Here is a 946,337-nt window from a genome sequence, read left to right on the forward strand (position 1 = left end):
TCACTTAGGTAGCTCCTCTTAACTTTCTGCATGGCCAGTGGCAAGGCCTCCAAGACCTCGAGAATTTCCACAGCCGCCACCCCTGCTTCACACACCCCTTGAGTGTTTTTGCCTGGCTGGTATGTGTCATTTAACTCGAATGTTGCCACTTGCTTGCCAGGATGGAGAAGGGTGAGACTGTGCAGAAACTAGCCTCCTAAACAAAGGTAAAATTTACATTTGTTGCTTTGCCCAGTTTTGCCTCTAGCCCTGTCCATCACTGACATGTGGCTCCTGGAAGATTGCCCCAAAGGGAATAAGGCCCTCGGGATGAAAAATGTTCCTCAACCTGTGTTCTATAGCTGAATGTTGATAGCATATTGTTGTAAATAAAAATATGCCCTTTTCCCTTATGGGGTATCCAAGAGCCCATATAGAGTCCTTACATAGGTTCCCTATTGGTAGGAGAAAATAACAGAGGCCAACCAGAGAATATTGAGAAGCAAAGCAGCTAGTAAGCTTGATCTTTATTGATCTGTTGCAACAGGGTGCTCCCCTCACACGCAGGAGAGGAAGAGGACCCCCAAAATTGCTGTGCAAGGGCTTATAAAGACTTGAAATTCCCATCCTCTAGATCAAGACCACCCGCAGAAACATTATGCATACATCACAGAAGGGGTGTAACCTAAGACCACCCCTCAGATACATCCCACCTACATCACAGAAATTTAAATGTTGTTTTTCTCCTGTCACAGTTTATCTCCTGTCTGGCAAGTTACTTGATTGGATTGCCTGGAGAGCCTGGCCATTCTTTTGTAGTGGTAAAATACTTATTTCCTGGGCCAGGTCACAGGCTCACACCTTATTCAAACAGACATATCCTTGAGACAAGATTTGTGAGGAAAGAGACAATGGGGAGGCTTTTCCAGTTTAACCTTGCAGAGAAAGGATTTGGTCAGTTTAAGAATCAAAATGGTTCCAGGTTGGTCTTCCTGTGTTGATCTATGTATGTGCAGTTATGAACATTAGCATATATCTAATACCATAAAAGTCCTATCACAATATAAAATACATACACCCAGGGGCATAGGCAGAGTGGGGCAGCTGCCCCCCCCCCATCAATAAAATTTAATAAAAATACATAGCAAACAGGTTCTTCCCTCCAAAAAAACAAAAGGCCTGCCCGGCACCTAACAAAAATCCTGGCTATGTCCATGCATACACCTACAACAGGAGCAGTGCTGGAACTGTTGTAAAAGTTAGTTTACTTAGTATGGAAGTAGAAATACACCTGGACATTAATGCAGCCCTTTATTTACAACGTTTTTGTACTACCTTTTACCATATCAGATTTCGGAGGGGGGGGGGTTACAATACAGTGTTGTAAACAAAAATATGCCCTTTTCCCTTATGGGGTATCCAAGAGCCCATATAGAGTCCTTACATAGGTTCCCTATTGGTAGGAGAAAATAACAGAGGCCAACCAGAGAATATTGAGAAGCAAAGCAGCTGGTAAGCTTGATCTTTATTGATCTGTTGCAACAGGGTGCTCCCCTCACTCGCAGGAAAGGAGGAGGACCCACAAAAATGGCATGCAAGGCCTTATAAAGACTTTTAATATTCCCATCCTGTAGATCAAGACCACCCCCCAGAAACATCTACATACATCACAGAAGGGGTGTAACCTAAGACCACCCCTCAGATACATCCCACCTACATCACAGAAATTTTAAAATTTTTTTTCCTGTTGTTGTTTATCTCCTGTCTAGCAGGTTACTTGATTGGATTTCCTGAGGAGCCTGGCCAGTCTTTTGTAATGATAAGGCTCACACCCTTATTCAAACACAGACATACCCTTAAGACAGGATTTGTGAAGGAAAAGATAATGGGGAGGCTTTTTCCATTTTGACCTTGCAGAGAAAACAATTGGTTAGTTTAGGAATCAAAATGGTTCCAGGTTGGCCTTCCTGTGCTGATCTATGTATGTGCGGTTATGAACATTACCATATATCTAAGACCATAAAATTCCTATCACAACAGCACAAAACAAATGACATAAAAACATGAAAAAGGGAGTTAGAGCCACAAAACTTGCTGGATTAAATGGGGGGGGGGGGAGTAGCAATGGTAACTGTCTTGTCACCAATGCTACTCAATGCCCTACCAATTTGTTTTGATTCTGAAGAAAACTGAAACGATGGCACTGTAATACTAAAAAGGAAACTACTTCTGTTCCACCACAGAGATAAATATTGGTTCCAGCCTTAAGGTCTAGTTACATGTACACCATGATATTGGGACGCGGGTGGCGCTGTGGGTTAAACCACAGAGCCTAGGGCTTGCCGATCAGAAGGTCGGTGGTTCGAATTCCCGCGACGGGGTGAGCTCCCGTTGCTCGGTCCCTGCTCCTGCCAACCTAGCAGTTTGAAAGCACGGAGTGCAAGTGGATAAATAGGTACCGCTTCGGCGGGAAGGTAAACGGCGTTTCCGTGCGCTGCTCTGGTTTGCCAGAAGCGGCTTAGTCATGCTGGCCACATGACCCGGAAGCTGTATGCCGGCTCCCTCAGCCAATAAAGCGAGATGAGTGCTGCAACCCCAGAGTCGGCCACGACTGGACCTAATGGTCAGGGGTCCCTTTACCTTTACACTGGTCTTAGATCTAACAGTAGGTTTGCAGGTACTGTGGCAGAATGTTTTCACAACACCTACCTGATCCTTTAAAAAAAACCACATATGGAGTGAACCTGGGACTTTCTGCATGCAAAGCATCTACTACCACTGACAAATTATCCATCCCCATAGAAAGGATAATGGAGGTAACCCCTCCCCCAACTGCCTTTTCTCCACTCCAACACTTCCTCCTTTTGTTGTTGGCATACAAAGGAATATAAAGGGAATCTTAAAAGGAGGGTTAGGACAGACCCAGAAAAAGTTTAAGTGAGGCCTGAGCAATATTGAATTCAGATCAGATGGCTGTGGGTAAAGTTTAGCACACAATGGTTACACAAGGAACCCAACTGTGTACACATACTTTTAAAGAACATTTTATCCTGCCCAGAATTCTGGGTATTGGTGTTTTTTTTAAGTTTGACAATAGGTAACTGAGTTCCCAGAATCCTTTGAGGGGAAAACACCCTTTAAATGTGTATAGTGAATACTCAACCCCTGTGACTCCATCTTCCCCCTTTGAAGGAAAAAGTCATCCTTCTCCTTGACTCCATCCACTGGGCTCAGAGTGGGAAAAGGGAGCCACATAAGACAGCCTGGTGCCATTGCAGGTTTCAGAGGCTTCCTACCCAGGGTGCTGCTATCATTAAGCCAACTAGGCAGTTGCCTAGGGTGCAGACCTCAAAGGGACTCAGGACTGGCCTTTGAGGGGCGCAGTTTTATACAATTAGTTGTGCACTAAAACATTTTATTTTGCATTTGAGAAAGGCAATAATAGATAGTTGTATCACTTACGCTTCCAATTTAAAATAAAACGAGCAGTTTCAAGTTTTGTATTTTTATTTTTATTTTATTGCAAGATAATCGCTTTTTAACAGCAGCAGCAACAACAACAGAATATTAAAAACACGATAAAAGATAAAACATTTTTAAAAATCCCTAAACAGGGCTGCTTTATAAAACCGAAGTGAGCAATTTCTATTTCAGGGTGCAAGTAATTAGACTTGCCAAGGGCGCAAAATAGCCTGACGCCAGCACTGTTCCGGCCGAAGATTCGCTTTCTCATGCCCCCACATCCTGCTCTTTCCTTTTAGCACCACCTACTACACCCTGGCCGCCCGCCGCCGCTTGCTTTCCCGAACCTCGAACTCCGGGCAGCAGGCGGCGGCGAAGAGAAGCGGAGGGGCGGAGTTTGCGAGCTGTATGCAGATGAGGCGCCGCCGCGGAGCATTGTGGGGGAGAGCGAACCGGGGCGTGAGGCGGGCAAGGAGAGATCGGGGCTCCGTCAGGCTGTGCCGACAGATGATGACCGATTGCGAGCGAGGGAAGGAAAGCGGGGACGGGGCACTCGGCCGGGCCTTGGTGTGCTCGCTGTGCTTTGAAGGGGTGCGGGAGGAAGGCGGCCCGGGTCCGGTCTGATGAGAAAGCATACTTACCTGGCAGGGGAGACACCTTGATCATGAAGGAGGTTTTCCCAGGGTGAGGCTCATCCATTGCACTGCGGGTGTGCTGACCCCTGCGATTTCCCCAAATGCGGGAAACTCGACTGCATAATTTGTGGTAGTGGGGGACTGCGTTCGCGCTTTCCCCTGATGACTGGTGTACAAAAAACAGAATAAATGTTTGCTGCCTAATAAAATTATTTTCGCCTACTAGGATTTTGATTTCTGTTTTGCTCAGCTTTTCAGTTGCCTGTTTGTCGGTGTTTGTGTGGAGAGCATTCAGAAAAGTGGCGTTTAGTCAGCAGGAAGAACTTGTGTAAGGAATGCCAGTTGCTGGGAATCACAAGCGGAAAAAGGGCTTCCCACAAGAGAGGCATCTGGTTGGCTGCCGTGAGAAGAGCGTTTCCGCTAGTGGGTCTTGGGTCTCAACCCGAAGGGCTTTTTACCTTACATTCTAATATTAACATAACATAAATGCTTATAACATAAATATGGTCTGAAGCTCAACATCAAAAAAACGAAGATCATGGCCACTGGTCCCGTCACCTCCTGGCAAATAGAAGGGGAAGAAATGGAGGCAGTGAGAGGTTTTACTTTCTTGGGCTCCATGATCACTGCAGATGGTGACAGCAGCCATGAAATTAAGAGGCGCCTGCTTCTTGGGAGAAAGGCGATGGCAAACCTAGACAACATCTTAAAAAGGAGACATCACCTTGCCAACAAAGGTCCGTATAGTAAAAGCCATGGTTTTGCCGATAGTGATGTATGGAAGTGAGAGCTGGACCATAAAGAAGGCTGATCGCCGAAGAATGGATGCTTTTGAATTATGGTGCTGGAGGAGACTCTTGAGAGTCCCATGGACTGCAAGTAGATCAAACCTCTCCATGCTTAAGGAAATCAGCCCTGAGTGCTCACTGGAAGGACAGATCCTGAAGCTGAGGCTCCAATACTTTGGCCACCTCATGAGAAGAGAAGACTCCCTGGAAAAGACCCTGATGTTGGGAAAGATGGAGGGCACAAGGAGAAGGGGACGACAGAGGACGAGATGGTTAGACAGTGTTCTCGAAGCTACAAACATGAGCCTGACCAAACTGCGGGAGGCAGTGGAAGACAGGAGTGCCTGGCGTGCTCTGGTCCATGGGGTCACAGAGTCGGACACGACTAAACGACTAAACAACAACAATATTAACATGTATGTTTTCCACAGGCCGCTGTACAAAGTTGTTCAGCCTTCATATATATGAATTTATAATTTATATATAAAAAAAATTATATGGTGCTTAGGGAACAACTTGCACCTTAATATCAGCAAGGCAAAGGAGATGGTGTTGGACTTTCAGAGGAAGAGAGGAGAACTAGCCCGGCTGTACATGGGGAGGGCTGTGTGGAGAGAGTCTCTTCCTTTAAATTCCTAGGAGTTTATCTCAGTGAAGACCTTACTTGGAAAATAAATACAACCCAGGTGGTTAAAAAAGTCCAACAGAGACTCCATCTCCTCAGAGTATTGTGAAAGAACGATGTCAATCAACATTTGATGATCTCCTTCTACCGGTCAACAATAGAAAGTGTCCTTTCATACTGCATCACGGTGTGGTACTCTGGTTTGACATCAACTGAGAGGAAGTGCCTACAGAGGGTGGTGAATACAGCACAAGATATTATGGGCTGTCCCGTGAATCCGCTGGATGAAATAGCGGAAGAACGTTGCCTCAGGAGAGTGAAGAAAATTCTCAGGGATGATTCACACCCTGGCCGGCACTTTCTTGATCTCCTGCCCTCAGGCAGAAGCATGATTAGTCGCACCAACAGGGTCAAGAACAGCTTCTATCCATGGGCTGTTAGGCTGCTGAATGAAAAGAGAACTGACTTTCGGGTTTGGTGGGGGGGGGGATTAAGACTAAGAGAGCTGACTGGGGGGTGCGCGTGTAATCTCACTGTATACAAGTTGTACAAGCGACAATAAATTATTTCAAATATGTGCTTCTCCGGAGACAACGGCTTTCCAGCAGCGCCATCCTACGGCGTCCATGGAACGAGCAAGAGTGCAGAGGAACTACTGTAGACGTTCAGTATTGTTCAGCTAAAAGAGGTTTCTTTTCCAGGTTGCTGTCACTTTCAGATTATTTATTCTTAGTGGGTTTTCACCGTTTCCCCACGACCCGGGCGTTTCTTATTAATCCTGAGGCAACCGGTCATGCTCGTGTGGATTGTCTTCTCTGCCACTCTGTTTTGTCCAGTAGCTTCTCCTTCTGAGAGTAGCTCTAATTGCTTTCTCTGTGGTATTTTGTTAACTATACTGTCACAAGTTTTCGGTTTTTAAAGTTTGTCCTGAGTAAAACTCAGTAGCTGAGGGAGGGCATGGGAGGAGCAGAGCAAAAGAGGCGGGAAAAATGGGCTGGGAATGTGAGCGAATACTGAAATCTATTTCTCCCGCCCTGTCTCCTGGGCTGTGGAGCCAAAGCGTGCCTGGTCATCGCCCTTGCAAGCCGGGTGCTCGGCAGCGCGAGGACGACAAGGCGAACGAACAAACTCTGCCTTAAACCAACTTCTCTTCTTCCTCCGGCGGTGCCCTAGAGAAGCGGCCGCTGGGACTGAGAGTCAGCAGCTCCGCCCCCTCTTTGGCCTGAACGCGGCTTGGCAGGGAAGGGCGTGAGGAGGCGGAGAGACTCCCGCATGCAGATGAGGCGCCGCCGCGGAGCATTGTGGGGAGGCGCGAACGGGGCGCGAGGCGGGCATGGAAAGGTCGGAGCTCCGTCAGGCTGGTCGGTAGATGATGCCCGGTTGCGGGCGAGTGAAGGGAAGCGAGGACGGGGCCCTCGGCCGGGCCTTGGTATGCTCGCTGTGCCTTGTTAGAGTGCGGAAGGAAGGCGGCCCGGGTCCGGTCTGATGAGAAAGCATACTTACCTGGCAGGGGAGACACCTTGATCATGAAGGAGGTTTTCCCAGGGTGAGGCTCATCCATTGCACTGCGGGTGTGCTGACCCCTGCGATTTCCCCAAATGCGGGAAACTCGACTGCATAATTTGTGGTAGTGGGGGACTGCGTTCGCGCTTTCCCCTGACAATTCATGTGCTAAAAACAGAAGAGAAAATGCTGGTTGTCGTGTACTTTTCGTTAATCTCGGACTGCTTCCCGAAGCTTTCACCGCTTTTACTTGTTCTAATTATTTTATCCCTTTTGTATGGTAATATAATTTTTTTAATCTGTTTTAGCGCTGTGCGATCTTTCAATATATTGGCCAAAATCGGTTTTGCGGGGAAACGATTCTAACCTTGCAATACGCAGCATTCTATCGCTCCTCATGGGAGAGAACAAGGCAGCCAATTTCAATACACATCCTCACGCCTGATCCCAAATTTCATTCAGACATCGTGATATATCGGAATATTGTAATGTTTAACTGCTGTTATATCACGACGTTGAAAATCAGGTATCGCTCAGCCCTAGTCTGTTTTTTAGTATACCTAAAATCCTTTGTTTATTAGGGCGGACTGGACTTAATGGTCAGGGGTCCCTTTGCCTTTAACCCACATTGTGTTAAAAAAAAATTTTTGCAGAAGAAACTACCATAGAGTGCAAATTCTTTGCAGAGGTAACTACCATAGAGTTATCAAAATTTTCAAAAGTAGGGGGGCCGTGGCTTGGCTTTTGAAAAATAGCGAGTCCTCATTAATTAGCAATTGGGAACACTGCTTAAAGCTTTTGACAAAATCCCCTGTGATATTATTGTGGAGAAGCTAGTAAAATGTGGACTGGACTCATAACTGTTAGATGGCGTTGTAGCCGATTGAGCAAAACCCAAAGAGTGCTTACTAACTGCTCCGCATAAACCTAATAAGGAACAAATCAAAAGACCCCATGACAGCTCTTGCATCTGTTCGCTGCGGTGGTGCCCTAACAGAGAAATATTACTTTCCCACTTTCACATTTCCCAGTTACACACTTCCTGCGTTAAAGTAAAAACTAACTAGCAGAAAGCAACCCAGCCTTAACCTAACACCAAGCATTTTCTCTTCTGTTTTTTGCACCTGAATTGTCAGGGGAAAGCGCGAACGCAGTCCCCCACTACCACAAATTATGCAGTCGAGTTTCCCGCATTTGGGGAAATCGCAGGGGTCAGCACACCCGCAGTGCAATGGATGAGCCTCACCCTGGGAAAACCTCCTTCATGATCAAGGTGTCTCCCCTGCCAGGTAAGTATGCTTTCTCGTCAGACCGGACCCGGGCCGCCTTCCTCCCGCACCCCTTCAAAGCACAGCGAGCATACCAAGACCCGCCCGAGTGCCCCGTCCCCGCTTTCTTTCGCTCAGCCGCAGCCGGGCATCATCTATCGGCCCAGCCTGACGGAGCACCGACCTCTCCATGCCCGCCTCGCGCCCCGGTTCGCGTCTCCCCACAATGCTCTGCGGCGGCGCCTCATCTGCATACAGCTCGCAAACTCCGCCTCTCTTCGCCGCCGCCTGCTGCCCAGAGTTCGAAGAGGGCTCCGTAGCGCCGCGCCCGCCGCTCATAGCCAAGGAAAGTTCGAGGGAAACAAGCGGTGCTAAAAGTGGAAGGCGGGTGTTGCGCTGTTTCCCTCCACCTGTGCTTACGTTGTGTATTTGTAAATAAACTCAAATATTAACAAAATGCCCTAAGCCTCCAGTGGTCTCTTTTTCCAAAGGAAACCAATCCTGGGTTATGTGCTGTCCCTCTCTATCGCCTTCTACACAGAGAAGTGGGAAGGAAGTAACAATATGTTGTCTATGCAGAGGGAACAGAGTAGCCATTTTTGCCTTACTGTATAAATTTCCCTCAAAAAGTAGCAGAAAACTCCCCTTTTTACTTTACACGTTTGTAAAGTCTTTCAGACATAGCTAACCAACTGGAGGAAACAGTGAATAGAGCTTCGTTGAGCACATCTCAGTCTGTTTCCACTTGACCGGGTTATCCATATAACTGGGGATTAAGGGAAACAAATTGCTAAAAGTGTCTATATTAATAATTTTATTTTTTATATGTGACCCGTTTTAGTGGATTGCCTCAGCCTCTCTGGACGGAAGCCAGAAGAATATACAGTGGTACCTCAGGTTAAGTACTTAATTCGTTCCACAGGTCCGTACTTAACCTGAAACTGTTCTTAACCTGAAGCACCACTTTAGCTAATGGGGCCTCCTGCTGCTGCCACGCCACCGGAGCACGATTTCTGTTCTCATCCTGAAGCAAAGTTCTTAACCTGAAGCAATATTTCTGGGTTAACGGAGTCTGTAACCTGAAGCATATGTAACCCGAGGTACCACTGTATAAACACATGTCTGGCTAGAACATGGGAGAAAGAAGAACTCCAGCAGGCCACAATGTGTTGGCTAAACTTTGCCAACTGTTTTAATGATAGAAGGACCTATCACTGGAATGTGGAATGCTTAAGCATCGGATTTAATAACTGAGTGCAAAGTTAGTGCATTTTGTGCATTTTATTTTTTTGTATTCCTTTTTATTTGTCCCTAAGTTCACAACATCTCAGACAACCTCTTGCTTCATAATAACATCCCACTCATCCTGTTTATTTTATGATAAACTGGGCACCAAAGCTATACAATTTAGGAATGATAAACTGAAACTACAGTATATAATGTCAGCAAAACCTAAGGGATAGAACCGGATACTTCTAATGGGCTTAAAGTATGTTTACTGCAACTTCCAGAGAAACTGAGGAAGAGTGCTCAAAATTATTCTGCCTGACAACACCAAGGGGCACATTAGAAATACACAGACAAGACTAATAACAAGCTACATTTGAATATAAGAAAAGCAGTGCTAAGTTACTTAAGGGTTGCAGTCCTATCTATACTTAATCAGAGCAAAGCTCCATTGAATACAATGGAACTTACCTCTGAGTAAACATGCATAAGGCTGTGGGCTGCTCACAGGCAAAATTGAAGTTCTTGTGAAGGTTTACAGAAGCTTTTACGAAAGTTTATTTACAGGCACACAGTTTTGGGTTTGGAGCTTTAGCAAAATGGGGGGTTGAGACTAGTCAAATAGCAAACATAAGAGGATACAGTTGGGCTTGTGGAAAGCTTAGCTTTTCCTGTAGGGGGCTTGGCAAGGTTTACATCAAAGGTTTACATAACCTGTGACATCCAGACATTGCTTGGCTACAGCTCCCAGCATCCCTTCTTACTGACCATGCTGGCTGGAGCCAGTAGAGGTTGGGTCCCTTGGCAGAACAGTCATGTATAAGTATGATAAATAAAAACCTGGAGGGCTCCAGGTTAGCGAACCCTGGATCAAATTGTAGGTCACCCTTCATCAGCCTAGTGTGGTCCAGATGTTTCTATCAGCCCCAGTGAACATGGACATAATGAGAGTAACACAGCATGTAGAACTGACAATGGACATGGCGGCCATTTAGGAATACCAACAGATGGAAAGGAGGAGGTTCCCCACCCCAGAATAGTGCCTTTCATATACTTTACTCCATAAAGTAATCAGCCTATTGATGGCACTATGTGCTCTTTACAAAGTCCAATCTCAATCATTACATTGGTATGTAGTGGAGATTTGATGTTGACATTGGCCGGCCTCATCCTCAAGCGATAGCTTTGTTTTATAGTCACATGTACCAGTTGCCATGATAACTGTGCATTAACCTTGGTTCAGCTCTTTGGGGCAAGTGGAGGATTTAAATGCATCTGGTATTTCACTATCTAGTTTGGAAATTATTTTGTAAATCGGCTTTTTCCAGGACGGGTCCGAGTCCTTCCCTGCCCTGACAGCACTAAAGAACTCCTGAAGGGTCAGACTAGCAACATCCAGGAAACCATCAGGAACCTACAGACAGAGAAGAAGAAAGTTAGGACTATCAAGCAGCCACTGGTCAGTTTGACATCTGCATAGGGTGGACTGATCTTCATCAAAGTGAATGTCCTGAATGCAGTGGCGTAGCGTGAGGGGTGCAGGGGGGGCCGGCCGCACCGGGCGCAACATCTGGGGGTTAGGGTTAGGGGGCGCAAATTCACGAGTTAGGGGGCGCAAATCCACGAGTTAGGGGGCGCAAATTACTTGCCTTGCCCCGGGTGCTGACAACCCACGCTACGCCACTGCCTGAATGTCCTGCAAAAAAAGTTTGTTTGCTTGCTTAATTATATTAAAACACTAATTGAGGAGAGGGGAATAAAGAACATTGCTGTGCACTAGTTTGGAAAAAAACATGTTGATCTGTGTGTAGAGACAGATGTACATGCTGCCGCTTTAGATGACATGATTGTACGAAGGCGTGTACAGTTACCACCTGCAATGTACAAAAGCATATTGTGGGGGGAAACCAACACCAGTGTGCTTAAAAGACTACATTTCTGCACAGCCTAAAGTGTTCTGTTTCACTGTTTATGTCCTTATGTTTTAGGGAGTTATCTAGTTCTGGTAAAAAGGGCATTTTCTCAGAAAAATGCCACAACAGGCAAAATAAAACTATGTAGCAAGCGTAACCTCACCTCAAAATCATTCCCTTTGTTGTAGTGCACATTGAGGATCCGGAAGAGCTCAGAGTCCCTGGTCACAATGAGGTCACTGGGATCTGTGAGGTCCTCCAAGACGGCTTGCCTGGCAAACTTTTCCATCTGGATGTAATAAAATTCACGGAAGTTGCTAAACCACTTGATGAGCTGGGAGGTGATGCAGCGGGTGAACTATGGAAAGAACATGTAACATGGTATTCTTGGATATGTACATCCTAACAAGCACCTCCTACCTGTGTGGATGGGAAATATTGAGACAGATTTTGGAGGCATAACATTGAAAACACCCATGGTAAAGGAGCATGAACACATGAGCAGAAACAGTGAGTCATAGGCATATGACTCCCCTGATGCAGACAGCTTGTCTTCTTAATTAGCAGGTTCCACCTTGCCCTTTTATTTTGGAGCAGAAGTCATTTTCAATAGGGCGAGGGGGCAACAGACAGATTGTGTGGCTGATGTGATCCTCTAGAGTTTTCTACACTACATCTCCCACCATCCCTGACATGCTGGCTGAGGTTGGAGTTCAACAATACCTGGAGAGGCCTATGTTAACCACCGCTGAACTAAAAGAATAATTCCAGGGAAAAATATGTCCTTTGCTAATCAAGCCATACTTTCAAGCAAACCTATTAGTAGGTCTTGCCCACAAAGATAAGCACTGCCAGGTTTTTACTGGGAATATATGCATTATATCAAAAACCAGGTCAAACCTCTATTTTAATTCCTTCTTCAACTTCTTGTGGAAAACAATGCCTCTATAAGTCTATAGCACCAATGGGCCATCCATTCCTCCCCTCCCCCCGCCATCCATTGTGAATAAGCATAATAATGTTGCTGCTCTGTAAACTGTCACTAGGGACCACCAACACTCCACCACTGATCTCCAAAGAGGCCTTGCGCTTCACTCATGAGAAAAGGCAGGGAAATTCTGAACTGTTCTGTGGTATGCTCTGATTCCAACCTGACACCCACAACCTTACGGAGGATGTACTGATCCAATCCAATGAATTATTTTAATTATTGACTTTCCACCTTTCTCCATCAAAATCAAACCTAATATAGCTCACCAATAAACAAACAAACCCCAGAATGAAACATTTTGTCCAAATGAGAGGCTGGGGACTAGGCAGAGAGGCAGGAGTGGTACAGTCTAAAATTATTATTTATTTTGTAAGTATTAAATTTGTATACAGCCCTTCATCCGTAGATCTCGGGCTGCTTCACAACATAAAACTACAATATAAAAACACAAATACATAATATAACAACAAACAAACAAACAAACAACCCCTCACCCACCCCTCAATTACAATTATTTTGTACATACTGGTATGCACATTTGCTAGCTGGTACTTATTTCTTGCAATACCTTTCTTCCTCTTTCAGTTTCTTGGAACAAAACCTGGTCAACATCTGCACATTTTTACATTAACTTTGGAATACAATAAGCCGAATACTTTTACCTGGACGTCTAGGAAGTAGGTTTTCAGCAGAGAAGATGTGGGGTAGCGAGAGAAGAAGAACATCAGCTTAGCCTTTTTCAGATGACCAGGGGTTAAAGCTTCCTGGATGTAATTCGGAGTCAAGGAAAAAGTTGCTTGCTGTTCCCAGTCCCCCAAGCTAACATTAGTTGGGGCTGTGTAACACTCTACCTTGCGGAACAATTGCTGAACAATGTTTAAGGGCTGCCAACTCCTGATGCAGAGCTATTGATGGCAAATGCTGTTCCTTGTTGTCATTATATAGCAGTGATTCCATGTCTATCAATTGTAGCCTGCAGGAATCAACTTGTCACAGCAAGAGGAAGGGGAGGAAGCTGAGCAGTCAAGTTACTGAGTGCAGGTTCTATCGTCCCTGTTAGTTTTCTCAATGATCAAAGCTATTACAATGCAGGATCTCACCCTAGGTCAGGAGTTATTCATCAGGAGTAGTATCTGACCTAGGGTGAGATCCTGCATTGTACCAGTCACTTGTTTGACTTGCATTTATTTTTCTGGAAATCTCTCTTGTTCCATAGGCACATGTAGTGCAGTTAAGCTTCCCAGATCCAGATCCTAAAAGAACCAATCCTAAAAGGAAGGCAGAATTTGTTTAGGTGTGTCTTTACTTGCAGTGGTGAGGGAAGCTTCACCTGAGATAATTTTTCCTTCTGCACAGCTCTTAAAGGTGTGATAGCTCTCTAAATGTTTGGGCATCATGAGGGCCCTTAACACAGTGTTGAATCTTGAATAGTTCAGATGCTGAGGTCAGGCTTTTATGGGCTAATCTGACAGAGAATGTTTAAGAGAGACAGTGCCTTTACTAAGGAGAACTAGGCAGAGCTAGATGAGCTGCAAAGCCTGTATTTTAGCCTAGCCTATTGTTACATCGCTGTTGCTAAGAGATTAAAAAACCAAGTTGAAATATATGGTACTTACATATAAACTAAGGACATTAACAAACCAAGATACAATTAAGTTAACAAAATCTCTTTATGGGTCTTTGCAGCAGAAAAGATAAATCTAGTAACTATTTTTGCTATTATTTTGTTTGTGTCAGCCAATAACTAGATCCTTCCTGGGTATTTTAGCAGGGTGGGAGTAAATAATTTATTCTGGTCACCTCTATAAAAGTTACATACAAAAACCCTCATGTGTTAATGTTTCTGTTGCTCCATTCCTGCAAGGGCAGAGCCATTTGATGAATGAGATAAACTTTTACTTACTTCTTATTAAGTTCTATAAATTTATCCAGAACATAAAGTAGTGGAGTTGTCCTGTTTCTTCATGTAATGAGGGAAACCTGTAAGATTCTGGTTACAGAATGTCAAAATATGTTATTTGCTGTTCAAATATGCTAGCTCAATGTGATGTGAAATGCTACAATCAAGTGTGTGCAAAACAAAAATCCCATTGGGGTCACTTGGTTAGAAACTGTTTTTGGAGGATGTATTTTGGAGTGGGGCGATGAGTGCATAACCCATTCCCACCCCCACCCCCGCAGCAATGCCCCTGATACTGAAGTAAAATACTTTTGACTGGATGTCTGAATCTCAGTAAGGATGGTGCCAGTATTAGTGGGGGGAAACAAAAAAAAGTGCATTATAGTTAGACGTAATATGCACTGGAAGGCTGGTGAATTTTCCTGAGGATAATAAAAAAAACACCAATGGAAACTGAAAAAATAGTTAGAAACTGGGAGAAGCTGTAATGAACAGATTTGCCTACTACTAACAGCCACTCATGGGACGCGGGTGGCGCTGTGGGTAAAACCTCAGCGCCTAGGACTTGCCGATCGAAAGGTCGGCGGTTCAAATCCCCGCGGCGGGGTGCGCTCCCATCGTTCGGTCCCAGCGCCTGCCAACCTAGCAGTTCGAAAGCACCTCCGGGTGCAAGTAGATAAATAGGGACCGCTTACCAGCGGGAAGGTAAACGGCGTTCCGTGTGCTGCGCTGGCTCGCCAGATGCAGCTTGTCACACTGGCCACGTGACCCGGAAGTGTCTGCGGACAGCGCTGGCTCCTGGCCTATAGAATGAGATGAGCGCACAACCCTAGAGTCTGGCAAGACTGGCCCGTATGGGCAGGGGTACCTTTACCTTTTTAACAGCCACTCACAGCTGATGCAAGATGCTGATGACGCAGGAAGGATATATGTGTTGAAGGGAAGTACATTCCATCCATCAAAGCTTGCATTTCAGCCAACTCTGAATTTGAAGCTGGAAGAGAGGCCAAACTTTCAATTTCAGCAGATTTATAGGGTGTTGGACATCGCTGGTGTCTCATGACAGATGACTTCAGTTTGATTGGTCGCCATGGCCTATCTAAGCATTCTGGAGAAGGGACCATTTTGGGAGACAGGCTGCCCCAAGGGCTATTCTGGCCACATAGCAGCATTTGGCTAAAAATACTGTTTCCTTGAACTTCAGAGGTCATAACCAAGGGATAATTCACGGGTGGTACTTGGCAGGGTTTTCTCTCCATTTTTGAGCGGATGAGATAGGAAGGGAAAGCAGGAGGTTTTTCTGTGGCTACTGAAATGGTGCTTTTATGGGAAGAAATCTTAGGAAGCCATTTGCTGGATGCACTTGCTGCAGCACCTGTAAATTCTCTCCCAGTAGAGGAGGCTGTTACTGTGGGACTACTTGGCAGATGGGGCTGAGGGCCTGGGGATTCAGGCAAGACTTGCTTCAAGACAGAATCCACAGCCTGTGTCACCACCTGTATTAACTCACGTTTCAATATCTCTGAAAGAGCTCTGTCTTCTGAAGTCAGACTATGCGAATCTGATGTTCTAGTTCCTTTCTCTGACCATTCAGATCCTCTCGTCTTGGGGATGTTTCTACAAAAACGATCTCTGCGATGGCCACTTGAAACACATTGACTACCGCTATCCAAGCTTTGTCCAAACTTCTCCTTCAGCAAACCCAAAGTCTTCTCCATACTTCCTTGGCTTGGACTGGAATCATTCAGCTCATGAGGCTGAGCGAACCTCTCTTGTAGTTGCTTCAGCTGCTGCTGCAAAATGTGGAGCTGTTTTTTCAGCTGGAGGCATTCTTCCACTTGAATACCACTTTGGCCAGCTCTTGCCAGAGAAATATCGTGCAGACTTTGCTGCTGAGGAACTCTCTGCTTTCTCTTGTTCTCTCTATAGCTCCCCTTTACTTTCTCTAAATGGTTTTGATCTCCTTCCACTTGGATACCAGGCACTATAGGGTTTGGTGTCAGGCTCATTCCCCGGATAATATTTTCCACCCTGGCCCTCTTAGCTTGCAGGTGTTCATTATGGAACTGACTAGAGTTAATCAAGCCACAGTCAGGACTCGGGGAGGAGGCTTCCCTGGACCAGGTGCCATTCCCAGCACTTTGGAACAGCAGTTCAGTTTTCTGTGAGGAAGGGAGAAGAAAGCTAGTATCTAGCTCACCGTTAGGTTCTGGCTGGCTGAGGAGATGCGATATTATGGATGCATAGTAAGAAGCAGGGGAAAAGAAACAGTCTCTTTCAACACAAGTGTCTCCTTTTTGTCCACCAGCATGTCCAGAAGTAGGTCTGTAATCACAATGATCAGCAATAGGATTCCCATTCATATCTATTTCTCCTTTGAGATGCAGGGTTAGTATCCAACAAAATAGTAGGAGTTATTTGGGTAAGGAGATTGTAATACAGGCACAACTTATGAATGCGACACAATAGGTGATGACTTTTCTTTTTTAAAAAAGGCCAGAAATCTGGAGCGGCAAAAGAAAGGAAGAGAATATATACTATCTAGTATTTTATAAAAATAATAAGCCTTCCATATGTACGGAAATGATTCTTTCCTTTATTCATCTTCTATCTCTGTTCAAATACTCCAGTCTGTCTAGAGAAAACAAACAATAGAGCTGGAAGAGTTGGAAAATTCTACACCCAGCCCAAAGTAGTATATCATATGTTCTAAGAAGCATCCCCCAAGAGATCCTACAACATTCCCATTATCCTATAACACTGCTAAACTGTTCTTATAATGAGTAAGAATTTCTGAACATTTAACTGAAATCTACCCTGTTGGGATAATTTGCTCTCAACATACCCTCCTATCTAATCACGGCATTCTTTCTGGCGCTCTTTTGTACCTTCTGTGCCTATTTTGGCTGCAGTGAATATGCCAATGTTGACTGAATTACAGGAGTCAGGTGTTCATCAGGGTAGGTCTTTTATGGATTGAAGCCCCACATTTGTGCCAATGCAAGCATGCTCACCAGTCATGACCATGTTACAACTAGGGCTACTATCTGCATCCTTATAGTCTCCTCCAGAAATCTCTAAAGAAAGAATGTAAAAACACAGCTACAGTACTGTGAGAAACTATTTCCATCAGCTGCCAAAGGTACTTTACCAAACAGCCAAACCTCTCACTGCATACAGAAGACATTGAACAGTAAGACATTATCTCAAGATATTGAAAGAATCTGATGCCCTTTCCAAAACAACCTTTCTCAAAAAGTTTTCTCAAGAGGAATCCTGACAAATTCATAATGACTCAGTCCTGAATTCAGACCCAAATTTCTCTGAGACACGCACCAAATGTCTGGGTACTTCATCAAACTTTCTTAAGATCTCTGTAAATAGTTATTGACACTTCTTAAATCCTTCTCAGCAATCAGACACTACCCAAATAATAAAAGTTGCTTTTTCATACCCTCAAACTGCAATTGGAAAGAATTTTAAAGGAGATTCTAAAAGAAAAAGCATGATAAAAAGGTATTGTCAGAGATATTTTAAAAACAAGTTGCTTCTACACTCTTTCTAACTAAAATCTGCAAAGTTAAACCTCCACACAGAGATTGTGTAGCATTGACCACTTACCTTGGCTGGCAAAGGTATATGGAATGCTACTCTGTACTTTTACAGCATCTGCAGACCCGTTTACTGAGAAAGAGGGCACTGAATCACTGGTGCTGTCATTAATGATCCCTCTAACTGCAGCACCAGTCACAGGGCTGTGAAGAAGGCCAACAGCAGCCAACCAGCTTGAAGAAGCCTATGAATATGTAAAACAGAAATGCAACCATCAGGTGCAGTTCACATGTGGGATTTAACATTTACACTGTGGTTGCTCCCGGACAACCTGTTTCTTCAGTATTTATTTTGATTTGTTTGCAGGGAGATTAGATGGCAGCTATTTATTGAGCATTCATTCTGATTTGTTTGTGTGGAGGTTAGTTCAAGCAAGAGTTATTATCCTACACTTTATTGCAAAAAGCCAAATTTAGGGGACATGGGTTTGTTGTGGAAGAGCTCCAATAGCACAACCTACATTTGATGGTATGTGAATGAATTCCACCTCAAAGCGTCATTTGAACAATAATGGCTCTTTCAAACAAAAAATGGAAGTTACTCTCAAGTATTGTCAGCCAAATGAGGACTTGACTGGCCAATTGATCAGTGCTGAGTCTCAGTAATTTCTGAAACCACCTTCTTAGCTTTAAATATAATAAAAAGATATAAAAAGATTTTTAAAAATCCTTAATTCACAGTAAGGTGGCAGATGAGGCAGAGGATTCACTTCATTGAGTCTCAAACAGCTCTGCTGCCCTCTACCAATGGAGTTCCCTTTTCTGCCCACCAAATGTATGGGTGGGTGTGGAAAATCCCGAAAGGTTTTTGTTTGCCCCCCACTTTCTGCCCTAGGTAGCATGGGTGAGTGATGGAGCTGCGGATACAGCGGTGCCTACACTGCTCTTCTTCAAACCTCACCACTTCCCAACAGGGGTTTGTATTGCTCTACCTTGCAGGGGGCCCCAAAAACTTTGCCACTTTGGCTAGGTGAGTTGCACTGCTGGCCTGCCACTAGGCAGAGGTGGGGCAATCACTTCAGGTGGCAAGTGTTAGGCGGCAGCACCCGGCCATTCCGCCTGAGCTTCCAGAAATGTGGATGCCACAAAACCTGTCCTGAGCTCCCTGAACAAGCCTCTTTTCTCAGGTGAAATGAAAGGTTCTGCCCTGTCTTCAATGCCATTCCAGTAAGGTTCTGCGTGTGAAGCAAGGCACCAACTTGTCCTTCATCTCAGGCTGCAAAACGTATTGAGCCAGCCTTGGCGGAAAGACAGCACTATCCTGTCTCGCTTATGAGCTCGCAGGCATTGGGCTGCCCACCGTTGGAAACTGGAGGCTGGACTAGGTTAATCCTGGATCTTACATCCAGCAAAGTAACTGTTGCGTTTACAGCGTGCTTGTGCATTAAATCATGCTGCAAAGAAAGGGCAATGACTTAGATCCAAAAATAAGGAAGGTCGTGGCAGGAAACTTGTCTCCCTTTCCTTCCTTTCTGCAGCCGCCCACGCAAACCGCGAAGCAGATGGGCGTGCGGGGCACAGCTGTCAACTTTCCCCTTTTCTTGCGAGGAATCCTATTCGGAATAAAAAAAGGAAAACGTTGACAGCTATGGTCCAGTGTGGTTAACTTAGGGAAGTTCTCAGAAGGAAAGTTTCCTGTCCAGTTCTGCCCCCTGCAGCCCCACTTCCCAGAGCACACCCCTCCTTGTTCGAGGGCTCGCCTCTGCAAATGCTTTTGAGGGAAACGCACACGACTGCAGGACTGGAAGATGCAGGGCAAGATCTGGAGCCCACAGAGATAGAAAAAATTAGAGTGACAACTTGCTTAATGGAGAGGGATTCTCCTGGAGCTATATATACATATATTCTACAGTTAGAAAGATCGTTTTCGGGTGTGTGTTTTGCTTGAGGGAGGAACAGCATGGTGCACAAGCACAGCCACTACTGCTGCTCATTTGCGCTCCTGCAGAGGCTAAAAGCGGCCTTTGCAATCGACTCTGAAGCTGGACGCCGCGTGCTCCTCTTCACTCTTGTAGGGTCTACGCCGGCTGCCGCTCTCCTCGCCCTCAGGGCCGTTCTGCTCCCCGACTTCTCCTCGCCCCGCCCTCCCTTTGTGCTTCGGGGAGCCGCGATTGGTACAGCCCGTCGCGCCCTGCCCCTTTCTCGAGCCGCGGTTGGTCGATCCCAGGCTGCATCCGGCCTCCGCCGGGCCTGCTTCCGGTGTGCGCCCTGGGGCTCTTCCTGCCGCCGCCGCCGCCGCCGCCTCTTCCTCCGCGATGCTGCTTCTTTCTCTGGCCCGGGCTCGCTGCCTCAACCGGGCGCTCGGGCGCTCGTTCTGCGCCGCTCGGCAGGTACCACCTCCCGCAGGGGAAGACGGAGGGGCAGGTCGCGGGCTGGGGCCGCCACGAAGGTGCTGACGGGCACCAAGGGCAACGGGGGGACGCGGGGCGGCGAGGCGGGGGAGGCCGCAGTCGTGCCCGGGGGAAGGCTGCCCTGCCTCGCCTCGCCCCGCTGCCTCTTGCCCGTGGCTAACGGAAGGCCCCGAACGGGCTGCTGAAGGCGAGCGGGGAGCGGCTCTTATCTTGGGGCGCCTCCCGTTGCCTCCGGGCCCTGCCCGTTTTCAGGGCGAGGCGAGGTCAGGCATGGAACTGAACGGCAGCCGTCGGGCACCTCGGAGCCCAAGGCCGGCAGGGGATCCTGCCGGGCGTGAAGGTGGCTCTGAAGGTTGAAGCGCAGCGCGACAGCTTGGCGACGCCTAATATCACGCGTGGCTCTTGTGCCTCTGTATCGGCGGGTGTCGTCCCCCTACAGCAGCCTGCGCGGTAACCGCGAAGGTTTGTTGAGCAGGTGTGACCCCGGTTGACCTCGCACCGCGGATGTCTGCGAACGATGCCCCTCTCCGCCCGGCCCGGAAGCAGGGGTCCCCTGCTTCAATGCCGCACAGCGCATTTGTCTTGTCTAGTCGGAATGTTTATGCATGACGGGATCCTCGTTAATGATCGTTGCAAATAATTGCCTTGTCCCCCCCCCCCCAGTTGTATGGTAACGGGCGCCAAGATAAAATGCCACTGTCTCATCACCAGTTGGCATGGTACAATATACCTGTTTTGCAGCAATTATCTGGTGACATCCTAATTAACTGTAATTAACATTCAGCCATCTCAGTTTCCCCTTTTCTTGTTTATTACTTCTGTTTGGGATGGATAGATTTGAGCAATTTTTTGAGCAACAACAAAAAGTAAAATACCTGTTGGGGCATTGTAAGTAGGAGCAATCCTAACCAGGCAGGCACACTGGCATATTTCCAGTGTAAATGAAGCTGCATCATAATTGCTGTTGGCTGGATCATTTTCTGCCCTTCCATTGACTCGTATGGGGTGGATTTTAGTCACACCTGCAATTTTGTTGGTGTAGGTACACTGAACCCTATACAGGATCAGTGATTGGAGGGAATTAGGATGCAATGTTTGCTCCTCTTCCTGACCTTGACATACCCTTTTTTGGCCTCAACAGTGGTGTAACTTCTGCCAACTTAACTAACACTTTCAGCTAATGTAAGTAGATATGCCAGAGTAAGTCCTTCATGTCAGCTCATTTGGACAGCAGGGAGGGAGGGTTGGGAAATATGCCACATCGTAACCTCCTCTATCCAGTATATCTGTGAGTTAGGATTGCACAGTCAGTCTGACTGAAAGCATTTGACTTTGAAACACAGTTAACTAAAAGGCCAGTGGGAGAACTTGAGTAAAAGATGGAGATAGGTGCTCCAGAAGGTGCTCCAGAAGGACCTTCTGAAGGTGCTCCAGAAGGTCATAACCACAGCCCAAAGGATTATTGGTCATCCTCTCCCATCTTTGGAAGAACTGTACGGTTCCCGTTGTCTTAGGAAAGCAAACAACATCCTGCAGGATTCATCTCACCCGGGACACAGTCTGTTTGCACTACTGCCTTCTGGCAGGAGATATAGAAACATCAAGTCAAGGACAAATAGACTGAAAAACAGTTTCTATCCAAGAGCTGTGGCCTTTTTGAATGCTGTAACTCGATAGTGTGACCTGGGAGTTTGATGGGTGTTGGTGTGGGTGTGGCTGGAATGTGGTTTGTTTGGTTGTTGTTGTTGTTTTGCTTTTGTTGTTTTTAAGGGATGGCATCCAATTTCGTTGCACTTGTGCAATGTTGCACTTGTGTAATGACAATAAAGAATCTATTATCTATTATCTATTATATGGATCAAGGAAGGCTGTTGTAGTTACAGTATGTCAAATAAGGAAGAACAAATGCACTTGAAAGGTCAGGTGTGAGTGTTGGGGTTAAAGGAAAGAAGAACTGAAGCAATGGACAAATCTAGCATTGTTGTAAAAATGAAAGGCAGGAATATAAGATGAACTCAAAGTTATTGATTTGAATGATGGGAAGTTTGGATTCAGTATGTTGTTGTTTAGTCGTGTCCGACTCTTCGTGACCCCATGGACCAGAGCACGCCAGGCACTTCTGCCTTCCACTGTCTCCCGCAGTTTGGTCAGAATCATGTTTGTAGCTTCGAGAACACTGTCCAACCATCTCATCCTCTGTCGTCCCCTTCTTCTTGTGCCCTCCATCTTTCCCAACATCAGGGTCTTTTCCAGGGAGTCTTCTCTTCTCATGAGGTGGCCAAAGTATTGGAGCCTCAGCTTCACGATCTGTCCTTCCAGTGAGCACTCAGGGCTGATTTCCTTAAGAATGGATCTTCTTGCAGTCCATGGGACTCTCAAGAGTCTCCTCCAGCACCATAATTCAAAAGCGTCAATTCTTCGGCGATCAGCCTTCTTTATGGTCCAGCTCTCACTTCCATACATCACTACTGGGAAAACCATGGCTTTAACTATACGGACCTTTGTTGGCAAGGTGATGTCTCTGCTTTTTAAGATGCCATCGCCTTTCTCCCAAGGAGCAGGCGTCTTTTAATTTCGTGACTGCTGTCACCATCTGCAGTGATCATGGAGCCTGAAAAAGTAAAATCTCTCACTGCCTCCATTTCTTCCCCTTCTATTTGCCAGGAGGTGATGGGACCAGTGGCCATGATCTTCGTTTTTTTGATGTTGAGCTTCAGACCATATTTTGCACTCTCCTTTCTCACCCTCATTAAAAGGTTATTTAATTCCTCCTCACTTTCTGCCATCAAGGTTGTGTCATCTGCATATCTGAGGTTGTTGATATTTCTTCCGGCAGTCTTAATTCCGGCTTGGAATTCATCCAGCCCAGCCTTTCGCATGATGAATTCTGCATATAAGTTAAATAAGCAGGGAGACAATATACAGCCTTGCCGTACTCCTTTCCCAATTTTGAACCAATCAGTTGTTCCATATCCAGTTCTAACTGTAGCTTCTTGTCCCACATAGAGATTTATCAGGAGACAGATAAGGATTCAGTATATGGCCGGTTGAAAAGAAATGTATGGGAAACGTTTTTGCAAGATGAGTACTTCATTCCAGAGAAGAACTGTGAGGTTGCTGAATTAGTGACTACTTCACTATTGAATCTTTTGGGGAGAGGAGCAGCAAAAATGTATCAGCGAGCTGCCTACACCTAGAAGGAACAGCTGAAAGGAGTAGCTGAACATGGAAGGTCTTAAAAATTTGTGGACAAAACATTCTTAGAAAGAGAGAGTGTACAAAGCTTTCAAGGTAGCAGAATAAATGGGGAACTTTCTGTGCAGTAAATTGGGGAGGAGGTAGCTGAGAAGGAAAAGACACAAGGTTTTAATTCACAATAGTCAGGTTATCATAGCATAAGAACATAACAGTCCTGCTGGATCAAAACAGGGTCCCATCTAGTCCATCATCCTGTTTTCACATTGGCCATCCTGATTCCTATGGGAAGTCTGTAATCAGCCATAAGTGCAACAGTACTCACAAAGAATTGTAAAATATGCTGACAACCAATGTCATTGAACTATTTCAGCAGAGTTCAGCTTTCTCCTACTGAGGTTTTTAGGGCATCTCCGCTTTCACTGTCACTATCCAGAGAGAAGTGTCCCACACTAGTTCTCTATATCCCACCACGTTTCCATTGTGCCCACCATATCTATGTTCTCCCTCCCTGGGAACGGGTCCCTTTTAAGGAATAGTGTTTCTCTTTACCAGAGTAATTCTCTGAACTATTCTCTGTGATAGCAGAATAGCTGTGTATACAACACCGTCACCCTGCCCTTGAAGGCCTTGCCGACCAACATCACTTCCTTCCCTACGTTAGCTACTTTGGCCTTGAACAAACATATTCCCTGAGACCCAGGAGCTCATCAAAATATTTAGTTCAGTTCCTGGGAATGAGAATTTCTGTCATGAATGGACAATGTGGGGGTTAAGTGGGGATTGAGGTGAGGATAGGAGTAGATTTAAAAAAAGAACTGAACCACAAACTCAACATTTAGATTGGAGTGAAGATGAATAGGGTTAGAGGACAAGCTCAGTGTTCCATTAAAATGCACCTGTTGCCCCCATTTTAAGGACCCCTGTAAGATCAGCTGGCTAGAACATGATACCACCGTATTTTTCGCTCTATAGGACGCATAGGACGCACCGGAGCATAGGAGGGGGAGAACAGGGGAAAATATTTTTTTTCTTGTTCTCTCCCTCTAAAACAAGGTGTGTTCAAGGTGCATTCACCTGACTTGTGGGGCTGGCGGTGGGGGGAAGCGCTGCTTTCCCCCACCGCCAGCCTCAAAGATCCCTGAAGCCTTTGGAGCGCAGCGCCCCGTTGCCTTGCAGATGCTTTGCACGCAGCCGTCCCCAAGCTAGAACAGTGAGACAGAGCCCTCCGTCTCACTGTTCTGGCTTGGGAACAGCCTTGCTAGCCTCTGCAGGACAGCGGGGTGAAGGCACCCTGCTGCCCTGGAGAGGCTTTGCGCGCAGCCGTCCCCAAGCTAGAACAGCGAGATGGAGCGCTCCGCAGCGCTCCGTCTCCCTGTTCTGCCTTTGGGCTTAGTGGCGCAGCCTGCATTCGCTCTATAGGACGCACACACATTTCCCCTTAATTTTTGGAGGGGGAAAAGTGCGTCCTATGGAGCGAAAAATACGGTACTTTACTGCCCATGAACCAGGCATCTTTACTTTTACAATATCTATAGAAAAAAACACATATGACATCTGAACAACAAACAGAGCAGTGACCTGTGTTGTATTTTCCTCATGTATACCACATTCTAATCTGTCTCCTTGCTAATCACGTATGCAACTTACTCACTACTTTCTAGACTTTGCTTCATCTAGGGCCAGAAAACTTTTCCCCTCTTAAAACGATATTTCAAGTGAGAAATAAAAAAACCTCATATATGTCGTATTTTTTGCCCTTTAGGGCGCACTGGCCCATAGGGCGCACTTATTTTTTTTTTGGGGGGGGGGGAATAAAGAAGAAAAAAAATTCCCGCCCCAAAGAGCAAAGAAGCCATGACGGCGAGTGGGATGGATCCCGCTAGCTGTCCTGGCTTTGTTTTTAGCCTCGGGGCTGGGGGTCCGGGAGTGAAGGCGAGGTTGCGCAACCTCGCCATCGCTCCCGGAGCTTGCGGGGCTGGAGGCGGGGGAAGCCTGAGCTTCCCCAGCCCCCAGAACAGGCTGCTATCCGCAAGCCTTGGGAGCCTGGCGGGAACTCCCTCCGGGCTCCCAAGGCTTGCAGAGAGCTGCCTGAAGCCCGGGGTGCGCCCCACTGCGCTCCCCGGGTTTTGGGCTGCAGGCTGCTGTCCGCAAGCCTTGGGAGCCCGGCGGGAACTCCCGCCGGGCTCCCAAGGTTTGTGGATAGCTTCCTGCATTCGCCCCATAGGACGCATAGCCTGCATTTGCCCCATAGGACGCACACACATTTCCTCTTCATTTTTGGAGGGGAAAAAGTACGTCCTATAGGGCGAAAAATACGGTATACACACATTGCTATGGAATTCGTGTATTCTAAGGGTGGGTGGATGCGTCTGTCATGTTGCATAGGGTAATCATAGCCTTTGATTCAGAATGCTATGTAATCTTGAAAGTTTGGTGTTTGGAATAAAGATTACATGGATAACAACAGGGTCTAAGATTGATCAGAACTTCGCCATTTAGATTTGCGTCACCATATCCACCTCCTCAAACAAACATTTAAGAAATGTTTTAATGTGTGAGTATCAGTGTAGTCATGTTCATTTTGTTTCTTCTATGATTTGTTGGGATGATATGATGTGATATTAAATGATCTGTTTGTTACTCCTGGTGTGAGTAGAGTTCTTTGGTAGAATATAATATATATCACAAGTTTTTGTAACGACCAAGTGCATTACTTCATGAATGCAGGGCTGGTTTCTTCCAATCTCATTTTTGTTACATTTTATAAATTTATAACGAGACCGGGAAGCCATAGAACATGAAGGTTCAGTTCCATCAAGGAGTTCTGTTGGGTATACTGAGAAGGATAGAGTAGTAGCCACTACTATTCAGTCTCCTTGTGCTGTGCACCGCTTGTTCCACATTTCATGTTGTAAAATATATCTGGGCTGTGACTTTTCTGAACCTAGGAATCTGGGCTGTGCAATCAGGATAATACTGAAAAAATGAACTCAGTGTAATAGCCAGAAGCTGAAATCATTAGCTGAAAATGAGTTTACAACTTATGTAGCTCATCAGAATAGGAATTTCTGCCTCATTACAGTTAATCATGCTACTGTGCTCAGGGTAGTCAGTATATGTCCTCGCAGCAATCTTTTGAAGTAAGCTATGATGATTTCCATTTTACTGACATGGGATTGATGCTGTTCATGGATAAGCAAGGATTTGAACGCATGCTTTCCACTGCATCACACTCACTGGGTGATATCCAGCCATGTCATGCACAGAGTAGACCCATTTAAATCAATTGACAAGATTTCAGTGGATCTACTTGTATGACTAGCATTGGCTGTCATCCATTTTTCCCCCATTACATCCCATTGTTTGTACAGGCTTACCTGATGAAATCAAAAGATGAAATCAAAAGCCAGAGGCAGTGCTCATCTTAATTAAACCATTAGGCTTCATAGTAATTCAAATGGGAAAACTATGCATATTAACTGCCTGTAATCACGAGTTTGATCCTGTTACCCCATTTTGCAATATGTAGCTGTCATACCTCAATATTTAGCCATCATATTATATAAGAGAGAGACATACAAGGTTTCGAGAACCTTTCCCTCTTGCTTATTAAAGTTGCAACCCTGTGCACATTTACATGGGAATAAGTCCCATTGAACTTGGTGGGGCATATTCTAAGTAGGTGTGTAGGATGCCATTGAAGGCTGTGCATTTTTGAACATAAAGGAGAACAGCAAACAAGCAAAAAAATTGATCCCCTGTATTAAACTTTATGGATGCCTTTTTCCTGTGAATGAAAAATATTTGAAAGCCTAAGGCATTCGTTGAGATTCCTGCATTGCAGAGGGTTGGACGAGATGAACCCCATGGTGACTTTCAGCTCTACAGTTCTGCTATTAACTTGGGGCTACTTTCTCTGATGGGACGCGGGTGGCGCTGTGGGTAAAAGCCTCAGCGCCTAGGGTTTTCTGATGAGAAGGTCGGCGGTTCGAATCCCCGCGGCGGGGTGCGCTCCCGCTGTTCGGTCCCAGCGCCTGCCAACCTAGCAGTTCGAAAGCACCCCTGGGTGCAAGTAGATAAATAGGGACCGCTTACAAGCGGGAAGGTAAACGGCGTTTCCGTGTGCTGCGCTGGCTCGCCAGATGCAGCTTGTCACGCTGGCCACGTGACCCGGAAGTGTCTCCGGACAGCGCTGGCCCCCGGCCTCTTAAGTGAGATGGGCGCACAACCCTAGAGTCTGTCAAGACTGGCCCGTACGGGCAGGGGTACCTTTACCTTTTTACTTTCTCTGACAAACTAGGGTAGTCACACCTTGCTGATGAGAAGAGGTGTCATTATAGCCTCCTGAATCTGAATACAGTATATTTATTCTCTACTTTGGAATGTAGAATAGTGTGGAAAGGTGACTCTGCCTTGAGTTACTCAGGACTTATTTTTTTGTATTGGTGATTGTATAATCTTTCTCTTCAGCAGGGGAGCTGTCCACAGGGGAAACATTCACTCTCTGGTGAGTTGATTATTATTATTATTATTATTATTATTATTATTATTATTATTATTATGTGTCTGTCTTTCTTATTATTATTATTAGGTGTCTTGTCTGTTTCATAATCACCGTGACAAGGGAAATCTAATGAAAACCTGGTTACAAACTATAGTACATTCATACTTTTTTCTTTAAAGCCACAAGTGGTTTTAAAAGTAGTTAAAGATTAAAGAAAGTGAGAAATGAATTCCATGTTTACCTATGATATGTTAAAACAAGCTATGTAGCATAAATGACCAGCTCACTCAACCAACAGATTTGTGTACAGATTAGAATATTTGAAAATGACCATAATGCAGAGTCAGCATAACCACCAATGAACTCCATTTTTAACCTTCCTTGGCAGTTCCCACATTAAAGGATAGATAAATGATTCCTGTTTTCTGCCCAGATACTCAGGATATGTAGGTGGATGAACACAGTATTTTTAACCTACACCAGTTTGATAAGTTTGAAAAAGTAGAGATGCTCTGATGCATTTCCCATTCACTTAAGTAGGTTTGGGCAGAAGGAGTTCTGTATGAGTTATGTTCAAAATACATAATTTAGAACATAATTTAGGGAATGGTAGGTTGACTTGCAAGAGATCTTAGAGTTGATTTTGATGTAACTTTTTGGCTCAGATAATGAGATGATCCCAAGCGCCCAAACATGTTGAAACTCACATCAGAATAAGTTAGCCCACATGACTTTACAGATAGAATTTCTAAGATGTATCCAGTAAGTATTTGGAGTCTTGTTCATGAGGATTGTTCTGGGAAAAAGACTCATGGGACCACCCATTCTGGCATAATTTGACACTGTATAAATTATTTCAGGAACACTGTGCAATTAATTGGAATTAATTGAGCACTTCCAAAAAAATGGCCCCTTTTAGAAACGATGTGTTGTAAATGTTTTTGTTCTTTATCGAAAAAGGGAAGGAGCACAGGGTATGCAATTTTTTCTAAACATTTCTCCCCAGATGCAGATGAATTGAATGATTCTGGATGTTGTGGTGGTGGAGGAAATGCTACAAAATAAATTAAATGAATGCAGAGATATTGTGTTAGTGTCTTTTCCATTTCTTGATAGATATTAATCTTGCCCACCTCGCTGGCCAACACTTAGATTTTGGATACTGGGGCTGCTATTAATCTTTTATAAAAAAAACAGATTGAGGACTAGGATGATGGTGTGGAGACTTTTACATGTCAATAATAATTGTCAGCTGCTATTTTTACCTTTATAACATTTATTAAACTAATTTGTCTTAGTACACGTTACTGTAATAAGCGATATAATGTAAACAGATTTCTAATTGAAGTGCTTTCTGTTTCCAGGTGTCTCTCGATGCCAAGGGTTAGCTTATGCCAACAGCAGGAAGCATTTGTAAGTATTCAACTGTAAATAGTCAATATGTTTTGACTATTTGCATGGATGGAGAGTAGCTGCTACAACAACCCAGTAGTTACAGTATTGTCAGAGAGGGGTAGCTGCATTCTCTGTGTCCAAATTATCCCAGACCAGAGTAATCCACATTCTGCACCAAGAGTAGAAGAATTCTTGAACTGTATAAATTACCTGATTTGAATCAATTTATATATTTGCATATTTTGCACAATTTGTTCTGGAGGGGGGAACAAGCTAGGTAGCACCCCAGAAATATGATCTTCCTTGATTGTCGAATGCCTTGAAATAGACTCCCTTAGGTGCTGTGCAGAATGTCATCTGCCCCGATGAGCGTGTTAATTGTCAGGGCTGCTGATTGACAACCCAGTCAAGTCAGGCCAACAGATGCAAAATCTGTACTGCTTCTTGCTGGCCTTTAGTTGATCTCTTGTTTCTTGCTCTCCAGGGTAAATGGCTCCCGTGTGTTCACTGTCCGTTATTTCAGAACTACCACAGTGTGCAGTAAGTACCTGAGATGACTGCAGCTGGGGGGAGGGCTTCTCTGCCTGCACATTCCCTTCCAAGCTTGTTCCCCAACTGATTCTTAGTCTAAACTAAGGAGTACAAAATGCAGGAATACAAAGTAATAGACTGGAATTGTGTTTTTTCTTTGTTTGTCATACTACAGGTGGTTGTGATGCAGTGTAGGTTGGACTCTGGTATATTATGTCCCTTACTGGTCGCTCCCCCCATCCCTCAAGTGTCTCAGATTAAGCATGATTATTAGCATGTCACCTGTGTAAAAGATGCTCTGCAAAATAATATAAACTAAAAAAAGCCTGTTCCCTGTCCTGAGAAGCTTATGATTTGTTTCAACAGTTTGGGAAATAATGGAGAGGCAAGAGTAAGTATATAAATATGTCCTGAATCTACTGCAAAATGACCCCAATGTTCTACTTTTATGGAAGAGGGAGAACAGTCTACCTGAGGAGGCAAATTTTAAGGAGAAAAGAGAGATGACACTGTTCTGGTTCCCCCATAACGCTAAACCACGACTCATTAAACTATAACTTAGCCTTAGGTGTGAGCCCAGCCCAGCAGCTTCTGTGGTTTACTGCCAACAAACAATAGTCTAAAGCCGTTGTTTGTCATTGGCTTACAAACCTTGGTTTCTTTCAGTTAAGTTTAGTGTGCTGTGTGAACCCAGCTCCCTTCCTTAACCATGGTTTGCTTGACCACCCCACCCCAAATGCTCATCAAAGACACAAGGCAAGCGCAGCTGGGAAACAAATCAAACTTCAGAGAAGAAAACTATGGTTTGTTTGATCATCTGTGGGACAACAAACATTGGCTTTCGTGTAAATAGGTTGGTGTAGATGTTCTCGGAGGTATTGCTAGATATAAGAGGTTTCTAATAATGCTGTTTGTCCATAAGCATTCCAGAATCTAAAATGACTGAATGTGAAGGCTTTTACTACATGCAGATATACATTTCTTCTACAGGGGAAGAAGTTGTTACAGTGAACACACCAGCATTTGCAGAATCAGTCACAGAGGGAGATGTCAGGTGGGAGAAAGGTAAGAGGCAGCTTTTTGTCTTCTATGGTTTTCTTGGTCTGTTGTGGGAATACACTAAAGTCATAATTGGTGAAAGGAACGCTGGACACACTTATTCGATAGGTGAAAATTCACCAAACTAATTAAAGTTTGAAAGGTCAGTGTAAGTCCTCTATGAGGTATGTAATGTCCAGATCCTTATTATGCAAGTCCTCCGGCATACATGTAAGAATTGAGACTCTCTGCGAGGCATTGATGTGAGCTTTAAGAAAATGAGCTTTAAGAGTTTCCTTACTTAGGGTGGTTCTTTTCATTTTTAGCTGTGGGTGACACAGTAGGAGAAGATGAAGTGGTATGTGAGATTGAAACAGACAAGGTAAACGTCCTATTTTTCTTGTATAATTAGAAACGCCAGATGATGTATTCAGTTATGCGTGGTTTGCGGAAAATAGAGAAAATGCCTATTGTGGGAAACAGGATGCCAGACTAGATAGGCCTTTTGTTCTGATTCTTCAATGTTGCTCTTATGGGGTAGTTTCTTGATGCTCACCAGAGTGGAGGTGGGTAGGCTAAAGACAACAGAAGACCACAAAACCTAGGCAAGGGGCACTCTTCTAGCTTTTGACTCGAAAAACTTTCTTGTTTTCAGCTATGCCTTCTGGGATCTTGCATGTCCTCCATCATTCTCAGATTGAGAGTGAATCAGTTTTTATACTGGAGAGGGAGAGGCTTATTAGCAAATGCCATACTACTGGCTTCCTCTAGGGGCTCTGGATTTAACAAGCAGTACAGTTGATACAAATAAATAACTGTACTGTTCCTTCTTGTGATGAAACGCAGAGTTGATTTCCAGTGAAATATGTATACCCCCAAGATGTAATATCTCCATCATGCTGTTTCTTTGCATGATTTCTGTAGAAAGGCCAATCCCATTCATATGTCATTCATTCCTCTTCATGGGATAGTCCCATTTGCTTAACATATTTCCTTTTGATGATTGGGGGAGAGCTCATTTGTGTTTTATCTACAGACATCTGTGCAGGTTCCAGCTCCGGTAGCTGGCGTAATTGAAGCACTTCTAGTTCCTGATGGGGGGAAAGTGGAAGGAGGTACACCTTTGTTTAAACTCAGGAAAACCGGAGGTAAGTTGGGACCAGCCATGTCTGTTTCTTACACTGTCACAGTTGCAACAATGATGGGATTTGCTGCAAAAATAAAGAATCCGTATCTGAATGCTGTAACTGGACTGAATTGTCCAAATTCAACTTGACTTGCATACTTTGGCAGGGGGAAAAATCACAGTAATTCCCTGCAAAATTTTATAGGCAATGTGTAAAAATATGAGGGTTTGTGATTTATTGAAAGATAAATAGAAAGAAGCAGGTTCTTTGAGGAGGGGTGGAATGTGGGAACAGGTGACTCATGCAGTTACTACATTTGTTCCCATGGAAGCACCACATTGGGTAACCCTGCTCTAGACTCTTGCCAGTCAGACCTTAGTAAATGTTAGACCTGGGAACAGGGCCTCAGTTGCTAATCTCAAAGCCTCGAGCAAATGAGTGTGGGTATACACGATGCCAGATACAACAGGTAGCAAACCATTTTAAGGCTTTAAAGGTCGCCACCAGCACTTTGGTTTAGTTTCCAAACTCAGCTTTTAAAAGAACCTAATATATGGAACTTGCCCACTGCCTCTGTGCATAGCTATACCATTTCGCAAGTTTATTTTCTGGGTGCTAGCAGCCAATGAGACAAGTGAACACTGTCTTATTATATTAATATGGGCTCCTGATTCAAAAGGGTAATTTTCTCAAAGATACTGAAAGAGCCTGCTTGGGTGGAAAAAATGCACCTCTTGGGTTCTGTCTGCCTGTGCAACTGCCTTTCTCAATTCTTCTGTTTAGCTGCACCTGCCAAGGCCAAACCAGCAGCAGCCCCTGCACCAGAACCGGCAGCGCCTCCTCCTCCTCCTCCTGCAGCAGCAGCACCTGCCCCTGCAGCACAAATTCCCACTACGATGCCTCCAGTGCCCCCTGTGTCATCACTCCCTGTGGATTCTAAACCAGGTGAGACCAAGACCATCTCTAATCCCCCTTAACCAACCTCCTTCCACCTGCATCAGCAGGGAGTTATTCCGAACTGGAGACTGCAGAACTGTCCCCAGGAGAGTGTTCAAGAATGTCCACCTTGCTACCTAGCATGCATTAGGTATCATCTCCCAAATGAGTATTTCATCTCTACTTCAGATAGCCTTCGTGTTCATCCATTGCTTGCCAGGACATAAATCTTCTTCTCTCAGTCCCTTGACACATTTCTCCCCCGCCCCCCCAATTTTCTTTCAGTTTCTGCAGTAAAGCCAGTTGCAGCTGCTCCTGTGGCGGAACCTGGGGTCAGCAAAGGAGCCAGAGTGGAGCAAAGGGTAATTGGAAACTTCTTGCGCTTATGGGGCAGTGCATGAGGGCGATTGAGGCCGAGTGGGGACCATTCTTTTGCCTGAAAAACCTCCAGTCTAAGCCTCATGAGATGCAGTGGTCAAGTTGTGTTGTACAGTGGTACCTCGGGTTACATATGCTTCAGGTTACATACGCTTCAGTTTACAGACTCTGCTAATCCAGAAATAGTACCTCAGGTTAAGAACTTTGCTTCAGGATGAGAACAGAAATTGTGCTCCGGCGGCACAGTGGCAGCAGGAGGCCCCATTAGCTAAAGTGGTGCTTCAGGTTAAGAACAGTTTCAGGTTAAGAACAGACCTCCAGAACGAATTAAGTTCTTAACCCGAGGTACCACTGTACTATTCTGTGAGCAGTGGCTGAATACAGCAAAGTTTTTAGCTCATGAGCACTGCCTTTCCTACTTGTGTTATTCCTGGTAGTGATAGTCAGCAGTGTGAATTCTTGTCAATGTCAGTTTGCAAAACTACCTTTCTCCCATTACAGTCAAACCTCGGTTGTTGAACGTAATCCGTTCCAGAAACCCGTTCGGCTTCCGAAATGTTTGACAACTGAGGCGTGGCTTCTGATTGGTTGCAGGAGCTTCCTGCACCGAAGCGGAAGCCATGTCAGACATTTGGGTTCCGAAAAACATTCGGAAATAGGAGCATTTACTTCTGGTTTTTTGGCGTTTGGGAGCCAAAACGTTCCAAAACTGAGGCGTTCAGGATCTGAGGTTTGACTATATCTCTTTTTGTTCCACTTCAGGTGAAAATGAACAGGATGCGCCAACGCATTGCTCAGCGCCTGAAAGAGGCTCAAAATACATGTGCCATGCTGACCACCTTCAATGAAATTGATATGAGGTAAGGACCATATCTTCAGTATGTGCAGGTAAGCCAAGATCTTTCTGTGTTGCACTAGGAACAGGAACTTTGGCTCACTGGTGTGCATTGATCTTGTGTGTTTTGTCCTGGGATGAAGTGGTTTTAGCCAGCTTCTTGGTTGTATAGAGTGGAGGCTATTTCTAAGCAAGGACGCGGCTATGCAGCCGGCCGAAAGGCAGGTCCTGGAGCTCTCGCCCGGCCTTAGCATCTCTCCTTGGCAGTTGGAGAACCAACTGTGTTCCATGAAGTGCGTTTGTGGGCTGAGCACTAATGGATTTGGGGAGGGGGAAGCTTATGTTTCAGCACATTAAGGAAAATGGTGCCCAAATCAAATTGCTCTATGAAATCCTATCCTGCTTCTTAAGACAAAACACGTAAATATTTGGTGCTTGGAATAATAAGGTTGGCAAAATAATCGTGATTGGAGAGGAAATGCTGCAACTTACCTCATTTTAGAGGCTAATGGAGGTGTCGCTTTACTCTGGCCTTGGGCTCTTGTTGCAGTCAGTAATCTGCTTTGGATTGATTGCCCCGCGACTTGCAAGGGCTTAGGCCAAGGCCTTTTGCCTCCCCACTGGGTGTCAGTGTCTGCTGTAAAGGCTTCTCATGATGGCTTCCTCCCCTCAAACCCTTGTATCTTGGGAGGCGGTAATGTCTTTGGACGGTAATCCTAGCTCTAAACAAGATTAGGCAAAGGAAAACAAACAGTCTAAACCCAAAGGGGCACTTGTACTTGCTAAAAACTGCCTCTCTAAAGCCATATTGTCTGGGAGGGGGAAGATGAAGGCTACAATGCCTGCCTAGAATTGTCAAGACAAAGCTATTCTGTTCAATTTGGGTGGCTGGCTTCTGCTCCAGTAAGTGAATGATGGTAACTGCTACTTTCTGTACTCTGGTTGAGGGCATTTTAGAGTCATTGCATCAGAGGTCCTCCAAAGTACATAGCCCCAAACTCATGTGCTTGTTAAGTGTGGCCAGAGGAACTGGAGACATGGTTTACTTTTTAGATAGTCATAAACAAAGTGACGGTCAAATTCTGTCAGGATGGATGGAGCCTGTTGGAGGCACAAGGTCCCCCCTCATTTCCCATTATGCTTATTCTGAAGTTTGCTTTCACTGTGTCAATATTGAACCCAAGAGACCTATAACCTGTCTACTCTGGTTTTGTGGAGCTCTCCAAGGTCTTGGGAAGAGGTCTTCTGTACTCTCATTGGCCAAACATGTGCCTATTGGAAGCCTTCAGACAAGATATGAGCATTCTGCCCCTTTATGATCACTAGGAACTGGTATTAAGAGGCATTCTGCTTTCTGTTACTGGAAGCAGTAGATAGCTGTCATGGTTAGCAGCCACCAGTAGCTTTATCTTCCATGTCTCATCCTCTTTTCAAGCCATCAGGGTTAGTGGTCCTCACTGACATCTCGCGAGTGTGAAGTCCATAGTTTTGCTACGTGCACTGTGAAGAAGTTCCTCCTTCTAAATCTCCCAACATTTTAGTTTCATTGTATGACCCTGTAGCTCTAGCGCAGCAGTGAAGAACCTATAACCAGCAGGCAAATCTAACATTTTATTCCTCCTTTGACCAGATGTGTGGTGGTCGTCCCCATAATTTAAATATCTATAGGAATTTTAAAGTGAAAGTTCATCATCACATGGGGATACTTTGAACAGCCATATGCATTTCAGCATAGTATGCAGTAGCTTGTTTTGGTGACACCCTGAGGGTAACATTAGTAATGGTTGTAAAGTAATTGGCTGTTGTAAACTTTGGGGAGGGAGAGAAAATATTAGTAATTTTTCCACTCCTGATACACTTCTCAGAGATCAGCCAGTCTATACTGCAGTGAAACTCTTTGTTGAAACTCTGATAACATTTCTTTTAAAAAATAATTAATAAATTGCAAGCCACTTTTGAAATAAGGGTTGAGCCACAAAGTAACTCTAGTCAGGAATGTGCTGCAGATCTGGTGCTTAAGTAGATACTACTACTTTTCCTAGTAGTAAATGTTCTTCTGATGGCTTTTTCAGTAACATCCAGGAAATGAGAGCCCGGCACAGGGACAACTTCCTGAAGAAGCACAATATGAAACTTGGCTTTATGTCTGCCTTCGTGAAAGCTGCAGCCTTTGCGTTGCAAGAGCAGCCTGTTGTAAATGGAGGTGAGAACAATGGGGCAGAGTTTCTGAGATGCCTGAGTGTCATGAGCAAGCCTCTGTGGAAGGTAGTACTATCAGACCTCATGATGAAGTCACGTGCGGCAGCTGAGAGTCTCTGCACTTGTGCAAAGAAAAGCAACTGTGTTATGACAAACCCTTTCTTAGCAAAAGGATATTCACTTGGGCAGAAGTTGGTCTATGGAAAGAAATTGCATGCCCAACTCCTGCTGTTTCTTACCTTTTCCATGCATGAGACAAGACTGCCTGTTTCTCCAAACACACAGGACTTGAAGGAAAAAGAAAAGGTCAAGGCACTTGCTCCTTGCAAGGTGGTGACTGGCGGAAACCTCGTCTTTCCTTTACACTAGGCAGATCAGCTTCCCTCCATTACTAATTTTTAGTGAATGGAAGGAAGAGATGGACTAAATCAATAAAGCTTGATTTTTGCTCCTGATTAGAGCTTTGACTCTTGATGCTTCTGTATGTAATGGCCTGCTTTTCTTTCTCCATCTAGTGATAGACGATACTACCAAAGAGATTGTGTACAGGGAATATGTGGATATCAGTGTTGCAGTGGCGACTCCTAGGGTATGTATTGTGGGAACATGCATCTGGCTGATGCATGGGACATCATTTGGTTTGGTGTTCAGCTGTAAGAAATGAAAATTCAGAGACAAGCTTCTTGGCTTTGTCTAATCCTACAGCAAGGGAGGGTGTTCTTGTCCAAACTTCCAGGGTGGCATGGGGGATCAGTCATAGGCCTAGTGAGATACAGAGGGCATCAAATTTGACTGGGGAGGGGGTAGAGGAAGTAAGTCCCCCAATCCTGTTTTAGATACACCCATAGGCGCCAGCTCCTAGGGGCCAAGGGAGTTCCACCCCCTCAATGTTCAGAGGGTGTTTGGCTCCACCCCCTGGCTCCTCAAGATGTTGGGCTGCCTCAATCAGTTAGAGAAAATGGTACCTCTGGATACACACCTCTGTCCAGTGATGGCTTGCTCTATATTTGGCTCTTGTTGTCATGTTATATATGTTGTGTTTGACTCAGAGATCTTTGTTTCTTTCAGGGTCTTGTGGTCCCTGTAATCAGAAATGTAGAAACAATGAACTTTGCTGACATTGAGCGAGCAATCAATGAGCTGGGGGAAAAGGTAATGTTTTGAGTATAAAGGGTTCTCAAGGGTGAAAACCAGACACGCATCTTTCTTAAGGGGTATCAGAAGGGGGAAAGGGGAGTGTGACTAAGACAGTGGGCAGGATGAAGGTTCTGGTTCAGTAATTTGACAAAAAGCTAAAGCCAACTGCAGAGTCTCCACTTCAAGAAGCCTTAAAATTCCAGGCCCAGATATATATATCTAGCATTTGGTGCTCTGTGATACATCACCTGAAAACACTTGGCCATTCTGACTAATAGATGTTGATCGACATGTTTTCTGGAAGACAAATCTAACTTTTAAAAAAGTGATGTAAACTAGTAGCCATGTCCGTATCTGGTTGCAGTTCAAGAAAAAAACATATTCTTTATGCTAAATTTGCAAATAACATGAAACAGGCTGGATTCAAGTTTGTCAACAGTAATGGGGAGGGTGTTCTCAAGGAAGCATATTCTGGGGGGAGACGGAAACTCATTCTGCTGTGCCTTAAAGACATAGCACTTTATATGGTGGCACAGTGATGATAGTCCCTTCCATTGTATTGGAACCAAGTGTACCTGTATTCCTTTTATTTTTTTACACCCATAAATAATATGTTGGACAGTGCTGTGGCAAAATAGAAACGACTCAATTTATTCTTATCCTTCTTAGAATTGCCATGTGTTGAAAAAGGTACATTCTGTTGCAGTCTTAAGCTACCCCAGCAAAAATCTAGCTATTGCTCTCTGTCTTGTGCTTTGATCATTCTGAATTTGATAGCACCCTCAACCTTGAAGATATTTATATGAACTTCAAAGGACTCCCCCTGTAACCTCAATATTTTCACTAGTCGTTGGGGATTCTCAGATAACTTCTTGCCTTTGCTTAGTGTGGGGAACTTTCACATGCTAGTGATACTGAGTATTTCTCCCCCCCCCCCTCATTTCAGGCCCGCAAGAATGAGCTTGCCATTGAGGATATGGATGGCGGTACATTCACCATCAGTAACGGCGGTGTATTTGGATCCCTGTTTGGGACACCCATCATCAACCCCCCTCAGTCTGCTATCTTGGGCATGCATGGCATCTTTGACAGGCCTGTTGCTGTTGGAGGCAAAGTATGTACTGTATGGAAAGTTAAGGGGCTTAATGGGGCTTTTAAACGTTACCTTAGCCGCTGGCAAGCCACTTTTCTGTGACTGGCTCCTGCACAGTTGAAATGACATGTAAATGACCAGGCTAGGTAGATAAGCCAATTTATTGTTGTTGTTGCTGCTGTTGTTATGCCTCCCATCTGACTGGGTTGTCCCAGCCGTTCTGGGGGCTTCCAGAAAAATATAAAAGCCAAACAAAACATCAAATATTAAAAACTTCCCTATACAGGCCTGCCTTCAGTGTCATAGAGTTGCTTCTGTCCCTTGACATTGATGGCTGGGTGTTCCACAGGGCGGGCGCCACTACCAAGAAGGCCCTCTGCTTGCTTCTGCGTAACTTAAATGTTACACAATGAGGGAAATGCCAGAAGAGCCTTGAAGCAGGACCTCATTGTCTAGGCTGAATGATGGGGTGGAGATGCTGCTTCAGGTATAAAGCCTACCCATGCTGAAGCTGCTCATAGCAAAGCATCTTCCAGATGGCTAGAGTAATGTTTAAAGGGGGCCTTCAGTCTAGTAAAATAGAACCATAGAATTGTAGAGTTGCAAGGGACCCTGGGGGACATCTAGTCCACCCCCCTGCATTGCAGGAATATGCTGCTGCCCCATACAGGGATTGAACTTGCAGCCTTGGCATTATCAACACCACACTCTAACCAACTGTCCAGTCTGATGATGGAGGAGAAAGAAGTGGATCAGACTGAACTAGGAGCCCTGACAAGTCCAGTAGAAAAGGACCAACTGGAAGTTTTGACCACTGTAAAATTATTCTGAGAAGATAGGGGAGTATTCTGGGTTTGAATTAGAGGGTGAATGTGTGGGGGAAAGGTTTGAAGAGTTTGTGTCAAATTATTAAGACATAAGAAAACTCCAGCTTGGGGTTTCACTTTCTTGGTTATGCAGGGCAAATGTTACAAAGCTTAAAATGTAACTTGCTTAGGCTTTGAGGTACATCACCAAGTTGATTACAAAAGAAAATGTTCAGCTTAACCATCTCTTTTTTCTTCCTTAGGTTGAGGTGCGCCCAATGATGTATGTGGCTCTGACGTACGACCACCGGTTGATTGATGGCAGAGAGGCGGTGACTTTCCTGCGCAAGATCAAGGCTGTGGTGGAAGATCCTCGTGTGCTGCTGCTTGACCTGTAGAGAACAGCAGCCCCCACCTGCCCCATCCAGTAGAGCAAGGACGCAGCAGCAGCAGCAGCAGCAGATGGAACAGAGGACATTCAGGAATCAGCAGGGCTTCATTCCAGTCATCTCCTCCCCCTAGTGGCAGGAGGTGCTTTGAAAGGAACCCCCGAGGGTAGTGTGCCACCCACCTTTCCTGCCTCTTCCAAAGATGGTTCGTTTTCTTCCCAGGGCAGACAAGCAGGTGTCATTACCTGTTCAGATGTAACCTACCATTTCCCCTCTTCTTGCTCCAAACAGACATAGCCTCATCTCTCTCTCTCGATCTTATGGGAACAGAAGCTGCCTGCTGTTTAGCTAGAGCTTCCCTCCCGAGCAGCTCTTGCACAGAAACTCAGCTTTAATTCAGTATCATCGCGGCAGCTGTCGGAGGGGAAAGGCTGGTCTCTGCTCCACTTGAAGGCTCTAGGTCTTTGGAACAGCGAAGCTAGCCTGAGGCTCTCTAGGGCGATTCAATTGCTGTGCCTGATCTTACATGCCTCCAGTAACGGAGAGTAAATCTGCACTCCAGCCACCTTGTGGGTTTTTTGACCTTAACGGGATGAGGCACTCCCAGGGGATACTGCCTCCCCAGCCATTATCTAGATCCTCTCCTAGTAGTGAGGGGCAGTTCTAAGGATTGTTTTCAGGGACCTTCCTCTGCCTCATCCCTTCACAAGCAAGGAAGTGGCAGTAGCAGCTCTCTCCCTCTCCCACTTGGAAGTTGTTTCTTTCGTTCTAAGCCTCTGGTAGGGCAGAATGGGTGTCCCATCTCACTGTCAGGTCCAGTTCAAGTTGACTGGCTGCTGGGGATTAGGGGGAGATGGCAACCTTCGGTGGCTGTCCTACGTTCCATCTAATCCTCATTGAATGGTTTTATCAACTTCGTGACTGCAATGGTATGGTAATGTAGGTTGGGACTAGGTTGTCTTGTGTGGCATGTATCCTAGCCTAAGGCTTGCTGGTTCATGGGGACATATCCTTAGTACAATAGCGTGCACATATATTGTTGAGTGAGAGGGTTGCTAGTGCCTGCAGGGTTTATTACTCTTGTTCGCCGCACAGAACTTGTAATTAAAGTATTTAACATGACAGATTTTAAACAAAATAAAACAAGGAAATTATGTGTGTGTGTATGAATGGGAGGAATGAAATACAGTGGGATGACACTTAGGGTAAGACGTTGTGTTTATAAGCAATTGAGGAACACCTTCAAAGGAACAGAACCTGAGCTGATTTTGCCCAAGTTTTTCTGAGTTTAGTAAAAGGTAAAGGTAAAGGTACCCCTGCCCGTACGGGCCAGTCATGTCCGACTCTAGGGTTGTGTGCTCATCTCACTTAAGAGGCCGGGAGCCAGCGCTGTCCGAAGACACTTCCGGGTCACGTGGCCAGCGTGACAAAGCTGCTCTGGCGAGCCAGCACCAGCACAGCACACGGAAACGCTGTTTACCTTCCCGCTATAAAGCGATACCTATTTATCTACTTGCACTTAGGGGTGCTTTCAAACTGCTAGGTGGGCAGGAGCTGGGACCGAAAGACGGGAGCTCACCCCGCCGCGGGGATTCGAACCGCTGACCATACGATCGGCAAGTCCTAGGCACTGAGGTTTTACCCACAGCGCCACCCGCGTCCCTGAGTTTAGTATAGATGGCGTAAATTAGGTAACTCACTTCTGGGTAACAGAACTGTGAGTGTATGTCATCTGCCTCATTCTAGATCAGTTCAGATGTAATGCCAAGTCACGGGGGCTATGTGAACAAGCTCTGTCTTACATTACACCCCCCCCACCGCCCCAGACCATTCACTCTTAAATAAAAAGCCATAGCTTGACATTACAGCCAGGGCAAGAAAACTATAGTTTGCCCACAACCCTAGTTCAGACTGATTTGTCATCATGGTTTGCAAGCAAACCATAGTTTGCCTGGTTTAGATGTGACAGTAAATTATGACGTCAGGCTCTGCATCTGTTGGGAAGATTTTGGAGTGTGCCTACATAAGATGTTTTAAACGTGATGCTGTGCCCTTAAGGGATTTTGGTAGCCAAAAACAGAAAAGAGATTGGGATCTTTGAAGGCAACAGTCACAATAGTCTGCCATAGTTATATTTTATGTAGCAGGGAAAGACTACTTGTTCCCCACCCCTTCAAGGCAAAATGGCTTCATACAACTTGAAACACACAGTATTGTTTTTTAGTCAATTCCCCCAAACGAAAACAGTTCTTTTTTTTTTAAATATGGGAGAGGTAAAGGAAGATGTCTGAGGGTGCTATGGTACCCACAAGTGTCATGTTCCTAAACAAAAAGCAGTGTAGGTGTGTCCTTCTCAGCTCCTCTCCCCACAGTTTGAGTGCTCTCCAGATTGGCTTGAGGTGCTGCAGTTGGCAATATGTTCACAGGGTGCCAATGCAGATTTTTCTACTCTTGAAACATTGGATTGAAGCACAGATGCAGTGGTATATAGGTACCTAAAAAGCTCGATTTAAACCAAAGCAAAAGTTAGCTCTGTGACTCGTATTGTGTTGGCTGATGTTTGGTGTATTTTCTGCCGTGCCTCTGCACCTGCTCTCAAGTTTTAATGGGACAGAACTAGAAAAAACTTCATTAGTCAAAAGCACCTCATAGGAGGAAGAGAGCAAACTCTTTAGTCTGAAGAGGTACCTGGAGGTCTTGAGCATCCCAAGGAAATTAAATAATCTAGGTTCTCATGTATGTCCTCCTATCAATCTGGGTACCCTTTCTAGCCTGCAACAGGTGAATAACACTGGTAGCAACAGGGGAAGTAGTTTTACAATCAGCTTCTCTGTATGAAGGACTGTGAATCAGGCCTACTTTCTTTACCAGAACTAATCACCATCCATAGCAGACATACTAATCTCAAGCAGTTGTCTTGCGAGAAGTATATACAATGTTGTTGTTGTTTAGTCGTTCAGTTGTGTCCGACTCTTCGTGACTCCATGGACCAGAGCACGCCAGGCACTCCTGTCTTCTATACAATGTTAAGTGCTGCTATAAAGCATCAGTATTGAAACACCTATTTATTATTATTAAGATCATTGGTTCTGGTCTGTTTGTTCTATGTGAGCTATACACTTTCTCACTGTACAGCTATGATGTGAGTAAGAGGCCTGAAATGTTTTCAGATGAGAAGTCAGCTGCTGAATTTGTCCTGTGTCCATCCTATACAGTGGTACCTCGGGTTGCAGACGCTTCAGGTTACAGACCCCGCTAACCCAGAAATAGTACCTTGGGTTAAGAACTTTGCTTCAGGATGAGAACAGAAATTGCGACGGCAGTGGGAGGCCCCATTAGCTAAAGTGGTACCTCAGGTTAAGAACGGACCTCCGGAACGGATTAAGTACTTAACCCGAGGTACTACTGTATATGCTCATTGGGGATTGATTTGCAATTTCTACTTGGGCTAAAGATGCAAACAGTTTCTCAATTTAAGTTTAGAAATGTGTGTTGGAGGAGTTGGGCTACTGCTGAGAACAGCTACTGCAGCTGCCTAGAAATCTATTTATACATACTATACAAAGAAAAATTGTATTGAATGGTTGCAATGTTTAGCCATTGGAACCTAGAATAAGTTGACTAGGACCTAAACAGCTCAGTGTGTATGACTCACATAGGAAGTACAGTGGCTGCTTCTAGGACGGCTTATCTGTTCCTGAACGAAAAATGGGCTACATATTATTGCCATCAAGTATTTTAGAATAAGGCTGAAGGGTGTTAACTCCACTGTTCCAAAGCAATTCTCATGATGTGTGAAAGAATTCCTGGTACCTCTTAAAAAAGGGTAGACAGGTCCACATTTTTTTAGTTGACATACACAGCCTACAACAACAGTATTTCCCATCCTTACACTTAACAACCACACACAATGCACCCATCACCTTTGAACCAGTTCTGAAGATAGTGTCGTGTGCATATTTTGTGCCAGAAACCAGTCATATTTTACACACCTTGGCTTGCATGTTTTTCCAGCATACCTTGCATAGGAAAGTACCTCATCTACCTGTAATGGTGAGCTGCCTCAGCTGGTGGAAGCCAAGCTACACCTTTGCATGGGCATTGCAATAGAACCAGCTAGCAATGTTGCTAAAGATCGCACGCAAGTGCTTGGTTGTGCTGAGAGTCTTTTATTTTAAAACGTTCATTGGCAAGAACATGGAAGATCCACTGAGAGCAATCACAAGAAGAGCCTTTTGCTCACTTCCCCTCTGCATAAGAGCTCGTCTCCATTCTGCAGAAGAAGCCAAGTGCAACATGCAAGCTGTGAACTATACAGAGTGTAATCCAAGACTTCCGCCTAGGGTACTTAAGCAGAAAAGCACGGGTAAGCTGGGGACGGGGTCAAGCAGGTATAGGAAGAAGAGGCTTCGAGGTTAAATTAGGGAGGAGACACAGCTGATACGTGATAGAGTAGATACTGCTGTGGCACGAGGAACATTGCTGGAAAGCTCAACTGAATTGACGGTTGGGGAACAAGCACGTAGAACGTATGGGGGGAAGCTAGCTTTGGCCATGTCTGATTTGGGGAAACTGATCATGTAGAGCAGGCATGTCCAGCTCCCGAGAGACTGTGATCTACTCCCACTATAGAAAACTGCAGTGATCTACCCATTGGATTGACCAACGTTGTTGAGCTTCTTGGGGGAGCCTTCACCAATCGACCAGGGACGCCCAGAGATCAACCAGTAGATCGCGATCAACCAGTTGGACATGCCTGATGTAGAGTAAGCTATGTTGAGAGCGTCGATAAAGGGCTTGATGTTTTGGTTCTGCAAACAAACCATACCTAGACAGTTCTGTTGGTAGAGCATGAGGCTCTTAATCTTAGGGTTATGGGTTCCAGCCCCAAGTTGGGCAAAAGTTCCCTGCTTTGCAGGGGGTTGGAACCCTTGTGCCTTCCACCTCTACAATTCTGTGAATCTATTGCAGGGGTAGCCCACATGATGCCTTCCAACTGCTCAGAATTGCCATCTGGCATCATCCTTGACTCTGGTCATGCTGACTGAGGATGGTGGGAGCTGGAGTCCAGCAACATGTGGAAGGGAGGATGTTGGCTACGTCAGCCTTACAAGATGCTCATAATCTTTGTTCATGCTTTGAAGGTTAACTCCAGCAGGCTAAATCTTCCAAAGCTGAATTTGATCCCTTTAGCTGCTATTGGCATATAGCTAGAAAGAAGAATAGGAGCAACTCAAAGCTGAAAAAATCTACAGCCAAGCTCTGTGGATTTCCCCCTGAGCAACAGCGCTATTGGCACCACCCAGGTCCACAAGACCCGGGCTATTTATTTATTTATTTATTCAGGAGGCAAGTGTTTCTAGAAGGATTTGGGTTTTCCATCTGGCAGGGACACAATCCAGCAGTTAAAACAGCCGGGTGCTGCACTCTGGAAGCACAGCTCCACACCATCCCCCAAATCTCTTTGGTTCTTATTATGCAACTAACTTGTTCCATTGGATGGTGCTGAAGAAAGGGTGTGCCTTGATCCTGTTCACTCCCTCTTCGCCAGAGCCTAAACGTTGCTTGGGATCATATTGCAGCAGCTGGGAAGGGAATGAGAGATGGTAGTTCAGGACTCCAAATGCATACTATCACAGCCATCCTCCAATTCTAATGCTAACTGGCCAGCATCCTCACCTCGGAGACTAGGGATGAAGCAGACTGGCTGAGCTTTTCTGGAAGATGAACCTTGGTGTGAGGATGAATCCCTGAGGGGTGATTCTGGGCTAAAGACTAAGAGATAAACAGAGCTATTAAAACCAGGCTATCCTGCAGCAAAGGCTGCTAATGCTAAGGATAACTGTTCTGAAAATAACCCAGTTTGCCCATGCCAACTAAGTAAGCAGTAGGCTCCATGGTGCAAGCGATCCACGTCAACAAAATTTACACTTTGCAGCAAAGAAGGGGGAGAGAACAAGGTTCAAATGCAGTTTGTCGTGCTCCTAGTCAACATCACTTTGTGTAGCACCACTATCACCATTAGAATGCTTTCTGTTTTCCTAATACTGGCTTGCCAATCTAGATATGACAGGTTTAAGTTACTCACAGTTCCACTCAGTAACTCGTAGAGCAGCGCCCCAAAGCTCCACCAGTCGCAAGCTTCGGTCAGCTTAGAAATTCCACCCACCTCTGCAGAGAAAAAAGCGTGAATTACAGCAACAGAAAGTCCATGCCAGAAGCCCTTGTCTCCTGTAACCATCTGGGCAAGAGGCTTTAAAAGGACTGTAGTCACAAAGAGAGGTGTCTCAGGTCAGGCCAGCTTGCCTGTTTTATTGCATTTAAGAGCATTTATAAACCACTTAATATATCTAAACATTTCCAAGTGGGGTATAATATAAAAGCAGTATTATGAAAACAAAAATACAAACCAAAACCAATATAACAGCATAAAATGACTTAAAAGCAAATAAAAGAAATAAATGATATTTCTTTCCTCTTGCCCCCATCTGCCAAGGGAAGAGCAAATGTCTTCATTACCTGGAGCACAGTATAAGTCTTCCAGTGCCTCACTGCAACACTGTGGTTCCACCTCGGTCCACTGGCCAAAGTATGTGAGATGGATGTGACCTATGAAGCCACAGAAATGGCAAGAGCAGTTATGCAAAGCCAAGAAAAACAGGAGGCATCAGAAGCCCCTAGTCACCTTTCTGAACACTGACAAATCCCCATTTGAGTTGCGAATCTCAAAAACTGCCCTCGGGTTTAAGTCTTGGGCACCTGTTTTATTAAATGGCAATATGTGCTGTCTATTCACAGCTCCCCTGTAAGCCAAAGGAAATAAACAGGAAATCTAAACAAACATGGTTCAAGTGATGTTATTTAGCAGAACCAAAATGCTGATTATGGGACTGAACTGAGATATAGACCTGGGGACAGGGAAGCTTTTCTCGCAATACAGAAAAATGACATGCTCAGTTGGTAAAGCACAAGACATAATCTCAGGGCCATGGGTTTGAGCCCATTGGACAAAGTTTCCTGCATTGCAGGGGTTGGACTACATGACCATCGTGGTCCCTTCTAACTTGGATTCTAAGTTCATTCTCTCTTCATCTCTTGCCCCACAGGTGTATGTGAGAGTGTGTTTTGGTCTCAACCACTTTCCTCTGAGGGAATTTGGCCCTGGGAGTGAGCTCTCCCTGCCCCTCACAATAGAGGTGGTTATTTGTTTTTCTGTAATTTCACAAAACATAAGGGAGAGGGAGCTGGAATGTTTTCCCAATGAAACCAAATGCTCCAGCTACCAAATACGACAGACTAGAGTTTTCATTCAGCCCCTTCTTGGGAGAAAACTTACCAGTATCATCCAGCAGTAGGTTTCGTGGGTTGAGGTCCTGGCATAGGATCCCCTGCTGGTGGAGACCCTCCAAAGCCAAAACCAGTTCAGCTGCCCAAAGTTGGATCTGGTCCTCACTTACATCCCAGGCCCCAAGGCTGTCCCTGTCTGCAGCCTGGTGCGCGGCAGACCCATATTGCCTTGATGTCAGCTGGTTTATGTGCTGTTTATGCTCAGTAGTCAACTCTTTCTGCAAAAGGCTCTCTTCTTTCATTTGTGTCACATTCTGTTGGTTCTCCTGACCACACGGGTTCTGCTGAAGAATTCCAGGATGCACCTGTCTTTGGCCAGCTGGAGAATGCGCAAGCTGTGCTATTCGGTGACATGGAGCTTCTGTTGTTGACATGCATCCTCTTCCTGTCTCTGAGACACGTTGGCTAGATCTCTCACCTGCATGTGGTTTTGGCTCCTGCTGTGTGGTAGCTCTCTCAGATATGCTGCTGATGCTATCAGTTCTGATAAGTGAGTCACACGACCTGAAAGTCCTCTGGTTGACCAAGCAGTGATGCCCCCAGTGCGCTGGTTTTAAATTAGATTGTGTAGACAAAGTGTGTGTTGCACTTAAATGCTTCCCTCCAATAATGCCCCACGGTCCAACTGCAGGTCCAACATGCCACTTCTCATTCGTCGATGTTCTCACATGCATATGGTCAAGGGACTTCTTCCGAGGCAACGAGTGGTCACCACTTCTGAACAGATGACGATTTACAGCAGTTGGGATCTGGCTAGCATTGTTTTCAGGGTAGAAATTGCAGCTCTGCTGGGACACAGAATCGGCTTCTTGAGGGTTTCCTGTGACCCCTTCTTCACTGGTGTGACTCAAGACCAAGCTGAGCTTTGCCTTCAATGTATTGGAGGTGCTGGAGGATTTATGATGGAAACAATTCTGTGAGCGAAGATGGGACCAGAGGGTCCCCCCTGTGGGAACAAGGAAGAAGGGCTTCTCAGAAACATGCCAACTCCAGTTCCCCAACAGCTGTGCCTCCTCTTCCATTATCCCTTCTACTACAGTTGCCTGCTAGCCTGATGCCAGGCCGCAGAGAATAAGAGGGTTGAGAGGACAGAGAGAAGGCTAAATGGTTCGGTTGATCTCTTACTGAACCAGCTCTATTGGTAGGATCAGGCAGCAAGCTTTCAAACCACACAGAGAAGCTCCCCCCCCCCCAGCAGGATTAACAAACGCTTAAGTGTTCCCAATTTTATTCCTGCCTGAAGAAAAATGATGTGCAATTCAAAAGGCTGCTAACCTACTATATCTCTGCAGTCAGGCCAGCAGAGGTATTAGCTAAATTTGGAATGCATAGGATAACTATTCTTCAACCAACTCTCAGAGGAAGAAGCAATCAAAAGTTTCTGGCAAGATAATTTCTCAGACGCCACATGCCCAAAAGCTTCCCACCCATCTCAGGCTAAGAAGGATAGAGTGGATGACCTGCAACCATAAACATGTGTAACAAGCTGCTATAGGGTGACTACAAACCACAAAGCCAGCTGGGATTTAATGGAGAATGGAAAAAGAAGTGACACAAAAAACACAAACTGGATGGTTCCAATGTTACATTTCTGTAACTTGCAGAAATGCTGTGGGGGAAACCTAAAAATCCTGTTCCTCAGACTGGTGCCTGATAGCGTTGACCTATTAAAAGACTTGCATAATGGGTCACTTTCATCCAGATCTGTTCTAGCAACAATAAATTTGGACTACAACAACGTAACATCTGACCTGATCTGCAGGAAGTGAAATACCATATTTTTCCATGTATAAGACTATATTTTGTCCTAAATTTTTGAAGTTTAAAATAAAGGGTTGTCTTATACACGGATAGTGTACAGTGTATTTTCTTAATTTGGGGATAAAAAAAATAGAGGGCATCTTATACATGGGGGAGTCTTACACATGAAAAAATACGGTATTTTGTACAGGATGGCTGGTACTCCAATTTCCTGCAATCATAAAACCAATCTGCTCTATGTGCAAGTGCACACAATTCCCAGTTCCCTGAAGGAGAAATTAGTTTACAGTTGAGTTATCCTCTACAATGAATTTTTCCATCTTCCTGTACTGGATGCTACACTCAAGGTATCTCAGAGGGTTATTTGGTTCACGGACAGAAATAATTCCACTCTTTCCCCTTGCTTGCACACTGATAAATCTTAGTCCGACTTAGTCTTAGTACTTTGCATGATCTCCAATTTGCCCAAAGGTCTCATTTTGTATTAAAAAGCAAATGAAGCCATGTTAGCCCATGATAAGAAAAACAACCCAAAACAGTTGGGCAAGACTTTCATTAGGACCAAGTAAATTTAGCAACAAACACAAAACTCAAGCACTCAAAAGATTTACTCCAGGTGAGGCTGAGAAATACGATCGGGGAAATGGCAAATCCTTTAACACTCACCTTTCACGTGCTCCAGGTGGAGGAAGACAGAGTCCTCACTTACAGAGTAGCACAGCAATTCAACCATAAAGGGGATTCCATGTGGGATGATTGTCTGCCTTTCACGGGTCTCCACATGCGATTTGGGGAGGCTCTGGAAGGGAACACAGAACCAAGAGATGTGGGTTGGCTGTCTGAATGCTGTTTGGCCAGAAGAGCCCAGCAGCCTCTTCCAGTGTGGGAAAGGCCCCCTTACCACCCACTGTATTATAGAACACAGTTGGAAACTAATCTGTAAAAGTCCAAAGCGTGCAGAATGTACAGGAGCCCTGCATGTTTTACATTTAAGTACTCTGGAGCAGTAAATGATTATCTGAGAAATATTTTCCTATAGACTCTGCCTTTCCAGCATTGGCCCTGTACCTGAATTAGGCAATTTGTTATTGCTGAAGAATTTCATTGTGGCCCCAAAATACCTCTGGTTTTATTTGCAAGTGATTCCATACTGGAAAACTTTGAATTGAAAAGGCAGGGCATGCTTTAAATACATTAAAAGTGCTTATTTATTTCAGGTATTAATAAATTACTTAATGTTCAAAATTCCTAAGTGGGTTTAAAACAACAACACATATACAAGAATAATAAGAATTAAAACTGATCCTGGAAATAGAAAAACTGCCTGCTGAAATAGGAAAGCCATTGTCAAGCACCAAAGTTCAGCATGGGACGCCCTTTTACTGCAGCCAAGGCTCTCCCCTTCTTTCTTAGCATTCCTTTGGTGCAAGTGCTTCTGCAGCTCAGGAAGAGCAAGGGGACCAGTAGAGGCATTGGCCAAGCAACTTCTCAACAGTAAACAGAAGGGGGTGGCAGATACCTAGATTCTGTGGAGAAAAAGCTCTGCTATCTTGCCCTCGGTTTAGCCTGAGTGAGGCAAGCACATATTCCAGCTGAGCTGAGTCCTCAAGCTCAGAATAGGTTTGGCCTGGCAGGTAGAAGGAGAAATCCCAGTAATTTCCACGAGTGATAACCATCTTCACCTGCTCACATCAGGTGCTTACATCTCCTCAGCTCCCACAAAGGGGTTACACTAGTTACCTGATTGGCTGAAAGAGTGCCAGGTGTCACTCAGCCCAACACGGGGTGGAAGCCCTTAAAAAAAGGGACTAGTAAAATAGTCCCTTTGTCCCTCACATTCCATCATGAGTTCCCTCACCTCCTCAGGTTTCATCGTCCATTTTGATAACCCTGTAACCGAGCACCTTTGCTTTGTTACTTGTGAGGAGTCCAGAAATCTGCTTGTAAGTAACTAGGTCAGCATAGATAGATTTGAGCTAAAGGGTTCCTATTATTTTCCAGTCTGCTTTGTCCTCCTGTCTTCATTTTTATTCCTAATAAAACTTGGCTGCTGGAGTCTGAAGTGTGTTAACACTAAACCCAAAGATTCTCACCAGTTTGTGATTTTACGCACAAGTCTTTGATTCATAAATAGGGTGCCAATTCTTTCATTTAGATATTAATATAATTTAAAGCAGCACTTTAAAATAGCTTGTATTTGAACATGTGAGAGAAGAATAAGCTTTGTTCTTCTAAAAGGAGAAGAGGGCTAGCAATGGATTTGTAAAAGGAATTCCTCAATAGAAAAGGACATGAGCAAAGCTTCACAAATTGGACAGTATAGAGAGATCTGGGCTAGCTATAACCTCACGGATACTAAAGAGAACAAGGTTGAGCCCAGGAGGGCTTTTTCAAGGCTAGGTTGGTTTTCCAGTAACACCATGTCTAGGATTGCCAAAAGGAAGGGAAATAGAGGAAACGAAGGGAGTCAGAGGAAGGCGGATGCACATACCTTCAGTATAAAGGTTCCCCCAGTAGCAGGGTCCTGCACTATCTGTACCTACAAGCAACAAAACCTCAAGTTAACCACAACAGTGCAATGGTCTGCCTGGTACCCATATGAACCTCAAGGTTTTAGGGTTGGGGAGAATCTTTCTTTATTCTCTCAGGCATTTTAAATCGGTGTTGTTTTTAATTTCCTGCAGCTTTTTAGAGCTTCAGTTGTGTGTGTGTGTGTGTGTGTGTGTGTGTGTGGCGCTGCTGTTGTTTCACAGTACTGCTCCTTTTCGTTTTGCTTCTTGTTGTTTTACATGATGAAAACTTGCCTGATGAGATGCATTAAAATTTGATTGACAAACCAGCAGAATCCTGAAGCAGCTAAAGCCTGGATTTCATAGGCTGGAGCCAACTCAGTTTGCTGCATGAAGTCATGAGGGTGCTCTAACACAAGGATAAGGAACTTTTGGCCCTCCAGATGCTGTTGGACCGCAGCTGCCCTCAGCCCCAACCAACATGGCCAGTGGTCATGCACTGCAGCAACATCGGGGGCGGGGGGGGGGGAGATTAATCTTTAAGGTGCCCGGGCTTCTTCAGGCTTTTGCTACAATTGCCTGACATGGTTACTCTTCCAGAACACCATCTCAGGTGCAACTAGTTACCTTGTCAATTATTCCTACAACCTTACAGTGCCTCAGGTTCTCCACTGGCGCGCTGAGTGTCCTAATTGGCCGAAAGCGAAGGCTGCTGTAACCCTGTCAATCAATGAAAAATTGAGAAACGTCTTAGTTTGAGAAACTAGGTGGAGTAGAACAAAGGAGACAGTAACAGTACTGGGTGGTTTTTTGTTGTTTTTTTTAAACTGCTGGGAATCCAGCTGCATGTCCCCTATTCCCCCCCCCCCCAAATCTCACCGTTTCAGTGGAGCTTCCATTTCCCAGAGTTCGTTGCAGATGGCAGTTGAAGATCTCTTCAGCACGTTTCAAGTACTGGGTGATCTTCCTCTTCACAGCTTCACGGCGCTCCTTATTAGGATCCACTGCATGAGAGTCATGGGCATTACTCATTCTTAGCTCTCATTTTATGTAGTTCTTTTTAGATCCTCGGCTCTTCCTCACATCACAACATGCCTGGCCCAATAGCCAAGGCTGTGTGTTCCCCACACTTTTATAAAGCTATAATTCTGCACCTACAAGCAGTCTAAATTCTGTGCCACAAAAAATGAATTCTGTGACATTTATAAATTCACAATAAGAAATTACTCAAACTTAAGGCTTAAAAAAAGAATGGGATTGCTTTAAAAATTATTTGTGTAAACATGGCTCCCAAATCAAAACTTGGATGTGCCTGGAATAAATTTCACAAAATAAAAGACAATTAGAGGAGATATTCTATATAAATAGAATGTTGAAAGTATATTAGAACACAGTACAAAAGAAAATGAAATAAAGAGAGATGATGAAGCTGTTAAGAGGTAGAGAGAAGTCAATTATGTAGAAGATATGAACATGTATAGAAGAATAAATAGACTACGTTTATGTAAAGATGACGTTTATCTGTAAATTTTAAATTGCTCTCTCTCTATATATATATATTCACATAATTTGTATGATTTCACAGATATTTTGCAATATTTTTTCCTCATCTAGTCAGCTGGGTGGGCAAGAGCCTATAAAGAGCATTCGTAAGTTAGCCATGCACCTTTCATGCTTCTATGCTCCATCTATCCCAGGTCCAGTGGTGGACCTTACAGTCTCAAATTCCAGCAGCACACTGTGTGGTGTCTAATCTTGCCCCATAACCACCACCTCTGGCCTTCCATTCTACATCATACTTGCGGCGCCCAATGCAGCATCCTTGAGGCTCCACACCCAGTACAAATGAACTGGTTGCCCTCCCCTAAATCCACTTCTGCCAGGATCCCTACATCTTTCACAACCACCCACTCCACTTCCCCACCGTACCCTGAACCCCGTTGAGCAGAACATCCACGCCATTCTTGTAATGGTTGAAAGCTTCTTCGTAGTCCTCGCTCACATCCCGCTCCAAAGCCAGGCGGATCTGCTTAGCCGCATCCACCAGGTAGTCACGCTTCCCAGCTCCATGCGAGTCAACGCCCCCTGGCGCAACCCGGCTTCGGATTTGCTCAAGATATACTCGGGCCTGGGAGAAGGCTCGAGTACAGGATTCGGAATCCATGCCCAAACCGTTGCTCAGGGAGTCACTCCGATTAAAAACTGGCCATTCTCAATGAATCCTCACCAGCCTACTTCCTGTAATGCTTGAGACAAAGGCAGAATTAGAGGTAGAGAAAAAGAAGGGTGAATTAGCAGGTTAGGGAGAAGATTGGGGGTGGGGTGGGGGCGGGTACAAAGGGCTACGAATAGGAGCTAGAAAGTGCCAGCACTCAAAAGAGTGGAAAGAGTTTGCAAGTGATACAGTCTCTGCAGGAGGGCTGTCACCTAATGAGAGTTGCCTAAGTATGAGAGTTTTAAGTATTTTGGCAAGGATTAAACACTTGCTTAATCCTTTTTAAGAGGGATGCGGGTGGCGCTGTGGGTTAAACCAGAGAACCTAGGACTTGCCGATCGAAAGGTCGGCAGTTCGAATCCCTGCAACAGGGTGAGCTCCCATTCCTCGGTCCCTGCTCCTGCCAACCTAGCAGTTCGAAAGCACGTCAAAGTGTAAGTAGATAAATAGGTACCGCTTCGGTGGGAAGGTAAACGGCATTTCCGTGCACTGCTCTGGTTCGCCAGAAGCGGCTTAGTCCTGCTGGCCACATGACCCGGAAGCTGTACGCCGGCTCCCTCGGCCAAGAAAGCGAGATGAGCGCCCCAACCCCCGAGTCGGTCACGACTGGACCTAATGGTCAGGGGTCCGTTTACCTTTACCTAATCCTTTTTAAACATGCCTTTGGTTGACCTGATCAACATCCTATACACTTTTAAAATGTGGCTCTTTTTTTGGGGTGGGGGTATTATTGGGTTATTGTTTTTATTTTGATTTAATATATTGTGATCTTTTTTTGTGAACCGCCCTGAGACCTCCGGGTATAGGGTGGTATATAAATTCAGTAAATAATAATTGCAAATAAAACCATGGAATTGAATAAAAGGCACATGCTCATGTTGCAGCAAGCACCCTCTTAGAAGAGGCTTTCCCCTCCTCCTGTAACAGGAGAAAGCCTCTTCTGAAATTGTGCCAACCACCTGTTGTTTCCGTAAGTACATAGCACTAAAAACAATTAACTTTTTTTTTTTTTTTTTAAAGGGAATCTAACAGTTTTAATCGATTATTCAGACCACATCAACCAACCCAAGGCTGCAACCCTGCTTTTGCCCAGGCCAGGGAATAGATAGATAGGTGGGATTAAGGTTCACAATAGGTTTCTGCCTCCACCGTTTTTCTGCAAGCAAAACCCAAGAGGCTGTTTGTTACTAAGCTCTTGCTCCTCTCGAAGGCAAGCAGACCGGAAACAAAACGGCGGGTGCTAACGGTATGCCACCGGCTGCATGGTTAGCTTCGGGGCCTTTGGACGCTTAGGCCAGGCGGAGCCACAGGCCCCGCAGGAGCTGCACAGACTCGGACGAATGGACGCTCCTCATTCTCCCTCCGGCGCTAATAAAACTACCAGTGCTGGCACAGCCTCAACTTGGAGATGGGCAGGAGAAGGGTCGGTGCAGGAATCCGAGAAGCCTTGAAGCAAGGTGCTGTGTTGCCAAGAGAGGGCCATTCTGTGCGGGCATCCGCTGCCGGCCTTAGAAGGGGGGGGGGGGGAGGCCTCACTAGGTTGATGGTTGACGCGCCATGGTTGTAGCCAGGATTTTTATGGGGGGGGGCAGGACTTTTGTTAGAGGGGGCCAGAACCGACGTGATTGGACAGTTAAGTATTTCTATTGTTTTACTCGATCTGGGGGGGGGGTGCAGCTGCCCCCCCCTGACGCTTAAGGAAGCAGGTGGTGCAAAAGATAAGCTGGAGGGGGGGCGAACCTGGCCTAACCCCCCCCCCGGCTCCCCCTTATCGGCTAAGAACGCGCTGCAACAACCTGCCCGCATCTTTCCCCGGGGTATGTGTGTGTGTGTGACGTGGGCAGGGCACAGGTGCCTGCGGGGAAGGGGCATCCCGTACCTAAAGGAGTCGTGGTGCCTGAGATGCTGGTCGGAGCGGAGGGCGAGGCACGGAATCCCCGGCGGCGGCGGCGGCGGCGGCTCCTCCTCCTCCTTCCATCTCGGCTCGGGGATCCGGCTCGCCGGTGGAAGAGCCAGGTGTCGGAGGATGCAACTTGCGGGGGCTGTGTGGGTGGTCCGCGCTTGCGACGATTGGCTGCGGATGAGCTCACTAGCCGGCCTTTAGAATAAAGCACCAATCGCCGGGCAGCTGGCTCGAGAGCTGCCTCTTAAAGAGCCCGCGTCGAGGTCTGCAGAGCCAGGCTGCGGAGTCCAAAGCGAGGGGCGGGGGAAGAGTCTGTCTCCGGGGGTGGGGTGGGGAAATGAAATTAAAACTGCTGGAAATGAAATTAGAAATATTCCTTGGGCTGCCATTTCCCCTAAAGAAGTACGTGATTGTATACATGTATTCACTTTCGATCTCATTTCACTTTGTCCTCCTGGTTTTCGATAGGGTGGAAGGACTATGTCAATAAATTCCGTCCTGTTTTCAGAGTCGGTGTTATGGCTTTACTCCGTGGTAACTACCTCGGTTCTCGTAAGCTTGCCATGCTATCCAAATGACTGCTGGGAAAGGACTAGTGTATTTGTGGGGTGGTGGCAGAAGCCATGTTTCTGCTAAACCTCTCCGTGTGGAACTGAGCTACTAGAAAGGCAATGCACCTAGTCAAAAGCGTTTATTGTTTTATAATTATTTCACATGACCCATGTTTTTGTCTGTGCTTTGAAGAGCACAAGAAGGTGCCTGCTGGGCCCTGGGCAATACCAGGGGTCAGCAACCTTTTTCACCCGTGGGGCAGTCCACCATCCCTCAGACCATGTAGTGGACTGACTATATTTTTTTGTGGGGGGGGGGGGAGGGAATGAATTCCTATGCCCCACAAATAACCCAAAGATGCATTTTAAATAAAAGGACACATTCTACTCATGTAAAAACACAGATTCCCTGTCCGTCCGTGGGTCGGATTGAGAGGGCTATTGGGCCGGATCCTGCCTTAGGTTGCCTAAAAAGTAAAGGTAAAGGTACCCCTGCCCGTACGGGCCAGTCTTGACAGACTCTAGGGTTGTGCGCCCATCTCACTCAAAGAGGCCAAGGGCCAGCGCTGTCCGAAGACACTTCCGGGTCACGTGGCCAGCGTGACATCGCTGCTCTGGCGAGCCAGAGTCGCACACAGAAACGCCGTTTACCTTCCCACTAGTAAGCGGTCCCTATTTATCTACTTGCACCCAGGGGTGCTTTCGAACTGCTAGGTTGGCAGGCGCTGGGACCGAACAGCGGGAGCGCACCCCACCGCGGGGATTCGAACCGCCGACCTTTCGATCAGCAAGTCCTAGGTGCTGAGGCTTTAACCCACAGCGCCACCCGCGTCCCTTTAGGTTGCCTACCCCTGGTCAATTCATTCCAGCATTCTGTTCTCATAATGGCCAGCCAGAGGTGTGTAGGAAACCCACCAGCGCAGGAGTCTCTCCCCACTTTTTTATTAGGGTTTTTGGGGGTGGGGTATGTGTGTGATGTGGAGAAAGTGGACAGACAGGTGTGTTTCTCCTGCTTTCAAAGTACTAGAGCCCAAGAAAGCTGAAAAATGTAAGATTCGGGGCAGGCAAAAGTACATCATACAACACATGGTTAAAATGTGGAATTCACATGAAAGCTGGATGGCTTTCAAAGGGGTTTAGACAAGCTCATGGAAGTGACCTTGCTGATATTATCTGGCTGCACTAATGTGGGGCACTGAAATATTATCCAGAGCTGCAATTGTTAAGCAGAGGAAAGTTCAGTATCTCTGAGTAAATGGTTTAAAACAAGAACAACACTCATCCAGATGGGGAAAAGATGCCAACTGGCTAAAAAAAGAGGACATTGTCATAGATCCTTGGTTGCCATAATCCTAATCATTATATCCTCTATAAAGCCCAGCATAGACGAAGGGGCTGCTTTCAAGCTTGGAGCCATCTAGTGAGCACTTGCAAAAATATGTTTGGGTGTACTGCATTCCAGTTAAATACTGCTTGTGGTAACCAGTCTGCAGTCTCGGAAGAAAAAGATACTAAAGGAAAGCAGACAAGAACTGTGTTTAAACAGAGTCTTTCAGCAACCATATCAGTATAATTATCTGGTTCCTCATGCCACAATAGGCTAACATTCCAACAGTTGTAATTTTCACGTCTTTTCTGTTGTATAGAAAGCCTAGTAGCCAATTATATCCATTTTGCAGATGAGAAACAATTACTTGCCCCAAAAGAAATGTGACAGAGCAAAGCACTTCATTCTTCCAAACTCTCATTTGACAGCCCAGCGTGTTGGCTCACGCTTTCCCACCCAATGGTAAGGGATTCAGCAATAATGAAGAATCGCAATGGAAGTTAATGCCTCACACATCCTCAGAAGGCAGACAGTGTTTCTTGGGAGAGTGTTTTCCCCCCCAGAAGAGATAATGGAATGAGCTGACAAAAATATTTTCAGAATCTGGAGCTGTGTTTTAACCATAACAGTATTATATTTAGAATTCATTTGGAATGTTGCTTCATTGCACTGAACAGAAAGCAGGAATCTTAAGTCCCACCACAACCCATAAAAAATAGGCTCTACCACAGGATAAAGATCAAGACCATATTGCAATCAGGTTATCATATACAAGAAACAGCAAATCCATTGTATCATATAAATGGTCCTTCTAGTCCTGTATCCAGCAGAAGCCTGTATTGGATATTGTGAGAATTTACAAATGCTGAGAACGTTGGGGAATATTTCATTTCTTGTTTTCCCTATGAACCTCTAGCAATTGCAGATTCTTGCACAATCACTGCATGAGGGTGCATGTCCTATCCTGATTAACAGCTACTGGTATTTCGCACAGTTTTGTCTAGATCACTTTGAACATCTATATGTCACGTCCCATGGCATTCTGGAGAACAGATGTGCTGCATGTCGAAATGCATCGTTATCCATATTTGAAACGACAAGTGGTCAATTCATATTCTACTTCTTCTGCAAAAGGATAAATAAGGCACTCTCTTATGTGGTTCTTCAAACTAATTTGTCATGCACCACCTCATTGCTTAGCCATCACTTTTACAATCTAATACTGATCTGTAACATACTCAGCCGTACTGTAGCATGTAACTGGTTTATAGATGGGCAACATTATGCACCCTAAAACGACACGACACCGATATTTCTTCAAACAGTGAGAGCTAATTTAGAATGCCTATTGCTTCACAATTATTCATTCAGAGTTTGGCTATTGTTATGCAGCCAAGCTACAGTTGCTTACATTTTGCAACCCTTTCCAATAGGACTGACTGCAAACTGACTTTGTGCAATGAGATACAATAGTGCTAATAAACCGGCAACAGCCCCCATTCCCAAAGGTGCCATTGGCATTGAGATGACATAGCCAGCTGTTAGATGTGACACAATTTAGCAGAGAGAGGGTGGGTAGCAGGATAGAGATGGAGTGGCACCATCCACTCCCATACCCCTTGTGGCTGTCTTTTCCAACCACCACAAAACCAGCTATATCAACAAAACGCTGCGTAGTTAATTATGTTACAATACAGATGCAAATGATACACAGCAGCACAAGACAGATTTGCCAAGCACAGGATTCTGCTACAATTTTGTTGGGAAAAGTGACTATGTGCACTTTACACATACATGAACCTTTAGATTTGGGGGATACTCTCTCTATTGTGTATTTTCCAGCACTAGTTTTTCGATAAACCAATTACTTATGCAGTAAAATATGATATTTGCGCACTAAACCCACAGCAACTTGAGCTCTGCATAGGCTGTCTCTCCAATCTCGTGATTCCCTTGGCTCCTCGCCTTTGTGAGTAACGTGCTGGAGGTTTCTTCAGAATAGGATCTGCTGCCTCAGAACACAATTATTCTTCCCACAGCTTCCAAGATGCTACCTGACAAAGTACTCTTCCAGCTTTAGTTCATCAAGGAAGAAGGTATTTTAGATGTATCGGGCTGACAAAGCATAGTTTCTTCTGATACTCGAATCCTTGGCAAGATAAAGAGAGCGTTTTCAATGCAACGGAATTGGTGGAAAGCAAAAAGACTTAGCCAAGGGCTGATGACACTGCTCAAACCACTTGTTTCGTTTTGCCACCTCACTGCTCAGCCAGACTGTAGCATCCAGACAATTCAGCAGGAAACACCTGCTTCTGTTTGTGGCCAGTTTGTTCTAAGTTCACGCTGCATAATACTGTACCTGCCAGTTAGGCCAACTGCTCTTTTCTTGTACTTCCATTCTGATTCCAATTCTGTGGGTGTCAGTGTGAAATATTAGCTATATACGAAGGCAGGGAAAGAACCTAGACAAACGTGTGGCTTCTTCTCTTCACCTGGCCCCCAGTCAACCTCCTTGTATGCAGTTAGCATCTCCTGTTCATGTTGGCTTGATCTGCTCCCGCTGTGATGTTTCCTTGGTTCTTCCTGGTTTGCTCAGGATGGTTTGAAAGTGGTTGAACTGCTACGGGCCCCTCCAGAATTCATCAGTCAGAAATGCGATGGGCTTGTGTGTAGGGGAGTGTTGAAGAGGACAGAGTAATAAATACAGGCACTGTGGCGCTGCCATCTGCTAACAAAGCAGCCACCTTCATCAGAAGTCCCACCTGGGAAGAGAGCAAGGGACAGGATGAACACCAAGAAGGTGGCTGGGTCTTGTGTTAACAGGCATGGAAAGTGGATGCAGTAATTTTCAGCAAATTAGGAATCTAACAAGGCCATGCTGTCAAATGTATTTAACGACCTTAAAATCTAAATATCCCATAAAAAGAACATTTATACATCTATGACAAAGGACTTTTGGATAATCAGCTTGGTTTTTTTTCTAGGATGTGACACACTTTTCACTGAATGCATTGCAGCCCAGCCCATCTATGTTTATTCAGAAGAAAGAACCATATTATTCAAGTAAGTATGCATCCAACTGTGGCTTTAGTTCAACTGTCTCTCTGACAATTCATAAACATTACAAATCCACTACTGCTGCCACACCTAAAAAGCATTGCATAGTAAAACTTATCATGTCTAACAATAGCTGCTTAGTTTACAGTGCTGTGAAAAAGGCTTAAGGCTAGCCATGGACCACCAAATAGAGGAATTGCTCAGTTTTGAGTTGTTTGGTTTTAAATAGCTTCTCTCTCAAGGTGACCACTCTGCTGAATAACCACAAGACTTCAGATTGGCTGCAAGGCTGCTTTGGAGTTAGTTTGTCAACAGCTCAGTGTTTTGAGAAAAGCAATCACTTTGTGGGGCTCCAATCTGCTGCTTCATCCTCTGCTTCAGGGTCATATTAACTGCACTGTACAGGGGGCACCGATGTATCAGGTCCCATGCAAGCAGTGCTCCCAGACTCTTAGCTTCTAGAAAATAAGTCAATCAGACATTTCTGAAGAAAGTTAGAGCACAAAACTTGGAGGCAGCTCTAATGCTTTGGCACTTGGCAGTTGCTAAAGGTGCTTGATCAATTGATCACTGTTGCTAAGCAATCAGAGGAAGAACTGTTGACCACTCCCATCTGGGACTCAGGAGGGACCCCTCCCAGAGCAGCAGATAAAGCAGGAGAAGCTGAATACATATGAATGACCTGCTGGATTAGGCCAATGACCCAACTAGACCAGCATATTGTTCTCACAATGGGCAACCAGATGCCTGTGGGAAACCAGGGATAACATGAGCACAAGAGCTCATGAATGGTGCAGAACACTGGGATATGTTTGCTTAAGTACCTTCCTTGCAGGCACATTATTTCATTTACTCCCCAGGCATGTGCTGCCTTTTCAAAGTAAAACACAACTGACTGGGCTTGGTGTGTTTGGCTTGCAAGTAACTCCTCTGAATTGCCATGTCCCCCATGCAGCCCCTGTTGTCATCACTGGGCTGTTATTTAGTAATAAACAGCAACTATAAAACAAAAATAAGAAATAAAAAATGAATCTGCAAATGCAACTATGAAATAACTGCTGCAAGATAATATTCCTATTTACCATACTTTGACATAATAATATTTTATCAAGGTTGGCAAAATGTGTTTTGCTGAGACTTGTGACACTGACATATTTGTTCCTTGTTGTATATCTATATCTTGCTTTTCCTTCCAGAAGTTCAAGGATTAACAATCAATCCCTCTTCCCAGGCAACTCTGAGAATTGTAGGTCTGTGAGGGGGAAAGGGGCCCCCTAACAGCTCTTAGCACCCTTAACTACAACTCCCAGGATTCTTTGGGGAAATCCAGGGCTGTTTAAAGTGCTTTAAATGTACAGGTATGGCCTGAGGGTGCATTCTGGCCTGTGATGTCTGCGTCCCAAAGGGATCTGCACATAGGTTGAAAGCCACTTTGATGAGGCCTATGTAAGTCATTGTCTAATATGTCACAATATTCTCTGCCATCTGCTGTGGTCTTATCAAACTCTTAGAAGGAAAACTGTGTGTTCTTTAAACCGCTCTCTGTTTTGATGGTTATAATATCCCCACAGAAGACGATGATCACATTGGGCTTGGCAACACCAACAGCCTCCCGGGTGGCTAAGCCCACACCCAAGTTCTTTCATGTAATAATCACATTTCGCACTAGAATCCAGCTTCCAAGTTCCCAGAACAGGCCACACATTACGTGGGATTAAGCATGTCTCCTGAGGAACCTCTTAAAAATCTGACTAGATGCCACAAAGAGAATGCCAACTGTTTTAGTTGTCCTAGTCTTGGCTGCTCGGGGGCCTTCAGCTTGTGTTTCTTGAGTAACAGCCCCACATGACAACCTTCTCTGGAAATGGAAATCTTTGGAAAATCTCTCTGTGTAAGAGTATGCATGTCAGAGAAAAGAGATTTTGTTTTTGAAAAAATGTGCAGGATTAAGGCATAAGGGTCACGTACAATGAGATTTTTAAACTTCTAACACAGACTCCCATGCTTTATTTTAAAAACAGTTTAGAATGATGCAGATAAAACAGAATTTTAATTAATAGCAATTATTAATGGATTAATCTCCTTCCTCACACGCCTCAAGGCGATGTAGAAATTGGAATAAAAACAGTTTAGGACAACACAGAAAATAGCAGCAGATAAAAAACAAAGCTAAGTAAACTCACATGCCAGAAGCCGAGGTTGTATCCACACTAAACAGTTAAAGCACATTTATACTGCTTTAACAGTCCTGGCTCTCCTACCACCCCAAATCCTGGGAGCTGTAGGTTATACCCCACAGAGCTACAATTCCTAGAACCCTTAAAAACTACAGTTTATATATATAGGGGGGAGCCATGACCTTTATATGTGCTTTAAAGACATAGTGTAGATGCGACCTTCACCTGGGTAACAAATAAGGTGGTGCAGAAGTGAATTCTTACCACAATCCAGTTGGGAAGGAAGGTGAGGCATAGACATGTGCTACTTTTTAAATTAAATAATCTCATTGTACTTGCTTAAGTCCTAGAGCCAGGGGAGAAACTAGGCTTTCTTTCACCCCAAAGACTTGGTTCGGCACCTCCCCCCAAGGTCCGTTTGCGTACACATGCACACCCCACTTTCATATTCAACTCCTGAGGGTTTCTTTGACGTGCCTGTTATAGCAGGGGGAGCTTCCAGAAGCTTCACTTGAACTCATTATGGCTTATCCTTGGCCTCAGTGATTCTTACTTCTGAGCAGAGCATGCCTAGGCATTGTACTAGTCCCCAGGGCTTACTTCTGAATTCAGTGATCCTTACTTATGAGTAAAGGTAAAGGGACACCTGACCATTAGGTTCTGTCGTAGCCGGCTCTGGGGTTGCGGCGCTCAACTCACTTTATTGGCTGAGGGAGCCGGCGTACAGCTTCCGGGTCCTGTGGCCAGCATGACTAAGCCGCTTCTGACGAACCAGAGCAGCACACGGAAACACTGTTTATCTTCCCGCCAGAGTGGTGCCTATTTATCTACTTGCACTTTGATGTGCTTTCAAACTGCTAGGTTGGCAGGAGCAGGGACTGAGCAACGGGAGCTCACCCCATCGCAGGGATTCGAACCGCCGACCTTCTAATCAGCAAGTCCTAGGCTCTGTGGTTTAACCCACAGCACCACCCGTGTCCCTTACTTATGAGTAAATATGCATAAATGTTATCACTGCAAATACTTCCCCAGTAATATAAGGAATTATCTCACTTCCCTTTCCACAGCACAAGGTTATTTATTTCTCTGTCTGGTTTCAGTTCTCAGTGTCTAATTTCCCTCTTCCCCACCCCACTGCCCAGAGCACATCTAAAGTTGATCTTTGGTTCCTTGCCCTTATGCAAACAAAAATATTGCCACCAAATATACCTTAGTTTCTCCATCCAGACTAAGGGTTGTATCCTGCTAAGTCAAATTAAGAGTAAACCTACTGAAACTAATGGATGTGACTAATTTTAGTCCACTGATTTCAATGGGTGTACTCTTGAGAATGGCTTAGTTAGAGGAACCCTCAGGCATTTAACTGTTAAGTGCTGTTTTTATTAAGCATTAGTTTTCTGTAAAGCATTTATTTTTCTTTTTAGGCAAGAAAGATGGGAGGAGTCTAAAAGGATACAGATTTTTAGAAATAGGAGTTTCAAAGCTGGAAAAGGCAAAGTTGCACCCTCAGCTACAACCCACAGAAACACTATGTTTCTACAAGGCACAATGGAAAACTAGCCCCACTCATCTCCTCAAATCCTCCCTTTCCCTGGAGATAAGGGCTCCAATCTTGCTCAAATAAACAATAGTTTCACTTTTTCCTCCTGAAAGGTTAAAGTTTACTTTCTGGATAACAAAAGGCAAACCAGCTATTCAAGGCCTTGGTATTTGCTATTTTTGATCTCAAGTCCTTAAATGGGAAGGTTTTTATGGTGAGCTTTAAAAAGAAACACAGCAAGTTAAATGCATTTTAATTAGGGGTGCAACCTTTGATGGATGATTGAATGCAATCTGTCAGCGAAAGTTTTAATCGTGAATTAAAATTTTTCTTCTGGCCTGACCAATTGGTGAGGTTGGCAAGGAGGAAAATCTTTGGGTCAGGGGAATCTTGAGGGGCCTATCACTGCAAAGCCCATAGTAATGCATCCTCAACCCCCCTCATTGCTCCAAATTAGGTTGAAGGTGGTGGGTTGGAGGCTACCCAAGTCCTATTGAAATCAAGGGGGCAAATTAAACTTCATTGATTTCAATGGGATTTAAGGGCAATTTATCTTTAGCCACATCAAGTACTTTTCCTTTTGGGTTATGGGGTGTTTCAAGATGGCGGTTTACCACAGACTCAGTGCTGCTCATGCATATAAGGTTTTTGCAGTGTCCACCCTTAAAAATGCTGTCCCACCCCCCCCACCCCCTTTTAATCTGGATTTATGCATTCTGAAAGAGGTTTTTTTTTAAAAAAATTATCAGATTTTCTGCAGAAACTGCAAATCCATATGAAATGGGAAAATAATACAGGACAGCATTCTGAAGAGGACAACATTGTGTGGACACTGTGCAAAACCTGTGTGCATCTGCAGCTTCAAGTTCTAATAACTTGTCATGTGAAATTGCCCAGATTACTGTTTGGTTCCAACAGTATGCTCACACATGCAAAGTCTGCTTCCAACAATGAGTAAAATAGCTCCATCCATCAGTTTGCCTGTAAAGAAAAAGAGAGCCAGTGTGGTGTTAAGGGTTAAGAGTGTTGGAACTATGACCTGGAAGACCAAATTCCCACTGAGCACTGAAGCTCACTGGGGGGCCTTGGGCCAGTCACTGTCTCTCAGCCTAACCTGCCTCACAGGGTTGTTGTGAAGGTGAAATTGGGAGCCGGAGAACCATGTGCAGCTCCTTGAAGGAAAAGGTGGTATATGAAATGAAACAAATGCACCTCAGAAACATTTATGATAGTAGGAACAATAGAGGTTGTGATTCTGTGGCCCTAGAACCTGAGAGTTCCATCACCAAAAACAACCCACAGCCAGGGAGATTATTATACTGGCAAACATGCAGTGAAAACTATATATATATTGATCTGTACAGATATTTAGAATACTGGTATGTTTTCAGTTTATTGATGGTGTCTATTTATTATTTTAATGTTTTGATTGTGTTTACTAATAATCTAACTTTGCATTATCCATGCCAGTAAACAGGAGCCAAAAGCAGGTACTTCTGGTAGCAAACATCTGCAGCTAAACCATAACTTGAAGAATTATTCTTCCCCCCATTCCCTGGTATTGACACTCACCTAGAGGATCAATCTTTGGGTCTCTGCTTTGCCCTCTTCCTCTTGCTGCGCCCCTTGGGTCTCCTCCTCCTTCAGGAGGGAAGAAGGAAGGAAACAGAAGAGATGGTGGGAAATGAGACACCAATAATAATAACTTTATTATTTATACCCCGCCCATCTGGGTCGCCCCAACCCCTCTCCACTATGGAGAGTAACCAACGTCCAGAAACCTTGCTAATTCTACTTACCTCCCTGACTTCACAGCATCTCGCCGAGGCCTAAGGAGAAGAGAGTTAGACTGTCACGTTCAGAGTATGGGGCTGCAACGTTCATAGATATTAAGAGATCCAATGTGATGGGAATAGCAAAAAAACTCACAGATGGGCTTGCCCCCTAAATGTGATGATTTCCTCTTTATAAGGAACAGAGTCATTCAGAGCTTCTAGACTCCTGTTCTGCTACCTGGAATGGTTCATAGTGGCCAAGGATCCCAACCCCACCTCACACACACACCCCACTGTCTATCACTGAACCAGGGCCCATGCTTTTGCTCGCACAAGGCCCAGTCTCCCTTCTTAGACCACCAAACGCAGGTGAGATCCCGTTAACAGTCTCATAAGCAACATTATTCAGTTGCACCCACTGAAAAGGTCTGTTGGGACAGAATTTCAAATACAGTGGTGCCTTGCAAGACGAAAAGAATCCGTTCTGTGAGTCTCTTCGTCTAGCGGTTTTTCGTCTTGCGAAGCAAGCCCATTAGCAGATTAGCGGATTAGCGCTATTAGCGGTTTAGCGGCTATTAAAGGCTTAAGGGATTAGCGGATTAGCTGCTAAAAGGCTATTAGCAGCTTAGTGCCTTAGAAAAAGGGGGTGGGGAGCGAAAAAAAACCCCCAGGAATCGCAAGACATTTTCGTCTTGCGAAGAAAGCCCATAGCAAATTCGTCCTGCGAAGCACCTCCAAAACGGAAAACCCTTTCGTCTAGCGGGTTTTCCGTCTTGCGAGGCATTCGTCTTGCGGGGCACCACTGTATGTTATTGGATGTTGAGGGGGAGAATGGTAGGTAGAAATAAAGGAGAGCATCAAGTGGCTTTCAGTCTCTCTACAGAGAGCCCTTCAGGAAGCAGGCACTGCAGGCAAAAATGCACCCTCCCTTACAGCACATGTTGTACACCAACAGGATTAGCCGAGGCTAAGAGGAGTTAGGAATGTTCTCAGCATCACTGCACATCAGCCCCCCCCACGTTGCCAGTCTGAGACCACCTATTTTGGGCATTTCAGAGGCCTGTGTATTCAGAGGCAATACACTGAATAAGCTAGGGAATAATTATCTTGGAAAGGTAGTTCTTGTTTTGTCTCTGCTTGTGAGAGCAAGGACACTAGCTGGAAGTGAAGGGTTGTATGATGCTGTGTGTATTTGTGCTGCAAGCAACAGGGGCTGATTCTTTGTTCCTTTTGGTAAAATGAGGTTCCTATAAAGGCCCTAAAGGCCACAAATGGACAGCTGAGTTGGAACAGCTGCTACTTCTGTCACATTTTGTCACTTGGTTGGGTTGCTGGCTCATTAAGCATCAGGCATGTAGGGTACCCCCAGGGCTGTGTATGTGTTGCAATTCCACTGGTGTCTAGGAAGGATGTAGACTATGACACTGAATGTTGAACTTGGCTTCATAAGAATTTTAGTTTCCTTTCTGTATTTTTTAAAAAGTTTCCAGTCCTGTGAAGATACGGTTGAAATAATATGACCAATATCTTCTGAATTCTTCATGATTGGGGGTGACCTCGACTGTTCCTGCTCCTCCCAGTGACAAGGAAAACCATAATTAAATTGTGCAAAATGCAAACATTTGTGAAAAAAAGTATGAGCAATGATATACAATGGCATTGACCACAGGATCCAGCTTTTTCTGATGCAGACTGTAAATTGTTGGGAACAACATTTCATTACTATGCTTTTTAACACAGATAACATACAGATTGTCAGGATTCCCCCCCCCCCAAATTGTGTGCTGGCTAGGACAGCCATGCCTTTAGTCTGGTCAGCTTAAGGCATGGCAGACTTGAGGAGGAGATTCCATTACTCCAGCAGCCTTGCCTTTATGTAGCCAACAAATCCAAAAAAATTCTAGTCAATCAGAGTGAGAATTGTGCGTAGAGTTCCTGGAGCACAGCAAATGGTGGAAGAACAACTGTTTCCTGCTGAGGAGGGCTTGGTGTCAACAATCTAACCCCTGGGGGAAAGCTGGAATTTGATCTAAATGTGCAGAAGGAACGCTCCAAGCCTGAGGTGTCAAGGGACATGCTGAAAGCGACTGTCCTGCTTTTCCATTTTGGGGCTGGGAGGAGGTGTAGTGGATTTAACTGTAAATAACACAGTTCCCTCGCACTGCCCCCACCGGCCCAAATACATCCCATTGTGGCTCACCGTGACAAGAAATGAGAACACCTGCCCCAGTTAGGCTTAGGTTACATTAACAGGCTGCCTGAGGCACAACCAGTCCAAGCCCCCTCACCTTTTAAAAAATATTTCTGCTGGCTCCCTTGGCCACTGTTTTTTGAAGGCTAAAATTAGAGGGAGTCAAATAGAGGGGCTTGTGGATTTCATTAAAGGGTCTCCCTACCCCACATCATTCCCTCTCCTTCCAGGGATTACTTGACTCCTGTGAGGCACTGGATACCCAGGACAGCCAGAGTGCTGGACCAGGGAGACCAGGGTTGAAATCCCCGCTCAGCCAAGAAGCTCATGGGGTGACCTTGGGCCAGTCACCATCTCTTAGCCTAGCCTACCTCACAGGGCTGTTGTGAAGGTGAAATGGGGAGGAGGAGAACCATGTACACCACTTTGAGCTCCTTAAAAGAAAAGGTGGTATATAAATGTAATTTTTTAAAACAGAAAAATGCCGTCATGAAGACACATACCTGCATACACACTTCCTATGCTCCACAAAGGACAGCTCCACGTAGGGCGCTTGTTCTTCTGAATTCACCTTCAGGAGCTGTAAGGGTGAAACCTATGTAACTCTCAGAGCATTTGGGACTTAAGAGAATGGGCAAGTAAGAGGCAGCATGATAGAAATTTATATAATTATGCCCAGCATGGAGAAAGTGCATAGAGAAAGGATGTCCACTGGAAGATGTGGACACCCAACAAAGAGAAATGTTGGAAGATTCAGGGCAGACCAAAGAAAGTACTTCTTCACACAGCATATAGTTAAACTATGGAACTCACTGCCACAGGAAGCAGTGATGGGCCGCCATCTTGGATGGCTTTAAAAGAGAATTGGACAAATCCATGGAGGAGAGGGGCTATTGATGACTACCAACTATGATGGCTATGTTCTACCTTCACTGTCAGAGGCATCGTGTCTCCGAATACCAGTTGCTAGGAATCACAGGAATCCATTGAGCTTCAGTTTCCCAGCTTTCACAGAAGATGTAAAGCAAAGAAGTGCTGAACACTACGGGGAAGGGCTGTAGCTCAGCGGTAAAAGCACCAGCTTTTAATGCAGAAGGTCCCAGGTTCAATCCCCAGCATGTCCAGGTAGAAATGGGACAGCGCCCTGTCTGAAATCCTGGGGAGCTGCTGCCAGTCAAAGTAGGCCAGTGTTTCGCAAACTTGGGTCTCTAGCTGTTTTGGGGCTACAATTCCCACCATCGCTGACCACTGGTCCTGCTAGCTAGGGATGATGGGAGATGGAGTCCAAAAACAGCTGAAGAACCAAGTTTGGGAAACATTGTTATAGACCAGGGTAGTCAACCTTTTTATACCTACCACCCACTAACGCATCTTTCTTGCATTACCGCCACCAGTGGAGGATTCAGCTTGTGCTGTAGAACCCCCTACCACCCACCTAGAATCCTGAAACGTCCACTAGTGGGAGGTAGGGACCAGGTTGACAACCCCTGGTGTAGACAATAATGAGGTAGATGGGCCAATGGCCTGACTTGGTATAAGGCCGTTTTCTATATTCCTAACAATTGCATGGAGAGACAGCTGGGAACCAAGCAGCACAAAGCCCAACCTCTTCACCTGCATGGTGACGTTGGCTACCTCCGTCGGGACGCACTGGAGCCTCTCGTCTCCGCAGCATCCGCTGCAGCGCTGCAAGAAGACGCAGGAAGGGCTGAACACATGCTCTACTTCACTGGGGTACTCGGATACCACATCAACGAGCTTCTCCAAGGGCTGGCAGGAGCTGCGGTTCCAAACGTCATGAAAGGAGACAACTGAAGAAGATACAAAAGATTTGGGGTGACAGGTTCAGAGTATGGACAACGGGAGACACGGCTGCCTGAGGTAACTGATGGGCAGGACAGTTGTAGGAAGCTGCCTTGTATCAGATTCATCTGCCTTTGCCAACCTGGTTCTCTCCAGTTGTTTTGGACTGGGATCAGCCCCAGTCGCCATTGGCTGTGCTATCTGGGGCTGACAGGCAACATAGTCCACAACATCTGCACTAACCATTAAAAACAGTATTGTGCTGCTTTAAATAGCTAGGGCTTCCCCCAAAGAATCCTGGGAACTGTGGCTTGTTAAGAATGTGGAAGGTTGTTAGGAGAAGGAGAGCCCCATTCCCCTCACAGGCAGATAATTCCCAGAATCCCCTGGGAAGAGGGTTTGCCAGTTAAGCTACTCTGGGAATGGTAGCTGTGTGAGGGGAACAGGGGTCTCCTAACTGCTCCTTTACCACTATTTCCAGAGTAAGGCAGGCTGCAGGGCAAGGACATCCCATGTTGTCCAAACCATCTGTAACTTAAAGCAGTGTTTCCCAACCTTGGGTCTCCAGCTGTTTTTCAGACTACATTTCCCATCATCCCTAACCACTGGCCTTGATAGCTAGGGATGATGGGAGTTGTAGTCCAAAAACAGCTGGAGACCCAAGGTTGGGAAATACTGACTTAAAGGCCGGTGCAAGCCTTTAGAAAAGCATCTTTCCTAAGAGTGTTATTAATCCCACTGGCAGAAACTTCTAGATTCAGCGGTTTTGCAGAAAGCATCTCAGTTTCTCAGCCAGAACTTTGACATCTCCTTGCCAGGAAAATGGTGTGTTTGGAAGTCACAGGGAAGTCTGATTTATCCAGCAGAGTCTCCGACTTAAGTAAGTGCTGATTATAACACCATTTCATGAGCTTGGCGGAAGCTTCCAGCCTCCCATCCTTTCTTTCAAAAAGCGAGACTGGAAATGTTTGGCTTTAGATCAGAAGGAAGTCAGAACATCACAGGTCTTTAATTTCAACTATAATATGGTCACATGGGGAAAGGACATAAATCCAGAACCGCAATCTTACCCATCTCCTTCACAATGTATCACAGATGTTGAAAACTCTGTGAAACTGTTGTAAGATTGGGAGAGGGTAAATGCAACCCAAAAAGTCTCCACATGTTCTTTAATGGCGTGTGGAAAAGTTACAAGGCACATCTTCTGTTAGGAAAACTGTAAGTAAGTGGCTCAGGAAGGCGAGGAGATGGTTGAATAATACTTGCCGCCGCCACCATCCCTGTCCAGACAAAGGGCAGGGGGAGCTAGTTGCCTCTGTCTGACTGCAATATTTGAGTGAGACAGAGACAAAGAGGGAGACAGCTGAAATCTCGGCTCTACAAGCTGCTCAGATCTGACTGGGGACGGAGCAGTGAGAGCAGATGTTTTCGTGCTGTATGCCTTCACCTAGGCTCAAACTGTATATTTGCAAAGCACCATAAGCCTCCAGTGACTACCTTCCAATGAAAACCAAACCTAGACAAGCACGACACCTCTGGAATTTCTCTGTGCTCAGAGAGGTGGGGAGAGTGTTAGATTACCACCACCACCACCGCTGCTGATGCTACTAATACTACTGTATTTACTTATATAGCCTCAGCGGTATGCACAAGGAGCACAAAAGGTCAAGGTCCCTGCCCCAGGGGGCTCACAATCTAAAATTTGACACAAGTGAAAAGATAGAGGAAGGGAAGACAGGGGGAATCAGGGAAAGAATGTGTAATTATTCAATTTGCATATGCTTAGGCTCCATTATAGGCCAAATTAGATGTGCCATTAAATGTGTCTTTGCTTTTAATGCATAGGCTTAAAAAATGCTAAAAATTATCATGATGGAGGGGATTTAACCCTTTCATCTCCTATTGCAGTCCTGAGGAAAATCTCTTTTTCTCCTCTGAAAGTTGTAGTCGCATTGGGCGGAAATCCTGCACTGAGCCCAACAGAGGATTTCCTGCCAGTGCAAATGCCAGCTTCAGAGGGTGGAGTTTCCTAAGCAGAGGAAAGGGTTAATCTCCCACCCAGCTCACCTGCTGTGATCTCAGTAATTAGCAGCTCTCCCCCATCCCCCAGCAGCTTCTATTTGCATTTTTTTTTAAAAATAAATCTGCACATTAAATACAACGGCACATTTAATATCATGGCTAATTTAGCTATTTGAAGTCTCACTGACAGCATGCAGAAAATTCGTTTCATCTCTGAACCAATGAACAACTGCCTGGTTTGCCAGAACAAAGACAATGACATAATAGAGCCTTGAAGTCTCTTCCATTCACATGTGTCTTCCTGGAGGCCCTTTCGACATCATAAAAGAGGGACAAGCTTCACACTCACCTGCTGCTTCAGTGGTGCTGTTCTGAAGAAGCACATCTTGCCTCTAGGGAGAGAAAGGGGAGGGGAAAGTAATTTTTCCCAGGCATTCCCAACACCCTGCAATGAAATCTCTAGCAATTCAGCGTGGATCCTTTCTGTAAAGCACAGAAGACAGTGGGATGATTCTCATGTGCTGAAACTTGTTTAAAGGCCGCATTTTATTTTCTAAAATAAGATCAATTGATTAAGATGTTGCAAGGGAGGTTTTTGGTCAAAAGGCACATTGTCCCCATGCTGCAGTCCAGGGCTCAAGAGTACAGAAAATTCCTTCCTTCCTCCTTTGGTAACTGTGCAATCCTGTACATATTGATAAGCAAGCAGTGCACGGTAGCCTTGGTTAATGTATGTGTCACCTGTTATATTTATTATGATTTCTACAGCACTGGGTATTACAAAGTAACAGGAAGTCAGGTCCCTGCCCTGAGGAATTTACAATCCAGAGTTTGACACAGCAGGGGCAACAGAGTGATGGGAAGAAGAAGCCCCCGCCACTGTGACGGGTTCAACTCAGAAGCTCCCAATCGCTTATCAGCTGGGATCAGTTCTATATGCTTGAATCCAGGGTATACCAGAGCCCAAAACATTTATTCAGCAAATTACTTGATTTAAATAACACCTTTCTTCCTATCATGGCTATGAAGATGGTTCACAATACAAATATATTATCGCTTCAGTGTTAAAATCAGCTGCACAGTTTTTACTTTGCCTCCCTCACCAATGTATTGTAAAATCAGACCCAGACATGGAAGATGTAAAATAATCAAGAAGGGAATAAATATATTGCTGTTTTTTTCATCCTTGTATTTTTTTAAGCTGATTTGATTTGCCTGTATTTTAATCATTCTTTATATTTTCTTTTTATCCTGAGAATTTCTTTACAGAGGTAGTGTAGAAATTTTAGTAAAGAACTATTTCTGCTAAGTTGGCCAGTGAAATGGATGGGTCTTGAATTATTTCATGAATAACTTGTTCAACTAACTTTGCCTGGATCCAACCCAATAACAATATGCCTCTAAGCATGCACAAAGTGCTTTTCCTACACCAATCAACTTGCATATATATGAGATTAGAGAGGGACGCTGCAAGTGAGAGACTGTGACTTCAAGCCAAGCATTAGTCAGCTCCTCTCATTTCAAAATGAAGTCCTTTTCCAATCTGTTATGATTAATCTACTGATGATGTCATGTCTCTTGCAAGCCCCTTGGGTTACTGAGTTACAGAAGTGCTCACCTTATTCAGTGGGTCTACTCTGAGTTTGGCTACCACTGGATATCACCCAGAAACCGCAATTCTATTTCAGGCCAGTAGATATCAGTCTAGCAGTGCACAACTTCCCTCTCCAGAAAATTTAACGTTTTTACTCGAAAGGGTGAGGCAAGTAAATATTTGAGGTGGCCAGATAAATGGAATCGTAGAATCGTAGACTTGGAAGGGACCTCAAGGCTCATCTAGTCCAATGGTTTGCACTAAAGAAGAGTCTTGGGTCAGAAATTATTGACAGCTTGCTCCTCCCAGAGTCTCGTGCCCACCTGGGCATGCTCAAGGTCAGCATGCTGGGGGAAGTGGGCAGATTCTTTCCAGGTCTTCTGCTCTTGATAGCAATCCATCTTAATCAAGGGGCTTTTCTGCTTGTTTGTGCCAGAATATAGGGACTGCTTGGCACTGGGGCAATCCAGTGGTCCAGGAGGCAAGTAGGAAGCCTACTCAACCTGCATTCCATTCCAGTTAAGAACTTCAGAAAGCCCTTAAGGTGCTTTCAGCCTGGGTGCCCTTGACTTCCATGAGCGTATCTGCACGGCTTGGTGCCAGTCTTCTGAAATGTCTATCTGGGTGTAGCAACTTGACACAGGAGAGATAAGCAATATACCGTGGTGGATGCAGTATCCTTGCAAGGACATGCAGATCCTCAGAAATGGCTTTGACAATGCTTCACAAGACATGCACACTTTAATGCTCTGTGCTAATCTGGTTCTAGACTCATCCACTCACTGACAGGACTCTGGGGACACTTTGAGGAAGGAGAATCTGGGGGATTGTTGCTGTTTTCAGGTGGGATTCAAACACATACCAGCAAATTCAGGTTGTGCAATTAATAGTTGTTTGGGAGCCTTGCACAAGAAATCCACTTCCCCAAATGATTGGGGAAATGAACTAGAAAGTGTGCAATAATCTAACCTCCCCACAAACAAATCAGAAGTAATGTTCATTAAATAGCCAACGTAATCTAGTCTCCCTGCAAACAAATCAAGACAAATGCTCAATAAACAGGCTGACTGAAAACACCTTCAGTTTCACACACACAAAAAGGGTAGGAAAGGATGAGAAAGAGTATCTTGGCTGCAAGAACAGGATAATTAATTTTTTTTTTTAAACAAAACTAAAAAACAACACATACCGGTAGTATTTTCCCCTAACTGCAGCCACACACTTAGGCAATTTACCAGGTCAATCAATCATTCCTGAATCTGGGCTATGCATTCTGCCCCACCAGATCAAGGATTCCTCTGAGACTTGTAAACTCCCCCCCCACCTCAGTGCCAAGGTGCTTCCTGGGACTCCAGGAGACGGTAGCAGTGCCTATGAGCATGTACAGAGTGCCCTCTTTCCCCACACTACTAAATAATTATAACACACCTAAGAGTTGGAGATTTAAAAAACTTCCAGATCATAAGAGATCTTTCCTCCGTAGAGTACTTCCAGTTTTAAAATAAAGCCCTAAACACCGTGAAGTGTAAATTTCAAGAGTGTAAACTTGTCAAGCCTGGGTTCACGTCTTTTCCCCCCGGCGCTCAAGCTCTGCACCTCGTGGGGCGCGCCGAGTTCAGCCACTGAACAACCAGTCGTTTTCCACGTACCTGGGATCGGGGCAAGGCTTCCGGAACAGAGGGCGTTGCAACCCGGTTCCTCGCATTTTAGATCACGGGACGGCACGAACAGTAATCGGCTGCCGCCCCAAACCCACTCTGACACCTCTCTGCCAGCTCCTCTGGGGATGAGGAGGGAAGGGGCGGCCCCACCCCAGCCTCACCTGCCAGGGGCCAGGACAGAGGGGCTTCTGCGGAGCTCACCTGCGCGCCCACCACCCGCAGGGCGAGAGCCACCAGGAAGCCCCCGAAGAGCTGCATCGCAGGCGCCGGCTCCCTCCGCTTCTCTCGCGCGCCGGTCTCAAGTCCCGATTCGGAGCGGGAAGCGATGCCTCCTCGATTCCTACTGCACATTGGTCAGCATAGCCGGCGGTGGGGCGGCGAGCCGCCGCGTCGCGCCTGCAGGATCCCTGGCTGGCTTGGCGCGTGTGGTTCCTTCCCAGAGGAGCCTGGCGGGCGCCAGCAGGGGAAGCGCTTCTGCGGGGAAAGCAGGCGCTCTTCTTCCCGGGTGCCAAGTGGAGCTGGAGGGGGAGCGAAGAGCAGAGGGACCGGCTCCCGGGCGACTCCGCTCCGCCGCGGGCTGCTCTGCGGAGCGAGACTCTCTCGGCAGTACCTCCTGCTGCCCCGGGGCCACGTGAAGCGGGCGGCTGGCCGGCTCCTCCCCGCCCCCTCGGGCGCCCGCCCCCACTCCCTGCATCCCCGCGGACCCCGGGAGGGCGCTTCCGGGCGCAGGCTTTGCGGGCAGGGCTGCCGGGTGGGCCAGCGTGGAGCGGGAAGGCCCTGCGTGACCTCCGACGGGAAGGCCCTTCCGAACCTCCCAGCGCGCAGGGTCGTCGAGGGCACCTCGAGGAGCGAGCGCGGGCCCCTGGCGGCGACAAGCGGTGCCCATCCGCCGCCCGAGCGACGGGCGGGTCTCTGGGCGCAGCTAGGCACGTCTGCTGCTCTTGCCTGACCTTTTCGCCTTACAGCCCCGACGTCGTGCAAAAGTGACAGGCGGGGAAGGAGGTCGTGGAGTTGCTGGGGGGGGGTTTCACACGTTATCTCGGATCGTTTATGTTTATGGGGCAGGAAGATGCTGCCAGGCATGGAGTACATGCACCCAGCTTTGGGTATGGGTGCAGTGCCCAGGCTATCTTGTGCCATGGGCAAAGCTAATTACTTGCAGCCAGTCCCAGCCCCCCCCCCCAACCGCTAACTTCAGTTTTCATAAACAGACAAAATTCTTCAAAATATTAAAGGTATCAGAAATGTATAAGATATGTATAACAAAAACTAATCTGTATAAAATTGGACACACATCCCAAGGTGCTGTTGAGGGTCACTTTACACCTTGGGAAGCTGCCTGACCTCATTATAAATGGAAATCTCACAATTGTGGTCACATGCTAGGAAGCTGCAGCTATCTGGGGCTTCCACGGTGTGGACAAGCAGCTAAAACCTCCATAAACGTTTTTATAGAGCTCTCACCCAAACCAACAAGACTGTCTGGTGTCAGGAGTTAGATCCATTAGCCGCCATAAGAGGGTGTTCAAACAAATGCACTCAGATTGCAGTCACACATAATATTACATCCACTTTGGCCATGAGTTCAGTAATATGTCTTAGACCAGTGAGAGATGTTCAGTGAACACAAATAATCCTTTGCCCTGGGTCTTTTGTGGTGAGCCCTGGATCTCTTGCCCTCCCTCCCTTTTAAACTTTGTTTTAAACTTTTTGAAACTTTTGCAACTTTGAACTTTATTTAAAATTTCCTGGGCATCTATACCTATAAATCAGCATGTACACATTTTATGCCATTCTATGTAAAGAACTGTGCTCCAGTCCTTTAAGTACCTGGCAACTACAGACTTGTAGGGGTGGGGGGGACCGGGGGCGGGGGCAGGCCAACAGCCCATCTAGTCCAGCATCCTGTTCTCACAGCAACTGACCAGGAAGCCTACACAGGGGCAGACTTTGGTCTTTCAAATTTCAGCAGTGCCCTGTGAGAGGCCAAAATTCTGTACCCCCCACCTTCCGTTCTGCTCAAATCACTATGTCATCGTTATGACACCCTGCAGCACTCCCTAGGCTCCCTAGGTCCAGCAGTGGGGTAGCATGAGGGGACCACAGGGGTGGTTGCCCCAGGCCCAAAATTGCTAATGGGTGCAAAATTTCAACTCCCAGTGCTGCTCTTCTGTTGCTGGGCTCAGCTGGAAACAGCTTCTCCATTTAAACCAGGAAGTGAGCTCTCCAGACAATAGAACGATGATTCTTCCGGTGCGGTGGAACTGGTTGCACTACCGTAAATCCGCCTCCAGCCTGCAAGCTGGACTTGAGCGCAGCAGCACTCTGCCCACCTGTGATTCCCGCCAATTGGTATTCAGAGGCACAAGGCCTCTGCCAGTGCAGGTAGAGCATAGCCATTGTGGCAGGTAGCCGCTGATAGCCTTGTCCTTCATGAAGTTGGCGGCCCTCATTGCCTCCAATGGGAGTGTATGCGCCACATGAGGACGTGCTTTTCTTTTACACATGTCTCCCTACCCTCCATTCAGTCAAGCAAGAGCCCAAGGACACATTGCAACCAGGCAGAAACACTCAGGGGGCTGTGGTGGGAAGGGGTGTGGCCTGGGGGTATTCCTGTGGACCAGATATGGCCACATTTGGGCCCTGGGGTTGAGGTTCCCAACCCCTGCCTTAGTATGTACTCTGCTACCATACGCGGTAGAAGCACTGTCATTCAGAAAGCTTCACACCCTCCAGAGTTTAAGATATACCATATTGGAAAACAGATTGTAGAAAGGAACCTGTCTCAGTGCCTGATGATTGACTGAATATAACCATATAAGTGGGTTCAGTCTATAATTTTTACAATTCTCTACAATGTCCATTTAATCTCTGTTACTTTTCTCTCTCTCACTCCGTGGCGCCTCTCTCTTTTTCTTTTGCTACACACCATTAAGATTAAGAAATCAAACTCTCAGAAGTCAGCATGAACCTCAAGTTTGCTGCCCTTGGATGTATGCCTTGAAACGGAATTCGTTTTGAACATATTCATCACGGCTAGTTATAATCTCTATTACAGAAGTTGTACAAGGGCCAAATCAGGATTAGGGTTTTATTGTTGCTGTCTGCTGTGCAAACACAGATGTAGGTGTTGTCTTGGCTCAAAGGTATTTTTCTTTTCCTTCAAAAAACACTGTTTGCTACTTATCACAGTATATAATTCAGTTGTGGCTTGGAATTTCACAATCCTGTGGTCGTAGCATTAAATTCCACAAATTTCATGTGTGTATGTGAGTTGTGTGTTTAAAACATTTAAGTTTCCGCCTGAGGGTGAGTAAGTTGGATGCTAACAGTCTTGTTCCCTCCTCAAGAGCAGCTAGAAGAAACCTTGGCTTGTAAAGGAGATTCAGCTAGTTCAAACATGCTGCTTCTGATGTGATAAATTCCTTGGTGGTCTGCACCGCATTTAGGGGCACATAGGGCATTTGCCCTAGTCTTCCCTGTAATGTATTAGCTTTCCAAATGCAGGGAAATGTTGACATGATGGCTTCATCAAGCAAGCGAAGCCTCATGTGCATGCTGAAGTAATTATAGACTGCTGAGAGCAGTGCCAGGTTTATGCACAACCAGCTAAATAAACTACAGCTTAGGTTATCAGATTATTTATTTGTTCAGTTTATATCCTGCCCTTACTCCTTAAGGAGCGCCGGCTGGCCAACAACAAGTGTTAAAAACATCTTTAAAACAATTCTAGTTCAGATGCAGAGTGGGAAAGATTTTAACTTAAAAGGCTGGTTGGAAGGGGAATGTGGTCTGTAGGCCTCAAAAGGCAACAAAATGGTGCCTGCCTAATATTTGATGGGTGGGAATTCCACAGGGTAGGGGCCACAACACTGAAGGCCTGGTTTCTATATTGTAACAGACTGGACCTCCTGATAAACTAGAATCTTCAGGAGGCTCTCAACTGAAGAGTGTACTGATAGATTGGGCATATAACGGGTGAGGTGATCTTTCAGATTATGAGGGGCCTTGAAATAAATAAATAAAATGACTAAATGTCACGTCATGAGCAGAACACACAGACTCCTCTATTTGGTAAGTGCTGAACTGTATGTTACTGATCTTGTATACATTAGATGTTTTCATATATGCTAAGTCAGAAATTGTAAGATATTTTTGTTTAAATGTATTTCAAATGCAGATAGGCTTATTGCAAGATACATGCTTTTGTTGGGTGGCTAGTTTTAATTTCCATCCTTACCTATGTACCAGTGATGTATGCAAATATGTCTATTATATCCATTAGCATTGCCTTTAAGGTTAGAACAATACACATTGTTTTGGTTATACTGCGTGAGGGAGGACTATCCCATATGTCATAAAGGAGCCTTTGAATCAAATCTGAACTAAACTATGGGTTGTTGCAGAGGCCAAAGGTGTGGCTTCTGGCATTTATGTGGCACAAGCAAAGCTTACATATCTGAGATGGTATGTCATGCACAACATTTATTTATTAAACTTATACCCTACCTTTCCTCCCAAAGACGTCCAGGGTGGCAAACAACAAGTGATTAAAACATCTTAAAAACAATTCCAATTCTGATGCAGACCGAGAAAAATCTCACTATATCCCACTTTACAGCCCTTTTAGATGTGACAGTAAAGGCAAGGATTTGGGATCCAATGAAGGCAGGTGGCTAAGTTTAGGACGTGGCTCAATGAGAACTTTAGAAAAGGGTTTGAAATAGTCAGAAAGATAAGAAGACGATGTCCTGATTTATAAGGGGGCTAAGTGTCATATTTGATTGATTGATTGATTGATTGATTGATTGGTTTCATTCTGCTCTCATCCAAGGTCCCTGAAGCAGCCATCATCCCTGGCAAGCCCCCACAAAGGCATGGAGGGAGAGAAATATGAATCAAGAGTAAAAACGCAAAAATACGAACAATATTTCAGCTGCTGAGTGGTTCTTGCGTACATGTCACAGAAAGCAAGCCCACTAGACTTCGGAATGTTATCAGTAAGCCTGTTGATTTATGCATATATGCAAGGATGCAGTTCTCTTCCTTTTTTGCTGGGTATCACACCAACCTTTGGTGGTGAAACTGAGCACTTTAATCTCCTCTGCATACCTCCCATTCCATTAACATTCTTCAGAAGCAGGAGGAAATTTGGAGGGAGAAACAAAATAAGCAGAGACTCAATAGAAGGTGCAGCAGAAAGCAATGCATACTCTTGGGAGACAGGAAGGCAGAGGTGTTTGTTTCAGGTCCCTTTTGGGTCCTCCTGACACAGTGGGTGTATCCAGGTGGGTGTTTATTGTGGGATAGGTGCTTCTCATGCATGTCAGTATTTTGCAATCCCACATGACATTGTTGGCATGAAAATGCCAGCCTGTCTTTCCCCCTACACCCATTAAATCCATTAAACTCTTTCTGGAGAAAAGTCATCATTATTATAGTTATTCTTATTTTTAAAACCGTTGCCCATTTGCACCTTGAAAGCAGGTACATATGGCATGTCCCCTCAACCCCCTTCCCCAAATTCCAACAGTTCATTGCAAAAAGTAGGAAAAATGTGCAACCTGCACATATTATAAGATGTCAGTAATTATTATTGCCACCCATGTCGTGTGGAAAAGCAGGAGATTAGCAAGAGCCGAAACACCTTGCAAGACAATATGTAGTGTGGATTTGATCCTCTGAAACTGTGCACCCAGTACTCCAATGTAAGAACAATATAGAAAGACTGAGAGCCTTCTGAGTGGAACTGCACCATTATAAGGCATGTTATATAGCTGTTTGGTAAGCATAAAGCTCCTTGTAGTTCCAGGAGTTGGTAAAAGACTGAGACAGAACTGCTCCTTTGGGAATACAAAACAGAAAAGATTTATTTGGCATGAAAATGCGCCAAGAAGAATATTTGCAAGTTTGCAGTCTGCTGTTTCCTGTAGCATAAGCACTTAGGCCAGGTGTGCCAAAATTCCATGGTCCTTAAAAAAAACAACCACTCATGTTTTTTAATAACTCAATTTTGATCCTGTTTGACAGCAATGAATCTGGGTAGCAACTCAGCTGCTATCACGGAACCATATTCCCGAAGTCATTCCACTTGAGGCGTTATGCATTAGTCTTTATTCGTCCTTGTGTTTTTTCAGTTTCACAGTTATATCCATGTGCTCCCAAATGGGGACCTCATATCACAAGTGGCTCTTTCGGTCAGATTTTTCTGCACGTCCAATTTGCACGTTAGCTTCCACACATTCCCATTTCTTTGCCAAATGGATATTCACTGTTATATTCAACTATAACTCCTTTCAGAATGCTTTTAAATGTAACTGCTTTCACATGTTCCTAATGGCAATTGTTTTTAGATTGTTTTAACAGTTTTCACCTCGTGTTGCTGTTTGCCACCCTAGGCTCTTCGGGGAGGAAGGGCGAGGTATAACTTCAGTAAGTAATAAATAAATATTATTCTGTTGCTTGCAATTCCCATCAGTCGGTGGAGCTTGATGAAATATATTCAGCCTGTGTTCTTTCCCCCCATCTCTTCATCACTCCTCCCTTGCCCTCCATTACCTTTTTGCATTCTGAACATGTGTATAGGTATTTCGGTGTCTGTGTGTGCACACATTGAAAAAGAAATCCCAGGAAGTGTGCAAGAGCACACATTACCATGTTTCACAATGGGGGAAATGAAGCATTGTGCTTTGGGGGAGGGGTATTATTTACATTAGGTATTTCATTTTTTGAAATATATAATAATAGTTAATATTGAAGTCTTTTGTAAGACCTGTATTAATTATTATTAATATTATTATTATTGCCTGATATATGTCCTTCAATTGCAGTTTCCCAGGTAATACCCCACATTTACTATATGGAGAATTTCATAGACCCTCTCCTCCAAACTGGCATGTGGCAATAAGTGAAAATAGGTTTCTTTCCATTGGTATTGGGGGCCGCCAGGTGGGGAGCAAACAGAAGTGGGGGTGTAGCAATAGAGGCAACCTCTCGAAATGTCACCACATGTGTGCCAAACTGCCCACTAAAACCAGATAAATGCATGCATGCATGCATGCATGGATAGATAGATAGATAGATAGATAGATAAATTCATAATGAGTTATTATTACTTACCTGGTTTTCCTTGGTAATGGGAAATCCAGACTAAATGTATGAAAGATGTGGACTGGTGATGATGCTGTATAGATGCTGCAAAAAACATGTGTGCCTGGGTATCACTGATTCCACAATAAACTCCCATCTGGAAGCACCCTGCATTTAGCCTGGGAGAGTATAAGAGCCTGTTCTGTAAGCTAGAAGCCCCTAGTTCAAACCTCTGCTCAAAGTTACTGCAAAAGCCAGTGATTCTGAGCTTCAGTAGCGCTGCAATATGAAAATAACAACACTGGCATATGGTCACATCCACATCATACATTTAAAGTAAATTTAACGAGATGGTCCCCCACCCCAGAATTTTGGGAACTGTACTTAACCCTTCACAAAGCTACGATTCAAAGCACTTTTGACAAACTACAGTTCTCTGGATTATTGGGGAAAGTAATGTGCTTTAAGTGCATAGTATGGATGTGATTGAGAAAATGCAGCATTCACTAAGATAATGTTTGCAAAGTGTTTTCAGCATTTTGGAATAACTAGGGCTGTAATCCCCAAGTACTGTTACTTGGGAATAAGTACACTGACCTCGGGGTAACTCCTGAATAACGATCTATAGGATTGGGCTGTAAGCATTTTTATATTTGGTATGCAGCCCACATTCCACTGTAAGCAGGGACAAAACCTCAATTGATTCCAAAGGATCTGTATTATATCCCTATTTTTATTATCTTTAAAGTAGGTGGTCTTGATGCATGTGGCCTTGATTGGTTAAGATGGTCTTTTCTTCTGGCTGGCTGAACTCATTGCTGTTTATTGATCAAAATGTCTAATACTATCAGTTCTAAGAAAGGAAGAAAAACAAAGCAGGCAACCCAAGTATTTCACAAGAGGGTCTGGATTTTGATAATGCCGTTGCATTCATTAGTTGCCAGGACATAGCCTAAACATATGGAAGCATTTAAATCTCTAGTAAGCAAATGCAAATCAGCTTTAAGGACGAAGCGGGATTTTATATTTAATCACCCACCACTACGTACCTTTGTACTCCTCTGAAGCAGATGGACACACCCATAGCTTTTCTTCATTCATTTATTTTACTTTAAACGTTTTTACATTTCTGCCTTTTTTATTACCCACCGAGGGCTTGCAAAAAGATAAAAACAAATTTAAAATTTGGTGTTGGACTTTCAGTGCAAGCGGGTGCATGTCCACCTCCATTCCATTTATTTCCCAAGGAAAAGAGCTCCCAGAGGGTTTGTTTATTGAGGATTCCTCCTAGGATTTGTTTGTAGGGAGATGAGACGATGTTGCATCAAAGCCAGGGTTATCCCCCCCTTTCAAACCACAAATGAAAGTTTCCCTTCATATGTTTATAGCTAAGCGCTGCCAGCCAAATGAGGGCACGACTGCACATTTTAATTGGCAGCATCTTACCTGAAACATGTTCAAAACTTCTCAGTGAGCCTTGCTGCAATACAAGACTTCTATTTTGGGCTGAGTGGAGCCCTGAAAAGAAGCTGGGGATAAATAGCAACATTTTATTGCTGGTCCCCACTTTAGTTATCTATCCTGCAGGTTCCAAATGAAAAAAGCATCTCTCTGTCCCTTCGTTTGCATTAGCCAGGATTGAAATGCATTGTGCTTAAAACCCTTTGCCTGTCCACACCTGCTCTGATCCAAATTCCCCTAGCCTCAGCTGCTATTCCCATTGCGAATTTATTTATTTTTATTTATTATTAGTATTATTTATTTATTTTTAATACCATGCTGCATCTTGAGTATTTCAAGGCAGCTTACAATATAAAAATGCACAAAAAAAATATTTGCACCCCATGCGTGCAAACTCACAAACAGGTTTGGAATCTCTCTGTAAACATTTGAAACCCCAGAAAGGGAAAAGTGGCTGGGGGAGGGGGCATTTAGAACAGATAAGAAGATTAAAGCAGATTAAACACTCTCCTAACCACTTCTTTGCCACAAATTAAACCCACCCCACCCATCCTGCAAAAATAAATAAATCTGCTTTTCCATCAGGACTGGGTCAGCTGTGCTGCCAACAAGTGAACGCAAAGGTGAGAGAGACAATAGCCTTCCGCCTACACACAGTTGAAAGTGGTTTGGAAGAAGAAGTGTTACATGTAGCATTGTGGCAGGTATTGTCATCCCACTTTTTTCTCTGGTAAACAGGTTTGCAGGTATTTCTTCCAAAATCTATTTGGACAAGTTGGGCCAAAAGAAATAGGTATCTACCCCTTGGGATAGTAAGCACTGCTCAAAAAAATCTTCAGTTGTTGTTGTTGTTGTTTTTTAATCCACTATTGTCTGTTCCCAGCTCAAGGTGCATTAACAACACTGGAGTGGTTTAAAACTCCAGAACAGATCAAAAGATGAAACCACTGGCAGGAAGTTGAAAAAGGCAGGGATTGAAAATCACAGCTGGAATAATAATTGATTTTCCAAATCAGGGCCAGGGTGCAATGAAATAAGAGTCCCTGCAGGCTTTGGCTTATGGCAGACTATATTTCTAAGAGTGGTTCAGGTGGGATTCATCACATACCAGCAAAATCAAACTGCACAATCCAAGTTGATTAACGCTCTTGTGCAACAATCCTGTTCTCCACTACCATCAGACTTCTTGCAATGAGGAAAGTGATAAGAAAATGCACTGTTCACTCAATATCTTTTAACCTCCTTGCAAACCAATCAGGATGCATGCTCAATAAATAGCTGAGGTTATCTAATCTCCCCACAAACTAATCAGGATGAAGGCTTAATAAACAGGTTATACAAGCAACGGAATGAAGTTGAAAATGTGTTTGAGAGCAGCATCACTCCCCAAGGTGTACCACCTGTTTGTTTATTTTTTGTCCCACTGTCACTTGGTGTGAAGAGATCCTTCAGGTTTTGGAAGGAATACAGAAGCCTGCCAGATCTGTTTATCAGTGGCAAAATAAGTGTATTGTTGCAAAGGGTGGGGGGTGTCACTCTGGATGGAACCCTGGGTCCCCTGCCAAACCTTCAATTCCATACAAGTGAGAGTAGAATGTATAAGAGGAAGCTTGAAAACTAGTTCCTTTGTCAAGGTAATGGCTTTGGCTGGTTAATTAAGTACCACTATTCAGTATCACCAAATAAGTTGCTTTGTGCCATAGAACAAATGGGTGGCGCTTTCCCCCAACCCCTCACCTGGCTGCTATGTAGGACAATAGCCAGAGTTGTGCGTTAACTGAGCTGGAAGCAGGCTGGAGCCTGGAGACACATGTTAGCTCTGTGCTAAGCTTTGGGGCTCCCCTGGAAACCAATGGATAAGCAATATCTGTTGGGGTGTTAATGCTGTGATGCCCTCCACCCTAATTGGTTAGAGTGTGATGCTGACAACAGCAAGGTTGCAGGTTCGACACCCGTAAGGGACAGCTGCATATTCATGAATCTGCAGGGGGTTGGACTAGATGATTATGTGGTTGTATATATGTGTAAATAAAACCATATATCCTAAAGACACCACAGTTTGTATATATGTGTAAACAAAACCATATATCCTAAAGACACCACAGTTTCTGCTGACCTTTCCAAATGAAACAGCCTGAGGAACACCTGGAGTCTCTCACCGCTCAGAAATTGGGGGGGGGGGGGGTGATGTGTAACAGTGCACGTCACGAGCAATTCCACAGTCAAACCACCTCCAACCTCCTGGAGGAAAATCATTCATGTTTGGCCTTCTTTCCTGTGTTTGTTTGTTTGATTTAGAGTGTGTTTAATTACATGAAAGTAGCAACTCACCCACTATTGTCAGAATGTTCAGAACACTACAGCAGAATATTCTTGTGCCATTCACTGAAAATTCCTATTGCATGTAAGTTTCATCCAAGCCAGGTGTCTTAGGGCTCTGCTTTGCTCAGGAGCCTGACAATTGAGGGAAGTGTTCTGTGTTGATCCTCTCCATTGCCATGTGCCATTGTTGTTTGTTTCTGTCAGCAACAGCAGGAAGCTGCAGGCAATTACTCACCTCCAGCTGCACATGGCTGGAACAACACTGTTTATTTTTACTGCCTTAGGGCACATTTGTCTGGCACCTGAGAGCAATGTCAGCCTTGCCTCTGGACAGATTCAAAATGAAAAGGATAATACCAGGCATCTTTGTCTTGGTTTGATGCCCAGTGGCAGCAAGTTCTTGGTTCTGATTACTGTGTCTAATCTATACACCCTCCCGACTTCACATTCACACAAAACACACTGTAAGGGTTTTGTTTTGGTGAGGTGAGGTCAGAGGTGAAGAAATGATGGGCAGTCTTTCCCCATTCTACATTTTAGGAACATGTTAAAGGTACAGGAATATCTATGGTGTGCTTTGGTATGCCATCCAATTAAAATGTGCATTTTTTGTGTGCATTTTTGTTGTTGTTGCCAAAAATGATTGTGCATTTTTTTGGGAAGTTTTGCTAAAATATATTATCGGTGGAATTTGCCAATATTTAATTAATCCTGCCTTCAGTTTAAAATTATGCATCAGAGGGAAATGACTTTTTTAAGATGGCAAAAAGCAACAGCAAGTAAACAGTTATTAAATGATATATTGTACTGCATGATTATTCATCTAATAATTTTGGTTATGGCCCACTCTACCTCAGGGTTGTTGTTGTCGTTTAGTCGTGTCCGACTCTTCGTGACCCCATGGACCAGAGCACGCCAGGCACTCCTGTCTTCCACTGCCTCCCGCAGTTTGGTCAAACTCATGCTGGTAGCTTCCAGGTAGCGTGGGAAACCAGATTCAATGGCTGCATTATGTATTTAATGTTTTTTATTTTGTAATTTTATGTTATGAACCACACTGAGATTTATGGGTATAGGGTGGTATAAAAATTAAGCAAACAAACAAAATATGACACACACCCCAAAAAACCATGGGAACTGTAGTTTTGCCCCACAGAACTACAATTCCCAGCAACCTTAACAAACTACAGTTCCCAGGATTTGGGGTGTGTTTGTCTGTGCTTTAGCTGTATGGCGTATACACAATCTTAATCCTACTCCTCTCAAATGCATTCCTGAGAAGACACATGTGAACTCCTTCTATTGACACAAAGAACTGCAGGATTGCTCATAATTTTAAAGTATGACATTCCTTGCTAGTTTTTAGTCCTGGAAGTCCAGGACTTCTGACCACTTTTGTTTTTGGCCGCCTTGCAGGGATCCCCTTGTAACATCCCCAAGGCCCAGATAGTATTCCCAGATCCCAGTCCAAAGAGACAGAAGGGGGAAAGCCCACCCGATGCAGGAAGTTGCTCCCATCACAGCTAAGCTACGAAAAGCTGCACCTGGTGAAATGCTGCCTTCCTTGAAGCAGTTAAAGGCCAAACGTTTATCTCAGGATCTGTGCCTGACAAGAAGTCTTGGGAAATGGAAACAGCGAGGGAGTCTCCTGTTGCAGGAATGAGAACTATAGAGTGGCCAACATCTCAGCTGGTCTCTGTTGTTTTGACTTTGGTTTGTTATGCAGAAATTAGCTTTGGCCAGGGCACAGCCTGACTCCCTCCCTCGGCAATCTTCGTGGAGCTCTGGCCCAATGGTTGCCAGTGGCTTGAATTAATTAATTTTATAATGAATGATTTTAGAGTGTTGTTTGTGCTGTACTTTTGTACTGTTTTATTGTTGTTAGCCGCCCTGAGCCCGGCTTCGGCTGGGGAGGGCGGGATATAAATAAAATTTATTATTATTATTATTATTCCCATATTGTGAAAAACTTCACTTGTTGACTTTGGCTGTGTACACGCCGTACATTGAAAGCACATAACTTCCCCCAAAGCATTCTGGGAATGGTAATTTACCCCTGACAGAGCTACATTGGCAGCATCCTTACCAAACTGCAGTTCCCAGGGCTCTTGGGGAGAAGTCATGTGCTTTAATGTACACTGCAGATAAAGCTGTTATCAGAGGCTGCTAACAGTAGGCCAGGCCTGGTTTCAGTAGGGTTTCCTCCTTCCTCTCTCATTTGGTCAATTAGCCATCCTAGATCTCTATCTTACACCCTGGGCTCATCCCATGACAGGGTTTTCCAGGGCTGGGAGGTCTCGGAAATGGGGGAAATGTCACAAGGAGGGTTAACACGAGTCTTCCTGCTGTCTCTGACCTACCTATTCTCGGAACCACGGCAGACAAAAGGTCTCGCCATTATTGTGGACCCCGTGAATGGAGCTTGGCAGGCCGAGAGGCTCTCGTTCCCATGGCGATCCTGCTTAATCGGCTGCAGTGTTCTGAGCCCGGACAAAAACAAACAGCAGGCTCCAGCTGCCAGAGAGCCGAGCAGGGCTGTTACCATAGCGAGAACAGGCCGAGGAGGATGTCTGGCAGGATTGTGTTTGTGCTGCCATCAAGCACTGTTTACACTGCATGCACTTGCATGCACACACATCCTGTAGCATGTGCAGGAGAGCAGATGTCATAATGACGCACAGTGGGGGCAATCGAAAAAGCAGCCAGGCGGTGCAAGGGGTAGAGGGGTTCCGCTCCACGCAGAAACAAAGAGGCATCACTTCTCTCCAAAATGCAGACGACTCAGGGCTGTGTACACTAAATGCACCCCCACACACAACCCCAAAATGCTGCCCCAGGTAATCTGAATACTATGCCAAAGTAAGCTAAATTTGTGCATATTGACTGATTTTTTATGTTCTCATAATTATTTCTACAAGCATTGGCCATGTACTTTTGGGCACATCTGGGCAGCCAAAAGGACTAGAAACTTGTTCCCTGCTAAATGAATGGGTGTGTGCCTTGCAAAAAAAGGGGGGTCCACTGAGGGCACCTTGCCCAAGAGCCCCCCCCCCAAACCGAGAACTGCCTGTCTGTAATACAAGCTAAGACTCCTATTATAACTAACACCTTGTTTATTTCATTGCTCACAATTTAATTATCCATATGTTCTGATGAATAAACCTAATTTTTTACCTAGTGTGTTCAGATCTGGGTGGATTTTGAACCAACTGAACCACACGAATGCCTTCATCTTTTCAGTCCAGCTATTGCACTAGGGTGCATAAGCAGGCTTTCCCAACCTCCCTTTATATATTGGACCACAACTTCCACTCTCCTTGACCACCGGCTGTGCTAGCTCTGGCTGATGGGAGATGGGAGACCAGCAAAAGGTACCAAACTGAGGAAAAGCTTCTATAGGTACTTGGGTGGGCAGAATTCGAGAGGTGGCAGAATAGTGACTTGACAACACCTGTCAGATCTACACCATCACCACCCATACAAAAAGAGTCCTACTGTTCTGTAAACTTGTTACAGTGGTACCTTGGGTTACAGACGCTTCAGGTTACAGACTCCGCTAACCCAGAAAGAGTACCTCAGGTTAAGAACTTTGCTTCAGGATGAGAACAGAAATCGCGCAGCAGCGGCACAGCGGCACAGCAGCAGCGGGAGGCCCCCATTAGCTAAAGTGGTACCTCAGGTTAAGAACAGTTTCAGGTTAAGAACGGACCTCCAGAACGAATTAAGTTATTCACTCAAGGTACCACTGTATTTTTGTGGCAGCTGACTATTAACTGGGATCTTTTAGGGTAGACCTAATGCCAGGGATAAAGCTAGGGCACCCAGGCATCTATTTAATTTGGTTTACCCAATGACTAGTTTAAGGAGAACAATCCAAAATTATACTAAGCTTCTGCAAGTGACTAGCAGCTGAGAAAGGTTCTGCAGAAGCATATCTGGAGTAGTCACTCCTCCTTTTGACACACTTCCCTATTCTGGGACACACGTGTGCTGGACAAGAGCCAGCAGAGCACCTGCCCCAACAACATGGCCATTGTACTCTTCAAGCCTACACTGAGGAAGGGGAGGTAAGCCAGGGCTTCACCAAGAGCTGGAATGAATGGTTAGGTATTACACAGTGCTCTTTCCTTTCCTTTCTATTGCTGCACCCATTTTTCCAGGCAGAAAAGGTCACAGGAGTTCTGGAAAAATGTATTTAGAGAAATATCTTTTGATTACAAGGCAGACTGTCTCCATGACTCCAGGGCTGGCTCAACGTAACTTGTATAGATGTGATATGTTGCAATTTACAAAGAAGAAACTCATAAAACATATATTAACTGCTGCAAGAACAACTATTGCCAGGACATGGAAATCCTTACAATTATTAACTGTGGACCAATAGTATAATGCAATCTGGCAAACAGCATTACTGGAAAAAATGACACAAAAATTAAAAGGAGCAAGAGTCCAAAAGAAACATGATAATTTTTATGTAGTCTGGTGTGTCTTTATTGATTACTCAAACAATGACGCATATGGTAGAACAAGACCCACAGTCTGGCAGGCATGAAGTATATACAGTGGTACCTCGGGTTACAGATGCTTCAGGTTACAGACGCTTCAGGTTACAGACTCCGCTAACCAAGAAATAGTACCTTGGGTTAAGAACTTTGCTTCAGGATGAGAACAGAAAACGCATGGCGGCAGCGCAGCAGCAGCAGCAGCAGCGGGAGGCCCCATTAGCTAAAGTAGTGCTTCAGGTTAAGAACAGTTTCAGGTTAAGAATGGACCTCCGGAACAAATTAAGTACTTAACCCGAGGTGCCACTGTATTTTAATTCTTTCCCTCTCCCCCTCCTATGAATTCCTATAGGTTCTCATTGTTGATACAAAATACCTGTTACTTATGGTCACCAATTTAAGCAATACATGCTACAGCACATAATTTCATATCTGTAATACCTATACTAATTTTGGTATATACTCTTCAACACAGCTTTGTTAATATATTCAGAAGCGTTTCAGAGTTTACTGTTGTTTTATTTTTAATTTTACATAATTGCTGCATGTCATATGCTCTAATATAAACTCAGATATATCTCAATGCAACCATATTAAACAGCTTAAAAATGAAAAAGAATAAATACATTACAAAAAGAGGTCACAGGAAGATAGCAAACTGCTTTATATTGTTGTGAGTTTGGGGGGAATCAGTCAGGATGACACTTAGGATCCCTTCCAATTACTGGGATATGTATATATGAGGGTAGGATGCACCAGAGGAAGTTTCCCATACAAGTTCTTTTCTCAAGGTGATGGTTTTGGCTGACTAGTTAAGTACCATGATTTAACATATCCAAAGAAGCTGCTCTGTGTCAGAGAACACCCCCCTGGCTGGTACATAGCAGAACAACAGGTAGAGTTGTGTGTGTCAAGCTGGAAGTTAAGAGACATAGGCAGTTCTTGCTCCTTGCTGGGTCTAAAACTGGACTTGGGGCTCCCCTAGAAACCTAAAGGGAAAGCAAATTCTACAAGAGTGTTAATGCTGTGAGACCCTCCACCCTTTGTTCAGGTTGTATATATGTAAATTAAAACACATATCCCAAAGATACCACCATCCCCACTGATCTTTGTTCCAAGGATACCGAACCTGATAAGCGCTAGACTGCTTGGAGTTTCTTGCTGCCTGGAGATTGAGGTGGGGCCACAGAGTGTAGGGGATGGCCTACATTGACTGACAGCAGCTATCCAGACAGGGATCTTGGACTTTTTTTGCATACAAAAGCATGGGCTCTACCACTGAGCTTTGGTCTAATACATGTCCTTGGTTTCTAGCCCACAATTCAGAAGCTCAAAAAGTCTATGCTCCCAGCTCATCGTGTCTATTTATCATATGGATACAGCTGGCTTTAGCCGTCATAATAATATTGACCCAGACTAAGATAACAGGGAATATGTGTGATAGGTGAGGGATGCAGAAGAGCGAGCGGCTTTGGAGTGAAAGCAGGAGTCAGTACGGTAAAGAAGACAGTGGATTGGTTTTGGGCATGGAAGAGCAGTGAAGAAACTCACTGGGTGGCCTCAGGCAAGATCTTCTCTGCCTTTGCTTGCTTCACAAAATTGCTGTGAGCATAAAGTGAGATAAGAACTGTACTGCAGGTTGTAAACTGAAAAGAGTCACAGAAATGATTCATCTATAGCCTATTAATCCCCAACTCAGGCTTCTCGTGCAGAGGTATGATACTGGGGTATTAGTATTTACCAGAACACTAAACAGATATGGATGAGGGCTGAAACAAAAGAGTGAAAGAGTACACATTTTGAACATAAATGAACAAATGAACAAAATGCACTGTGGGATAAGGGCAGTGCACACTGCAGCTGACATGCCTCTGAAGGCCCAGGAAGGAATTCTGGAGGAAACCATTAATGTGGTCGCCAATGTACATTGTGCTGCTGATTTTGGAGGGTGAAGTAGGGGCTGCCTTCCACCAAGTTCAATAGATGGTTGCATCATCTTCAGCAGTGGTGGCAGCAGCAGTGGGAAGTAGCACCTGAAATCAGTCTGCACACCACTGCCCTTGCAGAAGAAGATGGGGGCGGGGGGAGCACACTGCCCCCGGCAGCGCAATCCTGGTGGGGTGCCATCATGGCTGACCCCCCGCCCGTGCAGGCAGCACACCACGCCCCCAGGATGCACGCCATGCCCCGGGGACGTGCACCATGCCCCCGCCTGCTCTCCGCCCCCCCCCCGGTGCCAGAGCATGGAGCTCCGCCACTGCACCACTGACCTCTTTTACACCATCAGCCTTTAGTGCTGCTGAAGCGTTACTTTTCCAAATCAGCTGGAAGCAGATTTATCACTGTCGTTCCACATGGTACTTAACATAGGACTACGTAGCACTACATTTCCCATAATGTTCATTCCTTCAGCAAATGCAAAAGTGCACATTGTTGCACCAGCCCTAGCAACCCCCCCAGACCGTTAACATTTGCTTTTTAAAAATTTGCGTATTTGTGCTGTGGGGCAAAAACATTTTTTAAAAGAAAAGAAAAATATGAAAATATGAGCTGTTGAAAAGCAATGGAGGAAGGAGTTTTGTTGCACACAGAAAGACGGTGTTGCAAAGTAATGAGAAAGAGACTGCATTACACGGCATATCATGACGGGGTGCAAAAGAGCAGCGATAGGGGATAAATTATTTGGATTGCATTTTTAAGCAGACCTTACTAACTTTCCTTTTCTGAACTAACACATGGTGATCATGCAAAATTTGCAGTTTTCTGAATTTTGAGTTGCAGTATTCTAACCAAGAAATGTGTGTCCCCTATGTGTGCACAAAAATGAATTACATATGGGGAAATTGCTTTGCACAAATATTAGGGGAATTGCACACAAAAATTAGTATGATTTTTTTGTGCAGAACTGGGTGGTTTTTTTGCAAACTGGTACACAAATGGGGCAAATGGAACTTAAAATCAGAAAAACAAAAAACTGAAAGAAACCAGAATTGAGAGATTTGCCCGGGCCTACAAATGAGGTTTTTATTTTATAATTCACACACTTTGTATTTAAAAAAAACCACACACCTCAAAATGAAATTAAAATAAAGCAAAAGGCAGTGAGGAAATACATTGCAAAAATGTGGAGTTTTGCCAGCCCCATCACCACCTGCATCAACAAACATACAGAGGTGATCCAGTTGACACTGTGTACTTTCAAAAAGCCTTTGACAAAGAACCTCACCAAAAACTGACTGAAGTTTAGCAGTCATCAAAAAAGAGGAGAGGTTCTCTTGTGGATCAGTAGCTGGTTAAGAAACAGGAAACAGAAGGAAGGAATAAATGGGCAGTTGTTTCAATAGAGGGATGAAGAAAGTGGAATCACCTAAGGATCAGACTTTTTAACTTGTTCATAAAAGATTTGGGAGTTAGGGGTAAGAAGTGAGGTAGAAGTGAAGATACAAAATTGTTTAAGGTGGTTAAAACAAACAGAGATTTTGAAGATCTCCAAGAGGACCTCTCCAAACTGTGTGCATGGGTAGTAAAATGGGAAATGCAATTCAATTTAAACAAGTGTAAATTGATACACACTGGGGCAACCTCCCCTTATGTTCACATACACAGTAGTACCTCAGGTTACATACACTTCAGGTAACAGACTCCGCTAACCCAGAAACAGTACCTTGGGTTAAGAACTTTGCTTCAGGATGAGAACAGAAATTGTGCTCCAGCGGCACGGCGGCAGCAGCGGCAGCAGGAGGCCCCATTAGCTAAAGTGGTGCTTCAGGTTAAGAACGGTTTCAGGTTAAGAACGGACCTCTGGAATGAATTAAGTACTTAACTCAAGGTACCACTGTACACTCATGGGTTCTGTCCTGGCAGTGACTGAGCTACTAGAAAACCGTGGGGTTGTAGTGAATAGCTCAATGAATGTGTTGACTCAGTGTGCAGCAGCTGTGAAACTGGTCAACTCCATGCTAGGGAACATTAGAGAAGGAATTGAAAATAAAGCTGCCAATATTAAAATGCCATATTGCCACACACGGTTCAACCACATCTGAAATACTGTGTCCATTTCTGGTCACCTCACTTATTGTAGAGCTGGTAAAGGCAGCCCTGTTTAGGGAAGTTTTTAATGTTTGATGTTTTATTCTGTTTTTAATCTGTTGGGAGCAGCCCAGTGTGGCTGGGGAAACCCAGCTGGATGGGCGGCGTATAAATAATGATGATGATGCTGATGTTCAGAAAAGGGTAGCCAAAATGGTCAAGGGGATGGAGCAGTGCCCCTTTTATTTATTTTATTTACTGAAAACCAAGAGTGTATACGAAATACTCCAATAAATTCAGCCTGATACAATCTCACACATCATACAGTTTGCTTTTTAGGAGTTAAGAAGAGAAGGGGGGGGGGGATGAAAGAAAAATAGCATAATTAAATTAAAGAAAGTGGGAAAAGCCTAACAAATAAGGCTATTAGCATACTAACTAGGTTCAAGTTCAGATTTCAAATCATCGTAAATGTCTATCCACATCCATTTCCCATTTTGCTTCTTGTACAGTCATACCTCAGGTTGAATACACTTCGAGTTGAACGCGTTCGAGTTGCGCTCCACGGCAACCCGGAAGTAACGGAGCATGTCACTTCCAGGTTTCGCCACTTGCGCATGCGCAGACGCTCAAAATAACATCACACGCATGCGCAGAAGCGGCGAAAAGTGATGCGTGTGTGTGCGCGCAGACATGCCGTCACTAGTTACGTTTACCTCTAGGTGTGAACGGGGCTCCGGAACAGATCCCATTTGTATCTAGAGGTACCACTGTATTTGTTATAAATAATAATAGGATATAAAACCCACATAGCTCTGTAATCTTGTAAGCTTTAAAAATGCTTTTATTTGTGTGCATTAAGGTGGACTACTAGTTAAAAACAAAGCAATTAGTTTGCTGGTTTTGAAAACTTACATTATTTGTTTTTTAAACCCATATAGCTGAGCTTGCCTTTTTTTGTATCTTAACCTATCTCTGGTTCTTTCCCCTCGCTAACAACCTTCCCGGAATCTCTATTCTTGGACCACATATTATCTATCTACGCCAGCCATAGTTGAACAGATGCCAATGGTGAGGCTCTGGTGACTGGTTGATTTGCATGAACAATAATATCACACCAAAGTGGGCTAAAAGTGTGGTCTTTTGGTTAGCTGCAAATTCAAGCTTCTCTGGCAATTTTTCCAGCATGGCCATGTGCCAGATCTGGTGGTGCCATATCGCATTATGCTCTTACAGAGCATTCCTCCAAGCCAGCTGACAAGTCTATAACACCTGTCCATACAAGAAAGGTTGACACTGCAAATATGTCACTGTAAACCAAGTATTAAATAACTATGGCAGGATAATGGAGAATAAAGATTTTAGCCACAAAATCCCCTGATGTTTCCTCAGGATATGAAGTTTTTGCTGCAAATTTGTCTGGATTCTCCCTGGGATAGAAAGTTTGAGTAGCAACATGACTAAATTAGGTGCATCAATTTCAATGGGTCTATTCTGATTAAAGCCTAGCTAGATACCACCCGCTTATCAAGATTCTCGGAGTATCATAGAATCATGGAATTGTAGAGTTGGAAGGGACCCTGAGGGTCCTCTAGTCCAACCCCCTAGCAATGCAGGAATCACAGCAAAAGCATCCCTGACAGGTAGCCATCCAACTTCTGCTTCAAAAAGGAAGGGGAGTCCACCACCTCTCGTTGGAGTGTTCCACTGTCAAACAGCTCTGAATGGCGTTAATTCCAGAGAAAAGGGCTAGTGTGGAAGCGCCCCATTTCTCCCCAAATATCAATATGATGATCATGTCGTTGCTATTCAGCCCTGTTACAGGGATGATCCGCTGTTAGGACTTCATTGTGAGCTGCAGAAGAACCAGCGTCATGCTAAATATTTTTTGCTTTAATTACAGCTATGGGGCTTCCAATTCTGACTGGGACTGCAACATGCTGGGAGTAGATGATTTACAGATCAGTACCCTGATCAAACTAAGTGTGAGTTGTGTTATATATAGCCTGCATTATCACAGCACTAATAACGTGTTTACAAAGCTTCACAGGTTCTGGCTTCCTTATACACTATTTGCTGTCTTAAGTGTGTACATTTGACACCATTTTGAGATTTACTGTGTTGGTGCCTTTCCAGAAGTTGGAAAGAAGTGAAAGAAAGAAAGAAAGAAAGAAAGAAAGAAAGAAAGAAAGAAGCTGAAGTTCCATTTCTGAATATCTCATTGTCACATAATTTGTGGGGTAGGGGTAGTTTTGCTACCAGATAGTTAGCTTTGCTGGTGAGCTATGTTGAGGGAGAAATGGCATCTTTGCTTGTCTGTATCTAAGAACCAAAAATACGAACTCTCAGGTAAGTTGCTCCATGCCAGCCGAGTGTTGGGACAGGTCCCACGCACCACAAATGCCCATTCTCCCCAAATGCATTTCACTTCACTAGCACATATCAGATTAACAAGATGCATATTACAAAGCTAAGGCAAAGCTGGGGAAAACATTGTACAACTGAAAAGGGGAAAGGAAAACGTAGTTGCTACATCAAGACTATCAAGTTCACATAATTCATGGGAATCAGTCTTGACAAGAGGAAAGGAGAAGACCACTGAGTCAATGACTCAGCCTTGCAGTGGAAATACAATGAAGTAAGGCACATCTGTCCAGAAAATCAGCCATAAGGCAAAAAGAAAATGAATCAGTGTTGTCTAAATAAAATCCCCGTTTCCTGTATTGGTTGTAGGACTTGAATATAAATCTAACAGGACTTTAAACATGTTCTTTCTTTCTTTCTTCTTCCTTCCTTCCTTCCTTCCTTCCTTCTTCCTTTCTTTTACATTTCTTTTTCCCCCATAAATTTTTATTATTTTCCATTAAACAACATTTCCAACCATATAATAACCAACACAAAAACCTTTTTGCTCTGCCGATCTTACGACTTCCCTCCCTCCCTTCAACAGGTATCCCATATCAAATCCAATCTCGCAATTTGTCTCTTTACTCTACGTCTACATTGTAGGATTTATTTCAATCCTGCTACTTTCTTCAAATTCTTTCAATTATCATTCAAATATGCAATCTTTCTTTTACATTTCTAGACCACCATCGTAAAGACTCGGGAAGCATCAGAACAAATTGGAGAATCCTTTCCTGTTTCCAGAGCCCTACAATCTGCTCTCAGTGGCAGAGGTGAGAGCAGAGGAGAGGCTGGTACTTCATTCAGCCCCACCACTGATGGTATGCTGGGCTGGGCTGATTGGTAATATTGTGAGCACTGGGGTGGGCAGAGCACTTTAAACTATCTGTCCAACTCAGTGATGGGAAAGAAAACCACACCCCTGATTTTTCTAACTGTTGTAGAGCTGGACTGGATGGATAGGTTTAAACGTTTCTGCCCAGCCCAGCAGAACTGTGATAAGGAGGCAATACCCCCTGGTCCTTTGCTGGCATGGGTCAGCTGAGGAATGGGGGTGCAGTGTCTGTTTGCCAGTCTGTGCGGTGGTCACACCCACCTTATGGGCTACAGCTATTGCTAGCCTGAGGATCCTGGAGGGATTGCAAGGTAGGAGAGAGGTTAGCCATATATAATGTGTATATAATGCAGGAGATCCAGGGCTGGCCACTGCCATTGAGAAGGCTCTGCCTTGGGTCACCATAAACAACCGCATGTCTTGTGGTGGGATGTGAGACAAGGTCTCCGCTGATGACCTCAATTGGTGGGCTGGCCATTATGGGAGGTGGTGGTCCTTAAAATACGCTGCACCCAAGCCATTTAGGGCTTCAAACATAATAGCACCTTGAGCTGTGGTCAGAAACTAACTGGGAGCCAATGCAAATTAAACAGCAGTGGAGAAACACGGACCCTGCAATGGCTACCTGAAAGCAGTCTAGCCATAGCACCCTGTATCAGCTTGCAGTTTCTAAACACAAAGACACCCTCTCTATTTTGCACTTCCCTATAATGTATCATGTGCCCTTCTCCCTTCATACCATCTTCAATCTCTGATTCTGACCCAACATCCAACCTCCTTGTCAATCACTTTCTGGGCACATTATGCTTTGGAAGTGGTTTCTTCCACTACCAGCAACTAGATGCTACTTGTTGTGGCTGGAATTATCATCCCCACTGTGTAACTTGATAGTTGTGACCAGTTCCCTTGTCAGCTGCTGGAATGCAAGCCACAGTTATGTGGAAGCGGAAAGCTCCGAAAATATCCTTTCAGGCACTCTCTGGGGATAAAATGGGCATGGCAAATTGACACCCAAGGCTTCATGAAGCCTTGCAGAGCGTCAAGTGCGCTTCATTGACCAGAAAGGGGTTTAGAAGATGCTTAATAATGATAAAGGACAATCCAGCACCCAAGAGGCAAGCTTGGCCTTTGAAGAATTGAGCGTACATAAGCTGAAGCCGACTAGAGATTGGAAGATGGCTTTTCCAGAAGTTTTCAGCAGGGTGTTTAAAAATAAAACTTATAAAACCACTTGTCCATGTAAAGCTTCAGTTCCCATTGTCTCCCAAGTAGGGATCAGGGAGAAATTTGAGTCAGTTTGCATTTAAATGCCAACCTGCCTATTTTGCCCTTTCTGAAACAATACACAATCTGAAAAAAACAGCTATCCTTTGAAATGTGCACTTCTCTAAATTTTGCAATGCCATTCTCCAGGCAAATGTGTACAGAGTTGCATACACAATGATAAACAGGGCATAAAAATGCATTATATATGGGGAAATTGTTTGGCAAAAAAAAGGTATATTAGGCAAAATCAGGAAAATTCTGAACCAAAATGCTGATGAATTTTCATGAGGAACTTTCCGCCCCTCTCTTTAATTGCAAACTGGTGTGGAAATGTGGAAGAAAAACTGAGTTGAAGATAGGAAAAATGAGAAACTGAGAGAAACCGAAACTGGCAGATTTGCATCATGGCATTCATGCAATTGCATTATAATGGAATGTTCTATGTGGACAAAGAACTGCCCCAATAACAAAATAGAGAGGCTTTGGGTGTTAGGAAAATGCAACACAAATGAAACTTTGAGGGAAGATGCTGTGTTTCTGTGCTTTAAACTGGTACTCTGGAATCAGTCTAGCATCGCTCTGTATCTCACCCATTTGTCCTGTGGCCTCACTGTTTATTTGAGGGGAAAGTAAACAAAGCAGACAGGTCTGGGATCCCCTGCCAATCAACTGCATTATTTATTTTGCTCCTTTTTCACAGGTATAAATGTGTCTGGCAGGAATATTGACTCATGCCATAAGTAGCGGCCAGCCGTGGCAGAAATATTTTAGAGGGGATCAGTTGCAGGAAGGGTATCATCTAGGCACTAGATCATAAAAAAAAAGGGGGGGGGGGAGCCTGAGACAGAAACATGCACAGAAGCAGGCAAACCCTGCCAAGCGCATGCCATTGGCCAGCACAGCAGCAACGTGATATTTTTTTTCTGGGAGATGAGCTGTGCCAGCACAACCGACTATGCAGCCTGGGAAAAGAGTGGGACCCCACTTAGAAATTGACCTTTATGACTTTATAGCTGGCTACAAGAAGGCCCCAGGGACAGAGGCTTTCAACTGTGGGAAGGCAAATCCTTTGGTAATGGATAACAAGGGCTGCCTAAGCGCATCTACCCGCCCCCTCCAATTTATTAAGGGTGCTTGGAATTGTAGCTCTGTGAGAGGTAAACTATACCTCCCAGGATTATTTATTTTTGGGGGGGTGCTTTAAATGTATGGTGCACACACAGAGGAGGATGGACAGTATGATTTCTGTGGTGGGAAAAGATTTGGGAGTTCAAACGCCCCCTCTCCCGAAAACATTAGCTTACCTGCAACAATTATTCAGGCTGCATATGCACCATACATTCAAAGCAACTCCAAATAATCCAGGGAACTGTAGTTTACCCCTCACAGCTACAATCCCCAGCAGCACCCTTAACAAACTACAGTTCCCAGGATTCTCTGGGGGAAGCTATATGCATTAAATATACTGTGTACTGTATACAAAGCCAAATGCATTTCTTCTTCTTCCGAAGATGGCCAGTCTCATTTCTTACCTGCATAAATTCAGACAAATATTAGGATTAAGCCCGGAGTTCCAGCCAAAGTAAGTTTGATCTGGTCCCCAGGGAGATTAAGGAAAGTGGAGGGGATGAATAAGAGAGGCTCCCCGGGGTGAGAACAGTTTCTGCTGCCTAAGCAACAATTTCTACCTTCCAGAAATTACAGAGAAAGGAGCTGCTTTTGGCTTTACCGACCCTGTCCTTCAGGCTGCCAGGAACAGCTACTTTCCCATCCCATTTACTTTGGCTCAGAGTCTCTCAAATATTGCACTATCCAAAATAAATCTAGCAGTTCCCCATAGAGACTCCTTCCTGATGCTTAACATAGACTCTGCATCACTCCCTGAAGCCTCCATGTTTTCATCAGATATAGACTCCTTTTTCTTCTTGATATGGACCCCGTTTCCTTCCGATTCTGCAACCTGGCACAGGCTCCATGTTGCCATTAGAAACTCGTTGGACAGCGATGGCTGGCTATTTTAAGGCATATGGCTGATGGCCTGTCTCGTTCAGCATCCCTCTAGCCCAGGAACCTATGGGAATCCAGCAAACAGGACCTGAGTGCAACAGCACTCTCCCCACTTGTGGTTCACAGCAACTGACATACATACATCCTCTTGACAGTGGAGGCAGACCGTAACCATCATGGCCAGTAGCCTTTGACAGCCCTATCCTCAGTAAACAGGTCTAATCTTCATAGGAACTGAAATATACTCAGAGTCGAGAGTGGATTTCATGCTCTTTATTCAGCTCATAGTGGTGGGGAGGAATGAAAGTCCCCCCAAAATATCTGCTTTATATACATTATATACATTATATATATATTATGTATATATATAATGTATATTTATATACATTATATTATTATGTATATTTATATACATTATATACATTATATATACAATTATATACAATGGGCTGCACGTGATTGGCTAATTCCGGGATTTTCCTGTAGGCCAATCAGGTTGTGGATTCACTTCCACCTGGAGCTGGATTGGGTGGCTCCTGCGGACTAATCATACTGCTGCATTGTTCTAGGACCAATCAGACTGCTGCATTCTGGACCCTTTTGTTCTAAGACCAATCAGACTGCTGCATTTTGGATCCTGTTCAACGCAGTACATAACAGGAACACAGGAAGCAGCTCTATCAGTATAAAACAGGGGACGTTCTCAGCCCTATCTGAAGATGCTGAGAATTGAACTTTGGATCATCTAAATACAAAGCAGATGCTGAGCTATGGCCCTTCTCTCTTTTAAAGTGGCCATCACTACATCTTGTGGGAGTGAATTCCAGTTTCACTATGTGGAAGTTCTTTCTTTTGCCTGTCCTGAGTCTTCCAACATTCAGCTTCATTGGGTGGCCTTGGGTTTCCTCTCCAACACCATGCAGAATGCACCACTAATGTATCCCGCCCTTACCCAGCTGCCCCCTGCCCCAAATTAATCAATATTTAAAATTCAGCCCTCTGCACCTCCTGACTCTTGGTTCTTACGCAAAACCATCCTCCCATCTTTCTACTCCCTCCTTGGCTCTAATTAACACTGGCAATAAAAAGGGCTGCAAGCAAACTTCATGGTATGCATAAAGTGATCTGGGAGTCGCATGAGCGGTTGAGAAACAAAACGAATGTAAGTCCCATGAGACCAAGCAGTGAAATGAGAACCAAAGGGAGAGAATCTCTTGAACCAATTGTCCTTATCCCCAGCCAAAACAAAACCTTAGTACTGTACATAAAAGTTGCCTTTCCCTTTCTATCCCCGGCCTCCCTCTTCCCTCCTATCTTCTGTTGCCCCCCCTGCCTATTGAAATTTAGACTCTATACTCCTTGGAATGGGTGGGGACCACTTTCTCCTTTGCTTGTACTTCTCTATGAAGTTCTAAGTACATTGTTGGAACTGTCCAACAACCACCCAGTTCTGGAGGGGAGGTTTCAAACAGTCCCTTTTGTCCCCGTGAATCTGGAGAGACAGAACTGATAACTCATGTCCTAATGTATTGCTCCTTCTATATAGTTTTTATTGAATCCCTTTTATGGAAATCCCCAGGCAATTGGGTGCATGTTATGCTTTTTTCCTTCCTTCAGACCAGAAGGCATCCACCTCTTCCAGGGTGGCTAAATATTGTGCTGCTGCCTGTAAAACTCGCCAGGGAGTAATTTTAGCAAACTCATAATTTTGTTCTTTATGCCTAGCATTCTATATTATGATACCTCTACTATTAAGTTTATTGCTATGGTTCTCTGTTTCGTTTGGTACTATTATATATATTTGGACAAAGTTTCTTTTTGGGATAATTGTCAATGACTGTAAAAATGAGATTATATACATACATACACACTCAAAATTCCATTCATAATATAAAGTGATTTCTGCTATTCCTGGAAGATTGATAGCAAAAGGGAGAGGGGTGGGGAACTGGTGTCTGGACCAAAATAATGTACGTCTTCTCCCGGCCACATCACCTCTCTCCCCTCTGCTTCTTGAGGGTACTTGGTGCCAAGGTTACAATAACCTTCCTGGGAAGAAGCCAGATGGGCTTTCTCAGAGTTTAAAATGGATCCGCCTCCCACAGCTGAAATAACATCAGCCTTAACCCAAAACTTTGATATTGGGGCCAATAGGAAAGATGCTAGACGCAGAGCAAATGATACAGGGGCCAGTGGCGACAACTCAAAAGTAGCATCCTACTGTAAGGCCAAGGGAAACTGACAAACCAGGCTGGGTTGGAATAAACCCAGCCAATTAGAAGCAGGTTGCTGATACTCAAAATCGGAACAGGAAGCTCTCTGCAGACATGTATAGGAAAGAGCATGACCTCAGAAATGTCTTGTTCAAACGAGAAATCGTGGGATTGTTACTATTTGGATCAGGGAACACCAAAGGGAGTTATGGGTAAAGAAAACAAAGTTCCTGAGAATTGCCAAGATGAACCTGTGGGTGGGAGACACAACTCAAGTCTCATGGCGTTCTTTTCTAAATTGACCTCACCAGAACCCAAGTTATTGAATATCAGACTGCAAGCTGATGAGCTGGCATGATGAAAGCAAAATGTGATGGGCTTCTTCCAGTACGCCTCAGACATCTGGGAGCACGTTCTGGGTAATAAAACATTCTCCAGAATAATGATTCAGTTACCAGCACAAGCACATATCATGACATATTAATACAGAAATGTGGAAATGTAATGTGATTATTTCCTAACTGTGATATGATCAGATTAGAGAAAAAGGAAGTGTTATTTTTATTGTTTTTGTGTGACTTGAAAAATACTGAATTTAGCTGTACAACAGTTGGAGAACTTATACCACCCAAAGATGAGACTTCATTCTCTGAGCATTCCTTCTCTCTGCTTGGTAAATCTGCTCAGTTTGGCTCAGTGCATCTGAAGGTTGGTGGTTCCAGCCCATCAAGGACGGCTGTGGGCAGGATTCCTACATGGCTGGGGTTGGACTAGATCAGGCATAGAATCATTTCCACAGAATTCAAGTCATCTGCTCTTAATTTTATCACTCTTAGCAAATGTAGATGTTGTTGAATTAATTATGTACTGCTTAATGCGAAAATAGGCTTCCAAGCTAGGGGTTCTCAAATTTTCTAGTCCCAGGGGCCTCTTGAGATGGCTGAAAATTACTGAGGCTCACAAAATTGTGGCACAGAGACACAACTGCTAAATGGTAGAAAATGGAGGGAGAGTTTGGCATATCAGCTGGCAGTTACTAACATCATTTTCTACTGATATCCAATCCATTTTTGGAAATTGTTAAATTCTTTGTCATGGCATTTTCCTTGTGGCAATAAGTTCCATTGCTCAATTTTTCTGAGGTCCTGTACAACCTCCCAATTATTACGCAGAATTTGCTGATACAGATACACATGGTCCCCATCTATACTACACATTTAAAGCAACATCATGCCAACAGTCATTCTAGGACCGTTAGCTTGTTAGGTTTGCTGAGAGTTGTTAGGAGACCCCTATGCACAGAGCTACAATTCCCAGAGTTCCCTGGGATGAGAGACTGACAGTTAAACTACTCTGAGAATTGAAATCCCTACCCTTTTCCTGATCCTTAAATATTTTTGCTCTTGTCTGTGCAAACCTTCTTTTTAAAAAGTCCCAGGAGGTGTGCAATATACTCCGCAACTATCTCTCTCTTCTATTCTCAAATAAATCTCCTTCCACTACCAACCAGTATCCCTTTATCCTTTGCCTCCAAAGTCCTGGAGCATTAAAACCCTCCATGGCTTTGTCCCACCTTATCTCTCACATGATCATGAGCATAGCCAGGATTTATGTGGGTGTCCTGCCCACCCCACCCCATAAATCCTGGCTATGCCCATGACCACAATATAAGATGGGAGAGATCTGTCTAGCAGTTTGGAATGAAATGTCTCAACAGTTTTGTTTTTTTAAAATCTTTTTATCCCAAGCGCTCAGAAAAATCTATCAAAAGCTTTCTACAATTTCTATGTTTAGTTAAGTGTTTTTATTCATTTACTTGATTGGGGGGATGCAGCACTCCCTGCTGCCTTTGCCCGTGATCGTGATGCACCCCTTCCCATGATAACCTTTGCTCACCTGTGCCAACACTCACAGCCAGCCAAGGGTGTTCTGCTCTGTCAAAAGACTCTTTTCCTTCCCCAGCAAATTATGACAATTAACAGTGGTTCAGAATTGGGGGGGGGGGGGTGCAGGCAGGGCCGGATTTAGGTTTGATGAGGCCCTATGCTACTGAAGGTAATGGGGCCCTATATATGTCCAGCTGCCCTTTGTCAACAACAAATTGTTGCTTTTTTGTGTGTTGAATATATGCTATATGGTAATTTATGGACCTAATAGGTATCTAAAGCCATTTGCACATGTTGCCACGCAACCAGTCCATGCAGAATGTAGGCACCCTATATATAAAGTTAAAGAGATCCCTGACCATTAGGTCCAGTCGTGGCCGACTCTGGGGTTGTGGCGCTCATCTCGCTTTATTGGCTGAGGCAGCCGGTGTACAGCTTCTGGGTCATGTGGCCAGCATGACTAAGCCGCTTCTGGCGAACCAGAGCAGCGCACGGAAATGCCGTTTACCTTCCCACCGGAGTGGTACTTATTTATCTACTTGCACTTTGCCGTGCTTTCAAACTGCTAGGTTGGCAGGAGCTGGGACCAAGCAACGGGAGCTCACCCCGTCGCAGGGATTCGAACCGTCGACCTTCTGATCGGCAAGTCCTAGGCTCAGTGGTTTAACCCCCAGCACCACCCGAGTCCCTACCCTATATACAGAAATGAGCAAACCAGTGATATTTTAGGGAGCAGGCTAGCAGGCGGGCCCCATTACTTACATCATAGGAGCCTACACAACACAAAACACTGTTGCTGTATGTAGGTTTTGTTTTACTGTATTTGTTTTTTATCTTATATTTTGGAAATGTACATCCAGGTTTTTTTCCCCTTAATTTTTTTGAGGGGCCCTAAGCTATAGTTTGTTTAGCTTATACGTAAATCCGGCACTGGGGAGGATGCGGGGTACAGCTTCTCCATCCTAGGCAGCACAGCTACCTGACATGCTACACCTGCCAGCATCCCTTTTGCAGCTGCGCAATAAACAGGGACAAAGGAAGCTGGATTAGGCCACTGGCCACCGTAAACACAGAATGCTGGACGAGATAAACCTTTCTGGTCTGGTCCTGCAGCGCCCTTTCCGTTCTCAAAACAGGTGCCGCTTCCTTTGGTCTCCCCGTCCGGAAAACAGCGCCTTCCTCCTCCGGCTTCTTCCGCTTCGATGACGAAAGGAGTCGGAGCGGCCACAACGACGCCGCGTCCCCCCCGGGAATGCACAACCGGACCGCGAGGCAAGCCCCGCCCCCTCTGGAGATCGGGCCTATCAGATCTCAACGGGCGGCGAGGCAGGTTCTTTGGTCGTCCAATGGCAACGGGCCTACCCGGAAAAAAGCGCGTGTGCGTCGGTCCGGCTGGCTACAAACTCATGTTGCTTTTCGTTCCCCCGGTCGGATTAGTTCCCCTGCCCCGCCAACCCTTTCCATCAACCTTCGCTTCGAATCGCCGGGATGTCGGCCGCGGCTGCGAAAAGGGAATCCGATCTCTCCGGGCAGATCGAGGACTTTGTGGCGCTGCTCAAGCGGGGCGGGAAGAGGCCTCGCTCGGAGGATGTTGCCCGGCAGACGGTGGGCCTGCTGCGGAGGATCGTGGCGAACGGGCGCTGGGACAATGCGGGTGAGAGAGGAGCAGGAGCGGCGGAGGCGGCGAAGGAGCCCTCGCCGCATGCACGGGCTCCTGTCGCCGGGCTTAAACCCTTTCTTCCCAGTCGTGCCCTCCACCCGTTTCTTCCCTAAACCGAGAAACAAAACCGCGATTTTACTTCGGTTGGCTCCTTTCTCCACAAGTAGCTGCGACGATGGCAGGACTTGCCTAGCTCACCATGCATAATTTGCCTTTCCACCTTGAGCGGCCGCAGGTGCAATGGAAGTTTATGACTCCTGCATCTTTTAAGCAGAGATAGGAGACCTATGGCCCTGTAGGTGTTGTTGCCCCTCCAGATCCCATCATCCCTGACAATTGATCGTGATGGTTGGGGCTGATGGGAGCGGGAACACCTGGAGGGCCACTTGTATTTTAAAGGGTTGTATTGGAAAGCTGATTATGGAAGGTGCTTCTTTTCCCCCCACCCCTATGTAGCTGCCAACATTTTCTTATACTCAATTCTTAGGGGGTCCCTAGATTGGTGTGCAAACCGTCTTCCATGTGATAATGGTGCATTAGTAGTGGTTTTCTATTGGACCTCCCATACATTATTACATATTATTGGTGGTTCTGCAATGCATCCTCAATGTTATCACAGTATTGCTGTCTAGAGGGTCACTCTTGTGCTGGCAAAAATAAGGCAAAACAATAACTCCAGAGCGTCTGTGATACGAGAAGTTACAACATTTCAGTTAAAAGCTATGGGAGATGCCCTGAATTGAAATGAAGCAGTATGTTTGCCGCAAAACATTTGCAGAAGTAAACAGTATTGAGAGTGGGATTGCATATAACCACTCCAATACAGTCATGAACACAAATAATATTGAATGCCCAATAAAAAGGATGTCTGGGGCTCTTAAAAGGTACATAAGTCAAACGCCTGCAAGTGGTTATCCTGTCCTTGCCTCTGTTGATCTGTGTAATGTAGGCACTTTTTACTGGATGTATCATCCTGATCTGGGTAGGCTTATTTTAATCACCAAAAAAAGGGGGGTGGAAAGTAATGCAATGTGTCACACAGGCCCCCCCCCCCCGGTTCCTGCCAACCGGATGCAGGCAGAATGAGTAGTTTGAAGTATCATTTGAGTGTCTGCTGTGAGGAGTAGACACCCTGTACTATGTAATTAACTTTGAAAGTTCCTTACATTTCAGGAGAGCTGATAAGCATAATTCGTCAGGAGGGTAAGAAAATGACTGCTGCCCAGCCCTCTGAGACCACTGTAGGCAATATGGTGAGACGAGTGCTGAAGATAATTCGAGAGGAGTATGGCAGGTAATGGTTGCTTTTGTTTGATCAGAACCTAGCCAATTTCTCTAATGTAGAAACCACCTGACCTTACCACACCTGAAACTTCTGTTTCAAATTTATATATAACCATTGGAAATTGTTTGTAGAAAGGCTTTCAGAACAGTTGATTTTGGAGTGTTGAACCTTTATTCAGCTATTTTTAGGACCCAAATTATTTATGTGATTATAAGCTGTTTTATTTATTAAATTTCTATACTACCCTTCATCCGAGGAACACAGGCTGGTTTACAAGCAAAAAATAGAAAAATTCATAACACAGTAACAAAACAATACCCGCCTGCCCCATTTAAAAGGCCAAAGTTTGTTTAATTAGTAAACATCTAAGAGAGGAGGAATGTTTTTGCCTGGCTCCTAAAGATATGTAGGTGAGCCTCCCTGAGAAAAGTATTCCATGTCTATGACAGGGGACTGATATCAAAATTCCCCACTATCAGACCACCCTCTTCCTGCCCAGTTGAAGGTCCAGAGTGTGACCTGCCACATGGGCTGCTGATATGTTGAGACAGCCCCATGGTCGTCATGGTAGCCATGAAGCCCTGAGCCACCCCAGAGCACTTTACCATGGCTGCTGAAGGCCCCTAAAACCAGCTGTCCAGGAGCCCTCAACACCATTCTGAGACCCGCTCTTTCAGCTCAGAATCATAGAATCATAGAGTTGGAAGAGACCACAAGGGCCATCGAGTCCAACCCCCTGCCAAGCAGGAAACACCATCAGAGCACTCCTGACATATGGTTGTCAAGCCTCTGCTTAAAGACCTCCAAAGAAGGAGACTCCACCACACTCCTTGGCAGCAAATTCCACTGTCGAACAGCTCTTACTGTCAGGAAGTTCTTCCTCATGTTTAGGTGGAATCTTCTTTCTTGTAGTTTGGATCCATTCCTCCGTGTCCGCTTCTCTGGAGCAGCTCAGGTTGGGAGACTGTGGGCAGTGAGGCAGGCAGTAAACCAGCAGAATCCCTAATCTGTCCCAATTGCTTAATGCCAGGAACAAATACTTAGATCCCCCACAGCAGCCCTGCTTTTATTTCACCAGCCCAGCTAGATGATGTAATTCAGCTGGGGGTAGAGTGACAGGTGTTGGTGAGAGTGGCTGAGTGCAGGCCTCAGGGCTTTGGTCCTGCAAAGAGGCATCCAAGCTTAGGAGTCTTCAGCTGTTCCTGGGGTCCTCCCTCGCTTACACAGGAGTGGTGTTTTAATCTGTTTTTAATATTGTGTTTTAATTGTAACCCGCCCTTAGGATGAAGGGTGGGTAAGAAATTATAATTAATAATGTGTTGCTACTGTATGTACCATTCCCTGGCAAAGTAATTACCTTGAATTAAACCACAATTGCACATGCTATTCTTTTTCTTTTCCGGCCAAACACACTCGAGCTGTGTAAGCAATATTGACCCAGGATATTTGGCTTTTAGAAGGACTAACATAAATATAATCAGATGTTCTTAATTCCTTCTTTGATGGGAAGCCACAGTGCCTGGTCCAGCGTGTAACTTACTCTTCCAGCAGGATTGTTTTTCCGTTTTGAAAAGGTCCCTTTTGTTTTGTAGGCTTCGAGGATACAGTGAGGAGAGTGACCAGCAGGAATCACTACACAAACTTCTGACCTCGGAAAGTAGTGACGACACTGAGAGTTTCAATATCTACTATCCTCCACTCAGGGCCAATATCATTGAAATTATTAGTGAACTGTTGATTGAACTAGGTAAGAGAGAGCAGTATAGTAACAGAAATAACTGTGGGAACTACATGATTGCTAGTAAAATGAGAAAGTTCCAATAATGAGTATTGCTGAAGTGTTCCACCCTTAACTGCTGCATAAAGCTTCCTTCCTATTAGGAAGATCAGAAATGGGAAGAAACAGGTAGAGCTTTTTCCATCATTTTCAGCTGGAGTAGTGTAAGAAGATTTTAGCACTCATGATATAGTAAGTGGTACAAATATAGCCCACCTAGGTTCAAGATACGCATGTAACCACAGGAAGCTACTTCTTGCATGGAATGAAAGCTAAACAGTTTGTGTCTGTAATCTGGACTGTTAAAAGTTTATATAATGCACACAATGCCCTTTCATCCTATTGCAATTGCAAACCATGGATACTGTCTCAGCAAACAGTATGTGTCATTTTTTTCTTTTTAATGCCATAAGCCCTTGGCAATATACGATTCAGGTATGGTAGGAAATAATGAGATTCCACCTTGTTTGGATTAGTGCCCTATTTCCTAGCTAATTTGCAGTGGAGGAGGTGTTGGGCCTGTCTTTTCTCTTATGGCAGGATTTCTTTCTTCTTTTCTTTTATTTGCAGAGGGCACCACTGACAACATTGCCATGCAGGCCCTGGAGCATATCCACTCTAATGAGGTGATCATGACCATTGGCTATTCACGCACAGTTGAGGCCTTCCTGAAGGAGGCAGCACGCAAGAGGAAATTCCATGTAATTGTGGCTGAATGTGCACCCTTTTGTCAGGTGAGGCCTGTTATCTGGGCTATCCTTGTCCCCTGCTCACTGTTGACTATGGAACACTTCTAATTGTATTTTTGTTTTGTTTTATTTATTTAACAAATTTAACAAAAATAGAAACTGTATATTTTAATCATAAATGATTTTTTTTTTTTCATTTATGGGAATGTATAGGCTTTGTGAACAGGCAGTAGTTAAGGGAAACTTCTTACCTTTCCCAGTAGGAGGATGGTAGTGTTTCTGATGATAATGGCTTTTATGGACAGTGTGAAAACCTTGCATGCATGAACAGCACCCATTTCACAATAAATTCTGATAGCTGGCAGTTTTGAGATATAAGAAAGCATTTCTTCCTATAATGCATAGTCAACACACCATTGATATTATTCCCACACTGTATCAACCAACACTTCTTGTTGTTCCAAAGTCTGCTGTTGCAGGCAAAGCTCTAATACGGGATCAGACTTTCTCTGTGATGGAATTCCCTGTCTGGAATTCTTCTGCTGGAAGTGGCAGGATAATAGTGTCAGCTTTAAACATATCTGTTCTCTTAGGTGTTTGGTGACTGACATATAGGCTATTCAGCTTTGTGTTTACTGATAAATCTATTTGTTGTTTCTTTGTTTAATACATAGTTTTATAGTGTTTTGGAAACTGTCCTATGGTTCTTTTGTAATGAAGAACAGTCTAAAGGTTCTGTCAATAATTGTTATAAATAAATAACATAGTGATTTAATTGCCACAAGTCTTTGTGGTGAATGATGAGCATTACTGTTTGTTTTTAAAGAATTAAGACTTGAGGGCAAAATAGTAGAAAAAATAAACCATAGGTGTGAATCTCCATTTTCAGACTTCTGACTGACAGATTCTGGGATTAAGAGGTGACGGATATTGTCAAGGAATCTGTCTCGTTACTGTTGACAGAAATAATGCTTGGATTAGTGGGACCATTGGTGTGACCTGGCATGAGATGAACTGTGTGCTCATAAAGCTTCAGAAACTCTAGCTTACAAGCATTACTTGTCTGGCCCTTCCAATGCACATTGTCACTTTCCCCTTTTTCTTTTTCAGGGTCATGAAATGGCTGTCCGTTTGTCTAAGGAGAACATAGAAACTACCGTCATGAGTGATGCCGCCATCTTTGCTGTCATGTCTCGTGTCAACAAGGTAGGCAGGTTGGGATTGTTTGGTTTGTTTCTGCTGCTATGTGGACCATACTGGGAAGCTTGTAGATTCAGAGTGGCGAAACTCTTTTAGGCCAAGGGCTGCATTGAACTATTGTAAACCAGCCACGGGACAAAGTGTAAAAAATGGATATGGCTTTTGAAAAAAGACAAAAGACAAAATTCTGTGGGCCACAGAAAAAACACCCCCAAAACTTTTGACATAACAGCATCACGGTGTAATACCTATGGAAGTAGTCATTGAAAGAACTAAAATTTAATTATTATTTTTTAAAGTTTTAAATAGAAGAAATGGAGGATGGGCTGATGGCCCCACAAAAATCTTTTAGCATCATGGCATCAGAGCCAGAGTCCAATAGCAGTCAAAATTCCTGTTCTGAAAAACTGGAGCTGGGGGGGGGGCATAAAAAAAGCTACATGTTATCTGGGGATTCCCATAGGAGAAAAATTGTGTTGGGTCAAGATCAGCCTTTTTGACAAGCAAGAGGGCCAGACTCAACTACAGTTTTGCTAGTGGAAGCCAGTGCAAGAATCCCTGCTAGTGCAACGGGCTCCCCCCTCCCCCCTTGCTTCCCCCAATACTCTCTGGAGGGCTGAGAGTCACCCCCAGAACAATGTGCAGGGGGAGGAGAGATCAATTCATTGGGAAAAACAGAAATGCTTGTGCTGCCAGAATGATCTCCTTAGTGCTATGATGAATTGTACCCAAAATTTGCTCCCCACTCGAGTTACTGGTTCTGTCGTACGTTAGGAATGCTTATCACCATGATGTGTCATGATCTAAGATAAATAACTTCCACCGCATTGCAGTTCATTATGATACTCTAGTTCCTGAATATTTCTGTATTGCAGGTAATAATTGGAACAAAGACTATCTTGGCCAATGGTGCCCTGATAGCTGTCAGTGGCACCCATACCTTGGCACTGGCAGCCAAGCACCACTCCACCCCTCTTATTGTCTGTGCACCCATGTTCAAGCTCACACCACAGGTAGGTGCAGTAACCTCTGAATAGTATCTCTATGGTCAAGAGCAACACAAATGCTCAGAGAGAGCCAGTGCTGCTGCACATGGATGAATCCAAATGCATGCATGAATATGGACCTTTGCTAGTGTAAGCAAGTTGCAAAATGTCCATGTGTCTTGTAGAGAAGACCATAAAGCAACCGTGTCAATGCACTCAAATCCTCTCCTGCACTGCTGGGTACCATTTGGATCGTATCTCTTCTGAAATCTAACAAGGCATATGGAATGGACCAAGGCTATGGGAACATGCAAGCGCTGAAAATGATATTGGATACAGAATTCAGAGGCTTGATAATAATAAGAAATGATAAGTTTTAAATAGTGATGGTGCCTTTGCTGTTCTCTCTTCCAGTTCCTTAATGAAGATGACTCGTTCCATAAATTCGTCTCTCCACAGGAAGTGTTGCCTTTCACAGAAGGTAGAATTTCTAAAAATTATTTTGAGAGGAAGCTACTTTGTAAACCACTTTTAGTGACTCTGGACCTTTGAAAGCCCAATCTATACATGTTTTCTTAGAAAGAAATCCCATTGTGTTCAATGGGGCTTACTCCCAAGTAAGTGTGCATAGGATTGCAGCCTGAGTTATTAAGCTTCAATCTTAAATTCACTGACCAAAAAGCAAGTCTCATTGAACTTCATGGGACATACTTCTGAGTAAACATGCAAAAGGTTGCACTGTTAGTACTAGGGAGATATTCACTGTGCTTACATCCTGATCTGCTTTAAGCAGTAACTGTTCTGTAACTGTTTCTTCAGCTAATATATTTTGTACATGCCTTCCTCCAACTCATATTGTACACCAAAGGCAAAATATGGTGTGATATCAGCAGTGATAAGCTATTAAGATAATTTTGGCTAAGCAAGCATGGGCAATGGTCCCCAGCTGCGTCTTTAACGCTGCTGTTCTGAGGGATTCTCAGTGCAGTTTTCTTTTGAACAAGCATGCTTATGATTACACTGTTGTGTACTCAGGCTTTGAATAATAGAGCACATGAGGCAAGATAGGTTTTTATTTCACCTCCTTTTGCTGCATTGTCTCAGTTTTTTCACTGATTCTTATGCGCCATACACTAAGTGCAAGGCTAATTTTTTTCTTTTTCACTTCTGTTCATTTTTCATTCAAATTGCATATTTTTCTTTCAGGAGATATTCTGTCTAAGGTCAACATTTATTGTCCGGTCTTTGACTACGTTCCTCCAGAACTTATCACACTCTTCATTTCAAATATTGGAGGCAACGCTCCTTCCTACATCTATCGTCTAATGAGTGAACTCTATCACCCGGCGGATCGTGAACTTTGAGCTGTGGACACCATTTATATCATGGAGTAGATGTGTACTTTCGCCTGAAGAAGCACTGCCAAAATAAAACGTCAAACTGCAGGAAATGGACATACTGTCTTCAAAAGATACTTTATTTGACCTTTGCTTTCTCTGTCAGAAAAAGCACTGCTCCAGTCCTGGGTTCTGTCAGCTTTATTGAAAGACATAGTATAAATCTTGGCTGAGAAAGTTTTAGGATAGCATAGAGGCCATAGTTCAGTGGTGGCCTAAACATCGAAGGGAATTTACTTGCAGCAGCTAAGCTACCTTCAGTCTGTCATCACAAATTCTCCTGTAACAGGTCCAGCTCCTTGATTCTTCTACTTTGCTTCTTGAAATAGGACACAGAAATAAAGTTTAGCTATTCAGATGGTTTCTGGTGGAAAGTAGCCTGCTCTCATTCTTGTTTCAATTAAATGCTGATACTTGTATTCAGGGCAAGCTAAAGTAACCAATTCTACAAAATAGCATCTGAATGCTTTAATTATTTAGTGAATTATTATTTATTGAATACCGCCCTATACCCAGAGATCTCAGGGTGGTTCAAAGAATAAGAAGAATTTTATTTTGGTGGTGATTCAGTTTGAAAATCTAGCCTGCATCGGTTGGATAATGCAAATCTGCATTTAAAAGTAACTCGAAATACCAAATGAGAAAAATACTAAGGTAAGCAGTATAATAATTTGGTTGAAGAAACAGTTCTGATCAAATGTTGAACCTGTGTAGGACCATAAAGGTATGATCATAAAGCAATGAGGCAAGGGTGTGATTCTATTATTATTTTACTATTATTATTATTTTACAAAACAAGCTTTCAAAAGCATTTAATTATACAGTGCTAGTGCAATGCAAGTCACTCCACATTTTTCAGGAGCACAGATGTGAATATTCTGCCTCATATATTTTTTTAAGTATTAGACAATCCTGGTCCTTGCTGAATGAATTCAGGATGCTGAAGTTCCTTCTTTTCTTGTGCTTTCAGAGTTGATCCTGGTTCCACAGTAATTTGTGTTCCATAACAGGAACATCTATTGGTGTTTGCCTCAAGCACTACCTGTTGAGAGGCATCAGCATTCAATGAAATTTAAGATCTGGTCAGCGCTTTCAGGTACAACAGTCTTTCTCTTTCCCAAAGCGTTGCCAGCGCTTCACCATTTTCTTTAGTTTAGCCAGATTAGGTTTAGGCTGAAGTGGAAAAAAGAACATTAATGACTTGGTCACACATACCTTAACTCAAAGAAAACAATCCAATAATATTGCTTATAAAATTCTGTACAAATTGATATTTAAACGGGGAATACCCTCTGAGTTTACTTTTTGTTTTTCTGCAAAATCAATTAAAACTTGTTGTCATACAATTATCATGAACAGTGCTTGTTTCTACTTGCCTGAGAGTAAGCCCCACTGAACTCAATATGACTTAACATCTGAGTAGATATTGTATAGGATTGCACTGGAAAAGATCTGCAAGAAATGTATTAGATTCTTGCCTGGTCCTGTTCAGAAATCCACATGGACATGGATGTTCAGTTCTGATTCCTCATGTGTTCCTTTACAGGTATTATTCAAAAAGGTAAATCTTATTTTGAAAAGGCCTTTATAGTAGTAGTTCACATAGGACTTCAACTGAACTAATTCTCAGATGAGATGCTGGATAGTTTTTGCACATTATTAAAGCTCTCTATCCAAACTTGAAGTAAACCACATACAGAAGAAGAAAACTGAAGTAGTGTGTTCTACCCAGGCAAACTTGATATTTCTGTTAGGATAAGCACACTCAGTCACTACATCCTGTGTATTTTTTCTGCTGAATGTAATACCTGGCTTTCCTCCTGCAAGTGATCTACATCAGCAAGAGGCAGCATCGAAGGTCTCCCATGAGCACATTGAAAAGGTAACTGACAACATGACAAAGCTTCCATAAGATGGCAGCTCTCCTCCAAAGTCAAGCTGTGATTGAACTTAATAGCACCTGAAAAAAGAAGAGGCTGGATGGAGTCAGTGGCGTAGCGTGGGTTGTCAGCACCTGGGGCAAGGCAAGTAATTTGCGCCCCCCCCCCCCGCTGCACTGTCCCTCCCCCAGATAGTCCCTCGCTCTCTCTCCGCACCGCACCGCACGCCTGGCACCCTCCCCTCCACAGTGGGCGGCGACCCGGCGGCTCGGATCGAATTTGCACAGCCAGCACTGCAGTGAGTGAGCCAGGTAGGGGCAGAGAGCTGCGAGTGCGAGCGCCCCCCCCCCAGATGTTGCGCCCGGTGCGGCCGCCCCCCCCCTGCACCCCCCACGCTACGCCACTGGATGGAGTAACTCTACAAGAAGGGCAGCTCCTTCCTAGCCATGAAATTGCATAAAAGGAGAGGGACACCCTCCCCCAAGCTCCATAACTGTGTTAATATCTGTTTCACTAAGGCAACCAACAGCACACAACTTACAACTCATACCTGTAGTAAAACCCGTTTTTTGCCCGTGAGGGTGAGGAAGAAACAATAGTTGTGAAAATGAAAGGCAGATTTCTCTCCACATTTCTGCTTGTGTATGCAAGTTTTTCACAGAATACACATGACATCATCCACACATCATCATCCTCATCAAAATGCCATTTCATTCCCCACTCCCCCATTACTGTTCATGGGGAGTTCACTTCGGATCCTCCATGAAAATGGTAAATCTGGATTAAATGGGAAAACAACATGGGATGGCATTTTGATAAGGATGATGCTTTTTAAATGCAGCACAAAACTTGTATGCATGAGCAGCACTGAGTTCACAGTAAACTGATATAATGAAGCACAGTTTCAGTATGAAACATAGATCCCTGCTGTTCTGCTTTTAATGAAAACTACACCTGTCCTCTCTGAAAGTGTGAGGAAGGTTTCTGTAGAAGAAAGGTGGCCCAGGATAAACAATGCTTTCCTCACCATGGCAAGCCTGGGAAGCCAGCACCTTCAGAATTGTTAGAGGCAGGGTCCCTCGTGCCCCTCCTGTGGATTGCAGAAGCTGAAAAACAGCAATTGTTTCTAAAGACAACTAAGAATGAAAAGTCACAGCAACTAGAGATAGTGAGGTCCCAGGTGGTCCATATAACCTTGCCATTCTCATGCCATGCTCTGCACCAGCAGTCAACTAAGGACATATCCGCACTTCCTGTTGCCCTGCTGCTTTCACTAGGTGAAACCCCTCTTTAGCACTCAATCAGAGCAAACAGCAATTCAGCTTCCCCCCTGGATTCACATTTGCTCCAATTTAGCACTAAAGAGCAGTTTTTCCCTGGGAAAGGAGCAGGGCAAGGGAAAAACTGCTCAGAAACAGCACAAGTGGAAATGGGGACGAGCTCTAAATTTGAAACAATTCACTGTTGCATCCAAGCATTGGGCCCCTTCCTCAGCAAGGAGGTGGGGAGTGATCAGCAGAGAGTTCCCTTCAAGTATTTTGCTCACAATCCCCTTCATAATCCTGGGGGTGGTTTGGTCCAGAGTTACTAATTGTTTTCCTTCTCCTAGTAAAAAAGCTCATTCAAGTGTAAGTTGTGAACAGCCCTCGGGCTGTTACAGACTGTTAGTTCCTTTAACAAAGGAATATGAATTCTCCTCTAGTTATTTTAGAACCCTACACAATAAAAGAACAATTTCTGTGGAGCACTGTATATTTTCCCTCCTTTTCCATGTAACAACAGCTTGTACCACAGATTCTCGAGTGAAAGGCCATTTGTGGTTAAACATACATGGTTATTTATTTACTGATGTATCTGCTCCCTTCTAGACACTGTTTTGTTACTGTGGGAGCTTCACTATTACTGGGCTGTGTTGTTTTAGAATCTCAAAGAAGGGGGTGAATTGCCATCGACCAATGGCAAGAGTGAAGAATGTACATTTGCTTTGAAACAGTTAGATGTCACAGGTCCAAAGGCAACATGATGTGGCTGCTCCCTTTCTTCCAACTCCTCCCCAAGCACATAGGGAGGGTTGGCTTTTCTTATCCTCCTGTTCTGGCCACTGGTGGGAAGGAGTCTGCCCCAACCTCAGGATTCCAAAACATGCAGATGGAAATTCAATATGCTTTCCGACTTTAGGAGGGTAATGTGCGAGTCATGTCTAATTCATACAGCTCTTCTTTATAAACCACACCCACCCACCCACACCATACCTCAATTTCCTCTCGAATGAACTCCTAAAAAAAATACAAAAGATACAGATCAGCCAAATGAGGTTATGTTCTTTTCTCACTCTCACAAACAAAATCTCTGTCCTTCAAAAAGGGATTATCAAAACCATGGTAACAAAATAATAATAATAATAATAATAAAAATAAGAATGCAAAGGATCTATACATGCCCATTTCAGCACAGCAGATGTCTCAGAGGAAAGTATGTGGATGGAACTAAGAAGCCTGCTATGTAGTAAACTTGCAGATACAATGTTAAATTTATTGTGTTTTACTTAGTTATTATAAGCGGCCCTGGAAATTTTGAATTGAAAGATGATACAGAAATGTTTCAAAATAAATTAATGGGTAGTAGTCAACTAAGTTTACTTGGAATACACCCACTGGGTGTAATTTCCGAAAAGTCATACAAGTTCTGAACTGATCTCTAGCCTGGTTCTTAAATTAAAAAGTCACAAATATGAGACTGTAGAGGGTGGCATGGTAGTGGTGCTCACCTGACCTCCCAACAGCTGAGTTGCAGCTGTTTGCCCAGAAGGTGAGGGAGAGGGGCAAGGTGGCACAAAGGTTGGTGCAGTGCGGAGCTCATCTGCCACACCAGCTGGTGCATTTGCACCACACCAACCTCTGCAGCTGGCAAGCAGCAGTGACTCCACTGTCAGGAGGTCAGTCCCACCACGCGGTCTGTTACTGGTGCAGGGTGCCACATAAGAGTTCTCCCACACTTCATGGTATCTTTCTGTTTTCAGGACTTCTTAGACTCCTAGTTATGCAGGGCAGGGAACAAGAGTAATTATAATGCAGACAGGACTTCCAAGCAACTTGCTGCCGAACGTTATTATAGAGCAGACATAGTAAATTATTCACATCCACATATCACCTGCACAATGCTCTTCATCACTGTCTGCCTGCCACGGCGCAATTCATTGGCCTCTTTCTCCACAAAACACAGTGGCACTTTCCCAATAAGAATCTGAGAGCGATTGTTCTCTGGAAAGGATAATTCAAGGCCTAAGTCCTCCAGACTTTTTTGGCAGCACCTAGAAATTAAAATGGAAGCACAAGACTCTGAACTGGAAGATCAGCCTTGGATATTCCTTTCCACCCAAACTACAAATTCCCAAACTACAATTACTGCACTTTCTTTAAAAGAAACACAGTATACTGTAATCAAGGATCACCACAATCATTTGCAGATATGCTTTCTTTACAAAGAAAAAGTGAGAAATAGTTCTATGGAGGAGCAGAGTTTCTATTATAGAGCACTACTCATTGTCATAGCTGTCAACTTTTCCCTTTTCTTGCGAGGAATCCTATTCAGAATAAGGGAATTTCCCTTAAAAAAGGGAAACGTTGACAGCTATGTTCATTGTTCAGTTCAGGGGGAAAAGTTTATGATTAGATTTAACAGCAAATGAACTTGTATTTGAACCTATCTTTTTAGATTGTAAATTTTATTATGATTTATGGTCAAAACATACTCTCTTACACCACAACCAAATAAATGTTTATTCAGAAGTAAGTTGCTTATTTCCAGGTCAGTGGATATAGTACGGTTTCTTTAAAGTTTGAATATTATTTATTTGTATAGCTGAAAACATTGCAAAAGATTAAAAATGTAAAACAGAATAAAAGCAGAACAGAATACATTACACAGTTAAAATAAATATTAAAACCAAACTTTCTGTCAGATAGGAGTTTTCTCCATTGAAGAATTTAGGTTATCATCCCCACAAACCTTTCTCCTTAAAGGCAAAACAAGCCACTTTTTCAGAAGTGTTGTGGGGCCTGTACCCTAATAAAGTTTAATCTAATAGCCAATTGATCTCCAACTGGGAGATTTAAATACTTGAACAAGACTGCTCTTCAGTCCTTGGAGATTGAGCAAATAAATCTTTTTCACTTCCAACCAACGTAACTTGGAACTTCATAATCCGTCTACCACAGAAGAGGAACAACTCAGAGAAGGAGATACTCATTCAGCTTCAATATCACCTTTACAATACCAGCTACATTGGCTGCCGGTGTGTGTCCAGGCCTAATTTAAGGTGCTGGTCTGTCTTATCCTTGTGAATCTGTGTTATTCTTGGTTTTAGAAATAATTGTTTTTTGATAACTTGTAGTTTTTATTGTTGTAAGCTGCTTTGGATGGACTTAAACCAGAAAAAGTTGTGTGTATTTTAAAAGAGAAATAAAAAGCACAGCCAATTCACAGTCTGGCTAATACCAACCATAAGAGTCTCCTCTGCTCCTCTGTAATCTCAGTCTCCAATGGGGGGCAAACAGTGGAGGCCAGCAATTTCTTCTTGCCCAATTTTTCTGGTTGCTTCTCATAGGAATCTGATAACAACAAATGCACTGTTATCTATCTTATATATAATAAATGTGCCTTACTGCCTCATCCTACAGCCCTATGTTTTAGAATGCAACATGCATGCAGTTTGAAGTAACATAGTACAGTATTTTCTTCAGCAGTGGACGCGAGACCTATAATATTAAGAACTGAATATTCTCTATTTTCAACTACAAGCTTGTTCATGAGACATGAGGATTCCCAGCCAGTATCAACCATGGCCATCCGAATAGGTAACAATTATAATTTCCTTTAACGCATGACCCACCCAAAAACTAGCCAAGCAAGCTGTTACAAGTATAGTGACTCCATTTAAATCCTTTAGCAAACACTTTTTGCAGTCCCAAGGGCTTTTCACATTCTTGAGCAATTTTCGCTGCCAGGCTACAACCAGAAAAGTTTCTCTTGGACTCTTCCCTGTAGAAAATTCATAACTCTTGTTGACAAGGAGGTCAATGAACTGTTATAGGCACAATGGACTGCTGCTGTGTTCTACTGAGTTGTGGCCAGAATCTCATGAGGCTTGAAAAATACACATCCCTTGTTGGACAGAGGAGATTATTCACAATCAGCTAAAAATATGGGATGTAAAGAAAAATCAAAAGACGCCAACGTTGGGGATGCTAGTTCTCACAATGAAACTGATGCTATATTTTCATTCCCTACAATTAACTGACATACATACATACATACATCACAACAAATCTAATACAGATTTGCATCAGAAAAGGAAGAAAGCTGATTTTTTTTTAACCACCTGAAACTATACCTGTAATAAGTTGCTCTAGGCGGATTCGCTCATGGGCTGCATGCTGGTCCACCAGCACTAAGAGATTTCCACCTAGATCAAAAGCATCATAATTCAGCAAATAAACTTGTGCTACAATTTCCTTTTGATCTCATCTCATCCAATAGAATAATTACAAGTTTTCTGAGCATATGCTGGAAATGTTAAAAAAAGAAAGAGGGGATATTATCTTATATGTCATGCAGCAAAAAAGTATCGGGGAAGAAGATAAAATGCATAATAGTTTCTGTTATTGTTTAACAGATTCTTTTAAATCTCATGTTTGAAAAACTGAATTATGTCAAAGGCTTGGTATGGGGAAAACCCCCCACCAAGGAAGTAACTTCTTACATACAAGCTGTGGCAATAATATTGTGTGTCAAGGATTGGAGATAACAAAGAATACTGAAAGTAAAAGAATAGCTAAAAAATGCTGAGATTGGGCATTAATGGAAAACCTGTCATATTACTTTCAAGCACTAGAAAAAAGAAAATCGCAGTATTTTTGCATGTTACTTTCCCAGTCAAAGAGCGAACTTTAGAGGTTTTAAGGGGTTAATATTGTATAGTCTACTCTGGATGCAAGGTTAAATAGGTTCTCTTTTGATATGTTCTACAGATGAATTCAATAAAAGTCTATTCTACACACTAATTTATGAATTAGCAATCATTATTTGAATCTACATCATATCATTAAGATATTTTGCAGATTTGTCCTATTGACCAGGGGTTGGGAACCTCCAGCATTCAGACCAATCCTGGCCCACAAGGGGGATCCAATTTGGCCCACAAGACCATCTTCCTCAGGTCACCCAGATTGGGCCATCAGCTGACAACATTAGTGACATCAACTGAGAGGCTGGATGATGGAGTTTAGTCTTGCACTGCCTGTGTGCCCCATTCCCAACACGGAACAGGATTGTGCAGCCAAGGGAACAGCATTTAATCTCTGCTCTTCAGCTGAGGAGTAGAGATTAAAGTCTTCTCAAAAGCAACATGGACCAGGATGGCAGCTTAGAAATGCCATTACCGGCTCAATATGTAAAGAGTTTTGTCATTGTCCCGGGTAAAGCCAATTTCTACAAAAGCTGCAAAACCCCATTACTTAGAGGAAGTAGTATTCTTACCTGTGTCTTCATTCTCATCTGCCGTAGTATTTATTAAACAAGCAATAAATTTATTGTCCACTTGATTAAGAACCTGTAACACATTCAGTTGACTATTCATTAAAACTTACAAATAAATCTATAATAACTGTATAATAATTCAACAAAAATATTTCACTAGTTCATCAATTTGTTGACATACGCCAATAAAACATTATTTGCTAACAACAGCTATTAACTACTGCACTGTCTGTATCTTTCCAACTCAAAATAAATGTTTTATGCAAATTGTTAGCATATTTACCTGCACTGAATCAATCATCTTCTTGGTGAACCTATATGGGTACAGGATGTTATGGATTTTCACAGCAAGATTATCAGCTTGCTCACTGCTCACATTAATAGCAACCTATAAAACATATAATCAAAATTAACTTATTAGGATGTCCGCTGGAGCAACAAATATCAGAACTCAAAATCATATGAACAATTGTTTTTAAACAATGTTTTTCGTAACAGAACTCGAAGTCCCATTCAAACAGTAGACATGGGTGTTTCCCACACCATCTTCAAACCTCTGTGGGACGCTAAATAAAGTTGTTACATCAGCAGTGTGCTGTCCTTCTGATCAAGATAGGTGGTTTTTTGCAGCAATCTTAACCAAAACATTTAAATTGGTCCCACTGATATTTGAGAAGCGATGTGGTCACCCACTCTAGAATCAGCATTTTGTTGTATTTGGAGTGGATGCAACGAGCTAGTAAAACTATCACCCACTATTGTTGTCACCTTACACAGATGCTTAATGTCTACATCAGTTTGCGATGATAATGATAATGATGGAAACTTGAAGCTGATGTTATTTTTTAAAAGGCAACAGCAGGAGGTTTGCTACTTTAACTTGACTATTGCCAAGTTAAAATATGAATATAACTTAATGGGCACAGTGTATACTTTCCATCACTGACCAACTCCTTCTATATATTTACTTGAAAGCAGTTTCCTTGAAGCTCAGTTGGACTCAGTTTCAAATAAATATGTTTATTCTAAAGAAAGCCATATCCCTCATGAGTAAAGAAACTTAATTTAAATGAGCAGTAAATGCAATGGATAATACTATAGCTTCCCTATCACATTATAGAATCCAGTTAGTCCTACAAGAATAATCACACTGCACTATTTACATTGCCAGAGATAACTGAAAACTGTGCTATAAACCATTTAGCTTATAACTAGGGGACAGTGCTTTATCCTCAAGTCAAGATTGTTGTTTTGGTAATCTAAGCAGGGCCTATAAAAGCAATTTAGCTTCCAAATGAAACAGGATAAGCTTTTGGAAAAGTTTGAACAAAAATACCACCAATTTCCAAATTGCATGAAGGACTTGTAGACTCAATAAGCATAAGAGGCGTGAGTGGTAAGTTTTTGGACAGTTCCATAAATCTATACAACAATTATTATCTCAGTCCAAAAATCACAATGCAACATAAAACAGAAGCAAATCCCAATAATTAATGGTGACGCAATTCCACCCACCTCTGGAAAGTGAGCAAACACAGGATTGTTCCATTCAGAAAACAAGGGCTGGAGAGATTCTCCTTGCGTATCTAGAAGAGAATATATGCAAAGTATTGAAACTATGGGGGATGGTTCATATTTTTTTCATCTACAAGTTAAGATAATATCCAAGTAGAAAAAGCACACTACCCATTATGATGTTTGAGATTTTATTTTATCACATCTGCATAAGATTAGAAAACCACTTCACTGCACTATTTATACAGAAGGATACAAAGCAAAGTTTGTATCCCCAAACCGCTGCTTAAGTAGCTCTGTCACCTTTAGGTGAGATTGTTAAAGCGTCAGGATCTTCCTCCAGTGTGTGTTTTAGTACAACAATCTGCCCTGCCTTGAAATGTTAAAGAGGGCTTGAAGTAAGTTGCTCATTCCTACTAGAGAAAACACATACCAGAACAATGATTCACCTTTCCTTGATTCATAAAGATCTCAAAAATTAAATATGGTGTCATTTCCAGACGAGAACTAGGACAATCAGAAGAAAGGGATTAATTTTCCTCTTCAAATCACTGTTGTTTACATAGAAGTAGGCACTGCATGCTGTCCACATTTTAATTGACTTTGACGCTTAAAGAATTATTTCCAATTCCACACATCAAGTGATTCATACAAGTCCCATTGTTAACAGACCTTGAATCACTCCAAGTTCCTGTTGGGACAGCTGGCAGAATTCTTTGGTTTGTTATTATTTAACATAGTACTCTATGTCCTGGCCTACCTCTGAAATCTTGGCTTGCTAAACTCCTCTCTTGCCGAGGTCTTGGAAGGAAGGGCACAATAAGCTCACTTCTAAATGGGTGGCATCTGCACTGAAACCCTAAATACCCAACAAAAGAATGACTTCTATAGATGTGCTTACAAGTGCTAGTCTACAAAAATGTCCACTTGCTGTTTTTATTATAAAAGGATCAATAGGTGATTAGCATAATACAAAACATTAAAAAATCACATCAGTGCAACACTGTAATGATGGAGAAATAAGATTTAGTCAACATTTTATGAATTACAAAAGACACATCAGCAAGGAGACCTGCGTATAAACTGTTCAGAAATAAAAGAACAGTGGTTTTCAGAAGGGAGTGGGGGGGGCTGGGGGGGGGGAAGAAACTCCCAAGTGCTTGAAGGAAAAATCATTCCAGGCCCAACATGTTTCAGGGGCATGTTTTGAACAGTTCTCATCAAGTGCATAAAAACACTGGTGACAATTCTTGTTCAGAGAATGCATTCCCTCTCCCTTGGAAGGACTGTTCCAAAAGGTGTTGAGACTGAAATAAATATTTTTTTCAAACACCTGGACTTTCTTCCTCCCTCTCCCCCCACTGCCTACCCCGCTACAGGTGGTTACATGGTTTTGTGCTTATAGAATCACAGAACTGAAGGGGGTCTTCTCGTCTAACCTCCTGCAATGCAGGAATCACAACTAAATAATCCCTGACAATAAGTAAACCTGAAAAAACACTGTGAACTTACCACTCTCCATGACGACGTTTACAGCCACTGTGCTTATATCTTTAGTACATACAGCCTGAGGTTCCTCGCTGGGAGCAGTATAGGTGCTCAGTCCAGTCAGTTTGTTGATGTATACCATCCTACCCAACGAAGCATCAAACTGCTGAAACCATTCGGAATGATACAACTGTGGCTCTTCCTCCTCGGCTGCACTTGAGTCATCTGCAGCGTCCTCCATATTGCCAGTCAAGTTCACATTTTGCAGTTCAGAGGCTTTTCCAGCTTGCTTTATAAATCCATCCACAACGCCTGTATTTTCACAGGAGCCTTCAGAATCAGCCCCTTTATTGGACAAAGCTAAACTTCTGTTTGGGGAAACTGCATATTCCCCATCAGTGTCAATGAAACAATGGTTGACATTATCTTCCGCGTTCCCAGGTCTTGTGCTAGAGATTCCTACAGGATCACCCTGCTCATCAGAGGCTGAAGCAAAAGAAAAACCCTCCGCTCCTGTTTTTCTTGGGGAAATTTGAGGTATTTGGCAAGCACTGTGCAAAAGATTATTTTGAGATAGGTGGTCATGTCTGACTTCATCTTTTTGGCTTGAATGTGCTTGGGATTGTTCTGAAGTATGCCCTAAAGGTTCTGTAGTTAAAGTTTCTATAAGGCAGTCCTTCATTCTAGATACTTTAGAGGCAAGTGTTCCTGTGAAGTTAGCGTCAGAAAGAGGTTTATTTTTTATCTGAGAGTATTCTGTCAGTGTCAGAGGACTCTCCCTTATATGAACAGCTTCTCCATGTAATAGACTTTCTTCTATGGAATGCTGAGATCTTTCTAAAGAAAAAAGGCAATCATGACCACTGTTATTAGACACAAAATGTTCCTGAGTTGGAATTTCACAAGTATTAGAGTTCTGAAAATTTGTATTCTCATTAGTGGGATACCTGCCACAGGCTGGCCTTTTAACCTCACTCTTTTCCGCATCAGTTGTTGGCGTATTCTTTAAGTTCCCATAATGTCTTCTGAATCTATCTAATGATCCCAGCTTTGGATGCAAGCTTAGTTTTGTAAAGCCACAGGGTCTAGGCCTAACTGAAGGCTCAATCATTTCCCTAGTCCGCGTTGCACTGTCTAGATGATGAACAGGACCTGAAGGTGCCTTGTAAATAAATTCTTTGACATGTGATGTTACAAAGTCAACACTACCATGTGGAGGAAAAGAAACTACCTCAGTCTTTTGACCCGACATGTTCTTCTTCCTCATACATTTGTTTCCAATGGCAGCACAGGTCCTCAAATTTTCTTCAGCACTTGGAGTTTTCTCTGAAAACTCTAGCTTTTTCCCAAATATATCCTTGGCACTTATTGGACCCAGTTGTGTCTGTCTGTCTAATGAACTGTTAATTTCTGTTGTTTTGTGAGGCGGCAGGTTTTGCATCAGATGTGTTATAAGGCCTGTGGAACACAACTTAATTTTTTTCCTTCCCATTACCACTTCTCCATTGACATTTGATCCTGCAGAAGATTCCCTACCTGTCACTGGCTTATATTTTCCTATCAATCCGTGTCCAAGAAGAGATTCACCTTCAAACTCATTAACATCTTCCATAGATTCAATACGTCTCAGAGTGACAGTGCTGGGGTTACTTTCCTGAAGGGCTCTGTCTTGTTGCCTATTTGCACAGTTATCATGTTTCTCAGTACAAAGTGAAGTAGAAGCATACGTGTCTATTTCTAAAGCAACTGTCCTGTCCTGTTCGCTGATTTCTTCTGAACACTTGGAATTAATTGGCTCAACAGGGAGATTATCAGAAATGTTTGATTCTTGGTGTAGGTTACCCAACTTTGGCAAGCTGGGAATTGTGCCATTTTTGTCAGGCAGACGATTCTTCACATTACTGCTACTCAGATCATGAACAGGTCCAGCACTAGTCAAATCTGAGCCAGCATCTATTTCCTCCAAATTGTTAGTTGGTGCTGTGTGGTCTGATGTCTTATTTTCATGAATTAATTTCCTTTTGACAGACTTTGACTGCAGATTAAACATTTCATAAGAATCCACAATATTATCAGAAGCTCTCTTGAAACTCTCCTGCAAGTCCTTCTCCTCAAGGAGAGATGGGTGTGAATCTACAGTTTTAACTAAACAAAAGTCATTGTTTTCATTAAATTCTTTAACGTCTTCACCACACAGCTCAATAAATAAATGTTCTCGCTTTAAAAAATATTTTACTCCTTCCTCAATGCAATCTAGGAGAGCATTCCAGTTGTGAAACTCTATTAGAGTTTTTGCAGGTTCCAAACACACATCATACGCATCATATGGACATTTCACATTGATGATAAAGACTCCATAGAGCTCTGGGCCAGAGCGCTGACGAGCAGGACTTGAAGTAGAAGACCCACTTTTTGTCTTACATATAATGCTTTGTTTTCTTAATAAAAAGTCAATAAGTTTATGCAATCTTGTTTTTAATACCAATCTATTATTCACATATAGAAACTGAATATTCTTATTGTAATGCCCTTCAGAACTGATAAAACCACTTATCTCGAATCCTGCAGATTTATAATTTATTTCTCGTAATTTCTGGGATCTACCTAGATCATAAATCTGAGAAAACCGAGATCGTGTATCTTTTGTCTTTGGTAACTGAAGCACCATTGAACAGGAAGCATCATTCCTTAAAGAAAATGAGATGGAGGGATGAATAAGTGAAAGAGCCTCTACTTTATGCCTCACTCTCTCAAATTCCAATCTGGAATCCATGCACTTTCTTCTCACAGGTAATTGGTGGAATAAATTGTATGCAGTCACCGTTGTTCCAGCACTTGGTCTATTCAATTCTGTTTCAGAGACTTCCAGTCCTTTTCCATTGTGAAACAGTTTCAGGAAGGTTTTTGCTACCTTATTTGTCTTGGATGATATTTCCAATATACTGGCCATGTTTGCTATGCTTGCCAAAGCTTCTCCACGGAAGCCATAAAACTTTAGATTTTCTAGGTCTTCCACTGAGTAGCATTTACTGGTAAAATACCTATTTCCCACTTTGTTGAGGTCATCTCTTCCCATCCCACTGCCATTATCCACCACCTGGACTTTAAAAGTTTCCATATCCAATCGGACAGCCACACATGTTGCTTTAGCATCTATGCTGTTAAGGACAAGCTCCTCAACACATTGGCCTAGTGAGTTGATGGCCACTCCAGACCGCAAGCTGGTTTGCACTTCTTCAGCCAAGCATTTGATCATCACAAAAGTGGAAGGATGAAAACCTCAGGAGACTGGATATGTACTGCCACTTTCTTTGAATCCCCTATAAGAAAACAGAGTGAAAACAACCAAAAGCTTAATAGATATATTTAGCCAGACTCCTCATAAATTCCTTAACATTTCCCTAGTTTGTTTCCATGGTCATTCTTGTTGCCTTACAGCACAATCCTATATTTGCCTCCTCATAAGTAAGCCTCATAGAGGCAAATGGTGCTTAGTCCCAGTTTGCAGCATTTGTCAACAAAATTCAGTTCTCAGTTTAGATAAGTTCAGCAATTGCAGAATAGCTCCATTTGTTTCTCAGTTGATTCAACACTTCTTTATGTTCTGTCCAAACCATATGAACATGCACATATACACAAAATCCAAAGTCATCAATGCCAAAGCTAAATTATGACAAATAACTGATTTTTGGTGAATTCAAACATGTGGTTTCACAAATTAAAAACAACACACATATACATGCAGGATTGTGTCAACTTAATATGGGTGAAATTAAGCATAACTGCTGAACACTAATGCATAGTGCCATAATTTAGCTGGCACCCGAATGGTAATAAGTATACACAAACATTGTGCTTATTACAAATGTTCTAGATGGGGGCTTTATATTGTAAATGGGGCATTAGCAACATTTTTAACCTACTGGATTTTCCACAGAAAGGGTAAATCTAAGGAAAAATTATTCTCTGGTATTTTCATGCGAAAAACATTACATGGATGCTGCAAAAAATAAAAATAAAAAAGAGAACTGATTCCACAATAAACACTTATCTGGAAGCCTCCAAAAACTGTACAGTCCATTCAGACTAGTTACACACAGTGTGTAGCTAGTGTGGTGTTGGCTTTGAGAGGATGCATAAAGTTAAAAAATGAAAAAGGAAGCACCAGCTAGCCACTGCTTCCTTTGCTTCTTGGTTACTGCAATGCCAACTCCCATTGCTTAGGCCAGTATTTGCAGAGCAGGTATAGAGTCATTGTTAAAATACTGGCTGAAGCACAAGTTCAAAACTATCCTCAGTTTTGACACTCACTTAGGAGATCTTGGGCCAGTCACCCACTCTCAGTCTATCCCACCTCATGGGACTGCTGTTGTGCCAACCAGGGTTTGAGAAATAGAATAAAGAAGTACCTAGAAGGATTTGAATAAAGCCAATGCACTTTTAAAAATACAATTAAGACCCCTTGTGAAGCGATTCCAGCTGATGAGGGGAAGGGGGGGTATATACCCGCCTCTTTGCCTCGACTAAAGCAAGACTTTGGGGTGACCAAAGCTGGAGAGAAAAGCAGGTGCTCCAGACTTTATAAAGACAAAGTAGATAGCGGTTGGGCTGCCCCGGGTAAACCACTGGCCGGACTCTGTCTCCTCCCTCCTTGCATCCCAGGCGTGGTCGCAACAGACCCGCTTCTCCTCCTCGCTCCGCCTCCCGCAACCGGACAAGGCACCAATCCACATCCGTGGCAGCCAAATCGACTTGCATCTCCCGCCGCCTCAGCTGGTGAAATTAACTGTCAGGCACCACCTGAAAACTCGACGGCGGCAGCGCTGAGGAGGGAGGCCTGTCGTTGTTGTTCTTGCTACTGCTGCTGCTCAACAGCCACCGGCGAAAGTATCGGGACACCGATTCCCCGCGTACAGAAACACGTTGCAATGCACCCTGGGTATTGTAGTCTTTTCGAAACTCTCATTCTCCAGCCCCGCTGGTAGGATCCTTTGCGTTTGCCGCACATAGTCTGTGTTGGACGGAAGGGCCGATAAGTCAGCCCTGCAAAAGCGGCGTGGAATAAGTAGCAGCAAAAGAAAACTGTAGGCAAGGGAGCAAAGGAACTCAGAAAATTTGTTTCTAGCGCTGTGCATTCTTTCCATCCGATGAACTGGGCTCTAAGCCATGAAAGCTGATAACATAATAAAATTTATTAGCCTTTAAGATGCAATGATAGTGTTTTAGCTGAACAGACTAATGCAGCTGCCTCTGTGAAAATTATTCAGAGGCCAAGGCAAATCAGGGGATGAATGTTGGGTTTGAAATGGAGCCTTTTTTGTGCTCTTTAAATTCATCAGATCTGAGCATTAGCTATATAGCCTTCTCAATGCAGTACAGACTGCATACACATGAAGTGTTTGTATACCAGCTTTATATGGATAGGCTCCACTTTTAAGAATGTAAGAGCCTTGCTAGATCAGGCCAAAGGCCTGTCTAGTCAAGTAACCAGTGTGGCCAAGCACATACCAATGGGAAGCCTACAAGTGAGAAGTGAATGCAACAGCACTCTTCCCACATGTGATTCCCAGCAACAGGCATTCAGAGACATATAGCCTCCAATAGTGGAGATAGAACATAGACTTCATGGTTAGTAAGTAGTCTTTGATTATCCTTTCCTCCAGGGATGATTCATTCCACCAGTTTTGCCAAAGGCCCAACTCCATCATGCATCTCCTACCCCTGAACTATGCAAGCTTGTCATTATAAAAACAACTGTTTTAAAAACTAGTGCCTGAGTTTGATGTGTTTTCCCTTCTTCCCTCCTTGCCCCTTTTCCCTTATGTGTTGTGGCTTTTTAGATTGTAGGCAGAGGCGAATTTTGGGCAGTGCAATGGGTTCCACCGCACTGGAGGCCGCTGCAGGGCTTTGCAACTATAACATAGGGAATTGAGCAGAACCAAAGGTGAGAGGCCAAGGTGGTGCCAGATTTTGGCCTTGCACAGGGTGCCACTGACATTTTAAAGACCAAAGTCTGCCATTGTTGTAAGCCTGTAGACAGGGGCTGTCTTGTTTTAATTGATTGTATGTAAAGCCACTCTGGGAGCCTTGTTGATTTAAGAGCAGGGTATAAATGCTCTAAACTTTTTTTGGCATCTGACTGTCTCAAGAGACAATGGAGTGCACCTCCAGGGGGTGATGTTAAATAAATAAATTAATAAACAAACCTAAGCATACACTTTATTAACAACTCTTAACACATCAAGTTCTTAGAACATTCAGTGTAACCAATGTAATCACAATGTAAATAAATAATTTAAATATATAGTTAAAAGTGAATAAATCTGCACATAAACAATTAATATAAAAACTAAAGGGAGCACTTTCTTCCCAATGGGCTTATTGCTCTTACTATAAATATAGTGCTTTTCCCTCTGGGACACTATTATTTGACAATACAAAAGTCACTATGCTCTAAACGAGCAATCTTCTTCTCATTGCGGAATTCAGCTCTGTCGATGCGGGACTTGGGGCTTCCTGTCTTCTGAAGCCATTCTTGAAGTTGTCGCACCTTGACAGTAGGACCTTGGATTTGGCCTTGCACAGTGCCATAGTCAGTATTCTGCACCCAGCCAACGACACCCAACTTCTTTCCTTCCGTCTAAAAATATATATAAAGATGCAATTTATATGCTGGAAAAAGAAATAATAATACGCTGCCTTGTGGGACATAGTTGAGAGAAGGAAAGGCTAAGGAGTAAACACTATACAAATCCAGAGTGGAGTCCCTAAGACAGTCGGATGGCGCCTTGTACGCTCCTTCCGGCAGCTCCTGCAGCCATGTTGGTGCGAAACATATTGCTTTCCTTTCCTTTAGACCACATCAACAAGGCCAAAAGGAGTGTCTTTTTGTCTAGGCAGCCCAGGACCTCCATATACACTGCCAGGCTTGCGCCCCAGGGAGGTCACTTCAGTGCTACTAACACAGCAAAAACAACACAGGAGGCAGCAGTTAAGAGTTACAGGTCTCTGCTGCCACAGCAGGCACTGTAATTCTGCAGCAGTTTGGCTTCACCTCCGGAACAGCATTCCGTTGTCAACATATATATGCAGACAAACACACACACACACACTGTAATTAGTCTGAATAGAAAGGAAACTACAGAATATATTTGCATAGCAACCAATACCAATGAAGAAAGAAATAGCCACTGTTTAAAATCCAGGCCTTTTGACAATACAAACTGAGGATCAGCGTGGTTTACTCTTAAATAAATGGACTGGAGATAGGGCTGTAGCCCAAGGCTGTGTCCACATAGCCAGTTTAGAACACAGCTAGGGATAGATACAGTTGTGGCCAAGTAGTGTATGTATCATGGTGCTGGATGAGACTCTTGAGAGTCCCATGGACTGCAAGAAGATCAAACCTATCCATTCTTAAGGAAATCAGCCCTGAGTGCTCACTGGAAGGACAGATCCTGAAGCTGAGGCTCCAATACTTTGGCCACCTCATGAGAAGAGAAGACTCCCTGGAAAAGACCCTGATGTTGGGAAAGATGGAGGGCACAAGGAGAAGGGGACGACAGAGGAAACTGCTGGAGGCAGTGGAAGACAGGAGTGTCTGGCGTGCTCTGGTCCATGGGGTCACGAAGAGTCGGACACAACTAAACGACTAAACAACAAAGTGTATGTATCTCAAAGAGGCAGTAGGAACGCACTGGATGCGGGAGTGTATACACAACATAATCTGCTCAGCTACCCAAGCAAAGCTTCTAAAGCGCTCATAATGCTCACGCTTTCCCCCCAATGCCTGTGTGGGAGCGCTGGGGAGGCGACCGGAAAAGTCACACACCACCTTCCCTTTGCCTACCCCAGGGGAACCTCAGACTAAGCACACCCACCTGTGTGTTTTTGCGGAAAAACACCCCTTGGACTTTCCCGAACACTTCGTAGTCCACTGAAATGAGGCCGTCTCCCTCCGCCATGGCCGCTGGCGCCTGGACCAAAAGCAGAAACGCGGTTAGGCAGAAAAGGAGACGCCGAGGGTCAGGGTCCCATATTGCCCACCCCTGCAAATGCTGGGAGAAGACGACGATAATCTCCGCAGCCTCCAACGAAGGCGCCATGGTTGTGGCGGCGACAGCGCCTCCTTGGCCCAGCGACTCTCCCAGGGAGAGAGGACCGCCTCCCACTCCGCGTGCTGCCCCATATTAGGGAGGGCAGAGGGCGAAGGGGCGCGGCGGGGTCAGGGCAGCCCCAACAGGCGCCGCCCGTCATTTGCATCCCCTTGGCTACAGAAGAGGGAAGGAGAGACCTGCCGATTCAGGAGCCTCTCGGCGTGTTATATCTAACAGCGCGAAGCTCCCGCCAGGCTCGTCGCCAAGGAGCGGAGCCGGTCTCCGAGCTCCCAGTCAGGAGCCAGGGGCACCTGGGCCGCACCAACCGCCACTAACGGCAAGCCTTACCATGGAGCTGCCCTCGGCCCAGGTGACTAGAAGGGCCTCGGAACATGGAGCGGAAGTGGAGACGGTCGTCAAGGAACGAGACCCGACGTCTCTTTCTCTAACCTTCCCCTCCCCCCGCCGCCTCACCGCCCCTTTTCATGCTGGAACGGCAAATAAGCTCGAACCATAGAGAGGGGACGACCATTTCCCTTAAAAATAAATAAAAATAAGTCAACGCACAGAGATATACAGACCCCAAAGATGCAGACAGGAAGCGGCGAGGACATAGCCGGATGTAGCACGCGGGCGCTCGTTGCTAAGCAACGGTGGTAAACAGCTGCCCTGAGGATCGGAGGCTACGGTAAGAAGAGGCAGGTGAGAATAGGCTTGGCTTGTGGGGCTGGGGACGAGTGTCTGGAGCAGCCAGACATGCTCTGCGAGGGCGGGCGAGCAGGCAGGCCTTGAGGAGCGCGGGGGTCCAAGTTACCCTGGAGACTGAACAGGTGGGTGTGGGTGTCCCCTAACCCACTTCATCCCATTTCTCGGTGGAAGATGTTTGCTTGGCTCCTGTTGCCCCGCGTAGAACTGACCAGGCAGTCGCTTGGGGCGAGCGGTAACAGGACGCTGGGTTGAAATCTTTTAATTCTGCAGCTAACTGGCAGTCTTGTTGAAGAATAAGGGGGTGGGGTGGGGACCGTGTGGCCAGTCACAAATTGTTGGTCTCCAACACCTGTCAGCCCTAGCCAGGATAGGCAAGGGGATAGTCAGGGATGATGGAGGCTGGAGTGCAACATCTGGAGGGCCGCTGGTTCCCCGCCCTTGACTTGAGGATGCAACCTCTATTAGTTTCACATAGGAATAGCTACCATGATTTAAAAGCATTATTTTGGCAGGTATCTTGCATCAGCTTTCTGAAATTGAGGCCCATCACTTGCCAACATCTGATGAAGCTTCTACTGTAGTCTAAACAACTGTTCAGTTACATTAAGGTTAGTGTACCTGTAATGAGCTATCAAACACCTGTCAGGCCACCTTCCCATTATTAGGAATTTTGCTGATTCCATTAGGGTCAGTAGCTTCACTGACCCTAAACACTGACTTAGGTGTACACTATGTTACTGTCTTCTATTACATGAGAACTGTCATAGTGAATGAGAGCAATAGTATATCTAGTTAAATATCCTGTATTCTAGATGCTATACGTATAGTGTCAGCTGGATGCTATATATAGAACTTTATCCATTTTATTTAGTCTGCTGCCTTTGGTAGTCAAAACTTTTCATAAGCTTAGGTTGGTGCACCAGTTGAACAGATAGCTTGATCACAGTTGTCCATACCCTGATATAATCTAGGGTTGACGGATGTGAGATACTTTTGAGTATTGGTAATTTCAGTTGGTTCAGCATACTTTCTGATCATTTTGAACATATTTCAAGTGTATTTAAAAACTTCACTGGCTGCTCATCAATTTCTGAGTGCTGGTGCTTATCTTTAAATGGCTTGATACCCAGGTACCTGAAGTAAAACTTGCTCCCATGTCAGCGTTCCTGTGCTTATCCTCTTTGGAGGCTCTCTTCTAGATACCCCCACCATTTGAAGTAGGGAGGATGGAGAACAGAGAGGGGCTTCTTGGTTGTCTATGAAATTCCCTCTCCAGAGAATTTTGTCTGACACCATTATTACTATCCTTTAGCAGTAGGTAAAGGCTACATTCAAATAGCTTGTTTGTTAAAAGCTTATTAAATAATTGGGTAGCAGAAGCAATATTAGAGAAGTGTTGTGGATCAAAGCTGTAGACAGAAGACCAAGCGTGAACAGGTTTCCTTGCGCTAACCTTGAATCTGGGGTGGGATAGTGGATTGCATCAAGTTATGAATCTCCCCACCACCATTTATTAAAGTCTTTGTAAAAGGCTTTCTGTGCAGATATAATGGTTTGATCCCTCCCTCTGCCAGTCCATTTTAAGAGAGGAAAGGAAAGGACTGGAAAACTTGATACACTGTTGACTTCTTGTCCCCTTTTCTACACCATTCCTCCTCCCTTAGGCCCTGATGTCAACACAGAAATTTCTAATGGCATAGGGTCCCCAAGTTTGCCTGGTGCACTTACAACATTTGCACAGATTTAAGGATTCTGGATATTGTGCTGATACAATGTCAGGCCCATATGCAATATTCTGTCATCTTCCCCATATGCCAGTGCTGTTTCCATCACTGAAAAGCAAGGGCCCCTGTAAAGGCCCCCTAGAGCTGCTTTCCCCTATTATAGTAGGGGAAAGGGATTCTAGCATGAGGGCCCCAATCATAGCATGTATGTAACTTGTTGCATTCCCCCAGGCTTTACTGGAAATGCTGAATGGCTCATTTGCAGCTGGCCGTGTGTTCACATATGGATCCAATGGCAGCCAATTCCAGCCTTCCTGCAACAAGCCAGGAAAGATGCCACCCTGAGACTCTTAAAGAGCAGGTCCAGCTAGAACACTTGAGGAGTAATATCCAGCAGCAATTCCTGTGCAACAAAGATAAGAAGCTGGCAGATCTTCATATCCAAAAAGGGCGGAGCTCTTCTTGTTCTCAGCCTGCAGAAACTAGTCAACTGATCTTGGAGAAGGCAGGTTTCTATTCTGCTGGCCCACGCAATTGGTACTTCAAGGGCCAGGCCAACAGTCTGCCCTCCCACTGGAGAACCAAACGGAGAGAAGGTGTGGACAGGTCATACCCTCTAAAACCAGTCTTTCCCCATACAGCTGGGAATGTTCACCTGCCCAGTTCTTGGCAAGTTGGGAGCCCACCAACTAGAAAGACTCCTCCCATTAGCCCTAGCTCAGAGAAAAAAGGAAGGTCACATGCAGTCAAGACTCATCACGTTAGAGGGCCTTCTCCTTTTTCTGTAGAGCAATCCAAGAGAGCAGCTTCTCATTCACGTAGGGCAGAGTCGGGCTACATTCAAAAACTGGAGGCTGCTGGGCGGAGCTTAGAGGAGGAGATCCAGCGCAAGGAGGCCCTGCTCAGGGAGAAGCTGAGGAGAACAGAAGAAGAGCTTCGAAGAATCCAGTGGGAGAGGCAGCAGACAGAAGCAGAAGGAAGACGGCAGCGGGGAGGACTATGTATGCCTGAGAGGAAAGCAGCAGGTATTACTCAGGGCCATGTTTCCAGATCTGTAGCTCAAACGCGTGACTGTCAAAAGGTACATATTCCAGACAGCCCTGCTGTCTCAGTGGGGACTGCCCTGCCTCCCCAGGCACTCCACATGGAAAAGCTAAAAAAGCAAAGATTGGTGGCCAGCAACAGTAAAATTCGAGAGAACGTATCCCAGATTTCAGCCACTTCTAGCCCAGAACTGGCTTCCATGCGTGACCAGGCTCCTTCTGCAGCAGCCTCATTGGGACAGGTTGACTGTGTGGCAGCAGAACCCTCATATACAGAGGCTCCAAGCAGTGTAGAGGATTGGGGAGAGTGCAATTTCTGTGGGCGAAAGCTTTATTGCTCCAGGTTGGAGAAGCACATAAGCATCTGCAGGAAGAATCATGGCTCCAAGAGAAAAGTGTTTGATTCAAGCAAGGCTAGAGCAAAAGGCACCGAATTAGAGACCTATTATCTATTGAAGGGTACAGACACCTCTCAGGTAATACATTTACTTACTTGTTATGCATACGCTGCCATTCCTTTGGGTCTATTTGGAACTTTTAGACAGTCACTGATCAGCCTGGGTTCTTTTTAGCTTTAATGACGTACCAACATCATTTGCCATCATTCTCTGGTTTCCACTTTGGTCTGGGATTATGTTCATTCTTTAACTCTTGGAGTTCCTTTCAAAGCATGTGGAATTCCTAATAAATCTTGATGATCCCTAATATACCTCTAATTTCCATTTATTTACTTCAATTCAGCCATGGGTAGGGTGACTGCTAGAAATTATACCAGACAAGAGCCCAATAAGTAATTTGAAGTCCTGGAAAATGTTTAGTTAAATACACCAAGACTTATCAGGGAGAATGCTAACTATTTTACCTTCTTTCATCATACAAAAACGAGGTGTTGAGGATGTGAAAACAGATCTTCAAAATTATCAAATTAATTTTATGGAACAAGTCAAGTCACTCATAACTAACCTGCAAATGTCACAGCTGCATGGTAAAATTAAGATCAGGCTTAGAACGATCCTCTGAAATTAAGAATGAAGAAAGTACTCATATTTAAAAGTATGGAACAGTCCAGTGGCATTAAAGTCCTTCTATTTTAGAGGATCTGTTCAATTTCACTATCAGATTAACTCTGGTAATTTTACCCCAGTTTAAGAGATTTCATCTGCATTCCAGTTACAATGTTCAGATGATCTGAGTAGTGGCAATGATTTTGGTAGAAAACCTAGTGATATCATTCTGCAGTGGACCTGTGAGTTAGTGATATGACTTTTTAAAAGCAGCACATGTTCTGTCCACCTAGCAGAACTTGGGTCTTCACATATGCTATGTAGTTCCATTTGCCTTATAGGGACCAAGAACTTGTTACATTAGCAATGTCCTGCTATCTGGTATATGATAAATAAACTGTGTCCAGAACAAAAACAGTGGCAGGAAATATCAGAGTGTGAGCTAACAGGTTGTACTAACAGTTTCTCCCTTTCCCCCTACAGAAAAAGAATTCCAGACAAAATTTTGAGGCTTCCAAGCAAAACAGTGAAATATCTAAGCAAAGCAACTGGAGACAGAAGCATGAATCGTTCATCAAGACATTGCGTAGGGCTCGTGAGCTGCAACGAGTAATCTCCAAAGGAGGGAAGGCATCAGACCTCCCCCCAGCCCCTGCTATGGAGAACCCAGACTACAAGTTATGCCCTTATTGCACCCGTCAGTTTGCACCTAAGGTGGCTGAGAGACACATTCCCAAGTGCAAGAACATTAAGAACAGACCCCCACCGCCACAGCAAAAGAAGCGCTGATAGTAGTGGGCCAAAGTGAGATCTGCAACTGGCATCATCACATTGAGGCTCCCTGCCATTTCCTTGTTTGATAGCACAGAGTAGCAGACAGCATTCCCAGTGCTGCAGTTTCATTTTATATATAAAATACAAAGGTGTGAAATCAGTGAGAAGCCCACAAACCATGAACAGATTATTAAACCCCATGTATTGCATATTAAGGTCCACTGCTTCGTAAAATAGTTAGACCTAAGGTAGTGCTCTCACATCTGTGTTGCTGCTGTTGGCTGGTCCTCATTCCCTTCCCCGTGCAGTTCTTCACAGAACCCATGCACATTTGTTAGGAACATTAGGATTTCTGTCTGCCTCCTAGGACATGGGATTATGTGCTAGAAAGAACCTACTGAGAATTATCAGAAGGAACTCTTACCTGTCTTGAGGTAATCTTCAACTTTGTGAGGCATCTGCTAAGTGGACTACCATTCTTGGTTTACATGTTCATACAAGAACAGAGAATTCTTAGCTCCCATAACTGAAATGAAGGTCTTAAACTACCCAGATGCTCAGCATTACGTAAAACTCAAACTATAGAACTGTATTACTAATATAACTGCTGGGAAGGGGCGATACCTACTTGGATATATTGCATGCTATCCATCTCATCTGGCCATTAAGTTTTCTTGCCCACCTACAAATACTGGCAAACAGAAACCTGGTCTGTCCAAATTTCTCTAAAGCTAAAAAAGAATGGCTATGAGGAATATGAGAATGGCGATTGTAAAATGGATTGATTACTTTAGCATAATTTTGCCACTGAATCCTACCTCTTTATGCAGTCATAAGCTCGGGGAGCGGGGAAGGAAAACTAGTTATTCAGGAGGTGAGCAATTGGACTAACCATATCTTTGATGTCAGGTTAGTGGCTGAGACATTTTGGGGGCTCACCAACTAGAGAGAGTGTTTGGCAAGCAAGGGGAACAAGTGCATTAAAAGCAGGGTGCTGTATGCATTCATTGTCTCCCAGTGACGAACTCAAGTCTGTAATAAAATATGTGGAATGTGGCAACTTGGAAAACATGGGGGGAAATGTAATCATTGAACGTGGGAATGTATTGCTTCCATCACAGCTTCTTCACAGATACCAGCTTTATGCAATGCAATACTTCAACAGATTATGTGGTTCATAAGCATTGCTACGGATGTCCGAAAGCTTCAAAATGCAAGGGTCGGTTCACTTGTGAGAAATACTGATACAGCTTTAGAGACTGTAAGGACAAAACCAGTGGTGTGCATAAACCCCTTTCATATCGCTGGTCATAAAAAAGAGCAGCAAAGAGTAGTGATGTGTTTAACTTTGTAAAAAAGGAGGACATGGAATTCAGGAGAGTATCCCCACTGTAGGAGATACTATAACGGGAATATGAAACAATTATCAAAACTCACTCCACATTTCTGTTACTAACAAAGTAAAAAAAATTGTTGAGGACAGACTGGTTTTCTCCATTGCACACATGGCTCCCCTTGTTTGCTTTCTGCATGCTTTCAAGGGTGATGTTATCAAAGCAGAGGGGCTGGTTTTCAGTGGTTCTCCTGTACCAGCTAAAGGAAATTTTAAAATCCCTTCAAGAGGAATTAAAGAACCCATTTTCCTTGGGTCACAACCATTTAGAGAATATCTCTTCAACAAAATAGTTTGCACTGTATGCAGAACAGCAAGAAATATGCACTTGGAAAGATTGATTGTTTCAAAGGAGTTAAAAACAAGCAGACATCCCCCACCCAAAAAACCTTGCAGTGTACTCTTATTATGCATGTGTGGCTAAGGAAGATGCCAAAACTATAGAAGAGAGAGATGGCTCTACTCTTATTTGGGTCTTACTTCATATGCAATATATATATAGTTTTTGAACATTTAAAAAAATGCATTGAGTCCATATGCAAATCAGTTGTGTATAAAGTTTCTGAATACACTTGAGCCTTGATTTGGCACCAGAGGTCTGAGGAGGCAATTTAAGTAGATTGATTTTTGCTACCATCTGTGAGGTATGCAGTTTTTTGACTGGGAATCCACACCAACATCAGCACCACCTCCTCTGATGTGCAATATTAATAGGGGGACTGTATTGCAGAGCTTCTGTAAGTAACACTCTCTCAGCACAGCCCTTCAACCTGCTATGTGGGTTTAACAGTGAGGGAGTTCTATGCTGATGGGCTGCTTAATTTTTAATCATTTCTAAATAACAGACCATTGTCCCCAAGAATGACAGTCAGCATATGGGAACACTTCACAGCACTGCAAATTCTAGGAGGGCACATCTCCAGTAACAAATATCTGCTATACCTGCTCTCCTTATTACCTTAAAAAAACCCCAGAGATATGGGTCCTCTGCTTTTCCCAGATACAGTACTCTTGAGAAAACGGGGAATCCTCATCTCTATTAGTTGTTCCAGACTCAAAGATACATATCCACCTCTCAACAGCAAGTTATTTATCACATTTCTAACCAGTGTGTGCTACCCCTGTCTTCTTAGTGCACTGGTTACTGATGGCAAATAAAGCTGATATTGCTAACGAAATTTACATGACGAAAAATATGAGTGATGATAGCTAATTCTGTAGAGCCAAAGTTGTAGAGATTTTAAGATGTGCCTTGCGGGAGGGGGGCGCCTCAAAAAAACTAGAGGCAAACTCTGTCACTGAAAGCGCAAGACATCCATCCTAACATTTCTGATGACTGCAAGTGTACAACCAAGTAATGGGAAAAAAGAGTTTGTTCCATTTAAGTAAGATAAGAAGTCCAGAGTGGATGCTGAAATCATGGATCTGTACTCGAGCTACAAGTAAGCATACATTATCTCATTTCTATTAGAAAAATTCAGAACACACGAGGCAAATGAGTGTCAACATTTATTTAAACAGAAAACGTCAAACCATTCCACCATTGAACCTTTCAAAAAATAGATAATGACAAACTAGTTTTCAACTAGAGTGTCAGTGCAGGCATGTTTCACATTCCATTATAACAAATTAACAGCAATGCTAGCAAGAGACTGACATCTACAGAGCTAGCACTGCTGAAAGAAATGGGTCTGAAACTGCTCAAAGGCACACCTGGCCCATTTGCCCTCTAGCCTAGGGCAAGATATGTGTTTAAACTGCTTCTTTGGTTGCATAGCAGGGTTGGTGCATATATTATGGTCTGTAACAGGCACAGCTTGAACAGCGTGAATCCTAAGGCACATACATATATTGCTGTGGAGCACAGATCATCCTCATTATAGTATCTAGTACTCCACAAGATCCAAGGGGGAAATTGTCTGTGCATTTCACTTACCAAACGTGTAACACGGAGCAACTCCCATTTGCTCAGCAATTCTTTGCTGAACAATATCCAAGAGTGCTAGTTCATTCTCTCTTAGTTCCTACTTTATAACAGGACGGTCTCTACAGCCACAACAGCATTCTCATATAAAAATAATAAAACTGCTCCAATACTTTTGGAGACAAGATTATCGATCAAATAACACAATAACCTACTGTTCATTTGGTATTTTATATTCAAGCTCTTCTCCTTCCTCCACCAACAGTAAGGAAAGGCAAACCAACACTATTCTTGGGGCTGAACAGAAGAAAAAAATGGTATCTAAGTCAGTTCCAAGACAGTATTTGGAGAAGAACCAGATAACTCCTCAAAAATGGAACTATTAGGGTAGGATACTCTAGCACCTGTTTCCAGCCAGAAAATGTTTATCAGTCTGATAATAGTTCTACAAGAGAAAAGTGCATAAGGGGATATTAGAGACAAGTGAATGGGAGATTGTAAACTCCATCTATGACTAGCAAATAAAAGATAAGGGACACAAAATAGATACAGTAACTGTTCACAAAAGTTAGATTAGGGTATTATTTTCTTAAATAAGGAACAGTGGGAATCCCACTCCAGGGTGGGGAGTATGCAGAAGTGGCTCCCAGGAATCACAATTATGCCAATTACACCATTTAGCAAAAGTATCAATTTCATCTTTAAGGTGAAAAGCAGAAACTCTATCGTCAGAGTTCCTTTATATACAGTTTAGAACTGATTAAACTAGAAAGCTTTGAATTGGTATATGATAGACTATTACAAACCAAGATAGCTCAGTTGGTAGAGCATGAGACTTAATCTCAAGGTTGTGGGTTGGACAAGATGACCCTCATGGTCCCTTCCAACTCGACCAAGTCTATGGTTCTAAGTAATTTATTTGGATAAATTATGAAAGCTGACACTGCTTTCTTCCAGCTTCATCAAGCATTAGACAGGAAATGAAAATACTGATTTGCAGAAGGGGCGCAAAGCCAAGAGGCTTTCAACAACTCACTCCAGTACTCAAACTAAGATGAAAAGAAGAAGCAAATAAGTTGTGTGTCCAATTTCAATTTCACGTAGTCCTTGGCTGGCTTGAAAAATAATTGTTGTGAACTCTAGAACTACAGACTCCTTAGATAACTGGAAAATACAGCCATTAAAAAAAAAAATGTATCAGAACCGTACCTAGAAGTGCTAAGAAAAGGGTGACAGAGATCCTCTCCCTAACATCCCTTCAGTTAAAAGTTAAAAACACCTTCTGTACAGATTGGAGGAAATATAACCAGAAATGCATCTGCAGTGAAAGGCAGATTTTCTCTGCTTCCACCTTCAGAGTAGTATTTTTCCAATGCTTCCCCTCCTACAAAGCTGATGCCCTGCCCTTTGACTTTAGGTTGAAAGCAACCTGGAGCATTACAGCTTGACTGTTATTGTTGGTATTCATTTTCTTTCCTTTTTCAGTCGCCAGAAGATGATGTGTCAGGGCTCAATGCTGCTTTTGCAAAGTTGGGGGGGCGGGATTAAGGACATGCTATTGGAGCCATTCCTGCGGTGTGGCTACCTGACCTCAAGGGCAGACTGAGATAATCTATTTATAGAGAGGGCAGGCTGCTGATGTCTGAACAGACCCTGGCTTGAACTTGGGGCTCTGCCTTTCTCTAAATGTCCTCCTAGGTTCATAGCTTAGGGAGGAGCTTCCCCTCTTGCATACATGGACGCTGTGGAGACCCTGACCTTCTTGTTCACAAAGGACCTGAAGCCACGAAACCTGCTCTCTTCGTTCAAGTTAGTGTGCTGTGAAATTGGATAGATTCCAGTGAACTTAAAAGACTACAGGCTGAAGCGGCATGAGTCAGTTCCCAGGAGACACCAGGAGTCAGAATCCAAGTCAGGCTTTGGATCTGCTTCCATCTCTTCCTTGGATGTTTGTGTGGCTTTGGAATGAGCCTCAAGCTGCCCAGACAAACAAACAAAAATTACTCCTGATATAATAAAGAAACACATTATATATTGCACATGAACTCTGTCACTTGGCTGTTTACTTAAACCATGTCTGCTGTATTCGGTTATTGCACACATGTACAAAGAATAGAATAGTGAGGTTTAGAGTCGAACAACCATCTGCTCAGACTGCCAAGGAAGTGTTATTAAAAAATCTGCTGCTTCCCAGAGACATGCTAATCTGGAACATATTTACAGGGGGCAGTCTGCCTCTACTATTAGCTAACAGAGCTCAAGTTACACTCCAGACATGGGATGACCAACTGAAAGGAAAAACAAGTGTGTTTTAATAATCAACTTTCCCCCCATTATCAGCCTCCAGGGGTCTTCAGGCAGGGGAAGAGAAATAAAAGTGGAGTGATGTAAGAGAGACCCCATTTGTTTCTAGGTTAAGCCAACACTAGCATCCCCAAATGCTGCTGGTAAATGTAGAGTCAGGCATCCTCCAGCCTTCCAACAAAACAGTCATCACTATATTACAGTCAACTCTTCCTAGCCACAAATCCAACAAGCCCAAGGTTATCTGAAGCTACTGCAGTATAAGCCACACGTTCTGTGTCTCTGTTAGCTTGCATCCAACTTTATCAACTGGCTGCTACAACCTAACTTCTCTTAATCTAGATCTCAGCACAAATTTCAAGGAACTAGAGGAACATTTGGAATTACTCCAGCATTTAGTATGCCATCCTTCTCACAGTGGGAACCTTACCTGCTGTGACCCTTCTGTCCTCCTGGAGAGACTCTGGAGCTGGGCACTGAGACGGTTGGTTTGTTGCTGCAGCATCTGCTGGTCAGCCAAACACTTTGATATTAAGCCATGCAGACGTTCCACTTCAGTCTGCAGCAAACTGCATTTGCATGCAGCTGGTACCCCAAATGTCTTCTGCCCACTACAGGGCTCTGCTGAATCCAAGGGTTGCCGCTGCACAAGAAAGACAGGAGATTCGGGAATGAGCTTGCTTGTATATACATATACAGGGTGAGTCTTTTAAAAGAGGTCCTGTGGAACATGTGTACTCTGTATCCACGGGCCCTCTTTTAAAGGACTCACCCTGTATATCTATGTACAATGTGGAAAATTTTCCAAGCCTATACTTGCCCAGGTAATGGCAGCAAGCCATGGGTAGAAGATGAGAGCAAAAGTACTGAGAATTTAATACTAAATAATGGAAGCAGAATTCTTGAATAAGTGATGTACTGAAATATTAGCTCATAGAGAAATCGTTGTCAAATCTGTAGCTGCAAATGTCATATGCATTCTATTTTGAGACTGGGTAGGTTAAGACTACATCCTTTCCCACAGCTGTACCTGTTTCTTGAGATGTTTTCTTTCTTTAATTCTCCTCCTCAAACATAATCTGATTTCTTGAAATGAAGGGTAAAAAAGTGCCTTACCAAAGGTGCTCCTTAGGGCGAGGTAAATTAAATTATGAAGCCCGTAAACAGCATCAGTATCAGATAATTCTCAGAAATCTGTCTCCTTGCTCAATCAATTGCTGCTGGGATTAATTTCTCACTGTTATCCACTATTCAGAAATGAAAAGACTACATCCTCTCCTATGTACTATCTCTCTTTCCCATGTAAAGTCTGTATCTATACCAGCCTGAATTATTATCCTTGCATCCTGTTTCTACCATCAGCCCCAAACTGTCTTGAAGAGTTCCATGTTTAGCAATTTACATTACCCAAGATCCTGCTTCAGACTTGTTATCAGCATGTGTGGGTGAAGCCAAGTGCAGCCCCTTAAGCTCATTGTAGGGAAGAGTTTCTTTGTCAGATTCTGAAGAGGCTAGGCTCACAAGAGAGGGGTTTTCAGGCATGGGGATGAACTCTGCATTCTCCAGCTCCTGGTTACACACACACACACACACACACACAGAGAGAGAGAGAGAGAGAGAGAGAGAGAGAAAATGAACAATGTCAGATTTTCTTCACTTTCTTATCTTATCTACCTTTGCTGCAATATGAGGAATATAAAAAAGGAACACAGGTGGCATTCTCTTTCTGTTTAGAAAATAGCCACAGTGTGATGCACACTGCAGATAATGGCTCTAAGAGTCAAACGTGGAGGTTTATTAAGATTTACTGACGCACAGTTCACGTATTTCCAAACTTTGTTAAGAGTGTAACAATTTTTTGATTTATATCTTTAGATTTTCTGAATTTATGTATTTTTAATTTTTACAAGCTTTTGTGTTTTTATGATGCAATAACAATGTCCTTTATTCTTATATTTATCTTTGCTTATGGCTTCTAACAAAGGAGTTTTTTCTCTGGAACACACTGAGCTAAATAAACATCTTATTCCAGTAAAGACTGGAGCCTGTCTCCTTTCTGTTCTACTTGTCTTCGTGCTATTCCCCCAAAATATAGCATGGGTCATTGAATGTAACAGAGAGAAATTATGTGTTCTTGCAATATGTATCCTTCTATTCTTAGTGACAGACTGAATTCAATAGAACTGGCAGAACTGATGAGTTGTCTTTGAGGCATAATCTTGATAGTTTGGGTTTCTGCCCCAATAATATTTTTTGGGGGACGATTCAGTGGATAAGCTTTGTTCAGTGTCAGGGTGCAAATGACTGCCAGATTTCATAATGTTTGTTTCATTGGCACTTACAATAGACTGCTGTCCAGCAATGGCAAACCATGCTCTGCTATGTGTGGATTTATCTGTGAAAGAAAGACTTTGGTATTGCGGCAATGATGGGCTGATATTAAATTTTAGGTTCTGCCAGTTTTACTTGCATTTCACTTACTTATCCTGCTGTTCAGTTTTACAAGGGAGGTCAACAAAAGGTATCCTACACATTATGAACTAATCTGTGCAGTCCTACAAAACTAATTTCTTGTTTCTATATTGCTTTTTAGGGTTTTGGTACTTATCTATAAACTAAGGAGAATTATATGGAATGGTTATGTTTTAAACTGATTCAGAACCTTTTTTAGCATTATAGTCGAACCTCGGAAGTCAAACAGAATCCGTTTTGGAAGTCCGTTCGACTTCCAAAACGTTCGGGAACCAAGGCGTGGCTTTCAATTGGCTCCATGAATGGCGGACGTTTGGGTTCCAAAGAACCCGGAACAATTGGTTTGCGGTGTTTGGGAGCCAAAACGTTCATCTTGCAAGGTGTTCAACTTCTAAGGCACGACTGTACAGTGGTACCTCTACTTACGAATGTGACCCGTTTCAGGGTGCCGTTCACACCCCGACAAGTCCGTAAGTAGAGCACCGCTACTGCGTGTGCGCAAAGCGCAATAGAGCATTTCTGCGCATGCGCAAAGCATGCAGGTTGCTTCTGCGCATGCGCGCATGGCGAACCCCGAAGTAAACACTTCCGGGTTTGCTGCGTTCGTAACCTGAAAAGCTGCAATGTAAAGTAAACATAACATGAGGTATGACTTTATAAAAGAACAGGCACTCAATAAAAAGAGATCTCATCGATACAAAAGGCTAGATGGGATATATTGTCGCTTTAACTTGCTTCTGCTCCGTTATTTTTACTAGAAGCTAATCAGAATGGGAAAAAGGAATTTTATATCAACTTTCAACATCAGCTTTCAGGGCATTTACAATCAAAATGATAAAAAAGCACATCACAAAAAGAAAAATATAAACAAAATGCCAAAGACAGTTTAAAATGGTTTCTACTTTAATCTCAATCTCTCAAACTTTGAATCTGGATTTCTGAGCCCATTTCTTTTTTATTTGTTTTAATTAGAAATATTTATTCACTGCTAAATCACAAAACACTCCAAGTGGTATACATCGTAAAATTATGGGTTTGGAATTCAAAACCGATCATCCTTCTAATCAAGGTTTCTCTTCTTTCTTCTGAAGTGAGTCTGTTACCTGAAAAGCCCCACCCACAAAGCTATTCAAACCACGCCCTTAGACGCGATTCCGGAATAGAGGCAAAATTTACCATGGTGTTTTTATGATTTGCCAAGAAAAGAACATTCGGAAGAACTTTCTGACAGTAAGAGCTATTTGAAAAAGGAGCAGACGACTTCAGAATGTGGGAGACTTTCCTTCACTGGAGATTTTTAAACAGAGGTTGGATGGGCCCCTATCAGGGATTCTTTAGTTGCGATTCCTACACCACAGGGGCTTGAACTAGATTATCCTTAGGGTCCCTTCCAACTCTACAATTCTATGATTCTAAAGTTCTATGATTCTAAGATTCAACTAAACGTCAAGGAGAAACCTCTCACCCACAAATTCTCCACCTTTATTGGAGAAATGCTATTCAGTTTTCCTGTACCCACTTTGCTTTAGGTGAGACAGAAATTGTTACCTTGCGTAACCAGCTAGGGCAGGAGCTACTGGCAGCACTGCTGTCTGCAACTGCTTCTGTTGCACTAATCCGATCCCCCATCCCATGGTCTGCTTCCATGGTTCCTCGGAAACCTCTGCTGGGGTCAGGGGTCTCAGAGTCCCGCTCGCTTTCCTCCTCTTCTCCTCCTTCAGCTGTAGAGCTTTGGGCCACTAGCAGAAATGGGTAGAGTATTAAAATCCTTAAATATTTCCCTTGTTCGCTCAGGAGCATTTTCAGCCTTGGGAATGCAGGTCTTGTCAGACCTCAGAATGGTGATGCAAAAAGAAGATAATCCAACAGTAAACAACATATGAGACTCAGGTACATCAGCTCACATAGGATCCTGGGCATTTTCAGAACATACACTCCCCCCCAAAGGTTTGGAATTATTTTTTACTAGACACACAATTTTGGGCAATTGTAATAAATTATACTAATGTCCATACACTGGTTGTGGGGGGCGTGGAGGGGGAAAGAAACTAATTCACTGGGGACTTACAGTAGCTTACGCTGAGCCAAAAGTTACCACTTTATGGAAATGCAGACCCCTTAGATTTTTGTGATAGATAAACCTACTATATATTATCAGACATTTGTCTACAAACCATTATTATTTCAAATGTAATAGGAAGAGACTTATTTTATCAACCCTGTGCCTCTTCCCCAACTTTAACTTTCACCATCTTTTTCTTTTCTGGCAATACCACTTATCCATCTTCTTAGACTAGTTCTCCCATCTACTGATTCAACCAGGTGGGCCGAACCAGGTTAGTCAAAGAAAAGAACCTTTGTGCTCTCCGATGTATGAAATGGGGGGAAAGAATAAGCTACAAAAATAGAATAATCTACCAGAGGAGTTTTAAAAAAGAAACGGATGGGCTAGGTCAAGATGAGGTTTTCAGATAGGAATGAAGGTACACTGAGTCAGCCCATTTGGTCCATCAAGCAGCAGGCAAGATGGCCTGAGAGCTACATGCAGCCATTGAGGCCTCTTTGGTGGCTCTTGGCAACATCACACACACACACACACACACACACACACACACACACAGACACAGACACTGCCCAGCCCGCATGCTGCCTTCCCAAAGCCGAGTAAGCAAGGCACTGGGCTTGGAAGGAGGCATGAGGGCTCTGACAGGGTCCTACAGTCCTCCCACCTCCTTCCTAAAGCCTAGTTGGTGTTTTCCCAGCTTTGGCCTATTATTAAAAGCCTGATTACTTACCAGTCCCAATTGAGAGGCCACTGCTACTGGAGCGGAGGATGGTTTTAGAATTTATAACTTTTTCTGGAGAGAAAGTAGGAAAATTTTCTCAGATGAAGATTCCAAAAACATGCTGATCTATTTCCTTAGAAAGGTTATCGCCTACTCTTCCAGTGAACTTGTTAACATTTTACATTTCCCTTATGATTAGAGAAGACAAGTATTCCTGAGTAGGCTCCTGTTTCCCAACTTTTTAATACTCACCAACAATTATGATGGTGTGCCAGCCGCGGCAAGATAAATCTGGGACGTAATGCAGGGAACCAAAAATGGGCCGAGGCCATGATGTACAAATATCAGAACTATGAGCCCTTTCTGTTGGTGTCATTGCTAAACGGCCATTTCCACCATTACCCCAGGCAAAGATATGGTTATCTGGGGAAGAGAAAAGTGTTATTAGTCTCAAGTCAAACACTCCAAACTGCCTTTCAAGGATTCCTATACAGCTGCATTTCATTCCACTCAAATGGCTCACCTTTAGTTGAAATTTTAATAATGCAGTCTAGAAGAACACCATAAGACAGTGGTTGAGAACCTATTTTCCGCGAGGGGCCAGACTGGCACTTGCCCAGTATTCTGGGAGTGTCATTCCAATGGTGGGTGGGTGGAAGAACTCCTCAGAAAAGACAAATGCATGTACCTCTAATCCCCCACTGAAACACATACACCAGACACCTCTCAACTTCTCACATACATGTACATACATGCAGTAATATACTCATACAGGCACTCTCACACCAGGTACGCATGCATGCACATACACTCAGCATTTCTAACTATCTCCACTCCAGTTCTTGGAAGGGGTGGCTGTAAGATCCCTCTGCCTTAATTTACCAGAAGATCATGGATTTTATCACCCTTTGTTAGTGCTAAGAACCACAGCACTAAGGCTGTAGATAGGCTCTCTACTTGTTCTTTAGAGAAAGAGCAGACAGATGGTTTATCTCCAATCTTGGATATATGTTGTTTTGCACAAAGATATGAAGATAAAGATCAGGCAGAGCTATTTCTTAACAGTAAAAGACAGAAGGCAGCATTTCTACCCTCACCCCAGCATTACAGCGGCAGAAAAGGGAAAGACTGCCTTTTATTGTCAATGAGTAGCCAGAGGGCTTATCTCCAATCTTAGTGCTGTAGTGCTTAGAATGAAGATTAGATATCACTTTTACTGCCTCACACCTGACATCACAGGTCATCGGATGTTTGACAGGTGCGCGTGGCTTGCACAAAACAGCTTGGCAAACCAAAGGGAGAGGTCTGGCAGGTCTACTTAGGCCAGAGGTTCCCAACCACCAGCATACGGCACTCCTGCAGGAACATTATGTTTTGTGTTGCTTTACTACCATTATTGCTAGACAGCAAAGTTCCTCTCCTCTAATGCAAATCAGTCGGGATGTTATTCTCCTCCAGTATTGCAGGTAGCCACCCTTGGCCCTCTGCAGATGCTGCTTACAAAAAATCATGGCCAACTCACCAGCACCAACACTCACCATCAGTAGCGGCTATAGTGAACTCATCGCCACAGGAAACCCTGATGACCTGCTTCCCCCCAAGAGGTCCTCCTAGCAGATTAATACCCAGACGTTTCTTATAGTCTCCAACACCCAGCTGCCCACACTTGTTGGAGCCAAAGGTAAGCAAACGGCCCCGTTCTGAAAGAAAGGAAGAACAAGGCTCATTGTGGATACCACATCAGTGGCTAAGCTCTACTGGAGAACCAGACAGGCTTCCTCTTTATCTGATAGTTGGGTTTGCTACATCACTGGTAATTTTCAGGTTTCAGATTTTTTTACTAATGTGGAAGAAAGAAACTAATTTCAAAGTCAGCATTGGTCCTGTTCAATAAACCTCGAATACTTTGTAAAGCTTAAATTTTGAAACAGCAGATTTAAAATACAGTGCTAAATGCAAGGGTGCACTAATTTTAACAAGTATGTACTTTATTAATTTACAATGTTTTCCGGTTGCAAACGGATCTATGTTCGCGAGGGATGTGATGAACAGATTCTGATGTTGAAACATACTTTAATTCCACTCTTCAACACTCAATCCATTACCCTGGTTATTTGTTTGGGCCATTAAGCACCCCCCACCCCAAGTATTTTACAGATTTTATTTTGTAAGAATACAATACAGTTAGAATGGGATTAGATCTCACCATCTATGGCAGCTGTGTGTGTCTTTCCTGGGGCAATGGTGCGAACTTTGTAGAAGGAGAGTTTCTTGGCCAAAGTGAAGCAGGTGGTGTATGGAATTTCTTGGTAAGCCTAAGGGAAGAGAGCAGAAAGTCCAACAAATCTATCCATGTGGTGCTTCACTAAGCCATAGTATCATACAAGACCTTCCAAAGCAAACCATTTTTGCCTAGATCAAATTCTATTTTCTTGTACAGACTGCTCAAATACACCCAACCTGTAGCTGAATGTACCACACAAAACCGAAAGCAGCCTACTGCCAAGCGTGGTATATCACATTAGTTTTTCTTTTCCTTCTAAGGCTCCAACCTAGTACTCAATAAATATGTTATGTTTCATTTATTAATGATTATTGAAAATAAATTCGTTTTTATTAATAGATACGTGTTTGCTACTTTCAGAGCTTTATTTCCGACACAATTTGAAAACTACTACTCACATCGTGATTAATGATCCCTGAAGTGCATTGGTTCAGGCCCAGTTTGTTGAACTCATTCAGACCGCAAGCCAAAACCTTGCCTGCCTGTGTGAGTAGGAAGGTTCCATCACTGCCACACTGGACTGAAACAATATTGGAAGTCTTCTGAATTTCTACCTATAGAGGAGAAGCATGATACATCCTTGCAACAGAGTACTGCAGAGTCACCAAGTAAGAGAAATTTTAGTTCAATAGCAGAGTAGATGCTTTGAATGTACGAAGTCCCAATGCAATCCTTAGGACCTCCACTTTAAAAAAAGGATGAAGTAGCAGGTGACATGAAAGACCTCTGCTTAAAACCTTGGAGACCTGCTGATAGCAAGAGTAAATAATTGGACAAATACTCCGACCTGGTTTGATAAGGCTCCTATGTTCCTAAGTGAAGACCAAATATAATAATATCTGGACTAGGTAAAAAGGAGATCCAGCACCAAGGGGCTTCTGGTGGTTCCCTTGCTGCAAGAAGTGAAGCAACAGGGAACCAGGCAGGGTGCCTCCTCAGCAGTGGTGCCAGAGTTAGAAACTGAGGTATGAAAGTTGGAGCTAAATGGAACCATAAACCTACACAACAGCAGAATGTCTAGGGGCTTTTATAACAAGAATACAAAGATGTAAATGAATGAACTGAAACTAAAATATTATGCTCATTTTTCACATGGTCTAGTCCAGGGGTTGGCAAGGCTTACTTCGCCTGGGCCAGTTCACTCCCACTGAGATCGCTCCGGGGACCGGATTGCGTCTGCGGAGATGCAATTTCTGGCATCTGCACATGTGCAGACATGATTTCTGGCGCCGTGGAAGCGAGTCCTTGCTCCATGCTGCGCAGGTTTAGCACAGCATGCGGGGACTCACCGAGCGGGCGGCTCGTGGGCCGTTTAAACAACCCCCGTGGGCCGCTTGTGGCCCGTGGGCCGCAGGTTGCCGACCCCTGGTCTAGTCCTTCCCCTTCCCACCTCCCTAATATTCTTAAGAGGGTCTCTTCTCCAGTCTTCAGAGAGTAGCTGGAAGTGGGGAGGCAGAAAAGGTCCTCCTTTTCTTCCACTCTGCAGTTTTAGTCTGAAATCTTTAATCTGAAATCTGAAATAAGAAGCGATCTTAGAATTATTTTCTTCCACCAGCTTATCCCTATTAATTATTGAACTGTACTAAATTTGTGGTCTTAAAATTGTTATAGCTTTAGAAAACTGTCTTAAGAGAGGACATACCCCACAACAGAGCCACAGTGGACCTGTGTGAAGCCCATAAAGTATGGCAAAAGTCTAGTCCGTTTTACCTTCTGTGGGAGGCAGTGATCCTCTTCTGAATCCAAACCTAAGCGACCTGCATTTGAGTAGAGACAATAATGAGAAATTCCCTAGTGCTGAAGGTAGTGCCATAGCTGGTGGGGGGGGGGGGAGGAATTGAGGGGTTTGCCCCAAGTGAAGCATCCAGAGGGGCGCCATTGAGGCTCCAAGCCTGTGTACACAATGCAGGGGTGTGTGTGTGCCAAACTGGATCTTTGACCTGGGTGAAGTAAAGCCTAGTTTCGCCCCTGGCTGAAGGACACTATTACAGATAATGACTTTCAGATTTAAAGCAGGAAACAGGGCTGCCTCATTTCTCATGCTCACAGATCCAACATCATAGATATGACCATCCATCTTTCCAGAATGAAGGATCCCAATTTAATCTGATGTCTTTCATAACAGTAAAAGTTAGATCTGTCACTGGTCAGTTACCAAAACAATTGCCTGTGATTATACTGTAGTTACATTTTTGTTTCACACAAAAATTATACCGTTTGATTTTAAGAAAACCTCTAAGTGGTTCACAACCATATAAAATGAAACTTAAGAAGGAGCATGCATGTTTTTCCTTCGAATGACTCTTATTGTGTGCATTTTGCCTCAGTCTCTACTGCCAATATTAGAGACTGCAGATAGAAAGCCACATACCGTATTCTCCACAGCCCCATGTGTAGACCTCTCGGTTTCGGGTCAGCACAGCCACATGGTTATCTCCACAAGAAACCTGCTCCACCGGGTTGCTGAGGAACACAGTCAGCTGCCTGGGCTCCAAAACCTCAGAACCAAATGCCTTGGAAACACCTATACAGCCATAGTAGTCTGAGCCGAAGGCAAAGGCTTGACCCTCATCTACATGAAAGGAAGGGACAAATGAGTAAGATAGAGATTCTGACTCCTTCAAACACAGGGAAACCAGACTACTATGTTATCTAATTATCTAGATCAAGCTGGGTCAATTACATGCTTGGACTAATGTGCCCTGCATCCACTAAATGTTATCTACACTGTGTATGCATATCACAGAGGGCACCATGCAGAATCTTTTTTGACTGTGAAACATATTTTCTTCCCCATCTTTTTGTGGTTTGTTGTATTGGTTTTATGCTGTGATATACAAATGTTTAAAACAACATAAAATAAATATTGATCTTGGGAAGCTGCACTAATTCCAGAGCAGCAGTACAGCAATTCCCTGTATTTACCTATGCCATAATATTTCATGCTCTCTTGCCAGAAAAAGGTCATTTTCTCTTTCAGCCAATACATATGTTATTTGCTTATTTATCCATTAAATTTATGCATCACCCTTCATCCAAGGACCACAGGGTGGTTTACAACATATTTAACAAAAACAAGATAGCATTTGAGTTCTTCCACACCATTTATCTGCTGGTACATTTTACCTGTCTCTTACCTGTAATGCAGATAGTAAAGTCATCTCCACAAGACACTTGGCGAATGGCTTTGCCCTGCAGTTTTTCCACATGCTTAGGCTGCCGATAGGAGGCTTTGTCTCCATGTCCCAGTTGGCCATGCAACTTGGTGCCCCCTTGCATGTTCTGTAATATGCAGAAGCATGGTAAAGGATGCATCCTGGGAACTCCAAGGAGCATTATTAGCAAGTCTGATGTGAAGGAACCAAGTAACAAACTATATATGCTTCAACTGGGATCCTGAGAGACCCATGTACACCTTCATGCACACACTGGGGAGAGTGCCCTATTTTTCTTTCAGCAACAGCCTCTCACATGTTATAGGGTGTTGCTGCACTTGTCTGAACCTTTGGGGCATTTTCTTGGAGGTGAAATAACTGCTGCCATATACAGAAAGCAAAACAAACAAACAAACAAAAACCCTGTGCATGTTTTAGACCTTGAACTTAAACAGCATAAACTCTTGAATGGGGAGTGTTGGGATACTGCCAGGGAGGCATCAGCCATCAAGGCCCCATGTCGATTCCGGATGATCCACCGATCTCCCGTAGACACGCAGTATCATTCAATTAGCGACACGAGCTCCAGAAATAGCTTGCCACATTCCAGAGCTGGTGCACGCTCTATCAGCAGAATTCGCACAGCGAAAGATGCACTCAGGAGAGCATTATTTACAAGTTTATTCAGCGTTGGTCAGAACAATGAAAACATGACTGCCTGCGTTGATGTCTCAGGCACAGAGGGAGAAACGAAAGCATAGACAAAACATAAACTTCCTGTGAACAGGAAATACGCAGACTCTGTGACTCACAAAGCCTGCTCCCTTTTAAGGTGGAACGGAAATATCCTAACAGGGAGTAACACCTCTTACAACTTTTCGCAACTTATTAACTAGGAATATCCAACTATACTGACAATCAGTAATGATGCAACACCTTAAATATGACTCATGCAAGATCCATTCTGCACTGCCTTCATACATTATCCAAGTTTCCAAAGTACTTTTCATACAATTCACTTACCACCCAAGTATAGAGCTCCTTTTCCACTGTAACCACTGCAAAATGGGTGTTTCCTGCACAGACCTGTCGTGCACTGCAGCCACTTTTAATGGCATCCAGCTTCTGAGGGGATGACTTCCCACCCCCCCAGACATATACTTCACTCGTGCGTGATGTCACCACAGCAATAGGAGCCTCGTTCATGGTGCTTGTTCTGTAAAACATGAGGTCAATAGGGGAGTTATGAAGAGTCATTGGTGTTAGCATGAGTTGCTTTAGAAGCCCTGAAATAGAAGACAAGCTGGAAGAAAATTAAATTCCTAGGTTCCAGGCAGAAACATTTTATATAAGCCTTAGTGGTACTTGTGTTGTTCAGAAGCCACATAAACAGCATTAGGAATTTAAAGGTAGGGAACCTAGGGATAGATAAACAAAGGTTGAAGAAGATTACTCCAATCTGCATACAAATAAAGATCAGAATCCAATTTGATGACTCGAGCAAGGCTTTTGAATTTCCAGAAACAGTGGCATGAGCAAGCTTCAGTTAAAAATTGGAAAAAAAATATACAAACTCTTCAGCAACTTTGTTTAGAACATCAACATTTTGTTACACACAAATTTACAGCATTCCATGAAGGATAATCTTCCATGGCAAATGGCTTTTATCTTAAGAAGAAAAAAACGTAGTAATATCAGCAATGCAGTATTTTTAAGTGCAGTTTGGTGTCAAGTCAATAGGTGGCATACAACTAAACAGTTCTGCTAGCTGCGCACAAGGACTTTTAGCTGCACAATGGAATTTCCCCACCTTCTCCTTATGCACCCCCTGAACAGATTTAAGTGTCACAACAGGAAGAGTTGTGGGCAGGTAAGTTCCACTGTGCAGCTAGCTCCTTGCATTAGCAGAACTGCTTAGTTGGATGCTGCCCAATTCAAATCTGTAGGGAAGAATGGGCACAGTTTACAACAAGAGTGGAAGCTGCCTTCTTCCCTTTTGGAACTCAAGGCAGTGTACACATTGTACCCAGGTAGTCTCCCATCTAGGTGCAGACCAGACTCAGACCCGCTTAGCTTCAGCAAGGTGGTAGCCTCATGCATTAGCTAGAAGAAAACACTGAAAGTGTGAAGCAATCAAGTAAGGGTGAGTACATCTAGGGACCTATTTCCTTTAATTCCGCTGTACAACACACACTCCATTACCTTGGTCGTTTGTTTGGGCCATTAAGCAGCACAACTTTCTCTTCCATCTCCCTGCCATGAAGAAAAAAAAAGCAATAAGAAGAATAGCAACCATCTGTTATTACAGCACTTCTAACAGGGGATTCCAACAGGCTTAACAGACACTAAATGCCATGCAGAAGAATCCTACCTAATCCTACTAGATGGCCCTCAGGGTCCCTTCCAATGCTATGATTCTAAGATGTGCCTCATCAGTCAATGGCCAAAGTGAATGAATGTGGGAAGCATTGACATGGCTAGTAGGCTGTACAAGATTCTGTAGCTCTCTCCCAAACAACATGGCCTGTTCATGTCCAAGGAATGTACAACTCTTTACCTCCTGTGCTTGCTGATAAGGGGACTCTCAAGCAGCTCATCAGCAGTCGGCCTCTTCTCAGGATCCTGAAAGAGGTGAGTGACAGGTCACTCCCTAAGGAAAGGGATCATTTTTCAACAATTAAGTCTCAGGGCAGATTAACTAACCACATTCTTATGGTCTTTACCCATTTCCCCAATACACAGAGAATCAAAGGAATATTAAAGTTAGCAGAAAGTGTCAAGTTAAAGGCCACTGTAGATTCTTCAATTCAAATACAAAGGTATTTTAACAGTTTCTAAGCTGCTGCAGATCTTGGGCAGCCAAGAACACACATTCTGCAGAGCCCATACACAAGGATGCCCAGAAACTTACATATCCAGTCTTGTAATTAATACAAGGCATTTACCCCACTTTCCTCTGAAGTTGTGTCACTGAGGCAGCAAAGTTGAAAGAAAATTGTATCTCACCAACCTGATCAAGGCAGGAGTGGACCATGTGGATTAGGTCCAGAGAATAAACACTGGAATCTACCTCCATTGCTCGGTTCCCTTGCACAATCTTCAGACAGAGGTTCAAGGGATTCTAGAAAGGAAATAGTGTGATCATTCAAGTGCATGTGGAGAACCTGTTTAAGAAGATGTCCTGTGGATCTGCATTATATTCCCTCTCTCTTTGATTGTTTCAGATGTTACGTACTATTGGAACATAGCTCAGTGGCAGAACATTTGCTTTTCATGCAAAAAGTTCTAGATTCAATTCGAGCATCTCCAGGTAAGGCTGGAAGAGACTCCTACCTGAAACCCTAGACAACCACTTTCAGGCAGTGTAGAAATACCAAGCCACATATAGCAACTTTATGATTCAGTAGAAGACAGCTTCCTATGCACATTCTAGATAGACTCAGAACATCAGCAAGGGACAATTTACTGGGTGATATCCAAGTAAGTCATATTCAGAACCACTTAAATCAATGGACTTGTTATTTGGGTCCATCAATTTCAGGGGGTCTAATTCAAGCATGATAATCATCCCTGAAAAGGAGATACCCAACTGACCTACAGCTCTCACTGTAACACATTCTTCACAACTGGGGGTTCCCTCTCGCTCTCTCAAGCACACACAGAACATTAAAAATGACTAAAGGAAATTATGTAGCGTTAGTGACCAGCATAGGTGTGACTTACTGTTGCATCAAAAGTTCTTTTCAGTGTGAGGAGCTCAAAGGCAACACAACCAACTGCCCAGATATCAGATTTGAAGTTGTATTTTACTCCCTGGCAGAGCTCTGGAGACATGTAGTACGGGGTTCCTACCAACTACACAAAAGAGCAAAAATGTTAGAGATAGTCTGCCCAACTCCTTGATACCAGTGGATCAGACACGGTTCACTGTTTTCCCTGCAAGTGCTAATTTCTAGCCATTTTATATAAGAACACCCATCTCCCAAACATGCTTATATTGTGTTTCAGCATGCAAAGTAAAAATTTAACTACTGGATTATAAGACATCTTCTATTCTGTTCTGGGCTGGCCCAAGACTGTTTTGCCACTAAAGGCAGAACAGAAAATGCCACTCCAACCCTCCCACTGCCTCTGCTGCACACCCTCCGCCTGCATGCCCACGCCACCTGCTTCTGGGTGACAAACAGGTGCACCAGCAACAGCAAGACTGCATGGCTGTGGGCATGCAGAGGAGAAAGAGGCAGTAGTGGTAACTTACAAGCATGCTCCACGGAGGCTGGATCTGCTGCCCTTCCCAACTGAAGGGTTGCAAATCTGAATGAATACATATTTGCTGATGGCAGGTTACAAAGTAACAGGACATATTTCTAACAAGACAATTCAGAAGTGGAGTAGGAAAAGAAGCAAACAGCATTAAGTGGCATCAAAGGACCCCAAGCTCCTGATTTGCGCACAAAATCCCAGACATTAGTCTATCAAAACATTAAAGTTTCAGACACTCACTGTTTCAGCCATCGAATATTCAGAGTTCAGCTTTTTCGCCAAACCATAGTCACCCAGTTTTATAAGATTTGCTTTAGTGAGGAAGATATTCAGTGTCTTTATATCTCTAGAAAAAGGAAGCATTAAAGTGATGTAGTTCTTCCAGTCACCAGGTATAGGACTCAGTATGCTGCTATTCCTCCTCTATTAATGTTACTGTGAAAGGATTTAACTCATTCATCTCCACACCTGATGTCACAGATTTTCGTAGCCCTACAACAACTGGTGGTACCAAGGTTGAGGAAGACTGCACTAGGGTATTAAGTTATCTGTAGTATAGGAAATCCAATTTCTGTGCTAAGAAGAGTGAAGCAAATCAGATTGCTTCCCTTTACTCTACTTTTAGGATGATGTCCAATGCACTTGTTCCATTAGCACAAGGATTTCCATTTGCGTAACAGAACTCCCTGCCCCACACATGCACCCAGTGCCCTCCCCAATCTGCTCCAGTGGGTTGGAGGAACCCACAGATTTAGGGAGCATGTGGGAGGCTCACAGGGACAGCTGGGGAAGTTTCACTGATAGAACAAGCATATTTAATACCGCCCACAATTTGTTATGATAAATATTTATTCCCTGTCATCATATCAAATGCCCTTGGAATAAAATACCAAGTAAAATAAAATGCTGTTAGTAAAATATTTAAAAATAACAACAATTTAAAAAGGAACCACTGTAGATGCTCAAAAAATGCAGCAAGGGAAAAACTAAAATGATATTTGCAGCAGCAGGCTATCAATACTCTCAAGCATGTTTTATATTCAGGCACTAGGCCACAAGTTAGCCCAAGCTTCATTAATCACATCTACCTGTGAAGGATTCCTTCCCTGTGGATGCAGCTCACTGCTGATGCAATCTGAAATAGGTACCACACTACCATCTGCAAAGAAAGAGAGTTCACACGGGAAACACTTCAGGAAGTTTATTTTAGAAAGATAATTTTATTATTCCAATATGAACAACTCAGTGTTGAGGTCTTTTTCAAGGTGTAATCTTTCCAGGATAACATGGTCTCCATGGTGTAAGATGACAAGTACTTGTCACTTCATGATATAGTTTATGCCAGCAATTGAAAATGTTTAATTGTAAAGGCTATTGCCAGAATCTGTCAGTTACAGACACTTGTTATATGCTTTTGAGTTTAGTTTCAGCTTTTTAAATTGTTTTAATATGATGGTTTTTAAAATGCTTTAAATCATTTTGAGCACTAATTCCAGATGCACTTACTTAGCCCAACTGAATACTCACTACTGGGACTTACTACTGAATAAACATGCAAAGTATTGCACTGTCAACTGTTGTAAAGATGACTAACAAATTTATAAATAAAAAAAATAAAAAATCAGTAATTGCATGTATTATTCTACTTACCAAATTTAACAATTAGATTAAAGATATTGAAGAATATAAATACCTTTGTTCCTTTTAAAAAATATAGATTCTAAGCATACTGGCAGGAATAACCAGTTTCTACATTAGAGTTGCTATCCTATGATTTGCTGTGTAATTGTAGTCATGCAGATTCTTAAATCTCTTAATAATAAGCCAAGGGCAACTTACAGAAAACTAGTAATAGTAGCTAACTAGTAATAATAGCTAACCACAGTTATATCTAAGGCTGCAATCCTATACAGTAGTACCTCTGGATGCAAACGGGATCTATTCCGGAGCCCCGTTCGCATCCTGAGTAGAACGTAACACGCGACTGCGCGTCTGCGCATGCGAGGATCGCGTTTCACTGCTTCCGCACATGCACGTGATGTCATTTTGAGACTGCGCTTGCGCAAGCAACGAAACCCAGAAGTAACGCAGAGTGTAACCTGAAAACGCTCAACCTGAAGCATATTTAACCCGAGGTATGACTGTATATACTTACCTGGCAGTAAGTGCCACCGAACACAGTAGGTTTTAATGCTGAGTAAACATGCACAGGGATTGCTCTGCATGAGACTCCTACAGATAGACACTTACTGCACTACTTACAAGCCATATTTAGAAATATGGGCTGAACATCAGGCCAAAATAAAAAACTAAAAAGAGATAAAGACTGTGAAATCACAGAACTAATTACCATGGCATGGCAACCCCTCTGCCTCCTCCCACGTGTACTTTCCCATTCCACAAGGTCCTTAAGCACAACCCTGTTCTTCATGCCCTGATTTACTAAGACGAGTACCATTAGAGAAAGGAGTAAAATTTTTACAAAGGTTGTGTTTACACCCTGGAGCTCCCCTCCCAAGTAAGGCTTGCTCCCTAACTGTACTCTTGTCATACAATGAAGAACAGTTCTGCTACTAAAGAACTTTTTTCACTGCATTTCTGCTGCTCACTTTTCTATGCTATTTTTAATTGTTCTCAAAATTACACTAAGTGTTTAAGTCTTTTTTAAAAATAAAATAGTTAATTCATCTTTTTCTTTATTTACAAATAAAATGTAATGTTCTACAAGATTATCTGTAAATTAATGAACAATCCCAGAAGAATATCATTCCATGGGAACATGGAACAAAAGACCTGGACAACACTGAAACCCAAGTACAGTGGTACCTCGGGATACATACGCTTCAGGTTACATACGCTTCAGGTTACAGACTCCGCTAGCCCAGAATAATACCTCGGGTTAAGAACTTTGCTTCAGGATGAGAACAGAAATCGTGCTCCGGCTAAAGTGGTGCTTCAGGTTAAGAACAGTTTCAGGTTAAGTACGGACCTCCAGAACAAATTAACTACTTAACCCGAGGTACCACTGTAACATCTTTATTCTTGCTACGTGATCAACAACGAAGGATCAAAGTGTTCTGTTCAAGACTGGAACACCAGGAAAAGGCTAACTGTTTCCTGGCACAAGTGATGCAATTTGCTAATACTATAGCAATAAGCATGAAATAAATACTGGGGAAATGTGGCACATCAAACAGTACTAAACTCTGTTCTGCTACTTCTCAGTTTGTTCAAGTTACCTCTTCCTCAAACAACTTGTCTTTCTGCCGCAGGATCTTATCATAGAGATTTCCCCCTGCAATTAAAAGAGAGAAATGCTTACCTATCGATTGTAAATGTTCTATTAGCATTTACCAGAAATCCTCCAGGAATTTGCCAGTTTCCCAAGCTTTTTCATTATTATAACTATCACCTGCTCTTTTCCCTAAGCATCCCAAGGCAGGTTACAACAATCCAAAATGCAGTTTAAAAGTATTTAAGAACTTATAATTAAAAAATACAATCATCATCTTTTGTGGTTTTTTTTAAGGGTGGGTTCTGAAAATGCACATCTCAGGTGTCAAAGGCCAAGGCAAAGAGGTGTGTATTTCTTATTTGCTGAAAGCTGTATAATGAAGTTGCTAGATGCACCTCTGTGGGGAGGGAGTTTCATAACTTAGGGGCTGCCACAAAGAATGCCCTCTTCCAGGCTTCCCCTGCAAGACTCTGCAGATTTGTATCTGATTTATTGAGCATTTAGTGCCTCATCTTTCCTTTAGCTATTTCTGCTTCCCAAGTTTCTTCTTCCCACAAATACATTTTAGAATATGTATCTGCAAAACGTAAGTGGCAGTTCTCCAAGATGACTCTGGTTTGTGTTAGAACTGTCACTAAAGCCTGCCATCTATAAACAAGACAAAGTGATTCTGCATTTCATCTTCCCCCACAGAACCTAAAATGGAAGAGATGCCTGCTGTTTACAAGACAAGAGTTCTCACCATTACAGTATTCCAGTTCAATCAGAAGTGTAGTGTTATCCATGAAGTGATTGTAATAGGCAATGATGTTGTCATGTTGCAAAAGTGCAAGGATAACAATCTCATTCAAAGCATCACGGCGTTCTTTTTCTGACAGTCTTGTAAGATCCACTTCCTTCCACACTACAAGTGAGTCATCCTGGAATACAAAAAATCTAGTTAGCTAAATGCACGTTTAATTTCTTACAAGGTATCAATCTTTTTTGCATTCACTTTCAGATTTAGTCTGAAAAATTCTCTATGGGCATTTCCTTATCTCTGATGCCAAAAATCGCTATCTACAACTAACACTCTCTTCCTTTTGAATAATTATCAAATAGCATAAACTTTTCAGAAGAAAGGTTATTGTTATTTCACACACAACTCCACACAAACACTGTCTAAATTCGCTAACAGGAATTGATTAGTTCATAGGACTTGTCAGATATTCCAGCAACAACATTATACTATTAAAAATGATATAAAAACTTGGGAGTAATTAGTATTATATCCTTGAAGCAGATTCCTGATCATTCTATGGTTTTATCTAGCCAGTCTATTAACTCCCTGAAGCTATAGCAGAATCTGTGATCAGGGGCCTTCAGGTTCTCTGTAATGCCATATTAAAAATATATCACTGACTGAACTGTGCCATCAAGTTTCCTTTTCTGCACAGGAAATGCTAGTGAACTGCCCTGAGATATTTGAAGGGCGGTATATAAATTAAGTCAATCAATAAAGAAATAATAACCTACCACTGTTAATGATGCTAAACAATTAATAAAATGGAAATGTATTAAGGGAAGAGTTTGGCTGATATTCTGGAAAGTGACAGAAGTGGGCATTTCTACCTCAACCTCCAAAAACCACAACTACACATCTTTGGGTCCTTTAAATTAACTGGGCCCTGTTAGCCTTTTTGCTGAGGAAGCCAATGATAGATGTATCCTTTCACAATCTATATAGCACTAACTAGGGTTGCCATATTTTGAAGAGCAAAAAAGAGGATGCTATGATGGCTATTCAAAGCAAATAAATGCATTTTGTCTCAAATCTCACCCCTGAAAAAGAGGACATGTCCTGGAAAAAAAGAACACATGGCAACTCTACCACTGACTCACCAGCTCTGCAAAGGTTAGTGTCCATATGGGTGCGACACTTATAACTTTGTGTAAGACACTTTCCTGAAAAGTTGTGCTTGTTTTTTCTGTCTATGACTATCCTTTGTTATCAGCCTCTGTGCACTGTAAATGATATGCCTGACATATCCTTGCAGAAATATGATGCAGCTCTACAGCTGCCTTCTCCCTCTTCCATCCTGTCATTCTTTTTATCCCTGTACAGGAAGCTGTTTGAGAGGAAATATCACCACTACATCCTTGTGCCACATTTCATTTTCAGCTACCCAAATTCCATCAGCTTCCAAGTGCCGAATTAGAACTGGGAATTAACAACTGGTATCAATGGAAGCATCTCTCCCATGCCAAACAACAGCTTCAATTTTAGATGAGATCATGGGCCAGGAGAAAAGCGTTTACCCCTTTCCTTATGAATATCCAGATTAACCAGATGACATTTTCAGTTAAAAAATCAATCACACAACTCCAATGAGGCATTTAGCAACAAGTGTCCTTTAGCCCTAATTGCACCCAGTTCAAATTAATGCAACAGAAGCTCCTGGGTTCTGCTTAAGCACCCTCCTGATTTGATCAACCCCTATCAGAGAGGCATATGTCTTCTGAGGGGCTCTCACACTTTCCAGAATCAAGAACTGCTTTGTCATTTACCCTTCTGTGATAGCTCAGTTGGTACTGCATGAGATTCTTTATCTCCATATTGTGGGTTCAAGCCCCTCCTTGGGGAAAAGAGTCCCTGCATTGCAAGGGGTTGGACTAGATGACACCCCCCCCCCATGATCCCTTCCAACTTCGTGATTTCCGAAGTGTTAACTCGTGTCTTCCTTCGCGAACAACTCCCCTGAAGAACTGTTCACACTTTAGCCTAAGTATTCGCGCAGACGCTACTTGGATGCATGGCCAAAGTTTGCTTGCTTGCTTGCTTTCCTGGCTGGGTCTCTGGCGTCTTTGAACATCTGCAGGATATGTCAGTGACAAGGAAGGGAGGGAACCCCGAGGGGGTGGCTATCTAAGGAGCATTTCGTGCCCAATAATGCTGCCCTCCTTTGCGGGGTTAGAGCTGGGATTCAAACAACCGGGGAGGAGGGGAGCCTCTTCAGCCCGCAGACGGGAGGAGGAGGAGGAGGGAAAGAATGGCGGGGCGCGGCGGAGGCGGGCGCAGATTTACCTCGGTCCGGCGGTACAAGGTGGCCTCTCCGAAGGCGCCCCGGCCCAGGACGCGGATGGGGGCATAATGCAGCTCCTCTTGCTCGCCGCCTAGGACAGGGCCAGGCCGGGGGCCGCTCCTGCCGGAGGACTCGTTGTCGAAGTCGGAGTTGATGGAGTCGCAGTGCCGCTCGTACTCGCCCAGAGACATGGCCGCTGCCTGCCCTGGGGCTGAGGAAAGGGGCGCCGAGGCTTCCCTGCCGCAGGGCTCGAGCGCCAGCCGCGGCCCCGCTGCTGCGAGGGAGACGGTGGGCAGCAGCAGCAGCAGCAGCTTCCTGCTGTGGCCTCAGACGCTGCCGCGGATTCCACGGGGCTCCGGCAGTGCGCACGCGCGCGCCCCTCTCGCGGCCTCAGAAGCAGGCGAGCAGCAGGGTCCCGTCCACCCCTCGGGCTGCCCCTTGCCTTCCTTCACCGGCTTCCCGGAGGCCCCGCGGGCCCCCTACGCTCCATGTTGGCGGCTTCTCCCGACCCGGAACCACTTCAAGCTCAGGCGCGGCCTCGCGGCAGGGAGGTTCGCGACAGGCCGTTGGCGAACCAGGCGCGAGGCCGAGGGGAGAGCCACGCGGGGAGCTGGCGGGAGCAGCGCCTCTGAGGGGTTGTCGTGTGCGCGCCTCGCTTGCATTTCAGAAGACGCCGTCCGCGTCCCTGCCGAGCCCCAAAAGGCAGCTCGCTATTGTCCCTGCTCTAAATAAAATGATGGGGCGGCTGTTGCTTCGCGGGGATTTGAGCCGGATCCTCCCATGCCGCTTGGGCTGTCCCCTTTTTGCAACAAGCGATAGTCTCCCCCTCGAGGTGCTTGCTTGCATCCCGGGCCAAGGGAAAGCGCGGCCACCGGCTGCTCTCCGGCGTTTTAAGCCGGGGTTGTTGTTTTTTTTACTAGCGTCGCTTCACCTAGTTTTGGCATTTCCCGTGACTAGAAATAAAAAGGACATTTGGCCGGTGACTTCGTTCGAAAGATTCCCGGTGTGAAGTAAACCCATTTACTACAAAAGGCTGAGCAGCACGAATCATCCACAATGAGCTTCGTGCTGTCGCGGTTTCCCCAGCTGTTGGCAGAATATGTTCCACGAGTTTTTAGCCCTGAAGATGCTTCCGGACTCTGCATATTAGGACAGTTGTTCACGTAGGTTTTTTTAGTAGTCTGCATGCACACTTAAAATATACAGACACAAAAAGCCCACAAAAACACAGTATCTCTGTGGAACCCTCCCTTCAGATGTCAAGGAGAAAAATAACTACGGTACCTAACTTTTAGAAGGCAGCCCTATATCGGGAAGTTTTTAATGTTTGATGTTTTATTATGTTTCGATATATGCTGTAAGCCACCCAGAGTGGCTGGAGAAATCCAGCCAGATGGGCAGGGTATAAATAATAAAATTGTTGTTGTTATCTACACGTTGGTTATTCTTGGAAACTCCTGTGTAGGTATTTGTATATGAAACAGATAATTATTAGTAAAGTATCACCAAGGCATGCATTCTTTTTCTCTTACATGGATGGTGAGCAATGGACTGAATATTCACTTAAACATGAAAGAATTGAGTGCTCCATTATTATCCCTCACCACTGCACACCATTCTTTGTTAACATATACTACTGGGCACTATTGAAGACAGGGTATTCAAGGTTATTAAAAACATGTTTTATTATACTATTCATATAAAAATAAGGACACACAAAGTACCTTTCATCACCATAAAAACAGAATGCAATGATTACCTATTTCCACCAAGTTATATACCAGGAATGGGGAACCTGTAGGCCTTAAAATGTTGGCTGGCCTTCAGTCACAACAAGCCGAGGTGGATTTAGGGGAGCACAGCCAGTTTGGTCGCACTGGGCACAGAGCCTTGGGACACTGCAACTATGATATAGAATGGCAGGCAAGAGGCGTGTGTGTATGTATTTTGGCATCACACAGGGCACCGCTGAAATTTGAGACCAAGGTCCACCATTGCATGTCAATTCTAAGAGCAACGCAAGAAAAAAGCTGAGATACTGACTGTAGGAGTGAATCAGACACAAAGTTCTCAAAATCTTTTATTACTGCCCAACACATTCTGAAAACAATAAATTTATTCGGGGGGGGGGGCTTAGTTTTGAGCTATAAAGTCTTAAATGGCTCAGAACCACAATACCTCAAGAAGCATCTCTCCCCTTATGAACTGACCCATACCCTACAATCATAATCTGAGGCCCTTCATGTGCCGCCTCAGCGAGGTCTGGAGGGTGGCAACACTGAGAATTGGCCTCTTCTGTGGTGGCCCCCACTTGTTAAATGCCCTCTCCAGGGAGACTCCCCTGGTGTCTTCGTTACGTATCTTTAGGCACCAGGCAAAAAAAAATTCCTGTTCTGCCAGGCCTTCCTTCAGCTAATTAAACAATCTGTGACTTTTTAAACTGTAGTGGCAGGGGATTGAGGGTTTTTTGTCATTATGGTATGTATTTTTGTGTTTTTAATATTGTAAACTGCCCTGTGATCTTTGGGTGAAGGGCAGTATAGAAATTAAATTAAAATTTATTATTTTTCTCTGATTTATTCCAGCTGTAATCCAACAGCATCTGGAGTACCACAGGCTCCCCACTCCTGTTCTAAGTGGTCAGGATTCACACCCATTACCAGAACTAAAAGTGAACTTTAATTACATGAGTCACTCAAAATTCAGTTTTTCATCAACACAACTTGCAATAATAAAACATCCTGTATTTTAGACATTTGCTCACAGGACAGCTTGCTAAAAAAGATCTGATCTGATACAGCAGGGTTAACAATATAAAGCAGTATCTTTAAAGGAAAGTTTGCCCCCGCACAGGGTTAAATGGAACAAAAACTGAATTGAAGCATTTTCAATGTAGCAATTTACTCCCATATCAACCAGCAGTAAAGTACTTCACCTTAATTAGCTAGCCCCACTACTTCAGTGGAGAGTAAAATTATTGTACTCTCTTTTGTTCACAACCTGACAGTAAGAGCAGAGGTTCCTGCTCATTGCAAAACAGCAGACCATAAAATTTAATAGCTGAGGAACTACTACCTTTTTGTTTTCCAGAGTTAGAATAAAAGCAATATACAGAAATCACATTCTCTGGAACTTTGTTGAGGGGGGGATGACTGACTCAGCACTATTTCTGTCCAAAGCCTGCAGTGCATTTGGATACACTCACTCCAAATTACTCAGTGCAGTTTCTGTATCCAGCCCTGGGAAGAAAGATGGTTGGTGAAACATCTTATCCCTACAAGGCTGGTTGGATGTTTTCAGTCCTGGGTCACTGGTGCCTCTGAAGTCGCACAAAGTGCCTTTCTTAAACCACTACCAAATCCAGCATACCTTATCTTTGGAACTTGAGTCATACTCCTGTTTCAGAATATTAACTGTTAGAAAACAGCTTTGCAGCACTTACTTGAAGCAAGGGCAAGTGGACAGAGTGTGCTAACTTGAAGATGCTGGGAATTTCCCCTTCTTAAAGATCTCACATTGTACTTTCAAACTAGACTTCTTCACATCTGACTGAACAAGCCCTCGGAGGTATTTGACTCGGCACTATTCAAATACGGTAGTCTAGAGAAGGCAGCTCTAAAGCGGGCTAGTTGTAACCTGCAATGCAAGTTCTTTGTGCAATGAGACTAAACTTGATACACACAGAAGGATGGATTTCACCAACTTCCCAGTTATCAGGTTGCAAACTCCTTTGAAAACAACCTGCACTCAGATTTGTAATCTTTCACTTCAGTCAACTGTGATTGGGAGTCAGTTGAGTGCTGCGAGGGGGAAACACTTTATTACCATCCTCAACTGCCATTCCCAGTCAACATCCCCATGCAGTGCACCTTGGAATGTAAGTAACACTACTTCCAGCAACAGGGTTGAATTTCTTCAAATGTAACTGGTTTTTACCCCAAAGCAAGTGCTCTAAGATAGCGTTAGAAGTGCCATGCAAGCTCTGTTTTAAGGTTGCTGTTGTTAACAGCTGGAACTAGGCAGCCTGGAAACCTGGTAAACATACACCATATGCACATGGTATGGGGGGGATGCATAATTGTGCTGAATTTCACACAATCCATACAGAATCAACTTCTGTTCCAAAGCAACAAGGATACAAATCAGTCCCCACTCCCTCATAAGGCTAGCTGCTAGCACAAGCACCCCAGACATCAAGCTGCTAGCATTCCTTCAGCTAATTTTATTAACTGACAAATCAGATGTGCTAATTGTGTGCAATGGCTCCATCCACCAAGGCAAAGAGCAATCAGTCACTGACTTAACACACACAGACATGCTGCTCTTCCTTCAGGAAACTCAAAAGTAGTTTAATAAGAGAGAACATGCAGAAAGTGTTTGTTTTAGGGAGGGACTAGGCTGAGATCTAGCAAACATGAAGAGTTTTCTGCGTTCTAATACGATAATCCAGAGAAGTCTCTTTTAGTTTTAATTAACCCTTTCAGAGATAACTGATTTATTGCCAAAGAGGTTACCACGATTTGCTCTACAACTTGAAAACCATTTAATGTTAAGAACTAGGGATGGTTGAGCTTGCTATTTGGGTCAGTATGATATTTTGGGTAAAGCTTTGGGTTTCGTTGTAGGGTTCTAGGTTCAAGTTCCTACTTAACTGTGAGCCTCTCTTGGTGGGGATGATAAATGAGGTACGTTATTATACCTGTACACTGAAGCAAAGTACAGAAATGATTCTGGTGTCTTGTAAAGATAAGACTTTCACCCAGGCCTTTTTAATCCTGACCTATAATGCTTTATCCTGTTTTTACTAGATTTCTCTTTTATTGTTTTATGCTTGCAATTTTGTACACCGCTTCGAATTAACAGTTTAGAAATGCTTTTTTCAATCAATCAAACAAACAAACAAACAAACAATCTACTTAAGTAACAGATGCTAGAAGGAAATAACTGATTAAGTAAATTAATGCATAAGCTTTTGAAAGATTTACAGAGACACCGGACTGGAGAGCATGTCCCCCCCACAAAACTTTTATTGAGAAAAATTGACAAATCCCCAACTCGCTTGTTACAGGTAAGTCTGTACAGGTTTCCACTGCCCGTTCTACTCAGCTTCAGTTACACCACGAGTTAGAAGTGAAGCCATGTCAAGCTACACCACCAATGGTTCTCAAGACGTCACATAACCCATCAAAAAAGGTCATTTCTCATTGGCAAAGTAGTGGCAAATTAAAATGAAAGGCCAACAGGGTACCAAAAAGATGCTTTTGCTTTGAACTGTAGAAAATTTGCTATGGGAGTCTAAAAAGAGGAGCCCAAAAGTACTCACTACACCTGTAGCACAATCTTCCAGCACAGTTTCTATTTATTAACTGTTTCCAAAGGAAAAAAAGATAAGCAGGAAAGGTCTTATGCTCTGAATTTAAAAGCAGCACTGGACACATGAAGGCAAAACTCACAACAGTAATTTTGGGTTGTGGGAGAAGAGACATTTTACAAGTTCCAGCGTTTCTGATCGGTGTAGTTAGCTCTCAACATTTAGGCTTAAGGAAATTTGCAGAAGGACATTTTCCCTCTGCCTTCTCCATTTGCCACTATCAGTACCCCCTGGTTTTTCAGTGTGGGATGGGGAGTGGGAGGGTGGCTGAGGGAGGGGAGACAAGGATGGGAAACTTCCCCTTCACAAACATCCTTAGGATTCAAAATGGATTTGGGGTGATTTCCCCACTTCCCCTGTTCCCCTTGTGTATCATCCTGTGTTGTTCAAGAGGGGGCCCCAACCCTGCCAAGGGGCTTTTTAGGGGACATAAGTGCCTGCAAGGGAAAGGAGGGGACATTAAGATTTATTTGTGAATTTAAGTTGGGACCCAAGACTTTTTTTTTGTGATACACTGATCTCAAACTTGATATGTTTTGAGTCAGGGATGATGTATTTGTTGCTGCTATAAGCCCTGAAACTTGTAGAGCCCAGAAAAGGCACAAATGTCTTAAAAACTGAAATGACACTACAGCTCATCTACAGTTGCTCCCACTGACTCACCTGCCTGCCATTTTGCATCAAAATAACTTCCGGTTTCTTGTTGTGGGAAACGGCTGCCTCCCACACGAATGGTCCCCAGCCGTGCCAGTAATTCAGGGTTGATATGGGGGTAATTAACCCTGGCAGACTCCCCAGGGTTATATGGTGGGTTATAAGCATCTGGATATAACTTACAAGTTCATTAAAATGCAGGTCTAAGATTGCCCCAACTTCTATCTTTGGTAGAAGACAGGGTTTTATATCACCCATGGGGGTGAGGGAGAAGAGACCTATTCCCCTCCCCTAAGGATTAACCCAACTGTGTATTCAAGTATGCATCAAGCTGGTGCCTCTTACCATTAAAAATGGCTTTTCACAGTATCCAAGGTGCTTTCAAGAACTGCTTCATTTTAGAACAAGGGAAGCAATGACTTCAGAGAATGGGATAGGATGAAAACAAGAGCATTTGTAGATAAAGCCTTTCTTCTGTAATTTAAACAAGACAGCTCTGTTATTTTCCAACTGTTCTTCCTGCTTCTACACATAAAAGTATCAAATATTCTGACAGACAAATGCCACTGGCAGTTCCTTCTCCACTCCAAAAGTGTAGCTACTGATCAATTGGCAACAAGATCTGCTTCTGGGATGGTTGACTCCGAGTGGCTCCCTCTCAAAACTCTGTGGTAAGAGATAGAATTCTGAAAGTTTAACAAATTGCATGTATTCAAGTGGCTTAGAGGATCAATCTGGTGACATACAGGAAGAGATCACCTGACCTCATTTGTAAGGGAGAGAAAAAGACAGCGTAAGAGCCAACCACAGCTGTCATGACAGTTTTATTTCATCCCTGTCCAAGAGTCCCCAAAATCACAACTCCCACCATCTTCCATGTCTATCCAATAATAGTTCAGAAGCATCTTGACAGTGTTCTATACCAGTATTTCCCTCCCTCCCCCTGGGGAGCCATTGCAGAAAAAGCTCTGTTTGGCAGGTCAACCCTGAGGTGGCTCTAAACAGCCATAGTTGGGTCTCTGTTGTTCTGTTGGGGTTTAAAAGAGGGGAAACTGCCCCTATTCAATCAGCTTCTTGGCCTTGAAGAAACGACGCAAATAGAAGACCTGCCAGGTAGCCAGTCCAATGAGGCAGAACATCGAAAAAATGCTGAAGTATAGTACCCGAATGTTGGTAGATTCTGAAACGGAAAAACAAAAAGCTTGTTACTCAGAACAAATGGCAATAATCCCTAAGCCAGCCCTCCAATGCCTTCAACCCCACAAACCACCTAGTATCTTTTCATCTGAAGCATTCATATAAAACTAAGTACCAGAAAGATAAGCTCTTTGAACTGTGGGCCAAGTGGATCCACAAAAGGCTCAGCTTTCATTCAGTAAAAAAAAAAAGGAGCAACTCAAGATCCTCTCTCATGGCTACTTAAATCTGAAAATTGTGCAGGCAGAAATTATTACCATTTCTATGACTATTATTATACAGGGGTTTTTGCGAAAGGCTTTGGTGTTCACAGATGGAGCCACACAAGAATATTGGTTCCTTCACCATAGAATTTTTATCCCTCTGCTGCCAACCTCTTGCCTATACCTCTATTTCTGTTTCACACTTCCCACTGGAAGAGGGGAAAGTCAAAATTCTACAAAAGCTAATAAGAGTAAAATACACACTGGAGTTGTACAAATAAGTACAAAATAAAATTTTGCCCATTACATGCTACACACAGAAACTGAATTTTCTTGGGGCCAAATAAGAAGAGTCCTGGCTGCAGATAATAACAAGAAAATAACAGAATCCCAAGTGAGTGTAAAGAGAAGGGAGTGCCATGACTCTAGTAGATTTGGTGGAAAGGGGCTCATGGGCATAGCAGCATAACAGTTATGGTGGTGAAACATTCCAGTGATCCTAACAGTATGTTTATAAGTTGATAGATGATGCATCAGACAGCCTTGTCTACACTATAAAGCAGGTATCAAATAAGCATCATGGTAACATTATCCCCAACCATATCCATTAGTGAGAGAAACTTAACAACAATACTACTTCCTGAGTTGGAGTACGTACCATTGGTGTCCCGCATCTCCTCTTCCCGCTTCTTCATGTAGGCAAAGTCATTGACAATAGACTCTGAAAGATCCTCCAGGCGTCGCAGCTCCAGCTCCAGTGGCTTCAGCTTCTCTACTTTAGCAATCTGTGAAAAAGAGAGACAGAGACTGAAAATCACAGCCAGAGTAAGATTGTGTTCCCATCACTTGAAAAAAGAGTCCTGATGCAAACAGTCCTGTCTGTGGCATAGCCTCTAGCGACAAAATCAAAACCAAACTAACTAACCACTTGCACCACAGAGAATGCAAATGAAAGAATGGGGAGGGTGGAGGGAGAGCCTTGAATAGACATCCACATCTGCTGTTCGTAACCAGGGAGGATGTCTTCTTGTTCAATTGCCTCCTTTTCAGGGCCTTGGCATGCATCTCCCCTCCTGGGTAACCTAAAATAATAATCTGGAAACCTTCACAGTAGATGTTTGAGGTCAAGAAAGCCATTGTTTTTCAGCCAACAGATTCTCCAATATCCTTAATTTCCTAGAGATGTTAGGAACTTTTCCAGTGCCTAAACCAGTGACAAAGCCACTTTGATAGTTTCTTATTTTAAAACAATCAAGCAGTATATAAATGTAAATAAATATTGAACACACACATCAAATCTATAATAAGACACCCATATTTGCATTTCCCAGGAGGGGAGATACATGCCAAAAGCTGTGCAAAGGCAACCTTTTAACAAGATGGTAGCCTCTCCATATAGCACATATGGATGTCTAACCAAGTGTTTTCAGTTTTTTCATTTGCATTCTCTATGGTGCAACTGTCAAATCGGTTTTCATTTTACACTACACTTCAAATTTCAAGAGGAGGGAGTACAAAATGTTTGGTGAGAGGATTTTCATTTTGTGGCTCCAGATGAACAGCACAAGAAACATTTAATAAATTTTGTAGATTAATTAAGAACAGAAATGCATGCCTTGCTGATGAGGAGTACACCTCTTACTTATCAAACTACAAAAGCCTGGGCAAATAAAGATGTTTTCAATCAGCATTTGAAACCTCACAATGTGGGACAGTTGCATTGCTAAGGGCCATTATTCCAGAGTAGGGGACCTACTACAGAGAAGGCCCATCTATACATCCTTTTAATCTAAAACCTGGCAGGGGGCAGTGAACAAGCCCTACCCTACCAATCTTAAGGACTGAATTGGCTTGCATTGAATGAGGAGCTCCTGCAGGTATCTGGACCCCAAGCTTTGTAAACCACCACCAGCACTTTGAATTGAGCCCAGGAGCATATAGGGAGCCACTGCAGTGCTTTACTCCCAGCTAAATGGGTACAGGACTGCAGCCTAAGAGTAATCTGGTATCAACAGGCCCATGCAGAGCTTGTCTTAGGCCCGGGTCGGTCTTGGCATGACAGCGGCCCATTAGGGCCCCCTGGCCCTCTTAGGCCTCCCCCAGGGCAAGTGTACCTGGCTGCCACATGGGCCTGGGTATAACCCCAAATTAAAAATCCACATTTTTGTTGCTACAACAGAAGTAGGAAACACATTGGCCTAGCCTCCTTTGCCACGACAACACTGTGAAAGAAGAAAAATGGACATACATGGTAAAAAAAAAATAGAGAGCATTCTGTGTTACAGATGTGGATTAATGATGGTGCCTGGCTTTGAGAATGTTGAAGGCCACTGTTCTGTATTTTTTATTTTATGTTCTTGTTTTTCAAAATGTACCTTAAACACATTTGCCCAAGTAACCTCCACTGCACACAGTTGGACTTACTTTTGAATAAGCATGGGAGGGACATCTCTTTTAACTTTTTTGCTTACATATTTCTCCAAGTTGCACCATACATCCCTGTTCAGGAAATATGCTACCAAAGGTTTAGTAAACCCGATCCCACCCTCTGATATCTGGCCAATGAGAGTAAAGGCACTAGGATGATTCACAAGCAAGGGAAGCAGTGATTTCCTGTTTCATTTCCTTCCATTGCCTATAATAACCATTTAAGGAGAAGGGCAATGTATCCATACTTCCCTCCTTTGTCAATTATTTAAAAAATAATTTGTTCTACGTTGTCCTGATTTTTCTGACTTGTGAACAATAGCAGCGGGTGCACTGTATCCTTTTTTCTAGTTCAGCTTGGTGGCCTCTAGGCACTTTTAAATTAACATTTAAATAATCTTTTTAAAAATTAAATTAATAAGCATATCCGTCTGTAGCACAGAAAACAAGTCTCATGTGGCCAGAAAAGCTATTTGGGAAGAGCAGCATAGCTGGAGGAACTATATCCAAATACAGTAATGGGTTTAACATTTCCGCAAGTTCAAACTGCAAGGGGTTTAATGTAGCTGCAGTGGAGCTGGGCAGTGACAATTCATCACAGCAGGGCACAGGAGCAGTGGGTGGAGGTGAGGAGAGGGGCAGAGCCTGAGAGGGCAGTGGGCCAGGTAGAGAAATGACATCGAGGCCACTCACCCCTGTAACAGGACAAACAACAGGACAGTAGATTTACTACAATGGTGGCTGTTCATTGCAAGGCCACAAGGGGGCAATCAAACCTTGGGAGACAGCAAACAGCAGCTTTTCATAATTTAACTAGATTACTGGATTAAGTAATCCTCTCAATTATGTTTTAGTTCTGAATGATAAAATCAAGGCTTAGGAAGCTACATGGCCATAGCTCTACCTAGCAGAATCTGACAGTTTCAGGAGAACTTTACAAGTTCTGTCAATTTTTTGTTTGGGTTTGGTTTTCATAAGCAAGGATGAATAAAGGGGGGGGGGGCAAACCAATGCTCTGTTTAGCAAGAGAAAAATACTGAAAAGCTGGGAACGGTTTTTGCAGAAATCTCAATATCCTGAAAAGTACCTCAGTTCATGAGGTCAGCTATCAGCTACTAGCCTCTGCCCTCTCGCCCATATACCTTGTCGCAGGTGCCTACTGGACTCTAATCGTCTGTTAAATCAACATCTTCTCTCATTAAGGATATGTTTTTAGGATTACGTGGCTGTGAAAAGAATCTGCACTCCTGACATATGCAATCCACGCATAAGGACTGCACCGATTCTCCTGCTGTTTTCTGCTAGTCCAAATGGACCCCCAAATCAGCACAGTACCAGACCTCTGCGCTCATAATTTATTTTATTAAGTGCCCCCTCATTCCCATTTAAGCATACCAATACAAGGGAAAACAGCATTCAGAAGCACCTTTAGTCTCCAACAACAAAAACGAAATAGGTTTCTGTTTTGACTCTCTTAACAAAGCATACCAAGAAGGCATGAGAGCAATGGCCCTCCCCTGCCGCTGTCTATTCCAGCATACTACCTCGGAAGATGGGAAACTTTATTTAGTGACCATATGTTATTAGCCATTGATAGACCTATCCATGAATGCACCCAATCAGCTGTAAAAGCTATATATGAAACAATAAACTTCTCCCTGCAATGAGACAATCTCTTTCTACATTGGGGGAAATTGTGAATAAAGAAACCATGAAATGTTTGTCTTAGACTGGTATCATGCTCCTATCCCAGTCTCTGCAGGAAAGGAACTGAAATTTAAGAAAAGGGTCCGTGGCCATCAAAAAGCAGTATAAAAGGGGAAAGATCATACCTTAGTACAGTACTCTGAACATGAGAGTTACTTTCGTCTGGATTGCATCAAATGAAACTGTCTTATCCAGTCAGATAGTACTGATCCATATAGTCCTGCATCAGGTCTCAAAGATCTCAGGCAGGAGGCTTTCCTAGCACTGCCTGCCAGAGATCCTTTTAACTGGAGATACCAATTCAAGACCCTCTGCATGCAAAGAAAATGCACTACTGCTGAATTATGCATTACCCTTTGCATGCACAAGACTGAAGTTTCAATCCCTAGCATCCCTAGAAAGACCTTTTCTGAGCTTTTAAGAGAGCCATAAATACTTGGCTAGATGGATCCGTAGTCCAACAAAGTACAAGGTAGCTTCATGCAATGTCAGCAGTGTTAGGGGCAGTATTTTTCTGAATGCTAGTTGTTTGAAACTGCAAGCTGAGGGAGTTCTGTTCAACTTGGGTCCTGCTTGCAGGCCTGCCGTAGACATCTGGCTGGCCACTCTGAGCGAAAAAATGCTAGATATCCTGTTTTCCGAATAAATTCAGCTTTGTAGCTGATAAATTCCTTGCCAAGCAGCAGATTCTTCCCTAAAATGTGTTTAGCAACTTCAAAAAAACTGTTCTAGATGAGTGCTTCACTCAGGGAAGCCCTAGGAATCAAGGAGACTGGGAAAACAGCATTGAACTGTGAGCCTCAAGGCCACATACAGTTGTCACGTGAGTGTCAGGAAGAGAATCAAGAGGCACAGGCAGCAAAAGCAGAGATGTACCTCCTCGTAGTTCTTTGCTTCTACTCCATGCTTCATGTTCAAGGTCACGAACTGGTCTGGCATCCGCCCTGTTCCTGGAACTGCAATGAAAGGATTCATTGTATGAAGTGCTCAGGCTGCCAGGAAATTCCCAGCCACCCGCCCCCCAATACACAGCAGGGAGGGATTTGCGGCTCTCCTCCTGTACAAGCCTCGGAACAGCTAAAGAGGCAGTCCAACTATGCCCAAAATCACAGAAAAATCTACAGATAGCATTGGCTAAGGTAGGAACTCTGAGAAGTAATGAGAACAAGCTGCAATGAAGCATGTGGAGCGTGCAAAACACCAGGCACTCTGATTTCCTGGTCTTCGTTCCACTCTCTAGCAATAAGGAAACATGGGATCAGTTTAGAGCTAGACAAGCTGGTAAGAACTAAGTGCTAATTCTAGCCAAATAGAAAAGCGAATATAAACCTGAAGTGGTGTATTAGACTGAACAGATGAAAAATAATATAATTAACATATTTTTATAAAGTTAAAGTTCACCTAGCCAAATATAAAACCACTGTGGAATGGAAAATCAGAAACAACCCTTGTGGCACTGCTATAATACCTGATTGACCCCTGCCCTTCTTCTTACCTCCCTTCTCCTTATTCAAATTATTCCTCCCCAACCCCAAACTTTATAACTGCCACAAACCTGGTTATCTAGTGAGTATAAATAGTTCCCAAGCAACCAGGTCTGGTCTAGAGGGTCTTCCCTCTGCAATTTACCCCTTGATAATCCAGTTCAACCCCTGCCAATACAGGAAATCCACTACTACAACAACCTCAACAGTTTCCAACTAAGGAAAGCCCACCTTCCTCTCAAGCAGTTTGTTCCACTGCTGAAAGCTCTCCCCAGTGAGGTCCACTTGATGCCTCTACCGACATAGTTTTGGTACCAGGTAATAAAATACATTTTTTTCTCAGACATTTGATAGATTATGAGGATGATGCTGTGTCTGTTGTTTGTGTGCTGCCAAAGCTTCTGGCAGCTGTTATTGGGTGTGTGTTGTTGTGTATATTTTTCATGAAATGCATGTTTCTTTCTGAATGTGTTAACATTACAATGTATTTATGTTTATGTTTTTAAGTATGTTTCAATTTGTTTGGAAACCTCTGTGTATTAAGCAACTTACAAGTCTACTATATTATGATGATAATGATAGCAGTTTATACTGTTTGGAAGTTCTTCCTAATGTTTAGACAGAATACTTTATATTGTCGTTTTAGCTACCTGCTTTGGAGTCTGATCTCTAGGACAATACCAAATAGATTTGCTCCATCATCTATGTCAGTGGTTCTCAAAGGGTGTAGTGTGCTACACTGGTGTGGAAGGAGAGGATGGCAATTACAAAATAGTTGTGTCCTGTGTTATAAATCAAGCACTGCTAGGAGTTGTTTCTTTTTGTTTTCCGATGTATTTCTTATCAATAAAAAAATTCAGTGTGGTGTGAGCAAATTTATATTTAGAAAACGTGGCCCAGAGAAGCAAGTTTGAGAAACACTTAATAATGTGATAGCCATCCTCGAGTATCTGAATGGCACAATCCTTCTTAATTATCTCTTCTCAAGGCTAAACATACCCTAGTCCTTCAACCTTCCCACAGAGGACTTTATCTCCAGGCCCCTCTTCATCTTTGCCATCCTCCTCTGGATACATTCCAGTTTGCTGATATCCTTCTTAAACTGCAGTGCCCCAAAGTACAACTATTTATCTCTTAAGAAAAAAAGGGAGGTAGAACTGCATGCATTTTCCCCCTCAGGCTCCCAGTTCCTAGATAATTATGTTCTCATCACTGATAATAGGTTCTGGACCTAGCAAGGTGGACCAGATTGAAGGAGGGGGGAAAGAATATGACCATTTACCTTAAGCTCAGAGCTATGTTGTGAACAACCCCTTTGCATGTTTACTTCAAAATAAGTCACCCCAGTTTACTCACATTCCTATAAACACTTACCTGGGAGTAAGACCCACTAATAATACTGGTTCTTGCTTCCTGAATATGCATGCGTAAGAAAGCTGCATTTGTCAGCTTGGTCCGAAAAGAGAAATGTTTTGAATACACTTTTTTAATCTGGCTATTTTGGACGAAGGAGGATAATTGCTTCTTACTATTTCTACTTTGAAGTAATTCTCTTTCTTTGTTAATCTGCCAATCCCAGATCAGCTGTTTTTTGACCCATTACTTTTAAGGGCATGGGATTAAGGGATTTTAAGTGGGGTTACGAAACTGTAGTTATGCCAAATGGAAGAAGTATGGCACAGTATCAATTGGGTCATGTTATGTCAGACACAGCATTACTTAAGGTAACAGATATCTTAAAACAAGCTCAGGACATAATAAAGAGCCCATGATCTAGCCAATCAGTTTGTCATTCTGGTGTTTGCATTCAGCATGACAGGCAACAAAAACACTGTGGAGAAAATAGTATGAGGCTGTTCTCCCCCCCCCCCCCCCCGATTTTTAAAAAATTAAGGAACTATCCCGTTTTGCAACATATGCAAACAGCCTGCCTTCCCTAGACTTTTTTTTTTCAAAAAAAGCTAGCTAACCAAACTCCCTATCCACCAAAGAGCCCCTAGCTAGTACATGCACCTCTACTACCATGTTAGAAATTAGCCAGACACCAGGCCCATTTTGCGACGGGTGCAGGTTAATTTTGACTACATGGACATCTCTGGATGTCAGGTTGGCAACTGACATCTCCATCTGGCTTTCCCTTCCAACTTTCTTAAGCGGGTAAGCAGAAAAGCTTATTTATTGCATTTATATCCCAACCCAAGGAGTTCATGGTTCATCTCTCTCCTCAGTTAATCCCTACAACAACCCTGTGAGGTGGGTTAAGAGGCTGTGACTGGCTCAAGGTCACCTGGGGAGCTTCATGATTGGGTGGGGATTTGAACCCTGATCTCCCAGATCCTAGTCCAACACCCTAACCACTACACCAGATATATTCGGAACACTGCAGCCGAGATCAGGGTCTGGGCAGAAATTGGCGAAATGTCTGGGGAAATCAGCAGTGTCCTTTTTGCAGATTTCCCTCAGAAATAACTCAAAAACATCCAATTTCTTTGCGATTTTGCTCAACAACTTTTCTGTCCGGATTTTCACTTTTTGAAATATGGCAACCCTAACTTCTGCTATAGGAAAACTATATAAACTAAGCAGGTAAATAAATATGGGGAAAGCAAAATGCCACTTAGAGATAGATCTGAAATATTTTCCTTGAAGCTTGAATTTGTTTTATTCAGGATTGTTTTATTTGATGTTTTGATGTGTTGTAAACCGCTTTGCTTTGAGATTCTTCCCCCCTTTAAAATATGAAGTGGTATAGAAATGAAATAATAAGACGAAATCCTACTGGGGGGAAATGGTGTCTAGACATTCTGCTTTGGCAACTGTAACCTAGGTTTAAGCTGCCATTTGGAGTTAGCTTATACACCTGAGTTTCTAACACTGTTCTACTACTGGGATCAGATACAGTAGGCTGTGGTCCCACGTCCTCCATGAAACTGGGAAGGCACCAGGTGTTAGCATTGTTGCAGTACCTTTAAGGAATGGTCACCATTCCTTTCTGGAGCCTTTCTGCCAACTTCATGCAGCCAGTGAGCTACTGTTGGTTGCCACAGGAGGAGAGAGTACTTTGGGGCTTAAATCCTGCTTGCAGGTTTGCCACAGGCACCTGGTTGGCCAGAGTGAGAGCAGGAGGCTGGGCTAGATGGACTACTGGCCTAATCCAGCAGGCATTTCTTATATTCTTATATACCCACCCTTCTATGATTCTGCCAATGAAGATAGATTTATTTCAGTGTCCCAATTCACAGGTAGGTGGCAGCACAGCACAGTATATGAAATGCAATGTGGGGGTAGGGAAGAGAACTGCTCTTCTTCACTGGATAGAAACAGGAGTACTTTCCATGGTGCTGCTCCTGACAGCTTCCAAGATGCCATAAATATATGTAGTTTTCATAATGGTAAATGAGCAAGGCAGTCCCCTGCTACACATGCCACAAGAATCATTGTTTCCAGTTTTTATGCAAGATTTGAATTTCTGCTATAGCCATGGAAACTTATTTACACAGTGAATTTGAAAAATACTAATTTCAGTGACATACCGTATTTTTCGCTATATAAGACGCACCAGACCATAAGACGCGGCTAGTTTTTGGAGGAGGAAAAGAAGAAGAAAAATATTCTGAATCCCAGAAGCCAGAACAGCAAGAGGGATCTGGCTTCTGGGATAGCCTCTTGCTGTTCTGGCTTCTGGGATAGCCATGTGAAGCCTCTTCCGGGCAGCGGGAGGAAGGCTCCCCCAAGAGCCACGCTCCCTTTAAAGAGCGCGCGGAGTGTGTGTGCAGCTCTTGGGGGCTTTTCCCCGAGGAGGGAGAAGGGCAGCCAATCTAGTCCAATCTCCTGAAATGCACGAATCACTGCTAATGCAGGCTTTATATGAAAAATAGTTTGCACAACATTCTAGCCAAACGCTGCCCATATTAGTCTGGAATTGATGAACATATAAAAATCAATATGGGGTAACTATTTACACTACAACAAGGCAACCTACAGATCATGCACTTTTAGTTGCAAAGTTGTTCCTCAGATCAGAACCAAGAATCCAGCAACATCTAGTCTCAGTACGGTATCTGCTTAGAGAATTGGACTAAATCCAAGCTCATAATAAAATTAAGACTGTTTTGGTTACACAATGTTATGAAGTATATATGACTCTCATTCAAAAAAGTCACTTAAGGTTTGATGGTTAGAAAACAATTTCTGGCTATGGGTCACTGTGGGAAGGACCTTTTTAACAAAGTCTTCCACTTTTAACAGCAAAATAAATAGATAAATAAATAAAGGGTGAACAAGAGAATGAAAGGAATGTTCCAGGTTAGACTTTCAACACGTGCTTGTTGTAAAAAAACAATAGTAATACTTATGCAGAATTAATTTTTACATAGTAGATCATTAAAAGTCATTCTGGTGTGGAGGATACAAAATAGCAATAAGGCAAGTGAGTAACACATGCAATATATTCCAAGCTTCCACATACAATACAAGAAGCAGAGTGGCTGGGGCAACCCAGTCAGATATGAGGCATATAAATATTGTAACAATAAAATAAAATTATTATTTTATTGTTACAAGCATAGAATTACACAAGCACAACTGTGCTGCCCCCAAAGCAGAATGTGTGACGCAAGGGAAGAGCTCTGGGATAACAATTTAGCACTCACAATGGGGATCTCCCTAAGTCTTGCAAGGCAGCTCTTCCCTCTACTGGGGTCCCTGCGCAAAAAGCTGTGCCTTTCGCTTCCTCTTCCTCATTTTTGTGGCCAAGTGCTTGAGAAATCACAGTTGCTCAGGCCTCACCTGGCCCAACCGCCCAAATGTTGCAGCTCTGCCTTCTCAAGGCAGCTAAAACCCTACAGCCACTGACCGCCACAGCATCCTCAGCTACTCTGCAGAAAACATGTCTAAACTTCTTAATGCCAATAATCTAATAATACAAAGAACTGTAGAGATTATTTGTTTAGGGGCACTCTGCTACAGTGCATTGTGCTGGTAATAGGAACTACCAAGGTTTGAGATGAACAGGATGCTGCCGTTAGTTATCTTGGGACACAGAAAATTCAACATCCTTCAAAAGGCAAAAACAGTCTGTAACAACCTCTTCCCCTTTTTCTGCACAATAAACTATTAAGGCATACCGTATTTTTCGCACCATAGGGCGCACTTTTTCCCTCCTAAAAAGCAAGGGAAAATGTGTGTGTGTCCTATGGAGCGAATGCAGGGGGGAGGCAGGCAGGAAAAGCCCCCAAGAGCCGCACACAAGCTCCGTGCGCTCTTGCGGGCTTTTCCACAGGAGGGAGAAGGGACTGACTGGCCGCATCAGTCCCTTCTCCCACCTCCCAGAAAAGCCAGGAGAAGCCGCAATCTCTTTAAAGGGGTTGCACGACTTCTGCGGGCTTTTGGGAGAGGTGAGGGGATCCCCCCACCTCCCAGTAAAGCCAGGAAAGCCCTGTGCAGCGTCTCCCGGCAAGGAGAGGCTGCACGGGGCTAAAGGGGAAGCCAAAACAGCGAGCGGGATCCATCCCGCTGGCTGCCTTGGCTTGTTCCATAGCTGCGCGCAACCCCTCTGGCAGGGAGAGGTTGTGCGCAGCCTGTACGCTGCTCTTTGGGGCTGGGGGTGGGGGGAAAGATTTTTTTTCTTGAATTCCCCCCCTAAAAACTGGGTGCGCCCTATGGTCTGGTGCGCCCTATGGTGCGAAAAATACGGTAACCCCCAAAGCTAGCAATCACATAACTAAAGTTTTGCATGTTTCCACACAGTGTGTCTGGGAGGGAGGGAAGAGAAATATCTCCTCAAATTTACACCTCTTAAAACCTTCCTTGGTAGGCTAAACAACACCATTCATGCATACAGGGAGAATCTGACAAACCTGACTAAATTTTTGTATTCTCGGGGCCCCTCAACAGAACTCATAGCTGCTTTGTCCCCATCTGCCTTTGATGGACACTACTCAGAATAGTGTCCTTAGGAGCCTTCCTTGTCAATACAGGGTATTTTGCTAATCTGTTATTTTTAATGCAACCTACCATCTCTGATTGTCTTTACTCTTGAATCATTTAATAAATATATTAAATTTAAAACCTAGAGTTTAGTCATGAGGCTCCACTTTAGGAGCCTTACACACTATTTTGCTGATGCTACTGAATAGCACTAAAGAGCCTACTTAGGTCTATCTCCCATTTATGATGCTGTTACATTTACGTCACCCATGTAATCAGATTAACGTATTTTAAAAGTATTCTAATAAAATCCCACACCTATATTCTTCTGTTCTCAGAAAGCACACAACTTTAACCAAGGAATATACTCTTCCGCTAAAAACAGTAGTGAATTTCACTCCAACATAGTTTTTCTAGTATAGACCTCTGTTGGTAGACTAGAGGTATTTTTACATTTAGGCCATAACACATATGCTCACTGGTAAGTATGTTGTTAGCTGGTTTTAACAAGTCTTTTGATTCACCTGTTTGTTTTTATGTGTTTTTAAAAAACTTTTATTGCTGTTTGATTATATTTTTAATATTTTGTTGCCCTTGTGTTACTGTTAACTTGTGGAAAGGAAGAGCACAAAATTAACAAATAAATAAATAAATCTCTGAGATTTAGAACATTGAGACTGTCCCACCTAAGTACATCATGGGCTCATAGCACAGAAGACATATATATGACCTTGAAGTTCCAACAGTGACAGTGGAAGCAGGAAGATACCTTGAACCTCAACAAGATGACCACTGTCCATTTATGTTGAGAAACAGCATTAAATGTGCCTGGAGGTGTTGTGGACTATTTGCCCTAAACTTCAACCCAAATCTTCATGAGGAAGAGGGGCAAATGCGTCACTCCCAAAGGAAATGTCAGCTCTAAGACTTGTTAAGCAATTGCCCTCAAGATCTGGGTACATAATCAACGTCCTGCACACTTCCTCTTGTGATAGAATATACCAATGCAACGGGCCCTCGGTCATTATAACTAAGTGCCACGTCTCTACAAGAAAAGGGTTTCTGGCTGGTTTAGAGATGCTAGCAACTGATTAATGAAGAGACTGAGTTCCATCTCCAAGAAGTGGAAAGTGAACAAGCAGGGGTGCGTGGACCAATAGAGTAGGGAACAATAAGACTTAACATTGGCTTTGAGGAACCACACAGCACAGAAAGAGTATTGGCTAAGTGAGGCAATGATAAAAGACCAAATTTAGTATTCCCTTGCCTCTTGTACAGAAAATTCAGTGTACTGATGGTGGAATCCCTCTTGGATATCTCATATGAATAGGGAACAATGGTGTTAATTTCCACCTGAAGCAGAAAGGAGAATCAACTGCAGTGTCTGTGTTTCTTCCTTTCCCCTCTCTGTTTACTGGCTGGGAACAGTTGGTTGTGCCCGTGCCCTCTCAATGTCAGGTGTGTATAGGCTACAGTGTGGAGAATTTGGGCCCTCTCCTAAATAAAATTCCAGTAACTGCACATCTCTATCTGCTGTGGAAGACAGCAAAGCACTTCTTTCATGAAGAGACTCTTAAGACTTCTGTAATAGCCAACCAGTCCTCTTCTATGACCCTGTTTTTCTTGTGTCTCATTCTGGATTATAAAATTTCCTTTGGGTGGGCAATTGTGATTTCAGCACTGCTCAAATGCAAACACTTCTGGGAAGGAATGCAACAACTGGCATTCATTAGTAATTTTAGGAACTGACTCCCTTGGGATTAAATGTTCTCTCTCAGTCCAGAAGACCTCAAAACACTTGGCAAAGCAGATACCCCTGGCCCTTGCTCAACATTACCCTTTTAAATGGATCCTACAGGAGATGGATGAGAAAGTAGAGAAGAGGCATACCAGGAGCACCAAACAGGGACGATCACACTTACCCACAGGGAGCTTGCTCTCAAAGCAGGCTTCAAACATGTCATAATCCTCCGTGGTGAAAGCAAATTTGCCCTTAGTTGCATCCTCCTTGACATAGAGAATATGTCCAGCTGAGTCAGTAATCTGTAGGAAATATGAAAAATAAGAGAGGCAAAGTAGTTAACATTCAAGTTCTATGTTAAATTTTATGGGAGGGGGAGGAAGAGAAGACAAAGATCTTCCTAGAACACTTGGGCAACTGACTTCTGTGCTTTCCTTGTCCCCACCTTAGGTGAAGAGATTTTTGCTAAAATGTTAATTTCAAATTCATTTATACTGCCTCCATTATTAGCCTCTGGCATGTTAAGTTGAAGACATTCCCATAAAAGCATCCACTAAAAACAAAAGTCAGAAGATGATGTGGGAATGGGGGGGGGATGAACTCATTCACTTTACAAAACATACATTATCAGCAGCTCTGAGTAGGGCAAGTTTTGGGTTTACAGTGACCAGACAATAATTGCATAATTTATAATTGCATAACTAATAGCTCTGGGAGACAGCACATTTGTATGCTCCCCCACTGCCAAAGGAGCAAACATAAAATAAAGCAAGCTTTAAAGGTCCCATGAGAGCATGTTAAAAGCCATGTGAGGCCTTGTTTACTGCAGTAATAGCTTCTCCTTAAACATGGTTCTTCTATAAAGAAGTGACTGATGCATGCACACACAAGCTAGTTCCTTTCCACCATTAGATGGGCCACGTCCAAAAATATATTATGCCAGCTCTACTTTCTCTTCATCTGGCATAACAAGATAGTTGCCTACATACTGCCAGGCACGTTGCCCTAAGTATACCTAGTATGGGCAAACTGCTTAAAAGTCAGCCTACACAATTGTGGGGGAGCAACCATTCAGGGAGGGGGGAATGTTCCACCACAATACTCTGGCATTATGCACAGTAACATCATCATCCTTCACAAACACAGCTTTTCTCCCCATACTGCCGGCCTGAACAATAAGCACCCACACGAGACTGAGATCAAGTAGGATGAGAGCCATTAACGAACCTCCACTACGTAACCAACTAGCACATTGGGTACATTCTTCCAGAACGGAAAGCCTAACTGTTAATTATGGGATGTCATGATCAGAGAGCAAGCACCACAGTGATGAGCCATTAAAGCACGTGAAAATGGCATGACAAAGAATCACTGTTAACTGCAAATGATAAATCCCAGTCAACAGCTGATCTGAGACTAAGGTCTTCAAGCAGAATTTTGTCTCTGGAAAATAAACTCATGTGTGATCATTAATAACTAGTCTACCCTGACAAGTTAAGGTGCTAATGTGAGCAGCCGGTCAAAAAACCCCAGACTTTAAAACTTTTTATTCTGGATGAGCAGAGCAGGCCCATGCAGACGTGGGGGCAGCCAGGCACACTTGCCCCAGGGCCTTGGAGAGGTAAGCAAGCTGGGGGTCCCCACCAGAGACCAACTGCTTTTTTCCTTGAATTTATAACTTTATTCTAACAAGACCCCCACCCCAGGCCCCAGAGAAGATCTTTACATGCCTGGAGCAGAGGATATTTGTTCTGTAGTTATTTCATCAATTGCCAAAGTCAGGACCCAACAAAGGCTGCTGGCATATAACACCCTATTACATCAGTGTGGCCTTCTGGGGGAAGGAATGCTTAATGTACAATCTCAAACTAAGTTAAGACTTCATTGACCAGCATGCTAGACCACTCCTGGATAATGAGTATTTGGGTGGGGGTGAAACACAGGCATCATTAACAGCAGTTTTAGGTAATTAATGCTAAGAGATGGTTTGTTTAGTCAAATTGTGGTTTGCTTTGATGTCTGAACCCAGTCCAATGTATTAATGGTGGTTTGTTTGCTAGCCATAAACTATGTGAAGCCATGGTTTGTCGCTGGCTTATGAAACATGGCGTGTTTCAACTCCTTTGGCACAATGGGGGGGGGGGTGTCTGGCTGTTAACCAGAAGGATTGTGGTTCGAGCCTACCCAGGGCAGAATTTCTGCACTGCACGGCGTTGATGGCCCTTGGGGTCCTTTCCAACTCTACAATTCTATGATTCTAACTATATCTTGGTCTATATTATGTCTAAACCCAGCAGCTTTGCTTAACCATTAATTGTTTGCCAACCCCACTCCAAGCTACAGAGCCACAAGGCAAGAATAGTTGGAAAACAAACCAAGCTTTGGAGAAACAAGTCATGGCTGATTTGCTAATTTACAGGACAATTCATGCTTTGTAGCATTTATGGGTGAAAGCAGCCATTGTGTAGTAGCATCCAACACCCACCCACCCAACCCACAAGTACATGTGTAGTGCTGCACTTCTGAAAAATGTACTTTCATAAGCAGGCTGTTTAATTTTTATATGTTTACAATTTTTTGTTTCCAAGCCTCACGAAGGAAAGCATACACACAGAGAGAGGAACGGGGGCAAATGGACATCAGACAACATGGTGTAAAAAGTACTTGTATCAAACTAACATCAGAACTGGGGAAGGGGGGCAGAATCCACCCACATATGAAGCAAGTGCCTTTTTACAAGAGATACAACTATTTTTAAAAATACATTTTAATTCCCAGAATCTTTCTGACAGCTTAAGAACTTCCACAGCAGGAAGCATTTGTCCAAAAGAGGATGGTGAGGAACCTGGAAAGCAAGTCTTATGATGAACAGTTGAAAAACTAGGGGGTGTTTAGCCTAGAGAAGATGGAAGGGGAGGGAGGAGGAATGTGATGATGGTCTTCAAATATATTGAAGGGCTGTCATGAAAAGATGAAGAATACTTTTCTTCTCTGTTGCTTCCCAGGGCAGGATTAAAAGGAATAGGTGAAAATTCCATGGAAGCAAATTTCAGCTAACTTCCACACACTAAGAGCTTTAAAAGAGTACTGTATTAGACAAATTCATGGAAAACAAGGATAACAACAACTACAAGCCATGATTGGCCATGTTTTACCTCTACTGTCAGAGGCATTATGCCTCTGAATATCAGTTGCTGGGAATCATGGGTGAGTAGAGTGCTGTTTGTGTCCAGCTTGCAGGTTTCTCACAGGCATCTGGTCAGTCGTGAGATAAGGATGCTGGACTAGCTGGGCCACTGGTTGACCCATCAGACTCATCTTATGTTATTTGTTGTTATAAAAGCGAACAGACTACCTCATAGGGGCTCTCTTTCACTGGGATATTTAAACAGAGGGATGCTATAGTTACACCTTATGTAACAGAACCTGCACTGAACATGGGCTGGGTGAGATCACCTTCAGGGTGCCTTCCAACACGTATTTATTTATTACATTTATATACCACCTTTATCTTCCAAGCTCAAGGTGGTATACATGGTTCTCTTCCCCATTTCATCCTCACAACAACCCTGTGAGGTAGGTTAGGCTAAGAGATGGTGATTGGCTCAAGGTTATCCACTGAGCTTCATGTCTGAATGGGGATTCGAACCCTGGTCTCCCAGGTCATAGTCTAACCATTACGCCAACCCGTCCCTAATTTCCTCTAAATTAGACTACTATGATGAAGGAAGGGAATATTAGAAACCAATAATGGTTTTTTGTGTGACAGGAAAGCTGTGGAACGAAAACAAATTCCAGGGTTACATCCTCTTCATTTATTTCAAAAGTACATTGCCTTTTTAGCCACTATTTTGCACCTGGCTTTGGTTGGTGGCTGTTAGTATTCTAGTAATAAAGCAAAGGAGATCCTGCCAGCATGAAATCTACCCACCACTAATATACAGAAACCTGGGCCACAGGCCTTTCTGCTTGGTTTTATGCATGCTGACTCAGACATAAATAAGTCCCACAACTTCAATGTGATTTATTCCAGAGGAAGGGTGATTAGGAATGCAGTCTCTGTTGCATGTAACAGACTGTGTATCCCAAAACTGACACGTCACTCTAGTAGTTGCAAGTATTCTTCCCCAGACTGGTCATACTGCGTGGTATCCAAGACCAAAGCAAAATCCTTTTCTTGGTCAATGAGGACAGATCAACACAAGAAAGAACCTGGGGTTGCTGCTGAAAACCAACAGCCATATTTCAAGGGCCCTACATTATTGGCTACTATCTAACCCTATGGGAACACACTACATACCAATAATTTAACATGGACCAAGTTTAACTAAATTAGTACCAGGATGATTGCTCAAAATGGGGCTTCTCCATATGCTTTGTAACAAATTGTTCTGCTCTTATATTTAAAAGCAGCTGCAAAAACTAATATCAGAATGTCACAGCAGTGTTAGAAACTCAGATATAGAAGCTAGGCCACCACAACAGAATGTCTATTTGCCAGCAGGTTGGACTAGATAACCCTCAAGGTCCCTTTGAATGGTACAATTCTATGATCTCAATTACACTGTTTGACTATAGCTTACTCTTACCACAATTTACTTGTCCCAGTATGTGAGGAGAAACATACACAGTGGAAATGGTATTAACTATGTATTAAGGCAGAGGTTTTTTTAATTGTGGTGAGTTCCATTTGTGTGGCCTGTGGAAAAGCTGCGGGACAGTCAGCTATATCTGTACTCAGCCCTGCACTTACTTTCCTAGATGTGACAATGGGGGACTAAGATGCCCAGCAAGGGGTCCATGATTCACACAGCAGTGCAGAAGCACAAGACATGTATTTTGCTGCGCCTGAATCAGCAGGCTCGATGGAGATGCCAGTTGCCAACCTGGCAAGAAATCTCCACCATATTGTTGCAACTGAACTCGCCCCAATAGCAAAATGGACCTGGCGCCTGGGTAATTTCGAACACCGTGTCACAGAGCCCTGACTTTTCACAGCTTGGGGATACACCTGTCTTGGTAGCATCACTGCTGTCGTGAAAGCTACAAACCGCTGCACCATTTCATCACTGGAATTCATCTTTCCATCACCTGGCAGCCTAACAACCACTCTCTTTGTTTTCTGTTTCATGGTGGGGGGTGGAGGTGGGAATGCTTTCATCCTCTTGGGATGGAGTTCTTCAGTCCACTTCTTATTCTGAGGATGCAACAGCCCCCTCCGACTATGGGCTGCATGCTCAAAAGCAAAGGACAACTGTACTAAGGAGGAACAAAATAAAATAAATAAAATAAAAAATTTCATTCCAGTAGCACCTTAGAGACTACTGGAAGGATTTTTAAAATTTTATTTTATTTCGACTATGGCAGACCAACACGGCTACCTACCTGTAACTTCTACTAAGGAGGGCAAAACTCAGCGAGGGCGGGGGTGGGGAAGAGATGGGAAGTTAAAAGAGCTGTCGTGGGTACGAGGCACGGAAGAGGGTTTCCTCAAGAGAGCAGAGGAGGGCCCGGAGCTGAGGCCTAGTTCCGCCTTCCGCCTTTCGGCCTTATCAGGAGAGCCGCGCAAAGCTGACGTGTCCTTACAAGGGAAGGGCCTGGAAGGCAGCAGAGCCGCCGGTAGCGCCCCGAGGCCTACGCAACGCCTCCGCCCGCGGCTCCCCGCCCTCTCACGGCGCGCTGTGAATAACACGGGCGGGGGGTGGGCACGGGCGAGGGGTGGGGGCGCTGCCTGCCTGCGCCTGTTCTGGGTCAGCCTCCCGGTGTCCCCCCCGCGCGAAGCCCCCGCTTCCCCTCTGCACCTTGAGGTTGGCGGACGGGCCGCTCGACGAGCCCGGCGGGGCGACGACCTCGTACTCGCCGGTGACGAGCATGTCTCGGTGGATCTCCTCGCGCAGACATTTGCGGGCCTTGCCCGGCAGCTGGAAGGAGATGGGCCGCGCGGGGCCCGGCAGCAGGACGAGCAGGAGGAGGGCGACGAGGGGCGGGAGCGAGGCCGGCCTCGGCGGGGAACGGCCGCCGGGGAGCGGCAGCGGCAACGGCAGCAGCATGGCGCGAGCACGTCCGAGCGACACAAGGCCGGGATTTCTGCCTCCGCCCCCCCCTCGCGCCGCTGCCGGCTCCAGGCACGTGACCCGCTGCCGCTTACGTGACGGGAGGGAAGTGGAGGAGGAGGCCGCTGCGCGCCCAGCCAGGCAGTTGGGAGAAGCCTTAGCGGGCATGGCCTGGAGAAGGAGGGAGCTATTGGCTCCGAGATACTGGGGCTTAAATTGAACCCCAGGAGCACCGTTTTCAGCGTCATTTCAGGGCTGGGGCGCGAAGAGTCACCCTGAGGAGGGGAGCTGCCTTGCAGTATACGCAGTGTACCTTATTGTTGTTGTTGTTTAGTCATTTAGTCGTGTCCGGCTCTTTGTGACCCCACGGACCAGAGCACGCCAAGCACTCCTGTCTTCCACTGCCTCCCGCAGTTTGGTCAGAGTCATGTTTGTAGCTTCGAGAACACTGTCCAACCATCTCGTCCTCTGTCCTCCCCTTCTCCTTGTGCCCTCAATCTTTCCCAACATCAGAGTCTTTTCCAGGGAGTCTTCTCTTCTCATGAGGTGGCCAAAGTATTGGAGCCTCAGCTTCACGATCTGTCCTTCCAGTGAGCACTCAGGGCTAATTTCCTTCAGAGTGGATAGGTTTGATCTTCTTGCAGTCCATGGGACTCTCAAGAGTCTCCTCCAACACCATATTTCAAAAGCATCAATTCTTCGGCAGTCAGCCTTCTTTATGGTCCAGCTCTCACTTCCATACATCACTTCTGGGAAAACCATGGCGTTAACTATACAGACCTTTCTTGGCAAGGTGATGTCTCTGCTTTTTAAGATGTTGTCTAGGTTTGCCATCGCCTTTCTCCCAAGGAGCAGGCGTCTTTTAATTTCGTGACTGCTGTCGCCATCTGCAGTGATCAGGGAGCCCAAGAAAGTAAAATCTCTCACTGCCTCTATTTCTTCCCCTTCTATTTGCCAGGAGGTGATGGGCCCAGTGGCCATGATCTTCGTTTTTTTGATGTTGAGCTTCAGACCATATTTTGCGCTCTCCTCTTTCACCCTCATTAAAAGGTTCTTTAATTCCTCCTCACTTTCTGCCATCAAGGTTGTGTCATCTGCATATAAGTGTACCTTATATGTGGCCTTTTCTTGCTACAGGATTAAGCCGAGGTTGGATAGCCATCTGCCATGGATGATTTAGCTGAGATTATTTCCAGGGTTGGACAAGATAACACACGGGACCCCTTCCCAACTCTATGATGCTATCTATGAACGTTGCCTCTGTATTTGGAGTATATGCAGCTAGATCAAATCGGGTGGGTGGGTGGCCGAATCTGCCTGTGTCGGTGCTGTAAGATGGTGCTCCTTACTCACCTGAAATGAAGTCTTACTTAAAGCAACAGGATTACTTTTTACTGGATGGGTTTAGGATCAGCATGGCTAGTTCGTCTCTGCATACCAGCTGCTGGCAAATCAAATGTGGGCCCAGTGTTGTTATTGCTTCTTCTTTCTTCTTCTTTGGCGATCACTCGTAGCCGAGTAAGATTGTCTTCCATAAACACGGTTTTAACAATGAGTCCATAAGTGATTACGGAGGCCAATTCTGGATCCACACATCCTTCCACAATGGGGACATTGGTTTCCAGGCGGGAGTTGATCACAGTGTGAATTTGCCAAGCATGCCTTCATCTTGGCACATTTCTCCCTTGCGTCCTGAGTTCAAGTGTCTTTTAGTACTTCTGTTAAATGGAACATTAACTAAAATACTAAGTAGCCTGGAAGCTGCATAGGCACACACTATAGTTTGTGCTACCATTGGAAAGGAAATGGCATCAGTTGAAGTCAAGGGATTGCCAGTTTGTGATCTAGAAAAAGCTGCCCGTTTAACAACACCTGCCTAGTGTTGCAGACCACTAACATACACAAACCTAGCTTTGAAGAGGAGCTGCAGTCCTGCCTGCCATTAGCAGGCAGAAGGCTGTGTGAGAAGAGGTCTCCATAACACCAAGACTGAAGTCAATATGCTTGATTAGCATCTTCCTTAGCAGTCTTTCTGTGAAGAGCTTGTTCCATAAAGTCGGTGCCACACACTACTGATTCTTATCCCCATCTTATGTTTTTAATGTGACATAGCATATCAGTATACTTCTTTTGCATCTAGTAGCCTCTGATTTTGCATAAGCAGTACCCACTCCTTGCACGTATGTCTTTTTTTAAAGCTAAGTTAAGCCAACGTTCAGAAGAAGAAAACTATTAAAATAGTGTTGGCAAACGTATGTCTCTGTATAGCTTTTATCAATAAAGTGTGAAATTCTGCATTGACCCTGGGATGATTAATGCACAACCTAAGTGTGCGGATTATATATATGTAATAGAAGAACCAATTTCAGGCTTGTGCATGGCCTTTAACCATGCATAGAACTTTTAATGTAAACAGAGAACTGGGATCTGTGTGCCTAAATACAAGTGCAGGCCCTGCTCATAAAACCCTGGCACACGTTTTCGTGGTATATGAATATTGTGCAAGCCCAAATTTATGTGCCCCACCATGTGTATAACCAGACACCAGGACTGCGTGTGAACTGCACTTTGCACTGGTTTAAAGGTCCATGTATGGAAGCATGCTTTCAGTTAATGTACTGTATATCTCTCTTAGTGAGTTTATTTGTTGTTCTAGGCTTGGCACAAGGAGTTTAAAAAAAGTCATAGTTGTCCAATCATACAAAGTGTATGTGCATATGACAGGAGATATGTATATGTGCAGCCAGAAATCAACTTTGAAGTTTCTGTTCATGGCCAAACTGGCAAGTTGGTATTCAGCTTAAAATAAGCTTGCTTATTCAGCCGTGTTAACTTCAAAGACACCACCAGCTGCATATGCACATGGCTTTGTAGGATGTTGGCCAAAATCAGCTAAAAGCAAACATGAAAATAATTTCTGTATTGAAGCAAACTACCATCACTCCATTTCCTGCACCTGGTGCAAGGTTAAATTGGTTTTGATAGGGAAATGAACATGGCAGAATCTGGTCTGAAAGATACATATTAGGTCAAAAAGAGAAGTGTAGAACTCAACACAACTGAGGATCGAACAATTCTTCTGATTAGGTTTCATGTTACACATTTTGCAGCCTGTCTCTACTGAAGATGCTACAAATGACTGAATAAGTAGTCATTCATGCTTTTGCTGCTCTTGAGCTAACAAAGGTCATGGTTTCATTTTTATAATAATTTGTGCTTTCAGAACTTGGGACAATCTTAATACGGCACATGAAGAGAGATAACGTGTTCCAGCTATCATGCTCCCATCTGTCAGTCTCCTCATTCAAGGCTTCTGAAAAGGAACACCACAGTTCAGATGGGCTAGCTGCAGTAGTAGTCAATATGGGAGACTAAATTATTTCACTCTCAGGAACTGAGAATAAATAATAAAATTGTCTCCCTAAGAAGGAAGGATCAGAATACAGGCGATTTATGACTTCATTACAAAACAAAAAACAAGCCACAAAAAACTCTCAAAACCTTTATAAAGAAAATTTGCAGATTGAAAGAAAAGCAGGACCAAAAATTAACAACTCCAATACACGGGTCTGTTGTTCCCTCAGGCCTGTTTCCAGAATCTTAACACAAAAGATCCCAAACTCACTTATTTTAGCATTAACCTATAACTAGATTACTTCTAAGGGGTATGTAAAGGACTGGTCCTCAACTGGTGGGTGGGGATTTATGCCTGAGAATAAGCTCAATGTGAACTCGTGTTGCTTGGCTATTACAGTGGTACCTTGGTTCTAAAACTTAATCTGTTCCTGAAGTCTGTTCCAAAACCAAGGCGCACTTTCCTATGGAAAGTAATGCAAAATGGATTAATCTGTTCCAGACTTCTAAAAACAAGCCCTAAAACAGCAATTTAACATGAATTTTACTATCTAACGAGACCATTGATCCATAAAATGAAAACAATAAACAATGTACTGCAGTCACCAAATCAATCAATCAGTAGCTGAACTGGGTTCCACACAGTCACAAAAACAAAAAAAAAGAGCCGCAAAAACACAAACACAAAATAAATAGCAAAAACAAACAGACCTCAGTGTGACACTCAAAATGGAAGTGTGGCACTCAAAATGGAAGCATAACAAAATGGAAATGTGGCACTCAAAACGGAAGTGTGGCGCTCAAAACGAAGCACGTTCGGCTTCCAAAAAAAGTTCACAAACTGGAACACTTCCGGGTTTACAGAGTTTGGGTTCAAAGTTGTTTGAATACCAAGGCATTTGAGAACCAATGTACCACTGTACAATAAATGGAACCTCATCTCTTGGATGTTTACTTGGCAGCTTGGCTGATCCATTAGGGCAAATGGAACACTGCCAAACCAGTCTTGATTCCTACAAGGCCACACGCCTGCCTCCTTGCTTACAAGTGGTAGGAGAAAATGTTTGGGAACCACTGGCCTAGACAATGGAGCAAATACAATACTTCAAAATCAGGACATCTTAATGCCTTAAGATTCCCTAGCGCTATATGTCTGTTGTGGGGCAGGGGGTTGAAGGAAGGGGGAAGTTGGCTTGATAAAGACTGAGTCAGCATGAGGCCAGTGTGCAAAAAGGTAGGAATGGGAAGCACTGAATGAGCACAGGAAGTCCCCTTTCCTCCCAGCACAAGAGGAAGGCACTTGTCCTGGTCCCCCACCCCACCAAAAAAAGCAGACTGGCACATGGAGTGAGGCTGTATTAATATCTTTTCTAAAGTAAGACTTCTGCAGGATTTGGTGCCTCATCCAGACCACAATAAGTGTGACTTAGACCAGATGTGGGTACTTCTGCATTCTGAAGTTCCGTAAGAAGGGCTAGACTCACCAGCTTGGTTGGCTTGAGGTTCAAAATGCCCTCAAGGACATGGAAAAAAAGGAACTTGCTGTTAATATGGCACCATGGATTAAAGCCATCAAAAACATTTTGCAAAGGAGGCATGTTAGGCAGTAAGGTGGTTTGACACAGGAAAATGGCCAGCATCCTTCGTTGACTTAGCATAGCCAGTCTTTTGATCTGTGGTGCTTTCCTGAAGAAGAGCATCTGCTGATTTGGGAAAATTTACATAGGTAAGTTGTTCCTCTAATGCCTGTGAAGGGTCCCTGTGTTTTAGGCAGTTAATAAGCACTGGCAGGACTATCGACTGTCTAAACCCAGAAGACAAGTGTGATAAATGCAGCAGGCTGGACTCCACAGGCAGCCTAGATGTGTGTGTGCAGTGCACACATTATTTTTATTCATGAACTAACCACCTGCTAACACAGCAAAATAAAACTACAGATATAACTACAAAAGCTAGAAACAAAGGAAAGTCGAATAAAAAGGCCTGCTGTAACATTAAATGTGTTCATTACTGTTGGGATGCCATCAATTTAGGGATCAAGGCTTGTCCACCATTCCGCTTGTCTTGTGCCTAGAAACATGGGCCAGAGCAGTTTTCCAATTGACCCACACTTTCTTTTTTTATATATATATTTTATTAAGGTTTTCGAATAGAAAAAAGAAAAAAAATACAAAATACAAAAATACGAAATACAAAAAATAAAAACATATAAAAACAATTCAATTTCCATTATATTTCTTACATTTGCTTGTTTCCTGGACTTCCCCACACCTCCCTCTCTGTATTCCAATTCCAATTATTTTAGTCAGCAAATCCCTTCCCTCTACCTTGTCCTTATCTTTATCTTAGTGTGATATACCTTTAGTTTTTCATCTTTTAACCATCCATCTTTCCATATTTCTTCACCACATTATTACTAATAACCCTTTAACCTCAATCCAACATCATTCTAACATTCATTAATTTTATAGTGTTTTTGTAAATAGTCTTTAAATTTCTTCCAATCTTTCTCCACCAGCTCTTCTCCCTGGTCTCGAATTCTGCCAGTCATTTCCACCAATTCCATGTAGTCCATCACCTTCATCTGCCATTCTTCCAGGGTGGATAGATCTTGTGTCTTCCAATACTTTGCGATAAGTATTCTTGCTGCTGTTGTGGCATACATAAAGAAAGTTCTATCCTTCTTTGGCATCAATTGGCCAACCATGCCCAGGAGAAAGGCCTCTGGTTTCTTCGGGAAGGTATATTTAAACACCTTTTTCATTTCATTATATATCATTTCCCAGAAGGTCTTAATCTTTGGGCACGTCCACCAAAGGTGAAAGAATGTGCCTTCAGTTTCTTTACATTTCCAGCATTTATTATCAGGCAAATGATAGATTTCAATTGACCCACACTTTCTAGGCATGAGTCTGAGCAGTTTCCCCTTGTCCCACTCCTTTCCTGGGGAAAGCCCTCTCTTTAGTACTCAATCAGAGCAAATGTCAATCTGGAGAAAGCCCAAATTGCCATCTGCTCCAAGAAGGAAAGCAGCGGAACAAGAGGAAGTGTGGATAAAGCTATTAGTGCTGGTGTGGTCTTTCCCATACACTTCCTAGGGTTGCCAGTAGCAGCTAACCAGAAATTGCTCTTTGAGAAATCCAGGAGCCAGAAATGGAGGATAGAAATACCAGTATATATTTCTGTGATCATTCATACCTGTGTAGAGCTCCACACTTTTGGTGTATGTGCAAAAGCAGCTACCGTATTTATTTGAAGGTAATGCACACCATCTTTGGCCAAATTATGTCACAAAAATTAGGGTGCACATTAGATTCAATGCAGCGTTAGATTCACATAAATATGGTATATGCAAGCTTCTGGACAACAGCTCATTTTCCATGCTGGAGGAAGACAACACCAGCCAGTCCATGGAACTTGAGCCTAAAAGCCCATAACCTTATGTTAAGTTGGCTCTGGACTGAAGTATACAACAGGGGAGCTAGGACTGGGCAGTGCGTCTCTGAAAAAGATCTATATTTAAGAACTGCAGAGAGAAGAAAATTCCACCAGCTGCTGAATTCTTAACACTGCAGCCCTGTAATGGGATGAAGCACACCTCTTGCCGCATGCAACTTTCAGGGCAAGCGTCTATTAAGAGGACTTGTGTAATTTTAAGAGAGTCAGCACCCAGCAACCTTATGCACTGGTATTCCTCCTCCTTGGGTCATGGAACATTCTCTAGAGGTCACCACTACAGAGACACAAACCACAAATGGGCAGAGGGAAACAAAACTTAGGGGTGCAAAAAAACCCTGAGTGTTGAAAATCCTCCCCCCCCCCTTAAAAACACACACAATAGCACTTAAATGAAAGAGTGTTATAGCACTGATTAAACATTTTTACTATCCCAGCCTGTACTGGTATTGGATTTGAAATTGTTTTTATATGAGTTTTTATTGCTAAATTACTTTGGGAAGCAATCAATCAATCAATCAAGGGGCAGGGGAATCCAAAGAAGAGCTTTGTGCCACACTGGACGGGGTGACAGCAGATTGGGCTGAGGTGTTCCTCTGCCCAGCTAAAGCAGCCTCCCATTGGCTGCCACTGGAGTGATGCAAGAGTCCCTCCACCAAGGTTATCCTCTCATGGCACTGGACACCAGTCAATCCCTCCCTTCCCCTTTATGTTGGAAGAAATGTGGAAAGCTTGGTTCATTTATTCCTGTTTGGTGGGAATGCCCCCATGTTCATTTTTTTTGGAATGGAGTATTCTCCATTATATCCTCAGTTAGAGGCCAACCCCCTTCTCCAAATCCTTCCTTCCAAGAAATGTGGTTCCTCTTCTTTAACTATGTTAATGACCAAAATCAAGACCTTGTTATTCCAACAGCTCAATATTCTCAGTGGAGAGGTTACGTTAAGGTGGAACACTGAATGTGTAAGTGTATGTCTAGAGACAATGGATAAAAGAAACACCAGTACAGTGGTACCTTGGGTTAAGAACTTAATTTGTTCTGGAGGTCTGTTCTTAACCTGAAACTGTTTTTAACCTGAGGTACCACTTTAGCTAATGGGGCCTCCCGCTGCCACTGCCGCACAATTTCTGTTCTCATCCTGAGGTACTATTTCTGGATTACCAGAGTCTGTTACCTGAAGCGTCTGTAATCCGAGGTACCACTGTAGATGAACATCTATCTTAGATGTAGACAAGTGTTTAATGGTTATTTTATTTGTTTAAAAACCAATAAATGTTGTTTTTCTGACTTTTTTAAAAAAAGATTCACTCCACCAGTGTGAAATGTCTCCTTCCACCCTGCAAAAGTGTGGGCAGGGCATTCCAGAGGCGGCAAGGTTTTTGAGGCTGAGGGGACAGTATTTCTTAGGATTGTGGCAGGAGAGTAAATGGTTAAACCTCACCTTCCCCAAGCACTGTGTTCCAAAAACCCACACACAATGCAGCAGGCCATACAGTTAATGTCATGTGCAGTTAAAGCCCTCAGTGACCATAACACTGCAAGGTTAACACTGCCTTTGGTCTGAATGGGGGAGACCTGGAAACCTCTCAAGTTACCATTGATACAGAAGATATGAAGAAGAGCTTGTGCCCTGATGCAGGTAGCATACAGACATCCTGATGGCTGTTTTTTTCTTCAAATCTGAGTCAGCCAGACAGACCACTGAAGCTGTGGGGATTTCCAGGGCCATTATCAACATTGAATTCCCCTTGGATGCCAACATAGACAGGGTGCTGTTCATCCATATAATGGGCTTCTGCTTCCCCTTTGTGCAGGAAGGAGCAGATGCCACAGAGAGTTTATTTTGGGGTTTAGGGATCAAATTTGCTAAGAAGTTATGTGCAGAAGGCAATAGGAGTGAAGCATTCATATTCTCCAGTTCCTCTTTATAATATTGAAGGACCAAAGCTTATGCCACCGTCTAGTGAAAATAAACCAAAGTAAAATAAATGAGAATCTCTAAAAATTCTGCTTCTGTTCCAGGGCTTTGTTGTTGCTGGTGTGTTGTTTTTATGCTCTTAATATTTTATACTCTTGGCTACTTTTTATAGTGTGTGTGTGTTGTATTGTATTTTACGGCATCTCATGCTATCTATAAGCTGCCTTGCATGTCGACAGAACCATGCAGCGGAATATAGGTTTTATAAATAAGTAAAACAGGAACACCATCCTCACAGCAAAACAAACATGATATTCACACTTTCTCAAGCAGGAATAGCAGTTTCCCAGCAACTGCATTTAGTAGAGTGAGTGCTGGGAAGCAGCAATTCCTCCACAATGGAATAACTTGCTAGGTGACATTGTCTGGGCGAATTAGTGATGGTCGTGAGGTCTGTTTTCTCCCCTTCCTCCGGGAAAAGTGTAGTGCCTGGAAAGACCCTTGGCTAAATTAGGCTGTACTGTATGAATAATTCTATTGCTGCTTTTTTCCACCAGCAAATGTAACTGAACACTTGAAATCACAGGACCCAGTTGGTTGCAATTTTTTGGTTTTTTTTTAGCACTCTGACTGATACAGGCTGGGAGACAGAGAATAGTTTTGTCAATACCGCCCCTGCCAAAAATTTATGTTTGTTTGAAAGGAAAAAAAGTCATTGCATGTGGGACTGACACTTATCTTACTTTCACCTGAAGTAAACAGATGTTGCAGGTATTACAGTGGTACCTCAGGTTAAGTACTTAATTCGTTCCGGAGGTCCGTACTTAACCTGAAACTGTTCTTAACCTGAAGCACCACTTTAGCTAATGGGGCCTCCTGCTGCTGCCACGCCGCCAGAGCCTGATTTCTGTTCTCATCCTGAAGCAAAGTTCTTAACCTGAAGCACTATTTCTGGGTTAGCAGAGTCTGTAACCTGAAGCATATGTAACCTGAAGCGTATGTAACCTGAGGTACCACTGTATTATTTCAATCCCCACCCCCTAAAAAAAACCACCTCTGTTTGACCAGAGATAAGAGACAGCTGCACAAAGAAATGTGCATATTCAACATAATCTCTTTTATTTGCTCATCAAACAATTGCTGAAAAATGCCAAAAATCAATGGAATGTCCAACGATGTATTTGCCGTAGTGAGTATTCTTGATCTTATTAACAATTCAGTCTCTACCTTAAGATCTTCACAGTCTCCCCTTAAGAATTTAACAGCATTGTCTCTTAATAATAATAATAATAATAATTTTATTATTTATACCCCACCCATCTGGTTGGATTGCCCTAGCCACTGTTATCAAACCACATTCCTTTCCCACAGAGGAAATGTGATGTAGAAAAATTACTTTCAGTTTAAAGGCAACACTTTTGTTGGGAAAATGGAATTAAAAATAAAATAAAAATAAAAATAATTAGGATTCATAACTCCCTTGATAATTTTCAACTTTCTTGGTTAAAAAAATCAGAATATGCTCTTTGTTCTGAGGCCTTCAGTCTTTTAATGATCAACTCTTCTTAAATCCAGAAAGTAGCTCACACACCAGATGTAAATTTCAACCAGCAGACAGAGAAACCTCTCAGTTGTAAATTGTACCCATCTCAAAAATAATTAGAGAAAGGGAGGCTTTTGCCGACCTTATGCTCTTCAGGACACTTATTTGGGCACGATATTGATTCCTCCACTCTAAGTCACTCGCCCTGTCCAGATTCCATGGAGTTGACAGCTTCTCAGTCTCCTCATGTAGTAAACAACTTTTTCAGAGCATCTGAAGTTAATCTCCTGTTCATTCTTATCTCTAGAGTGAATTTGTTAGCCAAGATTTATGCCTTGGCTATCATCAGTCACCATGTAATTATCTCCATTGGCCAGCTACCAACGGAAGATGTTCAGTCTGCCATGTTCCTTCCCCAGAAATCCCTATCCTATACCTTTTACTGACAGTGATGTAGGAGCCACACGGCATCAATAGTCATGCTGCTGCGGGTAAAATATGGTTTGAGTGTGACAGCTAAGAAATAAAACCTCTTATGATTTCAGGTGCTGCATGACTTTGCTAGGTGCTGGAACTATACAACTGGGAATGGCTATCTCTGGCATACTTGGCTTGTGAGTTTCTGAAGGGGCATTTAGTTGGCCACTTATGAAGATAGATCTTTTAGTCCAATTCAGTGAGACAATTATTAGGTTCTTATGACACTTCAGTAGTAGACCCATACTGCCGAGAGGGCCCAGCCTCCCCACCTCCAGACTGAATTCCAAATATCCCAGAGGCTGGCCCAGTCCAGGCAAGTATGGCTGCAGTAACCTCAGTCACCCATAAAAACTTCATATATACTTAATGTTCAGAGAGAAAGCACTGATTTCAATGGATGGAAAACAACTAACAAAAATAAGTAAGGGACACCCAATATTAGAGGGAAGGAGGACTAAGAATGTGGAAGGAACAGATGTAGACTGGTTGTACTGGTATTTGTTGGGTGTGTCTGATTCCTCTCTATATTTGGCTTCTAGATAATGCACAGCGTGTCTATCTATGATTTTGCACTAAGTCATTCTGATCTTTTTCTGAAATAACACCTCTAATTAGAATCTGGGCCATAGGCTATTGAAAAGAAGCTAAAGTCAAAGTGTTCAGAGTACAAGCCTGACGTTAGATACACAGCCATTTATAGGCCCTTAAATCAGCTTTGACCTGGTTTTCCAAAGCCTGATCATTGCTCCTTTGAAGGCATTGAGAATCGTGGCCAGCATCTCTGAAAATCAGCTTCAAGCATATTTACAAGCTTTAATATGGATCCGAATATCTAATACCATCTGTAACCTAAGCATTTTCACCTCATTTTCTTGTGTAGTTATTCTGAGTTTTCAGCAACATGTAATTTACAGCCTTACCCCTTCAGCAAAAGGCCTTTATCCATTCCAAAGAGGTGATATCTCAATTGCAGATAATCAGGGGACAACAATGATTAAAACTAGCCACTTCACCACTGTCATTGCCTCGGATTCCAGTAGCTTTGAAACCTATTTTTATATGGGTAGACTTAAACAAGCTGTGTATTTAATAAAATTCTGATGTAGATACAGGAAAATTCATATTAATTTGGAAATATTCTGTGTGCGTGAATCTGCAGTAGTCATTTTTCCCATTTGCTTTTTATACAACTCGAGTTTATCTCCGGTGTTTCTTAATCAGAAATGGCTATGCACCATTTAGTTACCCTCCCCATCTCCTGGGTTCATGCACAATTGCCCTAGTGACAGATTGTGCTCGAATGCTCTGGCAGCCTGTGCTACTGATGGCAATGCCCTGAGCCTGGCTTTCTCTGTCTCCCTGGAGTCCCTATGCAGACGTAGGCGAACGTCACTGCCTGCTCTAAATTTATCCACGCTTGATGGAGGAGACTAGCTGAGCAGCAGGGAGGCAGCTATTTTGGTTTTCTCTGTGGTTCTGGGTTATATAAAGCATCTAGCCATGACCCACATTGCTTCGGAGCTGCCTTGTTTCCTCTCTGGTTCTAATGCAGCTAATCAGCACCATATATTTCCACACAATTTTTCTCACAGATGCTGAGTACTCTGTGCGTGTGTGGCACTTGAGTGCTATATGCGTATGACTTGGCTGATGCCACTCTTTTATGAAAAGCAAGGAAGCTTTATTTTTAAAACAAAAAACCCCCACACAGATGGAATCCTTGTCCCAGCTATTTATTGGGCACAATTGGTGTGGTGAATTACCAGCTGCTCATCCTGTGCTTTGGAAAAGGTAAGCTAACACATGCAATAAAATACCAGTTAACAGTAATCGAAAGAGAGAGTATTTTAGCCATTTAATTCTCAGTTAATGTTTAAAAACACCACACAAAGATAGGTGTCACAAGATCAGACTCTCCAAAGTCTCAGTCTCCTTGGTTAGGCTCAAAGGTACATTGCCACTATCAAATTCTTTCAGCTAGCTGATTATGGAAATAAGGAAGGTATATCGGGAAATGGGTTTACCTGAGCCAATGTGTAACTATCAGGAGATTTAATACACGGCTAATTACTACAACTAGTTCCCTGCTTGGACTGCTGTATTTTTTACTCACTTTGGGAAACCAGGGCCCTCTCCTTAGCATGGAGTTGCTATAGAGAGCATCAAAAGAACACATGAATTGTAGGATCAGACCAAATGTGTCCATGCAAAATCTCTAGGCTTTTCCAAGGAGGCAGGGCAACAAATTTAACAGCAGACACAGTAAAACAGTCCTCACTTCCAAGTGAAATCCCAGATAACATTTTAAATACAGAGAATGCACACATAGCTTTTTCACATCAGCTCAAATGGAAAGATCTTACTACAGTTGCTTCCAATGAAACTCAGATTTTAGCTTTTGTGTCTATCTGGAAGAAGGGGAACACCAGTTACAAGCCATCATAAAACAAATATATCACATTCACCAAAATGATTTCCAGGGCTTAAAAATAGCCTTTGCTTAAGGAAAAAAATACCCCCATTAACCAATAGTTACAGTATGTTTTTGTTATAAAAATAGAAATGAATGAGACATATGCTTTACATGTGAATTGCAAATGTTATGTGTATTTATGAGCTTTGCTCCTGTCACATAACTCCCTGGGCCTAGGGGCTTCTTGGATTTCATCTCTGGCAAAGATCAGTCTTGTCCCAATTACAGTTCCAGTAATTTCCCTGGCAGAGCCTATATTCCCTCATGAGATATTTAAGAGTACATATGATAATTCAATACCATTTGGGTGTTTTTAAAGGGGCAGCTACCGGAATATCACTTTCTCTGTTCATACTATGGTAAATTGGTAGAAGGGCAATTTGTTATTGTCAAGCTCCTAGAATAAACAGAAAACCCTCATATCTACTTATATGCTCACAAAATAAAACAATTGTATCCCAATATGCCAGCAGTTGGTGGGAAATGACCAGAGAATCAAGCTGTTTTCAGGTTAAGAAAGCTGGACCATTACCTTAAGTAGCAAAATAGTGAGTTGCGCTGTAAAAAATAAAAATCATTTCTGGACAGAACCCAAAACTGCACAGGAAAATGTGCAGAATTTTTAAAAATGCCTTCTGCGTATAAACAAATACGAAACTAGATATGCAATAAAAAAGAAAAACAAGGACAAGGATTAAAGATTAGGCAAAAATAATCACTGATTATAATCAATGGGAACAGAATGTGAAGAAAGACAAGGCTATGTCCCAGACTGCCAGTACCAGAGGCTATTTATCAAGGTCTTAACATGGTCCTACATATTCAGTAAACTGCCTGGCCAGGCATCCTCTCTATTTTATGTTTGTGCAATGCGTGGTTCTTTAATGGGTGTGACTTTTCCAATTGTCAGTGGGTTTTTGTTTTGTTTTTTACCAGAGAATAATTCTTTATTTCATCACCCCCAACACACATGCGCAGAGACTGCTGATCCCTAGCACTGGTCTTCTGCCTTGGTGCCATAGACCTCCACCTCCAATTGTCAGTGTTGAATTTAATTTTCTTAGCGCCATAGTACTCCAGTTTGATGAAATCATTTTTCTTTCATTTATTCCAATATTGAAAATGTCTGTAGTTCTTCTCCAATTTAGATCACCTTCTAATCTGACATGTATACTAGGCATTGCAACCTTTCGTTTAATGATGGACATATCACAGGTTGAACACCACCACATACTTGTCAATCTACATTTATGATGTTTCTCCACTGTGGTATCAATCTGCTAATAATCAAGTAAAGGACTGAATGTGTATAGCCGGGCTATTGTTCTTCTTATTATTATCAGCATAGCATAATATGGCTCCTTATGCCATGCCACAACATACCATTCATTTCTTACATCCCCAAGATAGTTGTCTGCAGTGGGAGAAGGGGTGCACAGTGATTGACCATCAATCTGACACAATTAAATTAAATTAAATTTGTACTGAGTACAATTTTTAAAACCTTCTAGAAGAAACAGCTATATAGATCACTTTCATCAAGGCTTCTTTTACAATGTGGAACAAAAGTCATATTCATAAATGTTCTTTTTCTGGTTAACCTCTGTAAAATTCTGAAATGCTATTTGCCAGAGCATCAAAACATGCCACTTACTAAACTTCCACATGATAAAAATGGGAGTGCATGAATGGAAAGTGGTCGATACCTAAACTGGATGTACCGTATTTTTCGTCCTATAAGACGCACTTTTTCCCCTCCAAAAATGAAGGGGAAATGTGTGTGCGTCCTATGGGGCGAATGCAGGCTTTCGCTGAAGCCTGGAGAGCGAGAGGGGTCGGTGCGCACCGACCCCTCTCGCTCTCCAGGCTTCAGGAAGCTATCCGCAAGTCTTGCAAACCCGGCGGGAGGTCCCGCGGGCTGCCAAGGCTTGCGGGCAGCAGCCTGCAGCCCAAAAGCTCGGGGGACAGCGGGGAGGCGCAGCGCCGCCACCCCGCTATTCCCCGACCTGGTCTGGAGGCTGGCGGGGGGGGGGGGAGAAGCAGGCTTGCTTTCCCCCCCCCTGACAGCCCCACAACCTCGGGGGACAGCGGGGAGGCGCAGGGCCGCCACCCCGCTATTCCCCCACCTGATCTGGAGGCTGGCGGGGGGGAGAAGCAGGCTTGCTTTTCCCCCCTGCCAGCCCCACAACCTGGGGGATAGCGGGGAGGCGGAGAACCGCCACCCCGCTATTCCCCGACCTGATCTGGAGGCTGGGGGGGGGGAAGAAGCAGGCTTGCTTTCCCCCCCTGCCAGCCCCACAACCTCGGAGGATAGCAGGGAGGCGGAGCACCGCCACCCCGCTATTCTCCGACATGATCTGGAGGCTGGTGGGGGGGAGAAGCAGGCTTGCTTTTCCCCCCTGCCACCCCCACAACCTCGGGGGATAGCGGGGAGGCGGAGAACCGCCACCCCGCTATTCCCCGACCTGATCTGGAGGCTGGGGGGGGGGAGAAGCAGGCTTGCTTTTCCCCACTGACAGCCCCACAACCTCGGAGGATAGCGGGGAGGCGGAGCACCGCCACCCCGCTATTCCCCGACCTGATCTGGAGGCTGGCAGGGGGAAAAGCAGGCTTGCTTTTCCCCACTGACAGCCCCACAACCTTGGGGGATAGCGGGGAGGCGGAGCACCGCCACCCCGCTATTCCCCCACCTGATCTGGAGGCTGGGGGGGGGGGGGGAGAGAGAAGCAAGCTTGCTTCTTCCCATCACCAGCCCCACAAGCTCAGAGGACAGCGGGGCAAGCCGCTGCCCCACGGAGGCTAGAGAGGCTGTCCCTGAAGGCAGAAGAGGGAGACGGTGCGCTCCGTCTCCCTCTTCTAGCTTGGGTATGGCTGCGCAAACCTGGGGGGGAAATAAAATTTTTTTTCTTGATTTCCCCCCCCAAAAACTAGGTGCGTCCTATGGGCCGGTGCGTCCTATAGGGCGAAAAATACGGTAATTATTTCACAAAAGGGAGCTTGCTCCCAAGGGCCATCATATAATGCTACTGAATAATGTGATTATTAAACGCTGACTGCTACCCTCAAACCATCTAATTAAGGTATGTTTTACTAAAGTATGTGGTGCTTCTGAGGAAGAGATAGTCTGCAAGTGGCAGCCACCATATGTATAAATAATAAAAAAGGGAATGCGTATTTTTAAAACCACAAGGTAATACAGAATGCATTTTACAGGGTATCAGAGCCATATGATAATATTCATCTAGAAAACCAATTATCTCAAGAGAGCAAAAGAAATGAAGAATCACAACAGTGAACAAAAAATAAAACCTATAAAATCTACATACAGGTGGGAAAGAAGGAAACACAACACAGCACATCAACACAGCAGTTATCTCTAAAGTAAACATGCAAAACGAACGGTGGCTTCTTAGTTCAATCTATGGTTATACCTTATTTCTTACACTCATCACTGACTGGGGAAAAATCAATTGCAGATGTGACTTAAAGAGAAAAATCAATGGATTAAAATACATTTTTTTTAAATTGTCAGGACCAACCCAAGACGTTTTGCTGCCTGAAGCAAAGGAAAAGATGGTGCCTCCTCCCTTCCCCCTCCACATACAGAAGCCAATGGAGACCAGCAGTTCAATCATACTTCAGCATTAGCAATAGGACAGCATCCTCCACAGCACCAAAGGACAACAGGTTACGTTAAAGGGAAATGGAGAGCCTATCTTCCATTGCTGCTCCCTGCCCTTGAACACCTTCTGCCTAAGACAGCCTCCTCACTTTGTCTAATGGTAGGGCCAGCATGGCTACCTTTGATTTTTCCAAGTCCACATACCATCTCTGAAAGCCTAGGACTTAGGTACATCATGAGTTCATTGCTGTAAGATCAATTGTATCATACACCAAATGAGAAATATTTATTTTACCACCATTGGTTGTTTCTACCTGACTGAACCAGCAAAACGCCAGATATTTAGCAAGTCTGGGAAAAGATTAGGAATTACGCAAGGAGATAATAGTGATGTCATATGAGTAATTCACTGTCTGCTCCAGTACACGCTTAAATCCACTGATGAACAAGATTAACAAACTAGATGACTGGGGATGTTGGACAATATACAGCATACTGCATAAATAAGTGACTGTCACATATTTGCCTTATGGGAACCCTCTGTGAGAAGAGATTTAAAGTCTGAAAACAAACACATGAAACTCTAGGAGCTTGGAATTTCATATGGAGCTAGGGTTAGCTAATAAACACTATAGCTAATAATCTGTAATCTAGAACAAAAACAAAAACACGCAAGAGAAGACATTTGACTGGAAACAAATCGGCCTGGCCTACTTTCATGACTTTAGCAGAAATTTACAGACATTGGCTGGTAAAGTTTTTAACAGCATTGACCTAAGTGTTACCACCTGTTAATATCTGCAGATTAAAAGCACAACAGCAGGGAGCAGTAATAAAAAGAAAAGTGACACCACAGTAGGGAGAGATGAATGGGTTCTACCCAGTGAGAAACGATGAGTGGAAGATGGTGGGATAGTATATGATATCATACTACATTAGGATAAGAGACGAGATTTTACCCAGCTGTCTGTATTCTGCTAATGGCTTTTGTTTTTAAGTATTGCTACCTCCCTCAAAACTTTAGGATAGGGCAAGCTGCGGGTCCAAAGAAATAAACTGGCCATAATGTGTTTAGGTGCAAATCTAATATTTTGGAACATTTAAATGGCAATTCCTTTTTCTAAGGCTGGATACTTCTCTAATTCTGCTCAGTCCCTAAAATATTTCTGGCAACCTACTTCAAAAAGGATGGAAGTGATAGCTGAGAGAAATATTTATTTATTAAGGAGCATTTGCATTGCCAATGGAGGAAAGAGAAGTACAGAGTAAGATAACAAGCCCAGACTTGTCCCGAATAAGATAGGACAAAGGTGATCAATCAGTAATTTCTACCCTTTGCATAAGATAGGGACTAATGTCAGATGTTCAGACCTGCATTCGATTAAAAGTGCAGCCTGATCCTACCCATGTTTGCTTAGAAGTACGTACAATGGAGTTCAGCAGAGTTCACACACACCCCAAGCTAGTGTTTAAGATTGTATTTCCCTATGTCAACAATCACTTCCTCTTTTTTACAGCAACTTATCACTATTTCAGAATTGCTGCCTAACCTTCTACGTCACTCTCCTGAGGACATGCATCTTACAGACTATAGTTTTGTAACATATTCATTATGATGAAAGGGAGTTCATAGATTGCCGTGAGAAATTGCTGTTAATTCCCACCCCACCCCAGGTTCAGGGTGAGGGAATCCCCATATGCAAGTACTATACTACTTATTAGCAGATAGGTGTGGTGAAAGAACAAGTCTGAACTGACCCTGAAGTCTTTTAGCAGGCAGAGGATATAGAGATAAAGAAAAACTTAAAGCAACAATTACAACTGCAATCTGAGAGAATGCAGTGGCATTTGACAGTTCAAGCAGGCATATGGTGCAGAGAATTACCAAAAATGGGCCAGTGCCCAGATGTCTGTACTTCAAAACCGATACGTTATCTCCCTTCCCAACAGACAGTATTCAGTCACTAGTTTATCAATTGTCATAAATGTCTATTTACAACAGCATTTGGAAACGCCATCCTAGTATTCCTGGGAATTACTTGTAGGTGGGTCTTCCGTAATCAGACTAGTAAATTTAACTCTAATTCAAATATCATGAGTCAGCCCTTCAAAGTCCAATATTCTGAGTTAAAAAGGAATACTGTATTGTAGAAATAATGAATATACACTCATATTATTTGCCACCTGCTATATAATCTTTTTTCCAGGGTCTAGTTCTGAAGCATTTCTCCACACTTATGAGGGCTAGAAGCTTATTTGAAGCGAACCTCGGATTTCAAGATTATCATAACTGTAAGGACTGGAGTGCTGAAGCTAACACAATTATTGTGGAGTTTACAGATATAATCACAGCAAATAAAAATGTTCACTGGGATTTTAACTACTGTGCTCTGCAATGTTGATTAGACAAAGGCCATTATAAAACCAAAACATTATACATACCAAGTGGGTGACGTGATCATTTTTCATAGGTCCAGCTTTGACTGTTTGGTATTTCTTAAACAGGCAGGCAGCAGAACTGATGGGTAGATATATCTCAGCTATATAAAGAGCGCTTTGTTACAAATAATAATTTAATACTGCTTTTTAATTGTGCTGAATATGTCAATAGGCACACCATACTGGCTGCTGCCATTGAAACATGCTCAGAAATTGGCTGCTTTAACCTCTTACTTTCTATTGCTGAATTGCTGATTGCTGAAACTGAGTTTGTAATTTATAGAATAATACATTGACTCTGAACCATTGATTTAACCAGGAATTTTCAACAGGGTGTGTGTAAAACAGGTATGTATGCTCCAAGGCCATATAGTGAGTAAATTTTAAAGCAAACAAAACTACCTTGGATCATGGATTTGCCATACCACAATTCTAAAGCAGCCGTGTGAGAATACAGAATATAAAACATTTGGACGGTGTCTCTCCCCCATACCCAGACCCAGTATTCTTTGATAACACTTTAAACTGCTGGTTCAGTTCAGAACTAAGCTGAGAGGAACTGACCGATGGCTATGTATTCAAGCAAAGCAATGTAGATGTTAACATTTGTATACACCCTCTTCATACACATAGACAAAATATATTAAATGGAATATAACAGAAATATCAGATAAGCTGCCATTGCAGTGAGATATTGTTGGACTCCAGCTCCCATCTCACCTGACCGGTGGATATCCACCAACATCTGAAACTAAACATTTAAAAAATAATAATAATCAACATGACTACTAATTATTTTGTCAGTGGGGGCACATGCTCAAGCCGGCTTTATTTCTCTCTTATTTTTATAGATGCGATTTGCTTTATCTTTTTATTAAAGGCACGAGGACAACGCTGAATTATTAATTTTTTGGGGGGGGGATGCAGGGATCACGCCTTGCGTTACGTAAGAAAGAGAAGAAAAGACTTGAGTCGAGTGCCGCGGGGGTTGTTGTTGATCAGTGCGTCAGACTTGGGTTTCCCTTTTGGTGCGTGTGCGGCAGACAGCGCGAGTGCGCTTCCTCACGTTTCGCCGCTTGAGGCAGACACGACAGGATCCACCCCCTGTCCGTCCCCACAACGAATGTTTGCCGGGATCGACCTCTGGTCCAGATCTCCGAATATTGTGAGGCGGACACACGCCGTATTGTTTTTAACACTCGATTGGGAGCCGCCCAGAGTGGCTGGGGAAACTCAGCTAGATGAGCGGGGTACAAATAATAAATTATTATTAATTATTATAAGAGGGAATCCCGATTTCAAACCGCCCCACCCCCACCAGTCGCTCCCGGAGCGTCACTTCCAGACACCAAAGCCCCCGGGATCTCAGAAATCAAAACAAACCAGCTTCCCTCTCGGTCTCTTGCTGTGGGGCAGCCGGCACCTCGCCGCCCTCAGCCCTCGCTTTCTAATTACAGCTCCACCCCAAAACAAAACAGACCTTCCCGCTGCCATGGCAACCGAGCCCTACCTTCCCTGCTGCTTTGGCAACGGAGCCCCACCTCCCTGAGCTGCTATGACAACCGGGAGCCTCCTCCTCCCCTCAGCGGGTGACGCCGCCGCCTGCGTGGCTAACGATTTCTGAAGGGGAAGGGAGAAAGAGCGATGACGTTGCGGGGCTCGTTTCCGTGGTTACTACGCGCTGACGTCGGTGTGTTTTGTGAGCGCCCAACGTTCTTGCCGTCGCCAGAGCAACGTCAGTTAGCCAGCCAAAGCTCAGCAACAGGGACGGGATTGGTCGATGCGCAGGAGAGGAGCTCTGGGATTGGCGGGCGCTTTGCTCAGGCCTGAACAGGTGGGCCTACCTGGCCCTGAACCTGCAACGGGGGTCAGACGGGGACGGGAGGAGAAGGATGGAAGCGTTCGCACGGAGTCTCTGGACTGTTGGGGGAAAGCTGTTTACATACGGGGAAAAGCAGACCTCATTTGCTTCTTGAGGTTGTGTGTATCGTTCTGGTACCATGGACACGTGTTTATGCACTATCAAGTATTGAATACCGTTAGGATTCCTCAAACTTCTACGACTTCTCTATTGGATATCAATTTTATCCCCCCCAAAAAAAAAGCAGTTTTGGTCATTAATTTTTATCAGTGCCATAAAATATGGAACACATGTATAACTGCCTCTTGTACAACACCTGTTTGTTGAGGCATTATGGATCCTTAAGAATTAGCACCAAACCTGCAACTAAATTGTCATGTCTGATGATTTTTGTATGATAGATTATTGCTACATCAATTGTTGTTTCGAACCGTATGTGTGTATACTGTGAACAAGGAAGTGGGTAACATCCTCAGATGTAGCAAGCTACATGTGGGTTTCATGCTAATTGTCTGTGGGGGAATGGTGCATTTAATATGGTAACATCTATACATTACGTTTAACATATTTTGTTTATGTGTCTGAAGAGAGAGTATACACGTGAACATCTGCATCACTTATTTGTGTACATGTTTATGGCTGGCTACATGCTTGAAAGTCTTGCATGACATTCTGTGTGTATCTGTATTTATTCCTCAACACATATGCGGACCTATGCAGTTTAAAATATTGCTTGAGTAGCCATTCATTTTAAATATTGTTCTGTATTGGTTTTGAATGTTTTTATGTTATTGTACACCACCTTGAGGTTTTGCAAGAGGGCTGTATATAAATACTTTTGTAAATCAATAATAAACAAACATGTGCATTAATGTGTATTCATTACCCCAAGGAAGAGATCATTTTGTACTCTTAGCTTGACCATATATTTTTCATGCTGAACCCTTGCTGTGTTTCTCCTCACTCGTTCCCACCCACCTGTGCTGCCCAGTGCTTCCCTGCACTTTTAAGGAGCAGCTGTACATTGTTATTTCCTCTGTCCAATAACACTAATAATTTTGAACTATGACAGGTACTATATGTAAACAGTACTTTATCCCAGTAGCACAAATGCCGCTTTCAAAGGGTAGGTCAGTTTTATTGCATGTCTGGTTCCTTGCTGCTGTGCGGGTGGAGCACTATTCGTGGGTAGCATATCTGCTTCCTGCTTGGCCCAGGGATGGGCACTTACCTGTATTTGATTGACGATCTTTTCAGATAAATAAATATTACTCAGGTGTTGTGCAAGATCGAGACAGGTTTTCTTCAAGTAGCACTTCCGTTGCTGGCTCATTACTCTCCATTTGTGAATTTAGCACACGTGCAGATGCTATGCAGAAATTAGCTATGCTTTTGGCTTGTGTATCTTGTAATATGTCTTTGATAGTGTGATCTATGAAAGTGCAATACCATATCCAACTTTAATAAATATTATTATGTTTCTGAGGATACAAACATGGCACCATTCTGCCTCTTTTTTTGATTCCCCCATTGCTCATACTTCCAAAACCTGACCTCTAGAGAGGGACATCAGACATGGTACTACTTAGAAATAATCCTACAGTTCACTTGTTCTTCTAAAGACACAGGATTTATAGGCATATAACAAGCTGTAGCCACAAGTTATACATCATCATTATGATAGCACATTTTCAAAGCTTAGCAGGGTCTGCTATGGTTTCAAGTTGGAAGGGAGACCACATGTTGAGATTCCTGCATTGCAGGGGGTTGGACTAGCTGTCCCTCAGAGTCCCTTCCAACTCTATAATGCTGTGATTTTATAAGAAGACATTTAAATGTGTTGTTAGAGACGTTATGCCTCTGAATACCAATTGGTGGGAATTGCAGGTGGACAGAATGCTGTTGTGCTCATTTCCAGCATGTAGGCTTTCTCCAGGCATCTGATCAGATGCAAACTGGACAGGCCACTGGCCTGATCCAGCAAGTTCATCCTACATTCTTACAGCAAAGTATATACAGATCCACACCATAGGTTGAACTCAGCTGCAGGCTGCATTTGGGGAAATGAGATTTCATAATGAGGGATAACACTGCTTCCTAGTGAAACAAAACCAGTTTCTATAAGGTTAGCCATGTTAATCTGTTACGGCAAAACCAACATACCATCTTTGGGCACCTTAAAGACTAACTAGTTTTTTTACGGCACATATTTTCATAGACTGGAGTCGATGAAAGATTATGCAACAAAAAAACTGGCTAGTCTTTAAGGTGCCAGAATACTCTTCTTCATTTTGTTTTTTGTTTTTTTAGCAGAATGGCTTACAGCGGTATTTCTGTGCTTGAACACCCATCTCATGACGTTAGAAAAGAAAAATGATGAAACACTGAGGACACACCCTTATGTACAGAGAGAAGAACCCTTTTGTAATATTATTATGCTGGTGGGGAAGGCTATCAAGTTTCTGACACACATTTGTCTTTCCCAACTTGTGAGGGTCACTGTACTGGACCTGTTTGGAAAGGCACTCACAGTGAAGAAAACCTGCTCAAGGAGCCTGAAAAGCTGTTGGCAGAAAACAGGCATGTGACAGGCAATTGTGATTCTTTGTCTTGCTGCAGCAAAGGAAATAAGAAGTGGACAAGTGGCTGGGGAGAAAAGATAACTGTAAACTTTTCAATACCCGTTTCTGCTAAAAATTGCTCCTCTTCCCACCACCTTTTATTTCCACTGGGAAAGGATACAGTATTCCCATACAAAAAACAAAACAAAACAAAACAGGTAAGACTGCAAGTAGTACAGTAGACTGGTGTTGCCATCACTGGGTTAGATGCCAGTCTAGGAGGTTAAGTGGTACAGCAGGTTTAACTTGTCTCATTACACACCTGGAAGTTTTTGAAGATCTGTGCAAGCTTTCCCTGAAAGTTAATCTCCGGGAACACCCAGCACATGAAATAGGTACCCCCTTCTCAAAAGGCGTGCATTGTCAGTAAACCTGTGGACAAACGCCGGATCCCTCGGCCTGAAGCAAGATGAGCAACGCAACCCCATTGTCGCCTTTGACTGGACTTAACCGTCCAGGGGTCTTTTACCTTTTTTTTACCTTTACCTACACATTAAATAGCTCTAAAGTTTCCTTAAGACAGGAGTAGCCATCACTTCAAATGTGAATGCTGAAGCCACAACAAGCAGAAATAAACAAATGTTGTTTTGCTTCTGAACTGACAGAATTCCCTCTATCTTACTCACTGCAGTAACGTTGCTAATGTGTCTGTTTCAAGTAACTGCAGAACGTCAAGGTCCATACATTAGGTGGTTTTAGTGAGTAGACAAGAATGTGGGTCTTTGTTCCTAGAGCCTTTGCAAAGGCAAGTGGGGGCAGTTCAAGATGTCTGACTGACAAATTTCATTTTGCCCCTTAGAAGGCAGATCCTCTATAGTAGATGCAGCTAGGTAATTACATCATGCTGCTTTTTGCTTGGTAGCCCAGGCAAATAAAAGTATTTTCAAATGGCATCTGAAACCCAACAATGCAGGAAGCAGACACACCTTTGAGGGGACAACCATGGAGATGAACCTTCTATGCATCCTCTCACCCTGAATCCTGTGGGGAGGGGGAGGCAGGAGGAACTATGAACATGTTGGTATTGGAATTGATTGTGGTGGTGGGGTGAATTTGCTGTTCTGTCTCAGACAACAAGATGTCTTGACCAGGCTCTGTTGCTTATAATAACCCAAATAACCCCAAGTATAATGATAACTTGTCAAATATGAGACTTCTGGTGCTTTGAAAATACATTGACTAACTCACTAATTTAGCTATCCCATGCAAGGCTACTGTATTGAATGGGGCTTCTTCTCAGTGTGGTAGATGGAAACAGTCTTCAGAGCTTCCAGTGTCCCATAGGACAGCTGAATGGAACAATGTATCTATGACTTCCTTTCTGGGCAAACGGATGTTCCTGGAAGTACAGTACAGTATGTTGTGCATGAACTCATGTCTGGCACTCAAACATTAGCTCTCTTACAGTGAAGCAAAGTGGATGGTATTTCATCTTTCCAAAACTGTAGAGCAGGGACTGGGAATCCATGGCCCTCCAGATGTTTTTAGACTACAACTCCCACCACCTCAGACAATTGTCCATGCTTACTGGGGCTGATGGGAGTTGGAGCCCAACAATGTCTGGTCTGGAGGGCCACAGTTCTCCCAAACTCTACTGAAGAGGGCTGAAGACAGTTTGCATCTAGTTGTTTTAAGTTGTGTTCTGTGTCAGCAAACAGCTCTTCCAATTCTGAAGCAGAATAATTATTTCTGGATGTGGCAAAATAAAAGAACCATTTCTGAAACAGAAGAAACAGAGACATCTGAATTGAGGACTATGACCTATATTTTGCCGGAAATACAGGCACCAAAGAACTAAGAGACTGTGCTTGATAGCATGTCATAATGCATTTTTATCGTTAAATATTAGCTTTAGATAAATAACAGCAGCCCTCAGCATCAAATCTACAGGAAATGTTAACAGCAGCTAATCCTTATCTTAACAGTCACAATTTTTAAGTTGGCTATTTATGGCAGGAAGGAATAAAGCAAGCAATAGCTCAGCAAACGTATCAAAGCTGCACAGGTAGTTTAAACTGGTTATTGGTAATCTTAATTTTTGAACTGCTAAATATTTTCATAAGTCAATTCAGTGCTGTGATTAAAATAACCTGGGAATAAGAGGTCTTATGTAAAGTAAGATAAATTTCGTTCTTGGATAGCTGTGACCAAGCTGACATCGGATTTGGATGCGACTTCTTTGATATTAGACTGGATCCACTTAGAACCGTCTTCTAAGTCTGATATAATATTAGTACCATTACATCTAACTTCTTGATTGGAAGGTGAGGAATGACACATGGATTTGCAAATAGTGGAGCCCTCGAATGACCTTTGTCCATTAAAAATAAATGGACTGTAAGTACCGGTACATTAGGAACATGCAGTCTCATCATACAGCCCTAGTGCTGTAAATTACACTGAATACCTGTGTGTGTAATAATGGGCTGGGGTTTACAGTTTGATCCTATGGTATTGGTTCCAAGTTCCTACTGTGGTTCTAGAAAGTACAGTACTCCTGCTGTTTCCTGTATTTGGAACAGGAAACTATTATCTTACAAGCATCAATCAATTCCTGTAACATGGGTAGCATTTTATTAATGGGAAGATTACAAATATGCTCAGTGCCCTTGAGTTCCATGGGATTTGCACCTGAGCAAAGGTACATAGGTTTGCATCTTTAATGTATTTGAAAATCCCACCGATTCTTGCTTCCTGGTCATTTGTTTCACTTGCCATTTGGGAGGACCACAGACAGAAATAGTGGAAACATACCTAGGGCACTGGCTTGAGAAACACGATGGTCAGTTGCCAAGAAAAAAGTATGAAAAGCTACTGTACTGGAGGCAGGAAGGATAGTTTCCTGAGATCTCCCCTGGGGGCTGGAGGGCATGTGATATGTTGCAGGGCAGAGCCATGTTATGCTTTGGGCACACTATCATTTTATGAAATCTTTAAAGACTGATTTCTGCGTCATAAATATGCTGCTTGTGATAGCCTCTTTGCGATAACTTTATGCTACAGCCACTTTAACATGAAGAGTTGGTCCTAATGTTGTAATTCTGCATCATGATATTCCACAGCAGTGCACACATTCCTGATGGTGACTGCTGTCAAATGTCTTCACATGCTGTGGAAATATAGTGTGGTGTCTGTAATACGACAATGAAGAGGACAAGTCATTACAGACAGAGAGGCTGTTTCAAGTGGTTTTATCTGACAATCATAGCGTACAGAATAGGCCTTGCTGGTCACAAATATGGACTTGGCGCAAAACAGCAGCAGTTACCCACACACGCGCGCGCACACACACACACATTTCCATTTCTTTCTCATCTGTTATGAAAAGGAAGCCTTTTTATATGTAATTGGACTGCCCACGTCCTGCTTTCCTACTGTGGATTAGCAACACACGTAAATGACACAATATTGTACCATTATTCCTATCAGAGAAACATGTATGTCAGTCCTTGGCTAGAAGATTTTAAAGACACTGCTTCTAATATTTATTTATTTTGGCAATTCACAGGAAGAGGGGGCACAACACATTTTGTCTGGAGTATCAAAATAAATGGTAAATAATGTGTGACTCCTTTTAATTCCTTAGGCTATGAAAGTACTGGAAGATGTCACTGGAACATGGCACAATCCATTTGCTTTAATAATGGCTATTCCAAGCTGAAGCATCATTTAGTTTCAGGACACTACAGGAAGGAACTGAGAACTGAGAAAATAATAAGGCAACAGACCAAGTAACTTAAAATCCATGTTGTCTTCTTCCTGTGCCAAGTGGCAGAGATTTTGGACTGGGGGAAGTCTCGGGCATAGCACTACCAATGGTCTCCCTTAATCTAGAAAAGGCAAAGTGGGTAAAATTCTTGCATAATGCTCTGCTCATTTCATAGTGAGAATGGCAGTGAGGTTGTGCTGGTCTTACCAAATCTCTAACTGCCACCCTCCACAGCTACCTCTGCCAAGTATAGTTTTGCTATAGTAAGAGGCCTACCTCCTTAATGAATGCTCCAGCTTCAGAATTAAGCTAGCTGGCAAAGTGTAGGCAGGGATGGGCAGACAACTTTAAATGTTTTAATTGCCTGGTGAGTGACGTTAGTACACATCAGCAGGCATTCGTAAAGTCTGTGTGCAAAGGTTTACCTCCCTAGAGAGCATCAGCCACTCACTCCACCTTCACTTTTGCTTTTACTTGTTATTTTTGCCACATCATAACAGGTCTCCTTTGCTCTCTGCTAAAACAAAATGGGCAAGCTTCCAGCCAAGGCTACAAATGATGTAACCTGTAGCCCTTTGAGAACTTTTTAAGGGGAAGAAGAATACTTGTGGGCCAGGGTGGGGGACTTTGGATACTTAAGGTGCTTTTTGGTCAATTTGTATGTCTCACATACAAATTTGTATGTCTAACAGTAAACTTTGATCAAGTTAACTAGACCACAGAGCAGCATTTGAGTGAATGCAATGATAGTGATCATAATACCACCTGCACAGAGAATTTATTGTGATATAGTAGAAAAATGTCATAGAGCAGGACATCTCTGGAGAGACTAATGATGGATTTATTGTTCTGCCTCTGAAGTTTTATGCAGCTCAGGGGTCTTGCTTTAGGCTCATATATACAAACACCAGTCAGATTTGGATAGTATGCATACAGCCATATTCAAACACTCTCCTGTCTCCCCTAAAAGCTTTGCAGAAGGGTGGAAGAGACTACAAAGGGGACTGTCTTTTTGAGCTTCGCCTGCATCTGGGCAGAGGAGGCTGGAAACAAAAAGGTGTGTAGCTTCTCCATATTTCCTGAAGTCTGAGCAGGACACAGCGCAGTTGGAGAGTCAAGAACGGTGAAGGTGCTGTGGGAGACACAGGAAGGGCATGGCGGGGGAGAGAGAAATATGTCTTGTTAGGCAGTGGTAAACATATTTCTATCCTTGTTTTCATTGTCAACATATATCACGGAGGGGATTTTTCTTCTTCCTGCTCCATCGCCTGTGCTTTCTCTGTCATCTGAGGTCACGCAACTGCAGCTGATGCTCACAATGTATGCAATGCTGTGAGGAAACCACAAACTCATAATACTGTACATCAAGTATTCCTGATATTAGAAATATATTCTGGATAGGTGTAATCCTTTTGACTTTTCCTCTTTATAGAATCATTCAATGGTAGAGCTGGAAAGGATCATCTGGTCCATCAAAACTATACAAGCACAATTTAGTAACCTCTTCTAGTGGAACTGTTTCTTTCCTCCTGCACTATTTTAACCAAATTACCTCCAAGCAAGCAAACCAAAACAAAATCTTCTCTCAGTTCTGAAGCTCACTGGGTGACTAGGGGTCAGTCACTTATCTCTTAGCCTAGCCTTGCTCACAGGATTGTTGTGATAACAAGAGGGGCAAGGGAAGAAGTACGCATGCTGTCCTGAGCCTTCTTGGAGGAAAGGAGGGGCATAAATGTAATCAATAAACAATAAAATTAAGTAGAATAGGGCTTTATTTTGACTACTATGCACTTTGGGTTGGTCTAGTTTGCGGGCAGCAATAAAACACACGGAGCTGATGAACTGAGTTAAGAAGTCCTTTAATGGCTTGTACAAATATTTATTTACAAATTAGTTTTGTCCTCAGACCATTGCCTTCTGTGCCCAAACTGAAGGCTGCTTCTGTTAAGTTATTCCCAGCAATGAGCACATTTGGCAAAAGTCTGAAAAATCAAGACAGCTGTGGGACCTGGAATGTGGTCCTTTTACTATGTGAATTATTCTCCTTCACAGTCCAACTGGGTGAGCAACTCCTTAAACACTCGAGGCTTGGATCTAACCTTATCATGCTCACTGTCCATTGCTGCCCTGATTCTGATTTAGTATACTGAAGCTATTTATGTTCACACACTGCTTTGAAATAGTTTTGTAGTGTAGGGGTTACTGCAGAGTTGTCTGTTGGTGCTTACATGATTGGAATTACCATATGTTTCTTATTTTAGAAGACGCTGTATTTTGCAGAAAATGTAACTGGCAATATAAAATTGTCTTAAGTGTTATTGCTCATCTGCTCAGCCCCATACTCAGGTCTGTTTCTTGGTCACAGGAGACTGGCACTGTAGTATGATGGAACTTTGAGAACTGGCTTTTATAAACCAAAACATATATTATATTATATTATATTATATTATATTATATTATAATCCAGTGAGCATCTCTTTCACAACTCAGCAAAGCTTGATATAATATTTCAGCCATGTACCTTATTTTTGATATGTTGATAGTAAAGGGAGATGGGAAAGGTTTCTCTCAATATTTTATTCTGTTGCTCTCAAATATTATCTACACATAGTAAATTCCTGCACTCTGCTAGGATGGTCAAAACAGCCCAAAAATGCAGTTATTTGCAAAGTCTAAATCAGACAGGTCAGGAGGCCGTTTCCTGTCTAACCAGCTATCTGAAACTGCTGATGTTAGTTACAGGTCAGAAGGTCGTTTCCTGCCTAGCCAAAAACTGCTGTCAACTAAAAACCACTAGCAAGATGTTTCCTGCTTTGCTTCTGCTTTAAGTAATGCAAGAATAAGAAGAGATACGAAGGGAGTGCTTGGCTTAGCAGAAAGACAGGAATGTTTAGCAAGCAATAAAATGTGTTAAGCAAGCAATATTTGCTAGCCGATTGGGGAAGTCTGGGGGTATAAGAAAGTCTGCTGAAGTGTCTTGCTTTACAGCCAGTGTATTTCTAGGAACTAACCAGCAGGCTGTCTCTGAGTACAGACCTTGACTCTGTGCTCAGATCTCAATAAACTCTTTTTCTCCAAAGAAGATTTTGCTTTCCTGGTACTTTTGTTCCCTCCGAGGTCCAGGGGATGGCGTGGCTAATGGATCCCTAGGTAAATAAGGCTTCATTTCTTTGGGGGCTCGTCCGGGATCAGCCCCCTCCCCAAATACGGACCGGAGGGCCAGGCTCAACCAAGGTGAACAGCTCCAATCGGCGTTCGCATTTCCGGTGCACACCCTGCCAGTTTGTAGGGGGAGATTGCCACACCGTCCTGGAGCGGAGACATCTAGTTGAGGGAGAACAAGAGGACAGAACGGCGCCGAGGGGACAGGTCCGCAGCGGAGAAAGGTAAGCCCGAGGGAAAGGGCTAGGGGCCCGAGGGAAAGGGCCAGAGGCCTGATCAGCCTCACCTGGTAGTTGGCAGTAGAGTGCCCGGCAGTAAGAATGCCACCAGGAAAGGAATTGGTAAAGGTTTGGGAAAGGGAATGGGGCAGAGGGAATTGAGTGTTTTGTTGACATGTTGTGTGTCAGATACTCCAGTGGATGAATTGTTGAATGAGGGCCAAGGCTTAGTGCCCCCTTGGCCGAGCGATTGTAGGGTTGTGCATTTTCTGACAAACTGTAGCATGTGAAGTGTGAGAGAATTTTGAAAACCCAGTTAGGAGGGGAGTATCTGAAAAAAAAAAAAAAAAAAAAAAAAAAAAAAAATAGGGTCTGGAGCAAGCCAATGTATTCCTCTGGAATGCTTTTTTAATAACTGGAAAACAGCCACGAAGAGTGATGATTCACATTGAAAAAACAGAGACTCAAAACTTTATGTGAGGTGGACTTGCCAACCCAGAGAACTGCGTGGCTTTGATTTGCAATTAATCAACCCCCTGTGGCAAATCAACCCCCTGTGGCAAAATATATTAAATGTCCACCCAGACCAGATCCCCTATATCTCTACATGGAAGACCAATGTAAAGAAAAGAATCTACCATGGCTAAAGTCTTGCTGTGACAGCAACACACAGAACAGGATTTGTACAGTGAAGCCTCTGGTGTTAGAAGACCCAGAAGATGAGGAGGGGGAGTGATTAAGCCACCACCTTACACTCCACCAACAGCCCCTCCAAACCCCCCCCCCCCAGGCCAAGATCAAGAAGCACAGGGAGGTGCTGGTGTAGGGGGAGGAGGACCTGCGAAGGAGGATAGTGAGACGGAAGAAGAGGAAGATGAGGAAGATAACGAAGAGTTTAGGAAGACACTAGATGATATGAATCAAGGAAAGAAAATGTGGACAGAAAGACAGAAAAAGAGACTAAAGGAGTTTGTAAAGCCATTTGAGGAAGAAGTTGGATGTAAGCCCCTTGTTAGTTGAGGCAGCAGAATGCTGCACCCCTGAAAAGAGGAAGAGATGGCAACGTAAGTGGGGACAGGCGGCGAAGAGAGTTATGTCTCACAGATAGTATGAGAAAACCAGGAAGGATCAGGCAACTGGAGAAATGCCCCTTCAGAGGGTTTATGATCCACCAGCCCCTGTCCCAGCTGAACAAGCGAAGGCACCACAGACCTACACGGTCCAGCATATACCCTTTTCAAGTGCAGATGTTTGTAATTGGAGAAATCAGAACCCCTCTTTTGAGGAGAATCCAGCAAAGATCGTAAAATTGTTTGAAGGGATTTTTTTTTAAACCTATAATCCCACTTATGATGATGAACAATATCTCCTGGACTCACTACTAATTACAGAAGCATTGCTTGGCCCCTGCATGAGTCAACTAGGGAATAGAGAAGGATCCTTTTATATGGGGCAGGGAACAGCAGCAGGCTTTTCAGGATCTCAAAGTGACAACAAGCCCCAGTGCTTGGCATCCAAACCCCAAGAAGCCTTTTACGCTGTTCATAGATGAAGACCAGGGGGTAGCCAAGGGAGTCTTATGCCAGAAACTGAAAAATTGGCAGCAACCCGTCGCATACTTGTCAGAGAAGCTAACCCCAACAGAACAGAGATTGCCCCCCCCCTGTATGAAAGCGATTGTGGCAGTGGCCACCCTACTCACGAAGGCAGATAAAATTCACGTTTGGACAGGACACCACCTGTGTGACTCCACATGCAGTCCCAGCCTTACTTGACATGAAAGGCACCTATTTCCTATCACAAGCGAAAATGAGGAAGTGCCAGATGCTGTTATTACATTCACGCCTGAAGTTTCAGGTTACCACAGCCCTTAACCTAGCTACCTTATTACAGGTAGGAGAAGGTGAACAAGGGAGCTGCCCACTCAGTCTTACCTGTGCCTGTAACAAAACCCACAAACCAAGTGGTTAATATAATTGGGGCCACAGGTAAATCACAAAAGGCCCCGTTTTTTTGCAGTCTGTTACCTGCTGCCTAGGTGGCCAAGTAGTCCAGCACAATTTTTTTGTATATACCAGAGTGTCCCATTCCTTTATTGGGCCAAGACTTGTTAACAAAATTACAAGCCCAGATTTCCTTCCAACCAATGGGGGAAGTAATGATGACAACTGGACCAGCAGGAGAGTTTTCTTTAGAAATGCCCCTGAGAGACCATTGGTGCTTGATGATGGTAAAAGAAGAGGAGGGAATCCTCCCTGTTAGCCTGCCTCATGATGTTGACCCTGGACTATGGGCGAAAGATAAAAACCAATACCCCATCCCACGACAGGCAGCTGAAGGAGTGTGGGTGCATTTGAAGCGATTGCTTCAACATGGAATCTTGAAACAATGCCAATCACAGTGAAACACCCCACTGTTGCCAGTGAAGAAGGAAGATGGTGGGTACCGCATATAGGCCCCAAAGTTCTGGAAAAGAGGAAAGGATGAACAGGACTTTGAAAAAAAACCATTGACCCAAGAAACAGGGTCTAATTGGGTGTCCATGTTGCCCTTGGCTTTGCTTAGAGTCTGTAGCCTCCCATTGAAACGTATTCACTTGTCACCCTTTTGAAGTGATGTTTGGGAGACCGGTTCCTTATGTGTGCATGCTTTCACCTATCCCTGCTCAAGATGTGGAATTGAACAATTATGTACAGTCTCTCTCTCGAGATTTTCTCTCTCAACCCAGGCCCGAACTTCTTGCATGACCAGTTTGAGCCAGGTGACGAGGTGTGGATGAGACTGGTCCCAGGCACCACTGCCGCCGTGCTGGAAGGGCCCATCTGCTCTCCACACCCACAGCTGTGAAGGTCGCTGGCACCACCCCTTGGGTCCACCACATAAGAAAGCTGCTTCAGATTGGACTGTGTCTCAGCATCCTGAAGATCCCCTCCAGTGACGACCGCCTTGCTGATATCTCTACGCACGGTGAAGAATTGGATGGGAGGGGCGCCCGCAGGCAGCGCCCCCAACGTAGACATTTGTTCTCCAGCCAATTTAGAGGCACCACCGGGACTTTTGATATTGGTACCAGAACTCACTCCAGACGATGTGGAACCACGTTACACCCTTGATGAACAGCAGTGGACCAGCCAAGAAGGAGCAACGCTCCAGGAAGGACCGGACAGCCGTGTTTTTGTGCCCCAACATCTGGCCAGCACAATTGTAAAGAATTACCACGAGTCCACCCATTTGGGAGGCCCAGCTGCTAAGGCGCACCTTGGGAGAATATTCTACCTCAACTAACTGCTGCTATAACTAACTGCTGCTATATCCCAAAATGTGCCCTGTGCGCCAACCAAGAGACTGAGAACTATCACCCTTTGAACTTCTATATGGCAGGCCAACCCCTTTCGTCCGAGGCATCCCCGCCGGTTTGGGCAGATGGGAGATCACATCACCCAAGAACAAGTGCAATCCCTGTGTTTGTTGTGTGTGTTTGCTTTCTTTCCAGGTATTCCCTCAAGCGTACACCTGCAGTCCCGTGGCAGTCTCGCTGAGCCGGTTCACCAGTCCCTCTGAGTGACAGCGTCTGGCGACCCCCTCATCCCTAACTGCAGTGAAAGTAGTCGAGGTGATCCCCTGGGTACATCACACGCATCTGAAGAAGGGTGTCTGGACTTGCAAAAGAAATCCCGCTGACCCTCTGAAGTTGATCATCACCTTGTGTCTGACGCTACCAGGAAAAAGCGTTAGGCCACGGGCAACGAGATCCTGCGACTAATCATCACAAGGACAGTTACAAAGACTTTCTCTTTTCTCTCTTATTTTCTTTATTGACTTGCTCTATGTCTTATTGCCCTGACCCTACCGAACCATACCAACCCTATTGGCCTGCTGGCCTCTGCTACGACTGGTTCGTCTTGCCGGTGGTAAGAGATGGCGTGCTCCTTGGCTATTGGAAACTGGGGTTTGATGAGATTACCGTATTGAGACACCCCACTGCCCCGTTGTGGCTCCTCTCCCACACCACTGACCAGCATGCGTGGACAGTGCTCTTACGGGAAGCTGTAGAGACGATCGAAATCTATCTAGTTCTGTACCGCTCTTGCTGTTGTGGGAGGGTAGTCAACTGTTATCTGGAAGGTAGAGCACTGTACCAACCTCATTTGATAGACCAGGTCCTACTCTTAACCCAGGTGATAGATGGGAGCCTGAGCCAGGTGTGCATTGAAATTACTAAACAAGTGCCAGTAAGAATTGCCACCCCAGGATTTCAGCTTCCATATGCTCTGGTCACTAGGGAGGCAGCACGAGAGTTCAATCCACCCAACAGGGCTAATAGAAAAATTGACCCACATAGTGGGAGCATCAGCTCACCGGTGGGCTCTCATCCTTGAGGCTCAACAGGTAGTCGGGCACAAATATCAGTGGGCTCTTCAACAATGAGCACACCCCCTGAATATTGGTGGGAGGAACCATGGAGATATTGGGTTTGGTGGGTAGGAGTGATATGTACCGCCCTTGTCATATGGATGCTCTCGTATTTCTGTTGGCATGAACGGTATCGTATTTGTGAGGAGAATAGGCCCAATAATGCTTCTATTGCTTTTCTGCTTCTGTATACCCTGCTTAATGCAATGCCTGCAACATATGATGAAAAAGATGATGTCTCGCATGATGGGACCTCGCGTGATTGCTGTAATGAGAGAATATAGACCCCTACCCCAGAACGAATCTAAGTAATAGATTGTTCAAAAGAAGAGGACGGAGTAAAGGGAGATGGGAAAGGTTTCTCTCAATATTTTATTCTGTTGCTCTCAAATATTATCTACACATAGTAAATTCCTGCACTCTGCTAGGATGGTCAAAACAGCCCAAAAATGCAGTTATTTGCAAAGTCTAAATCAGACAGGTCAGGAGGCCGTTTCCTGTCTAACCAGCTATCTGAAACTGCTGATGTTAGTTACAGGTCAGAAGGTCGTTTCCTGCCTAGCCAAAAACTGCTGTCAACTAAAAACCACTAGCAAGATGTTTCCTGCTTTGCTTCTGCTTTAAGTAATGCAAGAATAAGAAGAGATACGAAGGGAGTGCTTGGCTTAGCAGAAAGACAGGAATGTTTAGCAAGCAATAAAATGTGTTAAGCAAGCAATATTTGCTAGCCGATTGGGGAAGTCTGGGGGTATAAGAAAGTCTGCTGAAGTGTCTTGCTTTACAGCCAGTGTATTTCTAGGAACTAACCAGCAGGCTGTCTCTGAGTACAGACCTTGACTCTGTGCTCAGATCTCAATAAACTCTTTTTCTCCAAAGAAGATTTTGCTTTCCTGGTACTTTTGTTCCCTCCGAGGTCCAGGGGATGGCGTGGCTAATGGATCCCTAGGTAAATAAGGCTTCAATAGGATGACCTACTTTAAAGGCTGCTTTCAACATGGCTTTTTTGCAGTCTTAAAATACATCACAATGCAACTTTAGACTGGAGGTTATATGAGTGCCTATTTTATTGCTGACCAGAGTTCAACTGACTGGCTGACTGGATTCTTCCAGACTTGTTCGTCTCTGTACATCCCTGTACAGCTTGATGCCAGAGATACTTTGACGTAACATAAATTGTGGTTCTAAATGTGGAGTATGCTGATTGGTGTGGGGTATACATTTCTGAGAATTGCTCTACCTAGCGCTTGGGACTTAAGAAAAAGTTATAGAACTGAAATCTGTGTGACGACTTGTTCGTCATGTTGGGCTTTCTCTTGGCCTCAGTTGCCCGTTTGTATAATGGCAATAATAAGGTCTGACCTTCCAAGTCTGGAGCAAAGGCCATGTGACAAACCATTTATGATTTCAAAGAAAACAACTAACAATGTGAGGTCAAAGATTAACCGATAAGCGATTTTAACAACAAAATCATATACTGTATTTGCTTTACAAAATGATCCTTTGTCCTTAGGCTAGAACGACCTGGGAAGGGAGCTTGTCGTATTTTGCTCTTGATGGGTGAGCTGGCAACAAACAGCAGCAGGCCTTAAGCAATTTCTAGCTGGTGCAAGAGGAGGGCCGCGTTTCGTCCTGAGTTTGGGTTTCTATCTCTCGGGGGCCTGAGCCGATTTATGTAATCCGGGGAGCCAGAAAATCGCCCCCACGGACCTGTCTCGCCCCACCCAGGAGAAGAATCGCTCCACTCCCCGGGGCGAGGCGCCTAAACTGCCTGTCCCTGGCGCTGACGGGGACACCTCGAAATAGCAGCTGGCCCGATTTCCCCGCCTCGCCTCCAGGGCCCAGATCCCTCCCCGCATGGCTGCCTTTCTAGCCTATGAGCTCAATCGGCAGGCTCGGGCTGGGCGAAGCTCCTCCCTTGCCTAGAAACTGCGCCGGGGAGAGAGCGAGCTTCTGTTTGTTGTGACCAACGCGCCACCCGGCTCGCCTTGCTGCGGCGGCGGCGGCCACGCCAGCTCCTCCCCGGCGGGCGAGTGCGGTCTGGCTGGCTGCCTTGCCGCCTCGCTCCCTCCCTCCCTCCTCGCCGGCTCTCCGGGCTTCCCTGCAGAGGACAAGCGCGGATCATAACAAATCCCAGCTCCGGGAAAGGAGAGAGCCCTCCTCTACCTGTTACCGCAGCTCCCTGGCAGCCTCCCAAGAGCCCCTACCGGCCGCCAGGGGCGGGCTGGGCGCATCCCAGCAGTCCCGGCCGGGTCCCTCCTCCCTCCTGGCAAAGCACTCTGTTTCTGGGACATTCCAGTAATGGGGAATAGCCGGAACCCCGCGCGCAATTTTCACCCTTCTCCTGGAGAGAGACTTTTGCATCAGCCAGTCCCTTCTCCTAGTGAGAGCCCCCGGGGGATTAAGTCAGTGTCTCGTGATCGCGGCACTAGAGAACGTGCAGAATATTCCATAGCTCCTTGCTCTCTCTTTTCAGGAAGGACGTTAGGTTATATTTTCCATACATACGGCGCACGTGCGGTATTCCTTCCCATTCCAAGACTGCACGCAGAAACCATTCGGGTCCTCGGAGACAGGAATTTTATTTGCAGGAGCAGTAAATATAGGTTCCCATGGTAATAGCTGCGCGGTTTAGGTTGCATACCATAAACCTCAGTTTATTTGCTTCGTTTTTGCTGCATAGAAGCGGCTAAAAGAAATGTAGAGTGAAAATGAGGCCCCACGATGGGAAGAAAAACGTCGTGCGGGGATTGCTTTGAGATGTAGCCTCCAGTCTGAAGGAGTGTTCTGTGTGACTTAAAATCTTGCTATATTATCAACACAACTGTTTCAGTAAAAAAAAAAAAGGGGGGGGCTTCTGAACCACTTAGTGGTTAATCTGGTGATATTTCCAGGTTAAACTGGAAATCTGGGTATCCTGCTGTGATAAATCGAGTGCCTGCAAGGGGAGCCTGAGTCTATTATCTCTTGCTTTAGTCTGTTTTATCAGTTAAAGTATATAGTAGTTGAGAGGATGGGTAATGAACTGCATGCAGATTATTAGTTCAAATCTTAGCACTGCTATGAATTTGGTGGACTGCCTTAGATCACCGGCTATGTTTGATCCTCTGCACTATCTATATTATTACTGTAATTCATTCATTAAAGTATTTTAAGCCACTTTCTACAACTACTTTCTCTCAAAGTAATAAGCAAAGGAGTGAGACAATTTACAATATAACAATATAGTCAAACATGGGTGTAGCCAAAGGGGTGGGGCAGCAGCTGCCCCCCCCATCAATAAAAATCAGTACAAATACCATACTTAACTAACTGAGGTTCGCCCCCCAACAAAAGCCTGCCCTTGCCACAAAAATCCTGGTTATGCCCATGTAGTCAAACAAATGAGAAGCTGCTCTGGAGACCCAAGCTGTTTATCATATAAGTTGAAGGCAATTGTAAAGAGGAAGGTCTTTGGGAACAGAAGTTGAATGGTTTGGGGATCACCACTGAGAAGGCCCACTCTTGCATACAGCAACCTAACCAATCTTGACTGTGGTAGATTTTAGCATACTGATAGGATTATATCAGTGAATGTGATATTTCAGACAATCTGTACCCAAGAGCCATTTAGGGCTTTAAATTGTAATATTATTATGTGGATAATAATTTTCAGCTGTGTTTACAGTGATATGCAAGAATCTCTGTGATAATCTATGTGAAGAGCTTTGAGCACAAGGAAAAGTGTGAAATTCTTATTGCTGAAATTCAGCAGCAAGACATTTGCTTCATAAGTCCCATTAGAATATATTCTGGTGGTTCCAAGCAAGTCACAGGAGGTGTCCACCTGGAATGGACCTTCCTCTCATAAGCCCCTAGTACCTAACCTACAGATGATGACCTCAGTAATGACCTAAAACCATTCTAGAAACCCCTGAGCAATCAGTTTCTCCAGTACTGTGTTGAGTAAATGGTACATGAACTGCAGTGTTGGTTTCTTCACATGCATTTTTGCATGTAATTACTAGAAGGTAAAATGCTGACACAACTGAAATGAATGGAAGTTTTGTAACTCTTTGTAGTGGAGGCAAGGATCGTCCCTTGCATGAACTAGAATAACCTTTGTGAACTGGAATGGGAAACCCTTTAATTAGGGCTACCTATCATTCCAAAGAAAATGAACAAGCGATAACGATTATGGAAGGCTAAGACAGATTATATAATACATGGGTTTGCAGTCCACATGATAATATTTTCTAAAATTTCACAATGAAAAGTTATCTTAAAATGTCCTTAATGTGTGTAACAGTCTGAGCCTATGCATGTTTACTTGGAAGTAAGTTCCAGTAAATTCAGTGAGACACTTGTGGGTAAGTATACATAGGATTGCAGCTTGAAATACTGAATTCAGGGGAATATCATTTTCTATAACAATGGTTCTAAAGATTAATAAGAGTTTGAAAGCACATCCAAGTGCAAGTAGATAAATAGGTACTGCTCTGGTGGGAAGGTAAATGGCGTTTCCATGTGCTGCTCTGGTTCACCAGAAGCGGCTTAGTCATGTTGGCCACATGACCCGGAAGCTGTCTGTGGACAAATGCTGGCTCCCTCGGCCAGTAAAGCAAGATGAGTGCCACAACCCCAGAGTCAGGTGTTCCTTTACCTTAAAGCAATATTGAATTCACCTGATCCTAATAAGAAGTGAAAGGGCGATAATGAACAGTTATGTGCACTTACACTTAGAAGTAAATCCTATTAAGTTCTGTGGGGTTTACTCCCTGATAAGTGGGTATAGGATTTCAGTCTCACTAAATTTCATTCCTGTAGTGTGATGAGTAATATTGATATTAGAAAAGTTTTGTTTGGTTGTAAATGTAACATTCTTAAATGTGAATAAACATAAAATAGAGATTTGATAGTAGTGCCAATATTAACATTTTAAATCCTTATAAGAAGAATTCACCAGGCCCAGAGATGTGGGTAGGTTCACTTACAGCCACAGGAAGGCTCAGGGCGTTATGGGCAAGACTGCTCATCTCATTTCTGAGACAGTAATGTGGGAATAATCACCACTGAGGCCTGCTGCATGTGTGAATATGAGGAGGACTGCATTGTCTATATCCAGAAGAACAAACCTTGTCCAGAATAAATAATTATTATTCTCATATGATCACTGCACTCTTTGGACATAACACCAAACAGCAGAAAGGAAATTATGTAGTTCAATGCAATTGAAAAACTAACCTGTGAGTAAAAATCTGTTCTGTATCCCCCATTTAATCACCTTGGGTTTATGCTGCATATCATCACCCCTATTTTGGAGTGGGCAGAGGACATTCCTGTGAATGCCATATCATCTAAAATTTAGAAATTCCAGAGGTGCTGATCTTATGAGATCATAGAATCAGTGAATTCTGTGAAGGTTTATATGACTCTCTTTGCGGAGATGATGGGCAAAATTGCACCTCTGTCTCTTTAAGCTGTCACTTCAGTGTCTGGTCAGCAGTAAATGGGCAGAATCTGCATGCAGAAGCCTTTGCTGCGGCTCTTGCTGCTTTTACTCTCCACTCCCCCTGCCGTTGCTACCACAGGCACGCACCATCCCTTGGCCTCAGCCCTGAAGCGTTCCCGTCAGTTACGCCCCCTTTGCACAGGATGTATGCCATATAAGGATATTTACGTCAGGGGTTCCCGAGCTTAGAGCGAACCATTTTGGGAGAGGGAACCGAGCCCCTTTCCCTGACTTTTAAAGGCTGAGACCCACCGCCAAACTTCCTGATAATCTCCGCGACGCTTTGGAGACGACCTTCAGCTTGTTTTCAGAGCGATTCTGCTAGCGCCAGGCACTTCGGGCCGTCTCAGAGGTCGTTCGTGACCGCCGCTGCTCCCCTCCCGTGAGGATTGGTTTCGCCCGTGACGTCGTCTCATTCACAAGTCCTGGCCGTAGCGAATAAAAGGCGGAGGTGCCGCTCTTTACTCCAGCAGCAGTGTGGCTGAGCAGCAGGCAGAAGCATAGAAGCGGCTGGGGTTTCTCAGTAACCCATTCGCCTAGCCGAGGACTCGCTCAATTCGGATACTCATCTGGGAAAGATATACCACCCTGAAGGGCTTTTACACCCCCAGATTAGCCGACATGATGTATCAGAGCTTCACCGCTGACTACGACGCGTCTTCCTCCCGCTGCAGCAGCGCTTCTCCGGCTGGGGACAGCCTCACATACTATCCCTCACCAGCGGACTCTTTCTCCAGCATGGGCTCGCCTGTCAACTCACAGGTGAGGAATCGGGGGGCTCTTATGGCTCACGGGGTGTCGGGTTGGGAGAATAGCTGCCTATGTCTGCTTCTCTGTTGCTATAGGGTTCAATGACAGGACCCGAGCAGCTCCTAATGTTGATAGAGCTTGGGAGAGCTCCCCTGGCCTCTATATGATGCACGCTTTTCTCTTTACTTTTCGATATATGCTACATTGTATGGTGTGTTTCCAGCACCTCTGCCCAGGGAAGGCAGTATTGGCCATATAGAAAAAGAGAAATGGGGGTGGTGGATGAATCTAGCTCTTGTCTGGTGCTATAAATGATGAAGGGGTTGGGGGGCGGAATGGATCTTCGCCCGGGAGGTGTTCTGCAGCGGGTGCGTAAAGCGGTTTCATTGATAAATCGCGGCTTCATTCAGGAGACTCCGGAGCGGCGCTTGCGTCAGCGCAGACGTCAGAGATATTTATAACAAGCCCCTGTTCATGTGTAGTCTGATGATGGCAGCAGCAGCGTCCGAACCAATCTGGCCCCAGGGACTGCAGGCCCAGCTCAAAATAGCGCACCGGCCTCTGGGGCTTAGAGCTGTCATAGCGCGCGTCGCATTTCTCTGACCCCTTCCCCCCCAACTTGGTAACTAACAGGGTCTCCTTTTGTGATTTTCCAGGACTTCTGCACGGACCTAGCCGCCTCCAGTGCCAACTTCGTTCCCACCGTGACTGCTATTTCCACAAGTCCAGACTTGCAGTGGATGGTGCAACCGACTCTGATCTCCTCAGTGGCCCCTTCCCAGAACCGAAGCCACCCCTACGGGCTCCCTGCTCACCAGACCGGTGCCTACTCTAGGGCTGGGATTGTCAAGACGACAGGAAGCAGAGGCCAAAGCATCGGCAGGAGGGGCAAAGTTGAGCAGGTGTGTGTTCAGCTTTTGGCTGCAATGAAGCCTCTAGAAACCAGGAGAAGAGGGAGAACACGAGAGAGGGCTGTAGTTTAATTTACCAACAATACATTATTATAGCTCAAAGCCTATTTCTGGCTAAGCGGGGTGGACATTTGGGACAGCAGATAGCTGTTCCCTTTAAAGGACAAAGGGCATAAAGGCAGCTTTGCAAGCGGGTGGAGACCCCCCCCCCTTTTCAGATCCGTAGCGGTATCTGGGTCGTTTGCTCCATGCAAGCGCAAGAGTTGTTCCTGTGATCCGAAGTTAGGGAGCGCACTTTCTGGTCTCAAGCACTGGATACTGACGTCCACGCTTGTTCTCTCTCCGTAGCTGACACCAGAAGAGGAGGAAAAAAGGAGGATCCGTCGGGAAAGGAACAAGATGGCAGCTGCTAAATGCCGCAACCGGAGGAGGGAGCTGACGGATACCCTACAAGCGGTGAGTATCTGCTGCCTGGCCGGCGATCCTGCCCTGCCCTGCCCGGCGCTGTCCTTTTGCTTTCTCTCCCGCCCGGAGGAGACTTGAGCTGACTCGCCCCTCCCCTTGCTTGTGTCCCCAGGAGACCGACCAGTTGGAGGAGGAGAAATCCGAGCTGCAGACCGAGATCGCCAACCTGCTGAAAGAGAAAGAGAAGCTGGAGTTCATCCTGGCCGCCCACCGCCCCGCTTGCAAGATCCCGGAAGAGCTGCAGTTCTCCGAGGAGCTGGCCGCCTCCACGCTGGATCTGCTGGCCGAAGCCCCCGTGGCCAGCTCGCCCGAGTCCGAGGAGGAGGCCTTCGCCCTCCCCATGCTGCACGAGCCCAGCCGCGCCGCGCCGGTCAAGGAGAGCAGCGGCCTGGAGCTGAAGGCCGAGCCTTTCGACGACTTCTTCGCGCGCTCCACCCGCGAGACTCCCCGCTCCGTGCCGGACATGGACCTGTCCGGCTCCTCTTCCTTCTACGCGGCGGACTGGGAGCCCCTGGGGGCCGCGGGCCACGTGGATCTGGAGCCGCTTTGCACCCCGGTGGTGACCTGCACGCCGTGCCCCAGCACCTACACCTCGTCCTTCGTCTTCACGTACCCCGAGACCGAGGCCTTCCCCAGCTGCGCCGCCGCGCACCGGAAGGGCAGCAGCAGCAACGAGCCGTCGTCCGACTCGCTCAGCTCGCCCACCCTGCTGGCCTTGTGAAGAAGGGACGCCAGATCCCCGAGCCGTCGCTGCGGGCCTAGGGGCATCACCACGGCGGAGACCGAGCCCACCCGCCCTTGCTGCTGCTGCATGGGGCTTTAGGCCGCAAAGGAGCCGCTCTCTCCTTCCTGTGGAGCTCCGAGATCCCACCCGAGGCCTAGGAAAAGACGAAGCCCTCCAGTCCGGAGGTTTGGTATGGGCAGCCCACTTGGAGGGAAATGACTTTGCTGGAGGGGCTGCCTCGCAGCCAGACGCCAGGCCTGATACCTCTTCCAGAGATGTAGCAAAACCGCATGGAATCTGTCTTGTCCCCCATCAATGAGAACTAGTAGTTTCGTAGCATGTTCAACATGGCTGGGTTGGTGACTCCCTTCCCTCCTCTTTACTATTCACTAGCATTAACTAATTAATCTGTTGGTTTAATGATTGGAATTCTTAATATGGTGCTGGGTATCTTCAACTCGTATCTAGTGCAGCTGACTAACAATAACTACTGTGTTCCTGGCAATATCGTGTTTTGATGACTTAGCAATGACCCAACTTAACTGCGAAAAGATACCCTTTTATTTTCTAGTAGATTAATAAATAGCTATGTTGTCCATGTACTAAAGTTCTCCTTGTACATCAATGTTCATTGTAACTTTAACTGATCATACATTGTTGAAGTGGTCTGAATGGTTTGACATAAGTTTTCCATGAAAACGTTTTTATTGTGTTTTTAATTTATTTATGGATATATTTAATTTTTTATTTTAATTTTTTCTACCTTGAGGTAATTGACATGTGGAAGGTGCATTTGGATGACATTTAAGCATTGTTTGCTTACTGTTCAAGACACTGTCAATAAAAGCATTTAAGTTGAATGCTATAAAGACTCTGGAGTCTCTTTACTGTAAAACCTCTCAAGTAGCAAGGCTTCAATTTAGCACAATCTGTGTCCAAATCTGCTGTGGTTTGCTGGAAGGGGTTAGATGCTGGTAAATGGGACTAGCATAATCCTTTGTTTAAACACACATTGTTGTTCAGCACACTAGTATAGGCATACACAAAATTTTAACACCCACATTTACTAGGAAGTAAATCCTCTTTGTTGAATTGGACTTGCTCCTAGGTAAATGTGCATAGGCTTGCCACCTCATACAAAGTTTCTATACATTTCAGGTGCACTCTTGAAAAGGAACATGGGTTCAATTATCGGGAATTGGAGGCAGTGAAATATCTCAATCATACGGTGGAGAAATTACACTTCCTTTAGGCTTGTGATTATTTCTATTCTGATAATTGCTCTTTCATCACATCAGACTTCCTGTTTCCTTCTCCCTGAGTATATCTGACTTTGTTCTTTTATCTTCATTGTTTCCTACATCTCTGCAATGTTTCATTTTCCTCTGCCTCATGTTCTTCATCACACACAAACACATGAGAAAAGCTTTCTTCTGTTGCTTGTTGCGGAAAGGTGAAATTATGTATTATTGAGTTTTGTTCAGGTGCCTACCACAAAAGGGATAGTTGAGTGCTGTTTTGGACAGAACAGTTGCATCAGCCCAATAATCAGTTTAAAGTTAACATGCCACCTAAAACTTCACTACTTGTATCTCAACCCCACCGTGTTCAGTCCCTCAAACAAGGGATGCTGGTGGTGAATACCAAAATAAATGGAACCATTGAGAAACAAGAGGGGAGTCAGTTGCTTGAAACAGCAGCAGAAGAGTGCTCTAGCCTATGGGAAGCCTGAAAACAGGACCCCAATGCATCTAGTTGGCTGCTGTGAGAACAGGATGTTAGGCCATTGGCCTGATAGAGCAGGGCTTCTATTAAGAAGTAGCAGCATGCTTGGGGGGAAAGCCACAAGCTTTGCAGAAATACACTTTGTTCTAAATAACCTTTGTAAGGTGCCCTTCCAAGCAACCCAGTAGAATGTCTATAGAAGGTGACTGGAAAAGAAAATGGGGCATGAGAGGGCAGCATGGAATGGAATATCCTGGGGAAGGGCATTGCTGGCTGTCTCTTGTTCTGAACAGGAATGCTATACTGAGTAGGTCTTCCTTGCATATTTGTGGCAAAAGCTCTTTTGTGGCCAACATTGCTTTCAGACACATGATCCCTGTGGATGTGAGGCATGCTCACTGAATTTACCCCAGGCCCAACAAAGGACTGGGCTCATAGCTTCCTGTTTAAAGAGGCTGATATGGCAGACAGCACAATCGACACCTGCAACTGTAATGCTAACCCACTGTGTCAGCTGGTACTTCCTAGCCTGATACCGTGACTACAACTCTGCTTTTGGCATGGAGAGAAACTGCTGTACACACAGTCGTCACAATTACTACTCACATACGTATGTACTGCATTACATAATAGGTGTACATAGAGTTTGCTGTGTGTTGTATCACAAGTAAGATAAATTGGGTCTCACATGATGTGAAGATGAGCAAGTTTCATCCCACATCTAAAAGAGTTCAAAGTTGACAGCTGATGGTACACATTAAGGCTCTAGAAAAGGTGTTTTTAGTGATACAGTGCATATTCTCTAGAACAGATACTTGAAAAAGATTAAGGAAACATGACAGACCCAGTAACGTGTATGTAGAGCTAGATCTAACAGCATGCTAATAGTTGACAAATCATATGCAAAATGAAATCTGGTACCCTAACCACAAAAATACTAAATGAAAGTCACATATTTATAATTTGCTTTGATATTACCATTATGGGGGGAAACCATATAGCTCAGTGGACAGAGCACATACTATGTGAAGAAAGTCAATGTGATACATGTACTCTACTATCAAACAATTCCATGGCATCTGCAGCTTGAAATATTTGGTTGCAAGTGATGTGACAAAGTCTCTCCCTAATACTGCTGCTAGTCAGAGAAGTTGGATCAGACAGCAGCTCTCCAGAGCCTTAGACAGAGACTCTGTCACATCACTTGGGATTTGGGGGTGCCAGGGAATGAACTCGGTAACAACTGGGATGGATGAACATCTAGTCTCTTGATAAATAGTCTCTGGCCTAAGAGAGCTTCCTGTGTAGTACAGGAACTCTGATGTTTTCCTATTATTTCCAGAGGGATATATGCTTAGAGCTGTCCCTGAAAATGAATAGGGAAAATAATTTTGTGTACACATCAAAGATTCTGGAAGCTTGCACCCGTATACTGGGCCAGGTTAAAAGTTATACAGATTTTCAAGGCCCTTAACAACTTGTGTCCAGGATATCTTAAGGACTGCTTGATGCCTTATCTCCCAATCGCTAAGGTTTTGGAGGGAGTCAGTTATTTCCCATGACTCAAGACACTTGACATAACCACCAGGAACTACGCCTTCAGGATTGTGGCTCCAGTTCTGTGGAACTACCTCCCAGCTGATATCCGACAGGTTCAGTTTTCTGAGGAACTTCCAGTGCTCCGTGAAGATTTTAATAATAATAATCGGAAGGCATTTCAAGCAAGCTTTTTAAAAATGATACTTCATCTTCATTGATTTTATGCTGTATCCCTTTTCTACACCGCTTAGAAGCTGTGGTACTAAATGGTATCTCAAGATAAAATAAATAAATTAAAACAATTAGGGTGGGGAACCTTTTTGAGCCTGAGGGCTGCACTCCTTCCTGGGCAGCCTGCTCTGGGATCCGCATGCCAATGGAGGGTGGAGGCAGTGGCAAAAGTGAATGGAGCAACAGTGGGTGGACTCTTATTCTTGTACAGCAGGCTGCACTCCAGCTATGCAAAAGTCAGAGACATATACACCCACATCTCTCCATCCACGCAAGCGTGATGCATTATCACAGTTCAGAAAATACATTCCCGTCAGGCAAAAGCACTTGAGGAGGGTGAGGGCAAAGCCAATGGCAGGTGTAAACTGGTGAGAGCGGTGGGCAGGGCACAATCCTGAAGGCTGGACCCAGTGGCCCAGAGAGATGCATCTGCCCCCCCAAGCTTAAGGTTCCTCATGGTAACCCCTTGCCCAAAGAAGTAATATTTGAGTGCAGATAAAACTGCTGTTTCCGTTCTGGTAGGCGACGGTTTCTCCAACAGCAAAAAAGAAAACCGCTTTCTAAGAACACTCAGAAAATTACCTCTTTGCCTGTGGAAATTGGTGGTGCTGCAAAACTCTTTTAAAGGTCTGACTACATGCTTAGTTTGTACAAAGAGCTGAGTACCAATAATATATTTTAGAGCAAAGTGCTAAAAAATAGTATGATGGAAATATTGATATTGTAGACTGATATTAATATTTGTAGCACCAGCAAAATACCAATGAATACCAGTGAAAAGTACCAATGATTACATTTAAGTAACACGACAAAACCATTGTTAATTTTGCTTCCAAACTGGCAGGGAGTGAGAAATTATAGATGCATACAGAAGAAATGACAAGAGATGTTATCTGGATAACTACATTTGGGTAGAACTGAGAACAAGTCTTTTCCTGGCCTGGGGAGAGAAAGTTGGAAAAATGCTCTCCTCAGAGCAGATGCATCTAATAAACTATGATCATTGCAACAGAGGTTGTGGGCTGAGTGAGAATAGTATGTATTTTACAATAATCATATAGAATAATAATTTAATAATCACATGCCCCTTGTACTCTAAGCATTTGAACCTGCTTATTTCTTTGCAACTTCTCCATAACACAAGTGCAACACTGGGAAATATTCTGTCCAGACTATCAAGGATAACTGCATATCTTGGTATTTTTATACTGAGAATAGAAATACTCTTTCAAGTGAACCTGTAAAAGTAGCTATGTATTTTGCATAGGACAAAAGATATGGTTATTGGATCAAAGAAAGGCATGTTTCATTGATGTTCCTGCTTGCAATCCTTGTGACTCTGCTATGTTTCCCTAAAACATAGTAGTCACAAGGATTGCAAGCAGGAAAATCAATGAAATATATCTAGCTTTGATCCAACAACCATACCCTTTGTCCCATCAAGGTACTACGGTAGCATTCATGTTTATTCTACTTCTGAGAGTATAACTACACAGTCCAAACATTGGTTAATAAAATGATCACTTATCTAAATCACACAGAAAAGCTGAATAGAGCTGGAAGCAATTTTCCTGTCATGGAATTTTATCTTGGACCTTGAAAAGCTAATTTTCTAGATTATATTTTTCAATATCTTTTAGTGGCACAAAATGTAAGAAAATAGTGTAACCACATATAATTTAACAATGAGAAATGAGGGCATAATAGAGTTCCCATTCAAATAAATGTATTAAAATGAAACATGACCTTATGAAAATCCCATGAAGAATATCCTTATAAATTATATAAAAATATTTTTAAAAAGACAGTTTCTACATTCTTTGGCATATCAGCCTTATAGTGCATTATCCAAATAATCCATGTGCAGCTTCATTTAGAAAGCATTGCTGATATTCCCCCAATACAGTATTATACTGTGTCTAATATCTCTCACATCTCAATATTTCAGAAGAAATATTACTATTATGAGTAATACTCAGTTATACTGCTTTCTAAATATAACTGCAAATGTATCTGTGCATGATAGACTGAATTGTTTCCAGTTTTATAATTATATTCTTTTGGTGCAGAGACCTTACAGATTTCATAGGATGCCTTACATTGTGATCTGTCTTCCCAGGGTTATAATCCCATTCACATTCACTTAGGAGCATGCTTAATTGAACCCTGTCAAATTAACTGTCGCACCTTCTACTTTACATATCAGGCTATAATCCTAAACACTCTTACTAGGAAGTAAATGCTATTTAACACAGGAGGATGAATGAACATGCTTAGAGTTGCACCATAGGATATGCAGCATACATGCAATAAAAAGGTAGTGTGGGGAAGAAAAGGGAAAAAATATTCTATGTAATGAGGCTTTGGTATAGAAAGCTTATGGGTGCGAACTCTTGTTGGAGATGCAGGGCCAGTCAAGCATCATTGACATATGTATTATGGAACTATCATGTGGTTTTGCTTTTCTGACAGCAACCTTTCCATTCCTCGAATGTGCTAAATGTGTATTTTGCTTGAAAGAATGGCTTTTGAAGTATTTCAAACAATTTAGGAACTTGACATGGAACAATAATTGCAGCTGGGTTAGACCTATCTATTTCTAAATGACCAATTAAAACATTGGAAGCTGAAGGTATCTCCAAAATGCCCAGGACAGGTTAATGGATCTTTGTCTATTGTGAAGGATAAGAGAAAACTGCATCTGCTAAGCAAAGAAAATTACTAGATTTGCCCATCTTTCTTGGGACTGTTTTTGTGTATAATGGCTCTTCCTCCTCCACCTAGTGGATTTCCTCTTAAGCTTAAACATACTAAGCAATGAAAAAGAAGGAACCCATGAGGTTTTTAAAAAGCCATTATTTGTTTATTTTATCTCACACATTTCACGCTGTGTTTTAAGTGTTTCCAGGACAGTCCCAGCTCTTCAAAATATATACATATGAAATTATCTAAAACATTTAAATAAAATAATTCAGAAACAAGAGGAACAAGACAAGCAACCTGATCAATAAAAATGGTGCATTATTTATTAGTTAGGTTTTAAAATATAATTACATAATACATATAATAAAATATTAATTTAAAAGTATGCTCATATTTTATGAGCATTGTTTTCTGGAAGGCATGTATTAGTAAATAATTCTTTTTGACAAGTTTAGCATAAATCTACAGGCATATTTGTTGGTATAGCCACTTTAGGTGGCTAAAAAGGGATATAATTTTTCTCATGGGAGAGAAACTGTACTATGGGTACAAATCCAGATGCAGTTGCATTAAAATCAGGTTTCACTTGCACATGATGCTGAATAATGAGAGAAGACAGCTTTCTACAGTCTGGTTCCTGACAGGGAGTATTAGCTTGCAGAATTCTGTCCAAGGCAAAGAGGAACAATGGTTTGTGGTATACAAGTGGGATTGCATCGTTGCTTATTGCACAGTATCCAGATGGCGTGGATCCTGAAAGCATCAGGGGTTGGTAACCACCTATCACACTCACAAAATAGCCTTATTTATAAGAAGTTTCACTGCTGTCATATGACTGCCTCCAACGTATCTGAGATACCTTGATTTTTATGGCGGGGGCATATGGGGCATTTTGAAGGCTTCTCTTTTTCTTTATAAGCTGGGGAGGGAGGCCTGAAAAGCATTTTCTAATGAGTGGTTTGTAGCAACATGAATCGCACAAAGAACAGATAGCAATGATCACCTGAAAGCAAAAATAGCTACAGATAGTTACAAATACAGTAGTTGGTTCCAGGTAATCCTCACTGTTCTATTTGTATTTCATTTTCCTCTGAACTCACTCCTCTATCTACACCCCCCACCCTGTATGTATGCTTGCCAATTCAGGATTACAGTTCATACAGTTCATACGAAGCGGACTGTGGTCCATGAAAACTTGCGCCATAATAAATATGTTAATCTTTAAGCCGGTGCCACAAGATTCTTCGTTGCTCATGCTTCGCCGGACCAGCAAAGCAGCCTTTCGGCGGAAGACGGAACATGGGAAGAGCAGTGGTCCAGGATGTTTCTCGGGCCTGCCCTGCTCTTACAGCTGGGAAGCGATTGCAAGCAAAACCCAGACGCTGAAATTGTGACAGGAAGGTGGCCGGGAGATCCCTTGCCCCTTTGATCCAGAGCCGGGGGTGGGGAGGGCCCTCGCGAAGCCATTTCCCGAGCTCCCCGCAAGTTCCAAGAACGGAAGAGACAAAGCAAAGCAAAACAAAACAAAAGGGAATTCCAAGCCGGGCTTAAAAAAGAACAGCGATTGATAGGCACTCCGCTTGACCCCGGCCTCGCGCGCCCCGCCTCCGCCCTCCGCAGCCGCAGCGGGTTTCTCCGACTCCCACTCCAGCCCTCTGCCCCAGTTCCTAAGGCGCCCCGCTCTTGTTTACTGTTTGGTTTCTAGGGCGCTTCGCGAAGCACGTCAGCGCCGTGACGTCGGGGAGCCCGCAGAGACGCTGCGAGCCGACGGCGTGACGGAGTGTCTTCCGGCCGCGACCATATATGGAAGTGGAGGCACGTTCCTCTGCCTGTCCTCCTCCTCCCTCCCGCTGCTCTACGAGGGCGCGAGTTGCTCGCTCCTGTTTCGGGAAGGTTCCAGAATGGAACGCGTTGTTGCGCTGGTAACGGAGGAGCGGCGGCGCGCCAGAGCTAGGCGAGCTCTGCCGGCCTCCCCCGATTAAGAGAGTCCCCGTTATAGCCTTGCAGGCAAAGCCTCGCGTTTGCTAGAACCAGCGCAGTGGAGATTCAGACATAAGCAGAAGTGCTTTATTGAGTCCAGGAAAGGGGAGGGTTTGCTCGGCTTTGACGCAGGGATTAGGGTTTTGGATGTGTTAAAAGCAAATAGGTAAAGCCTTCCAACAAAAGGGTGTCTCCCTCCCTGATCAGTGTGCTAACTCGCCGACATACGAAACAACTCGTAGGGGCTGAGGTCCCTTCGCGCCCGCCCCATAAAATATATATTTTTTACTTTTATTGGAAATTTTATTTACAACATAACACAAACCCCCCATCCCCAACACAGAAATCCACCCCCATCAGACACAAACATAACGAGCAACAAGCATAATATACAACAATACAAACAACCAAATAAAAGACTTCCTTTATCCTGTTTCTGGCATCCTTATTTACTTCTTATAAGCTGTTTATGAATAAAATATTTGATGTGGCTCCCCCACCCTAATTGATGGGCAATGCCATTCAAGTAGTTCAGGTGCCCTGCATCTTGCGATCAATTACGTGGGTTGGGGGCTTACCTGCTCCCTCACTTCATTTTAAGTTGGCAGCCATGTGCCACCAGTGCTCTTCTTTCTTTCTTGTTTAGAAAAAAAGGTGCTGGCACTCACCATGAAGTTGTTACCTTAAGTGCCACACTTTTAACATCTGAAGAAGGTGTCGGTACTGCATACTGAGTACCCCCAGAAATAAAAAGCACTGTGCACCACTGAGGTCTTTGGGAGCAAGCAGTATTCTTCAACAACAGGCCCACATTTTGGAGCTGCGGTGCTATGAAATGCAGGTGGTTTCCAAGGGCTGTGAGGTGGACTGAGGCAGCTGTCTAGGTTGGCAGAATCCAAAGGGTGCCGTCGCGGGAGCCCCCTGCCACCAGATGAATGACTTCCAGAGAGATCTTTAAATAGGTCTCCATATATGTATGTATGTAATATAAATAATAAAAATAAACCTAGAAACTGTAAATATGGCTGCACCAGGGGCAGCACTTTCCTATTTTGCCTCAGGTGGCATAATGGGACAGGCTGCTTCTGGCAAGTTCTCTACTTAATGTAGTAAATGCAGTTCTTCAGTGCCCATAACTTGAAATTATATTTCTTAGAGTGTGTGTTACTTTTTTAAAAAGGGCTCTTGTCCAAGTTCCATCATGCTTGGGCAGCATTTATAAATCGACTTGAATAGTCAAGATATTGAGAGGTTGTTTAAATGTTACCAAGGAGGGTCTTGTTTCTCCTTAAAGATGAACAGTACAACCCTAAATGCCCACTCAGAAGAAAGTTCTTCTGAATTTCCCACTAATCTGGGAGTGTAAATTTATAAAAGATTCATTGTGGCATAAGCACTTGTGGACTACAACCGGCTTCGTCAGATAGGTGTATCCACTCAGGGGTAGGTACGTACTTATGGGTGATGCATAAAAATATAAACAATGGCCAGAACGCCTTTGAATGCCAGAGGTTCACTCTTACATTTTTATGCAAGATGCACAATACATAAAACATAAGTACAGCAAGCGTTCACAGCTGCAGTAACAGGCAATAAAATGCAGTGTCCTTAAGCTTTGCTATACGTATCAATATAACACCCTGCGAGGGAAAGAAACCTGGTCTCTACTCTGAATCCTTAATGAACACAATAAAGCATGGCTACATTCTTGTTATTTATTTTTATTTACAAACTTTTTGTGTGGGTTCTTAATGTTTAAAAACATGCTTGAGAGAGGCTCAGAAACCTTGCCAGTTGCTACATATTGAACTCATGATTGCATCCATGAGCACATGGATATTTCAGAAGTTTTAAACTGATTTTCAGAGGTTGTTTTTTAACTAATTTTTGGAAGGTTGTTTTGAATCATGGGTAGGCAAACTAAGGCCTGGGGGCCGGATCTGGCCCAATCACCTTCTAAATCTGGCCTGCAGATGGTCCAGGAATCAGTGTGTTTTTACATGAGTAGAATGTATCCTTTTACGGCATTTAAAATGCATCTCTGGTTTATTTGTAAGGCCTGCCTGGTGTTTTTACATGACTAGAATGTATGCTTTTATTTAAAATGCATCTCTGGGTTATTTATGGGGCATAGGAATTTGTTCATTCCCCCCAAAAAATATAGTCTGCCCTCCCACAAGGTCTGAGGGACAGTGGATCAGCCCCCTGCTGAAAAAGTTTGCTGACCCCTGTATTTTAAATTATTTTTAGAAGTGCTAGCCGTATTAGTGTTGACACATTTTCCGCTCTGGGCACCTTTGGAGGAAGGTGTGGGATATAAAACTATTAAATAAATAAATAAATAAATAAATAAATAAATAAATGCCTCTGTCATCAATTTGTGGGTTGCAGTTGCCTACAGCACCCACCCACGCTTCCTTTGCATTTCTACTCCGGTTACATATCTACTTGCTAGTTAAAGGTAAACTCCCTTGTTAATGTAGTCTGGTGACAATATCCCTAAGACGAGAACTTAAGTGAGGGAGATTGTTTCTGTGCACGTTGGCATGGGTTACATAACCTAATAACACATAATTAATTCCCTGTTAGCCATACAGGTGTGAGACGGGAAGTGGTATATTCCTCTTGGATGCACACCTAATGGTTAATTACTTTGTGGAAGCCAACACCTCTGTCTCTGGGCACGAGACTTTCAGCATTAGGAGACCTTGAAAACTTCTGTCATCTAGAAGGAATTGAAATCATTTACATTTCTCAGTATGAAGTACCTAACATAGAAGTAAGTCCCACTGATATCAATTTATCTGTATCCCATCTTTTCTCCAAGGAGCTTAGGGCAGAATACATGGGCTTTCCCCATTTGATCTGTGAGGTGGGTTAAGCTAAGTGATACTGAATGGCCCAAGGTTATTCAGAAATTTGAACATTGGTCTCTGTTAATGGCATAGGAGCCAACTCCTAGGGACCGAGGGGTCTTCACCACACCAGTACAGTAGTATATTTGAGAGGGCAAGGGCCCCCCAAAGTTGATGGGCATTGCCACTCAAATAATGCGTATGCATTGTATAATGTGATCGATTATGGGGGGTGGGGTTTACCCGAGCCCCCCCCCCCCAATATTTTATTAAGTTGGCACCCCCTGGTTAATGACAAGAAATGTGTTATGGATCAGGGTATAATAAAATAGTTCTCCATATTTTCTCCTGGAATGATTTTGTCTGTGTAGCTATTCCCTATTTACCGTTTATTTCAGTTGAAGCTGTTCATTTTTCATGCTCAGTTAGGACTTCTGCGAAACACACTCAAAAAGTGTATTATACATACAAGGCTGTATGCATAATCAATATAATTTTTTTTATTAAATATGATATGTATCCGTTACAAGCACTGAAAATTACTCAACCCTAACTCTAAAATGAAGTTGTAATATGTCGGAAAGCTCAAATGAGCTTTAATTCTTTTTCACACAGTATATACTTTGTAATTTCCAGATAGCTTATTATAGCTATAGGGAAGCCTATAGCTGTGCCCCCCTCCCAAAAGAAGAGCCACAGTCCAACAAAGAGTTAAACACACTTAAGACTATTGATCTCATCTCTAGGACAGTGAACTCCGTTGGATTGTGGCCAAGGTAGTTTCTCCCTTGAGATCATGGTGTTCACGTGGCTCAGAAATACTGTGTGCTGAGCAGTTCACACACTATTTTTAGCATTGATGCTGACAGCAATTATAGGTACAAAATAGGAGGGAGAGTGTCCTGAGAATGACAGAGAACATGTATCTCATGACAAAGCATGTGTGTGTTGTGATTGTTCAATTAGAAGAAATGTAATCCCCTGGGAATGTTGGAGCCTACAAAAAGAGGAAATGAGGTAATTGAATGGGGCAAGGAGAGAGACAGAGAAACGAAGGTTGCTATACAGCAAGTGTGAGGAATCTTAACAGCTTCCATCAGCCAATGGCCAGGGATGATGTTTCATAGGTGCCAACTTCTAGGGACCAATGCACTTTCAGCCCCCTGAATATATATATATTTTTTAGGGGGCTGGGCCCCCTCAATATTCAAAGGATTTCATTTGCACAACATCAGGACATCGTATGACATTGTGTGGGGGCACCACAATCTTCTGGAGAGGCTGGCGCCTCTGTTCTGTTTTATGTGCTTTCCTTCAAGTGAGCTTCCATCTAATTAGGAAATGGAAGACATAGTTGAGTTGAGATGTATACATTTCATCCAGCTGTTGTGCATGCATGGATGACTAGTGAATTGGAGTTTAGTGCAGGGAAACAGACTAGTTGATGAGTATCTGGTGAAAACATCCTTTCCCTCTCTGTGGTGTGAAAAGCAACATAAAGAAACAACTTTAAATGAAATTGGGGGGATGATTTTGCTGTGTTTCAAGGTGCTAATGTGCACATAGCCTGAGTCCCTGTCAAAGCCCTTTCCCAAACTACTTTCCACATACAGCCAGCTTAACACAAGTACTTTTGTCTGTATTTGCCTCATAATTTATTGTTTCTGGGATGCTTGTTGCCTCATGCAGTAGCCACTTTTTAATATTAATTTAGTCCCGTGCATTCTCAATTGTGCCATAAGTGTAGTTTAATTAAGGGTTGCTTTGATAGCTGTTATGCCCTTAAGGCAATTTCACACATTCTGAGAAACGTGATAATGACTAGCTTTGAGAACTAAGCCCAAGTCTTGTTTAATGTTTTAAAAATTAAGTGAGACACAGCTATAAACATGTGAATTTGTAATAAATACTTTGCCTCTGATTAGCACTTTCTATCAGAGTGCCTTGGAGGGTTTGTGGGCATTAATGAACAGCATAACATTCTCTGATCCTTCACAGAGGTGAAAAAGTTTTAAGGCACATGCCATAAGTAATTAAAATTGTTCTGTTGCTTTCGCCTCCAACTGGGGCAGTGCCATGACTCTTGGCATGCTCTCTGCATATTTGCTTTCTCCCCACCCTATGGCAGCTTGTATAACTTCAAATATGTAAATATTTTAAAAATGGAAGAAGTACATGCACTCAAAATGACATGTACACATACACACTTATTTGCTCAAATGCTCTCCATGCCTCATTGCTGGTTTGGATGAGCACACAGCAACTTAAAAAATATTAATTATTATTATTATTTGTTGTTGATGATGATTTTCTTGTACATAGGGAAAGGAACATGGGAGTAGTGCGAGACTTCTTTCTGATGACAAAATCCTACAAGTGCACTGCTCTGTCTTGTTGGAGAAATGTGCACTGCCGTGCAGAATGAAATATAGAAGAACAATATTTGTGTGCTAAATCTTGAAATCCATGTTGCTTTTCCACCCCTGGTGGTGGTGGCAGGGGAGAATCACCATCTAGATATGTTTTTTGACTGTGATCCTGAATGCAGTTAAATGTATATCAGTTAGCACTTTGTTTGTGAAGAGGGCAAGGTGCATTTGCACACATTCAGCATTACTGTTGGATATTAACCCGACCAGAAGAGCAAGCCACAGTCCAGAGACAAGGAATTTTGCATGGGCGAGAAATGAATAAAGAGGTACAGAGGGTCACTGAGTGAAAAGTCCAGAAAAACCAAGCAAAATGAAAATGTGAAGAAGTGCACCCGAGGGTTGCCTGCACGACATACCTTAACATTAGGAAGAACTTCCTGACAGTAAGAGCTGTTTGACAGTGGAATTTGCTGCCAAGGAGTGTGGTGGAGTCTCCTTCTTTGGAGGTCACCGGGAAGGCCAAAGCTTCTCCACACCTGGCATAGATGATGCCTATTAACGGATGTCAGATGTATACTGCCTGCTTATGCATATGTCCAACCTACTAGTAGCCACAACTAGTGCCCTAAAGCATTTTTTTAAGCAGTATTACTTTACTGTTGTTACCAAAGAGAGAGAGAAAAAAAACGTGGGGGGGGGGGGCCTCAACAACTTTTGTGTCCGGATTTTCACTTTTTGAAATATAGCAACCCTACCATAAGCTATTGTAAAGGTAAAGGTAAAGGGACCCCTGACCATTAGGTCCAGTCGTGGCTGCCTCTGAGGTTGCTGCGCTCATCTCGCTTTATTGGCCGAGGGAGCCGGTGTACAGCTTCCGGGTCGTGGTCAGCATGACTAAGCCGCTTCTGGCGAACCAGAGCAGCGCATGGAAATGCCGTTACCTTCCCGCCAGAGCGGTACTTATTTATCTACTTGCACTTTGATGTGCTTTCAAACTGCTAGGTTGGCAGGAACAGGGACTGAGCAACCGGAGAGCTCACCCCGTCGCTGCGGGGATTCGAACTGCCGACCTTCTGATCGGCAAGTCCCTTATACGCTACTGTAACCTTCAGTGTTTAAGATGGCTGTGGCCTCCTGCTACTCTTATAAAACTCACTTAGATGAAATTTATTGACAGTACTAAAGCTCTAATTGAGGCTGGTCCAACTATTAGGCAGAGTAAGCCTGTTATTGCAGGCAGCTGATTTTGGGTGTCATGAAATTGGAGTGAATGGTTAATTATTTAATTGATTACTGTTGCACTGTGGGGGGTTTTCTATTTCAAAATAAATTAGCTGGCCTTCGGTAGTGTGAGAGAGCCGTTTCCTGTTCCACATCATGCAGCGATACAGTCTTGGTCCAGTCTTGGCTCTAATAGATGCCTTCCCAGTGAAAAGTCCATTGCCTTGGCTTCTATACTTCCGAGGCAAAAGGCCATACTTTCAGACCCACCAAGTGTCCCTATTTTCCAGGGACGTCCCTGATTTAGAGAAGCCATCCCTGTTTCTGATTTGATCCCAGAATGTCTGCTTTCCTTAGGATGTCCCTATTTTCGTTGGAGAAATGTTGGAGGGTATGGAGTTATCCAATCCCTGAGCCCTGTATAGGGATTTAAAAAAAATTGTTTAGTGTTTAATGTTTTATTATTATATATGTTGGAAGTTGCCCAGAGGACTGGGGCAACCCAGTAAGATGTGTGGGGTATAAATAGTAAAATTATCATTATGGAATGGGATGTCCCTATTTTCATCGGAGAAATGTTGGAGGGCATGTGCTTCCCGTCGTCTTTGGGTCAGGACCAGTGTGGTGAAATGAAGACAGGGCTGGCTCAAAATGTTTTGCTGCTTGAGGTGAAGGATAAGGCGGGGGAGGGGAAGCTCTATTCCATGTACAGAAGTTACCTGAACTGAATCTTACTTCAACGCTGGTGACAGGAAACTGTGGTCTACCACACCCAAAGAAGATGAAGGGCAGGTTGTGTGGCACATGTGTGTGAACACACACACACATCCAGTAATGGGGAACAGTCAAGGGGCTGGGAAAGGACAGCAGGTGATCTCTGCCCCCGCCCCCCCCAGCATCTGCTGCTTAAGGTGGTTGTCTCACTTGGCCTAATGAAGGCTAACCTTGAATGAAGAATGCACTGGGTTTGGCTGTGCAACCCCTCTGTTCAGTTCTTTGCACAACCTTGATGCTTTCTCTGTGGCAGCAAGGATAAAAACCTGATTCTAGAACAACGTCTGAAAACAGATGACGATACCAGTGCAGGAAGTCTGGGAGCCACAAAGGCAATGTTAAGTTGAACAGAATAGGCCTACTTGGTGTTATACATAATAAGTATTTTAAATTCATTATGCCCCCTTTATGTTGGTCACAGATAGTACCATGTCGGAAGGTATCTTTCAGAGTCCTAATACTTTAGTCAGATAAACATGGGGATGGGTGAGAAGAGAGGATGATAGGCTAAAGGGGGAAGGAGAGATAAACTAGGGAGAAGGGGCATGACCTCCAGTCATTATAGTACAGTCCAAAAGGACTGAAAGCTGCACTCTGACCACCTCCAAGATAGAACGAACTCTCTGTTCCTTGGCATGAGTCATGCTTTCCACCATTTGTCTTCTTGGAATCTCACCCTTTTCTATTGGAAGCCCTGATTTCTGTCCCCGATAGCTGAGGGCAGAGTTTCCTACCTGTGCTGTTCTTTATATGATTAATGCTACACACATGCCAAAGTGGAGGACTTTATTCTAGGGTCTTTTTCTAATTTTAACTATGCTGTTGCTTTTGCATCCGATCCCTTAATATGCTATTATTGTCTCAGCAAGTCTGTTTCCTGCTGACACCAACATTTCTGTTTTCTCTTTTGGGCTCCTTTACTTGAGGATTCTGATGAGTTACAGCAAAATCTCAGCTCCAACAGAAAGCAAAGGGAAGTAGAAAACCCCTACTGTGTATCCCATATATGGGCAGTCAGTGTTCTGAAGTGCTTTGCAGGCATATTCATTCACATCTGCTCTGTCCTTGATGCCAGATTTGATGCAACTGTCCAGAGCACCATGCTTTCATAAGAAAGGGTAGGTATTCATTAGAAAGACGAAATAGAATAGGATGCACAGAAGTTCCATATAACACCAGTCCTAAAGGATCTCACTGGTTCTAGTACGTTTCCAAGCACAATTCGAAGTGTTGGTACTGACCTTTAAAGCCCTAAACGGCCTTGGCCCAGTATACCTGAAGGAGCATCTCCACCCTCATCATTCAGCCCAGACACTGAGGTCCAGCGCCTTCTGGCAGTTCCCTCACTGCAAGAAGTGAAGTTACAGGGAACCAGGCAGAGGGACTTCTCAGTGGTGGAACCCTCCCTGTGGAACACCCTCCCATCTGATGTCAAGGAGATAAAGAACTACACAACTTTTAGAAGACATCTGAAGGCAACCCATTATCGGGAAGTTTTTAATGTTTGATGTTTTATTATGTTTTTATATTTTGCTGGACGCTGCCCAGAGTGGCTGGGGAAACCCAGTCAGATGTTAGTGTTGCTGATGATTCCATTCATTCTCATAGGGGCAAACCTAGAAGCTGTTGCTGGAAGACTCCTGTTCAACACCTTGGTCATTGGTCTGTGGAGTCCCTCTGGGTTCTGTTCTCTCCTCCATGCTATTTAGCATTTACATGAAACTGCTGGGAGAGGTTGTCCAGAATTTCAGGGTTTGGTGTCACCAGTATGATGATGACACCCAGCTCTATTTCTCCTTTCCACCTAAATCCAAGGAAGCTTTCTAGGTTAAAAGCCAATGTCTGTCATCAGTAAAGGACTGGATGAGGGCGAATAAGCTGAAACTTAATCCAGATAAGACAGAAGTGCTCTTGGTGAAGTAGGATGGCAGAACAGGAAATAGGGATTCAGCCTGTGCTGGATGGGATAACGCTCCCCCTGGAGCATTTTGGGAATGCTCCTGGACTCAGCCCTGAGCATGGATGCCCAGGCCTATGCAGTGGCCAGGTGTGCATTTGCTAGTGTGCCAGCTGTGACCATTCCTTGAGATGTCTGATTTGACCACAGTTGCATCTTATTTGGAGTGGTGTAATGCACCTGTGCTGGGTTTCAGGGGTCCAGAATCCGTAGGTTCCACACGAGGCAGGAAACCAGGCAAGGACAGGTACAGGATCTCAGGCAGGGTCTGGCATACAGCAATGTTGCTCCCGCAACCTGCGGCGGGGTGTGACAGCCTTTTATCTTTGTCCGGCCTGTCCTGATCCCCTGGCGACTCACCTCTGTGTTTCACCCAAAGGCGAGCACTCCTTCTGCGAGTACTCAGGTCTCTCCTTCTCTCAGACCTCAGTCTCTGCAGCTCGGGAGACATCAGTGGGTTACTAGACCCAGGGGCCGCCTCAGTCTCCCCTGACCAAACCGGTAGTGGAGCAGCTGTAAGTGATTGCCCAGCTGAAGGCAACAAGGTAATCCCCGCATCCGGAGCCAGGGCAGGCTCAGGCCCCTGACTCGGCCCAGCTGGGGTTTGTTGCAGGGGAACCTGTGCAGACTGGGACTCTTCAGGATCAGGCCCCAGACTTGGTTCAGATGATGCCTGAGGCAAAGGATTTGGTGCAGACTGAGACTCCTCTGGTTCCGAGTCCGAGCCCGAGTCCCAGGCTATCACAGCACTCTACGTGGAGCTCCCTTTGAAAAGTGCTCAGAAACGTTGACTGGTTCAAAGAGCTGCAGCCAGATTGCTAACTAGGAATAGTTACAGGGAGCATATGACTCACTTGCTCTAACTGCTCTGCTAGCTACTAGTCTGTTTCCAGGCACAATTCAAAGTTCTATATGGCTTAGCTCCAAGCTATCTGATAGACTGATTTCCCTCTCATGAACGTGCCCAGATTTTGAGATCTTCGGGGGTTAATAGCGGCAGTCATAATGGGAGGAGACAATCTGTACCCCAAAGGGCTTATCATGTTGGTTTAAGGCAAGATTAAACAAGCGTAGGAAAGAAAAAGCATGTATTGTTTAGGTGAAAGCAAAAGGAGGATGTTTTGAATGGTAATCCATAGTTACTTGGCAATTTAGCAGACACTCTGGGATGAAAGATCTTTAAGAAGGAACTGTTAGAAAGGGTTTTAAAAAGGATAATGTGGCAGCTTTATGAATTTCCTGGGAGAGATTTTCCCACACATACTGCACGTTCAGGAAAAGGAGGAAAGCTTGTTGGCTTACACGAGCAGGGAGGGATAAGGAACTTGTGGCCCTGCAGATGTTGCTGGACTACCCAAATCCCATTATCCTTGCTCCTTGGCCATGGTGCTTGGGGCTGACCAGTGTCAGGAGTCCAACATCTGGAGGGCCCCAGGTTTCTCACTTCTGCGAGGAAAGCTAGGCCAAGAGGCAGTGAGTGGCCTAAGGTCACCCAGTGAGCTTCATGGGGTTTTGAATTTCATGAGTGTGGATTTGAACCCTGGTCTCCCAGGTCCTAGTCCAGCATTCTAACCAGTACACCAAGCTGACTTTAGCATTATGATTTTGATCTTGAGTTATCAAAGCACCACCTACCCACAGTCCAACACTACAGGTTGTGTGAGAATAAATCAAATCAGTAACATAAAACAATACAATTATTGCTACCTTAGACCAGGGAGGCTCAGAGTACTTTGGCATTGCAATGTGGGAAAGGCAGTCCGTAGTTCGTAATCAAAGCTTTGTACCCAACTTCCAGGCAAAAAGAACATCAGTTCCCTTTATCTAGAAAGGTCACTATGTGCACATTAGCACCTTAAAAACAATGAGATTGTTCCCCCACCCCAAACCAGAGGTGTAGTGTGGGGCTGTGGTCCCAGGCACACAATTTTGAGGGGGCATGAACCAAGCGCCCCCACATAGGTGCTGGCTTCCGTGAAGATCCCTCTCTTGATGGGCTTCGTCCCCAGCTTCCCATCCTTCCCTGCCTGCCACCAGAGGTATCAGGGCCCCGGAGCGTGGCCTTGCCTTGCCTTGCTGTCGTGCCCCCAGCTCCCTTGCTGAATGACCACCCAGCCAGCGCTCACTCACTCCTTGCTTGATGCACTCACCAGATGGTCAGCAAGTGTGGAGGGAGGTGGGCAAGGGGTGACCCCAGCGCAGCGCAGCCCAGCATTCCTCTTCACAGGCCTATTCCAGGTCTGTCACCGCCAGGTCAGACCCCACAAGTATATATATGACATTAGGATTTCTTTTGCCCCATCGTGCATCATTTTACATTAATGAACAAACTATTTATTGATTCGTTTGGTTTATATACCATACAATAAGCAAAGTATCCAGGGGGGTGAACTTAATACATTCATAAAACAATATAAACATACTTAACATCTGGACAATGCTAGACAATAATTGATGGTCGAGCTATATGTAAGAGAAGACTCTTAAGGTGCTTAAAATTAATAGTGAAGGAGTTCCAGAATCTAGGTAAAGACACACTAAACACCCTATTTATTGTGGAAGGAAGGTGAACACTGTGTAGCACCCTTAAAACGTATCTCTGATGAAACATAAAGATTGGGGCAATATCGTTCCACTTGTTTATGTTGCATCACATTTGACATTTTAATACCCATTCCCAATTTTGAGAGGTCCCTTCGGAACTTCTTGCAATCCCTTAAGAGGGTTCAGGCTTTAGTGATTTCAGACCTTAGAGATTTCATGCTGTGGAGACCAAGGGGGTCTAGGACTGCTAAACCCCTGTGTCCCTAGCAGAGAGAATGATAGGTTCTGAAGTATCTTCCACCGTTAGGGCAAAACCTTTTCATTAGCATTTAATGTGTTCATTTCCCTTCTCCTGCGTTGTGGATGAGATATGCTTGGATATTTGGTTGCTTTGGGGCACAACCCCACATGTTGGTATTTGCAAAAGGAGTGATTTTACAGAAGCCACAAATGCTATGATGTCTGGCGTCAGGCAGTACATAGGTGTGGTATTCCTTGTCACACAGAATGTGCTGACTCCAGACCAACTTGGCATTTTTATTGGTTTAGTGCTCTTAGAAAACGATTGTGGCCGAGTGCTGGAATGTGGCAGGGGCTTGTTACGTGAAGGATGAAGCAACTTCTCTGATCCAGTGGTTGCCTCCAGCCAGCCCGATTAGTGGTCTGGATAACTTGTGTTTGAGAGAGAAGTGTGTGCAAATAGCGCATGAACAAGTTGTCTCTCCATTCTTTCATTTATCACGCCTTTCCTGAGTATTGCATCCACTGCTGTGAAGCTTCTCAAATTGACCCCTCACAGCAACTCTACTGCTGTAGCCCTTTAGAAGGTAAAGGACCCCTGACAGTTAAGTCCAGTCACGAACGACTCTGGGGTTGCGGCGCTCATCTTGCTTTACTGGCTGAGGGAGCCGACATTTGTCCGCAGACAGTTTTTTCGCATCATGTGGCCAGCATGACTAAGCCACCTCTGGCGAAACCAGAGCAGCACACGGAAACGCTGTTTACCTTCCCACCGGAGCGGTACCTATTTATCTACTTGCACTTATTGGCGTGCTTTCGGACTGCTAGGTTGGCAGGAGCTGGGACCGAGCAACGGGAGCTCACTCCACCGTGGGCATTCGAACTGCCGACCTTCTAATTGGAAAGCCCTAGGCTCAGTGGTTTAGACCACAGTGCCACCTGCGTCCTTTACATGTAGCCATAATCTCAGTCCAGCCCAAAGTGTCAATTCTGTACAAATTCAGATCTTGCAAATTATGAGGATTGGTTTAACCAACTTGACATTATAATGAGATTGGGTGTGTACGTGAACTTGATAACCTCACATTCTCTTCCAGCCCTGTGACTGTAACAGTGTAGTAGTCTGCCAAACTGGTTGAACTAGTAGGACAGCCAGGTATTATCTTTAATGGCTCTGAATCCTCATTGGCCTATCATTAAGGACCAAAGAATAGAAAGTCCACCAAGAATATAAGAAAATCTTGCTGAATGAGGCCAATGGCCCATATAGTCTGACGCCCTGTTCTCACGGTGGCCAAGCAGATAGATGCCTGTGAGAAATCCGCAAGCAGGGCCCAAGCACAAGAGCACTTTTTCTTCCTGTGGCTTCCAGCAATTGGTATTCAGAATCATTGCTGCCTCTGCCCATGGAGGCTAAAGGACTTCCAGAAGTTTTCGACACATTTCAAGTCACCTGAACCATATAAAAGTTAGATCCTGTTATTAGTCACCATAACTCAAATCTCCACAAGTAGGTAAACAAAGCAGCCCTTTTGAAACTAGCAGCTTAGCTGCTTCTTGGCAGACTGACAAGTGAGCCCACGTACGTGGTATCTTTTCTGGCCTCAATCAAAAATGAACTCCCAGTTTATCTCCCCACATAGTTAATCCTTTACAAAACAAAATGTGCTTACAACAGAATAATGTGGTTGTACTCACCTTTCCCCTTACATTGCAACCATTTCTGAAAGAACTAAACTTGATTAAATTGTCAGCAATGTCAAGCCCTCCAAGTGTGCCGATTTTCCAGGGACAATCCTGGAATTACGAAAGCCATCTTGGCTTCTGATTGGATCCTGGATTGACCCTATATCTCCTCCCCCAGTGCCCCCACTGCTGAGCTCGGGCAGGAGGATGAGCCAAAGCTTGTCCTGAATGATGGCGGCTGTGAGAGAGCATCCCGTGGCCTCTCCATGACTGCTGCTGCCAGCCTCCTCCCTTGGGCAGTTCGTAGTGGCTGCTGGAGAGCAGGTGAGGAGGAGGAGGAGAGACTCAACCCTGTGTGATGTGCTGGCTTTGAGGGGCAGGCAGAGGGTAGGGCCCCCCTGAGTGAGAAGAAAGGAGGAGCAGAGTGCAAGGAATCTTGGTTTTTATTTTATTTTTTAATCCTTTGTGTGTCTCTGCCCCTTTCTAAAATTTATTTATTGGTGTGTGCTTTTCTTTTTGTAAATCTGCTAAGGAATAAAATAAAATCGGGATTAGGGGGTTTTCTCAGGATGGTGGAGGGTGTTTGTGTGCTGTGTCCCGTTGCTGTAGTGGCAGTGGTGGCACTTTCCCTTCCTCTGATAGGAAATGCTCTGCGGGGGGGGGGGGGACACACCAAAAATGGTGAGTTGAGTAGGGTCAGTTGTTGGGGAATGAGAAATGTCCCTATTTTCACCTGAGGAATGTTGGAGGGTGTGCAGTGTTAAAGAATAGAGATAACCAAGAATAATTAGCGTATTTTTTGCTCTATAAGACACACCAGACCACAGGACGCACCTAGTTTTTGGAGGAGGAAAACAAGAAAAATAATATTCTGAATCTCGAAAGCCAGAACAGCAAGAGGGATCGCTGCGCAGTGAAAGCAGCAATCCTTCTTGCTGTTCTGGCTTCTGGGATAGCTGTGCAGCCTGCATTCACTCCATAAGACGCACACACATTTCCCCTCACTTTTTAGGATTGAAAAAGTGAGTCTTATAGAGCAAAAAATACGGTACTTCTTCTCTGGCGATCACCCATAGCCGAGTAAGATTGTCTTCCATAAACACGGTTTTAACAACGAGTCCGTAAGTGACTGTGGAGGCCAATTCTGGATCCACATGTCCTTCCACTGTGGAGACATTGGTTTCCGGGTGGGAGTTGGTCATGGTGTGGATTTGCCAAGTGTGCCTTCCTCTTACCACTTTTCTCCCTTGCGTAAACAGAGTCAGTTAACAGCCTATATAAAAAGAGAATTGGATATGTCAGGTCTTGATGTGGACTATTTGTGTTAAAAACTAAATTAAATAGGTAAAGAGGGCAGGGATAGAGAACGTGTGCCCCCTCAGATGTTATTGGACTACAGTTCCCATTGTCCATGACTATTGATCGTGTTGACTGGGGCAGATGGGAGTTGGAGTTCAACCATATCTGGAGGGCTGCAGGTTCCCCATCCCTGCCCTCGAAGCATCAGATACAGGCAAAACAGCAGCTTTCCTGGACGATCTCTGGGATTGCATCATCTCTCCTCCAGCTTTTAGACATGTACTTGACCTGCTTCAAAAGCAAACACAGCCTTGCTCAGAATAAACAGATTTGGGTATTGGCAGAGAACAGGCCAGGTCTATGCTTGATGGTGTCATTCCGGGCAACAGCCAACAAGTCACCATAGGAACAGCTGGATTATTTTACAATTCCGTTGTAAAGCCAATTCTCTGAAGGGAGGAGAGAGAAGGGAGGGGAAGGGAGCACGGTTGCAGAAACCATAAGGAGGAAACAGTGTGTGAGAAAGAGGTCAAAATCACTCCTTATCTGCTGAATAATGCTTACAAAACGCAGCCCTGTCACTTCCAAGAAAGAAATTGGGCATGGAACTCCTTGCTTCAATGGAAGGATTAGTTCCCATTAAAGCCCACACATATCGTCTGAGCAGAAGGCTGCTTTCTGTCAGACATTCACATACCTTCCAACATTTCTCCGATGAAAATAGGGACGTCCCATTCCAGAATGATAATTTTACGATTTATACCCCATACATCTTACTGGGTTGCCCCAGCACTCTGAGCAACTTCCAACATATATAAAAACATAATAAAACATTAAAACATTAGAAAAACTTCCCTATACAGGATTGCCTTTAGGTGGCTCATGGGTCGGATAACTCCATACCCTCCAAAATTTCTCCAATGAAAATAGGAACGTCCTAAGGAAAAGTGGGACATTCCGGGATCAAATCTAAGCCTTATGAGGAGTGCTTGAAGGAACTGGGTCAGTTTAGCCTGGAAAAGAGGTGACTGAGAGGAGATATGATAGCCATCTTGAAATATCTTGAGGGCTGTCACGTGGAGGAGGGAGCAGGCTTGTTTTTGCCTGCTCTGGAGGGTAGGATTTGAACAAATGGCTTCAAGTTGCAAGAAAGAAGATTCCGACTAAACATTTGGAAAAACCTTCTGACAGTAAGAGCTGTTCATCAGTGGAACAGACTCCCACAAAAGGTGGTGGACTCTTCATCCTTGGAGGTTTTTAAACAGAGATTGGATGGCAATCTGTCATGGATGCTTTAGCTGAGATTCCTGCATTGCAGGGGGTTGGACTAGATGACCCTTGGGTCCCTCCCAACTTTATGATTCTATGAATTCAGAAACAGGGATGGCTTCTCTAAATCAGGGACGTCCCTGGAAAATAATGCTTTAGAGGGTCTGCATTCGCGAGCACGTTTTTAAAGGGTGCCTCCCAATGAAATCTTGCCTTTAGGAGCTGCTGGTAAGCCGTTGTCCCTGAATTAATACTCTTCAGCCGACATTAAACTTTTTTTTTTTTCATAGTCTCCAGCCATCTTCTGACCTAATTAAAATGCTTGGGGTTATCTGGAGAATGCTTTTAGCGCAACAGCTGGAGTTACTGCTTCACATTGACAACAGAGTCTGATGAGGGCAAGTTACCCCTCTGGAAAGATTGCTTCACATTGATTGGAAATGGAACATGACACCAGAAGTTATGCTACTGCAAGTGTTTCCCCACCCACAACTTACTCTGGTCATAGTGACTTGAATCTTCCCAAGTTGAGAGCGGGAAATTGTCTGGGACTCCGCAAATTTACTAGCACGAAGCAATCTGTTCGAATTTCCTCTTTACAGCTAATTTCAGTTCACATTAATCCCTTTCCCAAAAAGTTCACATGCAGTTCGCAGTTCAATTCAAGTTCATCCAGATGATCCTTTTTCCTTTCAGCTTTTAGAATGTTGCAAAATGCTGTGCTAAAGTGTAAAATATAATTATGAAGGCTAGGAAAACATCAAAACATGTACACAGCGGAATGCAAATGGTTTAATTTACTTCCCCCAACCATTACATTTTGTAACCTTAAAAGCCCAAAGAGTCTAAGGAGAAACAAGAGAATGAACATGAAAATGAACTAGAAATGATTCAGCATTCTATCCCAGAATGGACTTGATTCATGTACACTTTACTCAGCAATTATGGAACCACTTTCAGGTATGGCTCAGAGATTTTTTAAATAATTCAGGGGACTTCGTTAAGGTGAACAAGTTCATTCCATGTACTGATTATTACTGCAGTCTTACTCTAGGGGGGGGTGCTGGTGGGATTTTCTGCCTTAGGTGTCAAAACAATGCAGCCAGCCATAGTATGCATCCTTATTTGTTGGCGGTGTGTGTGTACTGTTCCATCTCGGTCAGGAAACGTCTTGAGCCAGTTCAAATGTAGTGAGCGATGCAAGCATTCTCCCCATTTCTGCTTTGGGCAGGCTGAGGCAAGCCTTGGATGTTCTCGCAAAGATGTAAGGAAAATCACAAACAATGGGCGGAATCCAATGCTTTCGTTTTACAGGGATTTTTGCTTGTGCAGTGTGGCCTATCCTTCTCATGTGCCTCCGAGCCCTCCACAAATCTGCTCTGAAGGATTTGGGGGAACCCTCAGAACATATTGGGGGGGGGTGCAGTGGGAGGAGAAGGGGAAGTTCCATTGTGTAAGGGTAAATCCTTGTGCTAACAGAAGAAGAGACGTGATTCTACTGTGGATACAACACACAGGATATTTGGAATTCCTCCAGAGGGCTGCAAATAGGCTGGGCAGGACTTGTGATTGGCTGGTGGGTCTTCTGTCCTGCAAGCTTTCTTTAGATATATACTGACAGGTGTCAAATGAAAATGTGCAGGGAAAGAGTTCTGCTTGTAGTCCTTTTTACACACCGAACCAGTTCTGCGTTATGCTGATTAGAATTTTTGCTATCAATTCCCATTATATGCTGGTGTACTTTCTTGAATCCTGCATCGAAGGGGGTCAGACTAGAAGACCCTTGAGGTCCCTTCCAATTCTTATTATTCTCAGACCCTCCGATTCTTCGAATACCGACTTCCAAGTAAAGGAGTACAGTAGTCTGCAAAAGCATGCAGTGGTTAACATTGGCCAGTAGATGGTGCAGTGGGTTGAAGATAAACTTTTGACAGCAGGGATCCCTGCCAAGTTCGTGTATAAAAGCTGAGAAACATTTGCTAAATGTAGCCTGTGGAGGGTGGTACTGGAAATTCGATGCGCCTACAGATAGCCTGGGGTCTTGCATATCTTAGCTGCTGTTTTCCCTTGTATCACCTCTACCAACCCTGCCCCCGTACCTGTGGTTTACACTAGCAAGCAAGGAGTAGATTAACATGGAGATTGGCATAACGCTTGAATCAGCATGCATGATTCAGAATTGGCTGCCAAGCAAATGATCTGATGTATTTATTAGATCACGTAGCCATCTGGCAACAGCTGGTTCCAAGATCCAGGGATCATCATGGCAGAGGGTCCAATGCACGGCAAAGGATGAGGACACTCGCCATTCAAGGTTGCCAACCCCACACCCCCTCAAAGTGCTCTGGAGAGTATTTATGAAGTCCAATTGAGAGCCAGTGTGGTGTACTGGTTAAGAGTGGTAGTCACGTAATCTGGGGAACCGGGTTCGCGTCTCCGCTCCTCCACCTGCAGCTGCTGGGTGACCTTGGGCCAGTCACACTTCTCTGAAGTCTCTCAGCCCCACTCACCTCACAGAGTGTTTGTTGTGGGGGAGGAAGGGAAAGGAGAATGTTAGCCGCTTTGAGACTCCTTAAAGGGAGTGAAATGCGGGATATCAAATCCAAACTCTTCTTCTTCTTCAATTTTACCATCCGTGCTGGGAAGCCAGGATGGTTGGAGACAGCTTCTGAAGCACCAACTTTCCCTTAAGAAACAGCAAGAAATTCCACAGCAACTTTAGGAAGTTTCTTCCACTGCGGAGCTGTTGTTATAGTTATCTCATCTTATTTCTTGCCTTATCTTCAGTTCTGCCTCCTTTTAAAAAATAAAATGGTTTTTTTGTAATACACAAAGAAAAAGGAAAAACGGTCATTACACCTATACCATACAAAAAACAAACAGACTTAATACAAACTGACTCAAAGACACAAATGACTTCCCGTCTACTCCTTAATTCAGGTATACAAGCTTGTTGCCGATACAAACTGTTATAATTTGACTGCATCTTAATTTATCTTAAGTCTCACATCATTCTTAAAGCTACTACTGAAGTTAATCAAATCAAATCAAATCAGTTCTGCTTCCTCATATATCTTTAAATGTTTGAAAATCTACCTCCTTGATCATATTTTCTTTAGGGCCTAGGCTAAACATATTCCCAACGCCTCAAAGGACTTTGCCCTCAGGAAGAAAATGGATGTACGGTAAATCTTTCTTGTTTACGGACTGTCTTCATGAAATATGGCCTGCAAGCTGAACATGAATGAGACCCTTACGTTGAAAATAATGGATACAAGGTTTTTGTTCATACAGCCTAAAGTGGTTGTGGGTTTGGGGTTTGCTTTTTGTATAATAGCACCACCATATTTTTGGCTCATATTCAGTTTGATCTCCAGTCTTTCTGCCTTATCAGCCTACATTTTAGGTCATGGCTATGAGGGTCTGGGGCTGTCCAACTCCCATCAGCCCTGGCAGCATAGCCAAGGGTACAGGATGTGTGGAGTTGGAGCTGAACAGCATCCGGACGACTAGAGGGTCCCCCATCCCTATTTTAGATGTCCTACCATACTAGCAAATTTAACTTTTTGCAACAATAGTGTGGAATGTTTTCTACATCATCCTTGTAGCAGGCAAAGCAGGGTTGTTTCGGGGAAGGCAAGGGAAAAGGGGAGTGAAGGACATTCGTAGTTCTTACTAGGATGATTGTGCTATCCGCAAGTACTGCTGTTCTAAATAAGGAGAGCCAGTGTGGTGTAGTGGTTAAGAGCGGTAGTCTCGTAATCTGGGGAACCGGGTTCGCGTCTCCGCTCCTCCACATGCAGCTGCTGGGTGACCTTGGGCCAGTCACACTTCTCTGAAGTCTCTTAGCCCCATGCACCTCACAGGGTGTCTGTTGTGGGTAAGGAAGGGAAAGGAGAATGTTAGCCACTTTGAGACTCCTTCGGGTAGTGATAAAGCGGGATATCAAATCCAATCCAAGCTCTTCTAAATAACCACTTTGCTGATCCTGAATAAAGTTAAGCTTTATATAGAATTATTGCAAGCAATCTCTCCTGCATTTCATGACCATTTGGGATCACTGGTTGTTATTACTATGTATTTAACAAAAAATTATATGCTGCTTACTAAAGCAAAAGACCTCTACACAGTTTAAATAATAAAGCCATCAAAAATACCAATAAAAACAAACATTAAAAACAAATTGCATTTAAAATGTAAAATAAAACCAGTAATTATAAGACACTTTCACTCATTTAAATCATGCATCAAGGCAACATGATAAAGTTACATGCCAGGGTAGGATTGCCGAAATAAAGAAGCTTTTTTTTTAAGCAGGGGCAGAAAATAATACAGTGAAGGTGCCTGCCTAATATCAATGGGCAGGGAGTACCAAAGTATAGATGCTGCCACAACTAAAGGACCGATTTCTTGCAAATGCAGAATGGACATTCATATGTGGCACCTGTAAACATGCCAGTTCTGCAGATGTAAGTGGTCAGGTGGGCATATATGGGGCAAGGTGATCCTTCAGGTAAACTGGCCCCAAGCTGTTGAGGGCTTTATATACTAATAGGAGCACTTTGAATCTGACCTGCTAATAAATCATCAACCAGTGCAGATCTCTGAGCTTGGGTGTTATATGCTGACAGGGTCTGCACTGACTGCAGTCTCCAAACCAAGCAGAAGGGAAGCACCACATAGAGAACATTCCATTAGTCCCGACTGTAAAGTTTCCCTTTATATCCACCACGTATATATGATTGCTACCAGAAATTAATGTAACACTTCGTTGTGTGTCTGGTGTAGTCTATGAAAGCTTATGCCACAATACATCTGATAAGCCTCAAGCCTCTTTTTTGTTTTTTCAAAGACAAAATCCAACATGAAATCGCTAAACCAGAAATGTGTTTGTTTCTGTTTCTCCATGGCTGAAACAAAACAATGGTTTCCTCTCCCACTGCAGGTGTTTAAAATAGCACAACAAAGTTCGGAAGAGGGTTAGTCATTAAGGTGCCACAAGGTTGTATTTTGTTCTTATGAGGGGCCTATATGGCAGCGTAGTTCCCACAACTGAGCCTTCTCCTCAGAAAGTCCATCGGTTCTCCATGCATTCCTCCTGCCCATTGAATTAGAAAGTTACCTGCATAAAGTGACTGCAGTGACATTTCTCCTAGCCTCCTGGGAAAAAAGGTGGCTGTGTTTGAGCTCCCAGGGAATTTGAGCCCATGTCTGCAGAGAGCTCTGGAGATTGTGGCAATTGTTGATTCTCTCCTATCTGCTGTGTCATAGTAGTCTACCCTGGCCGGGGGGAAAGTGCCGTGGTCTTTTTTTCTGGCAAGGACCCCCAAGGCAGCATATTAAAACTTAATGTCTTCTCCAATAAAGAAAACAATGCCCGACCTGAAGAATTCCGAGCAAATCATTCAGCAGAGGAAACACAGCCCAGAATAACTAAGGAGATAGTACAAGAATACTTGGCTAGTTTAGATGTATTCAAGTCTCCAGGGCCAGATGAACTGCATCCAAGAGTATTAAAAGAACTAGCAGATGTGATCTCAGAACCACTGGCAGTTATCTTTGAGAACTCCTGGAGAACAGGCGAAGTCCCGGCAGACTGGAGGAGAGCAAATGTCCCTATTTTCAAAAAGGGGAAAAGAGAGGACCCAAATAAATACCGCCAAGTCAGTCTGACATCAATACCAGGGAAGATTCTGGAGCAGATCATTAAGCAAACAGTCTGTGAGCACCTAGAAAGGAATGCTGTGATCACCAATAGTCAGCATGGATTTCTGAAAAATAAGTCATGTCAGACTAACCTGATCTCGTTTTTTGACAGAATTACAAGCCTGGTAGATGAAGGGAACGCAGTGGATGTAGCCTACCTTGATTTCAGCAAGGCATTTGACAAGGTGCCCCCTGATATTCTTGTAAAGAAGCTGGTAAAATGCGGTCTTGACTATGCTACCACTCAGTGGATTTGTAACTGGCTGACTGACCGAACCCAAAGGGTGCTCATCAATGGTTCCTCTTCATCCTGGAGAAGAGTGACTAGTGGGGTGCCACAGGGTTCTGTCTTGGGCCCGGTCTTATTCAACATCTTTATCAACTTGGATGATGGACTCAAGAGCATCCTGATCAAATTTGCAGATGACACCAAACTGGAAGGGGTGGCTAACACCCCAGAGGACAGGATCACACTTCAAAACGACCTTGACAGATTAGAGAACTGGGCAAAAACAAACAAGATGAATTTTAACAGGGAGAAATGTAAAGTATTGCACTTGGGCAAAAAAAATGAGAGGCACAAATACAAGATGGGTGACACCTGGCTTGAGAGCAGTACATGTGAAAAGGATCTAGGAGTCTTGGTTGACCACAAACTTGGCATGAGCCAACAGTGTGACGCGGCAGCTAAAAAAGCCAATGCAATTCTGGGCTGCATCAATAGGAGTATAGCATCTAGATCAAGGGAAATAATAGTGCCACTGTATTCTGCTCTGGTCAGACCTCACCTGGAGTACTGTGTCCAGTTCTGGGCACCACAGTTCAAGAAGGACACTGACAAACTGGAACGTGTCCAGAGGAGGGCAACCCAAATGGTCAAAGGCCTGGAAACGATTCCTTATGAGGAACGGCTAAGGGAGCTGGGCATGTTTAGCCTGGAGAAGAGGAGGTTAAGGGGGGATATGATAGCCATGTTCAAATATATAAAAGGATGTCACATAGAGGAGGGAGAAAGGTTGTTTTCTGCTGCTGCAGAGAAGCGGACACAGAGCAATGGATCCAAACTACAAGAAAGAAGATTCCACCTAAACATTAGGAAGAACTTCCTGACAGTAAGAGCTGTTCGACAGTGGAATTTGCTGCCAAGGAGTGTGGGGGAGTCTCCTTCTTTGGAGGTCTTTAAGCAGAGGCTTGACAACCATATGTCAGGAGTGCTCTGATGGTGTTTCCTGCTTGGCAGGGGGTTGGACTCGATGGCCCTTGTGGTCTCTTCCAACTCTATGATTCTATGATTCTATAATGTAAACAATACATGTTACATTACATTTGACCATTGCTAATTCTCAGTTGGTGCCTTGTATGCATGGGTAATAATATCAAGTTAGCCCAGACTCCATATTGGAGCCATACGGTCAATCTCCCAAAACATGAAATTGAGGAAGTGTCACAAGAAATATGGCTCTGTTGCTACTTCCTCTGCTCTTCTTGGTAATACCTAGTATAACACAACATGTTATCTTATCACAGAACCCATGGTGTGTACATGCAATTCCCAGGTAGTTAGCAATCCATGCATTAGCCAGACCCAAACCAGCTTATTTCAACAAGATGGCGGCCTCATGAGCTTTCAAAGCATAATCTAGGATTTTATTGTATTGTGCTTTTAAAGGGTGATATTAACAGTCCAGGTGGTTGGACTAAGACCTGGGTGACCAGGGTTCAAATTTCCACTCTGCCCATGGGCAGGGGAAGCAGCATCCCCTCCCAATCAAGTAAATAAATAAAAAGACTTAACTGACCAATTGCATTGCAGATAACTCCATTCTGCCCCTCCTAACATAAACTCTACCCCCTCCCCCAATAAATCCTGGCTACGCCTATGACTCTGCCATTTGACTACCTGGGAATTGCATGTACACCACCATGGGTTCTGTGATGATAAAAAGCTGGAACATCAATGTAAGAAAACAAATTTTGAAAAATAAACCAAGATAAAAGCAGGTTTATAAAACAGCACTTGGATAAAATAAAACAAGCCAGTTAAAATAGCTCAGGAAGAGTTAGGAACCTAGGAAAATCATTCTTATTCTTTAAAGCAGGGATGGGGAACTTCTGGCCCTCCAGATGTCTGGACTCCAATTCCCATCAGCCACAGCCAGCATGACCAGTGGTCAGGCCTGATGGGAACCGTAGTCCTCCTGGATGGGCATGGGAGGAATGGATGAAGAGTTGGAAGAAGATCAGAGAAGTGGCTAGCTCCATCCAGATTCTATGCTACTTTATTTATTTCATAAGATTTATATACAGCTTGATTGTAAGCAACCTCAAAGCTGTTTACAAAAAGATAAAACCATAAAATTACCAATAAGAAGAATTAGCAAAGGCTAAGATAACAATGCCTGGTGTGCTCTGGTCCATGGGGTCACAAAGAGTCGGACACGACTAAACGACTAAACAACAACAACAAGATAACAATGAACTAACAATGAACTAAAATCAGATTAAAACATGCTCCAGCTTCCTAAATATCTGGGTAGGCTTGTCTAAAGAAATAAGTTTTTAGCAGGCACACACAAAAAAGTACAGTGAAGGTGCCTGTCTGATATCAAAAGGCAGGGAGTTCCGAAGGGTAGGTGCTGCCACACTTCAAGATCTTGTTCTTACAAATGCAGTATGGATATTATGGGGCACATTTGACAGTGCTAGTTCCTCTGATCAAAGCAGTCAAGTGGGTGTATATGGAGTAAGCCAAAGTACTAAAATAGTTCCATCTCCCCAACCACTGCAGTACAGTATTATGCCAGCAACATAGCTATCAAAACTTAACAGACACCCCCTTCACTGCACTGGAGTAAATGGAAACTTCCAGGAACTTTGATCTTGCAGTGCTCATCAATATATCTTCTTCTGCATTGCAAAACGCTTGTTCCCATTGCACAGACACCAATGCAAATGTATTGTGTCCAGTTGTATGAACCCCATTGTGTGGGAAGGTGTGAAATGGTTTCTGCCATCACTACCTGCTGATTGGTGTCTTCCGTGCATGACTAATGTGGGGGTGACATCAGTCACCATCAGCATGATTGGCAGGTGACAAGATAGTTTCCAAGGGCTCTGTGCAAGTGGATGTTGTTGCTGTTGCTCTCAGCTCCCTCCTCCATCACTATTATTGTGCTTTTGACTTAATTGCCCATAAATCTTCGACCATGTAGGCCCCAGGGTTGTGGCAGCCATATTAGGTGAACCATAGGGCTTGGTCGGGTTTGCCTAATTAACATTAATTTTTATTAGGTTTTAAATTATTAGCCAAGGACACCAGCAGTTCTCTGACTATGTCCAAGTTATACAAGAATACTACTTAACAAACCTTAATGAACATCTATTATAGGAGTTTTATTTATATCATTTCCAGTACTTTTATTAATCACTTTTGGATACATGTATCTAGGGGGAAAGTATCAGCCCAACATTCCCTATGTATCATTGGCATTTGTTGCATATATAGAAGCACTGGATACATATTTCGGTGTTTAATCTTTTCCGGAGATTGCACACGTGTAATTGAAGTGGAATGAACTAGGCATGGAAGCCACAATCTGCACCCACAAGGCATCATGCTCAATACATCATCATGTTGCTGCTGTAATACAAGAACCAGGACACAGCTAGCTCCCTGTGTGAAAATGAGGTGGTCAAGTCACCTCCCACTTCAGTATAAAAGTGTAAATCAAGCTTCAGTTTAAATGTGGGCTGCAGATGGCTGTATCTGCTCAAAAACTAGCAAAACAGAATAACACCCCCAACCCACATCATTTCAAATGTCAAACTATTTAAAGTCACTGCACCCCTATTAATACATTCATTGGAAACAAAATTCTGGGCTGGGTTAATCCAGACACCTTGACATAACAAGCAAACTCTGTAACATTGTGCCAATGTGTCAGGTCCAGAAAAGACTCCAAAAAGTATAAACAAAAAGGAGATTAATTAGTCTATGAGTATCCCAAGTGAATGAAGTTGAGAAAGGAAATAAACAATAGGAAGGGAAAGCTAATTGGGGATAAGCAAGATCTTTTAGCTTTTGACATGTGGAATGCTGCTGTTACAAAACAAGAGCACTTACTTCTAAATATCTAATTTTATCCTGACCCTTTAACTTGAACCCTACACAGCCATTTCACATGACCTGGGCCTAATTTTTCAAAAGAACAAAAGCTGTGAGTCATGGCATAGAGTCTGTATGTTGATTTTGAGCGACCGTCTTGGAAACTCTTATATCTTGGTAGGAAAGGATGTTGCTAGCAGAAATCATCCAGCTTGGGACTCTTGCCACTTGAAAATGAGACTGGTGCGATTCAAGTTTTTAGAAGTATTGTGAATCCCCATTAGCTTTGGGGCTGTCATTTCTGGAAAGATCTGGTGAAGAACACTGAGCATTTCATACACTCTATACTTTGGCAACACTGTGAAGAGAATTCAAGATAAGTCTGTCCTGCCAATTGCTGAATCCCTAGATTGTTCATTGTTGCTTACATTTGATCTTCCACCAGCAATGGTGCAAACAGCTAAAATATCTTCAGCTCTGTAACCAAGATTGTTGCAAGACGATCAAACACACACACACACGTGTGCTAAATCATTCACCATTTCTTTGTAGACAATCAGCTGCCTGAAGCACAACCTTGATAAATACTGGGGGAGATTTCCGGATGGTACTGGATGGTATACCTTCCCCTCCATAATGTGGGGGCAGAATATTGTGCTGCTGGTGCAGGTTGTGTTGAGTAGGGTAGCCACAGCAAACACAATTGCCGTGTAAGGGGTGTGAGATGGCTGTCAGCTCACTCAAACACCAGTAGCCCTTACTGGATTGCTTTAGGAGCATGTGGATCCTCTTGGAGAGACATTATTATTATTATTATTATTATTATTATTATTATTATTATTATTATTTCATCTATGAATTGTTTCCTATGGGACATTTCAAAGTGATTTACAGTATAATAAAAACATATATGAAACTGTTCCATATACAGGTAACTCACAACTTGCACACGTTTAAATCTTGCACATTCGGGTGGCAGAAAGAGGGTGGGCATCCAGGAAAAAGAACTTTGGCAATCCCACCCACCATTGAACCCAATGCGTTTCAGCTATTTTGGCTTTAGGCACTATTCCCAGAACTTAATCCCAGTATAAGTTGAGAGTCGCCTGTATAGCTAAAATAACTTCATGTGTAAATAAACAGCAACACCATACTAATAATAATAAAAAAAGTTTACAACAAGAGGCACAAACATAGGTAAAGGACTCCAGGACGGTTAAGTCCAGTCAAAGGCGACTGTGGGGTTGCGGCGCTCATCTCACTTCATATCCACAGACAGCTTTCTGACTCATGTGGCCAGCGTGACTAAACTGCTTCTGGCACAATGGAAACAGCACAAACATAAAATCTGTTCAACACAGATACCAACTGGGATCATTACTTCCATTGATAAGGCTTGTCGAAAGAAGAACATCTTTAGCAGGTGCTGAAGTTACCATATCTGTATGACTCCTGTCTCCAGTGTCCTTGTAGCATCCATGATGTGTGTGATTGTGGCAGGCCTTTTTATGTCTCTGCAGTTGCGCAAATCAGAAGTTGAATAAATTGAGGGGGCACTGAAAATGCTCCTTGCTTCCTCCAAGGTCAGGGTCCACGTTCTTTTCCTTAAAATACCTTCCATCTCTTAGTTAGGTAACAAGTTGTTATTCGATGGAGTTTGATTTTCAGACTTGCATTGGTGAGCATTGCAGAACAATGCCGAACACCAAAGTGCCCACGTAGTAAATGCCAAACATCTATTTTTCTGCTTTAGTATTTTTACAGAAACCAAGTGTTTCTTTTGACTTTTGGTCACTTAATGACTTGACTACCTGAGCCTTTTGTCTCAGGAAACAAAAAGAGAGAAGAATGGACCTTCAGGCAGAGCTCAGCCCTAGAAACTGTTTTGAGTGACGAGACTCCATGAGGGCTGTGTAATAACCCCTTTTAAAGCTTGTTGCTTTGACTTTGCATAGAGAAACACACACGCTCCTCCAGCATAATGGGAAGAGACTTCAAAGGACATGGTTTCTATGTAGGCGAGGACCCTGGTACTTCTCTTTTTAGAAACTAACCACCAGAAGAGAGGGAGAAATGGCGTTAAACCATCAGAGAAGTCCAATACTATTTTAAGAGAACTATTTTTGAAGGCAGCTCTGCTGGTGTGGGTACTCCATCCAGGGCTGAGGTCATGATGGGTTCATGGTTTCTTAGACATTCAATGGTGGTTTCGTGAGTCCGACTGTGGGAGTTTCTTTACACCACTTGAGTGTTTCGGGGAGGAGGACTAGAGAGCACAGGATGTCGCTGCTGCTATCTGCAGCAGCCAAAACCTGGTGCTGTAATGTCTGAGCCTGGGCTTGGAAAAGACCCCGATGATATCACCCTACAGAATTGCTAAGAGACAGAAAATGGGAAAGGAAATATTCAAAAGTTCTTTCCAAGTTCTGCAAAGCAAGAAGATTAGCATGGCTTTCCTCCATCTCATGATTCAAACTGAAGAACTGTTTCAAGGCACAGCAACCAGAAGGGCAATTCTTCACTCTCTTTTCTTTGTTCTGCCTCTCTGCTCTCAAGGTGATCACCTGCCTATTATTTTATGGTCATATGGACAAGAAAGAATGGACTGAATCACCATAGTCAGTGCTGTAATGTGAGTTGAGCCAGCCCACATTCCAAAGGATTGTGAGAACCAGCCCCAAATAAAGTGTATTTTCATAGACCAGGTTAATTAACAACAGTGGTTCGAAACAAAATGGGTGGAATTCAACGCTGCACTTTTCCAATAATTCTGGCCCTGAAAGTAATGCAGCTTGTCAGGTAGAATTATGTTCACTGCTCATCTCAGTTGTATGGGGTCTACTGTGGTTGCTTATTGGTGAAAGAGAGCTTGTTTGCATCTTTTCAAAGCTACTCTCTTACTGTTACCATCGTCATTTATTGCCTCCTATGAATTCTGGCGTTGCATCTGGGCAGAGCCCTGGCTCAAATTTAAGCCTTCCTCCATCTCTAAAACCAGAACCTGTTTGTGCATCTAGATCAGAATCATGGATCAAGCAGCATGTGAACCATACAAAAATAAGTCAGTTCCAAATATAAGTCAATTAATCACCTGAGCAAACTGTGTGATGTTCTTTATTTTTTCCTTAGGTGTAAGCAGTCTTAAAGCTCCACTGAATTTCACACCTGAAGCAAAAATTCACGAATGTGGATTCTTGAGCAATCCTAGTCCCCCGTTTGTGCTGTTGGGGGAAGATTAGGACGCAGAAGGTGTTTACCTCCATGTAGCCCAGCCAAACTCCAGCCACCAATGGCACAAACTGTTGACAGGCTACCTGTGGTGGTGTTCCTAAACCAGGGCCCAATCCAGGCTTTTCTGCTGCACTAGCTTGGAGCTGGCCCTGCACAAATCAAGACAAAATTATGCCACCCAATTTCTTCCCTGGTCAGCAGTGCTTGGATGCAGCAATGGCTCCCCATTCTGTTTGCCCAGTTGCTCCCCAGGTGGAAGTCAGGATTGCTCCCCGAGACTTTGCTTGCTAGAGCATTTTGAAATCTCAGGCCTTTGACTTTAATTTACAGTACCGGTAATACGGTCTTAGGAGGAAAGACTTTGGACTGGTTAATTAACAGCTAAGCAGGCAACAAATTTCAGTGGCATCATTAAAATGATGCCTTCTACTGAGGACTAAATTTTAGATCACAAGTACCCCAAAATAAATTACCCTTGGCCCCCCAAAAAGATATTAAACATGACATTAAAAGTTATGATAATTTTTATTACAATTTGAGAACAGATATATACGCTTGAAGGGGGGAAATATTGAGCTAAAAATGTGCTTACCACTGAACTTTAAAAAAAAAAAATTAAAAAGTGATTTCCCCTTATTTCCATCTAACGGAACTGCTTATCATGGGCCCTGATACTTACTCATTTGCTTGGCCTCAGTCATCCCATCTCAGTCAACCACTGTTCAGTAACTAAAGATAGACCTTTTAGGTGGTCTGCAATTCCATACTCACAAGTGCATCAGAGCAGGACAATGTAATCATGTTCCACTGCTTCACAATAAGCCTTTAAGGAAATGGGAAGTGAGGATAGTCAGCCTGCTAACCCCCTCCCCCCATTGCCATTTTGGAATGGTTTGTCACAGGATCGGAGGGGAGGGGAGGGAGGCAGACTAACTGTCTCATCTTGTGAACACATTCATTTAGAATAAAGGTAAAAAAGCCATATAGCCTTGGATCCCGAGTTTCCTTTCTGCAAATAGACTACTGGCAACACGAGAACGGGCCTTCTCTGCAGTGGCCCCCGTCTGTGGAATGCTCTCCCTAGGGAAGTTCACCTGGTGCCTTCATTATACACCTTTAGGCGCCAGGCAAAAATGTTCCTTTTTAACCAGGCCTTTGATTGATCTGATTTACATCCTATACCCTTTTAAAATGTGGCTCTTTTTTGAGGGGTTGTTGTTTTTATGTTGATTATATATATTGTGTTTATGTTGATCTTTTCTGCAAACTGCTCTGAGACCTCTGGGTATAGGGAGGTATATAAATTCAATCAATCAATCAATAATAATAATAATAATAATAGTGGTGGTGGTTTTTACTGAAGGGAGTTGTGGGAGTCCAACAACATGCAAGAGGTCACAATTCAGACTGCAATGGCTACTGTGTAAAAAAGAATAAAGCGTGATTAAGAAAACTAAATGGGTAGATATGCTTCACCTCAATGGAACATTTAAAGAAACAGTTCTTCTAGATATAGAACAATGGCAGAATTTGTGAGGCATGGTTTGGGGGATGAGTGGGGACCATGGCGAAATCCTTCCCTTTTCATGGCTGGAAAATGAGCTCTGGAATAGAAAAAAGTGTGTGTCACACTGATACAGTAGACTAGGAAGTGAAACCTAAAAACCACCTTCCTTCCCTCTCCCCAAAGAGACGGCTGAAGAATGAATTCACGTATTGCTCACAGCTGAAACAGGAACTTGGTGCTTATGGACAAGTGCGGGGCCTTGTCCTTCTGTCTGAGGTTTAAAATTATGTTTGTGGCTACTTATTCCTATTCAAAGGCAGCTTAAAAGAGTTTTGCTGTCTCTGTCTTCAGCTTCTTAAAGTATCTAAGTACTTCAGCCTTGAGCCATTTCCCTGGGCAAGGCTGCCTGAGAGGAATTCTGCATGCTGACCTGGCCCGCCAGACCCTTTTAACTCAAAGCCTTGCCAACCACCATCTTCTGGCTCAGGAGATAAAGGTCTAGGTAGCTGCCCTGCACTATGCTTGCTGTATAGTAGTGGAAAGGATCTCCAATGAGCAGGGGTCCCCAGGCTCCTTGGACTGACAGAGCCACCTCCCACAATTCCTGCAACACCCACTATTATTTTTGCACACGTTCAAGATGCCCTTGAATGCTTTTACCCCTTTGTAGCATTGACAGTCTTGACACTGTGGCTTCCCTGGGTGCTTCTACATTTCTCTTTATGTATGAAGGGCACTGTACTTGAAATGCGTGCTTTAGTAAAGTATTTTTCCAGTGAAGCATTGTGTCTGTTATTCTTTTTCTGTAGCTGCAAGCAGAAGTATATTTGACTAATGCTGCACTCTGGAGGTCACTGGGACATTGATGGTGATGGGTTTCCTCCACCCGCCTCCCATTCATCTAATGGGAAGTTACAAAAGGGAAAAAAAACCATGAATGAGGGGATGATTTGAATGAACTGAGTGTTTCTGCTCAGTTCAGTGCTTGCCTGACTAAGGAGAGCGAGCTGGTGACTCAAAGCCTGTGGAGAGCAATGTAGACAGGACAGCTTCATTTGCAAAGCTTGGCAGCACAATGGATAACCAGACATTTGGGTGGCTTCCAGCACAGATAAAAACATAATAAAATGTCAAACTTTAAAAACTTCCCGATTCAGGACTGCCTTCAAATGTCTTCTAAAAGTTGTGAAGTTCTTTTTCTCCTTGACATCTAATGGAAGGGCGTTCCACAGAGCAGGCACCACTGCCCAGAAGGCCCTCTGCCTGGTTCCCTGTAACTTCACTTCTCACAGTGAAGCTGGACCTCAGTGTCCAGGCTGAAGAGAGTGGAGATACTCCTCCAGATGAACACTTCTGCAGATACTGTCCCGGGGTCCTTTACCTTTTTTTACCGCTGTGCAGTGGCACAGAACTGTAGAGCCACCTTCCTGACATCACAGCAGCTTACCTGAATGGGGCTGGGGCAGGAAGGTGGAATAGCCGGGGTTATGCGGGTGCCCCAGCAGAGCCAATGTAGCTCTCTTGCTGGGCCCACAAAACCCTGGGGTTGCATCCTCTCTGCTGAACCCCAGCGCCGTCTGGGTAAGCTGCAGTGATGCCAATTTTGGGAGAGCTGCTCCACCCCGTGCTGCCTCAGGCCACAGCTGTACTTCTCTAATGTCAATCGAAGTTTAAAGACTGTCTCAAGGCAAATCTTTAAAAATGTAGTATAAACACTGACAACTGGGAGACACTGGCCTGCGAGCATTCCAGTTGGAGAACAGCCTTTACCAAAGGTGTCATGGGCTTTGAAGACACCTGAACTCAGGAGGAAGGCATGCTTGGCAAATCCACACTGTGATCAACTCCTGCCCGGAAACCAATGTCCCCACTGTGGAAGGATTTGTGGATCCAGAATTGGCCTCCACAGTCACCTACGGACTCATTGCTAAAACCGTGTTTATGGAAGACAATCTTACTTGGCTATGAATGATCACCAAAGAAGACATCCCTAGATGCTGATATCTTACAGGTTCCAGATTTTCCTCTGACTTTTCTACCCTCTCATTCCAAGTTGCTTCTACCATTTCTCTCTCACACGCCGATCTCACAAATGTCATCCTTAGTGGGCTGTGGAACACGCCTGCCTCTGAGTCCCTTCAGACCTTTCAAGGAAGATGCAGCCATTTCTGGGCTATTGGGACTGATTATCCAGCAAGCACTCTAGCAAAAGGTGCATCTGGCCCGCTTAGCCTCTGACCATTAATCAAGTTTAACAACCACCAACAAGCATTAATACAGCAGTCCTCCTGGTCCCATAAACGCTCCTCCTGTCCAAAAGTCCCAATGTAGGGACCAATTAGAAGAGACATGTCTTTTGCTAAGCACAGAATGGGAAAGTGGGAGCCTGAACAGCAGTCACCGGTGGCTATGAAAGTGGTCAGGCCTGTTCGACACTGAGTGAGAAATTCAGCCTGATAATCCTGCCAATCCCAGGTCAAATGCTAATGTCCCTTCTCCAAACTTCCCGGCAACCAGTCCAATAACAGTCTTCAAAATGTGCAGGTTCTGGGCTCTTGGTACCAGATTAGCTCTTCTGCTTCCTTTAATTTAGAAAGGTCCTGCAGAGCTGGACAGCTGCCAGTCAGTCTGTCAAGACGGGAACTATTTTGGGAATTTTTATGATGGAATAATATTTTTTTGGTAAACAAACGGAAAGCTGTTATACAGGGACCTTCACCTCTCAGCTCCCGGTTCACCTCCCTCACTGCTTCAAAGCCACAGTGGTTGCACTGTCCATCATGGAGAACTCCCCTCATAGCTCTCGTGGGGACAAAATAAACAGCAGCTTTTTGCTCTCTTTTCATTAACTCTTCAACACAAAAATGTGAGTAAGGGGGGGGGGAGCCTTTCTGGTTGAATGGGCAGAATTAAGCATTTGCCCACTGGATTTAATCTTTCAAAGTACCTCAAGACATACTGGCATAGTGCCAGCAATGGGAACTCTGCAAATACACATGCAGCATGCTCTGTTTGCCATTTTAAAAATCACCACAACTCTTCTTTCCCACTTTGCCATTCAGCACTTTAGCTTTCAGTAGTGAAGCCTAGCCAAGAACAGACAGAACAAACAGGATAGAGAAGGGGAGTGTTCTGCTCTGCTGGCCCTGGTCGTGATTAGCCAAACGGAATAATCTGACAATTGGTTTGGGGGGGGGGGAGCGGGTGGACTAAACTGTCCATACCATGATTTTAAGTCCTAACAATCTGATTCCATTCTGGTTCAAGTGGAAGCCATCCCTTTAGTACAGGTCTGGCTTGTCCCAAGATGTGTATATTTCATTTCCCCTTAAATTATACATATTGGTAAAGGGCAAATGCAAATTATTTTGGCGGGAGGGGGGAGTCCATGGCAGAACCACCACTTCCTAAATCCTGATGGATTCTTGCTGATAAGCCCATTTCTTTCTTTCTTTCTTTCTTTCTTTCTTTCTTTCTTTCTTTCTTTCTTTCTTCCTTCTTCTTCTTCTTCTTCTTCTTCTTCTTCTTCTTCTTCTTCTTCTTCTTCTTCTTCTGTACTTCAGTTTTTAAAAAGCATTTTTATTTATTTTAAAATATTTATATACCATTACATATCAGAGAGGTTTACAACAATTATACTTGAAACCATACAATGATTGAAAATCACATAAAAAGTGACTCAGAAATCAGCTATTATGGAAAGATGCATTCTTAATTGTCTGCTTAATTCCCTCCCACTGGGAACTGATTGCCTTCTTAATTCCCTCTCACTGTTTTCTATGGAAATGAAAACAACTACATTGGCTACACAGGGCCAACATAGTTTTTCTCCCTTTGGGGGGGGTGGGGCTGTTATAGGAGGAGAAAGCTTTGGATCTTGTGCACCGAAGACCTCTCTTGATCCACTCGCTGGCTCTCAAAGTGAACCATTCACAGTGGGATCAGGTGTTAAACAGGGTTATGTTATTTCCCCAACTATTAATTATTTTCATTGCCATGATCCTACACTTTGTCGAAGGGAACTCCCCACCAGAGTAGAAATCATATATCGAACAGATGGAAAGCTCTTCAATCTGAGCAGGCTGAAAGCAAAGAGTAAGGTTACAGTAACTTCCGTCATAGAGCTTCGGTACGCTGATGACAACCTCCAAACCATCCTAAATATCTTTGCAGAAGCTTACGAAAAACTTGGCCTATCACTCAACATTCAAAAAACCAAAGTGCTGCATCAACAAGTACAAAATAACCCCTCTGCAGCACCACAAATCCAACTCAATGGTGTAACGTTGGAAAATGTTGATCACTTTTCCTACCTAGGCAGTTATCTCTCCCCAAGGGCCATCATTGATGCTGAAATCCAGCATCGCCTGAGCTCTGCAAGTGCGGCTTTCTCCCGATTGAAGGGCAGAGTGTTTGAGGACCGGGACATTCGCAGGGAAGCCAAAATGCTGGTTTGCAAAGCTATTGTACTACCAACCTTACTATATGCTTGTGAAACATGGACCACTTATAAATGCCATCTCCAACTCCTCGAAAGATTCCATCAACGGTGTCTCTAAAAATTTTACACATCACTTGGGAAGACAGGCGAACTAATATCAGTGTACTGGAAGAAGCAAAGATCACCAGTGCTGAAGCAATGATTCTTCAACATCAACTTCATTGGACTGATCATGTTGTGCGGATGCCTGATGATCGTCTTCCAAAGCAACTACTCTATTCCGAACTTAAAAATGGAAAGCGTAATGCTGGTGGTCAACAAGAGAGGTTTAAAGACCGTCTCAAGGCAAATCTAAAAAAATTTAGTACAAACACTGACAACTGGGAAACACTGGCCTGCGAGCGCTCCAGTTGGAGAACAGCCTTTACCAAAGGTGTCATGGACTTTGAAGACACTCGAACTCAGGACGCAAGGGAGAAACATGCTAAGAGGAGGGCATGCTTGGCAAATCCATACCGTGATCAACTCCTGCCCAGAAACCAATGTCCCCACTGTGGAAGGATGTGTGGATCCAGAATTGGCCTCCACAGTCACCTACGGACTCATTGTTAAAACCGTGTTTATGGAAGACAATCTTACTCGGCTACGAGTGATCGCCAAAGAAGAATAAGGAGTATCCTGCCCCTTCAGTCCTCTTCCCAGTCCTACAACCACCAGAGCATTCATGGCACAGCAAGGTCAATCAAATGTGGAATCTGAAGGTATCCATTATACAGCTATAAAAAGACAATATTTTATACAACTGTTTGCACACACAGGTGTCCACAGGGGAGGGCAAGAGAATCATCCCCTCCCATCTGGTGAACTGTAATTTTCAAATCCCCTGCTTTCATGTCTTAAAAAGTGTAGAACCTGGTTAATGAAGGAAAATGTGCATGCTTATCTTGTTTATTGTTTTGAAATTTGAAAGCCATCCTGGGTATTTGACTGAAGGGCATTTGAATGTACAAGCACACAGTACAGTTTTGTTGAGTACTTGTTGACAACCTTTGATTTTGGATTTATCTCCTCTACCTGCCCTTCCCTTCCTGTGTATTTTCTCACACAGATTTCTCCACACCACAGGTAATTGACAGCACTTCTTCTTTGAAGAAGAGAGGGAATATTATTCCCACTTCTGTTTTATACAGAAGGCTTCAAAGTATAGTCAATATCTTAGCCAAGGTCTCAGACTATAACTTATGTGCAAAAACCTGCTGAATGCCTGCCCATCACCTTCCACAAGTGATAACTCACCAGGGAACTTCATTTTCGGGGACTGCACAAAATTCCAGTCATTTCAGGCTTAGGATACCTCTTCCTGCTTTTGTCCTCATTTTCCATCTCACTTCCCTCTCACCTCCTTGGCTTCTGTCCTCTTCATTTTAATTTGCAAGAGAGAAAATTCCAACCCCACCCAATTTTTTCTGTCTCACCTGAGCTAGTCACATGCTCCCCTAATTATCTTCTCATAGATTCCCGTAAGACACATATCACAAGACCGATATTCTTTTTCACTTTGCATGCCTCTGTACAATTCTTACATTTAGGGTTTCTCACAGGGACATGGAATGTGGGACCTTCTGGATCAGTTTCCAAACGTGGCTTTCCAAATGTTTTTGGACTACAAGTCCCATCATGGGCGTAGCCAACGAGGGCAGCTGCCCCCTTCAGATCAAGAAAAACTAACTGGCCAATCACATTGGTTCTGCCCCTCCCTAACAAAAGTCTTGCCCCCCCCCAAAAAAAATCCTGGCTATGCCCAGGATTCCCATCATACCTGACCACTAGTCTTGGTAGCTAGGGATGATGGGAGTTGTAGTCCAATAACAGCTGAAGACCCAAGTTTGGGAGGCACTGCTCTGGATGTTGCTGAAGCACATGAACCTTCAACCCTGACAAACAGGCATTGTTGGCTGGGGCAGATGTTGTTGGAATCAAACAACATCTGGAGGGCCCCCAAGTTCCCCATCCCTAGTGTAACGTGTGACAACTTTATGTTGTGTGTCAAATCTACATCTTATATGATCATCATGCTGCAACCCACATTCAGGGATCACACAGCTTGTAACTTGCAAAGGGCTATGAGTTTCGTAACACGTGAAGCAGCCCTAGGGGTATCAAATTCAGTGTGTTCATATAGCTAAATAACTAGATTTCTTAATCATGTCTTGTGCCTGCAAAAAAACAGAGCGAAGCCATGACATGTACTGCACCTTTAAAAAGTTATAATCCTGTGTTTTCTAGAAGATAAAAGCTGTGTGAAACCAACTTATGATCCCTTTCCCTTTTGCTGTGATAGTTAGCTGCAGAGAGAAGTTTCCCCCCCTCACAGGCTTCGGCCTGCAATGACCCATTAGTCCTGTGTTATTTATGACTTTATAAGCTGTTCCCTTGGAAATAATGGGTGTAGTATCCCAAATGTGGTCTATGATTTCATTGCAGGATCAGGACGGAGGAACAGATGGTTTCTTCCTCCCTCCGAGCTCCACCACCAAATCTATTCTTTCATATCGGCAGAGTTGTGGGCAGGTGGCCTAGAGTACCTTAGGACCATGTGGCTCAAACGTGTAGTAAGGGACAGGAAGTTTTACAATCAAGAAAACTGTCTTGTATTTTATTTTATTTTGTAGGGTGGGGGGCAGCATTGTAGGTGAACACTTGTGCAGCGCTGGTTACCCTCCCTCACACTGATCCCTTCCCCCACATATACGCTGAAGTTAGTATTTTTCCAATGAATCGCTTTGAATAACATATTGTCCTGGAGGCCTGGGACTTTACACGAGCGTACTTCTTAAAAGATACCAGGGGACCCTGACATCAGGCCGCAGGGAGTTAAGTAAGCTTGATGGGAGTTTGCTTACAAGCACAGAAGCCTGCGCTAACAGCCCTGCTTTGTGTCATTCGGAAGCACAGGCTCCAGCCCTTTCCGATTTCTCACCTGTCCAGACTGGTTGAGAGAAAATGTCTCTTTATTGAGGGCTGAGAAGAAAACCGCACCTATTGCCGCTTATTCCCCTGTGCAGTGTTAACCCTTCACTTCCAGGGAGTCTCAACGGGATATCCCTGGACCATAAACACTGTGTGTATTCATCCAAGGATCTCTCTGGTGTTGTTTTATTATTATTTTTAAAAAACTGAGGTATAGTTAACCCTTCACTCACTAGCACAGAGCTTCCTTGGGGAGCTTTTCCTCAGGGGTATTATTCTTAACCCTCGGTTGAATACCACCCAAGTTCAAGTGGGTCCAACAGTCAAGAAGGCGGTTTCTGCAGCTGGTGTAGAAGGAAGTGAGGAGCAGATGGAGCTTGTCAACCTGGAAAGGTAGCCCATCTAGGAGAAGGAAAACTCTTGATCCTAAACCTTGTGGGATATCTTCAGAAGAAGATAAGTCTAAGAAGTAAACCCTATACAAATCTGGAACAGAGTCCCTAAGATGGTCAGATAGGGCCTTGTACGCCTCCTTTCGGCAATTCCTGCAGCCAAGCTGGTGCCAAACGTATCACTGTGTTTTCCTTTGGACTACATCAGCGGAGCTGAGAGGGGCGTCTTGTTATCTGGGCAGCCCAGGGCCTCCATACACGCTGCCCAGGCACGTGCCCCGGGGACGTCACTTCAGTGCTGCTAATGCAGCAAAAACAACATGGGAGGCAGTAGTTTTGATTAAGGCTGGCATATAAATATATTTTAAATAAAATAAAATCACCCTGCTCACTCACTCCCCCCATCTCTCCCTGGGTTTCCAGTAGCCATTTGCCCTGCCTTAAAATAGCTTTCTTTGAGAGTTCCTTAATGGCAGAAAACAAACCAGTATACTCTTCTACAACCCAGCAATTATGTAGCCAATATGGAAATGTAAAACCGAAAATTCAAAGTATGTTGCTGATATCTTGTATTGGGCCTACGGAGGCTACAGTAGACATATGTCAACTTTTGGCTTCCACTGAGCTCTGCACTGAACTCCCTGATGAAGACTTGAGTGAAATAGAAAAAGTTCCACAACTTAAGGAGACGTTTCAGCTTCCAGAGTAGCCTGTTGCTGTAAATAAACAAGAGTCCTGTGGCACCTTCAAAACAAACTGATTAAGGGGTAACTTTGTGTGTAATAAGAGTTCACCTGAGGCATCTCTTTATGGATGTTGGTCTTGGAAGATGCCAAAACATTGTTATTTTAGAGTGTTCATTTGGAGCTGATTCAGCGCATGCCCTGTGCGCCAGTATAGTGTGGTGTAGTGGTAAGAGCATCGGACAAAAACAAAGGAGACCAGAGTGCTAGTTCCCACTCAGCCACGAAATCTCCCTGGGTAGCCCTGGGCCAGTCACTGCCTCTCAGCCTCACCTACCTCACAGGGTTGTCGTGAGGATAAAATGGGAAGAGGGAGAATCATATGCATATCTGAAAAAATCATATCTGAAAAATGAATCCCTAAGCAGCAAGCAAGGTTCAGCACACTCTCTTTCAGTCCAAAACTGTGGCTGTTGTCTAGGAATTTCTCCCTCGCCTTTTTCAGTGTTTCAATAGAAAACCAACCGGCCGGTGCCAGCTGCGCAGGAGGTCTCAGTTCCGATAAACGAGCACTGTCTTTTCTTTACCTGCTTTGTATCCTGCCCTGAGAGAGATCAACACGGCAAGCACCGCCTCGTGAACCCTTCCTTCTCCAAGAACTCGGCGGCTTCCTCCGCCCCAGCTTATGCAACCTTGCGGGCTGCCACCTTTCGTCACCCAAACAAAAGGTGCTGCGCCTTGACTTGAGCAGCGCCTCCGCCACGTGGGAAAAGCCTGCACCCATCATGGGGTCGCTGCCAGGCAGCTGCACCTTTTGTTGCCAAGAAGACAGCTTCCCCGTCCTAAATCCCCGAATAACTAGGGTTCCCACCCCACCCCATATCTGGAAGGGCGGAGGAGATATTATTATGGCCGCCGCTTCCTCCACCCCCCCCCCTCGAGGGGTTTCGAGGCCCCCGCTCGGCTTCCGCGCTCCATTTCCCAGCCAGCTACAATTATAGAATTCTAAAGATGGAAGGGACCCCGAGGGTCATCCAGCCCGACCCCCTACAATGCAGGACTCGAACTCACGACCCAGGGATTAAGAGCCTCATGCTCTAGCTCTACCAAGCGCGCTAGCCAGCCAGCCAGCCGGCCCTCTTCCCCGCTTCCCGGCCTGCTCCCTCCCTGCCTGCTTTTCCTCTGATTTCTCGGAAGAATTCCCGCCTGCTGGCCTCCTTCGCCGCCGCTGCCCGAGTGTTGTGATGTTGTTTTCCCTTCGTCGCTATGGGCGGGGAGTTCCGTCCGGGAGCGAAAAAGGGCGGGAGAGGGAAGGGGGCGTGATTCCGGCGGCCCCGACGGGGTGGTGGAAGGGGAGCACCGGGGGGACGGGCAGGCTGCTTCCTTCCGCGGGAACAGGCTCTGTGGGGTGAAGGGGCTTCTTACTCCCCCCCCCCCAAAAAAACCTTGTTTTTAACCCTTTATTGTTTATGGAACTTCACGTTGTTTGCAGTAGCAGCTGGACTGGGGGAATTAGGAATAACCTTGTCCAGACCTTTGTCTGCAACACCCTATAGTGTGTAGAGACCACCTGGCACGGATCTTGTATATAAGACATCTCTGATATACACTGGGGTTGTTCTTTAGATTACTCTGGCACTACCTATGGGTTTGTGCGTTTTTCACTGTGGGGTGAAGGGGAGGGTGATCTTGTGCACAGGCCCTGCTTGTGGGTTTAGCCACTGTGAGAACATTTGGGGTGATCTATAGTCCTGGTACACTGACTGGCTTTCAACAGAAAGCCTCTTAATTCATTGGACTATTTGTTGTTGTTATTGTTGTTGTTGTTAATCTATTTTCTTTTAAGCCCACTTTTCCTCCAAGGAGGTCAAAGTGGCTTAGATTATTTTCTCTCCCTATCCCCATTTTAACACATTCAACTGAGGCAGCATTCCCCTTGTAGTGAGGGTGAAAATGTGTTTCTCCTGGGATTGCTGTTAAAAGCACAGCTGTTAAAGGCAAGGACAATGGAAACAAATAGATTTGGCTGGTTTTAAATGATAGGGCAACAGACAGCAAATTATGGGCATGCATGCACATTTTTATTATAGAATCAATGGAGACTGAATACTTGCTTTTTTTCTATGTAGTCACTCCTGGAGACACTGGCTTCTTTCTGAAAGTAAAAACTCATTGCAGATTGATTCTGCATTGCCCGCAGTGTGTCCATTTAAAGACAGATGAAAACAGATGTAGGAAGTCCTGGCAAGCAGAGGTATATGTGCACCTGCTCAAGGATGTTCTAGGTGGATGCATACCAAGATTGCATACCTTCTTCATTCACCTGAGGCATGTGCCAGGAGGAAAAGGCATGGATAACCTAATCAAAGGGAGAGACTTCAAAGTCATATTAAGTAACCACACCCACTTTTGTGGACAGCACATTAGAGTTGTAAAATTTCTGGAAATTTTGAAGCCATGGGAAAGGAACATCCCCACCCTCGTGGGTTTTCTGGGGGTGGGGGGAAATTTTGGGGGAAATTATATATTTGATGGATTGACACAGTTGAATGGATAGAAAGACGGAAGATCACCTGAAGTCTGGCTTGGAAGCACTGCAAGTGGACTGTTCTGCAAATGATTTGGAAGCCTAATGTTCCTCCAATATACACTGCTTAGAGATGTTTCAAATATTAAACGACATCTAAATGCTTTTAAATAAATAAATAAAAATGAAAGGCACATGAAGATAAATTATCGTGCAATACACATGAAATAATCTTCTTTTGTAAACCACCTTCAGATGACTTTGTCCGGAAAGGATGCATATTAAATGATTTAAAGAAAGAAGTTGTATTTATTACATATTTACAATAAACTGATAAAGGAGGTAAGGCTGCTAGCATTTTAAGTCTTCATTAGCCATCATCACTATCTATGAATGAAGCAGACTCAATCACATGTGATGCTCATCCTAATTCCCATCTGACTTGCTGTCATAATTTTTCCAGTGGTGGTGGAAATCTTTCTTGGTCAGAATGCTAACATTGTCTAGACATTGTTTATAGTGCAATTGGATTCCAGGGGTTTTAGAACACTAATCGCCATTTGGAATCCTGCGTTTATCGTGGTTGGAATGGGTGGAGCTGAATCGTAATAACCGCAGTACCACTGGGGAAACAAAACTGGGTGGGAGGACAATGCTGCCATAGGTAGGTACATCATTCAGTCAAAGGATTTGCAATCTAACTGAAAGCAATGACATAACAAGTAATATAACCAATACCTGGAGAGGAGCAGAATGAGCGGAACAAAGGCTTAAGAATATACACACATTATTTAGTCGTCATGATATATAACCTAGCATTTCAGTTACAAAACCTATGTGTGCATCTGTCAAATACACTGGAAATACTCTGCTATGTCTCTTGGTGATTTATGGTCCAATTCTATGCATGTGTTCTTGGAGGGAAATTTGTGTTCAATGGAATTTACTACAATTCAAATGTGTATGAATGAATTATTCCTAGCGCTTACTGCCTATTTTAATATTCTCCCTCGTCTCCCATAAGCACTTTCCCCAATAACAAATAGGATCTTCATACATTCTTTATATCTTTTTATTTCTTCAGGATGTTTCATCTCACTCCACCACCACCACTTAAGCTTTTTGTCATCCAGACAAAACAAAAATGCATTTAATAATAACAACACTGGAGAAGAAAAAGTCGATAAAATTTTGCTTTTGGTGATATTTTATGGAAGAGAGCTTTTGTCCCACTCCCAGCCTGTTGTTCACGCATTGAAACTCCTGACTATTCCCAATTGGTTTGACCTTGGGCAAATGGTAATTTTTCTTTGTCAGTCGGTATAAATGCAGCCACTGCAATCACGGACTTTTCTTTCCAAAGGAATAGTTTGTTTGCCCTCCAATTTCCCACCCTTTCATTGATGTTGCCTTTCAGTAAAGTTTCGCCTGCTGGTGAAATGTTGGGTAATTGATGGATTCTTACTACTCTTTTAAACCAAACAGAACGATGCCCATAAAATTGCTGTGTTTCTTTCATGTTTGCATAAACCAAAACCTGAACTGGGAAGGAGAGCTTCCTGTCCCAGAAGAGAATGAGCTAAAGATGTGGGAGCTAAAAACAACACTCAGTAAGGCAGGAAAAGGGAACCCCTGGCCCTCCAGATGTTGTTGGATCACAACTCCCATCATCCCTGACCATTGGTCTGGAGCTGATGGGAGTTGACGTCCAACATCTGGAGAGCCCCATCCCTTCAGAAATGGATGCCAAAGATACTCTCAACCACTCCCCTTATCACTTAGAATGATACTGAAAATGAGGGGAATACAGTCAAGTATATATTTTTATTTTTTTAATAGTACTTCCTTGTTGAACTTTGGAGTAGTCTGGCCCCATTACTGTACTATTGTAGGTGCCCATTGGGGCTGGTATGATGGGAGATAGCTCCACATTACATGGAACCAGAGCCAATGACAGACAGAGCCAACTCTAGTTTTCTCCCCATCTTCTTAGAGACAGAGGAGGCTAGCAGCCAGGGCCACCCCATGGATTGGTTTTAAGTTAAAAGGCAGGGAGGTGGGGCTGAGGGCAGAGGTTGGTGGGGCAGTAGCCCATTAGCTCCAATGGCCCAGCCGCCAATGATTGCTGGCAAGGGCAAGATGGCAGTGGAGGTGGGTTCGAAGGGGACTGATATGACCCCATTCCACAATTTGTAACATTCAGCCACAAGATATCCCCCCCAAAAGCAGTATCTGTTAAGCATCTGCTCAAGTTCTGATCTTAACAAGTATTTGCATGATTTTCTGATCCTGGCCCTAAATGAGTGCCTATCTCTTTCAATTTCCCATTGCCTAACTGGCCTTTTCCTCTCACGCTGCAGCCTTATTCTGCTCCTAGGATAGGGAGCATGCTCTTTGACCATCGTGCAAACAAACGAAGGCTGCAGATCACACACCCGTAGAAATACAGAATATTTATGCAATTTTCAGCAAGATGGCTTATGGAATATGCATATGACTGGGGTGCGTCTTGCTTCATTTGAAAGGCGATTTGGGAAAGGGGATTATATTCAGGCTAAAAGCTACAGAACGAAGGGATTAACTAACCTATATGTGCATTTGTTTCCCATTCTGTATAAATAGATTCCTGATTTCCACTGTCTTTTTTCGTTAAGTCTCTCTATGTCATTTTAAAAATGTATATATGTTTTATATTTTTGAAATGTTAAGGTGCAATCCAATGCACAATTTATTAGGAAGAGGATTGGCCCTCAAATGTTCTGAAATGGTTATTTATGTGTTTTGTCTAATTTTTTTTCTCAAATAAGAAATTCATTTTAACAAATAATTTTTGCTGAGGCTGCATTTTTAATCATGATACCTATATCCTGACCCTGAATAAAAATGTAAACACTGGGCCTGCAGTGTCTGTTGATGAAGCCTAGCTGCACACTTCCCTGGTGAATGGAGATAAATGGATCTCAAATATAATCTGTCCTTTGCATATTTACACCCACACAGAAAGTGCTCTTCTAAAATAAAGCAAAATTCCCCATGCTTGTCTAGGCCTAGCTACTGAAAACTGGCCCAAACAATAGATGTTTAAAATGTGCCCTGAGGAGGCACCAGAGAGATACAGAGTTTGCTTTTTTGTTGAGGGTTTCAAGCCTCAAGTACACAAACCAATCAAGTTTATGACATAGGAACAGCTGCCTATGTTAACGTCCTGAACTCTTCTCACTAGAAGGTCCAAAGATGGGTTGTGCACATGGAATATTTCTGTCATGTTTGCCAGGGGACCATTAGTGACATTCAGTGCGGTATATATACAGTGGTACCTCGGGTTACAAATGCTTCAGGTTACAGACTTCGCTAACCCAGAAGTAGTACCACGGGTTAAGAACTTTACTTCAGGATGAGAACAGAAATCACGCAGCGGCAGCAGGAGGCCCCATTAGCTAAAGTGGTACCTCAGGTTAAGAACAGTTTCAGGTTAACAACGGACCTCCAGAACGAATTAAGTTCTTAACCTGAGGTACCACGGTACTTGGAAATAGAGTGAAGGGGGGAAATCACTTAAACTAGACAGGAATGAGGCAAGATAGGTGAGTACTTGAGGACTGGAAAGTGGCCAATATAACACCAATTTTTAAAAAGGAATCCAGGGGGAGTCCGGGAAATTACAGGCCAGTTATCTTAATAACTGTTCTGGGTAAACTAGTGGAAAGAATTGTTAAAGGATTACCAAACATGCAGAAGAATAAGTCTTGCTGAAGCAGAACCAGCGTGGTTTCTGCAAGGGTAAGTTTTGTCTCACTAATCTTTTTGAGGGGGTTTTTAGCCTTAGAGGGTTGTTTGGTTTTTTTAGAGTGTTAACAAACATATAGAGGTGATCCAGTTGACCATGTGTACTTAGGTTTCCTCTAGGATGCTAGCATTTTGGGGGAGGGATTCAAGTGCATACCAGAAATTTAAATGTGTGCAATCCACTTTTTAAAAAATTGCCTTTTACAACTAGGAAAGTGACAAGGAAATGCATTGAAAGCTGTGGGGTGGATGAATGATTAATGGGAAGATGCACAAACACCACACAAGCAAATTAGGATGAATGTTGGTTATTGTGTAACTGGCCCACAAACAAATCAGAACAAATGCTCCATAAAGACTCACCATAGTCTAATCTTTGTGTAAGCTTTGTGCAAGCAAGTCAATATGAATGCTCAGTAGGCAGGCTGTCTGGGGAAGCCCATAGGCATTCAAAATGCTTCTGCTAAAGTACCTCCAGCATCCTGTTCTCTTGAGTACTACTGAATATACTGAATAAGTTTAAGAAGAAGAAGAGTTTGGATTTGATATCCGGCTTTATCACTACCCGAAGGAGTCTCAAAACAGCTAACAATCTCCTTTCCCTTCCTCCCCCACAGCAAACACTCTGTGAGGTGAGTGAGGCTGAGAGACTTCAGAGAAGTGTGACTAGCCCAAGGTCACCCAGCAGCTGCATGTGGAGGAGCGGGAAAGCGAACCCGGTTCACCAGATTATGAGTTTATCACTCTTAACCACTACACCACACTGGCTCTCAACAAATAAATTGACTGTTCTCCTAATGGCTGGCAGAAAGTAGAGTCTCCCATTATTGGATCCATGCTTCTTAACTTGTTCATTAATGATCTAGAGTTAAGGGTGAGCAGTGAGGCAGCCAAGTTTACTGATGATACCAAGTTCTTCAAGGTGGTTAAAACTACAAGGGATTGTGAGGAGCTCCACAGCATTTGGTTGGCCACTGTGAGAACAGGCCAAGATGGGCCTTTGCCCTGATTCAGCAGGCTTGCTCTTGAGATAAGTCACCGTAAATTTAAACGCATTGCAAGTCCCCTAATGCATGCAGACTGTTCAATATTAAAAGTGTGTTGAAAGGTCCAGGGACCTACCACTAGCCTAGACATGGAACCAGAACTGCAGATTCCTATATTCAACTTTTACATGGTTGTTCACATACATGTTAGTTATTTGTTTAAAACTCAACAAAAACTTTTTTTTTTTAAAAAAACCTGCAGATTCCTGATTTATTTGCTATCAAGCACACCGTGAGGCTAACCTCTGGATAATCTATAACAGGGTACGGAACCTCTGGCTGTTCAGACATTGGACTACAATTCCCATCATCCCTGACCATTGACCTACTGGCAGGGGCTGATGGCAGTTGCCATCCAACAATAGATGGACGACGACAGGTTCCCTATCCCTGATCTTGCTTCGGACATGCCCTGTAGGACATATATCTTTTTCCTATCCCTTGGCTGCGCGTGTCTCCTGGCATCACACTGGCGCTCAACATTGCGTGTTGTGCTTTCTGGTTGGATGGCGAACCACCACCGTGCTGTCATCCATACCATGAAGACCAAGACTTGCGCTGCATCATCACCATGAGCCACTGGTGAAGCTCCCCGGCCGCCCCTTCCCCAGCCCCGCGCTTCCTTTCTAAAAAAAAAAAGGGAAGGAGATCCTGGGGTTGAAGCCCGCCTGGAAGTCACGCCCTCTGACCTGGAAGCCCTCTCGCCGCCTTTCCCCAGCTATGTTACGCAACGAAAAGTTGCAGGCAGGCATTCTGCACATGCTCAGAGTCGCCCACTCGCATGATGTATGCCTTGGCTTGCGTCTGCGCCGCTGATCCCCGGCTCTGAAAAGGGGTTCCGGGGCTGAGATCCATTCCGGCCTCTTGTCTTCTGCAAGGAGGAAAGTCGGAGGCGGCGGGAACAGGCGAGCGATCCTCCGCGCGTTGCCCGTGCAAGTGGTCCCGCCCCCCCGGCCTGCGCTCTCCTCCTCTGCGGTCCCCTCTTCTCCTCCCACCTTGACGTCTGGAGCTGGCAGCCCGGCCGGTTCCGCATTCCCGACCCCTCCCCGCAGCCCAGGGGCCGCTATATAACTGGGGCTGATGCAACCCACCCAGCCGTCCGACAGAGCCTGCGGGAGGGACGGCGAGGGAGAGAGTCGACTGGCAGTGACGGCGGCGGGGGCTGCAGCCGCCCAGGCGTCCCCGGGGCCGCGGAGACACCTCCCGGGACCGGACTGCGCTCGGCACGACGGGCCTGCAGAGACAGGCCGACAGCCGCTCCCGGAGCTGGGCGGCTGCAGGGGAGCTGAGCGCGCAACCCGCCTCCCGCTGCAGCCGGGCCCCGGGGGCACCTTTGCCGTCAGCTCGGTGGGTACGGAGATGGGGCGGGCGGGCGCGGGGGGTCGGGACCGCGGGAGCTCTCTCTCGGAGGCGGTGCTCCGGGCTGGCCGCACGCGAGGGCTGCGATCATCCTCGGACCTGACTTGGGGCTGATCCGGCTGGGCCTGCCTCTGCTCCGGAACGCAGCGCGCGCGTGGAGCGCAAGCTTCTCCCGGGGATCGCAGCCCTTTACGCATCGGCCGGGGTCCTTTCGTTACCGGATTGCGCGAGCCTTACCGCTGCCTTTGGCCGTTCTGCCCTGATAGTCCGGGTGACTAAAGAGCGGGATTTCCTTGCAGCTCCAGGGCATTCTGTGGGGCAATTGGGGAATTATTGTAACATGATCTGATGGCTTTCGGGATTGAAGGCAGAACCGCGGGGCTGTAGTTACTCTGGATTAATTGATGCGGAGTTATTACAGCATGGATGTTTGCGTAGGAACCGCAAGGATCCGTCGGAAGTTTTCTCCCTTGCTGGCTTCTCCTTTGGGTGCTCTCCTAGCACCTCATTGTGACCCAGAATTTTGGGCTGGAAAAGGGCCTGAAGGTAGACTAATAAAACTTGATGCACCAAGGCCTATGTAGGAAGATCTTAATTAGTAGGTAGATTGGAGCAGGTTTTCCCAACCCAGAGCCCTCCAGATGATGGGAGTTGTGCTCCAAAATGTATGGAGGGTACCAGGTTGGGAAAGGCTGGACTGGAGCATGGCTAGGGAAACTGGCCCTCCACACGTTGTATTGAATTGTAGAGTTGGAAGGGACCACGAGGGTCATCTAGTCCAACCCTCTGCAGTGCAGGAATCTTTGCCCAATATGGGGCTCGAACCCATAACCCAGAGATTAAGAATCACATGTTGTTTGACTCCAAGTCTTATCAGCCCCAGCCAGTGTGGTCCGTGCCCAGGGATGAAGGGTGCTGTAGCCCAGTCTGTGGAGGATCAAATCTCCTCATCCCTGGATTAGAGTATGTTGCAAGAAGGGGGCATGGGGTGTGTGGGTGTGCATGCTTGATCATGTGCACGTGCATGCATAAGGTGCCCCAGGTCAGAGGTGACTGGTGGGTGCAACCTGGATTACTTCAAGAGCTGCTTGATGTTAACTAAGTGAAGACAGCCACACTGTAGAAAAACATATTTTTGTTTTATTTTTAACATATTTGCTGTTAATCCCTTTTTGTCTCCCCTGTCTCTTTTGCACCCTTAATGTGGGGAACCCTCTCTTATTCTGCACAACCAGAGTTTATTTGTTGTCACCTTTTGCTGCCCCTCCTCTTTCCCCGCCCCTCTGCATCCCCACATCTCTCACCTCTCCCCTTCCTTTCCATTTTTTGCTCTGTTTTGTGTTCCCTGTCCCCAGCCACACACTTTACTGAGATGCCAGAGAAGCCCACAAGGCCCTCACTCCCCCAGCAGTTTCCCCAGGAGCCTTCGATAAAGGTGGGCTCTGTAGGCTGGCTACAACAGGCAGGGAAAACAGACATGAGTGCGGACAGTTTTGATGGGCTTTTTGAAGGCTTTTCGGTTCCCACAACAGTATGGGAAAGACTTCAAACAATGAGCATGTTGAATTTGCCCAGGGGGCTGCAGATAGGGAAGGGTAAGTCATGTACACTGACCATATAATAAGGAACAAAGTAGAAGTGCCTGCTCTCCTGTACAGTTCTGTTGTCGCTGTTGTTGTGTGTTCCTATTACCGGCTCCTGCCATCCCCCTCTATTTGCCTATCTGTGTGAAGCTGAATGGATAGTGCGAGTAGATGTTTCGCCTCTGGGACTGGGCCATCCTTGGATGCCCCGCTGTTACTTAATCTGAGGCAGTAGGATTAGGCGCTGCCTAGAGGAGCTACAAAAGCAATTTCTCAAGCTTGCAAGTTTCACTGCTTTGGGCACGTCTGTTACTTTAGCCACGCCTTCTCTGGCATGTTAAGGAGGGCATATAGGTTATGGTTTTGCAGACTTGCATGAGGCACATCTTCTTGGGACAGCCAATTTTTTGTGTCAGTGTTTCACTGGCTGCTACAGAAAAACTGAATGAACTAGATGGGCCTTTTGATATGACCCAGGAAATTGTTTCTTACGCTTTAAAGGAGATTCTGAGTCAGCAAGGTTTTTATGCACATAGAGCAGTCTTGCTGATGATTATGGAGATGAATGCATTGAGATGAATATATGGCCCAGATCCACAAATGGCAAATAATAATAACAAGTGCATAATTTTGGCTTAGGACAACCTTCCCCAGCCTGGTGACTTGGACTTCCAGCTCCCATCCGTCTCAGACCAGCATGGCCAATAGTCAGAGGATGGGAGTGCAATCGTTCCATCTGGAGGGCACCAGGTCTCTTAAGTACTGCAGTATGTTTTTTTGTTGATGACTGGGACCAAGGGATTTTCATTCTGTTTTGCAGCATGGTTCTCTTCTGCAGACAGCTTGTTTTCCTCTTCACTTCATTGGTCTGCGCAATGTGATAATGCAAAAGGAACTGATCTCCGCTCCGTCTGAGCTCTTGTAGTTTTGCTACCCAGGTGTTGCAAATGTGCTTAGTCAATGGATGTTCCTTCTTCCTCCAGTTCTCTTAAACCTGCAAAGGAAAGGAGTCTCTTGAGTCTTAAGCGAGCAGAGGCAGTCTTCAGCTAGCTTTAGCAGTCGGGCATAAAGTGGGAATTCAAGCCACAATCCTCTGCTCCACTCTATACAGCAGCAATCTCTTTTCTCCACTCTCTGCCTCTGGTTGTAGAGAAATAGGTTGGAGATCAAATTGAGAGGAAGGAGAAATACCAAGAGAGAGAGAGAGAGAAAGAAAAGAGCAAGCAAGAGCCACATTATGTTTCCATTTTCCATTTAATGAAGGCCCTGTGGAGGTGTATTTGAAAACACAGGGTCTCCTATGCCCTCAAGGTGGGTGAGAACACTCTCTTGGCTGGTTCCAGGGCCATATGCAACGTATGGTGGCCAATGAAATGGGGCCTGGCTCATTCTGTTGCTTGTCTTGGCAGCTTGCTTCATGGCTTGTATTACCAGCCCTGGAACACAACCACTGCCAAACTCTCTCAGTGTGTGCGTGTGTGTGTTGGGGCTTGGAGAGCTTAGCAGAGACAAATGCTTCACTGAGTCAGGCTAGGAATTTTTCAACTTGTTTCTTGAAGCCTGCATGAAAATTATCTGCAGGCTTTTGCCAGAGATCTCCACTGGGACTCTGCGAGCCTGTGGGGGCGTCTGGGATACCAGTTGTTAGGATGTCAGATTCTTTGTGTAGTTCCTGACAGTTTAAAATGCCCATTTGCGTGGGTGGGGGAGACAGGACATAGGGCTTGCAGTCCAAATCCGCCCTTTTATTTTTTTGCGAGGGGCAACAGTTGGCTGTCTGGGGATTACTTGGCGTGCACTGGAGGGTTTAACGAAATTCCTGGAGAAATGAAATGCAAATTGGCTGCCTTTTGCCCTGTAACCTCTGACATTTTATGCTGCTGTTGCCTGCAGGGAATATCTCATCCCTTTCACAAATGCTTGCAACTTCTTCATTGCAGTATGGTCTGCATCACAATGGTCTTAGCCCAAGTAGGATGGCACTGCCTGCAGAAGACACCTGGTGCTCCCCCAACCCCACCCCTAGGATTTTGTCCTCCTCCCTCCTTTGCTGGCATCTTAGGCTGAGCTCGTATATTTGCTGGTGTTGAAATAATGATGCTGAACGTTGGGAGTTTCAAGGCAGATGCGAGAAAGTACTTCTTTACACAGCACGTGGTTAAACTATGGAACTCGCTTCTGCAGGAGCCAGTCATGGCCACCAACTTAGACGGCTTTAAAAGAGGATTAGACAGAAGAAGGTGATTGATGGCAACTAGCTATGATGGCTGGGCTGGGCAATAATGCAGTAATGCTTCTGAATACCAGTTGCTGGAAAGCACAGGAGGGGAGAGGGCTCTTGTACTCAGGTCTTACTTCCCCCAGGCATCTGGTTGGCCACTGTGAGAACAGGATGTTGGATTAGATGGGCCATTGGCCTAATAATAATAATAATAATAATAATAATAATAATAATAAATTTTATTTATACCCCGCCCACCACGGCCAGAGCCGGGCTAAGGGCGGCTAACACCAATAAAATCACAGTAAAACATAATGGGGGGAGGGGGAAGAAGAAGAAGAAAGAAACCAATTTAAAATACAGGTTGAAATGCAATTTAAAATGCAGCCTCATTTTAAAAGTAGCCGATAGAGCAAGACCATAAGGGGAGGGCAACCTAAGAGTCAGACTGAGTCCAAACCAAAGGCCAGGTGGAACAGCTCTGTCTTGCAGGCCCTGTCGAAAGATGTCAAGTCCTGCAGGGCCCTAGTCTCTTGTGACACAGCATTCCACCAAGTCGGGGCCAGTATTGAAAAGGCCCTGGCCCTAGTTGAGACCAATCTAACCACCCTGTGACCTGGGACCTCCAAAATGTTGTGTTCTTCTGCTAATGTGTTCAACTTCATCAGTCAAGTAAGCCTAGAAGTAACTTGTTTCCAACTATTTAACTAAAAGGCCTTGAAGAAACGTCTTCTACATTACTTTTGGCTCCAGGGTTCGGATGGCTCTTAGGGAAATGTCCCCAGATGCTTCCTTCTTGCCAGTATCACCGCTGCCCACTTGCTCTCCAACTGGGCCCTTCCAGAGGCTGGGAAAGTAGACAAGAGGAGAATGTCGTTGTCCCAGTTGCCTCACTCATGTCACTGCTTTCATTCTTGGAGATGCCAGATGAACAGGCAACCACAGCAGGGAAGACTAGGAGGCTCCAGGTGTTGGCAGTGAGACCTTGCGAGGGTTTAGGGAGCCTGGGAAGGTGTCTGATAAGGACATCGTGCAATGCTGGCTGTGCTCTAGATACAAGGAACAGCCTTGGAGAACTCCTGTAGGCAAGAAGACTGCATTAAGGTCTTGTATGTCATGGCAGCAATGGTGGTAGGATCTGAAACCTGATGGCTTTCTGTACCTATGAGCACATTTCCTTATGTTGCAGTTGGGCCTGAGGCCTGTAAACCTTGGAGTGAATATTGGCTCCAGCTCCTAATCTGCTATAAGTATCCACCCCTGCCTTAGCAATGAACAGAAAACCTCTGAGCCAGCCCCAAATTTATTTGGCATGAAGCTTGGTAGGCAAGGGCCTCCTCCTTTGGATGCAGATGAGGTAGAAAGCAGTTGATAAACACTGAAAAGTAAACTAAGGTCTATCAATATTTCTCAAACTTGGGTCAGCAGCGGTTGTTGGACTACAACTCCCATCATCCCTGACCACTGGTCCAGGTAGCTAGGGATGATGGGGGTTGTAGTCCAACAACAGCTGAGGAACCCAATTTGAAGAACACTCACTTACCTCTTTGCAGGCAGGCAGGCCAATGTGGAGGGCTGGTTCTGGTGGCTTCAGACATTTGTGCAACCATTCTCTCTTCCAATAGAGAAGAGGCGTGAGGGAGATCGTGCATGAGCTCCAATAGTGGGAATGTGTGAATGTGTGAAAATGTGTGAAAATCTTCTACAGAAGGCATGGGGGAGCCTGTGGCCATCCAGATGATTTTGGACTCCCAACTTTCATCTAGAGGGCAACAGGTTCTTCAGCCCAGGTAAGTATGAATTAGGCCTGAGTTGGCAAGGTGAGCAACAAAATCTGTTCTGAAACTTAGGCGACTTGGAGGTTCCATCTGCCCTGAGCTCAACTATGAGAAAGGGTGGCATAAAAATACCATTAATAATTCCACAATAATAGAGGCCATTAAAATATATATATATGAGAGTATTTAAATTAAAATTTCCTCCTCGCACACTGGAAAAGTTACCATTCACTTCCAGAATAAATTCTAACCTGGAAAGGGGATACTCGTATTTTTCTGCCTCCAGATGATTCTGTTTGTGGGCAATACTCTATTAAAAGACTTGTTGCCTCCAAAATGGGCTTTTCTATCAGAGGTGTGTGTGTTGATCCTCTTGGGGCCAAAATAGACATGACAGCCACAGGTCCATGTGTCAGAAAGGAATCTGCTGCCAGATTGCTGCCAGATTGGTGGAGAGGGACACAACTGAAAGGAAGGCATGAGGTGAACCCGCTTCCGTATTTCCATTCAAAACCACTTTTTAAAATGGCATTTCCACAGCAGGAATGCATTCTGGAATCCAGGGCCTCATGAAGAGGTTTTAAAAGGCAGTTTTGGTAAGAAAAGCACAGGCAGGCTTCAGATGTGCTTTAAATCAGCTGCCATCCCATAGGGATTGCGTAGAAAGCTGCCCTTATACCGAGTCCATCTAGTTCCATATTGTCAACACTGACTGGCAGTCGTTCTCCAAGTTTTCAGACAGGAATCTTTCCCAATCCTACCTGGAGCTGCTGGGGATTGAACTTTTGAGACCTTTTGCTTGCAAAGAAGGTGCTTTGTCACTGAATATGTGGTAGAACACATGCCTTGCTGTTAGGAGAAACCAGCTGCAATCCTGGGCATCACCTTTAAAAGGATCGGCTGGCAGCAGAGCTGACCCACCCATGAGGCAAGGTGAGGGAACCACCTCAGGCGGCAGAATCCATAGGGACAGCAGATCCTGATGACGATTTTTATTCCCTCCTTCCCGATGTAGCTTTTCACTTACTGCTTCTTCCCTGGCAGGGAGAGGGGTGCCATTTTGTGATTTGCCTCAGGTGACAAAATGTATTGAGCCCTAACTAGCAGGTGACGTGAAAGACCTTCCTTTCCTTCAGATCCTAGAGAGCTGTTGTCCGTCACAAGCAGGGAAGATGGACAACTAGTCTGCCTGATATATGACACACTCCTACTGTCCTTAGCAGGCTTCATGCTATACAAACCAAGATGTAAGTGGGCTAATCTTAATAACTGCCTACCATATGGCAGAAGCAACGGACTGTGAATTAACTCTGGACCCCCTTTATGGCCAGATTTTCTTTTCTCCACACATTTTAATTTCTTTTTAGTTATTTAAAATTGCCAATATGGCGGGTTGTGAGATTCTCTCACTCTATCTCTCTATCTCTCTGTGTGTGTTGCTCTTGCCATCCTAGCGAAAGTGAACAGACATCTGGGGCAAATCAAGATTCTCAGTTTCCCTCTACAGGAAGCAGGCCCTGCATTTCAGCTGGCAGGAAAGAGTCACACATGCATTCCAGCCCCCTTCCGTGTTTTACCACATAATTAATTAAGGGTTTGATGTTTCTAGGCAGATTACAAAAATGCCCTGAAACCTGGAGTGGGTCTACACACAGGAAAAGCCCGCTATAAATAAGTCAGAAATTAAATTGTTATAACAAAAGAAAAAAACACCCTATGGAAAACCACTTTTTTTTTTTGCTCTCCAGCACCATCTGGTGTTGCATGTTTATAACTCATTCAAAACACTGTTTTTGACTAATGTAGCTGAGACCCTGGTCATATTCATCCCCCCCCCCCACTCCCTAATTTGTGCAAGTTTCTCTGTAAGGAACGTGAGACGTTAATAATGTGTCTAAAGAGTCTTGAACAGGCCCAGAATTCAAGTACAGCGTTTTCTCACCTCGCCTTACTTTCCAGTGGAAAGGTTAGCTTACTGCAAATCATATCTCCTCCTGATTTTGCTAACGTGCCATCTCATTTTCCCCAGGCATTTCGTAGAATTCTAAGCGTAAAACAGTACAGTTCTGTCCTGAGGGAGCATAAAGGAAGACTCCTTAATGGAGACAGGCCTATTGGGCAAGCGGGGCACTGCCCCACTAAGCTCTGCCAACCCCCGTCCACCTTGCCTCCTTGGCCTCCATGTTGCTTTTGTAGAACTCGGCTGAGAGGAGGGTTGGGGCAAAACAAGTCAAACAAGGGCCCATCCAGACTTCCCTTTGTTTTTAAGCACAGGCCTGCACTTTAAAGCTCTGTATTCGATTTTCGGCTTGATGCCTTCCCTGGGAAAAGCAGCGTTTCACCGCTAAATCAAAGCAAACAGCAATACGGTTTCCCATGGATTGCCGTTTGCTCTGATTCAGCGGTAAAACGTGGATTTTCCAAGGGAAAGCTTTAGGAAACGACAACAAAAGAACCACACACTTGGACACACAGCTTTAGAGTGTGTACCTGTGCCTGGAAAACACAGCGCAAAAGGAAATCTGAATGAGCCCTTTTGAACCAGAATTAGTTGACTTTGCCTGTCTTTGTGTTTAGGTCTGCTTGCCATTGGTTCCGGCTCCACCTGCTGTCAACATACCTGCCTTCTGCCCTCTCCTACCCACAGCCACTGTTCTGGGGTTTTCCAGCCCACCTACCTCGCTCCGCCAATTTAGCAGGGGGCAGGAGGAGGAGAATTTGGGGGAAAGCCCTGGTGCAAGATCCTTGTGTGGGCTTTTGCTTGCAGGACCCACTAGCTGTATCCAGCCCATTACATCTGTGCCCTATATGTGTGCTTAGCCGCCACAGAAGCACACATCTCTTTTTGTTGTTGTTGAATGTATATATCTTTATTGTTTTAAAATAGATACATTTATGCCAGGAAAGCAAACAGGCAAACAAACATATAATCAAATAAACAAACAAACAAACAAACAAACAAACTATAAATTGACAATCAGACAGTAGCAATATGTGAAACAACACAATTCTTATAGCTAACATCCTTTGTACTCCCAATGATGTGAACGATTGTAAAACTTGTAAAAGAAGAAATTAAAAATGACTTCCAATTAGTCTCGCTGTACTTTATGTGTTGGTTATCTTATACCACAGTTACATCTTTCTTATATAGTTTCTGTTAACTTCCCTACAAACTTATATTTATACAATGCAAGGTTCAGTCTAATTCTGCCAAGAAGTTTCCTTTTATACCGTAATTTTTAAAGTATTCTTTAAAAATTCTCCAATCCTTATAGACTATTTGTTTTGTTTGGCCTCTAATCCTTCCTCTCATCTTTGCTAGCTGCAGGTATTCTATCATTAGGATTTACCAATCCGCTGTGTTAGGTATTGCTGTATTTTTCCAATTTCTTGCTACTAAGATTCTGGCCACTGTTATCCCATACAAGAAGCACACATCTCGTATATAGAGCTGAGAGAGAAATGACAGTGTTTGTAAACTGTGCATGTACAGTGGTACCTCAGGTTAAGTATTTAATTCATTCTGGAGGTATGTTCTTAACCTGAAACTGTTCTTAACCTGAAGCACTACTTTAGCTAATGGGGCCTCCTGCTGCCGCCGTGCTGCCGGAGCACAATTTCTGTTCTTATTCTGAAGCAAAGTTCTTAACCTGAAGCACTATTTCTGGGTTAGCGGAGTCTGTAACCTGAAGCGTATGTAACCTGAGGTACCACTGTAGTAGCACACAGTGGAGGAAGGAGATCACCTGCACGATTCTGGATAAAGACAAGTTTGATTGCTATCAGAGAGGTAGCAGGTTTCCCCAAGTTAAAAAAGTTTTTTATTTCTTTTTAAAAGGCTACAAGAACACAAATGCGGGGAAGTGGGCGACCCCTCTCCCCCCAAAAAACCCTTCAAAAATTGCTAGGCTTTGTGTTCTGGGGAATACAAAGATTATTCCAAAATGTGAAAGGCGGCAATATGACACCCACGGTGGTGTCTCTAGAATTAGTAATTGCCTGATTTCTAGAGGGCAAAAGTGTATTTATCACAGTGGCGTAGCGTGGGTTGTCAGCACCCGGGGCAAGGCAAGTAATTTGTGCCCCCTAACCCGGGGCAAGGCAAGTAATTTGCCCCCCCCCCGCTGCACTGTCCCTCCCCCAGATAGTCCCTCGCTCTCTCTCCGCACCGCACCGCATGCCTGGCACCCCCCCCCCCACAGTGGGCGGCGACCCGGCGGCTTGGATCGGATTCGCACAGCCAGCACTGCAGTGAGAGAGAGTGAGTGAGCCAGGTAGGGGCAGAGAGCTGCGAGTGCGAGCACTCCCCCAGATGTTGCGCCCGGTGCGGCCAGCCCCCCCTGCACCCCCCACGCTACGCCACTGATTTATCATGAACACAGTTGATAAAAAGAAGCCGAGGCTATAATCCTAAACTCAGGGCCAGCTCACCCATGAGGCGAGCAGAGGCAGCCTCCTCAGATGGCAGAATCCCACAGAACAGCGCACCCATGGGTGCCCTTGCTGTGGCTGCTGGAGAAGCGAGGTGAAACAGTGGTAGCAGCTTCTGGTGAGATCCTGCAAGATCTCCACAAAATCTCATGAGATCTCATAGGAAGTCTGCCGCTGTTGCACGACCCTGGAAAGTGAGGCTTTGGCAGCAAAACGGGCCGGGACACCCCTGTATGTACTTGGGAGGAAGCTGTATTTGAACACCCTGGAACGTGAATGCAGAGAATTGCGCTGAGACAGCTGCGTTAGATCTAGTGACTGATAACAGCTTTTTAGTCAATAAAGTATTGATTTTAAATTATCTATGAATTAATCAACTTATTATTTATTTGCACACCCTCCATCCTAAAGCAGCAGGGCACGTTACAACAATGAAAATGCAATGTTAAAAACAATGTTTAAAACACCTTACAAGCATAGAAAGAAAGTGAGTCTCAAAAATTTACAATTTATGTGACGCTGGAAATAGTTTACTGACACTTCAGTTAATTATTTATTTAAAAAATGACAAAGACCCGCCCCCCTGGTGGCTACCATCTTGAGCCTTATCTAAGAGTAAGAAATCCCCCGCTCAAACAGAATTGTGCAATTGCTTTGTTTTATTTTGAATTTAATTAATAGGGTTAATGAAGATTAGAATCATAGAATCATAGAGTTGGAAGAGACCACAAGGGTCATCGAGTCCAACCCCCTGCCAAGCAGGAAACACCATCAGAGCACTCCTGACATATGGTTGTCAAGCCTCTGCTTAAAGACCTCCAAAGAAGGAGACTCCACCACACTCCTTGGCAGCAAATTCCACTGTCGAACAGCTCTTACTGTCAGGAAGTTCTTCCTAATGTTTAGGTGGAATCTTCTTTCTTGTAGTTTGTATCCATTGCTCCGTGTCCGCTTCTCTGGAGCAGCAGAAAACAACCTTTCTCCCTCCTCTGTGTGACATCCTTTTATATATTTGAACATGGATATATTTGAACATGGATATATTTGAACATATTTGAACATATTTGATTGAATGGGGGTAATTAACTGAAGGGGAATTGATTGAATTTTGGAGTTGGATCTGTGTCAGTGATTAATTAGGGTTGGACCCCAACCCCCTGATTGGACCTTGGCTTATTTAACTTTGATTAGCATCCTGTGAAACTTTTTGAATCTCCATTTTGGCATAAAAGCCATTTTTAGACTAGCGTGTTTGTGAAGAGGCTTTGATTACTTCTATCATCCCCCCTGTATTTTTCTCAAACCTGTTCGTAATCATTGTAAATTGTAATTGAAAAGGAGCTACTGATTTGGGGTGGAGGGTTGAAAATTCATTGATAAAAAATACTTGATTTGAGGTTAATTGGATGGACAGGTCTGGTTTGCCTTCTGTGAGAATTTCAATTCCAGTAATCATTTCTAAATGGGCATATGCAATTTTGTACTTTATGGGCCTGTGCCCCAAATCTTTTAAGTACCTAGTTGCCCATTATTTCCAGTAAACAGGATTATGTTGTTTGTGTACTTAACTCTGGAGGTATGTTGACCTGAGCTGTATTGAAACTAATGACATATCAGTGTGCTTTGTGCTTAATTTTTTGCTGGATTCTGCCTGGTGTTCTGAGGTTCTATGAAATACTATTTATATGTAGTGCCCAGTGGCAACCCTTAAAATTTGACTTTTCTTACCTCTTCTATGTTCTTTAGAAAGTGTTGCATGTATTCTCAGTCATATCAAATAGTATTAATGGCAATTAATTTTTATCAAGTAGATCCTGCGATGCTTTCGGCCAGTCAGCAGGCCTCTATCTTAATTTCAGACTAATTTTCTTCTTTCTAAAGAAGAAAACACGTCACTCTGTGTTTCTTAACTTTCACTCCATGTGGGAAGTTAGTTAGTTGTTTGTTCCTTTTCATTTTCTCATATGGAGATTGTGATCACAGGTGAAGTCTTTGTGGCTTTTTTCAGTCGCCACGTAGAATCACTATTCCTGGCCATGAAGTTAATTTTTATTTTACTTCCTGTTTTCATTGTAGGTTTTTAGCCTAAGTTATCTAAGGTGGCATTTTGTGAGAAATTATCAGTAATCTTCCTTTGGCAGGCTGCTCTCAGCAACATAACCAAATAGGATATGGGAAGGATGTTTGTTTGTTTCTGTGGTGACGCCCTTATATTTACCATTTGCATTCAGGTTGATCATTTGTCTTACAGGTTTTATCTAGAGGCACTACTTCCTAGTCTTAAGCAATCTGTGTAACTAACTGGCTAACTTCTTTCTTGCCATTCTGCCTTCCTCCTTAAGCTCATAATTATTGCTGAGTCCTGCATTAGATAATCATTGCCTCCTGTCTGTTAAAGCGTTAACTCCATAAAGCTTCTTTTATTGCCCTTTGGCACAGGAGTCAATAATTACCTCTTTTTCTGTCCACTGACCTTCTTCACCCTTTACTTAGCAGTGATAAAGGCTTCTCGCCTTACGTAAACATATGCAAATATCTAATTATCATGACTTTGCATGTTAGATTATCTGGGTCAACCTGGCTCCTTGGTAGAATGTTCTCTTTTTGTAGCTATTTTCCTGTGAAGCAGGTAGGAATTCTTCATGTTCCTCTAGATCAGGGGTGGGGAATCTTTGGTCCTTCAAAAAGTTGCTGAGCTACAACTCCCATCAGCTCCAACAAACATGGCCAATGGCTAGGGAGGATGGGAGTTGTAGTTCATCAACACTTGGAATGCCAAAGGTTCTCTATCCTTGATTTTCCTCCAAAGTCTCTGGGTGACATTCTAGGAAGATGTCTTTGCCACATTGTGCTCAAGGATTCCAATGTGGTATAGTTTGGATTTCCTGAGACGAGATATTTAAGCAGAGACAGACAAATCATGCTGTTCCTCATCTACACTCTCTTTCCTTAAGATTTCAGAATGATTTGTTTTGCCTTTTTGGATTATCATTGCTCAGATTCCCATAGTGATGTGTGGTTTTCTCTTTCTCTTCTCCAGGCTGTGGGATTGCATAGCCTGCTATGATGCCCGGGCAGATTCCAGATCCATCCCTCACAGCTGGCGCTCTGCCTGGCCTTGGCCCCTTGACAGGGCTGCCTGGTACCACCTTGACAGCGGAAGAGCTGAAGTATGCTGACATTCGCAACATCGGGGCCATGATTTCGCCACTACATTTCTTGGAGGTTAAACTGGGCAAGAGGCCCCAGCCAGTGAAAAGTGAGGTGAGTTTCAAAAAGGGCCTGTCAGGTGCCATCTGTTTCTGTATGCTAATTCCTTTGTGCTGTCCATAAGGAATGGTGTTCACAGGCCTTTCCATACCCACCCACCAAAATGAGAATTGAACAAGACAGCTACCATGAACTGTAACTCTAGCACCTAGTACAACTTTGAAAACAAACATAGCTGCTGATTTGTGGCATGTGTGTGTGCTGCACAACTCTAGTTTTGTTGAACCTTTCTTTTTTTCCTTGCTGTTGTTGTTGTTGTTGTTGAGGTATCGGCCATTGGAAACTGGGGCACTACTGATTGCTGTTTTTATACTGACTGTTCTTTTTATATAAGAAGCTATGAATTTTATGGTGTTTACTTTTTAAATTCTACTCATCTCAATCTCAAACCTTTATTGGCATATAGACAAAATTCCTAAAGGTTCAGTGCAATAAAATCACTTGGCAAAATCGGCATCTAACATTTAAAATACTCTTGTATAACATTCACGGATCCTCATTGCGTGCTGCAGAAACCTGGCTACAGTTTCCGTCTTATCCCCATCCTGGATAAACATTAGAAAGGCTACCTTACATTCATCTGACTACCACTCCCTGCTAACAACCAACTGATGAATGAACTTGTTGGTTTAACAATCAATCCCTCTTCCCAGAGAGCTCTGCGAATTGTAGCTCTGGGAGGAGAATAGGGGTCTCCTCTCAGTACCCTTAGCAAACTACAGCTCCCAGAATTCTTTGAGGGAATCCATGACTGTTTAAAGTGTCATAGTGCTTTAAATGTGTGGTATGAACGTGGCCTTAATTTTGTATGAAAAGCCACAGGGAACGTGGGGGGGAAGGGGCTTGTCCCAAAGGTACTTGTGAACCTATTAAAATACAATCTTGCACTTTATGTTCAGTGTATTTGGGTCCGTACATTGGCTGCGTTCAGAAGCCAGAAGTTGTGGTTAAGCAAATTAGTGTGTGCCCAGGCTGCAGGCTTGTGCATTCAGTTCACACTTCACTTCTCCCTAAGTCGAGTGGGGAAACAAACCATCGATCAAGCAGGGAAACAAGCCCTGGATTGGCTGGCTTGGTGCCGCGTCTTAATTGGTCCTTGTCCTTTGTTTCTTCCAGCAAAGCACCACCATGGAGCCAAGAACAAACCTTGGTTTCAGACTGTGGTTAGCCAGGCATGGTTTCTTTCTCTTCTGGAGAAAGGGAAGAGTAAGCAGAAGAGCTTGAGCTGCATGCAGAACCTAATTTGCTTAACCGTGATTTATGGTTTAATGTTGCATCCAAACATAGCCAGCCTCTTTCTCAAGAAATTGCAAAACTGCTTTAAGGAAATACTGGTCCATCCTACCAGCTTTCTGCAATTAATTGTCAGATTGGTCAACAAATGCTTAATCACTAAAGAGCTAATGTCACAGCCAAGAGTATGAGCTGTGAGCCTGGAAGTCCCAATTCAAATCTCATCACCTCAGACAGCAAGCTAGTAGTACCGGAATAGCTCTAGAGGGAACCAGCATGGCAGAGTGATTAGTGGCTTGAACTTGAGCAACTGAGACCCATGTTCTTTAGATGTGCTTCAGGCCTATCTATTCCTCTCAGCTATTAAGTTCACTTGGTGAGCCTCAGCCAGTCATGTATATCTCAGCCTAACCTACCCCACAGGGTTGTTTTGAGGACAAAAGAGGGGAGAGGGAGGACCATACATGTTGCCATAAGCTTCTTGGAGGAAGAGTAGGATGTGTATATAGTGGTACCTCGGGTTACAGACGCTTCAAGTTACAGATGCTTCAGGTTACAGACTCCGCTAATTCAGAAATACTACCTCGGGTTAAGAACTTTGCTTCAGGATGAGAATAGAAATCGTGCGGCGGCAGCACGATGGCAGCTGGAGGCCCCATTAGCTAAAGTGGTGCTTCAGGTTAAGAACAGTTTCAGGTTAAGAACGGACATCCGGAACGAATTAAGTACTTAACCTGAGGTACCACTGTAATAAAATGGCCCTGTAGATAATCTTATATATGTAATTCCTACGGCATTCAGTGGAACTTACTCACAAGTAAGTGCGCATAGGCTTGCATTATTAGTCAAGCTTAACCATTAATTAGTCAAGCTAGTGGTCTTTTTAGTTTCAGCCCCACCCCCAATCTCCCTCCTAACACCTGTAAGTTATTATAAAAAGATGAGGGTTGGTATTTCTTTCAAGTAATTAGTGATGACTTTTATTTATGCAGCTATAAGTTTTCTCACCCTCAAGAGAGCTTTCATTTCTTCTGTTATCCTCAAAATGGCACACGCATTGAGGATTTGGGTAATGGTGTAGTTTGTATTTAATCTATCTTCTAAGCCAATTAAATTTAATCACTTAATCTTTTGATAGCCTTGGATACTTTCTGTTGTTCCTAAAGGCTCCATGCTCTAGTCTGGAGAGAGCATCCCTCCCTAAGCCTACAAGAAGCCCAGATGATGCCACTCTTCACTGATGCCATTCAGGAAGCTCGGACTAGCCTGCTGGAGATGCAAAGAGTTTAAAATAAACAATATGAATATTATTTATTTTACAGTTAGTGTAATTTATGATTATTTTGATTAGCAGAGGGGAAAAGGTAGATTAATTTGCTCTTTCCTCAAGAGTTTGGATACCAAATAGATGTTTTGTTCAGGAGCGGAGGTTAAGACTTCTTTACGAATTAGCAAGTGCTATAAGTACTGTCAGGGAACTGCCATCAGCTCAGAGGCGAGAGGCGGAAGGGCAGCTGGGTTACAGGGAGCCTCCAAAGATCGTGAGAAGCAGCACTTCCACCACGGAGGAGGGAAGCTCTGCCTCTAGTGGGGAAGGGATGCAGGGCTCGGAGGATGCAAGAGAGAGCCAAGACATCGTGCATGAGCAAAGCGGGGGGGAGGCAGGTCCCCCTTTAGCCACGCCCTCTCCGCGCAGTAGGTTTACGCACAGAGAGGGGAGGCGTCGAATGGGGGTCAAGAGACTACTCTGCTGGGGAAAGTTTAAGGACCGCTCACTCTCAGATTCTGCTAGTGACTGAGCAAGACATGGAATTGAGACGTTCTGCACTGTAAATGTTTTTGGACCAATAATAAAGCCTTTGAAAAGGGGATCTTGCCTGTTCGCTCTCGAGCAACCATGCTGATAGGCATAACGAGTACCAATGTTGGAACTGAAATGAAAACGAATTGCAAATATATGGGCTTTCTCACCCAGGGATGGGGAATCTGTGGTCCTCCATCCCTGATCATGGGTCGTGGTAGCTGAAGCAGATGGGAAGTGGACGCCCACAGGTTTCCCATCCCTTCCCTAATATTCAAAATTATTCAACATCTAAAAAAATATTTTGTGCTCCGTAGGTCAGTGTTCTGTGCTTGCCTCCATGTGAAACCACGCTTGGAAAGAGGAATCCAACACTGTTCTGTTTATTCTGTCAGCTTGCCCAACAGAACGATGAAATGGGATTCTTGAGACACTCCAGAGCCAATTTTTGGGGGGCACACTCAGGGAAGAGGGGTACAAATCCCACTGCACTAGTGGGACATGTTATGCTGGCTCCTGCCAGTGTACCTCCTAGGGCCAGAGTCAACTATAAGCTGCAATCTTGGCAAAGCGCCTCAAGGCTACCATTCTATTCACATGCACCTGGAAACTCCATTTTGCATGGGCATGAATGGGATTGCACCACAAGTCAGGGTGGTCATTGGCAGAAAAATGCAGTAAGACAGAAAGTGATAAAGGATTTTGACTGCGTTGGCCAGCAGAGGAGCGAAGGCAGCTTGAAAGGCGCCAGAGGGCAAATAGTAATGGAGGTTACCGCCTACACACTTCACCTGTGCTTTCTGCTTGTGTGGTGGCACCTTGAGAAGACCTCTTCTTACTGTTTATAGCAGAGAATTCCCCCGGAGGCAGACGGCAAGAGCAGTCGCCATAGTCAAAGTCCTCAGTCAAGAGCGTCTTTATTTCTTGACTGGCCACGCAAGCATTTGTATTTCAAATATATACAAACATGCCTTCTATATCTCTCCAGCTCAGTAAACTCAGGGTGTGTGTGTGTGTGTGCTTTCCTTGTCCTGGAATTGCAGCTTGCAGCTTCCTCCCTTTATTTGCACCTCCAGCTGACACCGGTGAAGCCAAGAGTGCTACTCCCACACACTAAAGAAAACTCTGGAACCTTCTTTAAAGCTTCCAGGAACTTTTATCTGTTTCTTGAAGAATGTTTTCCTAACAGATAATCCTGAGAAGACTACGGTGACCTGGTATCAAAAGAGGACCCTGCGGGAGAACAACCTTGTGGTTTTATAGCTAGGGTTCTGCAGGCCTTGACTGGGACTTAACCAAAGAGCTGGATGCAAGAGGCGTGTACCGAGGTTTTGTCCTGAGCTTCTTTCGAGGAGGCTGTTGCATTGCCTTTTCTGCTTCTTTTGTCTGGTTGTAATGGTGTGCCTGTGCCTTTCCCTTTAGCTAGATGAAGAAGAAGAAAGGAGGAAAAGGCGGCGAGAGAAGAACAAGGTAGCGGCTGCTCGGTGTCGGAACAAGAAGAAGGAGAGGACAGAGTTTCTGCAGCGGGTGAGTTCATTCCTCCTCTCCCCCCTCTCTTTCTCACTGCCAGCACGGGGACTTCTGCCACTCCACAGCTTCATTTTCTTGCCCAGAGCATGCTTTTAAGATGGGTAAAAATATCTTGAGGAAATCCCATTTCTTTTTTTTAAAAAATACATTTTTATTAATTTTAACATACAGATTATAAAACATACCACACAAATTACCGTATTTTTCGTCCCATAGGACACACCTAGTTTTTTGGGGGGGAAATAAAGGAAATTTCCCCCCCCTTTATTTCCCCCCCAAAACCAGGTCGGGGAAACCGAACCAGGTCGAGGAACAGTGGGATGGCGGCGCTGCGCCTCCCTGCTGTCCCCCGAGCTTGTGGGGCTGGCCGATGTCTGCCCGAAGCGCGGGGCGCTCTGCTTCAGGCTGCCCCGCGCGCTGGGCGGCAGGTTGCTATCCGCAGCGTGGGGAGCCCTGCAGGGAACTCCTGCAGGGCTCCCCACGCTGCGGATGTCTGCCCGGCGCGAGGGACACTCTGCTTCAGGGTGCCCTTCGTGCCGGGCGGCAGGCTGCTATCCGCAGCCTAGACAGCCCTGCGGGAACTCCTGCAGGGTTGCCTAGGCTGTGGATGCGTTCCCGAAGCCTGGAGAGCGAGAGGGGTCGGTGCGCACCGACCGCTCTCGCTCTCCAAGCTTCAGCGAAAGCCTGTGTTTGCCTCATAGGACGCACCAAGATTTCCCCTTCATTTTTGGAGGGGAAAAAGTGCGTCCTATAGGGCGAAAAATACGGTATTACAAAAACAATCTTATTGGACTTCCATCAGCACCTCTGATGATCTTCCGTCTTACCCACTTTTTATGCTTTACTTAATTTTATATTGTCTTTACCTCTCTTAACATATCATCTCCCCTTTTCCATTTTTTACAATATTTCTAACAATACTCCTCACAGAACTTCTTGCAAACCTACAAATGTAATCTGATCATCACAAATACTTTTCATATAATTCGTAAATTTACTCCAGTCTTCGGTAAATTTCTGGTCCCGCCAGTTTCGGATCCTTCCTATTAGTTTGTCTAATTCTGCATAGTCCATTAGCTTCATCCTCCATTCTTCAATTGTCGGCAATTCTTCTTGCTTCCCTTTTTGGGCCAAAAGTATTCTAGCTGCTGTTACTGCATATGAAAAAAGCTTACATTCTTTTCTATTTATTTCACTTCCCACTATCCCCAATAAGAATGCTTCTGGTTTCTTTGTAAATGTATATTTCAACATTTTTTTCAACTCATTATATATCATCTCCCAGAAGCATTTCACCTTTTTGCATTCCCACCACATATGATAGAATGTTCCCTCTTTTTCTTTACATTTCCAACATTTGTTACTAGTTTTGTACATTTTTGCTAATTTAACAGGAGTGATATACCATCTGTACATCATTTTCATCATATTTTCTTTTAAAGAGGAAATCCCATTTCGTTGGAAGCTCTTGTTTTACTCCTCTGCGTGAGGTGTGAACAATGAACAACTAGGGTACGAATCCAGTAAGGCAGAGGTGGAGAACCTGTGGCCCTGCAGTCGTCATTTATATATATATAGTTTTTATTAATTTTTTTGTTCTACAATTTAAAATACTCATTTTACATCCTTAAGATATCAATGGCTTCCCTTCTTCTCTTTCCATGGTTCATTTTACATATCACAAATCCCTGCATATTTTACAAGAACTATACCAATCAGTATTCCATTACTGCATCCATCAAAACATATTTACACTGTTGAATTTATCTTGATGCTGCCAGCGTTTTTCGCTGTACACAATTATTTCCCATATATTCAATGAACGTTTTCCAATCTTCTTTAAACGTATGTTGTTCTTGTTCTCTTATTCTATGTTAGATCTGCAAGTTGTGCATATTCTGCCAACTTAAGTTGCCATTCTTCTTTGGTTGGGACCTCGCTCGTTTTCCATTTTTGGGCTAACGAAACACGGGCCGCAGTTGTAGCATACATAAATAGCCTTTTTTAACACCTGGGAATTTCAGTCTGAATTATCCCCAACTGAAAGGACTCTGGGCTTTTTTTTGGGGGGGGGGGGAAAGTACTTTTAAACATTTCCTCCCAATTCGTTATGGATCATTTCCCAACACCCTTTTACAAGTCCAGTCCTGCAGTCATTGTTGGACTACAACTCCCTTCACCCGTGATCATTGGTCATGAAGGCTGGTGCTGATGGGAACTGCAGTCCAGCAATGTTGGCATGGCTACCGGCTCCCCGTTGCTGCAGAAAGAAGCTGGAGAGGACCCCTGCATGTGACAGTTGTGTGTGTGTGTGTGTCAGGTGATGCTGGGGCTTCTGAACGCATTGGTCAAGCAACTTAAAAAAAAAAAAATTACCCCCCCTTGTCTCTCTGGTTCCTGCTTAGGAATCTGAACGCCTGGAGCTCATGAATGCCGAGCTGAAGGCCCAGATCGAGGAGCTGAAACAAGAGAGGCAGCAGCTGATCCTGATGCTGAACCGCCACCGCCCCACCTGCATTGTGCGGACAGACAGTGTCAAAACCCCAGAGAACGAGGCCAATCCGCTGCTTGAGCAGCTGGAGAAGAAGTGAGAGGGGCCTGGTGGGCCAAAAGAACGTAGGCGGCAAAAAAAGACAAAAACCGGGGACCTTGGAGCGCCTCTCTTCCATGTACTGTACGAAGGACTGCGCACCAGAGACGGGTGCAACCAGAACACAGTGAGCTTCCTTGGGGATTGCACACTCCAACCAAATAGAGGGGATGGAGGAGAACGACCACAACAGAAACGCTCAGAGGGGGAGCTGCGGCTGCAGTTGTAAGGCTCAACACAAGGGGGCGTGGCAGCTGCAGAGGAGGAGGATTTTCCAGCGCCCCACCCATTGCAGAGCATCTCAGATCTGGAATGTGTTGCGCGTAGGGATGCTGGGAGGTAGCGCTGTGGCTTCCCCGCTAGCCCTCCCCCTACAGCTCCTGGTTGGCAATCAGCATGGACACAAGGTTGGAACACTAGTAAGAACTAGGGTAGGAGGAAGCTGGCAGTAGGCTGAGCTGCGCAAGCCTCTGCTCCTTTGGGACCCGGCCTCTGCCCTCTGTGCTCTCCCCAGAAAGAAACCAAGAACGGCAAACACTTGACACAAGTCCTGCCTCATCGCTGGGCCTGCCTGTGGCACCGTGGCGCAGGCGCCCCCACAAGCACACCCTCAGTATAATGTTTACAGCCCAGCTGTCCAGGCCATGCTTTTAAAAAATGCACATTTTTACACTTTTTTATATTTTTATAAAGTTTTGTTTTTATACAGCAGTCTCTATATGGATTTATATAATCACTAGATGTGATCCCATAGAAATGTATGTTATTCTGGTCTCTTTGTTACAAAATACATATGCCACAGTTATCTCCATTGTGTTACTTGTTCGGCAACGGGCCACCTTTTCCCTCGGCATGCTGGGAAATGGGCCTGTGCCCTTCCCATGGGCTCCACTGCCATGTGCATCCATGTATGTCCTCCTTCATAATACTCAGTCCTGTATCTCTCAGTAAATGTTAACTTTTACTTATCCACCTTTCATGCCTTCTGCTTTGTTCAGTATCTTGCCCCATTAGTTTTATCGTGCGCGGGGTTTTGTGTACAATTTGTGAAGTCGGTCGATGGTGGCTGAATGGCCAGACCCTAAACAGGTGGCGCTCATTTGCAGCAGTGGCGACACTAAGAACTAGAGGCTTACAAAGAGAGCAGGGTCATTCACTTGAGGGATAAGGAACGCTGAGCTGAAAAGTGAGCCGGCACTCTCTGAGCCATCCTTTTGTCTCAAGTGCTCCTTTCAGATCCCTCACCCTCTGATATAAAGTAAAGGTAAAGATACCCCTGCCCGTACGGGCCAGTCGTGTCCGACTAGGGTTGTGCGCCCATCTCACTTAAGAGGCACTTCCGGGTCATGTGGCCAGCGTGACGAAGCTGCTTTGGCGAGCCAGCACCAGCTCAGCACACGGAAACGCCGTTTACCTTCCCGCTATAAAGCGGTACCTATTTATCTACTTGCACTTAAGGGTGCTTTCGGACTGCTGGGTGGGCAGGAGCTGGGACCGAAAGACGGGAGCTCACCCCGCCGCGGGGATTCGAACCGCCGACCATGCGATCGGCAAGCCCTAGGCACTGAGGTTTTACCCACAATTTTGGCCACAGTCACACCAGCTACTAAGGGAAAAGCAGCGGCAGCCTCAGTTGTTTACATATCTCAGGGGTGCTGTTGCATCCTTAAGCACATCTTAGCCAGGGTCGTGCCCATCCAATCCCACCAGCCCCAATGGACAGGGATGATGGGAGTTACACATTGGCTATACCTATGCCTACATTTATACCTGCATAAATAAAAGGTAAAGGTACCCCTGCCTGTACGGGCCAGTCTTGACAGACTCTAGGGTTGTGCGCCCATCTCACTCAAGAGGCCGGGGGCCAGCGCTGTCCGGAGACACTTCTGGGTCACGTGGCCAGCGTGACATCGCTGCTCTGGCAAGCCAGAGCCACACACGGAAACGCCGTTTACCTTCCCGCTAGTAAGCGGTCCCTATTTATCTACTTGCACCCGGGAATGCTTTCAAACTGCTAGGTTGGCAGGCGCTGGGACCGAACAGCGGGAGCGCACCCCGCTGCGGGGATTCGAACCGCCGACCTTTCGATCGGCAAGCCCTAGGCACTGAGGCTTTAACCCACAGCGCCACCCGCGTCCATAAATAAATGTATTTAAATCCAGGGAAAGCTGAAAGTGACTGTGTATGGGAGTGGGGACTGCTTGACTCACTTCAGCAGGAGGCAGACAGGAGGGCAGCTCACATGTCATACTTTCTTCCTAGGTCAGAAGGAAAGTGTACACCTGTCATGTGTGTGAAAAGCACACTGGCACCCATTTACTACAATTAAACAAGTTTGGAGGCTGCAGCGTGGAAGTGGCTTCTAGAATGTTAATTGTGGCAAAAGAAACGGTTCCTTAATTTCATTTTTCACACAGGATGGTGCATGTGGCTCTTTCTCCCCCTCCTCCTCCGGTGTAAATCTGCTTTATAGTGTGCGAAGCAAAGCTGATGCTTCTTTATTTAAAAAACTTCTAGCCAGCTTTCCCAGTACTCATGGGAACTGGCAGCAAAACCATTCATATAACCCATACCAAATGCAAGTTAAATTCCAGAAGGACACAAGCAACACAGTGTCTCTCGCCTTCTGCATTGTCAAGTGTTCCATTGTTCATAATAGTCAAAAAGGGAATCTTGTAGCCCTCTGGAAACTTGCACATTTACTATGGAACAAGGCTTGCTTTTGCTTCTGTGTCATCAGCTTGGTAGCAATTTTGAGTTAGTAGGTATATAAAAGGGGAAAGATAGCTTTAACCTGGTTCCAGATTTGTGTTTTGTATTTCACTTCCATCTGCCCTCACTGTCCAATGTTTTCTTACTCCCAGGTATGAAGAACCAGTGGCCCTCCAGCTTTTGTGGGACTCCCAACTCCCATCAGCCCCAGACTCTACAGTAGATGGTCGGGTTGATGGGAGATGCGATTCAGCAACACCTAGAAGGCCATAGGTTCCCCATCCTTATGCCATAATAATTTTGTCTGTCTTTGAAGCTGCTGGAGACTCATACATTATTCCAGCAAGAAACTCAAAACAGAGCAATTCCTCTGGAATTAATAAACCAGAGAGCCTATTGACCCCTTTGTAAGGTCTTCATAAACACGTTGCTGGGCACTACCCTGGCTACCCCCTGGCTAACATGCTTAACAAGTGCGGGAGGTCACGCCACAGTCCTGGGGCACCTGCGGAGAAGGCCCAAGCCTTTTGCAGTAGCTGCTTAAACTTCCTGGAATGAGGGTAGTTGGAATAAAGCTCTGGAAGGTGGAAGTAAAGGTAAAGGACCCCTGGACGGTTAAATCCAGTCAAAGGCAACTATGGGTTTGCGGCATTCATCTCGCTTTCAGGCCAAGGGAGCCAGTGTTTGTCCACAGACAGCTTTCTGGGTCATGTGGCCAGCATGACTAAACCACTTCTGGTGCAATGGGACCCTGTGATGAATGCCAGAGCACACAGAAATGCCGTTTACCTTCTTGCTGCAGCGGTACCTATTTATCTACTTGAACTGGTGTGGTTTCAAACTGCTAGGTTGGCAGAAGCTGGGACAAAGCAACGGGAGCTCACTCCATTGTGCAGATTCGAACCGCTGACCTTCCAATTGGCAAGAGGCTCAGTGGTTTAGACCACAGAGCCACCTGTGTCCCTCAGGAAGGTGAAATGGGACACACGGCTATAAAGAGGCTTCAGCACCTCCATTGCCAGTCAAAGCAAGCCCTGTTCTGCCAAGCTGCCGGCAATTTTGCTGCTGTCGGAACAGGAACGAAAACATTAAAGCCAGTTGTTGTGTCCGTCTATACTTTTAAAAAAAAACCTTGTTGTACAATAGCTGCTCTTGCCCTCCTAATTCCCGCTAAAGCGCTGTGTGCGTGAGGCGTCTGTCCTTCCCAATTAGCAGCCCCTGCTGAGAGGGCAGGGCCTGGCATGTTCCTGAGCAGAGCTAGACATATCACAGGGCAAAGAACAGCTGCACTGGGCCCCTGCCAGTGCTGCCACTTTTGCTCTCCTGCCTGGGCCAGTTGCTACAGTGCCAGGTGTTATGAGTGGGCAAACCACTAAGTTAGATGCTCCTTGCTGCCCTCAGCACCAGCTTGGCTCCCAACATTCCTTTTCTGGCAGCTCTGAAGCAGAGAGAACAAGGGCGAGGTCTCGGGATCAGTCTTTGCCACTGGAATTAAATCAGACAGAACTAGCACCGTCTCTGGGTGACTGTGTTCCCCCAACGACTAGCACAGAGGAGAACAAATGCAAGAGGGTCTGCTCCGCCTACCGGCTGTCTGCGAAATGTTTTCGACTACAACTCCCATCAGCCTCAGCTAAAACATTCGATGCAGTTCCCTTTATTTATTTTCTCCGATATCCTAGCCAGATCACACACCCAGTTCAAATTTCCCTGAATGAATTACCCAGCTAGAAAAAGACTGGGGGACTACCCCCCATGGTCCACACTTGGCAATGCTCCCTGAATTCAGAAGGTGGAGGTAAAGGCTGTTGCATTTCTGCTTGTTGTAAAAGAGCCTTTCCAGGAAAAAAGCTGGCAACCCTACTTTTGGTTAGTTAGTGTGACTGACTATAGCTGCGAGTCCAGGCACTGTAGTATTACAGATGGTACAGCATGGTCGGGCATCAAGGGATGGCGGCGGCAACACTTCACCCCTGCTATGTTCGATCCCTGGCCAAAGTCACCAACTTCAGAAAGCCACTCCCTCTTATTCTGCTTAATAAGCATATAGATCTAGCCTTCACTGGAGTCACATGCCCTGGTCCACAAGAGCTCTTGTTTTTGCAGTTGTGAAGTCACCCCAGAACCACAAAGCAGAGTCCTCATGCCTTTAAGTACTGTGTGGCAGGCGCAAACCCATCAGGTGTAGTGCTTTGTATAATTGGGTCCGAGAGACTGAGCATGGGCCATTGCCAGGGGTCATGAAGCAATCAAAGGCATAGAGGGGGTTTGCTGGGCCTGCTTTCATATAGCCACATGAATAAGGACAAGGAAGCTCAAAAGGGCTTTCAGTGTCATGTGTGGAAAAACCTTAAAAGGTGTGTGATATAATACTTTGTCTTAGCTTTCATGTCTCTTAGTATAATAATAATAAATAATAATAATAATAATAATAATAATAATTTTATTTATATCCCATCCTCCCCAGCCAAAGCCGGGCTCAGAGAGGCTAAAAACAATAAAAGCAACACAATTCACATAAAATCCAAATCAATAAACTGAAATACATTCTAAAATCAACTCATTCTAAAATCAATTCAAAATCAAATTAATGGCAACCATTGGGCTAGAGTTCTGTGAGGGTTACTGAAGGAAGGGGTCAGGCTGTGCCTTGGCCAAAGGCCAGGCATAACATCTCTGTCTGGCAGGCCCTGCGAAAAGATGTCAAGTCCCGCAGGGCCCTAGTCTCTTGTGACAGAGTGTTCCACCAGATCAGAGCCACAGCTGAAAAAGCCCTGGCTCTAGTTGAGGCCAGCCTAACCTCCCTCCAAGATGTTTTTATTTGAAGACCGTAAGGTCCTCTGCGGGACATACCAGGAGAGGTGGTCCTGTAGGTACGAGGGTCCTAGGCTGTATAGGGCCTTAAAGGTTAAAACCAGCACCTTGAGCCTGATCCTGTACTCCACCAGGAGCCAGTGCAGCTGGTATAGCACCGGGTGAATGTGATCCTGTGGCGAGGACCCCGTAAGGAGTCTTGCCGCGGCCTTCTGCACCCGCTGGAGTTTCTGGGTCAGTCTCAAGGGCAGCCCCACGTAGAGCGAGTTACAATAATCAAGTATGGGACTGACCCACCCTGCTGACTCTTTTGAAACTGATTCCGACTAGAAATCAGGAAGAACATTCTGACAGTAAGAGCTGTTCGACAGTGGAGCAGACTCTCTTGGACTCTCCTTCCTTGGAGGTTTTTAAGCAGAGGCTGGATGGCCATCTGCCATGGATGCTTTAGCTGAGATTCCTGCATTGCAGGGGGTTGGACTAGATGACCCCTGGGATGCCTCCCAACTCTACAACTGTTCTATGATTCTATGATCAATAGCCGACCTCAGTACAAGGCAGTTTCCTATGTTCATCCTGTGATTGGCCATTGCTCTCAAGAGTCTCAGGCACAGGAATTTCCCATTGCTTGTTGCCTGACCATTTAGCTGGAGGTGCCAGGATTGAATCAGAGGCCATCTATACACAAATCATGCGCTCTACCGTTGAGCCATGTGCTAGTCCTGTGCTTAATCAGTTTGGGGGCCTTTTTGTCAGCAGCGTGTACTGTTATACAGTATATGTATTCATCAGTATACAGTGGTGCCTCGGGTTAAGTACTTAATTCGTTCCGGAGGTCTGTTCTTAACCTGAAACTGTTCTTAACCTGAAGTACCACGTTAGCTAATGGGGCCTCCTGCTGCCGCCGTGCCGCCGGAGCACGATTTCTGTTCTCATCCTGAAGCAAAGTTCTTAACCCGAGGTAATATTTCTGGGTTAGCGGAGTCTGTAACTTGAAGCATATGTAACCTGAGGTACTACTGTAATTATTTAGGTGGTGCACAATACAAATTTAAAATGCATTTAAAAATGCATCAAACCAGTTGTACAATCTAAAACACAAATAATGAGCACTAGACCCGCAAATCAAAACAATGCAAAGGTTATAAGCCAACCAGCCACCATTCATAGCAGAAAGACTCATAATGTCAGAGGTTGCTAATTTTTCTTTCTTTCCTGGCATGCTCCTGTGCCTTTAATACCAACCCAGAATGCAGGTGTTATTGTGGAGAATCTTTTCCCCATCTCTTCACACCCAGGCCAAAGAAGGTATCGCATGCTCAATTTTGGCATGTCATAAGGCTCTTAAAAGTGCAGGATCAGAACCAGTAAAACTGCTGGAAGCCTTATTTCTGAACCATAAGTATTAGCAGTTTTTGCCACATTGGTTCCAGAAAACAACAGATATCATCTTACCTTTTTTGTATCTCAGTCTAAGTAGATGACTCTAATAATTTCCGTATAAATGTCAGGATTATGACTCCTAGAATATAAAATGTATCAAGTAAACATTTAAGAGATTATGAATTGCCTAACTTGACTGGCAGGGCACATATTCCAGGAAATCCTTATCCTTCCCTATTGAATTGCTTGGTTACCAGAAAGCAAGCCTGACATACTGTACTTAAATTCTCAAGCATAGCCAGTGATAGCTGCGGTTTCAAATGTTCCTACTGCCCTCTAGTGGTGTACATCCGGAAAGACAGCCAATGACCGTCGATTTGCTAAGCCGGATTTGCTTCCTGGTTCACCCAAGGGCAATGGTTGCATAAATTGAGTGATCCTCGGGAGAGGACGGTGACAGAGCTCAAGTACTCTTTGAAGCACCAGACTCAAGGCATTCCCTCTCTTCTAATTTCACCCCACTATAAAAGAAGTAAAAGTAAGATGCCATTCTGGTATATCCTGTGGCAAAACTCAGACTAGACATTAATGAACATGACTTAAGTTAGCGCCATCAATTTCAGTGTATTTACTCGGAGTAAAACTGAATGCCATCCAATGGACCTTTACTCCAGTAACGAACTAGTGGAGGATTGCTTCTCCGGCTCAACTTAGCAGACCCATAACAGGACAAATTCTTCTTAGATCAAAGGAATGAGAAAACAAGTTTCCAAGCTTTGATTTAGGAGGATCATTTACATCAGTGGCAGGGAATCTGTGGTCCTCAGGAGGTTGTTGAACTCCCAAATCCCATCATGGCAAACAGAGAGGATGGGACTTTCAGTTCCACAAGATCTGAAGTGCCACAGACTCCTCATCCCTGATCTATGTAATATATGATGATCTGCAGCTGATTATAAATATTTTGACCTTGGATAGAACGGAAATTGCAGCAAGGTGGAAAATCAGCAATGTTGCAAATGTGAAATGGTTATGGTGGAATATAGCTGATATAATGAACCTGACACTTATCCAGGAGAGTTATATCCATTTTAACATTTATATTTATTAATTTATTATTATTATTATTATTATTATTATTATTATTATTATTATTATTATTATTATACCACCCTTTACCTGGAGGTCTCAGGGTGGTATTAGTGTTTTCTTAATCATAGAATAGAATCATAGAGTTGGAAGAGACCACAAGGGCCATCGAGTCCAACCCCCTGCCAAGCAGGAAACACCATCAGAGCACTCCTGACATATGGTTGTCAAGCCTCTGCTTAAAGACCTCCAAAGAAGAAGACTCCACCACACTCCTCGGCAGCAAATTCCACTGTCAAACATCTCTTACTGTCAGGAAGTTCTTCCTAATGTTTAGGTGGAATCTTCTTTCTTGTAGTTTGGATCCATTGCTTGTAGTTTGGATCCATAAATGTACTTGCTTTTTAAAAGGGAGACAAGCACAAAGGTGAAGACATCAAGTGAACCATTATAGAGAATCAGCAGCCTACGAGGGTAGCAATAACTAGAGGAAACTCTGCCGAAAGATTAAAAGAGCCCAGCTATGTTGAGGAAACTGAAGTGAAGCATTTTAAGCACTGTGTGAACCACTGGAAACAAATGAGGGAATCTGTTCACAGGCCAGCAGCAACTCTTTTAGAAAAAGTCAGATGATCATGTGAAAGATAAAGGAATATATGTAAACACAAAATTTTGCAGGTGGGCGATCTTTCTCCTGAGGTCAGCATATCACCTGCTTTTGAATAATGTTGACCTTCACTAGGCATAAAACGGTACCCATGCCAAGATCTAACCTTGCTTTCAGGAAAAGGGTTTGTGATGCTGACCTGAGCACCAACCCTCCCAAGCAGAAAAACAGATGTGACAATCTCATTGATTTAATATTGACTGCATTTCTAGCCCACCTTTTCCTCCAAAGGAGCTCAGGGCTGTGTGCATGGTTCTCCCCCTCCTCATTCAATCCCCACCACAACCCTGTGAGGTAGGCTAGCCTAAGAGGTCATCCATTGAGCCTCATGGCCATGCCGGGATTCGAATCCTGGTCTCCCAAGTCCTTGTCTGACAACTGCTTCTTCCAGTTTAAGAGACATTGGGGCAGCATACTGGGGCAACATGGCCCTGATCATTTAGGCTGAGGGATAGCTCAGCTGGTAGAGCATGAGGCTCTTAATCTTGAAGTCATGGGTTCGAGTCCCTACATTGCAGTGGTTGGGATATATGGCCGTGGTGTGAGAAAATATGCTGGGGAAACTGCATTATCTGGAAAAACTGGAATGCACAGGTTTGAAGTGATCCTAAACTGTTCTGCCGACTGCATGGATCAGTAGTTCTCTTCTGCCATCTACTGGCCGCTTTGAAATATTATGTGGCATTTCCACAGAGCATCTAGGGAGGTAGGTGTTTGCTAGCCTGATATTTTCCTTTGATTTGCTTAAAGACAAAAGGCTGTTTACTTTGGCTTGATACTGGTGACAGGAACGCACACACAGCACCCCAGAACACACAGGTAAAGGTCAGTTTTGCTCTATTTGCTTATTTTGCAGGGCTGCATTGCGGAGACAGCTCATAACAAGAGGATATGCTTGCTTGGCATGATAAACGTCTCAGGTTAAGTGCTTGGTGTCTCCAGTCAAAGTATCTCAGGTATTCAGGCTGATAAAGGCCTATTTCTGAGACCCTAGAGAGTTATTGCCTGTCAGTCAGAACAGACAACAATGGACCAATGACCAGGCGTAGCTTAAAGCAGCTTCAGATGGCGAGTGAGTTTCTTGCTGTTAGTTCTAAAATGGACATGGCTGCTGAAGCTGTGTTTCTTCTTGGTGTTTTACTGGATTGCCTAACTTTACAGGAGGGGAATCAAACTCCAATGGCAACAGGATGGGGGCCAGAGATGATCAGGAGAGATTAATGGCCAACAAGCACAGTATCTGAATGGGATCCCTCTCCCTAGTGCTAAAGAATGATGCAAACCAGGTGTCTGTGTGGAAAAGTCTGCAGTTCTAGCATGAGACTGAAAAAGGCACGCAGAGAACAGAGCTGGGCCCTGCAAGAATCTTAAGGCAATAAACTTGGGGGCATCCAGCAGAGTCTTTAATACTGTGCCTCAGTAATGTTATATCCTTCGTTGGCACAGGGGTGGCAAAAGTCCTGTAAAGGTAAGGGTACCCCTGACAGTTAGGTCCAGTCGTGACCGACTCTGGGGTTGCGACGCTCATCTCACTCTGTTGGCCGAGGGAGCCGGCATACAGCTTCCGGGTCATGTGGCCAGCATGACTAAGCCTCTTCTGGCGAACCAGAGCAGCGCACGGAAACGCCGTTTACCTTCCCGCCGGAGTGGTACCTATTTATCTACTTGCACTGGTGTGCTTTGGAACTGCTAGGTTGGCAGGAGCAGGGACTGAGCAACGGGAGCTCACCCCGTTGCGGGGATTCAAACTGCCGACCTTCTGATCGGCAAGCCCTAGGCTCAGTGGTTTAGACCACAGTGCCACCCACCTGGGACCTCTCCAAACCTTGCCTCCATCATCTTGCTCCATACTCATCCCAATGAAAAACAGCTCTACAGCTGCTGCTGAGAGAACCCCACTACCTCTGCCACACAGGCCCCTCACAAGCTCTGGAGTTCCTTGGAAGCTTCTTAGGAGATTGTCAACAAGGCAAAGGAATGGCAAATGAGCTTCCCTAGATAGTAGTTTGCTCACTGCCACAGAAGAGTCTCCTGTGATATCTTCATGGGTATGTTAGGTGTGCTCTTTACTACTCGCTCGCTCGGTTAATGTGAAGCCACTGCAAAATTCCCCATGCACCTGGTGCCCTGAATGAACTGTGTTTTCTATAATATGCTCCAGCATCGTTCGCAACGTGCTGGAGGAGCTCAGCGGCAGATGAGTCAATGTAGGAAAGAGTCGCCTGAAAGGCAGAAGCTGTGAAAAGCTGCTGGGCTTGGAGACTAATGACGGGAAGCTTCGTACCACTTTAACCAAGGTACAGGTTCTGACCATGAAACTCAGGGGCGAACCAAACATGGTGCAGATTACGTGCAGGTAATACACAGGCGTGGTTTTTGTTCTTTAAATAGAAAGCTGCTGTGGGCACCCTCCCACCCCAAGAAGAACCAGAGATGGTTGTACATGAGGAAGGGCTAACCTTGTCCTCATTGTCATATTCCAGACAAAAATTCCCTCTCTGAAGTTCCCATTGGCTCCACAATGAAGGAATCCCTCATAAGAATTTAAGAAGAGCCTGCGGGATCTGGCCCATCTAGTCCAGCATCCTGTTCTTACAGTGGCGAGAAAGAAGCCTAGAAAATGAGGAGATTTCACCCCTCCCATACCCAAGAATCTCCTGAGCAGTCTGCTGATTCTGCAGAGAGGAGGAGGCATGTTCTTATATCTACTTATTCTGCTCCAGCACCTCATCAGAGAGAGAGAGAGTCGGTCAGTGAGTGAGTCAGTCAGGGAGAGAAAAAGACTGAGTGTTATCTCTGTGTAGATAAGGTCGCTGCAGAAAGCAGCTGTAAGACTCAGTGCAGTCCAGCATCTCCATTTGTATATAGTTTGTATAGTACAGTAGCTGTTAGTGAATAAAAGAAGATATTCTTCAGCGCTGTCATCCGAGTGTACAACGACTGTCTTCTTGTTGGAGTGATTTGCGGTGCTCACAGCTCTGAGTTGTGAGTCCACGGCACTTGGACCTGTTCCTGTGAGGAAGGTGGTCTCTGGAAGTGCCATCCAGCTCGCCTAGTTCAGTCGGGGCTGAGGTGGATGAGTCCAGTTGGTGACACTGGCTCAAGGGCGATGCTGACAGAAAAACTCCTTTCCTGTCAGGAGAAGGAGTCCAGAAGTTTCCTCAGGACCACAGCGAGGGGAGGGTGTTAAAAAAAAAGCAGGGGTGCACTGCAATCACAGTTCTGCATGGACAGTCCTGTGGCAGCTGTTTATATATATATATATATGTGTGTGTGTGTGTGTGTGTGTATGTATATTAAAAAAAGGGATAGGAGACAAATTCATTTTCACACTTCCTGAAACAATATGTGTACTGAACCCAAGCTTCTCTGAATTTGCGATGCAGTCTAACCCCCCAAAATGCATGCAGAAACGTGTATGTGAGGGGAAAGTGTACATAAAAACTCATATGAGTGAAAACGACATACAAAAACGCACTATATTAGGGAGAAATGCCTTCAAAAATGTGTATATTACACAAAGGTGTGTTTTTAAAAATGTGTACATAAAGAGAAATGTGAACTTAAACACCAGACAGTTTTTGTGAGGACTTTAAAAAACACAACCTGAACGTGGAAATGTAGCAAACTGATTTTAAATTTGGGGAAAGGAAAACCTGAGATTTAAAAGGAGCATGTATAGAAATGTAAGAAGGAACAAATCACGAAGGAAGCCAACAGTTGCGGGGAGAAGGTGAGGGAGGCTAAAGCTGAGAATGAGCTCAGGCTTGCAAATGAGATTAAAAATAAGAAAAATGGTGGGGTGTGCTTTTTTTTTGCTATGTTCAAAGCAACAGGAAGAACAAGCAAATAGTAAGTCTGCTGTGTGGAAAGTGTGGGGAAATGCTATTGGGTGACAGCGAAAAGGTGGAACTGCTCAACACCTACTTTGCCCAAAAGGAAAACAGTCTCCAGCCTGGTGATAATAGAAAAAATGATGAAAGAATTCAAATTCAAATCTCCATGGCCTGATGAGTTGCACCCAAGGGTACTAAGGGAGCTTGCAGATGTGATCTCTGAGCCTCTGACTATAATCTTTGAGAATTCTTGGCAAACAGCTGAGCTCCCTGCAGATTGGAGTCGGGCAAATGCTGTCCCCTTCGAAAAGGAGAAAACGAGGGCTCAGGCCACTCCTGACTGGTCCGTTTGACAATGATACCAGGAAACATTGTAGAACAGATTATTAAACAGTCTGTCTGCGAGCACTTAGAAAAGGATGCTGAAATCATTAAGAGCCAGCATGGGTTTTTCAAGACCAAGTCATACCAAACTAATGACCAAGTCATACCAAACTAATGATTTCTTTTTCTGATAGGGTTGCAAGCTTAGTGAATCAGGGGTTTGCTGTGGATGTAATGTATCTTGATTTCAGTATGGCTTTCAACAAAGTTCCCCATGATATTCTTGTGGAGAATCTGGTAAAATGTGGTTTAGATGATATTGTTGTTGTTTAGTCGTTTAGTTGTGTCCTTTTAGTTGAATCCCTAGCCGGAATTAGGATTGCTGGAAGAAATATCAACAACCTCAGATATGCAGATGACACAACCTTGATGGCAGAAAGTGAGGAGGAATTAAAAAACCTTTTATTGAGGGTGAAAGAGGAGAGCGCAAAATATGGTCTGAAGCTCAACATCAAAAAAACGAAGATCATGGCCACTGGTCCCATCACCTCCTGGCAAATAGAAGGGGAGGAAATGGAGGCAGTGAGAGATTTTACTTTCTTGGGCTCCATGATCACTGCAGATGGTGACAGCAGCCACGAAATTAAGAGACGCCTGCTTCTTGGGAGGAAAGCAATGACAAACCTAGACAGCATTTTAAAAAGTAGAGACATCACCCTGCCAACAAAGGTCCGTATAGTAAAAGCTATGGTTTTCCCAGTAGTGATGTATGGAAGTGAGAGCTGGACCATAAAGAAGGCTGATCGCCGAAGAATTGACGCTTTTGAATTATGGTGCTGGAGGAGACTCTTGAGAGTCCCATGGACTGCAAGAAGATCAAACGCATCCATTCTTAAGGAAATTAGCCCCGAGTGCTCACTGGAAGGACAGATCGTGAAGCTGAGGCTCCAATACTTTGGCCACCTCATGAGAAGAGAAGACTCACTGGAAAAGACCCTGATGTTGGGAAAGATGGAGGGCACCAGGAGAAGGGGACGACAGAGGATGAGATGGTTAGACAGTGTTCTCGAAGCTACAAACATGAACCTGACCAAACTGCGGGTGGCAGTGGAAGACAGGAGTGCCTGGCGTGCTCTGGTCCATGGGGTCACGAAGAGTCGGACACGACTGAACAACTAAACAACAACAAGTTGTGTCCGACTCTTCATGACCCCATGGACCAGAGCATGCCAGGCACTCCTGACTTCCACTACCTCCTGCAGTGAATAAGTTAACTCCTGAATGAATAAGTTAAATAAGCAGGGAGACAATATACAGCCTTGCTGTACTCCTTTCCCAATTTTGAACCAATCAGTTGTTCCATATCCGGTTCTAACTGTAGCTTCTTGTCCCCACAGAGATTTCTCAGGAGACAGATGAGGTGATCAGGCACTCCCATTTCTTTGAGAACTTGCCATAGTTTGCTGTGGTCGACACAGTCAAAGGCTTTTGCATAGTCAATGAAGCAGAAGTAGATGTCTTTCTGGAATGCTCTAGCTTTCTCCATAATCCAGCGCATGTTTGCAATTTGGTCTCTGGTTCCTCTGCCTCTTCTAAATCCATCTTGCACTTCTGGGAGTTCTTGGTCCACATACTGCTTGAGCCTTCCTTGTAGAATTTTAAGCATAACCTTGCTAGCGTGTGAAACGAGTGCAATTGTGCGGTAGTTGGAGCATTCTTTGGCACTGCCCTTCTTTGGAATTGGGATGTAGACTGATCTTCTCCAATCCTCTGGCCACTGCTGAGTTTTCCAAATTTGTTGGCATATTGAGTGTAGCACCTTAACAGCATCATCTTTTAAAATTTTAAGTAGTTCAGCTGGAATATCATCACTTAGATGATATTACCGTTTGGTAAATTTGTAGCTGGTTGACTGACCAAACTCAAAGAGCTTTGTGGCTGAGTGGGGATTTTAACCCTGGCCTCTCAGGTCCTAGTCCAATGCTCTAACTGCTGTGCCACACTGGCTGCTTACAGGTGTGGGTAGATGAGGTGTTTGATGCAGAAGAGCATTCAAAGTTGCTATTCCCCATCTGAAGTGATATAGTTGTGAGGATGCGGGTGGCACTCTTTGTCTAAACCACTGAGCTTCTTGGACTAGTCAATCAGACGGTCAGCGGTTCAAATCCCCACGACGGGGTGAGCTCCCTTTGCTCTGTCCCAGCTCTTGCCAACCTAGCAGTTCAAAAGCACACCAGTGCAAGTAGATAATTAGGTACCACTGCAGCAGGAAGGTAAACAGCGTTTCCATGCGCTCTGCTTTCTGTCACGGTGTCCCATTGCGCCAGAAGCAGTTTAGTCATGCTGGCCACGACCCGGAAAGCTTTCTGTGGACAAACGCCGGCTCCCTTGGCCTGAAAGCAAGATGAGCGCCACAATCCCATAGTCACCTTTGACTGGACTTCCAGGGGTCCATTACCTTTTTACCTAGTCATGAGGAGAGACTATAGCTCCTCATTCCAACTTCACTGTATTACAGGCCTCAGTCCTTATCTTTTCAGCAGGGAAGGAATATACAGCACTGTATTTATAACTTGGCTGCTCTGATGGCAGCTCTCAGCTGTCCAGGAAGTCATCTTGTGAATGTCTCAGAAACAGGGTTCAAACCCAGCCAGGACAGCCTGTTCCCTTTTGTAGAGAAACAGTTGGGCATGAATGAGGGAAAAAGTAACCTTTGGCTCTCAGAGGTTTCACTGTGGTTTGTTGTCTCAGATGAAGCTTTGGGGACAAACTCTTTTGCCAGTAACACTCACCTTGCGCTGATCTTATCACTGTTCCACAGAATGAACTTGTTGAGCTGTTGCTTGTGGTTCCTCTGGGGAAACACTCAAAGCTCCTTGACAGATCAGACTTTGCCTGTTGTTTGAACATCATGCATAATCCCAGAAGAGAAGAGAAAGAGAGCAGGTGGCTGAATTTACTGGAGATAAATTCAGCTGGAAATACGTCACTGAATTTGGTAACTGCTTTCCCATTAAATATATAACCATTTCAGCGTTGCTCCTGTCAGGAGTGAAAACTACAAACCTGCTGCTTCACGGAAGGATCCCTTGCCCAACAGAGACCACTCCTTGGTGGCCAAGGAGTTTGCAGGGGCATGGCCAAGACCACTCTGGTTTTCTCCCCCAGTCTTCCTCCTTTTCCAGTTAGACCAATCTTCATGATGTTTGGAGGCTCCTGAACCCCTCAGGAAAAGGATCAAACCTCAATTTCACATGCATGTGTCAAAATGACTTTTCCCTTTGACCGCTTCATAATTAGTGCCATGTTTCCTGGACCTATTAGCAACCTGCATTATTGGCCCTGTTGTTAGCTCAGATCACACGTCATTACTTTCGTCTCTGGCCTTTGTCCTTCATCTGGTTAGATCCTTCAGGGGCACCTGAGTCCCTCTTTGGCCAGCCCCCCCCCCCCATTTCTAAAATCTAATTTTAAAAGTTGGAGAGGAAGAAGTCAAGCATATGGTGTGGTTAGAGCGCCAGAGCAAAACTTCAGAAATCAAACAGAAGTGTAACTCTTTCCCACCGAAATGTGGATTAAGAAGTGCTTAGCTTTTTTGCTCAGTTGCGCTGCTTGATTTTTCTTCACTTGAGGGATTTGCATGAAGCAGCCCAGGGCTCAGCGACCAGAGAAGCAGAAGCCTCTCTCGACTATTCAAGATTGACATGCCAGTGGCGTTATGGTAAGGTAATCTTTAGACAAACAGAGAATGTGAATCACCGAGCCTGTTAATTTGTCACTTGTCATGGAAGACTCGGCCCACACAATTTTCATTAACTGTTGTTTATGTTTCTATGCAAATCATTTGCCGTCACGCAGCCTAAACTACCTCATCAGCTCATTTGCATTAAATGTCAGGCATGAAAAGCTTCACACACACACACACAGAGAGAGAGAGAGAGAGAGAGAGAGAGAGTGTCTGACTGCTATGGATTAAAGAATTAGTCTGGGTTTATAATGCATTTTTAAAACCAGAATTTTGTCAGATGCTAGTGAAGGTGGTTAGACATATTGGGGTGGCTGGAGGTTTTTTTGGGGGGGAGAAGATGTAAGGTTGTACTTATGCTCTTTGTAATAACATTAATAGTAATAATTTTATTATTTATACATCTGGCTGGGTTTCCCCAGCCACTCTGGGCAGCCTCAAGCAAAATATTAAAAATAATAAAATGTCAAACATAAAAAACTTCCCAATACAGGGCTGCCTTCAGGTGTCTTCTAAAAGTTGTGTAACTTTGAACTCACAAAGTTTCTGTAACATTTACAGGGAGAAAGGTCTGGGTGCAAGCTGTAGACTGACTGACCTTCCAAAATACAAAGTTGGACATGCGAGGAGAGGAGAGAGAGAGAGAGAGAGAGAGCGCGCGCGCAAGAAGAGAAGCCACATATTAATAATATGTTTAGAAGGAGATGGGAAATAAGACTTCTTGGATTCCTCCAAATGGTCTCCTAACTAGGATAACTGTGCATCACAGTGTTTATAACACGAAATCTTCTTTCCATTCTCCCATTATTCTGCAATATACTGAGCAGAGAAGCAAGTACTTGAACAATAATGCACAGCTGCTATGGCCTCCCTTAGAAAATCCTTGCTTCTTGCCACTTGTACAGAGGTTGAAACCTAGGCTGTAGTTTTAATCTCTGTTATCCTAACACAGATAACAGCTTCACAGTTGCTGTGATTAAGATCATGAAACCCAGAAAGCCCCATGCGGAGAAACTGAATCCCACACCTGGGTCCTTCAAGCAACCTTGTGCCAAGCAGGAGCAGACATTGTGGGGTGGGACCTGTGGTGATATGCCTCCTGTGTTCAAGGAATCGCTGAAGAGCATCATACCTCTAGCAAGTACCGAGAGCATTTAAAAATGTCCGAGTTCTGCATGTTATTAGTCAATGCAGGGCCAGTGGTCTGGGGTCATAGGCCCCTTACTATTTCTGCAGCAGGGTGTCTACGCATCTTCAGCATCGTAAGTCGGCCAAATCATCACGAAAGGTGTCATGGGAAAATTGGCTCCCTGCCACACATTCCCAGGTGGGAAACTGACGTGAAATAAATGGACAGAGACCAGGCTAAAAGCAAAAACTCTTCCACAAAGGAGATCTTTTGCTGACTGCTAGCAGGACAAATGCCTGTTGTCTTTGTCCATGGAGTTTTCTTGGCAGGGATACTGGAGTGGCTTGCCGGTTCCTGCTCCAGGTGGATCACGTTTGGTCAAAACTCTCCACTATGACCTGTCCATCTTGGGTGCCCTGCACGGCATAGCTCATAGCTTCTCTGAGTTCTTCAAGCCCCTTCGCCATGGCAAGGCAGTGATCCATGAAGGGGATCCATGAATGGAAGACAGGTGTGCCTGGCGTGCTCTGGTCCATGGGGTCACGAAGAGTCGGACACGACTAAGCGACTAAACAACAACAACAGCAACAACAACAAGAAGAAGGACGAATCTTACAGGCAAAGAAAGGTAGCTGCATGTTACAGCCACACACCTTTTATACCTTTTACAGCCAGGGAGTCGCCCCTGCCTCTTAAAATCTTAAAACTGGGCTGCCACTGGCAACACTGGCCTCTGTCCCTCTTTCCTACCCCTGATGATCACTCCCTTCCTCCTCTGATGCCCACTGGGTCATAGTGGTTCCCTAAGAACATAAGAAGAGTCTGCTGGTTCAGGCCAATGGCCCATCTAGTCCAACATCCTGTTTTCACAAGGACCACCCAGATGCCTGTGAGAAAGGCACCAAGCAGGATCCAACCAAATCAGCACTCTCTTCTCCTTTGGTTTCCAGCAACTGGTACTCAGAAGCACTGCTGCTCCCAACCACTATTCCACTCTTACTCATGGGGGCATTTCCAGAGAGTAGCATTGGCTGATTGCTTTTCGACTGCAGGGTTCCATATCAGTGGCGTAGCGTGGGTTGTCAGCACCCGGGGCAAGGCAAGTAATTTGCACCCCCTAACCTGTGGATTTGCGCCCCCTAACCCTAACCCCCAGATGTTGCGCCCGGTGTGGCCGGCCCCCCCTGCACCCCTCACGCTACGCCACTGTTCCATATTATTCCCAACACTATTTAAAATCTGTATGAAACCATTGGGGGATTTGGGGCATGATGTCACCTGTACATTGAAGACTCACTTCTCTGTTTTTCTGTGACATCTGAATCAGCTTTGGCTGTGTGAGTCCCTGGAGTCAGTGGTGGGTGGGATGAGAGTGAATAAACAGAAACTGGATCCTTCTTAAGCCAGAAGCTCTGTTTATGGGTGGTTTCCAGGTCCAGTAGCTTGCTCAGAAACCTATTTGTGATGGGACCACACTCCCAATGAAGGAGAAGGTTCATAGCCTGGGAGTGCTACTAGATTCATCATGGTTGCTGGAGGCCCAGGTGTCTGCAGTGATGAGGAGCGCTTTCTACTGCCTCTAGCTGGTGCAGCCTTTCCTGGACAAGTTGGTCACAGTGGTGTGCGCACTGGTAACTTCAAGACTGGATAATTTCAAGGGGCTTGTGTTGGGCTACCTTCAAGGCTGGTCTGGAAGCTGCAGCTGGTGCAAAAGGCAGCAGCTAGATGACTTTGTGGAGCAGCCCATCCTCAGCATATGTCACCAGTGCTGTTAGAACTGCACTGGCTGATGAAGTGCTGCTGGGTCAAGGTCTTGCTTTCAGTTTAGAAGACCCAGAACAAGCCAGGACCAGGACCACTTTGCTCCCCGTGACCTCTGCTCTCAGCTGCTGGGGCCTTGTGGCATATGGAATGCTGGGGCTGACTCGCCTGTGCCATTTTTTCAGCTGTCCTACTTTTCTTCTGGCCTGCTCTTAGCTTTCAGTCCTCATCCAATTAGCAATGCATATGCAGTGTCAGTGGGATTTTTTTTCTTTTTCAAATACGGACTGTCCCACATGATAGGTATGCAAATAAGCAGTCTACTTTTAGATTGAATTTAATAAAAACACACAACAACTTAACTTGAAAAAAACCCAGTAAGTGTGATAACAGGTTGCCCAGGCGTTGCATTTTAGAACAGCCTTTCAATTATTCTTCAAATGGGACTTCTTAGAATCAGAGTGTGCTTGGCTTAGCTTCTTTAAAAAGCGCTCAGAAGTTTCAACTGATGCAAAATTTTGCAGGAAGGGTTCTAGGAATAGTCCATGTAGGGAGCCTATTGTTGTACAGTGGTACCTCGGGTTACATATGCTTCAGGTTACATACGCTTCAGGTTACAGACTCCGCTAACCCAGAAATAGTACCTTGGGTTAAGAACTTTGCTTCAGGATGAGAACAGAAATCGTGCTCTGGTGACGCGGCAGCAGCGGGAGGCCCTATTATCTAAAGTGGTACCTCAGGTTAAGAACAGTTTCAGGTTAAGAACGGACCTCCGGAATGAATTAAGTACGTAACCAGAGGTACCACTGTACCTTCACCACCATAGCTGTCAACGTTTTCCTTTTTTTAAGGGAAATTCCCTTATTCCACATAGGATTCCTCGCAAGAAAAGGGAAAAGTTGACAGCTTTGTTCACCACTTGGCCAATCAGTCAACATTCTATGGGCTTCCCCTTCTTCTGGTTTCCTCTCGAGAGAGAGCATGGGAGAGCCCTGGTGTTCCTGCAGTGTTTATTTCATTTACAAATAGGCTTGTTAAACAGCAGGAAGCACTGTGTGCACTCCTGGCGTGACACAGATCCACTGTCTCCTATCAGATCCCGTAGGAACACAGGATGCCTATCTTCAGTGGAGGTTCCTGTGTGCCGCAAAGTGTTGTACGGTCCTCCCAGGTTTCTGAGCCCCTCCCCAAACCTTCCAAGCCGTAGTCCAGACTTTATCCTGATATCCAGTGTCATTGTTTAATGATGTGGGTGGTGCTGTGGTCTAAACCACTGAGTCTCCTGGGCTTGCTGATCAGAAGGTCAGCGGTTTGAATCTGAACAATGGACTGAGCTCCTGTTGCTCTGTCCCTGCCTCTGCCAACCCAGCTGTTTGAAACCACGCCAGTACAAGTAGATTAATAGGTACCACTGCGGCAGGAAGGTAAACAGTGTTTCCGTGTGCTCTGGTTTCCATCGCGGTGTTCAGTTGTGCTGGAAGTGGTTTAGTCATGCTGGCCACATGATCCAGAAAGCTGTCTGTGGACAAACGCCAGCTCCCTCAGCCTGAAAGCGAGATGAGCGCCGCAACCCCATAGTCACCTTTGACTGGACTTAACCCTCTAGGGGTCCTTTAGCTTTTAGTGCTGTGCTGTTTTTACCATCTGCATTTTTATAGAGTTGTTTTTACATCATTTCAAATTCTAACTATTGTCTTTTATATGTTTAGCTATCTGTGGTTGGGTTTTTTTGTGAGCCACCCAGGGGAAAAGGTGGGAGATATATATATAATTTCCCACTAACTGAGACACTCCTTACATGTTTCTGCCCATGTCCTCTGCTTAGCCAATCAAACTAATCACTGACAGCAGGTTGTATCTCTGCCTCTAGCAACTTTTTCTTATAGAAATTGCTTGGTTCAGGTAGTGAGTTTTATTGCCCTTTACCTCCACAGATGAGAAAAAATAAGATAGAGGGTTATAACGGGAGTGGGTCTCTGGTAGCCCGCCCTGTCAATCTAGTTTATTTTTTTGTTTATGAAAAAGTGGGATCGGCTACAGTAGAAACATTTGGAATATCCCACTGCATATTTTCCACCTATGTGAGATTGTCTATTTACTCTTATCTCCGGCTTCCTGTTACCTAACTGGTTGCTAATCGATAAGAGGCCCCTTCCTGTTATGTGATTGCTAAATTTACCTAGGAAGGCCCTTTGTTGAGTGACTTTGTCAGCAGCTTTCTGGAAGTCCATATACATAATGTCTACTGCATCACCACTAAGTACAAGCCTGTTGAATTGCAAAGAAATCCAAAAGATTGGTGAGGAGGACTTTCCATTGCAGAAAACCACTAGTTCTTCCCCTGAAGGGCTAGGTCTTCTGTGGTTGATAATTCCTATCTTTACAAATGCTTCCCACTAATTTATTTAGAACTGATGCCATTTGGTTTGTAATTTCCTGGCTCCTCCTTGTTGTATTGGCTGTTTTCCAACCTTTGAGTAAGGAGATCAGTTTTAGTGACACGTTCCAAATGTTAGTTAGTACATCATTTTCACTAAGGAGTTTTTGAGATCTCTCAGGCTCTTAACAATCTAAAGATAGATATATAAATATGAAAATATCTTAACTACTTGCTTCCAGGCAAAGACAAGAAATGGAATTTCTGTTTCCCAATAATGTGAGAATTCTAATACCAAAGGTTGTCTCCTTTGCTTGCTTACGTGCAAATGTACAGCTTTTTAAAATTATTATTTTTTTAAAAAAAATCACAATGGTTTGTTTTTTTCACCAGTACTGAACATTGCATTTTTATTTTATTTCTATAAATATTTATATAGTGCTGAATCATAAAGATACATCACAGCCATTTACAATTGTGATGGCCTCTACAAAATATATTTGGACTGAACTGTTCCCCCCCCCCCATCATACGGCTCCTTCACAATTCATCTTTATATAGATTTCCCATACGTCAGGAAAATTCCCGACATGTCCTGGTTTTGGGGTGTAAAAATGGCATCGGGGGCAATTTGGCCAAATTGGCAAAATGTCAGGGAAAACCTGGATGAATGGCAACGTGATAGAAAAAGTAGTGGAAACAGCAGGGGCGTAGCTAGCTGCACCAGGAGCGGCAGGGGTGGGGTGAGCCACTCATGGGGGCGCCGCAGCGATCTGCGCATGGCGGCACCGCACAGGGGTGCTGTGGTGATCCGCCCGGGGGGCGGCAATCTGGCCACAGAGTCCATCTGGCGGATGCAAGGCCCATGCTGCTGTCTTGGCCAGCGTGGGGTTCCGTGCCACTAAGTCACTCCCAGGAGAGATGCGTAGCTCAGGTGTGCTGCAGGCCAGTGCCCCCCCCCCCCGCGGTGTGACATTTTGTCACCCCACTCAAGGATGACACCTGGGACGCACCACACACCTCGCACACCCCCCCCACGCCCCTTAGAAACAGCTCCAAAAGCTTAAAATCACTACAGTGGTACCTCAGCTTAAGTACTTAATTCGTTCCAGAGGTCTGTTCTTAACCTGAAACTGTTCTTAACCTGAAGCACCACTTTTGCTAATGGGGCCTCCTGCTGCCGCCGCGCTGCCGGAGCCCAATTTCTGTTCTCATCCTGAAGCAAAGTTCTTAACCCGAGGTAATATTTCTGGACTAGCCGAGTCTGTAACCTGAAGCGTAGGTAACCTGAGGTACCACTGTATTTTGTGTTGAGGTCTCCCCCCAAAAGCTCAACAATTTGGGTTTGTTCCCCAAAAAGATTCTCAACGATTTTGGTGGTTTCCTAAAAAAAAAACAACAACCAAAAAACCGCAGTTTGGGGGTCTGCCAAGTAAAAAGCCACTTTGTGGGTGTCAGGAATTTTACTTTTTGAAATATGGCAACCCGATCTTTATACTTAACAGACTTGGTTGTTTCTCCTCCTCTTCTGAGGTTTGCAATGTAGCCGAAACCGCTCTTTCTCTTCTTCTAACTGCCTTAAGTTGTGCGGGTTTTTTTTATCTTTTCAGACCATTTTGATTTTCCCAAAGGTTTTTTGTCTCTCTCTCTCTCATTACTTTTGATCTTCGGAGTTTCCTCCCACGTGACTTTCAGTTGAGTCCCTTGCAGCTTCCGAGAAACCACAGCAGCTAAGCTCTAAAGAGAGGGAACTATCAGAGTGAGCTGCAGACTCTAAAAGGACAGGAATGTAGACGCTGGGAGAGTGTCAAAGAAAGCGACCAAGAAGTCAGAAGGAGAGGGAAAGGAGGAAAGAGGAAAAATCAACAGAAAAGTAGTGGAGGAATCACCAAAGACCACCAGGAAGCAAGAAAGGAAAGACCACAGGCAGGGGGAGCTGTAAGCCATGCCCCATAGCTCTGACAGCAGCGACTCCAGCAGCTACAGCCAGTCCTCTTCATCCAGCAAACAGGTACAGTTTGGGCAATTCCTTTTGAGTTAATTTTATGGCCGTCTCTCCTTTTTTCTAGCAGGGCTCCTGTGCCTTGAGCACAAAACACAGAAATTCAACAGATGCGGCATCTCCTAGCATGGGGAAAACTTTGCCTATAGGATTTCTGCCTGTTTATGCTTAAAGGCACCAGAATAACTCCAGAAATGAAATATGAACTCCGATGGATACCGTCTTGCCACTTTGCCAAACACTTCTCGTTCATCTCGTGTGCTGAAACAGAGAGGAATAGAATGAATGAGAAACGTTCAGCGCTGTCGGGATTTTCGTAGGACTTTGAAGGAACTGATGTAGGGACAAACCCAGGAAAATGCTATTCAGAAAAGCTAAACCAAAGATAAGAAGCTAGGCAATAGGGTAATACGAAACAGTTAAAATCAAAGCAATGCAGGGACCGAATGAGAAGCTTGGTGATACTCTTGCAGAAAAAGCATCACAAGTGTCATTGATGGCTATCGTAGCAGAATAACTGTTTACAGATAGGTGGCATAAAATGTCCTCATCTGCTTGGCACTGCTCAAGCCTCTGCTGGATTGTGCCATTCTCCCTGGGGTGAAGTCACGGTCCCAAAAAAGAAGAAACTTTGGAGGTCATAGAATCATAGAATTATAGAGATGGAAGGGCCCCATGGGTCATCTAGACCAACCCCCTGCGATGCAGCAATCCTGCCCATAGCCATCCCTGGGTGGGCTTGAACTACCAACCTTCTGGTTAGCAGCCAGGTGTGCTGATCCATTGTGGTCCTCTCAAGAAAACATTGAAGGAGTTAAGATGCCTCCAGCACCACAACCACCCAAGATGGGATAAGTTTTAAAATCCTAAGATGGAAACCAGATATTTACTTTGCTTAGGAACAGGTCCTTAAAACTTGAACAAATCTGTGCAAAGAGTTCATAGACTCATATACTAAAGGAAGTAGGAACCCTACAAGAATTGTTAAACACAACTCAGTAAGCGATTATCCAAGGAAGGCATGAAATTACATCATTGGACATGATGTAATTTTTTTAAAAGTGAGGCAAAGACATGGGTGAATCGATTTTTTTATCTTAACATTTATATCCCTCCCTGCTTCTTTCATGAAACCCAAGGCAGCATACGTACGATTCTCAGGTAGTCCATCACCTATTGAGAGATACTAAGCAGGCCTAAACTGGCGTAGCTTTGTAAGCTGGTAGTCTCATGTGCCTTCACGCTACATCCTAGCACCATAGCTAGGTTGGGATTGGTAGGTTGGGGGACTGTTACATAAAACCCAATACAGTAGTTCAGGAAAGGGGAATTTGTGGCTCTTCAGATACTGTTGGACTACGGCTGCCATCAGCCCCAGCCAGTGGTAAGGAATGATGGGATTTGTAGTCCAGCAACATCTGGAGGTCATCCTTCCCTGCTCTAGTTAACTGAATGTAAGATGAACACCCCAACTGTTTTGTATTGAGAGTTCCAAAAGGGTTGTTGCTCAACTCTGATGTCTCATGTAATTAACCTGCTGGTTCTCCTGATCCTTAGACGCACTTACTTATCCTGCATTAGGAATTGGGGCAAATTTAGGGGAGGGGAGGGTCCTCCATCAAGCTAATACTGAACCTGCCATGGAGACAATGGAGGAGGAGAGAGAATTGCTGAGAAAAACGCTTCCTTCTGCTTTCTATCCCAACATTGCCATTCTATGCAAGATTCTTACATGTACAGATGTTAAGACGGTGTTCCTGTTGTCATACCTTGTATTGCGTGATTCCCCTCACCCAGGAATCTTCGGATGATATGAGAAAAGTACAAAGAAGAGAAAAGAATCGTATTGCAGCCCAGAAGAGCCGACAGAAACAGACGCAGAAAGCAGATACCCTGCACATGGTAAGAACGTCCATCCCCTACCCACCAGGATTTCTCTGGTATTAGCCCTGTTTCATGCAGGTGTGGTGATAAAATTGCTCCTGGACTGTACCGCCACAGACTGCAGGTGGGCAATTGTGTGGCTGGGTGTGCCTTTTTGTAAAAGCTCCTTTCATATAATTCAATATTCATTTTTGTTGTTGTTGCTTTAGCAATCTGCCATATAGGGCCCTCACAGGAAAAGAAAGGCTCTCTCTTCTTAATTTATGGGAGTCTAGCAGGCAAATCAGCAGAAGCTTTCTCCCTTAGTATAGTTCCCCCGCTTGTTCCTATATCAGCAATGATGTCAACTCATTTCAATACTTTTATGCACTTAATAACACAGATACCACAAATTATCCAGAGCATACACCCTGAATCCCAATGGTATACTGTATATGCATTGAGGTGAGCATATGTATTCCTATACCTTCCACAGTACTGCAATGCTAGTACAGTGGTACCTCAGGTTACATACGCTTCAGGTTACATACGCTTCAGGTTACAGATTCCTCTAACCCAGAAATAGTGCTTCAGGTTAAGAGCTTTGCTTCAGGATGAGGACAGAAATCGTGTTCTGGCGGCGCGGCAGCAGCAGGAGGCCCCATAAGCTAAAGTGGTGCTTCAGGTTAAGAACAGTTTCAGGTTAAGAACGGACCTCCGGAACGAATTAAGTACTTAGCCCAAGGTACCAGTGTACTGAGCACTGGGTAAAAGTAAGCAGCAATCACACATATCGAACGCTATATCTGCATGTAGATACCAAGATACAGTATAATGGAGACAAATTCTCACCTAGTCTTCTCTCTGATATGCTAGTTTTATGTGGGCAAGTCGTTTTTCTTTTTCACCAGAAAGCATCCAAGCATGCAATTCCCCACCTGGTACATTCCAAGTACAGATCTAGTCCGCTTGTTGCTCTTCTTTTCTGTCTGAACAAGGCCCGTGACTCAGCTCTGCACCAAATCGCTCACATTTATGGCCAATGTCTTTTGTTTGTGGCTCCAGAACTGCTGAAACTGGCCGCAGTTGCAAACACAACTGCTTCTGCTGTGGGAAAAGCAGTATTTGCACAAGAGCAGTGCCTTTGTCTGAAGATAAAAGAGCAGGTGGGGAAGGGCAATAGCTCAGTAGCAGAGCACACAATTTACACCCAAAAGGTCCCAGGCATCTTTAAGGAGGGCTGAAAAAGACCCTTGCCTGAACCCTAGAAATCTGCTGCCAGCCAAGTGTCGACAATAGCCTTCAGTAAGATAATGCAGAATCCAATGAGGCTGCCTTTGGAAAGATATTTTCAGCAGTACAGTGGTAGCTTGGGTTAAGTACTTAATTCGTTCCAGAGGTCTGTTCTTAACCTGAAACTGTTCTTAACCTGAAGCACCACTTTAGCTAATGGGGCCTCCTGCTGCCGCCGCACCACTGGAGCCCGATTTCTGTTCTCATCCTGAAGCAAAGTTCTTAACCTGAAGCACCACTTTAGCTAATGGGGCCTCCTGCTGCCGCCGCACCGCTGGAGCCCGATTTCTGTTCTCATCCTGAAGCAAAGTTCTTAACCTGAAGCACTATTGCTGGGTTAGCGGAGTCTGTAACCTGAAGCGTATGTAACCTGAAGCGTATGTAACCTGAGGTACCACTGTACTAGCATTGCAGTACTGTGGAAGGTATAGGAATCGCCGCCAATCTTAATTGCAAACCGGACTTTAAAAGAGAGCAACCTTGTTCTCTGTACGAAACGTTTCCCCGTGTTTTTGCACCTACAAAGAGAGGGAAGCTCCCCTCCCCTTTATCTTCTGGTGAATTTCCCCATTGCGTTGCCGCTTTCCCCAGCTGCTGAAATAAACAAGTGAGACTTTCCTTCTAGGCCAGTAGCAGGTTTCCTGTGGCAGGTGGTTTTTCTACTTCTAGATGGCAGTTGTTGACCTCCCCACCCCCACTCCGTCTCCTTGAGGCCTAAGCCGCACGCTCTCTTGGGTCAGGATGTCTGTGGCCGAGGAAATACGCCTGTATGAAAAGGGCTTGGTGACAGGCAGTGGGAACCTACAGGCGGCGGAGGATACACTGCTGTCATTTCTCATAAGTCGCCGGCTGGGGAGAAAGTGCGGCCGAGGACTGAAATGTCATCCGCTATCAGCACAGGGCTGGGTTCTCTGCTTGGGTTTGCCCAGAACATGAGTTTACAGGAAGAAAACGTCAGTCAATCAGCCTGGAAACTCTAGAGTAGCTAGCGAAAAAAGGCTATGAACCCCACCCACACAGACCCTTTCCCACTACCACTTCTTAGATACAGTACTGCAGTCAAAAACAGAGGCCTGCTCATTTTTATTTATTTTTTAAATCCTGCTCCAGCTGCTCTGGGTGGCTTCCAACAAAATATAAAGGAACATGGCAAAACATGAAACATTAAAAGCTTCCTGAAACAAGGCTGCCTTCACTTGTCTACAAAAAGTCAAACAATTGCTTATCTCTTTGTTTATCTGATGGGAGGGCATTCCACAGGATGGGGCGCCACTACCGAGAAGGCCTTGTTCCCTGTAACTTCCCTTTTTGCATTGAGAGGGAATTGCCACAAGGCCCTCAGAGCTGGACCTCAGTGTCCAGGCTTAACAATGGGGGTAGAGATGCTCCTTCAGGTATACTGGGCCGAGGCTGTTTAGGGCTTTAAAGGTCAGCACCAACACTTTGAATTGTGCTTGGAAAGCGCACTCCGCCCCCCGCCACTTTTGGGGCCTAGCAGACGGGAGAGGTTTCTAACTGAAAACTATATCTTTAAAGCAATATATATATATATATATATATATATATATATATATATATATGATGCTTCTTGCTATGGATCTCTTTCTTTCTACAAATGTACCTAAGGCCTATTTTGCATGTTATAAAAGGGCTCCAGGCAATGTACCTTGTAGAAAGCCATACTTTCTAATTTTCTAGAATGTAATATTATATTTATATCCTGCCTTTTGTATAAGTAGCTCAAGGGGGCAACACTCGGTTCTCCTCCCCATTTTTATCCTCACAACAACTTAATGAGGCTTAAGTTAGGCTGAGAGACAGGGAGTGGTGCATGGTCTCCCAGTGAGTTTCATGGCTGACTGGGAATCACCAGGTCTCCCAGGTCCTAGATGGACGCTCTAACCCAGTGATGGCCAAACTAGGCCCACCAGTGGTTTTGGGACTACAGTTCCCATCATCCCTGACCACTGGTCCTGTTAGCTAGGGATGATGTGAGTTGTAGTCCCAAAACATCTGGAGGGCCAAGTTTGGCCATCACTGCTCTAGAACCAGAGCTTCCTATCCTGTGGTGCTCCCTTTAGTGCCTCTCCTGAAGCAGAAGTCTCCTTTCCCCCTCAACAGCCTGGATGTTCTCAACATGAGTGGTTGTTGAGAGGCACCAAATAAGCAAGGCTATTGCAATTGGTACAGCAGGCACAAAAAATAATAATTAAGTGGCCTGCAAAGGCCCTCAGCAATTTTCAAGTGTCTACAGAAAACAAGGGACGCGGGTGGCGCTGTGGGTTAAACCACAGAGCCTAGGACTTGCCGATCAGAAGGTCGGTGGTTTGAATCCCCGTGACAGGGTGAGCTCCCGTTGCTCGGTCCCTGCTCCTGCCCACCTAGCAGTTCGAACGCAAGTCAAAGCGCAAGTAGATAAATAGGTACCACTCCGGCGGGAAGGTAAACGGCGTTTCCGTGCGCTGCTCTGGTTCGCCAGAAGCGGCTTAGTCATGCTGGCCACATGACCCGGAAGCTGTACGCCGGCTCCCTCGGCCAATAAAGCGAGATGAGCGCCACAACCCCAGAGTCAGCCACAACTGGACCTAATGGTCAGGGGTCCCTTTACCCTTTACCTTCAGAAAACAAAGTTGGGGAAACCACTGCCCTGTACCACACTGGCTCACCTGATGTGTGTATTCACATGGAAACCCATAGCATGACACCCATGTTCTGTACACATGTGCATGGGCCACAGTTCTCTGTTGCAATTCCTGCGACTTTGGTAACTGAAAAAAAACAAGTGTCACTACAATTGTGGGAACTGGCAACCGCAAACCTCAGAGATCATCACTTCATCTGTTGTGGAGAAAATAATTACTGGATGCCCTCCCCCCTCCTTTTCAGCTTCTAGCTCTGAAGAACAGAAGCAAATTGAGTAGCACAGGAGTAGCTGGGGATACACCTCCCTGCCAGGAAAGATGAAAGGAAATAATTCTGGTAATCTAGACAGGGCTGGAAGGCAGCTAAATTATTGCCTCCCTCTCCTTTCTCTTTCAGGGCCAAACTAGACTTGACATTAAATGCAAATAACACCAGTTGGGGGAGGAAGTGATAATTATCTGGATCTTATGGGGGGGGTATTTAACCATTTCCTCCCCTGCTGCAGTTCTGAGGAAATCCCTCCTCTGAAGCTAGTATTTGCATTAAAAGGAAATTCCCCCATTGGGGCCGTAAGAGATGAAGAAAGGGATTGCTTATCCTGCTCACAGGACATAGCAGGATGCAAGCTAAGATCTCTTTCTCCCTTGAGCTGCAAGTATCAACCTGTGTTTTTCATAATGCCCACTGTTAAAAGATACAGCTAGTTTCTTTAACTGTCCTAAACTCATAATTAACTAACCACCCTCCACCAGTGGCTGGTCTTGGGGTCTCAAAATTTCAGCAGCACCCTGCACGGTGCAAAAATTCAGTGCCTCACCGCCTCTCGTGCTGCACTCTAAATCACCACCTCTGTCCTCCACCTTATAGTGAGATCCTGCTTTCTTTTGTTGATATCCCCAATATTTCCCTGCCCTTTTCTCACTTTTACTAGCATGTTGGAACCTTGGTTACTCATTCAGGTTCCACACTGATAATGGTAATCCATCAATCTATCTATTAAAACAGGGCTATATACAGTTCCTTGACAGGACTTTAAAATAGAGGCCTGCAGCAGGGCTCCTCGCCCCTTACTAGGAAAGGAGGGAAGAGTCTGGGCTATATAGGATTCTCTGGGGAAAGTTGCATGCTTTAAATCAGGGGTGGCCAACTCCCAAGAGACTGCAATCTACCAATAGTTAAAAACTGGCAAGGATCTACCCCCTTTTTTGAGGTTCTGGTCTAAGTTGTAGAGCTTTTTTAGGGAGGAGGAAAGCCCCGTTTTTAGGGGTTCAGGTCACAGTAGTTGAGGTTTTTTTTACGGGAAGCCAAAATTGGGGGGAGCCTGTAATCTAACAGTGATCTGCCAGATCCGCTCTACTTCCCCATGGGGAGGAGTTGCGGTGGACCGCATGGCCATCCACTCCCCACCAGGAGCGGGGGACTTTGTCCCCCATTGCCCGGGGGATCCCGGCCACATCAGAAACCGGCCAGCCAATCCGCTGGCCAGGGCCGTTTAAATGGAGGAGCGAGCCGGAGGACTTCCTCTTGGACTAGACTTCCTGCGCAGCAGGCAGGAGTCAGATATACGTAGTTGGGTCCAATCAATGCTTAAGCCAATACCGCTCACATTCTGTAATTCAATAAAGTTGTGGCCAAATATGCCCAGTAACATAAACTTAATATCTGTGTCCTGGTGTGAGTTATTTCCCAATGAGTGGGTGGCTGAGGGGTCTCGATACGCAATAGATCATGATCTACCTGTTGGACATGCCTGCTTTAAATGTAATATAAATTTATGGTGTGGATGCAACTTCCTTCTTTCATCCTCTTTTACCTCAGTTTTTCCTCGCCGTGTCACCTACATAAAATTAGGCCAAGGCCTGCATTTGGCCCTTCAGCCAGTGGACTGCCCCATTTTCTTTCTCCACGGTGGGCCTATAGTTTCTGTTATGTACTGAAGTTCTCACCCTGGGCCAGCAGGGGGGTACTGTAGATAGTTATGCAAATAAGGGATCAAAAGTGACGTTCAGTGATTGGATAGTTTTAGAAAATTGTTACAGTTACATTGTACTGGAGGTCTATATAAGCAGGCTGACTGAGCCCTTCAGTTCAGTTCTGTCCTGGCCTGTGAATAAACAAGAGCTGTTTGAAGAATCGCTGTGTTGTCTGATATGTTCACCCACAACTTAACAGTTTCTAACTGATTCCCCCCCTCCCTTTCTTTAAAGGAGAGTCAAGACTTGGAGAGGCAGAATGCTGCTTTGCGCCGGGAGATCAAGCAACTGTCAGATGAACTGAAACACTTCTCTGCCATGCTGACTTCCCACGAGACTCACTGCTCCATCCTCCATACGCAGCCCCCAGCCCCCACCGAAGTGCTTTTCACGCCACTCCCCTTTCCCCAGACCCACATCAGTGCCCCATGCTTCCAGCACTGAGAACAACTTCTAGGACTGGGAAAAGTTTGCAGACTCCATGCCTGGACAGAAGGAGGAGGAGGAGAGATGTACTTCACCACTATGGACCATTTAGGGGGTGGTATTCCCATATATCTGTTGGCAGGTGCTGTCCTGAATAAGGAGTAAAATGTCAGTAGGATTTGGCCTTTGTGAAGAACCTGTGACATGCGAGACTCACCTGCAGGGTATTGTGTGTGTGTGTACAGTAACCACTATCAGTACTGTTCTGTTGTTTGCACTGATCTTCTTATCACAGAGCCTTGTACAATAAGCCATGTTCTGTTGTAAAATGTATACTAGTGGTTCTGTGGACACAGAGAACAGAAGGTGTTGTTCCATTATTTTTTTAAATAAAGATCTCTTTTTTATATATATACAGTATATATATATATATATATAAGTTTAATGTTTTATTTTTTAAACCTGGTCTGACCTTCCCTTGCAGAGTTAAGAAACAATGAGACAAGGAAAACTGGGCAAGGAAGCCACTATGAATTGTTGCTGCATATTCAGGACAAAATACATGTTCTACATGATGAACAATGCTGTGCTTGGGGTTTTGTTTGCAAATAGCAGCCACAGAGGAGACCAAGGCAGACTAAGACTGCAGTGCTGGTGGTGGTCAGGGAATTTAACCCTCTGTCCTAGCCATGGTCCTAATCCAAATTCCTCACCCACAGCTGCTATTTGCCCTGGGAGGAAGTCATTCTGAGGCTGCTTCCAGATTGTCACTACTTTGCAGGTGGGATTTAAGGAGATGATGGCAAATTTAGGGTTGTACAGTGAAAGTGGACTTGAACTCTTCCAACCACAACAAACCCACTTCCAAAAATATCAAACTTTCTGTGGTAACTTGCGACAGGGTAATGCACTAGCAAGTTTGGGGTGGCAACTGAGTGGTGCATCGTATAATAACCTTCCTCCAAACAAGCAGACACCCTGAATTTTTTTTGCAAATAAATCAGGACAAACGCTCAGTAAAAAGGTGGTCTACTCTGGTGTATAGAAAATCTGGTCCTGGAATTTTTTGTACTAAGTTATGCAATACACAGAGGCAGCGAGCTGTGTAGTTATATTACTAATTGGTTTGGGAGATACAGTACAGCACAGCTATGGCACAAATTCCATAAAGCCAGGCATAATCTGCTCTGTCTTTTGAAATAATTACATAAAAACACCAAAATTGAAGTATTTCCTGTTACCTCTAGGACTGAACCTTTCCCCCTCTGATGGGAGCTACTGTCCAGTCCGCCATATAGCTGCAATGGGGAATTTGAGGCTGCATCTCTGCACATTAAAGACAGCTTCCATTGAGAAAATTGGACCTGATAAATACTTGTTAAAACTTGTGTTAGGGAACATGGGTGTAGACAGGATTTTTGTTGGGGGGAGGCAGGACTTTGTTAGGGGGGGGCAGAACCGTCATGATTGGTCAGTTACTTAAGCACTTCTATTGTTTTACTTGATGGGGGGCAGCTGCCCCTCTTTGCCCCCCTGACTATGCCCATGTCAGGGAAGGGGAGGGAGAAAGTGAGAAGCCTGCAAAATTCCTGAGGCCTGCTTGTGTGCTTAAAGCAGCTGCTCCCAGTCCCTATCTTACTAGTTTTCCCAGTGATTTTTCTGATCTGAGGAGGATTTGAGGCTGTGGTAATTCTCAGCTGCAACATTCTTCAGTGGAATAACATCCAGACTCTGTCTTTTTGTCCAGAAAGGGTCTTGTGTGAGAAGCTTTGATAAACAGAGAACATATTGTTCTCCTGCTGTGGAGCAAATAATATTGTTGCATTAAAAAACTGCCATAATTCCCATACGGAATACAAAAATGGCAACTTTGGGCAAAACTAAAAAAAAAAAAAGCTCTTATCACCGGGGTTTTCCCTCCACACCCAGCCCAGTGATCTCTCAATTGCCTTGCATAGTACAGTGGTACCTCAGGTTAAGTACTTAATTCATACTTAACCGTTTCTTGCAAGGAATCCTATTCGGAATAAGGGAATTTCCCTTTAAAAAAGGGAAACGTTGACAGCTATGGTGGTGAAGGTACAGTGGTACCTCTGGTTATGTACTTAATTCATTCCGGAGGTCCGTTCTTAACCTGAAACTGTTCTTAACCTGAAGCACCACTTTAGCTAATGGGGTCTCCTGCCTCCGCCGCGCCGCTGGAGCAAGATTTCTGTACTCATCCTGAAGCAAAGTTCTTAACCTGAAGCACTATTTCTGGGTTAGTGGAGTCTGTAACCTGAAGCGTATGTAACCTGAGGTACCACTGTAGATATGAAAAACAGGGGTGGATCTCTCTAACTGGCCCTCAAAGACTCTCTCCAGGCCATGGCCCCTTCCCAGCTGCACCGCCTACCAAATTTGCTTTGCACACACCCCTCCAGTGCTTTCCCCTATTCCGTCCTTGAACTCTGATCGGTCCTCTTGCTTCCTTCGAAGGGGAACAGAGAGGGGTGTGTAGACATTAACTAGCCTACTGTACAAAGGTAAAATTTGCCTTCATTGCTCTGCCCTCTTGAGGCACTGGCCCCACTCATCCCTGGCATGTGGCTCCTAGAACATTGATCAGAAGGGAATGTGGCCCCTAGCTAAAATATACAGTATTCCCCACATCTGCCCAGAATCATGGGGGCAAGTGAGGGTGGAAAGCCCCATGAAATGTCCCTTGGACCTTTGAAATACCCATTTATAGTAGAGGGAGGGGAACTATAAGGCACTCATACAAAAACTACTAGTGGGAAGTCCTGCCTAAAAATAATTTTTTAAAAAGCCACTTCAGGTGGGCATATTAGGAAGCTGCCTAATTTGGTCCATCTAGCAAAGTATTGTATCCATTGACTGACAGCCGGTGACGCACTATGATTTCAGACCGGAGTCTTTCTCAGTCCTACCTGAAGTTTGTTTCTTTGCTTATTTCAAATCTATGCTTCCAGGTGCCGTAAGAAGGCTGCAGAGATAGTGCAGGACAGTACGCACCCTGGAAATTATCTCTTTCAGTTTCTGCCTTCTGGAAGAAAGTACAGGGTTATAAAGACTAGGACTAGCCGCCTGAGAAACCATTTCTATTCAAATGCGATTTTGGTTTTAAACGCAGTGTAAGGTGGCGCTGTGGGTTAAACCACAGAGCCTAGGACTTGCCGATCAGAAGGTTGGCGGTTCGAATCCCCGAGACGGGGTGAGCTCCCGTTGCTCAGTCCCAGCTCCTGCCCACATAGCAGTTCGAAAGCACGTCAAAGTGCAAGTAGATAAACAGATACCACTCTGGCAGGAAGGTAAACGGCGTTTCTGTGCACTGCTCTGGTTCGCCAGAAGCAGCTTAGTCATGCTGGCCACATGACCCGGAAGCTGTACGCCGGCTCCCTCAGCCAATAAAGCGAGATGAGCGCCGCAACCCCAGAGTCGGTCACGACAGGACCTAATGGTCAGGGGTCCCTTTACCTTTACCTTTTTAAGGTAGTCTCTATGGGAGTATATTGAATTTAATTATGGGGTATCAGAGTTTTTAGGGGGCTAACCAGGCTGGGATAGCAGGGATAGCAGGCTTGTTGGTTTTTCAATGTCTGGTGTAGATTTTTTCAGTTTTGTTGTTTTGTATGGGGCAATGACAATAAAGATTATCGTATTTTTATATAAAAAATAATTAATATATCACTGTAGCCTCCAAGCAATGTAAGGATTGAATCTGGAACCTCTTACATTCAAAGTATGTGAATACACCACTATTAGTGATGGCCCTTCCCCCTATTCTGAGGCAATATTCCTTGTGGGATTAGAAGCCAGAGATCAGAATTAAGAATTTAAGAAGAGCATGCTGGATCAGGACTACGGCCCATTTAGTCCAGCATCCTCGAAGTGGCCAGCCAGAAGCCTGTGCGAAACCTGCAAGCAGGACTTGAGTGCAACAACCCTCTCCCCTCCGGCATCTGCCAGCAACTGGTATTCAGAATTTGTAAGGCGAGGTCTTGTATAGTAAGCAATGCTCATACTGAACGAAGAGGCTGTTGCGATGTCATTGTGTAATGCCAGGAGGCCAAGTATCAGATGGATTTGAACTTCAAGTCAATGTAGTAAAGCAAGCAAGCATACAACAAGTTGCAAAACCCAGGAGACTGGTCAGTGTGAGAATAAAGGTAGAGGAAATGTAAAGAAGGAGCAAAACTAGGAACAAAAGGAGGTTAATTTACCTGCTGGAGGACTAAGTTTGGAATCTGTGTCAACAGTGGAGGAAGAAGTTGAGGAGGACTAGAGGAAGACCCTACTGCATGGCTCTTTAAAGTTTTAAATAGTGTCTTGGTTTTTCTTAGAAGGGGAAGAAATGGAGGCAGTGACAGATTTTACTTTCTTGGGCTCCATGATCACTGCAGATGGTGACACGAAATTAAAAGACGCCTGCTTCTTGGGAGAAAAGCAATGACAAACCTAGACAGCATCTTAAAAAGCAGAGACATCACCTTGCCAAGAAAGCTCCGTATAGTTAAAGCCATGGTTTTCCCAGTAGTGATGTATGGAAGTGAGAGCTGGACCATAAGGAAGGCTGATCGCCGAAGAATTGATGCTTTTGAATTATGGTGTTGGAGGAGACTCTTGAGAGTCCCATGGACTGCAAGAAGATCAAACCTCTCCATTCTTAAGGAAATCAGCCCTGAGTGCTCACTGGAAGGACAGATCCTGAAGCTGAGGCTCCAATACTTTGGCCACCTCATGAGAAGAGAAGACTCCCTGGAAAAGACCCTGATGTTGGGAAAGATTGAGGGCACAAGGAGAACGGGACGACAGCGGACGAGATGGTTGGACAGTGTTCTCGAAGCTACCAACATGAGTTTGACCAAACTGCGGGAGGCAGTGGAAGACAGGAGTGCCTGGCATGCTCTGGTCCATGGGGTCATGAAGAGTCGGAGATGACTAAATGACTAAACAACAACAACAATAAACAATGCTTTAGCATAGCATCTGTTGAGCATAACCAAATATGAGTTTTTCCATCTTTGAGAGATGACCAACCTGGACGCAGCCAATGAGCAAATTACAGGCGTTTGCAATCAAGGGTAGCATTATCCCTTTCAAACACAGAACAAAAGCACAGTTTAGGATCTTATCCTAACCACGTTCTCTAGACTAGAGAATAAGTTCCCCTGATTCCAGGATGACCAGCTTTCAAGTAAGCATAGTACAAAATGAAGCATTTGTTGCAAATGCTGACATCTATTGGCCCTAAGGAGAACTGCAGCATTAACAACTAAGAGTGCTGAACTTTTAAACAATGGAATCCTACACTGTAAGTACACCTTAACTTAGAATCAAGTCTCACTGAGTTCAGTGGAGTTCACTCCAAAGTATGTGTGCATTTCTGATTCAACACAATCCGTTTAGATAATGGTTACTTGTGTTGATGCAGACTATGATAATCTTATGATGACTAATTCTGGTTATGCCTCAAAGGTCAGTGCTGAACCTCTTCACTTGCTGACACGTCCAACTTTGCAATCACATGATTTTCATTTGTGACATTTGCTTTAAGTTTCAATTTCATTATAAATAAGGACCTCACCCCCCAAAAGGGGGAGGAATCAGGTAATCCCAGATAGGAAGAAGACCCATCTCACATATTGTGCATGGGGAGATGAGCTTTTGGTCATAGAATCATAGAATCATAGAGTTGGAAGAGACCACAAGGGTCATCGAGTCCAACCCCCTGCCAAGCAGGAAACACCATCAGAGCACTCCTGACATATGGTTGTCAAGCCTCTGCTTAAAGACCTCCAAAGAAGGAGACTCCACCACACTCCTTGGCAGCAAATTCCACTGTCGAACAGCTCTTACTGTCAGGAAGTTCTTCCTAATGTTTAGGTGGAATCTTCTTTCTTGTAGTTTGGATCCATTGCTCCGTGTCCGCTTCTCTGGAGCCGCAGAAAACAACCTTTCTCCCTCCTCTATGTGACATCCTTTTATATATTTGAACATGGCTATCATATCACCCCTTAACCTCCTCTTCTCCAGGCTAAACATGCCCAGCTCCCTTAGCCGTTCCTCATAAGGCATCGTTTCCAGGCCTTTGACCATTTTGGTTGCCCTCCTCTGGACACATTCCAGTTTGTCAGTGTCCTTCTTGGTCCTTCCTCCATCATGCAAATTAGAATGCCAGCTCAGCCTAGGGGGGGAACAAAACTGCAAAAACAACAGCAGGATGAAAATGTATTAAAGAGTAGTTAAGATAAGTGATTAGTAAATAGCCTCCTAAAACATGGACATAAAGCCACTTTAGGCAGCTATATCATATGGGATTTTCCCTTTATTCTTTTTGAGGAGGGCTGGCCCTACCATTGGGTAGAGTCAGGCCACAGGGGGGCATAGAGCCAAGGTGTTGCAGGAGAGAGCTGTGGGTTGCCCTGCACTCCCTGCTGCCCTCATGTCTGGTGCAGGATGCGGCCCTGTCACGAGTGTGGAAGTGAAACCCAACTGCAAGTCCAGCTGACTTCTGTACATGGAATGTGGGGCAATAATCATCTTGTCCTTCACCTCGGGCAGCAAAATGTCTTGGGTCATCCCTGCTTATATACCTGCTTTCAAGTGTAAGAGAGAATTACCCTCATCCTGGCAGCTCTAATGGAAGAGGAGTCTCTGTTGATCTCTCCCCATTGTCCTCTCCACAAAGAATGTTTTGACTCATTTCTTCATAATGACTGACCACTGGGTTTCCTCACCTTTACAGAATGTTTCTGCACTAGGCAGCCTGACCCGAGGTAGAAAACAGAAAGATAAATCAGATTCGAAGTGGTAAAAGCAGACAGATAATTCTAACCCTCTAAATATTTTATTGGTCTGAAACACAATAGATTTATCCACCTTTATGGCATCCCATTTCTAAACTCTGAAGTCAGCTCTCAATATAACAACCATGTAATAAAATAATGCAAATGAAACTACTACTTTCATTATTATTACAATTAGTAATTACCTTCTACACCAACACCAACTCCTTCTACATACCCTATTAGTGAAAGTTTTGTAAGAATCTGTCAGAATATTTGAAGAACCAGTGCTGAAGAACAAAATGACATAAGCACAAAACGCTGGAAGGCAATCAATCAGGTTTCTGCGATACTTCTGATCTAGGGAAAGAAAAAGAGCAGCACTAAAGCGAATCCTTCATCTCAATTATCTTCAAAAATCCCTACTCCTCAGCTGCAAAGAATTTCTTGTTTTACAATATGTGGCTTGTTGGACTTTAACCACATTTTGCTGCTTCCCAGCCTACTCCCACCTCTGGCCTTTTCCTTCCACTGAGCTCCTTTGGAATTTCCAACACATTCCATCACCACAAGAAGCTCAGATCATGTCCTCTTTGCTTTAGAACCGTAACTTTCCCCTTATTCTTAATATTTGCATAGCTGCCCCCAATGGTGTTTAGAATTTTCTCTTGGTCCCTTCAAGTAGAGAGTTGCTAGGTTTTCCTGAGTTCCTTTGCCTTCCATGGGTACAGCTTTCTTCATCATGGCATCTTCAGGAACAGGGCTGTCTCCTCAATTTCTTCTTCTTGTGCAGGAGCTGTGCAATATGGAAAGGGGGCCAAACTGTGATTCAGTGAAACTGATTGGCTAGTAGGTTCAGGACAGAAAAAACGAAGCACATACAACGCACAGTGAATGTACCAATATAAGAACATAAGAAGATTCCCTTGCTGGGTTAGGCCCAAGGCCCTTCTAGCCCAGCATCCTATTCTCACAGTGGCCAATCAAGTGTGACTCCAAGCGACTAGGATTCGGAGGTGTTGAGAAGAACACAATGTCATGCTAAGATGATTGCTCCATCAAGGAAAGCATTTGGGCTTCCATGGAGGAATGACCAACCCCCTGTTCCCTTGCTATGCACTGATCCATGGGTTCTCCTGAAACCCCACCCCCAGGAAATTGTGTGTGTGTGAGGAGGGAGAGGCAGGAAAGGCCTGTTGTGGAAGTGCAAGTCCTTGCACATAGCCATCATAGCTACTAGCCACTGGTAGCCTCCCCCACCCCCATGAATTTGTCTGAAGTCCTTTTAGAGCCTTCAAATTTGGTGGGTAAAGGGACCCCTGACCATTAGGTCCAGTCGCGGACGACTCTGGGGTTGCGGCGCTCATCTCGCTTTACTGGCCGAGGGAGCCGGCGTACAGCTTCCGGGTCATGTAGCCAGCATGACTAAGCTGCTTCTGGTGAACCAGAGCAGCACACGGAAACGCCGTTTACCTTCCCACCGGAGCGGCACCTATTTATCTACTTGCACTTTGAGTTGCTTTTGAACTGCTAGGTTGGCAGGAGCAGGGGCCGAGCAATGGGAGCTCACCCCGTTGTGGGGATTCGAACCGCCAACCTTCTGATCGGCAAGTCCTAGGCTCTGTGATTTAACCCATAGTCGTTGCCAAATTTAATGCCATGAGATGGTGATGAAGGCTGCCAGCTTAGATGTATTTGGAAATAGGGTTGAATAGATGAATGAACACTGCAGCAGGGGCTTAGAGTGAACCCTCCATGTCTGGAAGCAGTATACCTCCCGCTTCCAGAAAGTGGGGCCAAAGACGATGGCTGTCATATTCACACATGTGTGCTTTCCTAAAGTTGGCTGCTGTTGGCAGCAGAATGCAGGATGGACCTTGACCTGATCTAGTAAGGCAATGTTTATGTTCTTATCTTGAGTATGCACTCTTAATTATGTGCAGGGGAATAGGCTGACCACCTCACGAACGGTTCACAACCTTTACCCCTGCTCCATCACATTCTGCCACTTGGCTCAGAGTTTGTACTGCTACTTGGCTCATCAGCATGTGCATATAAGTTGTTTTCATTTAATGGGGCATGCACCCTATTTTTAACCTGGCCAGATGTGAACAAAGTCAGGGACACTCCCATCAATCACCCAGTCACCTTCTTTCAAAGTTTGTAAGGAATTTATATCACTGTTCATCAGTGCTGTTTTTCTAGAAAAAGACGTGCTGGAACTTGCCATCAACACCTCCCTTGTTCTCTTATAATGGCCATGGCGCACACCTGAGAGGTGCCGGAATTGAGTTTTGCCGAGTTCTGGCTTAAAAAAAGCCCTGCTGCTCATGTTCTTTCAGGGTGTGTGCATCACACACGATGCCAGTATTTGCCTTATCTCCTTCTGAACATTTCTCTATATTTTTCTGAACAAATAGTGATCTAATTCCGTTGAGCTGAAACTACTGTCAGGTATAAGCTACTTCTAGGACATTCCCTACTGCAGCAGGAGCATAGCTGTCAACCTTCCCCTTTTTTGTGGGAAATTCCCTTATTCCAGTGCCGTTTCCCGCTGCTTCCCGCTGCTATCCCGGATTGTTAGATATCCCGTAGACTGTCCCCGGGACAGGTGAGGCTGCTGATCCCATATTTTCGAGGCTGCTGATCCCTTATTTTCACATCTGAAAGTTGACAGCTATGAGCAGGAGTAAGAAATGTGTGGTTGGAGAAGCCAGCCACTGAAGCCATGCTATGCTTGCCTCTGCACTTGGCGTCCTCCACCCTGTTTTTTTGGACATGAGGGGCACCGCCTCACCCCAAATAATGGGGGCACCCAAATGGCTCAACCCCTAGGAGCTGGTGCCTCTGCTGGAGGGCAGCAGGTTGGGGCAGAGTGTCCTTAAGTTTCCAGTACAAGCACTTCGTGTCTTTACTCTAGAGGAGGGCCTGGATGAGCAGCTTACAGTTCATAATGCTGCTTGCTCTATTCTAATATTTCTTCCAAACAGCTTCAGCAAACCTCACAAGATCTGGGAAACCAACAGAGATAACAGGGAAATATGTTTGCATAAGCATTCTCTAGCACCTCAATCTCACAATCTCTCCTCATTTCTCTCTCTCTCATGGCAATGCCCTTGCAGGCTGAGCTGGGAGTCCTTTTGGCCTTGAGATGGTAGTGAGGGGGGAAGTTCATGCTTTTTCTTCATTCGTGGGCCTTAGAGGCAATATTTTGTTTACTTGCACAGAAGATCCTGATTAAAAGGTCTGCTACCCAGGGAAGCACAAGTGAGTTTTGTTTGTGCCAGTCCTCTGGAGCAGAAAGAGTGCCATTGACTTGTTGCATTCTCTCCTCATGCCCACCTGTCATTTTGTATCTGTCTGGGCACAGGGTGCCCTGGAGTATATGGCTGGAAAACCCTGGGTACGTGCACAGTGTTGCTGATGCACTCAAGTTGCAAGCCTTCGGTATATGACCCTTTCCTGTGTGTAGAACACAGTGCAATTTAGGGCATGAAAATAATAATGTCTCTCCACTTAACTTGAAAGCACAAGGGGGAGAAGGAACGGCATGAGCACAGCTGTGTAGGGCTCATCTGGTTTAGCTACAGGTCAAGAGTGAGGTGAATCTGCGCTGCAGGGTCCTACAATGTGTTTTCTTGGCTCTTGAGTATGTTATTTGTCCTTAAAGTCATAAGAAGTGAATTTAAGTTCAAACATCTGACATGAAAACTGAATAATATCCTAGTTTAGAAAAACTAGTGAAAGCACAGGAAACAGGAAATGATGTTTGTGGCCAAGCTGACCTATCTATGATGGTCACTGGACCTGCTATTGAGCATTCTGCCTGATTTTTTTGCTGAGAGGTTACACAACATTGGCTAGATTCTGATTTCTTTGAGGGGAGGTCAGACACTCTCCAGCACATTGCCTCATCACTTTCCTTATTGCAAAAAGTGAGTTTGTTGCATAAGACTCAACCTTGCATCCCAACAAAGCCAATAATAGGGATGGCTGGAGACAAAAGTAAGTGGGGCCATCGCTTGACACACAGTCTCTCCCTACCCAATGGGCTTCGGCGAGTGGGGGAGGGACAGGCCACTCTTGCCAGAGGCCTGAATCAAACAGTTGCAGAACACTTTCACCCACACCTCCTCCCATCACTCTCTCCATTTTGGCTCCCCTGCATTCTCTCCATACTTCTCCCATGCGTCTTCAGGCTGCAGGTTCTCAACCCCTGGACTAGGGAGTTAGCCATGGATGACCCAAGATTCCACACAACAGGGATTAAGTAATGAGTTTTCCAGTCATGGAACTACAACTAGAAACAGGGGTCTAATCTCTCTAAAGTAAATCACATAAAGAACCAGGTCTAGACTTTTGCATTTAAAATATGCTACCCTAGACTTCAGTTCCAAGATGCAACATCTTCTGCCAAGATGCATGCAAACCAACCCAAGATGCATGCAAAACCATTTTATAGACTTGTTACAGTAGAACATGTTAAACCTGCCTAGTTCATAAATCGTTCATATGCTATTATTGTGCTTGCATGCAGGATGAAGTTTGAACTGCCTGTTTAATACTGGAAAGGTAATTGACCTTTCTTACCTGCAGAGCCTTTTCCTCATGATGTTTATCCATTACAGCTAGTAAAATGCCTTTCCAAATTAGTTCTAGCCCATAAATGAGCCATAAACAGAGAATGCATCAAACTAATGCCATTGACATTAGTTAATGGTTTTTAGTGTCTGTAGCTGGCTTATCAACTCTGAATTTATATGTTTTTAATCCTTAACTTCTTGCAGAACCAGCTACCTAATAATCACAAATGCTACTCTCCAGTGGAGTGCGGTGAAATGTTGCATAGGGGAACAGTTAGGGCCAGAGACACCAGCTTGCGAGGGCGATGGAGGAGAGGGAATGTTCCGTACACAACACTCTTCCCTTTACCAGGCCTCAGACAGAATGATGGAACCCTGCTGCCTCCCTCCCAAAACCAGGACTAGCTTAGCCCCCCTAGTCCAGCCTAATCTAGTGGATAGCGCTCTATGTTAGAGAAGCAATCTATGTCTCCAACGACAAAGTTTGCTTCCAGATTACCTGTTTAATTAGCATTCAGCCTGATTTGTTTGCAGAGAGATTTGATTATGTGTCAGCTATCCAATGAGCATTTATCCTGATTTATTTGTGTAGAGACTGGATGATGTGTTATCCCACACCTTCCAGTGCATTTTCTGTTCACTTTCCTTTTCAATATGAGTCTGATCTTTTGGGGAAGTGGGTTTGTTTTGCAAGCGCTCCCAAATCAGCTTTAATTGTGCAGTGAGAGTTTGCCAAGATGCAATTGAATCTCACCTGGCGGCGGCAGGGGGGGGGGGAGACAGTCTGGAAGTGCCCAGAATATGTACCTTATTCATCTTTTATGTACCCCCTACTAGAACAAACTCAATACAATTTATCAGGGCTGATGAACCACCTACTAACCGTACCTCCATCTTCTCTGGATTCAGTTTGAGCTTACAAGGCTGCAACCCTTACTTCCTAGATTGTGTATTAAGTTCCACTGAGATCAATGACACTTGCTTCCAAGTAAATATGCTTAGGACTATAATGTAAAAGATGCCGAAAATGTCTGCAGCTGGATTTGATGCCTCTCCTCCCCCTCCCCATCACAAGAGCGGGAGAACATGCTCTTTTGTTTGCATCAGGAGCCAAGTGTTATGTTTTGCAGTGGGAGCTGACCCAGTTCTCTGCTGAATCCGTTATTGACTTGTCGGCTGCTGCTGCTGCTGCTGCTCTCTTTGTACAGAGCCCTGTTCCCCCAACTGAAGGTGCTTGTGTAGCATTTCACTCAGTTTTATGAAACTCTGTTCTATGATATAATGAGCTTTTGCAAAAAGAGCAAGTGCTACCGGCTTCAACTGAGGTCAGAAGGATCTCTCTACCATTGCACTACAATGTTCTGCTTTATGCTGCTGAAAAGCTGTATCAATAGACTTTCTTTTCAGTGCATAACTTACTGCAGTGGTGCAACTAGGGAATTTTAGACTCTGGACTTAACGTGGGGGGGGATATGGGTGGGGCTTTAAGGTAGCCATGTTTATCACTTCACAGCGAGTATTTCTCTTCTCCGCCTCCTCCTCATGCTTTACAAATGCTTCTACATTCTTGATATGTTACAGCAAAAAACAAACAGATAACAGTTTGCCAGCCCTGGTTAAAGGTAAATTAATACTCTCAGCATGTGCTGTTTTTCATTCTGTATTCACTTCCGTCAGAGCACCATCACGACCACAAGAACAAGAGTTTGTTTCTGTTGTCCTGATGCGAAATGTATTAACTTGGGAATCAGCACCACATTGTTCTAGAAAGGGATAATATATTTTAAAACTAAAAATAATGCAATGAGCATCTGTTACCATGCACAGCCAGCTACCCTCTCACTTAAAAAAGAGTGGAGAAGGAAGGATGTGCAGGAGTCTGCGCCATCCTCTCTGGGCCCCTAGCTGCCCATATGCCTGTCTGGATCTGCCCCCAACATCTGCTGCTTTCTCGGTGGCCATTTGCGACCCGGGATTTCGGCCACTGACCTGCAAGCCCCGTTGTGCTATGGACAGAGAGTTGGTTCCCCGCTCTTTTATCAAGTCGCTTTTGCCTCGGGCAGCGAACCAGGAAATAGGAAGCAGCTTCAGCCCCCGATTTTACCGGCAGGCTGCGCGCACCCTCCCCGTTTAGTTTCCAATCCGAATTGAGGGGGAAAAACCCGACCTGGTCGGTGTGAACACCCTCAGCCTGGCAGACCGCGAACCGGGACGTCGCCCCCCTCTTCCCCAAGCTAATGACTGGGACCGGATGACTGGCGGTCTTTCGAGCCACGTTCCTCTCGGTCGACGCGCCGCCGGAAGAATTTTGGCAGGTCCTTCCCGCGCTCCCGCCCTCAGAGCAAAACGACGCCGGAGCTCGTGAGGCCGCCGAAAAGGTTCCCGCGCTCTCGGTGCGGACGGAAGGCGGGGGAACAGCTTGGCAGGCCCACCCCCACCCCCACCCTGCTTTCCCCGAGGCTGCGCAGGGCGCAACGCTAACGGCACTGCGCGACTGGAGAACCCCGGACGGGACCGTCGGGGGGCGCGCGCCTGCGCCACTCTCTGCGCCCCTCCCCGGGCTGTTTCGCGGGACGGAGAGAGTTGCCATAGCAATAGCAGGAAGCAGCGCAGAGGGGCGGGGGGCAGGCAGCCAATCCGCGCCCGGAGGGGCGTGGTGGTGGGCGTCCAGGTAGCTCCTTCCAACGCGGGCCGGGGGGTGGTGGTTTCTGGCTGACGCGCCTCGGGGCGTGGTGACGTGCGCGGTGGAGGCAAACCTTGAGCTGGCAACATGAGCCGCGAAAGGTGAGCGCAAGAGGCAGAAAGTCCGGCGAGGCGAGGCGTGCGCGCGGGGGCGCTCGCTGAGGGAAGAGCGAGGGATCCCCGAGTCCGCGCTGGTGGCGCTTGCTGCAGCTGGTGTCCCGCCGTCGGAGGAGGAACTTGTCTCTCAGAGCGCACTTCCTCGGCCGCTATGGTGAGCGGGGAGCCGGAGCTCGGAGAGAAGCGGACCGGGTACCGAGCCGAGCCCGACCTGCTGCAAGAGGTGAAGCCCGAGCCGGCGGACGCCGAGACGCCCAACGGGTCGGCGCCGGGGTCGGTGCCGGAGGTGCGCCTGTCGCGGCGGCGCTGGGCAATCGTCTTCCTCTTCAGCGCCTATTCGTTCTGCAACGCTTTCCAGTGGATCCAGTACGGCAGCATCAGCGTCGTCTTCGCGCGCTTCTACGGCGTGACCCCTTTCGCCATCGACTGGCTCTCCATGTGCTACATGATCGTCTACATCCCGCTGCTCTTCCCGGTCGCCTGGCTGCTCGACAAGAAGGGGCTGCGCCTCATTGCCCTGGTGGGCTCCGCTCTCAACTGCGTGGGCGCCTGGGTGAAGACGGGCAGCACGAAGACAAACCTCTTCCCCGTCACCGTCCTGGGACAGGTCGTCTGCTCGCTGGCCCAAGTCTTTATCCTGGGCATGCCGTCCCACATCGCTTCCGTCTGGTTTGGGTCCCGGGAGGTCTCCAGTGCCTGCTCCATCGCTGTCTTTGGTAACCAGGTAGGTGGCAAAATATTCAGGTACGCATTAAGCCACGGGTTCCCAAGTTGTGATCCACAGATCACCAGCTGTCCACAAGCTTTACTCAGATCCTTCGTAGTGTATCTGTGGCTGAAAATAGTAGATGGTGCATCGGTTGCCTTTTAATATTTGTACTGATTTTTAATTGCATTTGTATTTCTTATATTGTACTTTGTTGTGTTGCAGGTTGAAGTTTATAGAATTCAGATTGTGTCTTTTAAAACTTAAATACAGTTTTTCATTTATAAATGTATGAATCTCAAAGTGATTCAACTACAGGAGTTCAGCTGCAACAACCACAACTAAAATAAAACTCAATATATTTACAATCAGGAAATGCCGGGGTAAAAAGGAAGGTCTTTGGGAAAGTGCCCTATTGTCAGTGCTCACTTGATCTCTACAGGGATCTACAGGGGTCACACCCACACCTTCCATTAAAAGCACATTTAATGGGGGCCCTTTTTTGTATTAATCATTGTGCATTCGCCACCAAAGCAGCCACTATGTGTCCTGGTGCCTCTTTCAGATCAGTTGAGCAAGTTGTCGTGTCTTTGCAATGGCAGCACCATCAAAATAAATAAATTAGTGGGTGGGGGCACAAAAGGGACAAAGTACGTTGAACCTTGTCCAACATATGGAAATGAAAGAAGCGATCAAAAATACAATTACAAATCACACAGCATCTATCACCATTATAATTGCTACAATAGACAGAAGAATCATTGAGTGGTCCACCAATATTCTTAGCAGTGGTCCATGGCAAAACATGGTTTGAGGACCACCAAATTAAATAATACCAACAATTTCCATCTTGTTCAATAGTATAAGGTCGGAGAGAAAGAGATGAGGGGGGTTAGAGGAAAGGAGGTAGTCCTTTCCTCTGCATAAGACCACATAACACCGGTCTTGAAAGATCTACATTGGCTCCCAGTACGTTTCTGAGCACAATTCAAAGTGTTGGTGCTGACCTTTAAAGCCCTAAACGGCCTCGGCTCTGTATACCTGAAGGAGTATCTCCACCCCCATCGTTCTGCCTGGACACTGAGGTCCAGCGCCGAGGGCCTTCTGGTGGTTCTCTCGCAGCGAGAAGCCAAGTTACAGGGAACCAGGCAGAGGGCCTTCTCAGTAGTGGCACCCACCCTGTGGAATGCCTTCCCATCAGATGTCAAAGAGAAGAACAACTACCAGACTTTTAGAAGACATCTGAAGGCCACCCTTTTAGGGAAGCTTTTAATGTTTAAAAGACCACTGTATTTTAATATTTTGTTGGAAGCTGCCCAGAGTGGCTGGGGAAACCCAGCCAGATGGGCGGAGTATAAATAATAAATTATTATCGTTATCATCTGATCTTGAGAGGGCTCATCTATGTTTTTGCTTGCCCCATGCCTAGAAAGGACAGGCCCATGTGGTTTTCCACTTGACTCACTCTTTCTAGGCACAGGTCCAAGTAGTTTTCTCCATTCTCAGGGGAAACCTGCTCTTTAGCTCTAAATTGGAGCAAACATCAATCCATTCCAGAGCAAACCCAAATTGCTGCTTGCCATTGGCCCATCTGGGGTTCTAGTTCCCCTGCCAATCAGCTGACATCACACTGATTGGTGGGTGTCAGCTGGTGGGCAGGGGTGGTGGTGTTCAATTCTTCATTGGTGGTGTGCACTAGTTCCCTGCAGAGAACTGGTGTTCACAGATAATGCAACAGGATGGTACACTTAGTTCATTAGCTGATCAGCAGGGTGGTGTTGGTGTTAAATTCTGGTCAGTTTGCCTGAACAAATCACTTTGCATTGAAACCCCTGTGATCAGGAAGGGGGTTGAATCAAAACTCCTGCTAAAACTACCCCCCCCCCCAACTTTACTGATGTGCTTTGATGTTCCGACTTTGGGACTTCAAATCACCAAATAACATGATGCCGTTGTGATATCAGATGATTTACAGGCAGGCCACCCACCTCTCAGATTTGGTTTGAGAGACCAATCCTGATAAGGATCTGACCTGTGGAGCCAAACAGGTTCCCCGCCTGTGATCTACTTTGTAGGCTAAAAGCTTGCTAGCATAAAGGAATCACTAACCAGTGGAAAGTAACAGTGGCGAGTAAATCTAGACGTAAGACATGTGTTGCTATACTTCCTCAGGCATGTGCATAGCTGGTGCACCAGCCTAAATTAGGCATAAATGCTCCTGGCAAATCCTGGTGCAAGGCAGAACCCAGGAGGATGCCCAGACTGTGAGTCTGATTCTTCAAGGTGAGTACTACCCCATCCAAAACAGGCTGAATCCCTATTCCAGAGTCTGCATCCTTCCTGACTGGGAGTGCCTGTATCTATTTTAGCTTCCATTTATTCATCCTCATCCAGCCCGTTACTGTCCCTAGGGATGTGCTTCTGCTAAAGTTCAGTACAGTGATACCTTGGTTTACAACCATAACCCGTTCCGGAAGTCTGGTTGTAAACCAAAACAGGTTGTAACCCAAGGCTCGCTTTCACCAATAGCGCCTCCCCCCCAAAAATTGGTTGTAATCCAAAATAAAAATGGGTTGTAATCCAAAAAAAGGGACACACACTTCAGGGTCTGATGTGGTTGTAATCCAAAACGGTTGCAAACCAAGGTACCACTGTACCTTTCCTAGCTAACAGCAGAAGTCTGGAACAGTGTTTCATGCTCTCCGAACAGCATAAGGTGTTTATTGTTACTGAATTATCAGAACTTCCTTATGAAGTTAAAATAACAATCCAGTTATTTTGTGCAGTTTCCCCCCCCTCTCTTTTATTTTACTTCATGCTGTGTTTCTTACTGGTTTCATATATATATATATATATATATATATATGCAGGTTTTGGTGTCCTCGGGTGTCTTCCCGTGTAAAAGTTGGGGTGTCTAGGCGACGTTTCGACGAGGTCTCACTCGTCATCTTCAGGCTGGTGCTTTCGGCTTCTTGTTACTGGAACAGAGCAGGATCTCAGTGTTTTAGTTCCTATAAATACTGTTGAGGAGGTGTGGTGTATAGCCTCCAATGTTCTGGGTAGAGAGGAGGTTCCCAGGCTGGTGTGCCTTTTCTTCTTTTGTTCCTTAATTACTTGAGGGATATCTTGAGTGATTTCTTGAGTGATTTCCTGAATCCCACTTAGGTGGGTCATTAGGTGTGGATTAGTTGCTAAAGCTTTCGTGTCTTGAACTCTTGAACTTTGTGAAGAGTTTTTCTGAGAAGATGGCTGTACTGCACTTGGTTGTGCTCTGGCTTGGCTTCGTGTATAGGGGCGAGCTGTGGTTTTGTGGCCTGTGCCAGCCAGATCTGTGTAGGGATTGCAGGGGGGTGCAGCATCCGGAGGTGCCACCCTGGTTTGGCTACTGGATGGTGTCTGTAATTTATCTGTGGAGAGGGTCTGGGTTTGGGTCTGGTGTGGTTGATTGGTGATGGCGTTCTGTGTGCCTCTGGATCTGGTGTCAGATTTTGTGGGGAGGGCTAATTTCCAGATGTCTGGCAAGCGGGATGTGTCGTCACGCTTGTTCATGTTGTGAGGGTGTTTCTCTATCTCGATGGCTTCCATGATTATTCTCTTGTGGTGATGTTCCATGTTAAAGAGCAATTTGGAATCTGCAAAATTAATTTCGTGTCCTGTTTCTTTCATGTGTTGGAAAAGAGAGGAAGTTTTTTCTTCTTTTTTGACGGCATTCTTGTGTTCTGCGATCCGTGCATTTATTCGTCTGTTTGTTTGTCCAATGTACGTGGCTGGGCAGACTTTGCAGGGTATTTCATAGACCCCTTGGTTTTCCAACTGAATTTTATCCTTGGGGTTTCTGAGGATATTGGCTATTTTTTGGTTGGTGCAAAAGGCTGTTTTGATATTGTGTTTATGGAGGATTTTGCTAATTTTATCTGTAGTGCCCTTGATATAAGGAAGGAGGGCTATGCCATTGTTTTCTTCTGTGTCTTGGTTTTTGGGGGGTGTTTCTTTTTGGATTAGCTTCGTAACCCTGTTTTGCTGGTATCCATTGGCAATTAACACATTTGAGAGATTCTGTAACTCAGTTGTCAAGTGGTCTTCGTCAGCCAGGCGTTTGGTTCTGGAGATGAGAGTCTTGGCTACGGAGTTTATTTGTGCAGGGTGGTGGTGTGATTGTGCATGTAAGTAGCGGTTGGTGTGTGTTTTTTTCCGGTAGATAGTGTGTCCTAGGGAGCCATCAGGTTTTTTGTAGATTAGGACGTCAAGGAAGGGAAGTTGGTTGTTGGCTTCTATTTCCATAGTGAATTGTATTTTGGGGTGTAGGCTGTTGAGATGTGTGAGGAAGCTATCCAGTTTTTCCTTCCCGTGTGGCCAAATTACAAAGGTGTCGTCAACATATCTGAGCCAAAGTTTGGGTTTGTGTTCTGACTTGTCTAAAGCATTGGTTTCAAAGTGTTCCATGTACAGGTTAGCGATGACCGGTGAGAGGGGTGATCCCATAGGTGCTCCTTCTATCTGTTTGTATCTTTGTCCATTGTGGATGAAGTACGTGTTGGTTAGGCAGTGGTTGGTCAGGTCCAAGATGTATTCGGGGGGATTGTATTTGTTTTGAATGGCTGTCAAGGCTTCATTAATGGGCACTTGTGTGAAGAGAGATACAACATCGAAGCTCACAAGTAGGTCATTGGGTTGTAGGTTTTGCTTCTTTATTGTTTCTATGAACTGGAAGGAGTTTGGAACGTGTGAAGAGATGGATTCTGCATAGGGCTGGAGTTGCTTGGCGAGAAATTTAGCGAGATTTTGTAGAGGTGAGCCTATGGAGCTGACTATTGGTCTGAGTGGTGTTCCTTCTTTGTGTATCTTGGGGAGGCCGTAGAGTTTGGGGCATCTGGATGATTTTTCTCTGGGGATGATTCTTAGCTGGATTTCTTCACTGATAGGAGAGGCTTTTATTTTGGATTTGGTGGTTTTTTCCAGATAGGTGGTGGGATCTGTTTTTATAGGTTGGTAGGTAGGGTCTTGGAGTAGATTTGATAGTTTTGTTTGGTAGTCTGATGTGTTCATCACAACAGTGGCATTACCTTTGTCTGCTGGGAGAATGATTATGTTGTTGTCTTTCCTCAGGTTGGTGAGTGCTTTCTGTTCTTCTTTGTGTAAATTGCTTCTGGGTGGTTTGCTGGAGCAGAGGATGTTGGTGACTTCAAGTCTGATTTTATTGGCTTCATCTGGATTGATTTTGGTTAGGCTAGCTTCGACTCCGCATATGATGTTTTCCGTGGGGATGCGTCTCGGGGCGACTGCAAAGTTGAAACCTTTGGAGAGTACTTTGGTTTCAGTTGAGGTGAGGATCCTGTCTGATATGTTATGTACTGTTTGTTTCATGGGTTGTTGTGGAGGGTGGCTGGGCTTCTGGCGTTTCTCTAGTTTGTGGAGTTTGTTGGTGTGTGTGTCTGTCTTGTGTGAGGTCTCCGTTTCAGCTCTCCAGACGGCTAGTTGTTTGCATTTGTCCCAGAGTGCAGGGTGGATTTTGTTACAGAGTTTGAGGTGAAGAGTGAGTAGATCTTTGTTGGTTTGGTTTAGTAGGTATCTTTTCTTGTGTAGTTCGTTTCTGATTAGAGATAGTTCAGTTCGTTTCAGGATCCTTTCGGTAGCTGGGGTTTTAGAGTGGAATTTAAGTTGGAAGCATGTGGGAATTAAGTTGTTGTCTCGGCAGTTGCGTAGGAACAAGAGATCACATAAGATGGTGGCTCTTCGGATTTCTAGTTTCTCGTAGGTTCTTGTCAGCTGGAAGGTTTCCTCCCCGTAGAGGTGAGATATTTGCTTTCGTAGATTTTCACGGGTACAGGAATGCAGGTTTTGGTGTCCTCGGGTGTCTTCCCGTGTAAAAGTTGGGGTGTCTAGGCGACGTTTCGACGAGGTCTCACCAAAATACAATTCACTATGGAAATAGAAGCCAACAACCAACTTCCCTTCCTTGACGTCCTAATCTACAAAAAACCTGATGGCTCCCTAGGACACACTATCTACCGGAAAAAAACACACACCAACCGCTACTTACATGCACAATCACACCACCACCCTGCACAAATAAACTCCGTAGCCAAGACTCTCATCTCCAGAACCAAACGCCTGGCTGACGAAGACCACTTGACAACTGAGTTACAGAATCTCTCAAATGTGTTAATTGCCAATGGATACCAGCAAAACAGGGTTACGAAGCTAATCCAAAAAGAAACACCCCCCAAAAACCAAGACACAGAAGAAAACAATGGCATAGCCCTCCTTCCTTATATCAAGGGCACTACAGATAAAATTAGCAAAATCCTCCATAAACACAATATCAAAACAGCCTTTTGCACCAACCAAAAAATAGCCAATATCCTCAGAAACCCCAAGGATAAAATTCAGTTGGAAAACCAAGGGGTCTATGAAATACCCTGCAAAGTCTGCCCAGCCACGTACATTGGACAAACAAACAGACGAATAAATGCACGGATCGCAGAACACAAGAATGCCGTCAAAAAAGAAGAAAAAACTTCCTCTCTTTTCCAACACATGAAAGAAACAGGACACGAAATTAATTTTGCAGATTCCAAATTGCTCTTTAACATGGAACATCACCACAAGAGAATAATCATGGAAGCCATCGAGATAGAGAAACACCCTCACAACATGAACAAGCGTGACGACACATCCCGCTTGCCAGACATCTGGAAATTAGCCCTCCCCACAAAATCTGACACCAGATCCAGAGGCACACAGAACGCCATCACCAATCAACCACACCAGACCCAAACCCAGACCCTCTCCACAGATAAATTACAGACACCATCCAGTAGCCAAACCAGGGTGGCACCTCCGGATGCTGCACCCCCCTGCAATCCCTACACAGATCTGGCTGGCACAGGCCACAAAACCACAGCTCGCCCCTATACACGAAGCCAAGCCAGAGCACAACCAAGTGCAGTACAGCCATCTTCTCAGAAAAACTCTTCACAAAGTTCAAGAGTTCAAGACACGAAAGCTTTAGCAACTAATCCACACCTAATGACCCACCTAAGTGGGATTCAGGAAATCACTCAAGAAATCACTCAAGATATCCCTCAAGTAATTAAGGAACAAAAGAAGAAAAGGCACACCAGCCTGGGAACCTCCTCTCTACCCAGAACATTGGAGGCTATACACCACACCTCCTCAACAGTATTTATAGGAACTAAAACACTGAGATCCTGCTCTGTTCCAGTAACAAGAAGCCGAAAGCACCAGCCTGAAGATGACGAGTGAGACCTCGTCGAAACGTCGCCTAGACACCCCAACTTTTACACGGGAAGACACCCGAGGACACCAAAACCTGCATTCCTGTACCCGTGAAAATCTACGAAAGCAAATATATATATATATATACACACACACCAACATTTATAATACTGCATGATTGTAGTAAAACCTCTACTCTGATAAATATTAAAATTATCAATAAAGACAGCTAAAAACAATTAGTGGCTCTCTTGTGATACTGGCAGCAGATCTGAGCTCTATACTTCCCCCTCCTTTCAAAATTCGCATTGTTATCAAAGAAGTGTCTTCCTGGGCAGGGGAAAATAAAGGAAATGTACGTGTACATCAAAGTACAATTGTCTCTGGTGAGTTTGTTTGTGCATGATGTGGCGGAAGCGTTCAATGTTCTCTATCCTTCCGCAGGGGTAGCCAGTGTAGAATCCAACAGATGCTCTAGGCTAGGACAACAATTCCCATCATCTGTGACCATGCTGGCCAGGGCTGGTGGGAGTCCAGCAATATCTGCAGACCACAGCATTGGCTACCCTTGCTCTAGTGCCGTCTCCTGCATCAAAGGGAATTCCCACATGCATTTGCCGCTTTTATCTTGATTAAGAGGGAATCCCAGGACTTTCCTGCCTTTGCGTTTGTGGTTAACCTCACTGTGAAACTAAGGCCTTCATTTTAAATATAAGATCATGCAACTAACCCTCAAAGACTGTGGGTTGTATTCAGCAATATGCTCTTCTGATCCTTCTGCCCATGCCAGCATTTTAGCTAGCCGGTTGAAATACTCTCCTTCCCCTCCCTGCCCAGAGCAAACGCTGTTCTGGAGTTCTCCAGAAACCCTCTAAGCCAATTTGGGTGGGTACCTGAGAAGACGAGAGTTGGGGAAGCCACGTTGTTCAAGCAGAAGTCCTTGCCAAGGGCTCATTAGGTGAATCATACCCTATTAACAAGGCAGTTTATAATAAAATACACAAAAATGCATAACATAGTAACAAACAAAAACAGTTCTCCCTTTGCAGTTTAAAAGGCCATGTTTCTGTCAGAATAGGTAGAGACAGGTAGGTTTTTAATGTTTGATATTTTGTTGTTGTTTTATAATATTTGTTGGAAGCTGCTCAGAATGGCTGTGGAAACCCAGTCAAGTGGGCAGTAAGCAAACAAATAAATAAATCTAGCTGCTTTATAATAGCTTGTATTTGGAACATTTTCTTTGCAATGAATGGCCACCATAGGGGATGTATTAGTATTCCTGCAAATTTGATGGATCCTCTTACTTGGAAATCTTTCCTAATTTTCTTGCCAAGTATGCTGCTCTCCAGTTTTTCGTCCTAGACAGAATATTATTGCTAGCATCTACTGTGCTCAATAATGATGTTCTTTTCTAAAATCAGGATATTACGGAGCTAAACAAGAGCAAACAAAATAAGTTTCCCTCCGGCTCCTGTATAAGAAATGCTCTGTGTTCAGGTTCTTCCCCCTCACAGGTGTGGATTGCTGAAGGCAAAAGGGAAGTGCCTGATGCTGACATTGCGCAATAAGAAGATGCCTTGGCTTTCAGGCAGTCTTCCTGAGTTCTGCACACGCAGAAGATATAGGTATAATAATAGCTGTGAGCATTAAAAGTCAGTGTCGTTGGAAGCAAATGTTTCCATGTAAAGGTGATGGTGAAGATTGCTGCACGCATTTGAAAAGAGATAAGTGTGCTTGTCTCACCGGACTGAAATTGCATGTCCTTAAGAATGATCTCTCAGATCAAGTACCATTGATGCATTTTAAATGGCTCTTCATAGCAGAGACACTTAACTTTGTAAAAAACTGTTTGAGCTGTTAGAGACCTAAGTCAGCAGCTGAACAGTTCCTCTGCCAGAGTTGTCTGGAAATGCACACATGCAGACAGAGAGAGAGAGGGAAGGAAGGAAGGAAGGAAGGAAAGAAAGGAAGAAAGGTTCAAATAGAACTCAAAGATAGAACCTTTCTATGGGATTTGAGCATGGGTCGGCAAACTAAGGTCCGCGGGCCGGATCAGGCCCAATTGCCTTCTAGATCCGGCCCATGGAGGGTCCGGGAATCGCTGCGTGGATCGCTAGCATGCATGTTCTTTCCCTCTCCCTCACACGGCTGCACTTTTCTCCTCAGGGATGGAGCAATCTTGTCCCATTCCGGGCGCCATTGACAGCGGGAGTCGGCTCACCCACCTGCCCACCTCAGCAGGGCGGTGCTGTGAAGGGGGCGTGTGATGCCTGTGGCCGGGTGCTGCTGCATTTTCCTTCTCCTCCTCCTCCCTCTCCCTCAGTCCTCCCTTCCTTCTTTCTCTGTGCCGCTTCCTCACACGCTTTCTTCATCCCTTCCTTCCTCCTTCATTCCTCCCATGGCGTTCAGGCAGGTTGTTGCGGTGGCCACGGCCGCCGCTTGCGGGTTGGCAGGCAGCTCTGTCTTCACAGTGCCCCTCAGGAAGCAGTAGCAGCAGGTGGTGGGTAAAAGCTCCGACGACGCCTTGGTTCCCCTACCTCCGTCTGTGGCTCCTCCGCTGGGGCTGCTGCTTCTGCCTTCGACGGCCAACGCAGCCTCCTACCCCGCCATGGCACCTGGCTGGCTGGAGAAGCCCAACTGCAGCTATTGGGACAACAACTGGGACAGGTAAAGCAAAGCATCTTCACGCCTCTTTGCGGGTGGGCAAAAATCGTTCTCCCCCCCCCCCCCAAAATATAGTTGGCCCCCCACAAGGTCTGAGGGACAGTCCCCCTGCTGAAAAAGTTTGCTAACCTGTGGATTTGAATGTGGGATCCCTCTTTTTCCTAAAGAGGGTACAGGTTACTGTAACAAAGAGTTGACTTTTGTAATTTTGGCTGCTTCATGGTGTAACATAGATACTTATGCAGTAGAAACATGTCATAGAATCATAGAGTTGGAAGAGACCACAAGGGCCATCGAGTCCAACCCCCTGCCAAGCAGGAAACACCATCAGAGCACTCCTGACATATGGTTGTCAAGCCTCTGCTTAAAGACCTCCAAAGAAGGAGACTCCACCACACTCCTTGGCAGCAAATTCCACTGTTGAACAGCTCTTACTGTCAGGAAGTTCTTCCTAATGTTTAGGTGGAATCTTCTTTCTTGTAGTTTGGATCCATTGCTCCGTGTCCGCTTGTCTGGAGCAGCAGAAAACAACCTTTCTCCCTCCTCTATTGTGACATCCTTTTATATATTTGAACATGGCTATCATATCACCCCTTAACCTCCTCTTCTCCAATGCGTTTGCCCACTGCTTTGCACTTGGGCAGGAGTCCAGGGGATGCTGGCATATTTGGGGAGCATGTTGCCTGGGCATGTTGCCTGTGCTGCATTTTCATGGTGCATTGTTTAAGTATTTGATGTGACCAGAGCCTCTGTCTGCCAGATTTCACACGTCTCCTTGGTTGAAATAAAGTTGATTTATCTTTCTGATCTCTCATTCTGTTGGAGTCTGGTAATTATATTATAGTGCAGAACAAAATAGTCTGGTTAGACTGCTGGCTGAAAGGATAAAGAAAACTCAAGGCCATTCTAAGTACAGGTTTACAGATGGCCAAGTTGGAACCGAGAAGATAAGAGTTAATACTGATACCAGTGGTCTTAAAAGTTTCAGAGGCATCCTGTACGAGGCCAAAATTTAACGACTTTCCCACCTCTTATCTTCCATTCTGCTCAATTCACTACATTATAATTGCAAAGCCCTGCAGCCTCCTTTGTGTTGGCACCAAGTGCACCCGAACTAGTCACACTCCCCAAAATCCACCTCTGCTGATACTGCACTTGTAGAAGATACAGTAAATAAAAGGAAATGATCTTCTTTGCCAACAAGTAGTTACTGAAAGAGAAGGAATCAGTGAGGAGGAAGAGCAGATTGCCTTTCTATGTCTCACAATTTCCCCTGGTTCAGGTAGCTCAAGATAGCATCTAATTACCAACATTTATTCTAAAGGCTTGTCAGCTAGTGCGTTTGCCCCATTCTAAATAATCCCCACTTGTGCTTTTTCATTGTTTAAGTTATCACATGATTTCTTGGAACACACCACACACAATGTTGCAAGAGGGATCTACGGCACTCCTTCTGCTTTCCTGCTCTCCAGCTAAGTATCTTGACCTTAAACCCAGAATGCAAACACTGAGATAGGGAGACAATGTTTTTGGGTTGCCATTGGGGACGTGGTACATTAGACATATCTTGCAGACTTTGCTTTTGTTTCAAGGACAAAAGTCTGGATAGTATCTCTTATAAAACGTTGGATGCGATATCACAGAGTACTGTTCCTTGAGCTGTTCATAATGTTTTTAGTAGCCCTCTGCCTTTCAGCTAGGCTGTCATTTTGTTTAGAGGAATAATTTGTCTGGTACTGTAGTTTTTACAAAGTTTGCTGTTGTGACCCAACATGTTTGACTTATGTTTGGTGACTATCCAAAGTGGGCTTTGGTGTCAAATTAATTCTATTTATTTATTTATTTTTGAATTTGCATTTTATTTATTTGTTAACATTCTTATATTACATCAGTAAACATTGTCATATTACATTACAGGACTTACTATAATATAATTTCCAACATGTATACAAAAATTATATACAGATTTTATACACCTAGAAAGAAAATGAAACAAACGAAAGAACAAAAAGAAAAACAATTTCCCCCCCAAAATCATATACATACCAACACACTAGACTTCCTGTCTATCCCGTTGTATATTCCTTTTTTACAAATGAATGTACTCTTATTATTGTATATTTCTTTACATTTTATCTAATACATTCCTATATTAATATGTGCTCTTAGTCTTATTTCTCAACTCATTCTCACTCCAACGTCAGTCAAATGCTAGCATAGATAGCGAACCTATACTGTATTTTTGAACATATGTTTTATATCTATCCCACTTTTCCATAAATTTTTGTTTTGAATTGCCTCTCAGGGTATTTGTTAACTGTGTCATTTCAGCAAATTCTTGTAGCTTGTAATGCCAGTCTGTTATTGTTGGGGCTTCTTGTTCCTTCCACCCCTTTGCCACCAAAGTCTGAGCTGCGGCCGTTGCTTATAAGAATACCTCCCTAAAGGCCTTCGGGATGTCCCTGCCAACAATGCTTAACAGAAATGCCAATGGTCTTTTAAAAAAAGTTATTCCAAACATTTTTTTCAACTCCTCATAAATTAAGCCCCAGAACACTTTGATCTTCCTACATGTCCACCACATATGATACATGTCGCCATTACTCCCACCACACCTCCAACAAGTATTCGCTGAGTTTTTATACATCTTTGATAGTCTTGAGGGGGTGAGGTACCATCTGTGCTGCATCTTTTCTTTGATGTTATAACACGCCGTAAATCTCATATTTGTTCTCCAAAGCTCTTCCCATTTGGCCATCATTATTGGACGCCCCATGTGCTGTGCCCCTCTAAACATTGTTGCCTTAACCTCCTCCTCCTTAACTTCCCATTCCAGGAGGAGTCAATATATTCTTGAAATTACCCTGATTTTATTATTTATTAATTCTGTTTCGAGTTTAGAGGGCTGATGATCAAATTCAATCTTTTTATCTTGTTTAAATATTTCGTAATTTCTGCAAATGAAGTCATAAATGGTAATGGTGTTCAGCAGAGACTGCCTTTAAGTTCTTGCATATTACAGTGGTACCTCAGGTTAAGTACTCAATTCATTCTGGAGGTCCGTTCTTAACCTGAAACACCACTTTAGCTAATGGGGCCTCCTGCTGCTGCTGCGCTGCCGGAGCTTATCCTGAAGCAAAGTTCTTAACCTGAAGCACTATTTCTGGGTTAGCAGTGTATAACCTGAAACGTATGTAACCTGAAGCGTATGTAACCCAAGGTACCACTGTATATTATATTATGTTTTATATTATATTATATTATATTATATTATATTATATTATATTATATTATATTATTTATAATAATGTCATTGAACTGATAAAAGATGTCCTGATACACGGGCTGGCAGGGTGGCCCTGGACATTTTGCCACTGTAGGCAAAATGCCCCACCACCTGACACACACACACACACACACCGATCCAGTGTGTGCCCACACTGTTGCCGGCCTCGCCACCAGAATTGCACCCTTGTCTGCAGCTGCACCCTCACTGCGTCTACAGTGCAGCAGCAGTGGTGAAGGTGCAGCAATAGCAGTGAGGGCAAGGATGTTGTGGCAGCAGCATGGGCAGTGAGCTGGCAGTGGCACAATGGCAAAGCATGGGTTGGATCTGTTGCCGAGGCAGATTGCTTCACCTCCTCGCCAGCTTTGAGGGTTTTATGCTGAGCCAAAGAAAAGTGCATTGGATAATTGCAATATGCTTTTCAGAACATTCACACATACATTTGTGGTGCCCTTAAATATGTCCCTCACATATTGTGACTACAAATTCCTGCTAGCCAGCTAGATTAACCCAACCTTGCTGCTTTAACTTTGCCCTGAATGTGAGCCCAGGAGGGCCAGAAGTCTGCATATGAAAGGCAAGTTTTATTTGAGTATTGAACTGAACTAGGATGTGCATTTGATTCTGGCAAAGGAGGGGGGCTGAAATGAGCTGGGCAAGGGTTTGGCAATGGAATTTCCCCAGGAAATACCAGAAAACATTTCCAAAGAGCCAGTGCAATTCTGGGCTGCATCAATAGGAGTATAGCATCTAGATCAAGGGAAGTAATAGTGCCACTGTATTCTGCTCTGGTCAGACCTCACCTGGAGTACTGTGTCCAGTTCTGGGCACCACAGTTTAAGAAGGACACTGACAAACTGGAACGTGTCCAGAGGAGGGCAACCAAAATGGTCAGAGGCCTGGAAACGATGCCTTATGAGGAACAGCTAAGGGAGCTGGGCATGTTTAGGCTGGAGAAGAGGAGGTTAAGAGGTAATATGATAGCCATGTTCAAATATATAAAAGGATGTCACATAGAGGAGGGAGAAAGGTTGTTTTCTGCTGCTCCAGAGAAGCGGACACGGAGCAATGGATCCAAACTACAAGAAAGAAGATTCCACCTGAACATTAGGAAGAACTTCCTGACAGTAAGAGCTGTTCGACAGTGGAATTTGCTGCCAAGGAGTGTGGTGGAGTCTCCTTCTTTGGAGGTCTTTAAGCAGAGGCTTGACAACCATATGTCAGGAGTGCTCTGATGGTGTTTCCTGCTTGGCAGGGGGTTGGACTTGATGGCCCTTGTGGTCTCTTCCAACTCTATGATTCTATGAAAGAGAAATATATAAATAAATAAAGGTGGCCAAGGAACAGTAATGCCTAATCTTTGCACAGTGTTCAAAGTGCTTCATGAGCACTATCGAGTTGCAAATGTTACAACAATCCTGCAAGATAAGTCAATTTTATAGCCAAATATTCTATTTCCAGAGTGCAGGGTGGCCACATCAGCACCCATGTATGAGAGGAAATTATCTATAGGCTTGTGGGACCCCTGAAATGCACAAAAATACAACAGATCTTAGTATTGGCATCCTCTTAGCATCAGTGGTACATTTCTTGATGTGCAATATACAGTACTTTTCTGTGTATAAGACTAGGTTTCGTAATTTAAAAATCATGTTCAAAATTGTGGGTCATCTTATACATGGATACAACCTCCCCCATTTTCTCAATTTGGAGTCCCCCCAAAATAGGGGGCATCTTATACATGGGGGCGTCTTATACACGGTAAATTTTTGGTAGCTGAGCTTCTCTTGGTGTGGATTTGAACAACTCCAAAGCATCGTGGGGAGCTTTGATCCTCTTTGCTTTCCCTTCTTACTCTTGCCGGGGTGGTGGGTGTTAGAATCTGGACTCTTAGGAGATAGCATAAAGGAGATTTTAAAGGACAGTAAGGCCAACTAGGGCTCATTATAATATTCATTTGCCAAAGATGCCTGCTACAGCATAAATTGAAGGTGGAGGAATTCCTTTTTATACTTTATTGTCTGTGAATGAGATGAAGGTGAGATGGAAGAGGAAGATCGTTAGTAAGATAAGATGGGGAGGCAGAAACAAAAGCTGGGTGTTGGTCTGGATCTCCCACAAGCCCTTAACCAAGAGGCGACAAGGCTTTAAAGTGAGGGGGAGGGCAGGGGAGGCCATAGTGGTTTGTGAGACAAACCTCAATGCAACCATATGGCTGGATGAAGTGGAATATTCTAATTACAGGAGACTGCAGATTTGCCATTTATGATCTACAGTGGTACCTCGGGTTACATATGCTTCAGGTTACATACGCTTTAGGTTACAGACTCCGCTAACCCAGAAATAGTGCTTCAGGTTAAGAACAGTTTCAGGTTAAGTATGGACCTCCGGAACGAATTAAGTACTTAACCCGAGGTACCACTGTAATTTCTTCTAAAGTCCAGGGGAGAAAGTGGAGTGTGTGTTGTACAGTGGTACCTCAGGTTAAGTACTTAATTTGTTCCGGAGGTCCGTTCTTAACCTGAAACTGTTCTTAACCTGAAACACCAATTTAACTAATGGGGCCTCCTGCTGCTGCTGCGCTGCCGGAGCTTATCCTGAAGCAAAGTTCTTAACCTGAAGCACTATTTCTGGGTTAGCGGAGTCTGTAATCTGAAGCATATGTAACCTGAAGCGTATGTAACCTGAGGCACCACTGTATTCCAGCAGAGATGTGGCTCCTGAAGAAATGACTGGGTTTGTAAAACTAGATGCCAGCCTGAGGGGAAATTAAGCAACACTGAGACACAAATAGCCTGCATACCACTTTCTGTAGCGCATCTGTTGACGCTTAGCTTGGGCCTGACTGCAGTGCACCTATTTTTGGGATTGGTTGCATTTATGGCAATGGCACATCCAATCCCTACAACCTGCACGTACCAGGGACTTCCTCTCCTCTGCTCAAGGCTGCTGTCCATACATATGGCTGGCAGTGGGAATTGTGGAATAAGCACCGTTCTGGTAAGGCTTCATCAGATAGTTGCAGCCTTTACCGTTCTGTATGAGTTTTACATGGCTGAAAGATCTCCCTAGCGAGGAGGAAACAGGGTGTAGCCATGTGTCTTCTGCCCTTGTGGGTCTTGTAGTAGCCAGCAAAACCGGTGTGATTGTTTATTTTACTATATCTTAGTGCTGCTTTTCAGAAAAGTATTGTTTCCCAAAGAAGTTCACATTAAAAAGAGAGGGAGGGAGGGGCATTGCTACCGGGCTTACAAAGACACAGCAGGGAAGGGGAGAGGGTGGAAGAAGTAGAGGAAGGAAATAAGTTCTTTAAGGCCAGAACAAAGAGGTGAAGAATAAGCAGGCATTTCTCTGTAGTTTTCTGTTTATTTATTTGCTTGTTGATGTTTCCTTATTGAATAGTCTTTTGGGGGCTCTTGTTCCTTGGTGGATGTAGAGCATCTTCCCATCTTGCTTCTGCGGTCCCAGTGCAGCTGGCATTTGGAGTGGAGCATCCTTTCTGCAGGTTTCCTGCAGCTGCTCTGGCTGATGGATGGGACCTTAGAATCATAGAATAGAATCATAGAATCATAGAGTTGGAAGAGACCACAAGGGCCATCGAGTCCAACCCCCTGCCAAGCAGGAAACACCATCAGAGCACTCCTGACATATGGTTGTCAAGCCTCTGCTTAAAGACCTCCAAAGAAGGAGACTCCACCACACTCCTTGGCAGCAAATTCCACTGTCGAACAGCTCTTACTGTCAGGAAGTTCTTCCTAATGTTTAGGCGGAATCTTCTTTCTTGTAGTTTGGATCCATTGCTCCGTGTCCGCTTCTCTGGAGCAGCAGAAAACAACCTTTCTCCCTCCTCTATGTGACATCCTTTTATATATTTGAACATGGCTGTCATATCATGCCTCAACCTCCTCTTCTCCAGGCTAAACATGCCCAGTTCCCTTAGCCGTTCCTCATAAGGCATCATTTCCAGGCCTTTGACCATTTTGGTTGCGCTCCTCTGGACACGTTCCAGTTTGTCAGTGTCCTTCTTGGTCTCCCCTTGGCCACAACGCTATTCCTAGGAGGCAGGAGCAGCAGCTTCACAGCACCTTCCCATGCTGCCTTCAGCTGACCCTGGACAACTAATTTAAGAAATGTTTCTGCTATCCCTTGGTTGGGGGTTTGATTCTCAAGTTCACTTTGGCAAGTTTCTGTGTCTTGGCAAATTGTGGAGAACAACACTGCTTTTGAAATTTAGGTGACTGGTATTGCAAAATGTGTTTGTTTGATATTCCAGCTACATTGCTCTGTTCCTACCTTGTTCTCGAGTGTCCCTTTGATCTGAGTGGTGCTTACTCATGTATGGTTTCCCCACACTTGGAAACCTGTTTGGTTCCTGAATCTCTCCTCCTAGACAGTAGCCATTAGAAATCAGACCCTGAGGCTGTACTTTTAGATCCACTTCCCTGTGAGTAAGCTTCATTGAACTCAGTGGGAATTTTCCATTTAAACATGGATAAGATTGCACTGTTAAGGAGAAAAAGAGACTGTAGGATAAACATTAAGCCAGTTTGACTTAAAGGCCACAGGTTGGACCTGCAACAATCCCTCCCTGCAACATGCATTCTTGTTCCTGGTCCCAGTCAACCACCTTCGTCTCTTCCAGGTCTCTCCATCCGCTTCCTTCTCCCTCTTGGTTTTCCACCCTCCCCAACAGTGCACTTCATGCCCAGTGAACATGCTCAGCCATCACTGGGATGCTTTTGGGTCCTATCTCTTTAGTCCCCACCCCCCCTTTTTGTATTTGTGCAAACTTTGGTGTTTCCCCAAGTTGGCTAATATTTCCTTTTTAGCATGTGGCTGGTGCGATTTTGATGACAGAAGTGATGGCACACTTGCTTGAGTGCTGGAAATAAAGGAAGATGCTGCTCAGTGATTTGAACCTCTGAGATGAGTTGTGACCAGGTCAGAAGTCCTTTTTGAAAGTGCCATGTCATTGGCTGCTTGTTCGCAAGATGTGTTCGCATTTCCGGCTGAGCTTTCTTCTGTAGGAGTTATATCTGCCTTTCGTTCTTACTCTGCAGAAATTTTTAGCTGATGACCATGCTCCCTGTGGTATTCTGCTTTCCCCTGAATAGCTCCATGTTTATGCATTTCTGCATGTGGTTATTTCAGATGTTCAGTCCATAAAGGCTTACTACAAACTCTGCCAAGGCTGTTTTTATTTTCTTTTTTAAATGAAGTTCAAATTGCTTTTCTAAATGGAGTCCTCTGTGCTATATTAGAAAGGAATATACATTATTTGTGTGTGGTGAGGTTGAGTCAGTCTATTTGTGTTTTGTGCAAACCAGCCTGGAAAGGAGGGTGGAGGAAAGGAGGGTGGAGGAAAGGAGGGTGGAGGATTGTGGTACTTGGAGGGTGTTTGCCCATCAGTGGTTTTGCTGGTACCACTGGTCATATACTTCCTCCACGAAGGCAGTTCTTACATGGGAAAGGATCACGTCCTCACTTCCATGTTTATTAGGGGAAATGCATCCACTTAAGCACACATGTATTTTTGGTTGGGGTTACCCTCTATCTATGCTGTGGTCCAAGGGGCGTGGGTGGCACTGTGGGTTAAACCACAGAGCCTAGGACTTACTGATCAGAAGGTTGGCGGTTCAAATCCCTGCGACGGGGTGAGCTCCCATTGCTCGGTCCCTGCTCCTGCCAACCTAGCAGTTTGAAAGCAAAAGTGCAAGTAGATAAATAGGTACCGCTCCAGTGGGTAGGTAAATGGCGTTTCCGTGCGCTGCTCTGGTTCACCAGAAGCGGCGTAGTCATGCTGACCACGACCCAGAAGCTGTACGCCGGCTCCCTCGGCCAATAAAGCGAGATGAGCGCTGCAACCCCAGAGTCTGTCACGACTGAACCTAATGCTCAGGGGTCCCTTTACCTTTACCTTATGCTGTGGTCCACTGAAAATCACTCCAATGCCTATAATTAAATAAAGGGGGGGATCACACATATCTTACACTGGGTGTCTGGGGAAATAAAACAAATGAAAGCATAAGATATATTTGTGTTTGAGTAGAGCTGAAGCATGACTGGAGAAAATAGGGCAAAGTGCAGTGGGGTGTCAAGTAAGGCTATATGCACCACTTGAAAAGAGAGGTGATGTCTCTTGCCTTTGCATTCATTTCCTTCCAAAAATCCTGAAAGGCCTGGCAGAGCTCATTTGTTCTTTTTCTCACTGACAGACATTTCAGGCTCATTTTAATTGTGGACAAAAAGTTTTCTGGAATATCCTTTAGGAGGTGCAATCATAAGGATTGCCAGGATGTGTGAGACTTTGGCTGCTTTGAGAAGTAATGCTTAAACCTTTTCATTTTGCTTTTGTCTGTAATTAAAAAAAAAGTGAAAAAGCCAGATTGACTTTAATGTATTTTTAGGGGGCTTCTTTCTGCTTTTTTACTCTTCGTTTAACAGTGTTCACAAAACACTGGGTAGTAGACAACTGAGTTTTACTTAGAGTAGACCTGTTGAAATTAATGGACCTAAGTTAACCTTATTAATTAATTTCAATGGATGCACTCTGAGTACAGGGACGCGGGTAGCGCTGTGGTCTAAACCACTGAGCCTAGGGCTTGCTGATTGGAAGGTTGGCGGTTCGAATCCCTGTGACAGGGTGAGCTCCTGTTGCTCGGTCCCTGCTCCTGCCAACCTAGCAGTTTGAAAGCACGTCAAAGTGCAAGTAGATAAATAGGTACCATTCTGGCCGGAAGGTAAACATCGGTTCTGTGTGCTGCTCTGGTTTCACCAGAAGTGGCTTAGTCATGCTGGCCACATGACCTGGAAAAACTGCGGACAAACGTCGGCTCCCTCGGCCAGTAAAGCGAGATGAGTGCTGCAACCCCAGAGTTGTTTGTGACTGGACTAAACTGTTAGCAGTCCTTTACCTTTTCCTTTTACTCTGAGTAATGCTATGTTGGATGCTACTCGATGTATCCAAATTAAAAGTTGTTCTTAGAGCCTGTTGTGGTTTTCCTGCCAATGGAAGGAACTATATTGGCAACTGTCTCTGAGCTACATGCAAAGTGCAGGATTGCCTGTCATGATAGTGAAGAAATTTGACCAAATTTATTTTATCCTAACCACCAGCTGAACATGTAAAAACAGAAGAAATGACAAGAGGAATATTTAAATTTTAGGTTTGCTCTGATCTACTATTGCATGCTGGACTGTGGGAGGAAGTAGCTGGAATCAGTTTTAGGATTTGCTGTAGTTGTAGATCAGGGATGGGGGACCTCAAAATATTCCATGGACTCCAGCTCCCAGCCAGTGTGGCCAGTGGCCTTATTTCCTTTTCAAGTAAAGGCTCAGATCTGTATGCTTTCCTCACAGCTATACAGAAATCAAGCTGGTTGTCTTCTTTTGGGGACCTTGGGAATTGTTGTTGTTGTTGTTTAGTCGTTTAGTCGTGTCCGACTCTTCATGACCACATGGACCAGAGCACGCCAGGCACTCCTGTCTTCCACTGCCTCCCACAGTTTGGTCAAACTCATGCTGGTAGCTTGGAGAACACTGTCCAACCATCTTGTCCTCTGTTGTCCCCTTCTCCTTGTGCCCTCCATCTTTCCCAACATCAGGGTCTTTTCCAGGGAGTCTTCTCTTCTCATGAGGTGGCCAAAGTATTGGAGCCTCAGCTTCAGGATCTGTCCTTCCAGTGAGCACTCAGGGCTGATTTCCTTCAGAATGGATAGGTTTGATCTTCTTACAGTCCATGGGACTCTCAAGAGTCTCCTCCAGCACCATAATTCAAAAGCATCAATTCTTCAGTGATCAGCCTTCTTTATGGTCCAGCTCTCACTTCCATACATCACTACTGGGAAAACCATAGCTTTTACTATACGGACCTTTGTTGCCAAGGTGATGTCTCTACTTTTTAAGATGCTGTCTAGGTTTGTCATTGCTTTTGAGAGGAGTTGAACAGAGTGACCTGAATAGAAGCGGCAACTTTGAGTTGTGGTCTAAAACATGGCACTATAGTTTATGATGCCACTGAGCCATCAAAAAGTCTACTCTATCCTTGGGCGATGGGACGCGGGTGGCGCTGTGGGTAAAACCTCAGCGCCTAGGACTTGCCGATCGTATGATCGGCGGTTCGAATCCCCACGGCGGGGTGAGCTCCCGCCGTTCGGTCCCAGCTCCTGCCCACCTAGCAGTTCGAAAGCACCCTTAAGTGCAAGTAGATAAATAGGTACCGCTTTATAGCGGGAAGGTAACAGCGTTTCCGTGTGCTGCGCTGGTGCTGGCTCGCCAGAGCAGCTTCGTCATGCTGGCCATGTGACCTGGAAGTGTCTCTGGACAGCGCTGGCCCCCGGCCTCTTAAGCGAGATGGGTGCGCAACCCCAGAGTCGGACACGACTGGCCCGTATGGGCAGGGGTACCTTTACCTTTACCTTTATCCTTGGGCAAGGCACTTACCTTTGAGTTTGTTTGTTTCCAGTCCACAAAGTGAATGCACTTACCTATTTGTAGGGCCCTTTTCCAGGATGAGTGTGATAAGCAGTTTGAAGTGCTTCTCACACTGAAAGTGCTATGGGCAAAATTCTTGGAAATCTCTTCTTAATTGTTGCATGCACTGAAGTGGGATATTTTGTGCATTACATTATAGCAGGGACATCCAACTTCCAAGGGACTGCTATCTGTTCCCAGTATAAAAACCTGGCAGTGATCTACCCATTGTCATTGGAGGGGAGGGCCAAAGTTGTGGAGCTTTTTTTAGGGGCCAACATTACATTCGGTGATCACTTTCTTTCATCCCGCGATCTACCTGATAGACATCACTGCATTATAGCTTTCAGTTGTGGCTCTGTCATTCATATAAATGATCTGAGTTTCAGGAATCTCTGCCCACATTTGTCTCACTATGATAATAGCTCCAAAGTAGCCCAGGTGTGGAATGATAAGAGGGACTTTCAGGGCGATGCCTGGCAAATGAAGATCTCCAGCAAACATTGTGGGAGTTAATGATTTGTAAGTTTAGATGGTATTATTGGTTTCACAATTGAAAACAAGTTAATATATTGAAAGGTCAAACATGACACAGTCCATAATTTGAATTTCTCCACCATAACATGAGGAGCTATTTAGTTTTCACAATTTATTTTGTAACACATTTGTCATATATGTTTGTAATAACAATTATATATTTCAGTTTTCCTATGTTCTGCTCCTGTTTCACGGTTATTGTGAAATAGCTGGTAATACCAACAAAACAGAAGCGATGTATTCTGGTTCTGTGTTTAAACAGCAGTCTGTAGAGTTGGTTGTGACAGAGCAGGGCACGTTAACCTAAATGTGCAAGTCAAGTCTTCCATGTAGAAAAGCAAAGCTTTGATTCCACCTTCATACAAGATAAGCGAGACACAGCCATGCAGCCTGCATAGCAGTCACAAATGCTGAAAGTCTGGCCTGAGAGCCCACCATCGCCTGTAAAAGAGAGAATAAGTTTTTCCAGTTCACTTAGTCTATTTAGAGTAGACTTCTTGTGAAGGAATGCCCAGTTAGACAAGAAGATGGGACCTGCCACAAAATACTACAATGTCTTTTTATCTCACAATAGGAATGTTTATAAGAAGACTAAATTAGGTCAGTGGCCCATCTAGGCCACAATCCTGTTCTCTTAGCGGTAAATCAAATGTTTAGGGGGAATTCAAAGGCAGCACCTGAATATAACAGCACTGCCTCCTTGCAATTCCTAGCAACTGTTCAGCCAACCTGCTACAACCTCCCCCAGCAGACCAGCCATCCCACACCAAATTCCCAGTTTCTATTTCCCAACATGAGTATGCTTAGTCCTTATTGGACAGGCTTCCCCTCACACCTAAGTTGGCCGATACCTCTCTTTGGTTTCTCAGCACCCCTGTTTTAGATCAGTTTCTGTTGGGACTCATCACCTGAGTTTGCTCTTAAATGGAGTGATGTACTGTATTAACTAAGCCCATTCTCCCTGTGTCTCAGCTAGGAGAACTGACATGCTGGGATGTCACAGCATGTACAATACAGCGGTACCTCGGGTTACATACCCTTCAGGTTACACACTCCGCTAACCTAGAAATAGTGCTTCAGGTTAAGAACTTTGCTTCAGTATAAGAACAGAAATCAGGCTCCGGCGGCACGGTGGCAGCAGGAGGCCCCATTAGCTAAAGTGGTGCTTCAGGTTAAGAACAGTTTCAGGTTAAGTACAGACCTCTGGAACGAATTAAGTACTTAACCCGAGGTACCACTGTATTAGGTTCATCCGTATTTGTTAGCTACAGGGTTGATATGAAGTACCCGTCCTTATCGATTCATATGAATATCTTTAAAAAGGATACCTAGTTTTGGATTTCCTCTTTGAAAAGGCTTTGCATTTTTAAAATTTAGGAAACAATTTGACCCTTTTGTGTATTTAGGGCGGCAATGTAATTATATATAGGGCTGAGGCACAAAGTGCTAGGGCAGCTTAACACAAGGCTCAGTGCAAGAACATTGCGTCCTAGTGCAATGAGCCCTGGTTGAAAGTCCTGGTTGAAAATTGTGAGAGTTCACAGGAGGCAGCCTAAAAAACTTCCTGACAATGGGGAGCTCATCTGGGCTTAAATCTCACAACCTTTAGAAAACACTTCGATACATTTTTATTCTTTCAAGCCTTCAGTAAGAATATGTAGCTTTTGCTTAAGATGTCAAAAGGTTTTTGCTTATGTATCTTACTCACGTTGATGTTCTATAATTTCATCATTGTTATGGGTGTTATGGTCCTCTGTACACTGTTTGGGGTTTTGCTCAGTTGAATAGGTAGATTCACATGCAAATTGGTATTAACTGATGTCAATTTGAGAGTTAGCATAAGAGGAACCCTCCTGGATTCAGCCAACGGCTCGTCTAGTCCAGCATCCTGTTTTCATAGTGGCTAACCAAACGACTATGTAAAGTCTGTTAGGATATGAGCGCAATAGCATTCTTCCTACTTGCGATTCCTAACAATTTGTAGTCAAAGGCACGCTGCTTCAGTCCTAAGGACTGTATTTTACTAGTGCCTGGCTTCAAATGAATGTTGGGTGGTCTTAACACTGGTCTTAAGAATGTCTAGCCAAGTGTATCCAAACGCTTGGCTATTTGTGCATACTCCGCCAGCTTAAACTGTGGAATTTGGCTTTAGCTGGTGAAGCTAGCATAAGCAGAATTGATAGCTGCAGAGTTCTGAGCCTTTATAGGATTTGTTAATCATAAAATGGTAGAATTGGAAGGACAAGGGTCCTCTAGTCCAACCCAATGCATAATGTTGCTCCTGTCAGGATAAGCGGCGGTCCTGCAATGATCACTCCTTATGGCTTTTGGTAAAATATGAGATGAAGTAGATTTAAAACAACATCCTCCGTAGACCGTAGATAAGCCTACTGGACTAGACAAGTGTGAGAGATGACAAACGCCATCTGATGATGTTTTCTGTGTTTAGCTTGGCATTGCAGTGGGTTTCCTCCTGCCTCCAGTTCTGGTTCCCGATGTGGAAGAGGAGGAGAAGCTGGCCTATCATATTAGCATCATGTTTTTTATGACTGCAGCTGTGGCAACAGCACTCTTCATCTTAGTAGCTTTCGGTAAGTAGATTTAAGTGGGATACAGTTTAAGGCTGATTTATAAATGAAGTTTGGACACACTGTGAACTCCAGAAATCGTGAACTTCTCTTTTTGACACCTGCTTCCTGTAAATATGTACTGTCTGGAAATAGTAAATCTATAGGACAAACCTCTAGGTGAGAATGATGACTAAAGTTTGCACCAGATAGGTTTATTCTTTTCTGAAATCGGCTTCTCATCAGCTAATCACCAGGGCTTGCAAAGTGCCATACACACGCCATGCAAGCAGCGGTGATCAGTTGATTGCTGAAGCTTCCATGGCTTCATCGCCATCTGATCACTCATAAGGGCCAAAGGAGATCATGTGACATCAGGTGATTGACAGGCTGAGGCCCCACCCATCTGTCAAAATCAGCCCACGGGATGAGGGAAACAAGTTCCCAGCCCCTGCTCTGCAAGGGTCTTTGCCAATGCCCCTATGTTTGTTCTGCAGAGTCGGGCACAGCATCCAATCCATTCCTAACTTCTGGTTCTGTGCTCTTTCCATAGTGTTCAAGGAAAAGCCTGCACATCCTCCGAGCCGGGCCCAAGCCTTGATCCACACAGCATCACCTGAGGAATATTCCTATCTGCAATCTATTGTCCGTCTGTTTCGCAATGTCAACTTTGTGCTTCTAATAGTCAGTTATGGTAAGGTTCCTTTCCTGCTGATAAGAAGCAGCCAACAAGGCAGTTTCTCTGTCATTCATTCGTTTTCCTTAATTCTTAGGCTGCCTTTGTGCCATACAATACTCAAGGCAGCAAGCTTAAGTATAAAACAGCAACTCCTTTTGTAATAAGCCATGCTTAAAAACAACAACAACACAGAAAACATTCCAAATTGAGTTAAAGATAAAATAAAAAAAAATTAATTCTGCTTTTAGAAAGACACATACCAAAGCATCCAATTTCCTTTAAGACAGTCTGCAACTAATATTTGTGTGAGGAAATAGCACAGTCAGAACCACATCCCATGATCAGTTGTGATTTGTGTTCCCCTTTCTGTTAGCCCCACCTATGTAAAAGGTTGTAACTTTTTATTAAGAAGAAAGCTTCCTTGTACTTAGTCTTGACAAAAGACTCTTGCTGCTGTCAGCACCATCATCAAAATGTTTAGAGGCACTCCTCTGATTTCTTCATGTGTCAGTATTGAAGACACAATGAACATTTCTCTTCCACCCCACTTTATTCCACTGCTTTAAATGCTAAACCCCATAAGACACAGTTTGCTAACTTTGATAAACAACAGCAACCACTCTGAGCACATGCAATTTCATATTTTTAACTTAATCAGTCAGTTAAATATGAAGGTTGAAACTGGAAACTCTATTTGCCAACACAGTACAGAGGGATAGCTTTAAAACAAGTACCGTATTTTTCGCTCTATAAGACGCACCAGACCACAAAACACACCTAGTTTTTGGAGGAGGAAAACAAGAAAAAAAATATTCTGAATCTCAGAAGCCAGAACAGCAAGAGGGATTGCTACACAGTGAAAGCAGCAATTCCTCTTGCTGTTCTGGCTTCTGGGATAGCTGCGCAGCCTGCATTCGCTCCATAAGATGCACACACATTTCCCCTTACTTTTTAGGAGGGGAAAAGTGCGTCTTAGAGAGCAAAAAATACGGTATTTTTCTTCCTAATTTTGCAAACACACACACGAAAAAACCTTTAACAAACCAGCAACTCAGAGAAAATAAAAAGGAAGGGAAAGTTTTTGAATAGAATATGAAGAAACCTCCTTTGAGGAAGTATCTATAAACAAGGAGGAGTTGTAAAGTTCTGTGGAAATGTGTGGGCAGGGTTCAGCTGAGTAGTCCTGTCAGCAGAAGCCCTAAGCAAAGACTTTCACTTGCACAGTAGGCCTGCCCCGCCCTCCCCCTCACACACACACAAACACCCTGCCCCAAAATTGACTCAGGAGTTGGGTGGGAGTACCCCCGGGGACAGCATGTGGCAGGAGAAGAGGGGGAATTATTCTGTCCGACAAGCTGAAATGCTTGCCCAGACAGAATCAAAGCCTCCTAATTCCTCCCAATGTCTTCTGCTCAACAGAAGTCTCAGTTATGGGCCCTAGCACAGCGAGAGTGATTTGATGGTTGTGTTCAGTTCTCTCTCTACAGTAACAGAAAAGATTGATATGTCTCTTGTTCTCTATGGGTTCTCTCTAGCTCTAGACAACAACCACCTTATTTGTTTATTTGAGGGGTCAGGGTATGCAGTGTTGTAAAGACAAATCTCTCATTGCTCTGAGAGCTCTGGCTCCAGTTCTGCTATGTAGCCAAAGGAGTGATTGGGTGGTTTGGCTTTCTGGCTGAAAGAGATGGAGCAATTTTGGGGGGGTCTTTTTTCATTCCTCCTGTGCACAGTGCAGAAGAAGATGTCTTGAGTGGGAATACAGTTTGCAGAGTGTTCCTGCTTCTCCCTAATCCCTCCAGATCCAGTACTGTACTGCAGAGTCTTTTGCATTCAGGCATCTCTGCTGCTCTGAGCATCACAATTAGTTGCTAGAGACAGTCCTACTATTGTTCCGCATTTGAATTCTTTTGAGGAAATAGAGACGCACGACTTTCAGACAGAAAGTCGTCTCTGTCTTTTTTGTCCCTGTCATTCAGTGGAACGGAATTCAGAAGAAAGAGGCAGGGATCAGTTACGGATTAAAGTAATTCCAAAAAAAAAAAAGGATGGAATTGGATCTTCCTGAGAGCATTTCTCACATTTAGGCCATTTTGTTATTATTAGTATTAAATTTGTTGGTTGCTTTATCTTGCCCAGGGCAGCCCAAAGCAATGTATAGACAGTTATTATTTACTAGTTACAGGTAGGTAACCGTGTTGGTCTGCCGTAGTCGAAACAAAATAAAGTAAATATAAAAAAAAATAAAACTTCCTTCCAGTAGCACCTTAGAGACCAACTATAAGTTAGTTATTGGTATGAGCTTTCATGTGCATGGTTTCTGAAGAAGTGTGCATGCACACGAAAGCTCATACCAATAACTAAATTGCTCTCTAAGGTGCTACTGGAAGGAATTTATTTATTTTATTTATTTTATTTTGTTTCAGTGATTATGTGTTATGATTTATGTATTCAATTTATATCCTGCCCTTCCTCCCAGAGTATCCCAGGGTTTTTCCAGTCTATAGTTTTGAAAACTATTCCTTTTAACGTCTTTCCCAGCCTCCTTTCACAGATAAGCAGGTTGAAAACATCCAAAACAACCAAATATTTCGTATATCTTGGACTATATAGAGGCAGGGTGTCACTTATTTCCCTCCCTCAAGATAATCATTCCACAGCTGCACTGCTGTGGCTACAGTGGACTTGAATGTTGCTAGGTGTGTGTGGGGGAATTGTGGGGGGTGAATCTTGCTTTGGATTAAACAGTGACAGGGGGCAGGTAGGTGTAGCAGTAGCATGCCTGGAACAGGGAGAGCCAACTCTCAGTTCGAGGCCTTCATCTGGCCTCCACAAGCAATTTTTTTCACCCTTTCCCAAGACTCTGCTAATGGTTCAAACTCTAATAAGGTTCAAACAAACAAACAAAAAGCACTAGGGGAGAAAGGGAGATGACAGAACTTTCTCTAATGAGCAGTTAGCCAGGCATTCATTTTCTCATACAAATTAATAGGACATTCCTTTTGGCTTCCAAATTTATCATGAAGCTTTTCAGTGAAGTCACACATTGGTTTGGGGGGGGTGTGGTTGTTTCTTTTACCGCAATGACAGCTGTAACAAGTATGGCTCTGCATGCTTCTCTATAAGGTCACACTAAAATCTTGTGATGCTATGGTCTTGTGACAAGAGAAAGGATGCGGTTTTATTTGTACAAATGACATGAAATGAATTCCAGAGTCCTTTGCAAGTTCCCGACTTCTACCAGTTCCCCCACCCTCCACCCCGCCAAGACTGTGTTATTTGCCTTAAGCATATCCTTCAATGCATCCTATTTCTCTGTCAAAACAGCGTAGCACAAAGGGCAAGGTGTGCTGCTGCCTATGTTCAGGGTCAGATTGTCCCCTGGAATGTATGCTGTCAGCATCTTGCCTGCCTTATCACTTCCTTGGTGGTTGGCTTGCTGATTGTTTGAAGAGTGTGCCAGAGTGATTGCAATCGACCTTCCTCCTGAAGAAGACAGGAGTATTCAAAGTTCACTGTCATGTCTCTCAGCTGGGAGTTCTTGACTTCCTTCTATGTGGTTTATCCCCCTTTTGTAAATAACAGGCTTTCCATTCTGCGTCCTGTATGGCCATGTTAAATATTCTGCAGTGTGTTGTTTTTGCCACAGCACTGCTGGCAGAATTTGGATTCATTGTAAGTGTGGTCAAACTAGCAGTCCATCCTATTGAGATGATGGTGATGGTGATGGTGATGATGATGATGATTGATATTACCGTCCACACTGAGCAGAAGGGCAGTGAACTGTCACTGATCTCTTGGACCTGTTCATACAAAAGCAGGTCCCAACTTTAAAGAAAAGGATCGATAGCGATGAACTCGATGTTGGACTCGATGGCCCTTGGGGTCTCTTCCAACTCTATGATTCTATGAAAGGTTTAGAAATCACTGCTGTGTCTGCGGCAATTAATTCTACTGTGGGCAGAGGCCAATGATGAATCTGTGCCCTTTGTGCATTTTGTTATTGTTCTGACAAGTCCCCTTTAGGAATCCAAACTGCTGCCTTGTGCTTTGGGGATGTTGAAACAGCTCATTTGTCTCCTTCCCGTTAAACAGGGAAACTGAAACGCAGCAAAGGCTCGGCTAGAGACATTGATGGAGCTGTGAAGAAACACCACGCTATTTTAGAAGTATGAATGGTGACAGCGGCAGCAGCTGGGCTTGTGGGGAGAGCTGGGCTGCAATAAAAGTGTACATCAAAGGCTGGGCCCAGTTATTCAGACGGTCTCCTCTAGAAAATTGTGAAAGAGGAGTTGCAGGCTGCATCCCTGTGTACTGCATCCCTCTCACCTGTGCTCCGGGTTTTTCATTATCTCTACCCTCCCTCCGGCTCCTACCTGGCTAATGAGACAACAGCTTTGATGTGACTGAATGATGCTTGTTCCAAAGTAATGCCCTCTTCTAGTCATTGTCCCGTCTGTGCGCCTGCATTTCAGTACTGTATTTCTTAAATTCCCCCCTGTCCCAGTAAATAAACTCAAGTGTACAATTGCAGGAAGAGGAAAGGGTGTTGTGTGTGTTCAGGAAATACCTGAAGATTAGTATCAAGATTGCAAAGACAACAAAGCTGGTCTATGTGTGTTCATCCAGACTTTAACAAAGGTTCAAACCCCAGTTTAGCTCTGACCTCACTGGATTTTGTGGTTGAGACCTGGCAGTGCTGCTGTTTGTCTCGTAATCCAGGGCACGCTATGAATTTGCTGTCTTTTTATCTACCTTCCAGGCTTAAACACAGGCTGCTTCTATGCTCTCTCGACCCTACTCACCCGCATGGTGATCAGCCACTATAAGGTAAGTGACATTCTGTTCAGCTGTCATGGCTTCCCCTTCAGGACACTGGCTCTTGCTGCATAACAGATGCCTGCGATCCTCTGTTCTGGGGGAGCCTTAGAACGAGAACACGAGGCTGAAAATCATTTCTGAGCCTCTTAATTCCATGTATGTGAGCGCTCAGTCGTTTTCTGATGCTCAAGGGGAAAAGGAAGAGAGGCATTCGAAAAAGCAAGGCAGATTTCATGCATGCGTATTCCAAGCGGAATGTCATTTTAAGCCTTGTGTGTGGGAAAAACACTCCTGATTTTGTGTACACATGTGGATCAGGAATATAATACCACCTCCCAACAGTGTCTTCAAAGCCTAGTAGTGCTGATAATGCCTCCAGATTCTCCCTAGTCCATGCCCACTTTTGCCGCCGGCCTCTTTAATCATTGGCATGCTGCCCTTGGGAAATTGTGCATGTGAGTATGTGGCCGTCAGACTGGAGCAGGTTCTCATTCCATTGCCTGAAGGAAGAGTCTCATCTAGTGAGCCTCACTGCTGGAGTGGAGCCCTGAACAGGGTCTCTCTGGTCCTAGCCTAACCCCTGGGTCCTGCGTACCACATCGGTTTTCAGTGCTCTTGGTTCCACCCCAAGGTCTCCTGTTGTCCCTCCAGCTGTTTGGGTGCTTGAAAGCAAACTGCTCTGTGCGTTTGTGTGTTGCTGATGCAGGATGAGCAGCTCAACGCTGGTCGAATTGGCCTCACCATTGTCGTGGCTGGCATGGTTGGAGCTTTGATCACTGGCCTCTGGTTGGACAGAACCAAAACATACAAGTAAGTCCTTTATACCACCCCTATTCAGCGGGTAAGTATAGGGGGAAACTCTGCAGGAGCTGCTTCCTGCTTTGGAAGAGCTTTGGAGCTATTTGGCTGAAATCCTTGGCACATGCGCCTGTGACGTCTACTATCTGCAGTGTGAGGCTGTGCTTGTCCAAGCTAAATGAACTGTGCATTGGAGAGACTAACAGAAAGTATAGCATTTTGTTTATTTTTTAAAAGGTTAGTAGGAGGAAGATGCGGGGATCACAGTTTGGGGTAAAGGCTTGCCAAGAGGTCCAAGAGCAGTTTTACATATTGTAGAAGTAATGGGACCCCTGACCATTAGGTAAAGATAAAGGGACCCCTGACCATTAGGTCCAGTCGTGGCCAACTCTGGGGTTGCAGCGCTCATCTTGCTTTATTGGTCAAGGGAGCTGCTGTACAGCTTCCGGGTCATGTGGCCAGCATGACTAAGCCGCTTCTGGTGAACCAGAGCAGCGCACGGAAACGCTGTTTACCTTCCCACCGGAGCGGTACCTATTTATCTACTTGCACTTTGATGTGCTTTCGAACTGCTAGGTTGGCAGGAGCAGGGACCGAGCAATGGGAGCTCACCCCGTTGCAGGGATTCGAACCGCTGACCTTCTGATCAGCAAGTCCTAGGCTCTGTGGTTTAACCCACAGCACCACCCATGTCCCTCATATTGTAGAAAGGCTGGTTTAAATGTGTAGCATCCCTAAGAGATTGCATTGATTTACTTCCTAAGATATGTCTGTAACTTTTTGAATGTGTTTCTAGGGAAAGAGAGGTGGGTAGCTAGAGTAAAGGGGAATTGAGATGCACCACAATAGTCCTCTTAGGTCCAGACTAGATGTTCTCTTGGCAGATGTGTGCTGACACAACGAACGATTGCTGGACAGGAGGTAGGGATGCTTAACTCCCCCCTGGCCACTGATTCTCCCCTGCAAGTGTATTTAGTTATATAAAAATGTGTTTCCTGCTTTTCTGGTGCCTTCACACCACTCAAGGCAGCTCACAGCAATTAAAGCCAACCACTAATATAATAAAAACTGAAGCAATACAAGTTTTTATCTGATAAAACAAATGCCTTACCTCAGCATGAAGATTTTCTGTGATAAGGCAATGAAAGTGAGTGAGAGTGCCCACAAACAAAGTATTGTGAGGAAAGTATTGTGAAGAGCAAAGACAGATCTCAAAGCACTCTTCAGAATGCAGGAGAGGTTAATACAGTGGTACCTCGGGTTAAGTACCGTACTTAATTCGTTCCGGAGGTCCGCTCTTAACCTGAAACTGTTCTTAACCTGAAGCACCACTTTAGCTAACGGGGCCTCCTGCTGCTGCCGCGCCGCTGGAGCACGATTTCTGTTCTCATCCTGAAGCAAAGTTCTTAACCTGAGGTACTATTTCTGGGTTAGGGAGTCTGTAACCTGAAGCGTCTGTAACCCGAGGTACCACTGTAATGGACTGGAATTGAAAAGTTGAGTGGTGAAGAGCTAGGAAGTAGGAATTTTGCAGAAGGCTGCGGGTTGTCAGGGTGTCTTCTGTTTTGCAAAGCTAGAGCTATTGAAAGTTTGGGACCTAGGGACAAAAACTTAATTTTCTGCCACTGTGGTGTGCTCAAACAGTCCTTAAATATCTGGGTTTCATAAATTGCTTAAGTATTTCTAAAGGTGTTTTTTTAAAAAACAACAACAACCAATGTGCAGCACAGAGATGATCACTGTCCATCTAGCTGCACATACTATAATTCAGTGACCCTGTATAAGGATACTTCCTATATCCTCGCAAGTGTTGTGACACTGGTGGTGTGACTCAATCCAGGCCTGCTCCAGGCGTGTGGCCTTGCAGATTTATACTTCCCAGAAGGCAGCTGTGCCACTGCATGGAAATCTCCGTCAAAGGGCTTTCTGTCTTAAACAGCAGCCCCTAACGGCTAGTTTTTAGCACTGCTTAACATCATGCTTTCTATAGAGGTTCTACATGTAGTTAAGCAGGGATGGCAGAAGGAACAAGTGAAGAAGATAAGTGTGTGGAGGAGGAAGGAGGCATTATTATCTTGGCAAATAATAGACTTTCAGGGGAAGGATAAACCCTTATCCCCTGCAGATACCCCATGGCCCCCACTTTAGTGCAATGAGGTGAACACTTGGTTTATGCTTCCCTCAGTCAATCAATTTATTGTATGTAGCCAAAGGCCTTCACAATGAACAACAAATGGATTCCTCTAAAATCACACAACATAACCAGTAACATCTACAGCATAAAAGTCTACTCCATGAAAATCAACAGCATAAAGTATGATGCATTAACATGACTGGACTGGAGTTTCTTAGCTGCCAAAGCAAATACGGCTCCCTGATGTGTAATTTGTAGATATTTATCAGCTAAGGGTTCAATTATCACTTCCTGGGGGGGTCGGCCTGCTTCCCACAGTAACATGTAGGACTACCCTGAAACAGAGGTGAGTAAAATGAATTCTTTTGGCTGAATTTAGCTGCTAGGGAGTGATGTGTTTCTGCTCATCTGATTTAACAAGGATCCTGCAAAGCCTCTTGCTGTTTTTACCACTTATGGATAAAAATTAATCCATGCACACACAAGCACAAATGCTATAAATCCCCTAAAGTACAGGAAGAGGTTTTTAAAATTATTATTATCATTTGAGAAGGAAGCTTTTGAGAAGTTGCACGACCAATTAGATCATGCTGGTAAAGGCTTCTGTGATACTCTTTGGGCTGAAACCAAAGAGCGGGGTGTTATTTTTTCCTTTTCTCTTAGCTTGACAGGGGCGATGTACGGCAACTGTTGCTGATCTGCCCTTTATATAACTGGGAAAGGTACCACCCCTCCTGCCAAGCCATTCTCTGGAATGCAGGGTACTAACAGAGAGTGCTTTTTCAGAGTGAAGCAAGATGGATACAATTTTACTGCATCCTGGTTATCCCTGATATAACAGCTTGGCAGCTTCTTGTCGTTCTGTGCATGTTTGCTCTGAAAATAGCAGGCTGCCCTCCCATTAAGCCTTAAGGATAGATCTCTGACCCAACGCAGAACTGTAATCACTGAACTTACATATACCTCCTACCACTGTAAACAGTAACTCTATACTTTAGCAGCCCTGCTGAGTTATTGCTCTTCCACAGTTGACTAGAAGTAGAATGCAAATCGTGACTGCCCTTGATCTCACTCCCTTTAATAGCAAACTCAACTGCAGAGTGCTAACTAGGTTTGGATGACTCAGTCTCAGCCTCTCTTGTCCTCTTCCCATATTAAAGTAAATCCCTCCCTGTTCCCTAGCAGATTTTTTAAAGGCGAAATCCAGGGAGATCCTAAAAATCTGTGTGTAGAATGTCTCTCACCATCCCTGCTCCACCCAAGGAATACTTAGCAAGCGTACTGAAGCCCTGCGCTCACTCCTGTTCTTACTTTAATACTGTAAAGTAGCTTGGATCAGCTTTAAAGCTCTGCCATTCCAGATAAGTATGCTTCAAAAATGATGCAGGAAGTGATTGTATGTTGTTTCCTGTGTAGTAGCATGTACAAAAGGCCATGGTACAGACAATAAGATGGCTATACAATTGCATGATGTCCATCATCATGAACAAGATATTTACCCAGAAGGAAGTCCCATTCAGTTCAGTGGACTTACTTCTAAGGAAGTTTAATTAGGGTTAGAGCTTTCAGTTAGTAAAGGTCCCCCGGGTCTTGCTAGTTCAAAAAATGACCAATTAAATGGCCAGTAGTTGGGAGAAGCAGGGAGACCTTTCTTGGTTGATTGAAGGCTTCAATCCTGAAAGGTTACGTGGGCGAGTGTCCCAAAGCAACAGGCCATTACTAACCCCCCTTCTCTCTTGCAAATGTATAGCCAGCAGCCCAGGGCTGTGTTGCCTGTTGAACTGTCTCTTTAAATCTAAAGGTTCGTCATTGTTTCACCCAATGTGTATACCTTTAAGGGGCCGGAGCAAGGGCCAGAGTAACTAACGAGATCCAGCCTTGCAGCTGTGAGGCATAGCAGGTGCTGCTGAGTGCATTGATTAAGCTGTGTTGGGAATTGGCCACAGTATATAAGGAGCAGCACCTAGCTCTGCCATTTACCCTGGGGATGGGTTGGTGGTTGGGTCATGTTTGTTTGTAGTTGTATTTGGTGTATAAGGAGTTTTTCTTTTTCTTATTAAAACCTTGTTTAAGTTATTTTTGAGTCCCTTTTCTTTTTAATGCAAGCTCTCCCCAGCAAGCTCTCTGCGTTACTATACTGCGAAAAGCCAACATCTTTGGTTATGGGCCCAGCTGCTGAGTGGATGACTGCATATTTTTGGACTCTGAGAAAGGTTTGAAAACTCCTTCTCCTGTTAGCGTAGTTTTTGTGGGTCTGGAAGAGTTCCAGAATGGTTGACCGGGTTCCTGAAGCGGAGAAGGCTCTAGTCTTCCCACAGCTAACAGATGAGAACTATAGTTTATGGTCTTTTCGGGTGGAAGCCCTTTTGACCTCTAGAGATGTATGGACCTATGTAACTAAAGACCCTCCTGACCCTGTAACTGATGCTTGGTCGAAAGGAGATGCGAAAGCCAGGGCGATAATTAATTTGGCAGTCAGCGACCAGCAAGTAGTTTATATAAGGAATAAGAAAACTGCCAAAGAAATGTGGGACAGTCTTGCAGCAGTGCATATTAGAAAAGAGTCAGCGTCTGCATTGACGTATTTCAAGCAGTTGTACCAGACGAAGTTGCAGCCTGGTGGTGATTTGGCAGCACACTTGAGACGTCTGGAGGCAATACGCTGCGAATTAATTCAAAGGGACATGGAGATACCTGATATTCAGTATGTTTTTATCATCCTTTGTTCCCTTAATGAGGACTTTGATGGTATAGCTAGCCAGATATCTGCCGTTCCACCAGCACAATTAACTGTGGAAGGGGTAACGGCAAGATTAATGGGCGAACTGGACAGAAGGGAGGCTTGTGCCATAAGCACTCCTATTTCCAGAAGTAATGAGGGACGCCACATGCAAGCTGGTGGTGATACGACTGCATTTAAAGCTGCAAAGCGTTGTTGGTTCTGCAATAAGCAAGGACATTTTGCAAAGGACTGCAGATCCAAAAGAAAGCAAAGTACTCCCAAGACTGTTTCTGTTCGTCAGTCACGGTCGTCAGCCCAGCAGCCGACATCGTACCGTAAAGACAGAAACGAGCCGCAAGCTTTTCATGCTTGGACAACAGATCGTAAAAGAATTAAAGGTGCCAAGTGGAATTCTTTCATTGTCGACTCAGGTGCATCTCAGCACGTTTGCAACGATCGAAGCTTGTTTATTTCTTTCGAAGAGGAAATTGGTAATGTACATTTAGCCAATTCACAAGTCCTGCAGTCGCTTGGCAGAGGTACTATTAAACTTGACTCTTTAAACATTACTATAGCAAACTGCATTTACTGCCCATCAGTGGACAATTTATTATCAGTAAGGTGTTTTGCTCGTCAAGGCATAACTGTGCGTTTCTTAAATTCAATGTGCGAGTTTTTTGAGGGGAACAAACGTCTATTGTATGCCCGGGAATCTGATGGTTTATATAGACTGTATTTTCGCACCTACTCCCAATCGCCTATAAATTGCAGAGCAGCACAGTCAAGCCAGGGGTTGAGGAATGTAAGGCCACATTCCGGGTGTGTCCATGAGGTGCACAGACTTCTGGGACACCTGAATTTTGCTGATGTAATTAAGACAAAGAATATTGTTAATGGCCTCAACTTAAAACCGTGTAAATTCTTTATGCAATGTCTATCCTGTTGCAAAAATAAGATTAAGGTTGCACGCAAGGGTAGGTACTCAGATAGGAAAGTAACTGAGCCATTTGAGCGTGTACATTGTGATTTAGTTGGGCCACTCCCACCATCATTAGGAGGTTCTAAGTACTGGCTTACCCTGATAGACCAATATAGTAGATATTGTTGGACTTATGCAATAGCTGAGAAGTCCCAAGCATTTGAGAAGTACAAAGTTTTTTGCAACTGGGTAAAAACGCACTTTAACAAACCAATTAAGAACCTGTTTTCTGACCGGGGTGGGGAATTTGTTTCTGAGGATTTTGAGAAATTCCTGGAAGCGCAGGGGACTACTCATGAGTTATCTTGCCCCCGAAGTCCCTGGCAGAATGGGCTTGTTGAAGTTGTGCAGCGTGACCTGCAGGCAGGGGTTAAAACTTATCTGCATGATGCTAATCTGCCCAAAGACTTTTGGGCTGAAGCGCTTAATGCTTTTTGCTTTGTTAGAAATCGAAGTTATCATTCTGGTTTAGATGTCACCCCCTATGAGAAGCTGTTTAAAAAACGCCCTAATCTGAAATACCTACGAATTTGGGGTTCAGATGTAATTATGCATTATCCTGCTAAGCAGAAATTGGGTGAACGTAGTGTTCAGGGAAAATTAATGGGCTATCAGCAGGGGGCGTACAGAATTTACATACCAGCAACTGGCAAATTTCATATTACCAGAAGCATGATACAAACTGTAAATTGGAATGGAGTTGCTGTTTTCCAAGATACTGATGGTATAAATGAAACTGAGGAAGAAGAGGAAGCAGGAGCAGCAGCAGCAGGAAATGGTGCTTCTGAATTAATGGGAGAAGACAAAAAGCCTGTTGAATCTGATAATTTGTTTGATGATTCAAAGTTACAGGCACCCGAGGGGAGGTTAGATTCTCTTGAGTTTTCTGACCGTGAGCTTAGCCTACAGGCATCTCTTCAGTCTGACAATGATGGTTTACAACCTGAAACTAGTAGTTCACTTAGTCCTGTTAAGTCTGAGGAGTCTGACTCTCCTTCCGGACTGAGACGTTCAGATAGAAAGAGGCAGAAGCCACAACGATTTGCAGATGAACATTTTAATACTGTCTATGCCAATAAGGTGGTTTTTGAGCCAAAAAGTTACAATGATGTTCAGAATTTACCTAAGCACCAAGCTGTAAATTGGTATAAAGCTATGAACTCTGAGATAGCTTCTTTAAAAGAGCATAACACTTGGTCCCTTGTACCTCAAACCCCAGATATGAGACTTATAGATTCAAAATGGGTTTATAGAGCTAAAATGAATGACAAAAATGAAGTTGTAAGGTACAAGGCAAGATTAGTCGCTAGAGGTTTTCAACAAATTCCTGGTGAAGATTATGATTTGTGTTATTCACCAAGTGTAAAATATGAAACAGTTAAGCTCTTGTTAAAAGATGCATCACAACGTGGACATTCTGTTTACCACCTAGATATAAAAACTGCATATCTGTTTGCAGATTTAAAAGAACAAATTTTTATGCGAGTTCCTGAAGGCATAGACGCCGCTGAAGGTTTGGTATGCAAATTAAATAAATCCCTTTATGGTCTGCATCAAAGTGGGAGAAATTGGCACCAAACTTTAGCAAAAGCATTGCTGGATATTGGTTTTTCACAAGGAAAGGCAGACAATTGTGTGTTCATAAAGGAAAGGGCAAACTCTGTAACCAAGATATGTGTGTATGTAGATGATGTGTTAGTTTCTACAAAAACTAAACAGGAATATGAACAAGTAGTATCACAGTTACAGAAGAAATTTGATGTGGTGGAATTAGGCATAGCTAAAAATTACTTATCCATGCAAATTGAGAAAGGCAAAAATGGATCTTTTCTGGTTCATCAAAGTGCAAAAATTGATGATCTTGTTGAAATGCTATGTTTAGAAAATGCAAATGGGAAGGAAACGCCTATGGTGTGTGGCTTCACCTTTACAGGTGAGGATAAGCCATTTCCTAACAAAACTTTGTATCGTTCTGCTATAGGCAAGATAAATTTCATTCAAAGAATCTCAAGACCAGATATAACTTATGCCTTTCACTTTCTGGCAAAATTTGTGGAAAAGCCCACTACACAATGTTTCTCTGCTCTTAAGAGAGTGGTAATGTACCTTAAACATACTAAACATTATAGGTTGCAGTTTACATCAAGTATTGACAAAGGTTTTGAAATTTTCTGCGATGCATCTCATGCAGTGGAACAAAATAATTGCAGGGGTGTGTCTGGTATGGTGTTTTGTTATAACGGTTGTCCTTTTGAATGGAAGTCCCAGACACAAACCATTATTTGTCTCTCCACAACAGAGAGTGAATTATGTGCATGCGTTCAGGCCACTCGTGATATAGAATGGTATATGCAAGTATTTGCTGACCTACAGATACAAGTAACACTGCCAGTGAAAGTTTACCTTGATTCCCAGAGTGGACTCGCTATTCTATGTTCAGAAACCAATACGCAGCGCACTAGAGTCTTAAGATTACGTTTACAGTTTGTAAAGAAATTAATTGGTGACAAAATGATTGTATTTAAATGTGTTCCAGGTGACAATCAAATTGCAGACATTTTTACTAAAGCACTTCCAAAGGTTACACATGAAAAACATGTACAAAGTATGCTGTATGTTTTTGTTCCACAATGATGAACCGCAGGGGAAATGTTGAACTGTCTCTTTAAATCTAAAGGTTCGTCATTGTTTCACCCAATGTGTATACCTTTAAGGGGCCGGAGCAAGGGCCAGAGTAACTAACGAGATCCAGCCTTGCAGCTGTGAGGCATAGCAGGTGCTGCTGAGTGCATTGATTAAGCTGTGTTGGGAATTGGCCACAGTATATAAGGAGCAGCACCTAGCTCTGCCATTTACCCTGGGGATGGGTTGGTGGTTGGGTCATGTTTGTTTGTAGTTGTATTTGGTGTATAAGGAGTTTTTCTTTTTCTTATTAAAACCTTGTTTAAGTTATTTTTGAGTCCCTTTTCTTTTTAATGCAAGCTCTCCCCAGCAAGCTCTCTGCGTTACTATACTGCGAAAAGCCAACATTGCCCACCTCTGTCCAGCTGAGATGTTGTCACTTACAATGAGGGAGAGGGTGAGGAACATGAATCACACTTCACAAATGCACCACCAGGAATACTAGATTGGCTCCACCAGTGCACTTGCACCATGCCAACCTTGCTGCCACTGTGCTCCTCCCCATCCCAGGATAATGCAGCAACACATCAGCCAGAGGTCAGGGGAGAGGTACAGCCCAGCCATGCTGTTTGCTGCTGGGAACAGAAAGCTTGTTACCTTTTTAAGGTAAAGGTAAAGGGACCCCTGACCATTAGGTCCAGTCGTGGCCAACTCTGGGGTTGCAGTGCTCATCTTGCTTTATTGGCCAAGGGAGCCGGCATACAGCTTCCGGGTCATGTGGCCAGCATGACTAAGCCACTTCTGGCAAACCAGAGCAGTGCACGGAAACACCATTTACCTTCCCGCCAGAGCGGTACCTATTTATCTACTTGCACTTTGACATGCTTTCGAACTGCTAGGTTGGCAGGAGCAGGGCCCAAACAATGGGAGCTCACCCCGTCATGGGGATTTGAACCGCCGACCTCCTGATCTGCAAGTCCTAGGCTCAGTGGTTTAACTCACAGCACCATCCCCGTCCTTTTTATTCAACCACAATATCTCACAATACCACATGTGAGCGTTTGTCTGGACTCTGCCAAGCTATAGGTCGGAAGTTGGTGACCTTAGGGACCTCAGCCAGTTCATGTTGAGAGCAGCTACAGAAGCCTCTTCCAAGCAGTAGAGGATGCTCCTTGACCTTTAGAAAATCTTCCAGGTCAGGCTTTCTCACTGGTCTCTGAGCACTGGGAAGTCTTGCTCTTTTACACAAGGGGTAGAGCAGGACTTGACGACCTTTGAGCCACAGATGTAAGAAATGGGGGGTAGGACATATTGGCGGGGCCCCACTTCTGGCAGAGGAGGAGGACAAGGAGGGCAAGAGGAGTGACGGCGGTGGCAGCAGTGCTCCTCCTATGAGAACCAGGCAGCCACCATTTTGTTGTCCCTACAGTGACATAGCACTGCAGTGGAGGTTTCCAGGGAATTCAGGGAAGCTGGTGCAGGCTCATGGATGAGGCTCTTTTCCCTGTCTCTCTGACTGAGGTAGATAGCTTAACAATGCAGTAAGATGCAATGCAAAGTTCAGGGGACTGTTGCAGGACCCACATTCTACCTCTGCTCTTGCATAAAAATAGCTGCCATCTCCTTCAGAGCGGCTGTAGATTAATTTCCTAGGCAAATGCAGCAGGGAGTGATTTCCATGTGCTTTTTATATCCTCAAGTTGTCCTTAGATTTTCCTGCTTTCCTGACTGCACTCTCTACTTTAATCCCTGCATACTAGTGAAAGCTTCTCAAGAAATAAGCCCAGTGTCAGCTTCACTAACTGGCCTTGTTAATTTCCACAGTTTCCTATACCTATTGGTTCTTACCAGCATCTGTCTAGGATACCCTGTGTTTAATTTAATTGCAGAAATTAAAAAGTGTCATTCTAGATATACCACTATGAGGCCCACAGTCTCTTTCTAGGGCCAGCTCAATACATTTTGCTGCCTGAGGTGAAGGAGAGGATGGCGTATCTCCTCCATTCCATGTACAGACACAAAATGCTCCGGTGCTTGAATTTTACTTCAGCCCTAGTGATGAGACACCCTCCTCCACTGAAACTGAGGGCAGCAAGGTAGCCTAGGAGGTGTGAAGCAGGTTGTGCACACCACACAGAACTGTGTTCCAACAACTTGGTGCTATTACCTGACACCTGAGGCGGCCACTTCACTCTGCCTAATTAGGTGGGACTGGCCTGCCACTTTCTATAGCTAAGAACTTAAGAACAGCCTGCTGGATCAGGCTATTTGCCCATCGAGTCCCATAGTTTAACTACACGTTGTGTGAATTAAGTACAGTCGTACCTTGGTTGTTGAACGGAATCAGTTCGACTTCCAAAGCGTTCGACTTCCATATCACGGCTTCTGATTGGCTGCAGGAAGCTCCTGCAGCCAATCGGAAGCTGTGGAAGCCCCATTGGACGTTTGGCTTCCAAAAGAATGTTAAAAAACCAGAACAGTCACTTCTGGGTTTTGATCGTTCGGGAGCCAAAATGTTGAAGCTCCAGGGTGTTCGACAACCAAGGTACGACTGTACTTTATTTTAGCCATCCTGAATCTTTCAACACTAAGCTTCCTTGGATGTCCACGAGTTCTAGGTCTGATTGCATGACCTCCTTTGGCCTGTTGCTATCAGGAGACATTTGATGGCCTGGCTGTAGGTTGAGGAGCCCCTGCAACTTTCTTGCATGCAAAGATTAATATTGTCAGGCTGTCAGATTAATTTGATTTTTTATTGGCCCCCCCCCCCCAATAGAACTTGATTTTAGTTAAATGTAATGAAATCCGAATTTAAAAACATTGAATACAGTGTAAGAGCAGTAGCTTAATTCTGATTGTGGTTTTGTTTGTTACAGGCAGACAACTCTGTTGGTTTACATCATGTCATTTGTGGGCATGGTGGTTTTCACGTTTACTCTGGACCTAGGCCATATCTGGGTGGTCTTTGTGACAGCAGGTGTGCTGGGGTAAGTTTGCTTCTCCTCTCACACCCAGGGTGAATTTTCTCTTCTTTGAAGGAGTTTCCCTCTGAAGGCTTTTGGCGGCTGCCTCTGACATGGAGATGAAGATGCCTCTTCTTTCTCTCTCCAGTGGAGTGAAGAGTAAGAAAGTACCACAAACAATGGATACTCAGGCAAAGTGAGAACTCTGGGATATGCATAGCAGCCATCATATCCTTTCATGTCTCTGCTGACCATGAACAGCTTGCATTGCAGAGCATGGTCAAATGAAATGCAATGGGCAACAGCTGCTGGTGGGGTGGGGTGCTGCTGTTGACCTGGCTTCCCAATGTGGAGGTTGCTGACAGTAAACCAAGAGGGAGAGTGGCAAGGTGTCTGGGAGGTTAGTGTAGTGCAGGTGCTGCCGCACGGCCAATCAGACACTTCTGCTGCTGTGTCTGCACTGCACTGACTTCCCTGCAGCCTCACGCCCTCCCCTCTTGGCTACCAGCAGTAACTAATAGGAAGCAAGGTAAGCTATGCCATCCTGCTCTGCACCACCAGCTGCTCCTGGCCATGGGGAAGGAAATAGGGTTATGCCTTGGAGACTGAAGTGGGGCTTGGAGAAGCACCCTCACTTTGAATCTGCATGGCCCAAACGTTGCAGCTGCTGATGCTTTCCTCCCTGCCAATCTTTCCTGGCAGTTTCTTCATGACTGGGTACCTACCACTGGGCTTTGAATTTGCGGCAGAACTGACATACCCAGAATCGGAAGGGACGTCATCGGGCCTCCTTAATGTAGCTGCACAGGTGAGTGCATGCATCGAAAATATAGCAGACTCACTTCTTAGCTTGGCTTTGCTGTTGCACAGGAATTCTGTTGATGAATCCAGCTCTTCAAGGTGGTATCATAGAATTGTAGAGTTGGAAGGGACCCTGAACACTTTCCAATGCAGAAATCTCAACACATGGTTTCCCATCCAGTTTGAAACCATACTGGACCCTGCTTAGCTTTGCCAGTGTGTTAGGCGTAGCGGTGTGGCCAGACTATGCTGCAGTAGCTTCCTTCAGTTTCTTCTTTGTAACTCCTTTTTTATCTTATTTCAGATATTTGGAATAATTTTCACCATTAGCCAAGCACAGATCTTTGAACATTTTGGAACTCAAGCAGGAAACCTCTTCCTCTGCAGCTTCCTGTTTGTCGGCACTGTTATAACTGGTAACTACACTGTCCAATCATTGTCAAACCTTTTTCAGGTCCTGCTTCCTACAACTCTTGTATTGCTACCCCAGTTTAAAGTACTGACTTTTAAGGTAGGGCTGCAACATTGAATCACTTGATTGGTTATTTTTAACCTAGGGATGGCAAATCTGTCAAATTTGGTTCTTCCAGTTATTTTCTCTTTCAGTCTTAAACTCAGTTCTCCACATTTCTGCAGCATTTTGTTATTATTATTATTTTTTGATCCTCATGATAATTCATAAGTGTCTTAAAAAATAGAGGATGATTTCTTAGCCAAAAGGCTGAGATGTCTTTGAGTTAAAATTTCTCCTAACAAACACATTTTTTTGTATGCAGTTTTGACTCACATACACAATTTTGCAAGTAAAATAGCTGTGCTTCAGTTTGCATGTACGTTCAGGAAGTGAGCATTAGGTACCTTTCTCATTAAAATGCAAAGAAAATCCTCTTTCTCCAATAGCCCTATTTATGCCAACCCAGTTGTTTTGTGTCCTTCCATGCTGCTGTTTTAATAATTGAATTAATATCCTGTTGTATTTTATTGTGTTATTGTGCTTTTAATCTGGAAGCTGCCTTGGGGACCTGTTTGGGTGGCTAAGAAGTGGAGTAGATTTAAGAAGTGGAATAGATTCTAAGATTCTAAGAAGTGGAATAGATTCTAAGATTTAAAAATAATTTATTTTCCACCTTGGAGAGGACAGACCCTGTTCCCTACTTCAGTTGTGCTTTCTGAGTCGTAAGCCATGTTCTTCACGTTGCCCTGCCTTGAGCTCCATTGCTCTGTGAAGAGCTGCTTGTGGTCAACACACAGTGACTTCCTGACTCTGTTTTCTCTTCCTCCAATGCCCCAGCTTTCATCAAAGCAGATCTCCGGAGACAGCAGGCCAACCTGCGCGATGAACAGACTGTGAGTAAATCATCTATTTATGCTGGTAGCTTATGGCCAACCGTCCCCACCTGTGAGTCTCCTTTGCTATTATCGTGATGAATAACTGTGCCAGCTTGAGGGAGTATTGTTGCTGCCTCAGCTGTGCCAGGTTTGGGTTGTTAACGGTTGAATGCTGTTGGATTCTCCTCCAGGAGAAAGTGTGGCATGTGCCTGGGACCAGCTGCGAGTACTGAGAGAGACATGCTGGCAATCTCTCTGTTTGAGGGCATACATCTGGTGCACTAGCCAGACCAGTGTTAGGCTCTTTGTAACCTTAAGTAAATGCAAATACAGCTGCTTAAAGAAAGGTGAAAGATCATGGGTAATATCCAGGGGTGATGTCCTACTCGCACAATAGACTTCACTTATGCACACTGAAACTACTCTCCTACCTGCCCACTATGTGCCCCAAAATGTGCCATGGAGGGTTCCCCAAACCCAATGAGTGTTGGCAGACCCTCCAGAGCAGATTGGGAGGGATGATGGAGGCTCCAGCAGAGAGCTGCTCTGGCTGATCTTAGATTCATTTAGGACTAGGGAACCAGATGTTGCTGAACTGCAACTCCCAGCATCCCTGATAATTGTTTCTGAGAACATAGTAAGAGCCCTTTGGGGTCTAGATGGGCTTATGCAATCCATGGGACAGTCTGCAACAAGATAGAGGGTGGGTGTGATGGTGATCACAGTGTAAAGGTGTCACTGGGCACACTGTCCGATGGGTGGGCCTGTGCTCTAGACAGAGGTGTGGCAGGCAAGAATTCAGCAACTGAACCTTTTCCTGGGATACAGGATAGGAAAGACTTGCCTGTTACGCAGTTGTTAAAAGGGACAGAATCTCTACCGGGGGGGGGGGGGGAGGCAATTCTAACTCTGAATCAGGTCATGCTGAATTGGATAAATGAAGGATTCTCTTCTGCAATATATAATGAAGATTCTGGTCTTGGATTCTGAATTGTGGAGTTACAAATAGGACTAAGCCAAAAGAGAGTTTCCTTTAATTCACATTGTTATCCTGATTTTTGTTTTTCTTTGGAGGGTCTCTCAAAAATGTGTCATCGCTGTCTTACCAGGAGAAGGAGTGACTGCAACAGTAGTGGGGGGAAATTTACTTTCCAAATATTGCTGAATTACAGCTCCCATCAGCCCCAGCAAACATGTCCAATGACCAGTGATGATGGGAATGATAGTTCAGCAACATCTGGAGGGCCAGAGGTTCCCCACACCTGTGCTATAGCATGTATTGCTTGGCAGCAGCCCAGGCAGCAATGGTATCAGTGCTCCTCTCTCTGTGGCACCTGCTCAGGCTATTGATGTGTTCCTTTGCCCAGGGTAATGTGGAAAGGTAATGTGATGTGGAAAGCATTGTTTTCACTTTGAATTCATTTATTCTTTCTTTCCAAAGGGAGCCCAGGGTGGCTAACAATAATAAAATGACCTACAAACAATGTAAAACACTAACACATATTTCAGAATTGCCTTTGTTTACTTTCCAGTGATGTTCTGATAGTACCAAATTTGATTAATGACACAGCATTGTAGCACCATCATGTTTGCTGCATGATCCCTGATTGCTAGGGATAACGCTGTAAAAGAGGAGGAAAAACATGGTGCTGAAGGAACGACAGAGAGGTGGAGCACAGTGGTTTTGAGAAGAATCACAAGCATAAGTGAGAAATGCACAACTGGTTTTTATTTTATTTTAAGGGGGACACATTGCTCCACATGAATATATAACTTTTAGACCCCAAAATGCTAATGTGAACATTTGGAGCCTCCTTAGTTAAAGTGAAACATCTTGGCAGAAGAGAAGCAAGCTAAAATAAATGAATTTATTTAACATTGAGACTACATAATTCTTCAGGGATTAGGTTAATCAGATCTCCTGCTGCCTTGGAATGAGTACAGGGCTTATAAAGCTAAACATTCTGTGGAATTTTTAGTGATCAAAAGTCTCACTCGCTTTCAGTTCTGCGGAGTTTCACCAGCTTATTCCATCACGATTCCCTGTCTGTCTGTCTGTCTGTCTGTCTGTCTGCTTTGCCTCCTGTTTTTGTTTTTAATTCTGCCCCTCTTTGGGATTGTGACATATGGCTGTTGTTACAGAGACTCCAGGGCAGTAACTGTCAGATAATGAATTATGGACATTGTACCTTAATCCCATCATTTCCCATCCCTGATCAGTAATTCTCAGACTAAGGTAGGAGAATCATACTAACCTGCTTATACAACTCTTTCTGTGAGATGGCACTGGCACCAAACCAATGGCATGTTGCAGGGCCAAAATGTGCTGAGAAAGGGCTTGGTGTGGGGAAAAGCACACTCACTGGATCCAGCATGCTGGATTCGGCTTATGATGCAAATTTGATCACCCACCAACCAATTGGCAAAGGGAATGTTGGGTCCTCCCGTTAGAACAGCCACTGGATTGGTGCCTTTTTGTGTAAAATAACTATTGCAATTCTCAAAGCACTTTGCTTTGCAATGTTAATTCTACGCTTTTTCCTGAAGAGACCTTCATGTCGCCGCTAAGTACATGCTTGAATATGCTTCATCTGACTATCTATCTTTCCTTAAACCTTACCTTCCCCTTGTTGAAAATGTGTGCTCACATATTTATTGCTCACCATTCTCAAGTTTGTTGGTGAAGAGGCAATCAGTGGATGCAGTAATGAATTTCTTAATGCTGGGCTGAATTCTGAAGCAGTCAAAACAAGAACGGGTAAAAACATGGTGGGGAGGGGGCTGGCTGCAAGAAAGTGCTAGATTATTTTAAAAATCTATCCATGGCATTTGTGGGGGTTATATATATGTGCAAGCTCACTGTAGAGTAGCGAGCAATTGATATGTGAACATTGATGCATCTTTCAAGGTGCCATTCATGTGCAAAGTACATCCTGAGATGAAAACATGCTGCACTATCACGACTTTTAGCGTTGCTGCTTGCAAAATGTAACATGTTTACATACCGGCTGTCTTAAGCCATTATTGTGCCTGATCCATTACTTGCAGGATGGAATGATTGGAATGATGTTTTGATTGTTTCAAAGACTCTGAAATCCTTCAGGTATATTGCTGACTCAATACACAGGCACCATACCTGACATTAGTAATGGTAAATCAGGACCAAACAAGATGCAAGATCGGAAATGTATGAATGCATTTCTGCTTATCGTTCCCCAACTCCCATTTGGTATCCAGCACTTGGGGCTTTTTCCAGGCCACATCACCTCATTGGCTACACCCCTCACTGGACCTATTCCGCACCATCTCCAGTTCTTCTGCTTGGCTGGCATACCTTCAGGTGTAACAAGGCCTCTTGCTTACCTGGAGGGAGGAGATGTGTGTGCAGAAACCTCTTAACATTTGTGTGGCTGGAGTGTGGCCTACTATAGGAAGATAAGAGTTGCCTTGCCAACCTCTGGCATGTGCCCCCTGGAAGGCTGTCGAAGAGAGCAGAGCTGGCCCAGCAATGAGGCAGGGTGAAGTGTCTCAGGTGGTGGTGGAAGCGCAAAAGGATAGCTTTCTGTTTCACAGGCCATCTTCCACCATGTCCCAGGTTACTATCAACAATAAGTACAACCCTCCTGTTGGCCTTCTTCCTTGGGGTGCCTGGCTTCTGTGCTGTTAGCTTTGGCACGCTTAAGTCCCGGACTCCAGGGGCCTTCCTGTGGAGAAACGTGGCAAAGTAAACCTAGAATGCCTCTATGCCGCCCTCTTATGAGTCTACTCAATGGTACTCATGAAGAGCCTGAAGATGGCGTAGGAGTAAGAGCTAAGGCCTTCTTTGTATGGCAGGCCCTCACTTAAAGGCCGAGTTATCCCAGGATGTTCTCTGGAGTTCTCTCTGAGGCTTTTAATATCCTCCAGGTTTCCCCAACCTTCATTAAGGCCCTGCAGCTGGACTCCTTCCCTCCCATCAGGCAGATGAATGACAGGGCCTTCCCTGCTTCTTCTAGCACAGATGGACCCTTTAGGCAATGTTTCCTCCGTACCAAATGGCTTTAAATCCGTACCAAGTAATCATTGGGACAATTGCACTATCAGCCAAGCTTTACGAGTGTGTTAGCATTTTGAGCCTTGGGCCTGAGCATAAACACCTAGAAGCAGGTTCCTATCTGGTGGCTATTTATCTACTGCCATTTTGTGCAGTATATTCTGGCACAGCTGACCAGTTCCACCAGCATGTGATAAAGGAATGCAAAGGTCTGTAGGCCCTGACTTGTGAGGCAGATGGGGATTTTTGTTTTACTTCTGCTCAGCTAAGCATGGTCTGTTCTGTTCTAATCTTTGCAACAGACTGTGCACAATTGTTTAGTATCTTTTTTGGGGGGGTGGGGAGAAGAGGGCAGGTTGGGGAAGTCTGATATAGATCACCGGATTAGGGTTGCCATATTCTGACGATCAACACCCCCCCCCCATTTGGGCACCCTGCCACCCCACATCTCCCTCGCCTCCCTGCTGCTAACCCATTTACTATTTATACCCTACACATCTTACTGGGCTTCCCCAGCCACTCTGGGCAGCTTCCAACATATATAAAAACGTAATAAAACATTTAAAAAAACCCACTTCTCTATATAGGATTGCCTTCAGATGGCTCAGGGGTTGGATAACTCTATACCCTCTAATATTTATCCAATGAAAATAGAGACATCCTAAGGAAAAATGGGACAAATCAGAAACCAGGATGGCTTCTCTAAATCAGGGACGTCCCTGGAAAATAGGGACACTTGGAGGGTCTGTGAACCTTATTGTACCTCACTTCTAACAATGTTCACTGGCTTGCTATTGGAAACTTGTATGACTGAGCCATAATTATTGTTTGGTGAAAATAGAGAGGCAGCCTTGCATACATAACCATTCCCTCCACGAAAGGATCAGTAACCTTCAGCGAATGGCTGGTCTAGTTGTCATTTATTTGCCTCTCCAGGCAACTGCAAATATTCACTTGTCTCGGAAGAATGTAAAGGCTTGTGTCGTTTTGAAAGACTCCACTCTTTGTGGATAGGTTTATCCCACACAGAGAAACTGCTGTGTCCTATGTGGCATCAGTTTCCTGAAGATTAACTATGGAAGGCAAGTTGATCACAGGTAGCAAGCACGTTTGACTTTGCTCTCTGCCAAGTCCTGATGAATGATCTACCACCATCATTCTCTGTTCTGTGGGACCTGGGTCAACAGTACTCTTAGAGCACAACAGACTCATTCCTTCTCCCCGGGAAATATTGGAATTTCACTGTTTGGTGAAGGCAGTGGGGAGAATCTAACAGGGGTAGCCAATGTGGTGCCTTCCAAATGCTTCTTGGATTCCAACTCCTATCACTGCTAGCCAGTGACAGTGGTAGCTGGCGCAACATCTGGAGGGACATCACATTGCCTAACCATTCTCCTCTAACAAAGAATTACCACAATTCCAAGGATTCTTTGGGTCATGACAGTTAAATAGTTTCCATGTATTTCTACCCACTTTGTATGCGCATATGCCCTTACTGTTATGATAACTTCATTAGCCACCAGCAAGCTTCCTTGTGGAGAGGTGCCAGACCCCTTTTAATGTGTGGAATTGATGAGGCAGATGGCGTGCGTGGTCAGGAGACAGAAACAAGGCAAGAGTTTGTAGCTTGTAATTGGCTAAATTTCCTGCACCACTTCCTTCTCTGCAGATCCATCCAGGATTTTTAAATACTTGTTACATGAATTAGAAGTATTAGTTCCTTTAGCGTGGATACAGATACGACTTGAAGGGCATTCCTGGTGCAAATGTATCATTGCAGCCTTCAGAAACCTGATGCCCTCCAGCTGTTCTGGACTACAATTCCCATCAGCCCTTGCCTTCTCAGATGGGGTACATTGTACCTGGGATTGTGCTGTTTTGATTAAGGCAATGAGTAGACTTAGCATCACAAATGGTAGTGCTGAAGGGCAATTCTGGGGATTGATACTCCCATCACTCTGGAAAGCAGAGCTCTCCCAAGCACTATTCTCCCCTATGAAATTCACTTTTCATAGCTAAGGGTGAATTCTTTCTTCCTAACTTTGCTTTGTAACCTTTTTTTGAGCAGCAATAAGGATTAGGCTTATTGTAAGGGTAAGGATGGGACGCGGGTGGCGCTGTGGGTAAAACCTCAGTGCCTAGGACCTGCTGATCGTAAGGTCGGCGGTTCGAATCCCCGCGGCGGGGTGAGCTCCCGTCGTTCGGTCCCAGCTCCTGCCCACCTAGCAGTTCGAAAGCACCCCTAAGTGCAAGTAGATAAATAGGTACCGCTTTCTAGCGGGAAGGTAAACGGCGTTTCCGTGTGCGGCGCTGGTGCTGGCTCACCAGCTGCAGCTTCGTCACGCTGGCCACGTGACCCGGAAGTGTCTTCGGACAGCGCCGGCTCCCGGCCTCTTAAGCGAGATGAGCGCGCAACCCTAGAGTCGGACACGACTGGCCCGTACGGGCAGGGGTACCTTTACCTTTACGGATTAGGCAACGTTGGTAAGAGAAAATGGAATGTACTTGTCCTTCTTTGGGATCTCTCCTTTCCTCTCGAGATATTTGGACCCAAAACAAGAGCAGCAATGCTTCTCAGGAGCATATATTCATAGAATCATGGAATTGTAGAGTTGGAAGGGACCCTGAGGATCATCTAGCAATGCAGGAATATGTAGCTGTCCCAAACAGGGATCGAATCTGCAACCTTGGTCCTGGTAGTGGGTTCCTGCTGTCTGATGCCTTTGACCACCCCCTAACTGTGCCCCTTCTCTCTCTCTCTGACTTTCAGAAGACATTGGGAAAAGTGCCTCAAACCAGTACTGTGCCGCTGTATGAGGAATCAAAATTCTAATGGTGGGAGATTGAGGACCAGCTGGCGCCACCACTAACCTCCATTGTCGTCTCTGACATCTGTACCTCCCACTACACTTGGTGTCGCCCAGCATCTGAGGACAATCTAGGAAGCTGCTGCTGGAAAGGAATGCACAGGACTTGAATCACCCTCACCTGAGCCAGCTCCTCTGACCTGGTGGCATGTCCTGGTGCCCTTTCTGCCAAGGGACCAAAGGCAGCAGTTGCTCAGCGGAAGATAGCTTGTCTTGGCCATTGCAGCCAAATCACTGAATTCAGCGTTTCTTCCATTGCATGGATTGAGAGCGACCATTTGTTAATCCTGTTATGTGTCCAGCAGACCTACTGAATGGGATATGAAATGGATCCAGAGGAAGATCCTTGCTCCTCAGGGAGAACAAGAAAGCACTTGCTCTGTGAGCAGCCCAAACTGAAGCGCAACTCATGATTTGCCACTGGGGAAAAACCTCACCGGGAAGCTTTCTACCCTTCAAAACTTCCTGTTGGTAGACTATATTTTAGTAAATCAAGCCCCGAGAAGATTCTTTTTAAGTAACAGACGGTAGTTTTAAAATGAGAATGCTTTCTTATTACCCAAATGATGGCAATACTCCAGAAATGTTATGGGGAAAATAGTTTTTAAAGAATATTTGAAAAGGACAGCCTGTCATAGGTTGCTTCCACACTACAGCTTTTTAGTATTATTTGAGGGACTGCTTTTCCACAAACTGACTGGAAGCAGCAATAAAACAGAAGTTCCAAATAGACCTCTGTAATATTTATTCACAAGTAAGTCCTATTCAGTAAAAAGCCCCTACAATGTTAATTAAAAGTTGACTCTTCCTGGAGGAGGGGTGCATAAATTTAATTACTGGTTTCCTTGTATCATTCTATTCTTCTATAATGAAATAACACTGTTTTCAAAGAAAGAGAAAAAAACAATGTAAGGAAAGCAGTAACTAAAGCCCCTGAACATAAGCTAACCAAAAAGTATAACGTATCACTAATTGTCCCAGCAAGTGGGACGCGGGTGGCGCTGTGGGTAAAAGCCTCAACGCCTAGGGCTTGCCGATCGAAAGGTCGGCGGTTCGAATCCCCGCGGCAGGGTGCGCTCCCGTCGTTCGGTCCCAGCGCCTGCCAACCTAGCAGTTCGAAAGCACTCCCGGGTGCAAGTAGATAAATAGGGACCGCTTACTAGCGGGAAGGTAAACGGCGTTTCTGTGTGCGGCTCTGGCTCACCAGAGCAGCGGTGTCACACTGGCCACGTGACCCGGAAGTGTCTCCGGACAGCGCTGGCCCCTGGCCTCTTGAGTGAGATGGGCGCACAACCCTAGAGTCTGTCAAGACTGGCCCGTACAGGCAGGGGTACGTTTACCTTTAACTGTCCCAGCAGTGCTGGACAAGAAGCAATTAAACTTTGAGGAAACTTGAATCAAAGGCGTAGGAAGACTTAAAAGCTTTGATAATGTTTTGCCAGCACACACAGGACAAGCAGTAACTGCAATTGCGTTTTATTACAAGAGGCAGGAAAAATGTCATAAAACAGGTCCGGAAAAAACACAGGACGACAACACAGGAAACACTGGAAATGCAACAATTTGGCAACAAATTGCCAAATTTGTTAAGGATGGCTGTTTCAGAGAAACGGGCCAGTGTTGGAAGCAATCACAGTATGCAGTGGCTAGCTTTGTGGTTTATGGAAATTTTTTAACCAGATATATTTCATGGAAATTCACCTTTGATCAGGAGAGGAAAAGTGCAGTTTAATTTATGGACAGAAGATGAACCTTGTGTATTTTGAAATGGTTATGAGTTGAACCATACAGAAATCCCCCACCCCATGCATACCACGATCATCTGAGACCGAGAAGTGCCGTTTTCAAATTAGAGTGCAATTTCCCTTCATTTTGAAGGCATCAAGTTCTACCAAATACCTGTACAACTCTTAGTTTCAGATTGTGTTCTATAGTATCTGTTGCCAATGTATTGGGAATTTGGGCTTGGTTTATGAGCGCTTTGACTAGGATGTGTCCTGCTATTATTTGGAAAGCACTGTGTAACTATAAAAAATGTATTTTTGTGTACATTAGCTACATAGTGCTACCTCAAATACTGTTCTAAAACCAATGAGCATTTGATGGTTTTAGAACAAATGCACAACACTCTGCTCCCCGCCCCCATAGCACTTCTGAATTGGACAAGTATCCTTACAATTTAATCTCATTCACAACAAGGCCCCCAAACTCATCTGGGAGAGCCAAGGCAGACCCAGGTTGAAATCTCTGCTTGGTCATGAAGCCTAATTCATGACCTTGGGTCCTCCATTCTCTGTTAAGTCCAATCTACCTCTCAGGGTTGTAGTTGTGAGGATAAAACAGGGAAGAGCATATCATGGAGCTCCTTGAAGGGTTGGATACAAATAAAATAAATGTGATGAAACTGATCTACTCACCCTCTTCTCTATCTCTGGGATCTCAGGGATTGTCCACAACTTTGTATTTCCTCTTCTCACTGAATGGTACTAAACTTGTAGCTTGATGGAGGTAAGTTGTATCTGCTAACTTCTTTGTTTGAGGTCTAGCTATTCATATCCAGGCAATGTATGGCCATTTTTCATAGAAACAGGGGAAGTTAGCACTGAGGCTTTCACATTAATTGGAGGTAGGGAACCATAGATCCAACACCTGGCTTTGTATTCTCCTCATTCAGGCCTACACACTCTCTTTGGATATACTGCTTCCATTTCCTTATCCAGGGAAATCTGTCTAGTGCTATAGCCTATCTGAAGAGGTAGGTTCTGGGACTGGCAGGTTCTTACACATGCAGCATTTTTATTTTTTTATGGTGAAGCATTAACTCTCCAAGCCCATGCAAACCCCGCCCCCCATGCTGCTCTTATCTTTTCTGTCTTATTGGCCAACAACCCAAGTGACCCATGAAGCTAATTCACTCGATTGCTTTGCTCATCACTTTTTGCAAGCTCGGAAAGGTGAATGTTAGAAGCAAATTGCAAGAAAGTCACTAGTGCACCCCTTTTTGAATAAATCTGTGGTGCAACAAGGTCAGGGGGCAGTAGATAGATCTGTATCTACTGATAGGTCTCTGAGTGGTCTGTGGTAGATTGGAATGGATTTCCAACTCCCTATTGTTGATAGTAGCACCAAAATCTCTCCCCTACCCCCACCTTCCGCAATTATACTGGGTAACTTTCTGGGTAACCAGAAGTAGATTTTTAGTTCTTTTTCAGTTCTGTTACTCAAAACAAACTGAACTTAATTCTAAGGGTATGTCACTAGAGGAACACTGAGGTCAGAGGGAAATGAAATGTAAAAAAAAACCTAATGTGTTGAAACTTGAACTTAGGTAAATAATTACAGTGATTATTCACAGAACAGTATCGATGATAACACAAAGATGCTGTTATTGGTCAGGTAATTAGCACTTGAAATTAGCGGGCTACAAACCCACTAACTTGCTTCAAGCCACACAAGTGATAAATGTTAACAACTCGCTAAATTACAATTAATTGGTTTCACGCTGGAGTCTTCCTTCAACATTTGTTTACAAATGATCCTTTAAGGCCAGTAACGGTGTCTGAGATGTTAAAATATTCACTGAACAGTTTCTGATTACTGCCCTTTCTAACGCCATTATTGTGTCTATTATTTTGGGTGTTGGGAGAAAGTAACATGGGGGGGGGTGCTCCTCTGTGAGTGGGTGCTTTGGGTTCAGAGTCTTTTAAACAACTAGTGCTCTGGCACAGTCTGCGAATGCCTGCGCTAGTCTTTTAAGTTCAAACAGTTAGGATACAGCAATGTTCTGATAGCATCCTTCATGCTTGGGCTGACACCAAATGCCTTGTTTACTTAGCTATAAATGGATGCCTGATCCAGTGAGCTGATGCAGTTCAAAGGTAGCTATACCTGGCAAGAAGCCAAATCCCTTTCGTCTGTTTTCATAAAAGATTTTTAGAAACAAATACCACCCAAGCCAGATGCCTCAGTTAAGGATCCGAATTCTGTACGCTACAGCTGATTTCTAGCTCCATCCTGCCTCTCTGTGACCTTCAACGGTATTGTCTACGTTTGTTCTGGCTTTTTTTCTTGCTGCTGCTGTTGCTTGGTTGGCTCACAGACATTCTCAGATGTTCACCTATGAACTTTGGGAGCACTATGTATACTTGATGCACCTTCCAGGGTTTTTTTTAGTTAGTCCCTTTTCTGTGCAATGAAACACATACAGTGCAATGTTGCGTATGCTTAGAGTTTGGTGTAATATGAATTCAGTGTACCGTCATCTTCTAGCAGCATGTTTAGCAGTACTTTTAGCTTTGCTCCAAGTTGGGCTACCTGAAATGCAACTTTCCAAGAGCTGTGCAGCCTCAAAAGATGCTGAGGGAAATGACCCCCATTCTGTGTTACAATATTCCGTAAGTAAGTCAGATGCATTGGGACGCGGGTGGCGCTGTGGGTTAAACCACAGAGCCTAGGGCTTGCCGATCAGAAGGTCAGCGGTTTGAATCCCCTGAGCTCCTGTTGCTTAGTCCCTGCTCCTGCCAACCTAGCAGTTCGAAAGCACGTCAAAGTGCAAGTAGATAAATAAGTACCGCTCCAGCGGGAAGGTAAATGGTGTTTCCGTGAGGTGCTCTGGTTCGCCAGAAGCGGCTTAGTCATGCTGGCCACATGACCCGGAAGCTGTACGCCAGCTCCCTCAGCCAATAAAGCGAGATGAGCACCGCAACCCCAGAGTCGGCCACGACTGGACCTAATGGTCAGGGGTCCCTTTACCTTTACCTTAAGTCAGATGCACTGCCTTGGGAGAGCTAAAATCCCGCCTTCCTTATGTTCCACCGTATGCTGAACAGCCCAAGAGTAGCACATTAAATGATTAAGACCAGCACTACTATTTTCCAATTTTTATTTTCAGATTCAGTAGCTTAGTATACTTATTTGCATTGCAAATTACTTCAGCTGGACTAAATACTGAGCAGCTGGACTAAATACTGAGCACCATTACCAACAAGATCAGAATCCCAATTTCACCTGTTAGCATGCACTTTAAAAAGGGGGAAATCAACCCTTTAGCATTCATTCACCACCCCGATTGAAAGGACAACTTAACTTACAAAGATCTGTTCAGCACCAAAATGAAAACGGGCAGCCTGACCCTTTGATTTAATAGGTTAGTATCTCACCATCCTAAGATACCTAGAATGCAGGGGATATCACTCAGCCTGTGAAGGGGTCAGCTGCCTCTGGGCATCTCTTTCACAAGTGTCTCTCCAAGGCATTTGCATAGCTGAGGCAGATGCTCCTGGAATTTTGGCACTCCGGGCCATTGCCTAGTTTGTCTCTAGGTTGGGCCGGCCCAGGACTAACCTATAACAAACCTATAAGAACGTAAAGAAGAGCCTGCTGGATCTAGTCCAGCATCCTGTTCTCACAGTGGCCAACCAGTTGCCCGTGGGAAACCCACAAGCAGGATTTGGGCACAACAGCACTCTCTCCACATATATGCTGTACTCTAGTAAAGAAAGGCATATGTGTCCTCATCTTTGTGACTTCAGCAGCAGGCATTCCAGTTAATAAGACAACATTTTAGGAGGAGGTGACCTGGCCTTTTTTGTTTGTTTTTGTAGCAGCAGTGAGAATCCAATCTCTCTACTTGTCTCTTCAAGTCCTCTGTTCTACATGGCTCCTACTTCTATCACCCCAAAACTATGCAATAGTATTTTTTTTTTTAAACTAGCTTGCTATGCCAAGCTTCTTTTCCAAGCCTGAGGTTTGGTCTAGCTCTTCTCATAAGCCAGTCAAGAACAGTACTATACAGAAGTCGCCTGCTTACGCTTGAATTTAGCGTGCCAAATGGAGACTTGAAGGAAGTACACAGCTACCTTAGGAAGGAATGAGAGGACAGGTAAGGGGAATAGGGAGACATTATCTAGAACGACAGCCTGTTCTGTTAAAGGGGAAATTGCCAAAACAGATTCCCCAGAACCTAAAATGAAGAGTACAAAAAGTCATGTTACCTCTTGCTAAGGAGTGAGACAGACAGGCAGACAAATAAACAGACAGACAGAAAATCTGATATCTCTCCTTTTCCCTACCAGATAAAAAGAAGCTGCAGTTCTGCACAATTTTTGCCTGTTTATTGAAAAACCATGCTTAAGGACAAACACACATGATGACTTTGGTCTGGCCTCTTCCCACAATACCAGTCTCCACTGGATTTTGGGCAGCACTGCATTTTCCCTCCCCTGCAAAGGTGATGGGGGCAAGATATCTATAGCCCTCTCTTCCCTTCCCACCACCAGAACGGAGGATGCTTTAAGAATCATAGAGTTGGAAGGGATCCCCAAGGGTCATCTAGTCCAACCCCCTGCAATGCAGGAAGGCGCCCTCCACCAGGGAAACCCACGCCCAGTTTAGAACAGCTCTTCAGGGCTCCGCGTCTGCCACTGGTCGCAGGTCAAGTACTGCCTGTTCAGATCAAAAGCAACTGCAAACAAAAGAAAGGATGACTGAAGTCCCAAGAACGATCTGACCACTTGCAGGGTACGGGATGAGGAGGGAAAGTCAAGGAGGCAATGTGGTAGTAGACACTGGAAGATGGCTGGGAGGCTGATAAGGGATCCGTAACTTCAGTTCCGTTTCTTGAGCTGCGATGTTGCTTCTACTTCAAGATACTGCAGCCCAATCAGCATACCTAGGATGGAGAAACCTGAGACAGATGGAAAATGAGAAGGAGCAAAGGACATTGCTACCCCTTCTACATCTTTAGGAGGCGCTAGTTGCATTTGGTTACTAAAACCCCCATTTCAGCTCTGTTCGGTTATGAAGCTTACTTGCTGGCTTTGGCCATATCACTGTCACTTAGCCTGTCCAACCAACCCACTGCAGGGAAAGCGTGAGGGTAAGTTTGTGATCTTTTCAGGGGAAAAGCAGGCTACAGTTTTAACAAGCCAAGCACCAGGCACCAAAGAATGGGCTCTACTTACTTGCCACCATTAGGGGTGCCAAGACACCGATTGTTGCAGCTGCTGTGCCATAAATAAACACTTCAGAGAGGAAGTGGCCGAGGGCAAGGAAGAAGGTCAAAAGTGTGATGTTATAGAGGCTGCCGGAGAGAACAAAAACATGAGAATTATTGCAGGCCACAGAGAGATGCCGACAAAGAAACTAAGAGTCAAGGAGTTAAGACAAAAAACACACAAAGCAAACACACTCAGTTTTTGCACTATGCCAATATGATGATGCCTTCAAAATGCTGTTGGACTCCAAGTCCCATGAGTCCCCACCAGCATGGCCAGTGGTCAGGGATAATAGAAGTTGGAGTCTAGGAACATCTGGAAAGCACCACACTGGCTATCTGGTAATACAGCTACATGCTAGACTGGCTTCTGCATTTCTTGGAAATGACAGAGAGCCTCCTTCGTTGCTCAAATGGCAATTCAGATGAGCTGGTTCAGTCCATCTTCCACCCACTAGTCACCACATGGGATATATAGCCTTCCCCAGGCTGATTAACAGCATGGATGGTAAGGGGTGTATCAAGTTGTGGTAGTTGGCATTGCTTTGGTTAAAGCAAGATGGATAAAAATCAACTGGGATTTTTTTATTTTAAAAGTATAGTGACTTCGAGAATAACCAGGTTTGAAGTGACCTTCGATTTACCACCAAAATGTTGAAAACCTACACATACAGCACAACCCTATATGTCTTCCCAGAAGTACATCCCACCAAACAGCATTGCAACAACATTATCTAAATCCCTCTTATTATCAGGGCTAAATTGACATCACAATTGGAAAAGAACTGGGGACAGGTTTCAGACTTGCTGCGTAACTCTGGGGAAGCAAACAGACCGAGTGCCCGTTCTCCTTTAAAAGTACACCTCACCTTGTCGAATGACACAGTACAAATAGCTCCCTCTCAGCATGCAGTTCCTTGCCACTCTGGGAAATGGGAGATGAAGCTGCCAACTTCGATGATAAAAAAAAAGAGAGCTACTGTGGCTTTTCACACATTATTCCTGTCGAGCCAACAGAGTGGAAGGAGGGTGAACTGGCTTGCATCTCTGGAACGGACTCCTCGGCTAAACTCTGATCAGTTATGCTTGCACAGAGGGTAATGGGGACAGCATAGTGCTTTGAAGCCATGGAAGTATTACTAATGAATGAGGACGAAATGGCTACATTTTACTTTAAGTATGTTTGCAGCACTGGCAGTTTAAAAAGGAATTGCAATCCAAAAACCTTGCCCTGTGAAACTTAATCTGTGCTTTCAAGTCCACATCTTTCTCTGTAAATAAGTGACATTTAAATTGTGTTTGCAAATGTATTATTTCAATCATGGTGATTTTAAATAAATATATGAAATAGAAACGAAAACCCTGATATGTTTATATACTGTATGGCATTTGCTTTCTAGTCCTAGGTGATCAAGGTTGAAACTCCAACTCAAGCCATGATGGGTAACCTTGGGCCACTCACAATCTTTCAGCCTAATCTTCCTCATGGGGTTGTTTTGAGGATAAAATGTGGAGGAGAGAAATGTGTATGCGAGCTTGAGCTCTGTGGAGGAAAGGCTGATCTAGAAATGCAATAAATAAAGCAGATCGTGCAACTAAAATTAAACTGCAAATTGTGTAAATGGCCAGTTTCATGTAACTGAGGGTGCTTTAACCAGGAATGGGATGATGGAGGGCAAGGGGAGAAAGGAGGAAGAATGGTCTTCATCCTGATGCTTATAAACATGTCAGTCTTAATGATTTCAGTACAATTTAACTTTCTGGTAAGTGTGCTTCACTGTCACTTTGCTTCATCTGCCAGTGGAGTAGGAAAGGAAAGGAAGGGAATCCTGTCAATGCAGATGAAAGAGTGATGAAAATGCAAGCAACAAGGGAAAGGGTTTGTGGGGGTATATTTTTAAATATGTCAAGATCAGGAGCAGGCAGTCTATTGCAGAGGACTGAAAGCTATTGTGGGTGAACTCAGAGCTGTGCTTCCTTATAGAGGTCCCATATGCCCAACTTGCTATTTTTATAAATTTCTCCAAGCAACTATCCAACCAGACCTCAAATGCTACCACCTGCTTTTCTTTTATAAAAAGGTTACCAGCTTCAAAAGCTCTTTGCATTTATCCATCAACTGCTCCTTTAACAGTTTGTTATTTTTATCACAGGAAGCCTTCCACTGACAGTTCAAGACCAAGACAGTAGACTGTTGTCCCATCTTAAGCCTCCCGCAGAGGCTCTCCTGACCTCTCAGACAAGCAAACTAGGTCTCTGAGCACACACAGTGCCAAGCGAATGCTGAAGTCAAGCCAAATAGAAACATAAGCTCAGCCCATTCATGCATATGGCTTTCTTGGAAATCCCTGACACAAAATATATGAATGGAATAGAAGTTCCAAAAACAACTTCCAACAGAAGATGACTGAAAGTGTACTTGCGAGCTATCCAAATATCACCAAAAGATAGGGCGAATACCTAGAGTGTTTCCACTTTTGATTCCAGACCTCTAATCAAACACATGCTGTAGAATAACTACCTACATTTTGATCTTGCATCAGTATTATGCTAAACAGTCTTTCCTTCATGCCTGTGCGAATGAAGCATTTCAAGAAAATAACAGTTGTTGCCTCAACTGTACAAGCTGCTTGATAAAAGAGTTTAGGATAACCGGGAGGGAGTCAGGCAGTGACACCATGAGGGTCTGCGCCAGCCAGATTATTCCCTCCTCTCATATAACCAACACCATCAGCCATGTGTGAAGGAAAAAGAAGGGCATGGGGAGGGTTTTATTTTAATTTGCTGGTATAAGATGTGTAAAATTGTAAATTGGCTCTAGCGACTTAGGGACGCGGGTGGCGCTGTGGGTTAAAGCCTCAGCGCCTAGGGCTTGCCGATCGAAAGGTCGGCGGTTCGAATCCCCGTGGCGGGGTGCGCTCCCGTCGTTCGGTCCCAGCACCTGCCAACCTAGCAGTTCGAAAGTACCTTCGGGTGCAAGTAGATAAATAGGGACCGCTTACCAGCGGGAAGGTAAACGGCGTTCCGTGTGCTGCGCTGGCTTGCCAGATGCAGCTTGTCATGCTGGCCACGTGACCCGGAAGTGTCTTCGGACAGCGCTGGCCCCCGGCCTCTTAAGTGAGATGGGCGCACAACCCTAGAGTCTGGCAAGACTGGCCCAAACGGGCAGGGGTACCTTTACCTTTACTCTAGCGACTTGGAAAAAGGTGGTATAAAAACCAATGAATAAATAAACCATTGCCCTCCAGATAAGTGTTGGACTACAACTCCCATCTTCCCTGACCAATGGCCATGCTGGCTGGGTCTGATGGGAGGTGGAGTCCAACAACACTTGGAGGGCCACAGGTTACCAACCCCAGCTATAGGGGAATAGAAAAGTGTTACTGTGGCACCCAAGTGTGTACATGATTGGGGTAAGACAATGCCCCCCTTTAGCATTTATTGTACATACGTCTTGTTGCGGATATCAATGGCACAGTAGCAGCGAATTACAGAGGAGAGTAAGGTCCAAATGCCAAAGGTCCGAGCCTGGAGGCCGTTTACTGTGTAGAGATAACAAATATAGAATTACTAGGGTCTGTCGCCCCGCTTGCTCCACTCACTAACCCACTGATCCCTTTGTCCACCCCTCCGCCCTTTACACATGACCAACCTCCCTTTATGCTCGCTGACCCCTTACCCATCCCCTCACAGCCCCCTCCACAGTTCAGCCCAAGCCCCTCTGCCCATTGCTCCTGCCAGCCCACACCATCTTTTAAAGGAGGGGTCAGGGGCTTTGCAGAGCAGTTTGGCAAACTCCAACGTGATGGCAGGCAAGTGGCCAAGGAAACCTGTTTAACAACGAAGCAGGCACTTCACCAAGCAGTTTAACAAACCAATCTGTGAAGCACCTGCCCTTCTCCATTAAGCCTTATTGCAGCCATGGTTACTGGTGGGAGGGGGACGACCATTTGGGAAGCGCTTTCCAAAGTGGTTTGCAAAATCGCTCTGTGAAGCACATCCTCCCCTTTAAGCAGCTTGCCGAGGCTGCCTGCCACCAAGTTGTCCACCTGCCTGCCATCTTGGTGGAGTTGACAAAGGCAGCCACATGAACTGCAGCATAACAACCATACATTTTTACGAATATACGGGCGGGGGGCAACTATCTTTTCTGATACTCTCCCAGTCTAGGCAAAGCTAAGCAGTAGGTATGGATAGGACTCAAGACTAATGGAGTTGGAAAGCGTTGTAGGGGTCAAGGTCTTTCCAAATGATGGGGTAATGCTACTATCAATACACAAGGGAGCAGGGAAAATGCTACTGGCAGTTAATTAAAACTACTCATTTACTTGAAGTTTGGTTTACTGGTACTTTAGCTGAAGCCAGAAGACCCCTGTCTCTACACATAAGGGTACATGGTTGTGTTTGGGATGGAAGGACTAGTCTTAAAAAATGTAGACGAGCTATTCAGCATTGGACAAGAATGCATGTATAACTTTGAAGGGGACAAAAATCTAGAAAAGGTGGCAGTGAATTCAAAATGGTGTGGAAGAGCTTAATAATGTGCCAGGCAGTGCTTCAATAGGTGCCTATGCCTTTATCATAAGGTCTATTCTGCATAAAAAGACATCCATAATATCTGCACTTGCTGGGCCAAGAGATACCTTGTTAGATACCTAACAATTCTGGTTAGTGGCTTGAATGCTGTTCATCAGTGATTGTCTGCAATGGGAACTTTTGCTGGGATGATGTCATCTGGGTGGTTGAGTGCCAGCAGCACAGTCTTTTCAGATGGACCATAATATCTGGAAATGCCCAAAGCTCATAATATGGCAGGATTTGCTAGACTATTCTTATACTGTGAGTATAATTGTCTGTGATTGTATTTCTTAGATGGAGAAATATAGTGGATTGGCTGATTGTTGAATCAAAGGACATGTGGAACTGTGCAAATAAGTCCATAAGGACCCATGGAAAATGCTTGTTTTAGTACTGCAGTAAATGCTTGAGACCACTCCAATGTGGATATGGAACTGCACTATCTTCTGCGATAATGCATTATGAGGTGACAGAATATCACTACGGGTGAAAGGGAGATTAATGGAAAGGGCTTTAACTCAATGGCAGAGCACATGCATAGTATGCAAAAGGTCTCAGGTTCAATCCCCGGCATCTCCAAGTAGGGGTGGAAAATTCCTAAGTCTTCAACCCAGAAGAACCACTGCCAGTAAGAGTAAATCAATCAGGATAGGTGAACCAATGGATCAATTTGGTATAAAGCTGCACCCTATGTTCCTAAGGACTGTCTGACACATTTGCAACTATGTGGTCTTATATTTACTTCACCATATACACATACTCCAGAAAGCTATAATGGGCCCCTGCTCTCCATTTCATGTACAAATAGTGAAACAAATACAAGCCTCTTTTTTTACACATCATTGAGGTTTTGGTATACCAAAAGTACACAAAGTGTTTCACCTAAATTTGTAACACGTTTAGCAGCCTTCAAGCTGTCACTGTTCAAGCAAAAATAGCACTAGCCACCTCTAGAAGTTTAAGTAAGCAGAAGGTGGGTTATTTTGAAACCTGAAGAAAGAATTTCAGAGCTCAGGCAAGATAACCCAGGATTAAGGTTCCAGCATTTCTTGAGTGCAAAAATGACAACCTGTGCATCTTACCGAGGCTTGGTTTGCCAGTGTATAGTTTCTCAGAGAGGAAACTGTGATCTCTGAAGCTTTGCACTGTGTTCCCCATGGCAATAATGGACACCATAACTAGCCAGCTACGGAGTACATTCAGGAAACGGCTCATCTTGAAGTGTCAAAAGACAATCTGCTAATGGGAACAAAGACAGAATCCAGAATTCACAATGCTTCCATGCATCATAATTCAGTCACCCTCCTTTAACTATGTCTGTAACCTTTCCTCTTAAAGTAGTGTAAAGGGGCTTCATAAGAATGACAGCAAGGCCCATAAGCTTATTTTATCATTCCCCTTCATCCAATCTGTGCTATACGATAGCATTCCATAATAATTTACAAAGATGGAAATCTCACATGCATCGTCCACAAAGCCACTGGCCTTTCTTCCAGAGAGGACTGGTAGCTAGCTGTCTTTACTTTGATCAGCTGTATGCTGCCTTGGGGTTAAACCACAATGGACACGGCGGGGCTTATTTCACAGTAAATACGTTTAGGATTGGCTATTGGAGAGAGGATCAGCCTTGAGAAATCATTTTATGTTCAAAATCCTAATTTAATCTATAGCAGAGATAGCTGGCTGCCCAAGGGGGGAAAAGGGAGCACGAGGCACAGTTGGTTTTCCTATTAAGATGCTTAGCTTTGTGCCTATATAGCTATATCCAGTTTAGACGATTGCATTTAAAAGCTAACTCGCTTCTTTGCAGCCTTGTAGTTGGCCCTAGCATTAACCATTCTCGCCCCTCTCCCACTGAAGGGACCAACGTTTGTACCTACAACGTTTGCCATATTTAGGAATGCCCTCAGCTCGCCCAAATTCCGTTCCCACGCTGCAATGCCACCTGCTCGCTTAACCTCCAAACCTACCCGCATCCACATCGCGCCTCTTCGTTATCCTCTAACCTCAAAATGCAACCCCACCCATCAATGGACACCCTACATCGCCTTACCTGGTCCTCAGCCGCAGCAGCTCTCCACCCTCCCTCAAGCCAGAGCAGCAGCAGCAGCAGCAATCACCAGTCCCGCCTCCCCGCACTCTACGCAACGATTAGCGCACTGTTGGAGCTTGCCTTCCCCTGATTGGCCGCTACGCCCATAGCTAGACCTCTCCTCCGCGCCACATGGAAGGGTAAGCGACTGCGCCAATCACACGCGTGGAACCCTTCTGAGGCGCTGTGACGTTTTCATCAAAGGCGTGGTTAGAAGAACCCGACGGCGCTACGGCCTCCTCGGTTCATTTTCTTTCTTTCTTTTTTTTTTTTAACAGAGGGAATCTTGCAAGACGCCATCTTAGCAGAGGCAGAGGTTCGAAAGAACGGGCGAGTGTTCCTTTGTGCGCACGCGCTCGAGGAAGGAACCCGAGCGGGAGCCGAGAGCCGGCGCTTGCGCAGACGCGTCTTGGGCGAGGGAGGGAACGGTTGCCTGTTGGTTGTTGTAGTAACAGGAGAAGCGCCGGCGGGAGAAGCGGCTACCGGGCCCGAAGGGAGATGAAGCAGCAGGTAGGGCGCTGGGGGAGCCGGCAGTGACGGCGCTGGCAGCTGCAGAGCTTGCTTAGGCAGGCGGGTTGTGCTTGGGCGGCGGCAGCGTCTTCTCCCCCGCTCGACAGGAAGGACCGAGCAGTGGGGGGGGGGGGGGACCTGCCTTGGAACCGAGGGCGAGGGGCGCCTCTCGCCCCAACAGCTCCCTTTTGCCTAAATAGAGGGCCAGGCCAGGGCGGCCTGAGCAGCAAAGTTCGCGGAGTTCCCAGTGGTGATTCCTGAGGGCCACGTGCAGGACCCACTTTCCCCTCACACTTTCACCCCCCAACCCCCTACAGACCCCGTTTGTGGGGGAAATGCGTCCTGTGGGAACAGTGTGTGCCATGGGGCTGAGAGACGTCGCTACCCACTTGCAGTGTCTCCCCCCTCCCCCCCTCGGTGTCCCTGCACCTCAATCCCTAGGGCTGCCTGATTAAAATTAAACATCGTATTTTGAACAAACTCCGCTGTTTTGGGTTGCGGAGGGACGTTATCCCACTGTCGTGTGTGTTGGGAGGGATTTGAGTTTCATTTTGAGGAAGGGGCTGTAGGAAAGCTTGCCTCGGGCTGCCAGGAAAAGAGCCCCCAAAGTCACAGTAGGAGAGTGTGAACCGAATAAAAAGTTGATAAGGAAACGGTGCTGAGCTGAATCTGAGTTGAACTTCTGACAACCGGCAAGTTTTCAGCACAGGCGCCTCTCTCAGCTCGCCCCTTCCAGTCTATGGTATAGTGTATAATCTTTCAAGCCGGTAGATTAGAGCTGGTGAATTAGTGCAAGATACATGTCAACGTGTCTGGGATAAGGATATATGTAACTGTCAGTTTGTGACTGGGGTGGATATTTTAAGTGTTGATTCCCATAGCAGTACAAGTAGAGGAGGAAGGCAATCGTAGTACAGCCTTCTGCCAGTTATTTATTCATTTAATTTTATCAGGTATATTTATAAACCTCTGAGCATCAAGATAATGCCATGCACTATACAGAAATACAAATAAAATAAGTAAGAATAGATAAGCTTTCTCAAAATGCAGGAGACACTGTTGCCGTTTCTGCATGAAGTGCCTGTGAAAATATGGCTTAGATCAATATTAAAGGTGGTCTGTTAGAGAGTATTAATTATTCATATTGGTATCCTCCCCTTTCTCTAATAAGCTCAGGGTGGTGTATCATATTTTATCCACTCAGCAATATTGTGAAATAGTAACTTCGCTCATAGGCATTGTGGTTGAGGGGGATTATTACCTATGTTCTTGATACCCAGATTCAGCACTCTTGTCACGACACCACCCTGACTTTCTTTGTAAGGGAGGAAATAATGCCAGGGTACTCCATATCTCAGTTTACTCAAAGCAGTCATTTTGTTGCTGTTGTTGTTGTTGTTGTTGTTGTAGAAAACAGCACTGGTGGATAGGTTTACTGATTCTACGGGGGAGAGTTTGAGAGGCCATCGTTTCTGGGCTGTATGAAAACGTCCACAGGAAATGCCCGTTGGAATGGCTCGGGACTTGGAAGAAACAGATTCGTCCTCAGAGGAAGAGGAAGTGGTGGAAGGACCAGAGTAAGTTAACATGGTACCTGTATATGACATTGAAACTGTACATCTTGCATCTCATCATCTGTACTTGGAAGGTTATTTCTCATTGTTAAAAAGGTTGGTTACAATGGTTACAATTGGTTGGTTACAATGCATGAAAGATCAGTATTCAACTTGCACCTGAGTATTCTTTTAGAGTCTGAAAAGCTGTGTTCTCCTGTAATTCTGGAGTCAGGAAGATGGAATAGTCATACATGAACATACAAAGCTGCCTTATACCAGATCAGACTGATTGTCCATCTAGTCCAGTGTTCTCCACTCTGACTGTGACTCTCCAAGGTCTTTCTTGCTCTCTGATCCTTTAACAGCTAATAATAATAATAATTTTTATTTATACCCCGCCCTCCCCGGCCAAAACCGGGCTCAAGGCGGCTAACATCAATGTATAACACATTAACATAAAATCAGGCAATCAATTAAAATACATCCTAAAATCAGATCAAGATCAGAATAAAATCCAGTCAGATGGCAATCCACAGATAAGGGTTGGGGACCTTAAATGCTCACCAGGCCCAGCTGTTTGTGCTGAACTTATATGAGCCTGTGAGAAAAATTGAGAGGCCACTGTCATGCATGTTCTTATGAAAGGGGAGAGGGAGTCAGACCCCAACCAAAGACCTGGCAGAACAGCTCCGTGTTGCAGGCCCTGAGGAAAGATGTCAAATCCCTCAGGGCCCTGGTCTCTTGTGACGGAGTGGTCCACCAGGCCAGGGCCATGGCTGAAAAGGCCTTGGCCCTGGTCGAGGCCAGTCTAATCTCCTTGAGGCTTGGGACCTCCAAGATGTTATTATTTGCGGACCGTAAGGTCCTCCGTGGGGCATACCAGGAGAGGCAGTCCCGTAGATATGAGGGTCCTAGGTCATATAAGGCTTTAAAGGTTAAAACCAGCATCATAAATCTGATCCTGTACTCCACCGGGAGCCAGTGCAGTTGGTATAGCACTGGATGAATGTGATTCCGTGGTGAGGACCCCATAAGGAGTCTCGCTGCGGCATTCTGCACCTGCTGGAGTTTCTGAGTCAGCTTCAAGGGCTGCCCCACATAGAATGAATTACAATAACCAAGCCTGGAGGTGACCGTTGCATGGATCACAGTGGCAAGATCAGGGCGAGAGAAGTAAGGGACCAATTGCTTAGCATGGCGGAGATGGAAAAATGCCGCCTTTGTTGTAGCTGTAACCTGCACCTCCATAGAAAGGGCGTTGTCGAAGATTACACCCAGACGATTCACAGAAGGCGCTGGCATTAATTGTGCCCTTGCAAGAGATGGGAGTTGGACCACCAGCCCCATGTCGTCCAGACCCAGTCAAAGGGTCTTCGAAGGATTTAACTTCAACCGGCTCCCATGCAGCCATCCAGCCACAGCTTCCAAGCACCTGATCTGTGTGTCTGGGGCCAAGTCAGGATGGCTGTCCATCTACAGATAAAGTTGGGTGTCATCAGCATACTGGTGGCAACCCAAACCAAAACTCCAGACAAGCTGGATGAGGGGACATATAAAGATGTTAAAAAGCTTTGGGGATAGGATTGCGCCCTGCGGCACGTCACACACCAAGGAGTGCCGCGACGACAACTCCTTCCCTAGTGCCACCCTCTGTCCCTGACCTGAAAGGAAAGAGCACAGCTACTGTAGGACTGTGCCTGAATCCCCGCGTCAAAAAGGCGGTGGCTCAGAAGTTCGTAATCGACCATGTCAAAGGCTGCTGACAGATCTAGAAGAATCAGCAGCCCTGACCCGCCTCGATCCAGCTGCCTACAGCTGTTAGGGTGGCCAGAACTGTCTCGGTCCCGTGACCAGGGTGAAAGCTGGACTGAAATGGATGCTGGGGACTGAACTTAGGATCTTCTACATGCAAAGCACTTACTCTATCACTGAGTTATGGGTAGGGTATAAATATTATTATTTTTATTATTATTATTGTTACCATGAGGCAGAGTGAGACAGCTGCCTTAGGTGGCAGATTGTAGAGAGCTCTGTGTGTGTGCTATGCAAACCTTTCCTGCATCCACTAAACTAGGCCCCTGCCCTCGGTGCTGTGGAAGATGTTGAAATAAGATTAAATGGTTTGCTGAGCTATTCTATGTATAATAGACTCCTGGGAGGCAACTTTTCGCCCTTTGCAATATGCCTTTGGCTGGCTCTGGCTTCTTTCTGAATGGTTATCTTTAATTATCACCAATTTTTATGATCTTGTTATTGATCATCTTTAACAGATACTGCCATGACTTACTAATGGGTCCTTTGGTGGTTGCCACCAACCCCCTCTCTTTCCCCAAGTCTTTTGGAGTGCATGGAGAACTCTGAAAGGTGGAGGTTATTCTCTCACCTGTGCTGTGGTTTGGAAAAAACTTTGTTGTTTCTCATCCAAAGTACAAGGCAAGTGAGATAAAACCTTGCTTGCTAGAGAGTAGGTAGTGATCTGTGCTCATCTGTAATCATGTTTAGAGAAGATGAGAAACATCAAGTGATTTCTTAGCTTCTCCAAATTGTTTGTACTTTAACATCCATCTAACCTAAGAGCCTGGACAGCTCTGGATCTGTCAATGCTTGCAGGTAAATAGAAGATGATACTGAAATACAAGAGGTTTGGGAACCTTATCCTGTTTCATATGCTGTATTTGTAGAGGTCTGAATCTTCTAAAATGTTAGCCCTGAGCCATAGAGAAATGGTACAATAGAGAAAAAACCTCTTGCTAACCAGTCATGCTACTAGCATCAAGTGGCAACAGTATCTATTCCTGAGTAATATGTGTGGTGCTTCTATCCCAGCTTGTTGCTATAAGATCATTTTCATAGTATTAAGGATTGAAAAATGGGACGCGGGTGGCGCTGTGGGTTAAACCACAGAGCCTAGGACTTGCCGATCAGAAGGTTGGCGGTTCGAATCCCTGCAACGGGGTGAGCTCCCATTCCCTGCTCCTGCCAACCTAGCAGTTTGAAAGCACATCAAAGTGCAAGTAGATAAATAGGTACCACTCCAGCAATAAGGTAAACGGCGTTTCCGTGCACTGCTCTGGTTCACCAGAAGTGGCTTAGTCATGCTGGCCACATGACCCGGAAGCTGTACGCTGGCTCCTTTGGCCAATAAAGCAAGATGAGCGCCGCAACCCCAGTGTCACGACCGGACCTAATGGTCAAGGGTCCCTTTACCTTAAGAATTGAAAACTGCATTATTTTCTCTTCTGTCCTGGTTACTTTTTACTTTTGTAGTATGTTTATTGGATTGTTCGCCAGAGGGCAGGTATACTTGTTTTTAAATATCTGTACAGTGTTTAGTAGACTGTAAGTGTTCTAGAAGTGATAATTAATAACTTGATCTGGTTACTTGAACAACCTTACTCTCTCAGCTGTCTTTTATTTGACTACTGATATACACTATGGACACTAATTTTTCTAAGGTTGCTATTTTAATTTATTTAAATAAGTCAGAGTTTTGCCTGCTGACTTGAAAGGGACATGGACCGTACCTCAGATCGGATGGGAATGCCCATAACACTTTTCTGGTATCTTCTCTATTTCTCTCTCTCTCTCTCTCTCTCTCTCTCTGTGTGTGTGTGTGTGTGTGTTACATCCTGCTAGGGATTCTATGTATTATTATTGAGGCCCAAATCTTCCTTCCTTCCTTCTTGCAACCAAATCTGCTTTGGCAGGCATTTCTTTTTTGTCAGAAATACCACACTGTGCACAGTGCCACAGTTGTAGGGATCTCCAGTCTGCATGTCCAGACATCTTTCTCAGTATACTTCAAGCAATACTGAGCTGGTTGCAGTGCATAGATGTCTGGATTATTCTCTAGGCAGTGACTGCTGTCCTCTAGCATGTTATTCCAGGAAGCTGAGGGTCATGAAGAGGGTGAGTGTTAGTGTCTGAGCTGTGGTGTCCTTAGTGTAAATCCTCAGAACAGGAATTAGCCTAAAGTACCTTCCTTCAGTCTCGGCTCTGTTCCCACTTACATAAGGTGCTGGAGTAGGCATGGAAAATATTTGACTTAACATCTTTGCTTGACCCAGCTCAGTGTTCAGGGTGAACAACCTGGGGCATCAAAGGACACAAAATTGTTCTTCATACTGACATGGTGATGTGGGATTCTAATAATCAAAAGAATCCTGTGTAAAGGAACTTAAGGGAAAGGAAGTGTACAACTGTATATTCACCTTCAGTGATTGACTTCTTGCAGTTTATGCAGATAGATAGAATTGTCCTAGACTTGGGCATTTGTTCACATGAAGGCAAATGGTTATTTTTGTGAAGGGTCTGTAATAGCTTATTTGCATTTGTAAGTCATATTGAAAATATGCTTGAGAGCTCTAGCTAAGCAGCATGCTGCATATAATAATTTGCACGATCCATCAATAGGTGGAAAATATTTCATGTTGGTTGACATAGTGTATATGCTGTGCACTATTTTTTTAAATTCTGAAATAAATAAATATGGGGAGAGTGCTGAAATATTGATGTGCTGACAGCACTACATAGACTATCAAGCATTTTGGTATCCTTCCTTGTGTAAGATATGCTTGAATGGCCTGCTATCACATTTACAGTTTACAGCAGTGATGTGAGAACTGGAAATCTCTTAAAAACAACAGTAAACTAAAGCTGTTGTTTTTAGGACTGTTAAGGCAGCAGCTGAAAAGTACACTCACCGCTTCAAGACTGTAAATGCATTGCTTTGTATTTGTAGCAATAAACATTCTTATTCTTGGTCTACTTGTCAGTTTATGTACCTGTATAGTATACTCTTAAACAACAGCATGTTTTTCTTCATACTTTAACAAAGGCAAAAGTGCCTACTTGCAACTGAGTCCTTGTACATCCTAATTTTCCTTCCTGTTCCTTAATGGGAGTCTTGAACTAGCATGTGTTTTTGTATCATTTTGTTCTTGGGCAGAATATAAGCCATGTAGATCTCTTAATTGCTCCCCACCTCCCAGCTTATATGTTATTTTGGAGAGAAAAGAGGTGAAATTGGTGTGAGGGAAATTTCTAAGCGTTCCTCCTTTCTGTTTCTAACATGTCTTTTAGCACAGGGTAATACTGGAAGATGGGTATATAATGACTCCTATCTTAATAAAAACTTGTTGTGAAGTTTTTGGTGCATGCTGTATAGTTATCAGACCACCCAAATATCCAAATTTTAATTTTACGTCATAGAAATATTGATAAAACAAAAGCATTTCTGCATATGATGACTTGCTTAATTTATAAGTAAGAATTTCCTTGTACATTGCCACATGCTATACCCTGGCTTTTCTTCTTCCAACTCCACTTTTTCTTATTTTTCTGCGTTGCTACGCAACATTCTAGACTGAATTAAGCCTTTTGCTGTGTGGTAACTGTGCAAATGTCAACATCTCTGAGCTGAGATGTAACCTTAGTGTAGTAATGTGTTGCCATTTGACTTGCTGAGGTGTTGCCTTAGCATGGGTTGCCACGATACCTGGCCAGTTTATAACTTGAATTGCACTCAGAAAATGTAAGGGTTTGTCTTGGAATAATTCTTTGAACATTGCATCCCAATCTAATGCTCCATGAAATATCTAGATCATCTCTCTTTCCCTCATAAGCATTTTAATGCCTTGCTTTAAATGTTGGATCAGAAAAAAGGAGAAGAAAAATTGCTGTACATTTCAGCAATAAATGTTTGTCATAAGAGGGTTAACTGCTGTTTTTATGTTTCTGAATCTTGAGGCTTATATTTACTTTTAAGTAGTTTTAATCTACATAGGGGTTGCTGTATGCAGGTATTCTGACTCTCTTCATAATTAGCATTTTCCTGTATATGTTCATAAATGTGTTTTGCTGTTTTAGGGAGCACCCATGCATCATGTGGACAGGTGGATTCAGAAGGATCCCAATCCTGGTATTTCATGCAGAAGCTATTCTAACCAAGGACAGTTACATCCGCTTGATTGGGGGTAAATGTGGTTTTATGCAACTCATTATCTCAGCAAGAGTATATAAAATGAAATTACCTGTATATGATTTCTCTTCTTGTCATATAAATAAATGAAATAGCTCTTGACATATTAGAGTTATGTGTTGCTTTGACTATAAATAAATAAATCAAAACAGTCAAGTTACAACCTTCTAAGTTCCTAAGAGAAAAATTTAAACATGCTCTGAAAATGTCTGTTAAAAACAACAGGAGTTAAAAAGTGCTTAGCATTGTTTGGAAGTCTAAAAAGTTCATAGGCTCTTTCTTGTGCAGCAACAGTAAATTAACTGATTAAACAAACATGTGGAAAAAAGAAAGAAAGAGGGAGGGCCAGGCTGAATTTTGTAATTTACCCTTATTGGTTTTGCTGCATCCCTAATAAAATAATAATATTAATAATAATCATAATAATAAGTAGTAGTAGTGTAGGAATAATGGAATGTGTCAAGTTCCCTAACACTGTTTCCCTTTGGCAGCCAGTGAAATATAACGTGGCTGGGGTGTTACTAATTTGTGATACTTTCTTCACAGAGCGCTATCGCTTGTCTTTTAAGATTGTGAGAACAGACAGTCGCCTGGTGCGGAGCATTTTGTCAGCTCATGGATTCCGGGAGGTATGTTCATCAGGACTTGTTAAATATGAAGAGACTGAAAGTCCAATTATGTTTGCCTACTCTTAGAGCCAAGAGACAGATATAGTTCAGAGCATGGAGTGTGTTAAGGTACAGCTGTTCAAACAAAAAGCATGACAAAGCGCACTCCTGCATTTGGTAGCTTGTCATATATACTGTTTCTAATATGATAACTTTATAATGTACACTCCTTTTGTATAGTATGATACTTTAAAACCTACAAATTGTATACATACCTGAAGAAACAAAGCTTGTGGAGGTGGATTAATACTGGCTGTGTGAATTGTTTTTGTTTTGGAATCTAGTGTCTTGTTTGGTTGGTAATATACTTTCCCCCAACTTCCTTGTCATGTTTAGGTACACCCAAGCAGCAATGAGTATAACCTTATGTGGACAGGATCCCATCTGAAACCCTACATTCTACGAACCCTCACAGATATTCAAAAGGTCAACCACTTTCCCAGGTAAGGGGATATGTGATGACTGCATAGAAATGCCTCTATAGAAGGGTGCAAATAAGCAGTGTGACTTGAATATGCACTATATTATTCTTCAGTCTCTCTTATAGCTTATGTAGAAAATTGGGACAAATGAGATTTATAAATTCCCATCCCCAAAGTCATCATGCTCAGTAAAGCTTTCATAAGAACACTAATAAAAATAGTTTCTAAATTAAAAAAATAAAATAAAATCCCTTGCCATGAGATACTTGCTCAAAGAGTTGCCTATTATTGCTTAGAATTAATGGATCTCTAGGGAAATTGGAATGAGGAGCCACCACCAAGAAATCTTTCTGTAAGCTTGGTACATTCATACCATCCTTTAGAATGCCTTCAGTAGGAGAGAGTCAATAATCAGTTGGTGACTGCAGACCTTTATGTTGTATTCAGACTGACAGTAGCAAGAGAGCAAGCTAGAATTGTGCAAGTTCCTTGTGCTCCTTAAAACCTGTGAGTGTTAAGGTAATTAATTTTCAAAGATCCTCACAAAGAGGCGACATCTGAAAACTGCATGTACATCTCTTCAGGTCTTATGAATTAACTCGAAAGGACAGATTGTACAAGAACATCATTCGCATGCAGCAAACCTATGGATTCAAAACCTTCCATGTGCTCCCTCAGACCTTCATTCTCCCTGCTGAATATCAAGAGTTTTGCTGTAAGTGACTGAATCAAAGTGACCAAGTATTAAGTAAAGTCGGGATATTTCAATGACCGGACAAATGTTAGAACATTAGCAGTGGCAAAGTTTTTATCGGTGGTTGCACGAACAAATGAGCTCTATATTCTAAACAAAATGCTTGATTAACCTGGAGGTAGGCTGTATGAATTGTGTATTGATTTGTAATGATTTGTTGGGTCTCTGGACCGTAATAAAGATTGATTGATTGATTGATTGATTGATATTTCAATGACTCCCCTAGGAAAAGTCCTCTCTTAACCCTTTGAATTCTTGCAGTGGAGGTCATGCATTGGGAAAACCTGGGAAGTAGATATTTAAATGTGGGACATTTCTGTTCCTCCATACTAAGGCACATGATTTGGAGTCCAAAGCCTTAATTTTTTAAAAAAAATCACCAGCCATTTGAGTGTAACAATTGATGGGGGTGATTCCCGAGCTCTGTGCTTACTTTAGTCTGGTTTGCACATAGCCATAAGCCAAACCATGGCTTATTGTGAATGAGCAAGCATGCTGGTGCACAGGGGAGAATTGCTCCTCCCCTGCTGCTGCTGTAGTATTTTGACTTAGCGTTATGTCCAAACAGGGGTTCACAAAATTTGATCGGTAACCAAAGTTTGTACTTGGCTTAGTGCTTATGGTTTTGGAGAAAACAAGCCACGAGCCTGGGTTTGGACATAGTTCTAAGGCAAACCATGGCTTAGGTGCTGGTAGTACAGCAGGAGTGAAGCAGCACAAGTTTCCCTGTGTAGTGGCACACTCTATCATTTAGGCATAAGTCACAGGGGAATGGCTGTAGCTCAGTGGTAGAATATCAGTTTTGCATGGAGGAAGTCCCAGGTTCCCTCCCTGGCATCTGCAGGTAGGGCTGGGAGAGAACCCTGTTAGAAATCCTGGAGAGCTGCTGCGGGTTAGGGTGGACAATTCAGCTGTAGATGAACCAATGATCTCACTCAGAATAAGGTAGCTTTCTATGCTAAGTACAAACCAAGCAAGTGAATTTTCCAAATCCCATAATTGCTGTGTGTCGCTATCTGTGACCAAACTGAGTATAAAATGAGGAGGAAAGATGCAGAATGAAAAGACACCTGTGGCAATTTTTTAGCAGTTCATATAAAGACTGGCTAAAAGAGGCCCATAAGCACTGCTGAAATTCCATTCAGTCATTGCTGGAAGCTGTGGCAATGTCTGGTAAACCTTTTGGTAAATCATTTGATAGTGTTTGTGATTTTTATTCTTTCTCAACCAGGTTCCTATTCAAAGGATAGGGGACCCTGGATAGTGAAACCTGTGGCATCTTCTAGAGGACGAGGTGTCTATTTGATCAACAATGTAAGCACTTAAATATACCTAGCTTGATAAGTCGCTTGCATCTTTGAACAAGTGATAACGTTTCATGATAACATTTTGGGCTCCACATAAATGTTCAGACTGCTGGAGCAACACACTGAGTATGGTTTATCTTGCTGCACTTGTCCTGTTCCCTGTCACTTGTATCAGTTAAGCAAATTATTAGATAGATGTTTCGTATTTGGTTTGTCAAATGCTGACAACAGAGCCTAGACAGAGCAAGCAGAGTAGCTGTTACTGTTTTGGTTGCTACTTAACATGTGCAAGATGTCTGAGTCTTGGATACCAAGGAAGTAGTGTATATAAGACCTTTGACTTAGGACATGAATGTTTTAAAACTGTGAGTGAATTTCCTGGGTGAAATTCCAGTTGTTCCCTTTGTGCATTCCAGCTTGCCAGGTAGAACGATACCCTCTCCCACTATGTGCTGTTCTGGGGATTCTTCTGACTCCCCAAGAGCCAATTTTTTTGAAGTGGGAGGCAGGGGAAAGTTCCATTGCACAGGCACTAACTTTGTGCAGGGCTTCCCTTGACAGGGCTGATTAGGTGACTCCCGCCATATTGCCGGAGAGGTTATAGGAATATCTTTTCAGGGGTGTATCCTGAAGAAGAGGGGTAGATTCAGAAAAACTTTGTAAGTCTAAGAGCAGTTATGTTCAGGTGGTTGCAGTTCTGTGCATTCTCACCTCCTGAACTGAGATTACTCGTTTGTTGGCTAATGTTACTTCTAAACAGACACATCCCCATTCTGGCAAGTGGAGATATCTTGAGGTTCATAGTGCAAAAGTTACCATGCTTTTAGGGCAGCCACAGAATGATTAGAAGCGGCTATCAGATGGTAATCTGGTCATGTTGACCATACACTCATATGTTAGGCTAGTTGTCGGTATGGTGAGGCAAATTTTACCAAGCACTTGATCAGAAATCTGGAGAAGCAAGGGTGTGGTGACATTTTTGCTATAGGTAACTAGCTCACCCGAATCTATTGCATACTAGCATACTAGGACTCAATTTCTTGACTTTAAGAAAGCCGACTTCATAAAACTTAGGGAAGTGCTGGGTGAGATCCCATGGACAGTAATACTAAAAGGAAAGGGAGTTCATGATGGCTGGGAGTTTGTTAAGAGGGAGATAGTAAAAGCACAACTTCAGGCAATACCAATGAGACGGAAACATGGAAGGTGCCTAAGGAAGCCAGGGTGGCTATCTAAAGAACTTTTAACTGAGTTAAGATTAAAAAAGGATGTGTACAAAAAATGGAAAAGGGGGGAAACCACCAAAGAGGAATTCAAACAAATAGCCAGCACGTGTAGACACAAAGTCAGAAAAGCTAAAGCACAAAATGAACTCAGGCTTGCTAGAGAGGTTAAAAGCAACAAAAAAGGCTTTTATGGGTATGTTCATAGCAAAAGGAAGAACAAAGAAACAGTGGGGTCACTCAGAGGAGAAGATGGTGAAATGCAAACAGGGGACACAGAAAGGGCTGAACTCCTCAATGCCTTCTTTGCCTCAGTCTTCTCCGATAAAGAAAACAATGCCCGACCTGAAGAATTTGGAGCAAATGATTCAGCAGAGAAAACACAGCCCAGAATAACTAAGGAGATAGTACAAGAATACTTGGCTAGTTTAGATGTATTCAAGTCTCCAGGGCCAGATGAACTGCATCCAAGAGTATTAAAAGAACTGGCAGATGTGATCTCAGAACCACTGGCAATCATCTTTGAGAATTCCTGGAGAACAGGCGAAGTCCCAGCAGACTGGAGGAGGGCAAATGTTGTCCCTATTTTCAAAAAGGGGAAAAGAGAGGACCCAAATAATTACCGCCCAGTCAGTCTGACATCAATACCAGGAAAGATTCTGGAGCAGATCATTAAGCAAACAATCTGTGAGCACCTAGAAAGGAATGCTGTGATCACCAATAGTCAGCATGGATTTCTGAAAAATAAGTCATGTCAGACGAACCTGATCTCATTTTTTGACAGAATTACAAGCCTGGTAGATGAAGGGAACGCAGTGGATGTAGTCTACCTTGATTTCAGCAAGGCATTTGACAAGGTGCCCCATGATATTCTTGTAAAGAAGCTGGTAAAATGCGGTCTTGACTCTGCTACCACTCAATGGATTTGTAACTGGCTGACTGACCGGACCCAAAGGGTGCTCATCAATGGTTCCTCTTCATCCTGGAGAAGAGTGACTAGTGGGGTGCCACAGGGTTCTGTCTTGGGCCCGGTCTTATTCAACATCTTTATCAACGACTTGGATGATGGACTCAAGGGCATCCTGATCAAATTTGCAGATGACACCAAACTGGGAGGGGTGGCTAACACCCCAGAGGACAGGATCACACTTCAAAATGACCTTGACAGATTAGAGAACTGGGCCAAAACAAACAAGATGAATTTTAACAGAGAGAAATGTAAAGTATTGCACTTGGGCAAAAAAAATGAGAGGCACAAATACAAGATGGGTGACACCTGGCTTGAGAGCAGTACATGTGAAAAGGATCTAGGAGTCTTGGTTGACCACAAACTTGACATGAGCCAACAGTGTGACGCGGCAGCTAAAAAAGCCAATGCAATTCTGGGCTGCATCAATAGGAGTATAGCATCTAGATCAAGGGAAGTTATAGTGCCACTGTATTCTGCTCTGGTCAGACCTCACCTGGAGTACTGTGTCCAGTTCTGGGCACCACAGTTCAAGAAGGACACTGACAAACTGGAACGTGTCCAGAGGAGGGCAACCAAAATGGTCAAAGGCCTGGAAACGATGCCTTATGAGGAACGGCTAAGGGAGCTGGGCATGTTTAGCCTGGAGAAGAGGAGGTTAAGGGGTGATATGATAGCCATGTTCAAATATATAAAAGGATGTCACATAGAGGAGGGAGAAAGGTTGTTTTCTGCTGCTCCAGAGAAGCGGACACGGAGCAATGGATCCAAACTACAAGAAAGAAGATTCCACCTAAACATTAGGAAGAACTTCCTGACAGTAAGAGCTGTTCGACAGTGGAATTTGCTGCCAAGGAGTGTGGTGGAGTCTCCTTCTTTGGAGGTCTTTAAGCAGAGGCTTGACAACCATATGTCAGGAGTGCTCTGATGGTGTTTCCTGCTTGGCAGGGGGTTGGACTCGATGGCCCTTGTGGTCTCTTCCAACTCTATGATTCTATGATTCTATGATTCTATGATTCTATTGCATTCAGCACAGATTAGCACTTGGTAAATAGATTTCACCCATGGAGAACAGTGTAGCAGATTCACCGTTGACTGTTTTAACTACCTTGTCTATCACTAGTCGTGAAAGGAGCCATAATGGATAGGAAAGTTTGTGTGTGTGTGTGTCCCCTAAAACTAATAGGCAAACTATAAAACTGAACAGTGAGTCACTGCTTTCGCTCATATATATCTCTCCCTTCCCCATATTGAAGGGGCCAGTTTGTCTCATATGTTCTCAGCCTGGCTCCTTTCCCATGGAATAAGGCAGCTGCTAGCCAAGTGCATGAAGCAACTGTTTCCAGAGCTGCACAAGACTTTACTCTCCGCTTCAAGGAAAGACATATGTGAACAAAGGGTCAGAACCTGGAGAAAGGCACTCTAAGCTTATTTCCCATAATATCTGGCTCTTCCAGGATTGTTAAACCCACAGATCTGTCAAATGTCTTACTCCTTCTCCAGAGAGTGCTCTCTAGAATCTCATTCTTAAATCGCCTTAATCTCCTGCAGATAATAGGGGATGCTTTTGTTTCTGTGTGTCACACTAGATAAATACAAAGTTTTCCAGTTGACTGTAGTTAACTTGTTCATACCCAAACTTATTTGAATAGTGGTTGCTACATAGGAAAGCCACTTTAGACTTGATTATCTATATTGCTGTTAGAAACCATATCCGTGTTCTGTGCTTTCAGGATGTTGCAGCCCTCAGACTTATCCACATGCAATCTATTCCTGTCAAAATATGAGCCCTTGATCATGACTTTATCACATTAGCTTTTACTATATTGAACTGTCATAAGTATCATAGTTGTCGCACACAGTTCTTTTCTGTGCTCACAGTTCAAAGCCTTGGACAGAATTGCCTAGTTTGGCATTTGGACTGTGGTGCAGAAAGCATTAGGTAAGGAAGTTGTTTTCTCTGCTGATGTTGTGCAGCCTGAATCCTATGCATGCTTACTTAGAAATTTGTCCCACTGTGTTTAGTGAAGATTACTCCTAGGTAAGTCTGCATAGGATTGCAGCTTTAGTTCCTGTTACAGAGTCCTCATTCACAGCAATGTGGTCAACAATTCCAGATTTTGCTGGAAGGAAAGAATAATATTAAAAACTTGAAAGGGAGAAACACCACCACTTAATTCTGATCCAGTTTTGATATGAGAGGGAGCCCTGAGATTGTGTAGAATCATATAATTGTAGAGTTGGGAGGGACCCTGAGGGTCATCTAGTCCAACCCCCTGCAATGCAGGAAACTCAGCTAGATCATACAGCCTCTGCTTAAAAACATCCAAGGAAAAAGAGTCCACCACCTCTAGTGGGAGTCTGTTCCACTGCCGAACAGCTGTTACTGTCAGAAAGTTCTTCCTAATGTTTAGTCGGGATCTCCTCTCTTACCACTTAAATCCATTGGTTCAGGTCCTAGACTCCAAAGTAGGAGAAAACAAGCTTGATAATAAGCTGCATTCTATTTTGCTCTCTGATGCATTTGTATTATATGAAGATGGATAATTTCTGAAAATGTTGAACTTGGTGTTTGATATTTGCATATCTTTATAAACAATAACAAGGATGCGTTCATATAAAGACAATTTTGCAGCACTTAATTCTTGCTATTCTGCTCTAAGCTGCAAGTGGAATAGCAACTCTGTTTCAAGATTTCTGGAATCAAAATAACTTTCTGCAGCCATGTGGGCAATCTCATTTCTCTAGCTCCAAATGTTTTAGGGCCGGCATAGGCAAACTCTGCTCTCCAGATGTTTTGGCACTACAGTGGTACCACTGGTTACAAACTTAATTCGTTCTGGAAGGTCCATTCTTAACCTGAAACCATTCTTAACCTGAGGTAACACTTTAGCTAATGGGGCCTCCTGCTGCCACCGCTCCGCCAGCACACGATTTCTGTTTTCATCCTGGGGCAAAGTTCTTAACCCGAGGTACTAGTTCTGGGTTAGCAGAGTCTGTAACCCGAAGTGTTTGTAACCCGAGGTACCACTGTACAACTCCCAACATCCCTGACCACTGGTCCTGTTAGCTAGGGATGATGAGAGTTGTAGTCCCAAAACATCTGCAGGGCCGAGTTTTAGGGGGACAAATTTCATTCAGACGGTGGTTTGTATGTATTTAAGAGGATAAATGCTCCCTTTTCACTTGTTGCACTGCCAATTATATTTTTATCTACTCGCCCCACATGCCTCCTGAATCTGTTCAGGGTTTTTACACAACCCCCTGGAACTGAATTTGGGGAAGGGCCCAAGGGATGTAAAGTTCCATTGAGCAAATCCTTGCACAAGTGGGACAACTTCATTGGATACGACCCAATAGCTTTTGCCACAGCGTTTGGTTAACCTAGTAATCAGGCAAACATTCCCTGGCATGCAGCAATTGTGGGATAGTCTGTTAGCATTCAGATGTCCTGTTCCTCACTCCAATGTGCTGTCTGTTTCTTCCTGTAGCCAAGTCAGATTTCCCTTGAAGAGAACATCTTGGTCTCCCGCTACATCAACAACCCTCTACTCATAGATGGTGAGTTTGTGTCTGAGTTAACTTTTCCTTCAGGAGATGTAAGTGGAAGCTTCAGAATTTTATTTATTGATTTATTATATTTATATCCTACATTTCTTCCAATAAGCTCAAGGCAGCATATGTGGTTCTAGCCCTCTGCCAGTTTCCTTCAATAACCCTGTGAAGTGCATTAGGCTGAGAGATAGCAATGGGCCCAGTCACCTGATCAGCTACAAAACTGAGTGGTGGTTTGAACCTGGTTATTGAATAATAGGAAAACAATTCTGTTTGATTCTGTTGTGAAGCATTTACCCTATTAAAAATACAGTTGTGTCATCCAAACGCACAAAGTATCACTATTCAGGAATACTCACTGGAAATATCTGATCCCCTGACCCTGTTGTTCTCAACTCTTAGGTAGGTTCAATTTGTGGCCACTGATCAGTGTTGTTCCTTTTTCAGATTTCAAATTTGATGTGCGACTGTATGTTCTGGTGACGTCCTATGACCCCCTTGTCATCTACCTCTATGAGGAAGGTCTGGCCAGGTAGGTGTCGGTTCTGTGTCCCATGCTGTAGAAGGCAAATATTTTGCTCCACAAAGTTGATGAGTCAGGTGTCTTAATTTCATTTTGTGTCTGTCTCTTAAGATATTGAAGAGGTCTCTTGGTAATCGTACTCAGCTTTTGGAAGTTGGGAATCATGAATCAATGCTTATAAAGTATCTAGATAAAAATTACTTTCTCTCATTGTGAGTGCATTTCCATTCATTTCCTGTCCTATTCTTCTCAAGCACCAAGTGTTGGGGCAGTCTCTAGTGGAGAATCTGCTGAACTTAGCTACTGGCTGAAATTCAAGCAGCCTCAGCAATGACAGGGAATTATGGAATATACCGTATTTTTTGTGTATAATTTGGGGATTCCAAATTAAGAAAATACCCCTTAGCACTACCCATGTATAAGACGAGCCCCAATTTTAAACCTAATTTTCTGGTAAAAAAACCTAGTCTTATACATGGAAAAATACGGTATGTATCAGTGAATGAAATGCCACTTCCTGACTGTGGCCTTGAGGTGGCAGTAGTGGACTTTAAGGCTTTCATTGCTTTCCAAAGTTTTTGTCTTTCCTGAATTTGTGAGTATAGGCACAAGGGAAAGCTTTCATGACTTTGGCGCCATCAGGTTACAACTCTTTTTGTCCACATATTTCCGTCTCTGGCCAAAATGCCAAGAAACCTATACTATAGGAACATAGGAAGGTGTGTTATACCAGGTCAGGCATGTGTCCTACCCATTATTTTAATTGAGAACTTGGTTCGAAAAGTTTAAACATTCCACAGCCTTTCTTCAGTAGCTATATTAAGAACTAGAGGCAGTATGCAATGACTTGTAGGAAGTGGCACAACCATACTGCATGTGAGATAATATGGGATAAGAATGTTGCTCCCCTTGTTCTGAATTTAGGAAGAAGTTGTGGTGTCCTTAGTATGTAGTGTTATGGGACAGTGGTCCTCTCTTGTTTGATATGGGCAAATGGGTTGCAAACTGTGTCATATATTTTGACTTCATCCAGAGCAACTTTCCATTCTAGCTCTGGGCCTCCTTTGCAGGTAACAATCTGATACTTTAAAGTGGAAGGTATATTTGTGATGAACCTCTTTTGTCCCTACTCCTCCTAATGAACGTGGCATTTGTCTCTTAGCTCCTCACCTGAAGTAGATTTATTTATTGCATTTTTCAGAAATTATTGTCTCCTAAAGTGGCTCACAGTAAGAATAAGAGAGAGGCCCTGATATTAGGCATACTAACTTAAATACAAACAAACCCACAAAAGTGAAAGGAGTGAAGAGAAAAGGTAGAGGAGGGAGATCAGTTCTTCAAGTCCAGAGCAAAAGTGGTGAACTATATAAGCAGGCATTTGTTTTTATTCATGCTGATCTTCCCTTTGCTGGTGTTCTTGCTTGAATAGCAAATGGTGGCTCTTGTTTCTTTGGCTGATAGATGGGGCCAGAGTGTTCTTTCCTCTTGCTTCTACAGTTCCAGGGCAGCAGGCAGCTGGAGCTGAGTGTTCTTTCAGGCTGTAAAGGGGGAAGCGAACTCCCTGCAGCTGCTTCATCTCTGGCTGATGGATGAGGCCAAGTTGGTCTCCCTCTTGCCTTGATGTTATTCCTGGGAGGCAAGGGCTGTGGCTTCCCAATGGCCCTTGGCCCTCTGGTCAATGGCAGAAGTCACAGTATGTTTCCCTTCTACTCTCCAATCTCGGAGCAGTTCACTTATCAAGTGAACATGCTTATAGTAATTGTGAGCTGATTTTTTGGGGGGTGGGGTGGAAGGAATCAACTTTACATTTGAATATCACAGCACAACAGGCAGATTCTTAAAACAGTCCGTTGTACACAATCAAAACAAAGTGCAAAAGGCTTAGATGCATGCTGGTAATTTTTTGTGTAACGTACCTTTGCAAAGTGAATGTTGTTGCCACCTCCTTTTGTAAGCTTTTGTGTTCTTTAGCAGCCTGTGCCCTTCATGTTTGCTGGTTTTGGATTGTGCGCAAACTTCTGACAGCAGTGAAGTGCCAGTAGGGGGCACTCAGGCACAGGCTTTGTAAGTTTCTTCCTCAACTTAGTTTTTCTTTGTTTGGAGTCAAAGGGAAAAAGTCAGTTATTTTAAAATATCAAGTTTTAAAGAGCTATATTTTGGGGCCTAAACTCTTCCAGGCAGACATTTGTAGTTGGACCAGTGCTGATCTGCGGAGAAAACGCAGAGTCGTTTTGTGGAAATACAATGGGTTGAGCAGAAAACCAAATGTGCTTCAGAGGGGCCCCAGCAGGAGAAGGGGTGGGAAAAGGACGTGGCTGCGCAACTATGCTCTGAAATGAAGGAGCAGGCAGCAGAACCTCGCAGTGCCTGACAGTGTGCTGCTTTCCTGTTCCCTAAGCCCCCTAGTGCCCTCTCCTTTGGTAGTCCTGCTTGCTAATTAGCACTGGCTCCATGGAGATATTTACCTTTTCTCTGCTGGATTCCTGTGGTTTCCAAAGAATTCAGGTACTTACTGTGAGCCAAGGAATTCACATTACCTCATAGACTGTGTTGTGGCCAGAGCCTGTTACAGCAGCCCAGTTCCCCTTTTCAGTAACCCCTGCCTGGCAGGCCCTTGATGTTTGGGGAATGTAGCTAACTTAAGCAGTGGGGGGGATTGCAGTTGGTCTCATGATCCTCCTTTCTTTCTCTCCCCCCACCTCCTAGGTTATAGCCAACATATCAGTTTTGAGCAACAGTATTTTGTACTTCTTGCTACTACTGAGCATGCCTCGATCGGTTAAGCTAGTACGAAGCAGAATACCACTATTGGTTTTCTACATTGAAGAGCATTGGGCTTATTGGCAGGATATAAGAGTGTTGGTGCTATCTGTTTTTGTGCATGTGAAGTAGTAGCTAGAATTTGAAAATGGTTCTTCATTTTTTTGGAAGTGGCTTAGAAACTTTTTTGTAGTAAGCAACTAATAATAATAGAATTGTAGAGTTGGAAGGGACTACGAGGGTCATCTAGTCCAACCCCTTGCAATGCAGGAATCTTTTGCCCATTGTGGAGCTCGAACTCACGGCCTTGTGATTAAGAGTCTCATACTCTACAAGTAATAAATTATGTACCCATTAGGAGATTACATAGATCTGACTGAAGAAGTATAGAGAATTTGGAGTGGCATTCAAAATGGTACACTGGGCCAAGTTGTTTGAGTTTATATACAGTCTTTCCTCCTTACAATACAAAAATCAAAGTAAAACTCCTTAAAGCTTGATTGTCTAAAACAAGAAGCCTAATGTAACGCAGCCAGCCCACCATACCAGCTACTGGCTTCCAGGGCTTATTTAGGTTCCCACAGCCCAGATGAATAAATATGTTTCGTTGACATCTGAAAATTTTCAGTGTGGGAAACCTCATAGAGGGAATTCTATAACCAGGGTGCCACTACCATGAAGGCTCAGTCTTGGGCAACCATCTTACAGGCTATACCTGGTGGTAGAACCATTAGCAGGACCTCTTCTGCTGATCTCAAAGCGGGAGTCAGTTTGGAGACCAACAGACTTATGGGGAAGAGCTCTCCCCACTTCAATTTCCTTGGCACGGTTTATATACCATAATGCCATTTGTGTGTCCTCATTCCATTTAAGTTCCATCACTCGTTTGCAATGATACTGGATTTTCCATAAAACGTAGAGTTGCAAATTAATTTGCATCAAATTTTCTGATGCCCCTGAGCATGTTCTGATTTAACGTGTTTATTTTACATGTATTTAGAACACTAGGCTAAAAATGCTGAAACTGCCAAGCTGGCCTAATAAATTATTTGCATTTGGTATCCCTCAATTGTTCCTAATTAACTTAAGAAACAGAACATTTTTTAGTTGAAAAATAAAGCATTGATAAATTTTCCACTCCACATTCCTGTTCAATTGTTATTCCTGTGTCCATATGGAGTTAAATGGTTTAAAAGTCGTTTAAACTGCTTCCTGTATTGAGGATGGGGTTCTTCAATCAATTTGTTCATATAAGTCCAATTATGTGACACAAACAGAAAAAATAATTAATCAAAGATGGTTCCTGTTACTGATGTTGGCAGAACAGATAATGAATTCAGTCGCACTGCTGTTTCTAAATGTATGTGTGTTTCCTGGATAAGACTGCAAATAGCCCATTGCAATTTGGTAGTGGATAAGAGACTGTGAAAAAGAGATGATAGCAATTTCTGATATGGTGTGATGAGGGATGGGTTTGGGGAGGAAGCATGGAAGTTGGCAGCTAGCTTTCATCAGATGTATAGGCGAGGGGAGAAAGTAATATCTAGCCATTCCCCAATCTCTAAATAAAAGATGATGGGACAATTGGCCTGCTATGCTTTGAATTATTGTTGTAGTCTTGGTTCTTGTTTTGTAGGTTTGCAACTGTGAGATATGACCAGGGAGCAAAGAATATTAAGAACCAATTCATGCATTTAACAAACTACAGTGTCAACAAGAAGAGTGGTGACTATGTCAGGTACTTACATTTTCCTGAGGAGTTTTTGAGTTTTCAGTTGTCCAGAGAAAAGCAGCCAAAGCCATGATATTTATTTATTTAAATATATTTTTATTATCCTGCTTGTTACACCCTGCCCCCACAAAGTAGCTTACAGCAGTTAATACATATAATACATTGAATAATGAAGCACTAAAAAACAAAACTAGTATTTTGTTGTGGCTGTCTTAAATTGATGCAGACACTGATTTAGAGACCACCTTAACCCAGTAGATCTCTGTGGTCTGCAGGAAGGTTTCTTCTGCAAGCTTCAAAGATCTCAGCTGCCCCCTCTGTGGTAACTTGAATCAGTCTTTTTTAGTGTGGCTGCCTCTGTTCTGCGGAACAGCATTACTGTTGAGATATGACAGACATCCACTTTTGGCACTTTCCAGAAACAATTGAAGGCATTCTTGTTCCTACAGGCTTTCCCAGTTGAATAAATGTGTATTTGCCACGAGTCTCTATTTTGTATTGTCTTAGTTTTGTTTTAAAGGTATTGGCTGTTTTGTGTGTTGTTAACTTTTTTTGCTGTTTTAATTGTACTTTCCCTTGAAATGCTTGCCTAGAAGGTGATTAATAAAATAATAATAATGGTGATGATGATCTATGATTCTAAGACTTGACCCAAATTGTTTATTTCTGTTAAACATTTGTCAACAATAATTAATACAAAACCCCAAAACTTGTAAATTGACATTTAAACAGAAATATGAGACATTATACTGAAGTTCCTGAAAGTGTGAAATCTATTTCTTTGGTCTTAGCTGTGATGACCCTGAAGTGGAAGATTATGGGAACAAATGGAGTATGAGTGCAATGCTGAGGTATCTGAAACAGGAAGGGAAAGATACTACAGGTGAGTAGAGAACTGTTACCCCCAGAACAGCACATGATAGGAAGAGAGGAGGGGTAATTCCGTCTGGCAAGCAAAAATTCTTGCTCTGACGGAACAATCAGAAGAGTGTGAGGTTGAATACTTCCCATGTGTCTTTTGTAAACACACTATTCCCTATGTAGTATTCACTTTATTAAGTGAATGCCTTTCATCCTGGAATTCTATATTCTATTGGACAGTTTCTTTTCCTCACATTTGATTGATTTACTGACAACATCATGAATGAGAAATGCAAATTAGAAATTCTTTTTAGCAACAAGTTCTTAGCATTAATTAATGATGAGTAGCATCAGTACCAGTGTTGTCAAAATTCTTGTTTAGTGGAAGGAGACTGGTGAACTCAAAAGTGTGTAATGCATGGAATAATTCATGGTGTTTGAAGCAGGCATTGTTTTTGCAATAGTGAAGAGTCAATGCCTATGAGAATATATGGCTTTCGTTTTCATGTGAGAATTGAAATGGCTTACAATTAATATATACACAGGTGGTTTGGCCAGACTAAGACATGAGCATTTTGATATACTTAAAATTTTTTGGATCAACTTTGTGTTTGTCTGAAATCTTGAAAGTGATAGACGATAGTCTGCAACAGAAATGGACAAATTATTTATTTATGTGGGGTCACTAGTCTCCAGACAGTGGTCTTGAGGCCAAGAGAATATTTTTTGGCACAGTAGCTAGGTTCCATAATAAAACTGATGCTTCCTAAAGGTTTTACATAGCTTTTATACTTGGGCATAGCAATCCATACAAATGTGTACAATTGCTGATAGTCAAGAAAAGCTATAGCTTTAAAGTGGAATACCTTTCTTGAAAAGCAGCAAGTTTACAAACTTTTTATTTTTCCATGGAATGAAAGTGTAGGCAAATATATTAGGGGTTTCATTTAAAAATAATGATAGGGCTAACAGGGACTGGAACTAATTGCCTTGGGGGCTGTCATTTGGTTATCCTAGTTTAGAAGAGGCACAACTTGCAAAAGTTGTGGAATTCTGTCCCCACGGAGGTTTGCCTGGCACCTTCATTATATAGCTTTTGTTGTATGCTGAAGACACACCTCTTTACCTTGGCCTTTACCTCGAGTTATATATTTTGATGACCCACTCTAGTTGTGATTGTAATTAGTTTTAAACTGTTTTAATACTCTTATTGCTGTAACCAGCCCTCGGACCTTCTGATGAAGGGTGGGTAATAAATCTAATAATTAATAATAATTATTATAATAAGCAATAACACTTTACATTGTACTGTGAAACTAGAATATTACTTTCCTTGGTTTTAATTCTTATACTTTGGTTGGTATTTATGGTGTACCTGTGAGCAAGTCTCCTAATTCCTTCCTACAAGTTTCCTTTAAAGTTCTTTTTGTGGGTGTGCTCTTATGAGTTTTCTGTTTGCTGGCTGCTGTTGTTGCTCATGTTCTTATGTGTCTTTGTTGCAATATCACAGGTTAAAAATCCTCATATCAATTTTCTCATTCTTTTTCGCTTTACCCTTTTCTCCTTCCAGCTCTGATGGCCAGTGTAGAGGATCTGATAATAAAGACAATACTTTCAGCTGAACTGGTAATAGCTGCTGCCTGCAAAGCCTTTCTCCCACACCGAGGTGTTTGTTTTGGTAAGGAAATGAAGGCACCTCATCTGTTGTATGTAGTTTCTCTGACAATGCAATCCTATATGTGTCTAGTCAGATGTAAGTTACATTCAGTTCAGAGGAACTTTTACTTCCAGGTAAGTGTGAAAGGATTCCAGCCTTATGGTGGAATTCAGTACAGTGGTGCCTCGCAAGACGAAAAGAATCCGTTCCGCGAGTCTTTTCGTCTTGCGGTTTTTTCGTCTTGCGAAGCAAGCCCATTGGCGGATTAGCGCTATTAGCGCTATTGGCACTTTAAGGGCTAAACGGCTTTTTAAGGCTTAAGGGATTAGCGGTTTTGCTGCTAAAATGCTTTTAGCAGCTTAGCGATTCAGAAAAAGGGGTTTTGGAGCAAAAAAAAAACACCTCAAAATTTTTCGTCAATTTTCGTCTTGCGAAGCAAGCCCATAGGGAAATTCGTCTTGCGAAGCGCCTCTGCGGACGGAAAACCCTTTCGTCTTGCGGGTTTTCCGTCTTGCGAGGCATTCGTCTTGCGGGGCACCACTGTATAGCACTAAGTGGGGTATGCATGAGGATAGGGACAAGGTCTGCTCATGCAATGGGACATGCCCAGTGTGTGTGATGTCATGACATCATGCGCACTGCCCAGCTTTGGAACCTGACTTCCAGGGACACAGGAAGTCAGGTTCTGAGACCTCACAAGGCCTTGGATGTGACTTCAGTGCTTTGCGAGGCACTGGAAGTTACAACAGGGGCCCTGCAGTGTGGGTGCTGAGTACCCATGACAATTTTTTTGTGTGGGTGCTCAGGTACCCAGAGCCCCCTATAGCTGGCACCCCTGCCCCCAACCCTCTAGAGCAAATTTAAGGGGTGGAAGCCCCATTGTACTAGCACACCTCGTTCCCCACATCCAACAACTTAGTTGAATCTCCCCCTTCAGTGTTTCTTCTTCCTCAAGTCATATTTTGAAGGAGGTCAGGGTAATTTGCACTTCATACTAGATCATTAATGGACAAAGAATGGGCAGGACACCTTCTGTAGACCATATGAAGTTGTAAGCAGCTGTTCTTTGAATGATGCCACACATGGTCACAACATGGGTGGCTGGTTTGTCGCTTGTGTACGTCCACTGTGGCATGGGCTGCTGTCAAAGAACAACTGTAACAGGTAAGCTCCTTTGCTTTTCTTAGTAATGTAATATGGGCAGGATGCCAGCAATTAAATTAACATGCAAGGTTTAAAATGCAAGAGAATATTCATCTGTTCAGTGCGCGGATGACCTAGAGGGTGCATTCCGCTAGTAAAAGTGTAACAAAAAAGCACTCAACTTATTAATGAAAGACTAGGAATGGCGGCAGCTGTGAGATGGAAAACTTAATCCTTTTTTAAAAAAAGAAAAGCATATTTCTTGTACACAGTTTGAAAATGTGCATCAGATTTCTCCTGAAATAAGACTGCTTCAATGACTTTAAGAACAGAAGGAATTGAATTGGGGCCATCCCTACTTCTCATGGCATTTTGTTTCTTTTTGTCTTGCAGTTGGTTGCTTTTGTGTCCTGGTTTATTTGGGGGGGCGGGGGGGAGAGAGCAGTCTGGGCTGGTGATTATTCAACTAGTTCCTGGTGAGTGTGGTATTGCCCAATGCGTTCTCCTAACCCTGGTTCCGCAGCAGGTGGGGAAGGATCACTGGCTTCTCCCCAGGACTTGAGTTGAAAGCGGAGCTGAGATATGCTTTGACTGCATTCTTGCCAGGTGCAGGTGCAGAGCCAAAGCAAGCCTCCACTTCTGCCTCTCTTCCTTGGCTCTGAACCTAAGGAACTTGAGGTGGAGACATGTGGGTTTGCCTCTGCGAGGCACTCTGAGCTTGGAAGATGCTGCTGGAGCAGAAGAACTTGACACATCTCTGACTTCCCTTGCTTTGAGATGAAGATGAAACAGGGAAGCTTGTTTCTGTGTTTACATACATAGTTTTATTTGTATGTAGCCTTTCCACGGCTTACAACATGAAAAAATATATAACTACAACCTAACAAAAGTAGTCATAAACCATAAATAAAACATTAAAAAATACACAATCACATAAATCACAAGATCTAAAATAAAGATACAAAAAACAAACAGCACAAGTCCCACCAAACAACACCGCCCAAAAAACCCCCACCCCAGCCCAAGAGGGTGTTCAGCAGCCTCAGCTTTTGTAGCTGGGGTCAATCAAGGCCCCGCTCTCCCAGACCAGGTGGACCAGGTGGAAAAGGCCTGCAAGAAAGGAAGCAGATCTTCCTGGCTGTTTGTTGAGTACTTGTAGGACCCAGAACGAAACCAAGGCTCCACAAACCCCCTCCAGTAATAAAGCAGTGACGAGGCTTCTTGTCTGGCGAGGAATGCCTCACACTTCTCCCCAGCTCCAAGCTTGGAGCTAAAGAGCGAGGTTAGAGGATGGTAACTAATCTTGTACGTTTGAGACATGCAGCATTAGGTCAAGGACAAGATCTGTCCTATTGGAGGAGGGATATAATATTGATGAAGACTCAGGCTTCCTCAACCTTGGCCCTCCAGATGTTTTGAGACTACAGTTCCCACCATCCCTGACCACTGGTCCTGCTAGCTAGGGATCATGGGAGTTGTGGGCCAAAAACATCTGGAGGGCTGAGGTTGAAGAAGCCTGATGAAAACAAATATTTGAAAGCCAGCCGTACATTGTCCACCCTGGCCCCAATTTTATCTCAATTATTAAAATAATTAACTCAAATGTAAGAACATAACATATTTCCTTTCTGGATTAGATCAACAATCCATCTATTTGTAATACTCACTTTCCTCCAGTGCCTAACCAGATGCTCCTGGAAGCTCAGAAACTGAGCGTAATTGTCATTGCTGTCTCCTGTTGAGTATAATTAGAAATACGCTGTCTTGAGTATTTCAATTATTATGGCGATCTTCCATGTGTTTGTCAAATCCTTTTAAAAGCTATTTAGGTTAGTGGTTGTTGCAGCCGTGTGTAGCACTGAATCCCACAATGCCTATCAGTTGCATTGGGTAGCCCAGAGCTGTAGTTGAAATTAATGAAAAAGCTGAAATTACTCTCCAGTACAATGTCCATATCACTCCTTGTTCTTGTCTTTCTTAGGCCTCTCTCATAATGACACACTACCCCAATGATTTTAGTTCTTCTTTCTTAACAACCCCCCCCCCCAGTTTTCTCCAGCTTTGCAATATTTTTTGTACAAAGGCAAACAGAACTACCCACAATATTTTAAATACTGGAGAAAACAGCCTTTTGGAGCTCTTCAGAACTTATGAAGCACTGTCCACTTGGCTCAGATCCTGATCTAAGAATAAATTGCATCTGAACGGTGTGCCTAGAATTCTCAGGGTATCCATCCCAATGCTGTGGATTTCCCCACATGCCAAATGGATAGCTTTGAATCACTAACTTCTTTTTCCACCATTAAATTTTATCCAGCACCTGAACCTCACTATTGTCAGGCTAGGATAAATCCACTGATGGTAGCTGCAAAGGTGTGAATTGCACTATCTGTCGTCCATAAAAACTGGGAAATGTCCTTATGATGTAAAAATGACTAAGTGAAAATTCACAGAATGCTTGCACCTCACAAGCGTGCCTCTTTCACAAATTTAGCATTTTTGAGGGAAAGTGCGTTGCTTTCGTTTGGGTTTTTTCTGGGCTTGTGTTTGGATGGTCATACCACATGGCGGCGATAGAGCTCACATCTGGCAGCGCTTTTGATTGGAGTTATGTGCTGGCAAAGATTGGAAGACTTGCTGGCAAGAAACCTGGGAATGTTTCCAAAAAAGCAACGGATGGTACCAGTTTGTGCCTTCTCCCACTTTCTAGTACCTGTTTCTCAACCTTCCCTTTGGCAGCAACCTATTGCTTCCTGCAGTCTTATGCGTAAATACAGGACAGACGCTGCAGAGCTGGGAATTGTAGAACCCAGAAGCATTTCATTCCCTATTTATTAAGGCTGCTCAGGCCTACTAGACTAAAAGTGAAGAACCCTCTAGCTCAGGATATAGATACTAGAGCTGTGAAGCTTGATAGCACTATAGTTACTATATCAATTACATTAAAAGTACAGACTTGATTAAAGTTGAGTGGCGGTAGGTCCCAAAAGAGCTGGAACAGAGTATGAGCAATACCAAGTGCTGTGACAGCTACTGGTCCTGTATGCTTTGCTAATTGGAACTCATAACCAAATCTGGAGAGTAGGGAGCAACCTTCTTGCTGCAGTAGCTGATGTGCATGGGCTTTTGCCCTCCCCCTCGGAGAAGAAAGGTGTAAAGCAGTACTAAGCCTCATTCATGGGATCTTAGTGTCAGCAGGAGTGTGTGGGCAAGGAGTCCAGAGATCCCTTGCTGCTAAAGAAGAAAGGTGGATACATGATGAAACAGCAGCTAATCAGAAGTCAGAATCGTGTTGCAGAGTGTGGAATGTGTGTTGGGGTTTATGGAAACAGGAATAAAAACTCCATGGGCAGTGTGGATGAATGAATGGGGAAAGCCAGCACCAGTGATTCCAGCATCCAGGACAGTGGTGCAAGTTGCTGTTTTGGGATCTGCCTCAGATATCAGAATGCTTGCGGCCAGTTTTGTTTACTGTATGAGCCAATGTCTCATACAGGGATTGAGATTCACCATCAGCCTTCTGAGTTGGCCTGTTCCTCCGTTAGGAAGTTGCTCACAAGGCGTTTGTGGTTCTAGGACAATGGTGTGGAACCACTTTGGACTGGAGGCTTGGAGCCAAAATTTGCCAAACTTCTGTAGGCCACATTGGTTTTTTGCAGCCACGACTTTACCTTTGGTGCTGTTTGAATTTGACTATTGTGCTGCTTTCAAAAGAGGTCGGATATGCTTAGGAGTAATCACTTGCTTCTGAGTGTCTCTGATACCCTGTCATGCTGCCTTTGGCAGGTACGTTGCCCAAATCAAACAGTGCTAACCCAAAGGTAAAACTTTGGCTGCAGAGGGAAGTTCTTTTGCAGTCATGGCTTGAATTTGGCACTGTTTGCAGCCTTTGCTTGGCTGAAATGGGCAGGCGTGGTGGGCCCTAAGTAGACCCACAGGTCAGATTTCCCCACTGCTGTCCTAGGACTACTAATAATTGTATGTGAGGTGTCTTTTTTCCAAGGCTAAACAGCTTGCTAAGCACATTAAGCACAGCTTACAAAAGTAACATGCACAACTTTTCATATCATTTGCACAAACATTGTAGAGGCAGGTGATGAACCTTTTTCACTTTTTTGATAAAGAATCCATGACCATCTGTCATGGATGTTTTAGCTGAGATTCCTGCATTGCAGGGGGTTGGGCTAGATGACCCTTTGGCTTCACTGCCAACTCTATGATTCTGTGAAATGGTGTGTATATTCAGCTCTAGAGTGTAACAGCTGTGGTTTGGAGCATGCACTGTAAAACAAATAGCTGCATTTGAAAGTGACTCTGTTCAGAGCCAAGAATATTTTAAATGTGCAAACTGCATAAACCAATGCATATTAAACAATGTGCATAAATCCTTAGTTTGCATAGTTCATTTTTGCTTCTACAAGTCATGGGGCCGGGTGGAGAGTTCTATGCAGGACCTGCCTACAAATTCTATGACCACCAGGGGAAAAAGTCAAACTTTCCCCCCCGGAGATTGCAGCAGGCATTGCTTGCATAAATTCTTTTTACAGATGGGCAGAAACGTATTGTTTTAATTGCAGTTCACATGTTTTATCACAATGTTGATTACTGCATCCAGTGGCAAATTACACATGTGCGCTGTAGTTGTGGAATAAAGAGAACCAAAACTATAGGATTCCTAGTTACCGTTTGGTGATTCCAGCTTTTCCATTTTTACTTTTTCCTGGGATCAGTCAAACCTTGGTTCCCTGAACCGATCTGTTTTGGAACGTTTCGGCTCCCGAACAACAAAAACCCAGAAGTAAATGCTCCGGTTTTTGAACGTTTTTCAGAAGCCAAATGGCTTCCGGGAATCCCCCCCTCCCCTTTTCCTCCATTGACTTTGCCGACTGCCCTTTGATCCTCGGTCGTTGAACGTTTCGGAAGTTGAATGGACTTCTGGAATGGATTACGTTCAGCAACCGAGGTTTGACTGTAGTTGAATAATTATTTGCTGGTTATCTGCAATGCCAGTCCTGTCCTGTCCTCTCTAGCTCCTTTCCACTCTTTTGTGAATTATGCTACCCAGGATTCTTCCTCTCTTATCTCATTCTGCATCTACCAGACCTTGCAATATGCACATTTTCTGATTTGGAGCTTGTACAGAGTTGCTTTGGAATCTTCTGTTTTATTTTCAAGCACCTAGAAGTGGTTGCATATGAATTTAGGGCCCTAAATTAACCAAAGTAGGAGATTTCTGCTCAAATCTTAAGGGGAAAACATGGGGGCAAAATATTCTTATTTGGCTAGTAATATTTGCTTGATTTGCCTCCCAGATGCCTTGGACTCTACAGCTATTAATCCTTGAATCTTGAGGCACACAGTGGTCTCTCATCATACATAGTTAAGCTTTGAACAGGGGGAGGAAAGCCAAAGTAACCTCAGTTAGTATAATGTATTTTTATCTTCAGTGAGGGTCATTTCCCCTTGTAAATGCTAACCAGCTTGACATTGGGAGATACAACTTAAATTGCAGCCCTAGGTGGTCTGGCTGTAGCCTCCCTGGAGATTGCAGGTATTATGTATACATCCTGACCAGGCATTAATTTGGCAGGTAGTCTGGAAAATGCCACTGCGTTGTATTCTGATGTGAAAGCTGTGTTTAGCATCTGCATTGAGTGGAAAGAGGTTCTGCATTTTGAGGAAAAAAGGGCAACTGCAAGTTGGAGTTGGGATAAACCAACTTCATATAGGATCATGCCCCTTAATGTGGTAAATATAGTCTTGGGAGATGATCAAAAAGCATTTTTTTTTTTTTTTTTTTGGCTTGGCAGAACTAGCTTATTCCCATTTGTACAAATTCTGGAGGGTTACAGAGGCATCTATGAGTTAAACAAGGGAGAGTGGGAGCTTTCAGCACTCCAAGCAGACCATTACAGAAGTGATTCAGCAGGAGGAGGCGGCAGGAGACTGGTATATTCCGGTCCAGGCCTATTAAAGGTTTCATTGTTTTGACTTCTGGAGTCTGCTTCTGGGTGGGCATCGAAAAGCCCCATTATGGCATATATTGAGTCCTGCTTTGAAGCACTGAAATTTTTCCCTAGGGGGAAAAGGGAAGAGATGGTGAGAAGGCACTAAGTTCATTTTCTGACTCATTCGCCACTGCTGCACCCACAGCATAGATCTGGCGCAAGTATAATCCTATCACAGTCCCGTATCTCACTCTCATAATCACTGATATAGGTAATGTAGCACTATAAACTACCCAGAGAATGTTAGCTATTGAGTAGGAAACAAACAAACGGGGGACTGAACACCAGAAGTCTTTTAAAGCTCGAATGAGACCATAAACACTGAGAAATTGTTTTACATTGCTGAATTGTAACCCATTTGTTTTTGTCAAAGCGATAAAAGAACATGCAGAGGCTTTGGGGTTAGTAGTTGTTCAAGAAAAATGCAACAACCTTTGCATACAGTAGATTTATTAGTTAAGCAGAGTGAGCTCAATATATGACTATAATAACTGGGGAGAAGGGGAGAGCAAGGAAAGGTATTTGATTTATTTATTCATTAAAGGTGTTTTAATACAGACATACAATCATATCCCCATGGTACTTACTTAAACTAAGCTGTCATTTTCCAGTCTTGGAAATTAGAGAACACATGTGGTTCAGTAAAAGATTAGAGTATGAAGTTGTGTCATGATCGTACTGCTGAAATTATTCATTGAATGATGTATGTTCTTTTAAGCTGAAGTGGCGAATGGAACAAATGACTGCAATGTTCTTCCCCTGAAAACCATCATAAAGAAAGTATTGGGAGCAACCATTTAAAGCCTTGGCCCCTTAATCTGCAGAGAAACTCAATGTTTAATTTATTCTATGTCAGGCAAAACGGTGTGTGTGTAGAGAGAGCTTTTATTGTGTGGTCCTTTTTTGGGACGCGGGTGGCACTGTGGGTAAAACCACAGCGCCTAGGACTTGCCGATCGCATGGTCAGCGGTTCGAATCCCCGTGGCGGGGTGCGCTCCCGTCGTTCGGTCCCAGCGCCTGCCAACCTAGCAGTTCGAAAGCACCCCCGGGTGCAAGTAGATAAATAGGGACCGCTTACCAGCGGGAAGGTAAACGGCGTTTCCGTGTGCGGCTCTGGCTCGCCAGAGCAGCGATGTCACGCTGGCCACGTGACCCGGAAGTGTCTTCGGACAGTGCTGGCCCCCGGCCTCTTTGAGTGAGATGAGCGCACAACCCTAGAGTCTGGCAAGACTGGCCCGTACGGGCAGGGGTACCTTTACCTTTACCTTTACTTTTTGCCACACTAGAGTTGGAGTAGATGTTGCTCTGAGCCCTGAAAAGACCAAAAGTGCTTTCAAGACTTTGAATGCCTCTCACAGGGTAAGGTAGCCTTCCCCAACCTGGTGCCCTCCAGATGTTTTGGATGGTAATTCCTATCAACCCTAGCCAGTGTATCCAGGGTGATGGGAGTTGTAGCCCAACATGTACGAGAACACAAGAAAGCCTGCTGAATTGGACCAGTGTCCTCTCTAGTCCAGCATCCTGTTCTCACAGTGGCCAACCAGATGTCTGTGGGAAGCAAACAAGTAGGACCTGAAAGTAAGAGCAGTCTCCTCTCCAGTGGTTTCCAGCAACTGGTTTAGGAGCATACTGTCTCCAACAGTGAAAGAGGAACATAGCTGTCATGGCTAGTAGCCAATGATAGCCTTTTCCTTTATGAATGTGTCTAATCCTCTTCTAAAGCTGTCCAAGTTGGTGACGCATCACCGCCTCTTGTGAGAGTGAACTCCATAGATTAATTATGTGATATGTGAAGATGTTCTTTCTTTTGTCTGTCCCGTATCTTCCAACATTCAGCCTCATTGGATGACCCAATGTTCTACCACTGTGAAGACAGATACAACAAATTCGTTTAGCTTTTCTGCAGTCTCTGCAGAGGGATCTTTAGCATACCCTTGACTCCTGTAATCTAAAGGTCCAACTGCCTCACTAGCCTGTCTCATGCTGCTCAATGTATTTAAATTATTTTCTTTGGTTTATTTATTTTTAGCAGCGTGCTCCCCTGATTCTTTTTTATCATCCGTTATTGCCTTTTTGCACTTCTGTAGCCAAAGTTTGTGTTCCCTTTAGCTCCTGTTTGGACAAGAGTGTCATTTTTATCTCTTAACAGCTTCTTAACTCTACTTGTGAAGCACGCTGGCAACCTACTGGCCTGATAGTACTTTTCCTGGTCTGTGGTATATATTCCAGCTGTGCTTCTAATAATGTGATTTTAAATAACTCACAAATATTTTTTTTTGGGGGGGGGGGATTGGCGACTCTTGACTTTATAGTTGGGGCACCAACCAACAATGTACCTAGGAGCAGCCCAAAACTATACGCCTGCTGTTTCAGAGGAAATTCTATTCTATCCATAGCTGGTACGCAACCCAATTCCTGCATCTGGGAAACACCCATCTAGAGGGTCTCAAGTCTTGTCAGGATTCAGTTGCACTTCACTGGCCCTCATCCAGCCCATGACTGCATCCAGGCACCAGTTTAGGATATGCACTATTCTCATGATTTAGAGGTTACAGAGAAATAAAGGTAGAATCTTTGAAATTTGGGTTTCAGTATTTGTATAAGGACAAGTATTAGTACTGATTTCCCTCACTCTCCTTATTGCACATGGTACCTCTAGAGGCAACCAGGATTATTTCTTGCTAAGGGGAAGAATATCTCCCAAAATATTTCTCATAAGGATCTTGGAGGTCAATTTGCGAGCTCCTCTAACAAGAAGGATCTCAGGGAAAAAGACGTTGCCTTCTGAACTCATATCAAACCACGGAGAAAGGCTGTGAATGTGAAATAGCCATTTGTTGTTGGTAGATGCTGGTACAAGTGGAATGTTAGGAAAACATCTGAGGAAACATGATCTTCAGTTTGCTTCCATTTCCCCCTTTAACGTCAGTGGTGCAATATGAGCTGTCAGGGCTGATGTTGCAGGATGAGAGGAGATATCCCAGAGCATTGCCCTCCTTTAATCAATCTGCTTTCTTTAATCCCTTTACAAAGGGAAAGCGACACTGTGAAGCCTGGCTGTGTCAAGCAGCTGTAGAGAAGGTGCCTGGGTTTCTTGAACAGTGCATAACTATCCCTTTTCTTGGAACTCCACGACTGCTGTCTGTACTTCGCATTAGCTGGGATGTTCTCCAGAATGGTAGCAAACATTTTATGATTGCCATCTGAATGTGATGCATCTTTCTATAAAAATTGGGCCTGCTATAGGCCTTATGTTAGGGAATAGTGGTGCGAGTTCAAAAATACAAAGCTGTAACTTGTGATCCAAAGAGTTTACTATTTGGATATGATGCCAGAAGAACAATGTATACTGAGATAGGACAGTGTTGTGTCCTCTAGGTCCTTTTGGACTCCAGTTCCCATAATCCTTGATTACTGACCATGCTGACTAGGACTGATGGGAGTTGGAGTTCAGCAACATCTGAAGGACACTGTGTTGGGTTTGCCTTTCAAATACAAAGGAGCAGTTATAATGCCTAATAAAGGTGGTGTGTGTGTGTGTGTGTGTGTGTGTGTGTGTGTGTGTGTGTGTAGAAAGAGAAAAATGAAACATGAAAACTTGAGAAGGGGAGAAAACCGGTGGGGGGGGGGGAGGAAATAGTGTGATGAAGAAATGAATAATGAAGCATATGGAGAAAAAACTGAGTTTAGGAACGCCTGACTTCTAGCAAAAAGGGAAATAGCTGTATTACATATTAAAACATGAGTTATCTCTGGGTCTACAGGACAAGGGTGCAACTACTGCTTACAACTTTTTGCAGTTACTATGAAATTGCTTTTTACCAGAGAGCGAGTCTCTTGCTGAGAATTGTGAACAATCTGTTGCATGCTGTGACAAATAAAAGGAGCACTTCCCAGTAATAAACTGAATTTGGGAAAAGAACCTGAGTATTTGGAGTTTTGTAACAGCCATGGAAGGGAGCACTCAAAACTCAGAGCATTTGAAGACCTCTTACTCCAGTGCACAGAAAAAAAGAATTGGGTAATACAAACATCTGTTTGTAGAGTATAAAGACCTCCTTTGTGTGCTTTTTTCCCATGGGAACATCAATACAAGTATTAATACATGTGCCAGAAAGGCTGTGTTCCTCAAGGTATAAATGACAGCTCAAGTGTGTTGTGTTCAGCTTGTGTATGTGACTGGGCAGAAAGAGAACATAAAGAAACCATAATGGGAGCTGGGGCTTTATTACGAGAAAAGAAAAATATTTCTAGCGTTCTGCATCGGTTGAAAGGAAAGCGTAATACTAGGAGGAATACAAAGGGATACAAAGTAGGCTCTGGTATTCACATTCTAGGGCTTTGTTCTATTGAGGGCTGCATTTCTGGGGGGTAATTTGTTGGGGGGCTGCACACTGGTGGTAGGCGGGGCCAGAGCCAAAAGCAGTAGCATTTGCAGTCTTGCAGGATTGCATAGCAGTCTCTCTCTCTCCCCCCCCCCCCACTCTTCCAGGGTCCATTTCAGCTTTCCTCTCTTTTCTCCTCTAGTAACATATAGGTCAGAACTGATTGCTTGCAGAAGCTTCTCCCTCGATCCTGTCCATTTTGGCTCTGTCCAGTTGTATCCATCCACCCCCTACCCCATCATCCTTCTTTTCACCCCACAGTTCAGTGTAAGAAATTCCTGTACAGTGGTACCTCGGGTTAAGTACTTAATTCGTTCTGGAGGTCCGTTCTTAACCTGAAACTGTTCTTAACCTGAAGACCACTTTAGCTAATGGTGCTTCCTGCTGCTGCTGTGCCGCTGGAGCTTGATTTATGTTCTCATCCTGAAGCAAAGTTCTTAACCTGAAGCACTATTTCTAGGTTAGCGGTGTCTGTAACCTGAAGCATATGTAACCTGAAGCGTATGTAACCCGAGGTACCACTGTAGCCGTATCTGTCTTGCACATGTGTGTGCATATGCATGCATATACCCTTTTCCTGCCCCTGCATTGATGTGAGAACTAAGGGTATTCAATGAAAGCCTTCCTGCAGGGAGGGAGAAGAGCAGGCCAAAATTTGATGCCCCAGCTGTCTTCCCAAAGCCAGCTGAGTGAGGCATGGGGTTTTGGGAAGGAGGCGGCAGGCTCTGGCAGAGTCCTAGAGCCCTCCCACATCCTTCCCAAAGCTGGGAAAGCACTAACTAAGCTTTGGGAAGGAGGTGGGAGGACTCGAGGACTCTGTCAGAGCCCTCACACCTCATTCCCAGAGCCCAGCACCTTGCTTACCTGGCTTTGAGAAGCCAGTGCGAGGGCTGCGGCAGGTGTGTGTGTGTGTGTGTGTGCGCGTGTGTGCATGCATGCATGCATGCATGCACCAAATACCCCTTGTCTCAAAATGGAAAATTCAAGACTGAGCGGTAGTTTTCCAAGCCAGAGAATCTTAACTTTGACTTATTTAGTAATGGCTTCACAACCACCTCCTTTAGACATGTGGGCACCCTACCCTTCTTTGGAGAGGTTTTCAGCACCTCTGAAATCCATGTGCCCAGCCTCGTCCTCGCCAACCTTAACAGCCAGGGAGCACACATTAGGCCTCAAACCTCCAAGTAGCTTATCTATGTGTCTTGTTTTGCTTTTCAGTTGCACAAGCTAAAAAGCAGTATAACTAGGCATGGGGGAGAAATTAGTTCAGTCTGATTTCCATCACCCCTTCATTCTAAGCAGAGCTTAGGACCTTGACAGGACCACTGACTGAAGTGGCAGGAGCATCTGTCAGGAAAATTTGTATCTTGGGGTGGATTGTTCCCTCTGGTCCACTACCCCCTTCATAGGCCCTCTCTCACACTCTCTCCCTCACTCTCTCTGTTTAAGGTAAAAACCTTTCTAAAGTTAAAGGTACAAGGTATGACCAGTGGCAGGCCTCAAAAATGGGGGGGGGGGGATACTGGTTGTAAGAAGAGCATGGGTAAACTTTATTTTCTTCTCTTGACTCTCTCTTTTCCCTCTTTTCCCTGTTTCTAACTCATACTTATTGGTGTAAGCTGTAATGATGTCTGGATCGCTTAATTTTGCAAATACTTAGAAAAACTAGATTCTGATGGAAGACATGCCTTGTTTCCACCCCCTTTATTCTGCTGCCATTATTCTTCATTCCCTTTTTGAAGCTTTCTATTTCATTAGGGCTTTTCCTGAACTGGACAAAAGCATGCAGATGCCTCTGTTGTGGGACTGGACTTGTATATTTCTAGAAACAAAGAACCAGGAAGCAGTGACAAAATACAGCACCAGTACATCTTCATTCCAAAGCAAGAGTCAGTATCTTAAAGGTGGAGCAATTGTGGCCACAGAATATTCAAAACTGGCTATGGTAATCTGTATTACACTTTTAAAGAAATGAGCAAGCATCACCACATTTCACATGTGGTAAAATACTCTATATTTATCCACAGTCCCTTGTTTTGATGTTGGTTTGATTCCTTGAAAATACAGTTGCGCCACCACAAAATACTTTGCGTGTGCTTTGTTTCAGAGCTTTATGGCTTTGATGTCCTCATTGATTCTTCTCTCAAGCCTTGGCTACTGGAAGTGAACCTATCCCCTTCCCTGGCCTGGTAAGGAGTTATTGATAATGATGGAATTTGAAATGACTACCATCTGTTGAATATTCTTGATGGCTACAACTGAATAACTACTTTATATACTATGTTTTAGAGGAAAGGCTCTAACTGGAGATACCATTAACTGCTTGCCTTTTCTGTTTCTTGTTGGATAGTGATGCTCCTTTGGACCTGAAGATTAAAGCTAGTATGATTTCAGACATGTTCACACTTGTAGGTGAGTTGAGTTTCAGTCCAGTGTTTTGTTGGCTTAGGATGGTGATAGCGGGTTATATGTGGGTATGCCATGTTTGTATGGTGGGTGTGTATATATAACATAAGAATGGTATGCTGTAGAATAGCAGAGGTATTCAAACTTTTTTTGTGAAGGGCAGGAATGCTGTAGCTGGAAAGTATATAATCTGAGAGAAGTGTAGGTGTCCTTAGCTGTGTGGTATGAAAGAGTAATGAATAGTGGTGAACAGGGTGTGGGTAAAAAATTCTTCTTTGTGGGGGGATGCTGTTGAGTGGCTGACATCTGTATGATGCTTTGATAGCCTGAGGATCATTGGGTAACTCTAGAATAATTACTACCTTTGTTGGCATGGTTCCTATTAAAACAAGTAGGTAACAGAAAAGATATAGAGATGTGAAGGGGTGGTGGAGGAAGTAAAAAAGGGAACCCATTTTTTGTTTTTCTTTCTTCCTTGGGCCTTCACATGTTTACAAAGCATTGTACTGGGGTAGCTAGCCCTCAGTTTATGGGCCTCGCCCAGCCTACAGGCAAATTTTTCTCGCCTCCCAAGAGCCCACCAATTTTGACAGTGGGAAAAAAAGTTGACACAGTGCAGACGCAACTCTCCTCCTTTCCTGTCATCCGATAAATCATTTGATGAGCAGAGAGAGGAGATAAACCCCCATCATCAGCTGATCTGTGTTTTGAATTTGGTTGCATTTCGGTGTTTCCAAGTGGTGCATTTAGATCTTGTTTAGAGCATGGATGGAGAACTTTTTTTCTGACTGGAAGGCTATATCTTTATCTCCCCCATCCCTGGAGGGCCCAAGTGGACCTGTTAGCCCTGCCCACCTGTTAGCCACCTGACGGCATAGTGACATAATGTGATTCTTTGTTGGGACTTCAAAGCAAATGGGGGGTTCCTCATGCAGGGATTTTTACAAAAGACTTTTAGATACCCTTTCTGTCCTGAATTTCTCTTTCAAACCACGGTGGCTTGAAGGAGAAGCAGCAGCGGTGGGTGTGCTGGTTGGAGGAGCACTCCCTGCCATTCATTAGCTGATGAGTGAGTGGTAAGGTTGCACTTTACTCAAGGCTTTCAAATGCCCCCCCCCCCAGTGTTTCTCCTTCAAATCTTCATGGATTTGCAGGGTGGGGGGGGGCATTTGCACCTATTCCATCAGCTGATGGGTGTGTCACAGTGCACCTTCAAATGCCCCCTTTTTGCAGTTCTTTCATTGGAGGAGTTAAGCTGCTGTTGGCTATTGATACAGAGTTACTAAACTAGCCCATAAATTAAGTTTTCTGTGGCCTATTTTGCTTCCTCTCTCAGGCTTTGTTTGTCAGGATCCAGGTCAGCGGTTCAGCCGAACATCATATTTTACCCCTGAGGGAAGGAGACATCCTTATCAGAAACCTCAAGTAAGGAGAAATTTGAGAACGTAGCTGAAAGATAAAAACCTTCTCTTCTGCTATTAACAGATTATGAAGACGGGTTTAAGCAAGGATGATTGCCATTTCATTTATTCATTCTTATCTGACAACTTTGTGATTTCTTTGATTATTTTGTATCTTAGTACTTCATCGCTGTGTATGGCTTCTATACTGCTGGAAGTGAAATTGACCTCTAGATGCTAACCATTCCCCGCACCCAATCCTTTGCTATTTTGATTATGGTTATGGTGATTATATAGTGCCATCAGTGTGCATGGTGCTTTGGAGTACAAGAGGACAGGTCTTTGTTCCAATGAACTTATAGTCAACACAGGGAAATGAGAAGAAAAGGGTGAACTGGTCATCAGTCTGGCATTGTTTCATTTACATGTGCTTTTGCTTTAGTCTTTTCAAGCAGAAGAGGAAGTTGGTTTTAAACATTTCACATTCAGCACTATTGTGTGCTGCATGTATAATCCTAAACGTCTTGAGTACATATTTAAGAGGTAAAAATGTAATGATGAGGATGAAGCAAAAGCAGTTGACATTTTACGCAGATTAAAAATGTACGCTAGATGGGTGATAGTTGTAATATCCTGCTTGCATGATGTTCTTCCACTCATGCAAATGTGTCTTCCCTTTCCTTTCCTCCTCACTTTAGCTCACACCCTCAAAATCTGCTCCATATACTTGAGAGACTCTCTGGAGCAGATTGAGGAGGGAGAGGCATAGGAAATCTGGTCATGTCTGTTGGTGTGAAATCTATGCATTTATGACATGCTACATGAGCAGAGTTGCTTCCAGGATTCAAAGGGGAACATCAAATCATTATTCTTTGTCTTTCTCTTGTAGCGCCCTGTTTCTGCACAGTCCCGATCAACAAATGCCAAATTGGTAGGTATTGGGCTGTTATGTTTCTTCATTTACAAACTTCCATTTGTCTATTTCAAAATTTAAAGTAATATATTTATTTTGTCTGCAGTGACTTTTAAGACACTATAAAGGAATGGTAAAGAGGTTCAGGGGAGAGAAATGAACAAGGCATATGGAATGGCAGGAGCTGCAAGCAGGTGATAACCCTTAATGTGCCTGCCTGCCTCTCTCCCGCACTTACTTTACCTAAAATTGCAGCCATTTGTGTCGTGAATCCCAACTTTGTTTCAGAATAAAGCACACACATTAAGCAAGATTATGCAAGCTCTGCAAAATATGCATGTTACTGCAACAAATTCAAAATTTAGATTATTAGTATGCATATTTTTGAAACATGGAGAAATACCAATGTAAGAGAGAAGAAAGACAAGAAAGGTTGTACTAAGATAAGAAGAAACCTTGGAAACTGGGTGCTCATAACTGACTTAATGATGGCAGAGGCAAGCACACACAACTGTTTGGTGTTATTTTCATACAAAGCATCCTAGAGTCAAAGAGGAGGTAATAGACACATCTTGTTCAAGAGAAGAAATTATACTTTCCCTTGATTATGCCTTAAAAATAGCAGAAGATCCATACTATAACTGGCTGGAAGAATTACAGTTTATTATTATTTTTAAGTACGTAATGGGAAAGATTGCTGAACTAGATGAAGTTTTGGGCTGATCCAGCAAACCTCTTCTGTGTTCATTCATAAGCCTGAGTTACTTACTGATAATAGGTCTTCTTTTGTCTAGGTTTGTATATGTCTCTTCTGAGGCAAATTTTAAAACTCTGCTTTTCTGTGTTAAGAGGGATATATCCCATATGTAATAATTGGGCATATTGCTAATATTCATATCTTTATGGAGATGGATCAAGCTGGGCCTTTAATCTGTGGTGCAGCTGAACTTGGTTTTAGCTTCAGCTACTTTGATCTCAAGGTTTAAAAAAACTCTTTCGGCACTTATTATCTCAAGGTCTTTAAATACCTTTTGTTTTCCGCCTTGACAGTGCTGCTAGGTCAAAAATGTCTTGCCTGGATTTCAGCTTCTGCTCCCCCACCCCTTTGTTTGCAATTTGTACTTGCCCATTACTAACTCATACAGCCTTGTGACGTTAGATAGAGCTGAATGCAGGATATGCAATCTTCTGGCTTAGTAAAGATCTTTAGCTGTGGTCATTTTAACACTTGGAACTAGCGTAAATACAGATGAGCTGCATTTATTTTCCTTACTGTAGCTTCACCTCCTAAGCAGTTTACTACTACAAGACATGGGTTATCCAGCAATTGAGAGCTGGAAATGTTACCCCCCGGGTACCAGAGCCAGGAATATGTGTCATGTTTTGCCCATAGAGACAGAAGCTGTGAATGCTGGCTCCTGCTATTTTGGGGTGTGGTTCTGTGGTCAAACACTGGGAATGTGAAGTTTGGCTTTGGTATTGAATGGGGTGTGGACTTGCTATAGTTGGAGGCAGAGAGTGTGAATCCTGGCATTGGTGCCCTTGGATTCTTCTGCCTCTTGACTCCTGGTTCTGATGCCTGGAGAGTGATGTCTCTTGCTGGGCAAATGACTTTGGTATTTGAAACCCCGTTAAAAATAATTGGAATAAGATTAGAAGGAGGGGAAATGCTAAAATCCGGTTTCTCATTGTGATTCTACAGCGTTCTCGGCCGCTGTCTGCCAGTGATGCTGAGATGAAAAACCTTACGCCCTCAGCAAAGGAGAAAACAGTAGGAAGGCATTTTGGCTCCATGCTGGGGCTCTCCATGGAGGAGGTAAGGGTTGTCATGTACTGTATTCGCTCACTGGACATGGTACATGTGCAGAAGAAGGGAACAATTAGTCACCATGAATGGGTGCATTTGGCTACCAGATGCCTCTGCCTTGTGTCAGCAGACTGAGACTGGCATCTTGGCAGCATAGATAGGGAAATTAAGGGACAAAGAATAAAATGGCTTGTCTTTTAAAAGTGGAACTGTTACTATTGACCCCATAACTAAATGATTCACAGGGATTATGTGTATCTCAATGCATTCCATCCCAAGGTTCACCCTTTCCATTATTTGTTTTTATTTATTTGAAAGATTTATTACTCACCTTTCATGAAAAGTGATGCCAGGTCAAGTTACATCAAGACGACAAAACCAATTCAAACCTAAACAACTAAAAAGTACTAATGCCTTTCATTGCTTGTTCTGATTCCAGATAAAAGTCTTGCGTCGAGTGAAGGAGGAATATGAGCGAAGAGGGGGATTCATTCGTATATTCCCTACGCCATTAACTTGGGACACTTATGGGTGAGCAAAAGTTCTAATTTTGATTCTTTCATCCTGGAATGATAGAAGACATTAGGAGGTAGAAGATGCAAATGCTAATTTATTCCCACCTTAGTACACTCTCAAAGACCATTCATTATGCTTTAAATTTCACTTTCAGGGTCTTTTTGCATATCAAACGCTGTCGCCTTTTGTGCTATCTAATTCTTACCAGCTTCCTTATTAGTCTTACCTTTTCCTCCATTCCTGACAGATGAAGCTATTTCCCCCTCACTTTTCATGAGAAGCTTTCACTTTTTCCTCACTGAGTCTTCCATTTTTAAATACTCCTAATCTGAATTTAAACTGACTCCCTTCCTCTTGTTTTTTCAGATCCTATATGGAGCACAAGACGACAATGAACTATATGCTGGCCTCTCGCCTTTTCAGCGACAGGTAGGAAAGTGGTTCTAGGAGTCTGCAGTACAGAAGGAGACCCATAGGAGGAAAGAGAAATGAAAGTGAACATGAAGAGCAGGTTGCTTGTAGACAAAGTACTGGGTCCATTGGGCAGTTGCTCGTAGAATGCATTTTGGCTCTTAGCTCACTAGCTGGAGCAAACAGTAACAGAAACAGAGTAATTCACAGGCTTATAAAGAAGGCAGTTCTCAAGAACATAACAATTGCCTTGGCTGTTCAGATGAAAGCCTTCCTCAATGGGTAGCTAGCTCCTTCTGGAGGTTCATGAGAAGAGCCTTCTAGATCAGACCAATGGACCACCTAGTCCAGCATCCGGTTCTCACAGTGGCCAACCAGATACCAGTTGGCCAACCAAGCTGATTTGGGGAGTGAGGAGAGAAGGTGAAAAGCCTTGTTATGGAAGCCTTTCTGCAGGACTTTTGCTGATGGGATTCATTAGGCGAATCCTGCCTTGGGCTTTTAATGTATCTGCTTTATGTTGATGTAGTATGATTGTAATGTAATCACAATATTCTTTTTTCACTGTTCTGCAGAGGGTCAAGAAGATGCCTAATTTCTAAACGAACTCGGTAAGCAGCTTGTATAGGCAAGTTATTAAAGGAAAAAGGTTGGTTTTGTATTTTTGACCATGCAGTCACCTTAGACTTTAGATGGGACTCTTTTTGTCAAACAATAGAAGGTTGTTTTCAAGGCTAATTGCTGTGTTTGGGGGTAGTGAGAAATGTTCCCTATGCGCTGAGACATCTAGCAGGAGACCTTTTACAGAGGAATTGGGGGGTTTTTTTGCAGTGGGGGCTGTAGTTGTGGAGGGAAGTGGTAACCCTCTGCTTCCCATTTCTGTGATCCTCATACCCTGGCCAAATATTCCTTGCATGGGAAATAGTCTTAAAAATGTTTCTGTGTTAGGGGGTTCCCTCTTTGGTGGTCTGTGTCATTTGTTTCGGTTTAAGTATTGTGGGATTGCTTGTTGCTCTGCTGTTATGAAATGGCTGTGAAAGCTGAATTAGTTACTTGCTATTATTGTTTTGCTAAGGTCCAATATTATTGTTTTTATGGTTGCATAGTTAAACTCTCAACTACCTGTTTTTAATGGTGAAAACTGGAGGAGTATTGTGTTGCTGGATTTTTGTGATTTTCAATTATTACTTTAAACTGTGTGTTGGCCAGAGAACATCCATTTGTGTGTGTGTGTGTGTGTGTGTGTGTGTGTGTGTGTTTTCCAATACAGTGGTACCTCGGGTTACATACGCTTCAGGTTACATATGCTTCAGGTTACAAACTCCGCTAACCCAGAAATAGTGCTTCAGGTTAAGAACTTTGCTTCAGTATGAGAATAGAAATCGTGCTCTGGCGGCACGGCAGGCGGCCCCATTAGCTAAAGTGGTGCTTCAGGTTAAGAACAGTTTCAGGTTAAGAACGGACCTCTGGAACGAATTAACTACTTAACCCAAGGTACCACTGTATATAAAAAGGTCAGAGGAGAATTCAAAACAAAATGTCAAAAGCATAATAATAATAATAATAATAATTTATTATTTATACCCTGTCCATCTTGCTGGGTTTCCCCAGCCACTCTGGGTAGCTTCCAGCAGAATATTAAAATACAATGATTCATCAAATAACACAAGCTTCTTACCTGGCCTAGGTGGTCTCTGACCAGGAGTTTTCCCAGTTACTTGGTTGTAGAAAATAGTTGTTTCTTTAACCAATCTCTAAAAAGGGAGATCAACATAGCCTACCTCAGAACAGCAAAACATGGACAAGCAGGAAATTGCCCCTGTGCATTCTAGACCCAGAGGGAAGTTCTTTCTGTGGCCCTGAGAACTCTATTGACTTTTCCAGTTTTGCTTTTTCAGTAAGCAAAATCTGAAACTGAAAGAGAAGGATGTGTATAGTGCTGCGGGTAGCAGGACAAGTTTTGGATTGCATATCAGAGATTATGATTTTATTCTAAGTAGTGTTTTCCAGAAAATTGAAATTAAAATAGAAATTTTAAAATAGTGTGGCCAGTCCCTGCAGAAAGCAGAGCTTGGAGTCACTCCCTATCAGTTGATGGGCAGAAACCTCAAGTTAGTGTAATGTACATAGATTTGTCATGAAAATTAATAAATCTTTTAGGAAGAAAGAAATAGTTATAGTTTTGTTGTGTACTACCTGTTGGTGGTCCTTATAAAGAATTATTGTAGATGTATTTATATTTACAGATTAAGCAACAACAGTTCTTTGAGACCATTAATTAACATACCAATAGATCATGGATAGCTCAGTTGGTCAGAGCATGGTGCTGATAATGCCAAGGTTGCAGGTTTGATTCCCGTGTGGGACAGCTGCATATTCCTGCATTTCAGGGGGTTGGACAAGATAATCCTCAGGGTCCCTTCCAACTCTACATTTCTATGATTCTGTTATCCCTGGACACTGGGCAGAGTGGCTTTCCTATCAGCTAGTTGTGCCCATTGACTCATTACAGTACTTATGTTGCATTTTCACCAGTTGATCAGATAACAGAAGGTTAGAGAAGTATGAATTTCTTAGTGCAGCTGGCTGTTTGCCTGTGGAGAAAGAACATGACTTACAGTAAGGTCAGAACACAGAGGCATTAGCACAGTTTTAAGCAATAACTGGCTACTTCCGCAATGTTCAGAATCTTATTCAGTAGCCTACAGGTGGTGCTCCATTTTTCCTGGTCCACAGCACATGACATTTCTGCTGCAGACAAACAGTTCATAAATTGCAATTCGATTGTCACAGATCTTGATTTCTGGACAAAATAATCTAATACCTGTGAGACTTATTTTGGTTTAAGTCTGTTGTTTGTTTCACATTTTCAGTAGGCTGTATGTTTCAAATTGTGGTTGTAATTTTTTTAGTGATAATTTTATTGTTTTATTGTTTTATCTTTTTTGTAGACTGCTTTGAAGTCTTTTCTATAATCAGGCAGTATATAATTTTAATTAAATAAATAAATCTTGCATTTTACATTGTAATGTGTAGTTCAGTGAGCAAGCACTTGTTCTGTAGGTTGTCTACTCTGGCTCTCTGATTAAAAGAGAACAAATAAATATTTAGCAAGCAGAATAATTCAAAACTAAGTAGGAGTTAAAAGGAAATTCCCTATAATGTTCTTTGTATTCTGCACCATAGGAAAGTAAATCATTAATATTAAAGAGTCTTCACACATACAGTGAAGCTGAGAGAGGGGTGCATTTCCATTCATTTCAAAATTCATCCCTGAAAAAGCATCTCCTTCTCTTCTGCAGTCGGTTCTTCAGGCACAAGATGCCAGTTTCCAAAATCAGTTTTTTCCAGGCAGAAAATTACAGGAACCTTAGGTTTCTTGCACTTTAACTCCTCCTAGTTAACAAGATATATCCTCAACAGGCACAAGACAGAGTTCAAAGGTGCAGTCTTTAAAATCACACAATTCTTGCTCTTTTACTCTTTAGAGGCCTTGACTTGCAACGTGGTCATCTCGCCGCCAGATGTCTCAGGACCGAGTCCAGGTAATAAAACTACTCACTCTTCCCCCCCTCCTTTGGATTTACATATGGCTTCACATACCCTTTGATCCCAACTAAGCAGTAGTTCAAAGCTTTATAAACTGGGGCTAGCTGCAAGCTCTTGTCCCCTCTACTCAGCCTCAAGTACAGTCTCTGCTTCAGAAAATTCACAGATCTCAGCAAGATCTCAAAAAGATACAAGTATCATAACTTCCTATTTTCTTTTCATAATTCCAGCATTGCAGACAGCAGAGAATATTGGCAAATCTAGGAGAAACCTTATGAAATATTTTTATCAGCATCTTCCACATTATTCCATATATGGAGAAGCACTGAGTTCACTAGGCTAGGATTTTTCTGTATATTTTCCCCCAAACTATGATTCTTGTAAGTCCCTGCCCTCCTCAAAGGCCACTTTGGGGAATTCTCAACCCCCTGTGAACTCTGTTTCCCTTCAGCTTCTGAATGCAGACATATTTCTGCTGAAGAGTTCCACCCTCACAGTTGCCGAGTTTAGCCAGTATTTCTGCTCTTGGTTCATATAACCTTACAGGCTGTTCCAGTAAGACCCAGGGAGTCTTCAGTTACAGAATTATAATTAAAAAGTAAATTTGTGTGCATTTAAGGAGATCAAAGTTTACATTGCTTTAAAGTAAATGGAATTAATTCAAAACAAAATACCAAAAACATGGGGATAATAGTTAATATTTCTTACACACCTAGCCTATAGTGTCTGATCCAGAGGTCTTCTAAGTACTGTACTTTTAAAATTATTTATTATTTATTGAATTTGCATACCATCCTTCATCTGAAGATCACAGGACGGTTCACAACATTAAAATGAGAACACCAAATACAGAGAAAACAAACAAACACAAAAATTCCCCTCCCACAAACAATGGCAATAGAATATTTAATCAGCCAAAGGCCTGATTACAGAGAACTGTTTTAGCCAATCTGCCAGAATATTGTCCACCCCTGCCAGATGTTCCTCTTTTATGGAAGCCAGATGGGTTGTTCTGTTAACCGAATGCCCTCCAGTCCACTTTTTCATTTGACCCACCCTGGTTCTGCTTGTTGCCTTCCAGGTTTAGGGGTGGAATAGACATTCCTGTTGAGGTCATCTCAGTTATCTAGGAATTCCTTTTCACTGTGTGAGGTATTCTTGTTCTGTGTTAAAATACACTGTCTTGTATCTGTGTATGTGTGACATAATTTTTTGTGTGGAGCGTGGTTTATGGACTTTGCTTGTGTTAGGGGTTGAGGGGTCTCCTTAGCTCAGTCATTATGATCTGGAGCAGGGGTCCAGATCTAAGGCCCCTGGGCTGGATCAGGCCCGTCTGAGTTGTGGATTTGGCCTGCACCACGAAGCCAGAACTCGCTGTGAAACCAAGACTCCCGGCAATGGCAATGGGAGGAAGAGGCTGAGTGGCGGCGGCTCTGCCAATCAAATGCTGCACCTGGTTTACCTCAGCACAGCACAGGGTAGTATTGTTCAAAGGGCACTGCCTATATTCTCTAGTAGGAAGAGTCATCCGGTTAACCGAATGTCCTCCAGTCCCCTCTTCAAACAAAATCACAGTAGTACCAATTTCTGGATTTTTTGCCAGGCGCCTACTTGATTGTAGAAAATGCTATTTTATGTAGCTTCCTTTATTTAACCAATGCCTACTGCTTGAGGTTAGACATATGGTTCTTCAGAACAGCATGGCATGGAAGAGCAGGAAATCACTACACGTTCTAGGCTCCAAATATATCAGAGGCACAGAAAACCACTTTTTAAAAAGCTTCTGACCCTGCCTTTTCACAGCAAAATCCAGTCTCTCACGGAGAGTGATGACAAATTAACTTTGTACATGTTGGTCACAAGTAGCAAGGCTTGCACTGGCTAGTCAGTGATGATGTCATTTTGAGCATTCCCTTACAGGAAATGGAAATTAAGCATCATTTATACTGTGTTAATCTGTCTTTGTTCTTTCCCCTGCTCCTATAATTTTCTACTGTTCCTTAGCTTGTGTTAATATATTGTTTTATATTTTTAATTTTGTGGGCCACTCGTGAGTGATTCTCTCTGAAAACCAGCATATAAACTAATTAAATAAATTTTCACAACTCCACAAAGCATAGTTTGCCAGAATATCAGATATTCCTTTTACCATTCATAGGTCACATGCATTTAACCTTACTTATTCAGCAGGATGAAGAAGTGGGGAGAAGATTTGGGAGGTTTTAATTCACAAAGGAAATGTCACAGGCTAATTCTAATGAAGTTTTAGACTGAAAAGATGAATAACTGACAAAACTTTAAAAATCCAGCTAGTTTCCTTCACACAGGGCTGGCTCACAGAACTACCAAACCTGGGATCTTTAAAATGCATTGTATTGCTTTTCCAGATTCAGAGTGATTACTACAACATTGTATGGCGTTGAATCCATTGAGTTAGCACAGTGCAGCCTGTTGAGGAAACCTTAAGAGAATAAGATCCCTGCTGGATCAGGCCAAGCAGAAAGTCTAGTATTCTGTTCTCACTGTGGCCAGCTAGATGCTTTCATGAAGCCCACAAGTGCATGAACTCTCTCCCCACTTGTAATTCTCAGGCATCCAGTAGTGAAGAACTTCATTGTAGCCACTATATGAATCTAAGCGGCAGTTCTCAGATTTCAGAATCCAGTGTCCTCGTTATCCTTGCCTGCATTTAAAAAGGGCATTTCAGCATTTCTAGAATTGTTTTGCCTGATGACAATTGAGTCTCAATTCCCACAAGGGGGTGCATGGAATGAATTACTCCTTTGCATTCACCAGTAGCAAAATATACCTGTGCTGTGCTGGCTGGTGACTATCTCTGTTGGAGTGTTCTTGGCATCTGGAATTGCAGGGAATGCCCCTCCTAAAGTTTTATTGCCTTTCCTGGCATACTATTGGACATATTTTCTAAGCATACAGATTCTTAGTGGAAAATAGTTTGCTTTTAAGAGGAAAGGAAAATGCTCAGGGATTTTTGGTGGAAATCTTTTTAAACTTCTTCTAAGACAGCCCTTCAATATAGGAAAACAAATCTTAAAAACAATGAGTCCAAGAACTGATGGCTTCTGCCATGGCCTAATGGTGCCCTGATTTGATTAGGATTTCAATGTTCAACACAGAGGCTGAGTGATGTGGCATATATCTTATAGCTGGTGCGGTACTATAATGGTGAGAGTGATAAAGATGTTTCTTCAGATCCTTGTTTTAGATCCTTGTTCAGCTGTGCACTGAAGCTCATAGGTAGTCCTAAACAAGTTTTTTTCTTTTTAAGCATAACATACTTCACAGAGCTGTGAGGCTACAAGACTGTTCAGGAGTAGAGTAGGATACAAATACAGTGGTACCTCAGGTTAAGAACTTAATTCGTTCTGGAGGTCCATTCTTAACCTGAAACTGTTCTTAACCTGAAGCACCACTTTAGCTAATGGGGCCTCCCGCTGCTGCCGCGCCGCTGCTGCCCAATTTCTGTTCTCACCCTCAAGCAATGTTCTTAACCCAAGGTACTATTTCTAGGTTGGCGGAGTCTGTAACCTGAAGCGTCTGTAACCTGAAGCGTATGTGACCCAAGGTGCCACTGTAAGATGTATTTGGGCAAGGGATGTCCTGGGAGTAGTTGGATAGGCCTCCCTGGTATTAGCTTTCATGTGCACAAATCCAAGGAACTTAATGCTGCATAATCATAAAGAGACCAGTATCTTTCCAGTTGGGCCCATGAAGATGTATGAACAAATAAACTGCTTCCTTGTTCAGCCAGTTTCCTCCCCCCACCTCCCACCCCGGCCCTCCAGCTACTATCCTGTGTGTATAGTTAATATAGAAGCCTAATGCTCATCATGGCTTGTTACACATGGTTCTCTGAGCCCCAGTAAATACACATGCACACATACATCCCCATACATCCCCACTGCTTTGAAGAATGGAATAAAAACCTTTGCTCCCGCTAGGGTGACTGTGTGTGTATTCAAAGAGTATCAGTTACAGGTAGGTAACTCTGATTCTTCTGTACTCCTTGTGACTGGATAATTCTCAGAAGTGTAACACTGTACTTGTACTAACTCAGTCCTGTTTGTCTGGTGGTGTAGGAACAGTATAGATTCACTACAGAGACCAGCATATAGGTTTTATCTGGATATGGGTGGGAGGAAAGGCATTGAGGAATCTCCTCCTTCTTGTCTTTTGCAGTTTGAATCTTGCTGGAGAACTGGGTCTGGACATTATGGATTGTAATGCTCAGCTTCATGCTGCTCTGTATGAGCGGAAGCTCCTGTCACTAGAGGTACGGAAACGAAGGCGGCGTTTTGGCAAACTGAAACCAGGAAATGCAAAACTGTCAGGTACATGCGAGTCCTGCCTATTTCCCCATATTATAACATTGGTGTCTGGGTTTAAATGGTGGTTAGCTTCTCTTGCCCTGTGTAGATCTTGACCATATCTGGGCTAAAAGAAAAAAGATTGTGTACATCAGATATTTCCTGTGTTGGTGCTAGCATGTATTCTATGAGTACACATGGTGCATGTGAGAACCTAATGTTTTTCTGCCTTCCTTTATTTATCCTAAAATGTTGAGAACTGGACATCTGTTTTTGACAGGGACTTCGCAGTCAACTGACTTTGTCCTCAAGTCAGAAATGGAATGTGAAGAAGAGGAGGAGATAGTGGAGGAAGATGAAGAACTGGAGATACCTCGGGAGGAAACAGCTGGCTCTCTTAGGAACATGCAGGTGAAATTTAAGCCAGAGTTGCCAGAACAGGTGGAGCATCCCAAAAAGGAAAAGTTGTCAAAGGAGTCTGAACAGAAACCTGTCCGTGAAGCTCTGCTGCTTCAAGCCAAAACGGAACCAATGCCAAAAGATGCCGAGCTTCCATTTAATTTGCTACAGGTTTTACAGGAGAACAGTAATCTAAGGTAGGAGTTTTAATGAGATTTATTTGACTATCATTGTGGCAAATATGAGGCAAGCATGTAAACCAGAGTCCTTGTCCGCTTGTGAAAAGGCATGTTTTTGTACTACACCCCTGTTTTTTAGGTTGTAGAGGAATTGCTTCATAAAACGTATGCTTTGGCCTCTTAATCTTCCCTAGGCCAATGGATGGATGCTACTGTTAATGCCCTGCATTCATTTAGTGCCCCAAGTGTACCAGATGCTATACAGAATACTAAAATAGTTTGTATACTTGTCCGGTTGGCTTATTCTGTTTGCCTGCTGGTGGGCAAAAGTGAAGACAGTGTTGATAAGAAGCAGTGAGAATGAGGTAGGGTGTTCTAATGGTTCAATAGAGAACTTCCATTGCCAGTGTTTAGCTAGGGGTAGAGAAATCCATACTGGTGACACAATACATAATTTGCTTGTTAGTTCTACTTTTTCCTTTGCTATCTATTAGCTAACCCACTGTAGGAGTTAGGTGAGTTACTTTTTGAAGCATGATAAAACAAATGTATGGTATGTGGTACAGGGGATCAAAAAGGAAGAACAGTTGAAGGGTTAGAACAAACAGGTCCTTGGGTGATATGTCTTTCTGCTTTATGATGTAGAGTTGTATTAAGACAATAAATTGTCCTACATGCTCACCTTGAATAACTTGCACAGTCCCTCTTGGGGTTTAGAGAGAAATGGATAGGCAGCAAAATCTTAGTATAAGTTTCACACCACCAAATGTTGTTTCTCCCCACCTCCCACCCCTGAGGTTTGTTTTTGAGAGAAAGCTTCCCTGTTTGAGGCTTGAGTTAGTTTTTCTTATTTAGTCTGGGAAACATGGGAAGTCTCCTTTGCATAGCACTTTTGAGGGAGTTTTCCTGTTTTAGTGGACTAATTAAACTACTCATGAGAAGCAAAATCATAGCTTCGGAACATCCTAGAACCATGATGACGATAAATTGTTTCAAACTTATCCTAATGTTCATGTGGGAAGTTGTCAACCCCACTTTCTGTCCTACTATAGCCTCCTGTGGTATTCCAGTGAGAGAATGAGGAACTCTGATACCCAGATGTGTTCTTCTGGATGTCTATTTTGAAAAATGAGCTAGAGTTTTAACTTCATTTTCTAAAATGGACTGCCAGCAGCAAATTCTGTTGCCATAGATGCTGCTTTTTCATGTCCAGGTTGGCAACCAGATGTGGTGGGAATTTGGGGCCTCCAGTTGCTGGCCAAGATTGTAAAATGGTCCTTTGCCCTGTGTACTGAAGGGTTCTTTGTCGAAAAACAAAGGTGTTTATCTGTACTTCTGACTGCTGTCTGTGCCTCTCTGTTTCTACAGCAAAGTTCAGGCTCGCAGGGCTTTCTCTGCCTATCTGCAACGTGTGCAGCTGCGCCTGATGAAAGAGGCTGGAGATCAGGTCCATAATCCTGCCTGGGCTGCCAAAGAGGATGAGCAGATGGTAAGAGATTGTTTGCTTGCCCTGCTCCTTTCAGGGAGGAGCCCAGCTCATCTTACTCCACGTTCCTGAATTACAGTTAGTGTGAAGCTGATTCCCATCAGCTTGAGCTAAACAGCTAGATCCTGTTAACTCATCCTGCCTCTGTTACTGAAATGACTTGAACTCCTCTCTGAACCAATGTAGACTGTTGGTGTGCAGAGCAGGTAGAAGAGGTGTACTTTGGACTCCTGGGTAGAAGAAGCATTTTTGAATATTGCTGAAGTGATGGCCACCTGTGATTGCCATCCGTTATTTTATTTTATTTTTTGCATAGCCTCCCTGAAGCCCACTTCTTAGTTTAAGCTCTCTGTATGTCAATCGGTTTTCAGGTATGACTTTGAGTTGTCTGCCGGTTTCCCCAGACAGTAGCTAAATTATTGTACTGTATCTGAGGCAGTTGCCTTACAGTGCTTATTGACTTCAGTCCACATTTCTAGTCCTTGCCCTCAGCTGGCAGCCCACATGGAGACACTGTGAAAATCCCGTATGGGTAGAGAGCCAATCTAGCTCATAGATTAAAACCCTTATGTCAGGAATTGGGAATAATCAGTGTGCCTCAGTGGAAAATGTTACCCTTGCTCTTTCCAAGTGGAAAATTGAAACTGGTTCTCTGAGAGCTGCTTTGTCTGCTATGCTGTGAAAAATAATGTTTAAAATAACAGATCAAACCAGCCTAATATAATGCTAGTGAGAGGCGAGCTGTGAAATTCAACGCTTTGGCTATGAAGCAGTTTGCTTGCATGCTAGCAGGGCACCTAACCAAAAGTAAATCCAGAGTGGAGACAGAATATGTTTGAAACTAAACACTCACAGCAGGCGTCTTGCTCTAGCACTCACTTTAAAGTGAGGGTAGTTCTCCCTGCCATTGGCTGATGGCATAGTAGGAGGGATTGGTGTGGTTTTTGAGACAAAGTTGGTGCAAGGCACAGAGCATAGAGAGTGACCAGAGGTGGTGCCAGAGATGCATGAAGGTGACAATAATAGAAGTGGTCAGAGTTTTATTTGAAAGCCTGCTATCCTTAGAGAGATGCACTTTTGTCTGCAGTTATTTTCAGCAATCATAGATTATGTTAGAATCCCAAGGCTTTTGCTTTGCACCTTTTTGTCAATAAGTTTACTTTTATTTATTGACTTTTTGCAACCCAGTTTCTCTTATCCTCAACCCAAACACACTTTGAAAATCGTTTCTAGTAGAGTGATGTATATGAAGATAAACAAATGGGCTCACTCTTTGATTTTTTTTCTTGGTGGCAGGAACTGGTTGTTCGCTTTTTAAAGCGAGCAGCCAATAATCTTCAACAGTCTTTGAGAATGCTGCTCCCGAGTCGGCGCCTGGCCCTGTTTGACCGTAGGCGCATCTTGGCTCACCAGCTAGGTGAATTCATCATCTGCTATAATAGGGTGAGTATGGCATGTGCCAGCTCAGTTCTAACACAGCAGAGGATTTATGCAGATGATCTAGAGCAACACTCCTTGTTTTGTTTTATTGCTTCTAGGGTTGGCCCAAATGTTTCAGAGAAGGAGGGAAAGCAGAAGCATGAGTCATTCATATTCCTGCTTTCTGTCCTACTGTAATGATTGAATAGAATCTTTTTGCATGTTACCTACGGGTGATCCATGAACTTCTGGAGCTCACAGATGGTATTGTGAAATTCTCAAATTTTGTTTCTGATATTACAGGATAAGCAGAAGCTTCTTTTTTTGAGCTTTGGCTTTCCCTGTTTCTTCATAATGAAATGCAGGAGCCTACATTTATATCTTGCCCACGGTCAAATGGCAAAATGCATGCGCAGCCCTGTCAGTTGTGAATTGTGTAGGTGCATTTTACAGTGAACAGCCCCTCTCTCCTCCTGCTCCTCAGGTAAATCCAACATGTGCATTATGTGTGTTTTGCCATTTATACTTGGTACTTTTTGTACCAAATAATGAATTAGCTTTTACTGTATTGAATAGTTAATACCCAGCATCTGGGTAGTGCAGAAGAATTTGCATTTTTATATTTTCAAAGCATTAGAATTATTTCCACAATCAGGATTTTTTTGGGGTACATTTGTACTATAAAGATACACAGTAGATGGTAAATCAGCTTATAACCATACATGATTTATTGCAGCAAAAAAGGATCAGTCAGGATTTTAAGAAACAAATGTTTAAGCTACTAAACGTCTTGAGGCACAGATGTGTTTATTTCACAATTTGGACTCAAGACAAATTTATTTCACTCAGCTGAGATAACTGTATATACATTTTGAATAAAAGCTCCTTGTCTTGAGCAAGATAAGCAAAACTCATCTTGTTACTGAAGTCTGTTACCATGAAGTTACATTCCAGTGGTAAGAATATTGTCTTCAGCCCTGTGCCTCAGGCATAGCCATGCTGCTACAAGTGCATTTGAGAAGCTATCACTGGCTACCTGAACTAACAGATCATGTTTTGGAGTTTTTGAAGTGCAAGAGAAGATATCATGGAATACTCACTGAGGTCTTGTTTAAAAGATAACCTTTCTAGCACAGAAGCACATTGGATATTTTTACAGAGGAGCATTTGAAAATGTCACTGTGCTGCTTGTAGTGACACTGCTGATTTCTCTAGTCAGAGGTCAGCCTAAAGATCAGTATAGTCCCTGTGTGGCTTAGGAGTGTCACGTTCACCAAGTGGAGGTCTTGCGCAGCCTCCACCCATGTACTCTTCCTGAAAGCACCCAAAGTGTTACGTAATGTAGCAGTGTTGTTGTTGTTATATTTATCAAACACTTTCTACTATAGAGTTTCTAAGCAGCTTATAATAGGAAATTAATTCAATGCAGATCCCAAAACTTTTTCTAAGAACACAAAAATAATTATATATCGATTATAAAAATGGAAAGCAGAATTCCTCCCTACACAGTTGTAATCAGCAAAAGATTTAAAATAGCTATGATAACAGCGCAGATGGTTAAATGCTAGGAAAACAGAAAAGTGTTTGCCTGGTGCTGAAAAGATGTTGGCACAGGTGAGTCTCCCTGGAGAAAGCATTCCATCTGTACCACACTCCAAACTTCTCTTGGAGCGTGGACTTGCAGAAAAACCTCTGATTATAATCTCAGGGTCCAGGTAGGCTCCTGTCAGAGTAGGTGTTCATAAACTATTGAGATGCTAAGCCATATAAGGCTTTATAAGTGAAAACCAGCATGTTAGACTGGACTCAGCAATATACTGGCAGCCATTGCAGCTAGACCAGATCAGTGTATATGATTGGACACTATTCCATGTCAGCAGTCTGGTCGCTGAATTCTGCACTAGTTTCCAAACCGTCTTAAAGGAAGCCTCACCTATAATCCATTGCAGTAATCCAGCCTTGAAGTTACGTAGAACATAGACCCTAACAGGAAGCCTTTATGGACAGAAAAGCTGGTTTGAGAGCTTACTTAATTTTACTTATTTGCAGGAAACAGATCAAATGGCTCAGAGAAAGTTAATGAAGAATCAGGAGGATGAAGAGGAAGGGGTAGATGCTGAAGGCTTTCACAAATTTGTTACTAAGGCAAGGTATGAATTTACTTTAAAGCAGGAATAATTGTGCCAGGCTCTCATACCTTGAACTGCAGCAGAGGGGGAGTTGTTGGCATATGCTCAGTGGTTTGGGAGGCACTGAGGGCTGGCAAAACACTTCCTTTACTCCTCCCTAGGTGGGAAAGAACCCTGGATTTTGAGGCTTTCTTTAGCTGTATGGGCCTCTTATATGAGCACAATTTTTAAATGCCACATGGCAGCTGATATGTGGGGGATAAATTCTGCAACGGTAACAGGCATGTGCAGCCAAGGAAAGGGGAGATGAAGGGGAGAAAGAAGCTTTCTGTGGCTGCTTGTGCCTGTTCCCTGGGCAGAATTTGAATCAAGCTCATAATCCAATGAATGGAAGTTAAATCCTGCTGCGTTGGCTGCTAGTGCCTTTTCCTTGCTCAGAACGGGCACCTGTAAGCCAATGCAGAATCGAATTCTACACTCCCACCAATCAAGTTTGATAAGTGGGTGTGGTTTGGGGGAAATGGCCTTGGCCAAGATTGGCCTGTGGCCTGGATATTCCCTACCCTTTATGTAGGGCTTCTGTTCATGTGAAGGGATTTATGTGAGCACAATTCTACATGCATAGAAACTCCCCTCTCTCGTGCTGTCGAATGCAGAAAGGTTGGGAGCGGCAGGCATAAGCCCGTGCTCCTCCATCTGTTCATTATTGAAGCAGGTGAGGTATTTGACCTATCATCGTCTTCAGTTAGTTTTCCCTTCTGTGTCTCTCTCTTTCATAGAATCAGAGTAGAATTGAAAGGGACCCCAAGGGCCATCTGGTCTACCCCCCTGCAATGCTGATGCTTCAAGAGTCTCTCTGTATCTATTTCAGTTCTGTCACCACATTGTAAAAGCTTGCCACTTGCTCCTTTTCTACTCTTTTCACATCTTAGCGAAAGTGATCTTGAGGAGGTGTTGACTTTTTACACACACAAGAATAAGTCAGCAAGTGTCTTCCTGGGAACAAATCCTGGAGTTACACAGAATAGTACCAGCCAGTTGGAAGGTAAGGCCAAAGAAAGTGAGCATACTTTTTGCTGCTTATCATTGTTACTGATAACTTCCCACAGAGAGATGGAGAAATATAGGTGCAGTATTTTTAATCCCCCCCCCCCATTTCCTCATTTTACATACAGTGGTGCCTCGCAAGACGAAATTAATTCGTTCTGCGAGTTTTTTCGTCTTGTGAATTTTTTCGTCTTGCGAAGCACCACTGTGTATTGACGGTTTCCCATAGGAATGCATTGGCGGTTTTAAAAAAAAGGCGCAAGACGTTTTGTCTTGCGAAGCAAGCCCATAGGGAAATCCGTCTTGCGAAGCAACTCAGAAAACGAAAAACTCTTTCGTCTTGCGAGTTTTTCGTCTTCCGAGGCATTTGTCTTGCGAGGTACCACTGTACATTTAACATAGAAGAACAAATGTATACTTAGTCTCCCTAGCTGATGTGTGGAAATACCAAATTGACAATAATTTTCAGTGCTGGAATGGATTTGTGCTTGTAACATACTGTCAAGTTATTTACCATATTAAAAAGCAGTAGTGGCTAACACATTGGAAAGCCTTGTTGCATACTGTTCTCCAGCTGAGTTATAACTGGGAATCTCTCCCCCTCCCCCCCCAATTCCAAACTTCATTTCAGATCAGCCAGAAACAGTGGAAGAAGCTGCAAAACAGCAACCTGAAATCCCAGTGGAAAAGGAAAACGTGGCAGAGAAACTGAGAAGTGACCAACTCAAAGCAACCAGACTATCCAGTGAGTGAGAACAATGGAGAGGACTAAACTAGCAATACATAACAATAGGAACAGGTGCTGGATGTTAGAGTCTGACAGAATTTTATGGCTTCTTTTCGAATTCAGGCGCATTTATAATTGGTGGCTACAGCAGTAAATGGTCTTTCTTAACAAATCTTCCACCGACATTAATATTTATAACAGAATAATCAGCCAGCTGACATGCCAAAAATTGTCATTTCCTCCCAAATTCTAAACCCATAATCTAGAGTTAATCATGGTCAGAATTCTTTGCTATATTTCCATTGCGGTGTCCGTAACAATGGATCAGTCAAGTGGAAGATACTCAAGTCCACTGTTGGAGAACTTGTGGCCCTTTAAATGTTGCTGGATTCCTTATGAGCCCTAGTCCAGCATCTTGTTCTCACATTGTTCAGCCAGATGCCTATGGGAAGCTTGCAGGCAGGACCTGAATGCTGCAGCACTCTCCCTACTTGTATTCAGAGGCAGTTGAGATAGAGCAGAGTCATCATTTTATAAGACTCATTTGAAAAATTCAGTTGTAGAAAAAGCATGTTATGGAAAATTGTTGTGTAGTCTGCCTTGAATAATATCTCGTGTCCTTTGTTTACATAAGATGGAATTCAATATAATGCTAAGTGGGGCATGTGGGGGACAATGAGGTTTACTTGCGCAACAAGACTTTTCTACCCTCTTCTCCCCCCACATGGCCTACTAAACCTGTTTTGGGTTTTCCCTCAACCTTCCAGATTTGTGGGACTTGTGGGGGAAGATGGGGAGTTCCATAGCACAAGCAGATCTCATTCCGCACAGTCAGTAACTCAGTTGAATTTCAGCCATTGTCCTCCTGCACAATTTTGTAAAAGACTACTCTAGCGTAATTGTGAAAATAGTGGTACCTTCATTCTCAAACACCTTGGTACTCATATGCCTTGGTTCCCAAACGCTGAACACCCGGAAGTAAGTATTTTGAATGCTTTTCAGAAGCTGAATGTCCAATGTGGCTGTCGGCTATTGTTTCCGGGGGCCCTGCACACCAATCAGAAGCTGTGCCTTGGTTTTTGAACATTTTGGAAGTCAAATGGACTTCCGGAATGGATTAAGTTTTTGCTATTTATTTTGCTTTTTTGTTTTTGAGGCTTTTTTGGTTAAGTTGTTTTTGTGACTGTGTGGAACCCAGTTCAGCTATTAATTGATTGATTATGTGACTGTGGAAATGGATAAAAGCCCCCCATCCAAACAATGACTTTCATCAGTGCAGGTAAGAAAGAATTGTAATTGCAATTTTTATCATCTACAGTACTGTCTTACTTATTTTATAGTAAGTACATTGATTATTGTTTTTGTTTTCTGGATAATGGTCTTGTTAGATAGTAAAATTCATGTTAAATTGCTGTTTTAGGGGTTGTTTTTAGAAGACTGGAACAGATTAATCTGTTTTGCATTACTTTCTATGGGAAAGTGACCTTGGTTTTGGAACGCTTTGGTTTTGGAACGAACTTCCAGAAGGAATTAAGTTTGAGAACCAAGGTACCACTGTACTAAATTTGTGTTTTACTTCAATGTTCTGATCAGATTGGATATGTCTTTTTTTACAAAAAAAATAGGGATGCCCTCTTCGGCAGAAGATGAACAGAATGCACCGCAACCCAGCCTCCTTAGTACGTCTTCCTTTGTTCCAAGTGCCATCCTTCCACAAAGCATCAACTCCCAGCTATCCTCTCATCCTGCTGCCTCAGATAATGCACAGGTGCCTGATCATCGCCCAGGGCTCTCTTTTTCATCTGGTTCTAGACTGACTCCTTCCCCTTCTCTCCAAAGCACAGCACCTGACATCTGGTCTAACACAGCAAAAATTACACCCCGCCTGTCCTCAAACAATGCAAGCTTACACCGTTGTCGGTCTGGCAGTTACACTGCCAGCCCCTTCTCTTCCTTTCAGAGTGCTTTGCAGATCTACAGCCAGAGACTGTCCCGACCAGCTTCAGCAAAAGCGGGTAAGCCATATCTGACTGCTTAGCTGGCACTGTATTGTAATATTTTTACTGTCTTGCAGTATTCAGAATAGCTCGAATTGGCACAACGGGTCAGAATGTGGCTATGCAAGCAAAATTTGGGGAAATACTTACTTATGGCTTGCTAAAAAGAATAATACAGCTAATCAGATTCAGAAATTGGCCTCTAGTTAAGTCCTAGATTAATAATACATGTGTGAAATTATTATTATTATTATTATTTTGGCAACTTCCAGAAATATAGGATCATTTTGCTTCTCCAATCTAGTTGCTGTTGGCACATGACACGGCTTGGCAGTGATCCCCGGCAGTCCAGGAAGTGATGATTAAAGTTTACGCATGTGAAACTGCTTAGGGCAAAGTGTAGGGCAGCAACAGAAAGTAACCTGAATTGAAGTATGAATGGATGACTCAGATTAATAGCTCTTTGGAATAATTCTGTATTTGTACTGTGAAGCAGCTATTCTGCTCACATTGTCAGGCAATATAGCTCTCAGCTGTCCGAGAACTTTGTCACTAATGATACACATGAAGGGTTTAAATATGGAGACTGGTGCCATTTTTGGTATGGCATATTCTCACATCCTTGGTGCTTTTCAATTGCCAATTGGGCCACTAGCACCTGAGAGCTTCTTGCATACAATGTTTCTTTTTCCTTATCAGTTTCATGTTGGTGGCTTGCAACTCTCTCACTTCAAAATAGTACTGCAGCATTTTTCTTAACAATGGTATTTCTAGGTGTTCTATTCTGCACTTCTTTCCTGCATTCACATTTTAGTGATGGTTCCTCTCTTTTCAAGTGCCCTCCCTGGGGAGGCCTTCCTGAGACCTCACTTCTAAACATTGTGGCAGGGAATTTAGCAATGAAGGATTCGATATCAGTAGGAAGTAATGTCAGTAATTGCCAGCTGTTTACGCCATGCTCTTCCTGCATCTGCTGTCATACAGGGACTGATTCTGCCCCTGAACCACAATTTTGTAAGTGGTTTGTCTCAGTAATTCTCAGCCTCTCAAGTAGGCCTTGGGGGTAAAAAAAAACTTGAGAACCTCTGCTTTGTTAGACAAGGATGAGATGACAATAAAACTGCAAATGGCCCAGTGACCTTTTAGATGTTGAAGGGGATGTTAGGCTCTAGCTCGATTTAGCTGTTTCAGGCTTGCAGTCCTGAGGGATAGGTGCCAGAGCTGAGAAATGCAGATAAAGTCTGCTCAGATGAGACTGAGATTTCCCAAGAAGTGGCAATACTACCCCACAGTGGTAGTATTGGTGAGCTTAACTCTGTTGTATCAAACTCCTATCTTTCACCTCTTCAAAATATCCAACGGTAGGTTTTTCTTTGAACCTTCTTTCTCGGAGTTTTGATTTTTCTTCTGGTTTAACTTTGTCTTCTAAATATAACTCTGCTACACTACGCACCATATATTGTGTTTTTAATATTATGTTGGCAGCTGCCCAGAGTAGCTGGGGAAGCCCAGCCAGATGGGTGGGGTATAAATAAATTATTATTATTATCCATATATAAGATGATGTTTTTTGCTAAAACAAATTAGTAAAAAATTGGGCGTCGTCTTATACACAGATGGTGAAGGAACAGGGGTAAAAGAAGCAGCGGCTGCCGTGTAGAAGCTGCTGGAATGCGCTTGCAAGGCTGATGCTTGCCTATTGCTCAACAACTCAAGGGTGCCCTGCAGGTTGGAGCTGCTGCATCACTCTGGCGGGTGCATGCCCACCCCTAGCGCCGATGGATCACACTCTGTCATTAAACTATTGATTTCTTAGTTTCTGGGTCATCTTATACATGTGGGGCGTCTTATACACATTAAAATATGGTAATATTTAGCCATGGCTCCCTTTAGAAACCAGAATACTTTTTCTTGGTTCATTTTTTCGCTTATTGGTTTTTACAACTTTCCAAGTCATCATTTTTCAAGAAAATTAAATTTCCCTTCCTATAATTTGTCCTTTATAAGTAGGATGTAGTGTTCTGGCAGGTGTATGGGGTGTTAGGGGAGGCATAGTACCTCTGGTTGGAGACACTTTGTGCTCCTTCTGAGGTAGTATGTCTACCTTTGGTCCCCACTTTGCACACAGCTCTCACTTGTGGCTCCTAGAATCTGTCAGCATGCAACAGTAGCCACACACTGGAAACAGCTTCAACTGGTCAGCTAAACTAGGTGTGGGTAGCTGATGGGTCTCAAACCCTTGGTGAGTTAGGGACTTTCCCTGCTTGTGAAGACACACTCCTGCCGATTGAGCATACAAGACCAATAATGGATGCAGCAGTGAAGAAGGTGGAAGTGAGGGGCAGACAGGGCTCATCAACCTGGAAAGGTAGCCCATCTAGGAGAAGGAAAACTTTGATCCTAAACCTCTGCTGCCTTCTTCTTTGGGAGAAGAAAAGGCTAAGGAGTAATCTCTACACAAATCCGGAGTGGAGTCCCTAAGATTGTTGGATGGTGCCTTGTATGCCTCCTTCTGGCAACTTCCTGCAGCCAAACTGGTGCCAAACGTTTTACTGTGCTTTCCTTCGGACCTCATCAGTGAGGCCAGGAGGTCAAAGTCTTGTCATCTGGGCAGCCCAGGACCTCCATACACACTGCCCAGGCTTGTGCCCCGGGGAGGTCACTTTGGTGCTGCTAATGCACGTTTGACTTCACTCCCGGAGGCACACTCCATTGTCTCTTTAGACAGATGGGTGCCAACATAGTGTTCTGTATTAAACCTTCTCTGGATACGAAGAAAAAGAATGGAGATTTAAACTGTTTTGTGCACAAAGAAGGGTGTGCGAAGTTGGAATCAGCCAGAGAATTTAACAGTCGAAACTGCAACACAGCCATTCAGAGGAGAATATATCAGTAGGTTCTGTAGAAAACACCGTGGTTCTAATTGGTCGTGCAGATGCCATTCTTGCCATTTTCAGACACACAAGGCAGATTCTTTACCGACTAGTACTAAGTCTTGCAAAGTAATTTTTTTCACCATCTTTAGCAGATTCAAGGAGTCACAGCCCAAGCAAACAGCGTGGTGGATCTGCCAGAGTTAACAAGGATGGGGATGACTCCTCTTCTGAGAGCAAGCAGTACAGTCATGGTCTTGTTACAACAGAACTGCAGAGACTGGCAGAGAAGCAGGCAGCCAGGAAGTACTCTCCTTCCAGTCACATCAGTCTCCTTACACAGCAGGTACAGTGGCAGCAGTCTTCTATGGAACAAAGTCTGTGCATGAGTGAGAGAGAGCTTGGACAGAATGTTTTCGCTAGTTAATGGTTTTTAATGGATCTTGGGCAATACCTGATCGCATCACTTTAAAATGCTCATTATGTTCTCGCTCGGTCCGTAAGGGGTCTTGTCAAGGGCAAAATGTTTGTAGGGAAATAATTTCTTTTTGAATTAGACTTACACCAGAGGATACTGGAAGCATTACATCTAAAATGTAGATGCAGTTCTGCCAGAGGCACAGCTCAAAAGAAAACAATAGTAGAGAAGACTGTGATGAAATACCCAAATATCTGATCTTTAATTCTGCTGTCATGAAAACGAATAATAAAATTATTGAGGTTTGTTTGCGCAGTTGGGACTTGTGGATAAAGGAGAGTCTACCAACTGTTGAAACTGCGAATAAGGGAGGGAGGGGGTTCTCTTCCACCATGATTTAGTATGGTTAGCCAGGTCACAGGAAGCTTCAGGCAGCTGATTTACTCTCTCCTCCTCCTACATTCATGCAGGAGCAGAAAGAACTCCTATAGTTACCCCACACCAACCTGACCTTCCCAATAGGTGGACCTATCTTTTTAAAGCAGCAGGCAACTTGCTCAAGCAGCCTTGGATCTCCCCTGTCTGGGCAAAAGATCCTTCTGGAGGAAATGAAGAAACTACTGTTTTGAGAGGATAGATGTCGCAGCTAAAGTAGAAGGGATGGTGTGAGGCAGCAGCAGTGGCATCTTCACAACTCTCCTTTCTAGTGTGGTGAAGCAGCGTAGTAGTTATACTTGTTATGTGATTAAACAGTTTCCAAGACTGAGATCCTAATTACAACAAGAAGTAAGACAGCAAGCAAGGCTTTGCAGCCACTTATTTTTATCACTGTCAAATCCCTGTAACTGTCAAGTATATATTGCTTGTAGAGGTAGAAATTAACCATGATCTAAGTTACTATATTACAAATAGGAATAAAGGCAACTAAGGCGATTGCTTAGCACTGGTATTTGGTAGCGGTTATGGAATTAGGTGCCCACAAGAATGTGCAACTTAATATGGAAAAGAGTTACCATTCCTGAAGGCTAGTCTGCTTGCCTGGAACTGGTGGTGGATCTGCTAAAGTGCTCTTGCTTCTGTTTTTCTGTGCTAACGAGTCTGTTCCTTCTCCTTCCTTTCACTCCTTCCGTTTTCTATTTTTCTTCCTTTTAGACAAGATAGGGTTTTCTGTATAGAAGGCTATTGAAGTAGTTGTGACTGAGCAGTTTGGAAGTAACGTTTCATCGTTTTCAGCTTCAGTCCTAGACTGTCCATTAATGATCCTAGTCTTCTGGTCTCTAGTTGGTCAAAGCCAATAAAAATTTTGGTTCAAAATTTAATTAATTAATTAACAACAACAACTGTTTAATAAACTACCTCCCTTCATTAATTAACAACAACAACTGTTTAATAAGCTACCTCCCTTTTTGCTTAGTAAGACTTGAGGTGATATGCATTTGGGGGTGCAGATTCTTTTCTTTTTTTAATTACCTATCCTTTCTGAACAATATGCTGTGCTGCAGTATCGGATCTGTGTAAGGTATTTATGGTACTTGTATGTATGTGTTAGGGGCAAGAAGCAGTGGCCTGTTCCTATTGTCTTCCAATCTGCTGTGCTTGGTGGTCATAGATGGCAAATAGGCTGTGTTGAATTGACATAACTTGATAAAGAGAAGGGAGAATTTAGTAGGAGCACTGGCTGCCCTTGTCCATGAACAAATGTGTGAGAATTTAGGGCTGGCTATCACTAGGAACAGTTCCAGCTCTTCCTTCCAGAGAGTTTGATCACAGGCATAAAACCAGACCACCCAAGTGAGGGAATGAGATGTATCTTTCTTATCTAAGCCAGCCAGTGCTCAAATATTGAAGCCAGGTTTCCTGCAAATGTGATGATCTATCCCTAGGACGATGAGCACATATTCCTTTCAAGTTTTATTTAATTTATTTTATTTCACAACATCTATATACTGCTTGATTGTAATAAAATCTCAGAGTTTGCAGAAAGAATGAAACAATGAAATTATCAGTAAAAAGCAGTTAAGTATTTAAAATATTCACATGCTTTCATTCTGATAGGGAGATAATTAGAGGAACTGGTCATTCCTCATAGAACTATATGGAGTGCAAATAACCCACTGCTGTGGGTTTACACTAACAGCCTTCTGCTAGGTACTTGTTATTTCAGAACCTGACCTATAGTTTTACAGTGTGATTTTGTCTGACCAGCACATTCTGGGTGGAGATAGGACCAATGGCTATAAAATGAAGGAGGCAGGTGAATAACATAGTCTATGCTGAAATGATTTAATCTCTTGGATGAGAGAAGTCATTTTTAATGGCATCCCAAAGTGCTCTGTTTTCTTCTACATTGTTTTGGCTTTACATTTTTGTCACTCTTCTTTGCTGAATTATGTGATTCCACTAATACTGGCTTGCAGCAACTTCAGTAAGATGTCTCATGTTAGGAAATTTATCTTTAGAAAAGTAATTTCAAAGTTTTCAGACCCAAGTGCGGTTTTTCACTGGAACTGCTCAAGTTCCACTTGAGACTTACTTTATTTATTGAGGGGATCCCCATGTTTCTCCTTCCCTGCCTGACACCCTCCCCCCACTGTCTTTCTTCTTCTCTGTACTTTGTGACTTTTTAACTTGGTGAATATGACCCACCTGAAGTCAGGGCACGGCCCATTTCTAGGTCATGACCTACCAGCTGAAGACCAGGGCTTTAAAAGAAGAAAGGTGTCTTTGGAGCACCACCAATCCTGCTGTATTCCAGCTGCAGCAGCTTTTGTGCAGTTGGAATGGACCTTGTGATTTGAAGGAGGCCGCCAGTTGAACCAAGCTGAGCTTCAAGGAACTTTTGTTGTGGGAAGGATTATTCCATGATCATCAAACGTTTGGCACATCTATGCCCTATTGAAATAGCTCCCACTGAGAAGTTTTGAAGCTGAGAGTACTTAATTCAGAGCCTGACTTTTCAGTACCGGCAAGAGGCAAGTAACCATCCACTGCAGCGCAAACTCATTTTTTTTTTATTGTTAAATGGATGCATACGCTGGAGAAACTACAAACGAATCTGCAAGTTTGTCAGGTTTCCCAGGAATGTCTTTGGCAGGTCTTTGTCTGGAACGTTTTCTGGAGACTAGAACACTTATGCTTTTTATGCATGTGCATATCCTGTAAGCTGGTAAGCTCAGCAAGCAGGGAAGGAATGTCATGGGCCTTTAGCCAGATCAACTTTGGTACACACACAGATTTCACACCTCTCTAGCCCTTTAGTCTTTGCTCTCATTTTCCTCTGGCTTATAGCTGTAAATACAAATGTATGCATGAAATGAACTTGCCTAAGGGTAGATCTGTACTGTATGGGTGTGGCTGAAAATGAGCCTCAGTCGACAACAGAATGGCCTTTTTTTCTCCCCAAGGGGCCCCCTATCCACAATTAGATACTACAAGTCTTAAGGCCAGGGAATAGTGCACCAGTGCAGTTATACCCTCTCCCCTGCCCCCATTATTGGCCATAAATACACTTCATGTTAACTTGCCTTGAAAGATTGGCCATGAGAGATGAGAAGCACTGGATGTGGGTTTGAGGGTTCTCGGTGACACAGAGTGCCTTACATCGGCTTAGCCTGTTTGCCTAACTGTGACCATATCTCGACAAGGATAACTTGACTACTATAACCCAAACTACAGCCCAGTTGGATTGTAAACCAATCAGTGTTGGATTGTTGCAATGTGTTTATGTGGGGCTGCTTTTGCAACCTGTTCAGAAGCTTCAATTAATGCAGAATGTACAGCTGTTGACAAGTTCGAGGCAAACAGACCACATAACACCAATTCTGTTTGAACTTTACTGGCTGCCTCTATGCTTCTGAGCCCAATTCAAAGTGCAGGTTTTGACAGTTACAGGTCAGGACCCCAATATCATCTGGAATACCTCTCTCAACATCAACCTACCTGGACTCTTAGATCTTCATCTTAGGCCCCTCTCTGGGTCCCTCCTCTGAGTGAGGCTGAGGGGACAGGGACAAGGAAGAGGCACTTTTCAATTGTGGCTCTTCATCTATGGATTGTTCTCCCGAGCAAGGGCTGGCCAGTGCCGCCTTTGACATCTTTTCAGCACCTGCTAAAGACTTGCCCTTTTATCCAGACTTTTGATAGACTAGGATGATATTGTGTATTATTAACATACTGCCAAAACTTGCTGTATTGTAAGTCCTTTCAAGACCTTCATATAACAAATAACTAATTTATTCATCATCATCATCATCATCATAGTTTCTTTCATTTCATGTGCCTGAAACACTGCAATCAGTTTTCCTTCCCTTCCTTACACCCCACCCCCAACTTTTCTAGTAAAAAAAATCCCTTCATTTGTTCAGGAGTTTTCTACTTTGTTCCTTATTTGTGATTTAAGAATTGCAATTAAAAAGACCTGTTGGCATTTTTTTAAATAAAAAAGAAGGAGGGCAGGGGAGTGATGTCGTCATATATCCATGACAGTCTGAAAGTTCATTAACTGAATGGGAAAGACTGTCACTATCAGATAACTCAAAGCAGAGCTGCTGTACAGATGCTTAAGTATTACGGGCTACCCAAGGAATCCACCAAGCTGGCAGGCTAATTATAGCAGCTGAAACAAATCAGGGCATGGAGGAGTAACTATCAAAATGAACGAAGCTGGTGGGCTGGTTCAAATATGCCTTGTGTGCTCTCCTTTGAATCCATTGCCTGTATTTAATTCTGCTGTAATTTAAACACCTGTCTACATGGAATGTGTGAAATGTCCTTACCCGCCACACTCAACTGTTTACACACCTGCCTTACTTGGAAAGACAACTTTAAAATAAACGGTGTTTTGATATTGGAGGGAAAATGCAACAAGGTAGCACAGATGGGGGGGAATAGGATAGAGTGGTGAAACAGCTGACTAAATGCACATTGATGCTGGGGGAGAGATCTTATTTTAGCTGTCTTCGTGCAGCACTTCTTTACTGGAAATCAAATCTTACGCATTACAGGCTTATGTGCAGCCACAAATGCACAAATTCTGCACTATGAAAATACAAATTCTTCAGTTTGATTACATTTGCAAAGTGCACATTTTAATGCTGCTTTCAGATTTTCTGAGCTGACTTTTTGATCTCCTAGTTCCAACTAGAGCCACTCATAATCTCGTAATATAAATTTGGGTTGCCTAGGGCAAGATAAAGCGACTAAATAAATAAACAAATAAATGTCACCAGCGCTTGCTAGTTGGGTTTTGGTTAAGTTTGCATCTTTCATTTATGTGTTGATACAGCGGCTGCACAATAGGTGGCAGAATGTTTGCATCAACAAAGTAGAAGTAAGAAGGTGTCAGAAGAGTTTAGCAGGGATATCCCAGGAGAGAGAGAGAGAGAGAGAGAGAGAGAGAGAGAGAGAGAGAGAGCTCTTCAAAATCACACTATCGTCCTTTTGGAGTCTTAATGTTGTGGATTATCCTCAAACATACTGAATCTCACCAAGAGTCCACCTAACTCTTACTGTCTTTATAATGGCAGAAGAATGCTGAGAGGCAATATTTGTAGCTACTTGGCTCTTAGGGATTTTTTTTTTCTCCAGAGGTTCATCTAAGATGAAGCATTGCAGAGGTGGGTCAAAACCATGGTGTCTATTAACACAAGACTTATCTTTACTCCATTGATGCTTTGGGAGCTTTATCTTTTGTTTTTGTTTTTATGCTCTGGTTTTGAATAATGTTGCAACAAGTCCTGAGCTCTTGGGACAGGGTGGGGTTGGATCAGAATCGAAGAAAACACAGTTCAGTTCATAGACTATTTGTGTCATTCATCTTAACCATTACAGTGATGAAAGGAAAGGGATAAACTCCAGAGAACAATGATGCCATATTTATAAATATATAAATATTTATAAATATAATAATATAATATAAATATTTATAAATATAATATTTTGTTGTTGCATTTTCATCCTGTCCTTTCTCAGTGGAATTCAAGGTAGCATACATGGCCCCCCATCCCCCACCCTATCTCAAGGTAGGATAACTTGAAAGTCAGTGCCCGGCTCAAAGTCATCCAGTAAGCTTTGTGGATGAATGGAGATTTGACCCAGGGTCTTCCCAGACTTAAATACCCTACCCTACCCTGCCCTACACCCCACTGACTATCAACATATAGAGACAGTATCTCTTGGATTAGGGATTGGGCACCTGTGGCCTTCAAGGTATTATTGATTCCCAGTAACCCCAGCCAGCATTGCCAGTAGTCAGGGATGCTGAGAGTTGTGGTCCAACAGCAGCCATGTATTAGACAATGAAAATACCTTCACTCAAATACCTTCACTTCGTCAAGTCTCATAAAGTGCTTTCCCTTTTTCCCTGTTTGTTTTTAGTTAACAAATTTGAATCTGATGAGTGGAGCTATAAACAGAGGAAATGTAACTTCTCCCAGTTACCGATCACCTCTCAACCAAGGAAACTCATTTTGGGCCTTTCAAACACACACCGGTGACATCAGGCCTTCATCTTTGACAGTGAGGTAAGTTAACAACATTAGACTGTATTAGTATTCTCAGTGTGTGGAAATGCTTTTCAATATTACTAGTTTGCAAGGCAGTGACTGAAATGTAGCTGCAGTTTGAACAGGTATAATAGATGGGAGGTGTCATTTGATTCCACAATGAAACCTGAGAATAAGCTTTTGATATTTATTCAGTGCTGAGATGGTGCAGATTAGGTAACAGTATCAGCTGAAAATGGGCTGTATTTTTTTCTGATAGCAAAATTCAGAATCCCTTTTCTCTTCCATGGAAAGTCTTCTAAAAGGGAAGCGTCTTCCCTATCCGCTTAGGAACGAGGCAAGCCAACTGTCTGAAGCACTTGGCCAATGGGAAAGACAAAGCCTTTTGGGCTGTCTGCCTCTGAGATGGCAGGCAGATTTCTCTTCTGCTCTTGTAGCCTGAACATTTTTGTGTGTTCTCAGTGGAGAGGGAGGGTGTGTAGACAAGCAAGAAAGGCAGAATTTGCACAATTTTTTAAGTTGAGTTTTCACTTTTTTTTTTTTATCTCTTTACGTTTTCAAGAGTTTATTTGAGCTCTACAGTATTACTATTTGTAGGGACGTGGTTGGTGCTGTGGTGTAAACCATTGAGCCTTGGGCTTGCCGATCGGAAGGTCGGTGGTTCAAATCCCCGCGATGGGGTGAGCTCCTGCTGCTCGATCCCAGCTGCTGCCAACCTAGCAGTTTGAAAGCATGTCAAAGTGCAAGTAGATAAATAGGTACCGCTCTGGCGGGAAGGTAAACAGTGTTTCTGTGTGCTGCTCTGGTTTCGCCAGAAGTGGCTTAGTCATGCTGGCCACATGACCCGGAAAAACTGTCTGCGGACAAACGTCGGCTCCCTTGGCCAGTAAAACGAGATGAGCGCTGCAACCCCAGAGTTGTTCGTGACTGGACTTAACTGTCAGGGGTCCTTTACCTTTTTATTACTATTTGTACAGGATAGGATCTTCCTTTTCCTGAATATTCAAAAGAATACATTGCTTCAGTAGAGAATAAGCCTGTCCAAATTGTGTGCATGCATGTCTTTTTGAAAGTTCTGTAAGTGAATTAGCAATAATAAATGTTCCTAGTATGTGGAGGTGGTGAACCATATCATAGGTGTATTTTCTAGTGCTGTTTCAGTTTATGAAATCGAGCTCATGAAATAACTGCTCTGAAGCAGAGAAATGAAAACAAAAAGTTTTCAATCCTGAATCTAATGAAAAGGGAGACATATTTGGGGCCGCTGATTTGGTCTGTGACCAAGGTTTGTTAGTAAACTGTTTGAAAAGTAATTCTGAGGTGTGAAGACTCCAGAAGTGGCCTGGAGGCTATGCTCCAAACAGACCTATTGACTGAATTATGGGAGATTCGTGTTCTTTTTGAATCTGAAGATTCCTCTCTCCCCTATTTAGAGTTTCAATAATATTTCATTTGTTACTTCTGTAAGTCCCCGGTGCTTCTAAAAATGTGATGTAAGAGGTTGATTATGTCAAACTTACTCCAAGCATACTGGTCCTGCCCTTGGACACTGAATTACAGAGTTCAGTGAATTTCTTGTGCTGCTGGGTCATGGGTCCTATTGGAAGTCTGTCAGGCACGAAGATGAATTTTGCACAGGCATCAAAACATGTAACTAAGATCATGGAAAGTTGAGCAACACTGGATTACTGAAGCTACTTGTATTCATCTGTCCATTTTCTAAGCATTGGCCTACATCTAGAAAGTGCTAATTCTTCTGGCAGATCCTCACTTCCTATGTTTCTTGCTGTTTGTTTCTATTCCTGTGTTTTTAAATTTGTAGGAACATCAGATAAGGGGTGGTATATTTGTGCCTTTATGGCCCCCACCAATCCCCCACCCAAACTATTCAGTTCTCACACAAAGCAGAACTAAAACGAGACACCTCCCTGTCCTCCAATAATACATTTTTATAAGCAGAACTTCAATTTGTAAGTGAACACCTCCCCCCGCCCCAATTGGGTGACTTATTCAGTGGCCTCACACTTTTTATCCCTCTGAATTTAAAGTATGCAGCCTTCTGTTGTTGTTTCATCCCTCATCAGATCGTTGCTGAGCTACTGTAACTGCTCTACTGTCCACTATCCTTCACTGCTTGCACTGGCCCAGACACTCTCTGTTCTCTGGCCACATGCTCTTGACATGGCAAACATTGCAGCTGCCACATCTTCTGATTAACTAGAAGAATCCTAGCGTGGGAGAAGCTGTGCAGTTTCTATGAAAACACCCTTCCTCTCTGTTCCCATTTTAAGCCCCATACAAAGGAATGGCTGTGATCCTAAACACAACAGTGAGTAAGGCCCATTGAGCACAGTAGTAGGAATTGCTTCTGAGAAAACAGATAAGGTTTTTTGTGTACTAAGGTTTCCAGAACCAAGGGTTTTCCAGAAGTCACAGCTTTGGTTGGCTATAGTTCCTTCGCCCTAAATTCATCTTACTCATTCTCTGCTTTTTGCTGTACTACCCAGTGCCACCCCCACTAGAGGAAAATATCCTTTTTTATGGCCTTCCTTGCATATTCCGTAGCCACCAATTATGTTTATTCCCTGAGGAAGCTTTAACCACACAGTATTTGGAGAATGATCTTAGCTCTGTGTTAGAAATGGTATTATGTTCAATCTCCAGGATCCCACGGTAGGACTGGGAAAGCCCCGGTCTCAACCACTGGAGAGTCGCTGCCAGTCAGAGTAGACATTCCTGAGCTAAGTGGGCCAGTGGTCTGACGACTGAAGGCAGCTTTTTATGAACTGTTTCTCTAGAAGGATTGTCCATCAGAGTCAAGGAGCATTAAGGCAAGTTGTTCCTGGGCCAGCACAGGGCATAGCCACATGCCTGTAGCCTTAAGGGATGGATAGCGATCCATGGCTTTTGACTCAGTAGGGCTTATCCACTCCTGCGGTCAAATACCTACTTGCAACTACAGCAGCACAACTTGCACTGTCTGTGTATTGGCTTTACCATACTGGAGAAACCTGTGTCGGCAGCTCCAGTTGTACCTCCACCTCTTCTGAAATAGTTCTGAGCCCATTATTGTGGGATGGCACCGTTTTGTGGCCAGTTGTCTTTTGCAGCCTCAAGTCTTGGCTTTGTCAGCCTGGGGCCTCAATGGGGAGGTAAAGCAGGAAGCTTATATCTCTCAGCGGTTTGAGGCCTGACCCTGCAACCTCAGATTTCCAGGCACTAATGAGCAGTTAGTTTTCCAAGGTAATCAGGGATATTAGTTGCCAGAGAGTTAGGTAGAGTGCAGTGAGTTCCAAGAGCCACTTTTGGCCATGTATTCTGAGTTAACAACAATAGCTCAAGTGATGGGTGGGAAGAGAGGTGACAGAATGTTATCACCATGGCTTTCATTTATGGTGGGTGACATCTACTTGGGCACTTGGTTAACTTTCTTCTCTGAGGTCTCTGTGCTGCTGTACATATTAGGTCTGCACCTGCACAGAGCAGCATTATGAACCTTCTAGAGATAAGATGCTGGAAAAAACCTTGGCATGGAGGTCTGCCCCAGGGCAAGGGTACTTGGCTATGAAGGCGGGACTCTTCTCTTCCTGCTCAGTTTCTTTCTGATTGCCACAAGTGAGGGTAATATACATGTAAAGGTAAAGGTAAAGGTACCCCTGCCCGTACGGGCCAGTCTTGACAGACTCTAGGGTTGTGCGCCCATCTCACTCAAGAGGCCAAGGGCCAACGCTGTCCGAAGACACTTCCGGGTCACGTGGCCAGCGTGACATCGCTGCTCTGGCGAGCCAGAGCCGCACACGGAAACGCAGTTTACCTTCCCGCTAGTGAGCGGTCCCTATTTATCTACTTGCACCCAGGGGTGCTTTCGAACTGCTAGGTTGGCAGGCGCTGGGACCGAACAGCAGGAGCACACCCCGCCGCGGGGATTCGAACCGCCGACCTTTCGATCGGCAAGCCCTAGGCACTGAGGCTTTAACCCACAGCGCCACCTGCGTCCCAGAATATACATGTACAGTACTATATTTTTGGAATATGTGGCACCCAGATAATTAACAGCTGATCGTCACTCCTCAGCTTACTTTCAGGGTAGCATTCTTTTCATTCCCATTGTCCTTAGGCTTAGCTTTTCTTGGCTTCAAGCTTTGTTCAGATCGCAGCTGTAAGAAGGATAAATGGAAGGGATGAAAATCATACATCTTCCCTTTCACTATTTCATCCTAGTTATCAAAAATTAGTTTACTTCAGCTTCACCTCTCTAAATTTTCCTCTATTTATTTTTGGGGTCATAGCTTTAACTATTTTTTACCCCATTGCCAACAACTTAACTATTATTTATTTATTTAAAGGATTTTAGCCATTTAAAACATGTTTAGCCCACTTTTTAGCTGAAAGGGCTCCAGGGCAGCTCACAAGAATCACTAGTAAGAAAGTCTCTGTCCTCAGACTTACAATCTAAAGGCATAACACATAAGGAAAAAAGGGCTGGGATGGGAAGAGCAAAAAAGAAATTTCAAGCACCAACACCTAAATTTACAGTTCAGGTGGTCTGATGGAATGACTACAAGTCGGTGGCAATGAAGGAAGGCCAAAGGCAGCTGATGTTTCAGCAGAGGCCATATGATATTTGGGCTTCCCTTCTTTCCCTCTACTGGTCACTCATATTATTATGTTAGCTTTTTGGTTCTCTGGATGACAATATTTCAAGTTAGGGAATGCATAATTGTTTTCCATCTCAGTGCAATCTGTATCTGATGAAGGTTCCTTCCTACAAAGGTTTATGTCACACTAAATTTAGTTATCTTTTATGAGAATGTCTGTATTAACCTTTGCTGGATCTTTTTGCTGCTCATAAACTTTCCACTAAGATTTTAGTTTGCTTCATTTAGTCATCACATTTTTTTATCTCCCAGACTATGGTTTGGAGGACTGGGAATGAACCTTGTGCTCCCTTCTCTTCTTCTCACATGCATGTCTTCATGGAATACTTTCTGGTTTGGCTAGTCAGCTTGCTGGTTCAGACACAACAGCAAAATTTTGAGCATGATTTCCAAACTAGGAGTGCAAAATCTGGCTTGATCAAGCCTAGGAGTATTCCATTAAGCCAAGCGCTAAGGGCAGGAGAGACCTCATGAGTCCAGAGATTGTTCCTGCCCCTCCAAACCAAACAGTGATTGAATACAGTCATTGAGTTGCTTACAAAGAGTGTTCTTTTTATTGCCAGTGGTTGACATAGTGCTTGAGTGTATGGGTCCCCCCCCCCCCTTTAGTTTCCACTTTTGCTTCAAAACTGAATCTCCCACCCCTATTAACTTCCACTCCAAACGAAATTAAATTGTATCAGTTGGTTCTGGCTATAGTGTGCATACCTGTAACATTGCTGAGTAAATTTGATTAGGAATGGGCTGTTGGTTTGTCAGATTATGCTGATACTGCAGCAACTGCCATACATTTTTCTGCTGCTCTGTTTGCAAATAGATACTTGAAGGAAAGTGTGTGTGTGTGAGAGAGAGGGGGGGGGTGTGCGGTGGGAGTGGGGGAGGCACTTTCCATGGTTATATGAATGAGGTATCAAATTATAGCACAGAACACACAGATTTCCAAAAGAAACTACCAGTTTGCTCCCCAAACCTGATACACACAAGAAAAGGGAGAAGGGAGATTAATGCATGTTATAGCGATTGAATCCACTCTATCTACTGTTAGATTCTTGGCGTCGTTTTATTAAAGCGAGCCTCCTCCGGCCATCAGTTGTGTTGCTGTTACAAAATATTTCATAAATATATAAGTTTCTCAGGTTTTCTTTTTTAAAAGAAACCTTTCATCGCACAAACCAAAGGACAGATTGAGTTGTTGATGTGAAGGGTTGCAGAAAAGAGAAGAGGGAGTTAGGCAGTTATTTGCAGAAAGTGAACCTTGCAACATTTTGCCGCTCCTCAACATCTGAATTAATTTAGAGCTTGTTCATATTGCTTCTGTTTAAGTCATATACTATATTATATGCTATATAAATATGTATACTATATTATATATTTCTACTATATAATTATACCGAATATGTGCTTAGTAATATGAATTAACTGCCACAAGTACAAATTGCCAGTTTGTGTGACATTGGCACTATAAATTTCTACACCGCCCTTCACCCAAAGATTGCAGAGGCCAACCTTGCATTCAGAGAGGTGTATCATTCCCATGTTAACAATAACTCCTTTGTTTCTGGGTCATGTGACCTCAGGTACTTTAATCAGTAGGAGCTTTTTGTGTTTAAAAGGTCTCAGATTCGGCTTCACCGATGCCAACTTCACTATCTTCCTTGAACAAAAGCTGCTGGAGCTTGCTTTGGTTATTTATATGCTGCTCTCTAGGGAATACCCTCAGCTGCTTTCACTATAATGCTCCCTACTCTAATTTCATAACCTCAGCCTTAAGTTGCTGCACTTGGTTCTCAAAGCTCTGATGTTTGCACCTGGCCAATGTATATCTTATTTGATCTTGGTGCAAACAGCTGTATGGTGCACTTTATACTGAATGCAGTAAACTAGGTTTCTAACCGAAATATCTCCCCCATTTCTGTTGCTAGCTATGTGGCAAGCAGATTTCTAGAAAGACAAGTGTAGAATTTGACACCAAGCATTTTCATGGCAGAAGCCAATCTGTTTAGCTTAAAACACCTGGTGTTGCTTTATCATCATCATCTTCATTTGTTCTCCAGTACATCCATTCAGGGACAATACAGTGGTACCTCTGGTTGCGAACGGGATCTGTTCCGGAGGCCCGTTCGCAACATGAAAAGAGCGCAATCTGAAGCGCTGTATCTGTGCAGGTGCACGGCGCGATTTAGCACTTGTGCGTATGCACGAGTGGCGAAACCCGGAAGTAACCCTTTCTGGTACTTCCAGGTCGCCGCGGGACATAACCTGAAAGAACATAACATGAAGCAAATGTAACATAAGGAATGACTGTGTATCACTCTGTTATATAGGAACAGTGAAGTTGTGGTCTTGGACACATATATTCAGTCTGTTGAGATCTTGTAATCTTATGCCATTAGTTCACTTTTGTTTCGCCTTGTTTTCCATTAGAACATCAGAGAGGGATATGAAGTAAAGAGTTAAATCACCTTCTCTGCCTATAAAATAACATAAGAAGAGCCTGCTGGATCAGGCTAAAGGCCCATTCTGTCTAGTCCAGCCTCCTGTTCTCGGTGGTCAGTGGGAAACCAGCAAGCAGAACCCCAGGACAGGAGCATTCTCCCCTTGTGTGGCTTCTGGTATTCAGAAGCATCATTGCCTCCAAGTGTGGAGGCATGTGCATCTGAGATGTTTTGTCCATTTTAAAGATGGAGACTGAGAGTGAAACTCTTTCAGCTGATCTAGTATTTGAATCAATATCTTGATTTATGCAGAAGTTAGGATCGGAGTTGTCCTTGCAACTCATTTTTGCTGTTCTGAACAACTGTAAGAGGTTGTGTGTGGAAAAAGATGCCTGTGTAACCCTGAAGAATGAAAGCAGGAACTATGTGCTACTATGTGCATAGAAGTGTCAGCTATCGGTGCATTACTAAGCGATCCTGTCTTGTCTCCTCTACTCGCACCTGTGTCTTTGTTGACATACTTACTAACTTCTGGGTTTTATCTACTACTGGTGGCAAACCTGTACCTTCATGGCCCTTGTACTAGGTTGTTTCCTGTTGGAAGTGAGACCCGGAGTGCAGGGAAAGTGTTGCCTGATGCTCCTCTTGCCGTTCAGTTTCTCGCTATCACCTGCTTGGATGGGCTTGGAGGCTGCCAAACATGCTGAAGTGGTTAAGTTTCCCACAGGCTCCTCGGGAAGCTGTGGGGGAAGAGTGGCTCCTGCCTGATGTGTTTTCAAAGTGAGCCGAGTCTTTGAAGTTTCGTTTTAGCAGCTGCCAGGTATTTTTGCCTCAGCCCTGTGCAGTGTTTCTGAACCCAGCCTTCATATGCTGCATTCTTTGCTGCACATGCCAATGTTTGCAGATGGGGGAAGGGAGGAAAATAATTAGCCAAGGGGGTAAAAGGCTTTAACCTAGTTCTACTTCGTTTAAAATTCTTTTGGCACAAGCCCTCTCTTGCTCTTCTGCTGCTTCTCATGTGACTCACTCGAAATCTTTTTGTAGGTGTTTACTAATATTTACTGGGATTTTTTAAAAAAGCTTCCCTGGTTCTGCAGTTCAGATTTGTTCGTGCAGTGTTCTGATACTTTTGTCTCTCTAAAACATGAAGAATGTCGCAGATACATTCCTTGAAGGTTTAGAGGATCAATCTTGCTTTAAAGAAGAGAAATAACCTTAGCTGACGGAGAATGGCTTCTTGGAAAGTTAGAGAGGATCTGGCTGCCAGAGATTATTTCTGGGAAAGACTGATGTCTTGGGACAGCCTTTTCCAATCTAGCGTCCTCTAGATATTTTAGGCTGCAACTTGCTTCCCTTCCAGCCATCATGGCCAGTAGTCATGGATTCTAGGAGTTGTAGTTCAAAACATCTGGAGGAGCACCAAGTTGAAGAAGGCTGCCTTAGGCCTTGGTGTATTTGGGGGCTATGTGAAACCAACTTACACTCCTGTCTCTTCACTATTGGGCTTTGTAATTTCCATCTCCCTCATGCTTTTCATCTTCACTTTTCTCTATAGAACAAAGTATGTTACTGTGGATCTTCAGTTTTAAGCCAGGACTGTGTAACAAAGGCAGTGATGTAAGTTGTCACTGTGGAAATCTGAGGCATGCAGTTACTTCTTTCTGTGAAAATTCTGGTGGTGTGAAAGTAGGTACTACCTACCTGTGCTGTTTAATTGAGTAGTATTACTAACTAGTGACTGGAGAATCCAAGAATTAATTCCTTTCTGTGCTACAGTGTTATTGTGAAGTTTGTGGGCCAATATATCACTAGAAATGTACTTTAGATTTACTCTTTTGTACAATTGGATGAATAAACACCTCTTTCAGCACTCTAGCACTCCAGAAAGAGCTGTTATTGATGCATTAGACTAGCTTTCTCCAACCTAGTGCCCTCTATATGTTGTGGGATTCCAGCTCCCATCAGCCCAGACAGCCTATGGTCAGGCATGATGGAAGTTTTAGTCCAACAATATCTGAAGGGCCCACATAGGATATCCCTGCTCTACTGTGTCCCAACCAGAGGGCCGCTTAGGTTTTGCTTTGCCTACTTAATGTGGTCTCAAATTTAACTCAATCATTTTCTGGCTAAAGTAAAATTGCATATAGTACACATGGCAGCCGTAAGAGTAATTCTTCCATCTGTGGAACAGTTTTTCATGTGTTTTGATTGAGTTTATGTAATATACCAATAGATGAATTGTGCTCATGCTCTCCAGATAATCTGCTTTCCCTGTGCTTTGCATTTGTTGGAATACTTTGAATTTGGAATTGTGGCATGCATTATCTACAGAGGCACCTCTTCCTCTTCCCAAAATAATGGAATAGCAGCAGTTCTCTCATTCATGCTAATCTCATCACATGTATTCTTTATCATTAAAATGTTCCAGCAGGCTGGGCCCATGTGCAGGTGCATGTGCAGGCATCCAGAAGCCAGGACTGCTTCCTGTTCAGTGCACCTAACCATTTGGCTTTGGCTAATTGAAAGAGAGGCTGCTGTGTGCTCTCTGATTCAGCTAATCCAAATCACACAAAGGGGATAAGCATTGCTGCCATTACTACCTCTTCTCCTCTGACCTGATGTGTTGTGATGGGATGGAGGCACTGAACCTCTTAACCAGATGACCCCTCACTTTCCTTTTGACTTAGTTCCCATATGTTTTCCCATTTGTTTTCAAAGCTTGATATTCTATGAAAGGAAAAGAGGGAGGAGAGGGGGGAAATGAGACACTCAGCTGCCAAATATTTCCCAGCTCATAGAGGCCAGTGTTACAGTACTCTTGGCACAGGTCCACAGATGCTACTTTGGGCTAAGTGAAAGCCCACTCTGCCAAAAGCTAGATATTTAATAACTGGCAAATTCTAGTTGTTCTGAACATGATAGTGTGGGTAATGTCAATTGAATCCAGAAATAGTTTAATCTGAATGTCTTTAGAGTTTACTTATACAGCCCTTCCAGTGTTTCACCTCTTCTACTGTTTCAGCCCATCTTTGCCAGCTAATGTTTTGGCAGACCTACATCATGCGTGGCCACATTCCTCCTCTAGACCGCCATGCTTGGCTTTGGTCAATTGCTTCAGGCTAAATTTCCAAAAGTGTAGCCTGCGCTGTGAGGATGTCCTGCCTGAACTCTGGCAGCATTCTGATAACCTGTCAGGTGGCACTCTCCCCTTGGATCGTGAGGCAGGGCCAAGCTTCTGTCAGCAACTTCTCTAAGAGGAAGGGTGCCCTGAAGCAGCCATGCCTGTTGGCAATAGCTCATCTTGGTTCTGCACGCCATGGGCTTGGTTGGGTTCATCTTTTTCTTACAGTGATTTCCTCTCTTTTTTCTCCCTTTACTCACGTATCCACAATCCACAGAAGAAAGACCTTCAGGTTTGGGAGGGAAAGAAACTTGTAGGTCACTGCCACTCCATCTTTCGCCCTTCCCCAAACATGGGGAGTGGAGCCGTGGTATTTCTTTGCACAGGCAATACCAGGCAAAGCACTGACTCTTCATGGTTGTGATTCAACACCTGGAAATTCAAGCCATTGTAGCAGTGCCTCATTCCAACAAGTGCTCCAGAGTATACTTAATAGAGGGATATTCTTTTCTTTTCTTTCTTCTTCTTCTAAATAAAATGAAATAAGCCATCCTGGACCTGAAGTGAGTGAACTAGTCACTTGGCTAGCAGTGCTTCAGGATGGAAATGCTGAAATCCTTTTTGGCTTCTATAAACAGGAATTTGTAGCATTCATTTATTTGTACAAGGCATATTTCCACATTCCTTTCAGAGATTGGAATAACTTTTGCCATTTTTACTGCATTGTATTATGTTTTTGCCTAACTTTGGCTCCATGGCTGTTTCCCAAGGTCCTGGTGCACACTTTAGGATGCAGGGCACATGTCTATAGATGCAGGGCATCTATATCCAGTTGGCTAAAGGAAAAGAGCTTGACCAACACCCAGGCCGTACTTTCATGCCTTAGACCCTTGACTGTGTTGTGAACTGGACAAAGAACTCACTGATTCCCAGGCAATGCCTGGAGCACTTGGGGCTTATCCTGGACATTGCACAGTACAGAATGTTCCTTGCTGATAAACAAAACCACAAGATTTTTCAGTTGTCAATGACAAGACAGCAAAGCATTACTATTATGACCTTGGCTCAAATATTAGACATGATGGTCATGTCTCTCCTCCAGATCTCTGCAAGAGCTTCTTTTACCACTCCCAGTGTACATAATAACATATAAGAATATAAATATGAGATAGCTTCCCTCACACATCTGGAGGGTGATGATCACAGACCATATCTACCTAACACTGGACTTGTGGTTGAACTCCCATAAGCAGTCATGTAGAATGAGTCAGAATTAGAGAGCCCATAGTAACAATGGTCCAACGGGAAGCCCACCTAAGGGAGCATGTGGCTCAACAGACTTGATCTCAGTTGGAGTTCTGCCCAAACATAAAATGGTTAGAGCTGCTTGGTGGCCCTACAAGCATTCAGGAAGAAGGGGTGTGTGGTTCTGTTAGTGCTTTCTGTCAATCTGGTGGGTTCTACTAGATGGCTGACTGGTTCAGTAAGACATATTTGGTATGCCAGTTAGTCTGACTGTTTCTGGACCTTTTTGCCTTCACAGAGATTCCGTACTCAATTTATAGAGACCATTCATGTCCAGTACTAAATTGTCCAGAAGCTCCTGGAGGTAGGACTTTCTAAAGCCGGAATTCACTGGAACCAAGTTCCTGCATGGTGCTTGGGGCTGCACAATGGAGGTGATGCTCCCCCTCTTTTTCTAGAAAAAAAGCCCTGTCTGGAGGGTATTGAACAGGATGGCATATCCTATCGCAGCCCATAAGCACAGTTAAATAACTTCCTTCCTTCCAAAGGAGAAACCACACATCAGTCCCCAGACTAGCATAATGAGTCTGTAGGTCACGATTATTTTGTCGTCTTAAGATCCTAACCTGATCTAGCTTTCTCTTCACATTATTTTTTTGTTTCACCTCTTCCTGTCCTTCCCTCTCTCCTCTGGCACATCCTAGGAAGGGAACGAAGACTTTTCCCATGAAGATAGAGAAACACTCTTTTCCTATTGTTTTTGGGTCTGGTCACCACAGTTGGTGGCATGTGAAGAACCAGGCCCTTAGTAATGCTACTGCAGTGTGGCAAATGTACCGTTTGGCAAAACACAGTCATGGAGGCCATAAGCTGCACCACCAATGCTATAGAGGCCAGGCCATTGGAAGTCATTGCTATCTCACCTGACACATTGGGCAGTACCACTATGGGGAATTTTGACTTCTTATCATAGGCAAACACGCCCATTCAGTAAATGAACTGATGATAGCAAACAGGAGAAAGTGGAAGCAAGCTCTTTGGTGAGGAAGGCTACTAAGACTCCCTACATAATGGGCTAATCTTGTCAAGGCATGAGCCCTTTAAAAATGGGTGGTTTGATTTTTCTTTTTAAATTGCTTTATCTGTGGCATTCTTGGCAGATTCTTGCTTTGATGCCATTGAGTTTGATGCCAGAAGCCTAGTGGTTAACAGGTTGTCCAGAAGGAACAACTGGCTGAGGAATTATGACGTTGACCTGGGTGGAGTGTCAGACATGTCATTCTCAGGGCCAAATCCCCTAATTTTGAGAACCACCGGAGGCGGTTTTGGTTGAGACCAAATATAAAAGAGAGCTGTTCCAACAGCAAAGGAAGATACTAAGAAGCTTAGGTTGTAGTATTCTTTTCACATCTCAGATACCATGTTTAGATCTCCCCTCAACAACTTTAAAAAAGCTTTTTGAAATATTCTAACTACAAGCTTGCAGCCTAGATGGAACCATGGCTTTTAAATCTTTTTAAATTCTATTTTAGCTATATTGATAATTGTCCTGAAAACATAAATTTGTGCTGAAAGTCAGGGTTCTGAATTACATATATTCAAAGGATTTAGAATGCCCCTCTGCTTCTGTTGCTTACTCTTCATAGGAAAAAGTTCCTCTTTTTCTGCTTTCCAGCTGCATTGTAGCTTTTTGCCATTTGTAGATAGTAGGAGTGTAGTATCTGGACAGCTCACAGCTCTGGTGAGAATATCTAGGGCATTCATTCTAGGCCACTAAGGAAAGCTACAAATAATTTGTGGGCATATAGCTATGTGCGTATAAGAACAATGCAGGCTTATATGTTTGTTTTCAGCACTTTCACAGATGCAGGATAGTGATTCACATGAGATGCAGGCCAGAGTCTCTGGCCATGCTGGATGTTGCTTTTGCTTGCATATCCAAGAGTAACTTTGACTCTTAAGTTACAACACAGAGTCATAAGTAGATAAGACTTAAGCGGGGCTCTGTGAAAACTTCTACAAGGGCCTTGGGGGTTATGGAGTGAAGTTTAGGCGCAACGAAGTTTAGGTGAAAAATAAGGGTGAATGAATTGGATAACAGGATATATTGCCTGCAGCAGGAGTGACTTTGGGAGTAGACTAGGTCTTCTATAGCAAGTTGGGACTGAAAAGAGCCAGTCAGGACATGCAGTAGGGATTTGACTATCAATCTAGGTCACTAGACTTAAAGGGAGAAAATACTGCTGTGTTAAACCTGAGGCATCAGAATCTGGCTAGGTTCAAAATAGAGTAGAATAACAAATGTTCACTGTTAGCACCACAAAAGCCCAATGCCCCCACCCCCAAGCTGCTAGGTATCTTGACTCTTCCAGCCCCTAGGCTTATTTTGCCAGACAAGCCTGAAAGGGATTGGCATGTGCCTATATGTACACACCAGCAGTGTTGTAAAGCCTCAATTTGCATTCCATGACTTGGGGTTTAGAGGATAATCAAGGTCACTAGTATAGAGCAAGTTGATGATCCAAGCCTCAGAGGTTAATGGCTAGGTATAACAGTGCTGCTGCTTCTCTTTGGCGATCACTCGTAGCCAAGTAAGATTGTATTCCATGAACATGGTCTTAACAGTGAGTCTGTAAGTGACTGTGGAAGCCAATTCTGGATCCACACGTCCTTCCACAGTGGGGACATAGGTTTCCGGGTGGGAGTTGATCATTATGAGGGTTTGCCAAATATGCACGTTTCTCTCTTTCATCCTGAGTTCAAGCGTCTTCAAAGCCCATGACACCTTTGGTAAATGCTGTTCTCCAATTGGAGCGCTCACAGGCCATTGTTTCCAATTGTTGTTTATCCTACATTTTTAAAGATTTGCCTTGAGAGCATCTTTAAACGTCTTTTGTTGACCACCAGCATTACACTTTCCATATTTAAGTTCGGAATAGAGTAGTTGCTTTGGAAGACGATAATCAGGCATCCGAACAACATAACCAGTCCAACAAACTTTATGTTGAATCTTTGCTTCGACACTGGTGATCTTTGCTTCTTTTAGTACACTGGCATTATTTCACCTGTCTTCCCAAGTGATATGTAGAATTTTTCAGAGATACCATTGATGGAATCTTTCGAGGAGTTGGAGATGGCATTTATAAGTGGTCCATGTTTCACAAGCATACAGTAAGGTTGGTAGTACAATAGCTTTGCAAACACGCATTTTGATGTCCTGGTCCTCAAACACTGCACTTCAATCGGGAGAAAGCTGCACATAGCCTTAATGTAGTAATAGTTCTAAATGTATGTTTCTGTGGATGAAAACAAAAGATTCTGTCACAAAAGACACAATCTAAAGAACATACCATTGAGGAAGCATGTAGAGCTGACAGACTAAGCATGGAGGAGCTTCATGGTTTTTTTTTTTTTAGTTAAACCAAGTTCCAGGAGCCATTGAGACATGTGATGTGCTTTTTAGGGGCTTCATATTCCAGGCCCTGTCAATCTACCACCTGTTCTCCACAAAACAAGTGTGCCTGGCCTAGAAGAGTGCAGTACTGCAGCCAGGCCCACAAACTCAAACTTCAAAGCAAACAGGCAGGCTTCTATTGGCATGTATCACATTGCAATTCACAGCTGAGCTCCCTCTGTTGTTGGCAGGGTTGTAACAATGCTTTTGTCCTTTGAAAAGGTGTCTGCTTATTTGAAGACCTTACTTTTTGGTCAGCTATTATACTAGTGTGATGAACAAGACAAAGCCAACTTCAAGCATCATGAGCCAGTTCCATGGCCTTGCCTTTACCAAGCTTCCTCGGCCGCCTCCTGTGCATTTTTCTGTCTCCTAATACACAGGAAATCCTCATGTATTTACCGTATTTTTCGCTCTATAGGACGCACTGGACGATAAGACACAACTAGTCGGGGGGGGGGGGGGAGGAAACAAGAAGAAAAAAATTCTGAACCCCAGAAGCCAGAACAGCAAGAGGGATCTGGCTTCTGGGATAGCCTCTTGCTGTTCTGGCTTTGGGGACAGCCTTTGAAGCCTCCGCAGGGCAGCGGGGTGAAGGCCCAGCGGGGTGGAGGCTTTGTGCAGCCATCCCCAAGCTAGAACAGCGAGACAGAGCACTGCGCAGCGCTCCGTCTCGCTGTTCTGGCTTTGGGCTTAGCCGTGCAGCCTGCATTTGCTCCATAAGATGCACACACATTTCCCCTTACTTTTTAGAAGGGAAAAAGTGCGTCTTATAGAGCGAAAAATACAGTAATTGGTCTGGTCAGTCTCATTAGGGTATGTGAGAGCACTTCGTATAAAATCACATAAACATGATGGAATTAGGCATCTTGGAATTTCGGAGTAACTGGGTTTTTGTGTGTGCAATCTGGATTCTTGTATACCTGTTTTGGGGGCTAAAAATGGACTGTTGGTGCCCTTCTTCTTGGCGCCAGAGTCTACATATCCATTTCTAATCTCTATAAGATTCCTAGGTTCTGGGCAAATTATTACAGTAATACTGCATGTTGCTCTGTAATCATATCTACTCTGTCAGCACCATGATTCCCTTTCAGTCTTGTATCTTCTGTATCACTTTCTAAAATCCTATTTGTTCCTTTTGTGTTTGGAGAAAGTGGATATAGCACTTTCCCAGAACATGGCTAGTATTGTACAATAAGTGCTCTTCCACGGTTATTCACGCATACGAGTCTTATCAACAATACAAGAATTTCATACCACCATTCTTTCAGTATATTAAAATAAGAACCTTCTTGAACAAACTGGAGCAAAATTAGGAAATTAGGGAACAGAAAAAAGAATGTGAGAAATTGATCAATAAGCAGCAAGTTAAATGGTTTCCCCAGTATATTAGATGTTGACATAAACATAACACAGTAATACATAGGTATATTTTATAATGGGACCAAAATTTGCATGTGGAGATTCTGGAGGAAGTATAGAGTTCTTTTTAATTCAGTGTACTGTAGGCTCAAATTTTACAGTAGCCACAAATTAGAGAGAATTCTATCAAAATTGTATTTCTGGGGCATTGGTCACAGGGATGGCTGAGTCAAATTCCAGTATGTTGTCGTTTAATTATAAAAGCCAGAATTCCCAAACTGTGGTATACCAGTGGTCCATGAACTTCATTCAGGTAACTTACACACTGGCACAAGGAGACGTGTCTCACTGGTTTCCCACCCCTTTTCCAGTTTGTTTTTACTCCTGTGATATATCCCAAAGGATGCCGTCCTCCCTTTTCTCAGAGAAAATAGGAATGTTTTACTTATGGTAAATGTCTGTTATTGAGGGGTAGGAAGGAAAGCAAACATTGATTGGCTGAGTTTGCCTCATCTTTCCAGAGACAGGCGCACAAGGCCTTCTAGGTTGTAATTTTTATTTCTGTGCTTATTGAGAATTCTTTGTAGGGACCCAGTTGACACTGAATATATATTCTTTTCTGGTTATTGATATTATTACAGTATCCTAGAGTTCCTGTGCTTGGTGTGGGGGAAGAGGAGGACTCCTGCGAAAGAGTATTATGAGTTATACATATCCCACATATCTCAAATGACAACTTGCATTATCAAGCCTACCCTTTCCATCAGGTGGAAGAGGAGAACAGCAAATACAGTGGTACCTTGGGTTAAGTACTTAATTCGTTCCGGAGGTCCGTTCTTAAGCTGAAACTGTTCTTAACCTGAAGCACCACTTTAGCTAATGGATCCTCTTGCTGCTGCCGTGCCGCCGGAACACAATTTCTGTTCTCATCCTGAAGCAAAGTTCTTAACCTGAGGTACTATTTCTGGGTTAGCGGCGTCTGTAACCTGAAGCGTATGTAACCTGAAGCGTATGTAACCCGAGGTACCACTGTACAAGCTTTGTCTATTCATTGTGTGAGGGTGTAGTCCATAATAAACAAATGGTTGAAATTTGGTACATTTTAGCACCGCTAAAATAGCATGAATCATTTGGTGAAGGTGCTTCCCCCGCCCCCTCTTGTAGGAGGGCTGTTCACTGGCAAAAACTCATATAGCTCCTTGAGCAACAAGAGAGGTCTTTAGGCCTGCTCTCTCTCTTTGTATGCAGGCTGATTAAAACGTAAAACTTTTAAAATGGATCCTTTCTCACTGCAGGACCCTGGAGACGGACAACTTTGCCTGGGAAGGAGATACAGAGAACTGCATACGCAGTAAATTGATAGGAGGCCAACCAGGGCTTCCCAGGGCCCCGCCAAGTGCCGGCAGCTATCAGCTTCATTTTGCCCTGCAGCAGCTCCAACAGCAGAAGCTTCAGTCTCGGCAGCTTTTGGACCAGAGCCGAGCCCGGCACCAGGTAACTTAAGATGAGTGAGTCCGTCTTGGAAGATGTATCATTGTTAGATTCCAAACCCATTCCGAATAGATCAGTGTTCAAAATAAAGCGAAATGCTGTAAATAAAGCACCCATACCCAATTTTGTTCAATTGCACAAATTATGCAGGTTTACGTAAATGCATTTTGATTTGCATAGCTACTTCCCTGTTTCTTCCAACCCCTACAAATTGTAAATGGCAACGGAGAGCTTTAAAGAGGAATGGGCCTGTGCAGAAAGCCACACCATCTGATCACAAGCATTTACAGGAAATGCCGCCTACAAACCTTTAGTCTTTTCTTCATCATCAGAAGCCAAAATTTTAAAGAATCACAATCCAGGTTTTTTTGTGATTGTGTTATAGCCCCACAGACTTCTCTCAGACTTGAACTAATAATTTTAAGTGGATAAGGCACAGAATGGAAGCAAATTAATAATCTCTCCCCATATTTGCTTATTCTGAAACAACATTCACTCAACTGCACATCTTACACGCTATTACTTAGCCTTGCTTTTATAAGCATATTTTCTAATCCCCTCTCCCATAAACCCATAAGCATTAGGTACACAAATAAGCTGAAGAATAACTTAATGGCACAGTTTCACAACGGATTCTGGAAAGCAAACATATAGAAAAGATCCCTTGTTGTTCAGCAGTCCCCGCTTGGTTGTTAGGACCCACTGTGTACTGTCCCTCCATTTGTACTCCCCTCTGTACTAGCAGAGCAGAAATAGTCGGCACATTTTTAATCTTTTATCCAAAGGGCTCCACGTGGGCAGTGCTCAGCTCAGGGTAGCCCTGTGAGCAAAGCTGTGTCTGTAGGGGGGTTGAAGGGGGCCGTGCTGCCTGGCTGATCCCTCTTCTAATTGCTGACATTGAGATGATGTTGTTCTTGGCTTGGGGCAAAGCCATTACTCAGGAGTTTCTGTTAAAGTGATTCTTTGTTAAACCTCTGCTTGCATCCCCCGCACTCCTCCTCCTTCCCTCCAAGCACAGCCGTTCAGAGTTGTAGTTACAGAGATCTTTGCCATGCCGCAGGCTCAGGCAACACTGAAGTTTCCATTATTGAAGAAAGGGGGTTGTTCAGCGGCAGAGGCTCTCACAGCACACACTGTAGGTTAATTTAGTTAAACATAAGATCAGTATAATTTAAATGTCGAAAAGCAACAAAATATAAATGATCTGGCTTTGCCCTTAGTAACCAGCGGGGTTTGCCATAAATCTACATGCTGACATCAGGCTGCAGCAAAAATCCACGTAGCCACTGCCACCATAACCTATTAATTCGTTATATGTACTATTCAAGTTTCACAAATCATTAAGTAATAGTTTAAAACATGAATTAAAGAATATAAAGAAGGGCGTTATAATGCATGTGTAATAGGTTTCGATGTACAAGACCAGAATTCATTCGCTCTTTGCCCATGGCCTTGTATAGCCCTGGGCAAGTAGCTTTTTCTTTAACCTCGGTTCTTTAAATTCTAAAATTGAAAACTTAATTATTGATGTCCCAGGATGGTTGTGAGAGTAAAACACATCATTTATATAGAAATTGGCAGATAAATGCTCCGTAAGTTATTAATAATGTTCAAGTATTAATTTCCTCTCACAAATTAATAGTGTGCTTGGATTTTAGGTGGGTCACGTTTGATAAATTCATCTTTTTCTTTGTTTTTAGGCAGGTTCCCTTTCAGTTTTGTAGAGATCCCGATTATTTTCACTACCTCCTATTCCATTGTAACAATAGGGCTGCCATGTTGGCCACTGAAGTGTAGAGATTGTTCAAAGTTGCATTTCCTTGCTTTTGAATTATCTAAATCACAGATGGGGGACCTCAGGCCAGGGGATCAAATGCTTCCCTGCAGCACTCCCTGTTTGGCCCTTGGGACTCTCTCCAGAGCTTATTTCCTCCCCAGTCACACCCCACATCCCATGCTATACCGCTTATCAGCCCTGTTGGACTGGAACGTGCCCCTTTGGTTGATAAAAATTATCCATCCTTGATTTAAATTGTTCAAACTGTGAGTCCTACATAAGCTCATTTCTCAAACTGTGTTTTTGATAATGTTGTTTGTATCATGAAAGATTTTTAGGTGAAGCATCCTGCTAAAAGAAAAAGACTATGCACCAAAGCACACACTTTCCTGGCTCAGTTTCTGCTTTAGAATATAAAGCGCAACAGCCATTCAATGACTACATGGAATTCTCTCTTTATTTCCCTTCTGATCACGCTCAATATGCTTTTTCTTACTGCTATCCTCATTCTTAACTTTCTTCTCATTCTTTAGTTTGTTCCTAGGGTGGTTTATGTTTGCCATTTTCAGGGTCCTTTAGCCTTTGGTCCACAGTGCCATAACTTATTTTGGAAAGAACTTCAGTCATACACATAGAAAAATCATGCCAGGAATGTATTTAATGTATTTTTAGTGTAACAGCTGAGAAGAAGGAATGGGGGTTGGCTTTTCTGGCTCATAGCTTGGGAACTCCTGGTTCAATCTTTTCTTCAGTGTGTGTCTCTCCCTCCACTTTCCCCCTTCTTTCTTTTTTCCATTCCCTCTTTATTTCTTCTCATAAATCAGTGACCCTCAAAGAGACGTTTTTCCCCATTTTGAGTTCTGTATAATGCCTAGGATATAAATCTCAAATGGAAGCAGTATCCATGCAATCTGACATGGAGAGTGTAAGTGAGAATTGTTGATTTGCATTCTTCAGACAGGGCTATTGGAAAACAGCGGGTTATCTGGCAGTGGGAGAGTCTGGTTTATATTGTAAAAGCTTGCTTTTGTTGCTGAGTTCTGCAAGAGCCCTTTGCAGAGGAAAGTTCCTCTGTGTTCTGCAGCCAACAGAATTGCTTCTGGTTCTTAGAGCACTTAGGATATTTCTGCATCAGAATGGCTCCTGTTGCAGGGGAACAGCAGTAACTCAGTTTCAGAGCACGTGCTTTTCACTCCAAGTCAGTGTAGATGGTACTGAACTAGATGGAGCAATGTCCACCTTGAGAAACTTTTAGGAAAAATGCAATTAAGAAGTGACATAGAAGTTTGTAAAATTGTGCATGGCGTTGAGAAAGTGAATAGACTTTCATAATGCTAGAACTCACTGACATCCAATGAAACTGAATGCTTGAAGATTCAGGACAGATTAAAAAAAATACTTCTTTGTGCGGCGCGTCGTTAAATGATAGAACTTGCTCCCACAGGAGGCAGTGATGGCCACCAGTCTGAATGGCTTTAAAAGAAGATTGGAAAATTCATGGAGAAGAGGGCTGTGCTCTGCCTCCGCAGTTGGAGGCAGTAATACGTCTGGACACCACAGGAGGAAAGAGTGCTCTTGTGTTCAAAGCCTGCTTGTGGGTTTCCCACAAACATCTGGTTGACCACTGTTTTGAGAACAGGATGCTGGACTAGAGGGGCCATTGATCTGATCTAGCAGGCTCTTCTTACATAGCTGCTATTGCATCTGTGGCTGTGTTGTTTCAATCAATGCCAGAGTTCTGATGGCATTCAGGGGAAGAGTGAGGTAGTCCTACTAAATGAAAAGAAAAGTGGAAGTACAGTGGTACCTCGGGTTACAGACGCTTCAGGTTACAGACTCCGCTAACCCAGAAATAGTACATCGGGTTAAGAACTTTGCTTCAGGATGAGAAATCGTGCGGCGGTGGCAGCGCGGCGGCAGCAGGAGGCCCCATTAACTAAAGTGGTTCTTCAGGTTAAGAACAGTTTCAGGTTAAGAATAGACCTCCGGAACGAATTAAGTTCTTAACCTGTGGTACCACTGTATGAGTCCTCCTACTGGACTAGGCATGCAGGGTCTTCAAGGCATTTCTCCCGCTCTCTATACTAACTGGCAGAGCAAAAGCAAATTCCTCAACCCACTCTAAAGCAACCCGATTAGATCCTTCTGAAGACACCACTCGTAAGGACAAAACTGAAGAATCACAGGAAGAACAGCAGAATTCCACTGCAGAATTAAAGAGTACAAGAAGAGAGAAACAAGAACTCTAAACTTTATGTGCAGTATGTAGGATGCTGGCAAAAGCTGTGACTAGCACACCATAATCCGGAGAGCAGCCACACGGGAAGGAGAGGTGGGTGCAATGTGCTCCAACCCCACCTTCAAACAGAAATTCTGTTTTTTGCTGAATAGGTCTGGAGCCTACTCCTAAGGCAGATAGAAGAGACCAGTACCTCCTGAGCCAAGCGGGCTTCCTCTATAAGGTCCTCCTATGGCAAAACCCTCTTGGAGGACTTTCCTGTCAAATGTTGCATCAACTGAGAAAAATTGTCTCTATTTTCTAGTGTTTTACAAAAGTGTGCAGTGAAGCCCAAGTAGTCACCTTGCAGATATACAAAACAGGGGAACCCCTCTTGCAGGCAGTCAGAGTGGCGGCCCTCAACAAATAATGCACAGTTGTTTCCCAGGAGTGCGGTGGAGCAGGGGGCTTACCCAAAGCAACATGCAAGGGAACAGGAAGCCATGAGCTCAAATGGAGCACTGGCCAGGGCAAATAGTACCCCATTGAGATTCCAAGTGGGGAATCTATGAATGACCTTGGGAGACAAGCCAGCCACAGTTCTATTGGTTCACCTTCATGTGGCAGCGGGGCTGCAGAGGAGGTGGTAGATCCAGACTCTGAGGAGCATGCAGCAGCTGCTGCTGGCACTGTGGTGGTGGTGGAGGCAGGCAGTGCTTTCCTCGGAGGCTGGATCTGCTGCCCCTGTAGATTCTGCCACCCAAGGTAGTTGCCTCATGTCACCTCATGGGTGGCTCACGGTTCAAAAGTAAACTTGTAGATCTATTACATTTTTATCTCACCCTTCCCCCAAAGTGTTCAGGGTAGCAAATGTGGTCCACATCCTCCTTCTTAGAAGAGAGAATAGGAAAAACAGTCTAAAGTAAACTTAGAGCAGCCCAGAATGGTTGGGGCAACCCAGTCTGATGAGCAGGGTACAAAAGAATATTATTATTATTATTATTATTATTATTATTATTATTATCATCATCATTATCATCATCATCATCATCACCATCATCATTTCCAAAGTATGGTACTTAGACAAGCTTTGAGACTCCTTCGGGTAGTGATAAAGCGGGATATCAAATCCAAACTCTTCTTCTTCTGTGGCACTCATTTAGCGCAGGATATTACAATCGCTAAACAACAGACAGAAAAATCATTAAGACCTGCAGCAATTTTCAATTGGTCCAAGGCCATGTGTGTGGAGTTTGTGGACAGCTGGCTTAGATTTTTTATTCTTTTCTAGAATTCTCAAGAAATATGGACTCAGCAGTTATAATGACTAATGCAAAAGGATTACAGATTTGACTGATTTCTGTCGGGAGCACTGGGAAAGCAGAAGGGTTGGGAGAAGGGCAAAGATTCAAAAGAGAGGACAGTGAAAGGCAGGTTGCATTAAGATTTGATAGTGGTAGAAAGAATTTTTAACTCCACTCCATTGGTTGGAAGCAGGGAAGATTAATTCAAACGGCAGTATTTTCTACAGCCTGATGTACATAGAACTTACCACTCGAAGCTCAGATATGGTAATTTATAAACAATTGGCATTTACAAATTAATTCTTGGGAAGATTCCATTTGGCTGTCAGTTTCTATAGTCTCTACCCCATTATGTGTGTGGGGGTAGTTAGGCCTAGAATATTTTCCAATATATTTCACATGAGAAATAACATAAATCAAAACAATACCAGTCCAACCCTATAACAACTTAATGCTTGTTGGAAAAGTTCACATTAAATGTGATACAATCCATGCTGCAGAATATCTGGCTCCCTCTGGATTGTTTTATTCAACAGCTAGTTGCTTGTTTTCTTCAATTTTCTGGGCTGGCAAACTACTGTTTGCTGACCACGAAATACTAATTGTGTTAGCAGAAAATCTGGTGTGTCCCTCCCCCCTCCAATGAGATTGTTCAAGAGGAGCAGTAAGCAAACTAAATGCATCACTTTAGCCTTAGAGCAGGACTCTGATTTGTCAGTTTAAAAAATGGTTGTGTTTGTACTGCATTTGGCACTCCTTAGAAGCTACAGATCTCTGACATATTAAATATTGCTTGGGACAACTCATAGAATAATAGAATTTGTAGAGCTGGAAGGCGCGATGAGGATCAAGTAGCCCAACACTCTGCAATTCAGGAATCTTTTGCCCCATGTGGGGCTTCAACCCACGACCCTGAGATTAAGAGTTTCGTGCTCTACTGTCTCAGCTATCCCAGGCCCTGTTGATGGAGAAACATGGGCAGCAAACGAATAGTTCTGTACGTATCTGACTGTTTTTATGCCTGAATTGCTCTTGCGTCCTTCCCTCATTGCACCTGATCCATGGCAGATGAAAGCTTCTTTCTCATTTTTCTTCCCCATTTATCTGTGTCAAGATTTCCCCAGCTCTGGCTTCTTTTGCTGTGTGGTCAAACCTCTGACTTCACTTGCTGCTGTCTTGTTTGCAGAGTAGCTTCCCCTGGCTTCCTAACATACACTAAGGGGGCTCACAGTGGGATAGCTTTCTTTGAAGCTGAATCCAGAAGCTCAGGTCATTCTGTATGCTGGCTAGAGTGTAGAACAGCCAGGATTACAGCACACCAGAGAAACAAAAGCCTTTTGGATGTCTGCTGCCCCCAAGAAAAACAGTCCTGACCTTTCTTCAGCCTCTGACAGTCACGCTGTTAGAAGCTGCTTTGTTGACTCTTCCCACTGGGTGATAGAACTCCTCGTCTGCATGCAATTAGAGAAGATGCAAAGGCAGCACTGAGCAATAATCTCGCAAACATCAGGAATCTTAAGGCTCTAAATATTGGAGAAGAGCATAAATTCAATTACTTTTTCATTGCACAGTGAACTATAGAACAAGGTGTTTGTAAAGTTAGTATTGCATTGTAAATTTCAAGTAGAAACGGTCTGGCTGGATAACATAACATCTACTTCCTTACCTAGTCATAGAAGGCAGATTAAATCTACGTTTCTTTCTTTCTTTTTTTTTGCTAGGCTCTGTTTGCTAACTTCCCAACATCCACCATCAGCTCTATGACCCTATCAACTAATTCTGGTGCCCACAGGACATCAAGTGCCATTTCTAGCAGCCAGAAGGTACCGAACCTGAATAAGGTGATGCCATCCCAGAGTGCATCTTCAAACTTGATCCCTAAGCCCCCAGCCAACCATAGACAAGCAGTTATTAGGAAGGTGGCATCTCAGAGGATTTCCAAGTAAGTTTGTGTTCCTGAAACAGAACTCGCTATTGAAAGATGTTGATGGAGAAACATTGGCAGTAAATGACTAACTTTTCCTTGGTGGGGGGGCGGTGTCCTGATTGTTTGATGTAACTGTATTAGATAAATTTTAAGAACTGTTTTTTGTTGTTTTTTTTTTCGTTTGAGGAAGGTGGGGGAAAGAGTAACCCAAATAAGATGTATTGCTGTACACCAATGATGGCCAAACTTGGCCCTCCAGCTGTTTTGGGACTACAGTTCCTATCATCCCTGACCACTTGTCCTGTTAACTAGGGATGATGGGAGTTGTTGTCCCAAAACAGCTGGAAGGCCAAGTTTGGCCATCACTGCTATACACTACGGCAGCCTTTTTCAACCTTGGGTCCCCAGGTTGTTGGCCTACAGCTCCCATCATTCCCGACCCACTGGTCCTACTAGCTAGGGATGATGGGAGTTGTAGTCCAACAACATCTGGGCACCTAAAGTTGAGAAAGGATTTACTATGGCATACAGCCAGGGTGGGGAATCTATTTCACCCCAAGGGCTTGATTCACACTTGACCAAGCTTTTGGAAATCACAACATCACAAAACAAACATGCACAAAATAAATTTGCATGCACCAAAAATGCAGAGAGACAGTGCACACACAGAGCAGGCATGCAGGGACACAGGGCCACGTACACACACCATTTCCAGCCCTCCTCTCCAGGGGTGGAGGTGGCTAGCAAGATCCCTCTGCCTGCTCTTTAGACCAGGGGTCAGCAAACCTTTTTAGGAGGGGGCTGGTTCACCGCCTCTCAGACCTTGTGGCGGGCCGAACTGCGCACACGCACACACATGTGCACATATGCACGCTGTGGAGGGGGGCTTCTCTCCCCCCCCCTGCTTTCCCACCTCCTGGGCTGCGCCTCAGCGCGCGGGCAGCGAGGCTTTGAATTGGCTGGCACCAATTAAAGCAAGCTCCCTTTCTCCGCAGGGCGGGAAGAAGCCAGGAGGAGGAGGGAGGAGGTGCTGCCATGGTGTGTGTGGGGGGGAAGGTGCCCCCCCCAAATTGCAAAAAAATGGCACAGCCTGAACGATCACGCCGATCCAAGTGGTGATTCCAGGACCGTGCACGGGCCAGATCCAGCAGGCAATTGGGCCTGATGCGGCTCACGGACCTCAGTTTGCCGACCCCTGCTTTAGACAGTATCACTAAAGAGCAGACAGGGATTTCCCCCCCCTTCCAGCCTTACCACTATGTACCACAGTACTAAGTCTGGAGATAGAGTAAAACTCAGCCTTGCTTCCTAGCCCCACTCCAACGTTGGAGTGGGAATAGGCGGAAATTCTGTTTTTTTAATATTAAAGAGCAGTCAGACCACTTATCTGCAATTTTAGCTCTATGGTGCTTAGTGCTAAAATTGGAAATAAGAAATCTGCCTGCCTTCTCTTTATTTCCAATCTCCATATGATTAGTAGGTGTGCAGGACACAGTGGGACAGACATGGCAGGCTGTCAAAAGTTCCCCACTTCTAGCATTCATCCTGCTAGGACCTCATTGCACACTTCACTTTCTGTACATTGTTTCTTTGTCATGGATTTCTAATACATTACTTTTGAGCCAACAAAACTTTGCATTTCTGTATTGTGATGTATGCTTGTTCTGATCTTTGTCTGTGTTTGAAAAAATAATGTGTAATTTAGCCATTATCCTGTATCATTCTTACTTGTATTTAATGCTACAAAGAAAGCTTTAAAAACAAATTATCTTAAATACATATAGAAGTGTATTCTTATCTCCCGGTACTGGTGATATGTTTTATTTCCTGCAGTGTGATAGACTGCTTTTGTAACTTCTGTAGACTCCTAACAAAAACCTTAACTGTTGATGTTTTAAATGTGAGAACAATTTCATATTGTATTGTTCTCAGTTTTTAGTTTCAGTAGAGTTTCTGGAGAGGTATTGAAATCATTGTTGCTTGTAAACTTGTCATCTTTCTATTTTTATGGAGGTCATTAAGTTGGAGTCTGACTTATCTTTCCTTGACCATTTTGTTATTTTGTGCTCCATCATGCTGCTTCTTGCTTGTCTCTTTCCTAGACTAAACAATCTCATTATTTCATTATTCTCAGTCTCTCATTATACAGAAGCCTCTCCAAGCTCCTCGTAAATTATATTATCTATCTTTGGAGATATTGAGTTGCATTATAAATCTTTATTGTTGTAAATTGTGAGGTTTGCTTCGCTTCCCCCAGTCTATAGGACTAGGCAGCCTTCACATCAGGTGAAATATGCGTCGCTGCAGTGATGGGTGCATCAGTGTGCAGCATCCTGTGAAGTAATAAGGACCCATAGGGATGGAAGGACCATCCTGTTAAAGGGCTTCTTTAATCCTTAGGATGGTGCTTCCTCTGGAGCACATAAACACAGCCAGGAGGAGGAGCCACCAACGTTTCCTGACCAGCAATGTCTCACATGTCTATCAGCCAGGGCCAAAATCTGTATTAAGAGCCCAACTCCTTAGTATAACCCTTCTCCAGCGGTTTTTAAATTGTATGAATTTCCCTAAAATGCACAGTTGTATACACTTTGTATATCAGCATTTTTTAAACTTAAACTGCATTGCAAAAAGTGGCACAACACACCATCTGCTTAATAACTACATTCTGGTCTTCTTAAAGACTGAGAGTTTTGAATTTGTTTGATCTGATGGTGGACCAAAGAAAATCCTTCTCCATCCCCGCTGCCTGTTATGGTTGTTAGGAACCTTCTAGCACTTAAGCATACTAATATTTGGTAGCCTGGTGTATCTAAGCCTCCACCCCAACCCCACACAATGTAAGTGTGTGTCTGCATGGCTTCTCTTTTAACAAGGTGTCTATGTAGCACAGTTGTTGTTTGAAAAATACAAGAGACTAGGGAGGAATTCCCAACAATGAACAGGTATGGCCACTGCCTCTTCTGTTTCATAGAAGAGTGTAAGACGGAGAACTGTGTTCACTGCCAAACATTGCAAATGATTCCTACGTGCGAACGTACTGTGAGTACGAACAAGAGCCCAAAATTCCTTCCCTGACCATCCAACTCTGAGATTAGTGCACTGTCATTAGAGCAGTGTCATTGTTCCTTTCTTTCTGGTCACAGGTTTTTAGATTATTGTTCCATTAGAAGGATTGCCCCTTCAATTTTTATACATTAACTTTCTTTTCACCTACCATGAGCCTCTGAGATAAGATGGACTACTAGTTGAAATATTTTTGAGACTAATCCTCCAGACACATTTTAAAATGGGATCCAGGTGTTAATTAAATTGGTCAGTTCAACTAGTACAGATAGCCATACCTGTTTCGATAGTCCTGTGCTGATAACAGTTTTTGTTTGACTCTCCCGTCCTGGGGGTGATGCATGTTAGTTCAGGTGACAAGCCTTTTCAGTGAGCTTGTCTGCCAAGCAGCAAGATGTGTGTTTGAAGATGCCGGTGTGCTGTACTCACATATTGGCAGGGAGAATGTTTATCCTTGTGAGATGGAATTGCAGCTCCTTGGACAGACTTGACTTTACTGCGTTCTTGTGGTTTCTGCTCTGTGACAGGCATAAGTGTGGGAAAACCGGAAAAAGCTCAGCATCGAAAATGCATAGAAGGGTGAAAAAAGTAAAAGATTCCTTCACAATTTCAGAGTGTAGTCCAATTACTGAAGGCTGCAAGGAGCCATTCCGGAAATACTTTCTGAGTTGCTGTTCAGACTCTAGCATAAGTCTCCAAGTCTATTCTTGCAATTTGTGGGATCATATACTGACTTTTCTCAGTTACACGGAAATGAGAGCTCCCAATATATTCCAGAACAACTGGGGGATTGACCACATCCAAACCTCTTTCACTGATCTGTGTGTCCTTTTGTATTGTCCAGTTTGTCTTTCTTACAGAATCAAGGGGGGGGGGACACAGCTCATGTTTTGTATGCAAGAGAGATTCCCTTTTACTAAAAAGCAATTCAAATGAAAACTACTTCTTAGGTGCTTCAAGGCTTATGCTTTCCATTGTTCTTCAGCTGTTTAATACAGACCATTTGTTCTTTGTTGGTATTTCCAGCCTTTTGAACTCTACTGTCAAGAATTCCATTACATCTCATGAGAGAAAATGCTAAGAGATTTTATGTTTGGTCAACCCCCCCCCAAAAAAACCCCCCATCCTTAACAGGAAGGGATTAAGTTCTAAACAAACTCAAACTTCAAGCTTTTAATCTACGTTTCTAGTATTTTTCCTCTGGTGTGGGGGAAGAATATGCTAAACTTCTGTGCAAGTTCCAGTGCTAGGTATTGAGATAAGCAAGAGAACATGCAGTTCAGAACAAGCTGTCTCAGGAGGTTGTGGAGCATGTGTCTCCATGAAGCTTCTCAAGGAAAGGTTGAACCAAGACATTGGCCTACATGACTCCTTTGATCTGTTCATGTTATACCATTCTGTATTCTGGAGGACAAACTTACCTTGGTTGTGTTCTAGTCTTGGTAATTGCAATGCCCCTCTATGCACATTTACTCGCAAATAATTATTTGTGTTTAATGGAGGCCTATTCCCATGTAAAAGGACGCGGGTGGCGCTGTGGGTTAAACCACAGAGCCTAGGACTTGCCGCTCAGAAGGTCAGCGGTTCGAATCCCTGCGACGGGGTGAGCTCCCATTGCTCGGTCCCAGCTCCTGCCAACCTAGCAGTTCGAAAGCACATCAAAGTGCAAGTAGATAAATAGGTACCGCTTCGGCGGGAAGGTAAACAGCGTTTCCGTGCACTGCTCTGGTTCGCCAGAAGCGGCTTAGTCATGCTGGCCACATGACCCAGAAGCTGTAAGCCGGCTCCCTCGGCCAATAAAGTGAGATGAGCGCCGCAACCCCAGATTGGGCCACGACTGGACCTAATGGTCAGGGGTCCCTTTACCTTTACCTTTATTCCCATGTAAATATGTGCAATGTTGGATATATATTTTTCTTTATCTCAAATCTGCTGCCTATTGGCTTGTCTTTTTGCCATTTCATCATAGGTATAATATGCTACAACCATTGAATCTCTTTTCAAAGGTTTCTAGAGAAACTGTCTTTGAGTAATAAAGAAAACCTAAAATCTGTATTACATGTCTGAACCATCTCATTATTCCAGTCTCAGCTGGACCACATATGATCTTTAGAAGAAAAGAGAATTACTAGAGGTTTTTTAAAAATTGCTGAATATGTGATGGATATCCTAAAGATGAATATTTCTAATTCAACAATATTTGAATAGCTTGGGAACCTCCCAGTTAGGACTCTTCCCCATTCCATCAACCACATGCATATTTTCCCCACTGAGGAAGGTAATAAGAACTAGACAAAGAAGGCTCATCTCTTGCTATATATATTTTGCATCACCTAATTTGTAAGAATAAATTGCTTTTTTTAAAAAAATAGGAAACTCCCTAACATTATAAAGACATGCAACTTATGAGTTAAAAGTTTGGGGACTTTGGTGGATGGTTATAAATGTTTATTTATTGAAATATAACTCTATCATTATGTTGAGAAAAATACAAATTTACAGATAGTCCTGTGACACTAATATTCAAACTCACTGGATTTGTATTCATCTTCAGGCTTCTAGTGTAGGGAGTTGATGCAACTCAGAGCTCATTCCTTCTCAGGATGGTGCCTCTCTCTAGATCAGTAGGCAGGCTCAATGTATGAGCAACCATCTCACCAAGAGAGAGGCTCTATCATCCTGATGTGCCCCAGGTGCTGAACAGCTGTTAGAAACCATGGGTGCTTTTTGGACCTCTGGCATTTGATAAACATCTGTCTAGGCTCCTTGATGAACTTGAGGGCAAATCTCTAGGAAACAGTTGCTGGAATCCAGACATCAATTCATGATGAGATCTGGGTGCTTGCAAATTACTGAAGTGCCAAGTCTGTCATGGAATTTAGGGCGAAACTGGTGCCATTAAACAATTTGGGAGCAGGTTAGCTAAGGAGTCACCCAGTAAGTGTGCTTCTCAGATGGGGTACTGGGGTACTGAGAGTTCTGTATAATATTTTTTTATTTTCACAACCAATAAACAGACAATACAAACAAACAAATACAAAACAAAAAATAAAAACAATACATACAAACAGTATAAAATACAGTGTACAAAAAATAAAAATAAAAAAATTAAAGAAAAGATTAAAAACAATTATTGTGTCTTTGCATTTTTTAACATTAGCTTAGGTCTACAACTTCCCCAGACCTTCCCACTCTGTATTCTAGATCTTATATTCTGACAGTAAATTCTTTCCCTCTGGCATATCTTTGGTTCAACTTAATCTTAATATCTTAACATAATTGCATTTCCATATATCTTAAAACATTAGTCTTTCTTAATCGTTAAATTTTTATGCTAATATTCTTTTAAATTCAATCTGATGTCCTCAAACATTCTTTATCTTATAATGCTTCTGTAAGTAGTCTTTAAACTTCCTCCAATCTTCCTTCGCCATCTCTTCTCCCTGGTCTCTGATTCTGCCAGTCATTTCTGCTAATTCCATGTAGTCGATAAGCTTCATCTGCCATTCGGGGTACTGAGAGTTCTGCATGCCCTAGAGGTACACTTCATTTTTACTAGAAACCAAGCTTTTAGTGTTGCTTCTCCAACCCCCTGGAATCAGCTGCCATTGGAATAGGACTTGAGCATGAACTTTGATTTAGACAAATGAGAAAGGGAGCGACGTGTGGAAGGAGATAAAGAAAAGTGAAACAGCAAAAGGGTAGGAAGAGGAGTACTAAAGAGAGAGAGGGGGGAAAAAATCTGGAAATTAGGGGAAATGCAGCTGTCAGGAAACAAAGGAGGAGGCAGTGACCTATGATCAAGTGGAAGATCAGCAACTCCATTGGAAAGTATATGTTTATCTGCCAGCAGAACATCTAAAAGCATGTGGAATTTGGGGATATTAAATTAGTCCAAGCTTAGAGGTCAGAAATAGAGAAATACATCTGAGTCATCGGTGCAAAGATTGTACTTTTAAATATAGCAACTTGTTAGGCTGAAAAAGAGGTAGCGGGTAGGGCTCAGAGATAGGAGGAGAAGGCAGTTCTTAATGCAACAGTGTTAATTCATAATGCTGCAGTGAGAAAAAGGGTAATGCTTTTCACCTGACAAAATGCCTTGGGGCATTAATTTTCGGATGGAAAATGACCCAGCCTATGTCTAAGTTATGTCTGAATATGAATTTGATAATGGAACTTGTAGATCTTTTGAGCTGGGTCTGTAACTTCTTGTACTGCTGGTTTTTTTTTTTTTAAAAGTAAAATACATAATCGTACTACATTACATATGCATATATCAAGTTCTCATTACATCTGCAAAATAGCAACGATATGGTCCAGTATCTTACAGTTTTCATACATTGAAAGTAATTTAACCCATCCATTCTGTCCCTATGCTGAATCTGTTTTATAACTATATATATTTTCATTTCTGCCACTTGTCAGACTGAAAGTATTCTTTTTTTAGGCTGGAATATTTTATTCTCAGTGTCTACTGCATGCAGGTTTTTTGTTTGCTTCCATTAATTAATAAGGAAGAAAAGCACTGTGCAACCCACCAAAATTGAAGCTGCTTGCTTCACTTATTCTGTCTCTGTGTACCATTGTGTGTTAAGTTTATAGATGTATCGTCTGCCAAATGATGGGTGCTGCTTGAGTAGGGAATGGTCTTCAAGTTCTGAGGAAGACCCATGTTTTCAACTTCGAACTAGGAAAATGGAGAATTCCTGACAGAGGCATTGCATGTGGCACCTTGCTGTCAGTCTTCTCGACATGTACTTGAGCTGTAATGAAAATGTGCTCCTTTCTGAATTTAGTTACTGAATTGGTACATACAGCATTAATTGAAAATCTTTAAGTCGCCGGGTTACCCTTCACATTGTCTCATTTTTTCATGATTTGTTCGCTTTGATATTCACTGAACACAAGTCCTTGCAAAATGAAACACTCCTGGAACCGAAGCACTACTTCATGGAAGAACATCTGAATTGTTCATAGGAAATTGATTATGGATTCTGCATGAATTATTTGAGAACTGAATCCATTTTGAGTAGCCCAACCATCTCTGACTCTAGACTCCTCCAGATGTTTTGGACACCAGCTCCCATCGTCCCTGACCATGGATCATGGTCGCTGGCGCTGGAATTTGGGGGGCCCATTTATATGAACAGCACCAGGCTGGGGAAGGCTGGAGCTGCTCTTCTTTTTATCTGCTTCTAGAACCGTGTTTTAAGGGATGCGAGTGGCGCTGTGGGTTAAAGCCTCAGTGCCTAGGGCTTGCCGATCGAAAGGTCGGCAGTTCGAATCCCCGCGGCGGGGTGCGCTCCCGCTGTTCGGTCCCAGCGCCTGCCAACCTAGCAGTTCGAAAGCACTCTCGGGTGCAAGTAGATAAATAGGGACCGCTTACTAGCGGGAAGGTAAACGGCGTTTCCGTGTGCGGCTCTGGCTCGCCAGAGCAGCGATGTCACGCTGGCCACGTGACCCGGAAGTGTCTTCGGACAGCGCTGGCCCTTGGCCTCTTTGAGTGAGATGGGCACACAACCCTAGAGTCTGTCAAGACTGGCCCGTACGGGCAGGGGTACCTTTACCTTTAGAACCGTGTTTTACTAAGTTTTTGTCATTTTAGTATACCAATTTTAAAAGATTAAGTAGCTTAGAAATGCTTTTTTAATGACTTTATTTAAAATAAAATAGACCGCATAGGTCTAGATGGGACAAATAGTCTGATGTGGCATGAGGTTGATTTGTATGTTCCTGACAACTACACATTGATTATGCGAAGAAATAAATTGTCTAGAAAGACCTTTTGGTTCATCTGCTAATGAATACTAGAATGGTTTTACCCTTCATAGAGATGTATTTTCCTTCTCATACATGTGTTTGTGCTATCCTCTGATTCAGTGTTTTGTCTAGCAGGGCAACCGCCACAGAAGGGCACCTGAATGGATTCCAGAATAGCCTTAACAGTGCTAAATCCTGTGAGCCACTCACAAACTCCAAAGGTGAGAGAACCAAGGCATTGCAGCCAACCTTTTTTTTGGTTTTCCATTTGCATTGTAACTTGCCTGCCCTGACAAGAATCATGGAATTGTAGAGTTGGAAGGGACCCAAAGGGTCATCGTTTTGACCCCCTGCAATACAGGAATCAGTTTTCAGCCATGACCTCAGTCAACATGAAATGTCATAAAATAGGGTTGCCATATTTCAAACAGTGAAAATCCGGACAGTTGTTGAGCTTTTTAGGCCAAAAAAAAAAAAAAAAATGCAATTTTTAGCTACTTTTTATGGCAGTCTTTAAGAAAATAGGGCCTATCCACTCCATGCTGCAGAAAAGGAGTAGTCCTTGCTTGTGCCAGGCATACGTCATGTTGGGCGGAACTTTTTCTGAATTTTTAATTGAGGAATGAAGAAAGCACTCAATAACATTTCCACTTTTAACTAAAGTGGGGGGAGTGTTTTCTTGTCCTGAATCCATATTAGCACTAGAGCTACATTTCCCACCCCTGAAAAGCTCAAATACCAAAATGGAACATCTCCAAGCCAACTTACTTTTATCTGTCATGCTGGTGAGTACGTTGAAATCCCCTTCACTATATGGAGTACACACTCAGCTTCTCATGGTGTTGCAGTTTGATTTCGCATCAGGTCATTGTCGTCTTTTCTGGAATTGGTGGATGATAAGCCAAGTGGAGGGACGCGGGTGGCGCTGTGGGTTAAACCACAGCGCCTAGGACTTGCCGATCAGAAGGTCAGCGGTTCGAATCCCCGCAACGGGGTGAGCTCCCGTTGTTCAGTCCCTGCTCCTGCCAACCTAGCAGTTCGAAAGCACGTCAGAGTGCAAGTAGATAAATAGGTACCGCTCCAGCAGGAAGGTAAACGGTGTTTCTGTGCGCTGCTCTGGTTCGCCAGAAGCGGCATAGTCATGCTGACCACATGACCCGGAAGCTGTACGCCAGCTCCCTCGGCCAATAAAGTGAGATGAGCGCCACAACCCCAGAGTCGGTCAAGACTGGACCTAATGGTCAGGGGTCCCTTTACCTTTACCTTTTAAGCCAAGTAGAAAAGAGGTTTTAGTACCAAGAAGCAGAGGAACCTGCCCCATGCTAAGCCATTTTTTCCCCATTTTCCAGGTCTTTTGGAAGCTTCCCCCCACATTATTTTCGCCAGAACTAGACCTTTGTCCAGCCGATCCAGAGCCACTGATTCACTTGTAGGGCAGAGAAAGAAAAGGCCAGTGGAGGGAGGGCCAGCTTAAGGTAACAGAAGATTCACCTGCGCCTCCTTTCCTTCCATAATTGAGTAGAGTAAAAGGGGCATATCCCCCCGAGAACATGTGAGGGTGGGACTTTTTGTGAAAGGGAAAAGACTAGGCACAATAAAGACCTGTAGCAAGTCTGTTCATAGTAATATGTCACTTGCCAGCATATTCTAAGAAATAAATAATGGATTCTATATTGTCAGAGCTGGCAAGTGACATATTACTATGAACAGACTTGCTACAGGTCTTTATTGTGCCTAGTCTTTTCCCTTTCACAGAATTTGCCCATACCTTGAATTCTACAATTGTGCCTATTATATCTTTATTGATTAAGGCAGGGCTTTCAGCAATGTTCAGTTACCTTCACTAGTTTCTTCTCTGCTTTGCTTTCTTTTAAATCCATTTTCTGCACACGTGCTACTCTGTAGAATGCAGCCCCCTTCAAATGAATGGAAATTTTAATTGTAGCACTTGTTTTGCTTTCCAAATCTGTCCCCAAAGTACTATTGGGAGGCAAAAACTCATCTCCCTGGGAGGCACTTGGGGCAGTAAGATCCCCTATGCAGGGTGGGCAGCCTCATAAAGAAGTTTCCTAGAAGGCAATGGAGAGAATCTTCTCTATGTGAGCAGGGACTGCTTTCCAAGGCATCACCTGAGAAGTCTTCTCCCAATAGGATTTTAATCTGAGTTTGAGAAAAATATGGAGTGCTTTTGATTCTTTTTAGGCAAATGTTACTGAGCCCCTGAAGTTCATTTTCAGGGTGGAGCCTAGTGAATTTTGGCAGCATCTATATAATCTGTGGAGCCTAGTGAATTTTGGCAGCATCTATAATCCTGACTATATCCAGGTTTTCCATCATCTATATTGTAGGTTTAGGTTCCCAGGGCTTCTATAAAGTCAGAAGAGTTCTGTACATCACCACTCTTAAGTATGCATTTTTTGTGTTGAAAACTCTGGCCTCTGAGAGCCTTGGCTCTTAGTTCCAGAAAGCTCCTCATTGTCAGCTATATCTTTAAATCCTTCAGCAGGAGCAGCTGGAAACAGGAATCCCTCCAATTTCTGTGCAGTGATGCATTCCTTCCTGCACAATAGTAATCCCTTTTAATTCCGTTCCTCATTTTCACCTTCCTGCCTCTCTTGCTTACGATAACTGACAGCATAAGTTGTCTTGAGTCTGAAACCTCCCTTCCAATGACATTTCAGGTGGGAGGCTGCAGAACTGGCTCTGTAACAAATTTTTGTGCATCAACTTTTCTTTCCAATTGTGGGGGAAATAACTGGAGGATGAGTTTCAGTGGAATAATAGCATGAAGGTGAAAAGGTTAAGAAACCCCTCTGCCCTTTGCCAGTTTTCCACTTCAGATTGCAGCCTCAGCAACTTCATAATGCAGAGAGAGAGAGAGAGAGAGAGAGAGAGAGAGAGCACAAATACCCCAGTGAAAAATGAACTATGGAACTGTATGTAACGTGTCATTCCATCCTTAGGTTTCCTTAGTAAGCAGTTACAGTTCTAAAATCAACCATCGTTCACAATTGCAACTGTTTATTCAATGATCATATTTTCAGTTGAAGTTGATTGAATCCCGGCAAAGTTGAAAGCTGCTTTCTCAAGAGAGCATCTGGTGAATAATGTCCAACACTGTAGCCCCCTTCCCCACTAAATCTGAGGGTTGGTGCTTGCTTCTAGTGAGTAACGAATAGATACTTTTAATCCTCAACTGGTGAGAATGACCTGCCCCTCGTACTTTGGGTCAGCCACTTTGTCTTTGTTTTACAAGAGGAAGAAGATGTTTCCTGTTATCTGCTGGTTTTATGCTGCAAAGAGTCCAAATAATCCAAGTCTGCAGAGTATTTCTCTGCTGTAAAAAACACTTTTGGAACTCTGGAATGAGAGAAAAAGTAGTGTGTCAAACCAGCTCCCTGAGTCGAGAGCAGAGTAGGATGAGTGATTTGAGATGGAATAATCTTGGACTATACCATTTCAGCCTGCAGATAAGGTTCTTTGTTTTTAATGATTCCCTCCATTTTTTCAACAAAACATATCCCATGATAAGCTGGCACATTTGAGAGAGAAGATTTGCAAATCTCTCTTGATGATGTGTTTGTTTATTGCATGGGTGACAATTCATCTTGATCTTGTATATGTGATACTGAGCAAGGGAATTCCAGACCCACTCCTTCCTAGTACATTCCCCTGAACCTTCTGAAAAGCTTTTGCTCTTAAAAATTACTTACTATTTGATTGGGGCTATTTGCCTCTCCTCCAACAACCTCCAAGCCTTCACAGAGGGTTCTCTGACCCTCAGAGGAGACTTTTGAAGGGGTGCAAGAGACGATAACATGGCGAAGAGGGCCAAGAATCCCCTTGCCCAGTGGCGTAGTGTGGGGGGTGCAGGGGGGGCCGGCCCCACCAGGCGCAACATTTGGGGGATAGGGTTAGGGGGCGCAAATTCACGGGTTAGGGGGCGCAAATCCACGGGTTAGGGGGCACAAATTACTTGCCTTGCCCCGGGTGCTGACAACCCACGCTACGCCACTGCCCTTGCCCAAGAATCCCCTAGCATTGGATAGAAATCATTGCCATTTATGTTTAATAAATTATATGATTTCCCCTTCAATTTTTTTAAATACATGCCCTTCTCAAACCTTAGCTCATCTGTAAGCTCCTTAAGCAGCCACAGCGGTTTCTTTAGAGGCCTCCCACTTTTCTTTCTTGTTAGAATTGTCTGCATTGGGGCCTTCAATATTTCACCTTTAAGAAATTCCCATCCATCTTGGACTCCCTTCTCTTTGAGTATTTCTGACCTTAGGATCACATCCAGTGGTTTCTTAAGCTGTTTGAAATCAGCCTTCTTAATCAAGCTCAGATAGTGGTTCTGTTATGCACAAAACATTTTTCATGCATGGCAATATTCCCAAAAGGTCACTCCTGTGATCAAAATATCAATGTAGGGCAAACCAACAAAAAGTTACATCTTTGGCTACTCATGAATCAGGCATAGAGCATCTGGAAATGATTAAGTATCTGTGTGTATTAAGATGCATTGTAATGTGTGTGGGTATGGGGGGGGGGTGTGCTGGGAGCTTGCAAACTAAACTTGTAATGTGTGAAGTGGCCTTGGGATGTCCAGAATCCTCAAAGCCTATGAACTGAGTAGGACGGGGGAAAGGCAACGACTCATTCATTAGCTCAAACAGTTATTACAATATAGCAGGGTTTAACTCAAGCAAAAAAAGAAAGTGAAAAAAATATGGTCACAAAATAATTATTTCCATAGCAGACTTTAGTCACAGATATACATGTTTTTGCATACTAGTATTAAAGCAATGTGGGGTTGAAATAGAAGTTTTATCCTAACTCTAATGCTACTGTTACAAGGCCAATAATTTTTCTGTGAGTGCTGGCATTTGCAGTATTCCTTAAGTTAAAGTATAAATGCTTGCCATACACAGAGGTGGAGTTGATAGCATGGGAATTCACTTAACTTGGTACTGTACCAAAAGTTTCTGTTCAGTGACCCAGCTTTTAATATTTCATAGCTAATATGCTTGTTCTGTTGGACCAGGCATTGCTCACAAAGACTTCAATTCTGGCCCAGATACCATTCCAAATTCCATGGGTTCGTGTGATGCTTGACACTTAAGGAGACAGATTCGTCTTTGTAAAATGCTGCTAATATTCTTAGTGCTACTCAAGGTAGATTACACAGAGCAATCAAGTGATTTTAGCAATACTTGCTACATGTGTAGCGCAAGTTATGAGAGGCCATAGCTCAGTGGCAGAGAGCATCTCCTTTGCATGCGGAAGGTGGCAGCTTCAGTCTCCCAGGAAATAGCAGGTACCTGTTTCCCTAGAGCAAGCTTGCACTTACTGTGAGAAAGCAGTCATGTGATTGCTGATCCCTGCCAATCATATAGACTATTCTAGAATAGTGGAGTCTCTTCTTCCGTCTGCACGGCAGGGATCAGAACCACCACAGCAGCATTTCCTCTGCCTGCAGCTAACACTATCTGGAATTATCCTGTCTGGTTTTGTAACTTGTGTCAAGGAAGACTCCTGTATCCTGTGGCTCATGCACATATCTCTGGAACCATTAACCAGCTTTCCTTTGTCTCCCTTTCAGCTCCCGGTTGCACTTACTTTCTGAAGTGAAGGATTAATCCTCAATAACGGGTGGACAAACAATCCAGTGCGTCAGCATGCAAGGAAGAGATGAAGCAGGGATGAGCGCTCATCATTCCACACTCCTGGCAACACCCAGATTGACAGCAAGACCTGGTCGCACACTCCAGAATTTTCCCCACTGAAAGGAGAGCAGAGCAGCAGAGTGTTTCTGAAAGAGCTGTTGGAGCCCTGACTTGAGGCTTTCTAGTTCCGCTGAGCTTTTGCTGCTTAAGCCTCAGGCCTTCCTTTGCATTCTATATCACATCTTCCATCAACTAGTCAAGCTTATGACTCACATAAGACAGGAGCTCTTAATGGTGTCTGTATTATGTATCCTGAGGCCCAGGTTTCTCCATCCACTCAGTCATTTTGACTCACTTTGAGGACAATCAAGGTTCTCTATCAGGTACTGGGCAGCTTTCACCACCAGTGGCACAAGAAGCTGAAATGCTGACTTGACTATAGACACTTCTGCTGGCTGCTATCTTGAATTTTGACAGAAAGCCATAGAAATGCTCAGTCTGAATAAAGTCATTCATTTTGTTTGTTTAGCTTAAAATTTACATTTATTATGCTGGGTAAAAGTCCTTCCAATTAGTTGACATTTAATTTTACTCCAGTGGGAGGCTTTATTATTATTCATGCATTACGTTGATTTTCCCTTGCATTTCTTTACGTTTCTTATGTTTCCGTGCTGAAGTTGTGTTTCCAGAGCCCAGACTGATCCCACTAATAGGGTTCTGTCACTTCAGATCAGCTGCGTGAGCATGGAAACAGTACATTATTTATCATTTCCACACCATTCGCCATTCTAAGTGTTTTACATTTGTCCTGTGAGGTAAGCTGGACTTGGAGAGAGTCTTGCAAACCAAACAAACATCTTACTCAGTCACAGAACAGGAGTTTGTCCCTGTTCATTTCTGCCCAAACTGGCCACTCTGTTCATTACACTGCCCTTACTACTTGCAAGCTTAACAGCAAAATCCCATGCCTGTCTTCTCAGGGTCACTGTGTTCAGCTGGGCTTGCTCTCAGGGGAGTTTACATAGGCTCACAGACTGTTCAGTATTGAGGTTTCTTTCTAATTGTGATATTGTCTTTTTCTCTCTCCTGATATTGACTAGAGAAAATCACAGTTTGCAGTCCCCACCCAGCATAACAGTCCACACTGTGTAGGAATCTTGCCATCCCAGGGAACTGCTTCCTACATGCTAGAGCTACATCGTACCTGGACAGATAGTAGGGAAACACGTACTTGGGCTGACTCTTAGTGAATATTTTAGTACTGTCATGAATCTCTGGGGAGAAAAGGGCAGCATCACTCAAGTTTTCTCCTATGACATTCGTATTGTCTCCACCCCACATAAAGTTGGAGAGTTAGCTGAAGTTGTGGACTAAATTGCAGATGTTTCCTAACTGGTTTGTCACATGGTAAACAAGCTGTTTTAAGTGCTAAAACTGGTCAGTGCTAAACAAGCTGTTTTAAGTGCTAAAACTGGAAGACATGCTGCTTACAGTACTATCCTTAGCAGCAGCTTCTGCACTGTGAACATTAGTCATCAGCTCGTGTCTTCTGAGCTACTTACTTTTGGGCAGACAAGATCACCACAGCAGAGCCAAACATTCTCAAGGATGTAGAAGATGGCCTTTAAACCATTTTCTTATGAACTGATTTCTCCCTGGTCACAGCCTAGCTGACATCTCAGGCAATGGTGATCAATGTATTATGGCCAGACATAGGAACTGGCTACAAAGCTGAGGCATGGATACAGATTTGCAGATCAGGTTAGTAAGCACCCCAATCTCCAGCTCTATCCTCTTTGCAGATCCATGGGAATTTGTCCTGGTAGAGACCCAAGGACAAAACGCAGGTTCAGCAAAGAAAGATGTTCAAAAAACACACTAAGACTTGACATTCCTTTTGAATGACCAAGCAACCCTACAAGGTCTGATAGACCAATAGATTTAAGTGTAAGGGATCAAACACCAAACATGCAGAAAAAGGCTCATCCTAGTCATTGTCTGAACTTACCCTTGCCTAAAAGAAAATAAAACGTCTCCAGTTTACGTCAGGCAGCCATATGTGCCATTAGAATCATAGAATTGTATAGTTGGAAGGAACTACAAGGGTTGTCTAGTCCAACCCCCTGCAATGCAGGAATCTTTTGCCCAACGTGGGGCTCAAACACATTATCCTGAGATTAAGAGTCTTATGCTCTACCAGTTGAGCTGTGCTGTCCATCATGGGCAAAAAGCAGTTGCCCTCTTCATGTTGTGACAGGTTCAAACAGCCATGGAGACATGGCTAAGATTGTGTCCTTTGACTACGCTTTGAGTTTGCCCAGAAGCAGAGGGACAATTTTCTGGTGTCACCAACCTCCAGAAAGCTACAATATATCAGCACTGGAAAAACAAGACTTCTGGAATCAATAGATCACATCCCAAATTGTTTATCCCTTGATGGTACAACTCATTGCTTATGATACTGAATGGGGCAGGGAAAGGTTTAGTTCTTCATTATGCTAGGAGGTTGCAGACTGGGCCCAAGGCTCTGGAAAGGGTTGATGGTCCTGGGAAAAGGCTGAACAGAGTGACTCCACAATTTGCTGATGGAGAAAGGAGACTGAGGATAATGGGAATGGGCAAGTCTCTAGCCACGAACCATGCAATAAAAATGCAACATCAGCATGTGAAACCCAAAATGTGTATCGGCTAATCTATGCTGGTGGGGGAAATTGTGCTGGGCCGCTAATGTGTTTTCAGTTAGTCTCTGCCCAGAAGGATAACATCTTGCTATTCAACAGCATTTGTTTTTCAAAGCGGGATCAGAATAAAAGGGGGGGGGGGGAGGACTGGAAAAATAATACGATTAAAATGCTAGCACACAAGTCAGTGGTGTGTCCTCATAGGTACAGCATTAGTTTTCCCATTCCAAAAGGGTATTCCGTTATTAGAGGGATGAAGAAATCTTGCTTGCCCTTTAGAATTAAAACGTGCAACAAAGTTAGAACAAAACGAGAGCTGCTTGTTTCATCTGAGCATGATAACAGGTCAACGAGACCTAAAGAGAAATCAAAATGCCAAAAGTTAGGCAATGAGTGGGTAAGTATTCTCTTACCCAAGCATGAATTTCCCTGTCACAGGCACTCAGCCAAAGAAAGCCTGTATGATGGATTGACAGCAGCCCAGCTGCTCTAACTTAGAGTTTTTCACATCCCTTTAAAAAAAAAAAATGCTTGAAATTACGAATTAAAGCAAGTATGGTAGAGAACGAACAGCGATAGATTTGGGCTACAGGAGCTTGGTTGGGGTTTAATTGAAAGGGCCGCAGAGGCGATGGCACAGATCACTGTCCAAGTTCTAGAAAAAGTGCATCTCAACCTGGGCGAGCTCAAACTACTGCCAGGGTGAGGGTCAAATGTGCTCCCCCTGCCCTTGAAGACTACCTATGAAAAAACGTTGGGGGGGGGGGAGTCCACATGGATTTTTATCGCCAGTATTTATCTGGCTAAGGGTCAAATGAAACAGACCAGCAGCAATTGCATGATGGGCTTAAAAAACAAGCAGCAACTTGGAGGCACACCCACTCACCCCAATCCTTGACACTTTTGCTCACCTCCATGCTCCCAACTCTTGTCTGTCTGCACCAGCTATTAATATTGGGAAAAGCTTTTTCCAGTCCAGGTTACAGGTGTGGGAACCCTAGTCTGGCACAGGACCACAGTGAAGGGCAGAAGGTTAATCTCATTGGCAGGCGAGCTTGGTACTAAGCTGATGTAGATGGGAGACCACACACGAAAAAAGCAGAGGAGTGAGCATAAACAGCAGAGTCACGGCGATGGAGTGGGGCTTATGGTGGAAAAGGAGGAAATGCAAGCAAGGAGAACTGGATTACTGTAGATCAGTCACAGCCCCTCACTTAAGTATGTGAAAATGAAACATAAGTAGAAGGGCAAAGGACCAATAGGCACTGCAACAAGAGCAGAGTTGGCCCCCTTTTTATTGGCCTCATTCCTGAAAGAGGTCAATGGTAGAGCACATGGAACCAGTCCCAGGTTGAATTCCTGATCTCTCCACTTAAAACGATGTGGGATAGCACAGCTGCAAGAGACCCCTGCCAGAGACCTTGGAGAGCTGCTACCAGCCAGAGTCGGCAGCCCCAAACATAATAGGACAATGAAGAATAGCTTTGGTATAAAGCAGCTTCACAGGAGAACAAAATGCGGTTGAAGTAAACAGCGTCATTATCATGTTCATGGTAAAGGGATCTGACTAGTTCACTAAGAAGCAAAATCAACCAAATGTTCATGGTAAGCTTAGCGACTTCATTCTCAGCAGAAAACAAGCTCAAGTTCTATCTGCTATCCAATCCCTCGGACCACAGATCTATCAAGAACAGCAGGCTTTCAGAAAGGAGCCAATTTTGGCAGTTCTGGTGCATCTACCCATTCCCCTCCTCTGACCAAGCAACTTGTTTGAACAGAAAATTCCCAATTCCAAAAAATATTTATTTATTTTCTTTACAATAGTTGAGGTTAATACTTCTTAATACAACCTTGGCAGGTGTGGCCTGGGCCAGGTCCTTGTGCAAGAGATGTGCAGATTTCCTTACAATACCTTAGCCACCACAGCAAGTGCAGGATCCTTTGGAGATTACTTTGAAGAATCCTGCATTTGCTGCCCACTCTTACCCAGAGGTAATCGAGCAGGGACTCCAGGAGGAGAGAAACTGGGTGAGAATTCACCATAGTCAAAAGGTCCTCTCTAAAGTGGTCGTTCTGAGAAGTTGGGACCACTGACTCCTGCACCCATTTGTAGGCAGAATAATTATGTCCATTATGTTCTGGTTCTAAGAAAATATTACGTTCCTTCTTCATAAGGAAATCTTCGTTACTCTGTAGGAAAGGCTGGGCTCGCAGAGAAGTCAATGGTGGGATAAGAAGTCCCATTGTTCCTGCCAAATGTCCGCAGCTCTGCTAATCGTTTCCTCCTTCAATGAATTTTTCCTCATTTGCTTCTTTCTGTCTGTCCACTAAATGTTTAGCCGGTACGTGTGTCTTCTTCCCCAGCCTCCGTATTGCAAAAGTAACTCCCAAAGAAAGAGAGGCATGAAGGCAGAGAGGTGTGGGTGTGTTGTTTTTTTTAATTAAAGGTCTTCGAAGTGGGTAGATAGTCCTTGACTGCAGCGTAAGAAAAGCCAGATTACAGTACCTTCCTTCAAGTACTTGTTTCTTTTTGACCTGGGAGCAGAGAACGGATCACTGCAATTTCTCGGCTGTGGTTGGCACTGGGTCCCTTTCAACTGCATTTGCAGGATTTCACCACCATATTGGAGAGCTGCTCAACTTTGGGGGTCCGTCCAACGTAGTAGAGGATTGTGAGAGGCTCTAGATCCTGAGGCACGCAGCAAGGGGAGGCGGATGCTTCAGGATTCAGTGTATTGTATAGGCCAAGTACCTGGAAAAGCAACCGGCAAAAACACACGAATCTGTTTAGGCCAAAACACAAATCGCCATTAGGCAGAAAACATGCTTCTCTTCAGTGATCTTAAACTGTGTAGCTTACCACACCCAGCTCCACCGCTAACATATTTAACAGCTTGTTAGGCAATATGGTTATTAATTTGCAGCAGCTGAGTAAAGCCCAGCCTGAAGTAAGAAACACAAGTGCAGCCCTGTAGCCCTCAGACCTCGACTCTGCATTCAAATAAGCAAAGCCTGCTCTTTTAAAAACAAAAATCCCTGGGTGTAACCATCCTATGGCCCTGTTTGAATTTCAAGAAAAACAGCTGAAAAAAATCAACTTGCTTTGGCCAGCATCTCCAGATCATGCTGGATTTAATCCAGTCCCTCTCGGATATCTACATTCTCTCCCAGCTTTTTGAATCCTCTACCAATCCAATGAGGTCTCTCTCTGCTTCATCTCATATATTGCCAGAGAGAGAAAGAGGGAATGCCAGATGAGAGCCCTGGGAGACTCTGACAGATTCTTCCGCCTCCTCCTTAGTCTTGGATCTGAACCACTCTTTGAAACATCTAACCTTAGAGCAGGGCTTCTCCCCAAAGGCTGCTGCTTTTCATGCAAGAGGGGTGTTGGTGATTTATGGGGGAAAGAGTCACCATCTGCTTTTATCCCTACTAAAAATGCCTCTCTAAATACTGAGGAGTCTGCCTTACTGTAAAAGAAGAACAATTTCCCTCAGGCTACAGAAGCCTGCCTAATGCTAACAATGATGGCACACGTTCTAGTCCTCAGCTTCTCCCTAAACCCTCATAAATCATTCCTTTAAGGTTTGAAATGACAAGGGTTGCGGAATCCCCTCTACTGGCTTCTCCATAATGGACACCTCTGACAATTTTTTCACAGCTTCATCGTGCCGCTGGCACACCTGCATATAACTAGAATTTGACTAGTGAAGGGTTCTCTTCCTTTGGGAACAGGAGCCAAAACTTGCCTTCACTCCTAATAAACAGATCCTCTCGCACTGTGTGTGTCTTTCCTTAATTATACTTAAACCTTGCCCTGCCCTGTGGGCTCAGATCAGCTTATGGCAGCTTCATCTAGGTCATGTCTATCCCCATAGGGCTCACAACCTAAGTAATAGCGTTTTATTGAGCTGCATTGGGGAAACTCTCCCGATGCCCTCTCTCCATTATAAAGTCTTGCCCTTTCCACATGCTCTAGGAAATGTCTCCCTTGAGACCATAGCACCATCTGTCAGGCACTGGTTTTCTGTCATTTTAGTCTGAGGTTACGACATAACATCAACTTCCTTTAAAATCTTGATGCTGCCAAGTATATTGCCAGAAATACACTACCACTTCTTCCATAGGGCTCTCTTCTTTTTGGGTCATCGAGGAATGCAGGAAGCTGCCTATGCTGTGCAGATGCCAATGCTGCTTGGCTGAGCAGCTGAAACCAGCCACAAGGGATAACATAGATCTCCTCTACAAAAAGCCATAATCAGGAAATGCTTGCAGTGCTTAGAAATAAGCATCCCTGCAACTGCTCTATGGATTGTAGACTCTCCTATGCCACACAAGTTCAGGGACTTGTACCAGAATCATTGGGGGCGGGGAGTTTGTGGCCTGCACAGGTGAGAGCAAAGCTTAAAATATACAACATCTGACCTATCTCAGAAATCAGGATGGGTTTGGATGGAAGGATCCCACTGACTATTGTACGTCTTGCCCTTCGTTTCCTACTCTGTAGTTCCTACACATCCTGTACATTTGTTATGCATAGGGCTCCTTCCTCTCCTCTATTCCGTTCCCCACCCAAAATATTCCAGCTGGTATAGAAGTACGTTTATGGTAACTTGCATAACTCATCCCATTTCCAATACAGTGCTACCTCTGGTTACGTACTTAATTCGTTCTGGAGGTCCGTTCTTAACTTGAAACTGTTCTTAACCTGAGGTACCACTTTAGCTAATGGGGCCTCCCACTGCTGCTGCGCTGCCGGAGCACGCTTTCTGTTCTCACCCTGAAGCAAAGTTCTTAACCCGGGGTACTATTTCTGGGGTAGTGGAGTCTGTAACCTGAAGCGTCTGTAACCTGAAGCGTCTGTAACCCGAGGTACCACTGTATGAAGAGGACATGAGGAAACATGCCAGAGGCAACCAGGTGTATTGAGCAGCACAAGTACTAGAATTTGACCAGTGAAATTCAATGCATGTGAGAAGAGCAGCCTCAACCAAGACACATCAATGATTATTCCCAAGTTCGCTTCAAAGGCGCATCCATCCTACAGAAAGGCAACTACTGAGGCTGCCATTTGCCAAAGGCCTGAAAGTGAGTACAGAGCTGAGATGGTAGCTGAACCCAGGACTAAATCTAATTCTCACTCCATGTGAAACAGAATCCCTGGTTAAAATACCAATAGCTAGCAAACTACTCCACTCTAAACTTTGAATTACGTTATGAGAAGCCTAAATAGGTACTGATTCTGAGTGTCCACACATTTCCATCAGTCATGCCACACCAACATGAGGCAGATCAAAGTCTTGAGCGTTATAAAACAAGAAAATAAAAAATAGCTCTAAGAATTAGAAAATGTCATTTCTCTATACAGATTTCCTTCACACTCACACCCCTAAGTTCTTCTATTGGTGACTTCTGCAGCTACATGTATTGCTGTGCTTTCCTTTGAAACACATCAGCGAAGCCGGGGGTGGCGGTCTTGTCATCTGGGCAGCCCTGGACCTCCCTACACTCAGCCCAGGCTTGTGACCCAGTGAACTAACACAGCAGTTTGACTTCACCCATGGAGGCACACTCTATTGTCTCTTGAGGCAGGCGGATGCCACCAGTTCCGTGAGCCTCTAGAAACTTTAATAACTATGATTTATTTATTTTTAATTTGGGGGAGACAGATCTCCCAAATTCTAGGTTCCCTGCTAATATTAAGGAGCTGATGTACCGTGCTGTGAGTTGTGTCTGCACTGCGGAGGTATGGGCAAGGTCCAGAGCAGAAGTTGGCGAAGTATCCCTTGGGTTCGTGGACCCATTTCCAGCCCAGGTCTTGCCGAAAGTCAATGTAGAGGCGACGCACACAGCAGTTTTCCTCCATGTTCCTGGAAGAAAAGGGTTTGAAATGGAATCAAGGGCTTTGGAGAAACAGGAACTTCTCCTCTGCACCATAGTTTTCACTTGGTGCTGGAAGCCCAAACAAGCAGTAGGCCAGACTAGTGACCTAGCAAGCTGGATTTGAAATCTACCAGCTGAATGTGGCAGCACAAATTAAGTTTTGCTGCCTGACTGGAATTGGTTAAATTTGTAACTACTCGCCTAACAAGTCCATCAGCAAAAGCTCTGGGCAAGGACTTCCTATTTCACAATGGAGCATCCCCCCCAAAAAAAACATGGCTCTGGGGGGAGGGCCAGGGGAACCACCAAAACAGCACATGGGGGAGGAATGTGGGTCCTTTGATCAGGCGGGCTGAAATGCCGAGAGGAGGCTCAGAAGCGTGTGACCCTGAATTCCTATTTCACTAAAACTGAGGGAAACATTGCAAGCCACTGAGCTCCGCATGTGCAAAGCAGGAAATGCGAAACTCAAAGGCATCCCTCATTGTCAAGCACAATATTTGACTGAACTAGTCATCCCTGCTTTGCATCGGGCTTCCAGAACGTTTCCCCATCACACTGCAAGCATGGAATCAAAACAAAAACTAGCCAATTGCCAGCCTTGCAGCTGCAGAGCAAACCGGCGGAGCCACAGTTAACCCCAGGGGTGAGGTTGAAGGGAAGGAGAGGGATCCATCGCTTACCTAAAGCAGTAATTGGTGTCGAGCGCCCTTTTCTTCCTCTGGCTTCTCAGGGCGGGGCTCCCAAGTCGGTGGGGGGGCAGCATCATCAGGATCAAGTGGGGGTTGTGCAGGTCCTTCTGCTTCTTCAAGCTCCCCAAGTCCCCACGCCCCACGTGGCTGTCCTCACTCTCAATGCCTGGAAGGGGAAGGGGAAGGGCATTAGCAAAACTGCACGGCCACTCTAGAGCTGCAGCGGAAAATGTTGGCATCCATGGAGGATGTTTAACAGGAGGGCAGCTTGGGAAACTCTCCAGCAGCCTGGCCCCTGTGAGGTTCCTCTGTAAGGGCTGCAGCCAGCCTTGCCAGGAGAAACGAGGTTTCCTCTTAGCCTGAAACCAAGTGTTGTGGGTCATTTGCTTTATAATTTGTATACTGGTGGTGGGGCCATTAATATGCTCCTCTTGTTACTGGTTTCAGTCTCAAGAAAGGCCGAGGAAGATTAATGGCTTAAGGAAGATGTCAGATGACTGGAACTGTGCAGCAGAAGGAATATCCAGGATGTGGAGCCTGTGGGTATCGTGGCCACAGCCCAGGGCCCAAAGCCAGGCAGCTGCTAATGTTGAACCTAACTCAGCCGCTGGCTGCCTGTGCCACCTCAGGCAGGATGCCCAAATTCTTCATGCCCACATCATGACAGCTGGAAACTAGAGTCAAACCAAGAACGCAGCAGAACCGAGTTTTCCAGAGAGACTTTAACTTCAGCAATGCATCTGCTTCGCACACCTTTACGCACCAAGATATATATGCAGTGGTGGACCTACATTTTGGGGGCCCTGAAACCTGAATTGTCATGGGGGCCCCTTCACAACCAGCAACCAAGAGGTGGGGGTAACCACTGTTGTCTTCTTCACTGGGGTTGTACCACGACGGATTACCACGCCTTGACAACGTCTGTGTGGCTGACTCTTAAAACATTGGGACTGTTGAAATATATACAAAAAACAAACAACCTAATCCATTTAAGTCATGCGACTCAAATTGGGTCTTACTAGACCTAAATTTTTTAAGGAATGTAGACTACAGTTGCTTTTGGAGCCCCTCCAAAATGAGGGGCCCTAAAGCTTAGGCTTCAGTAGTTTCACAGTAGATCCACCCTTGAATATATCCCTTCACTTTAGCATTCTGTGCCAGTTTCTCTGTCATGGCCTTTCCCCAAAGAGTCCTGGGAACTGTTGTTTGGGGGAGGTGCTTAGAATTCTGTTAAAAGTACCTAGCATCCCTCACAAAACTACAGTTCCCAAGATTCCCCACAGAAAGGAGATTACTATCAAACCCATGCATTTGTGAGGTACGTGTGCCTCCACACTTCTGAGGTAACTCCCTGCCCTCCTATGACAACCCCAACACAGGTTTATTGTTAAGAAACACAGCAAAACCCACACAGAAACAATGTTTTAAAAACACTCCGATGTAGATGGGAAAATGATTCATTTCTCCTGGTGGCCCATTTCGCTGCTTCCCCCTCCAATCTCTCCCCTCTCACCTTTGAACTTGATCTCCAGCACCTCATGCAAGTTCTCCAGGATGTCGCCATTGGACTGGAAGGTGTTACAGGGGCAGTGGATGCTGATCTCCAGCCCCAGGTTAGATTCTGTTTGGAGAGAAAGAATTCATGAGAACTAGCAACTTAACGTCCCTGCAATCCAAACAGTTCTTCAGCAATTCCATTTCCTTTGTCCCACCGATGTTTAATTTCCTTGGAGACAACGGCACTGACATTCTCCTATGTTGCGGAAAACGGAGGTGGAGTTTTACATGCAGCGAATATGGACTTTCTGCCCCAAGTGGCGGCTCATGATGCATTTTCCTATCCTGCTCCATGCTGCACAGTTGAAGTCACCTCAGGTCCTGACATCATCCAGGTTCCTCACCTTTGCTCCCCAACATTGGCTGCCAGTGGCAGGAATAGGAAAATGCACAATGTAATGACATTAAGACATTAAGACTTGTAAAACTACAAGAAAGAAGATTCCACCTAAACATTAGGAAGAACTTCCTGACAGTAAGAGCTGTTCGACAGTGGAATTTGCTGCCAAGGAGTGTGGTGGAGTCTCCTTCTTTGGAGGTCTTTAAGCAGAGGCTTGACAACCATATGTCAGGGGTGCTCTGATGGTGTTTCCTGCTTGGCAGGGGGTTGGACTCGATGGCCCTTGTGGTCTATTCCAACTCTACGATTCTATGATTCTAAGATGCTATGGAGAGAGACTGGGGGCAGGTAAGCAGACCCGGGTTGCTCTTTGGCAGCAATCCCAAAAGCCTTCTAGGGATGGCAGAGAAATTTGATTCTAGCTGCATTCACATGGCAGTTTATTCAATTTTTGCAACTTTCCCCTAACTTTTAAGTTCTGCATTACATCTGAGCTTCCACACCACATAAAAGCCCCTGCTAGAACTATAAGTGGAATATAGTGCAAGTTTAGTGCTCATATCTATATAATTTCCTTCCAGAAAAAAATCAGTCTGCAAATTTTATGGAAATGAGTGCTAAACTTGCACTATATTCCATTATAGTTTTGCCATGTTTCACTATAGTTCCAGAAGTGGTTTTTATATCATGTGAAAGCTCAAATATAATGTAGAAATTAACAGCTAGGGAAGCAACATGAAAATGCAATAAACGACTTTGTGAATGCAGCCTCGGTTTGCATTTAAAGCCGAACCTACTAAATTTGCACTTGCTGAAACAGTACAAAACACAGCTATCCTTCAAAATGCATGCCTCTCCAAATGCAGTTTTCCCAACAAATAATATATGCAAAAGTGCATATACTAGGATAAAGTATGCTTGAAAATACATAAATTAGTGAACATAATGTTCAAAACAGCATTATATTAGACATAATGGCTTTGGGGGAAAGTATGTATTAGGCAAAACTGCATACAAATGTGTGGCTATTAGGAGAAATGGCCACTCAAATGCTAATAGATTTTCATGAGATTTTCATTTTTAAAAATACGTATATGGAGATGTGGAGAACTGAATTTAATATTGGAAAAATGAGAAAGTGATAGAAAGCAACACTTAGCGATCCACCAATCCCTAGCAGTTCCACTTTGATGCTGTTTCAAGTTCCACTGAGATTTTGCATGGTCACGTCCTTTTGAATTTGTATGAGTCCAAGCAGGATTTTCCTGAATTATGTTCATAATAAGTTTTATAGCCAAATCAGAAAACACACAAAAGAGAGGACTCTTGAAACTCAAGGCTCCAGACCTATGATAATTTGGTGGGAGAAATCCCTCAGAATTTATTTCTAAGTAAATATGAACAGCATTAAGCTGCACAACTCTCCTGTCCTTGTGTTTATATAAATGGTTGAGACTAACAAGAAAGCTGCTTTTTGGAATTCTGTACCACAAGTCAGAAATCCCACAAAAACAAAACAACCACAAAACCCTAAATGCTGCAACTGGGATCTTTGTTGGGAACAGTAACACAGGTTTATCCATTTTACATATGTAATTTCGACCTTGAATTTGGCTTGCATTGTCATGGAATTTGAAAGCTCTGGCAAGGGGTGGGGGAAAGAAGCAGTAACCAACATATACTGTGCAAGTGGACATTGCTAGCTGCAGTCAGAGGAATTGTCTAAGGCTCTTGAGGATCAAGCTAGAAGCAGCCATTGGATCTCAGCACCTGTTTAATCTTCCCAGCTGGTGGCAGCTGCTGAATCCCACATCTTGAATTCTATAGCTGCCGGCATTTCTCCTGATATTCTCTGATGAATGCCGAGCCCTGCACCAACTGTTATATTGCACAAGCCACAAAGCCCTGGGTAAGGTACCTGCTGCTTGTATCTCCAAGCGTCACCTACATCAAAAGCTGTGCGACATGCATGCTGCTAGTCAGATTAACAGCTTTGCACTACCAATAGTTCAGTCCCTGGACTCTGGCCAAGAAAAATCTAAGAAGCGTAAAATCGACTTCTCCTCCTAGAATTTATTGCCTGCATACCAGCTTTGACTGGCATCCAGATACGACTGTACCTGCAAGGACAGGCCAACTATGAATCAATATTCTTGCCTCAAGATGCCCTCATGCCCAGCAGCTTCTTGTGCTGAACAGAAGCAAATTTCTTGCCAATTCCTCTAAGACAGTGTAGATATCGACTTGATGCGAGTGCATTTGGGTTCACTATGGGGTGACAGATTCAGTGGCGTAGCGTGGGGGGTGCAGGGGGGGCCGGCCGCACCGGGCGCAACATCTGGGGGGGGGCGCTCGCACTCGCAGCTCTCTGCCCCTACCTGGCTCACTCACTCTCTCTCAGCACTGTCACAGATTTCGCAAAAATTTCGCTATTGTCACACGGATCCTCCTCCTAGCCAATCAGGAAGTGGGATAATCTAGTGGAAGAGACTCGAGTGCTAAAATCCACGGGTTAGGGGGCGCAAATTACTTGCCTTGCCCCGGGTGCTGACAACCCACGCTACGCCACTGGATAGATTTAGCCCAATATCGTAGCTGACCATTGGTGCACCCCCTTACATGAGTTCCACCTTCATAAGGGTGTGTCGGTGCAACACATGTGTGCTCACATGTGTGCATGTAGACTAGAGCATGGCCTCTACATGCTAAATCTGAAAATGGAAGAGTTACAGCGGTGGTGGTACGTCAATGGTGAAGCCTGCCAATGGTGACATCTGACAGGATCTCTGCTTCAGGCTTTTATTTTTTCTAAAATAGTATGTCCCCCAACTTTCCAGAACATTGTTGATTTAAAAACAAAAAAACAAAACAGCCATCATGTCACAAAAACATGGCAGCTACCAGTGAGGGCTTGCATTTTTTTTTAACCCACAGTGCCCTAGAACGACAGAACTTCAAAGGCACGGCATTTTGAGAAAACTAAGATGGGAAATGCAGAGGGGCCATTCGATGGCACTTTGCCAAGACCCCCTCACAACCCTGGCACAGCTCTGAGGGACTTGTGGTACCACTGAATCAGTGGCACTGACTTACTGGCAGTCTCATCCCAGCCACCTGCACCTGCAGTCGGGATACCAGTTGCCCAGGAGACCTTTGGGGCTGGGTTCCCCCACCCACCTGACCTTTCCAACTTTCCTTGGGCTAGTTTGGTCTACCCTCTGTGCAATTTGAGTGAGGCACTGGGGAGCAGTGTCAAGCAACAGAGTTGTCAGTGGCTTGGTGAGAACAGCCACAGAAGCAGCGGGGGACCACTCTCAACTTACAAGTATGGGCCTCCCTCACAAGTTAGTTGCCTTAATTTTCTGTAGCATGGACAGGATTTCTCCCTCTGATTTTGGCCTTTCAGTCTGTTTATCTAAGAACTGGAGCAGGTTAATGAACTACTTGAGAAATGGACAAAATTATCGACTGGCGAACTCTCTGGACAGCACTATTACTTAGGGTGATGGAAATCCAGTGAAGTGCTTTGCTCAAAAGCATACTTCCCTCAGAGAAGTTAATTACTCATATATCTGAAGCTGCTGGGAAATCTGTCAGAATGCTTACATCCTCACAAAATAGAATGAACCGATGACAGTTATTACTGGTTAAATTTAGACTCTTTTGTTTAGATTACAGATGCTGTAGTCACTGAGTGAGCATAATGAATCAAAATGGTGATTTCCATGTCTGAATGGCTTGTAGAGCTGTTGGACTAGAACTGGAAAAACTCAGGTTCAAATGCCCACTCAGCCACCAAGTCAATAGTTAACCTTCAGCTGACTATTCCCTCTCAATCTAACTTACCTCACAGGGATAAAGAAGAAAGATGTGAGGATAAAGAAGGAAGTTTATGGTACCCAGAGCCCCTTAGAGGAGTGGGAAGGTCAAAATAAATATGACTGGGTGCCACAGATATCATGTCAAGCGCAATGCCTTTCTCTGAGGTCAATATCCTCTTTTTAGCTCTCCCTATTTTGATTCGTATTCCCTTTCCTTGATTAATTGCAAATATGTACTGTATTACTTGTTATAATTTACATTACTTATTATTTGAGATATTTATATACCGCTAAACTTCACAAAGCCATTTACATCAAATTATTATTAAATTGGTTAAACCACAGAGCCTAGGACTTGCTGATCAGAAGGTTGGCGGTTCGAATCCCTGCGACAGGGTGAGCTCCTGTTGCTCGGTCCCTGCTCCTGCCAACCTAGCAGTTCGAAAGCACATCAAAGTGCAAGTAGATAAATAGGGACCGCTCCAGCGGGAAGGTAAACGGCATTTCCGTGCGCTGCTCTGGTTCGCCAGAAGCGGCTTAGTCATGCTGGCCACATGACCCGGAAGCTGTCCAGGGACAAACGCCTGCTCCCTCGGCCTATAGAGCGAGATGAGCGCCGCAACCCCAGAGTCGGTCACGACTGGACCTAATGATCAGGGGTCCCTTTACCTTTACCTTTTTATTATTAAATTAACAATAATAACTATACAACAAAAACAAAAAATGGGAAATAAATCTTGTCTGAAAGCTTATTTCTTCTGCAGCTTGCTTCCCCCTCGGGGCAAAATATAACATCTTGCCTTCATTTTGTTGGGGGAGACAGACAGAGGGTCAGGAAACTCAAAAATAAAAATGGACAGTGGAAACAGTTTAAACATTGTGCTGTGAATGGCAAGTAGTTCACTCTCGGTGACGAGTTATTGACGGACATGTCTGCGTGACCACCTGATCCAGACAAAGAGGATCCCTGGACCTCCTTCCTGCTGCACTCACCTCTATGCAAAAGCCATTCTCGCACTGTGTCCGTGACATCGAAGGACAGCCACTCAGGGGAGCCGCGCGTCATCACATTCCGGCCACTGAGGTAGCGCTGCTTTGCAATGTGCTCATCAGGCTTCAGGATCTGCATGGGGAGGAGGCACGCAAGACCCCATGCTCAGTTCAGCAACAACAGCAAGTGTGTCTTGCCAAACTAGAACGGATTCTCCATACAAACTCTCCATACAAACATTTGCACGCTTCCTGTGTGTTACCGATTTGCTGGGTATGATGGCGCTGAAGCCCAAGAACGCATCAAAATAGTTGCTGCTCAATGCAGAGGAGAATCCCTTCAAGTTCTGTACATGCTTTAGACAGGAAGAAGTGAAAATATACAGGAGAACACACGAGGATTGGCCGGGGGTGATGACATGCAACAAGGAGGCCAGTCAGAAACTGAAGGCTGATCTGCTGCGCAACAGCTAGGCAAGCGGCAGCTAATCGGATGGAAAACTGCTGGAAAATTCCACATGTGCTGCCTCCTTGCGCATGGGCCAGCTGGTCCTGTGCCACTGCTTACAGGATTCTGCTTCCAGCATGTCACCACAAATACTGGGAAAGCAATGCTGGCAAAGAAGGTACGAAAGGGCCAACTATACATTGTGCAGGCAACTCCCCATTTATGCGAGGGCTACATTCCAGGATGATGGGAACTGTAGTCCAAAAACAGCTGGAGACCCAAGTTTGGGAAACCCTGAGTTCTAATGTATGTAAGGAAATAATGGAGCATTGGAACATATACAATGTTCCAATGCTCTATTATTTCTTTAAATACATCAGGCTATTCCCTGAAGTACAGCAGTGTTTGCTTTAAATGCAGGAGTTAAATCAGATGTAGAAAACAAATGGGAAAATGGGAGGAGGATGGAGAGATCATTTACAAAACGCTCCCCTAATGCTACAGCTTTGCACATTTCTTCCCCTCCCACGTTTCTTCTTTGGGTGCAGAATATTGTAACACCATTAAGAGAAATAACATTAAATGGTGTTTAATAACAGAGGATCGCAGTGTTAGCGTTTATGTTTTGGGGGGAGACGGGGCGGCAACTAGGCACTTCACTCTGCCCCAGCATTAACCTTGCTCACCTGAAAGAGTTCAATACGCTGCTCTGTGCGTTTTGAACTGAGGTTTGGCACTCGCAGGACTCGAAACTCAGCCCGGAAGAGGTTGGTGCTGTTCTTCTCTGCCGAAGACACGTTGAAACGGAACAGGTTGGAAGTTACGCCTTTGGGGCAGTAAGTCAGTTCATCTAAGAGAAAAAGAAGGAACCGAAATAACCTATTAGCCAGGATGGTCCACAATCCAACAGATGAGAGGATCTCAAGCTCATAAATTCAGCACTTGGTGACAGCGTTATTAATAGCTGAGACAGGGTCTAGCTGCGCCTTGATTCTTCTCCCTAAACTGTAGACACTTGCATAGGAGAAAAATCCCCATTGCTTCCAGCATTGTCATGGTAGACAGTCATTTTGCCATGCTGGCCTGAAGGAATCAGCGGTAGCTGATGCCAGGGGAGGAGACCTACTGCTGGTGGAGCCAATGACAGGCAGAGCCAACTAATTCTCATTTTATTACCACCCCCTTGCCTGCTGGTTCTGCCTGGGCAAGACGGAGACTGAGCAGGAGGAAACTGACAGCCAGGGCCAGTAGGCAAATGGGGGCAGGCTGCGTTTGGTGGCACAGTGCCCTGCTCACTCTAAAGGACCAGCCTCCGCTGCAAGGAATAAACCATGGGTAGGCAAACTAAGGCCCGGGGGCCGGAAATGGCCCAATCGCCTTCTAAATCCGGCCCGCGGACAGTCTGGGAATCAGCACGTTTTTACATGAGTAGAATGTGTCCTTTTATTTAAAATGCATCTCTGGGTTATTTGTGGGGCCTGCCTGGTGTTTTTACATGAGTAAATTGTGTGCTTTGATTTAAAATGCATCTCTGGGTTCTTTCTGGGGCATAGAAATTCGTTCATTTTTCATTTTTTTCCCCAAAATATAGTCCGGCCCCCCACAAGGTCTGAGGGACAGTGAACTGGCCCCTGCTGAAAAAGTTTGCTGACCCCTGTAAACCAACAAACCATGTGTTAACTTCAAGAACTTCGCTGAATTACAATGCACTGAATTACAAGGGCTCAATAAAACGTATCATTTCGCCCATAGCTATGTTCCTGGCAGTAGCTCAGGGGTATGGATGATCTCAGTGTCTCATGGAAGAATCACTTGGATACACGTCACAAAGGCGAGGTGAATGCACCATCACAGTCTCCAATAGGCACTTGACCACCCAAGTTCACTACCAAACCGGAAGAGGAAACAGGGACACCCAATAAGAAGACAGTGGTTTCTACAGGCTTGGGGGATTCCCTAGGTATGCGCGAATATATATAGTTGTACATATGGCACAGGATCGCCATTACTTTGGAAATGCAAATCTTTCACACTCTTACATGTTTACAGCCACGAACCCTGTTGCAGAACCAATAAAGCCACAGCAAACATGCTTAGGGCATCAAGTGTGAAATGGTCCCATGTAGTCACCAAGTCACAGGTAGTGAGGAAGGGAGCTGTGGCTTCTACTGAGCTGCTGTTCCTGTAAGTGGATTAACAATTCTCGGCATCAAGGAACAAAGAAGCCCTGTGTCCCAAGCACACAACAGTGACTACTAAAACACTGGTTGCATTTTAGTTTTCTCTTTCTCTTCTATACTGCACATTCGTTTCTTTAAACCCATTCCATTCCCAATGCTCGGGACAAGCAACAATTGTAAAACTTATAATGGATAGATGTTTACATGCATAGGAAAGCAGGAGTGAAAAACCTGGAGGTTTTTTTTTTTTGGGGGGGGGGTAATCTGTCAAGGACCACATGCTGGTGGGAGACAAGGCTGTGGGCAGGATCAGAGCCAAAAGTGGGTGGGGAAACTCCTTCCCTCCCTCCCACCTTCCCTCCTCTCCCTCTCTCATTCCTGCCCATCCAGCTTCTGGGGGATGGCTAGATTGTTTGCAAACAGCCACATGAATTTGGGCAGAGGCTAAAGGCTGCTGGCTGCCTGTTCCTGTAGTAAAAGATGGCCAGTTGCACCCTGGTCACCAAACTCAGACTAGAATATAGACCAGGGGAAGGCTGGGCGGAGTCCTTAGTTCACACAATATACAGAGGCGGCTTCCCCAGAGGGAGACAGCTGTGGTGTTCTCAGCTGCTTTTGACAAGCATGCCTGGCCCTTTGGGAAGCCTGCCACGCTGGGGCTAAACATGGACCGCAGCCACCCGTTCTCTCTTTGCGCTGCACTACTGTCCCAGGGATGAAATGCTGGAGAGGCAGGGCGTGTTTGTGTGCATGTGTAGGGAACTTCCTCTTTTATCACCATCTGGAACGAGGGTGTGAGGCTGCTCCTAAAATATCGGGTCTGCTTTCCTATCAGAGCTTAAGCTCTCCTCCTCCTGCTATCTCACTTCCCCTGCTGGACCGAAGTCCTGGAACAGGACAAATACTTGCGAGGTATCTGGTGGATGGTTTGGAGCCAGAACAGTTTCCTGTGTGTGTAAGCTCAGATTTGCCTGTATCAATCCTGAAACCCTCCATGGAATAAGGCTCTCCCCGCTTCCTGAGGGAGAAAGACGGGGAGGAGATTGGCTCTGGCTCCGCATTCATTCTGAATCACCACCTGGCAGAGGGACAGAGCCATGGGAAAGTTGAACATCAGCCACTTCTCTTTTTTTAAGACATGGGACCAAATCCGTTGCTCAGGCAAGTGGCTGGAGCACCACAGATTTCTGCAAGGCAGATCCCTGCTAAATTTCATCCCCATCTTCCTCGCTGTGATCTAAGTTCAGCGGCGTCTCTTGGGATGAAGACAACTTGGTCCCAAAGGACCAACAGAGGAGACGCCTTTGCCCATGGAGTCTGTGGCTCAGCTGTTATCACTGTATTGTGGAGATACACAGTTACAGACTGAGCACATACCTGCCCAGTAGGCTAAAGCCATTCTGCCAGAGCAACCCAGTTCCACCTGGCGGCACCTCTCTACCAGCTTCTTCTGAGTCTCGCCACCCCTTCCACCTTTGTCTTGGCCTGTGCTTTCTCTCTCTACACCCAAGTACACTGCCCTAGCATTTTGAATAGGCTCACCTTGGGCCAACCACCTTTCCATGTCTCACTTTGACTAATCTGCTTCCTCCTTTCCTCTGGGTAGCACTCTCCACTGGCTTTAATCTACATGAGCATCAGCACAGCTGTACGGCAGGGAGAAGCCCAGCAGCTGCCATGTTTCCTCTCGCAGCAAGTGAGGGGGGCATATCTATTACAAAAGGATCTTGACAACCTCGCCTCCATTTCCCCAGCTTCTTCGTAGTGATTTATGGGTTCCAACTTCCTATTTATGGCGAGGCTAACTTTAATCAAGAGCATCTTGGGGCAATGGCATGGTCCTTCTGCATCAGATGTGTGGAGCCAGTGGACATCCAGATCTTGATGGGTTACAATCCTCTCATCGCCCCAAGTACTGGCCATGCTGCTTGGTGTGATGGGAGCTGGAATCCAACAGGATCTGCCGGGTCATAGGCTCCCATTCACCATAAATGTAGATCCATTATTAATGGGTATTGACACCTCTCTTTCCCTCATCCATTTAGATGAGTTATTCTGACTTTAAAAAAAAATCATTACATTAATCATGTAACTTTTATGCAGGGATTTGGTCAAATGAATATTAGGAACCATTCACTTCCACAAATGAATCTAGCTGCATTGGCACCTTAATACCTTATTCCAGCATGAAACAACAAGACTGGTTCACATGTTGTTGTTGTTGTTTGCAGTCGTTATACCCAAATACTTGTGGGAATGTAATGTGCGAATACGTTACTGTATATTTCTGAATGACTTCCCTACCAGTATGAAGGTAGATAGAACAGAGGAGACACTATGTGCCCCTGCAATAGATCACATTTCAAGCAGTTACCTCTAAAGTTTCCATTCGGTTTTGCGCACAAGGATTTCCCTCGACCCATTCACAACAGCTATATGTTCCCAAATTGTTTTCAGAAGAATCATTCAGAGAACTGATCCTGAAACTGGAGTGTGCAAATTGGCTCTGGGCTTGGAATTTACATCACCAAGAAGAGTCAGGACCCACTGAGCTAAATACAGAAGTGGGTTAATGGAGCGAGAAGGGCCTGCCGAAATCTCCTTCACAGCTGGCGGGAAAGTTGCCGCTTCCTAACATTTTGTTCAGGACATTGTAGTTTGGTTGCTTTCAACGGCTGGATCTTCCCCAAGTCTTCTGTTTCCCCTACCTCATGTAATCTGGCTCTGTACACAAACAGAATAACAGAACCAGGTTTTAAATCACCAGGGTTGGTTTGCTTTCATAGGAGAAACAGAGAGCGCTGAGATGAGTTTTACCCTCTTGTCAGATGTTGAAAGCATTTTGGGGTCCTGACGGCTCTTCCCTGGAGAGTCGATGTGGAGCAGCTGGATCAACTGTCAGGGTGTTTAAGATGTGTGCTTCCACCTACTGCCTGCTCTACCAGTGTATTTGAAAATAATGTTGAAGATTACAAAACTCCAGCCAGTCTCCAGCGACCCTTCTAAAGGAAACCAAACCTGGGTAGGCGCTGCCCCTCTGGAACTTCTCACTGTTCTGGGAAGCTGGGCAAGAATAACAACACAGATGATGGTTGGCTGTCATCGCAGCGCTGGCATTGCAACAGCAGCGCTAAGAAAAGCTGATACCTCCTGACGTGACTCCACATCTGCATAGGCTCAGCCTCTAGGGCTCCACATTGCCACCCCTCCGTGTGAGAAGACACAGATGCACAACATCTGCTTAGCATCTGCATCTTTGTGGTGCCTCCTCAGCACCTTCCTTTTCCCTGCCACTGATAAAGAGGATCTGGCTGCTCTGCTGTGCTTCCTTCCTGTTAGTAGTTCAGCGACCATCTCCTCTGCATCGGGAAGAGGCTGCCCTGTTACTCCAGCTTTTTCCACCTCCTTTTCCTCATCCTCCACGCTTCCCCTCGGCTTGCTCTCTGGGCTGCCCCCAGTTCTTCTTAGACTCCATTTGGAGACTTGGGGTAGCATCCAACCAAAAAAGATCCTACTTCTTCACCACCACATGCCCTCAACACAGGGAGAGGAGAGGTGGGGGAATTTAGTTTCTGCAGTCAAAAGTCCATGCACTAGCCTGCATCTATTTTGCTGGATGCTGGCTTTGGTTCCCCTCTTGAAAAGGAAAGTGTGTAGGTTCACATGGAAGTGGCTCCTCACATGGTTTGGCCACTTCCACCATGCTAACACAAACCCTCTTTGTTGGGGTGGGGATAGCGCTGGCTGGCAAAGCTGGGATTGCCCAAACTGTGTGGGGAGCCACTTTGTAAAAATGGTTTCCCGCCTGGAAAGACATCCACACCATTTTGTTTTTGTGCAAAGCTCCTGCGTTACTCAGGTCATGCGACCACAGTGGTGTGTGTTGGGGCGGTGGACGGAGTGGATCTGAGCCAAAGGGCTTCAGTGGCTGAACAATTTCCCCTTACATTCCCCTTACGGCTGCAAATCCAAGTGTGGGTTGAAGAGTTGTGGCTATGCCTGATCATGCCCACTCCGCTTCGCCACATGCCAAACATAACCCAAATCCACTCAACTCGGCTTACCTCACGATGCCTAGTGTTCATGTATGCGTGCATGTACCCCACAAGGAAGGACTCTTGCCCAGTATTTGTGGTGACCGCTACTCACATATGGAACATTTTAATGTATCTGCTCAGCCCTTCAAGGATACGTTTGGCTTCCAAGCCTCATAACGCCTTTTCTCTCCCAATCCTGAAGTACGTCCCTCCCCGCTCTCCCTCTCAGTCTCTCTTTTCCCACTTCCCTCCACCCCTCCTACTTTAGTTTTCTAGACATTGGCTCGGTTTCCTGTTCGTTGGCTGGATTTGGGGCTGATGTTATTCCAAGACACTGAGAGCTGGCTCAGCTCTGGCTTGCCCTGGTGCCAACGCTGCTCAGGATTCTTCACCTGCTGGGAGGGGGCAGTTCCACAGCAAGTGCCTGCCTTCCATAGCTCAGGGTTTCAAAGCAAGTTAGCCTTCTGCCAGCCTCTTCCTGGGGTGCATTTACTCAGTTGCAAGGCTCGCTTTCTTCAATGGGACTTGCTCCCAAAGTGTGCACAACATCGGAGCCTGCCTCTGAGCCACATTTCCACAGCTCCTCCAACCTCTTCACATTGATCAACATCCTGAAAGATACTCCTGCCATCCTCCTCCGGTTGCTGCTGCCTTCGGCACCCCTCCCTCAACAGCACTTGGCCACATCCTTCTTCCCACCCCCAAACCGCTCTGCTGTAATTCAAGAGCCCACGAGGACACCTAATGGCAGCAAAAGGAAACATGGCTTTTGCCAGGATCTCACAGCCCCCAGATGATTGGAAAACCTGCCTATGCACTCAAAGCGTTTGCCAAGATTCCAGGCCCAGTTTTGAAAAGTGTTTACTGCGGGTGCAAAAATCATGGATACATATGAACAAAAGTCAATGTACAGAGAGCGCACAGCTTACATGTAAACCGGCCAGACCCACACTTCCGTACATCTGCCACAAATTCACAGCCAGATGCATTTCATTCTCTCACTCAAATGCTTCCCCCCACTTCAACCTGGACACACAAACATTCCTTCCTGACTCATGGCTGCTTAGGATATACGGGTGCATCCAAAACATACACTGGCAACACGCACAAGTCTTTGCAAAGACAGACAGTGCATCTAATGCTAGATTAGCTGAATAGCCGATATGCGTGCAAGGATACTACTTGCAACAGCACATCTGCCTTGGCATACACTCACAGCACATGCACTGCAGTCAGTGGTGCAATGGGCAGTTGTTGCCAACCACTTGGTTGGACAGGATTCTGCATCCCAGAGAAAAGGCATTTCAGCTGCCAAGGCACCGCCTTCCTGATTTCAGCAGCTCAGGCAGAGAAATTCTCTCCATCCCTGCAACCTGGAATTCCCAGGCATTTATGAGAATCAGAATAATCCAGGGAACCAAGCCTTGGGTCTTCAAACCTGGGTTCAAGTCCCAGTTTACCCATGTAACCGTACCACTCTGCCTCAACTTTCCATCCCTACAATGGACTTAAGAGTAACCCAAGTCAGATGTGCTCTCCCAATCCTCTCCCCACCATGGAGCTTTTAGTTGCATAGAAACATCTCTTCCAAGCTACCTGGGCAGCCTCTGAGGATCTGATTTAGGCATCACCCCCCCCCCCCCCAACAAAAGCCCTTTCGGGGACAGGGTTCGGGACTTACTGTGCTCCGGGAAGCCCTGGATCATGTCAAACTTGTGGATCTCCTTGGCGTAGTACTCAGACTCGGTGTGGTCCTGGGAGCAGCTCTCCTCCTTCTCCTCCTCCATCTCCTCCAGGAGCTCCCGGGTGCTGTTATACAGAGCCAGGATCTGGTAGGGCACGTGGCTCGGCCCCACAGTCTCCGGGGGGCTGGTGAGGCGCAACTTGCTCAGGATCTGGCCCCGGATGGCCTCCACCCTCTTCTTCTTGATGTGCTCCAGGTCCAGCGTCGTGCAGGAGGACAGCGACAGGCTGACGGTGGCCAAGCTCAGCAGCGAGAGGAGCAGCAGAGCCCTGTGCAAGTGCATCTTCAGGCGCGGTGACGGCAGGGAGCGGGGAGAGGAGGAGGAGGAGGAAGCGGCAGCAGCGGCGGCGGCGGCGGGACGCCCCCTCGGCGGAGAGCGCGCGCGCGCAAAAGGGCGCCGCCGACGAGGCGGATCCTGCAGGCTGGCGGCGCTCGGCGAGAAGGTGCATGAAGGAGCTCCCCGGCCGCGGGAGCGAGGGGGGACTTCTAGGAAGAAGCGCGGGCGGCACTAGAGCAACAGGAGCGGGAGGAGGAGGAGGGAGCGGATCGGCGCCTCGCCCTGCCGGGGTCCCTCTCCATGAGTCCGAAGGCGCACAGCGGCCGTCGAGGGGGCTCCAACCGCCGCGCCCGCGCGCCCCCGCTGCTCCCCGGGCTCACAATTACGCGGCGCTGCGCGGCTCCGGAGCCAGGAGCCCTGGAGGCGCAGCCGGGAGCGCACGTGTCGGGCGGGCCCGGGAGCGCACTTGCGGCGGCCGGCGCGCCCCGCTCATGCCTCCCGCTTGGTCGCCATTCCCCCGGCAGGCGGGCCGAAGCGGAGGCGCTTCACGAGCTGCGCCTCGGCTTCATTGGCGGCGTCGAGGGAGGGAGAGAGCGAGCGAGCGAGCGCCGTCACGGGAGACCCGCGGGCGCTGGCTGGGCTGGTTGCCGGCCGCCTGCCTGCCTGCGTCTCTCTCCGCCGCCTCCAGGTGCCAGGCGGCCGTCTCCTTCCCCGTAGTCCGCCTCGCCCCTCCTCCCCACGGCTCCTCTCGAGCTCGACGGGGCTCCCCGGCGCCGAGCCCCCTTCACGTCTCTCTCTCTCACTCTCGCGCCCCCTGTCCCGCCGCCTCCTCCTCCTCCTCCTCTTCCTTTGCGCTCCCTCACAACACACACTGCCTCTCTCTGCTCCTCTCGCCTGAAATTTTATACCTCCCTCCCATGACGTCTCTGGGACGGGCGAAGGGGGAGCGAGCGAGGGAGCGAAGGAGCTCTCCCAGCCCAGCCTGCGCGTCCAGCACAGTTCTAATGTGTTAAACAGGCGCGTCCTGTGGAAAGGCCCGCGGGGGGGGGGGATACATGCACACAGGCACATTGACGCCCACGTCCTGCGCTGATTTAGGGTGGGGGTGCTTGTCTCTCCAGGCCCTGTTTCTCGCGCATCTGCGGTTCCGGGGAAGTGGGGGGGGGGGGGCATCACAAGTTTTCTCCTGTATGCTGCCAACTCCCCCCCCCCCAACCCACCCCCGAATGAAAGGTTGGCCAGAGAATTCCGCTTCTGACCGCGTGCGCGCGGATTCATGGATCCAGACCAAGCACCCGATGGTGGCCGCCCCCGATGGGAGCCTCCATCCCACGCATTCGGGGGCGGGGGAGAAAGCGTCCACAATTCTGCCCGGGTCGTTGCCAGCAGATAGGGTTTAAAGGATGTGTGAATGGTGATCCGAAACACAGCTGCACAGTTTTACAGGATTGGGGTTGGTGGCGCAAGAAGTCCCACTGGTTCAAACGGAATTGATTTCTTGGTGCGCTGCTGAGGACCGCAGCCTTGCTCGCAAGGAAACTTGACGGAAACTAATGGGATGGTTGTAGAATAGATGGGTTGTGGCCGAAGTATGTAGTCCGAGTCCGGATTCTTCCATGGGAATGACCAAATGCCAACAATAAAAGGGGGGCGGGGACCTTGGTATCCATCCTTCAATCACTTTTCTTGCCAGTGTCTTACCCGAGAGTAAGCTCCGTTGAGTTCAGTAGGGCTTACTTCTGAACAGACATGGTAATTACGTCTATGCCATAAAACAATAATTTCATGATGGAGAGACATCAAGGTTTGATCTCGCAAAACTGGAATGTACGCAATCTGGCGAGTTTATTCCCCCGGTTCTGCTTTCCCTTTTAAAATATTGTACACCTTCGAAGGGGAGATTGTGAGTTGAGGGAAAAGGCCGAGGCTTGTGCACTTATTAGACCTGATCAAGGCGGGCCCCGCTTCATTTATTTTACAAACGTCTTCGGAGGTTGAGAGTCAAGAGTAACGAAGGCAAGCGAACGGTGCCCTCTGGCGGACAAGCTGCGCCGGTGAAGTAGCTTCCAGGCGTCCTTGTTTATATATAGGAGCGATTTCCAAGAAAGTTTGTCCCTGAGCCGAAAAAAGTGTGGGTTGGGTACTTGGCGTGGTGTCCGCCTCCCAGTTATTTCCAGCTGCTAAACAGCATCTCGAAAGTTAAAGCTTACCTAATGTGACCTTTCCATCATATGAGAAATCGTTGTAGTTGCTACAGAAATAGCACACCTGTTGTACGGTTTTAGGAACTCTTAGGGTGGAAAAATGCCAGAAATTATTTCTTTAGAAAGAAATAAGCACAAGTGAGATGCATTTGTTTTAAAATATTTGTATGACGTTACTGTAAAATAATGTTCAAAGTGGTTTACAAAATGCAGCATAAACGAAAAACAAAAGAATGAAAAAAAATTAGTTTAAAAGAAAACAAAAAACACAACCCCACATCTTTAAAAACGGTCTAAAATCATATAAAACTAGAGTAAGCTGACAAACAGGAACCACCAATCACCCAATAAACCCTTGAAAAATAAAAATTGAGAAATGGCATCTCGTCCTTCTTTTCTCATGAGACAGCCAGTGTGGTGTAGTGGTTAGAGTGTCAGATTAGGACCTGGGAGACTTACTCAACCATGAAGCTCAGCCATTCAGTGATGCTCACAGGGTTGTGGAGATTAAATGAGGAGGGGAAAAACCAGCTTGTGCACCACCTTGAACTCCTTGGAGGAAAAAAAATGCAAATATAAATGCAAATAAAAAAGTAAATGATTTCCCCGTATGGGGACCTTCAGTGCACACTGACTCCAATGCGGGTTTCATTTGCCATTCTAACAGAAATGACCATAAGAGCACTCCACAACATGGCCAAATCACTATCCAGCAAGCAATAAGGTGAATGGAAAATTTTACTCGATTTGCTGTGCTTTTAGCAACAGTTTATGTGGTGATGGAACATTCATGTGACTGCTTTATGGCTAGCATATGAGTACCCATAGATTTCCAGAGGGTGGAATTATACAATGTGTTGAACCTCTGTGAGAAAGGTAGGTTAATTAAAAAGAGATGGAGCAGTCAGGGGGTCATAAATAATAATTCTGTTTATTCTTCATTTCGCAACATGAAGAACTTAGTAGTGCCTTAATTATTAACATGTTTCATCAACTTTGATGGACTAGAGCCCACTTTAACAGATGCACCCGATGAATGTGTTCAGCTTCCATGTGATAGAAGGCCCTTGGTTTGTTTCTGTTGCAACAAGCTAACAGCTGGAAATGTCTCCAATGAGAAGTGCTGGCTAGCCCTTGAAAGCTATACTTTGTGCTCAGGAAGCCTGGTCTCTCCAGAAGTCCCTTTTATGGCACATTCATGATGACTGGTGCTCACGATGCTATCAGGGTGGTCATACACAATCCTTTTTTCTATAGTTTGCGTCTGCCTTCTGTGAGGTTTTTTGGGGTGGTCGTTCACAGCGCTTCGTTTCCAGCCGATGCCTATTGCACGACTTTTGAAATCCTGTAACTTTTTATACCACAAGTGTTCTGGTTTGTTATTATTCAGTCTTTTTTCTGTCCTAGCCCCGCCTGACAGGGATGATGTGACAAGCATTACGGAAGCCTTTAAGAACAAAGTAAAGCAATGTCCATCCACCACGAACGCCCCTTTTTCTTGTGTCCATAACCCTGTTGGCGGAATACATAATACACGTGTACGTGTGTGTCTAGTTTCTCAGTTTCTAGGGAGAGGCGCTCGGCACTGGCTTCCAGGCTCCCCTGTCTTCGTTGTATTCGCAGTAGATCTCAGGGCAAAGCACTGAACCATTCTTGAGGATTGTTAACCGGAGAGCGATCCATTTCACCCAGGGACTTTCAGGCGTCGGGGCTTGCCAGGCGCTTCCGACATTAACAAGCGGGCAAAATATTGCGGCTCTCGGAGGCGCTTAGCTTGTTGTTTCGGGATGGCTGGGGAAAGTTGCTGGGGAAAGAGAGCCGGGGAGATGGAAGTAAAGGGCCCTCCCTCGCTCCCCGCCTGCTGTTGGACTACAACTCCCACCATCTTTAGCCAGTTTAGCCAAAGGCCAGGGATGACGGGAGTTGTAGTCCAACAACGTCCGGGGACCCTAGACGGTTGAACAGCACGGGAACTGTGGACGGACTACAAAAAAAAGAGAAAAAGGCTGCGGTCGCTTTAAGGGAAATCAGCGGTTGCTAAGGACGCGCGCGCGAGGGGGGGGGACTTTCTCCCGGAAGTGAGCGGCTCGGTCTGAAAGATGGACGACGACTTGGAGCTGGACGAGGAAGTCTGCAAGGGGGTAAGAAGTAGTAGAGCGGGAGGGCGCCCGACCCGAGTTGCCATGGCGACGGAGAGGCCTACTCGCTGTCCTAACGCCCGGCGCTGCCTTTTGCCCTGTCCCCCGATCTCCCGGAGGGGAGGACCGCCGGCCGAGGGCTTTGGTTGCCCAAGGCAATAGCCTTCCTGGTGGCCCCTTGCCTGTTTTATAGCGGGGGGCGGGGGGAAGGTATCTGCCGTGGCTCTCCAGGTGTTGATGGGCTGCAACCCCCAGAGTCGCTGGCCGTTGGTGGGAGCTGGAATCCAACAACTACCTCCTTCACTCCTATTGGCTTTCTTTTAGGAGCCGCCATATATCAGGCATAGGCAAACTCGGCCCTCCAGATGTCTTGGGACTACAACTCCCTTGACCCCTAGCTAAAAGGAACCATGGTCAGGAATGATGGGAATTGTAGTCCTAAAACATCTGGAGGACCGAGTTTGCCTATGCCTGCCATATATGAACTTCCCTAGAGACTAGCTGTGTAACCTGCTAGCCTTAGCTTGATCATCCTGGCTGTACATCTGCCTCCTTGACCACACATGTTGTGACTGAAGCTCCCCTTATGAATCATTCTTTGTCCTCCACATAGGTAGCAAAGATGGGCCGACGGGCTCACCAGGATTACGCCCCAGAGGAAAACCATCTTAGCCTGACCAGCTCTCCAGCTTTGCAGGTAGGTGTAACTGAATGGGTCAACACCGATTGTAACCTGGACTTAGTTTCACATCAAACATGCTGAAAGGCTTCATCTAGGGTAGAAGACTAGGCGCCAGGTTATTATAACCAGGATCTTAACCGTAAGTCAAACTTGCATAAGAGTAAGAACACAGGAAGAGCCCATAAGAAGAGATCAGACCAAAAACCAATCTAGCCCAGCCTCCTGTTTTCCTCAGTGGCCAACGAGATGTCTATGGGAAGCGTACTGAACAGCATTGATTATTTCTCCTCTTCTGCTTCCATTTTAGTAGATGATTAGAACAGTGACTTGGGGGGGGGGGGAGACTTTTGTAGGTAACATCCATTCAGCCGAAGTTTTCATTAAGGCAGGGATAGGGAACTTGCTACCCTCCAGATATTGAAATTCAGTGCCCATCATCCCTTAACATTGGCCATGCTGGCTGGGGCTAATGGGAATTGGAGTCCCACAACATCTGGAGGGCCACAAGTTACCCAACCCTGATTTAAGGAGTTCTCTTGCACTGAAAAAGTAAGGATTACTGTTCTCAATTGCCCTAACAGACATTTCTTTTCCATAGTTTTACTGTGTATTCATGGCTAAATACGGAATTATAGCACCCTATCTGAGAAGCAGAAGAGCTGAAATCTTTGGGATGTGCTAGGACCTCCTTGGAAAGTAGAAGAAAAATCAAAATCTGGCTTCTGACTGGTCTGTTTATTTGACAGCCAAACACTCCACCAGGAGCCCTTTATAGGAAAACCAGCTAACAACATTACTGGGTAACTGACTCATAGTGAATAGCCATACCTCTGCTGCAGATTAGACTTTGTAGTTGCTGACATTCTGGCCCCCAGTCTACTGCAGAACCTGGTCTGTTTTCTCTGTCTATATGTTCTCTGGTGGCTGTATCTCTCTTAACTAGTGCCTATATCTGAAGCATTGGTTGCCTTATGAAGTTGGGCAGTTAAGCTAAGCAAAGGATCATAGGATCATATCTGGTTTTGAGGAACAAAATTTAGCTGATGGGCTGGAAGAATGTGAATATGAGTAGTAGTAGTAGTAGTAATAATAATAATAATAATAATAATAATAATAATTAATTTATACCTTTATACCCTGTCTGGCTGAGTTTCCGCAGCCACTCTGGGCAGCTCCCAATTAAGTGTTAAAAACAACACAGCATTAAATATTAAAAACTTCCCGAAACAGGCCTGCCTTCATATGTCTTTTAAAAATAGGATAGCTGGTTATTTCCTTGACATCTGATGGGAGCGTGTTCCACAGGGCAGGCGCCACTATTGAGAAGGCCTTCTGTCTGCTTCCCTGTAACCTCACTTCTCGCAATGAGGGAATTGCCAGTTAGGAGCTAGGAGATCTGGAGAGGTTTTCAGGCTGTGAACACAAATAATTTCAAGTTTAAAATATTGTTCATTGCATCTAAATAAGGAATCCATGCAAATCAGTGCACCTATGTGAATTAATAAGACTTAACCTGAACCAACCTATACCTCTTGAAACAATCCTGTTTCATCATGCCAGTTGTTTGCTCTGTACTTCGTTTCCAATCTAACAGTTCCCCAAGACTTGAAAATTGACTTTACAAGCAAATGCTTTACCTTACCAGCACAGATCAGGCTGATTTGTATGGATGCTTTTTGAGTATTATCTTATAAGCACCAGTTGTTCTTTGTATTGGAAAACTATGAAAGCATTGAAACTATTTTCATTCAAAAGGTGTCATTTGAAAACCCATGTCGTCTAGGCAATATTTATGTGGTTTAAGCTATCAAAAGTTGCTCATCAGTATAGCATTAAAATTCTAAGCTTTTCCCAAATTCCCTCAGCAGCCAACCCAAAAGCTGCACAGGTGCACTGTTATATCAGAGCAGCTAAGCCAGTGGCAGCCAAAAGGACTGTAAGGTGATACCTTGGTCTGCCAAGCCCATTTGAGACGATTGCTTACTTACTTCCAGACAGTAAACCATGGTTTATTGTGACAGGAATGAACCACAACAATCTTTCTCTGGCATGACTTCAAGGAAGAGGTCAGAAGGTTTTGATTCTGGTTTTAACTGCAGTTTAGTGTTACATCTGAAAGCTGACCTATGGTTTAGCCCAGGGTTCGGCAACCGTTTTCAGCCGTGAGCCGGTCCACCATCCCTCAGACCATGTGGTGGGCCAGACTATATTTTTTTGGGGGAAAGGAACGAATTCCTATGTCCCACAAACAACCCAGAGATGCATCTTAAATAAAGCACACATTCTACTCATGTAAAAACACCAGGCAGCCCCACAAATAAAACAGAGATGCATTTTAAATAAAAGCACACATTCTACTCATGTAAAAACACGCTGATTCCTGGACCATCCGTGGGCCGGATTGAGAAGGCTATTGGGCTGCATCCGGCCCACAGGCCTTAGGCTGCCTACCCCTGGTTTAGCCTATCTATGGTGTTTTGAAACCAGACAGCTTCATAAACAAACCATAGTTTAGTTAAGTTAACAGTTAAGTTAACTAAGTTAACTGTTAAGTTAACAGTTTGTCAACTTTGGATGAAACAACAAGCTGGTTAATAAAAAACAGAAGTGAAAGCTTCTGATCTCCTTACAACCACACTGGAGGAGGGCAGTCATGAGTTCATGAGCCCAAAGTTCACTGAGGCTTGCTCTCATTAGAATAAAGCCACAATCTGTTATGATTCAAACCAGATCAATGGCAGAATCAGTTAAAAAAGTATTAGGTTGTACATAATTTCACACATATGTTATAGGGATGTGGGGGCAGCGCTGTGGTCTAAATCACTGAGCCTCTTGGGCTTGCTGATTGGAAGTTTGGCGTTTCAAATCTGCATGATGGGGTGAGCTCCTGTTGCTCTGTTCCAGCTTCTGCTAACCTAGCACTTTTAAAACATACCAGTGCAAGTAGATAAATAGGTATCGCTGCAGTGGGAAGGTAAATGGCATTTCCATGCACTTTGGCTTCCATCACAGTGTTCTGTTGCACCAGAAGCGGTTTAGTCATGCTGGCCACATGACCTGAAAAGCTGTCTGTGGACAAACACCAGCTCCTTGACCTGAAAGCGAGATGAGTGCCGCACCCCATAGTCACCTTTGACTGAACTTAACCATCCAGGGGTCCTTTGCCTTTTTTATTTTTTACACGTGTTATATGTTACATTTTAGATGCAGACTTTAGAATCTTAGGGTATACCTACGAAAGTCGTGTGTGAAACGGTCCTACTGTGTTATTCTGCCAAAGTTTTGCTTTTTGCGATGTATCATAGTGATGTAATGTTATTATTTGTACCTCAGACTTCCCATCATGGGAACTGTCCACTCCCTGCAGTGCTACAGTTTGGTGCAAACTTGCTACACACTATGATTGTGGACAACAAGCCACAATTGAGGAGCAGCGTGTTATGCAGTTGTGGTACACAAGACCCACACGTCAAGTCACATTATACATATATGGCAATCTACACTTGCTATGATATGACATTGCTGTTCTCTATCCAGACTATTGTAGTTCACACATGCAATGTGCTTAGCTCTTTGGGAATGACTTCACTTCTATATATCCTTTCATATCTACTCACTGGTTCTTGGACTGAAATATACTAATGTGTCCTATTCATAGTTGACCTTTGGCTGGTGGGAGAGATGTACCTTCCATCAGAAGAGGATCAGGATAGGTGAGCTTTGCCTGTTCCACTCAGGTTTGTGTAATGGATCAGCGTTTTTCCTCCTGAAACTACCCAATGGCCTGCAAATGTGTTGGGCTTCCAGCTGTTCCCTAGGAATATGGCCAAATTCTCCAACAGGAATCTGAAAAATGTAGTTGAACTCATGTTCCCTAATTAGGCCGGCTTATTTCGAATGAGCTCTGGCCTCATTCAGCCTGGAGCTCCCCAAGGCCTTCTCGTCAGCCCCTGGCACCCTGAATAGCTGCTTAGTTATTTTCAGCCTGCTGGGGTTATCTCCTTATCCTCAATAACATTTTTCATCATCCTCACTAAAATAACTCTCTTAAGCATCTTTTATTTCCCAGCCCTTTTCATTTTAGTTTTCGCTGTTAGTTTGCTTGAAGATTGCTGAGTGTTGAGCACAAAGCCATGGGAAAGACTTATATTAAAATTCTATTTCCACACATTTATTTCATTCTTTGAATAGTTTCCAACTTGAGCCCACTGAAGGAAGAAGGAGGGAACCATTGGCTGCACACTGTTACACCACACATCTCTTGCCTCCTAGGACACTGTGGCTATATGGGTCTACATATGCCCCCTGAGGGAGAGGCCTGGGATCATTGGATCCTGGCAGCATGATGTGTGGGAAAGATAAGATTGCAGCTTGCTGTCAGGAGTTGTGTAGTCAAATTAGCCTATAAGAAGGATATTCAAAGGATTTTAAATTGAACTCCACTGAGGTGTTTCAAGTTGCAAGAGACTCCAGATTTGTTTTCAGTGAACAAATGTGTTTCATGTACAAACATGGTTGAAAAGGCCTCCATCACACAGAGTGATCAGCAAAAGGGGTATATTCAGATTCCTATATAGTAATGGCTTCCACTGAAAAAAATTGACACGATTGGAAGATATAATAATTGACCCCATTCGGTTTCAGTGAGAGAATTTGTGGATGATACAAAATTGTTCAGTGTTATATAAAGGACACTGGACCTTTTCAAACTGAGTGAATGGGTGTAAACAAGTGTAAACTGATGCTTGTCAGGGCAAAAATATTAATCTCATATATATGTTCATGGGATCTGAACTAGCAGTTATTGATCAGAAACAATATCTTGCTGTCATAGTGGATAGCTTGATGAAAGTTGGCAAAGGAATTGAAAATAAAACTGCTGACATCATAATGCTGCTATACAAATATATGCTGTAAGTGCATCTGGAATACTGTGTACAGTTCTCACCTCAAAAAGAATATGGTAGAGCTGGAAAACATTTGGAAGAGGGCAATCAAATGATAAAGTGGTTGGAGCAGCTCCCCTATGTGGAAAGTTTGCAATGTTTGGTAATTTTGAGAAAAGTAAGTAAGAATTGGCATGATAGGCATTTATAAAATTATACATGGCATGTAGAAAGTGGATAGAGAAAAGTTTTTTTCTCTCTCTGTCATAATACTAGAATTCAGGGCTGAATGTTGGAAGATTCCTGAAAGATAATGAAGTAATTCTGCACACAGTGTGTAGTTAAACTATGGAATTTGCTCCCTCAGGAAGCAGGGATAGCCACCATCTTGAATAGTTTTCAAAGAGGGGTAGCGAAATTCATGGAGGATAAATCTGTTAACGGCTGCTGGCCATGCTGGAGGCTATGATCTGCCTCCACAGTTAGAGGCAGTAGGAGAGAGTGCTTTAGTACTTGGGTTCTACTTACAGGCATTTGGTTGGCCACTGAGAGAACAGGATATTGGACTAGATAGGCCATTGGCCTAATCCAACAGGCTTTTCTTATATTTTTAAGTTCTTATACTCCAGTCTTACAGTCTCTTCCATATATTGACCTTGCCTCTCCTGACTTTTTGTGTCAGGACATCTCTAGTTCATTTGGCTTCTTCCCCTTTATTTTCAAGAGCTCAAATCTCTGTCATTCCTAGAAAAAGCTACCTTTGATCCCACTTCTCCTTCCACCTATTGCTCTGTGTCTCTCTTTCCTTTACCCATTTTTCAAGCATGTAATTTATAACTCTTTGTGACTTATCCTCCCAGGTCTCTGCTTGATCTTATTTTTTGCTTGTTTCACTCTTTTGAAACTACTCCCACCAAATTACCTTAGACAAAGATCTAAGGGCTGTTTATTGACCTGCCTGGTGCCTTCAACCCTCCTTATACCATTTTCTTCAAATGGCTTTCCATTTTACAGTTTCAAAGTTCTGTACACTCCTCATTCCTCCACCTCTCTCACCACTCCATTATTATTTTCAGATCCTGGTCAAGTTTATTTAAAAGCAAATCCCACTGAATTCCATGGGAGTTATTTCCAATGTAAGTGTTCCATAAGACTGCAACTTTTGTTTCCCAGATTAAACCCGTTAGAATATTCTTACTACACTTGGAAAGCTTGCACTTGAGTGCATAATGCATAATTCTAGATTCCTAAAAATGTATTAAAACCCAGCATACAAAATTAGTGTGAAGACAAAAGAATCATTTTCAATGATCCCCTTAATGGCTTGGATCCAAAGAGCTTCTTAGGGCCATGCAAGGGGTTTCTGCTACCTAGTGGAATTCACTTTCTTCAAATATGACAAACTCCTTTTTAAACTTTCTTCATTGCTATGTGTAATGGTTCTAGGGGTTGCTCGTGCGTAAGCAGGTGCCTATCTCCCTGGCTGGGTGCAAACACCTGGCTGGGCGGCCAAAGTGAACCTTTTCTGTCCAGACAGCCACTCACCCGTGGCTGTCTCAATCGCTGGCAGAATCCGTCAGTGGGCGTTTCTTAAACTTCTTCCAGCAAAGAAGCTCTTTGACGCCTAGTCTTCTCCTACTCTCTCTGCGCGAAAGCCTTCTGCGCAGGGAGGACATGGGCAATGGAGGACCCCTACTCTCCCCGCTGGTCCCAGGCAAGGAGTCATGGGACCGCCTCGCCGCTTCCCCCGCCTGCCCCCCTTCTCCACTGGTGCTACGCTGATTCTCTTCCCCAGAAGATGGGCTGCTCCTCCCGATCCCTGGACGCTTTCTGGAATCCCTCTGGCTTTTGCGCTCACCCTCCAGTCCTGATGGCAGTTCCCTGACACTATGTGACATGGGGAGACAGCTATTCAGTCTAAAATTGGTTTTAGTTTGAATTCTGTACACTGCATAGATATATTTTTATGAGTTTGCCATATAGAAATGAAATATTATTAGTACTACTACTACTACTAATAATAATAGTTACAAATTCCCCCTTTCTTTTCTCTGCATGCATGTATACAAGACACATGCACACTGTCATTCATGCTCCTGACTTCTCTTGTCCCCTTTCTGCTGATGGCTACTACATCTGCCTTTCTACTCATGGGAACTCATTTCCTGCTGGCCTCTGATGGGAATTGGGGGGCACCCAAAAACTAATGGCCTGAACTGTTTGAGTGCATTGCATTCCCTTTGTCTCACAATATGAATAATATACAGGGGAATCCCCACTTACGCAGGGCTCTGTCCCTAGCTGCTGTGCATGTCACCGGGGCTCATGTGAGTGGGGATTCCCCTGTTCTGCCCCTGCCCCACCCCATTACACCCCCCTTTTCAGCACTGAAAACAGCGCACATGTCACCAGGAGCGCACATGCTGATTGCACACAAGTGGGGAGACATCTGTACTGGGGAACCACTGGCCCTCTGGATGTTGCTGAACTACAACTTCCATAATCCCTGGCCATTGGCCATGTTTGCTGGAGCTGATGAGTGTTGTTCCCCACACCTCAAGGAACACTTGGGAGGCAGTTTTCATGGTGAGCCATACGCTGTGTGAGGAATAGGATAGAATCTGGTGTGTGTGCTGCTGAAGGATTGCCTTAACTGTTGGGCTTTGGAAAGGGTTGTACTTATAGCCATCTGAGCTTACGATTTCCATTTTAGAAAGGATTGTTAGTACTCTTTTCAGGGAGATGGAGAAGCAGGATAGCTGTGTTCCCTGAGGATGGCTTGTACTGTGATGTACATATGTGCAATTTACTTATGGGCAGCGGACAAAGAATATTATTAGAAACCTCCATGTAAAAGGGTTTTTTTGTGTGTGTTTTTTACAATAAATAGGTTACAGTGCTTGCATATAAGACAAATGAATGTGATTCCATGAAAAGGTTCTGTGTATATTTTGGTGGTATATTTTGGTAGGGTGACAAACTATGTGTAGGCTCTTTTGTGTGTGTGTGCATGTACATCCATATGTGGTATGTTTTCCTGAAACATCCCAGTTTGAAATGCTCCTTTTTTGGCACTACGGCCTCTTGGTTTTGGCATCTTAAGAATCTGGAGGAATCATTTAAAGATCAGAAAACTCCATTCACTGCAGCCCCTGAAGGCTTCACATTTTGTGACACAGTCATTCCAGTCGACTGAGCTCTGTCGCTTGCGGATGAGCCCATATAAGGAAGCTGTTTCCTGCGTTCCAAGCTATCCGTTTGTCCCTCTGCCCTTCCGCGCCCCCTTTGCTGAAGAAAGCTGGTATTTGAAACTGCAGCTCTCGGCTCATTCCTTCTCCCTGTTTATTTTTGGAGAGTTACTATTTCTGCTCCTCTTAGGGAGCTATGTTGGGTCGTGCCCCCTTCTTCCAGCAGGCAACGGACCCCAATGACAAGTATTGTCTATTTCCCACAGTCACAAACATTACATCACGAAACAATTTCCCCCCTCACCTGTAGAAGATGCTGGGCCTTTCCACCAGAGTGAAGGTCGCAATGGCTTTTGAGAGACCCTCAGGATCTATTCTTTTCTCTTGCTACTTTCTGGAGGGATCTAGAATGTTCTCTCCCCACCCCCTTTAGCAATGAAAAAGCTGAAGTGACCTGAAGACTTTACACCTCTGCAAATGTTGTTAGAGTTCCTGATAGTCAGCTCAAACGTGTATTAACAACATGTGGTAATCCTTTCAGGAGTGCACCACTGTAGACTACAGCTGGGGGATCAGCTGTTAAGAAAATAAGAGTCCTGCTGGATCTGATCAATGGTCCATGTTGTTCAGCATCCTGATTCTAAGAATGGCTAGCCAGATGGAAAGTACAGACATACCTCATGTTAAGGACACTTAAGGTTACGTCTTTTCAGGTTGCCTCCTGCGGCGACCCGGAAGTACTGGAAAGGGTTACTTCCGGGTTTCGCTGCTTGCGCATGCGCACAAGCGCTAAATCATGCTTCACGCATGCACACAAGGTTTCACTCTTTTCAGGTTGCAAACGGGCCTCTGGAATGGATCCCGTTCGCAACCAGAGGTACCACTGTAAACCAGTAGGCCATGAACCTAGCAGTCCATCCCCTAGGATAGCTCAGATGGTAGGACATGAACAGGGCTTTTTTATATAGAAAAAGAGGTGCCAGAACCAAAGTTTTTTTTAGGGGAAGGACATCGTAACACTGCAGAGGTGCTGGAATGCACAAAAGAGGTGCCAGAACTCAGTTCTGATGAGTTCCGGCTGGAAAAAAGCCCCAAGTATAAGACTCTTAATCTCAGGGTTTGAGCCCCACATTGGGCAAAAGATTCATTCATTGCAGAAGGTTGGACTAGATTACCCTCATAGTCCCTTCCAGCTCTATAATTCTGATTCTTTTATCATATGTTTTGAATATTTAAGTACCACAAATTCCACTTCCTTTTGCCAGGCTGAACTATTGCCAGCTAATTTTATTATGTGATCCCAAATTCTAGGATTTGGAGCGGGGGAATCTAACCATTGTCTCCACGCTATTCATAACTTTATAAAACTCTGTCACATGATTTTCCCCATAGTAGACTTTTCCACTATGCTTTAAAACCTTTCCTAATAGGAAAAACGATTCAATGACTTACCACTATGGTTGCACTTTTTTATACTTTTCCCAGTGTTATGGCATCCTTTTTGAGATGTGGCAACTGGAATTGGTTGGGCTGAGGCCAGGTAGAATGGATTGTATCTGTTTAGATTGCACAAGGGCAATGTAATTTTGAATGCTCCTCTACATATATATTTTTTAAAAAACTTCAAATAGAAAATGAGAACAGTCTGGCTAGAACATGTGCTAGTTTTCTAATCGTGGGGGAATGTGGAAGAACCTTCAAAACTGGAATCCTCCATCTCTGGTGGTACATTTCATTCTCTCACCTTGTACATATTTCAGATGGAAGAGAGAGAGAGAGAGGTTTGCTTTAGGTCACCTGGTGAGATTTACACCAGGGATGGATTGGTTTCTTAGTCACTGCCCTACACTAGCTCTTTTCAGGTTATGAGGTGGGCTTGCCAAACAGGTGTTGAAGGTTTTTGAACAAGTAGAACAATTTCTCAGTGAGGAAGAGACTAGGATATTATGCAAGTCCTCAAGAGAGTTTACTGTATATATAGGTTTTCTGTGATATGCCATATCAGAATTTGGAATGAGAAATTTGTTTTATAAACATTGGTGTAAATGTGTCTGCTGTGGATTTGGCAAGGGTTGTTTCATTCTTCAAAGCCTAATCCGAAGGGAAATCCCACTTCCACAGATTTAAGCCGTTATGTTTGCCTTTATTGTATAAATGTTTGCATTATTTGCTTAAATTATTATTATTATTTTGAGTTTATTTGACTGTTGATTTTGTTATGATTGTAAAGCCATCCTGGAGGTTCCATTCATAGGACAGAAGGGCAGGATGTGAATTATTACTATATAATAAAATAATAACCTAGGTTTTCTTTCCTGTTTCTCCCTCATATTGCTTGCTGCCTACTGTAAGCATTCACCAGCTAAACCAGAAAAAATGCGGCAAAAAGTATGGTATGGCTCAGTTGGCGTCAGCGCTTCCAAGTGAGTGCAGTTTTGTTTAATTCAACAATGATTCAAAGTGTGCTGTTGTGGTCTCTGGGGCAGTTTCCTAGATGAGCAGCTATCTTCCTGGTTGTTGCTCCTTAGGTCTTTACACCCTGCTAGATGCATTTCCTTAGGCTGTTAAATTCCATTTCCTCTCACATCCGTGACTGCAGAGGAGATGCCCTTCATACTTGCCCCAGCCCGTTTTTCTTCTGGTTAGTGCAACAAAGCTGGCAGAGATGAATTCATGAGCATCTTCAGCAGCTTTGGCATGCCAAAAGGAATAAAATAATTTTTTTTGTCAATTTTATTATTTATTTTATCACTCTTCCTTTTCAAAGACTGCCCAAACTTAATGCTTAAGTTTGAGTATGCTAATGCTAATTTTATTTCTTACTAGATGAATAGTTGGTTAGTTTTCTGTTAACCCCCCCCCTCCACATACCAAGTTTTAAAGAAACTATGAAGTGCATATAACTCAGGTTATATGCTCCCCCCCCACGATTAACACCAATATTTGTTTTGTTTTGTTTAATCTTGTGCCCTGCTGTGCTATATTTATTGTAATGATTTGTATGTTTTAAACAATATATATAATTGTTTTTTTTAATTGTGGTTTTTTCTACATTTTTAGCTATTCCTGTTTCTATGTATAGTATGACTGCCTTGAGTCCCATCAGGGTGAAAGGCAGGGTATAAATAAACATGTAATACTAATATCCTGAAATTCAGCTCGAGAGCAAAAAAAGGTTACATAGGTGTGTTAATACGTTTTGCCTGTAGCCCCATTCGATCAGAGAGTGCAAGAAGGGTGGGTGAGGAGGACTGAAACTATTGATTAGGGCAAATTCTTGCACAGAACAAGAGGAGCAATTCAAAGCATGTATGAACAGCAAAGCGAACAAGAAATTGTGCTCTAGTTGCCCTCTATGTAGTTCACCCACTCTTCTCAGAATACAGTTAGCTGAAGTCCTAATATATATTCTTTCTGCGGCAAACACAATCTCCAACCAGCAGAGGGCACTCCAATTCTGTTCTGAAAGCTGATGGCCACAGAGGCGCTTCATGACATCATTACCTTTTGATAAACAGACTTACAGTAAATGGCCCGTTATGTTAGCTCATGCATTATATTTATAAGACACAAGGGGAAAAGAGCATGTGCTTGCTGAAGAGATCATCAGGCGCCTGACAAAGAGTACTCACGTTAAGAAATTTCAATGGAATGAAGGGAGGACGGCGGTGAGAGACTCACCATGACATCTTTCTAAAAACACAGTAGTTTCTAGAGATCTCCTTTATGGAGTCTGTAGTATCTCTTCCTTTCTCTGATCTTGTTTAAAACAAAAACAACAAAAAACCCCAACCGATATTAAGCATAAATTCCTAATTTCTGTTTGTTTCCATACATGAAACATATTATGTTGTCTTTGTCTTAAAGTATAAATATATTGGTGGGAGCTATCAATACAACCACTATCTTGCTGTAGTCTTAATTATGTCTCTCCTAGGAGAGATAGTGGCTAGGTCTCTATATTGCTGTATTATAGCTGGGGAATTGGGACCAGAGGAGTACAAGAGCATCATTAAGGGCGTTTCATGAAGTCCCTGCCTGCACCCGTCAGTCTTCTCAAGGCACCCTAAACAGCTGAGCCTAAATAAAGGACATATTTTACTTCATTGTGAACACTTAAAATAATATGCAAACTACTGTTTCTAAGCAGAGCTAATGTAGAGTAGTGCCTAGCAGTCTGAGCTGCAGTTGGAAAATCTGCAGTAAGTTGAAGTATTGCCTCTTATCATAAACTCACCCAGATAAGCCACTTCCCATCAGCAAAATTGGGATACTAATATTTACCAACTTACATATGTGCAATAATGATTACAGCAACATAATGTATGCGAAGCACTTTGAATAAAGTGCTATTATTGTTGTTACTGCTGTTGCAATTGAATTTTTATACAAAATCACACTGATGCAGAATTCTAAATGATTCGTCCAGACAAGCAGTATCGGAAAGAGTGAAAAAGAATTTCACAGGGATATTATATGATATATTTTTCAGCACAGAAAGCACAGTGAACAAGAAAGGAGGAGGGTGGGATTGACAACTAGCATGAATAATTAGATTGACAACGCAATCCTCTGCTTGTCTACTGACACATGCAAGTAGATATAGGATAGAAGCCTAATTACCTCATTTGGGGGCCTGAAACTTGCCTGTACTAAACTGCATACTAAAGATGTTGTTGTTATCCTGCTTTCTTTCCTCAAAATAGGCTCCAAATGTCTGACCGTAATATAATCACAATATAGATTGAGAAAAACAATACAGTAAATAAAACTCACCATTAAAATGTGCAGAATTTGAAAATTGCAGTGCAGTACCCAACAACTAGAACAGAGCAAAACGATTAAAGAGGAATCAGCCAAAAGCACAGGAAAATAACATCTCTCTAATGGGTGCCTGAATGCATAGAAGAGGGGCATCAAACCTGGGGGAGAAATTGGATATGTTTTGATTTACATTCAAGATCTGAGCCCCTGTAAGGTGGGGAGCGTGGGGGGGGGGGCTAGAAAGAAACGTTTCTATAAGGAATGTTTTACTTTCCTGAATAATCTAGGCAAGATGATTATGTAGTTAAAAACATAAGAGCCTGGTAGGTCAGGCCAACAGCTGATTTAGTCCAACATCTTCATCTTACAGATGCCTATAGGAGCCCCACAAGCAGGACTGGAGCACAAGAACAGTTTCCTCTCCCGTGGTTTCCAAAAATTAGTATTCAGAAGCATACTGCCCGCAACTGTGGAGGCAGAACACGGCCTGCTTTGTGGCTAGTAGCCATTGACAGACTTATCCTCCGTTCATATGTCAAAGCTTCTCTTAGAGCCATTCAAGGCTGGTGGCCATCACTGCCTCCATAGTTTAACTGCGCTTCATGAAAAAGAGGTTTCTCTTGTCTGTCCCGAATCTTTCAGCATTCAGCTTTTCTGGATGTCCACGAGTTCTAGTGTTATAAGAGAGGGAGAATTTTTTCCTCCCTAGCCACTTTTCCCATGCCATGTATAGTTCTTTGAAATTATTTCATGTTACCTCTTGCTCACCTTTTCTCTGAATGGAAAAAGTCCCAAATGCTGCGACCTTTCCTCAAAGGGGAGCTGCCCCACACCCTTGCTCATCTGGCTTGCTCTTTTCTGAACATTTTCCAGCTGTACAATATCTTTTGGGGGGTGCTATATTCCATATGAAAACTTCCAGATTGTACCTCAAGAGCGTCTGTAATTCAGAAGTGTTTTGACAGCTCACTCTGCAGATGGTTAGAGGGAGGTGAAGTGTCTTTGGAAAGCTCTGAAGTAAAAGAGATATCTATCAGGGGCAGCTTTGGGTTCTGAGCTAGCCATAAGCGGTTGAGGCTGACAAGGCTGGGAAGTCTACAAGCATTTAAGCACCTGAGGCTTAGCACCTCAGAACTGGAAACCAAACTGGCGATTGAATCCTTAATTTGAGGACTCTAGAGATGTGAAAATCTGCTAATCACAGATGGAAATTAATTTGATTTTAATAGGATATTTCCCATTGATGATCTAATTTTTATAGTTTCCCATCCCACGTCTTCAGAACAAGTTGGGCTCTGAATTCAAATTATTAATAATGCCATCATATTTTCTTTGTACATAGTGACTCTAAGAATTGATAAAATCTCAAGAGTAACTCCTCTCAAGCTAGCAAAAGCTTTCTATTGCCAAAGTCGGGGTTGCAAAATGGATGTTTATTTTTGGCCACCCCAGTAAATATTCAATAGAGGGGGTTATGCAGAGATATCGCCATATACTTTATTTACAGTATTTTAAAAATGTACTGCTTAATATAATAATGTGGTTGGCATAAAAATAAAAAACCAATATGGCAAATTTCAATACATTTTCTTAAAATTAGACAAAAATGAGATAAAAATAAAATGTAACTGTATTATCACAAATCAAATTGAACCATTAAGACATTAAAAATTAAGAGAATTATGCTGTTCATGGCTAGCATCCTGTAGGAGCCGTTTCCACTATTACAGTGGCATTCTCCCCCCCCCCCCAGGCTACTGGCACCTACATACTTCCCGGTTCATAGAGAGGTTTCTCCATACAACATTTTAAATGGGAGGGCGCCAATAAATGTCCCCTATGGGTGTTTGAACCAGCCCATAGTCTAAGAAGGGGGCTTGCTGGTGGCACTGCCATGGCTCCTGAATCTTAACTACCTTTAGATGAAAGCCTTTCCCTATACGCTTCCACCTGTTGATGTCCTTGCTCAGGGACCGGGAGAGGCGGGGGGCACAGGAAGCAGAGTGAGCGAGCAGAACTTGGAAGGAAGGAAAGGAAGTCTGATTAAGTTTTGTCTCGAAGTGTCTGTTTTTGGGTTTGTCCCTGCATTGATCTGCAAGGGAATGAGGCAAGTAATGGCCCCTTGGGGACCTTCAGGACTTTCTTCTCAATGTCAGCCGTCATTTTCAATCACCCTCTCCCTCCCAGCCATTAATTTTGGCCCGGGATCATGGGGACTTGTCCATCTATCACACCTAATTGACACTAAATGATCTGTCAGTTTATTGATGAACGGCAGGAGTGGAATTGTCACAATATATTTTACTTTCTAACAACTCCTCCTGACAATTTTACCTTGTCCATCTCACTCTCCTCACATAAATCTCCATTGGCCTCTCGTTCCTTCTCTTGGGCTGTTCTGGTGCCAGCCGCCTCCATGCCATCAGCACGCATCAAGGGCATCAAGATGGCGGGAGAGCTACAGCGTGTGGGTTTGGATTTTTTTTCTTCTTTTTATAGAGTGGATGTTCCAGGAATGCTAACTGGCTCCTGTCCTCTTCTCCTTCAGTGTCATTGCTGGGGTGATTCTCTCCTTGCCTTTTCACAGCCAATTCTTATGTTGAGACCTAGCAGAAAAAACAAAAGCGAAGGGGGAAGCAGAAAACTTACCTTAAGGACCTGCTACCTGTACAAAGGTGGCTATAGGGTCAATTGAGTGTTCTGTTCTCTGGGTTTATTTGTTCTGTTAACCCTAGGGGTGTGTGGGTAATCACAATTGGTTGTTGCTTTCCTACTTTTTATCCAGAAAAGCTGGAAGAACAGGATTTTTACAAAATGGGGGCAGGGTGGTAGGCTTTTGCTACCCTGCTTTTTTCTTATAAGACCTGATCATTTTGAGACATTGTTTTCTAAGTAGAGTAAGTAAAGATGGAAAAGGTGCAGAAAATGGCAACCAACATGATAAAGTGTATGGAGTATGACAGAAGGTTATTTTGAGGGCTCTTTAGCTTTGGAAAAAGGTGAAAAAGAGAGGACATGATTGAGGTGTATAAAACAACGCATGGTTCAGAGAAAAGATAAGGAGAGGTTTCCCCTCCCCCTCTCAGTGATCCAATGATGCTGAATGGTGGAAGATTCTGGGTGGACAAGGTATTCCCAGCCTTTGGGGCCTGGAGACACATTAACACCAAAAAAGAGGCATTTCAGAGAAGAAAAATGGGCGATGCTCAGAGCCTTCTCCAAAACCCCCAAAGAAAACACAGGCAAAAAAGCTGACAACCCACCATACCAAAGTCAGAAAAACTCTCTGTTAGAAAAATAAAATACAATTGGTAAGGGCACAGGGCCTTCGCAGGTGACCAAGGACATTATGGTGCCCAAAGGCACCATATTTGGGACCGCAGGAATAGACAAATTGAAATGCTTCACGCAATAAACTGTAATGCTGTTAATTCTTTACAAGATGCAGTGATGATAGCCAAATTATGTGGCTTTAAAATAGGTTAATGGAGATAAGGCTACCAATGGCTGTTTGCTATTTCCAGTATAAGAGGCAGGGTGCCTTTGAATACCAGTTGCTGGAGAACATGAGCGAGAGAGTGCTGAAGGGGAGGGCTTTGGCACATAGGGCTTACTTATGGGCTTCCCAGAACATCTGGTTGGCCATTGGGAGAACAAGATGCTTGACTACATAAGTCTTTGGTCTGATGTATCAGGGATGTTACATTCGTAGGTGAGTGGTATAATTTTTTATGAGCTTTAACGTAGCATCTGATGTATAGCTTAATACTGAGAGAGTTGGGATCTGAATTGTCCAGTAAATGTGCTAATGTTGGAGGCTGCTATGCCACTAATTATCATTTTGTTTATACTGTGAATATTTTTTGTTTCATCATAAATCTCCTTTGTGAAAAAGAATAAAGTTGCAAATGTCAGAAAGTTGGCTGCTTTGTACTTGGTTGAATTTTGCTGCTGTCACTGCCCTCTGACAAAGGACCCTGGAAGTGATATATACTAGCATAACCATTCCCAAGATCAGAGATTTTGCTGGGTGGAATATGGCTGAAGTGCACACCGTGCTGGTGCTAATAAGGACGGAGCTGAAATTTCCCCCAGATTTTCACAAATACCATTGGCAATTCTAGGGTGGGGAAATTATTTTACCTTGTAAAGATTTCATCTTGCTCTCCCTTGATCTCACTCTCATTGATATCCTGTAGTCAAATCTGATTGGCTATGTAGCATAGCGACATGATCCTGCTTGCTATATAATCTTGATTGGCTAGGGTCACCAATGTGGTTAATCCAGGAAACATGTTTCCCACATTCAGTTGTGTTAGTGATGCAGTCACATAATTAAATCCACTTCCTCCTGCTCACTATGTGATCCCAAGGGTGGGGTTGAGTGAGCAGAAGCAGACATAGAAAACAATAGTCCTCAATATGATGATGATGATTTTTTAAAAATGTATGTGTTGCCTTTCAAGACAAAATATAGCTTTCACCAAAACTATAATATACACTATAATTAATAGCACAATATAAAACCAAAACATTACGGCATTAGAGCATTAAAACAACAAGTTAAAACAATACAGCACCACATATGAAAAAGCAGTTTTGAAATAATAAATGTTTTCAGAGTCTGTGTAAAATCCAGCAAAGTAGGATTTTTTAAAAAAGGGAATATTCACACATTTGAAGTATCTTATAGGGAAAAGACTATTCCACCCAAACTGCTGTTTTACTTCCAAAATCAACACTGGAGAAAATTCATGACAGCCCTACTAAAACATACACGTTATAGACAACTCCATGTAATTTAGGCAAGTTGCAGCTGGGTCTTCAGCACTACACTAAAATCGCTTTTCTCCCCTAATTGGAGTAGTCTGTACAAAAAAGGAGAATCATTCACTTTACATTGATCACAGATTTATAGTTTTTAGCAGATATGTCTTGGAGCTAAAAACTATAATCTAGGTAAAAGCAGTAGTAGTTGCTGCTCTTAGCCAATGGAACCTGATTCTGTAGTTTGAGTCTCTGGCAGATTCGGTCCACAAGACCATATCATACGGACTGAAAACTTGGCCTTGCAAAGTGCTGCATTCCTGTTTACGCAAGAAGTAAAATTCTGTCCTTTCTCCGTCCCTTGAGCCAGTGGCAATCTGCGAAAGCTCCCCGTGTTTTCAGCAGCTTTGTTTGGAAGGGGAGAGATTTTGAATGCTACAAGCCTAACAAATTGCTCTGTTTTCCCTTTGATGAATCTGCTCTTCAAGAATAAAATGTCTGTGAACATCAGTACTTTCCTTTCCCTTCTGTTCTTCTAGCAAGAGGGCGTCTTCAAGGGGCTTTCGTTTTGCGGGTCATTCATAAAAGAGAAATGGCATAGACAGGCTAGGAAGTATGTTCACTGCCATGCTGAAACATCCCCTTCAGCTGTGATGACAGAGCTTCTGTATCTGGACCTACAGCATCTTTGATATTCCAGTCCTTGGCTCCCTGCAGAGCTCTGTCGATCCCCATCCCTCACAACTAGCACTACTGGGTCGCTCTGCCTGTGCATGTCACTCTCCAGAAGTAAAAAAAATAGGCACTGTACTTCCTGTGTGTCTACATTGGCCTTCTGTTTTTGGAGTTTTCAAAGTAACATGACTCTTTGAGTACAACACTGCTTGTCGCAGGGTTCAGGACAGTCACCTGTGGTTTCCAGAATTATTGCTGAAAGTAATTTTTTTGGAGATCGAGATCATTTCTTGAATGCGGAGGCATAATGGCTCAGCTGCTCATGAAGTTGAACAGAAGACAGACAGATATAATTATTGAGGGGAGTCTTTTAACTGAACGGGCAGTTGAACACTGGGCGGGGATGATTGAATGAAAGTCCAGAAAACACGAGATCTCTTTGTCTTTTTCTGCCGGGGGGGGGGGGGACAAACTGCATGTTACACCATATGTATAGCCACAGTCTTTTTTTCCCCCACGTGGGGGGAGCAAAGCTGTGAGGAATTTAAAGCAGAGAAGTGCTGGCCAGGGAATTAAATGGAAATGCTGTTGTAAGTTTAGTCAGAAGGGGGCAAACTTTGCAAAGAAATATGCACAAACTCCAATGCAGTTGCAGCCTTGGCAGTCTCTGTTCTACTAAGTTCGGCCCCATCAATACTTATTGCACTCCTCTATGGATAAATTAAGCATTGAGGGTTAACCAAAGTGGACTGGGGGCTGTGACAGAGTCAGACGATAGTATGGCCTCCCAGTCTAAAGAATACAGGTCTGGTAGGAAAGAGGACGGCAGAATTGACTGCTGTGCAAACACTCAACTCATTCCATTTTCCTAATGCACCTTTTGCTTTTACCAAACCTCAGAGCTATTCATGTGTTGCTCACCTGAGTTATAATCTCATGGGTCATTCACCTTGTTTTGCCTCTCTCTGAAGCAAATATGCTGCCTGATTGTGTCTTGTTTTGCCCAGACTTTGTTTTTTGACCACATCCAGTCAAGGGTGACAGGATGAACTTACTTCTGCAAAGAAAACAAGGTTCCAGCATGATATTGTTTACCTTCTTTTTTAGAGAGAACTGTTAGTGTCAGCAGGTATTTTCTCAGAAGTGTATATTCTGAACATAATACTTGCAAGTAGTAGGTTTCAGGAAGATGAAGGTGATATCCTTCAGTGTTTTCAGATTTCTCTGCCTAATCATTCTGTTTCATATATTGCCCTGTGATGTGGCATGGGAAATTTCCCTGCATTTTATTTTTCCGTGGAAAAAATTCCATTTCATAAATACATCTGTAACAGAATGGATTGCAAGATTAACTGTTTCAAAGTTTTTACCTTTTGTTTACCAAATACAAGTAAAACATTCTAAAATTAGATCACTCATCAGGGGCATCAGAAAATTCCCCGATGCAAACTGAAAAGTTTTTGATGCAAACTCCTTATGCAACTTACAAATGTGTAATTTGGAATTTTCTGGAAAACCTGTCTCCTTGATGGCCTCCAATCACTCTTCGACTACACACTCCCATATCCAATATATTATCAGAGCAGCTTATGTTATTTCCCTGTTCTTTACCAGCTTCACCAATCATATGCAATTTATTCATTTTATGTTGCATGCCTGTACAATAGGCTGACCTCCTGGTGCTCAGCTGTATGTACTATACTGTACCACAGCAAGGAAGAATAACTAGGGCCGGCGTTGAGCTACGGATATTACAAAACATCAAGGGCATTTGCCCACATTTGTCCCACTTATGTCCCCTGTTAAAACAGGTTAACGGTGTCTAATTAACCACTGAACATTGTCACCGTGCATGAATATAACATCCTTGCTCTTCTTGGAACCTGGCTATTTTATCTCCATTAAATCTCCACAGTATTCCATTAAATAGGAGAGAAACATTTTAGCAGAGATGATGTCTACATTAGTGCTGCCTTTCACCCTTCAGCACTTAACCTCTGAGACACTGGCACTGATGGAGGAGAATTGCCTCCTCGCCCAAAATCTGGCGTGTAGCTTAGGGGGAAAGAGAAGAGGGGACGCATCAGTGGTGTACATGAATGCCTTTAGAGAAGCTATTCCTATTTGAAAAGTATATCCTCTGACAGGCTTGACAGAACCAGGTGTTGTATTCATCCGTGTTGCTTCTCTCCCCTATCCCAAAGCCTCAGGTTAGGTCATCCCCCTGCCCGATTGTTTACCTTGTGAGATAGGTTAGGCTGAGAGATCCATTTCAAAAGCTGGGCTTTATTTTTGAAAAGACCTTTGAACTGGAGTTCCCTGTGTTCAAACCTGACATTCTGCCATCAGCATTCTGCCGGCTGGTTCTCTTGTGTGTTCACACAGTGACCAACACATGACACTGTAAACTGTTCGTTTTTATTTTCCTTTATTTATTGACAGGATTTGTGTTCTGCCCTTCATCATAAGCAATCTCAGGCCAGATTACAAAGTTCAGAACATTATAACATTCTAATACATGCTAATTTAGATCTATAGATGGAAATTTTGAAATACAGTGGTGCCCCGCAAGACGAATGCCTCGCAAGACGGAAAACCCGCTAGACGAAAGGGTTTTCCGTTTTGGAGGTTCTTCGCAGAACGAATTTCCTATGGGCTTGCTTCACAAGACGAAAATGTCTTGCGAGTTCCTGCAATTTTTTTTCGCTCCCCACCCCCTTTTTCTAAGGCACTAAGCTCCTAATAGCCTTTTAGCAGCTAATCCGCTAATCCCTTAAGCCTTTAATAGCCGCTAAACCTCTAATAGCGCTAATCCACTAATGGGGTTGCTTCGCAAGACGAAGAGACTCGCGGAACGGATTCTTTTCGTCTTGCGAGGCACCACTGTAATCACTATAATTTAAACTGAAGTAAAATAATCTCACCATACTAGAAAAGACTGTGGCCAGGTGAACCCTGTGCCTGCTTACTCTTCTCTCTAGGTTCTAGTTGTTGAGGGACAACTTGAAGGCCCCTCATGATCTTCCTTCTTATGGTCCTTCATCTTTAAACTAGACTTGGACTAGAAAGCCCATCAGAGGATGCCTTTGAATAGATGACTGTCCTTTGACAGCCCTCCAAACCAAGAACTGTTTTCTGTAAAGCAGAACACGTGGCCACCCTAGTTAGAAGCTCTGCGGTGTAAGAAAATGAGTCTTGTGCCATACTATCTCACATTAACAAGAAATAGTGGCAGTTGAGGCCACATTTGATAACATTTGCCACTTAGAGACAGTGTCTGATTCTATAAAAGCTAAGGAGACAGATATTTCCAAGCCCTTTAAAGTACTGCCTCTTGATTTTTTGGTGGCAGTCCTTCCTTGCGGGCAGAACATGTAAAGGAAAGCCCTGTTTTGTTCTTGGTCCTGCTGTGCCCCCACTCTAGGAAATGAGAAAAGAGTATTTCCCAGTACACAGAGTTAAAAAACTTCATCCTGTGAAATAGTCAAAGCAATCAGTAAGTGATGGAGTATCTGCTAAAAAGAAACCTGGCATTTAATTAACTTTTCAAAGTGCTGGTTCAGCAACCTCCATGTTTTACATTTTGAATATTGAACAAGCATCCCTAATCGGATCTGAATTAGTTCTGGGCTTGCTGGGGTGGAGAACGAGCGAAAGAGCAGCCTGCCATCTCCCCCGCCCCCTTGTCGCCCTGCCTTCTCCTTCCAACTTCACATTATTACGATGATGAACTCTGGGTAATTCAGCCAGATTTTGCCTGAACCACAAGGCGTCTGGTCCAGGGCCATGTAAGGCAGCTAGGTTAAATAGCAAATTCTTTGTTTATGAACTAGGGACAGCCGGGAGAGCCTCCTCTCTCAAGTGTTTGTATCTGTCACTAGTCTGGCATAATCTTCCTATAAGGATTGCAGATTCTATGCTTTTAAATTGCTGTTGCTTTGGGCTAGTGTTCAGGGGCAGTTTTACGGGCAACAGAGAACCCAAATGAAAACTGTTTTGCCGCGATTTTGGTGTGACACTCCTTGTACAATGGTTAATTCCTTTTTGTTCAGCAGCCCATCATTTGATTTGAGTTTTAACCCACTCACTCCATCTATTTATGTTTTCAATATATAAATTTTATAATACTGTATCTCAGAACATGCTCAGTGACTGCCTTCCATTACTTAGCACTCCCCCCAACCATACAAAGGACATTGCTTTTTTAAAAAGAGCAGCTTTCAGATGTTACAGAAGAACAGCAACGTCTAGATGTGAGGCGTGACTTGTACAACCTCTCTACATCCCTTTAGTGCAAAGTGCAACACATAAACTTGTGTAAGTCCTCCATGCAGTGAAATGCATGCATTTTTCCTGCTGGGGAAATGTGCAAGTTTGCATTTGACACAAGTGTGAAAGAAGGCTGCATGAGTCATTTGTGCATATGCTGTTTCTTAAGAAGAGTTCTGCTGGAGCACACTAAAGGCCCACCTAGTCCAGCATTGTGTTTTCACAGTGCCCAACCAAATACCTATGAGAAGCCCACAAGAAGATTTGAATACAAGAGCACTCTTCCCCTCTGGTAGTTTCCAGAAACTGGTACTCACAACTATGCTGCCTCTGACAGTGGAGATAGAAGACAGTCATCACGGCTAGTAGTTACTGATCACCTTATGCTCCGTGAGTTTGTTTAATCCTCTTTTAAAGTCATCCAATTTGGTAGCCACCATTGCTGTCGCTGCTGCTGCTTCATCATCACATGAAAGGCCTTGTTGGGCCTTAGAAGTGGAGGAAGTTCCACACTTTCACCCTTGCTTTTTAAAACTTGCTGCGCAGAGGGCACTACTTTAGTTGACAGGCTTCCCTTTAGGTTTTATGAGCATCCTGAGTTATATCTAGGTGCCCTCATCAACTAAAATACCAACTATCCGACTTCTAGAAAACATCTGAAGGCAGCCCTCTTTAGGAAAGTTTTTAATGTTTGTAGTTTTATTCTGTTTTTAATGTTCTGTTGAAAGCCACCAGAGTGGCTGGGGAAACCCAGCCAGATGGGCAGGGTAGAAATAATAAATTATTATTATTATTATTATTATTATTATTATTATTATTATTATTATTATTATTATTATATCATCACCACCACCACCACCACCATCATCATCTTTTACCAGGATTACATTGAAATAAACTTTTCCTTAGGAGAGATTTCAAAAGAGTTGCTGAAAGTCCATTTCTCTACTGCTGCTTCCTTGCAAATATTCCTATACTCCTTTCAGCAATGGCCTTTTCTTGTCTTTCAGGTCAAAAAAGAGACCCACAGAACAAGAAGTGGAAGAGTAAGTTTCTTGCTTCACCACCCACCACATTTCTGCATAAATATCAACAGAATCAGCCAAATGTGACATCTTTGTATTTTATTTTCTGTCTGTGGCAGTAGACCTTCCTAGTTGTTTTGCTGATGCAAACCTGATCAACGTTTAGTTAGCTTTGCACAGTGAAGATTGGAACATATTGTTCTTTAAGTGCCCAGAAGGAATAGTTTAGCCTGACTTCTCAAGACTTCCCAAATCTTTAGATTATGAAGGCATGATTTGCAAAACCCCTGAAAAACCTGTCATTCCCAATGTTCTGAATTTGGACATCACATTGTCTCTACTGCCACAGTCAGTTCAGTGATGGTGTATTTGGAACAGATATACCAAGATTGCCTCCCTCATCATTCACAGGGGGCTGCATCCAATTCTTCCCCTCCACTTTCAGAAAACTCTTTTTTCCTCTAGTTAATACTTTTGCGAGTGGAACTTAGTGGAGGGAATTTTCACGATTTCCCCCTTCTCTTCCAGCCCCTCATATCACCTTGCCCTATACTGTTTTTCTTCAGAGGAAGCAGACAGTAGAGTGAAATAGGTCTTCAGGAGATATCGTTTTATAGTTATGCCTCTAAGATTGTCTTCTGTCTCTGGTTTCTTCTAGCCATCGCCTGAGACAGCAGAGTTTAGAGGCAGAGGATGAAGAAGAAGGTAAGAGCCTGCATTCCTAACTGAATTATTTTTATAGGATTTTAGGAGATCAGCAGAAAATTTAGCTTTGCACAAATGAGGTGGATTAAAGGGCCTTGTTACCCTTAAAATCATAGAATCATTTAATTGGAAGGGACCCCGAAGGTCATCTAGTCCAACCCCCTGCAATGCAGGAATCTTAACTCAAGAATTCTCTTACCGTCAGAAAGCTCTTCCTGATGTTGAGCCAGAATCTCCTTTCTTGTAGCTTGAATCCATTGGTTCATGTCCTCCCCTCCGGAGCTGAGAAAACAAGCCTGCTCCTTGTGTAACAAATCCATGTTCAAAAAATATATGGACGTTTTGGGGTTAGAAAAATTAAAGGCTATTGAAAAGTGTGGAATGAGCAGATGATTAAAAGGAAGGTGTATAAACACCTTGCAACAAAACCAGGATGAATGCTCAATAAATAGATTGTTTGGAGAAGCTCTAAGGTGTTCACATCGGTGTTCCGCAAGCCTTTTCAGTTAAGATTAAGATGAATAGAATGTCCCCTAGCAGAGGTATCAAGTGAATTTAAGATACCGTATTTTTTGCTCTATAAGACTTACTTTTTCCCTCCTAAAAAGTAAGTGGAAATGTGTGTGCGTCTTATGGAGCGAATGCAGGCTGTGCAGCTATCCCAGAAGTCAGAACAGCAGGAGGGATCGCTGTTTTCGCTGCACAGCGATCCCTCTTGCTGTTCTGGCTTCTGAGATTCAGAATATTTTTTTTCTTGTTTTCCTCCTCCAAAAACTAGGTGCGTCTTATGGTCTGGTGCGTCTTATAGAGCGAAAAATATGGTATATGTGTAAGGTAAAGGGTATTCTTCTGCTATAAGGCTCAAGAGGCATAGCAAGTGACTTTCTGCACTACCAGGGCCATAGTGCTTTTTGTGTATGTGCAGGCATGTTCCATTTGTGGAACTGTGTGGGAGGGGAAGAGATCATTCAGCACCCTCCTCCTTCCCTCTTTTCTTCCCAATGCACTTGCAGAGGCAGCATACAGCAAAACACAAAACATTTTACTGCAGTGTAGAAAACAAAAGAAGAGCCTGGTGGATCAGGCCAGGGGCCTGTTTGGTCCAGCATCCTGTTCTCACTTTGGTCAACCAGATGCCTACGGGAAGCCGCAAAGCAGGATCTGAGAGCAACAGCACGCTCCCCTCCTGGCCGGTCCCCACTGATTCAGGACAAGATAAGCATTTATGTGAAATTAATACTTTTTTAGGGACGCGGGTGGCGCTGTGGGTTAAAGCCTCAGCGCCTAGGGCTTGCTGATCAAGAGGTTGGTGGTTCGAATCCCCGCGGCGGGGTGCGCTCCCGTTCGGTCCCAGCGCCTGCCAACCTAGCAGTTCGAAAGCACCTCCGGGGGCAAGTAGATAAATAGGGACCGCTTACTAGCGGGAAGGTAAACGGCGTTTCCGTGTGCGGCTCTGGCTCGCCAGAGCAGCGATGTCACGCTGGCCACGTGACCCGGAAGTGTCTCTGGACAGCGCTGGCCCCCGGCCTCTTAAGTGAGATGGGCGCACAACCCTAGAGTCTGTCAAGACTGGCCCGTATGGGCAGGGGTACCTTTACCTTTACCTTAATACTTTTTCACCCAGACCAAATGTTTCAGAATCACTGAACCAGCATCAGATTCACCTTCGGTTGATGAAGGCTTTTGGTTGCCACCTAAAAAGTGAGCAAATAAAGCGTATTTGTTCCAGAGTAAATACCTGCCTAAAAGTATCCAGAATGTTGAAGACAGGAAGCAGCTACAGGAAATGTGCCTTTGCTGCAGAACTGGAGAAAATGTGATGGAGACCAGTAGCATCAAAGCCTAGGGGCAGGAAATGGGGAATTAATTGAAGGGTTTAGCCTTGGCATTAAATAAGGCAGAAATTGTCTCTAGAACTTGGATGTTTCCCATTTATCTGTACCGCTTACTGTTCCTATGCCTGTTGAACACCCTCGTTTGCCTCCTCAAGGCAAGCTTTTCACACACCTCAAGAACAATACTGAGAAGTCTCACAAAAATACTTCTGGAAATAAAGAGTCTGGCCCATTTGGCATCCTACCTGCCTGCAAAGGATGGGCAGGTGCAGCCCTGCAATGTTCCTGCTGCTGTTTTTCTTCTAATAGCAACTGTGGTTTTCCACAGCTTCCTGACTGGGCTTCTGCTATGCCTGGTTTGCTATGGGCTTCCAGCATCTAAGAACAGTTTTATCAGCCAAGAGAAACAAGTGGAGAAATGCTCAAGGTGCTTGTGTAGGGAAACATTTACAAGGGCAGCAGGAAACCTGGCAGGCAGGGACATGTTTTCTGCCAGGAGGTGCTATGTTTAACTTGAAATGACTAAATCTCAGTCCACGTGAGAAGTGACCTGCAGGGTTAATGTCCACAAACACAAGAATAAAATTACCCAATCTTGCCTACAAAGAGAAGGGAATTTCACATACGGGATGAGGAACTGATCAATATGTGCTTATTCTCAAACAAAACAATGGGGTGACATTTTTTTACTTGCGAGGTGCAAGAACCAGCTCACAAAACCAATGAAGCGAAACTGCCAATACATGCAGTGGAGCTGGTGGTCCACACAGGCAGGTATACTTCATGGGTGGCATAATTCTTTCCTGTCCTCTTCACTTAGAATGTAACCCTTTGGTTGGGGTCTGGATATTTTCTGTGTTCAGAGAGCATAGCATACTTCTAGTGGCACATAAATATTTTTCAGCACTTATTTTTAGTAATAAAATACTGGGCCAAGAATACCAAGATTCAGAGCTTGGAACAATATAAGATTGTTCATACAAATTAAACTGACTTACATGCCATATTCTTAACCTGTTATTTCCACTTCTGCAGAATTTACTAATGTATTTTCTAATGTGCTTCCATAGTCATGGAAACTAGAAACTAACTTACTTAAAAATCAAAGATTCTCAGAAATACAAATTCTGTCCCAGATACTGGGATTCACTAGGGAGGTCTGCGCACATGAAAAAACGAAGGCAAACAGTCTTCATAGAAGCATCAAATTGCAGAGTTGGAAGGGACCACGAAGGTCATCTAGTCCATCTCCCTGCAATGCAGGAATCTTTTGCCCAATGTGGAGCTTGAACCCACGACCCTGAGATTAAGAGTCTCATGCTCTACTGACTGATCTAGTCAATACTTTGCTTCTTTGTGTGCTCAGGCATGTATGTAAGTATGAATGTACCTTAGCAATGTGTGCTAAGTCAGTAGGCAGCACACCTCTGCTACTTTTCCCTTGTTTCTATCCAAGTCCTCTTGCTCTGAGACTCAAAGAGAAGGTCTGTGGCTTACTGCACCATGGGAAGTCTGCTTTAATAGGATTTAATATAGTGACAACCTTAGGAATAATAAACTCTTGCAAGCAACAAAAATTGTTTAATTCCTAAAGGACAGGCCTGGTTGAACCACTTTTGGCCAGGGGCAATTGGGGGCTTAATATTGTGTATGTAGCAATCTGGGTGAATTGAGAGAGAGGCATTTAAGGGTAATTGCTCAATTTTCTATCCGTGTCAACAGGGAAAATAGGCAGAAGTGGCTGAGCTCAGCACAGTAATAGAGCTGGATGAGATGGAAGATGCCAGGCTGTTAGGTGAATTGGAAAAGTGCTATCTGTTGAGCGTTTCCTGCCCAGAGCTAGGTGCTTCTTCTAAGCTCAGGCTGCTCTGTAGACCTACATAAGGCGGAAAAACAAGGATTTTGAAAGGAGTGGTCCCTGACCCTTCTCTGGGGGTTGAACCCAGTATTTTGCTTTTATTTCCCTTCTTTTTGTAACTGCAGGTAAGTGGTCAGTTCCTGTGTGGGTAGTTCTGGACATCACTAGAGGTTATTCTTCCTTCTTTACAGACTCTTCCCTCTGATTCCCTGTAATATCCAACTTCATCCTTTTCACGAGTGTTCCACTCTCTTATATGCTTTTTGAGAAATAGAGCCAAGAGAATGCCTTTCTTAAAAAGAAAAGTAGAAAGAAAGAAAAGGGATTCTGTTGTTTGGGGTTCAGTTGACCCCAGGAACATAATTATGGGCAGGCAGGCCTGGTACCTCATGTGAGTGGTGTTTTGCCCCAATGCAGCCATTTTGTTATTTTGCAGAAGTCAACGGTGGCCACTCACTTCTCCAGAAGCAATTAAAGCACTGTGCTTGGGAACAGGGTTAGGATAGAAGCAAAACTCCCCCATGACATCAATCTGTGTGTCAGGTATTGGGAGGGGGGAAGGCAGATTTAATGTCCCTGATGAGTCTACAAATTTATTTACAACATTTAATTTCTTATATGTATTTACACATGGAGTCTGTGACAAAATGTTGCACTGTAGAGTGTTTTCAGTGTTCCACTCAGTTGGCCATGCCCCAGTGCCACAACAGGCGAGTGCGTTTGGCTGTTACCAGAAGGCTGGTGGTTCAAGTCCACCCCAGGATTCCTGCATTGCAGGGGGTTGGATCAGGGTCCCTTCCAATTCTACAATTCTAAGATACTCAACCCATTCCCCCTCCCACTTGGTTTTCCTCTTTCCTCCCCAAGTCTTTCAGGATGCTCAGTCCTCATTAGGATGATTTTGGATACACACACACAAGCCCCCCACTGTAAATATTTTGCTGTACTTCTGAAAACTGGATTTCCACCCAAGTCTGCTGATACCATGCACCATCTTATGCATGGATAGTGTCATTTTGCCTATATAAAGACCAGCTCTTCAAGAATTGAGCTTGTGGTTAGGATATATTATTACATTTCTTTCAATCATAGAACTCTATGAGGCATTTTTAGGGTTCAAAGGCAGACTACCATGCAGGTACTATTACAAAGACCCAGGTCTGCTTAGCTTTAGCAGAGCTGCTACCTTAGCTGCCTTCATGCCCTGTTGTGCCTCCTATTTGGAACAAACGGGCAATGACGACTGGTGTTGAGGCGGATGCAAAAGGTTGACCCCTTTCTCTGCCATACCAGTGCCTTGGGGCAGATTTTGTTTGTGCCTTAACTAACTACCTGGTTGCAGTCCCTATTCTGTCTCCTGTAACTACAGCCTGCCCTACTGACAAATGCCTTACTAATAAGTAGCAAGTTTGGGCTTTGGGTCTGGTTTACAGCAGAGCTCAGAACAGGCCACTACGAGCTGAGTCAGTCCTTAAAAATACACAATCAAGTATTATAGCTCCTTTCACTAATCTTAAAAATTGAGATCTCAAGGCGGATAGGAGCCCTTGAGTCGTAAACTACAAGAGTTCTTTGCAAATAACAGAGTCCAAGCTTTGGAGGGGAGCAGGGCAGTATGGCTAAGCAATGAGACTTTTGGTAGAGTTAAGATCCTGAGGTATAGACCTGGGAGGCATTGGAAAGAACTGTGTAGGAAGAACACCGAGCATTGGTGAAATTAAGATGGGAAGTGAGCAAGAAACAAAATGGATGGACTAAGGAATAATCAGGTCAGGTGACAATTGTTTTTGCACCTTTGAATTTGGCCAGCCGCACATTTCTACTAGGGCATGTGCATGACTTTGGATTGCCACCAAAGCTTTGGCCCACACTGTTCTAGACATGGCATTCTGTTTAGCAAGGACTGTAGTTCAGACAGCAGGATGGGCTCGTAATAGCATTAAAGAGCAGTTAGAGAACAAAGGATGTCACCGGAGAGGCAAGCAGTGAGGCTACTTACAAAGAGAGCTGCTACCTTCCTTGACCTAAGGTTGATCAAAGGGAAGAGATGGTGGCTGTAACCCACTTTGAGAAGACTTGTCTTGAAAAACAAGATACCAATTTATTAAATACGTACATGCAATGAAGACATAGTGTGTAGGCACCAGACATTAGTGTGGTGCTGCTCTGTCAGAGTCCCTTTCTTTACACAGGGGCTTAGTGTTTCCCTGGAAAGGCCAAAGTCGTCCAATGCACACTGTTGGAGTAATGGTGATGGGCAATGATAAGCATGCCTGCTTCAGAACGGGCTTTTGGCATGCAATGCTTTCCTGGCACAATTCCGCGAAACCCTAAATATACAGTCCTATTGGCAGCTGTGATTGTTGAGTCCATAAGTGTAGTTGACGGACTAGGTTTACCTAAAAGACCCTTTAAGAAAAAGCTCTTGAAATATGATTACAGAATTGAGACACCATCATTTGAAAGTGCCTGAGGCATGCTTCTTTGAAAATTGCAGCTGTAGAGGGACAGCAAGAGAACCGCATAGCCCTTGATTGTAGCGTTGTTCCCTCAGGACCTGCCCCCCCCCCCCAGTTTCTCATCTGATAGGAGTGAGAAAGAAAGCAGCAGTTAGGCTCTTCGTCTGTCTTATGAAAATCCGATTCCAAGTGGCTGTGATCAAACCCAGTTGGCTGTCAGCTGTGGTGGCCTCATGTGCAGAGAGGGAGGGGCTTCTGAGGAGTTTCTGGATGTGGAAATGTCATGAGTGCTACCGATCAAAGCTGCATTTTTTAATAAATATATATAAGATTTTTTAAATAAAAAAAAACCCTAAGGAACTTAGCATAAAAGAAATGTAGTTTGTCTTGTTTTTGCAGTGGAGCATGAAAGGGATTAAATAGAATCAGACATACCTGCTCCCTAACATAATTCAATGAGAGGCTTATAAGAAACTTCTTTCTTGCCTCATATTAAGGCAAAAATCACCAAACTGGCATTACAGAAGGAAGTTTTCTATTTCTTCCATACCCTGTGCACTCTACTCAATGTGCAAAAGACTAAACTGTAGGATAAAACTGTATAATAATGATCGCCTCTTGAGTTTTGTCTTTTGAAAATGAACGTGGGCAAGAATTACAATGTCACATATATGCGTATTTTGAAAGGATGGAGCAAGCAAAGTAGTTGTGCTGAGCATGAAATGACACACAGATGAACAAGGAGAAGTGTTAAGAAAAGCATTCCTAGGTCAGATAAATGGTCCATCTTGCCAATTCCCCTGTCACCAAAGGCAGTTAGTGCCGCATTCTAGTGAGGAAGTCTATAACACAACATTGGTATGATCTAGTATTGGGCAACGTAACATGTCTGAACAAGTTGGACCTGCAACAAAATGTTGCAGAGTGGAGTTCAGTATGTCTTAAATACAAACAGAAAGCAGATACTGAAGGCAACAGACACGATCCAGTTGTAAACCAATGGGAATAAGATCAATGAACTTAATGAGTAAGGCCTTTTGATTGCTTACGATCAAAATGGTTAAGACACCTGCAGCTCCATTTGTTCATTTCCACCATTGCTATTCTGGCAGTCAGGAGTATAGCCACATTTCTTTTTCGTCTCTCTACGAGTCAATTCACAGGACCAAATTACAGTAGCAACTGAAAAAGTGCAGTTTTGAGTCAATCCATGTTGATTTTGGCACAAGTCACTTGAAGTAAATCTATAATGCACAATGAGAAACCTGCTTAAAGGGGCTGAATGATGGCAGTGAACCTAAGTTGTGGCAGTGAACCTAAGTTGAGTTGCAGGGTGTAGGACGTAGCAGATGAATGAGCACTGAGGTCTGGACTCTTGGTGTTTCCACACTCACAACATGGTGACTTGATCTCTTAGGTTTATTTTATGCATGGAGCTTTGCGTTCCTATGACGATTTCTCCCATCCTTTTCTGGTTTGGCAACACAGATGTTTTGGGGCTGAATATGAGTTCAGATACTCAAGAAGGTGCACTGTAATACATCATAGTTTATTTCTTGCCCCTTATTTTGCTTGTCCTGTGGTAATGCATGTTTTAAAATCCCAAACCTTGTCTGTTTAGTTGGAATTATTTTTTCCAAGACTTTGCTCTTAATTAAAAATCAATTTAATCACTTAGTTTCTCAGTCATTCTTTCAGCTCTGTGAGTGCTTTCTGCTAACTCACAATCTGTTTCAGAGATTTGAACAACTTGTACTCTCTGTAAAATGTCCACAGGGCGCCCCCCCACCCCAATTGCTTACCTTTCCCCCCAATTGCTTACCTTTTTTCACTGTGACAATAAACAACTGATGCCTTTTAAAAAATGGAATTCAAAGAAGCTTCTGATTCACTTATTCATATCCAGTGCATCAGAGATGTTTTCCTGAGTTGGTTTTTTTTTTTTGGGAGGAGGGGGGGTTTGTAACCAAAAACATTTGGGACACAGCACAAATGCTAAAGATACTTACTTATATTAGAGTCTAACAAAATAAAAGATTGGGACTTTTGAAAATTATTTTTTAGAATTTGCTCTATGACAGTGAATTCCAGGCATATTTTGTACATTAGCATACTAAAGTCCAGGATTTTGCTGATATATTGGCTTGTATGAGTATACAGCTTGATTTAGTTGCAGGAAAATATAATATGTAACATGTTTGTTGTTTCACATCATTAAAATTAAACAAAAATGCATTTATTTTTAAAGCATGCCTTTTAGTCTTTTAATGGCATTTTATTGCATTTTTTGCATTGATGGCATTTGTTGACATTTTCTGGTGTTGTTTAATTAATGGGGATATACCTTTATTTTGATTTTTGGTTTATAGGCACTTCAGTAGCAGCTTCATTATTCATTCCCCCCCCCCCCAAACTGGTATCCTATCTTTTGTAAGGTAAATGATACTGTATTTGAGAGTATAGACACATTTTTGGCTTCAGAAATATTGCATTTAGTTATATTAGTACAGCATCCTGTTCTCCGGTGCTCCAGTTGTTGTTACTGTTTGGACCAATTTGTGTATATCACTTGGTGATAGATGAGAAATTGCTTTTTGTTACCTACAGCTCAGAACTAGCTGCTCCAGAAAGTAATAATTTATGGCATCTACAGATGTAATCTTTGCATCACGCCCTCAGGCAACATTTATACAATTAATATGAGGACAACTGAAATCTGTTCCGTGTATTTTCTTTTTTAGCATCTACAGGCAGTTACATTCCACAATTGTTATCAGTACGATGTGCAAATGGCCAATCACAAATTTTCACATATTTGTTTATTAAGGCAGAGTTGCTGGGGGTGGGGTGGGGGAATTAACTGGTTCCAGAATCTGAGCCTTTAACATACACAACTATTTGGCACAGAAGCATGAGCAAAGTGATCCTGTATACACTACTTCATGTTGGGACAAGAGATACACAGCAGCTACACCAGTGGAATGACCATATAGCCAAATTCATGCTCAGCCTAGGAGAGAAGGCGGAAAACAGCAGGGGGAAAGAACTAAAACAGAAAAACAGCATGGATTCCTGCAACAACCCTGCCAGTGTCCACCAATCATGCGCAAACACATACTAGCCAGTATGTAAAAGTCTCTGAAAAGGTCTGTCAGTGTTTGTAAAAAAAAAGAAAATGTTTTGACCTCGCTTTGTCGCCTCAGCCTGGTCCTCAGACCCTTGTCGGCATAAAAGAGTCCACGAGAAGAGTATCCTTGCAGAGTACTTTCTGCTTTTATTCTTAGAAGTCTTTCTGCAAAAGCGACTGACCAACTACACACACATCACCACTACCAGCTTTTACTTACTAACCAACCAACCCAACAACAAACTAACATTTCTCACTCTATATATACAACCCGGTGCAGGCCACTGACTCATGCTGACCCAGCTTTTTAAGCAATAAAGAAACAGCGGCCAATTTTTAGCTGTGACAAGGTCTAGAACCTTTTTCCTGTTGAAATGTGGGACGTGGTACCACCATCCAAAGCCCACTGCGATATGTTTGTGAGACATTTTAAGAATAATTGCATCCTCTAGGACTTCAACTCCACCTTTTACAGCAGGTGAATCTAGTGAAATATATGGAATGCAATCTTGTCATTGGATGAGTCTCAGTTGATTGATTGATTGATTGATTGCTTGATTTTAGATCCCACCTTTTCTCCAAGGAGCTCAAGGTAGCATCCACGGGTCTCCCCCTCTCCATTTAATCCTCACAACAACCCTGTTAGGCTGAGAGGCCTTGACTAGCCCAAGGTTACCAAGTGGCCTCAGGAAGGTGATCAATGTCTCTTTAAGAGATGGGGTGATCTTCAGGTACCTGCAAGGGACATTAGCAAAACTGTTCCTGACGAAGCCTTCCCTAGGACCTAGAAGGTACCCATCATTTTAGCCCAGTGGCGTATGTCCCTTCCTGGCTAAGGTGTGGCCAACCAGATTCAGACTCTATTAAGCTGATTTTTTTGGGGTACATTTCAGTCAGGATTCAGGCCAGGTTTAGCACAGATACTGCGTCAGAAGAGAGACAGAAGAATGTGGCGCTACTGAATCTCAGCGGCTTTTAATGCCATTGAACATTGTGGCTTTCTGGAGCGAATGGCTGAGTGGGGAGCATCCAGCCTTTGAAGGCTGTTGAGCAGGGCTCCCTTCTTATGATCTTATATGAATGTTCAGTATGAATGAATCTAAATGGCTAGATGTTGACTGCCCTATGGATGGGAGGCGCACAAATGTTGCCCCCATGTTTGAGAAAGGGAAAAAAGAAGACCCAGGTAACTACCAAGTGGTGAGATGACCCTTGAGGTCCTTTCCAACTCTACAAATCTATTTAAAAGGATAGCCAAGAAGTCATTCAAAGTGAGTTCACCCACATTTTTTTTCTCTCTCTGGAATATTCTCAACACAGAGGCAATAGTGCAACAATTATTTTACTATACTGTATAGTGGAAGGGAAGTCAACCTTGCTGCGGGGGGGGGGGGGGTGTTTGCTACTTCCTTGTCTCTCCCACCCCAAATCAGAACAGGCAACCAAATATCAAGGTTTAGATGATTTAAGAGACAATAAAATGCAGCTTGCTTTTGTTTTCTCCTAAAATTATGGCCTTTATAAAGTGGTGTTCTTTGGCACTACATAGCATAGGGCAAGGGCTATGATGGTGATGAGATCATCCTAAAGCTTCTTAGATAATTTCTGGCTGTAGTCAGCATGTTGGCACAGTTGCAGCTGTTCGTAAATGCTTTCAGGAAGTTGGACAGCCCCCTTTTTTGTTTTTCCTTGCTATCTCCATATTTTTTAGGGCTATGACTTTCCTTTTAATGACAAGGTTTGAAACCCACTTCACTGTGAATGGCATCACCAATGGCTAGTGTGACCTGATGCTGGAAGAGTAAATTGTAACCCTCCAGCATCTATGCCCTGGCCAGTGGTCCAGAGAGGCTATACATGCCTCATTGGTTTGCTTATTACCCTCAAAGAAAAGAGAACTCAATCTTGTTTGTGTGTTCCACAGAAGCTGCCTCCATTCCTTGTTCCTTGCATTTTTTTTGAAGACTCTAGCCTGTTGCTTTCCACTTCTCTATTTTTATTCCTCCTTTTTCTATTTAGAGGGAAAAATTATCGAATTGAGATGCACTAATTAAAGCCATTTTCTGGTATTTGGTTACTGGCGTGTTTGATGTCTCTCTGACAAGACCATGAAATGCATGGGGTGTCCACAGGGACAGAATTTGCTGAACATGGTGCTTTGTAAATGCGGGGACACAGTGTCGCAGCAGCTCATGAATATGAAACGCCCATGATGCTACCTCAGTGGACTCGAGAACACAGATGAATCCTGTCATGTGCTAAATGAGACCAATTTCTTTCACTTAACTTCATCTTCAATCAGATACCTTCTTCCATTTGCCTGTTTAAAATTCCCTAAACGTGATGCAGAAGGTAACAGCATTCAGTAAAACAAAGTTTTGCAGCAGCAGAGAAATTAGAATTGTGTCTGGCTGAAGTTTTCTTCTGTTAAAATATAAAACTTAGCTCACTTCCTTTGCGTTTAAAGCCTCTCATAGTGCTGTGCACAAAACAGGGAGGACCCAGAGAGCTGGCCTTCAAAACCTCACTTTTCTACATGCCCTGCTCTTATATAGTTTTGTATGTACACAGCTCTAGAGGTGTGCATTCTTGCATTCTTTGGATACAGCAACTAACTAGGATTATACTTGGAGGAGTTCCCATGCTGAATTGCTTATTGAAAATGGCAGGTCAATAAATGGGAACATAGCGTGGCACAGCACAGCAGAGAGCATTATTTTAGGGCTTTGGATAATTCCTGAGAACAAACTAGGTCAGTGTTTTTCAGTTGTAGGATTCCCAGGGAAACTCAATCCACCAATTTCTTTTTACTCTTTCTGCAGCATTGTTCCCTGCTTCTCATGTGGCTCCTTTCTAGAGTCTAGCATCACTATTTGAGAATGTGGGATTTCAACTAAAGAAATTCCCATGTTGAAATTTCCCACCCATAGAGACTCATTTCCCTAGCTGAGATGCACTCCATCAGGCATCTCTTCTTCTGCCTTCAGAAACTTGTGAATTTTCATATGACAACAATTGGGAACATTGGGGATACAGTTACTGGTCAACAGGCCAAGAGTTGCCTGAGGCAGACTGCTTGGCAGGGCCAGTGGTTTCAGGGAGTACCTGCGTGAGTTACTATAAAGATTTTGGAAGCAAATGCTTCTAAATGAAATGAAACTAAATGGGGGGGGGGGCAGATTTCTTGTATTTGATCAGCATCTCTGGTGATATGCATCTTGTACTGTTCTCTGTATGCTCTTATCTGAACTATGTGGATTAATCTGTAGGGAACTAATTTATGAAGGTACTTCACCCTTGAGAAATGTTTATTAGATTTATCATTTTATTCTAACAGGAATAGGTTCTATACGTTTTCACTAAAACCCCTTGCAAAGAATAAGGCTGATTTTTAAATGCTGTACTTGTGAAAGCCTCTAAATGTAACTTTTGAGCTGCCGAACAGCTCTTTATTGCTAAAGCTTTACCAGCCCTATATCTGATAACACAGGGGTAGAGAACTTGATCTGACTGGTGGGCCACTATTGGCAGGTGGGCAGGGCTGTCCAGCTGTCAATCACCTGACATCTTCCTTAAGTTTCAAAGAATTTGAAGTGTACTCTAAGTGCACTCCCGATTCTTGCAGGCACTGCTTGAATTCAAGCCATAGCTGCAAATATTATTGTCAAATGAAGGGACTTCATTTGGGAGCTTCTAAGTGGAACCAGTCCCAGTGGGGACAAATTTAAGAGGTGTCCAGTGCAAAAACTGCTTGCAGTGGAACAATCAGGTGGGGATCCTAAGGCTCCCAACTGTTCCTCTGCAGCCAAGGCTTTACCTACCCGACCCCTGCTATCATATGGCAGCCGGTATGGGGTGAGTTAGTGTGGCTCTGGAAAATGGCCTGGCAGACCTAATCTGACTTGTGGGCAAGAGGTTCCCCAAGTAATAATGCAGGATAATAATGCCCTTTTTCCTGCACATTTAGATCTTTTAAAAAAATATCATACAGGATTATATTTATGTGTGGTTTTTTCCAATGAACAAGATGAATAAGTTAAAAGACATAAGCTTTACCTGAAAGAAATACACTGTACTTAGAAGCCTTCCCTAAAAGAAATAAGCCTTACTTAGTTTAATGTTCTTTGCGCCTCATCATTCTTGGTATTTCCTCTTGATTTCATGATTCTGATCCTCTGGTTTCTTAATTGCAATAAGCATTTTCAGCCTGGCAAAATGTGAGTTAACAGCACATAGTGAAATCAGTTTGGCCTTGGCTGGCTGCCAATTTCAAGTAAGTATGATATTCAGTGTATGCTGCAGAACTTGCCATACTAAATGGGTTGCATGAAGGGTTCCCAAGTAATACCTTTAATCTATGTTTTCTGAATAACTGCTGAGCTTCTTGCGCTCAGAAAGTGGTACTTGAAAGGCAGGTTTCTCTGAGCAAGAACCAGCTCCTAAAAGGGAATTGACTATGCAAAACCTTTGACAGGCCACCAGATCCTTACAGATTCAGGTCTTAGATTTGTTTCCATCTTATCTTTCACCACTTTTTATTTATCTGTCATTCTCTTGTGGCCTGCTCAGCCAGAGCCTCTGCTGTGAAATAAGCTTATGCAAATCTTCCATGAGCATTGACCAGCCTTCCTGTGATACGGCACTGAGGAGAAAGCCACAGAGTATCTCTGTGCTGTTTGGCACAAAGATGGCACCTCCAGTGCTCTGGTTCCTCTTTATCCAAGTTGCTGTGAGCTGAAAGCTGCTCCGTTGAAGGCAACAGGTCCTTGAGTGGTTGGGGAGCTGGAAAGCACAACTCTGCAGAGATTGTCCAAGCTGTCACCGTCTCTTGCTTTCGCTTGGCTCTGGCTTCAGTCTCGGTTTCATTCAGCCCCTTCACCAGGCAGCCAATTAGAAAGAAATCCCACTGTGTGGGTTGCTCCAAACAGCCCTCTTGTCAAGAGTCCGGGCTAACCCTTGCCCTGCTGCAGATGGACCAGCACTTCCTCCGCCAGGGTCAGGGAAGCCTGCAGGGATGCTGAGCGGATAGGAAGATGGGACCTGTGCACTTCGGAACTGGGAGAGGGCTATAAGGGGAAACACATATTTTTTTAAAGACCCAGTCCTGGACCCCAGACTCCACAGGCAGGGCGCCTTTCCAGCTCTTGAATATTCATTTCAGCCTGGGCTGCAGACTGGACTGAGCTGGAAACAGTCAAATGCTTAGTTAGAAAAGCACAGTTGTGGATAAAATTGGAAGCAGCCTGTTCACTGCCAAGGCGCCATCTCCCTTTCATTTCAGGCAGTGGAGTAAAGGATCACAGTAGAGCTTTGCCAGCCAGTTTCCTGAGGATTGTATGACTCTGGAACCACTTTCAGAATCAGAACAAGTCAGGGATGGCCAGCTTCTTAAAACCAGAGGAGGTGCATACTTTAGAGCTCAGCTGCTCAAGGGCTACTTCACTGGAAATGCAGTGTTTATGGGGTATTTCATCATACCAGGGTGGCCAAAATGTCTGGCATTGAAAAAGAAAAATGAAATCCACTATTCAAATTCAAAATTAGAATGCAGTGAAACCAAGTCTAGTGTGAACTCTCCAGAGCTGCAGATAGTCAACACATTCTGGTCGGCTGGATGCTGCTTGCAGGCAGCTGGCTGGCCAGTTTGGGGAAGGGCCACTGGCTCAGCAGTAGAGTACATGCTTTGCGTGCGGAAAGTCACAGGTTCAATCCCTGGCATCTCCAGGTAGGACTGGCAAAGATCTCTTCTGAAATCCTTGAGAGTAACTGCCAGTCAATGTAGAGAGAACTGAGCTGGGTGGACACAGGCAGGTACTTGCATAGAACTATAAATATTTGCCTGGGGGGAAATATAACTAATTTCACTCTCGCTGTCCTGAGAGACAGCCTTATTCACAAAAGATTGAGCCATGTATGTAGGCAAAGCCTGAGGAAGCTTCTTGTCACTTGAAGCACAGCAGTTTGAATTGTCGCATAAATAGAATAGAGATAAAGTAGCCCACCTAGGAGATGGAAAACTCTGATCCTAAACCTAAACCAGGTATTTTTTTGGGAGAAAAAAAGGCTAAGGAGTAAACCCTACACAAATCCGAAGTGGAATCTCTAAGGCAGTTGGATGGCGCCTTGTATGCCTCCTTCTGGCAACTCCTGCAGCCAAGCTGGTGACAAATATATTGCTGTGTTTTCCTTTGGACCACACCAGCAAGACTGAGTGGGGAGGGTCTAGGCAGCCCAGGACCTCCATATACATTACCCAGGCTTGCGCCCCAGGGAGGTTACTTCAGTGCTGCTAATTCAGCAGTTTGACTTCACCCCCAGAGGTGCACTCCATTGTCCCTTGAGACAGATGGATGCCAGCAACAAGACAGAGATAATCCCGATCATCTTCTATTTGCTGTCTGAGCTCATATGTTTTGCCACATGACTGCAAGAACATTACTCTGGGTAGTCTTTGGCAGTTTGCCATAACAGTCAGGCTATCCCTCAATCTTCACAGAGAGCCTTTTGCTTTTCATTCTTTCTTGGGATCTGTATACTCTTCCCACTGGAGCACAAATCCATCCATTTAATTTTAAAGAGGGTGCAGCAGCCACATAGGCATTTACCCTGCAATGTGGGTCTCTGGTGTTTTCAGAGATACATTGTACGAACATACCAAGCTGCTTTACACTGGTGTCCATTGGTTCATCTACACAAGGATTGTCCACTCTTGTCAACTGCTCTCTGGGATCTTAGGCAGAGGTCTTCTCCGCCATCTGCTACATGATCCTTTTAACTGGAGGCGCCAGGAAGTGATCCTGGACATTTTGTGTGCAAAGCATGAGCTGTAACACTGAGCTATGACCCCTCCACGTTACTTTCACACTGAGAAAACTAGGGAAAGTTTTGGTAGTTCTGCAGCCTTATGTCTCCTCCATCCCTTGCAGATATCCCAGTGATCCCTGACTTGGAGGAGGTACAAGAGGAAGACTTTGCCATGCAGGTTGCAGCCCCACCCAGGTAACAGCAAGATCACAGCTGCCATGCAATTCCTTGTGCTGAACTGGTAGTCATAAGTGGACCCCACTCATTCGGATTTTGTTGTGATTTGCTTGAGCAGTTACATGGTGTTGCTATGAATAACAGGTGGTTATGATAAACTCTGTTGTTTTCATATGGAGAGCGAGAACAGCTGCTATGGACTCTGAATATGTGTGTCAACCCCAAAAATACAAACTTTTTATTAAGACCAGGTCTGTATTTATGGCAGCTGCTTTATTTATTCATAATATTTCTTAACTGCCCTTCATCCTAAGATCTCAAGGCAGGTTACAACTAAGGAATATACAATAATAAAGCAAGTAAACCCATTCCAAGTGGAACATATGGATTCTGGTGAGAGGTGTGGGGTGCTCTAATTTGGTTCCTTGCTGTCCCCAATTGCAGCGTTCAGGTGAACAGAGTGCTGACCTACCGTGACCTGGACAATGACCTCATGAAGTATGCTGCTTTCCAAACTTTGGTGAGTGCAGGCAGTTAGAAATCTATATTCCCAGAAACCCCAGGTTTTTCACAGTGAGATTGTTGTGGCAGTGCAACATGTGAATAAGGTGAGCATTCTACTGACAGCGCCATTCTGGAACACAAGAGGTTAAGTACCTGTTTGGCAGATCTGCATGGTATATGCTCTGCAGTGTCTGCTAAGGCATCTTTGGATGTTCCTCTTCACTTCCCACTTTAGTGATCTTTACTTAAATCCAGTGTCCATCCCTTGGTTGTAATTTCTTTGGTGGAGCTCCCTTCCCTCCAGAAGGAATAAGCACACTCTGTTTTATACTTTGAGCCAAGGCTCAGCATGCGGATAACTCTGGAGAATTAGAAAGCTCTCATGCAGTTCTAGCTACAGAGCCTTCCCAAGGTGAAAAGGCTTTTCCAGATGGTAGAGTGCCAAAATTTCTCTTTGGGTTGGTTTTCTCATCCAGAGGCTGATGCGTTTGAACAGCTTTGCTCCATTAGTGGCAATGTAAGTTATCCAGAAGCAGGACAGATGTGTGCAACATGTGTGTTTCCGTTATTGTTCTTGGATCTGAATTACGTTTTTATGCGCTCCCACAGGATGGAGAGGTTGACCTGAAGTTGCTCAGTAAGGTTCTAGCTCCAGAACAGGATGTACGAGAGGTGAGTTTGCTCTGGGCCAAGAGGAGAACTAGACCATTATTTCTGCTCAGCAGGAACAGGAACATAGGAAGCTGCCTTAAACCAAGTCAGACCATTGGTCCATCTAGCTCAGTGTTGTCTGCTCTGACTTGCAGCTGCTCTGCAGGGTTTCAGTCTTTTCCAGTCCTACCTGGAAATGCCAGGGATTGATTCTGGGTCCTTCTCCATGCAGAACATGTACTTCTTCTTTTTCTGTTTGCTGCAATCCTCTCCTGTTGGCAGTTTTCTACCCATACAGTCGTACCTTGATTGTCAAACGCCCTGGTACTCGTACGTTTCGGCTCCCAAATGATCAAAACCTGGAAGTGAGTGTTCTGGTTTTTGAACTTTCTTTTGGAAGCCAAACGTCCGATGCAGCTTCCACTATTGTTTCTGGCACGCCTTTGCAATCGGAAGCTGTGCTTTGGTTTCTGAATGTTTCGGAAGTTGAACGGATTTCCGGAATGCATTCTGTTCGAAAACCAAGGTACAACTGTTCTTAACAATGCAAGCTTCCTGTTCTTGGGATTGTGGACTATTCTTTAAAAATAAATCTATACTGGTTATCTATCAACATATCTATCTACCCTAAAGGCCCAATTAGAACATTGTGCCAAACGAACAATGCAGCAAGTGTTTGTGTATATAGGAGGAGGAGACAATCTTTTAGATATCCTGGTTCCAAGCTATGTAGGACTTTGCACACCAGTACCAGCAGCTTGGACTTGGTCCTGTAACCAGTTGGCGGCCAGTGCAAGTCTTTCAGCAGCAGTATAATGTGATGGCAAGATCCTGCCACAGTGAGCTGTCAAGCCACTGAATTTTTGTATTAACTGCAGCTTCCAGGACAGTCTCAAAGGCAGCCCTGCATAGAGCACATTACAGTAATCCAATCAAAATTAACAGTGCATGAACAACAGCTGTCAGACTATCCCAATCCAGAAATGGCTATAACTAAAGTTGGTAAAAGGCACTCCTGGCCACTGAGGTCAGCTGGCCCTCTAGCCCCTTGCCCTAACTCTCCTTATGACCACTCCCCGTGGCTTCATGTAGATGTTAAATAGCATTGGGGACAGGATAGTACCCTGCAGCCCCCCAAAAAACAATTGCCATGGGGCTTGTAAAATAATTGCCCAGCACTATTCTCTGAAACCAGCCTTGGAGGTAGGAACTGAAGCACTGTGTAGCAGTGACCCCAGTGCTCATCTCATGGAGACAGTTCAGGAAGATACAATGGCCATTGGTATGAAAAGCTGCTGAGAGATCAAGAACAACAGGCTCTTCCTCCCCCGTCCTTCTCTCGATAAAGGTCATCCATCAGGGCGACCAAAGTCAATTCAGTCATATAACCTGTCCAAACCCCTGTTTGGAATAAGTCCTAGAGGACTTGCAATTCCTGTGATCATATATACAGTATAATTGGCAGTGATATATAAAATGGTGGCACTGCAAGTGGTATGGATTAAAACACACACTGTCAAACCTTCAGGCTTTCTAGCAGAGTTTGGGTTACTGCTATGAAGTAGCTTTTAGACAAGACATGGCATTCTTTCCGCCATTTGGACTGTGTTGCAATGCTTTGGGACATTTTCCCACTTAGTATTTCTTTTCTTTTTTTGGCAGGATGATATCAGCTGGGACTGGAATCATCTCTACACAGAGGTGGCCTCGGAGCTTCTGAGCGAGTGGGAGTCGGGGCAGGCCGAAAAGGAAGAGACCATCGCTCCAGTTAAGAACGCTTGAGCCTTGGCTGTTGAGCTTTGAGAGTCAGGAGTGCCTCCTTTGCTAACCAGGCACAGCTGCCAACCACACCAGCACCACGACAGATTACTAATGCATTATATTTTGAATCCATGCTTTGTATCTGAGGAATCATTTTAGTCCCCTTAATAAACTTGTTTAATAGAGCTCAGCAGGAGTTTTGTTCATGGTGTGTTTGCAAGGGCTCCAACCTCGTCAGTTAATCAGTTTAATTGGTTAAAAAGAGTATTACTATTACAGTATTAGTACAATCTGATCAAGATGATGAATAAAAATGCTTATAAAAACAAGATCTTGTCAAAGCTTACCACTTTGCAACAAACATAGAACTCTTAAGAACGACCATTTCTCCTATGAATCAGATCAGTTAATTTGTCCATTTCTGCCTTCTCTAGATATTTCACCAGTGATTCCCATGCAGCCAGACCTTTTGGACCTTTTCACAAGTTTGTACAGAGATTAAAAACCTTTTGAGTTACTAATTGGGCACAACATTTAAAAATATTTTTGACGTAACGAATTATAGATTGACTTTCAAGACCTGCAATTTATACATATCTTGATTGACCTAAAGGAAGTATTTTTTTTTCTTTCAGAACTATTATATATTCTTCCTAAAATATTTATGCAGATTGAATTGATAATTTGACAAAGGTTTCTTTAATTGTGACAACCCTAGCATGTGCTCTAAAACAATTTGAAATGTAGAGGAGAAATTGTACAGTACACACAGAAAGAAACAATAATGGGTTCATCCATATGAAAAAGCACCATACTGTACATCACATTCTGTCTTGAGCTTTGTTCTACACTGAAACGCAAACTGCAAGCAGAAGTTTTCTGTTATTAATTGCACTGAAAGCCCAGATCCTGGTTGATCTTGCTGTCCGCTTGTTTTCCCCAAACCAAAATGAGTGAGTGCCTCTTGCTTTTATCAGCGTCAACCCTTCTTTTTTGGTGGTCATGTGCAAACTGGCAGGGCAGTGAAATGAGGCCACCAACGGACAAAGTAGGAGTTTCTGCATACCCAGGGGACTTTGCAGGTATGTGGAAAAATATTTGTAAGAACAGAACAGAGAAAAGCAGGCTGAAGACATACTACTGGCCCCCTCCCTAACGGGTATAAAGCATTAGGAACAGTTAAATGCCCTGCAAGTGAGGAAAGCAAGACTACCAAAGACCCATCTTTTCCTGAAAGGGAGAGGAGACAGAAACAGCCTTTTGGGGAGCTGCCCATCATCCAGTTCTCTGAAGGTTCTGGTGGAGTGGTGGAGTGACATTCAGGAAGTGCCTCTCCTTTGCTAACCAGGAAGGGCTGTTGTCATGATATGATACCATGAGGGGAGGGACTTCCCCTCAGCCTCCAGACCAGCCTTACCTGCTTAGCAGTGCACAGGGCTTAGTTGGAGATCATCCTGAGCACCAGTAAACCAATGCTGAAGTTGCAAGCTTGGGATCTTTTTACTACAGTGGTACCTCAGGTTACAGACGCTTCAGGTTACAGACTCCGCTAACCCAGAAATAGTACCTTGGGTTAAGAACTTTGTTTCAGGTTGAGAACAGAAATTGTGCTCTGGTAGTGCGGTGGCAGCGGGAGGCCCCATTAGCTAAAGTGGTACTTCAGGTTAAGAACAGTTTCAGGTTAAGAACGGAACTCCAGAACAAATTAAGTTCTTAATCCGAGGTACCACTATATTCTCTCCTACCTCTTCCTTCCCTAGTTAGAGAGGGGGTAAAGGTAAAGGGACCCCTGACCATTAGGTCCAGTCACGGACGACTCTGGGGTTGTGGCGCTCGTCTCGCTTTATTGGCCAAAGAAGCTGGTGTACAGCTTCCGGGTCATGTGGCCAGCATGACTAAGCCGCTTCTGGCAAAACCAGAGCAGTGCACGGAAACACCGTTTACCTTCCCACTGGAGTGGTACCTATTTATTTACTTGCACTTTGACGTGCTTTCGAACTGCTAGGTTGGCAGGAACAGGGACCAAACAACGGGAGCTCACCCCATCACGGGGATTCGAACCGCTGACCTTCTGATCTAGGCTCTGTGATTTAACCCACAGCACCACCCGCGTCCCTAGAGAGCAGATAGGAGGGGCCAATATCTCTCTATAAAAAAGAAGAAAAACAAGTCCCTCAGATCGGGTGGGGGGGGGGGAGGAGGTGAGCAAAAGCCCCAATACTTTATTGCTCTATTTAGAATTGTAGAGTTGGAAAGGGACCCAAGGGTCATCTAGTCCAACCCCCTGCAATGCAGGAATCTCAGCTAAAGCATCCATGACAGATGGCCATTTGGGTACTAGCTGAGATGATTTCTGTGCTGCCAGCACACCCCCCCCCCCAAGGACTAAAGCACTCATGGTCAGGGGTGCTTACACATCATGATGCTAGGTGTAAATCACTGTATTGCTCAGTGATAATTTTTGCAGAAGGAAGGCTAACGGGTGGGGGCAGATTATTGCTTAGATTCCCTTGGGAGTTACAGCAGTGCTTGCTCTGAACCCGGAGCTGTCAAAGTTCACAAGAAATTTCAGAAAAGGATCATTGACTGCTGCTTATTCTTCATTTATGAAAGAACGAGGCCAACCCCTGTGGTGGAGTCAGACTTCCTGTGAGGTGCTCCGTTGACATCATTTGTTATATTAATTATAATAGTGCTTTAAGAACTCCTGCCATGAAGCAGGTCCTGAAGTCCAAGATCTGCTGATATTCTGCATTCTTAGGCTGCATTCTTAGCACTGCTGGGATATTTTTTTATTAAGGTCTTCGCCCCTAAAGATCTGAAATGGGGGTGGATGACAGCAGAGAGTTGACGTGTCCTCCATGTGTACACGCATGAATGGCGTTAGACATGTAGTAGAAAAACCATCATTGTTCACTGAGCACAGAAAGTGCTTGGCATGGGCTGATCTTCAGTGATATTCTTCCCCTATCCCGCTGCCTTTTCTTCCACCAAGACCCACACGGAGCCTAGCATCCACACCCCACTTGAAAAGCCTCTCATTAAAATTCAGAAAAACAAAGTGGCTCAGTCCCTTGGATGCACACCTGGAAACCTTGGAGATCTACACAGACAAAAGACGTATTGCGATTCTTAATTATAAGCTGTGGGACTTACTGGGGTAGGAATACTTTCTTCCTCATCTTCTAGGGTCAAACTCAGGCGTGCTCTGCTTTCCTGTTTAGCTGGCGTCCTGCTGTGGTTGCGCTTGCTGTTGTTTGTCACTCCCGATTCTTAGTGTTCGGAAACCTGAAGGGAATCTCTACCTTGAGAATAAGGGCAGGAGGCCCCAGCAGCCTCAGGAGTGGGTCATTGCAGTGGACTGCAGCTCCCTTGACACCCTGTTCTATATGTTGTGGCTGTACTCAGCCTCCCCTCTACTGCACACAAGTCTGCTTCGTTTCAACATGAAAACAAAGGAACTCAGATACTGGGCAACTGAAATCTGAAAGGGAAAAGGAGCTGTGAGCCCAGGGTACTGTTGAATTCAGATACAAGGGAGTGCTCAGCTGGTGTTTCAGGGAGACAGACCTAGAATGGAGGAGCAAAGGGCTGCTTCTTCCAAACAAGGGCACACAAAATCGGGGAGAGCCGTGGATCTAATCTCCATGCTGAAATGTGCAGAATATGTTCCAGCTGTATTCATTTATTGTATTCTGCATCTTTTGACTTGATACTGCCCCTATATGCATTGCAATTATTTTTCAGCCCAATGCATTAGAGAGAGGAAGAAGGTATATCGTCCCTTGTTTGGCAGGGATAGGAGAAGTTAACCTACCACCACAGCCCCTGCCACAATATTCCAAAATTCTGCTCAGTGGTACAGCATGTTCTCTGCATGCAGAAGGCCGCAGGACTGATACAGGACAGCATGGAAGAAATTCTGCCTGAAACCGTGGAAAGTCATTTTTTGTCATTGCAGACAGCACTGCGCTACATAAACGATTGATTTAACATGGCATAAAGCAGCCTCCTAGGTTCCTAAAAACCCAGATGCAGTCCAAATACATTAAGTCAGTTATATGCAATTAATTCAACACATCACCCTTCAATTTGCAATTTGGAAGCAAATGCATAGCACCCTGCTTTTCAGATTCACCAGCCACCATCAGTAGGAGAAAGAGCGTCATGATTTCCCCATCTTCTTCTATCCCTCTCTGCTAGGTTTCTTCGGGATCTTGATTTTGGCACCGTGACTGACTTTGGAATGTGGCTGGGAACTGCTGCTTCCCCTTTCACATGACCTGATGCTGTCCCAGGATGAGCTGTGCATCATCACTGCTCTGTAAGCAACTGGAAACAATGAGACAAAACTGGAGGCTCCAACAAGTTCTCAGCCATGTGCTGGAATGCACCCAGGTGTCCTGGCTGGGATAGAGCTGCATGGCAAGCCCTGATATGTAAAAGAATTCTCTGGAAAGTATCTGCATGTGTTGAAAACTCCAGAGCAAAATGTTCCGTTTTGTAACTACTCTCGGTTGCACTGAAGTTATGGCATCAGTAACATATTTCATGCAAGCTGATTCCAGCACTCGGCATCTGTTGAAATCAACATCGAGGTCTGTTAAAAGGGTAGCAAGGAGCAAAGGATCTCGAAATGTGACTTTGGGTGGCATAAAACTAAATTTGCACAAGTGGAACAACTTTCGCTTCCACAACTGTACCATCCTCAGGTCTGGCCAGGGGTGGGAGGAACCCAACAGAACAGATTTATTGGGTGTAAATGGAGGAAGAAGGAAGTCCTGTTGCACAAGTGGAAATCATCCTACTGACGCAAAACACTAATTAGCACTATTTTCAATTATACAACCTATAGTGACTCTGTCACATTAGGAGTATTTTCATATTATTGTGTTTTTTTCTCCTGCACAATCTATTTCAGGACCATCAGCCATAGGCAGACATCAATCACAAGGCTTCTGGGAGCTGTCCTGGAGCCCTGACTCAGGAATCTCTAGGCTGCTGCACCTCTTTTGGGCCTTAGGAACCAAGTGGCGTGCCTTTCTGTTAGCATCCTGCATGCCATTCACAGACTTTGCTTCCTTCTTTGCCCCTTCTGGCTGCTTCTGTCTTGGATTCTTGGTCTTGCAATCTTTTCCTCAATTTGTACCAATTATGCTGCTTGCACCTGCCTCACCTGGCCCGACTACCTTTCTAGAGCTGATCTCAAGTTTGCCTTTCTGACTGTCAGATTCTCTCCTTGACTGCAGGAGAAGCTAAACCTAGCTAGCTCAAAGCTTTATCATACCAGTGATGATGACTTGCCCTCATGCTAGGCTATTCATGAAGGCAGGCCCCCTGAGTGAGTTTATATATCCATGTTGCACTATTCATGGGGTAAGTAAACAATTGACAAGATGAAAACTGCTGGTGGCCATTACTGTGCATTAAGTAGCCAGGTGTGGCTGCCCTCATGTAGCGAGTGTCCCAAAATCTTCTGTTGTCAAGTTGGAGAGGCCCTGTGTGACAACCACAGAATAGAATCATAGAATCATAGAATTGTAGGGTTGTAAAAGACCCAAGGATACCCAGTCCCTCTGCAATGCAGGAATATGCAGCTGTGGTACATCACAGTGAATGAGGCTACCAATTTTGTATATGGACTTGCCTTAGGAGTTCAATATTAAAGTTAGTAAACCTATCAAGTAAAACTAGCAATTTTATAGTAGATGCTAGATATGCATTGAGGCTCTATATCTCCAAGAAATCTGGGGAAAGGGGCTAAAAACCAGGGAGATTTCTGAGCAACTTTCAGCTTGCCAGCTCAGAACCTCAGAAAAGGCTACATCATTAAGTGAGACAAAATGACTGGAGGTTAGGGAGGTTGCTATGTTAATAAGTTGGAAAGACTCTGATGATTCCTCATGCTGGAGCTTCTCGGGGAAAGCAGAATTAATTCATGGCATATGCTCCCAGCATCTGCTGCAGTGGCCTGGAGTGGCGGGATCACAGGGCAAAAGAGTGAGAGCCAAATTTTTGCATTCCCCTGATCCTTTTCTGCCTTGGCATGCAGCCTGTATTCACTAGGTAGATGGGGAAGCCAGAGCCATACCCGCTGCAGCCGAGTTGCCCTAGAGCACAACATGAGGCTTGAGGGAAGAAGATGACTCCTGAACTGAAAGGAAGGCTCTGTGATGGTTCCCTGATTAGCAGACTAGTGCCCCTTTTAGTTACCTGTGCAAACATACTGCGTTATACATTTGATCAGAATCTGCAGTCAATAGCCACTTCCTAGCACAAACTGCTGCTGGGCCTTGATTTGTGGCTATTGCTATTATTCCACCAAGGACGTCAAAGCTGGGGCAAAAAGTTTTGCTACCTGAGGCAAAGGACAAGATGCCCCCCATTCCCATTTCAGGTGCAGAAGACCACTGAATCTGACTTCAGCTCATGCCGACACGACAGACTCCTACAAGATGCCGAGAGGCAAGATTTCAGAGTGCACACAGGGCTAAATGCTTTTGCAGTGGGCTTTTGCTAAAGGCACTTGAGCCTGGCCAGGAACACAGGAAGCTGACTTATCCCGAGTCAGACCAGACTGACTGGCAGCGGCTGTCCAGGGTTTCCAACAGGAGGCATTCCCAGCCCTACCTGAAGATGCTGGGCTTGAGTCTGGGATCTGCTCAGCAGATGCTCTACCACTCAGCCATAGTCCTTCGGGGTGGCTTTTAAGAAGCAGCAACCTGAGAAAGCACAGACGATTCCTTCTCTCCCTCCAGTCTCCTGCCTTTCTTCACTCTTTCCCTGAGTTTTCCTGCAGGCCTTTCCAGAGCAGCTGCAAGGCAAGGCTACACAACCTGTTATCAAGGTCCATCTCCTGTCACTTTCAAGACCACTTCATTACCCCTTTATTATTCCTCTTCTTCTGCTTATCGTTATTAATAATCGCTCTGGATTGTTACGAGTGCTGACAGCTGCCCCTTGTCTATTCTTTCTGTCTGTTTTAATCCTGCATGCTTATCTGAAATAAAACCTGATCCTTTTTTTTAATTAAAGAAATCTGGTCAGCCTACTCTTCCCCGTGCAAAGAAAACGCTGATTGCTTCTCCTGATACATAGGAAGAGATCTTCAGGCTTAAAGGGCAGGCGGATGGGCAACACATGTTCTATAGTTTGGAGAGGGAGGACATCTCGATGGTCACTGCCGGGACCAGGCCATAGGTATGCCTATTTGCACCCTTGTTCACACAGTCAGTGGAGGCTGGGAATGTGATCCCTGATGTCTACAGAAATGTTAGGAGGGTCTTTGCAAAGGCTGGTTATAGTTCCTAAATGGGTGGGAAGAGCCTGTCTAGTGATTATGTTTACTTCGGCTATACGAAGCTGCCTTATTTTCAACCAGACCATTGGTCCATCCAATTCAGTATTGTCTGTACACGGACTTGCAGTGGCTCTCCACGGTTTCATGTAAGTGGCACTCCCAGCCCTACCTGCAGATGTCAGGGATGGGAGCTGGGACCTTCTCCATGCAAAGTAGATGTTCGGCCACTGAGCTACTGTCCCTTCTTTCACAGTTCTTTTCTAGGCATGCCATCAATGTGGAGCAGACTTGCTTTTTGTTGCTCCAGAGGGTGAGTCTAACACCAATGGGGGGAAATTGCAGAGAAGAAGATTCTGGGTTACATTAAAATAAATGTTAATGGGTTGAAGTGGAAAATTTAAAGTTAGATTATGTTAAGATAAACTATAGAACAAAAAATTGAGAAAGAGGGAAAGGATTTGCTGAATTAGCTAATTTGAACTAGAATACAAAAAAGGGAAGTGTGAGGAAGTCGAGGAAACAAGTAAATGAAAGATAAAGATATGGAAATTGGATGTGTTTTTAAATGTTTTGGTTTTTTCTTGTTGTTTTGATGTATTGTTCTTTTTTATTTTTCACGTATTGTCTGTTAAATTTTTCATTGTTTCTTTTTTCTTTTATACTCTTTTTCTGTAACTATAAAACATTCAATAAATATCATTTAAATAAAAGAAATGTCTTCATGGTAAGAGCTGCTTGACGGTGGAACAGATTGCCACAGGAGATGGTAGCCTCTCCTTTGCGGAGTGCATGGTCATCTAATCCAAGCTGCTGTAGGTGTATCCTGCACTGCAGATCACGCACCAAGCAGAGATCAGACCTTCCTGTTCTGTGATTCTTTGCAAGTGAGGTCCCTTCCAACTCTCTGGTTATTTGTAAGTAAACATTTATTTTTAACTGTTCGGCCCCAAGACCCTCAAAACAGAAAACAGGTAAGCAGAAAACAAATCAAAATACAAAATAGAAGCCATTAAATTTGAACAGGATAAAATAACAGCATCCACCACATAACAGGAGATAAGCTGGGGCTGGAAGAAATAGATCAGTGTGGTGAGAGCCAGTGTGGTGTAGTGGTTAAGAGCGGTAGTCTCGTAATCTGGTGAACCGGGTTCACGTCTCCGCTCCTCCACATGCAGCTGCTGGGTGACCTTGGGCCAGTCACACTTCTCTGAAGTCTCTCAGCCCCACTCACCTCACAGAGTGTTTGTTGTGGGGGAGGAAGGGAAAGGAGAATGTTAGCCGCTTTGAGACTCCTGAAGGGGAGTGAAAGGCGGGATATCAAATCCAAACTCTTCTTCTTCTTCTTCTTCATCATGAAATGTCTGACGGAAGGGGACGGCTTTCACCATCCACCAAAAACAGGCAAGTGAAGTGGCCCAAGGAAGGGAGTTGCAAAGCCGAAGAGCCACCATGGAGGAGGCCCAGTCCCATGCACAGCCACCAACCTAACTTCTGACAGTGGTGGTACATGGAGCAGAGCCCCATCCTTGAAGATCTCATCTGGTGGGCAGCATCATATGGGAGAAATGGGCCAAACCACTTAGGAGTTTAAAGGTCCTAAAGGTTCAGAGGTAAGTTGGGAGCCAATGCAAGAACAAGGATGATGTCCTCCAAGCAACTGGGCCTCATCAACACCTTAACAACTCTCAAGCTGTCGTTAGCTCCACAATGGAGCTAATAACACAATTAAAAATACTGCCAGGTTGTGATAAAAGAAAATCGCACAAAAATGATGTACAGCTGGTATCTGACACCTGATAAACAACCAAAGATGTATAAGTCAGAATCGGATGCTTGTTGGAAGTGCAAGGAGAAAGAGGGCACCTTTTTTCATATGTGGTGGTCTTGTAAGGGCAAAAGCATTCTGGGAAATGATTTATAATGAGTTGGAAAAAATGCTTTTAAAAATGTTTATTAAAAAACCCAGAAGCTTTCCTTTTAGGAATAATAGGTTCAGAGGTACCGAAGAACAAAGGAAGTTATTCATGTATGCTACCATGCCTGCTCGAATGTTATATATATCAGCAATGTCCAACCTGTTGACAGGTAGATCCCCAGATGATCGCGGGATCCTTATTGATCGCGGGATTAAAAGCAATGTGTAAGGAATGTTTCCGCCCCCTTTGCGCTGCCCCTACATAGTGTCAAAAGGGAGATATTTTCTAGGCTGTTGCCGACGTTAGTTGGCTTTATGGTTGTGTGCTCCTGTTAGCGTAGTTGATGGATAGCCTTCCCCCCCTAAAAAAAGCTCCTCCTCTCTCCAATGACAATGGGTAGATCACTGCCAGTTTTTTTATACTGGGAGTAGATCGCAGTCTCTTGGGAGTTGGACGTGCCTGATATATATAAATAAACTATATATGATATATAAATACTGGCAGGTATGTATAGCAGGGCTAATACCAGCTTTAGATCTGTAAAATGGGGGCAGCGGGTGAAGAGGCAGAGGGAGATGATACACTTGTCTCTAGCACTACAGCATCTATAAAAACCTGAGTTTAAAAGTTTATTTAACGTTAAGTAAGTGTCACTAGACCTGATTCCAGGTCTCCTGTCTTATGTGGTTTGGCTCTGGCACATGCACAGGGGGAGGGAACTGTGCTCCACCCCCAATTTGCCCCCTAAATAGTAAAACCTACGACTTGTATTACAAACTAAGTTTTCATACCCCTTAACACCACAAAATGTTGCCCCTGGGCACAGTTCACACATTCATCTGCCAGCTACTGAATGCTAAATGACGGAGTAAGGCACAGGCAGGTGTGAATCAATGCTAAATTACGGTGAATGACTACGGCAGAGATTGGAGATCTCTGTGCATCAGAATGCGTGTGGGTTTATATATTGTTCTGTTCCTGCACACTTCTACGTTCAGCATTTAAGCATATGACATCTGTCCACATTGCAGACTGATCACCAAGTCTTTTGTATACGTGTGTTTGTCATCTATTATTGGACACCTTTGTTCTGTCTATACCATATCAGACAAATGATTCCCCCCCCCCCTTCCTGTTGGTTCTGCAGATCTCTGGGCCCATCTCTCTCCCTTGCTTCAATCCCCTTGTTCTGCTTCTGCCTTGCGCATATGCACCAGTGCGTGGCTGAGGTTGGAAGTATTTATGGCAATTAAAATGTTTTGCCTGGGAGCTGTTTTGGGGCTTTTTTTTTGAAGTGAGGATTTTTCAGACTTCAAGGTGTTAACAGCCCCCTCTAAATGGTTTTGTTTTTTAATTGCAGCAAATGACTGCCGAGCCATTAAAACATGCGCCTCTCTCTCTCTCTCTCTCTCTCTCTCTCTCTCTGCAGTTGTTTCTAAGCCCTTGCAGTCCTCCTTCTATTTATTCTGTTTAATTCAGTCGGGTAGCTTCAGGGCAATGAAGATCAATACTTCACTTTGATAGAAAAGAGTCAGGTTTGAAACACAGAGATAAAACTGACACATTTTGTATAAATTTAATTAAAAATGCACCTTTAGTGGCTTGTTGCAAGCACAAAGCAAACCCCTCCATCTAGCTCCCTTTCTTTCCTTCTCTTCCTCCCTTCCTCTCTCTTTCCTTTCTTGTTCCTAACAGGAAATCTTGGGATCGGCCTCGCCAACAAAGCAAGGCTTATTTTGTTGTGTTCTCTCTCCCTCCCCTCCCTTGCTTTTTTCCTTCTGCCTTGAAAGTTTAGCATTCAGGGAGATGGAAAGCATGTGAAATTCAAAACAGACCTTCTGCTCTCCCTCCTCTGCTTTGGTGTCGGTGGTGGAGGGAGAAGGCTCCCAGGTGATCACGGGGCAAGGGCCTTTTTGTGCAAAATCCCAGCAGACTAGTCACCCTGGGGCGTTTTCCATGTGGCTCTCCTATGGCTCCCCAACCCCCTACTTCTGGCTTTGTGAAGAGTCCCTTTTGTGGGAGCATTACAGGGCAGCATCTCTATTCTCTCTCCCCAGCCTTTCCTCTGCCTAACTCTGCTGCCAGGGAGGACATTTGTCTTGTGTTTTATAATCTGGCCCTTTCACCCGCTTCCCCTACATGTCTCTCTTTCTCAATCCTGTTTGGCTCGGTTCATTTTTCACATGAGTGGCTTTCCTCCCAGACTCCCCTCTGCTCTTGCCTCCGTTCTGCTCAACACCAATAAAATACGCACAACACAGGTAGGACAAGGTGCCAGGGCTCAGTGTGACAAACAGCTCACGCACCACTCAATAACCAGGGCTGTAAATCTCCCCCTGCTCACCTTCCTCAAGCTGGGAGCCCAGTGGTCATGGCGGTGCTGGTGGAGGGCGTTGTAGCTCGCTTAGGTTCCTGAAGGAAGCAGAAGGACACAAGTGGGGCCTGTCTGTGAGCCAGTGCTTGATCCAGCCCTGCCCTTTGCAATACCACTTACTTACTTACTGACTGACTGACTTACTTACTTACTTACTTCATAAACCCTGCACAAGGGTATTTGCCTGACACTGGTGGAACAGAGGATTTAGCTGTTCAGTTACAATAGGAAAAGTAATTAATGTGGGACTTTCAAGCAACACTACCACTACTTTTCAATTGCTAGTAATATAGATGCTCTGAACAGCTTTGGAATTTTAGCCTAAATTTGTTTTTTGTTTTTTAACTTGGTTCTTTTGCTGCTTCCCTTCATCACAGTACAGTGGTACCTCAGGTTACATACGCTTCAGGTTACATACGCTTCAGGTTACAGACTCTGCTAACCCAGAAATAGTGCTTCAGGTTAAGAACTTTGCTTCAGGATGAGTACAGAAATCGTGCTCCGGCGGCGCGGCAGCAGCAGGAGGCCCCATTAGCTAAAGTGGTACCTCAGGTTAAGAACAGTTTCAGGTTAAGTACAGACCTCCGGAACGAATTAAGTACTTAACCTGAGGTACCACTGTAGATTTATGGTTCAAATTTAGAGGCAACTGTATTCTACAGCTGTGGGTGCCACTGGCACTCTCCTAGGTACCAGACTGCCTGCTTAAAGCACACACGTAGCTCATTTCCCTCCTCAAAGAATTCTGGGCACTGTAGTTTGTGAAGGAGTGCTGGGAATTGTAGCTCTGTGAGGAGTAAACTGCAGTGCCTACCATTCTTCGAGGAGGGAAACATGCTTCAAATGTGTTTTTGAGGTATAGTGTATACGCAGCCTGTATAACTCCACTGATTGAACAAAGTAAGAGAATTCTTACCAAAAGTTTGGTGCAATGTGGGTGGGGCGGGAGCTTCTTCTACTCCTTGTCTGACCAGATCGAAGCAACACTGTCTTTCAGTGGTTTGATTTCTAAAAATAAAGATACACAATGTTCTTAATATTATTATTTTTTGCTTGGAAGGTTATTAAAGATATTGCTGTGGTTGTGAGGGGTAATCCTTTTACAGTGGTACCTCGGGTTAAGTACTTAATTCATTCCGGAGGTCCGTTCTTAACCTGAAACTGTTCTTAACCTGAAGCACCACTTTAGCTAATGGGGTCTCCCACTGCCGCCAAACGATTTCTGTTCTCATCCTGAAGCAAAGTTCTTAACCCAAGGTAGTGTTTCTGGGTTAGCGGAGTCTGTAACCTGAAGCGTATGTAACCCGAAGCGTATGTAACCTGAGGTACCACTGTATTCAAAAAGCACTGTAGCACATACGAATATTTCAGATCTCACAGTGCTGGCATACCTCTTGATTTTGGTATGGAGAGTCCCAATCTTATGGTCATTTTCACATGGAGTATGGTTTTTTTGTTCTCCTTATGTGCCCTAACAAGATACTAACACATACACACACAGTTTGAGACTATTGGTAGCAGATGATAAAATGGCTGTCTAGGTGAGCCCTTGATTATTGCATACTCAACAGCAGACTTTGTGGTAAAAGCAATTAAACAGCAGCTTTGACGCGTGGCAAGTTGCAGCGCCACAACCCCTTCAACTTCATGTCCGTCAACACAAAAGGAAGGAAGTAATGAGAATCCAGACGGGGTGCAATGAATCTCACCTGAGCGTTGAACTCCTCGTGTGACCTTGAGCAGGTTGTGATCTGTCACTGCTTCGGTTCCTCATCTTTAAAATGGGAACAGCAGTGACCTATCCTCCAGGATTGTTGTGAAGGTGAACATACAATAAAATGGCTGCTAGCCAATATATACTGATATACAGAGGATACACACACACACACACACACACACAGAGAGAGAAGCATTTTAATTACTGTACTGCTTCCTATTTTGCCTATTTCACTCACAGGCAAGATAAACATGGCGAGAGGAGAGTGCTCCAATAAGAGATGACTTGAGAAAGCGCTCTCCATTTACAAATGAAGACAGCAAGCATCCTCAGGACAAAATGGATTATAACCGTCCCAGCGGAACCTGCTTTAAATTGACAAATATTGTGGGACGGCGACAACATGGGGATGATGTTGTGTGCATGGCACCCCCCAAAAGACATGCCTGCATCCAGCACAGAATGCACATCACCATGCAGTGTGCAGCCACCCTTTAAAGGACATTACTTCCCTCAAAGAATCCTGCGAACCGTATTTCCCCACCTCAAAGAACTACAATTCCAAGTATCCTTAACAAACACGGCTTCCAGGATTCTTTGCAGGGATGTCACATGCTTTAAATGTGCATTGGGTGCATGCGCTGTTCAGAGGGGCTATTTGCACAACAAACGCGGGACAGAAACATTTTGCGGGATAGAAAGTTGCGGCATTTCCGTAGGTAGTTACGGGGATTTGCACTGGTTGGAAATGACCACCCCAAAATGTTTGCTGGTGCGAACAGTATTGAAAGCTGGGTTGTGTATGACATCCTGAGCAGAAAAATCATCGTGCAAATGTAATGAAAAGGTTGTTTGGAGTGGTCCTTCAGTGCCTCCAAAAATGTCAGGCCTGAGAAAACAGGTATATTTTCAAAGTCAGAGTACATAATTGCCTGTCATGGATTCCTGTAGGGGTTTGTGATGAGTTTATGGGCAGAGAAGTGTCCCCTGGACCAGTGGCGTAGCGTGGGGGGTGAAGGGGGGGGCGCACCGGGTGCAACATCTGGGTGTTAGGGTTAGGGGGCGCAAATCCACAGGTTAAGGGGCGCAAATCCACGGGTTAGGGGGCGCAAATTACTTGCCTTGCCCCGGGTGCTGACAACCCACGCTACGCCACTGCCCTGGACTATCCTGACGCGTGTACCTGGCTCTTACCTGAGCGCAAAGGAGCCCAGGAGCCCTACCGTCGTTCCTCAGAGCAGCGATGAAGGCGCGCGGGGATGAGGAGCGCGCGTTGCTGATCGCCGACTGCAGGGCTGCCATTGCTCACCGACTGAGGCCTTCAATCCCCCAGCCAACGCAGAAGGAAAAAGTTTGCAGGCAGGCAGGCTCTGCTCTGCTTTTTCGGGGGCTGGTAATTGCAGGCACGAGTCACTTTGTGTTTGGGTGGGGCGGGGCGGATAAAAAATGGCAAGCGGTAATTGAAACAGAATTGGGAATCAGGACCCTCCGGGCAGCACTTGTTGAAAGAAGAAATAAAGATCGCTTGGGTCACCTCTTTTTGTAATTTGCGTTTAATAATCGTTCCGGGAGGTACGCACAAAGGGAGAGCCGAGACACGAGACGAGGCAGCCCAGCCAGCCGCTCCCCGCCTCCCGCTGTCGGCGGAGAGGAGGGAGGCCTGAAAGAGAAGCCGCCTTTCAAGTGCGGGGCGGGACCGGCCTTGCATCTGCCGGCTCCAAAGGACGGAGGCTGGGCTCCCCCGGCGAGGGGCGGCCGGCCTGCCTTTCTGCGGCTCTTCGAGTCAGCTTCAGCGGGTGTAGGCTGACTGAACCCACAAGTGGGCCCCGGCCCCGCTGGGTCTGGCTGGTGCTTTGGAGCAGAGGCCATGCCAGCTGGTAGCGACGCCGGCTTGCATTGAAACTCCAGTTGAAACGCGCTCTTCTCCTCTCTTCCTATTTTTCTTTCTTTTTCTCTCTCTCTCCCGTCGCTTTTTGTGGTTCCTTTCCCCTGGAGCTGATGCTGTTTTGTTGTTCCCGCCTCTCCCTGGTTTGCACTGAGGAGACACTGCAGAAACACAAGGGCCCTCTTTGAATCGGAGTTTCAAAACGGGGGGCACTCTACACCCTGGGAAGAAGCTGCAGTGAATTTGTCATTAGGTTTAGCACAAAGTGGTGGTCGTGGCAAGGGGAAAGGGGGAGGTGAGCGGCCACAGATTTAAAGCACATCACCCACCACACACAAGAACAAGAATATTGGGAAGTGTTTGTTGTGGGTGCTATGCTCTGTAAGGGGTAAACTACAGTTCCCACCAATCTTGGGGAGAAGCTGTGTGCTGTAGCCCAGAGATCCAACATTGATCTCAGTAGAATGAAGTTTGGAGTACATCTGAGCATGCACAGAATACATGTCTCCCCAAACTGAAATTGATAGAAAGATTGGGTCCCTGGCACTTTGCATTTGAGAAATGAATCTCTAGTCAGATTATTATCAGTGCCAATTAACAGTCCCAACTCTTTTAAACAACATCCCAGTCATAGCATGAACCTGGAGCACATCCTTCCATATATTCCTCAAGTTAAAATGGAGATATGCTTTCTGCCACCTGCTAGGAGGGAAATACCTTGCTCCTGCCTCATACCTGGTATAACTGACGTGTGAACTGACAGAGCATGTTTGGATCCCATCCATAACATATATCCACTGTGATTGGCTGCTCGGCAAGTGTACCTTGCACAGTGGAGACCTGCAAATTTGGGCATCCACATTGGGGGTGGGGGGCAGTTTCCATCCTACTCCGATCAGCACTTTTGCTGCTTCCCAAGACCACTCAGGCGGCAAATCTCAGTGACACCCTACAGGAATAAAAGGCATGATGCATAACTAAATAAATAAAATAGCTGCTTTGACCTCCCTGTCCTTCTTCTTTCCTAGAGTCTCTAGTGCATCTTCTTTCTTTCTTTCTTTCTTTCTTTCTTTTTCTTTCTTCAATCTGTTCATTTTGCTCTCCATCTTCTTGAAAAAAACTCTAATTATAAAATACAAGATTTTAAAGGTGGGGCAAATCCATAAACTATAACCACAACAATTTTTATTTCCCCCATAACTGAGGGAAGCTTGCTGTGCCAAAGTCTGCTAGGCAAGCCTTCATGGGCCATCTGTCCCCAGATGGTTTAAGTAAGTCCATCTCCCGGGTACATCAGTTAGCCTCAAGAGAAACAGGGAAGATTCAGGATATGATGCAACGCCTGGTACTATGTACTGACCAAGTAGGCCAGGCAGATCTAACATGCTTTATATTTGTGTATTTGTTCATCATCAAACCTTTCTTTATCAGTTGAATCTGTCGATGTCATCATCCCGCACAAGGGCGGTACATCTTCTCATCCCTCTGACAAGAGCGTCCCTTTTTACCCTATTTAACCTGCCTTTCTCGTTTCCCTTCTTGGAGAGATGGTTAGTGATTCTTGATTTCATAGTTCTTGCCTGTAGCCAGGAAGAAAAACAGCATCTGTTGGCTGCATCTGAACATGCCAACCAAGTTAACATTAAGCCCAAAGGGCTGTGCTTAAAGGACCATACTGCTGCTGTCAACTGCCAAGACTGGGCTGGGCTGGGAAGGTGGAATAATTTTCAGTTTTTCAGTGATGACTATATAGGGAAGCTCAGGCTTTCTTCCCCTTTAAAACCTGAAGAAACTATGCTTGTATGGAATATTCAGTGTATTAATTAATTATGTATCTGTTTTGGTTTATAAACTTGCATATTTCACGTGTTCTAGCCATAGCCTCTCAACTTTGTCCTCTCAGTATATTGAAATTATGACCACCTGTTCTCTAACTTCCCTTTGAACAGTAAATCTGAGTTGTCTTGGCCAGAGACACCTGAAATTGATAAAAAGCACACCCACTCTTCATCCAAACAGCATAGGACAAGGTATTAGCTCCTTACACTTGAGAGCCAGTGTGGTGTAGTGGTTAAGAGCGGTAGTCTTGTAATCTGGGGAACCGGGTTCGCGTCTCCGCTCCTCCACAAGCAGCTGCTGGGTGACCTTGGGCCAGTCACACTTCTTTGAAGTCTCTCAGCCCCACTCACCTCACAGAGTGTTTGTTGTGGGGGAGGAAGGGAAAGGAGAATGTTAGCCGCTTTGAGACTCCTTAAAGGGAGTGAAAGGCGGGATATCAAATCCAAACTCTTCTTCTTACCCTCCCAATTTTCAATGCAATCTTGTGGGGCAGGTTAGGCTGAAACGTAAGGAACTTGTCTAATATTACTCAGTGAGCATCATGGCCATGGTTGAATAGGATTTTAACTCTGATCACTCCAACCTCAGCAATCTTATGCACCACAATGTAGGCTACTGGCTCTCCATAGCATGAGCCAGGACTGACAGCCATATGCTGCTGACTAATGTTAATAAGATCCCCAGCTTTCCCTTCCCATTCCTGGCCCTCTCAGTATTAAGGCTGCATATTAATAAGGCAATGTTTAGACTGGAGTGCCTAAAGGATTTTATAAATATGTGATGTCAAACTACTTCAAAATGAAGTTTTTCCCTTGGGATGACTTTTATAAAAAGTTCAGGGCTGTCAGATCTTTGTCCTTGCCTTGACTTTGGTCAAATACACACCATATATTTAAAGCACATCACTTCCCCCAAAGAATCCTAGGAACTGTAGTTTGTCCCTCGCAGAACCACAACTCCCAGCATCCTTAGCAAACAATTCCCAGGATTCTTTGGGGGAAGTCATTTGCTTTAAATGTATGGCGTGGATGTGACCTTTCTATGGACATGTGGTCCTATTAGACTTTCCTTCACTTTCTAACAAAGATGTAGGTAATATTTAGGATCTTAAAATTATTAGTGTAGTTAGAGTTTCAAATTATGTAATTCTTTGAAGGGGAGGAGCAACCTGGTGTGCGTGAGGGCAAGGGCAACATTAGCTGTCATATTATTTGTGGTGTTTGGCCTTGTGTGGTTGGTGCCAATGAAGGCTTTCATCCTGTTGCAAACTGCAGTTGTGAGGGTATCTGATTCTGATCACGAACATAGTGGTGATGGCAAAGAATTAAAGCCGGCTCATCCTGCGTCATGGCTCTAAACCAGCTCATTCTTCCATGCCTTCTAGGTCTTAAAAAAAACAAAACTTATGCAAGGCTAAATGACATGAATAACACCATGACCCTCATGGTCACATCCTCAACATACATTAAAGCACTTTGGCCTAGGGATCATTTTATTGCAAGTCCCAGCATTTGGGGGGGGGGGGGAGCCATGACGTTTAACAGGTTAAAAAACACACAACCCACACTGATATGTTTGTATTAGTTATATGTAGCTGGTGGTCATACTTTAATATCAAGAGAATCACATGCTATGGCTATCAAATAAGTTCTTACTTTAAGGGAAAGCCTTGCATTTCAAAACACAACACCTCCAAACCTCCCAAGAATCTCAGAGAAGAAGCAGTGCTAAACCTAATAAGTTCTGAAAGAACAACATGTGTCAAACGGCTTTCTTACCGTTTTTGGAAATGCGTGAACTGTGTACGCTGTGATAGTGGTCTGTCCTTATTGTCGAATAGATTTACAGCTTTCTAGGTCTTGCGTCATTAAACAGCCTCATTCTGAGTATCGTCATAGAGGTGCACACTTCCCAGTTTGAACACAGGTGGGAGAAGGGCTAGCAAAACTATAATAAATGTATTAACAAGCACACACAGGCAAATATATGTATACAGCGCGTGCGTACATATACATAGACAATCTGGCCTGTTCCTCCCGATCCCGTAGCTCTCTTCCTCCCATCTGTTTGCTGTATAATTCCTTGCTAAAGTCACTTTCTCTCCGCAGCCCGCAGGCCTGGGTGCAGAGATTTGCTCCCTCCTTTCCTTAACAGTCCACTGGGCTTGTGAACATGTGTTTCTGGGAGGCAGACACCAGCTGGCTGGGGGAATATTTGCATATTCAGCTAAAACTGCCAGAGCTGAGCTGGGAACGCCTAGAGGAGCCCATGGCAGGACAGTCGAAACAGAGAAGCTTTGGTCAGCTAGAGGTCAAGTGGAACAGATTTCCAAACCAATGGCCAGATGGTGGGTGGAGATGGGGGAAGGGAAGGGCTCAAACTTTTGCACCAGATAAATAAACTGTTAAGTGAACAGCTGACCAATGGGCTGCAGCCAAGGAGTGAGCAAATGTACTTTGAGAGCAAAACAAATACAGTAGTATGGAGCTTTTAGGGCGGGTTTTGGGTTTATTTGTTTCTGTTTGTTTACAGGCAAAATGCCTGCCAGTCTGCAGGGGAGAGGAATACAGGGAGAATTTTTTTTTTGGGGGGGGGGGAGGCATAGAATTGGGAATGGGTGGGGGGGGTCATTATGTTGCTTTGCAGTCTTCACATCAGGACACATCCCATAGCATCCCTAGAAATGAAAGTTGGACCACCCATGGGGCCAGGGGTAGGAAGATGATTTTGTACCTATCACAACTGTGGCTTCAAGTGAGGTAAATATTTATCATATGTCAGGAAGTTCAGAGCCCAGGGAGTGGTGGTGGGGCAACCATGAGTGGTCAAAGCGAGAAGAGGGAAAAGACTAGGAAGAGGAAGTATCAGCAGCTGAAGGGGTAACTGGGCTTAGTGAGCTGGGAGAGTCTGTGGAAGAGAGAAGTCCGGTATCAGAGGCAGAAGCTGAAGCAGGGGAGGACAAGAGGCAGAGGTGAGTCTGGCTGGTGAAGAGTGACGGGTGCTTCCCCCTCCTGCTACTACAAGCTCTTTTCTTCACTTGTCTCCCAGAAGCAGAGGAGGCACTTTAGTGAAAGTAAAAGACATCAGGTGATCCCATCACAGATGACCTGCGACCCATGCAGTTTGGCCCTCATAAACAGCAGAGCAGAAAGTAGCTGTTTATATTTTGAGGGCCATCTCCTTCTTTCGCTCACAGGGTTCTCTTTCCCCAAGATGCACCTCTTTGATAACCTCTGTCGCTTACAAACACTTCTTCCACCACGACCCATTTCCTTCCCACACTATGGGCAGTTGCTGCAAGATGCCTGGCTCTTATTTGTTTTATGAATCCCCAGCTTCCATAAGGGATTTTTTTTTTAATCGAGCTAGAATAGATCCATAACCTTGCAGGACAAGGACATCCGCCTGGCTGCTGGTACACAGGCTGCGTTGCACTTCCACCGCTCCCCCTCCCCCAATTACTCTTCATTCCCCTTAAGAAAATAAAACATTCTCCCACAATAATGGGAGCCCGGGCAGAAATCATTTGCCTTGTCCCCATCTGGGGTTTGGTGGGGTTTGGGCTAATTTGGGAATAAGAGACTGTAGGGAGGAGGCTCTTTCCGTCTGATTCATTTGCAGGCTGGGATGCAGGAAAGCAGGGTGGAAAGACAGAAGGTGCTTAGGGAGCTGCTGAGAGATCAGGTGACTAAGGACCACGCTGCATGCTGCAGATTTCCTACACGCAGGTCAATTGCATGTAGGAGACTTTGTGAACCTCACCTGTGGATTCTGGTCAACATGGTTATTTCACACTAGCATTGGGGGAGATAGTCAATTCAGTGTGTCAAACACACACTTTCCAAAACAATGTAAGAAGTGAAACAAAACCATCCTTCAAAATTTGTGAAATATACTCAGAGTCGCAAAGTGATTTCATGCTCTTTATTCAGCTCATAGTGGTGAGGAGGAATGAATGAAAGTCCCCTCACAGTATCTGCTTTATATACATTATTTACACAATGGGCTGCACATGATTGGCTAATTCCGGAATTCTACTGTAAGCCAATCAGGTTGTGGATTCACTTCTATCTGGAGCATGATTGGGTGGTTCCTGCCAACCAATCATACTGCTGCATTGTTCCAGGACCAATCAGACTGCTGCAGTTTGGATCCTATTCAACTCAGTACATAACAATTTGCATTTGTTCAAATTTTGCCATAAAGTTCTCCAAACCAAACTTTTTCACGCAAATGCAAATATTAGGAGAAATTGTGAAGATACTAGTGAGAATATATAAAAAAAGCATTATATTGATGGAAATTGCTTGCAGAGAATGTGTACATTAGTCAAAACTCCATTTAAATATCTGTTTATTCGGAGAAATTGCCACTAAATGCGGGTGAATTTTCACAAAGATTTTTTAAAAACATATAAATAAAAAAAGCAAAATGCTGCAAAATGTGAGGAAGTGAATTTACCACTGGAAAAATGAGAAACAGAGAGAATCAATTGACAGGTATTCCCACCCCTATTTCACACTGTGAATATGTGCTAGAGAACTAGATTAGGTGTTGCTACTAGCCAACACAATAGGTTCATGGCTCCATATACGCCCTCCCTCCCATTTTATTCTCATAACAATCCTGTGAAGTCGGGACAGGGTGACCAACTCAGTGAGCTTTATGGCTGAGTTGGGATTTGAATCTGGGTCTCCTTGGTCATAATCTATTACATCACATTTTCACTCGGTTAGTCATTACATTGCATATGCAATGAACAAAAAACTCACATTTCAAATGCTTATTAAACATGACAATCTTCATACATTTCACACACAAAAGCCCAATCCAATGCACATGTTTACATGGAAATACTAATGCAGTTTGCATAAGACTGAAGAGGAGAGCAGCAAGAAGCCTCCGGGACGGAATCAAGCACATACCAGAAATTTAGGTTTGCACAATTGAAGTGGAATAAAGCAATCTGTCTCCCTTGCGAAACAAATCCACCCCCTCCAAAAAAAACCCCTCACTTTTTGCAGTTAGGAAAGTGATGGGGAATTGTATTCAAAAGTGTGGAATGAATGAATGATTAATGGGAAGACTTATAAACACAGCACCAGCAAATCATGATGAATGCTCATTGCCAAATAACCAGCCCGTCAAACAAAGAAGAATGAATTCTCAGTAAAGACAGAACATAGTCTAACCACCACATAAGCTTTGTGCAAGCAAATCAGGATGAATGATCAATAAACAGGTTGTCTGAAAGAGCTCTCACTTCATGACCATCTAACACATGGAAGAATAAAATAGGCGCATTTATTTTATGATACATGGACTAACAAATTCATAGCAGATAGCGCGTGTGTGTGAACTCCTTCTTCGGAATCTGGCATGCTATGTCAAAGAAATTTTGAAATACTTCAGAACGGATCCGCAGTTACAGTGCTAAAGCTGCTTTCTGAACCGTACAGCTTTGTAGAGGAACTCAGGCTCCCTCCAGCAATCACTAGAGGTCTCTCTCTACCAATGAGTTCTTGTCTGGAGGGCAAGAGGAGAGAAACACACTTGCTCTCAATAATTTCTTCATTGGGCACTTGACATCTCCCAGCTTTCTGGAGAGCACAAACCCAGCTCACCTATAGAGGTCTGTATTTCTGTGGTTCAGTGCTCCCCTAGATGCAAACTGACAGGGAATGCCCTGCATCATGGCTTGCAATCGCTCCATAACTTCCGCAGCACCTGAAGTGAAGGAGGGCCTTTTTGCACAGTTTCATGTACGATAAATGCATCCTTGTTTCTCATTTGTTGCATGTTCCCTCCAAGGTTGTGGAGGGACACAGCATTCCCCCACCTCTCAAAGCACAACGTTTTGTATTTGGGGATGTGCAATTGCTCATTCATTGTTATTATTTTCTGTGACATGATTAATGATGAAAAATACAACTCACCCACCTGCATGCCTGCACAATTTTGGGGCTGTGCACTCCCCTGTTTTACAGCTACAATAAAAAAAGCACTTATCTAGTGAGAGGGAGAGTTCAGAACTTTTGTTGAGTTTTCTGAAAAATATGTGTAATCAGCCTTTTTTTTCTTCCTTAAAGGAAGGCCAGTAGACCCCTGCAGCAACACTAATTGTTATCTCTCCCGCCCCCATTACCTGAAGACAGGTGACTTTGTTACTGTCACTGTAAAAAAAAAGGTTTCCAGAAATATACTGCAAAAGTCTTTGACCCTTAGTTGACTCTTTACTTTCAAGAATATGAAATGGAGACATACAGGGAGGGAGCCAGGGGCTTGCCCAAGACTTAGGGGTCAGCAGAGGGACAGCCAAGCTTGCAGGAAACACCCATTTATTCAGGATGGTGAAAACTGTTAAGCACTTCAAAAAGATTTCTCCAAATCTGTAACTGGGCAGCAAAAATGGCAATGCAAATAAAGATAACGTTGAAACAAAACTTCCTAACTTCTCACTGATGGGGCAGCAACAGCAGGCAAATGAGCTCAGGATCATGATGGATAGTTCAATTAAGACATTAACTCATTGTGCAGGCAATGGATGATTTAAAAAGGGATTAAAATTAAAACTGCAAGTATAATGTCCATATGCCACATTAGGGATCCTATATTTGGCTCAGGTCGCCCTCTCTCAAAAAGGATATTATGGGACTGGAAAGATGCAAAAAGCAGCCACCAAAATGATCAGGCAGTTCCCCAGGAAATGTTTTTTTCCTTTTCAGTTTAGGGAGCAACGACAAAATAACCAAGGAGATCCTGATAAAGGTTTATAAGTGGTACATGTTGTGGAAAAAGTGTCCAGAGTTTAGTTTTATTTTATTCCTCTCTCCTAATTCTGTACTTGGTGTCATTCAGGATGGACAAAAGAACTTCATTGCACGGCACATAATTTTGCTGTTGCAAGATGTAGCAATGGCCATTATCTTAAATGGCTTTAAGAGGGGATTAAGCGAATTAATGGAGGACAGGGCTAGTCATGATGGCTAAACAAATCAGTATTATTGCTCAATAAATAGCCAATGTTGCCTAACTGCCCTAGAAACAAATCAGAACTATTCTTTGATAAACAGCTGAAGTTGTGTAACCTTTCCACAAAGAAATCAGGATGAACGGTCAACCTACAGGTCACTGAGAAACGAACCTCATTTGGGGTTACAGAATGCAACATGGTCTAATTCGTGATACGCATATGGAATAGTCAAGCCATCTTAACTCTACATTTGCCACATTTGAGTTCATGTGGCCGATTTCTGGGCACTGATTTAGATTGATTCTATATCAGTTAACCAGAAAGAAATGCAGGGGGTATTCCCTTCTCCTCCCCCCCAAAAAAATGCAGGTAATATTTTTCCTGGGCTATCCTTGTGTTAGGATACCACCCATGCAGATGGCCAGTCTGACATAGTTCCTGTCAGCTCTTTGATCCATAAGGGGCTGAGATGGTTTGGCCTTATAGGTTTGCCAGCCTTAGAGCTCTATAGAGATATCAAAAGTGCTAAAATAGCATTTTCAGTCCCTGCAGTCAGCATCTTATTTAAGTGCTTTAAGAAAGTGATCTTGCTAAGGAAGCAAGTTTTATAAGGGATTTTCTAGGAAGTTCTTTCCCGTGTAGATAACTTTGTTATCTTGTCATCGTCGTGAAAACCCCCGGCGCCGCCATCTTTTGTGCCACCTAGTCAGCAATTTCTTTGGTCGCCATTTGAATCCCTCGCAATCATCATCAATCTATCCAGGCTGCCACAAGGCTGGAGAGGATCAATCTAAGAGCAAAGAAGACTGGGCTGTTTGCAGATCTTTGGGGGCTCTCGGGGGAACCTCACAGCGTTTTGATGAGAGTGAGCGTGGCAGGAAGCTGGGGTGATAGATTGAAGAAGATGAGGCCATTGCTTGGTTGAGAGGTGATATGCAGCAGCTGTGACAGGTGCCTATGTCTGTCCCCTGAACCTGCAATCTCTCCTAATAGGGAAGATTGAGGAGCCCAGAATGAAACATGTCATGTCCAAGAGAGATGGGGAGACAGGTGGGGACTCCAGGGTTGCAAGCTGCAGAACGGAGATGAAGGGAGGGAAAGGAGCACTCGTGGCGGCGCAGACACTCATCAATGTGTTCTTTGTACGCTTCCGAAATGGCAAAGCTCTTGTTAGATGGTGTTTTAAAACTTGCAGTTTGTTTGGTGAAATTGAAAGAATTAAACTGAGAAAAGGCAAATCCGTAGCTGAATGCCAAAGAGACATGCTTCCAAGATAGTAACATCAAATTCAATGGGATTTCCTTCCAAACAGACGTTGTTTTGGATTGAGGTGTGATTCTTCGTCTTCCTGGGGATTTATCTTATATTAACACTGCCAATTCTTCATCTAAGAAATCTCCTTTTCCATTAGTAATTTGAAGCCAGAGAGAAATTAAATGGGTATACCTTTTTGTTCTGCGTAAATCAGATAATCTGCCTTTAATAATTACAGATGGAAATCTGAGCAGAGAGTACTTCATTCATGGAAGGAGTTTCTTTGAAGGGAAGCAGAGTTGCAACTCTCTTTCTGTGTTCCTTTCATGGGATGACTACTTTGGAACCCACCCAATGTGTTAAACTATTTGTGTTGTAAAATTCTATAGCAGTTTCCCTGGGAAAGATGGCCAGGGTAACCCATCTATGGCACTGATGAACAATCCAGATCTCCTACCTATCTTCCTTTCTTCTGTGCAATTTCCCCGCACTTCCTTGGTTTGCTTTACCTATGGTGTAGCATTATCTCTATGGTTGTATGCACACTTCAGCCTCTGAAACACCGCAGTTTTGAGTTTTTCTAATGGCACTTTTGTAGACATTGTTTTTCAAGGTTCCATACCTGAAAGCTATGCAGACAGCATGAGCAATTGTGAAATCATCTGTCCATATGTGGCTCTCTGTGGCTAGTGCACATTAGTTTATTTGTCCCCTCCCTTTTCAACACCCACTGCAGTCCGTTCCCCCTCTCTGCAAGTGAACTGCGAAGTCTCAGTTAGTTACGTACATTGCACTCAGTGTTCGTCCAGAAGATTTCTTCTCCTGCAACATGCAGCCAACTTTATAATTTCTCTGACAACTGCATATCTCTTTTTGCAGGGCACTCTGGGTATGCTCAGAGGCTGCTCGTTCTGGTGCGACAGAAGGGCTAATTGCTGCCTGCAAATGTGTGTCTTATTATTGCAAGACATCAATGGCATTGTAAGCTCATTGTAAGAGTCTCTCTGCCCTATCTCCAGACAGGAAGGAACTCCACACAGCTTGATTTATTGAATGAGGACTGCAAAAGAAAAGAAAAAGACACTTCAGGCTCAGATGTATCGGCTCCCTGTTCTACCAATCAATTCCACTAGAGCCATTGTGGTTTCTTAAAGGGCAACACACAGCTATGTTTGGTTGACAGGCAATGCACGAAATGGATGCACCTCAAATCTATCAAACTGCCACCATAAGCAGTCAGATGATATGGTTCTTGGAGAAAATAGTTTATAGTGATTGCAGCATTAAGTTGATCAAGGCTTTGGATAAACTGTAGGTATTATTTTTTCATTTTATTTTAATGCTATGGTGGAATCTCAGATCGTGAAGCTGAGGCTCCAATACTTTGGCCACCTCATGAGAAGAGAAGACTCCCTGGAAAAGACCCTGATGTTGGGAAAGATGGAGGGCACAAGGAGAAGAGGACAACAGAGGACGAGATGGTTGGACAGTGTTCTCGAAGCTACCAGCATGAGTTTGACCAAACTGCGGGAGGCAATGGAAGACAGAAGTGCCTGGCGTGCTCTGGTCCATGGGGTCACGAAGAGTCGGACACAACGACTAAACGACTAAACAACAACAACATGGTGGAATCTAGTCCCTTTCCAATTGATCAGTACTTCCAATGGACCTGACTGATTCATTTGCATTTCTGGTTACAGAGCCATTTTGCAACTCAATTCCTTTTCCTAAAAATAAGAAATAACAATTAAAAACAGTAACCACCCTGCTCCTCCCCATTTAATTAATTGTTTCACGAGCTTGTTTGGTCCTAGAATTAGTTGTCTTCCATCCAATACTGAAATCACCCATTTAAGCACAGGAGTAAACTTTTCATCCAATGTGTGCATCCAATGTGCTTCTGGTTTTTATTATTATTCTCATCAGTTTGTCAAGTTTTTAAAATTATTGTTTGAGATCAATTTGATTTAACATAGTTGTGCAAGACCTGTGATAATAAAAGGAAAAATTATCCTTCTTGACTGAGTAGGCAGATTGCAAAAGACATTGGACTTGTATATGGTTGCAGCTGTTTGCGTTCCATTTACCGTAATCTGCATCATCCCCTAAACTGCAACAACCCAAGACAGTGATAATCCAACTACTTGGGGAAAATCAGGCTCCAAATCACTCTGCTCAGGTTCGCAGAAAATCTGTTTCAGTGTTTTGGGGTAGATGGATCAGCTGTCGATTTCTGCCTCTCCCCTTTCCACAACCACTACTTCCTCAGTGCTTTCAATTCTTTCCCAAACTATTTCCCTCCTTTTGACCCCTCAGATTTGCACAATCAGAAAATTGCACAAGAAAACCATATTAAGAATTTCTAGGGGCAGTAATATAAAGGAGGGAAAAGTGGAACATAGGAAGGAGAGAAAAGTATACTTAGTGCCTCACACAAAAACACAGAGAACAGCTCAGACATATACTGAATATACGATCACACAGAAAGCACCCTGCTCACTCTCTCTCACACACAGAAAGTGCCCCATACAAAGCAACAGGAAGTGTGTGCACAGACACAAAATCAGAAAATAATAATAATTCTACACTGGATATGTTGGGCAGCAATCTGAAAAGTGTGATTTTCAATTGGCTTTCTTCATTTTCCATCATGATCGTAAGGATGAGTCAGGATCATAGCCTTTTAAATGTATATAATTCTTTTGGTCCCTCAGATCCACACAAAACCAGAAAACTGCACACAAACACATTTACAATTGCCTGACTGTGCACTTTTGCACAATTTAATGCCAATTTAAAAACACACACAACCAGAACCAAAACAAGGTGCATGTGCAGCTATCTGTGCACATGCCCTAACAGTAATTAATTGGCACCGTAGAATCAACAAATTAAAAGCAATGCCTACTGGTATGAATGTCAGTGGGGAGGGGGATTAAGTTGCTCCTCCTATATAAAGTCAGATGCAGATCCCTCTGGTCTAATTCAAATGGGGGAAATGAAGATTAACAGCTGAATAATGTTCAAATGTAAACAAGGCCATAGGCACTGCTGTATTTAAACAGTTCCAAGTAAGAGAACTTTCCAGATCTACAGCAAAACACCTAGAGATCCAATAGTAGATCCTGGTCTATCTTCTGCCATGTACGCTAATCAAGAATTATGCTGCAAATATGTGGAGGCTGTTACATGAATACCAAGTTATGAGTGTTATCTTTGTGAGGCTTGCAAGTTTATCATTCATTCATTTGTGGTTAAGTTACCATGTTTTGTGTTTCTTTTCAATGGGAACAGATTTGCCCAGGCTGGGGCAGATTTAATCACTGTCAGCTAATTCATGTAACAAAAGGTGTATAGATAATAATAAAATTTTATTTATACCCCGCCCTCCCCAGCCAAGACTGGGCTCAGGGCAACTAACAACCAATAATAAAAACAAGTTGATTAAAATACAACTTAAATAACAAGATTAAAATACAGCATTAAAACATTAAGATGCAGCCTCTTCAGAAGAGAAGGAAAAAAGAAAGAGGAGGGAATCAAACTGATTCTAAGCCAAAGGCCAGGTGGAACAACTCTGTCTGACAGGCCCTGCGGAAAGAAATCAGATCCCGCAAGGCCCTGGTCTCATGAGACAGAGCGTTCCACCAGGCCGGAGCCAGTGTTGAAAAGGCCCTGGCTCTGGTTGAGGCTAATCTGACTTCCTTAGGGCCTGGGATCTCTAGGGTCTTGCTATTTATGAACCTTAAGGTCCTCCGTGGGGCATACCAGGAGAGGCGGTCCCGTAGGTACGAGGGTCCCATCATTTCATTAGGATGCCATTCCAATCCTTCTCAGCCACACCTAAAACCATGCCACTTTTTTCAACAGCTGCCATAGAGCAGAGGCGTAGCGTGGTGGGTGCTGTGGCCCCAGGCACAATTTTGAGAGGGGGCGCAAACAGGCACCCCCATAGCAGGTTCCTTCATCGGACCCTGGCTCTGCACCAGAAGGAGCTGAACCTTTGGCTGTGTGCTGGTCCCGGGGGTAAGGTACCTTGGGTGTAGCAAAGTCCACACGAAGAGGGGCAAGGTCCGAGGCAGAGTGCCGGGCGGTGAACAGGAACGCTGGAACAGGAGGCTGTGCAGGGAACAGGTACACCGGATGGTCGGGAACAGGAGGCCGAGCAGGGAACAGGAGTACCGGATAGTCAGGAACAGGAGGCCGAGCAGGGATCAAGAACGCAGGAAGGTCCGAAGCCAACAACGACGTTGCTCCCGCAACCTGGGGCCGGGCTGACTGGGCTTTTATCCTCTTCTAAGGCCAGGGGCGGTCCCGGCCCCCAGGAGCCCCGCCTCCTCTGGCCTTAAGGCGAGCACTCCTCCTGGGGGCAACCAGTTCCCTTCGCCTCTCTGCTCTAAACCTCTGCAGATCAGGAGAGGCCGAAGGGTTACTGGGCCCTGGAGGAGGCTCACCTGTGGCCACTGAGTCGTCAAGCCTCTCTGGGGCCAGAAGGGCTTCACCTGGGGCCAGCTCCTGATGCACTGCCACAGGTGCAGGCTCTTCAGCATCTAGGCCTGGCCCCAGTTCAGCCGGCCCTGGAGGCGGGGACTCCTGTGCAGGCCGGGATTCCTCTGTTTCATCCTCCGAATCGGAATCCCAGGCCATCACACCATCCCCCCTCCCAGGCCCCCCCCTCAACCGAGGGTCCGGACCCGGCTTGCCGGGGTACGTCGCATGGAACTCTCGGAGGCAGGCAGGTGCGTGGACGTTGGCCGCTGGTTCCCAGGAACGGTCCTCCGGTCCGTACCCCTTCCAGTCAATGAGATACTGCAGCTTCCCCCTGCGGTATCGGGAGTCCAGGATGCGTTCCACCTCGTACTCAGGCTCTCCCCGAACCAACACTGGCTGCGGTCGGGGACGGTTCGGGTGGAACTCGTCGGGTGGGGCCACCGGACTCAAAAGGGACCTGTGGAAGACCGGGTGAACCTTCAGGGTTGCGGGTAACCGGAGACGAAATGCCACAGGAGAGACTTGGTCTACGATAGGGAACGGGCCGGTGAAGCGGGCGTCCAACTTCCGCGAAGGTCGAGAGGGGTGGAGGTGGCGAGTGGAGAGCCAAACCAGGTCACCGACGCGAAGTTCCGGCCCCACCTGGCGGTGGCGGTCGGCCTGGGCCTTGTACGCTTCCTTGGCCTGGTGCAGTTGCTCCACCAAAAGCTGTTGCTGGGACTGGAGCTCTTGAAGCCACTCCGTCACCGCCGGGACTGCGGATGTCGGCAGCACCTCTGGAAACAGCCGTGGATGATAACCATAACTGGCCTGGAACGGGGTCTGCTGGGTGGACGCATTCACCGCGTTATTGTAGGCGAACTCCGCCAATGCCAGGTGGTCGACCCAGTCATCCTGCTGGTAGCTGCAGTAACACCGGAGGTACTGCTCCAGCACCGCGTTCGCCCGTTCCGTCTGGCCATCGGTCTGTGGGTGGTAGGCTGACGAGAGGCAGACCTCCGTCCCGAGGGTCCGGTGTAGTGCTTGCCAGAACCGGGATGTGAACTGAACGCCCCGGTCGGACACCACGCGCTCAGGTAGGCCATGCAGGCGGAAGACATGCTGAAGGTACAGCTGAGCAGTTTCCTTGGCTGTGGGTACAGATGGACAGGGAGCGCAGTGCACCATCTTGGTGAAATGGTCGGAGAAAACCAGAAGGCAGGTACAGCCACGAGACGAGGGTAAGTCCACTACAAAGTCCAACGAAACCGTGTGCCAAGGGTGCGGTGGAACTGGCAATGGCTGAAGTAGGCCGGGGGGTCGCCCGGTAGGTCCCTTGGCGCGCCGGCAGACATCACAACCAGCAACGTAGCGAGCCACGTCAGCCTTCAGGCGGGGCCACCAAAACTCTCGACTGACCAGATGGGTGGTCCGATACCGTCCAAAGTGCCCCGCTGCTGGGGCATCATGGGCCATCCGGAGAACCTCCAGCCGTAGTGGCCCTGGCGGGATGTACAAACGACCGTGGTGCAGCAGAAGGCCCTGATGCAGGACCAGCCCCGGATACTGTGGGCTGGACCCTTCAGCCAGCTCCCGGAGTCGTTCCTGGGCCCAAGCGTCGACCCGCTGCTGTTCCCGCACCCGAACCTGCAGTGGCTGCGCCTCCTGGGTGGCCAGGAATGCAGCCGGAGGTAGGATCGTGGTGGGTTCTGCTTGCTGTACCGTGTCTGCGTTGTCGTCAGGTTTCCGGGACAGGGCATCCGCCTTCTGATTCTGAGAGCTAGGGATGTAGCGGATCCGGAACTGGAACCGGGAAAAGAACAACGCCCACCGGATCTGTCTTTGGTTCAGCTTGCGGGTGGTCTGGAGGTACTCCAGGTTCCGGTGGTCGGTTCTCACCTCCACCGGATGTCGTGCCCCCTCAAGATGGTGGCGCCAGACCTCAAAGGCTACCTTGATGGCTAGTAGTTCCCGCTCCCACACAGTATAGTTACGCTCCGCTGGTAGGAGCTGGCGGGAATAGAAGGCACAGGGTAAGAGTGGCGCTTCAGGACCAATCTGTTGAGACAAGACGGCACCGAGAGCCGTACTGGAAGCGTCGGTCTCCACCACAAAGGGTCGAGAGGGGTCAGGATGTTGTAAGATTGGTGCCCTCTGGAAACAGGCCTTCAACCCCTGAAACGCCTCCTCTGCCTCCTTGTCCCAGGAAAACGGCGTCTTTGGGCGCAGTAGCCGGGTCAACGGGGTGGTGCGATGAGCATAATCAGCGATGAAGGTCCGGTAGTAATTGGCGAACCCCAGGAAACGCTGTAGGTCCTTGCGGTTCCGGGGTGCCGCCCATTCTTGAACCGCTGTCACCTTCCCCGGGTCCATTTGCACCCCATCTGGAGAGAGCCGGTGACCAAGGAAGTCCACAGTCCGCTGATGGAACTCGCACTTGCTGAGCTTTGCGTACAAACGGTGCTCACGCAAGCGCTGCAGCACGGTCCGGACATGCCCCTCATGGCGAGCCGGGTCACGGGAGTAAATCAGTATGTCATCCAAATACACCACCACGTACTTGTCTAACAGGTCCTGAAACACGTGGTTGATGTAGCGCTGAAACACAGCAGGCGCGTTGCACAAACCGAAAGGCATAACCAAATATTCGAACTGCCCGTACCGGGTCCCAAACGCTGTCTTCCACTCATCCCCGGCTCGGATCCGAATCAAGTTGTAGGCCCCCCGGAGGTCCAGCTTGGTGAACACCTGTGCCCCTTGCACCCGCTCCAGCAGCTCCGAGATAAGGGGCAAGGGGTACCGGTCTGGGACGGTAATTTTGTTCAGGGCTCGGTAATCATGGCAAGGGCGGAGTTCCCCACATTTCTTCTTAACAAAAAGCACCGGCGCCGCGGTGGGCGAGGTGGAAGGCCTAATGAACCCACGCTCCAGGTTCTTGCGCAAGAAGTCCTGCAAAGCCTCGCGCTCTGGCTCTGTTAGGGAATATAAGCGACTCACTGGTAAAGGCGCTCCGGGTTGGAGGTCTATGCCGCAGTCAAAAGGCCGATGCGGCGGCAGCTGGTCTGCTCCCCGTTCCTCGAACACGTCCTGGTAGTCCTGGTACACGGCTGGGAGCGTGGGTGCTGCCTCCTCTGAGGGCGCGGCCGCCAGCGTTCCGGATTGAGCATGGGAACATGGGTCTGGGAAGTGCACGGTCCGTTTGACCCAGTCAATCTGAACGTTGTGGGCCTCCAGCCAGTCCATCCCGAGCACCAGGGGGAAGCGGGGCATAGAGGCAATGTCCAAAGTTCGCAACTCCCGGTGCTGCTGGAGACACAGGACCAGAGGCTGGGTCTCCTGAGTAACGGCACCTGAACGCAGAAGTCGTCCGTCAATCGCTTCCACCTGGACCGGTACTGGCTTGTTCCGAAGTGGCACCTGATGATGGGCGGCAAAAGCAGCGTCCATATAGGAGCGGGTTGCCCCTGAATCTACCAAAGCATGGGTGAGGATCCAGGGCCCACCTGGAGGGTATAAACGTACCGAAACCATAAGATGTTGCAAGTCCATTGGTGCGGGCCCATTCTGTACGGTTTGGGACCCCCGGTAGCTAGGGCCATCAGCTACTGGGGTTGGCGGTTTCCCTGCGGCTGGCGTTTCTCAGGGCAGGACCGAGCGAAGTGTCCACTTCCGCCACAGTAAAGACAGAGATTTCCATCCCGACGCCGCGCCTTCTCTGCGGGGGAAAGGCGTGGCCGCACTGCCCCGAGCTGCATAGGCTCCTCCGTTAAATCAGTTGTGACCGTGGGGCTGCCGGAAAAAGCTGGTGCCGTGAACTGGAAGTGTCGGCGACCCCGGGCCTGACGACGATCCTCCAACCGGTCGCCTATTTGTAGACTCCGTTGAATGAGAGTGTCCAGCGTGGTGGGGCGTTCCATTGTGGCCAACTGGTCCAGTACCTCGTCCGAAAGCCCTTCAAGATACTGGTCCCGCAGTGCCGAGTCATTCCAGGTCAAGTCCTGTGCCAACAGCCGGAACTCCGTGGTATATGTGGCCACCGTGGACTTGCCCTGTTTCAAATGCCGAATCGCCCGGTTGGCTTGACTCTCTTTCTGGGGGTTGCCGAACGCGGCCTCCAAACGATTGCAAAACCCCGTATAGTCTGCCAGCAAGGGGGAGTCTTGCCTGAGTAGCGGCAACGCCCACTTGGCCGCCTGGTCCTTTAACAAGCTAATCAAAAAGTGCACCTTGGTACGGTCGTCAGGAAAGTTCCGGGCTCGCCCCTGAATATACAGTTTGGCCTGGGCCAGGAACATGGGAAAGCTGGCCGGGGCTCCATCAAATTTCTCAGGCAAAGCCACTGGGTACTTGCCCGGAGCCGGGGCGTCGGCCCCAGAAGCCGGTAGGGCTTCCAAGCGTTGCTGAAGTGCCTCAACCGCGTCACTGAGCTGCTGCACGGTGTGAGACAAGGCCTGGTTCTCCTGGGCCAAAGCCACCAGTGCAGCCGCCTGTTCAGCCATGGCCTCTGGCTCTTCCCGAACGCACCCCGACGAAGGGGGAGTGCGGGAGGTGGCGGGAGCAAACTGTGCTGGTCCCGGGGGTAAGGTACCTTGGGTGTAGCAAAGTCCACACGAAGAGGGGCAAGGTCCGAGGCAGAGTGCCGGGCGGTGAACAGGAACGCTGGAACAGGAGGCTGTGCAGGGAACAGGTACACCGGATGGTCGGGAACAGGAGGCCGAGCAGGGAACAGGAGTACCGGATAGTCAGGAACAGGAGGCCGAGCAGGGATCAAGAACGCAGGAAGGTCCGAAGCCAACAACGACGTTGCTCCCGCAACCTGGGGCCGGGCTGACTGGGCTTTTATCCTCTTCTAAGGCCAGGGGCGGTCCCGGCCCCCAGGAGCCCCGCCTCCTCTGGCCTTAAGGCGAGCACTCCTCCTGGGGGCAACCAGTTCCCTTCGCCTCTCTGCTCTAAACCTCTGCAGATCAGGAGAGGCCGAAGGGTTACTGGGCCCTGGAGGAGGCTCACCTGTGGCCACTGAGTCGTCAAGCCTCTCTGGGGCCAGAAGGGCTTCACCTGGGGCCAGCTCCTGATGCACTGCCACAGGTGCAGGCTCTTCAGCATCTAGGCCTGGCCCCAGTTCAGCCGGCCCTGGAGGCGGGGACTCCTGTGCAGGCCGGGATTCCTCTGTTTCATCCTCCGAATCGGAATCCCAGGCCATCACAGGCTGCAGTGCTTGTGCCTGGTGCAGTTCTGCCCCTGGGTCACACCTGACTCGGCAGAGGAGAGCAGGTGAGTGGGTCTGACCTGGCAGCGGAGAGCATCCCACCTTGGCTGCGGTGAGGCACACCCAGCTGCAGTAGCTCTGCCTCCGCTGCCAGGTCAGGCCTGATCCGATAGTGGAGAGCAGGGGGAGAGGAAGCAGCAAAGCTGCTGGCTGCTATCCTTGGCCACGGCCCGGCCGTAGCAGCTCCGCTGCAGAATCAAGCCTGACCCGGTGGCAGAGAGCAGAAGGAGAGTGGGAGGAAGTTTCTCCACCCCTCTCCTACCCTGAACAGTGGTGCCTGGGAGGGCACCCTCCATGCCCCACCCCCCTTGGGGCACGCCCCTGCACCCACCCCGGGCAGCTTGGGCATATGCTCCGCCGCTGCCATAGAGCCCATCTTAGGGCTTATCCACACCTCCATTTGCTCTGCTGCTTTCTCCCTGGAAAACCAGTAGTTTAGCGCCGAATCAGAACAAACGGCAACTGGGATTTTTGCATATTGCTGTTTGTTCTGATTTAGCGCTAAAGAGCAGCAGGGCTAAGGCAAAACTGCTTGGACCTGTGCCTAGAAAGTGCGGGACAAGCAGAAATGTGAAACAAAACTATCCCACTTTGTTTTTTTAAAAAACTGCTTCCACTTCACTACTGTTATTAGGCAGGCAACTGATTTTTAGGTGCCTTGAAAGGGCACCAAATGGTTAGTTATTACTGTATTTTTACTGCCAGCGAGGGAGGTGGAGAGATGCTCGTGGGACTTTCTGCTCAGCTGCCAAAATAACTTAGCTGGCCTTGGGCACCATGCGCCCCGACTTGACGGGCGAGCGCAACATTTGCTGCTCCACCGTTTCTCCTTTAGGAAGAGTTGGGTACTGGTGGTGCCTTTGTAACCTGTCTTTTATAGCGTTGCACATGGCTCTGATCACTAGTGCTTTTCTAAAGGCATGCACAGCAGCTCTGAGCAACAGCACGTTTCCTAAACGATTCATGTTTTGTGTGCTCACAGCTTATTTCCCTCATGTGCTCACCTGCTGTTTGCCCCTTCACCTTGGTGCATGGACATGCCTGCCTGCCTGCCTGCCATTTATAAGGCAACCTGTTTCTTCTGCCAAGAAAGTGCAGTGCCATGGGAAAGAATGGTGCAGTGGACGAGCTGCTGTGTTATACTAGTAATTTTACAGCAGATAAACTGCTCTGCTTGAGGGCTGCAGGCCCCAACAGGCTGTGAGGCAGGTGGCCCGGCTCTGCTGCTGAAGTCTATTCATTTTAATAAGAGGGACACCCTGTGTTATTAAGAAGAGTGTTTATTACTGTCGCGGTGTGCTGACAGCAGCTTCCATCATTGTTAAACGGCAGGTGTGGGGAGGAGGGCACAGAGCTACGTACACTACTCTGAAAGACTGGGGCCCTGCTAGTCTGGGGGGTGGGAGTTGCAAGAGGCCCTTCTGGGCTCCCAGAGACTCTTCTAGCTGTGAAGCAAAATAGGTGTGCCTGAGAGATGCAGCTTGTTAAAGGGACAGAGTTGTTAGGAGCAGTGGTGTAGCGTGGGTTGCCAGAGCCCAGGGCCACACAGAGGGGTGGGTGTGAGGGAAACGGATGGAGTACGCATGCACATTCAACTGCCTAACGGTGTCCATATCACCCAAGAGATCGCAGCTGCAGAGGTAAGAAAAGAAGAGTTGATCCATTGTCTGGAAAGGTCATTTCCTGGTTCGTATGGAGAAGCCATTTTCAATGGAGCCTAGCAATGGAGGCATGTCACTGTATTGAGGCAGCACTGGTTATTGAAATTTTGTGCCCTTAACCATTCTGCACCTGGGGCAAATCGCCCCTGTGGCCTGTCCATACTACACCACTGCCTTGGTGATCCCTTCCAACTCTACATTCTATAACTATGTAGCATGGTAGAGGGACATGACTGATGACCTAGCCAGTACTGTATTCAGTTCACTGGGATGCACACTTGTCATTCCAGTTGTGAAGCTCAGGGCGGGGGGGGGGATCTGTGTTTTGCACGGCTGCTGTAGAATTTGCTGCCTGTCTTCCCCATTCTGTGGATCTGCTTAAGGCTTTTTATTACATGAAAAAATTTCCCCTTGTAGTTTGGCCCGTATCTTCATGGTTTCCAGCCATTATAGTTTCCTGAATATCTAATCCTGCCTAAATATCAGCGGTATGTATAAAGCTTTATGAAAATAGTAAATTCCAATGATTAGGATCCTGAGTGATGATCTGGCTTCCAGTTCAAATCTCAGCTCAGATATGAACTCAATGGGAAGCATCAGGCAAAGCCAATGGGGATGTCAAGTGCCCGGCCCATGCTCCATTTTTAATACATCTGTAATAATGCTGTTTATCGTACAGGTTTCTTGGAAAGGCAATAACTGTGAAGCACTCTGAGCACCTAGCAAAAGCAGTAGATTAAAATATCATTAGGAAATAGGTATGATGTCTATTTTGGTACAGGTTTGTGGTTTGATTCAAATTTGCCAGTCGTGCAAGGACTGGCAAATTGCTTCAGTCTGACTTTGAAACTAGTTCGCAAAGCTTCGCCAGTCTACTAAATTTTGAAATTCTGAATAATTTAGTACTTTGAGAGTAGACAATTTATGACTAAAAAGTGCAACTGAGAGCCAAGTACAGTACAGTCATTTTACCACACATTTGCACTTGAACTGTAACAAAATCCTTCCTATCACTTTGGAGAACTCATTCCAGAGCAGTTTAGTTGCCTTTATGGGCTCAAAGAGACCTCAATTTCATAAGTCTGTACACAGCATTAAGTGAGAGAGCGGGTGGGTTATATTCTCCAGCCTTTTCCCAGTGTGTTGGACTATAGTTATATGTAAAGCTGCCTTTGAAAACAGTTTGGAAACTTCACTTGGTGCAGAATTTGGTGGCCAGGTTGCTCAAAAGGGAAAGGCAGTTTGAACATATCACACCAATCTTGGCCTGACTGCACTGGCTGCCAGTTAGTTTCCAGGTCCAATTCAAAGTGCTGGTTTTGACCTATAAAGCCTTAAACGGCTCAGGACTGTGATACCTCAAGGATACCTCTTCCCATATAAACTGACCTGAACTCTGTGATAATCATCTGAGGCTCTTCCTTGTGTACCTCATCCAGAAGAGGTCCGGAGGGTGGGAACACAAGAATGGGCCTTTTCTGCAGGGGCTTTGTGTTTGTGGAATGCTTTCTCCAGGGAGATTCATCTGGCACCTTCATTATACACCCCAGACAATCTTACTCGGCTCTGAATGATCACCAAAGAAGAAAGAAGAAGACCTTTAGGCCCCAGGAAAAAACATCCCTCTTCAACCAGGCCTTTGGCTGATTAATATTCTACGGCCTTTTAAATGTGTTTGTGGGAGGCTGGGGTTATTGTTTCATTTTTGCTTTAACTATTCATTTATTATATTATATCCTGTATTTTTATCTTGTGAACCGCCCTGAGATCTTCAGATGAAGGGTGGTACCTAAATTTAATAAATAATTTAGCTCCCATAAGTGCTTATCATCCCTTATGCCGGGCTGGGGTTGATGGTAGTTGCAGACCAAAACATTTAGAGGGAACCAGCCTCATATGCTGAAACGAAGCTGAAAACTAGCAGCTAAAGGCCTGACCTTCTTGTTTGGCTCGGCCCTCTCTGTTTGGACCTGTTGATAGAAACATCTTATGGTCACTGGTCTCTTTTCTGAAAACCGCTTTAGTTATTTGACTGGCGCTAACCCTCTTCCCTGGGGCTCTTGTCAACCAGGCATGACATTAAGGCTCTTCTAGGTCTTTGTAGGATGTGCAAGGTTGATGGGGACCGGCGCATGTCACTCTAGGCCACTTCCTCATCACCATAACTCTAGGGTGAATAACAAGAAGCCGAGAATCTGCTAGCGCAGGCTCTGGCACGGCACCCTTTCACTCTTTTATTTGCCCCAGAGATTTATGCTGCCTATCTCCCTTCCCTTTGTCCACTGGCCGGGCCCTATAAGTCATGTCCCCTGCCTGACAGGTCACATGGGCTGTGCTGCTGCTCTGTCAGAGTGAGTGATGCCAAGGAGTGATTAAAAGAGTAGAGGGGTGAGAGGTCAGCAGCAGACGGCATGATGGGAGTGTGGAATGTAATTATCAGTCCTATGACATACTGCTGGGGGCCTTAACGGATCAACACACATTGGCTGGGGGTGGGGAAGGAGGTTCTAAGGAATGGATGGACAGAGGAAACAGCAGAAGGAAATGTCTGGGGTTTTTCCTCGCCTTAACCCACCCCAAGCAAGCATAGGGATCGAAAGGGATATTCCCAAACATTCCGTGCAAATCTACAGGATCTGTAAGCCATTTAAACAGTTTTCGGGAAACAGGGCTGAGGAGTAACATCCTCAAGAGACCATTATGACATTAATGTTATGGACTACAACTCCCAGCATCCCTGGCGACTGGCCATGCTGGCTGACGGTGAAGGGAGGATGTAGTCCACAACATCTGGAAGGCTGTAAAAGGATCCCTCAAGAGCTATATGAGACGGCTCAAGACACCCCAGTTTGGCTTGCCCTGCAAGGCCCATTGCTATAACTGGTCTACGGTGGAGTCATATGAGTTCTGCCTTTTGTGTGGTAATTGCAATTATCATGGTTGTCAGGTTCTTTGAAGGTTTTATTATCTGCTGGAGTTATCTTTTAAACATCTGCAGGTCAAATGAAAAAGGGGTTTTCTCCAAAATGAGCTTATTGATGTCATGAATGGGGTTTCAACAAGTTGCCAGAATTTGGGGCCCAGATTGAGGCACTCATATGGTGTTTTTTATGCTTAATATTGAAGTGCTATAATTTAGACTATACCGTCTAGACTAGATGGTAAAAGATTTATTATCTGCCTTTTATGTATTTATTTAAAAGCACTTAATAAACGGCTTAATACCTAAGCTCTGTGCAATATATAAATGATGCTGTTGTTGTTGTTGTTGTTAATATCCTGCTTTTCCCCCTAACAGGGACTCAAGACGGCTTACAGCTAAAATAACTCTTACTGTTCAATAACTCTTACTGTCAGAAAGTTCTTTCTGGTGTTGTGTTGGAATCTCCTTTCTTGTAACTTGAACCCATTGGTACATGTCTTACCTTCCAGAGCAGGTGAAAACAAGCTTGTTCTATCTTCTATGTGACAGCCTTTAAGATATTTGTAGATGGCAATCATATTTCCTCTCAGTCTCCTCTTTTATAGGCTAAACATACCTAGCTCCTTCAACTGTTCCTCATAAGTCTTGGTTTCCAGACCCTTTATCATCTTGGTTGCCCTTCTTGGCACCCATTCCAGCTTATCAATATCCTTCTTAAATTGTGGTGCCCAGAACTGGACACAGTATTCCAGGTGTGGTTTGACCAAGGCAGAATAGAGCCTTGGACACTATACTTCTATTGATGCAGCCCAGAATAGCATTAGCCTTTTTTGCTGCTGCATCACACTGTTGTCTCATGTTAAGCTTTTGTTTTACTAAGACTCCTAGATCCTTTTCACATATACTACTGGCAAGCCAAGTACCCCCCATGTTATACTGGTACTACTCATTCTTCCTGCCTAAGTGTTAGTTTTGTTCGTTTGGGCCCAGTTATCCAATCTGTTCAGGTCATCTTGCATCCAAAGGCAAACTTGAAATGCAGTAAGTGGGAAATGAACTCACTGCATTTTAAGCTGTTAATGTGAAGATAGCAGTGGATTTTGATAAAACTGTATTGGTTAACCGTACGAAAGTGGAAATATATTGGACTTATGCTGGATTAGATGGGCCTTTGGTGTGATGCTGTAGATCTCTTTGTATACTGATTGTCAAGTACTGTAGTCCTATATAAACAGATCAGAGATGGATCAATCCGTTTCTGTTCTGTTTCCCTTGCTTGTTCGTTCCCCTCTTAGTCCATTCTGTCCCAATTCTGCATAAATGTGCTGGGTTTAAAAAACAAAAAGCAAAAGCAACCCCCACCCCACTAAATTTTCTGCAGGGTGGTCCAATAATTGCCTCCCCCTCCCCCACTTTAAACATTTTTTTCTTCCTCAAACAGTTTTTTTCCAGGTTCTTGGAGCATTCTAGAAAATACAGCTACTGCCATTTGCCTTAAAGATGATGCTGAAGATGCTCCTTAGTCTCTGGGAGAGATGGTATGCCCATGGGGATAGACATGTTTTCTTCTAAACAAGGCCCTTGGAAGGGGAGGGATGTCATAATCTCCCATCACTCTCAGAGTATAAAGGGGATTTTCAGCCTCATATTCAAGGCACCTGCACAGCAGTAGAAAACTTTAATCTACATAAAGATGTCCTTTCTGGCTTTAGACAGTTTGTCAAATCATTGCTATAGTGGAGAAGTGAATGGTTATGTCCAGCATTTGTTTATTCCCTAATCTAACCTTCACCCACCTGGTGTCCTCCAGCCAGGGCTGATGGGAACTGTAGTCCAAAACATCGGGATGGCACCAGGTTGAAGGCTGCTGCAGTGAATGATAAAATAGCGTTGATCACATTGGTTGAGTAATATCAGCATATCCATGGCTTCTCTTACATATAGCTGATTAGTTCTGTGCAACTCTATAAATCATTTCTCTACTTAACAATAGAAGGGATTAATGTGCATATCACCCAAAGAGATTGCACATACCTATTGCAATACATCCTTACATAATCAGTGTTAGTTTGGGAAGCAGGGTTTCTTTCAAGAAGTTTGGCAGCAGCTATGTAAGACCTGGCAGTCTTATGCGAGGGAAGGTACCAAAGGTGCCAAACTGATTACACAGGGATGCCCTGGAAGCTGCAAGGTGTGCAGAACGTCACGGGCAGAATTCTAATTGGTAGAGTCCGGTGAAATCCTATTATACCAATTCTAAAAGATCTGCATTGGTCACTCTCTCAAGCACAATTCAAGGAACTGGTGCTGGCCCTAAATTGCTTTTAGGGCTGCCATTACCGGGATTTCAAAGGCGGAATTGCAATTTGAAGTCCAAAGCGATGCTTTGTCCTGGATATTAGGCAAGTCAATTGAAAATTATTTGTAAAAGCTCAACAACTTTTGGGGTGTCCTGGTTTTTACTTTCTGAAAAATGGCAACCCTAAGTTAGACTATTGGTCGATCTAAAGGTAAAGGTAAAGGTACCCCTGCCCGTACGGGCCAGTCTTGACAGACTCTAGGGTTGTGCGCCCATCTCACTCAAGAGGCCGGGGGCCAGCGCTGTCCAGAGACACTTCCGGGTCACGTGGCCAGCGTGACATCGCTGCTCTGGCGAGCCAGAGCCGCACACGGAAACACCGTTTACCTTCCCGCTAGTAAGCAGTCCCTATTTATCTACTTGCACCCGGGAGTGCTTTCGAACTGCTAGGTTGGCAGGCGCTGGGACCGAACAACGGGAGCGCACCCCGCCGCGGGGCTTCGAACTGCCAACCTTTTGATCAGCAAGCCCTAGGCGCTGAGGCTTTTACCCACAGCGCCACCCGTGTCCCTATTGGTCGATCTAGCTCAGTATTATTTGGTCGATCTAGCTCAGTATTATTGATACTGACTGCCTTCAGGTAGGAGTCTTTCCTGGAGACCACAGGGATTGAACCTGGGACCTTTCACCATATTATTGTAATTTATAAAGCTGTGCCTCATGCATTCCCCGCCCCCAATCCAACTGAGAGATCTGTAAGCTGAGTGATAAGATAAAAAGGAGTAGGGAAAATATAGAAAATAAAGAATTTACTAAAGAGCAGATTGAGGTTTTTTTTAATTCAAAATCTGGGTTCAAAGCTGAATCTCTGATCTGTGAATTTAACTACACTAAGTCATGGGCCATAATGAGTAAAAAATACTAGTGGAAACAGCTCAGTAACAAATGAAATAATTCACGAAACTAGGCTGGCATACACTTGCAGAAATGAATTTTGGTATTCTTGAAATCCATTGCTAAAGCAAAACACAGCATCATGTGGCTGATTCATTATTCTGATTATATGTGATTTTAGACTTCTCTCATAAATACTTGAACCACAGCTAGACTACAACATTATTTCAAATCACTCAAAGAAGTCCACGTGTATATGTATGTGTGAAACTTGGTACAAGATGAACTTCGGATAAATTACTCCAGAACTGATAAATTGCTCCAGAAGAGAGTAGCAGAAAGGTAGAAAGTTGGATGATGGGGTAAGAAGAAGGAAAAGCAGCCCGGGAGATGAGTGAAATGTAGCCCTGGAAATGGAGATCAGGGGTGCGGGGAAATGAGACATGGCAACGGAAGAAAGGGATTGGACAAAAACAGGCAGGGAGAATGAGAGCAATTGACAGGAGTGGAAGCTGCTGTGGGGAGGGAAGGGAAGAGTGTGAAAAGGGGGAGGTGTGAGAGCCCCAGTGAAGAGAAGACAGCGTGACTGTGCCTGATCTACACTGACGAGTACCAATGTTAACTGTCACCTCTCATCTCTAAACTAAATCACACCTGGAATTGGAGGCAGCGAGGAACTGATAGTCAGTCTCAGCAAGACGACAAGTCAATCAGAGCGGAGATGCGTGGAGAGACACCAGCTTTATAGGGCTCAGCGCCTTCATTCATCCTGGGATTTACACCTGTCAGCTTCCTGGAGGGGGGAGTGATGACATTCACTTCAACACTGCTTAACACGGGACAGCAGTGACATGCCCTCCTTCTTGAAGCACACCTGTTTCTGTAGTTGCCCTCTTCCCTTCATGGTCACACTTTGCATCCCAAAAACCAGGGATGGCAAAACTGTAGGCCTCTGGCTGTTGCTGGATGACAGCTGCTTTAATCCCTGACCATTGGGCATCCTAGCTGGGGCTGATGGGAGTTGGAATCCAACCACATCTGGTGGGACACAGCTTTGCCACTTCTCCCTAAGAGTATTGACTATGTATTTCAGACAGGATTGGCCAACCCTTTCATTCAGTAGGCTGAGGCAGCCTGCCTCAGGTGGCAGATTGTGGGATATACAGTGGTACCTCGGGTTAAGTACTTAATTCGTTCCGGAGGTCCGTTCTTAACCTGAAACTGTTCTTAACCCGAAGCACCACTTTAGCTCATGGGGCCTCCTGCTGCCGCCACGCTGCTGGAGCACGATTTCTGTTCTCATCCTGAAGCAAAGTTTTTAACCTGAAGCAATATTTCTGGGTTAGTGGAGTCTGTAACCTGAAGCGTATGCAACCTGAAGCATATGTAACCCGAGGTACCGCTGTATTTATGCCAATTGTGAATTATTCAATCTGCAAATAGTATCTGCAACTCAACGTCACAGTGCAAAGAACTCCAATTCTATGTGCCAGGCAGCCACAACTTCTTCAGCAGATACCTTTCCACCTTTTGCCATTTTTAAAAAAGATTATCCCCAACAGATACTCAGTATTGTGCGGTCACTGTGCCTTCTCGGTAATTGAGCTGGGTATATATCTGTCTGTCATCTATCCATCTATATCATCTATCATCTATCTATCTATCATCTATCTATCATCTATCTATCATCTATCATCTATCTATCTATCATCTATCTATCTATCTATCTATCTATCTATCATCTATCTATCTATCTATCATCTATCATCTATCTATCTATCTATCATCTATCTATCTATCTATCATCTATCTATCTATCATCTATCTATCTATCTATCTATCTATCTATCATCTACCTCGCCCCTTTAGATTTCCCTTCTATCAATCCCTCCCAGTGCCAGATTTCTGTCAGCTTTGGGTTTCTTGAAACTGATACCTTCTCCTTGTTTCTCAATAGCCCTGCTTTGGCTACGTAAGCATCATAGCAGCACCTATGTTCCCTGTTAGCTAATACATGATGGTTTTTGCCACCAGGAAGGATGCTATTTGGATGTTCTGCCTCATGCATCAAACTATTTTGGGCCTTCTCTGTTTTAAACAGTTGAAGGGAATATGAAAGATGAGCCATTCTGCACACATCCATTTTTCTGTCTCACTATACTATCTTGTCGAATAGGTTTCACAGGGTGTTTTTTTTAAGCACTACATAAACTTCCAAACCTTGTTTGACCAGAAACCAGTGGAGACTGGTCCATTAGAAAAAAAATAGGGAACTGCCCTACCAACTTCATTCTTGGTTCCTTCAAGCCCACAAGCCATATGACTTGCAACCAGTCCTGACTGTCTGCTCCCGCCTCAGTCTCAGTTTTGCTTTTGTAGAACTCAGTAGGAAGGAGGACAGAACCTAAATTGGAGTTAGTTGACTGTCCCTGTCATTGGTTCTGACTCTGCCTACTGTTGGCCTCCCTGCATTCTGCCCTGTGGGTTCTCCCGGTGGTTACCAGCCTCTACTGCCAGAAACCACAATAGGACAACAAATGAATGAGCACATGTATTGCAAACAATGATGGTTCTGTCAAACCAGCATAAACCTCCTGTAAGTGAATAATCTGTCCACAACTTTGTGTGAGTCAGGAATGGCACAATATGCTGTACTGGAGAGGTCCTGAAGCTCTTCCCACTTCCAGTCTATAAAGATGAGACCTGGACCATTCCAGGCTAGGGTTCAGATGGTGACACTGAAGGCAGTTAATTGAAATGACTGGTGATTCTAAGCAGCTTGAGTAAGTCCTCTACTCTGCCATCATGTAACTACCCTGCTGCCTGGAGCTGTTGATATTTATTAGAAGAGAGAAATCAATGCCAGGCTGAAAAGCAAGCACTACCTCCCCAAATTCCCACAGTTACAAATCCTCTCCCTTTTTAAAAGCACCCCAGATCAGGACGCTCCCTGCTGGCTAAATCCTGGGTACCAAAGCTGGTGTTACAAGCTTTGAACAGCCTGATCTCTTAATCCAGCTGTGCTCATTCATTTGAAACTGAAAGCAGCTCCTTTTTATGTCGTCCGCTTCTCGGCATTAACTTCTCTTTGATGTAATTCTCGCTTCCGATGCTCTTTCCCTTCATGGGGAAGATTAGTGTGAAATTGGTCTGCTTCTCCAGAGACCGCAGTGTTAAGCCTCCAATACCAGATACTTATTGGAAATCTTTAACCAAAGTGGGCAGTTGGTAGGGGAGCTGAGGGGACTGCGTCTAGTGTTTTGGACTTCACGCTCCTTGACGAACTGTGGCACAAGAAACTGGGAGCACTTATGCTGCAAAATCCTAGCTTTTAACCACACTTTGCAAATAAGATCAAGAGCCCTGCAGAGTAATCCAGAAGACATACTGACTGACCCACAAACGGAAACAAGACACAGATCCTCAACAACTTCCGCTATAATATATTGCAAGCAGAAGTCCAATTTGCCATTGTGACCCCTAAACTATAGAATTCCCTGTTTCTTAAGACTTGGCATTGTACTAGCCATTTTCTCTGGAATTGCCATCCTTTGTTCATTTACTTTTCATGAAGCATCCAGATGACATTTTCCTCAGATGGTCGCATTTCAATGTTTTCTGTGTTGTCCTTATACACCTGTGGCATTCTTTTCACAATAAAATATAACTGCTATGCCAGTTTTTCTGGTGTGAACTGGCAAAACACTAAGGAGGCTTCCCAGGGCTCTGTGACTTTAATTAAAGATTCCTGCTCACATGTACAGCCCATTTTATTGCTTCCTGATTAGCGTAGCAGGGAGATTAGTGGCGAGTTGCTTCTTAATTAGTCAGTATATTTGTTCCTTAAGTATACTGATTTCTCTCCATTATGTTTTTCTTTTCATTGTTTAAATGGCAAAAATAGCACTATTTTATTAGAAAACTTAAAAGGGGAAAATAATTGAAGGAAACTCACAATCGTGCAGGAAAGAAGCTGATTAATTAAAGGCCATTTCATGACTAATCATCAAGATATGCTGAGAAATGAGCAGTAAAATACATAAATCCTGCAAGAAGGAAACATTTAATTAATGTTGCAGGGAACTTAAACGATACTCATTTTTTTAGTAAATATAGGAGGATGTTGGGATTGAGGAAGGGCATTGCTGGATAACACAATGCTGTATTAAAAGCTGTGTAAATTTATCATTTTAATTCCACTTCCATCTAATTCCAGAAAAGCAATGTTTCATCTTTTGGAGGTAAGTAAATACCTATTTAAGATACCCCTTTAAGATGAAAATCCCCTGCCCTGATCTCTGAGCTGTGGGTTATGAGGATTCTGCAGGGAAAGGGATGCACTTGGCAAATGCTCAGAGACACTATAATTTATCATTCCATCTGTTCCAGGCCAAGAGAAAACAGTCACTTTCTCCTGTCCTTTCCATTGATGTCCCGTGGAACCTCAGAGTTCCATGGTAGAACCTCAGAGTTCTTGGATAGTTCTCAGACCAAATGGAGATCTGTTTAGGTTCAGCAAGGTTGCTGCCATCATGTGCCTACGGACCATATCCTACGGTTTGGTTCAGCTCATGCCCAGATAAACTCTTGCTGCCACTACTCTCGTTTGCCCCTTCTTAGGCCCACGTCCCTTGCATATCTCCAGTGCCACAGCCTCAGGAACAGCCTGGAGCACCCTCCCTGGGATCAGCCTTGCGCTTCCTCTTCCTTGGACACCACCCCTCCCTCTCCCAGGTTCGCAAATCACTCCTTCCCATGTCAGCCAGCAAATTGGTTTATCCTCCCCCCATCTCGGCTTTCATTACCTTGCCGAAATGAAGCGATATCTCCTCGGTGGAGGCTTCCCGTCGCCGCAGCCGGTACCCAAATCATGAGAGCTGGCATAATAAATGAAGACAAAGTGCCGGCGGTCTGGGCCATCTCTCCCACTGCACCACCAGCCGCTGCCAGCTTCATTATTCGCTTAAGTTGCCGGAGAAAATTACTTAACCCTGACCCGTGTATTAGGGGCCTGTATTAATGCCGCGACAGGCGCCTCTTACAGCAAAGAACAATTTATTAGAGCCGAAACAGGCTGCTTTTCTCTGTCATTTTTCCAATCTGAGCTTTGAACACACATCATTAAACTTGTCTGACTCTCTCCCCTTCTCCATCATTCCTTTTTTATTTTTTTTAAACAGAAAGTGCTCTAGAGAATGGAGATTGTTCTGAACCTGCTAACAAAGTGCCTCGGACTTTGCCCCCTCCCATCTCCCATGCTTCCTATCCCTCCCTGTATCTCCATCTCTGTCTAATTTGTGTCTACTCCATTCTACACTTTCTTTCCCTTGTATTTCATGTTTTGAAGATTCTCCCTCACGGTCTCTCTCTCCCTCTGCTTTCCCATTCTGCCTTGTTATGGAAGGTTTCACTGAGGCATTTGCAAAACCAAGCTGGTTCTTAGTGAAAGCCTAACCCTGGGAGCTTTACCATTGTATTTCACTGTTACAACCCAAGCCTATGCATATTTACACAGAAGTAAATCCCACTGAGTTCACTCATATGGGAGAAATGCAGAAGAGTAGGGAATATTAGGGTCTTCATAGGGCTGGGGGAGATATTTGATTCAGTTTGCATTTAAAAGCAAACCTATCTACCTAATTCACACTTTCTGAAAAATATGTGAACGAAAGCAGTCATCCTTTAAAATTCACGCTTTTCTGAATTTTGCAATGAAATTTTCCAGTCAAGTAATGCATAAAAATGCATAAAATAGTGCAGAGTGCATAAATGTGCATATATACTGGTAAAAATAACATATACAAATGCTTTGCATACACAAATGCCCACCCTGTGGAATGTCCTCCCATCAGATGTCAAACAGATAAACGACTATTTGACTTTTAGAAGACATCTGAATGCAGCCCGGTTCAGGGAAGTTTTTAATGGTTGATGCTTTGTTGTGTTTTTAATATTTTGTTGGGAGCCACCTAGAGTGGCTGGGGCAACTCAGTCAGATGGGCAGCATATATAACAACAACAACAACAGAAATATGTTTTGCAAATATGTCCTTATTGTGTAAAATTGCACACCAAAAAGTGTATATTGGGAGAAATTCATATGAAAATGCTGGAGAATTTTTATAAGGACTTCTTTTCAGACGTGGAAATGTCAAGACTGGAAAATGAGAAATTGAGAGAAACAAAAATTGACAGATTCACCCAACCCTGATCTTCAGCCATATCCCTGATCTCTGCAACAGGGTCACACTAAATTTACATAGTAGCCTGGTGAGTATGTGGGCTCCCAGTGACTGGACACTTCACTCTTCCCTGTTTGTAATGCTACACCCTCTCATTGAGCTAAGCCATAGCTCATGATTCAGCTGTGTTCAGATTTATCAGGAGCTGGATAGAAATAAACTGAACTAAACTCAAACTGGCCTGTTGGGCACCTCATGCTGAGCCAAACCATGGCATAGTGCAGGGGTGCCCAAACTTTTTTCAAAGAGGGCCAGATTTGATGAAGTGAACATGTGTGAGGGCCAACTAAGGTTGTTGAGTTTTTTTAAGGATTGAAGTTTACCCCCATAATAGTATATTGCCATGGAGGTGGCTTACAGATAAACTAAGAACAACTAAAAAATATAGGGAATCAAGTAAAATAAAATAAATATGAATAGAATTAAAACTATCTACTGTATTTACTCGAGTCTAATACACCATCAAATCTAGTGCGCACCTCAAATTTCAGAACCTTTAAACCAAAAAAAGTATTTGCTGGCAAATGTAAATGTGCCGTTGAATCTAATGCACACAATAATTTTTGCAATGTAATTTGGCCAAAAAGGGTAAGCATTAGAATCGAGTAAATACAGTATCTATGATCTATTAAAAACATAAAATCACAGCAAAATCAGTATGCTACCATCTATCTCATTACATGCAGTCAGTTCCAAAAAACCTTCACCTACTGACAGAAGGACAACAAGGAGGGAGCCACTCTAACTTCTCTAGGGAGGTGGTTCCAAAGTCTGGGAGCAGCCACCAAGAAGGTCCTCTCCCGAACCCCTACCAAGCATGCCTGTGTGTCATAGACTGGCTGGATGGAGAGGTGGAGGACACCAGCTGGGGAACCCCCAAGGGAAGAAGGCTCAGAGCCAGAGGACTGGTGGTGGGACAACCATGAGTGGTTAGAGGGAGAAGAGAGAGCAGACTGGGAAGACGAGGGGTCAGGAGCTGAAGAAGTAACAGGGTTTAGTGAGCAGGAAGAGGCTGTGGCAGAGAGCAGTCCAGGCTCAGCTGCAGAAGCAAAGGGTGCTGGTATCAAGAGGCAGAGATGAAGCAGGCTGCTGAAGAAGCCAGGGAGTCTTCCCCACTTGCTGTGACCAGCTCCCCTCCTCCCTTGTCTCCCATAACACAGAGATGAATGAAGAGAGTAGAGCAAATAGAGACAAGACAAAGGAGTCTCAGATTACTGGGAAAGGAACCAGGGGAGAAGCCTTAGAGAGCAGTGGGAAGATGGGGACCTTCAGTCCTCACAACTGCCCCATTGAGGCAACACCTCCTAGGAAAAGTTGCTGAGATCACTAGGCCTGTGCTTTTGGTTTCTTTGAATGAAGAGTTAACTTCACTGACACCGGGTGTTTTATTGCTAACCTACTCGACTCCAGCTCCTGACACTAAGAGGATGGCAGGACCACGAGAAGGGTCTCCCTTGAAGATCTCAGAACCTGGGCAGGGTTTGATATCCAAAGGGGCAGATGGGTGAGGGAAGCTGAATCTCCACTTCCCCCACACACATACTTGTATTCCCACAGGCTTTTCCTCCATTAGCCTTGGTCAGTGAGCCAAGCTGGGGCGGGAGGAGTATAAGACAGAGGAGGGGAGAGTTGCTAGAGACCTAGGAAACTGTTCAGTTAGATAGGAAGGGTTGTTCTCATACGGAACAGAGCTAGAGTCAGGCTATCACATGAACCTTGGCAACAAAAGCTGCCATTTTTGCTGCTGCTCCTAATGTGAATTTCTAGGATTATATGTCCACCCTTAAAAATGATGCTTCTTCCTTTGCTTGGTTCTCCAGTGATGCTTCTGCATTCATTTTTTTATGAGCCACTCTCTCAATTTCCCAAAAAATTTATTTATGTATCTATATGTCGGGCTGGTTTTAAATCGGATCTGTCTTCCCTCTTCTTCTCCCTACTATTCTTCTTTTAATTAGGACATGATCCATCCTCTCCTACACCTCTACCCCTTGACTGGGTTCATTTTGTGCTGAATACATTGCAACACTTCCAGTAATTACTGCAGATGTGAGGCCCCCCTCACACAACACACAGATACTCAGTGGCCTGCTTCTCTATAAACCAGATTCGGCGCACTCAAGCTAGTCTCATTAAAAAACAAAACAAAGAACCCTCCTCTTATAACTGGCACACCTCTTTCTCTCATTTTCTCTTTTTCCTATAATTTCTTCAGCCTCTTTCACAAGGCCATAGCAAAAAAGCTGGCACCCACCTTGAGTTATTCCTTAGTGTTATTCTTTAACTTACTATAAATAGCTTTATTATTCCAGTTCATCAATATCAGTCTCTTGGCTACCATTAGGTATGATCCCTTTTAATAAATGGATTGACAATATAACATATATAATTTATGAACGGACTGCTTACAGACATAGGCTTTGTTTGGATTAATATGACAATATTTGGAATGAGTTTATACAAAATGTAGTAGGCTATTGATAGTTACATATGTATTAGGAAAATAATATCAAATTTATTTAAGAATGTATGGGTTAGTTTTTTTCCGTATGTTGTATTTGTATATTGTTTCTTTCTACACATTTTTCTTTGCATCACTTTCTTTCTTTATAACATAAACCTTTTCAATAAAATATTAATACCAAAAAACTTACTATAAATAAAAAATCCATCAATAAAAAAGAAGTAAAAAATAGTAATGTATTTTACTTACAAAAACATAAGGAAAATGTGAAGCAATACTGTACTCGTATTCAATAAGAAGTAAATGTGATCCCACCTTTTAGAGATCTGGTCAGTGAGTACTAAAACACAGATGACTGGCAAACTGTTATGCTATGTTAATATCTGATTTACTGTATTTAAGTATTTTAATATATATTAAATAATTATAATTTAACCATGTTAGACTAGCTGTAGTTGGGTTTTGCCAACTATGAGTTGGGTCTTTTGTTGCACTGATATGCAGCCAAATTCACAACCTGGCTTAGCTGAAGTACACAGGCACTTCAAGAAAGGTGCTTACTGCGGGATTGGTGCGGCTCATGAATGCAAGTGTTTCTGCATAAATATGCCAGTTTATATTCTCCCCTAATCCATTCCCAGAAAAAAGATAAGTAAAAAAAACCTTTAGGAAATGACATTTTTGTGATATCTCAGTGACTCTTTTGCAAATTAACCAACCTTCCTACCTGGACTTCAGTCACTTTCAAAACCTGACAGAGGTGCACTTAATGCATTTCTGTCTTTCACAGATGCACACCAACAATGAGAAGAGAGGTTCACAAGTGCTTTAAGTATCATAAATCACAGATGGAGCCCAGGGAGACCCAACCACCTAACCATTTCAATGCGAAAGAACTGGATTCAGGCCCCACCTTGCTCTTCCTCTGATGACATAACTGACCCTGCCAAAGCTGACTACTACAGCCACTAGCTGTGAGGCCAAAGCGAAAAATGTGCAGCCCTGGGAGCAGGGGGATGGAGACATGGTTTTTCATTCTTAGGAACCCCTAGAAGAGATTGGATCACAAGCAAATATGCATATAGATAAGGGTGATCCAGTAGACATTGTGTGCTTGGACTTTCAAAAAGCTTTTGATAGGGTTCCTCATCAGTAACTGGTTAAGGAACAGGAAGCAAAGAATGGGAATAAATAGATAGTACAGTGGTACCTCGGGTTAAGTACTTAATTCTTTCTGGAAGTCCGTTCTTAACCTCAAACTGTTCTTAACCTGACACCACTTTAGCTAATGGAGCCTCCTGCTGCTGCCGTGCAGCCGGAGCACGATTTCTGTCTCATCCTGAAGCAAAGTTCTTAACCCGAGGTAATATTTCTGGGTTAGCGGAGTCTGTAACCTGAAGCATATGTAACCTGAAGCATATGTAACTCGAGGCACCACTGTACTCACAGTGGAGGGGTGTAGAAAATGGAGTCCCCAAGGAGCAGAAATGGGACATGTGCTTTTAAACTTCTCCATAAATGATCTAGAGTTAGGAGTGAGCATTGGGATAGTAAAGTTTGCTGATGATCAAATTGTTCCAGGTGGTTAAAACAAAAAGGAATTGCAAGGGGCTCCAAAATATATCTCTCAGTGCTGGGTGAATGGGCAGTAAAACGGTAGATGCAATGCAATGCAAGCAAATGATTCACATGGGGGTGGGGGAATTCCTAATTTTGTAAGTTAATGGGGTCTGAACTAGTGACTGACTAGGAACGAGTGGATAGCTTAGTGAAGATGTTAATCCAGTGTATGGCAGCTGTGAAAAAGGTGAATTCAGTGCTGAGGGATATTAGGAAAGAGATTGAAAATAAAGTTATTGTAGACCCAGAAGAGGTTCAGAAAAGGGCAACAAAAATAATCAATGAGTTGGCACAAATGCCCCATGAAGAAAGGTTACAACATTTGGAGCTTTTTAATCTGGAAAAAATGAGAGTAAGGGGGATAGGCTAGAATATGTATGTATGTATGTATAAGAGTATGTTTGGTTTATAGAACGTGAATAGAGAGAAGCTTCTCTCTGTCATAACACTAGAACCTGAGACCATCCAATGATGCTAAATGAAAAAAAGATTAAGGAAAAAAAGTACTTCTTCACACAGCTTATAGTTATACTGTGGAATTTGCTCCCACAAGGTGATGTGATGGTCACCAGCTTAGATGGCTTCAAAAGATGATTAGACAAATTCATGGAGGATAATGCTACCAGTGGCTACTAGTCACAATGGCTATGTTCTACCTCCTGGGCAGGGGCCGCTATTGCACTCATGTTCCATTTCTGAGCTTCCCCTAGAAAAGCTCATCACTATGTTCTTCACCACTATGAGAACAGGATGCCAGACTAGCTGGACCTTTGGTCTGATCCACAAAAACTCTTCCCAAGTTCTCATGTAAAACTTATGCTTTGAACGCAGAAGGTCTCCGCTTCAATCCCAGGCATCTCCAGGCAAGGTTAGCAAAGACTCTTGCCTGAAAATCTGGAGAGCTTCTGCCTGTCTATGTAGACAATACTGAGCTAGATTGTTTGACTTGTTATTAGGCAGCTTCCTATGTTCCGTTGCTGAATCCTTGGCCAGAAACTGCAAAGGGGTCACCTGGTCCTAGGGGCAGAGGAAGAGAGTATCTAGCATGAGATGGAATGGCTGTTGCTGGAAGCCCCTCCCAAATTCCTCACTCCAAATTCCTCCTCTGCTCAGCCTGCTAGCTCTTCCAAGTTCTCTAATCACCTTCCTGCTGTAATGAGTCTCTCATCTCGCTGATGGAAATCAGGGTATTTGGTTATGAAAGGGACACTGTTAATAACACGATCTCCCTCCCTCTCCAGCCCCCTCCCAGCTTTCCACACAATTCTCTCAATTAACGATAGGCAGAAATTAATTTTTCCCCGGGACTGAAACAATTGCCTAGTGGAGGATTGTCAGCTCAGATCCAGATAGGAACCTTTCCCAGCAGAGCCCAGAGAAAAGAGGAGAGACCAAGGCGATAAGCAAGGCCCTATCAGCAACCACAGGACGCCGTAATACAAATGTTATCCTTAGAAATGTATTTAAAGAGGATATGTTTATAATTCGGAAGAGATTGTCAAACCGCTCTCTTTCCCCTCCCACGGCAGCTCCATCCTAACGCATGCTCAGCTACTGCCTCCTCTTTGCCATCAAGCTCTCTATTGCCAGCACAGGGCTTAGCAGCGGTCGTGGCCAATGAACATGCCCCTTTCCTTTTTGACTTACTGCCCACTGGATAAAGGAACATCATAGGGGCAGCACTTGAAATGGGCGATAAACCTTACTGCCTCACTGCTTCCTGATCCTAAAAGGCAGGGGAAGGAGGTGGCAGGGTGTATTTGAGAAGCTCAGAGTAGCTTCCACACAGGGCTTCCAATGGAAGAAGTGTCATAAATGACAAAAGAGGTTCCTCTAGTGAATGGTGGCATAGCGAGCATATACATGGAAGAATGCAATCTGAAGCCATTTGACAAGAGCAATCTTGGTTCTTCCCAAGTTTGGAACCAGGACCAACTTGATCCCAAGAGCATTCTAAAATAAGATGCACTGTGCTTCAGGGAACAAGCACTCCAGAAGACAGTCCTGCCTCATCTGTGGTTCTCTTAGAAGGCTTTTTAGTGACTGAGGGATGAACTGTGAAGAACAACTACTTATCGTTGTTTGTTCAGCAGGACACCGTATCTATCAATCCTGGGAGTCAACCAGAATTGCCAGCTGAAGTGAGGGCCATTCTTATGGGTTCTCCATAACTGTCTCCTTCTCCTCAAGTGTTGCTTTCTCCTTTAGGTGAGAACCTGGCATGGGCCATCAAATCCGTAACTTAGCTAGGCAGTTAGCTGAAGCGTTTCTGACAATCCCGTACCCAAAGACTTCGGAAACTTCTTCAAGGCGGCGAGGAAGAAGCCAGAGGTGCAATTGTTGCTTTGTCCAGTCTTCAGTCCTTCCTTCTCTCTCTCTTTCAGCTCTGTCCTTCTCAATACCCAGGAAAGATTAACTCCTCTCCATGCGCCAGAGAAAGTTATTATCATTAATGAAGAATTAAAAGGGAGCGATTAATAAAAGGGCCTTATCTGGTAACGAGGAGGAGTCTGGACAATGGGAGGAAGATGGAGAAAATGAAAAACAATAAATATGAAGTGTAAAAGGAGGCGAGTGCTGCTCCCGCTCCTTAGATCACAGCTGCATCTCCTGAGGGGGGAAAGCTCCAAATTGCTAATTACTGCCTCTGAAAAGACCTCTCTCTGATATGTTTGCCGCTGAAAGGCTCCCATTAATGAAGCAGCAATGATGCCGTTTCCCTTTGACTTGCCTTCAATTCCCTCTCTGAGCTTCCTCCCAAGCCGGGAACAATGAGGCCCTAGGAGCTGGCAGCTCCCACAGGCCTCGCAGAGACTAGGCCGGGGGCAGCCGAGTGAGGGGAGCTGAGCCGGCTGTGAAATATGGAGGGGGGAGATAAGGCAAAGACAGAGGAAAGAGGCTCACTCCCAGGAGCCCAGGGAAAATTTGCAGTTATTATGAAGGAGATGAGACAGATTAAAAGCCCTTGTGTTCTGCACTGCCCTTTTATTTAGTGGCTTCATCTCGGAGATGAAAGAAGTTGGAAATGACTTTCTCTGCATTTTGCTGCAAGAAGCTTCATGGCACATTTTTTTTTAAACTTTATTCCTCCCTTTGTCTCTTGTTCCTTCTATCTTTCTCTTTAACCCCTGAAAGGTTAGCTGAGAAGCACCAGGGGTTGCAGAACATTCACTTAGCCAGAGCAAACCAGCTCATTTTCCCTACCCGAGCTGCTAATAAAAAGTTAGGCCTTCACAGGAAAGGCTAGCGATGGCCAACGAGGCCTGTCCCAATATACTCACGTTGCTCGGGAGGGCTGAATGGTAAGAAAGATGCAAGCAGATGGCGCCTGTCTTAAAATAAGTACATAAAACATATAATATTTACTAGGGGAAAAAAATGTACACTGTTTTGTACATTTGTAATATAGTACTGGCAAATCATATGGATGCAAAGGACTGGGAATGTAGTGGAAGAATAAATGTAATAGTTAGGTGTGCCATTTTCAAAGTGGTTGGGTAAATGTATATGAAATACATCAGAAGCAGGAAATCAGTTAGGGAGGCAATAAGGCTAACTGACAAAAGTGCAGAAGTGTTATTGAGGGAACATAGGAAAATTAGAAGCTAAATGAAGTCTTTGCACTTCATTTAGGAGGAAGTGCAGAGGGGTGGCCACATCGGAGGTTCCTTTTTTTCTTTCTGGCAGTGTCTCTGAAGAACCTAATATAGTGGTACCTTGGGTTAAGAACTTAATTCGTTCTGGATGTCCGTTCTTAACCTGAAACTGTTCTTAACCTGAAGCACCACTTTAACTAATGGGGCCTCCCGCTGCTGCTGCGCTGCCGGAGCACGATTTCTGTTCTCATCCTGAAGTAAAGTTCTTAACCTGAGGTAATATTTCTGGGTTAGCGGAGTCTGTAACCTGAAGTGTCTGTAACCTGAAGTGTATGTAACCCGAGGTACCACTGTACTGTAGTGATTATAAAGGATGCACTTCTGGAGTTAAAAAAAAAAAAGCTAATTCAAAAAGTGAGAAGTCGCCAGATGTTGACACATTTTCCGAAACAGTAATTATTATTCTCTGGGGAAGGGCATCCAAGTCAATATAACAGAATTTACCTGTCCTAAAGGTCAGTAGTCATCCAGGGAACCACAATAAATTCATCCAAGTCAAATTAAATGGCTAGCTTGCTTTACAGCCTGAAATACAAAATGTTTGCTTGAATACTTAATCCTAATAATGGGTTTGATTTGGTGGTACTAGGCCTAGGAACCTGCTTCTGAAATATGTCTTTTTAGAAGTGAAGAACTCTTAGCCTTTCTCACAACACAGCCCAGGGCAGTCTTTACCTGTTTTAAAAGATGGTACCCAGGAGAAGTATAAATTGGGAAATACTTCGGTATATCTTAATGCCGCTATCTGGGATAGATTTCTGTGTCACCAAGGAAACCTGTGTTACCTATGTCTCATTTGCATTATCTAAAATTAATTTTATCTGCATATGCAAGCAGGCTGGACAAGTGAAGCTCTGAACATGTTAGAGCAGGGGTTGTCATCCTGGTCCTTACTGCCCATTAGCGGGCGTTTCAGGATTCTAGGTGGGCAGTAAGGGGGTTCTACGGCATAAGCTGAATTCTCCTTCCATTGAACACTGGTGGGCGGTAAGGAAATGTTTACCATCAAAAAAAATGCATTAGTGGGTGGTAGGTATAAAAAGGTTGACTACCCCTGTGTTAGCGTTTCTGTTCTTCAAAAATGAGTCCTCTCAGCCAGATTTCCTCTCTTCCACACATTATCTGAATCTGTGGGTATAACTTCTTCACTTACCCATGATTTAAGCTGTGAAATCTTAATATGACAGACTGAGGGAGAGCATATGGGGCCACAATGACCATTGAAGTTATGATTTTTATGCACAGGTCAAGATAGGAAGGAAAAGAGAGTCCAAACAAAGGATCTGCCAAAGCACAAATCTTAAGTGAATCAATACAAGAATGTCAGAACTTCAATATGGAGAAATGTTACTTTCAGTTATATAAAGGCTAGAGGTCAGAGAACTACTCACTGGTATTTTCATAAATAAGAACTTCATAAACTGTGGCAAGACACTGTATACACTAGTAAATCAGGCAGGTGAACTGAAGGTTAGAGGCATAGATGTACTGTAGGTCACGTCACTTGATTTCTGCACACAATATGGTTCCCCAACATGATGTTGCTAAATGGGTCCATGTGGAAATATGCAGCGTGGGGGTGAAATTCAGTAGATTGGTTTTAGCTATAGCAACATCAGCAGTGGCCTGGAGCATTGCAGATATGCTCTGCAAATTAGGGCAGAACCAATAGCCACATAAGGGGTAGTTCTTGTAGTCCAGAAGGGTCAATAAGGTATTGCATAAGTTAGAGGTGCCATAGCTGGGTATGTGGTGGCAAGCACAGGTTATTGCCATTAGTAGAAGAATGTTAGTAGCTACTCTTGTGCAACTGCAAGGGTTCAGGTCCCAGAATCAAAGTCCTGATATTATTACTCCTGGACCAAAGAGCAGGTAGGATTGGGGGACCGAGTATTTAGTTTGTTCCTCACAAACTAATAATAATAATAATAATAATAATAATTTATTTGTACCCCATCCATCCGGCTGGGTTTCCTCAGCCACTCTGGGTGGCTCCCAACATATTAAAAACAGAATAAAACATCAAACATTAAAAACTTCCCTAAACAGGGCTGCCTTCAAGTGTCTTCTAAAAGTCAGATAGCTCTCTGAAAAGTGTGCTGCCTTCATTGAATTGTCAGGAAGCAAATGCCATTCTTATTACAATGTGGTCGGAGGATTTCTATGGTTCTATGGAGGGACTGGGCATGAGATTAGTCACTTATATGGAAATCACTGCATGAGAAACAGCTTTGACATGCACCCTGGATAATAAGGTTATTCTCACCTTCTAAGACAATTCCATAATAAAAAGTCTATAGTTTTTATGTGGTCATCAAAGATAAAAAAAAATTCTAAAGTCGTTGTCCACATCCATTTTGTATTCTTGATATTTGCAGATGTTCACGGTTCCTGTGTTTTAACATTATATTCCTGTAGTATGGGGATTAACAGCAGGACAACAAAAGAGGATTTTGTGAGCCCTTATGGTCGCCACCACTGTATGGCTTGAGTACCTCATTGCCCTTGCTACATTTGAACATATTTTATACAAATTCCAATTTTGTGCGGATACCTATCTGGACATTTTGGAAGGCTTATATCATTTTTATATAAATTGTTAATAGTTACTGTATTGCTAATGGGAGCTGACTGGTTTTTTCCCTGTCACATTTTCTTAAATTTGTTACAAAAAATCATTAAAAATAAATAAAAGTGTATCCAGTTCACCAATTCCATGTGAATACCACCAAATAAAGTGATGAACTGCCTCACAACTCGGGGCATTCTAATGCAGCCATCCCCTGTCTAGCGCCTTTTTGATATTTCAGACTACAACTTCAGTCCAAATGGGTAATGGTCAGGGATGATGGGAGTTGCAGTCCAAAATCCTTGAGCAGCCTGTTGCATTTCCATGCAGGCAAATAAGGAATGTCTTTCCCTTCCTCTTTGGCAAGCGGGCTGTCCCCACCCAATGCACTGCACTCACTTGTCTGCATGGAATTCCTTATTGCCAATGGTTAGTAGGTGACTCATTAAACACAAGGCTGACTTTCCGCCACCTTTTCGTACAGTCATGCTGGCTAAGAGTGCAGTTCTACAGTGTGGGAGGAAGTGTGGTATCCCCCACCTGTTCCAAGACGTGATTGTTTTCACTGCCCCCATGTTATTATACTCTGCTCTACATCAATTCCAATCTTCTCACAATTGTGTAGACCATTCTAAACTTCAAGTTTGTGCTGAATGCATGGGGTAGCTTCTTTATTAATGCCTTTTCTCTACTGAATCCAAAGTGATGTACATCACTCCCCTCCATTATTCCCAAAACAGCTCTGTGGTGTGTGTTAGACTGAGAGTAACTTGCCCAAGGTCATTCAAGAAGCTCCATAACTGAATGGGGATTCGTTAAATATATAAAGCCCCAAATAAAGAACAGTACCAACTTATTCTACATAGGTAGAAACGACAAGAGCCTGACTGAATGCAATAGTCTGCGCTGGACACAAAATCTAAAATGAAAGAACCAGAGTCCTGATGTTCTGACTTCTGGCAGCAGACGTACGGAACAATTAATTTTTTTGCAGTCAAGCAGGTCTAGTCAGTGCCTGCATAGGAGCCTGCTCTGTACCCAGATCTGAGTATCCATGAGGAGGAAAAACACAATATAAACGGAACAAAGAAAAAAGGGACCGCTTGGGCTGATGCTCACTTTGCATAGGACATCTAAGCACAAAATACACGCATACCTTCTGAACTGCGAAAGAGGCACGCGCGTAAAATGCGACGTTTGCCTCTCTCTCTCTCTCTCTCTCTTTACTAACGTAGTCTGAAGGAGCAGAAACGAGAACCTCGTGGCATCTTAAAACTTATTATGGGACAAGCTTTCGTCCATTTCATCAGACGGGAAAATAAAGCCTCGGGGAGGACCAAAAATGCTTTCCACCTCGCCACCGATCTGGACACGCGGGTGGCGTGTTTTGTCCTTGGGACCCAACACGCAGTTGCTGGGCGTGGATAAGCCCTTCTCGAGAAGGACAGAGCCCCACCTCCCTCACAGGGGGATGCTGCTGGGCTTGGCTGGGATGTCGCCTTCCACCTCCCCGCGGAAGCCACCCCAAGGATGTCAGGACATGACGGGCAAGTGGAAGAAACCCACTCAGCACCGTCCCTCCTCCTCCCGCCTCAGCCGAGGCACTGCGGCGTCCGAGAGCGCGCGAGAGATATGCAGCCGGTCAGGGGCGTGACGTCACCGCTTCTGCAAGGGGAGGAAGTGACGTTCCGACCCCACCCTGTTCGCCCGCAGGTCTCCGCTCCGAGAACCGGAAGTGGCGTGTGGAACGGACTCGGCGCCGAGTTGGAGAGGCCTACGGAAGAGGCGGCTGTGGTGAGGGGTGAATGAGGCCTGAGAGGCCGTCGCGGGAGCCGGGTAAGCCGTCGGAAGGGGCCGGGGGCGAAGGCTCCGGAAGGCGAGGCCGAGCTGCGGAAACGGGCGAGGGGGGGGGGAGGCCGGCCGGGCTGGTTAGAGCGAAGAGGCCCTTGGTGCTCCAGGGGAGGCAGCCCGAGCAGGCGGGCGGGGTGCGGTGGTTGTTTACGGAGGCGGCCGCCGCGCAGGGAAGACTGTTGGGCTCCCGTACAGTCCGCCCATCTCGCCGTCCCGTCGACGCAGGCAGAGACACGAGGACAATAGGCCCCTTTCCTATTGTTGCTCGCCATTCGCTGGTATTCGGTGCCATCCTTGCTGAAGGGGGAGGCAGTTTCTGAAGGAGAAGGTAAGCAGGGAAGTAGCTGGTGTTGCCTGCATTGGCTGTCAGCGGCCGTCCTCCTGGGTTTCAGGCAGGTGTCCTTGCTAGGGAGCGAACCTGGGGCTGTCTCGCCTGTTAGGGTTCAGGCAGCAGCTGGGATAAGAATGAGGGTTAGGAGAAAGGAATAGCCTCTCCTGTTTCCATTCTCTCACCAAACGCTAATGCAAAGTGGCAGGCCGGGTGAAATGGATGTAAGAGCAAGTTAGGCAAGTTAGGAGCAGCGTTGCAAACCGAAAATTATTTCTTAACTTGTCCCTTGTAACAAGTTTGCTAGCCATCTCTTTTTTGATACTATATGTGGCATGCTTTATGGATGGTCACATACGTGTAGTGATAAAAACGGTTCTAAAGACTACAGGGTGCCAGATGGGATCACGATCCCACCACACACTTCCTCAAAGCAGCTTAGGGTGGTGAACATTGTTTCACTTATTCTTGCAGCAAACCCATAGGATATATTAGACTGAGATGTGATAACTCTTGTTGTGTACAGTACTTCATCCAGGTTACTCATACAACTTGGTTATATAGCTGAAATGGTTTCATAAGGCTCCTTGGGCCGTAGTTCCTACTTGTCTTGGAGAGATTGAACAGAGCTTTTCTTTCTTGTGAGGAGTTTTTGGGGTCAGTTTTCTTTCCCCATGTTTCCTTAAGTAGAATAGTCGTCTTGGGGTGTGTATGAGGCAAAGTACACTTTAGTACCTTTAGCTGGAAAGGTGAAGCATTTTTTAAAAGGCAAGCCAGAATTGTGGTGTACAATCAAAAACAGTTTTTAGTAGATGTGTGTTGGTTACTAGGCTGAAAATACATGATGTGAATTTTATGTTCTAACATGATGGCTAGTTCTAATTGTTTACTTTTATTTTGGCAGACATTGCCCATGGATGAATTGGTGCATGATTTGGCCTCAGCCCTTGAGCAGACTTCTGAACAGAACAAGCTGGATGAGCTGTGGGAAGAAATGACTCTTAGCCCAAGGCAGCAGCGACGGCAGCTTCGCAAAAGGCGAGGACGCAAACGGCGTTCAGACCTAACACACCAAGCAGAGCATGCTTGTTGCTACAGTGGAGCATCTGAATCCAGCCTGGATGAAGTTGTTGAGGACTGCCGGGAAGTGCTGACTGCTAACTTCAGTGACTCAGATGACATGGCAGTAGCCAAACGCCATCCAACGCTCAGTGCAACTCTGAGAAGTAAGCAGCACTCGTGGCACGAGTCAGACTCATTCACTGAGAATGCACCTTGCCGGCCGCTAAGGCGCCGTCGAAAAGTTAAGCGTGTGACTTCAGAGGTGGCTGCTAGCCTCCAGCAAAAACTCAGAGTATCTGAATGGAGTTATGAGAAGGGTTGCAGGTTCAAATCTGCTAAGAAGCAGCGCTTGTCACGTTGGAAGGAGAATGCTCCTTGGACATCATCAAGCCGAGGACTTTGTGAGTCGGCAGAGACGAGAGCCTTCCTCAACAAAGGGGGAAGAAATGAGAGGATGGAATGTGAAGCAGATGAACAGAAACAAGGCTCTGATGAAAACATGTCAGAATGGTGAGATGTCTAGGCCTTTCTTTTGTATCATGTAGCTGTGTAGTGCATATTGCTATAACATATTGTGTTTCATTTGACAAAGTTGTGAACCACTTGGAGCAAAATCCTACAGGGCATACAAATTAATGGTACATGCTGATGATTGCAGTAGAGTTATGAGTCATAGAAAGGGACTCTAAGGGTCATCTAGTCCAACCCCCTGCAGTGTAGGAATGTCAACTTAAGCAACCAAGACAAATGACCACCACTGCTTCAAAACCCGTCCACAACCTCACAAGAAATAGAACCACAGTAGAAATGGAACCTTTAATGTTTTGATTTTTTTTTTAGTAGCAATTGTGTTCTTTCCAGGCATGACATTAGCTGAGTTTCTTGCATTATTTATATCACAATCCTGTGTGACATTTTAAGGTACTTTTAATCTTTGTTGGAAGCCGCCCAGAATGGCTGGGGAAACCCAGATGGGCGGGGTACAAATAATAAATTACTATTACTGTTACTATGCTTATATACTCAGAAGTAAGTTCCACTGTGTTCAGTGGAACCTACTTTCTAGAAGGGTGTTTAGGATTGCAGTTCAAAGTTTTTTGCTGTCAAATGCTTTTGTTGCCATTTGTAAGGCTGACACAGGCATGTTTTGGAGGGACAATAGTAAAATTGTAGCCAACCAATGTTAGTACAGCAAATTAGTACAGCAAATTAGTACTTCTATTAGTAGGGCTAACAAAATTGATTCAAGTTTTAGATTCGCTGAATATATCTTAACTTCCTTTTGGTAACGCTAATTAGATTTTTCTTTGTACTGCTTGATTCTAACTAAAACACCATGCTGAATCACCACCTTAGTTGCTGCATTCCATGGCTTGTTAAATACTAGACTTATCAGACCACCCACTTGTTTCCTTCTTTGTTGTTCACTTATTTTCTCCTTTGAAGGGCAGTTTGTTTGGTGATAGCCTGAAGTAGCTCTTGAGAGCCCGGTTGAGCTAATGTATTAAGAGGTTGGGGGGGGAGGGGGAATCCCTACTCCTAGAAGGCAAGTGACAGAGACAGAGTGTCAGCCTCCCCCACCTCCTTCAGCCCGGCCTGACCTTCTGCACCCCCTCTGTGCCTCTTGTTTTCTTATTTTTATAGAAAATCAATATCCTTCCTGACACAAACAATAGCTCAGGAGCAGGACTAAATGGGGGAGAGCTGAGATCTGTCCATCACCTCTCAATTTAACTCTTCCAGGCTATTTAATTATAGGCATGCTTTGCTCCAGGTGTTTGCAACAGTGCAATTGCTAAATGAGGGCCATTTTAACAAAAGATTGGATGATCAATAACACTCTATAGCAGTAGCTTGTCGGATCAATAGCATTCATTATTTTGTGGTTAAAGTAAGTAGCCTCCATTGTAACTGGAGGTCATTAATCAGTGCTTACTGGACTGCAAGGCCTATACTAAAGGATAGTGTGCTTTGCCATCTGTGTGCAGGGTGAAGAAACTCTGGTTTCCTTGCATGAACCTTTGGGCTGAAGCTACAGTAAGATGGCTGGCTATAATTCTGTAGACCTGTAACAACCATCTAGTGATTTATTAGTTTAGTTTTGTTCCGCCCCCTTACCTTGGGAATTTGGAGTAGGTGATGGTGCTTCTAAAACAGAGTGTTATATATAAATTGTAAAAGAAATACAATACGGACTCCTGACAACATGCCCAAACAAGAAGGCCTTGGTTGGAAGATTCCCCAACACTGTCAAGAGTTAGAAATCCATATATATAAGCTAATTACCAAATGGCACCTTAAACCTAGGTTGTGGTCGCAGCCACAGAATGTCTAGGTGCCATTTTTTTGTGTGGGGTTTATGTGTAATTTACTATTGTTATTCATTTCTATACCGCTTTATATTTGAAAGAAAAAAATCTCAAAGCGCTTTTCAACATATTAAAACATCGAATAAAACAATGCAGAATAAAACAAATCCAAGTTTCAAGGAAAATATTTCAGATCCTTCTCTTAAGTAACATTTTGCTTTCCCTATACAGTGGTGCCCCGCAAGACGAATGCCTCGCAAGACGGAAAACCCGCTAGACGAAAGGGTTTTCCGTTTTGGAGGTTCTTCGCAAAACGAATTTCCTATGGGCTTGCTTCGCAAGACGAAAATGTCTTGCGAGTTGCTGCGATTTTTTTTCGCTCCCCACCCCCTTTTTCTAAGGCACTAAGCTGCTAATAGCCTTTTAGCAGCTAATCCGCTAATCCCTTAAGCCTTTAATAGCCGCTAATAGCGCTAATCCGCTAATGGGGTTGCTTCGCAAGACGAAAAAACCGCTAGACGAAGAGACTCACGGAACGGATTCTTTTCGTCTTGCAAGGCACCACTGTACAGTATTTATTTACCTACTTAAATTTTATATAGCTGCTCCATAGTAGAAGTACTCTAGGAAGCCTCTTTAACAAAAGACTGGTATTGAGCTGATGTCAGGCATTATGTTCCCCACTCATGTGTGTAATATGTTTGCATTTCCTGGAGATGTTACAAATGATGATGCAAATTTGGAGTGGTATTTCTTATAGCTCAGACTATAGTGGTTAAGAGTGTCAGAATAGGACCTTGGAGATCAGGGTTCAAATCCCCACTCAGTTATGAAGCTCACTGGGCGACCTTGGGCCAGTTATAGCCTCTTAACCTTCCTCGCGGGATCATTGTAAGGATTCTGAGGATGGGGTGAACCATGTACTCCTTGGAGAAAAAGGTGGGGTATAAATGCACTTAATAAAGCTTTTCTGCTTGCCTGCTTAAGACAGTTGGGAGTCAGCCAGATGGAGAAGTCAGTTGCCAATCTGGCATCCAGAGATCTCCACATGGTTGCAGTTGGACCCACTCCTGTCACTAAACGCACCTGGCAACTAGCTAATTGCAAACACTGGTTCTGTGATGTTGTCTTCTGTGGCTGCACTGAAAGCCTCTTTAATAAAAGACTGGTATTGACCCCATTCCTGTGTGTAATACGTTTGTATTTCCTGTGTGCAAATTTGGAGTGGTATTTCTTGTAGCTCAGACTATAGTGTGCTTGCTTCTTGGAAGTTTTATAGTAGTAAAAAGCTGGTTTTCAGAAGTTAGAAGGAACATAAGAAGTACATAAGAATGCCAAATCAGCAGTTATCTTTTGTTATTGTATTTGTATTCCACGCTTCATTAAAATAGGCCAAAATGAAAGTTTAACTTCACAACAATCCTGAAAGACGGATTATATACACAGTAACTTGTGCAAGGGACGCAGGTGGCGCTGTGGGTAAAACCTCAGCGCCTAGGACTTGCCGATCACATGGTCGGCGGTTCGAATCCCCGCGGCTGGGTGCGCTCCCGTCCTTCGGTCCCAGCGCCTGCCAACCTAGCAGTTCGAAAGCACCCCCGGGTGCAAGTAGATAAATAGGGACCGTTTACCAGCGGGAAGGTAAACGGCGTTCCGTGTGCTGCGCTGGCTCGCCAGATGCAGCTTGTCACGCTGGCCACGTGACCCGGAAGTGTCTGCGGACAGCGCTGGCTCCCGGCCTATAGAGTGAGATGAGCGCACAACCCTAGAGTCTGGCAAGACTGGCCCATACGGGCAGGGGTACCTTTACCTTTACCCTAACTTGTGCAAGTAACCCAGTGAAGTTCATGGTTGCATGCAGCCTTGCAAATAAGTGTACAGTGGTACCTTGTTTTAAGAACAGCTTAGTTTATTAACAACTTGGATTAAGAATGCTGCAAACCCAGAAGTAGGTGTTTTGGCTTGTGAACTTTGTCTTGGAAGCAGAACATGTTTCGCTTCCTGTTGAGTGTGTTCCATTTGTAAATTGAGTCCCCCGCTGCCATGGGAAAGCACAGCTTGGCTTAAGAATGTTTTGGTTTAAGAACAGACTTCTGGAACGGATTTAATCTGTGAACCAAGGTACCACCGTAAATGTTACTTGTTACCTTTTTTTAAAAAGCCAGTTTGGGCATATGTTAGTACTTAGTAGCATGGATGACTTGCCAGACTGCTGTGTCTGGAGGCTGATTTTAATTCACTGCAGATGACCAGATGAATGACTAGAAGTTTGTGAGCAGGAATTCTTCTACCCTGGGTTCATTAGTTATCTGTTTGTTAAATTTATATTCCATCTGTCCTCCGAAAGGTTCTCACACTTAGCAGCACTTAGCCTACTGTATTATCTTGAGTTGTTTACAAGAAACTGAGTTGTATTCAACAAAGTTGTCCTGTTTGTGCAAAACTTCTTCTGTAACTGCTCTTTTCCTCCCCCACCATGTCCTCCCAAATCTGTTCTGGGAATTTCTCCCAACTCTCTGAAGCAGATTAGGGGGTGGATGGGGAGAGGAAGATGTAGGGGAAATTCTGTTGTGCAAATGGGACTGCTTCATTGGATAAAATCCCGAGAGGCTCCTGATTATATCTTTTAGATTCATTTTGTAAAATAATACTTTATGAAAGTGAAAGAAAGCAGAATAGTTGACAGGGTATTGTCTAAGTGTCTGTTTGGTACTGAGAATTGTTTACTTGACATACAATGAATAGCTATGGAGCTTCAGGAATAATCAAATTATTTTGCATTTTAATGAAATCAATAGGCAAAGAAAGTTAATCACTGTACATACACCGCTATCCTGTAAGAAATGTAAGTCCCTTTTCCAACTGCATCTTCTTATCCATCAGATTTTGTCAATGGTGTCCCTTTGTTCAAGTTAACTAATCTAATACTCATCTGCTGGTTAAAATTCAAGTTTCATCAGTTAGAGTGACAAAATGACTGTAAGGCTGAGAAATTCTGTAATGTTGCCACTGCTCATAAAACATGTCTCATATCATCATTCACTTTGCCTTGCAAACACCCAATCAGTTGTTCTCATTTTCTTTGTACTCTTAATTATTCTGTAACAGATTGCTGGCATGTCTGAAGGAGAATATAATTTCATTCCCTGCAGTTATTTTTCTTCGAATACATCTTCTTATTTGCTCATTGTGTCATGATTGAACAGTGCCAAATAACTGCAGAACCAACATTCTTCATTCCATGACTATTGAAGGAAGTATGTAGAACTGCCTTTGAACACTTCTTGAAAGCTAGTAACCAAGAGCAGCAAACTAAACGGAGTGTATTTCACCAGTCCTGAAGTAACTTAACTGGTTTCTGGGCAAAATAGAAAATGCTGATGATTACCTTTAAACCCTTAAATGTTTTAAGATCTAGCTACCTGAAGGACCATTTTCTGCTGCATGAGACTGCCCAAAGGCTATTATTTTTATTGGATGTCACCCTCCGAGTCTCCCCACAACACTCATGCATACTTTGATGCCAGATGAGCAGCAGCCAGAGAAAGGGCTTTCCTAGTGTCAAGTCTGACGTCTTTGCTGGCACCATGTGAAGACCCTTTTTTATTTGCCCAGGCCTACAATAACTGGTTTTATTGCAGGGATAGCCAACATAATGTTTTGAACTACAGGTCCCATGAAACCTGACAATTGACCATGTTGGCTGGGGCTGATGGGAACTGTAGTCTGAACCATCTGAAAGGCACCATGTTGACTACTCCTATTTTCTTGATTCTTCTGGTTTTTATTTGCTGTTATGCTCTGCTGTTTCTTGTAGTTTAAATCATGAAATGTAACACATTCCAAGTGAATTTTGTGCTTGTCTTTTCCAATGCACCACAATAATTGAATTGTTCTAATCCCAGTATTAAATCCCCACATACAAATTTAGTATTCTTGGAAGCCAGTCATTTTACAGATATCTATATTACTTATTTTCAAGTTGAACTTTGATGTTCAGGGAACCACCATCTCTTAATAGAATTGACCAAATTGAAAGCCTGGTGTAATTGGCAGCTGATTATGTGCTTCATATAATTCTTTCTTATAAGACAAGATGCCATTTGAAAGAGAGGCTAAAATATTGTATGTTATGCCACTGGAACAGGCCAGTAGTCCAGCATCCTGTTCCAGTGACCAAACAGATGCCTGTGGGAAGCACACAAGCAGGACCTGAATGCAGCAGCACCCTGTCTACCTGTGATTCCCAGAAAACTGGTACAGTGGTACCTCGGGTTACATACGCTTCAGGTTACATACCCTTCAGGTTACATACCCTTCAGGTTACAGACTTTGCTAACCCAGAAATAGTACCTTGGGTTAAGAACTTTGCTTCAGGATGAGAACAGAAATCATGCTCCGGCGGCGTGGCAGCAGCAGGAGGCCCCATTAGCTAAAGTGGTGCTTCAGGTTAAGAACAGTTTCAGGTTAAGTACGGACTTCCAGAACGAATTAAGTACTTATTAACCCGAGGTACCACTCTATTCAGAAACATACTACTGTGTTAATACACAGTATTACCATTGTGTTTGCACTATATTCTTCATTATGACTGTAGGAGAAAAAGAAATATAGAGTATAAAGTAGCTAGATATCATTGGCACACATTAACAATTTTTATCTTGTATTTTTGTATTGTGAACCGCCCTTCCTGTACGGATGTAGAGCAGCATACAAATTTAATTTATAATAATAATAATACTTACTCTCCCATAACTGGGTAACTGAAACACCTGTTTGCTTACCCTCTCCAGGTTTCTTTCTTAGTAAAATAGCATCTGCAGGAATGTTAATCAATGTCTCTAAACTAATTTGCTTTTTAGGATTACTATATATCAAAACCCTTTATAAGATTCATATGTGATACTCATTTAAATTGATAGGCCACCACTGTGCTGCTCATTTAAGTGTCTCCTGACATCCCATGTGTGGGTCAACTAGGCTGTAAAGATGAATAAAGCAATACCATTATTGTGTGCTGTCTAGAAAGTGCTTTGAGACCCTCCTGCAGTGAAGAGTTTTGCAAAGTGGATTATATCAATTGCATTTGTGCTTAATTTTCTCTGTTCTCTTTTCAGTGAAACCAGTAGTGTGTGCAGCAGTAGTGACACTGGCCTTTTTACCAATGATGAAGGTCGCCAAGGTAACTATATTCTTATGTTACTCTTCTTTAATTTTATGCTTAAAGTACTTCTACATTTATTTATTTATTAAATTTGTATACTGCCCTTTATCTGAAGATAACAGAGCTGTTCACAACTTCAAAATACAAAATGAGAACACAAAGTGCATAATAAAACAAAAACCAATAACACACCCACCCAACACATTTAAAGGGCCATAGAATGTTAATCAGCCAAAGGCCTAGTTACAGAGAAACGTTTTTGTCTGGCACCGAAAGATATGTAATGAAGGCATCCAGCTGAGCCTCCCATAGTAGAGCAGTCTACAAATGAAGAACCACCACCAAAAAGGCCTGTTCTCATGGAGGAGGCACTTGATGAAGGTCCTTGGATGATAATTGCAGACTAAAGCTTATTCCGTAATAAATGTGTTAGTCTTTAAGCTGCTACAAGACTTCCTGTTAATTTAGATCATGACTCTTGTTCAGTATCAAAACAGTCCTCTTTTGTTACTTTCTAAATCATAATAAAACTGGAGAGCTAGCAAGCTGTTGGAGAATATTTAGCAGCATCCATGTTGAGAAATATAGAATACAGTATTAGAAAAAAAGGGCCAACTGCTCTCAGCACTGTGCTTTTTTGATGTGTAAGGATGAAGTAGAAAAGACCACTACTCAGAGTTAATGTCCTAATTAGGTAAGTGCTAGACAATAGGAGTACCAGAGAATATTGGGTTTCATGTATTCTTAATTGGTCTTGAGAGAAAATTGTATGCCTTTTCTAAATGCTTGTGTCTTGTGTTTGGTTTTGTTCAGTAAACTTGTAATTGTTCTTCTGTTGCAACAAATCTATGCCTTCCTTCAAAGCAGTGGTTTTCTCATGGGGCAGTTGCATTGTCTCAGCATTGAAATACTGTGTGTATTTGAGAAAGTGTGACACCCCCCCACTTTTGTGAGTCTTGTTTGGATCCCCCCCCCCCCAGTTTTTTGAAGGCTGAGGGGTCTTCCTCTAGCTTTCAAATTCAGGTTGATTTTTTTTACAATGTATATATAGTTGTTTAATAAGAATAATAATTTATTATTTCTACCCTGCCCATCTGACCGGGTTTCCCCAGCCACTCTGGGTGGCTTCCAACAGAATATTAAAATACAATAGTCTATTAAACATTAAAAGCTTCCCTAAACAGGGCTGCCTTCAGATGTCTTCTAAAGTCTGGTAGTTGTTTTTCTCTTTGACATCTGGTGGGAGGGTGTTCCACAGGGCAGGTGCCACTACTGAGAAGGCCTTCTGCCTGGTTCCCTGTAACTTGGCTTCTCGCAGGGAGGGAACCACCAGAAGGCCCTCGGCACTGGACCTCAGTGTCCGAGCAGGATGATGGGGGTGGAGACCTTTAAAGGTAGCCCTACATAGAACGTATCATAAAGCTGTGCAGTTGCTAACAAACTATTTCTTACCATAGACAATGAGTTAACAATTAAACGTGTTCTTGTGCTCAAACATAAAGGACAAATTCACCTTGGAACACAAACAATAATGTTCAGACATTTTGTTATACATGTAGAATAAAGTTCTGCGTTCTAGGTACATGAGCAAACATAATGGTTCTAGCAAGGAATATTCGTACAAGTGAATGCTGCTTATTTCATTGTTATACACATTGTTGGAGAGAACCAACAGTGTTCAAATGATGTTGATTTTTGGAGTGTTGGATCAGCTTTTTCCTTCTCTTTTAGGTGATGATGAACAGAGCGATTGGTTCTATGAGGGAGAATGTGTCTCAGGATTCACGGTCCCCAACCTCCTGCCCAAGTGGGGAACTGACCGCCAGTCTGACATGGAACGAATGGATTCCAGCCTTGAAAAAATCTCAGATCCAACATTCCTTCTGCCCTCTCGGCCAGCTACGAGAGGTGAGATCCTTCAGTAAATGTTATGGAGATAGTTGACACAGTTGAAATGCTTGCAGGTAGCATCCAGTTTTATGTGAGCAGACTCCTTCCTCTTCCTACCTGTAGCTTCTAAAATCTGCTGGGGGAGGGGTGTCTGGAGATGATATGGAGCTAGAAGGGGAGGAGTGGGGGAGAGAGGTTGTGTAAGTGGAGGTTCATTGTGCAGTCAGACAGACACTGTATGTCAGTCAGATTCCTTAATAGATGTGTGAAATTTGTCACTCACCATGTAGCTGAGAAGCAAATACTAATGTGGATAAATGCAGGCTGACTTACAGAAAGGTGTTCTGACTATGTATGATTATGCCTATTATCCTAAGTAGCTTGGTCAATACTTTCAACTTTCAGTGCTCTTAGTGCGAGAATACTACTCACCCAGCATGCATTACAACAGTGTCAGAAGAGGGTGCCTTAACCCATGCTGCCTTTTTGCCATATGGCTATGGTCACACTTCATATAGGTTATGTAAATAGAGAGAAATACAGAGAGCATAACAGCATGCCCAAGCTCCACAAAATATTGTAGGTAGTTTTGGAAATTGGAATGCAGTCTAGTTTCTTGTTTCTGTATTACAACTAGCTGTTTATTGTGGTCTTTGTTTTGATAGTGTTCTGTCTTCAGCGTTCTCTTCTTTCCTCTTCCCATCCAGGGTTTCATGCCCGCTTGAACCGTCTTCCCAGTGTTCCTACCCGCTGCCTCAGGAAGGGCCGTAGGAGGCTGGTGAGCAAGGTATTGCTTTTTTGAGAATAGTAATTTGTTGGTGACTGCTGCATCACTTGCGGGAGATCTACCTGCAGTTGAAAGTGGACCATGCAACAATTTGCCTAGCCACATTTTCCATCTTTGACCTGTTTTCAATTCAGTTCGGGGTTGTATGTTCATACTTGTGATTTTTTTGCCCCAGTCCACTTTTTGTGTTGTCTCCACCTTCAACTCTGTCCACCTGTAGCAGAGAGTCACAGAATCAGAAAACTGGGGAATCAGAAAACCAGATAATAAAATAATCATTAGGAGCTGGAACCCTTCCAATACATATTATTTAATACTTATTATTAAAGACAGAAAATAAAGCTTTGATTGTTTATGATGGTTCCAACCAAAGCAGGAACATGTATATAATTTGACTGCAGTTTTTATATGGTTGCTTAGCTGGAGAAAGTAGAATAAATAAAAAATGCAAGCACTCCAAGAAAACCAGAAGTGCACTCCTTGAAGCTGGAGACACAAGTTGAAACATGATCCTGCAGGGGTAGGCAGGGAAAGAAGGTAGAAGCAGACCACTCCCAATGCCTATCGCAGGAAAGAGCATGAAATCCTGTTCAGGAGCTATTTTACAACTGGTTCAGAAGAGGAACAAATTTATCTTTGGGTTTTTCTTGGATTGACATTTGGTCCGATTCAGCAGTAAACAGCAGGTTTTCCTGGGGAAAGTGGTGGGACAAAATACTTTCTCAGACCCTTGATGATAGATCGATACAACATACTTGACCAAATCACAGGACAAACAAAAGTTTGAATGGGCCTTAAATTTGCTTCATGTGTTGACGTATGTCAAAACTTCTTAGCTACTTGCAGATAGTCATGGTAAAGCTAATTTTAAGAAGTTAAAAAGCTTCAGGAAACTATACAATAAGACAGTGCTGAGGAAAGGAGGGTGGCTGGCTATAAAAGTGCAGTATTATTATTATTATTATTATTAATACCCCGCCCATCTGGCTGGGTTTCCCCAGACACTCTTGGGTGGCTTCCAACTGAATATTAAAAACAATACAGAACTGGAAGAGCCATTTGTAAGTTGCAAGGAAGGAATCCCTGAAATGCTGTATTCTTAGCTGGGGTGGAAGATTCTGTAATACGTAGTCACTGGTATGTGGTGTGGAACGTGTGTTGTGTTTAAATTCTGAAAGGTAAAGGCTGTTGACTGCAGGGCTTCTGGTTTTGAGTTATGCGTCATAAGCATTTGTATGGTAAAGCTGGAGTTCTGCAACCTCTGCTTTCGTAAGCTTTAAGGGGCAGGTTGAATATAGTTTGCAGAGTTTGTTGTGGGAAGCTGGACCCTTTAAATAGTTTACTCACCTGGAGCTCTCACTGAAGGAAAATTAATCCTTGTCTGAGTGGAAGTTGGAAGCTCTGTGGGTTGGATCCAGGCATCTCCCTCTGTAAACATAATTCCTTGTGTTTTTGGACAGGACTTTGATGTAGACTCTTCTGGAGGCAGAGTGAGGCAGGGTGTATCCATTTTAGCCAATTTCCTCTTGTACCACTTCCAATACTGGAGTGTAGGGTCTCCCAAACCTGCATAGCAGATATTTGGAGAGACGCACAAAGGGAAGGGAGAATGGGCAAAAGTTGCTTCTCGCCTCCTGCCTTCTGGAATTAGTAAAATTCCACTCAATGTAACTCCAGATCTAGTCCTGTGCATTGGGGGTTTGTGCTCATAAAGCCTATATGTTAACTGGTTCATCTGTATAGGAGAGTGGTGTCCCTTCCTTTTTTGTTCTCTGTCTTTGACAGATTTTTCACACCCCAGCTCTATTAATCTTGCTAAGTTAAATACTGTTGAATTGCAGATTTAGTTGTGGTGAATACAGTGCCTTTGACTAGGCCACTGGTAAGAGCCTAGGGCCCTAAGCTTTTAGGAGGCACTTCTAATGAACCAAAATAAGAATAATATTTACTTGTTTAATTTATCTTCATCACCTTAAAGGGATCTATGTCATTTGCAGTGGAGGTCACTGCTCTCCCTCCCCCATTCTCTTCTAAATTGTAATAATAAATAATGAGTTTCATTCAAAGCTCCCCGCCAGCGAGCTGCTAATTACCCAAAGTACGGCTTGTAATTTACACAGTAATAAACCGTAAATTTAAACATTACGGCACTTTAAGTTAATAATTTCTCTACTGTAACAAATAGCCTATCTTTCACCCCTGCTGCTGCTTCCCCACAAACCTTGCATGTGATAGTGTTCAGAGTTCCTGGCCATAAGCTACCCATTGATGATCAGATCCTGATCCCAATCTTCTGGCAATTTGTTCTGTGTGGCAAGCAACCTCATGCACAGAACTGTGAGTATATGCAACTACAGGACACTGAGCTGAGTTTCTGAAAGCTATTTTATCTACTAAGAACATACTATTACCCTCTCTGTCTTGGGTACCTTTGCTTTTATTCATGTGAAATAATAAGTCTGGGGGTACCAGAAATGACTGCAAGCTGCCTCATGTGATTAATCACTTGTGAGGGATGGGTAATGTTTCAGATCGGAGGGCTGATCTTGGATGAGTGACCACATTTCTTATATTCTATTCCAGTCCTAGGTTTTTGTTGTTTTACATGCACAAACAAGAGCAGATTCATCAGTTTGTATATGGGACTTGCTCATTTACTCAAGATTGTTAAGCAGTTCTGGTTAACACAGGTAGAACATGATGTGACATATATACACTTTAAAAAAAACTCTACATGCAGCACCACTGAAGCACTTCAGCATCTGTTGACCCTAATGAACTGGAGCAGAAAATAAGTGAATTAAGACTCTTGTGGCTTTAGGTCAGAGCTTTTAAATAACCAAGAGCAAAGCGGGTGGTCTTAAACGTTCCTTTCCTATTTCCCTAAACAGAGCAGAAAAAATGCAAGCTAATGAAAGAAACACAGAAGGAACTTGAAGCAAGAGGAAATAAAATCCTCCTCACTTTCTGCACAATAACTTTAATAGGGATAGTGAATGCATGAAACTTTCACATGTTCATGTGAATGTTTGAGATTTTATCTAGGAGTAAAATTTCCTGTTCTTAAATCACTCCCAGCAATATTCAGACTGAATCCATCTTGTTCTTGAGACATTGACCATACTGCGACTTCTAGCTATATGCTTATTGGACAGTTCAGTAATATTTTGGCTCTTCTGGATAACTATGTCATAGGAAACAGAGAGACAGTGTTAGTTCTATGCAGTGTAGGAAACATGAATTTCCATTACATTTTTCTCTTATCAGCATGAAGGTTAATAATAATAATAATAATAATAATAATAATAATAATAATAATAATAATTTATTATTTATACACCACCCATCTAGCTGTGTTTTCCCACTCTGGGCGGCTTCCAACAAAATATTAAAAACACATTAAAACATCAGTCATTAAAAACTTCCCTAAACAGGGCTGCCTTCAGATGTTAACTTCTTGCAAGGCTGCTGGAGTCACACTTCTCAATTCCTCAGAGGGTAATGCATTTATTCTGACCCCATGTGAACCAGAATGCACTGTCTTATGGGTGTGTCATGTGTGTCTGTGCTGCCTGATTTTTGGAGGGAGAGTGCCTGAGGCTCATATTGCATGTGATAGCAGCAGACCTGTTTGTTTAAGCCTGAGTCTGCCCCAATCACACATAGAAATGGAGATAGGAGACCTAGTTTTAAGAGCATATGGAGCACATTGGTGAGAGGAACCAAACCTGCCTTTCTGCTGCAGCTTACTTTCCTGAAGTCCCTCTCAGCCAGGTTCTGCTTGGCAGGGGGTTGGACTCGATGGCCCTTCTGGTCTCTTCCAACTCTATGATTCTATGATTCTATTCTATTCTATGATTCTCTTCGGTATCCAACCCTAACAGTCCAGGTAACATACTATAGGGGTTTAGCTGGAGGAGGGTTCAGCTCCCAATACCTGTGTGCCCTTCTTCTCTTAAAATCTACCTTTTACTGCATCCTTTTTAAAACCCAATTGAGGCAGGCCCAGATTTAAATAAATAGGCCATCCATTGTCATCTGCCATTGTAGCCTCAGCCCTCCCCCCTGTCACTTTGTGTTTCAGGAGACCATCATGAGTGCTATGGGCACTGAGAGGATTAGCCACATCATTGGTGATTCCTGCCAAAAAGAGTAAGCACCTGAATGCTGCTGACAGGTCTATAAGTCGGGGGAGGGGGAGGTTCATAATACAGAATTTGTCCCTTCTCAACTTGCAGAGAGGATCCTCCCATTTTATTAGAAAGCCATCTCTTATAGAAGGGGTGATATGCTTGCCTTTCTGTATTCCTGTTGCATTTCCTATCCTCTTCCCACTGTGCTAAAAAAAAAGGGGGGGGGGCTAGTGCAATGCTCCTGTCAATGTAATCAGCTTCCTCATTCTTGCACTATGTGAAATGGCAAAATGCACAAGAACCCAGCATAGACTAATAAAAGAAACTTCAGTATTAGAAGTACCTGAGCTGCTGGGCTATGGTAGGGAGGGTACCCAAGGTAGTCACCAGCTTCTGTTACTAATGAATTATCTACATTTCTGAATTAGTATATCCTCTTGGACATCACAGATGTGGGTGGGTGGATGAGCATGCCTGAAATTTCCCTTTTATTTATGGGGTGCTGGTTTCCCTACTCTTTGCTGTTAATTTAAGTGTGGCATCCATTGGATTGAGTTTCTCTCATCCATTGATACCCAGATTAATTCCCCTTGCCTTAAACCTGTCTTTAATGCATCTGTCTTACATGGATGTTTAATCCTCTTCTTTTCTTCTCTGTGCATCTGTTTCCCCTTCCTTTTTTCCAATTCTTTTCTCATGCTTCCTCCAATTTCGTCTCTTCTACCATCTCTCTAGTTTCTGGTTGCCGTCAATGGGAATGAGAGATCGCAACCAGGTAAGATGGCTGTACTTTGCTTCTCTTGTATATTCTTACTTGATTTCTGTCTCTAGAAATAATGAAGTCATGGCCTCCAATTTCTTCCACGTTTGCAGCCTGTGTGCAAGAAGGCCGAAAGACCTTCCTTTGGTCATACACTGTATGCTGGAAGACCTTACTTCACAATGACTCCTTGTATCAAAGTTTGGCCTTCTCCTACATTTCCCCTCTTTCTAGCTGCCTTTCCATCTAGCTTTCTGATTATTTAAAGCATTTTTGGGGTGCATTTTTCTATCGGTTCATCTTGAATCACCAATAAAGTGTAGTGGTTAGAGCATCAGACTAGGACCTGAGAATCCATGGTTCAAATCCCCTCTTGGCCATTGGCTCAGCTGGTGATTTTTAGGCTGAGAAATACTGACTGACCCGACCTATTTCACAGGGTTATTGTGAGGATGAAATGAGGAGACGGAGAAACATGTGCCACCTTGAGCTCCTTGAAGGAGAGGTGGGATGTAAATGTAAGAATAAATAAATTATAAATTTTCATGTGATTTTCCAGAACATAGTGTCTTCTCCCTCTGCCCCTTTTAATTTTTTGTTCATTATCAATGACAACAGCCTTCTCTCCCTGTCTTCAAAAGAAGTCTTACTGCATTTGATAGTCGCTTTAACTTGGTTATTTAGTCATGCTGGTATTTTCTTAGCTCTGCTGGTAAGACAGAGAGAAAGCTGGTAATTCCAAGTATATTTAGAGATGGTTTTTCCATGTTCTGGTTCCCACTGCTAATAGGGAGAGCCACTGAATATTTACCCTTCAGTTCTCCCAATTAAATTTGCAGCCTCAACTAACTTACACCAGTATAAAGGTTAATGGACTAACTCCTGAATGTACAGAGTTGTTGTTAGTTCAGTTACAATATAATCAATTAGATGAGGTCTGTGTTCCTCATTTGATAGTAAAAAAATATATATCTTAATAAGCTCAAAAGTGTAGTATAAAAATCTGCAGTGACATACTTCATTTTGAACTCATAATCCATCTGAAAGTGAATCTGATTACAGTATGCCCAAACTTTTTCCAACCAGCTGTTCACATTATTTTGAAGTTCCTTGGGTTTTATAGTGAGCTTCCAGTAACTGGGTAACTTATATGTTTATATTGTTCAAAATTAAAGTAAGAGGGCATCTATTTTTAAAGGAAATAGTGCTTTTTTGCAGTACCCAGTCAATCTAGCAATTTGAATTTCTTTGAAGTTTGGTTGGGAGCAAGTGGTAAGAGGCACTACAGCTGTTTAGAAGGTTGGAATTTGCAGGCTTCCATAGAGATAGCTGATAGGGTAAAAACTGACATCTTGCAATGCTGTAGTTTATTGGCGCTTTTCCTTACTATTTATTTAAGTTCTCTGTGACTGAAGATTGAACTGATCCAGCTGTTTAGCAGGGCCTTTCTGAGACTACACTACAACATACAGGTTGATGGGGAGTTGCATGTTAAAGTCTTCTCATGCACATGGGAGGAAGCCATTGAGGTCAGCTGTATCATTGACATGTTAGTTTTGCACATGCAGGAAGAATGTCTGTAGGCATCCAACTGTTTAATTCACTCCTTCTGGACCACATGGACTGTATCATATGTTCTGTTAATGTTTGAATAGTGTTTAGTGTTTTTTTTAAAGAACCTCAAGTGCTGCTCCCTTGCCTTCCAGAAGAAAATATTTCTTGTTGTGGTAAATGTTTTGTTCTTTTTCTGGAGAAATAAATGCAGTATGCTGTGATCATTAGTACTGGTGAAGCTGATTGCTTCAGTTGCTCACATCTCTGTAAAGAACAATTTGTTTCTGCAGTTGAGTTTTGCAAATGATCTTCTTGTGATGCTAAAGTGGCATCTATGCTGGTGGTTCTCAAGTTGACTATGATCAAAGAAACATCTCGCAGTGAAGGTGGATGTCGATCTCCTTTGTACACAGCTCTGTACAAATGAAAACAGACTTAATTGGTAGAGGTTTTCTTTCTTACGTGAGAGTGGAGAAAGGTGTTGCCTTCTCGACTAGGTGTGTTCGAAGTCCAGTTGGTTTTCTCCTCCAGATGAGTGAGCAGTGTGGCCTGGGCTCAGAAATTGGCCTGCTGCTACATATGGAATGTAAGACTCCAGATAATGTGAGAGACTGGGTAAGGATAGTTCAACTGTCTGCATTCAGTTAATGTTACTAACCAATGTTGTTAACCAATTCTCTCTTGTCTTTCCAGTTCAATCCACTATCTCCTCTCTATTCTTTGGATGTTCTTGCTGATGCTTCCCACCGAAGGTGCTCACCAGCACACTGCACAGCCAGGTAACCATCACCTTCTGCTTTCATTGTGAGGAATGGTATGGTATCTCTTGGTTTGTGGAGTATGCACGTCAGAAACAAATTGCATGGGTGACTTCCTTTTCTACTTCTTTGGGTTAAAACATTTTTATCCTGCTTTTCCTCAAGAGTCCAAGGCAGCAAACTAAATGTGAGATTTACAACAACCACAGAACTGCGCTGCAGCATAAAACAAATACCATTAAAAATACCCATTAAAATGATAATACTCTGCAGGTTTCTGTATTGAATTTGAATTGATTTTATGTATATGTTGTTAGTGTTACATGTGAACTCGCCAGTGAATTTGGATGACTGATACCTGGACAAGGAGCAAACTTTGTGTTGTGCATTAGAAAGCTCAATATAATAGCGAGGGAATAATTGAATAGGGAGGTTAAAGAAATTTTAAATGTGAGGAATGGCTCTATCCATTATTCAATTTAGCCTGGGAGTCTGAAGAAAATGCTAACTAAAAGTAGAAAATGTAAAAATCCAGATTAGCCACTTCAAATTATTGTCATGGGAGCGGACAACATATATTATATGAAGGATATTTTATTATTTAATCTGGTGCCTCAGTGAGGGATATGTGAGATTAGGAAGAAATTTTCATTTGAGATCTTTGAAGTTTTCACTCTTGTTCTATAGTTCTGGCAGAATGTCATGACTGGTGATGAAATGTTGAGTGGAGTGGACTTGTGCTAGAGCAGGCATATCCAACTCCCAAGAGACTGTGATCTATTCCCAGTATAAAAAACTGGCAGTGATCTACCCATTGTCATTGGAGGGAGGAGGAGCGTGCATGGGGTGAGTGGATTGCACAGAATTGCTGAGCTTTTTTTAGGAGGAAAGTGCCCAGAGTTGCTGAGCTTTTTTGGGGAGGATTGCACAGAGGCATTTTTTAGCTTTCCCCCCATAACTTTTTGTACACGATAAGGATCCCGTGATCTACCAGGATCAGCTGGGAATCTACCGGTAGATCACAACCTACTGGTTGGACATCCCTGTGCTAGAGGGTCAAGAAGGTTTCATTTGTCTTTCTAAAATGGAAATTATTATTATTAATGGAAAGTATTATTTAACAACCCAGACTTGGGTGGGCAAATTCTACTGTAATATGTAGCTTGTCTTGTCCTTTTTGAGCCATTGGTAATGTTTATTAAACCTATTGCTTCAGTACCTTGTTCATTTTTTTTGTCATTTGGCACACATACTCTGTAGATGTGTGTGGTTGGAAGTACCTTATGTTATGGCAGGAACTTGCTTAGATAACCTTAATGTTCTCTGCAGCTGTTATTCTGTTATGATGATGAAAGCCAGTAGCTTAAACTTGGATGAGCCTTGAGCTCGGCTTGTAAATACCGTATTTTTCACTCCAAAAGACGCACCAGACCATAAGGCGCACTTAGTTTTGGGAGGAGGAAAACAAGAAAAAATTATTCTGAATCCCAGAAGCCAGAACAGCAAGAGGGATCTGGCTTCTGGGATACAGGATAACTGCGCCAAGCCTCTTCAGGGCAGCGGGATGAAGGCTCCCCCTGCCCAAAGAGGCTGTACACAGCTAAGGCAGAAGCCAGGACGGCGTGTCGCTGAAGGGGCGCTGCGCAGTTCTCCCTCTCTGAGAGGGAGAACTGCTCAGCGCCCATTCAGCGAAGATGGAGAAGGAACAGGAGTCCCTTCTGTTCCTCCTCCAGCTTCCAGGACAGGCGCGTCGCTGAAGGGGCACTGCACCTTCTCTCTCTCTGTGCAGCGCCTCTCCTTCACAGGAGAGGCACTGCACAGAGAGGGAGAAGGCGCAGCGCCCCTTCAGTGAAGCTGGAGAAGGAACAGAAGGAGACCCTTCTGTTCCTCCTCCGGCTTCCAGGACGCCACAAAGCGGGAGAAGGAACAGAAGGAGACCCTTCTGTTCCTCCTCCGGCTTCCAGGATGCCACAAAGCGAGAGAAGGAACAGAAGGAGTCCCTTCTGTTCCTCCTCCGGCTTCGCCGGACAGGTGCTGTGCAGCTCTGCCTCTCTGTGCAGCGCCATTCACTCATAAGACGCACTCACATTTTCCCTTACTTTTTAGGAGGAAAAAAGTGCATCTAATGGAGCGAAAAATAGGGTAGCTACTTGTCAAGTCTCTGGTAGTCAATTTAATTTAATTCCAAGTGATGTTTTTAAGCTTTAGGTCAGACATAGGCAAACTCGGCCCTCCAGATGTTTTGGGACTACAGCTCCCATCATCCCTGACCACTGGTCCTGTTAGCTAGGGATGATGGGAGTTGTAGTCCCAAAATATCTGGAGGGCTGAGTTTGCCTATGCCTGCTTTAGGTCTTACTTTGTATTTCTGAGGACGGACATCTGTGTATATATGCAGTTAGGTGAGCAAGTAAACATGTTTTGGGGCTTGCAACTTATGAGTGGGCCCTGCTAATGGGTGGGAATCAATGAGTCCCATCAGTGGAGGACCTGCATTAAGGAACTCCACTTTCCAAAATTGGCTTGTGAGGGGCGGTCAGTCTGGAGAACCCCTGGAATAGCATTCAGGGGAAAGAGTGGGGGAATTGTTCCTTCAGGCAAGCTGAAATGACAGCTGATCAGCTTAGCGCAAGGTGAATTCCTCCCATAATTTCCAAGTTTATTGAGGCTGTATTACTTAAGAGATATAATATTCTGGCATGTAGCAGAAAGAAAAGCATCCTTCAAAAAGTGCAGCACCTTGGGCCATAGTTGCCCATACTAGCTTTATGCCATGTAAATTATTTCCCTACTGCTCAAACTGCCAGTTCTTATAAGCACTGTCTGCCTCCGGAAAGCCTTTCACAAATGTATTATGCAATTGGAAGCACTGTTATCAGGCAAATTCTGTTTTTTTCACCTGTCTGCCTTAACCTATGTTTTCTTTACCTCCCTAGTGGTTTCCGGTGAAATTCATCTAGGTAGCATAGTCACTGTCTTGTAACCCATTGCTTCATTTAAACAGAGCCGCCAGCCAGATTGCTGAGTGTAGAGCCATGGGTGTGCGAGGAGCGGCTTTTTGGTGTCAAGGAGAAGGCTCTGCATGGAGGGTTCCTTGGAAGATGCAGTTAAAAGGCTGTATAAATTGTAGTATACCAAGACTTGCTTTTTAGCTGTCTGTCTGTGATGTGGTGAGACTTCTCTCAAAGTGTCAGAAGCAGCACTGGGAATTCCACACCCATCATTAGAAGTGGTGTGGGAGGGGGTGGGTGGGTTTGGTGACTGTTATCATTAGTAGTATAATTTTATTTTGCAAAGCGACGAGAGTCGCCCCCGCTTTCCCTCCCTTTTTGCCATCCTCCTTGGGGATAGTTGGTGTATTAATTTGCTGTATTGCCTCCTGGCTGTTCCCAGGCTGTTTTGATTCTTCATCATGGAATTTTAATGGCCTGCCGCTTCTTGGGAGGCATGTGAGAGAGCACATCTCAGGGACCGCTTTCCTTCTTTTCACATGCCTGTAATTGCGGCTCTTTAAGAGCACAAAGCATTTACTAATCATGCCGTGTCTGTTGTATCTTCTGTTTGACAATGCACTTTTTAAAAGTGGAAAGCATGAAGAAGTTGGCATTGAGAATATGTTCCTCAGTACCAATGTGAATTGCATCGAGGTAGCAGGTTGAACTTACTGCTTTCCATGTATCTAGGTGGCAGAATAAAGGTTCCCTGTCTTCCTTAGAGAAGGAAGCTTTTTTAGCCTAAAGCCTGGGTATGTTTCTGGGGGCCACATTCCAGTGGTACATGGGGCAGATGTGCATATTAGTTATATATTGCCCATGCAAAAGTTGGCAGTTACAGTTCTCCATCCAGGCAAGCAGAAGGCATTGCCAGAGATCAAAGACATCTCAGCCAGGCAAAAGCACAGAGCATGGCCAGTGATTTCAGGAGAGTCCCAAGGGTTGGTTAGATGACTGGGGAGGGGTCACATTGGGCGCTTGGGCTTGAGCTTCCTCGTTCCTGGCTTAGGGCATTCATTGCCTTAGTGGTTGGCTAGTTGGCCATTTGGGATGGTACGGTATTTCTCAGTATAGCTCAAGATTTCCTAAGCAGAGCCAAGCCTCCCAATTCTTTCCACTGGTTAAGACCAGGTCTTATTAAGAGTCTGGTCTCAGTATGAGATCTGCCAAGTTCAAGTTGAGACAGGATTAATATGTGGCCCATGTCGCCAGAGGAAATATAACCCATGAAGAGTGCTAAAGCAGAGCCCATACTGTGGCGGCCACAGATGAAAATCTCACTGCAGCATGATATACCATCAACCTATATTATGAAACCCACATTCAGAGTTGCAAACAGTGGCAATGCATTAGGTGCTTTTCTGAACCCTTGGAAAACATTTTTCTCGTCCTGGGTCACCATCTTTCTGGTATGTGATTGTAAATGTAGTTTAAGGAGGAACACCAAGTAGACAACCAAACCATCTCTTTATCTGTGTCTGCTGTGCTGCCAAATGCAGGTGCTGCATCATCATAGGTAGCTCCATATTGGGAGTGTGTGTGTCTGTGTATTAATCACTGACGGGTGCTAGTGGCCAGCATAATGGAAAAGAAATACAGAGACCTCTGTTGAAAGTTGCCCGTGAGTAATGTGAAGATGTGTGGCTTTGGTCCAATGCTGTTGTTTTGTTATAAACACATCTGATGCTGACTGTTGGAGAAGAGGGTGGAGATAATCTCCCTAGGGCTACATTTTGGATAGGCCAGTCTGGTTGCCAGTCTCTCTAGTACATGTGTAGGGAATTTTTTTTTTAATGAATTGCTTATCATTTGATACCAGGACACTTTTCTGTGCTGTGCAATGGGTTAATCCTTGCATGCAAAGATGTTGTGTTCACTGGATGGGATGAGCAACTTGTAGTGATTTCTACCTATGATGTGCAGATCAGAATTGAGTGCCCAGCTGGCTGGTGGTGTTTCAAAGAGGAGAAGGATCTCTGTTCTCACTATTAATTTTGACCTTTGAAGGCATCAGAAATAGCCCCAGGTGGTACCTCAAGGCTTAGAAAAAGCACCTTTTATGCATCTGGTATTTGCAGTGGAAACTGTAAGTACAACTGCAACAGCTGAGCTGAATACTGTCACAGTAGCAATACCCTTGATAGGAAGTGTGTTGTACTGAATGTTTCCTTCTGCATGAGGATAGCTGAACTAATTATTTTCAAGGTGATCAGTTAATAAGCACTTTTCCTTCCTTGCATTGGTACAATCCATATATTTTGCTTTCTAACACGGGGGAAATACAAGAGTCTTCAACTGTATTATCATTTTGAGGGTCTACAAAGAAGGCCTGAAAATTGAGGTTCTTAGAAAACTCATGAAATCCCTAAGTTTGATATTATAATAAAAAAGGGCCATATTTTTCATCTGAAACACTTTTCTGTTCCAAAGGGAATGCTTTGTATGGCTGTCTCTCAGAAGGTCAATTTCAATTAAATGTACATTTCAAGAAGGGTGCTTGTTTAATGTACGGTAATACCTCCATGAATGTCTGTCCTGTCGACCCTCCATTTTGGCGAACGTCCACTGTAAACCCGGAAGTACCGGAACAGGTTACTTGTGGGTTTGCCGCTCGCGCATGCGCAGAAGTGCTAAATTGCGCTTCACGCATGCGCAGAGCAGCACTTTGTCGAGTGTCCGGGGCTCCGGAATGGATCCTGAACTCAAAACAAGGTACCACTGTAGAGGGTTCCTTGAGATGCCTAATTCCATCTTGTTTGCATTATGCATAGGGGAAAACAAGGCTCACTTTTCTGGGGGAGTGGAGGGAGCTCTATTGCCAGCCTAAATATGATGATTCTAGTGTTCCAGCCTAATGCGTATTAGACAAGAGAGTAAAACTTCACCTGCAGTTGGGAGTTTCCACCTCTGCAGATCAACCTTAAGATCTGTGTATGGTGTCCTGCTTTATGTGCCTGCCAGTGAAATCATTGAGGTTGGTGAGTGCATGAAGCAAGCCCTTCTTGTTATTTATTTTATAAAAAATAAATAAAGGGACTGTCCAGATGGTGTTTGTTGCCTTAAGTTTTTAACCATTATACTTTATTTCTTCCTTTTTAGGCAGACCAATATACATCTCGGACCCCCATGTTCAAGGGACATAAAGAGAAAGAGGAAGCCTGTAATGGCAACAGCCTCCCTTTCCAGCCCAACTTCAGGTAAATTGGCTAAAGCTCAGTATAAATGGTTAATGAATTAGGGGGCTACTGTTTTGAAGGAGCAGGAAAACATCTGAATTTTAAGAAAGACCTACCCTTTCAGCTGTTCCCCTGTGAGATACGGAGGCTTCCCAGGGCAGGGTTGTATCACTTGCATTGCACAAATGCCACATTTAGTATTGGATGCAGAAAGATCATTTTCTACTCCTTGTGACTGTTGCAGTCAGTTGGATAATGCCTGATGAATAATCAAAAGGCAGCTTTTCTGCAGTTTGCTTGCTGTTAAAAAGTTCAGTAAAAAATATTTAGAAAATAATAATCAAAAGGCAGTGAGGGCACTCAGCTCCTGGTGGCCAGGAATAGGGCTTCATAATATTTCCTTGCTCTTCTGCCTTCTGTGACTAGCAGGGGCAGAATTGGTCATGCAACCAAGTATATGCATGTTAATTTAGCTCATGTAATTTAGTTTGCAGAACTTGGCCTTCCTTTGCACATTAACATTGCTTTTTTTAAAAAAAGCACAGAGTTTACCCCAGCCTTTTCCAACCTAGTGACCTGAGGCTGTGCCGCCTAAAGTTGATGGGAATTGTAGTCCAAACTATCTGGAGGCCAGCAGTTGCAAAGTCTGGTTGACACAGTCCAACTACTAGTAGAGAAGTGTTTGGAAAGCTTAAAGGAAATAGGACATGGATGCTGGTTTCCCCCTTGTGCCAATCTCTTGGTACTTTGCCTAAAGAGCATCTTACTCATTGAGAGAAACTGTTTTGTGCTTTGAGAGTATGCTTTATTTTCTTAAAGCAGAAGAAACAACATTTCTGCATGAGAGAGGAGTATGCTGGTATCCCAAGAAAATGTAGGTTATTGGATTGAAGGTCACCCACACATAAGAATAATCCAATATAATAATAATAATAATAATAATAATAATAATAATAATAATAATATACCACCCTTCATCCAAACAGGGCTATTCACAACTTGAAAATACAAAATGAGAACACAAAATACATAATAAAACAAAAGCAAACCAATAACTCCCCCCCCCCCAAACACATTTAAAAGGCCATAGAGTATTCATCAGTTAAAGGCCTGGTTATAGAGAAATATCTTCGCCTGGCTCCTAAAGAAAAAGCATTAATTTTAACAAAAAAAGTGAACTCCCATTGATTAGCAAATGCTTGGACAGAATGAGGTAATAAGTAATCCACTAATAAGGATTAATTAAATAGAACCAGCTCCTTGGTTTGCCAGCACTGGTGCCTTCTTCATTGCCAATCTTAATGTTTTTCCCCTATATCTTTTGCCCCTTGATGTTCCCGGTCTCTACACAGCTTTGTGTGTGTTCTGTTCAAGCATGCTTCCTCCACTCTAAATGCATATGCAGGCAGATCTACTACCCTTGTACTACTCCTACAGGCTGTAGTAACAAAATAAAATGTTGGTGTGGGTGGTAGTAGTAATCTTGCAATGCATATCTACCATAGGGCTGGCCCTACAATTAGCTACAGTGAGGTGACTGCCTCAGGCAGCAGATGATGCAGGTGTGTATGTAGAGAGGTGACAAACTGTTGAAACACAGAGCTGCTATGTGCACCTTGTGTCCTGACACAATCAGAATGTCTGCTCATGGATCTCTCTGCATATGTGAATGTGCACACAGTTGTTAAAGAATAGCTAAGAGGAGGAGCAGTCAGTGAGGCAGTGAGTGGAATGAGAAGAGTATTGCTAAACATTTGTCTCAGGAAGGTTTTATGGATCCTGTCTTGCACTAAGAAACCTGAAGTGCAGTGATAGTTGGAATAAATGCAGGGTTAGATAGCGACTGCTGTATTTCTTGGAACAAATTACGTACAAATTATCTGGAGCAGACAACTATTACAATATTAAATATTCCTTCTGTGTTGTGGTTCCTTTTTGTGAAAATTCATTCTCTCTGAGAAGGCAAAAAAGGTAGCCCCTGGTATGCTCTAATGCTATCTGTCTCAATTTCTCTAGCAACTTTTTTACTTTTCCAGGTCTCTTTTAATATAGGGGTCCTTAATTTTATATGGACTTACTATATGTAAAGATAAAGGTACCCCTGCCCGTACGGGCCAGTCTTGCCAGACTCTAGGGTTGTGCGCCCATCTCACTTAAGAGGCCGGGGCCCAGCGCTGTCTGGAGACACTTCCGGGTCACGTGGCCAGCGTGACAAGCTGCATCTGGCACGCCAGTGCAGCACACGGAAACGCCGTTTACCTTCCCGCCAGTAAGCGGTCCCTATTTATCTACTTGCACCCGAGGGTGCTTTCGAACTGCTAGGTTGGCAGGCGCTGGGACCGAACGACGGGAGCGCACCCCGCCGCGGGGATTCGAACCGCCGACCTTTCGATCGGCAAGCCCTAGGCGCTGAGGCTTTTACCCACAGCGCCACCCGCGTCCCCTATGGACTTACTAGCCAGCCATATATTGTGGTTGCACTCGCTGAAGTTCTCTGTGTGTGCTAGAGAACTCTGAATTTGTGTTGCATGTTGTGCTGAGCTTTGGAGCAGGCAGAAGTGCTGCAAACTGATTTTGTCTTTTCCGAAGCTCAGCACAGCCAAACCCTTGTGCACCAGCATCAGGGTAGGTAGCGTTAAGAAGGGACCACACTGAGGGCCAAAGACAGCCATAGGCAAACTCGGCCCTCCAGATGTTTTGGGACTACAACTCCCATCATCCTTAGCTAGCAGGACCAGTGGTCAGGGATGATGGGAATTGTAGTCCCAAAACATCTGGAGGGCTGAGTTTGCCTGTGCCTGGCAAAAGACATGGCCTCAGGCAAGCTGGCAAGTGGCTTGAATTAGATTGATGGTTTTATCGTGCCTTTTTTCAGTCCCAAGGATGTACAAAGTATGAACAATACACTATTATCATAAGACAAAACAATTTGAAACCAGGTTTGTGCACTGGATGCAACTGGATCCTGAACTGATCACCCCAGGTCAGCTAAGATCCATCCAGAGCAACCCAGGGCTTTCAGATGGAGGACATTGTCGCAGTGTAGGGTGGAGAGAAAGAGACATACAGGCTGCCTGTGTGTATCTCTTCCCCCCAGCCAGCATGGTTAATGGTTGCATACGATGGGAGTTTGAGCCCAACAGTGTGTGGAGGATCACAGATTGGCCACGTCTATTTACAGTCAGCTGAGCTAGAAATGGCCCTCCCCTTTATTAGAAAAGAACGTGAGGGGAGAGATGAGAGCCAGTATTCCAAGGAAGCAAGATATGTTTCTGTGTTTTTGTGTGATACATGGGGCATGCACATCTCTGGCCAAAGGATTCTTCTCCCCCTGGCATGCTTTCAATCAGCACTGACTTGGACATTTCCTCTCTGACTAGCTTGTTGGACTCAATTTTCTTTCACTGTAGCTCTAGCTTCACGTGACGACTTCTTGTGTTGGCAGTGAAAGATTGGTGTGAGTCACCATTCAGGCCCAGGCCTGAGAACGAGGGGGGTTGTACAAGCAAGGATGCCCCATTTGGACTAGACAGTGCCTCCAAAACAGATCTCTGGCTGAGCCCAACAGCTCTCATCTCACTTGTTGACCAGGTCCTGCTTCAGTGAGCTCCTTTTATGCAACCCGTGTGCCCCAGAGAGGTGAAGGACACAGCCTGAGCTGGCTCCATCAGTCAGCAGAACAAATGGGCTTGCTCTGCCTAACATCGGGCCATCTCGGATTCCACCTCTTTTATAGAGATGAGTGATGAAGAGAGGCTCGTTCCGCTTTGCTGCTGTATTAATACACATCAGGGGCCAGCTCCCGGCACTAAATCACGCTACTGCATACATCTGTTATCGGACTCCTCACCACCGTGATGAACAAGACTGCAGATAGAGGCTTCCTCATGTCATTCTTTATAGGATTTTCCTAAAAGAATAAATAGCTCAAATCTCTGCCAACACTCTCCCCTGTCATTGTGATGAATTTAGCTTCTTTCTTAAACATGCAGCAACAAATCTTCCTTTGTCGTAGACCCCTCCCCCTCCCCACCTACAGAAAGTTTTGTTGAATTTGACTGAATTTAGATGATGATAGTCAGGCCACTTAAGATGCATACAGTGGCGGCAACGGAAGCTGAAATCTGGAGGGTTGTTTTTTCTTTTAACCTAATATATATTTAATGGCACCCGTACAAGGTCTTACTCTGGGTGAATCTGTAACTACAATTCCTTGGCAATCTCTATGTGACCACCTCACGCTTCTAGAGCAGCTGCCATCCTAAAAATGGGGTTACCACTGTTGCCACTCCACCATGGAGACCCTAAGTCACACTTGCACAAGGGCTTTTGCAGTTCCACATGCTCCTGGGGCAGTTGTGTGTGTGGGTCAGATGCCACAAATAGTCCTCAATTGAAAGTATGGTAACGTTCTACCTACTCTATTGCTGGGCAGTGGTTGAGGCCTAGGATATTACGCAGGCTTAATAGGGTATAATAGCAGGCTTAATAGAATTTGACTCTTAACTAGACTTGGAGACCTCCACGCCCCCTCAAAATACCTCCCAAATCTACCTGAGAAACAGTTTTATGTTCCCTTGTTTTAGGCATGTCTCATTGTCTCACAGTTCCCCATAGCTTTTAAGAATGTGGGCTGCATTTGGACCCTCTTACAGCTGGGCTTCCATTTGCTCATGGTCCAGCTGTTTTCAAGGAGGAGGTGGTTTCATTAGTGGCCTTTTAGGCAATGTATTCTTGCTCAATTTATTTCAGTCACTTCAGTGGGACGAATAAAAGGATTGCTAGTTTTCTTTCCACCGCTTTCCTGCAGCATGGGTAGACTTCAAGGTGTGCTCAAGCTGCTTCAGTGACAATCAAGTGAATGTCATTCATTTTCTTTTGTGCAAGGCTGGTTTCTCCTTTAGCAGGAGAGTTTGGCTGCATTTCTGACGAGTTAAAATGGTGCTTAGACAGGTTCCCACCTTTATCCCTAAAGTTGTTGCTTCACTTTTTCCACAAGGAAAATGCATTATTTCTTTCTGCCAACTGCATATTTGTGGCAGATCATGTATTCTTTGAAACATGGGTCTTTAGAAGCAGAATAAAGAATCAAAAGCAAGCAAGCAGGTGCCAGTTTGTCCAAGCCTGATCACAGAATTTTGGCTGTTTGGGCAGAGAATTCAAATTTCCATTTGATGCAGAATAAACACAACTTTGTGTATATCAAACACAGAGCAGGGACTATTTCTTTGGTCAGGTCACTTCTACAGCTAAGAGCAGAGGTGAGTATCTGGATGTTGCTGGACTACAATTCCCATCATCCCCGACCAATGGCTATGCTGACTGGGACTCATGTGAGCTGTAGTCCAACAACATCAGGAGAGCCATGGGTTCCCCATTCCTGGGTTAGAGCAAAAGAAAGTCTTAACTGCTGGGAGCTCTCTAGTGCTGAAACCAGGAATGGTTTTCAGAAGCTCTGGAGTTATCCACATCATGCTTTAAATTGGCACTGTTCTCCCTTTCTGCCCACGCCCATGGCACCCTGCAGTCTGCATAAAGAGAAGGGTGCATTGATGATGTTTTTGTGTTTTTATTGTGACTGACCACCCCTTCCCTCCTCAGCAGCACGCTGGCTATGAGCAGGGCATTTATTGGCAGAGGGTGTAGCTTTCTACATAGCGTTTTGAAATGCAAATAATGAACAAATGAAACAATGCTTGGAATCTACATAGTATTCTAGTCTTTTAGAGCTCTGTAAACCTGGCTGAAAGTAAACGAATAGGATAGGCAGTCATGGCCGTGGAAGCATACGGTGGGGCCTGGCACCTAACATTTGATGTGCAAATTGTACCTTGCTTTGATGTTCCTGTTCATTGTATTTCTCTTCCTTTTTTATTGTGATGTCCCAGCAGCTTTATCCATCCACATAGATACTTCAGACCCCGGCCCGCCTGTGCCACACTCCCAGAGGCACCAGAACTGACTGAGCAGGCAGAAGCCATTCGTCAGAGACAAGCTGCAGCGCTACTACCCCAGGCAGCTTTCTAAGAAAATGCCACAGGAGATGGTCCTTGACTGCACTAGATGGAGGCAGCTCTTCCTTTGTCAACTAGTTGGGCTTTTTAATATGTTGGACTTTGGAGTACGTCAGAATTTTCTTTCCGGCAATAGCTATCTCTTCAGTGTTAGCATGTGACACACACCTTTGTCAGCATGATATGTTTACCCCACTCATCCTGCAAATCATGTTTGTAAATCTATATAAAAACGCATAATCAGTGTTGGGGGTTTCCATATTTCCAGTGTTCCTGCTATTGCTATGCAAGTATTTGTCGCACACTCTCCTTTCTAGCCCCAGAAGCTGCTTGGTGGCATATGCAAAATGGTATTTGGTTATTGCAGGCGCCTGTCTTTGTTGCAAAGCTCTTCATTTCTCAGACACATCTCAGTTGTTAGCAGAGTCCTGTGTTTAATAGAAGAAATTCTATTTGCAGTTCTTTGGGGAAGCTGAGCCTGTGTTTTTTGTAAGCATAAGACCCCAAAAGAAGCCAGCAGTGATCCCTGAGCTAGAGTGGAGGTTAACAGAGGATAAACTGTTTTATCTGAACTGGGTGACTTGAATTTTACATTGGGAACATTTCCAAAAGCAACGTGTTGGTCAGTATTTTGAGGTTTGCTTCCCCCCACTTTAATATAATATGTTTCAGTTTTTCCTCCTGTATCACTGGGGTATCCTAGTATTGCTTTTAAACTATGGTTCCTTCCTTGCGATCCTCTTTCCTGTGTATCCTACTGCATGAGCCAGTGGAACCATAAATGCAAAAATGGGACTGTCATGTCAGGAAGCTTTCCAATATATAACCTTAAAGCGAATGACAATGAAATGGACTCTACCAACAGTAGCTTTTTCTGTTTTGGAAACTATGATAAGAATCATTTGAGACAGTAACCTGAACAGAAGTTGCTATGAGAATAGCCTTTTAGATGTGTGGTTTCAAAATAGCCTTTGTGGATGACAACCACTTACTCTGTTGTCTTCAAGCTGGGATGTTTCCTGCAGTATATAAAAGGAATCTCTATTTTTGGCAGTATGTCCTCAGAAGCGCATACTGTGTTTTATTCTACATTTCCTGATTACAGTGTACTCACTATGATGTAGACGTGTTATATAGTAGAGAGTGGTGCCTTCTCCCAACAACTCTTTCATTGCTATCCTTTTTCCAATATATGTGAATGAAGCTGCAAAATAGTCCCAATTCCTAGATGCCAGCATCAAAATGAGAAGTCCTGGCAACCATGTTATTTTTCTAGCACTATTTACAGTAGAGCACATCATCATCCTCCTTCGATTATTGTCTGGAGCCTCCCTTGTGGGGTTGTTTTCTCAAGATGTGCCTCAGTGCGCGTGCGCAGAGTCAACTATTATATTTTTGATTGGGTCCTGTTGGCTTGAACGTATTAAGGAGAGGGTGATTTATGCTTGCAGGCTTTCAGTAGGTGTTAGGTTGGCCTCTGGAAATGCTGGTCTAGATAGGCCTTTGGTCTGATCCAGCGGAGCTTTTCATACACTCCTAAGGCCAGAGCAAATGGAATCGGGCTTGCTTCTGTGCATACAGAACCTCTCATGAGAAGCAAATCAGTGTTGTTTCGATGTAGATGAAGGGTTAGCATGTTTCACTTATTTTTGCCTTACAACTCATAAAACGGAAAGTGTGATACAGGCACAAGAAAATGTTCTTGCTGTACAAAAATGATAGCCCTGGAGATCATTTCTGGTTGTGTTAATGAATTTGATCTGGGTTTATCAAATAATTCAGAGCAGCTCACGCATGCCTTACTAGAAGAGTCACATTAGTGATGCTTTGCCTGTGTCTGAGCCTTTTGCACCAACCATGTATCCCAGGCACAAGCTCTGATCTTCAAATGCTCTGAGTCCTAAATACTCTGAAATTGACTGAGCAAAGGAGCCTTTTAATCCTGTGTGAAGAATGCACAAGACAAGGATTTATTTGAATGGATCGGTGAAGTCTTGAGAGACCTTGGAGAGCACCACCATTATCAATACATTGCATCTGTGTTACTCATGTTACTGTCTCCTGTGCAAACTCCCATGTAAATGAATGTGAGCTACCATCTTGTGTTTTGTAGCATATCAGACACACCTATGTTGCACAATAGGCTTTAGCCCGTGTCCCAAATATCTTGTAAAGCTTTTTCTGTGTCTAGAGTACGGAATCAGTAGTTGTTGGAGCACAGGTTAAGATGGGGTTCAGATGAAAATAATCAGTAACTGAGTTGCATTAAGTGATGATGAGTTGCACCGTCACCAATTCCTTATTTTGTTTGCACTTAAAACTAGCTTTCCCCATATAACACTTGTAAAATATAACAAAAACTTGTACCTGGTTGCTTCAAGGTGTCTCAAACGTAGCCCAAACTTGCTAGTGTGTGGCTTTGTTACTGAGCTCTGAGATTGTCATTTCCCTTAAAAGAAATAATTTGTAAGAATGTAAAATGCTTATATTGATGTGTACAGTCACTGCTATACTTAACGGGCCACATACTCAAAATAGGATGAATGTTTAGCATGTGAACCATGTAAGCCGGCCCTTATGAATTCCACACAATAATTTCCACAGAATAAAGGGCAGATTCTTCTTTAAAGGAATGCATATTCTTTTAAGGAGAAGGAAGCTCAATTCTGTGACTAAAATACATTTATGCAAGTAATGCATATTGTGCCAAGTTCTGACTGCAATGTGGGATATGGATTTATTTTTAAAACAAATGTTTTACCAGGTGGAGGAGGTGGCAAGCAACAAAGTAGAAGCAACGAGAGGTTGAACAGAAAGTGTGAACAGAATCTAGAGGGCATCTGTAACAGCTGCCAAATTATTATTATTATTATTATTATTATTATTATTATTATTATTATTAAATATGATCACACAATTGTGGAACCCACAGGACCCTGTATATAAGTGTTTGAAAAATTACAACCATGTAACAAGTTAAAGGTTTTCTATATTATACTGTCGGTCCATTCAGGCATGTTCTCTAATCCAGGCATGTCCAAAGTCCATCTCGGGGGCCTAATCCGGCCGGTTTAATCCAGCCAGTGTGGCAGTTTATTTCCTGGGGTAAAACCCCCCACAAACCCTCAACTTCAATCCTAAAAAAGGTCAACAACTTTGGTCGACCCTCATGGCCCTCTTTGAAAAAAGTTTGGACACCCCTGCTCTAGTCCTTCAAATCAGTTTGTAGGATTGATGTGTACTTCAGTACAGTCATACCTCTGGTTAAAGTTGTTTCAGGTTGAGCATTTTCAGGTTGCGCTCCGCGGCGACCTGGAAGTAACACAACGCATTACTTCCGGGTTTTGCCGCATGCGCAGATGCTCAAAATGACCCGTTCGCATCCAGAGGTACCATTGTATTTTTTAAATTTTAACCTGTATACTAAGCTTGTGACATGCCTTCTCCCCCCCCCCCCAAAAAAATAATGTAATCAGCTGAACATAGTTGCTCACATTTTGACAATTCATTTGGGAGATACAAGTTACTTTTAACTTACCGTATTTTTCGCTCTATAAGACGCACCAGACCACAAGACGCACCTAGTTTTTGGAGGAGGAAAACAAGAAAAAAAATATTCTGAATCTCAGAAGCCAGAACAGCAAGAGGGATCGCTGCACAGTGAAAGCAGCAATCCCTCTTGCTGTTCTGCGTTCTGTGATAGCTGCACAGCCTGCATTCGCTCCATAAGACGCACACACATTTCCCCTTACTTTTTAGGAGGGAAAAAGTGAGTCTTATAGAGCAAAAAATACGGTATACTGTACGACAAGATCTAATAATCATAGGCTACTAATTCCCTACAACAACAGCCACATCAAAGATGAACTAGCCAATTAATTGGGGCAGGATAAATATTGTGAATGGGGATACACATCCAGATGAGCATCGCCATGAGCAATGCATGGGATAGGCTGATACTGTGTGCATATCTCTCTTGCTAGATCAGGTGCCATTTTTGTTCTTATCTAATGAAGTTTATTTCATGCACAAGGCTTCTAAACTGATGCATGTGTGGAGAACCTGGATAAAGAAGTGTTTCTCCTTCATGACACTAGAATTTGGAGACATTCAATGAAACATTTAGCAAATTCAGGACACTAGAGCCAGTATGGTGTAGTGCTTAAGAGTGGTGGACTTGTAATCTGGTGAACCCAGTTCGCGTCCCCACTCCTCCACAGCTGCTGGGTGACCTTGGGCTAGTCACACTTCTCTGAAGTCTCTCAGCCTCACTCACCTCACAGAGTGTTTGTTGTGGGGGAGGAAGGGAAAGGAGATTGTTAGCCGCTTTGAGACTCCTTATGGTAGTGATAAAGCAGGATATCAAATCCAAACTCTTCTTCTTCTACCCCCCCTTCCCCGCCAAAGTCTTTGTTCTGTGCAGAATTTATGGAATTTGCTGCCAAGAGTTATGATGGCCAGTAGCTTATACAGCTTTAGATGGGATTAGACAAATTCATGGAGTAAAAGTCTTTTCAATGGGTACCAGGCATGATGCTTATATGCAATTTCTGGGATCAGATGTAGTGTGCTGGTGAATATCTGTGGCTCATAAGAGCGGCTTTTCAACAGCTGCTACGTGCATGATGCTCTAAACTTGCTGCATGTATCCATATGAGCAGTCCTATATGCTCTGACTTCTGCATTGGGCTCTAGCATGCGTTGGTTTTGCTACCACAAGCAGCGTTTGCCAATGGCATGTCGATATACCGACAAGGCGAAGCAGTATCTAAAGCAGCTTGCCGCATAGGGCAGCTGCCCTGCGCATATAGCTTCACGGAGCTCACACATGGCAAGAGAAGCATCAGAAACACTCCCTAATACATTGCAGCCTGGCATTGCAGATCTAGGAGCCAAATGCACATAATAGGCTGCTTTCAGTTGTAACTGGATGTTTGTGCTTATCTTTGGCACTTTAGCATTAAACTGGAAGCAATGCTGCGAAAATCTCCATGCTGACCTATTGTATCTATATAGTGCAAATGGGGAAGGGGCCAGCCGAGGCTGAAAATTTTGTCTAGAGTAATGGGGCTTGATGCATATCATGTTTGGGCCAAATACCATTGACAAGCCCCATGCAGAGCTACTTAGCCAGGGCCTACTTTCTGGCCTAGCCACACTGCTCTGCATGTGTAATGTTGCCAAGCATTTATCTTTTAAACAACAGCTTCATGCCTGGGAGAGGCAACCAGTTAGTTGCATTTGTAACCAAATTCCTGAACAGGAATATAAAAACATTCTTTACAATTGAAAGGTGTGGGTGGGAACTTGCTGCCCACCTGTTTTCCACCCTCATTTGTTTTCTACAGCAGAACTTTAATTTTCACATTTCCTTAAGACACATTGATTTGTGATGCCAAATGCAGTTGTCCGGTGAACTCATGGGAACTCTGTTTTGCAGGTACTGTACTACAGTTGGACTTTGTGTTCTTTTTGCAGTATTTTGTGAATATTTTAATCTGTATGTAATATGTCTGTCATATCACAATTTGAGATATCCAAGGCTTTGCATCAATTCATGTGGCGTTTCTGATTTCAGAGAGGAAGAGCTTAGAATAAGTGCTCGCATTGAGGCCTGTTTCTCATGGAGGTGGCAAAACTTGAGACTGAGCTGTAGTGCTACAGACTCAGATGGAGGTGCTCATGATTGAATGCTTTCTTCATGCCCAAAATGCTCTCTCCATGTAAAAAATAAGAACCATGTACATTTGGGGAGAAGAAAAACTGGATTGTGTCTGGCGCAGGGTGACAAAGATAGTAAGGGGCCTTGGGATCGAGTCCTACATCTAAAGGTCCTCTTCGTGTGAATTGACTGGGCTAAAGCCCTTGTTGACAAGTAAAAGGATTTCTTTTGTGAGGAGAATTCATCGTGTAGGCATTCTGCAGTCTGGAGCAGTAAATTCCAGTGACATGTTTTCCATCTTACATAGAACCTGGCCTCTATGTGTGAGGGTTTATTGTTATGTAGAGTTTATTCTAAGCTTGCTCACTTCCCTTTTATTTCTTTTAACTCCATGGAGCTGCTCATATGAGTAAGCTCTGGAAACTTGCTAAAGGACAACTATTCTGAGCAGGAACATGTCCTGTCTTCAAATGATTGGGCATCCTTGTGCCAGTTTTGTAATATAGCAGGCACTTCCCTTCTACAGACGTTCTACTCCCTGCAATCTCTATAAGGCTTCTTGACTACACAGAAGTCACTTGTGGCTGAATCAAGTTTTTGGCAAGTCTTTCATTCTCAAGGCCTTTGCAAACGCCTTTTGGGGCAAGTGTCATGCTATGTTGTGCTTCTGGAATTTATTTTAGAAAATGCTGTTTAGAGAGCAGCTTGCATAATACGTTAAATAAAGATCTCCTGCTAACCACGACATGTGTTCTTTTTAATTGTTGGCAAGTCTCCATCCAGATGTCAAATTCCCCTAGTGCTCAGTCTGAGCATGGTGTGAAAGATACTTTAGCAAAAGAGGCCTCTCCAACACAATAGTTTGGCACTACAGGAGCTGTATGGATGATCCGTACAGGAATTGGTATAGTCTGTGCAGATTAATTTACGGTTGCCATAAGTATGGAATTTTTTGGACATAGACAGTATTTGGCCCTTGTAAACAGCGTCAGGGTGGAAATCGCTGAAAGCTCATCAGCTTTGGGCAAAAAAGCTCAACAACTTTTGTGTCCAGATGTTCACTTTTTGAAATATGGCAATCCTAATTAAGGATGATGGGTGTTAATCAGAAAAGCCTGCGTAGTGAATTTGAGGCTGATGGAATGACTGCTCACATTCTTCTCTACGCAGGTTATGGTATACAGTGCTAAGATGCTTATACATTTTAGGTTATAAACAAGTACTTCCTGTACTTTTTTGTTCTTCTGTATTCCTAACATCCCAATGAGGTAAGTCAATCTTCCTGCACTTGTGGAACTCAGGCTGGGACATTGTGGAAAGAGATTGCTTGTTTGCTTGCAGTATGGCTACATATTTTGTAAGATTTTATTCTCGCACTGCTTCAGGTCAGAATTTTACAGAGTACAGTGGTACCTCGCAAGATGAATGCCTCGCAAGACGAAAAACTCGCAAGACGAAAGAGTTTTTTGTTTTTTGAGTTGCTTCGCAAGACGAATTTCCCTATGGGCTTGCTTCGCAAGACGAAAACGTCTTGCGCATTCGTCAATGCATTCCTATGGGAAACCGTCAATGCATTTCCTATGGGAAACCGTGCTTCGCAAGACGAAAAATTCACAAGACGAGAAAACTCGCAGAACGAATTAATTTCGTCTTGCGAGGCACCACTGTACAGTGCAAAAACTTACTCATACATAATGATGGTTTCCCAACAAACCATGGCTGCCTCCTTCCTTCTTTCCTATGCCTAAACACAAAGCTTGGCTTTGTTAAACCACAGTTTCACGTGATGTCCCAACTCAGTATCTGATTTGAACGATCTCTGCAAAGGTATCTGAAGAAGTGTGCATGCACACGAAAGCTTATACCCAGAACAAACTTAGTTGGTCCCTAAGGTGCTACTGGACAATTTTTTACTTTTTTATTTCAACTGCGTCAGACCAACACGGCTACCTATCTGACTCTGCAAACTATGACACTGAATTAGGTGAACCCAGCTTTGCAGTTTTAGCAAACCACAAATTATTGAATTAGAATGAAAGAGGGGAACGGAGTTGGGCTAATGTCTGAACAGACTGTGTGAGGTAATATACTTCTGAAACATCACATACTCTAAAAATTCAGCACACTGCCATGTTTCCATGAATAGCAAAGCAATTGAGCATCTTATTTTAGATGCCAGAAGGACAGGAAGGTTTATATAGGTTTTGCCTCTTGACACTGATCTGCTGAACGTAATTGAAGATGGGCTCACAGTGTTCACCTTGAGATTATTTTTATTTGTTACTGTGCCCTTCCCCCCTATTTTTTGTCTTGGCATTTGAGAAGTTAGTTACATGGTAATAGTAATATGCACTGACAAGACTTGTATAAGACAAAAAATGGACTTTACCTCCTTACTCTGAGACAGCATTTAATGTCATCAGAGGAACACGAATGAAATGAGGAACTGCTTGTGTGATGTTAAAAGGTTTTAACATTCAGTCTGCTACTGGTGGGAAAGAAATGCAAGAACATGAAAAGGATGGTGCAGAGGGCCGTTGCTCAGTGGAAGAGTGCATATTTTGGGTGCAAGAGGCCCTAAATTTAATCCCCGACATTTGCAGATAGAGCTGAGAATGTTTCCTGCCTGGAATCCTGGAGAGAAGAAGAAGAAGAAGAAGAAGAAGAAGAAGAAGAAGAGTTTGGATTTGATATCCCGCCTTTCACTCCCTTTAAGAAGTCTCAAAGCGGCTAACATTCTCCTTTCCCTTCCTCCTCCACAACAAACACTCTGTGAGGTGAGTGGGGCTGAGAGACTTCAAAGAAGTGTGACTGGCCCAAGGTCACCCAGCAGCTGCATGTGGAGGAGCGGGGAAGCGAACCAGCTTCACCAGATTACAAGTCCACCGCTCTTAACCACTACACCACACTGGCTCTCTGCCAAGTCACTGCCAAGTCAGGGTTGGCAGTACCAGTGCTCTGACTCTGTACAGGACAGCTTCTGATGTCTCCTACGAAACAATTGAGGCCTGTTTTAAATTGGTGATTTCATATTATTAACAACTGGAGCCCTCCAAGCAATTCTAGCATGCAACCTTCATTCACTTCAACCTGGCTGTTGGGAAAGCCCTATTGATTGGAGCAGTGGGAAAGGCATATACAGTGGTACCTCTGGTTACGTACTTACCATATTTTTCGCTCTATAGGAAGCACTTTTTCCCCTCCAAAAATTGAGGGGAAATGTGTGTGCGTCCTATGGAGCGAATGCAGGCTCCTTGGCTTCAGCGATAGCAACGCTAAGCCTCCGAAGCGCAGAGGGAGCACTCACTCCATGCTCCAAAGGCTTCGCGTTGCTTTCGCTGAAGCCTAGAGAGCGAGAGGCTTCAGGGATAGCCGCATGCAGCCTCTCCGGCAGGGAGAGGCTGCACGTGGCTATGGCTTCTTTAGCCCCGTGCAGCTTCTCCCGGGAGGGAGAGGTTGTGTGGGGCTAAAGAGGAAGCCAAAACAACCAGTGGGATCCATCCCGCTGGCTGCCTTGGCTTGTGCCATAGCCGTGCACAACCCCTCCAGCTGGCTGCCTTGGCTTGTTCCGTAGTCGTGATGCTTTTGAATTATGATGCTGGAGGAGACTCTTGAGAGTCCCATGGACTGCAAGAAGATCAAACCTATCCATTCTTAAGGAAATCAGCCCTGAGTGCTCACTGGAAGGACAGATCCTGAAGCTGAGGCTCCAATACTTTGGCCACCTCATGAGAAGAGAAGACTCCCTGGAAAAAACCCTGATGTTGGGGAAGATTGAGGGCACAAGGAGAAGGGGATGACAGAGGATGAGATGGTTGGACAGTGTTCTCAAAGCTACCAGCATGAGTTTGACCAAACTGCGGGAGGCAGTGGAAGACAGGAGTGCCTGGCGTGCTCTGGTCCATGGGGTCACGAAGAGTCGGACATGACTAAATGACTAAACAAAACTTTGCTTCTGACTACGAGTCGCTGGAAACGGCAGGAGGGGAGAATGCGCTTGGGCCCTGTTTATGCGCTTCCCACAGCTATCTGGTTGACCTGTTAATAAGACATTTTCATCCAGGTATCCACGGTGAAATCAGGATCTCTTTCCTAGACAGTCATGACCAGTTCACTCCCCATTTAGTGTATAGGATTTTTCTGACCCATGGGCAGACAATGAATTGCTAGACCCATGCCAGATGGCTGCTTCTTGGAGATGCTGCACTCCACAGCAAGAAGTGCAGAGCCTGAGAGGTCTAGTCATGTTCAGGGAGCGCAAAAGGGCTCCGCTAAGACTGAGCTCCTAATGGATCAAGCTGTCTTCTCCCTGAACCCTGTCCAAGGTCCTGAAACTCTTTCCACAAACTTCCCTTGTTCTCAGGAACTCTAATCTTGACTGAACTCATCTGCAGATTGCTTGCTAGATTTCACCCTTGTGAGCTGCTTGTGGGAGCAGGAGACGAGCTCCTGGCAGTTGCCAATGAATGGAGGCTCTTCACAGGAGGATCATGAACCCATGTGGCAGATCCCTCCAGATGCTGTAGCATGGAACTCTAGCTGTTTGGGAAAGCCTCCTTGTGGCAAGTGTTAACAGGCACACCACCCCTGCGTTCCTTGCTATGCGGAAGATTGATCAGAATCTGCTTCATCTAAAGCAGTGTTTCCCAAACTTGGGTCTCCAGCTGTTTTTTAACAACAACGCCCATCATCCCCAGCAAACAGGACCAGTGGTCAGGGATGATGGGAACTGTAGTCTAAAAACAGCTGGAGACCCAAGTTTGGGAAACCCTGATCTAGAGAGTCAGTGTGTTATTGTGTTTGAATGTCAGATTAGGACCTGGGAGACTAGGGTTCAAATTCCCATGTGGCCACAAAGCTCACTGGGTGTCCTTGGGTCAGTCGCTGCCTCTCAGCCTAACATACAAAGATTAAACAAAGAGGACAGGAAACCACGTGCAACCCCTTGAACACCTTGGAGAAAAAGGTGGGATATAGGCACAATAAATAAAACAAAACTAAATAAAATAGATGGCAACCGTCTTATTACTCCATGGATTTGTATAGCTATTTAGGCCACAATTTAATTGCTTTTGCTAAAATAAAGGCTCACATTTTAGAGTTTAGTGGCTACCTGCTTACATCAGGCCTCTGACTGAAAGCTCACAGAAACCCGTTGGTGGATGACAGTTTGACTTGCAGCTGTGGGAAAGTCTTACCCTGAGTGGAGATGTAAAAATTAAGCAAATGGATTTCCCCCCTCTGGCACCGGATACCACCTCTTGCTATTCCCTTCCCCTGTTTTCCTCTAACGGACGGGGAAAGCATTAACTTGGAATAATCAATGTAACTTCCTGGAGAGCCCTTTGAGTAAAAGGCTTGTCATGTTTCTTCATTTAGTGGAACAGACGGGGGCCTGTTGTCGGGAGGCCTGGGCTGCTCCCCCTGCAGATAGATGCTCCCACTTACAAAATGTGCTCCGCAGACTGGTCGCGAGCTGTTTGCAAGCAAATGCTTCTCTTCCAGGAAAAGTTCTGGGACTTTGGGATCGCGCTGCTGAGAGCAATTAGCGCTGCTGAGAATGCTGGGATCAGGAGACAGGGCTTCTTGAACATTTGTCCTAGTGAACGTTCCCCAGTTGAGAAAGACCGTTTTAGCCTTCCCTAAGAGGGAGAGACGCATTGGTATGTAACTTTACAAAGGCCCTTAAAACTTCTCTTAAACAAGAGCAGTCTAACTGTTTGCCAGTGCTAGCAAACTAGCCAATGTGGCGTAGTGGTTAGAGTGTTGGACTAGAACCTAGGAGACCAGGGTTCCAGTCCCCACTTGGCCGTGAAGCTCTTTGGGTGACTTTGGGCCAGTCACCGACTCTCAGACTATCTTACTTCACAGTGGGGATTAATTGAGGAGGAGAAGGACAACAACTGTGTGGGCCACCTTGGAGCAAAAGGTGATCTAAATGCAAGTAATAAATTGTTTCTTGAGGTTGTAGCCACTAAACGCATTGCACAGACAGGGCAACTTCCCCTCATGCAGTGACACTTACCCTCCCTCTCCCCCTGACCCCTTTGGGAATAAAAAGAGAGCTACCTGCCACCAACTGCCCTGTGGGAAAAATCCCAGGGGAGTATGCAAGGACATCAGACAAAGGAGACATTAGGACATGCTGGACATCCTGTTGGACTGACCCTCTGGAGCTATCTATGCTTCTGGGCACAATTCAAAGTGTTGGTGCTGACATTTAAAGCCCTAGACGGCCTTGGCCCAGTATACCTGAAGGAGCGTCTCCACCCCCACCGTTCTGCCCGGACACTGAGGTCCAGCTCCAAGGGTCTTCTGGCAGTTCCCTCACTGTGAGAAGTGAGGTTGGGGGGAACCAGGCAGAGGGCCTTCTTGGTAGTGGTGGCTGCCCTGTGGAACGCCCTCCCATCAGATGTCAAGGAACTAATCAACTGCCTGACTTTTAGAAGACATCTGAAGGCAGCCCTGTTTAGGGAAGTTTTTAATGTTTGATGTTTTATCGTGTTTTTAATATTCTGTTGGGAGTTGCCCAGAGTGGCTGGGGAAACTCAGCCAGATGGGCGGGGAATAATAATAATAATAATAATAATAATAATAATAATAATAATAATAAATTTATCTACCACCATCCCGATACCTTGCTATAGGTTGATATTGCTAAGTGTTTGTATGACTATGTGTTTTTCCCAATGTAAATTGATGTTGCTTGTAAGCTGCCTTGTAGGGATTTGTACCCTGCAAGGAGGGATACAAACAGCTATCTCCCTTTTCTTCTCCTTGGACTGCTATCGTGCCATGCACCTTGCACGTTTTCACCATGGCTCCATGTCTGGGATGTCTCTCACCCTTAGAGAAATGGGTCCCCTACTTGTGTGAATCACTGGAGAGGGAGAGTAATTTCTCCCCACTTCTATTTAAATACCAGGATGGAGCAGGCAGACTTGTTCAAGTGCATCAGACTTTGAAAGGAAATCCACAACTGATTAGTGAGCTAAATCCTGCTTCCGTGATAAACGTCCTGTTCCCCCTCCTCCTCCTCCTCCTCTCCCCCTCTCCAGTTTGGGAGGGATCGAGTATCGCCTTTTGCCAGTTTGGCTTTTCTTCCGCCCCCTCCTTCCTGCCTGCGTTCCCAGCCCCTTACCACGATCTCTCTTCTCTCCCTGCGCTCTGGTCAGGTTCTTTAAAGGCAATCATTGTCGGCATTTGTCATTAACCTTTTTTCCCTCCGTTTTTATTTATATATAAAAAAGAGAGAATGCCAGAGAAACCAGGAAGCAATGGTAACAGCAGGGCAATTGCAGATGAATAATGAAAGGATTCATCACAGCCGTACCTGGATATATATATTTTTTGCAGCCAAGCGAGACGGATTCCCATCACAGCTCGGGGACTCGTTCCACACAGCCACTCATCTTTCATGCTGAAGGGGAAGGGAAAGGTGGAGACAGTATCATTATGGATATAACTGAGCTCTGAAGTGACTGGTCAAGGTTGCTGCTTCGCTCACAACACAACTGCATATCGGGCTGGAATTCTATATGCATACTCGACTGTTATCTGGCAAAGCAGCTGGTCCTTGGAATTCGTAAGGGTTTATTTGCAGAGAGCAGTCAATGTATATAGATCACAGAATCAGAGAGTTGGAAGGGATCCTGAGGATCATCAGGTCCAACCCCCTGCAATGCAGGAATATACAGTTGTCCCATACAGGGATCAAACCTGCAACCTCTGCTTTATCAGCACCATGCTCTAACCAACTGAGCTATCCAGGCTGATAAGGGATGACAGGGACAGGAAATCTATGGCCCTCCAGATCGTATTGAGCTCCCAGTTCCCATCACTCCTATCCAGAGTGGCTAATCATCAGGGGTGATGGAGCAGCTAGAAAGTCTTAGGTTCCCCACCATTGGTCTATGGCAGGGTTCCCCAAACTTGCAATTACAATTCCCATCATCCTTGACCACTGGTCCTGCTAGCTAGGGATGATGGGAGTTGTAGTCCAAAAACAGCCAGAGATCCAAGTTTGGGAAACCCTGGTCTATGGAAAGCTTTTATTTAAAGTTTAGTAGAGGAATAAGGTTTTGGATGCCAAGGGAAGGACAACAACATCATTATATTTATATTCCACCTTCCCTCCAAGGAGCCTAAGAGGGTGTACATGGTTTCTCTTCCCATTTATCATCACAACATCCCTGTGAAGTAGGTTGGGCTGAGGATGAATGACTGGCCTGAGATCAGCCTGTGAGCTGAGTGGGGATTGAGCCCTGGTCTCCCAGTTCTTAGTCTGACACTCTAACCACTACGCCACACCGGCAAGGCTGTTGCCTTGGAGCAACATGCTTTGTATGTAAAAGGTTCCTGGTTCCATCCCTGGCATTTCTAGATAGTGCTGGGGAAAGACTTCTGCCTGGATCCTGGAGGGCCAAAATCAGTGTTGAAAATACTGCACGAGATGGACCAGTGATCCAACTTGGTATAAACCAGATCCCTATGTTTTCTAATCCATTTGTCCAGTAATACTATCCTCCCGGGTGAAAAATGTGATTATTTGCTGATCAACTTTTCAGCTTGAAAAGAAACAAGGCCGATCTGGGCATTGAAGTCGCCTCCCAAGACAAGCCGAGGGTTGGGTGACAGAGAGTCTATACTTTCGAGTAGTTGGTCAAGTTTTTGCCTGGGATGTGTGACCAGATATGCCCAAGATGTGGTGGATGTGTAGTTACACTAGGGAGTGGCACCTGCTGTTCTTAAGGAGGCAACAGTTACTCCTGATCTCTCAGTAGCCTCTGATATCTATCCATGGCATCCTGGACCAACCCTGTGAGATGGGAACTGGGGGCACTGTCCTTCAGTGGTCCTACTCCTATTTTCACGGCTTGTTGCACAGCATCAAGAGACTGCCTGTCAGGTCCCTGGCAATTGCATTATGTGTCCCATAGGGTACATCTTGTCCCTACTTCCATTTAGTATGAATGGCCATTAGGAGATGTGGAGCAAAGTGCCATCAGTATGTTGATGACACCCAGCTCTATTTCTTGGTGAGGCCTGAATCAGGTATCTGTGCAAGCCTGGGATCAGTCTCTGGATACAGTGGGGGGCTATATGGGGGCAAATAAGGGGGACACCCTGAGATGCTGAGCAACAAATTGAGAATGCTAAACTGTGAGAGTATATATATGGAACCAGAGTATGTATATGGTTCCTTTTTGGAACTTCACAGTTCTCACCAAAGGAATATTGTATTCCACTTGTGTAGTTTCCTCTTCCAAAAAGGCTTTTTGGTGGATTATTTTTCATCCTAGTCTTTATTTGTACCTGTTTAGAGAAACTTCTACTTATATATGTTTTTATTGTTAAATGGGATTTTCCATGGCAAATGATTAACATATGAAATCCAAACCATCCTAAATATCTTTGCAGAAGCTTACGAAAAGCTTGGCCTATCACTCAACATCCAAAAAACCAAAGTCCTGCACCAACAAGTACAAAATAACCCCTCTGCAGCACCACAAATCCAACTCAATGGTGTAACGTTGGAAAATGTCGATCACTTCTCCTACCTAGGCAGTTTTTCTTTCCACAAGGGCCAACATTGATGCTGAAATCCAGCATCACCTGAGATCTGCGAGTGCGGCTTTCTCCCGATTGAAGTGCGGAGTTTTTGAGGACTGGGATATTCGCAGGTAAACCAAAATGCTGGTTTACAAAGCTATTGTACTACCAACCTTCCTATATGCTTGTGAAACATGGACCACTTATAAATGTCATCTCCAACTCCTCGAAAGATTCCCTCAACGGTGTCTCCGAAAACTTTTACACATCATTTGGGAAGACAGGCGAACTAATATCAGTGTACTGGAAGAATCAAAGATCACCAGTGTTGAATGATTCTTCAACATCAACTTCGTTGGACTGGTCATGTTGTGCGAATGCCTGATGATCGTCTTCCAAAGCAACTACTCTATTCCGAACTTAAAAATGGAAAGTGTAATGCTGGTGGTCAACAAAAGAGGTTTAAAGACTGTCTCAAGGCAAATCTGAAAAAACGTAGTATAAACACTGACAACTGGGAAACTCTGGCCTGCGAGCGCTTCAGTTGGAGAACAGCCTTTACCAAAGGTGTCATGGATTTTGAAGACACTCGAACTCAGGAAGCAAGGGAGAAACGTGCTAAGAGGAAGGCACATTTGGCAAATCCACACCGTGATCAACTCCCGCCCGGAAACCAATGTCCCCACTGTGGAAGGATGTGTGGATCCAGAATTGGCCTCCACAGTCACTTACGGACACATTCTTCAAACCGTGTTTATGGAAGACAATCTTACTCGGCTATGAGTGATCGCAGAAGAAGAAGAAGAAGAAGAAGAAGAAGAAGAAGGGATAAATGGGGTAGTATCAAGCAGCTGTAAAGCTCACCAGCAAACCATAAATTTTGAATAACCCTGTTGAATAGTTTAAAAAGATAAACATTCCATGCTTTGCTTTTGCATTCAACTGCAGTATAAAATGTATTTGCTCTCCCTCCTCTCTACTCATATGTTCACATCAGTGAATTTCCAATCAGTGCTGCAACAGTAAGAATTTGTGCTTGAGCTTGCTTTTCCTCTCTCCCTCCTGTTCCTTTTTCCTTGTGTGTTGTGTCTTTTTAGATCATAGAGCAGGAGGGCAGGAAAATCTTAGGACTGATTTGTGCAAGCGGCTCAGAAACCTTTTGGTGAAGGGGTCAGGTTTAAATGCCTTTAAAAACAACAACAGCTCAGACTGGATCTTGTAAAAGAGAGGGCACTGTAGAATTTCCTACAATGTTAATTCTAGAAACATTTGAGTTGAAAGGATAAAGCTCTCTGTCTCCCTTCCTGCCCCTCTCCCAAGCCTTCAATAGTTGTAAAATATTGAAGGTAGGAAAATAATTGTTCTTGCTGAAGGCTTGCACTAAGGCACACAATCTTCTCCCAGCCATGCAGGCCCTTTTCAATTGGAAATATTTAACACTCTATTAGTTTCTGCTTTGTTCTCGAATGTATCGGTGATCATAATGTTCCCAGAGGCAACTCAAATGATGAGGGCTTCACTGGTGCAAGTTTGCATAACCTGCTCTGAAATACTTCAGTTCTTATGATGTATCTCTCAACTGAATTAGAACTGCCAAATGTGTGAACTTGCCTGAATAATGACTGTCCTCACCTCTTGCCTCTGAGCCTTGTTTGTACCACAGGCGCAGGGTGTGTGTGTGTGTGTGTGTGTGTGTGTGCATATCAAGAGAACCTCAGGCCTCTCCAGGCCTCTTTATTTGGGCTTTGGGGCTCTCACCAGAACACACTACCTCCCAGAGGACATTCCCTCTTTGAATGATTTTGCATGACTGAAATGTGCCCTCCAACTGTGACCATGCCCCTTGCTTGCTTCGAAGAGGGACGGAGAGGTGTGTTCACATATTTGTGGAAACCTCCAACCTTTGAATAGCTGGATTGTAAACATTGCTTGGCCCACCTTTGCCTTTGGCCCTGCCCACTATGGCTATGCAGCCGCCAGGAGGTTGAGCGTAATGGAACTGGCCCTCAAGTTGAAACATCTCCCTCCCCGGATATACAAATATTAGGATAATTGTATGAACCAGCATGCTTTTGAATTATGAACCAGCATGCTTTTGAATTATGAACCAGCATGCTTTTGAATTATGAACCAGCATGCTTTTGAATTATGAACCAGCATGCTTTTGAATTATGGTGCTGGAGGAGACTCTTGAGAGTCCCATGGACTGCAAGAAGAACAAACCTATCCATGCTTAAGGAAATCAGCGCTGAGTGATCACTGGAAGGACAGATCGTGAAGCTGAGGCTCCAATACTTTGGCCACCTCATGAGAAGAGAAGACTCCCTGGAAAAGACCCTGATGCTGGGAAAGATGGAAGGCACAAGGAGAAGGGGACGCCAGAGGACGAGATGGGCGGACAGTGTTCTCGAAGCTACAAACATGAGTTTGACCAAACTGCGGGAGGCAGTGGAAGACAGAAGTGCCTGGCGTGCTCTGGTCCATGGAGTCACGAAGAGTCGGACACGACTAAACGACTAAACAACATGAACCAGCATATAGCCTGGCCTTAAATCCCAGTTCCCCAGATAGCATTGGATGGTGGTATTCTGTCTCAAGAGAATTTACTTGAACCTCAAGTGACAATAATGGATCTAGGAGCACCCCCCAAACTACGAATCTGCTCCTTCAGGAGGAGGAGTGCGACCCCATTCAAAGTAGGCAAGCTTCCCAATTCCTGGACCTTGGAGACCCCCCCCCCCTCAACTGACTTTCTACCTTATCTAGATTCACTCTGTTTACTGGCTCTCATCCAAACTAGCCCTACATCCAGACACCTCTTGAAGTCATGCATGGTATCTGCTGATTCAGATGTTACATAGAAATAGCCGAAAGCCGAGGATGCTACTTGTCAACATGATGCCGTATGATAGCTAGGGCTTGTGATGTGTGAGTTGTATCCAATGTAACATTAAGTAACCTCCCTGTTGGCACAAGGGATTTTGCAACAGGGCTTTCCCCTCCTCTCTTCCCCACTGTACCTCCCTAAATCAGTTGTGGGGTTTCCCACAACCCTCTGCAGCAGATCTGGGGAGGGCACAGGGTGGAGTGGTGGGGAGAAGTCCCATTGAGCAATTGGAAGTCCTTGCACTGATGCAGTGGCTTCTTAGCAATATATTGGATGCAAGCCAATGTCTCCAGTTCAGCCAAGAAGCTTTAAGCATATTCACAAAGTGGCTTTAGGCAAGCCACTTTCTCTCATGGATCATGGAGAAAAGGCCCGTTCAAGTATTCCAAAGAATGCACAACCTGGGGAGAAGTAGTGGTCCGTTATAGCTAGTTATTGAGAGGGTGAAGACATGGGGTATGTGAGTGTTGGGGAGACGTATTCTTAACCTGTGGCCATTTAAATGGGTCGGAGCATATCAAGGGGCTCCCCTCCCTATTGTTCAGCTCGGACACTGAGATCCAGCTCTGAGGACCTTCTGGCGCTTCCCTCATTGCAAGAAGTGAAGTTACAGGGAACCAAGCAGAGGGCCTTCTCAGTATTGGTGCCCGCCCTGTGCAACACTCTCCCAGCAGATGTCAAGGAAATAAACAACTATCTGACTTTTAGAAGACATCTGAAGGCAGCCCTGTACCGGGAGGTTTCTAAAGTTTGACATTCTTTTGTATTTTAATACTTTTTTGGAAACTGCCCAGAGTGTCTGGGGCAGCCCAGTCAGATGGGTGGCATATAAATAACAAAATTATGATGATGATGATGATGATGATGATGGTGTGAGGTTAAGGAGTCGGTTTTGGGCAGGGCGACAGAGAGGAGACTCAACTGTGGATGTTGGCAGGGAGAGAAGTAACTATGTCTTAGCTGTCAGATTTTAATGCCATTTTTTCAGAGAACAGCATCCTGAGGTGGTCTTGGCCACTGGTCCAAGAGTTTATTGGGCATTGGGCACCAAACTACCCTGGATGCTAATCTTGTCTATTCATGGGAGATGCAGTGAGGTTTGCTTCTGTTCAATAGGATATCCTACTTTCCAGAAAAGATAAAACATTACACCTAGGCAGCAGTTTGAGCAGGCACCCAGAACACATGGGCACAGTCACTCCCTCTGTGGTGAGAAGTATGGTTGTCCTTATATATTTCTAAACTCATAGAGAGATGAAATATATGAATTAGCATATGTACAATTCATGCAAATCACTGTTGATGTATGTCCTCTGTGTGTGTGTGTTGCATTTCCTTGTTTCTGGCAAGGTGTAAGTGACTCTCCCATACTTTTTCACTGTTACAGAGCTTTCTGATAGATTCTGTGTTGAGAATTTCAAACGGTCCAGAGGCAAAGGAGGACACGGTCCTTTTAAAGTTGTGTATTGCAAAAGGAATTGGGACTGGAAGCGCCTTTCATGTCCCAGTGCCTCACAGCTGTTAAGTGTCTGTATTTCCTCTTCTGCAGGACAAAGATACAGGAGCCCACATACTTGAATCCGGTTGGTGTAGCTCTCCTTGTTTATTGCCCATCGCCATTATTCATATTGGTGGCTCTCTTTTTATGTGTATTTAGTGCCATGGCAAGCCGTGTGCCTGGTGTGCCAGATCCCCACATTTTCCCTGAGATGTGCTATCATGGTGGGGGGGGGGGGAGAGGAGAGAGTGTCCCGGCTGCTGATTTGACCTTGTGCTTTGTTTTTGTTTGATTCTCTTTGCACATGTCTCTAATTGATCTTGAAAAGAAGGGACAGTTAAAGAAGACGTTAAGGTGAAATGAAGCCATAACTGTGACTGGAGACTTTTATTAAGTGTGGCAAAGTTCCCTTGGCTGCGTTGAAATTGTTTATTGATTTTGGTATGGCTGGGTGCTTCGGAGTAATCGCCCGCAGAACCACCGGAGGGGAGGCCGGGGGGGGGTGAGGGAGGGAGGGAGGGAGGGGGGACAGAGCGAAAGCCCAGAATCTCAGCTGTGATTGGTCTCGGCTGCCTCCTGCACACGACTCCTCTTCCTCCTTCCCATTCTTGGGGGTTTCTCCCTCACCTGTAAATAAGCATCCAGGCCTGTCAGCAGTTAACTCTTGGAGCACCTGACTTCCAGGTGCTTCTCCCTCAGCCATCTTAAATCTTCTGACCATTGGGCAGGGCCGCCAGGGCTTGTCTGCCTGGAAGGATTTTACTGCTGAAGGGTTTTTTCTTTTACATTTCTGTGTATACATCTTAATTGGCTCTTCTAGGGTCACGTCAGCACTGCAGGAATGAACTAGTTAACTTGTTTCTTTTTTTACTATAGCAATACAGAGACCCTCCAAGTGTCCCTGTTTTCCAAGGACAGTCCTGGATTTACAGAAGCCATCCCAGTTTCTGATTTGATCCCTGAATGTCCTGCTTTTCTTTAGGATGCCCCTATTTTCATTGGCGAAATGTTGGAGAATATGGAGTTATGCCACCCCCAAGCCAAGGAAATAAGTAGCTATACAACCTTTAGAAGATATCTGTATAGGGAAGTTTTTTTAAAAAATGTTTAATGTTCTGTTATTCTTTTTATATGTTGGAACCCACCCAGAGTGACTGGGGCAACCCAGTCAGATAGGCGGGGTATAATAATAATAATAATAATAATAATAATAATAATAGGATGTTCCTATTTTCATCAGAGAAATGTTGGAGGGTACAGCAATGCAGAATTCTCTCCATAACTGTGGCTGCATCATGGTTCTTCAGACAATTCCCAGAGGCTTGGAGCCAGCGTGGTGTAGTGGTTAAGAGCGGTAGTCTCATAATCTGGTGAACCGGGTTCGCATCTCCACTGCGCCACATGCAGCTGCTAGGTCACCTTGGGCTACTCACACGTCTCTGAAGTCTCTCAGCCCCACTCACCTCACAGAGTGTTTGTTGTGGGGGAGGAAGGGAAAGGAGAATGTTAGCCGCTTTGAGGCTCCTCAGGGTAGTGATAAAGCGGGATATCAAATCCAAACGCTGCTTCTTCTTCTTCTTCATGGGCCAGCGAGTGGTTGGAAGCCTCATGGTGCAGTTCTACAGCTGAAGCCAATCCTATCTGACCCTAATCAGAACGGACACTATTTCAGGTGCCACATAATACTTGTTCTGCCATTGTAAGAAACTGATCTTTTAGTGTGGCAGTATCTACACTTTGGAACTCCTTGCCTATTGACATTGGGCAGGAACCTTTTCAGAGCCTCTTTAAAACATTTTCATTTAGGCAAACCTATCCAGACACACAGATGTGGGCATGCTTTAATCTTTCTTTTCTTTTTTTAAAGCTGCTATTGATTTTAATCATCGTTAAATGTTTTTAATTTTTAACCGTTTTTATTGACAATTTTAATGTTTCTTGTAAACTGCTCAGAGGTTTTATTGTTACAATCAAACGGTATGTAAATTTTGCTAAATAAATGTACTTGAGAACATAATTGCATGGAGAAAACAACAGATGCTCCTGTGAACTGGCCCATGGCTATTTTAAGTAAGCCACATTGGAAATCTTTTGGTTTGAAAGGTAGAAAATAAATCAAATGGTCATAGCAGTTTATCTTTAATTCACATGCAAGTTCAAAACCATCACCACCATGAATTGGGCCTGAAAATGGTCTAATCACAAATGGGTAAATTTCAGGAAAAGTGAAATAGATTTCTTGGCAACCCATCAACAGACTGGCGTTAGCTGCAGTTTCTGAATAGTCTTCAAGGAGAGTCCCATGTAGAGCATATCATTATACCCTCACTTATCCAAAAGGCTGTGGTTGTGAAAATCAAGTATACTGCTTCAAAAAGAGCAGGTAACAACAAGGAGCTCTCACGATGAAGTCTGGTCTTCTTGCGTACAACCTCCCTCACCCCTTTCTGTGGATTTTGCTGTAATCAAAATATTATGAAGGGGAAGAAACTATTCTGGTAGTCACACACATCACCTTGAATTACACTAAAACATGTTAATTCAGTGGTTCTCAAAGGGCATGTGGCAGGAGAGGACGGCAAGTGTGATCGGAAGATTTAGGGACAATCAAAGAAACATTTAAACATTTCAGTGTAGCATAGTATCAAAATATTTTTATTCTTATTTGCAGAATATGGATAGGTATCTTCAAAATGAGACCAACTGATACGGAGGACAATCCTAGCTGTGATCCAGAATTGCCATTTGAACAGACCATTGGAGAAGACTCGCTTATAATTATATTTTGGGAATGTTTCATGTTCTTATGTAGTTACTTTCTTTTACACTTATAATACAGTCTTTCCATGATTGTATTATAAAGTATCTGTGTTCTATGTTATAAATCAAACTGCTTTTTGTTTTTGTTTAACAATGTATTTCTTGTCTATAAAAAAATTCAGTGTGGCATGAGCAAATTTTTATTCTGAAAGTTTGACCCAGAGGGGAAAAATAGTTTGAGAACCGCTGTGTTAATTGATATGAGCCACTAATGTGGCACTGTTCTGTAGCCTTCATCCAGTAGAAGTCTGGCTTTAAAATTCCTCCATCCCCACACCTCAGACTGAGAGAGTCATTTTAACCCATCTTGACCCCTGCTTGAACAAGAATAAAATAGGGATTGGGTGGAATATGACACAAATCAATAGGTTATCCCAACAGATGTGATCTTTGGGGGCCTGTTTCCCCTTGCTATAGTAACAAAGATAAATGATGATTTGTTAACATTGCGATCCAGAGACTAGGTGGTTCAGTGGATCAGGCAATGACCTTTCACCCTTGGGTCTTGGAGCTAGAGAAAGGGGGATGGATGAAATGGTAATCAGATAGTACAAGCAGACAGATTGGGGTGCTGCTTGCTGGAAGACGGTGTTGCACGAAGCAAGCCCATTGCCCTGTAAATTTACACAGACTTTTTGATCCCACTCCATTTCCCAAAGTTGGAAATGATGCAAGCGCTTTGCCTTCATTTGAAGCCACTCCCTGCAGGTGGTACTGCAGGAAAGGAAACAGGGACAGAGATTGTGTGGGGAAGAGGGACAAATCTTAAAGCAGCAGTCTGATATTCACTACTTTAATTGTTGTTGAATGGCTTCATAGCATAACTCTTTATGAGTGTATGGGTTTTCACACTACTCTGGCCTAATCCCCAAAGTTTTCTCAAGAAAGGGAATGTCTCTCTCCTTCCAAGTCTCATGTTTTCCCTCTACCAAATTAGAACCTGGCTTTGTCTATTCCATGACAAATTCTGTACCACCAAGAAAAGCGAACTTTGCATCAGTTATACACTGATAACCATTCCATCGGCAGGCTTGTGTGGAGCTTCACATCCTGGCTGAGATTGTAACATCCTTCAGCTGACCTGGAGTTATGAAGCTTCACCTTCTACTTCAGTGGTTGTTAAGAGTTGGGAATTATTAATACAAACATACAGTGAAGCTGGATTCTTGTTGAAATGAATTTGTAAGTTATCCTCTATCTTTTTTTCCTTCAACCCAATTCTACTGGTGCTCAGTATAGTATAATGTTAATCAAAGTAGCTCCATTAAAATCAATTTCATCCCCAGCCCACTTTGTATCTGTAAGAAATGAAGCAGTGATACCCATTTTGGCCAAATTCTCTGGATGATCTAATCATCCATTTATTAAAAACCTAATGGATTGATCTGCTTTGTTAGTTGTTTTGGGATTGGCAGTGTTTGCTGCCTTAATGCCACATCTCTGAGCAAATCTGAAAAGAGGAATCTAACACAGTGTAATCGGGTGGGTGGAGAAGGAGGCATTTTTGTGTGTGATCTCCATACAGGGTTTTTAAAAGTGTGTTTTTACAAATAAAATGAAGCTTTTATTATGTCAAAATACAAATGCCATTTTTATTCACCAAAAATCCAGTATAGCTATACAATGGTACCTCAGGTTACATATGCTTCAGGTTACAGACTCTGCTAACCCAGAAATAGTGCTTCAGGTTAAGAACTTTGCTTCAGGATTAGAACAGCGGCGCGGCAGCAGCAGGAGGCCCCATTAGCTAAAGTGGTGTTTCAGGTTAAGAACAGTTTCAGGTTAAGAACAGACCTCTGGAACGAATTAAGTACTTAACCTGAGCTACCACTGTATACTGTAATGCCAAACATTTTTTCAGCATCATTTTCAAATCCATAGCCCTACTTAAAATATCCTAGTCCAAAAGATCATACATCAATGCTGTTTACACACACACACACACACACACACACACACACAATGTTTTTGGACTTCCAGTTTTGTAGTCTGAGTTGTAGTGTGCTCTGGGCTTAAAAAACGATCAGTGGATTTGATTGATCTATTTTGCCCTGCTTTTGTAATGCTGGTAGCCCTTTCACTGATCTAACTCCTGGGCACCCGTGGCTGTCAAGGAGCTTCCTTTACTGCTCTCACAAACCTGAGATAAATTTGGACCGGATCTCTCTGTGGCCCTAGCAGGTCCTTGGCCAAAGAATCTTGTGAGCATCTACCCCACAATTCTGAAGCTGTACCTGTCAGCACTGTGATTAATGCTTAAGCGGAACAATCGTAACCAAAGCTGCCGAGTTCCTCTGGATGTTGAGAGCTCTCTGCAGGCACTTCCTCCTTGTAAGAAGCCTGGAGAGATAATTCCATCGTCGGCCTGATAAGGGCCAGGCGGAGAAAAAGAGGGGGGAAAGGGCTGTCCAATGGGAAAATCTGTTTTGTTCTGAGGTTGGCCTGAGGGCAAGCGAGGCAGGTTTCATGTGGGTGTCAGATGTTGCTTTGTTTTGTCAGTTCAGTTGTCAGCGCCCAAGTGCTGTGGCCTCAGGCAAGTCCTGCTGCCCCCAGTTAACATTCTTGTGTGTTCTCTGTTTTCACCCACAGATGGGGAAAGGGCGGTTTTATTTATTTTTTGCTTTCCACATGCCCCTCACTCATAGCTGGATGTTTCTCAGAATGGAAGCATTCACTAGGTAGAAGGATTTTTTTTTAAAATAATGATTTTTCTGAAAAGGTATGAAGCCCAAGACCCAGCATAACCACATGGCTTCATTGAGCAAATGCCAGGGCCCCCTCCACTGGGGGCAACAACATGGTGCATTGTGGGTAAAAACAAAGATGGCTACAGACACTAAAACATGGCTACTGTGTTGGTTTTTTGTGGAGGAGATATGTTGTTTTATCCACAAAGTGTCACGACTGGAATTCCTGGCACATTAAATATCAGAAAAATATAGATGGCAGCTGCTACCCTAGAGGGAAGCACCTGCTCAGATGCCAAGGAAGGAGGGAGATTAAGACAACTCCCTGGAACTGCCTTTGTGAAGTGAGCATGCTATGCAGGCCGTACTGCTTCTAATGCAATTTCAGCCCCTTAGCAGCTTCCACAAGTAAAAGAACACTAGCTTTTTTCTCAGTGGCTCTGTTCAGGCACTCCACCGTGCCATGGTTTGTTTCTTAAAGTCTGAGCCCAAGTCTGCTGCAAAACCAGGACTTTTTCTGTGGTGGCTCCTCATTTGTGGAATGCTCTCCCCAGGGAGGTTTGTCTGGCACCTTCATTACATATCTTTAGGTGCTAGGCAAAAACATGTCTCTGTAAACGGGTTTTTGGCTGGTTAATATTCTATGGGCTATTAAATGTGTTTGAGGGAGGTTATTGGTTTGTTTTTGTTTTATTATGAATTTTGTTGTTGTTCTCATTTTGTATTTTTGAATTGTGAACCACCCTGTGATCTTTGGATGAAGGACAATATACTGTTGTTCTTGTTCTTGTTGTTATCGTTATATCCTTAACTCTGAAGAAAGAAGTAGACCACACAAATGGCTACAGATTAGTAAACTCCAAATTGAACTAGATTATCATTTTGGGTGTGTGTGTTATGAGGTGTGTGTGTTTGTTAATTTGTAGGATATGAGAGCCTCGTAAACGGCATTCCCTGTTGTATTCAAGAGCCCTGTTTTAATTCATTAGAATTAAGATCCTGGAGAAAGGGCTGTTAGGAGGACAGATCACTTGCCCAAGGTAGCAACAGCCCTAAGAGAATCCTAGGAATGGGAAGTGGAAGGTCTGTTTGGACTGTTCCTGCTCTCTCCTCTGCAGTAAATTATAATAGGAACTTACCGAGATGCTGGGAGGGTGATCCAATGAGGTGGGGAAGGCATCCATGGTAGGTCTGGTGTGATTAATCCTCTTCATTAGTGCTCTGGAAGAGGAGGTAAACAGTCCATTAATTAAATCTGCAGACGATACTTAATTGGGAGTGTTCCAAACACAAGTGAGGAAACAGCAATAATGCAGACGGCCTTGAACAGATTAAAAAATGAGGAAGAAATAAAATTGCACTCAGCCTGGATAACACAGCAACAACAACACATGATGGGGGAAGAAAATCATTGTGAAACCCACATGTTTAATGAAGAGAAGAAGTGGAGAAAAGAAATATAGACTGAAAGAGGCTCGGGGATTAAAACACAGCAAATGTGCTTGACAAGCTATGGAAAATGGTATTAGGGTGATCACTGGGGAAAAAATAGAACTATGCTCACAAGATCTTAGTAAACATTATTTACCTAAATCAGAGATGCTATACTGAAATGTCCAGCTTCCACATTTTGAATAAACTGTGTAATCACATTTGCCTAAACTGGCTAAATATCCATTATTCTGATTGCAGTCATCCTGGCTTACATGTGAGACGAAAGGTTTGTTAAAGTCAGGATGCAGAGAAGGTGGTAGAGAAAGGACAGGGACCCCAGGAGAAGCCAGAAAGATAATTGCGGAACACAGAAACTCCCCTTTCAGATAAATGGGAGCTCTTGTCAGACATCCTGTGGACATTGGCTTGTTGCAAATATTGTGTGCCACATTTCTAATAGAATATTTCCATGCAGGCGCAAGGGCATGTTTCATAGAGCCAGTTTATAAATGTGGTAATATCCAATTTATGATGGGAGTGCTCTGTCCAGCATCGCAGGGTTATACACGAACACAACAGAGTGTTCCAGCATAAATTGACCAGACCATGACACAGCTGCTGAATTATGGAATAATATTAGGAGCAGTTGCCACTTGTAGCCATGACATTTTTACCCTGGGCTTGGAATCCCTTTCTGTTTTTATTCTTCAGCCTATTCTTCAGGCATTTCAGTAATTCTAACTAAGCATAAGCTTAGTTAAGCGTGGGTGCAAAGGTCCCACACCAAAGAGAAAAATTGGCTTATATGAAGCACTGATTTTAGAAACAGAGAAAAATATTTTCATTAGACTACATGGACTACTGTGGACTACTGTGGACTACTAGGAAAGGCGTAACAGCTGACACATGGAGTGGCCAGATGTGTTGGATGACAGCTCCCATAGTGTATCTTTTAAAGTTTTATTTATTAGATTCATAGAATCACAGAACTGTATAGTTGGAAGGGACCCCAAGGGTCATCTAGTCCAACCCCTTATGATGCAGGAATATGATTACTTTTGTCATCTTGTAGTTATGTATCTTTTCACATTCTAAGCCACCTTGAGAGTGGTTTGAACTATAGAAAGGCAGCATACAAAAAATTATGTATGTAAATATATATGTATTCCCGTCATTTGGTCATGCAGGCTGGGGCTGATGAGAGATCAAGTGAAACAACATCTGGAGAGGTAAAGTATCCCTATCGCTGCAGCGCAGCTTGCAAGCCCATATTTACAGTAGCTACAGGTTTCCAATGTTGCCTTTTCAAGGTGAATTTGGTGGATCGTCTGGCCAAGTGTTATTAGTTTTGTGGCTATTTCTTGGCCTATTTGGGGGGTAATGGCTGTTGGATAACACAGAATGAGTGGCAAACTGCAGATTTCCAAAAAGGGGGCCCTTTCAATGAAACAGCTAATTGCTCATCTGTTTCACCCTTCCAAGCTTTGACATGTCCAAGCGTGGTTGACTGCTACTTGGCGGCTTGGTGTGAAAAGCAGTATGTGGAGCTCATACAGTTGCAGTCTGCTTGGCTACGGCCAGTGACTTGGATTCACATCTGATGCTTTTTTGGATTAGTGGTGAAGTCTCCCCCCCCCTCAAAAGGACAAATCTTGAGAGCCCTTAGTTTGATGGGAGAGTATGAGCAAGGTGCTAGGCTCAGTTTCTGGGATCAGTTAAAAGGTTGCAGAGCAGTGTTGAGACAGCTCTTGGAGAATTGCCACCCATTGGAGTAGACAATAAAGGACAAGGTGGACCAGTAGTCTGACTCAGCAGGTGATAGCCTCAAATATTCATGTGAAAACTTGTTGCCGAATCAACAATAGTCACAGTGGCTGTTTAAGCAGTCTCTGCATTACAGAACGGGATGACGAAAGTGCCAAATGGTACAGAAATGCTATCCAAGTTTCCTCCATGATTCTTTTCCTCCCTGGTATGTGAAATCTGGTAGAAATGGGGACGGTTTCTTCCCCCTTAGATCTAAGACTTTTCTCTCAAGCTGCATTCATCAGCCCATGTAGTGGTCCCCATTTTGGGTTGCAGAAGGGGGTCTCATGCAGCACCAGGGTTTACAATGCCACTGCTATTCTCCATGGCTTGGCACATGCTTTCCAGGTGTTTATACCTGCGGAGTTTAGCCTTGGAGGCCAACCCTTGATGACAGCTCCCTGGCTCTTCATCAAAGGCTCCATTTAGAGCTGGCTGCAGAGCAGACAGAAAGCTGCAGTGTTAGACCCCGAAATCTGACACAGGGCAGCCTGGTAATTTTTCAGAGGGTCCTTGACAGCCCTTCAGCTCATGTCTGTCAGCCCCCATGCCAGGCACACAAGTTCACTTCCATCTTGGAAGAAAGAAAGAAATGACATTTCACCGGGCAGTGGGCAAACCGGGAGGCGGTGAGATAAGACCAGAGGCACAATGACAGCTGAAATTCCCCAGCGGATATTGCGTTGCTTGCAGGATTGATAGGTTGGAAGTGCACCTGGGACAGGTTTCCTTCCTTCCCAAAGGGTTTAGAAGGAGAATTAGTGATGGAACTAGGTGTGTGTGTGTGGGGGGGAAACTGGCCTTGGCTTCAGGTATATTGTTGGATCCACATCAGGTAAGATGATGTGGGAATACCTTGGCATCGCTGATTGTTCCTTGAGATCCCCCCCCCACCAAAAAGAAATTCTAGTGGACAAATACTTTTGAATGACCAGAAAAGCCAAAACACCTGGGAATACAATATTACCGTTTGTTTTCATATTTATTTAGGGAGCAAAGTCAACTGGGCTTTCTCAGGTCCTTAGTGAAATACAGTGCTCACCTGCAGTTTGGTTCCATAACTCAGAATACTGCATGTCCTCTTAAATGAATAGTGTTCAAATGCTTTAAAGTAGTATACAGTGGTACCTCAGGTTACATATGCTTCAGGTTACATACACTTCAGGTTACAGACTCCGCTAACCCAGAAGTAGTGCTTCAGGTTAAGAACTTTGCTTCAGGATGAGAACAGAAATTGTGCTCCGGCGGCGCAGCAGCAGCAGGAGGCCCCATTAGCTAAAGTGGTGCTTCAGGTTAAGAACAGTTTCAGGTTAAGAATGGACCTCCGGAACGAATTAAGTACTTAACCCGAGGTACCACTGTATAACAGTATCTTTCATTTTCTGCTCCATGCATCCAAAATCACTCTAGGAATGGAAATTGATGTTAAACAAGAGTGGGGGGCGGGAGCATGTCAACTCTGGTCAACATGCAACCACTTCTGATGTGACAAGTAGACCAACTTTTAACAGCCACTGAGAAATGAATTGACAAAGACACTCTTGAAATTGACAGAAAAGCTGAAATGAATGTTTGAACTTTGGGGTCTGTGTTTTCATCCCAACCCTGGGCACCTATGACCCAATGGGAATGCTCTTCCTGAAACAAAGCTCACTCGTTCTCAAGAAGAAGAGTCCCCTCTAACACTGAATGGCTGTCACTTTGCAAGAAGACCTTGTGCTGTCCACGCAATTGTTCACTTAACAGCCTGTCATGCCACACAACCCTCAGCATATGTACTTGGAAGCAAGTTCAACGGTCTTTAATGTGGCTTACTCCCATGTGTAGGGTTGCAGCTGTTGTCTACCTTCATAAGTTTACTTCTGAATAGCAATGCAAAGGCAAGCACACATCCTTGTTGCATGTCTTCCCTTCAAGCAATGGTAGAAACGCTCATTTTGTTGCTTTCCCCCCCTTGAACAAAGAAGGAAGGATGAGATCAGCCACCTGGGTCAGTTTGTAATGGTGACATCATTGTTTGATTTCATTAGCTACAATTGTACATTGGGCAGTGTGATGCAATCTATTCCTTAAGGGGTTGAGTGGTGGTTTCTGATGAATGATAGGGCAAACACTGCAAATAGAGCGGCTAAAACTTCCCTATCCCGCTATCTATGGATCTTTTGCTATTGCAGAGAATCACATATGTACACAAGATAACTAATGTTAATTCTAAGCAGAGTGGCCAATTTGGCTTGCAGAAGGGAAATCAACAGAGATGATCCAGTTCAAGCTTAGTATCCATCACACCTCTATAGTTCTTTATACTGAAAAATTACTTCTAATCAGCTCCTTTGAGCCTTCCCCCACTTTTATTGAATATTCAATGCCAGGTCTCTCTAGACAATTATGCATGTGAGGCAACATTCAAAATGGCACCTCTCCCTGCTTTTGGCTGGAATATTTCTTTTCGTTAATAATACAAAGAAATGGAAATCAAAGGCCAGGAAAACAGCACTCCCTTCAGGAATCCGTAGTCTGAAACAGTGGCTCAATGTTGTTTCATGTTAAGGCCAGCTCAGCCCGTTTTGCCCTTCCTTAATTATCCTTTTAGGCATTTCCGTGTCCCCTGCTCAGTTATCATTCTTGTGAATGGCCCTTGCGGGTTTTTCCCCCTGGGATCCCCAAAAGCCTCCTATCCCGATTTGGTGGCACCGCTAAGGTCTTCAGTGCAAGTGCTCATAATTGGCCTCGTCCCCATCTTTTCCTCACTTGCAGCAACCATTCTGCTGCTCTGCAGTGGCTCATTCCCTTCTTCTGTGGCTGTTTCTATTCCAATAGGAAGGTTAATAAAGACCTACAGCCTTGGATACCTCCAGGCTCTTCTAAAATAAAAAAATACAAATAGCATGTAAGCAACATTCATTACTGAGCAATAGGCCCTCTCACTGTTGGTTGGATACACATTCCCCCTCCTCCTCCCGGCATCTCTCTCTTTTTAATATGTTTTTTTTAATTTGTTTTGATGAATGAGTGACAACTCTGACACCCGATTCGCTGAGATTAATAGAAACGACACAATATTTACGTCGCGCCGACGAGCAATTATCCTGCCATCTATCTTTGAGATTATCTTTCTGATTGAAAACTACTCATCCGTGTAATCGGAATTATTTGGAATTAGAAGGGAATTTATGGCCCCTCTCTCTCCCCTTTCTATACCCACTCCTCTGTCTCCATCTTTCTCTCTTACCTTCCTCTAAATTCTCCCTTAATTCCTTCCCTTGGCCTTTTCTCCATTCATTGTGGACAGGGCCTTATGTGGTAGATGAAAGACTTCACCATGTGATAAATACATTGTGTACTGAGATGAGGTACAAGCATTTTGGGGTAGGGTTAGAGCACTGGGAAGGCGAGAGAGGATGCGGTCCGTGGGGAAAGGTAACCGGGGAAGTGAGAGGACAGCAAAAAGAAGATCAGGAAGTGCTGAAACTGCAACCCAGGTAGGGGAAAAGCAAAGTTTGAAGAAAAACACTGGAAGGTGTGACAAATGGGATGTGGTTAATAGCTGACAGACTAGCTTTATGTTGAAGTGCTTTAAGGTAAAATGATGTGAAGCAAACTTATTCGCAGTACTTGGGCAGGTGCATTTACATGGCAGGTAGCAAAGTGTCTGGTGGCACTTAAACCCCAGAATGGTCCCCCCCCCCATATAGCAGACAAGAGCTAAGCTGCCATCATTTAAAATGGAGAGCTTTGGGCAGAGGAGTAATGAGATTTAGTTTGAGAGCCAGTGTGGTGTAGTGGTTAAGAGCGGTAGTCTTGTAATCTGGGGAACCGGGTTCGATTCCCCGCTCCTCCACATGCAGTTGCTGGGTGACCTTGGGCCAGTCACACTTCTCTGAAGTCTCTCAGCCCCACTCACCTCACAGAGTGTTTGTTGTGGGGGAGGAAGGGAAAGGAGATTGTTAGCCGCTTTGAGACTCCTGAAGGGGAGTGAAAGGTGGGATATCAAATCCAAACTCTTCTTCTTCTTCTTCTTTAAGAGGTGGTTCAGACTGATCTCTTTCCCCTCTGTGGCAGCAGTTCTGGGTTTTGCTTTGGTCACCTATAAGTCCACAGTCACAAGATGAGGAGAGGAGAGGAATAGGATGGACACAGCTGGTGCCAAATTCCACAATTGCAGCAGTGCACTCCATCTGATAGCCCTTCTGTGCCTGAGGGCAGTTAGGACCACTTACCTGCTAAATCTGTTTTTAATCATGTTTGTGATTTTATTATTTTGCTGTTTTGCTGTGCTTGTAAATTGCTATGGGACTTGTTAGTGGGAAGCAATGAGTAAATTGAATAAATCTAACGTAGGAAAGAGAGAGAGAGAGCGGGGGAAAAACCTGTGCTGGATTTTTCAGTCAAATAAATATAAGTCCAGTTCTTCGTAATGTGGTTCTTAGGACTAGAAACCAAGATAAACAGCTGTACTACTGAAATGAGCTATGAACATAGAGATGGGAAGTGTGGGGTGCTATTGTTAGCTCTGCAATGAAAAGCATGCACCTAGATGGGATTCCCAGCTTCTTTTGTCCCCAAATTCCCTTAGTTTTTATTAATGAGCATAGATATATTTCCCTGACTGCAGAGCAGATTGCTGAATTGCCGGTGGGACAGCAGGGGTGGTTAGTCTATCAAATGACTATTAATTAGGTTACTTCCCACTGCCTTTGACATGCAAGAAGATCGGCTTGTGGGTCAAAATAAAAGGAGGAGGAAAGAGAGACGGGAGCAGAGAAACTAGCAGAGGCATGAAGGGGGTGGGGAGGGGAGAAGTAGGGAGAACAGATCTAAGGAATAAATGTTAGCATAAAGAGAGAAGCTGAAATAAGCCTTCTCATCTAGAATAACAGCTTAAGATAGAGGAAAGGCAGGTGCTCGAGAAAAGAGAAATAGACAAAGATGAAAATGTCAGGGAAATGATGGAGACAGAAGAACTTGCGAGTTGAACATGGTTTGAGCATAGGTAGGTAGCCATGTTGGTCTGCTGTAGTCGAAACAAAATAAAAAAAAGATCCTTCCAGTAGCACCTTAGAGACCACCAACTAAGTTTGTTCTTGGTATGAGCTTTCCTTTGCACGCACACTTCTTCAGATACACTGAAACAGAAGTCACCAGACCCTTATATATAGCAAGAGGTTGGGGAGGGGTATTACTCAGAAGGGTGGTGGGAATGGGTGCTTGGCTGATAAGTGTGGTAAACCTGTTGACGACTGCAATTGGTCTTACAGGAAAAAGCAAGGGGTGATATGGCTAAAAATAGCTTTATCATGTATAATGAGAAAAGAATCCAACGTCTCTATTCAGACCAGGTCTCTCCGTGGTTTTAAGTTTGGTAATAAGTTGCAATTCAGCAACTTCCCTTTCCAGTCTATTTCTGAATGCTTTGAGCAAGCTATCACTTTCCATAGCACACTTGTATCTATCTTGCCCATAATCACCTCTGGTCAACTGGAATTCACAGGGGTTTATGTGAGGGTTAAAACAAGCAAGCAAGCAAGCAAGCAAGCAAGCAAGCAAACAAACAAACAAACAAACACCCTCTGTCTATTGTGCAACGGTCTGAGGACCTCACTGCCCTTGCTACTTTTTGAGCACATTTCTTATAAACATCAACTGGACATGCCTGTCTGGACATTTGGGTGTCTTCTATTGATGTCTTCTTAATGTAAGCTGATGTAAGCAATTTTGCAAAAACAAGGCTTTTATCTGTTCTGTCCCCAAAAAACTTCCCGAATCTAAACAAAAATTTCAAAAGGAATGGGGAAAATATAGAGATTATCTTAAGAAGCAGTGCCCTCAAATTAATACCTGGACTTGTTTTGATTAACTTTTGCAAAACAATTTGTGGTGTAAAAGCCTAAGAAAGAAAAGTAGAAAAAACGAAAGGAGAAGGAAACAGATTGTCAAAGATGAAAGCAGACCCGCGTTGAGGATGAAGGAAGTCAATTAGAAGAAAATAAGAACTGAAATATGGTTAAGTGTTCACTATTTGTTTTGTATTTGTATCTGTATTTGCATTGGTATTTGTATTTTCTTTTTAGAGTTTACATTATTTTATTTTTATTTTTATTTTTGTGTGTGTTTGTGTTGCAAGAAAAAAAATTATAACACACACACATGTACCCCCCCCTGCAGACGTGTGGGCAGAGTGCACACTTTGTAATGGTTGCATGCCATGGTTACATGCCACCTTGACCCTGAAATGTAGGGCCTATGCACACTGACCATTCTTCCACTCTTCCAGGCACTGTCTGAGCACCCTGGAGTCCCGTCCCCACCACGAAAACCTGCTCCTTAAAGCTCAGTGGCAATCTGTTGAAAACCCAAATTGACGTTTGTTCTGATCAAGTGCTAAGAAATGGGTTTCTGTGGGGGAAGCTCCAGTTCAAACAAATGAATGAAGAAATATACACTCTGAATCTGATCTTTTAAGCGCAGACCTGTGCCTGGAAAGAGCTGGGCAAAAGGTAAGCCTGGAAACGTCCTAATTGTAGCAAACACGATTGCTGCGCAAAGTATGAGTCAGCTCATACTTGTTTGAACTACTTGCTTCCGAGACTTTTGTACTTCTTTGATTTGATGAAATGCATCTTTTTCAACACATGCTAGTTTCCCCCCAGTGGACCTCACAGCTACACCTGTCCTGAAGCTGGACTTAAATTTCAGAGCCAGTGTGGTGTAGTGGTTAAAAGCGGTAGACCCGTAATCTGGTGAACCAGGTTTGATTCCCCGCTCCTCCACATGCAGCTGCTGGGTGACCTTGGGCTAGTCACACTTCTCTGAAGTCTCTCAGCCTCACTCACCTCACAGAGTGTTTGTTGTGGGGGAGGAAGGGAAAGGAGAATGTTAGCTGGTTTGAGACTCCTTCCGGTAGTGATAAAGCGAGATATCAAATCCAAGCGCTTCTGCAAACTCTTCTTTAACAAAGTAATAGCTAAGGAGGACTGTTTTTTGTCTTTTCCAGAAACAGAAAGACATGGCCAAGGAAGCTAATGTCATTGTGATTCAGGGGTAGCCAACATGGTGCCCTTCACACGTTGCTGGACTAGAACTGTCATCGCTTCTGACCATTGGCTATACTGCCTGGGACTGAGCTGGAGTCCAGCAATATTGGGAAGGCACCGCATTGGCTAATCTTTGCAGTAGAGCATTGATCCTGTTTGATTTGAAATTCTTGGCAATGGGCAGATGAGTGGGAGGGGGGAGACAGGCTTATTATGGCAGGTGACAGGGAAAGAAATATGAAGAGCAGGTTTTAAAACATGAGTATAAAGATGTCAGAAATCACACAAGGGGTAACTACTGAATAAGTGGGTTACCTAAAAATATATGTGCAGGCTTTTCCAAAGGGAACAAGGGTATGCAGATTGGCCCAGTTGCAGAAAGTAATTTGGGTTTGTTTCAATGTTTTCAAATGGAATATTTATTTATTTCTTTATTTATTGCATAGAACTTTAAGTTTTGGAACAGAAGTAGACAAACAGACTGTTCTGGTTGGGGAAAATTCATTCTAAAGCAGGGGTGAGACATCAGTTTTGTCTGGCAGGCCAGATCCCAAAAGCAAACACTTTAAGCTGTGCAGCCCTGATTCAGAGGCAGACTTTGGTCTTTCAGATTTCCGGGGCACCCTCCGCAAGGCCAGAATTTGGTGTCCCCCTGCTTCTTGCCTCCCATTCTGCTCAATTCACTATGTCATCGTTGCAATGCCCTGTGGCGCCCCCTAGGATTGGCGCCCAGTATGGCAGAACTGATCACACTGCCCTAAATCTACCTCTACTGGATTGCTCCTTGGCAGAGGGGCTTCCATTCGGGGTTGAATTTAAATTCAACACCAAACGCAAGCTGTGTGGCCATGGAACATTACTACTACTACTACTACTACTACTACTAATATATTTTATTTATACCCCGCCCTCCCCGGTCAGAGCCATATTCAGGGCGGCTAACACCAGTAAAAAATTATAGTAAAAACATAATAGGGAAAAAAAACCCAATTTAAAATACAGGTTAAAATGCAATTTAAAATGCAGCCTCTTTTTAAAAGTAGCCCATAGATCAAAACCGTAAGGGGAGGGAAACATAAGGGTCAGACTGTGTCCAAACCAAAGGCCATGTCAAGTCCCCCAGGGCCCTAGTCTCTTGTGACAGAGCGTTCCATCAAGTCGGGGCCAGTACTGAAAAGGCTCTGGCCCTAGTTGAGACCAATCTAACCACCTTGCAACTTGGGACCTGCAAAATGTTGTCATCTGTGGACCTTAAGGTCCTCTGCGGGGCATACTAGGAGAGGCGGTCCCGTAGATACATGTTAATTTATCTGGAGTTAACTTGTTATCTTGTTACTTCCAGTGCTTTTTTTCTTAAAAAAAATTAAAATGTTTAGGGGTACTCTCATTTTCCTACTCATATTGAAATACTGCCCCTCAATGAGGTCAAACTTAGATTCACAAAATGTTTAGGGGTATGCGTACCCATGCATCCCCCCCAGGAAAAAAAAGCACTGGTTTCTTCCATCACCTTTCTGTTAAAAAAGGCGAGGGAAAGCTCTTCTCTATGACCTGGCCAGATGATATTTCTGCGGATCAGCTGACTAGGTTACACAAAACTCCTGTATAGGTCAGCTGACTACATGATGGTATTCCATTCAGTCAACTACCCACATTGCAAGTACGTAGAAAGCACTATATAGATATCATAGTAAATAAAATGGAAGTAAGCCAAGCTGGAATTCAGAAGGTGGTCTGTTTCCTAATGGACTACTAAACCATCACTCTGCATCTTCATGCTGGGTGGAAGTTTTGATCTGAAGTTTTACCCATCTCTGACACTAATTTTATTACTTCTTCCAATGAAATTTACTTTGAGATTGTACAAGGAAACTGTGTCTGGCTGCTCACTTTTTTTCCTTATTTGCACTGGCATCAGAATTGGTTAAACTTTCAATCTCTTTATCTTTCCACTTTTTATCCTGCTATCAGACTTTGCGTGCTCCTTATTACAATAGCTGTTTGCTTAAAAGAATAAAAAGTACTCAAGACACGCTGCCTTCCCCCCCCCCTTCTCCACATCTCCAAGGTTACTGAGAACATGAAACCAGATCCCTTTTCTGAGCCTGACCTTAAACACATCTGAGGTACACTACGAATGCCTCCTCCTGCACTAGTGAAAAGTAGTGTGTAGGGGGTGTTAAGTGCAAGTGTGAATGTGATTGTGAATATTCTTAATGGGGGGGGGGGAATGCAGATGCAAGGCACTGGCAGGCTAGTTTACTGCAAGCACAGCCACAAGGTACATGTGAGTGTAAAAGAAATTATCATAAAGTGGAATGAAATGAGGTCCACCAAGGACCACCTTGGTCATGCGAGAGTCATGAGAACCCTGACTCCTGCCCAGTACCATGTTAATATGTACCTTTTGGAAAGTTAGGACAATACAGTCATACCTCATGTTACGTTTGTTTCAGGTTGCACATTTTCAGGTTGCGTCCCGTGGCAACCCAGAAGTACCAGAAAGGGTTACTTCTGGGTTTCACTGCTCGCGCAAGCGCAGACGCGCAAAATGACATCACGCACATGTGCAGAAGTGGTGAATAGTGACCTGCACATGTGCAGACGTGCAGACACGGGTTGCGTTATTTTCAGGTTGTGAACTGGCCTCCAGAACGGATCCCGTTCACAACCAGAGGTACCACTGTACTGAAAAAGATAGTATTAAGACGTCCCAGTGAGATGTGGGGCAATATTCATAAGCTCTTGTTAGATCAATATGGATGAAACTTGTCTTTTTCTTCGAAAGGAAGAGGGGAGGTAGGGCCTTCTCCCAGTTATTACAGGTTTGTCTGCCTCTCTGTTCCTTTGCTTGAGGTCTCACGAGCCATGCCCACTCCTGCCTTCTTGGCCTTTTTCATTTTGGTCAGGAGCCAGGAAAAAATTGCTGCCAGGCAAGATGCCATCTGGTCTTACGCAGGCCGAAGATAGGAAAATTCCAGCATGTTACTTGGAGTCGTAGGGTGCTTCCAGACTCTGGCTATTTTGGGGTGGGATTCAGTCACATGACAGCAAATTCAGGTTGCAACGAATAAGGTTGATTTGGCGGTCTCGCTCAACAAACATGTTTCCCTGCTAAATTGCACTTTTCTGCAGCGAGGAAAGTGACACAAAAATGCACTAAAAAGTGTGAGATAACATTTGCTTTGACACTTGAGATATATATATTTTCTTGACCCCCATGCTATTCTTGTAACTTGAATGTGTTTTAAACCATTTAAAAAATTGTGTTTTTCTAATGCCGTATGACCCACGCTGGGACCTTATGGTGAAGAGCCAGTAATAAAGCAAACAAGTAACCATTGTGTAACCTTCTCGCAAACAAATCAGAATTAATGCTCAATAAATAGCTGTTGTCGTCATCTAACCACCCTGCAAACTTTGCCCAAATAAATTGGGATGAATGCTTGATAATAGGTTCACCTGGAAGCAAACATAGTTTACCAAAACAAAATAAAAAAAATCCTTCCAGTAGCACCTTAGAGACCAATTAAGTTAGTTATTGGTATGAGCTTTCGTGCGCAGGCACACTTGGTATCTGAAGAAGTGTGCATGCACACGAAAGCTCATACCAATAGCTAACTTAATTGGTCTCTAAGGTGCTACTGGAAGGAATTTTTTAAATTTTGTTTTGACTATGGCAGACCAACACGGGTACCAACCTGTAAATAGCTGACCAAAGGTGCTGCAGTCCCTAGTTATGTGTAATGAAGACTTCAGTAATTCAAACTGAATAGGTGAAAGAATCATTCGCCTTTAAGGCGGGCGGCGGGGGGGAAGAATCAGTGACGTAGCGTGGGTTGTCAGCACCCGGGGCAAGGCAAGTAATTTGTGCCCCCTAACCCGTGGATTTGCGCCCCCTAACCCGTGGATTTGCACCCCTTAACCCTAACCCCCAGAATTTGCGCCTGGTGCGGCCGGCCCCCCTGCACCCCCCACGCTATGCCACTGGAAAGAATTACAAGAAGAGCCTGCTGGATCACACCAATGGCCCATCTAGTCCAGCATCCTGTTCTCACAGTGGCCAGCCAGATGCCTGTGGGAAACCAGGGAGCAGAACCTGAGCACAAGAGCCTTCTCCACTCCAGTGGTTTCCAGCAACTGGTATTCAGAAGCATTGCTGCCTCCAGCTGTGGAGGGAGAGAATAGCCAATGTGGTTAGTAGCCACCAAGAGCCTTTCGACTTTGTCCAATCCTCCATCTGAATTTTGTGGCCATCACTGCCTCCTGTGGGAACAATTTCCATAATTTAACTGTGTGCTGCATGAAGGAGTTCCTTCTTTTATCTGCCCGGAATCTTCCCACACTCAGCTTCATTGGAAGGCCACAAGTTCTAGTGTCATCAGTTCAAACAACTTTTCTCCACCCGCTTAAATCACGCCATGCATAATTTTGCAAACTACCCATTACGCACATTTCCCCTAAGTCCCAAATGCTGCAACCTTTCCTCATAGAGGAGTCCTTCCCTCCCCTTGCTCATTTTGGTTGCTCCTTTCTGAACCTTTTCCAGTTGCACAGTACTCTTTTTGAGCATTATACACAGTATTCCGGATGCAGTTGTACCACATTCTTCACTTTGTAGAGTGCTCATATACTGATGCTGCCACATTGCTCCTGCACATAGACCTATAGTGGTCTGTGCACTTGCCAGGTTCATGCCTTCATAAACGATTGTAGGCCCCTGCACAGGAGCAATGTTGCAGCTCCTACGTCACATGAGCCAGGCTGCTCCCTCTGTGCTGTGTGTGTGCCCCCTCTGCTTTTGTGTACATTCATTGACACCTGTACACATACCTGGATATTGCATACAGGCACACTTATGCAGGTATGTCTTTGCCTACATAAGCACTTGTGCAATTTGCTGCTACCCTTTTGTTTCTCTCAAAAAACATTAGGCAAAAGCCTTGCTCATACATTCAGAGCCCCATGAATGTAAGAGGAGCCTGATGAATCAGGCCGCTGGCCCATCTAGTCCAACGTCCTGTTCTCATGGTGGCCAAACAGATGCCAGCTCTTTCAAAATTTGATTGCAACCCAGCAATACTCTGCAATGATTCTTCCATGTGTAATGCTAAGCAAACAGGCCTTAAAAGGAAATAGAATATAAAGCAGATAGTTACCACTGAGACTCCCATAACTGGGTGACCCAAACACCTGTTTATTGCCTTGTAGTCCGACATATTGTTTTAAAGATTTTGCTGTTTGCCCCTTGGCTTACTTGAAAGACAAAGTGGGCTATAAGAAGTTAAAATAATCAAACTGATAAAGCTTGAGTGTCAAAGACTGGGCGGCTTCCAAACTTAATGAACGTGATCAAATGCATTTGGGAGCTGCGAGGAGGCATCATGAAGTGTTAACAGGAGCTTTATGGTACAGTGGTACCTCAGGTTACATACGCTTCAGGTTACAGACTCCGCTAACCCAGAAATAGTGCTTCAGGTTAAGAACTTTGCTTCAGGATGAGAACAGAAATCGCGCGGCAGCAGTGCAGCAGCAGTGGGAGGCCCCATTAGCTAAAGTGGTGCTTCAGGTTAAGAACAGTTTCAGGTTAAGAACGGACCTCCAGAACGAATTAAGTACTTAACCCGAGGTACCACTGTACATAGTTAGTTATACCAATAAAAGAACAACCCTTATGCTCACTCCTGACACAATTCTTGTTTCAAAGATATCTCCATGTTCAAACTATTCATATTCATGTAAAGGTTAATATTATTTCTATACAGTAAATATATTGTATTTTACAGGAACGTACTTCATATATGGAGTGTTATCTATATGCACTTTTTGATCAGTAAATGCTAAAAGAGCAAATAAATAGTACATTGGGGCCATTTCACGCATTATGGAGAGTGAAACTCAAATTTGCAATTGAATGTATGTTCAAGAGGCAGCTGCAATCACTCCCTGCTCCCTGACATGTGCCACACTGCATGATACACTGCTACAAACATGTGTGCTCTATCACATTTAAAACATAGGGGTGTGTGTACCAACAATCTAGTACATGGAGTGGTTCTCATATGAAGACATCCAAATATAATGCTAAGAGGTCTGGTTAGACTTTTCCTATATGCATGAGAATGACTGCTGGACTCTTTTAAATTAGCAAAGGAGCTTGTAAGCCAGGATTTTTTTAAACCACAAAACACAATGGCTACATGTCTGGATGTTTCACCATTTTGACCTGTCTGTTTTAATACTACAAGCTGCGACTAGACTTCCTAATGCTTTCAACTTGATTTGGAAATGAAAAGCTTCAATTTTCCTTTCCAGATATACTTTAAAGTTTCATCTGTGCTTTCTGTGTCCTTGCTTGCACCTGGGGCTGTATTTGAAAATATGCCCCCCCCCTTCTTCTTCAATATTATGGAAACTGATAAAGAATTTTTTTACTAAATCACAAATCTTTACTCATGCACATGCCCAGAACCCTTAAAAATCTGCAATTCCTAGGATTCTTTGGGGGATGCCCTGTCCGTCAAATGTGCTTTAGTGTACAGTGTGGATGTGACCGGAGAGAAATTGCTTCTCCACAGCTGCACTGAGGCACACGACAACACTGGAGAGCAGATATTCAAATGACAATATGTGAGGATTTACCAATCTAAAGGTCGCCTGTTTGGGTTTTTATTAATAACTCTGCTTTGTTGTGATCTTTTTATTTTCTCGTCTCTTTTCTGTGATTTATCAGTCTTGCACCCTTTCTAGCCATTTCCCATCCTGCCTCCTGGATGCCAGGTGATTTCCACCTGGAACGAGGCGGTGCTTCTTCGTCACGAGGTTCTAAAATACATTCCCAAATTTGTGAAGACTGTGCTCAGTCCTAGGTTAAAGGGGGATATCTTTCACGAACCTTTGGCTTATTGCTTCAAGAAAGTATATGGTGTCGTTACTTATGTAGCACTGTACATGATGGGTTGTTGTTTAAACAGAATAGCATAACTTCCCCACAGGGCCAGCCCTACCCCTAACCAGGATGAGGTATTTCCTCAGGCGGCAGTTTCATGGGGAACAGGGAGCAGCAGTGAGTTTGGGGGCAAGGTGCCATCAGGTTACTGATGACAGCTCTATTCCTCCAGAATGTCTGAATCAGGAGAGACCATGAGGGCCCCAGAATGGTGCCCAGCTGCAGTAGGGCTCCAGCATTCTGTCAGAGGCCTCGTATCTCCTTGTCAGTGCCTGGAAGCTTCTGCAAGGCTTAGGGAGGGAGGCGCAAGGCTCACATATGCATCACCCCCCCCCCCAATCGTGCTCATAAACTGGCTGTGTTCTGAAACAAAAAAATTCACCACATGCCACTGCCAGGTAGCCTCAGGGGCTAGGAGTGCCTTTTACCAACTGCTAGTGGTACGGCCCACCCATGAGGCAAGGTGATGCAACTGGCTCCACAGGGACAGCAGATCCCGATGTAGATCTTCATTCACCCCTTCTTCCCTGGTGGTGGTGGCAGCAGCAGCGGTGGCACCGTCTTGCGGTTCGCCTCAGGTGGCAACATGCCTTGGGTCGGTCTTGGCTATGGCCAACCCTGGACTTAAGAGAGCTTGGCTACCATAGTAGTGACTTTAGGACTTTAGCAATGCACTATATAGGGCTTCCCTTGGGCTCGATCTGGAAACTGCAGTTAGTGCAGCATGCTGCCGCCTGGCTTCTGACACGAGCGAGACCCTGACAGTATAGAGCACTTCTGCTCAAAGATCTGCACTGGCTGCTGATCTGCTACCAAACATGTTCAAGGTATTACTATTAATATAGCAAACCCTTGACAGTTTGGGACTAGTTAACTTGCAGGGTCACGTTACCCCATACAGTGATACCTCGGGTTAAGTACTTAATTTGTTCCGGAGGTCCGTACTTAACCTGAAACTGTTCTTAACCTGAAGCACCACTTTAGCTAATGGGGCCTCCTGCTGCCGCCGTGCCGCCAGAGCATGATTTCTGTTCTTATCCTGAAGCAAAGTTCCTAACCCGAGGTAAAAGTTCTGGGTTTAGTGGAGTCTGTAACCTGAAGCATATGTAACCTGAAGCATATGTAACCTGAGGTACCACTGCATATGCTCTTGACCACTTTAATCTGCAGAACTGACATTGTTACAGGTGCCAGATAGTACTAGTTCTGCATCTAAGTGGATGTTGCCAACTGGTAGTAATTGGGGGGGGGGGGATGAGAGTCTAGAAAAATTCCTTTGGGGGTTGTTGTTATTAACAACTATATTTGTTAGTCTCTGATGTCACAGCTTCGAGGAACCTAGGATACAATATTCAAATCATCCAATAAACTGTGGGATTTCTTCCCTTCAGAGTCGGTGCATCTGGCAACTTCATTGTGTAGCTTTTCTCATGCGCTGAAAATGCACCTTTTGACACTGGCCTTTGACACCATATATATATCTCTCTATCTGGATCCACTGTAATCTTCTTCTTATAAATGGTTTTAATATCATTTTTAAAAATTGCATCAATCTGCCTTGGGACCTTATAGTGAAGGGTGGGAAAGAAATCCAATAAATAATGAAATAATACCTTTGAATAATGATATAAACACTTGTGTATTGTTGTCTCCTCCACTTGATTGATACTTCCCCACCCATCATAAGTTCCAGAAACCTGAGGTCCATTCTGGGCATGCATACAGGTGTTTGTTTCTTTGTGCCCAAGCACCTATTCATTGTTATTATTTTAGCTGAAACACAAGTGTTCCACTATATCAGATTTGTACAAAATAGTACACGTTGCTCCAAGCCAGGAAACCTGTTGTCTGCTGTGGGCATTCTTGAGATATTCATCTACCTGGGCACATAAACCTTATATCGAATTTTTTAATTTTTGAAGTGTAAGTTTCCTAATATTCAAGATTTGCACAAAGTGTTGTTCCAAGTCAAGCACGGCTACTGCTTCCTTTTCTCCTCTTTTCCTTCCCCACTTCCTGAACCTGCAAAGGGCAAATTTTATTTTTAATACAGCTGTTTTGTGCAATAGCTCTTCTGCACAAAAGAGCTGTTTTAAAAATTGAAAAAACCACCAGGAACTGGCATCCTTTCCTATGGGCAGACAGAAGCAAAATGGAAGTAGGGGGTGTGGTGATAGATGGAAACACACAATGCACTCCAGAACACCCTCAGTTGAGTATTTTATATTGGTTTTACTTCCCCCTTTTCCCCAGATTAAAAACTGTGGGCTGCCACTTAGATGGAAATGCGAGCTATGCCCATGTGGACAAGGCACATGAAGCTTCAAATCCACATTAAATTCCTGTATTCCCAAAGGGGATGTAGCATATTCTCTTGAGTTCTCATTTCAGAAACCTGAAAAGGCTTTCAAAACCGGGTTTATTGCAGCTCCCAACCAATTCAGTTTCTCTCTCTTTTGCAACCAGCTTGAATACAGTCAATAAAATTTGCTGTTGTTTAGTCGTTTAGTCGTGTCCGACTCTTCGTGACCCCATGGACCTATTAGGGCTAGTAGACACCAAGGTTGAGTATCTCTCCCCTGCCTCACATACTATCTGAAGAAGTGCTCCTGCACATGAAAGCTTATACCAAGAACAAACTTAGTTGGTCTCTAAGGTGCTACTGGATTATTTTATATATATATATTTTGACTGCGTCCGACCATCACAGCTACCTATCTGAATCTGCCTCACCTAGTTCATCCTCAGGGATTTGCCAGGTCATTCAGAAAGCCCCCTGTCACTGGGCCCTCCAGTAGCTCAGCCACCTCCAACTTTGGGTTAAGATGTTTCCCTGGGCACGCTTGGAACAAAATAACAGAATCCATAAAAGTTTTTCCAAAAGCAAAGGATGCCGAACCGAGGCTAGAAAACGCTTTAGGCTGGGAAATCTTTTATGAGGAGAAAATGTTAGCAATACCCTGGCTGTGTTTTCTGAGCTGGTGCTCTGGAAAGAGAAAAACTCTCGTCTTTGGTCGAGCAAAGCATCCTGCCTTACTTTGGCAGGACCAAGTCCAGGTATCTATCTCAACACAGTCCTGGGAAAAGAAACTTTTCAAAGCCGGGCCTGGAATCGGTACGCACACAGTTTGGAAGGCGTACTCCGACTGTATCTGGGGCCTTAGCCTGAGACTTAGAGGACTCTGATATTGGCTGATATTTGTGTTATTCATATATTGGATTTTGTTCTTTTCACTTCCCTTGTTTCAAGTTGCTGTAACGCTGCTGTGGAAGCAATTGCTGCACACTCTCCCTTTGCTGTGCCTATGGGTGGCTACGGGGGGCTCCTCCCTGTATGCATTGTGGAGCAGCTTTTGCTGCTATGCCTAAGACCTGCTTATTTTTTTTTCCTTGTCAGCTGCCTGTTATATCAATCACGGAGCTGGAATCTATTTATAGGTTGGGACTCAGAGTACTGTGTCCTTAGTCACAAAGAGACACAGAGACGCAGAGGGGACTCCCGGCTAGTGCGAGCGGAACCAAAAGGTATTTAATCAGCAATTAGAAACACCTGGGAAGCGGGTAAAGGAAATCCTACCCTGGTCCTGAGGTCTGCCTCTCAACCTGAATCATGTAAGTACCTAATTTCCCACCTTTTATTGGGGGAATTGGTTTTCCCCCTCTCTTGCATCAGTCCTTTTATTTGGACTTGAAATTATGGGAGCACGTATTTTAGCCGAACTAAAGTGTGTGTGTGTGAAGTCTGTTTTCACATTTTTTGAGGAAGGCTGGCAAGTTTATTTCAGAAGGCGAAACAAATGTCATTTAATCATGAGGTGTTTTTCATCCCAAAGCAAACAAATGAAAGTTTGTGCTAGATAGTATTGTTTAGAGAGGGCAAAGAGTTGTAACACTGCTGCTGCAAGAAAGCCAGCGCACAACAGCGTAACTCTGTTTAAGGGCTTGTCAAGGTGAGAGTTCTTCTGTGTGCCTAGCACTGATATCAGTTCTGAAAATAGGGAAAGTTCAGCAACACAGACCCTTTTTTTTTTTCACCTCAAACTATTCACGGGAAACTTTGGTACAAGTGTTCATTAATGCACCCATGTGGAAAAAAGGGTATTATGGAATGCTTTTTGCCTCTGAAATTTCAGTGTGTGTGTTTAAAAAATGTTACCTAGTTAGTATAGAATGTCTCGACTGTGACCAAAGAAACACAGATGACTTTGGGAAGACAGTTTAGTGATATCGGTGTCAGTCTGGTCAATGCGTTGTATTTATGATTAGTATTTAGAAGCTTGCCTTGAGGCTTTCCACAGACAAAAACACCCCTTTGCAGCTTGCCTCTAGTAATAGCAAAAATGTGGATTATCATAAACTGTAAAAAGTGCTAAGAAAATAAGTAATTAGTATTTGTTCTTCATGCAATTTTGGGTTTTATTTTGGCAAACCAATGAGTATATTGTTGTATAGTTCCAGTGCAGAAATTTGTCATTTTGGTCCTAAATAAAATTCTTTATTAATGCATCTTCTTAGTTGTTCCTTTTAATATCATCTTCCTCACCTCATAAAGATTATACCGTTTAGCTTCTCAGTCTTTTATTTTATCTTACTATAAATGATCTCAAAAATTGATCTGGCAACTTTTTGTTGAGAGAATTGAGTTAATGTTTCGAATTTAGTTCCATGAAATGAATTACAGTTGTAAAATATATTTGAGATAAATTATTTTCTTTAAGCGTAGAGATGGTTTGCATAAAATGTAATGAAATGATTGATAGTAGTTATTATGTGGTTAGATGAGGGGAATCTGTTTTGAAAGCGATCTTTTTGAGTGAATGTATACCACAAAGCTGTTTCCTTTTGCTGTACAAAAGCTACACAATTTGCAAAATTCTGTAGCTTACAAATGCATTTTATAGTTTGGTGTAAGAAAAAGCAAACATATTCCTGAAAAGTTTGTGACCGGCAGCATAAAACCCTCTGGTTTTATCAAATGGGGGTAAATGTAACTTCTGATTTAATGTAATGGACCACAAGTTCAAAATGTTTCCGATGACCATTTAAACTCAAGATGTATTTGGATAAGAATCCCTCTAAAAAGAAGCAAGACAGCAACTTCATAAAATACTGAATTTGCATTTGTTGTAACTTTTGTGCTTAGAAATCAAATGACTTTGCTCTCTGTAAATCTAGTTTATGTTGGCTTTACATTAAGTCCATGCGTTCCTTCCTTGTTTTCTGCATTTCATTCTTCAGTTGTGTGAGCAGAGGCCAGATTTTCCATGAAAACTAATGAATTAGATCCTCTTGCAAATTCTTGGAGAAAGGAGTGGTTTTGCATTCTCAATAAATGCACAAATTATACCCCAGTACCCCTTTATGTGCATTTAGTTCCATTACAGTCAATATTTTTATTGACTAGTGTACATTTAGCAGGTTTAGAATTGTAACCCTAATCTCTTTCCCACAAAACATTCAAACTTCTATGATGCCTCTTTTCATCACATGCTTGCAAACATCCATTCCACTTCTTCTCCTCCTTCTTCCTCTTCTTCGACATGTTTGGCATATGTATGAAAAGTACTTGGATTACTCCTATTTGTATCTGTGTGTTCCATCTTGTTTAGCCAAAATATATATCCCCCCCGCCGACCCAAACATCAGCTGCTGTTAGCAGAATATGGAATGCTCTTCTTTCCCGTGTTTGGGTAGTTAGTTTACAGATAATGGGGGAACTCTGATATAGTAAGCGAAAGGTATGATGCTATTAATTTGTTCCTGCTTCTTTAACCATTATACTTGCACCAGCAACACATCAGAATTTGTTTCTCAGGTGAAGTTTTTTGGGATTTTTGAGGAAGGGCATACCATGCTCAGCCCTGCGTGACTTACCTATGCTTGCAAATTTACGAGGGATGCCATGTTGTCTGACCACGTTACCAAGCCCTCTTCTTTTATTTTGTTTCATCACTTCATAAATGCTGTGTGCCAAGTAGGCTCTTGTACAGGTGTGTGAAATGCATCTGCCAGGAATATATGCCTGGGAGCCTCAGGTGATGGAACTGATGCTTGGAAAGTGAGAAGAAACAACTAGTTTTACTTAAATTATAAATCATTCACCTGATAAAATAAGTAAATAAGGCCTTACCAGCCCCGTTGTTGTTGGGGTTTTTTAAAAAAAGAGATTGTGCTTATTTAGCTTCCTTCTTTTATCTTTCCAGACTGACTTTTTATCATCTCTCAATTTCTACATTACATTATGCTCTCCATCTTTTTATCAACCCCTCCTTTTTCTTTTTCTGGAAAACACATTTCTTTCTGGCACAGAAAATAAACTCAGATTGCTGGTAGTTATGTTAATCTAATTCAATCCTCTGTGGGTTAGAAGTGAAATTCTAATAGTGGAGCTGTTGAGGTCTTTTTTGTTAATGGCTTGGGGATTACATTGAGTTAAAGGCTCATTTCCTAATCAAACAGAGAGGGAGAGAGTGACTCCGAATATTTATGAGTCTCCCAGCGCGAGTTAAACATTGAACTCCAAAAGCAGGATCTCAGCGCAGTGGAAAGAGTTAAACCCCCTCAGGGCTGCTGTGGAAAAAAAAAAAATTGAAACCAGTTAAGCCATTAGCATTTTCAACTGCTGTACAACTTCAGTTCTGTAGAAGGGGGTGGGGACGGTGAGGGAGAATAATCATCTGGCAGTGTTAAAATGGATGATGCCGTGAGATATTTAAAACAAAGTCAGGAGAGGCTTCCAAACAGTTTCCCTGCAGATGGGCAAAATGTTCATGGTATGAACTGTGAAAATCTGGCAGAAGCTACAAATAAACAATCATTTAAATGGTGAACGAGTGAGAAGGAGGGCTGCTTCTCTGCTGGCTTTGAAATAGCTCTGCACGTCTTTTTCAACACACTTGTTTTGGTTATCATCTTTGACTTCTTGCCAACTCCCCTTTCTTAAGCAATTGAACAGCTAGCCATAAATTGTGCTACTTTTGTAAGATGCTTGTGGTGAATTTCACAACCACTTCAGCATGTGGTGGTTTGGTGATGAGTTGGCTTTTACAATGTGGACTGTGCTTGGTAGACATACAGCTGTATTCTACTGATATTGCATGTTCATTGGACAACCCCTTCCTATCTATGATGCTGGGGTCTCTTGGGATCGGTAATGGCTGGAATCTCCCAGACTGTATCATTCCAGAAGTGCCAGTGTGACCAGCTTATAGAGCTGAACCTATGGGTTGGAATTAGACTGGTTGTTCTGTGAATGGAAGGACTGCTTCTGTGTATGGAAGTGTGTCAGATTCCCCCAGAGAGAGGCTCCTGCTCTGATATCTGGATGCTTCCACAGGTAGAAGGCTTGTTGTTGTTTAGTCGTGTCCGACTCTTCGTGACCCCATGAACCAGAGCATGCCAGGCACTCCTGTTTTCCACTGCCTCCCGCAGTTTGGTCCTCTGTCGTCTCCTTCTCCTTGTGCCCTCAATCATTCCCAACATCAGGGTCTTTTCCAGGGAGTCTTCTCTTCTCATGAGGTGGCCAAAGTATTGGAGCCTCAGCTTTAGGATCTGTCCTTCCAGTGAGCACTCAGGGCTGATTTCCTTAAGAATGGATAGGTTTGATCTTCTTGTAGTTCATGGGACTCTCAAGAGTCTCCTCCAGGACCATAATTCAAAAGCATCAATGCTTCGGCGATCAGCTTTCTTTAAGGTCCAGCATTCACTTCCATACATCACTACTGGGTAAACCATAGAAGGCAATTTTTGCCAATTCCCTTTCCCTTCTACAAACCCAAATGCTCCTCACACTATTCCCGAGGGTCCCCCAACACTTTGAAGCAGATTTGGGGGGGAACGTAGGGAGCTACAAATCTGCAAACCTTTGGCCCTCCTACATGTAGACTCCAGTTCCCATAATCTCTGAACAATGGCAATGCTGGCTTGGGCTGATGGCAGTTGAAGTCCCACAAGATGTGGAGTGCTGCGAAGTCTCCATCCTGCTCTAGCCCCCTTTGCTGAGGTCTCAGGGCCCCTCCACTTATCCTTCTTATTGAGCATTCATGGTGATTTGTCTTCATGATGGTACTGGGACAGTTATCTATGACCCTGCTTCCAATACTATTTGCAGCTACAGAAGTTTCAGCGTGGATGTAATGCTTAATTTCCAATCAGTTAATTTCCCATAACATCCTCCTGAAATCCTGTAATTTTTTATATCACAAATGTTTCAGGTTTTTTTTAAAAAAAATGTTAATTTACTAAATTTATATATTTAGGGAGTGACCATTTTAGGCACAACCACTTGATGTGTAATCACTGACACCTGATTCTGTTTGGACTTGGAAGAGGGCAGAAAGGGGGTGGAACAGGGTGCAATGGGGGCAGGGCATGCTTATGCATGTTTCACTGACATGTGCAGGGGCTGGGAACAGAGCCCCTGCGTGAAATAGTCACCATCTGTATATGTATTTAGTCCCACTCTTGTTGCATTGTAGTGCAAGAGTGCCCCCCCCCCAAACAGCAATAAGACAATCACACTAAGAAAGCAATGTTGTGGGGACTTTGCCCCTGATGTGGTTCTACTCTTGATCACCACTTCCCCTATGCCGCCTCCTTCCAAAACAGATAGCAGACAATCTGGATCAGAGACCACTGTTTTGGGGGAGGAGCCAGAATGTTAACACTCCCTTCTCCCTCTCACATATGGGTCATGTCTTAGGGGGCAATGATAGAATTAAACATGGCTGGTAAGTCTCTTCACCAATGACTGTAACAGAAGCATGTCACTTCAGTTCTCAATCTGGATTGGGCTCCTTGTACCTGCCATGTGCTTCAAGAAGAGTCACTCACACAATGGCTAATTCCGTCACTGAAATGCAGAGGGAAGACGTCGATCAAATCAATGCCTACCTCCTGTCCCTGAATCTCAACATGACTAAGTGTTCACCAACAGATATTCTGAATTAATACCACCTTCTTAGCTTGTTCTCTTGTTATCTACGTGAGCAGAAGCCAATCCTCCTTAGTAGATCTCCTTGGATTCTTCTCTCACTAATTTCCCTGGCACTACACAGCATACTCTTTCTCTCTTGTTACTTCTGTTCCTTTTTTTGCAAGTGCAGGGGTTTATTTTGGTGTTTGGTTGTAAAATTTTCTCCAGTACTGTCTAGCAAAGCATGCTTTCCCCCACTCTGCGGCAGTGTATAAACCCAAATTGTGAAAAATATACCATAAAGGTGCACTCAAATGGTCTGCTGCTGGTGTTTATCTTGAGAAACACTCAAACTGAAAAGTTTCTATTTTTTTAAAAAAAATCTGATATTTCCCTTCTTGAGAATTGAATAAAGTAATATTTCCTGTTTTGAAATCTTACAGATCCTTTCACATGGGTCCATGCTCTCATTTACTGAAAGATTATCCCTGAAATTGGTGTGTGTGTGTGAAGATATCTAACTGGAGTATAAGCTCTTAAGGTGTGTGTTTTTTTAGTAGTGCATCACATGGAGCTCTACTATCAAATCTATTACAAGTATGAATTTCTACACTTATAGCACAATCCTATGTTTACTTAAAAGGGAGTTCCAAGGAATTCAAGGGAGTTTACTCCCAGGCCAGTGTGTATAGGACTGCAAAGTAAGATATATTGTGCAGCAAAGCAACTCAGGATGATTGACAGGAGTGCCATTGGTCTTCCAGGTGTTGCAGGACTCCAGCTCCCATCAACCCCTGGCAAGTGTGGACAATTGTCAGGGAATATTAGAGTTGCAGTCTAGAAACACCTGAAAGTCCACAGGTTTCCCACTCTTGTACTTTTAGGTCCAGTCCAAACACTAAGGTAAATTGAATGTGCTAACCTTGGGCATATTTGCCTGTTGGTCGTGTTTGCCAAACCTGTCCTAATGAGCCTTCTGTTCTCTGTAGTAGCAGCTGGAACTTCAAATTATGCCCAACTTGCATCTCCTACTCCTTCCTGCCTTCCCCCTTGTGGTGTACGCCAAAATGTGTTGCGATATTGCCTGTTGCGTTACACTGTCCCCACAAGTGGCAGTCAGTGAAGCGGAGTAAGGGTTGGGGAATCTTATCTTTCAATACACCAGGATAGCCCATCATACAATTCCCTTTGTGAAGCTGTTGTCTGCAGCGACTGTAATGGACAAAAGATGGAATTGCCATTTGGAAGCGACTCCTATCAGTTCTGTTGAAGCTCCCTGGAAGAGTCACAAAAACAGCAAAATGACGTTCGGCCACAGGGGGCTGGGGATGAATTTTCACTTGGAAAGACCAATGGACCCGGGGAAAAGAGCTTCCTCTTGGTCTCAATGTCACTTTCCTGTGTTGTCAGCAGAATTCTGGTATCCCTTGAGCAACTTTATAGTCCAATGGCTTTTCCAGTAGCTTCAAGAAGCAAAAACACTTCCCTCTGCTCTACTGAGCTTTCCATTTGTTAGAGTTTGTGCTTTGAGCCAGAGAGAGAGAGATGCAGTTTTAATGAAAATTCTGCAATTTATATATTTTTCTCCACAAGGCATGTATTTTCTTCATTACTATGGACGAGATTAAAGGTAAAGGTAAAGGGACCTCTGACCATTAGATCCAGTCGTGGCTGACTCTGGGGTTGCGGCGCTCATCTCGCTTTATTGGCTGAGGGAGCCGGCGTACAGCTTCCGGGTCATGTGGCCAGCATGACTAAGCCGCTTCTGGAGGAACCAGAGCAGCGCACGGAAACGCTGTTTACCTTCCTGCCGGAGTGGTACCTATTTATCTACTTGCACTTTGATGTGCTTTCGAACTGCTACGTGGGCAGGAGCAGGGACCGAGCAACGGGAGCTCACCCTGTCGCGGGGATTCGAACCACCGACCTTCTGATCGGCAAGTCCTGGCTCTGTGGTTTAACCCACAGCACCACCCTCGTCCCCTATGGACTAGATTACCAAGGTGTGAAAGAGGAAGCCTGCACTCACTTTCCTATAAGCCTAATGTTTCCATAAGGCTTCACACTCCAAGAGAGTCGTAGCCACAGTACGTTTGTAATTTGTAGTCATCACACCCACTGCCTGCTTGGAATTTTGTTGAGTCATATGAACCTTACTTTGGAAGATCTCTATTATTTCTCTTCTCGTCTCCTTGTTTCCCCGCTTTCTCCTGCACAAAGTTTTTAGTTTCTTCCCACTCCTGTCTGTTCATCTTCCAGATACTTTGGACTATAAGTCCACCATCCCTAGCCAGCATTGCTGTGCTTACTGGGGTTGAGGGGAGTCATAATCAAAAACGTCTCAAGGGCACCAGGTTGGTGACGACTGCTCTGCACTTCCAGCTTTTCCCTGTGCCTGGTTTTCTATCTCCATCATGTTTGAGTTAAACGTCTTTCTTACATGTGGTGATTTTTGCAGTTATTGTATAGTTGGAAATCAGAGCTGTTTCATTATTTATTTGTTGCATTGCTATCCCACATTTTATCTAAGGAGTTCAAGATGTTGTACATGATGCTCCCTCTTCCCATTTAATCCTCACAACAAGAGGCAGTGACTGGCCCAAAGTCACTCAGTGAGATTTATGGCCAAGTGGGGATTTGAACCCAGATCTCCCAAGTCTTAGTCGGACACCTAACCACTACGCTGCACTGGAGGGGCCATATGCAAGAAGAGTTTGACAGGTAACCATGCACAGGATTGCAGTCGTGCCCCATAAACTTAATTAAGAGACTTTATTTGTAGTTTGTTTGTTTTGAATGTCTATTGTTTTTAAGGTGGAATTTATAAACAGTGTGTTCAAAAAGCACTTAATTCGTTCCGGAGGTCCGTTCTTAACCTGAAACTGTTCTTAACCTGAAGCACCACTTTTGCTAATGGGGCCACCTGCTGCTGCCGCGCTGCTGGAGCACAATTTCTGTTCTCATCCTGAAGCAAAGTTTTTAACCTGAAGCACTATTTCTGGGTTAGCGGAGTCTGTAACCTGAAGAATATGTAACTTGAAGCGTATGTAACCCGAGGTACCACTGTATATAAAATCTGGATGACATTACTCTGAATTTTGCTTGTGGGAATGGCACTTCACAATTGTTGAGAATTCCCCCCCCCCAAATGTGTTCACACTCACCTCTAGGATACTTGGTTAAGAATCTGAAGTGAAAAGCAAATTGCCACTCCTTTGAACCCCGTCCATTGCTCAGAAACCAAGTTAGTGCACAGCATTCACCACTGGCTCAGAGACTACAACCATGCATTTACCAAACGAAGGCATCCATGATGCTATAACTGAATCAATTTCATATTCACCCTTCTGAATGAAGAAGAAAAAAACACCTGCAAGTGAATGGACAGGAAGATAAAAATGTTCCCCAATTCTGCTGCTGAAACTTACTGATGTATCTGGCCTTTCACTATTCTTTTTAGTCTTATCATGTGCCATCTTGAGATGGTTTTAAAATTAAGCTTGTGTGTTCCTAGTAGGGTTGCCACCTTTGGTTGGGCAAAATACGGGACAGGTTGTGGTGGGGATTGGGGGGCACACACACTCTCATGGCATCAAATCCTCCCCCCTTTGTGGAGGGGGAAGGGTTCCCTGCATTCGGCCTCCCACCACCCTCAACACCCTGGCTCCATTCCTCCCCTTGACTCACGTAGATGGGCAGGAGCCAGGGGTAAACGGCTGGCTCCCATGGGTGATGTGAGCCTCAGCTCCAGCCTCTCACACATGCTGGCATCCGAAGAGGTTCAAGTGTGGAGGAGGGAGGAGGTCCGGTTGGGGTGGCAGAGGGGGCCAAGTGGTGGCAGACCTGCACCATGCTAGACTGGCAGGCGGCAGCTGAGGTAGAGCACTAGTGAGAGGGAAGGAAGGAGAAAGCAAGGGAGGGAGAGGCGGTTGCTCCTTCTCCCTTCTCTCTATTGTCGCTCAGGCTGGACTCATCAGCCGCACCAACAGCAATGCAACCACCATTTTGGGCTGGCTAAGCTCGAATACTGGGGGAAAGGCATCCCATTTGAAGTGCAAACAGGACAGGGGACACTTTTGTCCAAAAACAGGGCCATCCTGTTTTTCTAGGGACAAGTGGGGACCCTGGTTCCTGAGCTTAATGACTTTAAGATCTATAACTGAATGGCTAGGAAGTTGAATTGTCCCCCGGAAAGATTCTTGACTCGTGCCTCTGAAAATGTAGGCTCTGTACCTTTCTGAAATAAATACATGTGTTTGATCTTCTGAGTGAGGAACAAGGATAACTTCTGTGTGAGCTACCACCAGAATTGCCAATGCTTATCAGAAAAAGCCTTACCATTTCTGTTTCTTCCTGTACACCAGACAGTAATTTTCATGCCTTCATGGGATAAAGACCTTTCTGTGGTCAAGCATGGGATAAGGAAGGCTCAATCGTGTGGCTCTTCACGGAGATAAACAGATGCCTCAGGAAATTGATCTTAATGTTACAGCTAGTAAGTTCATTCAGAGAGCAACAATTAGAAAAAAATATAATCAATGTGAAAGAAGTCTAAAAATGTGTGTAAGTGCAGGATTGTTTTGCAATATTGCATCATGTCCGTAGACATCTGGTTGGCCAAGGTGAGAACAGGATGCTAGACTAAATGGGCTTTTGGATTCATCCAGAAGGGCTCTTCCTATATGCTGCTACGTTCTTAAGTGTACAAAGCTATTGGAATTTGGAAGGGTGTGTGTGATGTGTGACCTGAAGTGATTTCTTTAGAGCTTTATAGAAGAAATTCAGCCATGGTATCTACAAGGGAAGACAGCCAAAGGAGGCTGCGGAGCACTGATATAATGGAGAGCAATACTTTATTGAAGGAAGGTATATGCTGTTTTATAGCACTTTTACTAAGTGCTCATAACATCACATATAGGTTTATGTGAACAATCACCAGGGCTGTTCTGTGAGTAGCAACCTGTTATTTTTATTTTTTTTAGACTTTTAGACTTAGGTGCACTTCCACATGACCATTTAGTGTGGACAGGGTGCTGCTCAATGCATGCAGTTTTTGTGAAGCTTTGTCCATGTGATGATGTCCTCATAAAAACTCTGCTTTATATTATTTCCCTATTTAGTGATTTTTTTTTTAAAAAAGCAAATCTGATAAGTATATCCCTTCCCCACGCTGCAGAAATGCTAAATCCAGATTTAATTGGGGGTGGGAAATATGGGACGGCATTTTGATGTGGATGCTGCAATTAGCATGTGATGCCTGAGCAGCACCAAGTCCACAATAAATTGCTAAGCAAAAACGCCCTACGACAATACTGTAAATCTACCCTATTGTTTCGATTCAGTTTTCAAACAGAGCAAAACACTGACCTCCCTGCATATGCCAGGGATCAGAGCATTCTGGGCCAGGATGCAGCTTAGTGGGTCCACGGCAGAGCTTGGTGGTATTAGGGGGAACTTGCCAAGCTAGTCATGAAACCATTACAGTGGACATTCGCTCTGGATTGTTCAGTTCCGAAAATAGTAATGGTTTAGACCACATGTATTATCAAAAGAACTGCAATACTTTCAAAGCCCTTAATGTTATTGTGCAGAGGAGGTCTAAACTAAATTATAAGATTGCTAGTTTTCTTGACATTGTCCTGTTTTGGCCTGGGGCAAACTGATCAAATGGGAGATCAAGGCTTCATGAGCTTTGCCGCACGATCTCTCTCTCTCCCTCCCTCCCTTTCTCCCTCTCTTTTGCATCAGACATGCACAGTTGTTATTTCTTACTTGCAGTGTGCAGTTCACCTGCAGCCCTCCATGTTATGCTTCTGTTGCAGCAATGTTGCATTTCCTAGCACACAGGTGACAATATTTTGCAACCAATAATTTGCAAAGTTCTCCCAACCCTGCCCTATTATGCAGCCATAATTGTTGAGATTGTTTTGTTGAATGTGGCTGCATGGACCCTTGTCAGATAGTGCCTTGATGACAGCAGAAAAGATTTAACTCAATGTCCCACACATGTCTGCACCGTTTTGTGACATTGTCATCATCATTTGACAGCTCCCTGCTCCCTTGTAAGCACACTGTAGCCTTCTTTTAATTGACAAATAAAAGTAGGAAACGAGTCTCCCTGATTTCTAAGACCACCCAGAAAAAAATAGAAAACCAACTCATCTCATATGTGGTCTTACCCTTGATTTCTTTATCCAGTTCTGGAGCTCATATCTAGCAGTGTTTCTAATTTTTAATTTAAACAAGAGAGTCACCCAGCAACACGACTTGCTCCACTCACAAAGCAAAGTTGTCTCCTCTGCAGCAAGTTCTCTGCCTCTTACGCTCCACATCCCATTATGGGTCAGAGAGAGCACTACTAGGATTACTTTAAATAAATAGTAAATATGTTTATGTTGTCTGTAAGTGATCAAACTCCTCCCAAGGCATCATACAATTAAAATACAACGCAGCACAACAACAACACCATTAAAAATAAACTATAAACGTTCTGCTTAAAAAATACTGAAATGCAACTGTATCAAAAGGCATCAGAAGAGCCCATCTCAAGGATACAACAAATAAAATCCCATGTCTTCAGAGGTTTCCTAAACACCTGAAGCGATGGGACCTTGTTGAGCAGGGCAGGGTTGTCCAAAAGGAAGACCAGTTGTGGTCAGGCATCCTTTGCAGGATTATGTGCAGAAGACATCCTGTGAACCCTAGATAGAAGAAATGCTATTCAGCAGGAGTCGTGATGGGGATAGAAGCTGAGCTATGTCTGGAAGATGTATTTCAAGAGAATGTGGTTCAGGTTGATATTGTGTGCGTGTGTGTATGTGTGTGCATTTTGCACTGAAACAATAGGCACTGACCTATGCAAACACATGGCAAATTATAGCCTCCCCATAAACAAATTAGCATGCTTTAAAAGGTGAAAAGCTCTATAAAATTGTCTCCCCTATTGTTTATGGTGTGCGTGTGGATGCACTGCATTACGGAGGCATGCAAATTCCCCGATCCTTCCCCCACTTCCTGAAATGGACTCGTGCTCTGTCCATTTTGCCATTGTTCCTGCCAGCCTGGTCCCAGCAGGGGTTCCCTAATTAGCAATCTCTTCATTTCCAATCAAAGCACAAAGCAGCCCCAAAAGCCTCTCTTTATGAGGGAGCTGAGCAGTGGCTGGGGACGCAGAGTGGGATAATTGCCTTCGCCACTGGCAGCAGTAAGCAGCCTGGCTAATTCATTATTGTAATAACTTTGCTTGTCCTTGGGGAGTGGGGCGGGCGGGGGGAGGGGCGGACAGAGTGGGAGAAGTGAGCCAACCGGTGCTAGCTAAGGACATGGGGGAAAGTGGGAGCCCAGCCAGGGTTCAGGTGAGATGGGAATAATTAGCTAGGAATGGGAGACCATTCCAGGTGAGCTTTTGTTAACTTCCACTGTGAAACCCAATAGCAGCGGCGGCGACTGAGATCCAGAGGTTTAATATTAACAGGTTCCCACTCCGACCTGTCAGGGTGTGTAATAATAGCCGTTGCCCCAGCATGAGCAGGATAATGAAGTTGAAGCTATGGCGAGAGAGCATTAAAATACATTGGGGCTGTGCTCAGATGCTCAGGCACTTTGCCAGAATTTTTAAAAATGCTGATTTGCTGCCATCGCTGGGCATCTCTGCTTCTGGCAGAGAGAAAGCCATAACTCAGTGGTAGAGCCATCAGTGTGGGCAATGCATGGACCTGACTTTTGATAAGGCAGCTCCCTAGGAGTGGGAAGAAGTGCTATTCCGTTGCAGGAAACTGTATCCCGGGCTTCCTAATGTTGATTATTTTGGCACCTGAGATAGAAAATACCACAAGTGCCTCACCCTGGGAGTTAAAACGCAACAGCAATAAACGAAAGAACTCTCGTGAAATCCAAAACCAGCTGCCTAAAATGGCTTCCCCGCTCTGCCTTGTGGTCAGACGGGCCCTGCGGGTCTCTGTTTCTTCTTTCTGTGACATGTTTCTCCAAGTACAACCATAGTCACTTGGGGTATCAGAGCTCAGATGAGGAGAAAAGCGCTTTGGTAAATAAGCTGCAGGGGAATTTTTTTTTTTTTTCCCACTACTCACCCTCAAGGAGTAACTCCAGGAAACCTAGTTGGAGATGACAAATGAGTGGTAAGGACAATTATTAGGTGAGCGGGTATTTCATTCATGCTGTATGGAACCTTCACATCCTGTTCTCTGAAGGCTGCAAGAGCAAAATGGGCTAGAAGGAAATATTTTGAGGAAGTACCCCAATCTACTCTTTAGTGTCCTTCCTGTTACTCATGTGTTCCTTTTCTTTTGATGATTAGAATCAAATCCCATCTCCCGAATTCTACACGATTGGGATAATGTCATGTTTAAATCCATGGAACTGCCACCATCATGTCTACTTTGGTGTTGAATTGCACGACGATGCTGTGGTTAGCTATAGTTTACCATTGGCTAATTCAATATTTCCAGCTAATTTAATATTTTCTAAGGTTTGAATCAATGTGTGGAAAAGATCTGGTGAGGATGTCAGGCACCTGAGATGGTGAAGCCAACTAAGGGCAGGATCAGGTGATTTGGAGGGTGCATGGCTGCCACCACTCCATGCCTTTGGAAGACTAGACCGGAAGAGACTGAGAACTATTCCTTTCAGTGCAAGGTAAAGCATCTCCTTTGGCAAATGCAAATTTAAGTGCAAATGTTGTCTCTTCCTCCCCTGGGACTTATATATGTGCTCAGCATGGTTGATTGACTCAACCCGTCTGACCTTGAGCGCCCCCTTTTCGGTAGACTTTTCTCAATGTGAGTTGTAGGATGGACATACTGTTTATTTTATTTCTTTAACAAAATTTATATGCCACTTTATTGTAGAGAAACTTCTAAGCAGTTTGCAAGAAATGTGAACATGTGATCAATAAAAACAGTTGAAAACAAGCAATGAAACACATTTGAAAAACAACCAAAAAAGAAATTAAAGCACAACAACACTTACGTGTCTGGACAGACTTGCCAAAAAGAATACAGTGAAGGAGCTTGCTTAATTAGGGCTGCCATACATCCAGGATTTCCTGGACATTAGCGGGAATCTTTGATTTTTTTGGTGTTTTTGTAAAAAAATAATCCAAAAGCACAACTCAACAATTTTGAGGGTTTCATTTTTAAAAAGCTGAACAATTTTGGAGTCTTCCTAAAATAAGTTCAACAACTTTCGAATGTCCTGGTTTTTACTTTTTGAAATATGGTAACATTAGCTTAATGTTAGTAGGCAGAGAGTTTCAAAGTGTAGGTGCTGCCACACTAAAACAATCATTTCCTACAAGTGTGGACTGAGTATTGTGTCTAGTGTTCAAGAACTGACCTGGAGAGCTTGAGGCCTGCTGGGTATTTCAAAGTCTCTTCTGAGGAATAAACTAGGTATGTGAAGTGCATGATGGGAAACATTAGGATAGAGATTGGTGCTGCCGCCTGGCAGTCATCATGACTAGAGATGCAGGATAAATTCAATTACTTTCACATTTAAAGGTGAATCTACAAAATTCACAGATTCCAAAACAATACACAAACTGAATCATGGCCATCCTTTTGAATGAATGAATGAATGAATGAATGAATAAACACATCTCCAAATTTTGCATTGCAGTTCTCCAGTCCAGTAATGTACAAAGATGCATTTATTTGTAGAAATATATATCACATTATATGCATATAGAAGGCTAAACTGTGAACTTAAATGCATATATATTCGTGAAAATAGCATACAAAAATACATTTAGGAAAATTGCTCATGGAAAATTGCATACATTTTTTTAATTAGGAGAAATTACAGTGGTACCTCGTGTTACATGGGGACGCGGGTGGCGCTGTGGGTTAAAGCCTCAGTGCCTAGGGCTTGCCGATCGAAAGGTCGGCGGTTCGAATCCCCGCGGCGGGGTGCGCTCCCGCTGTTCGGTCCCAGCGCCTGCCAACCTAGCAGTTTGAAAGCACCCCTGGGTGCAAGTAGATAAATAGGGACCGCTTACTAGCGGGAAGGTAAACGGCGTTTCCGTGTGCGGCTCTGGCTCGCCAGAGCAGCGATGTCACACTGGCCATGTGACCCGGAAGTGTCTTCGGACAGCGCTGGCCCTTGGCCTCTTTGAGTGAGATGGGCGCACAACCCTAGAGTCTGTCAAGACTGGCCCGTACGGGCAGGGGTACCTTTACCTCGTGTTACATACTTAATCTGTTCCAGAGGTCCATTCGTAACCGGAAACTGCTCGTAACATGAGGCGTGCTTTCGCTAATGGTGCCTCCTGCTGCTGCTGCGCCACCAGAGTGCGACTTCCACTTCCATCCTGGGGCAAAGTTTGCAAGAAGGGGCATCTACTTCCGGGTTAGCAGAGGCGCATAACCCGAAACATTCGTAAGGGGGGTGGTGCGTAACACGAGGTACCACTGTAATTAAAATGAGGACAAATTTTCATGAAGATGTATTTTTCAAAAATTGCAAATTACTGCAGAAACACAGAGAACTGAATTTAAGATTGAAAAAAATGAGAAAGTGAGAGAACAGAAATTGACAGATCCATCCATGGCTAGAACTCCTGAAAAGAAGAAGAAGAGGAGAAGTAGTAGTTTGGACTTGATATCCTGCCTTTCACTCTCCTTAAGGAGCAGCTAACAATCTCCTTTCCCTTCCTCCCCCACAACAAACACTCTGTGAGGTGAGTGAGGCTGAGAGACTTCAGAGAAGTGTGACTGGCCCAAGGTCACCCAGCTGCATGTGGAGGAGCGGGGAAGCGAACCTGGTTCACCAGATTATGAGTCCACTGCTCTTAACCACTACACCACGCTGGCTCTCATGGGCAAACAGCTAGGGCCTCAAACTGCTTTCCCCTCCTTTCATTTTAGAGCATAAACTGTTGCGCTAGTAGCAATTGCTTGTGAAAAGGTAAGAAATCGTAGCAATGGACAGGAGAGGGAATATTAATGATTCAATTTCCAGCTGGGTTCCACTCCAAGGCCTCGCAGGAAGACGAGCATTTTTAATCATAACAAACCAGAATGAGGAGTCATTTACGATGAAGCAGCTTTGTGTGTAGGGCCGTGGAGTGTGACGCATCTCGTACCTCTGCAGCTGCAGGGAAACTGTGTTCTAAGGTGAAACGGCATAGAATCTAGAATCCACCGTGTTTTGGGAATGCACCGTGTTCTAGCCAATGGTTGGAGTGTGCAGTAGCTGCTGGACATGCCAAGCTTCCTTGTACTGAGCCAGATGATTGGTCCATCTAGCTCAGTATTGTCCATACTTATTGGCCATGGCTCTCCAGGGCTTCAGGCATGGTTCTCTCTCAGCCCTACCTGGAAATGGCCCTGTTTGAAATCCTGGTGAATCGCTGCCAGCCATTGTAAACCAGGGATGGGTCTGATTTCTGGATCCCCCTCATTCCACCATGGACCACTTTGAGAGGTGGGCAAAGTCACTTACCTGTTAATCACCAGGTGACAACCAAGACTAATCATGCTCAGAGTAGATCCATTGAAATAAATGAACATGACTTACTTAGTTTCAGTAATATCAATGGGTCTTCTCTGAGTAGAACTTAGAGAGCACCCTTGATGTCACCATGATGTCAGGTGACTTGACTTCAAAGGAAAGAATGGGGAAAACATCCCTTTGCACCTTGGGCTTGAATTCAAGTTGGAGCTGTGAAGGAAAAATCAGGAGCACATTCTTCCTCTGAATAAAAAAAGTGAGTGCTTTTTGAATTTTGCACTTTTTTCTGTCTGTGTACAGGAAATTAGGTCTGTGGGGTGAAGATTCCTCACTGGTGGTGTTGGAAGCATACCAAGCTCGAGGGACCAATGGTTTGACTCAATATATTCATAAGAATAATTTATTCAGGGCATGGAAAGAGCTTTAGACCATGGGTAGACAAACTAGGGCCTGGGGGCCGGATCCGGCCCAATCGCCTTCTCAATCTGGCCTGCGGACGGTCCGGGAATCAGTGTGTTTTTACATGAGTAGAATGTGTCCTTTTATTTAAAATGCACCTCTGGGTTATTTGTGGGGCATAGGAATTCGATCATTCCCCCCCCCCCATCTAGTCAGCCCCCCCCACAGTCTGAGGGACAGCAGACTGACCCCCTGCTCACAAAGTTTGCTGATCCCTGCTTTAGACTTTCAAAAATGACAGTCTTGCAATATTTACTGCAGTGACGCAGCCTGGTAGTCAATGTTCATCCAGTAGCGTTAGAATCTTCACTTCTCTCTTCCATCCTGTGAGTTCTCTATAGTCTCCATTGATTTTTTTATCAACCCCTTGTTCCCTTTTCAGAAGTTTCTGCATGAGCACAGACAGCTGAAGCTGGGCCAGGTAAAGAGACAAACGCTGCTTCATTTGCGCCAGTGGTCTGTGGCTCTAAGGCCAGCTAAGAACTTGACAGTAGATATATTCAGTAGGACACTTTCTTTGAACCAGTTGGGCTCAAAGGTCTCCCCTCTACAAAATTCTCTAATCAGGGAGCCTTGCCTGCTATCTTTTTGGTGGCTGGGAAATACCTTTTTATACCTCCAGGCTTTTAATTCCCAAACAAAATCCTGCAGTTTTTATTCTGCAGCTGTTTTCTTATTATTGTTTCAAATTTTTATTGTATGTTCCACTGCAGACAGCCCTGGAAACGCTTTGCATCAAAAGACTGTAAATGCGTAAAAGCTAAGTGACTAGAACTAGGTTAATAGGCGACTAAGAAATCTAAATAATAATTAAATAGAATGAAATGAGCTAGTCTTGTTAGAGGAAAACAAATGCCAGAGACTGTGGTAGGATAAAAGCTTTTATGCTCCCCCCCCCCTTCCATGACCTTGATATTTGGAGTTTTAGCCATACCTTTTAAAATGTCAGGAATACAATTGCTCGTTGGTTTTCTAATGAGTATAAAAATTATGTGAATTCTGTATTTCCTTTAAGAGGAGCACAGAACTCATGCTCCACCCCAAGCCTCTTCAACTAGTCGACTCCCTGATCAGTTGGGAAATGTCAAGAAATAGCACTAAATATCAGGAATGTGGCACAGTGTCCCAGCAGTTTGGATGTTGTGGTGGATTATGTAGCAGCTGGTGCAGAGCCACGGGGTTTGTGTCACCTCGTGGCAGCTCCGCTGTGGTGTGTGTAGACGAAAGAGTCTAATAAGGAGTGCGGAAAGCAGACGAATGGCTACACTTTTACCGACACAACTTTCAGCAGGTGAGGGCTGATTTGAGGCTCTGAATGGGGTTTTTAGTATGCAGCTGATGGAGCGCATCAAATGGTGAAAGGGGGGTCAGAAGTAATGTATATGCCATGGTCAAATTGTCTTTGAACATTTAAAATCAAATTGCCACATGTTTTGTCCATGCGTATATGTGTGTATAGTTCAATGTATAGGTTGTGAGAGCTGTTGTTTATGTAGCCAAAGTTGCATCGTCTCTGAACATGAGGGAGGTCTCAGTAGGCCGGGGGGGGGGGGGGGGCGGAATCCCAGCATTTGCGGATGTACAAAGAATATTTAGGGGAGAACTCTAAGGGGTGGAGATCCCCCAAACAGGCCAGTGAGGACCGAGCATGCTCAGTGGCCAAGGAATGCTTGCGCTCTCTCTCTCTCTCTCTCTCTCTCTCTCTCTCTCTCTCTCTCTGTGTGTGTGTGTGTGTGTGTAAAACTGGGAAGGGAATGGATGGAATAGAATGGAATGGCTAGAATTCTGAGCAGAAGTACTTCACACTGCAACATTTTGTGGCAGATTACACTTGAGGTGCTAAAATATCTTACAGGCTAAAAGCATGAAGCCAAAAAGCCTTTGGTTCAAATTCCACCTCAACTATTAGCCTGTTGGATAACTTTGTGCAATCTAGTATCTGCCAGCCTCAATCTTGCCCCAAATCTTCAATTTTTGGGAGTGATAATTATACTGACTTACCTTACGGCTTCTTGCAAAGGTTAACGAGGTGATGGATACGAAGCACTTTGACCATTACAAAAGTGTTGCCTTGCATAAATACTTTGTGTTCCTGTTGTCATAAATAAATGTCTTAGCGGAAAAGAGTGGAGTTTTGTGTCGAAATGGATCTGGTTGTTGTTGTTGTTGTTGTTGTTTTAAATCTGCTGCCACTTTGGTGTTCAATGTGTGGGTACGAAATACCTCTTGTTTCTCTTACAACTGTCTGGAATACAATAAGTTGCCGATATCATGTGTGAGTTTGTGCTGGTGTTGTTATTCGCCTTGCTGTGTAGGAGAGAATGCTGCTCCTCTGATTCTGTGCTCCTGTAGAATCTGCCTCTGATTTAAGGGCAGGTTTTATTCCCTAGCTGCCTCAGGGCTCCTCTTTTCTGATTGCATTAAAGTCTCTGTAATTCTCTCCTCATTAATGATTGGCATATTTTTACCTTTCACTAAAGGAGCTCGGAGGCGACTCCCCCTGGGAAACGGGGGGGAGGGGGAGTTGCTTCCCAAATGAAACAATTTCATCTTGCTCCAGAAATGCATTAAAAAGGGTTTGTCAGGATCTTATCACTAGTTAGAGGAAGCTAATCAAATTACTTCTATTTATTAGCTGCAGCAGCCTTGTGTCATTCCATCAAATTGCAGGTACTGGGACAAGACGGATGGCTGTGCTCCGTCAACATCCCAGTTTTGTCCCTTCGGTGCCTCCTGCTGGGGAAATGAGAATTGGTGGTTTTAAAGCTGACCCCCATCTCTCCCCTCCTATCCCCACCCCACCCCCAGGTTCTTTTCTCATTGGCCATGGCTTGTTCCACTTCACCTCTGTAGGAACTTTGCACTTGACTGCTAAATTCATATTATAGCACTGCTATAATAGCAGACATTTACTGATTATAATTGCCATGTAGGAAACAGAATGTTCTTTTCCTTGCACTGTTAAACTCCTGTGAGCAAGCTGCACATTCATGGGAAATCTAGGTCCCTGCACGTAGTTACATTCAGAAGTCTCCTTGAAATTCAGTTACATATGTGTAACGTTAGTGGGATCTGACTGGGATCTTAAACCATGGTTTGAATGTGTATTGGCTACTAAGCTGACAATAGCCCAGAGTTCCCTGTTTTGGGGTATAACAGAAAACTGTAGTTTAAGCTAACCAGGGTTGAAGGGAGGAAGAAAGGAAGCTAGAATCTTAAACCATGTTCAAACCATGGTTTAAGAACCCAGTTAGTAAACTAACATTAAACCACACGACGGGGTGAGCTCCCGTTGCTCGGTCCCTGTTCCTGCCAACCTAGCAGTTTGAAAGCACGTCAAAGTGCAAGTAGATAAATAGGTACCGCTCCAGCGGGAAGATAAACGGTGTTTCTGTGCGCTGCTCTGGTTCGCCAGAAGTGGCTTAGTCATGCTGGCCACATGACCCAGAAGCTGTATGCCGGCTCCCTCGGCCAATAAAGCGAGATGAGCGCCGCAACCCCAGAGTCGTCCGCGACTGGACTTAATGATCAGGAGTCCCTTTACCTTTTTATGTGTTGCAGATGTAATGGGTCACTGTTGTTTTAAGCTGACAGAGATTGGCATGGTGAAGGTGACCCATGGAAGAAGAAAGGGAGGGGATAGCCAAGCAAGGCACATGCAGGCCCAGTGCTCCTTCCTCGCTTGCTAGAGTTTGTTCAACCTGGGCAGATATAAAGGAATCTGGCCAAGCAGCTGAGTGCATATTCCACTTGATTGCAAGCTTGCGAGTCTTCACCATTTCTACCTCTGGCCTTAATGCAGGCTGTTTCTGATCTGGATCCAAAGGGCCAAATATCGAGTACATTATTTGCAGTGGGTCTCAGGCCATCATCTGAGAGCGGTTCCCTTATAGGCCCTCGGAACTTACCTTAGGAAAGTTTCAGAACCATCCCTTTTGATCTTGCAAATTGAGGTTCAAATCCTGCACTTCCCTACAGGCTAAGTTCGTGGCCATTCTTCAGATGCCGCCATGATCCAAGGCGCAGAGAGTGGCAATAAGGGGAAGGGCCTACTCAGTGGGAACACCACAACTGTGGAATGCTCTCCTTAGGCCAGGTTGGCACCAGCAAAAGGGCTTTTTATTTCCCCCCTCCCAGCTTTTTCATCCTCTGTACGTTGCATTAATGCTCCTCTGCTGACTGCTTTTTGTAATTATACTTTTATATCGTTGGTGTTGTTTAGTTGTTTTGTCGTGTCCAACTCTTTGTGACCTCATGGACCAGAGCACACCAGGTACTCCTGTCTTCTCTTTTATATTATGCTTTGTTAATTTGTTCTTCCGTTATTTTGAAGAATATTCATTTTCTTTTAAGACTATTCACATTCTTAACATTTTTGTAAGCTGCCTTAAGAACTTATTGGGGGGAGGGAACCCGACCCTGTAACAACTCTTGTCACATTGCGATGTTTACACGATTTGGCAGGTTAAAGGTAAAGGTAAAGGGACCCCTGACCATTAGGTCTAGTCGTGACCAACTCTGGGGTTGCACCACACATCTCGCTTTATTGGCCGAGGGAGCCGGCGTACAGCTTCCGGGTCATGTGGCCAGCATTACTAAGCCACTTCTGGCGAACCAGAGCAGCGCACAGAAACACCGTTTACCTTCCTGCCGGAGTGGTACCTATTTATCTACTTGCACTTTGATGTGCTTTCGAACTGCTAGGTTGGCAGGAGCAGGGAGCAAGGAACGGGAGCGCACCCCATCACGGGGATTCGAACCGCCGACCTTCTGATCGGCAAGTCCTAGGCTCAGTGGTTTAACCCACAGTGCCACCCACATCCCTTGATTTGGCAGGTACTCAATGACTATTTGAGCCACAGATAAGAATGTAAGAAGAGCCTGCTGGATCAGGCCCATGGCCCATCTCACGCAGCATCCTGGGCACACACAGTGGCCAACTGGATGCCTACGGGAAGCTCCCAAGCAGGACATGAGCATGACAGCACTCTTCCCACCTGTGATTGCCAGCTAGTAGGCACTGATACTCTTGTCCTCCATTAATTTGTCCAATCCTCTTTCGAAGCCATTCAAGATGGTGGCCATCCCTGCCTCCTCTGGGAGTCAGTTCCATAGTTTAACTATGTGCTGCATGAAGAAGTGCTTTCTTTAGTCCATCCTGAATCCACCAACATATGAGAGGGCTAAAGATACATGGACTGCATTACATACCCATCAATTGTCCCAGAAAATAATGGGACATCCTGTTTTTTCTCATGAGGAGAAAGTGGCCAAAATGGTTGCCGTGATCTCGCAAGATTTCAGGCTGCATGTGCATTTTGGAGCACTGTGCCCACAAAAAGCACTTTTTTGGGTGTGTGTGTGATATTGTGCAGGTCACGTGACTCACATGGGAATGGGGACCCAGAAGATGCCATCCTGGATTTGGGCCACGTCGTGTTGGAAGGTATGGCATTAATGCCATGGTAACAGTGGCATGAGCTGGCCTGATGAGATATTGATAATATTGAGGAATAGTTGGTGCAAGAACTTGGGATGAGCTCCCTGAGTTTGCTTTAGGAGATGCCCCTGAGCCCTGGTCACCAGAAGCAGGAACAATTGGGCCTGATTGCTGGGACTTTTCGCTTTGTTAGTCCCTGTGCTGTGGTAACCTTCTTGTCCCACGCTGTTGAAAAGTCAGCCCAGAATGGCCCGTCAAATTCCACAAAAGGCCATATCGATTGGTCTGTCAGAGTGTTTCCTGGGGTCCTTTATATCTCTCTGCCTCGTCGTTGGTAATGAAGAGGCTGAGTGCGGGGAGAGTCGGCAGATGCCGGGCTGCTGGGATTTCTTCATCTTCTCATCAGGATTTTAATTAGACACGTCCGAGAGGGCACACTATGTGAAGGCGGGCAGGAGCTTTATCAAACAGGCCCCATCTTTAATTACTGTTTACTGACAGATAACAAGTAGTGGGGTTGCGGGGGGAGTGGGGAGTGGGTGGGAGGTCTTAGAGAAAGGACAGCAACACCCAGAATATCCTTGCACTGCAAAAGCTCCGACGTCTCCCAGAGCTCCATGGGAAATTCATGGGTGCTTTGCCATTTTGGCATCCCTACAGCCCAGAAGGAAGAGGGGACCAATCACCTTTATATTCATGGGTCATTTAAAGGCAGGAATTCGGGGGGGGGGGGTGTCGGAAGTGGTCTGGAAGATTCAGTTTGGGATGCAAAGAGAGGCAAATGGGACTAGAGCTTTTTCTCCTGAGTGCAGGAAACCTTTAAAAATAGAGATATTAAAACTGAAAGTCTGGTACGCTGGTATGCTTTTTGCATTATACTATCTACATATGTGCCTCCCCCCGCCCTGTGGGAAATGTTGGCCGCAAAAGTTATCTGGACTGGCCAGTATATGTGCCTATATTACAATCTTTACTGGAGCTGTTTGGTCAGTACCACGTTTGATGGCTTTTGGCTTTTCCAGCACCAAAATCAGGAGGGGCGCTATATATTTTGGTTAGAAAGTCAGCAATTTCACACTTACCGTACATGGATGCCCCCAGACTTGGGTGGGTGGCATAAGGACCTGGTGATTTGTCCATTTTTAATTTAATTTTTAATCTCTTTCCAGAACTTCATCTCTTGTCCCCACTATTTGTCTCAGTTCCTCAGACTCCCTTCCTGAGAAAGTTTAGTTCAGACCCAAGGATCTGCCCTGCATCTTAATTTAGCTTCTCTGCAATCTCCTTATCCTCCAATCACTTCCCTAGCCGGTTTCTGGATTCTAATGACTTTAAAGGTTTTCCACTTTTGCTCTCAATGCTTTTAGCAATATATTCATTGATCCCCCCCCCTCATTCCTTATTGTCTGCCTGCATTTCCCCCGCAAAGTTTATATTCTTTTATATCCTCAATTTTGTCCTCCTCTTTTCAGCCCCAAGGAGCCAACTCCGAGGGCCCAAGGGGTCTTTGGCCCCTCAATAAAACATTTGAGGGGGCCGGGCTCCCCAAAGTTGATGGGCATTGCCTTTCAAATTGTATGTGTGAGCTGTACCTTGTGATTAATTAAGCAGGGCAGGGCTTACCGTTCCTCCCCCAATATTTTATTCAAGCTGGCATCCCTGCTTGGACTTAACTTCCATTTTCTGAAGGAATCCTTCTTGCCTCTTGCAACTTCCCTGCCTCTGCTTCTTGGCCACGGTGTTGCCTTTCCTTATGTGCAGTATACATTCTAGCTGAGCTTCCATCGTTGTGGTTTTGAACAACTTCCAAGCATTCTGAAGAGATCTGACCCCCTTGGCTTTCCTTTGCAACTTCATTTTCCCCAGTTCCTTCATTGCTGAGACACTTCCTCTTTGGAAGTCAAATGTGGCTGCATTAGCCAAATAAGTTGAATTTGATAGCACTGCGGCCGCTGTACCCAGTAGGTTCGGAAGCACTTACATCTCACACCACTTAAGATCAAATTGAGGGTTGCCTGCCCGTCAGTCAGTTCAATGACCTAGAGCCCAGCCATTTATGTTATTTAAAAATATATACCTTTTTGTTGTGGCCAGAGCACTCCTTTACCCGGTGGCGAATATAGGCTCAGTTCATCACACATTCCTTCTCTCTGTTGCTCCAGTAAATAACATACTGCGTGGGTAGGTCCAGAGCAAAATATGAGGAGGAGCTGTGAGCAGGAAATTGTTCTGAAACGCAGCCTCGGCTCATCTATTGGTTGCTAGTTCTCCAGATCTCTCCCACAGCTGGCTCTAGCCTAGAACTAGGATTTCAGCATACAGCCAGGTGCTTCCCTCTGGTTCTCTTCAGCTCCAGCTGATCTGCAGAATGCTGGGTGTTCCCAGGAGCAGCAGGACTTGATAATTGGACAGTTGTCTTTCCATTTTGCCACACAGTAGAGAGCAGATTATAGAGCCCACCTGCTATAGATTTCCTGTCAGCCCTCGTGAATCAAGTTCCACTGTCTTATTTACTGTTTGCTGGGAATAACATCACCTGGGGATACACTCTTAAACATTATGCATCCCCTCCCCACACTCACGCCACCATCACATGCTAATGTTGAATATGTAGCCCCTTCTTTCCTGTCTTCATCCTTCATGGGAAGATTTCCTCAAAAGGGAGGCCTTTACTTCTGCATCACCTGGGTGCTCGGTGGCAACTTGCAGGCAAGGCAAGTTTATGGCAATGAATATCCAAACCCTAACCCCCAAAGATGCATGTTTTATTTATACCACTGCCTTCTTTTTCAGATGACTGCATCCATCTTAAATGGTGTAAGTGGCAGGCATTTATATTTAGCTGGAGGGCTCAATATAGGGAGCCAGTGTGGTGTAGTGGTTAAGAGCGGTGGACTCGTAATCTGGTGAACAGGGTTCGCTTCCCCGCTCCTCCACATGCAGCTGCTGGGTGACCTTGGGCCAGTCACACTTCTCTGAAGTCTCTCAGCCCCACTCACCTCACAGAGTGTTTGTTGTGGGGGAGGAAGGATAAAGAGAATGTTAGCCGCTTTGAGACTCCTTCGGGTAGTGATAAAGTGGGATATCAAATCCAAACTCCTCTTCTTCTTCTTCTTCTTCTTCTTCTTCTTCTTCTTCTTCTTCTTCTTCTTCTTCTTCTTCTTCTTCAATATAAATTCCTGCCACTTGTAAATGCCTGGTGGAGACTGGGCGCAGAGTGTACTCTTCACCCTTCACACCCCCTGCTTGTGCAAGGGCCTGCTCACCAGCTTACTAACCCTCCATGTTGGATGAGCATGGAGGGAGCCTTCTGTACTCACCCAGTCCCCACCGCTGATGGGCAGGCAGTTGCATGCCAGGTGGGCACAGGGCATGAAGGGTTCTCTTCACCCTCCGCACCCTGCTCCCACCAGGCAGCGGCAAGGGCTGGGGTAGGGTGCCCTGTCCCCGCTTGAGCTATGCCGCTGGTCCTGCCTCCTTCCCAAAACTGGTCAGGAAGCTGCTGTGAGAAGGAGGCTGTGACGATCACACAGGGTCCCCGGACGTTTAACGGTCTATTGATCCCTGTGTCACCACTGTGCTTGCTTCCCAGCTGCCACCAACCCATTACTCTCTGGTAAAACACTGAGTCTAGTCAGTTGTTAAAAGTGAACCAAAAAACAAAAAACCCAGTTTATTTTACAAACATTAACAAGTTTATGGTTTCTCGGATACTATTCCTGTCAGTGGGACGCGGGTGGCGCTGTGATTAAAACCTCAGTGCCTAGGACTTGCTGATTGTAAGGTTGGTGGTTTGAATCCCCGCGGCGGGGTGAGCTCCCATCGTTCGGTCCCAGCTCCTGCCCACCTAGCAGTTCGAAAGCACCCCTAAGTGCAAGTAGATAAATAGGTACTGCTTTATAGTGGGAAGGTAAACGGCTGCAGCTTCGTCACACTGGCCACGTGACCCGGAAGTGTCTTCGGACGGCACCGGCTCCCAGCCTCTTGAGCGAGATGAGCACGCAACCCTAGAGTCGGACACGGCTGGCCCGTACGGGCAGGGGTACCTTTACCTATTCCTGTCAGTATCTTAACTTTAGTTTCTTTACCAGCCTATACCTTCCTAATACCATCTGACTGATTATCTCAACTGTTTGACTGACTCCTCTTAACAAATTCTCTCACTCCAGACTAGACCACCCCACAGACTTATCTTCTCGGTCTCTTCTAACTCCAGACTGTCTTCTCAACCACCCTAACTCTAACTCCTCCAAAAAACCCCAAAACACACCTCTGTGCTTAAACCTTATACACAGTTAACTCTGCCCCTTCGGTTCCCATTGGTTAGTCATTCTACAATTAGTTAACACTTTCCTTATGAACCCAGTATGATGTCACACACCTAGGTGGGCAAGCGCCACAGAGGCGCAAGGCTCTGATTTTGAGGGGGGGAGGGAGGGAAGGTGCTGGCACTGCATACTGCCAGAAAAAAGGCACCAGGAACACTGCTGTAAATAAGATTTGTCGCTCTGGTATCATTCTGAGGATTGTGTTCTTCTGAAGATTGCTCTTTCTGTTGGCTGCCACCTATTACTGGTTTGCGACAAGTTGAAGCTGCTTGAGGTGGCAGATTTGCAAACTTCCTGCAGCCTTTTGACCTCGTGGATCAGCGTTGCTTTTTGTTGCTGCTCCTGGCCAAGCTTTGTACATGTGTTTGCCAGTCTCGTATGCTCGAGAGTGTAACACACCGCATGAAAAATGCATGTACTTCGTCATGTTCTCTCGCAGAGTTCTTGACCAGACAGCGGATATAATTCCTGTGTAGTACTGTGATTGCAACATAACATAAGCAAAACAACTCTGGGCATCCTGAACAACTACACCTTCTCTTGCAGTGTCTATAGCTGTATATCCCATAATGCAAATAACAAAACCTGCTTGAGTCCAATACATCCTGTCTTCCACACAGGCGCATATCAATTAATTGCTTAATCTGCTCATGTGTCTAACTGCTACTGGGACCCATCCCAGTCCCATAGAGATGCATATCAACTAATTGCATGGGGCTATATTCTGGTAACTTGTTTAGCATAGAACCTTAATTAGCCAGCCCGTATATCTAGGCTAAAAGTGAGAACCAAATACAGATCTTTGCTATGGTAATTGCTTTGCACGGGGAACTTTTAGATAACTCCCATTTTATTCAGTATTTCCACCTCCCCAAGATGTGGTTTTTACTGCATATGGCCGAGTGCAAGACTTAGAATGTGATAGACTTTGAAAACACGACAGTTTATTTAATATATAATTGGTTGTGTTAAATTAGGGGGAGGGGTGCAGTAAAATATTAGTGCCTTAAAGACTATGCAGCAGTTTGGCTTTCTGATATTCATTGAATAACATTGAATCATAGAGTTGGAAGGGACCACAAGGGTCATCTAGTCCAACCCCTCTATGCAGGAATCTTTTGCCCAACGTGGGGCTCGAACGCACCACCCTGAGATTAGAAGTCTCATGCTCTACCCCAGGCACCCCCAAACTTGGCCCTCCAGCTGTTTTGGGACTACAATTCCCGTCATCCCTGACCACTGGTCCTGTTAGCTAGGGATGATGGGAATTGTAGTCCCAAAACAGCCGGAGGGCTGAGTTTGGGGATGCCTGCTCTACCCTCTATTTCCAGCTCTCAGTACAACTGGACCCCCTGGAAAACCAGTGTCCTGATTCCACAAAGAAACCCTAAGCACATACAGTTGTATGCATGGGGACTATTTTCAGATTTGCTTCCTTTCCCGCACTGCACAAGTTAATATGGTATCTCAAAGCAGCTCCCCACTGCCAGAATCTAGACTCTGGGGTGTCGTTTCAGATCACCATTCCAGGGAAATGAGAGAAATTTCAGGAGTGTGTTACAGCATGCTTCAAAACCTACTTTTGAATATATTGAAAATTAAAAGTGCTGTATTTTTAAAGAGCATTTGCTATGGTTACTTCTTCAAACTTTGTAACTTTATCAAGATGATAAGCATGGAGTAAAGTGTCACATGGAAGCCAAGGGATATGGGCCCTTGACATGTGTACATGCTGCATAAAGTCATTTAATGGTTTATGCCACTCAGGGACAAATCAAACTGTATATTCTTGCTTTTAAGGCAAAATAACATCAAATGGGAGGGGGGCATTCAATGCAGGAAACTTGATCAGGAGTTCATTTAGGACCAGGACCCTACCACTAGTTTATCTTCAAAATAAAAGTGTGCCTTATGTAATAAATAATGTCACCATGAGTATGCCAAACCAGTGAAGTGTCCACACTTACAGGAGCTTCTGAAGAATCATCACACCATTGGCTGAAACTGTGATTCCTGTTATATATTGGTTAGAACATTTTGACACCCTTTTTTGGTAGGTAGGTAATAATTTTACTATAAGCCACAACAAAACAGAAAGTAATACCACAACATTCCAATTTGAGCTACAAATTTAGCTCTTAATGGCCTGGCCACCAGCACAACTAAGGAAACAGGCAGAGTAGCTTAGTTTTCATTATCAAACAGCCAAAAGGCATACAGATGCTAGTTTCTGGGTTTTTGCTATGTCAGAGCAGTGTCACCGGTGGGTGTAGACAAGCAGTTTCATATCCAGTGACCCATCCATACTGAATTTTTATTTTAAAGAATACTTGTAATGCCATTTGCATTTTATCCAGCTACCCCTTACTTTCTTAAATATGCAAAATGAACAGCAGATCAAAGTTGCCTGCAGCCTTAAGCAGAAGTCAGCAGCTGCAGCCACCCTAGCAATGATATAAATTTCATGACTTATTCATTATTATGTTTATGTGTTATTTTCTGACACAAGCAGAACAAAAGGGGGGGGGGGCGTGTAGGTGGAAATAATGGGTGAACGACAGGCCAATCCTAGGCATGTCAGCTCAGAAGTAAGAATAATTGAGCTTAATGGGGCTTAAAAGTAAAGGTAAAGGTACCCCTGCCCGTACGGGCCAGTCTTGACAGACTCTAGGGTTGTGTGCCCATCTCACTCAAGAGGCAGGGGGCCAGCGCTGTCCGGAGACACTTCCGGGTCACGTGGCCAGCATGACATCGCTGCTCTGGTGAGCCAGAGCCGCACACGGAAACGCCGTTTACCTTCCTGCTAGTAAGTGGTCCCTATTTATTTACTTGCACCCGGGAGTGCTTTTGAACTGCTAGGTTGGCAGGCGCTGGGACCGAACAACAGGAGTGCACCCCGCCGCAGGGATTCGAACCGCCGACCTTTCAATTGGCAAGCCCTAGGCGCTGAGGCTTTTACCCACAGCGCCACCCGCGTCCCTTAATGGGGCTTTCTCCAAAGTAAATCCATGTGTATAGGATTGTAGCCTTAGAGTGTTCAACACCGATTGAGAAAATCTTGGAACTGGGGTTCAGTTATCACAGCATGTAATATCCATATAAAGGACAGAGGGTGGCACACCTCTGAGGTTTTACATTGTATGTTTAATAGTTCCCCCCCTTCCCAATGGATTAGAAATATTTAAAGTATCAATATAGGGTCTGTCTTATACACACACAGACATCTCATGATTGCTTTGGGATTCTGAAGAAACCGATTCTGCAGTATAGATTAGTATTGTCTATCTGGTTGCATGGCTGTTGCCCAATTTTCAGAGAGTGTATTTGTAAGTAAACAGGCATTGCATGTGGCAGTACTCTTCTCTTCACTACTGAAGACAACCTTTAAAACGGGAATGGGGAACCTGTGGTGTTGCTGGGCTACAACTCCCATCATCTCTCCCCATTGGCCATGCTGGCTGGGGAAGGTGAGAGTTAAGAACCAAAGATCACCAGAAGAGCCTGCTGGACCAAGCCAAGGGCCCATCGAGTCCAGCATCCTGTTCTCACAGTGGCCCGCCAGATGCCTGTGGGAAATCCACAAGCACTCTTTGAGCACTGTGGAAGCAAAGCAGAGCCACTGTGGCTGGTAGACACCGATAGCCATGTCTTCCATGAAATGGCCTAGTCCTCTTTTAAAGTTGGTGGCCATCACTGCCTCCTGTGGCAGTGAGTTCCATAGTTTAACTGTGTGCTTGGAGTCCCCAAAGTGCCTGGAAGGTCACATAATTTCCGAGCACGTTTCCAAGCACAATTCAAAGCATTGGTGCTGACCTTTAAAGCCCTAAATTGCCTCAGCCCAGTACAGTGGTACCTCTGGTTACAGACGCTTCAGGTTACAGACGCTTCAGGTTACAGACTCCACTAACCCAGAAATAGTACCTCGGGTTAAGAACTTTGCTTCAGGATGAGAACAGAAATCGCGCGGCAGCGGTGCAGAGGCAGTAAGAGGCCCCATTAGCTAAAGCAGTACCTCAGGTTAAGAACAGTTTCAGGTTAAGAACGGACCTCCAGAACGAATTAAGTTCTTAACCTGAGGTACCACTGTATCCCTGAAAGGGCATCTCCACCCCCATTGTTCTGCCCGGACACTGAGGTCCCTCATTGCGAGAAGTGAAGTTACCGGGAACCAAGCAGAGGGCCTTCTTGGTATTGGCGCCTGCCTTGTGGAACACCCTCAAGGAAATAAACAACTACTTGACTTTTAGAAAACACCTGAAGGCAGCCCTGTTTAGGGAAGTTTTTGATGTTTGATGTTTCATCGTGTTTTTAATATTCTGCTGGGCAGAAACCCAGCCAGATGGGTGGGGTATGTATGTATGTATGTATGTATGTATGTATGTATAAATAAGTAATTCCTGCTTTAAGAAGCCCCCTGGACTGTCTTAGTGTGGGGGAGCAAGGTGTGAGGAGAAGCATGTTAATGGGAGCTATGGTTGTGGGCTTAGTCTGCTGGGCCTTGTAGCAGCCCCCTTGTTTTGAGGGCAGGAGTTCCCCACTGAATGGGCGTCATTCTCTCTCTCTCTCTCTTGTACAGATCTGTCAAGCAGAAAATGTTTGCTTGCCGCTTTGGATTCCAGATCAAGGTGGAAAGAATAAAAGTGATTTGGAAATCACCTGGCTGAGTAGGCAGGCTGCAGAGGGCATACGGGACAAAGAGCTTTTGCTTGTGTGGGGTGCAGCTGGGGATGGGGAGACATAGATGACCGGATTTATTTATTATTCATATTCTAATTTTTCTCTGCTCGTATTTCTCCCAACTGCTGGAAATAAGGGTTTTTCTTAACTGTCTCTGTTATTTCGTGAGCTCCCTGTGTGACATTGACACTGTCTTTGAGATGGGGAGCGCCCTCTGGTGGTCAAGGACACCCAGACACCTTCCCCATGACTAGCAGGCGAGATTCGCAGCAATACAGGTTTAGTATATTTAGGTTGGCTTCCTCTGGCTTTTCATTTGCAAACATCACGGTACACTTTGGGGGCTTCTTCCCTAGGTGGAAAGGATGGAGTGGAATCTGGAAGGTAAGAAATTGGAAAAAGGAAGATTGCAGGGTATATTCCTAATCTCGTCTGCACACTTATTGGGTGTCCTTGCTTCTAAAAACACCCCTTTTCCAAACTTTGCATTTTCCTTCAGAAATGTACATTTGGTGCAGTATGATGTCGGTGTCCTGCAGTCTGACAGCAGCTCATTGTCCAGAGGTTATTCCAGTGAGCATACCAAGATCTTATTGGGTTATATCTTTTTCACCTGACAGCCACTTCACGCAGGATGAAATCGGCAGGAACCCTGCATGGAGGTTATTGCTTGTGATCATCCTAAACCGCACATGCATAATTCAGTCATAAACACAGAATCATCCCCCACGATAACCTGGGAATTCAGAATTCAAAATCATACAAGTTCTGAAATAAAGTGGGAATTTCTAGGGACACCAGTTTTCCAAGGAGATCTTCTTTCTCCCTCACCGCCCACCCTTGGCATTAACAAATACCTCACACTAATCTGATTTTGGTTATTTTCACATATGCTGATGGCAGTATAGTCCACTCCTTGGCATACAGAAATTCAGCTCAGGTTTCCCTTCTCTTTCTTTTAAGTGGATTAAATAGACTGAGTGGGATAGTCTTTGCCTGCCTGCCTCAACCTTCATTAGTTAACATGTTTCATTAGCTACAATACTGTAAGATCCGGGGCTAAACCAGTAGGTTTGACTTCAGCAAACTGTGCTGTTGTTGTTGTTGCTGCTGCTATTTATTAGTCACATTACTCATAAAAAATGACTCTAGGAGACCTACAAACACAAGCAGAAAAAAGCATGGATAGTCTTTCTGATCACATTTCTGCTGTCTTGGATCTTATGCAGATTTAGGATGAAGATGACCATGAATAGCACTGAAGGCCTCTGGGAAGCCAATAGGGTCTATTCAGGCAGAATTTTCTGCCCTGGAGTTCTTCAGGTGTACTGGAAATAGTTGTGAAGGAAGACAAACTGCCCATAGACTTCTCTGGAAATGATGAGTAGGTCTTGGCAGTCTCTGAATCAGTGAGTCACTGTGTAAGACATCAGAGCCACCTCACCAGTCACTCAGAACTGCTTAGATGCCAAAAGTCCCTCTGGAAAAGGCAAAAATATGAAACTTGTGGGGCATTGTTGTACATCTTTAAGCCACTGGTGGGTTGGGACTCACTAGTGGGCCATGGCCCAATCCAAGTTGGGTCACGGCAGGAGCACCACCACCATGCAAATATATGGTAAAAAAATAAAAACAAACATGCATTTGGGGAGCAATTTCTTAAGTTAGAAGTGGGTCCTGGGTCTGAAAAGGTTGAAGATACCCTCTGTAAGCCACTTCACTACCACGTTGAATACTTTACCATATTGCCCAAAGTTTGGTCTTGGAGTACAGGAAGAGCTGCACCTGCTTAACCATGGGAGCTCTCCCAGGTCCTGAAGAACACCACTCTAACTTTTTAAAGTGGAAAGATAGATGCTCTTTGTTCCTTCCTGGCTGCAAACTGCTGCCAATCCACCCCTGCTCTAGTACTATCTGTTGTGTTCTAGTTCAAGGAGGAGGGGGGTGGATGTTCCAGGCCCTGTTTTCATTTACATTCAGTTAGGTTTGATGGCAGAGTGTATTATAATTAGGGAGGAGCGGGTTCCTTTTGGCTCAATTTTGGAATCGGCTTGCTGGGAAAGGTGCAGAAAATGTACGTCAAAATGGTCAGGGAGCTAAAGGAGCTAAAGCCACTCTCCTACAAGAAAAAGTTGCAATATTTGAGGGGGTTTTTAGTTTAGAAAAAAAGGCAAATAAGAGGATGGCATGATAGAGGTGTATAAAATTACGCTTAGTGTGGTGAAAGTGGACAGAGTTTCTTTTTTCTCCCTTTCTCTTAATACTGGAATTCAGGGTCATCTAAGGGACGCGGGTGGCGCTGTGGGTTAAAGCCTCAGCGCCTAGGGCTTGCCGATCGAAAGGTCGGCGGTTCGAATCCCCGCGGTGGGGTGCGCTCCCATTGTTCGGTCCCAGCGCCTGCCAACCTAGCAGTTCGAAAGCACTCCCGGGTGCAAGTAGATAAATAGGGACCGCTTACTAGCGGGAAGGTAAACGGCGTTTCCGTGTGCGGCTCTGGCTCGCCAGAGCAGCGATGTCACGCTGGCCACGTGACCCGGAAGTGTCTTCAGACAGCGCTGGCCCTTGGCCTCTTTGAGTGAGATGGGCGCACAACCCTAGAGTCTGTCAAGACTGGCCCGTACGGGCAGGGGTACCTTTACCTTTAAGGAAGCCAAAGGTGGCTGTAGCGGGGAAGAGAGGAAGAAAAAACCCAATTACACAAGCTCATGCCCACTAACAGTACATTGGATCTTACTTGTTGTACTCACATGGAAATGGTGTTGATTATTATAGCTACATTGCTACAGGGATGACCTGAGTATGTGCGTGCCTTTAAAAAAGACAACCCTGAAGCAACCCTGTAAAATTTGCAGATTTGCTCAGCTGATGTGCCTAATTTTGCAGAATAACTTCTGGTGTGCTACCGAATTGTAGGATGTTGCAGAGCAAAGAGCAGAATTTTCAAGGGTAAATTGGAACCTCTCACTCCCTCTCTCAAAACACACACACACACAGACAGACGTACCTTCATGAAAACCTCATTACACAAGTGTGACTTGTTAGGTTTTCCCAGAGTGCAAATATGGTTTATAGTTATACTTTCAAATAAGTCAGAGCTGATCAATCCCAAACTCTGTTTCTGCTATTGTAGATTTGAATTGCCCTGCTCTGAACATCACCCCCTGGTTCTACTGCTGTAATCCTCCTCCTTCTTACCACATCAGCTTGCTAAACACTCCCCCAATCCCTAGAGAACCGTGATCTATCTTCTCTACTTGCAAGCAGAAAAGCCCTTGCACACAAGACCTCCTTCCCAAGGGAATTCAATGAAAAGTATTTGGCTCATTCCAAGGGTCATCAGTGTTGTTGTTTTTTGCTCCCCAGGGGCCCACCTTGATGTTCCCCATAGCCGTCTCTGCCCTTGGGGCATTTATACATTCTGTATGGTATTATGAACATTCTGGGCATGAACCTTCCCTAACCCCTCGGAGACCTTGGATGTGGAAATGGAGAAGATTTCCAAGTGTGCTTGCCACCAGCCCACCACAGCCTCCCAAACCTTTCTGAGCAAAAAGGGTTGTCCCAGGAGAGGAGAAAGAGCTCCATAAGTAAATGATCTCTTCTGTCTCTCTTAATCAGGCCAAAGAACAGTGAGCTGTCCTGGGTGATCAGCTTGCCTTAAAAATGTTGTTGTTGTTTAAAAAAACTGAAGTCTCTCTCAGTATGATCATTCAATTCCTCCCTTTCTCCCTAGAGAAACAACAACAACAATTGCATACCTGTAGTTCTATCACCTTTAAAAATGGTAGGTAGATAGATGATAGATAGATAGATGATAAATAGATAGATAGATAGATAAATGATAGATAGATGATAGATAGATGATAGATGATAGATAGATAGATAGATAGATAGATAGATGATAGATAGATAGATGATAGATGATAGATAGATAGATAGATGATAGATGATAGTTGATAGATGATAGATGATAGATAGATAGATAGATAGATGATAGATAGATACATAGACAGACAGATAGATGGATGGATGAATAGATAGATGATAGATGATAGATGATAGACAGATGATAGATAGATATTTATTTTGACTAGCCCTACCATTAGACAGAGTGGTGTGGCCACCTCAGGTGACAGATCCTAGGGTGAAAGGAGCAATGATGAAGACAGAGCTGAAGGTACCATGAAGCCTTTTCTGTGTCCATCCACAGGCTATTCTGCTGCCCTTTGGAGGATTCTGGCCTGTTAGCCACCACTACTGAAGTAAAATCCAACCGTCTACCCAATTAACTTCTATGTATACCGTATTTTTCCATCGATAAAATGTCCCCATGTATAAGACGCCCCCTATTTTGGGGGACTCAGATTTAAGAAAATGGGCGGGGGGGGGGGAGATGTATCCAGGTATAAGATGCCCCCTAATTTTTGACATTATTTTTTTAGGGAAAAAACCTAGTCTTATACACGGAAAAATACGGTATGGCATGGTGGCCACCATCTTGTATTTCATCTCAGGCAGCAAAATGCCCCGGGCTGTTCCTGACTGGCGATTTCATGGGTGAAAAGAAACAGCTGCTTCAATGTAGCATAGTGGTTGGAATATTGGACCAGGACTAAGAACCCCCAGCCTCAAATCTCACTCAGCCATGAAGCCAGCTGGGTGACCTTGAGTCAGTCTCTCCCTTATGGGATAAAATGGAAAGAGTGCAGAAACTTGTGCGCTGTCCTGAGCATCGTGGAAGAAGAGTGGGATAAAAGTTGTTGTAACTGAGGAAAGATACCCACCTCCGTGCCGTGGGACATGGCTGGCCAAGGATGTTTTGCTGCCTGTTGTGCTAGTGAGCATTGCAAGAGATCCACTCCCAGACTCCTTTGCAACAGAGCAGCAGGTGTGGGACGCGTCCCAGATTGTGTGTGGCTATGCAGAGTTGAGCTCTTGCATTCTGTGCAAGGGATCTAAGGTCACATGCGAACATTCCATTTGAAGCCCGTGGCTCCCTCTAAAGAATCCTGGGAACTCCCTCACGGAACTACAATTCCCAGCACCCTTAACAAACAAAAGTTCCCATGATTCTTTGGGGGAAGCCCTACGCTTTCAATGTGCTTTAGATACATGATGTGGATGCGACCTCAGCACACATCTTGAATTGTTCACAGCTTCCCTGGATCCGTAAAAAAAAGGCCCCACAAGAGTTGCTTGTGTAGCAGGCCTGAGAGACTTTGGCCTAAGCCACTCTCTCCTGCTTTCTTGTAGCCACCAATAATAGGAGCTGGCTCTGCATTGCATCCCCATGGAATGGTCTTAATCCTGCGTTCATTGTCGAAGTGCTTTTCAGGCTTCTTCCCTTCCCCTCCCTTCCTGCCATGTCTTTTTGGATAGTGCTGCTGCTACTGCGGTGGCTGTTCTTTGTTCTCTCGCTCCCTCCCTTCTCGCTGCTCCCTTGGTGGTCTTGTTCTTTTGGTGACCCTTTGGGGTTTCGCTGGGGTTGGCATCTCAGTGGTGTGCTGCTGAGCCGCTACAAAAGGAAGCTGTTCGGTTCAGGCACAAGGCTCTGGCATAGCCCGGCAGCATCCAGGGAACGCAGAGCAGAGCGTTCTTGCACAGTGCGTGTCCCCCTCCCCTGGGTATTTCAGCATGTAACATATATCATCGCCCGTCATTCAGAGACAGCTTTACTCACTATACAAGTATTAATTAATTAACCCTCACCATGTGCTGCGAGGGCAGCATTAAAACGCTCATTTCCCTGTGAAGGCGCTGAGAGGTTAAGTGACTTGTCCTAAACTGCTCATTCAGTAAAATGATAGATCTGGGAATAGGATGGAGGGCTCTGAGCCCCCTCACTCTTTTGTCAGAATTATTTATTTAGATATGTAGCCTGCCTCATCCCCAAGGCTTAAGGCAAGCATCCCTTTCCTGCAGTGATTTAGGTTTAAAAAATAAAAAATAAAATAGATGCACAACTGAGGTTTGTATCAACAGCCAATCAAGGCGGTGATCAAGGAGTCTGTGCATAAATTTGGAATTGTACCAACATTTTGTATGTGAGCATCCCTGCCCCGCTCTATCTGAGAGGCCTGACTGACATGGAGTGATCCGTTCAGATTTTCTTGAGACCTGATCTTAAGGAATTTTTATAATGTCTTTCCATCAACCATTCATCCATCCCACGCTTTTCAGTGCAATTCCTCTTCATTTTCCTTGCCACGAAAAGTCCATTTGGTTTTTCAAAAGTGTATTTGTTGTGCAAGGGCGACAGAGCACTTCAATCCACTTTAATTGCACAAACCTAAATTTATGGTATGCACTTGAATCCATCCCATGAAATAGTGACGATCTGGAGGCACCCTGTTGTGGCACCTAGATAAACAATCTGAGACATTTTGGTGCTTGATTAGAAAAACTATCTGGAAAATCCAGGATAAACATGTAGACTGCTGCAATTTTTTAATAAAAAAAATTCAGTCGAGCTTGCTCACTGTGGCCTTGCGATGGGGATAGAGAAAGTGTTTTGACTGGGGAGCCAAAGTCTGCTTGAACTCAATTCTGCCATAAAGCACTGCTGCTGAGAAATGAAGTTAGACAACACACTATTCAATAATAATAATAATAATAATAATAATAATAATAATTTGATCATACCCCGCCCATCTGGCTGGGTTTCCCCAGCTACTCTGGGCCACTTCCAACAAAATATTAAAATATAGTAGTCTATCAAACATTAAAAGCTTCCCTAAACAGGGCTGCCTTCAGATGTCTTCTAAAACTTCCCTAAGGGTAGACGATATTAATGGCACATGTGCATTGCACAAAAGACATAACCCGCACCAAAGAGTTTGCAACATCAAAATATTCCAGGAACTGGCATCTTTCCTGTGGTTACACTGGACAGGGAGATCAAAGTAGGAAGAGACAGTATTGTATCGTGTGCTGATTCAGGCATTGCCTCTACCCTCACCTTCCCCCAGGGATCTCTTGCTCCCACTCCAGTCTCTCAGCACAGAAAGCTGGCGAGTGAAAGGAAGAAAGGATTGTGGCATGACTGCTGCTTTGTGAGAAAGGGGTGAACATGGGACCCGTTCAAATGGCAGTGGTAGCCATGGGGGAGCCAAGTAGTCCTCTTCTCTCCTTACTCATTTGAAGAATTGCTTCTTCGTCTACATTGGAATAGAGAAATGAAACGATGTGCGGTAGGTCACTGGCTTCTGCACAACATCTAAACAGATTGGACCAGAAATATGTGTGTAGAGGCAGCACAGTTGCCATGAACTGAATATATCAGAGATGCTCATAGGGTTAGAATTTGATGTTCTGTGCACTGTTTTACATCATCTGGCTGGCTGCAATGTGCTTGCATTGTTGTGCTGTACTGCGGAAATATCCCTGTTGTGTTTCAGGCCTGGGAGAATATTGAAGGACCTTTTTCATTGAGGTCGAGGACTTTTCAAGATGACAGGTTTATAAAGGCAGCAGTTACCCATTTCTGTTTTGTTTACAATCCACATATCTTCAAAGTGCTACTACTAGTACTATTTACTACCACGGGTTTCCCCGCCATTCACTGCAAGATCTTGTATTGCATTTCCCAGCACTAAAACATCCAGCCTTCAATGCAGAGAAGGTACCAGTGCCTTGAGTAGTTTTGACTGTACCTCTATCCACAACCAAAGCTGCACATTTTGTGGTGAATGATGTCCAGGTCCCCTTTCCTTGCCCTGGTGCCTGGTCTTTCATTGTGTCATTCTTTCAAGTGTTGAGGCAAAGTTGTTAGGCTGCAATGGAACTGCATTGCATCGAAACAAAATAGGGTGGTCCCATACCAGAGATGTTGCAGCAGTGGGTTTCATGCATTGGCAGCAGGTTGGCCTGGGTGACTTTTGAGAACCCTTCAAACCCTATGACTGTGTCATTCTAGATATGGCAAATCTAGCAGAGGCTCAGAAAAGGCACCCAGCAATAGCAGAATGGCAAGCACTGCACAAACAAGGACTATCGATTAACCAGGCTTTTAATTTATTTGTGTTAAATGAAGAGATGTGATAACGTTTTATCTTATCTCCTAGAGTGCCTTACAGAAGGCTGCATAGTTCATTAAGAAGCAAGACCCATTGGAATGAATGGGAATGGCTGCAGCTCTTGCACAACGGCTGTTCATTTCTACGGCACTTGCTCTGCCTTGCGCAGCCTAGCAGACTGTGGCCGAGCCAAAGGGCAAGAAGAAAACACACTGGTTTGACATCAACAACGAAATTCATCCCCGATAAGGGTAAATTAATGCAACCTAAAAATAATATAAAATAAAATGCTCTTAAAGTAGACGATAAGGTAAAGGTACCCCTGACCGTTAGGTCCAGTCGTGGACGACTCTGGGGTTGTGCGCTCATCTCGCTGTATAGGCCGAGGGAGCCAGCATTTGTCTGCAGACAGCTTCCGGGTCATGTGGCCAGCATGACTAAGCCGTTTCTGGCGAAACCAGAGCAGTGTATGGAAATGCCGTTTACCTTCCCACCAGAGCGGTACCTATTTATCTACTTGCACTTTGACGTGCTTTCGAACTGCTAGGTGGGCAGGAGCAGGGACTGATCAATGGGAGCTTACCCTGTCATGCGAACCGCTGACCTTCCAATCGGCAAGCCCAAGGCTCTGTGGTTTAGCCCACAGCGCTGACCTCTAAATTACCAGCACTACTTTGGAAAATAATAGTGGAATAACTGTTCATGATTCATGGGCGTTATTAGCTCTGGGGTTTTTTGTTTACAAAAGCTAAACAGTGTTAGCAATCAAATAAGGCAGGTTGGGACACTGCTTTGAGAAGCAGCAAACGTTTCAACTAAAGCCTAACAAGGTACAGAAATCTGTAGAGATAAACCACTGGGAGCCATTCTACACATCAGAGATGGTTGTGGAAGAATTCTGTAGCATCCTTCTTCAGACTGCAAGCAGATGGAGAGTCTCCATCCGCTCCTCCATTCAATACTTGCCTGCTACACACATTGCATATAGTAAACTAGCATCAGAATGAGACTGGGCTCTCTGTATGTTTCTCTCTGATCTGCTACATGCAGGGGAGGATTAAAAACGATGACTCCTCCCACTTGCAGTCTGCAGTGCCACAGCCCAAGATTCTACCATATGGTGTTCAATGCATAGAACAACTCTGAGTTTAACCTCTTCCTTGGCTTTCATGATTTCCTTCTATATAATGCTTCTATTTTACCTGGTGCCATTTTCTACCTGGTTTGCTGTGTGGGATTTTTTTGTATTATTATTATTTAGATTATTATTATTATTTAAGCTGTTCTTCAGAATTGCACCATCTTTCCATGATAGCGCTGCCTTTGCTCTGAGAATTTTCCGTAGGACTTAAAATATATATAGAGGGACCTAGGTCTCTTCAGGCTGCTTTTGTTCCCTTTATCCGCATGCAGTATTGTGTTATCAAACGGTGCAATCAAGCCCGCTTGGCATGAATTCCAGCTTCTCATGTATATTATACTAAATGAAATTTCTGCCAGTCATTCTGTCAGCTCAATGGGAAGCTGGCCATTATTTTATGATAAAAGTTAAAAAGTCAAAAATTAATCCATCGAAAAATTGCTTAGTCATTAAAGAATTGGAGGGTGGGTGGGGGAGAGCGTAAAGTCAATTTCTCAGTCTATCGTATCTGAGAATGGTATAATGCCCCCCCTCTGTGTGTGTGTGTGTAAAAGCAGGGATGTGAGAATCCACTGCTTCACACCAGCGAGGAGGGGAAAATGTGGCCTTTGCTCCCTTTCATTTGAATCCTGCTGCTAATGTGCCTTTAAATTGGTAAAAGGGTTCTAATGTCAGTGTGATGTTGCCATGTGCACTGTTGCACTGGGGGGCATCATCACTCTCTAGCACAGCAGCCTCTCTCTGTTTCCAATGCATCATGGGTACATCACATACACGTAGGGCATGCAGAGGCTTACCTAGGCTCCCTTGCACCCTTGGCAAGGAGCTGAATCAGTGGCTCCAAAGCTGGGAGGGACCATGGACCAGAAACTCAAAATGCTTGTTTTTTATCACCTTTCATGCTCCACCAGTGATTTCCTCCATGGCCATTTGGGTCTGCTCTGCTCTGCCTTCCCTCCTTTCTCCTCTTCTTCAGGCCATCTCCCTCCCTCCCTCCTCCTGCAACTCTTGCCCACTCTGCTGTGACAGCCCATGCCAGCAACCAGATTCCTCCACTGAGCACAACCTCCAGAGGAGCTTGTGTGCCTTGTCCGGCTGCCCAGAGCGGTGGAGGAGATCCTGGGGACTGTGCAGATGGACAGGTGAGCTCCTAGTCACTCCAGAGTTGAGAGCCATGAGTTTCGTGTCTCCTGGGCCTGCACCCTTGCCTGGGGGCCAACCTAGCCAACCCCTGGCCCAATGCATGTGATGTGGATGGGATTTCATAGTTCCACCACCCTCAGAAGTTCTTTTCATTGCAGAAGTGAAGGGAACGTTACCAGTTTTGGGCCTGAGTACTGATGAAAAGTGTAATATGGTCGAAACAGTACTTCCACTGGAAGGACCTGCTGATGTGGGATGCAAGGCAATCACTCTGGAAATTCAGATGCATTTGAGAGATGGAGGTTGCTTGTTAGGTGAGCATAACATATAGATAAATAAGCAGTCCTTTCATCCCTGTAGAAAGGTGCCAATTGCCCTCTACTTCAAGGCGAAGATAACTCAAGGCAAAGGGCTGTAAACCTTACAAATCATGCAAAGAACCAACGAAGTGGGTGGGCTCTCTTGTCACTGTCATTATGGCCAGTGGCACATTTTTTTGGATCCGGAGGACCACAACAAACTATCAATAGATAACATTTAAAATGGACAACCAGAGAATAAATCACGGCGTGGTCTGCCAATGGCAAATATTTCAGCAAGTTGGATGCTCCCTTAGGGGTTTGGCAGCTAAATCTAACAAAGGAAAGTTCTAAATTATGGACATTTAACATTGTTTAGCAGGTGAGATTTAGTTTGGTTTGGCAGCAGGGGGAGATGTTTATGCGCCATTTTGAACATTACAAGGTGCTGCAAATCTTTTGACTGCAGATCTCACTGGTGGGCCTTCTTTTTTTAAAACAACAACACCCACATAAAGATTGTTGCTTAGCAGGTTGCTATGCAACATGCTGGCTGGGGCTGATGGGAGTTGTAGTCCAAAACATCTGGAATGTACTGAGTTGTTGAAGGCTGCCCTAAGGGGACAGAAACAGATCTTAGGAAAGGAGGAAGATCTTGGCATTCTTGATTCTGTGTTTGGTTTATTATTATTATTATTATTATTATTATTATTATTATTATTATTATTTTGTAGACATCCATCTGACTCAGGAGACAATGGCGGAGTGTGCCTTTGGGGGTGAAGTCAAATTGTTGGAAGGTTAAAAATAAGAATAATCGCTTCTTCAGTTCCTTGTTGTGCCCTTTGATTGAAATGGGACATCTGCTCTTTTCTTGACCTTTTTGCTTCTGTAGGTCTTTCTCCCATGGGCCTGGCAATATGCTGTGGTCCCGTTTCCACCATTTTTAAAATGTTTGTCTGTCAGCAGATATGGGGTGACGATGAGTGCTATTGACTGGAACTGTCCAACTTTGCTGTGCATCCAGCAGCTCAACCAATTTTTTTTCCTTGACACATATGGATGATTTGCTAGGATGAAATCCAAAAATCTCTGCTTTCCTCCCCTTTCCTGATATGTCTATATTAAAGCTGAAAGCATTTGTTGATTAATTGGTATGATCAATTAATTAAATCAGAGATCTAATTTGTACAAATTAGCTTTCTGGACTTTCCCAGTGCCTACATTAATACTTGGCTCCACTGTTTGCTTGCTTCCTCCTCTTGCCGTACCTCCATTGTTCCTCTGTTTTGGAGCATTTTACTGAAAACTGAGAGGCATGGACTGCTAGTTTGGGTCTGGGGGGCAAACCAGAGAGTGAGGGCCTATACCCCAGCATTTTTGTTTTCTGCTGGGTACAATTGGTCCTGCATGTTAGGGCAGAAATGAGTATGGATCTCATTGCTGGAAGGAGCTTCCTGGTAAGAGGAAGGATGAAGGGATTCATAGTAATTTGTTCTATTAGAGCTGGGGTAGCTAACATGTAGGGACACGGGTGGCGCTGTGGGTTAAACCACAGAGCCTAGGACTTGCCAATCAGAAGGTCGACGGTTCGAATCCCCGCGACGGGGTGAGCTCCCGTTGCTCAGTCCCTGCTCCTGCCAACCTAGCAGTTCAAAAGCACGTCAAAGTGCAAGTAGATAAATAGGTACCGCCCCGGCGGGAAGGTAAACGGTGTTTCCGTGTGCTGCTCTGGTTCGCCAGAAGGGGCTTAGTCATGCTGGCCACATGACCCGGAAGCTGTACGCCGGCTCCCTCGGCCAATAAAGCGAGATGAGCGCCGCAACCTCAGAGTCGGCCACGACTGGACCTAATGGTCAGGGGTCTCTTTACCTTTACCTTTAGCTAACATGTGTTTGTGTGATTTCCCCCAGAGATCACATTTGATTATTCAAACCTTCCACTTGCTAACAGCCCTAAGGACAAACGCAGGTTGTCCCTCTGTATGGCAGAAGAGGACATTGAGCCTTTCCCCAGGAATCTTCTCACAAGGTTCAGATTTGGCAGCAGAGTGCCAAACCAAGAACATGAGAAATTCTCATGCCCCAATTCTGCAGAACAAGCTACTGTTTCCGAGTGGCTCCCAGGGTGTCCAAGATGATAAATGTAGAAATCCCCTACCAAAAGAAGGAAGCAGCTCCTCCAGAAAAAGAAAAAGTCCTGTTTGTCCTTTTACACCGACTATAAAATAATATTAATATTTTTTTTGTTCCAGAAATGGTTCTGTCGAGCCTTTTCAGAAATCCTCCTCTCTTTTTTGCATGGGCATTTCTCTGTCAGCAAGAGTCCATTATCTGAGCACAAACCTCCATTGTGTTACCGTTATCAGTTAATTAGACCACATGAAGTCTGTGCCAGCCAATCCGGTGGCTCCATGGCTCACTCTACTAGGCCCTGATAAAAGTTAAAACCCCACATTAAAAACTCCAGCTGTTGGAAACCAGCACCTGTCTTAAAATTCAATATCTTGGAGGTTCAGTAAAGTGGCCCAAGATGATGTGAGCTGTGGGACACATTCACCCATGTCCTCTCTTCTCCCCCATCCTATATGGCAGGGCCAGTCCTGTTACAGATTGCCATACACATACTTTGTGAGGTGATGCTTTTGAGGGAACCCAATAATCCTGGAATGGATTATGGGCCGAAATAATTCCTCTAACAGAGACAAACCTCAGTGTTGTGATTCCTTGTACTGAGCATATGGGGAGCTTGCAAGGGCTTCCCCATTCATTTCCAGACCAGGACTGTGGGTAGGCATACTCATGTCTAGTCATGGGGCTTTTCAAGCTCAGAAGCCTTCAACTCAAGGGCTTGAGCTGAAGCCAGAGCCCAAAGTGCAAGAAGCAGGAAGTACTGTTTGGCTGACCAAGCAGAAGCAGTCTCTCCTAGTATTTATCCCAGTCATGGCCATTCCAGAGATTTCATGCTGAACCACGTTTGCTGTTGAGCCCAATTCAAGGTGCTGGTGCTTGCCTTTAAAGGCCCAAACAATTTGGGGCCTAAACATCTGGAAAGCACACCCTCCTTTCTGTGCATTAAGATCATCAGAGGGGTTTGTTCTCCATGCTCCATCTTTAAGAGCAGTGCATTATGGATGTACAAAGAAAGGGCCTTCTTTGTGGTGGTGCCCTAACACCAGAATGCCCCTCTGAGGGAGGTCTGTTTGACACCAACACTGTATTTCTCCCCCAGTGCCAGCTTGAAATGTTTTTTTCTTTGCCCAGCCACTTATACTTATGGTATCTTTAGGTGGCTAGAGGACTCACTTGATTTCATTGTTTTGTTGGTTGTGCCTTACATTGTACTTGCAGTCTTTCAAAATCTACCATTCTGAAAGCCACTTTTGGATGTTAACGTGTGGTTTATACATTTTAATAAACAGGCTGAGTCTTCAAATCTGTGGCAATTCTGCTATCTTTGTAATATTGTGTACAGCTGCTGTCAAATTACCATAGTATCCACACCTGAATACAGTGCCATCAGTCGCTTTGGGTTAACATAGTGGTACCCGGTTTTATTTACTGTAAGGATTGGGTATCTGGGTAGCTTCAATGCCAAGGAACTGTTTCCAATTACCAGCAGTCAGCACCCTCTCCAGTATCCACACTGTCATGCACACAGCAGCATGCCTAGCCAAGTACAGTCATCAACATGCACTCACAAACAGATCCTTGCAGCTTGTAATGAAAAGCTGGCTGATCCAGAGCAGCTAGGAACAATCATTCCTTCTAATAGTGGATTAAGCGGGTGGCTGCGCTGCTGACAGATTGCTGCCAAAATGGGGCTACAGAGAAACATGAAGAAGGTACTAGAATGCTCAGGGGAACCCTGAGGTTTGCAGAAGTACAAATATGTCTGTGTGTGTGTGTGTGTGTGTGTGTGTAGACACTTGAACTCAGGACACAAAGGAGAAATGTGCTAAGAGGAAGGCACACTTCGCAAATCCGTACCGTGTTCAACTCCCACCCGGAAATTAATGTCCCCATGGGAGGATGTGTGGATCCAGAATTGGCCTCCACAGTCACTTACAGACTCATTGTTAAAACTGTGTTTGTGTAAGGCAATCTTACTCGGCTATGAGTGATCGCCAGAGAAGAAGATATATATATACATATATTATAATAATAATAATAATAATAAATTTTATTTATATCCCGCCCTCCCCAGCCGAAGCCGGGCTCAGGGCGGCTAACAACAATAAACAGTACAAACAACACCCTAAAATCATTCATTATAAAATTAATTAATTCAAGCCACTGGCAACCATTGGGCCAGAGCTCTGCGAAGATTGCCAATGGAGGGAGTCAGGCTGTGCCCTGGCCAAAGGCCTGGTGGAACAGTTCTGTCTTGCAGGCCCTGCGGAAAGATGTCAAGTCCCGCAGGGCCCTGGTCTCTTGTGACAGAGTGTTCCACCAGATCGGAGCCACGGCCGAAAAAGCCCTGGCTCTAGTTGAGGCCAGCCTAACTTCTCTGTGGCCTGGGACCTTCAAGATGTTTTTATTTGAAGACCGTAAGTTTCTCTGTGGGGCATACCAGGAGAGGCGGTCCCGTAGGTACGAGGGTCCTAGGCCGTATAGGGCTTTAAAGGTTAAAACCAGCACCTTAAACCTGATCCTGTACTCCACCGGGAGCCAGTGCAGCTGGTATAGCACCGGGTGAATGTGATCTTGCAGCGAAGACCCCGTAAGGAGTCTCGCTGCGGCATTCTGCACCCGCTGGAGTTTCTGGGTCAGTCTCAAGGGCAGCCCCACGTAGAGCGAGTTACAATAATCCAGTCTGGAGGTGACCGTCGCGTGGATCACAGTGGCTAGGTCAGGGCGAGAGAGGTAAGGAGCCAACTGCTTAGCTTGGCGGAGATGGAAAAATGCCGCCTTTGTTGTAGCTGCAATCTGCGCCTCCATGGAAAGGGAGGTGTCGAAGATTACACCCAAACTCTTAACGGACGGTGCTGGCACTAATTGCGCCCCCGCAAGTGATGGGAGTTGCCCCCCCAATCCCATATCGTCCCGTCCCAGCCACAGGACCTCTGTCTTCGAAGGATTTAACTTCAACCGGCTCCCACGTAACCATCCAGCCACAGCTTCCAAGCATCTGGTCAGTGTGTCTGGGGCCGAGTCAGGATGGCCATCCATCAACAGATAGAGTTGGGTGTCATCAGCATACTGATGGCAACCCAGCCCAAAACTCCGGACAAGCTGGGCGAGGGGGCGCATAAAGATGTTGAAAAGCATCGGGGAGAGTATCGCACCCTGGGGTACTCCACACACCAAGGAGTGGCGCGATGACAATTCCCCCCTAAGCGCCACCCTCTGTCCCCGACCAGAGAGAAACGAGCGCAGCCATTGAAGGGCTGTGCCCTGGATCCCCACGTCGGCAAGGCGGTGGTCTAGAAGTTCGTGATCGACCATGTCAAAAGCTGCTGACAGATCTAGAAGAATCAGCAGCCCCGACCCACCTTGATCCAGCTGTCTACGAAGATCATCTGTTAGGGCAACCAGAGCCGTCTCGGTCCCATGACCAGCGCGGAAGCCGGACTGGAATGGGTCGAGAGCCGATGTTTCATCCAGAAACCCACCAAGCTGTTCAGCAACCGCTCTCTCAATCACCTTACCCAGGAACGGAAGATTCGAAACCGGGCGGTAATTGGATAGATCTAAAGGATCTAATGATGTTTTCTTTAAGAGCGGGCGCACCACTGCCTCCTTCAATTCTCCTGGGAATGTCCCCGTGCCAAGGGACAAATTGATGATATCCCCCAGGAGGGCCCGCACCTCGTCTGGACACGCTCTAATCAGCCAAGACGGGCACGGGTCGAGAGGACAGGTGGTGGGCTTTCCAGCTCGGAGGAGTCTGTCCACATCGGCTGGGGATATCCGGTTGAAGTGGTCCAATACTGGACCCGAGGACAGTCGAGGGGCCTCCAGTTCCTTTATTGTATCCAAATTGGCAGGGAGGTCATGGCGGAGCAACAAGACCTTCTCCGCAAAAAAGCTCGCAAATGCCTCACAGCTGTGTGTCAAATTATTATTTAAATTTGGCTGTCCCTCAAGGGATGTTAAAGACCTGATTATCCTAAATAATTGCGCCGGGCGAGAGCTAGCGGATGCAATGGAGGCCGAGAAGTAAGACTTCTTAGCAGCCTTCACCGCCATCTCGTAGGTTTTCATAAAAGCCCTATAAGATGTTCTTGAGGCTCCGTCACGGGCACCCCGCCATACTCGCTCTAGCCGTCTGAGGTCCCGCTTCATTTTCCGGAGCTCCTCGGTAAACCAGGGAGCCCGGTTTCTGCGGGGTCGCAGAGGGCGCTTAGGTGCGATCTCATCGATGGCTGCCAGGAGCTGGATATTCCAGCCCTCAACAAGCTCAGTCAATGAGTCGCCAGGGGGAGCAAGGTCCCGCAAGGCTTGGCGGAATCTATCAGGGTCCATCAGCCTCTGCGGGCGAGCCCAAATCGGCTCGCCACCTAAGCAGGGTGGGGGTGGAAAGTCAATCCTGGCTTTCAGAGCGTAGTGATCAGACCATGGTACCTTCATCGAAGGAGACATGATCACATCTATACCTACGCCAAAGATCAAATCCAGCGTGTGGCCTGCTTGATGTGTGGGGCCCGAAACAAACTGGGAGAGCCCTAGTGTCGCCATGGAAGACACCAGGTCCAGAGCCTGTGAGGAGGGAGTGGCATCAGCATGGGTGTTGAAGTCCCCCAATACCAATAGGTTAGGGAACTCCAAGGCCCAGCCGGCCACCGCCTCCAATAGGCCTGACAGGGTGGCTGCTGGTGCGCTAGGTGGCCGGTACACCAGCCAGACAGCCAAGCTCTCCTCGGAGCCCCACACTAGGCCAACACATTCAATGCCGGGGATCGATGGCGATGGTAGAGCCCTGAAAGGACAATCTTCCCGGATTAATAATGCCACCCCTCCCCCCCAGCCCACAGTCCGCGACAGGTGGAGGACGGAGAAACCCGGGGGCGCCATCTCTCGCAAGATAACTGTTGCCCCTTCGCGCACCCAGGTCTCTGTCACACAAGCCAGGTCGACCCCCTGCGAGATAAAGAAATCTCGCAGGGTGGCGGTTTTGTTGCCTATAGACCTGGCATTGCACAACACCAGTGACGGAGGTGAGTAATCCTTGCTCACCCTACCCTCGTCCCTCGGGATGAGGCGCAGATTGGAAGGGGTACGAGCATATCCATATCTCGATCCCCTTCGCCTATAATATCTGCCCCCACCGCCATACCTCCCTCGCCCCTCCACGGTAGGAATCCCAAGCCTCATAGTAGCCTCCATTGATGGCAATTAATGCTATTCTTCCGCAGCCTAACACAATAAAACCTTAAACAATAAATACCAAAAACAAAAACAGCCCAGAAACAATAAAACAATACACATAAAAACTGCCAAAATTACAGATTCATAAAAAACTAACAAATTCCCAAGCCCACCCAAACATCCATCCCACCCCCATATATAAAATCTAAAGGGAAAGGGAGATTTTAAAACATGTTAAAAGGAACTCTGGACCCCTCCGGGTCCTTCTGGGCAGTAGCAGCATCAGAGGCAACAACTGTCCTTGTGAGGCCCCACCCTGGGCCAGATAGCAGGTGGCAGGAGCAGTCCTTGTGAGGCCCGTCAGGCCCCGCCCCAGGCCAGGTGGTAAGTGGCAAAAAGGAGCAGGGCCCTCAGGCACTCACTCAGGGAAGTCCTCCTGGGCAGCATGCAGCAAGCAGCAAGCAGTCCTTGGGAGGCTTCAGGCCCCGCCCCAGGCCAGGTGGTAAGTGGCAAAAAGGAGCAGGGCCCTCAGGCACTCACTCAGGGAAGTCCTCCTGGGCAGCATGCAGCAAGCAGTCCTTGGGAGGCTTCAGGCCCCGCCCAAGGCCAGATGGTAGGTGGCATGTGCAGGGCCCACAAGCACTCACTCAGGAGAGTCCTCCTGGGCAGCAGGCAGCAAGCAGCAAGCAGTCCTTATGAGGCTTCAGGCCCCGCCCCAGGCCAGATGGTAGGTGGCAAGAGCAGGGCCCACAAGCACTCAGTCAGGAGAGTCCTGGGCAGCAGGCAGCAAGCAGCAAGCAGTCCTTATGAGGCTTCAGGCCCCGCCCCAGGCCAGATGGTAGGTGGCAAGAGCAGGGCCCACCAGCACTCACTCAGGAGAGTCCTGGGCAGCAGGCAGCAAGCAGCAAGCAATCCTTATGAGGCTTCAGGCCCCGCCCCAGGCCAGATGGTAGGTGGCAAGAGCAGGGCCCACCAGCACTCACTCAGGAGAGTCCTGGGCAGCAGGCAGCAAGCAGCAAGCAATCCTTATGAGGCTTCAGGCCCCGCCCCAGGCCAGATGGTAGGTGGCAAGAGCAGGGCCCACAAGCACTCACTCAGGAGAGTCCTGGGCAGCAGGCAGCAAGCAGCAAGCAGTCCTTATGAGGCTTCAGGCCCCGCCCCAGGCCAGATGGTAGGTGGCAAGAGCAGAGCCCACAAGCACTCACTCAGGAGAGTCCTGGGCAGTGTGTATATATATACACACACACATACAGTGGTACCTTGGGTTAAGAACTTAATTCGTTCTGGAGGTCCGTTCTTAACCTGAAAGTGTTCTTAACCTGAGGTACCACTTTAGCTAACGAGGCCTCCTGCTGCCGCTGCGCTGCTGCCATGCAATTTCTGTTCTCAACCTGAAGCAAAGTTCTTAACCCAAGGTACTATTTCTGGGTTAGCGGAGTCTGTAACCTGAAGTGTCTGTAACCCGAGGTACCACTGTATATATATATGGAAAGAATCCTAGGGAGACAACCCACATCCCTAGGCTGAGCATGCTGTGTGTGGTGGTGGGACTTTGGAGGAGCAGGGATGGGATGGAGTGTCATGTAAGGGGGCATACAACACTTCCAACAGATCCCACTTATTTCCTAGTTCTAATGGTGGCAAAGTTATGAACTGACTATGTTTTCCTGCTGGCTTGTTAACTGTTGGTAGGGGGTTGCTGTTGCTTTATCTTTTGTTAAAAAATGCTTTGTATTGCTGATATCCTATCTGTATTCTGAAAGCTGCATTCTGCAAGGAGCAAAGTAGGCAAATGCATGCTACAAAGCTTCAGTGTTGTGGTGGCGGTGGCATTAAATGTAAATTAGCCTTGGGAGGTTGTGATTTTGAAAAGAGGAACGGTAGGCTGTGCCGCCTTCCACCGACAGCTCCTCTCCTTACTTGGAGATTCCAGGTTTGTGCTTAGTGCCAGTCAGATGATGAAATGCTTGCAGTGATCTGAATATAAGGCAATGGGGCATGAGTTTACACCAGGCTTCCTCAAACTCAGCCCTCCAGATGTTTTGAGACTACATTTCCCATCATCCCTGACCACGGGTCCTGCTAGCTAGTAATCATGGGAGTTGTAGGCCAAAAACATCTGGAGGGCTGAGGTTGAGGAAGCCTGGTTTACACACACACATTTATAGGTTGAATATGCTGGATGCATGGATGCCAAGGGGCAGGGGACACAGTCCTGTTGTTCTCTGTCCACAAGCTGGTTTGTCTCCATGCAGAGGGTTGTTGAATGTCCCTTATATTCCCTTGGAGATGCATATTAATCTCAAAAATGTAATCCAGAAGGCCGAATGTCCAAATGTAAATGTGTGGAATGAGCCTTATGCCCCTTCACAAGACATCAGTTCACTTTCTCATTTAGCATTTCCTTCAATGAAGCAAGTTCCATCAATCGACAATACACCATTTCCGTTGTTTAGGCATTCACATATTTTAATTGAGCGTGCTAATAGTTTAGCCTCCCACAAAGGCGGCAAAAGAGGAAATTTACAAGGAACCGTGATTAATATAACCTTGCTTCTTTAACAGCCTTCATGATGTACAAATTATCATATTATCCCCTCTGTCTTTGAGACATATTGCATTTGGGTTGTATGTAGTGCCACTCATGCAACACCCTGCTGCTTGTGCAGTGGACCCAGTGGCATAGTGTGGGGGGTGCAGGGGGGGGGCGGCTGCACCGGGGGCAACATCTGGGGGTTAGGGTTAGGGTACGCAAATCCATGGGTTAGGGGGCGCAAATTACTTGCCTTGCTGGGGTGGGTGCTGACAACCCACGCTACGCCACTGAGTGGACCTAGAATCATAGAATCATAGAATCATAGAATCATAGAATCATAGAGTTGGAAGAGACCACAAGGGCCATCGAGTCCAACCCCCTGCCAAGCAGGAAACACCATCAGAGCACTCCTGACATATGGTTGTCAAGCCTCTGCTTAAAGACCTCCAAAGAAGGAGACTCCACCACACTCCTTGGCAGCAAATTCCACTGGCGAACAGCTCTTACTGTCAGGAAGTTCTTCCTAATGTTTAGGTGGAATCTTCTTTCTTGTAGTTTGGATCCATTGCTCCGTGTCCGCTTCTCTGGAGCAGCAGAAAACAACCTTTCTCCCTCCTCTATGTGACATCCTTTTATATATTTGAACATGGCTATCATATCACCCCTTAACCTCCTCTTCTCCAGGCTAAACATGCCCAGCTCCCTTAGCCGTTCCTCATAAGGCACCGTTTCCAGGCCTTTGACCATTTTGGTTGCCCTCCTCTGGACACGTTCCAGTTTGTCAGTGTCCTTCTTGAACTGTGGTGCCCAGAACTGGACACAGTACTCCAGGTGAGGTCTGACCAGAGCAGAATACAGTGGCACTATAACTTTCCTTGATCTAGATGCTATACTCCTATTGATGCAGCCCAGAATTGCATTGGCTTTTTTAGCTGCCGCGTCACACTGTTGGCTCATGTCAAGTTTGTGGTCAACCAAGACTCCTAGATCCTTTTCACATGTACTGCTCTCAAGCCAGGTGTCACCCATCTTGTATTTGTGCCTCTCATTTTTTTTGCCCAAGTGCAATACTTTACATTTCTCCCTGTTAAAATTCATCTTGTTTGTTTTGGCCCAGTTCTCTAATCTGTCAAGGTCGTTTTGAAGTGTGATCCTGTCCTCTGGGGTGTTAGCCACCCCTCCCAGTTTGGTGTCATCTGCAAATTTGATCAGGATGCCCTTGAGTCCATCATCCAAGTCGTTGATAAAGATGTTGAATAAGACCGGGCCCAAGACAGAACCCTGTGGCACCCCACTAGTCACTCTTCTCCAGGATGAAGAGGAACCATTGATGAGCACCCTTTGGGTCCGGTCAGTCAGCCAGTTACAAATCCACTGAGTGGTAGCATAGTCAAGACCGCATTTTACCAGCTTCTTTACAAGAATATCATGGGGCACCTTGTCAAATGCCTTGCTGAAATCAAGGTAGGCTACATCCACTGCGTTCCCTTCATCTACCAGGCTTGTAATTCTGTCATAAAACGAGATCAGGTTAGTCTGACATGACTTATTTTTCAGAAATCCATGCTGACTATTGGTGATCACATCATTCCTTTCTAGGTGCTCACAGACTGTTTGCTTAATGATCTGCTCCAGAATCTTCCCTGGTATTGATGTCAGACTGACTGGGCGGTAATTATTTGGGTCCTCTCTTTTCCCCTTTTTGAAAATAGGGACAACATTTGCCCTCCTCCAGTCTGCCGGGACTTCGCCTGTTCTCCAGGAATTCTCAAAGATGACTGCCAGTGGTTCTGAGATCACATCTGCCAGTTCTTTTAATACTCTTGGATGCAGTTCATCTGGCCCTGGAGACTTGAATACATCTAAACTAGCCTAAACCTTCCTCTTCCTCTTTTTCTCCCTGCAGCCCACCCCCATGGGCACCCTCAAAACCTGCTCCAGAGTATTGGGGAACTCTCCAGAGCAGGCCAGTCCTGTTGCATGAGCAGCACTTTGCCTGCGCAGTATTAGATACAACTCTTTGGATCTGACAGGTACGAAGGCTCATGCACGCCTCACTTCCTTCAGCACAGCCACAAGGAGGAAACCAAACTTTTTGTGCCCAATCTTCATTAACCACAGCTTGCTGTTTCATCTGAACCAGTGAATCTGAACCAGTGCTATTTTGCCAGAAAAAGACGTGCCGGAACTCATCACGAACACTTTCCTTGTTCTCTTATAAAGGCAATGGTGCCCACCTGACAGGTGCCAGAACTGAGTTCCAGCTGGGGGGAAAAGCCAGGATCTTAACCATGGTTTGTTTGAAACAAGCCAGTTTTAAACCAGGGGTTATGAAAGTAGTTTGTTCAAGCAAGCACAGTCAAGATGAACTGCAGGTTGATCTGCTTGTGGCTGTGCTGGAGTAGGAGAGGAGAGGGAGGCAACATGCAATCCCAAGGTTTGCTGCAGCTACTTCCTGTCACAGTTTATTATGACTTTCAGCTGCAGACTTCGCATGAGCTAAAGTGAGATTTATGTGCAAAAGAGAAACTCCTGTTTGATTTTTTCCCCCTCCTGCAGTTTGGAGTATTGTTTCATGAGTTCCACATCATCGACTATATTTGCATAGTCGAGAATATGTTATGCTCTTGAATCCTTATTTGTTCAGTTTTGTTTACATACAAGTTCAACGATAGGGTGCCATTGACACTTCTGGTCTTGTAGCATTGACAGTGGTCTTCGGTCTTCAGGCTTATGCTTCACACCAACCTCCAATCTGCTTTTAATTTTCCTTTCCTTCCTCATGCACCTTACTGTAAATGCCCAGAAGTTAATATTTAAGTTGTATGCCGCACTCTTGCTTCAAAACACACACACACACATTGTGCACGTCTTTCTTCTTTGCAATCCTCCTTCTTCCTTGACAATGAGCAGCAAAAGTGGGGGGTGGGGGAAGCAGAGAGAAATGGTTGAAGCACCACAAACACACCCACCTTAAATCATGTGATGTCATAAATGTGGCACAGTAAGCATGCAACTTAAGTGGAATTTACATACTGGGGATTACACCGAAAGCCAAAATCATGCTTCAAAACACATTGGGTGCTGGCTGTGGTGGGTGGAATTGCCAAAGTCTTTTTTCCCTGGACATCTGCCCCCTTTTTACTGATTTTTTTGCCAAGTATGTAAAGCTGAATGCACACAAGTTAAATGCATGTAAGTTGTGAGCTTACCGTATTCAAAATGAAGCCATACTCAGAGTGAACCGACTGAAATCCATGAGCTGTGGTTAGCCATGAATCTGAGTAACTTAGAGCCATTGATTTCAATGGGTTTTAATTTGACTATGTTGGATGCAATGCTAAATGTATTCTATATCAAGTGATTGTTGGAAGTGTTGAAATGCAGTCAGCTAGCATGGGAAATAATAGCTGGAGGGAGGAACCTTCAAGTTTCCTAGACTGTCCTTTCTGAACAAACCTGTGCTTACCTTCCCTCAGGTGCTATACTAATACTCTCAGGGTTGCTGAAATCACTTGCAACTTCCTTCTTCTTTTTCATTACCTTGGGACTCCAGAGAGGAAACATCTTTTTGTGACTCTCCTGCTGAGATGAAAGAGTAAGCATGGCTCTTTGCATCTCCTCCTTATTTAGTTAGAACTAAGGTCTTTCCTATCACACTTGTACTTCCTGCAATAAACATAGTTTTCTTATTTTCCTAAATTCAGAAGTCTCAGTGTGATTATATTCAGGGCAACGTGTGCTCCTCCAACATAAATCCAGTGCCCAGTTGAGTCTCTGTGTGCATTTTAACCCCAAACTAGCAGTTGCATCATCATAACTAGATACACTCAATGACTTCCACGGAGTTGAAATTATTCACATCAACTGGCCTGTTGGTCCACTGATTTGTCCCGTTTTTAGTCTCAAGTTCATGTGGCTCAACAAATGATATGGAAGAAACAAGCAGAATGTTTACAGACTGCACTCCCATACTCACTTACGTAGGAGTAAACTGAATTCAGGAAGCCTTATTTCTTTTCTTTTATAAGTTATGCAAGAAATAACAAAGTACAACAACAAGAAACAAGAAACATCCCACTTCCCCACCTGCCCTCCTCCCTATCCCCCATGGTACAGTGCTGTTTGGAGGTTGCAAGAATGCCTTTATGTTTGTTTTTACAGCTTGGGGAAGAGTTTACAGTCTTGTTTGAGATGTGAAGACTTGTCCTGAAAGGAGTCTTACTTCGGAGTAGACATATGATTCCACTGCCAGGCATTCAACCTCTCCCCAACTTGTTTTCTTGACTTGGTGCAGGAGACTGAGACAATCTGTTATGTATTTGCAACTTTGAACAAACAGGGTGCCTGCTCCCCTCCCCTTTGGTAAACCCATATTACATGTTGTTGTTTAGTCGTTTAGTCGTGTCCGACTCTTCGTGACCCCATGGACCAGAGCACGCCAGGCACTTCTGTCTTCCACTGCCTCCCGCAGTTTGGTCAAACTCATGCTGGTAGCTTCGAGAACACTATCCAACCATCTCGTCCTCTGTCGTCCCCTTCTCCTTGTGCCCTCCATCTTTCCCAGCATCAGGGTCTTTTCCAGGGAGTCTTCTCTTCTCATGAGGTGGCCAAAGTATTGGAGCCTCAGCTTCACAATCTGTCCTTCCAGTGAGTGCTCACCCATATTACTGCATCTCTTAAATGTACATCATATATTTACCTAAAACTGAGCCGGTTTATCAGAGAGGTGTTTGTGACACAACATTTTGCAGCTGTGGAATGGCTTTTGGAAACACTTCCAGGCAAGTGCATGGGAAATGATTGCTTGCAAGAGGTCAATCCGCAAAACTTGCTCAAGGTCACTTGGTGGGTGTCATATTTAATGTTACAACTTTGTGGATGCCAGCACAATCCTGTGCACGCATGTAGTCCTCAGCAGGAGGGGATGCAGTTCAGTGGTAGAGTGCGTGACAGAACCAGCTCTACCGTTGGGCAGAGTGAGGCCGCCACCTCAGATGGCGGAGACTGAGATGGTGGTGGCCTTGCTGCATGTCTGCCCTGTCCCCCTCTTCTCCACGCAAGCACAAACCCTTAGGGATGGGGGACATGCTGCCCCATCACCACTGTCGATATAAGATCCAGCTGCCAATCCAGTCGGCTTCTGTACATGAAACTTGTCCTTTGGCTCAGGCAGTTTGCCTGCTGATGTTTTTACAGCGGGTTTCATTTTCAGTATACACCCGACAACGTAATTCCCATATGAGATGCCACGAACTTTGCCTCTGCTCTTTACAGAACGTTGTGCGTGTGCGTGAGTCTTTTTAGCTTTGTGCCTTTTTTGTTGCTGTTGTTTGTGCGTTTTAAAGAGACCGAATCTGGCGCTTAAGTCTGCCCTCTTCTGTTTTGTGTTCCCCTCCCCGCTCAAAACCGCCCCCTCCCCAATAAAAACGTTTCCACGCTGGCCGTTTCCACGATCTGCGGCTAACAAGGCGCGAGGCACCATTCTGGGATAAGCGGCGCTTAGGAAACCGAGAGCTTCGCTAATGGGCTGATAAAGAGCTGTCAGACTGGCAGCCACGCGCGTGCGCGCGCCAGGCCGGCCAGCCGCTGGGGGGGGGGGGAGCCTGTGCGTTTGTGTGTGTGAGAGAGAAGGTGTGCGTGTGACGGAGGCGCGTCCTGCAAGTTATTTCTAAAAGTTGCAGGACGGAGACTGACCTCGTCCCTTGCCAGAAAGTGGGGAGGGGGGGGGGGAGGAGGTCAGCCAGAATCAGGCTCTGTGAGGATTCGTTTCCTCTCTGTCAGTGTCTATGCTGCGAACTGCTTAGCTTCAATGCCAACGCTGCCTTCTCTCTCTCTCACCCCTTTCCCTTTCCTTTCTGGCTCAGAGTCCCGCTCCCTCCAGGATCATTTTATAATTGCCTTTGAGGAAATTGAGAAAGAAAGAAAGAAAGAAAGAAAGAAAGAAAGAAAGAGAAAAGCAAGGAGCCACACAGGCGTCCGACCCGCGCCGTTTGCAGCAGCCGCTGGCACTGAAGCGCCTCTTTCCCTGTCAAACCGCGGGGAAAAGAGCGGGCGGCAGCCTCTGAGGCGGGCGGGACGCGGCGACAGCAGCTACACGCGGGCGCTCCAAACACGCGCGCGCGCCCCTCAGAGCCGGCCGCGAGGTCCCTCCTCGCTCCGTCCGCCGCCTGCCCGCGCGCCTCCCTCCCTCCTCGCCCCGTTCTCTCCTCGCGTGGGAATGAGTGTGAAGGTCGCCCGCGCCGCCCCCGCTCCAACCCGCCAGCCCTCCGGCAGCGAGCGCGCGCGCGAGAGAGAGCGCGAAAGCGAGCGAGCTTCCCGGCTTCTGCGGCGGCTGTTTGGCCACGTGCGGGTCTGCTGCGAGTCGCCCTCGCGCTGCCCTCCCTCCGGCGCCCCCCTCGCAGACTCTCCCTCTCGCCCCCGCCCGCCGCCGCCGCTCTGTCACTCCAAGTCCAGCCCCTGAGAGGCAGCCAATAGCAGCCGTGCCATATTCACCAGTCGGCCCGTCTTAAAGCGACAGTGGGGGGGTTAGTGGCATCTAAATCTCCGGCGCCTGGGCTGCCTCTGCCGCCTGGCTGCTCTCGGCTCGCTTCAGTGTGATTGGATGAGCGGGAGCGTGTGGATGGGCGAAGCGCTGAGCTCTCCCTCCCGGGCTGCCTGTCCTGCTCTCTGTCCCGGCGCCTTCCCTCTTCTGCTTCTCCCCCGCTCGCTTTCCTTTTCCCCTCCTTTCCCCGAGTCTGGTCATTTCCCTGAGTTTGCCTCGGGCGCTTTCCCCTTTCCCCCTCTCGCTCTCTTTCTCCTCGGTGTGATCTAGTCGCTCCCCCACCCCCCACCCCCTTCTGCCAACTGGGAATGCTAAAACAGAACTGATGGACATTTCCGAACTTTGCATCTCAGACCCTCTCAGCTACCACAACCAGTAGGTGCCCTCCTTGCTTTCTTCTCTTTCTTGGGGATGCTGCTTGCAAGGGAGGGGGGGGGTTCCCTCCTCCTCCTTTTGGACTCTTGCAGAAGAGCGCGCGGAAGCCAGATGCGTTTGAGTTGGAAAGGGGAGAAGGAATTATTTTAACTTTCTCTCAAGCCCCTCTGCCCCTCCCCCCAATTGCATGCGGATCTCTCATCACACCTGCACCACCTCCTGGCTACAATAGGTGCCCAAGTGTTTTGTTTTTTTGCGCGCGCGTGTGTGCTGTGCATCCTGGTGTAAATAGCTTGCTTCTCTCTTAACAAGCAGGAAGGATGCAACTATCCCTTTGGAGAGATGCCTAGACAGTGGGGCTGCCGTAAAAAAAGCAAGGTTTGCCGTGGAAAGCAACTAGCTTAGGGTGGCTTCAACTGGCGCGGCTTTAACGATCGTAAAACTTCTTTCTCTTGTTTCCCAGGCATGTAGATTGGCAAACGTGGGAAAGGTGTGGCCTTTTTGCTTTACTGTAAAAGTTTTATGCGGCTGTATTAACTCAGAGATGTATGTGCACCAAAGCGTACCATGCGCACTCATATATATATTGGGCTATTGGGAGCTATTTTTTAAAAAAATTGTATTCCATCTGAAATTCCCCAGAGAAGGCGAGCCTTCTGTTCACAGGGAAGCCAGTGTAGGGATGTTGTGAGTGGACCGGAGCAATCATCCCAAGCTGGGACTGATGATGACAGGCAGATCGTCAGCTGCTGGTGTTCTTGTTTTCCCTTTGTACGATGCAGCGGTGATGCTTTGCCTGCGCTTCCTGTTAAGCAAATAAAAGCTGCGCGCCTTGCGTGGAACTTTGGAAAGTGAACGGGGTTCGCTTGTCATTTGCGTCCGCTCCTCTTGCGCGCTGCGTTCTCCAGCCCGCTTCTCCTCTTCTGATAAATCAGCTGCGAAGGAAGCAGCCAAGTCCCCCTTTTGTGTGTGTTCGTGCATTGGTCTGCATGAAGCGCCTGAAAGCACCGTGCGCTGCCCAGAGGGGGAAAGACCTCCGCTGTCCTGTCATCCCGGATGGATAGGGCATAGTTTAAAAAGCTACACCTTAGAAAAAGAAATATAAAAGGGCTATAATTTCTTTGAAAACCATCATTCCCTACTCTGTTTCATTGGATCTCTCTTTTTCCTCATCTTTTTTTTTCTGAGCAGCTGTCAATCCTTCTGTCATTCCTCATCTCATCTAGTGAGATGCCTATATATATATATTTGTATACGAAAATTTCTAATTTTGTTGGTTCATGCTTTTCATAGCACTTTGGTCTATGCTAGTCTCTCCTCCTATTTAAAAGTAAAGTTCCCCAGTCGCCCAAGAATGGCTGGGGAAACCCAGCCAGATTGGTGAGGTTTAAATAATAAAATTTTATTTTCATAAAACAGATATTATTTTTATTATGAAATTTTATTTTCATAAAACAGTGGATTCAGAGTAAAATAGAAATCAAATACCATTTATTTTACTAAAAACTGCGAGTTTAAAAAGCGAAGTGTGGTCTCTTTTTAAAAGAAGCCTTTTATGTTTTTGTAGCCTCTGGTTTTGTGCTTTTCCTCCTAACTTTTTTTGTTGTTGTTCACATCCAACCTACTTGTAGAACAAGAAGGGTGGTTGCAGACTCAGGAAGAAAACCAAAATGAAGTACTTAACATATTCCATTTTTAATGGCTTGTAAAATTTGATAGAAAGTAACCAACAGGGCTGTGATCCTGGGGCAATTTTCCTGCTTCAGTTTTAACTTGGTTTCCAATTAAAGGTACAAGAGTGGAGCAGGTGGATTTCCTAGAACAGAATGGATGGGCAGAAGAGGTACACTGTTCTTCATGTTACTAAATATAGTCCTATCAGACTTGGCAGAAGTGGGTTTTTTCTGAGTTGGCATGGGACTTCTTTTGTTGTTGATGTTGAAGGATTGTGTGCTATATCAGGTCCGGAGGATTTTCATAAATTGCATTAAAAATGGATTTGGAAGACACTGGTAACTGGAGAAAGTGCAGGGTAAAAGGCATTCTGAAGAACGCCGTCTAATTATTTCTGCATCCCATTTCTGTTTTCATTTACATATTTGTTGCATAATACAGCAAAGGTGTAAGTCAAGGCCAGCTATGGTTGTGCAAATGGTAATTCATCTGGGGTATGCATGTGTTTGTAGGAGCATTTTTTAAAATGATATGTAAATATTTGTATGGAATATTTTATAAGAGCATTTAAAAAAATCATTTGTCTGCACACGTGTTGCAAGTTCCCACCTTGAATGCTGGTCACTTAGATAATTTGCACAATTATTTGAAAGCCGGTCCTTTTCTGTAATGGTTATTGTTGCTATTTTTAAATAAGCAAGAAGCACATATTAATTCATAATATTGAAACGGAGCTCTTCTTATTTTGCAAAGCCATTTGATTATAAAAAATGAGTATGGCTGCAGCTAGTGGTTGGTTCCCCTTATATGTTCCAAACACTGATTTGGAACTTGCAGTATACATGTTTTAATATTGAGAAAGTAGCAGATGTGGCAGAGAAGTATTCCATGCAGGTCTCGGGACTGTGGACTCAGTACATACCACGGAGTTCAAATCCTGTCCTACAGGGACTCTCACCAGGGCCTGCCTGAGCTGAAGAAATCAGCATCTATTCACTCAGGACATGGCATTTCACCTTACTGGGGTTAGGAAAGTTCAAATGTGAGCCCTTCAACAGGGAATTGAAAAGAAGTGTTAGCAGTATCCTTCGTGAAGCTTAGGATCTTGCCCCTGGTAGCTTGACTTCAAGCATTTCTATATCCTTTTGCTAATTTCATCTCCGTATATATATATTGGAGCAATTCCTTGCAATCACTGAAACGGTGTTAGAAAAATCTACCTGCCTGAATGTAACATGGAGAACAAGATGCAAACTGAAACTTTTCGTAAGAGTAGGGTTAGCAAGCAAGCATACAAAAAAAAGCCCCCCCCCCAAAAAAAACCACAAAACAAAAAACTACCAGCTGTATAAATGAATCTGCAGTTTGTCTCTTTCAGGTCAAGGCAGGTAAAGTCCACAAAATTAGTCAAACTGTACCAGTGCTGCTTGTCTGCAGTACAGCAGTTGTGTAATATAGATCTGTATGTGTGCATAAATATGTATGAGGTCCAGCTACATCTGTGCATGTATCTATGCGTGTACATCATGCTTACATTTCAGACTGTAATTGTCAACACCTAGAATATCCCTTGAAGTGAAATTCAGCACTTTTTGTTTGCTTTAGCATTAATGTCACAGCCCAAGATGAGAAGTGATTTCTCCCTCCTTGTTTCCTTTCAGCTATAGCCTCAGATGTTGTAGGACGATACCTTTTGCCATTCCTAATCAATAGTGCGTATGGAATAATAGAATAGACCAAGGTTAGCACATTATGAAAAAAATGTCACTTTGGAGTACAGCAATATTCTGTCAGGTGTGCCTCTTAAAAATGCTTTCTTTGACAGGTTAAATAAAAATGCAGAAATGTCAGCCCAATAAATGAGTTATAAGCTGCAAAAGAAAATGCAAAATAATAACTTCACCTGTGAACATGGAAACCCAGATTTAGAGGAATCAGTATGATTCCATTCAGTATTCGAATAAACTGGGGATAATTATTATCTTTTGCATTTGATTCTGTTGATCCTTATTTACAGGCCAAAGAAATGTGGCTTAGATTCTGAAGGATTGTTGAAGTGCATTTGCTTCTGTATTGTCAGAAAAGCTGAATGAAGCTACTTTAGTTCTAGGCACTCCTGGAAATCTAGAGTGAGGAGTGGTTGCTCTTTTCCCCTTCTCCCCAGATTTGTGAATTGGGGGGAAAATTCTAAACAGAGAGACTGAATGAAGCTGTAAGTGCTCTGGGCGCTCTTGTGTACCTACAATAGGGAGTTGTTGCTCTGTGTGTCTATTTTCTTACTGACAAATTAATTCAAGAAGAAGCTGTAATGCAAAGGAACGGGACTTAGCTTGTCCCTTGAACAGATTTCCTATTGTGTCGCTGGGTCCCCTTTTCAAGAGCCAGGCTAGTCTTGAATGTGAAAAGAAAATGTTAGCCTTTCTTCTGCCTGTCTTTCAGGTCCTACTTTTTCATATCAATTATTGAAAATTATGGAAAGATCAATTTATTATTAATATTTTAGGGAAGGAAATGCAGCGTGACAGGGATATTTTCATTGCATTGATTGAAAGCAATCAATAGATATTGTGTTTAGCCTGAGAGGGACAAGACTTCGGAGGAATTGCGTCAGAGAAAGTTGCTGTGACAGAAATTTCACCGTGGTTATTATTATTTTTCTGGGAGAATATGGTACTTGAAATCCTCTGTCTTTAAATTTCTGATCCACTCCCACGCTCTCTACTGTTCTCTCATTTTAAAGTTTGTTTGTTTGTGTGTGTGTGACATGTCTTTCACATCCGCACTTATTTAATCCCTCCAGTAAGAAATTCCATATGTGCCATAACTCTAAAATGTTTTTGTTCCGGATATACAATCACTTCCAAGATGGGGGGGGGGAGAGTATAGATTTAAACTGTTATGTAACCACGTTTCACGAATGCAGTCATACTAAATATCTCATAAGCATGTGTAAATGTTTGTGATGCATTTACATACAGAAAGAAATAGCAAAAGCAGAATAAGCCAGAAATGCTTATAGCTCTGTTCTGTGCCTACTACCACACTGGGGTTGATAAATGGTCGTGGTAACCCTGTTGTGGGTGGAACCTTATGGCACTCTGGAGACACTTAGTTGCTCCTTCAACTTCCTTTAAATATGCTGCAATCCCAAGCATGCTTACTAAAGAGTAAGCTCCGCTGATCTCAGTGGAACATAACTCTGAGTAAACATATTAAGTTCACACTAAAAGTGAGATTGGCACGCTTCGTTTGACAGCTGCTCAATAACAATTTTTATTTATTTATTTCTATACATATGAACAGGTAGGGAAATAATAGTTTCATTATCCAGGAAGTGTCAAACACACACACACAGCACAGGAGTCCCACAGTAACCTCTTACAAAGCATGAAACTAAAGATGCTGTAGATATTAATGAATTGGTTGGACACTTGTTTAGGAATAGGTCAACATAGCAAACGCCATTCATGACCAACTCTAGAAATCAACAGGGGGAGGGAGGTATGCTTTATTTCCACACAGCTAGCAGGTTTTGATGTAAGACAGAAAAGCACATTAAAGTTCAACTTGAAATTGTATCAGTTGGGGTGAATTTTGCAATTTATAAACCCCGACAGAGACTTGAAGTGGGGAGAGCTTCATTTCTGGAGAATAATTTTTATGGAGCTCTTACAAGTTAATTTTTCTCCCTTCTCTGCCCTGGCTTGGCCTCCTGTCTCGAAAGCTCTTTCCTGCCTCCTCTTTCCACTTCGACTGCCCACAAAGTGGCCTTTACAGCTGAAGTGCCAGTTATTTTGTCTGTCAAGAAGCACTTGTGAGCTGCGTGCTGCTGGAGGTGACTATCTGTTAGGGAAAGTGCGCCTGCTTGAAGTGGAAAGCACTGCAGAACAATATCTTTGTCATGTTTGTAATTGCAAATGTAATTAGCAAACAAGCTCTGGGGGATTAAGGAGTTGAAACTTTCGCTGCACATGACTTGACCCTGTGTTAGCCAAACAGGAATGGTGTGCGCTGTTTAACCCGTGCCAACTCTGCATTTTTGTCTGGGCATATCTGCTGTCCATAGATTTCTGCTTGCTCCTAGTGTTCCTTGTGCTCCGAGCTCTCTCCAGAAAGAATTACATTTTTTTTCCCCGTGTGAAAGAAGAATGTGCTAACATATACTAGTTTGCTGAGCTGCTTGGTGCTCATGAGCGCTGCAGACGGCATTGCCCTTAATTATCCGGTTGTATTTTGCACAGGCAAATTGCGAAGAGCAGGTGGCACAATGTGGTCGCGCAACTTGTGATAGCTTTGTGACTGATTTTGTCCCTTCCTCTATTGTCTTCCCTGCATCTACTGTGTTGAGTTCACTTTCTCACTCCCCAGGGAGAAATGTCCATGTTTAGATTTTTGGGGGATCACCTCCCCTAAACGTCCAAGTTCCCTGCTAATTTTATCAATCTGCAAATAATATTCCTGCCTCCGGAGTGTCGTGCAAACAGCAGACACAGAGTCCATTCAGAAAGTCACAAACTTTGAGTGTGTGCGTGTCCAGGAGGTGTTTGCTTTCTCATGCAAATTTTGTCATGCTAGAGGTTCTTTTCTGTCCCTTTTGTGTGCAGTATTTAAGTTGCAGTAACATGCCATGACCAAGCTGTTTTTGTTTTGTTTTTTAGTGTGAAAGGGAATGGATTGAGAATAGAGAGAGGCGGCGTATCTTGTCCGATTCTGCATTGCCGGTGAGGCGTTGATTTCTAGGGTATCTCCATAATTATTGCATCCTGTTTATGGGGTGGCTGGGAGGAAAGGGAAACACCACAGGCAGGCTCCCGAAATTTGGTCATATCCTTGTGCCCACATGTTCCTCTCTTGTTCAACTAAAACTATTTTCCTATGCCTTGTATGCATCAAATAACAGTTGGGTAGTGTTCAAGACCTCCAGCTGGGAGCATCTTCTGTGGTGACGAAGGAGATGGTCTTTTATCTGTCTTTTGGGTTGACAGTATGTACTTTAACTGAGCTGTTCTAGCTGACTACCACCCTACGTATACATATAAAACCTGACTTCCTGTCAGTGGACATTAATTTTGGGGGGAATTTCTTTTTCTTTTGTAATTCAAGTTTTACTCTTGCACTCTTACCCTTTAAAACACCTTTCTGTTGAAATGGAACACTCATTGTTAATGGTACCTGAGCGCATATTGTTTTGCTTAGCCAAGCATTAGGTAAAAAGTATGTTTTAAAAAAATGTCTACTTACCTGGTTTGGTATTATATAGAAGAACTGCTGTTTGAAATACTGTTGCTTCTTTCCTGTAAAAATACAGGGGGGGGTAAAGGACATAAATATAATTTTATCGGTAAAATAGATTTTATAATATTCTTTAAGTGTGCCCCAGGGACCAAGGACATATCCTTTTACTGCTATTCATGTCACTTTATAGGTCTCTTCAGCCAATGGCTTTGCAAGGTGGTCTTTATGCAAATAATTTTTTACTCATTTTGAAATGTAAGCGAATGCCAGTTACCTATAATTGTTGATTATGTATCTGCGTAGATGGCTGTTAAGAATCTGGATATTCATTTCAGGGAAGAACAGGTCTTCACATTTTCTAGGACAGTCATTAGATTAGTAGCGGGGGCTTATTCCTGAGATGCTCTGCGGATTTCCCACCTCTTGAAAACAAACAAAAAAGCAAAAACACACTCTAATACAAAATGGCATCTGAGTTACAGGGTCTTTGCTTTTGATTGCTATAAACACATTATGCATTTAATATGTGGAAATTACTTCTTTTTAACATCAAATGATGATGATAAATAGCTGAGGCACATCTCCATTCAAAATCCTGTTTATAAGCTACCACCACCCATATTATCCTTTCCCAAGTACTTCTGTCCTTTTGCCACCCCTCTCCTCTTACCACTTCATTCAACATCTCAAGTGCTTCTATTTTTATGCCACTTACTTTTTTAGTAACTCAGGGAGGATGGGTGGTGGTGGGGAGAATTGCGGGGGTATTTGTGCTGCGGCAGCAGATCCGGTGAAACCTAAAACCTTAATGCCCATTGCCTGCCACACTTTAGCAGTCAGCTTGGCATACAAGTCTTGCTTTGTCAAAAAGAGGTATCTGCAAGGAAGGGGGCCTTTGTGTTGCTACTTGGTTTGTTAAGCGGTGACAACGGAGTCAGGTTAGTCTGCAATGCAGTCTAACCTGGGACCAGAGGCAGGGGGAGAAGCTGTTGCTTGTCACAACCTTCCTTCCAGGCAGAAAGATAATCCCAGGCTGGGCTTCCTCGGCTGATGTCCCAATACCCTTTAGAAAGGCTTGCCTTGACTTCTCTTTAGTAGTAGATCCTGCATTAACAGGTTGTAGCAAAGAACCCTTTCGAGAAAGGTAGCAATCGGTGCATTCAGGTGTTACTTTAAATAAAGGGTTATGGATGACATAGCTATAGAATAAATGTTCACGTGGCTGTACCTTTCTTCTCATGCAGGCATTGCATAGGTGATAGAAAGGAATCTGTTTTCAATCTCACTCGTAAACCTGAGTAATGTGTGTATATATGCAAAGGCTTTCATACACGGTGGGTTTCTGTGCTACGTTTACACACATATAGTACATGTGAGAATCAATATATATAAATATGTAAATCAGTGTGAACTATACACAGTATAGGTGCGTAATTAGTACACTGAAGTATGAATATGCTATATGTATAGCCTTCTACATACAGCATGAATGTACTTTTAAATCTGTACTTGCAGTCTACATTTATCACCATCTGTATCTCTAAGCATATCAGTCTGTAGCAATAGAATAAACTTAATCTTATCTCCCTTAAAAGGTAGTTCTGTGTCGATGCTTGTGAAACGTCAAAGATTATTGTATAAAGATAACAGAAATGCACAGTAATGTAAAATGTAAATATAGTGCTCCTATGGCTTATTGGAGGATATAGTTTGATGTGGAGCAAACAGAGCAGGAGAGCAAGCAGCATGTTGCAGAAGCAGGCAATAGCTTTTTTTGCCTTGTTAAAATTTAAGAAAAAAAACCTGGATGTACAAAGCATTAACAAATCATTGCTTTAGTCTGGCAACAATCAAGCAGGTTGATTCTATGGATTTATCATTCTCTAGTTTCATGTATGTTTCATACAGGCTCTTCAAGAGCTTTGTGGAAGGGGTATTTTGGGGTATTGTACATTCAGTGTTTACTACAATATGAGAAATTCAGTACTGTATGCCTCTCCCCTAAAAGCCATCACAAAAGATTGCTCTTGAAAACAGTTAATTGCATCAAACAACTTTTCTCTTTTTTTAACTTATAAAACATCAACTATTCTTTTAAAATAACAGATAGTTTCCTTTTTCGCAGTTCTAGTTCTCAGACTAATATTGCAGAAAGCATCTGCAAAAAAAGACATCCATGACTGCTCCCCTTTCTTACTGATCTGAGAGTTCCTCATCTTCTGAAATTACTTTTCTGTCTTTAAAGAACCAGTGCAGTTGAGCCTTAATACTGCATTTGTTCACAAAATATGTTTGATCCATATATATATCTGAGGAATAAATATGAGAAATACATATACCCAAGCAATCTTGCATTGATTCACTTTTCTTTTCAACTCGTATGTAGGAATTTAAGGGAAATAGAGTAAACACTATTTAATTGTCGATTGAAGAATGAGAGAATCAGACTGTTTTTTCTCTCTGTCAGAGTGAAGCTTCTTTGCCTCAGTCTGTGCAAAATTGTATAGATTCAATTCCCTTGTTGGCCCAAGTGTTAAAAATTAATTCATGAATAATAAAAACCAATCAGTCTTGTTGAGTTTAAGAGGGATTAGAAGAGAGGTTTTTGTATAGAAGCAGTTATATATCTTGGTGCCGATGTTGTTGGACTATTAGACATTGTATAGGGTCTTGCTGGTCTATCTGATAACAGTGCCTGATTTGCAAAATACAGTTGTTATCCTGATGACTAACGAGCCTAATATTGGGTGGATTAACAGAGGTCACACAGCTAGTGTCTGTTACAAGTTCTGAGTCCCTTCAGAGATAATTCACTTCATTCGAAAGCATTTGGAAGGTAAAGCGATGGTTACAAAGCACATTTGAATGAGAGCAGTACTTGCTACTGTTGCTCATTAGTTGGATAGAGCTTTTCAAAGGGATTTAGATTATTACTTTCCATTGAAAGCCAGATGGAGATTTGGATGTTCATTCGCCAACACTGTTTTCAGTTCCATACGCTATGCACATTTATTCACATCGGTTCCTGGCCTGGTGAGGTTATGGTTCAGTACATAAATACTAAAGGTAATTTTAACTCAGGCTACCCCAGCCTTTGGAATACTTTTTATTTCCTCCTGTGTGATGGGTGCTTTGTATAACAGAGGAGCCTTGGCTGCTATTTATTCATTTATTTCCGTTGCTGAGCCCGTCTGCACCATCTCAGTTTTTAGGAGAGGATTCCTCTCCTCATGACTACAAGGCAGAGATTGGAAACCCCGAGAAGTTGTCACGCAATTTCCATAATCCCAAATCAGCATGGCCAACATCAGGGATGTTGAAAGTTGTACTTTCACAATGTCTTGAGGGCCACAAGTTCCCTACCCCTGCTCCAGATCACATACCCCTGTGATGTGTCCCTTATCAGGTTCCTTATCTGCTGTTGACAAACTATCGCTGCTCATTCTATTAATTTGCTTGCAGTCAGGCTTACGGTGTCAGGTGACCAAAAGCCACGCTTTCCCACAAGCTTCATCTCTATCCCCACACCTCTGTCCAGAGAGCACATGGATTCAAAACTGTAAAACCACCTCCTGGGTTGGGTGTTTTGTTTAGCCGAAGTATCAGCTAGATCCACTAAGATATCTCAGTGGTAGAACATCTGGAAGTTCCCAAGTTCAGTCCCTGGATAGGGTTTCTCAAAACTTGGAGAGCCTGTTCCAGTCAGCGTTGATGCTAATGGGCAAGATGGAGACCAATAGTCTGGTTAAGTATAAAGCAGTTTCTTATGATGTGGTAGTGGTGTTCAGTGTGCCATTTTGCCTACTTTGCTCAACTTGGGGAAAATGTGATGAACCTGCTGTTTTGAGGTCACAGCAGATTGGAATCAAAACACGAACACTTTACATTTTTGCGCAAACACAGAATAGAAACTTCAAAAAGCTCTGACCTGTTAGATCCATGAAATATTCACACTGACTTTCAGTGCAATGAATTTTTTTAGACAATACAATATTCATATTTGGGATTACTTTTATTCTTACTGATTATAGTCAGGGCTGTTCATTAAAGAAATCATAGTCAATTCTATGAGTTTTAATTAATCGCTTAGTTGATTTTGCATAAATTTGCAGACAAATAAAGCTGTTTTTTCCCCTTAAAAGTGGAATTCGATTTAGTGGGTTTTTTGGCTATGGACAAAATCTGATTCAACAGGCACCTCCATTAATGGAAAAGAAGGAGAGGTGACTTTTTGTGGATTCCCCATTTCTCCGACACACCCTGATTTGGATGTTCTCCCCAACGCTTTCAATCTGAGGGGTCTTCAAGTTGCATGGGGAAATCTCCTCCCCTCCTCTTTTGTTGATGGAGGCATCTACTGGAGCAAAGGCCCTTCCAGCTGGATTCCAGTGTTTGTTTCTTTGATTTTGCATAGTTGTATCACAACATCCACCATTTTCGAAGAGGCACTACATCTCTGTGTAAGCGTGAGAGATATACGTAAATAAAACCAGCACCTCTTCTAACGTGGAACTGGCCACCCTTTATTTATTTTTTTTGTAAAAAAGCACATTAAAAATAATTAGCCATTTTAAGAAATCCTCCTGATTATTTAGAAGCACTGCTTTAATCAAACAAAAGCAATTTGATCCATTAATTTGATTCTTTAATGAAATGTTGATTATAATATGGTTATTGCATAGTATGTCCTACTGTAACCGAACCAAAATAGGTGTGACACGAGTCATATACACATTTCTCTCTATTTATCCCTGCCTCCACTTCAGTTCCGTTCTTGTTCTCCTGTGGTAATTTAAAATTATAAACTGCTCAGAGCCGAGACCAGTCCTCTTGTATTCTGTAAAGCATCATGCCAACTGATGTGCTACATTATTATTATTACATTTCATAGGCAAAAGTTGCAAATTTACCGAGGGTTAAGAGCAGAGTTTGCGCTCAGCTGTTTTTCGGACAAGTAGTCCTAGTGATCAGGCTGTGAAGATGACTGAGGCATATGGGGAGCTCTGTTTTATCTGTCACTGCCCAGTCAAGAGCAGTCTGTCAACATCAGATTATGTTATATAGATTGGGAAGGAAAATGAAAACAGAATGATGACGCTGGGTATGGCGCTGCAAGAAAAATCTGTTTTGCTTTTAAGACCAAGGGGCACTAAAAGTTAGAGCACCTTTTAATCTGGTACATGTGTTGCAACTGCTGTTCATGTAGACAGGAAGCAATTCCGGTCAACTTTTTTCATTCAGTTCACCTAGTAATGCAAAGGGATGGGGGAGTTAACATGATAGTATTGCACATTTTTATTCAGAACTAAGGCTCACTTTCGCGGGTGGCACTGTGGGTTAAACCACAGAGCCTAGGACTTGCCAATCAGAAGGTCAGCGGTTCGAATCCCCATGACGGGGTGAGCTTCCGTTGCTCGGTCCCAGCTCCTGCCCACCTAGCAGTTCGAATGCACGTCAAAGTGCAAGTAGATAAATAGGTACCGCTCTGGCGGGAAGGTAAACGCCGTTTCCATGCACTGCTCTGGTTCGCCAGAAGCGGCTTAGTCATGCTGGTCACATGACCTGGAAGCTGTACGCCAGCTCCCTCGGCCAATAAAGCGAGATGAGTGCTGCAACCCCAGATTTGGTCACGACTGGACCTAGTGGTCAGGGGTCCCTTTACCTAAGGCTCACTGTGTTCATTGGTGTTACTTATAGGTGTACATAGGTAGTCACCTATGTATCCTAGGATTGCGGCCATAACACTTCCCTGGGAGTACGTACCATTGAGCACAGTTGTACTTACTTCTGAGTATACATTCATAGGATTGTGCTGCATGGTACTCGTTAATAGAGTGTAATTAATGGAAGCATTTTGTGACCCAGAGCAATGCAAGCCTTTAAAAAACCCCCACCTTGGTCATTGCAAATGTAATGTAAGCTTGGGTTCCATGAAGCCTTAATGGAAAAATGTGGAACTGGCTATCCAGGAAGATGTGTCTACATATCTGTTTAGCGTGAAGCAGACATGCTGTTTTACAGAGGAGGTGTGACAAAGTCTTTGACTAGCTCAGTTTAGCATCATTGCAATCCTCCTCCAAATAGCTCTGCACGCTTTTCGGGTCCATGTGCTGTGGCAGCCACAGAATGTGAATGCGGAAGAACTCGACAGCCCCCTACAGGACTCGGTTGACACTTTAGCAGCACATGGTTTTCGTCAGAGCAAAGAGGCATGGTCGCTGTTGCATTGCACTGGAGGGTCAGCCATGGTATTCTTTTTACAGATGTAATCCTGAGAGGTAATGAAATTACATTGTGGTTTGAAAGGCAAAATACAAATTCCTCTGCCATACTTTGATGATTGTTTAATCCCTTTCTCAGGCAGAATTTTGCAGTGCTTGAGATGAGCATACAGATCAGATTCTCTAACGGGCTTCTGTTTGCTATCTCAGGATTCTGTCCTGAAGGATGTTTTCTAATTGGTGCAATCTCATTTTGTCCAGTTAGGGCAGACACGGCTATATAGCCATCAATACTAGTTGCTGCTCTGTATAGGCAGCTGTATTGCAGAATAAACAGAGTACATTCCAGTAGTCTATCTAGACTCCTTTTCATAGGATCAATGATTAGCCTCCCTCATTCCTTTTCCAGCCATAAAATTTATCTTGCAATTAAATTAACCCCGTTCTACAAATATTTCTACCTTTTTCTATCATCTTTGGTGTTTCTGCATTTTCTTTTCTATATATTTTTTAAAAATGCCTCTACCACTATTGCTTTAAGCTCATCATTTAATCCATATAATATAACAGTTCAGCCTTAATCTTGCCTTATGGGCCAGGTATATCACTTCATAGCTTTTGGTGCTTCCAAAGTTTCAGTTTGCAACACAGTGCTATAATCCCACATGGAGAAATCTTCATCTTCACTGAACGACAAGATTCCCTTGGCAGGCAACTTCAGTGCAATCCTATATGTGTTTACTCAGAAGTAAATCCCACAACACTCAGTGGAGTTTACTCCCAAGTATGTGTTTATAGGACTGCAACTTCTCCCCCCCCCTTCTTTTTGGCAGACATGTCCCTACTGCAATGTCGTAACTGTTTTTTCCTCTATTCTAAACACTCAATTTCTGTGTTTTATCCTCTATTAATTGCATCCCTATGTTTCAGATTCTGCCTTCTATGTCTATTGCTGTTTCCAAAACCACAATTTATTATTTAATGTGTGTTGCTTTCACATTATGTTTTTATAATGCTAGATAAATATGACTTTATTTCTTTTATTCTGCCTAGGTCCTTTTGTCTAGTTTTCACTCTGTTTGTATAGGAAATGAAGAAATGTTCAATGCTGCCCATTGATGTTAACTATTTTATAGTGGAAGTCATTTTCTGCCTCCAATAAATTTGTGGCCCTGGGATTAAAAAAGGGCAAGATCCACCCCAAATTAGTAACTTTTAAGTCCCATTGATTTTAGCGGGAGACTTTATGCTGCAATCCTATGCATATTACTCAGAAGTAAGTTCATATTACTCAGAAGTAAATTCAATGGGGCATTTTCCCAGGCAAGTTCATGCAGAATTGCAGCCTATATCTCTTCAATTAAAATCAGCGAGATTTTAAATGCTTAACTTTCCTTCAATCATGCCATTCTTGGTTTCTCTACATTATTCATTGTGCAGAGCTCTGATTTTACAAATGTATGGCCGGGTCTAATCATTCACAAGTGAGGATGGACTTCATAAAGTGGGTAGATAAATATCAGAAAGCGATTTGGGCTTGTTGTTTGAATTGGACTGAAAAACACATTTATGTACACGAATGACCACAGCTACGATATCCTTACATTTGCAAATTGTCGAATTTGTGGTCTGCACCAATTTTTAAATAGCTTTCAATTTCTAAACCTCACTAGAGAGCTCAGCAGGGTTTCATTTTTTTAAATTAAGTTCTTCTTTATCTTTCCTGTATGTAAGTAGTTTTGAAACAAGTTATTGAATCATTCAGTTATTTCCATACTATTGCTGTGAATTGGCACATTATATTTCATTTTAAAATTTATTTTCATTGCAAGTTTCATTTTCTTTGGAAAAAATATTTTTCTTTTAAAACAGGTAGGAAAACCTGTCAATTTTCTGCTATATGTACATGGCCATGCCTCTCATTCAACTTCATTATAAGGGTTATAATAGGGTGCTTGAATTTCTTGCTTTTTACAATGGGAAATAAACTGTGATTAAAAAGAAAAGCTTCAGAAGTTCAAGACTGAATTTCAGATGCTTTTGAGCACAGAAGTTTGCTGATTGCCACAAAACAAATGGACCAAACTGCTTCATATAGGGGTTGGGAGAGACCTGGGGAAACCTGGGGAAAGGGATGGGGAAGTTAGCATTTAAAGGCAAGCCCACCTAATTTTCACTTTCTGAAAGAATGCACGAACTGGGACACAACCATCCTTCAAAATTTGCACTGCTTCAAATTTCACCACGCGGTCCTTCAGACAGAGAAGGGGCAAAATAAAATGTGTAAGCCAGGGCAAAGTGTGCTTTAAAATGCATATGATAGTGAAAACAACACACAACATTGCACTACATTAGGGGAAATGGTTTTGGGGAAAAATGTGTATATTTTGCAAAATTTCATACAGAAATGTTTGTCTTAGGATAACGGCACGCTAAAATGCTGATGAATTTTCATTCATACATTTTTTCTGCATAGGATATTGACGCTTGATATTACTAACTGTAAGAACGAAAACTTTCTAACCCTCGTGATTACCAAACCCAGCACAAGCATTTAGCATCCTTGTACATTTTTTGGGCTCCATGATGGCACCTTTGCCTGCTCCCCTGCTCCCAGCTAGGGCTGGGGAAAGATATTTGATACATGTAGCATTTGAAGGTGAACCGACTTAATTTACACTTTCCAAAACAATACACAGACAAAAACAAAAGCATTCCTTTGAAATTCGCACGTCTCTGAATTTTGCAGAGCAGTTCTCCAGCCAAGTAATATGTACAAAAATACATATACTAGGGTAAAGTGTCCTTCAGATATTCATTTTAGTGCATTATATCAGGCAAACTTGTTTTGCAAAAATGTGTATGTTAAGCACACAAAATATGTGTTAGGAGAAATCTGCACTAAAATGCTGGTGATTTTCATGAAAACTTGAAGAAAAAGGGGGGGGGGGAGCAAACATGTGGAACCATGGGGAATTGAAAATCTGTTGCATACACTTTAATCCAGAGTCTTGGAGTATCTTGTCAGCCTCATGCTGTTAACATACAGCTCTACTTCTCCTTTACATCTGCAGGTGTGTTGTAGTGTATGTGCTTGGTTCAGTAATGGACTGGATGAGAGACTTATGGACTTATCTGAAGCTCAATTAGATAAGACTGTGGAGCTGTTAGTGAGCAGTTTCCTAGACTGGACAGATGGTAGGTGGCCTGCTTTTGATGGGGGCACACTTCCTCTGGAGGAGCAGCTATGTAGCTTGGGGTCTGGATCCAAGACACTCACTTGAGGGTCAGGTGGTCTTGGTGGTGTGGAGTGCCTTCAATAGGCTTCAGCTGCTTGCCTAGCTACATCCCTTTCTTGACAGGCGTAGGCTAACTTGTCTACGCTCTGGTAACCGTTAGGTTAAATTACTGCAATGCATTCTATGTGGGGCTGTCTTGGAAGGTGATTCAGAAACTGCAGCTGGCGCAGAATTCAGCAGCCAGGTTGCTCATCGGGGTAAAACAGTCTGAGCACGTAGCACCAATCCTGGTCTTGACAACACTGTCTATCAGTTAGTTTCCAGGTCCAATTCAAAGTGCTGGTTTTGACCTATAAAGACTTATGTGGCTCAGGGTCCCAATATCTCAAGGACCACCTCTGTCCATATGAGCCAACCCAGACCCTGCGATTGTCATCTGAGGCCCTTCTTGGTGTGACCATTCATGGGAGGTTCAGAGAATGTCAACATGAAACCAGGTTTTTTCAGCAATGGCTCTGTGGCGCTATCATTGTGTAGCTTTAGGCACCAGGCAAAGACATTTCTTTTTCAGTGGACCTTTGGCTCTTAATTATCTGTGGAGTGGGTGGGATGTTTTAAACCTGCCTTTTAAAAATAAGACAGTCTTCTAGATTTTTCTTTGTTTTTATTTTATGCTGGTTTTAATGGTTGTTGCTGCTGCTGTTTTTCACCCTAAAGGGTTGACTGAAGGGCTCACAAATGGGTAAAATCAAATCAATTTAAACACAACAGATTTTATTGGGTGGTTATTCTGAGGGGAAAAAAACAACCCCTTATTATTATCGTCTCAAATTCCCAGAGTTGGAAGTGACTACATGGCCTCCCTTTCCACAACCTTGTTTAGCTTCTAGGCAAGCAAGGACAGGAGAGATGGAGAGGCCAGGTGGCATAATTCGGTGGCCAGCAATTGCCCCGGAACCACTAGTTGCACACTCCTTATGCCAACAGCAAGAAGCACAAGATAATCACTTTTGCAAAACCCTGCCAGGTGCATTTATTGACTCAAATCACCAGCTGCTTCCTTCTGAGTTAAGGTTTCATGCTTCCAGTGCATGAAACGATTCCTTTAGCTCTTTGGGAGTAATTTGGAGTGTTTGGGAGGAAGCTCCAGAGTAGTAACCAGGGAGTAGTTTGCACTGGTAAAATGCACAAAGGACAAAAATGCCAAATGAGGTGTGAGAGGAGATGAAGTGTGAACTCGCTGAAGTTGCAAAGATGATTATTATTGGGATTTTAAAGCACACACACACATCTGAGATGGGTAAAGGGCTCAGAAGCAGAATTACACACCAGACACAGAACAAGAACTGGAAGTTGGCAGCAAAGAAGAAACCCCTAGCAGAGGGCAAGTTCACTCAAAGGCTAAGACGAGGTCATTATGACCCTAAATTGGGAAGGAGGGATGGCTGACACCTCAGAAGATGGGGGGGGGGCGGTCAATACTACCTGGACAAAATGAAAAATTGGGTCAACGCTGACCAATTCTTTATGCAAGAATTAAAGTAAAATGCACAGATGTTGGGTGTGGGAGGGCTGGATTGGTGATAGAATATATGAATAGGGTCTTGGGACTGTAGTCAAGCACAAACGAAACATTATTCTGAGCCAATCAAACCTCATCGGGAGGACTGTGCCCTGCCTGTTCTGCCACAGCATTTTAAGAAGCATTACCAAATTTCAGCAAGTTCAGAGAAGGGCAGTGAAGACAGTCAGAGCTACAGAAAGCAGGACCTGTGAGGACAGGCTGAAGGAACTGGTTATGGAGAAGAGAAGAAGGCGGGTGACACAATAGGTCCCCTCAAATGCCTGAAAGGTGGTCACAAAGGAAAGGGCACAGACTTCTTGTCTACCACCCTAAAGGACAAGAATAGATCTAAAGGGCTTACCCTACTGGAGGATAGATTTCAGTTGCATATTATTAGGGGAAGAACAGATTGTCAATGAAATAAATTACCTTGTGAAGTGATGGGAACTTGTGGACCTCCAGATGTTGACAGACTCCAACTCCCATCAGCCCAGCCATTTTGGCCAGTGGTTTGGGATGATGGAATTTGTTGTCAGAAACATCTGGAGGGTCATAGGACATAGGCAGCTATACTATACCAGGTCAGACCATTTGGTCCACCTAGCTCAGTACTGTCTGGAAGTTGTTCTCCAGGGTTTTTGGTAGGAGTCTCTTCCAGCTCTACCAGGAAATGCCAGGAGTTGAAACTGGGATCTTCTGTATGTAAGACAGATGCTCTACCACAGTCTTTCCACCCCGACCCTAGAGTATAAGAGAACCTTGGCAATGAATCCAATTGCCTAGAGGTGTGGCGGGCTCTTCCTTGCTGGAGAGCTTCAAGCTGAGACTGGAGAGCATATTTTAGAGGCATTCAAGCTTTGTGCTTCTTGTATCAAGCAAGGGAACAGGACTGGGTAGCCTACAAGGACTCTCTCAGATTCTTTGATTCTATCAGTCTTGGGTATGCAATGTCAAAGATATAACGGGGCTTTAAAGAGAAACTCCACATCTGGATTTCATATCCATTACATTTTATATAGTGCCACTAAACGGAGTCTGGTATGAAAGTGACTATGAAAGATGATGTCGAGAGATGTAGGCTACCTGCCCCCTTGGTTATGAGTTGCTGGCTTTGCAGCAGAAACTCTAGTCAAGTTCCCCGGTGACTAATCCTAGGCAGCATATGAACCAGATGCACAGAAATAACATTTGCATAGAACTGAAGGCTTTGGAATGCTTTGCATAAGAAGTTGGAGGCTACAAGGGGAGGCAGACGTTGGTGCCTGTGATGGATGGAAGCTGATAATCACTCCTGTCAAGGGTCTGAAGGAGAATGGGAATTAAAAGGCATTGTGCATTCCTCACTTAAGCAAGAAACCATTAATTGCTTAATTGTGCAATCCTCAATTAAGCAGTATGCCATGCTCACTCCTGTGGCATGTGAAGAGGGATGGTGGTGGACTGAGGAACAGGTATAATGGTTGAAAATGCAATGCTTGTTTTGCCCTTTTTTTCTGAAGCCTGTCAATTGCTTCATACCACAGGATGCATTTTACAAACTGTATATAAAGTTGTTCCAATGAGAACTAGGCTTCCAGTTTACGATTTCCAAAACAGAAGCAGATGGCAATAGTTTGGGTTGTGGGGTAGGCAGATTAAAGGGACAGGTGTTGCTTTAAACTGAACAAGGATCTGGTATGTGTTGGGAAAATAGGAAGGTAACACTGAATACCTGAGATACTGCCTCCTTCCCTACAGACCCTCTTGGGTGCTAAGATTGGTGGAGGAGGGGGCAGTCTTGGTAGTTCCTCTGCCCTCAGAAGTTTGGGTGGTGTTGGCCTAGGAAAGGGCAATTTCTGTGACAACCTCCCCACCTTCATTATGTAGCTTCTGGAGAATGCTGAATATGTATATCTTTACCCTGGCTTTTGACACTTGAGGTGTCTATTTTTAGGTCTCACCTATTGGAAGTTGTTTTAAACTGTTCTTGATACTGTGTTTTAACGTCGTAACTCGCCCTGAGAGTTTCAGATGAAGGGTGGGTAAATAACAGTAATTGTAATAAAGAAATCAGATTGGCTATATAACAATATGACTTCATCATGTGCACTGTGTGCTCCCTGATTGGCTGAGATCAATAATAATATAATAATAATATAATAATTTTTTATTTATACCCCGCCCTCCCTGGCCAGAGCCGGGCTCAGGGCAGCTAACACCAGCAAAATTACAATAAAAACATAACCGGGGGGGGGGGATTTATTGATTTATTAAAATACAGGCTAAAATACAATTTAAAATGCAGCCTCATAAAATAGTAGCCCATAAATCAAAACCATAAGGGGAGGGAAACATAAGGGTCAGACTGAGTCCAAACCAAAGGCCAGGCGAAACAGCTCTGTCTTACAGGCCCTGCGGAAAGATGTCAAGTCCCCCAGGGCCCTAGTCTCTTGTGACAGAGTGTTCCACCAAGTCGGGGCCAGTACTGAAAAGGCCCTGGCCCTAGTTGAGACCAATCTAAACACCTTGCGACTTGGGACCTTCAAAATGTTGTCATTTGTGGACCTTAAGGTCCTCCGCGGGGCATACCAGGAGAGGCGGTCCCATAAAAGTTTCACAAGTGAACATTCAGTGGTGCAGGATTGTAGTCTTTACTTTAGAATATAAATGGGAGGTTCCAAGTTTGAATGCCTCTCCCCCCGCCCAAGGTATCTTGTGTGTGGAAAGCTAATGCACTATAGGGAAGGGATCTGGCCTAGCCTGCCCTAGCCTTCTCTCCCCCTGACATGAAGTCAATTTTTGATGTGGAGGAGCATTCATATGTAGGGTTCCCCCATCTGTATTATGAAGTGGTGCACTTCTGAGACAACCGAACCATGTGTTATTTCCTGTATGTTTGAATCGGATATACTGCAAAGTACTTTGGCTGCGGTACTTTCTGTAACAACTTCCACCTGAATAAGATTGTAGGCATAAGAGCAGAAGGGCAAGGGGTTTTCTACAAAGTATCAGAGGATTGTTTCCTAACTTATGTCATCTAGGGAAGGTTTAAAATAGTTGTGGAAAGAACTTTGCACATTTTCAGACATATGAGTATATATGGGTGCAATAGAATATGGAAGGTCAATACTTTGATTGTGGAAGCTGGCAAATTTTGAGGGTTCTGCCTGCACAGATGCTCCGAGGCCCTTTCAGTTTTGTGAATACAGTACTTGCAGTTGCTTGGTTATTCAGCAGGCAAGGACAGAACATTGTTTCCGGCAGCACAGTTAATATCCTTGCGTGACCAAAAGGTCAAGTTGGATTCCAGGAGGCACCAAATAGCAGCACTCAGTAAAATTAATAACAATGAAAACACATTATATAATTCATCAATCTTTTGTTTCTAGCATGGGAGTGGTGTGGTGTGAAGTTATTCAGTATTCAGTTTATATAAGGGCTGGCACTTTCATTAGAAGCCCCTTCCCTCTCACCTCTCAAGGTGTGTTATTGATGAAATTTTCTGAAAATCTTGATGTTGCGCTTGTCTGTATAGAAGTTTTCCCTCTCATTCCCCCCTCATTCCTTAAACTCGATGAGGATCAAGCTTTTTGCCCGCAGTTCTACTAAAAATACGAACCATTCTTGCATTATTCTTTTTTCCCTTTTCAACCAAGAAGGCATGGGCAGCTCAGATATAAGTGGGCATTCAGTGCAAGAGGCAGGTCAATGTAAGCAAAGCTTAATTACATCAAAGCTGCACTGGCTCCCGGTGGAGTACAGGATCAGGTTTAAGGTGCTGGTTTTAACCTTCAAAGCCCTATACGGCCTAGGACCCTCGTACCTACGGGACCGCCTCTCCTGGTATGCCCCACAGAGAAACCTACGGTCTGCAAATAAAAACATCCTGAAGGTCCCAGGCCTCAGAGAGGTTAGGCTGGCCTCAACTAGAGCCAGGGCTTTCTCGGCTGTGGCACCAATCTGGTGGAACGCTCTGTCACAAGAGACTAGGGCCCTGCGGGACTTGACATCTTTCCGCAGGGCCTGTAAGACAGAGCTGTTCCACCAGGCCTTTGGTCAGGGCGCAGCCTGACCCCCTCCTCTGGCAATCTGCACAGGGTCTTGCTTGCTGGTTGCCATCAATTTGTTTTTGATTGATTTTATGGTGAAAAGTTTTTAGAATGTTGGATTGTTTTGATTGTTGTTAGCCGCCCTGAGCCCAGCTTTGGCTGGGGAGGGCGGGGTATAAATAAAATTTATTATTATTATTATTATTATTATTATTATTATTATTAACTGTCAAATGTCAAAGGCATCCTTCTTGCCTCTGTTAGATGGAGCTCACCTCTATAATAGTAGAAGCAGGAGGAAGATGAAATGATTTTAAAAGAGAGGAGTCCATAATACTCCTTCCCACACACATACATGAGCAAGCTATTAGAAGTTTCTGTGGTGTCAGTATAAGCCAGGTCTGATTTTAAATATTACATATGGGAACTAACTAATCATTGTTAAATAGCTTGTGGTGAGTTTTTGTTTTTTAAAGTGTGAATTTAGTGTTCATGAATTTAGTGCTCATAAATGTGAGGTTCTGACACCTTGAGCTAGTGGCAGGCGCACATCAAGTGAGCTGATTCTCTCAAAATATTGGCTGCCAATTTTATTCTCAACCTATAGGAGCTTCTGTTCTGGCATTTTGTAAACTTTGGCTATCCAAATTTCAGGGCTGCCTGGGTTCATTTTGTGTATGTTGCAGATCAGGGTTTACCAAACAAACTTGGGTCTCCAGCTGTTTTTGGACTACAACTCCCATCATCCCAAACTAGCAGGACCAGTGGTCAGGGATGATGGGAAATGTAGCCCAGAAACAGCTGGAGATTCAAGTTTGGGAAACCTTGTTGCTGAGTGTGGAATGTCACAATATGTAAACAGCTGGGCTTCTGATTATATGAATATCTCATGTTTTCTGAAAAATCTGGAGGGGGAAATGAGATGGGACTTTTTTTCCATACATATCTCAGTCTTTCCCCTATATTTCTGCCCAGCCCTTCTTTTTCTAAAAAAGATATTTAGGGGTACTATCATTTTGACTCAAAAAAATCACCATTTTATAGTTCAAATTGGACATTAAATGGACAAGATTCACAAAATGTTTAGGGGTATGTGTACACCTGCGTACCCCCAGAAAAAAAGCACTGTTTCTGCCAATGCACCATTATCCTAATTCTTAGCATACTCTTTGTTGTGGATTTCTTAATTCCTCCACCAGACTCCTGTTATTTATACTTTTACTTATGTGATTATTTTGATTGACCTTTTAGCCTGCTCTGTCCCAAAGGCATAATAAAATGTCCAATTAAAAATCAAGTGGAATACACACAGATATATGATTTGCTGTCAAAAGCAAGTCTAAGAATAGGCTGCCCCTATAACCTTTCTGAAATAACCAATCAGAACACCAAACCAGAGACTTGAAACTATACTGAATGGTGTAGGTGCATGTTTAATGTATTGCCATTAGATATTTATATTAGCACACACACACACACCAGTAATCCCTATGATTATGGGCTCACCTATTCTTTATACTGCTAGAAAAACACAGAAGAAATATGTTCGCCCCAAAGATGAGATATAAAAGAAACAGCAACCAAATGGGCACAGAAAGCAGAAATATGGGCTAGAAACGTCACTTTGTGGTTCATTCTCTAATTTTGAAAATGTAATTTCTAGTGTTTTACTTTGATCAGCTAAAATAATGAATACTTTTGGACATAATTTTAATAAAAATAAAGTACCTTTCTGCCCTTTTTTTCCTTGATGAAGCACCATCTTACTTTCTTTTAAGGGCTCATATACATATGTATAAAGCTGTAGGTCTAAGTCCTCTTTCCATCTCCTTTCTAGTTAGAAAGACAAAGCTGCGGTTGGGAGCACAGAGTTTGAAAAGATATGAGCTAGAAGCAAAGCAGCAAGCTGGGAACAGAGAGAGAGCCATGACTGATTTATGTTTGAATCCAAGGCTGCAGCTGTGGGGGAAAGCAAGGCCCTCTTGGGGTGCTAATGCTATGAACCCCTCCATCATAGGCTCAGGTTGTATATATGTGTAAATAAACCATATATCATAAAAACCCTGCAGTCTATCTCATTTCCAAAGGAAGCATGAACCCAATGTAAGCGCCTGGAGCCCCTGGCATTGCCTGGACATTGGGGTGATGTGCAACAATATTCCCCACAGTTTTAAAGACTTGTTTTTGGGAGAGAACTCCCATAAGTGTCTTCATGTTGAAGCTTAGGGCATGGGAACTGTGTTTGTGTCTTTGGCATATTTATCACCTCTGAAAGATTGCTAAAGCAAAGGCAACTGAATATTGTGAATATTTAGCATTTGAAGCTCAACTACTAGCATTTAATAAGAGGATGGAATAACTTTGAAAGGCACAGTAGAAGCACTTTGGGTGGTCTGGATATCATGCTGGAAATTCTGAGTGATTTTGTGAAAGCTAATAAGACAAAGTAAGAAAGATTCCCAGGCTATAGAAGCCTAGGCATTTATTCTTGAAAAGTTGATTGAGAAAATCCTGTCTCCTTTTTTTAATTACCCAGGCATTTAAAATTATCAGCTGGTAGAAATAGTTTTATTCCTCTCAATTTCATTATATTTCTGTTTGATATCGTTTTAATATTGCATTGTAGATTTTAAATTCTTATGTATACTGCTGTGAAAGATATCTTTGGATGAAAGCATGGCTTATACATTAAAAAAGATATATAAATAAATATATTTCAGCTGATTTTAATTTATCTAAAGAAAGGTTCAGATTTCCAGTTCACACAAGCTATGCTGTCCGTTTCCTGATACACAGTTCCTTATGCAAACTTACTGGCCACAGTCCAACACAATAGGCTTAAGTGCACTTAATTCTGTATTGGATTGTGGCTGCTGAATATCTCACGATGATTGGCTAACAGCAGCTTCCATGATTGCCGGGTAGGTTTTCTACACACCCTGATTCTATCGCCTGATTTACACACAGTACATGTATATATGTGTACATGTTTCCAGGAGCACTTGGGATGCTTGCATGAAGCATAAAAGTAACATTTGAAACCATCCCAACAGATCAGACACAGCATCATGGAAGGAGAAAATAAACACCTGACGTTTGGACCCACCCTTTCTTCCTAATGGAAATTTCTTTTGTTTGAGCTCAGTTTGCTGTTTTGAAACTTCTCCCCAGGAAACAAAAATTGCTCGTTCTTTGTTTCTAATAGATTGAAGCCAATTCTACTCTCTTCATTTTGGCTTTGTATAGTGTTGAAAGCTCTTTCCCCCCTCCCCCTACTGACCTTTGGTAACCCCATCTTCAAAGATTTGTCTTATTTCCAAGGGAAACATGGAGTCCCCAAGCAAAAGGGACATGCCCAGCAAGCACTGTGGCCTCAGCTGAAAGACTTGTGCAATCCCTAGCCAACACTAATGGAACATGGATGAAGAAGAAGCTATGCAATCTCGAGGATGCCCAAGAGGACAAAACAGCAGAAAATATGTGATTGAATTTCCTATGTTTTTCAAGGACAAATAAAGCTAGTGACTTCTCCATTTTCGATTGGGCACTGAGCCTTTGTTTCCCCCCCTTCCATATCGTTTTCCAAATCAGCTTTTTGACCCATGGAGAAAAATAGTGTACACAGATTTCTTGTTGGCTTGTCTTGTTTGGTCACAAGGAGAAACCTCCCAAGCTCAGCCAGAGAGTTGCATGGTCCATGAGTAAGCCCAAAGCAGCATCTCCTTATTAACGTTCTCACCCTCTGCCTATGTGATCAGGGTGATTATGAGGCATGGGGCAGAAAAGCTCACAAGGCTGCTGTTAGCTTGGAAATGGGTACTCTCCGGCTCTCCCAGATGTTGTTGAACTCCAGCTCCCTTCAGTACTGACCATTGACCATGGCTGGGGCTGATGAGGACCAGATCCCTGCAACTTTTGGAGGTCCACATATTCTCCATCCCTGGACTAATCAGACTATTGGGAGAGCTTTCATGGGATCTATAAAGGATATATAGAGGCAGACAGAAGACTTGTTGAAGAGAAACTGATTGAGGTGGGAAGAAGTTGAGCAATGTGTCACAGTCCTTTGTTGGAGCACATCAGTTTAATGAAAGAGTATCAAAGCTGCCTGCTGTGATAGCCATATTTGTCTAGACCAGTGTTTTCCAAACTTGGGTCTCCAGCTGTTTTTGGACTACAATTCCCATAATCCCTAGCTAGCAGGACCAGTGGTCAGGAGTGATGGGAATTGTAGTCCAAAAACAGCTCGAGACCCAAGTTTGGGAAACACTGGTCTAGAGAAACAATGTAAGAAACTGCCTTCGGACTCCAGGATATATATGATTGATATTGTGCCTTAAATATTGGTAGATCCATATTTTAGAGTTGAGGATTCAATCTTTTGCCCCATCCTTGGCTTCATGTGCTCTTCTTAGACATCCCTTTCTCTTAGATAATGTGCTCCTTTTGCTAGGGTTACATTCCTGGAAGACTTTGTATGTGACACAGCCGTCCAAAGAGGTTGACTCCAGCCACCTCTCCTCCCCTGGATCAATAGGAGCATGAGACTGAGGCTGGCAGTTCCTGCTCCTTTCAGGTCTGGCATTGATTAGGAGCAGCCTGCAAATAAAACAAGACTGCATGGCCTTGATAACCCATTCACAGGAACCTGCTGGAGCCAAAGGTTTTCTCACCACCATTGCAGCCAATAAAACCATTTCATTAGGCTGGAAAGGTTAATAGCATTGAAAGCTGGCATCATCTTCTGCATATATGATTGCCGTAAAACTGCACCATGGCAGGAGGCCTGAAATCTGCCCAGAGAGGAAGGATCTTGACTACTAGGAATGCAGGCAAAGACAATTCCATTCAGCTCAGCCGTTGTAGAACAAGCATACCTTCAAAACAGAATGGAATCAGAATGCAACGAAGTTCTAGACTCCTTATCCCTTTCTCATTTGGCCATCTGTTTCTGCGTGCTTCATTTCTGCTTTCATTTATATCTCTACAGTCCATTCTTAAGAGGCATTCTATCATTTTTCTGGGAGTTTATCAGTGGTGAAAACTTTCATCAACAAAGGAGGCTCACCAGAACTGTGCAGCGATACGAGCACACACAAGCAACAGATTTCTATCACAGATTAATATGGAAATGAAGGCTGCAGCTAAAAGGGTCATTTGCCCCACATCTAATACCAAGTCTAGGATGAGCTGGCCATATCTGAGACTACCAAGCTGCTGGCTAGGAAACTGAGCCAGGCTACAGACACTGAGCCTGAGTCCACTGGTGCTGTGTCTATAGATAGCAAACAGCAGGCTGAAAAACCAGAACACCATGATCTGGGACCAGAACCCCCACAAGCACCTCTCCCTGAACCTGAGAAGATGATAGCTTCCCACACAGCTGCTTTGTCTAAACAGTGCAGGCAGCACACCAGTCAGGAGCCCACAGAGAAGATAAGAGGCACTTGGTTCCAGTTCATGTAAGAACCTTCATTCCTCAAGGAAGAGGTGAAGGTGGCAGAGTCTGAGAGGGATGGACTGGAGGCAGAGGCTTATAAGGCCTCAGTTCACCTCAAACCTTTGTTGGAGCAGCACATTGTTCTCCTTGAACAGTCCACAGTGCTGCAGCCTCTGAGAGCCAGTGCTTTGCTGAATCCTGCTGCTCACTTTTGCAGAAGTCTTCACTCACTGTGAAAGAGAGATTGCCTTTTTCCCTGCCTCTTCCACAGAGAGCAGAACTTGGGTGACTATTTGGGGGCTGTGTCTCTGTTCAGAGTTATAGACTGCCCTAAAGATTGTCATGCTTCCAGCCTGATTATTGGAAAGCTGCTTTTTGGTGCCAAATATCAAGGCTTCCATTATATTACTTCCTCCCTCCCTTTCATAGAATGTTATTAAGGTTGCTGTCCAACCCAGCTTTATACACTAAGCCTGACTGAATCCAGAAGGACTTACTATTCAATCCTGTATATATCTACTCAGAAGTATGACACTTGTATCTAGACATATGTATACATAATGCTTGCATATGCATGCAGATGGATAATCATTATTATTTTCCCTTTAGAAATCCATTAAGTATCAGGAATGGAAACAGCGATAGACATTTATTTGACTTAAAAAATAATAAAAATGTATACCCCTGGGGGAAAAATAAAGATTCAGAAATAGAAAGCTTCCAGTAATTAACAGAAACTCAGGACTATAGCAAATGCAACCAAGCTATAACTTACAGATGTCCATAACAGGTATTTGGGATGGATGGGTTTTTCTAAGGGAACATTTAGGAGACCTGTGATCCTCTATATGTTTGACTCCAGCTCCCAACAGACTTCGCCACCATGACCAATGGGTAGGATGGTGGGACTTTTAGTCATGCAACATCTGTAGGGCCACACTTTCCCTGTATTACAGTAAAAGAAAAGCATTTTGGGGGTGCAAACATCTTTGCAGTTGGCTGCTCTAGCAGCTCCGCCCCCGCCCCCCCCCCAATTCCCAGATCCAATACTGGAACTGAGAGCAACAAATTGAGTGGACAGAAGCTGGGGAGGGGGTGAGGACCCCTCTTCTGTGTGACCCTTTTAGAGCTAAAGTTGGGGGGGGGGAAACACCTTTCACTTAACAGAATGGACATGTGGAAAGAAATGTGTCTGCCACCATCAGATCCAGTTAGGACCTCGGATTCTCATTTGAATCTTACCCCAGAGGGAGCCTCTAATCTTTTTCTCCTTGCTCAGTGCTGAATAGTGATGATGCACAAGAAATCTCTGCTGCAGTTTGGAATGTGGTGTGAGAGGGAGAGAAAGGAGAGATTAGAATGAGAGGATATAGAAGCATGCCAGACTAAATCTTATATTGTTGCGTGCATCCCAATTCTCCAAGCAGCAAGAACTCCAGGGGTTGTCACATGTGCCCAGGTTTCGTTTCCCGCAGAGTGAGGTCACTGGAGGATTTTTGGCATTTTGTGATAAGCAGTTTGTTTACACTGGCTGAGCATAGATGGAGATCCACAGCACTGAACACCCCAACTTATTTTATTTTACTTTTTTATAGGACTTGCAGCCTGCTTTTCAGTCCAAAAGGCTCACAGAAGACTCAGTTATACAGCTGCAATTAAAACGTTTTAAGTGTGTTGTAAAGTGCAGTATACAAAAGTGACACTAGATGGTGACGGCGAGCTATGGCAAATTCAATATATTTTTCAAAACGTTTTTTAAAAAAGCATTTTCGCAGCATTTTTTTTATATGTGTGTAGATTCCACCAGAGTCAATTAGAACAAGGCAATCCCTGACTGCAGGTTTATAATCTGAACATAACACACACAGGAAAAGTGTCAGGGAGGGAAGAGGGAGCAGGAAATCAGACAAAGGCACCAGATCTGAAAGAGTTGTTATTTTAACGACCAGTTTGTGTAGTTCAGAAGTAGGGGGTCCTTGATGGAGCTGGGGTTTGAGAAAAGCTGATGGAATGAGCCCTCCTTCCTGTTTCTCTGGTGTTCATTTCTCCTCATCAGATTTCCAAGGGAATCAGCAGAACCATTACAATTTCTTACAGAAAGCAAACCAGTCCTCTGTGCTCTCCTCCCTGTCTGATTCATTCAGATTCCAGAACTGCAAGTTGACTTCACTTCCTCCCCTTGGTCAGCAGGAGAACAAATAGGAGCTGGTCAGCTTCATGCCTTTCTAGCTCATTCAGATATTTGCTGGCCATTGATGAGGAGGTGCAACAGCTAATCTCCATAGCATTAAGAATTCAGTCAGGCTAGACTTGTCCAATCAGATGGGCCATTTTAGCAGTCTCGTCTTATAATTGGAGTCAGTGCATTAGAGGGGCTCCTCCGAGGTCATTTAGAACCAGCCCCAAATTAATGACAAGATATTTATTATTACATTTGTGTCTTTCCTCCCAAGATCTCATTGTTCTCCTGCTCTCCATTTTATTCTCACAACAACCCTGTGCAGTCGGTTAGGCTAAGGGAAGATGGCTGGCCCATGATTACCCAGCGGGCTTCAGGGCTGAATGGAGACTTGAATCCTTGTTTCCCAGGCCATAGCCCAACACACTTATCACCACACCACATTGGCTTTCTTGGTCTAATAGTGAAGCTGGCCCTGGCTCCTCTTTTACTTCTTTACCCCAGGTATTCCTCTGTGTAACCACAGGCGTTGACAGATCTTAGTTAATTAACACAAGTACTTTTCTTTACCATCTTTATATTACCTCAGCTCTGCAGACAGGGAATTCTGACTTCAGCATGACTATAGAAGAGGGTTAGACAAAATCATGGAGGATAAGGCTGACAGTGGCTGCTAGGTGTGACAGTTATATAGTCATACCTCAGGATAAATACGCTTTAGGTTGAGTGCTTTCGGGTTGCGCTCCGCAGCGACCCGGAAGTAACAGAGCATGTTACTTCCGGGTTTTGCAGCTTGCACATGCGCAGACAGTCAAAATGACGTCACGCACATGTGCGGAAGCGGCGAAATGCGACCCACGCACACGCAGACGCGGTTGCATCTTACATTCTGTTCAGGATGTGAACGGGGCTCCGGAATGGATCCTGTTTGCACCCCGAGGTACCACTGTACTCTGCTTCCACAGTCGGAGACGCTATGCTTCCAGTTTATGGAAACTGCAGGAATTTGGCCACTGAGAGAACAGGATACTGGACTACAGGCGTGCCAGCATTAGGGGACTGAAGGCACCTCTGCCCCCTATATTTGTTTTAAGGGAACCGGGGGCCCTGAATCTTGAGGTTGCCCTGCGTGCATTGACTGGCTCCTCCAAAGCGCTTGGCCTCCTCCATCATGTGCACATTGTTACATCTTGGGGGCAACCTGGTGCCTCTGCTGGATTAGATGGGCCACTGGCCTGATCCTGTTCTAATATTCTTATGTTAGACCCCAGACCCTCTTTCAGCAGTATTTATTTTTCCTTTCAAAACCTTCTTGAACACCCACCTTTTAAATCTTCCTTGTAAGATCGAAGATTGCATTGGCAAGCTTAGCTGATCCAAACAGAGGCACTGTTTTGGGAGTAGTTGTTCCTAAGTCAACTTAAATTCTAGTACCCTGGATCTATTGTGATTCAGTCTGTAAAGGAAAGTGGGGTGTGGGAGTCCTGGGGATCTGCCTGGAGAACAAAAGTGTTTGTCTCTGTGTGTGTAAGATCGGAGCAGTAATGTTTTGGTGTCAAGAAGGGCAGTGTGGCGTTTTGAAGTGCTTTCCCCATGTGCATTGGGATCTCAGTGGCCAGGGAGCAGCAAAGAGCTCTCTCTTTATTACAGTGTATGTTTTATCTCTGCAGTCTTCGCGAAGACTTAGTTTAAAGATCTCGGCTCAATACCATTAGTGTATCTCTGCTGATGGCCCTTTATAAAATTGATTAGAAACTGGGCTTTTGCATGTGTGTGTGTGGGCGCTAATCTGATTTGAGTCCGAGATGGTATCTTTAATTCAGTGCATCGTGGCAACTAACTCACGAACTTCACCGAGAGTCAGAGCCCCTAATTTGGTTTGAGAATACATTAGCAAAACGAGCTCAGAAGGCCCCTTTTGGGAGTGGGGGCTGGTGGGGGGGGGGAGAGGTCTGCTTGATAGAGAATTTCAGAGTTAAACCAAGATCCCGGGCACGATATTGCTGCAATAGTTCCCAGGGTGAAAAAGAAAAAGGAACAGCATGAAAGCTAGAAGCTTGATTGACTGCCAGACTTACGCAAATAATAGCCAACAAAGTGAGCCTCAAAGCAGGATTAACCCTTTCCACCCCAGGCAAATAAGGGGCAGTCACTGTGCTGTGTATTAAGCATTTTCTGTAACTGTTTTACTTCCATTCTATTTATATGTAAAGAACAGCATATACACGCGGCTTTCACCAACTGAAACGTTAATTACAAAATGGTGTATTTCTCCTGTGGCCCTAGTGCAGATTTTCCTTAGGGCGGTGGTGCGGGAGCTGCTTTGATATTTAAAAACTCTCTTAGGTCACTGATGGACCTGTCAAAAGGTTGAACCTGAAGTGATGTCATCACTGATGAACAATTGTGAACACAGGAAAGTAGCTGAACTCCCTGATACTGTATTATGCAGGCTGATTATACAGTTCGGTTGATCATTCTCATCGCTGAACAAAATAGGGATACCCTTTGTTCAGTAGGCCTCTCTCCCCTTTCCTTTTAAAACTGATGACAAGTACAATCCCCTGAGAAACAGCCCCAGTGAAATTAGTGGCAGTCAGACAAAGAACATCTTAGGGGCCTGTACAGCAGAACTAGTGGAATTCTTGTTATATTCTTAAACTTGGGACTTAGCCAGATAATGATGGTTAAAGAACGAGGGGCTACCCCCTTATTTGTGCTAGCTCCAGGCTAGCAGCCCTAGCATGATATTCTGGCCTTCCAGAATAATGAAGAATTGTATTAAAATTGCATCATTCCAAAATAATGAAGAATTACATTAAAAAAAAGTTTGTGGGAAATGTGGACTTGGTTGCAGGGGCCTAGCAGCACCCAGAGTGGTGGGGCCGGGGCGAGCCACCCATGGGGGTGCTGAAGTGATCTGCGCATGGGGGCGCCATGGCTATCCGCCCTGGGGGGCGGCGGTGCAGTGAGCTGTCCATGGAGTCCACCTGGGGGATGCAAGCCCCACACTGCCGTTTTGGGCAGCGTGGGGCTCCATGCCACCACGTCACTCCCAGGAGAGATGCATGGCTCAGGTGTGCTGCAGCCCAGGCCCCGCAGTAAGTGCTGACCCCTGCGTTGTGCCATTTTGTGACTCCCCTCAAGGATGACACCCAGGGCGGGCCGTTCCCCCCCTTCCTACGCCCCTGCTTCGTTGCAGGCAAAGGGGAACACATCAAAAGGATATAGAATAATTTCCTGAAATGGCAAGTGGAGTACTTTTTGCTGGGTATTTCTTAACTTTCCTTTGAAGAGAGACACCGCACCTGGGTTTTAGGCCCATGGTATGAGAAGTGTTCAGCCTTCACCTCCCAGACCAAAAGTCCTCTTCCGCAAGGGCTATAAAAGTGCTAATCAACTCTTGCAAAATTCACATCCTCTTAGAGAGAGGAAATCTTAAACAAACAAGCCTGTCAGGCTGCTAATTTTATATGTATATCTTCTCTTAAATAAATCTTTGCTTTTTTATCCCACGCAAACAGTCCCTCACAATGTTTTTTTTTGAAAGAGTTGTCTCAAAATATTATATCAGACTCAAGCAATATCTTATTGATTGTCTATGCAGAAATTTGAAAGATAAATCCTGTATTCAGTTTAGGGTTGTAGTCTTTGGGAAAGACCTTTGCCTAAGGCCCTTGGAAGTTGCTGCCCATCAATGTTGCCATAGGTAACACTGGGCTACATGGACAGATAGTCTGATATAAGGCAAATTCATATGCTTCAGAACTCATCCATAGACTCAAAGGTATTTCACCTGCAAAGTATTTGGTGGCAAGCACACATAATTCTGTGTTTGGTAGGTTATGACATGCTGTGTTTAGTGAATTTCCTCCTTCCCACATTCCCTGGCAAACTGCAGCAGTCAGCTCTTTTACTTCTGTGGATTGCACCAATGAACTTTAGTTCTGCACCTACATCTCTATCCAGTCAGCACCGCACTGCAGAGAAATAATCCAATTTTCCTTGATTATTAATAATTACTCCTTGCTGCTATTTTTTGAGTCGATTGATTAAAATAAGCTGTGATCTGACAGGATACTCTACACCTCATAACCTAACACCTTGACTCCTTCTCTATTACATCTTCTTTGATTTTCAAAGGGAGGGAGACCTCACAGTCCAGGGAAAGGGGAAAAGGATGGTTGGGATGATAAGGTCATCTTTTGAAGGGCATACATTGCTTCCATCTTCTTTGATTTTCAAGGGAAGGAAGACCTCACAGTCCAGGGAAAGAGGAAAGGAAGTAGATGGGAAGGTATAGTCTGAACGGCAACGGAAAGTCTTGCAATACCGTCAAGGGTTTCAGATTAATTCTGGCAAATGTTTTTATGCATGAATAAATGTGGTTGGCTGTGTACATATTACCAGATTAAAGTGGAGCCCAGGTGTCATTTTTCTCAATTTGGATTGAAGCTGGTTTGGGGAAAAACACATCAAAATGCAGTATTTCCCAAGAAACTACAGGATAGATGTGTATTGTGGCTAACACCATGTGTGTACCATTTACCCAACCAGTGGTGGGAGCTCACTGGATGCAGAGCAAACAGGGACATGTGCACAGCCTTAGTCACTAAGGTGCTACAAGGCTGTGGTTTTGGTCTCAATATATTAAAATGGCTCAAGTTAAAATACCCTCTGGAAGCATATAGGTTCTGAACTCTTGCTCAGTGCATTCCCTCAACCACAAAGTAACTGTAACCAATGGCACTAATCAGGGATGAGAAAGTAAACCAGGATTATCTATTTCAATAAAGCTACCAGAGTGAGCCCCTCTCATCTAGAATTAAGGAAACTTGACAGTTTTGAGTTTTAGGTTGGTATTAGATAGAACCAAATTCATTGTCAGATGACTGAAACTTAACCAAATATCCAACCTTCAGAAGGCTTTACTGTGACAGGAATCACTTCATTTGAGTGGCAATTGCGTCTGCAGGACATTTGTGGTGGTCTCTTGCATTCAGTCCAGTTGTGCAATCCTGGCTTTCTTTCACCTTGTGGGCCATCCTGAAATGATGTTTCCTTTACATCCTTGTAAGAGTTTTCTGTGTTGATTATTCTTCCAGGTTGTTCTGAATATTTTCACAGAGAGTTTACCTTGACACCACCTGCATTGCCTTGAATTCTGGTCCTGTACTGTGTGGTCCTACAAGAGTAGGGAAGTTTAGCACGTTTGCAGATTCCCCAGAAATAGAAACAGCAAAATTAGCATTAGCAAAATGGAATATTTGTATGGAGTTATGAACTTTAGAACATGACTTTGAACAACCTTCCAGTTGCTATAGCCAGTTCATATCTAACAAGGATCATTCATGTCATAATAATCTTAAATCTAGATTCCTGTTATGATTGCACTAAAATGACACTGATGGGCTTTTGGTCAGAACGTGGGGGCTGTAGCATCTTCACTGGTCCACTTCTATCTTCTGAGCACAATTAAAGCTGCTGATTTTATAAATCCTTTAAATACCTTGGAGACCCTTACATTTGATCATGTAATTTTAAGAAGACCCTCTTGAATATACTATCTGCAGACTATGGACATCTCCAGACAGACAGGATTTTGTGGAAGGGATTGAAGCACATACAGTACTGTAACTCTGGGTTTGTGCAATTAAAAGGCTTTCTTTCTTTTTTTTTTTTTTTGCTAAATTTGGTTTTTTAAAAACCCAGCAAACCTTTTACAGTTAGGAAACTGACAGGGAAATGCATTGAAAAGTGAGGGATGAATGAATCACTAGCATGAAGATGTATAAACAGCCTGTAAGCAAATCAGGATGAGTGCTCAATGAGGACTGGATATAATCTAACCTCCATATAATCTCTGTGCAAGCAAACCAAAATGAATGCTGAGTAAACAGGTCATTTGGAGGAGCCCTATGCTTGTATGAGAAGTGCAACTGAAGAGTTCCCTTCCTCTGAGACTCACCAAAGTTTGAGACTGAGTGTTTTCTGGAAGTGCTGTGAACTGTTTTAATTTGGGATCTCTTTTAACAGTTGTGGTTAGACAGGTTTGGTTTAATTGAAATCCTGAAAGCATATTTTAGCGAGTTAACAGGTATTTTGTGTAAGAGTTTGACCAAATCTTGCTTTTAGTGTTGGCACCCCCCCTCTCCAAGTCAGGCTAAAAATCTATTTAATTAACTGCTTTCCATCTTCTCAGGAACTGCGCTGAAGTCAATGCAAGTATTCATGTTAATGAATGCAAACCAGGGTGCTGCTTCCATCACCTTTCAGTCAGTAAAATGACACAGAAAATCAGAACACTATATCAAATACTCTAAAATGGTTATGATGGGCTAAATAATATAATTTTAGAGTCTCAAACAATCCTTCTTTAAGCAGAGTGTAACATTCACTGCTCTATTATTTTTGTAGGAGATAACATGGGTGAAGCAAATCGGGAAGAGATTTCAGTCAACTGTGCATTAAAGAGGCTCTAATGTCCAGGTCAATATTTGCAAGTCAATATGAAGCCAGCAGAAACCAATGCAAACGTTCCAGTGACACTATATGGATGATTTTATAAATTCATAAAGCTGGAAGGGACCTCAGATGTCATCTAGTCCCCGACCTCTATTGACGCAGGAGAAATTCCACAGCTGTAGCATCCCTTTTAGGCTGCTATCCACCCTCTGTTGAAATGCCTCTGACAAAGGCACATCCTCCTTATGCGTTCTCATTTTAAATCAGTTGTGTCTTCTGTTTCATGGCTCACTTTTTTTCAGAACAGTAGCAAAATGCCCATCCTTATGATAGGCAAAGAGCTCTTTAAAAAGACTCCTAATAGGGTCCAGCAATGTATCTCTGTGCAATATTGTACATACAGATACATTGGAACATGCAGTATTACGGAACTGTTGCCAGGGAGGGCCAGGATGTTCAGTGTCTGGAGTAGAGGGCAGTTTTTGTCTTTGCTGTGATACAGTGATACAGACACAGCTCTCTTTTTATCCCTTTGCACACTGTTAAGTGAACGGCAACCATATACAGTATAAGGAGAACACCATTATAGGCACACCATGATGGGGGGAGATGTCTAAACATGCCCCTTATGCAGAGTGACATTCATTGAGAATTCATTCTTATCCTGCCTGCTTTTATTACCTACCTATTCCTGAGACTGTAATTTGTGTTAAACTATTTTTAATGATGTATTTTAAATTGTTGTGACCGGCCCTTGGACCTTCGTGTGTAGGGCAGATAAATGATGCTGATGTTGGCAACAACAACAACAACAACAACAGTGTTTCTGTTTTTAAAAACCTGTACATGCAAAGGTGCATTTAATATCATGTTTAGTTCTCACGTCACATTGTGTTTATTTCATGCATGTTTATGGCCACAGTATACTTCAAACTCTTGAATTCCTATGGCTTCTATGCTACCGTTTGCTTATTTTAAGGTCATTCTGATCCAGTCTGAATCATATGTTTGTGTTTCTTTCTTACCCATCTGAATTTGGAGCTGTGCGATGTTTCCAAATTGGTCAATTTTTGTATACAGCACAAATGTATAGATAGAAACCTAAAGTGCTGAATCAGTGCACTGCAGATGAGGTCAGAACACTAGAGGGCTCAGGTACAAACTCTGTCTGAGGCTGATGAGGATGGAGCATAACAACAGAAAATGTAAGCAGCTGGGGTCAGAAGAGTCTTGCAAGATGTGTAATGGGCATGCGAAGATAGAGTAGCGGAAAGATAATGGAAGAAAAATAAGATTGATCTGTAGGGTCCCTTCCATCTGCGTGATGCCATGGTATCTATGTACATTCTTTATAACAAACTCCAGTACAAATTATCGGCATGATTTAAATCTCAGCCTTTTGCCACAGACACTGGTGTTCATTAGTTTCCAGGGGAATGTGCTTTGGAAGATCTTTGTAGCTGATTGTTTTATAGTAGAGGGAATGCACCCTTGTTCTGGCTGTAAATCCAAGCCTCCTTCTCCCAGTTAGGGTGAACTATATGGTATCTGTATGTTTGTGACCCAAAGTTCTCAAGCATCAGTTGCAGGGAGTTCTAATTTCTCTGGCATTTGGACTACAAATGTGCCTGCCTTCTAATCCAAGGAGCACTTCCATTGGTGTGCCTCATCTGCCCATAGCATCACTGGAGATCCAGGCAGTGGAGGCAGATTCACCAGGCCACCGGAGCACAGCTCTCTCACTGAAAATGTCAAGCAATTTTTGAACATTTCCTCAAAGTCACCCACTATTTCCTGTCAATCTCCTGTTCTCTGACCAATCAGCTCTCTACGCCATCCAGCTAATTCCAACCCGAAAGCATTGCTGTGGCAAAGAGGTCCCTCCCAGGTGTCTCCAAGCAGAAAAACCATGTGACTGATTGGGCTGCAAGGAAGTCAGCCCTAGTAGGAAAGCTCTTACGCCATAGTCCATCTATTGGTAGGAGCCCGTCTGGCACAACCACTATAGCAGATACAGGAGGAGTCAGGACTGCTTATGTGGCAGCAGAGTTAGCCTATCAGAATCATACATGGGTTCTGAACATGATCAGAGCTGTTTCCCTGAAGGCCAGAGAAGCAGCAGGCAGTGTTTCCTACTTGGAGTTGTTTTGGGATTAGCTTTTTTAAAAAATGTATTTAATTTCATTTTATAATGCATTTAAAAGAAAGAACAGTTATAATAACAGATGTAAATTAAAAGAGGAAAAAGCAAAACTATAAAATAGGCACATAGAATGGGCATAGTTGCACATAGGTTAAAATATCAAAGTCCAAGTGAAGACTATCAGCAGTATCTGATTATCAAGTATAGATCCAGATTTTCTGGGCTTACGACAAGGGTTGTTTTGAAAATGAGGGTTCCATTGTATATGTCATAAAAACATGCCAAATCATATGAAAAGCTTCTGGAGGTTCTAGCTCAAATTATGTGTAATCTTCTCTGTTATAGCTATATTCCAGAGTGAGTGGTACCAAGGGTCCAGCGTTAAGATATTGGACAGCTTTTCTTTCTTCTCTTGGTTCAGTATGACTTGAGCATGTGTTGCAATCACTTCCCTACGTTCATTTATTAAAAGCTGCTGGTCCAGAATGAACTGTGGAAATCTACCCATTTTAGAATCTTATGAGTGCAAGAGGTAGGTAAATGCAGCATTAACTTTTGACTGCAAATGCTCTTGTGCCTTTTAGCCTCAAGAAGCTGGGCTCAAGGTACAGATCGCATCAGTGGCAATAACAGTTGGGATCTATGCGGTAGTTGAGGCTGACGGTTGTGGGTTTATAGATTCTCTGTCTTCACACATCATATTGATCTCACTCAGTTCACTGTATTATACCGAGAATTTCATTTATGTAATGTGACAATTTCCTATGGCTTTGTTTATTTTTAACTCTTAGCTTATCAACAGTTTCCTAACTTTGATAATCAGTAAAAAAACAACAACACACAACCCAACAACCCTGACTTGGCCTATAGGAGAGAAGCAGATGTCAGGCGCAAATACAATCTTTGCTAATTAGTACTTTCAAATAAGAGAAACACCCCCACCCTGCAAAGTCCAGATTTTTAGGCTGGTGTCAGATACTTCTTTGTCTCTGGTGTCCCATGGCATCATGACTTGCAGAGAAATATATACTTCTATGAAATGTGAGACAACGCTAGCAATTGCTCCGGCATCCCCCCCCCCCGTCCCCAGTTGTGTTCAGTTTCTAGAGCAGCACCCAAAATAACCCATTGTGATTTTCAAGTTTCATAACAAAGGGGAAAAATTGCCTGAAGAGATGGGGTTGAATATTTATAGTACAGTCACATCCCTTGGCTTCTGTGTGCATGTGTGTAGAGACAGAAATTAACACTTGATGTTTTTTATATAAGGCAGACATGAGAAACCTTTATCAGATTGAGGGCTGCATTTCCTCGCACACAGATTTCCAGAGGGCACATGCCAGTGGTGGGCAGAGCAATGGATGCAACTCCTACTTTGTACAGTAGGGTACATTTTAGGCATGCAAAAGCCACACACTGCATTCCCACTCAACTGCATATATTCATCCTCCATCCAAGAGGCATTGCCACACTTCAAGGACACATTCCAGCCAGGCAAAAACCACTTGAACACAGAGCAGGGCTGCTGAAGGGTGTGGCCAAGGGAGAGTAGGTGTGGCTTAGGGCTGTGGCCCAGGGAGAGTCTTGATGGCTGAATAGAGAGGCTCGGAGGGCTGCATTTGGCCTGCAGAAAAGTTTCCTTATCCCTGGGTTAAGAATAAGTTGCTGACTTGAAGCTTTGTAAGGATATAGTCTTGCAGTACATGGAGATTTGGTGTGAGTTCCTTCATTGCTGGAGCAACCTTGAGTTTTATAATCCATAGATTACATCAGACAAATGGTTTTGCTAATCACATTTCTCATGCTGAATTGCAGTTGCCCACTTGCTTACACTTGCAACCCTGGGAGACACCAAGAACCTGAAAAAAGGATTTCTAGTGCAGATCCAACTTGGAGGGCACTGGGAACCATAGAATTTTAGAGTTGGAAGATACCCAAGGGTCATCTAGTCCAACCCCCTGCAATCACAGCTAAAAACACACACACTGACAGATGTACATTAAACCTCCAAGGAAGGAGAGCCCACCACCTTCCAGGGCATTGTGTTCCACTGTTGAATCAGAAATTTCTTCCTAACCGTTAGTTGGAATCTCCTTTCTTGTAATTGGAATCCATTGGTTTGGGTCCTACTTTGTGGCGCAGAAAACCAAACCTTTATGTGTTTCTCAATAAATGACCTATTGGCATCTCCAGGCCGTTGTCACCTACAATCCATTAAGATGCAGATGACTCCTTTCCTTTTTTTCTCGGGGGAATCATCTCTCTTGCCTTCTTTCATGGAAACTCCACCCCGCTCTCTTGATATGTATGTTTCATTAGTTGCATTGTCAGCTATTGTGTGTATCTGATATTCTATTTATATAAGTGAGATTTTTGAAGAAGAAGAAGAAGAAGAAGAAAAGATGGTAGCATGCAAACTTCAGTGGTTTCTGATATCAGGCTATGTTTCAGGAGTATGACATTTCTATATTCCTGTCTCCACGTGAGGCACCTGGGACCACAGTCTAAAGTAAAGATCGTAATCAAATAAAACTTCTCTTTGATGCACCCTTAATTACACTATCCCCAGGACTGCCCTTGAGTAAGCACCAGCGTCTCCCCAGTGACTTCAAGGTTATAGTTATTTAACAGACTTCTTCTCTCCCAAACTTGAGTGACATTTCTTTTCCTTGGCTTTAGAAAGTGAGGAACCTGACCCCATATGGGGGCCCAGGAAGCTTGGAGAGGAGGACAGGGTTTATAGGGCAAGGACACTTGAAAGAATGTGGGGGTGGCTGGAAACTGCAGCTCCAAAACCCTCCAGCAACATTACAATCCTTAAGGATGGGCAAGCAACTCAGTTAGGCTTCCCAGTCCTCAATACTTCAAAGAAGCAACACAGGGCTTTTATTTTGTTTAGCCTTCCAGGACTTTCCAGAGTGCCTTACAACTGGCATTATGCTCTTTGGCTGTCATTTATTTGTATTTTTTTTGGGGGGGGGTAGGAGGTTCTGTTTTATTGATTTTTATGACGTGACCTTTAATTGTTGCAAGACACAGTGTGATAAAATAATAACAGATTTTTTTTTTTAAAAAAGAATAAATAAAAATCAATAAGAGAGGAGAGTCAGAGGACCTATGCAGATCCTAACTGATCAGAGCGTGCTGCATGATGAGTTGCTGGGTGTCCTTCTTACGGGTTTTTTGTTTGTAAAACATTTTTATACTGATTTTCAACCCTGGCAACGTTCACGTGAAAGAACAAACCCAAACAATCCACTGTCAAGTTGTTTTGTTTTCAGCTTTTGAAACGTTGAACCTTGAAGTCAATGGAAAGACTTCAAAAGAATGATTCAAAAATTTGGAGCAATGTGGCCTAGCTGACTCACTGTAAGTACATATGGGCAGCTTTGGGCATTTATATGGCCTTTCTGTGTTCCACAGGGCAATTGTTGTTGGGAACCACTTTCCCAGGGTTTCCAGCTAGCGTGCTCTGTGTCCCCAGAAAGTTTGTTTAACTAGAGTCTCTTTTCAAGCAGGGTCCTCAAAGTCACGCATTTCGATAGCCAAGACGTTAGCAGGCAGAGCAGGATGTATCTCCGTCCTGCAGCCACCCTGCTTCCTGCTATGAACACCCACCCAGCAATAGCAGAATTAGTCCTGTGGCTGAGCCAGTGATGATGGTAGGAGAGGTGAAGGAATATAGTTAACATTTAAAAGAAACTTTCTCATCCCAAAATAGCATGAGGGGAGAAAGAAGCAGCAGCAGCAGCAGCAGCATGCAGACACCACCTTCTCTGTTTCAATGTTTATATTGCTGGTCCATCACCACAAATTGATTTCCAGTCCTTATACCATTGAAATCTTGGGCACTGGGCTCAATCCAACTTCAGGGTTACCCACCAGGGGCCCAGTGAGCAATCCAGTTAGCCAAGCCAAGCCTTGCTCCGTGCGCATGTGTGACCTCTTTCTTGATCCTATCATGCTCCGCCACGCTTTCCTTTCTGCCTATGTCTGTCCGCTTCCCTTGCAGGACCGTCGTCTCCCATCTCTCCTTCTCCCATGCACCTAATGGAGGGTGGTAATCCTGTTAGGTGTTTGCAGCAGGCACTGCCGCTGAGTTTGCTCGCAGCGCCTGTGCCAGGTCGAGTGTCATTGCCAGCAGCGCTCTTGGCGGGATGAAGGTTGCATTAGTGAACAGTAATTGAAATGCAAAATAACATTTTGATCGAGCGAGCAGGCTGTTTATTTATCAGATCAATAGCCAAAATGCCCCATCTGGAGAAGTCAGTGTGATAATAAGTGATAGCATTCCAAGGGCAAGCGGAACGCACACAGCAGGGAGGACATGCAGGAGGAGGAGGGTGGGGTGCGCAGGGTGGGGGGGGGTGTCTCCAAAACATGCTCCCCCCCTTCTCTTTTCCTTGTCGGTGGCAGCCGTCTTCCTAATAGCTTTCACCAAGGGCGGCATGTTCGTTTCCACATTTAGCAACAGGAAAGCAAACATCCCTTTAAATAGACCATTGAATCCAATCCTAGATGTGCCTGTAAAACCATATGAGGGAATTGCTTCCCTTCTTGCATCCCCAGGAGAGGCAGGGCTCAGGTTTGGGGGGCCATTTGACAAGGGTGTCCGTCAAGGATTTTCTTTGCTCGTTATAAAGGTGTTCTAATGTGATAGGGCTTTGTAAGTAATATAGTCATCATAGTTCCTAATGGATCATTGTGTGTGTGTGTGTGTGTGTGTGTGTGTGTGTGTGTTCTTTTAAAAGAGTTTCAAGGTCTGGATGGTATGGATTGCAGATTTTTGGGATTTGCATGAACAAATTGCCCCAAAATGGAAAATTGACATAGCCTAGCAGAGACATCACCTTGGTAACAAAGGTCCGTATAGTTAAAACTATGGTTTTCCCAGTAGTGATGTATGGAAGTGAGAGCTGAACCATAAAGAAGGCTGATCGCCAAAGAATTGATGCTTTTGAATTATGGTGCTGAAGGAGACTCTTGAGAGTCCCATGGACTGCAAGAAGATTAAACCTCTCCATTCTGAAGGAAATCAGCCCTGAGTGCTCACTGGAAGGACAGATCCTGAAGCTGAGGCTCCAATACTTTGGCCACCTCATGAGAAGAGAAGACTCCCTGGAAAAGACTCTGATGTTGGGAAAGATGGAGGGCACAATGAGAAGGGGACGACAGAGGACAAGATGGTTGGACAGTGTTCTCGAAGCTACAAACATGAATCTGACCAAACTGCGGGAGGCAGTGGAAGACAGGAGTGCCTGGCATGCTCTGGTCCATGGGGTCATGAAGAGTCGGACACGACTAAACAACAACAACAACATTTTGCCACCCTCTCCTGAGGTCTGAGCCCTTGGACTCACCTTTCCCCCCCCCACCATACAATTATGTCCAGTTGCATGGTTTTCAGGGTGCTGTTGATACCCAATTATTTCTGTTCATATCTGTTCTTCGACGTGTTTTTCAAGTTCAGACTTCTAATTTGCTTTTAGAAATCTCAGATTAGATTGTCAGCTCTAGCTCAATATGTAAAAGCCAGAATCTTTATTATTACCCCTCCTAAGAATTCTTCCATTATCACTGATCACCTGCTCAGTCGCTTAGGCATACAGTTTTGGTAGTTCACCTGTCTGTTTCCCCCTCTGGCTTACAGGGAGCCTGGTTTGTACTGGGGAACCCACATGGGTGAAAGTGGAAAAACGCCTTCCCCTCTGACTTGGGCCTGATCCAAAATCCCCCGTGTAGAGGCTTTTCATTTTCTTCCCACTCACCCCGCCCATCCCCATGTATTCATGCATTTCTGATGTCACATCTAAGTTTGCTCATCAGTCCTTGGATAAAGCGTGTTAAATGAAGGATTAATAAATGAAGGATTAATAATGGATTTTGCTATTTATTATTTCCATTGCCAAGACCTTGGTTAATGCGTTGGGCCACAATCTAGCAAGCCACTTTAGGCATGGAAAGTGGCCTGCCTGGGTCCACTGTGGCTGATAGAAATTCTTCTTTGCCATATCACAACACAAACTGCCTCAGATGATCTTTCAACTTTTATTGCAGCTTGCTGTGTGGGATGGAGAGTAAGAAACAACAGCAGCAAAGGGGCTTTCTGGACTCAGAGCTATCTGCACACTGCTCTGGATCAAAGTCTTGCTCTTTCCCCATCTTGATTATTGATTAATCTTCTTTTCACTGGCCTTCCCCATTCCCACCTTGACCTGCTTAGCTCTGTTTAGAATGCTGTTGCTGGAATAATTTATTTCACTAGTCATTTTGATCACATCTGTTTTATATGCAACATAAACTTCATAACTTGCTTTCTTCTCATTGACTTACCTTACTCCCCTTTTGGTGTAATAAATGTACCTGGAAAAGGAGAGGGATTTTATTCTCTTTCGGGACTTCTGAGCCACTTAAAATTATTTTAGGGAGTCTTGTAGCAGCAGGGACAAAACCAACAACTTGTAGCACCCATGGACTCCAAAACAATCAAGCTGTCACAGGTCACTGCCAGAGATGCTGTTCTTGAGCATTCATCCCAGTTTGTTTGCAGGGAGGTTAGACCATGTTGTGTCAAGCAAGTTGTCACCAAATTGAATTCAAGCATCATCTGACACATAAAGCTATAGACAAATTGGAGCCTACCTACTTCAAAGAGTGCCTCTTTCAGTATAATCATGGCTATGATTTTAGATCTGTTGCACATGCCATATTAGATATACCATTAGTAGTAGATGTTCGGTTGGCTGGGATTCATATTTAGAGTCTTCTTGGCAGTGGCACCTCAGTTTTGAACACTCTCCTCCTTGAGCTCCTGCTTTGATCTGGTGAAAACATTTCACCAGGCCTTTGGATGATGTGAGTATACTACTGCCTGTTTTGCTTTCAGAAATTTTGGTATTTTGGAGTGGATGGAGTGTTGATGGCAACAAGTTTTATGAAGATCTATGTTTCAGAATTACTCATCATATACTTTGAATTATATTGTGACCAGACCTTTGACCTTGTGGTGAAGGCCTAGAATATGAATGCTAAAAATGAGTAGATACATTGAGGTGAACGTGAGTTAAACAGGTAGTGCATTTTGGTGAAGCTTGTGCAGAAGAACGTCCTGCTGGATTTTCTTAAGCCTTTTAAAGACATTTGCAGGGATGTGTTAAATTAGTGCTGAGGATCTGGCAAAGCACAAATTTGTCTACTTCACCATTTCCATATTAAATTCAAAATGCTGCCCCTAGAAACAAACAAACAAACAAACAACACACACACACACACACACACAGAGAGAGAGAGAGAGAGAGAGAGAGAGAGAGAGAGAGAGAGTGAGTAGTGGTTGTGTGGATGATCTGTTACTGATAAGATAAAGTGGTGTTCAACTAAATAGTCCTGCTAACGCAAGACATTTTAGCTTCACAATGTATCTTCCCCCTGCCCTTCCCCAATCTGAGCAAATTTAGGAGATGTGCATGATGTGTACAGGGAGGGGGCAGGTAAGTTACATTATGCAGCTAAAAGTTGTTGGGCTAACACAACTATTTAGTTGAATACAGGTCATATATGGTACATTTCAAATGTCTGAAAATGGGATATGTTGTATAGCCCTATATTGTACATTCTCAGTGAAACCCTTCACAGTGGAGGAAAATAGCATTGGAAATGACCACTTAAGCTGGACGTGTTAAAGTAGGTGTTGAAAATGTACCTTCTGGCATACAGTTAATTGTTTTGAGGGTATATCAGTACAGGTAGCCCAAAGGATGGGGCTATAGGCATTCTATATTTAATGCACATTATTTAAAATAGGTGAACTCCATAGAGAGGTTACAGGTGTTGTCAGAGGTGACATCTTGTATATGCAATTGGGGGGGGGACACATGTGACATCATGATGTTACATCAGGACATTGGGAGCATGACGACATCATGCCAGGACGTCACCTTGCTAGGATGTTGACATCCGGACTTCGCGCCTGGTTGGAGGAGCTAGGAACGTGACGGCAGCACAGCTCCAGTGGCCAGTGGCTCCTCCTCCTCCTCATGCCACCACCATGGGCAAGGGGCTGCTTCCAACCTCCTTCCCCTCTGTGGTGGTAGGAGGAGGAGGAGGAGCTATCAATGAAGCTGTGCTGCTGCTGAATTCCCTGCTCCTCCGATGATGAACATTGAGGGGGCCTGGCCCCCCTCAAACAATTTTTTTTTGGGGGGGGGTTCAGCTTCAAGGAGTATGCATGCCTGGGGGTTGTGTGGGTATAGTTAAATGAGGTTAAGATAATTTCAGAGCTGCTATGTAGCTGCCTATTCCATCCCAGATGTGAACTCGCTCTGCAGATATATTGGTGCATTTCATTCTGGAATCTCTGCTTTTAACGTGCCCTCACTAGACATTTTTGTGTGACTTCATTTCCCCCCATCTCTAGTCTTTAGTTGCTGTCATTCCTCCCATTTGTGCATGACTGTTTTGAATCTGGCTCAGATATCTCTATATGGTCCTGTGTGCAGTCAAACCCCCAGTCTTCCTTTTCACACTTCTTCATATTAATACATCCAGAAAAATCATGGATAACAAACTCTAATTGAAAAGAACTAATTGCCTATCATTACTTTCCATGCCATAAGATGCACTGAATTAGACTGTAATTTGTCATCCAGGACTGGCTGCTTTCTATTGATCTTATAGATGGTGTTGGATTCTAGGGCTGTGCCAAAAGTTTGCCCCTTCTGCATTTTCGGCTAAAAGTGCAACTTTTGTGTGTGAGTGGAATAGTTCTCAAAGAATACCACAAAGTACACAAATATTCCTATTTGTCATATCTGTCTCTGTTACTCTCTGTTACTGCTCTCTGTTACTGCTGTTATGGTGCTGTTGTGTTTGCTTCTTATTGCTGTGTTTTCTTCAGTCAATCACATGGCTGATACCCCTAGCCAACAGAATATAATGGGATGACATCGCCATGCTACAAAAGTCAGTCAGATTTAGCTATATGACAGTACCACTGAGGGCCAACTGAAGCCAGTTCAGAGTGACCACAATGTTTCCTAGAACAGCATTGCTCTCACTCTGAATAGGAAAACATTTTGGGGGGGTCTCATTTCAGAACCCCATGAAAATATCATGGGGACTTTGTCAAAAGCCTTACTGAAATCAAGGTACACTATGTCCACAGCATTTCCCCAATCTACTAAGCCCCACCCCCACCCCCCCAAGAAACACATTTTATTCAAGTTGGCACTTGAAAGGAGGGGGGAAAGTCTCTCTGTTTTTAATCTACTGAATATATTTTTGTTCAGAAGTCTGGACCCAAGTATCTGCTACCCCCACCCCTTCACAGCAGAGCCTGGAATTGAATCTCCCCATCTCCTCCATGGGAAAGAAAAAAATCAATTTCTTCGATTCATTTGGAAGAACTGGGTCTCAGCCAACTTCCACATCAATAGACCTAATATAACCCAGTTCTCCTCGGGCTGCCAGCAAAACTGCCCTCTGGAGCCCTGTCTCGAGACAGGCTTTCCAGGTTGGGGAGCACTGACTGGGTACTCCTGGTTTTTACAGTACCAATCTACCCCACCTTTTGCTTTGGACATAAACTTTCCATAACCCGATGGCAAACCCTACAGCAAGATGCCTGTAGTGTGCACACACGAAAAGAACAGACCGATAATGAAGTTGTGATGGAAGTTAGATTCAAAGCAAAGCTTGGCATGAAAAGAACTGGGGTTCTGAATGAGAGCCATTTGTTCTGTTTGCTTTGCTGTGGCTGCTTCCCTTGTGTTTATTTCATAGCTGATTATGTCGGGTGTGTTTAACAACATTACTTAGAGGCTTTGGTGTGAAGGCGACTGTGAATTTAATAAATAACAACAACAGTGATGTTGTTGATCTATCGTTTAGTGCTCTTGAGCAATTCAGATCTCAATCTGTGTAGCTTTTTGAGGCTATGGGAGAGTCTCTACAGCACTTGCTCAATTTTAACTCAGGTTGAACTGAACACATGAAGCTGCCTGGGCTCACTCAGGCAATTGGTCCAGGACCAACTACTTCAGCTGGAAGAGGTCTCAAGTTGAGCTATTTCTCACAGCCTGATATCTGAAATCCTTTCTGCTGGACTCACTAGGGATAGAAACTTTCTGCATTCAAAACATGTAATCTTCCTCTGAGCTATAGTCCCACCTTTTGCTGCCTCTGTAAGCAAGTCTGTTCATAGTCACTGTCAGGGCCTTTTTGCAAGATATTGTGGATGGCAACCACAGATAAGGCTTTTTCAGTGGTAGCACCACCAATTATGAAACGTTCTGTTAAAAGAGGCTCACAGGCCATGCTTTTTTAAAAGGGGGTCTTCTTCTTTGGCGATCACTCGTAGCCGAGTAAGATTTATATTCCATAAACACGGTTTGAACAATGAGTCCATAAGTGACTATGGAGGACAATTCTGGATCCACACATCCTTCCATAGTGGGGACATTGGTTTCCACGTGGGAGTTGATCACGGTGTAGATTTGCCAAGCGTGCCTTCCTCTTAGCACGTTTCTCCCTTGCGTCCTGAGTTCAGTGTCTTCAAAGTCCATGACACCTTTGGTAAAGGCTGTTCTCCAACTGGAGCACTCGCAGGCTATTGTTTCCCAGTTGCCAGTGTTTATACTACATTTTTTTTAAAGATTTGCCTTGAGAGAGTCTTTAAACCTCTTTTGTTGACCACCAGCATTAAGCTTTCCATTTTAAAGTTCAAAATAGACTAGTTGCTTTGGAAGACGATAATCAGGCATCCACACAACATGACCAGTCCAAGGAAGTTGAAAGAATCATTGCTTCGACACTGGTGATCTTTGCTTCTTCCAGTACACTGGCATTAGTTCGCCTGTCTTCCCAAGGTGGTACTCAAAGCCACCTCTTTGGTTGTTGTTAAAAAGTGTGACACATACTGTAACAACTTCATGATGAGTACTGGCTCCTATTTTTCTAGGGGGGGGGGGAAAGCTCTGCTCACAGGGCATCTACCACTGTTATTTCAGCAACAGGCAGAGATTTTTTTTAAAATCACTGGAATTTTAAATTTGAGTTTGAGGTCTTTGATATTGCCTTATGATTTTGCATTACAACCTTGGTAATTTGCTTAAAACAACTGTGTTGTTACCGTTTCTGCTATACTATGTGTAAGTCACCCTCACAGAGTTTTTAAAGATCAGGATTCAAATTACACAAATAAATAAAACAAAATTACTAAGTATTGCTATTGGTTCGAAGGAAGCCAGAGAACCAAAATCTAAAACAGCTCTCCTGTTTGAAATGAAGCGATTTATTCATTCTTTGCTCACAGGAAGATTTGTAAAAGGCAGAGAAGTGTCATAAGAGAGCTGGTGCGCAGTGCGGAGGAGGCAAAAGGGGGTGGATTGGTCTGGTTCCTGGGTTCAAATGTCGCAGTACTTTTGGCCCTATGAACCTGGGTTTATTGCATTCTTTAGATTGATTGATGTTGTTTCTTGATTTATGCTGTAGTGGGTTGTTGCTTGCAAAGCATCTGGCTGGCCACAGCTGGAAACAAAATGCCAAGAGAGATGAACCAATACAACAGACTTTCCTTACGTGCTCTGATGAAATAGGCAATTCAGATAGAGCAAAGAACAATATCAAAGGCTGGGATCCACCACATAACTTGTTCCATGCACCCAAAGAAGGTTTATACTCATCGGTCTCAAACTGCAGACCCAACACCACTGGCAAACTGTTATTGATCTTGAGTGCTGTTTCAAAAGCAGTGTGAGAGGTGAGATGGAGGACTGGGGGTGAGCTATTTAAAGAGATGAAGTTAAGACAAATTCCATAGGCCAGAATTTGAACTCTTCAGATTACGGCGCAATTTAAATGCATAAAATACCTGCTTCACTCCTAACGATATCTGTTCCTCACTGGTAGAGACTGGCTCAGGATCTACACAGAATAGGGCCCTTCTTAATTTTTTGATCCTTTGCAAAGTGGCTGTGTGGAAGAAAAATACGTTTCCCCCCTCAAAGTACTCTCCTTTAGCTTTTTTATGTTCTATAAATTCCCCCTCTAGGCACATTTTCAGAAAATACTAATTTTTATCAACTCTTGTTTTAATCAGTCTTGCTAATTGATCCACAGCAAGACAAACTTGCTGCAAAGCAATTAAGCAATTGCCTATATTGCCAATAATGCATAATCAATTTAATTAATTGATTCTTAAGCAAACAACAAAAAAGGCTGCAAAAAATGCAGCAAAAACTATCAAATGCTTCCTATTCACATTATGCTGTGTTGTGGATTGCATTGAAATGAGCACACAGTCAGAGCTGTCCATGGTACTTTCTATCAAGCAAGACAATGCAAACTTACTACCTAGTTTCCTCTGTGCTAACAGGTCTACAACTCATAACCAGAAAATTATAATGATATCTTTAATCACCTCCCCCAATTTATATTTTGCTAACCACTCTCCTTCCTTGCTGCATTGGTTTCTTTTCCAGAACTTCACTACGTCTACCTTCATTGTAAGGCCTGAACTTTTTAAAAGGTCAATCTTTATTTTATTTATGCTTCAAAGTTTCCTTTGTTTATACATCTTAGCAGCCATTACAATTTATTCCAGATTACATAATCTATAGCCTTTGGGTGGTATTCAAGTAGGTTTTACTCAGAGTGAAATTAATAGACCTAACTTAATCATGTTAATTAATGGGTCTACTCTAACATAGTTGAATGCTCCCCAAGTTAGAGGGAGTATTTCTTTATCCTGAACTGAAGCTCGGAGGTTAAACAAATATTTATTTCAATCCTGCATAGGGGAATAGTTTTTGCCCAATGTTTCAATGCAAGCTGATTTTCAAGTGACTCTTTTGTGACTCTTTTGTGATTGGTGTGCCAATCTGCATGGTCAACGAAGGCAAAGACTCAAATATCTTTGCCAGCAGAGCCTTTAAGCACCCAAAACCATTTTCTTACACTCTACGTAACCCACACAGATAAAGTTATGTGTATGTAAAGGTACCAATATTTTTTCTAAATGCAGCAAGTATTTTATTGTGAATATGTACGTACATTATTCCACAATAAGCATCTGTGAAAAACAAACAGCTTATACGCTTTCTGGTGGAAACTGCCTGGGAAATGCTATAGTAATTTTTCCAAATCAAAGTAGAAAGGAGTATGTTTAATTCAAAATTGCATGCCATCTTTTTAAAACTGGTTTGGGCAATACCTGTCCCATAGGTGGCATGCCACTGGGGTTCATATGTGCAGTTTATGAGGTCATGTTGGCATCATGGGAATTCCATAATTTTTTTTAAAAAAACTCTAGTCCTCATGCTCAGTGAGAAAATACTTCTGAAATGTTAATAGAACAGAAACAAGGATTAAAATGAATTCACTTCCCCATCTTATATTTTAAAAGGATTTTTCTCAGTAATAACAAAGCTTTGGCTATTTAGAAAATTGATTGAGGTGAGAGTAGCTAAAAGACATTAGGTTGTTGTTGTTGTTTAGTTGTGTCTGACTCTTCGTTATCCCATGGACCAGAGCACGCCAGGCACTTCTGTCTTCCACTGCCTCCCGCAGTTTGGTCAAACTCATGCTGGTAGCTTCGAGAACACTATCCAACCATCTCATCCTCCGTCGTCCCCTTCTTCTTGTGCCCTCCATCTTTCCCAACATCAGGGTCTTTTCCAGGGAGTCTTCTCTTCTCATGAGGTGGGCAAAATATTGGAGCCTCAGCTTCAGGATCTGTCCTTCCAGTGAGCACTCAGGGCTGATTTCCTTCAGAATGGAGAGGTTTGATCTTCTTGTCTCCTCCAGCACCATAATTCAAAAGCATCAATTCTTCGGTGATCAGCCTTCTTTATGGTCCAGCTTTTACTTCCAAAATCACTACTGGGAAAACCATAGCTTTTACTATACGGACCTTTGTTGGCAAGGTGATGTCTCTACTTTTTAAGATGCTGTCTAGGTTTGTCATTGCTTTTCTCCCAAGAAGCAGGCGTCTTTTAATTTCGTGGCTGCTGTCATCATCTGCATTGATCAGGGAGCCCAAGAAAGTAAAATCTCTCACTGCCTCCATTTCTTCCAAACACATTAGATAGCCAAAATGAGGGTTTAGCAAGAGGCCAGGGGGTTCCACTTACTAAAGTATTATATGGGATATATATTAATAAAATGGGCTAGAAAGGATCTGATGCACAGTTTTAACTGTTTTCAATTCTGAATTTTAAGCTGCCCTGAGACCTACTGTTCTGTGTCTGTGTTTAATAACAGCAGCAGCAGCAGCAGCAAGAACAACAACTTCTGATGCACTGTCAAAATGGGCTCATTTGGAAACTTTGCTTAGCTGTGTTTTTAGTATTTATTTGTATTGCTGTGGTTTTAGTTTTTTTATTGTTGGCTTTAATGTAACTTGCATTGAGGTGCTTGGTGAGAAAAGCATCTAAGAAATATAATAGATAAATAAAATAACCAAAAAGTTGTTTTAAGGCAAAATCAGTGGGATTTTGAGGGGACACACCTGGGTTGGACAAACTGAGCATCGTGAAGAATCAAGATTAATGTGTTCATTAAAATGCATATATAGCTTTTCATGATGTGATTAGGTAGTAAGTGGTCAAAGGGAAAGTAATGTATAAACTGCTTCTTGGACGTTACTCACACATTCACCATAGAGCTATGCACATCTTGTTAGGGGAATTAAATGAGCTGAATGTGGATGCAAATGTTGATGTTCATAGGTGGCCAGCTCACAGGGGATAATGAGAAAATGGAAAAGCGAAGCTTAATGTAACATAGAATCATAGAGTTGGATGGAACCCCAAGGTTCAACCCCCCCTGCCATCAAGAAATCTCAGCACGCCGACTCCCATCCAATTTGAAACCATCCCAGACCTTGCTTAGCTTTGCAAATAGGCTGGCAGTTTTATTGCTGCACCACGGACCACTAGGAATCAGTGATGGGTCCTTTTATCTTTGCAAACAACTTCAGGAACAAAATGTAAAATCAATAGATTCCTGCATATCGGGGGTTGGACTAGATGACCCTTGGGGTCCCTTCCAACTCAATGATTCTGGGATTCTATAATAGGTATGAGTGCCACACCTGTGTTTTCATTTCCCCCATAAAGTTTTCTTACTACCTGCCCTACTCCTTTTGTTGAAATATTAGCTTGGACCTAGTAGTGTACTCTTGGCTAAAGTGCTTTTGGTGGCATCAGAGTAGATCAGCTGCAGTCATTAAGAGATTTGAATTTAGGATCTACGAGCAACGTCTGTGAAATTAAGCCGTGTAGTTATTGCTTTTCAGGGAAGAAGAAGAGGAGGGAGGGAGGGAAGAAGGGAGGGAGGGAGGGAGGGAGGAGGAGAAGGGGAAATGTGGTGAGCAAACCCAAACTGTAATAAAATAAAATAAAATAAGCATTCAAAGAGCTCTAAAAAGTCTGGTCATATACTTCTGAATTTAGTGGCAGCATCATGACTATTAAATACTATTAATCCCTTGACTGCCAGGTCTCATGCAAGGTCTGTGGTTTGGGACATGATGCAATATCCCCTGAAGATGGTATATGGCCCAAAACTTGGTTAAGAGCTGAACATTTGAAGTCTGATTGATACTTATTGATAGAAATTATTTGAGTAGTTAATTAAAAAAAGACTTTTGATGTATTTTAATTTGGCATTGTAAGGTGTGTGTGTGTTTAAAAATGTAAGTCACTTTGAAATTATTTTTTTGTAGTAAGTGACACATCATCCTCATCATCAAACAGACAAACCATCACTGGCCACAGACAGAGAAAACAGCCGCTGCTTTTTAAGTAGTGCCAGAGCTTTTGAGAGAGAGAAAAAACGTTGTGAATGTTTATGAGAAATTCATCGTAGGTAATAGAACTTCACAAACACACACACAGAAATCCAAAGAGCCGCATGCACAAGCCTCTATGTGAGCGAACACGCATTGGGCTTTCCTAATTTCCCATTCCAATGCACAGTGCACTGAAACATTTTCTGAAAGCTTCATTGACTTTTGGGGAGTTTTTTCTGGCTGCACTGCTAAAAAGTGAGGCTTGTGCCTGAGAAACTCCTGCTGCCGCAGAGAAGTTCTGCACACAGCCATTTAGATCCCACCCATGAGTTTTTAAGTAGTAGGAAGGATTGCAGAAGCTAATGGATATAATAGCTGCAAAGTGGCTAATATACCCTGCTGAGAGAAATCTGAGGGGAAGAATGGCTATCCAGTGATATCAATCTGCAATGCGATACATGGCTCAGAGAGCAAATGGCATGTTAAGCCATATAGAGAACTGTTTGGGCTTCATATTTAGGAAGCAGCCTCTCACTCCGCTCCCCTGTCCCGTCCGTGTTTCAGGGTCTGCGTTCTTATCTGGGCACCACAGTTCAGGAAATGCATGAGACCATTTGGAGAAGATCCAGAGAGTGGCAATGATCTTATAGTCCTATAAGGGGCTTTAGGAAATGACCTTTTTTAAAAAGAACGAAAAGAACACAATGTTTAGAACCTCTGAGCCTATTATGTGGGGCCAGGAATAGTAATAGAGTTTCCCTTGCCAGGTCACAGGAGAATTGGATCAAATCTCTTCCCCTTTCACATTCCTCATAAAGTAGCTAGAGCCAAGTAAAATGTTTCCTCATGGTGGAAAACAAATAGGAAAACTTTGCCCTTGTATAATGTCCACAAGACTTTGCTGATTAAGATTTCAGGTGTCTTTTGAATACTTGCAATAATTCTGAATTGGGTCAGCAGAACAACAAATACGTAATGGCATTCAAAAAACAACAACTGTGGAAATTTTATTGGATAGATGGTGAATAGTGCAGTTGAAACCTCAAAGAAACAACCTAAGAGCATGAGAAAACCTTCAGCAGATTGGGCCAAGTGTCATCTAGGCTGGCGAATCACATGCATCTAGAAAGTTGGCAAGCCAGGCATGCAGGCAACAGCCCTCCCTTGTTTATCCTCATCTTTATTTTAAAGCATGCTGCTTTGGAATATGGAGGTTTTATTTAACTATCAACACTAACATTGATAAAGCAATCTGAGCAAGTGACCGTCACATCATGTTGCAATGCATTTTATATGTTAATTATGCATTGTGTAAAGAATCACTTTTTTGGGGGGTCTGTCCTGAATCCACTACTAATTGTTTTCATATGGTGAATTAATTTTGGTGGTTCTGGGGCTATACGAGGGTTTTGCTCTATTCACTCTCTCTGCACCCTTCTTAATTTTAGAAACTTCTTTAATGTCCCTCTTTTTTCTAAATAAAAAAGGCCCCAAATGCTTTAATAATTCCTCACAAGGAAGACTCACAATTAGCTAGAAGGATCACTATAATCTGAAGATAAGAATTCTTTTTTTAAAATGTCAGACCAGTGGCTTCTATAGTGCAAAATTCTAATTTTTTACAGCATTTTCCCAGTTCCAGCAAAGTTTTCCGTATGCCCAATGTCTGTCACTACAGCTGTTCATGTATCTGGTTTTGAGACTCTTAAACATTAATCATGGCAATTATCAAAATTTCCATTCTGATGTCAACAGAACATTTGGTTCATCCAGCCACTTCCAGGTATATCACCCTGGGAGGAAGGGCAGGATAGGAATTTAATGGGTGGAATTCAATGTAGCACTAAGGGAATTGCTCCATCAGTGAAGTATGTCTGCTTGCCTGATGGAACAGTCTCCCCCCATCATATTATTCTGGGATTTTTTCCCCAACACCCCCCAGCCTATTTGGGGGACAAGAGGGCATTTGGAGGAGGAGTGGGGAATTGCCTTGCGTGGCCGTCCACTAGCGAGATAAGTTAGTTGCATCTAAACCAATTAATAATAATTATAATATATGCACAGATATACTGTGGGAAATGGGTAATGATGGAAGTACCCAACAATACCCAGTTTGGTTGAAATATATGTACTAGTGGTGTTCATCAGCTCTGTGTGCACTGTGAATTGTGAAGTAAACCGGGGTGACTCAGAAAAGGTTCTCATGTTTCTGAGTTTGATTAAGCTACTAAGAAGGCATCCTACTGAATTAAAATTATAAATTAAAATGACAAGAAGTTTGTCCCAAGGCAGATTCTGAAAGCTTCTGATAGGCTCTGTGGCTTCAGCTACAAGAAAAAAGTCCTCACCCCACCCCCACACATCTGTTTTTTGGATAGTTTTTAAAAAAATAAAACCAAGTTACCTAGCATAACCATCATGGTAGTGGTGAATGTATGTATAAATGAGTAAATGTTAAACACACTATATTTCAATGCATGGTTTCAAATGTAGAAATAGATTCTCTCTCTCTCTCTCTCTCTCTCTCTCTCTCTCTCTCTCACACACACACACACACACATATATCTGTTTTACAATTTAAAATACTCATTTTTACATCCTTAAGATAACAATGACTTCCCTTCTTCTCTTTCCATAGTTGATTTTACATATTATGAATCCCTGCATATTTTACAAAAACTATACCATTCAGCATTCCATTATTGGATCCATCAAAACTTATTTACACTGTTGAATTTATCTTAATACTGCCAGCGTTTTTAGCTGTGCACAATTATTTCCCATATATTCAATAAACGTTTTCCAATCTTCTCTAAACGTACGTTCTTCTTCTTCGCTTATTCTTTATGTTAAGTCTGCAAGCTGCACATATTTCATCAGCTTAAATTGCCATTCTTCTTTAGTTGGGAACTCGCTCGTTTTTCATTTTGGGGCTAACGAAACACAGGCCGCAGTAGTGGCATACATAAACAACCTTTTTTGACACCTGGGAATTTCAGTCTGAATTATCCCCAACAAAAAGGACTCTGGTTTCTTTTGGAAAAGTACTTTTTAACAATCAAATATTGAAGCAGATTCTGTTCCAGTTCCATGTGTGTGTGTCCCCCCCCCAACAGCTAATAGGTTCTTGTGCTTCCTATCCACAGGCTGTTAGGCAGAATGTCCACAGATGAGCGGCACCTCACCTCCAGTTGTGGATCCTTCATCAAGACTGAGCCATCCAGCCCATCTTCCGGCATCGACGCTATCAGCCACCACAGCCCAAGTGGTTCATCTGACGCCAGCGGTGGCTATGGCATCACTATAGGTGGCCACCCCAATGGCCTGGATTCACCACCCATGTTCAGCAGTGCGGGGATTGGCGGAGGGCCCTGCCGCAAACGGTACGACGACTGCGCCAGCGCCATCATGGAAGACTCGCCCACCAAGTGCGAGTATATGCTGAACGCCATCCCCAAGAGGCTGTGCCTAGTGTGCGGGGACATTGCATCCGGGTACCATTATGGAGTGGCGTCTTGTGAAGCATGCAAAGCCTTCTTCAAGAGGACAATTCAAGGTATGGGGCCTGGGAGAAGGGATGCAAGCAATCTGACAAAATGGGTTCTTTGGTTTGCAAGTAGAAGCTGTTGTATATTTCCCAATAACTGAAATAAGATTTGGGGCGTGTTATGTTTTTAGAAACGAGTGAGAGCTGAGACTCTTGGTGAATGTGGAGTCAGGCTGCAGGGTACCCAAGTGAAAAATGAAACGCTTTGCAATCCTTACCATTTGGGTCAGTAGCAAGCAGTGTACATGTGAAAAGGATCTTCTAGGCTGCATCAACAGAAGTATGGTACCCCTGCCCGTACAGGCCAGTCTTGACAGACTCTAGGGTTGTGCACCCATCTCACTCAAGAGGCCGGGGGCCAGTGCTGTCCAGAGACACTTCCGGGTCACGTGGCCAGCGTGACATCGCTGCTCTGGTGAGCCAGAGCCGCACACGGAAACGCCGTTTACCTTCCCGCTAGTAAGCGGTCCCTATTTATCTACTTGCACCCGAGAGTGCTTTCGAACTGCTAGGTTGGCAGGCGCTGGGACCGAACAACGGGAGCGCACCCCGCCGCGGGGATTCGAACCACCGACCTTTCGATCGGCAAGCCCTAGGCGCTGAGGCTTTAACCCACAGCGCCACCCGCGTCCCTATAACAGAAGTATAGTGTCCTGATTAAGGGAAGTAATAGTCCCACTTTATTCCGCCTTGGTCAGACCACACCTTGTGTACTGTATCCAGTTCTGGGCACCACAGTTTAAGAAGGATATTGATAAGCTGGAACGGGTCTGGAAATCAAGCCCTGTGAGGAACGGTTGAGGGAGCTGGGTGTGTTTAGCCCAGATAAGAGGAGACAGAGGAGAAATGATAGCCACCTGCATATATCTAAAGGGCTGTCACATGCGAGATGGAGCAAGCTTGTTTTCTCCTGCTGTGGAGGGTAGGACCCAGACCAATGGCTTCAAGTGACGGGAAAGGAGATTCTGACTAAACATCAGGGAGAACTTTCTGACTGTAACAGCTGTTTGAGAGTGGAAAGGATTCCATCGGAAAGGTGGTGGACTCTCTTTCGTTGGAGGTTCTTAAGCAGAGGTTGGATGGCCATCTGTCATGGATGATATATTTGAAATTCCAGCATTGCAGGGGGTTGGACTAGATGATTCTAGATGACCCTAGAGTCTTCCAACTCTACAATTCTATGATTCCGTGACAAGCACTGAATTTATTTATTTATAAAAATATTTGTATACTGCTATACAATAAAAATAGGGATGTGGGTGGCGCTGTGGGTTAAAGCCTCAGCGCCTAGGACTTGCCGATCATCAGGTCAGCAGTTCGAATCCCTGCGGCGGGGTGCGCTCCCGTTGCTCGGTCCCAGCGCCTGCCAACCTAGCAGTTCGAAAGCACCCCCGGGGGCAAGTAGATAAATAGGGACCGCTTACTAGCGGGAAGGTAAACAGTGTTTCCGTGTGCTGCGCTGGCTCGCCAGATGCAGCTTGTCACACTGGCCATGTGACCTGGAAGTGTCTGCGGACAGCGCTGGCCCCCGGCCTCTTAAGTGAGATGGGCACACAACCCTAGAGTCTGTCAAGACTGGCCCGTACGGGCAGGGGTACCTTTACCTTTACCTTATACAATAAAAATATATATCAGCACTGCCCTGCCCTCCTGCCACCGCTCTGATCAAAACTGGAGCCTCCAATGGCTGCTTTAAAGGGGTTGGGGAAGATTCGAACACAGGTCTCCTGTGTCACATCTTCTTTCAACCCTGAGACTTCCAGGGCCTTGTTCATTTAAAGTAAGTGCATCCTCATGCTTGTCATGTTTGATTGTTATTATGGGTTGACCCTTATTTTTGCTTGTGACAGTGAAGTCACGCTCGGCAACTTTACAAAGAAGGGCCACTGTCGATTTCCATGGCTTTCAGCTGTTAACATGTTAGCAATCCTGTGAGATAGGATCATTGGACACCCTCAAGGTTCTCATTTATATTCAGTCTGTATATCCCTTAGCACCTATTACCACTTCAAAATGTGTGTGTCGGGGGGCGAATGACAGAAGATGCATTAATACAGAGTTATGGTAATATTATTCATCAGCCGATGCTACAGAACCAGGAAATGCCTCCTAACAATAGCTGGCAGTCACTTCACTGTAACAGTTGTTGAACGTACATCAAAAATAGCCGTGTGCTTCTGCAGCAGCAGCCAAGTGCTGTTCAGTCCTGACAGAAAGAGGACTTTTGAATTAGAGGATGTAAAATGGAACAGAATGCTCCTTGTAGGTTTCTGTTGGGGTGGAGTGGGGGGCAGGGGTAGCTATTCCAAAGTTAGACCTGATGTATATGTTCTCCAGAAGGAGAATAAGTTTGAGCCTCCCCCTCTTCCAGAGAAGGGCTTTCTGGTGGACCGCTCTGAAAGTGACTGCAGCGCAGTGCTCTGTGCTGAGTGGTTGTGGGACAGAGTAATTCTATTTTAAAGGTAAAGGTACCCCTGCCCGTACGGGCCAGTCTTGACAGACTCTAGGGTTGTGCGCCCATCTCACTCAAGAGGCCGAGGGCCAGCGCTGTCCGGAGACACTTCCGGGTCACGTGGCCAGCGTGACATCGCTGCTCTGGCGAGCCAGAGCCGCACACGGAAACGCTGTTTACCTTCCCGCTAGTAAGCGGTCCCTATTTATCTACTTGCACCCGGGAGTGCTTTCGAACTGCTAGGTTGGCAGGCGCTGGGACTGAACAACGGGAGCGCACCCCGCCGCGGGGATTCGAACCGCCAACCTTTCGATTGGCAAGCCCTAGGCGCTGAGGCTTTTACCCACAGCGTCACCCGCGTCCCATTAGTTAATTACAAAGCCCCCAGGGTAGCTTCTCTCTACAGAATTATGGGGAATTGACTATCTTTCATTTAATTTATTTTATTTTCTCACATTTAGGAGTGAAAATAGGCCCCAAGCTTCACCTTGCACCTGCATTTGTGCATTAAAACAAAACCCATCTGTTTCTGGGTTGTTCTTTGCTCTCGTCACGTTGATTCTGTAATTTGGGTTCCAATCCATTCAGTGTAAAATGAGGCTCTGTGTTCTCCATTCAGCAGAATGGGAAATCCAAAAATGGACTATAAATTTTTTTCCCCTTTTGGCCAAAATGGATGGAATTTACAAGCCCGGGAGGCCCTCCGGAGTGGGTTAAGTTTGCCAAATTCTGGATGAAAAGGTGTAGTGGCTTTCTGAGGAGGAAGTAAAGGGACTCACTTTTCTTTAAGTTTCCCAGGAGGCAGGGGGGCATCAGACTGGAGACTTGTCTCATGTTCTTCCAAGTCATATGATAATTAAGAGGCGAATGAGTGGTGTGTCTTGCTTGTAGTATGCTAAAAAAACCCCCAATGTTGTAGCTTCACACCAGCCTTTATTTTCCTTTTCCTTTTCCTTTTCCTTTTCCTTTTCCTTTTCCTTTTCCTTTTCCTTTTCCTTTTCCTTTTCCTTTTCCTTTTTTCCTTTTCCTTTTCCTTTTCCTTTTCCCTTTCCCTTTCCCTTTCCATCCTATTCCTTGTTTGTTTCTTCCAGTAGACCTTACAATGTGAGGCTATCCAAAATGTTGTCTGGAGAGTTGCAAAGAGCTCTTTTTTGTTTTGTTTTGTTAAAACAGCACAATATAGGGTTTTATTTTTTGAAAAAAGCCACACACACAACAACCTTAAATGAAGCTTTCATCTTGTTTTAAAAATGGCCTGCTTCTGTGCTTTAACAACTACAACAAAATCCAGAGCTGCTGGGTGCTTGGCAGGCATTTTGTACAGCCTCACTTCTTGCAAAGCCCAATGCCTTAAAGAAACATAGAAACACAGGAGGTACAGAAATTACACAAGACATTAGGGGGCGGCTGCTGATCCAACTTGAGTGTGTGCCTGTATGGATTCCAACTCGCCTTGTTATTTGCGACCCACCTTGAACTGATGCGCGCTCCTAATTTACACTCCATCTTTCTGACTGCTACAACATGGCTTACAGTCAGAACAAAGGCAATGCAGAATAATAATAAACAATGTTTTCCACAATACCACAGAGCAATGCAAAGTAGGGGTAATTTTAAATGGCAGAGTGGGCATCAGCAGTAGGTTCTGCTGAGATGCAGGTGTCCTGGCATCTGTCTGAGGATGCTGATACTATCCCAATCCTCTACTCCTGAATTCTGGGAATGGGAGCTAGAAAATAGCAGGAATCAAGTTTCTGCTCTTGTTCACACAGAAAGGATAAAAGGTTGAACTCTCAATATTTATAGCAACCCTGGCCAATCCAGGGCCCGCATGCTGTCTATCAACCACCAAGGCTGCTGATGTTGCATATCTCTGTTCTTTTCTGGGCCAAAGAGGCCTCTGAGATCTAAGCACACAAAGTCCTGGGTTGCTTTCAAGATTATGTCCCAGTTCAAGCCCTGGATCTCCTAGCTAGCCCACTGTTTGAAGTCATTTCCCTCAATTATGCATGGTCAATGACCGCTCCCCGCTTAAAACGGGGGGCGCCCTTTGTGTGGACGCGCGCAGCCCCTAGATCTGGAGCGGCTCCATCAGCATAGGCTTGGCTTTGCCTTCCCTCAGGTGGGATACCTGGAGGTCTCTGCCTACCTCAGTCAGTTGTCCAATCCCACCTGGGGGAAGCATTGCCAAGGAGACCAGGCCAGGTAGGGGAGGGATTACCTGCCCACACAATAGAGGGAGGATCTCACCTGGGAATCCTCACTTGGCTCCAGAGCTTCTCCCACCCTACCCACCCTCAGTTAATGTCTTATTTTGCAGGTTAACTTTTCTTCACAGGTTTTGCAGGTTAACTTTTCTTCACAGGTATGTGGGCGCTGCTACATTAAGGTCACTGTTAAAGGGCCGGAAAGGAATTTCCCTGCATTGGCAGGTTTTGCCTTTCCCGTAGCAAAACTTCACAACTTTGGCGGTATCAGGCCTTGGGCGGAATCCTTTAGTCCATCTTCCTCTTTGCGGCGGCGATACCAGGGTTCCCTGTTAAAGGGGTTTCTGAAGGGAGGCTTTGACCATACGCTGAAAGGTCGTCATTGCTCTCCCCTGCGGTGGCAGCGTAATGGGGGCGGCTATCTCTGCTTGAACATATGTTCTCCAGAGCCAGCCCATCCCCCCCCACACTGGATAAGCCTGATGCTCCCTAGGTCCCCAGCTGGGGACTGGGGAGGGAGAACGCCCAATGCCTGAGCCAAGGTCTACCCACATTTGAAATTTAATAAAGTTGTGGCCAATTTAATCCCATAGCACGTTGTCTTGAGTCATTATTCCACATGACGGGGGGGACCGCTCAGGATCTGGGGACTCCGCCTGTCCATGCAAATAGGATGAGTGACATGCTCAAAGCATACTCTCGCACACCTGTGTGAGCATGCATGCATGTGTGCATCTTCTGCTGCTGCTCATTGGCGTGTGCAGGTTCCTCCTCCGGCTTCTGAAGACACCCTGGAACTCTTTCGGCTGCCAGATCGCCCCAAGTCCACAGTGACTGAAGTGGCAGCGTGACTGCCAGCCGGTGGGAAGGCTGTTGGAATCCCAATGAGTTAATCTCATCACTTTATCACAGGGCACTTACAGAAATTGCAAGGCAGCGTGAGTGGTTCTGTCCTGTTGGCAGGCAGCCTCAGGACCCATAAAAGAAATTGGGAAAGTTGTGGGAGGTGGGGGTGGGGAGGAATAAAACAACAACAACAACAACAACAACAACAGAGAACTTTACTAAATTTTGAAGAGAGTTGCTTATTTTGAAGAGGTTGACTGCTACCTTCTTTTACCTGTGCTTTTCTCTAAAGAAGAGAGAAAGAGGGGTTTTGCTGCTTAAGCCTATCTGCTCCTATTCATTGCAGCACATTGCTCTTACTACCAGACACAATACAAGGTGATCTGATGGCATTAAGGTTTATCGGCGATACTTTCATAGTTCCTCCCTTTTAGTCAGGGACAACATGAATGCACCGGAACAGTTTTTTTGTTTGTGACTTGGTACAAAGTTTGATAAAAGGATGTGCAGGTCACAAAGCAACATTGCTGGCTGATTCTTGACACCAGATTTATTTATTTATTGAATTCTTTGTTACCTGAAGATGGATAAAACTGTAGGTTTGCTCTGAAGGAATTGTACCCTTGCATTTGAAAGGGAGAAACAGGTGATTTAAATAAAGGAATGCAAAACAGACAAACCTACTATTCTTTCCGAGTCCCTTCCAACTCTGCAATTCTATGATTCTATAATTCTTTGATTCGTGTGTGTGTGTGTGTGTGTGTGTGTGTGTGTGTGTGTTTGGGTGAGGGGAGGCACTGCAGAAAAGCAGGGATTCTGTGGCTGGCTGGCGGTACCTGCCTTGCTACTGCAGTTCATTTGTTAACTAGAGATCAAGCTTGAATTTCAATTTCCAGCTTTTAGAGATATTTGATACTTCCTTGGCTATTGAAATTCAGGCGCTGTGCAATGCCACGGTATAGACTGAATGGAAGCAGCTGGTACTGCACTCCGAGCTCCTGAATCTAACCATGTGGTGGCAGGGCTGTGCGAGCATGCAGAAGGGCATCAGAGAAATGAAACTGCCTCACGTTGGTGTTGACTGTCAGGATGTGGGTCTTAAAAGATAATACTCTGAAGGTGAAACCCTTTTGTAAGGCAGGCAGGCTCAGAGTCAGCATCGTTGGGGGTTACAGTGTTCCTTAATAAGCCCCAGGAGTTAACTAGTTCATCCTGCTGTTTTGGCAGCGTGATAATTATTCTTTTAAAAATCAAGTAAGTAGCAATTTCAATGTGATTTTCAGCCCTTAGCTCATTTCAGAACCAGAAGCTATGCCTGTAATGGGGCCGCTGCCAAAAATGGCAACCCATGTTGAAGTTTTTCCTCCTCTCCTTAAGGAAATGCCTGACATTATATCATCATGACATATGCTTTCCTGCATTCTCCAGAATCAGCCAATGATCTGGCGCAAGGGATGGGGAACTATGTGATGTTGCACCACATTTTTGCCAAAAACTGAATGGCAGGGTGCAGTTGCTTTTAATAGCAGCCCTATGCTCCAAGTCATATCTCAACCCAGCTTCATTCGTTCCAGTATGGATGATGTAAGAAAGATTATCCAAAGTTAAGAAACTGCAGAATGGTGACTTGTTTAAGGTCATCTCAGTACATTTCCTCCCTATATGCATAAATAAACTTGGGTTCAATACCATATTCACTGATAAGGTTTCTCTTCTCAAAGTACTTTGAAAAGACATGCCATGTGTGTGTGTGTGTGTGTGTGTGTGTATGTGTGTGTGTGTTTCTGCATATATGTGAAAGGGTAATGTCAGAACTGTATCTGCAAGAAATCTTTTCTAGAATCTTCACCTTCACTGTTCTTCCTCTGCCACCTCACCCTCACTATTCATGAATTTATAAACTTCTGACCACCTTCCTTCATTTTTTAAATGTAGATTGTAAGCCTTATTTGCAGGAACTAGGGGTGGGAAAGAAATTTGATTCAGTTTTCATGTACTACCTAATTTGCATTTCCTGAAAAAATACGAGAACCGAAAAACAGCCATCCTTCAAATTTGCACTTCTTTGAATTTTACAATGCAGTTCTCCGGCCAAGTAATGTGTACAAACACACACATACTGGGATAAAATGCATGCATAAAAATGCACGTTAGTGAAAATGGCATGCAAGAATGCATGAAATTGCTTTGCAGAAATGTGCGTATTAGACAAAAGTGCATACAAACATATGCATTTTAGAAATGATTAGAGGACATTCATACTAAAATGCTGAAGAATCTTCATGGGGACTTTCCCTTTTCATAAGAAAAACCTGCAAACTGATGTGGCAATGCAGAAAATTAAATTTAGCACTGGAAAAATGAGAAACAAGTGAGAAATCAAAACTGATACACCTGCCCAATTTGTAGAAGGGCTCATGTAACAATGGCACTGGTCAAAGCAGCGATTCCTTTCTTTGTTGTTTGAGCAACACTTCTGAGGGCATAATACCCTGCAGCCATCTTCTCTTCTATTTGGTGCTAGTCCTTAGTGAGCCCCTCTTTGTCTTTGCAGGGAACATTGAATACAGCTGCCCGGCGACCAATGAGTGTGAAATCACAAAACGGAGGCGCAAATCCTGCCAGGCGTGTCGCTTCATGAAATGCCTCAAAGTGGGGATGCTGAAAGAAGGTAAGGCGAGCCGGGCGCATGACTTCTGTCAGTTTGCCAATGCCTAAAAACCCTCACCTCTCTCTGACTGAGGCCAGGTTATGCTTTTGATGTGAAGGAGGAAGCAGCTGGAGTTGGTTCGAATTCTGAGTGACCCAGGGGAGGAACACAGTGATATGCTGGTTGTGTTAAAGTGAAATTCTGTTCCTGACCTGACTGAAAATGTTAAAAGCAGGCAAATCTAAACCTAACACACCACAGTCAGGTGTGAAGAATGCATATGGGCTTAAATGCAGTTATGCATGTTTCGCTCGTTTGTTTCAAAGAGTTGGTGTCCCAACCTTCCATTTCAGACCTCCTAGGTCAGCTTCCACAAAAATTGGAAATGTGTTTTGAGGTGCTTTGGCAAATAAAAGGGTATTTGCCCAGCACTGGAAAAACTTAAGATTCCCCAGTCCAATCTGAGGAGCACATTCCACAGTTTGGGTACTACACCTGAAAAAAATACAATATTTCTCTGTGGCCTACCTAATCTCAGAATGTGGAGGTACCCAGAGAAGGGACTTAGAAGATGACATTTGGGCGAGAATGTAGGACTCCAACACTGATGGATATGTGCAGATGGTGCCATGGCTCCCAACACAATATGCTGTTGTCTTTTTTAGTCTATTGTGCTGTTTGTATTGATATTTTGTTCCATTGGAAACCCTCCTCAGAGGGGTTGCAGTTATTTTCCATGCATGAAAAATGCCTTTTCCTTAAAAAAAAAGGGGGGGAGTCATCTGAGCAGTGGCATTCCTTTTCTCTTTCTTTATAGGCACTTAAAAATGGCTGAAGGTTCATTCCTTTCATTCCCCATTTATTTGTACACATTTATTTTATAAGAAACATTTTACAGAAGTGGCATGCTACAAGCTATAAGATTCCATACATGTAAAAACAGAACTGTGCACTGAACATTAGGGTGTTTGCAGACGAATGTGGGGTTAGAATGAGAAGGGTTGAGTAAACGTGTCCCATATTTCAGTCCCATATCAGTTGGTAGGATTTTATTTTTAGTCCTTGTGAAAACTTATTTGCCTTGTAATGCAAATCTCACCTACTATAAACATTTTCGCAAAGCATTTCCCCCTCATAGAATGCATTTTTGTATGTCTCCACCCGCTCTAAGACATGCATTTTTATGCACACACAAACTCTGTTGCATGCCTTTTGGTACACATTACTTGACTGAAGAACTGCATTACAAAACCTGGAGAAGTGTGAATTTTGAAATGTGGTTGTGTTTCGGTTCTCGCATTGTTTCAGAAAGTGTGTGTTATGCTGGTTTGCCTTCCAGTGCAAACTGAATCAAATTCACACCCACCCATCCCTAGGCACGACTGGGAAGGAAGTTTGATCATAGTCCATTTGTTCTGAGAGGAGATAAACATCCCTGGCTGGAGAGAGGCCTTTGTCCCTGTGCAGGTGGTCTCCTTTGCCCTGCAGTGCTCAGCCCACCATCTCACCCCACCTATTGATCTGCTCAGTGTTGTCTGAACAGTGCTTGGCTCATCCCCTTGTGCTCCTCTCCTCCCGCCCCTCCATCCATCCATTCAAGGTGCGCCACTGGGAATTCAATGGCAATTAAACACATTCTTATGGATTGGCTTCAAAGCTTCATTTCCCTGGGCTCCCTCCAGAATGGAAGGATGGGGGGGGGCAGGGAGGAAATGTAGCACTTGTAACTCTCTGCATCGATGTACTTGGAAAAGCACAGCTGCCTCACAACCTAACCCACACGGAAAGGATATCAGCACTGGAGAGTGCTCCAGCCCAGCACATTTCAGCCAAAGCAGGCAGGCTGCCATCTGTGGAAGCCAGAGATGAATTGGAAGCCATAGTGCTTTCCTCTGAGGTGTTGCAAGAGTGATAAAAAGCTAGTGCTGTTAGTAATGTAGATTTAAACCCTGTTTTGCCCTTTGATTGACAGATCTTATCTGAGGTTAAATTTCTGCCTCTCGCTCACTCTCTCTCGACTGGAGCTCTCCTGACATTGGTGAGCTCAGGCCTGTGACCCTTCGTGACCTTGCTTTTAGATTAGGATGGTGATAGATTCAGAGCGAGAAATTAGCCTGCTTTGAAGGTGGTGGAGTGACCTAGCGATGTGTTGTCCCTCGGAAGCCGGGAAAGATGAACTCTCTCTCAGTCCCTTGGATTCTTCCATTTTACTTACTCTGATTTGCTCTTTTCCTTTACAGCTTCAAACCACATTCATTCCAGCATCCACTTCGGGTCCAGTTCTTTATCTCATATGGGCTTTGCAGCACTGAAGTTTAGATTACACTGCTCCAAAGGCACACTGCTTTAATTGAACATGTAATCATATTATATGTGCAACCATTAATAGTAGTGATTCCGGACATGCCTGTTGCCAGGGCCTTGGATTGCTGTTGCTTGTCATGATCATTTATACTTCCATCCTATGATAATATACATCTGTATGCAGGTAGCCATGAACTATTGTTACTGCTATAAAGTCTGCAGCAATCATTGCTACAATCATTGTAGCATTGTTATTACTATTATTATCTGCAGTAACATTATTTGCAGAAGAAAAGGAATCCAGTCAATACAATGGCTTTAAAAAGCCCAATAAAGGCAAGAAAAATTTGTTTTGTGGTATTTAGTCTCCAAGGAGTCAGCAATTTTCTAGGAAGAACAAATCCAAAATTGTTTGACTTTCAGCACAGAGATGCAGAATTGGCTGGGGATTTTAGTTTATGAAGGGTTCATTGGCTCTTCCTACCTCTGACTCTCTTAGATCATCCATTCAATCTCCCAGTCAAGGCAGGGTTGTTCCCAAGTGCACATTTTTCTAGTATTATATCCAGGTCAACCTTACAAGTTCCAAGTGCTTCCCTTGAGAAGTACCTCATACTGATCAGAAGAGAGCCTTGATATTCAAAGTAATATTTTTCTCCTTCCGGGATCCAATTTGTCATATTGTCCCCTATCACCAACAGTTCCAAATACCACATTAAATAATTCTCCGCTGCTTGCTGTTTTGAAAGAGATACGATGTGCTTTTGCCATATCCAGAGACGTCACGATCACATCAGACTGTAACAACAATTCTGGCAGTTATAGAAGATAGCTTTCTTCTTATTTTGTAGTTTTAAAAATCTTGATTTTCTCTTGTGACCCATTACCAGTCACTTACTATAAAGTTCTGGTGAAAATCCCAGTGAAAACACAGATCTTCTTAACAAAGGGATAACGAGATTCCCCGTTTGGTGTTTTGTTCTTTGGGGCATTTTCACACAGACTAAAAATAGAGTCCAGCTGAGCACAATGTCATCTCCGAAGTGCCCAGAGCTAAATAATATAATTGGGAGTTGTCTTTTTTTGAAGTTACTGTAAGGTCATTTTTGCCATCATAGCTCAGTTAGATTTATTTGGAGCTTGCATGTCTAACGAATCCAGTAGTTACTGAAATCATGACTCAACATTACTCCAGAAAGTCTCTAAACAAGTTTGTTGGATATTTCCAGGCATCTGCCTCTAGCTTCTCTTCTGTTTGGCATCAGCAAACATCTGCTTCTCCCTCAAACTTACTGGCAGAGTTTGACAGCACCTTCATGCTGGAAGGTGCTGGAAAACACAGAGGTGCAGATTTATCATGTTGTGCATATTATCCTTTCGAGACTGAAAGTGGCGAAACAACGACATATGAACAGAGGAAGTTGCCTTATATTTTTAGACCACTCACCTATCTATCAGAACGTTGTCCATGCTGACTGGCAGACGCTTATCAGAATTAAGACAATATGTCTGCCATGCAATGCCGGGTTTACGTACAGTGCTACCTCGGGTTACAGATGCTTCAGGTTACAGACGCTTCAGGTTACAGACTCCGCTAACACAGAAATAGTGCTTCAGGTTGACTGTTGCTGGTTACAAGCTGAAAGACCCTTGCTGTCTGTCTGAAGCCCATCTGACAATGGCTGTACGCTCTCCTGAACCTCAGATGAGTTGCAAGGGCTTTGGGGAAGGAAGAAGAAGTGAGCAGCAGTCTAGTCCATGCAGTCCCTTTCCCCACCCAAGAAGCTTCCTTCTTCATCCTCTTTAGGTAGGACTTTGGTTAGGAGCTGTGTGATAGAGCTCACACACTAGGGGTGCAATCCTAACCATGTCTGCTCAGAACTAAGTCCTATTGAATTCAGTGGGTCTTCCAACCCAGTAAGCAGGGATCAGACTGCAGCCTAAGAAGACCTTTTGGGCACAAACCCAAAAGGCAACATTTGCCAGAAATAGAGACTGTCTTTGTCAGGTTATGGTGACGGGGGGCGGGGGGAGGAGGTGGAGAGGAAGGCTCCAAATGAATCCTTAAAGACTGTGAAAGACTATCCTTGTGATGTACCCAGCACTGGGGGTTTGTTATGGCAATGCAGAAAGCGATTGAGAAACAGTGGCAGGAAGGGAGCAGAGTGAGCAATCAATAGGTTTCTCAGATATCCTGGCCACTTTGCTTAAGAGAGCCCTAATCAATGCAGTGCAACTCAGGGAATGCATGTGCGCCGGGCCATCTCAGTTTCTTCCCTCATGACACTGCAGAGTGGAAACTCACTACAGCGTGTGGATAAAACACAGTGTGGGAAACTTTCCATGTCAAACCTGATATATAAGCCCAGCACACACGTGTTTAACATGCCAGCTTTCTTACCTGTAGTTAACCATCTTTATTCCTACAAGGATTTGCCACTGTTGCATCCATTTGGTGTCAAAGGTTGGGATCTGCAGTTCAACATGCAACTATGGAGCTGCTGCTTCCATTCGCCCTTGGCAGTTTAAGTTGTACAATTCTAGTTCTGCATTGGTTGACAAATAGTCAACTAGTTGTGGGGCGGGACTTACCTGACCGCCTGGTGGTGGAGTCGCTGCTGCTTATTGGGAGGGAGAGGGGAAAGGCAAGGAGACTGTGAGCAGGAACACTCTATTGGCTCCACTGGAACATTCATATGGTACTGACCTCCCCACTGCCTTGCCCCCCAGAAAGCATCAGTAACACATCTGCCAGGTCAGATGGCCCCACCCTAGCATCCACTATTGCATGTAGTGACAATGTAGTGACGAGGGCCGGATAAATGGCATCCTTGCTAGTCTTTATGTCTTAAAGATACCTTTGCCTAGAAATGAATTGGTACCGTATATATACATATATATATCCCCTTCATGGATCACTGCCTTGCTGTGGCGAAGGGGCTTGAATAACTCAGAGAAGCTATGAGCTATGCCTTGAAGGGCCACCCAAGATGGACGGGTCATAGTGCAGAGTTTTGACCAAATGTGATCCACCTGGAGCAGGAACCGGCAAGCCACTCCAGTATCCCTGCCAAGAAAACTCCATGGACAAAGAAAACTCAGCAGTGGCCAGAGGATTGGAGAAGATCAGTCTACATCCCAATCCCAAAGAAGGGAAGTGCCAAAGAACAGATCGTGAAGCTGAGGCTCCAATACTTTGGCCACCTCATGAGAAGAGAAGACTCCCTGGAAAAGACCCTGATGCTGGGAAAGATGGAGGGCACAAGGAGAAGGGGACGAAAGAGGACGAGATGCTTGGACAGTGTTCTCAAAGCTACCAGCATGCGTTTGACCAAACTGTGGGAGGCAGTGGAAGACAGGAGTGCCTGGTGTGCTCTGGTCCATGGGGTCACGAAGAGTTGGACACGACTAAACGACTAAACAACAACATATACATATATAGGGATGCGGGTGGCGCTGTGGTCTAAACCACAGAGCCTAGGCTTACAGATCAGGTTGGTGGTTCAAATCCCTGCGACGGGGTGAGCTCCCGTTGCTCGGTCCCTGCTCCTGCCAACCTAGCAGTTCGAAAGCACATCAAAGTGCAAGTAGATAAATAGGTACCACTCCGGCAGGAAGGTAAACGGTGTTTCCGTGCCCTGCTCTGGTTCGCCAGAAGCGGCTTAGTCATGCTGGCCACATGACCCAGAAGCTGTCCAGGGACAAACGCCTGCTCCCTCGGCCTATAGAGCGAGATGAGCGCACAACCCTAGAGTTGTCCGCAACTGGACCTAATGGTCAGGGGGGTACCTTTACCTTTTTATATACATATATATCTGATACATGGTGATAGTATCAGTCTAGACTAGGAACGGAAAATCTTAAAACTGAGCTACACATCCAGCAAAATCATTTGGTAGACAGCATTTCAGACTGCCAAGTGGAGGTTGATATTTTTGAATGCCCCCCCCCCCATGTTAAAAGCAGCAACAGTGCCCTCCTTGAATATGGAAAAAAACCAGTACATCAGGAACAGGCATAGCCTAGTACCTTTCTCTTTGATGTGCTGCATAGGTATAACTAGAGAGGTAACTCCTCCTACAGTCTGAACTGGTAAAGTCAAGGGAAGACTTTGTAATGTTATTTTAATAAATATATAGCTCTCTCTTTTTCTTGCAAACTGCCTTGAGATATTTTGATGGGCAGAATAATAATAATAATATTCTTAGAATTCTAAAATATGAAACTCACCCTGTAGGAAATATTTCAAAGAGTGCTGAAAGTTGGAATCTTGCATGTTGGAACACAATAGCGTTGTCTGGCTCTTCAAATTCGACTAGTAACGGCATTTTATCTATTTGGGGGGCGGGCAAGGAGACGAGAGACTGAAAATGACAGTAAGCAAGGTCGCATTTCAAATGTGAATTCTTTGAATGAGGCTTTCTTAGATCAAATTGCATGTTTCTGATCATGCACTGAGGTCATTCTCTTGCGATTGTGACCTTACAAAGCGTTGGTGCAGAAAAATGCTGTTTTGTCCATTTACTCTGCATTAGGCAGCTCGGGTGGTTTGGGTTAGCAGGCATGGGCAGAGCTTAGCACACACACACACAGCTAAACATTGGCGGGTTATGTTTAGCCTGTGCGATCAGTAAAATGAATCCTGTTGTCATTTTCCCTCCAGGGAAAAGCCTTTCTTTGGGAAGGGCTGGAGGGGAGCAGGCACGCAAAGACCTCTGAGAAACAAGAAATAAGAGGCAGCAGAGGAGGAATCACTGTGACAGAAATGCATGGCAAAAAATAAAAAATAAAAAATTCTCAAGGAATTTCCCATTTGTTTTTTTCAGGCTAAGGTTGCTGATAGCCTTGTGAGAAAGTAGATCCAGGGGCTTTTAAAAAACCTGACTATTCTTTCCCGTTTAGGTGGACACATATATGCATAAACATTTAATAATTTCATCTTGATGCAATTATCATTAAAAGTCTTGATATTGACAACACAATTATTGTTAAAAGTCTCAATATCTGTTTGCTTTGTTTTTCTGTTTTTCTTTAATTGTAGTAGAGATTGTGCTTATTGTATACTTGGATCCTGCTTCAAGAACTGTTGATAGAAAGCTGTCTATAAATGGCTTAAATAATGACTTAAATCCTAAAAGGCAAGCTATAAATAATTGTAATAACTATAAATTATTAAATGTACAAAACAACAGTAGTGACATGGTGGTAATAAGCAAAAGCTTTCTAAAGACTCTAAAGAGTACAGTATAGCCTTTCTTTAAAAAGTCTTATCCAAATCATGTATCAAAACAGAAGAGAGAAAGTCAGGATGATGTAAGGGGTTAAGGTGTCCTTAAATTTTCCTTGAACTGGCTTTAATATCTGTACACCTTAAACTCATCATGAGCAATAATCTCTAATTTTGAACAACGTCTTGGATCATTACTCTTAAATAATTACCTGTCTGAAGTCCGATTCATTTGTATTTCAGAATTTCCTAAACAATATTTCTGCTACGTTTCACATCAAAACACTTGACTTGAGGTCATGTCTGAGTTCCTTTCCTGTGAACCTGCCCCCCACCCTGAATTGCATAGAAACTCGAATAATATTTCCATTACGTTTATCTCATTGTGTTAGCAAGCAGTGTTAACAATACAAGTTACCAGGTTCTTCACCTTTCAAAATCTGTTTTTTTACTCTCCCAGAGATAGGAATAAAGCATAGGAAATGGAGAGGAACAAAAATCTAACCATGTGAGCAGAAACCGATTAGAAAACACCGAACTAAGAGGAAAAGCTAGCAGAAGAGGACAGGGTTAAAAAGGCCAAGAGAAGAGGTTAGCTGTATTAAGCTTAATTTGAGAGTGAATATATTTCCGTTCTCTCTCTTGATATTTCTACAAGATAAAACTCAACAACAATCCAATCATGAACCCGAGATTACAAGGCAAGCTGCTTAGGCAACAAGAATTTACAAAAATAATTCAAAACTAAGAGAAATAATGTATTAACCACTTCCATGATCACAGCTAATCCACTTTTCTCTAACATCCATGACACTAAGAACCCCATTTTCCTGCTACTCTAATCCCAAACCTGCTAACTGCTTTAACTAGCAAATCCCAGCTGCTCCTTCCCAGAATTCCACCCTCCAATAGACTTCCACTCCTACTCCAACAATACAATTTTAGAGTTTTCAGGGACCTCAGCGGCCATCTGTTCCAACACTGCACTGTGCAGGGTGCAATTACAGCATCCCTCATAGATGGCCGTTCCGCCTCTGCTTAAATACCTCCAGCAAAGGAGGTCCTTCATTCCGGCCTCCAAGAAATTTCCTCCTTTCATCCAGCAGATTGTGAGCACAGCTCACTGCATACCCTCAGACATTTTTCCAATGAAAATACAGACGTCCGACCTAAGGGAAAGCAGAACATTCCAGGATCAAATCAGAAACTGGGACGGCTCCTGTAAATCTGGTACTATCCCTGGAAAATAGGGTCACTTGGAGGGTCTGTCACTGGAACACATTCTCTTGCAGGGCCCCTCTGATTTAACACTTGCATCAAAAGGCTTAATTTCATTGGGGATGCTTCCCCATTGACCACACCTCCGTGCTAGGATCTGCTTCAGCTGCTCAACGTCTGCATGCCATATAATTCTTGAATTGAAATTGAAATACTGTATTGTCACTTGTACAACTTGTATACAGATTACACGAGCACCCCCCACTCAGCTCTCTTAGTCTTAATTCCCCTCGTTTACTGACGCACACCCATCAAACTCGAAAGTCAGTTGCCATGTTGTTATCTTTTCATTCAGCAGCCTAACAGCCCATGGATAGAAGCTGTTCTTTACCCTGTTGGTGGGACTAATCATGCTTCTGCCTGAGGGCAGGAGATCAAGAAAGTGCCGGCCAGGGTGTGAATCATCCCTGAGAATTTCCCTCACTCTCCTGAGCCAATGTTAGTCCGCTATTTCATCCAGCGGATTCACGGGACACCCCATAATATCTTGTGCTGTATTCACCACCCTCTGTAGGCACTTCCTATCAGTTGATGTCAAACCAGAGTACCACACCGTGATGCAGTATGAAAGGACACTTTCTATTGTAGAAGGAGATCATCAAATGTTGATTGACATCGTTCTTAGAGGCAGAGAGAACCAGTGTCAGGGGGAAAATGTGTAATTTCTTTCTCTTACACTGCAACTAAACAGAAAACCGCACACTCTAGTACTCTAAACCCACTTCTGTTATACTGACTGCTGTAATGCAAGCAGCTAGCTAAAACAATAAAGAATTAATTTGAATGGGTTATTTTTGTCTCTCTTGCTTTCTCTTTAAGCATCTTTCGGTGGAGCACAACCGTTCAAGAAGTGCCCCCTGCTTCTCAAGTGTTCCCTGGGATCCCCCCTCCCCCAACCCCCCTTCCATTCTGTGCATTTTCTGAAAGATATTTGATTTCAGTGAAAGCTCTGCTGACATCCATGCAATATGCTTGCACTTTCTCTTTGTGCTTCCTGGGAAGGATGAGGACTCCTCCGGGGATTCTGGGTAATTGGGTTAGTGGCCAGCTCATGTCAGGAAATTAAAAGGCGGCCCTGATCAGGTTGCGGCTGCATGGGGTTTAATGGCTTTGTATTTATAGAGTATTCTGCTTCTACCCGTGCCAGAAATACCACTTTTCTGCATACTTCAGGTGAACAAAGCACATGGAGGAAAGTTCTCTCCCTGAAGGACAACTGCGCTTTGAAAAACAATTTGGTTTTTGTGTGTGTTTGTAACAATGCTGGTATATTTTCAGGAGAGATGCTTGAGGAATTAAGTTTCTGTGAATTCTGATATAAACTGGCCTCATCACCTCCCAGACTGAAGCATTGGTCACAGTTATCTAATTATCATTAGAAGGTTGCACGTCTCCTAATTTTGCTATACAACCATTGACTAAAAAATATATAAATATAAATTAAAAATGCATATTTTGGGATGAAATGTTTAGAAATGTATACACAGAGACATATTTTGTGGATTAACAAAACATTTGCAGATTAATTGGATTTATGAATGAACATGCAAAACTGATACTAGCTGGAAATGTACTAGTCAGCACTAGTTTTAAGAACAAATTTGATTACTATTAAACCATTTCCAATGTCCCAGATGCTTAATGTAGGATTTGCTCCACTGCATCCTCTCTCTTATAGCAATCAGGTTTTTTTAGGGCAGGGATGGGGAATATTTTTTCCCTGGCAGACCACTCACCTGTCAATCAGCTGATGTCATAATGATGTCAAATGATTGGCATGTGGGTGGTCCCACCCAGCTGTCAAAGTTGGCCAGTGCAGGTAGGGGGAGATAATGACCAAGCAGGATTGAACTCTTCACTCATCAGCTGATGCATGGGGAGTTCAATCCTGCTTTCTGAGATATCAGGTGTGGGGCAAATGGGCATGGTTTTTGAAAAACAGCCTTGTGGGGCCAAATAGGGAGGCCTGGAGGCTCCTAGTCCCTGTGTTAGGGCATTTCCAGAAGATAGGTGGTCTTGCACCCTGGAAATGATATGGATCTTCGGATTTATTTGATATCCCACATGTGCATTCTCTCTTTTGGCTAGTATGATAATAAAATGCTGCTTCTGGTGAATGCTTTTATGGTGCTCTGCATAGCAGTGTGGATTTTAATGGTAGGAAATAGCCTGGCAATGGGGATGTAGCAGAGTTGGCCATACCGTGTGAAAGAGTAAGGTAGCAGATTGTGAGCAGCAAACTTTCAGGTCTATTTTGGTGGGAGCGTATATGTTTGTGGGCATGCACACATGCACCCCCATGCCCACATGTGCACCAAGACATTAAAAACAGAGCAGGGTGTTTTATAGTAACAAGCATTGCTATGTAACAAGGCTTCCTATCTTCAAAGCAGCCAGACACACCCTTGTCGTAAAAAAGCACAGGGCTGAGTAATGCAGTAAGATGCAATGAGTTGCGAACAGTTGGGTTGACGGGGGACTCCTTAAACTGGCCATGCAGAAAAACTCTGAAATACGGACACACACATGCAGAAATGCAGGCAGACGTACGGGTACGTGGCACCCCAAGGATCAAATACAGAATGGAAAGTCAGGAGACCTACCCTGCCATAGGGACTCAACGGAAAAGGATGCATAGCCTGCAAATTCAATATGACAGCAAATGGGCTGCATTTCCCACTGTCTAGGGCTTTGCTTCATGGAGCTTTTAGAGGTATTTTTAGTCTCCGGGTAAGAAAAAAGAAACTAAACTTGATTGCTTGTGCTACCTCCTCTGCACACTCGGCTATTTTTACTTCCGACAGACTGGGCCTACATCCAGCATGTAGAGAGGGGAGGAGGGGGGCTCCGAAGCTGGAATTATTTGCCTTCCATTAAGAAAAAAACCTCCCAAGCCTGATGTTATCAAGTCAGTGAGGGGACATCTGATCTCAAACTTGTTGGACAGATGTCTCTTGGCAGGGCTGCGCTGGAGAAAGGCAGAGAGAGCAAACAGATCAGTAGAGTGGCTCTCACACTGCAGAGGGCTGGTACTGGCACAGCTCCGTTCGAAGGACTTCTGGAACATGAGTGGCACCAACAGGATGATGAGAAAACTGACAGCTTTAGTCAAGGCAGGAGGTAAGGCTGAATCTGAAGCCACCATGACTCTCCCCCTACACCGGTGAAGTGCATCAAAAGTCTTTTTTCCCAGAAGAGAGAATTAATAGGAAGAAAGCAAAAAGTGAAAACACCACAAGGAGAAGGAAAATTCTTAGCAGCTTTTCCCAAATAGGGTCAGCAAGCAGGTTGGGAAGCTGCATAACTTTACGTTCACCTGCCTTCACAAGCCATTCTTTGGGTAATGATACATTGGGGGGCGGGGAAACATATTTGCCCTGCAAAAATGTCACCAGCAGTTCAAAACTTCTGACTGTCCAGGAGCCATTTTGCATCCCACACAATGTCCCAAACCTAGTGTTGTTCAGTCACACGGTTGCAGGGAGATGGTTAACCCAGCACATAAATGGTGGAGAATATTCAGAAATATGGCCCTCTTTGGGAAAGAGCCCAGAAAAGAAAATGTTGAGAATTTTCTTGAGAAATTTTGCCTCAGCCCTATACTCACTATTGCTTCACATAACACAGACACAGTGTCACACACGCTGTTCTTTCCCAGAGGAAAGTCTGGCATTTCATTCTCTGCCTGTATTCTTTTAATGCATGCCAATGTAGTGCTTCACAGAAACGACCACTGAGTAGTTGGGTTTTTGTTTTGTTTTAAATTGGCAAGTAAGCGAACTGGAACAGGGTAAGACAACTTGGTATGTTAGGTAACTCCACTCCCCCAAATAAGCAGTCCTAAACCAAAACTGGAACTGCTTCATGGTGCATTGAGGGGATTGCTTCTCAGTCTAGTGAAGCAACCAAGCCTCACTACAGACCTTCTAACTTCTACTCACAACTCCCCACCTCAGACAGCAGCGAACCTTCTGCAGCTGTAGGTGACCTGACTGTGTTGTTAAGGAACTTTAACTAGACTGATTTGGACAGTATGACTCACATGTGCTGTGTTTTCCCTTGTCGTCTTTGTCTGCCTTCTATAGGGCACTTTCATTTAGTGCTGTCACTGCACTGCTGTCAAACCTCAGACTCAAGTAGCCAGCGTGAAATGCAGAATAATTACTGTAACTTAATTTGTGATTGATATCCTCATGGATCTTGCAAATCTCAGCATATCCATGCTACTTCCATTTCTGTTCAAGCCTCAGAACTGATTTTTTTTTGTTTTTGTTTTCGTCACCCCCATCCCTACCATTTCCTCTTTATGGAGGCAAATCCCACCAACTGGGCTTTCTTCATCTGCCTTGTGAATGCAGCCTCTCTTGCATTTTCATAGAAGCATTGAATGCATTTTTTCTTGCAAATGCATTCTTTCTTGCAAATGCATTGAATGCATTTTTCTTGGGGCAAAGGGGTTCTGAAGGGCAGATAGGGCTCTGAGGCTTGGAAAAATTAAGCCATTTGCGCCCACTCATTTTTGCAGGTTGCAGGTGTCCTCATTCAGTGTTTCCCAGGCCCCCATGCTATACAGGATAGCATGGTGCATCCTATTGATCATCCTGTTTACATGAGGTTAGGTGGTATTGCCCACTATTGGGATGGCACCTTCTACAGCAGTGTTTCCCAACCTTGGGCCTCCAGCTGTTTTCGAACTACAATTCCCATCATCCCTGACCACTGGTCTTGCTAGCTGAGGATTATGGGAGTTGTAGTCCAAAAACAGCTGGAGGCCCAAGGTTGGGAAATGCTGTTCTACAGGACTAAACAGGCGAAGCATAGAACCTCTTGCTCTGCTTGTGAGTCGATAGGTCAGGCTCCTGCAGTCTGACCAAGTTAGAACTTTTTAAAACATATATTTTTTCACCTTTAGCTCCCCCGCCCCACTTTCAGTTCCTTTCTCCTCTCCTCCACAATCACCATATTTATTTTTTTAAAAAAATTGTGTGTGGGGGGGGGGGGAACCAGCATGGTGTAGTGGTTAAGAGCAGTGGACTCGTAATCTGGTGAACCGGGTTCGCGTCCCCGCTCCTCCACATGCAGCTGCTGGGTGACCTTGGGCCAGTCACACTTCTCTGAAGTCTCTTAGCCTCACTTACCTCACAGAGTGTTTGTTGTGGGGAAGGAAGGGAAAGGAGATTGTTAGCCGCTTTGAGACTCCTTCGGGTAATGATAAAGTGGGATATCAAATCCAAACTCCTCCTCCTCCTCCTCCTCTTCTTTTGGGTTCCTTTAGCTGGGGGTGAGGATGACACCGCAGCCTGGTTCCCGCCCATAAGCCTAGGGCAGAGGAGCCTAGAGAGAGGAGTTCAGTGGCACCACTCCAATGGCCAGTAGCAAAGGAAAACAAGCTGCTTCACGCCACCTTTGGAGGCTTATGGCCTTGGCTGACCCTTTCCCTGCCTTTCAGTGGGGCATTTCTCCTCAGAAGTTGCCACACTGGACACAGCAGGGGGGAGAGGAGCAGCTGCTCTGCATTCAGTGGCGAGGGCAGGCCCCAGAGCTTTGGCCCCAGTCGCCAGCCAGCGAAGCTTATTCCAGCTCCACAAGCCACCAAGCAGCACCTCATTCATCCCCAAATCAATGTGGTTGCATCATTTCTGGAAAATTAGCACGGCCCATGTTTCTCTCTCGTTCCTTTCTCAGATGCATTAGCAAAAGAAGTTTCTTCTTTTCACTATTCTGGTATGTTTATGAAACAGCTCAGAACCCTGCCAAATAGTACCTCCTAGCTGCTGGATTGCATTGCCTTTCGTTTCTGCAGAGATTGTAAGCTCTTTGGAGCAGGGATCTCACGTCAGTGTCTTTTACACTGTAGGTTCAGCATGTAAATGTTTTATAGTTTTATGTGCTATAAGCCACCCAGAGTGGCTGGGGAAACCCAGCCAGATGGGTGGGGTTTTAATTCAATAATAATAATAATAATAATAATAATAATAATATGGTGGGGTTTGCTGCTTGAGCACCCAGTGATTCCTCTGCATAGCGACAGCAACAGCTGAGCGGGTTTAGTCTGCACACACTGTCTCTTTAACGCTGGCCATGATGATGACTGTTTGGATGAAACAACAACTGTGACCTTATTTAAAGTGCTTGCCTGAAGGAGTGTCAAACAGGATGGAGGGACAGGAGGAGAACAGAGTCTCTCCTTTGAAATTAACGAGCTAATGTCCTTGGATGAATAGACATATCTACTCAGCAAGGAAAAGAGGGATGGAGGGTAAATCTCCTTGCATCTCCCTCTCTCCCTCTCTCTTGCTTATCTCTTTTAATGCACTTAAGTCCTTTTGTGTTTCTCTAATCTGATTGAGGGTGCCTAATACCTTTGCAACCTGTGCAGCCAAGCACTGAGGACAACACGCTTATATGTGCATGATTCTGCTTGGTAAAAATAGCATAACTCCCTCCACTGGTTCCTCACCTTTTCCCTTTTGCTATATCTAAATGCCCCATTACTACACACTTGGGACTTGCAGTGGAAATTAGTTTCACTGGCGTTCCAGTGTACGCCAGTGTACATCTTGCCCTACAGGCATTCCCACCTCACTCGTCCAGTGAAGATATGGGGAGAAGCAGGGCCACGCATATAGGCCATGCCCCCCAATGCCAGAGCATCAGCTGGCCATGCCCCTAGCACTGAAGGCTCAATATTAGTGCAAAAGGGTGCAAAGTGCATAAGGTCCCTTTCACACCAATGTGAAACACGTGGCAGTGGTGGGCATGGCCACTGGACTCAGTCCCACTTTAACCCCTACCCACATATTTGTAAACCACTGTGAGGTTGTTTTCTTTTATAATCGAATGGTATATAAATGTTAGGGAATAAATAACATAGATTCAGTGGGTGCAAAGGGAGAGTGAATGTATGGACACTTCTTTGACCCGGACCAAGGTGTGAGAGCCCTACAGGTTTTTACAATGAATTTATTCATTTATTTCCCAAATTCTATATATCACTAGAGTGTAAACACAAACACACACACACCTCAAAACAGTTTAGAGTGTGCAAATGAGCATCCAATTCATTGTGCTGGTAAAGTTGCAGATAAGTGGTGTTCATATGCATAACAAAAACAACAACACTTTGCGGTAACCCATTAGCTTATTTGATCATGGCCGAGATCTTAAGTGCATGATTTGGGAGAATATTCTTGCAATTATTCCAAAGGTACAGTGGTACCTCAGGTTACATACGCTTCAGGTTACATACACTTCAGGTTACAAACTCCACTAACCCAGAAATAGTACCTCTGGTTAAGAACTTTGCTTCTGGATGAGAACAGAAATCGTGCTCTGGTGGCGCGGCAGCAGCAGGAGGCCCCATTAGCTAAAGTGGTGCTTCAGGTTAAGAACAGTTTCAGGTTAAGTACGGACCTCCAGAACGAATTAAGTACTTAACCCGAGGTACCACTGTACTAATGAGGACAGGCTGCCTGTATAGTGTTGGGCTATTCAATGCTAGTCAGGTTGGTTTCCTGGGAACTGGGTCTTGCCTGTCATTCTATTTGCTTGGATATTATTTAACAAACACTACAGAAACATTTCTACCTCACTGGGTTGAGATGCTAATAGGAGGGTGAAAAGGGAAGAAGCTCTGATGTTTAAAAGTGCATTGTTTGTTTTTGTCCCTTTTTTCATCAATTGCGTGGGGGAGAAGGGATATCTGTGTATATTTTAAGAAAGATATTTCACAGAGCAATCCAAATTCCTGGTGGGTGGCAGCGGGATTTAACAGAGTAGTGGAGCAACTGCTATGTCTGGAGTCCCACCGGTTGCACTGGAAAATAATGTCTCCTCCTGCCCCCACATGCCATTTCCAGGTTGGCGCAGCCGACAGACTCACATCAGGCCAACTGCTGGTGGCTACAGATGAGGGAGAAATTAGATTTTGTTAAAGCAAACCCACCTAATTTGTACTTACCGAAACAATACGCAAACCGAAACACAGCCATCCTTCAAAATCCATACTTCTCTGAATTTTCAACACCGTTCCCCAGCCAAGTAATTGTATAAAAATGCACATAGCAGAATAAAGGGTGTCTATAAATGCACCTGTTTAGTGAAGGTAGCATACAAAAATCCATTATATTAGGGGGGGATGTGATTTGCAGGAATGTGTATATTAGGTAAAATTGCATACAGAAAGATGTGAATTGGGAGAAACTTGTGTTAGAATGTTGATGAATTTTCATGAGGATTAAATAAAAATAAAAAATCCATGTGGAAATGTGGAAGACTGAACTTAAGAATGGGAAACTTAAAAACTGAGACAAACCAAAATTGACAAATCCACCCATTCCTGGTGTGAATGCAGAAACTGAGTAAATGAAAAGTTTCATTCTAAGGGCCCCTGCAGACATCCTATTTATTAAGCATCCATCATGATTTGCATACGTGATGTTATTGGATGGTTATCCCCCCCCCCCACCACTGGCACAGCTAGACAGAATTGGGTGAACGGACATCTCAAGTTCTATCCTATCTGCACCACTTCCAGGAGGGATTGTTCCATCAGTCAATTTCTCTTATCAGTTTTTCTCTTCATTGGCAGTGCAATCCTAAACACGCCTACTCAGAAGTAAATCCCATTGGGCTTGGTGAGGCTTACTCCCTAGGATGCATAGTTAGAACTGCAGCCCACATGCATAGGAATCAATAGGAGTGCATGTGCATACAAATATACCTGTTAAGAATAAGGAAACATATCTGATTTCACTAAAAAAAAAAAGACCTTAAGATTTCCTTCCTCTTTTGCCTACAGGGGTCCGTCTGGATCGAGTTCGTGGAGGCCGTCAAAAGTACAAAAGGAGATTGGATTCCGAGAGCAGCACTTATTTGAGCTTACAGATTCCTCCTCCAGCCAAAAAGCCATGTAAGTGCCGGTATCACACACTGTTGCCTGGGGCAAGCTCTCCATTTTCTTTCCCTAACATAGCGCTGTGGGGTTGTGCTGCTCTCCCTGAGTGTTCCTTGTAGGAAACAGTTCTCAGCTGTCTTAATTAGGGAGCCGCATGAGTTAGTGTCCTCTGAGACTTTTCTGAAACTGAAACCGAGGGCAATTGTTCAGATACATGGTTTAAGGGAGCACCTGGCCATTCCCTAAATCTGTAGGATTGTAGCTTGCAGGTAAAGATGGTGGTCTACCCATCTTGCCATGATGGTTCTCCAGCTTTCCGGATCCTGCTAACTGCCTGGCAACCTATTCATCATAGATCTCTATGCTCCATGCATTGTAGAATCTATTACTGGGGCATTTCACACATGGTCCAGTGCAGAGGGCCTTCTGGCGGTTCCCTCACTGCGAGAAGCCAAGTTACAGGGAACCAGGCAGAGGGCCTTCTCGGTAGTGGTGCCCACCCTGTGGAACTCCCTCCCACCAGATGTCAAAGAGAACAACAACTACCAGACTTTTAGAAGACATCTGAAGGCAGCCCTGTTTAGGGAAGCTTTTAATGTTTGGTGCATTACTGTATTTTAATATTTTGTTGGAAGCCGCCCAGAGTGGCTGGGGAAGCCCAGCCAGATGGGCGGGGTATAAATATTATGATGATGATGCAGAGGAAATCCTGAGCTTGCCACTGAGTCTGAACTCAGTGGGGGAGATTTAGCCTATCAGATTCCCTGGTGCCTATACCTGTATGATACCTGTGCTTTTTGCTTTGATACCTTACACTGAAGACATCTTTGGTGCACACCTAAGCAAAAATGGTAAAGGTTCTTCGTTCTCTGGAGGGTCTTGTTTCATTGCTCATAGATCTTATTCTAATGTGTGCCCAGCTACTAGCACTTTGGTTTGAGGTGGAGAAACTATCCGTGGAAAAGATATATCACCCTTTCCACCAAGAGTACCTTCTGTCAGAGTTCAGCCAAGCCACACAGACTGCACCCTCTGTGATGGTCCTGCAGCACCAGTGATCAGCTGCATGTTCTAGAGCAGGGGTAGGCAACCTAAGGTCTGGGGGCTGGATGTGGCCCAATCGCCTTCTCAATCCGGCCCGCAGACGGTCCAGGAATCAGCATGTTTTTACATGAGTAGAATGTAACCTTTTATTTAAAATGCATCTCTGGGTTATTTGTGGGGCATAGGAATTCATTCATTTTTCCTCCCTTCAAAATATAATCTGGCCTATCACATGGTCTGAGGGATGGTGGACCGGCCCACAGCTGCAAAAGGTTGCTGACCCCTGTTCTAGAGAGTGGTCAGAACAGGATGAGGTCCCCTCCATTAATGGACCAGTGGACTCAAACACCCTAAGAGCCACTTCACTTTCCAAAAATCAGTATTTTACAATAGAAAGTTGGGAAAATATTTGCAGCAGACATGAGAAATAGACCATAGTTTATTTAAATTTCCATAGGGATGTTTCCTTAAGCCATTTTCCCTGCATTTCCTCCCATGTCAGAAGATTCCCCATTTATTCCAGCCAGAATGTCCATATGTGAGCTTCCTATCAGTATTAATTAGCCAGAATACATGGTAAAACAATTATCAGTTGAAATATGCAGAGTGTTCAGAATGGAAAGTTATATCTTGGCAAAGGATGCTTAGGTATATCAGTAATTAACACATGTAAATATCTATGATAGGATCAGGGACCGATCGTAGCTCAGTGGTAGGGCACATGCCTTGCATGCAAAAGGTTGCAGGTTCAATCCCTGGGGCCTCCAGTTTGAAAAGGAGCAGGTAGCATGTGACGAGAAAGACCTCTGCCATGGTCTCTGGAGAGCTGTTCACAACTCCGAGAAGGCAATACTGTGCTAGAGGAACAAACAGTATGATCAGGCAGGAGCCAGCTTCCTACATACCTGGCATTCCCAAGCAAAAATAATCTCACCTTTATTTCAGACAGTGGAGTTTTAAGCTACTTGCATAAGTTCTTCAGATGCACATACTGATTTCTGCTTTGGAATTTGCAGTGACCAAGATTGTCTCCCACTTGTTGGTGGCAGAGCCGGAAAAGATTTATGCTATGCCTGACCCTACCATGCCGGAGAGTGACATAAAAGCTCTGACCACGCTCTGCGATTTGGCAGACAGAGAGCTGGTTGTGATCATTGGCTGGGCAAAGCACATCCCAGGTAAGAAGCTAAGGGTGGGGGGCAAAAAATGGTTGTAGTGACTTACCGTCATGGGCACTAGTTTATCATTTTCAACAGGGAAGCTGCCATTGCCTGATGAGGAGCTCTGAAATTTTGTGTGTAAAAAAACCCCCAGGATTTTGCAGCTTCAGCCCCCACATTTTGCAAATGGAATAAAAATGCAGTGGGAATCTTTAACCCGTGAGCAGCCTTGGAGGGATCTACCTCTCTTGTTGCACATTATGTGAAGCAACAAATTGAAGTGGGAATAGTTCACACACACACACACACACACACACACACACACCCCTGCTTTTTTGCTGCTCTTTTAACCATGCGAAGCAGCCTCAAGGAGAACCCGAGTTCAATAGAAAATAGAGGTTATGAGAGGACTCCTAGTTTACAACAGACTCCTCGCTTTCAATCAGAATTCCAATGCAGTTATTGATTTATTGGTGTAAATTAATGTATCTTTAGATGCTTGCGATTATCTTATAGCTTTAGCTTTGAACTGAGAAAACTCCAGCTGACGGGTACTTGGGAAAGGAGGTCAGTCTTTGGATACTGCTTCTCAGCAAATCTTAATCCCAGTGGTGCCCTTCTTGAAGGAGGCCTGTCATAACAGGGATTACCCCACTCACTGGCTGCACAATCTGCCAGGGCCTGATTCAGCACAAACAGTGTAATGCTGCTGATTAAGGAAACTCTGTCTAGATTGCTCCACTAACCCAGCAGCTGGGAAGAATTAACAGGAAGGATAATAACAAACTACACCAGACGACAACTTATTAATACTCAGGCTACCATCTCCATATTGATGAGGCCATCTTCCTGTAAGAACATTTGTGAGGTCAGTGTACTTTCCCATTTTTAGTGCACAATCCAAACAGTTGTTGACCAGGTAGAGCTGCTGTTAGAGCTGCTGTTGTGGAGATACCACAGGTTAGATATAATCACACTTTCTTTTCTGTCTGTTTGTCTAGAAAGATGTGGAGCATTCCCCCCCCCCCGTAGTACATTTGTTACTTGCCTGATTACAGTGCAAATTATGGTTGCATTTCGCTGGAGAGCCCTTGATCACATCCTGTCCCATTACTTCTAAAAGCAAAGTGTTCCGATGTACCATTTTGTGGAATCCTTTCCCATTGTTTTGAAATTTTGCAATGGAAAAGTCCACAAAGTTGCTCCTCACAGACAAGCCCAAAAGCTAATTCAAATGGGGTGTGTGAATTAATAGCTGAATAATACTCAGTGTGGACAGGCCCAGAGTGAGTTGACAGCATGATAGAAAAGGAAGAATGATCTAAGGGTAACAATATAGTTAGGTCCTAAGTTTCTGAATAATAAGGCAATATGTTGATTTCGTCCAATGAAATCTCTGAAAGCTGTGAGTATGTGTGTACATGTGCACAACTTTCAGGTTTGCATTAATTCCTAAACTTGCCTCAGACAAACAACTGTGCAAGGACCCTCTCAGTGATGTCAGCACATGGGTCCAATTAAGCTTGAAGCCACTCTTCAGCAATTGGGGGGGGGGGGGGGGAGGAATACATTTTAATAGTGTTCAGCAAATATTATTACTTCCCTACCAAGGCTGTCTTCCCCTCTGGACAGGACTCCCCTTTCTTCATGCTTCACACCCAGCCCCTGCATTAATCACCTGTACCTTGTTCCCCATCACTGTGTCTCCCTGCAGGAAGCGGAGATTTCTGTGGAGGGGTGATGACAGGGGCTCTTTGGGTGACTGTTTTGCTGCTGCTCTTGCTGGGAAGACGAGAGCCTCGCACAGGATGAAATATGGCTAGTGGAGTGACAGCAGCTGTGTCTAGAGTGGCCTCAGATCCTATAATTACATCTCTCTTTATTACAGCTGCTAATGGCCCTCCAGGATGACAGAGATGATAATAAATTAACAGATTATGAACTCCACTTGCCACAAATTATGTGTTTTCTCTCTCTCTTCTCTCTCTCCCCCTCTCTCTAAAGATTCTGGTAGCTCCTGCTGCCAAATGTCTAAAAAAGAATAGGTTTCTACACCCATGGGTACAAATACTACAGGTTTCAGAGGGAATCTGTGAAGTTCAGTTGGGATACTGCCAAGAGGAGCTTATGCATGCTTCTCTGTAAGAAAGGATGAGGTAATGTGCTTTATTTGTAGCAATGTGAGGCATGCAACAATTTTCTAATACATGGATGAGGAGGAATCTGTGGCCTCCGGCCAAGATGGCCAATGGTGAAGACTGAATGATGGGGGATGTAGTTCAACAACATCTGGAGAACTTCAGATTCCCCACCCTTGTTCTCACAGGACAGATTCCATGTTTCTGGAATGTGTGCCTGATGGAGCTGGAAAGTTAGCCACCCCAGCCATCATTTGGATCAGTTCTCAGATGCCTCCAAACAGGGCATGATAGAGATACTAGCCATCTCCATTTTAGTTTAGAGCCATAGATTTATAGGTCTATATATTCTGGTGTGTTTATTTATTTATTATTTTTTAAGAAAGATGCATAAGCTGGTGGCCATCACCATAAAATGGTTATGCATGCATTTTTTAAAAAATGACCCGAGCCTAGAGCTAATCATTTTCGCTGGGTGACCTGAGATATGTCCCCTTTGACATCTTTTTCTAAACACAACAGATCATCCAAATATTCCTTTCTTATAGGGAGAATGCTCTAACCCTCTGGCCATTTTAGCTGCCTTGTTCTATCCCTCTTCCAATTCTATGGTGTCTTTTTGAAAAAGGGCAACCAATCTGCATGCAGTATTGTAAGCCCATTTACACCACAGATTTATATAATAGCATTATGGTAGCAATCATTTTATTTTCAGCTCCTTTAATTCTCATCTACTCATTCTTCCTAACACAGGATTTGCCTTTTTCACTCCCACAGTACACTGATTTGACTGTTTTTTTCAGTGAGCTTTCCACTGCTATCGAAGATCTTTTCCCTGAGTGGTACAGCTCCTTCACAAGTAGTTATTCTGTTGGCATTCTTATAGTTTGTTGCGGTTTAAACCTTCTTGAATAACTGGTGTCAACCACAGAGTTAGGTTTATCTTGATCCCAGATAATTTATTACTAACTTAAAAGCACTGGTCTCAAACAGTGCTGAGCCAGAATTGAAACCCCATGAATTCATAGCCTTCTTTGTGGTCTATGAAAGAACCCACCCTGTTGGTGATTATGAGGGAAAGTGCTGTGAACCTATCAGCGAGCCTCAGCCAATACGTGGGTCTGATGGACATTGTGGTCCAAAACACTTTCAGGACACCAGATTGGGGGACGTTGATCTCAGCACTGCGCTTCTTTCATTGTTTGCTCACAGTCTGGTATCCACAGCGGGCATGGCATTTTCTTGCACAGCATGTGATCTGCTCTCTGCTCAGATGCGTTAGGAATCCCACTGTTTAATTCCCTCTCTTGTAAAAGAGAAGATTTTGATGCCAGCCCCCTATAGAACACCTTGCATTAGCCAGTTGGATATCAAGGAGATGCGGCATGAATGACAGCTATCAGGTCTGAATCGGACAAAGAGGATTTCACCATCCTCTCTGGACAGAGTTGGTGAGAAAGTGCTCTTGCTTTGTCCCGGAGTCGCAGCTACAGTGTTGAGCACAATGCTCAGGATATGAACTTGGAGTGGCAGGGTGTTCTTTGCCCATCATAGAACTGTGTGTACACTTGGCAGGGATCTACTATCAACAGTTCTCTGTTTCACGTACCTGTGTGCAACACATTTTCAAGTGTGTGTTTATCACATTCACGCTGCACACTTTAGGCATACACTTAAAATCCCTAGTGTAATGAGTGAAGAGGCCCTGAGATTCCAGATCAAAGACCTCATGCACTGCTTGTTCTGTGTGGTTGGGATGTTTAATCTCTCACACTGTTTCAAATGATGTGTGCTTGTCTGGCTCAGAAAAGATTGAACTTTTTCTGTAACTGCTAAACTGGCTGGATTATTGTTTGGTTTTGATGGTTCTTGGTTATGGAATGGAAGCGCCTTCCTCCATTAGGACATCGTCAAGCCTAAATGAACTGACCGTAATAAGTCAGTGCGATGAATAGTTTACAGGTCTCCAGAAGAACTTGTGAGCATAGTTTTATTGCTACATAAATGTGGATTAGCAACAGAAGAGCACAGCTCCCTTGCTAAAAGGGCAGCTTGTTGTTATTCAGACATATACAGGGCAAAGCACTGGGTTGTGGTCAGCAATGCACTGCAACCTAGTTGTCTAGCCTAGCTCCTTTCCATCTTCAGACTCGCCAAGAAGGGTTGGTTTTGCAGCTCGTGTCCCTGATGTCCCAGCCTCCTCTTCAGCTGTCCTCTTATTTCTTCTGGTACTCCTCCCCAGTGCTTTATCGATCTCTCCCTCCTACCCATCAGGCCTCACACACGCACACACAACACGTGACAGCTGATTGGTATCTGTTAATTAATGTGGCCTGCGGCCTCTTTTCTATTCAGTGGCCTGATAAGGGAAATTGGATGTCCAAGGACTGCCGTGCCATTATCACCCCTTACCTCCTCTGGCAACACAAACACAAAACATGGTGTAGTGATAAATAAATACCACTAACCCATCCCTCTGCCCTCACTTCCTTGGGCTGAGATAGCTGAGACAGAAAAATGGAACTCCCGACCAGTCAATACAGCAATCACCAGCTCTTTTGTTAATTGCCAAGTTGATAACAAGAGAAATCAAATGATCCTTGCAGTGACTGGCTCCCTTGGCCCAGATGCAGGCACAAGAGTACCAGAGCAAAGGACTCTGGGAATAAAGGCATCCTGCTGAGCGTAAATCACAGCTAGAGGGACTGGAGCGTCTGTGAGTCAAAGGTTAATGAGCTTAGGAAGAACTGTGGGGCAGCAGTGAAGCAGTTGCACAAAAAGAAGAAAAGGGAACCAGAATGATCTCTTACAACACTTGGCAAGAAATGTTAGGTAACTCCCTGTGTGTTACTAGGAACAGTTGAATCTGTTAATTGTCATGTTCTAAATTTTCCAATCTCAAATTTGGTTTGCATCAGTTTGCAAGCCCTTAAAAACTCAAACACATTTTGGGGTACACTTATCCTAATATATCAGTTTTTGCAAGCAATATAAGCATTTTTGCAAGAGCCTAATATAAGACATTGATGTGTGTTATTTTTGCTCGCATGCAGAGTTTTGTGCTTAGTTTTCCCTAATATATGTTTTGTGAGAACTGCATCACAAAATGTGTTGAAGAGTGAGTTATAAGGATAACAGCATTTCAGCTTGCATATTGGTTTGGAAAGTATGGTGTTATCTAGGTTCACATTAAGCAAATAAAACAAAATGAATTTCTCCCCCATTCCTGGTTGTAACCAAGGTGTGAAAATAAACCACTCTTTGTGGAAGGAGCAGGCAGACTTTGGGCTAGGTTGAGTCTCCATGCTTTCTTTATATGTAGGATTTGTATGTGTTGTGACAGACTAGGAAGAGTCAGGAAATACTGAGAAGAAGCTCAGTTGTCAGTAGTGTTTCTACTCTCATCCTCTCCCTCCCTCAGCAAGAACAGTTCCCCCCATTTCTTCAGGACTCTTGTGTGAGTCTGGTAATTTTGAAAGAGCATCTCAAGAGTGAAAATGGAAAATTTCATCATGCAAAAGTGAGGTGTCCATGACATTCTTGTGAGTAAAGTTGCAACAGAAGGAGATTTATACCTGTGCCTGTTTGTGAGTCAGTAGCCAAACTACTCCCAGTGTCTTACTCATGTCTGAATCACTAGTAGACAGACATTTGCCCTTGGCACATTAAGAAATTTGTGATATAGGAAGTGGCCTTTTCTTACACTTGTGTTTCACACAGAAACAAAGCCCATCTCCTTGCCTCCTTCCCCACACTGGCTGTAATGCCTGATTTCGTTTTTCCAGTGTGGACTGTATGTTGTTCATCTCCCAGATTCCTTCTGACTTTTCCAGTTTTGAGAGCAGGTGGGCAGGCTAGGTGGCTCTGCCTCCAGATGAACCATAATCTCCAGATCCCCAGTTTTCACGAAAAGAAAAAAAAAGAAGTGAGAGAATACATTTCTAGTACTTGTGGAATCCGAGTTATAAGGCAAAACATACAGGAACTATTCTTTTTGTGTGTGTGAGAGAGAAACCAGCCAGGCCCCCATTTAGTATGTACTTTGCATCCCCACCACCACCTAGAAAAATTATTGCCAACACACATGATTTTACCATGTAGTTTTTAAGCACAGCATTCCTCTGTTGCGGGGATCTCAATAAATGCTACTAATTCTAATTTGTTCAGTTCTCATTCATGGCTTTTCAGTGTCTGGTCTGCCTGGTACCCAAATTGGTGTTCATGTCAGAGTAGGTGCTGTTTGTTCCTGTGGGTCCTAAAGTAACATTAATGATCCTCTGGTTGGTGGAGGCAATGTTAAAAAACTGGATTGAGTTCCATTGTTAAGAAAAATTGACTTGGATCCTAACTTTTTTTTCTGAAAAGGGAATGAACTTCTGTTTTTGGAAGGGAGTTGCACTCATGGAGGAGGTCCTTCTGTTTGCAGCCTGAATGGACTTCATGGATTGTGAATGGACTTTTGTGATTAAATGCTACCAAGCTTGTTGGTGTGAAGTATAAGCAAGCCTAACATTAATAGCCAGGCACATGGCAGTATTTAATGCTATTCTATGGCGGCAAGTGTGAAAAGAAACACATCCACAGCTCTACATTTATTTGTTTATAGTATACATGGTTTATTAGGCAGCTGTTCCACCTAAATTTTATAGATCAGTCCTTTTAAATAAAACACCTGAGTCTTTACCCTTTCTTTCAATCATGTGTGCAGCTTCCAAAGCAAATGGGAAGCTTTGGTATATGGCAAGCTGAAGGTGATTCCATATGGGATTGTGTGAATAAAAGTATTCCGTTACAAAATCCATGTGTGTCATGGAATGGTTAAAATCACCCAAACTACATAGGACAGGCATAGCCAAACTTGGCCCTCTAGATGTTTTGGGACTACAACTCCTATCATCCCTAACTAACAGGACCAGTGGTCAGGGATGATGGGAATTGCAGTCCCAAAACATCTGGTGGGTCAAGTTTGGCCATGCCTGACATAGGAAGTGGCTTACCATGTGGAACTGCAAATGCAACTGGCTCTTAAAATGTGGCACACCTGTGAGTAAAATGATTGAAAGTTTCATTTTTTTTTAGCACTTTGTCAAAGGAGCATTTTTTTTTACCTTGAACTGTGGTTAAATGTTTATGGCCAAGGGCTCCCCATGGGAATATTGAGGTTTCCATCATTGGGTGACCTAACAGAGTCCCCACCAGATTTCTAAGCTTCAGGGCTTGGAGCAGGCAGTGCTAAAACATCGTCTCCTACTTGTGTACGTAAGTTGACTTGCTCTTCTTGCCCTGCCAGGCTTTTCTAATCTTTCCCTGGGGGACCAGATGAGCCTATTGCAGAGCGCATGGATGGAGATACTCATCCTGGGTATCGTCTACCGCTCGTTACCCTATGAGGATAAATTGGTCTATGCTGAAGATTACATCATGGATGAGGAACATTCTCGCTTGACGGGCCTGCTGGAGCTCTACCTGGCCATCCTGCAGCTTGTGCGCAGGTATAAGAAGCTGAAGGTGGAGAAGGAAGAGTTTGTGACACTCAAGGCCTTGGCTCTTGCCAATTCAGGTAAGGTTACCATCTGGAATGGACATGAGAGTCTGGCCACCATCGCCCATGCAACTGAAAGGCTCACTGAAAGATAGGGCTGGACATTGGGTTCATGAGCTTTACATGTGGTCCAAATGGGGACTTTCTAGACTACTAGAGTGAGATAACATCCCTTTATGATTCCTTTGGTTCACTCTGACGGTGGTCAAGATAGAAAGTATGTTCTGAGCACCTCCTTTAGTTTTTATATCCCCCTGGTTGTCGAAACAGCTTCCAGATCACTGGGTAGTAGTGATTTCATATTTAACCAGCATTGTGGTTTGTTTCACTTCATTTTTTACTAACTCCAATGCTACCTTGATCTTGGAAAACTGCCACTGAAAGGTTCTGTGATACAGAGCCAGTGCTTGAACCTGGCTTGTGGCAGCTGCACATTGTAGAGAGGCCTATCTAAAAACATTCCATCATGAAAAACAGATACATTAAAAACACACCCACCCATGCCTCAACACTGAAAATTGCGTTAGAAAGAATCCCAAACTAAAAATACCAGAACCCATAACTTACAGTACAATCCTAACCATGTCTACTCAGAAGTCCTAGAAAATGCAATGGGATTTACTCCCAGGTAAATGGAGTTAGATTGCAGCCACAAACAGTAATAGAATCAAAGGCTTGTAGACAAAGAAAGGTTCTCAAATGCTGGCGGAATATGTGTTAACCTCTAAGGCAGGAAGTTCCATCTAGGAGGTGGTGCATACCACAGAGAAGGCTGCCTCTCACACCGCACCTCAGAAGACAGTGATATGCTTAAGAATGGTGCATCAGCTCTTCTTAAAGGACAGGCAGATTTGCCCTGTCACTTTTTTGCTGGTTGGTTTGTTTTGCAGATTCTTTTTATTGGTTTTCACAATATTATAAACAAACAAACAAACAAGACAAACAAACAAACAAACATAACAAACATAAATCATAGCCTTACTGAAAATTACAGTTATTAACTTTGTTAAGTGACTTCTTCGCTTCCCCTTGGTTGAATTTCATTGCATGTCCTTTTAACGGTTTTCCAAATCCCAATTTTTATGAAATTTAACTTAAACATTAACATCCTTAAATCTTTACCTTATATAATTAAACATATTAATTCATCACTTAACATAAATAAAATCCTAAGCCTGTTAAGTATCTGCAAGCTATTTCCAGTTAATTTAACTTAACAAATTTAACTAAATAATCATTAAATATATTCCATTCTTCCTGATATTCCTCCTCCTCCTGGTCGCGGACTCTTCCGGTTAGGTCGGCTAGCTCCGAAAAGTCCATCATCTTCATCTGCCATTCTTCTACTGTTGGTAATTCTTGGGTTTTCCACTTTTTAGCTAACAAAATACGAGCAGCAGTTGTGGCACACAAAAATAATTTAACATCTTTCTTGGGCAATTCCAAACCTGTTATTCCAAGAAGAAAGGCCTCTGGTTTCTTTATAAATGTATATTTCAACATTTTTTTTCAATTCATTATAAATCTTTCCCCAGAAGTCTTTCAGCTTGGGACAGGTCCACCACATATGATAAAAGGTTGTCTCTTTGCAGATTCAATGCACATAGAGGACATGGATGCAGTGCAGAAACTCCAAGACCTTCTCCACGAAGCTCTCCAGGATTACGAGCTGAGCCAGCGTCATGAGGAGCCACGGCGTGCGGGGAAGCTGCTGCTCACCCTTCCCCTCCTGCGGCAAACAGCTGCCAAGGCCGTGCAGCACTTCTATAGCATCAAACTGCAGGGCAAGGTCCCCATGCACAAACTCTTCCTAGAAATGCTGGAAGCCAAGGTCTGACAGGGCCCAGGAAGCAAACTGGAAGCCAAGGTTGCGGCCATGGAGCTAAGCAAACAGAGGTGGCAGCTGGCTTTTATCTCCAATCATTTATTATGGAAGAATTATTTAACATCCATCTGGCAGCCACGCCAGTCTGTACATCCATCTGAAGATTATTGTGTACAGAGAAGGAAACTCTTTTAATCAACATCACTCTCCCCCCCCCCTTCTTTCTTTCTGGAAAATTATAGAACAAGCTCTTGCACTTGCAGAGGGAGCCAAAGGAAGTCTGGAGCCCCTAAGAGTGATGCTGTTTGCACTATCCAGGGCAGCCCATTCCTATCTTCTTTGACCTAAGAGAAGGGGTGTGGGGACTGAAGCAGAAAATGGTGAAAAATAAGAGTTTGTAACATTCATAGCATGGTGGCGTGAGAGGAGATTAAAAATATATCTGGGCGTCAGTGGGTCCGCAGCTTGACCCCTTTCCTCAATGCTGTGGTCCATGTGATGGTGGTCTGTTTGGGGAGGAGCGTTATGGGATCTCTTAAGTCGAGAATGGCTGCCTCCTGTGCTCAAGCTACACAGAAAACATGTACATAGAGGCCCTCCTTATTGGGAAGGACAGGCCTGACCGTGTAAGATATCCTGTGATATTGTACAGCATATTTGCACCTGGCTTTCCCCTACCCATGTGCAATCATAACATTCCCGGTGGTGGTTACTAGAGAAGCTGGAGACATGTCCTTGAGAGAGAAAGAGAGAGAAGATCTCGTTGTGTGAGAACATGCAGAGGGAAGTAGCTGGATACTTTCTGTTGTTGTTCCAAGGCTGTAGTCCCTCAGTCATCCCTTCATCCTCCTAGACGTGGTGCTATTTAAAAAGAAAAAGAAAACCCTCTACCTCCTTTCCTACTTTCTCCACATGGCCTGAGGTCACTGGAATCACAGGGAGTGGGCCAAAATAAAAGTTATCCCAAACCAGGGCATTTCCCAGTCTTTCCTCACCAATAGATTTCAAGCTCCAAATCCAAATATTGGATATGTTCCCTGAGAGGTAGGGGAGAAGAAGAATTAGAAGAACTCACCTGCTGGGCTTGCGCCATGCTAAGAGAACTAAAACAACCCAGGGGAGATACTTAATTTTTGCCTCCGCATTCCTTTCCCACTGTGGCAACTCTCTCATTGAGGTCAGTTGCTTGAATCCAGCTTGAATGTAGCTGAAGGAAGGCAAGGGTAGCAAGGCTTATATTTGAGCCAAAACCTGTTTTGAATGGCAGGCTTGAAGTGATAAGTAAGAGAGTGCCTCTGAGAATTGGAAGTGCTTCTCCCTCCCCATCAAGGGATTGGGGAGGTAAGGTTTCTAGGTTATATTTATAAAAATAATGGCTTCCAAGTTAGCTAGGCCCCTGCCAACCCTCTTTTCAGAGATTAATTACTTTTCTTCTCATCAGTCCCACAGAGCCACAAGTCCAGATGGCTTTGACTGGTTTGTGGCTTTTCAGGAGGGTGATGTGTTTGTGTGTCTGTTTTCACGGTTATTTTGGGATCCAGCAGTGAGTTCAAGAGTTAAACCCACTGTTGCAGGAGCAGCATTGAAGCCAAGATGACCATACAAGTGAAGTTTACTTCCAAAGGGAGTGGTCAAAACAACATGTGAAAATAGGTCTAACCAAAGCAATAAAAGGTATAGATGGCAAAAATATATATATCATTTGCCAAGTGAGGGCTGGGCAGTGTCCTGTCTGCTTCCTGAGGTAAATCAGAACAGAGGCCTCAACTTCTTTACTTTGTACTAATTCACTTTGCTGCTTCATCCAGATGCTAATCCAAAGGTCCTCTTTTTTGAAGAGGGAAAAAGTGGGCAGGGAGGGAGCCAGCAGATTGCTAAACTGGTCTTCCATGGCTATGAAGGATGTGACAGAAATAAACACAGTAATCATGAAACTACCTTCAGACGCCTGCGGTTGGCAACTGATTTGGGGGCTGGACCATACTTACAATCTCCTGACAGTTTTGTTTTTGGATGACAAACAGCTCCAGTTTCCTGCTCAAAATGGCTCCCTACTTCTTTTCCACCCATGGGGGAAAGTATTTTGATGGATGCTCCTTTTCTCAGAGTAGCCTTCCTCTCTCCCCAGCTTTCTTTATCCTACTAACAGTCACTGTCATTCTTCTCCAAAATAGCCATCACATGTAGGGGACAACAGTAGCTCACTGGCAGAGCGCCTGCTTGGCATGCAGAAGGTCCTGAGTCCCTTTATTGGCATCTCTGTTGAAAAGGATCAGATCACAGGTGATGGGGAAGGTCCCCAGCTTAGACCCTGGAGACCCACTGTACATCAAAGTAGATAATACTGGGCTACGGGAAATAGACCTGAATTTGCACAAGACTTCCTATGTTCCTGTGTCTCTCCTTTGCAAAGCATGGTTGCGGGATTTCTCCCACTTTCGGGCAGTAAACAAGTGAAGACTCAGTAAATGCAATAAATGTGGGAACAATTACTTCTCGTTCCCATGTTTGTAAAACTACCACTTTGTTCATTTACAAATAGCCTAAGGTCATCTTATGTTGCTGGAGCATAAAATCACTGCCTTGCTGGGTCCATTTAGTGCAGCCTTTTGTCTCCAATTGTGGCCATTCTGGTAAGCTCTCAAGTAGGGCATTGCCCACACCTCTGCATATATATATTGTACCAGTGTTTATTTTTTCTGAAGTCAGAGGCAATGTGGAGCTTGCTTGTCCATGACTCACTGCGCCCTTTTTGGTTCAATCAGAGATATAGCTGCATCACTCTCAACCAACATTCCCCAGTCTGATGCCGTCCAGATGATTTTTGGGTTTCCAGCTCCCACCAGCCCCAGCTAGAATGGCCAGTTTTCAGGGAGGATGGGAACTGTAATCCAAAACATCTGAATGGTGCCAGGTTGAAGAAGACTGGTAAAAACTAAGTGAAGACCACATAACCTTCAGTAATTTTGAAGATGGTTTAATCTTAGGGATATAGGGTTGTCATGGTCCAGCCAGCGCAAGGATTGCTGGTTGCACAATGGGACTTCTCCACTCTCCTCTGTCCACCAATCCCCTAAATCTCTTCCAGGGGTCCCCCCAACCCTCAAGAGCAGATTTGGGGAGGTTGCAGGGTGCAAGGAGGGGAGAAGAGGGGGGAAAGTCCCACTGTGCAAGTGGAAATCCACGTGGAGGTGGAAGGCATTATGTGGATGCCGTCCATAATCGTAGAGGAGGCTGAGACAACATATTCCAAATTAATTTAATAGAACATACATCTGAGGAAGACAGTAGCAATCAACCAGAGCAGCAACTTGGTGATATTTTAGATCTTATAGGGAGAGTGGATAGCACAGACCATCTTCAGATTTTAGCAATATGGGGACAGCTCTGGTTCCATGCCTTTGGAACTAGCAGAAAGTGTGTGTGTGTGTGTGTGTGTGTGTAAGCATGCACTAAGCAATTATTCGGTCCTGCACATAGGAGTCAAATATTTTGTAAGGTACGAACTACTGGTACAATAATGATTCTGACACCTGCAAACCCTCAGACAAGAGTAGCTTCCATGGAGAAGGTAATGAAGTCCCCAAGTGCTAACCCCGGGATTAGTTTAGGGCAAGGCATGCAGGTAAGTGCCTTCACTAGAATAGAAGCATGACATCTGTCAACCTCCCCCTTTCCAGGAAGCTGTGTCACCCTACTTCTGTGCCTACCATTAACCCAAACCTGCAGTGTACTCTCTCCTTCCCAAAGCTTTACATAGGTCACTGTCTTCTGCTCTGAAATACAACCCTCCCAATGAGCCGTGGAGGCAACAAATGCTGCTTGCATTCACATTCCTTTCTGGGGTCTCTGGCCTTTAGTGCAACCAGCAAGCAAACACCCAAGTTGACGGGAATCACTTCAGATCAGTGGTGCGATACCCACCACCCCTTGCACCTGAAAAAAAGGCGGGCATTATTTTGAAGTGAAAATATGAAGAAACTGCAAAACCACAACCCAACAGTATTGTTCATGCCAAATAAGGGGGCGTTATTTTCTTCTCTCTTCATAACCAGACTGACTCATGTGTTCAGAAATGTCGAACACGTATTTTGAAACCATGCTAAAGCAGCTGTCAAAAAAGGAAGGAAAGAAACCCTAAGAATGTATGTGGCTGAGGTTTTTTGGCCAGTCATGTGGTCCAAAGCCAGTCCTGCTCTGGTGACTTGATGGTTAAGAGAAGCCAAAAACAAGCAAAGGGGGAAAGATGGGGAAGCCTGTGCAAAACTATGCAGGGTGTCATAGTCCAAGAGTGAAATAAAACAGTAACTACTCAACTATTATCTGCTCCTGAAAGAAAGAAAAAACTGTCAAATAACTAATTAAATAAATCGTATTCTTGTGGTACAGGTCATTTCGAACAAACTGAGAAATAAAACAAATGTACAAACAAATCCTGTTGAGGTTGCATTTATTGAGTATTCCAAATCATCACTTCACCTTATCGCACTGAGAGATTTGCTTTACACTATGGTACATCCAGGTACAGTGGTACATTGGGTTACAGACGCTTCAGGTTACAGACTCTGCTAACCAAGAAATGCTACCTTGGGTTAAGAACTTTGCTTCAGGATGAGAACAGAAATTGTGTGGCGGCGGCAGCGGGAGGCCCCATTAGCTAAAGTGGTACCTCAGGTTAAGAGCAGTTTCAGCTTAAGAACGGACCTCCAGAACGAATTAAGTTCTTAACTGTATTCATATTGTGGGTTAAAATAAACACATCGGAAGGGGAGCAAGAATGTGTGCAGTACCTTTCTTCCTCCATCCTTGTCCCTCTTTAGAATTTAGGGGCAAACCTCTGAAGTGGGGAGCCTCCCCTTCCGTTTTAACTGTGTCTAGTCCACAGATGCTTCCACACTAACCCTTTTCTATGGAATTGCTCTCCTTTGTTCACCCACTTTTTATAGAATATCCATATATTTTTTCCCCAATCACTTGCTTTCTGTGCTGCCCTCCCATGTTTTTCCAGACCTGATTTGCGATTGTTTTAAAATATTAGAATATAATTGGAGGTTGAGGCTGTTCAATGTGGACCAACAAAGCAGTACCCATGTTTTTCAAGGCTCCTGTGCCTGTAAACAAATCACTTCCTCTTTGTATGGTCAGCTGATTTTACTGCTTCCTGTTGACCCTAGCTTGGTGACTTGTAATTTCCCTTTGAATAGCCTCTCTGCAAATTGTTCCACGTCAGAACTGCCACCCCTCCCGTGGGGTTATGTGCTTAATAACTGGTTTCCTATTTTCCCCATCACTTTTTTTAAATGGAAAAAAAGAAAAATTAAATTAAGAAAAAAGATATGAGGAAATCAGTAACCAAAAGCAAAGGCCACTCCCTTATGGGAGAATAAATTAACATGGGGCAATTCATAGAGCACCTATTGAAGGAGACATTTCTTAGTAATCGTCCCACTGGGAGCAATAAGAAAACAATAAAACCAGCTAAACCTGCAAGCAATAAACCTGAAGTAGCCAGGTAAGTGGCTGAGAGCAGCTTATTTGTGAGAAGATATTATAGAATCATCTTCAGTCATATGAAAGGGCACAGCTAAAGCTGTATGGAACCCTAATTTTAATTCTGCTTCCTGCTACTTGCAAAAAAAAAAGCAATGTCTTAACAGCGCTGAAGAGCTCTTGTGTAGAAGCACCCCAAACATGAATTTTGTTAGCACAGCAGTGCATAATCATCTCCTGGAAATGATGCTTAGGTTTTATCCCAAACACCCAAGCTCTTCTTTTGGAGGGAAAATTAAAAGGAACACACTCTTGAGGTTTTTCAGAGGGAGGTGGCAGAATCACTCAGAGAAAAGGAGCAGTTGTCTTCAGTGATGGAATCCAAACATATGGCAGGTCAATGGAAGATCCCAAGAAAATGCTGAGCAATGGATCAGATCCATGAATCCATGAAGCTAAACAAGGAGAAATACGGTTTTTGGCCAAAGCAAAAGGTGCCTTGGGTCCAGTAATTACGCAATATGAGGCAAAGCTAGTTATGCTACCATTAGAAAGCCAAAAGTGCTGGCTAACGGAGACATTTTGTAAGGCCACATTCACACCCTGCATTTAAAGCACTATGATGCTGCTTTAAACAGTCACAGCTTCCCCAAAGAATTCTGGGAGCTAGAATTATAGAATGTCATGGACTGGCTGGATGCAGAGGAGTGGTGGGAGATACCAGCTGTGGAACCCCCAAGGGAAGAAGGCTCAGAGTCAGGGGATTGGTGGTAGGATGATGATGAGTGGTCAGAGGGAGAAGAGAGCAGACTGGGAGAGGAAGAGGCTGGGGCAGAGAGCAGCCTAGAATCAGAGGCAGAAGCAAAGGTTGGATGGGGTGGGGGTGGGGCTAGAAGCAGTGATGAGGGATGTCACTGAAGAAATCTCTCCCTCCTGCTGCAACCAGCTCCCTTCCCACCCTCGTCTCCCGGAACCAGAAGAGGTATGAAGAGGGCAGAGCAAATATAGAAATGGTGACATAGTCTCAGATTGCTTGGGAAGGACCTGGGGAGGAGGGGAAAGATCTACCAGGATGCGTTCCTGTGCTCACTAGGCCTGGCCCCTGATTTGAATTTGTGTCCTTGAATAAAGAGTTAACTTTACTCATGTCTTGTGATTTATTACTGACTTGCTCCTGACACAGAATCATAGAATTGTAGAATTAGATGGGAGCCCAAGGGTCAACTCTGTGCAATGCAGGGATCTTTTGCCCAATGTGGGGCTCAAACCCCCAACCCTGAGATTTAGAATCTCATGCTCTGAGCTATGTTGTTTGTCCCCAGAGTTCCCTGGGAAGTGAGATTAATTGTTAAACCACTCTTGGAATTGTAGCTCTGGGAGGGGAATGGGGATTTTCTAACAACTCTCAGCACCCTTAGCTAACCACAGCTCCCATAATTCTTTAGGAGAAACCATGATCGTTCAAAGGGGTGTCCTCGAGTTTTAAGCATGTGGTGTGAATGTGGCCTGGGTCAATATTTACAATTAATCTCAACAGAGACAGAATAATTAAATTCAGTAGCAGCTTGTGCGGTAGAACAGAGCCACTCCTTGATACCTGGCCATGGTTGCTTACCTACATAGGGCAGAATGGGAGCAATGTCTGAGCCACACGGTTGCACCTGTGAGGCTGTTGCTGCCAACCTGACACTCTTGCGGGTGCATTCACATGCTTTCAACTTTGACACTGCTCTGCTCTGCCCCAGACCCATCCAATTAAGCAGCGGCAAGGAGCAGGGCTCTGCAGGTCCGCTCTACCCTATGTACAGCAACAGAAATCCAGCATGGCTAATGGCTGGGAACGAGGGTGTGTGTGTGTAACTCAACAGCATCTGTAGGGCTGCAGATTCCCCATCTCTGCTCCAAAGCATCTAGATCCCAGATACCCTTTTTGGTGGTAGAACAAATCTTGCGTAGCTCTTCCCCAGAAAGGTACAATTCAGTTCTTGTGACTTTTTGGCAACTGGTCAAGACTACAAAGTTCTGGCAGGCTCATGGATTGGCATGACATCTGATTTGAAGGCAGCTTCAGGGGGTTAAATGTTTTCGGGACTTGCAATGTATATATTTGATTTAAATTGTATTTGATTTAAATATCATTAGCCACGTTGCAGATTTTTTTTTTGTAAAACTTGAAATGTATTGAATGCTTTAATCAATAGCTAAACCTTGGGGGGAAATCCATCGCTTTCTGGTTGTAGAAACCAGATCAGGAGTCCACCTTTTACAATGATAAAAGGGCATTATATTCAGCACTCCCCATCTTACAACTCTATGGTGTCAATAGGTCCACAACAGTCAGGGCTGATGCAAGCCTTTACAGCTGCTAGCCATAGTGCAACTAAACCTGGATGAACCACAGTGGATGCCAGTTGCAACATGCTCCAGAACTCCTGCTGAACAGAAAAAAAATGTGCACAAATAAAAAAAGAGAGTGCCTCTCTTGTGTTTTGGCTAGCACAAAAACCTATGTGGTTTACCTTCTCTCTGATTACTCACAGACCATAAACCAGGGGGAACTGGATCCAGTTGATGTCTGTGGTCCAGGAGAGGAGTGGGCAGATCTGGATAACGGAGGTGCAAGCCCAGGAGATGTGAGGAGGAAGGAACTGGAGGAGGGAGATGTGGGCAGGTGGGCAACCCAGGTGAAGTGAGGAAGAGGGATCCAGAGGACACAGGTGCAGGCAGATGAGTAGGCAGGTGGCCCAAGATGAGCTGCAGAGGTGTGGCGAGGTCTGATTTCTTTTTATGTGAAGTGTAACTAAAGGGGCAAGGAGTTAGAATCATAGAATTGTAGAGTTGGAAGGGTTCCTAAGGATCATCTAGTCCAACCCCCTGCGATGCAGGAATATGCAGCTGCCCCATATGGGGCTTGAACCTGCAAGCTTGGCATTGTCAGCACCATGATCTAACTAACTGGGCTATGGAGGTTGGTGGAGTTGACAAGTGAAGCAAGTAGGGGCACAGGCCCTAGTAAAAACAAACCAGCTAATAAAAAAGTGATATTAAGTCATGCCTACATGTAAGCTTCATATTACACCGCACTTACAATTAAAGGGACAAACAGAGAACTATGGGGGGAATATGGGGCAGGGGCACACGACAAACCTGCTTCTTCCTCACAAGGTCCCTGTGCACCTTCAAAACCAGCTCTGGAGGGTTAGGTCCACACAGATAATATCTCATAGTAGAACTTCCACTCAAATCAGCAGGAAGAATCCACTATATTTCCCCAAAATCTGAACTATCCAATTAGTTTTAGTTCTAACCACCCCCTGCAACAGAAATCATACAACCAACTTTAAGCTTCACAAGACTCTCCCATGGTGTCAGGTAGAAATGGTTTGTGTATATGATACACAAAACCCCCAAGGGCAACATTTAGTTAAGTTACGCTGTCATGCTCTGCACATATTGTACACATACAGCTCATAGTTGCAAAGGATTTATTAATGAGTTTCCTTCAGAAGCAATGTAAGAGTAGGCAAAATTAACCAGTACCCATTTTTCTCTGTTTTTGACCTTTACAGCACAATCCTATACATGTCTACTATGAAGTAAATCTTATTGATTTCAGTGAGGCTAGTGGGTTTATAGTTGCAGACTTACTAAGACTGATGAACGGGATCTCATCTTATTCTGTGAACCGCCCTGAGACCTCTGAGTATAGGGCTGTATATAAAATAAAGAAATACCTCTTTAACATTAGCAAAAATAAAGGGGAACAAATTAAAATATTCTAGAGGCACCACTTTTCGGAACATAAACCTAGTGTATCTAGAAGCAAAATACCTTTTCTGTTGTTGTTTTTTAAGTTTTTATTCTTCAAATGAGAAAAGTTCCTCCAGCCCAAAAAAAAACCTGTGCCAAAAACCAAGGATTTGTTGACGGCCCTTGCTTCAGTGAGTAGTCGTTGGATTTCAGCAGCTTTATCGTAACACAAATGTGTCTCCAATGCAGAAGCAATAAAGGGAGAGCAATGATCAGATAAGGAAGAGCAAAGCTAGAGGAAAACCACTTTAGCTAAACTGGCGGCGACTGATAGAAACTAAAGCCTGTATTTAACAGCTGAGTTAAAAAAAACAAATCACATAAATGTTGTTTTCATGGGGAGATGAGGGGGGTAATTTACGCAGCCTGTCAATTAAATCGAGTGCAATACGCAGGTTATGAATAATCTTACCGGGGTGAAGAATGTTATTTTTGGACAGAAAATGATCTAAAGCCAGATTATATCATCTCCAACAATTCCATTTTCAGAGTTGTAAATTCACTTCAATTTTAATATTGAAGTCAGTCGATCCTGCAAATAATGTTTATTACCATTTACATTATTAAAGGCACACACATTAACCCAAATATAATAACATGCACGGAAGCCACTTCCGTGCCAGATATTCTAGGGAGGGTCTGGCCATTTTAACAACAGCAAAAAACAATACCCAGGAAATAATTTTGAAATTACAATGTCATCTCTATGTTCCCTGAACATTACACAGTGAGTAAGCTGGCTGAGAACAAGATGTAACGAGGGCTAACAACACACACACACACACACACACACACACACACACACACACACACTATTTATTCCCTGACTTCATTAGAATTCTCAAGTCCCATACCTGAGATTTTGGGAGTAACAAGATGGAAATAAACCACATACAGGGCTGGCTTTTAAATGAGGCAATATGAAGCTGCCTGCTTCAGGGGCAAGATCCATGGGGGCAGCAGATCCCTTTCCCAATGGATTGCCTGCTGCTGCCATTGCTGGAGAAGTGGCTGTGGCAGTGGATTCTGTGTTCCATTAAGATCTTACAGAGCTCTCAAGAGATCTTATGGGAAGCCGAAGCCGCTGCTTTGATTCGGTCACAGGTACACTTCCTGCCTGCACCACCACCTGAGAAGTGAGGAGAAGAGGCAGTGGCAGAGGGCAACCAGCCCTTTCTCTTTCTCTGTCTCTGTACCTGCTGGGCAACAGGTGCCTCAACTGCCTGAACCCACACCCCAGAGAAACACAGAGGCAGGAGGTATCTGTTTGGGCCTGCCTGGTGGCCTGAGCTCTAACTGAGAGTGGGAGAAGAAGGGGTAGCAAAAAGAGTGGATGTGAAAAGAGGTGGAGAAGGAGAGGAGCCGGGAGGGAAGGGGTGGCAGATAGAGGGAGTTCTGCCCACCATTGGCTGTACCCCCAGTTGACTTTTCCCTGGGTCAGTGGTGATTAGGCTTCAGGGAATCGGCTTCCTCCCCTGTGGCCGTAAATGAGCAGATCAAACAAAAGGAATTCTTACCAGTCAGTTTCTTAAATAAGCACAGCGAAGGACAAAAGAAAGTGCCAACCCAGAATGGCAGTGCTCCCAATTAAGGCTTACACCTCCTCAATCCCTATTAATCTACGTCACTCCTATGTCTTGTAATCTGAGCTTGTACCCTCTGTGCTTTCTGTTTTGAGACTTTCTGAGCTCTTCTTGACCTTGAGCTGAGTGGAGGAATGGTGTCCGGAGACTATGAATCAGTTAACCCTCTCTCTTCCGGTGCTTCTTCTCCTAGCTGTTCCCCACCCAGTATTTCCCAGCTTTTGCCTTCTGAACTATGCCCCTCTGCAAACCACTGGTCTGAATCTATACTGTCCTCCTGCTCCTGGGAAGATTCAGGAGCACGGTCCCTGACAATGGCCCACCATATGTATGAAGAACATTCTGCACCCATGTAACATACCATTAATTTGTGCACCTTGAGATTTCCCCCTGTTTCTGCATTGGTGCCTTTCCTTCTTTTCATCTTGAAATGGTGGCAAGGGAAAGATCATACCTGATGGGAGTAGGAAGTGCAACGTAAAGAGATTTGGTAGAGCTCGTCTGAAAGGGAGGGCCACTCCTCAGGGGCAGAGCACATGATTTGCACATGAAGCTTCCAGGTTTAATCCTTAGCATCTTCACTCAAGGCTGGGGAAGACCCCAGAGACCTGCTGATGATGGTGACCAGTGTTGACTGGGGTGGGGAAACTGTGGCCCTTTGGATGTTGGTGGGCTTCAGTTCCCATCACCCCTAACCATTGGCCATGTTGACTGGGGCTGTTGGACGTTGCTGTCCTACAAGATCTGGAAAGTCACAGTTTCCCTGTCCCTGGTGTAGACAGTGGTGAAATAGATGGACCAATGATGTTACTTGGGTATCAGGTAGCTTCCCATGTTGCTTGCCTTCAAAGTATGATTCTACATTCCCTGTCCTCCGTGATTATTGCACCCTGGATAAAGAATTCCTTTGTGCTTAGTAAGGGCTCTGCTGTATGGACAGTAGACAGTACAGTAGTGATTCTAGGGAGACTAAATCCAAATCTATGTTTGCCTTGGGCAATCCTGATTAAAAAATTTATTCACACTATAGCTCTCTCAGGGATAGGGGAGAAACTCAACCCTAATTTGAACTTTCCGAAACAATACACTGAAACACAGCCATCCTTTGAAATTCTGAATTTTGTAATGCAACTCCCCAGTCAAGTAATGTGTGCAAAAATGCATACATTAGGGTAAAAGGTTTGTATAAATGAATACACTAGTGACAATGGCATATAGAATTGCATTATATCAGGGAAAGTGCTTTGCAAAAGGTGTATATGAGACAAAATTAGGCCAAAAAAATGTGTCTTGGGGAAAAATTGTACTGGGTGAATTCACACTAAAGTGCTAATGAAGCTTCATGATGACTAATTTTTAAAAAGTCACAAAATGGTATGGAAATGTGGAGAACCGAATTTAATATGAGAAAAATGAGAAACTGGGCGAAACAGAAAGTGACAAATTAACCCATCCCTAGGCACTCGACAAGTAGGTTTTTCAGGGATTTTAAAAACCTATACAGGTGTCAACATAGACTGGCAAATGTCAATGTTTAATTTAAGGCTCCCCCCCCCCCCTTGACGCCTATGGTGGTCTGTGGCTTGAGATTACTCTTCTGGGCTTGGGTTCAGTCAGTGACATCTGGCAAGCTTCGGAGGTCCTGCAGCCGTTCTTTGAGCAATTACACAGAGCGTAGCTCATCCCAGACGCTTCTCAAGGAGGATGGAGGGCTGACTACTACGATGTCAGGAGATGGAATTGCTGTGTGTAATGTATGCTGTCAGAACTGTCACAGTGGCAGGGGAAATGTATGAGCGCATTGAAAAATATGCTCTGCTTTTATATATGGCTTTCCACATTTTCATCTCCCCCCCCCCCTTAAGTCTTTGCTTCAAAGCAGCTGTGGACCACCTACCGGGAGCGTGGAGCACAAGAAAAGGTTTTAGAAGATACCTAACGCAGACAGAACGAGAACGAGAGAGATGGGTGCTAATCGGAAAGTACATAAACTGGTGATGACCCTGGAGTCCCAGACAGAGAATCGGCTCGTAATTGAAGACTCTTTCAAGGGCTTCTTCTCTGCTTGGTGACACACAAGCAAACGATTTCAAACAAGCTACGACCATCTACATGAACACGATAAAAGCATCCTCAGGAATGTGGGGCAAGAGAGAAGAAGAAACACTTCCATGCATTAATTCACGTGATAAGTAATGGGTGGAGAAATCAATAGCTTCCACCTGCATATTCCCAATATAAGCAGACTCTTTCAGTGGGTTGGTGAGTGATCCTGTGAGTATGAAAAGCAGCACTTCCCACAGCGATGAAGAGGAGGCTGGAAGGGGCTGGTGGAGGGCACCTTGGAAAGGTGAAGGCAGAAAAGAGGAGGAGGAAGAAGCACACTCCTCATCACTGTGATGGACAAAATAATAATAATAATAATAATAATAATAATAATAATAATAATAATATTTATACCCTGGCCAGAGCCGGGCTCAGGGCGGCTAACACCAATAAAATCACAGTAAAAACATAATGGGGGAGGCAATTTAAAATACAGGTTAAAATGCAATTTAAAATGCAGCCTCGTTTTAAAAGTATCTGATAGATCAAGACCATAAGGGGAGGGCAACATAAGGGTCAGACTGAGTCCAAACCAAAGGCCAGCTCTGTTTTGCAGGCCCTGCGGAAAGATGTCAAGTCCCGCAATGCCCTAGTCTCTTGTGACAGAATGCTCCACCAATTCGGGGCCAGTACTGAAAAGGCACTGGCCCTAGTTGAGACCAATCTAACCACCTTGTGACCTGGGACTTCCAGAATGTTGTCATTTGTGGGGCGTACAAGGAGAGGCGGTCCTGTAGGTACGTGGGTCCTAGGCCGCATAGAGCTTTAAAGGTCAAAACCAGCACCTTAAACCTGACCCTGTACTCCACCGGGAGCCAGTGGAGTTGGTAAAGCACTGGATGAATGTGATCCCACGCAAGGACCCTGTAATAGCAGGGTGGCACACAGCCGATTGGAAGCAAGGAGAGGCAAAGGGACATTCTAATTTTGGGAAAGAGTGGATCTCTTCCTCCTTTCTGACCACATCCTACTACAGATCACAGGCCTCTCTCCATGCCACATCCCTCAGCTGTCCTGCTTTGCACCATCCCTGAGAGCCTCTGACTGGACAGGATGTGTCCTGGAAGTCTAACAAGCGTATTGCTTGCCTGCATAGAGGAAAGATGGGTGTGCGAGCACATGCGTAGCTGCTAGTCTACCGTACAAAGGAAAAAATCATTCCTCTACATACTTATGCCCAACACTGGCATGTGACCCCAAGAAGGTTGCATAGAAATGAACGTAGCCCTGAAGCTGGAAAAGGTTCTCCACATATCAAGTCCAGTGACAGCCGTACTTTAGGGGAAGAGTTTTTAACAGGGTGGAGCAGACAATCTCCTGCCTCCTAGTGCATGTTGCAAACAATGCAGGACAACACTCCCTCCTTTTGCCGCAGGAGTTTTTGTCCTAGGTGTCAAAGCTGACATCATTTGTCTGTTTGAGGTGGTCCATCTTCACTCATGATAACATAAATATATTGATTTGTGATTCAGGGCCAGAATATTTTAACAGAAACTGCTTAGTGTGTTCTCATAGTCTGTCCCCTTTGTACTAAGAGGACTCTTAAAAATAAAAAAAAACAGAAGCCTTTATTTGCCTTTAAATATATGCTTTGTCCCAGGCAAAAATATGCTTTGAGTCACCGAAGTTCTGTGTCTAATTTATGAACAAGTGAAGTAAATTAATATTGATTGAGTTTATTTTTAAAAGTCTGAGAATCTGGGAGACTTTTCATGGCAGGTAGGTCCCCTAGGGATGTTTGGATTTCACATTAAAATGTTTCACTGGCCTGTGAGATAAATAAAATAATATGGGGAAAGCAATGCATCTCAGAACACTTGTGGCTCATCTCCCAGCCAGCTAACCTGGGCCATTCATTAGTCAGGGGGCTCCTTAGCTCGCTGCAGCAACGGTGTCCTTGGTGGTAAAAGATTATCGGGTAGATTTGGAATATTGTTTTCACAGGTGACAAAGAAGTGGAAGAGAAGCAGCCTCGGCGATTTGTATGGATCAAAGAGATTCTGACAAGATATAGCCAGGCTGGGCCAGACCGGATGGGCTGACTTCAGGAAGTAGCTACGCAGGATGAACAACCTTGTCTGGTTGCCCTTCAAGAAGGAGGTTGGCTTCCCTCCTGGAGACGATTGAGAAACGAGATAGTTGCTCATGACCAGCAGCTTGCAACTAAGAAAGGCTTGAATGAAAGCAAAGGTTGGTGGGGGCACAGGAACATTGGGTAATGCTGTGGGGAGCGGTGGAGAAGGAGCCTTCAGCAGCTCCTCAACTTTCCAAGATGGTTTCCCCTGTTACTTTGCTCTACCAGGTCACAGCCACATGCAGTTATCTAGGGAATCATGGAATGGTAGGATTCCATCCCCACACAGGGGCATCCAACTTCTATATAGCTTTCAGCAAATGTGGAAGACACACATTCCTTGGCCTTTGACATCTGTGTGTTTTCAGTATCCACTCTATCCTTGTGAGTGAAATATGTGTTTTTTTGTGTGTGTTTTTTTAAAAAATTAAATTGTTATAACCTTCCCTGCTTCTTGGGAGAAAAGCAATGACAAACCTAGACAGCATCTTAAAAAGCAGAGACATCACCTGGCCAACAAAGGTCTGTATAGTTAAAGCTATGGTTTTCCCAGTAGTGATGTATGGAAGTGAGAGCTGGACCATCAAGAAGGCTGATCGCCGATGAATTGATGCTTTTGAATTATGGTACTGGAGGAGACTCTTGGGAGTCCCATGGACTGCAAGAAGATCAAACCTATCCATTCTTAAGGAAATCAGCCCTGAGTGCTCACTGGAAGGACAGATCGTGAAGCTGAGGCTCCAATATTTTGCCCACCTCATGAGAAGAGAAGACTCCCTGGAAAAGACCCTGATGCTGGGAAAGATGGAAGGCACAAGGAGAAGGGGACGACAGAGGATGAGATGGTTGGACAGTGTTCTCGAAGCTACCAGCATGAGTTTGACCAACCTGCGGGAGGCAGTGGAAGACAGGAGTGCCTGGCGTGCTCTGGTCCATGAGGTCACGAAGAGTCGGACAAGACTGAACGACTAAACAACAACAACAACAACAACAACAACAACAACAATAATTCAGGTGTTCAAAACGGCACCAATTAATAGATGACCAAAATGTTACATCAAGCTTTAACTTCGTAGTTAATAGTGATTTCCACTATAATATGAGAAGCAGCCCTTGATCTTAGCAATATTTTTCATTTTTGCAGTTCATCCACCGGTTCTAAAGTTGGGTCATGCAACAGTTGTTGTTATGTTTATTTATACCCCCCACCTTTTTCCCTGACAGGGATTCAAGGCAGCTTACAGATAAAATAAGCAGTGCTGAAGACATTGGTGGGGGTGGATCATTTAAAACAATTAAACATTAATAGAATTAAAACTCTTTAAATATATAAAGGATCTATTAGAAACATACAGACAATCACAGCAACAAAAACCAGCATGGCATCTGGCCCGTCATTAAAAGCAGCCAGTTCCCAAAAGCCTGTTAGAAGGATAAAGGCTTCACTTGCTGGTAGAAAGACAACAAGGAGGCAGCCAGTTGAGCTTCCCAGGGGAGGGAGCAGAGGGAGTTTTAGGGTCATGCTCCCTAGTGAAATTTGAGAGCCTGAAGTCTGCCACTGGAGGAAGTTCCAAAGCCTGGGATCAGCCGCTGAGAAGGCCCTCTCCCACATCCCTACCAAGCATGCCCATGAGAGTGGTGGGGCTGAAAGAAGAGCCTCCCTTGAAGATCTCAAAACCTTTGTATGAGAGAATAGCCTGGACCTAAGCCATATAGGGCTTTATAGGCCATATCCAGTACCAGAAGCAGACCAGTAGCTAGTGGGATGGTTGTAGCAAATGAATCCTATGCTCCCTATAACCCGTCCTGGTCAACCATCTGGCTGCAGCTGAGCCAGTTGAAGTTTCTGAGCACTTTTCAAAGGCAGTTCCACATAGAGTGCATTGTTTGTTGTTGTTGTTGTTTAGTCGTTTAGTCATGTCTGACTCTTTGTGACCCCATGGACCAGAGCACACCAGGCACTTCTGTCTTCCACTGCCTCCCGCAGTTTGGTCAGACTCATGTTTGTAGCTTCGAAGACACTATCCAACCATCTCGTCCTCTGTCGTCCCCTTCTCCTTGTGCCTTCTATCTTTCCCAACATCAGGGTCTTTTCCAGGGAGTTTTCTCTTCTCATGAGGTGGCCAAAGTATTGGAGCCTCAGCTTCAGGATCTGTCCTTCCAGTGAGCACTCAGGGCTGATTTCCTTCAGAATGGATAGCTTTGATCTTCTTGCAGTCCATGGGACTCTCAAGAGTCTCCTCCAGCACCATAATTCAAAAGCATCAATTCTTCGATGATCAGCCTTCTTTATGGTCCAGCTCTCACTTCCATACATGACTACTCTACTCCAAATGGGATGTAGCGAAGGCTTGCACCACTGTGGTTAAATCAGACATCACAAGGAACAGGCACAGCTGGCACACGAGCTTTAATGGTGCAAATGCATGCCTGGCCATTGCAGAGACCACCCAAACTGCAAACCTGTGTCTTAAGGGGAAGTTACCCCCCCCCCATCCAGCACAGGCTGAATCCCTCTTCCCTGTTCTGCTAAAGAGTGTGGATTTGCTCCCTTCCATTATACCACTGGTATATTTTCTGAACAAAACGATATGATAGAAGGAGAAAACATTTATTTTCTCCATCCACTTTCTTCATGCCATGCATAATGTTACAAACCTCTGTCGCATCACCTAAGCATCGCCTTTTCTCTCAACTAAACGTCCTGCAACCTCCTCTCCCTTATGGGGATTCATTATCATTAAGCCAGACTGAGACTGGGCAGCCTTTCAGGTTTTCTAGACTCTTTCAAATGGAGGATTGTCCTCTGTGAAGGAGGACACATGACCACCTTAGCAGGAGTGAAGGGAAGGAAGGAGAAGCAAGCTTCAAGAGAACTGTGGCCCATTGGAGGCCTCCATGAATTTCACCTGGGGGAAATTAAACTCCAGCTTCACAGCAAAGAGTCATGTGTGAGGAGAATGCCCGCCAGGGACAAATGATGAATGTCACTTGCCATGACACATTCTTTATTGGAGCTTTGTCACTGTGCTGCTTTGTGGATAATGCAATACAAATTACTATTATCATTACTTAGCCCTGTCAGCATTCTCCATTCTTTAAAGACAGAGACCTTTCTGTTCACCTCATCTCTGTCCCACACAATTTACCAAACAGCACACAAGTGCCCTCCGTGGCTTTTGGCTACGGTTAAAAAACGATTCCCTTCACAGCCAGCATCAAATCTGTTCCTCCATTTTTAAAAGGAAGCTCCTGAAAAATTTCAAGGAGATTAAAAAAAGAGTGTGTGGAGGAAAGCCAATACATGCAACGTCTGCTTAATAATAATAATTTATTATTTATACCCTGCCCATCTGGCTGGGTCTCCCCAGCCACTCTGGGCGGCTTCCAACAAAGATTAAAAATACATTAAAATGTCACACATAAAAAACTTCCCGGAATAGGGCTGCCTTCAGATGTCTTCTAAAAGTCAGGTAGTTTTTTATTTCCTTGACATCTGGTGGGAGTGCATTCCACAGGGCGGGCGCCACTACCAAGAAGGCCCTCTGCCTGGTTCCCTGTAGCTTTGCTTCTCACAGTGATGGAACCGCCAGAAGGCCCTTGGTGCTGGACCTCAGTGTCCGGGCAGAACGGCGGGGGTGGAGATGCTCCTTCAGGTATACTGGGCCTAAACAGGGCTGCCTTCAGATGTCTTCTAAAAGTCTGGTAGTTGTTCTTCTCTTTGACATCTGGTGGGAGGGCATTCCACAAGGCGGGTGCTTAAGCACTGGTTAAACACCTCTGCAGCCTTTTGTGTCTGATCCTGTCTCCCTTTTCATAAGCATCCTTGAGATGCACCTTTAGTCATAAGAGTGCTGCTCTTCCATGTGCCTTGGGGTTGGCCCAAAGGCTGCAGCTGCAGCAGAACATGGAGACCAGGTTGCCTTTGGGGGAAAACTACTGCCAGCATAATACACTCTGCTTGTGAGATTTGCACTGGCTGCCAGTCTGCTAACAAGCCACGTTCAAGGTGTGTGCACTAAAATATAAAGCCCTACGCAGCTTCAGACCAGGTTACTTGAGAGACCACTTGGCCCTTATACATCCAGTAGACTGCTGCAGTCTCCAGGAGAGTTCCTCTTGCAAGTTCCAAAGATCTGAGAAGACCTCTCCACAGTAATTTCCAGCAGGGCTTTTGGTGTGGCCGCTTCTGTTCTGTGGAATAATATTCAAGATACCACACATGCCCATTCTCCGCACTTTCTGGAAGCAATTGAAGACATTTTGTTGTGACCGGCTTTCCTAGCTGAACAAATGGGTCTTTGCCATGGGTGTCTACTTTGTGTGGTTTTAGTCTTGTTTTAAATGTATTTTTGTGTGTGTTTTCAACTCCTTTAAATTATTTTTAGTGTAAGTCGCTTTGAGATGGTTGTTTAGAAGGTGATTAATAAATTAACTACAACAGCAACAACAATGGACTACGTCAGAAGATGGTGGACTTTCCTTCATTGGAGGTTTTTAAACAGAGGTTGGATGGTCACCTATCAGAGATTCTTTAGCTGTGATTCCTAAATTGCAAGTGGTTTCGACCCTTGGGATCCATTCCAACTCTACAATTCAAAGCAGATGTCCCCACATCCTCGAGAATCCTCCCTTTAACAAATGTGTTACAACATCATGCAAAGTCGCTTTGCCTTGTCACTTTCAGAGGACCCCTGCCATTCTAGTGAACCATTCCTTATTTGGAGGTGAGGGAAACGCCCTTCAAGAAAGGAAGGCAGGAGAAAACTGAAGTCTGTTGCCCTGATTGACAGAGAGCAGTTCTGCTGCAATAGCTTTGTTTAAAATGCAAAATGTAGATGTGTTTAGAGGACACATCGGCATCAATCACTACATGCAAATGCCTACCGTGGGGAAGAGCTTTCCCTTTTAAGCTGCTCCTTGCTGCCCTAATCAAGTTAATGCCAGCGACGGAGAATGTCTTCAGCACTGATGGGCTGGTGATAGCTCTGCTCTGCGAAAGATTGATATTAGGCAAGGTGGGAAGAAGGGAGCAGCCCTGGGTGGGACACCTGGAGCTATGTCCTGCTTTTGGTTCCTGGACCTGAGGTTCCTCAGCACTGCTTTAGCCTACTAGTGGTCGTCGTTTCAAGGCAACTCGGCTCTATAGAATACAATGCAAACCCTTTGTTTCAGATGCACCTGTTCCTTATTATTGAACATAGCAACTTTCCTTCTCTCCTGTATCACCACATAGTATTACAAAAGATTCCACCTCTGTTAAGAACGTTTTTGAAAGTGCCTGGTATGGTTCAGCCATTGCACTGTTATTAACAATTTGGGGGCACATTATGTATTTTAAAAACTGTTTTGGTCACTGCTCAAGCCTATGAACTTTCCTCATGGTCCACAACCATATTGCACAGGTGCTGTCATATCCCCAAACGCCCCATCATTGCACTAGGGGCAAGACACAGCACTTCCCATTCCAGTATGAGCAGGTGCACCCTGGAAGAGGTCAGGCGCAGAGGATGGATGCCACAAGATGTAGCTGCACTGCTGTTTGCAACTTGTATTTTAAAGGGGGGAAACTGCTGAATGGCACTCTGATGAATGGGTTGTGCTTTCATCCAGGATGGACCTTCCATGGCCTCCCATCCAATTTCTTTCGTCACCTTCTTACACTTCATATCCTTTGGCATGCAGCTCCCTTTTGTTGGGAACGTTCCCAGCATCATTATTATTTTTTTCATGGGTGCAGATAATTTCACTCTTCTTCTCCATTGATGCTTCTGTTCAAAGCACTTGGATGCACAGGCTCCATTCAGCGTATTCCCCATCAACCCCATCACTTTGAATTATTGTCCCGCATCTATCTTGTATGTCTGAGTTACACTGTCATCTCCTCTGAGAGCAGGAATCTTGCCTTTTATGTGTTTGTAAAGTGCTCTGAATGTTTATGGCACCCTATAAATAAGGGTAATAAGAGGCTGTTACCAGCAGCCCCAGAAGCAAAGGGAAGAAGTTGGCATCTGGATCAGAAGACAAAAGATGCTTTCAGAAGCCCCTTTTTTCAAGTGACACTCGGAGTGAAGACACGCTCATGCTGGCCAGCTGTATGCTTGATGATACCTCCCTCTCTGCTTGTTACCCAGGGCATTTAACTCTTTGAAAATCAGCTATAGATAGCCCTTGTCTTCTCTGGAAGTTGTTGTAAGCTGCCTTGAGCTTAAGCAGGAAGGAAGGAAGGAAGGAAGGAAGGAAGGAAGGAAGGAAGGAAGGAAGCTCAGTGGTAGATCATTTACTTTGCATACAGAAGGTCCCAGATGAAATTCCCAGCATCTCCAGGTAGGGCTGAGAGAGAACCATGCCTGAAATATTGGAGAGCCACTGCCAGTCAATGCAGACCAGGACTGGGGAATCCATGCCCCTCCAACTGTTGCTGAACTCCAAATCCCATCAGCCCCAGCTAGCATGGTCAAGGATGTTGGGTGTTGTAGTCACACACCATATGGAGGGCCACAGATACTCCACCCTTGGGGTAGACAATGCAGAGGGGGACGGAACAATGGTATAACTCAATATAAGACAGTTCCCCATGTTCCTAAAATCTCCAGGCAGCCAATAGTGCAGCAGCTAATTGAGAACAGGGACAGTTGGTATGCACAGGAATAACATTCCCTTCTGTCCCATCTCAGTGACCTTTCCCCAGATAGCCTACAAGTGTGCTAGCTTCTGTGTTTCCTTTGGAAGGCATTAAGAGAAGTGGAAAATAGGGAGAACAAAAAGTTTCAGAGGATAAGAGCAGCAGACGCAGATATATCATACCAAGAAGGTAGGACAGATGAAACTGATGAGTATTTGCACTATGATGACACAATTTGCCTCCTTCAGATAAGAAAATATTATATGCTAGCTTCCTTCTAAGAAAGACTGTGAGACCAATCATATTTATTGAGAAGCAAAATAAGGCTAAAGTGGGTTATAAGTTCCTTACACCTTACTCAGTTCCTTACTCAGGATGCTGTCAGCGGCTCCCGGCTGGTTGCCCAGGACAAGGAAGACAAGGAAGAGTTTCTTACAGTCCTTTTTTATTTCAGACTTTACAGAGAGAGGCTATAGAACCCAGCCTCTTGGATAATGGCATTGTCCTGAGTGAATCTCCACCCCGGCCCCCTTCTCTTCCACTTCCTCATTTGTCATCATCATCACCTCCTCTATGGGTGCCGCTGAGTGCCCTCTGTCTTTGAGCTCTTTGCTCTCCTACTTTTAAGGCTCACCGGGTTCTGGGAGATGATGGGTCTGGAATGCTTTCTAGTGACGTGTCAGCCAGCTGCCAGCTCCTCCTCTCCCATTTCCCAATTTTTCCCATCTGCCTCTGAGCTGCGACCTCCCACAAACCCCTGTTGTAAATCTATACTGTCTTCCTCTTCCTCCTTACTGGAAGGGTCAGGATGGGGAGGCAGTCTCCACCATTCCTCCTCCACTGCCCAGTCTCTGACACACAGCTGAGCGAGCAACCTCAATACAGAATTGAGGTTAATATTGTCCCCACACACCAAAATATGTTCTGAGTTTCTTCCTGTCATAAATCTCCTCAACAGGGGGACAAGCCACTTTGAGATCTCCCAGAATTTTCTGCTAGAAGGATTGACATTTTAGTACAAAGTTTTAACTCCTGAGGAATATAACAAATATAGATATGCGTTCCCAGTTCCTGCATGAATAAGGAACAATTTTTAAATTGTTCTCAAATGATCTGGAGCTAAGAGTGAGCAGTGGGGTGTCCTTGCTTACTGATGACAGCAAATTATTCAGCAAAAAGCGACAATAATTACATGTGTACCAAACAGCTTTTCCCATATCTGTCATGACGTTTTGTTTACTTTTTGCTTCCTGGTCATAAAAGCCTCTGGTGGCAAAGAGAGAGGAGGAGAACATTAAACTAGTGAGGAGCAAGCAGAAGGTTTTGGCTTTACAAGAAGATGATGAATGTCAAGAGCAGCAGGAACAAAACCAAGCATCCTTCATGCTGTCAGAGCAATGAAGTTGGCACATAACAAGATCTGGTTCCAGGACAGAACTGTGCTTCAAAAGAGCTCAGAATATCAAGTCACTTTTGGACAGAGACAATTCATATTCTGCAGCTTCCACAGCTTCCCCTGAAACTGAGGGGAAAAGTGGATACCTGCAGCTGACCATTTTACTGGGGTGGGGGCAACTTTGTGAATTCATCCTAGGCACATACAACAAAGTTGGGATCTTGTCTCTCTGGTCACCTTACATTTGGCCACATGGAAAGGCTCACAACCAAAGGGAGATGACCTGGATGTGGCCAAAGTATGTTCACCATGTGGCTGGGCTCTACACATGCCCCATAGTCCATTTATAAGCAGCCACCACATTGTCTGTGGCTGAGACAGGATTCAGTGATAGACCACAAGCTTTTGTGTTCAGAAGGCCACAGGTTCAATCCCCAGCATCCCCCAGGAAGTCAGGACTGGGGTCAGGATCCACAAAGGAGCCCCCACCTGCTGACCTCAGTGGGAGTGCCAGGAGTATCTTATGGGAGCCCCTGTTTCCATGTGAATCTTCTGAGGCAGGCCTGCTTGGCATAACACCACACCAGAGGCTCAATTGAGCCTACCTACGGCGCTGTCCTGTACCAAAGGCTATCGAGATAACTGTCTGCCTGCTGCGAAGGGTCTGGAGGCACATGGGGAGACAAAAAGAGGATAGAATGTCAAGGCTAAAAGCTTGCTCTGCTCACATGAAACGGGAGAGCTCATGAATATTAAATGAAAATAAGCTTGGAGAGGCTGCAAAAATCACTATTGTTAAATGGCCAAGAAATAAACCCACAAAGGGCCATTAAAGCGAAAAGGAACCTAACTTCTAGACAATGGAAAAACAAAGGTGCAGTCATATCCTCTAGGACTTCTGACGACAAATTAGTCAAAGCCACAAATAATTCGGTATTCTGTTGGTACGAGAAGCTTGCACAGTGTCTGCAGTGCCCAGGCAGTTTGGTATGTGTAGGGCTGGAACCTTGTAAATATCCATGGGACAGGTGACGGGTAGGTCTTTCTAATCTGGGCAGTAGGTGTGCATAGGTGACAAGGGGCAAGATTGCCCCTGGGTAAACAGCCCATATGTGTGAGGGATGTGGAGGTAGAGTAAGGGTTGTGAGGGAATCTGGACAGATATTTGGAATATTTGGGTGGATGTACAGTTGTACCTCGGGTTAAGAACTTAATTCGTTCTGGAGCTCTGTTCTTAACCTGAAACTGTTCTTAGCCTGAGGTACCACTTTAGATAATGAGGTCTCCCGCTGCCGCTGTGCCACCGCCGCACAAGATCTGTTCTCATCCTGAAGCAAAGTTCTTAACCCGAGGTACTATTTCAGGGTTAGCGGAGTCTGTAACCTGAAGCATCTGTAACCTGAAGTGTCTGTAACCCGAGGTACCACTGTATCAGGCAGGTCCCAATCATTTGTGTGGAACTCAATGGGAGCTCAGTAAGAGAACACAGGCCTTGCATGGAAAAGATCCCAGGTTCAACCCCTCCATGTAGGACTGGGGAGGACTCCTGCCTGAAACCCCAGAGAGCTGCTTCCAGTTGTTGTTGTTGTTGTTGCTGCTGCTGCTGCTGCTGTTGGTGGTGACATTTGTCTGTCTCAAGAGACAATGGAGCATGCCTCCAGGAGTGAAGTCACATTCACATACATACATACATACATGCACACAAATGTAGACACACACAAACACACACACACACACACACACACACACACACACACACCCTTTGTGGAGAATATGTTCATAATCCCTCCCTAAAGTGGGAATTGTACCACATTTCCCAGTAAACATAATCCCCAAAAGCTTTGGGGAACGGGACCAGTGCTGAAGATCTATCTGCGGACTATGTCCAGAATCCCTGTATAAATCTTCCTGTAAGAAAAGAATTAAAGTCTGTGTTGCCTACCAGAATGCCACTTCTAATGTGAATTAAATAGCTGTGCATTTTGCTTCAGTTGGACATATAGAAGGAACAGTTACAGTCTCATTATTCTTCATTAGCCCTAATTAGAATTCTGGAAATGATTGTATTATTTCTACATTTCCAAAAATGATTAAAAATAATGGGAATCCACACTGGGTCTGGCTCTCTCTGTTCACTGTCACAGCAGCTAAACTCCCATGATGTAGACTTCAGCCCATTTTTAGGCACACTGATTGGGTGATATTCAACTAAATATATGCAGAAGCGGAACAACTTCTGCTTGTGCAGTGGGACTTGCCCCCCACTTCCCCTGCATGACGCACCCCCGGCCACTGTGATGGTACCTCAGGATAATTGTAACACTCTAGACAGGCCTACCCTTAGGCCTGGTCCAGAAGTTCCAGCTGGAGCAAAATGTTTTGGTTAGACTGTTGGTGGGGACAGACTTCCCCTGCATGACGCACCCCCGGCCACTGTGATGGTACCTCAGGATAATTGTAACACTCTAGACAGGCCTACCCTTAGGCCTGGTCCAGAAGTTCCAGCTGGAGCAAAATGTTTTGGTTAGACTGTTGGTGGGGACAGACTACCAGGACCACATAACTCTAGTGCTTAAAAGCACCGGCTGCCCATAGGCTATTGAACCAAGCTTAAGGTTCTTCCATTCATTTACCTGGCTCTTAACAACTTGGATCCAAGGTACCTAATCCATTATATTCCCACCTCATCCCTGGTGACTTCAGGGGAGGCACTGTTAGTGCCCCCCAATAGCTTGGATGGGGTCCAACTCTGTTGACTTCCTTCTGTCTGAGATCAGACAAACCTGATTTTATGGCTAATTTTAACTGATATTAACTCTGTGTGCCATTTAGAGACTTCAGTGCTAAGTGGTATATTAAGTAATGTGAGAAATAAAATAAGTAAGATTCAACTGCCGATACAGTGGATATCTGTATGCAGAATGGAAGAGGCTGCCATTTTGTCCTTCACCTTGAGCAGCAAAAGGAGCACCTTTTCAGCCAGCCCTTCTTTAAAGGCACATGACCCCTCCCCTGCTCCTACTCCTCTGCACCTGGTTGCTCCCTATGTTAGCCTTCAGAGCCTATCCATGCTACTTCAGTGATATCTCTACATTTCTAACATGCACTCTGCTGGCCTGCTCATATAACCCTCTAGAACTCTGCTTTTCAGATATATGTAGACATGTGTGACCCTGCCAATTTCAGGTCTTCTCGGTTTCTCATTCTCCCAATCTTCAGTTCCCCACATTTCTGCATCAGTTTGCATTAAAAAAAAAAAAGATCTTCATGAACTCATCAGCATTTTAGTGCGGGTTTCTCCTAATATACACATTTTTGTATGAAATTTTGCCTAATTTTTGCAAAGCAATTGCGCATACTATTTTGTACATGATCTTTACTATGCATTTTAATGCTCGCTTTACCCTAGTATACACATTTTCATACAAATGGCTTGACTGGAAAACTTCATTGCAAAATCCAAACATTGCAAAATCCAATGGATTGCTCTGTTTTGGTTGGCATGTTGTTTCGGGAACTGAAAATCAGGCAGGTTCACCTTTAAGTGTGAACTGGATCAAATCTCCCATCCCCAAATCTAAGAAATACCAACAGCCATACCAGCAGAGGTCCAGCTTCCATATCGAGATATGAGCTACATGTGCAACTTAATGCACTGTGAAAAGTAATCTGCATGGCTAATGATTCTACTAAAGTGAAGTGATAGTCGACTCTTTCTTTTATGCTAAGTGACCAGCACAGAAGCAATTGAAAGGGAGAGCAGCTATGTTGCTCATTCTTAGCTTACAGTGGTAGCCTCGTACTTGTCCAAATCTGCTGGAGTGTGGTCAACACTGTCTGACCCCTCATCAGGTGGGCACACACACCTTCCTCCCAGGGAAGCATGCAGGGGGTTAACTTCTTTGAATTCCTGCTCTGAGACAAATGGATGGTGTTTAGGTGCTGCTGCTGGAAAAGAAAGGGGGGGGGGGGTGAAGGCCACCTTTTTATTATTCCAAGGTGCATTTTAATTTGCACAAGCGACATGGTGTCTGTGATGGATTACGTGGAGGGAAACATTACAGCCCAGCCGGCTTGGCAAGGGGGAGAAATAAGGGAGATATGGGGAGGATTAAAAACAGCTTTTTACCATGCTGAATTCTGATAAGGGGGTCTGCGAAGTGTTTTCAGAACTGGAGTAGGTGGAATTCCAGAGTGCGAGAAATGAGAGAGGGCAGGGCTCAGGCAGAAGACGGGAACTCCTTCCACAACACCATCACCTTCCTTGCTTTTCCTTGAGTCGCCCAAACAGACTGCTCTAGCCAGTAGCACGGCTGAAAGATCTGTCACTAAGAATAGGCTAGGGTAGCAAACATAAGTGAATTAGGCCTCACACTCAAAGTGGGAAGCAGAATTGTAGAATCATAGAATTCTAGGGTTCGAAGGGACCCCAAGGTCACCTAATCCAACCTCCTGCAATGTAGGAATCACAACTAGAGCATACATGACAGATGACTATCCAACCTCTGCTTAAAAAGCTCCAAGACTACCTTCCAAGGGAGTCCATTCCACTGTTGAACAGCTCTTACCTTCAGAAAGTTCTTCCTGGTGTTAATCAGAATCTCCTACCTTGTAACTTGAATCCATTGGTTCAGGTGCTACCCTCCAGAGCAGGAGAAAACAATCTTGCTCCATCTTCCATGTCACAGCCCTTTAGATAACTGGTAGCTATCATATCTCCTCTCACTTTCCTTTTATCCAGGCTAAACGTACCCAACTCCGGTCAGTAGTCACCTGGGTCTTCTTTCCCCTCCTTTTTGAAGATGGGGACAACATTTGCCTGCCTCCAATCTGCAGGGACCTCACCTGTTCTCCAAGAATTCTCAAGTATTATAGACAGAGGCCCTGAGATTACATCTGCAAGCTCCTTTAGTACCTTTGGGTGAAGCTCACCAGACCCTGGAGATCTGAATTTTTTTAAAGTAGCTAGGTGTTCCCTTGCCACCTCTTTTCCTTTCTTGGCTGCAGCTCCCTCCTTACATCAGTTATTCTGTCATCACCAGATTAAGCACTGCTTTCCTTTTGGGTGAAGACAGAATCTTAGTATGTGTTGAGCAGTTCCATCTTCTCTCTGTCACCCATTATCATTTCTCTGTGTTCCCCACACGAAGGACCTACAACTTGCTTTTTCTTCCTCTTGCTTCAGACATAGCCAAAGAAACTATTATTTTTAACCTCTCTTGCAATTCTGAGCTCATTATGAGCTTTGTCCCACCTGACCTTCTCTTTGCATCTGTTGGCAACATATACTCTTCCTTCATTATTTCATTTTTCTTCCCTTTCTTATATTTGCCTTTCTTAAATCTCAGCTCATCTGTAAGCTCCTTATCCAGCCACACCTGGTTGTGGCCCTCTCAGAATTTTGCGCCCAGGATCACTGCCCCTCTGCCCCCCCCCATGGCATTGTTGCAACACACTGTTGCACAATTCTGAAACTCTAAACTGCTTAGAAAAAAACTAAATTAAGTTTTTGTGAGTTACACTTTAGAGCAAAAGTTGATAACCAGTTTGAACATTTGCAACAACTTAAAAAACAAACAAATCCAAAAACCCTGATTACCATGAATTTTCTAAATGGCAAAAGAAAAATATAGGATGTAAATGTAATTTGTTATATTAGCTGGTAAACTAGCCCAACAAATTATTTGTTCTGTGAAAAGCACAGTGTCAGAAATAAAGATTTATGTTTTGATTTATACAATGCATCTCATTATAAAAACTTTCAGCATAAGTACACAATTTGATTTGAAAAACAACAACACTCAAGAATGTTTACCATTCATAATATAAAGCATAAATTAAAAAGACAGCTCTTCCGATCCACGTGAACAGGCCTGGTTTCCCCCTGATACATGCTCATATGGGAAGTGGATGAGGATCACAGCTATGGCCAGCATCAACTTCTGTGGCTGCTTATGGAAAGTCAGAGACAGTGTGGTGTAGTGGTTAGACCCAGGAAGATGGGAGTTTAAATCCCCCATCAGCCATGAAGCTCACTAGCTGAACTTGGGCCATTCACTACCTCTTAACCTCCTTAGGAGGATCCTATGCATTTAGGGGGCAGCTTGGAAGGAAGAGCTTTATTCCCTGCAGTTCATAGAATCGTAGAATGGTAGTGGTGGAAGGGACCCCAAGAGTCATCTAGTCCAACCCCCTGCAATGCAGGAATCTTTTGCCCAACATGGGGCTTGAACCTACAACCCTGAGATTAAGAGTCTCATGCTCTAGTTCTTAGCATGATAAATTCAACTTCTATATTCACATAACAAGTAAAATAATTCATCCTCTTGATGACTTCACAAAGGCAACCACCTATATTTCTTTCCTTCCTTAATTTTCTAGGATCAATACAGGTCACATAATAAATTATTATTATTATTATTATTATTATTATTATTATTAATACCCCGCTCTCACCCAGGGTGGCTAACACCCAATATAAAAACAAATTGATTGAAATTCAACTTAAAAACAAGATTAAAATACAACATTAAAACATTAAAACATTAAAATATAGCCTCATTTCAATGGAAACTCAAATCAAAAACTTTTTTTAGGATGAAAACATCAAGTCTTCACCAAGGCTAACTATCCAGACTGGATAGTTAAAGAGTTGTAATAAAGAGTTCAAATAGTATTTTGCTGGAATTCAATATTTGTAACATCATCATCAACAGCAATGTTTTCATTCAAAGTTTGCTTTGTAACTTTGACCGTGAATATTTTACAACATAAGTAAAACCCTTCAGGTTTGTGCACAAATGGCACAGTAATAACGTTAAGTATATGAACTTGCAAGGTGTACTATATTGATACTTCGACCCAGAATGCCACATGGATCTAGTAACATAGGTAGTTTTATTTGCTTATTTATTTATTCCATTTATGTGTTGCATTTTTGCCTGGGCATTCAAGACAGGTTACAATTTAAACTTTTTTAAAAAAGAAGTTTTAAATGCCTCAATCTGCTGTATTGTTACATTGCAATTAAATGTCGGCCATGAAAATAGCAAGCAGGAGCGTGAAATATAAGGAAAGCACAAATCAGAGTTAGAGGCTGCAATTTGCAGCATGAGATACTGACATACAGTGGCTTTAGGCAGCAGATGAGGGGGGCACCATCCCATCCGCATTGCTGGGAAACCAGAAAGGGGCTTGTTTCATATCTACTTGCGCATCCAGATAGAGATGAGCATCAGTATGCCCTTCCAGGCACAAGATGGAAAGAGCTATTTTAAGGATTCCCTTGGGCTTATGCATATCCAGGTGGATCTTTGACTCCCTGCTTCCCAATGAACTACAGTCCCACCTGCCCAATGCGAACTGCTCTTAAAAGCTCCAGAGTGAAAATTGTTGAGTTTGTTATGTGGGATGGAGAGCTGCAGTTCTACATCACTTCCTTCCTCCCTTCCTTCCTTCCTTCCTTCCTTCCTTCCTTCCTTCCTTCTTTAAAAATTCAGCAGCATTTAGGGCAGACTTCATCTCTCAGGCACATCTTTGTATGTAATTTTGACTAATATACACGTTTTACAAAGCAATTCCCCCCAAAACAATGCATTTTTCTATGTTATTTTCACTAAATACACATTTTTATGCACAGTTTACCCTGGTATGTGCATTTTTACATGCATTAATTGGCTGGAGAGCTGCATTGCAAAATTCAGGACAGGGATGCTGCGTTTCAATCCATGCATTGTTTTAGAAAGCAGGAATGAGTTAGGATAACAATTCAATGAAAGCTGAGTGAAGAAAAATTCCCCATCCCTAATTCACACCCAGACCATACAGATACCGGCTCAAAAAGGAGAGGCACTATTACCTTTCTATTTTGTTCCTGTAATTCTCTTAGAACAACATGGAAACTACAGTCTAATTCAGAGGTTTAAGTACTGTGGGGAAAACCGAAGAAAGAATTTGCCTGGAAAGCAAGATGTCCTCAAGAGCCTTTTGCAAAAATGGAATCCAGCCAAAAATGACCATTTCTATCCCACTGATTTCAATGGAATTGGGGAGATTTAAGCATATACATTCATCTCCTCCTGATGTGTGGCTCTTTGCATGTTCAAACACACACACACACACACACACACACACACACACACCGGGGGGGGGAATGCTTCACTTAGGGTGGGTCATGCTCTTGACTTTCATTCTATAAGGCACTGACTGATACATTCCTAATTGTTTCTAGAGGGGTATCAGTGTTTACCATCCTATGCTCTCTCTCTCTCTCTCTCTTACACCAAAAAGAGCAACGCTGCTCTTTAGAGACCTTTCTGAGTGAATGTAACTCTCCATATCTGTGTAAGACCCAAAATACACCAGCCTCTCCCCTCTTCCAAACAAGGCTCAGGCAGGCGAAAGGGGTTGCCTAATTGGTCTCCCACTGTGATGGACACGCAAGGGGATTGGTTAAAGAGCCCCTGAGATAACCTTCCCTGCAGAGATTTGTTTTCAAGACACAGAATGACTGTGGCAGGAAACATTACTGCAGCCTGGAGATCTCTTGATACGGAAAAGGCTCTCCTCGCGCAGCGATGATGTCGCCAGCCCTGGGTCACCTGAGCAAGGCCCAACCAATTCCTCTTCTCTTTCCTCTTTAATTTGGGCTACAGTTTTATACCTCCTTTCTGAAGAATTGGCCTCATTGAACCTGGCAGGACTTACTTTTAGGTAGGCATATAAGATTGCACCATTTCCTTAGGAATAAAACTGGGAGAGTCCAAGAAAGAACCAGTTAATAGGAAACTAAGAGAGAAATGACACTCTCTGGGACAAATTCTGAACTGGGACAGGGACATTTTATTCTATGTATTAAGAGCTTTTGTGCATGAAACATAATAGTGATTCAGATTTTTGGACTACAACTCCCATCAGCCTTGACATTGGCCATGCTGGCTGGGGCTGAGGGGCTTTGTAGGCCAAACATCTAGAGGACCTCAGATTGGGGAAACTATTTTAGCTGAGTGTGTTATCTGGGGTCGTGCAGGGCCCCCTATTAGGGTTGCTACTCATCCTGTATAATATGGGATGGCCCCATATTTCAAAGTCAAATGCAGATATTGAGTGGAGGCAGAGATCCTGTCAGGCAAAGGCACCAGGAGGCCTCCAAGATTAAGCAGAGGAAGGCAGCCTGCCTCGGGCACCTGTGTTAGGAAGTCATTAAAGGTAAAGGTAAAGGGACCCCTGACCATTAGGTCCAGTTGTGACCATCTCTGGGGCTGCGGTGCTCATCTCGGTTTACTGGCCGAGGGAGCTGGTATACAGCTTCCGGGTCATGTGGCCAGCATGACTAAGCCACTTCTGGTGAACCAGAGCAGCGCACAGAAATGCCGTTTACCTTCCCGCTGGAGCAGTACCTATTTATCTACTTGTACTTTGACGTGCTTTCGAACTGCTAGGTTGGCAGGAGCAGGGACCGAACAGCGGGAGCTAACCCCGTCGCGGGGATTCAAACTGCCGACCTTCTGATTGGCAAGTCCTAGGCTCTGTGGTTTAACCCACAGCACCACCCAATAGTTATTTAATTTTTATTATGACCCTATGTTTCCTCACTGACTTTCCATGGCTTTGTCCTAAGGTAATGTTTATTTTTATTCCTTTGCTGATAATAAAATTGTTTTCTGTTTCCTTATAAAAATATCCTGGCACATAAAACACCCATATGATGATTCTTGCTGTAACAGTGAGAAGAGAAAAACCTCTTGCCTTTCAGTCCAGCCACTGGGATTGTGTTTTCATCTTCTTTAGACATCATCTAGTTTACAGAGACTTCTGACTGCATTTCCTTTCTCTGGTCAGAATCCAACTGCATCACTTCTTTTAGTCCTCACCTACAGAAGGGGGAACAAGGCACAGATGTTATGGGATTGGAGTAGCCAGTCACGGAAGCAATCCTCTTTGCTTATCAAACTATACAAAATGTGTGTGTGTGTGAGAGAGAGAGAGAGAGAGAGAGAGACAGAGCGCACATGTGCACACATTTTGCATAACCAAAGTGCATGCTTGTGACCAGATGATCTGCTGTGTCAACTTCCCCTCTTAAGGAGGGAAAGGAACCTTCACCAACAATCTAGTATACTTAAGGGTCCATGCACAGAGAAAAATAACCATTCCTCCAGTTTATGGGAGGTATTGCCCTCTACCTCTCCACATGGGGGGGAGACAAGAGGAGGGGGATGAGGAAAGAAGGCGAAAAGGAGGCTGGGGGAGGGGGAGAGGAAAGCATTTGTAAAATTAAAAAGCAGGGCCCCATCAGATTGTGTTGGGCAGGGGAAAGCGTGTCGTAGGCAGGAGTAATTGGTAATCGGAGCAGAAGTGAAGAAGGGGATGATTTATGGGAGCATGGAGACAGGGGTGGAATAATTTTTGGAGCAGAACGGGGAACTTACTGAACGCCTGAAACTCAGCTACTTATCCACTCGTTCTTGTGATAAATTAGCTCTTGTTTAAAGTAACCGGAGCTCCATTTTTCATTCTGATTACTACACTTGATATCTCTCTCTCTCCCTCTGTTTCTCTCTGACCACTGCCCCATAGCAGGCTCCCTGAGCGGAGGCAATGGCTTTATGGGAACTCCTCCGCTGCCGTCGTGCAGCCTGCCTTCCTTCCTCCCACATACAATTACTGTAAGGTTAACTCTCTCTCTTTTTGAATCTCTCCAAAGAATTCCAAGCTTACGGTCTCCCTCTCTCCCTCTCTGTGATGCAATGCAAGAAAGATGTAAAGGGTGCCTGAATAAATATGCATGTTGACGATTCACGTCAGCATGCAATGTATTTGTCGGTGTTGTCATGCCAGAATGAAGCAATATACACTGGTTTTACCAGTAATTAAAAATTCAGAAAATCCTAGGAGCTGGAAGGGATCTTTTGAATAATCTTACCATCTGACTACCTGGAACATGGAATTCAGCTTCGTATCACTTTCATAGCTAGAGATGTAAAATTTCAGGAAGTTTTGAAGCCATAGGGGGAGTGAACCAGCCCCTCCCTCCTCCACGAAGGAAAAAAAATTTTTAGGGGAAAACTGAAATGTATATGTAATAGCTACTGCCTGATCTCATAGTTGCTTTCTTATGAAACCTAAACTTCCTTTACTGCTATAGAATGCAAAATGCATCGTTTGAAGCATAGTTAACATATCAAATGGTATGACTTGGCATATTTATGAAATTCAAAAATATAATGCCTTATTTTTGTACAAGGAAGATTGTGACTATCCTCAACAGTAGAGAGAGCTGCAAACTGTTTATGCTAATGAAGCACATGTGTTACAATGAATGTGCAGCATCTCCTCCTTCTCCCACTCCCACTCTTCACCACATGTTGATCATGAAGTTCCGAAAAGACTCTCCTCCTCCCAGAGGGGAGGTGTTGTGAGTGGGGGCCGTTCCCGCGTCAGCGGGGGGGGGGGGCGTATTCGGCCCCCTGCATCATTTTCCCGGCTGCTGCCCTCGTCAGGCCAGCCAATAGGGTTGGCTTGGGGGCGGGGTCTAGCCACATTCAAGCGGCCACAGCAGCCCCGCACCTCATTCTGCATCCTGGAGTCGTTGGATCACCCGCCCGCCCCCCTTTAGGTCATTTTTATGCTCTTGACCTTGCTTTGGTTGGTTGCCCTGGTTGACCGGGGGGCCTGGTAGGAATTTCTATCCATTTGGCAAATTGGCACCAGCCTCTTGGTTTTTTGCCTACCTCGTAGCAAAGCATCACAAATTTTCTGGTAATGGCGGTAGAGGCATTGGAATATATGCAGTGTTGGTGGGCGGGATGTGGCCATCAACTACCCCTCCCCTTGTTGGGTATTCCATTAAAGGAATCTGGAATCCTGTCCGATGCCCTGTTGGTGGCTAGGGCCATGGCACGACCCCTGGTGACATCAGGGGAAGCTTCCAGTTGTATTTGCATCAACAAGCTCCTCCCACTGGTTGTTAACCTTCAAATGACCCCCCCCCCCCGCTGTACGGGGTAGGGTCATATATATGTTGTTTGATCCAATGCCTAAGCCAATACCACTCACATGCTGTAACCAATCAAGTTGTGGCCTTCTTTAGCTCATTGACCTAAAATACATGTGTCCTTGTGTCTTGTTTACCCCTACATGGGTTGCGGGCCCTTCAGTCTTGGCGACTGCTTCATGGGGGCAAGACTTACTGGAGATGAGCTGTTGTGCTAATTAGGCCTACCTCCCCACAGCTCCCTAAGTCCCCTCCTCTCCAGGGTTTCCTCCCAAGCAATCAGAGACTGCACCTGCACGTTGCAATAATAATAATAATAATAATAATAATAATTCCTTTATTATTTATACCCTGCTCATCTCGCTGGGTTCCCCCAGCCACTCTGGGTGGCTCCCAACAAAATTCAAAGTGCAATAAAACATCAGACTTTAAAAGTTTCCCTAAACAGGGCTGCCTTCAGATGTCTTCTAAAAGTCAGATAGTTGTTTAGTTCCTTGACATCTGACAGAAGGGCGTTCCACAGGCTGGGTGCCACTTCCGAGAAGGCCCTCTGCCCGAGAAGGCCCTCCTCTACCCTTTTCATGCCTTTTCTGGTTCTGGGAGGGGATCTTGTCACAACAGGAGGGAGAGACACCCATGACTTTTCACCCTCCTGACTCATCTCTGCCTCTTGGCCTCCCTCCTCCCACCCTCCTGCTTCAGCTCTCCCAGCTCACTAAGCCCTGTTACCTCCTCAGCTTCCAACACCTTCTCTTCCCAGTCTTCTCACTCTGACCACTCAGCACTGTCCCACCACCAATCCCTGGACTCTGAGCCTTCTTCCCTTAGCGGTTCCCCAGCTGCTTCCTCCTACCATTCTTCTGCATCCAACCAGTCCATGACATTGTGGGACATGCGAGGAGGACAGGAGATGATGATGATGATGATAACAATTTATTTATACCCCGTCCATCTGGCTGGGCTTCCCCAGCCACTCTGGGCGGCTTCCAACAAAATATTAAAATATTCCACAGGGTGGGTGCCACTACCGAGAAGGCCCTCTGCCTGGTTCCCTGTAACTTGGCTTCTCGCAGGGAGGGAACCGCCAGAAGGCCCTCGGTGCTGGAGCTCAGTGTCCGGACAGAACAATGGGGGTGGAGGCGCTCCTTCAGATGGAAGAGCTGCTGAGCCAGGAGGACTCCACTGGCTCTGCATTGGATACAACCCTTCTCCGCCCTCCCCCCAAGGCTCCAAGCTGCAGGGGTGGTGACGGTCCTGATTTACAGAGTAGGGAAGAGCTAAGCCCCCTTCACCCTCATGCTGTGTTCCCAGCACAGTGTGATGCAGAAAAATAGAAAACAAAAATATGTCTAGTTTGGCACTGAGGTACATCCACTGCCCTACAGGATAATTCTGTGAGCCTTTGAAATTTGCAGTTCTCCAGATAACTATTATGTACAACAATGCATACACAGTGGTACCTTGGTTTTCGAACATAATCCATTCCGGAAGACCGTCCGAGTTCTGAAACGTTCGAAAACCGAAAACTCAATAGCCGATAGCTAGGCCCCAGGATCTTGCACTCTGCAGAAGCTGCATGGCATATTCGACTTCTGAGGCGTGTTCGAAAACTGAAGCATTTACTTCCGGGTTTACAGTGTTAAAAAACTGAAATGTTCATCAATGGAGATGTTCGAAAACCAAGATACCACTGTATTAGTGAATATAGCATACAAAAATGCATAATGTTAGGGGAACTTGCTTTGGAATAAATATATTTATTAGGCAGAATTTCATACTGAAATGTATATATGAAGAGAAATTTTCTCTAAAATACTAACAAATATTTTAAATTTGTTGTTTGGTCATTTAGTCGTGTCCGACTCTTTGTGACCCCATGGACCAGAGTATGCCAGGCACTCCTGTCTTCATATTTTAAATGCTGATTATTATTATTTTTAATAGCCAATATTTTAAATACTGACTATTAAAAATAATAATCAGAAGCTAAGATGTGGAAATTTGGAAAATGAGAAAGTGAGAGAAACAGAGTGTCACAAACAAGTGTCAGAGATGAAGCTTCTGATGTTTGTTTGTTTTGAAAATAATAATAATAATGCATAAGCAAGAAGACACACAGCTTTGCCACCTCTCAGTTCTGTTAAGGTATGAAAGAGCAAGAGACAGCCTCTAGCTCCATCCCCCTCAAAAATATTAAATTAATATGGATTTTTGGATTTTAGTTGGCCTAATAAAGATATAAAGCTAATAATGATAATATGGATGATGGAGGAAAGTGTATCCCTTTTACTTCTCCCACAAAAGCCCCTGGACCTATTTATTTATAGTAGAAAGCATGATCCACTCTTGAGGGGCTCCTGTGCCTGCAAATTTCATCTGCTTCTCTCAAAAGAGGGGCATTTTAGATCCCCCCATAATAGTGAATAGGGAACACAGAGCTTTGTTTTAAACAGAGTGGCTCAAATTGAAAAGGACAAAGCACAGAGTGACTCAGAAACAGATTAGACCCCAATACACACACACACACACACACACAAACACTCTTTAAGCACAAATGCAAGACAAATCTTGAGGCCATGCACATCCAAAGTATTTAACAAACACTGGTACTGGATATTTGGCATGCAATGGTATTCAGCATTTGAAAGTTTTAATAGTTATGCAGTGGTATTTAGTGTTGGACTATAAAGCTAAGGGACCATTTAGAGAGGGACCATAGCTCAGTGGCTTTTGCATGAAGAAGGAGTCAGAAGTGGGGAGCAGATGATGGGGGGAACCTCTACCTGAGACCCAGGAGAGCCACTGCCAGTCAGAGAGCAGACAATTATGGGCTAGATGGGTCAATAGTCTAAGACCTACACTAGCTCCCTGTGCGTTTCTAAGCACAATTCAAAGTGTTGGTGTTGACCTTTAAAGCCCTAAACGGCCTCAGTCCAGTATACCTGAAGGAGCGTCTCCACCCCCATCATCCAGCCCGGACACTGAGGTCCAGCTCTGAGGGCCTTCTGGCGGTTCCCTCACTGCGAGAAGACAAGTTACAGGGAACCAAGCAGAGAGCCTTCTCGGTAGTGGCTCCCGCCCTGCGGAACGCCCTCCCACCAGATATCAAAGAGGAAAAACAACTACCAGTTTTTTAGGAGACATCTGAAGGCAGCCCTGTTTAGAGAAGCTTTTAATGTTTAATAGATTATTGTATTTTAATATTCTGTTTGAAGCCTCCCAGAGTGGCTGGGGAAACCCAGTCAGATGGGCGGGGTAATAATAATAATAATAATAATAATAATAATAATAATGCCTCATGGAGCTTCTTTACACTGTCAGATCATGGGTCCATCTACCCGCACTTCCTGATACTGTCTGCTCTGACTGATAATGGTTCCCCAGGATCTGAGGCAGAGATTTCCCCCCCAGTCCTGCTGTTTAGCTGACTGAGCCCTAGGATCAAACCTGGACTTTTCATTCCAAGGCTTGTGTTCTCCCACTGAGCTATGATCTTCCCCACAAAAAGATTTCACAATTAACACCAGCCCAAATCAAAAACAATAAATGGATTTGAAAAAGGCTAAAGCAGTTGTACACAATTTGAAGTAAAATGATACGTGCAAAATCAGAATTTCAATCTTGAAATGTTGCCCAATTTTGAATTTTTCTGGAATTGCATTTCAGCCCTGTAGATCAGACATGGCCAAACTTGGCCCTCCACATGTTTCAGGACTACAATTCCCATCTTCCCTGACCACTAGTCCTGTTAGCTAGGGATGATGGGAGTTGTAGTCCCAAAACATCTGGAGGGTCAAGTTTGGCCATGCCTGCTGTAGATGAAGTCTTCCATTGATGGCTCCTGTTTTCTGCCTACGTCCCATCAGGGCATATTTTTGAATGTTGGAGAAAAGTATTTAGTAAACAGGTTTGCCAATCAAGCAGTCAGTAGCAAAAGAATCCTTCCAAAAGATGTATCTGTTAGCGAAAACACCCAAACCTTTGCTCCTCGTATGCATTAACAAACTTGCCTTTTCTTCCGTAAAAATTGTGCAAGCAACAGCCTTCCTGAGCAATCATACACAGGAGGGAGAGAGGAGTAACAAACTACAAAACATATCCTCTATGAAATGTTTGCACTTTTTCTGTCATTGAGCATATGGGCATGTGGGTGGCATCACCCATCTTGGCTGCCCTCCTCTGCACATGTTCCAGCTTGTCAATATCCTTCTTAAACTGTGCTGCCCAGAACCCATTAGCAAAGTAGGTAAAGAGCTGCACACTTGTTCCCTTTTGACCCATCCACTAATTAAGCCATGGGGGAAGGGGTGTGGAAGATGAGCAGTTGAAAAAGAGTGAGAAAGAAAAAACTGTTTCTGCACATTCAACAAAGTGTGTGTGTGTGTCCAGTTTATTTCCTTTTGTGCCCCGATCCAAAAAAAGATGCAGTAGCTTAACGCCAGGCAAGAACAGAGGGAGGCATATCCAAAAGTGATGTGTACAAACGCACACACAAACACTGAAAACACCGCTGGTGCTCCTCTCTGTGCCCCCTCCCTCGACAAAGGTGAACTGCATATCTTTAGTTAATAATTAAGTTGTCATGAACTCCATCAATATCCCATCATCCGCCTGACAGAGGGAAGGGAGGCTGGGGGGGGGGAGGGATCAGCCCAATATGCCAGCTCTGCCCACAGCTGTGATCTCGTCTCGGCCATAATAAATAGCATGAAATGCGCTCCTGATAAATGCCCATGTCATGGAGAGATTTTACCTTCACTCAGAAACAATGTAATATCTCAGCTATTACCCAAAATAATTTATCAATGTGTAATAGCTTTGTGCAGAGCTCAGATAGGAGGGGAGCAGCGCCACTCGAGATGGATGGATCCTACCTTCTGCTTTTAATTTTTAATGTCCGTAGGCAGCTCCACATTAAAGGCCAGGTGTCATACATAGACTTAATGTAAGAATGGAGTTCATGAATTCTAATCAGGGGAGAATCTCTCTGCTTTAAACCCCTTTTTTATTTATCAGTTTTCTTCTCTTCCACACTCCCGGCTTCTTTCTGCTGTGTTTTCCTTTCTCTGGTGTCTGTGGTCCTCAGTATCACAGAGATATTAGCCTAGATCCCTGGCTTATTATTTTTTTTTTGGAGCAGGGGAGTTAAGATGCAAAGCACAACAATAATTTTAATTTCAGGGAAGATACCATATTCCTGCCTGCCACCCCACCCCTTGAACCCTGAAGTATCATGGGCTTCGGAGAGAGTAGAAGAAGAAGAAGAAGAGTTTGGATTTGATATCCCGCCTTTCACTCCCCTTCAGGAGTCTCAAAGCGGCTAACATTCTCCTTTCCCTTCCTCCCCCACAACAAACACTCTGTGAGGTGAGTGGGGCTGAGAGACTTCAGAGAAGTGTGACTAGCCCAAGGTCACCCAGCAGCTGCATGTGGAGGAGCGGAGACGCGAACCCGGTTCACCAGATTACGAGTCCACCGCTCTTAACCACTACACCACACTGGCTCTCGTACTGAACAGAAGCTCAGAAAGTGCTGTGCCATGCACAACATTTTCCTGTCAAGCAGGAACACCATGCGCACCCCATCAAATGTGTCGAGCATGCACACACACATCAGTTTTGCTGCACCAACGTGGGGTAAAACTGCCATGGTTCTCCCTGAGGCCCCAGATTCTGATCAGGAGTGCGAGGCACATGAAGCTGGGGATGAGGAAGGGGAGGGTCTGTAGCAGAAGCCCACTTAATGAAGCCCCCTCCTGCCACTTTCAGATGTGTCCAGACCTGATGAGGCAGGAGACTCAGGGCTGCCCCTTCCCAGCCTGTGGACTGCCGGGTGTGTGTGTTGTTGTTGTTGCACAGCAGCACAGCCTGTTGTGACAGGGCAGAAGAGTTCTGAAGAGGAGGAGACACAGCCAGTGATCTCTCCCAGGGAGAGGTGGTTTATCAAGAGAAGGAAGAAGACTCGACCCCCCTCAGAGAAGCGCCCATCTCCAAGTCCTGCAGCTCCAGTGCAGCCTTCCTACTGATCCTGGACTCTTGAACCTTGATCTTTGCTCTAGGAACGGATTTATTGCTGCTATTTTCCTCTGCCCTGTAAGAGCACCGGGACTAGATTCTGCTCTTTCCTCGCTGCTGAGTTTGCACCATTAGACTGCCATAATGAAAGTTGACTTCTTTACTTTCAAGTAAGCACCTCTGCTGTCTGGATTTGGAGGACAGCCAGGGCAAAAGCTAAGAATGAACAAATCTGTCAGTTTTTGTTTTGCCATCTTAACACCTTTCCTCAGCAATTCAGAAAAAGCCTGAAGCTTGCGAGCATCTTAGTGCAAATTTCTCCTACAAACACATTGTTGTATGCAGTTTTGACTCAGGTACACATTTTTGCATGCAATTTCCACTAATAGAATGCATTTTATGCACTTTCCCCTCCCCCTCCCAGCATATGCCCAGCACCAGCCCCAGATATGCTATGGAGGGTTGGGGGAACCTCCAGAATAGATTTAGGGGGCAGTCAAGAGAAGAGGAGAAGATTCCATTGCACAAGGAGGAATCCCTTAGTGTTGTGCTGAAAACAACCCTAAGTCTTTTAAATTAGGCATTCTGAGGTATGCATAATCCAAACAATCCAGTGAATGTCTTCCAGAGATTTACTTGGTCCACACAACTCCTGATTCCTCAACAAAACCCCAGCAACCTTCAGCCCTGTGGCACCGGGAAGCACAAAGTGCTGCGCATTTAATAAGAAAGAGAGCTTTCATTTGAAGACCAAGAGGAAGGCAGAGCTATCCTCCCTGAACACTGTTCGCCAAGCCTGGCTCCAAGTCAGTTGAAGAGCAGAATGCTAGTTTCCTCTGAGTCAAATGAAAATGCACGGCTGCCCGATAGCCTCAGGCAGACTGGAATTCCAAGTGCAGAGCAGTAAGCCCCCAAACATATTCCTTTCTGGCTTGAGACCATTCTTAGTCCTAGTGGGATGCAGCAGGAGGGAAAGGCCATCTCCCCAGGTAACAAGCCGCTTGCATCTCACAGGCTGAGCCTAATCAAGGTCTATTGCTGTCTCGTTTTGTCACTAGCACTGTGGCTCTAACTGCCTTGTACTACAAATTAATTCATTCCTCCAGACCTTGCTGTTTAGTAACTGGCTGTCACAGCAATCTCCCGAGGAGCTAATTGAGAGTTGTGATCCGTGCAGTATTTCCATTAGTGTTGTAATGACAGGCAGTCTCACACAGGCACAGCACAGGTTCCTCCATCCTGACGAAAGGATACCAGCCAAGCACCATCTAAAGAGCTCTGCTCTCTGGTCGGAGAAGAGCGAAAGCAGCACAGGCAGTGACTTAACAGTTCAGGGTCATCTAAACTTTGCTGAACAGAGAACTTAAAGGAGCAGCTTGCTGGGACACTGATGATGGTGCTTTAAAGGCCTAAGATCTCACGCTGCGTCTACGCGGGAAGGCCGCAAACCAGCGTTCTGCAGTACATACGATTGTAGCTTCTGCAGGAATTCCAGAACCTAAGGTAATGAAACAAGTAAAGTATTTTTCATCCCGAGGGCCACATTGCCTTGTGGACAAGCTTCTCGGGGCCACATTTCAGCGCTTGGTGGGGACAGAAGAGAAAGCAAATGGAGAATTGGTTGTGACTTTTAACTTTGTATAGTAGGCTACATTTCAATTGCACAAAAGTAGGGATAGGGGAAGAATCCACCGAGCTCACCTTCCAAAGTGGAGTCACCCGATTTGATCTGGGTGGCTCATGACTGGATCAAATCACCCGTCCACTTTGGAATCAGTAGTCTGACGGGTTTCTTCATGAGGATAGCAAAGGGCTTCGGTCTCTGTCTCCACACACACACACACACACACACACACACACACATATTATTTTAAAAAGCCACAGTCTTCAGAAGTCTTACAGCCACCCACAGCTGCCCCCATGGTAGCAGCTATGTATTTGCTATACGATTCTCTCTGGGAGTGGCAGAAGGTCATCAAATCCCATCACTCACAGGAGGACTTGCTGCTCTAGTGAAGATGCGCACTAGCCACTCCAGGCTGTAAAAGGATAAAAGACTTCTGGAGAATGGAGCTTTTTAAAAGGGGAGGAGATTTTAAAACAAGGACAGAAGCAACACTGAAGCCTTTGAACCACTTCTCAAGCACTTCTTCTTCTTCTTCTTCTTCTTCTTCTTCTTCTTCTTCTTCTTCTTCTTCTTCTTCCATTCATGCCTTTTAGAATCTGCATGGAAATGGAACAGGAGAGACATGCTCCCACTGGCATGTAGAACTGGGATGGAATAGACTTTAACGGATCTCTCCATCACTAACAGAAGAACATGGCTCAGCATCTAACTCAGCATCCTGTTCTCACAGTGGCCAACCAAACGCCTATAGGAAACCTGCAAGCCGGACCTGAGCACAAGAACTCTTATTTCTTTCTATGGTTTCCAGCAACTGGTAATCAGAAGCATTGTTGCCTCCAACCGCAGAGGCAGAACATTTTATTTATATATGTGTTGTATTGTGTTGCGTTGTGTTTATATGCCACCTTTTTATCCAATGTGCTCAAGGTTAACTCACCTTCTGGAAATAAAGTTTGGTTTAAAGCAAAAAACCATAGCAGACACTCAGGGTGGCAGATGCTCTTTGATGTTGATCTGTTTTATTTCTTTGCATGGTGGCATTTTTCTCTCCAGCTTTTGTTTTATTTAATTCAGGGATGGGGAATCTGTGGCCCTCCAATAAGTTGCTGGATTCCCAGTCAATGTGGCCCATAGTCAGGGATGATGCAAGTTCTCCTTCTGCAATATCAGCGAGGCACAGGTACCCCACCCCTGATTTAATTAGTTGGTAAGAGGTGCCTATTTGACGCTTTTTAATATTAGTTTGTCCATGGAGTTTTCTTGGCAGGGATACTGGAGTGGCTTGCCGATTCCTGCTCCAGGTGGATCACGTTTGGTCAAAACTCTCCACTATGACCTGTCCATCTTGGGTGGCTTCACAGCATAGCTCATAGCTTCTCTGGGTTATTCAAGCCCCTTCGCCACATGAAGGGGACCCTCATGTTGGGAAAGATGGAGGGCCCAAGGAGAAGGGGACGACAGAGGACGAGATGGGCGGACAGTGTTCTTGAAGCTACAAACATGAGTTTGACCAAATTGCAGGAGGCAGTGGAAGACAGGAGTGCCTGGCATGCTCTGGTCCATGGGGTCACGAAGAGTCGGACACGACTAAACGACTAAACGACTAAACAACAACAATATTAGTTTCTTAATAGATGTAAACTGCCCTGAAGACCTTTTAAAGATTGCATGGTGAGATAAATAAAAACAGAATATATAGATTTTATATATATATATATATATATATATATATATATATATATATATATTGACTTTCCCCTGGACTGATACTTTGTTTCAAAAAATGTAGATCATATCCAGGATTCAACATACCCAGTAGAAACAAATCGATTTGGTCCACTGAAATGGAAAATAATATTAACATTAATGATTAATACAATATTATTTTGCACTTACATAAACTGTAATCTTTCCAAAGTATTGTGTGATCATTAGGTAATCATTTAATCAAAGAGCTACATAATTAGCTGCAATCCCTAATTCATCAGTTTATCAAAAGTGGATGGAGAGGATACTGATCATTGCTGGGTAAAACACTAATTACAATCTTGAGGTACCAAAAAAAGAATTATAGAGAGGAGAAATCACATTTCAGCGGTACAAGTGCCAATGGATAAAGGTATCCCAAAGAAAGGAATGGCAGGAAATCTAAACTGATCCATGTGTTTCTTTCGAACATCTTTCTAACCTTTAAAATCATTCCTCACACAAACATCCGACACCACCACCACAATAAACACTTCATGGTGTAATTATTTCAGAAACTTGCCCAGGGTTAAATATTCCTCTTCAGCTATCAGGATGATAATGCATAGTGTTGACTCTGCACCTTTTGCACTAGGGCTACTTGCTGTTCTTAGAAGTATTGACATTGGCTGGATCTATAGAAATACAGTCTCATGGGTTTGCAGGGGAGGCGAGTTAGGCTGCATGCCAAGACCCTTCTAATCCCTGGATCCAGCAGGCATTAAAAGTTCTAGTTTTGGAATTTTTTTAATCTTCTAGTTCCTGGAATAACCAGGCTAGCTTCCTGCTGAGGTGATAGCCTAGGTGAGAACCTAAGCCTAAGAGATAGCCTAAGATAGCCTAAGAGAACAAGGGAAGGGCTCTCTTCCTTGACATCTGATGGGAGGGCATTCCACAGGGTGGGTTCCACTACTGAGAAGGCCCTCTGCCTGATTCCCTGCAACCTTGCTTCTCACAGTCAGGGAACTTGACAGAAGGCCCTCGGAGCTGGACCTCAGTGTCTGGGCTGAGCGATGGAGGTGGAGACGTCCCTTCAGGTATACTGGGCCGAGGCCATTTAGGGCTTTAAAGGTCAACACCAACACTTTGAATTGTGCTTGGAAACACACTAGCTTGCCAATCAGAAGGTTGGCGGTTCGAATCTGCACAATGGGGTAAACTCCTGTTGTTCTGCCCGAGCTCCTGCCAACCTACCTTATTGGTTTCCCATCCAGAAAACTGCCCAGACACAAACCTGTTTAACTCCAGCAAGGTAACTGCATCATAGGCCTTCTGGGCACAACAGATTTAGATGCATTGAACATGAGTCTCGTGGATGACTCAACACATGCTCATACTCTTATGACTTTATTAGTTTATTGGTTTGTTAAATTTATATCCTGCCCCATATTACATCCTGTAGCAATAGAATGTCCCCACTGAAACAGAAATCTTGGATGGCTACATGCATAAAATATATGGATATATACAGGCTGCAAAGGCTATGAAATGCACAGTATGTAAGTTTTCCTTGACCTGAAATAGCGTTGCTCCCAATCTAGGGAGATGATGAAGTCAAAGAAGATGACCTAAAGATCCACCCCACTCTGCTGCTGTTTTTGCTGTGTG

The 946,337-nt window shown here is 44.1% G+C and overlaps 21 protein-coding genes and 8 long non-coding RNA genes across 77 annotated transcripts; 13 read left to right on the forward strand and 16 right to left on the reverse strand.

Moving 5' to 3' along the window:
- Positions 1-9,526: 9,526 nt before the first annotated feature.
- PROX2 (prospero homeobox 2) lies at positions 9,527-16,762 on the reverse strand. The gene is made up of 4 exons (XM_083447255.1): positions 15,185-16,762; positions 13,054-13,155; positions 11,564-11,758; positions 9,527-10,901 (listed from the first exon to the last, which is right to left on the reverse strand). Exons 1-4 carry the CDS (start codon positions 16,652-16,654, stop codon positions 10,716-10,718), a joined length of 1,953 nt encoding a protein of 650 aa, XP_083303381.1. The 5' UTR covers positions 16,655-16,762; the 3' UTR covers positions 9,527-10,715.
- A 3,310-nt stretch (positions 16,763-20,072) lies between these two features.
- On the forward strand, positions 20,073-40,973 carry DLST (dihydrolipoamide S-succinyltransferase). Of its 2 annotated transcripts, none has more exons than XM_083447164.1 (15): positions 20,073-20,232; positions 27,922-27,958; positions 29,320-29,368; positions 29,835-29,890; positions 30,872-30,946; positions 31,246-31,301; positions 31,956-32,067; positions 32,830-32,991; positions 33,268-33,344; positions 34,123-34,220; positions 36,268-36,398; positions 36,910-36,983; positions 37,463-37,546; positions 38,478-38,645; positions 39,694-40,973. In XM_083447164.1, the coding sequence occupies exons 1-15, from the start codon at positions 20,158-20,160 to the stop codon at positions 39,826-39,828; spliced, it is 1,389 nt and encodes a 462-aa protein (XP_083303290.1). In that variant the 5' UTR covers positions 20,073-20,157; the 3' UTR covers positions 39,829-40,973. The 2 variants fall into 2 exon arrangements, with proteins under 2 accessions (XP_083303290.1, XP_083303291.1); XM_083447165.1 differs by having other exon boundaries at positions 20,078-20,232; positions 27,925-27,958.
- Positions 40,974-43,972: 2,999 nt separating this feature from the next.
- RPS6KL1 (ribosomal protein S6 kinase like 1) lies at positions 43,973-55,710 on the reverse strand. 2 transcript variants are annotated; one of them, XM_083447097.1, is made up of 11 exons: positions 55,532-55,710; positions 53,367-53,675; positions 52,317-52,441; positions 52,065-52,157; positions 51,419-51,466; positions 49,594-49,726; positions 47,156-48,112; positions 46,339-46,428; positions 45,908-45,990; positions 45,499-45,594; positions 43,973-45,404 (listed from the first exon to the last, which is right to left on the reverse strand). In XM_083447097.1, the coding sequence occupies exons 2-11, from the start codon at positions 53,599-53,601 to the stop codon at positions 45,294-45,296; spliced, it is 1,971 nt and encodes a 656-aa protein (XP_083303223.1). In that variant the 5' UTR covers positions 53,602-53,675; positions 55,532-55,710; the 3' UTR covers positions 43,973-45,293. The 2 variants fall into 2 exon arrangements, with proteins under 2 accessions (XP_083303223.1, XP_083303222.1); XM_083447096.1 differs by having other exon boundaries at positions 53,367-53,683.
- Positions 55,711-58,043: 2,333 nt separating this feature from the next.
- PGF (placental growth factor) lies at positions 58,044-76,241 on the reverse strand. Its single transcript, XM_083448861.1, has 7 exons — positions 75,455-76,241; positions 72,348-72,390; positions 69,788-69,984; positions 68,677-68,753; positions 66,007-66,036; positions 65,780-65,848; positions 58,044-60,195 (listed from the first exon to the last, which is right to left on the reverse strand). Exons 1-6 carry the CDS (start codon positions 75,602-75,604, stop codon positions 65,788-65,790), a joined length of 558 nt encoding a protein of 185 aa, XP_083304987.1. The 5' UTR covers positions 75,605-76,241; the 3' UTR covers positions 58,044-60,195; positions 65,780-65,787.
- A 30,397-nt stretch (positions 76,242-106,638) lies between these two features.
- Positions 106,639-115,609, forward strand: EIF2B2 (eukaryotic translation initiation factor 2B subunit beta). The gene is made up of 8 exons (XM_083448761.1): positions 106,639-106,923; positions 108,103-108,223; positions 109,807-109,961; positions 110,562-110,725; positions 111,791-111,886; positions 112,756-112,893; positions 113,281-113,347; positions 114,073-115,609. Exons 1-8 carry the CDS (start codon positions 106,758-106,760, stop codon positions 114,228-114,230), a joined length of 1,065 nt encoding a protein of 354 aa, XP_083304887.1. The 5' UTR covers positions 106,639-106,757; the 3' UTR covers positions 114,231-115,609.
- On the reverse strand, positions 115,016-130,765 carry MLH3 (mutL homolog 3). 14 transcript variants are annotated; one of them, XM_083447592.1, is made up of 13 exons: positions 130,190-130,765; positions 125,708-129,003; positions 124,956-125,054; positions 124,196-124,266; positions 122,964-123,068; positions 122,681-122,753; positions 121,536-121,607; positions 120,645-120,753; positions 119,294-119,453; positions 118,396-118,419; positions 117,171-117,249; positions 116,072-116,223; positions 115,016-115,436 (listed from the first exon to the last, which is right to left on the reverse strand). In XM_083447592.1, the coding sequence occupies exons 2-13, from the start codon at positions 128,937-128,939 to the stop codon at positions 115,356-115,358; spliced, it is 4,257 nt and encodes a 1,418-aa protein (XP_083303718.1). In that variant the 5' UTR covers positions 128,940-129,003; positions 130,190-130,765; the 3' UTR covers positions 115,016-115,355. The 14 variants fall into 14 exon arrangements, 8 of the variants coding, with proteins under 8 accessions (XP_083303718.1, XP_083303720.1, XP_083303719.1 ...); XM_083447594.1 differs by having other exon boundaries at positions 130,484-130,605; XM_083447593.1 differs by having other exon boundaries at positions 130,363-130,583.
- A 1,123-nt stretch (positions 130,766-131,888) lies between these two features.
- ACYP1 (acylphosphatase 1) lies at positions 131,889-134,237 on the reverse strand (the record flags this gene model as incomplete). 4 transcript variants are annotated; one of them, XM_083448879.1, is made up of 3 exons in its annotated part: positions 131,889-132,323; positions 133,564-133,659; positions 134,128-134,237. In XM_083448879.1, the coding sequence occupies 3 exons, from the start codon at positions 134,128-134,130 to the stop codon at positions 132,108-132,110; spliced, it is 315 nt and encodes a 104-aa protein (XP_083305005.1). In that variant the 3' UTR covers positions 131,889-132,107. The 4 variants fall into 4 exon arrangements, with proteins under 4 accessions (XP_083305005.1, XP_083305006.1, XP_083305007.1 ...); XM_083448880.1 differs by lacking the exon at positions 134,128-134,237 and adding an exon at positions 133,977-134,118; XM_083448881.1 differs by lacking the exon at positions 134,128-134,237 and adding an exon at positions 133,981-134,117.
- Positions 134,238-134,330: 93 nt separating this feature from the next.
- On the forward strand, positions 134,331-140,101 carry ZC2HC1C (zinc finger C2HC-type containing 1C). 4 transcript variants are annotated; one of them, XM_083448343.1, is made up of 4 exons: positions 134,331-134,481; positions 135,000-135,095; positions 136,443-137,730; positions 138,742-140,101. In XM_083448343.1, exons 3-4 carry the CDS (start codon positions 136,462-136,464, stop codon positions 139,045-139,047), a joined length of 1,575 nt encoding a protein of 524 aa, XP_083304469.1. In that variant the 5' UTR covers positions 134,331-134,481; positions 135,000-135,095; positions 136,443-136,461; the 3' UTR covers positions 139,048-140,101. The 4 variants fall into 4 exon arrangements, with proteins under 4 accessions (XP_083304469.1, XP_083304472.1, XP_083304471.1 ...); XM_083448345.1 differs by having other exon boundaries at positions 134,395-134,467; XM_083448344.1 differs by lacking the exon at positions 134,331-134,481 and adding an exon at positions 134,491-134,615.
- Positions 140,102-141,921: 1,820 nt separating this feature from the next.
- Positions 141,922-167,181, reverse strand: NEK9 (NIMA related kinase 9). Its single transcript, XM_083447858.1, has 22 exons — positions 165,913-167,181; positions 163,591-163,768; positions 162,853-162,908; positions 160,702-160,772; positions 159,854-159,959; positions 159,074-159,205; positions 158,361-158,471; positions 157,908-157,972; positions 157,553-157,603; positions 156,374-156,566; positions 155,333-155,477; positions 154,567-154,767; positions 153,906-153,952; positions 152,594-152,749; positions 152,118-152,226; positions 151,450-151,611; positions 150,164-150,334; positions 149,921-149,983; positions 148,674-148,864; positions 146,061-146,222; positions 145,084-145,296; positions 141,922-144,326 (listed from the first exon to the last, which is right to left on the reverse strand). Exons 1-22 carry the CDS (start codon positions 166,099-166,101, stop codon positions 144,204-144,206), a joined length of 2,895 nt encoding a protein of 964 aa, XP_083303984.1. The 5' UTR covers positions 166,102-167,181; the 3' UTR covers positions 141,922-144,203.
- Positions 167,182-170,919: 3,738 nt separating this feature from the next.
- On the reverse strand, positions 170,920-192,781 carry TMED10 (transmembrane p24 trafficking protein 10). Its single transcript, XM_083448795.1, has 5 exons — positions 192,424-192,781; positions 186,804-186,924; positions 178,346-178,425; positions 173,994-174,120; positions 170,920-173,115 (listed from the first exon to the last, which is right to left on the reverse strand). Exons 1-5 carry the CDS (start codon positions 192,670-192,672, stop codon positions 172,994-172,996), a joined length of 699 nt encoding a protein of 232 aa, XP_083304921.1. The 5' UTR covers positions 192,673-192,781; the 3' UTR covers positions 170,920-172,993.
- A 19,972-nt stretch (positions 192,782-212,753) lies between these two features.
- On the reverse strand, positions 212,754-215,310 carry LOC310681390. Its single transcript, XR_014513242.1, has 2 exons — positions 213,472-215,310; positions 212,754-213,198 (listed from the first exon to the last, which is right to left on the reverse strand). It is a non-coding gene; the product is annotated as an uncharacterized lncRNA (long non-coding RNA).
- Positions 215,311-220,973: 5,663 nt separating this feature from the next.
- On the reverse strand, positions 220,974-230,270 carry LOC310673705. The gene is made up of 2 exons (XR_014509204.1): positions 230,109-230,270; positions 220,974-221,284 (listed from the first exon to the last, which is right to left on the reverse strand). It is a non-coding gene; the product is annotated as an uncharacterized lncRNA (long non-coding RNA).
- A 3,431-nt stretch (positions 230,271-233,701) lies between these two features.
- FOS (Fos proto-oncogene, AP-1 transcription factor subunit) lies at positions 233,702-237,152 on the forward strand. The gene is made up of 4 exons (XM_083453378.1): positions 233,702-234,195; positions 234,840-235,085; positions 235,443-235,550; positions 235,672-237,152. Exons 1-4 carry the CDS (start codon positions 234,055-234,057, stop codon positions 236,278-236,280), a joined length of 1,104 nt encoding a protein of 367 aa, XP_083309504.1. The 5' UTR covers positions 233,702-234,054; the 3' UTR covers positions 236,281-237,152.
- Positions 237,153-259,202: 22,050 nt separating this feature from the next.
- LOC310681515 lies at positions 259,203-285,009 on the reverse strand. Its single transcript, XR_014513368.1, has 3 exons — positions 284,301-285,009; positions 263,309-263,474; positions 259,203-259,383 (listed from the first exon to the last, which is right to left on the reverse strand). It is a non-coding gene; the product is annotated as an uncharacterized lncRNA (long non-coding RNA).
- Positions 285,010-291,786: 6,777 nt separating this feature from the next.
- On the forward strand, positions 291,787-313,839 carry JDP2 (Jun dimerization protein 2). 2 transcript variants are annotated; one of them, XM_083448872.1, is made up of 4 exons: positions 291,787-292,419; positions 305,488-305,711; positions 310,174-310,278; positions 312,687-313,839. In XM_083448872.1, the coding sequence occupies exons 2-4, from the start codon at positions 305,511-305,513 to the stop codon at positions 312,870-312,872; spliced, it is 492 nt and encodes a 163-aa protein (XP_083304998.1). In that variant the 5' UTR covers positions 291,787-292,419; positions 305,488-305,510; the 3' UTR covers positions 312,873-313,839. The 2 variants fall into 2 exon arrangements, with proteins under 2 accessions (XP_083304998.1, XP_083304997.1); XM_083448871.1 differs by having other exon boundaries at positions 291,790-291,977.
- A 22,547-nt stretch (positions 313,840-336,386) lies between these two features.
- Positions 336,387-345,319, forward strand: BATF (basic leucine zipper ATF-like transcription factor). Its single transcript, XM_083448993.1, has 3 exons — positions 336,387-336,719; positions 338,508-338,612; positions 344,717-345,319. Exons 1-3 carry the CDS (start codon positions 336,654-336,656, stop codon positions 344,924-344,926), a joined length of 381 nt encoding a protein of 126 aa, XP_083305119.1. The 5' UTR covers positions 336,387-336,653; the 3' UTR covers positions 344,927-345,319.
- Positions 345,320-351,862: 6,543 nt separating this feature from the next.
- On the reverse strand, positions 351,863-358,776 carry LOC310681471. The gene is made up of 2 exons (XR_014513333.1): positions 358,269-358,776; positions 351,863-352,492 (listed from the first exon to the last, which is right to left on the reverse strand). It is a non-coding gene; the product is annotated as an uncharacterized lncRNA (long non-coding RNA).
- Positions 358,777-358,972: 196 nt separating this feature from the next.
- Positions 358,973-419,008, forward strand: FLVCR2 (FLVCR choline and putative heme transporter 2). 3 transcript variants are annotated; one of them, XM_083448421.1, is made up of 12 exons: positions 358,973-359,802; positions 384,432-384,573; positions 385,103-385,243; positions 389,991-390,058; positions 390,756-390,859; positions 402,181-402,291; positions 402,970-403,075; positions 403,373-403,484; positions 404,360-404,415; positions 406,540-406,633; positions 411,201-412,281; positions 412,656-413,705. In XM_083448421.1, exons 1-10 carry the CDS (start codon positions 359,230-359,232, stop codon positions 406,618-406,620), a joined length of 1,494 nt encoding a protein of 497 aa, XP_083304547.1. In that variant the 5' UTR covers positions 358,973-359,229; the 3' UTR covers positions 406,621-406,633; positions 411,201-412,281; positions 412,656-413,705. The 3 variants fall into 3 exon arrangements, with proteins under 3 accessions (XP_083304547.1, XP_083304548.1, XP_083304549.1); XM_083448422.1 differs by lacking the exon at positions 406,540-406,633 and having other exon boundaries at positions 358,976-359,802; XM_083448423.1 differs by lacking the exons at positions 406,540-406,633; positions 411,201-412,281; positions 412,656-413,705 and adding an exon at positions 418,889-419,008 and having other exon boundaries at positions 359,029-359,802.
- Positions 416,163-425,047, reverse strand: ERG28 (ergosterol biosynthesis 28 homolog). Its single transcript, XM_083448938.1, has 5 exons — positions 424,923-425,047; positions 423,952-424,108; positions 421,743-421,833; positions 418,260-418,378; positions 416,163-417,982 (listed from the first exon to the last, which is right to left on the reverse strand). Exons 2-5 carry the CDS (start codon positions 424,082-424,084, stop codon positions 417,903-417,905), a joined length of 423 nt encoding a protein of 140 aa, XP_083305064.1. The 5' UTR covers positions 424,085-424,108; positions 424,923-425,047; the 3' UTR covers positions 416,163-417,902.
- LOC310681474 lies at positions 416,163-776,688 on the reverse strand. The gene is made up of 2 exons (XR_014513334.1): positions 776,643-776,688; positions 416,163-416,682 (listed from the first exon to the last, which is right to left on the reverse strand). It is a non-coding gene; the product is annotated as an uncharacterized lncRNA (long non-coding RNA).
- TTLL5 (tubulin tyrosine ligase like 5) lies at positions 425,148-535,499 on the forward strand. 9 transcript variants are annotated; one of them, XM_083447690.1, is made up of 36 exons: positions 425,303-425,471; positions 426,882-427,048; positions 432,896-433,002; positions 433,554-433,636; positions 434,012-434,118; positions 434,682-434,812; positions 436,083-436,165; positions 441,840-441,909; positions 442,351-442,435; positions 446,823-446,924; positions 447,710-447,801; positions 449,350-449,457; positions 463,080-463,161; positions 463,323-463,384; positions 464,715-464,803; positions 465,668-465,709; positions 467,394-467,507; positions 467,938-468,029; positions 468,381-468,443; positions 469,001-469,036; positions 471,914-471,970; positions 476,175-476,326; positions 476,583-476,898; positions 478,249-478,369; positions 479,663-479,809; positions 481,835-481,935; positions 482,847-482,959; positions 483,593-483,706; positions 485,314-485,703; positions 488,711-488,904; positions 495,352-495,497; positions 513,050-513,248; positions 520,266-520,486; positions 529,418-529,518; positions 530,647-530,772; positions 534,900-535,499. In XM_083447690.1, exons 2-35 carry the CDS (start codon positions 426,972-426,974, stop codon positions 530,769-530,771), a joined length of 4,122 nt encoding a protein of 1,373 aa, XP_083303816.1. In that variant the 5' UTR covers positions 425,303-425,471; positions 426,882-426,971; the 3' UTR covers position 530,772; positions 534,900-535,499. The 9 variants fall into 9 exon arrangements, 8 of the variants coding, with proteins under 8 accessions (XP_083303822.1, XP_083303816.1, XP_083303818.1 ...); XM_083447692.1 differs by having other exon boundaries at positions 529,433-529,518; XM_083447691.1 differs by having other exon boundaries at positions 488,714-488,904.
- On the reverse strand, positions 539,427-559,823 carry TGFB3 (transforming growth factor beta 3). Its single transcript, XM_083426702.1, is given in 8 exon segments — positions 539,427-540,396; positions 543,361-543,514; positions 544,211-544,385; positions 545,733-545,840; positions 550,931-551,060; positions 552,062-552,225; positions 559,274-559,712; positions 559,714-559,823. Coding segments are annotated over 8 exon segments (1,401 nt in total). The 5' UTR covers positions 559,786-559,823; the 3' UTR covers positions 539,427-540,237.
- On the forward strand, positions 563,804-608,282 carry IFT43 (intraflagellar transport 43). Its single transcript, XM_083448851.1, has 9 exons — positions 563,804-563,965; positions 564,573-564,652; positions 575,064-575,134; positions 588,197-588,232; positions 588,870-588,916; positions 605,122-605,194; positions 605,621-605,696; positions 606,290-606,352; positions 607,994-608,282. Exons 1-9 carry the CDS (start codon positions 563,917-563,919, stop codon positions 608,111-608,113), a joined length of 615 nt encoding a protein of 204 aa, XP_083304977.1. The 5' UTR covers positions 563,804-563,916; the 3' UTR covers positions 608,114-608,282.
- On the reverse strand, positions 566,025-627,440 carry LOC310681316 (uncharacterized protein). 5 transcript variants are annotated; one of them, XR_014513222.1, is made up of 7 exons: positions 627,131-627,440; positions 624,020-624,233; positions 622,594-623,445; positions 621,392-621,456; positions 620,599-620,690; positions 619,653-619,720; positions 610,586-611,576 (listed from the first exon to the last, which is right to left on the reverse strand). XR_014513222.1 is itself a non-coding variant. In XM_083449005.1 (6 exons), the coding sequence occupies exons 3-6, from the start codon at positions 622,699-622,701 to the stop codon at positions 566,046-566,048; spliced, it is 270 nt and encodes an 89-aa protein (XP_083305131.1). In that variant the 5' UTR covers positions 622,702-623,445; positions 624,020-624,233; positions 627,131-627,440; the 3' UTR covers positions 566,025-566,045. The 5 variants fall into 5 exon arrangements, 3 of the variants coding, with proteins under 3 accessions (XP_083305131.1, XP_083305129.1, XP_083305130.1); XM_083449005.1 differs by lacking the exons at positions 610,586-611,576; positions 619,653-619,720 and adding an exon at positions 566,025-566,050; XM_083449003.1 differs by lacking the exon at positions 619,653-619,720.
- On the forward strand, positions 596,930-603,751 carry LOC310681516. Its single transcript, XR_014513369.1, has 2 exons — positions 596,930-598,214; positions 598,546-603,751. It is a non-coding gene; the product is annotated as an uncharacterized lncRNA (long non-coding RNA).
- LOC310681486 lies at positions 625,582-634,431 on the forward strand. The gene is made up of 3 exons (XR_014513351.1): positions 625,582-626,211; positions 628,745-628,807; positions 634,230-634,431. It is a non-coding gene; the product is annotated as an uncharacterized lncRNA (long non-coding RNA).
- GPATCH2L (G-patch domain containing 2 like) lies at positions 669,102-700,439 on the forward strand. Of its 10 annotated transcripts, none has more exons than XM_083448588.1 (10): positions 669,102-669,250; positions 670,498-671,165; positions 678,082-678,146; positions 679,860-680,036; positions 680,726-680,805; positions 684,890-684,957; positions 685,674-685,713; positions 687,946-688,031; positions 694,103-694,200; positions 697,916-698,162. In XM_083448588.1, the coding sequence occupies exons 2-10, from the start codon at positions 670,507-670,509 to the stop codon at positions 698,035-698,037; spliced, it is 1,395 nt and encodes a 464-aa protein (XP_083304714.1). In that variant the 5' UTR covers positions 669,102-669,250; positions 670,498-670,506; the 3' UTR covers positions 698,038-698,162. The 10 variants fall into 10 exon arrangements, 8 of the variants coding, with proteins under 8 accessions (XP_083304714.1, XP_083304713.1, XP_083304716.1 ...); XM_083448587.1 differs by lacking the exon at positions 697,916-698,162 and adding an exon at positions 700,068-700,439 and having other exon boundaries at positions 669,108-669,250; XM_083448590.1 differs by lacking the exon at positions 697,916-698,162 and adding an exon at positions 700,071-700,439 and having other exon boundaries at positions 669,108-669,250.
- Positions 703,594-706,742, reverse strand: LOC310681344. The gene is made up of 3 exons (XR_014513228.1): positions 706,728-706,742; positions 703,988-706,684; positions 703,594-703,726 (listed from the first exon to the last, which is right to left on the reverse strand). It is a non-coding gene; the product is annotated as an uncharacterized lncRNA (long non-coding RNA).
- Positions 745,838-904,696, forward strand: ESRRB (estrogen related receptor beta). 4 transcript variants are annotated; one of them, XM_083448471.1, is made up of 8 exons: positions 745,838-746,134; positions 811,505-811,567; positions 862,294-862,703; positions 870,754-870,870; positions 888,459-888,569; positions 890,615-890,776; positions 898,187-898,456; positions 900,031-904,696. In XM_083448471.1, the coding sequence occupies exons 3-8, from the start codon at positions 862,307-862,309 to the stop codon at positions 900,273-900,275; spliced, it is 1,302 nt and encodes a 433-aa protein (XP_083304597.1). In that variant the 5' UTR covers positions 745,838-746,134; positions 811,505-811,567; positions 862,294-862,306; the 3' UTR covers positions 900,276-904,696. The 4 variants fall into 4 exon arrangements, with proteins under 4 accessions (XP_083304597.1, XP_083304596.1, XP_083304595.1 ...); XM_083448470.1 differs by lacking the exon at positions 811,505-811,567; XM_083448469.1 differs by lacking the exons at positions 745,838-746,134; positions 811,505-811,567 and adding an exon at positions 804,823-805,172.
- The last annotated feature ends 41,641 nt before the right edge of the window (positions 904,697-946,337 follow it).

This window comes from Podarcis tiliguerta, assembly GCF_965153285.1.
Source record: "Podarcis tiliguerta genome assembly, chromosome: 1".
NCBI classification, from domain to species: Eukaryota; Metazoa; Chordata; class Lepidosauria; order Squamata; family Lacertidae; genus Podarcis; species Podarcis tiliguerta.

What these genes read in the sequence shown, in the direction of transcription:
- IFT43 (XM_083448851.1), top strand. Translation starts at nt 563,917, where the DNA reads ATGGACGACGACTTGGAGCTGGACGAGGAAGTCTGCAAGGGGGTAAGA. An exon ending in AGTCTGCAAGGGGGTAAGAA is followed by an intron (nt 563,966 to 564,572) that starts GTAGTAGAGCGG and finishes CCACATAGGTAG; the next exon opens with CAAAGATGGGCCGACGGGCT. An exon ending in CAGAACAGGATGTACGAGAG is followed by an intron (nt 606,353 to 607,993) that starts GTGAGTTTGCTC and finishes TTTTTTTGGCAG; the next exon opens with GATGATATCAGCTGGGACTG.
- EIF2B2 (XM_083448761.1), top strand. Translation starts at nt 106,758, where the DNA reads ATGTCGGCCGCGGCTGCGAAAAGGGAATCCGATCTCTCCGGGCAGATC. An exon ending in TGAACTGTTGATTGAACTAG is followed by an intron (nt 109,962 to 110,561) that starts GTAAGAGAGAGC and finishes TTTTATTTGCAG; the next exon opens with AGGGCACCACTGACAACATT. An exon ending in AGTGTTGCCTTTCACAGAAG is followed by an intron (nt 113,348 to 114,072) that starts GTAGAATTTCTA and finishes TTTTTCTTTCAG; the next exon opens with GAGATATTCTGTCTAAGGTC.
- BATF (XM_083448993.1), top strand. Translation starts at nt 336,654, where the DNA reads ATGCCCCATAGCTCTGACAGCAGCGACTCCAGCAGCTACAGCCAGTCC. An exon ending in CCTCTTCATCCAGCAAACAG is followed by an intron (nt 336,720 to 338,507) that starts GTACAGTTTGGG and finishes CCCCTCACCCAG; the next exon opens with GAATCTTCGGATGATATGAG. An exon ending in AAGCAGATACCCTGCACATG is followed by an intron (nt 338,613 to 344,716) that starts GTAAGAACGTCC and finishes CTTTCTTTAAAG; the next exon opens with GAGAGTCAAGACTTGGAGAG.
- GPATCH2L (XM_083448588.1), top strand. Translation starts at nt 670,507, where the DNA reads ATGGATGAATTGGTGCATGATTTGGCCTCAGCCCTTGAGCAGACTTCT. An exon ending in CTCTCGGCCAGCTACGAGAG is followed by an intron (nt 680,037 to 680,725) that starts GTGAGATCCTTC and finishes CTTCCCATCCAG; the next exon opens with GGTTTCATGCCCGCTTGAAC. An exon ending in CCTTTCCAGCCCAACTTCAG is followed by an intron (nt 694,201 to 697,915) that starts GTAAATTGGCTA and finishes CCTCTTTTATAG; the next exon opens with AGATGAGTGATGAAGAGAGG.
- MLH3 (XM_083447592.1), bottom strand. Translation starts at nt 128,939, where the DNA reads ATGATCAAATGCTTGGCTGAAGAAGTGCAAACCAGCTTGCGGTCTGGA. An exon ending in AAACGTCGTCATGGAGAGTG is followed by an intron (nt 125,055 to 125,707) that starts GTAAGTTCACAG and finishes TTGGGTATTTAG; the next exon opens with GGTTTCAGTGCAGATGCCAC. An exon ending in ACTTGCAGGAGGAAAGCCAG is followed by an intron (nt 115,437 to 116,071) that starts GTATTACATTCA and finishes TTTCCACTTCAG; the next exon opens with CCTAAACCTAATCTGGCTAA.
- ESRRB (XM_083448469.1), top strand. Translation starts at nt 805,123, where the DNA reads ATGGACATTTCCGAACTTTGCATCTCAGACCCTCTCAGCTACCACAAC. An exon ending in CTGGGCAAAGCACATCCCAG is followed by an intron (nt 890,777 to 898,186) that starts GTAAGAAGCTAA and finishes TTGCCCTGCCAG; the next exon opens with GCTTTTCTAATCTTTCCCTG. An exon ending in CTTGGCTCTTGCCAATTCAG is followed by an intron (nt 898,457 to 900,030) that starts GTAAGGTTACCA and finishes GTCTCTTTGCAG; the next exon opens with ATTCAATGCACATAGAGGAC.
- PGF (XM_083448861.1), bottom strand. Translation starts at nt 75,604, where the DNA reads ATGTGCAGTAGGAATCGAGGAGGCATCGCTTCCCGCTCCGAATCGGGA. An exon ending in TGCGGGTGGTGGGCGCGCAG is followed by an intron (nt 72,391 to 75,454) that starts GTGAGCTCCGCA and finishes TTCTCTCCCTAG; the next exon opens with AGGCAAGATGTGCTTCTTCA. An exon ending in CATAGGAAGTGTGTATGCAG is followed by an intron (nt 66,037 to 68,676) that starts GTATGTGTCTTC and finishes TCTTCTCCTTAG; the next exon opens with GCCTCGGCGAGATGCTGTGA.
- ERG28 (XM_083448938.1), bottom strand. Translation starts at nt 424,084, where the DNA reads ATGAGCCGTTTCCTGAATGTACTCCGTAGCTGGCTAGTTATGGTGTCC. An exon ending in ATTGATATCCGCAACAAGAC is followed by an intron (nt 418,379 to 421,742) that starts GTATGTACAATA and finishes TCTCTCCGGCAG; the next exon opens with CCTCTATAACATCACACTTT. An exon ending in GGCACCCCTAATGGTGGCAA is followed by an intron (nt 417,983 to 418,259) that starts GTAAGTAGAGCC and finishes CATCTGTCTCAG; the next exon opens with GTTTCTCCATCCTAGGTATG.
- DLST (XM_083447164.1), top strand. Translation starts at nt 20,158, where the DNA reads ATGCTGCTTCTTTCTCTGGCCCGGGCTCGCTGCCTCAACCGGGCGCTC. An exon ending in CGTTCTGCGCCGCTCGGCAG is followed by an intron (nt 20,233 to 27,921) that starts GTACCACCTCCC and finishes CTTTCTCTTCAG; the next exon opens with CAGGGGAGCTGTCCACAGGG. An exon ending in TTGCAGTGGCGACTCCTAGG is followed by an intron (nt 36,984 to 37,462) that starts GTATGTATTGTG and finishes TGTTTCTTTCAG; the next exon opens with GGTCTTGTGGTCCCTGTAAT.
- FOS (XM_083453378.1), top strand. Translation starts at nt 234,055, where the DNA reads ATGATGTATCAGAGCTTCACCGCTGACTACGACGCGTCTTCCTCCCGC. An exon ending in GCTCGCCTGTCAACTCACAG is followed by an intron (nt 234,196 to 234,839) that starts GTGAGGAATCGG and finishes GTGATTTTCCAG; the next exon opens with GACTTCTGCACGGACCTAGC. An exon ending in TGACGGATACCCTACAAGCG is followed by an intron (nt 235,551 to 235,671) that starts GTGAGTATCTGC and finishes TTGTGTCCCCAG; the next exon opens with GAGACCGACCAGTTGGAGGA.
- FLVCR2 (XM_083448421.1), top strand. Translation starts at nt 359,230, where the DNA reads ATGGTGAGCGGGGAGCCGGAGCTCGGAGAGAAGCGGACCGGGTACCGA. An exon ending in TGGTGATCAGCCACTATAAG is followed by an intron (nt 390,059 to 390,755) that starts GTAAGTGACATT and finishes TTGCTGATGCAG; the next exon opens with GATGAGCAGCTCAACGCTGG. An exon ending in GTGACAGCAGGTGTGCTGGG is followed by an intron (nt 402,292 to 402,969) that starts GTAAGTTTGCTT and finishes CTTTCCTGGCAG; the next exon opens with TTTCTTCATGACTGGGTACC.
- RPS6KL1 (XM_083447097.1), bottom strand. Translation starts at nt 53,601, where the DNA reads ATGGATTCCGAATCCTGTACTCGAGCCTTCTCCCAGGCCCGAGTATAT. An exon ending in GGGGAACCTTTATACTGAAG is followed by an intron (nt 49,727 to 51,418) that starts GTATGTGCATCC and finishes GTTCCCTTCCAG; the next exon opens with AGCCTCCCCAAATCGCATGT. An exon ending in ACGAGTTACTGAGTGGAACT is followed by an intron (nt 45,595 to 45,907) that starts GTGAGTAACTTA and finishes TTTATCTCTTAG; the next exon opens with TCTTTAGCCCAGAATCACCC.
- NEK9 (XM_083447858.1), bottom strand. Translation starts at nt 166,101, where the DNA reads ATGTCTCTGGGCGAGTACGAGCGGCACTGCGACTCCATCAACTCCGAC. An exon ending in TGAACTGGAATACTGTAATG is followed by an intron (nt 162,909 to 163,590) that starts GTGAGAACTCTT and finishes TTTTAATTGCAG; the next exon opens with GGGGAAATCTCTATGATAAG. An exon ending in CTTTACTATCTGCATTACAG is followed by an intron (nt 154,768 to 155,332) that starts GTAAGAGACAGG and finishes CCTTTCATGTAG; the next exon opens with ATGAGGGTCAAGCCTTTGCC.
- TTLL5 (XM_083447690.1), top strand. Translation starts at nt 426,972, where the DNA reads ATGCCCGTTGGAATGGCTCGGGACTTGGAAGAAACAGATTCGTCCTCA. An exon ending in TGGGGCTCTCCATGGAGGAG is followed by an intron (nt 467,508 to 467,937) that starts GTAAGGGTTGTC and finishes TTCTGATTCCAG; the next exon opens with ATAAAAGTCTTGCGTCGAGT. An exon ending in TTAACTTGGGACACTTATGG is followed by an intron (nt 468,030 to 468,380) that starts GTGAGCAAAAGT and finishes TTGTTTTTTCAG; the next exon opens with ATCCTATATGGAGCACAAGA.
- TMED10 (XM_083448795.1), bottom strand. Translation starts at nt 192,672, where the DNA reads ATGCTGCTGCCGTTGCCGCTGCCGCTCCCCGGCGGCCGTTCCCCGCCG. An exon ending in TGAGAGCAAGCTCCCTGTGG is followed by an intron (nt 178,426 to 186,803) that starts GTAAGTGTGATC and finishes CTTTCATTGCAG; the next exon opens with TTCCAGGAACAGGGCGGATG. An exon ending in GGAGATGCGGGACACCAATG is followed by an intron (nt 173,116 to 173,993) that starts GTACGTACTCCA and finishes TTTCCGTTTCAG; the next exon opens with AATCTACCAACATTCGGGTA.
- ZC2HC1C (XM_083448343.1), top strand. Translation starts at nt 136,462, where the DNA reads ATGGCTCATTTGCAGCTGGCCGTGTGTTCACATATGGATCCAATGGCA. An exon ending in AGGGTACAGACACCTCTCAG is followed by an intron (nt 137,731 to 138,741) that starts GTAATACATTTA and finishes TTCCCCCTACAG; the next exon opens with AAAAAGAATTCCAGACAAAA.
- PROX2 (XM_083447255.1), bottom strand. Translation starts at nt 16,654, where the DNA reads ATGAATGGGAATCCTATTGCTGATCATTGTGATTACAGACCTACTTCT. An exon ending in CCTACTTCCTAGACGTCCAG is followed by an intron (nt 11,759 to 13,053) that starts GTAAAAGTATTC and finishes TTCTTTCCATAG; the next exon opens with TTCACCCGCTGCATCACCTC. An exon ending in ACAAAGGGAATGATTTTGAG is followed by an intron (nt 10,902 to 11,563) that starts GTGAGGTTACGC and finishes CTCTGTCTGTAG; the next exon opens with GTTCCTGATGGTTTCCTGGA.
- JDP2 (XM_083448872.1), top strand. Translation starts at nt 305,511, where the DNA reads ATGATGCCCGGGCAGATTCCAGATCCATCCCTCACAGCTGGCGCTCTG. An exon ending in CCCAGCCAGTGAAAAGTGAG is followed by an intron (nt 305,712 to 310,173) that starts GTGAGTTTCAAA and finishes CTTTCCCTTTAG; the next exon opens with CTAGATGAAGAAGAAGAAAG. An exon ending in GGACAGAGTTTCTGCAGCGG is followed by an intron (nt 310,279 to 312,686) that starts GTGAGTTCATTC and finishes GTTCCTGCTTAG; the next exon opens with GAATCTGAACGCCTGGAGCT.
- LOC310681316 (XM_083449003.1), bottom strand. Translation starts at nt 622,701, where the DNA reads ATGGCAGCCCTGCAGTCGGCGATCAGCAACGCGCGCTCCTCATCCCCG. An exon ending in ACGAGGAGTTCAACGCTCAG is followed by an intron (nt 620,691 to 621,391) that starts GTGAGATTCATT and finishes CTTTATTTTTAG; the next exon opens with AAATCAAACCACTGAAAGAC. An exon ending in CACATTGCACCAAACTTTTG is followed by an intron (nt 611,577 to 620,598) that starts GTAAGAATTCTC and finishes TTTCCCTTTCAG; the next exon opens with ATTTCAGTTGCCCAGTATCT.